General features: G+C 46.4%; 1 protein-coding gene across 5 annotated transcripts; it reads left to right on the top strand.

The window, feature by feature from the left end:
- The first annotated feature begins 333,299 nt into the window (after positions 1-333,299).
- Positions 333,300-1,133,782, top strand: NEK1 (NIMA related kinase 1). Of its 5 annotated transcripts, none has more exons than XM_069244156.1 (35): positions 333,300-333,619; positions 363,073-363,169; positions 420,775-420,872; positions 428,073-428,156; positions 441,736-441,803; positions 441,946-442,032; positions 471,309-471,363; positions 520,129-520,329; positions 546,083-546,149; positions 547,410-547,567; positions 550,765-550,824; positions 551,039-551,098; positions 551,224-551,271; positions 571,100-571,174; positions 596,148-596,326; positions 596,415-596,522; positions 646,449-646,551; positions 660,947-661,030; positions 661,513-661,596; positions 705,645-705,722; positions 713,578-713,673; positions 730,749-730,922; positions 784,943-785,008; positions 785,104-785,338; positions 840,370-840,513; positions 868,679-868,858; positions 900,989-901,162; positions 956,342-956,456; positions 965,059-965,153; positions 982,138-982,367; positions 1,029,574-1,029,734; positions 1,034,876-1,035,102; positions 1,068,001-1,068,134; positions 1,069,557-1,069,689; positions 1,133,047-1,133,782. In XM_069244156.1, the coding sequence occupies exons 1-35, from the start codon at positions 333,503-333,505 to the stop codon at positions 1,133,058-1,133,060; spliced, it is 4,089 nt and encodes a 1,362-aa protein (XP_069100257.1). In that variant the 5' UTR covers positions 333,300-333,502; the 3' UTR covers positions 1,133,061-1,133,782. The 5 variants fall into 5 exon arrangements, with proteins under 5 accessions (XP_069100257.1, XP_069100266.1, XP_069100284.1 ...); XM_069244165.1 differs by having other exon boundaries at positions 333,312-333,619; positions 900,992-901,162; positions 1,133,047-1,133,189; XM_069244183.1 differs by lacking the exon at positions 660,947-661,030 and having other exon boundaries at positions 333,312-333,619.
- Positions 1,133,783-1,153,433: the final 19,651 nt, after the last annotated feature.

Here is a 1,153,433-nt window from a genome sequence, read left to right as displayed (position 1 = left end):
GGTATCCCCTTGCAGGTGCATTGTTGTCGTTTCCCGGGTCCTCCCATTTCTTTAATAGATTGATGTGATAAATTTGGGTTCGTCTTGGGTGGTTATTTAGTTCAACCAAATAGGTAACCGGGGTGACCGCTTTTACTACCCGATACGGCCCTTGCCATTTGGCTATTGGCTTATGTTCAGAGGTGGGTCGTAGGATTAATACCTTATCGTTGGGTTGTAGTACCCGTAGTTTGGTACCCTGATCATAGTAGTTTTTTTGATTTTCTTGGGCTTTCTCTAAATGGTGTCTTACATCCTCCCAAACCGTCTGGAGATGGGTCTTTAATTTGTGAATATAGTCTAGGATGGGTCGCTCCTCATTGTTCTCCTCCTCCCACAATTCCGCCGCCATATCTAGTAAATTGCGGGGTTGTCTCCCAAATACAAGTTCAAACGGGCTACGCCCGGTAGAGGATTGCTCATGTGTCCTTATTGCATACAACACTAGGGGAAGTTTCTGATCCCAGTCTTTTCCCGTCTCGCTCACTATTTTCCTCAAAAGGGTTTTGACCATGCGATTATATCGCTCCACTAAACCATCCGTTTGTGGGTGATATACTGACGTCTTTATCTGGAGAACGCCTAGGGACTTACATATCTGTTTCATAAGTCCAGATACGAATGGTGTCCCCTGGTCAGTAAAGATTTCTTCAGGGAAACCAACTCGGGAAAAAAATGTGATCATGGCTTGTGCAACTGCCTTAGTGGTGGTACTGGTAAGTGGAATCGCCTCTGGATACCTGCTCGCATAATCGACCAGGACGAGAATATGGGTGTGTCCTTTACTGGATGGCAAAAGGGGTCCAACTAGATCCATACCAACTCGTTTGAATGGGGTATCGATCATAGGTAATGGTCGTAACGGGGCTCTTCTAGTGGCTCCCGGTTCTACTAGTTGACATTTTGGGCAGTGGGCACAATATCGTCGGATATGCGCATATACTCCGGGCCAGTAAAACCGTCTCAGTAAGTATTCCTCGGTTTTCTCCCGGCCACAATGACCTCCCCCCGGTTGGTTATGGGCTAGGAAGAGTACCTGAGTTCTGTACGGTTCGGGAACTACGAGCTGTCTCTTCTCCCCATTCATGTTTGTGGTTACTCTATATAGCAAGTCCTTGTGTAACAAGAAGTAGGGACCTACCTCTCCAGTAGAGGCAATTTTGGCATTCTTCCAGGCATTCCCTAGGGTAGGATCTTCGCGATGACTCATTCTAAAAGATATGGGGGCGCTGTCTATATTAGCCACTAATCTCTCCTCTTCCTTCCGATCTTGTTTAGTTGAAAATCTCTGTTTCTCTGCTCTCTTTTCCTTTCGTGTTAACTTTTTCCTTTCGGGGGGGCTATATATAGAATCATCCCAGAAAGGAGCAGTACCCCACCAATCATCAACCGGATTATGCTTCCGTGTTTGATCCAGGATCTCATTAAACCTCTGATAATCAGTCCCAATGACGCACTCCTCTATTAAGTTATCCATGAGCCCCATGGAGAGGAGGTCAAGGTGAGTGTTCCATTCTACTTCTACCACCAAAAGGGGGTACTGAGCACGGTGCCCATGAATGCAACATATCGTTACCCAATGATCGTCATTAGGTTTGACAGGGTTGATTATACTACGACGGATTACCGACTGACTACATCCAGAGTCAATCAAGGCCATGACCGGAAGTCCATTTATCCGAAGGGGGTGTTTGAAGGACACATCACTTTTCCCCAGGTACAGGACTCTTCCTCGAGTAACTCCTATTTCCATCGGCTCTACACCCTCATGTTTTTTTGGACATCCACGGGCGATATGACCCCACTCCCCACAACTGAAACACTGAGGTTGTTGCATGGGATTTCTCTCGGTACTCCGGGAGTGTCCTGGTTCTTCAGCTGTTCGTCTGGGTGGAAAATGGGGAGGAGCTATAGGCATTTTACCCAAGGGCTGGGGTTGTTGATGTTTCACATCTACAGACCTGTGGTAGGCGCATGCCAGGTCAACGGCTGTCTCGGTGTCTATTTTAGGGTGCTGCCTTATCCAGTTTCGGGTGCTGGGAGGCAGGGAATCAAGGTACTGTTCTAAGATAATGACTTTGATAACGTCCTCACGGTCAGTCCCTATGGGTCCCAGCCATTTTAGTCCCAGGTCCTTCACCCGGTAATAATAGGTACGTGGGTCTTCGTTGGGTCCCCATTTAACCTTGCGAAATTTGGCCCTGTAATACTCAGTATCATGTCCCACACGCTCTAAAATACTTTTCTTTATCTCAGAATATGGGGTGGTGCCACCCGGATTGGCAGCCTGATAAGCCGATTGAAGAGTGCCCGTCAAGAGGGGAGCAATGTATTGGCCCCACCTATTTTCAGGCCATTGAGCTGAGGAGGCTACTCTTTCAAAGTTTGTGAAAAAAGAATCGGGATCTTCTCCCTCCTGGTACTTTTGTAATACCGAACTTGGCACGTTTGGATGTACCTTGCTGGCAACGATTGTGTTGGTCAGTTTTTGGAGAGCAGTCTCATGGACCAGTTGATTACTGGCCATTATAGTGGCCTGACTCTTTAGTGCGGATTGCAGGGCCTCTCTGTCCTCCTTGGCCTCCCTTTGTTGCGCTTCCCACACTAATTGGAGGTGGCGTTGACCTTCCGCAAGTTGTTTGATCATGTCCTCGAGGCTGGGTTTGTCCTCCATAGTTGTATTGTCTCTGTATGCCCGTATGGAACCGAAATCCCACTTCTGACACCACTGTTAGGGTGGGATCAGGGCTACAGAGGACACGGACGCAGATTTCAAAAACCCTTGACAGGGATTTTACGTGATTTATTTGAGTTATAGGAGAGGTGGAACAAATAATATAATGGTAGGTCTTCTTTTCTTCCTTTGTTTCTCTTCTGCGTGAGCGTTGGGTTGCTACGGGTCTTTTAACGGTTTTCTTTTCTCCTTCTTTGGTGAAGAGCTCTGGGTGTCCTCCTCTGGGTATCGCGATTTCTCTCGGAAGAACAAAAAGGACACAGCAGGTAAGTGGGACGGTATTTCCTTGTCTCTTAATTTTAGGGTTTAGTGGGGGGGGGAGGTGTGAGGGGATACGAAGTGAACAATAAAGAAAAAAATAATACAAGTGGTGTTTTAGTGGGGAAGTTAGGAGCTTGTGAGGGTAGGCTGTTCTGAGCTCTGTTAGGCTAAAGGTCGGGTGGGAAGGTGCCCTGGTAGCTCCCCAGTCCCTGTCCTCCCCCTTCTACCTCTCCCCCTTCTGCCTCCCCTTCTCCCTCCTTATGGTGGCTGCCCTTGAAGAGGGCACGTACCTTGTGCAGCCACGACCCTCCTGGGCCGTGGCAGGCTGTCTCGTTTCCTCTCGGTCGTTCCGGCTTGATAGGGTCTGGACGGGGTGTCGGTGCAGCACGGCTTGTTGCTCCGGTCACGGGCGTCTCCTCCCGGATGGGATCTTTCCTCGTCTTCTCCTCTCTCCTCGATGGGGATCCGTGGCGTCTCTCCTGCTCCTTCTTCTTTTCGCCCCTTTTGATCGCGGCGCCTTCCTTTTGTGGCCGCTCGGCAACCCGGAAGTCCGGTGCCGATTGTCGTCTCTGCCCCCACGCGTCTCCTTGACGACATGGACGGAAGCCGGAGGAGGCGTTCGGCGATCGCCAGTGGTGTGCGAAGGTAGGCGAGGCGAGCGACGCCCGCCTACACGGTCGGAGTGGGGAAGTGGCGGATGACCATGGGGCTAACCGCCATGGTCATAATTCCATTTTTTTATTCCACCGGCCTGTTAGCGGTATTACCGCCACTTCTCCCACATCCGCCAGAGTTGTAATGAGGGCTTAAGTTTGGAATGCCATTGCTGACATAGGATGCCTGTTAAAATTCCTCATAGTGGGGAAATTTGGCCTGCTTCCGATGCTCTGCCAGTTTACTGCACATAACAAAATGTCTGTAACCTTGTAGTTGTTAAGAGCTTCCCAAACTCTTTTAGGGCCTCTGCCAGCAGAAGGAGAGGCAGAGCTATCTGCATTATAATGATGTAAAGCCAGAGGTGGCGCACTTCAGGGGCATGTATTTCCTTATCAGAAATGGACAAAAATCAAGATCCATATCCTTTTACAAGAGGGGAATATCAAGCCTGTAACAGGCCCATTTTGTGAGTCTCACTGATAGTTCCTGTGCTTAAGAGACAGCCTGGTGATCAGAGCCATATTAGACATTGCCAACCTAATGGTGAGAGCATCACCTGGTGCGGCGGAATATAAAGCACATCATGTCACTGCAGCAAACATCTTTACAGTTATGTCTACAGAAAGGATATCATCAGCTAGAACTGAAAGAGGTGTCACAATACATGATCAAAAGTATTTGATTTTTGTTGGGGCGACAGGCGCTCTGCAAAGTTGGGTGGTGGTCGGTACGATGTCTGCCATACAGGGATGCAGGGAGGGGGGCATACAACAGGGACGTTTTGCTTTAAGTTGGTTGTTTATGTGTTTTTTGTTGATCAAAATGCACTGTCTATACACATTGGAATACATCAGTGTCACCACCCCATCGATTCAAGGGGATGTTCTCTGGGCCCTGGGGACCTCAAACCGAAGGGGATATACCAGTGCAATGCCTGAGAGTACCTAGGTTTAGATAATGTCCCGGAATGTACATGGGCCCAGGGATAAAATCAATAGAGGAGTAGTACTGCAATATCCTAAATGCCAGGCACCCAACATGGTTCTACTACAAGAGACCCCCATGATGGGAAACACTTACCGATCTCTTGATAGATGTTGCTACAAGATGGTGGCTCACGCAAGTTTCACAGGTGGTTCCAGAGGGGTGGGTATGTTACTGAAGTGATCGTTCCTACTGACCATACATCTGCGTGGGAGATTCATTGCAATATCGTGGAAATTTGAGGTTCTGACACTTACGTTTTTCTCACTATATGTCCCGCCACACTTGGGTGCCTCCACATTCCCTGACCTAAGAGTCTTGTTGCAGCAGCCGCTGGAGGGAGTGCTTCTACTGGGAAGAGACTTCAACTTACCACTCAGTGAGAGACAAGACTGTTGACTCTCCAGACACACAGGAGCGACCCAGAGTTTGATTTCCAAGTTCCTGATAGCCCAGTCTGGTGAGCGAACGATCCCAGGGAACAACTATATACTTTACAGTTAGGCACCCACAGGAAGCTCCCCCACATAGACTACCTCATTACACACCACCAGCAACAACCATATTACTCAAAGGTAAACTACCTAGCAAGGGGAATATCAGACCACTCCCTGCAGACATGAGGGGGAGACCTGTCCCAACAATCCATGGTACTTGAAAACAGCATGCAATTTTGGGAGCGCTTGAGGAACAAAATAGAGCATGACTTTACTGAAAACGTGTCCTCCGTCGACTCAGCTCAGACTCTCTGGGAAGCCTACTAAAACTGTGGTTAGAGGTCAGGCAACGTCCCTCATTTTCAGGTTTAAAAAAGACAAAAGGGGCAAGATAGAAGCGTTAAAAGGAGATATTGTGTCCCAGGATCCCCTCCTTCCAACGGTGGGAAGCCTGAGGCATGCTCTGCCTTGGCATTGAAGAAAAGAGAATACAGGGACCAGGCGACGGACGCCATCAGATCTGCTGATCGGTCCACCCAGCAACACTTCTATGAGGTGGGCAATAAAACAGGCAAGCTTCTAGCATGGCTCGACAAACCAGAACAATCAAGGTGCTGGGTACTGGAGGTCAAAATGAGTGAGGAGAAACTAGCTAGGGATTCAGCTCACATAGCGGAAGCATTTGCAGATTACTGACAGCATTTATACTTCCCGACGGTCGAGGACTCCAGGGAGTTTTTACAAGACATCCAGCTGCTCTGTGTAGAAAAGAGTTAATCCAAATTCTTCAAGATTATTGTAGGTTCTTTATTGAAGCATCCCATCCACCAGCAGCCCTGTACAACCAGCTCTCCTCTCTACTCTCCTCCAGTCCAAACCACATTTCACATTCTACAATGAGGTCATATGTGACCCCAACCTGAGGCAAAGCATTGAGAGCATTCCCCTCAAACGGAGATCACATAAGCTATCTACCACACACCTTCCCTCTTTACATTAAATCCCATATAGAAACTAATAACTTATATACATAGAGACAAGTAAGATTGCAAAAAAACAAAGAACAAAAAGCACAATATCTTTACATAACTTCACAACGTATTCTTTCCCCTTTTAGATATGACAACTCTATTAAGGTTCCACACTCTTCCATCCTTAATTTTGACAGCATTCCTAAAAGGTTTGACAACTTCAAAAGGTCCTAAAAATGTACTCCCACTTTTACCCATAGTTGGTTTTCTAACCAGAATTTGATCTCCAACTTTCACATCCAAGTAATATGCACTTTTCTTGTCATCATATTATTCCTTTCTTTTGTGTACGCGTACCTTCTCATACACATTCTCTTCACTAACATCCCCCTTAGGTGCACTGTCATTTTTGCCCCAACACACCCATGCGGGTGACAGAAGAGTGTTAGCTTTGCGACCGCTGAAAAGATCGAACGGCACCTTCCCAGTAATAGAGTGTGGTGTTACCCTGTAAGCATGGAGAAATCTTTTCAAACCATCTTTCCAGTTTCTATTAGTCGCAACCTCTAACTGTATACACCCCTTCACACATCTGTTGAATCTCTCCACTGTACCATTCCCTTCCGGATGATACAGTGAACATCTCTTATGTTTAATGCCATTCTTCTGAAGAAATTCTTCCATTTCACCCGAAACAAACTGTGGTCCATTGTCGTCACTTTAGCATTGGGCAAACCCTCACGGCCAAAGATATCCTTGAAAAATTCAATTATCCTTCTGGTCTCAATGGAAATTCCAATTTCTGCCCACCTAGAGAACTGATCGATCATAACTAAAATGTAGTTTGAACCACCCTTTCCATACACAGGTCCCACAATATCCGCAGCCACTATTTCCCAAGGTTTGTTCGGCGTATCTCTTGCACACATAGGAGGCACCCTAGTCTTGTAAACCTTATCACTGTTACAACAGTCTGGGCACTCTCTTACCATCCTCTCAACCATCAAATCCATTCCAGGCCACCAATATTTAAGACGAATCCTCGCTTTCGTTCTACTCATACCCTGGTGCCCTTCATGGCCTAGCTCTATGATTTTTTTCCTCAACACTACTGGAACTACTAACCTTGACCCTCATAAAAGGATGCCATCCTGCACAGACAACTCATCCTTCACTTTCCAGAAACCACACAAATCCTTATCATGTTTCGCATTGTATCTCCATCCAAAGCTGAGTTCCTCACACACTTGTTGTAGTACACTATCCTCAGCTACAGCCTTCTCCCACTCATTCTGTTGCACCACACTTCCAGTTACACTACACACACTTATACCTTCTTGTTCCTCCTTCTCAGGAAACTCTTCCACCTCTGAACTTAATCTGGAAAGACAATCCGCAATTTTGTTGCTAGGTCCTGGGACATAATGCACGGAAAAATTATAATCCTGTAGACTAATCACCCATCAACTTATTCTTCCAGAAATCAAATTCAGACCCTTCTTCATAAACACTTCCACCAACGGTTTGTGATCTGTAAAGATTTGAAACTCTCTTCCCCACACAAAGTTCCTGAGTTTATTAATCGCCCAATAAACACTCAGAGCCTCTTTTTCTATGGTGGAGTAGTTAACTTCTGGTCCCCGCAGCGTCCTGGAACAATATACTATGGGCTTAAGATCACCATAATCCATTTCCTGTAACAACACAGCCCCTAATCCTCTCTCACATGCATCTGTTATAATCACACACTTCTTGTCAGGCTCGAACGATTTTAAAGTCCCAATAGATGATAACTCTTCCTTGATATTCTCAGACTCTCTCATACCCTCATCATCCCACAAGAACTCAGCATTTTTCTTCAAAAGTTTACGCATGCAAACCGTTTTCGATGCTAAATTCGGTAAAAATTTTGCATGGAATTCTATCATCCCAAGAAAAGACAACAACTCCTCCTTTTTCTCTGGAACACGCAAGTTCAAAATATTTCTAACCACTTCCTCCTTAGGACATAACCCTTCTGCTGTGATCTTGTGTCCAAGATATTCAACCTCTGTTCTTCCAAAAAAACACTTCTTTAACTTGAGAGTCAAACCATGATCTCTGAGAATACCCAGAACCTTCCTAACTCTCCAATTATGTTCATCCAAAGTTCTCCCATGTATCAAGATATCATCCTGGAAACACTTGACTCCAGGTTCGGAGCCAAACAGATTGTACATCAATCGTTGGAATACTGCTGCCGCTGACACTAAGCGAAAAGGCATCCTTATGAATCTAAAAGTGCCAAACGGAGTAATGAAAGTAGTGTAGTCGCGCGAATCCACATGCAATTTAATCTGATGGTACGCAGAAATCAGATCGAATTTGCTAAAGTACTTGGATCCAGAGAGTGTCGCGACCATTTCTGAGATGTTTGGCAAGGGAAACTGATCGCTGACTACACATCTGTTGAGGTTCCTCAGATCAATGCACAGCCTTAACTCTCCCAATTGTTTTCTTGCCACAACAATCGGTGAAATCCATTCAGAGTACTCTACCGGCTGCATAATGCCCTCTTCACAAAGCCTCTTTATCTCTCTCTCCACATCATCCTTTAAAGAAATAGGGACTGGGCACACCTTTGCAGCAACCGGAACCGAGCCTTTTTTTAATCTTATCTGATGGGTATACTTTTTTAGACAGCCTAGTTTCTCGCTAAAGACTTCTTTGAACTCCCCAACAAAATCTGGTAGGGAACCGTCCTTCTGTACATTCAGTTCACACACATTATGCGAAGTGTTTACATAGTCCTCCTTGATCATTACAGGGGTAGGACAGTTTGGATCCAGAATAACTCCCAAACCTTTCTGATGCGGCCAACTCAGAACGCTGTCCCCTTTGACAGGAACATATATCTTCCCACAGATAGTGTTTGACTTGAAAGCAATCTCAGCTTCAAAATAACCTCTTGAATCAATGACTTGTCCTCCATAACCCCCTTGAACTACATCAGGCTCTTTTAGTCTTACTTTGTGACTGAGTTGTTCATCGAAAACTTCATTGGAGATCAACGTCAACCATGCTCCAGAGTCAAATAACATTTCACTTGTTACTCCTAAGATGGTGACAATATCCTTTGGATGTTTCTTCCTTTCCATACCAACGGAGACTGATAATATGCAGTCCTCAACTACTTTCACTGAAGCTTGGCTCCTTTGCGATTTACAGCATTTACCAAAATTACCTTTCTTATTGCATAATCTACAGGTTGAGTTTATAGCTGGACATTTCCTGTACGATGCATAGTGGCCAATGTTCCCACAGCGGAAACATTTTGCATCTTTGAACCTGTTCACATCTCCTTGGTCCACTTTATCATCCTCTCGGTCAATGCTGTTGCCTTTCGCACCAGAACATTCTTTTTTCGTAGAGATTTTGTTCACTGCTATACTTTTCCCCTTTTCAAGTTCTTCAACACAAGCTAAGGTGTGCTCTACACTCATGGTTAGGATGATAACCTCATGCAGCGTTGGATCATCCTTGCTCCATAACTCTTGTCTCACCTTGTCACTAGAACACCTTAACATAAACTGATCACGAATTCTTTCATCAATAGTGGTCCCAAATTTACACGAGGCTGCAAGTTTCCTAAGGGCAGTAACATACTCTTCAATACTTTCGCCTGGTCTTTGCTCCCTCATACCAAAATTATAACATTCTAGTATAGTACTGATCTTAGGTAAGTAGTGCAGATCAAGTTTCTTCAAGCACATGTCGAACTCATTTAGATCTGTAGCCTCATCACCAGGATCCGGCAGGTTCTCGAAAATTTCCTGTCCCTCGCAACCCAAACAATGCATAAGAAGCGCTGTTTTTCTCTCATTGGATAAATTAGAACCACAGACCCTGGAATAGTGGAGGAACGTTTTTTTCCATTTGGACCATTTTATCAGTGGTTCGCCAGGCATGGTCAAAAAGAAAGGTGGTGGAAGAATATTCTGCATAGTGTGGGATTTTTTAATATCACAGAAGTAGAAAAGTACTTAACACTTTTCCTTTTTTTTTTTTTATATGAGTCACCTAAGCTAACTTCCAAAAGGTTGAAGCTTCAGAAGTTAGGAACTACAAGTCTTCCAAAATGTAATGTTTAAACAGCTAATATGCACAAAGCTACCAATGTCCTTGTGGCTTAAGCTGCCATCGGGTTGTTTTCGTGGGAAATAGCCCTTGTTTTATCCTTATTCTCTTTTTTTTGTGTGTTTATTTTTGTAAGTTTCTGGATAGAAGACTCGCTCCTAAACACCGAGCAGCGTGGTTGAAACTGAAACTGCCAAGGAAAGCGTGCCCCGCGGTGCCGCAAACTGGTATAGCGCGAGTCCTTTGAAGTCACTTGGGCGCTCCTGAGCGTGAGTAAAAGAGGATCGCTGGGAGACCAATGAATGTAACTCACGCGCTCCTGAGCGTGAGTATAGGATGAGGCTTAAGCGCGCGGGGGCAGCGCGAGCCACTTCAGCACAAGAAGAGCCTCGCGCTCCTGAGAATGAGTAGAGGAGAGGCTTCAGCGCGCAGGGCAGCGCGAGCCACTTCAACACAAGGAGAGCAAGAACAACACGCACTGGAACGCGCTGGAAGAGCACGAGACAACACAACGGTCAAAGCAGGTAAGATTTAAATGGAACAAAAATTAGAGTTTGAGTAATAAAGAACATATCTTGTAGAGAGATTGATGAACCCATGAAATGAACAAAGAAGGTTCAGATATAAAAAAAAAATATAGTTCCTTAATGAAAAATTCAGAAGTGACTTGCCAACAGCTCTTGAGTGCCAAGGCTCGAAGGAAGCTTCTTGAGAATACAGTCTGTGTTGAGATGCTCCAAGGACCCTCGTCGCCAGTGTAGAAAAGAGTTAATCCAAATTCTTCAAGATTATTGTAGGTTCTTTATTGAAGCATCCCATCCACCAGCAGCCCTGTACAACCAGCTCTCCTCTCTACTCTCCTCCAGTCCAAACCACATTCCACATTCTACAATGAGATCATATGTGACCTCAGCCTGAGGCAAAGCTTTGAGAGCATTCCGCTCAAGCTGAGATCACATAAGCTATCTACCACACAGTGTCTTTCAGGAACGGACTGGGAATATTTAGAGTCAGAGATCACTGAGCAGGAACTGACGAGGGCTATCAGGCAGTGATGCCCCAGTAAGACCAGGGGCCCAACGGAATCCTGATCTAACTCTATAAGATGATGGCCTCCAAACTGACCCCTCACCTTCTAAACATGTTTAATGAAAGTAGACAGCAAGGGGCTTTAACTCAAGACCAGCGACTGGCCACCATAGTGGTCATTCATAAAAAAGGGATGCCCCCTGATGACCGTGCCTCTTATAGGCCATCTTGCTCGTAACCACATAGGTGATAATATTATCGATGAGACTGGTTACAATGATCCAATCATTGGTCCACCCAGACCAATCAGGATTTATGCTCCACCGGAGCACAGCACTCAACCTCCACCATCTCCACTTTGTGCTGGGACAAACAGCCAAACTGCGCAAATGGGCCCTGCTCCTGTCACTTGAGGCCACAGTGGCCTTTGATACAGAGAGTGGGATTATATCTTTGAGGTGCTGGCTAAATTGGGCTTTGGCCCACAGTACACGAGATGGATACAACTCCTATATTTGGGGCCACTGACGCAGGTCCAGGTTAATGGTGGCTCATCCTGACAATTCCACCTCTAGAGAGATACCACACAAGGTTGCTTTCTGTCCCAGCTGATTTTTCCCTGGTATTAGAGCTCATGGCATGTGAATCCATAACATTCCTACTTAAATTAGATTAACACCTGAAACATAAGATTTAATGTCGGGCTGAGGATTGTGTGAGTGGGATGTGCTCATCTATCTTGATGCCCAGATGCGCTACATGATCATTGTACTTCTGAGAAGATGTGGCATTGAGATGCAGCTGCTATTCCGATCTAGGGGCACAGTTTCTCAAACTTTCTGCTGGACCTGATGAAGACAGCACTTTAGAAGTGAATGCTCCTGACTGTGTAGTGTTGAAGGATCTACTCTCCCCTGAGGATAAAAGTGAGTTCCACAACCCTCCGAGGAGGCTTGAAAACTTGCTGTGATGGACTGTATGGACATGAAATGTTGACTAGTCTGATTGTTTCTGCAAATCATACGAAATGTGAGACATTGTACCACACAATGTCATCCCATAGTTGAGTACTGGCCATGGTTCCACTTTTGGCTACCACTCTTTAGGGCTGTATTTCATACGGTGTCTGAACTTGTGCCTTGGGTGACATTCGCAAATCAGTACTCGTTTCATAAGCTGGATAGACTCATGCTGAAATTATTCCTTTCTGTGGATTTGCTTATGTTTTCATTGGTTAAATCTGTATCTCAGAACCCCATTCAAGTCAGTAGCCTTTGCTGTCTCTTGGGGGCGGTAAGGGATGGCCCTGTTAGTGTTTTGGTCGGGCTGAGGTGTTGTTGGTAGAGATGTGTTTCCATATTCCTTCACAAATTGGTGTACAGACTATACTGAATATTTTGTCTCCATTTTAGTGATGCACATTACTTTGTTTTATGTTCTTCATGAAACATTCAAACTCTCTGACCTCTTCATTGTCTTGAGGCTGTCTGAGTGTTACTTAACTGTGCCAGATGCCAAGACTACAAGACACTCTAGGTTGTCCAGGAAGTCTTGCTTTTACAAGAGTGGGAGTGGCTTATTGTCATACCTGTCTTTCAGTGGGAGGCCGTGTGTCAAAGTGCTGATGAATTCTTCTACCAAGGCAGATTGTATTACCCTCATATCAGAGTATTTGCTCAAAGTGTTGCCCATTTGGGAGTCAAGCAAGCCCAAAGCTCCAGTTCACCTTTGGAACACTGTGGATGTCTTTACTTACAAATGGGCATGGTGGATCCTTTTGGCCAGGAGAACTATGGCGGTCATTACAACATTGGCGGTAAAAGCCGCTTACCGCCGTACAGAACACCGCCAACACACCGCCGCGGCCGCGAAATTCCGCCACAGCTATTATGACCCACAGCATGGAACCTGCCAAAATTCAGACACCCACACAAGTCCACCACACCAAAGGTCAGTGATAAACTGGCGAAAACAAAACCTCCACCGTCCCGCCAACAGAAATACGCCCACACTATCACAACCCACGAATCCACGCGGCGGTCTTTCAACCGCGGTATTCCATTGGCGGTACATACACATTGACAAAACACAGCCACATTGGACAAATCAAAATACACACACCTGATACACATACACACACCACTCCCACACACCCAATACAATATAAAACACACACTCACATCACCCACAAACCCCTACGACCACAATTACTGAGAGAAGGCCAGAGAGAGACACCACCATCAACAATACTAGCATCCACAGGCACACAACACCATCACCCACATAACTTCTACGCACCTCACACTACACACCACTACAGATCAGCACACTTATCACCCTACACACCACCCCACACATCACCTACACCACCCCATGGCACGGCAAAGACACCCCAGGTTCTCGGAGGAGGAGCTCAGTGTCATGGTGGAGGAAATCGTCCGGGTAGAGCCACAGCTATTCGGAGCACAGGTGCAGCACACCTCCATTGCAAGGAAGATGGAGCTATGGCGAAGAATAGTGGACAGGGTCAACGCAGTGGGACAGCACCCAAGAAATCGGGATGACATCTGGAAGAGGTGGAACGACCTACGGGGGAAGGTGCGTTTCGTGGTCTCAAGACACCCCCTTGCAGTTCAGCGGACTGGCGGCGGACCACCACCTACTCCCCCACAACTAACAACTTGGGAGGAGCAGGTCTTGGTGATTCTGCATCCTGAGGGCCACGCAGGAGTAGGTGGAGGAATGGACTCTGGTAAGTCAAATCTTAACTATTACATCCCCCACCCTACCTGCATGCCAGCACATACCCCCACCCCCACCCTCACCCCCATCACTCTAACTCCTCGCAAATGTCCCAACATCACAAACCACACATCCCAAACCCAAGCCCTGCATGCAGCAACAAAGCATGGACACCCATCACTAAAGCATGCCCACTGCACATACCTATACACCCCCCTAAACCACCATCACACGAGGTCCCACACAGGAATGCAAGCACTGGGGTACACGGTCACCCACCTATTGCACACCTATTGCACACCATAGCACACACAGATGTAATAAACATCCTTTTATACCCCTGCAGTACACCTACCCAATGTCACCGGACAGGAGGGTCCACACATGTCCACACCACCAACAGAAGAGGCCCACAGTGATGACAGCACCTCTGTCCAACTGGATCTAGATGACCAGCCCAGCCCATCGGGGACCTCGGGACAGTCGGTTCCCCTCACCCAGTCACAGGCCACAACAGACCTTCCCCCCCTCTGGAAACACCAGCACAGCACCCACCCAGCGGGCCCATACCTCCGTCCCCAGGACACGTCAATCAGCAGTGTGTCCACCACTACAGGGAACCCAGGCTAACCCGCCACCCCAACAACAACAGGGACCTGAGGGCAGTGGCAGTGGGCACACGGTCCAGGGGACTGAGGCCCAGGAACACAGGGGAACTGGGAGGGCTGCTGTGCAACAGGGGGCGGACAGGCCCAGGGAACCCACTCTCCACGAGGCCCTCTCCAACATCATGGGAGCCTACCACTGCTCCCACAAGACGATGGTAACGGTACTGGCCAAGTTTCAGGAGACCCAGCGGCTGCAGGAGGAACAGTATGTGGGCTTCAGGGAGGAACTCAGAGCCATCCATTCCACCCTGGGCACTATCGTAGGGGTGCTGAAGGAAGTACTCAACACCAGTAGGGACACTGTGGCACTACAAGGGGCCCCTGACACTAGCCTGGATGATTAACTGCTCACCACCTCTGCCGGCGCTAGTGGACAGGAGGCACCGCCACAGGACCACAACACCAGCACCCCACCCCCTGCAGAGGGAGAACCACCTCGCAAACAGTCCCTGAGATCCAGGACAAAGACAGAGAACGATGCCAAGACCCCCGCCTAGAAATGAGACCACCCTGAATGTCATCCTACTGTCCCACTTTGTCACCCTGTCCATCCTTAAACTGCCCCAGCTCCACTTCCTATGCCCATTAGGGCAATGCACCTGTGAGACTAATAGACTGGACTCTGCCATGGACATTCCTCCGCCATCACCCCTCACCATTTTGCTACCCCCTCCAATATTGAGCACTAACATAAACACCCTTAATCACACAACAATCTGGAGTCAGTCTGTGATTTGGGAATACTGTATTAGCAATTACTGTGGCAAAAAGCTCTTTTATTTGTAAAGTCAACATACCTATGTCACACAGCTGTAGTCCATGAGGAATCAAAGCAGATGTCACACATTGGGACCCACATCTGTGAAATCGTAAGGGAAAGTGACAACTCAGTGACCATACACTGGGTGAAAACGACAGACAGTTGAGAGGTAGTAGTGTTAAAGTACATGTAGTAGGCAGGTTTGTATTCTTACCTGTGTTTCACTGGAAATATTGCTGGATCACTGAGTCCCTGTTGTCCATGTCTTCTTCTTCTGCTTCCTCGTCTTCACTGTCCACAGGCTCCACAGCTGCAACAACACCGCCATCTGGACCATCCTCCTGCAGAAAAGGCACCTGTCGTCGCAAAGCCAAGTTGTGAAGCATACAGCAGGCCACGATGATCTGGCACACCTTCTTTGGTGAGTAGAATAGGGAACCACCTGTCATGTGGAGGCACCTGAACCTGGCCTTCAGGATGCTGAAGGTCCGCTCGATCACCCTCCTAGTTCACCCATGGGTATCATTGTAGCCTTCCTCTCCCCTTGTCCTGGGATTCCTCATTGGGGTCAGTAGCCATGACAGGTTGGGGTAACCAGAGTCACCTGCAAATGGCGAGGGACAACTGTTAGACACACACTAACCTGTAGGGATAACCCCAGACCCAGACAACCATTCCCACTGTGCTTCCAGGTGCTCACCTAATAGCCACACACGGTGCCTCTGCAGTTGACCCATCACATAAGGGATGCTGCTATTCTGCAGGATGTAAGCGTCATGCACTGAGCCAGGGAACTTGGCATTCACATGGGAGATGTACTGGTCGGCCAAACATACCATCTGTACATTCATAGAATGATAACTCTTCCGGTTTCTGTACACCTATTCACTCCTGTGAGGGGGGACCAAAGCCACATGTGTCCCATCAATGGCACCTATGATGTTGGGGATATGTCCCAGGGCATAGAAATCACCTTTCACTGTCGGCAAATCCTCCACCTGAGGGTAAATGATGTAGCTCCGCATGTGTTTCAGCAGGGCAGACAACACTCTGGGCAACACGTTGGAAAACATAGGCTGGGACATCCCTGACGCTATGGCCACTGTTGTTTGAAATGACCCACTTGCAAGGAAATGGAGCACTGACAGCACCTGCACTAGGGGGGGATTCCTATGGGATGGCGGATAGCTGACATCAGGTCTGGCTCCAGCTCGGTACACAGTTCCTGGATTGTGGCACGGTCAAGCCTGTAGGTGATGATCACATGTCTTTCCTCCATTGTCGACAGGTCCACCAACGGTCGGTACACCGGAGGATACCGCCATCTCCTCACATGTCCCAGCGGACGGTGCCTATGAAGGACAACAGCGAGCACAGAGTCAAACAACTCAGAGGTACGTACCCACAGCTTACACAGAACACCAATCATAATCTAAAAAGTGGCCTGTATGTGTGTTGAGTCTAGGCCTAGGTATGTGTGACGCAGTTAAAAATGAAGCCATGTGGGCCCCTGTATTGGCAGCTGCCTGACCTGTAAATTGGGAAAATGGGATGTGAAGTAACTGCGCTGGCGTTGTACACCGTCGCGGTAGGCGGTCGAAGACCGCGGCGCAGTGCTGTATTGGTTAACATTGGGCCCCCTGGGTCCCAGGAGCCAATGACGATGTACGCCGGCGGTGACGGTACGCACCGCTTCGGACATGACCACCATTTTCTATCTGTTCAATCACTCGATACCTGATCTTCGACAGGAGAGGACCTACACTGCAAGGGCTGCTGTGACCTCGGTCTGGAAGAGACAATGGCTCGAGTGTCTGGGGAAAGGGCCCCTGCCTTCACATCGGAGGAGTTGGAGAAACTCGTGGATGGGGCCCTCCCCCAGTACACGCTACTCTACGGTCCTCCAGACAAACAGGTAAGTACACTGTGAGCATGCTGTATGGGCTATGCCTGTGTGGAGAGGGGTGGATGTAAGAAGGAAGGGGGTAGAGTGCAGCGTGCATGAAATGACGGTGAGTGCATGTGCCACATGGCAAGGGTAGGGATGGGGGCCAATGACTGTGACGGTGCAGTTGGTAATAAGTTTCTCTTCCCCCTGTACAAATCATGTAGGTCAGCGCCCACCAAAGAAAATATATTTGGCGTGCCATCGCCAAGGACGTCCGGACCCTGGGGGTCTACCACAGACGGAGCACCCACTGCCGGAAAAGATGGGAGGACATTTGCCGCTGGAGCAAGAAGACGGCAGAGGCTCAGCTGGGGATGGCCTCCCAACGTGGGAGGGGTGCCCGTCGCACCATGACCCTCCTGATGTTCAGGATCCTGGCGGTGGCGTACCCGGAGTTGGATGGGCGCTTGCGGGCATCACAGCAGCCACAAGGGGGTGAGTACGCTCTCATCCTGCTGATTTTGCGCGCAGTGGAGGGGTCTGGGTGGGGGAGGTGGGCTGTGGGTTTCCCTAGGCCAGGGCGAGTTCCGTAGGCAAGGTCCCTCCGTAAGGCAGACCATGTGGCACCCCACCCCACCCCTGTAGAGTGGCAAGTACACCTAGTCATGCCCCTGTGTCATTCATGTGTGCAGATGACGTCTATAGCCAGGAATTGAACAGTGGAGCCAAAGAGCGCGGCGTAGTGCAGGGGGCTTCTGTGCCTGTCGTGTCCGCCAACGGTAGCGGTAATACATGCACTGATCATGTCTTTCTTCTGTCGCCCCCCCCCCTTTTTGTGGTCTCCCTGTTCTTGTGTGCATTAGCATCATCAGGCGGAGGAGCAGTGGCACCGGAGCACGAGGGGGCTGCATCCCGCATGGCCATGGAGGGCCACACTACGGACTCGGACTTCACCAGTGGGACGGAGGGTGAGGGGAGCTCCACGGCGGAGACAGGAGCTGAGACCAGCGACACAGAGTCGTCCTCTGATGGGAGCTCCCTTGTGGTGGCGGCATCATCTGTGGCCCCCCAATCACAGGTACAGCCGCCACCCCCCCTACCAGCACCGCCCTCCCAACAACCCCTCAGCCTTTGCCCCGTACCCGCTCACCCGGGAGGGTGGGCATCACCTTCGCCCCAGGCACCTCAGGCCCTGCCCCAGTCACCCCTGCTGCCCTCAGTGAGGAGGCCATTGACCTCCTCAGGTCCCTCACTGTTGGGCAGTCTACCATTTTGAATGCCATCCAGGGTGTCGAAAGGCAGTTGCAACAAACCAATGCATTCCTGGAGGGCATTCATTCTGGTCAGGCGGCCCTTCAGCGAGCTTTTCAGACTCTGATGGTAGCCATTGTCCCTGTGTCTAGCCTCCCTCCTCCAACTTCCTCCACCCAGACCCAATCCCCTGTACCCCAGCCTATCCCAAGCACACCTCTAGACCAGCATGCACACACGTCAACACACAAGGGAAGCTCAGGCAAACATAAGCACCACACATCCCACAGGCACTCACGCAAGCATCACACACATGCAGACACACCAACATCCACTGCCTCCACTGTGTCCCCCTCCTCCTCATCTCCCTCCTCCATCTCAGTCTCGTCTACACTCACACCTGCATGCACTACATCTACAGCCACTACTGCCATCACCAGCACACACACCACCACACCCCGCTCACATGCAGTCACCACCCCCACTACCATTCACACGTCCCCTGTGTCCTTTCCCAGTGTGTCTGTGATGCCACCTCCCAAGATACACAAACGCAGGCACACACCCACCCAACAGCCATCCACCTCACAACAGCCTCCAGCACATGCACCTTCACCCAAAGTCAGCAAACAAACACTTCCTACAACCACAACCTCTTCCTCCACTCCCTAACCCCCTCCAGCTACCCGTCCCAGTGTCTCCCAAAAACTTTTCCTGTCCAACCTTGACCTCTTTCCCACACCTCCCCCACCCCGTCCGTCTCCTAGGTCCCGAACTAGCACCTCAGCCACAACATCTCCGGGACCAGTGGTGCCTGTAGTCACCGGAATATGGAGTGAACCGGCCACCAGGGCAGCCAGTGTGGCACGGAGCCACAGCACAGACAGTCCCCCACCTGTGAAACATCAGAAGTTAGCCAGTGCCCGGCGGGAGAGGGGGAAGACTCCAGCCACCAAAGCCGCTCCCAGGGGTCCCGGTGGGAGTGTGGAGTCAGCTGCAACACCTTCCAAGGTGGGGAAGGGCCACAAGAAAGCAGGAAAGTCTGGGAAGAGCAGCACGGCGGAGGAGACCGCCATCATCCCTGCTGCCCAGGAGGCCACAGCCATCATCCCCGCTGACCAGGAGACCACAGCCACCATCCCCGCTGACCAGGAGGCCACAGCCATCATCCCCGTTGACCAGGAGGCCACAGCCATCATCCCCGCTGGGCCAGAGAGGACCGCCAGCACAAGCCCCGCTGGGCTAGAGAGGACCGTCAGCACAAGCCACGCGGGGACAGAGAGGACCGCCAGCACAAGCCACGCTGGGACAGAGAGGACCGCTAGCACAAGCCCCGCTGGGACAGAGAGGACTGCCAGCACAAGCCCCGCTGGGCTAGAGAGGACCGCCAGCACAAGCCCCGCTGGGACAGAGAGGACCGCCAGCACAAGCCCCGCTTGGACAGAGAGGACCGCCAGCACAAGCCCCGCTGGGCTAGAGAGGACCGCCAGCACAAGCCCCGCTGGGCTAGGGAGGACCGCCAGCACAAGCCCCGCTGGGATAGAGAGGACCGCCAGCACAAGCCCCTCTGGGACAGAGAGGACCGCCAGCAGCTGAGTCACTGCAAAGGAGCCCGCCGCTCCAAGCACCGCTGAACAGGGCACCGCCGTCTCAAGCACCGCTGAACAGGGCACCGCCGTCCCAAGCACTGCTGAACAGGGCACTGCCGTCTCAAGCACCGCTGAACAGGGCACCGCCATCTCAAGCACCGCTGAACAGGGCACCGCCATCTCAGGCACCGCTGAACAGGGCACTGCCGTCTCAAGCTCTGCTGAACAGGGCACCGCCGTCTCAAGCACCGCTGAATGGGGCACCGCCGTCTCAAGCACCGCTGAACGGGGCACCGCCGTCTCAAGCACCGCTCAACAGGGTACAGCCGCCTCAAGCACCGCTGAACAGGGCACCGCCGTCTCAAGCACCGCTGAACAGGGCACCTCCGTCTCAAGCACTGCTGAACAGGGCACCGCCGTCTCAAGCACCGCTGAACAGGGCACCGCCGCCTCAAGCAACGCTGGCCCATGAGTTCCAAGGGCACTGACGCTACTGAGTCCGTCACGGGCAGAATGAAGCACTCTGGGCACCATGTCCCCTCCAGAACCAGTGGAGAGATACATCCACTACCTCTGTCCTTAGCAGGATGAAGCACTCCGGGCACCATGCCCCTCCAGAACCAGTGGATATTGACATCCACTACCTCTGTCCTTAGCAGGATGAAGAACTCTGGGCACCATGCCCCCTCCAGAACCAGTGGAGATTGACATCCACTACCTCTGTCCTTAGCAGGATGAAGCACTCTGGGCACCATGCCCCCTCCAGAACCAGTGGAGAGATACATCCACTACCTCTGTCCTTAGCAGGATGAAGCACTCTGAGCACCATACCCCCTCCAGAACCAGTGGAGATTAACATCCACTACCTCTGTCCTTAGCAGGATGGAGCACTCTGGGCAAGCACTCTGGGCACCATGCCCCCTCCAGAACCAGTGGAGAGATACATCCACTACCTCTGTCCTTAGCAGGATGAAGCACTCTGGGCACCATGCCCCCTCCAGAACCAGTGGAGACTATTATCCACTTGAGAGACTGTGGCTTTGCACTCCCCAGGATATGGCAGTGGGCAACCCACCCACTGTAGAGACTTGAGAGACTGTGGCTTTGCACTCCCCAGGATATGGCAGTGGGCACACCACCCACTGTAGAGACTTGAGAGACTGTGGCTTTGCACTCCCCAGGATATGGCAGTGGGCAAACCACCCACTGTAGAGACCACCTTTGAGTTCTAACATAATGCTTATAAGAGTTGATAAGAAAGGCATAACAATATTAATGTTTACGAATTATTTTGCAGTGGCTCAAGAGTCAAGTAGAAAGTACAACTCAACTTCTACAAAGAGTTCATAATAATAAAGCAGTAATAATCTAACTCATAGAGAGAAGTATGGATAAACATATATTGAAGACACTCATTTCAGTTCCATGTCAAAGCACAGTACACTGGCTACACAGAGATTTTGCTATTTTATATCCATTCACTGTTAAAAATAGATGCAGGACTTTCATGGCATACTATAAGTATCTCTTTTTGCCTTCAAACATTCACCATGCTCTCTGAAGATCAGTGTCCAGCAGAAGTCAGGATCAGAGTGGTGGAGTCCAGCATCTTTGTTATCTCTCTTATCCCATTCCTCATTTCTAGTTTTTACCACTGGCCATTATATTACTGCATAGGTGGTCACCTGTGGAGGTGAGAAGAGACAGAAAGGTACATCAATCCCATTGGATCCAGAGTACAAGGTTAGTGCTTTGTGAAAGCATGTGCCTTTTGATAGTAATTGGTTCAGTGTTCCATTTTCCTTACAAACTGCAAAAAAACTGACTGTAAATACTAACCAAAGACTTTGGCTACAAAAGTTTAATTTAAAAAAGGTTTGAAGTTTGTTTCTCAAATGACTTGGCTTCCAGAAACTTCTCTGTAGCATAAATGGCTTTTCAACAACCTTTTTAAGAAGATATTGTTCCTCCAACATGGATCACAAATCCACAATGCAAGGGTTTAGGATGTAGCAACTCAGTAACATGATTGCCTTGTGACTATGTTATGAAACACAAGAGAAGTTATAGCTGAGAATTAAAGATGACCACCACCATCTTCAAACCTTGTGAGATTTCAAGGACTGCTCAGAACTTTAGGGACAGTGTTGTGTAGTACATTTTCCATGAGCATGAATTGTTTCTCCAGACCACTTTGAAACTGGATGTACACCGACAGCCTCCCAGTCTCCATAAAGCACTCAGTGGATGTGGTCTTGATAAACAGCGTCCCGGCGTTACTGAATGCCCAACGGTAAGCGCTGTCTCTTGAGATACGGTGATGTTATATAAGAATAGATGTCAGCGAAAACTTGGGCTCCCTGTAGAATGTCTACATGCCAATAAATTTTCACCTACACCTGATTGGCAGCGGCGAAAATCTGGTACAAGATTTTGGAGCACTTGAGAGTGGAGACTTGAGGTTCCATAAAAAGTGTGAAACGAGTAGTAGAGAGAATTAAAGCTTAAGAAATACCTTGGTATACCAGAAGAGTTAAAGAGAGGAAGATTTGGAGCCTGATTTAGATCTTGGCAGTAATACTGCCATCCCACTCCAGCGGCGCTCAGAACTACTCCATCAAACTTATGGTGTTCCAACCACGTTGTTTAGATCTATGGCAGTTCAACCACCATCCACGCTGACAGAGTGTACTCCATCGTGCTAGCTTTATCTTGCAGTCGACGCAGCAGACTCCATTTCTGGCAAGTATTACCCTGTCGCCCTCGAGTCAGTGGCATTGCGCTGACCATATTTAGATAACACAGTTGTGCTACTGGTGTACCAGCGGTGGTCCTGTGACTGCGGGAGCATGTCATGGGACCCGTTCAGCATTGTACTATGGCTACTGGCTGGATGTTAGCAGCCCACACCTGCTTTGGGCCAGGAGTACACTTTGGCTCCACCAGCCTGCCTCCGTGCCCCTGACCTCGCCGTTTGCTGCAAGAGAAGTTCGAGGCCCTCCACCACCCGCAGGCACCCGTCTGCGCCTCATCCCTGGTGCCTAGTGGTAGGCGTGTCTAGTATACTGTGTATTTCGTTCCATAGCTCGTATTTCGTTTTTTGTATTTAGTTTTTCGTTTTTAATACTGTTTTTAGCCTAAACTGTGCCCTTTTTGTGCTCCGCTTTGTATTTGCGCTTTAATTGTGCCCGTTTTCTTTTCCGGCTCTTGCCGGTTCCTTTAAACCCAGCTGCTGCGTCCACTGCGGCCTGCCCCCCTCGTGCCCCCATTGGACCCTGCCTCCCACCTCCCGCCTCCCAGCTGCTCCTCCCTCTTTCCTCCCCTTCAGCCCATCTGCACCTGTTCGCGCCTGGACCGCGCCCAGCGCCCGTCCTCCTGGTCCACACTTCTCTGACCCCCCCCAAGCGCCACTACTCCTCCACACAACTCATTGCTCTCAACCCAGGCCAGCACCCCGCCTGCGCCCCGGCCAACCCCAAACATAGACACGGACCTTTCACATGCCACTCATGCCATTTCTCCTGCACTCAAACCAACACCAGCAACACCAACAAGCACCGCAAGAACACCAAACCCCACAAACACCTTAACTGCATCCTCCTTAACACCCGCTCCATCCACAAGCACACCATCGAGCTTTGGGACCTGCTCACCACAAACTCTCCTGACATCGCCTTCCTCACTGAAACATGGATGAACTCCTCATCAGAACCCGACATCACCATAGCCATCCCAGAAGGTTACAAAACCACCCGTAGAAACCGCACCAACAAACCAGGAGGAGGTATCGCCATAATACACCAAAACTCCATCAAAATTTCCACCAACACCAACAACACCCCAGACAACGCAGAACACCTACACTTTCAAATACACATCAACGCCAACACCACCCTTAGAGGAACCCTCGTCTACAGACCACCAGGACCCCGCCCCCCATTCTGTGACACCATCGCCGATACCATCAGTTCCCACGCCCTCACCTCCACAGACTTCATACTCCTTGGTGACCTCAACTTTAACCTGGAAAGCACCCAGGACTGCAACTCCACAGCCCTGCTGGACAACCTCGTGAACCTCGGCCTCAAGCAACTGGTCACCTCACCCACCCACTCAGCGGGACACACACTAGAAGCCATCTTCACCTCCAGCAGCCACATCACCTTCACACACACCACCGAACTCCACTGGACTGACCAACACTGCGTCCACTTCTCCTTCATGAAACCCACCACCCACCACCAACAACACACTACACCCTACCGCAAGTGGAACAAGATCTCCAAAGAACACCTGATCTCCAACCTCGCACAAGCTTCACCTCCCATCACCAACGACCCCAACACCGCCGCCCTCAACCTCACACGATGGCTAGAAACTTGCACAGACTCCCTCATCCCGTTGAAAACAAACAAGAACACCAGCACCATCAAGACCGCCCCCTGGTTCACCACATAACTTCAGTCTTCCAAACGAGAATGCCAAAAAATTGAGAAAGCCTGCTGCCAAGAACCCTCAATGACCAACTTCTCCGCCCTCAAAACAGCCATGCACAAACACCACCAACTCATCCGGACCACCAAACAGTCCTTCTACAAAGAACGCATAAACAACATACACAACAGCAAGGAACTCTTTGCCATCATCAGAGAACTCACCAAACCCAAATCCTGCACCATCGACCCTCCACACTCCCAAGACCTCTGCAACTCCCTCTCCAACTACTTCCACCGCAAAATCGCAGACATACACAACAGCTTCACATCATCAGCACCTGCCACCACCGATACAACCAACACCACAACACCCTGCCGCACAAACCTACTGAACACCTGGACCCCTACCAACGATGAAGAAATTGGCAAAACCATGAACTCCATCCACTCAGGCTCCCCAACAGACCCTTGCCCCCACCACATTTTCAACAAGGCCAGCAAAATCATCGCTCCCCAGCTCTTCGCTGTCATCAACAGTTCCTTCGAGACCGCAACCTTCCCAGATATTTGGAAGCACGCCAAAGTCAACACTCTTCTCAAACAACCCAAAGCAGACCCTGAAGACCTCACAAACTACCGACCCATTTCTCTTCTTCCTTTCCCTGTAAAGGTCTCAGAGAAGATAGTAAACGTACAACTGTCTCGCTTCCTAGAAGAGAACAACATACTCAACGCCTCCCAGTCTGGATTCTGCAAGAACTACAGCACTGAGACGGCCCTCATCGCCTGCACAGACGACATCAGGACCAGAGTGGACAAGGGCGAGACCGTCGCCCTCATCCTCCTAGACCTCTCTGCAGCTTTTGACACTGTATGCCACCAAACCCTCTGTGCACGGCCTTTTTGACGCCAGAATTCGCCACAAGGCCCTGGACTGGCTCACCGCCTTCCTCTCCGAAAGAACCCAAAGAGTTTGCCTCCCTCCTTTTCAGTCTACAGCCACCAAGATCATCTGTGGGGTCCCCCAAGGATCCTCCCTCAGCCCCACCCTCTTCAACATCTACATGGCTCCTCTCGCCAACATGCTCCGCTCCCACAGCATCACCATCATTTCATACGCTGACAACACCCAGCTAATCATCTCTCTCGCTAGGAACCCAACCACCGCCAAGAAGAACCTGCACACCGGACTCCTCGATATCGCCAAATGGATGGCAGCAAGCCACCTCAAATTGAACTCAGACAAAACAGAGATCATCATCTTTGGCCCCAACAAGACAGCATGGAACAACTCTGACACTGGACCGGCCTACCTCAACGAATGAGTCAACTTCCACATACCAACTCGCCAGCTCCGCTCCACCGTCCTTGCCTTCGCTACATTCCCCCGCATCCAACGAACCACCTCCGGCAGCAGATCCTTCTCCCACCTCGCCGCCAAGACCTGGAATTCCCATCCCACCAACCTACGCAAGACCCAGGACCTCCTAACCTTCAGAAAGCACCTAAAAACATGGCTTTTCGAGCAGTAACCGCCCCTCCCAGCGCCTTGATACCCTACTGGGTGAGTAGTGCGCTTAAGAAATTATTTGATTGATTGATTGATGTATATTGGACAATTGTGAACACCTGCAAAACACACCATAAAACACACTCCTTTTCAGACCATGATCCTTTGCCATTTCACTACAGCATAGCATTTTGATGCAGATTTTGCCACACAGAATATAGGTTTTATTCATTTATTTTTCTCCCTCTGTATTTTGTTTTACTTTTCACACATTTGTTTTATTTTGCATCAACTTTTGGGGCACCAGATGAAATTTTTTAGACATTCACTGTGGCAGAAAGGAGGAATCCCCGCTTCACAGAGCGAGAATTGTCAGTCATGGTGGATGAAATTATTAGAGTAGAGCCACAATTGTTTGGAGCACAAGTACAAAATACAATCATAATTCAGAAAAGGGAAATATGGACCAGACTAGTGAACATAGTCAATGCTGTAGCTAACAATCTGCGCACACAGGAGGAAATTAGGAAGAGATGGAATGACCTGCAGGGGAAAGTGCACTCACTGGCCTCCAAGCATCACCTAGAGGCCCAGAGGACTGGTAGTGGTTCTCCCAGACCCCTCTAACAGCTCTTTCCCTGGAAGGAATTCTTACAGATTCTACATCCTGAAGGTTTGACAGGAATCCCTGGTGGAGTGGAGACTGGTAAGTTGAACTTTTCAGTGTTTCACTAATCATAAATGGACTTTTTGCACTGAAGTTGGCTGTTCGGAATGTTCACGACCCTTATCAAAACATATGTATCTAAACTTGAACCTCCAAAAACTCTTGTTTCATCAACATTACTAGCATCATGGTTGTCACACTCTTTTTAATGATGAGCAATATGTTGTGTCAGAATGTGTGTTTTTCTCCATGGATCATCCCTTTGCATTTGCCTAGTCCCTTGCTTTATCTCAATGTGGGTTGTTGTACTCCAAAGAAACAGGCTCCAAACTCTATTTATTTGCACATGAAGGCATAGTTCTTGTAAGTTGTATTTCCACCTATTCATAGTATACGCATATGTGTGTACATATTGTAAACTGTAGTAATTTAAATATTTATGTGTAACCCACTTTTTAACAAGTACTGTCAATGGTGTTTACGAATGACTACAACTACCATTATACCCTGTTCTTGTCTCTGGAAAACAATAGTGCAATGTGATGTTGCTCAACCTCCCGTTTCTTCCATATATGCACAAATGTCAAAGTGTTATGTATTTGTCATTCACCATTTTATGGTATGTATGACAATTTCATCTGCTGTGTTGATCCAGTATGTTGTCACCGTCTTGTTACTCCATTGGAATGATCTACTTGCTTGCATAAATCATAGTTTGTTGATTCAAAGGTTTACAATCATGTTCTATGGCATGCTGAATATAAGTTGTATTGATATACAATTTACTTTGCAGTGTTCATATGATGACCAATGTCAGTAATGCTAATAGGTTGTATCATAGTTTTTTATTGATGGTGCTACTCCTTGAAATGGCTCAGCTCTCAAATCTCCTTGCTACTGTATTGAGTTGCGTGTCTGTTACATGTAATGTACACTTTCTAACTAACATTTCACATTTCAGGACATCTCTCCATCATTGTTACTGAGGTTTGCATCTGTGTGAATTAACCTGCAAGTAAAAAATCTTACAAAGGCCTAATCATCCCATTAATTACTTTTTTCTTTTTTTAGGTTGCTTCATTTGTAGCTGAAGAAAACATTTGAGGTACACTACAGACCCTTAATTTAATTGGACCACCGTCTGCAACAGAAAACACCTCCACTCCAGACCAGGATCAAGCCTTCAGTGAGGATGCCGCTCCTGTAAGTCCGGAGGATGTGGACATGCCTGGTCCATCTGGTCTGTCTGGGAAAAGAGCTTTGGTGAGTCACACTCAGCCCACACATACACCTCCCACAGCAGCTGCTACAAATCCTTAGCCTAAGGATACCTCCACTTCCTGTGTTCAAAGGAATATGACACCCACCTTGTGTCCCCCAGTCCTGGCTTCTATTAAGCAACCACCACCTCCAGTTGTGCCAGGACCCAGTGGGATGGGCCACGCTGCCTCAAGGGCACAGGGTAGTGGGGTTAGGGGCCGTGGGAGGGAATCTTTGGGCCAGCAAAGTGAGTCCACTGGCATCATTGTCGCCCAGACCACCACTGACTGAGTCTTGAGAGCACTACAACAGTCCCAAGACGTGATGGGCCTGGTCCTAACATAGCTCCAGGACCTTAAGCAGGTGCAAAGGGAGCACAATGTTGAGATGTAGACTCACAACTCCAATTTACGCTCCTTGACTGAGGTGATATTTGACATCTATCATCATATGTGCAGGGCTTTTCTTGTACCATCAACCACTGTCTGTGGTCCTTCAACATCAGGACAAAATACACCTACCTTGCGGCAGGCCCTGGGCAGGGAGGCCTTACCACAACAGGCGACTACTCCACATATCCCAGTCCCTGCACCTGTTCCCCTTCCAAGAGGGTACGTTCATCCAGTCCACCATGAAAGGATTGCAAGACTTTCACCACCACCTCCAAGAGACTCTGAACCTAATTTCCTCCAGTGTGTGTCTACCATTCACTCTGCAGACTATTTAATGGACACATTAACCATTTTTGAGGACAGTTGTATTTTGTACTTTGGACTCCAAGCAATTGTAGCTCAACAACTGTAGTTTGATCCACCAAGATGGACTTTAGTTTTTTTATTCTTGTTCTTTTTCATTCTGTTTTAAAAGATAGTGCACCTCTTTATTTTTTTCAAAATAAATGCACATAACACAAAGTCAAAGACTAGTGTGGTATTTATTGTGGTAATTCCTTTTCTATGTCTTCCGCACACCATCATTTTCTAAACCTCTCAACTAATATGATTAAAAAACAAGTAATAGATCCCAAATTGGTTTTGTGTTTCCCATTTAAAAAAAGATTGAAAAAGAAACAATGAAACCACAATGTATTGGTGTCATACATTTGTAGGTAACAAGTCTGTGACAAAATCAAAGTTGATTTTCACAAACCATGCACAACCCAATAGTCTGTTCCATTTAGAAGTTGACACTCTACAACATTGACACCGTGGAAGAAAGGGAATAGTTCGTAAAACCAAATTAAATAGGCAAACTATTATTGATTCATGACCTCATGGAGCCAGACATCCTGCCCTCTCAATGGGAATCCTACATCAATAACACCAATAGTCTACATCATGGTAGTAACAAACTTTGAGGCCACATGCCCATTTCAGTACATTGTGGCAAACTCTGGTGCAATGTCACATGCATCTATCAGTGATATGCTACAAAAGGTTCTTTAAACTATGAGGAGATACATCAACAGCATCATACTCCTAACACAAATTGAAGATTTAGCCAATGTGAAGGGAGATCAGTATGCTATGGCTTGACATGTACATGTGGTTAGAGCAAGTTAAGTAGCACTTATCACCTTGGTGGCAACATCCAACAGAAAAATGGTCTGATACAATCTCAAGAACTTCCATTAAATCATAGTGGAGGTTTTCTCTGTAAAGGATCTGTACATCCAAAGTGGGCATCTGTGTCAGAATCAACCCATGTTCCCTTTGACTTTCCAACAGCAACATATCACTGCAAATGTCACAGCTTTGAAACGTCCAAATAAAGATGACATGGTGAAGGATCCTAAAAAAAATAACAAGAGAAATCTAATGATTTCCCATACGAAATGTGACTCAAATGATAGGTTAGGAGGACACATATACTTAGCACAAGCAAGGATAATATATGTATTAGACACAGTAGTCAATGCAGGGAATATTTGATCCACAAACATCTTTGCCTTGGTCTTTCCTGAAACGACCATTCCTACTAAATTACCATCACACACTGCTATGTTCAGTATGTCACAAGCTGTTCTGACATTGGAACTTACAATATGTAAAGGTACACTCACACTCAGGTGAAGAAATGGTCAATAACATGTTGACGTGGGTCAATTCCTTCCTCTTCACCACTGTCACCTTCATTGGGCATTTCAACATTGTCACCTGGTGGCTCTTCATGGTTTCCATCCTCTGCAATGATTAGGATATTCATTCGCAGGGCAATTTTGTGCAGCATGCAGCAGACAACCATGATTTGGCACACCTTATCGGGTGAGTAGAGGAGGGCTCCACCGGTTTTGTCCACACACCGAAATCTGGCCTTCAGGAGCCCAAATGCCCTCTCCACTGGCCTCTGTGTTCTTCCATGGGGCTCTTTGAAGCGGACTTCCCCTGGCGTTGTTCGATTCCTCAGCGATTCCCCAACGCTGAGTATCCTACATGGAAGCAATACATTGATAGATTAAAGTCATATTAAGCCATTGTACATTATTAAGCTAGGATTAAAGCAAATGATCCTCAAGTGATATTGTACTTATCAACAAACCAGGCCCTCTCAGATCCAAGTTGTGACATTTGCAGGGGTATGGTGCTGTTCCGTAGTGCAAAGGAATCATGTGTTGACCCTGGAAAGTGGCAAACACACTTGAGATGTACACATTGGGTAAGCAGACAACTTGCACATTGATGGAATGGAAGTTCTTCAAATAGCGTTAGACCTGTTCCCTGACATGTGGAGGCACCAAGGCAATACGTGTGTCATCAATTGCTCCAACCACATGTGGTGTTCCACTGAAGGCATTATAATCTCCTTTCACATTGACCAAATCCTGATGTCTTAAAAACTGGATGAAGCTGTTGATGTGTTTTATCATTGAAACAAGGACTTCTTGTAGCACACCACTGAAAGTTGGCTTTGACATACCTCCAGATATTGCTACAGGGTATTGGAAAGATCCAGTGTCCACAAAATGAAGTACTGCCATGGGTTTTGCTATTGGTGTTATCGCTGTTTGTGGGAAAGTCCTCCTTTTTGCCCTGGTCACACCCAAACTTTTTGGACAGATACTGGGGGTTATGAATCTTGGCTGTGCCCTGGGTACTGCTAACCAGTCCTAGGGCCAATGCTCTTTGTAAAAATGATTATTCAAATTAGGCTAATTATAATTGGCTGTATCAACTTACCTATAAGTCCCTAGTATATGGTAGGGCATGTAGGCTTAGGGACCCCAGCATATTTAGTGCACTGCTGGGGTGCCCAGTGTCATTTCAAAAGCAGGCCTGCCTTGCTGGCTTCTTTTAATTTAAAGTTAACCTCAAATTAAAAGGACTTCCATAGTCTTACACTGCATATAAGTCACCCCTTTGGTGTGCCCTACGTGCCCCCAGGGTTGGGTGCAGTGTAACTATCAGCAGGTACTTTATAAAAGATGTTTTATACATCCTGGTGAGGGACAAATAGCTAAACTTGTTTCCCCCATTATAGTGAATAGGCTAACATGGAGAGACTTTTTTTTTAATGAATAAAGTCTCAAAAGGAGCTAAATATTTCAAGTTTGGTATCAAAGGTATTGTTATAATAAAGCCAACAACTTGCCAATGTTGAATTTAATATAACTAACTCAGGGAAAGAGTTTTAGAACTCTACCTGAAAGGTGCCAATTTCAGCTCTCTAGTGCCCTTCTCTGATTTGGCAGCCTCTGGCAGCCTGGCCAGGCTGCATTGATGAGGTGTGATTTGGCCTGGGGTGAACACAAAGGAAGTGCCTGGGGGAGGAGACCTGCTTCAGCACATGGTGAAACAGGATTGAGGGAGAGCTACCAAACTGTACTTCACAGGAGGGAAGGACATTTGGTCCTGCAAGTGGACCTCCCCATTTCCTGCAAAACCAGACAGCCAGGTGCCCCCTGAATAGATTAGGAGAGGGCTGGAAAGGGGTGTGTTAAGGGAAAGCTTGCCACACCAGTGGGAGGGCTCAGCCAAACCTAACCTCTGAGATTGAATTTCTGCCATTTTGGATTTTTGAGGAATGTTGCTCCCAGGGATTGATTTTTGCCACACTTCCCAGGAAGTAGTCATCCAAGAGGGTGGAGGCCTGCCTATGATTGGACAGTTGCCCCCTCCCCGCTTTCCACCCCAGAAGCAAGGATAAATATGGCAGACCTGCACCCACACTTCAGGAACAAGACAAAGAAGAAGAAGGACTGCCCTGCTGGACTGCTAACCTGCACCTGGACACTGCACTCTGATGGACTATACCAGCTGCACCCTTGGGCTTCCCCACTAAAATTAGTTTGCCTGTCTTCAACTGCTTCAAGAAGGGACTCCCTGATTGCTACAGGTAGAAAATAGCTGACCAGAGTCCCCTGCATCAATTCCTGAAGAAAATGACCAGCTGACCAGTGGCTAGTGATAATTTTTGGATTTGAACCAGGTGCATTCTGGGACTTGGAGTCCTAACCCTCAAGGAGCAACTCAGAACGTATGGAACCTTGGGGTGAGTTGTGGACTCTTAAAGGCCCTTCAAAGACCTTCTGGAATAAGTGATTCAAGCCAGCTTACGTCAACTGTGACCCGGCTTGACTTGCAGGTTAGTCTTTTGAAAAGCTCTGGACCCCCAAACTTCCAGGAATCCACTGGGGGCTCGTGGAGAATTAATCTGACAATGTTGACTCAAAATCGGCTTGCTTTGGAAGCTTGTCTGACGTTGGAGAGAAAAAGCTCCATAAAGTGACAAACTCTGAATGTAAAAAGTTGACCGAGGCTTCCCGGGCAGCGTATCCAAGGAGGGCTCCAGGGAAGTCAGATCCAATTTCAAGTCCGGCCCAGATGAAGATTTCCATCACAAAAAATCATTTAAGTCCGAAGGTAGAATTCTTCACTAAGGTCTCCTGTGACGCATATCTGAAGAGCGGTCCAGGAAGGTCAGATCTAACTTGCGACTTCATCCCGGTGAAGAAACTCGTCCTGAAAAAAAGGTAAAGGCCCTCATTATGACACTGGTGGTAAAAACCGCCTACCGCCACGGCAACGGCCACCAAAATACCATTGCCGCTGCTACCACCCGTCCACCAAATTATGATCGTAGCCGGAATTCCGCCACAATGATGGCGGAATTCCGGCTGTGGCCATGTCGGCGGATGGGGTAAGGTGGCACTGCTGCCAGCAGCAGCGCCATGCCAGTAGACCGCCGCAGACTGTATCATGACCCATGATACGGCCTGGCGGTGTTTTGCTGGCAGAACCTGCTGCTGGCAGGAGCGCCCCGTCCCGTCTCCTGCCGGAGGACCCCCTGAAATCAGGTAAGTCGGGTGCTCCGACACGGGGGGCAGGGGGTGTTGTGTGTGTGTGTGGGGGTGTATGTTTGTGTGTGCGTGGATGCGAGTGTGCATGTATGGATGTGTGAGTGCGTGTATGTTGTGTTGTGTGAATGCGTGTGTGCATGTATGTATGTAAGTGTGTCTGGATATGTGTGTGAATGGATGTATGCATGGATGGATGAGGGTATGAGTGTTTATATGCATGTGTTCAATGGTGCGTGAAGGTGCATGTATGTTGGGGGGTCTGGAGTGGGAGGGGGTGAAGGAAAACATGGGGAGGAGGGCAGGGAATTCCCTGTCACTGACAGTGCCTACCACCATGGTTTTCGTGGTAGTAAGGAAGCCACAAAAACCATGGCGGTAGGCGGGGTCATAATCCACCTGGTGGGCTAGTCACGGCCACCTGGCTGGAGACTGAAGTGGCGGACAGAGTGGTACATTGGCGGTTTGGCTTGAGCCAAATCGTCAATGTCGTAATGTGGGGAAATGTACCGCAAGCCTGTTGGCAGTACATTTCTCCATTTTTCCGTCATCCGCCAGGGTTGTAATGAGGGCCTAAGTCAGAAAGTAAAACTTTGATAGAGGCTTCCCTCTCAGTGTAGCCGAGCAGGGCTCCATCGCCGGTGGCCTCAAATTTTTACTTGCACCCGGTCGAGTGCGACCAGATGTCCAGATTGGCGCTTTTAGTTTCTATGCTCTAAAAAAACATTTAGGGGCTCATTACGAGTGTGGCGGTCTATAGACTGCTAACCTCATGGTGGCGGCCTGGACCGCCACATAGGAAACCAACAACACCTCCAGGACCTTGGATCCCGGCGGTCTGGAGGTGGTGGAAATCCTAATCCACCAGGGCAGCACTGCAAGCAGCTCTGCCTCTCCGCTAGCGTTTTCATGGCGGTAACACCGCAATGCAAGGGCTGGCGGAGAACAGGTGCAGGAGGCCACAGGGAGCCAAAGAGGTTGATGCACTTGGCATGGGCAGTGCAGGGCCCCCCCGTCCAGCACTATTGCAATGTTCACTGTCTGCTTAGCAGACAGTGAACATCGCGAGGGTGCTTGTGCACCCTGCGGGCTACAACATTGCTGCTGGCTCTGGCATGAGCAGTGCAGCGGCCCCAATGGCCATCCCTGCTTTGCAAACAGTGTAAAGCGCATTGGGTGCTGGTGTACCGCAACACTGCCGCTGACTCTATTATGAGCCGGCTTCAATAATGTGTACTGTTTCCTGCTAGGCCAGGGGGCAGAAACTCTGTTCCCGCCCGGTGACCCAGCGGGAAACTCTTAATATGGGCTGTGGGAAGGGGACTGCACTGCCGGTAACCCGACCGCAGGACTTCAGCAGACGGCTTTTCTGTCCACCGAAGTCGTAATGAGGGGCTTTGTCTCCTATGTTAAGCCTTGTGGCTCATTGCCAAGCTACCAAGGGCTGAGCCAGGATTAATTAATTGAGATCCTGACTGGACCTAAGTGGGGGAGTTGAGGCCTATTGCATAGTGTAGGTACTTACCTGCCCTTATCAATAATCCACTTTTCAACACTTTTGTATTGCTATAAGGCTCCAGCTGGTGGCATAGATCCAGTATAGTCTGAATTTCTTTATTAAGTCCCTTTCGTCCACGGTGGTAAGGTCTGGAAATGGGCTGAGTACTTGAGGACGTTAACTTCTACTTCTCCCTGGGTTCATAAGTCTGCATTTAAGGAAAACAAACTATTATTTAAAATGGCAATGGCATGGGCACTGCAGGGGCCCCCGTAAGAGGACCCGCAAAGTATTTCAGTGTCTGCTTTGCAGACACTGAAATACGCGACGGGTGCAACTGCACCCGTCGCACCCCTGCAACTACGCCGGCTCAATTCTGAGCCGGCGTCTTCGTTGCAGGGGCATTTCTGCTGGGCCGGCGGGCGCTCTTTTGGAGAGCGCCCGCCGGCCCAGCGGAAATGTCTGAATGGCCGCCGCGGTCTTTTGACCGCGGTGCGGTCATTCAGCGGCGGAACCCTCCTGGGTGAGCGGGCACGGGGCAAAGGCTGAGGGGCTGCTGGGAGGGCGGTGCTGGTAGGGGGGGTAGCGGCTGTACCTGTAGATGCGGGGGCACAGATGTTGCCGCCACCACAAGGGAGCTCCCATCAGAGGACAAGTCCGTGTCGCTGGTGTCAGCTCCTGTCCCCGCCGTGGAGCTTCCCTCGCCCTCCGTCCCACTGGTGAATTCAGACTCCGTGGTGTCGCCCTTCAGGGCCATGTGGGATGCAGCTCCCTCGTCCTCCTGGGCAGCTGGTCTTGTGCTGGTGGTGGCCTCCTGGGCAGCTGGGCTGGTGCTGGGAGTGGCCTCCTGGGCATCTGGGCTGGTGCTGGCGGTGGCCTCCTGGGCAGCTGGGCTGGTGCTGGCGGTGGCCTCCCGGGCAGCTGGGCTGGTGCTGGCAGTGGCCTCCCGGGCAGCTGGGCTGGTGCTGGCCTCCTGGGCAGCTGGGCTGGTGCTGGCGGTGGCCTCCCGGGCAGCTGGGCTGGTGCTGGCAGTGGCCTCCTGGGCAGCTGGGCTGGTGCTGGCCTCCTGGGCAGCTGGGCTGGTGCTGGCCTCCTGGGCAGTGGGGATGATGGCGGTCTTCTCCGCCGTGCAGCTCTTCCCAGACTTGCCGGGTTTCTTGTGGCCCTTCCCCACCTTGGAAGGTGTCACAGCTGACTCCACACTCCCAACGGGACACCTGGGAGCGGCTTTGGTGGCTGGAGTCTTCCCCCTCTCCCGCCGGGCACTGGCCAACTTCTGATGCTTCACAGGTGGGGGACTGTCTGTGCTGTGGCTCCGTGCCACACTGGCTGCCCTGGTGGCCGGTGCACTCCACATTCCGGTGACTACAGGCACCACTGGTCCCGGAGATGTTGTGGCTGAGGTGCTAGTTCGGGACCTATGAGACGGCAGGGGTGGGGGAGGTGTGGGAAAGAGGTCAAGTTTGGAAAGGAAAAGTTTTTGGGACACACTGGGACGGGTAGCTGGAGGGGGTTTGGAGTGGAGGAAAAGGTGGTGGTTGTAGGAGGTGTACGTTTGGTGACTTTGGGTGAAGGTGCATGCGCTGGAGGCTGTCGTGAGGTGGATGACTGTTGGGTGGGTGTGGGCCTGCGTTTGTGTATCTTGGGAGGGGGCGTCACAGACACACTGGGAGAGGACACAGGGGACGTGTGAATGGTAGTGGGGTTGGTGACTGCACGTGGTGGGTGTGCTGGAGAGGGACGTAGTGGCTGTAACGGTAGTGCATGCAGGTGTGAGTGTAGACGAGATTGGGAGGGAGGAGGGAGACAAGGAGGAGGGGGACACAGTGGAGGCAGTGGATGTTGGTGTGTCTGCGTGTGTGTGATGCTTGCGTGAGTGCCTGTGGGATGTGTGGTGCTTATGTTTGCCTGAGCTTCCCTTGGGTGTTGACGTGTGTGCATGTTGATCTGTAGGTGTGCTTGGGATAGGCTGAGGTACAGGGGATTGGGTCGGGGTTGAGGAAGTTGGAGGGGGGAGGCTAGAGACGGGGACAATGGCTGCCATCAGTGCTGAGGCCAGAGTCTGAAAAGCTCGGTGAAGGGCCGCCTGACCAGAATGAATGCCCTCCAGGAATGCATTGGTTTGTTGCAACTGCCTCTCTACACCCTGGATGGCATTCAAAATGGTAGACTGCCCAACAGTGGGGGGCCTGAGGAGGTCAATGGCCTCCTCACTGAGGGCAGCAGGGGTGACTGGGGCAGGGCCTGAGGTGCCTGGGGCGAAGGTGATGCCCACCCTCCTGGGTGAGCGGGCACGGGGCAAAGGCTGAGGGGCTGCTGGGAGGGCGGTGCTGGTAGGGGGGGTAGCGGCTGTACCTGTAGATGCGGGGGCACAGATGTTGCCGCCACCACAAGGGAGCTCCCATCAGAGGACGAGTCCGTGTCGCTGGTGTCAGCTCCTGTCCCCGCCGTGGAGCTTCCCTCGCCCTCCGTCCCACTGGTGAATTCAGACTCCGTGGTGTCGCCCTTCAGGGCCATGTGGGATGCAGCTCCCTCGTCCTCCTGGGCAGCTGGTCTTGTGCTGGTGGTGGCCTCCTGGGCAGCTGGGCTGGTGCTGGGAGTGGCCTCCTGGGCACCTGGGCTGGTGCTGGCGGTGGCCTCCTGGGCAGCTGGGCTGGTGCTGGCGGTGGCCTCCCGGGCAGCTGGGCTGGTGCTGGCAGTGGCCTCCCGGGCAGCTGGGCTGGTGCTGGCGGTGGCCTCCTGGGCAGCTGGGCTGGTGCTGGCGGTGGCCTCCCGGGCAGCTGGGCTGGTGCTGGCGGTGGCCTCCTGGGCAGCTGGGCTGGTGCTGGCGGTGGCCTCCTGGGCAGCTGGGCTGGTGCTGGCCTCCTGGGCAGTGGGGATGATGGCGGTCTTCTCCGCCGTGCAGCTCTTCCCAGACTTGCCGGGTTTCTTGTGGCCCTTCCCCACCTTGGAAGGTGTCACAGCTGACTCCACACTCCCAACGGGACACCTGGGAGCGGCTTTGGTGGCTGGAGTCTTCCCCCTCTCCCGCCGGGCACTGGCCAACTTCTGATGCTTCACAGGTGGGGGACTGTCTGTGCTGTAGCTCTGTGCCACACTGGCTGCCCTGGTGGCCGGTGCACTCCACATTCCGGTGACTACAGGCACCACTGGTCCCGGAGATGTTGTGGCTGAGGTGCTAGTTCGGGACCTATGAGACAGCAGGGGTGGGGGAGGTGTGGGAAAGAGGTCAAGGTTGGAAAGGAAAAGTTTTTGGGACACACTGGGACGGGTAGCTGGAGGGGGTTTCGGAGTGGAGGAAAAGGTGGTGGTTGTAGGAGGTGTACGTTTGGTGACTTTGGGTGAAGGTGCATGCGCTGGAGGCTGTCGTGAGGTGGATGACTGTTGGGTGGGTGTGGGCCTGCGTTTGTGTATCTTGGGAGGGGGAGTCACAGACACACTGGGAGAGGACACAGGGGACGTGTGAATGGTAGTGGGGGTGGTGACTGCACGTGAGCGGGGTGTGGTGGTGGGTGTGCTGGAGAGGGACGTAGTGGCTGTAAAGGTAGTGCATGCAGGTGTGAGTGTAGACGAGACTGGGAGGGAGGAGGGAGATGAGGAGGAGGGGGACACAGTGGAGGCAGTGGATGTTGGTGTGCCTTCATGTGTGTGATGCTTGCGTGAGTGCCTGTGGGATGTGTGGTGCTTATGTTTGCCTGAGCTTCCCTTGGGAGTTGACGTGTGTGCATGTTGATCTGTAGGTGTGCTTGGGATAGGCTGAGGTACAGGGGATTGGGTCGGGGTTGAGGAAGTTGGAGGGGGGAGGCTAGAGACAGGGACAATGGCTGCCATCAGTGCTGAGGCCAGAGTCTGAAAAGCTCGGTGAAGGGCCGCCTGACCAGAATGAATGCCCTCCAGGAATGCATTGGTTTGTTGCAACTGCCTCTCTACACCCTGGATGGCATTCAAAATGGTAGACTGCCCAACAGTGGGGGGCCTGAGGAGGTCAATGGCCTCCTCACTGAGGGCAGCAGGGGTGACTGGGGCAGGGCCTGAGGTGCCTGGGGCGAAGGTGATGCCCACCCTCCTGGGTGAGCGGGCACGGGGCAAAGGCTGAGGGGCTGCTGGGAGGGCGGTGCTGGTAGGGGGGGTGGCGGCTGTACCTGTAGATGCGGGGGCACAGATGTTACCGCCACCACAAGGGAGCTCCCATCAGAGGACGAGTCTGTGTCGCTGGTGTCAGCTCCTGTCCCCGCCATGGAGCTCCCCTCGCCCTGCGTCCCACTGGTGAATTCAGACTCCGTAGTGTCGCCCATCAGGGCCATGTGGGATGCAGGTCCCTCGTGCTCTGGTGCCACTGCTCCTCCGCCTGATGATGCGAATGCACACAAGAACAGGGAGACCACAAAAAGGGGGGGGAAGACAGAAGAAAGACATGTTGAGTGCATGCATTACCGCTACCATTGGCGGACACGACAGACACAGAAGCCCCCTGCACTACGCCGCGCTCTTGGGCTCCACTGTTCAATTTCTGGGAAATGGCCTACAAGGCTATGGACGACATCTGCACACATAGATGACACAGGGGCATGACTAGCTGTACTTGGCACTCTACAGAGGTAGGCTGGGGTGCCACATGGCCTGACATACGGAGGGGCCTTGCCTACGGAACTTGCCCTGGCCTAGGGAAACCCAAAGCCCTCCTCCCCCACCCACACACCTCCACTGCACGCAAAGTCAGCAGAATGAGAGTGTACTCACCCCCTTGTGGCTGCTGTGATGCCCTCAAGCGCCCATCCAACTCCGGGTAGGCCACCGCCAGGATCCTGAACATCAGGGGGGTCATGGTGCGACGGGCACCCCTCCCACGTTGGGAGGCCATCCCCAGCTGAGCCTCCGCCTTCTTCTTGCTCCAGCGGCGAATGTCCTCCCATCTTTTCCGGCAGTGGGTGCTCTGTCTGTGGTAGACCCCCAGGGTCCGGACGTCCTTGGCGATGGCACGCCAAATATCTTTCTTCTGGTGGGCGCTGACCTACATGAAATGTACAGGGGAAAAAGAGAAGTTATTACCAACTGCACCGTCGAAGTGATTGGCCCCCATCCCTACCCTTGCCATGTGGCACATGCATTCTCCGTCTTTCATGCACGCAGCACTCTCCCCCCTTCCTTCTTACATCCAGCCCTCTCCACACAGGCATAGCCAATACAACATGCTCCCTGTGTACTTACCTGTTTGTCTGGAGGACCGTAGAGTGGCGTGTACTGGGGGAGGACCCCATCCATGAGTTTCTCCAACTCCTCCGATGTGAAGGCAGCGGCCCTTTCCCCAGACACTCGAGCCAGTGTCTCTCCAAGACCGAGGTCACAGCAGCACTTGCAGTGTAGGTCCTCTCCTGTCGAAGATCAGGTATCGAGTGATTGAAGTGATAGAAAATGGCGGTCACGTCCGCGGCAGTGCGTACCGTCACCGCTGGCGTACATCGCCATTGGCTCCTGGGACCCATAAGGTCCAATGTTAACCAATGCAGCATTATGCCGTGGTCTTCGACCGCCTACCGCGACGGTGTACAACGCCAGCGCAGTTACCTCACATCCCATTGTCCCACTTTACAGGTCAGGCAGCCGCCATTTCAGGGGCCCACATGGCTTCATTTCCAACTGCGTCACTCATACCTAGGCCTATACTCAACACACATACAGGCCACCTTTTGTGTATGATAGGTGTTCTGTGTAAACTGTGGGTACGTACCTCTGAGTTGTTTGACTCTGTGCTCGCTGTTGTCCTTCATAGGCAACGTCCACTGGGACATGTGAGGAGATGCGGACATCCTCCGGTGTACCGACCGTTGGTGGACCTGTCGACAATGGAGGAGCGACATTTGATTATCACATACAGGCTTGACAGTGCCACAATCCAGGAACTGTGTACCCAGTTGAAGCCAGACCTGATGTCAGCAATCCGCCATCCCTCAGGAATCCCCCCTCAAGTGCAGGTGCTATCAGTGCTCCATTTCCTTGCAAGTGGTTCCTTTCAGACAACAGTGGCCATGGCATCAGGGATGTCCCAGCCTATGTTTTCCAACGTATTGTCCAGAGTGTTGTCTGCCCTTCTGAAACACATGCGGAGCTACATTGTTTTCCCTCAGGTGGAGGATTTGCCTACAGTGAAAGGGGATTTCTATGCCCTGGGACACATCCCCATCATAGGTGCCATTGATGGGACACATGTGGCTTGGGTCCCCCCCACAGGAGTGAACAGGTATACAGAAACCGGAAGAGTTATCATTCTATGAATGTACAGATGGTATGTTTGGCAGACCAGTACATCTCCCATGTGAATGCCAAGCTCCCTGGCTCAGTGCATGACGCCTACATCCTGCGGAATAGCAGCATCCCTTATGTGATGGGTCAACTCCAGAGGCACCGTGTGTGGCTATTAGGTGAGCACCTGGAGGCAAGTCAGTGGGAATGGTTGTCTGGGTCTGGGGATATCCCTCCAGGTTAGTGCGTGTCTAACAGTTGTCCCTCACCATTTGCAGGTGACTCTGGTTACCCCAACCTGTTATGGCTACTGACCCCAGTGAGGAATCCCAGGACAAGGGCAGAGGAACGCTACAATGAGGCCCATGGGGGAACTAGGAGGGTGATCGAGCGGACCTTCGGCCTCCTGAAGGTGAGGTTCAGGTGCCTCCATATGACAGGTGGATCCCTATTCTACTCACCAAAGAAGGTTTGCCAGATCATCGTGGCCTGCTGTATGCTTCATAACTTGGCTTTGCGACGACAGGTGTCTTTTCTGCAGGAGGATGGTCCAGATGGCGGTGTTGTTGCAGCTGTGGAGCCTGTGGACAGTGAAGACGAGGAAGCAGAGGAAGAAAACATGAACAACAGGGATTCAGTGATCCAGCAATATTTTCAGTGAAACACAGGTAAGAGTACAGACCTGCCTACCACATGTACTTTAACACTACTACCTCTCTACTGTGTGTCGTTTTCACCCAGTGTATGGTCACTGAGTTGTCACTTTCCCTTACGATTTCACAGATGTGGGTCCCACTGTGTGACATCTGCTTAGATTCCTCATGGACTAGAGCTGTGTGACATAGGTATGTTGACATTACAATTGAAAGAGCATTTTGTCACTGTAATTGCTAATACACTATTTCGAAATCACAGACAGACTCCAGATTGTTTTGTGCTTTAAGTGTGTTTATTTAAGTGCTCAATATTGGAGGGGGTAGTGAAATGGTGAGGGGTGATGGCAGAGGAATGTCCATGGCAGAGTCCTGTCTATTAGTCTCACAGGTGCATTGCCCAAATGGGCATAGGAAGTGGAGCTGGGGCAGTTTAAGTATGGACAGGGTGACAAAGTGGGACAGTAGGATGACAATCAGGGTGGTCTCATTTCTTGGCGGGGGTCTTGGCATCGTGCTCTGTCTTTGTCCTGGATCTCAGGGACCGTTTGCGGGGTGGTTCTCCCTCTGCAGGGGGTGGGGTGCTGGTGTGGTGGTCCTGTGGTGGGGCGTCCTGTTCACTAGCGCCGGCGGAGGCGGTGGGCAGTTCATTGTCCATGCTAGTGTCAGGGGCCCCTTGTAGTGCCACAGTGTCCCTCCTGGTGTTCACAAGTTCCTTCAGCACCCCTACGATGGTGCCCAGGGTGGAGCTGATGGTTCTGAGTTCCTCCCTGAAGCCCATATACTGTTCCTCCTGCAGGCGCTGGGTCTCCTGAAACTTGGCCAGTACCGTTGCCATCGTCTCCTGGAAGTGGTGGTAGGCTCCCATGATGGAGGAGAGGGCCTCGTGGAGAGTGGGTTCCCTTGGCCTGTCCACCCCCCGTCGCACAGCAGCCCTCCCAGTTCCCCTGTGTTCCTGGGCCTCCGTCCCCGGGACCGTGTGCCCACTACCACTGCCCCCAGGTCCCTGTTGTTGTTGGGGTGGTGGGTTATCCTGGGTTCCTTGTAGTGGTGGACACACTGTTGATAGACGTGTCCTGGGGACGGAGGTATGGGCCCACTGGGTGGGTGCTGTGCTGGTGTTTCCAGAGGGTGGAAGGTCTGTAGTGGCCTGTGACAGGCTGATGGGAACCGACTGTCCAGAGGTCCCCGATGGGCTGGGCTGGTCATCTAGATCCAGTTGGACAGAGGTGCTGTCATCACTGTGGGCCTCTTCTGTTGGTGGTGTGGACATGTGTGGACCCTCCTGTCCGGTGACGTTGGGTAGGGGTCCTGCAGGAGTATAAAAGGATGGTTATTACATCTGTGTGTGTCATGGTGTGCAATGGGTGGGTGACTGTGTACCCCAGTGCTTGCATTCCTGTGTGAGACCTTGTGTGAGGATGGTTTAGGGGGTTGTATGGGTATGTGCAGTGGGCATGCTTTAGTGATGGGTGTCCATGCTTTGTTGTTGCATGCAGGGCTTGGTGTTGGGATGGGTGGTTTGTGATGTTGGGACATATGTGAGGAGTTGGGGTGCTGGGGATGAGGGTGAGGGTGGGGGTATGTGTTAGCATGCAGGTAGGGTGGGGGTTGTAATAGTTAAGATTTGACTTACCAGAGTTCATTCCTCCACCTACTCCTGCGAGGCCCTCAGGATGCAGAATCTCCAAGACCTGCTCCTCCCATGTTGTTAGTTGTGGGGGAGGAGGTGGGGGTCCGCCGCCAGTCCGCTGAACCGCCAGGTGGTGTTTTGAGACCACGGAACGCACCTTCCCCCGTAGGTCGTTCCACCGCTTCCTGATGTCCTCCCGATTTCTTGGGTGCTGTACCACTGCGTTGACCCTGTCCACTATTCTTCGCCATAGCTCCATCTTCCTTGCAATGGAGGTGTGCTTCACCTGTGCTCCGAATAGCTGTGGCTCTACCCGGACGATTTCCTCCACCATGACCCTGAGCTCCTCCTCCGAGAACCTGGGGTGTCTTTGCCGTGCCATGGGGTGGTGTAGGTGATGTGTGGGGTGGAGTGTGTGGTGATATGTGTGCTGATATGTAGTGGTGTGTTGTGTGAGGTGTGTGGAAGTTATGTGGGTGATGGTGTTGTGTGCCTGTGGATGATGTTGTTCTTGCTGGTGCTCTCTCTCTGGCCTTCTTTCAGAATTTTTTGTCGTGGGGGTTTGTGGGTATTTTGGGTGTGTGTTTTATATTGTATTGGGTGTGTGGGAGTGGTGTGTGTATGTGTATCAGGTGTGTGTATTTTGAATTGTCCAATGTGGTAGCGTTTTCTATATGTGTGTGTATTGTGAGCGCAGCGGTGTGTACTGCCAATGGAATACCGCGGTTGAGAGACCGCCGCGTGGATTCGTGTGTCGTAATAGTGTGGGCGTATTTCTGTTGGCGTGACGGTGGAGGTTTTGTTTTCGCCAGTTTATCACTGACCTTTGGTGTGGCGGACTTGTGTGGGTGTCTGAATTTTGGCGGATTCCGAAATGTGGGTCATAGTAGCTGTGGCGGAATTCCGCGGCCGCGGCAGTGTGTTGGCGGTCTTCTGCATGGCGGTAAGCGGCTTTTACCGCCAATGTTGTAATGACCGCCTATATGTTTTGTTCAGTTTAGCTGCCTATTGGCTTTAACATGGAGTTAGCCATTATATTCTGTATTCAGTTTAGCTGCCTATTGGCTTTGACATGATATTAGACATTACATTTGATATTCAGCTTAGCTGCCTATTGGCTTTGACATGACATTAGACATTACATTTGATATTTAGGTTAGCTGCCTATTGGCTTTAACGTAGGGTTAGACACTGCAGTTGATACATTACAGATGAGCTGTGTTTTTCCAAGCTGTGTTTTTCTACAAGATGGACCAAGCTGTTTTCTTCACACCAGACCTTAGCTGATAAGAGCACGTAGATTTTGTGTTTACCTCGCAATCCAGTCTGAGAGCGAGTGAGCTCAGGAGAATTGGCCTCTCTCCACGGTTATTCGGCTCTCACACTGAGTTTGCTTTTAAGGATGACTCTGGGCTACGGTGAGTTAGATTTGAATCTGCTTGACTTCAGACTGGAACTAGACGTCAGTTTCCCGTCTCCCGTTTGGGTAGAGAATCTCTTTCTCGCAGTTGACCGGAGTCATCAACTTGCAGACCCCAGAAAGATGAAGCTGAGTATAGGCCCTACCGCCTTGCCCATACGGTGATGAATTTGACTTGCAGTTATACTATAATATAATCACATCTATTTTCTGTGTACATTGCAACTGAGAAGTACTTTGATATATTTTGCTTTCATTGCTGCGACTACTTTTGAACGTGTGCTTCCAATCTACTAATTTCGTCTCTCAGGAACTTATGGGTGGGGAATTAACAACAATAAATGTCTTCTTTAAACTCAGAAGTCCATTCCAGAGAGGTTCTGTAAGCTCGGATATGAGATAAGAGGGAAAGCAGAACAGCGCTTTGGATCATGTTGTAGTGCTCTGTGCCCGTCACTTTCATTAGTTCATGGGCTTGCCTTTTAAAAATTGATTGATTGCATTTTTGAAAATCATGCATATGTCATGCCTTTTCCGGTGTTTAGCCCTACTTCAACGCACGAGTAAACTACTGAAAACATACGAGGCTCCGTGTTTTCAGATGCTTTCTCGACTTCTTTATCATTTCATTTCCTGCATAGCGAAATCACGCTGGGCAGAAGTCAAGTGCTTTGCATGACATCGACCCTGTTACATGGATAATTGTACTTTTGCTGGTTACATGGATAATTTTACTTTTGCCGGTAATACAGATAATTGCACTTTTGCCGATAATTTTCAGTGCAAGCGAACTTCTGTTTCCTTTTCTGTGTCTCCTTCATGCTCATGGTGACCATCGGCTTGCATATTTGAAACTTTTTTACTTTTCATTATTAGTTTATGTGGCAAGAAAATTCTGGTTAGGAGTTTCCAACGCTAATAGCTCTAACGTGAGCAAACGTGAGACCCATTACATTGCAAATGCTTGTTTTTAATTACCCTTAATGGAAGTACAACATACAGTGCAACACTATTGATGTTAGTTGTAATGGTACACTTTTTAATGTGTCATATTTTTGCAAAAACAGTTTTGTACATATCTGACAGTGTTAAATATACTAGCCTCCATTTTGAGTGGTGGTGACTCGCAAACAGTTTGAAAATACACTGCTTAACATCCTAAAAGGGCGGATGCCTGACTTTGACTTCAGAGCATTGGCTATCCGATGGCAGAAGTTGACTGTGTAGTAGGTGTAACACTCCATGACAGACACAGCCATAGGCTAGCATGTGTGAAAGCAATGCACGAAAGCCAATTGATCTGTCTATCTCCGTTGCGGATCTCGTATGCCGTGTACTTGTACATGGCATCTGGAATAAACTTCACTTGCCTCCTAATATTGCAGGCAACAACAGCTCCTCGACTTTTGCTGCTGTTGTTGGCTTGTGGGAGCCAAGATGCCAGGCAAAGCAGGTGACAGGGCCCCTGCCTTTTACCCGAAGGAGTTGGAACTCCTCACCACGGAGGTGTTCATGAGTGAAGTGTTGTTACTGGGTTGTACTGAACTGAATAATTTAGCTGGGTACAGAATGTTGTTCGACAATGTTAGAAATGTTTTTACAATGAAATAATAAGTCTCCTGAGAGAATAAGCTGACTTTTCTGTTCATGTTACTCACAATTCCAGATTTCATGGGACGAACTGCAGGTCCCTTACTACCAGTGGCCAGTAGACACTTTTCCACAAGTATAAGTGGAAATATACACCACATGTCGAAATGAGATAAATGTAAAGTGCAAGAAGAAACGTTTGAGTTATGGAGTTGTCTGATGATTTTCTTTCAAGTTAAACTACACCCCATATTTTTTAAGAGGTGTATCCGTATGTTTTCACCATGTTATGATGCCCTTTATGGGGAAAGGTATTTACTGTGCTGCAAGTCTAAATGACACAGGCTTTCACTCACCCATACAAGTGTGTCCCATTACTACATACACTTGTTCATATGTCCCCAAAAAACATGCTGTCACTGACACACATGGCAGCCCTTCCATACTGCCCTTATTAGTTAATGTATATGGATCACACCATAGTATCGGACTCTTAAAGTATTAGGCATTAGGCCAATGTATCTTTGTGGAGGGGTATGTGCAATTAATGTACAGGTTATTTAGCCTTTAGTAGCTCACATTGATTTGAGCTAACGGGAGTGGGTCTCAGTAAGGAAAGGTTTCATAGCCCTGGCCTAGATGATGTTTGTGGCCTGGCTTGGTAATATGAGGCAATAGAAAGTGTTGAGGGTACTCAACAGATCACTGCAAATGAGTATTTCCTAGGAACTTTGAAATGATTGAAAAAGATCACTACTAACTGTTTTACAAAAGCACGTGAGAGATGCAACAAAATTGTGTCACACCACTACAGACAAAAAAATCATTCAAAACATATTTTGTTTTTATTTTTTTTCGTCCATACAGGTCAATGCCCATCAAAAGCGTGAGATGTGAAAGGTCAACTCCAAGAAGGTGCAGACCGTGGTGGTCCGTAAACGGCACAGCCTGCCTTGCAGGAAGAAGTGAGAGGACATTCGACACTGGACCAGAAAGTCAGCAGAAGTCAAGCTGAGCCAGTCCTCCCAACAAGGCAAGCGTATGCGCCACACCCTGACCCCCCTCCACCCTAGTGGCCGCATCCTTGCCATGGCCTGCCCAGAGCTTTATGGGTGAGGTATTGTATGCAGCCATTCTTGTTATTTAACCTTTGTTATTTACAGCAATGATTTCTGGCATAAACATGATGGTTGACACACATCCAATGCACACAAGCATTTCTGGAAATGTACGTTTTTCATACGGTGTCTGATGCTGTGTTTGGTGTATAGATCTGTGCTGCAGGTTGCCACTAGATTCCTCATCACAAGCCAAGTACTGTTTTGAACAGACACATGGCTGCATAAGAAACAAGCATTTGCAATGCAATGGATCTCGCATTTGCTTGAGCTCGAGCAATTAGCATTGTAAACTCCTAACCGGACTTTTCTTGCCACATAAATTGGAAATGAAAATATTAAAAAAGTTTCACATAACTAACTGGACTTTTCTTGCCATATAAACTGAAAAGTAAAAGTTTCACATAAGCGAGCTGATTGCCACCGTCAGTGCAAAGCAGGCACACAAAGGGAAATAAAAGTTTACTCATAGTGAAACCTATCGGCAAAAGTGCAATTAGCCATGTAACCGGCAAAAGTGCAATTATCTATGTAACCGGCAAAAGTGCAATTAACTATGTAACAGGGTCGATGTCATGCAAAGCGCTCAACTTCTGCCAAGGGAGATCGCGCTGCGAAAAAAAGAGAAAAAGTAGTCCAGAAACCGGACGGAAAACGTGGAGCCTCGTATGTTTTCAGTACTTGGTCGCTGCACTCGACGAGGCCTAAACACCAGAAAAGGCATGACTTATGCATGCCTTTCACTAATGAAAGCAAGCAGATTTTAAAAGGCAAGCCCATGAACCAATGAAAGAGACTGACGTGACATGGGTGTGGTTTGAAGCCCAAAGAGAGATTACGACACGGGACAGAGCACTTTGCGCTCGCCCCTAAAAACAATGGTTTGGGCCCGGGCAAAATGCTTATTTTGCCAGGTTGAAGTGGAAGCTTAAACTGCACTACAGGCTGCCGTGGTAGGCAGGGGACATGTTTTTAAAGGACTACTACAGTGAGTGGCACAATGAGTTCTGCAGGCCTGTTAGTAGGATTTAAGATTTAATTTTCATGCCCTAGGTACATGTTGTACCACTTTACTGTGGGTGTACAAGAAAATTAAATGTGCCAATTAGGTATAGGCCAGCTGTACCATATTTTCAGTCAGGGCAGGCACTTTAGAACTAGTTAGCAGTGGTGAAGCGCATGGAGTCTTAAAAGCCAACAAAACGTAGTTTACAAAACTACAACGATGATGTTATTGATCCTGGTCAATAAAACCCAGGAAGCAGTCGTTGGCCAGATAACTGACGCACAAGAGTCCTCCACAAGCATCTGTTATCAGCAAGCATGGCACAGCAGTACTATTAATTGCAGGCTCCAAATTCACTCCAGGTAAAATATCCAAAAACGATGAAAATCACTCATTGCCAAATTGTTGTGTAAATGATACAAGCCTGGAACATCAGAGGTGTAGTCTTCTTGTATATTTGAAAACTATTTATTTGTTGAGATTTGCAAATAACAAGGGCCCACAACCAACATTCCTTGCACCTCAGGCAGCCAGGGGAAACTGACTAAACCAAAGCACATACAGACCCAGCAGAACTCGGTACACTTAAGCAATAACATAGTGCGTGCGCGTATAACAACACGAGCATGCTGAATTGTGTGGATCACATTAGATAAGCTAAACACAAGAATAACAACATAATTCAAATAGTAACATGACGCGTGGTATGACACACGGATGTTAACTGTACATATACATACAACACTCTCATTTGTCATTCTGGTACTATGCACACGAGTTCTCGTCTGAATCCTAGACCTGCAATCCGATTCCCTGGTTGATTACCCATTAAAAAAATGAAAAAAAAAGAGCGTGATTGCGCTGCTGCAGTTCACTCGTAGTGAAACCTATCGGCAAAAGTGCAAATATCTACATAACCGGCAAAAGTGCTATTAACTATGTAGTAGTAGTAGTACAAAATCTTTATTCGACTTTCACCAAGTCATAAAAGACATAACAATCATAAAAAGATCTCCAGTTATGGTACATACATTTCAATATACAATAAAAAGTCAAGTAGGTAAAAACAAATAAAAAAGTGATAAAAACACACAGCAATAAAAGAGATCTATCACAGTAGATTATATTTCGGTTGCATCCCCCATGGTTTTCCTTATCTTTAATACAGAACATAAAAAATTAGCTAAGATCCCACATGTCTCTAAAGAAGATAGTGACTGGAAACAGGCGTAGGCTGTGCGACATTGGGGGAGATTGATTTTCCTTAAAAGTGAAACAACTATTAACTATGTAACAGGGTCGATGTCATGGAAAGCGCTCGACTTCTGCCAAGCGAGATCGTGCTGCGAAAAAAGATACAAAGTAGTCCACAAACCGGACGGAAAATAGCGAGCCTTGCATGTTTTCAGTACTTGGTGGCTGCGCTTGAGGAGGGCTAACCACCAGAAAAGGCATGACGTATGCATGCCTTCCACTAATGAAAGCAAGCAGATTTTAACAGACAAGCCCACGAACCAATGAAAGACACTGACGTGAAATGGACGGGGCTCCGAGCCCTTTTCTAACTACTAAAGCGTCTAACTAGCAAAACGCATGCACAAGCGCACGCCGCGCAGGCTCGACCCTAAAAAGGGGTACCTGCATTTTGTAGATGTCATGAGGGACAGATGTACCAAACATGCCCCATTTGTGTATTGGGTAAGGTGTGAAGCTCCATCACAAATGTGATTAGGTAATGTAGGCCCTATTACAGGTACTCTGGCATACTAAGGGGGTGATTCTAACCCTGACGGGCGGCGGAGGCCACCCGCCAGAGTTCCCCCCTCCAGAACACCGCTCCGCGGTCATAAGACCGCTGCGGTGATTCTGGCTTTTGCACTGGGCTGGCGGGCGGCCGCCAAAAGGCCGCCCGCCAGCCCAGTGCAAAAGAGCCTTCCCACGAGGACGCCGGCTCAGAATTGAGCCGGCGGAGTGGGAAGGTGCGACGGGTGCAGTGGCACCCGTCGCGTATTTCAGTGTCTGCAAAGCAGACACTGAAATACAAAGTGGGGCCCTCTTACGGGGGCCCCTGCAGTGCCCATGCCATTGGCATGGGCACTGCAGGGGCCCCCAGGGGCCCCACGACAACCCATACCGCCATCCTGTTCCTGGCGGGAGAACCGCCAGGAACAGGATGGCGGTATGGGCTGTCAGAATCCCCATGGCGGCGCAGCGAGCTGCGCCGCCATGGAGGATTCTAAAGGGCAGCGGAAAACCGGCGGGAGACCGCCGGTTTTCCGCATCTGACCGCGGCCAAACCGCTGCGGTCAGAATGCCCTGCGGGGCACCGCCAGCCTGTTGGCGGTGCTCCCGCCAACCCTGGCCCCGGCGGTCCATGACCGCCGGGGTCAGAATGACCCCCTAAGATCTTACAATAGTTGGTGCAATGACCAAATTATATTGAACATCTGGTCCAAAAGGACTGGAGACATGAGTGCAATTGTATCTTTCCTTATCAAAACATATTAGAAATATGTATTCACAGCAAGATTCAAGTCAGTTCCTGTAGACAGTAGCAGATTGGCATGAAGCCTTAGTTCTTCACAAATGTGCATGTAAGTCAGTCTGTTTTAACCAACATGATTTTTTAGCCAAACTGTATTGCTTGGAACAGACAGAAATGTGTCCACATTGGTGACAGAGTTACACAACCAACATTTTAGTGTCCTTAGTTATGTCAAATCATTGATGGTGAGAAATGTGATACTTAAAGGGACTTTTGCTGATGGGAGGTTACATCACATATATTGGAGTATCCCATCTTCAAAAGTCAATATCTGGCCCAAAACACAATCTTTTGGAAATATGAAAATGTTTTTGCTCTGTACTGAAGTGGGTTAGAAATTTATCAAGGCATATGTATTTACTCGTGCTGCCAAAGCAATTAGTCAATCCACCACAAAAATAATTTTTTTAATCACTTCTACAGCATAGGTATGTACATAGTGGCTAATACATTGCTACACTAATTCAGTACAGATGCCACATGTTATATAATACATTTGAAATATACTTTAACTACTTTAAGTAAGTGTTACCATTGTGAAATGGTCAGACAAAGGAAACTGCCTTTCAGTTTATAGACCTATTTGGTACAACATTGCAGCATTTGTGGACACACATTGATCCATGTTTTAATTTTGGTGTATATAAATGATGCAGATTATTTGGCCTTGTAAACACACTGTGCAAACGCACTCTTGATTTCTCTATTTTTTGGGGACATAAGTTCAGTACTCTAAACAACAAAGCCCTAGCAATCAGAGATGTGAAACAGTTTATGCAGAGAAACAAAAGCGGTTAAAAGACAAGGTCATACATGATATAGGAGCAAGCATGGGAAATTTAAAAAATGTGAGCAAATGGTTTCAGAAAATGTTTCCTACATGCATGAGATAATGATGATAAAGAAGCCACATTTGAGAGCCTCGGGCTGGATAAATATGTAGACTTCGCAAATGTTTTGTAAACAATATTTACACTGATGCACTCAAACTGTTGTATCTGTCTTTTCAGCATCATCAGGGAGAGGAGGAGGAGAAATTGTCCATGTTGGCGGGGAAACAGCTGGCCACGTGATTCCGGTGCAGACACTACTGACAATGAGGGACCTAGTGGCACGGATGGTGAGGGGACAGGCATGGAGGCCACGAGTTCTTCTACACCATCATCAGAGGTCTCCACCGAAGACCAGCCTGAGTGGTGGTGGACCCTACTGCGACTGTACCATCTGCATCCTTGTTCGCCACCCATGTTCCCATTTCCACCCTCCCTTTTGCTTCCTCTCCTGTTGGCCACACCTGCCCCCTAAAAAGGGTGACGTCTCCGTCACTGCAGGCACCTCCCCACCTTCCCCTGCCCCTCCCCCCCAACTGCACTGCGTGAGGAGGCTTCAGACCTCTTGCGGGCTATCTCTGTAGGCCAGACTGCATTCTTGATTGCCATCCAGGGTCTTAGTTCTCAGATGCAACAGATGTTGGCTTACATGGAAGACATTCATAATGCAACATCAGGCCTACAGAGGGCATTCCAGGGTCTGGCCTCCTCACTGACCGCAGCCTCCCAACCTTCCCACCCTTGTGCCCCAACTCCTTCTTGTAGCACACACACCAGCATACAGACACCACACTCACCTCCACATCCACCACCAATGCAACCACCAGCATGCCTGCAGACACCACACCCACCACCACACTCACATGCACCACCACCACCAGCACACCAGCAGACACCACAGTCACATGCACCACCACCACCAACACACCTGCAGACACCACACCCACCACCACAGCTACATGCACCACCAGCACACCTGCAGACACAACTCTCACATGCACCACCACCACACCAGCAGACACCACACCCACGACTAGACCCACATGCACTACCACCACACCAGCAGACACCATACCCACCACCACATCCACATGCACCACCTCATCCGCACCCACACCCGCATCCACAGGACACAAACACTCACACTCACCTGAACAACAGACACCAAGCAAAAAACACACACTCAAACATACACCTCATACACCAGACCCACAGACACCTGCACCTTCAAAAGACACACAAACACATCACCCACTGCCACTCCCTCTACCTCCCAACCCAAACTCCTTGCCAACTATCCTACCCATTTTCCTATATTAGACCTTTCATTTGCCCTGGCCCCTTCCACATCCCAAACCACCTCTCCAAAACGTAAACCCACCCCTGCCAAACCCCAACTCACCCCCCACTCCCAAATTCACCACCCCACACCCAAGACCACCCCTTCCAAACCAAATACCACCTCCCAAAACCATCCCTCCCAAACTCAACCCCCTCCTCCCAAGGAACATCGAGGTGCCTGCTCTATGCCCAATAGATGCCCCTTCCTGGGAAGGTTGTACTTGTTAGTGCAAATAGGTGTCAGGTTTTGGGCCTGTAGCCCAATGTCCCCAGGCTGGACTATAAAAGCTGTGTTTTAATATTTACTTTCCTATCTTCTTGAGAGGCTTATCTCATTGTGGAATTAAAATTTCATTTATTTGCCATACTTTTGTCCTGTCATTGATTTTAGAATATTGGTAATGGATTCTGATGATGTTATTTATGCCAATGTGTGTGACATGCAATCATTCTAATTTCTGACAGTGACATGCACAGGTGATAGTTTCACATATTTCTGTAGTGCAAACATTAGTGTTGTACATATGTGATAGACGTGTTGTTTTTGGTACAAGCATTCATCCTGGTACTGGACAGTTACACCAAAAATATGTATGTTTCTATTTTTTTGACTTGAGAATGTGTGCGTGTTTATTTCAGCATGATTTGTTGATGACATAAACATGTGCATTACACAGGTAATATGACACTTTAGAGTTACATTGCATCTTGTGTGTAACAGAAATTGCACAAACAAAGGGGACCTGTAACTTTAATACATCTCTGACGTTTGAAGTTTAGAGGTTACATTGGTTGTACATTCTGTTTAAACCCACTTTTTCATTGTTTAGTGCAAATACTACATTATATTGGCTTTCTGTATTTACAATAATGTATACTGTTTATGTCTATGATATGGTAGTTTATTTTAAATGATTACACACACCTGTGTAGACACATTCCCATTTAGTGATTGTTGTGCCTTTTTGTGTGTAGATGTCCACTGGCATGCAGGCATTTGGCTCCATATTGGTGATTGGGAATTATAATGTAAGATGTTTTATTTTAAGTTTTTGTAACTACCACATTACAGATATATGCATTTCACATCATTGCACTATTGTTTGCAAGTATGTTGATAATCATGCATGAGTCCAGTGCTAATGTACACAGGCAAGTCCAAGTATGACAGGTAAAACGGTGTCTTACCTTCGGTTCCGGCAACAACGGAGTTGATTTTCATTTTGGTGCAGCAGCAGCAAAGGTAGGACTGGCACAATCAGGTTCATGGTGGCAGGAAATGAGGAAACTTGAGAAAAGGTGAGTTTCATACTTATATCCCTCCCAATCCGCCAACTCGGGTGTGGACGTTTAGCTGCCACAGTTGCATTGATGGCAACGCACATCATGATTGCCACAGTGGCAAAAGCTATGCTATTCCTAAATAATGTCTTTGGTCCTTGTTCCAGTTCTGGTGTGATCTGAGGTACAGGGTGAAAGGGGTGCCATATTTATCCCAGGAAAGTGCTCTAAGGGGGCCATGTGGTCACTAGTCAAAGGGCTGCCAGGTCCCCTTCCAAAGTGTGATATTTTGCAATCCCAGGGTGCACTATTTTAGCCTCCCTCAAGATGTCTGAACCTTCCCTCGGCTGTGAGGAGCTTGGAAGCCCACCCTAGAGGCATGGGCAACACGCCCATGAGAAAAACGGTTTGGACACTAGTCTTCCCTCTTTGGCCCTTTCTCCAACCTGTCTACCTGAACAAAGGGGAGACTCTCAGCAGTGTTATCACTATTTGCCTACCAAAGGCAGATTCCCCTTTGAAGCTCGCCTTTTGGGGTAACACCCGAGTGGTTTCCTGCCAAGGGGAGAAAACCTCTCGCCCTTTCCTGAGCTGCTATTGTTCCTTAGCCTGTGAGACTCTTCAGGCAGGTAGAAAGCTGTCTGTTGGCCAGTGCCTGTGTGAGTCCACTGGATCAGCTGAGTCACAGAGTGGCAACTTTATAAAAGTTGCATTACTTCAATAGTGACATTAAATTTGACCTGGGCATCAGGTTGGGCTCAATGCCATGATTAATTTGATACCTTACAGTATCCATTTAGGTAGTCCCATTCCTCAGTTAGCCAGGTTGAGGTGCCAGCCATAATCCTGTACTAGCCAATGGGGATACTAACTTTTTCACAGCAAAAACACAATTTGGGAAGGGTTGCTGCTGAGTCATATGAATAAAAATATATGTCTCACTTAAGAGTAAAAAACTCCCTGCCATAGGGTTTTGTAGTCTTTCCTTAGGGGAGACTTACATATACTGTTAAGGGAAGGGTTGGCTTTGCCATTGGTTTGAATGGTAAAGTCAAACTGGCAGTGTAAGTGCTGCCCTTCCAATCTGCAGTGGCAGGCTGTGAGCCATTTTGTACTCTGTCACACACAGAGTGGCACAACCAGTGCTGCAGCCCTTGGTGGAGACTCTGCCTTACATGCCCTCAGTACTATATACTAGGGCCTTATAAATAAGTCAGTACTTGCCAAGTTTGTATAGCCAATTCGACATGCATTTTGAAAGGGGCTAGAATAATGGCTCTGAGGTCTGGTTAGCAGGCCTCTGTGAACTCTCTGAGTCAAAAAGCCAGCAGCATCAGTCCAAAAATGTGGGGGTGAACATGTAAAACAAAGGCATTTCCTCGCAGCCTGAAACTGTTATTGCTGGAATTTATTTTAGTTCATTTTAACATTCTTATAAAGAGCACAAGACGAATGGTGTCACTGCGTTGTACACTTAAACAACTAATGCAGAGCATTTTACAATAAATATTTTAAATTAGCTAGCCATATCCTCAAAACTGAGTTAAACATAATATATTTTGAAACAGGACACACAATATCAATACATGAAAGTGAGTATGGCAAGGGAGATTGAAGTGAGAAAAGAATTACAATTGGAGAGAGATTCTGGGAAAAAACTGCGGTAAACCTTAGTGAAGAGAGGTAATAAAATGTTTGTAAGAACGTGTCACAGCTCGTAGAGGACCTGGCTTTTCGCTTCGATTGAGAGACAATGGGGGAAAAGGGGAAAGGGTGAGAGAGTGTCCAAGGTTGCTCCCCCCCCCCGCAATGAAGATGGTTGTGGCAGTTTGGCATAGGCTGAATAGAGAAATTAGTTGGCATGGGCACTTCACAATGTGGACCCCACTGTGGCTGTGCACATGGTTGGGGAAGGTGTCAGATCTTTGCGGCTTCTCCAAATGGGACACAATAGGGATCAGTACACTGGTGGACATGTGTGATGCGAATGGGGTGGCACCATTTGACTGTCTTAGGGTGGAATATGAGATGCCACCCTCCCAAGTGTTTAAAATACCTCTAATTGCGTCATGCACTAAGGGCAAGGATCCCACCAGATGAGGACATAATGAAGACCTCACCCCGGGAGTACAGATTGTCACCTATCAGACTCTGATTTGAAACATGCAGGAGGACTTAGAACCCCTGAGGGTTAAATGGTAGGGAATGTTGAAAAATTGGAGGACGAGGATTTGGGAGATGTGCCGCAGTTCCCCAGAGCGGTAGTGATTAAGGCCCACTACAGATTGATTCAGCTGAGGATCTTACATGTGTCTACTATACCAGGTTCCCCTTCCATAAAATGGGTAGAGCACCGGATGAGAAGTGTTTGCGGCCAGAGAGGTACATTCCTTCATGTACTGTGGGATTGTCTGAATCTCCTTCAGTACTTGGAACAGGTGACCCATAGCTTAGAGGGCGTCATTGACATTCATGAGGACCCAGGAGCGCAACTAGTATTGTTGGGGATATGGAGTGAATCAGATGCATCTTCCTACCACCGACTTCTATTTAATCTTGGTTGTTTTTGTTCTTTTAAAAAAAAACAATTTTAAGATCCAATAATACAGCTTGTAAGACAATAAATAATACATGGTATACATAAGCATCTGCACCTCTCCCCGCCCACCACCCCCAACTTCTGCACAGCCCCATAAAGCAACGAGCCGTACGTTGTATCTTCTTGACTATACATTATAATACACTGCCCCCCCCCCCACACCCGCCCACATCGATCATAAATCAGGGGATCTAAGATTCTTCCGGAAATGATAAGTATGTTGTTAAGGGGGCCCATATAGCCTTGGTTCTCGTGACCCATGGCAATTGCTCTGCATATAGTACAATTTGTGACCTGCACTACTCCATGTCCTTTAGACAATGTTGTTTGGTAGGTTTGATCCTGCTTTCCCAGTGGAGCACCACCCTTCTCTTTGCTAACAGCAATGCCACAGATATAAACTTTTGATTAGTAGGTTGCAAGCCATCCCCAGTAGGCAGACTGCAGGGTTGCAGGGCACCGGCTCCACCGCCTGTCAACGCAGCTGTAACTTGAGTCCAATGGTACATGACAGAAGTACAGTACCAGGCCAGGTGTGGAAAGTCTGCCTCACATAGCACACAATTTGCATATTTGCGTACCCCAATTTTATACAATTTAACAGGAGTGTGATATGTTTAATGTATGAATTTAAGGTGGGCAATGCATAAGTTACAATTGGAGGTGAGGGTATGAGATTGTGCACGGCATAATTTCCAGGCGGTCTCTTCTAGGGGTCAGGGGAGTATTGCATTCCAACGTGCCAGGGCCTTAGCCATAGTCAATGGCTTGTCCTCCTGCGCTGCATTATAGAGCCTAGTAATTAAATGACAAGGTGTTTAACTCGAGAGGAGCACCTGTTGTGCAGTCAGGGTAAGAGGCGCTTTCGGAAATAGAGGGTAGAGGGCCCTTATGGCCACCAGAAGCCTTTAGTATGTAAACATTACTAATGAGGAGTAGTCTTGTGTGCGTGGGAGTTCTTCTAAAGTAACAAAGGTATCAGTGGGGTAGACGGCCTCCATAGTCTGGAGACCTATTTGGGTAAGTAATAGTACTGTTTTCTCCTCTTGTGTAACTGATATACCATGGTGGTGACGAGACACAAGGCCGGTGCGTGTAAATGAAGTCTCCCTGCCTGCGCTCCCAATTGCTGCGAGGTCATGTTCGTGGCATGGATAGTGTTAAACTCAGTACAGGCACCGTCACTACGACCGTGTGTGATAATGACAGTGGCACAGTGTGGGCATCGTCATGTTCGACTGCTATAGGTGGTATATACTTATGCTGCACGTACCAGTAATGAGCGAAGTGTGCCTGCACGCGCACAAAATATAAACAAAAACCTGGAGCATTGAACCCACCCCTGTCATAAGGTAGAGTCAGAATATCCCACCCAATACGAGGTTGTTTGCCAGCTCAAACCAACGCAAACAGTAGCGTGTGCAATTTCTGAAAGAAGTGCGCTGGTAGTACTATGGGTATAATGACAAACAAGTACAGGAATTTAGGTTGTACCGCCATTTTAAGTAGTACTATTCTATCTGCAAGGGACAGAAGTAGTGTCTTTCATCTAGCTACTTTATCTTCTAGTTTGGAGATTGCACTACTGTAAATCCAGCAAATTACCTGATCAAGGTCCCTATGTAGCCATATCCCTAAGTATTTGACAGGGTCTCTGACACACTGCAGTGGAAACTCAAGTAACATGGCGGTCCAGTTAATACTTAATCCAGAGTTGTGTTCAAATTTGATATATTCTCTGATTACAGGAGCTAGATTGTAAGAGGGGTCCCAGACAGATAGCATCATGTAATCTGCATATAATGTACTCAAGGGTTGCTATTGGAATTGCAAAGCCGAGCCTGCATGCGTTTGCCAAATAATACATGCCAATGGTTCCAGGCATATGGCAAATAATATCGGCGATAGAGGGCACCCCTGCGTGTATCTCCTCCTATAGAAAAACTGTCAGTGGTCTGACCATTGACACGCACCCCAGCTACCGGGTTAGTGAATAGCGCAGACGGACCCAGTGAAGGTTCTAGTATGCCCATATGGGCCATTATGGCAAACATATAATCCCAGGCAATTGAGCTGAAAGCTTTAGCAGCCTCCAATAAGAGAGACACAGCCGGCACGCCGGGTCCAGGTAATGTAGCAATGCAAACCTATGTAAATTGTGGGCAGTAGACCTAGCTGATATAAACCTGGATTGATCTGGCAACATCAATTTGGGGAGCAGAGGCTGAAGCCATGTAGCCGGTATTTTAGCCAGTATTTTTGTATCTATGTTTTTTAAGGCTAGTGGTCTACAGAACTCACACAGGTCCGAGGCCTTACCTGGCTTTAAAAGGGTCACTATTGGAGCCTCACACAAAGAAGGAGGCAAAACCTGATTGTTATAGTCCCTCTCTTACATAACACGAAGATGCAGCACTAGAAGCTCACAGAACTCTTTATAGAATGTTCCTGTTAGTCCATTCAACCCAAGGGCCTTACCATTAGGGAGCGCTCTTATCGCTTCCTTTACATCGTCGATTGTGATGGGCTAGATAAGACATTCCCTTTGCCCTGGAGACAACCACGCCAACAGTACATCTTCCAGACATGCATGAGACGCAGCTGTTGTGGCTGTCTTGCGGGTACTATGTAGCCCTGCGTAGAAATTCTGAAAGGTGGCTAATATCGCTGGCGTGTCTGCAGTACTTATCTTAATGATGTGCTCAGTACCCCTTAATGTCCGCAGTTTACCAGCTAGGCTAGGGCCAGGTCGCCCTCCCTCCCCATATGCACATGCTAAATGTCTCTTGGAGAGCAACTGTGCCTCGTGTGTAGCAAGGTCTTGAAACTCCGTCAGGTTTTCCCTGATCACTGACAGAGTTGCCTGGCTGGGCTTATTTTCGAACTCACTCTCGAGTGATTACAACGTGGATTCTGTGCTGGGTCATTTATTGTGTATGGCTTTTAGATCACCCACCCGGGCACCCATACAAGCGACCCTTATTTTGACCTTGAAGTTCTCCCAGAGTGTACCCTACCCGCCCACAGTTACAGCATTGTTTGCAAATACTCAATGATCGATAGGCAAATACTGTCTTTAAACAGAGCATCTAGCAGCACAGTGGCACGGAAGAGCCATATGAAGTGTCAGGGAACACCTGTCAGCATCACCAAGTGCAATAAAACTGTACAGTGGAATGATAGTGTCCTGGCATATGTTCAACCCCGTCCACACACGGACAGCTACCCTCTGATATCAGCCAGTAGTCCAATCTGGACTACATTCCATGCACGGAAGATATAAATGTGCCTTGCCTGTAATGTAGGTGTTGCATGTATCCTCTACACATCAACTAGGCCACATTCAGCCATACAATCCCGCACCACATGTGCTGCCTATTTACAGTGCTAGTCATATCTTGCCATTCTACCCATTACCAGATCTAGGTATGTATTCAGGTCCCCCCCCCACAATAGAGTGGATCGTGACAGGACATGTAGTTGTCTCCACGTGGATGTAAAAACGTCAAGGTCATCTACATTTGGAGCATGGGTATTCACTAATGTGATGTGTGTTGGGAAGAGCATCCCTTTGGCAATTGTCAACCTCCCTTGATCATCTATCACAGAGTGGGTAACCATGAAGGGGATCGCCCGTTTCACCCATATCAAAACCCCTCTAGCACAGGAGGAGTAGGACAATGATAGGTGATATCTACAGCCTACAGTCGCCTCAGCTGTTGGTGCGAAAATGGGTCTCCTGCAAAAGTGTGGTCTGCACATCATGTCGGTCTACGAAATTGAGGACTAGCCTGAATGTATGGGGGTTATTCAATCTGCAGATATTCCAAGTCACCAGGTTCACCTTACCCCGGCCCAGCATGTGATGAGAGGTGCAATGTATACTTACACAGGCAACAAGTGTCATTTGTGCCAGTATGTCGATCTGGCGTATTGGGCATAGTTAACAAATGTCAGCGAGACCGGATCCTCGGGGTTTGCGCCTGTTCCCAATATGTCCACCTCTTGGCAGCTCCAAACTCTACTAGCCATTATAGCACAGAGTTAAAGAATGGCCAAGTGGGGGATGGGGTTTAGGTTGGGAACAGCGGGGAAGGAGACCTGTAGAACCAAGAGTTAAGAACACAATAGCAAGGTCATTCACATTAATCTTCATGAAACTTGTTTTAACTCTTTATGCTCTAATAACATGAGAGATCAAGAAATTTTCAATAACGTGACCTTTTTATAATCATATACTCTGAACATTGAACTTTCTCAAGTTAATCCTTAGAATAGCAATTACATCACAACAAGAGTCAATAAATGCATTAGTTCCCAAAGAATTAACTGCTATATGATTCATGAATTATACTGTAGAATAGGTAAACTGACTAAACTGGTTTTGTCAAGAAAGATTACACTCTGTTTGATCTGAGTGCCAAGATTCAATTGCCCAGAAATTATTGCGCACCTTGTTATCAGATTGCGCATCACGACTCAAGTACCTGGAATGATCACGCGCTCTGCCGATCTGAAATGCAAGGGTTAATTGCCAAGAATGAATCGCACACAATGTGACACCACGAGGACCTGCGGCGCCCAACTTGCGGGCCGCAGTAAAATTGGCGGTCCGAGTCCTGGACAGCCGTTTCTGTCGTTTCTGCCGCAGGCCACGTTTTGAGCCGCGTTTTGGGCCGCTGCCTATTTTTCGGTCCACAGCGTGACCAGTCAATCTTTCTTTGGGTGCTGCTTCGCGCTGCGCACGCTTTTCACCCTTATAATCTCTCTTACCTATTCTTTCTGCCTTTTTTCTTTTTTCTTGTTTTCTCTTTCTTTATGGTTTTCCTCTTAGCCATCTTTTCTTCGTCCCAGGAGTCTGTGTTTCCTTCCCTGCATGCTTTGCTTCCTCTTTTACACCATGGCTGGTTTTCCATTCACTCAAATGTGGCTTTTCCCAATTCAAGATGGTGTCTTTGGAACTTCCTGCGTGTCAATTCCTGTTTTCCAGTATATATGCACAGTTGGTCTTCTGTTCCTTGCGTTGCAAACACTTCCGTTCTGGTGGTGCTCCTCTCTCCTGTTTCCGGTGATTTTTTGACTTCTCCTGTTTTTTCTTGGGTGCAGTATTGCTGTTTCCAGTTTATATTACGCTTCTCTTTTTTCTTACCTCCTTTCCACGAGTTCCTTGCTTCTGAGGTTTTTCCCAGGACTGAGGGGCATATTTATACTCTGTTTGCGCCGGAATTGCGTCATTTTTTTGACGCAATTCCGACGCAAAACTAACTCCATATTTATACTTTGGCGTTAGACGCGTCTAGCGCCAAAGTCCATGGAGTTTGAGTCATTTTTTAGCGTGGACACCTACTTTGCGTTAATGATATGCAAGGTAGGCGTTCCCGTCTAAAAAATTGACTCCGAGGCATGTGCGCCGTATTTACACTCCCGGGCAAAATTCACGCCCGGGAGTGGGCGGGTCAAAAAAAATGACGTACGGCCGCTTTGGCGCCGTTTTTTAGCGCCTGGACAAGGCAGGCATTAAGGGACCTGTGGGCTCGGAAGGAGCCCAGAGGTGCCCTCCCATGCCCCCAGGGACGCCCCCTGTCACCCTTGCCCACCCCAGGAGGACACCCAAGGCTGGAGGGACCCATCCCAGGGACATTAAGGTAAGTTCCGGTAATTATTAAAAAAAAAAAAATTGTGGCATAGGGGGGCCTGATTTGTGCCCCCCTACATGCCACTATGCCCAATGACCATGCCCAGGGGACAGAAGTCCCCTGGGCATGGCCATTGGGCAAGGGGGCATGACTCCTGTCTTTGCTAAGACAGGAGTCATTTCTATGGGGGTTGGGAGTCGAAGAAAATGGCGCAAATCGGGTTGAGGCGAAAAATTTGCCTCAACCTGACTTGCCCCATTTTTTGGCGCCCAAGCTCCATATCCCCCTACGCCGGCGCTGCCTGGTGTAGGTCGTTTTTTTCCACGCACACCAGGCAGCGCCGCCCGCTAACGCCGGCTAACGTCATTGATTAAATACGGCGCCCGCATGGTGCTTCAAAATGGCGTTAGCCGGCGCTAATTTGTTTGACGCAAAACTGCGTTAGCGCAGTTTTGCGTCAAAAAGTATAAACATGGCCCTGAGTTTTTTCCTCTGGGACTCCTTCTGGAGGTCACTGTCTGCTTGGTGTTACTCTATCAGCAGCACCTTGGCTACTGGAAAGGGTCGCCCTTACCTTGGTCAGTCCAGAACCAGCAAGAGACCAGGTGGTGCCTCGAGATTGACAAACAAATGCGGTAAGAAGCATTCAGATCCAGTGGTGGCTGGTGACTGAAAACAGTGGTGGGGCACAAATACAAGACGGAATTGCACCTTGTGAGAGAGCCTCACTACCCACGTATTTCCATTCACCTACTCACCCACTGCCTTTGGTCACCTACCCATTTACTCATCCACATTGTCATCCACTGCCATTCACACAACTCTTATACACAGACACCCACATTTTCTCAGCCACTCTGTCAAGCCCTGCAAACACATTCAAACACACATTGCCTCACCCATATAGTATCCAGCAGTTTCAGTGATAAAAGGTACACATTTATTTGAGCTGCAGATTACATTTTTAATATGACATATCACGTCATTAGTCTGCAGAAGAAATAAAACAATAACTAGCCATGATAAATTACTGGAACCATTACTGCCTTTGAGAGACGAAATCACCTACAGAGGCAGTGAAAGGAGAGGAGAGCTGAGAGAACAGATTCTTTTCTTATTGTCTGTAAAAAATAGAGCTCCAACTTACTTGTGTGCAGGGTTGTCTTTGGCATATTTATGACTTGAGGTCTTCAGGTCACACTCCTGTCTCCCAGAGAGCCCTGGATGGAGTTATTTATTGTATTTATTCCATTTCTCTGCCACAGACTGGAATTTTCTTTGCGCAATGCCACATTCTTTTAATAAAATGTGACCTCTGGACACGGCCACATGGGGCTTTTCAAAGTGCACAACTTTCACTCCGAAAATGTTGTGCAGAATTTTTTTTACTTTCATCATGTAATTAAATTTATGCTTCACTAGAGAGGCCAGAAAAGGCTAGGGGCACAGCCCCTTAGCCCTTGAACACCAGCCGCCACTGTTCAGATCGTGACACACACTGTTGTTGATTCAACCATCAAGATTCAAATGTCTTGAAATGATCGCGCACTCTCCGATCCGAACTGCAAGGGTTAATTGGCAAGAATGAATTGCGCACACTGTTGCCGATTCAACCATCAAGATTCAAATGCCTTGAAATGATCGTGCACTCTGCCGATCCGAACTGCAAGGGTTAATTGCCAAGAATGAATCACGCTCACTGTTGCCGATTCAACCATCAAGATTTAAATGCCTCAAAATGATTGCGCACCATGCCGATCCAAACTGCATGGGTTAAGTGCCAAGAGTAAATGGCACACGCGGTAAATCACAAAGCCAAAAACTCAAATGTTTCTAGAAAACGGAGTCGAGGACCTTCCCCGAACTCTGCCTTACTGCCCTGCCTGAAGATCAGCAAGCTAATGAGGACAGGGCCAGGAAATGTCCAAGTAGGCCTCCGGAACAGGAGCCCTGGAAAATGCTGCTGCTCTGCACCGGGACCTCTGAATAGTGAGCACGTGGAGCTGGACTGGGTTCCTTAAATAGACCCAAGCCCCGCCCACCTGCCATACCCAGCCACACCCAGCCAGGCTGCAGGAAAGGCTTGAAAATTAACAATACATTGCAAACAGTATTGAAGACATTTCAAGATAAATACCTGCAATGCAAAAAGTCAATATGCAACATCAGCACACAATGCATGAATTATTACATTGCATAAGGTCTGTCACTTTGCACTATGTTGCCCGTAGAGCGTGCACTGTCCTGGTGTTGACAATATTCCCCTCTCCCGAACGCGCTCTAGGGCCTGGTTTGTCTGTGTTTAGGCAGTGAAAACGCCGCATTAGTCGTGGAGAATGAATGTCAGATGCTGAGACCCATGAGTCGTTCTCTGGACCATACCCTTTCCAAGATATTAGATACCAGAGAGTACGACCTCTAAATTTTGAATCCAAAACCTGTTTTACTTCGTATTCCAGTTCTCCTTGTACCAGTACTGGAGTTGGTCGAGAGCAAGTTTTCTGGAAAGCTCTTTTTAGGAGAGAAGTATGAAACACGGGATGAATACGTAGTGATTTTGGTAACTGTAGTTTGTAGGATACTGGATTGATCTGTTGAAGAATTGTGAAGGGATCTATATATTTGGGATTAAACATACGTTTTGTTCTTGATGTCAATGTGACGTGTGGAAAGCCACACTCTATCTCCTGGCTTATATTGTGGTCCCTCACAATGTTTTTTGTCATGATGATTTTTATACTTTTGTTTTGCTTTGTTCAGATGTTGCTGGATTTGTTTCTGGGTTTGATGGAGTTGTCGTATTGTTTCTGACACTGCTGGTGTAAGTGAACTTTCTTGTGGAATTGTGATTGGCAAAGTATCTGGGTGATAACCAAATAGACAGAAAAAGGGCGTCGCTCCAGTAGAAGTATGATACGAGTTATTGTAGGCCAGTTCAGCTAACCAAAGCATTGATACCCAGGAATGGAGTGCTTTTTCAGCGTAAGCACGCAAATATTGTTTCAATGTTTGATTGAGTCTCTCAGTTTGGCCATCTGTTTGAGGATGGTGACTGGTACATAATGTAGATGTAACTTGTAGTGTTTTGCACCATGTTTTCCAGAAGTTAGAGGCAAATTGTGATCCTCGATCGGAAATAATTATTTTTGGTAATCCATGATAACCGACCACTCGATTTCAGAGTATTGTTGCCAATTCACTGGAGGTAGGCAATTTCCTGCAAGCAATGACATGTGCATATTTTGTGAGACTATGTACCACTACAAGGATTACTGAGTGATGCTGAACAACTGGTAGTCCTGTAATAAAGTCTATTGATATGTGGTCCCAAGGTCAACACGGAGTTGGGAGAGTGTGTAACAGTCCTTTTGGTTTTGAATGACTTGTCTTGGTACAGGCACAAACTTCACAGTTATTTACCATTTGCTTGACGTCTTTTGTCAAAGTAGGCCACCAAAAATATTGTTGGATTAGTTCAAGTGTTTTAGGAATACCTGGATGACCTGCCGTAGGTATAACGTGCAACCAATGAAACACTAATTTGCGCAACTTGGTAGTAGGAACAAATAAACATACATCATGAAAAGGTAGGCCTTGTTTGATTGATCTTTTGGGGTTTGCTTGAGCCCATTTCTGCAATTTTTCGATGGTGAAAGAATTACGAATATTTTCAAAACAATCTTCAGTTTTGAGGATACAAAGGATTTTATCTGGAGCAATGATAGCTTGTGGGGGCTGGATTGGGGGTAACATGGTAGAGTCTTGTCTGGACAAGGTATCCGCTTTGCGATTATCTTTGCCGGGGCGAAAGGTTACCACAAAATCAAACTCGGCAAAAAACAGCATCCATCGTAATTGTCGAGGAGTCAAAAGTCTAGCTGAACTCATGAACTGGAGATTACGATGATCTGTGTATACTCTAATAGTGTATCTGGCGCCTAGCAAATAGTGTCTCCACTCTTTAAAGGCATTGCGGATTGCTAGAAGTTCTTTCTCAGCAATGACATAATTTTGTTCTGCTTCGTTTAGTTTTCGGGACATGTAAGCTACAGGATATAGCTGACCAGTATCTTTGTTGCGTTGTGATAACACTGCACCAATTGCCACATCTGAAGCATCTGCTTCTACTATGAATGGACGTTCAGTATCTGGGTGAGTCAAGACTGGGGCGGTGGAGAAGGCTTCCTTTAAGATTGAAAAAGCCTTGTCAGCTTCTGCAGACCATACAAATAGTTCTTTCTTTCGTAGTAAATTGGTGATTGGTGCCACTGTCTGTGCGAAGTGGTCTATGAACCTACGATAGAAATTTGCAAAACCAAGGAAGCACTGAACATCTCGAATGGTTTTTGGGATTGGCAAAGCCTGCAACTTCACCTGCAACCTAACCCCCGAACACCATATCAAAACAACAGACCTAAGATGCATCCTGCTGAACACCCGCTCCGTCCACAAACATGCAATTGAACTCTGGGACTTACTGACCACACACTCGCCCGACATCGCATTCCTCACCGAAACCTGGATGAACTCTGCCTCAGAACCAGACATAGCCATAGCCATACCAGAAAACTACAAGATGACCAGAAGAGACCGCAGCAACAAACCAGGAGGAGGAATCGCCATAGTCCACAAAAACACCATAAGAGTCTCCACCAACTCCGACGACACCATCAAATCCGCCGAGCACCTCCACTTCACAATCCACATCAACGCCAACAACACACTCAGAGGAACACTGGACTACAGACCCCCTGGCCCTAGACCACAATTCTGTGATGACATTGCCGACACCGTCAGCTCCTAAGCCCTTTCCTCAATGGACTACATCCTCCTCAGCGACTTGAACTTCCTCCTGGAAAATAACAACGATACCAACACCACCAACCTAATCGCCAACCTCGCCAACCTCGGCCTCAAGCAACTCGTCACCTCACCCACCCACTCCGCAGGCCACACGCTCATTCCCATCTTCTCAGCCAGCAACCACATCTCCTTCAGCCACACCACCGATCTCAGCTGGACAGACCACCGATGCATCCACTTCTCCTACCAGAAACCAGTCACTCACCACCACCGCACACAACCTCCCCGACGCAACTGGAGCAAAATATCAACGGATCAACTGATCTCCATCCTTGCCAGGGCCCCCCCCTCCGGGGACCCCGGACCCAAACTCAGCTGCCACAAACCTGCACCTCTGGATAGAAGACTGCGCCAACACCCTCGCACCACTCAAAAAAAACCAAACACCACCTACAGGAATCCAAACGGCTATGTCGCAAAATGGAAAAAACCTGGCACTGTGACCCCACCAAACCCAACCACATTGCCTTCAAGGATGCCCTTCGCAAACATCAACAACTGATTCGCGCCACCAAAAGGACCCACTTCAAAAACCACATTGACACCAACACCCACAACAGCAAAGAGCTCTTCGGCATCATCAAAGAGCTCTCCACCCCCAGGACCTGCTCCAACGAACCCCTGCCAACACAGGAACTCTGCAACTCACTCGCAACCCACTTCCGTCGAAAGATAGAAGAAATCCACAACAGCTTCAACCCCCAGACCCACCAGCTAACTACAGACACCTATGAACCCAACGCTCCAAGCAACGCACACTTCCTCCACACCTGCACCCCTGTCAACATCGAAGACACCACCAATGCCATGGCCTCCATCCACTCCGGATCACCATCGGACCCCTGCCCACACCATATCTTCAACAAGATCAACAGCTCCTTCGAGTCAGCCACCTTCCCAGAGAGATGGAAGCATGCAGAAATCAACGCCCTGCAGAAGAAACCAAAGGCAGACCCTGACAACCCCAAGAACTACCGACCGATCTCCCTCCTCCCCTTCCCAGCCAAGGTCATTGAAAAAATCGTAAACAGTCAACTATCCCGGTTCTTGGAAGACAGCAAAGCACTCAACACCTCCCAATCCGGATTCTGCAAAAACCACAGCACCAAGACCCCACTCATCGCTGCCACAGACGACATCAGGACTATGCTCGACGAAGGAGAAATGTCATGTCAAGTCAAATCAAAGAAGTGCATGACAAAAGCAAAGAGATATCCTCAGTGGAGACAGCAAAGCCCAAACTGGAAGAAGGTTTGCAGAGTAATCTTGCGCTTATTTCAAAGGAAGAATCAAGAAGAGAAGATCCAAGATGGCCGCTGTGAGTCCTGAAGGTTAGTTACAGTTCTAGTCTTGCAATTGGTTGGTTGCTAGGTTACGAGCTCTCCAGCTGGAAGCCTTGCACTTCAACTGAGGTCTGACAGGAATCAGCTGTGTGGAGAGAGAGCGCACTTCAGAACAGAAACTCCTGTGAGGTAAAATTACATTTGAAGATTAGATTACAGAAAACGGATAAATATTGTCAAGGTTTATTCGAAGAGTTTGATAGTAGACCGTTCCCGTGGAAGTCGGCAAGGCTACAGAGTTAATGTATGAATTAACCTTATGTTTACAAGGTTCTTGTTTAAGATATTAAAGTCAAAGAAAAAACGAACTTTAAAAGAGCAAGTATCTACAAATGTCAAAGTTATAAACAAAGGCCAAGTTTAAAGGAGAAATGAACTGTTAACAAATAAGCATTTACAAATTCAATGGTAATAAACTAAAATAGAGTTTAAAAGAGAAACAAACTTAAATAAACAAGCATTTACAACTACAAGTTATCGACAGATGTCGAAGTAAGGAAGGAGAAACTAACTGTAATAAACAAGCATTTACAAATACAAGTTATCAACAAATGTCGAAGTAAGAAAGGAGAAACAAACTTTAATAAACAAGCATTTACAAATACAAGTATTGACAGAAGTCACAATAAGACAGGAGAAATTAAATAACATCAGCTGATTTGAAGAACGCATTATCACCAACTATATATATATATATATAGCAACATAAAACCAATCTCTAACAAAGGTTGAGAAGTTCTTCCAGAATCAGTAATAAGCATTTTTTTTAAGAAGAGCTATAATTTATAGAGAGAAGCAAGGCTACAGAGAACTCAGGGTGAGTGAAGAAATAATAGAATTAAAGAGAATTAAGTGTTGAGAGTAGAAAGTGAAAAACTGATGTTGTATGTCCCTAGTAATTGCGACTGTGACTCTTGCAGGTGCTGTAACCAATCTTAGATGTGAAGAGGCAGACTGAGTACTGGCGTTCATCATCTCTGTGGCAGTCTCTCTACCATCCCATTCCCCTTTCCCCCTCCGGGGTACTCAGCACGAAGGATTAATATTCGTTGAGTAGCTCGGGTCGAGACTGAGGAGTTATCTTCTGCTTCTGAGGAAATCAAATTGAAGTATCCTGACAGATTGAAGTGCCATCACCCTAATTTTAGGGAAAAAACGTATTTCCTCCTGAGCAGAATGGCAGAAGGAATTGATATAAAAGCATTAGCCACCGTTTTGGAAGGGTTACAGAAACAATTAAATAACACCATAGAAGAAACAGTCCAAATAAAACAGAGAATAAATGAGTTAGGGAACACTGCTAAATCAAATGAATCTGTGTTTTCACAAATCCCTAGCCCTTCACAGTCTGCAGGTATATCCACTCAAGTAATTCATGCGGTTTCCCCTATTATTCCTTTGGCTCAACCCGAGCGCTTCGGTGGGGATCCAAATAAGGCGCAGATTTTTTTGACCCAATGCTCATTGCATTTTTTATGTAGACCAGTCATTTTTTCCGAAGACCAGTCCAAAGTGGCATTTATATTGTCTTATCTGACAGGAGATGCGGCCGCATGGTCGATGCCAATAATTTCCAGAAGTGATCCTGTTTTATATAATTTCCAAAATTTCAAGGAAGAGTTCTTAAGAATATTTGATCGGCGAACTGCAGCTCAAGCCACTGACAATGAACTACTGGAAATCAGGCAAGGTAATAAAGATCTAGTAGCCTATCTGGCTCATTTCAATAAACTCATTTTAGAGACTGCCTGGTCGGAGTCAAAAAGAGCCGCCATATTTTATCGTGGACTGAGAGATGAATTGAAAGATGCCTTAGCACAAGTTCCAAATAGACCCACTGAAATTTTGGAGTTAATTGATCTTGTGTTACAGATTGACCACCGGTTAACTGAACGAAGAGCAGAAAAGAGAAGAGAGTATCGACCATTTCCCCTGAGAATTGATCGTGTAAGAAATGATCATACGAGAGCCGGAGAAGGGATAACGATAGAAGAACCAATGCAAATTGGTTCCATCCGAGGTCCTTTATCTAAAGAAGAAAAAGAGAAAAGAAGAGTGAATCAACTATGTTTATATTGCGGTGCATCTGGGCATTTTGTTAAAAACTGTCCCAAGAAACCCAAAGCTCTTCAGTCGGGAAAAGGCCAGCTTCATCAGTAGAGGGAGTTGCCCTGATGAAAGCAGAACCCAAGACAACTCCTTTAGATCAACGAGTGGCGAATACCTTACAAATCGCAGCGCCACATTTGGTACAAACAGTATCAGTTAAGACCCTTGAGAAGGAAATTCAAGGGATCTCAGTTATGATAGACTCTGGAGCTACGGGCAACTTCTGTGATATCAAATACGCTCGTAAAATAGGTATTTGATTTATCAAGAAATCTACTTTGGAAGTAGTAAGAGCTGTGGATGGAACCAATCTTTCTTCAGGACCCATTTCCCATGAGACCGAACCAATTCAGATGCAAGGTTTTGGTGGACATCAGGAGCAGATAATCTTTAATTTGATAGATGCTCCACAATTTCAACTCATTTTGGGTCTGCCCTGATTTACAGAACATAATCCACAAATTGATTGGAGCAAAAGAACGATCAAGATGAATTCCTCTAACTGCAAAGTGTCCACCAAGTCCCAAGCGGCCTGTTTATCATCACACTCTTCAATTATCTGTGCACTAAAGACAGCAGAAATCCCAAAAGAATATGAGGGTTTAGTTGCCTTTTTTGATGAAAAGGAGGCTGAGAAATTGCCACCACATCGACCCTACGACTGCAAAATTGAACTGGAGCCAGGTGCGATATTGCCATGTAGCAGAATATACGCATTGACCGAAGCAGAGAATCAACATTTAAAGGAGTATTTGGATCAATATCTTGCTAATGGTTTTATTCGTCCTTCTGAATCTCCAGTGTCATCCCCACTATTTTTCATACCAAAGAAGGATGGGAGTCTTCGAACTTGCATTGATTATCGAGCCCTCAATCAGGTTACCATCAAGAATCGATACCCACTGCCTTTAGTGTCAGTTTTATTAGATCAAGTAAAGAATGCTAGAATCTACACCAAATTGGACCTGCGAGGAGCATGTCATTTGATTCGAGTGGCTTCAGGGGATGAATGGAAAACCGCTTTTCGGACTCGATACGGATTATTTGAATATCAAGTGATGCCTTATGGGTTATGCAATGCTCCCGCTGCCTTCCAGCATTTCGTTAATGATATATTACGAGAATTCCTCGACCAGATTGCCGTGGTTTATATAGATGACATTTTAATCTTTTCCGACAATCTACAGGAGCACATTTCCCATGTTTGATCCATCCTCACAAGGTTGCAAGAAAACCATCTCTATGTAAAATTGGAGAAGTGTGCATTTCATGTGGAATGAGTTGAGTTCTTAGGATTCATTTTGTCACCAGAAGGAGTTAGTATGGATCCTGCCAAGATAAAGACAGTGCAACAATGGCCTTCTCCTTGCAATGTCAAAGAGATCCAGAGTTTCTTGGGGTTCGCAAATTTTTATCGAAGATTCATATCCAATTTTTCTCAAACAGTTACACCCATTACTCGATTGTTGAAGAAAGGAGTGAAGTTTGAGTGGACAAAAGAAGCCGAAAATGCTTTTAATTTTTTGAAGAATTCCTTCGTCTCAGCTCCAATCTTGCTCCATCCCAATCCAGATGAGCCATATTATGTGGAGGCAGATGCTTCAGATGTTGCCATCGGAGGTATCCTTTCCCAGCGTCATAAAGATACAGGTCAATTACATCCAGTGGTCTATTTCTCTCGAAAATTAACACCACCAGAGATAAATTATTCAATTGCGGATAAGGAGCTATTGGCAGTCAAAGAAACTTTTCGTGAGTGGAGGCATTACATTTTGGGAGCTAAGCATAAAGTGACCGTTTACACAGACCACCGAAATTTACAGTTTTTAAAATCAGCTCGAACTCTAACAGCTAGACAACTGCGTTGGTCCCTATATTTTGCAGACTTTGATTTTGTTATCACTTTCAGACCAGGAAAAGTAAATGGGAAGGCAGATGCTCTATCTCGAATTGATACAGGTGCAGTTAAAAAGCCTCCAGGAAAAGAATTGATTATTCCACAAGAGAAGTTCATATCTGCCATATTGTATGAAAATTTAACCAAAGAAATTCAAGAAAACGTAACGTTCGAAGGAATGCTGAAGTGGTCCAAAGAAGGCCAAGGAAGAGAAATCAAAAAAGGTTTGCCATACTTTAAAGGTGCACTGTATGTTCCGACTGTGGAGCTGCAAGAAAAAATTCTTCAGGCTTATCATGACGATCAATTGGCTGGACACAAAGGAATTCAAAAGACTCAAAATCTAATACAACAAGAATTTTGGTGGCCAAAAATGAAAACTCAGATAAGACAATATGTGTCAACTTGTGACAAATGTCAAAGAGGGAAATCAAATAGAACAGCTTCACAAGGTCTGTTAAGACCTTTGCCCACTGCACCCCATGCCTGGCATACTGTTACTATGGATCTTATAGTGGACCTCCCTAGTAGCCAAGGTTTTAACACTATCCTAGTTTTTGTAGACACTTTCACTAAAATGGCGCATTTCAATCCTTTGAAAGAAATCCCTCGAGCCCCACAGGTTGCACAGTTGTTTACACAACACATAGTACGCGCCCATGGTATCCCAAAAATTCTAGTTTCAGACAGGGGGTCCCAATTTGTTTCTCGCTTTTGGAAGGCCTTTAGTAAAAGATTAGGAATTGATTCTCGTTACTCTACCAGTTACCATCCTGAACCCGATGGGCAAACAGAGAGAGTGAATCAAGAGTTAGAACAGTATTTAAGACTCAGTTTATTCAATAAAGAGAAGGAATGGCCCGAGTTGATGTGGGCAGCTGAATTCGCTTACAATAATGCTGTTCATTCCACCACTGGGTTCACCCCCTTTTATCTGAACCATGGTAGACATCCTAATGAAATGTTGGGTAAAGAAGATGATTCAGTGCCTGCAGTAGAAGAGATGGTGAGGGATTTGCAGACCACGTTAGTTAGGGCTAGAAAAAACATCATTCAAGCAAAAAACTCATATAAGACTCAGGCTGATAGAAAAAGAAGAGAGAGCCCCATTTATTCGAAAGGAGACAAAGTTTGGTTATCCACTCGTCATTTACGTCTCAAAGGAAATCGCAAATTTCAGCCACGATTTATAGGCCCATTCAAAGTTGACAAGATGATCAATCCAGTGGCAGTTAAATTGCAGTTGCCAGCTCATCTAAAGATACATCCTGTTTTCCATGTCTCCTTGTTAAAGAACAGTCCTCCAAATTTACGTCAAAACTCCCCTCCAATTCCTATCCAGATTAGCTCTGCAGAAGAGTATGAGGTCAATCAAATCTTAGATTCCAAAATCCGTAATGGCCAGCTTTATTATCTAATTGATTGGAAAGGTTATGGTCCAGAGGAACGATTCTGGGAGCCGCACGAGTATGTACATGCTTCAAGATCAGTGAGAAACTTTCATAGAACCTACCCAAGCAAACCTAAATTGGAGAACTGTTCCTTGAGGGGGAGTACTGTCATGACCACACAAACTTGCCAAGTCAAATCAAAGAAGTGCATGAGAAAAGCAAAGAGGTATCCTCAGTGGAGACAGCAAAGCCCAAACTGGAAGAAGGTTTGCAGAGTAATCTTGCGCTTATTTCAAAGCAAGAATCAAGAAGAGAAGATCCAAGATGGCCGCTGTGAGTCCTGAAGGTTAGTTACAGTTCTAGTCTTGCAATCGGTTGGTTGCTAGGTTACGAGCTCTCCAGCTGGAAGCCTTGCACTTCAACTGAGGTCTGACAGGAATCAGCTGTGTGGAGAGAGAGCGCGCTTCAGAACAGAAACTCCTTTGAGGTAAAATTACATTTGAAAATTATATTACAGAAAACTGATAAATATTGTCAAGGTTTATTCGAAGAGTTTGATAGTAGACCGTTCCCGTGGAAGTCGGCAAAGCTACAGAGTTAATGTTTGAATTAACCCTATGGTTACAAGGTTCTTGTTTAAGATATTAAAGTCAAAGAAAAAACAAACTTTTAAAGAGCAAGTATCTACAAATGTCAAGGTTATAAACGAAGGCCAAGTTTAAAGGAGAAACGAACTGTTAACAAATAAGCATTTACAAATTCAATGGTAATAAACCAAAATAGAGTTTAAGAGAGAAACAAACTTAAATAAACAAGCATTTACAACTACAAGTTATCGACAGATGTCGAAGTAAGGAAGGAGAAACTAACTGTAATAAACAAGCATTTACAAATACAAGTTATCAACAAATGTTGAAGTAAGAAAGGAGAAACTAACTTTAATAAACAAGCATTTACAAATACAAGTATTGACAGAAGTCACAATAAGACAGGAGAAATTAAATAACATCAGCTGATTTGAAGAACGCATTATCACCAACTATATATATATATATATAGCAACATAAAACCAATCTCTAACAAAGGTTGAGAAGTTCTTCCAGAATCAGTAATAAGCATTTTTTTAAGACGAGCTATCATTTATAGAGAGAAGCAAGGCTACAGAGAAATCAGGGTGAGTGAAGAAATAATAGAATTAAAGAGAATTAAGTGTTGAGAGTAGAAAGTGAAAAACTGATGCTGTATGTCCCTAGTAATTGCAACCGTGACTCTTGCAGGTGCTGTATCCAATCTTAGATGTGAAGAGGCAGACTGAGTACTGGCGTTCATCATCTCTGTGGCAGTCTCTCTACCATCCCATTCCCCTTTCCCCCTCCGGGGTACTCAGCACAAAGGATTAATATTCGTTGTGAGTAGCTCGGGTCGGGACTGAGGAGTTATCTTCTGCTTCTGAGGAAATCGAATTGAAGTATCCTGACAAGAAACAGCAGCACTCATCCTCCTGGCCCTCTTTGCAGCTTTCGACACGGTATGTCATCAGACTCTCCGCACACGCCTCCACAACGCTGGAATCCGCAACAAAGCACTGGATTGGATCTCATCATTTCTCACGGGCAGAACCCAGAGAGTCCGCCTCCCGCCGTTCCTGTCAGAAGCCTCCAGAATCACCTGTGGCGTCCCCCAAGGATCTTCGCTCAGCCCCACACTCTTCAACGTCTACATGGCCCCCCTCGCCAACATTGCACGAACATACCACATCAACATAGTATCCTACGCAGATGACACCCAGCTGATCATTTCCCTCACGAAAGACCCCACAACAGCAAAGGACAACCGCCACAACAGACTTCACGCCATCGCCAACTGGATGGAATCAAGCCACCTCAAGTTAAACACAGACAAGACAGAAATACTCATCTTTGGCACCAACCCCTCAGCTTGGAACGACTCCTGGTGGCCCACCTCCCTAGGATCCGCACCCTCACCCACCACCCACGCACGCAACCTGGGCTTCATCTTGGATTCCACCCTCAGCATGACTCGGTAGGTCAATGCCATCTCCTCTTCCTGCTACAACACCCTCTGCTTGCTCGGCAAAATCTTCAAGTGGATTCCTGTCGAAACCAGGAAAACCATCACCCACGCCTTGGTCAGCAGCCGATTTGGACTACGGAAACGCCCTATATGCAGGAATAACAAACAAACTCCAAACAAAGCTTCAAAGAATCCAGAACGAGTCCGCCCGCCTCATTCTAGATGTCCCACGCCCGACCACATCTCACCCCACTTCAGAGACCTACACTGGCTACCAGTATCAAAGAGGATCACCTTCAAAATCCTCATCCACGCACACAAACCCCTCCACAACAAAGGTCCTGCCTACCTCAACGACAAACTCACCTTTCACACCCCCACCCGCAACCTTCGCTCCGCCAACCTCGCCCTCACCTATATCCCCCACATTCGCCGCACCACCGCCGGAGGAAGATCCTTCTCTCACCTAGCCGCCAAGATCTGGAACTCCCTACCGCTCCACCTCCGCCTGACCCAAGATCTCCTTTCATTTAGGAAACGCCTCAAGACTTGGCTTTTTGACCAGTAGCTTCCCCCCCCCAGCGCCTTGAGACCCTAGCAGGTGAGTAGTGTGCTCTATAAATCCTTGATTGATTGATTGATTGATTGATACTGCTTGCACTTTTCTTTCTGCCATGACCATGACCATGCCTTGAGGGGTAAGGATGACCCCTAAAAATTCAACGGTGGTAACATGAAATTCACATTTGCTCAATTTGCAATATAAATGATGTTTCCGAAGGGCTGTGAGAATCTTTTGGACATGTTGTACATGTTCGACTTCGTTCTCTGAATAGATTATAATATCATCAATATAAACTATTGCAAATAGATCTAGACATTCTCTAAGGACATCATTCAGAAAGAATTGGAATGCTGCTGGAGCATTACAAAGTCCAAAGGGCATGACTGTGTATTCAAATAGACCATATCTAGTTTTAAAGGCGGTTTTCCACTCGTTGCCTTCTCTATCCTGACTAGGTGGTAAGCTCCTCTTAGGTCTAACTTGGTGTACATTTTGGCTTTTTTAACTTGATCCAACAGGACAGGGATCAAGGGTAATGGGTATTTATTCTTTATTGTGATTTTGTTTAACCCTCTATAATCTATACAAGCCCTAAGATCCCCATTGGCCTTGGGAACAAAACAAAGAGGAGATGCTGCAGGAGACTTGGAAGTACAGATAAATCCATTAGCTAGAAATTGGTCTAAATAGTTCCTTAGATATTGATTTTCGTGTTCAGACAGGGCATACACACGACAACTAGGGAGTATAGCACCAGGAGTCAGATCAATATGACAGTCATAAGGTCTGTGCGGTGGCAAGGTTCCTGCTTCGTTTTCATCAAAAACATCAATGAAGGATGAATACTGCAAAGGCAGCGTTGCATCTTTTTCAGCGGATGTGGCTATGTGGGATTTGTAGGAATCTGTGACACTTGATGTTTGGAGACATTTTTCTTTATACCGAAATGAAGAAAACGTGATTTTCCTTTCTTGCCAGTTTATTAAAGGATTATGGTAATTTAACCATGGCATTCCTAGAATAATTCCATACTGAGGAGCATGGATTACATTAAAGATTATTTTCTCTACATGTTTGGTGTCTTGATTTCCCCCTTTACAGATCACAGACAAGGGGACGGTCTATAGAGTTACCGGACCTCCAGCTAGGAGTTTTCCATCTACAGCTTGTATTATTTCTGGTGTTTTCTTCTTCTTACATGGGATCCCCCATGTTTGAATCAATTGTGCATCGATAAAATTACCAGTAGCCCCGGAATCTACTAAGGCTTTCTTTAAATAAGTCTTTTGTTTTACCAGAACTTCTAGATCTAATTTTAAATGTCTTGATTCGAGTAAAACCTTTTTTGCACCTTGTGTAGGGTCCACAGTTACACCCAAGAGCAACCCTTCCTTACATCTTGGGTGTTCTAGTTTTCCTGATTGAGCTGTGCATTTGTTGCAACCTTCTTCATAGGGGTTTGTTTACTTTTTGGTTTTGCTGGACATTCTTTAGCGAAATGGCCGTTTTGACCACAATACAAACATTGTCAGTTCTTTCTACGTAGATCTTTCTCTTCTTTTGTTAAGGGCCGCCTGATGGTTCCTATTTCCATTGGTTCATGATTGTGGTCTCCATGAATTTGTGAGTCTCTATGCTCATGAACATGCCAGGAACTTTTCTCAGTCTTTTTACGTGTTCCACGTCGTTCTGCAAGACGATAGTCTAACCTTAAAACAAGATTTATCAGATCTTGACACTCAGTGGGTTGAGGATCAATCTGTGCAAAAATGTCTTTTAACTCATCTTTGAGTCCTTGATAGAACAGGGACGATCTCTTTTCCTCAGGCCAGGCCGTTTCTGCTACCAGACGATTAAAAGTTAGCCAAGTTGGAGACAAGATCCTTATTTCATTGTCGCAATTCTAAAAGTTCTCGGTCTGCGGACAGGGTAACTCTTCTTCGATCGAAAACACTTTCAAATTCTCGGAAAAAGTCTCTCCAGTTATGGAGCAAAGGATTATCTCGACGCACAAGAGGGATTGCCCAGGTGGCCGCGTCTCCAGTCAAATAGGAAATCAAGAAGGCCACACTGGATTGGGAATCAGGGAAGGTGTTTGGTTTACAGGTGAAATGCAATTCTACTTGAGTCAAAAAGGATTGTACTTTCTGAGGATCACCTGAAAACCTTTCTGGGGAGCCAACGGAATGGGTGTGGGAACTGTGAGTGATATGTTAGTAGGAGGATGCCCTCCTGAACCTTGAGGAGGAGGATTACACCTACCCGCACCCAAAGGACTTTGCTCCTTCTTTCCCACTCTGTCTTGTAATTGATCCACCCTTTCTGCTACATTGGTTGCTATGTTTTTAGATTCGACTACATCCACTTGAAGCTGCGTAATTACCTTAAGTAACTCGTCCAAGGTGGCCATATTGAAAACCTAGCACAAACCAGGAGGATAAAAAATTTGTGGGCTCACTATTCTGTCAGTGATGCCGGATCCTCAGGTTTGCGCCTGTTCCCAATATGTCCACCTCTTGGCAGCTCCAAACTCTACTAGCCATTATAGCACAGAGTTAAAGAACGGCCAAGTGGGGGATGGGGTTTAGGTTGGGAACAGCGGGGAAGGAGACCTGTAGAAGCAAGAGTTAAGAACACAATAGCAAGGTCATTCACATTAATCTTCATGAACTTTGTTTTAACTCTTTATGCTCTAATAATATGAGAGATCAAGAAATTTTCAATAACGTGACCTTTTTATAATCATATACTATGAACATTGAACTTTCTCAAGTTAATCCTTAGAATATCAATTACATCACAGCAAAGGTCAATGAATACATTCGTTCCCAAAGAATTAACTGCTATATGATTCATGAATTATACTGTAGAATAGGCAAACTGACTAAACTGGTTTTGTCAAGAAAGATTACACTCTGTTTGATCTAAGTTCCAAGATTCAATTGCCCAGAAATTATTGCGCACCTTGTTATCAGATTGCGCATCAAGACTCAAGTACCTGGAATGATCGTGCGCTCTGCCGATCTGAAATGCAAGGGTTAATTGCCAAGAATGAATCACACACACTGTTGTTGATTCAACCATCAAGACTCAAATGCCTTGAAATGATCGCACACTCTGCCGATCCAAACTGCAAGGGTTAATTGCCAAGAATGAATCGCGCACACTGTTGCCGATTCAACCATCAAGATTCAAATGCCATGAAATGATCGCGCACTCTGCCGATCCAAACTGCAAGGGTTAATTGCCAAGAATGAATCGGGCACACTGTTGCCGATTCAACCATCAAGATTCAAATGCCTTGAAATGATCACGCACTCTGCCGATCTGAACTGCAAGGGTTAATTGCCAAGAATGAATCGGGCACACTGTTGCCGATTCAACCATCAAGATTCAAATGCCTTGAAATGATCACGCACTCTGCCGATCTGAACTGCAAGGGTTAATTGCCAAGAATGAATCGCACACACTGTTGCCGATTCAACCATCAAGATTCAAATGCCTTGAAATGATCGCGCACTCTGCCAATCCGAACTGTAAGGGTTAATTGCCAAGAATGAATCGCGCACACTGTTGCCGATTCAACCATCAAGATTCAAATGCCTTGAAATGATCGCGCACTCTGCCGATCCGAACTGCAAGGATTAATTGCCAAGAATGAATCGCGCTCACTGTTGCCGATTCAACCATCAAGATTCAAATGCCTTGAAATGATCGCGCACTCTGCCGATCCGAACTGCAAGGCTTAATTGCAAAGAATGAATCGCGCACACTGTTGCCGATTCAACCATCAAGATTCAAATGCCTTGAAATGATCGCGCACTCTGCCGATACGAACTGCAAGGGTTAATTGCCAAGAATGAATCGCGCACACTGTTGCCGATTCAACCATCAAGATTCAAATGCCTTGAAATGATTGCGCACTCTGCCGATCCGAACTGCAAGGGTTCATTGCCAAGAATGAATCGCGCTCACTGTTGCCGATTCAACCATCAAGATTTAAATGCCTCAAAAGGATCGCGCACCATGCCGATCCGAACTGCAACGGTTAAGTGCCAAGAGTAAATCGCACACGCGGTAAATCACAAAGCCAAAAACTCAAACGTATCTAGAAAATGGAGTCAAGGACCTTCCCCGAACTCCACCTTACCGCCTTGCTTGAAGATCAGCAAGATAATGAGGACAGGGCCAGGAAATGTCCAAGTAGGCCTCCGGAACAGGAGCCCTGGAAAATGCTGCTGCTCTGCACCGGGACCTTTGAATAGTGAGCACGTGGAGCTGGGCTGGGTTCCTTAAAAAGACCCAAGCCCCGCCCGCCTGCCACACCCAGCCACACCCAGCCAGGCTGCAGGAAAGGCTTGAAAATTAACAATACATTGCAAACAGTATTAAAGACATTTCAAGATAAATACCTGCAATGCAAAAAGTCAATATGCAACATCAGCACACAATGCATGAATTATTACATTGCATAAGGTCTGTCACTTTGCACTATGTTGCCCGTAGAGCGCGCACTGTCCTGGTGTTGACACTTTCACAGTATATCTTCATCTGCTGAGTCTTCAGGGTGTTTGTCATTTTTCTGGGGGTGAAGTGTTTTAAGGTAGTCCTTGGCCACTTCGGGTGTCATGAAAATTCTCTGCTTCCCCTTGTGGTCGATGCAGACTTGTGCTCGGTACAGCACTGCATACTGGATAGATGCCTGTGTAACTGGTTTTAGGTCAGTAGGAACTCTCGCCAAGCCACATGGACATCCAATGTGAAGTCAGGGTAGAATGCAACCTGATTGCTCTGGTAGTTAATGTCTTGTTTCTCCCTTGCCAGTTGGAGGACTGCATCTCAATCTCTTTAGTTTAATGTTTTTGCTATGAAGGGGTGTAGCGGTGCCTCAGGGTGGCTTTGCCATCAATAAGCGATCTGCCCGTTCCACAATCAACAGGGCTGACAGGTTTTCAGCTCCAAATATTGTAGGCAACATTGTTTCCACATATTGCTCTAGCTTTCCAGAGCTGGTGGATTCTGACACCCCTGTTATGCACAAGTTGTTTCTGCGTGAGCACGCTTCGAGATCTTCGTTTTCGGCTTGAATAACCACCAGCACCTTTTCCATTTTGAGGCATTTAGCATTAATGTTCTGAAGGTCATCTTCTGCATTTGAAATTCTTTGCTCTGCAGTCGTGATCCTCGCTGCTTACTTATCCAGCTTAGTGGACATATGATCAATGTGCATATTTAAACTGTTGATTTTGCCAACAACAGATTGCAAGCTGTTCTGCATTACCTATAATGTAGTTTCTAACAAGGACAGATCACAAGAGCCTATAGCCTGTTCACAATCTGGGGCAAATTCTTGCTCCAACTTAGTGGAGTGATGAGTCTCGAAGTTATGGCGTAACAGGTTTCTGTCCGTTTTCCCCATTTCCCAGTCAGGACAGTGCTCCCAGGAGCAAGACCTAGGGCCTGATTTACAACTTGGCAGACGGGTTACTCTGTCACAGTGGTGACAGATGTCCCGTCCACCAAAATCTAAATCTCATTTGATATAATGGGATTTAGATTTTGGCAGATGGGACATCCATCACCCCTGTGACTGAGTAACCCATCCACCAAGTTCTAAATCAGGTCCATAGTGCCATTTCACGCATCTAGACACACACCAGATCAGTTCTGTGCTAAATAAATACCAGTAAATAACACCTTCTCTGTCCATGGCTCACCTGCTGTGTCACTATGTTGAAGGGTAGTCGTCCTACTCTTCATGGCCGCAACCTCTGTGGGCTGCCTTCCAACAAGACCCCAAGTGCAGCAGGGCAGATCCGTCCCCCGGACCATCAGTGGCTCTTCAAGAAAGTCAGTGCTCCCATTTGCAGGACTCAGGGGCCAACAAAGCTCACAGATGTCAACAGCTGCCGAAGACAGCCTCCTGCACCCTTCATGCGCCGCAGTCCGAACTCGCTTTACTCCTTGAAGCCCGCTCAATCAGCTTTCACAGGCCCCTATCTCAGCCAGAAGGGGCACCGGAGGCACAATCTTAGGCTGAAGGGAACCTCTCTGCTGCCACTTTTGATTTCAGTCGGTTTTGCCAGATATTGGGGGTCATTACGACCCTGGTGGTCAGCGATAATATGGCGGTAAGTACTGCCAACAGGCTGGCGGTACTTACCGCCATATTATGACATTGGAGGGTTGGCTGAAGCCAACCTGCCAATGTACCACTCCGACCGCTACGGCGGTAACAGCCAGCGGGTTGGAGATATCCATCTCCAGCCCGGAGGCTGTCACTATTCCGCCTGCGGGATTATGACCCCGCCTATCGCCATGGTTTCCGTGGTTTTCGTAACGCCACGAAAACTATGGCGGTAGGCACAGGGAATTCTTTCCCTGTCACTGATAGGGGTCTCCCCCCCCTCCAGTTAGCCCCCTCACCCACCTACCCCTCCAAAGCCATCCCCATCCCCCTACATCCATGCCCCTTCACAAACACACACACGCATACATACCCATTCCCACATGCATCCACGCATGCATACATCAATTCACACACACATCCGCACACACTTTCATACATACATGCAGACACGCATTTACATAACACAACCAACACGCACTCACACCTCCATACATGCACACACGCATTCAACACGCAACAGACACCCGAATCCACGCACACACAAACATTCACACACACACAACACCCCCTCCCCTGTCGGAGACCCGACTTACCTGTGTTCAGTGGGTTCAGTGGGTCCTCCAGCAGGAGACGGGATGGGGCGCTGCTTTCACCAGCAGCACCCGCCAGCAGAACACCGCCAGGCCATATTATGGGTCATAATACGGCTGGCGGCGGTCTACTGGCATGGCGCTGCTGCTGGCAGCAGCGCCACCTTACCGCCATCCGCCGGCATGGCCACAGTTGGATTTCCACCATTCTTCTGGCGGAAATCCGGCTGTGGTCATAATACGGCAGACGTCTGGTAGCCGCGGCGACGGTCTTTTGGTAGCCGTCGTCGCGGCGGTAGGCACCACTTACCGCCAATGTCTTAACGAGGGCCATTATGTGTGGGATGACAGGATAAATGACTGATTACATCGCCTGCCAGCAGAGCTGTAGTAAGGCGTGGCCATCTTGCTTTGGGCTCTCTTGTGCCCCCTATTTAATCTGGGTTTCCTTCTGGCTAAGACAGAAGTAACATTCAAGTGGGGCTCTTCAGTGGTATTGGTGGTGACAGATTGGGAAAGTGAAATGGGTATTTGTTACGCACAGGGAAAGGTGGTCCATAAGGGGAAAGGATGCCCCAAAAAGATTGAAAGAATTTGGAACGGCTGGGTGAGTGAGGACTAGAGAAATCTGCTGTTAACAGCATGACAGAGACAAGGGGGAGGACAGATACGCAGCTGCACTAGAGAGGGGTGGAGCCGCCTCCGAGATAAGGACCAAGGGCACAGATTCCTAGCTGGTGACCTCCATGGAGGAGGGGAGTGTAGGAGGTGGGGTACTGTTATTTGTTGCATAGTAATGCTATAATGTTGGAAAAGCAATAAAATACGTAATTTAAAAAGGGTCACAGCTCAGTTCGACCAGGAATAGTTCCATGATGGTAGGTATGATAGAGCTACAGAGAGGTGAGAGGCTGTCAGAGAGAAGTTAATGAGAATGAAACTGCATCAGACAGGGAGTGGATGGAACAGTGAACTGAATTAAAATTAGTAGAAGCAGTGAAACATATTAGTTTTAACAGCACATCTAGCATGTGGTATTACAGTTGTGGATCAAACAAACGCCTTAGAGGATTCCATGATGATGACGTTGCCCCCCAGAATGCTTGCTTAGCAGGTTTTTTAATTTGGAATCTTTTTGTTTTCAGTGGTAGGTTTTGGATGTTTCTCAGTTTTCTAGCAGTTATAGCAATCTTAGGTGCATTAAAGAAATATCTTCGTTGTAGGGCTTTGTAGATTGCACAGGCCATGAATGTCATCCTGACCTCTAGATGTAACCAGCGATGAGTTTTGAGAACTAGTGTGATGTGATCAAAACTTTAGCTAGGCACAGCTGGGCTTGGTCTGTAGTGCAGGAACGTTAATATCTAAAGATAAGAGAAGCTTTTTAATATGGCGATGATATTGATTTTAGTATCTAATTTTAAGTATTGCATATGCACTCTCTGTATTTCCAACTCTGAAATATTATGAAAGTTCATATAATTGATAAACACAACACTCTGATTTGTTATACGTTGTTTGGTAAAGAGTCCTACCTTAAATATTGTGCGATAACATTCTGTTGCTCTGATTATATTCAATGGAACGGTTTGTAATACGGTAATAGTTTATTAATATCATGTAGTTTGCCTAGATAATTAGCAATCATGTAGATGCTCTAATTGATACCTTGATACCATACTTGTTCTAAAAACCAAAATCTGGTCAAGTCATAATTTCATCAACTTTTCTTGTAGACCAACACAATAGATAGCGATTTCGCAAACAATGATTCCTTGTGGAAATAAACAAAGAACAAAACGGAGTTCGTAATCCTAATGGATGACACCTTGTGAAACTAACAAGTGAAACATATGAGTTCGTAGTCCCAATGGATGACTCCTAACAAGTGTAAGTCTATAACCTTATACAAGAATTGTGCAAAAATGCTTCCTGATTCTAAAGATGTCATTTGTTGACTTTTTAAAATAACTGTTTACTGTCACAAATTGTTCTTCTTGCGCTGTCTGTTCCCCTCCTGTACCTTATTGTGCTGGTATGGCAGCCAGGTGGTTTCCCACCTCTCCTCTTAACTGGCGGTTTAGATCACTCTATTTTATTGCCACAGGTTGGGTGTTGGGTTTTCTATGTTTCAGGTTCTTAGAGAGGCAGTTGTGGGAGTCCCTGGTTGTTTTGGGGATCAGGAGTTCACCCTTTGTTTTGGCCTCCTATCGGTACCGATGTTTGCCGCCGTGCACTAGATCTCATTAGATCTCAGCAGTACATTACATGCGGCCATCATATGGAAAGGGGGCGCAGTTTATATAAAGCGGGTGCTCTGTTTTATTGACGCTTGGCTTCGTTCTTCCTATCAAAGAGAAGGATCTTATCATGCCGGCTCGTGATACCTTGGGCCTGATTTAGATCTTGGTGGTGTCACTGCCAAACCGCAGCACTGGCCGACTCGAGAAGACAGTGAAGTCGACAGTGTTCCACCCGCCCTATTAAGATGTTACATTCCTGTGGGTGGTGTACTGGTGGCGGTTTGCTGACAGAGGGAGGCCGTCGCTGGACCCAATGGACATTTAGTAGACAATGGTATTGGCTACAGAATGGAAGTAAGTCACACACACACACTGAACCTTTGCCATATGTGTCTCCCGCATCACACACAATACAACATGCCACATGCACACTATTGTACATTGTCACTCCACCACAACACGTACATGCTGCAAACACACATTGACGTACATCCATGACACAACTTCCACATACTATTGACACTGCACCGACACACAACACAACCACAACAAACAACACACCTACACACTCATCCATGCACACACTCACACATCACAACTACACACTTCACAACAACGACCACCACACAACACTCACCAGAATGTTGCATGCAACAATTCAACACACAACACATCATACACAACAAAACCAATGCCATATGCAAGTGGCACATATACTGACACAACTATATCACCCACTCCAGCTCCCTTAACATCACCTAGCCAATCGCATCACACACACACATACACATACTGACTTGTTCACACATCTCCAAGAACAACATGACAGGTACAGATCCCCTTGCAATGTGCACACATGGACATAGTCGACAGGTGTGATTGTAAGGTCATCGTGGTGCCAGCATTCATTTGGCAATGAATATTGACACCAAAATTACATTTGTGTATGTGTGCAGAATGTGTTGTGTACCAGTGTGTCCCCATCTGTGTCTGACACAATTGTCTGCCATAAATATGCATGTCACAGTAACTTAAAAAAATTACTGTGACAGGTATATGTCTGCAGTGGTCCTGAGCTCATGTGCAGTGACCCCCCCCCAATGTACTCAGCCAATGCGGGTTCCCTACCTCTGTGTCAAGCGACAGGGAGGTTGTGTTTTCTCCGTGGTCCAGTGGCAGCAGTGACAGAAGGTGTTTGTGGCAGTGGGTCAGGTGATAATAAGGACTCGGATGCTTGGGTGGGTGAGAAACTGTGAATTTATTGAAGTTTTAAGGTTATTTGCTTTGTTCAAATTTATAGGGGTGGTGAGCTTCTCCTCATAGTATATCTCTTCTCTGTCTTTTCCCAGGTTCCCTCTTGGTCGGCGAAGCTTTTCTTCTCGGGTTCCCAGATGCACCGGAAAAGAGGAATGGAAATAAAGGTAAGTCGAGGTTGTAATGAGGTATAAGTCGTATTAAGAGTAGAGTAGAGAGGGTTTAGAGAGAGAGAGAGAGAGAGAGAGAGAGAGAGAGAGAGAGAGAGAAAGAGAGAGAGCCCCCATGGACGTGTGTAGAGTTGTGAAATTAGCGGATGCGTGAACAATCACCTCTTAGTGCTCTTTTCAGAAATAGGGTTCTGTCCCAAGTGCTCTTTAGGTTTGGCTGAGCTAGGGAGGTCTTAAGTTTTAAGTCTCCTTTTCACCTTAATCCTGCTCTTCTCCTTTTTGCCCTCTCCAGATTCTTTCCTCCCCTCTCCCCGTACTATCCCTCCCCTCCTGCTGTCACTCTCCCCTTTTTGAAATAAACTGTCCTTTATGAAGAACCGTACCTTTGTTAGCCACGTCCCTCCTGGGACGTGGCGGAGTTCGCACGTTGCAGCTCTCTTCTTTGCCCAAGGACGGCTGTCTATCTTCAGGGGAACCTCGCTGTTCCTGTTCCTGCTCCCGTCTTCCGCGTCTTCTCCCCTCTCCTCCTCGTTGTCGGCGTTTCCTTCTTCCTCCGTCTCCCGCACGCTGAGTCCGTCGTCTATTTCAGTCCTTTCGGGAACCCGGACATCCGGGTTTCCTATTTGGTTTCCGGCGTCCCAGTTGCCCTGGCAACTGGGCGAGTCGTCTTCCCTGCCGCAGGAGCGGAACACCGTTTCTGACTCTGCGGCGTCCGGAGCCGCGTTATCGGATAACCGGCTACACACCCCATCCCAAGATCGGGACTGATACAGTGCCGAAGGAGCCGGAAAGCGAGACAGATAGTCCGCAGGTCCCTGGAGAGTACCCGGAATATGACTGATCTGAAAAGAGAAGGGCTGAAGTTCCATAAACCACCGAAGTATTCAGGAGTTGGAATCCTTATTGGAGGCTAACCAAGTCAAAGGAGCATGATCTGTAAACAGTACGAAAGGGCGGCCCAGTAAATAATACTGGAGATTGTCCACAGCCCACTTGATAGCCAAATACTCGCGTTCAATAATCGGATAATTACATTCCTGTGGCAGGCTTTGGCGGTACAGAAAGGCTGAGACGGAGTAATAAGGTGGGTAAAGTTCTATTTTACTTTTCTTTTCACACAAATGAGAAAATACAGTCTAGTATACGATCTCCATTTCTTGGGATAATGTTCAATTCTCCAGGACTTCTTGTGCTTTCTTGTTTCCTCTCTCTCTCTCTCTCTCTTCTAGGTCGAAGGTTGATGGATTCTGGGGCTTCAGCACGGGTTACCGGGAAAAGGAAAACAGGAAAATACAAAAGGTGAGGTGGTGTGTTGATTCTGGGGTTATTTTAAAGGAACGGGAGGAGAAAGGTCTCCAAGAGGGAGAGAATGTGGGGGTATCCCACGGTGCAATACGAAAAGCTAGTGTCTCTTGTGCCAATATTTAGAATTACGTGCTCCCGGTTAGAGGGAAATAGTAAAGGAAAACTGTTTTCTCTAGTTGCTAGGTGCCGCCCTTTTCCCCCTCTCCCACCACCCATGGTCCTTTCCCCGGCGCCCCTTTACTGGTACTCTCCCTCGTCCCTAAGAGGCACCGTACCTTAGAAAGCCACGACCCTCCTGGGTCGTGGCAGGATCCTCGGCTGTTGGGTTTCGGTATCGCACAGGAACTGGTGCCGGCCTTCTCGTCTCCTTTGTAGAGTCTTCCCTCGCCTTCCTCGCCCGGGTTCTGGTCTCCGTTCCGCTGTCTCCGCTCCGTGGGGTTCTCCCTTTCCTGCGAGTCCGTTGTCTTTTCACCCTCCTGCTGCCGGAAATCCGTGTCTGACGCCTCCAGGAGCGTTCCCATGTTACCATGGGAACGCGGAAATGACGTATCGCAACCGGCCGAAAGGTTCCCGTGTCCCAAAGGGGGAGACGCGGTCTCAGAGACCCGTCTACACACCCCATCCCATGAACGGTCCTGGTTGAGGACCGAAGAGGAGGAGGGGAATCGAGATAGGTAATCCGCGGGGCCTTGCTGAGAACCTGGGACATGGAGCACCTGGAAGGTAAAAGGTTGGAGTTCAAGGAACCACCGTAACACCCTAGAATTGGAGTCCTTGTGGGAAGCAAGCCAAGTAAGAGGAGCGTGGTCAGTGTACAGTATAAAAGGCTTGCCGAGAAGGTAATATTGCAGGTTCTCGACAGCCCATTTAATGGCCAAACACTCTTTCTCAATGGTGGGGTAGTGGCATTCACGCAGGAGAAGTTTCCTACTGATAAAGACGACCGGGTGGTCAGGTCCCTCTCTGTCAGGTTGAGTGAGCACAGCCCCGAGACCTATGTTGGAAGCGTCAGTATAAAGATGGAATGGTCTAGAAAAATCAGGACATTGCAATACTGGGTCCGCGGTAAGGGATGTCCTTAACTGGTCAAAGCTAGCTCTTTGGTGTACTGACAACGGTGCTAGTATGTTGGGGCGAGGTTTTGCCAGTAGATCAGTAAGTGGGGCAGCGATAGTGGAGTATCTGGGTATGAACCTACGGTAATAGCCGACCAGTCCTAAAAAGGAACGCAATTCTTTCTTGGTCTTTGGGGGTTGCACCTGCATTATGGCCTCAATTTTATTCTTTTGTGGTTGAAGGATCCCATTGCCTATCATATAGCCTAGATAGGAGATATTTGTATTTCCTAAGACGCACTTCTTAGGATTAGCCGTCAGACCAGCTTCCGCAAGGGCAGTGAACACTTGGTGGAGATGTTGGAGGTGATTTTGCCAGGTATCGCTATAAATGACAACGTCATCTAAATAGGCTGCTGAGAAGGTGTGAAAGGGTTTTAACAGCCTGTCCATCAACCGTTGGAAGGTAGCAGGGGCCCCGTGTAGACCAAAGGGTAATACTGTGAACTGATATAAGCCAGACTGTGTGGAGAAGGCTGTTTTCTCTTTGTCTTCAGGAGCAAGTGGAATTTGCCAGTACCCTTTAGTGAGATCCAATGTGGACAGATACTTAGCTTTACCTAACTTTTCTAAGACACCATCCACTCGAGGGATAGGATATGTGTCAAAAAGCGATATGTCATTGAGTTTGCGGAAGTCGATACAAAACCGGACAGACCTGTCGGGTTTTGGGACCAGAACTACTGGAGAACTCCAGGGGCTAATAGAGGGTTCAATTACTCCTAGGGCTATCATTTTCTCCATTTCCTCTTCAATGACATGTTTCCTAGCCTCGGGAATACAATACGGTCGCAGTCGGATAGTCTTCCCTGACGGTGTTTTTATTTTGTGATAGATCAATGAGGTTCTTCCAGGTATGTCAGAAAAGAAATGTGAGTGGTGTTTTAACAGGGCGGACAGTTGTCCCTTCTCAGTTTCCGTTAGATTGTTGTTAATACAAGGAGTATTCTCCGGCTGTGGTCTCTCTAAGGGAAATAGTTCCAGATCTATCTCTTTGCCTGGTGAGATAAAACACCCTGTCCCTGTTTGAGTATCTCGTCTTTCTATTGTTTCCCATTTTTTAAGGAGGTTTACATGGTAGATTTGCGTTCTTTTGGGGTTGGCACTTGGGCGGTGATTCCAACCGCGGCGGGCGGCGGTCGCCGCCCGCCATGCGGTTACCGCCAAATGACTGCACCGCGGTCACAAGACCGCGGCGCCCATTCTGGCTTTCTCGCTGTGCTGGCGGGTGACCGCCAAAAGGCCGCCCGCCAGCACAGCGGGAAAGACCCAGCAACGATGAAGCCGGCTCCGAATGGAGCTGGCGGAGTTGCTGGAGTGCGACGGGTGCAGTAGCACCCGTCGCGAATTTCAGTGTCTGCTAGGCAGACACTGAAATTCTTTTTGGGGCCCTCTTACTGGGGCCCCGCGGCACCCCCTACCGCCATCCTGTTCCTGGCGGGAGACCCGCCAGGAACAGGATGGCGGTAGGGGGTGTCAGAATCCCCATGGCGGCGGAGCGCGCTCCGCCGCCATGGAGGATTCTCAAGGGCAGCGGGAAGTCGGCGGTACACCGCCGACTTTCCGTTTCTGGCCGCGGCTGAACCGCCGCGGTCAGAATGCCCAGCGGTGCACTGCCAGCCTGTTGGCGGTGCTACCGCGGTCATTCGCCCTGGCGGTTTTTACCGCCAGGGTTAGAATGACCACCTTAGTTCTATAAGGTATGTGACGGGAGAGACTGCTCTAATAACTCTATAGGGACCCTGCCATCGTGCTAATAGTTTCTGTTCAGATGTTGGTCGCATTATAAGAACTTGATCATTCAGAAGAAAGGTACGTAACCTACTTCCCTTGTCGTAATAGGCCTTTTGATTGTCTTGGGCTTTCTCGAGGTGTCGTCTTACATCTTCCCACAAATTCTGTAAGTGGTTTTTTAGTTTATGGACATATTCTAGTAGTGGTTTCCCCTCCTTTTCTTCCTGTTCCCAGGTTTCCGCTGCCATGTCCAGAAGACAACTTGGTTGTCTTCCGAAGACCAGTTCGAATGGGCTATGACCCGTAGAAGACTGTTCATGTGATCGGATGGCGTACAGTACTAAGGGTAACTTTTGGTCCCAGTCCCTTCCAGAGTCCTCGACTATTTTCCTCAACAGGGTCTTTATGGTACGGTTATAGCGTTCCACTAGACCATCTGTTTGGGGATGATAGACCGATGTTTTTATTTGGGTAATTCCTAATAGCCTACATATCTGTTTCATGAGGTTTGACATGAACGGTGTGCCTTGATCAGTAAGGATCTCTTGTGGGAAACCTGTTCTAGTAAAAACTGTTATCATGGCTTGGGCCACTGTTTTGGTAGTCATACTTGATAAGGGAAGGGCTTCAGGGTATCTCGTCGCATAGTCTACTATGACCAGAATGTATGTGTGTCCCCTGGCTGATGGAAGTAGGGGACCGATTAAGTCCATACCCACCCTGCTAAAGGGAATGTCAATGATGGGAAGAGGCTGTAAGGGTGCTTTCCGAGGTATTCCTGGTTCGGTGAGCTGACATCTGGGACATTGTAGACAGTACCTCCTAATGTGGGCATAGACCCCCGGCCAATAAAACTTCCGTAGGAGGTATTCCTCCGTTTTCTCCCTACCGAAATGACCCCCTCCTGGCTGATTATGTGCTAGGAAGAGTACTTGGTTCCTATACGATTCCGGAACTACTAATTGTTGTTTGATTTCTCCTGTGTTAGCTGTGGTAACCCTATAAAGAAGGTTTTTCTGTACTAGGAAATAAGGACCCACCTCATTCGTGGCTTCAGTTTTAGCGGTTCTCCAAGCATGAGTGAGTGTAGGGTCTTCTCTCTGACAGGTGCGGAAGCTTACTGGAGCATTACTGGTTTCTGCTACCACCCTGTTGGGTTCTGTATCCTCTCGGGTTTCCTGGAATTTCAATTTCTCGTGTCTTTTCTGACTTCGTGTGAGTTTCCTGCGACTTGGGGGGCATTTAATAAAACTATTGGAAAATGGAGCTTCAATCCACCACTCCGAGTTTTCTTTCTGGGTTTGGGTTCGGTCTAGCAGTTGCTGGAACCGGATGTAATCAGTCCCAATAATACAGTCTTTAATCAGCTGGTCAATAACCCCTACGGGGAGGAAATTGTGATATTCCCCCCATTCCAGTTCTACTATTGTCAGGGGATACCGCTCTTTATCGCCATGTATACAACATATAGTGACCCATTGACTTGAGGTCACGTCTATGGGGTCTATTAAAGTTTTTCGGATTGCAGATTGACCACACCCTGAATCAATGAGGGCAGAGAGGAGGCGCCCGTTTATTTTAATGATTTGTTTGAATTTCGTATTCCCCTCTCCCGTACATAGTACCCTGCGTCGGGTAACCCCTATCTCCATGGGTTCAGCCGCTTCTGTTTTCCTGGGGCATACCCTTGCTATATGACCCCATTCTCCGCAACTAAAACATTGTGGTAGATGCATTGGATGACCCTCCCCCTGTTTATGTGTCCCAGCGTCTTCCAATGGGTACCGCGGGGTTGGTTTTGGTGGTGGGGGTATAGGTTTTAGAGCTGCCTGGCCTGTAGAAGTTTCACATCTGCGGACCTGTGGTACGCACAAGCTAGATCTATAGCAAGCTCTGTATCCACCTTGGGATGTTGTCTTATCCAATTTTTAGTACTGGAGGGTAAGGAATCCAAATACTGTTCAAGGATAATTGTTTTTATGACATCCTCCCTGGTGGTTCCTATAGGGCCCAACCACTTTAGTGCTAAATCTTTAACCCGGAAGTAGAAGGTACGAGGGTCTTCGTTTTGGCCCCATTTTACTTTCCTGAATTTTAGCCTATAATACTCTATATCATGGCCAACCCTTTCCAGGATATTCCTTTTTATGTCCTTGTATGGGGTGGTACCTCCAGGATTAGCAGCTTGGTAGGCTGTCTGTAGAATTCCCGTGAGTAATGGCGCAACGTACTGTCCCCATCGTTCCTCAGGCCATTGAGCGGAGGAAGCCACCCGTTCAAAGTTGGTAAAGAAGGAGTCTGGGTCTTCCCCTTCCTGGAATTTTTGTAAAACGGAACTTGGGACATTGGGGTGTACTTTACTGGCCGCTATAGTGTCTGTTAATTTCTGTAGCGCAGTTTCATGTACAAGCTGGTTGTTTGCCAAGATAGTGGCTTGGCTTTTTAGGGCTGATTGTAGGGCCTCTCTATCTTCTTTAGCCTCCCGTTGGTGTGCTTCCCATACTAGTTGTAAATGACGCTGGCCTTCTGCCAGCTGTTTGATCATATCTTCTAGGCTGGGTTTGTCACTCATTGTGTATACCGCCAACTAGCCTTTGGGATTTCTTATCCCACTTCTGACACCACTGTGGCAGGCTTTGGCGGTACAGAAAGGCTGAGACGGAGTAATAAGGTGGGTAAAGTTCTATTTTACTTTTCTTTTCACACAAATGGGAAAATACAGTCTAGTATACGTTCTCCATTTCTTGGGATAATGTTCAATTCTCCAGGACTTCTTGTGCTTTCTTGTTTCCTCTCTCTTCTAGGTCGAAGGTTGATGGATTCTGGGGCTTCAGCACGGTTACCGGGAAAAGGAAAACAGGAAAATACAAAAGGTGAGGTGGTGTGTTGATTCTGGGGTTATTTTAAAGGAACGGGAGGGGAAAGGTCTCCAAGAGGGAGAGAATGTGAGGGTATCCCACGGTGCAATACGAAAAGCTAGTGTCTCTTGTGCCAATATTTAGAATTACGTGCTCCCGGTTAGAGGGAAATAGTAAAGGAAAACTGTTTTCTCTAGTTGCTAGGTGCCGCCCTTTTCCCCCTCTCCCACCTCCCCTGGTCCTTTCCCCGGTGCCCCTTGACTGGTACTCTCCCTCGTCCCTAAGAGGGACCGTACATTAGAAAGCCACGACCCTCCTGGGTTGTGGCGGGATCCTCGGCTGTTGGGTGCCGGTATCGCACAGGAACTGGTGCCGGCCTTCTCGTCTCCTTTGTAGAGTCTTCCCTCGCCTTCCTCGCCCGGGTTCTGGTCTCTGTTCCGCTGTCACCGCTCCTTGGCATTCTCCCTTTCCTGCGAGTCCGTCGTCTTTTCACCCTCCTGCTGCCGGAAATCCATGTCTGACGCCTCCAGGAGCGTTCCCATGTTACCATGAGAACACGGAAATGACGTATCGCAACCAGCCGAAAGGTTCCCGTGTCCCGAAGGGGGAGACGCGGTCTCAGAGACCCGTCTACAATTCCCTATGAAGCAATTTCCTACTGATGTAAACAATGGGGTGGTCCTGCCCCTCGTCGTCGGTCTGTGAAAGCACAGCCCCTAACCCCACGTCCGAAGCATCAGTATGGAGATGGAAAACCTTGGAAAAGTCGGGACATCGTAAGACTGGTTCTGTAGTGAGGCATGCTTTCAAGTGGTGGTAACTAGATAATTGTTTATCAGATAGGGAAGGTATTTTTGACGGGAAGTTTTTCTTGAGGAGATCAGTGAGGGGGGCGGCTAAGGTAGAATATTGAGGTATAAAGCGACAGTAATACCCAATTAACCCCAGGAAGGAGCGAAGCTCCCTTTTGGTAGTGGGTATAGGGACATGCTGAATGGCCTCGACCTTGCTTTTCTGTGGGCGGAGCTGGCCTTTCCCTATGAAATATCCCAGATATGCAATGTGGTCATATCCCGGATTGCATAACTTTGGGTTGGCTGTGAGACCGGCTTTATGTAGTGTGAGGAATATTTCATGGAGGTGGGTAAGATGGTCATCCCAGGTGTTGCTGAATACCACAATATCGTCTAAATATGCGGCAGCGAAATTTTGGAATGGTCTCAAAAGGTGGTCCATTAGTCTTTGGAATGTGGCTGGGGCCCCATGGAGTCTGAAAGGGAGTACCGTAAAGTGGTAGAGCCCTGACTGAGTGGAGAACACTGTTTTTTCTTTATCAGCTGGCACGAGGGGTATTTGCCAGTATCCCTTGGTTAAATCTAGGGTTGACATATAACGGGCTTTTCCCAATTTTTCCAGTAAGTCATCTACTCTGGGTATGGGATATGTGTCAAATAGTGAAATTTCATTCAATCGGCAGAAGTCAATACAGAACCGTATTAAACCGTCAGGCTTTGGTACTATGACATCGGGAGAGCACCAAGGGGTCGTCGATGGTTCTATTACTTTCAGTTTTAGCATATTTTGTATTTCTTCTTCAATTAAGTGTCGGCGGGCTTTGGGAATACGGTAGGGTCGTAATCTTATTACTTTTCCCTCAGGTGTTCTTATATGATGTTGGATTAGATTGGTTTTTCCAGGAATTCTCGAGAAGAACTGTTTATGAATTTTTAACAAGTTCTCTAGTTGGGTCTTCTGATACCCTGTGAGATAGGTATTGATATGGGGATTCTCTACTTTCTCCTCAGTGTCTGCAGGATATAACTCTATGTCTAATGGTTCTTCCAGGGTTACTAGGAAACCTGTAGCCGCTTGGTTTGGTGCTGTTGTAGGTTCTTCCCATTTTTTTAGAAGGTTAACATGGTAAATCTGTGTTCTTTTTGGGTGTTGGGACAATTCTATCAGGTAAGGGACCGGGGATATGACTTTTAAGATGGTGTACGGGCCCTGCCATCTAGCTAAGAGTTTATTATCGGAGCAAGGCCTTAATATCAGAACCTTATCATTCGGTTGGAAATACCGGGTTTTTGTTCCTTGGTCGTAATACCCTTTTTGGTTACTTTGGGACTTTTCTAGATGTTTACGCACGTCTTCCAATACGGACTGTAGGTGAGTTTTCAGTTTATGTATGTACTATAATAGGGGTTTTTCCTCCTCCCCCTCTTCTTCCCATAATTCCGCTGCCATGTCTAACAGACTACGGGGTTGCCTACCGAAGACCAGTTCAAAGGGGCTGTGTCCTGTTGAAGCCTGTTCATGTGTTCTGATGGCATATAGGAGTAAAGGGAGCTTTAGATCCCAATCACGTCCATATTCAGAGACTGTTTTCCATATTTGCTTGATCCCAAGGATCTTACAGATGTTATTCATTAGTGAAGACATAAAGGGTGTTCCCTGATCAGTCAGGATTTCCTGGGGAAACCCAACTCTGGAAAAGAAAGTGATCATTGCTTGTGCTACTGTTTTAGATGTCATACTAGAAAGGGGTATAGCCTCAGGATACCTTGTAGCATAATCTACTAACACTAGAATATATGTGTGTCCTTTTGTGGAGGGCAAGAGAGGACCTACCAAGTCCATACCTACCCTGGAGAAAGGGACTTCAATGATAGGGAGGGGATGAAGAGGTGCTTTCCTTTGGGGTCCCGGATCTATTAATTGACACCGGGGACATTGGGCACAATATCGTCTAAGTTGGGCATAAACCCCGGGCCAATAAAATCTCCTCAGTAAATATTCTTCGGTCTTTTCCCTGGTTGTGGGCCACAAAGAGTACCTGTAAGCGATAGGGTTCAGGTACTACTAGATGTCTTTTCTCGATGTTATTATGTTTTACGATCCTATAAAGAAGATTTTTATGTACAATGAAGTAGGGACCCACCTCATTAGTAGACTCAGATTTCGCTGTTCTCCAAGCATTACATAGTGATGGATCTTCTCGTTGACTGATTCTGAAAGGTGGGGGAGGAGGAACTGTAAGGTTGGCCACTACCTTCTCTATGTCCTTTCCCTCTCTAGTAGTCCAATATTGTTGCTTTATTTGTCTCTTTTCCCGTCTGGTAGGTTTTGGACGATATGTTTTTTCTTCAATAGGACTATCATGAAATGGGGCTTCTGCCCACCAAGTCTCCGGCCTAGTTTGCGATCTCACCCTGTTCAACAGCTCGGGGAACCGTATATAGTCTGTACCCAATATGCAGTCTTCCACTAAGCGGTCCATAACCCCTACTGACAGTAAGTCATGGTCATCTTCCCACTCTAGGTTTACGAGGGACAGGTGGTAGTTGTTTTTGTCCCTGTGTATACAACAGATCGATACCCATTGGTTGTTGTTTTTTTCTGAGGGGTGTAGTACATCAGCTCTAATTACAGATTGACTACAGCCCGAGTCTATAAGAGCCCGGAGCGGTCTCCCATTTATCTTAACGGTTTGTTTGTATTTAAGATCACCCCCACCGGTACACAAGACTCTTCCTCTAGTAACCCCGATCTCCATTGTTTCAGGGTTTTCCCTTTTCCGGGGCATATTCGGGCTATATGGCCCCACTCGCCACAGCTATAACACTGTGGTTGCTACATAGGAGGATTTTCTCCGATCCTGGGATGTCCGGCTTCTTCTATGGGTTTCTGCGAAAAGTTCCTTAATGGCAGAGGTGGGGATCTCGGTGATGTCTTAGGGCTTAGGTTCTTGATGTCGATTGACCTGTGGTAAGCACAAGCTAAGTCCACAGCCATATCAGTATTGACATTTGCGTGTTGTCTTATCCAGCTCCGAGTGGAAGGGGGAAGAGATTGCAAATATTGTTCTAAGATTACTGCCTTTATAATATCCTCCCTCTCTGTACCTATAGGTCCCAGCCATTTCAACCCCAGGTCCTTGACTTTATAATAGAATGTCCGGGGATCCTCTGTCTGTCCCCACTTAATCTTCTGGGATCGTAGACGATAGTACTCAGAGTCATGACCTACCCTCTCTAATATGCTCCTTTTAACGTCTTTGTAGGGTGTGGTGCCATCCGGATTAGCGGCCTGATAAGCCGTTTGGAGGATACCGGTCAACAAGGGTGCTATGTATTGCCCCCACCGGTCTTCTGGCCATTGGGCAGAGGAGGCCACTCTTTCATAGTTAGTAAAGAAAGCGTCAGGATCCTCTCCTTCTTGGTACTTCTGGAGGACTGAGCTAGGTACATTGGGATGGACCTTGCTTGCTGCGATGGTATCCGTGAGCTTTTGGAGTGCCGTCTCATGCACTAATTGATTATTAGCCATGATGGTGGCCTGGCTTTTTAGCGCACTCTGAAGTGCCTCTCGGTCCTCCTTAGCCTCCCTTTGATGGGCCTCCCATACTAGCTGAAGGTGTCGTTGCCCTTCAGCTAGCTGTTGTATCATGTCCTCCAGAGTGGGTTTGTCCCCCATTGTCTCTTCCTGTCCGTGCATCCTTTTATCACCGTTCAAAATCCCACTTCTGACACCATTGTGGCAGTGGGTCAGGTGATAATAAGGACTCGGATGCTTGGGTGGGTGAGAAAGGTTATTGCTTGCTTTGTTCAAATTTATAGGGGTGGTGAGCTTCTCCTCATGGTATATCTCTTCTCTGTCTTTTCCCAGGTTCCCTCTTGGTCGGCGAAGCTTTTCTTCTCTGGCTCCCAGATGCACCGGAAAAGATGAATGGAAATAAAGGTAAGTCGGGGTTGTAATGAGGTATAAGTCGTATTAAGAGTAGAGTAGAGAGGGGGAGAGAGAGAGGGAGAGAGAGAGAAAGAGAGAGAGCTCCCAGGGACGTGTGTAGAGTTGTGAAATTAGCGGATGCGTGAACAATCACCTCTTAGTGCTCTTTTCAACATAGGGTCCTGTCCCAAGTGCTCTTTAGGTTTGGCTGAGCTAGGGAGGTCTTACGTTTTAAGTCCCCTTTTCACCTTAATCCTGCTCTTCTCCTTTTTGCCCTCTCCAGATTCTTTCCTCCCCTCTCCCCGTACTATCCCTCCCCTCTCCCCTCCTGCTGTCACTCTCCCCTTTTTTAAATAAACTGTCCTTTATGAAGGACCGTACCTTTGTTAGCCACGTCCCTCCTGGGACGTGGCGGAGTTCGCGCGTTGCAGCTCTCTTCTTTGCCCAAGGACAGCCGTCTATCTTCAGGGGAACCTCGCTGTTCCCGTTTCTGCTCCCGTCTTCCGCGTCTTCTCCCCTCTCCTCCTCGTTGTCGGCGTTTCCTTCTTCCTCCGTCTCCCGCGCGCTGAGTCCGTCGTCTATTTCAGTCCTTTCGGGAACCCGGACATCCGGGTTTTCTATTTGGTTTCCGGCGTCCCAGTTGCCATGGCAACTGGGCGAGTCGTCTTCCCTGCCGCAGGAGCGGAACACCGTTTCCGACTCTCCGGCGTCCGGAGCCGCGTTATCGGATAACCGGCTACAGTGTTGTTCAGTCATGTCCAGCCAGAAACAGAAGTGGAATGGGAAAAAAAGGCGAGTTTTCACCCCTTCACCCCCGAAATCCACCAAGTCACAAGTGGAGGTTGGATTGCCACATTTTGGCGGTCAGGCACATCCAAATCTGCACGGCAGTGAGTGTGGCAGGAATCCTGTCCCAGCCACTATTTCTGTGGCACTATTGTGGTAGATGGGAATCCTTTGCGGAGTCGGTAGGACTTAGGAGGGTTATTGTCTATGGGACCATCAACATCTATATCTGGCAGGTGGACCGCCAAGCCGGCAGATGAGGTTTCCATCGAAAAAATGGAAGCGGACCCGTTACCGCCAACCTCTAAATCAGGCCCTTTGTTTCCTGCTTTCTCTTCAACTCTGTACCTGAAGGAGTACTTTCCCTCCTTGGATATTGCTGAATCCTCTTTGCTGGATTTCGAGTGCCTAAGGCTGCTCGTGCTACGTTTTTTTTACCCTGACTCCTTTCAATTCCCAGGTTATTGCACTGTACATAAGATCACTTTGCAAGTGTTTTTTTGTCTTTTTAACTTGCTTTATGGTCTTTATTTAGCAAATATACTCTGTATGCTCGGTTGTGAGCAGCCTTTTTGAATTACCTATATAGCACCTTTATGATACGAGACTTTGGGCCTGATGTACGATCTTTTGTTTTGCGACTCGCAATTTGCGATCTGTTTGTGAATCGCAAATTGTGAGTCGCAAAACAAAATGCACAACAGTGTGATCCACACTGTTTGCGGTTCCTAAATGGGTTGTAAGGCACCTGCCTCTTTATTATTCATGAGGCAGGTCACAATTTGCAACCCCTTTGGTTATGGCCACACTCACACGGATGGTGGCCTACTGGGCTCAGCAGACCACCATATCTGTGATTACTTTTCAATAAAGCAGTTTTAAAAAAATGCAGTCTGTTTCCCTTAAAGGAAAACGGGATGCATTTGAAAAAGAAAAATGAAAAGTTTTATTTTCATTTTTTTAGATTAGGCAGTGGTCCGTGGGAAGATTTTCACATGCAATCACAAAGGGGAAGGGGTCCCCTTGGGACCCCTTCCCGTTTGCAAATGTGTTAACACCAATTTGAAATTGGTATGAACTGCAATTGTGACACCCAATTAGGAAGGGATGCCCTCGGGATGCCCCTTCCTAATTTCAAGTCGCAATCCCTATTTAGAAAGTTGTTAACTGCATACTGACTCACAAAATAGGGATGGTACATCGCGCCTGGCCATTTTGCGGTCGCAAACGGCGAATTTTGCCTTTTGGGACCACAAAAAGGCATCGGGCCCTTTGTTACTTAATCACCTTAATCACCATAGTAGTGATTGAGGAACAAAGGGCCTGATTTCGATATTGGCGGACAAGTTACTGAGTTACTCCAATATCCCCAATATCTAAATCCCATTATATTCTATGGTATTTAGATATTGGCGGACGAGATATCTGTCACCTTTGTGACAGAGTAACTCATCTGCCAATATCTAAATCAGGCCCAAAGTCTTGTCTCATAAATGATACAAGACTTTGGGGGTCATTCTGACCCTGGCGGTCCATGACCGCCATGGCAGAGGGCGGCGGAAGCACCGCCAACAGGCTGGCGGTGCTTCCTTGGCGATTCTGACCGCTGCGGTAAAGCCGCGGTCAGAAAAGGGGAGCCGGCGGTTTCCCGGCGGGTTCCTGCTGGCCCAGGGAATCCGCCATGGTGGCGCTGCTTGCAGCACCGCCATGGGGATTCCGACCGCCTTCCCGCCAGCCTGTTTCTGGCGGTGTCCACCGACAGAACCAGGATGGCGGGAACGGGTGCCGTGGGGCCCCTGCACTGCCCATGCCACTGGCATGGGCAGTGCAGGGGCCCCCTAACAGGGCCCCACAAAGATTTTCACTGTCTGCTTTGCAGACAGTGAAAATCGCGACGGGTGCCACTGCACCCGTCGCACCCCTGCAACTCCGCCGGCTCCATTCCGAGCCGGCTTCATTGTTGAAGGGGCTTTCCCGCTGGTCCGGCCGGCAGTCTTCTGGCGGTCACCCGCCGGCCCAGCGGGAAAGCCGGAATGGCCGCCGCGGTCTTTCGGCGGGAACCGCCTGGCGGGCGGCGACCGCTGACCGCCGCGGTCAGAATGACCGCCTTTGTTCCTTAATCACTATAATAGAGATATTGATTTCTGTTGATACATTAGTGTGACGACCTATATTTCCTATGTAGTGAATAGGAAGCTGTAATATCTTCCACTCCAAGGCGTGTGTGCGCACGTGCGGCGGAGCGTAAAGCCTCGAGGCTCTTTCTCTGAGGTTCGGTTCTCTGCCGCGCGGGTTTGCGCAACAGGAGAACCAAGCGTGGGAGGTTTTGGACGGCGGTTGAGGCAGGGAGCAACAGGCGACGCTACGCTGCGCTGCGTTGACTCCGGGGTGATTATGCTTACACCTTTTCTTGTTCGGAAAGAAACTTCTTAGATTGTGCCAGGCTGTCGTGAGGTTTTTCCAGGCACTACATATTTTTGGCGACGAGCTGACTTGTGATCACCCCAGGCGCTCACCTTTGAAGCACCCACACGCTGTTGGTGTTGCTGGTTGAGGAGTCTCTGGACCAGCTGAATGACGGTGAGGCACGACGGGAGTGTAATTTCTGTTTTTTTTTCTTCCATCTGGAACTTGTCAGAGGTGTGGCCAGAGAAGACTGAATTTTTAAGGAAAAGTGGCGGCCATCTTTAAACAGGAAGATGTTTCAATGGCTTTCTTTAAGAAAGTGCCTATGTCATACTTTTAGATTAGAAAGGACATTGAAAAATACTTGTGGCGCAGTTCAAAATGACATTATATATTTTTTCCACCCATTCAAGCTGTCATGCAGTCTGTTAACCCCCGCCGCCGTTTTTGGAAACACCTGGGGAGCCCTCTATACCATGGGAACAGTGGTATGATGCCTTTGAAACCTATTTGGGTGCTATAGGAGCATCAAGGTTTAGACCTGAAAGGAAAAATGCTTGTTGTTGCATTCCTTAGGTTTCGATGGAAGATCTGTGTTTAAACGTTTACCTGATATTCAATTGGAGGATGGCGAAGAACTTGACGAATATGAAGAAGCCCTAAAGAAATTTATCACCAGGTTTGATGCCCCATCAAGTTTAGGTGTAGCTAGGCGTAAGTCTTTTAGGAGAGAACAGAGGAGCGGAGAAGACGTCAATACTTACATATCTGCCTTAAGGAAACTTTCTTCAGAGTGTCGCTTTGAAGCTTTTGCTGATCAGTTGATACGTGATCAGTTCATTTGCCACTGTTCGGACAAATCCATCAAACAAAAGTTATTGTCCATGGGAGATCCATCTTTATCGGAGTCCATCAGGGTTGCCAACAGTATTGAAACAGCGATTAAGTCAGCTAAAGAGTTGAAACACTCACAGGTGGAACAGATTAATGTGGTTCAGAGAACAGACGAAAGATGTAAAGTGAACAATTTGTCGTCCAGCAAAGGAGTTGGTGCCATTCAAAAAAACTTTTTCAAACAAACTAACATATGTTTCCGGTGTGGTTATCCACTACATCTGAAAGGAGGGAAGAGTTGTCCAGCGAAAAATGTACAGTGTAGATCTTGTGGCAAATCTGGTCATTTTGCAAAAGTTTGTCAAAGTTTCAAAAGTATTAACACCAATGTCAATGCTGTTGCTGATGAGAGTGATGACAGAATGGATAAACTGATGTGTAAAATACAGGAAATGATTCTGCCAGTGGGTGAACATGACATAAGAAGTGGAAATCCTGATCACTGTATTGACACGTACGTTTTGGTTCAAGTAGGAGATAAACACTTAAGATTGCTGGCTGATTCAGGTGCCAAGATCACAATGATTACTCAAGAGTTATTTGAACAAAATTGGGGTACATGGAGGTTGGACCCACCAGACAGGTCACCAGTATCCTATGAAGGGAGGAGAATTGACTTAGTTGGTTTCGTGGAGGAGGTCCTAGTTTTTAAGGGGCGACGGATTTTCGGAAAAGTATACGTGGCAGTCAAAGGTTTGAACATTTTAGGTTGGTTTCACCAAGGGTTGTTTGGCATGGTATTGCGTCCAGGCATGGGAGACCAGGTAACGGTTATAAGGGATTCCTCTAATGTGGAAGATTTGCTTAATGAGTTCCCCAAAGTTTTTTCTGGAGAGCTTGGCAAGATAAAAGGATTTAAACCTAAAATTAAAGTCAAAGACAATGCCATTCCTATAAAGCATAGATTGAGAAGTGTACCATTTAGTGTCAGGGATGAGTTAGAAAGAGAATTGGAGAGTTTACGATTGATTGGGATCATTGAACCTGTTGATTCTTCTTTATGGTTGTCGCCTTTGGTTGTAGTTAAGAAAAAGTACGGTGAGCTGAGAGTATGCATTGACTTGAGGGCCCTCAACAGGGAGATTTGGGTGGACTCTCACCCTCTGCCGAAGATTAGTGAGATGCTTTCTTGCGTAACTGGAGCGAAACTGTTCATGAAACTTGATTTGGCTGCTTCTTACCACAAGGTAGAATTGACACCAGATTCTCACCATTTCACTGCTTTTGTTTCTCTGTGGGGTTCTTTTCAATATTGCCGAATGCCATTTGGTCTGGCAGCGTCAGTATTTCAAAGAATAATGTCTACTCTACTTAAAGGCATAAAAAAAGCATGTGTTTTTCAAGATGACGTGTTAATTCATGCATGTGATTTTCATGAACATGATGAGATTTTGAGACAGGTGTAGAAAGTGTTTGATAGTGCGGTGTTGTATTGAAGAGAGAAAAGTGTCAGTTTTTACAAACGCCTGTAGAGTATTTGGGGCATATCATGTCAGCAGAAGGTGTGTATTCCAAACCTGGTCTTGTGGACGCGATTGTAGAGGCACCTGCACCTCATGACAAGGTGGGGCTCAAATGACTTTTAGGACTGTGTGAGTTCTATTCCAGGTTTATTGAACATTTTGCTACGTTAGCGAGAACTATTTCGAATTTACTGAAAACAAAAGCAGATTTTGTGTGGGATTCCGAGTGTGCGGAAGCTTTCAATGTATTCAAACAAAAGTTGGGAAGTGTAAGTGGCCTGCGATCTTATGATCATAATCTAAAGTGTTGTTTGACCGTTGATGCAAGCAAATTTGGTGTTGGGGCTGTCTTGACACAGATCAGTGGCAAACAGGAGTATACTATTGGCTTTGCATCAAGGGTTCTAAGACCAAATGAGGTACAAAATTCTGTAGCAGAAAAATAATTGTTAGCTTGTTGGTGGGCAATTGAGAAATTCAAGGCTTATCTGTTGGGAAGACATTTTTTGCTCCAAACAGACCATAAACCACTGGTTACTATTTTAAATGGTAATAATGTCAAGAGTAGCACACCTAGAATTGCAAGGTTTGCAGCCAGGTTATTGCAATTTGATTTTTCTGTTGTGAACTTTTCTGGGGGGAAAATGGGTGGGCAGATTATCTTTCTAGGAATCCGCTTGCTGAAGATTTTGGTGAAAAAGATGACATTCAGGATGAAAATTGTTTTATTGCCGCAATTGAATTGGAATGTATGGAGTCCTTTCCTCAAGTAGATTGGAAGAAAGCATCTACGAATGATCACTTACTCACTAAAGTCGTGAAGTACATTGACGATGGTTGGCCTCATGAGAAAAGTGTGGATTTGGCTGCTCAACCTTATTTCAAGGTGTCAGATGAACTATCTACTGAAGATGGAGTTCTTTTGAGAAATGACAAAATTGTGCCTCCTGAAGGTATCAGATCTGTTATTTTGGAAAAAGCTCATGAGGGTCACTTGGGCTCCACACTTACCAAGAAAAGGGTGAGAGAATACTATTGGTGGCCGCAGATGGACAAAGACATAGAAACTTTGGTCAAAGGTTGTCATATCTGTTCGACCAATGATAAAACACTGAAAACTTCAACACTTCCGCTAAGACCCATTGTGTGTCCTTTGGGTCCATGGGAAAAAATTGGTATTGATCTAACAGGGCCTTTCAATTCACTTCCACCAAATTTGCGATATGCTTACGTAGTAGTTGATTACTTTTCTAAGTGGCCTCATGTGAAGTTTACAGGTGATGCTAATTCTAAATCGGTGGTGTCTTTCCTAAAACATATTTTCCTTGAGGAAGGTTTTCCCAAGGAGCTGGTCTCTGATAATGGTGTGCAGTTTGTGTCGACTGAAGTTGAAAGCTTTCTGAATGAATGTGCTATCAAACACTTAAGGAGTTCTCTATACCAACCACAAACTAATGGTTTGGTTGAGCGTTTTAACCGTGTGGTTGGTGAATGTGTGCGATGGACTTTGGCTAATGGGTGTGGTTGATGCAGCTGTGAAAAGTATGCTCTGGTTCTACAGAACAACTCCCCACTTAAGCACGGGTATTTCTCCTTTTGAAGCTCTTAGAGGGAGGAAACCTACCACTCTATTTAGACCAGGGTGGTTATCCAAATTTGTGAAACATACTACATGCAAGGATCACATTGGCCCTAAGGTTCGTTTTAATATGGGGAAAGCCCAGGCTAAACAAAAAGCATATTATGACAAGAACAAAAGTGTTAAAAACATTCAATTCACGATTGGTGATTGGGTGTGGGTCAAAGTACCTAGATTTGTCAAGAAGGGTGACTCTAAGTTCTCTGATCCGTTAAGGGTTGATAAAGTAGTTGGTAATGCTGTTCGTGTGGATGGATGTTTTTGGTGGAATATGGGAAAAGTTGTGAAAGTTTCAGCAGATGATAATGACGTGCCACCTGGTGACACGCTGATTGGAGTAGAACAGAGCACTAAAGCAAAGAAGTCTTCCAGTGTACACAGTTCCGGCAAGGTGGTTGCCACAAAGTCGAATCTTTTGCTTATTAGGAAAAGTCTTAGAACTCATAACTTACCTCTAAGGTACCGTTAATGAGAATTTTTGTTATGGTTGTGGTGTGGTAAGAAAAAGACAAAATGTCCATGCAAACCATGTTTTTTCAGTTATCAGTTTTGTGTTGTAAACCAAAATGTTTGATGTTCTGATAAAAAAAAAGAAGACTAAATGTAATATCTTCCTCTCCAAGGTGTGTGCGCACACGCGGTAGAGCGTAAAGCCTCGAGGCTCTTTCTCCGAGGTTCAGTTCTCTGCCGCGCGGGTTTGCGCGACAGGAGAACCGAACGTGGGAGGTTTTGGATGGCGGTTGAGGCAGGGAGCAACATGCGACGCTACGCTGTGCTGCGCTGACACCGGGGTGGTTATGCTTACACCTTTTCTTGTTCGGAAATAAACTTCTTAGATTGTGCCAGGCTGTTGTGAGGTTTTTCCAGGCACTACATATTCCTTGGAATATACTTATTCCTTACCACAAGGGTTTTCTGGATATTTGTTGCCTTTTCTATTTTACTGGTGAGTGTATTTCCGGTACTTAGAGAGAGGTGATTATTTGGACATCCCTGCATTCTGAAAGTTATTTAGCCCTATTTTTGTTTGTCATTGTTTAAGGGCCATAATGCCCAAAGATGCTCCTACTGGTTTGGGGTCACCAAGAGGATTATACTGTGGGCATATAGAGAGCCTCTCTCACTTTGTGACCATTCCTTTCTCCCTCTTTCCTTTCCCCCCTTTCCCTTTCAGGCTACTCACCCACACTTGCTGGACTGTTTTGGGTGTGGAGGGCTAGACCAAAAGTGAGAGGACGGAACTATCTCTGTTTTGGGGGAACCTGGTTTTGGGTTTTCAGGTGAAATGAACCGCAACAGTTACAGAAATCCAAATACCCAAACAGTGAGTGCTGGCTACAGCAACTATATATCAAGATTGCCTAGCAACATATAGTCCTTCTTGCCTTCGCTCTTGTGTTTAGTGTTGCATGTCTCTCTAAGAAGCGAGAATATTACCCAGTTGGCACCTACACTCCGTGCACCTGTCCATCCTTTTTTGCTCCTAAAGATACGCATGGTTAGAAGACTCATATGAGCGTGTCTCTGCAGATAAGTGCATTGTGAGCTGCAGACTAACAGACATGTTAAGATGGCAGGAATGTCCATGCTGCAGATATGGAGTTATAGAATCTAATACAGATCGAGCAATGTGAAAGCCTGTTGGAAAATCAGCTCACATTTTGTTGATTTGTTCACAGCTCTAGATTTAGACTAAGGGCCTTATTTGGAGTTTGGCAGAGGGGTAACTGCGTCACAACGGTGCCAGATACCCCTTCTGCCGAAATATCAATCCTATAGGATATAATGGGATTTAAATTTCATCAGATGGGATATCAGTCACCCCTGTGATGGAGTAACCCCTCCGCTAAACTCTAAATCAGGCCCTAAATTACTAGCTATTATCTTGGGGCTTCATTGACTGGATTTACTAAGGGTACATATTACGCAGAACTCTGTCTAATCACTCTCCCATTACCCTTTCATTAATGGCCCCTAAAACGGAACTGAGAGTATGGCTATGGAACTTTTGCTCAGCTTCACTCAAGTATTTGGTGTATGCACCAGCTTTTGTGAACTTTCTTTTCATTAATATAGGGTCAATATTCATTTTAGAAAACGTTTAAGGGATATATACAATGGATATGCAGGCCTGAGAACTTGTATACTATTGCATGCAATAAGAACAGGGCAGGGGAGTTAAGGAAGAAATATAAACAATTTTGAGAGGCAGTTGAGAATTAAGTCCAATACTGTCAAAGGTGCAAGCAGGCCCGTAAGACTCATTGGAATGAAAATTCATGGTTGAAAAGCGTAGAGACAACTGGATAGATCCTTACTTTTTTTACATTGTCAGAACTACTTTATTCATTGCCATTGATCAGGGTCAGTGTGAATGGACTGATGTCCAAAGCCATTGGCTATGTCCCACAGGACAAACCCACTGTCACCACCCATCTTTACTATATTTAGTGCAGTGGAGCAGTTTGCTTGTATATTCTGAGGGTACCATGCCCCTAGAGGAATTTATATTAGAGGAATCCCACTTATAACGTTATCAAATGTCGATGATGTGTTTTTATATGTGTAAAATCCTGGAGATCATTTGACTCCAATAATACAAGAGATGATTTAGTTGAGAGGCCACTGACTGCAATATTATTTCATAAATCTGAGATCCTGACGCTGATTGAGATTGTGCAGAAAACTCCCTTAGACTATCCTCTAAAATGGTATGCAGACTAGCTGAAATGCCTGGGAATCCAGACTAGCACACATATTGACACAATTAGGAAACAGAATTAAGAGAAATCATAGGATGTAGAGTATGTGCTGGTAGCTAGATGTGTAAAGAGAGTCAGATCATAGCTTCCTTACCATTCATTTGATTGGCTGACTTGTATGCTTCCACTACTCATAGTTAAGACAGTGGTGTTTTCTTTTTCATGCAACACTCAATTACATTTCAAGGGTTTCTCTTGCTGTCTCCCTTGTTTGATGCTTCCTCTCTCAAATACCTTTTCCCTATGCTCTGTGTTGCTCCCCCACCCCTCCCACTTTATATGTAAAAGTACAGCAACATGTATATTTTTGCTAGAATTTGGCAACAGAGCAGACTTTGAGGGCTGCTTTTGTTTTATCTCTTGCATTCCACAGATTGCATGAAAGAGCCTTAGCCCACAGAGGCTTTTATGGTAGTGGGAGACGGGTCGGCTGCTACAGTCACTCAGCTGATGTTTGAGGCAGAAGATGTCATTGCATAGCTTCTACTGGAGGCCCATAAATGTGTCCGGGCTTCTAAAGATGGTCAAATGGTCAGAGCATTTTTCACTTCTGAGTCCTTCGGAAAGTAAATTAGGCCTTGGGAAGCCTTTTCGCTTTTAAATTCTGTGTAGGGTTTGCGCAGTGAAAGATATTTGAAAAATAAATAATTATTTTATAATAATTGAAAATCTTGATTTAGTGTTAAGTTTTGAGATACCTTAAGATATGTGTTTGCTTTGCATGTAGCATTTTTTATTTTTTTATTTTACCTTTTTTTTATCAATGCTTTACAATGAAGCCGTGGTAAAGCCATCAGCTTAGCACTCTCATTTTAAAGGTGAGACCTACTGTCTTTGCTAATGTTTGTTATTTATGTAAATTTGTCGATTCGCTCCACTATGGCACCTTCAGGAAGGCTGGATGTGTGCAGACTGGATGTTATAAGATGCCACGGGTGTTGTTCACTATTGTTTTTAGCATGCTATTCTATTTTGCGTGGTGGGAGATCTTTACAAAGTGGTAAAAGATGAGCTTTCATTGGTTGATATTATCTTTGATTGTTCTGATTTTTTCTTTTTTAGTAAAAATGCCATCTTCTTCATTATGGTTCATTTTCTCTATAGAAGAAACTGGCGGTTTTAGAGTGGCAACCCTTCAAAACTTCTTGGGTGTGGGTAATCCTGGTCATCCTAAAGAGATTAGAGATGATATTGGTACAAAACCTCGTGCCTCTGTCTCTTACACGTCCTTCTTTTTATTAACTTTTCAGTGTTTCAAAAAAGAGAAAACAGCATTAAGAATGCATTCACCGATTGATGAATGTTGTTTCCTCTGTCTGCTGCCTTCGCATATTGTGATTTATTTTTACGTATTTTTGCATGTGCATAGAACCTATAAGGAATTCTTATTTTAATTTAAGTGAAGAAGTTGGAGCCAGAGCAGCTAAGGTAGCACTGATCTTTTTCAGTCCTCCCAGAGATGACACAAGGAACAGGGACAATATTGACAAATTCAGTGCTGTGGGGTGACTGACAGCGCTTTTCAATGCTCCCGTCCTGGTTTACTGTAACCCTTTTGTTCAGCTCATACCATATTGGAATTAACGTGTGACTACATTTGTATGCAGTAAGTCAAAGCACATGATTAACCTCTGCTCGAGCTTCAGTTGCTACTTTTGTGCATGGTTTATTGTTTAATTATAAAGATCCTTCAGTTAAGCTATTTGCGTGACACCATGACCAACTGAAAACTGCATTACTTGCCCCTTGAGATTGAAAAAGACATAAACGTATACAAGTAGAAAGATGATTTAAAGCCCCAGGAGCCCTCTAAAGATTTTTGAAGTGCACAGTAAGAAACATCAACTTCCTTGAAGACATTAGGCCCCATTTAAAAGTTGGCATCATTCGCAGGAAATATTTTTCTCTCCAAAACCACTTCAGGGGAGCGAAACCAAGATGACAAAACCAAGCTCCAGTAACAGTTGGCGAAACTCATCACTTATATGAGTGCTGGAAATGACCCTCCAGCTTTGGAGTCCAAATGAAAACCTGCATAACAAATGTATCTGACGCCTTGGGAGTTCTCTTCCAGCACGTGGGAAGCATAATATTGTTTTAAAAAAGGTAGGACTCTTACGCGAAAAATTGGAGTAAAATGCAGGATGCATTAGGGGTGTACTGTACTCCATCCAAACCAGGTGATTGGGGCGCATTTTCTTTGCTTGCATTAGAGCCCCTGGCACCCTTGCTACGTCACTCTAGGATGTGTGAGACTTGGCAGAATTCTATTCCTGCCCTCCCCAAAATCAAGCGGGTATTATACCTAGCCATAATCTAGCTTAGACGAAGCATAGGCGAGAGAGAGCAAAGACTACTGGAGGTTGTGGTTGTATTTCACAAAGAAGAGCAAACAGACACGCAGGTAGGTTAAGTAAAGTGAGCATGGCAGGTAGGGATGAGAAAAGGGATCAGAAACATAGGTAACGCTCACAAGTCAGCCCTGCACTTAGGACGGTTCTCAGAAACAGAAACGCCTAATGATTGAAAAGTAAAATGTACGAGCTCAGGCCCTTATTGAAAGCCAGAGGAGATAATATTTGCGGTGTATGATGTACGTGATACAGTCTGGGCAAAACCGATCCTACATTTGAAGGCTAGAGGCTTGGGGGTCGCTTACACACAATGGGAACCGCGCATACCTCCTGTAGGAAGGTTTGGATGATTAAGAAAGAAGCATGCGAAGTACAAATCTGCCAGCTGCAATTAGAAAAGGAGTTCAGTTCTATGAAAATGTTGTAAGTGTAAATGGGTTTTTATAGGTGGTTTCTCTATTACTGTACTCATGGGCTGTGAAAACCTGGTGGGCTTGGTGGCCATCCTTTTGAGGAACGTTCATGCTGTGTGGCAGGATGTGTGTGTGTGTGTGTGTGTGTGCCACCTGCATGAATGATGTGGCTTGTTTGGTTGAAACTGATCCTCCTTGCACTCGGCCATTTATGGCGCCCAGTTATGTAGCATTTAGAACACACCTTCAACAACTGCATTGGCAATGCCAATATGTCTAGCTTTAAGAGAATTTTGTTTGGTGATGTGGAGCATTAAAAGTAAATAGCATGGGAATAGAGATGTATTTGTGTGTATCAAACAACTTCAGAGTACTATTGGTATAGGTTAAAAGATCAGGTGACAGCTGCATGGTCAAGCCAGACCAATCCAAATCCATGTAGGTTAATCTGTGCTGGTGCCAGAGCAAAAATATAATGAATTATCTAGTTATTTAAGGCACTTTAATAGCATTCCAGTGCCATGTGTGTGGAGGGCAAGCACTGTTTTTCCGAAGCACACAACTTCTGCCAAATAAAGACGTACTCATGGCACCCAACATATGGGAGGAGCTAAAGCCCCTCAGTAATGATGCTCACATAATTGCCTGGCCACAGTTCAGCTGTTAAGCCAGATCACAACAAAAGGTTCGCTTTTGAGTTTCCTAGCACTATTGCCTGCTGAAACGTTTGGGAATATCCAATTGTGTTTATATTGTGGGAACCTTACAGAAGCGTTGCATTGATGACTTGCAGATGTCTGATACGCATGTACGTGCTGTTCTGCATCCAGCAGAGTGACAAATCACCACTTTTAGTTTAGCTGGGTGACTGCATTCTGCTTGCAGTTACGACAGTGAAGAGTGAAGGCAGAACTTGTTGAAGAAGTGAGGCAAGTATTTCTTGCACCAGTGCAAAACAAGAATGGGGGCATTTTGTCATCGACGTTTTGCTAGTGGTTTAACTCTACAAGGGAAACATAGAACTTTGAGGAATTACTGATGGGCAATATGGCGATTGGGAAATGGTTCTAGTTGATAGATTAGTTATACAAAGTGAAATATAGAAGTGCACGGAGGTTTGCATATTAACAATAGAGGACGTTTATAGCTCTATCTTTTTGACAGCAGAGGAGGAACTTTCGGTTACTAATCAGGTAATTGTGTGTGAAGTATATTTTGTGTTGACTGTGGTATAGTGCGGAGCAAAAGATTTTAATTTTGTTGCTGCCACCTTATTTTAGTATCTTTAGGTGAGTCATGCTTGAAGTGGGTGCAATGGAAGAAGGTTTTCACCAAAAAAGTAGAGGGTTTAGGTCCCGAACTTCATTACTGAGAGAAAAAAGTGTTGCAGCTTCACTGTTTGAGTCCATACAGGCAATCTTTTTTGGGGAATTTATCAACAAGTGGAAAAGGGGCAAATTATGTGATTGGGTATGTAGTTTGCTTGAAAAGGATGATTACCCATCACAACCCTAAATTGAATATGGTGCATGAGGGACAATATTTGGGAAACAGTGCTCAGCACGCTGGGGAGGGTGTTTAGGGATATATCACAGCTCTATTTAAAAAATTAGAGCTACATTGAGAGGTGAAGTTGTTATATCCACTTAGGGATGCAAAACTGTGGAGACGTTAGGGCTTCAGAAGGAGCCAACCTTGCATGAGACTTTGGAAGTAGTAAAAACAATGGAGCAAAAAAATGACTTTTGTTAGTGAACTGGGACAGAATCAAGAAGTGAAATGTAAGTGTATTCTATAGAATAGGGAAATAAAGGGAGGTAGGATGGTGGTGTGAGGGAAGGCATTATGTTCAATAGTTGACAGATTGTGCTACCAGTGAGCCAATACTTAGCATTTTGCCAATTAGAAGAAAGGATAATTAGCAGCCAGGCATTAATGATGTAGCCAAGTGCCAAGAGAGGATCCTCGTTTTTGGAAACAGCCCAAAAGACCATGACCAGGGAAAGAAAGGGCGCCCTGAGATTATGTTTGGTTGGGTGTCTAATAGCTATGCTCATTTTGTGTTCACAAGGATGCATCTCTCCGAGCAAAACACAAAACACTATGAAGCGGGGATTCTGTATCTGTGGAGGCTATAGTGATCTTCCCAATGCGGAGTTCTCATGGATTTTGAAGCAAAGATGACTAGGGAGGGTGCTCTTCGAGGAAACCATTAAGTGAAGAAATTAAAAGCTATCAGTGGATACTCTATAGCGTAGGCATCCGAATCCATGTGTTCCTATAGGTGGTGAATACTTCCCTTGTCTTCTCTAATGAAACTCGGTCCTATCAAGTGCTCTTATTTAAAAGATAGTCACAGAAAGTCGTGAGAAGTCAAGGAAGTTACCCAGGGGAGTCTCTCCCTTACCACCAAACCCACCATGCTTTCTTTAGGCTGTGACCACAGGGTCATGGCCTGGAGAGACACAGCTCCAGATTCCTTCTCGTAGCTGAATTCTTATGGTGTTATAGGGCCATGCGGCAGTCTTGTTTCCTCTATGTGTGGTGTTGGATCACAGACGGTCCTGCGATCAGGGTACAGTGGCTCCATAATGACAGGGGAAGCTTCTGCTCCTCTGGTGAGTCCTCATCAATGGTTAGGTAATGGATCACCTGTTCTCCCACTCTCCTCAATTGGGCTGTGAAGGACAAGCTTGTTAGGCATGCCTTTCCCATCTCGTTCCTCCCTTTGTGGTGTTGCTGCCTAACTTTTAGGTTTAATTCTTGCCTGAGTTTTTATTTGTTGATTTCTGCATTCTGTGAACTATTCATTCATGCGAAGATAAGGCAATAGGCAATAGGGAAGTCCCAGGCTCTCTAGATGACAAACCACACCCGACTTACAGTTATTCCCCAGGCTTTGCACTTTTTCAGAGTCCTGAACTTCTGCTGCAAAATCTATTTCTACATTTTTAAGCAAGTTTGTCCTGTTTAGTCATGTCAGCTTGCGTGGTTTAGACCACTAGATGGTGTAAGAAACTGACATGTGGTCCTATCATGCTATTTTTGTGCCAGACCCCCAAAAAACTTCTGATGTGCCTGTTTCCAGAACATTACATCGACAAGAATGACATTATTCTGTTACGTAGAAAGAAAGACTTCCGTATTGTTGGGCAGTTTAAAAATATAAAATCTATGTATGGGGAACATGCATGCCAATATTTTAGAAGAGGAAAGTGGGAGATTTAAAAAAAAGTAATCAGGAGGAAATATTTCCCCTATTGAGATCTAGTGAAACCTGCAATTTCATATATATATAACACAAGCTTTATTCGGTCGTACACCATCAAAGCAAAAAAGAAAAAACATTGTTCATATAATTACATATACAATAAAATTCAATAAAAAATAAATAAATAGCAAGCAATAAGAACATCATTCATTATTAACTGTAAAACCAATAAAATCTGTCAGTGCATATCCCAAAGCGTGCCTAATTATAAACTACAACAGTTTAAAAAAATGAATTTGTATATACCATGCAGCCTCAAGGAACTTACTGACTGTATAGATCAGAATGACAGAAGTATCGCTCTTTAAGATCCTATGGGCTGTAGCAAATTGCCTAAAGCCCAACATCTGACAAACTGGACAAATCCACTTACAACGGGGAAGGATATACGCTGTACAGAAGAACATAAAATGTTCAACTGTTTCCAAAGCAGTTTTACAGCATGGACATAGTCTAAGTGTCGGCGATGGCCTCCAACTATTAACAAGAGACAGTAGCGGTAAACAACTATAACAAAAGCGAACGTACAAACTCTTCCCCAAAATATTAGGGATGAGATCTAAAAAAGGCTCAAACTCATGGTACCATTTAAGACCAAGAAACGTATTGGTCAATCATCCATGTGATGAGCCGAGAAGGTAATTTGCCCTAACATAGGACCAATATACTTTTTTCAAGGACAATTTATGGGCCTTCTCTAAATCCAGTGGATTCTCCCAATAGTTCCCGAGCCCCAGGATACAAAACCACTTAAAAACATGCCTGAACCATGGGATTGATGTTACATTGGGTCTTTTTAAAAGATCAAGAAGAGAGTCCCTGTAAACAACAAGCTGGGGGTCGTCCAAATTCTTACCCAAAAGAGTAATGGTTTTAAAGCTATCATAGCAGAGATACGATTAAAACCAAGATTTAAAAAGATAGGGATCAAGGGGGTGCTACCTGGGCATGCAAGTAATGCTCTAGCAAAATTGTTCTCACCCGCCACTAATTTAAAAGTCTTACAAGAGCCCCACACTCCAGCACCATAAATAGCAGCATTATGTGCTTTAGCTAAATAAATCTTTATAGCCAGGGAAACCGCTTTTGTAGTTATGCTCTTATAAAAGCGCATAAAAACCCCATATCTATGTTGAGGAAGGGACACACTCTTGTTATTCTGTTCATCCCAGAGCAGTTTATTAGAAATCCTCACAGCCAGGTAATCTATTGAGCTCACTTCTCCCAGAGGTGCCCCAGCTAAAGTAATAGTACATCTCTTGACTGATCGAGGGCTAAGTACCATTAATTTGGTTTTACTAGCATTTAGTTCCAACCCATGGTCAGTACAGAAGGTTGTGAACTTATCCACAAGGATCTGAAGACCCATTGGGGTCTTGGAGATAAGGAGAGAATCATCTTCAAAAAGAAGTATAGGGATTTTTTGCTCATTCAAAGAAGGGGCATTGTTTTGGTAAGTGAGACACAGCTTGTACCACCTCATTTATATATGAAATAAATAAGGTTGGTGCCAAAACACACCCTTGACGAACCCCCGATGAATAGCAATGTGATCTGTCAACTCGCCCTGATTACCCCACCTCACCTAAGCGTACGTGCCCTCAGGTAGCCATTGTAGGAGGTGAATTATGTTCGTTGGGATACCTATTTTATATAGAACATCCCATAGTTTCCCTCTAGGAACCATATCAAACGCGGACCAAAGGTCCACGAAGGCAACATACAATTTTTGTTTAGCAAGTGTTACATATTTCCAGTGTAAAAGTGCCAACCTAAAAACCTCATTCATGGTGCTAATTTTGGGGCGAAAGTCTGCCTGAAGTGGAGACAGCTCATAATGGGTATCAACCCAATCTAAAAGCCTTCCCAAAAGTAGTTTAGCAAAATCCTTTTGAAGATTATCAATAAGGCTAATAGGTCTATAGTTACCAGGAGAACTCACCACTCCCTTTTTATAAATAGGAACTATTTCAGCCCCTTTCCATGTTCTGGGTATTAAACCCCCTGCTGCAATTGCATTACATATCATATTTATATAACTAGACCAAATCACTGGCTCAGACTTATATGGGTCCCCTGGTATCTTATCTGGACCTGGGGCTTTGGAGGGTTTCAGGGAGTTAATTGCAGCTAATGTTTCCTCCAAAGCTAAAACAATACAATCATCCTGTTTGCACACATCCATTCCCAGATCACCAAATGGTGAACTTTCCAAAAGGACGTTATTATTAAGTCTGGCAGCATTCAGCAAGTTCTGCCAAGTTAAATCATCCCGACTTTTCTTTGCCTGTGCTATAACTTTATAATAGGCTAGTCTGGCTGTTCTGATCGCCCCCTGAGAGCGGGACACGATAGCTAGTTTCAATAAATGTTTGGCCTTTGAACAATCCTTATTGAACCATTCTCTATTTTTTGGTAAATGATCAAATGGCTTAGTGGGAGTTCTTTAGTAAAAGAAGTTTTGCAGCTTATGTATCAATATCTCATGGATGGTAAGGATTGGAATATCAGCAACCTCACGTCCCTCATAATCCACCATAACACCAGTAAACAATTTATAGATCTCCCTGATCGTATATGGGTTAGACAGAACTTTTGGCCAACTGGCACGGGTACAACTATGATTCAGTTGTGGCTCAGGGACAACAGTATGATGAATATTCAAAAACCTCCTAAAATCGACACTATGTGGAGTGAGAAGCAAGGGGTTATGATCACTATCATGACGGAATTCCACCTTCATAACCTCCAACGTTGGCCATAACCTAACATCCAATAAAAAAAAGTCAACAACACTGGACGATTTACCTCGTTTAAAGGTAGATGCAATGTTTGGATCAGAAAACGTACGGCCATTACAGGCCTTTAGACCATACTTAAGACACAGTGATGTCAACTGTAAGGCCACACAAGAACGATTACAAAGTTGCTCATTAACCAAACGAGTGAAACCTGCAATTTCAGGCAGTAGATAGACAAAATAACCCATTCCTTTGCCTAAAAAATCTGGAGTTTCCCGCCTGAATGTGGTCCAATGGCATGTATGGGGGAAGAAGATTCAAATTGTCCACCAATCATAAACCATTTATAATTTTGTTTTGAGGTGGGGAGTTGTAAGAAATTGGACTCCACGGACAGCTAGAGTTGGCATTAAAGCTTCTTTAGCACAAGCATGATATCGAACATAACTGTTGGGCTTGGCTCTCTCTGCAGGATCCTCCCCAAAGCTTTTGTTTTCACCCTTCCTGTTTTCTGAATTTTGTTTCCGTTGGCACTGGGACTCTGTGCACTTTACTAGTGCTAAACAGTGGTAATATAGTGCTTGTGCTCTCCCTCTTAAACATGGTAAGATTGGCCTACACTTGATTGACACGCTTAGTTTACTTGTAATTCCCTAGTAAAGTGGTTCTACATGAAGCCAGGTCCTGTAAATTAAATGCTACTTGTGGGCCTGCAATACACATTGTGTCACCCACCAAAGTAGCACTTTAAAACATGTCTCAAGCCTGCCACTGAAGCCTCCATGCAGTTTTTAACTGCCAATTCACTTGGCAAAATAAACCTTTTGCCAGGCCCAAACATTCCTTTTGAATACACACATTACCCCTAAGGTAGGCCATAAACAGCCTATAAGTCAGGCTGCAGTGTATTTAAATATTAGGACATGTGTTTTTAAGTTTTACATGTCTTGGTAGTGAAAACCTCTAAATTAGATTTTTACTAATGGAAAGCCTATTTCTCACACTGGATAACATTGGGTTACCCTATTACATTTAGTAAGTGCTACCTTTTGTTTTGGAACACATAGGAACATCATGTTTGATCTCAAACAAATTGTAAGTTAATATCCTTTTAAATGGCAACATTGGATTTTAAGTCACAATTCTGAAAATGCCACTTTTAGAAACTTGGCATTTTCTTGTCCTAACCATTTAGTGCCTGTTGCCAGTGTCCTGGGTCACATGACCCTGCTGTTAGGCTTTGTGTATTCCTCACAGACAGTGAGACAAAAGTGCATAGGTGTGGGTCAGATGGGGCAAAACTGTTCCCTGTCCTACTAGCACTTTGGTAGGAACTGCATCTAGCACATACAAAGAAATCTAACACTCGTCTTTTGCCACCTTAGGCTGCTTGGAGCTTTGGCAGGGGACGGAAGGGCCCTTCCAGAACTAGATGTGGGGGTAGCCTCGGTGTTTACCAATTTCAAAGGCTGCTTCACCCCCTCAGGTAGATGACAAAGTTGCTAAAAAAACCTTGGTCAAAGTTCACTGTAGGTTTAATTGGATTCAACAATTAGCTGTGCATACAGGAAATGGTTATGCTGCTGCTTATGGACCATTACAATAAATTAAGTGTATCACTGAATTCAGCACAGGGGTTTTTATTACTTTTTTTGAGGATGTGTTTGCAAGGGAGAGTTTCCACAGTGAGGTTGTTTTCATACAACAAAGCCTAATCCCATATAAGGACATGTACATTTTATTTTATAAGAATGTAGATTTTGAGCATCATAGGATTGCCCTACACCACTCCTATGCTGATGCACTTATGGAACAGAGGTACAGAATGCTGGCGAATAAGAATAAGATGGTGTTAACAGTATGCTTTGAGCGTGTCACACTAGCCCACACTCAACAACAGACCCTTTTAAGTACTGAAGAGGAGTCAAGCTTCATCAAGATTGTGTCCTGAGTGATGAAAAGAACGGTTGGTCAGAGAGAATTTATACCTGGTGCCAGCCTTTTTATTGGGGAAAACTTCTGGCCTACTTTTGTGTATAGATTCTTAGTATCTAGAGAGATTTGTTCGGTCTAAGTAAGTAAAGCAATCCAAAGAAAGTGATGACTGCAGAAGGAGGAACAGCAAGATGGAGAGTGACATAAAAGTAGGAAATAGGAAGCACAGTACCTGGTTGGGGTGGCTAAGAAGCAGCTAGTTTTTAGGAAACCAACACGAGTAGATAGGGTGAGTAGTAAGACGGTGAGAAATTTAGCTTAGAATGGATCATTAAGGTTTGCGTGGATGTTGCTAATGGGAGAGACTGATTTACTAGGGGCTTGAACTGCAGTCCTGAAGGTAAATTGGTCTGGGGTGTGAGCCGCCGGAGCAGGATCCAGACAGTACCTAATGGTTCACAAATAACAGACATTTGTTTTGGAGTTCATTTACATATGTTGTGTTGCAGATTCTTTGTTCGTTTCATGTGTGTTGGTGTGTACAGTATTCTGTGTGGAAGTTGTGAGCTAGTTATTCGTATGTGAAGTATATATGTGTCACTCTATGGGTCCTGTTGATTTTAATAGAGGAAGGAAGATGTAGTAGTTTTATTCTTATATGTGGTGTTGTATTAGCTTGCATTCTTTAATGTGTTAGCTTGCTTCTTCATCCATATTCCAAGCTCTAGGTTTTGGGTCTCACTGGTCATTCTGTTCCTGACTTAGTGTGCTGTGTTCAATGAATAAACCCAAACCATTATTGTGTATGTCCTATATTCCTTGCCCACAGACTACTACACAACAATTCATACAAGCAAAAACACCTTCTTGCGGTGCAGCAAGAAGTCCAGAGAAGTGATCACCACAAGAAGAGGAAGCAGGAGTCATATACTGTCAATGGGAGATTACCTTCATTCTTTCTGTGTCAAGACTGTTCATGCCAAACAAAAATAGGCTTTCCAAATCTACCCTTGACCCTCATTCTTACTTAGTGATTGACATTAAGGGGTTGATGCACAGTATGTAGGAACATGAGTAATCTCTACCTCATTCTTCTCGAAAATGAAGGATGTTTGAGGCCTATTCTAACAGTGACTGCACAGACATTATAGAACTGAACGAGGATGACTTTGCCACCCTCCCGATGCGTTTGGTGCCTCATTACCTTGTTGCGCCATTTCAGTCCTGCCTCACAAAGACTTTGTCATAGACTGAAAGCAAAAGACTTTAGGCCCAATTTAGATATTGACGGAGGGGTTATTCTGTCACAACGTTGATGGATATCCCGTCTGCCGACATCTAAATCTCATCATAGGCTATGGAATTTAGATTTCAGGGAAAGGGTATCTGTCACCGTTGTGACAGAGTAACCTGCAAGCCAATATATAAATCAGGCCCTTTGTCATGGACCCGCCAGTAATCTGAAGAGATCGGGGAATAGGCAACAATGTCAGTTCTGATGTGTGTGCTCCGATATAAAGAGAAATCCGGGGCAACGCCTGGAAGACTGGCGCCAAGTGCAAAGAAAAGAAGGAGGGGCTGCATGGAGGTCATGCAGCGGAGGAGCAGTGTGTTCTCTGATTTCACCCTCAACAGCTACGCCACCTGCTATATAACTCGTGTTAGACTAATGCTTATTGGAATGTTTGACTTAGCTTATTGGAATATTTGACTTCCCCATTATGCAGGGCTAAAATTATTCATGCACGTCAACAACTAACCTAAACTTGTATCTTCTTCACACGTCAATGATCACTGGCTCCTTACACTCAAAAACATGTCAGCGAAAGAAAAGGGTGACATCAACCCTAGTGTTTTTATTTTCTTTTAAGGGGGATTGAAAATATTAACCCCTTCGCGTCCAGTCCTACCCCGCTCCCCTCAACTGACCCCATGATAAGCTTTTTTTGTACATTTGAGGTAGTTCACACTCAGGCCCCAATAACCTTTTGTCCACACAAGCTATCCATGCCAAATTTGTGTCCTTTTGTCAAACACTGTGGGATTCTATAGGTACTCAAGATTGGTAGATTCCCCTGGAGGGAACCAAGAAATTAGCCAACGTATACCTACATTTTGGTTTTTTGGGGGGAATGCGAAAAAGTGCCGCAGAAGAAAGTGACAGTTTTTTGCTGCAAATTGCATCAATGAAAGGTTTGTGATGCTAAAATCACCGTCTTCCCAGCTTTCAGGGACAGGCAGACTTGATTCAGAAAACCACATTTTCTAACAGAGTTTTGGCATTTTACCGGGAGATAGCCCATTATCCCTATTTTTTGTGCTTTCAACCTCCTTCTAGTTTGTGGTGGAAACTGGTATGAAATGCATGGTGGATCGCAGAGGGCTATACATTTCTGAAAACTAAAACACATTCTGAATTCAACAAGGGTTTATTTTTGTAGATCCTTCAAGATTTTCTCAAAGAAACCAAGGCTTATATTTATACCTTTTGACGCAAAACTGCGCCGGTGCAGTTTTACGTCAAAAATATTACCGCCGACTAACACCATTTCTTTGCGCCGTGCGGGCGTCAAATTTATACTTTGACGCACAGCGGCACAAACCACAGGTGTGAGTAATTTTCTTTTACTCAAACCACTGCGTCACGTCGTAAAGGAAAATGACGTTAACGCTGCGAAAATGACTGTGAGCCAGTTTACGACATCGCAAACCGGATACGTGCCGTTTTTTTACGCCATTGGGTCAAAAAACGCCGCAAACACTGCAAAATGTGCATAGGAGAGCCAAAATGGATCCCAGATGCTTGCACAGACCCCAGGAAGATGACAACAGACCAGGAACCAGCCAGGAGGACCCACAGAAGACCCAGGACAGGGAGAAGAAGAAAAGAAAGTGTTGCTTCAGTGCAGAGGAGCAGGAAATTCTGGTTAAAGAGGTGACGGAACACCAGCACCAACTGTTTGTCACCTCAAAGTTGCCAATCAGTAGGAGAAAGGCAATATGGCAACAAATTGTTGACAAGATCAACAGTGTGGCAGAAGTACGGAGAACAGTCATCGAGTGCAAGAAACGCTGGCATGACTGCAAGCGCAGGATCAAGGAAAAGATGGCCAGGAACAGGAAGGCAGCACTGCAGACTGGAGGTGGGAGTCCAGCACCACAGGTGGCCCTGGATCACATGGAGGAGATGGTCGCAGCCGTCATCCCTGAGGAGATCATCACAGGGATTCAAGGACAGGACAGCGCAGACTACCAGGAGACAACGCACATGCAGGGTAAGTTGCATGGGGGACAAAAATGCACAAATGCATGGATGGGATGGGGCGCTGCTTTAACCAGCAGCACCCGCCAGCAGAACACCACCAGGCCATATTATGGGTCATAATACGGCTGGCGGCAGTCAACTGGCATGGCGCTGCTGCTGGCAGCAGCGCCACCTTTCCGGCATCCACCGGCATGGCCACAGATGGATTTCCACCATTCTTCTGGCGGAAATATGGCTGTGGTCATAATACGGCGGACGTCTGGTAGCCGCGGCGACGGTCTTTTGGTAGCCGTCGTCACGGCGGTAGGCGCCACTTACCGCCAATGTCTTAATGAGGGCCATTATGTATGGGATGACAGGATAAATGACTGATTACATCGCCTGCCAGCAGAGCTGTAGTAAGTCACGGCCATCTTGCTTTGGGCTCTCTTGTGCCCCCTATTTAATCTGGGTTTCCTTCTGGCTAAGACAGAAGTAACATTCAAGTGGGGCTCTTCAGTGGTATTGGTGGTGACAGATTGGGAAAGTGAAATGGGTATTTGTTACGCACAGGGAAAGGTCCTTAAGGGGAAAGGATGCCCCAAAAAGATTGAAAGAATTTGGAACGGCTGGGTGAGTGAGGACTAGAGAAATCTGCTGTTAACAGCATGACAGAGACAAGGGGGAGGACAGATACGCAGCTGCACTAGAGAGGGGTGGAGCCGCCTCCGAGATAAGGACCAAGGGCACAGATTCCTAGCTGGTGACCTCCATGGAGGAGGGGAGTGTAGGAGGTGGGGTACTGTTATTTGTTGCATAGTAATGCTATAATGTTGGAAAAGCAATAAAATACGTAATTAAAAAAGGGTCACAGCTCAGTTCGACCAGGAATAGTTCCATGATGGTAGGTATGATAGAGCTACAGTGAGGTGAGAGGCTGTCAGAGAGAAGTTAATGAGAATGAAACTGCATCAGACAGGGAGTGGATGGAACAGTGAACTGAATTAAAATTAGTAGAAGCAGTGAAACATATTAGTTTTAACAGCACATCTAGCATGTGGTATTACAGTTGTGGATCAAACAAACGCCTTAGAGGATTCCATAATGATGACGTTGCCCCCCAGAATGCTTGCTTAGCAGGTTTTTTAATTCGGAATCTTTTTGTTTTCAGTGGTAGGTTTTGGATGTTTCTCAGTTTTCTAGCAGTTATAGCAATCTTTGGTGCATTAAAGAAATATCTTCATTGTAAGGCTTTGTAGATTGCACAGGCCATGAATGTCATCCTGACCTCTAGATGTAACCAGCGATGAGTTTTGAGAACTAGTGTGATGTGATCAAAACTTTAGCTAGGCACAGCTGGGCTTGGTCTGTAGTGCAGGAACGTTAATATCTAAAGATAAGAGAAGCTTTTTAATATGGCGATGATATTGATTTTGGTATCTAATTTTAAGTATTGCATATGCACTTTCTGTATTTCCAACTCTCTGAAATATTATGAAAGTTCATATAATTGATAAACACAACACTCTGATTTGTTATACGTTGTTTGGTAAAGAGTCCTACCTTAAATATTGTGTGATAACATTCTGTTGCTCTGATTATATTCAATGGAATGGTTTGTAATACGGTAATAGTTTATTAATATCATGTAGTTTGCCTAGACAATTGGCAATCATGTAGATGCTCTAATTGATAGCTTGATACCATACTTATTCTAAAAACCAAAATCTGGTCAAGTCATAATTTCATCAACTTTTCTTGTAGACCAACACAATAGATAGCGATTTCGCAAACAATGATTCCTTGTGGAAATAAACAAAGAACAAAACGGAGTTCGTAATCCTAATGGATGACACCTTGTGAAACTAACAAGTGAAACATATGAGTTCGTAGTCCCAATGGATGACTCCTAACAAGTGTAAGTCTATAACCTTATACAAGAATTGTGCAAAAATGCTTCCTGATTCTAAAGATGTCATTTGTTGACTTCTTAAAATAACTGTTTACTGTCACAAATTGTTCTTCTTGCGCTGTCTGTTCCCCTCCTGTACCTTATTGTGCTGGTATGGCAGCCAGGTGGTTTCCCACCTCTCCTCTTAACTGGCGGTTTAGATCACTCTATTTTATTGCCACAGGTTGGGTGTTGGTTTTTCTATGTTTCAGGTTCTTAGAGAGGCAGTTGTGGGAGTCCCTGGTTGTTTTGGGGATCAGGAGTTCACCCTTTGTTTTGGCCTCCTATCGGTACCGATGTTTGCCGCCGTGCACTAGATCTCATTAGATCTCAGCAGTACATTACATGCGGCCATCATATGGAAAGGGGGCGCAGTCTATATAAAGCGGGTGCTCTGTTTTATTGACGCTTGGCTTCGTTCTTCCTATCAAAGAGAAGGATCTTATCATGCCGGCTCGTGATACCTTGGGCCTGATTTAGATCTTGGTGGTGTCACTGCCAAACCGCAGCACTGGCCGACTCGAGAAGACAGTGAAGTCGACAGTGTTCCACCCGCCCTATTAAGATGTTACATTCCTGTGGGTGGTGTACTGGTGGCGGTTTGCTGACAGAGGGAGGCCGTCGCTGGACCCAATGGACATTTAGTAGACAATGGTATTGGCTACAGAATGGAAGTAAGTCACACACACACACTGAACCTTTGCCATATGTGTCTCCCGCATCACACACAATACAACATGCCACATGCACACTATTGTACATTGTCACTCCACCACAACACGTACATGCTGCAAACACACATTGACGTACATCCATGACACAACTTCCACATACTATTGACACTGCACCGACACACAACACAACCACAACAAACAACACACCTACACACTCATCCAGGCACACACTCACACATCACAACTACACACATCACAACAACGACCACCACACAACACTCACCAGAATGTTGCATGCAACAATTCAACACACAACACATCATACACAACAAAACCAATGCCATATGCAAGTGGCACATATACTGACACAACTATATCACCCACTCCAGCTCCCTTCACATCACCTAGCCAATCGCATCACACACACACATACACATACTGACTTGTTCACACATCTCCAAGAACAACATGACAGGTACAGATCCCCTTGCAATGTGCACACATGGACATAGTCGACAGGTGTGATTGTAAGGTCATCGTGGTTCCAGCATTCATTTGGCAATGAATATTGACACCAAAATTACATTTGTGTATGTGTGCAGAATGTGTTGTGTACCAGTGTGTCCCCATCTGTGTCTGACATAATTGTCTGCCATACATATGCATGTCACAGTAACTTAAAAAAATTACTGTGACAGGTATATGTCTGCAGTGGTCCTGACCTCATGTGCAGTGACCCCCCCCAATGTACCCAGCCAATGCGGGTTCCCTACCTCTGTGTCAAGCGACAGGGAAGTTGTGTTTTCTCCGTGGTCCAGTGGCAGCAGTGACAGAAGGTGTTTGTGGCAGTGGGTCAGGTGATAATAAAGACTCGGATGCTTGGGTGGGTGAGAAACGGTGAATTTATTGAAGTTTTAAGGTTATTTGCTTTGTTCAAATTTATAGGGGTGGTGAGCTTCTCCTCATGGTATATCTCTTCTCTGTCTTTTCCCAGGTTCCCTCTTGGTCGGCGAAGCTTTTCTTCTCGGGCTCCCAGATGCACCGGAAAAGAGGAATGGAAATAAAGGTAAGTCGAGGTTGTAATGAGGTATAAGTCGTATTAAGAGTAGAGTAGAGAGGGTTTAGAGAGAGAGAGAGAGAGAGAGAGAGAGAGAGAGAGAGAGAGAGAGAGAGAGAGAGAGAGAGAGAGAGAGAGAGAAAGAGAGAGAGCTCCCATGGACGTGTGTAGAGTTGTGAAATTAGCGGATGCGTGAACAATCACCTCTTAGTGCTCTTTTCAGAAATAGGGTCCTGTCCCAAGTGCTCTTTAGGTTTGGCTGAGCTAGGGAGGTCTTACGTTTTAAGTCCCCTTTTCACCTTAATCCTGCTCTTCTCCTTTTTGCCCTCTCCAGATTCTTTCCTCCCCTCTCCCCGTACTATCTCTCCCCTCTCCCCTCCTGCTGTCACTCTCCCCTTTTTTAAATAAACTGTCCTTTATGAAGGACCGTACCTTTGTTAGCCACGTCCCTCCTGGGACGTGGCGGAGTTCGCGCGTTGCAGCTCTCTTCTTTGCCCAAGGACAGCCGTCTATCTTCAGGGGAACCTCGCTGTTCCCGTTCCTGCTCCCGTCTTCCGCGTCTTCTCCCCTCTCCTCCTCGTTGTCGGCGTTTCCTTCTTCCTCCGTCTCCCGCGCGCTGAGTCCGTCGTCTATTTCAGACCTTTCGGGAACCCGGACATCCGGGTTTCCTATTTGGTTTCCGGCGTCCCAGTTGCCATGGCAACTGGGCGAGTCGTCTTTCCTGCCGCAGGAGCGGAACACCGTTTCCGACTCTCCGGCGTCCGGAGCCGCGTTATCGGATAACCGGCTACAGTGTTGTTCAGTCATGTCCAGCCAGAAACAGAAGTGGAATGGGAAAAAAAGGCGAGTTTTCACCCCTTCCCCCCCGAAATCCACCAAGTCACAAGTGGAGGTTGGATTGCCACATTTTGGCGGTCAGGCACATCCAAATCTGCACGGCAGTGAGTGTGGCAGGAATCCTGTCCCAGCCACTATTTCTGTAGCACTATTGTGGTAGATGGGAATCCTTTGCGGAGTCGGTAGGACTTAGGAGGGTTATTGTCTATGGGACCATCAACATCTATATCTGGCAGGTGGACCGCCAAGCCGGCAGATGAGGTTTCCATCGAAAAAATGGAAGCGGACCCGTTACCGCCAACCTCTAAATCAGGCCCTTTGTTTCCTGCTTTCTCTTCAACTCTGTACCTGAAGGAGTACTTTCCCTCCTTGGATATTGCTGAATCCTCTTTGCTGGATTTCGAGTGCCTAAGGCTGCTCGTGCTACGTTTTTTTTACCCTGACTCCTTTCAATTCCCAGGTTATTGCACTGTACATAAGATCACTTTGCAAGTGTTTTTTTTGTCTTTTTAACTTGCTTTATGGTCTTTATTTAGCAAATATACTCTGTATGCTCGGTTGTGAGCAGCCTTTTTGAATTACCTATATAGCACCTTTATGATACAAGACTTTGGGCCTGATGTACGACCTTTTGTTTTGCGACTCGCAATTTGCGATCTGTTTGTGAATCGCAAATTGTGAGTCGCAAAACAAAATGCACAACAGTGTGATCCACACTGTTTGCGGTTCCTAAATGGGTTGTAAGGCACCTGCCTCTTTATTATTCATGAGGCAGGTCACAATTTGCAACCCATTTGGTTATGGCCACACTCACACGGATGGTGGCCTACTGGGCTCAGCAGACCACCATATCTGTGATTGCTTTTCAATAAAGCAGTTTTAAAAAAATGCAGTCTGTTTCCCTTAAAGGAAAACGGGATGCATTTGAAAAAGAAAAATGAAAAGTTTTATTTTCATTTTTTTAGATTAGGCAGTGGTCCGTGGGAAGATTTTCACATGCAATCACAAAGGGGAAGGGGTCCCCTTGGGACCCCTTCCCGTTTGCAAATGGGTTAACACCAATTTGAAATTGGTATGAATTGCAATTGTGACACCCAATTAGGAAGGGATGCCCTCGGATGCCCCTTCCTAATTTCAAGTCGCAATCCCTATTTAGAAAGTTGTTAACTGCATACTGACTCACAAAATAGGGATGGTACATCGCGCCTGGCCATTTTGCGGTCGCAAACGGCAAATTTTGCCTTTTGGGACCACAAAAAGGCATCGGGCCCTTTGTTACTTAATCACCATAGTAGTGATTGAGGAACAAAGGGCCTGATTTCGATATTGGCGGACAAGTTACTGAGTTACTCCAATATCCCCAATATCTAAATCCCATTATATTCTATGGTATTTAGATATTGGCGGACGGGATATCTGTCACCAACAGGCTGGCGGTGCTTCCTTGGCGATTCTGATTCAGAAAAGGGGAGCTGGCGGTTTCCCGGCGGGTTCCCGCTGGCCCAGAGAATCCGCCATGGTGGCGCTGCTTGCAGCACCGCCATGGGGATTCCGACCGCCTTCCCGCCAGCCTGTTTCTGGCGGTGTCCACCGCCAGAACCAGGATGGCGGCAACGGGTGCCGTGGGGCCCCTGCACTGCCCATGCCACTGGCATGGGCAGTGCAGGGGCCCCCTAACAGGGCCCCACAAAGATTTTCACTGTCTGCTTTGCAGACAGTGAAAATCGCGACGTGTGCCACTGCACCCGTCGCACCCCTGCAACTCCGCCGGCTCCATTCCGAGCCGGCTTCATTGTTGAAGGGGCTTTCCCGCTGGTCCGGCCGGCGGTCTTCTGGCGGTCACCCGCCGGCCCAGCGGGAAAGCCGGAATGGCCGCCGCGGTCTTTTGGCGGGAACCGCCTGGCGGGCGGCGACCGCTGACCGCCGCGGTCAGAATGACCGCCTTTGTTCCTTAATCACTATAATAGAGATATTGATTTCTGTTGATACATTAGTGTGACGACCTATATTTCCTATGTAGTGAATAGGAAGCTGTAATATCTTCCACTCCAAGGTGTGTGTGCGCACGTGCGGCGGAGCGTAAAGCCTCGAGGCTCTTTCTCTGAGGTTCGGTTCTCTGCCGCGCGGGTTTGCGCAACAGGAGAACCAAGCGTGGGAGGTTTTGGACGGCGGTTGAGGCAGGGAGCAACAGGCGACGCTACGCTGCGCTGCGTTGACTCCGGGGTGATTATGCTTACACCTTTTCTTGTTCGGAAAGAAACTTCTTAGATTGTGCCAGGCTGTCGTGAGGTTTTTCCAGGCACTACATATTCCTTGGAATATACTTATTCCTTACCACAAGGGTTTTCTGGATATTTGTTGCCTTTTCTATTTTACTGGTGAGTGTATTTCCGGTACTTAGAGAGAGGTGATTATTTGGACATCCCTGCATTCTGAAAGTTATTTAGCCCTATTTTTGTTTGTCATTGTTTAAGGGCCATAATGCCCAAAGATGCTCCTACTGGTTTGGGGTCACCAAGAGGATTATACTGTGGGCATATAGAGAGCCTCTCTCACTTTGTGACCATTCCTTTCTCCTCTTTCCTTTCCCCCCTTTCCCTTTCAGGCTACTCACCCACACTTGCTGGACTGTTTTGGGTGTGGAGGGCTAGACCAAAAGTGAGAGGACGGAACTATCTCTGTTTTGGGGGAACCTGGTTTTGGGTTTTCAGGTGAAATGAACCGCAACAGTTACAGAAATCCAAATGCCCAAACAGTGAGTGCTGGCTACAGCAACTATATATCAAGATTGCCTAGCAACATATAGTCCTTCTTGCCTTCGCTCTTGTGTTTAGTGTTGCATGTCTCTCTAAGAAGCGAGAATATTACCCAGTTGGCACCTACACTCCGTGCACCTGTCCATCCTTTTTTGCTCCTAAAGATACGCATGGTTAGAAGACTCATATGAGCGTGTCTCTGCAGATAAGTGCATTGTGAGCTGCAGACTAACAGACATGTTAAGATGGCAGGAATGTCCATGCTGCAGATATGGAGTTATAGAATCTAATACAGATCGAGCAATGTGAAAGCCTGTTGGAAAATCAGCTCACATTTTGTTGATTTGTTCACAGCTCTAGATTTAGACTAAGGGCCTTATTTGGAGTTTGGCGGAGGGGTAACTGCGTCACAACGGTGCCAGATACCCCTTCTGCCGAAATATCAATCCTATAGGATATAATGGGATTTAATTTTCATCAGATGGGATATCAGTCACCCCTGTGATGGAGTAACCCCTCCGCTAAACTCTAAATCAGGCCCTAAATTACTAGCTATTATCTTGGGGCTTCATTGACTGGATTTACTAAGGGTACATATTACGCAGAACTCTGTCTAATCACTCTCCCATTACCCTTTCATTAATGGCCCCTAAAACGGAACTGAGAGTATGGCTATGGAACTTTTGCTCAGCTTCACTCAAGTATTTGGTGTATGCACCAGCTTTTGTGAACTTTCTTTTCATTAATATAGGGTCAATATTCATTTTAGAAAACGTTTAAGGGATAGATACAATGGATAAGCAGGCCTGAGAACTTGTATACTATTGCATGCAATAAGAACAGGGCAGGGGAGTTAAGGAAGAAATATAAACAATTTTGAGAGGCAGTTGAGAATTAAGTCCAATACTGTCAAAGGTGCAAGCAGGCCCGTAAGACTCATTGGAATGAAAATTAATGGTTGAAAAGCGTAGAGACAACTGGATAGATCCTTACTTTTTTTACATTGTCAGAACTACTTTATTCATTGCCATTGATCAGGGTCAGTGTGAATGCAATATTATTTCATAAATCTGAGATCCTGACGCTGATTGGGATTGTGCAGAAAACTCCCTTAGACTATCCTCTAAAATGGTATGCAGACTAGCTGAAATGCCTGGGAATCCAGACTAGCACACATATTGACACAATTAGGAAACAGAATTAAGAGAAATCATAGGATGTAGAGTATGTGCTGGTAGCTAGATGTGTAAAGAGAGTCAGATCATAGCTTCCTTACCATTCATTTGATTGGCTGACTTGTATGCTTCCACTACTCATAGTTAAGACAGTGGTGTTTTCTTTTTCATGCAACACTCAATTACATTTCAAGGGTTTCTCTTGCTGTCTCCCTTGTTTGATGCTTCCTCTCTCAAATACCTTTGCCCTATGCTCTGTGTTGCTCCCCCACCCCTCCCACTTTATATGTAAAAGTACAGCAACATGTATATTTTTGCTAGAATTTGGCAACAGAGCAGACTTTGAGGGCTGCTTTTGTTTTATCTCTTGCATTCCACAGATTGCATGAAAGTGCCTTAGCCCACAGAGGCTTTTATGGTAGTGGGAGACGGGTCGGCTGCTACAGTCACTCAGCTGATGTTTGAGGCAGAAGATGTCATTGCATAGCTTCTACTGGAGGCCCATAAATGTGTCCGGGCTTCTAAAGATGGTCAAATGGTCAGAGAATTTTTCACTTCTGAGTCCTTCGGAAAGTAAATTAGGCCTTGGGAAGCCTTTTCGCTTTTAAATTCTGTGTAGGGTTTGCGCAGTGAAAGATATTTGAAAAATAAATAATTATTTTATAATAATTGAAAATCTTGATTTAGTGTTAAGTTTTGAGATACCTTAAGATATGTGTTTGCTTTGCATGTAGCATTTTTATTTTTTTTATTTTACCTTTTTTTTATCAATGCTTTACAATGAAGCCGTGGTAAAGCCATCAGCTTAGCACTCTCATTTTAAAGGTGAGACCTACTGTCTTTGCTAATGTTTGTTATTTATGTAAATTTGTCGATTCGCTCCACTATGGCACCTTCAGGAAGGCTGGATGTGTGCAGACTGGATGTTATAAGATGCCACGGGTGTTGTTCACTTTTGTTTTTAGCATGCTATTCTATTTTGCGTGGTGGGAGAGCTTTACAAAGTGGTAAAAGATGAGCTTTCATTGGTTGATATTATCTTTGATTGTTCTGATTTTTTCTTTTTTAGTAAAAATGCCATCTTCTTCATTATGGTTCATTTTCTCTATAGAAGAAACTGGCGGTTTTAGAGTGGCAACCCTTCAAAACTTCTTGGGTGTGGGTAATCCTGGTCATCCTAAAGAGATTAGAGATGATATTGGTACAAAACCTCGTGCCTCTGTCTCTTACACGTCCTTCTTTTTATTAACTTTTCAGTGTTTCAAAAAAGAGAAAACAGCATTAAGAATGCATTCACCGATTGATGAATGTTGTTTCCTCTGTCTGCTGCCTTCGCATATTGTGATTTATTTTTACGTATTTTTGCATGTGCATAGAACCTATAAGGAATTCTTATTTTAATTTAAGTGAAGAAGTTGGAGCCAGAGCAGCTAAGGTAGCACTGATCTTTTTCAGTCCTCCCAGAGATGACACAAGGAACAGGGACAATATTGACAAATTCAGTGCTGTGGAGTGACTGACAGCGCTTTTCAATGCTCCCGTCCTGGTTTACTGTAACCCTTTTGTTCAGCTCATACCATATTGGAATTAACGTGTGACTACATTTGTATGCAGTAAGTCAAAGCACATGATTAACCTCTGCTCGAGCTTCAGTTGCTACTTTTGTGCATGGTTTATTGTTTAATTATAAAGATCCTTCAGTTAAGCTATTTGCGTGACACCATGACCAACTGAAAACTGCATTACTTGCCCCTTGAGATTGAAAAAGACATAAACGTATACAAGTAGAAAGATGATTTAAAGCCCCAGGAGCCCTCTAAAGATTTTTGAAGTGCACAGTAAGAAACATCAACTTCCTTGAAGACATTAGGCCCCATTTAAAAGTTGGCATCATTCGCAGGAAATATTTTTCTCTCCAAAACCACTTCAGGGGAGCGAAACCAAGATGACAAAACCAAGCTCCAGTAACAGTTGGCGAAACTCATCACTTATATGAGTGCTGGAAATGACCCTCCAGCTTTGGAGTCCAAATGAAAACCTGCATAACAAATGTATCTGACGCCTTGGGAGTTCTCTTCCAGCACGTGGGAAGCATAATATTGTTTTAAAAAAGGTAGGACTCTTACGCGAAAAATTGGAGTAAAATGCAGGATGCATTAGGGGTGTACTGTACTCCATCCAAACCAGGTGATTGGGGCGCATTTTCTTTGCTTGCATTAGAGCCCCTGGCACCCTTGCTACGTCACTCTAGGATGTGTGAGACTTGGCAGAATTCTATTCCTGCCCTCCCCAAAATCAAGCGGGTATTATACCTAGCCATAATCTAGCTTAGACGAAGCATAGGCGAGAGAGAGCAAAGACTACTGGAGGTTGTGGTTGTATTTCACAAAGAAGAGCAAACAGACACGCAGGTAGGTTAAGTAAAGTGAGCATGGCAGGTAGGGATGAGAAAAGGGATCAGAAACATAGGTAACGCTCACAAGTCAGCCCTGCACTTAGGACGGTTCTCAGAAACAGAAACGCCTAATGATTGAAAAGTAAAATGTACGAGCTCAGGCCCTTATTGAAAGCCAGAGGAGATAATATTTGCGGTGTATGATACAGTCTGGGCAAAACCGATCCTACATTTGAAGGCTAGAGGCTTGGGGGTCGCTTACACACAATGGGAACCGCGCATACCTCCTGTAGGAAGGTTTGGATGATTAAGAAAGAAGCATGCGAAGTACAAATCTGCCAGCTGCAATTAGAAAAGGAGTTCAGTTCTATGAAAATGTTGTAAGTGTAAATGGCTTTTTATAGGTGGTTTCTCTATTACTGTACTCATGGGCTGTGGAAATCTGGTGGGCTTGGTGGCCATCCTTTTGAGGAACGTCCATGCTGTGTGGCAGGATGTGTGTGTGTGTGTGTGTGTGTGTGTGCCACCTGCATGAATGATGTGGCTTGTTTGGTTGAAACTGATCCTCCTTGCACTCGGCCATTTATGGCGCCCAGTTATGTAGCATTTAGAACACACCTTCAACAACTGCATTGGCAATGCAATATGTCTAGCTTTAAGAGAATTTTGTTTGGTGATGTGGAGCATTAAAAGTAAATAGCATGGGAATAGAGATGTATTTGTGTGTATCAAACAACTTCAGAGTACTATTGGTATAGGTTAAAAGATCAGGTGACAGCTGCATGGTCAAGCCAGACCAATCCAAATCCATGTAGGTTAATCTGTGCTGGTGCCAGAGCAAAAATATCATGAATTATCTAGTTATTTAAGGCACTTTAATAGCATTCCAGTGCCATGTGTGTGGAGGGCAAGCACTGTTTTTCCGAAGCACACAACTTCTGCCAAATAAAGACGTACTCATGGCACCCAACATATGGGAGGAGCTAAAGCCCCTCAGTAATGATGCTCACATAATTGCCTGGCCACAGTTCAGCTGTTAAGCCAGATCACAACAAAAGGTTCGCTTATGAGTTTCCTAGCACTATTGCCTGCTGAAACGTTTGGGAATATCCAATTGTGTTTATATTGTGGGAACCTTACAGAAGCGTTGCATTGATGACTTGCAGATGTCTGATACGCATGTACGTGCTGTTCTGCATCCAGCAGAGTGACAAATCACCACTTTTAGTTTAGCTGAGTGACTGCATTCTGCTTGCAGTTACGACAGTGAAGAGTGAAGGCAGAACTTGTTGAAGAAGTGAGGCAAGTATTTCTTGCACCAGTGCAAAACAAGAATGGGGGCATTTTGTCATCGACGTTTTGCTAGTGGTTTAACTCTACAAGGGAAACATAGAACTTTGAGGAATTACTGATGGGCAATATGGCGATTGGGAAATGGTTCTAGTTGATAGATTAGTTATACAAAGTGAAATATAGAAGTGCACGGAGGTTTGCATATTAACAATAGAGGACGTTTATAGCTCTATCTTTTTGACAGCAGAGGAGGAACTTTCGGTTACTAATCAGGTAATTGTGTGTGAAGTATATTTTGTGTTGACTGTGGTATAGTGCGGAGCAAAAGATTTTAATTTTGTTGCTGCCACCTTATTTTAGTATCTTTAGGTGAGTCATGCTTGAGGTGGGTGCAATGGAAGAAGGTTTTCACCAAAAAAGTAGAGGGTTTAGGTCCCGAACTTCATTACTGAGAGAAAAAAGTGTTGCAGCTTCACTGTTTGAGTCCATACAGGCAATCTTTTTTGGGGAATTTATCAACAAGTGGAAAAGGGGCAAATTATGTGATTGGGTATGTAGTTTGCTTGAAAAGGATGATTACCCATCACAACCCTAAATTGAATATGGTGCATGAGGGACAATATTTGGGAAACAGTGCTCAGCACGCTGGGGAGGGTGTTTAGGGATATATCACAGCTCTATTAAAAAAATTAGAGCTACATTGAGAGGTGAAGTTGTTATATCCACTTAGGGATGCAAAACTGTGGAGACGTTAGGGCTTCAGAAGGAGCCAACCTTGCATGAGACTTTGGAAGTAGTAAAAACAATGGAGCAAAAAAATGACTTTTGTTAGTGAACTGGGACAGAATCAAGAAGTGAAATGTAAGTGTATTCTATAGAATAGGGAAATAAAGGGAGGTAGGATGGTGGTGTGAGGGAAGGCATTATGTTCAATAGTTGACAGATTGTGCTACCAGTGAGCCAATACTTAGCATTTTGCCAATTAGAAGAAAGGATAATTAGCAGCCAGGCATTAATGATGTAGCCAAGTGCCAAGAGAGGATCCTCGTTTTTGGAAACAGCCCAAAGGACCATGACCAGGGAAAGAAAGGGCGCCCTGAGATTATGTTTAGTTGGGAGTCTAATAGCTATGCTCATTTTGTGTTCACAAGGATGCATCTCTCCGAGCAAAACACAAAACACTATGAAGCGGGGATTCTGTATCTGTGGAGGCTATAGTGATCTTCCCAATGTGGAGTTCTCATGGATTTTGAAGCAAAGATGACCAGGGAGGGTGCTCTTCGAGGAAACCATTAAGTGAAGAAATTAAAAGCTATCAGTGGATACTCTATAGCGTAGGCATCCGAATCCATGTGTTCCTATAGGTGGTGAATACTTCCCTTGTCTTCTCTAATGAAACTCGGTCCTATCAAGTGCTCTTATTTAAAAGATAGTCACAGAAAGTCGTGAGAAGTCAAGGAAGTTACCCAGGGGAGTCTCTCCCTTACCACCAAACCCACCATGCTTTCTTTAGGCTGTGACCACAGGGTCATGGCCTGGAGAGACACAGCTCCAGATTCCTTCTCGTAGCTGAATTCTTATGGTGTTATAGGGCCATGCAGCAGTCTTGTTTCCTCTATGTGTGGTGTTGGATCACAGACGGTCCTGCGATCAGGGTACAGTGGCTCCATAATGACAGGGGAAGCTTCTGCTCCTCTGGTGAGTCCTCATCAATGGTTAGGTAATGGATCACCTGTTCTCCCACTCTCCTCAATTGGGCTGTGAAGGACAAGCTTGTTAGGCATGCCTTTCCCATCTCGTTCCTCCCTTTGTGGTGTTGCTGCCTAACTTTTAGGTTTCATTCTTTCCTGAGTTTTTATTTGTTGATTTCTGCATTCTGTGAACTATTCATTCATGCGAAGATAAGGCAATAGGCAATAGGGAAGTCCCAGGCTCTCTAGGTGACAAACCACACCCGACTTACAGTTATTCCCCAGGCTTTGCACTTTTTCAGAGTCCTGAACTTCTGCTGCAAAATCTATTTCTACATTTTTAAGCAAGTTTGTCCTGTTTAGTCATGTCAGCTTGCGTGGTTTAGACCACTAGATGGTGTAAGAAACTGACATGTGGTCCTATCATGCTATTTTTGTGCCAGACCCCCAAAAAACTTCTGATGTGCCTGTTTCCAGAACATTACATCGACAAGAATGACATTATTCTGTTACGTAGAAAGAACGACTTCCGTATTGTTGGGCAGTTAAAAAATATAAAATCTATGTATGGGGAACATGCATGCCAATATTTTAGAAGAGGAAAGTGGGAGATTTAAAAAAAAGCAATCAGGAGGAAATATTTCCCCTATTGAGATCTAGTGAAACCTGCAATTTCATATATATATAACACAAGCTTTATTCGGTCGTACACCATCAAAGCAAAAAAGAAAAAACATTGTTCATATAATTACATATACAATAAAATTCAATAAAAAATAAATAAATAGCAAGCAATAAGAACATCATTCATTATTAACTGTAAAACCAATAAAATCTGTCAGTGCATATCCCAAAGCGTGCCTAATTATAAACTACAACAGTTTTAAAAAATGAATTTGTATATACCATGCAGCCTCAAGGAACTTACTGACTGTATAGATCAGAATGACAGAAGTATCGCTCTTTAAGATCCTATGGGCTGTAGCAAATTGCCTAAAGCCCAACATCTGACAAACTGGACAAATCCACTTACAACGGGGAAGGATATACGCTGTACAGAAGAACATAAAATGTTCAACTGTTTCCAAAGCAGTTTTACAGCATGGACATAGTCTAAGTGTCGGCGATGGCCTCCAACTATTAACAAGAGGCAGTAGCGGTAAACAACTATAACAAAAGCGAACGTACAAGCTCTTCCCCAAAATATTAGGGATGAGATCTAAAAAAGGCTCAAACTCATGGTACCATTTAAGACCAAGAAAAGTATTGGTCAATCATCCATGTGATGAGCCGAGAAGGTAATTTGCCCTAACATAGGACCAATATACTTTTTTCAAGGACAATTTATGGGCCTTCTCTAAATCCAGTGGATTCTCCCAATAGTTCCCAAGCCCCAGGATACAAAACCACTTAAAAACATGCCTGAACCATGGGATTGATGTTACATTGGGTCTTTTTAAAAGGTCAAGAAGAGAGTCCCTGTAAACAACAAGCTGGGGGTCGTCCAAATTCTTACCCAAAAGAGTAATGGTTTTAAAGCTATCATAGCAGAGATACGATTAAAACCAAGATTTAAAAAGATAGGGATCAAGGGGGTGCTACCTGGGCATGCAAGTAATGCTCTAGCAAAATTGTTCTCACCCGCCACTAATTTAAAAGTCTTACAAGAGCCCCACACTCCAGCACCATAAATAGCAGCATTATGTGCTTTAGCTAAATAAATCTTTATAGCCAGGGAAACCGCTTTTGTAGTTATGCTCTTATAAAAGCGCATAAAAACCCCAGATCTATGTTGAGGAAGGGACACACTCTTGTTATTCTGTTCATCCCAGAGCAGTTTATTAGAAATCCTCACAGCCAGGTAATCTATTGAGCTCACTTCTCCCAGAGGTGCCCCAGCTAAACTAATAGTACATCTCTTGACTGATCGAGGGCTAAGTACCATTAATTTGGTTTTACTAGCATTTAGTTCCAACCCATGGTCAGTACAGAAGGTTGTGAACTTATCCACAAGGATCTGAAGACCCATTGGGGTCTTGGAGATAAGGAGAGAATCATCTTCAAAAAGAAGTATAGGGATTTTTTGCTCATTCAAAGAAGGGGCATTGTTTTGGTAAGTGAGACACAGCTTGTACCACCTCATTTATATATGAAATAAATAAGGTTGGTGCCAAAACACACCCTTGACGAACCCCCGATGAATAGCAATGTGATCTGTCAACTCGCCCTGATTACCCCACCTCACCTGAGCGTACGTGCCCTCAGGTAGCCATTGTAGGAGGTGAATTATGTTCGTTGGGATACCTATTTTATATAGAACATCCCATAGTTTCCCTCTAGGAACCATATCAAACGCGGACCAAAGGTCCACGAAGGCAACATACAATTTTTGTTTAGCAAGTGTTACATATTTCCAGTGTAAAAGTGCCAACCTAAAAACCTCATTCATGGTGCTAATTTTGGGGCGAAAGTCTGCCTGAAGTGGAGACAGCTCATAATGGGTATCAACCCAATCTAAAAGCCTTCCCAAAAGTAGTTTAGCAAAATCCTTTTGAAGATTATCAATAAGGCTAATAGGTCTATAGTTACCAGGAGAACTCACCACTCCCTTTTTATAAATAGGAACTATTTCAGCCCCTTTCCATGTTCTGGGTATTAAACCCCCTGCTGCAATTGCATTACATATCATATTTATATAACTAGACCAAATCACTGGCTCAGACTTATATGGGTCCCCTGGTATCTTATCTGGACCTGGGGCTTTGGAGGGTTTCAGGGAGTTAATTGCAGCTAATGTTTCCTCCAAAGCTAAAACAATACAATCATCCTGTTTGCACACATCCATTCCCAGATCACCAAATGGTGAACTTTCCAAAAGGACGTTATTATTAAGTCTGGCAGCATTCAGCAAGTTCTGCCAAGTTAAATCATCCCGACTTTTCTTTGCCTGTGCTATAACTTTATAATAGGCTAGTCTGGCTGTTCTGATCGCCCCCTGAGAGCGGGACACGATAGGCCTTTGAACAATCCTTATTGAACCATTCTCTATTTTTTGGTAAATGATCAAATGGCTTAGTGGGAGTTCTTTGGTAAAAGAAGTTTTGCAGCTTATGTATCAATATCTCATGGATGGTAAGGATTGGAATATCAGCAACATCACGTCCCTCATAATCCGCCATAACACCAGTAAACAATTTATAGATCTCCCTGATCGTATATGGGTTAGACAGAACTTTTGGCCAACTGGCACGGGTACAACTATGATTCAGTTGTGGCTCAGGGACAACAGTATGATGAATATTCAAAAACCTCCTAAAATCGACACTATGTGGAGTGAGAAGCAAGTGGTTATGATCACTATCATGACGGAATTCCACCTTCATAACCTCCAACGTTGGCCATAACCTAACATCCAATAAAAAGAAGTCAACAACACTGGACGATTTACCTCGTTTAAAGGTAGATGCAATGTTTGGATCAGAAAGCGTACGGCCATTACAGGCCTTTAGACCATACTTAAGACACAGTGATGTCAACTGTAAGGCCACACAAGAACGATTACAAAGTTGCTCATTAACCAAACGAGTGAAACCTGCAATTTCAGGCAGTAGATAGACAAAATAACCCATTCCTTTGCCTAAAAAATCTGGAGTTTCCCGCCTGAATGTGGTCCAATGGCATGTATGGGGGAAGAAGATTCAAATTGTCCACCAATCATAAACCATTTATAATTTTGTTTTGAGGTGGGAAGTTGTAAGAAATTGGACTCCACGGACAGCTAGTTGGCATTAAAGCTTCTTTAGCACAAGCATGATATCGAACATAACTGTTGGGCTTGGCTCTCTCTGCAGGATCCTCTCCAAAGCTTTTGTTTTCACCCTTCCTGTTTTCTGAATTTTGTTTCCGTTGGCACTGGGACTCTGTGCACTTTACTAGTGCTAAACAGTGGTAATATAGTGCTTGTGCTCTCCCTCTTAAACATGGTAAGATTGGCCTACACTTGATTGACACGCTTAGTTTACTTGTAATTCCCTAGTAAAGTGGTTCTACATGAAGCCAGGTCCTGTAAATTAAATGCTACTTGTGGGCCTGCAATACACATTGTGTCACCCACCAAAGTAGCACTTTAAAACATGTCTCAAGCCTGCCACTGAAGCCTCCATGCAGTTTTTAACTGCCAATTCACTTGGCAAAATAAACCTTTTGCCAGGCCCAAACATTCCTTTTGAATACACACATTACCCCTAAGGTAGGCCATAAACAGCCTATAAGTCAGGCTGCAGTGTATTTAAATATTAGGACATGTGTTTTTAAGTTTTACATGTCTTGGTAGTGAAAACCTCTAAATTAGATTTTTACTAATGGAAAGCCTATTTCTCACACTGGATAACATTGGGTTACCCTATTACATTTAGTAAGTGCTACCTTTTGTTTTGGAACACATAGGAACATCATGTTTGATCTCAAACAAATTGTAAGTTAATATCCTTTTAAATGGCAACATTGGATTTTAAGTCACAATTCTGAAAATGCCACTTTTAGAAACTTGGCATTTTCTTGTCCTAACCATTTAGTGCCTGTTGCCAGTGTCCTGGGTCACATGACCCTGCTGTTAGGCTTTGTGTATTCCTCACAGACAGTGAGACAAAAGTGCATAGGTGTGGGTCAGATGGGGCAAAACTGTTCCCTGTCCTACTAGCACTTCGGTAGGAACTGCATCTAGCACATACAAAGAAATCTAACACTCGTCTTTTGCCACCTTAGGCTGCTTGGAGCTTTGGCAGGGGACGGAAGGGCCCTTCCAGAACTAGATGTGGGGGTAGCCTCGGTGTTTACCAATTTCAAAGGCTGCTTCACCCCCTCAGGTAGATGACAAAGTTGCTAAAAAAACCTTGGTCAAAGTTCACTGTAGGTTTAATTGGATTCAACAATTAGCTGTGCATACAGGAAATGGTTATGCTGCTGCTTATGGACCATTACAATAAATTAAGTGTATCACTGAATTCAGCACAGGGGTTTTTATTACTTTTTTTGAGGATGTGTTTGCAAGGGAGAGTTTCCACAGTGAGGTTGTTTTCATACAACAAAGCCTAATCCCATATAAGGACATGTACATTTTATTTTATAAGAATGTAGATTTTGAGCATCATAGGATTGCCCTACACCACTCCTATGCTGATGCACTTATGGAACAGAGGTACAGAATGCTGGCGAATAAGAATAAGATGGTGTTAACAGTATGCTTTGAGCGTGTCACACTAGCCCACACTCAACAACAGACCCTTTTAAGTACTGAAGAGGAGTCAAGCTTCATCAAGATTGTGTCCTGAGTGATGAAAAGAACGGTTGGTCAGAGAGAATTTATACCTGGTGCCAGCCTTTTTATTGGGGAAAACTTCTGGCCTACTTTTGTGTATAGATTCTTAGTATCTAGAGAGATTTGTTCGGTCTAAGTAAGTAAAGCAATCCAAAGAAAGTGATGACTGCAGAAGGAGGAACAGCAAGATGGAGAGTGACATAAAAGTAGGAAATAGGAAGCACAGTACCTGGTTGGGGTGGCTAAGAAGCAGCTAGTTTTTAGGAAACCAACACGAGTAGATAGGGTGAGTAGTAAGACGGTGAGAAATTTAGCTTAGAATGGATCATTAAGGTTTGCGTGGATGTTGCTAATGGGAGAGACTGATTTACTAGGGGCTTGAACTGCAGTCCTGAAGGTAAATTGGTCTGGGGTGTGAGCCGCCGGAGCAGGATCCAGACAGTACCTAATGGTTCACAAATAACAGACATTTGTTTTGGAGTTCATTTACATATGTTGTGTTGCAGATTCTTTGTTCGTTTCATGTGTGTTGGTGTGTACAGTATTCTGTGTGGAAGTTGTGAGCTAGTTATTCGTATGTGAAGTATATATGTGTCACTCTATGGGTCCTGTTGATTTTAATAGAGGAAGGAAGATGTAGTAGTTTTATTCTTATATGTGGTGTTGTATTAGCTTGCATTCTTTAATGTGTTAGCTTGCTTCTTCATCCATATTCCAAGCTCTAGGTTTTGGGTCTCACTGGTCATTCTGTTCCTGACTTAGTGTGCTGTGTTCAATGAATAAACCCAAACCATTATTGTGTATGTCCTATATTCCTTGCCCACAGACTACTACACAATAATTCATACAAGCAAAAACACCTTCTTGCGGTGCAGCAAGAAGTCCAGAGAAGTGATCGCCACAAGAAGAGGAAGCAGGAGTCATATACTGTCAATGGGAGATTACCTTCATTCTTTCTGTGTCAAGACTGTTCATGCCAAACAAAAATAGGCTTTCCAAATCTACCCTTGACCCTCATTCTTACTTAGTGATTGACATTAAGGGGTTGATGCACAGTATGTAGGAACATGAGTAATCTCTACCTCATTCTTCTCGAAAATGAAGGATGTTTGAGGCCTATTCTAACAGTGACTGCACAGACATTATAGAACTGAACGAGGATGACTTTGCCACCCTCCTGATGCGTTTGGTGCCTCATTACCTTGTTGCGCCATTTCAGTCCTGCCTCACAAAGACTTTGTCATAGACTGAAAGCAAAAGACTTTAGGCCCAATTTAGATATTGACGGAGGGGTTATTCTGTCACAACATTGATGGATATCCCGTCTGCCGACATCTAAATCTCATCATAGGCTATGGAATTTAGATTTCAGGGAAAGGGTATCTGTCACCGTTGTGACAGAGTAACCTGCAAGCCAATATATAAATCAGGCCCTTTGTCATGGACCCGCCAGTAATCTGAAGAGATCGGGGAATAGGCAACAATGTCAGTTCTGATGTGTGTGCTCCGATATAAAGAGAAATCCGGGGCAACGCCTGGAAGACTGGCGCCAAGTGCAAAGAAAAGAAGGAGGGGCTGCATGGAGGTCATGCAGCGGAGGAGCAGTGTGTTCTCTGATTTCACCCTCAACAGCTACGCCACCTGCTATATAACTCGTGTTAGACTAATGCTTATTGGAATGTTTGACTTAGCTTATTGGAATATTTGACTTCCCCATTATGCAGGGCTAAAATTATTCATGCACGTCAACAACTAACCTAAACTTGTATCTTCTTCACACGTCAATGATCACTGGCTCCTTACACTCAAAAACATGTCAGCGAAAGAAAAGGGTGACATCAACCCTAGTGTTTTTATTTTCTTTTAAGGGGGATTGAAAATATTAACCCCTTCGCGTCCAGTCCTACCCCGCTCCCCTCAACTGACCCCATGATAAGCTTTTTTTGTACATTTGAGGTAGTTCACACTCAGGCCCCAATAACCTTTTGTCCACACAAGCTATCCATGTCAAATTTGTGTCCTTTTGTCAAACACTGTGGGATTCTATAGGTACTCAAGATTGGTAGATTCCCCTGGAGGGAACCAAGAAATTAGCCAACGTATACCTACATTTTGGTTTTTGGGGGGGAATGCGAAAAAGTGCAGCAGAAGAAAGGGACAGTTTTTTGCTGCAAATTGCATCAATGAAAGGTTTGTGATGCTAAAATCACCGTCTTCCCAGCTTTCAGGGACAGGCAGACTTGATTCAGAAAACCACATTTTCTAACAGAGTTTTGGCATTTTACCGGGAGATAGCCCATTATCCCTATTTTTTGTGCTTTCAACCTCCTTCTAGTTTGTGGTGGAAACTGGTATGAAATGCATGGTGGATCGCAGAGGGCTATACATTTCTGAAAACTAAAACACATTCTGAATTCAGCAAGGGTTTATTTTTGTAGATCCTTCAAGATTTTCTCAAAGAAACCAAGGCTTATATTTATACTTTTTGACGCAAAACTGCGCCGGTGCAGTTTTACGTCAAAAATATTACCGCCGACTAACACCATTTCTTTGCGCCGTGCGGGCGTCAAATTTATACTTTGACGCACAGCGGCACAAACCACAGGTGTGAGTAATTTTCTTTTACTCAAACCACTGCGTCACTTCGTAAAGGAAAATGACGTTAACGCTGCGAAAATGACTGTGAGCCAGTTTACGACATCGCAAACCGGATACGTGCCGTTTTTTGACGCCATTGGGTCAAAAAGCGCCGCAAACACTGCAAAATGGGCATAGGAGAGCCAAAATGGATCCCAGATGCTTGCACAGACCCCAGGAAGATGACAACAGACCAGGAACCAGCCAGGAGGACCCACAGAAGACCCAGGACAGGGAGAAGAAGAAAAGAAAGTGTTGCTTCAGTGCAGAGGAGCAGGAAATTCTGGTTAAAGAGGTGACGGAACACCAGCACCAACTGTTTGTCACCTCAAAGTTGCCAATCAGTAGGAGAAAGGCAATATGGCAACAAATTGTTGACAAGATCAACAGTGTGGCAGAAGTACGGAGAACAGTCATCGAGTGCAAGAAACGCTGGCATGACTGCAAGCGCAGGATCAAGGAAAAGATGGCCAGGAACAGGAAGGCAGCACTGCAGACTGGAGGTGGGAGTCCAGCACCACAGGTGGCCCTGGATCACATGGAGGAGATGGTCGCAGCCGTCATCCCTGAGGAGATCATCACAGGGATTCAAGGACAGGACAGCGCAGACTACCAGGAGACAACGCACATGCAGGGTAAGTTGCATGGGGGACAAAAATGCACAAATGCATGGATGGGATGGGGCGCTGCTTTAACCAGCAGCACCCGCCAGCAGCACACCGCCAGGCCATATTATGGGTCATAATACGGCTGGCGGCAGTCAACTGGCATGGCGCTGCTGCCTTTCCGCCATCCACCGGCATGGCCACAGATGGATTTCCACCATTCTTCTGGCGGAAATCTGGCTGTGGTCATAATACGGCGGACGTCTGGTAGCCGCGGCGACGGTCTTTTGGTAGCCGTCGTCACGGCGGTAGGCGCCACTTACCGCCAATGTCTTAATGAGGGCCATTATGTGTGGGATGACAGGATAAATGACTGATTACATCGCCTACCAGCAGAGCTAAGTCACGGCCATCTTGCTTTGGGCTCTCTTGTGCCCCCTATTTAATCTGGGTTTCCTTCTGGCTAAGACAGAAGTAACATTCAAGTGGGGCTCTTCAGTGGTATTGGTGGTGACAGATTGGGAAAGTGAAATGGGTATTTGTTACGCACAGGGAAGGGTGGTCCATAAGGGGAAAGGATGCCCCAAAAAGATTGAAAGAATTTGGAACGGCTGGGTGAGTGAGGACTAGAGAAATCTGCTGTTAACAGCATGACAGAGACAAGGGGGAGGACAGATACGCAGCTGCACTAGAGAGGGGTGGAGCCGCCTCCGAGATAAGGACCAAGGGCACAGATTCCTAGCTGGTGACCTCCATGGAGGAGGGGAGTGTAGGAGGTGGGGTACTGTTATTTGTTGCATAGTAATGCTATAATGTTGGAAAAGCAATAAAATACGTAATTAAAAAAGGGTCACAGCTCAGTTCGACCAGGAATAGTTCCATGATGGTAGGTATGATAGAGCTACAGAGAGGTGAGAGGCTGTCAGAGAGAAGTTAATGAGAATGAAACTGCATCAGACAGGGAGTGGATGGAACAGTGAACTGAATTAAAATTAGTAGAAGCAGTGAAACATATTAGTTTTAACAGCACATCTAGCATGTGGTATTACAGTTGTGGATCAAACAAACGCCTTAGAGGATTCCATAATGATGACGTTGCCCCCCAGAATGCTTGCTTAGCAGGTTTTTTAATTCGGAATCTTTTTGTTTTCAGTGGTAGGTTTTGGATGTTTCTCAGTTTTCTAGCAGTTATAGCAATCTTTGGTGCATTAAAGAAATATCTTCATTGTAAGGCTTTGTAGATTGCACAGGCCATGAATGTCATCCTGACCTCTAGCTGTAACCAGCGATGAGTTTGGAGAACTAGTGTGATGTGATGAAAACTTTAGCTAGGCACAGCTGGGCTTGGTCTGTAGTGCAGGAACGTTAATATCTAAAGATAAGAGAAGCTTTTTAATATGGCGATGATATTGATTTTGGTATCTAATTTTAAGTATTGCATATGCACTTTCTGTATTTCCAACTCTCTGAAATATTATGAAAGTTCATATAATTGATAAACACAACACTCTGATTTGTTATACGTTGTTTGGTAAAGAGTCCTACCTTAAATATTGTGTGATAACATTCTGTTGCTCTGATTATATTCAATGGAACGGTTTGTAATACGGTAATAGTTTATTAATATCATGTAGTTTGCCTAGACAATTGGCAATCATGTAGATGCTCTAATTGATACCTTGATACCATACTTGTTCTAAAAACCAAAATCTGGTCAAGTCATAATTTCATCAACTTTTCTTGTAGACCAACACAATAGATAGCGATTTCGCAATCAATGATTCCTAGTGGAAATAAACAAAGAACAAAACGGAGTTCGTAATCCTAATGGATGACACCTTGTGAAACTAACAAGTGAAATATATGAGTTTGTAGTCCCAATGGATGACTCCTAACAAGTGCAAGTCTATAACCTTATACAAGAATTGTGCAAAAATGCTTCCTGATTCTAAAGATGCCATTTGTTGACTTCTTCAAATAACTGTTTACTGTCACAAATTGTTCTTCTTGCGCTGTCTGTTCCCCTCCTGTACCTTATTGTGCTGGTATGGCTGCCAGGTGGTTTCCCACCTCTCCTCTTAACTGGCGGTTTAGATCACTCTATTTTATTGCCACAGGTTGGGTGTTGGTTTTTCTATGTTTCAGGTTCTTAGAGAGGCAGTTGTGGGAGTCCCTGGTTGTTTTGGGGATCAGGAGTTCACCCTTTGTTTTGGCCTCCTATCGGTACCGATGTTTGCCGCCGTGCACTAGATCTCATTAGATCTCAGCAGTACATTACATGCGGCCATCATATGGAAAGGGGGCGCAGTCTATATAAAGCGGGTGCTCTGTTTTATTGACGCTTGGCTTCGTTCTTCCTATCAAAGAGAAGGATCTTATCATGCTGGCTCGTGATACCTTGGGCCGATTTAGATCTTGGTGGTGTCACTGCCAAACCGCAGCACTGGCCGACTCGAGAAGACAGTGAAGTCGACAGTGTTCCACCCGCCCTATTAAGATGTTACATTCCTGTGGGTGGTGTACTGGTGGCGGTTTGCTGACAGAGGGAGGCCGTCGCCGGACCCAATGGACATTTAGTAGACAATGGTATTGGCTACAGAATGGAAGTAAGTCACACACACACACTGAACCTTTGCCATATGTGTCTCCCGCATCACACACAATACAACATGCCACATGCACACTATTGTACATTGTCACTCTACCACAACACGTACATGCTGCAAACACACATTGACGTACATCCATGACACAACTTCCACATACTATTGACACTGCACCGACACACAACACAACCACAACAACCAACAAACCTACACACTCATCCAGGCACACACTCACACATCACAACTGCACACATCACAACAACGACCACCACACAACACTCACCAGAATGTTGCATGCAACAATTCAACACACAACACATCATACACAACAAAACCAATGCCATATGCAAGTGGCACATATACTTACACAACTATATCACCCACTCCAGCTCCCTTCACATCACCTAGCCAATCGCATCACACACACACATACACATACTGACTTGTTCACACATCTCCAAGAACAACATGACAGGTACAGGTCCCCTTGCAATGTGCACACATGGACATAGTCGACAGGTGTGATTGTACGGTCATCGTGGTGCCAGCATTCATTTGGCAATGAATATTGACACCAAAATTACATTTGTGTATGTGTGCAGAATGTGTTGTGTACCAGTGTGTCCCCATCTGTGTCTGACACAATTGTCTGCCATACATATGCATGTCACAGTAACTTAAAAAAATTACTGTGACAGGTATATGTCTGCAGTGGTCCTGAGCTCATGTGCAGTGACCCCCCCAATGTACCCAGCCAATGCTGGTTCCCTACCTTTGTGTCCAGCGACAGGGAAGTTGTGTTTTCTCCGTGGTCCAGTGGCAGCAGTGACAGAAGGTGTTTGTGGCAGTGGGTCAGGTGATAATAAGGACTCGGATGCTTGGGTGGGTGAGAAACGGTGAATTTATTGAAGTTTTAAGGTTATTTGCTTTGTTCAAATTTATAGGGGTGGTGAGCTTCTCCTCATGGTATATCTCTTCTCTGTCTTTTCCCAGGTTCCCTCTTGGTCGACGAAGCTTTTCTTCTCGGGCTCCCAGATGCACCGGAAAAGAGGAATGGAAATAAAGGTAAGTCGGGGTTGTAATGAGGTATAAGTCGTATTAAGAGTAGAGTAGAGAGGGGGAGAGAGAGAGAGAGAGAGAGAGAGAGAGAGAGAGAGAGAAAGAGAGAGCTCTCCCAGGGACGTGTGTAGAGTTGTGAAATTTGCGGATGCGTGAACAATCACCTCTTAGTGCTCTTTTCAGAAATAGGGTTCTGTCCCAAGTGCTCTTTAGGTTTGGCTGAGCTAGGGAGGTCTTACGTTTTAAGTCCCCTTTTCACCTTAATCCTGCTCTTCTCCTTTTTGCCCTCTCCAGATTCTTTCCTCCCCTCTCCCCGTACTATCCCTCCCCTCTCCCCTCCTGCTGTCACTCTCCCCTTTTTTAAATAAACTGTCCTTTATGAAGGACCGTACCTTTGTTAGCCACGTCCCTCCTGGGACGTGGCGGAGTTCGCGCGTTGCAGCTCTCTTCTTTGCCCAAGGACAGCCGTCTATCTTCAGGGGAACCTCGCTGTTCCCGTTCCTGCTCCCGTCTTCCGCGTCTTCTCCTCCTCGTTGTTGGCGTTTCCTTCTTCCTCCGTCTCCCGCACGCTGAGTCCGTTGTCTATTTCAGTCCTTTCGGGAACCCGGACTTCCGGGTTTCCTATTTGGTTTCCGGCGTCCCAGTTGCCCTGGCAACTGGGCGAGTCGTCTTCCCTGCCGCAGGAGCGGAACACCGTTTTCGACTCTGCGGCGTCCGGAGCCGCGTTATTGGATAACCGGCTACAGTGTTGTTCAGTCATGTCCAGCCAGAAACAGAAGTGGAATGGGAAAAAATGGCGAGTTTTCACCCCTTCCCTCCCGAAATCCACCAAGTCACAAGTGGAGGTTGGATTGCCACATTTTGGCGGTCAGGCACATCCAAATCTGCACGGCAGTGAGTGTGGCAGGAATCCTGTCCCAGCCACTATTTCTGTGGCACTATTGTGGTAGATGGGAATCCTTTGCGGAGTCGGTAGGACTTAGGAGGGTTATTGTCTATGGGACCATCAACATCTATATCTGGCGGGTGGACCGCCAAGCCGGCAGATGAGGTTTCCATCGAAAAAATGGAAGCGGACCCGTTACCGCCAACCTCTAAATCAGGCCCTTTGTTTCCTGCTTTCTCTTCAACTCTGTACCTGAAGGAGTACTTCCCCTCCTTGGCTATTGCTGAATCCTCTTTGCTGGATTTCGAGTGCCTAAGGCTGCTCGTGCTACGTTTTTTTTACCCTGACTCCTTTCAATTCCCAGGTTATTGCACTGTACATAAGATCACTTTGCAAGTGTTTTTTTTGTCTTTTTAACTTGCTTTATGGTCTTTATTTAGCAAATATACTCTGTATGCTCGGTTGTGAGCAGCCTTTTTGAATTCCCTATATAGATCTGTTTGTGAATCGCATATTGTGAGTCGCAAAACAAAATGCACAACAGTGTGATCCACACTGTTTGCGATTCCTAAATGGGTTGTAAGGCACCTGCCTCTTTATTATTCATGAGGCAGGTCACAATTTGCAACCCATTTGGTTATGGGCACACTCACACGGCTGGTGGCCTACTGGGCTCAGCAGACCACCATATCTGTGATTGCTTTTCAATAAAGCAGTTTTTTAAAAACGCAGTCTGTTTCCCTTAAAGGAAAACGGGAAGCATTTGAAAAAGAAAAATGAAAAGTTTTATTTTCATTTTTTTAGATTAGGCAGTGGTCCGTGGGAAGATTTTCACATGCAATCACAAAGGGGAAGGGTTCCCCTTGGGACCCCTTCCCGTTTGCAAATGGGTTAACACCAATTTGAAATTGGTATGAACTGCAATTGTGACACCCAATTAGGAAGGGATGCCCTCGGGATGCCCCTTCCTAATTTCAAGTCGCAATCCCTATTTAGGGAGTTGTTAACTGCATACTGACTCACAAAATAGGGATGGTACATCGCGCCTGGCCATTTTGCGGTCGCAAACGGCGACTTTTGCCTTTTGGGACCACAAAAAGGCATCGGGCCCTTTGTTACTTAATCACCTTAATCACCATAATAGTGATTGAGGAACAAAGGGCCTGATTTCGATATTGGCGGACAAGTTACTGAGTTACTCCAATATCCCCAATATCTAAATCCCATTATATTCTATGGTATTTAGATATTGGCGGACGGGATATCTGTCACCTTTGTGACAGAGTAACTCATCTGCCAATATCTAAATCAGGCCCAAAGTCTTGTCTCATAAATGATACAAGACTTTGTTCCTTAATCACTATAATAGAGATATTGATTTCTGTTGATACATTAGTGTGACGACCTATATTTCCTATGTAGTGAATAGGAAGCTGTAATATCTTCCACTCCAAGGCGTGTGTGCGCACGTGCGGCGGAGCGTAAAGCCTCAAGGCTCTTTCTCTGAGGTTCGGTTCTCTGCCACGCGGGTTTGCGCAACAGGAGAACCGAGCGTGGGAGGTTTTGGACGGCGGTTGAGGCAGGGAGCAACAGGCGACGCTACGCTGCGCTGCGCTGCGTTGACTCCGGGGTGATTATGCCTACACCTTTTCTTGTTCGGAAAGAAACTTCTTAGATTGTGCCAGGCTGTCGTGAGGTTTTTTCAGGCACTACATATTTTTGGCGACGAGCTGACTTGTGATCACCCAAGGCGCTCACCTTTGAAGCACCCACACGCTGTTGGTGTTTCTGGTTGAGGAGTCTCTGGACCAGCTGAATGACGGTGAGGCACGACGGGAGTGTAATTTCTGTTTATTTTTCTTCCATCTGGAACTTGTCAGAGGTGTGGCCAGAGAAGACTGAATTTTTAAGGAAAAGTGGCGGCCATCTTTAAACAGGAAGATGTTTCAATGGCTTTCTTTAAGAAAGTGCCTATGTCATACTTTTAGATTAGAAAGGACATTGAAAAATACTTGTGGCGCAGTTCAAAATGACATTATATATTTTTTCCACCCATTCAAGTTGTCATGCAGTCTGTTAACCCCCCGCTGCCGTTTTTGGAAACACCTGGGGAGCCCTCTATACCATGGGAACAGTGGTATGATGCCTTTGAAACTTATTTGGGTGCTATAGGAGCATCAAGGTTTAGACCTGAAAGGAAAAATGCTTGTTGTTGCATTCCTTAGGTTTCGAAGGAAGATCTGTGTTTAAACATTTACCTGATATTCATTTGGAGGATGGCGAAGAACTTGACGAATATGAAGAAGCCCTAAAGAAATTTATCACCAGGTTTGATGCCCCATCAAGTTTAGTTGTAGCTAGGCGTAAGTCTTTTAGGAGAGAACAGAGGAGCGGAGAAGACGTCAATACTTACATATCTGCCTTAAGGAAACTTTCTTCAGAGTGTCGCTTTGAAGCTTTTGCTGATCAGTTGATACGTGATCAGTTCATTTGCCACTGTTCGGACAAATCCATCAAACAAAAGTTATTGTCCATGGGAGATCCATGTTTATCGGAGTCCATCAGAGTTGCCAACAGTATTGAAACAGCGATTAAGTCAGCTAAAGAGTTGAAACACTCACAGGTGGATCAGATTAATGTGGTTCAGAGAACAGACGAAAGACGTAAAGTGAACAATTCGTCGTCCAGCAAAGGAGTTGGTGCCATTCAAAAAACACTTTTTTAAACAAACTAACATATGTTTCCGGTGTGGTTATCCACTACATCTGAAAGGAGGGAAGAGTTGTCCAGAGAAAAATGTGCAGTGTAGATCTTGTGGCAAATCTGGTCATTTTGCTAAAGTTTGTCAAAGTTTCAAAAGTATTAACACCAATGTCAATGCTGTTGCTGATGAGAGTGATGACAGAATGGAGAAACTGATGTGTGAAATACAGGAAATGATTCTGCCAGTGGGTGAACATGACATAAGAAGTGGAAATCCTGATCACTGTATTGACACGTAAGTTTTGGTTCAAGTAGGAGATAAACACTTAAGATTGCTGGCTGATTCAGGTGCCAGGATCACAATGATTACTCAAGAGTTATTTGAACAAAATTGGGGTACATGGAGGTTGGACCCACCAGACAGGTCACCAGTATCATATGAAGGGAGCAGAATTGACTTAGTTGGTTTCGTGGAGGAGGTCCTAGTTTTTAAGGGGCTACGGATTTTTGGAAAAGTATACGTGGCAGTCAAAGGTTTGAACATTTTAGGTTGGTTTCACCAAGGGTTGTTTGGCATGGTATTGCGTCCAGGCACGGGAGACCAGGTAATGGTTATAAGGGATTCCTCTGATGTGGCAGATTTGCTTAATGAGTTCCCCAAAGTTTTTTCTGGAGAGCTTGGCAAGATAAAAGGATTTAAACCTAAAATTAAAGTCAAAGACAATGCCATTCCTAGAAAGCATAGATTGAGAAGTGTACCATTTAGTGTCAGGGATGAGTTAGAGAGAGAATTGGAGAGTTTACGATTGATTGGGATCATTGAAACTGTTGATTCTTCTTTATGGTTGTCGCCTTTGGTTGTAGTTAAGAAAAAGTATGGTGAGCTGAGAGTATGCATTGACTTGAGGGCCCTCAACAGGGAGATTTGGGTGGACTCTCACCCTCTGCCGAAGATTAGTGAGATGCTTTCTTGCGTAACTGGAGCGAAACTGTTCATGAAACTTGATTTGGCTGCTTCTTACCACAAGGTAGAATTGACACCATATTCTCATAATTTCACTGCTTTTGTTTCTCTGTGGGGTTCTTTTCAATATTGCCGAATGCCATTTGGTCTGGCAGCGTCAGTATTTCAAAGAATAATGTCTACTCTACTTAAAGGCATAAAAAAAGCATGTGTTTTTCAAGATGACGTGTTAATTCATGCATGTGATTTTTATGAGCATGATGAGATTTTGAGACAGGTGTAGAAAGTGTTTGATAGTGCGGGTGTTGTATTGAAGAGAGAAAAGTGTCAGTTTTTACAAACGCCTGTAGAGTATTTGGGGCATATCATGTCAGCAGAAGGTGTGTATCCCAAACCAGGTCTTGTGGAAGCGATTGTAGAGGCACCTGCACCTCATGACAAGGTGGGGCTCAAATTATTTTTAGGACTGTGTGAGTTCTATTCCAGGTTTATTGAACATTTTGCTACGTTAGCGAGAACTATTTCGAATTTACTGAAAACAAAAGCAGATTTTGTGTGGGATTCTGTGTGGGCGGAAGCTTTCAATGATTTCAAACAAAAGTTGGGAAGTGTAAGTGGCCTGCGATCTTATGATCATAATCTAAAGTGTTGTTTGACCGTTGATGCAAGCAAATTTGGTGTTGGGGCTGTCTTGACACAGATCAGTGGCAAACAGGAGTATACTATTGGCTTTGCATCAAGGGTTCTAAGACCAAATGAGGTACACTATTCTGTAGTAGAAAAAGAATTGTTAGCTTGTTGGTGGGCAATTGAGAAATTCAAGGCTTATCTGTTGGGAAGACATTTTGTGCTCCAAACAGACCATAAACCACTGGTTACTATTTTAAATGGTAATAATGTCAAGAGTAGCACACCTAGAATTGCAAGGTTTGCAGCCAGGTTATTGCAATTAGATTTTTCTGTTGTGAACATTTCTGGGGGGAAAATGTGTGGGCAGATTATCTTTCTAGGAATCCACTTGCTGAAGATTTTGGTGAAAAAGATGACATTCAGGATGAAAATTGTTTTATTGCCGCAATTGAATTGGAACGTATGGAGTCCTTTCCTGAAGTAGATTGGAAGAAAGCATCTACGAATGATCACTTACTCACTAAAGTCGTGAAGTACATTGAGGATGGTTGGCCTCATGAGAAAAGTGTGGATTTGGCTGCTCAACCTTATTTCAAGGTGTCAGATGAACTATCTACTGAAGATGGAGTTCTTTTGAGAAATGACAAAATTGTGCCTCCTGAAGGTATCAGATCTGTTATTTTGGAAAAAGCTCATGAGGGTCACTTGGGCTCCACACTTACCAAGAAAAGGGTGAGAGAATACTATTGGTGGCCGCAGATGGACAAAGACATAGAAACTTTGGTCAAAGGTTGTCATATCTGTTCGACCAGTGATAAAACACTGAAGACTTCAATACTTCCGCTAAGACCCATTGTGTGTCCTTTGGGTCCATGGGAAAAAATTGGTATTGATCTAACAGGGCCTTTCAATTCACTTCCACCAAATTTGCGATATGCTTACGTGGTAGTTGATTACTTTTCTAAGTGGCCTCATGTGAAGTTTACAGGTGATGCTAATTCTAAATCGGTGGTGTCTTTCCTAAAACATATTTTTCTTGAGGAAGGTTTTCCCAAGGAGCTGGTCTCTGATAATGGTGTGCAGTTTGTGTCGACTGAAGTTGAAAGCTTTCTGAATGAATGTGCTATCAAACACTTAAGGAGTTCTCTATACCAACCACAAACTAATGGTTTGGTTGAGCGTTTTAACCGTGTGGTTGGTGAATGTGTGCAATGGACTTTGGCTAATGGGTGTGGTTGATGCAGCTGTGAAAAGTATGCTCTGGTTCTACAGAACAACTCCCCACTCAAGCACGGGTATTTCTCCTTTTGAAGCTCTTAGAGGGAGGAAACCTACCACTCTATTTAGACCAGCGTGGTTATCCAAATTTGTGAAACATACTACATGCAAGGATCACATTGGCCCTAAGGTTCGTTTTAATATGGGGAAAGCCCAAGCTAAACAAAAAGCATATTTTGACAAGAACAAAGGTGTTAAAAACATTCAATTCACGATTGGTGATTGGGTGTGGGTCAAAGTACCTAGTTTTGTCAAGAAGGGTGACTCTAAGTTCTCTGATCCGTTAAGGGTTGATAAAGTAGTTGGTAATGCTGTTCGTGTGGATGGATGTTTTTGGTGGAATATGGGAAAAGTTGTGAAAGTTTCAGCAGATGATAATGACGTGCCACCTGGTGACATGCTGATTGGAGTAGAACAGAGCACTAAAGCAAAGAAGTCTTCCAGTGTACACAGTTCCGGCAAGGTGGTTGCCACAAAGTCGAATCTTTTGCCTATTAGGAAAAGTCTTAGAACTCATAACTTACCTCTAAGGTACCGTTAATGAGAATTTTTGTTATGGTTGTGGTGTGGTAAGAAAAAGACAAAATGTCCATGCATACCATGTTTTTTCAGTTATCAGTTTTGTGTTGTAAACCAAAATGTTTGATGTTCTGATAAAAAAAAAGAAGACTAAATGTAATATCTTCCTCTCCAAGGTGTGTGCGCACATGCGGTGGAGCGTAAAGCCTCGAGGCTCTTTCTCCGAGGTTCGGTTCTCTGCCGCGCAGGTTTGCGTGACAGGAGAACCGAACGTGGGAGGTTTTGGATGGCGGTTGAGGCAGGGAGCAACAGGCGACGCTACGCTGTGCTGCGCTGACACCGGGGTGATTATGCTTACACCTTTTCTTGTTCGGAAATAAACTTCTTAGATTGTGCCAGGCTGTTGTGAGATTTTTCCAGGCACTACATATTCCTTGGAATATACTTATTCCTTACCACAAGGGTTTTCTGGATATTTGTTGCCTTTTCTATTTTACTGGTGAGTGTATTTCCGGTACTTAGAGAGAGGTGATTATTTGGACATCCCTGCATTCTGAAAGTTATTTAGCCCTATTTTTGTTTGTCATTGTTTAAGGGCCATAATGCCCAAAGATGCTCCTACTGGTTTGGGGTCACCAAGAGGATTATACTGTGGGCATATAGAGAGCCTCTCTCACTTTGTGACCATTCCTTTCTCCCTCTTTCCTTTCCCCCTTTCCCTTTCAGGCTACTCACCCACACTTGCTGGACTGTTTTGGGTGTGGAGGGCTAGACCAAAAGTGAGAGGATGGAACTATCTCTGTTTTGGGGGAACCTGGTTTTGGGTTTTCAGGTGAAATGAACCGCAACAGTTACAGAAATCCAAATGCCCAAACAGTGAGTGCTGGCTACAGCAACTATATATCAAGATTGCCTAGCAACATATAGTCCTTCTTGCCTTCGCTCTTGTGTTTAGTGTTGCATGTCTCTCTAAGAAGCGAGAATATTACCCAGTTGGCACCTACACTCCGTGCACCTGTCCATCCTTTTCTGCTCCTAAAGATACGCATGGTTAGAAGACTCATATGAGCGTGTCTCTGCAGATAAGTGCATTGTGAGCTGCAGACTAACAGACATGTTAAGATGGCAGGAATGTCCATGGTGCAGATATGGAGTTATAGAATCTAATACAGATCGAGCAATGTGAAAGCCAGTTGGAAAATCAGCTCACATTTTGTTGATTTGTTCACAGCTCTAGATTTAGACTAAGGGCCTTATTTGGAGTTTGGCGGAGGGGTAACTGCGTCACAACGGTGCCAGATACCCCTTCTGCCGAAATATCAAACCTATAGGATATAATGGGATTTAAATTTCATCAGATGGGATATCAGTCACCCCTGTGATGGAGTAACCCCTCCGCTAAACTCTAAATCAAGCCCTAAATTACTAGCTATTATCTTGGGGCTTCATTGACTGGATTTACTAAGGGTACATATTACGCAGAACTCTGTCTAATCACTCTCCCATTACCCTTTCATTAATGGCCCCTAAAACGGAATTGAGAGTATGGCTATGGAACTTTTGCTCAGCTTCACTCAAGTATTTGGTGCACAGATTAATAGGTTAATCTGTACTGGTGCCAGAGCAAAAATATCATGAATTATCTAGTTATTTAAGACACTTTAATAGCATTCCAGTGCCATGTGTGTGGAGGGCAAGCACTGTTTTTCCGAAGCGCACAACTTCTGCCAAATAAAGACGTACTCATGGCATCCAACATATGGGCGGAGCTAAAGCCCCTCAGTAATGATGCTCACATAATTGCCTGGCCACAGTTCAGCTGTTAAGCCAGATCACAACAAAAGGTTCGCTTTTGAGTTTCCTAGCACTATTGCCTGCTGAAACGTTTGGGAATATCCAATTGTGTTTATATTGTGGGAACCTTACAGAAGCGTTGCATTGATGACTTGCAGATGTCTGATACGCATGTACGTGCTGTTCTGCATCCAGCAGAGTGACAAATCACCACTTTTAGTTTAGCTGGGTGACTGCATTCTGCTTGCAGTTACTACACTGAAGAGTGAAGGCAGAACTTGTTGAAGAAGTGAGGCAAGTATTTCTTGCACCAGTGCAAAACAAGAATAGGGGCATTTTGTCATCAACGTTTTGCTAGTGGTTTAACTCTACAAGGGAAACATAGAACTTTAAGGAATTACTGATGGGCAATATGGCGATTGGGAAATGGTTCTAGTTGAAAGATTAGTTATACAAAGTGAAATATAGAAGTGCACGGAGGTTTGCATATTAACAATCGAGGATGTTTATAGCTCTATCTTTTTGACAGCAGAGGAGGAACTTTCGGTTACTAATCAGGTAATTGTGTGTGAAGTATATTTTGTGTTGACTGTGGTATAGTGCGGAGCAAACGATTTTAATTTTGTTGCTGCCACCTTATTTTAGTATCTTTAGGTGAGTCATGCTTAAGGTGGGTGCAATGGAAGAAGGTTTTCACCAAAAAAGTAGAGGGTTTAGGTCCCGAACTTCATTACTAAGAGAAAAAAGTGTTGCAGCTTCACTGTTTGAGTCCATACAGGCAATCTTTTTTGGGGAATTTATCAACAAGTGGAAAAGGGGCAAATTATGTGATTGGGTATGTAGTTTGCTTGAAAAGGATGATTACCCATCACAACCCTAAATTGAATATGGTGCATGAGGGACAATATTTGGGAAACAGTGCTCAGCACGCTGGGGAGGGTGTTTAGGGATATATCACAGTTCTATTAAAAAAATTAGAGCTACATTTAGAGGTGAAGTTGTTATATCCACTTAGGGATGCAAAACTGTGGAGACGTTAGGGCTTCAGAAGGAGCCAACCTTGCATGAGACTTTGGAAGTAGTAAAAACAATGGAGCAAAAAAATGACTTTTGTTAGTGAACTGGGACAGAATCAAGAAGTGAAATGTAAGTGTATTCTATAGAATAGGGAAATAAAGGGAGGTAGGATGGTGGTGTGAGGGAAGGCATTATGTTCAATAGTTGACAGATTGTGCTACCAGTGAGCCAATACTTAGCATTTTGCCAATTAGAAGAAAGGATAATTAGCAGCCAGGCATTAATGATGTAGCCAAGTGCCAAGAGAGGATCCTCGTTTTTGGAAAGAGCCCAAAGGACCATGACCAGGGAAAGAAAGGGCGCCCTGAGATTATGTTTAGTTGGGTGTCTAATAGCTATGCTCATTTTGTGTTCACAAGGATGCATCTCTCCGAGCAAAACACAAAACACTATGAAGCGGGGATTTTGCAGCTGTGGAGGCTATAGTGATCTTCCCAATGCGGAGTTCTCATGGATTTTGAAGCAAAGATGACCAGGGAGGGTGCTCTTCGAGGAAACCATTAAGTGAAGAAATTAAAAGCTATCAGTGGATACTCTATTGCGTAGGCATCCGAATGCATGTGTTCCTATAGGTGGTGAAAACTTCCCTTGTCTTCTCTAATGAAACTCGGTCCTATCAAGTGCTCTTATTTAAAAGATAGTCACAGAAAGTCGTGAGAAGTCAAGGAAGTTACTCAGGGGAGTCTCTCCCTTACCACCAAACCCACCATGCTTTCTTTAGGCTGTGACCACAGGGTCATGGCCTGGAGAGACACAGCTCCAGATTCCTTCTCGTAGCTGAATTCTTATGGTGTTAAAGGGCAATGCGGCAGTCTTGTTTCCTCTATGTGTGGTGTTGGATCACAAACGGTCCTGCGATCAGGGTACAGTGGCTCCATAATGACAGGGGAAGCTTCTGCTCCTCTGGTGAGTCCTCATCAATGGTTAGGTAATGGATCACCTGTTCTCCCACTCTCCTCAATTGGGCTGTGAAGGACAAGCTTGTTAGGCATGCTTTTCCCATCTCGTTCCTCCCTTTGTGGTGTTGCTGCCTAACTTTTAGGTTTCATTCTTTCCTGAGTTTTTATTTGTTGATTTCTGCATTCTGTGAACTATTCATTCATGCGAAGATAAGGCAATAGGCAATAGGGAAGTCCCAGGCGCTCTAGGTGACAAACCACACCCGACTTACAGTTATTCCCCAGGCTTTGCACTTTTTCAGAGTCCTGAACTTCTGCTGCAAAATCTATTTCTACATTTTTAAGCAAGTTTGTCCTGTTTAGTCATGTCAGCTTGCGTGGTTTAGACCACTAGATGGTGTAAGAAACTGACATGTGGTCCTATCATGCTATTTTTGTGCCAGACCCCAGAAAACTTCTGATGTGCCTGTTTCCAGAACATTACATCGACAAGAATGACATTATTCTGTTACGTAGAAAGAACGACTTCCGTATTGTTGGGCAGTTTAAAAATATAAAATCTATGTATGGGGAACAAGCATGCCAATATTTTAGAAGAGGAAAGTGGGAGATTTTAAAAAAAGTAAGCAGGAGAAAATATTTCCCCTATTGAGATCTAGTGAAACCTGCAATTTCATATATATATAACACAAGCTTTATTCGGTCGTACACCATCAAAGCAAAAAAGAAAAAACATTGTTCATATAATTACATATACAATAAAATTCAATAAAAAATAAATAAATAGCAAGCAATAAGAACATCATTCATTATTAACTGTAAAACCAATAAAATCTGTCAGTGCATATCCCAAAGCGTGCCTAACTATAAACTACAACAGTTTAAAAAAATGAATTTGTATATACCATGCAGCCTCAAGGAACTTACTGACTGTATGGATCAGAATAACAGAAGTATCGCTCTTTAAGATCCTAAGGGCTGTAGCAAATTGCCTAAAGCCCAACATCTGACAAACTGGAAAAATCCACTTACAACGGGGAAGGATATACGGTGTACAGAAGAACATAAAATGTTCAACTGTTTCCAAAGCAGTTTTACAGCATGGACATAGTCTAAGTGTCGGCGATGGCCTCCAACTATTAACAAGAGACAGTAGTGGTAAACAACTATAACAAAAGCGAACGTACAAGCTCTTCCCCAAAATATTAGGGATGAGATCTAAAAAAGGCTCAAACTCATGGTACCATTTAAGACCAAGAAAAGTATTGGTCAATCATCCATGTGATGAGCCAAGAAGGTAATTTGCCCTAACATAGGACCAATATACTTTTTTCAAGGACAATTTATGGGCCTTCTCTAAATCCTATGGATTCTCCCAATAGTTCCCGAGCCCCAGAATACAAAACCACTTAAAAAACATGCCTGTACCATGGGATTGATGTTACATTGGGTCTTTTTAAAAGATCAAGAAGAGAGTCCCTGTAAACAACAAGCTGGGGGTCGTCCAAATTCTTACCCAAAAGAGTAATGGTTTTAAAGCTATCATAGCAGAGATACGATTAAAACCAAGATTTAAAAAGATAGGGATCAAGGGGGTGCTACCTGGGCACGCAAGTAATGCTCTAGCAAAATTGTTCTCACCCCCCACTAATTTAAAAGTCTTACAAGAGCCCCACACTCCAGCACCATAAATAGCAGCATTATGTGCTTTAGCTAATTAAATCTTTATAGCCAGGGAAACCGCTTTTGTAGTTATGCTCTTAGAAAAGCGCATAAAAACCCCAGATCTATGTTGAGGAAGGGACACACTCTTGTTATTCTGTTCATCCCAGAGCAGTTTATTAGAAATCCTCACAGCCAGGTAATCTATTGAGCTCACTTCTCCCAGAGGTGCCCCAGCTAAAGTAATAGTACATCTCTTGACTGATCGAGGGCTAAGTACCATTAATTTGGTTTTACTAGCATTTAGTTCTAACCCATGGTCAGTACAGAAGGTTGTGAACTTATCCACAAGGATCTGAAGACCCATTGGGGTCTTGGAGATAAGGAGAAAATCATCTGCAAAAAGCAGTATAGGGATTTTTTGCTCATTCAAAGAAGGGGCATTGTTTTGGTAAGTGAGACACAGCTTGTACCACCTCATTTATATATGAAGTAAATAAGGTTGGTGCCAAAACACACCCTTGATGAACCCCCGTTGAATAGCAATGCGATCTGTCAACTCGCCCTGATTACCCCACCTCACCTGAGCGTACGTGCCCTCAGGTAGCCATTGTAGGAGGTGAATTATGTTCGTTGGGATACCTATTTTATATAGAACATCCCATAGTTTCCATCTAGGAACTATATCAAACGCGGACCAAAGGTCCACGAAGGCAACATACAATTTTTGTTTAGCAAGTGTTACATATTTCCAGTGTAAAAGTGCCAACCTAAAAACCTCATTCATGGTGCTAATTTTGGGGCGAAAGCCTGCCTGAAGTGGAGACAGCTCATAATGGGTATCAACCCAATCTAAAAGCCTTCCCAAAAGTAGTTTAGCAAAATCCTTTTGAAGATTATCAATAAGGCTAATAGGTCTATAGTTACCAGGAGAACTCACCACTCCCTTTTTATAAATAGGAACTATTTCAGCCCCTTTCCACGTTCTGGGTATTAAACCCCCTGCTGCAATTGCATTACATATCATATTTATATAACTAGACCAAATCACTGGCTCAGACTTATATGGGTCCCCTGGTATCTTATCTGGACCTAGGGCTTTGGAGGGTTTCAGGGAGTTAATTGCAGCTAATGTTTCCTCCAAAGCTAAAACAATACAATCATCCTGTTTGCACACATCCATTCCCAGATCACCAAATGGTGAACTTTCCAAAAGGAAGTTAATATTAAGTCTGGCAGCATTCAGCAAGTTCTGCCAAGTTAAATCATCCCGACTTTTCTTTGCCTGTGCTATAACTTTATAATAGGCTAGTCTGGCTGTTCTGATCGCCCCCTGAGAGCGGGACACGATAGCTAGTTTCAAGAAATGTTTGGCCTTTGAACAATCCTTATTGAACCATTCTCTATTTTTTGGTAAATGATCAAATGGCTTAGTGGGAGTTCTTTGGTAAAAGAAGTTTTGCAGCTTATGTATCAATACCTCATGGATGGTAAGGATTGGAATATCAGCAACCTCATGTCCCTCATAATCCGCCATAACACCAGTAAACAATTTATAGATCTCCCTGATCGTATATGGGTTAGAAAGAACTTTTGGCCAACTGGCACGGGTACAACTATGATTCAGTTGTGGCTCAGGGACAACAGTATGATGAATATTCAAAAACCTCCTAAAATCGACACTATGTAGAGTGAGAAGCAAGGGGTTATGATCACTATCATGACGGAATTCCACCTTCATATCCGCCAACGTTGGCCATAACCTAACATCCAATAAAAAGTAGTCAATAACACTGGACGATTTACCTCGTTTAAATGTAGATGCAATGTTTGGATCAGAAAGCGTACGGCCATTACAGGCCTTTAGACCATACTTAAGACACAGTGATGTCAACTGTAAGGCCACACAAGAACGATTACAAAGTTGCTCATTAACCAAACGAGTGAAACCTGCAATTTCAGGCAGTAGATAGACAAAATAACCCATTCCTTTGCCTAAAAAATCTGGAGTTTCCCGCCTGAATGTGGTCCAATGGCATGTATGGGGGAAGAAGATTCAAATTGTCCACCAATCATAAACCATTTATAATTTTGTTTTGAAGTGGAAAGTTGTAAGAAATTGGACTCTACGGACAGCTAGAGTTGGCATTAAAGCTTCTTTAGCACAAGCATGATATCGAACATAACTGTTGGGCTTGGCTCTCTCTGCAGGATCCTCCCCAAAGCTTTTGTTTTCACCCTTCCTGTTTTCTGAATTTTGTTTCCGTTGGCACTGGGACTCTGTGCACTTTACTAGTGCTAAACAGTGGTAATATAGTGCTTGTGCTCTCCCTCTTAAACATGGTAAGATTGGCCTACACTTGATTGTCACGCTTAGTTTACTTGTAATTCCCTAGTAAAGTGGTTCTACATGAAGCCAGGTCCTGTAAATTAAATGCTACTTGTGGGCCTGCAATATACATTGTGTCACCCACCAAAGTAGCACTTTAAAACATGTCTCAAGCCTGCCACTGAGGCCTCCATGCAATTTTTAACTGCCAATTCACTTGGCAAAATAAACCTTTTGCCAGGCCCAAACGTTCCTTTTGAATACACACATCACCCCTAAGGTAGGCCATAAACAGCCTATAAGTCAGGCTGCAGTGTATTTAAATATTAGGACATGTGTTTTTAAGTTTTACATGTCTTGGTAGTGAAAACCTCTAAATTTGATTTTTACTAATGGAAAGCCTATTTCTCACACTGGATAACATTGGGTTACCCTATTACATTTAGTAAGTGCTAACTTTTGTTTTGGAACACATAGGAACATCATGTTTGATCTCAAATGAATTGTAAGTTAATATCCTTTTAAATGGCAACATTGGATTTTAAGTCACAATTCTGAAAATGCCACTTTTAGAAACTTGGTATTTTCTTGTCCTAACCATTTAGTGCCTGTTGCCAGTGTCCTGGGTCACATGACCCTGCTGTTAGGCTTTGTGTATTCCTCACAGACAGTGAGACAAAAGTGCATAGGTGTGGGTCAGATGGGGCAAACCTGTTCCCTGTCCTACTAGCACTTCAGTAGGAACTGAATCTAGCACATACAAAGAAATCTAACACTTGCCTTTTGCCACCTTAGGCTGCTTGGAGCTTTGGCAGGGGACGGAAGGGCCCTTCCAGAACTAGATGTGGGGGTAGCCTCGGTGTTTACCAATTTCAAAGGCTGCTTCACCCCCTCAGGTAGATGACAAAGTTGCTAAAAAAACCTTGGTCAAAGTTCACTGTAGGTTTAATTGGATTCAACAATTAGCTGTGCATACAGGAAATGGTTATGCTGCTGCTTATGGACCATTACAATAAGAGGCGCCAAATGAAGTGTATCACTGAATTCAGCAGAGGATGTGTTTGCAAGGGAGAGTTTCCACAGTGAGGTTGTTTTCATACAACAAAGCCTAATCCCATATAAGGACATGTACATTTTATTTTATAAGAATGTAGATTTTGAGCATCATAGGATTGCCCTACACCACTCCTATGCTGATGCACTTACGGAACAGAGTTACAGAATGCTGGCGAATAAGAATAAGATGGTGTTAACAGTATGCTTTGAGCGTGTCACACTAGCCCACACATAACAACAGACCCTTTTATGTACTGAAGAGGAGTCAAGCTTCATCAAGATTGTGTCCTGAGTGATGAAAAGAACGGTTGGTCAGAGAGAATTTATACCTGGTACCAGCCTTTTCATTGGGGGAAACTTCTGGCCTACTTTTGTATATAGATTCTTAGTATCTAGAGAGATTTGTTCGGTCTAAGTAAGTAAAGCAATCCAAAGAAAGTGATGACTGCAGAAGGAGGAACAGCAAGATGGAGAGTGACATAAAAGTAGGAAATAGGAAGCACAGTACCTGGTTGGGGTGGCTAAGAAGCAGCTAGTTTTTAGGAAACCAACACGAGTAGATAGGGTGAGTAGTAAGACGGTGAGAAATTTAGCTTAGAATGGATCATTAAGGTTTGCGTGGATGTTGCTAATGGGAGAGACTGATTTTCTAGGGGCTTCAACTGCAGTCCTGAAGGTAAATTGGTCTGGGGTGTGAGCCGCCGGAGCAGGATCCAGACAGTACCTAATGGTTCACAAATAACAGACATTTGTTTTGGAGTTCATTTACATATGTTGTGTTGCAGATTCTTTGTTTGTTTCATGTGTGTTGGTGTGTACAGTATTCTGTGTGGAAGTTGTGAGCTAGTTATTCGTATGTGAAGTATATAAGTGTCACTCTATGGGTCCTGTTGATTTTAATAGAGGAAGGAAGATGTAGTAGTTTTATTCTTATATGTGGTGTTGTATTAGCTTGCATTCTTTAATGTGTTAGCTTGCTTCTTCATCCATATTTCAAGCTCTAGGTTTTGGGTCTCACTGGTCATTCTGTTCCTGACTTAGTGTGCTGTGTTCAATGAATAAACCCAAACCATTATTGTGTATGTCCTATATTCCTTGCCCACAGACTACTACACAACAATTCATACAAGCAAAAACACCTTCTTGCGGTGCAGCAAGAAGTCCAGAGAAGTGATCGCCACAAGAAGAGGAAGCAGGAGTCATATACTGTCAATGGGAGATTACCTTCATTCTTTCTGTGTCAAGACTGTTCATGCCAAACAAAAATAGGCTTTCCAAATCTACCCTTGACCCTCATTCTTACTTAGTGATTGATATTAAGGGGTCGATGCACAGTATGTAGGAACATGAGTAATCTCTACCTCATTCTTCTCGAAAATGAAGGATGTTTGAGGCCTATTCTAACAGTGACTGCACAGACATTATAGAACTGAAGGAGGATGACTTTGCCACCCTCCTGATGCGTTTGGTGCCTCATTACCTTGTTGCGCCATTTCAGTCCTGCCTCACAAAGACTTTGTCATGGACTAAAAGCAAAAGACTTTAGGCCCAATTTAGATATTGATGGAGGGGTTATTCTGTCACAACGTTGATGGATATCCCGTCTGCCGACATCTAAATCTCATCATAGGCTATGGAATTTAGATTTCAGGGAAAGGGTATCTGTCACCGTTGTGACAGATTAACCTGCAAGCCAATATATAAATCAGCCCCTTTGTCATGGACCCGCCAGTAATCTGAAGAGGTCGGGGAATAGGCAACAATGTCAGTTCTGATGTGTGTGCTCCGATATAAAGAGAAATCCGGGGCAACGCCTGGAAGACTGGCGCCAAGTGCAAAGAAAAGAAGGAGGGGCTGCATGGAGGTCATGCAGCGGAGGAGCAGTGTGTTCTCTGATTTCACCCTCAACAGCTACGCCACCTGCTATATAACTCGTGTTAGACTAATGCTTATTGGAATGTTTGACTTAGCTTATTGGAATATTTGACTTCCCCATTATGCAGGGCTAAAATTATTCATGCACGTCAACAACTAACCTAAACTTTTATCTTCTCCACACGTCAATGATCACTGGCTCCTTACACTCAAAAACATGTCAGCGAAAGAAAAGGGTGACATCAACCCTAGTGTTTTTATTTTCTTTTAAGGGGGATTGAAAATATTAACCCCTTCGCATCCAGTCCTACCCCGCTCCCATCAACTGACCCCATGATAAGCTTTTTTTGGACATTTGAGGTAGTTCACACTCAGGCCCCAATATCTTTTTGTCCACATAAGCTATCCATGCCAAATTTGTGTCCTTTTGTCAAACACTGTGGGATTCTATAGGTACTCAAGATTTGTAGATTCCCCTGGAGGGAACCAAGAAATTAGCCAAAATATACCTACATTTTGGTTTTTGGGGGGGGGGAATGCGAAAAAGTGCCGAAGAAGAAAGTGACAGTTTTTTGCTGCAAATTGCATCAATGAAAGGTTTGTGATGCTAAAATCACCGTCTTCCCAGCTTTCAGGGACAGGCAGACTTGATTCAGAAAACCTCATTTTCTAACAGAGTTTTGGCATTTTACCGGGAGATAGGCCATTATCCCTATTTTTTGTGCTTTCAACCTCCTTCTAGTTTGTGGTGGAAACTGGTATGAAATGCATGGTGGATCGCAGAGGGCTATACATTTCTGAAAAATAAAACACATTCTGAATTCAGCAAGGGTTTATTTGTGTAGATCCTTCAAGATTTTCTCAAAGAAACCAAGGCTTATATTTATACTTTTTGACGCAAAACTGCGCCGGTGCAGTTTTGCGTCAAAAATATTACCGCCGACTAACACCATTTCTTTGCGCCGTGCGGGCGTCAAATTTATACTTTGACGCACGGCGGCACAAACCACAGGTGTGAGTAATTTTCTTTTACTCAAACCACTGCGTCACGTCGTAAAGGAAAATGACGTTAACGCAGCGAAAATGACTGTGAGCCAGTTTACGACGTCGCAAACCGGATACGTGCCGTTTTTTGACGCCATTGCGTCAAAAAGCGCCGCAAACACTGCAAAATGGGCATAGAAGAGCCAAAATGGATCCCAGATGCTTGCACAGACCCCAGGAAGATGACAACAGACCAGGAACCAGCCAGGAGGACCCACAGAAGACCCAGGACAGGGAGAAGAAGAAAAGAAAGTGTTGCTTCAGTGCAGAGGAGCAGGAAATTCTGATTAAAGAGGTGACGGAACACCAGCACCACTGTTTGTCACCTCAAAGTTGCCAATCAGTAGGAGAAAGGCAATATGGCAACAAATTGTTGACAAGATCAACAGTGTGGCAGAAGTACGGAGAACGGTCATCGAGTGCAAGAAACGCTGGCATGACTGCAAGCGCAGGATCAAGGAAAAGATGGCCAGGAACAGGAAGGCAGCACTACAGACTGGAGGTGGGAGTCCAGCACCACAGGTGGTCCTGGACACATGGAGGAGATGGTCGCAGCCATCATCCCTGAGGAGATCATCACAGGGATTCAAGGACAGGACAGCGCAGACTACCAGGAGACAACGCACATGCAGGGTAAGTTGCATGGGGGACAAAAATGCACAAATGCTAACTGTAAGCGGGGGGTGGACATACCTACTACACAATGCATGTAAGTCATGATATTCATGGAGTGGAATGGGTAAAGGGGCACGGCACGGGGCATGGCCCGTTCTGAGGAAACCTGGGGCACACTACTACACAACACCAACAACCTTTGCATGGGGGTATGCTGCCATGCCAAGGATGTTGCAAAGGTAAAGCCAGGCCAGGAGGGTAGGGTACAACGTAAAACTGGCAGCCTGTCACACGTCAGCCAGTATTCTCCCTACAGTAACTAGGGCCCAATTCAATTAACAACCTCTGGCCATAACTGCAAGTGGAATGTAACATTGACAACAATTGCCACTAGCACCTCTGCTGTGTGTGCAGGTCAAGAAGCTAATGGCAGTAACGTCCCCATGGATCAAACACACCCAAATTAGAGGGTACAGGATGACAACGTTATCAATCCCCTGAAATCAAGACAAATGTCCTAATCCAGTCAAATGTGATTGTCCAAAGTTGCTACAAACATCAGCCATTGTCAATAACATTAGGAGGTACACAGCACTAATGCCATAGCCATGCTGCATATGTCAGGGTTCACCCTGTGCCTGGGTCACAATAGCTCATCCCAAATGTCATACTGCTCAGACAACAGCATTGAGGGGGAGGACATATGTAACTAGTTACAGAAATACACCTGCACAGTCAGAGGAGGAAATAGAACACTGCTACGACTATCAGTGCAATCCAATGTACCACACATTCCCCAACATCAGCATTACACATTACCAATGCTGACATCCATATTGTGCCATAACAAAGCTAGACATAGTATATGCTACATCTCAACTACATATAGGTGGATGTGAAAGATCAGAGACTGGGGTAGGCCCAGATTGTTAAGTGTGGTGCTAGTGCCATCAGAGCACCCACAGCCAGTGAAAGGCCTCACCATGAGAATGGAAGTAGACGGAGGATTGAGTAGAACAAGAAGGTGGCAATTCACAATTTGGCCTGAACCAACACCTAGAGGATGTGATGCTGACAAGTCCACAAACTGACCACAATACATGTGACATGCAGGTGGGGGCATAGGCCTGGGAGAATACTAATATGAAAGACAGGAACAATGAACAGGAACCAAGATCACAATGTGAAAATAATCGGAAGGCAGGCATGTCACATTACGAAGCCCACAACACAGACACACTAATTGTACCGTATCTCATTGCAGAGGATGATGGCTCTCCTGCGGATATGCCTGTCCAGGACTACCCTGATGACATGGATGACGAGCTGACAAACATCAGCCAGAAGACCCTCCAAGATGTCCTTGGAACCCTCCAGACCCCACCTTCAGTCACAAGGAGGAGCACAGATACAGCAGCCATCACAGAGGAGCCACCCACCACCCCAATTGTACTACCTGCCAGCTCCGACACAGCTGAGGACTATGACGAACCTGGCACCAGCTTTGAGCGAACTGTAGTTGAAGTACAGCGGGAGCTGGCCAAGGAGGTGCGGGTTTGGATGTGAACTATGGCAGCCAGCATAGAGGGGGTGCGTTTGTGCATGATGTCAATTGAAGAACAGGCAGCAGCTATGCAAGGGCGAACAACAATCTTGCAGGAAGTTGAAAAAAGGTGGAAGGAAATCAGCACAGCTGTAATAGAGTTGACCCAACACCTACAACAACAATCCGGTCAACGCGTGCACAAATGCAATATTGAACCCTTCAGGGCCGACCTTGCTGCCTACCACCGTGATGTGGCTGCTATTCTTAAGAACCAGCAGCTCCTCCTTGCTGTAGTACTGCCCTTAAGACCCCCTCAGTTAGCAGCTATCGGGATGTCTGACTCCACGTCTTCAAACACTGAGGTGTGTGTTGCCCCTTTACAACGACCACCACCAAGGGCAGAGGAGACTACACACACATCAGAAGATGAAGACGTGGAACAGATCACCTTCACCTGTAAGAGTACCCGGTAGCACCAGTCCCTGCCACATGGCCACCTATTACCAAGGTCTTGTGCTTTGTAACATGCCAGTCTTGCAACAACTGTACTCAAGCACTGTTCTTCAACCCACTGTTTACCTTGTCAGCCTGCCCTGTGATTGTCTCTCACTAACTGACTGGCAAATCCTGTCCCTCTGCACTGTCTGACACTTCACCCCAGCATGTCCAATGACATATCCTTTTGCACTTGTGTAGGATCACAATGGAAGATGTCACACTAATGGACTCACAATTATGGACAATGTACACATAGCACTACAGCACTTTTAAATAAATAGCACTTACACAACAACTTTGTCTCTGTGTAATGTGACACATCAACTGTAATGTCCATCAGTGATGTTAATCTCAGGTCAAGGATCATTGATTGTCTATACACCTGACCTGAACGAATCTTGGCTGATAACTATGCACAGTGGCCTGAATTGTACCATCATCTGCCCTCCCCGAGGCTTATTTCTGAGGAAAATATCAACTATACACCAAAATGGTGTGTTGTACAGAATAACGCCTCATCAAGGGATGTCTAAGCCAGAAAATAGTGCCTTCGATTGTTAATGAAAGTCAAAACTTACGTATGTGACATTTTTCCCAATTTTTACCTAACACACACCAGACAGCATGAAGGGATGTGTATGAGTTTCCATACAAATAAGTAACCGTGCTGAACATTGTAACAAATGATATGTGTGAGTTATGTATACCATACTACATGAGAGCATACTACCACTCACCTTATAAGGATTTGCTTGGACATCAGGCTGCAGGCAGACTTAACACAGTGTCCCCAATACCAAATCTGGTAGCAAAGTATGTGACATTGAAAACATACAGCACAAAATAACCACACTTTGGGATCCATAGTAACCAGGAGTGGTGGGTGCAATGGATGGCCGAATCTTAGCTAAGTAGCTTTGGTGTAGCTGCCAATGTAACAGCTCAGTTGGGATATGGTTGCAGCATGGGACACAAAAGCTAATACAAAAGAGACACTGTTCACTCATGGCAAGGCCCTGATCTACAAGCATTTGACACATACTGTAAAGGGTTACCTAGATATTTATTAAACAGTAAAAACAGAAGCTAAAACCAGGGGAAACACCTTACCTAACCTAATCTACTCTAACTACACAGTACCCACAACTGTCCCTAACTAACCTAAGTTAAACTTACTTATCACATTTAACGAAACGATCTAAACATCAACCCCCTCCCCCCTTATAAGACGGGACACATGGAGGACAACAGATACTAACCTAAACACATACTATCTAATACTAAACTAATATATATATATAAATATATATATATATATATATTTTTTTTAATATTCTTTTTCTCTTTTTTTCTTAAATCACCAAAACCCCAACATTGCCCAGAGACACACAATTAAAAACAGTTGAAAAAAGTATGAAACCCCCACCCTCCACCCACTACTACTAACTTAACTAACAGCCAATACTAACCTAACACTAAGCCCCCTAAACCCACTAAGTTAAAGAACCAGGAAAGAGGAGGGAGGGGAGGGAATCATGTCTGAGTATAAGCCTACAAGTTGGTCCTCCTCAGGGTCTTTTTGATGGCACGCACCCTCCAGTTAACTTGTGCCACCTCCTGCTGCAGTCTGGTCATTTTCCGTAGGACACAGTCCAAGTTCCTTTGCATCTGGGCAAAAGCTGCAGGGTCTATGGCTGCAGCAGGGGTGGTCTGGGTGCCAGTGGATGAAGTATGGGCCCTTGTCGGTGCCATGTCCTTAGGCTGAGGTGCAGGTGGTGCTGTGACTGGTCCTGGAGCTGGAGCTGTTGCTGTAGATGGTCCAGCAAAGGTCCCAGCTACTGTTGGTGCCACCTGGGTGGTAGTGGTGGTGCTGGTGGTGGTGGCTGTGGTGGACACGGAATAGAATGCATGTGCTAATCATGAGTGGGTATCCTAGGTGATCAGTGATTTACTGATTTACATGTCTGTGTACCAAACGTGGATCATCAGACCTAGGTACACTATTCACAACCCTACGCCTGTGCCTGAGGGGAGGGGGTGGACAAGCAACTAATAATTTCTAACAACAAGGACACCCAGGAAGCTTTTGAAAGCTGTACATGGGTTGGCCAGCACACCACAGGTAAGGAGGAACTCCAAATAGGATACACCCAAACCTTGGACAATCCCATCAACACTTATCTTTGGAAATGCAGACCATTGTCAACATCATTTCCTACCAGTAACCCATGACTTACAACAAACAGTTAGATGCAAGCACACCTCTGGCCATGAGCTGCATGCACACCTAGACCATTGTACTCAAGTGCCTCATACTCGTAGCACAACATGTGGAGCTACATGCTGCTAGAAAGTGAAACATACAGTCAAACATGTTAATTAGTGAATGGGGAAGCTGAAGTCTGTGGGTAAGACTTTGGCATCCCTATTCTGGGAGAACCAGGGTCTGACTGGCTGACTTATTCACTAATATGATCCACTGCTAAATTTTCTGATTTCAAGTTTTATCCACATAACTCATCCCAGTTCACAATGACTACATCCTACAGGACTGACCTAGAATCCCAAAATATGACAATACGGTAAGGATTGGTCAACTCAAAGATGGGGACAAAATGATACTCCACTCAAGGAACAATATGTGTAATATTAACTCAGAAAGTCAAGCCTCTCAGACATGATGATGCTGCATTCTACATACCACTGCAAACATGTACAGACCGGGACTCCAGTGAGTAATACACACATATCCGCACACATGCAGTGGCCCTAACTATCATGTGGTGGCAAACATGCTCATTAGTGAGCATACAAAATCATGGAGTGTATTCCTTTCATCATGTGTATCCATGAGAGACATGCAAAGCCACTTTCCGTGAGGACTGCAATACCAGTTACCCAGACATTGTGACTAAGACCAATTTTAGACACACAGGTACAATGTACAGAGGGCCAGGGACAGTTGTTAGCCCTCAATTTGTATAATTTTCTTCATTTGATGTGCCACAGCTATGGTGAGTTGCACCAACCATAGAGATATGAACCCGTGTGCATACCGTTTGACAGCCATCCCTAATTTAAATGTGGCACTACAAACTCAAAATATCAGTCTAAGATGTTACCTGAGGTAAGCTATAATTTGTTACGTATGTGTCAGAATCCAGTTCAGACATGTATCCGAAAACAATTGAGGGACACAATATTTCTGGAAAATTTTCTGGATTTCCAAGATATGTTTCCTGATACACTCACCGACCAGACATGAAACATATGTTTGAGCCACATTGCCATCATCAATTGACGTGAAGCCAGCACTAATTTTCAGGCTCCTGTTATGTTTAGAAAGTTAGTCTAGCTGTTGCGTCAACAAATGACGGTAATGTGTAGGAAACATGTATACTTCACAGGCAACTGTGGCCCATATCTATACATATTTTGCTCCGCATTTGTGTTGCTGTATGACACAAAGGCGGCGCAAACTTACAAAATACAATTGTATTTTGTAACTTTGCGCCGCTCTTGCTTCAAAACAGGTCGCATTTGCAGTGCTAACAAAGTAGAAATATGGCCCTGTATGTTTCACTAGCATTCCACATGTTCGAAAACATTGCCGGCAGAATATAAAAAATCAGCCACTGTCACTACAGAGCATTTAAACGTGCACATAACTCTGATTTGTACTCACCAACAGGGCCACCAATCACAAACCCCAGGTGGTCCAGCAGGGCTTGCTCCCTGGCAACAAGGGCAGCCCAGCGGTGCTTCATCTGGTGGTCATTTTGCGGTGTGTTGTGTATTCTCTGCAGATGGTACAACACCTTTGCCCACCGGAGCCTCCTTGCCTCTGTGTGATAGCCTTGGATCACACGACCACCTGCCTCTATCATCAGGGGTAGGAAGTGGCACACCAGCCAAATAAACCCACCCAGCTCCTCCTCTCCCATCCTGCCAAGACGAGGCCTACCCAAAATTATTGCACCAAAAATAAAGAGGGATAAAGGGGTACAAAGGAGAATACAGGAAAATGCAAATTAACTAAGAACACAGCCCAACTATACCCAAACTAACACTACCCACAACAGACTCCCAACACAACAAAGACAAATGTTGACAACACAAATGACCAAAAAACACTCAGACAGGATACCACAGACAGTTATTATACACAAAAAGACAATTTAAAGACCACACTGGAGACAAAATCACAAAATGCACAAAGAGACAAGTCTAAACACAGCCACACAGTCAGGAAATATCACAGACTGCAAAGTGAAAGTGAAAGTACACCCACTGTACCAAATCAGTAAACAGGACATCCTATTACATCACTTCCTGCCTCAATTGCAGTGCGTTTTTCTGGTTATGCGTCAAAATATTATGACGCTTACAGTCTGTGCGTCATTTTTTTTGGACGCACATGAGAAGAAATAACCCTGCATCCATATTGTTAAATATGTTTCATACTTAACCAATTTCTGGGGGTACAGTGTGGGAATTACCACTCAGGGCCAATGGATGTTTCAGGGCATTGTGCGTCATATTTTGATGCATATGCGTCATTTTTAGATGCATGTGCGTCTTTTTTGACACATATGCGTCAACATTTCTGTCATTAACTGGGTTTGGGTCATTTCTCATTTTTAATGGGACATGACAGTTGTGACAATACAGAGATAGGTTGATTGCACCCACATTGGGCATTACGGTGTATGGGCACATGTGACAGATCATACTACTGCGGACCATGATCCTCTACTTGGTGTACCGGATTTTCACTCTTCACTGACGCAATAGATAGCCAAACGTGTGGGATACAATTATGTATTACCCAGTTTGGGCAGGTTTTGCGTCAAGAGAGGATAGCAAGGCAACGCAACTCACTACAATAACTCAATGCCTATGGGTCAATGTGTGTGATTTGGCTACTACTATTGTTGTTGACCCACTGTGTGAACATCACAAGATGCATTTTTGCAAATCTGCTTGTATGCATGTGGAGTCAATGTGTCCAACCCTCAGATGCAAGTCAGTGTGGAAATGAGAGAGGACATGTGTTAGTCATACACATAGCAACAACTGCTGTGTGCACTTCCTAGGTTTTTTTAAACATAAACACTACCAATAACAAAGCATGCACTGGATAGATAGCAGACGGTTGTTCATGTCAGTGTTCCAAAATGTAGCCATCACATGTCCTGGAATGTTGGATACTACTTCCTAGGCACTTGCTTGTTAACCCACCATGAGTCAGGCATGGGATCATACTATGTGGGTACTGTGTTTGTGACACGGAGTCCCAAATAAAATACACAATTGTAATGTTACGCCAAAATTAGAGTCAAATAACTGAGCCATGTCTCTCCTGTGGCAGTGGAGGACCAGCAGACCAAGGAGCACGTGTTCACAAATTTCCAGCGGTAAAATGCACAGAGGTGTCTGGTTCATGTGTGTGGGCCAATGTTTAGCCTGTATAATTATTGGGGTCTATGTTGTCACAGTTACGTGCAGGTCTAGTCATGAGTCTGTGGAGCCATTTCCTGTATCTACAAAGTATCCTTCGCAGATCAATAGAAGGAAAGCCAATAAGGCTTTGAGAACACACATGGGGATGGTCCAACCCTGTCACTGCAGATGTTTTATGAGACTGTCAACAGGGCAACCTTGGTGTGCTGAAAAAGTTAATGTCTCAGGATTCTTATACCAGCAAGTTTACTCATAACATTTGTACACAGGTTGGCCTCTAAAATTCCCACAGCATCTGGGAACATCAGTGCCTCTGTGCTGATTAATCTCACAGCTACTCACCACACAAGCCCCTTCAATATGTTGGGAGCAATGTGAATCAGCATGTGAACTGTCAGGGTCCTAACATGTGTAGACATTTCATGCACATTATCTGACGTTGTTTGTTGTGCTGGAGGCACCATACCCAATACATGCATACAGCCATGGTACACTGTCACAATTTGTAACTCATGCATACATGAGACCGAGACAAGGGATAGGCCATGATTCGGCTATTTGGAGACAGGTTCACCCCCCTGGTACAATAAATAAACTGATTATGCTATACAATGTATTTGAGTATGCATTGTAGACCCACCTGACACAATACCCCAGGAGGAATATGACGGTTGGGAAAGCAACTATGATACAAATGTAGGCCCAAGGAACCTTTAGGGTAACGCAAAGACAGGAGCCAGTCAGGCTAACAGGATGCAGGGTCAATCAGGATCCAAACATTTCACAAGGTAAATACACAGTGGTCAGACTGAGAGTGGTCAAAGGAGGAACAAGACAGTGGAAACTGAAAACTGTGTTTGTTCTGTGTGTGGGAACGTAACACATTAACCCAAGGTCTGTGTTACACACTGATTTATATGGCAATGCATAACGGTGTTATAGATAAAATGGCTGCTTCTATGCTGTTCCAAGCAGCTGCAAGGGCAGTGCATGTTCAAATGGCTGGTCTCCATGGAGGTGCTCACAGGTGTGTGCAGCATCAGTCTCTCACAAGTTCTGTAGGTGAGATTCAAGTTCAAAGGGCCAACAGTACCTTTCACATGGGAAGCAATGTACAGGTGATAACAAGTCTTAGAGACTACAAGACAGTGCATTATTTAACCTGACGTCCATGCAGACAGAAGTACAATGAATATGGAATACCATACTAAAGTGGGAAGCACACTGGATTTACATTGTGAGTCTGGGAGTATGTAGAGGAGGGATTATCTGGGGACACATTACCATTCCAGGGACCTCTGAAGAAGGGTGGGGTGAGACCGTGAACATGGGTGTGTCTGGACTTAGGACATGGGCTGCCATGTGCAGGGCATGTCATGTGAGCAATGCTAGTCATACCTGGGGCACTTGTGCTATGATTTTGCTGCTTATATGGAAATCTAGTCACACATAGTCCTTGCAAAGATAGGTGATGTAAGATTTACTGCTGTCAAAGGTCTGGTCATACATTCCTGTTACCAATGCAATAGCACATCCACTGCCTCATGTATGAGGCATTTTTTTACCTTATTGACTGATGGTTTCTTAGTTGCGTGCCATATGCTGCGATGAACCATGTTGCCAACATGCATATGTGAAGTAGGTGTGGTCCTCTGCTATTTCCCTTCAAATGTGAAATGTACAGGATATATGTCATTTACTGTGTGAGTGAATGTGGCTGTACAGTCATAAGCATCAAACTAGTTTAGGAATGTTCTGTGTCCTAAGCGGTATTTCAGCAATGCTCCATGAGGCTACACTCTGATTCTGATAGTTAGAGATAATGTTATGCAAAAATGATTATCCAGACTATGATATAGTGATTAGTATAGGTGTTTATTTATTTACATATGGTAAGACAGTGGTGATGGGTGAGTAGAGTTAAAATACATTTTGGGCAATATGTTGTCTCTGATGCAATCCTGCAGCTGTGTTTGGATGGTCCCCCTAATGTTGATGGACAGCATCCTCTTCTTCCTCCTCTTCAGGCATTTGTGGGTTGGGTTCATATAGGGGAATGTTCCTTCTTACACATATGTTGTGCAGGATGGCACAGGTCAACATTATTTTGCACACCATTTCTGGTGAGTATAGGAGGCTGCCTCAGGTGATGTCGAGGCACCTGAATCTTGACTTCAGGATGCCAAAGGTCCTCTCGACTATGGTGCGTGTCCTCCTATGTGCCTCATTAAAGGCATGCTCTGCTGCAGTGCTTGGGTTTGCAAATGGGGTCATGATCCATGGCTGGATCCCATACCCCTGATCATCTGAAAGAGAAAATGAGTGAGAACATGTTGATGTACCTTGCACCATGTATATCACTTTGCATGGCAGTTGTTCTTTTGTGTTGTCTGTGACTCATTGGTGTTTGTGTTATTGTGTCATTGTGTGGGTTCCTAGGCTTCTAGGATGTACCATCAGCATTGGGTTGTTTCCTTATCTGAACGCGTGTTTGGCTGTTGACCGCATGTCAGCAGTATTTTTGTAGAGTTGCAGTACAGTGTGTACTCCCTTGCATTGTGACTTGTGAAATAGGTGTCCCTGTGCCTTAACTGGGGGTGAGATGATACTTCCATACACAGAATCAATTCGACAGTGGTGGTAACACGATTGCATCTATATACCCTGGACAACCCATACAATTTCACATATGCAATAGAATTATTTAACCATCAGTGAGACACTTAGATTTTTGCAAGGTGACAATGTGCAAAACATCTCCGTACATTGTGAGCACTGACGTGTTAAAAATTGACTATGCACTAATTTCACATGTGTGGCAAATTCACTGCAGACCTATTTCTCTGCCCTTGACAAGTCGACTCAGGTTGTAACGTGTACCTATACTACTGAACATGTTCTAGTTCAGATGGCTAACTTGGTTTGTGAGGTTGTCATTTCGAGTTTCAGAAGGTCCGTATGCCAGTACATCTGTGTTAATTTGTCGCAATGCGTATGTGTAGGAATGTGCACTTTCAATATTGTCCCATCAATATTTGTTCTTCCCAAAGTCCACTTGCTTCTTGGTAGTGGGCAATGTGAGACCAGGAGTGATGTGAGATATTGGTACAGCCTTAATGACTGCACGTGACCTTCATCGTAGTCATCATTATGCTATGTGTGTCATGGTGTTTGACCTACAGCAAAACACATTACACACCCCTTACACAGTACATATTGGTTTGAAGGGTGTTGGATTGAGTGTTATTGATGTGATATTGAAAGATTAATCTTCCCAAATGTACTCCCAGTTGGGGCCATGTCTTTGTCATTGTGTTGTTTAAAATGTTTACCTTGTGTCTGTGGAGTGGCATCTGTTGTTATTTGGAACTGTCATTTGTCCCTAGGCGCGTCTCCCATTGGGTGATGATATCAAACATGACTAGCGGTGTCACATTCTCAGTGCGTTCCTGTCCACTTGTCTATGTCGTGGTGTATGTGTTGTGTGTCCTAGAGGGTTGCTGTGCAGTGTGTATATAAGTAGGTTTCTGTACTTACCAACAAGTAGGCCATTTCCATATCGTCCATCCTGGAAGTGTTGATTGATGGTGCAGTGATGGAAGATGAATGAATCATGTACACTCCCAGGATACTTTGCCACGATGATGGTGATCAAACCCTGGTGATCGACAGTGGCCTGCACATTAATAAAGTGTGTGTGCTTCCTGTTGCTGTATAGATGTTCGGTTGCAGCAGGTGGCACAATGCGTACATGTGTGCAGTCAATGGCACCAAGGACATGTGGGAAGCCATTAATTTGGTAAAACCCCTGTTTTGTCTCCTGCTGCTTCTGCTGTGTGTTGCGGAAGCTGATGTGGCGGGGTGTGAGGAAGATGATGGCAACCAGTACCTTGGGTAGGAAGGCGAAGAATGATGGCTGTGAGATCCCAGCAACCAGGGCGCCAGTGGTTTTGAAAGAAGCCACTTGCCAACATGTGTAGTATAGCTAGCAGCTTGGTTTCTGGTGGAATGGTGTGGGTGTCTGCAAGCTGGGTCCCAACTGTGGCTCAATGTTGTGCAGCAGCTGCTGAATGGCTTGCCAGTTAAGCCTGTACCTCCGAATGATGTCTTGTTGGCAGAGTCCCAGAAGGGTTGTCCTGGTGCAGAATATCCTCTCCTGCCTTCTGCGTTGCCTTTGGGGTCCCTGCTGGTGTTGTGGAAGCTGCTGTTGTTGGTCCTGTGCTCTGCGTCTGCGTGCATGCTGGATGAAAAACACCTCCATGTCTTCCTTTTGGAGCTCTGCTGTTGCTTCTGTGTGTTTTCATTAAGTACAGGTGTGTTTGCCCAATTTTAACGCCTGCCCTGACCCAGGCGTTATTTTTTAACGCAAATTGGGTTGTGCGTCATTTTCCACCTCCCGGTCGTGCGTCATTTTTGCACGGTAGCATAAATAAGACGCACAGGCGTTTAAGTCATTTTTTGGATGGGAACGCCTACCTTGCATGTCATTAACGCAAGGCGGTTTCCCGCATCCAGAAAATGACGCACACGGCAGGATTTTGGCGTTCATGGGCTCGGGCATCAAAGTTTAAATATGGTGCACGGCTTGTGCCGATTGTGCGTCAACATTTTTGACGCACATTCAGCGCAAACAGAGTATAAATATGCCCCCAAGTGTTGAAAAAGAAAAGTATTGCAAATTAGTAGGAAAAAACAGGTATTTGTAACAATATTTTCATTTGTAACCTTTCATCACTGTGGCTGATTTAGAAAAAGCTATATACCATTACATCTGCTAGACTCTTCTGGTTGTGGGGATATGTAGGGTTTGTGGGTTTTCCAAGAACTCAAGATACGCAGAGCCAATAACTGAGCTGCACCTTGCAATGGTTTTTCATTGTGTACCGAGTATAGAGCAATTCATATGGTAAAATATAAATAGTGAAAAGTAGGTATCAAGAAAACCTATGTATTTACGTAATGGGCACACTAAACAGGATTTAGAAGCAGGGGTCGTTTGCACATATCTGAATTTGTGGGTACCAATACTAGCATGTGAATTAGAGGGTATTTCTCAAAAGTACTTCTTTCTTACACATTGTCTTACAATTGGAAGGTGCTAATGCAGTGAAATACAATTGGTAAAAACACTTGTTCTACTATTGTGTATTTCCCTGAGTCTCCCCAAAAAATGGAACCTCACTTGTGTGGGTAGGGCTAGTGCCCACAACAGGAACGCAACATGGATACATGAAAACTTTCCACGCAAAACTGACCTGTTTTTTTGCAACATGGGTAGCTGTGGGTTTTTGTTGGCCCTACTTTAGCCGGTGCATAGGGAAACCTAACAAACCTGTACATTTCTGAAAACTAGAGACCGTGGGGAAGCCAGGGTGGAGTTGCCCACAATGCCTTGCAAACCTCAAACTTTGTCTGAAAACACACATTTACTGTGTGTGATGGAAACTTCCAAAATCTGCAGGTTAGCCACAAAATTCCTACCACTCAGGATTGCGCCACTTGTGCCAATAAAAATGCTGTGCAACTTGTGTGGCTGGGCCTAGTGCCAGTGGCAGGAACTTATCAAACCAAGGGCAATGGGAACCCTTGCGTTGGGCTTCTTATTGATAGTGGGTTGGATCTGTTTCTGTTGCTGGCAGTAGGCCCAACCACACAAGCGGCACATCATTTTTATCTGCAGAAGTGGGGCAAAGCTGGGTAGTAAGAATTTTGCGGGTTCCTGCAGGTTCTGGGGCAGGAAGGTGGAAAGTGCGCCCATCTGTGCTCTCAGGAGGCAGAAATACTGTTTCCCTTTTTTGGGAGGGATGGGGGCATGGTGGGCAGCCCCCACCATACAAATAAAACAAAACCTGGTGTCTAGTGGGATTTCTGCCCACCCTGGGTGGGCAGATGAGGTAAATACCCCTATCTGCCCCATCAGAGGGACAAAAAGACTGTTTCTTTTTTTTGGGGGGGGCATGGCCATGCCAGGCAGCCTCCAAACCTACCAACAAAAAAAATTGGAGCAAGTAATCCCTGGTGTGTAGTGGGTTTCTGCCCCCAGGGGCAGAACTGTCTAACAATAAGGGCAATTTGCCCTTGGGGTTGCTGAACACAGCCACAAAAGCTGCTACTATAAGGATCTGCCCTTGCCTAATGTGCTGCTCCCTGCTCCAAAAAGAAATCCCTGGAGTGTAACGGGATGGATCCCTGCTTGGGGATTGTTGGTGCTTAAAATGTTAGTAATGCTTTAGTGATCCTGCTGTCAGCATTAGGTGACATTTATATTCCAATTTTAAATGCTTAATGCAGAGAAAAGCTCCACTGCCAGGTATTTTAAAAATGCTTACATTTTAGATGATGGACTGAATGCAGAGCAAATCAAGCATTCACCCCTAGTCACAGATCTGGGTTTAATCCATCAGTTTTTTTGCTTGCCTTGCCTTTCCAGTTTGGACCCAGCCATATGCAAATCAGTCTTGACCCTGTTCCCCATGGGAACAGTCCAGCCGGAACTGCCTGGCCAGGTCTTCACTGGACCAGAAACAAGCATCCTGGGACTGGTTTCAGGGAATCACCCTTCATCAGCCAGGCTAGCTTGAATCTGGTGGCATGGCAAGCACGGGACCTACGTCTGGGCATACCTTTCCCACTTAGGGCAACAAATGCAAAAACAACAGATGATGGACGGAATGCAGAGCAAATCAAGCATTCACCCCCAGTCACAGATCTGGGTTTAATCCATCAATTTTTTTGCTTGCCATGCCTTTCCAGTTTGGACCCAGCCATATGCAAATCAGTCTTGACCCTGTTCCCCATGTGAACAGTCCAGCCTGAACTGCTAGGCCAGGTCTTCCCTGGACCAGAAACAAGCATCCTGGGACCAGTTTCTGGGTATCACCTTTCATCAGCCAGGCTAGCTTGAACCTGGTGGCATAGCAAGCACGGGACCCACGTCTGGGCATACCCTTCCCACTTGGGGCAACAAATGCAAAAACAACAGATGATGGACGTAATGCAGAGCAAATCAAGCATTCACCCCCAGTCACAGATCTGGGTTTAATCCATCAGTTTTTTTGCTTGCCATGCCTTTCCAGTTTGGACTCAGCCATATGCAAATCAGTCTTGACGATGTTCCCCATGGGAACAGTCCAGCCCGAACTGCCAGGCCAGGTCTTTCCTGGACCAGAAACAAGCATCCTGGGACCGGTTTCAGGATATCACCCTTCATCAGCCAGGCTAGCTTGAATCTGGTGGCATAGCAAGCACGGGACCCACGTCTGGGCATACCCTTCCCACTTTTATTTTATGGTGGACACCAGTGTGCCTACCAGAATTGACAATGTGCTAACAAGGTTAAAATAATGTTGAAGTATATTGTATAGATTGGAGTAACTGTTAGTAGTGAAACACATTTGATTTATAATGTTTAATGTGATTTATTAGTATAAAGTTATGTGCGCAGAAAAACAAATGCATTTCTCTGTGATAGTTAATGTGATGCTTTAATAAATATTTAAATTATTAATTACATGTTTTTTTCACATTCTGATGATAAATTATTAATGCTGAATTTACAAGTTGCATATATTGTGTGTTTTATTAATAACAATATTAATGCATTATATTTTTTGTAGTAGCATAACTAGGCTTGAAGACTTCAAACTTGTGTAAAAGTGATGAATCATTTCTTTTCCTAACATGAATTTTTCCATTAGGTTGTTTCTCTTGAATAGTAAACAGTCCTGTTGTTCAATGTACAAGATTTGTTTCCCACTGACCTTGATTCTGGAACATTTAGGTCTGTGGACTGAAAGCTAAAGCATTTGATACAGTAAACCTGAACATTCCCATGGGAACTGTTGAAATCGTCCTACACCCTGGAAAGAAACTGTAATGTATCAAGTGATGTACAAAATTGTATTAAACTATTGGATTCACACAGAAAGAGGAGATGACTCCGTACCAAACCTGAGAATTCTCAGTCATGTTGCAAATTCGATTTGTGCTCAAATTCTAATTGGACATTGCCCCTTTTGCATGATGTGTACTATTGAACTGATCAATCAAACTTTTTTATGTATTTCTAATTAGGGAAGGCCTTTGTACGTTTTCAGTCAGTCCCCCTTAGAGGCTTCTTCTGTTCCTTGGATGTTTCCTGATTGTTTCCCTGTGCAGCCCCTGTTCTCCACTTTCCCTGATGGTGTTCCTAATGAACTTTGCTGATGATCAACATGTTTTGCTGACGAAACTGAACTGAATGCTGACCGTAGGAGAGGTATATTCTATTGCAAAAGTTATTTTCCCCTGACCTGAGTTTCTTTGATAGATATTAACATGCTGACACCCGCTTATTTTATTTTTTCTTAGCTAGTTTAATTTAGCTTAAGATAGATGATTTTCCAAGTTATTTTTGTCTCTCTTTTTGACTTTTGCCCGCATTTGTTAGCCCGTTCCCACACATACTTGTCCTAACACATGCTTGTCCTAATTTGGTTAGTAGTAGGGACTACCTATGTCCAAATCCTGATTTCTAAATCTTTGTAATTTGATTTGACTAATGTATTCACATTCTGGTTTAAAGCATGTTTCTGTCTTTCAAGTGATCGCATTATTAATATGTATTATTCTTCCTGAATGTTTAATGGCATTGATGTTGAGTAGATTATACTTATTTCGTAGAATTTGTCAACTAATTGTTTTAATTAATCTTTACAATTTGATTTTGAGCACTGTTTATGTGACTTTGGCTTTGTGGTTATACAATAAAGCTTTGAAACTTTTATTGATTGGAGTTTTCCTTCCTTGGCCACATTGGTCATGATGTTTAAATTTGTTATTGGGTTTGAAATGATTGTGTATGATTAACAACACTCTTCACTGGGTCCAAAGATCCTCAGAGAGGCATTTTCGAATCCTGTGAAGGAGGAGAAAAATGTGTTAACAAATCTGGCAGCAGAGCAACAGTTCTGTCCCATGAGGACGGGAAACATATATTTTGTTTAGTGTTAAGGGAGACATATTTGATAGTAGAGTAACGTTTTTGTCCCTTGGGAGGGGTAACCGTATTTTGGCTCTGTATTAGGGTTGACAAAATTTGATAGTAGAATGGTGGTTATGTTTCAAAAGTGTGATCACATTGTAAGTTGTTCTATAGCTGGTTGGAGAGGTTGATGAAATTCCAGCGTTGTATTAGAAGTGTATAGTGTATGTATAAGTAGGGATTCATGCTTGTAGTCCTTTTTGCTTACAGGTTGCTGTGAAGTGTGATTTTGTGAGGTGTTTGTGGAGTTGTCATACTCAAAGTGATTGTGGAGCCTTGTGCTAAAAAATGTCTGCAGTTGTTATTGTTGACTGACCCTTCGAGGCCTAATACCCCAGGATAACGCACAGGTGTATAAAGACACTTGGTCTGCAGTGAGTTATTGGTCATGAAGCACCATTGACAGTACTGGTAATTTTCCTTGAGTGAGTGTGAGTTGTTGGTTGGTAGGGATTCTAGAGGTACCCAGACTTTGTGGGTTCTCTTGAAGGAGGCCAAGAAATTACCCAAAATACAGTGAAGATTTCATTAAAAAAAAAAAAAATGGGAAAAAAGGGCTGCAGAAGAAGGCTTGTGTTTTTTCCCCTGAAAATGGCATCAACAAAGGGTTTGTGGTGCTAAAATCCCCAGCTTCCCAGCTTTCAGGAACAGGCAGACTTGAATCAGAAAACCCAATTTTTCAACACAATATTGGCATTTTACTGGGACATACCCCATTTTTATGTGCTTTCAGCCTCCTTCCAGTCAGTGACAGAAATGGGTGTGAAACCAATACTGGATCCCAAAAACCTAAACATTTCTGAAAAGTAGACAAAATTCTGAATTCAGCAATGGGTAATTTGTGTAGATCGTACAAGAGTTTCCTACAGAGAAAAACAACTGAAATAAAAGAAATATTGAAATTGAAGTGAAAAAAACAGCCATTTTTCGCAATGTTTTACTCTGTATCTTTTTCCTGCGATGTCAAATTTTTTAAAGCAATATACCGTTACGTCTGCTGGACTCTTGTGGTTACGGGGGTATTTAGGGCTTGTAGGATCATCAAGAACCCTAGGTACCCAGGGCCAATACATTTGTTGCACCCTGCAGTGGGTTTTCATTCTCTACTGTGTATGCAGCAATTCACTTGCTGAAACTTAAAGAGTGAAAAATAGGTATCAAGAAAACCTTTGTATTTCCGAAATGGGCACAAGATAAGGTGTTGAGGGGCAGTGGTTATTTGCACATCTCTGAATTCCGGGGTGCCCATACTAGCATGTGAATTACAGGGCATTTCTCAAATAGACGTCTTTTTTACACACTCCCTTATATTTGGAAGGAAAAAATGTAGAGAAAGACTAGGGGCAATAACACTTGTTTTGCTATTCTATGTTCCACCAAGTCTCCCGATAAAAATGGTACCTCACTTGTGTGGGTAGGCCTAGTGCCTGCGACAGGAAATGCCCTAAAACACAACGTGGACACATCACATTTTCCCAAAGAAAACAGAGGTGTTTTTTGCAAAGTGCCTACCTGTGGATTTTGGTCTCTAGCTCAACCAGCACCTAGGGAAACCTAGCAAACCTGTGCATTTTTAAAAACTAGAGACCTAGGGGAATCCAAGATGGGGTCAGTTGTGGGGCTCTCACCAGGTTCTGTTACCCAGAATCCTTTGCAAACCTCTAAATGTGGCTAAAAAACACTTTTTCCTCATATTTCGGTGACAGAAAGTTCTGGAATCTGAAAGGAGACACAAATTTCCTTCCACCCGGCGTTCCCCCAAGTCTCCTGATAAAAATGATGCCTCACTTGTGTGGTTAGGCCTAGTGCCCGTGACAGGAAATGCCCCAAGACACAACGTGGACACATCACATTTTTCCACAGAAAACAGAGGTGTTTTTTGCAAAGTGTCTACCTGTGGATTTTGGCCTGTAGCTCAGCCGGCAACTAGGGAAACCTACCAAACCTGTGCATTTTTGAAAACTAGAGACCTAGGGGAATCCAATATGGGGTGACTCGTGGGGCTCTCACCAGGTTCTGTTACCCAGAATCCTTTGCAAACCTCTACATTTGGCTAAAAAACACTTTTTCCTCACATTTCGGTGACAGAAAGTTCTGGAATCTGAAAGAAGACACAAATTTCCTTCCACCCGGCGTTCCCCCAAGTCTCCTGATAAAAATGATACCTCACTTGTGTGGTTAGGCCTAGTGCCCGTGACAGGAAATGCCCCAAGACACAACGTGGACACACCACATTTTTCCACAGAAAACAGAGGTGTTTTTTGCAAAGTGTCTACCTGTGGATTTTGGCCTGTAGCTCAGCCGTCAACTAGGGAAACCTACCAAACCTGTGCATTTTTGAAAACTAGAGACCTAGGGGAATCCAATATGGGGTGACTCGTGGGGCTCTCACCAGGTTCTGTTACCCAGAATCCTTTGCAAACCTCTACATTTGGCTAAAAAACACTTTTTCCTCACATTTCGGTGACAGAAAGTTCTGGAATCTGAGTGGAGCCACAAATTTCCTTCCACCCAGCATTCCCCCAAGTCTCCTGATAAAAATGATACCTCACTTGTGTGGGTGGACCAGGTGCCTGCAACAGAAAAAGGCCAACAACTTGTAGAGATTGAGGGGATAGCACAACGAGTTGATAAGCACATATTCTTCTTTTATACATCTTTAGGCTTACTCTGCTTTGGGTACCCACACAAGTGAGGTGTCATTTTACTTTGGAGACTGAGGGGAACACTGGGGAGTAGGAATTTTGTGTTGGAATAGTGATCCTACTAAGAAAAGTCAGGAAAATATGCTGTTTTAGGCAAATCTTGAGGTTTGCAGAGGAGTCTGGGTAAGAAAATGTTGGGGGATCCATGCAAGCCACACCTCCCTGGACTCCTTGGGGTGTCTAGTTTTTAAAAATGTCTGGGTTTGGTAGGGTTCCCTGGATGAAGGCCGCACCCAGGACCAAAAACGTAGGTGTCCCCTCCCCAACAAACACAGGTAGTTTTGTAATATATCATTTTGATGTGTCCACGTACGTCTGTGATGCGCCAAACACTAAAATTGTGAAAAGAAACGCACTTAGGTTATGTGAAAAAGACCCCTCACCCACCAACCAAGTTGGTGGCATGCTTCACCATCGGGTTCACACCTGAGACACCTGGTGTGTCACAAGTGTGCTGCAACACCAGATTACAGCAGAGCAGGATTTGTAATTTTTACCACACATACTGGTTGGATTTGGCAGGAGGGTGAGTGATGGTTCAGTAGATCAAATTTTATTAACAAGAGATTTCACAAAAGTAAAATGCACTGTTAATAACTGAAAGGCCAAAAAACGGAACCAATGACTTACAGCTCGTGAGCTGTGAAGCCCCGTCAAGGCACCAACCGTTTTACAGTCCATTCACACACCTTTCATGCATGACATGAACAAGACCATTCACGGCGCCAGCCACGGGCCTAGCACATTACAACGCTCGCATCGACAGGCAGTGCCACTCAAGGGCCCATCACTTACATACGCCCACATGCGTAATACAGCAGTCACACTAGCTGTTGGGAGTGTGTGGACTGACGTTTGGCTGGCACCGCAAGCCAAGCGCCACTCCACGCACACCGCCAGCCAAGTGCCACCCCCGCACACCGCCAGCCAAGCACCACCCCATGCACACCGCCAGCCAAGGGCCACCCCACACACACAGCCAGCCAAGCACCACCCCACACACACCGCCAGCCAAGCGCCACCCCATGCACACTGCCATCACTTTTTTTTTATAAACAACAAAGAAACCACTAACTAATTATAAAATAAGTACAAAACTACAAACACAAAAACTCTAACTACATACATGACAGTAATGCCAACAGTGAAACTGAACATATGAAAATATAAAATAGGCAGTTTACGCTCACGGTATTTCCCAATAATTTTTTTGGTGTGGTAACTTCTAAAACAGCCAGCTACACACAGCCCAGGCTTTGAAGGGCAATCGGGGCAGTACATCCGGCTCTCTCTCCGGATACCTCTTTGGGCACATACTCTACATTTCTTAGTGGGCAAGTCTTTTTTGGGAGTGGGAGGAATGTGATCTGGAAAGTGGCGATCCTTCAATCTAGTGACATCCTCCACCACTGCTACTCTAGGAACTCTTGCCTGTTCCACCACAATAAGGCTCTCTATCACTGACTCCTGAAATTTAACAAATCTCATCCTTGACTCAGGTGAACAATCCTTAAATACAATAAAAGCATTAAAAGTTGCCAAATGAAATAAATGTAGGGCCAACTTTTTATACCACACATAAGGAATACGAAGAGCAGTGTAAGGTTCCAACCTCTGATCTACTCTATCAACACCACCCATGTGCCTATTGTAGTCCAAAATGCACGCAGGTTTGCTCACTTCGGCAACCTGACCCCAAACAGTCACAGGAGAAGTACTCTCATTATGGATGGTAGATAGCATGTACACATCCCTCCTGTCTGAAACTTTCAGAGCTAGCAGCTCATTATTTCGCAAGGCACTGCACTGTCCCCTCTCAAGTTTTTTACACACAAGCTCCCTTGGATAGCCTTTTCGGTTAGAACGGATTGTGCCACAAGCAACAGTGTCCACTCTAAACAACTCCTTGAACAACTGCACTCCACTGTAGAAATTATCTATGTACAAATGGTGACCTTTGTTAAACAGTTGTCTACCAAGTTCCCACACACTTTTTTTCGCTAACGCCTAGAGTGGGCGGACAACCAGGAGGGTCAATACTAGAATCCCTACCAGTGTAGACCCAGAAATTATACACGTATCCTGTACTACTTTCTGACAGCATATACAATTTAATTCCATACCGTGCCCTCTTACTAAGAATGCACTGCTTAAAAACTAAACGCCCCTTGAAAAGGACCAAAGACTCGTCCACACTTATCTCTTTGCCTGGAACATAGACCTCTGAAATCCGATCTACAAAATGATCAAGGACAGGCCTAATCTTAAAAAGACAGTCACAATCAGGGTGATCTTGTGGCAAGGCTAAAGCATTGTCTACAAAATGCAGCATACGAAGAAGATGCAAATAGCGATTATGTGTCATAGTTGCAGGAAATGTAGCCGTTGCCATCAAGGGACCAGTAGACCAATAAGAAGCCAGTGACGACTTCCTTATCAGCCCCATCAAAAACGTCAAACCTAAACACTTTTTCATCTCTTCCAGATATGTGGGAACCCACTGAGTAGCTCTAGACTGAGGCCTAAGTCTGGCAGCGTTGTCCCTCAAATATTGCTCCGCATACAAATTAGTCTGCTCCACAATCTCTTCCAAAATACATCGTCCATAAACAAGTGAAGGAAATTGACATGCAAAAAGTTTTCCGTATTGACTCTATACCCTGGGAGACCAGTAAATGCAGGTAACTGTGGCTGCTCCATGTTTGGGGCAATCCAGGTGTCAGGTCTTCTAATGGGAAACCCTTCAGCCCCAGGCTGCTGCACTCTTGGCACATCAATGCCCTCCTCTAAAACAGGCCCTTCATCTGCACTGAGTGTGGCTTCCTCATCAGAAGAATCCTCTCGTACAGAAAACTCACTGCCAGAATCTCTCACTTCCTCCTCTGCCTCAGATGCAGAGTCAGTCTCGTAATATGGTCTAAAGACGACTCAAAAAGCATGCCAACAACCTGGTGAGCGGTCATTCTGCGGCTAGCCATGATCCTCACTAACAACAAATGGATTGCCAACAACAACAGCACTCAAATGAGAAATAAACAAAGTGTAGCTTTAACACAAAGAGTTATGTACTAAAAAATTATACCACTCACTTGCCTGAAAAAGCTACTCACCAGCAACTACTCTGCACAGACACAGCAATCACCAATGATATCCCACTAAAAAGAAAAAAAGAAAAAAGCAAATTAGACATATGACAACACGAATATCATTGTGTTCAAATCTAAGGACAATTTCACACACAATACTGCGTTTAGTACACCACCTACAAACATGTCATTCATGCATGTCAACAATACTCCTTTGGAGTAAATTGCTTTTACTTACCTAAAACATGCAACTATGCAAACCGCAGGACAACTACTGCCAAAACCGAAAGGATGCACAGCAAAGGAAGCAAAAGCTTTGAGCTAGAACAAAAAGAAGAAATAAACTGTTATAATCACAAATACAAATACTTCGCCAGTTGACAAACACCCCGCCACCAAGAACTTAAAAATTGTCCCTGGTGCCTAAGTGGCTTCTGCCCCCCTTGGCGGCAGATAGGCCTAAAACAAATAGGCTGATCTGCCCCCAAGGGGGGCAGAAATGGCCGACAGCTCTGGACCCTGTTTGGGGGGGGACGACCCTTGCCAAAGGGGGCACCCCCAGCACAAACAAATCTAAGGGGAACAAAAAAACAAAAATCCCTCACGTCTTGGTGGCTTCTGCCCCCTTGGGGGCAGATAGGCCTAAAAAAAATAGCTCGATCTGCCCCCAAGAGGAGCAGAAATGGCCATCAGTAATGTGCCCCCCTTTGGGGAGTGACGCTTGTCAAAGGGGCCGCCGCCCCACACAAAACACACACACAAGATTCCTGGTGCCTAAGTGGATTCTGCCCCCATTGGGGGCAGATGGGCCAAAGAAAAATAGGCCAATCTGCCCCCAAGGGGGGCAGAAATGGCCAACAGCTCTATGCCCCCTTCGGGCCGACCATTGTCAAAGGGGGTGCCCCCAGCACACATAAAAACAAAGGGAACCAAAAAAAAACAATCTCTGACATCTTGGGGGCAGATTGACCAAACACAAATAGGCCAATCTGCCTCCAAGGTGGGCAGAAATGGCCATCAGTAACGTGCCCCCTTTGGGGGGCGACCCTTGCCACGGGTGCCGTCCAGACCCCCACAAAACACACAAACAGGATCCCTGGTGCCTAAGTGGATTCTAAGGGGCCCCAGCATAAAACAAAAAAAAGGGGAAACCAAAAAAAAAAAATCCCTGGCGTATTGGTGGTTTCTGCCCCCCTTGGGGGCAGATGGGCCTAAAACAAATAGGCCCATCTCCCCCCAAGGTGGGCAGAAATGGCCAATACTAATTTTCCCCCTTTTGGGGGGGTGACCCTTGCCCAAGGGGTTCCCCCGAAACACACAGAACACACACACCACACAATCCCTGGCGCCTAGTAGGTTTCGACCCCCCGGGGCGAGATCGGACAAAAACATGGCCAATCTAGCCCCAGGGCGGGCCGAAACATATAAAAAATTATTGCTCCTGGGGCAATGACCCTTGCCTAAGGGGTTGCTGCCTAAAAACATATGAAAAACATAATCCCTGGTGGTCTAGTGGTTTTAGACCCCCCCCCCCCCCTGGGGCAGATGGGCCGAAAAAACAGCCGATCTGCCCCCGGGGGGGGGGGGCGAAATAGGATTTGGAATAGCCCCCCAGGGGAGCAACCCTTGCCCAAGGGGTTGCTCCCCAAAATAAATTGCCTAGTGGGGATTCCTGCTCCACGATCGCGGGCCCCTCCCGCGATCGTGGAGCAGGAATCCACTGAAAACAGGCACAGGGGGAAAGGAAAAACTCTTTCCTTTCCCCCCTGTGTCTGTTTTCCCCACTTTAATCCCTCCCCCAGGAAAAGGACTTACCTAATAGACGTCCTCTCTCCACTTGCGCTGGAAGCTAATGGCTTCCAGCGCGTCCTAGGCAGCTTCTGATGACGCTGTGCACTGTGAGCACGCTGACGTCATCAGATTGCCGCGGAGGGATTAGGAGGTGGAAGGGTAAGCAATACCCCTTCCATCCTCGACTGGGGGGTGTGGGTGAGAGGCCCACGGGGAGCGCTAGCGCTCCCCCTGCGGGCCAGGCGCAGGACAAACTGGTCTCGTCCAGCGCACACGAGAACCGTGTGCCTGGACGAGACCAGCTCGCCCCAGGCACCCTGGGGGTTAAGAAGTGCGCTAAAAGGAGATGTGTTTATTCCAGTTAGGGAGGGTGAACAAGCAGCACGTGACAGAGCACTAGCATATGAAGTGGAAGAGACAAGAGGAGTTTCAGCATGCATTTGGGTTAAACAGTAAGATCACAGAGAAAGAAAGTTAATTGGCTTTTCCATGCTACTGAACCTGTAATTTGAGAATTTTCTGAAAATGTCAGGAGAATATTGTGTGAATTAAAGCCTCCCCTAGAACCTGCACAATTTGAAGCTCTTTCTATTTGGGAACTTGTTGCTAGGCAAAAAAAAAGGCAAACAGAACAGTCATGAGGAGAGCCGAGAAGAAATTAGCGGAAGCTAGATGGGATGAACAACAGAAAAGGTGGAGAGCAGAAATATTAGATGAAGTGGGAATGTTTCTGGTAATCTCAGAAGCAGGGGATGGGAGTACAAAAACTAAAACGAAAAAGAAGCAGACAGAAAGGACAGAGCAGACAGCAGATGAGGTTAAAAAGACAGTTACACATGAAAGTGATTCAGTTTTTAATTAATTGACCCCTACCATATCATTCATTTGAGGGAGTAGTTCAGAATGTAGCCCAAAATGTGCCAACAGCTCCAGTTTCACAAAGCCCGATTCAGGTAGCCGCATGTACACGTCAGTTCAGTGACACAGGTGCCCTCAATTTATCCACCAGTTCCTGTTGCTAGTACAGTACACCACATTACAAGCCCAGATGTGAATCAGGTAGTGTCAAGTACAAAAATAGTCCAGATGGAATCTACATCTAAAGTGACAGCAAGGCACCATACAAAATTTTAATCAGAACCAGACTATGTCCATGTATTCTCCAGTACAGACAACCCCAAATATTACCCCAAAGGAATCAGGACAGACTTTCAGTACTGTATTAACAGGTTAAAGTGCTGGATGTCAATTCCTCAAAGTCAGACTCATTTGAAGGGACCTGATGCATTGATGGTCCCTGTAACCATAGGTCCAGTTGGTCCATTGTATGTTTCAGGTAATTGTGGAAGTAACCTTCAGACTCCTAATCCCATATCTTCATTGGTGTCACCATGTGATATGCAGAGATCAGTATACTAAACTAATTTGGAAATGGAAAGATTAGCTTTGTTTGCTCCAATTTTAACCCCTACACAAATTGAAAATTCTAACCAGATGTTAAATCAAGCAGGACCGATAGTAGATGTGAGAGGTTCACAGGGAACTCCAATTCCACACATGCCCACACTAGACCAAAGGCTATTAATATTAATGAGGTGGGTCGCAATTTGCGACACCCTTGCAACTCGCAGCACTCACAGGGATGGTGGCCTGCTGGAGACAGCAGACCACCATGTCTGTGACTGCTTTTAAATAAAGCACTTTTTTTTTGTAATGCAGCCCGTTTTCCTTAAAGGAAAACGAGATGCATTACAAAATGAAAAAATGAAACGTGTCAGTTTCATTTTTTCAGAGCAGGCAGTGGTCCATAGGGCCACTGCCTGCTCTGAAAAAATGTTTTCAAGGCCATTCACAAAGGGGAAGGGGTCCCATGGGGATCACTTCCCTTTTGCGAATGGGTTACCACCAGTGTGACACTGGTGGTAACTACGATTGCTTTGCGACCGAGTTCGCGGTCACAAAGCATTGCAGCATTGCGCTGCAACTCACAAATAGGAAGGGGAACACCCCTTACTATTTGCGACTCGCAGTCCCGTTTTGCGAGTCAGTAACCAGATTACCGACTCGCAAAACGGGAATAGGGCATCGCAATGTGCGTTTTGCAATTCGCAAACAGCAAAAATCGTTGTTATCGACGTGCAAGACCGTTGCTACATCTGGCTCCAAATGAATTAATTTGGGGAACACTTGAGCTGGAAAGATTGGATACATACAATGAAGATAAATTGTGCTTCATGTGCAAAGATGGTACACACCGTGCAGGACTGACATATGATGAATTAGTAGAAGTTGCTGAAAAATATGATGTTGATTTAGAGGAATCAAAGCCTTTAAGTTGGAGTTACAGGTTAGAATTTAGTTCCAAAGACATTGTAAATATGAGATCATTGGGCATGAAAATGCACATTATAGAACTAGGGCCACATGTACAAAGCTTTTTACTTGTCGCAAACGGCCCGATACTCATAATAGGGCCGTTTGTAACAAAAAAAGCATTTTGCGATGCACAAACCCAATTTTGCGATTCAGTAATCTCTTCACCGAATTGCAAAAAGGGTTTGCGAGTCGCATTTAGGAAGGGGCGTTCCCTTCCTCACTGCGAGTCGCAGTGCGATGTATGATTGTTTTGTGACCATGAATGCGGTCACAAAACAATCACAGCGCCAATTTCAAATTGGTGCTAACCCATTCGCAAACGCGAAGGGGTCCCTATGGGACCTCTTCTCCTTTGTGAATGTATGCAAAAATACTTTTTCAAAGCAGGCAGTGGTTTTATGGATTAGCCTCACTGTTGCAAAGCTGCTTTTAAGGGAATTGATCCCTCAATTTGCATTCCCTTCTTCTTTGGAATTAGACTGAGGATCTCATTTTAATAATGAGATCATAAAATTGTTGTGTGCAGGATTACAAATTGAGCAAAGATTGCGCTGCAGTTACAGACTAGAAGCCTCTGGATAGGTTGAGCAGATGAATGGAACTTTAGAGTCTCGACTGGCTAAAGTGTGTGCATCCACAACATTGAAATGGATGGATGCATTGCCACTTGTTCTGATGAGCATGCGTAGCATACCCAATAGGAAGACAGGACTATCTCTGCATGAAATCCTTATGGTGCATGCTATGAGGTTATCAGATGTGCCTGCAAATGCACTTGTGAACATTTCAGATGACTTAGTGCTGGATTATTGCAAAGGACTAGCTGATGTGGTTCGCTCTTTGTCTCAATAGGTTGAAGAAGCAACTGCTCAACCTCCACAGGAACAATGTCATGACTTCAGTCTAGGAAATTGGGTTCTGGTGAAGAAGCATGTAAGAAAGTCATGCTTAGAGCCACGCTAGAAAGGGCCATTCCAGGTTATCTTGGTGACTACAACTGCTGTGAAGTATGCTGGTCTACCGAATTGGGTTCATACAGCCATGCAGGCAAAGTTCCAAGTCCTCTTGACGATACAGTGCCTGTTCCTCTAGAGACAGAATCAGTGAGTGAAGGGGTTCAGGTTAGCCAAAATGTGAGGAGTGGAAGTGTGGCTGTCTCAGAACATGGACACACTGGTGAAAATCTGAGCGCGTCAAAGGCAGTCAAAGATCAAATCAGAATCAATCGACTACTAACCAGTTGTGCCAGAGATGAGAGCTGTGAGAGGAGACCAGTGGCCTGCAAAAAGTCATAATCCAATGACAAATGTACTTCCAACTACTGCTGAAGTAACAGAAGAATCAGATCAAAGTGACAATGAAAATTGTGCAGAAAGGAGGTAAAAAAAGAGTGCCACGTTGCAGGCACTAAGCACCTGAATGGACTTACTACGCTGCTAATGAATCGGAGAAGGAGTTCATTGCCTTTTGTGTTGACAATTCAGATTCAACTGAATATTTTGGAACTTGAAATTGCCTTTGAACTGAACTTTGAAATTTCATTGCTGCTTGATGAACAGAGACATTATATGCTGGAAGGGCTAATAAGTGAATACCAGATTGTTTATTATTTAAGACATTTGAACTTTTAGTCGTGCTTTTAAACTTTTAGTTGTGCTTTTGAACATCTGAAACTTGATCAGCTTTCTAGAAGATCAAGAATGTTGTAAATAAGTGCAAAAAGACTCTAAGAAGAAATGTTTTTGATTTTGCTTTTGCTTTGCTCATTTAAAGAAAGAAAAAAAGACACAATGTAAATAATTTAAATCTGCTTTATATTTTTCATTTTGCATTTTGATATTTATTTTAGAATTTGATATCTTGGTCGGACTGTAGACAAGCCATGAGTTTGGATCAAGGAAAATTTAGTAAATTTAATTATGTGTGTATAGGATTAGCAATAGTGTGTGTGATTGTGAGCATTTTCTTGATTGCTAGTTTGAGTGTGTCTGTGAAAGACAAACTTGAGAGCACAATTACACCAGTGCTGGAAAAAGTGCATACAAAATGAGATCCTCTGTATGAAGATGAGAGATTGTTTCATCTGGATGACACAAAGGGAGATTTGTTTTCAAATATATGCTACAGGTTACTACATGAATACATTGAAACGATTGATGTGCATGATTGTTATATATTTGCACACAGATCCCTTCATCCGTGCAGGAAGGAATCATGTATCACAGCTTACCCCTAACCCATGGTATATCTTGTAGTCTATTACTAACCTGATTGTATAACCAAGAGTATATACAATATTTCTACTCAAATCTAGACTCCGTGTTTTCTTTTGTGCCTTTTAACCAGCATCTGAGTAGTATTGTTAAAGTGAAAAACATTGACATTATGGGAGGTTTCTTTGAACCAACCCTAATCTTTGGAACTGCATAAGCACACTAGAACAATTTAACATGCATCCTCAAGTTGAGAAGGAGTTCATCAAGTAGATGACGGGAGAAAAGCAATGAAAGCCAAAAAAGAAAAAGAAGTAGTTTTACAGAGTTGGCAAAAGGATGCTACCCATCTTGCAGGTAGTGATACACAAGGATGCTTAGCTTTAGATAGGCAACATGTAGGAAGGCTATGTATACAGAGACCTCAGTCAAAGACAGACACAATGGGGATCATTACAACATTGGCGGTAAAAGCCGCTTACCGCCGTGCAAAAGACCGCCAACACACCGCCGCGCCCGCGGAAATCTGCCACAGCTATTATGACCCACATCTTGGAATCCGCCGAAATTCAGACACCCACACAAGTCCGCCACACCAAAGGTCAGTGATAAACTGGCGAAAACAAAACCGACACCGTCACGCCAACAGAAACACGCCCATGCTATTACGACCCACGAATCCACACGGCGGTCTTTCAACCACGGTATTCCATTGGTGGTACACACCGCCGTGCTCAAAATACACACACATCTCCAAAACACCGCCACATTGGACAATTCAAAATACACACACCTGATACACATACAAACAACACTCCCACACACCCAACACAATATAAAACACACACCCACATCACCCACAAATGCCTACGACCAAAAATCAGAGACGAAGGCGACAGAGAGAGAGCACAGCAATAGAGAACCCCACCACACAGAGGCACAAAACACCATCACCCACGCAACATCCACGCACAAAATTCCACACACCACAACACATCACCACACTCATCACCACATACACCACCCCACACATCACCTACACCACCCCATGGCACGCCAAAGACACCCCAGGTTTTCCGAGGAGGAGCTCAGGGTCATGGTGGAGGAAATCGTAAGGGTAGAGCCACAGCTATTTGGATCACAGGTGCAGCACACCTCCATAGCCAGGAAGATGGAGCTATGGTGAAGAATCGTCGACAGGGTCAACGCAGTGGGACAGCACCCAAGAAATCGGGAGGACATCAGGAAGAGGTGGAACGACCTACGGGGGAAGGTGCGTTCAGTGGTCTCCAGGCACAACATCGCGATTCAGCGGACTGGCGGCAGACCCCGACCTCCTCCCCCACAACTAACAACATGGGAGGAGCAGGTCTTGACCATTATGCATCCTGAGGGCCTTGGAGGAGTCGGTGGAGGAATGGACACTGGTAAGTCAAATCTTAACTATCATATCCCCCACCCTACCTGCATGCTATCACACACCCCCACCCTCACCCCCTCCCCTATCACTCCAACTCCTCATTAATGTACTTATAACACAAACCACCCATCCCAACACCAAGCCCTGCATGACACAACTAAGCATGGACACCCATCACTAAAGCATGTCCACTGCACATACCCATAACACCCCCCAACCATCATCACACAAGCCCCCACACAGGAATGCTTGCACTGGGGTACACGCACACCCACCCATTGCACACCATGACACACACACATGCAATAATCATGCTTTTATACCCCTGCAGGACCACTACGTAACGTCACCACACAGGAGGGTCCAGACATGTCCACTCCACCCTCAGAAGAGGCCCACAGTGATGACAGCAGCTCTGTCCAACTGGATCCAGATGACCAGCCCGGACCATCGTGGGCCTCGGGACAGTCGGTTCCCCTCGCACAGGCACAGCCCAATACTGACCTTCCACCCTCTGGTAACACCAGCACAGCCCCCACCCAGCGGGCCCATACCTCCGTACCCAGGACACGTCAGTCAGCTGTGTGTCCACCACTACAGGGAACCCAGGATAACCCACCACCCCAACAACAACAGGGACCTGGGGGCAGTGGTAGTGGGCACACGGTCCAGGGGACGAAGGCACAGGAACACAGGGGAACTGGGAGGGCTGCCGTGCGACAGGGGGCAGACAGGCCAAGGGAACCCACTCTCCACGAGGCCCTCTCCTCCATCCTGGGAGCATACCACCACTCCCAGGAGACGATGGCTACGGTCCTCGCCAAATTTCAGGAGACCCATCGCATGCAGGACGAACAGTATTTGGGGTTCAGGGAGGAGCTCAGAAACATCAGCACCTCCCTGGCCACCATCGTAGGGGTGCTGAAGGACATACAAAAGACCATGAGGGACACTGTGGCACTCCAAGGGGCCCCTGACACTAGCATGGATGATGAACTGCCCACCACCTCCGCCGGCGCTAGTAGACAGGACGCCCCGCCACAGGATCACCACACCAGCACTCCACCCCCTGCAAAAGGAGAACCACCCCGCAAGCGGTCCCTGAGATCCAGGAACAGGACAGAGCAAGATGGCAAGACCCCCGCCAGGAAATGAGACCACCCTGATTGTCCTCCCACTGTCCCACTTTGTTACCCTGTCCAGATTGGAACTGCCCCAGCTCCACTTCCTATGCCCATATGGGCAATGCACCTGTGAGACTTATAGACTGGACTCTGCCATGGACATTCCTCCACCATCACCCATCACCATTTTGCCACCCCCTCCAATAATTAGCACTTCAATAAACACCCTTGAACTACAAAACAACCTGGAGTCAGTCTGTGATTTTGAAAATGTGTATTAGCCATGACAGTGACAAAATCCGTTCTCAATAGTAATGTCAACATTCCTATGTCACACATCAAAAGTCCATGAAGGATTCAAGCAGATGACACACGTTGGTAACCACACCTGTGAAACCGTAATGGAAATGTATCACTCAGTTAGCAGATACTACTTCAAATTGACAGACAGGATAGAGGTAGAAGTGTGAAAGTGAATGTATTAGTAAAATAATTGTTCTCACCTGTGTGTCACTGGAAATATTGCTGTATGACAGAGTCCCTGTTATCAATGTCTTCTTCCTCTGCTTCCTCCTCATCACTGTCCACAGTCTCCACAGCTGCCACAACACCGTCATCTGGACCATCCTCCTGCAGAAAAGGCACCTGGCGTCGCAAAGCAAGATTGTGAAGCATTGAGCAGGCGATGATGATCTGGCACACCTTCCTTGGTGAGTAGAATAGGGAACCACCTGTCATATGGAGGCACCTGAACCTGGCCTTCAGGAGGCCGAAGGTGCGTTCGATCACCCTCCTAGTCCGCCCATGGGCCTCATTGTAGTGTTCCTCTGCCCTGGTCCTGGGATTCCTCACTGGGGTCAATAGCCATGAAAGGTTGGGGTAACCAGAGTCCCCTAATAGTCACACACGGTGCCTCTGGAGTTGACCCATCACATACGGGATGCTGCTATTCCGCAGGATGTAGGCGTCATGCACTGAGCCTGGGAACATAGCATTTACCTGGGAGATGTACTGGTCTGCCAAACATACCATCTGTACATTCATGGAATGATAACTCTTCCGGTTCCTGTACACCTGATCACTCCTGTGGGAGGGGACCAGAGCCACATGGGTCCCATCAATGGCACCTATGATGTTAGGGATATGTCCCAGCGCATAGAAGTCACCTTTAACTGTCGCCAAATCCTCCACCTGAGGGAAAACGATGTAGCTTCTCACGTGTTTCAGCAGGGCAGACAACACTCTGGACAACACGTTGGAAAACATAGGCTGGGACATCCCTGATGCCATGGCCACTGTTGTCTGAAATGACCCACTTGCTAGGAAATGGAGCACTGATAGCACCTGCACTTGAGGGGGCATTCCTGTGGGATGGCGGATTGGTGACATCAGGTCTGGCTCCAACTGGGTACACAGTTCCTGGATTGTGGCACGGTCAAACCTGTAGGTGATGATTAAATGTCGCTCCTCCATTGTCAACAGGTCCACCAGCGGTCGGTACACCGGAGGATTCCGCCATCTCCTCACATGTCCCAGCTGACGGTGCCTAGGAAGGACAACAGCGACCACAGAGTCAACAAATCCTGAGGTATGTACCCACAGGACACGACACTAAATACAATATCCTTCCTGTATGTGTGTTGAGTGTAGGCCTAGGTATGTGTGACGCAGTTGTAAATGAAGCCATGTGGGCCCCTGAAATGGCGGCTGCCTGACCTCTAAAGTGGGACAATGGGATGTGAGGTAACTGCGCTGGCGTTGTACACCGTCTCGGTAGGCGGTCAAAGACCGCGCCGCAATGCTGCATTGCTTAACATTGGACCCTATGGGTCCCAGGAGCCAATGACGAAGTGCGCCGGCGGTGATGATTCGCACCGCCGCGGACGTCACCACCGCGGACGTGATCCCCATTTTCTATCTGTTCAATCACTCGATACCTGATCTTCGAGAGGAGAGGACCTACACTGCAAGTGCTGCTGTGACCTCGGTCTGGAAGAGACAATGGCTCGTGCGTCTGGGGAAAGGGCCCCTGCCTTCACTGCTCAGGAGTTAGAGAAGCTCGTGGACGGGGTCCTCCCCCAGTACACGCTACTCTACGGTCCTCCAGACCAACAGGTAAGTACACAGGGAGCATGTTGTATGGGCTATGCCTGGGTGGAGAGGGCTGGATGTCAGTAGGAAGGGGGCAGAGTCCTGCGAGCATGTAGAAGTGTGATTGCATGTGCCACATGGCAAGGGCAGGGATGTGGGCCACTGACTTCGACGGTGCTGTTGCTAATGACTTCTCTTCTTCCCCTGTACATGTCATGTAGGTCAGCGCCCACCAGAAGAAGGATATTTGGCATGCCATCGCCAAGGACCTCCGGAGCCTGGGGATCCACCAGAGACGGAGCACCCACTGCCGTAAAAGATGGGAGGACATTCGCCGCTGGAGCAAGAAGACGGCGGAGGCTCAGCTGGGGATGGCCTCCCAATGTGGGAGGGGTGCCCGTCGCACCATGACCCCCCTGATAATCCGGATCCTGGCGGTGGCATACCCTGAGTTGGATGGGTGCATGAGGGCATCACAGCAGACACAAGGGGGTGAGTACACTCACATTCTCATTACTTTGCGCGCAGTGGAGGTGTCTGGGTGGGGGAGGAGGGCTGTGGGTTTCCCTAGGCCAGGGCGAGTTCCGTAGGCTAGGCCCCTCCGGAATCCAGGTCATGTGCCACTCCACCCCACCTCTGTAGAGTGCCAAGTACAGGTATACATGCCCCTGTGTCATCTATATGGGTAGATGACACTCATAGCCATGTAGGCCATATCCCAGGAATTGCATCTGTAGAGGCCAAGAGCACGGCGTAGTGCAGTGGGCTGCTGTGACTGTATTGTCCGCCAACGGTAGCGGTAAGCCATGCACTCAACCTGTCTTTCTTCTGTTTCCTCACCCCTTTTTTGTGGTCTCCCTGTTCTGTTGTGCATCAGCATCATCAGGCGGAGGTACAGTGGCACCGGAGCACGAGGGGTCTGCGTCCCACATGGCCATGGAGGGCCACACCACGGACACAGAATACACCAGTGGGACGGAGGGCGAGGAAGCTTCACATCGGTGACCGGATCAGCAAACAGCGACACGGACTCGTCCTCCGATGGGAGCTCCCTTGTGGTGGCGGCACCATCTGTGCCCCCCACTTCTACAGGTACAGCCGCCACCCCCCCTACCAGCACCGCCCTCCCAGCAGCCCCTCAGCCTTCGCTCCATGCCCGCTCACCCAGGAGGGTGGGCATCACCTTCGCCCCAGGCACCTCAGCCCCTGCCCCTGTCACCCCTGCTGCCCTCAGTGAGGAGGCCATTGACCTCCTCAGGTCACTCACTGTTGGGCAGTCTACCATTGTGAATGCCATCCAGGGTGTAGAAAGGGAGTTGCAACAAACAAATGCATTCCTGGAGGGCATTCATTCTGGTCAGGCTGCCCATCATCGAACCCTGCAATCTCTGGCCTCAGCACTGATGGCAGCCATTGTCCCTGTGTCTAGCCTCCCCCCTCCAACTTCCTCCACACAGACCCAATCCCCTGTACCCCAGCCTATCCCAAGCACACCATCAGACCAGCCTGCACACACCTCAACACACAAGGGCAGCTCAGGCAAACATAGGCACCACACATCCCACAGGCACTCACACAAGCATCACACACATACAGACACAGCAACATCCACTGCCTCCACTGTGTCCCCCTCCTCGTCGTCTCCCTCCTCCCTCCCAGTGTTGTCTACACTCTCACCTGCATGCACTACCACTACAGCCACTAGGACTCGCACCAGAACACCCAGCACCACACCCCGCTCACCTGCACTCACCACCCCCACTACCATTTACACGTCCCCTGTGTCCTCTCCCAGTGTGTCTGTGACACCCCCTACCAAAGTACACAAACGCGGACACCCACACACCCAACATCCATCCACCTCACGACAGCCTCCAGAACCTGCACCTGCACCCAAATCATCTAAAGTTACACCTCCCACAACCACCTCCTCTTCCTCCACTCCCAGACCCCCTCCAGCTACCCATCCCAGTGTTCGTCAGAAACTTTTCCTGAGCAACATTGACCTCTTTCCCACCACCCCCACCCCTCCAATTCATAGGTCCCGTACTAGCACCTCCGCCAAGAAAAGTCTGGTACCAGTGGTGCGTGTTAGAGGTATGTGGAGTGCACCGGCCAGCCAGTGTGACACGGAGCCAAAGCACTGCCATTCCCCCCCCTGTAAAGCACCAGAAGTTGGACAGTGCCCGACGGGAGAGGGTGAAGACTCCTGCCGGCAAAGCCGCCCACAAGGGTCCCGGGGGGAGTGTCGAGTCAGCTGTGACACCTCCCAAGGTGGTGAAGGGGCAGAAGAAGTCTCCAAAGTCTGGGAGGAGCAGCACAGTGGAGAAGGCCGCCATCCTCCCCGCTGGCCAGGACGCCCCCGCCAGCTCCATCGTCACTGGTCCGGAGACCACCGCCAGAGTCAGTGCCCTGGAGGGCAGCACCGTCGTCACTGGTCCGGAGACCACCGCCAGAGTCAGTGCCCTGGAGGTCAGCACCGTCGTCACTGGTCCGGAGACCACCGCCAGAGTCAGTGCCCTGGAGGGCAGCACTGTTGTCAGTGGTCCGGAGACCACCGCCTGTGTCCTGGAAGGCCCCGGCACCCACAGCCCCGCTGGACACAGAGGGACCGTCATCCCACACACCGCTGCACAGGTCACAGACAGCTAAGTCAAGCACCGCTGAACAGGGCAAAGACTGCCATGGCAAGCACTGCTGAACAGGTCAGAAACGGCTAAGTCAAGCACCGCTGAACAGGGCAAAGACCGCCATGGCAGGCACCGCTGAACAGGGCAAGCACCGCTGCACAGGTCACAGACAGCAAAGTCAAGCACCGCTGAACAGGGCAAAGACCGCCACGGCAAGCACCGCTGAATAGGTCAGAAACGGCTAAGTCAAGCACCGCTGAACAGGGCAAAGACCGCCATGGCAGGCACCGCTGAACAGGGCAAGCACCGCTGCACAGGTCACAGACAGCAAAGTCAAGCACCGCCGAACAGGGCAAAGACCGCCATGGCAAGCACCGCTGAACAAGGCAAGCACCGCTGAACAGGTCAGAGACTGCCAACTCAAGCACTGCTGAACAGGGCAAAGACCGCCATGGCAAGCACCGCTGAACAGGTCACAGACAGCAAAGTCAAGCACCGCTGAACAGGGCAAAGACCGCCATGGCAAGCACCGCTGAACAGGTCAGAAACGGCTAAGTCAAGCACCACTGAACAGGGCAAAGATTGCCATGGCAAGCACCGCTGAACAGGTCAGAAACGGCTAAGTCAAGCACCGCTGAACAGGGCAAAGACCGCCATGGCAGGCACCGCTGAACAGGGCAAGCACCGCTGCACAGGTCACAGACAGCAAAGTCAAGCACCGCTGAACAGGACAAAGACCGCCATGGGAAGCACCGCTGAACAGGTCACAGACAGCAAAGTCAAGCACCGCTGAACAGGGCAAAGACCGCCATGGCAAGCACCGCTGAACAGGTCAGAAACGGCTAAGTCAAGCACCGCTGAGCAGGGCAAAGACCGCCATGGCAAGCATCGTTAGCCCATGTGCGGCTGGGACAGTGACGGAACTGGGACCGTCACGAGGAGCGTGATGCACTCTGGGCACCAGTCCCCCTCCAGAACCGGTGGAGAACTGCATCCACTACCTGAATTCTTCCCAGGATGAAGCACTCTGGGCACCAGTCCCCCTCCAGAACCAGTGGAGAACTGCATCCACTACCTGAATCCTTCCCAGGATGAAGCACTCTGGACACCAGTCCCTCTCCAGAACCAGTGGAGAACTGCATCCACTACCTGAATCCTTCACAGGATGAAGCACTCTGGGCACCAGTCCCCCTCCAGAACCAGTGGAGAACTGCATCCACTACCTGAATCCTTCACAGGATGAAGCACTCTGGGCACCAGTCCCCCTCCAGAACCAGTGGAGAACTGCATCCACTTGAGAGACTGTGGCTTTGCACTCCCCAGGATGGTACAGTGGGCAAACCACCCACTGTAGAGACTTGAGAGACTGTGGCTTTGCACGCCTCAGGATGTAACAGTGGGCAACCCACCCACTGTAGAGACTTGAGAGACTGTGGCTTTGCACTCCCCAGGATGGTACAGTGGGCAAACCACCCACTGTAGAGACTTGAGAGACTGTGGCTTTGCACTCCCCATGATGTAACAGTGGGCAAACCACCCACTGTAGGGAATTGAGAGACTGTGGCTTTGCACTCCCCAGGATGGTACAGTGGGCAAACCACCCACTGTAGGGACTTGAGAGACTGTGGCTTTGCACTCCCCAGGATGGTACAGTGGGCAACCCACCCACTGTAGAGACTTGAGAGACTGTGGCTTTGCACTCCCCAGGATGGTACAGTGGGCAAACCACCCACTGTAGAGACTTGAGAGACTGTGGCTTTGCACTCCCCAGGATACATCAATGGGCATGGAGCCCCGTCGTGGATCTGGCTTTGCACTCATCCGGCTGAGGTGCCCCCCCTTCCCTTCCCCCTGAGGTGCCTGTTGTATTACTATCTGATGCCCCTGCAGTGGTCTCTCCGTTTGTGGACAGGTATCTAGTGTGGGCCTCTCCCATGCATTTTGGGCCCAGTGGTCCACGGACATTGAATTGTGCATACCTGCAATAGTAATCGTGATGTATATATTTGGAATGTGTATACATTTCTGTATATTTGAGCTTACTGTATTTTTATTCATTACAATAGTTAAACTGATTCCCTTTTGTCTTTGCATTCTTCCAGGGGGGTTGTGGGTTGTTACTGTGATGTTTGGATATGCATTAATGTGTGTGTTGTAGTGGGTGAGGTTCGGGGTGGGAGTGGGGGTGGGGGTGTTGCGTTTGTGTCCCCCTGACTTTTACCTCCCCCTCCCCTATGTCGTAGGTGTAGTACTCACCGTTGTCTTCGGCGCCGCCGTTGCTGATGTTCGTAGAAGAGCAGGTAGACAAGCGCAGGGAGTATTTGGAGTTCGGGCTCCATGGTGCCCTCCTTCCTCGTGGCGTGTGTTAAGGTGAGCGTTTTCCCATTGCAAAAGCTGTTTCCGCTGTTTTTTTATCCACGGTGAATCCGCCCCGGAAAAGGTGGCGGATTGGCCTGTTGTAATAGTGTGGGTGGTACATTGTCTCCCGCCTGTCTGTTGGCGGTGACCGCCGCGCTGCTTGTCTGTACCGCCGTGGCGGTCGGAGTGTTAAAGTGGCTGTCTATGTTGGCGGTTTCCGCCACGGTCATAATTCCCTTTTTTTCTCCGCCGGCCTGTTTGCGGTATTAACGCTTCTTTAACACCGTCCACCAGGGTTGTAATGACCCCCAATATTTGTAGGGACTACTGAATGTAGAAGTGTTTTTGTTTAAGAGTGTTTCGGATTTTATGTTAAATGGAAAGGACCTTGCCGTACCAGGTGTTTACTTTATTTGTGGGAAAAATGCCTATTACAAACTGCCGAAATGCTGGTATAATACATGTTACTTAGGTGTAGTTTTTCCGAAAATCTATCATGTGGACAACTTTGACAATCCTGTCTGGAAAAAGAACCCAAAATCCAGAGCAAAAATGGGAGCTAATGCATCAGAGAATACAGATGATGGGGGTCATTACAACCCTGGCGGACGGTGTTAAAGCGGCGGTAAGACCGCAAACAGGCCGGCAGTAAAAAAATGGGAATTATGACCGTGGCGGAAACTGCCAAGAAAGACAGACACTTTAACACTCTGACCGCCACGGCGGTACAGACAAACAGCGCGGCGGTCACCGCCAACAGACAGGCGGAAGACAAAGTACCGCCCACAGTATCACAACCTACCAATCCGCCACCTTTTCCGGGACGGATTCACCGTGGATAAAAACACGACGGAAACAGCCATTTCAAAGGAAAAACACTCACCTCTACACACTCCACGAGGAATCAGGACACCATGGATCCGGAACTCCAAATACTCCCTGCGATAGTCTTCCTGCTCCTGTACGACCATCATCAACATCGGCGCCGAAGACAACGGTGAGTACTGCACCTATGACATAGAGGAGGGGGAGGCAAAAGTCAGGGACACACACACGCAACACCCCCACCCCCACCCGGACCCTCACCCACTACAACACTCACACCAATGCATATCCAAACATTACAGTAACAACCCCCAAACCCCCCAGAAAAATGCAAAGACAAAAGGAAATTAGTGCAACCATTGTAATATATCAAAATACAGTAACCAAATATATACAGATCAATAGACACATTCAACAAAATATACATCACGATTAGTAGTGCAGGTAATGCACCATTCAATGTCCGTGGACCACTGGGCCCAAAATGCATGGGCGAGGCCCACATCAGATACCTGATCAAAATGGAGAGAACACTGCCGGGGCATCAGATAGAAATACAACAGGCACCTCAGGGGGAACGGAAGGGGGGGCACCTCAGCCGGATGACTGCACGACGCCAGATACACGAGGGGGCTCCATGCCCATTGATGTATCCTGGGGAGTGCAAAGCCACAGACTCTCAAGTCTCTACAGTGGGTGGTTTTCCCACTGTACCATCCTGGGTAGTGCAAAGCCACAGTCTCGCAAGTCTCTACAGTGGGTGGGTTACCCACTGTTACATCCTGGGGAGTGAAAAGCCACAGTCTCTAAAGTCTCTACAGTGGGTGGTTTGCCCACTGTTACATCCTGGGGAGTGCAAAGCCACAGTCTCTCAAGTCTCTACAGTGGGTGGTTTGCCCACTGTACCATCCTGGGGAGTGCAAAGCCACAGTCTATCAAGTCTCTACAGTGGGTGGTTTGCCCACTGTACCATCCTGGGGAGTGCAAAGCCACAGTCTCTCAAGTCCCTACAGTGGGTGGTTTGCCCACTGTACCATCCTGGGGAGTGCAAAGCCACAGTCTCTCAAGTCTCTACAGTGGGTGGTTTGCCCACTGCCATATCCTGGGGCGTGCAAAGCCACAGTCTCTCAAGTGGATAACAGTCTCCACTGGTTCTAGAGGGGGACTGGTGCCCAGAGTGCTTTCTCCTGGTAAGGACAGACGGAGTGGATGCTGTTCTCCACTGGTTCTGGAGGGGAACTGGTGCCCAGAGTGCTTCATCCTGGTAAGGACAGACAGAGCGGATGCTGTTCTCCACTGGTTCTGGAGGGGGACTGGTGCCCAGAGTGCTTCATCCTGGTAAGGACAGACGGAGCGGATGCTGTTCTCCACTGGTTCTGGAGGGGGACTGGTGCCCAGAGTGCTTCATCCTGGTAAGGACAGACGGAGCGGATGCTGTTCTCCACTGGTTCTGGAGGGGGACTGGTGCCCAGAGTGCTTCATCCTGGTAAGGACAGACGGAGCGGATGCTGTTCTCCACTGGTTCTGGAGGGGGACTGGTGCCCAGAGTGCTTCATCCTGGTAAGGACAGACGGAGCGGATGCCGTTCTCAACTGGTTCTGGAGGGGGACTGGTGCCCAGAGTGCTTCATCCTGGTAAGGATAGACGGAGTGGATGCCGTTCTCAACTGGTTCTGGAGGGGAACTGGTGCCCAGAGTGCTTCATCCTGGTAAGGACAGACAGAGTGGATGCTGTTCTCCACTGGTTCTGGAGGGGGACTGGTGCCCAGAGTGCATCACTCTCCCCGTGACGGTCCCAGTTCCGTCACTGCCCCTGCCGCACATGGGCTAGCGGTGCTTGAGTTGGCGGTGCTTGCCCTGTTCAGCGGTGCTTGCCATGGCGGTCTGTGCCCTGTTCAGCGGTGCTTGGCCTGTTCAGCGGTGCTTGCCATGGCGGTCTGTGCCCTGTTCAGCGGTGCTTGCCCTGTTCAGCGGTGCTTGCCATGGCGGTCTGTGCCCTGTTCAGCGGTGCTTGGCCTGTTCAGCGGTGCTTGCCATGGCGGTCTGTGCCCTGTTCAGCGGTGCTTGGCCTGTTCAGCGGTGCTTGCTATGGCGGTCTGTGCCCTGTTAAGCGGTGCTTGCCATGGCGGTCCTTCATTGCCCAGCGGGGCTGTGGCTGCCGGGGCCCTCCTGGGCACTGACTCTAGCGGTGGCCTCCTGGCCACTGACGATGGGGCTGCCCTCCTGGGCACTGACTCTGGCGGTGGCCTCCTGGCCAGTGACGATCGGGCTGCCCTCCTGGGCACTGACTCTGGCGGTGGCCTCCTGGCCACTGACGATCAGGCTGCCCTCCTGGGCACTGACTCTGGCGGTGGCCTCCTGGCCACTGACGATGGGGCTGGCGGTGGCCTCCTGGGCAGCGGGGATGATGGCGGTCTTCTCCTTCGTGCTGTTCTTCCCAGACTTTGGCGATTTCTTCTGCTCCTTCACCACCTTGGGAGGAGTCACAGCTGAGTGGACACTCCCCCCGGGACCCTTGTGAGCGGCTTTGCCTGCTGGAGTCTTCACCCTCTCCCGCTGGGCACTGTCCAACTTCTGGTGCTTCACAGGGGGGGAGGGGGCTGGCTGTGCTGTGGCTCCGTGTCACACTGGCTGCCCTGGTGCCCGGTGCATTCCACGTACCTCTAACAGGCACCACTGGTACCGGCGATTTTTTGGCTGAGGTGCTAGTACGGGACCTATGAATTGGAGGGGGAGGGTGGTGGGAAAGAGGTCAAGGTTGCTTAGGAAAAGTTTCTTAGGAACACTGAGATGGGTAGCTGGAGGGGGTCTGGGAGTGGAGGAAGAGGAGGTGGTTGTGGGAGGTGTAACTTTTGTGGCTTTGGGTGCAGGTCCATGCGCTGGAGACTGTCGTGAGGTGGATGGCTGTTGGGTGGGTGTGTGCCTGCGTTTGTGTACTTTGGGAGGGGGTGTCACAGACACACTGGGAGAGGACACAGGGGACGTGTAAATGGTAGTGGGGGTGGTGAGTGCAGATGAGCGGGGTGTGGTGGTGGGTGTGCTGGTGCGGGACCTAGTGGCTGTAGTGGTAGTGCATGCAGGTGAGAGTGTAGACAACGCTGGGAGGGAGGAGGGAGACGACGACGAGGGGGACACAGTGGAGGCAGTGGATGTTGCTGTGTCTGTATGTGTGTGATGCTTGTGTGAGTGCCTGTGGGATGTGTGGTGCTTATGTTTGCCTGAGCTTCCCTTGTGTGTTGATGTGTGTGCAGGCTGGTCTGATGGTGTGCTTGGGATAGGCTGAGGTACAGGGGATTGGGTCTGGGCGGAGGAAGTTGGAGGGTGAAGGCTAGAGACAGGGACAATGGCAGCCATCAGTGCTGAGGCAAGATATTGCAGGGTTCAATAAAGGGCAGCCTGACCAGAGTGAATGCCCTCCAGGAATGCATTTGTGTGTTGCAATTCCCTTTCTACACCCTGGATGGCATTCAAAATGGTAGACTGCCCAACAGTGAGTGACCTGAGGAGGTCAATGGCCTCCTCACTGACGGCAGCAGAGGTGACAGGGGCAGGGGCTGAGGTGCCTGGGGCGAAGGTGATGCCCACCCTCCTGGGTGAGCAGGCACGGGGCGAAGGCTGAGGGGCTGTTGGGAGGCGGGTGCTGGTAGGGGGGGTGGCAGCTGTACCTGTAGAAGTGGGGGGCACAGATTTTGCCACCACCACAAGGGAGCTCCCATCAGAGGACGAGTCCGTGTCGCTGGTTGCTGATCCTGTCCCCACCATGAAGCTCCCCTCGCCCTCCGTCCCACTGGTGTATTCTGAGTCCGTGGTGTGGCCCTCCATGGCCATGTGGGATGAAGCTCCCTCATGGTCCGGTGCCACTGTACCTCCGCCTAATGATGCTGATGCACACAAGAACAGGGAGACCACAAAAAGGGGGGGGAATGACAGAAGAAAGACAGGTTGAGTGCATGGCTTACCGCTACCGTTTGCGGACAATACAGACACAGCAGCCCCCTGCACTACGCTGCGCTGTTGGGCTCTACAGATGCAGTTCCTGGGATATGGCCTACATGGCTATGGTGGACATCAGCACACATAGATGACACAGGGGCATGTATACCTGTACTTGGCACTCTACAGAGGTGGGGTGGAGTGCCACATGGCCTGCATTACGGAGGGGCCTAGCCTACGGAACTCGCCCTGGCCTAGGGAAACCCACAGCCCTCCTCCCCCACCCAGACACCTTCACTGAGCGCAATGTCCGCAGAATGATCTTGTACTCACCCCCTTGTGTCTGCTGTGATGCCCTCAAGTGCCCATCCAACTCCGGGTAGGCCACCGCCAGGATCCGGAATATCAGGGGGGTCATGGTTCGACAGGCTCCCCTCCCATGTTGGGAGGCCATCCCCAGCTGAGCCTCCGCTGTCTTCTTGCTCCAGCAGCGAATGTCCTCCCATCTTTTACGGCAGTGAGTGCTCCGTCTCTGGTGGACCCCCAGGGTCCAGACGTCCTTGGCGATGGCACGCCAAATATCCATCTTCTGGTGGGCGCTGACCTACATGACATGTACAGGGGAGGAAGAGAAGTCATTAGCAACTGCACCGTCGAAGTGAGTGGCCCACATCGCTCGCCTTGCCATGTGGCACATGCATTCACAGTCCTTCATGCACGCAGAACTCTGCCCCCTTCCTACTTACAACCAGCCCTCTCCACACAGGCATAGCCCATACAACATGCTCCCTGTGTACTCACCTGTTGGTCTGGAGGACCGTAGAGTAGCGTGTACTGGGGGAGGACCCCGTCCACGAGCTTCTCCAACTCCTGTGCAGTGAAGGCAGGGGCCCTTTCCCCAGACGCACGAGCCATTGTCTCTTCCAGACCGAGGTCACAGCAGCACTTGCAATGTAGGTCCTCTCCTGTCGAAGATCAGGTATCGAGTGATTGAACAGATAGAAAATGGCGGTCACGTCCGCGGCGGTGCGTATCATCACCGCCAGCGCACTTCCTCATTGGCTCCTGGGACCCATAGGGTCCAATGTTAACCAATGCAGCATTGCGCCGCGGTCTTCGACCGCCTACCGCGACGGTGTACAACGCCAGCGCAGTTACCTCACATGTAAAATGTAAATGTAAATTAGCACTTATATAGTGCACTACTCACCCGTTAGGGTCTCAAGGCACTGTACTCATACCGCTATGGAACCCCTCCTGGCTTTTCCCTGTGAGGCGCCCACTCCTGAGCACCCCCAGGGTGAAGCCAGGCATCCAAGCGCTGTTGGGGCCGTTGTGGAGATTAAGCAAGCTATTGCCCAGAGTTGCAGAGTGGGACCCATGAATTAGATTAGGCACCGAGGCGAGAATTATCTGGTCAAGGGGAATTGAGCCCAAGACCTGCCGAAGCGGGACTTGAACCCTGGTCTTGAGCCAGATCTCTGCTTCAGGGTCTGCCGCTCTAACCATTGAGCCACACTTCTCCACACAATTGTCCCAGTTTAGAGGTCAGGCAGCCGCCATTTCAGGGGCCCACATGGCTTTATTTTCAACTGCATCACACATACCTAGGCCTGGACTCAACACACATACAGACAACTATTTGGATTTTGTATCGTGTTCTGTGTACACTGTGGGTACATACCTCTGAGTTGTTTGACTCTGTGGTCGCTATTGTCCTTCCTATGCACCGTCAGCTGGGACATGTGAGGAGATGGTGGAATCCTCCGGTGTACCGACCGCTGGTGGACCTGTTGACAATGGAGGAGCGACATTTAATCATCACCTACAGGTTTGACCGTGCCACAATCCAGGAACTGTGTACCTAGTTGGAGCCTGACCTGATGTCAGCTATCCGCCATCCCACAGGGATCCCCCCTCAAGTGCAGGTGATATCAGTGCTCCATTTCCTTGCAAGTGGATCATTTCAAACAACAGTGGCCATGGCATCAGGGATGTCCCAGCCTATGTTTTCCAACGTGTTGTCCAGAGTGTTGTCTGCCCTGCTGAAACACATGAGGAGCTACATTGTTTTCCCTCAGGTGGAGGATTTGGCTACAGTTAAAGGTGACTTCTATGCCCTGGGACATATCCCCAACATCATAGGTGCCATTGATGGGACCCATGTAGCTCTGGTCCCCCCCCACAGGAGTGAACAGGTGTACAGGAACCGGAAGAGTTATCATTCCATGAATGTATAGATGGTATGTTTGGCAGACCAGTACATCTCCCAGGTAAATGCTATGTTCCCTGGCTCAGTGCATGACGCCTACATCCTGCGGAATAGCAGCATCCCTTATGTGACGGGTCAACTCCAGAGGCACTGTGTGTGGCTATTAGTGAACTCTGGTTACCCCAACCTGTCATGGCTACTGACCCCAGTGAGGAATCCCAGGACCAGGGCAGAGGAACGCTACAATGAGGCCCATGGGCGGACTAGGAGTGTGATCGAACGCACCTTCGGCCTCCTGAAGGCCAGGTTCAGGTGCCTCCATATGACAGGTGGTTCCCTATTCTACTCACTAAGGAAGGTGTGCCAGATCATCATCGCCTGCTGTATGCTTCACAATTTGGCTTTGCAACGCCAGGTGCCTTTTCTGCAGGAGGATGGTCCAGATGACGGTGTTGTGGCAGCTGTGGAGCCTGTGGACAGTGATGAGGAGGAAGCAGAGGAAGAAGACATTGACAACAGGGACTCAGTTATCCAGCAATATTTCCAGTGACACACAGGTGAGAACACATTCCTGCCTACTACAAGTACTTTCACACTTATAACTCTATCCTATCTGTCAATTTCAACCAGTATATGGTAACTGAGTTGTACATTTCCATTACGGTTTCACAGGTGTGGTTACCAACGTGTGTCATCTGCTTACATTCCTCATGGACTTGTGATGTGTGACACAGGTATGTTGACATTACATTTGAGAATGGATTTTGTCACTGTCATTGGTAATACACATTTTCAAAATCACAGACTGACTCCAGATTGTTTTGTGGTTCAAGGGTGTTTATTGAAGTGCTAAATATTGGAGTGGGTGGTAAAATGGTGAGGGGTGATGGTGGAGGAATGTCCATGGCAGAGTCCAGTCTATTAGTCTCACAGGTGCACTGCCCATATGGGCATAGGAAGTGAAGCTGGGGCAGTTCCAATATGGACAGGGTTACAAAGTGGGACATTGGGATGACAATCAGGGTGGTCGCATTTCTTGGCGGGGGTCTTGCCATCGTGCTCTGTCCTGTTCCTGGATCTCAGGGACCGCTTGCGGGGTGGTTCTCCGTCTGCAGGGGGTGGGGTGCTGGTGTGGTGGTCCTGTGGCGGTGCCTCCTGTCCACTAGCGCCGGCGGAGTTGGTGGGCAGTTCATCGTCCATGCTAGTGTCAGGGGCCCCTTGGAGTGCCACGGTGTCCCTCCTGGTGTTAAGTATCTCCTTCAGCACACCTACGATGGTGTCCAGGGCGGAGCTGATGGTTCTGAGTTCCTCCCTGAAGCCCAAATACTGTTCCACCTGCAGGCGCTGGGTCTCCTGAAACTTGGCCAGGACCGTAGCCATCGTCTCCTGGGAGTGGTGGTATGCTCCCATGATGGAGGAGAGGGCCTCGTGGAGAGTGGGTTCCCTTGGCCTGTCCGCCCCCTGTCACACAGCAGCCCTCCCAGTTCCCCTGTGTTCCTGTGCCTCCGTCCCCTGGACTGTGTGCCCACTGCCACTGCCACTGCCCCCAGGTCCCTGTTGTTGTTGGGGTGGTGGGTTATCCTGGGTTCCCTGTAGTGGTGGACACACAGCTGATTGACGTGTACTGGGGACGGAGGTATGGGCCCGCTGGGTGGGTGCTGTGCTGGTGTTACCAGAGGGTGGAAGGTCTGTGGTGGGCTGTGCCTGTGCGAGGGGAACAGACTGTCCCGAGGCCTACGATGGTCCGGGCTGGTCATCTGGATCCAGTTGGCCAGATCTGCTGTCATCACTGTGGGCCTCTTCTGTGGGTGGGATAGAGATGTCTGGACCCTCCTCTCTCGTGACGTTGGGTAGTGGTCCTGCGGGGGTGTAAAAGCATGATTATTGCATGTGTGTGTGTCATGGTGTGCAATGGGTGGGTGAGCGTGTACCCCGGTGCTAGCATTCCTGTGTGGGGGCTTGTGTGATGACGGTTGGGGGGGTGTTATGGGTATGTGCAGTGGGCATGCTTTAGTGAGGGGTGTCCATGCTTTGTTGTGTCATGCAGGGCTTGGTGTTGGGATGGGTGGTTTGTGTTATTAGTACATTAGTGAGGAGTTGGAGTGATGGGGGAGGGGGAGGGTGGGGGTCTGTGATAGCATGCAGGTAGGGTGGGGGATATGATATTTAAGATTTGACTTACCAGAGTCCATTCCTCCACCGACTCCTCTGAGGCCCTCAGGATGCATAATGGTCAAGACCTGCTCCTCCCATGTTGTTAGTTGTGGGGGAGGAGGTGGGGGTCCACCGCCAGTCCGCTGTACCGCGATGTTGTGCCTGGAGACCACAGAACGCACCTTCCCCCGTAGGTCGTTTCACCTCTTCCTGATGTCCTCCCAATTTCTTGGGTGTTGTCCCACTGCGTTGACCCTGTCGACTATTCTTCGCCATAGCTCCATCTTCTTAGCTATGGAGGTGTGCTGTGAGAAAATGTACATAAAGTTAATCATACACCATAGCTGCTAGGCATCTGTTTATCTTTATTATGTTGCCATGTGCTCGACAAACCTCTTGAACTTTGATGATTGACCTTGTGCTCGCAGCCTTGGGCTGCAATCTGCTTATCGCTGCCATTTACTTTTTCCAATTACAGTTCCGAGAATTGTCGTGCTTAATCAGTAACTGCCAGAACAAGTTTGTACAGGTCGTTGCCACCTCCTGCCAGCTGCATCTGTACCTTCTCCCACCACACGTGTATCACTGAAATATTCTGAAGGCCGTAGAGGACCTTGAATGCGCTAGGGGTGGAGTTGTCCTCTGACTAAGCAGTTTTGTGTGTATATAAGGTTGGGTGCCCCAGAGTGAAGGGGCAGCCTCCGTAGGATAGTCACTTGACTGTCCTGGGACTCTGTATTAGCTCGAGCTATAATTCATGTAATAAACTTCTCTTTATTCCTCCAGTTGGTGACTCCGTCTGATTTGTGAACTCTCTGCTAAACTGACCCTGAGGACAAGGGTGTCCCTCCACCGCTGGGAAGAAGACCCTGGGTGGGGGTCTAATCTTTCCTGGTTCCTCAGCTGCACCTGTGATCCAAATAGCTTTGGCTCTTCCCGTACGATTTCCTCCACCATGACCCTGAGCTCCTCGTCCGAGAACCTGGGGTGTCTTTGCCGTGCCATGGGGTGGTGTAGGTGATGTGTGGGGTGGTGTATGTGGTGATGAGTGTGGTGATGTGTAGTGGTGTGTGGTGTTTTGTGGGTGGATGTAGTGTGGGTGATGGTGTTGTGTTCCTCTGTGTGGTGAGGTTGTCTATGCTGTGCAGTCTCTCTGGCCTTCGTCAACATTTTTGGTCGTAGGGGTTTGTGGGTGATGTGGGTGTGTGTTTTATATAGTATTGATTGTGTGGGAGTGGTGTTTGTATGTGTATCAGGTGTGTGTATTTCGAATTGTCCAATGTGGCGGTGTTTTGGAGATGTGTGTGTATTTTGAGCGCGGCGGTGTGTACCGCCAATGGAATACTGCGGTTGAAAGACCGCCGCGTGGATTCGTGGGTCGTGATAGCATGGGCGTGTTTCTGTTGGCGTGACGGTGGAGGTTTTGTTTTCGCCAGTTTATCACTGACCTTTGTTGTGGCGGACTTGTGTGCGTGTCTAAATTTTGTCAGATTCCGAGATGTGGGTCATAATAGCTGTGGCGGATTTCCGCGGCGGTGTGTTGGCGGTCTTCTGCGTGGCGGTAAGCGGCTTTTACCGCCAATGTTGTAATGACCCCTGATATATTTGGTGCCATCATTCCATCAGTTGGTGTGATCTTGAATGATATCAAGTTTAGAAAGTTCTCAACTACAGTGGACAAGATGTCTACAGATTCTGCTGGAGCAATGTTGCTAATGGAAACGGAAATGGTTGCTTGTGAGATCAATGGTTTTGCAAAATCGTCTTGCGTTAGACATTATTAGTGAAGGAAGGCGGAATCTGTAATTTTTAAAGGTGCAACATTGTTGTAAGTTCATACCGGACAACAGTAAGGCGATGAGGAAGTTTATCTCTAACATGACAAATCTGAAAAATTACCTGAAAGACTTAAAGGAGACAAATGCCTGGGAGGGAATAGGTAAAGGATTTTCTAGAATTGCATCATGGTTTGGGGACATGGGAAAGGGAATAGTAAGGATGATCTGAAGACCTATAATGATTGTGACTTTGTGTGCTTTAGTCGCACTTGGATTTTACAAGCTATACACATTTTGGAAGGTACAAAGAACTAAGAGTAAATACAAGAAGGAAGAGGTTGAAATGGAGAAGATGAGAAGTGCTTATTACAAGAACTTTAAGAGAATTGAGAATTTCAGTAGACCAAGGCCAATACGTTTTCAAACCACAAGGCTTTGAGTTGTCTCATTGAAATGATAGTGCCCTTTTTGTGATGGCATAGATTGCCGTCAGAGGAGGGACTGTTGGAGTGTAACATTTTAGTAATGCTTTTAGTGACCTAGACATCAGCATTAAGTGACATTTATATTCCTGTTTTAAAAAAAGGTTATTGTAGAAAAAAGCTGCACTGACATGTATTTTAAAAGTGTTCATGTTTTATTGCATGACGGAAACCAATGTGCCTACCAGAATTGACAACGTGCTAACAAGGTTAAAATAATGTTGAAGTACATATTATGCATTAGAGTAACTGATAGTAGTGAAACAAATTTGATTAATAATATTTAATGTGATTTATTAGTATTAAGTTATGCGCTCAGAAACAAAATGCATTGCTCTGTCATACTTAGTGTGATGCTTTAATAAAGATTTCAAATATGATTTTTTTTTTCATATTCTGATGATATATTATTAATTTTGAATTTACAAGTTGCATATTATGTGTGTTTTATTAATAACAATAATTATGCATTATATTTCTTGTATTAGAAAAACTAGGCCTGAAGACTTTCTATTTGCAGTCATGTAAAAGTGATGAATCGTTTCTTTTCCTAACATGAATTTTTTCATTAGGCTGTTTCTCATGAATAGTAAAGACCCCATTGTTCAATGTACAGGACTTGTTTCCCAATGACCTTGATTCTGGAACATTTAGGCCTGTGGACTGAAAGCTAAAGCAGATGATACTGTTAACCTGAACATTCTCATGAGAACTGTTGAAATCGTCTTACACCCTGGGACGAACTTGTAATGTATCAAGTGAAGTAGAAAATTATATTAAACCATTGGATTCGACAGAAAGAGGAGATGACTTCGTACCAAACCTGAGAATTCTCTGTCACGTTGCAAATTCCATTTGTGCTTGAATTCGAATTTGACATTGCCCCTTTTGCAGGATGTAGACTCATCAAACTGACCGATCAAGCTGTTTTGAGTATTTCTAATTAGGGAAGGACTTCATAAGTTTTCAGTCAGTCCCCCTTAGAAGCTTTTTCTGTTCCTTGCTCCTTGGCTGTTTCCTGTTTGTTTCCTTGTGCAGCCCGTGTTCTGCACCTCCCCTGGTGGTGTTTCTAATGCACTTTGCTGATGATCTACATGCTTTGCTGACAAAATTGAATTCAATACTGTCCCTAGGAGAGGTATAGTCTAATGCACATGTTATTTTCCCCTGACCTGCGTTTCTTTAGTAGACGTTAGCATGCTGACACCTGCCTATTTTATTTTTTCTTAGTTTAACTTCGTCCAAGACAGATGATTTTCCAAGTTATTTTTGTCTCTCTTTTTGACTTTTCCCTTCATGTGTTAGCCCGTTCCAACACATGCTTGTCCCAAATTAGTCAGCAGTAGGGACGACCTATGTCCAAATCCTGGTTTCTAAATGTTTGTTATTTAATTTGATTAATTTATTCACAGTCTGGTTTAAAGCATGTTTCTGTCTCTCAAGTGTTCTCATTATTAATATCTATTATTCTTCTTGAATGTTTAATGGCGTTGTTGTTGAGTAGATTAAACTTGTTTCGTAGATTTGGTCAACCAATGGTTTTCATTTATCTTTACACTTTGATTGTGTGCACTACTTAAGTGACTGTACCAGGTTGGTTAAAAGAACAACATGAGGTCAGTGAGTATCATTCGATTGTGATTTATTGAAGAAAAATAGTGATGGAAAAATTAGGCTTTTCTTTGATTTTCTTGTAGAGTTTTCGCATGGGTGCCTTCAGTATCTTGTCCCTGGATCCTTATGTCTTTGTTGTTTTTTTCTTCTCTTTCAGGACTCCCAGGAAGCACATGCGGGAAGAAGAACAAGAACAGTATCGGTAAGTGGTTCTCTTTTCTTTTTACCTGTCTCTTATCCTTTTCTATCTCTTCTTTTCCTTATTCTTCTGCCTCACGCACGTCTTGCTCTCTGTCTTCTTCCTTTTCTCTGTAACAGTTATTATTAGCTTCTATTCTTTCTCTCTCTTTTCTCTCTGTCCTCTCTAGGACTCTGTGTCTGTTTTTCTTCTGTTCCTGCCTCTTATCTGTGGTTTCTCCCTTTCTGCTGGTGGCGTTTTCTGATTGTTTTGCTGCCCTTTCTGGGTGGATCTTTTCACTGCTGCGTCCTGCCCTTCTCTTTTGTGCCTTTCGTGATTACCTAGAAAAACACTCTTTCTGTCAAGGAGGTCCCTACGTTAACTTCGTAAGGCTTCCAGTGCTTTTCTACCATTGTGTCTTTGTTTAGTGTAGACGTGCTTGTGCGGTGCCCTGTTTCCCTCCCCTTTGATGTAGTTCTCCTTCCCCTCCTCCCACTCCCCCTTGTATTGCGCTCCCGTTCCTCCCGTCCTCCCGTACCCCTGAGGTTTTTAATGGGGCGGGGACACACACCTGGTAGTGTCATGCTTCTCCAGAAGTGTGGTGGGATCCTTGGCTCGGCCTCCCGGAGCCGCCTCGGTGTGCTGCTCTTCAGCTGCGACCTCCTCGTTTTCTTCGGCCTTCAAAGACAGGCCCGGCTCCTCGACGACTTCGTCTTCCTCCTCCTCCTCGTCACCTCTCTCGTTCTCCACGGACATCGGCGTTTTCAACGCTCCCGATGTCCTGCTTCCGCCTCGGCTTCACCACGTCACCGGCTGTGCCGGTTCCTGATGGGCACCTGCCCCAGGTCGTTCCGGTGTACCTGGGGCAGAGGCAGCACCAGTCACAATTGTGTACGGGCCGTCTCCGACCGGCCCGTCACAGTGACATTGGCTTTGTGGTTATAAAATAAAACTTTGAAACTTTTATTAATTGGAGTTTTCCTTCATTGGCCACCTTGCTCATAGTGTTTAAATTTGTTGTTAGGTTTGAAATGATTGTGTATAATTAACCACCCTCTTCACTTGGTCCAAAGATCCCTCAACCTCAGAGAGGCGTTTTTGAATCCTGTAAAGGAGGAGAAAAAAGTGGTAACAGGATCTCCTTCCTTGGGTGATCCCCAAGCAGGGATTCACTTGGAAAAGAGATTCCCGCCTTTCCAATGATACCACCCCTGTGTGATTTGGTGCTCGGGGGGGATGAGATAGCCCCCCACGCACGACGCAGTGAAAGTGGATTGAGTCAGTTGGCTCATTTCACTTTCACTGTAATGACGTCGGTGCCCTATGCGCTCCGATCATCATTACAGTGAGAAAAAAAAGCCTCAGGCCACAGGGAAAGCTCTTTTCCTGCCCAGAGGCTCAAAAATTAAAAAGGAAATCCATTAGTGCTTTGGTGCAGAGGACAAAGTGGTTCCATCCTCAGCACATGAGCACCGGTGCTGAGGACAGAACTGGTCCATCCTCTGCACCGAAGGGATTAATAAAACCCTCCCCAACACAATTTAATTGCTCTCTGGTGTTTGTTGGCTTTCTGAGTCATACACTTTTAAATATTTCCTTACAGCAGGGGTGTAGCTTGGTCAGTATGTTTGGGGTTGTGATCTTCAGATTTCCCAACACTCACGCTTGGACATTTTGTTAAAACACATCATATGAGAAACAGGATTGTTAGGGGTACTTAAAACACAATATTTTTTCTAACTAAGCAACATTTTGAAGGCCTTCAATATATAGATGAGAATGTCTGTGTTTTTGTCAGAGTGGGTATATAAAAATACCAGGGGAAATCACAGACACTTCACATTACCCAACTGAATGCACTTGTACCCAAACATTTACTACAGAATATTTTTAGGAGGGTGCAACACCCCAAACATCCCCCCTGGAGCTACACCCCTGCTTGACAGTATGTAAACATTCTGAGATGGTAACACTAGTGCACAGGACCGGCTCTAGCGCTAGCGGTACCAGTGCAACAATATTATTTGGCACCCCCAACTACTTCCTTCTCCGCAGTGAATCATAGATGTGTAAATCAGTCAGTAGTGATGATTACAAGGTGTAGGAATCACATGTCCTCCATATTACTAGCCAATATGTTTTAAGACCGTTTGGTCTGGAGTAGCACAAACTCAGGTTCTAAAATGTACTACAGTGGTTGGCTTTACAAATAAGAATATATTCCTACCCAAACAATCCCTTTTTAGCATCACTGGAATAATGACAGACTGGGGAAACCTTTTTAACCTATACCATGCAGTTTGCATACAGCTCTTTGCTAACAGGCCAGATGTCACTGTGCATTAGGATTGTAACAAAATAACCTCTGTTACAAAGCAGTAACTCACTGAGCTATGCACATAAAATACAGTTATTTGATCTGCATGGTACATGTTCTTTGCAGAAGGCATATTAATCATTTGAACTATTTTATGATGAGCCAAAACTGCCACTAGACAAAACTTCTTCTCTCTCCAGGAGGAACATCAATCTCCGGAGTTCTCTTGACACTCTTATTGTTGCCTGAAAACTGCTGGACACACAAGGAACTCTGCAGCGGGTGCTTTTAAATCCATACGTTTTTTTCTAAACACAGCACCCTCAGCCCTTGGTCCCCTGAGCTCAGCACCAGGTTCAGCTGCACTGGTCACACTGCCCTAAATCTGGCCCTGCTACCACACATTGTATGTGTTTATATAGTATTTCTATTGCATTCTTCTCATGGTGCAAAATAAGCCCTCTAATGAATGAGATATTTTGAGGTCATACCTGCTTCAGCCAGTAGCACCATTTTTGCTACTTGTCATATTTTCTTATGCTTTCTTTGGGAGGAATCTTCACAAAGAGTTGAATTCAGAAGCAGGGAAGAATGAACACACACTAAAGACTTAGGGGGTCATTCCGACCCCGGCGGGCGGAGACCGCCAGAAGACCGCACCGCGGTCAAATGACCGCGGCGGTCATTCTGACTTTCATGCTGGGCCGGCGGGCGACCGCCAAAAGGCCGCCCGCCGACCGCCAAAAGGCCGCCCGCCGGCCATGCGGGAAAGACCCAGCAACGATGAAGCCGGCTCCGAATGGAGCCGGCGGAGTTGCTGGGGTGCGACGGGTGCAGTGGCACCCGTCGCGATTTTCAGTGTCTGCAAAGCAGACACTGAAAATCATTATGGGGCCCTGTTAGGGGGCCCCTGCACTGCCCATGCCAGTGGCATGGGCAGTGCAGGGGCCCCCAGGGGCCCCACGACACCCGTTCCCGTCATCCTGTTCCTGGCGGTAACAACCGCCAGGAACAGGGTGGCGGGAAGGGGGTCGGAATCCCCATGCAGCGCCGCCACAGAGGATTCCCTGGGCCAGGGGAAAACCGGCGGGAAACCGCTGGTTCCCCTTTTCTGACCGCGGCTTTACCGCCGCGGTCAGAATGGCCCAGGAAGCACCGCCAGCCTGTTGGCGGTGCTTCCGCGGTCGTTGGCCCTGGCGGTCGGTGACCGCCAGGGTCAGAATGACCCCCTTAATCTAGTTTTGCAGAAAGTGGAGGTAAATTGAGATGAAAACAACTGTTTATCTATTAACTGCGGCTACTATTCCCACTACTTGTTCAATGCGTTGGTGCTGCCATCTGATCTAGCTAGCACACACCCTATTATTAATTGGCTCCTTTCCTGCCTCAGCTGCCTAAAACATACTCATTAAAATTGTGTTCTCACTAGATTATAATCTTTATTCCTGTCTCCCATCCATTACATTAAATGTAGATCAAGAACAGGGGACTACAATCTTATTATAGCCAAAATTGTTCTTGCATCATTCCTGGACAGGTTATTTATTTTCATCAGGGCTTCTGAATTGTGCATGAGGTGTTTCTGAACAAGACAGGCAACAGCTATACGCTATACCACACTGGAGGGACAGAATTACTGAAAAGCCAAAGGTGAAATGACTGCTTGTAGGAACCTGTTGAGACGCCCTTCTGGAACCTGCTATGAGGAGAGTGCTGCAAACTCTTGATGAGAGGTATACCTAATTGTTAAATTGAATTTGACTTAGAAGTAGAATTAATTTTGCAATTGGATCATCACCAATGTGAGCATACTGGAGAAAAAGGAAGAAGTGAAGGCATTTTAGTACTTTGGACAGAATACAGAATAAGGTTGGTCACATTCTCGAGAACCAATGCAGATAGATCTTATAAGCCATATTTTAGCTAGAGAGGAAAGAGAGGGGAGTAGAAACTATTATATATGTTGTGTGACTCAGACAAGCATTTTGTTTGTGTCATAAGATGCCAATTAAACAAGATGTGGATATAGGACAGGCCAACAGTGAAAGTAATCACGTTGTCGGGTGAGAAGTGTGATTAGTCTAAAAATATTTATGGTTCTTACAATTCAGACTGACAATGCACAATTGACATTCACATCATCCTTAATCACCTCTCAAGAAAATTAATGATGGTGAATGCTTTAATTAAGTATGAAAAAAACAGAACACTGTCATCAATATTTAAAATGGATTTATTAGGCTAGCTCCCATGTAGCATCACCTCTTTTTTTGTATTCCTAAAAGAATGGTAGTTTGAGAGCTTGTATGGATTACGAGTCTTTGAATGCTATTACAATTAAGAACTGATATCCCCTTTTACTGATTCGAGTATTGTTAGGTCAAGTTAATGGAACAACAATATTTACTAAACTGGATCCATGAGGGGCTTATCAATTCGTCAGAATTCCGGAGAGTGATGAGTTTAAGACTGGCTTTAAGCCTAAGTGTGGTCTATTTGAATAGCAAATGATGCCCTCTGAGATATGAATGCTACTGCTGCTTTTCAATGTTTTATAAATGAACTACTATAGGAAATTTTAAATTGATATGTAAGTGTTTACCTGGATGAAATGTTAACACATACAACGTGTGAGAATTGTATTCTCATTGTTAAAAACATATTAATTGTGTGTCAAGGCAGAACAGGTTCTTTTAATCAAGAATCTATTGAATTATTAGGGTTTGTCAAATCAAAGAAAGGCATTTACATGGATGTGGGAGGGCCGGGTGGAAATCTAAATGCGGAGGCCTGGTGGGGTTCAGAATGGTGCGTCTCGAGGTAGGAGCACAGGGGGTACCAAATGTTTTGAGGGTGTGAACCAGTCGGCATCAGGTCCCAGTAAGTCTGTAGCTGTCCTTGGCAATAAGCCGCATCCCAGAGCCAATCGTTTTTTCCGGGCCCACTGCGCCCGCCCCCGCATATAGCTCTGCTGTGCTTTGCTAGTATCAGAAGCATGCTTGCTAGCTTCCTTCCTGCATCAGGGATATCCTTAACGTAACCGAGTAGCACGAGCAGGGGGGAGCGGGAAATATTCAGGTTTGCCACTTTATCAATGACGTAAAAAATGTCGTGCCAAAAAGTGTACACCAGGGCAGGACCAAGCCATACGCAGGAAGTCCACCACAAGGGCGGGGCAGCGCTGACAGTGTGTGTCCTTTATAAACCCAGTCTATGCAAGTGTGCCAGGCTGTAGTATAGTAGAGACGTGTAGAAATTTGAACTGGATCAGGTGCAGCCTGTAGTTGGGGGAGAGAATGTGTATGTGTGTGCAGCAGCCTTTCCATGTGTCTTCCGGGAGCGGGGCACCCAAGTCTGTCTCCCACACCTCCTGGTAGAGGAGGGGGGGAGGGGTCACTAGGGCAGCAGCCTGCATGCCGAGGAATAGGTTAGTAATCAGGTAGGGAGGGGGGTGAGAGCAGCACCTCCAGAGCTGTGAGCACCTCGGGGGCCTTCGGGAAAGAGTTGTGTCGGGAGTGAAGAGCAGCGCACAGCTGTACATAAGGGTGTTGAGAGTTTCTTGCAAAGCTTGTTCCGGTCCAATGAACTGACCCTCTGGGCACACCATACCCATATTCTTCAAGTTCAGTGCTCGGAGAAGGGCTTGAGTACTGGCCTTCTCAGCAAATGCCAATGCTGGATGACCAGTGTCAGGTATCGAGGGGAAGAAAAGGGAATTTAGACGAACGCTACATTGAAGCTAATGCCAGGCCCACATTGTGCAGGCCACTGTGTCCAGTCGTACGCACAGACGACGTGGAGGCAAGTATAATGATGTAAAGAGCAGGCAGGGGTGAAGGCAGTCGAGTTCAAGTTCTGTGTGCGGTTGGTATTGGATCGGATGTACCCAGAAATATGCAAATTGTGCTTGTACACAGTTATGATGGAGTTCCATGTCCAGGCATGCCAGTTCCCTCTGCTCAAAGGGGAGAGTGAGAAGTTCCCAGGATTCTCTGGTCTGTTTCCCAACCCAGATGAGGGAGATCAGAAATGATCGCAAGCACATGTGGAAACTGCGCAGTTGAGGCATTGAAGATTCACAAACAAGTAGAGAATCTTGGGGAGCACTACAATGTTGGCTAGTGCAAATCTCCCTGTCTAAGAAAGTGGATGGAAGCGCTGTTGTTCTATTTTGCCTTTGAGCCAGGAGTTTGCCTGGCCGTAGTTAGCCCGCTATAGTTCGTCAAGGTCCTGGATAAGTCGGATTTCTAAATATCACACGAGCTCTGACGCCCAGGAGAGTGGGAATACAGAGACGAATCGGGTGGTGGCATCGGACAGAGGGAATATGATGGATTTAGCCCAATTGATCGTTATACCAAAGCACTCCGGTTAAGGCCCCGCCTCACCCCAGGGGCCTGAATGCCACTGTTGTCCTCCCTCAGGGTACAGTCTGCAGTCACTCACCAGTGGCACCAACAGGATCAATAGCTGAATCAGGCGTGGAGGTCAGGCGATCCTCCAGGTCCCCTAACTCCGGCGGATCTGTGGGGCAGGGACACGTAACTGTTGTCCTCCCCAGCCCCAGCACATCGCGCCGCGATGTCCACTACTCAGGGCCACCACAGCAGGCATGCAGATGTTGTCCCAGGGGGCATCAGACCAGCGCTCTAACACCACGCCACCCCACCTCCCCCACAGTGCAGCTGAGTTAAATTACATTATAGCAGAACATACATTATTGGCCATGAGCATGGCATTTGAAGAGTGGAGCTATTATCTCAAAATAATTCAGTTTCCATTTATAGCATTCACTTAGCAGAAAAACATACTTTTCTGAAATCTGCCGGGAGCTATCATTACAAGGTTAAGTGTGTTGGTCTTTATTTTCTGCTGAATATAACTTTGCTCTTAATTATTGATTGGTGTAGAAAAATGGTAAGGCAAATGCTTTATTTCCATTAGTTTAAGATGAGCAAATCATTTATGCTTTTCCTATCATCCCTTCAGACAAAATTTTGCCAGTCATTAATCTGAGGGATAGTGAGATCCAACAATGCCCTTGTTAAAGCAACAAGAATGAGCTATGAAAAGCGACCGATAAGTTATAAATGGATAGCCATAGAATATCAATACGCTGTAGGTCCTCTTATGAGCTAAAATATTAGAAGAAGCACACAATTTTGATCTTGCAGGTCACTGTGGAGTTCAAATTACTTTTAAATTAAATACATGCACTTATTGATAGGAAAGGTTATCAACTGTAGACAGCTCTTTGTAAGCCTCTTGGAATGCAATAGCCTTATTTTCTGCTCATTACCCTCAAACTGATGACCAAAGAGTTAAGAGCCAACAAAAACATGAAAAATACTTGCGGTGTTATATCACTGAATAAAATTCTTGGATCAAACACCTTTGGCTGGAAGAGGTCTATTATAAGGACACATTTCACTCTTCTATCAAAAAAAATATTTTTTAGCCTACAAGGTGACCATTCACGTTTGCAGACTAGTATTCTTCGGGAGATGACTAATCATCCATCTGTTTCTGAATGCATTACAAATCTCTAATTAGAGTGGAAAAGATTAACTCTAAAATAGACACAGCCAAGACATCTATAAAACGTATCAACATATGAAAAGAAAAAGTCGACATAATTTTTACCAGGATCAAAGGTTTGGCTTTTCTACAAAATAGCTCCCTTGGCGTGGAATGCAACAATTGTTGCTCCAATTTATTATTTCGCACGAAATTCAAAAAGGCAGTAAACGTGTACCCAAGAAGTTGACTCTTCCTTCTTCTTCTTTAAATGTACATCTAGTTTGACATACCTCCTTTTTAAACATGCAATTCAAGTGACTCGATTAAATACAGCTCCTCCACCGATAACTGTGAATTCTAAAACAGAGTGTGAGATAAGATCAACTTTATACTCCTGTAAGCTGCCAGTTAAATTACAGTATTTGGTCGACTGGCGGGAGTATGGTCCGGAGGAACTATTGTAGGAATGATCTACATAGATTCATGCGCCTAATTTGTTAGAAAAAATAATACAATATTTCCTTTGAAATCAGGCCAAGGGGCAGGGCCTTTAGGAGGGCGTACAGTCACATAAATGAGTCACACATGTTGTGGTTTATTATGTATGAGAAACTATGCAAAATGTATTCCTTAACTGAATGTGATTGCTTTCCTGCAATTCCTGATCACACATTGCAGTCAGGTTAAGACTACTAAATTCGCTCATGACTTGAGTGGAAATATGAATGTTATGTTGAACGTGCCTTGTATTTGCAATTTACTTGTCATTATTCCTGGGACAAGTGGGTGGGTATAATTTTGAATGTCCTTGTGGTCATGCAGACTAGCTGTTGTCAGTAGTGGCAGTGAGACACTATTCTTGAGGCAGAACTTAGGAACTTGGTATGCTGCAGAGCACCAGGTCCATTTGGAAGCTTTCTAAATACTGTAGTTTTGTGGTGTGACAAAAACGGTGTGACTTGCTTATGGATGTTTGCTTTCGTACTTTGGTGAGTTCCAGTGGAATTTCTCCATTTTGGGAATGAACTCCTGACATATCATTTGCCGGTTTGTAGATCATAAACCAGCACATTGTGTTTTGTTTGGAGTAAAAAATAAGCAGTTCATAAAATCTGTCGGAGGATTTCGGTGATTTAACCTGCATGGTTTCTTTTAAATTATTCATCTGACTTGCACACTAAATTGGAGACCTAGAAACAGTACTTTTTCTGGAGAAAACTAAGGAACTCTCAACATGTACATGTAGGGATCAGACTATCGCGAATAAACTCTTACTGCATTAGCGTAAATAGAGTTAGAACCTAAATGAATCTAAACTGTCCCTTTTTAGGCTGAGGCAACCATAATACTGGTCAGCTGTTTGTTGTTTCTCTTCACCTCCCACCTTTCCCCATGGCTGTCTCTCCCTCCAGTTTATGGCAGAGGATTGTAGGCTCGTGGGAAGAAGTGTGAACTATTAACAGTATTCCATAATATCTCTGCAATTAAGTGCAAGTATTTCCTTTTTTTTAATAAACATATTGTGACACAGTGCATTGTAAAGATGGAAATGATTAAATAAGTGCATTGCAGATATGGAAATACCACACATAAGCAGATTATGAAGTGCTCAGACAGCCTCAGTTTATGTCACATGTTTAAATAAAAGTTTGCAGCTAACCTCGAGGTGTGTATTAGTTGTTTTTGAAGACCAGTAAAAAAGCTATAGGTAGCGCTGTGCATGTTACATAGGTTGGCACCTTTGCCAGGAGAGAGAGCAGATAAGGGGTGGCAAAAGAAACGATTTCATCCCAGCTTCATTACTTTCTTGCCAGAGGGCAGGTTTCTTACAGAGCACGTAAAACATGAACGTGCTAAAGGATTCTATTGAGAGACATGCATTCTACTCAGTAGTAGCCTTCACCGTGTTGTTACTGAACAACTACAACGTGCTGCTAGTATATTTTAAAAAAAGATCATGGGTTTGTACGCCATCAATCACTGTGAACACATAAAAACTTTGACTTTAAAAAAAAATCTTAGTATTTTATTTATTCATGACGGGAAAAGTGCTGTTGTAAATGTTCTCACAAAGATAACTTACTATGGGGGTCATTACAACCCTGGCGGACGGTGTTAAAGCGGCGGTAAGACCGCAAACAGTCCGGAGGTAAAACTTTTGGAATTATGACGTGGCGGAAACCGCCAACAAAGACAACCACTTTAACACTCCGACCGCCACGGCGGTACAGACAAGCAGCGCGGCGGTCACCGCCAACAGACAGGCGGAAGACAATGTACCGCCCATAGTATCACAACCCGCCAATCCGCCACCTTTTCCGGGGTGGATTCTCCGTGGATAAAAACACGGCGGAAACAGTTTCTGCAATGGGAAAACGCTCACCTGAACACATCCCACGAGAAAGGATGACTCCATGGAGCCTGAACTCCAAATCCTACCGGCCCTTGTATTCCTACTCATCTACGAAGACCAACGCCAGCGCCGGCGACGACAACGGTGAGTACTGCACCTATGACATAGGGGAGGGGGAGGCAAAAGTTAGGGGGACACACACGCAACACCCCCACCCCCACCCCACCCTCGCATATTACAACACACACACCAAAGCATTCACAAAAATCACATCAACAACCCACAACCCCCCCGGAAGAAAGCAAAGACAAAACGAAATCAGTCAAAACCTTGTAATGTATCAATATACATGTCTCAAAAATATACAGATATATTAGCTAACCATACAAAAGTATATAAATTCCGAGAAGTAGTGCAGATATGCACATATAAATGTCCGTGCACCACTAGTCCAAAAATGCATGGGCGAGGCCCACAAAAGATACCTGTCCACACACGGAGAGAACACTGCCGGGGCATCAGATAGAAATACTACAGGCACCTCAGGGGGAAGGGAAGGGGGGGCACCTCAGCCGGAGGAGTGCAAAACCAGATCCACGACGGGGCTCCATGCCCACTGTTCCATCCTGGGGAGTGCAAAGCCACAGTCTCTCAAGTCGCTACAGTGGGTGGGTTGCCCACTGTACCATCCTGGGGAGTGCAAAGCCACAGTCTCTCAAGTCGCTACAGTGGGTGGGTTGCCCACTGTACCATCGTGGGGAGTGCAAAGCCACAGTCTCTCAAGTCTCTACAGTGGGTGGGTTGCCCACTGCTTTATCCTGGGGAGTGCAAAGCCACAGTCTCTCAAGTCTCTACAGTGGGTGGGTTGCCCACTGTACCATCCTGGGGAGTGCAAAGCCACAGTTTCCAAAGTAGATAACAGCCTCCACTGGTTCTGGAGGGGGACTGGTGCCCAGACTGGATTAGTCTCCCTGTGGAAGTTCCTGTACCGTCCCTGTCCCACCCGCACATGGGATAACGATGCTTGATGTGGCGGACATTTCATTCTTCCCCGGTGCATGCCCTTTTCAGCGGTGCTTTTCCATGGCGGTTCTGGACTGTTCAGCGGTGCTTGGCCATGGCAGTCTCTGGACTCTTCAGCGGTGCTTTGCCATGGCGGTCTCTGAACTCTTCTGCGGTGCTTTGCCATGGCGGTTCTGGACTGTTCAGCAGTGCTTTGCCATGGCGGTTCTGGACTCTTCAGCGGTGCTTTGCCATGGCGGTCTCTGGACTCTTCAGCGGTGCTTTGCCATGGCGGTTCTGGCTTGTTCAGCGGTGCTTTGCCATGGCGGTTCTGGACTCTTCAGCGGTGCTTTGCCATGGCGGTCTCTGGACTCTTCAGCGGTGCTTTGCCATGGCGGTCTCTGGACTCTTCAGCGGTGCTTTGCCATGGCGGTTCTGGCTTGTTCATCGGTGCTTTGCCATGGCGGTTCTGGACTCTTCAGCGGTGCTTTAACATGGCGGTTCTGGACTGGGCATTGGTGTGTGGCATGACGTTTTCTGGACTGGGCATTGGTGTGGGGCATGACGTTCTCTGGACTGGGCATTGGTGTGTGGCATGACGTTCCCTCATTGCCCAGCGGGGCTGTGGCAGCCGGGCCCCTCCTGGGCACTGACTTCGGCGGTGGTCTCCTGACCAGTGATGATACTTGGGCCCTCCTGGGCACTGACTTCGGCGGTGGTCTCCTGACCAGTGACGATACTTGGGCCCTCCTGGGCACTGACTCTGGCGGTGGTCTCCTGACCAGTGACGATACTTGGGCCCTCCTGGGCACTGACTCTGGCGGTGGTCTCCTGACTAGTGACGATACTTGGGCCCTCCTGGGCACTGACTCCGGCGGTGGCGGTGGTCTCCTGACCAGTGACGATACTTGGGCCCTCCTGGACACTGACGGTGCTGGCGGTGGCGTCCCGACCGCCGGGAAGGATGCTGCCCTTCTCCGCCGTGCTGCTCACACTAGGCTGTGCAGACTTCCTCTGGCCCTTCCCCACCTTTGGAGGAGTCACAGCTGACTCTGCAATCCCCCTGGGACCCCTGTGAGTTGTTTCGCCACCAGGAGTCTTCACAGGGTCCCGTCAGCTACTTTCCAATTTCAGAGCCTTTACAGGGGGTGGACTGCCAGTGCCTTGGCCGGTGCACTCCACACACCTTGAACAGGCACCACTGGTATTGGAGGCTTTTTGGCTGAGGCGCTACGACGGGACTGATGAATTGGAGGTGGGGGGGTAAAAAGGTCAGCTTTACAAAGGGACAGTTTCTGACGAACACTGGGATGGGTAGTTGGAGGGGGTCTGGGAGTGGAGGAAGAGGAGGTGGTTGTAGGAGGTGTCACTTTAGGTGTTTTGGGTGCAGGTGCAGGTACTGGAGGCTGTCGTGAGGTGGATGGATGTTGGGTGTGTCGGTGCCCGCGTTTGTGTACTTTGGGAGGGGGCATCACAGACACACTGAGAGAGGACACAGGGGATGTGTAAATGGGAGTGGAGGTGGTGAGTGCAGGTGAGCGGGGTGTGGTGCTGGGTGTTCTGGTGCGAGTCCTGGTGCCTGTAGATGTAGTGCATGTAGGTGTGAGTGTAGACGAGACTGGGAGGGAGGAGGGAGACGACGAGGAGGGGGACACAGTGGAGGCAGTGGATGTTGCTGTGTCTGCATGTGGGTGATGCTTGCGTGTGTGCCTGTGGGTTGTGTGGTGCCTATGTTTGCCTGAGCTACTTTTGTGTGTAGAGGTGTGTGCATGCTGGTCTGATGGTGTGCTTGGGATAGGCTGGGGTACAGGGGATTTGGTCTGGGTGGAGGAGGTTGGAGGGGGCAGGCTAGACACAGGGACAATGGCTGCCATCAGTGCTGAGGCCAGAGATTGCAGGGTTCGCTGAAGGGCAGCCTGAGCAGAATGAATGCCCTCCAGGAATGCATTACCGTGTTGAAACTCCCTTTCTACACCCTGGATGACATTCACAATGGTAGACTGCCCAACAGTGAGGGACCTGAGGAGGTCAATGGCCTCCTCACTGAGGGCAGCAGGGGTGACTGGGGCAGGGCCTGAGGTGCCTGGGGCGAAGGTGATGCCCACCCTCCTGGGTGAGCGGGCACGGGGAGAACGCTGAGGGGCTGCTGGGAGGGCGGTGCTGGTAGGGGAGGTGGCGGCTGTACCTGTAGAAGTGGGGCGCACAGATGGTGCCGCCACCACAAGGGAGCTCCCATCGTCGGACGAGTCCGTGTCGCTGGTTGGTGATCCGGTGGCCGACGTGAAGCTCCCCTCGCCCTCCGTCCCACTGGTGCATTCAGAGTCCGTGGTCTGGCCCTCCAAGGCCATGTGGGATGCAGGTCCCTCGTGCTCCGGTGCCACTGTACCTCTGCCTGATGATGCTGATGCACATAAGAACATGGAGAGCACAAAAAGGGGAGGGGGAGACAGAAGAAAGACAGGTTGAGTGCATGGCATAACGTGATCGTTGGCGGACACTACAGACACAGCAGCCCCCTGCACTACGCCGTGCTCCTGGCCTCTACAGATGCAATTCCTGGGATCTGGCCTACATGGCTATGGTGGACCTCTGCACACATGGATGCCACAGGGGCATCTATACCTGTACTTGGCACTCTACTGCGGCGGGGTAGGGAGCCACATGGCCTGCATTACGGAGGGGCCTAGTCTACCTATGTCTGCCTGGCCTAGGTACACCCACAGGACTCCTCCCCCACCCAGACCCCTCCACTGCACGCAAAGTCCGCAGAATGATGTTGTACTCACCCCCTTGTGTCTGCTGTGATGCCCTCAAGCGCCCATCCAACTCAGGGTAGGCCACCGCCAGGATCCGGAACATCGGGGGGGTCATGGGGCGACGGGCACCCCTCCCACGTTGGGAGGCCATCCCCAGCTGAGCCTCCGCCGTCTTCTTGCTCCAGCGACGAATGTCCTCCCATCGTTTACGGCAGTGGGTGCCCCGTCTCTGGTGGACCCCCAGGGTCCGGACGTCCTTGGCGATGGCACGCCAGATGTCCTTCTTCTGGTGGGCGCTGACCTACATGACATGCACAAGGGAAGAAGAGAAGTCATTAACAACCGCACCGTCAATGTGCGTGGCCCCCCTCCCTACCCTAGCCATGTGGCACATTCATTCACATGCATTAATGTTCCCTGAACTCTGCCCCCTTCCCTCTTCCAACCAGCCCTCTCCACCCAGGCCTAGCCCATACAACGTGCTCCCAGTGTACTTACCTGTTGGTCTGGAGGACCGTAGAGTAGCGTGTACTGGGGGAGGACCCCGTCTACCATTTTCTCCAACTCCTGAGCAGTGAAGGCAGGGGCCCTTTCCCCAGACGCAGCAGCCATCGTCGCTTCCAGACCGAGGTCATAGCAGCACTTGCAGTGTAGGTCCTCTCCTGTCGAAGATCAGGTATCTAGTGATTGAACAGATAGAAAATGGCGGTGACGTCCGCGGCGGTGCGTATCATCACTGCCGGCGCACTTCCTCATTGGCTCCTGGGACCCATAGGGTCCAATGTTAACCAATGCAGCATTGTGCCGTGGTCTACGACCGCCTATCGCGACGGTGTGCAACGCCAACGCTGTTACCCCACAATCCCATTGTCCCAGTTTAGAGGTCAGACAGCCGCCATTTCAGGGGCCCACATGGCTCCATTTACTTCTGCGTCACACAGCTGAGAGGTCCAAGAGAAGTAGTGCAGCAACTCCATTTCGGTCAACTGTGTTTTTAAGATCGTCCCAGATTGCCATGAGTGCCGATTCAGTGCTTCTTCCTGGGCGGAATCCAGTTTGGAAGTCTGAAAGTATAGAATTGTCTTCAATGAATTGTGACATCTGGGCGAATGCTGCTCTTTCTATCAATTTGCCCAGGAAAGGTCCATTTGTGATAGGTCTGTAGTTGTTGGGGTCTTGCGGGTCTAGATTTGTTTTCTTTAATAATGGTTGTATGTATCCCTTTTTCAGGTCTATAGGAAAAGTTCCTGAAGTTAAAGAGTTGTTGATGATTCTTCTTACAGGTGTGGCAGCGGAAGTAGATAGCAGCATGTTCTTGAAGATCTGTGGTGGGCAAGGGTCAGAAGGGCAACCAGAAGGTCTGCTTGCTTTGACCAAATCCATAAATTCATCCTGGGATATTTATTTGAAGGACTGTAGAGGTTGGGATGGTTTATTCTTAAAGGGTATTTTAGTAAAGGGGTTGGTGCTGATGGTTTTCTTCTGTTTTAAATAGGAGTCCAATGTCTCTGCCTTGGTTGTGTAGTGCGTTGCCAATTTGTTTGTGAAATCTTGAGTGGTGGGATGACTTCTATCCTCTTTCTCCTCCGCTCCCCTTTTATTTATCTCAAGCCTTTGGATTGAGTAAATGAAGGATAAACTCCCAACTAACACTTCTGGATTTCTTTCCTCCTCCACCCCTCCATTACTCCAGTCAATCTAACTAACAAAATCTCATATCCGCAACTCAAATTAACTCATAATAATACTAAAACTGTACTCCTTATTTAAATTATACTAATCCATCACTAATTCTTGTTGGGTACCGGAGTAGCGTGCTACTTATCGAAAAGCGCTTCGACGCCTCGTCAGGGGTAGTAAGCGCTATATAAATACGATTACAATTACAATTACAATTACATAGCTAGGCCTACACTCAACACACATACAGGAAGGGTTTTGTGTTTGGTGGCGTGTTCTGTGTAACTGTGGGTACATACCTGGAAAAAAGTTGACTCGATCCTCGCTGTTGTCCTTCCTAGGCGCCGTCAGCTGGGACAATTGGGAAGATAGCGGAATCCTCCGGTGTACCGACCGCTGGTGGACCTGTTGACAATGGAGGAGCGACATTTAATCGTCACCTACAGGTTTGACCGTGCCACTATCCAGGAACTATGTACCCAGTTGGAGCCAGAGCTGATGTCACCAATCCGCCATCCCACTGGAATCCCCCCTGACGTGCAGGTGCTGTCAGTGCTCCATTTCCTTGCAAGTGGGTCTTTTCAGACAACAGTGGCCATGGCATCAGGGATGTCCCAGCCTATGTTTTCCAACGTGCTGTCCAGAGTGTTGTCTGCCCTGCTGAAACACGTAAGGAGATACATCATATTCCCTGAGGTGGAAGATTTGGCTACAGTGAAAGGTGACTTCTATGCCCTTGGACGTATCCCCAACGTCATAGGTGCTATTGATGGGACCCATGTGGCTTTGGTCCCCCCCCACAGGAGTGAACAGGTGTACAGGAACCGGAAGAGTTATCATTTGATGAATGTACAGATGGTCTGTTTGGCAGACCAGTACATCTCGCAGGTAAATGCAATGTTCCCTGGCTCAGTGCATGATGCCTACATCCTGCGGAATAGCAGCATCCCTGATGTGATGGGTCAACTCCAGAGGCACCGTGTGTGGCTATTAGGGGACTCTGGTTACCCCAACCTTTCCTGGCTATTGACCCCAGTGAGGAATCCCAGGACAAGGGCAGAGGAACGCTACAATGAGGCCCATGGCGGGCTAGGAGGGTGATCGAACGCAACTTCGGCCTCCTGAAGGCCAGGTTCAGGTGCCTCCATATGACAGATGGTTCCCTATTCTACTCACCGAAGAAGGTGTGCCAGATCATCATCGCCTGCTCGATGCTTCACAATCTTGCTTTGCGACGCCAGGTGCCTTTTCTGCAGGAGGATGGTCCAGATGACGGTGTTGTGCCAGCTGTGGAGCCTGTGGAGCCTGTGGACAGTGATGAGGAGGAAGCTGAGGAAGAAGACAACGACAACAGGGAGTCAGTCATACAGCAATATTTCCAGTGACACACAGGTGAGAACATTTTCTTTTTTAACATTATATTCACTGTCACACGTCTTACTCTATCCAGTGTGTAATTGAATGGGATTATTTGGTAACTGAGTTGTTCCTTTCCATTACGGTTTCACATGTGTGGTTACCAACGTGTGTCATCTGCATGCATCCTTCAAGGACTTGTGATGTGTGACCTTGGTATGTTGCCTTAACAACTGAAAAAGCATTTTGACACTGTCATTGATCATACATTTTACAAAATCATATACTGACTCCAGAATGTTTTGTGGTTCAAGGGTGTTTATTTAAGTGCCCAAAAATGGAGGGGGGTTGTAAAATGGTGATGGGTGATAGTGGAGGAATGTCCATGGCAGAGTCCAGTCTATTAGTCTCACAGGTGCACTGCCCATCTGGGCATAGGAAGTGGAGCTGGGGCAGTTAAAGTATGGACAGGGTAACAAAGTGGGACGGTGGGGGGACAATCAGGGTGGTCTCATTTGCTGGCAGGTGTCTTGCCATCTTGCTCTGTCCTGTTCCTGGATCTCAGGGACTGCTTGCGTGGTGGTTGTCCGTCTGCAGGGGGTGGGGTGCTGGTGTGGTGGTCCTGTGGCGGGGCGTCCTGTCCACTAGCGCTGGCGGAGGTGGTGGGCAGTTCATCATCCATGCTAGTGTCAGGGGCCCCTTGGAGTGCCACAGTGTCCCTCATGGTCTTTTGTATGTCCTTCAGCACCCCTACGATGGTGGCCAGGGAGGTGCTGATGTTTCTGAGCTCCTCCCTGAACCCCAAATACTGTTCCTCCTGCAGGCGCTGGGTCTCCTGAAACTTGACCAGGACCGTCGCCATCGTCTCCTGGGAGTGGTGGTATGCTCCCATGATGGAGGATAGGGCCTCGTGGAGAGTGGGTTCCCTTGGCCTGTCCGCCCCCTGTCGCACAGCAGCCCTCCCAGTTCCCCTGTGTTCCTGTGCCTCCGTCCCCTGGACCGTGTGCCCACTACCACTGCCCCCAGGTCCCTGTTGTTGTTGGGGTGGTGGGTTATCCTGGGTTCCCTGTAGTGGTGGACACACAGCTGATTGACCTGTCCTGGGTACGGAGGTTTGGGCCCGCTGGGTGGGTGCTGTGCTGGTGTTACCAGAGGGTGGAAGGTCAGTGTTGGGCTGTGCCTGTGCAAGGGGAACCGACTGTCCCGAGGCCCACGATGGTCCGGGCTGGTCATCAGGCTCCAGTAGGGCAGAGCTGCTATCGTCACTGTGGGCCTCTTCTGTGGGTGGAGTGGAGATGTCTGGACCCTCCGGTGTGGTGACGGTCCTTCGTGATCCTGCAGGGGCATAAGAGCATGATTATTGCATGTGTGTGTGTCATGGTGTACAATGGGTGGGTGAGCGTGTACCCCAGTGCTGGCATTCCTGTGTGGGGGCTTGTGTGATGATGGTTAGGGGGTTGTTCTGGGTATGTGCAGTGAGCATGCTTTGGTGAGGGGTGACCATGCTTAGTTGTGTCATGCAGGGCTTGTTGTTGGGATGTGTGGTTTGTGTTCTTAATACATTAGTGTGGAGTTGGAGTGATAGGGGAGGGGGTGAGGGTGGGGGTGTGTGATAGCATGCAGGTAGGGTGGGGGATCTGATAGTTAAGATTTGACTTACCAGTGTCCATTCCTCCACCGACTCCTCCGAGGCCCTCTGGATGCATGATGGTCAAGACTTGCTCCTCCCATTTTGTTAGTTGTGGGGGAGGAGGTGGGGGTCCGCCGCCAGTCCGCTGTACCGCGATGTTGTGCCTGGAGACCGCTGAACACACCTTTCCCTGTAGGTCGTTCCACCTCTTCCTGATGTCCTCCCGATTTCTTGGGTGTTGTCCCACTGCATTGACCCATTGACCCTGTCGACTATTCTGCGCCATAGCTCCATCTTCCTGGCTATGGAGGTGTGCTGCACCTGTGAGCCAAATAGCTGTGGCTCTACCTGTAGGATTTCCTCCACCATGACCCTGAGCTCCTCCTGGGAAAAGCGGGGGTGTCTTTGGCATGCCATGGGGTGGTGTGTGTGATGTGTGAGGTGGTGTATGTGGTGATGAGTGTAGTGATGTGTAGTGGTGTGTGGTGTTTTGTGTGTGGATGTTGTGTGGGTGATGGTGTTGTGTGCCTCTGTGTGGTGGTATTGTCTATTCTGTGCTCTCTCTCTGGCCTTCTTTCTGTATTTTTGGTCGTAGGGGTTTGTGGGTGATGTGGATGTGTGTGTTTTATATTGTGTTGGGTGTGTGGGAGTGGTGTGTGTATGTGTATCAGGTGTGTGTATTTGGAATTGTCCAATGTGGCGGTGTTTTGGAGATGTGTGTGTATTTTGAGCGCGGCGGTGTGTACCGCCAATGGAATACCGCGGTTGAAAGACCTCTGCGTGGATTCGTGTGTCGTAATAGCATGGGCGTGTTTCTGTTGGCGTGGAGGTGGAGGTTTTGTTTTCGCCAGTTTAACACTGAACTTTAGTGTGGCGGACTTGTGTGGGTGTCTGAGTTTCGGCGGATTCCGAGATGTGTGTCATAATAGCTGTGGCGGAATTCCGCGGCGGTGTATTGGCGGTCTTCTGCACGGCGGTAAGCGGCTTTTACCGCCAATGTTGTAATGACCCCCTATGTGTTTTAAAATGTTTTCACTTGAGTGCGTTTCTGGCTAAATTAACCCTTTATGTGTCGTGGAAATACATGTTATTTAAAGTAGGTTCAAATGGCATTGGATTTGTCTGTGTGTTTTTTGTGTACACGTTAGTATGTGAACCCTGCCATGTCCTCAGAACAATAAAGAAGGCAGCAAGATATTGGAGACTACCTACAGGATGCCAGGCACCACTTCCTGCCAGGGAAAGGGCAGAAAGCGAGAAATGGGCCACTTGGAGGAAGAGCAGCAGTGAGCAAAGCTCCCCTATTAGTAGATGAACAAGTGATCAGAGAAGGCAGTATGAATGAAAGAATACTTTACAACATATCATTTAGTAAGAGTAGCCATTTATTGGAAGAGTTCCTGTTTCAGGGATTTCACATCTGGCAACAAAAGTATGAAACGGAGACCATGAGGAAGTAATTTCCAGAACTGGCCTTATGCTGATAGGCATCCTGCTGTGGCTAATTGATACTGAGAGGCATTTGCTATAGCTCCGAAATACCTGACCCGTTTTGACATCCATTGCCAGTGTGCTTCATGCAATCCCCTTCCAGGACTAAAATCACTCCTTCCCTCCATATACTTAGCCAACAGGATCACTGCAGTGCTGCCAAACCTACATCATGTCCCCCCTCAGTTGAAACCATGAATATTACACATTTCAAAAGTGCTGCGAGGAAAGCCCCCAAAAGTTAGGGGCTGTGTGGAAAAGAGAACAAAGCTACAGGTCACAGTTCCGTGGATGCTTCAGGACATGGCTAATCCTTCTTAAAGTTAAGTTCATGTGTAGGTAGTCCTACATGAGTTAGCTAAAGAATAGCGAGCTCTTGCTGGTCCAAGGGAGTGCTCGCAAGAGAAATGAATGCCCATCTTAGAATCAGGATGCCCTTGAAACAAGCATTGGCAAAGCCAATAGGTCTCGCCTATGGAAGAGCTTTGGCTATGCCAATTTATTTTAGCCATGCTGCACACCAGTGTGGCTGCTGTTCAGCATGGTTAAACAATAGTGGAGTAAAGGAGAGTGGCATGAATTGGAGTGTTGTAAAATGGAATAGATTGGAGTATTTTGGAGTGGCGTAGAGTTGAGTGCCGTGGAGTAGAATGAAGTGGAGTGTCACGGACTGGCATGGAGTGTCATTGAGGCAGTATGGTGCCGTAGAGTGGAAGTGCATAGAGTGCAGCAGAGTTGAGTGGCATATTGTGTCAGAGTGAAGTAGAGTGCCGTGGAGTGGCATAAAGTGGTGTGGAGTGATGTAGAGAAGAGTGGAGTGGGGTAGAGGGTATGGTATGTAGTGGAGTAGAATGTTGTAGAGCAGAGTGCATAGAGCACAGAAGATTGTCGTAGAGTGGTGTAGAGTAGATTGGAATGGCATAGAGTGGCGTGGCATGGAGTGGAGTAGAGTGTCTTAGAATAGAGAAGAGTAAAGTGACATGGGATGGCAGAGGAAGTTGTATAGAGTGAAGTAGTGTTGTACAGTGGCATAGAGTGAAGTTGAGTGTTGTAGAGTAGAATAGAGTATCATAGAGTGGAGTAGAGTTTAAAGGATTGAGCATCTTAGAGTGGAGTATTGTAGAGTGTAGTGCATAGAGTGGCCTGGAGTTAAGTGGCTTAAAGTACAGTGGTATAGAGTGCAGAGGTGTAGATTACATTGGTTTTGAAGTAAAGTGGTGTAGAGTGCATTGACGTGGAGTGCAGTGGCATAGAGTGATGCAGAGTAGAGTGCAGTGGCATAGAATGCAATGACGTAGAGTAGATTGTTTCAGAGTAGAGTGAAGTGGCATGGAGTGGAGTGGTTCAGGATAGGGTAGCGTGGTGCAGGGTAAGGTGCAGAAGAGTAGAGTAGAGTTGCGTAGAGTGCAGTGATGTAGAGTAGAGTGCATACAGTACAGTGGCGTGGAGTACAGTGATTCAGAATAGATTGAGGTGGTGTGAAATGATACAGAGTGAAGTAGCATAGAGTGTAGTAGAGTGCCGTAGATGTGAGTGGTGCAGAAGAGAGTGCAGTGGCATAGAGTAGAGTGGTGCAGAGTAGAGAGGTGCAGAGAGCAGTGGCATAGAGTACAGTGGTGCAGAGTAGAATAGAGTGCAGTGGCACAGACTAGAGTGGTGCAGAGTAGAGTGGTGCACTGTAGACTGGTGCAATATAGAGTGGTGGAGAGTAGAGTGGTGCAGAGTAGGGTGGCGTAGAGTACAGTGGTTCACAGTAGATCAGAGAGGCGTAGAGTGCAGTGACACAGTGCAATGGTCTAGAGTGGCATAGCTTGCAGTGACAGCGTGCAGCGGCATAGAGTGCAGTGGTTCAGATTAGAGTGGGGCAGATTAGAGTACAATGGCATAGAGTGGCGCAGAGTGGAGTAGTGTGGCATAGTGTGCAGTGGCATAGAGTAGATTGTTTAAGAGTAGAGTGAAGTGGCATAAAGTACAGTGGTGCAGGGTAGAGTGGTGCAGGGTAGAACGCAGTAGCATAGAGTTATGGTGTAAAATGCAGTGGCATTGAGAGGCGCAAAGTGGAGTGGGCCAGCATGGAGTACAGTGGCAGAGAGCAGTGGCATAAAGTACGTTGTTTCAGGGTAAAGGGGAGTGGTGCAGGACACAGTGCAGTGGCATAGAGTGGTAGTGTAGAGTACCTTGGTGTGGAGTGCAGTGGCACAGAGGACAGTGTTGCAGAGTAGAGTGGCATAGAGTGGATTGACATAGAGTGGAGTGGTGCAGAGTAGAGTGGAGTGGCCTAGACTGGGCTGGTGAATACTGTAGTGGCAAACAGTGCAGTAGTGCATAGTAGAGTTGGGTAGAGGGTGTAGGAAACTGGCCCCTTGTTTGCAGTACCCCCCACACACCTTTTGCCTGATATCTGATGCTAACTTGACTGAGTGTGTGCTGGGATCCTGCTAACCAGGCCCCAGCACCTATGTTCTTTCCCTAAAACTGTACCATTGTTTCGACAATTGGCACACCTCTGGCACACAGATAAGCCCCCTGTAAAAAGGTACCAGCGGTACCAAGGGCCCTGTGGCCACAGAGGGTCCATAAGAGCTGCAGCATATATTATGCCACCCTATGGGACCCTTCATCAAACACATACACACTGCCGCTGCAGGTTGTGTGTGTTGGTAAGGAGAAAAAGTTAAAGTCAGTATGGCGTCCCTCTCAAGGTGCCATGTCCACAAACCACTGCTTGTGGCATAGGTAAGTCACCCCTGTAGCAGGCATTACAGCCCTAAGGTAGGGTGCATTATACAATAGGTGAGGGTGTAGCTGCAGGAGCAATGTGTCCTTACAGTGTCTAAGTCCATTCTTAGACATTGTAAGTGCAGTGTGGCCATATTAAGTCCATTGGTTGGGAGTTTGTTATAGCGAACAGCTCCTTGATGGCTTCACTGAAGACTGGGAAGTTTGGTATCAAACTTCTCAGCACAATAAACCCACACTGATGCCAGTGTTGGATTTGTTGTAACACGCACACAGAGGGCATCTTAGAAATGCCCCCTGTGTTTTACCCAACCCTCTAGTGTAGGACTGACCGGCCTGTGCCAGCCAGTCACTAACAGAGAAGTCTCTGACCACATTGGGTGAGAGTCTTTGGGCTCTCTATGTCAGAAACAAAGCCTGCTCTGGGTTGAGGTGCTTCACACCTCCCCCTGCAGGAACTACAACAATCAGCGGTGAGCCTTAAAGGCACCAGGGCACTCCAACTAGTGGAGATGCCTGCCCTCTGGACCAAGCCCCACTTTTGGCGGCAGGTCCGGTGGTAAAATTAGATGAAACACGGAGGAGTGACCACTGTAGCTAGGCCAACCTCTAAGGTGCCCAGAGCTGAAGTGACCACCATCCTTGCAGAATCCTCCATCTTGTTTTGGAGGAGTGGGACCATTAGGGATAGGAATGTGTTCCCTCCCCAAAGGGAGTGGGCACAGGAAGGGTGCAGCCACCCTCCGGAACAGTGGCCATTGGCTACTGTCCTCTGACCCCTGTAACGCTCCTAAATCTAGTATTTAGGGGCACCCCAGATTCCTTGAGACCTCAAGAAGGAAGAAAGAAGAAGGATTGCAAAGCTGACCCCAGCAGTGAGGACTCCAGACGACAACTGACTTGACCCCAGCACTACGAGCCTGTTCGCAGTTTTAAGACTCCTGATCAAAAAAAGCGACGCATCCTGCAGGACCAGTGACCTATACAAACCCCCAGAGAACTGCCTGCCCAACAGAGGAGCAAGAACTTTCCGAGGACAGTGTAACTATCCAGAAGAAACCTTCCAAAAGGCCACTCTGGACCTGACGCTCACGGCCCGAGTCCAGGTGGCCCACCAGTCCAGAGAAGGTCCTGAGGTGCTTACAACCTCAAGTCCACCCTGAGTTGATCCCTCCTGGCCAACACAACAATCCCTGCAGCCTGAATCCAGAGGATCCTTGTGACTGTGACCAGCTTTGACAAAGATTCCTGATGCCCAAAGTTAACCCTGCATCCGCAGCTCCCTGGCCTTGGGGAATCCAACGGACAGTCCAGCAACATCCAGCAGGCACCTCTCTTTACTGTCCAGCCTTTGGTTTTCCAGAACCAACCCCATGGACCTAGCCTGCAGCATATTTGTGACCCTCTGGGTTCCCCCAATGAAAAGCATTGGGCGTCAGGCCCTGTGTTTGCACCTTGCACTCGGTCGCCCCTGTGCAGCTGAGGGTGAGTGTTTGGTGCTGACCTGCGCCTCCCCCCCACTGACCTAAACCTTCCAGGCCTGTGTCCTGAAACCGCCGATACTTTTCTGCAATCTGTTTTCTTCTGAGTGCCCCCAGACCTCATAGGATTCCATTCAAAACCTTACACCAACTCTGACCTCTGCACCCGGCCAGCCCTGTGTTGCTGGTGGTGCCCTTTTGGGCTCAACTTAAACTTTCCCCTGTGGACATCCTAACCCCTGAAGACTGGGATCATAAGTGGAGTACTTACCTGTTAATTGAACTAACACTTTTCCTCCCCTGGGACTGCATTGGTTCCTATGAGAAATTGCACTGTGTCAACTTTCAAAACTGTAAAGTGTTACTTACTTGTAAACTGTTTTATCTGCAAAACCTAAACAATGTACATTTGATATATATACTTGATGCGTACTTACAACTGTACTTACCTGCAACAAAGACCTTTTGGTTGTAGTAATAAAGTAACAAAATATAATTTTGCTATACAAAAACACTGGCCTGGAGTTAGTAATTGAGTATGTCCCTCATTTCTTGACTGTGTGTGTACAACAAATGCTTTTCACTACCCTCGCATAAGACTAACTGCTCAACCATACTACCACAAAAGAGCAGGGGTGGCTACTCTGTTTGGGCGGAGGAGCACCCCCCTCCCCGCCAGCAGCAGCAGCTGCTAAACTTCTACACTACAACGATAATAAACAATGTTTATTATCATTATAGTGTAGAAGGGGCGGGGCCACGGGCCACGACGAGCACAATGGGGGAGTGCTCAGCACTCCCCCTCAGTATGCATGTATGTATGGCCGGCCGTCTCAGGCCGACCAAACATACATGTGCACTAAACTCTGTCCAACCCGGCCATGCAGTGGAGAGAGAAGGCAGACTCTCCCAGTCTGTCTAGGAGCACTCTGGCTGGGCTCTCCAACCAATCCGAATGCTGCTGTCATGCTGGCAACAGTGTGACAGCAGCGTTCAGATTGGCCGCAGGGCAGGCTGGGAGCCTGCGGCAAAGGAAAGAGTCGCTGCGCAGTAGTGGTGGTGGCGGCGGCAGGGCATTCAGGTAAGTTTTTTGTTTTTTTTTAATTATTCATTTTTCTTACCCCCCCCCCCATGCGCCGCCTGAACCCTGCCAATACTGCAAACGAGAGCATTAGTATTATCTACTTTAGCCTCTGTTAAGCCTCTTGGGAACCCCTGGACTCTGTACACACCATACCTTATTTTTTTTGGCATAGTAAATACAGAGCTATCTTCCTATAGAGTGGTGCAGAATAGAGAAGAGAGGCATAGAGTGTTGCACCAAATGTAAGCAGTGCTAAAGCCGGCCCTGGTTATAGGTAATTTTTGTTTCAGTTTAACATGTTTATCGATTTCATTGTTAACACGCACACATCCACCAAATAGTATAAAAGCTATGTTTTGACATAGGCACAGTATGTTTTTTTATGATAACCAAATTTTGTTGTGTTTGACAATACAAGCATCATTCACTGTGGTCCAGATTTCATTTTCATAGTAGCTCTGGAGTACAATACAGAAATGGAATAATCCTCTTGAACAACATTGCACTATGCCGGCATCCCATGATGCCTCCACCACCTCCCCCATATTTTATTGTGCTTCTGGGGGCGACCCTGTGCCTCATATATTGGCTTTTCTTGTTGTGTGCACACCAGTCAATCCCCTCCGCTAGCACCAGCAGCAAAGAGGGTTCAGGCTGCTTTCAATGGCGAGCAATATCCTTTTTCGCACTAAGCATGCCACCCTTATAAATTTTCTTTCAGAGCTTGGCCCTCCAAGTTCCTCTAAACATCCCAACAGTGCCACCCTGGGAGCTAAACCAATGGAATGACTGAGCACTGCTGAATGCTCATAGCTCACCCTATCCCAAAAGGAGCATATGGCTGCGCAATGTACATGCGGCCTGGACTACCCGGCCCACCTGGTGTAGTCGACAGGTGGACAGATAAGTTGCGTGGAGATAGGGGTGTGGCCGGGCCACGAAGGAAGATGGCCGCCTAATCCCGGAGCTCCGCGCTGCAGCGACCATTGGGAGGCGGCGGGGGCCTTGCTGTGGCCACACCGAAGAATCTGTCCGGCGGCGGAGTGATCCAGAGGCCTCTGGGCCCCTGAACCGGGGGTGAAACGGATTGTGGCCGAGACTTGGAGGGCCAGCGGCCGCCCGACGGGAAGAGGCCTACTCGGGGGCGGAGCAGCGCCATCCTGGTCCCGCGGTCGGCCCACTGAGACAGGGCTGAAAAAGAGGCAGAGCGGTGGGATGGCCCAGTGAGGGGCCTCGGGGACTCTTATCACGCTCCGGGCCCTAGACACCCTTAGCCCCCGAGGAAGGATCAGTGGTGGATCACGGAGGGACCGCGACGAGACCCGCAACGAGACCCAGCGCCGGAGGCCTGACCGAGGGGGCGGAACCGCACCCTCGAGTCGGAGAAACAGCAGATATCCCGGCTACCACGGACCGGCAGCGCCCGGCACCCTCGGCGGGGATCTTCGAGCCTACTCCTACATCGGAGGGAGAGCGGGGAGCGGGCGGAGGAGGAAGGGACATCGACCATCGAACATCGAACTGCAGGAACAAAAAAGGGACATGCAGTAGGTAAACAGATAAAAGAACTATCATCTACAAAACCGACAGAAACAAGTAAAAATTTAAAAACCAGGAGGACAGAAGAAGAAACTAACAAAAAAAAAGAAGTAGAAAGAGAGTGAAAAGAGACAAAAGGACCACTAGTGGACAGGGAAAACAAATAAAAGAACATTGAAACTAAATATCCATTACCTACTTCTGCTTCTCCAACTCCAGCTGTTTGAACTCCGAGACAAGAACAAAGGGTCCCCACTAATGCCTGCACTAGAGGTGGGAGAAGGAGATCAACGGCAGATACAGACAGTGACGGTGGTCAGGAGGTAAAACACTGTAGAAAGGGCCTCACTCACCCCTCCTTCGACCCACCCTAAAAGGAGAACCATCGGGACACTGACAGGTGAGGGGCCAGGGACAAAGACCGACCGACTCACGAACCCCTATCCCAAAGAAGACCTCGGGTCCAATCAGGTAGCCTTTGCAGACTAGTAAGGGGATGTCTGGCAGCAAACCGAACCACAAACTGGCAAGCAAGCCGGCAAGACAGTTACTATTCTCAGAGGCGCTCCACCAGAAACGAACAACCCCCATGACAATGGAGACCTATCCGTCATCACCCTCAACCCAGCCTGTTACGACATCGGACAAGGAACAATCCACCACTATGGAACGGATACTACACGAGATCACTGCTGTTGGGCGCCGAATAGAGGGAATAGACACTTCCATATCCTCATTGACCTTAGAAACCAAATCCATTCGGTTAGACATTGCAAGCTTTCAAACCAGAGTGACAGGCCTGGAACATCGCATGGGATCATTGGAAACACAGATGGCCACATCCCAGGATAGAGACCAGGACCTCCTCTACCTCAAGAGCAAACTCACAGATTTGGAGGACAGAAGCCGAAGAGACAACATTTGCCTACTGGGAATCCCGGAAAACGAAGAAGGCACCGACATACAGGCCTTTCTGAGCTCTACCCTCCCTAAACTGACTTCTCTGAACATTGATCCACCTCTAGAATTCCAACGCGTACATAGGGTGGGCCCGAAACGTTCCGATACATCCCTTAGGCCTCGTCCGATTATCGCTAGCCTCCTACGCCACAATCAGACCCGACAAATACTACAAACAGCGCACAACCACGGCCCCTTTCGGATAGGCCAACACGACATACGGATAACTGCCGACTACTCAAAGGACACTAATGAGCGTAGGAAGGCCTTTCTAGCTTTAAGACCTCGACTTCGCCAACTAGAGATGAAATACGGCCTCTTTGACCCCGCCAGAATGTGGGTCACCAAAAACTGAATATCCAGGGACTTCTACAACCCAGAAGAACTGAAACAATTACTGGACTCCTTCCACCGTCAACCTACGGACTCTACAAGCACAAACTGTCCACCAGACGTCTCGGGGGGCAACGAGGACGACAGAACCTTTCTCTTAGGACTAGAGAATGAAGGCGCTACCCGCCATGATACCGACACCGGCCAAAGGGGCAGAGACCTAGAGAGACTAGCTAAATCGCATGACGATAGAGGACAGGTCTTACACGCGGTGGCAGTCCATACCCAGCTATCGGAGAGAGATAAATCCCGCTCACCTCTGAAACCAGCGGCCGCACCCTCCTGAGACGACTACCTACCACAGTGCTCACAAGAAACAACTATGATAACACCGAAGGTCAACCAGCGGCAACCCTATGGACAGATGAGTACACATTTGGACTCTAAAATTGCACCTATCCTATAGACAACCACAACTACCTCCTTTAAAGATAAATGTTCAATAGATCTATGCTCTCTATAGCATACTGTAAGGTTCTATGTTGCAATAACACGGTATGAACTGTCTGCTATAAGGCGCAAGGTACACATATCAGTGCACACACCAGGCTTCACCGACATACACAGGCCACACACAAGCTAGGATCTCACTCTAAGAGGCTGCAACTAGACTCATAACCAAACTTCTAACAAATAAGAAGACACCCCTCTCATCCAACTACAGAACAATTCATAATAACAATGCCACATAGTCACACATGACTTAATATGTAAACCATATCAATAAACCTTTCTGCTAGATTCCACTAATTTCCAACCCTTATACGGAAACCCAAAATAAACGAAACAAGCCATACACAGGGACACAAACACTGACACCCAACAGGGTAATAGACCAGTGGGAGATGCCACAGTAGGAGATATTACATTATATTATACTGTGCAAAACAGGGCGTCGCACGATCATGATCATACCACCGGGCTTGTTAATAACCTAACAACCCCTAAATGCACTACACAGTATTATGACGCAATAATACATTACAAGACGCATAGGCAAAGGTGAGAAGACCACGTTAGACACGTATGGACCAGGACCTATTAATACTCCCTATCAACCACAGGGTATGCCCCAAGATACGCGATCTAAACGATAATGACACGATAACAACAAGGAACCCTATTGTACTATGTTATGTTATGTTATAAGAAGTAATAGACTAGATGCATGCCATGATATATATTGCAGTGTAACTATATGAGTACAGAAACTTCTAATTTGTAAATTTGTACATTGCAATTTGTTAATTATTATTATGTTCAGATATATTCCATAGCCCCTACCCGGCCCCACACTGCAGCGCCCTACAAACCCCCACCCCCCCCGGCCCACGTCCCCCCGTCTCATCCTATCTACTCACTTCCTCCCTTATGCTATATATTATATGTTATATCTCACTATATTATATTATATTATATTACACTGTATCTCATTTCTTACATTTCGTCTGTTAACACACTTTCCCCAGCCCCTGCAAACTCTTCCCTTCCCTCCCTTCCACCACAGCATTCCATAATGCAGAACCTAACATGATGGCATAAATCGAGCACAGAGGTTATCCAGTACCCCACAGGCACGAACACACCAACCGTATGATACATCATATTAGACAACGATGGACGTAAGAGCCCCCAATAATGCACGGCCACATACATCTATATCAACATACTAGGCCCTCTCAGTTACTCGCACGCTGTCCTTCCCTACCCCGCTATCCTGCCCCGTACTCCTCTCCCTTCCATCCAGGACAGCAAACCCCGATCATAACTACCAACATGGCAACTGCCCCCCCTCGGGTCCCTCCCACTGCACGGTTGCGACCCGTCCCCCCCCCCTTTTTTTTAAGAATTTGGAGCCAGCGCACCTCCCTACCATAAACCAGAACCGGCTGACCTCTGCCCATCCGCCGCCTCCCCGGCAGAGAGATCGCTCTGACGGCACGGAAAGCTCCGATAGGAATCGGACTCGTCGTCTACAGACCTTCCCACAGGAGGCTTCCAACCCCTAGCCCCTATTTGTATTTGTACCCGTCCCCTCCACTCCTTCCCTCTTTCGACCCTCCGTGTTATTTTATTTTATTTCATTTTATTTCATCTCACTTCACTTTATTTTGTCCTATTTATTAACACCAATACCCTTCCTTCCCTCTCTCATCTATAACCCTCTCTCAATCTTCTCCCCCCCAAATAATTTTCTCAACTCCCCACCCCTCCTCCCTTTCCTGTCGGAGTGTTCGGACCTCACCAGTTGATCCCTCTTCCCTCCCTACCTAACATCACTCGGCGAACACAGACCCTATTTCATTGGCAAAAGTACCCCCCTTATCCTACATCTACCATCCACAGGATCGCTGAGATCTTGTTCTACCATCGAGAATGCCAGGGAACGCCCCCCACACGATGTGCCCACTACGAATCCTCTCCTGGAATGTTCATGGCATGACGAACTACATCAAACAGAAAAAGATTCTATCCTATCTCCAATCCAAGAGAGTGGACATAGCCCAGATCCAAGAGACACACCTAGATAATGCAGAATCCAGCAAGCTTAAACGCGACTGGGTAGGAAGGGTTGTCTTTAGCTGCTGCCCAACCAGTCGGGAACCCGGGGGCAGTACGCTTCGCAAATGCGGTGTAGCAATCCTACTACGTAAATCCCTCCCGGCTACGATCATTAAAACATGGAATGACACGGAAAGGAGATATGCATTCACTAAACTGAAAATAGGAAACACCTTCCTATGAGTGGGCTCCGTTTATGCACCAACGGGCACAAAACGCCCCTTTTTTCTGCAACTAAACCGTCTATTGACTGAAATAGGAGCGACCCGCTACATTATAGGGGGAGACTGGAACCTTGCCCGAGACGCCATAATGGACAGGACATGCCCTATAGATGCGAACAACAACCAAGATAGAGCACTATTGACAGATATAACCACAGATGTAGGTTTAGTCGACTGCTGGAGGCTCACACACCCAAAGGACAAAGAATACACCTTCCTATCATCCGTTCACGGCACCCAATCACGCCTGGACTATTTTCTAGCATCGCATACCATAATCCCCCAAATACAAGACACTTGCATCCTAGATAGTGGACTCTCAGACCACTCCCGGATCCTTCTCTTGCTACAAGCAGGGCTGGCCTCCCCCAGTCGTAAGCCATGGCGCTTTGCTATACATAGATACCGCTCCCCACAAGGGAAGGAACAACTTAAGGCCCACATATCCACGTTCATGACCGAAAATACGGGCTCCGTGGTGTCCAAACGGGTGCTATGGGCAACGGCGAAGGCTACACTGAGAGGGAATATGATGCGTGATGCGGCACTAGCCAACAGAGATAGGAAGACCCATCAGCGTACCTTAGAAAACGAGATCCAGAGTCTTACCAAACAATATACCACTCATCCGACCCCTGAGCTACGGCGCTCACTCAAACGGGCCAGAATGGCACACAACGAGCTATACACAACACAGGCAGAACACGCGCTACAAAGACTGCGCAACCGCCACTATGAGCAAGGAGAAAAGGCGGGTCGCCTTCTAGCGGCACAGCTCTGGCAAAGAGAAGCCGCTTCTGCCATCCCGGCCATTGCGTCCTCCTCAGGAGCGGTACTGACCAACCCACAAGACATTGTGAATGAATTTGCTGCCTACTACCAGCATCTCTATACCCCTGAAATACCGACCGACCACGCTCGGGCTGAAATGTTTCTCACTGCGGCCAAAGTACCCCGCCTATCGGAAGCCGGCCGAGCCCTACTCAACGGCGATATAAGCAGAGAAGAAATAATACAAGCAGTCGCAAACCTCCCTTACCATAAATCCCCGGGAGAGGACAGGTTCCCTGCCGAATTTTATAGATGGGCCGGGGAGGAGGCAATCACGGCAGTACACGAAGCAATCTCAGAAGCATGCCAGGAGGGTTCTCTGGGCTCCCTTTCTAATAGAGCCACAATCGTCGTCTTACCCAAACCAGGGAGAGACCCCTTGCTTTGTGGCAGTTACCGCCCTATCTCACTCCTGAACGGAGATGTCAAATTACTAGCTAGCGTCCTAGCAGCACGCCAGCGTAAAGTGATCCCATCCTTGATCCACAATACCCAGGTAGGATTCGTGCCGGGTCGCACCTCCAGAAACCATATGCGTACCCTGTGCCATACACTGATCGAATTGCTACACTTACCAGAGGAGGCACTGGCCTTATCCCTAGATGCAGAAAAAGCATTCGATCGTGTCGAATGGCCCTACCTATTCACCACCATTAAACACTTCGGCCTCGGGGACCAATTTATTTCCAAAGTCCGACTATTATATGACCATCCAACGGCACAAGTTAACTGCAGGGGCTTTCTATCAGACCCATTCCCCATTGGAAGAGGCACCCGACAAGGTTGCCCCCTTTCGCCACTTTTATTCTTACTGGCGATGGAACCCCTGGCAGCCACCATACGGAACTCCCAACAAATAAAAGGTATCCCGCTACCAGGGGGTTCCTCCAAAATCTACCTATACGCAGACGATATTCTATTAACCCTGTCTGATCTGGAAAGATCCTTACCATCATTGCTCTCTGTCATAGAGAACTTCGCACTCTTATCTGGCTACCGGGTAAACTGGGACAAGAGCGAATCGCTGCCCCTATCTTGCGCTACTACGAGGGCCGCAATCCACGGCCTCCCATTCAAATGGACCCCGACTCGCCTCAAATATTTTGGAACATACATTAACCGAGGCCTAGAACATATGGTTAGGGACAATCTTGATCCCCTCACATACCGGATGAAACAGGACTTCGCCAAATGGTCACTATTGGGTTTATCCATGTGGGGCAGGACACAGGCGGTCAGGATGGTTACACTACCACGCTTCACATACGTATTAGGTATGCTCCCTTTGCAGGTACCCCTCTCCCTTCTCCGGATGATCGATACCTCAATAAGATCTTTTGTCTGGGGCTCTACACGCCCAAGACTGAAGCCCGCAACACTATTGGCACGACGTCCCTACGGTGGATTAGGCTTACCCTCAGTAGAACAATATTCCTTAGCACTACAACTATCGCAACTGGCTTACACATTACCTGGCACACCGGGCCCTCCACAATGGGTAACCACGGAAAACATACTCCACGACAGCATATAGAGTTAGGTGGGGTATACACTGACTGTTCCCAGTCGGCAAACCCTATCCTTAAGGCCACAAACACAGCATGGCGCAGAGCACACCGCCTGTTAAGTACACACCCTTTCCTGCACGCTCAGGCTCGTATAGCAGGAAACAAATGCATAAAAATAGGAGGAAACACCTTGCAGTGGCCCCAATGGAACACAGCTGGAGTCCATAATATATCCCAAATAGTAGATGATGATCACCTTAGAACCTTTGACTCTCTACGGGAAGAATTCGGCATTGACAACAAACAAGAGTGGCGATATATGCAGCTTAAACACTGCATGCGCAAAACACTAGGTACCCCCCCCGTGGACGATTAAGATATCACCCATCGTTACCTACCTGCAAACATGGGGTCTACACAGAGGCGTCATGGCTGGCCTATATGCAGAGATAACGAACCACCTATACTCACAGCCCCTCCTAGAGCGGCTGCGTTTAAAATGGCAAGAACGACTGGAGACAGATTATACCGAGGAAGAGTGGTCGGATGCAATGGAGGCCCTAGACAGGGGGGTCCGAGAGGCCCGATTGAAATTCTGTTTAATTAAAATCCTTCAAGACTGGTACTGGACTCCCATGAAACTCTTTAAAGCAGGCCTGATACCACACGCGAAATGCTGGCGATGCGCGAACCTCCAATGCGACCTTCTTTATATCCTGTGTCACTGCCCAACTATACAACCCCTATGGGACACAGTACGTCATACACTACTGGATATCATACCGATCCCAGACCCGATACCACTACCACTTATTTTCCTACATGATATGCGCCTGTACCCCTCCCTATCACAACCCCAAAAACGTCTGATTCACACGGCAATCGCCACAGCCAAAATTTGCATTCTTAGACACTGGAGGTCTAGCGTAGCCCCAACATCAGCAGAATGGATGACAGCTATGTTCCAAACTGCCACACATGAACGCGTAATTTACAATCTACAAGACCAAGCAGCTCTGTTTACGGAAATCTGGAGTCCCTTCCTGATGGGACCATGATGTAGAGGGAGGAAGACTGACGGACAGGGACAGCAACACCAGCGGCCGACACTCCAGGACCCTCTCCATCCCCACTTCTCTCTTACCTCCCCTCCCTCCCCCATCATTAACATCACCACTATTTTTATTAATATTTTTCCTCCTCTCTCATCCAGATTATCCGTTTCTGGAAAAGTTCACCTACCCAACCCATCCACTCATACATCAGAGGACTTGCTCCCCCTTACCCCATCTGGCCAGTCCTCGAACATTTAAGGTACCTAGAACGACCTAGACCCCTGATATACCCAATCCTAGGCCCCTACGGGCATTCCCTTGCTCACCATCTTCCATTCAGTATCTTATACCTCTCCCAGACAGGAAATACTCAGAACACCCAATTACCAGGAAGCACTGACTATAGGACCCTTCCACCCCTCCCTCTACATATCCTCCTCTCCCTCTCCTCCCCTCTTTCCATTCTCTCTCCCAACTACCCCTCTTCCCCCTATCCCTCTCCCAAATGGTTTCGCCTCCCTCTTCTCCCCCACGTCTCTCCCCTATGTTCCCACTCCCCTCTCTCTCCCCACCACCCCGGGCTGACATCTTTACACCCATCAACCAGTATATTCAGCAGATTGTATGCCCACATATATACACAGAGTAAGGATTTGATGTAAAGTGGAAAGTTGGAAAAATGCCTATATATACACATGTATTTTGTAATGCTTTATGTTTCCCATCAATAAAAACTATATAAAAAAATAAATAAAAAAAAGTTGCGTGGAGATAGTTAATTTGGATCATCCGCAATCGTGATGAAATTGCCAGCTCTCTCTGGGCCAAACATGCCTCCCTCCATTGCCATTCAATTTGACCACCCGACCCTTTCATTTCTGTCAGAGAGAAGGGAACCCTTCTGTTGCATTAATAATCAAAGAGTGATAAATCACTGATATGGCTCCTTTGCCAAAATGCCCCATAAGAAGGTTCTCCTCAAGCGGACTATATTCGGGGATCTGGGCATCTAGTGGGAGATGAGCTCGTAAAGCATGACGCAACTGGAGGAATCAAAAGAATTGTGTATGGGATAGGGTGTGTTGGTCTCCTAGTTCCTCGAAGGATATCAGAGTCCCTCCTCAGTGACTGTTCCCCAGGTATGTGATCCCTATCAGGCCCATTGGGCAAAACCTTGTAGACCCAACGCCTGCCGAAGCCAGGTGCCCCACCACACAGGAGTCATATCTGTCAGGGACGGTCCCACTGGATTAGGTGCAAAGATGCCCTGCAGCAGAGCACCCACACTGGGGTACAGGAGGGCACCTGGTATCCATAAAGCAGGCCGAGAAGCCCCACGAACCTCAGCAGGTGTAGCTCCAGATGACGGTATGTGGGGTCATCCCACCCCCCTGTAAACCATTCATTGTTGGGAACAAGATAGCATTCATAAATATCAGTCATGTCAAGGCCACCGTCGAAAGGAGACTTCCGTGCTGAGGCAAAGGCCACCCGGTGCTTGCCCACCCAAACAAAGGATGTCATTTTCGAAATCGGGGAGTGGAACCACCCTGGGGGAATCAAATCAAATTGAATATGGAAAATTTGTATACACGTACCGGGGTGGAACATCATTTTAAAAACTACAATATGTCCCATTGGATGAAAAGGCAGGCGGCTCCACTTGCGCAAGTCGCTGTCTTGGGCTGATGCAAAGGGATGAAAGTTGAAGGACCAGCCCAAGACCAGAAGGCACGAGATAAGAATCTCCAGGTACATAAAGGAGTTCGACAGACTGGTATGTCGGGGTACCATTGTTGCCCTGTGGCCTCACCAGCCCCCAAGACCAAGAGGGATTTATGTGCCTTGATCCGCAGACCAGAGGCCTTCCCATAGAGATGGAGGATTTCCAGACACCTGGGGCTGGAGGTCTTTGAATCACTGAGGAAGAGCAGTACATCATCCACATAGAGAGCAATTTGGTCCTCGATACCCCTCTCCCATTGCCAGCCCCAGAAACAAGAGTTCTACGTAGCAGAGGCGCCAGGGGCTCTATGGCCAGGGCAAACAGCAGTTTGATAAAGGGCGTCCCTGCGTGCACCCCTGTGAATTGAAAAGGGTGAGGACAGAATTCCTTTGACCCATACCTGAGCAGTGGGGTTGTTAAACAGGAGGCCCAGCATTTTCTGGAAAGATAGTCTGAAGCCAGCCAGTTGGGCAAAAACTTGAGGAATGGCCAGGAGACTGTGTTGAATGCCTTTTGGTAATCGACAAGGAGAAGGGCTATGTCGCAATCCAGGCTGTGTGACTGAGAGAGTGCCATTTGAACTCTTTGAATACATTGCCTGGTACTTCTACCCAGCATAAAGCCACATTGGGCTTGGTGTATTAGATGAGACAATGTCTTACTCAGCCTAGTTGTCAAAGCTTTTATAAAAAAAAAAGCTTTTATAAAAAAAAAATCTTGATGTCTACTTTAATAAGAGAAATCAGTTGGCAGGAGGAGCATTGGTCCGCGGGCAGTCCCACTTTACGTATAACTACAATAGTGGCATGTCTAAGTCTGGGGGAATGAGCCCCGGGTTGACGCCTTCCTATAGAGGGCCAGCAGTTGTGGCACCAACAGGAACTGTAGTGTTAAAATTATTTGATGGGAAAGCCATTGTGGCCCGAAGCTTTGCCTGACTGGAGATCAGATACAGTCTGGTCCACTTCCTCGGCCGTCAGAGGCAAATCCAGCTCTTGGGCCTGGGAGGGAGGAATGGAAGGCAGAGTTATAGCCCAAAGGAGTGGGCTCTCAGCCTCACATTGGGGGAGCGGTAGCCCCTTGTAAAGGTTGTGGTAGAATGGTGCGAATGTCTGAGCTATCGCAGGCCGCATCTTGCAGAATGTTCCGGAGGAGTCCGTAATGGCAGGCACAATCCTATTGGAGATATCCCAGGACATCAGCCAATATAGAAGCTGCTGGATTTATCTCCTGATTTGCATACCTTTTGGGTCAACACCCTCCAGCACGGTTTTGCCTACTCTAGGGGGACCTGTTTTAATCGAGAACATGCGATTGCCAATCGGTGACCCTCTCACCTGGATCCAGGCCACGATCCTGGTGTTCCACAGTGAGGATCTGGGGCTCCAGTTCCACTATTTGTGCCTGCTGCTCTAGTTCTTTCCATCGCTTGTAGCCTGAGTATGCCTCGTAAAGGAGGCTTTCTCACCACCCACAGAATTGCAGCAGAAGACACTGAGCTCATTTTGGTCTGGAATACTTTTTGTAGTTCCTCTTTCACAAATGTGGCACAATCTGGGTCCATCAGGTGCCACACGCTGAATCTCCACATCGGACAAAGGGCGCCTGGTGAGGCACCCCATTCAAGAAAAAGGGGGCATGATCAGATATCCCCCACGGTAGGTTGCGAGCAGACTGTAGTGACAGAAGGTCACCGGCTGATAAACAGAGGAGGTTGATCCTAGACTGTGTTTTATGGACTGCAGAAAGGTGTGTGGGGTTCCACAAATGCCACGCGTCGCAATGGCCTATGGAGTATGCCCAGGAGACTAAGCATGTTGTGTGCACCTTTCTGCTGGGCCTCACTCACAAGATTGGGGACTGCATTAATGTCCCCACCCATCAGTGTTGTTCCCGGAGGAAGGGCAATCATTAGGGATTGGAGTGCCTGTAAAGTTGGTTGTAGGAGCTGTTGGGGAGCATAGCACGAGACAAAACTATTGTGTTTCACCCCTGTGTCTCATTCAATCCCCACGTACCTCCCCGGGGGTCTTCATGCACCTTAATTACGGTCACTGGAAGAGTTTTGTGCAGAAGGATCACAACCCCTCTCGAACCTCTGGTAAATCCAGCGTGGTAGACACATCATACCCAAATCAACCTAGAGTCCAAGAGATGTGTCCCCTGGAGTATGACCACTTCTGGTTGATATCTCTTGACATAAGGCAGTACTGCTGATCTCTTAATGAGGTCCAGGAGACCATTTACATTCCAAGAAATGATTCTAACCACCCGAAAAGATTGTAAGAAAAGAGTATGGTGGGTTATGGTCTCTTAGTGGTGGAGGCCAATCAGTATATGGTATCCTAGAACCAAACCCAGAAGACCAGATAAACATAGTGGAGAGTTTGTGTTGTGAATACCTGAAAGGAAAACACATCAAAACAACAGGTCCACTCCAAACAACACAATCTACCCCTGGGTCGCCCCACCCCATACTTCCTTTCCTGAAGCATCTGTCACCCATAAGAAAATATGAGATACCTAAATCTAGGGGAAACTCAGATAGTAACTTCAGTCACCCATGCGAAGTATCACATCATGTAGCCATTACAATTGAAATAAAGACTTGCAAGCGAATGAACCATAAAGAAAAGGAGCAAAACAATCACCTTTTTTTGCCCCCCCGGCAAAACGTCTGACAGTGAGGTATGCATTACCACTCCTGGTACCCATGTTAATGTATGGGCCCCTCAGTGAACAGTCACCTCCGCCCAGTCAGAACGGCAAGGAGGCTATTAGGTCAAGGAGTCTGACACACATTTGTGGGACCTGAATAGCTGTGGGGGTATCACTGAGAGTCACTTCAGGCTCTGCTTTATTCGGGGTCTACACAACAGGTGGTGGGCTCGCCGAGGCCTGTCTCCCGCCCTGGTCTGATCTGTCCTTCTTGGATATGAAAAGTTTTCTTCTGGGGTTCTTGAGCAGAGAGTGGTGGGGGTTGCCCCCTTGGCTCCCAATGTGCCTAATCCCCTGATCCCAGGGGCCACAGTGGTGGCTGTTTTTTTGCCTACCTCCAGACTTGCTGGGGGGTATAAAAAAATTAGGTTGACAAGTCAAAAACAACCTTGAGATGGGTCAGGAATAGAAGCATGTAGTAGATGTGGAGCGCCTGGAGCTTCTGTTTGATTTCTTCAAAGGAGCACTGTCTTTACTGGACTGCCCTGGTATAGTCTGGGAAAATCTGGATTCTAGTGTCAAGATGTCGTAGATCCTGTTTATTCTGAGCTTCATGCAGGATAGTATCGCAGTCACGGAATTAAGGATGCCTACTATCAAAGGATGAGGAGGAGCCCCAGGCTGAGGCCTCTTAGTTAGTGCCCGGTGTGCCCTTTCCACCACAAAGAAGCGAGGCAATTTGTCTGTCAGGACCCAGGACCAGAACCAGTCTTCCAGAAGGTCACTCCTACCAAAGCCCTTCACTCCCTTTGGGAGCCCAAAAAGGCACCTAAAATGGTTTTCGGCATCTTCTACTTCTCTCAAGTCTAGCGCAGCCACCATGGACATCAATTTCGATATCTGACGTTTGAGAGTTACCACATCGTCTTCAGTTGCCAAGATATGTGTTCTGTGTCAGTCTCAGTCACTCTCTCCTGGACTTTGTGTAGGTCGGGATGCAGGACGGTGTTGATATTGGATTGATCAATGATGATGCACACAACAAAAAGACATTTTTATACACGAAAGATACATTTTTATACATGAACGAAGTTGCATCACCACTGTTAGATTCCCCCATTGTAAACTCTCTGTCAACCCCAGTACGTAGATACGGGGTCAAGCAGGCTCTGAGACCCAGGCCTGAAGGTTAATGACTGACAGATCACAGGTGAGGTGACATTTAGCTGGCAGTCAAACACACAAACAGGAAAACTTAGATTAGATCCCACAGATAAGCAGCAACACTATATGGTCCCCAGAGATTGGCCCCAATAGAGCACACATGGCCAGAGGGATGGGTGCATTCCCAAAACACAATAAAGTTAGATGCCACATGTAGTTAGTTACACACAGCCAATCAGGACACAGCACACGCAGTGACCACGCACCCATCAGGCTGGACATCTGGACACGTATTCGCTGGCTCACATTGTGTCCACGTCAGGTGGAGGCCTACCTGCATTCCTTATCTGCAGTTGTATCTATGACTCCGTGACAACTGTTCGCATATTTATGGTTTCATTACACCCAGAGAAATGTCTAAAATTTGCTTCAATCCATGTACAAAGTGAGACAGTCCTCAGACCCTGGTTCTGTAACTGCTCTCCCAGTCGTAACATTTCATTAAATAAACTGTTTCCTGTTTTGCAAGACACCTCTTGTCTTTTGTTTTATGAGGTAAATTCTAATTCGAGCAACATTTTGGTGAGCCAGATAGTAGTCTGAACCTACAATCTTCTAATTGTTTTTTGAGAACCGACTGCGACCAAAGGAAGGGGACCCCACCCGGATGAATGCACATTTGTGCTACTAAAAAGGTGAGCAGATGCTGCAATTGATTGAACGTTCTGGTGAATCCGCAGGGTGGAGGTCCGTCCTGATGCCGCCATCACATGGGTAAGAGACTGCCTCTGAGCCCTAGATCTAGCATTTGGCGTGTGGCAAACTAGTAAAAGCGTAATCCGAGGAAGTCATGTTGATTGTCAGCGTCAGGAAAAGTGATTGTCTGGACCACTGGGCATAACACAAATGGTACGCTTGATCCTGGGTGTGATACAGGGTTTTTTGGGTTGCTGGCCACTTGGACCACTGAGCATGACACAGATGGTATGCATAAGACTCTGGGTGTGGCATAGGGCCCAACTCTGTTTTAAGAGGTGCCTTCGTTTGGACCGATGGGCGTGATACAGACGGTATGCATAGGCTCTGGGTGTGATACAGAGCCTGCATCTCAATCTTATTAGGCTATCCTGGTTTTCTCAGTACCACCAGTTTCTTAACACTGGCGGTATTTGAAAGAAGTGAGAGGTGTGCTTCCCTGGACTGATGGGTGTGGCACAGATGGTAAGTAGAACACCTGGGTGTGACATGGGGGAATTCAGACGTTAGTGTACTAGAACAATTGGGATTCAGGAGATTAGGCTCAGCTTGTGTTCTTGGCAAAGAAGAATCTATGGTCATTGAAGTAAGTCCTTTCTTTCTCCGCATAAATTGTTGCAATCTTTTCCCCTGAGCTGGTATCAACAAGATTATCAGGCTCCTCTAGTCCTGCACAGCGGAGAGCTTGCCTTGGTCACAGATAACGTGCGCTACAAGTGGGCAAGACTAAGGTATTGCAGGCAGTCCGTTCCCCTTATTCTTTGTGGCCTAGTCAGCTTATTCCTTGCCAGTTGAAATGGTGTTGTTTTGATATTATGATACTGGTAGATTAACGTGACTGAGTTTGTCTTAAATGTTGAATGTTGTGTTTTTGTCAGTGTTTTAATACATAATGAAGATATTGCTGATTCGCACACATTGTTGTTTGATGCCAATGTAAGGCTTGCTGTTTTGTTGCCAAATTTCAAATTGCCGTGAGTTAACAATTGCACTTTTTCCTAGGATGGTGACTCTTCATGCATTTGTTTGTTAAATGTTTATTTTGAGGCATCTGTGAATAACGTTGAGCTCATTAGATCCAGGGATCCCTGTGTGTATATCCTACCCCACCAGGTTATATTTAGTAAACCCCTTGTGTATATATTTCTCACTACCTGAGTAGATCCAGTAATATTGTTGCCCATATTTCCCTGTCACCAGAGTAAAATGTAGAAATCTATAAGCACAGAAAGGAAAGAAAATCCTATAAAAATAGAAAGTTAGAATGTGCTTAACTCAAAAATCCCCTAAAAACTGTAAAGCTAAAGAGTAACTATCCCCTAAAAGGCCACCCAAATTCGACCATGGAATCTCCTTAGGATCACATGCAGAGTAAGTTTCCCACTGAGGCCAAAAAGCTTAGCAAATTCTGCCATGAACTGCACACACACACCAAGACACACATGTTCCCCTGACCAAAAGAGGGAACCTTCAAAACTAATATAATTGAACACACAAGAACATATGTACAAACAAAATACACAGGGCAAATGAAGAACAAAAGGAAAGTGTTGCAAGAACTATGGGTCATCTTTGAGGAAGTACAGGCCAATATCATTGACCCACCATCATCAGACAAGGACTCCTCACTTCCCCTCCATATGTAGGTATGGAGGTGCTCACCCCGATGCCTGCTATCCCTGCGTTGAGATACACTAACTCGCCAGTTGAAGGAGTTCAAGGGGCCCCTACCGAACAGCAGGCTGTTAGGTCTAGACATTGAGGACCAATAGACCAACAGGCCAGACACTCTCTGCACCACCCCAGTCCAGCACTCGAGAATCCCGAAGCTCAACCCCCCTTCCTTTACGGTCAGCAGACCAAACCCAGATGTACGAAGACCATCCAATCCCGCTGGCTCCGGGGAGTGGCTCAAAGTTAAAGGGAGATTCATTGCATCTTGGACAGTGAGATAGCGAGAATGAGGGAAGTGGTCCCAGCCCTCCAAGATCTGGTGGTGACGAGAGAGACATAGGGTATGCGCAGGAAGCCGAGGAAACCAAGGAGAGCGAGCATGAGAGCAGGTCCCGGTTTAGAAGGGCAGCACATAGCTCAAAGAGAAGGAGGCAATCTAGATGGGAGTCAGAGGAAAGACATGCACTGAGGAGAAAGAGAAAGAGCTTGCACCCTGGAAGCCCAGTGAGAAAGTAGAGTAGTGTGCCCTACACCTGAGGAGGGTGGGGGAAGGTACAGAGCCCAGGTCACAGAAGAATCTGAGATGGAGTCAGAAGGGAAGCTTTTGGCTGGGGTCTGTGCCTCGCCCAAGCGCCAGCAAAGGAGAGGGGCTGATCAGAAAATTAGGGCCTAAGGCAGCCTGGTGCAAACCCAACTTAGACACAGGAGGACCAAGATGGCACTTCTGTGTGCGCATGAGGAGAGCAGCATTGAAGACATCCGCTACTCCCCCTGAAAGCACATGACGGATAAACCAACCCCAAGGGACATAGAAGCACAGGAGGAAGGAGAAATCTTTGCACAACTTTTTGCCACCTTCTAGCCTGCTTAACCGAGAGAAGTGATCAATATAATAGGCCCTGGCCAGAAGATGGACCCTTCGAACCGAAGACATAGTGATTGCAAAAGACTGAATCCGGCACAGAGGAGGAGATCCCAAATGGAACTTCCCTTACATGCAGGGGTGTCTGAGGAGATGGGAATGCTATGTAGAGAGAAAAACAGTGGAGGGTGTCCAAAACAAGGATATGCCCATTACTACAGAAGGGCATGTCAGGGATTGTCTATGTGCCTTGGGCTCAGATGGACAAGGAAGGGTTAACAGCCAAGCTTCTGCCGTTGTTGGATGGGGCCGGGAGATGGATCTCACTCTTTCAGAAGAACATTGTAGGGCGATGTTAAGAGTCTGCTAAGCAGCATTATCCGTTTGCCCTCATCCCAAAGGTCATGCTGACTAACTCGGAGCATGGCAGAGATGTATTTAATTTATACAGGCACCAGATATGTATGGCACTGAGGGAAATGTTCCTGACTGCCCAGATGTAGGTGGGTTAATGGCAGGAACCATGAAGCCTGAGGAGGCCATAACAGATTTCCCAGACAGGATGAGAGAATGGTGGGGACAGGAGACAGGACAGCCATGGGCCCTCAAGTCGTTTTCTTTTACAACATCCTCAAGAGGAGGCTGTCCACCGAAATACAAAGTGGTTTGGGCAGCGTAGTGGGGCTAGACACTGAGCCCTGGCGGGAGATACAAGTGCACATTCTGCATTTCCAAAAAAGGAAACAGGAAAAGGATAAGGGGAAACAGGAGCAGGCCCAGAGGCCTGTCTTCCCGCCCCAGTCTGACGTTTTCTTCTGGGGTTCTTGAGCAGAGAGTGGTGGGGGAGGCACCCCCTTGGCTCCAAATGTGCCTGATCCCAGGTGCCACAGTGGTCGCTGCTTTGTCACCCGTGATGGGGCCACGTTGGCCGAAAGCGTGTAAATAGCACTAGTTATGAAAGGAACTCTGCCACAGGACCCCTGAGGTTTCCAAAATGGCCACAGTGATGGATGGCAGAAGTCAGACCCCATACAATGCTTTATTGCCATAAAATGGGCACATGGGTGACAGGTGTCGACTAAAGGCACGCAGAAGTCAATGAGCCGAGGCCAGGCCCCACAAAACCCCTATCCACAGAATCAAGCCCAGTGAAACCCAACTACACATTAGATACAGCTGCAAGAAAGTCAGTCTGCTGCAGCACCACCGCATTAGTGGTCACGTTGTTGGACCAGAGAGGGATAACCATTTGCGAAAGCAATGCCTTCACGCAGACGCATAGCCCAAATGCACAGTAAGCCTTAGTACCTCCAATACAAAACATACAATTTGCACACACCATAAAATTTACTGCAGTAAAACTCAACGAAAAAATGAGGGAATTTCAGGGATTCAAAACCTTTACCTGCATCTGGAGAAAACTCAGGGTTGTTTCTTGCTGTTGTCTGGATGTCCTCACTAGAGTTCGCCATCCAGGGTTGCTGTGTGGTTGTCGATCAGGTATCCTCACAGAGGTTTGCCATTTAGGGTGCCCGCCAGAGCCTAGAGCACACTCTACTGCTGGTCCCCCAGGGATGGACTAGTCGGCCACACCACAGGGGGAGGGCAGTCTGACAAAGAGGGGCACAACTGTTTCCCAACCACCCCCTAAAAGGCAGGCATCCCAGGTCCTTGAACCCACAAACAAATGGGATGGGTTCTGATTACCAAATCAATAAGTCCCCATTCTTGGGCCCCCAGCCGGGACCAAACCATTTTGCAATAGTGCCTCCAGCTGCCCCCAGACCCCATTTTTGTTCTGAAACAAAGCTGTCCTCCGGTGTCGGGAGCCAGGTTTCCCATGCGCTGGGGTGGCGAAGACCACACAACCCTCACAGCACACGCATGAGTTCCAACGGAGCACTGGATGGCATTGAGTCAGTAGAAAGAGGGTTCACTAGGACATCCACCTGCCCCAGTTCATTCTTATAACCTGTGCAAACTCAGACAAGTTCTTGGCTTTGCTCCAGACTCTCCATGAGGCAATGTCTTTTGCCTCCTCCTTACCCTCAGGGCTTCCCAACAGCAGACAGGAACCGTAGGCCTAAAAAGATATGGTCCGAGGGAGAGGGGGTGCCAGAGAAGGGAGACCAAAACATCCATTGCAGCTCTGAGGAGAGTAGAATGCAGGAGTATGCTCACCCCCACAGCAGACCTCACACTGTTTGAAGGGAGCAACAACCCCAATTTCAAACTCCCCAAAATAGAGGTACACTGGGGCCACGGAACAACTCTCTAACCCCTTCTGGGTTACAACAGTAAAAAGATAAGAGGTCTGCAATCGAGCCGCTAAGTGCACCACCTCTACAGTGGACCAATGCCCTCTCAGCGACCGCACCAGTACCCCCAGGAGGATCAAGACCCACAGACCGCTCCAAAAAACTCTTGCATCAGCAGGATCAAGAGCCACAACACACCCCAAGGACTTTTTCACATCCATATCCCCAAAGGGATCCCATTGTAGGAAGCTGGCTCTGTATATACTATATCAAAATGAGATAGTTGTATCACCACTGTTAGATTCCACCGTCGTGAACTCTCCGTCAACCCCAGCACATAGGTACGTGGTCAAGCAGGCTCTGGGACCCAGGGCTGAAGGCTATGTTGGACGATAGGAAAGTGCATGCATTTTGTTTTCTGTCCCACTTTTAATGTCACATGAACTACGTATTTGGTTTAGTTCTACAAGATTTGCTTGAGCTTGGAGGTCCAGGTTGTTGTAGCCCCACAAAACCTTGCTCACCATACTTGTTGATGTGGTATACCTGCTTTATGTGTTACTAAGTAACTCTTAAAAAGGGGTGCAGAGATGATTCAAACCCAATTTCATACTTTAGAATATTACACACACGTGTTGCACTAAGAAAAGGTACTTTATGCTTCATGGTGTTTTTTTCCAACAACTGCATCCTGTTTTTTAGTACATGAATAATACAGACATAGAATATTATTTAAAATATCCTGATGGATGTAACTCACAACAAAAATAATATGAACATGCTTGGAATGTCGTTTAGCACTCTAAAGACTACTTTTATGACCTATATTATAAGAACATGGAGTAGCTAACATGCATTTAGAGTTTCTAGGGATTCAGATCACTGCATATTTGTTTAGAGCAAGAAGCTGTAATTTAACGAAGGTTGGGAGAAAGTGCTCATTCGAAAGGAAAACACACGTCAGCTGGGCTCAGCTCCTTTCCTGTCAGAATTGGTTCAGTATCAGCTGTCTACATAGGATTGAATGCTGCAGAAGCATGGCAGCCTCTGTCAAGATCGCGGGCAAGATTATGTGCGATAATTTAGGGTTCTGAGGCTGTGGTCACTTTAAGGAGTTTTTATAGTATTGGCTTTCGACCTTCACCCTAAATAGGTGAATTTCCATAACCTGTTATGCATCAATATAATATTCTTAAAACGAACCAGAATAAACAAGTATGACAAAAGTATGCCAGACTACAATGTATATGTTACATTGTCTATCAGACTTTGGAATATAGATAACAAGGAACTTGTCTCAGACTCATATTGCAATAGGTATTTTGTCTAGGTCATTGACTGGCTGATTTGAAACTTTCACAGTTTCTTAGAAAGAGAAGGTCAAAGGTAAACAGATTCGGGCAAAAATGGAGTCTAGGCATTCACATCGTGGAGTCTGGCTTTTGTGTCTTTACAACAAGTCAAAATCTAAAAAAAAACTCCTAGGTGCTTGAGAGAGAGCTCCTGGTAATGAAAATGGCTTTTATTTAATGCAGACATTCTTGATGGGGTCTAAGAGCCTTTTGAAATTCATTCTGACTATCCGAATTTGCTAAGTTTGACCAGCGTTTAATGCAGAAAAAGTCATTAAGTCCAATAGGCATTTTTTCTGCAGTATGATTTTGTTATTTATTACATACTTGATTCAAAAAAGGTGTTAGCGGATGCTCTGTCCCACTGGTATCCAGAACATATACACTCTTATGAGCAGTCTCTAATTCCTTGACAACTTGTGTGTGGAATAGGTTAGTATTTTTGGAAGGAGTAAAGATTACAAAAAAAACAATTGAGTGAGAAAGATTTGGTAGATTTTCATTTAAAGGGATCCTTGGTTTGATGAAATGAGATATATTTTAGTCAACAAGCTATTTTTATTCCTAACAAGGAAGTCAAAGGGGGGGCGTGGTCAAGATGGTGCCGTGAAAGGACGCTCTAAAGTGAGCTCCGTCCACAGCCCGTAAAAAGATCCTGTTAAAACATCAAATTCCCAGTCACCGCACGTGAAAATTACCAGATATGTGTGCGATAAGGCTTGCACACTAAGAAAAACAGAACAACGGAATCCTGCGACGCAGCAAACGCGAACCGGATGACCCGCGCTGGAGTCAGGGCGGAGCCCGCACTCTGGCCTACCTGGGCCGGGGAGTGGCCCGGCCGACGGAGCCGTGAGAAGCAGAGGTGAGGCGCGAGAGACCCCGGCGCGGACGGAGGCGCACTCTGGCCTACCTTGACCTGGACAGGACCTCCGGAGGCGAAGGTGAGGAGCAGAGGGCCCTGAGAAATGGTTGTCAAGACACCGGGCTCCGGCCGCTGACTGCGCCGCGGCCCATCGGCAGCACCGCCGCCAGAAGACAAGCGCAACAGGCACTGAAGTTTAATCAAGCCCGGCAGGGTAGACAAAGGCCAGAGTGCGGCGCCGCTCCACTACACTCAACAGCTGAACATATCTTGAGTACTACGTTCAAAATCAGTTTGTCAATTCATTAAACCAATACCCTGTTAGCCATACAGTACAGAAAACTAAATGTTGAATCAATAACTGTAGCGTTTAGTAGCGCATTCGTAACGGACCAAATAGCATGATGCACCTTCAGGCATGAACAGCGCCAAGTAAAGGGGGAGAGAGCCACAGAGTGAAACGAACAAAAAAAAAAAAAGTAGGAAAAGAAAAAAAAAACTTACAATTCGCACAGAGAAGCCTACCTCAGGAGTCTCGAACCAACGTGGAAGGCGCCGGAGTGCGCGAATTGGACGACGCAGGAGGACACGGCCGAGAAGGGAACGAAGCGACTCATAAAGCGACTCCTGCAAACACACGCAAAGGTAACTAGGCAAAGGATTGCGACCCTATTCAACCCTATAAAGTAAAACTCCTTTGGAAACACTCCCACCCCACCACTGAGCTGCGCCACACCACCGATTACATGTGCGGTCTCACCTGCAAAAGCAGGGCTCTTTCATATTATCGGCTGAAAGTAAAATTCACGATCACAAGTGTACCCTGTACTAGAATAAGATACCACATCTGTGTAGAATAGTACTACTATTCAGCGGTCCCGAAGAAAGTTAGCACTATAACATACAATACGAATAAACTTATAAACTAATGCGCAACAAACTCAGGATTAATATAAATATGGTGAAACCGAAACCACAAAGAACACAAAGTGAAGCTAGATCCTCAGCATCAGCATCAGATATGGACACAGAACACCACTCAAACGCTCTACACAAAGTGAAAGAGACTCTAACTGCTCACTCCGCACAAATGGAAAAAGTATTCCAAGCAATACTCGACACCAGAACATCATTAGAGGGTAAAATAGACACTGTAGTGGCTGAAGTCAACACTCTTCGAATGGAACATCGGAAGCTAGCAGAAAGGGTCGCAACAGCTGAAACAACCCTTAACACAGCGCAACCGGACACAGCAGACATGAAACTCCGACTCCAACACCAGGAAACCAAACTACTACGCCTAAACAAGCGGGCTGACGAGGCGGAAGGCCGCTCTCGCCGTAATAATGTGAGATTCCTCGGGTTCCTGGAGAAGATCAAACTCCCAAACGCAGAGGAATTCTTGGAGCGTTGGCTCAAAGAAAACATATTCACAAACGACCCCCCACCACTATTAATGGTGGAACGTGCACAACGAGTACCGGGGGCCCTCCCCGTCCGGGAGCCCCACCAAGACCACTAATTGCGAGACTTCTAAACTATAGAGACGGGGACCAGATACTAAAGAACTTCCGCACATCAGGTCCAATTGACAAAGAAAACGCAAAAATCACGGCCTACCCAGAACCGCGAAGTGCAACGCAAACGCGCCACCTTTAATACAGCAAAGCAAATACTGAGAGACAAAAATTATTCATACTCCTTGATGTATCCGGCTAAACTGCGTGTGGTGGACGGCGAAAGATCCCACATATTCCCAACATCAGAAGACGTATGGACTTGGATACACGCGAAAGGCCTGATAGACCCTACAGCTGAGACCCAAACACAAAAATAGTGTCTGACTTCACAACCACGCCGCAAAAAAAGATCAAACACAGGACCGGATCACGTCCAACGAAATCACAAGTAATGGCGGAGCAAGCTCAAGTCTTAATGGTGGCGAACAGGTTCTCATGCATACAGCCACGATCCAACAAGACACGAACAACTCGGACTCCGATTCAGCGAGCAGCCAACACGGCCTAATCATATCGCCGCTTACCACAGGACCAACATTTACTCCACGTTCAGCGGATGACCTTTAAAGCTAAAACACCAGGACTCTCTTTGTGCGAATTCCCGAACAATAGTAGAACAACAAACATACCACGGGGCCTACCCTCTTAAAATTAAAGCAAACCCGAAAAAAAAAAGAAAACAAGCAAGGAACATGCAGAAAGTAAACCTGGCACGACGCGTGAGCTACAACCACAGAAGGCACAATACAGAACACAAGAAGGGACGCAAATACATCCATACGGGCTGAAAATCGGAGTCACTCCGGACAATACATCAACGCCCCCCCTAACCCAATAGGTTACCGAATGGACCTTGAAGTAACTAATGTAAACAGTTGCACCAGTTGTGCCTTGCAGTCCCCAGTTAGATTAACCAATGTAACTTTTATTACATCTTTTACTTTCCTTTTCCTCTATAAGATGCTCAATATCCTAACACGTGATTCTGGGGGAGCTGGTCGAGACGGCGTGGGACCCGGGACATGGGTGACACACCATACCATGCAACCTACACAATTTGACGTCATATAACATAGTAACCTGGAACGTTAGGGGACTAGCCAACACGGCTAAAAGACGTAAGATACACTCGGAACTTAAACGACACAAAGTACATATTGCTATCTTGCAAGAGACACATGCTACAACACACGAACTGAGTGAAATAGACAAAAATTGGTCAGGTATAGTACATGGTACTAAAACCACGACATACGCGAAGGGTGTATTAATATGGATAGCCCCCGGCGTACCATACACAGTCAAAGATGTACACACAGATAATAATGGAAGATACACTTGCCTGGAAGGAGAGCTAGACGGGAAACAACTAACAATAATTGGGCTATACGCACCCAACACAGGACAAGGAGAATTCCTTCGAACCATTACCACACAAATTCCGTACGACCCGACCACACCCACTATATGGGGGGGAGACTTTAATAGCGTAATAGAGATGTCAATGGACAGATCACACCCTCCAACGAGAGACGTCCAGTGCAGGACTTTGTCCTGTGAACTCAATAACTGATGGCTACAAGAAAGAGAATTACAAGATATATGGAGACGATTACACCCCATAGATAGAGAATTCCTCTTTTTACTCACCAGTACATCAACTCCATACGAGAATAGACCTATTACTATGCACTAACAGGTTAGCACACATGATACATAATGCAACATACCTGGCCAAAACCCTATCAGATCACTGCCCGTTACTGGTAACATTAAAATGGGGCAGACAGCCAACATGTATTCCAACATGGTGCCTGCAACCCACCCTACTGTGCGAGCCCACCTTCCCGAGCCAAAATAGCAGAAGAAATAGAAACCTACTTTGCAATCAACACAAAGACAACAACATCACGAGCTACAGAATGGGACGGACACAAAGTAGTAATAAGAGGCATTTGCATAGCAACGGCAGGTGGGGTCCGCTGAGTGCAGAGCTGCACGATATTGAAGGGAAAATTTGCAACATGGAATGCGAATTGGCCCTGGGCAGAGGCAATAGCAACGAATTAACTAACCTCAAAAACAAATGGAACATAACCGAGACTCACTTGCGCAAATTTGACTATCGACACTACACAGCACGACTACACGCCGAAGGCGACCGATCTAGCAGGCTACTAGTGTGGCTAGCAAAAGGGACACAGAAAGTCACACCCATAAACGCTATAACACAAGATACAGGCACGATGGTAAACACATAGCAAGAGATTAATGAGACATTCAAACAATACTATAGTACCCTGTACGTAACCGAACCCCCCCACACCCGCTACAACTGGCAAAGTTCTTTCAGCATGCCCCATTGAAGAGATTACACACAGAACAAATTATAAACCTCAATAGACCAATCGAATGAGAAGAGATATTACAGGCATTAAAACAGTTGACACATATTAAAACTCCAGGGACGGATGGACTCCCCATCGAATACTACCAAACTTTCACACCACAGATAATCTCATCATTCCAAACAATGCTACAAGAAGCATACGAAAAAGGACAACTCACAGAAACACAAAGGGAGGCGACAATTGTAGTCTTACATAAAAAAGGACATGACCCTTTAAACGTCTGCTCATACAGACCCCTATCCCTATTAAATTCAGATTATAAAATACTAGGGAAAATCCTAGCCAATCGCCTCCTACCACTAATGACTACCCTGATACACCCAGACCAATCTGGCTTTATACCAGGGCACAATACCTTTACAGTATTAATATTAGAAACTTATTACGCATCATGTCCAAGACTCCGAGACTAGTTCACTCTCGGGTGGCGGTGTCACTAGATGTAGAAAAAGCCTTTGACACTCTGGGCTGGCCTTTCTTGATGACAACACTACAAAAAATGGGATTTGGCTCAGGATTTATACGCTGGATATCCATAATATATACTAATCCCAAAGCACGGATTAAAACCGGCGCAATCATTTCAGAAAAATTCGATATAGGTAGAGGAACGCGACAAGGTTGTCCATTATCACCACTATTGTTTGCACTTGCAATAGAGCCACTCGCTACAAGACTACGCAAGGAAGCAGCAGAATGGGGTATCCCAGACGGCGAAGACTTCCGCATAGTTTCATTATATGCAGACGATGCACTAATATACCTTCGCAACTACAATGAATCCCTTCCACATATACTGCAATTACTTAATACTTTTGGAGACTTATCCGGCCTGCGTGTCAACTGGGCCAAATCATGCATATTCCCCATGAGACCATCCCCAGAATCACATGTCGGAGCGTCAATCGACAATGACTTAAAGTGGGAACACATAACTTTTAAATACTTAGGAGTCCATGTCTATCATCGCGCCACAGATTTAAAAGAAGGTAACCTAGATTGAGCTATTAGATCAATTAAAAGCTCTATACCCTTTTGGTGCTCCCTGCCCCTCTCACCCATGGGGAGAGTGGCTCTGGCCAAAATGATGGTGCTTCCTCGATTACTTTATTACTTTACAGCACTACCACTAATACTACCAAAAACACTCTTTGTACAATTAACCAAACTGTTGATTGAATTAATATGGGCGAACGGACGCAGAAGGGTGGCTGTAGCAAAGCTTTACCTCCAGTGGAAAGGGGGGGAATGGGGGTACCGCACCTCGAACTCTATTATGCAGCAGCACAATTGCATTGGATTACGACTTGGCTACAAGACCCCCCAAATCCAGAGGGACACAAAGTGAGAACACAACTAGGTTGCACAAAGATACTAGACTGGCTTATGGGGGGCACACTCACTCCGCATCATAAAAACGCACTAATGACAGTTGCCAAACGCACCTGGAACCGCTATGTATCAAAGGGAACCCGTGTACCACTACACTCACCAAAGATTCCCCTACTAGCCATACCAGGGATAAATAAACTACATGATACACTGAGCCTACCGACATGGACTGCAAAAGGCTTACAACAGATCGGCGACCTATATGAAGACAAGCAATATATTACATACACAAAACTGGCAGAGACATACACTCTAGGACCAGGTAAATTCATCACATACGGGGCACTCAAAGGATTGATACGTAAAACATGGGGCCAAGGTAACTCAGAACCACCAATAGCACTGCACTACATGAACTACTTGCAGATATTGACACGCCATCAAGCATCTCCCGGATATACCGCATACTACAAGCCTATCCGGTAAAAAAACAAACACAAGCTAAATCATACTGGGACAAGGCCCTGTACACACCCCTCAGAGAGCAACAATTGACCATGGCCCTCACAACCACACGTCAAATTTCCCGTAATGCCCGTTTCAGATACACTCAACTTAATCATCTACACCAGACATATTTAACCCCACTTCACATAAAACGTATGTTTCCACAAGCAACTTCCGAATGTCCACGATGCGGAACCACGGAAGCAGATTTTTACCACATGACCTGGAATTGCCCACCACTACTTCGCACATGGCACACCGTCACACAACAGATAACCAAGTGGTCGGGTCTCTCGCTAAATCCCACACCTGAATCCTGCATCTTAGGCATACGCCATAGGCGCAACAAGGACAAACAAAAACATAGATGCGCAGACCTAGGTGGTCATTACAACCCTGGCGGACGGTGTTAAAGCGGCGGAAAGACCGCCAACAGGCCGGCGGTAAAAAAATGGGAATTATGACTGTGGCGGAAACCGCCAACAAAGACAGCCACTTTAACACTCCGACCGCCACGGCGGTACAGACAAACAGCGCGGCGGTCACCGCCAACAGACAGGCGGGAGACAAAGTACCGCCGACAGTATCACAACCTACCAATCTGCTAACTTTTCCAGGGCGAATTCACCGCGGATAAAAACACGGCGGAAACAGCCATTTCAAAGGGAAAACGCTCACCTCTACACACTCCACGAGGAAGGAGGGCACCACGGAGCCTGAACTCCATATTCTTCCTGCACTAGTCTTCCTGCTCCTATACGACGATCATCAACGCCGGCGGCGAAGACAACGGTGAGTACTGCACCTACGACATAGGGGAGGGGGAGGCAAAAGACAGGGACACACACACGCAACACCCCCACCCCGACCCTCACCCACTACAACACACACACCAATGCATATCCAAACTTTACAGTAACAACCCCCAACCCCCCCGGAAGAATGCAAAGACAAAAGGAAAGGAGTGGAACCATTGTAATATATCAAAATGCAGTAACCAAATATCTACATATATATATATATATATATATATACACATTAAACAAAATATACACCACGATTAGTAGTGCAGGTAATGCACAAGTCATTGTCCATGGACCACTGAGCCCAAAATGCATGGGCGAGGCCCACACTAGATACCTGATCAAAACGGAGAGAACTCTGCTGGGGCATCAGATAGAAATACAACAGGCACCTCAGGGGGAAGGGAAGGGGGGGCACCTCAGCCGGATGAGTGCACGACGCCAGATCCATGAGGGGGCTCCATGCCCATTGATGTATCCTGGGGAGTGCAAAGCCACAGTCTCTCAAGTCTCTACAGTGGGTGGGTTGCCCACTGGTCCATCCTGGGGAGTGCAAAGCCACAGTCTCTCAAGTCTCTACAGTGGGTGGGTTGCCCACTGTGCCATCCTGGGGAGTGCAAAGCCACAGTCTCTCAAGTGGATAACAGTCTCCACTGGTTCTGGAGGGGGACTGGTGCCCAGAGTGCTTCATCCTGTGCAGGACAGAGGTACTGGATGCATGTCTCCACTGGTTCTGGAGGGGGACTGGTGCCCAGAGTGCATCACTCACCCCGTGACGGTCCCAGTTGCGTCACTGCCCCTGCCGCTCATGGGCTAGCGGTGCTTGAGTTGGTGGTCCTTGCCCTGTTCGGCGGTGCTTGACTTGGCGGTGCTTGCACTGTTCAGCAGTGCTTGCCCTGTTCAGCGGTGCTTGACTTGGCAGTCCTTGCCCTGTTCAGCGGTGCTTGCCTGTTCAGCGGTGCTTGACTTGGCGGTCCTTGCCCTGTTCAGCAGTGCTTGCCCTGTTCAGCGGAGCTTGCCATGGCGGTCTTTGCCCTGTTCAGCGGTGCTTGAGTTTGCAGTTTCTGACCTGTTCAGCGGTGCTTGCCCTGTTCAGCGGAGCTTGCCATGGCGGTCTTTGCCCTGTTCAGCGATGCTTGAGTTTGCAGTTTCTGACCTGTTCAGCGGTGCTTGCCCTGTTCAGCGGTGCTTGCCATGGCGGTCTTTGCCCTGTTCAGCGGAGCTTGCCATGGCGGTCCTTCATTTCCCAGCTGGGCTGGGGCTGGCGGTCCTTCATTGGGCAGCTGGGCTGTGGCTGCCGGGGCAGCTGGGCTGTGGCTGCCGGGGCCCTCCTGGGCAGCTGGGCTGTGGCTGGCGGTGGCCTCCTGGGCACTGACTCTGGCGGTGGCCTCCTGGCCAGTGACGATCGGGCTGCCCTCCTGGGCACTGACTCTGGCGGTGGCCTCCTGGCCAGTGACGATTGGGCTGGGGGTGGCCTCCTGGGCAGCAGGGATGATGGCGGTCTTCTCCGCCGTGCTGCTCCTCCCAGACTTTGGCGATTTCTTCTGCCCCTTCCCCACCTTGGGAGGAGTCACAGCTGAGTCAACACTCCCCCCGGGACCCTTGTGAGCGGCTTTGCTGGCTGGAGTCTTCCCCCTCTCCCGCCGGGCACTGTCCAACTTCTGGTGCTTCACGGGGGGGGACTGGCTGTGCTGTGGCTCCGTGTCACACTGGCTGCCCTGGTGCCCGGTGCACTCCACATACCTGTAACAACAGGCACCACTGGTCCCGGAGATTTTTTGGCTGAGGTGCTAGTACGGGACCTATGAATTGGAGGGGGTAGGGGGGTTGGAAAGAGGTCAAGCTTGGTCAGGAAAAGTTTCTTAGGAACACAGGGACGGGTAGCTGGAGGGGGTTGGTGGTTGTAGGAGGTGTAACTTTTGTGGCTTTGGGTGCAGGTGCATGCGCTCGAGGCTGTCGTGAGGTGGATGTATGTTGGGTGGGTGTGTGCCTGGGTATGTATACTTTGGGAGGGGGCGTCACAGACACACTGGGAGAGGACACAGGGGACGTGTAAATGGTAGTAGGGGTGGTGAGTGCACGTGAACGGGGTGTGGTGGTGGGTGTGCTGGTGCGGGACGTAGTGGCTGTAGTGGTAGTGCATGCAGGTGAGAGTGTAGACGAGACTGGGAGGGAGGAGGGAGACGACAAGGAGGGGGACACAGTGGAGGCAGTGGATGTTGGTGTGTCTGTATGTGTGTGATGCTTGCGTGAGTGCCTGTGGGATGTGTGGTGCTTATGTTTGCCTGAGCTTCCCTTGTGTGGTGAGGTGTGTGCATGCTGGTCTGATGGTATGCTTGGGATAGGCTGGGGTACAGGGGATTGGGTCTGGGTGGAGGAAGTTGGAGGGGGGAGGCTAGACACAGGGACAATGGCTGCCATCAGTGCTGAGGACAGAGTTTGCAGGGTTCGATGAAGGGCAGCCTGACCAGAATGAATGCCCTCCAGGAATGCATTTGTGTGTTGCAATTCCCTTTCTACACCCTGGATGGCATTCAAAATGGTAGACTGCCCAACAGTGAGGGACCTGAGGAGGTCAATGGCCTCCTCACTGAGGGCAGCAGAGGTGACAGGGGCTGAGGTGCCTGGGGCGAAGGTGATGCCCACCCTCCTGGGTGAGCGGGCACGGGGCGAAGGCTGAGGGGCTACTGGGAGGGCGGTGCTGGTAGGGGGGGTGGCGGCTGTACCTGTAGATGCAGGGGGCACAGATTTTGCCACCACCACAAGGGAGCTCCCATCGGAGGACGAGTCTGTGTCGCTGGTTGCAGATCCTGTGACCGCCGTGAAGCTCCCCTCGCCCTCCGTCCCACTGGTGTATTCCGAGTCCGTGGTGTGGCCCTCCATGGCCATGTGGGATGCAGCTCCCTCGTGCTCCGGTGCCACTGTACCTCCGCCTGATGATGCTGATGCACACAAGAACAGGGAGGCCACAAAAAGGGGGGGGACGACAGAAGAAAGACAGGTTGAGTGCATGGCTTACCGCTACCGTTGGCGGACAATACAGACACAGCAGCCCCCTGCACTACGCCGCGCTGTTGGGCTCTACAGATGCAGTTCCTGGGATATGGCCTACATGGCTATGGTCGACATCTGCACACATAGATGACACAGGGGCATGTATACCTGTACTTGGCACTCTACAGAGGTGGGGTGGAGTGCCACATGGCCTGCATTACGGAGGGGCCTAGCCTACGGAACTCGCCCTGGCCTAGGGAAACCCACAGCCCTCCTCCCCCACCCAGACACCTTCACTGCGTGCAAAGTCAGCAGAATGATGTTGTACTCACCCCCTTGTGTCTGCTGTGATGCCCTCAAGCGCCCATCCAACTCAGGGAAGGCCACCGCCAGGATCCGGAACATCAGGGGGGTCATGGTGCGATGGGCACCCCTCCCACATTGGGAGGCCATCCCCAGCTGAGCCTCCGCCATCTTCTTGCTCCAGCGGCGAATGTCCTCCCATCTTTTATGGCAGTGGGTGCTCCGTCTGTGGTGGACCCCCAGGGTCCGGACGTCCTTGGCGATGGCACACCAAATATCCTTCTTCTGGTGGGCGCTGACCTACATGAAATGTACAGGGGAAGAAGAGAAGTCATTAGCAACTGCACCGTCGAAGTGAGTGGCCCACATCCGTAGCCTTGCCATGTGGCACATGCATTCACAGTCCTTCATGCACGCAGAACTGTGCCCCCTTCCTTCTTACAACCAGCCCTCTCCACACAGGCATAGCCCATACAACGTGCTCCCTGTGTACTTACCTGTTGGTCTGGAGGACCATAGATTAGCGTGTACTGTACTAGGGGAGGACCCCCTCCACGAGCTTCTCCAACTCCTCTGCAGTGAAGGCAGGGGCCCTTTCCCCAGACGCACGAGCCATTGTCTCTTCCAGACCGAGGTCACAGCAGCACTTGCAGTGTAGGTCCTCTCCTGTTGAAAATCAGGTATCGAGTGATTGAACAGCTAGAAAATGGCGGTCACGTCCGTGGCGGTCACGTCCGCGGCGGTGCGTAGCTTCACCGCCGGCGTACATCGTCATTGGCTCCTGGGACCCATAGGGTCCAATGTTAACCAATGCAGCATTGCGCCGCGGTCTTCGACCGCCTACCGCGAAGGTGTACAACGCCAGCGCAGTTACCTCACATCCCATTGTCCCACTTTAGAGGTCAGGCAGCCACCATTTCAGGGGCCCACATGGCTTCATTTTCAACTGCGTCACACATACCTAGGCCTAGACTCAACACATATACAGGCCACTTTTTAGATTATGAATGGTGTTCTGTGTAGACTGTGGGTACATACCTCTGAGTTGTTTGACTCTGTGGTCGCTGTTGTCCTTCCTAGGCACCGTCCGCTGGGACATGTGAGGAGATGGCGGAATCCTCCGGTGTACCGACCGCTGGTGGACCTGTTGACAATGGAGGAGCGACATTTGATCATCACCTACAGGTTTGACCGTTCCACAATCCAGGAACTGTGTACCCAGTTGGAGCCAGACCTGATGTCAGCAATCCGCCATCCCACAGGGATCCCCCCTCAAGTGCAGGTGCTATCAGTGCTCCATTTCCTTGCAAGTGGGTCATTTCAAACAACAGGGGCCATAGCATCAGGGATGTCCCAGCCTATGTTTTCCAACGTGTTGTCCAGAGTGTTGTCTGCCCTGCTGAAACACATGCGGAGCTACATCGTTTTCCCTCAGGTGGAGGATTTGCGTACAGTGAAAGGTGACTTCTATGCCCTTGGACATATCCCCAACATCATAGGTGCCATTGATGGGACCCATGTAGCTCTGGTCCCCCCCCACAGGAGTGAACAGGTGTACAGGAACCGGAAGAGTTATCATTCGATGAATGTACATATGGTATGTTTGGCAGACCAGTAAATCTCCCAGGTAAATGCTATGTTCCCTGGCTCTGTGCATGACGCCTACATCCTGCGGAATAGCAGCATCCCTTATGTGATGGGTCAACTCCAGAGGCACCGGGTGTGGCTATTAGGGGACTCTGGTTACCCCAACCTGTCATGGCTACTGACCCCAGTGAGAAATCCCAGGGCAGAGGAACGTTACAATGAGGCCCATGGGTGGACTAGGAGGGTGATCGAACACACCTTCAGCCTCCTGAAGGCCAGGTCCAGGTGCCTCCATATGACAGGTGGTTCCCTATTCTACTCACCAGGGAAGGTGTGCCAGATCATCGTGGCCTGCTGTATGCTTCACAATTTGGCTTTGCGACGACAGGTGCCTTTTCTGCAGGAGGATGGTCCAGATGACGGTGTTGTGGCAGCTGTGGAGCCTGTGGACAGTGATGAGGAGGAAGCAGAGGAAGAAGACATTGACAACAGGGACTCAGTTATCCAGCAATATTTCCAGTGACACACAGGTGAGAATACATTCCTGCCTACTACAAGTACTTTCACACTTCTACATCTATCCTGTCTGTCGATTTCAACCAGTATATGGTAACTGAGTTGTACATTTCCATTACGGTCTCACAGGTGTGGTTTCCAACGTGTGTTATCTGCTTAGATTCCTCATGGACTTGAGATGTGTGACATAGGTATGTTGACATTACATTTGAGAACGCATTTTGTCACTGTCATTGCTAATACACATTTTCGAAATCACAGACTGACTCTAGATTGTTTTGTGCTTCAAGGGTGTTTATTGCAGTGCTAAATATTGGAGGGGGGTTGTAAAATGGTGAGGGGTGATGGTGGAGGAATGTCCATGGCAGAGTCCAGTCTATTAGTCTCACAGGTGCATTGCCCATAAGGGCATAGGAAGTGGAGCTGGGGCAGTTCCAATATGGACAGGGTTACAAAGTGGGACAGTAGGATGACAATCAGGGTGGTCTTATTTCTTGGCGGGGGTCTTGGCATCGTGGTCTGTCTGGTCCTGGTTCTCAGGGACCGCTTGTGGGGTGGTTCTCCGTCTGCAGGGGGTGGGGTGCTGGTGTGGTGGTCCTGTGGCGGTGCCTCCTGTCCACAAGTGCTGGCGGAGGTGGTGGGCAGTTCATCATCCATGCTAGTGTCAGGGGCCCCTTGGAGTGCCACAGTGTCCCTCCTGGTGTTAAGTATTTCCTTCAGCACCCCTACGATGGTGCCCAGGGCGGAGCAGATGGTTCTGAGTTCCTCCCTGAAGCCCAAATAATGTTCCTCCTGCAGGCGCTGGGTCTCCTGAAACTTGGCCAGTACCGTTGCCATCGTCTCCTGGGAGTGGTGGTATGCTCCCATGATGGAGGAGAGGGCCTCGTGGAGAGTGGGTTCCCTAGGCCTGTCCGCCCCCTGTCGCACAGCAGCCCTCCCAGTTCCCCTGTGTTCCTGGGCCTCCGTCCCCTGGACCGTGTGCCCACTACCACTGCCCCCAGGTCCCTGTTGTTGTTGGGGTGGTGGGTTATCCTGGGTTCCCTGTAGTGGTGGACACACAGCTGATTGACTTGTCCTGGGTACAGAGGTATGGGCCCGCTGGGTGGGTGCTGTGCTGGTGTTACCAGAGGGTGGAAGGTCCGTGGTGGCATGTGACTGGGTGTGGGGAACCGATTGTCCCGAGGCCCACGATGGTCCGGGCTGGTCATCTAGATCCAGGTGGACAGAGCTGCTGTCATCACTGTGGGCCTCTTCTGTGGGTGGGGTGGAGATGTCTGGACCCTCCTGTCTGGTGACGTTGGGTAGTGGTCCTGCAGGGGTGTAAAGGCATGATTATTACATCTGTGTGTTTCATGGTGTGCAATGGGTGGGTGACCGTGTACCCCAGTGCTAGCATTCCTCTGTGTGGGCTTGTGTGATGATGGTTGAGGGGGGTGTTATGGGTATGTGCCGTGGGCATGCTTTAGAGATGGGTGTCCATGCTTTGTTGTGTCATGCAGGGGTTGGTTTTGGGATGGGTGGTTTGTGATGTTGGTACATTTGTGAGGAGTTGGAGTGATAGGGGTGGGGGCGAGGGTGGGGGTATGTGATAGCATGCAGGTAGGGTGGGAGATGTGATAGTTAAGATTTGACTTACCAGAGTCCATTCCTCCACCGACTCCTGCGAGGCCCTCAGGATGCAGAATAGTCAAGACCTGCTCCTCCCATGTTGTTAGTTGTGGGGGAGGAGGTGGGGGTCCGCCGCCAGTCCGCTGTACCGCAATGTTGTCTCTGGAGACCACGGAACGCACCTTCCCCCGTAGGTCGTTCCACCTCTTCCTGATGTCGTCCTGATTTCTTGGGTGCTGTCCCACTACGTTGACCCTGTCGACTATTCTTTGCCATGGCTCCATCTTCCTAGCTATGGAGGTGTGCTGCACCTGTGATCCAAATAGCTGTGGCTCTACCCGTGCGATTTCCTTCACCATGACCCTGAGTTCCTCCTCCGAGAACCTGGGGTGTCTTTGCCGTGCCATGGGGTGGTGTAGGTGATGTGTGGGGTGGTGTATGTGGTGATAAGTGTGGTGATATGTAGTGGTGTGTGGTGTTTTGTGCGTGGAAGTAGTGTGGGTGATGGTGTTGAGTGCCTGTGGCTGCTAGTTTGTTGATGGTGGTGTCTCTCTCTGGCCTTCTGTCGCAATTGTTGTCGTAGGGGTTTGTGGATGATGTGGGTGTGTGTTTTATATAGTATTGAGTGTGTGGGAGTGATGTTTGTATGTGTATCAGGTGTGTGTATTTCAAATTGTCCAATGTGGCTGTGTTTTGTAAGAGTGTGTGTATTTTGAGTGCGGCGGTGTGTACCGCCAATGGAATACCACGGTTGAAAGACCGCCGCGTGGATTCGTGGGTCGTGATAGCATGGGCGTATTTCTGTTGGTGTGACGGTGGAGGTTTTGTTTTCGCCAGTTTATCACTGACCTTTGGTGTGGCGAACTTGTGTGGGTGTCTGAATTTTGTCGGATTTCGGGATGTGGGTCATAATAGCTGTGGCGGATTTCCGCGGCCACGGCGGTGTGTTGGCGGTCTTCTGCACGGCGGTAAGCGGCTTTTACCGCCAATGTTGTAATGACGCCCCTAGTGTTTATCATCTTTAAACGACTCATTGCAACACAATGGAAGTCCCCTGGTACCCCAGATATACACAGATGGACTAAAGATCTAACCCACTGGACCAACGCAGAAATACATGTATTAAACACATTAAGGGACGTAGGGATTGTGTTTAAAAATGCAGAGATATTGGACACCTTCCTAGAACAGCTACTCGAAAGAGACGACACGCGTCCGCCCTAGATCACCGGTACAACACAGACACCAAATAAAAGTAACAAGACATTCCTGCTGAGAACCTCCCCCCATTACCCGTAGCCTTTCCCTAAAGAAAATACATGCAACTTTTATACTGAACCCCAATCTCCCCCCGGGCCCCGCCGTTCCACCAAATACCCAAAAAGATGTTGTCAAGTCCCCCAATAGGTCATCTCCCCCCGTCAGCATCTTCACTACCCCCTCAATCTACTATATATCTTTTTTCCTTCTCTTTTTCATTATTTGTTTATTTTTGTTCTCTTCCTTTTCTCTTTTTCATCGTTTTTACAGTGCTCATTTAACCAAATGTAACAATGATACAAGCTGTAAATCATTAAATAATTAACATCATAAGATGATAAGAAGCAAGAAGGTGGTAAAGGAACTCAAAAACTGCATTATAATCAACACTGTTTATTAAATCACTGTAAGAAATGTTCATTAAAATATTCAATAAAAAGATTTAAAAAAAAAAAAAACAAGGAAGTCAAAGTAATGACAATGTGTCATGACCCCACTATTTCTGGTTATAGGTGAGGTGTAGGATACTTAAAATTTCATTATACAAACTTATTGGTTGCCAACCGTTCATTCTAAAGTCCAACAATATGGCATTGCATGTCTTATTTGTGCTCAACACAAATACCTTGCATTCTAAGTCTTTTCCATCCCTTTCTGTTGTCCCTGGGCCATAGTATATTATTTTGTACAATTTTATTACTGGTTTACCATCTTCTGAAGATTATAAAAATGTGGCATCCATGGTTGTGTGGCTTGTGAGGCCAAGATAGCAGACATAACATAGTAAGGCTCTGCAAAGCATACCATATTATCCGGCGATTATCCTTGGTATAGCCAGCCATCCACCTGAAAAGCTCAGAGTACTACACTACTGGCCTCATCCTGACCTGCAAGCTGCAATTTGTTTGTTATGTGGCCCAACAGAGGCAGCTCCAGACATCTGTCCTGACCCTGGCCCACAGCCGCATGGAGGACAAGTAAGTCGAGAGCTGCTTGTGGGTCTGTTGTGTCACAGGCCAGGAGAAACTGCATGGGCACTGGAGGCTTTCAACCCTCATATGGTGCGGATACCTGACACTGGTGGGTCCCTACCAGGATGAAGATGTCGCAGGGGATCAGTTGATGAGGTTCCGGAGGAGTGGTGAGTGAGAGCGCCCGCCTTGGAAAATAGACGGACACTGGGGCGGTGCCTAGACCCACAATGCCAGCTAAGTCTTGAGGTCCATCTTGATGAAGCTAACAGCCCCAGGTGAGAAGGGAAACAGCTGAACACCTACGAAGCATTCCATTTGGGCAATGAGACTGTACTCCGTTTCTCCACGCAGGGCCTGGGTGCGATATGTGACTTGCAGCCCATACTAAGGGCGACTAACAGCTGCCCAGGTGAGCGGAGGGGGCCCCCCTCTCTCCATGTGGGAGGCGGTGCAGGGAAGGTCCTGGAACTTACCGCCTCGCCCAGGGAGCTGTGAGGAGTGTGGGAGCAGTGTGACCACTCCACTGCCTTAAATGAGCACAGTTGAGACCGGTGACCCATACCTGACGGCAGTGCCAACAGCAGCCTCGGCTGTGCATCGTGGGCCCTTTTGTTGTGATGGGTGGACCCTCATACCCTCTAGCAGGGTGCTCCCATTGCTCATAGTGCTCAGAATTTCCCCACCTAGCTGGAGACAGTGGTGTGGCACTTTTAATATGGATACTGCTTGCTCCGCCCTCTGAACTGCTGCCTCGGGCCCTACATTCCCTGTTTCCACCATCATCAAGATATATTCCGGGTTCCCTTCTTCTCCTTCCCTGGAGGCGTCAGAATATCAAACGATGGACCCCGCCTTCTCCGGAAGTGTATTAACTACCTTTGCACCTCTCACGGATGCTGTGACTACCAACCTCCTTCTTCAAATTAAATCGGGCTCCCCCCTTGATCCCGCCCCTCCTGCCATCCTCTCGCGGGTCTCAGATATTGTTGTTCCTTCTCTTACAAAAATACTGAATCATTCCTTATCCTCAGGTTCTCTCTCTTCATCTTTTAAGCATGCCATCATCAAGCCTCTTTTAAAAAAGCCTAAATTGGATCCTTCTCTGCTGGAGAATTACAGACCCATTGCTCTCCTTCCCATCTCAACAAAAATCTTGGAGAAACATGTTAACTATCAATTAACCAGCTATCTAGAGAGTCATGAACTTCTCCACCCTACTCAAATGGGCTTTAGAGCCCTCCATAGCACGGAGTCAGCCCTCCTTACAGTGACGGAGTCAGCCCGGCAACTTTTGGACCAAGGGGCTTATGTAGGCGTTATTTTACTTGATCTTAGCGCAGCTTTTGATACGGTGGACCACAACCTTCTCTGCTGCAGGCTCTCTGAATTAGGGATAGGAGGTTCAGCATTGTCTTGGCTGTCTGCTTTTGTTAAAGGAAGATCTTTTCAAGTTCTGGATCGTGCCTTTTTCTCTGATATTTTTCCATTGACTTGTGGAGTCCCTCAGGGCTCCTCCCTGAGTCCAACTCTTTTCAATGTTTATTTATCCCCGCTGGCTAAAGTGATTGCTCCCTATAATTTGTCCTTGGTCACCTATGCCGACGATACTCAGTTTGTGGTATCACTATCTAGTTCTGGGGATTCATCCGTGGCCAACCTTTCTTGCTGTATGGAAGATATTGGACAATTGGTGATCCAATCTAAGCTTAAATTTAATGATGGAAAGTCAGAAGTTATTGTATTAGGCAATGGTTCCCCAGCCTCCCCCCTCTCACTGCACTCTGAGGCTTTCAACAATCTTCCTCCTCCCAAGGCTCAGGTAAAAAGCCTTGGCTTTTGGCTGGATTCCCGCTTGACTATGGATTTTCAAGCAAAAAAAGTCTCCTCTACATGTTTTGGTATTTTAAGAGTCCTTAGGAAGATTTTTAACCTTCTTCCCTCTACGGCCAGAAGAATCCTCATTAAAACTCTGATCCTCTCCCGCCTGGACTATGGGAACTCTCGTTTTCTCAGTTCCCCGGCTTATGTGATAAAGAAGCTGCAGACAGTTCAGAATGCAGCGGCCAGGCTTCTCATTAATCTTCCTAGACATTTATCCTCAAAGCCGGCTCTTTCAACACTTCACTGGCTCCCCATCAAGCAGCGTACCCACTTTAAAGCCCTGTGCATTGTTCACAGAGCCCTTCAGGATAAGGGTCCGATGTTCTTCAGAAAACAGATCCATCTCTATGCCCCCTCTCGAAGTTTGAGGTCTTCCTCTTTCCGACATGTCAGCATCCTGCGGTCTAAGAGAGCCTGGGGAGCCAATTCCTTTTCCACCAAGGCCGCCCGCCTTTGGAATGATCTTCCCTCTGATCTTCGTCACGAACCCTCAGAGCAGCTTTTTAGGAAAAAACTCAAGACTATCCTTTTCTGTAGGTAACTTTCTGGATTCTCCTGTTGCTGGCATTAGTCATGTTACGTTAGCGCTGGGATGCCTTAGGGTAACTACGCACTTTATAAATCCTTAAAACTAAACTAAACTAAACTAAACTACCCATTACACCAGGGGGGCATGAATGGAATCCCGCTACGCGCGGAACATAGACAACTTTGACATTGTCTGCAATTGACTCATCCGACTTGTCACGCTGATGCACTCTCATTGAGGGTTTTCCTGCACTATGCCCTGTGCCTCCTCACCTGCCATTTGTTTACCACCTCCATGGTGTCCATGGGGTGCATATTTGTGTTTATCCATGTGTATCATCTTGGTTTTGTTCACATGTGCCCTTATGTCACTGATATTTTGCATGTGAGTACATCTATCCATCACAAGTGTCACCAATTATTCCATAAATAAAATAAGGAGCCAACCGTAGATGAGGAGCTAAATAATGCCACCCGTTTTTTGAGCCAGAAGCATGTTTGCAATTAAATTTCTTACCTTTCCTATACTCTATTTTTGCTTATATTATTCTCCTATAGGGGTACTCTACCACTAAGTAACAGACTATGGCCCTCATTACGACCATGGCGGTCGGTGGTAAAGCGGTGGTAAGACCGCAAACCGGCTGTCGGGAATTTTTTTTTAATTATGACGGTCATCCGCCACTTCACCATTCCGACCGCCATGGCGGTGATGACCGCTGGCATGGGGATTTCGGTCTCCAGCCCGGCAGCCGCCACTAGACCACCAATGGTTTCAGGACCCTGCATACCGCCATGGATTTCGGGTGATTGGGAACCGCCATGAGATCCATGGCAGTAGACACTATCAGTGCCAGGGAATTCCGATAGGGGTCTCCCCCACCCCCGCTACCCTCCACGAGTCCTTCCCCCACATCCCCTGCCCCCCTGCCACACCCCAAAGGTGGCACAACCCCCCTCCCCACCCTCACCCCAACATGCACATATACACATAGACACACCCCTACACACACACACACACCACCAACATGCACATACACGCACCCCTACACGCACACACCCCCAACATGCACATACACGCACCCCTACACCCACACACCCCCAACATGCACATACACGCACCCCTACATGCACACATACATCACGACAACACATACCCGCACACATACAAACAGACATGCACACCGACCGACCCGCACACTTTTCCCATACACACAGCACCCCTCCGCAAGCATACACACACTCACACACCCCCTCTACACACTCACACGCATACCCCCATGCACGCACACAACACACATCACCCCTCCACCCCCCTCCCCTAACGGACGATCAACTTACCTTGTCCGTTGGCCCTCCAGGAGGGGACGGGATCCATGGGGGCAGCTCCGCCACCAGCACACCGTCACCAGAACACCGCCACACCGAATCATGGGACGTGATTCTGTGGGCGGTGTTCTGTTGACGTGGCGGTGGAGGTTGAGCAGCCTCCACTTTCCCGCCGACCGCCAGTATGGCTGCTGGTGGCTTTCCATACAGAAAAGGACGGAGGGCTGCCAGCGGTCATAATACGCGGCACGGAAGACCGCCACCACTGGCGGTCTTCAGCACAGCGGTACCTCGGCGGTCTTGCGAAAAGACCGCTGAGGTCGTAATGAGGGCCTATGTAAGTTAGGTCCACTTCTTTTATTCTAATCACCTTCCTGAAATAATCTTTTAGGCTTAGGTGTTTGAGTGACGACTTGAGGACTGCCCAATACCTTTTTAGGTTAAAGAACATATGGGCAGAAACATGTCGGCAGGCAATACACATAGGAGTACAAAGTGGGCATAATACCTATCAGAACCCTGTAGAAAAACCCTTGATGGAGTTATTTTAATCATATCAAGTATACCACCCTAATAAAAAAGGACACTTATTGTGGTTTATTCCTATATATTGTTTAATTTACCTCTGGACCTGAGTTCCTTGTCCAATCCGATAATTTCCAAGATAGCCCCACTTGAGGTTAAGTCTGCCCTGGTATTATCACCTGGCCAATGATGAAGCATGTCACATTACATGAATGAGCCCACCTCGTCCAAATCTTTGGGTTTTTTGCGATTTATGGATTAGGAAGGGTCACAACAATAGAGACTTTGTGAAAGAAGAGATGTAGGCTAAAGATATAAGGAGTGCCACGCACTGTATATGTGAGTAGTGAGGATTCATCCTATGGGGTTGAGGACAATGTTCCTCCAAGGCCTCCTTCTAAGGAGGAGAATTCTTCTATTACTGATGTTAAACACAAGACTAAAACAAGAAATACAGAGAACACTTATGATAAAATTGTAATTTCCAACATCCAAGATGCAGATGATGACATGGGGGATATGTACACTGACATTGACCCCTACACAGGAGATGATTCAGACTCCAGGCCCCAAGCAAAAAGGCCCAAAATGTCCACATCTCTCCAAGATCCCTTTTTTCTCCAAACCTATTTTAGACACTGGTGGTCACCCCATGTTCAATCCCAAGATCATTCATTATCCTAATTCTATGGAGTGGCTCCCTTCAGATCACATAGGGGAATATATCACTGCCAAACTCTGATTCCATCTGGATGAACAAACAAGAGCAAAATTGAGATCAGAATGCCACAGACCTTCCTTATCTTGCCATACTACTTCTATCACTTCTACTGATTCAAACATGTTGACCTTTTTTCTCAAGTTTGCAAGGATCCTCGAAAAGGCTTGGACAAAGTCTGGTCCACTTGTCAAGATAAACTATTGAAAATTGTTGGTCATTTGGCTCTTGTTTCTGATATTGCAGAGCCAGGCATGTTGGACAAAATGGATATTGCTGAGAAACTTTCCATGTGGCTCCAGAGAGCTGTCTGTCTTCTGGGGAATACTAATTCTATTATTACCCACAAACGTAAAGGACTATTATTAAAATTAGACTCCAAACTGACAAATCTTGCATCTATGGATCCCTACCTCAAAGCAGATAGTCTTTTGTTTTGTGACTCTTTCATTAAAGAGATGAGCAAGTACGCTACTGCTTTCTCTTCCCTGGACAAAACCCAACAATCCCTCAAAAAACTATTTTCCAACCGGGCTTTTGCCAGAGTTGGTAGAGGCAGGAACTGCTTGACTGACACATCTCCCAGAAGTTAGAGATACAAAGGTTCCTATTCTACAAACTATCAAGATTTCCAACCACAGTTGTATCCTCAATACTCAAGAGGCTTTTGAGGTTGCAACCCGTGAAACGCCAGGTCTTCATATCCAGCAAGTAATTCTTCCTTCTGGTCTAGTTTCTGTAGGGATTTCTTAAAGTTTTTTCTCACCAAATGGCATACTATCACCTCCAATCCTTGGGTCTTAGACACCGTCCAAGGCTACTCCATAGAACTCTATGAAACTCCTTATCAATCCGCTCCTCCTCTTCCTCACAAGTTCTCAGCCGAGATGTTGTGTCCCGTTTCCCAAGAAATTTCAAAACTATTACAAAAAAGAGCAATTTAAGACATTTCCCCACATCCTATACGTTCCTTAAGCACCCTTTTCTTAGTACAAAAGAAAAATGAAAAATTCAGACCTGTCATAAACCTCAAACCTCAAACATTTCAAACAGTTTGTCGTTTATCGCTATTTCAGAATGGAAACCCTTCTTCACATTTGAGATGCTCTTCTACAATTTGATTGGATGGTTTCTTTGGATCTTCAGGATGCCTATCTTACCATTCCTATCCATCACAGCCACAGGAAGTTTCTCCAGTTCCAATGGCAGGGTTAAACGTATCGGTTTTCTTCCCTTCCTTTTGGCCTATCTTCCGCACCTTGGTGTTTTACCAAACTCATGAAACCCATTGTTTCCTCTCTCAGATACCAGTTTACAAGGTTGATCATATATCTAGAGAACGTCCTTCTGATGTTTCAAAATCTGCAAACCATTCACACTCCGATTCAAATTATTTGCTCTCTCCTTTCAGAACTCGGGGCCAGATGTAGCAAAGGGTTTTTCCCATTCTGTGTCAATGGGAAAATGTGTTCGTACATATGGCCCTCGGTTTCCTCATAAACAAAGACAAGGCCTCATACACAAAGACAAATCAGTTCTAGTTTGTGTTCAACACATAGAATTTCTTGGTTTCCTCATAAACTCCTTTGACGCAACTCTTCACTTACTCCAAACAAAAGCTCATGCAATAAAATCAGACATCCTTCACACTCTAAGACTACCCAATATTTCCCTCAGATCTCTTGTTGGGCTACTTTCCTCATCGATTTAGGCCATTTTCTTGAGACCCCTTCATTATCGGGCTCTCCAAAGGCGCAGAATTTGCCATCTCTGCAAAAGTCTTGCTTATCCAGACTCCGTTCCTCTAGACCAGGAGTCTTGACTAGAACCTCAGTGGTGGCTAGACCATTTAGACGCCTGGAACGGCAGAACTATCTTTGCTTCAGCCCCAGATCTTGTATTAGAATCTGATGCAAGCCTGACAGGTTGGGACTTCATCCTTCAGTCTTTGATATACTGCTTCACAAAGGGGCCATTTCCGAATAGATCTCTTTGCATCCCACCTCAATTCCCAGCTTCCCCAGTTTTTCAGTTGGCATCCGAATCCCTTACTAGCTACAGATGCTGTTCTTCAGGACTGGTCTCAGTCCCTCAACTATACTTTTCCCCCATTCATAATGATCAACAGGGTCCTAGCTCAAGTTTGTCATCAAAAGAATTTGGTGGTTCTGGTAGTAACTTTCTGTCAGTCTCAGGTATGGTATCCTCCCCTTGTGGAATTGGCGACAAACTTTCTCTTGCTCCTTCCCTCTTTCCAGGACCTCCTCCTCAGTCCAGAGGGACACAGACACAATCTGGCCCTCAACAATACTCTAGTCATAACAGCCTGGGGAGTTTCAGGTGTTCCCAATATTATCCAGGAATTTAGGCAGAAGCTTCTAACTATATCAGCAAATCATGGGCTCAGGCACTACCAAAACCTATAAATCAGCCTGGTATCTTTGGGTTAGCTGGTGCGTGGGAAAATCAGTTAATCCCTGTTCAACAGATATCTCCTTCATAGGTAATTTCCTTGCATCCCAAGTGGGAGCAGGTAAGACATATAAGGGGTCATTATGACCCCGGCGGTGAGTGTTAATGTGGCGGCAGTACCGCCAACAGGCTGGCTGTACATACCACCACATTATGAGAATAACCTGCCACTTCTTCATTCATACCGCCAAGGCAGGATCAGCCACCGAGCCGGAGATATCAATCTCCAATCCGGTGGCAGGCAAAGTACCGCCAGCAGCATTATGAGCCTGCCTACCATCATGGTTTTGCCATGAAAACCATGGCGCAAGGCCCTACCGATGACGGGGAATTCCTTCCCTGTCACCGGTAGGCAGCTGCCCCACCCCTCCAACCCACACCAGATGGCCCCCACCTCTCCCATGCACACACTAACCCCCGGCATTCAAATGCACCCCCACCCCCTCTGATCCTCTCACTCCCCATACACGCACACACCCGCAGACACGCACCACACATACACCCAATCACTCACACTGGCATACACGCATTCATACATGCATACTTCCAGACATGCTCACGCATATTCTTACACACAATCACACTGACATGCAGACACGCACTCACTTCCCCATTCTTACACACATTCACTCACACGCATACAACCATGCAAACAACACAACACACACAGACGCATTCACACACTCACTCAGACATTCATGCACACACTTATGTATTTTGAATAATGATTTATGTAGAAAATGAATAACATAGAAAGATTTATGTGCACGTTTGAAATTGTGACCTCGAAGAATGCCCACTAGTGTTCACGAAATGTACTAAATAAATGATTATTACTCATTAAATATTGAAAATGTATTAGATTAATGTAGTAATATGTCATATTGAGAGTTATGAAATATGTTCTTGCTTATTAATTGTAGGCCTTAACTTAGCGAGTATCTTGGCCTAGTTTTGCCAGGCCTCATGCAGGAGCTGTATTTCTTAGCGACTTAATAGAAAATGCTGACAGAGTGACCTAACTGTGAAATGCTCATTGTTTTAATAAAATGCTTAGCAGAAGCTTTCCATGAGAACCAACTAACAGGTGACAATGTCCTTAAAATGTATCCTACTGTGTGTAATGTGTGCGAGAAGTACTTTCCCAGGACACAAACAATGAAGCCACTGACTCGAGAAGAAGAAGCAACAAAATTGATACCTGACGAGCCAGATGATGAGAACATCATAAAGCGGACCAATCAACGTTATGTGAAAGGAGAAATATTAGAATTCATAGATTTGGGACAATAATACTATTGGATAGAGTAATAACGTACGATTAACTGACCAATTGGAAATTAGGGGATAGTTTGGGTGCCTTTGATATAACGACGTGACAGAGGGAAAAGATTCAGATTACGAGGCCAGAGATCAAGAGTGACTTTGGGATTAGAAGAGATTCGAGATTATGTCATTGGGCTCATATTCTCTGACTGAGAGCCTGATGTGTTGCTGATCGATTGATGACCTGAGGACGAAGACTGATTCTGATTGCTGACCCATACCGTGGATAGGTAGATATGATGATATGACTGAAATTAATTTTTATGCCTTTTCTTTCTAGGTACCAACTGCGCTGTCTTAATTAGTTTTCCTTAGCCAGATGATTTCCAAATTCATGTTCTAAATTGTTTTGCATGAAGCCCCACATGCTGATGCTAATCTGGGTTAGTTGAGGTTTTCTACATGACAACTGACAATTACCAGAGACTAATGGGTGACGAACCATTTTGCTGAACTTTATGGATTGCTTTGCATTATTGAAGCTAACTTTACTAATGGTTTGCACTGATGCTTTAGAATGTATTGTGATTCAAGCTTTGATTAGATTGTGTTTCTTGCGTCTTTTTGGTTAATCAATACTATTCTCATATGCGTTCTGAATTGATACTGAGACTAATCTACATGACTTTAGTATTGTTAATATAACGGAAATAAAATTACTAAACCTTTACTAAAAGGTGTGGTTATTAACCTTTCAGTCATGGTGCGTGACAATTACTGACTTCATTGATTACTGATTATTGATTTGACAATGTGTATTGATTATTGTTTCTATACTGGAGCTAGGGTAAGAACATCTTAAACGAGTCAAAAGGTTCATCAACCTATACGCATCCCCTTGTAAGTTTACTTAATAAGGACTCCCCTTGTAAGTGTACTTAATAAGGACCGACGTGCTAACAGTTATGGTAGCAGACTGATGGTTTGTCTCTTTGAGAGCTTGCCATAGGCATCCAGAACAGAGTGACAGGTGTTAAATAGTTGTGGTAAGAGACTGATGGACAGGTGCCCCTAGCTATGGTAATAGTTTAAGATTGATCCGTTAAGAGTTCACTATTATTGAGATTTAGATTTTGTTTTCAAAAATGATATTTGTAGAGAAAATGATGTTCCCCTAAGCCCAGAAAGGACTTTCCCAGATCCTGGATCCTTCAGGTTGTGTTAGGTATGTTCCTGTCGTTCTATTGATAGAGTGAGAGAGATGGGTTGCGCTTGCACAGCTTATGCAAATCGCAGGCGAATTGTGACATATGTGAGGGAATTTAGGGAGTCTGCATACTCCAGATGAAGTTTTAGTAGGAGTGTGCGGACTTCGCAGTATGAGAGTAGGGAAGTCATCGAACTTCACATGTGTGTGGAGCTTTGTGCTAAAAAATTGTCCACGTGGTTGTTGATGTACAGACCCTGCATGGTCTAAGACTCTGGAGTATATTGAAAAGTGTATCAGACATTTGGGTATATGTTGTAATCTGTCTGGTTTAGTAGGTTGATCGGGCGTGGTCAACAAGTCAGTGTGTGAGTTAAAGTCGGCGAGAGAAAATTTTGACTGAAATTTGGTGAGTCCTATGTGCACCAGGACAGACCCATTGATCAGTTGAGAGTAAAATTTGCGGGTCAAATTTTGCTTGCGAATCTGGAAGACCGAGAAAGAGGAATAGCTGCATGAGCGAAAGGGCCATCAGTGAAAATCCGTAAGGTTTCTGAAGCGATTGTGTTACCTTTCCTATACTAAACCAGCAGATTTGTTTTTTGTTTTTTAGTTTTTGATTAGTGCTTGTAATATTTTGCATTCATTTTGTGAGAGTCTGAGTTTGGGAGGACGAGCCGCAAGACTTTGTCAACCTCAGTACGTGTGATTGTGACATCATTGGAGCCGCGCTGGGATAGGTTGGTTAGTGAGAAGGGTCACGCACGGATTGGCAGCCGTCTGTGAGAGGCAATTGGTGAAGAACGTGGGTGAAAGGAATCTTGGGAGTAAAAGTAATTTCCTGATTTGATTTTGAATACACAAAAAAGTAGAAAAGATGACGTTTTTCAAGGCATTGAAAAGTGCCCTAAGGGGAGTGTGACGGGCTGGCCATATCTCGCCCACACATGAGCCTGACTTGTGCTGACACTGCCGGGGCTGCACCGGAACAGCCCGGCCTTACCAGCAATGAGCGACCGGCTTTCGACGCATCGCAGGAAGGAGGATGGTTACAGGGGTCGGCGTCGGCAGAGGCAGGGAGAGAGGAAGACGGCGCGAGAGAAGACTGGTGGAACGAAGTTGGAGGAGACCCATCGAGACGAGAGAAGTTGGATTCCGGGAGAGCGGTTCCTTCCCAACCGTCGGGAAGTGATCAACCCAGCGGCTGACGGAGGTCCAACACCACGGTAGACCGGGAAGACGGAATGCTGGATCCCGGCACGCTTCTGGAGAAGCGTGGCATTTCCAGGTGTGTGGGGAAACTGCCCTGAGGGTCGGGAGGACGGGAGGGAGAAAGACTAAATAAAAGGGGAGGCACGATATTATCACGGGGAGAGGTGGGATGGCATAACGGAAAGAGCACTTATTTGCACAGAAACAAGGCACTGCGTAAGGAAAAGCACTAATTACCCAAAAGAAGTAACAAGGATCAGCATAAGGAAAGAGCCTATATTGTAAAGGAGAAGTGACAAGGTCACGAGTAAAACAATAGGGAAAGCACACCCTTAGAGGATATAGCGCAGAAGCAAAAGAGAGATTAGAAAGAGGAAAGACAGGAAAGGACTAAGACGAGACTCGCTGGCAGAAAAGGAAGAAAAGAGAAAACCCCGCAGTCCAAGGAAAACATAGGAAAAGAAAGGAAAAAACAGCAGAAAAGAAAAGAACGAAACAAGAAGAAGGAAAGTCAGGAGGAGATAGAAAAGGGAAATAAAAAACGAGTGAATTAAAAATCACTTACCGATATCTCTCTGTTTCTCTCCACATGCACTTCCCGGGAAACCTATGAGAAAGAGGGAACAAGAAGAAGAGTGAGGTCCAGGAATCTGCATCACACCAAAAAAATAAAATCCAGAAGAAACGAAGAGGAGAACACACTAACCACAAGAGCATACTTTCAATTTATAACCAATAAATACCACTTATATACCTGACGACCGACTCCTGCGTGCTTAATGCCCTTCAGTATCGCTACAAGTGGTGTCAGAAGTGGGATCTAGAGGAACACGCCAAAACAATGGAGGAGAAACCAACCATGGCAGATATAATAGCCCAGCTGGCTGAGGGGCAGCGTCACCTACATCTTGTATGGGAGCAACAGATGAAAGAAGCCAAGGAAGAACGTGAGGTTTTACAGACAACACTTAAAAGTCAGACGACAATCATAGCAAATAACCAGCTGATGCACATGACAGCCCTGGGGAAGCTTACAGACACCATCGCACATACAAAGGTTCATCTAAATGTACCAAGTAGTGTACTACAGCGATATCAGGAACAAGAAGATCCGGACTCTTTCTTCACGAATTTTGAAAGAGTTTCCAGCACAGCCAATTGGCCAGAGGATAAATGGGGCCAGTATATAGCGCCACTACTCACAGGGCATTTACAGGCCACTTATCAAGCTATTAAACCCAGTGGCACTCTCCCTTACAGAGATATAAAGAAAACCAACTCAGAACATGTCGGTCTGGACAGTGAAAGCTACCGCACTAGGTTCCGCCAAGTTAAGTGGCAGCATCATGAGAACCCTCGCACCTTATACTACAGAGTCCAGCATACAGCAGGGAGATGGCTACACCCGACCGAAAAAAACAGGGAAGAAATGTTTGATACTATAGTCCTTGAACAGTATCTGGATGCCTTGCCTTCCACAACACGCAACTGGGTCCGACAACATCCAGGCCTGACTAACGAGACAGCCGTAGACCTTGCATGTGCATACCATAGAGGCCCAGACTTCCGTGCTACAGCTAGCAGACCTCCACTTCCCTCCCCTGTCTGACTTACCATAACAAAAAGCACCACCCATCGACCTATGCTGATACATGGCCCAGAACGTACCCAACCGGCAACAACGGCGACTCCCAGCTATCCGGTCACAGGTCCCCAGTGCTACCACTGCTCAGAATGGGGTCATATCGCTAGACACTGCCCACAAAAAAGGGAGACTGAGGAACCCATGGAGATTGGGTTGACAAGAGGGCGGGTGTTCTGGTCCAGAGGGGAGAAACCAAAGTACACCCTGTCTGTCTTAATCAATGATGTGGAAAGAACAGCCTTAATAGACTCAGGGTGTAGTCACAGTGTAATCAGACAGACGATAGTATTACCAGGTCAAGAGGATCCACAGGCCCAGGTCTTAATAGCATGCGTACATGGAGACCAACTGTATTATCCAGTGGCCACCATACGATTAAATTGGAGAAATAAGAATGAGACAATATGGGTGGGTATACTTTCCCATTTGGGCGAGGATATCATCCTCGGAACGGACTATGAAGATTTCCCCTCTCTCTTAATCAAAGCAGGACAGGAACATATCCTTAGAACCTGGTGGGAGGAGGTACCTATTGAAGCTGGTGTGGAGGAGTATAAAGAACCCTGTGTTATCCTCAGTAGAAAACAGAAAAGGGAACAGCGTCACAATCATATACAGAAAGCCCTGAAACATGATATTCCCAAAACAGGCAGTAGTGTTTGTACGATTACAGGAGATTTTCAGCAGAATCAACGCGAGGATCCCTCCTTGAAACATGCATAGCAGCAGGCGTTGTCTCCGGATGATCAGGTGGTAGGTCCCAGGTTCCTAATACAAAACAACCTACTGTATAGGAGGCCACTACCACGGGAGGGAAAGACTTACAAATAGTTGTGCCCAGAAGCCATCGACAACAGGTGTTACACCTGGCTCATGGGGATAACGGGGAAGGGCATCTTGGCAGGGAGAAGACGGAAGAAGCAGTACTACGACGCTTCTATTGTCCGGGAGTGTTTGGGGAGTTCCGTAAGCATTGCTCAGAGTGTCCAAAATGCCAGCTCTATAACCCATCTCCACACCGACCAGTTCCCGTTCAGCCCCTTCCTATCATAGACATCCCTTTTTCCAGGGTGGGGATAGATATTATTGGGCCCCTCACACCCTCCATCAGGGGATGACAATATGTGTTGGTATTGGTGGACTATGCCACCTGGTATCCAGAAGCTATCCCCATTCCCAGCATGCACACGAAAGCCATTGCACAAGCGATGATAGAATTCTTCTCCAGGGTAGGGTTTCCTAAAGAAATACTTACCGACCAAGGGACCCCCTTCATGTCCAGACTCATGACAGAGGTGAGCAGAACACTCGGGGTGAAACAAATCAGAACATCTGTTTATCACCCTCAAACAGATGGGTTAGTGGAGAGGTACAATAGGACAATTAAGTCCCTCCTCAGAAAAAGCATTTCCGAGGCGGGAAAAGATTGGGGAAAAAAAACTGCCTCTTGTATTATACGCCATTCATACCCATGTTCAGACCTCCCTGGGACATAGTCCCTTCGAGTTGTTGTTTGGTAGACAGCCCCGTACCCTGCTCAAAATGTTGGCTGAACAGTGGGAAGAAACAGAAGAAGAGGTAAAAGACCTCTTAACGTATACACGTGACTTCAGAGAAAGCCTCCATACGGTGTGGGAAGAAGCCCACACCACGTTACGAGATGCCCAGACGAAACAGAAACAGGTGTACGACGCTCGAAGTGTGTTTCGTAGTTTAAAGGTAGGAGACAAGGCGTTAGTCCTACTCCCTAGTAGCGAAAACAAATTGTTGGCCCGGTGGCAGGGGCCTTATGAGGTGATTGAACAAATCAACCCCACTACCTATAAATTAGCAATCCCACAAGGAACCAGAAGGGAGCAGATCTACCATATTAATCTCCTTAAGAAATGGCAAGAGCCCTCGTGTGAATAACCCGTCAGGAGATCCCCTATCCCTCCTTCCCCTCCAGAAACCCCTATGGGACTCAGGCCCCATGGATAAACCCCGTACTCACAGAATCCTGTCGTAGAAAACTCACCCAACTGATAGACAAGAACGCAGGCGTCTTCTCTAAGTGTCCAGGTAGAACAGTGCTAGTGCAACACCCCATTCGGCTTAAGACAGATAAAGTATCCCGGCAGCGACCTTATCTTATCCCAGAAGCCAAGAAGGTGATAATAGAACAGGAAGTCCAGTCCATGTTAGAGGCCGGCATTATTGAGCCGTCAACTAGTCCCTGGTGTTCCCCAGTTGTACTAGTACCCAAGCTGGACGGAAGCACCCGTTTCTGTGTAGATTACAGACGGGTTAACGAACTGACCCACTTTGATGCATACCCCACGCCACGTATTGATGAACTGACTGAGAAAGTAGGCCAAGTCCAGTATTTGTCCACCCTTGACCTAACAAAAGGTTATTGGCAAATACCCATGAGACCAGAAGACAAAGAAAAGACTGCCTTTGCAACCCCTTCAGGACTCTACCAATTCACAGTCCTTCCCTTTGGGCTTCATGGGGCACCAGCCACTTTGCAAAGACTCATGGATAGAATCTTACGACCATATCATCAATATGCTGCAGCATACCTTGATGACATTGTCATTTACAGTAGGACATGGGGAGACCATATGAAACATTTAAACAAAGTTTTACGTGCATTGAGAACAGCTCAGTTAACTGCTAATCCGGAGAAATGTCGGTTGGGACACAGCCCGGCCTTACCAACAATGAGCGACCGGCTTTCGACACATCGCGGGAAGGAGGACGGTTAAAGGGGTCGGTGTCGGCAGAGGCAGGGAGAGAGGAAGATGGCACGAGATAAGACTGGTGGAACGAAGTACGAGAAGGTGAACGGACGAAGGAGGAGGAGACCCATCGAGACGAGAGAAGTTGGATTCCGGGAGAGCGGTTCCTTCCCAACCGACGGGAAGTGATCAACCCAGCGGCTGACGGAGGTCCAACACCGCAGTAGACCGGGAAGACGGAATGCTGGATCCCGCCACGCTTCTGGAGCAGCGTGGCATTTCCAGGTGTCTGGGGAAACTGCCCTGAGGGTCGGGAGGACGGGAGGAAGAAAGCCTAAATAAAAGGGGAGGCACGATATTATCACGTGGAGAGGTGGGATGGCATAAAGGAAAGAGCACTTATTTGCACAGAAACAAGGCACTGCGTAAGGAAAAGCACTAATTACCCAAAAGAAGTAACAAGGCTCTGCGTAAGGAAAGAGCCTATATTGTAAAGGAGAAGTGACAAGGTCACAAGTAAAACAATAGGGAAAGCATACCCTTAGAGGATATAGCACAGAAGCAAAAGAGAGATAAGAAAGAGGAAAGACAGGAAAGGACTAAGACGAGACTCGCTGGCAGAAAAGGAAGAAAAGAGAAAACCCTGCAGTCCAAGGAAAACATAGCAAAAGAAAGGAAAAGACAGCAGGAAAGAAAAGAACGAAACAAGAAGAATGAAAGTCAGGAGGAGATAGAAATGGGAAATAAAAAAAAGAGTGAATTAAAATTCACTTACCGATACCTCTCTGTTTCTCTCCACATGCGCTTCCCGGGAAACCTATGAGACGGAGGGAACAAGAAGAAGAGTGAGGTCCAGGAACACCAAAAAAATAAAATCCAGAAGAAATGAAGAGGAGAACACACTAACCACAAGAGCATACTTTCAATTTATAACCAATAAATACCATTTATATACCTGATGACCGACTCCTGCGTGCTTAATGCCCTTCAGTATCTCTACAGGGAGAGACTTACATTAGAGCGAATGTAAGGGACCTTATACCGCCAAAGAATACATTGGCTTACATTGTGATGGAGGAGCGAGATGTTGCGCCATGCCTTTGGTTAAAGCAATGGTGCAAATTGACAGAGAAAATTGGGAACTTAGCGTTTCCTGAGAATGGGACGTTTAATTTGAGAATTTTGGAGCAATTGCAGATGGCGTTATATGAATCGAAGCCCCTGGCAAATTGGGAACTGGTAGATAGGCAGCAACAACAAATGAAATTTGAGAGGAGAGTAAGAAAGGTAGAAAATTCTTTAGCGGAAGCGAGATGGGATTGGGAACAGAAGAAATGGAGATCAGTGACATTGCAGGATGTTAAATTGTTTCCTGCCATTACACAGAAAGATGAGACGGAAGGAAGGAAAGCGACTAGAAAAACTAATGAGTCCGTTTGGGAGTAAGGAAGAAAAAAGGTTTCCCATAGAGGAGGAGGAATCAGATGCTGAGGATCTTGTTATGCAAATATTGAGAGATCGACCCCCACCGTATGCGGTGCATGAAGGTGGTCCGAATACTAGTGTGGATTCGACACCCCCAGCACAGGGAATGACGACAGTGAGCCAGATACAGGCTGTGGTGCAGGGTAGCCCTAATGTGCTGACTACTCCAGTAGTTCAGGCACAGATGCATCCGCCACTGATACAGAGAATTTATCCTGATGTGCCTATTCTAGAGACAATTTCGAACTTAGTGGTGCCTACGGAGCAAGTGGTTCCAAGACCACTGCTGGTTCAGACTGAGCCGACTCCGATTTTGTTGCCCCAGGCACAGCCGCAGGGGATGCTGAGATTTACGCCAATAACAGGGACACAGTCAGACTTGACTCCGGTAATGAATCAGAGTATGGGAATTACTCTCCCACAGTGCACAGGTGCCAGAGTAGCCCCAAATGCAATATAGCTGCTGATTACTGTTGGTCCAGTGGTACCATTATTTGTGCAGAAGAAAACAATTGTGAATGAGCAAGGAGCGATGTCTCAGAGTCTAATGAGAACGGGACCAAATAAACAAGTACAGGTAGTCTCTTCCGTGGGTCAGACCTTTGATGGATCGAGGTCATTGCTAGAACTCAGTCCACTCGTTGCACTTCCAGATGCTGTGAACGGACCTAGTGCAGGTCACAGCTTGAAGCTATTGACACCGCAGACACCGAAGGCAGTGGTACAACAGGTGCCAAAGGTGCATCCGAGTAACATTTGGTTACAAGGATTGACAGCACAGCAGTTGACTGAATGGTTAGACAAGCTGAATACCCGACAGAATGCTCCCAAGGGTAAGGAGCAGATCAATTGTGTCAGATTGAGCATGGAAGCAGGTGAACTAGTCGAAGGGACAATGGGGGTGAATAGACTAGAGTCCTACACAGAAGTAGAGTTAAGATATTTATGCCCAAGGATTACAAGAGAGATGGGCAAGGTGCATCAGAGATTAGCAGAGTTGGCAGAAAAACATGGCATAGAAATTGAGAAAATGAAGCATTTGAAGAAAAGTTACAGATTAGATTTTGAGGTGAAAGATTTTGAACATACGAGGTCAGCTGGAATGAAGGCGCACCTTCAAGAACTATTGCAGAGTGCTCAGGTTTGGGGAGCATTAGAGAAGTAGGAAGGCAGATGGGTAAAGAAAAGAGACAAAAAGAAACGAGATTCACTAGAAGTGACCAAAATTGTACAACAGTAAAGGACCCAGTAAAGATTTTACCAATGAGGGAAATCCCAGGGGGAAATTTTGTTCATGTCCTTGGAGTAGGAGTGATATTCTATCATTTACGAATGATTATCCAAAACAGAGAGCGAAGCCAGTAAAGTGGTACCAGCAGACAGACAGGTTTATGAAGCTCACGAAATGTTTGTGGGAAGACTTGAACACCTTATTGGAGATAGTGGTTCCAGCTGACTTGTGGGCTGAGTGTAAGAGAGCTGTAGATTGGCCAACAAGTGAACCAGAGAGAGCTAAAAGTACAGGTGCACCATCTCCTGAGGTAATGAAAAATTATTACAAGGTGATTGAGTTCCTGAAGACGAGGATTTCACCCAAAAATATTGATTGGCAGAGAATTGACAGGACAGTGCAGGAACTAAAGGAGTTGATACATGCGTACTATGAAAGATTGTTGAAGGCATTCAAGGAGTACAGCGACAAGGAAGCAATTGAGCCGAAGGACATGTTGCATTTTGTGTTCAGATTTGTGGAAGGACTGAGACCTGAAATAGGTCAGATGATTAAGAGTCATTTGATTTGCCGGCAAGCAAAGCTGATTGATGAGGTGTTGCAGTATGCGAAATACTGCAGTGACGAGGTTGAGTTGAAACAGAAAAAGTTGAAACAGAAGGCAATGGTGATGCAGATTAAGGTTGCTCAAACAGGAGCGCAGGGAACTTTTGTGCAACAGATGCCGCAGCAGCAGGGAAATGTCATGTTTCAGCCTCAAATGAGAGGTAGAGGTCGTGGAGGCAATATGAATCATGGTCCAGATTTGAATTCGGTAGTGGTTCAGAATGATGTGCAAGGGATGAAGAAGCTGTTACTGTGTCACATTTGCGGAGTCTTGGGACACTAGAAGCTGGAGTGTCTGATGATGGTGCAGGAGGGTGTTATTCAGCAAAGTACCGACGTCTACGCATTTCAGATTATGAGAGGATCGAGATCGAGGGGTCTAATCCAAATTTCCAGAATAATGTGAATTAGATGCAAACTTTTGCAGCAGGTGCAAATGTCCTGTGCACAAGTGTCACAGTTCCAGCCAATGCAGCAGCAGGTTCCCATGGTACCTAGACAGCAAATGCAGATACCTCAAGCCCCGGTGGAGCAGCAACAGACGATGCTTTTTCAACAGGTCACAGGCCAGAGGCAAGACAGAAGTAGTAATGCAGTGCACCAATTCCTGTTACACAGTGAGCATGAAATAAATGGTGAATGGATGAGTGACAGTTCAGATGAGGAGCCATGTGTGCTTGCGACTTCTTTAGAAGTAGATCAGAGGGGACCCTATGTGAGAGGGAAGGTAATGGATCACAGAGTCTCATTCTTGGTGGACACAAGAGCTACACGCTTTACCGTGAGAAGTGCAGAAGTTCCAAATTTGCCTCTTTCAGGAAGAACAGTTCAAGTTGTGGGTGTAGCAAATCAGTATTTGACAAACCCGAATACAGATCCAGTGCAAGTAGAGATTTGCAATTTTCAGGGACTGCAAATTTGTAGTCTGCGTTTCGAGTACGGTATCCCTACTGGGAAGGGAGTTGTTGTGTAAAACAAGGTGTTTGATTACTTGTTCGAATGATGGGATTAAAATCCAGACAAATAGTGATGATGAGGAGGACCCAGCTCCAAAGACCGAGTGTGAAGCTACAAATGAGGAGTACCCCTTGATTTGAATTTTTCCCGATGTTCACAATGAGAGAGCTTTATTCTGATTTGCAGGGAACAGTGCAAGAAAATGTGTGGGATTTGACAGGAAAAGAAGTGTGTTTGATCAACGGAGTGGAGCTGATTATCTTTACCGTGAAGCCGAATGCAGTATTTCTGCAGCTTCCACAGTACTACATGCCACAAGATGTACTGATGAAAGTGGCTCAGATAATTGCAGATTTCGTGAAGCAGGGAGTTTTAAAGGAGGTGTTGAGCAGCCCATGTAACTCACAGATAATGTGCTTAAAGAAGCCATGTGGGAAAGTTCGAATTGTTCAGGATTTGAGGAAAATAAATGATATTGTGGTCAAATGTTGTCCCATAGTGCCCAATTCAGCTGTAATAATGTTGCAGATTCCATGTGATGCAGAGTGGTTCACAGTGGTTGATTTGTCACAAGCGTTCTTTTCTGTGCCTCTTCATGAGGATAGTCAATTTCTCTTTAGTTTCATATTCTTAGATCGCGTCTACTGCTGGTGTAGACTTCCTCAAGGGTACACAGAGTCGCTGTTTTTGTTTAACCAGACCTGAAAAAGAATTTGGAGTCATTAGAATTGCCTTTTCAATCGACTCTGGTGCAGTACATTGATGACTTATTGATTGCATCCAAAACAAGGGATGAGTGTAAGTATGACCCGATTGCCTTGTTGAATCATTTGGGAAATTATGGTCATAAAGTATCACCCCTGAAATTGCAGTACTGCCAGAAGGTAGTGAAGTATTTGGGTCACCAGAATGAGAAAGGGTCGAGGAAAATATCCAGAGAAAGGATCACAATGATGCTGCAGATAAGTCCCCCGACTTCACAAAGAGATGTCAGGATGTTTCTGGGTATGGTGGGCTATTGTCGCCAATGGATTACGAATTTTTCCGAGATTTTAAAACCATTGCAGAAGCTGACTCATAAGGATGTCACCGATCCCATAGCGTTAGAGCAGGATAAGATGAAAGCGTTCACTGAGTTTAGAGAGAGTTTGTGCAGAGCTCCAGCGTTGGGTATCCCTGACTACACGAAACCTTTCACATTGTTTTGTCATGAATGTGCTGCATGTTTATTGTCTGTCTTGATTCAGGTGCATGGAGGTGCTCATCGCCCAGTAGCATATTTTTCAGCTACCTTGGACCCAGTTGCAGCAGCCTTACCAGGTTGTTTGCGTGCAGTTGCCACAGTTGGTCAGAGTCTTTCATAGTGTGAAGGAGTAGCGATGGGATATCCCCTGACTGTAATGGTCCCACACTTGATCGAGATTTTACTGTCAAGGATGAAAACCCAATACTTGACTGGTGCTAGGTTGACTAGGTATGAAACGAACATTTTGGGTGACCAAATGTGACACTGAAAAGCTGTTCAGTGCTGAACCCGGCAACTTTACTTCCAAGTGATACTACTGAAATTGAAAAAGAGGAAGATGTTGAACATGATTGTCTTGAGGTAACTGAGTTATGCACAAAACCAAGACCTGACATTAGAGATACTCGATTGGAAAAAAATGACCAAATTGTTTTTGTTGATGGTTCTTGTCTAAGATTCAACACAGGGACACTGACAGCAGGATATGCTGTGCGCACAATTACAGGTACCTTAGAAGCTTCCTGGCTTCGAGGAGTGTATTCTGCCCAAGTAGCAGAATTGGTCACTCTTACTAGAGCGTGCCATGTTTCTGCTCGATTAAGAGACACTATTTATACGGATAATCAATACGGATTCAGGATAGTTCATGATTCTGGTCAATTGTGGTCAATTGCAGAGAGGCTTTTTGACCTCGACTGGATCACCAGTGAGAAATGGTGAAAGAATAAAGGAATTATTGTATGCAATTCAATTACCTGAAGAAATTGCCATGGTGAACTGCAGTGCACATCTGAAGTCGCAGGACTACGTGTCACTGGGGAATGGATATGCGGATCAAGTCGCAAAGTTTTGTGCATTGAACTGTATATCGTTCAAAGACAAGTGGGAATTGTTACCTGAAGAAGACACAACATGTGCAAGTGTTGCATTAAAGGTGATTGCCACCTTAGAAGAGTTAAAATCATTGCAGGGGAACGTTCATGGACTAAAATAAAATGTGTTCAAAGACAAGATGAATTGTGGGTATCTGAGGAGGGTCAGTTGGTTTTGCCACATAGCCTGTTCTCTCAAATGGCGAGGTACTATCATGGTCAGGCACACATTGGGAGGGATGCCCTGGATCATTTATTCAAAACTGATTGGTTTAACCCCAAGTTTAGACAAGCAGCTGAAACAGTATTTCATCGCTGTGTCATTTGTCAGCAATTAAATGTGGGGAAAGGGACGGTGGTTAATTTGAGCCACATTAGAACGGCAGGAGGTCCATTCAGCAGAATGCTATTGGATTTCTTTGAGATGCCTGTGTGTGGAGGCTTGAGATATGTGTTGGTGATTATGTGCATCTTTAGTCATTGGATCAAAGCATATCCTACATGGAGAAATGATAGCCTCACAGTAGCGAAACTGTTGCTTAGGGAACTGATACCGCGCTTGAGATTTCCGATCTCTTTAGAATCAGATAGGGGAACTCACTTCAATAATGAGGTGATTAAACTATGTTGTGTAGCACTGAACATTGAGCAGAAGTTGCATTGTAGTTACCGCCCTGAAGCATTAGGACTAGTTGAGCAGATGAATGGTACTTTGAAGTCAAGAATTGCAAAAATGTGTGCAGCTACGAATCTGAAATGGCCTGATGCCTTGCCTTTTGTGTTGATGTCAATGAGAAATACACGTGACAGGAAGACAGGATTGTCGCCCCATAAGATCCTCATGGGCAGAGCAATGAGATTGCCAGCAGTTCCAGCCAATGCACTTGTCAACAATACAGATGATATGTTGTTGTATTACTGCAAGGGTCTGGCTGCTCTTTCTCTCAGCAGGTGGAGGCCACTACACTGCCACCAATTAACGATCCAGGGCACAACCTGAGCCGGTGACTGGGTTATTGTCTGGAAGCACGTGCTCAAGATGTGTTTGGAGCCTCGTTGGAGGGGACCGTACCAAGTGATCCTACCGACTACGACAGCTGTGAAGTGTGCTGGGATATCAAACTGGATTCACACGAGTCACACGAAGAAAGTGGTATGTCCACTGGATCATGGAGAAGCGTTGTTGAGGATACTAACAACTGTGAAACAAAGTGCAGCACAGAACAGGAAAAGGAGCAAGGAAGAACTGAAGCTGAACATGAGCTTGTTGAAGACAGTTCTATCACTCCTGTGAGAGACGAGGGTGGAGACTTCCAATTAGGGGGCAGGGGAACCTATCTTAACCGACACAGCAGGAGAGCCTAACACAGAAGTGGTTCTCCCAGAAGCAGACGATTCTGAAAGGTGAACAGAGCAGGTGCCAGATCCAGAAGGGGAAGGAGTTGAGCTGGATCAAAGTCAAGGTGATCTGACTCCTCCTGAACCTGTTGCAGGTCCGTCAAGAGAAAACACCACAGAGAAGGAAAAGGATTCGAGTTCAGTCCTGAAAAGAATATTGACAGCAGGTTCACAAAAAGGAGACAAGTGGCCTGAATCGCAAGTGGAGAAAAGGAGGTGATTGTCGAACCAACGATAGAGGAAGACGTAGATACTACGAGAAAAGAAGAACTAAGTGAAGGAGAGCTGAATGGTGATCGAAAGTTGAAGAGAAATAGAATAGCAAGTTGAAGATACCCAGGTCCTGAATGGGCGTATGCAACTACAAACGAATGGCAACAAGAGTTTATGCCTTTTGATTTTGATAGGGAAGTCCTGAGTCAATATTTTGAGGTGACCTGAAGAAGATCAAGGAGCTGAACTGTTGAAACAATCTGAGAAATATTTTTGAGAAAGAGACTGTTGAAAGTAACCGGAAAGGACTGTCATAACCTCATTTGACTTTTAGAAACCTGATTTGACAAGCTGCTAATCGATTTTGATAAGGAGAATGGTTCCTGGAAGTGAAACTGAACTGCTGAAAGAAGAGTTGTCTATTTTTGATTTTTGCGGCAAGTTTTTCTAAATTATTTCTGCTTTCTGATTCTTTACAGATCATGACTGATTTTGATAAGCAGGTTAAGGATGCTAGGCGCTGTAACAATAGGAGTATTAGTTTGGCAATTATGTGTTGGATATTGTTTATAGTAATGATTGTGGGTATGTCTGTTCTTGATGCGAAAGGAGACAACCATACTTCTGCTTTTGAGACTACCACACTAACGGCTTTAGAGAGGTTTAAGCTAGATGAGAAGTATTTGCATGATTATACTAACGCACAAGGAGAACTTTCTTCTAATGTTTTCTATCGCTTGTTGAGTGAGTATGTTGAGACGATGGATGCAAAGGATTGTCTTGTGTGTCCGCAGATTCCTTCATCAGTCGAGAAAGGAGTCACTTATCATAGTCTTCCATTAACATACGGCATAAGTTGTAGTCTGCTACTAACAAGGTTTTATAACCAAGAGTTTATTCAATATTTCTACTCTAATCATGACGTTGTGTTTTCGTTTGTTCCTATTATTAGGTATTTGAGTAGAGTGGCTAAGGATAATGACAAAGTATTAGTTTGAGGATTCTTTGAACCTACACTAACGTTTGGGACAGCTTATGCTCACAAGAATAATCTAACATGCTTGCTTACACCATTAGAGAAGAGCTTCTTGGATCATACGGATGACAGGAGAAAAGCACTGAAGGAGAAATTCGTAAAAGGCTTAGAGAAAAGGACTTACAAGAATGATTATGCTTATGGTACACTTAAAACGCAAGGGAAATTAGCTTTAGATGCAATACACGTAGGGAAGCTTTTTATATATAGGCCAAAGTCGCACACTGACACTTTATTTGTGGGTACGAGTGAATGTAGGCATGTGTTTTTGTTTCATAGTAAATGGACATTTTGTAACGCCGCGCTCAGACGTGGCGTCTCTTTCTGTCCTCGCGGATGGAACGCGCTATCGATACTCGGAGTGCTGTTCCCCACGGTTTTTGACTACACATTCTGGGAAGCATATATTTCGCTCCCGGTCGCGCTACACTTACCTGTAGCCCTTTTTTTTTTTTTTTCTTCTTTTTGTTGTTGATGGGTTTGTCTGGTCTTTTTACCTGTCTCTGTCCATGTTGTGTCCATCTTGTCTTCTTCGTGTTTTGTCCCAGCATGCTCTGTTTTTCTTTTATACTACTTTCTTTTTCCTATACTGGTCTATGGGCTCTTCCCAATTCAAGATGGTGTTCTTTCCTTTTCCTGTGATGTCACTTCCCTTTTCTCAGTATATAAGTCAGTCAGTCTTGTTCCACCTTGCGTTGCAAACACTTCCTTCTGCTTGTGCTGTTCGCTCCTGTTCTTTGTTCCTGCTTTTTGCCTTGGGAGATTTTTGCCTGTTCTTTGTTCCTGCTTTTTGCCTTGGGAGATTTTTGCCTATTTTTTGTTTCCTGTTGTTTAGTTCTGTTTTTTCATGTTTTTCTTCAGGAGTTCCTGTTTGAGGTTTTTTCCCCAGTGTTAGTTTTTTTTCCCTCTGGTACTCCTTCTGGAGGGTACGGTCTGCTTTGGCGTAGCCTGTCAAGCGGCACCGTGGCTACTAGAAGGGGTCACCCTTATCTGGGAATATCCAGAACCTGTAGAAGACTTGGTGTATTCGCCAACCCGGTATCCAGAGGTGAGAAGTCCAGCGCAGTACGAAACAGATTGCAACGCCCAAAAGATTCCGCTGTGCGAGATCGCCATGGAAGATCCACAGGGAGAGGCGTCAGAAAATGCTCAAGCAATGTTGCAGACTGTCCAACAACAAGCCCAAGAGTTACAACAGTTACGGGCAGAGAACACTGCGCTACGACAGGTCTTGTCTTCCCGATCAATGGACATACCACCCGTATCTGCTACTACTCCTCGATATTCTGGAGATCCTCTAAAAATGAAGGAATTTTTGGACGCCCTGACGGTTTTCTTTGCCTTTCGTCCACTCCAGTTTTCTTCGGATAAAGCTAAGGTGGGCTATCTGATCAGCGCCTTGTCTGGTCCGGCGCTTGCTTGGGCGACTCCTCTGGTTTCTGCAGAAGACCCAGTCCTGGCTAACTATTCCGCTTTCCTGACTCTTTTCAAACAAATGTTTGAGAGACCTGGGGTAGAAGCAGCAGCTGAAGAAGCCTTATGTGACATTCAGCAGGTTAATCAGGATGTTCTGCAGTATATAACCCGCTTCAAACAGCTGGCAGCTGAAACTTCCTGGGTTGAACGCACCTTCATAACCTTTTTCCGCCGAGGCCTGCGTGAAGACATTAAAGATGAGCTTGTACACTCTTCTCCAGCTTGTTCTTTGAAAGAAATTAATGGATCAATCTATGAATATCGAATATAGACTTCGAGAGCGCAAGATGGAGAGACATAGAACGCGAGCTCCATACCAGTCTGGTACCTTTCATGCTAGCAGTCGGCGAATGGAAGATATTTCATCCGAAGCCCCTCCAACTCCCCCTGAAGAACCCATGCAGATAGATCTGGTTCGTGGGCCATTGACGGAGTCAGAAAGAGAGGAACAATGACGAAAGAGACTTTGGGGGTCATTCCGACCCTGGCGGTCCATGACCGCCATGGCGGAGGGCGGCGGAAGCACCGCCAACAGGCTGGCGGTGCTTCCTGGGCTATTCTGACCGCGGCGGTAAAGCCACGGTCAGAAAAGGGGAACCGGCGGTTTCCCGCCGGTTTTCCCCTGGCCCAGGGAATCCGCCATGGCGGCGCTGCTTGCAGCACCGCCATGGGGATTCTGACCCCCTTCCCGCCAGCCTGTTTCTGGCGGTGTCCACCACCAGAACCAGGATGGCGGGAACGGGTGCCGTGGGGCCCCTGGGGGCCCCTGCACTGCCCATGCCACTGGCATGGGCAGTGCAGGGGCCCCCTAACAGGGCCCCACAAAGATTTTCACTGTCTGCTTTGCAGACAGTGAAAATCGCGACGGGTGCCACTGCACCCGTCGCACCCCTGCAACTCCGCCGGCTCCATTCGGAGCCGGCTTCCTTGTTGCAGGGGCTTTCCCGCTGGGCCGGCGGACGGCCTTTTGGCGGTCGCCCGCCGGCCCAGCGGGAAAGTTGGAATGACCGCTGCGGTCTTTTGACTGCGGTGCGGTCATTCGGCGGTAACCGCATGGCGGGCGGCAACCTCCGCCCGCCGCGGTCACAATGACCGCCTTTGTCTGTACTGTGGTAAGGTTGGCCACCTGATCCGTAGCTGTCCGGTACGTCCCTCAAGATCTGCAGGAAACGCCAGCTCCCGTCCCCTGTAAGGAGGAAGGAGTAGGGAGGAGCTGAAGTACCATCAATATGTTCCCCCAAAGAAAGCATGTCCACCCTGTTTATCCTCTCGGTCAAGTTACAAAGTTCACAAGATCAAGAAGAACACCTTCTGGCTCTCCTTGATTGTGGAGCCAGTGAACTCTATCTGGATGAGACCTGGGCTACGAGTAAAGGAATTCCCTGCATTCTTAAAGAGACTCCTGAGCAGGTTCACAGGGTGGATGGCTCTCCGTTAACCTCAGGACCTGTGGTGGCCTCAACTCCTACTCTTTGTTTAACATTTGGGGGGCATCAAGAACATGTTGCCTTTGATCTCATAGCCTCACCAAATCACATCATGACTTTGGGAATACCCTGGTTAGCCCGACACAACCCCTATATCAATTGGGAAACAAGAACTATATCCCTACCGTCTTCATTTTGTCAACAGAATTGTTATTCCACTACTTCTTATTGGACTCCCAAAAGGTCCTGTCAGTCAACTAAGGATAACACTAACTCTATCAATATGATCCAGGGAGTTCCAGATTGTTATCAGGAATATATCAGGATTTTTCAGAAACCTAGTAATCCTATTTTGCCGCCTCATTGCAGTTATGACTGTGCTATTCCTTTAATTCCTGATGAAGTCGTTCCCTTTGGTCGAATGTATTCTCTGACAGACCAAGAAAAGAAGGTGCTAAAGGAATATTTAGACGATAACTTGCACAACGGTTTGATTGCTCCTTCCACGTCCCCGGCTGAGGCACCTCTTTTCTTCGTCCCAAAGAAGACCAAGGATCTGCGTCCTTGTGTTGACTTTCGTGAACTCAACAGAATAACGATTAAGGATCGATATCCGCTGCCTTTAATCAGAGATATATTGGATGCCATTCAAGGAGCCAAGATGTTTACCAAATTAGACTTACGGGGGGCCTATCATCTCCTTCGGATCAAGAAAGGAGATGAATGGAAGACAGCTTTCCGTACCCCTTTTGGGCACTATGAGTACCGTGTTATGCCTTTTGGACTGACCAACGCCCCTTCTGTTTTTCAACGATTTATGGATTCAGTGTTCTCTGATGTACTCAACCAATATGTAGTCATTTATTTGGATGATATCTTTATATATTCCCGTGATCCTAAGCAACATATAAATCATGTCCTGCAAGTCCTGGAAAGACTCAAGAAAAACCAATTGTTTTGTAAACCTGAGAAGTATGAGTTCCATAAATCTGAATTAAAGTATTTGGGGTTCTGTATTAATCAACACGGAACATCCATGGATCCTGACAAGGTCAGTGTCATATTAGATTGGCCTTCTCCAAAGTCCATTAAGGAAACGCAATGTTTCCTTGGTTTATCAAACTTTTATCGTCAGTTTATTCAGAACTTTGGCCACCTACAAAGTTTCATAACACAAACAATTAAGAAAGAGAACCTGAAGAAGGGTTTAGTTTGGACCAAGGATGCTGAACGCGCGTTTCAAGAATTTAAGACAGCTTTTACCCAAGCACCCGTGTTGCGTCATCCTGACAATACCAAGAAATTTATTGTTGTGACTGATGCCTCAGACAGAGCTATTGGGGCAGTTCTGCTACAAAAACAAGACAACGATGGACTGGAACATCCTATCTTTTATCTGTCTCATATCCTATCAGAGGCTGAATGCAATTATTCTGTACTGGAACGAGAACTACTCGCGCTCAAAGTAGCTTGTAAAGAATGGAGGCATTTCTTGATGGGTTCCAGGGAGCCTTTTGAAGCCAGGACTGATCATCGTAATCTCCAATGTCTTCGGAGTTTTCAGTGTCGCAATAGTCGTCAGGCTTGATGGGCTTTCTTCTTTAGCCAGTACGATTTCGTGATCACGTACATACCTGGTTCCCAGAATTCAGTGGCTGATGCCTTATCCCGCAGATATCCTGACATAGCCCAGAACTCCTCTCCACCTCTTATTGAGTCTAGCAGAATCATCGGAGCTACTCAATCTTTTCAAGAACACGTTCAATCCGAGTACCAGTTTCTGTCTGCTTCAGAATGGGATAGAGTGACTCCTTTTTTGCAGAAGAAGGACAACTACTTCTATCATCAACATGCTCTTTTTCTACCTACCAAGAAAGTGCAGACAGAAGCTCTACAAATGTGCCATGATTCTCCTATAGCCGGTCATCGAGGTATCAGGAAGACCCAGGAGCTGCTTCAGCGATCTTTTTGGTGGCCTTTGCTTAAGACAGACAATGAAACCTATGTGTCAGTATGCCCAGTCTGTGCTCAGACTAAGACACCCCGAACTAAGATGTTGTCCCATAGTGCCCAATTCAGCTGTAATAATGTTGCAGATTCCATGTGATGCAGAGTGGTTCACAGTGGTTGATTTGTCACAAGCTTTCTTTTCTGTGCCTCTTCATGAGGATAGTCAATTTCTCTTTAGTTTCATATTCTTAGATCGCGTCTACTGCTGGTGTAGACTTCCTCAAGGGTACACAGAGTCGCTGTTTTTGTTTAACCAGACCTGAAAAAGAATTTGGAGTCATTAGAATTGCCTTTTCAATCGACTCTGGTGCAGTACATTGATGACTTATTGATTGCATCCAAAACAAGGGATGAGTGTAAGTATGACCCGATTGCCTTGTTGAATCATTTGGGAAATTATGGTCATAAAGTATCACCCCTGAAATTGCAGTACTGCCAGAAGGTAGTGAAGTATTTGGGTCACCAGAATGAGAAAGGGTCGAGGAAAATATCCAGAGAAAGGATCACAATGATGCTGCAGATAAGTCCCCCGACTTCACAGAGAGATGTCAGGATGTTTCTGGGTATGGTGGGCTATTGTCGCCAATGGATTACGAATTTTTCCGAGATTTTAAAACCATTGCAGAAGCTGACTCATAAGGATGTCACCGATCCCATAGCGTTAGAGCAGGATAAGATTAAAGCGTTCACTGAGTTTAGAGAGAGTTTGTGCAGAGCTCCAGCGTTGGGTATCCCTGACTACATGAAACCTTTCACATTGTTTTGTCATGAATGTGCTGCATGTTCATTGTCTGTCTTGATTCAGGTGCATGGAGGTGCTCATCGCCCAGTAGCATATTTTTCAGCTACCTTGGACCCAGTTGCAGCAGCCTTACCAGGTTGTTTGCGTGCAGTTGCCACAGTTGGTCAGAGTCTTTCATAGTGTGAAGGAGTAGCGATGGGATATCCCCTGACTGTAATGGTCCCACACTTGATCGAGATTTTACTGTCAAGGATGAAAACCCAATACTTGACTGGTGCTAGGTTGACTAGGTATGAAACGAACATTTTGGGTGACCAAATGTGACACTGAAAAGCTGTTCAGTGCTGAACCCGGCAACTTTACTTCCAAGTGATACTATTGAAATTGAAAAAGAGGAAGATGTTGAACATGATTGTCTTGAGGTAACTGAGTTATGCACAAAACCAAGACCTGACATTAGAGATACTCGATTGGAAAAAAATGACCAAATTGTTTTTGTTGATGGTTCTTGTCTAAGATTCAACACAGGGACACTGACAGCAGGATATGCTGTGCGCACAATTACAGGTACCTTAGAAGCTTCCTGGCTTCGAGGAGTGTATTCTGCCCAAGTAGCAGAATTGGTCACTCTTACTAGAGCGTGCCATGCTTCTGCTCGATTAAGAGACACTATTTATACGGATAATCAATACGGATTCAGGATAGTTCATGATTCTGGTCAATTGTGGTCAATTGCAGAGAGGCTTTTTGACCTCTACTGGATCACCAGTGAGAAATGGTGAAAGAATAAAGGAATTATTGTATGCAATTCAATTACCTGAAGAAATTGCCATGGTGAACTGCAGTGCACATCTGAAGTCGCAGGACTACGTGTCACTGGGGAATGGATATGCGGATCAAGTCACAAAGTTTTGTGCATTGAACTGTATATCGTTCAAAGACAAGTGGGAATTGTTACCTGAAGAAGACACAACATGTGCAAGTGTTGCATTAAAGGTGATTGCCACCTTAGAAGAGTTAAAATCATTGCAGGGGAACGTTCATGGACTAAAATAAAATGTGTTCAAAGACAAGATGAATTGTGGGTATCTGAGGAGGGTCAGTTGGTTTTGCCACATAGCCTGTTCTCTCAAATGGCGAGGTACTATCATGGTCAGGCACACATTGGGAGGGATGCCCTGGATCGTTTATTCAAAACTGATTGGTTTAACCCCAAGTTTAGACAAGCAGCTGAAACAGTATTTCATCGCTGTGTCATTTGTCAGCAATTAAATGTGGGGAAAGGGACGGTGGTTAATTTGAGCCACATTAGAACGGCAGGAGGTCCATTCATCAGAATGCTATTGGATTTCTTTGAGATGCCTGTGTGTGGAGGCTTGAGATATGTGTTGGTGATTATGTGCATCTTTAGTCATTGGATCAAAGCATATCCTACATGGAGAAATGATAGCCTCACAGTAGCGAAACTGTTGCTTAGGGAACTGATACCGCGCTTGAGATTTCCGATCTCTTTAGAATCAGATAGGGGAACTCACTTCAATAATGAGGTGATTAAACTATGTTGTGTAGCACTGAACATTGAGCAGAAGTTGCATTGTAGTTACCGCCCTGAAGCATTAGGACTAGTTGAGCAGATGAATGGTACTTTGAAGTCAAGAATTGCAAAAATGTGTGCAGCTACGAATCTGAAATGGCCTGATGCCTTGCCTTTTGTGTTGATGTCAATGAGAAATACACGTGACAGGAAGACAGGATTGTCGCCCCATAAGATCCTCATGGGCAGAGCAATGAGATTGCCAGCAGTTCCAGCCAATGCACTTGTCAACAATACAGATGATATGTTGTTGTATTACTGCAAGGGTCTGGCTGCTCTTTCTCTCAGCAGGTGGAGGCCACTACACTGCCACCAATTAACGATCCAGGGCACAACCTGAGCCGGTGACTGGGTTATTGTCTGGAAGCACGTGCTCAAGACGTGTTTGGAGCCTCGTTGGAGGGGACCGTACCAAGTGGTCCTACCGACTACGACAGCTGTGAAGTGTGCTGGGATATCAAACTGGATTCACACGAGTCACACGAAGAAAGTGGTATGTCCACTGGATCATGAAGAAGCGTTGTTGAGGATACTAACAACTGTGAAACAAAGTGCAGCACAGAACAGGAAAAGGAGCAAGGAAGAACTGAAGCTGAACATGAGCTTGTTGAAGACAGTTCTATCACTCCTGTGAGAGACGAGGGTGGAGACTTCCAATTAGGGGGCAGAGGAACCTATCTCAACCGACACAGCAGGAGAGCCTAACACAGAAGTGGTTCTCCCAGAAGCAGACGATTCTGAAAGGTGAACAGAGCAGGTGCCAGATCCAGAAGGGGAAGGAGTTGAGCTGGATCAAAGTCAAGGTGATCTGACTCCTCCTGAACCTGTTGCAGGTCCGTCAAGAGAAAACACCACAGAGAAGGAAAAGGATTCGAGTTCAGTCCTGAAGAGAATATTGACAGCAGGTTCACAAAAAGGAGACAAGTGGCCTGAATCGCAAGTGGAGAAAAGGAGGTGATTGTCGAACCAACGATAGAGGAAGACGTAGATACTACGAGAAAAGAAGAAATAAGTGAAGGAGAGCTGAATGGTGATCGAAAGTTGAAGAGAAATAGAATAGCAAGTTGAAGATACCCAGGTCCTGAATGGGCGTATGCAACTACAAACGAATGGCAACAAGAGTTTATGCCTTTTGATTTTGATAGGGAAGTCCTGAGTCAATATTTTGAGGTGACCTGAAGAAGATCAAGGAGCTGAACTGTTGAAACAATCTGAGAAATATTTTTGAGAAGGAGACTGTTGAAAGTAACCGGAAAGGACTGTCATAACCTCATTTGACTTTTTGAAACCTGATTTGACAAGCTGCTAATCGATTTTGATAAGGAGAATGGTTCCTGGAAGTGAAACTGAACTGCTGAAAGAAGAGTTGTCTATTTTTGATTTTTGCGGCAAGTTTTTCTAAGTTATTTCTGCTTTCTGATTCTTTACAGATCATGACTGATTTTGATAAGCAGGTTAAGGATGCTAGGCGCTGTAACAATAGGAGTATTAGTTTGGCAATTATGTGTTGGATATTGTTTATAGTAATGATTGTGGGTATGTCTGTTCTTGATGCGAAAGGAGACAACCATACTTCTGCTTTTGAGACTACCACACTAACGGCTTTAGAGAGGTTTAAGCTAGATGAGAAGTATTTGCATGATTATACTAACGCACAAGGAGAACTTTCTTCTAATGTTTTCTATCGCTTGTTGATTGAGTATGTTGAGACGATGGATGCAAAGGATTGTCTTGTGTGTCCGCAGATTCCTTCATCAGTCGAGAAAGGAGTCACTTATCATAGTCTTCCATTAACATACGGCATAAGTTGTAGTCTGCTACTAACGAGGTTTTATAACCAAGAGTTTATTCAATATTTCTACTCTAATCATGACGTTGTGTTTTCGTTTGTTCCTATTATTAGGTATTTGAGTAGAGTGGCTAAGGATAATGACAAAGTATTAGTTTGAGGATTCTTTGAACCTACACTAACATTTGGGACAGCTTATGCTCACAAGAATAATCTAACATGCTTGCTTACACCATTAGAGAAGAGCTTCTTGGATCATACGGATGACAGGAGAAAAGCACTGAAGGAGAAATTCGTAAAAGGCTTAGAGAAAAGGACTTACAAGAATGATTATGCTTATGGTACACTTAAAACGCAAGGGAAATTAGCTTTAGATGCAATACACGTAGGGAAGCTTTTTATATATAGGCCAAAGTCGCACACTGACACTTTATTTGTGGGTACGAGTGAATGTAGGCATGTGTTTTTGTTTCATAGTAAATGGACATTTTGTAACGCCGCGCTCAGACGTGGCGTCTCTTTCTGTCCTCGCGGATGGAACGCGCTATCGATACTCGGAGTGCTGTTCCCCACGGTTTTTGACTACACATTCTGGGAAGCATATATTTCGCTCCCGGTCGCGCTACACTTACCTGTAGCCCTTTTTTTTTTTTTTTTCTTCTTTTTGTTGTTGATGGGTTTGTCTGGTCTTTTTACCTGTCTCTGTCCATGTTGTGTCCATCTTGTCTTCTTCGTGTTTTGTCCCAGCATGCTCTGTTTTTCTTTTATACTACTTTCTTTTTCCTATACTGGTCTATGGGCTCTTCCCAATTCAAGATGGTGTTCTTTCCTTTTCCTGTGATGTCACTTCCCTTTTCTCAGTATATAAGTCAGTCAGTCTTGTTCCACCTTGCGTTGCAAACACTTCCTTCTGCTTGTGCTGTTCGCTCCTGTTCTTTGTTCCTGCTTTTTGCCTTGGGAGATTTTTGCCTGTTCTTTGTTCCTGCTTTTTGCCTTGGGAGATTTTTGCCTATTTTTTGTTTCCTGTTGTTTAGTTCTGTCTTTTCTTGTTTTTCTTCAGGAGTTCCTGTTTGAGGTTTTTTCCCCAGTGTTAGTTTTTTTTCCCTCTGGTACTCCTTCTGGAGGGTACGGTCTGCTTTGGCGTAGCCTGTCAAGCGGCACCGTGGCTACTAGAAGGGGTCACCCTTATCTGGGAATATCCAGAACCTGTAGAAGACTTGGTGTATTCGCCAACCCGGTATCCAGAGGTGAGAAGTCCAGCGCAGTACGAAACAGATTGCAACGCCCAAAAGATTCCGCTTTGCGAGATCGCCATGGAAGATCCACAGGGAGAGGCGTCAGAAAATGCTCAAGCAATGTTGCAGACTGTCCAACAACAAGCCCAAGAGTTACAACAGTTACGGGCAGAGAACACTGCGCTACGACAGGTCTTGTCTTCCCGATCAATGGACATACCACCCGTATCTGCTACTACTCCTCGATATTCTGGAGATCCTCTAAAAATGAAGGAATTTTTGGACGCCCTGACGGTTTTCTTTGCCTTTCGTCCACTCCAGTTTTCTTCGGATAAAGCTAAGGTGGGCTATCTGATCAGCGCCTTGTCTGGTCCGGCGCTTGCTTGGGCGACTCCTCTGGTTTCTGCAGAAGACCCAGTCCTGGCTAACTATTCCGCTTTCCTGACTCTTTTCAAACAAATGTTTGAGAGACCTGGGGTAGAAGCAGCAGCTGAAGAAGCCTTATATGACATTCAGCAGGTTAATCAGGATGTTCTGCAGTATATAACCCGCTTAAAACAGCTGGCAGCTGAAACTTCCTGGGTTGAACGCACCTTCATAACCTTTTTCCGCCGAGGCCTGCGTGAAGAAATTAAAGATGAGCTTGTACACTCTTCTCCAGCTTGTTCTTTGAAAGAAATTAATGGATCAATCTATGAATATCGAATATAGACTTCGAGAGCGCAAGATGGAGAGACGTAGAATGCGAGCTCCATACCAGTCTGGTACCTTTCGTGCTAGCAGTCGGCGAATGGAAGATATTTCATCCGAAGCCCCTCCAACTCCCCCTGAAGAACCCATGCAGATAGATCTGGTTCGTGGGCCATTGACGGAGTCAGAAAGAGAGGAACAATGACGAAAGAGACTTTGGGGGTCATTCCGACCCTGGCGGTCCATGACCGTCATGGCGGAGGGCGGCGGAAGCACCGCCAACAGGCTGGCGGTGCTTCCTGGGCTATTCTGACCGCGGCGGTAAAGCCACGGTCAGAAAAGGGGAACCGGCGGTTTCCCGCCGGTTTTCCCCTGGCCCAGGGAATCCGCCATGGCGGCGCTGCTTGCAGCACCGCCATGGGGATTCCGACCCCCTTCCCGCCAGCCTGTTTCTGGCGGTGTCCACCGCCAGAACCAGGATGGCGGGAACGGGTGCCGTGGGGCCCGTGGGGGCCCCTGCACTGCTCATGCCACTGGCATGGGCAGTGCAGGGGCCCCCTAACAGGGCCCCACAAAGATTTTCACTGTCTGCTTTGCAGACAGTGAAAATCGCGACGGGTGCCACTGCACCCGTCGCACCCCTGCAACTCCGCCGGCTCCATTCGGAGCCGGCTTCCTCGTTGCAGGGGCTTTCCCGCTGGGCCGGCGGACGGCCTTTTGGCGGTCGCCCGCCGGCCCAGCGAGAAAGTTGGAATGACCGCCGCGGTCTTTTGACTGCGGTGCGGTCATTCGGCGGTAACCGCATGGCGGGCGGCAACCTCCGCCCGCCGCGGTCAGAATGACCGCCTTTGTCTGTACTGTGGTAAGGTTGGCCACCTGATCCGTAGCTGTCCGGTACGTCCCTCAAGATCTGCAGGAAACGCCAGCTCCCGTCCCCTGTAAGGAGGAAGGAGTAGGGAGGAGCTGAAGTACCATCAATATGTTCCTCCAAAGAAAGCATGTCCACCCTGTTTATCCTCTCGGTCAAGTTACAAAGTTCACAAGATCAAGAAGAACACCTTCTGGCTCTCCTTGATTGTGGAGCCAGTGGACTCTATCTGGATGAGACCTGGGCTACGAGTAAAGGAATTCCCTGCATTCTTAAAGAGACTCCTGAGCAGGTTCACACGGTGGATGGCTCTCCGTTAACCTCAGGACCTGTGGTGGCCTCAACTCCTACTCTTTGTTTAACATTTGGGGGGCATCAAGAACATGTTGCCTTTGATCTCATAGCCTCACCAAATCACATCATGACTTTGGGAATACCCTGGTTAGCCCGACACAACCCCTATATCAATTGGGAAATAAGAACTATATCCCTACCGTCTTCATTTTGTCAACAGAATTGTTATTCCACTACTTCTTATTGGACTCCCAAAAGGTCCTGTCAGTCAACTAAGGATAACACTAACTCTATCAATATGATCCAGGGAGTTCCAGATTGTTATCAGGAATATATCAGGATTTTTCAGAAACCTAGTAATCCTATTTTGCCGCCTCATTGCAGATATGACTGTGCTATTCCTTTAATTCCTGATGAAGTCGTTCCCTTTGGTCGAATGTATTCTCTGACAGACCAAGAAAAGAAGGTGCTAAAGGAATATTTAGACGATAACTTGCACAACGGTTTGATTGCTCCTTCCACGTCCCCGGCTGAGGCACCTCTTTTCTTCGTCCCAAAGAAGACCAAGGATCTGCGTCCTTGTGTTGACTTTCGTGAACTCAACAGAATAACGATTAAGGATCGATATCCGCTGCCTTTAATCAGAGATATATTGGATGCCATTCAAGGAGCCAAGATGTTTACCAAATTAGACTTACGGGGGCCTACCATCTCCTTCGGATCAAGAAAGGAGATGAATGGAAGACAGCTTTCCGTACCCCTTTTGGGCACTATGAGTACCGTGTTATGCCTTTTGGACTGACCAACGCCCCTTCTGTTTTTCAACGATTTATGGATTCAGTGTTCTCTGATGTACTCAACCAATATGTAGTCATTTATTTGGATGATATCTTTATATATTCCCGTGATCCTAAGCAACATATAAATCATGTCCTGCAAGTCCTGGAAAGACTCAAGAAAAAACAATTGTTTTGTAAACCTGAGAAGTCTGAGTTCCATAAATCTGAATTAAAGTATTTGGGGTTCTGTATTAATCAACACGGAACATCCATGGATCCTGACAAGGTCAGTGTCATATTAGATTGGCCTTCTCCAAAGTCCATTAAGGAAACGCAATGTTTCCTTGGTTTATCAAACTTTTATCGTCAGTTTATTCAGAACTTTGGCCACCTACAAAGTTTGATAACACAAACAATTAAGAAAGAGAACCTAAAGAAGGATTTAGTTTGGACCAAGGATGCTGAACGCGCGTTTCAAGAATTTAAGACAGCTTTTACCCAAGCACCCGTGTTGCGTCATCCTGACAATACCAAGAAATTTATTGTTGTGACTGATGCCTCAGACAGAGCTATTGGGGCAGTTCTGATACAAAAACAAGACAACGATGGACTGGAACATCCTATCTTTTAGTTGTCTCATATCCTATCAGAGGCTGAATGCAATTATTCTGTACTGGAACGAGAACTACTCGCGCTCAAAGTAGCTTGTAAAGAATGGAGGCATTTCTTGATGGGTTCCAGGGAGCCTTTTGAAGCCAGGACTGATCATCGTAATCTCCAATGTCTTCGGAGTTTTCAGTGTCGCAATAGTCGTCAGGCAAGGGATGGCTTTCTTCTTTAGCCAGTACGATTTCGTGATCACGTACATACCTGGTTCCCAGAATTCAGTGGCTGATGCCTTATCCCGCAGATATCCTGACATAGCCCAGAACTCCTCTCCACCTCTTATTGAGTCTAGCAGAATCATCGGAGCTACTCAATCTTTTCAAGAACACGTTCAATCCGAGTACCAGTTTCTGTCTGCTTCAGAATGGGATAGAGTGACTCCTTTTTTGCAGAAGAAGGACAACTACTTCTATCATCAACATGCTCTTTTTCTACCTACCAAGAAAGTGCAGACAGAAGCTCTACAAATGTGCCATGATTCTCCTATAGCCGGTCATCGAGGTATCAGGAAGACCCAGGAGCTGCTTCAGCGATCTTTTTGGTGGCCTTTGCTTAAGACAGACACTGAAACCTATGTGTCAGTATGCCCAGTCTGTGCTCAGACTAAGACACCCCGAACTAAGGTGGCAGGTTTATTAAGACCTTTACCGGTTCCTTCCGCTCTTTGGTGTACTCTATCCACGGATTTCAGATGCTCTCTACCTACCTCTTCTGGTAACCAAGTAATCATGGTGACCGTAGATTCGTTCACCAAGATGGCCCATTTCTCAGCCCTGAAGAAACTACTGACGGCCCCAGAAATTAGTCGCATTTTTCTGCGGGATATTTTTCGCCTCCATGGTCTTCCGCAAGAGGTCATTTCAGACAGAGGGCCTCAATATGTATCACGTTTCTGGAGGGCCTTTTGTGCCTTATTTAACATTGAGATTTCTTTATCCTCTGGTTTCCATCCACAAACTAATGGTCAAACTGAAAGAGTGAATCAAGAACTTCAGCAGTATCTGAGATGTTACTGCAATGCCACACAAAGCAATTGGTCGGAGTATCTTGCTCTGGCCGAGTTCTCCTATAACAACACAATACATAGTGCGACCAAGACCACACCCTTTTATTGTACCTATGGATTTCATCCGAGGACTTTCACTACTGTTTCCCGAACATCCTCTTCTGTGCCTGCTGTCACTTCTTTTTCACGACAGATCCGTCGAATCCAGGGCCTACTTCACACAACTCTCCTAGCTTCGAAACAAGCAATGAAATGAAAGGCGGATCGTTATCGACAAGCCGCACCTTTGTGTCAAGTGGGCCACAAGGTGTGGCTTTCTTCCAGATTCCTACCTTCCCGGTTTTCCACCAATAAGTTCAAGCCACGTTTTTATGGACCTTTTTGGATTTCGCAAGTCCTGAATCCTGTAGTTGTGCGTCTCCGCTTACCTCATACCTGGAGGGTTCATCCTGTTTTCCATGTGTCCCAGTTAAAACTCTTTGTTCCTGATCCATACCATCGCCAGTTCCAGCGTCCGCCTCCTCTTTCTATTAACGGACAGCCTGAGTATGAAGTCCAAGAAATCTGTGACTCCAGCATTTTTTGACGCAAACTACAGTTTTTGGTCCATTGGAAAGGATACCCTCTCAGTGACTGTTCTTGGGAGGATGCTTCCTCCGTCCATGCTCCCCGTTTGGTCCGCCTGTTTTTTGACAGTCATCCTGACAAACGTGGTGCCTCGGGGAGGGGACCTACTGTAACGCCGCGCTCAGACGCGACGTCTCTTTCTGTCCTAGCGGATGGAACGCGCTATCAATACTCGAAGCGCCGTTCCCTGCGTTTTTTGACTACACATTCTGGGAAGCATATATTTCGCTCCCGGTCGCACTACACTTACCTGTAGCCCTTTTTTTTTTTTCTTCTTCTTTTTGTTGTTGATGGGTTTGTCTGGTCTTTTTACCTGTCTCTGTCCATGTTGTGTCCATCTTGTCTTCTTCGTGTTTTGTCCCAACATGCTCTGTTTTTCTTTTATACTACTTTCTTTTTCCTATACTGGTCTATGGGCTCTTCCCAATTCAAGATGGTGTTCTTTCCTTTTCCTGTGATGTCACTTCCCTTTTCTCAGTATATAAGTCAGTCAGTCTTGTTCCACCTTGCGTTGCAAACACTTCCTTCTGGTTGTGTCGTTCGCTCCTGTTCTTTGTTCCTGCTTTTTGCCTTGGGAGATTTTTGCCTGTTCTTTGTTCCTGCTTTTTGCCTTGGGAGATTTTTGCCTATTTTTTGTTTCCTGTTATTTAGTCCTGTTTCTTCTTGTTTTTCTTCAGGAGTTCCTGATTGAGGTTTTTTCCCCAGTGTTGGGGTTTTTTCCCTCTGGGACTCCTTCTGGAGGGTACGGTCTGCTTTGGCATAGCCTGTCAAGCGGCACCGTGGCTACTAGAAGGGGTCGCCCTTATCTGGGAGTATCCAGAACCTGTAGAAGACTTGGTGTATTTGCCAACCCGGTATCCAGAGGTGAGAAGTCCAGCACAGTACGTAACACATTTATGTTGACTGGGCAAGACCTTGCGATTCCGGGAATCTATTACATTTGTGGACTTAATGCTTATTACCATCTTCCAAGAGGATGGTATGGGGCATGTTATTTGGGTATAGTATTCCCAAAGATTTACCAGATGGAGGATTTGAAAAAGTTCCCGAAAATGACAGAATTACATCATAAGAGAAAGAAGAGGGAGTCCCCTTCTGCGATAGTGGGAGATATATTTGGTGCGGCTATTCCTTCAGTGGGAGTTATCCTGAATTCAATCAAGATTTGAAAGTTGTCTACTATTGTGGAGAACATGCTGACAAATTTTTCAGGCGCTATACTCCTGATACATACATAGGGAATATTAATTGTTGTGGGTTGTCTATTAGGAATATGGGGATTATGCAAATTGTGTAAAATAATCAAATTGAAAAGGTCTAAAAAGAATCAGAGGAGGGAAGGAAAGAAAAGGGGAAGAATCTATAGGGAAAATTCAAGGAGAAGACAAAATATTGAAGAAATAGAGTTGTAAAAATTGTGGGTGGAAAATCTGGTGTGATGACACATTTAGTCATCAGAGGAGGGATTGCTGAAGCAGATGTCTCAATTAGAAATTATTAATGAGTATTTATGTATTTTGAATAATGAATTATGTAGAAACTGAATAACGTAGAAAATTAATGTGCACGTTTGAAATTGTGACCGCGAAGAATGACCACCAGTGTTCACGAAATGTACTAAATAAATTATTAATACTCATGAAATAATGAAAATGTATTAGATTAATGTAGTAATATGTCATATTGAGAGTTATGAAATATGTTCTTGCTTATTAATTGTAGGCCTTAACTTAGCGAGCGTCTTGGCCTAGTTTTGCCAGGCTTCATGCAGAAGCTGTATTTCTTAGTGGTTTAATAGAAAATGCTGACAGAGTGAACTAACTGTGAAATACTCATTGTTTTAATAAAATGCTTAGCAGAAGATTTCCATGAGAACCAACTAACAGGAGACAGTATCCTTAAAATGTATCCTACTGTGTGTAATGTAGGCAGGGACGCAAACAATGAAGACACTGACTAGAGAAGAAGAAGCAACAAAATGAATACCTGACGAGCTGGATGATGAGAACATCTTAAAGCAGACCAATATTAGAATTCATAGATTTGGGACAATAATAGTATTGGATAGTGTAATAACGTACGATTAACTAACCAATTGGAAATTAGGGGATAGTTTGGGTAACTTTGATATAACAACGTGACAGAGGGAAAAGGTTCAGATTACGAGACCAGAGATCAAGATTGACTTTGCGAGACTTAAAAGAGATTTGAGATTATGTCATTGGACTCATATTCTCTGATTGAGAGTCTGATGTGTTGCTGATCAATTGATGACCTGAGAACGAAGACTGATTTTGATTACTGACCCATACCGTGGATAGGTAGATACGATAATATGACTGAAATGCATTTTTATGCCTTTTCTTTCTAGATACCAAATGCGCTGTCTTAATTTGTTTTCCTTAGCCAAATGTGTTCTAAATTCATGTTCAAAATTGTTTTGCATGAAGCCCCACAGGCTGATACTAATCTGGGTTAGTTGAGGTTTTCTACACAACGACTGACAATTTCCAGAGACTAATGGTTGACGAACCATTTTGTTGAACTTTATGGATTGCGTTTCATTATTGAAGCTATCTTTACTAATGGCTTGCACTGATGCTTTAGAATGTATTGTGATTCAAGCTTTGATTAGATTGTGTTTCATGCGTCTTTTTGGTTAATCAATACTACTCTCATATGCATTCTGAACTGATACTGAGACTAATCTACATGACTTTAGTATTGTTAATATAAGGGAAATAAAATTACGAAACCTTTACTAAAAGGTGTGGTTATTCATGACCTTTCAGTCATGGTGCATGACAATTGCTGACTCCATTGATTACTGACTATTGATTTGACCAATGATTATTGATTATTGTGTATTGATTATTGTTTCTATACTGGAGCTATGGTAAAAACATCTTAAACGAGTCAAAAGGTTCATCGACCTATACGCGTCCCCCTGTAAGTTTACTTATTAAGGACTGACGCGCTAACAATGCTCACCTCCCTGTCTTTATAAAATTAAGACTTTTCGCCATAAGTTACTAAGAAAATCTACATTGTATGACTTTTGTTACACGATTTACTTGCCAAGTGTGGATATGTTTCTGTTTTGGGTTGCCACCCAGTTAGAATTTTATACATGCCAACCCCCCTGAATCAGGCGGGAGACTACTGAGGTCAAGGCTCTGTGGGCTTCAGGTGACAGGGCCTGGTCTTGTGTAACTTGGAGTATGCACTGCTGTAGTGTCCTACTGGACACGTTCTAGTGTTTCACCAGCCACTGGGCTGACGGCTGGCCTTACACTCACACCCCACACCCATCCAACACAGGCATCACCGGTCAGGAGACCCGGCCAATAAAAAGGGCTGTGCATGTGCCCGAGGCCAGTTAACAGAACCTTCCCACTATGTCTGCGTCACATCTTTTTGTAGCATGAGGGCCTAGGGCCCCCAACTCTACACACTACCAGTAACCTGCTCCTGCACGCCAGTGCACAGCACTTGCATCATGCTTTCACTGCCATACTGCTTTCTGCGTGCTACTGACAGGTAAGGAAAAAAACTACATTTGCGTATCTAATATAGGATCCTGCAGCACCAGACTTGCAAATCCCATGCATAACAGTAATCCGATTCAGGCCCGGTAGAAGTCAATGGGGTAAATACATTCTGCCGATTTTTAGGTCGAGCATTAGCATTCGGCCTGCTGTATACTTTCAAGTATACTATAGAGTGAGTTCCAGAGTTTTCATTTGTTAGTTGCAGTGTCCTTCAAAAATCCTTTGCTTGCTAGTGGTCAGTTCTGCCTCTTTGTCCTGCCTTTTTTTACTTTGGGAGCAGCACAAAGTACTGTGTGATTACGCTATATTCTGTTTATCTCTTCTGTAAGGGACTTTTTTTTAGCATTTGCCTGTTTCACTTCAACACTGTGGGTGCTTGTTCAGTCCCTCCTTCCCACCAGCTTCCTTTGCAAACATAATAAAACAGAGGGTGGCTTTTCCAGGGCCAGCTTGCTCTCCCCTCACTGTTTTTTTATGTTGTGTAAACATGATTCTGTTTCTCGTGCTTATTTCTAAAAGGTCACAAAACACGACCCATGTGTTTTCGCAGTTGAGATCTACAGCTTATTGCTTTGATTCCCGTGTGCGCTGATCGGCGCAACGGGTCTCGCATTTGCTCGAGCTAGAGCTATTAGTGTTGGAAATTCCTAACCGGACTTTTCTTGCCAGACTAATGAAAAGAAAAAAAAACGCAGTGCAATTGCGCTGGGGTTTACATAGCGTGATCGCTCTGCGTTTTTTTATTTATTTGTGTGGCAAGAAAAGGCCGGTTAAGAATTTCCAAAGCTAATAGCACCAGGTCTTGCATTTGCTCGAGTTAGAGCTATTAACGTTGTAAACTCCTAACTGGACTTTTCTTGCCACACAAATGAAAAGACGATCGCGCTGCGCTTTTTTTTTCATTTGTGTGGCAAGAAAAGTCTGGTTAGGAGTTTACAAAGCTAATAGCAACGGGTTTCGCATTTGCTTGAGTTAGAGCTATTAGCGTTGTAAACTCCTAACTGGACTTTTCTTGCCACACAAATGAAATGAAAAAGAAAACGCAGCACGATCGCGTGTGGCAAGAAAAATACGGTTAGGAGTTTACAAAGCTAATAGCTCTAACTCGAGCAAATGCGAGACCAGTTGCATTGAAAATGCTTGTTTTCTAGAAGTCTCCTTTTCTCTTTTAAAATGTTAGCATGTATGGGACTTTAATCTCTTGACTGGTATGTTTACGTCTAGGCCAGTAATTACCAATTTTTTCCCTTTTGGAACATATACTCAAAATGGCATGGAACTGTTAACGCGTCCTTTTATTAGAATTTATTACACATCAGGGCTCGTTTTAGGCCAATGAATCTTTTGACCCAGTTGAGAGACACCTTAGGACGAGATAGCTAATCAATATGTCAATCAATATGTCAATAATGTCATCAATATTTATCACGACAATACATTTCACTTTAGTCAAAGTCATTAATCAATTCAAGATGCTACCATGACCTTTCAGCCATGAATGACCACTCCGGTTTAGTAGAATTTTTTTATGAGTTTTATTCCCTCTTAATTACAATCTAAAAGCAGATGCGTTAATCTCAAAACCAAGAAACATAATAGCATAGTCACGATATGGCAACTTTGATACGATTTCATTAAAGCGAGAATCACAAACATCAGAACATAACACGGCGTGAACATAGATCAATTTAGCAGAGTGTCAATAATGCGTCAATTCAACAAAGCATAGATTCGGTTGTTTGTCTATTTGCGTCAGTTTTGGTGAACACCTGTCCTAACCACTGATTAGCATTAGCATGTTGGGCTTCATGCAAAACAATTTAGAACACTAATTTGGAAAACATCTAACTAGGGTCTCTGTAAAAATAAGCAGTTGGTACCTAGAAAGGAAAAGCAAACAGACAAATCACAAATGCATTGTCATAATTACCCTCCAAGGTTTATGTCAGCGCACAGGTTCAGTCTTCGTCTTCAGGACATCAGTCAATTCGCCATCAGCCAGAACTCAGCTCCGGGGCAAAAGGGCACTTCCCTCATAAGGAGGTAAAGTGTAACATGGACAAATCTAAGGACGAGGATGGTTTTAAGTAAAGCAATAAGTCACCAAGCAGAGTGACAAAGTTTCTGGATAAAATCAATAGCATTCCCTACCTAATTCGTAATGACTCCCCGTGACATGGGTTTTTATCCCTTTTTCGTTGTACATTCCCCCAAAATTTTATTGGACATTTGTTATACCCCACTATCTTCAACCTATCAGAAAGTACATTAGGTCACCTAACTCTTCACCCCATACTATTTTACAAGTCTTTGATTGGTCTCCATAATTGACGTCTTCAGAGATGGCACGTCCGGTATGATTTCATCTTTCTGTAATTCTTTGCACATCTTTTGGTCAGTAGCTCCATTGTCTTCATCGGTTTGAATGACCTTGCACATTACATTAATCTACACTGTTTCATTTTGTTTTTTTAACATTTATTCTGCAAGCAAGAAAAAGGCTATGAGAACGGATCTAACATGGTTACATTCGTCTTCTAGTTTGAAGAAAAAGAACATACGGGGTCATGTCCTTTTATGAGTCAGCCCACTGCAAAATAGAAAAATACATTTAATATGAGAGCCAAGCAGCTAAGCTCCTGCTCATGCTAACTTTCAAATCAAATCAAATCATTAACATTTATAAAGCGCGCTACTCACCTGTGCGGGTCTCAAGGCGCTAGGGGGAAGGGGGAGTTACTGCTGCTCGAAAAGCCAGGTCTTGAGGAGTCTCTGGAATGCGGAGTGGTCCTGGGTGGTCCTGAGGCTGGTGGGGAGGGTGTTCCAGGTTTTGGCTGCCAGGAAGGAGAAGGACCTCCCACCCGCCGTGGAGTGGCGGATGCGAGGGACGGCAGCGAGTGCGAGGCCAGAGGAACGGAGGAGACGGGTGGGGGCGTAGAAGCTGAGGCGACGGTTGAGGTATTCTGGTCCCTTGTTGTGGAGGGCTTTGTGTGCGTGGGTGAGAAGTCGGAAGGTGATCCTTTTGCTGACTGGGAGCCAATGCAGGTGTCTCAGGTGTGCGGAGATGTGGCTGTAGCGGGGTACGTCGAGGATGAGGCGGGCCGAGGCGTTTTGAATACATTGCAGGCGTTTTTGGAGTTTACCGGTGGTCCCAGCATAGAGGGTGTTGCCGTAGTCCAGGCGGCTCGTGACGAGGGCGTGGGTCACGGTTTTTCTAGTGTTGACGGGATCCAGCGGAAGATCTTGCGGAGCATGCGGAGGGTGAGGAAGCAGGCGGAGGACACGGCGTTGACTTGCTTGGTCATGGTGAGAAGAGGGTCCAAGATGAAGCCGAGGTTGCGGGCGTGGTCTGAGGGGGTCGGTGCGGTGCCAAGGGCCGTGGGCCACCAGGAGTCGTCCCAGGCGGACGGGGTGTTGCCGAGGATGAGGACTTCCGTTTTGTCAAAGTTCAGCTTTAGGCGGCTGAGCCTCATCCAATCTGCGACGTCCTTCATGCCCTCTTGTAGGTTGGTCTTGGCGCTGGCGGGGTCCTTGGTGAGGGAGAGTATAAGTTGGGTGTCGTCGGCGTAGGAGGTGATGATGATGTCGTGCTTGCGTACGATGTCGGCGAGGGGGCTCATGTAGACATTGAAGAGTGTCGGGTTGAGCGATGAGCCTTGAGGTACGCCGCAGATGATTTTGGTGGGGTCTGAGCGAAACGGTGGGAGGTAAACTCTTTGAGAGCGGTTTGAGAGGAAGGAGGCGATCCAGTCCAGGGCCTTGCCTTGGATCCCGGTGGAGCGGAGGCGGGTTATTAGGGTGCGGTGACAGACGGTGTCGAAGGCCGCCGAGAGGTCGAGGAGGATGAGGGCGACTGTTTCACCGTTGTCCATCAGGGTTCTAATGTCGTCTGTGACTGAGATGAGGGCGGTTTCAGTGCTGTGGTTGGTTCGGAATCCGGTTTGTGAAGGGTCGAGCAGGTTGTTGTCTTCCAGGAAGGTGGTAAGCTGTTTGTTGTCGGTCTTCTCTATTACCTTGGCAGGGAAGGGGAGGAGCGAGATGGGGCGGAAGTTTTTCAGGTCGCTAGGGTCAGCCGTAGGTTTCTTTAGTAGGGCATTGACTTCGGCGTGTTTACAGCTTTCCGGAAAGGTAGCAGAAGAAAATGAAGAGTTGATGACGGCCTGGAGGTGCGGGGCGATGATGTCGTTGGCTTTATTGAAGATGAAGTGAGGGCAGGGGTCCGATGGGGTGCCGGAGTGGATAGAGTTCATGGTGGTTTTGGTTTCTTCAGTGTTGATGTGGGTCCAGGAGTTGAGGGTGATGGCCGGGGGTGTGGGTTCGGTGATGCTTGGTTGGGTCTAGTGTCCGAAGCTGTCGTGGAGGTCGCTGATCTTGCGATGGAAGAAGGTGGCGAGGGAGTTGCACAAGTCTTGTGAGGGCGTGACGGCGTTGGCGTTGGGGTTGGAGAACTCTTTGACGATGCTGAAAAGTTCTCTGCTGTTGCGGCTGTTTTTGTCCAGTCTGTCGGTGAAAATGTTCCTTTTGGCTGCGCGGATCAGGTGGTGGTGTTCGCGGGTTACGTTTTTGAGGGCGGTCATGTTGTCGGCGGTGTGGTCCTTGCGCCAGGCCTTCTCGAGGGCGCGACATGTTTTCTTCGATTCTTTAAGGGTGTCAGAGAACCAGAGAGGTTTTTTGGTGATGGCCTGTTGATGCGTGCATCTGAGGGGAGCAAGGTTGTCTGCGCAGTTGGAAATCCAGTTCGAGAGGCTGAGGGCTGCGTCGTTGGGGTCGGTGGTGAGGGTAGGTTGGTTGATGGCAAGTACGGAGAGGAGTTGCTCTTCGGGGATTTTGTTCCACTGTCGACGAGGGATGGGTTGAGTGCGGAGGTGGCGGGTCTCGCGTCAGAATGTGAAATGGACACAGCTGTGGTCAGTCCAGTGTAGAGCGGAGGCGTGGCTGAAGGAGACGTGTTTGCTGGCGGAGAAGATAGGGTCAAGCATGTGTCCGGCGATGTGGGTGGCGGTGTTCACCAGTTTCTTGAGGCCGAGGTTGGCGAGGTTGTCGAGCAGGGCGGTGGTGTTGGAGTCGTTGTTTTGTTCCAGATGGAAGTTGAGGTCGCCTAGGAGGATGTAGTCCGGCGAGGCGAGGGCGTGCGGGGAGACGAAGTCGGTGATGGAGTCGCTGAAAGGGGCGCGCGGTCCGGGGGGACGGTAGACGAGGGATCCTCTGAGGGTGGTCCTGGGGTCGGTGCGAATCTGGAAATGCAGATGTTCAGCGGCGAGAGGGGTGTCTTCGGTGGAGGTGGTGACGCTGATGGAGTCTTTGAAGACGATGGCGATACCTCCTCCTACTTGGTTGGTGCGGTCTTTTCTGGAAATCTTGTAGCCTTCGGGGATGGCAGTGGCGATGTCTGGGGCCGAAGAGACGTTTATCCAGGTCTCCATGATGAAGGCGACGTCCGGTGCTGTGGAGTCCAGGAGGTCCCAGAGTTCAACGGCGTGCTTGTGGACAGATCGAGCGTTCACCAGGATACACTTGAGGTGGTTGATGGCGCGTGGGCTGGTGGTCGTGGTAGTTGCGTGGTGGAAGATGCGTTTGCAGGAGTTGCAGGCAAAGGGTCCATGGGTGCGTTTGGGGTGAGCTTGGAAGCAGGTGTTGGAGCGCCCTGGGTTGAGGGCGTGGAGGGTGGTGGGGTCGTAGCGGAGTAGCGGGGTTTGGGAGAGCTGGGGACCAGGGGTCGTGGCGCTGGGCGCGGGCCAGGCACGGACGGGCGCAGACGGGCTTGCCTCTGACGCGCCTCTGGCGCGCCAACGGCGCGGTCGCGCAGCGGCCGCCATAAGAGGGAGGAGGGGGGGAGGGGTCAGCTGGGGGCGAATGGGAGCTGGGGGGCGGGGGCGTGCAGGAGGCCTATGAGGATTTCAGCACAGATTCAATAACGCAATCATTAATACAAATTTATTTGAACATAATATAAACATTTTAGTCATCATTATTAGTCTACGTATACATTGACGGACACTCCCCGTGGTCACATTTCAGGTACATGTTTAAGCAAAATTACTAATACAGTTTTATGCAGCATTATCACACATTAATTCATAAGTGTTTCATGTTAATATAGATTATATAAGCTGCGCTCTCTCAAATATATCACTTCAAAACAGTACTTTAAATGGGTCGGTACTGTCCGGTACTGAGTACCGGCACTTTTTTATTTTGAGAGGGAGAGTACCTGCACTTCTAAGGAAAAACGTATTACTTTTAATTGAGAGTACCGTCACTTCTCACAAAAAAGCAGGTACCATGATACAGAGCACCTGCACTTCTAATTTTCCACTTCAAGCACTGCTTCAAAACTATTTTAAATGTGAAGATTAATTTATAAATGATTAAGCACAGTAACAAATCATTGAAGTTAAAATAGAATTTAAGGGATTGAAACGAACATACGTTTGCCCCATACGAGCTTCTGGATATTACAAATCCAACATACGAACACATGCCCGGTAATAACCGGCGTTTTGTTATTTTTGTGCGTCCTAAACTTTTCAATAAAGAATGAAAAAAATGTTCGCCGTGTCATTTGAGTTGTGTTAGTCCGTCTTCCAGTTCTATGAGCATCGGAAGTTCCGGCGGCCGCTGCTCGGCAACCGATACACAGAGAGTGGCTTGGGCCGAGGATGTGCTGCTGCGCCTCTCCCTGGAGCGATCCATTGTGCGCCTCTGCGGGGGAGGGGCTGTGACCCCTCGCACATGAACGCACCCAGAAGTCAGTAAACTGCAGCATTAGGTTAGAGGGATGCCCTAACCATGGACAAGTACAAGCGGGTGGCCAAAATCGGGGAGGGCTCCTTCGGCACCGCTATCCTAGTGACCTCCAGGGAGGACGGGCGTCACTATGTCATCAAAGAGATCAGCATTGCGCGGGTGAGTGCTGACCCTGTACTATATGTGCATACACTGTAGCTTCAGGACTGTTTCTTCTACACCCAGCGCTGAAACTACATGTTCGCCAAGCATTGCTTTTAAAAACACACAGTAGTGCCGTACTGCGCGGTGTAGTGACCCACTGTGCTCACTTTGCACGATTTGTTCTATCGTACTGCACCTGTCGTTGTCTTCCTGCACTGAGCACAGTGCCTCATTCACATGTGCACTGTCCCCTGTGCGCTACAGCTTTCCGTGCAAAATTGTCTGTCAATGTTCACAGCTTTGCCCCTGCTGCACAGCATCGCTTAAGTCAGCCCTTCCCGTAACACGCCCAAGCCGAGATCAAGGATGAAAATCTATTGGAGTATCAAATCAAATCATTAGCATTTATAAAGCGCGCTACTCACCCGTGCGGGTCTCAAGGCGCTAGGGACAAAGGGGGTGGTTATCGCTGCTCGAACAGCCAGGTCTTTAGGAGTCTCCGAAAGCGGGGTGGTCCTGAGGCTGGTGGGGAGGGAGTTCCAGGTCTTGGCCGCCAGGAAGGAGAAAGATCTCCCACCCGCTGTGGAGCGTCGGATGAGGGACGGTGGCGAGTGCGAGGCCAGAGGAGCGGAGGGGCGGGTGGGGACGTAGAAGTGGAGGCGTCTGTTGAGGTATTCCATGATTAGAACTTTCAATGATTAGAGCTCAGATTTCCAGATCTGTGGTAAGCTGTGCCAGACCGCTGTTTATTACCTTAACGCCTGAGGCAGGCCTTTCAGCAAACGTTCAACTTAAAAGGTGCCTGAGTAAAACGTGAACAGACGTAGTATAATGTAAAACTCACAATAATAACACAAAATGACCCAGCCAAACAAAATAAAACGGCAATTAAATTCTCCATCGAAATGGATGGTAAACTGATGTTTAAACGGAGTTTGTGAAACCATAAGAACACCGTGGCTAACTAACAGTTATTTTACGAGCAGCAGTGAACTTCAGTGTGGGAAGTGGCAAAAAATATATGTTACAACTTGCATCCTTTTTAGTCTATGGTACGAATACTTTACAAAAACATTTCGATTGTCACATTAAAGTGGTAGAGACTAGATGGAACGTATGAATGTGCTATATGCTACTGGGAGACCATGGGAAGGTGAAACAAAATCACACTCCAGCATTTAGAAGATTTCCACGCTCACTGAATATAACTGTGAAATTAATTGTGTAAGCTAATAATGCTCTCTAGAGTGGCAGGGCCTAAAGGTATCCACATAGAGATATTGCCTCTAATCTTGAGCCTTGTAAAGAAACAACCATTCTCGTGCTGTAGTTTTTACCTTGCCAACCTTCTCTCCTAAGCCCAAGGACTAGCAAATAAGTACTTGTCCAAGGCTTCGTACAATAGGTTGGCTAAACTTCAACACTAATGGCACTGCCTTCTCTGAACCTGCTTTAACTTTAATATATTTACAATTATTTACATTCATGCACTGACACCTTCAAACTATAGTTGCCCACATTATGCCAATAATTAAAGCTATTAGTCCGTGTCCAGCATTGGCTGGGCATCTGCATACAGTTAATGCTCACTGCACGTCATAAAGTACCACAATAATGCAGGGACCTGCTTTATAGCAGTTGAAGGTGCCATTGATGTTCTTAATATGTCATGATTAACCACCAATGTGCAAAGAATGCCTGCAGTAGAGCAATCATTTCCTCCATAACACAAGACCCTTCACCATACCATGGATGCCCATAATATTGAAGGATTCACCACCATTGCAGCAGTGCGATTATTGTGCCAGGGTTTGGTGCCATTATGCTGCAGATGTCCAAATATACCAGGAATTACCATCATGATCCTAAGACCACCATTGTGCCACGGCTGGATTTCAATAAGCATGGGGAAGGACATGATACTAGAACATGTTTGTATTGTGTTTGTTTATTTATTTTCACTTAAAAGGGTAGGGGTATGGAGAGTCACGTGGCAGTTCCAGTCTAACCAGTGGGCTTCAGCTTGGCTGATAATTATTTCTAGAGCTTTTATTTTTTCTCTTCTGAATTTATTTCAACTCCCTTTAATTCTGGGTATAGTGCCTGGAGACGTTTCTGCATAAAAAGGAGCCTTTCTCAACTACTTCACTGCTAAAATTAGGGATATCTGTATCTAATCTAAGACAATAGGTTTGAGTAGATGAGAGAGAATATTCACTCTTTCACAGTTGTGGTTCCCCACTTGGAGGTTAACCTGGTTAATGGGATACTTTTTGTGTGCCTTGAATACAAGTAATAGGCATAGTGAGTTCTGTCTAGTCTGAGCTGCAGCGATCAGGGCTTACCACTGCCTGGAAAGCCCTGCTATTCACTAGACCCAAAGTTTATTTCCCATGTAGTCCTAACTATACAGGAAAGGATGTTGTGGTTCTTGATTATCTCTTTAATAGAGCCCCACTACATTCACATCCATAATTTAGGGTTTCCCTTTATGGGGAAAGAAGTGGACAATATTCACCCACTCCCCAAATTCGTAACATTAGAGTAATCCTAAGAAAAGCTCTATTATTACCACTGATGCCAGCCTCAAAGGTCTTAGAGCAATATTACAACAAGGAGGGTGTGGTCCTGAACATACTATCATGTTTATATCAAGGAGTCTGAAAGTTGCAGAACGCAAGTACTCTGTGATAGAAAGGGAAGCCCTTGCGGTTCAGTGGGCAATAAAAAAATGTAAGACGTTTTTGTGGGTGAGTACTTTTACAGTAAGTCCAGATCACAAACCTTTGTGTGAGGTTTTCAATAAGAAGGGTATTGACTCTATTTCTGCTAGAATTTCCAAATGGGTCACAAGCTTACAAGAATATCATTTTAGTATAAAGAATATCCCTGGCATAGAAAATGTGATAGCAGCTACATTATCAAGGTTAGCACATGAGAAGAAGGATGACCAAGATATTGATGCTACCAATGATTACACAGAATTTGTTTGTGAAGTTGATTATGAGATAATATTGGAAGAAAGGTGGCGTGAGGAGGTAAAGGGGGATGAAACTTTACAAAAGGTGATGAATCTTATCTGTTCTGACTGGAAATACAAACAACAAGGGGGTGAACAGTGCAAAGATTTTTGGTTGGTCAAAGATCAGTTATCTGCCAATGATGGTTTTCTGTTACGTGGTACTAGATTAGGTTTTCCAGTCAAATTAAGAGAAGAATTGGTGGATCTAGCTCATAAGTGTCATTTAGGTATCTCAAAAACCAAAGAAAGGTTAAGGTTCAGTTATTGGTGGCTGGGGATGGATACTCCAGTTGAATGCTTGGTAAGAGAATGTATGCAATGTGCTTTGTGAAAAAAAACATGAAACCAAGAGCTCAACCTATGATAATTAGGAATCGACCTAATGAGCCACGGAAACATATTCCCTTAGACATTCTAGGACCCCAAGCTGCACCTTCTCAGTAAGTATGTGGGTACAAAATGGGCCCACCTCTCCTTGGCTACCTAGCATTCATGGGTACTCTTTCAGAAGTTGTAAAAAGAAGCCAGGATAATCACCCGGGTTAAACCTCTGTAGGACACAAAAGGTTACACCTGATAGGATACAATGGTATCTGTTAGTTGGATTATTTTCCACTGGAATCTTTCTTGAACAGCAGTGTGTTGGACCTATTACATCAGTTAATGTTAATCAGGGTTTGTAAGTGCACGTTCACCCTTGGATCGCTTGGCAGTGAGAGAGAAGGTTCTCCGAGAAAGGAGTAAATAAGAGAGAGGACACGTTTTCAGACTTTCCTGAAGCTAAGGAGGGAAGTTGGAAGTTTAGATGTTACGATTAAGGCCATTCCAGGCCTTCGAGGCCAGGTAGGAGAATGCTGTGCTCTCCATGGTAAATTTGTGACCACTACAGACTTCTAAGAGGAAGATTAGCTGACCTGAGATTCATCAATTGGATGTAAGGGTGTGTGAGCAGCACAGTTGATTGCCATATGAACAAGACATACACCTTTGAATTGGACTTATGAAGCAGTAATGAGCCAATGGAGATGACATAGCAGAGGAGTTGCTCTGGAAAAACGGGGAGCTGAGAGGCATTGTAGGCAATGCATGTGGAGCTTGTACATACAGTGGTAGACACAACCACAGTTGTCCAGCCTAGAGCATTAACTTCTGTCTTGTGGCTTACTTGGGAATGGAAGAGGTTTTTTTTATTTGTGGAGCTTACGTAGCTGAAAGGTGCCAGCAGAGAGCACTGCTTAAACATGGTGTGATACTGGAAATTTGATGCCCAACTTCAAGCCTTTTAGCATTGGTGGAGCTGGCTAGGGGTAAGCAGAGTTGAAAGAGTCTGATGTTTTTGTTTGACAGTGAAGGATTGTCCCCTACCATCAGGACCTCAGTTTTATCAGAGTGAGCCAATTGGTGCGCATCCAGCATTTGATTTCCAGAAGACATTTAGGGATGATTTAAATGACTGGATTAGATAAGCAAGTGGTTATATAAAATTGATGAATAGGTATGGAGACAAGGAGGAGTCCTTAGGGAATCTATCTATGACACTAAAAGGCTTAGAACTAACCTGTCCAAGAAGAACCCATTTGGGATTGATCTGCGGAACATTAGATTCCTGATTTATTCCCGAATGGTTGGATGTGTGGAACCCCGAACCCCACAGGTCCTCAAGTGGGATTTTTCCTGCTGGTAGGCCATCACAGTAGCTGGATTATGGTATGTGGAAAAATACACAAGCATGTCTTCTTGCCCTGATAAAATTGCCATCAAAATCAGAGGCAATGAAACATGCTAACCAGTTGTATTATTAGGTCTTAACATGAACAACTGTTTTTATGATGCACCATGCATCCTACATTATTAAAATCAGTTGTTTGTTTTAGACACATTTTAAACCACACAAGACAATTACATTAATGCCTTTATTAACAGTGGACCAGTAGAAATAGAGGGCCATGACACAGTCTAGCTAGATTGACTAAGGTATTAGTGGAGAGAACATGACAGTACCTCATCAGGATAATTGAGGTAGAAACAAATTAGACACACAGAGTTTCCTCTTGGTTGCAATCAGAGATGTATACCTATGCTGAAAATCCTGTATCACTTTAGTGACTCTTCAGTGTCATCCTTGGTTGTTTCTGTGAGATGTCTCCTATCCCCTTTTTTAAGTGAGATCAGCATTATCTTCAGTGCTCTGACTTAAAAAAAAACTCACCAGTAGTAGAAGGTTGAGGGCTAATTCTAGTCCCTGTGATGTGTCTACAAGCTCCAAAGGGGCCATGACAGCTTTCAGACTTTAATGGAGGATTACGTAGGGTGCGGAGGCGGTGAAGCATTAGGGGGATGCACATTGTTTGTTGCAGAACAAATGGATAGATGATTAAAGGCGGAAGTTTAATGGTGCAAGAACAGAGGTTCTTCCCTATAATTCTTTCACCACTTGGAGCCCCACACACACTGTAGTTCAGTCTGTTAGGAACCCAATTGTGACTTTTTTGTGAGGATGACCTTACTTTTGAATCTGAGTATTCTACGGTTGCTAAGATTTCAAGCTTTCACTTACACAGTGTTTCCAAGATGAGTCATCTATTGGAGAGACAATATTAATTAAGCTTGTACAATCTATGCTGTTCTAATGGTGCCAGTACTGCCTGCATGTATATATCAGGATCCATCAAATCCATATTATACGCCTCAAAACGATTTGAACAATCAGGCTGATTTGTAACCTTAGAAAACACAGTCACTTTTCTTTATACTGTAAGTAGTTGAATTGGCTTAGAACAGAATACAAAATTCAGGCTCATGTTATTTTTTGGGAAGATGACCTATGGGCCCACACAATTAATTTAAAAGCGCTAATCAGTTTCACTGAGTTGATTTTTGTCAGTTTTCTTCTTTGCTGCACTTTTTATTGTGTAGTGTTATTTTATTGCTTCACTAATAAAAGGTTGTATGGCTATTTTAATTTTTTTTATCCTGTTTACTCAGCACCTTGAAGCTGTTTTTAATGATATTATATTGTGCTTTAAAAATAACAAACCAAATATGTGCTTCATTGGTGAATGTATTTGCAACCAGACTAAAACGAGTCATCACAACATTGGTTCACCCAGACCAGTGTGGCTTCATGCCAAGTAGAGGTACAAAACTCTATCTTCATGGGTTGTACAGATGTATGGTTTAAATGAGGACAGTTTAGGAACCGACCTTAGTAATATTGCTTGATGCCAAAAAGGCATTTGATACATTGGAATGGACCTATGTATTCTGAGTCCTTGAAAAATTGGGCTTCCATCTCAGTTATAGAAGTTGGGTAGATCTCATCTTCAAACAGCTAATGGACAGAGTAAGGGTGAATGAAGAGATGTCAGAATACCCCCTGACTAGGAAGAAGGACCAGACAAGGGGTGCTCATTGTCTTTCATGATATTTATGATGGCCCTAGAAGCCATAGCAGCATGGATCAGAGTCGACCCACTGACTAGAGGCTTCAGATGGGATGCCTCGTTGGATAAAAGAATGTCATTATACGCGGGGATATACTGTTATATGTGGCAGAGCCAGACTCCACTATCCCCAGAACAGTACAGATATTTAAGATATATGGGAAATAATCTGGTTACAAACTTAACTGGGGGAAAGTCATAAAATATCCATTAGCAGAGGGGCCCAGTACTGCTGCGGGAATGTCCACTGCATATCTCAGTGGAGGGTTCCAGTACCCCAGAAATGCGTTACTAAAGATGCAGCAGAATTTATCAAGCAAAAGCTGTACACACTCTATGGATGCTTTTAAAGGAGATGTCGAACACTGGAGGACCTTGCCATTATCCCTAATGGGTAGAGTGGTAATATTTAAGATGGTGACATTGACACAGTTCCTGTATACCCTACAGAAGATCCTGAAAGAATTGTATAGGAAAGCAAAGGCAGAAATTTGATTAGTGCTATGGAACAGTGTGTCACCACGCATAGTGCTGAATCAGTTAATTTAATTAGAGGAGTATATAATAGTGGCATGGTGCTTCCTGACATCACAAAATATTATTTGGCTATACAGTTAACTACAGTTAATGAGCTAATGTTTTTGCCACAAAGTGAACAAGTTTTAGAATATATAGACATGCAATGGGAATAGGGTTTACCTAGCAGCACTCTTCCAAGTCAAACAATAGTGGCTGTCAGGAAATCAACTTTTCAACTTGTAGGATTTGAGTATACACTTCCAAAGGAGACCCCACAATGGGACAGTAACACACTGGCTGAAGTATGTTACCTGTAGGAATGCTAGGGGTGGAATCTTATTGGCATAAACCAGTTAGGAGACTTCAGTGTAGGGGGTGAAATGGTCTCATTAGACATAGTCCATAGAGAGTTCAAGCTGGCAGACTTAGAACAATTTACGAATTTGCAGGTCAAACACATCCTTGCATCACATATACAGTGAGTCACTACACTAGAGGACTCATCTCCATTAGAAGATCGGGCGCTGCTTTTATCGATAGCCTATAGGATCAGCGTTAATACAGTTTTACATATTTAAGGTATATATTTCTGATCACCTTGCATGGAGGAGCATCTTGGGGTTGAGGCTGAACATATGTAAAAAGTGAAATAAACCAGAGAAACCATACAATCACATCAATAGGCTTTGTTAATCTTTAATATTCTATAATGGGACTGAGCTGCACAGTGAGCTGAACAGCAGGTGCGAGGAACAAACCAAAAGACAATGCCTAGGGGCTTTTCCTGGTAGGGTTATCCCCATCAACTCCATCAGATCCTTTGTCTGTTTCATCCAGGCTGTGTACCTCGGGGTCTGAGTGGGAGTTTTTCTGGTCCACAGGCAGGTTAAAATATTCTATGACGTTTGAGGTAAGTACCCTTCACACCTCCTATAGGGGCCTTCTGCGGGAACCACATGCTTCTACTCTCAGTTGTACTTCTTCCTCCCCCCTGGCCCAGTGTTCTACATCTATGACAAAGTCATATATAGTGGACACGAAGTCGACTTCCAGACCCGAGCTATCAACTTTCTGGCCAACGCCGGTGGCAGGCCTATAAGTTTATTATTTTCTCTCTTGGGCACTGGATGAAGAAACCCACCTAGCAGGGGTGTCTCAGGTGACAGATGTAGTTCCCGCCCTAGGGATTCACTCAACTTTGTAGCCACCTGTGTCCAGTATCCCTATATTATCGGGCATGCCCAGGCCATATGCATAAAATCTGCTCCTGGCGCTGAGCACTGGGGACATAATCTGGGTTCTCCTCTAAATATATTTGATAGTTTCTTAGGGAAAAGATATGTTTATTGCAGGAAATTAAACTTGGTAATCTTCAGTCTGATGTTTTGGGACACTGATTGTACATGGGACATCATTCTTTCCCATTCCTTGCCCTATATGTCAGGGGTAAGGTGTGTTTCACCTTTATCCTACATAGGGCATATTTGACCCCACGACAAATCAGTCTGCATTTTAACATGACAGGTACATCTTGCCCACTTTGTGGAACAGAGGGAGCTGAAATCCAACACATATTATGAGATTGCCCCCATTTAGGAACATATTAGGAAGAAGTGATAAGCACAGTAACTGAGGTCATAGACAAGGAGATTCCATGCACGCCTGTCCATTGTTTACTGGGGTGGTTCCCTCACACACCCAGGATGAAAGTGACCAGCAAGTGCCAGGACCTGGCCTATGAACTGGAAAGGATGGAGAGGGCCCAGCATCACAAAGTGGTGCAGGGAACTAGAAAAATGGGTGATCTATGAAGGAGTCTCCTTACTTAAAGTAGCCAAAAGAGGCCTGAGGCTGATTGACATAGCTAGGGTGTGGGAGGCTCTGGTAGACAGCCTGAGAGACCTGGGTGAATGCACCCAAGGATCATCTCTGCCCGACCATAAATCCACACACCTTAAGAGATATGTAGAACAGCCTGGACCAACACACCTTATGCCCTTTCTGCTTCGAGATTGACTCCCCCAAATTGATGAGACCACCCACTCACACCAAACGGACAACAACTAGAATTTAATACCCATAACTAACATCAAGAGCAACTACACCATGATAGGAATCCCAAATAAATACATGTAATTTGATTCAGGAGGAAGGGAGAAGGGTGGAGGTAGGAAATATTTAAATGTGGGACGGCAAATGGTTGATTTGAAGTACAAATGTTATAAATGAATTTTGCTTAAAGACTCTGAATAAAGGTGAACTTGCAGTGCGGCTTGTAATAGTGATGAAAACTCACTAATAACATTTGTTTACCTAAGGTGAGTGTCAGGACATCACTTCAAACTATGCCACTGTGGCCTTTATATATTCAAGTTATTAGGTGTTTGCTACAGCCCAGGATCAGTAGTAAGTGTATGACAGTGCACTGTCTGCCTTCTCTCAACCCAGTGGCCTACAGGCATGCAAACTCACAAGTTAGTATATGGGACACTGGTAGTTGGTTATCCTCCCTGATCGACTGAGCTAAGGCCCTGACTTGCCCATTTATGTAGCAGCCCCCCTAGCATGATGAGTTCAGCCTCTATCTACTGTAACAGCTTTTGGGGCATAGTAAGACTGACCAGAGTCTCCACACATCCGTCCAACCAGTGGAAGTGCTGGTTAGTGCAAAGGATAGCATCCTAACATTTTCGCACACTTTCTCCAATACCTGAAAACACTTGTTAGTAACCTGGTTGTCACTTGGGGTCTGGTTGATTTGTCCCGTAAGAGAAATATTGGCACACTTTGATTGGGTACCCCTCCCATGTTGCCTACCCCTCTGATGCCCACACCATCTAGCTGTTGCATAGTCATCCTCTTTTGCCCTGTTCATTCCCAATTATTTTGCTGACGGGTAATGATGGTAACTGACTCTGTGTCTTGGGCCCTGCTAGCCAGGCCCAGGCCAGTGCCATGTTAAAACACATGCATGTAGTGGAGTACACTAGGTATTAGGGTACTCTTACAGTTGGCCTGACCTGACAGACCCTGTAAGTCCCTAGTAGCTAATAGGGCAAGGGAGTACAATCTGCCTAGAAATCCTGAGTATATAATAGGGCATGGAGATTAGATGCCCAGTAGAATTTCTGCACTTGCATGTGTGCACTGCTGTATGCTTTCTGTCCTTTTAAAGGCAGGCCTGCCTTGCAGCCTGTCTTTTAAAGTCAAATTCTTACCATTCGCTTGACAGCCCCTATAGGCCCCTAGTAGATAATGGGGCAAGGGGGTGCCAACTACCCAGAATACCCTAGTAGATAATAGGGCACAGAAGTTAGAGGCCCAGTAGATTTGATGCGCTTTGCTTGTGGGCACTGCTGGAGGTTTTTTGTAATTTGTTTAAAATGCAGACTGTATTTAAATGGAAATGGTGTCCCAATTGGCTTTGGTGCTATGGGCTCTTTAAATATGATAATCTACATTATTTTTTACATAGGAGGTACCCCCAGGGTTTCACCTAGGTGTCTGTGGAGGGGTATACAAAGGGGGGAGGGCTAGGGATGGGGGGGGGAGTTGGTCATGTAACTATGGGCAGGGTCCTTACCAAAGATGTTTTATAGGCACTGGTGAGGAAAAACTGCTCATTTCATTTTCCCCCTATTATGAATACTGGGCTCCATAGGCTAACGTTGCAATATTGTATTTCGTTGGAAATATATATATATTTTTTTTTGTTAAATCTGTTTATTGGTATTTTAAATTGAATAAAACATATACAATGGAGCATCTTTGTATAAGTGATCTGTTACATGTCGTTATCTGGTTGTTATACAATCACGCACAGTGGATAAGGATTGTAGTTATGAAAAAGGAAAACATATTTGCACCAGTCAGGTATTATCCGTTAACGATAATAGGTCATAAATGGGGTGGTGCATCGCGCGTGATAATGTATTACATTCATACATAACAGAGAAGGTCAGAAATATATGAGCTAATAATTGAGTATACACTATTCTATAAATAGAAACATTATGGGGTGTACTGTAGTCCAATGCAGGAAAATTATATAATAAGCAACAGGGACCAATAAGGTCCAACGGAAAGAAAGAACAGTGAAAAACAACAATAGAGAGCTGCTTGGTGAAGAGAAGGTGTATTGGCACACGATTTGGATAGGCACATCATCGAGGAGGGGGGGGGCGCAGTAGCTTAACGTGAAACAACCGCGATCGAGGAGGGTGGGGGGAAGAGAGGAGATACAATGAATGATGCGATACAGTGATTGTAGGTCGGGATGGAATGATGTGAGGAGGCAGCGAGTTCAGAGCGCGAGAGCTGCTATTGGGTCGCGACCATGAAGCTGACACATTTGATTAATTTAGCTAGGGTTGGATGAGGTATCCCCACCAGGTGAGGCGATCGGGGCGGGAGCGGCCAATTTATCTTCTTCTTTCGCTAAGTACGTGTCCCATAGTGTAATCCCACCTTCGCCCCCACGTTTGCGATTGTCATATTTAAGTGCTTGTGCTTCAATCGTAGCCCAGTGTAGCACCCCTCTAAGCCATTTCGATATGTCAAGAGGTTTCGGGGCCTTCCAGTTCATAGCAATCAGGCGTTTAAAAAGGATAAGGGCGAGCTCTACAAAGTGGGTCTAATGGGATGGGGGTGTCTACAATTTCGGAAATATGCCGCACAATGTGTGCCCAGGTGAGGGATATATCAGCGCATTCCCATGTCATATGTAGGAAGGTGGCATTGTTTTGGGCGCATCGTGGGCATACCGAGAGAGCTCCCGGAAATATTCGATGCAGTCTATAGGGAGATAGGTAAGTTTGGTGGATGTAATTGAAGTGTGTAAATTTCAGTCTGGCATTCCGCAATACGTATTTGACTTGTTGTAAGGGCATCTTCCACTGGGGGTCCGTGAGGGTCACTCCCAGGCTCTGGTCCCATCTAGTTCTACTATGAGAGTGGGGAACTACAGTTGTGTCCCTCAATAGGGCATATAAATTAGTGATTGCTTTCCTTTCCCCCGTCCTAGTCAATAAATGGTGAAGTATGTCGTGTGTTGGGGGTTCCAAGGGACCACATTTGTCGAACTACAGCTTGTAGAGCTGCGTGGGCTAGGAATTGTCCGGGATCTAGATGGTAGAGGGTACTGAGTGTCTGGAAAGTATGTAGTTTCCCATCTTGAAACAACTCACCGACGCGGGACAACCCTCCCTCGCGCCACATGTGAAAATCATATAGTCGCTGGAGGTCATGAATCTGGGGCAGTTCCCAGATTGGGAGCTCCGGGGAGTAGGGAAATCGCTGTCGATGTCTGTGAATAAACTTTACCCAGGTGGCTTTCGCCGTGCGAAGGAGCAGGCCCGCGCGTATGCCGGGCCCAGGACGGTCAAAGAGCCAATGCAGTACCCCCGCGCCATCTGTCATTTGGCGAATTATGGTCCCTTCTATGGAAGGGGTCTCTGATAGCCACGTCATAAGCCAGTGGAGTTGAGCTGCAGCGTAATAACGGCACAAGTCCGGAATCGCCATGCCCCCATCTTGAGTTGGGTGGTGTAATATATCGAGAGAGACCCATTGGTGGCCCGAGCCCCAGATGAGAGAGGTCGATAAACTGCGTGCTGCTGCGAAAAAAGGTAGCTCCGGGAAGAATGGAAGGGCCATGAAGAGATATAAGAACCGGGGAAGTATTAGCATTTTGGCAATAGCTGCTCTACCCATTGGGGAGAGAGGCAAACGCAGCCAGAAGGGCATGGACCCACGAATGGAAGAGAGCACTCTATTATAATTGCCTTCTACAAAATCTGTATTGGTGTGATATATATCTACACCAAGATAGCGGAAGCTGTTTGCCACCCACGGAAGTCTATCCTGAGGAGATGCCCAGGATGCAGCGTTCCTTTCTTTGCATAGGGGGAACATACAGGACTTACTCCAGTACACTCGGAGGCCGGACAACTCGCTGAATTGGTCTAATAGGAGGAATAAATCAGCTAGGGCAGAGGTCCTATCGCGTAGATAAATTAGTACATCATCAGCATATAAAGAAGTAATGTGCCAGTTACCATCGGCCCACAAGCCCCATGCGGTTTCCTCTTGCCATAATCGTGTTGCAAGAGGTTCCATCGCCAGTGCGAAGAGTATCAGTGATAGGGAGCATCCCTGACGGGTCCCCCTTTGAATGGGGAAGGACTCAGATACGCAGTGCCCAGTACGAACCCTAGCACAAGGAGCTGTGTAGAGAAGTTTTATCCATCGCAACATTTGGGGACCAACACCAAAACGCCCCAGTGCCCACAGTAAGTATGGCCATCCCAGAGTATCGAATGCCTTCTCAAAGTCCAAAGACACTGCAACTGGGCAGCCGTCTCCCCCGGACAGTGTATCAGTGAGGTGGCAGGGACGTCTAACGTTGCCATAAGTAGTTCTGTGGGGGACAAAACCATTTTGGTCGGGATGAATCAAGGGAGGGAAGTAGGGGAAGTAACCTATTGGCCAATAGTTTACTAAGGATCTTATAATCAATATTGAGCATGGAGAGGGGACGATAGGAGCCCACTTCAAGGGGATCCTTACCGGGCTTTGGAAGGACCACAATGAGTGCTTCGTTCAATGTTGAGGGGAGTGCGCCCTGCTGGTACAATGTCTCGTACAAAGTCAATAATTTGGATGCAAGAATGGTCCCATAAGAGGCATATAACTCTACGGGGAGACAGTCTGGGCCTGGAGTCTTCCCTCTAGCCATCTGTTGTATTGCGAGGTTCACCTCATCTGTGTGGAGTGGGAGGTCTAGGTCCTGTCTCTGTTGTTGTGTAAGGGAGGGCACCCGAAGATCCTTTAATACTGGGTGAAGATCAAACGTGGGAGGGGTTGGCCGTGCTGTATATAGATTTTTATAATAATGAGCGAAGGTTGCGTTAATTGCTTCATGTTTATTGACCACTGTACCATGTTCGTTACGGATTGAACCTAGTACTGTTCGGGGAACCTCAGAACGCAGTAACCATTCCAATATACATCCTGGTTTGTCACCCTCTCTGTGTTGTTGCAGAGAGTATGTCTTATAGTTTAATTTGCCGAGTCTGTGGGAGTCCTCCCGGTGTTGGCGGCGCCGCGTGGATAGACATTGACGGACGGAAGGGTCAGTAACAGCTGCGACTTCCAATTGCCGTATTTCGTGTTCAAGCTTCCCTATACTGTGGGTAAGGGCCGATCTTGCTCCCAGGAGGAGGCCATGCAATGGCCTCGAATCACAACCTTCATAGCATCCCATTCTGTTCTAGGGTCCCCAACAGATCCTTCATTGTGTTTAAAATACTCCGTAACGGTGGTAACAAGTTGAGTTTTAAACGGCGTGTCTTGAAGAGCTGCCACTTGCAGCCTCTACAGTGGGATTCGCGGTCTGGTTGGCCCCCATTGGAACGACACTCTAAGGGGATTATGGTCCGACCAAGTTCTACCCAGATATTCAGAGCTACGGATGTGTGGCCACAATAGGGAGTTACAAAAAATATAATCTAATCTAGTGTGTATATGGTAGCTAGGGGCATAATACGAATATTCCCTATCGATTGAGTGGTGTAAACGCCATATGTCGGACAAGTGCATAGTGTGTGACCAGCCTTGAAAATGTTTAGTGGCCAAGAGACAAGGGGTATTTGGCCTGGGAGGAGTCGAGCGATCCATTGCAGTATGCTGAATACAGTTAAAATTGCCAACCCATAGACTAGGAGTATTGGGATCTAACAATAAGGTAGGAGTTAAATCATCAAAAAACGTGCCTTGCAGGGTGTTAGGGCCGTATATAGAAGTCAAGAGTATGGGGCGCCCATTTAGGCATGGCATATGCGGGATAGCTAGTGCCAAAAACTTGACCCTTCCAGCGCCGCTGCAATTTAAGTAATTCACCGTGAGTCAGGTGTGTTTCTTGCAGGCAGGCGATATGGATGTGGCGCCGTCGGAGGTAAGTGTATATTCTATATCTTTTTATGGGATTACCTAATCCTCGGATATTCCAGGTTAAAATGTTATAGTCCATAGTCATAGGGAGTAGGAGTGTAAAGGCATAACCATAGTCCCTCCCCTCCCCCTCCGAAACCCCCAAAAGGAGGCGATCCCCCTCTTGTCTAACACCAAGCAGGCTCTAACCACAAAAAACATTGGAACAACTCCCAGATCCCAGGCCTGTATCGTAACAGATAGCATGCCATAACCTCATAAAAAGGGAACAAAAGCGTGTAATACTTTATATGAAACAGTTCTGACTAAGAGATAGTATATCCACAGTATCCCATGTGGTCGGGGGGAGGTTGTATTTATCATGAAATACAATTGGGAGCATCCCATGGACCCCGGAATAGCTTCATACAATGGCACCCTGGGGCCACGAGAGAGATAAGAAGCACTACTAGTATGGAGACACGGGGCAAACATCACCAATATTTAGGAGCCATAGATTGTGGCGGGTCAAAGATCATCAGCCAGTCTTGGAGTTATCAGGGGGGCACGTTCATCGCCAAAAGTCCTGGAAGGCGACGTGGCTCCAGTATCTGTATCGGAGGGGAACTGGAACTTGTCTGATAAGGCCAAAAAGGAGTTGTGAGAGAAGTGCGCTGCTTCCCGTATCGCTTTCTCTTGTTCAGTGACCACTTGAGCGCGAGAGGGGCCAGCTTTACTTGATTTCCGCTTGTGTCGTTTAGAGTGTGGGGTCAACCAAGTGACGTCCTCCAAAGTGTCTGTAGCTGAGTGCACCAATCCCTTCGCATGTAACCAGGTCCACGTATCCTCCGGGGATTGAAAAAGTCTAGTGGCCTCACCGTCAATCACCCGCAATTTAGCTGGGAATAGGAGCGCATATTTATAATTTAGTTCCCGGAGGCGTTGTTTTACTTTGGTGAAGGAGTTATGCTTCGCCTGTACTTGGGCCGTAAAGTCAGGATATGCTGATATTGCGGCATTTTCGTACTGCCATGGGCCGTGGGAGCGAGAGCGCTGCAGAATTAAGTCTATGTCGCGGAAATTCAATAACCGGACGATAATGGGTCGTGGCGGCGCCCCCGGGTGGGGGGCCCTGCCGGGGATTCTATGTGCTCTCTCTACGGAGAAAATGTTTGGAGGCTTACCATCTAGCACATGGTCAATCAGCCATTGTTCCACAAAGAGTTCAGTATTGGGTGCTTCAACCTGTTCAGGAAACCCCACAAGTCTAATGTTGTTCCGACGGGACCTGCTCTCGGCGTCCTCTGCGCGATTGTGCAGGGTGGTTAGATCCAATTGCATTTGTTTCAGTTGGGAATGCAGGTCTTGCACCATGGGACAGAGAGCTGCCAATGAGGATTCCATTTCTTCCACACGATCAGCCAATTTACGATGGTCGGCCCGAAGTAGGGTAGCGTCTGTGGCGATTGTGTCGATTCTGGTTTCCAAGGACGTTTTGGTGTCGCGAATAGCCGGTAGAACCTTATCGAATTGGGCAGAGTGGGATTTGAGTGTAGTGTGTAGTTGTGCCAGGGTCTCCAAGACTCCCCCCTCCTTTGAGGTGAGATCCAGCTCAGGTCCCGGAGCCCTGGGTGCCTTAGGTTTGCCCATCATTGCTGCCCGGGGAGGGGTATAATGGAGAAATGAAGAAGAGCACCGGAGGAAGCAAAGCAATGAGTAGAGGTATCGGTGTGCAGTTCCGTGAAATCAATATGCAACATCAAGAGCAGGTAGCGCCGAAGTGAAGGGAAGTCGCCAGGTACCTCCAAGGTCCAGAGGAGTCGCAAAAAGTTTCTAGGCAGGTAATAGGTGAGGTAGTATTTTCTCAGTTATGACGCAACCAGCTCGAGGTGGGGCACTCCCTACCAGTATCAGATGATCCAGTAATCGCCAGTTTTAGGGCGCCTTTAACAACTCCGCTCACCTCTGCGTAGTAGTTCGTCGCTTTGTTGGATGTACCCGCTGATGGAAGTCCCTCTTGGTGTCTGCAGAGCGTGTGCTGTGAGTACTATATGCAGGAATCCCGGTAAGAAGAAAGGTCGGCTGCCGTCTTGGCCAGCTCGTTGCGGGTAGTCAGCGGTTACCAGTGATGTGTCCCAAACGCCCCGGGACCCCCAGCCAGGGGCCAACCAGCAGCTCCGGCGTATTGCGGGAGTATGTGGGGCCACAGTAGGCCCAGCCGGGTAGATTGTGCGGGCCGCCGTCACCCCTGGGGGAGGCCTCCCAAGTGGTGGGGGAACGGCACGAGCACCCGCAAGAACGACGAGGAGATGTGCAGCGCCTGCGGTCCTCTGCGAGTTTCGGAGGCTCCACTAATCTGGAGCCGGGGCACGCCCACAGTGAAGCCGGGTGCTCGCCCAGGTCCACCCAGGCAGTATCGGGTCCAGTTGGGGCAACACGTTAGGGTTCCCTCGCGCCGCCCCACTCAGCGCTCAACCGGCCAGCGCTGGTGCGCTAATGGGTCCCCCCTCCGCCGGCGCCGCCCCAGCGCAGCATCAGGCCGCACCGTCCGGGTCCCGGCCGCGGCAGTGCATGCGGGGCGGTGGGGCACCTCGCCACCCCAAAAACATCAGCCAGCTGTCCCCGGAGCCTCCAGGCTACCTCCAGGCAGTGTTCCCTCGGGCCCCAGGGCTGCGACACCGTCGTGTCAGGAGAAATGTTCCGGGGCCGGTGCGGAGCTCTGGGCTACGCATCCGCTCCGGCCGCCATCATGGCTCTGCCCCTTTATTTCGTTGGAAATATTGTTAGGAAAGCTGTAGAAATGTCTTTCCAGGACTTGAAAGATTTGTTTTGATAGATCCCTCAATTTGCCATTGGTGAATTTATCATAACTTGTACAGAAAATAAGTTATGAGTCTTTTTTTCTGTAAGACAAAATTCATCCTTCTGGAGCCCCTTCTCCCCCCATTCTTCAGTGCTAACAGGATTCGTAAGCTGCTTTGATTAGGTGATAAGTGGCTGTCCAGAGGAGGGGCTATCTGCCGAAGGGAGCTTTGCAGATGCACAGGAATGCCAGAGCGAGGGGTGGCGGGGGGGGGGGAAGGGGGGAAAATAAGCCATCTAGCCATCGAGCCTCAAAGGAGGGCTGCCAGGCCATAACCCCACATCCTGTGCCCCTCAGCCAGATACCAGGCTTAAGGAAAGAATTTGCAGATGCCAGGAGGAGGAGACCTATGGAAATGAGCCACAATGGAAATTGTTTTAGTTGGCTCTGACTGCCCTGCTGAAATTTCAGTCATCATGGATTTTGGAAGGATGGTGCTTTCTGAGCCGGCGATATGCCTCACTTTGGGGTAAGTGGTCCTTCATCTGGGTGTCACCCTGCATTCTATTGGTTTGGGCTGCCTTCCTAATGCACAAGAGCTGTGAATAAATATGTGAGAGGTGCATAGCCTCTCAGTTCTACTGCCTGAAACTACTAGAGACAAAAGGACTGTCCTGCTGGAACCTGGATTTGCACCCTTGGCCTGCACTTCTGACTGAACTGCACCTGCTGCACAATCTGGTACTAAAGCCCTGGGGATTGTGCCTTGCTTTACGTAGGACTAAGGAGTGGACTTCCTGCATCTACAGGTTAACAGAGCTTCACCTACATCATCTCCAGCAAGAGTCCCCAGCCTGGAGTGCATCCAGGGTACTTTTAAGGATTTGGCCAGGTTCATTTCAGGGAATTGTTGGCCCAACCTTCCAAGGACCATCCAGGAGATTCCAGACCCTTGGAGATGTGTTTTGGTCCCTTTGAACCAGCAAGAAGGACTGCAGGAAACGTATCCTCAAGTTTGGAAAAGTTTGGAGAGCTTTTGTGAAAAAGCTCTAGGAGGTGACCGACTCGACGCGGGAAGTCAAGCCGACGAACCCTTACTGCGACCTGGCTCGGATTTCACGTTTGCGCCGCTGAAAAGGTTTGGAGGTCTGAATTCCAGGATTTAAGCGGGAGCTCTCTGAAAGTCAAGCTGGCAAACCCTTACCAAATCTAGCCTGGTGAAAAACAGTGAGGGCCTTCGGAAGAAAAAGCTCCAGAATAGCTTTCAAGTGTGAAGGTAAAGTTTTGACCAAGGCCTCCCGCTTAGTGTATCTGACCAGGGCTCCATCGCAGCCAGCCTCAAACTTTGACTTTGTCCCGGTCTACCACAACCAGATGTCCCGATTTAGCGCTTTGTGTTGCTAAGCATTCGAAAGTGTTTATTCTTTAAAAATGTGTATCTCTGGTTCTGTACATTGGATTTTTGTAGTTTTGGTGTCTATTTACTCATAAAAAATATGACCTATCTGGGATTCTTATTGTGTGTTGTTTTTTACTTATTTACTGTGTTGGTGTTTTTGAATGCTTTACACTCTTGTCTCCTTAGGGAGGCCGGCCTGCTTGGTTACAGCTCCCAGGGGTTGAGCAAGGGACTAATTTACTGAGACCTTTACTGACCATATATTGTGTTAGTGGCCTTATTGCCAGTGGTAGGTGTAAACTTACCACTACCATTGACCCACTTTTCAACACCAGCCATTGAGTTACCTACTGAAACTATAACGGTGCAGCTAAGGAGTATAATTTGAGATCTGGGAAACCCAGGCCACCCACCCCGATTAGGTTCTTAAGTGTGTTGAGGGATACCTTCTGTCTGCCTGTGTCTCATATCAGTGCTCTACATAGCATGTCAAGTCTCAGGAACCACCCTTTCGATATCCAGACGGGTAAGTTGACTAGTAGATAGTCGTCTGGTAAGGATCACCATTTTTGTTAGGGCAACGTGTGGCATGTTTGGAAATTGTAGTGAGCACCATAATGTCACACATCCCTTGAGGGCACGGAGTGCTACCTCCAGGTTTCCATCCTGGGGATTAACTGGGTCATGGTAAATGTTAATTCTGAAATATTGGTGTCATCCCACATGTGTCTAGTCTTGACTTATCCAGTTCCGGTTGTACTGGAACAGCTTTGTCCTAGAAGTGTTTGAGTGAGTGCAAAAAAGAGACTTTTCATTAAATCACTCAACAACTGCACAGTCGCTGCCAGATCCTTCTCCTCTCCTCTTCTCTGATATAAAGGGATAAATGGATATAGCTTAAGGGATATAACTTGGACATCACCCCAAAGTGGGATACTTCAGCCCTTGCCCTCCCCACCAAGCACAGCCACCAGGGTTTTGAGCGCTGTAGCATAGAGGAGTGGGGAAATGGGACAGCCCTGTCTGGTACCGTGGTAGATGGGATATTGGGGCAAAACATGGTTACCTGGTTTGACCCGTGTTACTGGTGTAGTGTATAATATCTCAATCTACTTCTCCCATTTAGAACCATATCCTATTTGGGCCATAGTAGCTCTCAGAAAGCTTCAGCGTGTCATATTGAACCCTTTCTCCAAGTGCATGAGGTCATCAGATTGTGCAAGGTATTACATGTTGCTATAAACCCATTCTGATCATTATAGATCAAAGTTGACATATAAGTGTATTGTCTGTAAGTTAGAAGATTCAGCATGGACAGAGGTCTGTATGAACTGACTACATCCCTGGGTTTGCCAGGTTTATGGCAAAGGTCTCACTAGGGCTTCCCAAAAGAAACCCGGGAGCTCTCCTTTTTCAAGGGCAACAGTGTAGATCTGAGCCAGATGTAGAATCAATCATTCTGAATAGATATGCCAGAGTTCTTCAGGCATCCCTTTAAGCCCTGGTCTTTTTCCTCTGGCCAGATCTTTAGTGACTCCGTTGAGCTTGTTTGGAGTAATATGACCACCAAGTGCTTCCCTGTCCAACTGAGTCATTGTGACAAAGGGCACCCTATCTAGGAACACCCAGATCTCTTCAGCAGGTCTCTCAATGTGTGGGCCGTATAGATGTTTGTAATAGTTGTAGGAGATGTCATTAATTTGTTCTTGTTCGTACACCAAAGAATACTATGTAGTACGAATACGAGAGATTTGAGTCTCTCACAGTTTTGTCCATTTTAGCCAGGCTTGCAACCTTCCTGGCTTTCCTTGTCTCTCATGTCCCCGATCCTGATATTTACAGTATTGATGTTGACAGTATTGTTCAATAACCTGGGTGTATCTAAGCTTACTGTTGTGTTACCTTGACGTTGCAACAGGGTTTGCAATTACTTTCGGTTCAAGGTTGTAAATTGACTTCTCCAAAGCGAACAGTTCAGTCTCTGAGGCTTTGCATATCCCAGTCAATTTAGCCTTGCAGTGTCCTCAAACCACAACCCCAAGTGTCTCCCATTCAACAAAGTCAGCATAGGCTATACCCTTATTATATTTGAAAACAACAGAGAGAACTTTATTAAGGAAGTCTTTAAATGGCAGGTCATTCAGTGCACTAGGCGGTAGTTAACTTCATTAGAGCTTTGTTGAAATGCGAGGCAATAATGCTTACAAGACTTAATTCTTTTAAAATAAAAAGAAAATACTTTTCCAACTTTATTTTCCATCGTCTCTCCTCAAGGGCTTGTGATTTCTGATGTCAGTGGCCACCAAAACATGGTAGGAAAAGACAAAATTATGAGACAGGGTTGACAAATTTATGTGGCAAGAAAAGTCTAGATATAAATTTACAATGCCAATAGCTCTAACTCAAGAAAATGCTACACCTATTGTAATGCAAATGCTTGTTTAACTATGCGGATGGAGGCTCTTTTAGCCTTTACCGCGTTTGTTAGTCTGGCAACATTGATACTGAGGCATTTTCAACTTTGAATGGTCCTTTCTTTCTAGCTGATCAGGGTAGGGCATCACGGTCTCAGTAGTGTAGAATCTTGGCTATCACTATTCTTGAGTAGGGTTCCTGGGGGGAACCTTGCTAGTCGGTACTCTGTGCACCCGTTCCAATGAGAATGAGTGCAATAGTTTGTGGGATGCCACAGACCTACGCAGCCATTGTTCCAGGTAATTCGTCATGTCAAAGCCTTGACTCCTTCGAGAAGGCCCACTGTCCGCATATTGTTCTGAGGCTGTTTGTCCTCCATCGTTGGTCCTCCGCTCCTACTGTGAAATGCAGTCATTGAGGGCCTAAACTTGTGACTGTATCACCTTGTGACCAGGACTCAGTTCATTAAGACAGGCCTGATGAGCTTCAACCTTTTGAGCAAGTTTTTGGTGGTCAGCACATAGGATCCCTACCTCTAATATGAAAGTGTTGATCTTTGCCTCCAAGGCATTTTTTGGTATGCAAGCATTTAGAGCACGTTTGGCACAGAAAATTTCATCCTATTGATAAGGCTAACTGTCAGCTAGCCCTGAAGGAATATCAGAGATGCATAAAGGCGACTCATCATACCGTTTATGCTGACAACATCAGGGGAGCACAGAATTCTGCACAAGAAATGTTCTCAATTTTAAAATCCCTGTCCTCAGTAGATCATTTATCAGCAATTGCACCACCTTCAGAGGATGGTTGCAATGCGATAGATCAGTTTTTCACTGACAAGATTGCATTAACCTACTTTACTTTTTTGAGATGGCCAGGACTGCACCTTGTCGCAGTCTGTGGTTTGAACCTTTATCAGATGATGCTGGGCTAAACCTTTTTAATGCTATTGAGCCAATGGAGATGCTTTCCTTGGTGGCAAAAGTAAAGTCTGGGTCCCTGGTTCATCTGCCAGCCACAGAGATCCTGGGGCGGGGTTTCTTTGTAAAAGCACCTCTCCTATGCAACCTTTTGAATAACTCTTTTGAGAAGGGTAGGGTTCCCTGTTCCTGGAAGCATGCTACGGATATGCCCCTGCTGAAGAAACCTCGTTTGAACTCTTCTAAACTGGAAAACGTCAGGCCAATTTCACTACTTCCGTTCATCTCCAAAGTGGCAGAAATATTGGTAAATCAGCAACTAACTAACCTTATTGACATGAAAGATCTCCATAGAACACAGTCTGGTTTCCAGCCCTCCTATACTACTGAGTTCTGTTACCACTAACATCTGAGGCCATTTGTCAAATTACAGATGGAGCGCTACAGCAGCGGTGCTGATGTTAGACCTTAGCGCTGATTTTCATACCGTGTCCCACAGCCTTCCGCTTGTACGACTTTGGAAGTGTGGGATTGGGAATAAGGCCCTGCAGTGGCTAGCTTCCTTTTTGCAGGGTCAATCTTTTCAGGTGATGAAAAATCCTTTTAAATCTCATACGTTTTAAGCCCCAGATTATTCAGTCTTTACATGTGCCCCCTGGCTGACGTCATCGAGCTTCGTGGTTTTAATATTCTCTTACACTGATGAAACTCAATTGGTCATCACTCGGTCTCGGGAAACTACTGAGTCTGCTGCACACTTACGGGTGTGCCTGGTGGAGGTGGCTGAATGGATGAACATGAATTGCATTGAATTAAACGCTGGGAAAACAGAGGTGCTCATTGTTGGAAACCAGCCTTCTGTCTAGTCTTCTGCCTGGTGGCCTGAAGATTGTCAGTGATCTGAAGAGCTGGGCAATACCATTGAAGGACACTGTGTGTAATCTCTGCCATCTAAGCCCATGGACCATAATATAAGCAACAGAGGAAAGTTGATCTGACATGGCAAGACGGCACACAGCGCCAGAGGTCAGCTGGACATTGTCTCAGTGTCCAGATGTGTCATTGCAGCCAGCATGGCCCTTCAACAACAACCAGCATGGGGAGAGTCACTCGGACCTGCTGCAGCGCTACGGAATCCTAGCTATTACTTAAACTGAATAGTAGATTCTGCGCTAGAGGTCAATGGATCGACACGACATAGGAATGAGAGGATTTCATCAATGAGGAATGTAATAATCAACAATAATCAATATATTCAAAGATTACGAACTTCAAACAATAATCACACCATTCTATTAAAAGGAATTATAAAATTTATTTCCCTACATTAACAATGCTAATGTCACGAAAATAACTCTCAAACACAAATAATAAGTATATAGAATCAATAGTGGTTGATTAGAACGTCTTATATATCTAAGTTTAATCAAAACGATCAGAAAAATAATCTCCAAAAGAATTACACTTATTAATAACGCCAGAACTGGTAACAATGTCAAAGTGCGCATTAGTACAGTGTTCAAAAGATGTCAATATAAATCATGAGCATTCTAAGTTAATACCTTCACTAACCACAAATTAGCATCAACATGTTGGGCTTCATGTAAAAAGAATTTAGAAACACAAATTTAGGAAAAATCTCTTTAACTCGGGTTATTATAAAAATACATTATAAGTATGCAGCTATCAAATTATAAGTTGCAGCTGGTACCTGCAAAAGAGACACATGTAACATTACAATATCATGTTACCCTAATCGATAACAACATGCAGACTACTTCAGCAAGGGGACACCATCAGGTATGTCTTCAGAAGAATCGGGCATAATACCAGCTAAACCGACACTGCCAATATGACTCGAACCATCAGCAGGAACTCTGGAATCTAACGACTTCGATCTCTCTAACTAAAATCTGCAATCTGCCTAAAGAAAAATCCTACTCAAGTTGTTATACTAATCTTTAAAAAGCTTATGATTGGTCAGTTTATGGTGTGGTTACATTTCAGCCAATAGAAGTTTTAATTGATAACCTAAAATACGACAACATCCCATTAACTAAAATATTTTCTCAACAGTAACTTTTCCTCTTTCGTCTGTAGCTCCATTGTTCCATCTTGTCTAAACTTCTCTTCTCAGGAAGAAACTTTCTCATTTGCTACATCCACTTCCATCCTCGAGGAAGAAACCACGTATTAGTAACATTCTCAAACAGTAGAACACTCAACTTGTTCAAGAATTCAGTTAAGCATGACCTTGTAAGCCATAATGCAGCAACCCACTAGGGGTAGCTGTGGACATATCTAGCAGAACATCGAATACACTTTTATGTAAGCATTGAATTATGGAAAATAACTACAACATTTAATCAGAATATTACTCAGTTAAGAACAGAAAATTAACTGTGGCAACCATTTCCAAAAGTCACCCGTTTTCACATGTTAATTCAACATATAAATTAATATGCTAAAACCATGAATAAACATGTTAGAAAATCCACACTCTCACAGACTCATCGTTGATGCAAGGCAGTAGGCACAGCAGTTAATTAAACCCCTGCAGATCTGGATCGGATATTGTGGCCACAGCCCTGTCTCTAAGTGATGCCTTTTACACCCCTGATGGTCTAAAGCAGGAGTCAACGAAATCTTGCGCAGCTTGTCCACACGACATGACTCCTCTCACCAGCCCTCCCCAATCCACTAATGGCAGGTCTACAGACCAGGCGGCGCTCTGACCAGCATAGTTGTGTACTTGCCTTGGCTGGTGGTATGTCCACTGAGCCGCTGCTGCCGTACATTGTGGATCTATTCCCTTTGCGCCTCCTTGGGCCTGCATTGCTTGGTACATGGCTGCCTTCTTGGGTGCATAGTGGCCGGGTGCCGAACTGAGTTTTTTTGGTCTGGCTGAATCCGTCCTGCTATTATGCATCATCTAATCCACTAGATAACTATAGGGAGACCCTTGTGGCCCAGGGAGGGGTTGACCCGTGAGCTCAAACCCATGCTGCCTCATGCACTGTCAGCTTTGCCTGCCCCAAAGATCGGGTGCTGCTTGCCCCCTTACATAAGAAAGCTGTTTGTCTGATCTATAAAGGGATTATGAACAATACCCAACTGTCCTATAAAAAGTAAAGCCTGAGTGGGAGACGGGCATGAAAAACCTGGATGAAGAGGAATGGGACAAAACACTGATGGTCCCAAGAGAGGTAGGAATCAGAGAACGCTTCAGGCAGGTACAGCACTGTATCCTCCACAGAGCTTACTATTCGAGAACAGCACTGGAAAAGATGGAACAACATCGACACAGACAGGTGTTAAGGAGTGCTCACAGACTGGCTCCTTTTTCCACATCCTGTGGTCATGCCCTGCAATATGACATTATGGAAAGCGGTTGGAGTTTGTATTCTGATGGTGACATGAGCCTACGTAACAAGTTCAGCTAAATCTCATGTTTTGAATATTTGGGGAGAGGAGAGAATTATAACAAAGGTTATGGATGGTCCTTGGCCTAGTGGTAGCAGAAAGGAACATTGCCCAACAATGGGACGCAAGAGACCCTTAGATTCTGAAAGCCTGGAAGGAGGCCCTAGACTGGTGCATGCTTGCGGGAAAAGAGTACGAAGGGCACGGGTGCCATAGGAAATGGTAAAAGTAAAAATATTGGGGGGCATGGCAAAGTCCTCATGGAATGGGGACAATCTTATAGAATGGAAAGGAGAGAGGCTTGTAAAGTAGGATCTACTGAACACAATAAGGATGCTCGGCCTACCTTGTAAAGATAAAGTGACATACTGTAAACTGTTTTGCACTAAACTGGTAACAATCCATTATTATGTAACACAACTGATGATGTTATTGTTATCGTTGTGGTTGAATACAATTAATAAAATGCTTTTTTAAATTAAATAAAAACTGTGCTTCACTGATGTATATACAAAATGCGACCATTGAAATATGGCTGATGGTTATAGTGAAGGTGCAAGTGGATCCGTACTGCGAGGCAGTGGTGCTCTACTCTTAAAGTCAGTGTTGTCTGTAATTGCTGGAGAAAAAATTTGTGCTGCTCCATCACCTCTGGACCCGAGCTGGATGCTGTGAACAGGGTGTTGGGAGAATGACTGCCATTGATAATTCCCCTGGATGAACAGATTGCTGCTTCTGCACTTTTTGGGTGAGTAGACATGCACCGGGCCACTGGACTTCAATTCTATGGCCGCATCTTTTTCTCATAATTTTGGATTTGCTGCATTTACCGTATAATCCATCATTTGCTACATAATCGCAAATTTTCACAAAGGTAAACAAGTCATCTTTCACTTATGTATTTAAGTATTTGGTTGTTAAATTGGTTCTAAAAAGGCAAAATCTTTGATCAGATGGTAGTACCAAGTGAAAAACTATGAAATTAACTAATACTATGTAAAATTGTGCTACATTATGCTGCATAGTTTGCCTTCTCTTACCGCATAATTTAGTCAACCCTTCCACCCAATTCAGTCAACACTGCCTCATAATTTGGTGCTCTCCTGACATTTTATTCTAGTGGCCCTGCTTATGCAGTATTTAAATCCTTACTCAGGTGATCATAATGGTGAAGGTGCAGGAGAGTTGGTCCTTGTTCTCCCTTCTATGCATATCGGTAACTTTGACTTCAAGAACTTAAAATTTAGAAGGGGCTGACAGCCTGATGACAGATCATTGTCAAGACATCCTTAGGCCATACGTTATCCGATGTACTCTGCTGGACAGAGACCAAGTGATTTGATACATGATTATTTATGCCTGACATTATTCAGAGCTCAGTTGGTTGTTTTTTTAGGGAACCAGCTCCTATTTTGGAACCACCAGGCATGTTGGTGAGCATGGCCAAGATTAATTAGTTGATATGTGCTGAACCTTTCGCTAAGTTTTTGTCATTTAGAGACAGGGGGGGTTCTGTTTGCCCAGCCCAGGTGCTAAAGCTACAATAGGTGATAAGCCACTGAAAATACTCAATCTGTGAATTTGTGATATTCCAGGGGGATGGCTCCTCTGCTATTAATCTGTCATACACTGAATATTGGAAAACAACTCTTTACAAAGGTGCGGAAAATGCTTGTGCTCACTAGTTTCTGATGTGAAAAATCTGTGGTGTCACATTTAAGGACGACGCAGTAGAGGGTTGTGTCCTGGTAAGGTAGCTGGCGGCACATATTGATTCTTTGAAATTCTGGGCCCAAGCTGTGTGAAAACTAGGTAAAAGCCTGTGATAAATATCCCTTAACATCCGACAATTAAAATCAAGTGCCGCAAAATCAACAACGCTAGGCCTGTGGGCGCCCTCGCTTCAAGATGGCACAGGTGGTGGCTGGCTCATGAACGGAGCAGGCCTGTGACACTGTGATAAGAAGAAAGCAGTGCGGATTTAGAGCGGCACCTGGAGAAGTAGATGAGACCGGACTGCTGAGCTGTGTGGAGGGGAAAGCTGCTTCTGGCATTGTTGGAATTGTGGGTGTGGGGGAGCAGAAAGAATCCTGTAGTTTCCTCATGTCTTCTGCCTAGACTTTGATTTAGGGAGAGGAGGGCTGTGCGAGAAAGGATGTTGCTCTGCTCAGTGTAATGTTTGGAGACATGAGACACGGAGCACGAGAGCTGAAGAGGTTGCACCCAGACACATTCCAAGGACCAACGCTGACTCGTGAGGGGAACCTGGAAAGGCTGGACATATCAGAGGTTGCTTGAGGGAGAGGGGAGCTATGCTCGCTGATGGGAGATTTTGTTGTTCTCTTCATGGGGCTGGTCCACTCGGGCCCTAAAAAGTAAATAAGTAGGATTCAGAGTAATACTTGTTACCTTGGAAACTGGGCTTGGGTGATGGAAAAGTTGATGTAACATGCTACAGAGGCAGAGAAATAGACAACCAGGTATAATTAATGTCAACAAGCCTACAGTCTGTGAATAAATGGCCTTACACTATCAGCCCAAAGGTGGGAGAAACGAAAATCTTCCCCAGAGTGATACTTTCCCGCAGGATCGAAAACTTAAAGCATGATGTGGAGAAAATGTATGACAGATCAAACCATTAAAGAACAGGTGTCAAACGCAGATATAAACATAGCCCCCACTATGAAGGCTGATGAGATCTGTAGGAGATATTTCCCCTCCACTTTAAAACCACTTTTCATGGGCAAAGAAATTACCCCAAAGCTGTCTAAAAGCAAACAGAAATGGACCAATTAATGTTGGCATAAGGAGCATGGCTGACAACTGAGAGCACCCAGAAACACTGTGGGACCCAACTAGTACCTAAAAACTGGAAGCCATTAAGAAATCCAGAAATAGTTTGAAACGTAAAATGGACTCTAGATCCATAGAATTGAATCTTTTCTAGGTATATCTGTGCACATTAAATGAACTATCCCTGTAAATAAACTATGTTACACCTGCTGCATCTGTTGTGCTAACAACTGCAACTCTCCCTACTTGCACATCACCCAAATTATCTCTGATCCTTCCAGACAAGTCTTGGAACCAAAATCCCTGCCCTGTTTTAAGGGCCACATTGCTAGGCCAAGCTATGCATTTGCTACGGCTTACACTGCACCTATGGACTGTAGTGCTGAAGCTATCATACTCAGGCAGAAATGTATTGCTCCCTGCACTGCAACTAGAGTGCATCCAGGATTACACATACATACTGCTGATGCTTTGCACCATTTCTTCAGATCTCTGATTCTCACCATGCTGCACTTACTGTGATCTTCCCCTATTCTTCACCAGCTACTTTCAGTACTGGATCTGTCGTGCTGGCAATGTAGTTAATGTACTGTCACCACCTGATCTGCTTTACTATGCTCTGTACCTACTGTACCTTACATAGCTGCTTTACCTGTTGAACCAATGTGTTTTGCCCCGCTGCACCACACTACATTTCTGCTGTACCTTATTTTGATGACTGTTTACTTCTCCAACCAGTATTTCACCTAATCATTACTTGTTAGCTTTGGATTTTCTTCAGTACATCTCTCTTTCTTTCCAGATGCCAAGCAGGGAACGTCAGGAATCCCGGCGTGAGGTGGCTGTGTTGGCCAACATGAAGCACCCCAACATTGTACAGTACCGTGAGTCCTTTGAAGGTCAGGCCCTGATTAGGAACAATTTTTAACAGACTCAATTTGCAATTGCTTTCTAATCAGGCATAGTAGAAGTATAAATACTCATTCTCACATACCCAGTTTTGCTCAATCCAAAAGAATGTGTTTTGCTTTGACACCCTTCCTGCTGCTCAATGTGCTCTTATGGAAGGTGAGCTCTGTTGTTGCGTGTGTGCTGCTGGCTTTCCCTACTGCTGATTCTTTGCTGCCTGTTCTGGTGGGACGTTGGTACTGCTGAAGAAGCTTTGATGATCATAGGTGTTTCCGGCCATCCCTACCAATGTCTGTGCTGCTTTCCCTGCCACTGTGCTATTGCTGAAGAAGATTCAGTGCTAGGCGCCTGTGTTATTTCTGCAGCACAGATTTTAGTGCTGCTCATACCGGAGTGTCTGGTTTCACCCTCTGCTGATGGTCTACTGTTGTTTTCCCATGCCTTGCAGTCTCTGAGCGTGTGCTTACACAGCCTGGTAGGTAAGTTTTCTATATGCATTGCAGCTGTCTAGCATGTTCATATTCTGTATTCTAGATTGTGATTTATTGACACTATTTCTAAAGCATCTGCCACCCCAGAGTTGGCACTGCCCTACATATAAGCCTAGCTAAACGAGTAGGTGTTGAAGCTTTGCCCCCAGTTCTCTTTTCAGACATATTTTATTGATTCACCATTATGAATATCAGCTGCCCTTTGATTAGGTTCACGTTATATAAATATCATGTACTTAAAAACATAATACAAACCGGACATAAATATTGCCTCATGCCCTGGAATCAAAATGAGCTCAGTAGGTACTACAGCGACTAAGTATGTTTTGCAAAGCAACTGAATGCACGGCCAGGTAACAGTTTTGTTCATTCTCTTGGTTTTTCAGAAGTTCAGCATTAATCCTATATGTACAGACATCTCATATTACTCCAAATGCCGCTCTCCATCAGTCGTGATGATGCTAGTCATCTATTTGAAATCACTGTAGGCAGTGATCCATATGGGTTATCAATCTGCGCTTATCAACCAGTTTTCTTCAACCATCCAATTTCAGGAGCGTTTGACTGCAGCTAATATGTGACGAGAATGCTTAATGTGTGGGGTGCAGCGTTCCACAGTCTGTTCCAGGCCTAACTCCAGCCAGTGGTTGATAGATGAAGTGCAGTGCAAGGAGTCCTCATTGCAAATGTCACTGGCAAGTAACGTTGATATTGTCAGGCTTGAAGGACTCTAACTCCCTTTGGTGTACTGAATATCTACAACAACCTTCTTGGTACAACTGCTTAGGGTCAGCTCTCATTGCTGGGCTATGTTTCTTGCTCTTGTTTGCAGCATCATGTCTCTTTGCTGCAGAATACAGAACCTGAAACAGATATCCAAGGATTTTCCTGTAGAGCTTGTGAATTGAGAGGGGTTGTGTCAAGTCCTTTGTGCATTCCATGTAACTGCCCTGTACAAACATGCCTCGCTCTCTGTAGATATTTGTAAAGGTTCTCAATTAATTGACAGTAGTAAATTGCCATTTATAATCCTTTACGCATGCAGTCACTGCAGCTAAATTCATATAGGTCCTCTTTCAGAATTCCAGTGTGCAGGTTAACCCTCTCCCTCCAGCCTTACCACCAAGTTTAGGTCTGGTGTAAAAGACATGTTAAGCTGCCTTGCCATTTAACATATAAAAAATATAATAGGAGGTTTTGGTCAGCCCACCTTATTCTCTGCTTTCTGGAAGTGCCCTTCAAATTTAGAGCAGCCTACAGGCAGTGGTGTGGTATATGGAGTGTTGGTCATCGTGAATGCTGGCATTTTACCTCATTACATCTTCGTTTACATCTAGAATCAATGACCTCAAGAGGGGGAAAAGGTCCACCCAGGGCATTGAGGCATACCTGATTCTTTTCTGAGGAACAGAGGATGTATTCACACTTTATGTACCCTTGAGTGGTGGCAAGAAGTGCTTCATAGTGTTGATTGTGTCAAACAAAGCTGTAATGCAGAGCATGCCAGACCATCATTTCTCTGATTAGTCTGTTTTAAAGTGAAATCCATAGCGCATAATTGCGGATATCTTCAGTGCCATATCTGTTAATTATACACTTGTGTTTATTTTGTGCTGTATGCCACTTGAGCTGTAGTATGTGAGTGTGTGACGAAAATGCACAGGAGCATTTTAAAGGATTAATAACCATCGGAAAAGCATATGAATCTTGCTGTAATATGTTAATGCTTGTAAACACAGGCGTACACAGATGCTGTTTGCGTGTGTTGGCACATTTAAATTAAGACTTGTTTGGTTTTATCAGTGCTTGTTTCTTTTAGCATTCAAGAATGTGTTGTTATTTAAAATTTAAAAAAAAATCAGCATTGAATAACTCCACCTAGCTGTAGAATTTAAAATCGTAGCTGGGTTAAAATTGTTTCTAAAGTTTATTTTAAACAAATCATTGCCCTTTTCTCTGCAACTGTTGTTTAAAAGTAGAATGAGTTGTAATTTTGAAAAGCATTACATTGTTTTCCTGACTGCATTTGTGAACCATTACAGCAGGAGTTGGGGGGGGGAGTGGAAACAAAGGTAGCATTTTTGTTGGAGGTTTCATGTGTGGAGAAGTGTGGCTCAATGGTTAGAGCGGCAGACCCTGATGCAGAAATCTAGCCCGGGACCAGGGTTCAATTCCCGCCTCAGCGGGTCTTGGGCTCAATTTCCTCGGACCTGATCATTCTTGCATCGGTGCCTAATATAATTCCTAGGTCCCACTCTGTAACTCTGGGCAATAGCTTGCTTAATCTCCACAACGGCCCCAACAGCGCTGGGATGCCTGGCTTCACCTTGGAGGTTGCCCAGGAGTGGGTTCCACAGCGGTATGCGTACAGCGCCTTGAGACCCTAACGGGTGAGTAGTGCGCTATACAAGTACGAAGTTTACAGTTTATGTGCAGCCCTGCCAAAGGCGCGCCCGTCTGCACACCAGCTACGTACAGTGCCAGTCATTTTGCCAGTTTGGGGAGCAAAGCAGGGAGAGAAATAGATATTGGCCGGCTTGCACCCTGCAGGTCACCTGTCAGGTATTCTAGGGAATTTTTAATCTACAGAAAGGAGATGGGATGCAATTTTATTCCCGAAGGGGGGAGACAGTATTTTATACTTGTGGTGCAAAGTGTGAAGGCATGGATCTGGGAACCATGGTGGCCCTATTTGCACCAGAGGGGAGCAGTTTACGGGCCATTCATGTTCTGATATTGCATATCGCTCAGTGTGGTCAGTTGTAAACTTACAATGTAGTATGAATAATGCTCGGTCACTACCAAAACACTCGGCTAAAATGTATTAAATTCTGGGAGAAGAAAAGGCACATTTATCATTTATTAGGGAATACCCAGACCACACCTGATTAAAATTTTGATCTTGGGAAGGTTTCTCTGGGTGGGTATGAGTTCATTCATCTTTCATGGACAGGTGTTTGAGGTTGGGGACTGGCAAATCCTCTTCAAGGAGAGTTGGGGCCTTCAGGCTTCATGGAGAAAGGAATTCTGGGGTTCTCACTGCAGCTCTCTGGATCGCATTCCTTAACTGGGCTGCTTTGTTATAGGCCACCAGGCCCAGCCGCATGTTTTACAGATGCATTTTTGGATTATTTGACACCGTTGGCCCTGTCTCATTCTACTTGATGGTCTTAGCCATTTTCAGTCTTCGGGCAGAGTCACGCAGTAATTCCAGGACAGCAGATTTTCTCCTTTACCTTGAGCTTTGTGACTAATGCAATGACTTAAGGTCCCTGAGCATAGCACAGGCCTACTCTGGATCAGGTCTTTGGCCCCAAGGACTTAGAAACTGAAGGGCTAATTATACCACAGGCCTAGCATGATCACTGTTTGATACATTTTGACATCTCAGTGGGCAATCTTAGAAGGCACAGTATAATGGGGAAACAACCTGCAATCGTAAAACGCCTTTGGGGATGGATGCACAGAAGGTAAATAGTCAGCTAGGAGAGTCATTTCCACTAGTTACCCTGGCTATGTCAATAGACTTAATTGTAGAGATTTATGACCAATAGACAAATGGGAGGTGAATAAGTTATTGCCAAAGAAATTCGTGTGCCCACGAAATGGGCCTTTCTCACCTTGGTGTAATGAGGAGATAAGTGCAAAAGCTGAATTCAAAAGAGTGGAAAAGTGCTGGAGAGCTAAATATGCTCCTCAGGCCAAGATGGAGCTTTTGAAAGCTTTGCGGTCCTATAAAAAGCTTATTGGGATGCTAAAACCAGTAACTATTCAGATGAGATTGTCTCAACCTCAAATCCATATAAACAAATCTTTGATATCACACGTTCTCTAGCAAATCTGTCTAGTGTTACCTTCTCAATAAGGCATTCACAGGCCCTTTGTGATGATTTTGCAGCATGTTTTGTGATCAAAATTACTAATCTTATGCCACATCTATCATCTGCAACACATGAGGCACAGACATTATACCCCCACAGTTTTGGCAGTCATGCTATAGCTGAAAGGTTGAGGTACTCTTGGTCATCAAGGAAGAAGTAGAGGTGAGTAGGGTACTCACAGAATTGGTGTAATCGATTATGTCGGGCTCACCTTGGATGTTATTCTGTCAGAAGCTATTCGTCCTATTTGTAACGCATCATTGCTCTCTGGGCAGGTTCCTCATAGCTAGAAGAAAGTATGTGCGAGCCACCCTTGAAAAAGCTTACAGCTGACTCCAATATCCTCATTAATTATTGGCATATTTCTGTGGTACCTTTTCCTCTTAAAATTCTAGGAAAGCATATAAACTCAATACTAGTTGACTATTTAGAGAGTAATGAGTTACTGGATCTAGCCCAGTCAGGTTTTCGCCCATTGCATGGCACAGAGTCCGCTTTTTAAATCTCTATGTATTGTCCACAAGGCCTTTCATGAGACTGTGCCTGTCTACCTGAACAGTAAGCTCACAAAGTACCAACCTGATCGACTGCTGTATTCCGCAACAAAAAATTCAGACTCTCCCGAATGGAGGGTAAAGCCTTTTCATTTCAAGCTTTGTGTTTATGGAATAGTTTTCTTGTCGCTCTGCATAAGACTGATGACCTTGGTTACTGTAGAAAAATGCTTAAAACGTGGTTGTTTACCCTGTAATTGCTGTATTGAAGAGTTTCCGGCAATCATGCTCTTTAGAAATGAAATAATAATAATGGTAGAACACTGGGGATTATGCATGCTTTAATTAATTTCCACAGTCTCCTCTGTCCCATGCAGGCTAACACCCAACTGAAGGAGTTTTATGAGGTCATGCTCCTCACATTTGGGTAGCCTGACAAATCTGGAGCACTTGTGTGCCTCACTGGTTCAGGAGGGGACCCATATTGGATAGACGGAGGTGCTTCAGCTGGGAGTCGCCCTCAGAACCTCTACTCCCATTTAATGAAAGGGCCTCCTGTGCACAGGACAGTTGCCCATTGTCATCGCACTGCTCTTGGGACCTTAGTTTCCTCACCCAGCAGCCCACCCTGGAGAGCTTGGTGATCCAAGCTCCACCTCCAGGATCAACCCCTGCATGTTCTCTACCACTTCACCTGATAGGGAATCCAAAAGTCTGGATATCTTTGGCTAGAGGATGTACTCTTCCGCCAGCCTAACACTGCAGACTGTGAACCCCATGTGCCTTTATGGGCTGATGCTGCACACACTGTGTGGCACACGGTTGCACATGTGTTGACTGTGGTCTCAGAGGATGCCTGAGCCACATTCACTCAAGCCATATCAGATGGGCGAGATGCAGCAAAGTTTACTACCAGAGTTGGACTGGCCACGACCAACTCACTGGGCAGAACGACTGCATCATCAGCGGCCCTTCAATGCCACGCCTGTTTTAGGACCACTGGCTTTTCAGGGTATGTCCAGTCTTCCTCATTGGCATGCCTTTTGATGGCTCTTGCCTTTTTGGTGAAAAGGAAGACTCAGTGTTGTAGTAGCAGAGCTATGGCAGGTCTCTGGCTCACCGCCAGCCCAAGTCTGCCTCGCACCCCTTCAGCAGCCACAAACCACATGGGATCAATATAGAACAAGTGTCACATGGGACTTATTCAGTAGGGCAATTAGCTAGTCGGTTTATAAGCCCTGTAATCATTTTGACTTATTTGTACCAATCTGTTCAATTTAGGTAAATTCTTGTATTGGTGTGAATACACCTTAACTGAATACTCATGCTTTAGATACACAAGCTGGACACATAGTAGAAAAAACACAAACATATAAGACAATAATGCACTGTACATTTCCAAATGGTATTCACAAAAAACCATGTAATAAGGGTGCCCGCATGTCAGAGCTACTCCTTTCTCAAAAATAGTCCTTAACCATATGGGGAACTTTGTTGACGTTTCAACTCCAGATTACTAGTGGGGTCTCACCAGGATGCCATAGTCTACCTCTCATAATTATGGGATTAAATGGAACTGAAATTAAATCCATGTCCAGCATTTATTTTCCTCAGTTAACAGGGCTAGCCCTGATTGTCCTACCAACCACTCAGTTGCAATTACATCTCAAAGGATTAGGGAGACGTCAACACAAGAGTCACAACTAAGTGTTACAATATTATAGTGGTATCCGCATGCTATAATCCAACCAATGTCGTCAAATGGCAACAATAGGGTCACACCAGGTGTTCAACGCTCTCTGGCATTGGGGTAGCTATATACTATTAACCAGTCAAGAAAATAAGTCTCCTTTCCACCAATGAAAGTGTTACATGCAGCTATTTGTGAGACTAATCATCCCATCTGTGCTCCACCTGCTAACTGTTGCACGTCACAATACCATTTAGCGATATGTTAGGGGATAGGCTGACCGTGAGGTAGATATGTAAGTGATATTGTGACTTTCCATCAGAAGGCAAGAATGATCGATCATAGGTGACAGCAGAAATCAGGGTCTGTGTGTCATATACATTATTCTTTAAAGGGAAAGTAATGCTAACTAGAGTTTTCTGAATCCTTTGAATATTTACTGAAAGAATATTCTAAATCTGTAAAATTAAAGCAGAATGCTATCTAATAAAGGCTGAAAAATTTACATTTCCTTTAGTTTTTGCTCTCAAGTGTTTTCACTGAAAGTCTCATGTTTGTATTCTAATATGTAACAATGAAAAAGGAAAGGTAATAACTAGTAGAATTAAGATCTTAGTTGTGTCCAGTCCCACCAGGACAGGAACCAAGGGTACCACTTTGCCAGCAAAGAAGCAACTTTAAATTTAATTGCATTTACATTATGGTTTTGGACTTTCTGTTGGACCAACTTGGATATTTAATTTTGATAATATTACATTATACCTTAAATCTTTGAAAAAGTACCTTTAAAAGACAATGTGCTAAGTGGTAAAACGTTCAGATTTATTAAAATTGCATTTATAATCAGAAACCTTAGACAAATCTTCAAATTCTTAAAAAATTATTGGTAAAGTGGTCTCTGATTGAAACATGCACAAAATTATTACATTTGGATATATGCAAAATTTATTTTCGTTCTCAGTATGTCCATAAGACACAGAGGAGGATTTCCTCATCCTCTCCAAAAAAGGCTCCTGCGCTAAAGTGCACAAAAAAAGATGTCTAGTCATTTTTAAGTGAAAAATAGGAAGAATGAACCGTGTTAACAAAAAAGATGTTGTAGGATAAATGTCTAATATAAGACTAAGAATGGGGTCAGTGGCTAACTGTTGAAGATGACTGACGTGTACTAGCAGTGCACCAGCCCGGCCTGCTCATCAACAGCCATCTAGGCGAGCAGGCAGCACCCTTCCTCAATCAGTCAATCAGTGATTTTTAAAGAGCAGCTAATCACCCGTAGGGTCTCAAGGTGCTGTTTGTGGGTGTGCTGCTCAATCGAAGAGCAAGCTCTTGTGGTTCTCTCTGAACTGCTTCAATGATGCGATCTGCCTGAGCTTGAGAGGTAGCATGTTCTGTGTCTGGGATACAAGTAGGAGAAGGATCTTCCGCCTGCTGTGCTTTTCTGGATTTTGGGAACGGCTGCAAGGGTGAGCTGGGAAGAATGGAGATGTCTGTTGGGTACGTAGAAGGTGAGGCGGTGGTTGAGGTATGCTGGTCCTATGTTGTGTAGTGCCTTGTAAGTGTGGATCAGGAGTTTGTATGTGATGGTCTTGTTGACTGGAAGCCAGTGTAGTTCTCTGAGGTGGGAGGAGATGTGGCTGTGTTGGGGGATGTCCAGGATGAATCTGGCTTCTACATTCTGGATTCTTTTTAATTGTGATTGTAGTTTCTTGGTGATGCTGGCATAGAGTGCATTGACGTTGTGCAGTTTGCTAGTGACAAGTGCGTGGGTGACTGCCTTTCTTGTGTTGGAGGGGATCCACCAGAAAATCTTTCACGAGTCAGGGGGTGTGGAAGCATGATGATGAGATGGTGTTGACTTGGCGGGTCATGTAACAACGTCCTTGTTTTGTTGCGGAGATCGTGGCTTCTGATGCATGCCGCTGCACTCCAGCAGGTGGCGGGCCAATGCAGCGTTGGAGTGGGGCCTGCATGGGAGAGGCCTTCAGTCTTGCCAATTCAGAGGCCGGACTTGTGGAGCTTGTTCCTGCTGGCCAGGGCTAGTCCCAGATACAGGAACGAGGAACACATGAAGTGACCAACCCCCTCACAGAGACTGTGGCCTCTTCTGTCTCCCAGTGATGTCTCTGCTTATGGCTGCCCTGTGCTTGTACAGCATGTGCCGCTCACCGAGGCAGGCTGCAATACCAAACGAAGGAACAGGCAGGGAGACAAGAGAAGCCGCCAAGTGTGGGTGATTTGAAGTCTCCCAGACTCCCGCACTCCCAGCTCCGTATAGAATTGCCCAAAGGTTTTTGGAGGCCAGCTGTTGGGGGCTCCTAGTGAGTGGCGACTGCTCCCCCCCCCTCCCTCCACTGCTATGGCCCCTTCCCCCATGATGAACAGACTCTGCTGGGCGAGCCCTGCTGGCTGACATTCACTGGGGGCCCACATTTGAACTGGGATGGACCATGGCAGCTGCTCATGTCGGCCCTTCCTTGCTAGGGGTGCCTGGTGGGCTGCATCCAGGGGAGGCCTTCGCTTTTCCTCACTGCTGCCCCGGCCTGCATGATGAGGCTTGCCGTGGGTGAAGACAGACTTTGCCACTTGCCGTGGACCTGCAGTAGGACGTCGATTGCTGCTGCCACACAGCTGCTGGAGTTGTCTGAACCAGATAGGGACTCTGCACCAGCTTGAAGAACCGGGAAAGGCAGGCTCACCTCTCCCAGCGGTGGAGGGGACACCCTAAGCCTTCAGGGTCTCTTACCAGCAAAGAACACAACAGGCAGAGTCATGACTGATGAGGAAGAGAAAAGTTTTATTAGTAAAACAGATAATAGCTCGAGCTAAGCACAGTGTCCCAGGACAGTCTGAATGACTTTCCTACGGAGGCTGGCTGCTTCATTCTGCAGCGTACAATCTTATATAGTTAAGCTGCCCCCCTTTCAGTCAGGAAGCCACCCCTCCATATCTGGTGAACACAAAAGCTTCAAACAGTTCTCCTTTTAACCCGAGAGCATCCTGCTGACGTACATACATTTGATTAGTCTTTCCTGCCTGTACTCCCACTGTCTCGGGAGTATCCTGCTAATACACGGCAAAGTGACAGTTCATTTGTCAAACGTCAGTCTTATCACAGTTGGTTTGATAATTTACGAGGATATCCCTTGCAGGAGGCCCCTGGAATGCGGTGGGAAGAGGTACAGTTCTGTTCTTGCACAATGATAAGAAGGATGCAGCTGTGGCTCGGTATTCTGAGAGTCAGCTTGGTTAGATAAGTGGAGAGGCCCAGAGAAGGAAATGGTTTTAGACAAAAACTGAGTTCACAGGGAAGTCAACTTGCACAGTTTAAATGAAGAGTCAGCTTTGTCGAGCACATGGCAATATTAATGGAATACGCAGAAATAAAGTCTGAAGCAAATACATCTCGGATTATTATTTAACAATCCCTCCTTTTGCCATTGCGAGGCAAATCTCTGTTCAGTTCAATTCTATTTTTAGAAGCTCATCAATTTGTTGTTGAAGCATTAGTCGCTCAGTATTCTCTTTGATATTGGTGGGTTTGGGTGTTAACATTGAAGCACAGACCCCACACAATGCAGGACCACATTGTACGCATAAACAGCATGTGAAAAATGTGGCAGCTATGATAGCCAGGAATATCAAAACCTTCCAACCCCAGGAGACCAACACCTGCCACAGACCTGAAGTCCAAGACCAAGGCGTACCGTTGTCCTCATGTATAACCGATGCTATTTTATGTAATCTTGAAATGGCTGCAAATACTGAGGATGAATTATCCGGTATATAAACGCAGCAGCTGGCCCCTATGATGCGACAAGCTCCACCCCTATCTGCTAGTATGACGTCAAGCACCATTCTGTTCTGAAGAGCTACCATCCTGGTAGCTTGGAGTTCGGCGGTGTTATTGGCAAGTGCTCCAGCTGTTTCATTTATCGTAGCCTCCAAGACTCGCGTTAGTCGTCGTATTTGCAGACTGTTCACCGAGGGCCCCCAAAAGGGTAGCAGTCCTTTTGTTATATCCATGAACAGCTGTGCGGAAGTGTCTGTTTGGTCTACAGTATCTCTTCTTTGTCGATGATACGTAGGTGGCTTGTTGAACGTTGGTGGGAGAAGGAAGGCAATGTAGCAAGTGCCGCTCCAACCAGGTGGCAGCCAGGTGTAGGCCTTACTCCCACATACAAAGTATAGTCCTGTAGGTGCATTGAGGTAAGGGGTGGAAGTGTTGTACGCGATGGTCGCATTACAGACACTGACTCCGACAGGTATGCGTCCTTGTCCGCAGATACAGAGCGGGGCCTGCCGAGGTCTGATAGATATTGTTTTTGGTTTCATGGAGACCGGACCAAATGTATATTCCATGAGTGGATAGCGGGGCAAGGTCATGATCCTACGCATTGTTGGAGAATCCGTACAATTGCACGCAATGTGTATCTTGGCTTGAAACTGAAGGATAAAGTCTTCAAAGAGTGTGTTGTTCGTTATGATACCGGGTCGTCTCACAGGCCTAGAACCGGGTAGGGGGGTCTGTATTGAAACATTGGACATTAAGGAACAAGTGTAGGCAGCCGTTACAGGAAAGACTGGGAACTGAAATGCATGAGCAGCCGTTTGAGGAAAATGACCACAAACCCAACAGTCTGTCAAGTTTGTAACAAGTTGATGTTGATGTAGCATCTGGATGAACGTATTATTGTCATATTCTTGTCTCCTGGCAGGTGGTAGAGATACATGTGTATGCATGGGCGCAGACGTTGGTGCAGGAGGCTGTCCTTTCTCTGTAGCAGTGTGGATGGTCCAGCCAATGCACGCTAATATGACAAGAAGCAATACAATTACCGCCAGGCACGTTGTACGTGGACCAAACAATTTTTTTTAATGTTTAATTTTTCTCAGTTTCTGTCTCTGTACGCTCTTCTCGTAATCTGAATACATAGTCCTTTTCCTTTCTCAAGTCTGCCCTTCTCACTGGCAGTGATCAGTATCAAATTCAGTTATTCAGTACCTGCGTGCAACCCAGCCTCCCCTAGGTGCTGCCCGTGACTGGTGGTTGCTCCACCGGTGGGTGATTCCAGCAGTCATATTGACACTCTCTGGTCCGCCACACCGGACAAAATCACGGCCCTGCAGCGAATGTTAGACTGGATGCAACAGGTAAACGATGAATCATCTATTGAACGTGAGGGGCGTGGGCAGAGGTCATATCTCGCAGAACCAGGCTCAGTCTGATCTGGAAACAATGGAACAACTGGAACACCATCAGGTGTCGCACCCCGAAGGACCGAATCACTCTCCTCCTGGGTGGCTGTCCACTCTATCTGCGCGTCACTGAAGGGAACAAACGTGGGTACTTTCTCGCATTCGTCGTCACCTTGACCCTCCTTCACCCACTGATCGTATGATAAGGGCAAAGGTACCCTTTTGCAGTGTGAAGCGTGGATCCAGTTCTTTGCTCCCTTGACTTTCACCGCAGTCCTGGTAGCAAGGAGTACTTGGCGGGGGCCTTTCCACCGGGGCTCGAGGCTCTTTTTGCGTTGGAAATTCTTGGTGAGGACCCAGTCACCGGGCTCGATACAGTGGCCTGGAGTAAGAGGTAATGGTGGCAGAATATCCTTCACCTGCTGATGAATGAGACGTAAAGAGTTAGTGAGTTCATTGAGGTAATCCATCAATACAGGGTATGGTAAATCTGAGTATTTCTTTGGCCTTGGAACTCCCCACACATTAGACGGTCTCCCCATGACCACTTCATATGGCGAGAGACCTGACTTGGAATGTGGTGTAGCCCGAAGTGACAACAGGGCCAGAGGGAGAGCATCAGGCCACGATATGCCTTTGTCAGCACATATTTTGGACAATTTCAATTTGAGTGAACCATTGTATTTCTCAACTAGTCCTGCAGCTTGTGGATGGTTGGCAGCATGACATTTCTGTCTAATTCCTAATCCTTCACACACCTTTTTCATCACCTGACCTGTAAAATGGCTGCCATTGTCTGACCATGCAATTCGAGGCATTCCAAACCGGGGAAAGAACTCTTTCAAGAGTACCTTAGCAGTTGTGAGGGCTGTGTTGTCCCTTGTAGGATAGGCTTCTACCCATTTGCTAAACATGCAGACGACCACCAATACGTACTTCAAATTGTTACATCTTTCCATTTCGATGTAATCCATCTGTATAGCCTCAAATGGGTAATCAGGGGGCGCGAAATGGCCGGGAGGTACTTTAATGCCCTTGCCAGGATTGTGTTGCATGCAAATCATACAGTGTTTAACCAACTTCTCAGCTGCTTTTGGAATATTTTTGTTGTACCAGACAGGGGCAAGAAGTTTGCATATCCCTGCTGGACTGATGTGTGCTGGACCATGAGCCATTGTCACTACAGGAAGGACATACCCATCAGGAAGCATCCATCTCTGGGCTTTTGACAAGTCTGTCCAACACCCTGTTCCTTCATTAAACCTCGCGTGTGTCTCCTTCCATGATGCCAATTCAACTTCCGTCGCTTCTGCCTGTATACTTTTTACACTCTCTACCGTGTCCTCAAACATTCCGTTATCTGGGACCCATCTGGCTGGTCCCGCTACATACATCTTGCCTTTCTTCTGACGTGCTGTTTCCTTCGCTACCTGATCTGCAAAGGCGTTCCCTTTTCCTACGTGATCAGTGATCTTTCTGTGTGCACTGCATTTCACAATGGCCATGGTCCGTGGCAGCGCTAGAACGGAGAGCAGTCTGTGTATTAACCCTCCATGTTGTATGTGGGTGCCGTGTGATGTGAGAAAGCCTCTTTCCGCCCACAATCCACCAAAATTGTGTGCCACTCCAAACGCGTATTGACTGTCAGTGTAGATATTGACATCTAAATCTGTGCTTATTTCACAGGCTCTAATCAGTGCCACTAACTCAGCCGCTTGTGCTGAATTATGTGGTATCCGACGTGCTTCAACTACTGCTGTTAGTGTCGTGATAGCATATGCAGCTGATGTAGTGCCATCAGGTAATTTGAGACATGAACCATCGATGTACAATGTACCTTGGGGTTTGCTTAGAGGCGTGTCTTGTAGATCTACTCTTCCTTTCGTTTCCTCTTCTGTCCTGATAATGCAGTCATGCATGTCAGTATATGTATCTTCAGAGCTGTCAGTCAGGGGTAATAGCGTAGCGGGATTCAGGGTAGTGCATCTTTTGATGGTAATGTGACTGGCAAGGAGTGTTAACTCATAACTGGTCAGGCAGGCATTTGTAAGGTGTTGTGTCTTAGTTTTGTTAATTAGGGCATCAACGGCATGTGGGACCAACAATATTAATGACGTATCCATGACTATCCCAGCTGATTGGCGCACTGCTACTGCGGCTGCAGCTACAGCCCGTAGGCAGCTTGGAAGAGCCCTGGCAACAGGGTCCAGAAGGGCTGAAAAATAAGCACATGGTTGCTGTTTGCCACCATGTTCTTGTGTCAGGACTGAGAGAGAGCAACCGTTATGTTCACTGACAAACAGTGTAAAGGGCTTATGATAGTCAGGCGTGCCTAGCACAGGGGCTGTACAGAGAGCGTCCTTCAAATCTTCAAAGTTGGACTGACATTCAGCATTCCAGACAACGGTGTCAGGGCAGTCTTTGTGGGTGAGTGCTAAGAAAGGCTTGATAAGGAGGGAAAAATTAGGTATCCATTGGCGGCAAAAGGATGTGATGCCAATGAATCCCCTGACCTCCCTCCGTGTTGTGGGGACAGGTATATTGCGTATGGCTTGTACCCGGGCTGGGGTGAGTGTACGTCCCTCCTTCGACAGCAGGTGACCAAGGTAGGTAACCTGCTGTTGACAATACTGTAATTTAGTGAGGGATACTTTGTGATTGTGTTGCGATAGATGAGTGAGAAGTGCAACTGTGTCTTTTTTGCAATTTTCTTGGGAGTCAGAAGCAATAAGGAGATCATCAACATATTGTACCAGGGCGGAACCAGCGGGGAATTGAAAGGAATCCAACTGTTCCTTGAGAACCTGGCTAAAAACACTGGGTGATTCCGTGTAGCCCTGAGGTGCGCGACAGAACCGGAAACTGCGACCGCCCAGGGAGAATCCAAAAATGTGTCTGCTGTCCGGGTGGATGGGTATGCTGAAGAATGCATTCTTGAGATCTATGACAGAGAACCAGGTGGCAGTGGAGGGTATCATTGTTAGGAGGGTGGTAATGTCGGGTACAACAGGGAATTGGGGCTCCACTACTTTATTAACTGCTCGAAGGTCAAGCACAAAGCGTAGGCCGGGCTGATGGGAAGAATCAGCAGACTTTTTGAGTACTGGGAGTATGGGGCTGTTACATGTATTACCTCTGGTCTCTTCAACAACCCCTTTATCAATCAGCTGCAAAATAATGTCCTTGAGGGCCTGTTCAGTGTGATGTGGTAGCTTGTACTGTGGCAGACGGGGAAGTAGTGCATGCTCTTTTAACTTGATGGAGAATGGGGGAATATCAAGGCAGCCCACATCTTCATTGTTTGAAGCCCAAAGTGTAGCGGGGAGCATCTCTAGCTCAGGGGGAGTGGTAACGCTATGAACTGGGTGGGTGTCACGTGAGGACCCATGGTGACGTACACGCCATCAGGGGAACAATATATAGTGGCGTGTAATCTCTTCAGTAAATCGAGACCTAGCAAATTTTCACTACAACCAGAGGTAAGTATTAGAGGAGAATCAACAGTGTAGGGACCAATTGTGAATTCCAGTGGCTTGGATACGGGGTTAACCACTGGGACGCCTGAGAATCCTACAGACACATTGGTATTGCTGGACAAAGGGACCCCAGGGACCGCATCCTTCATAACAGAACTCTTAGTGGCTCCAGTGTCAATCAAAAAATTCTTAGAAGTACCATCTAGTTGTACTTCCACATGTGGGCCATTCTGTTTAACTGGAATCGAGACGGGTCCTATCCTCCCCTGTCCTACGCTGTCCTAGCAAGAATAGAAACCCTGACCTTCTTCCGGATCATAATTATCATTATAATACTAACGTTGGGCAGAACTATTGTCAAAATAATTTTCTGCAGCTGCGATGTTTTGCTGTTGATGGGCTCTGTTAGGCCCCTGCTGTGGGGGACCTCCCCGTCCTCTACCTCGGGGTGCTCCGCGGGGCGCTCCTCTACCTCTTGTCTGGGGCGCAAACCCATTTTTATTTGGGCAATCATTCTTCCAATGACCCTCCTCTTTACAATAGGCACACTGATTGTAGCTCAGGGAATAGCGGGGCTGGTAACTGTTGGGGCCATTATTTTGGTACTGAGTTCCACGGGGAATTGACCTATTCTGGGGGTACGCCTGCTGTACTAGAATTTTAGTTTTTAACTCTTTCGTTTGTTTGTCTTTTCTGTCCCTTTCTTCATGAACCCTATTCTCGTAATATTGTGCCATATTAAGGATCTCAATAGGAGTACTTGTTGACCAGGTACTCTCAGTCAACCGAATTTTCGAGGCCACCTCAGGTGATATGCAGTTCACAAATTTATCTACAAACAGACGCATACCTCCTTCGGTAGAAGTGTCTTGCCCACTAAAGTCAGTATATGCCCTTTCAAACCGAGAGAAAAAGTCAGCTATGTGTTCGTCTTTCTTTTGTTTACATGTATCTATTGTATCCCAGTCTACTAATCGCGGGGGCAAGGACTTCTGTATAAGCGTGAGGAGTCTGTCAGGGAGAGCTAATATTAGGGCTCCCGGCTTGTCACCAGGCTTCCTGTCTTGGTCCTTGTGGTCCAGCTGATCCCAGGTACCGCCTAGTTCAACAGGATAGTCTTTCTGTATGATAGTCTTCCAGATATCCTGTGGTACCAGGGTACCAAACAACATTTTAATGTCCATGAGAGTCAATATTTGTGGACTTATTATTTGGGAAAATTCTTTATAGAAGCCGGCAGGATTCTTGCGTGGGTCAGGCAAATGGGCTTTTAGCGCTAGGACCTCTATTCTATCCTATTGCTGGTACACAAATTGTTGTTTCCAGTGAGCGGGCACTGCTGCGTCACCCACTCCCGAGGCAGGAACGTAGCTGGGTGGGACTTCTCTTAAGGGATGCTGTGTTGTGTGAGTGGAAGGAATACGTGAAGGACTGGCTGAACCTGTTTCTTTATCCCTCTTGTGGTGATAGTTCTTCCTATAACTCAACAGCTGACGGAGGTAGTCCTTAAGGTCCTTTCCCTGATGATAGCCGGTGGCTACCTCCTGTTTTATTCTGAGTACTTGCAAGGGGGGATTGCTATCTAAATTTTCGTCCCATTTTTCCATTAGTATCTCACACATACGTTGTATCATGTCTGCCTGTTGCACTGCTTGGAACTGAGCAAAATTCTGCCAAATAGTCTCCAGGCTTGGCTGTGTTAAGATATATTTATGCAGCATTGTGTTCATTTTCCTTTCTTCTGTCAGTTTATTGCGTTGTGGGCGTCCTGGGGGAGGTGACACTATGAGGCCATCATCGTCTGAGCTCTCATCTTTCATTTGTAACAAGGGGGCTGAAGCACTTGGTGGGTCTGGCCTGGGGGTCACTGGAGCTGATGCTGGGGGTCTCTGGTGTTCAGATTGTGGTGGTAGGGCAAATGTTACTGTATTCATTGGTGAACCTAATGGCTGGGGCATCTGAGCAATTGGGGGTAAAGCTGGATATATTGTCGGGGTATAAATAGGGGGGCAGTCTAGGACATCTTGCATGAGAGGATCCTTTTCGGGGTCTCTTTTCTTTTTTTCAGGTGTTTGTTGAACCACATATATCCTGTCTGTATCTAACTGGTGTCTTCTATCTATCTGGGCCCATCCCTGCTCTGCATTCTGCCGGTCATATTCTTGGGCTTTCTCAGCATCTGATTTTGCATTATGTCTCTTAGCATCCTTTGCTGCTTTAATTCGTTTTTGTCTCCCCTCTTTCTGCCATAACCTGAGTGAATCGAACATACCAGGCCTACTTTTGGTTGCAAATAATCTTTCTTCTAAAAAATCAATTTTCAGTTCATCAAAAGTCCCATGCAGTGGCCACTGTAAATCAGCACTATGCCTAGTCTTCTTACGCCATATGTCAGTCCATATTATACTTCCCACCCCGTGTTTTACATACATTTCATGGCAAGGAGTTCCAATTGGAGGGGCCGGACAAGACTCCTCCAAGCGGGAGTCCGCTTGGCAACAAAAACAACACCATTTCCTCAATTTACTGAATGCCGGCATTATTTTAAACAGACAGTTGTAACTTAGTATCAGTGGATGGAAAACAGAAACAACGGAAGCAAATATGCAATCTATATATTATGATAGTTAATTATTTTACAAAACATCCACTGACTTCGGTCTTTGCAAAGATCGAATGGTACCTACCAGACAGACACAGAAAAGACAGGGGTTAACCCTGTCCTTACCTTACTCTTGTCTTCCTGCTCAGTCAGGACTCCGAACTCAGGGCCAGCTATGTCAGGAACTCCAGTCAGGGCAGAGCCGCCGGCGCCCGTTGAGACAAAGGGGAAGCACCGCTGGAGAACCGCAGGTCCACGAGGAAAAAGATACTTCCCAAATCAGTTGTGGGGCGCCCCCTTTGGTAATCCTGCAGCAAACCTCCTTCTCCTTCCGAGCAGACGGCGGGTGCCACTGATGGAGTCCCTGTTCGGGCGCCAACTGAAGAACCGGGAAAGGCAGGCTCACCTCTCCCAGCGGTGGAGGGGACACCCTAAGCCTTCAGGGTCTCTTACCAGCAAAGAACACAACAGGCAGAGTCATGACTGATGAGGAAGAGAAAAGTTTTATTAGTAAAACAGATAATAGCTGGAGCTAAGCACAGTGTCCCAGGACAGTCTGAATGACTTTCCTACGGAGGCTGGCTGCTTCATTCTGCAGCGTACAATCTTATATAGTTAACTGCCCCCCTTTCAGTCAGGAAGCCACCCCTCCATATCTGGTGAACACAAAAGCTTCAAACAGTTCTCCTTTTAACCCGAGAGCATCCTGCTGACGTACATACATTTGATTAGTCTTTCCTGCCTGTACTCCCACTGTCTCTGGAGTATCCTGCTAATACACGGCAAAGTGACAGTTCATTTGTCAAACGTCATTCTTATCACAGTTGGTTTGATAATTTACGAGGATATCACTTGCAGGAGGCCCCTGGAATGCGGTGGGAAGAGGTACAGTTCTGTTCGTGCACAATGATAAGAAGGATGCAGCTGTGGCTCGGTATTCTGAGAGTCAGCTTGGTTAGATAAGTGGAGAGGCCCAGAGAAGGAAATGGTTTTAGACAAAAACTGAGTTCACAGGGAAGTCAACTTGCACAGTTTAAATGAAGAGTCAGCTTTGTTGAGCACATGGCAATATTAATGGAATACGCAGAAATAAAGTCTGAAGCAAATACATCTCGGATTATTATTTAACAAGCTCAAAGATGACCACAATTACTCATACCACCAGGAGCCACCCTGGGGCCCTCTTGGCGCTGCGCCTCACCACTACTGCAACTCAAGACTGTTTGCCTCTTGGGTGTCCCCTTGACAGTCAGAACTTGATCCTTGCTGATGTCCAAGAATTGAGAACTGCGATGGAATCCAAAATCAGCGCCATATCTATCGATTTTAATCTGCTCTCAGAGGATCATCTCAAAACGAAAGACAAGGTGGCTGCGACAGAGCAGGGGATTCAATATATAGAGGCAACTCTTGGAGTGGATCTGATTGGTGGAGGAGCAGAACCAACTGAAGCAATCTCGCACCTGGTGATGGTGCCCAACACCCACCTTGCCCTCACAGGCCTGCAACAGCCCCCCAGACACATCATTTGGAGATGATTCAGCTCCAGTATCATCCAGGATGAACTCCTCAACCCCATCCCAAGTTATCTCACAGACTGCAGACGAATTGTTGTAAGGTCAGTGACACTCTCCTGGTTGAGGTGCTTTCTTGGTTTGGCTTTCCTGCGGCACTGTTTGCTGTCCTGTGATTCTTCCAATGAGTGTGTGGGGATGGACTTCTTACTTTCTCACCAACCAGCTCCTCACAACACCTACAGACACTCTGGGTACATGCATATTTTTTTTCTGGAATATCTGTGGAATGGGCAACGCCAAAAAATTTATGCAAACCTTGGTCGACAGGGAATGGACATATTTTTCCTCCAGGAGACACACTCTTTACATGGCAGAAGTGACAGCCCTATGGTACAAGTGGCAGGGGTGGGTCATTAGCACTCATATTAGTCCCTTGCCCAGGGCGCCACCATCTGGATTGGGCAGGTGTTCACTTCCAGCTGGAGGAGACCAAAGGTGACCTAGACAGCCAGTTCACTCTGGGCAGTGGGTAGCTGAATGGCCTACCATTGGTGCTGGGATCTGTTCACGCCTCTAATTCTGACCAGTCCCACTATTTGGCTACTCTCTCTGCTCAATTGGCGCCTTGGCAGACCTTGACTGGCTACTGAAGAGGGGGGCTATAACACAGTCCTAAATACTCTCCTAGATAGGTTGCACCCTCCATTGTCGATTGCGCCTGCTGTGAGCAACTTGATGGTACTCAGACTGGCTGCGCCATTAGGGGCTGATCGATGCTTGGAGGACACAAGCTCCACAGCTGCAACACTTCTCTTACTTTTCCCCTGTGCATTCAAAACGTGTATGCCTAAACTGCGTGATTGACACAGCCTCCTTACAACCACAAGTCCTTGATATACACTATGTGGTGAAAACCATATCTGACCACAGTCTGCTGTGTATGCATGTAGATTGGGACAGAGTCCCCATCTGGCGGGTGCAGCAATTATGACTTGAAGATGAGGCATTCTTCGTATCCATATGTTAAGCCACTATACACAATTTTCACGAAAATGCAGACACAGCCATATCCAGGGCAAAGGAATGGGAGGCATGTACGGTGGTTATGCATGGAACAACATTACGTACTGCGATAGGTGCTCAAGCCTCTCTGGCTGCCAAGTTACAGACGCTCGCTGTAACAATGCATGACTTTGAGGTCCTTCAAGCCACCACACCGGAGGACTCCAAATGCTTACAAGAGGCAAGAGATGAACATGCCGGTTTGCTGCAAAGGTTTTGATGCTTAGATGCAAGGACATATACAGCCACAACACACACTGAAGCAGATAAACTGGGTAGGTTGCTGGCACAGCCCATTCAGCCCCTGAGGAAGTCCTCTTCCACTCTTCTTGTCAAGAACATCATGGGGGCCTTGGTATATTCACAGAATGCCATTAATGCAACATTTGTGAACTGTTATCATCAAATTTACTTGATGAGCCACTCTCTTTTTGCTCGAGCTCTCCAACAGTTCTTGGATGGCTTGGATCTCCCTCATGTTCCACTGAAGGCTAATCAGGAACCTGACACCCCTATTTCACAACAAGAAATCTGGCAGGCGATTAAGAATTTTGCCTGGGGAAAGACACTGGGACTGGACTCTCTACCTGTGGAATTTTATGCCACATTTGAGGCACTCTGTACCTCGTGGCTGCAAATCCTCTTTGCTGAGGCCCTCAAGCTTGCTGTGCCCCCCCACCAAAACCACCACGAAGGAGGCAGTTGTCATCTCAATCCCAAAGCACAGTAGAGATCTGACCGACATTGCCTCCTACTGCCCTTTAGCCGTAATTAATACTTACTACAAACTCATGCGTAAAATATTGCCAGATTGTAACTACAAAATCATGAGTAAAATATTGCCAGATTGTATATGTCCACATCTCCCCAACCTCATACTTCCCAACCAAAATGGGTTTGTGCTCTGGCCCAACACCTGGTTACATGGTCCTAGCCAGAGGCGGCATGCATTTCCATTGAAATTGAACAGGCCTTCAACACTTTAGGCTTGGAATCTCCTTGGCCCTCGCATTCTGGGATGGATCCGGCTTTTCCGTGCAGAGTTGAAGGTAGGCATCTTAGAGGCATTTGCAGCTGCCCGTTGACATTAGGGAATAGCCATAAGGGACAAAAAAAAATCAAAATCTCTCTCTCTCTCTCTCTCTCTCTCTCTCACTCACTCTCCCCCCCTCTCCCTCTTCCTCTCCTCAGCCTAGATGGGTTTCGATTATCTCATGCGCCTGCTAACCGAGTTTTCTGACCTTTCTGGGCTCAAAGTAAACACTGGGAAGTCTTTCATATTCCCACTGTGGCAGGATGTAACCACACGCCACTTTTATTGGACCTGAACCCATCCAGTGGGAGTCGCACTCCTTCAAATATCTGGGTATCTACATTTTCTACACCCCCAGTGGCAAGCAGGGCACAGCAGTAGGGGCAATTCAAGCCCAAGACCATTTTTGGACCACCCTCCTACTGGCGAGTGGTCCTCTCTAAAATGGTCATATTTTCATGCTTGCTTAGTTAAATTGTGAACCTCCAGTGCTTATTCCTGAGAAGGTCTTTCGTGACCTCAGTATTAAGTTAAGCAACCTCATATGAAGCATAGGGAGACAGCGAACCACATTGTCCACACTCTATCTCCCCACTGACCAAAAGGGGACTAAATGCTCCTGACTTCTGAGCATATTACTATGCAACTCAGCTGGAGTGGCCAACACTTGCACCAGAGCAAATGCATGGCAGTAGGTCCAAAACATTCTGTTCCCGTCTTTGAGACCCCCCCATTCAAATGTACCGAACTCCTAAGCATAGTCCAAATGTGCATGTGAAACACCTAGACATATACAAAAATTGCTTTCCCATACGCCCAGGCCATACTATTAAAAGGTTTACCAACTCGGGTGATTTGACGCACTGGGATACTGCAGGTCTGAGCACTGTTAGTGACTTGTTTGAAGACAGCCTCTTTCTTCTTCCAGCCAGATATCCTTACCTAAAGCAGAATACAACTGGGTATGCACCAGATATGGCATACAGCCAGTTGGGAACAGCCCGTACAGGCGGCCATTATGAGGCACTGAAGACAGTTGGTGTCCTGGTTAAAGAAGGGGATCAAGGCACATACTGTTTCTTCCTTACACACATTGCGGGCCGCCTGGGAGGATGAGCTCCACATAGTCTTTAACAATAGGAAATGTCAGGCTGTTCTCAGATATCCTTGCATTTATTCAAACATGTATCCTTCACAGGCCATATTTAACTCCTTAAAAACTGCAGGTACTCTTCCCTATGGCCTCCCCAGCATGCCTTCTATGCCAACAGGCGCCGGCCCACTTGACCCACATGATGTGGGAATGCACTAGGCTACAGTCTTTCTGGTCCAGGTTCATCTCTACCTTAGAACGCCTTACAGACCGGCTGCTTTAGCACTCTCTGGCAGTAATCCTACTGGGGCTAGCCTTTCCACTAGATCATGCTCTCCTCCTGGCATGGTGATTCATCTCCTGACGATGGAAGGCAACATCCTCATTTCTTTGTTCTCCTGACTTTGTGACCTACAACACTGGGCATATGCTGAGAGCTCAGAATTGCACAGGGAGGAGAAGTGTGGGCTCTGGCGGATTCCCATTGCAGATTTGTGGGAACGCCCTACTCCAGGCTCATAAAGACATTGGGGGTTATTCTAACTTTGGAGGAGGTGGTAATCCGTCCCAAAAGTGACGGAAAAGTGACGGATTTACCACCAGCCGTATTACGAGTCCATTATATCCTATGGAACTCGTAATACGGCTGGTGGTATATCCGTCACTTTACCGTCACTTTTGGGACGGATTAACACTCCTCCAAAGTTAGAATAACCCCCATTGTCTCGAATGATGACCTCCTATTGTGAGAAGGCCCCCATTCTGCCTGAAACCCTGCATTTAGGCTGCCCTTACATTAAAATGGTGATTGCCCTGTCCACCCACAGAGCACATCACCGGCCCTGTACCACAGTATGGTTACCCTACTTGCAGAATGCTAACCCAGGTGTCGGATCCTTACACTAATGTCACCAGAGCCTGACTGTTCTTGTTCTATTAAGTGTGGTATAAAAATATCAGTATACATTGTAAATATTTTACATATGTCTTGCAATCCGAATAGTATTTACAGAAAGAAGTTTCATAGTCTTTTTTTCGATATTGAGCACAGCATGCTTTCTGAAAAGGATCCCTCAGTTATAGTAAAGGAACTAAAATCATAATACAATAATATCAACTTGGGCACCAGAAGTTTGGAAAGGAGAAAAATAAATCAACAGAAAATGCATCTAAATCATCTGTACCAGGTTCCGTGTACTTACAAAGTTTGTTCAATACAACGTAAACTTCTTACATACGAATATCCTGTCCTAAGACTGTCAGATCAACCGTGAGTTGAGTCCATTTTTGTATAGATGTAACATAATGAAATATCAGATGGCATATTAGTAACATTGTACAGATTTTAGTAATATTTAGCACATCAGTTTGAAACTTCAGAGTCTCTATAATGAATTCTTGCCCTCTTCATCAGTAGTATGTTTAACATGAAACATCTGTTTTTATTTTGAAATAATTAGCCAATAGTTTTCCAAATCTGATCTAATTATCAATACACGGCAGTGAGTACTTTCAGTGGATTTTTTTGTTAAAATCAGTTTTTGCTTGTACGAGTTGTTCAAAGCACTCTTTGCTATTTGTGATACAACGTGAGGCTTTTTTTATATTTTTAAGAATAACATCTGATTCCTTCTCAGCATTTTTCTTGATTACTACAAAATGAACTATAAGACCCTGGTTGTAGATTAGAAAGAGCCCCTTATTTCTCAAGTATACTTTTCAGCGACAAAAAAAAATCTTAAAGGATCTGCTGGTCTGAAATGAGAAATTCATTTTTGTGTTGACTAAATAAGGACTAAGACGTTTACTCCAAAACAACATAGTACATTTTAACTGGGAATGATGAGCTGGTGAATAAAACATACAGTCTTTAACATCAGCATTGAAAATCTTCTCTGAATCAACTAACCCTCTCTAGAAAACGACTCTCTTAAACATTTCTGCACTATATTAGGGATACGTATAACACCAGATTATATTTCAGCAATAGGATCCAGACATTGCTTGCAGCTTTTACCCACAGTAAATTTGTAATTTGGTTAAATCACCATCTTGGCTGAAATTCATTAAAAAAAATGAATACATGTGTTATTAGGGCAATGTATATTTAAAATACCTAATAGGATCCTATTTAGATCCATTAAAATCTAACTGCCCTCTGAATTAGTTTCCTGAAATAACCTCCAGTTTAAAGGATTTTTGGCAAAGGGTAGTTTCACATTTTTAATTATTAACAGCTAGTGAGTGGTAAAATTCGCCTAAACAGGTTTTCTTAATTTGATCATCTGATAGGTGTGTAGCAACGTTATTTGTATTTCCGTCATGTGAAGTTCGAAAGCTTAGTCTTTGCCTCTTTACTAGATTATATAACTCCTCGAAATTCCATATATTTAATTATATGCAAATTACACCTTTAATACAACAGTTTGTGTTTCTATAGAAACTATGATACAAAAGTAGATTCTTGAAACTGCAAACCTGCAAATACATATGGATCATGAGAAATGTTGAAAGACACAGCAAAAATAAGGGTCAATTCAAAAACATTTCCCACAAGTAAAGCACACAATCCTACAACAATAATGCCTTAAGTGAACTGAATAATGGAAGTGGTGAGATGCCCAAGCAGAAGGGTAATCTTCCTGGTCCTTGCGGCACTGACCTATAAATAAAAACTTTATAAAAGTTTATAATGTGCTACAAGAAGGCAGTGTATAAGCAGTGCAATAAAATATAATGATGACTATCCTCAGAAGAAGAAACAAAAAAAAAACAGGCTTACCCACTCAGAGGAAAGAAAGCAAAACTTGTTTAATAAAAGAACAGCTCATACTCCGTGGTAACTAAGACAATTTGACAACGGAAGAAAAATCATCACTAACACAGACACATAGCCTATGAAACAAGAGAAGAGACATATTTTCACATTTATGTATAATTACGACGGGCAGTACATTCCAACATGAGAAATTCAGAATCCTAACGAAATCACAACAGACAACATAAAAAGAAAAAAGGAGACCCTTATGAAGATGAATGAACTCTTGGAGCATTGCTGGATCATCAAAAGTAGTTGTCTTATCCTTTTTCCATTTGTAGTTACTATACGCACGTCTCTTGAAAAAAGATTCTGTGGTCGTACCAGAGCATCCGTTTTCCCTGCTTCATAGCCAATAAGACTTTCAACAAGTTAGTGAACTGAAGAAAAATGTAATTATTCTCCTTAGTCTGGAGTCTTCATTAGATCTGGTGCAGTATTTACGTATTAGGACTCAAAACAATCAAGCAACCCATCTATTTTTGGAATATTTGACTACAAAAAAAGTTTGTATAGCAGAGCCTTTAACTACTTCCGGAATAACATAAAATCTTACATTATTTCTGTTCCTTCTATTTTGTAAGTCTCTTGTTTGTTTCTTCATAAGTTCTGTTTCCTTGCCCAGTGTGGTATCCTTTACTGTCACATCCTGTGAATTGCTAATTCTGTGTCCATCTCTGACATTCTTGGATCTAAGCTTGACAATTTTTCTTTGATCCTTTGTAAGATATTGTCGATATTTACCACAAATGGCTTTTTGCTTTTATTCTCTTCCAGCAAATCCTCTAACGTGTGTGGTTGGTAATTCAGAAGGTGATATAGAATCTTTCTTCTCTCATTTGAACAACCAGAGTTGTCTTTCCAAGCTGTTGCTGTAGCAGCATTTAAGCCCCCAGATCTAGGTATACTTAAAGCCTGAATATCTTATTTGGAGGTATTGGAGACAGAATCTTCCATTTTACGATGGAAGACTCCCTCTTTCTTATAAGAAGTAGATAGAGGAAGGTTGTAGCAAAAAGATGTGCTTTTTGGCGCTGCTCCTGACTATATTTTCTCTTTCTGTAGTCATCCAGTGAACTTGTGATAAAGTAATTGAATATTAGGGCCACACCAACTAAACAATTAGACTAAAGTAATTTCAGCTACACAATTAAACATATATATTGGATGTCGTCTTTAGTTTCATACATTTTCCAGTAGATTGTCAAAGGAGTAGTCAAAATGTGAGCAAGTATACAAAATAATGAAGTGTTAAATTTCGTTACTGAATAGTCATGTGAGGACAAGCCTCATCCAAGGTGACAGTAGGATAATGTACATTAATTATGTGAGAATGCTTTTCACTGTTTAGCACATTTGATATGCTAAAACGTCTTGTGTGGAATGCTTCTACAGAAAGGCGTTTCTATTGAAGCAAACTGTCCGGAATGTATATTCTCAGTGTTAGATCTGACAACAGTAGGGTCGTCATCCCCCAACTTTTTGCCTACCTCCCTTCATCTTGCTGACACTGTTTCTGCTGGCTTCAGGACTCTGCACACTTTACCACTGCTGACCAGTGCTAAAGTGAATGTGCTCTCTCCCCTAAACATGGTAACATTAGTTCCTACCCAATTGGCATATTTAATTTACCTGTAAATCCCTAGTAAAATGCACTACATGTGCCCAGGGCCTGTAAATTAAATGCTACTATGGGCCTGCAGCACTGATTGTGCCACCCCCATAATTAGCCCCTTAACCATGTCTCAGGCCTGCCATTGCAAAGCCTGTGTGTGCAATTTCACTGCCACTTCGACGTGGTATTTAAAACTACTTGCCAAGTCTTAAACTCCCCTTTTTCTTCACATAAGTCACCCCTAAGGTAGGCCCTAGGTAACCCATAGGGCAGGGTGCCATGTAAGTAAAGTTCGTTTTCCACTACTGTGAAGCCTCTCATAGACTAGCATTAGAACTGCCCTCATATACTTTTAACCCCTTCTGTGCCTTGGACGAGATGATCTCGTCCAAGGCTACAGTTCCCCTGTGCCTTGGACGAGATCATCTCGTCCTAGGCACAGGGGAACTTGGGGGCGCGCTAGCGCGCCCCCCGTGCACCCCCCTCCCCCCCCCAAGTCGGGGATGGAAGGGGAAGACCTTCCCCTTACAACCCCGACCCCCCCCCCCCCCTCTGTGACGTCAGCGCGCGCGCTGATGTGTCACGGGGGCCTCCCTAGTCGCGCTGGAAGCTCTGCTTCCAGCGCGATTGAAAAAGAAATGCAAAAGCATTTCTTTTTCAATCACTGGGAGGCCCGGAGGGGCTTCAAAGGGAAGGAAAAGTATTTCCTTCCCTTTGAAGTCCCTCCGAGGGTTTCAAAAGCCGGATTGCTTGCAATCCAGCTTTTGAAACCCCACTAGACACCAGGGATTTTTTTTTTTTTTATTGAAAGTGACAAAAGGGAGCGACCCCTTGGGCAAGGGTCGCTCCCAGGGGGGGCATTTTTTTGAGAAGGCCTTTTCTGCCCCCCCTGGGGGCAGAAACCTCTAGGCACCAGGTACCATTTGTTTTTTTTGTTTCATTTTTTTTTTTTTTTGGTGGGGAGCGACCCCTTAGGCAAGGGTCGCTCCCCTTGGGGGAAAATTATATTTTGGCCATTTCTGCCCCCCTTGGGGGCAGATTGGCCTATTTTGATGAGGCCAATCTGCCCCCAAGGGGGGTAGAAACCACTAGACACCAGGGATTTTTTTTTTTTTTATTGTTATTGACAAAAGGGAGCGACCCCTTGGGCAAGGGTCGCTCCCAGGGGGGGCATATTTTCGGGAAGGCCTTTTCTGCCCCCCCGGGGGCAGATCGGCCTACTATTAGGCCGATCTGCCCCCAGGGGGGGCAGAAACCTCTAGGCACCAGGGACCTTTTTTTTTGTTTTTTGTTTTTTGTGTTATATATTTTTTTTTTTTGGTGGGGAGCGACCCCTTAGGCAAGGGTCGCTCCCCTTGGAGGAAAATTATATTTTGGCCATTTCTGCCCCCCTTGGGGGCAGATTGGCCTATTTTGATGAGGCCAATCTGCCCCCAAGGGGGGTAGAAACCACTAGACACCAGGGATTTTTATTTTTTTATAGTTATTGACAAAATAGAGCGACCCCTTGGGCAAGGGTCACTCCCAGGGGGGGCATATTTTCGGGAAGGCCTTTTCTGCCCCCCCGGGGGCAGATCGGCCTACTATTAGGCCGATCTGCCCCCAGGGGGGGCAGAAACCTCTAGGCACCAGGGACCTTTTTTTTTGTTTTTTGTTTTTTGTGTTATATATTTTTTTTTTTGGTGGGGAGCGACCCCTTAGGCAAGGGTCGCTCCCCTTGGGGGAAAATTATATTTTGGCCATTTCTGCCCCCCTTGGGGGCAGATTGGCCTATTTTGATGAGGCCAATCTGCCCCCAAGGGGGGTAGAAACCACTAGACACCAGGGAGTTTTTTCTTTGCGTGAATTTCACGCAAAGGGAGCGACCCCTTAGGCAAGGGTCGCTCCCTGGGGGGGAGGGCAATTTATTTTAGGCCATTTCTGCCCCCCCTGGGGGCAGATCGGCCTATTATTAGGCCGATCTGGCCCCAGGGGGGGAAGAAACCTCTAGGCGCCAGGGCAATTTTTTTTTTTGTGTTTTTTTTTTTTTTTTTGTTTCTTTTTTTAGAGATGGGGAGCGACCCATCAGGCAAGAGTCGCTCCCCTGGGGGGCAAATTGTATTTAGACCATTTCTGCCCCCCTGGGGGCAGATTGGCCAATTTTAGGTCAATCTGCCCCCAAGGGGGCAGAAACCACTAGGCACCGGGGATTTGTTTTTTGGCGCCAATGTCACGCAGGGGGAGCGACCCCGTAGGCAAGGGTTGCTCCCGGGGGGGGGGGGTGGGGGTTGGGGGGGCAAATTTATTTTAGGCCATTTCTGCCCCCCCGGGGGACAGATCGGCCTATTATTAGGCCGAACTGCCCCCAGGGGGGGGGCAGAACCCTCTAGGCGCCAGGGCAATTTTTTTTTTTGTGTTTTTTTTTTTTTGTTGTTTCTTTTTTTAGAGATGGGGAGCGACCCATCAGGCAAGGGTCTCTCCCCTGGGGGGGCAAATTGTATTTAGACCATTTCTGCCCCCCTGGGGGCAGATTGGCCAATTTTAGGTCAATCTGCCCCCAAGGGGGCAGAAACCACTAGGCACCGGGGATTTGTTTTTTGGCGCCAATGTCACGCAGGGGGAGCGACCCCGTAGGCAAGGGTCGCTCCGGGGGGGGGGGGGGTGGGGGTTGGGGGGAGAGAAATTTATTTTAGGCCATTTCTGCCCCACCTGGGGGCAGATCGGCCTATTATTAGGGCGATCTGCCCCCGGGGGGGGCAGAAACCTCTAGGCGCCAGGGCAAATTTTGTTTTGTGTTTTTTTTTTTTTTTTTTTTTTAGAGATGGGGAGTGACCCATCAGGCAAGGGTAGCTCCCCAGGAGGGCAAATTGTATTTAGACCATTTCTGCCCCCCTGGGGACAGATTGGCAGAGTTTAGGTCAATCTGCCCCCAAGGGGGCAGAAACCACTAGGCACCGGGGATTTGTTTTTTGGTGCCAATGTCACGCAGGGGGAGCGACCCCGTAGGCAAGGGTCGCTCCCGGGGAGGGTGGGGGTTGGGGGGGCAAATTTATTTTTGGGCATTTCTGCCCCCCCCCTGGGGCCGGCTGAGCTACAGGCCAAACACCACAGGTAGGCACCTTGCAAAAAACACCTCTGTTTTCTGTGAAAAAATATGTTGTGTCCACGTTGTGTTTTGGGCCATTTCCTTTTGTGGGCGCTAGGCCTACCCACAGAAGTGAGGTACCATTTTTATCGAGAGACTTAGGGGAACGCTGGGTGGAAGGAAATTTGTGGCTCCTCTCAGATTCCACAACTTTCTGTCACCGAAATGAGAGGAAAAAGTGTTTTTTGGGCCAAATTTTGATGTTTGCAAAGGATTCTGGGTAACATAACCTGGTCAGAGCCCCGCAAGTCACCCCATCTTGGATTCCCCTGGGTTTCTAGTTTTCAAAAATGCACTGGTTTGCTAAGTTTCCTCAGGTGTCGGCTGAGCTACAGGCCAAAATCCACAGGTAGGCACTGCTTTTTATAAAAAAATGTGATGTGTCCACGTTGTGTTTTGGGCCCTTTCCTTTCGTGGGCGCTAGTCCTACCCACAGAAGTGAGGTATCATTTTTATCGGGAGACTTGGGGGAACGCTGGGTGGAAGGAAATTTGTAGCTCCTCTCAGATTCCAGAACTTTCTGCCACAGAAATGTGAGGGACATGTGTTTTTTTAGCCAAATTTTGAGGTATGCAAAGGATTCTGGGTAACAGAACCTGGTCCGAGCCCCGCAAGTCACCCCTCCTTGGATTCCCCTAGGTCTCTAGTTTTCAGAAATGCACAGGTTTGGTAGGTTTCCCTAGGTGCCGGCTGAGCTAGAGGCCAAAATCTACAGGTAGGCACTTCGCGAAAAACACCTCTGTTTTTTTCCAAAATTTAGGATGTGTCCACGTTGCGCTTTGGGGTGTTTCCTGTCGCCGGCGCTAGGCCTACCCACGCAAGTGAGGTATCATTTTTATCGGGAGACTTGGGGGAACGCTGGGTGGAAGGAAATTTGTAGCTCCTCTCAGATTCCAGAACTTTCTTCCACAGAAATGTGAGTGACGTGTTTTTTTTAGCCAAATTTTGAGGTTTGCAAAGGATTCTGGGTAACAGAACCTGGTCCGAGCCCCTCAAGTCACCCCTCCTTGGATTCCCCTAGGTCTCTAGTTTTCAGAAATGCACAGGTTTGGTAGGTTTCCCTAGGTGCTGGCTGAGCTAGAGGCCAAAATCTACAGGTAGGCACTTCGCAAAAAACACCTCTGTTTTTTCCCAAAATTTAGGATGTGTCCACGTTGCGCTTTGGGGTGTTTCCTGTCGCCGGCGCTAGGCCTACCCATGCAAGTGAGGTATCATTTTTATCGGGAGACTTGGGGGAACGCTGGGTGGAAGGAAATTTGTAGCTCCTCTCAGATTCCAGAACTTTCTGCCACAGAAATGTGAGGGACATGTGTTTTTTTTAGCCAAATTTTGAGGTTTGCAAAGGATTCTGGGTAACAGAACGTGGTCCGAGCCCCGCAAGTCACCCCTCCTTAGATTCCCCTAGGTCTCTAGTTTTCAGAAATGCACAGGTTTGGTAGGTTTCCCTAGGTGCCGGCTGAGCTACAGGCCAAAATCTACAGGTAGGCACTTCGCAAAAACACCTCTGTTTTTTTCCAAAATTTAGGATGTGTCTACGTTGCGCTTTGGGGTGTTTCCTGTCGCCGGCGCTAGGCCTACCCACGCAAGTGAGGTATCATTTTTATCGGGAGACTTGGGGGAACGCTGGGTGGAAGGAAATTTGTAGCTCCTCTCAGATTCCAGAACTTTCTGCCACAGAAATGTGAGGGACATGTGTTTTTTTAGCCAAATTTTGAGGTTTGCAAAGGATTCTGGGTAACAGAACCTGGTCCGAGCCCCGCAAGTCACCCCTCCTTGGATTCCCCTAGGTCTCTAGTTTTCAGAAATGCACAGGTTTGGTAGGTTTCCCTAGGTGCCGGCTGAGCTAGAGGCCAAAATCTACAGGTAGGAACTTCGCAAAAAACACCTCTGTTTTTTTCCAAAATTTAGGATGTGTCCACGTTGCGCTTTGGGGTGTTTCCTGTCGCCGGCGCTAGGCCTACCCACGCAAGTGAGGTATCATTTTTATCGGGAGACTTGGGGGAACGCTGGGTGGAAGGAAATTTGTAGCTCCTCTCAGATTCCAGAACTTTCTGCCACAGAAATGTGAGGGACATGTGTTTTTTTAGCCAAATTTTGAGGTTTGCAAAGGATTCTGGGTAACAGAACCTGGTCCGAGCCCCGCAAGTCACCCCTCCTTGGATTCCCCTAGGTCTCTAGTTTTCAGAAATGCACAGGTTTGGTAGGTTTCCCTAGGTGCCGGCTGAGCTAGAGGCCAAAATCTACAGGTAGGCACTTCGCAAAAAACACCTCTGTTTTCTCCCAAAATTTTGGATGTGTCCACGTTGCGCTTTGGGGCGTTTCCTGTCGCGGGCGCTAGGCCTACCCACGCAAGTGAGGTATCATTTTTATCGGGAGACGTGGGGGAACATAGATTAGCAAAACAAGTGCTATTGCCCCTTGTCTTTCTCTACATTTTTTCCTTCCAAATATAGGAGAGTGTGTAAAAAAGACATCTATTTGAGAAATTCCCTATAATTCACATGCTTGTATGGTCACCCCGGAATTCAGAGATGTGCAAATAACCACTGCTCCTCAGCACCTTATATTGTGCCCTTTTTGGAAATGCAAAGGTTTTCTTGATAGCAATTTTTTACTCTTTATATTTCAGCAAATGAATTGCTGTATACCCGGTATAGAATGAAAACGCACTGCAGGGTGCCGCTCATTTATTGGCTCTGGGTTCCTCGGGTTCTTGATGAACCTACAAGCCCTATATATCCCCGCAACCAGAGGAGTCCAGCAGACGTAACGGTATATTGCTTTCCATAATCTGACATTGCAGGGAATAGTTACAGAGTAAAACGTAGAGAAAAATTGATGTTTTTTTCACCTCAATTTCAATATTTTTCTTTTTCAGCTGTTATTTTCTGTAGGAAACCCTTGTAGGATCTACACAAATGACCCCTTGCTGAATTCAGAATGTTGTCTACTTTTCAGAAATGGTTAGGTTTCTGGGATCCAGCATTGGTTTCATGCCCATTCCTGTCACTGACTGGAAGGAGGCTGAAAGCACAAAAAATTGCAAAAATGGGGTATGCCCCAGTAAAATGCCAAAATTGTGTTGAAAAATTGGGTTTTCTGATTCAAGTCTGCCTGTTCCTGAAAGCTAGGAAGCTGCTGAGTTTAGCACTACAAACCCTTTGTTGATGCCATTGTCAGGGGGAAATCCACAAGCCTTCTTCTGCAGCCACTTTTTCCATTTTTTTTAAAAAAAAACGAAATTTTCACTGTATTTTGGCCAATTTCTTGGCCTCCTTCAAGGGAACCCACAAAGTCTGGGTACCTCTAGAATCCCTAGGATGTTGGAAAAAAAGGACGCAAATTTGGCTTGGTTAGCTTATGTGGACAAAAAGTTATGAGGGCCTAAGCGCGAACTGCCCCAAATAGGCAAAAAAAGGCCTGGCACAGGAGGGGGAAAAGGCCTGGCAGCGAAGGGGTTAAGTTGTAGATTTCGATCTGGAAGGAGTAGCCCTGTCATGTTTAGTATGCCCAGAATGATACTAGAAAATCCTGCAGATTGGTGTAGTTGGATTTAATATTACTATTCTAATACTACTATGTTAGAAATGCTACTTTTAGAAAGTGGGCATTTCTCTGCACTAACTGCTATTTGTGCCTTACAGCCTGTCTCCAATCCACATCTGGTCTGTGATGGTTCACAGTTCCTCTTGTGCATTCCACCCAGATAGACATAAACACAGGTCACTTGATTGATCTGCATACTGAGTGGGTCTCCCTGTGCAGGAAGGTTTGTGAGGGGCCCTCTATTACCTTTCAAAGGCTGTGGCCTGCCCTCACACAAATGACTGATTACCCCCCACAGAGATCCTGGCAAACAGAATTGGGATGAAAGGGGAACGTGGGCACTTCAAAACCACTCTTTGAAGTTTCCCCCACTTCAAAGGCATTTTTGGATATATAAACTGGGCCACTGACCCCACCAAATCAGACACTTATGGATCTGCAGCTGAATTCTTTCAGAGAAACTGCTTGGATGCCCAAAGGACACATCTGGACTGCTTTGCTGAGACTGACTGCTGCCCTGCTTGTTGCCCTGCTGCCTGCTGGCCTCTGACTGTGCTGTACGGACTCTGCCTTCCCCAAAAGTGTTTTCCAAAGGCTTGGCTTGGGCTTGGCTTGAGCTTGCCTCCTGATCTGAAGTCTCAGGGACAGCAAAAACTTAATCTACTAGCTTTTAGCTAGTTTACCGACTTCAGTGACGCCTGGAATGACTTCAGCGACAGCAGCACTGACACCACAGCCTTCTCCAGCCCCGTTGACCTTGCTCCACCCAACGATTGTGACCTCCCTGATTGCACAAGCTATGCCTCCAACAAGATTAAATGCTCTCCAGTGATAGGTGCACGCAGGCCCACACAAGCATCCTACGTTCATTGCTTTTCAGATAGCCCGAATGAGGTTGTGCAACATAGTATGAATGAGTTTGAAGGATGCAAACTAAAGCTGGAATCCCATCATATTCCCTCAGTACATTAATGCTTTTTCCATTATTCTCCATCAAATCTCGTTCATAAATGATATCCCCTATGCAATCTGGGTTTGGTCCGCATCGCTGTACAGCGATAAATCTCAGTAAGTTTTTTTGCTGTGATCAACCAAGTATCCCCGACTTTGCTGGCAGCTGTGGTGCTGCTAGACGCTGAAAAGTCATTTGATTCTCTCGAATGGTCCTTTCTTTATTCTATCCTAGTGAAGCTGGGAATCCCCAAAGGTTTCAGAGACTTGATTGCCCTGCTTTTTAAAGCCCCTCTTGCTCGCATCCAGGTGATTAGCACACTGTCGGAGACCTTCATCCTTAGCCTGTCTCCTTTGCTAGTTATTGTAGCTTTGGACCCTTTAGTGCGCTCGTATCAGGAACGCCATCTTGCTTGGGGTTTGAGGTTTCAGCAAGGCCTGCTTCTGGCCTCCCTATAGGCAGATGACGTCCTATTATTCGGCCATGACCCTACTATAAATGTCCATCCCCTCATCCAGCATTTTACACGCTTCGGAGCCTACTTGAGATTATCTATTAAATGGAGCAAATCGGAGTTATTTCCACTAACTGATGCCACTGTTCCTTGCTCCTTTGAATACCCACTCCGTTGGTGTGAGAACCCACCAAAGTACCTTGGCTGAAGTGGTCCTATTACATTATGGCTCTGCCATGGATAAACTTACATCACAGATAGACAGGTGGATTACATTTACTTTGTCCATGGCCATCAGAATTGCTATAATCAAGATGGTGGTTATTTCACGTTTTTTATACCTTTTTCTTAACATCGCCATTGCACTCTACGATAGCTTTTTCAATACTCTCAGAGTTCTGCTCATAAAACTTGTCTGGGCTGGACGGGATACCTTAACCCTTCCTTTTGAGAGCGGTGGATTTGCAGTGACCGACCTACATCTTTACTATCTAGTAGCCCAGACGCACTTCGCTTATTTCTAGTATCACCCAGACGGGCGCCTACCCTTTCGTAAGCCTGAACACTTGCAAGCTCTCCCCTATTCCCTTTCCGCACTGCTTCCACGCAGCCTCCCTAGAAATCCGGTTGAGATTCAGACACTTCCTATCACTTGTTGGGTGTGTTCCAAATTACTTCAGTGTTTTGGATGTGCCACTTTGTATTCCCTGCACCTTCTCTTGTCAAATAACCCCCGGATACCACTCACCCTAGAACGAGCTCTTCAGCGTATGTTAAATTCACATCATCTCCATAACCTAGGAAAGCTCTCCAGCGGTGGCACCCTTAAATCTGGCTCCTCTCTCTACTTGAGGGACGTGACGCATCATACTTGGGTAGATTCATCCTCTACAGTCTACACAGTACATTGTGCACAATTCTGCCTACCTATTCGATGGAGCCAGCTGAATTCTCTCCTATCTCCTTGATCCTTGTGGCCCCCGAAGGTACGCATCTGATTTCCATGCTTTACTATAGCTCTCTTAAGTTGCGACCTGTTGGACTGGAAAATTCCAGAGCTCCTTTTGAGCGCGACTTATGTACCACTATGACTGAAACAGTGGCACTACCGCTGCACCCAAACTAAACTTGTCTCTAACAATCATCGGCATAAACTGTTATATTACAAGTTCTTGCACTGCACATATGTTGCACGGAAGCTGTTTTTCAGGCTAGACCCCTCTTGTGCAAACACTTGCCCAAAATGCTCTGCTGAACATGCTGATTTTGCCCATCTTGCCTGGAATTGCTCCCCGATCCACACTTAGGAATCCATTCATACTGCCACTGCACAAATTATATGGCATCCACTCACTCTGACGCTGTTATTAGCATTACTGGAATTTATAAATCCTCTGCCTCAACACACTTGACGTTTCATTGCTTTGGTCCTACTTCTTGCAAAGCGCCAGGTCTCATTTTATTAGGGGAACAGTACTTTCCCTACTGTAGCAGCCTGGCTTCACGACATGTCCTTTTGTGATACTAATAGTGACATTTATGCAACACTGCAGCCACCGTCTTCAAGGCCTCCACTTGCACGTAATCCTCCATGCATGTCCTTATGCACACAGTTCTCATGTAGCTTGGATGATTGACTCCTTTTCACTTCTCCCCACTTTCTCTCGCTTCTTTAGCTGGAACCACTTCAATTACAATGATCCAATATTGAACCTCCTTCCCTATATTTCTTCCATTGCCCATTTTAATGTGTTGTACCAGATGTGTTGTTATTACGACTGACTTAGATCTTTTGGCCTGATGCAAACTATTATTGCTAGTATGACCTGACTTACAGCCTCTGTACCATTTGTAATAGTTAATGTTGCTGTGTTGTGTGGTAAAAACAAACCTAAAAAATAAAGGTTTAGTGAATCTGAAGACGTGGGCTTGTTATTTAGAGGCTTTGTCGCCTCAGATAACCAGACAACCTTTTTTGGATTCTCCTAGAATTTGGGCTAAGAGGAGTTGAAGCTAATAAAGCTCAAACTTGCGTTCGAATTTCCATGGATATGTTTAGCTGTCCAATCTGCGCAATGCTCTATAGATCGTCTGTGTTTACAGTGGAAAGAGATGCATACATTGAGTGACCATTGTTATTGTTGTTTACTCTGTTGTGTTTTAAACTGTGCATTGTAAATTGTGTTTGTAACTACTCAGGGCGAATCATACATTTTTTACTAGACCTACAGATCGAATAACTTAAATAATCTACTCGACTTAACTGTAATGTACTTGACCCGTAAACAGGTCTCAAATTGTGTGATTCTAGGCAAATAGTTTACAGAGTCGCCTTTTTCTTAATTCTCACATATGATTGCACCTTTAAATATATGAGCTCAGCATTTCTGCAGTACAAAAAACCTCTTTTGTTTGATTAAGTAGACTAAAGATTGCTGCATGCATGACAAGAATCTAGCCCACATACCCATGAAGTCTAGCCCACATAACCTAGGACTTCTTTTAGTTTACTAACAACATTGCCATCAGGGCAAGAGTGTTTCTCAGTTTGTTTAAACACTCAATTTTAATAAATATATGACTAAACCAAGATGTGGTAACATAGGCCCTCCTTTGATATCAGATACAGGAAGCTATCCGTTCTCTAGCAAATGGTAAGATGCCTGGCCCGGATGGGCTACCAGCCGAGATCTATAAGGCATACTCCCCTCAACTAGCATCCAAATTGTTCACCTTATATGAAGAAGCCATAGCATTGGGACACCTACCCCATACATTAAGGGAGGCCACTGTAGTTTCCCTTCTGAAACCGCACAAAGACCTGACCAGTCTACAGTCCTACAGACCATTAGCACTCCTAAATACGGATTATAAAATATTAGCCAAAGTCATTGCAATGAGACTGGCTCCACTGGTGCCTGCATTAGTTCATGAGGACCAAAACAGCTTTGTGCCGGGCTGCACGACGTCCCTCAACATCCGCAGTTTCTTCCGGATACTGAGGTCTTCCTCCTGTCGCTGGCCATGTACTGGCTGTTTAGTGATCGACTTGGAGAAAGCATGTGACTCGCTTCAATGGGGTTACCTTTTTGCCGTCCTGCGGAAGTATGGTTTTGGCCCCCGTTTTATACAGCTGGTGAAATTACTGTATGCGCATTCGTCGGTCCAAACCAAAACGGGGCGTCTTCTGTCGCCCCCCATTAACATTAGGAAGGGCATGAGGCAGGGTTGCCCCCTGTCCCCCCTGCTCTTTGCGCTTGCAGTGGAACCATTGGCAGCTGCGCTACACAGAGCGGGTCAGGCCAGGGGAATACCGCAGGGGGATGGGAATCGTGGTATCTCTATATACAGACGACCTTCTAGTGTATATCAGAGACCTAGTGGAGTACCCCGGCGACATAATGCCATTGTTCGACACCCATGCAAAGGTGTGTGGCTTGCAAGTTAAACTGGGCTAAGTCTTGTGTTTTCCCATTGTCGCCCCTGTCTCTGATCCGGGCCTAACTTCTATAGCGCTTGGCCTCTCGTGGCAACCCAACACCTTCAGATACCTTGGAGTACAGGTATATCACACTGACACTGATATGTTTGACGGGAACCTGACAAAGGCTGTGTTGGGCTTACACCGTCAAATGACATTTTGGAAGACGTTACCGCTGACAGTCATGGGCAGGGTGGCACTTGTCAAGATTATAGTGCTGCCTAGACTATTGTATTATTTTGTGAACCTACCTCTCTACATACCGACCTCCTTCTTCCGCTCCATGAAGCGTAATGTTAGCGTTCTTAGTCTGAACACATCCTGCTGTAGAGTAGCCCTTTCTAAACTTTATCGGCCATTCGCTGCCGAATTTGGAACATTATTAGTTAGCTGCGCAGCTACAGTAGGTGGCCTGTTGGTTCTTTTCCAGACTAGCAGATACGGCCACTGATCGGCCAGCCTGGTCACAATGTAAACTACTTCATTTATTTCATCCCTGTGCTAAGTATGTAGCACAGGAGCCCCTATTGCTGAAATTAGCCTATCATTGCTTTCGCAGGTGCTGCTGCCTTACAAGGGAAATTATTCCCTATGCACCAGCCATTCCGCTCCTGGGGACGCCCCGCGGTGCATGTGTCACGTGTGCTGCGGAACTCACTGATTGGCACGCCGTAGACATCTACACATTGGGTGATCTTTACACAGATGGCACCCTCCAAACTCATGACACACTGAGGGAGACTGCTACTGGATTGGGTGCAGGTACCTTTCTTCTGTATGGCTGTATCCGGGGGGGGGGGGAGGAGGGCCTTGCGGCGGGCGTGGAGCAACATCACGCTGGAACCCCAGACACACTACAGGCTGCAATATATGCATGTCTTTGGAGAAGGGAGGCATATTGTACACTGGCTAGCGGATTCTCTACGGCTGCATACATCCGGACCACTGGTGGCTCTTCGGGCAAACTGGGAGGGATACGGAGGGGGGGGCCTTCCACAGGCAAAGAATGGGTAACCATATTGGAAACTCCCACATATGACCCGCGTAATATGCGGTTCCGACTCATCCAATATTATGTTACTCAAAGAGCTTATCTCACACTGGGGAAAATCAACAGGTATTTTGTCCTTACAGACGCCGCCTGCCCGCGCTGTCACAGCATAGGAGCAGAACTTCTGCATTTGATGTGGTCGTGCCCAACTCTTAGCCACTGCTGGTCCTTAATCTTAGCGCGCTTAATGCATTGTGTAGATTGGCCCTAACAACTGACATGTGAGGTGTGTATCCTGGGTTTGTTCCCTAGGGGCAAGAAGCTGAAGGCCACATCTCGCTTTTTGGATTTAGGGCTCGTGGTAGTCAAACGCCTTATAACTTGCAAGTGGCGGGCTTCTGAGCTGCCGACATATGTGACATGGGCACGTTCCTTCTCTGTTTGGGCAAGTGCAGAGTATACGGCTCTCCGGTGTGAGGATGCACTGGGGCTGTGATATCCCCTCTCTGCACAATGGTCACTCATGTTAGCGGATCTTTCCTCTCCATTGGCACGCGTGTCGGATCGGCTTTGATTCTCTTGCTACAAGCAATGAGGATAGGTGTCAGTAGTTACTCAGATTAACTATGTTACATGCCTGTATAAATGGATGAGCCGAACAGACACACACTCCGGATTACAGGATCCTATACTGTATGGAAGCCAACGGGCATGGATGTTCAAGGTCAATGTCTTGAGCGCTTGTGAGTTGTATATCAATCTTGCTAAATCTTGTAATGTAGGTATGTAGAACTCTTTTGCCTGCGTCTAGTTATCCCACATGAATTGTAGTTAGTTGCAAATGTGTGAGGCACAGGTATATCTCCTATGCTTATGTCATATGTTATACTATAAATGCAATAAAGAAATACAAAATAAAAAAAATTATGTGGTAACATATTGTCATCTACACACAGTAATTTTCCAAGAAATGTCCAAAACCCTCTCCACTAACTTGCAGCTTTACTGATAAAACTATATAGTGTATTGACAGTCTGTGAAAATTGGGTTTCAGAAAACGTATACTTTGCACATCAACATGTAAGAATTCTGATTTGTTTTCATCCTGTTAAAATATTTTTTCATCACACAGATATATAAAAAAGGGCTTTCACAACTACTGAAATGTATTTTTACATGTTTGCACAGTTGACTTAGTCATTTAAATGTTGTGTGTTAGGAAAAACCTGACACCCTATATCCTTTTATTTTACATTCTACGCAGCAGGTCACGCAGTTCACCTCACAAAGTCCCAGAACTCTGCAGTCAGAAGGAAAATTAATTGTAAGAAAAACTGACTTTTGACCCCTGTCTGTGAACACAGAGCAAATGTGACATAAGAACAAGACTTAAAGGCATCTTTTATTGCCCCTCCGCTTTCCAACTGAACAGAACACCTGTTCAGTGTCAACTCGCTAGAAGGGACAGTAAGTAATAAAAATAGCTCGACCTGATCAAATAAGACTCGCCAATGCGAGTGGTCGAGCGGATTTTTCGAGCCCTGCTACTTTCCTGTGATTTTCAATATGTTTTCACCACTGTTTGATGGTGTTGAGTTTGATATATCATGCTTTTCCTCAATGCGGAGCGTGTGTGCTAGCGACTTTATTTTTTTTTGCCTTCTCTTTTAGCCCGGGGTGAGGGAGTAAAATGCCTTTTCCCGGATTTCTACTCCTTTCCTGACTGGTCACTTTAGTTCAGAGGGGGAGGGTGGTGTTTATTTAAGGAGTCACCATTTTCTGTGGCGGACAGGTTATCAGTCTAGTCTTTTCAGGGAAATGTCATTTACCCATATACAGTGAGGCAATGTATGGACTCTGAAGGCACACCTAAAACAAGCTCTTCTGCCCCTGTCCACGCTTGGATTGTGCTTAGCCCTAGCAATACTACCTGTTTTTCTCCAGCATTATGCGTAGCTTTATATTGGGAAACTTTGCAAACGTATGTACACATTTTTATAATGGAACCACTCTCGGTAGTGCGGGCCGAACTTACAACATTTCCTTAGAGCGTTCACCCTAATAATAAAGACTTTGCATTTATGAATCATAGCTACAAGCTTGAACAGCATTAACATATATACACAAATATTACCTTTAACTGCAGACAATGCCCTTCCCTGGACCATAATATGGTACTGTAAACTGGCAACCAAAGAGTTTGTGCTGCAAGGCGTTGGGCTTACAAACATGAAAACGTGTTATCCTTGAACAATATGTCCTGGGCTTCGGGCTATGGAAATTCCACACCCCTGATATATCCCATGCTGAGTTACGCAGCTTCTTCTTACCCGGGATAAAAACACACCCAATGCTTTTAGCAGGCTTGATTCATATTTGATGGCTATTTTCCATTGAATGTGGCGCAGTAACCCTCAGTGCAATGCCAATAATTTGGAAATTCTCCTATTTGGTCACTTTCCCCATTATTGGACGATGAATGTTGGCACAGTCATGTTCCTGCCCTTCCAGCCCCTGTCTCCATAGTATGTAATGTAGGGGTGAAATTTGACAATCTTGCATGTTTTTAACATCAGGTTTCAGGCCTGGTGGGCTCTTGTTTTGGACTTTTGAAATCTTTAAAAACATTTTGCACCTATTACTCTTGAGACTTATAAATGAGTTCTTCATGCTGCCATTACTTGGCAGCTAGATTATTCCAATGTTGTCTATTGGGGCCTCCTGTCCTATCAGATGAAGAGACTTCAGCTGCATTGGGTAACGATTAAGGAAAGAATACAGTTTCAAAGTCTTCTTTTAGTGCACAGAGCATTACATAAGGTTACATAAGTCAGGCCCAGCTTATTTTACCAACAGACTGTTTTCATACCATCCGACTAGAATGCTCTGTTTTTCTGATGCCATGGTGCCTTGTTTCCAAAAGAAAAGATGGGGAGGCACGTCTTTTAATATCGTGTGGCTACTGCGTGTAATACCTCTCCTTTCCATATATGTGCTCTGACAGATGAACTCTGCTTTAAGTGTAATTTGAAAACTTGGCTATTTTGCTCTGCTTATGATTAGGTGCTCTTCTGGTTGATGGGTCATTTAGTTGGTTCAGCGCCAGGACACTCCGTGAGTAGCCATGCACTCTATAAAACGTTTAGTATTATTATTATTTATTCATCTTTCTGACCTTCCTGCATCACTGGCCTTTAAAGAGACTTTTCTGACTTATGCCATTGACAAGGTCTGTGGAGCATGTCACTGTAAATGTACCTTCTCAATGCAGACCTTGCTCTTCTGTTGTCTAAGATCAAACATGTTCTTTCCCCACAATGCAGATGAGTGAGAGCGGAGCCAGTGCAACAAGTAACAACAAGCCAGTGTACAAGGGTGTGTAGTGTGTTTCTTAGGGTGTTAAAAGTGTTACGGAGGGTGTGCAGGGCATGGTTTAGGGTGTATAATTATGACTTTAGATGCTCAGAGCTTGGTTGAGTGTCCAATGTGTTGCTCTTGCTGAAGTTGTGAGGCAGGATATGGCTATATTTGGGAACATGTAGAGCATGGATTAAATGTGGAAAAATGTTCATGGGGTTTCCTAAACAAACAGGACCTGAACCCTGTTGGTTTAAATGCATACATATCTAAAAAGCAGAGTATAAGGAGAGACATGGCAAAACTCAATAAGCCAGGACAAAGCAAGTAGGATGTCATACTCTTTCTGTTCCCACTTGTTTCTTGACTTTTTCTTGTGGGGCCAATTCTAAATGAACAGGTAATGAGGGAGTGATATGGCGTATTTCTGTAGCATTGTCAGGCAGATCAATACTTCTTAAGAAAGACTTGTGAGTTGGGGGGTGAAAAAAAACCCCAGTTCAGATAGATACTTCTTCCCGCAGAGTTTTCACCTTTAGAATATTCCCCAGGTGCCAGACTGGATCCTGAAACATTTCATAACCGTGCCCCTGAGCACCGAGTTCTCCTGCCCATCGGCGATGCTGTGGCAGGTCGAGGTTTTTAAGGTGGCCAAATTACATATCTTTGGCACTTTTCTGACTCCCTCTGGCGCACTTTTGGGTCCCAAGGATTTTCATGGGTTCCCACTCAGATTTCTGCTGGTGAACCTGTCCTCTGTACTGTCCGAGCTCATCACCACTGACTCCGGTGCAGACTTTCACTCCAGCTCCCCGACCCAGATTAGACCTTCCTTTGGCGGCGGTGCATGCGCTGAAGGAAAATCTGGTACTTAGTTTGGTGTTTGACTACGACAAGGTCGAGCCCTGAATTTGCTACAGCGCACCCTGTTCTGTGCAACTTGATTCTGATCCCATGCTTCCATTAAAGCAGATCTGATCTCAGAGGCCCCACTGTCTTTTTGGGCACCAACTCTGACCAGAGTTTGCAACTACTCAGATGACAATGGTGGTGAATGGGATGATCAACCTTACGCCCTGCCTTCGGCAAACTATGATGATGATGATGACCGCCTTTATGTCAACTTACAGGACACCAGTGGGCTTGATTCCTTCCCAGTCACAGGGTTGAATTTGACTCTTAAGCCCCCATTGGAAAATAATTCATTTTTTGCTGTGGTAACAGGACGAGCAGATGGGATCATAGAGCTGTCTTCAAACAAAGTCAAAACAAATGCCTTACTGAAGTTTTGCAACCTAGGCCAACCTCATCCGAGCCCTTGCTACTGTTCAGCGAAGCACTTACTGACACCTTAATGGGCCCTTGGTCTAAGCCCTGCTCATGCCTGCTGGGTAATAGACAAGTGGCCAGGAGGTAAAGACAGGCCATTGATTACCCTGAGTTCCTTATACAGCATCATACTCCAGAGTGTCTGATGTTCCAGGCCTCCAACACGAAGTTGCACCCCAATTATTTCCCTACGACTCCCCCAGAAAAAGAGTCAGAAGATTGAGACGTTCAGAAAAAATATGTTCTTCTCGGTTAGCATAACACACAGTTCGGTAGATGCTGTATGTTTATTGGACCAGTATACAGACATCTGCTGAGACATGGCCAATGAGCTCTCACTGGCGTCCCAGAAGAATTTAGGGTCTTCTTGGATCAAGACATTCAAGATGGTAAAAATGCAGCCAAATATGTGATCCGTGCTGACCTTGATACTAATTGGGACAAGCACTTGGTTCAAGTGTGGTGGTCCATCACCAGGTGTGGATTTGATCCACAGGTTCTTCATGAGACATACAGGCTTTACTTATAGAAAGGCATTTGGATGGCTCACATCTATTTGGATAGAAAGGCTGATTTGGACTTAGAATGCTTTAAGGAGAGTAGGACCACGGCATTCTCTCCAGGTTTTCCATCCCCTCCCAGTATTGTCTTCAGTTAAAGAAATTACAAGACTACTCCAGAGCTGTTTTTATACCCCTGTTTTCAGTTTCTCCATCCTCCGCTTTCCGCTGTCATAGTCCTTTTGTGGCCGAGGGCATGTATCTGGCTGGCATCCTGCATGTCATATGGGGCATCTGTCCTTTAAGTCCCCTTCCCCTGCACCAACAGCCTCCAAGCCTCTGTAGAGGTGCACTGCCAACCTGTGGGAGTCAGAATTGATTACTTTCTCCAGGTGGCTGACAGATGGGTCCTCCAGATTGTTCGGCATGGTTATGCCCTCCCATTTTATTCTACCTCACCACACTTCCCTCCTACACCAGAACAAATCTCAGGTAGATCACTGGTCCATTCAAATACATGTGGTGCGAGCTTTACTGTCTTAAGGAGCAATCAAGAAGGTTCCCTTTTTGTATTTGCCATATAAACCATCTTTGTTGAAATCACCTGCGGTTATGCTTTTTGTGAGAAAGTGGTTTATTAGTTGAGGTGGATTGTGGTCCACCACATGTAATAAAGTCCCTATCTTGTAAGGTCCAGTTAAAGGTTTCTGTAATTTTAACCTGAGCTCAGCTCCTTGTAGCTATAAAACAGAGTAGATAGGCTTAACTTGGTGAAAATGTGTAAAGCATTTAGAAGTACTAACCGTTAAAGTCAAAAACACAATAGAATTAAAATCCCACTCCAATCTATGCAAATAGGGTTAAGAAAAATAATGAATGAAATGCATCAAAATAACAAAAATCCATTAAGGGGAACCAGATGTACAACAATTTAATTAAAAATAGCGCTAATGATAGTCAATGGTTGCAGGAGACCAGGAGATGGGCATGATTTAAGGCCCACTGCAATGGAGACTGGGTTGAGTATTTCAACCAAGTTTGGCCCAGTTGGAAGTTTTATCTTAGGGCTTTGGGCCTCATTACGAGTTGGGCGGAGGGGATTACTCCGTCCCAAAACTAACAGATATCCCGCCCGCTGTATTACAAGTTCCATTACATCCTGTGGATAAGTAATCCCATCCACCAAACTCGTAATGAGGCCCTTAGACTTTCACTGAAAAAGTCAAAATTCTCAGCTGGGCAAGGCAGCAGGCTGTATCCAAGGCAGTCCTCTCAAAAGTGGATAGGCACTGGGGAAGATACTGCTGAGACCATTGGTTTTGTCAGAAAAAGGTTTGAGCATGGGGAAATTAAAATTTCATGTACAGGCAAGTCCTCTTGCTAGTTGCATAGTTTTGGAATCTTTGTCAAGTCTACATTTTTACGTTCAGTCTTAGAGCCTGATTTAGAGTTTGACAATTGAGGTTACTCTGTCACAAAGTGATGGATATCCAGTCCACCATATTATGGTTTCCATAGGATATAATGGGGAAACCCCATCTGATTTGCATATGGTTTGGTCCAAGCTGGGGTGGCATGGTGAGCAAAAGAATTGATGGATGAAACCCAGATCTGTGACTTGGGTGAATGTTTGATTTGTTCCACATTCTGTCCATCATTTGTGTTTGTTTGCCTTTGTCACCCTAAGTGCGCCGGGTATGCACAGACGTGGGTCCCGGGCTCACTATGCCACTGGATTCAAGCTAGCCTGGCTGATGAAGGGTGATACCCTGAAACCTGTCCTAGGATGCTTGTTTCTGGTCCAGGGAAGACCTGGCCTGGCAGTGCGGGCTGGACTGTTCCCATGGGGAACAGGATCAAGACTGATTTGCATATGGCTGGGTCCAAACTGGAAAGGCATGGCAAGCAAAAAAACTGATGGATTAAACCCACATTTGTGACTGGGGGTGAATGCTTTATTTGCTCTGCATTCCTTCCATCATCTGTTGTTTTTACATTTGTTACCCCAAGAAGTATCAGAGACAAGCGCAGATGTGCTAGCACCTTGAACTTTCTTGCCAGCCAGGAATGTGATGTGTACATGATTCAGGAATGCTCCATCCCTTTTGCAGCTTCATACACACACCTAGAACAGCAGTGGATATTTGGGCCTTCTTTTTGGTCTGGGGGGAACAGCAGTAGGTCTGTAGGAGTCGCTACCTTAGTCAGAGGGAGGTGTTTCACAATGGACTCGGTCACCGAGCTGGAAGGCGGCAGGGCTCTTGTCGTTGATGGCTCATGAGCAGGAGAACTGGTTAGACTGATCAATGTGTATGCGCCTTCTGATGTAGGTGAGAGACAGGAGCTGTTCCAGCGCCTCAGACCACAGATGGTCACCTCCAGAACAATCATGATGGGTGGGGATTTCAACTGTATACTAGAAAGTGGTGGTCGATGTGGGACCAGGGCTGGGGAAGGATGGATGGATAATGCCGCAAAACTCCTGGCGGAGATGGTGGGTGAGGCCTCCCTGACAGACGTCATTGGATCCATGGGACTGGATGCCAGGAACTTCACCTGGAGCCGCCCTTATGGATCTGTGCGCTCCAGGATAGACTTTGTTTTCACTTCTAAATCAGTGAGGATCAGACAACACTCCATGGTGACAGTGCATTCCTCTGATCATAGGGCTATCAGGTTCCAGGGGGAACTAACAGGAATGTTCCTGACAGGTCCAGGCACCTGGAAGCTGAATAGTTCACTGCTGGGGAGAGAGGATGTACAGGAGGAGCTGAGGAGGACTTACAGTAAGTGGCAAGACATGAAAGACACCTTCCAGTCCATAGGGCAATAGTGGGAGTGGGTGAAAGGCAGGATTCAGGATTTCTTTAAGAATGTGGGCAGGAAAGCAGCAAGGGGGAGAAGGAAGGAGTTCAGTAGACTGCAACAACAGCTGCAGGAACTGTACGACCTCCAATTCCGGGGATGGAACATCATGAACCCTCTGGAGGCAGTCAAGAAAGAGCTGAGCGAGCACTTTCATGGCGAATCCAGGAGGATCATCTTCCGTTCTAAGGTGGAGAACCTGGAAAAGGGGGAGAAATGCAACACCTTCTTCTTTAAGAAAATCCACTCCGCGCACACCACTCTGGATCAGCTGCGCAACAGGGAGGGAATTTTGTGTGACACCAAGGAAGACATTAGGAAGGCTGTGACAGACTTCTATGAGGACCTCTACTCAGAGAAGAGGTCAGATGGGGATCAGGCAGAAAAGTTTTTGTCAGGTATCCCGAGAGAGGTTTCCACACCAGCAAGGGAAGTCCTGAACGCACCCCTCACTCTGGAGGAGCTGCACCTTGCAGTTAAATCCTTCAAGTCAGGAAAGACACCAGGTAGTGACGGTCTACCAATTTAATTCTACACTTCACTGTGGGACCTAGAGGGACCAGACCTTCTGGAGCTGTATGAGGAGATGGAGCAGGAGGGAGTCATGCCCCACACATTAAGGGAAGGAATGATCGCGCTCCTGTATAAAGATAAGGGGGAGAGATGTGACCTCAAGAACTGGCATCCCATCTCTCTCCTGAATGTGGACTACAAGATCCTGGCAAAGACAATGGTGAATAGACTCAATGGTGCTATAGGAGAGATAGTTCACCCAGACCTGTGGGGTTCCAGGACGCAGGGTAGCGGACAGCCTAGCACTGATCAGGGACACGATCCAGTACATCAAGGACTGGAATATCCGCGCTGCGCTTATCTGTCTTGATCAGGAAAAGGCCTTTGACTGTGTCTCCCATGAGTTCAGGAGAGGGTACTGCAGGGCTTTGGGCTGGGGGAGCGGTTCTGCAATTATGTTAGAATAATGTATACAGACATCTTCAGTTCAGTCATGGTAAATGGTTGGAAAACAGACCCCTTTCCTATCAGGTCTCGGGTAAGACAAGGCTGCCCGCTCTCGCCCTCTCTGTTTGTTTTGGTTATAGAGCTACTCGCGGAGTACATCAGGAAGAACCTGACCATCAGAGGGATTCCGACACCAGGAGACGCAAAAAAGAAGTCAAGTGCACGCTGTACATGGACGACGTCACCCTCTTCTGTACGGATAGGAAATCGGTCCAGTCCCTGCTGGAGGCATGCAAGGACTTTTGCAAAGCATCAGGAGCAAAGATCAACGTGGACAAATCACAGGCAAAGCTCTCCGGCCGCTGGGACCTATGTAACGAGCCTCTCCCTTTCCCCATTGAGGCTGGACTGGTAAAGATCCTCGGTATCTGGTTTGGGGGACTAGGAGCAGCGGCAAAAAACTGGAATGAACGCCTGGCCAAAGTCAAGCAGAAACTGGTCTTTTGGAGCTTGAGACACCTGAGCATTGCGGGAAAGGCTCTCAGGAACTCCAGGTACTCAGGAACGACGCACTGCCCATGCTGCAGTATGTGACACAGGCCTGGCCACTCCTGGCCAATGTAGCACGGGCTGTGAACAGCATGGTTTTCCACTTTGTTTGGCACTCAAAGATGTACAGGGTGAAAAGGACAGTCATGCACAAGGAGCATTGCAAGGGAGGGAATGCAGTCCCTGCCATCCCGACAATCCTCAGAGCCTTCTTTGTGTGTGGCTGCGTCCGAATAACCCTGATGAACAAGAACAAGGACTACTCAGCTTACAGGGCCTTCCGCTTCTTCCTGCTCCCAGTATGGAGAAGACTGGGGTGGGATAAGTGGGAGAATGCAACAATGTTCAACTGGGACCTCCCCTGGTACTACAAGGAGATTGAGAAGTTTGTGGTGGAATTTGGGCTGAACTGTGTCACACCAAGCCTATGGAAGCCCAGGACAATCCACAGACTTATCAGGTCCAGGGACACCACAGAACCAGTGAGCGACCTGCCACCCGCTACAGCAACAAGAGTGTGGGAAAATGTATCCTCCCCATCCCTGACCAACAGACACAAAGACATTGCATGGATGGCCGTGAAAGGGGGACTGCCAGTCCGGTCATTCATGCACAGCAGGGGCCTGTGCCTACACAGATAATGCCCAAGGGGATGCCCTGCAGAGGAAACTACATACCATCTGTTCTGGGCCTACCCTTCTGCCCAGAGACTGCGGGGAGCCTTAAAACAAGAAATCTAAAGCACACTTCCCATACCCAAACATCACTCACCACTCTGCTGTGTGGGCTGTTTCCAAAGACACACTCAGTGGAGGCTATCCAAGGATGCTGGAGAATCCTCTGCTTCGTAAAGGACATCCTCTTGTATGCCAGGACCCGACTGGTGACCAACGGGGAGGTGGTGAGCAGGGAAGCGTGCCGCAGAATGGTACACAACCTGCTGAGAGATTACACAGACCAGGACAACAAGGAGCGTGAGAAGGAGGAAGAACTGTAAACCCTAACCCCTCTTTCCCCTGAACTCCCCACACTGCCCTAAGAAACCAAACCCCCTTTACTACTACTTTCACATGTAAACTGACTGTATTGCTAAAGTATGATTTGAAACAAAGTTGAAGTGGACTGCCCTTCCTAAGGGAAGAGGTACCACTCTTTAAAAACCTATGTATTGCCGACTTAAGCACTTAATAAAGGTTTTTGAAACTAAAACCAAAACAAAAAAAACCTGTCCTAGGATGCTTGTTTCCGGTCCAGGGAGGACCTGGCCTGGCAGTTCACTCTGGACTGTTCCCATGGGGACAAGGTCAAGACTGATTTGCATATGGCTGGGTCCAAACTGGGGTGGCATGGTGAGTAAAAGAATTGATGGATTAAACCCAGATCTGTGACTGGGGGTGAATGTTTGATTGGGTCCGCATTCCATCCATCATTTGTGTTTACTTTATTTGTCACAGACAGAAAATCCAGTCCATTTGTGTTATTCCACTGGTCCAGAAAGTGTTGTAAATAGGAGGATTAGAGATGTCACATTTACTCCTGGTGTAAGGCATTGGGTGGAGGTGACCCCTGGTCCCTCCCTCACTAGTAGGTTAAAAGTTCCTAAGGGTAACCTTAGCTGGTCTCAAAAGAGATAGCAGTATTCCCTGTATTTATAATGCTCTGTGTTTCTCTATGGGCCTGCCAGATTTGCTACAGTGGAAATAGCTTTTGGGTTCTAGTCACTGTAAGGATATGTTAACTTTAAATTTTTTAATGGTTACATTTTTTCATGCCATACATTACTTATACCTAAATGGAGAAGGTTTTCCTGTCAAAATCGGTTATTTTGACAGGTCAGGCTGCAGGTTTTAAACTGCAGCTGCCAGGCTGCAGTGGTAAGCCTGGGGTCATGTTTGCCTGATTACGCTAGTGGATGATGGAGTAGTGCTGTACATAGATGACATTTAACTTTCTGTGCCATGTGTCTGTTTTGAGCACCATAGCCTTACAGGAAAGTTAAGTATGCCAATTAGGAGTTAGCCAATATTTTGACATGTTTTAGGGGTCTAGAGGCAAGAACATATGCACTGGGGCCTGGTTGGTAGTGTCCCAGAAACAAGAATGAAAAAAGAACTGCAGCATCAGTCCACAAAATTGAGGGTGACGATGCAAAAAGAGCGACTTTCTCATATAGTTTATCAAACGTTTAACAAACATGTTCTCCCAGACTGTTTGTTATGCCACAGCTGCACCTTCACCTGATATTAATGTTTCTCAAGTGAATTTCGTTTGACAGCTGCTTGTTGCATCTTCTGACCTTAAAGGCTGTCTTCCTCATTGCAATCACTTCAGCTCATTGCGTGAGTGAGCTCCAGGCCCTGTCAGTACAGCTGCTCTACACTACCTTTTTTCTTTAATTGAACAGGATGCTAACGTGAGCTAATGTTTTTGGCATCCTCTCTGTTAAACAGATAGGATGCCAGAGACATAAGCTCAACGCAATATCAACATCATGTTTCGTTTTTAATCCTGCTCTATGTACCCATTAAGGTAGATCCTGAGTTTACCCAGAGGTTGTTTCATTTGTAATATCTGGACCCCTCATATGACCAGAAAGCATTTATTCCGTTCTCTCTCCTCAAGAGGTTGAGACCACAATGTTGGTGTTATCCTAACATTGTAGGACTGTCTGGCCAATTATGAAACATGCTATGAATAAGTGGGTGAATCTTATTTAACTTTTTGTTTCCTAGACGCATAGACTATATATTCCAAGGTGTAGTAGCTTTTTGTGGTTTTGAGTTTACTGGGGTGGATGTATGGCAACATAAAACCTCTAGCTCTCTAGTTGGGTGAGATATCGTCCTTAACATCTGCCAGGCTGTGACATGGGCATCGATGCACACATTCATAAAGCACTATTGCCTTTACAGCAGGTTCAGCTGGAAGGGCATTTCACCTGCTTGGTCTGCAAGATTGTTTGGTCCGAGTCCACTCCTCCCTCTACCTTGCGAGATACTGCTTTGGTATCTTTTCTAAAGATGAGGTATCAGCGGTTAGAAGTATCCATCAGAAAAACAAGTTACTTACGTTCAGTAACTTACTTTCTTGGAGATACTATATTTAACTGCAGTTCTCTCACTGCACTATTGCTTCCCCGTTCTGTTGAATGGCGTCTTTTTATCATCTAAAAACGTCTCAAATTAGATGTTTGCACACTGGTTCCAACATCTGTTTTGTTTTCTACGTTTGAGGGGTTGGGAAGAGTTGAGCAAGACACTATCATTATTTTGTAGGGTGTGGTGCTCAAATGCTTTCCACTACATCACTTCTGGTGCGGAACAAAGCCTTGAGCTGCACCGGCAGCACATGGGAGCTATACTATGACAAGTTTCCCGATTCAGTCTTGTGCCTGATGAATATTCTAAAACTGAGCAATCCGCAGTTGAATAGTGGAGAAGCGTGGCATAATGGTTAGAGCGGCAGACCCTGATACAGAGATCTGGCCCGGGACCAGGGTTCAAGTCCCGCCTCAGCAGGTCTTGGGCTCAATTCCCTGGGACCAGATAATTCTTGCCTCAGTGCCTAATCTAATTAATGGGTCCCACTCTGTAACTCTGGGTAATATCTTGCTTAATCTCCACAACTGCCCGACAGCGCTTGGATGCCTGGCTTCACCCTGGGGGTGCCCAGGAGTGGGCACCTCACAGGGAAAAGCCAGGAGGGGTTCCATAGTGGTATAAGGACAGCGCCTTGAGACCCTAACGTGTGAGCAGTGCGCTATACAAGTGCGAAGTTTTATAGAGCATCCACCTGAAAGAGTGTTAGGTTGTGTGAAGAGGGAGGTAAAGTGGGTATACTGTTCCATGTAGGTAGTTACCTAGACACTACAGGAGTAGAAAAAAACAAATTTTTAGCAGTTTAACCGCTTCTGTGCCCAGGACGTAATGGTTACGTCCTGAGGCACAGTGCTGCTGTGCCCAGGACGTAACCATTACGTCCTGTGCACAGAGCCCAGAGGGAGCGCTAGCGCTCCCTCTGTGGGGTTCCCCCCCACCCCCCAAGTCAGGGATGGAAGGGGAAGCCCTTCCCCTTCCACCCCCGACCCCCCAATCCCCCCTGTGACGCCAGCGTACGAGCGCGCGCTGATTAGTCACAGGGTCTCCCCCATCGCGCTGGAAGCTCTGCTTCCAGCGCGATTGAGAGAGAAATGCAAAGCATTTCTCTTTCAATTCCATGGGGGAGGCCTGGAGGGGCTTCAAAGGGAAGGAAATGTATTTCCTTCCCTTTGAAGTCTCTCCCAGGGTTTCAAAAGCCGGATTGCTTGCAATCCGGCTTTTGAAACCCCACTAGACACCAGGGATTTTTTTTTTTAATCTGAAACTGACAAAAGGGAGCGACCCCTTGGGCAAAGGTCGCTCCCAGGGGGGGCATTTTTTTGGGAAGGCCTTTTCTGCCCCCAGGGGGGGCAGAAACCTCTAGGCACCAGGGATCATTTTTTTCTTTTTCTTTTAGTTATGTTTTCTTTTCTTTTTAGGTGGGGAGCGACCCCTTAGGCAAGGGTCGCTCCCCTAGGGGGCAAATTATATTTAGGCCATTTCTGCCCCCCTTGGGGGCAGATTGGCCTATTTTGATGAGGCCAATCTGCCCCCAAGGGGGGCAGAAACCATTAGACACCAGGGAGTTTTTTTTTTTTTGCGTGTATTTCACGCAAGGGGAGCGACCCTTGGGCAAGGGTCGCTCCCAGAAACCTCTAGGCACCAGGGATCATTTTTTTTTTTTCTTCTTTTTGTTATGTTTTCTTTTTTTTTTAGGTGGGGAGCGACCCCTTAGACAAGGGTCGCTCCCCTAGGGGGCAAATTATATTTAGGCCATTTCTGCCCCCCTTGGGGGCAGATTGGCCTATTTTGATGAGGCCAATCTGCCCCCAAGGGGGGCAGAAAGCACTAGACACCAGGGAGTTTTTTTTTTGCGTGAATTTCACGCAAGGGGAGGGACCCCTTAGGCAAGGGTCGCTCCCTGGGGGGGGGGGGTAATTATTTTAGGCCATTTCTGCCCCCCTGGGGGGTAGATCAGCCTATTCTGATTAGGCTGATCTGCTAGGCACCAGGGATTTTTTGTTTTTTTTTGTTTTACAGATGGGGAGCGACCCCTTGGACAAGGGTCGCTCCCCTGGAGGGGCAAATTGTATTTAGGCCATTTCTGCCCGCTTTGGGGGCAGATCGGCCGATTTTAGGTAAATCTGCCCAAGGGGGCAGAAACCACTAGGCACCGGGGATTTGTTTTTTGGTGCCAATGTCACGCAGGGGGAGCGACCCCGTAGGCAAGGGTCGCTCCCGGGGGGGGGCGGGTAGGGGGTGCAAATTTATTTTAGGCCATTTCTGCCCCCCCTGAGGCCGATCTGCCACCAAGGGGGGGGCAGAAACCTCTAGGCGGCAGGGCAATTTATTTTGTTTTGTTTGTTTTTTTAGAGATGGGGAGCGACCCATCAGGCAAGGGTCGCTCCCCTGGGGGGCAAATTGTATTTAGACCATTTCTGCCCCACTTGGGGGCAGATTGGCCGATTTGAGGTCAATCTGCCCCCAAGGGGGCAGAAACCACTAGGCACCGGGGATTTGTTTTTTGGTGCCAATGTCACGCAGGGGGAGCGACCCCGTAGGCAAGGGTCGCTCCTGGGGGGGTGGGGGGTAAATTTATTTTAGGCCATTTCTGCCCCCCCTGAGGCCGATCTGCCACCAGGGGGGGCAGAAACCTCTAGGCGCCAGGGCCAATTTTTTTTTGTGTTTTTTTTTTGTTTGTTTGTTTGTTTTTTTAGAGATGGGGAGCGACCCATAAGGCAAGGGTCGCTTCCATGGGGGGCAAATTGTATTTAGACCATTTCTGCCCCCCTTGGGGGCAGATTGGTCGATTTTAGGTCAATCTGCCCCCAAGGGGGCAGAAACCACTAGGCACCGGGGATTTGTTTTTTGGTGCCAATGTCACGCAGGGGGAGCGACCCCGTAGGCAAGGGTCGCTCCTGGGGGGGGGGTTGGGGGGGCAAATTTATTTTAGGCCACTTCTGCCCCCCCCTGAGGCCGATCTGCCACCAGGGGGGTGGGGCAGAAACCTCTAGGCGGCAGGGCAAATTGTTTTTTTTTTTTTTTTTTTTTTTTTTAGAGATGGGGAGTGACCCATCAGGCAAGGGTCACTCCCCTGGGGGGCAAATTGTATTTAGACCATTTCTGCCCCCCTTGGGGGCAGAAACCACTAGGCACCGGGGACTTGTTTTTTGGCGCCAATGTCACGCAGGGGGAGCCCACCCCGTAGGCAAGGGTCGCTCCCGGGCAGGGGGGGGGGGGGTGGGGGTCAAATTTATTTTAGGGCATTTCTGCCCCCCCGTGGGGCCGGCTGAGCTAGAGGCCAAAATCCACAGGTAGGCACTTTGCAAAAAACACCTCTGTTTTCTGTGAAAAAATATGTTGTGTCCACGTTGTGTTTTGGGCCATTTCCTTTCGTGGGTGCTAGGCCTACCCACACAAGTGAGGTACCATTTTTATCGAGAGACTTAGGGGAACGCTGGGTGGAAGGAAATTTGTGGCTCCTCTCAGATTCCAGAACTTTCTGTCACCGAAATGAGAGGAAAAGTGTTTTTTGGCCAAATTTTGATGTTTGCAAAGGATTCTGGGTAACATAACCTGGTCAGAGCCCCGCAAGTCACCCCATCTTGGATTCCCCCGGGTTTCTAGTTTTCAAAAATGCGCTGGTTTGCTAGGTTTCCCCAGGTGCCGGCTGAGCTACAGGCCAAAATCCACAGGTAGGCACTGTTTTCTATGAATAAAATGTGATGTGTCCACGTTGTGTCTTGGGCAATTTCATTTCGTGGGCGCTAGTCCTACCCACACAAGTGAGGTATCATTTTCATCGGGAGACTTGGGGGAACGCTGGGTGGAAGGAAATTTGTGGCTCCTCTCAGATTCCAGAACTTTCTGCCACAGAAATGTGAGGAACATGTGTTTTTTTAGCCAAATTTTGAGGTTTGCGAAGGATTCTGGGTAACAGAACCTGGTCAGAGCCCCACAAGTCACCCCATCTTGGATTCCCCTAGGTCTCTAGTTTTCAAAAATGCACAGGTTTGGTAGGTTTCCCTAGGTGCCGGCTGAGCTAGAGGCGAAAATCTACAGGTAGGCACTTTGCAAAAAACACCTCTGTTTTCTTTTAAAAAAATGGGATGTGTCCACGTTGCGTTTTGGGGCGTTTCCTGTCGCAGGCGCTAGGCCTACCCACACAAGTGAGGTATAATTTTTACCGGGAGACTTGGGGGAACATAGATTAGCAAAACAAGTGTTATTGCCCCTTGTCTTTCTCTAAAGTTTTTCCTTCCAAATATAGGAGAGTGTGTAAAAAAGACATCTATTTGAGAAATGCCCTGTAATTCACATGCTAGTATGGTCACCCCGGAATTCAGAGACCACTGCTCCTCAACACCTTATCTTGTGCCCTTTTTGGAAATACAAAGGTTTTCTTGATAGCTATTTTTTACTCTTTATATTTCAGCAAATTAATTGCTGTATACCTGGTATAGAATGAAAACGCACTGCAGGTTGCAGCTCATTTATTGGCTCTGGGTTCCTAGGGTTCTTGATGAACCTACAAGCCCTATATATCCCCGCAAACAGAGCAGTCCAGCAGACGTAACGGTATATTGCTTTCGATAATCTGACACCCTTGTAGGATCTACACAAATGACCCCTTGCTGAATTCAGAATTTTGTCTACTTTGCAGAAATGTTTAGGTTTCTGGGATCCAGCATTGGTTTCATGCCCATTTCTGTCACTGACTGGAAGGAGGCTGAAAGCACAAAACATTGCAAAAATGGGGTATGTCCCAGTAAAATGCCAAAATTGTGTTGAAAAATTGGGTTTTCTGATTCAAGTCTGCCTGTTCCTGAAAGCTGGGAAGCTGCTAAGTTTAGCACTGCAAACCCTTTGTTGATGCCATTTTCAGGGGAAAAACCACAAGCCTTCTTCTGCAGCCACTTTTTCCAATTTTTTTGAAAAAAACTAAATTTTCACTGTATTTTGGCTAATTTCTTGGCCTCCTTCAGGGAAACCCACAAAGTCTGGGTACCTCTAGAATCCCTAGGATGTTGGAAAAAAAGGACGCAAATGTGGCTTGGTTAGTTTATGTGGACAAACAGTTATGAGGGCCTAAGCGCGAACTGCCCCAAATAGCCAAAAAAAGGCTCGGCACAGGAGGGGGAAAAGGCCTGGCAGTGAAGGGGTTAAATCAAGCTCAAATTTATACATTTTGTAGGGCCACAATTTATTCTCGAAAGGGAATTTATTGCATTGAAAAAGGCCTCTTGGGGTGGAAGGTTCTGAGAACCTAATGGGCGATAGAAGGTGCGGGATCTTATTCCTGTCTTTACCACATTGTAAATATCAACATTCTAGTGCTGGGAAACATTTAAACTTCATGTGTCATCAATTACTGCTTGCCAATGTGAAAACTGTTTCTTAGTTTCAGAATTTCAGTGAAATATGTATTTTTCATTTCAGAAAACGGCTGTCTGTATATAGTGATGGATTACTGTGAAGGAGGAGATCTCTTCCGAAGGATCAATACGCAGAAAGGTGTTTTGTTTTCAGAGGATCAGGTACTTAAGGAAATAACTTTATAACCAAATTCAGTAATACTTCATTGCATTGTTAAAGCCATATCACTCGTATGGCCACAATCAGGGCCGGTTTTAAATAGCATTTGTTACCCAGGTCCACGCAGTCCAAAACCTCTGAGTGGCAGGAATAAGTATTGTCTCCAAATATATATAGACGACTGTGCACTATAATATAGATGTAACCATCATGTTATACGTACTCACTGATGCATAGAGTAGTAAACTACTTTGGAGAGACCAATCTGATGCTACACCCACATTTTACAGCCAATAATGTGCAGTTTGCAGAAATGTGTATAGCTATAAAAGGCAACCTAATAGCAGGCCTGACTCTTCAATTAGTATATAGTTTGTAGTAAATTATTATGGCATCTAACCTATTGAGCAACAATTTATCCATCACAGAACTACTACAGGGTATATAATCGACAATTCCCTCACCAACTGGCCTCATTAGATCACATCAAGCAGGCAGTTGAAGAAATGCCCCCCTCTACCCTGCACACAGTGTGATCTCTTACCATAACAAAACTAAGGATAAAGAATTGGAAGACTGATGTTGACCACTTGACCTCGGAAGACCTAGTGACGCAGTTGTTTGAGATAAATGCATAGGTGGGATTAAATGGGATAATGGTAGAATTTGCAAAAAGAGTGCACAAGCAGGTGAGACCAGAACCTTGTTAAAGTAGTACCCCCACCAACTAGAAATACAGTCCATATAACTAACTTGGTGAAGGGGACAATTAGGCAGAATAACTGGAAGCATATCGCACTATGCACATACTCATTTACGCTATCCCACTCCACGTATTTCGAGCTAAGGAACAGAGCTGTAAACTGGGAATGCGGTGTGAGAGTTCCTCAACCTGAAAGGGAGCAAACAAGTAGCTTACAGAAAGAACATCACCTGTTAAATCTAAATCAAAACAGTTTTGGGGCATGAAAGGCGAATCTGAGAGAAGTCCTTGTTACAGGCAAGGAAGGGGCAAATATTGAAGGTAATTTACAGTAGAGAATGGAACATGCACATTAGGAAATTCAAAAAGCAGATTGCTTTTGTTATGTTGCCAGTGAAAACAATCAGGCAGACACCTTACTATTTAAAATACCTAAGAGTACCAGCACATTTAAAGTACTTGCTATATCCATAGCAAAGACCACAACAGAGAGCATAGCAACAGCTTTCACCACAGCAGGATTGCAAAGCTGTTGCCACAAAAGCATACACCACAGAAGAAACTACATCTGCTAGAATAGCAGGATAAACTGCCACAGCAGCAGTGGCCACAGCTGGGATCTCACTAGTTGCCACAGCTATTTCCATGGCAGGGATGAAAACCCAACAGCTGTCAGCAAGGCAGGAGCCACAAATTCGGCCAGAGTGGTAACCACAGCAGTAGCAACATACAGGGAGTGCAGAATTATTAGGCAAGTTGTATTTTTGAGGATTAATTTTATTATTGAACAACAACCATGTTCTCAATGAACCCAAAAAACTCATTAATATCAAAGCTGAATATATTTGGAAGTAGTTTTTAGTTTGTTTTTAGTTTTAGCTATGTTAGGGGGATATCTGTGTGTGCAGGTGACTATTACTGTGCATAATTATTAGGCAACTTAACAAAAAAAAATATATACCCATTTCAATTATTTATTATTACCAGTGAAACCAATATAACATCTCAACATTCACAAATATACATTTCTGACATTCAAAAACAAAACAAAAACAAATCAGTGACCAATATAGCCACCTTTCTTTGCAAGGACACTCAAAAGCCTGCCATCCATGGATTCTGTCAGTGTTTTGATCTGTTCACCATCAACATTGCGTGCAGCAGCAACCACAGCCTCCCAGACACTGTTCAGAGAGGTGTACTGTTTTCCCTCCTTGTAAATCTCACATTTGATGATGGACCACAGGTTCTCAATGGGGTTCAGATCAGGTGAACAAGGAGGCCATGTCATTAGATTTCCTTCTTTTATACCCTTTCTTGCCAGCCACGCTGTGGAGTACTTGGACGAGTGTGATGGAGCATTGTCCTGCATGAAAATCATGTTTTTCTTGAAGGATGCAGACTTCTTCCTGTACCACTGCTTGAAGAAGGTGTCTTCCAGGAACTGGCAGTAGGACTGGGAGTTGAGCTTGACTCCATCCTCAACCCGAAAAGGCCCCACAAGCTCATCTTTGATGATACCAGCCCAAACCAGTACTCCACCTCCACCTTGCTGGCGTCTGAGTCGGACTGGAGCTCTCTGCCCTTTACCAATCCAGCCACGGGCCCATCCATCTGGCCCATCAAGACTCACTCTCATTTCATCAGTCCATAAAACCTTAGAAAAATCAGTCTTGAGATATTTCTTGGCCCAGTCTTGACGTTTCAGCTTGTGTGTCTTGTTCAGTGGTGGTCGTCTTTCAGCCTTTCTTACCTTGGCCATGTCTCTGAGTATTGCACACCTTGTGCTTTTGGGCACTCCAGTGATGTTGCAGCTCTGAAATATGGCCAAACTGGTGGCAAGTGGCATCGTGGCAGCTGCACGCTTGACTTTTCTCAGTTCATGGGCAGTTATTTTGCGCCTTGGTTTTTCCACACGCTTCTTGCGACCCTGTTGACTATTTTGAATGAAACGCTTGATTGTTCGATGATCACGCTTCAGAAGCTTTGCAATTTTAAGAGTGCTGCATCCCTCTGCAAAATATCTCACTATTTTTGACTTTTCTGAGCCTGTCAAGTCCTTCTTTTGACCCATTTTGCCAAAGGAAAGGAAGTTGCCTAATAATTATGCACACCTGATATAGGGTGTTGATGTCATTAGACCACACCCCTTCTCATTACAGAGATGCACATCACCTAATATGCTTAATTGGTAGTAGGCTTTCGAGCCTATACAGCTTGGAGTAAGACAACATGCATAAAGAGGATGATGTGGTCAAAATACTCATTTGCCTAATAATTCTGCACTCCCTGTAGGGGCCACAGTGGCGATAACCACAGAACTGATAATAATTAGCAACACAACCAAGACAGCACCAATATCTGCAAGCAAAGGAGGGGCAACAGCAGTGACCACAGTTCTTAGGTTTCCACCTTTGTTTCGCTCGCTGTGCCACCAGAGAAGGAGACCAATAACATGAAAAAATTGCCTACTTCTTGCTCCTAAAAGAATAGTACAGAGGACAGCCTGAACTGCTAAGCAGTGGACCAAGCAGCATACCATCTGAACTGGAAGGCATGCAACTCCGAACCGGTTGTAGCCTTGCTCAAACTCATCGATGTACAACTTAAGTCTTGAGGGTTGGTGGGTATGGGACCAAAGTCTTGCCAAAGCCAGAAACTCTGGCATTCATGCTATTGAATATATAAACGAAGTCATTCACAAATGTGCAGACTGTGCCTTGTTTCTCTGCAACATGCTTCCTTCTGTATGCTTATATGCATGTCCCCTCTTTTTATTTTTTTCCCATAAGTTGCAGAGCAATGAAGCACATTACACAGTGACATGGCAGAATTAGTGTGCATGTATCTGAAAATGCCTTTGTTTGATGATATAGCACATTCAAACCTACAACAAGCATTTGCAATTCAATGGGTCTCGCATGTGCTTGAGTTAGAGCTATTAGCGTTGTAAATTAAAAGTAAAATATTAGTTGACATCAGTGAGTCGATTCAAAGCGCCATGGCCACCATGAGCATGAGTGCGAAGGAGAGACACAAAAAGAAAAACAAGTTTGCTCACAGTCAAACGTATAGGAAATTGTGCAATTATCCATGTAACAAGGGCAGTCTGCAAGGCGGTAACAAAACCACCCCAAGGAGGGACAAACGTAAAGCATTTACCAATGATAACAAAGGATTTTTGGAGGGCAAGCCTAGAATCAAGTGAAAGTGATTGGCGTGTGGTGGGCGTGGTTAAAGCCCACTGTACTTACAACAGGTCAAACCGCTTGCGTGCTCCACCAAAAAAGGTGAGCTGTTGGGAGGTTATCCCTTAACAATAAAAGATTTCCCAATACCACATGCAGACTATAAACGTATTAGATGCAGTTCTTGAGGACTGAGTGTGCATTATACATTTTTAGAGTGCTCTCAATCACTTTGTTTTTGTACTATTTGACAATTACTATTTAAAAACAGTATTGATTGATGTGCATGTTGTTTTCCACTAACACTCTTATACAACATCTGCTTGTCCCACTAATCCTACTCACTACTGATTATGTGCCATACCATAGGCCAATGGATAGTTCATTTCCTGTTTTTGAGCTTCTGAATATACGGGAACAGGCTAAACCGAAATACATATGAATATGAGTTGGTGCTGATTGCTAGCTATCATAAACTAACGATTTTACATGATTTTACACATTTGTAAGAAATCGTCTAGGATGCACCACTTTACCATTCATTGTCTGGTTATCACTCAACACTGTTACTCAGTTTTGAAGTGTTCAGAATCTGCAGCTTTGGTAGATGGCTGTGTCGTCACTGCTACATATATCTTATTATTTTCTTATTGATTGCGCCCTGCAATCAAAGCATTCTCTCTTGTGATGTTTTTACACAAGTCTGCCTAGAAGTACCTTACAGGACTAACTACAAGTGGTAGCCAGGATTAGGTATACGTTCTTATGGATGGTCTATAAATGTCAGATAGGCACACCTCTACCATGCTTCAGAAATGGGATTCATAAGTATGTCTCGTCCAGGTCTTCTTGTTAATCAAATTCGAACATAGTCGTAAACCTAGACTTTAAAAAGTAAGTGGAGTGCCATGGCTTACCATTATACAACACTTGCCTTAGGAAAGAACTGCTGGTGCCTCTGCTCCTGGGAGGGAACGTCCTTCAACCTCAGATTACTCATGACGCATCTTACCACCCAACAATCCCCAAACAGCAGTTTCAAATATGCTTGTTTTCCCCCTGAGTTTTAGTGGCGTATAATAATGATTTTGAAATCGAATCCTATCAGTGCCAAGTAAGATGTGAATAAAGTGAGTCTCCCATAGGGGAGACATATGTCAACTAAGCGTATTGTCTGTACATTCTGAAGTCACTGCAGACATGCACATACATTTTGTAGAGAACCATACTTTTTCTTTGCTTGAGTAGTCACTCGCTTCCTTACTAGGAACAATCTATTTTGTGTGTGTTTATTTTCAAATCATAAGAGATTATCACAGTTACAAGTAGCACATTTCAAGGTAATAAACTATAAGTAAATGCAGGTGCCTTTGTTCTCATTCTTCATAATGATGGTTTGGAATGTTCAGATGACAGTTGTGCTGTCAGCTGACACAGGTAGTTGAGCCGTACAGAGGGTACACAGAGGAAATAAATAAGAGGGTTTATCTAACAGTATATTCTAGCAACAAACAATGGACAATTTCCAGCAGGAAGAAATCCATATGCCTTATTGCATCACTTCAGAACATGTATACCACACACCAGCCAACATAACTCCAATTAGATACCATTCTTTTTTCACATGCTCACTCGTCTTGGTTGCAAGCAAATTTATTTTCACCATAAATTACCTTAGTTTAAGCCTGTAATGTTGCATGGAAGTCTGGATTTGCTGGTGAAGTACGTCCTTTTTGTTTTGTCTCTTTACTTGAGTTAAGATTATGTGGCTTAAGGAAACAAAAGAATTCTGGATCCACTAATTAAGATTTTTTCTTTTTGGAGCCTTTTTTCTAAACCTATTTGAATGCCCAAAATGAAGGTGTGATGTAACGCATCTTCTCAAACCTGAGGGCTTTACCCATTCCTGGTGAATGCTATTCTTTGTACTCTTTCCTTTCATATACAGGTACACCCTTGTGTTTGCTATATTTGCTTGAGTTTAAAGGATCTTTACTTTTCTCTCCAAAGAGTAGATTGTGAATGTTGAAGAATCATAAATGTGTTGGATCACAAAAGTTTGTGCGCGCTTGTTAAACTTTAAAGAGCGCCTGACCAACTGCTTCATTCTGCTACATTCTGCAAGACCTTAGAGCATCCCGCCTACTACTTAAAATATATGCTCTCTATATAACTGCTCAATTAACTCTTAGTTTTCTCTTTACTGGTGGGAGCATGAATAGATTCTGACCTCATATGCCCTTTATCTTCCAGTCTCCTCAGCAAAGGCAAGCACAGACTGAAAATTTAGAGGATCGCCTCTGTCCTTTTGGCACCATTGTTTTAAATCTACTTGCCCACTGTTACCTTGACATCCCTCATCTCATTGCATTCTCACTGCTTCTGTCTCTCTGCATTACATCCCAACTCCGAATCAAACAAAGATGTTCTGTGACCTGTGATGGAGCTCTCCGGAGTAGTTAGACCTGCTCCATGATGCTGTCGTTTACAGGCCATGAGGGCCTGAGACCCTGATACACACCCTACCAGGTCCTCCTTGTGTTGCCTTCCTTGGTTGCATCTTTGCCATAGCTATGTGGGAAAGGGGCTAATATGAGGGGATGAACCAGCATTTGGTTCTGTTTCCACTTTCTCCTGGTGCAGTTGTTTCGGACCCCTGTGTTCCAAGCCCCTCCTGACCTTGTTTATTCTAGGGATGCGGAGGGGGTTTCTGCGATCACTTGCTCACTAGCACTTAGAATGAAACTTTACCTTTGCTGATTTTCTAGAGTCCTCATGCCCCACATTTTCTGTATAAAAGGTTCAGGGGACTTGGATGTATTTACCAGCCTACGAGGTGCTCCGCTGCGCTTAGTTTCTAGAATAGTTCTGCGTTCGGGCTCTTTGTCGAACGCAGCACTGTTACTCCCATCTTTGGCTCATAACCATGGCAAAAAAACATCTTCCCCAGGGCCTGACTGAGTACGTTTCCCCCACCTCCAGTCACCTGTCTTCTCCTTCCCCCACCAGATCTTTTGTGCTTTATGGAAAAAACATTTTTCCTCAGAGACCGTTCCCGAGAATCAGGGAGGCTCCAAGGCACGAAAACCATAATTACTGAGTAATAATCTCCTAGGCATATTTTCATGTTGCATGCTATTATGTGGAAATATCCTATTTAGTTAGGTATTAGTCATCACATTTATTGCAGTTTTAATAAGCAAAAGTGGAGCAATCTGTAAGCCATTCAGCATGGGAAGAACATGTGTTTGTTGATTTCCCTTGAGCTGTTGAAACTGTATTATAGTATGCTTCCTTTTCTACAATTACAGATCATTGATTGGTTTGTGCAGATTTGTTTGGCGCTGAAACATGTGCATGATAGGAAAATTCTGCACCGGGACATAAAATCACAGGTAGGTGGAAGTTCCATTATGTGTGGTTTCGAGGCAATGAAAAATAAATATAAATTATTTTCCTGTCATTGTGATATTTGATTTTGTATGGAGGGGTGAAAGAAAAACAACTGGTATCTTTTCTTCCTATATTAGCTCTTTTGCTTTCAGTGTTAGCATTTCTTGTTTAAATGTCTGCAGAACGGTGCTTTTATTTCTTTTTCTTTTACAGACTCTAAGGGACCTAGGGGCCAGATGTAGCAAAAGGTTTTACCCATTCTGTCCTTATGGGAAAATGTGTTCGTACATATGGCCCCTAGTCACAAAAGCTGTTCTGCAGCATGTAAAGTAGCTGTACATTATGTACTCCAATTCGCAAACACGTTCGGCCAGGGAGCTCCACCTGTGCTTCTCCTGCCTTTTCTCTGCTGAGATCTCTGCCATACATAAGTTCTAGAAAATGTGGGTGGGACAAGGGGAAGGGAAGTGTTGCGTAAGTGAAGATTATTTTCCAAAGTATAGGTGGGGTTAAATCTGTTCGCAGAGGGGATTAAAGAGGGCCTAGAGGGATTTGCTAATACATAACGCACGTACACGTAAGAGTAAGACATTTGCAATTCACAAAATATACGTTTAAATAATTTATCAGTCTTACTTCCAAAACTCTTAACGAAGCACCGCACATGGCAAACCACTGGGAAACAACATTTTCACATAGAAATCAATGGAGGAAGGGAGTAATGCTAACTCGTAGTGAAACACGTAAAATAAATGAAATAACAGACCTATAACTTTATTTAAATTCGTTTTATTTGCTTTACTTTTTTATATTCAGTTGTTAATATTTTAAAGACATTAAATGAAAGTATGTTTAACACCCTGCCATGATATTTTTTTGTAAACATTTTTAAATGTACGTTTTTTGTTTAATACTGTTTAATAACAGTTTAATACAATGGTGGTCATTACAACCCTGGCGGTCGGTGTTAAAGCGGCGGTAAAACCGCCAACAGGCCGGCAGAAAAAAAAATGGAATCACGACCGTGGCGGAAACCGCCAACATAGACAGCCACTTTAACACTCCGACCGCCAAGGCTTTACAAACAAACACCGCGGCGGTAACTGCCAACAGACAGGCGGAGGACAATATACCGCCCACAGAATTACAACAGTCCAATCCGCCACCTTTTCCGGGGCGGATTCACCACGAACAAAAACACGGCGGAAACAGGACTTGGAAGGGGAAACGCTCACCTCTACACATCCCACGAGGAACCAGGTTGCCATGGAACCGGAACTTCAGATTCTTCCAGCCTTTATCTTCCTGCTCCTCTACCAGGAGCACGAACCCCGGCGGCGAAGACCACGGTGAGTACTGCACCTACGACACAGGGGAGGGAGGAGGGAAAAGAGAGTGACACACACACACGCAAAACCCCCACCCCCACCCTCAACCACTACAACACACACAAATACATCATGATACATTACAGTTATACCCCCCCACACCCCCCTGGAGGAATGCAAGGACAAAAGGAAATGAGTTGAATGATTGTAATATATCCAAAGACAGTAATAAAAAATATGTACATATATAAAGATATTCACACTATAAACAAATATATACACCAAGAATACAAGTCCAAGGTATTCCACTATCATAGTCCGTGAACCACTGGGCCCAAAAGGCATGGGTGAGGCGCACACAAGATACCCGAACAAGACGGAGAGAACACTGCTGGGGCATCGGATAGAAATAAAACAGGCACCTCAGGAGGAAGGGAAGTGGGGGGGGGGCACCTCATCCGGATGAGTGCACAACGCCAGATCCACGAGGGGGCTCCATGCCCACTGTTCAATCCTGGGGAGTGTAAAGCCACAGTCTCTCAAGTCTCTACAGTGGGTGGTTTGCACATTGCTACATCCTGGGAAGTGCAAAGCCACAGTCTCTCAAGTGGATAACATTCTCCACTGGTTTCTGGAGGGGGCTTTGTGCCCAGAGTGCTTCATCCTGCCAAGGACTGTGTGAGTGGATGTGATACTCTACTGTATCTGGAGGGGGCTTTGTGCCCAGAGTGCTTCATCCTGCCAAGGACTGAGGTAGTGGATGTCTTTCTTCACTGGTTCTGGAGGGGGCTTTGTGCCCAGAGTGCTTCATTCTGCCAAGGACTGAGGTAGTGGATGTTATACTCCACTGGTTCTGGAAGGGGCTTTGTGCCCAGAGTGCTTCATTCTGCCAAGGACTGAGGTAGTGGATGTGATACTCAACTGATTCTGGAGGGGGCTTTGTGCCCAGAGTGCTTCATCCTGCCAAGGACTGAGGTAGTGGATGTGATACTCCACTGGTTCTGGAGGGGGTTGGTGCCCAGAGTGCTTCATCCAGCTCGTGTCGGCCTCAGTAGCGTCGGAATCTTTGGGGCTCACTGGCATGCGGTACTGGTGGCGGTGGTGTCCTGGGCAGCGGTGCTGGTGGCGGTGGTGTCCTGGGCAGTGGTGCTGGTGGCGGCGGTGTCCTAGGCAGCGGTGGCTGCTTTTGTGTAGTTTGGGAGGAAGGCTCACACACACCAGACACACTGGAAGAGGACACAGGGGATGTGTGAATGGTAGTGGGGGTGGTGAGTGCACGTGAGAGGGGTGTGGTGGTGGGTGTGCTGGTGATGGACATAGTGGCTGAGGATGTAGTGCATGCACGTGTGAGTGGAGACGAGACAGGGAGGGAGGAGGGAGACCTGGAAGAGGGGGACACAGTGGAGGCAGTGGCTGTTGGTGTGTCTGCATGTGTATGATGCTTGCGTGAGTGCCTGTGGGATGTGTGGTGCTTATGTTTGCCAGAGCTTCCCTTGTGTGTTTACGTGTGTGCATGCTGGTCTGATGGTGTACTTGGGATAGGCTGAGGTACAAGGGTTTGGGTCTGGGTGGAGGAAGTTGGAGGGGGGAGGCTAGAGACAGGGACAATGGCTGCCATCAGTGCTGAGGCCAGAGTCTGAAAATCTCGCTGATGTTCTGCCTGCCCAGAATGAATGCCCTCCAGGTATGCATTGGTTTGTTGCAACTGCCTCTCTACACCCTGGATGGCATTCAAAATGGTAGACTGCCCAACAGTGAGGGACCTGAGGAGGTCAATGGCCTCCTCACTGAAGGCAGCATGGGTGACAGGGGCAGGGGCTGAGGTGCCTGGGGCAGAGGAGATGCCCTCCCTCCTGGGTGAGCGGGCACGGGACACACGCAGAGGGGCTGCTGGGAGGGCAGTGCTGGTAGGGGGGGTGGCGGCTGTACCTGTATATGCGGGGGGCACAGATGGGCCCGCTACCACAAGGGAGCTCCCATCAGAGGAGGAGTCCGTATCGCTGGTCTCAGCTCCTGTCCCTGCCGTGGAGCACCCCTCGCCCTCCGTCCCACTGCTGAATTCAGACTCCGTTGTGTCGCCCTCCAGGGCCATGTGGGATGCAGCTCTCTCCTGCTCCGGTGCCACTGCTCCTCGGCCTGATGATGCTAATGCACACAAGAACAGGGAGACCACAAAAAGGGGGGGGGGGGGGGAGAAAGAAGAAGGACATGTTGAGTGCATGCAATACCGCTACCGTTGGCGGACACTACAGACACAGAAGCCCCCTTCACTACGCTGTGCACTTGGAGTTCCCTAATCAATCCCAGGTACATGGGTTACAAGGCTATGCCAGATTGCTGCACACATGGATGTCACAGGAGCCTGACTAGGTGTAGTTGGTACTGTACACAGGTGGGGTGGGGTGCCACAGGGCCTGCCTTAAGAAGGGACCTTGCCTACTAAACTCGGCCTGGCCTAGGGGAACCCACAGCCCAACTCCCCCACCCAGACACCTACAATTCGCACTGAATCAGCAGAATGAGAGTGTACTCACCCCCTTGTGGCTGCTGTGATGCCCTCAAGCGCCCATCCAACTCCCGGTACGCCACCGCCAGGATCCTGAACATCAGGGGGGTCATGGTGCGACTTACCTGTTTGTCTGTAGGACCGTAGAGTAGCGTGTACTGGGGAGGAACGCATCCACTAGTTTGTCCAACTCCTCCGTGCTGAAGGCAGGGGCCCTTTCCCCAGACACACGAGCCATTGTCTCTTCCAGACTGAGGTCACAGCAGCACTTGCAGTGTAGGTCCTCTCCTCTCAAAGATCAGGTATCAAGTGATTGAACAGAGAGAAAATGGCGATCACGTCCGCGGCGGTGCGTACCGTCACCGCCGGCGTACATCGTCATTGGCTCCTGGGACCCAGAGGGTCCAATGTTAACCAATTTAGGATTGCGCCGCGGTCTTCGACCGCCTACCGCAACGGTGTACAACGCCAGCGCAGTTACCTCATATCCCCTTGTCCTACTTTACAGGTCAGGCAGCCGCCATTTCAGGGGACCACATGGCATTATTTTTGACTGCGTCACACATATCTAGGCCTTGCTTAAACACTAATACAGGCATATGTCGATTTGCTAATATTTTCAAATTAAGCTCTGTTTACGTACCTCAGAGTTGGTTGACTCTCTGCTCGCTGTTCTCCTCCATAGGCACAGTCCAATGGGGCATGTGAGGATATAGCGGCATCCTCCGGTGTACAGACCGCTGGTGGACCTGTCGACAATGGAGGAGCGACATGTGATCATCACCTATAGACTTGATCGTACCACCATCCTGGAACTGGGTGCCCACTTGGAGCCAGACCTGATGTCAGCTATCCGCCATCCCACAGGAATCCCCCCTCAAGTGCAGGTGCTGTCAGTACTCCATTTCCTAGCAAGTGGGTCTTTTCAAACAACAGTGGCCATAGCATCAGCGATGTCCTAGCCTATGTTTTCCAACTTGTTGTCCAGAGTGTTGTCTGCCCTGCTGAAACACATGTGGACCTACATCGTTTTCCCTCAGGTGGAGGATTTGCCTACAGTGAAAGGTGATTTCTATGCCCTGGGACATATCCCCAACGTCATAGGTGCCATTGATGGGACACATGTGGCTTTGGTCCCCCCCGCAGGAATGAACAGGTGTACAGAAACCGGAAGAATTACCATTCGATGAATGTGCAGATGGTGTGTTTGGCAGACCAGTACATCTCCCATGTGAATGCCAAATTTCCTGGGTCAGGGCATCACGCTTATATTCTACGGAATAGCAGCATCCCTTATGTGATGGGGCAACTCCAGAGGCACCGTGTGTGGCTATTAGGTGAGGACATGGACCCAATACAGTGTGACTAGGTGTCTGGGTCTGGGGATGTCCCTATGAGTTAGTGTGTGTCTAACAGTTGTCCCTCAACATTTGCAGGTGACTCTGGTTACCCCAACCTGTCATGGCTACTGACCCCAGTGAGGAATCCCAGGACAAGGGCAGAGGAACGCTACAATGAGGCCCATGTGTGAACTAGGAGGATTATAGAGCGGACCTTCGGCCTCCTGAAGGCCAGGTTCCGATGCCTCCATATGACAGGTGGTTCCCTATTCTATTCACCAAAGAAGGTGTGCCAGATCATCGTGGCCTGCTGTATGCTTCACAACTTGGCTTTGCGACAACAGGTGTCTTTTCTGCAGGAGGATGGTCCAGATGGAGCTGGTGTGGCAGCTGTGGAGCCTGTGGACAGTGAAGACGAGGAAGCAGAAGAAGAGGACATAGACAACAGGAACACGGTGATCCTGAAATACTTCCAGTGAGACACAGGTAAGAAGACAACACTGGCTGATACATCTGATTTAATTCTACTACCTCATCAGTCCGTCATTTTCACCCATTGTATGGTCACTGAGTTGTCACTTTCCCTTACGATTTCACAGATGTGGGTCCCACTGTGAGACATCTGCTTTGTTTCCGCATGGACTAGAGCTGTGTGACATAGGTATGTTGACAATACAATGGACATTGCTATTTCCCTCAGTAATTGCAAATACACAATTGTGAAAGCACAGACTGACTCCAGATTGTTTTGTGATTTAAGGGTGTTTATTTATGTGCTAAATAGTGGAGGGGGTTGTAAAATGGTCAGGGGTGATGGTGGAGGAATGTCCATGGCAGAGTCCAGTCTATTTGTCTCACAGGTGCATTGTCCAAAGGGGCATAGGAAGTGGAGCTGGGGCAGTTTAAGTATGGACAGGGTGACAAAGTGGGACAGAAGGATGACAATCTGGGTGGTCTCATTTCTTGGCGGGGGTCTTGACATTGTTCTCTGTCTTTGTCCTGGATCTCAGTGACCGCTTGCGGGGTGGTTCTCCATCTGCAGGGGGTGGGGTGCTGGTGTGGTGGTCCTGTGGCGGTGCCTCCTGTCCACTAGCGCCGGCGGAGGTGGTGGGCAGTTCATCGTCCAGGCTAGTGTCAGGGGCCCCTTGTTGTGCCACAGTGTCCCTCCTGGTGTTCACGAGTTCTTTCAGCACCCCTACAATGTGTCCAGGGTGGAATTGATGGATTTGAGTCCCTCCCTGAAGCCCAAATACTGTTCCTCCTGCAGCCGGTAGGTCTCCTGAAACTTGGCCAGTACCGTTGCCATTGTCTCCTGGGAATGGTGGTAGGCTCCCATGATGTTGGAGAGGGCCTCATGGAGAGTGGGTTCCCTGGGCCTGTCCTCCCCCTGTCACACAGCAGCCCTCCCAGTTCCCCTGTGTTCCTGTGCCTCTGTCCCCTGAACCGTGTGCCCACTACCACTGCCCTCAGGTCCCTGGTGTTGTTGGGGTGGTGGGTTAGCCTGGGTTCCTTGTAGTGGTGGACACACTGCTGCTTGACGTGTCCTGGGGACAGAGGTATGGGCCCGCTGGGTGGGTGCTGTGCTGGTGTTTCCAGAGGGGCGAAGCTCCGTAGTGGCCTGTGCCAGTGTTAGGGGAACTGACTGTCCCGAGGTCCCAGATGGGCCGGGCTGGTCATCTTGATCCAGTTGGACAGAGCTGCTATCATCACTGTGGGCCTCTTCTGTGGGTGGAGTGGACATATCTGGCCCCTCCTGTCCGGTGACGTTGGGTAGGGGTCCTGTAGGGGTGTAACGGCATGATTATTGCATCTGTGTGTGCCATGGGGTGCAATGGGTGGGTGACCGTGTACCCCAGTGCTTGCATTCCTGTGTAGGACCTTGTGTGATAATGGTTTAGTGGGGTATAGCAGTGGCCATGCTTTGGTGATGGGTGTCCATGCTTTGGTGTTACATGCAGGGCTTGGGTTTGGGATGTGTGGTTTGTGATATTTGGACATACGTGAGGAGTTGGAGTGATGGGGGTGAGGGTGAGGGTGGGGGTATGTGATAGCATGCAGGTGGGTGGGGGATGAAGTAGTTAAAGGTTTGACTTACCAGAGTCCATTCCTCCTGCTACTCCTGCGAGGCCCTCAGGATGCAGTATAGCCAAGACCTGCTCCTCCCATGTTGTTAGTTGTGGGGGAGGAGGTGGGGACCCGCTGCCAGTCCTCTGAACCGCGATGTGGTGTCTTGAGACCACAGAACGCACCTTTCTCCGTAGGTCGTTCCACCTCTTCCTGATGTCATCCCTAGTTCTTGGGTGCTGTCCCACTGCGTTGACCCTGTCCACGATTCTTCGCCATAGCTCCATCTTCCTAGCTATGGTGGTGTGCTGCACCTGTGGTTCGAATAGCTGTGGTTCTACCCGGATGATTTCCTCCACCATGACCCTGAGCTCCTCCTCAGAGAACCTGGGGTGTCTTCACGGTGCCATGGGGCGGTGTGGGTGATGTGTGGGTTGGTGTGTGTTGTGATGTGTGGGGTGATTTTTAGAGGTGTGTTGTGTGAGGTTCTTGTATGGTGTGTGAGTGATGGTGTTGAGTGCCTGTGGATGCTAGTTTGTAGATGGTGGTGTCTCTCTCTGGCCTTCAGTCACAATTGTTGACGCAAGGGTTTGTGGGTGATGTGGGTGTGTGTTTTATATTGTATTGGATGTGTGGGAGTGGTGTGTGTATGTGTATCAGGTGTGTGTATTTCGATTTGTCCAATGTGGATGTGTTTTGTAAATGTGTGTGTATTTTGAGCGCGGCGGTGTGTACCGCCAATGGAATACCGCGGTTGAAAGACCGCCGCGTGGATTCGTGGGTCGTGATAGTGTGGGCGTATTCCCGTTGGCGTGACGGTGGAGGTTTTGTTTTTGCCAGTTTATCACTGACCTTTGGTGTGGCGGACTTGTGTGGGTGTCTGGATTTTGGCGGATTCCGAGCTGTGGGTCATAATGACTGTGGCGGAATTCCGCAGCCACGGCGGTGTGTTGGCGGTCTTCTGCACGGCAGTAAGCGGATTTTACCGCCAATGTTGTAATGACCCCCAATATATTGTAAATGCTATATATTTTTTTTTTAACTTAACTCACAAATAAAATATAAAATACATAACTTGCATACAAGTTGGTGACACATTTACCACAAATGGTACTGCAGGGTGTGAGAAATAGTAAATAAACATTTTAATTAATTTTGTTTGATTTAAAACTATTCATTAAAAAAATAAAAATTATATAATGTAAAATATATTAATATATTGAGTTTTAGTAAAGGTGTATTATTGCTTGGTAACGTGGTAGTCCTAGGTGTGTAGGAGTTAGAGAAATGTTTTTTCCCTATTTTTAATATATACATTTTTGTATTAGTGTTTTTTTAACATATTCCCTAATAATGTCTTTAGAGAGATTGCTAACTGGGAGGCATAGAGCTACACAAACAAGCGGGAAATTACTAATAGTAAATGTACATTTCTAAATTCAAATGTAGGGGGTTCCACCTCATTTGAGGGGGTAGAGACCGATAAGTCTACATCTATGTGTAAATATACACAGTGAAATCGTACATAAAAAGACCTATGCATGCAAACTTACCTTTATGATGGGTTCCTTTGTGTTTTTAGCAGACCCACTTTTCAAACACATTAGTTGCCTGTGTATCTGGCCTTTCATAATTGTGCAGTAGACAGTATTAGAGGCTGTCAAAAGCATCCAAAACAAGTACTGTCAAGTGACCTTGACATTGGGCCCAGGTTAGCGGCCAGAAAAGCTGACTTAGGCCTTCAGCCTGAGTGAGGGAAAGAAAGGCCTTATTCTTCTGTTCCTCCTGAACTGTCCGCTGCTTTCTTCTCCTCCTGTGTGAGATTTATTCTTCAACAAAAGATTTAAGGGCTCTCCGACACTCTCCACGCTCCTTCAAGCCTCTTTATTTCTGTTTTTCCAACAGTACTAGCTAATTACAGTGTATGGATTTCATTCTCCTTTATAATTTCACCTCAGTTTAACATTACAGAAACTTGCAACCTTTAACTTTCTGCAAAGCTAAACACCTTTTTCTCTTTATGGGCTGCAAGATTGATCTTCAGTAAAACCTTGTATTACTCACAATTTTGACTCTCATACACCACTTTTCTATGACCTCTGAGCCAAGGATTCAGTCATGTCTGCTGCCCTTCATGTAGATAAATCTTCTCTTTCCTTGCCAAACTCATCACTTAAGAAGGCGATGAAGCCTTCATGTTGAATAACACACCAACTGCAATCCACATTATCTATTAAAAGGTTGCAGTGCATATCCAGTTTGAGAAAACCAAAGCAGAGAAATTATTTGCATTGTACGTCGAGAGTTCAGTTCTGTAAACACATCTTGCAACCAAAGTGGCTAGTGCTCTGGGTGGGATGGGCACGGTACAAAAAAGTATAACTGCAACACTAGAAATACCTGTCAGGTTGCACACTGACAATACAATTGAATAGAAACGCAATCTATTGCGAGTCTATAAAAAATGTATGCTCCAAGAGTTCTTGCTGTTTAGCCCTGATCTTATTTTATCTGTTATTTAGCGCCAAATGCATTTAATGCAGTAACCTAAAAACTGTGTATGTCACAATAGTTCCTAGAGCATGTGTATCAGTTTATTATTTAGGGAAAAGTGAACAGATGACAATTCCTTACTTATAATGAGAATTTCTCAATGCTCTCATCATGTAGAATGTCTTTAAATGTTTGGTGTATCTTTATTCGTTGTTTTGGTAACCAGAATTGTGTGCAGTCTCAATATGAAGTTAGAGAGGAGTGAATATTAATCCAAGGTATGTAAGTAATGGCAAGACAGTCTTCAGTTGGTCATCTTCCTTCTCTTGAAGTATCCATTGGTAGTCTCCAATATTGATCTCAAATGACATACAGCTAGATCTACATGTATATGAAACACCAACCTTCACCTGCTCATGGTACACAAAGCCCTCGGTTTTCTGATTTCTCCACTGGAACAGCAACTTCATAGCTTACCTGCCTTCAAGAACACCTTAAGAACAACTATATTAATTAGAAATCGCACCATTATGGCCTAATGTCCATGTTTTCTGACCAATATGGCCAGTCTAAGTGTATGGTAATTGAAGTGTTTATATATATATATATATATATATATATATATGTATAAATACTTACTTATCTTTGTCGTTCATCCTCCCATACAACGACTTCCATGGACACACACCAGTCTCACAGCTTTTGGTCCGTGTTATCGACCATTACAGATGTTTTTTCTCTATACATATTTCCCTGAGTCTCAACACATGCATGGCAGGCTGAGGGAGATTCACTAGGGTGGGCTCTATGAGACCCAGAATAGTGTTATTGCTCTTGTGACACATGCATTATGTGATAGCACAGTAATCCTAAGAATACCATGTCTTGGGATGTGCATAAAAGACCAGTCAAAGGGGTACTGTGGTACTCTTTACTCTTAGAGGGTACCCGGGCATCCCCTATTCTCCAGGGTGCTATGCTGCGAAGGGTCAACAAAGAGGTATTTCAGCTCTGCTGGAATGACAGGGGCATCATCTTAGCAGTGCTTGCATTCTTGTAATGATGTCATCTACCGTTGTTCTGCTGAAACCGAACTACCTTTGAAATGGTACCCCCGACAGCTGTGGTGGGAGTATGGTGGGCCATGGGTGGGATTAGGCCTGTGTGTAGTTGGCTGCTGCCCCAGTCTAAAAAGGTAAAATATAACAAAGTGATGAAATATTTGAATTATTCTTCACCACTGGTAGCTACTGGGAGCTGCATTCCAGTTCATGTTTTTTTGCTGACCATATTGCCTCAGATTAGACCCAACCATATACAAATTAACCGTGGGCCTGCTCTATTGGAAACAGCCCAGGCTGTAGTGACGAACTAACTAAAACACACAACTTGCACAACATACACACCACACACTACCCAGCGGTGGTGGCCACTGGGTAATTCTAGTTAGGCCAGGGTTATTATATCATATGCATTTTTTGTGATGCTAATAACTTTGACACCATTTGATAAATCACCACTAAACTTTACAAAAAGGTGCTACTATTTGACTGGTTTGTGCATGGAAAGTTTTGGGTGAGCTGATAATCCACAAACTCCCATGCATTTTCCCTGGACTTCTTTAGATAAGGCTACAGTAAAAGCTACTGAACTGAATTGCACCAAATTTGGCAGGAAGCTAGATCTTGGTGTGCTTTTGTGCTTTCTGTGATTTGGTGCAAATCTGCTAAGAAGTTTTTGCGATGCTAAGGTTGAAAAAATATACAGTAGATATCTGGATGGTTGGGTTTGAGGGACCCTTGCAGGAGTACCTCGAACCCAATTTTTTGAAAATAGAACTTTCTGATTGGGTCATGGAGCTTTTTTCCCCTTGGGCTAATTCGCTCTCACGGGAGTGAGAGCTATGATTGGCTGCTAGCAACATGAGAAAAATATTGTTGGCAGCCGTTACAGAATTCTAGGACATAGTCACCTGTAATGAACATATTTTAAAATATAAGGGGGCAGGGTAGGGATACCAGAGGGAGGGGGAACCAGAGGGACCACCCTTGAGGCCTAAATAATACAAAGAAAATTGGAAAAGATTCACGTGATCCCTCAGGACTCCCCTGAAATCGTAAAAAACAGGTAAAAAATGCAACAAAGGAGCATTTTTGAAAATGGGTAGGAGGATGCTTATTTTTTTTCTTCTGAGTGCCACACTCTCTCTGTAAGACCCCTCCTCCACTGCACCAAACCTGGGGGGGGTGTATATGTGGGGTCGGCGGGTAATCCCTACCCTGCCTTCCGAGTCCTCAATGGCTGCCATCTATGTTTTGTGTGTACTTTTCCTGTGGAAAATTGCTTTAGGAAAATGTGTTTTAGCCTCCCTCCTTTTTCTAGGCTCGCTTGACTGATCACTTTAGTTTTCCACAGATCATATCCTTTAGAAGACTGACAGTAATATTTTTACTGTTATTAGATTGGAAAAAACTCAAAAATGGGCAGTGAGCAATCCTGCTCGGTGCACCCATAAATATTACCCTTTATCTGCCAGGGAAATAGTTTCTCTAAAATGTAAGAAAATAGTAGGGATGGAAAAGGACATTCTGGTTGTTTCTGAGTTCTTTTATAGACCTCCCCCCCAAAAAAAACTGACCTTTGTTTTAGTTGAGTGTATCTGCAGCTAGTTTGCTGTACAACACTTTTCTTCCTAGAATAGACATTCCGTCAGGGTATTATGTTAAACTTTACATCCACTTATACTAAAAAAAAAAAAATACACTTGTAGTGATAAGCTATATTAGTATAAATAAGATGGACAGCAAGAGAGAGTATTATCAAACTCTGTTTGAGATGTTGGTGGCAATGGTGGAGGGCTGAAAGTTCCCATTCTCTACAGAACCGGTCAAAGAATGCATGAGAGACTCTGACCGCTTCCCAAAACCACTGTATCTACGGTTGTGTAGACATTCGGTAGCACTAGGATAACGAATTCAGGATGTCTCAATGGTATAATTCATTACCTTTCTAAAAGATGCCCAGCCGCTGGTGAAATTTTTGTTTTGCATTATTCTTATTGGATATGTTTTTCAACGCACTACGCGGATACTAGCACAGCAATGCCCCCATATTACATGTTTATCATTAATAGACAAAAGCTTTTATAGCGAATAAAGTACGTGCGTAATAATTGCAGATATGCCCCTTCACTCAGTAATTTTGGGTTAATGGCATAGCTTACATAGAATGGCTAAAAGTGCATGCACCATTGTTTGATATTCTGTTGTGCACAGGTAAGGAAATCTAGACGACCTGTTAAACATTTTGCAGGATTTACAAATACAAAACTAACTGGAAATGCTGGCATGTTCTTGTAAGATAGAGTTCTACTGCTCTGGAAAAGCTGCACCACTTCTTAGCTACACTGTTTCATCATGCTATTTGTTTGTAGGAATAGGGCGTATTGCATGGATCGTAGCTCATTATATTTGTCATCTATTTTTTCAGTATAGATCACATAGAAACATATCTTGTTTCCTCTGTTAACTTAATCATTCCCAACTTAAAGCCCCTTCATGCACAACCCTCCGCATGCCGCTCTTTTCTTAAAATCCATAGTCCTATGAACATATCTACTCCACCTCCCCCATATCTTGTTCAGGTTCCTAAAATTTGCTCTTAAATAAACTAGTAAATGTGGTATTTTTTTGATTAATATAGAAGGCCTCCTAGCTTTTTGCTTCATTTAGTGCTGGCTATCATCCAACCATATTAAATACTAAACTTCTGCAATGAAATTAGCTCTGCTAGGGGCCAGGTTTCAAAGATGAAATTGAATTTTAATATTTGCTTGTTTGTTTACATTTAGAACATATTTTTAACCAAAGATGGAACAGTTCAGTTGGGAGACTTTGGAATTGCTAGAGTTCTTAACAGGTAACTCAGTACCAACTCTACTCAATATTTGGCATGTTGTAAACCCTTCATTCTGAATCTATACACCCTCATATTATATAGTGTTTCTGATCAGGGTGCATAATATTTGTTGTTTTTTCTCTTTCATTCCCTTTTCTTCTAGTACTATTGAATTGGCCCGCACTTGCATAGGCACACCGTACTATTTGTCACCTGAAATCTGTGAAAACAGACCATATAATAATAAGAGGTATGTTTCAAAGAAAAGGCTATATAAGTTATTTCATAAGGGTTGTGTGATCTATATTCTATATCCTTATGTGTGATCATGTTTCTATTGCATCATGGTGTATGAGCTTGTTTGTGTATACTTATATCTGAATAATGGTGCTGTGGAAATACTGTACAAATCATAGTTCACTTTTAGTAAAGCATTCCGTGTGGCATATTTCCAGAGGAATGAAGACTCAAAGTGGTTTTAAGAGTTCACTGTCTTTTTTTCTGTGTACCTCCTTAAAAAGGCAAGGACTGACAAGAGAGTATGCCTTGACAGCAAGCTCCCTGAACTTGAAAAGGATTGCAAACTTAAAATAATAAAGAAAGCATGATAATAAATAGTATCATTCAGGACTCAAGTGCTAGCTCTCGATCTACACAAGGTAGAATATGCCCTCATCGGAATGAGGCAGAAATATATCTGATTGGGCAACCAGGTTGCTTACTTGAAACTCAGCTGAGGGGATGAATTAACAAAACAGTTTAGGAGATACATGATGAAAGAGACAGGATAGGGATGACAGATAGAGATATATTAGAAGCCTTTTGATGATTTATGATGAAGACCCTGTAAGTGATAATGCCCAGTCATTCATGCATCAAGGAAAACAACAAAAATGAAAGATTGATTTATTGGAGGATCTCATGCTTGGTGTAGGAAAGTGCCCATTTTGGGATGGTTACACCTCCCCCCCCACAAATATTGGCTGATATCTAATGCTAACTTGACTGAGTTTGTGCTGGAATCCTGCTTACCAGGCCCAGCACCTGTGTTCTTTCCCTAAACTGTACCATTGCTTTCATAATTGGCACACCCTTGGCACACAGCTAGGTCCCTTGTAAAAGGTTCCAGTGGTCCCAAGGGCCCAGTGGCCAGGGAGGGTCCCTAAGGGCTGCAGAATGTATTATGCCACACTAAGGGATCCATCACCAAACACATGCACACTGCCATTGCAGCTTGTGTGGGCTGGTGGGGAGAAAAAGGCAAAGCTGACATGGCATCCCTCTCTGGGTGCCATGACCACAAACCATTGCCTTTGGCACAGGTAAGTCACCCTTCTAGCAGGCCTTATAGCCCTAACACACGGTTAGGGCAGTGTGGTCTAGCAGTTAGGCTTATCAGAGGGTAGTGCTAAGCATTTGTTGTACACACACAGGCAAGATATAAGGCACACACTCAATGACTAACTCCAGGTTAATGTTTTTATGTATCAAAAATATACTTTGTTACTGTATTTCTAGAATCAAAAGGAACTTTGTTGTTGGTAAGTACATTTTCAAGACTATCACTTTCAAGTATCAAATACACTTTGTTTAGGATTCACAGATAAAAGTTTCAGAAGTGGACACAGTGCAATTTCTTATAGAAAGCAATGCAATCCTAGAGGAGGAAAAGTGACAACACAATTTGCAGGTAAGTACTCTTCTTACGATCCCAGTCTTCGGGGGTAAAGCTGTCCACAGCGCAAAGTTTAGGTAGACACCAACAGTGCACAACCAGCAACAGGTGACCAGCCGGGTGCAGAGGTCAAAGTTGGTGTTAGGTGCCCAAAGGAATTCTACAAAGACAGGGGGCGCTCAGAAAAACTGCTTGCAGTTAGTACCTGTGACTTCAGGGAAAAGACCTGGGGGTTTAGATCAGCACCGCAGGGCCACGGGTCAGCACCAACCACACACCCTCAGAGGCACAGGGGAGGCAGAGTGCAAACACAGCGCCGGGAGCCCAATCAGGCATCTTCCATTAGCTGGAGTGCCCTGGGGCAGTGCAACATGAGGAAGGAGCCTTTGAGGCTCACCGCCAAGTGTTGCAGTTCCTGCAGGGGGGAGGTTTGAAGCACCCCCACCCAGAGCAAGCTTTATTCCTGACACACCGGTCAGCCTTACACTAAAGGGTGGGGTGAAATACAGGGGGCATCTCTAAGATGCCCTCTGTGTGCATTTTTCAATAAATACAACACTGGCATCAGTGTGGGTTTACTGAGCTGAGACGTTTGATACCAAACATCCCAGTCTTCAGTGAAGCCATCATGGAGCTGTGGAGTTCGTTATGACAAACTCCTGAGCCCATGTACTTACAATGGCCACACTGCACTTACAATGTCTAAGAATGGACTTAGACACTGTAGGGGCATATTGGTCATGCAGCCATGCCCTCACCTGTGGTGTAGTGCACCCTGTTAGGTCTGTAAGGCCTGTAAGTGCCAGAGGCAGTGGTTACTGGGCATGGTGTCCTGAGAGGGGTGCCATGTCGACTTTCTTTTTCTCCACACCAGCACACACAAGCTGCAAGGGCAGTGTGCATGTGCTTGGTGTGGGGTCCCCCCAGGATGGCATAATACATGGTGCAGCTCTCGGGGACCTTCCCTGGCTACAGGGCCCTTGGTACCATGGGTCTTAACTGAGTGCCCAGGGTGTGCCAATTGTGGAAACAATGGTACAGTTTTGGGAAAGAACACTGGTGCTGGGGCCTGGGTAGCAGGATCCCAGCACACTCTCAGTCAAGTTAGCATCAATATCAGGCAACAAGTGTGGGGGGGGGGCAACCATGCCAACAAGAGCACTTTCCTAGACCCTGTGAATGGGCAACTTATGATGTGACCTATTGGTACACTTGCTATATTGAAAATGAAACCCCCGTTTGGAAATCAGTTGTGCAATTTGTCTATCCCTGCCTTGCAAATGAAGTTAGTAGATCAGGCCCTAACTTTCCATTACATGTGCCTTTGAGGAGCCCCATATTTGAGCACTGTTACTAAGTGATGTTACAAAACTTGCATCAAATAATGATTTATGATATTTTAGTATGTCCATTTGTCCCAGACATTGTTGTTACATAAAGGTCCACCAGTAGCCAGCCATCCAGCCTTACAATTTCAGACGTTGTCAGCATGTGTCCTGCTAATCTGTTGGATAGTCTTTTAAATACATCTGCATGACAGACTGTTAAGGCTGTGGATATTTCATTACAAATCAAATACACCTCTAGCTTTACCCAGTCATTAAGGTCCAAAATGGGGAAGAGCTTTTAGTATTAAAGAAAAAAAAAAGTCCCAGGCCATGGCAAAAGGTTTGCTCTAACTGCATCACATGTGATAGGTGATCCTAAGGGGACAAGCTATGTCCAGAGTCTTGGGTGAGAAAAAGGCCTCACATAAAGGCGAGGGTCGAGTATTGATTCCTGATCAATGGCAAATCTAATGCACAATACTATAGAAATCAACAAAGACTGTATGCCTGGCTTAATAGATGTGATAACAAAAAGTTTCAAGAGGTTCTAGAAGTTCCCCTTGCTAAGTATGCCATGTTTTTAAATTTAGCCAAGGAGTGCAAGAAGTAATTTATTCTTGAAAATGAGTTGTGCTTATTCAAATTGAAAAAGTACTATTTCACTTCTTACACTATCACCATGCATCTTCCATATTCATAGAAGGAGCAAAACTTCCTGGCATTGAAAGGATGGTAACAGCTGGTGCAGAAGTTGTTCCTCAATACTTCAACTTGTCCATGGTCAAATTAAAGCCCCCTCCCACTTAAAGCAAGATGCCGCCTACCCTCTCAATGACAATTACTGGTATCCTTGTGGACAAATACCCAAATTCTCACTAATTTTCACTATCCTAACTGCCCAAGAGATTTCATTAAAACTCTCAGTATGCACTGGTTGTGTTGTGTTGTCTACTTGAAAGTGAGATTAATTTATCAGAATCCCCCACTTGAGAACCAGTAGTTTAAACAGCTTGTGCTAACTGCATGCTAACAAAACAGCATTTAACACCAGCCTGGTTTGTGGTATTCATATTCATATTTCAGATGAGAAATCCTTTTATAGGTTGTTGCAATGCCATCTACATGTAAATTTGAATGTCAGTAAGCAATACAAAGCTGTAGTCTACGGCAGGTTAATATGACCACTTTGTGCAGAATTACAACTGTTAACCCAGACAAAAATCCTCCCAAACCACTCGCACTCTGTTTTTTTCTTGGCTGACCTAAAACTGCCCATCTCTACTATGCACAAAATGTTAATTGCCCTTCACGTTCCTCAAAATAACTTATGTCAATGCATCATATAACCAGTATCAGTGTAACCGGTGGAGGAAAAGAGAGTCCACATTGATACCCACTGCCTCATCTCTGTCTTGCTCTATATCATTTGAACGGGCATACAACTGAGGATCATTCCAGAGCCGCACACAAGACTACATAAAAATAGATTGAATACCATTATTGACTTGTGAATACAAACATGTCATACCAGGGAGGTCTCCCACACCATAGCTATTGTCCCAGAATATGAGCACCTGTACCTGGAGTAGCTCTTCTTTCCTTATTGAGTGGTAATCTGTATTGTCTACCTCTTACTCAGGCCATTGTGGTCAGAGTCAATGGGTTGTGAGGGCCTCCAGTTGGCATACTCAGCAGGTTACAGACTAAATTAGGTTTCAGTCACCGCACCTGTTGCCCTTCCTTTAGAGCCTGGGGGACCTTAGAAATTTCAGAGACACTGCATCCCTTCTTAGCTGTTAGCATTTGCTCCTCTCATAAGCTTGTCTGCCTCTAGTGAGTCCCATTCCTTTTGAGGTACAAGAATGTGCAACTTTGTTCCAGTAAGTGTAATCCACAGGCTATGAGGGGCATTTTCTTTCTCTTCATTCTTTAAAAACATCGAGCTTCCTCCTTTGATACTGTGCCGCCTGCCTAAAGTTGGAAAATGGAAATGTCCATGCGTTTTCCTAAAGAATCAGGCTTTGCACTCTTGCAGCCAACATGATGGTTTCTCTGTCCCTGATGTTAAGTAGATGTGCGATGACAAGCCCACATATTTGGGGGTGGTATTGAGCCTGGTGAATTCTTTCAACTGAATAGAAAACAGAGATCCTTTAGTTTGAGAGTCTTGGTGATCAGGTTTTATAGAAAGGGTTCCACACATTGATCCTGAGCCCATTCCCACCTGTCCCACCAACCAAGTATTTTAACACCTAAAGTTAGATGTTGTGGGTTCTACTGTAAACTGTATCCTTGAGGGCTTTGATGTCATCTGAGAATGTATGACTCCCATTTATGTATTTCTAACCCTTTTAGAAATCTTTTGAAAGTTTGCTTAGCAAAATGTGACATTATTTAGTACTCTCACAGTCTACTGTTAAAGCACTAACTTAGAAACTTGATAAAATCTTTGCACAGCAATGGTTCCTGGTCCTCGCTTTGCAGTGTAGGTATTGTGCCCAGTGCGGAACGTCCTGGCACCAAGATGCTGAAGCTCCTTAAAAGGCATATTTATCCAGTCTGTATTGTTGCTAAGAACAGGCTTTCCTCTCGCGTCCCTCAGTAGCCCAATTCTCAAATACTGGAAACACCTCAGAGAAATGTACAAGAATATGGGTTTCCGATCCTAAATAGTAGAACAGAGAGGAGCAGTCAAAAATGGTAATCCTTTGGAGAACAACACGCAGTTGAGGGTGTTCTTTTCTTGTAAAGAAAACAACCTTGATTAAGAGATTAAGTGAGCCCACTTTAAGTAAACAGGGGAGGGAGGCCTGAAGAGGCCAGTAACATAACTCTGCAAGTTCCAGAAGAGGTCACAGTGCAACATTCAATTGTCCTGTTCTGATGGATACAACTACCTGTGGATTCCTCACCTAATGAATACTCCCATGGCGCCAGCATTCGACGGAAATCTTCTTACTAGTCTCTGCACGTCGACGAGGACGTCACTCTAGCCCACGCGACGCCGTCTGACGTCATACAGGCAATAAGAGGTCCTCGACGACGTGCGGACGTCAGTTCCCTTTTTTCCGTGCATTCAAAACGGTTATCTTCGAGGGAGCAACTGTTACTTTTGTGGTTACAGTGTATTTTTGCTGCGTAGTCTTTCGCTGTGGTAATAATGTCGCAGAGAAAGTCTGGATTCAAGCCTTGTCATGAGTGTGGAGGCAAGATGTCGGTGACGGATCCTCATTCCGATTGCCTTTGGTGTTTGAGCTCCGACCACGACGTCTCAACTTGTGATTCATGCCAGCACATGAATCCAAAGGCCCTCAAGGAACGTGAGGCGAAGCTGTTTATGGCGAAATCGAAGGAGAAGCATCACAAGAAGTCTTCTTCTCCAAGACATCGGCGTCATCGAGACTCCCGGCGCCGTAGAGAATCTCGGCGTCATTCGAAGGAGACTCGTTCCAGGTCTTCGGATCAGCGCCGAAGGACATGGGAGATCAGTCCCACGGTTACGCCGCATCCTTCGACGCCATTGCCCTCTCTGGCGTCTCCAACTTCACCTGGACAGGCGTCGGTGATTGAGGTATTGGAGCCTCAGGTGTTTTCTCCGGCGTTGCAGACGTCGAGGCCGGCGTCGGGGTCGCCTCCGAGACAGGCACCCCAGTATCCGGCTTTTCCCACCCCTGGAGCCGATAGTTCCGCATTCTTGAATGTGATGTATGCCATCTTCCAACAGATGGCTCCAGGGGGTGCTCCGGCTGGGCCTTTGGCCTTTTCATTGGGTGATCCTGCGCCTCTTCGGCCGGCACCCTTTATGCCCTCTCTCCCTTTTGGGAACGTGGGCTCGGCGCCAGTGTCGGCGCCGGTGGCCGCTCCGGTGGCTTCAGAAGGATTGGCCCCGGGGATTTCCATCCCGTCGACGTCGGGATTTCGGCCTGTGACTCCGGTGGGTCCATCTGCTTCAACTGCTCTTTCGTCGGGCCGAAGTTACCTGTGGCGCCGGACGCGGCATCGGTGGCTTCTGAAGATCGGCGCCGATCTTCGACTTCGGCGGAGGCATTGTCGACTCCGCGTATTGAACAACGGCTTCATTCGAGGAGACGTGCTCTCCGTGTATTAGAGGAGCAGGAGTACCAACGAGCCCTGGAGGAAGGAGAGCTAGAGGACTCGGGTGATGGGCTGCGTGGTCTGGAGTCGGCCAGTGGGCTGGACACTTCCCCTGAGTGGGATCTTTCGTCCCCGGGAGAATACACTGAGGAGGCTGCTTCCTTTCATGCAGTGGTACGGAAGGCAGCTAGTTTTTTGGACCTGCCTTTGCCGGTGGTGGAGGCTAAACAAAACCTTCTAACAGAGGTGCTACATCCGGCCTCAGCTGCGGCGGAGCCTCTTTTGCCATTTAATGACGCTCTGCTGGATCCGATGTTAGAGGTGTGGAAGAGGCCGGCATCTTCCCCAGCAGTTCACAGAGCCGTGGCCAGGAGGTATCGGGCGGCTCCGACTGACCCTGGTTTTCTGTCTAGGCACCCTACGCCGGAGAGCTTGGTGGTGCAGGCCTCCTGTTCATCCAAGTCAGCGCCTGGTTCTTTCCCGACGGTGCCTGGGGACAGAGATTCAAAGAAACTAGAGGCGCAGTCCAAGAAGATTTTTTCGTCCTGCAGTCTGGCGTTGAAGGCCACCAACGCAACCTGTATCCTGGGGAGGTATATTCATGCTCTGCTGGATGACATTTCCTCATCATTTACAGAGCTTCCTCAGGGTCTTTTGGATCTTGTTTCAAATGCCCAGGCTGCTGCGACCCAGATTATCCAGACGGGACTGGATACCACCGACTCGGTAGCCAGAGCAATGGGCACAACTGTGGTGGCAAGGAGACAGGCCTGGCTCCGTAACTCGGGCTTTTCTGCGGATGTACAGTCCACATTGTTGGATCTCCCGTTTGATGGGGACAAACTGTTTGGAGCCAAGGCTGATTCGGCCTTGAAACGTTTTAAGGAGAGCAGGGCCACGGCTAAGTCGTTAGGGCTCCAAGCTCCTTCTTCCACGGCCTCTTCCAGATTTTTCAGGAGGTTTCGTGGATTTGGGCGTGGCTCTTCCTCCTCTTCCTTTCGGGGAAGATATCAGCAACCTGCCTCTTCCCATCCCTATAGATCTTTTAGGGGGAGAGGTAGGGTCCGCACCAGAGGAGCCTCTCAGCAGCACTCTGCCTCTTCCTCATCCTCTGGCGGGGTGCAGCAGGGGAAGCAGCCTTAGGCTTCCACCATTTCCCACTCACTCCTCTCCTGTAGGGGGAAGATTACAGCATTTTCTCACCAAGTGGAAGACTGTTACAACGGACACTTGGGTTCTCAGTATTGTGGGAAAAGGCTACACCCTTCCCTTTCGGGAGTTCCCGCCCCTCATCCCGCCCCGTCCTTCTTATTGTTCAGAAGAACACCTCCTGTTGCTAGAACAGGAGGTACAAGCCCTCCTTTCAAAGGGCGCGGTGGAGTTGGTCCCAGAGCAGGAAAGGGGTCGAGGATGTTACTCAAGGTATTTCCTGATTCCCAAGAAGGATGGTCGTTTGAGACCAATCCTGCACCTGAGGATCTTGAATTGGTTCCTCAAGCAGGAAAAGTTCAAGATGCTGACCCTAGCACAGGTGCTTTTGGCGTTGAACAAGGAAGACTGGATGGTGTCTGTCGACTTGCAGGATGCTTACTTTCATATCCCGATACTCAAGTCACACAGGAAGTATCTCCGGTTTGTGGTGGGATCGCAGCACTATCAGTTTGCGGTCCTTCCGTTTGGTCTTACTTCAGCACCTCGAGTCTTCACGAAGGTGATGTCGGTGGTTGCGGCAGAACTCAGAAGGAAGGGGATAGCAGTATTCCCTTACTTGGACGACTGGTTGATCAAAGCCAAGTCCCCGGAGCTTGTGTCGCATCATCTGCAGTCAACAACCCAGTTGTTGTTCGACCTGGGTTTTTCGGTGAACGAGCCCAAATCTCACCTAGAGCCCTCTCAGCGCCTCCTGTTCATAGGGGCAGTACTGGATACAACATTGGGTCGGGCCTTTCCTCCGCCTCAGCGGATTCAAGATATTCAGGATTTGGTTCCAATGTTTCGAAATGGAGCGGTAGTTCCAGTCCTCAAGGTCCTTCGTCTGCTCGGTCTGTTTGCCTCCTGCATTCTGTTGGTCACGCATGCTCGCTGGCACATGAGGGCTCTTCAGTGGTGCCTTCGAAGGCAGTGGTCTCAACACAAAGGGGATCTAGAGGGTACTGTCAAGATCTCCAGAGATGCTGCTGTGGATTTGAAGTGGTGGATTGCAAGCAACAATCTTTCACAAGGAAAGCCGTTCCAGCAGTCGCCACCAGCGGCCACAGTCATAACGGATGCTTCCACTCTAGGGTGGGGAGCTCATCTGGGGGATCTGGAGATCAAAGGTCTTTGGTCTCCAGAGGAACAGATGTTTCACATCAATCTGTTAGAGTTACGGGCTGTACGTCTGGCTCTCAAGGCCTTCCTCCCTTCCCTTCGTGGTCAGTCGGTACAGGTCCTAACGGACAATACTACCACGATGTGGTACATAAACAAGCAGGGAGGAGTGGGGTCGTACCTTCTCTGCAGAGAAGCTCTTCGACTATGGTCCTGGGCAAAGGACCATCAGATTTGCTTGATAGCAAACCATCTGGCCGGAGTCTTGAACGTGCGTGCGGACAGTCTCAGTCGCCAATTCTCGGCAGACCACGAGTGGCGTCTCCATCCAGATCAAGTCCGTTTAATCTTCCAGAGGTGGGGGTTTCCTCGGGTAGATCTGTTTGCCACTCGAGAGAACGCGCATTGTCCGTTATTCTGCAGCCTCCAGTATCCGATGCAGGGAGCGTTGGGGGACGCGTTTCAAATAACCTGGTGCGGCCAGTTGCTTTACGCGTTTCCTCCCATACCCTTGATTCCTCGAGTATTGAGGAAGATTCGCCAGGACCGGGCTCTAGTCATCCTAATAGCTCCGGATTGGCCAAGGAGGGTATGGTACTCCGACCTTCTCCAACTCTCAATGTGCCCTCCGCTCCGTCTCCCTTTCAGGGCAGACCTCCTCTCGCAGTCGCAGGGGCAGGTTCTACACCCCAACCTCCAGAGTCTGCACCTACATGCCTGGAGATTGAACGGGGCAACCTGAGTTCCTTCTCTTTCCCGCCTGAGGTAGTGGATGTTATATTAGCGGCCAGGCGACACTCCACTAAATCTATCTACGCTAATAGATGGTCTAAATTTGTTGCGTGGTGTGGAGAGAGGCAGATTGATCCTTTGCATGCTCATCTATCGGACGTTTTGTCTTTTGCTCTGTCTCTAGCGCAGAAAGGTTGTGCAGTGGCTACCATTAAGGGTTATTTATCGGCCTTGTCAGCCTTCATATGTCTTCCAGACCAACCATCTTTATTTAAATCCCCTATTGTTATCATATTCTTGAAAGGTCTTCTAAATAAATATCCTCCAAAGCCATTCGTTATGCCGCAATGGGATTTGTCCTTGGTCCTGACTTTCCTTATGGGGTCCCCTTTTGAACCTATGCATTCTTGCCCCTTAAGGTATTTGGTTTTAAAAACAGTCTTCCTGATAGCTATAACATCAGCAAGGAGAGTGAGTGAGTTGCAGGCCTTATCAGTAAAGCCCCCTTATACAACTTTTTATGGGGATAAGGTGGTGTTGAGGACCAAGGCTGCTTTCCTCCCGAAGGTTGTTTCACCCTTCCATTTGGCTCAGGCAATTACTTTGTCCACGTTCTATCCTCCGCCTCATCCTTCCAAAGAGGAAGAAAGACTGCACCGTCTGGACCCAAAGAGGGCGTTGAGCTTCTTTATTGATAGAACAAAGGATTTCAGGCTGGAGGATCAGCTGTTTATTGGATACGTGGGCAAGAGGAGAGGAAAGGCAGTCCACAAGAGAACACTATCCAGGTGGGTTGTTCTTTGCATTAAAATCTGTTACTCTTTGGCAAAGAAGGATCCTCCTGAGGGCATTAGAGCTCATTCCACCAGAGCTAAGTCGGCCACTTCGGCCTTGGCCAGAGGTGTTCCTGTGGTCGACATCTGCAAGGCCGCAACTTGGTCGTCCCTTCACACTTTTGCAAAACATTACTGTTTGGATTCTGAGGTTAGAAGGGACGGCCATTTTGCACGGTCAGTGCTGCAGGATTTCTTGGTTTGACCATTTAGGCACCCACCGCCGGGCGTGGTACTGCTTTGGGACTCTATTCATTAGGTGAGGAATCCACAGGTAGTTGTATCCATCAGAAGAACGAGTTACTTACCTTCGGTAACGACTTTTCTGGTGGATACATTAGCTACCTGTGGATTCCTCACGGTCCCACCCGCCTCCCCGTTGCCTTTCTGGTCTTACCAAGTAATCCTTGAGTACGCTCCTCTTGGTCTTTGAGGGTGCAATAGATGTTGTATATATTATATGTATATATGTATATATCTTTGTGTATTTACTTGATGTGTAGATATATATTTTAAAAAGAGAGAGTTATATATATATATATATATAAAAGATTTACAGTTATTCATGCAATGTTGTGTATTTTTACAATGTAATGGGATGTTGCCTTGCTCTTTCATTGCATTGCCTGGTTGTTCTCATGCACGTAAAAAATGATTGGTACTGACGTCCGCACGTCGTCGAGGACCTCTTATTGCCTGTATGACGTCAGACGGCGTCGCGTGGGCTAGAGTGACGTCCTCGTCGACGTGCAGAGACTAGTAAGAAGATTTCCGTCGAATGCTGGCGCCATGGGAGTATTCATTAGGTGAGGAATCCACAGGTAGCTAATGTATCCACCAGAAAAGTCGTTACCGAAGGTAAGTAACTCGTTCTTTTGCCCCACTCAGTGAACAGTCATATTATCTTACACCTACCTCAGACTCTTTTGCACCTATATTAGAGGCTTCCCAGGCTAAGAATATACACGTTGTCACTGCCGAGATAGTTATGCTAGGGCAAACCTAGCCACTATTTTCTATTGACATAAAATCAGACAATTAATCAGTTTATGGTAGGGAAATGATTTTAGATGGTAACCTAAACTCCACTACTGTTAATACCCATATAGATATGGGCAACTTCTTCCATGATCTTGACCTAACAGATGAGTTGGATAGAAAGGACCATACTCTAACCCAGATACATATATATGTATCTCTGGTATCTAATATATAGAAGCAGCCTCTAAATTAGACATGTTCATATCACAAGACAAAGATGGCGATGTTCCACCGACTTACCCGATCCTTGCTGCAGTGAGTGCTATAAGTAACACGCGAAGATATTGGATACACTGATTGCACAATAATCAGACAGCACTTACAAAGAAATCTCCTTGAGTATGCAGACATTAAGGGAAATTTACAGGGGATATTTTGAACTAGGTTATTTATCAGATCTGGTCTTAAAAGTTAACAGTCAATAGTTATACGAATCAATGATTTCATTGACTTATCACAACCCATGCCACATAAAATGAAGAAAATATAGGGAGTCTGCTGGGAAGTTGAAAACAACACATCAAAGAAGCAGTCCATTGCCTGATCTATTTGAAAGAAAACATTGGAAAACAAAATAAACAAGCTGGAAAATCTGCCAGTAGGACTAAATGAAACAGCCTCCATTTTGGATAATACGCCAAGAGCAGTCAGAGCAATAACATCTGCAACGATTAGAAATGGAATCTGGGACTCCGAGATAAGGCAAAGATTGCTCAATAGCTCTTACATTCTCCATAGTGTATCAAGAAAGAGCAAAGAGCTTAATATCTTCAGTTACAAAGGCTGAAAACCAGTCTGACAAAGTTCAACCATACATGAGCAAGCGACATAAAAAAAACTTTGTAAATTAAAAAATAAATAAATGAAAACAGTAAAAGTATTTCTTAATTTGTGTCCCAAGAACAAAAAAGTACCCAAGAGAAAACTAGCATGATTCAGAAACAACAATAATGATACCATATTTAGAAATAACTACAACAGTCCATACAACTAGAACCATTGAAACATCGTTTCCACAATGAAATAAATCTTTCTTGGTAAATCAGGAAAACACTGACATCATCTCATCGGAAATTTCGTCATCACCCGAGCAATGTCTAAAAGACAGCAGAAACAGAATTAACACAGGTCAAGGAAATTGTCCTAGAACGGTGGTCCAATGATGGGATTATAACTCTCCTCTAATAAAAATGGCAATTATACCAACTAACAAAACTAAAAACACGGGAAAAAGTAGTAAATAATAAAGATGTCCTAATACAAATCGACATGAGGAGCAGAAGGAAAATAACCTGTCTGATAAATGTCCTGGAAACGTTGAGAAGACTATGATTCAGACAACTGGATTAGGTCACAAAGATTCCTTTAGCCATACAGATTCTAAGTATTCCAGTCAATCAACTAAAGACATCTGGGCTCTTAATTTATTTCCCAATAAATGTGATATGGATGAAATGAATGCTTCTTTACAATTTAATTTCTGTCCCATCTGCATTTATCCAAGACCCATATGACGTCATGCATCAGCATAGCATACTCAAACGAATGCATCACTCAAACGAATGCATCCTTTTGAGGATCTGGAATAAACCGACTTATGTGACATTCTTGACAGATAAAAATCTAGAGAAGGAATTCATTCATACTAGTTGCTCAAAAATAAACTGTTACTTGAAAATGTTGAGTAAGAACAAAACCCTTAGTGAATGGAGAATAAACTTGAAATCAAAAGAGTGTAAAAAATGCCACTACTTCTCAAGACATGAACATAAGAATAAACCAGGCCTAACAACAAATTCAGCACCAAGCCTTTCGCCAACATTTTAAAACCCTGATAAAGGGGTATTCAGTGAGGTAGATAAAATAATTACCAGAACAGACAAACACAATGTGGGAAGGAACATAAACCCCACAGCTGATCTAGCTAACCTTAATGCACGAAAACAAGGACGCAACCAGAACATAGGCCTTAATCATAGTAACTTGATATTCCTGATATCGGATCACATTACACTACTGTTTATTCAGGAATAAGGAATGAATTCGAACTAAGAACCTTTTTAAATAACTATAATATCTACTTGCAAGAAACCTGGAAAATAATTGTTAGCTTTCAAAATTTCAGAAATGTAAATATTCCAGCTACTAAAGGTGAAATGGACGGAACTAGTCACGGTCTTGAATTCTAATAAACAACAATTTAGATTTGATAACTCAAAGAACTACAAGTAACTCCAAATATGTCAACGTTGTATGGTTGAAGTTTCATTCGAATTACTGTATTCTGTCACGATTCACCCTGAGCTTACCGTCGATGTTGGAGAGAGGTGGTGAGCGGCCCCGGTTCCTGCAAGTCCTGCTCTGGCCGAGGTAGGGGCGACCCCTTCCGGTAGCCACGGTGCTGTTTGACAATAGTAAGCCACTACAGTCCGTGCCCTCCAGAAGGAGTCCCAGAGGAAAAACCCCAAAAAGGGTAAAAAACCTCCAACAGGAACTCCCTGAAACAGATGGAGGACACAAGGAATTAGAAGGTGGTATCGGGCGGCTCCGACTGACCCTGGTTTTCTGTCTAGGCACCCTACGCCGGAGAGCTTGGTGGTGCAGGCCTCCTGTTCATCCAAGTCAGCGCCTGGTTCTTTCCCGACGGTGCCTGGGGACAGAGATTCAAAGAAACTAGAGGCGCAGTCCAAGAAGATTTTTTCGTCCTGCAGTCTGGCGTTGAAGGCCACCAACGCAACCTGTATCCTGGGGAGGTATATTCATGCTCTGCTGGATGACATTTCCTCATCATTTACAGAGCTTCCTCAGGGTCTTTTGGATCTTGTTTCAAATGCCCAGGCTGCTGCGACCCAGATTATCCAGACGGGACTGGATACCACCGACTCGGTAGCCAGAGCAATGGGCACAACTGTGGTGGCAAGGAGACAGGCCTGGCTCCGTAACTCGGGCTTTTCTGCGGATGTACAGTCCACATTGTTGGATCTCCCGTTTGATGGGGACAAACTGTTTGGAGCCAAGGCTGATTCGGCCTTGAAACGTTTTAAGGAGAGCAGGGCCACGGCTAAGTCGCTAGGGCTCCAAGCTCCTTCTTCCACGGCCTCTTCCAGATTTTTCAGGAGGTTTCGTGGATTTGGGCGTGGCTCTTCCTCCTCTTCCTTTCGGGGAAGATATCAGCAACCTGCCTCTTCCCATCCCTATAGATCTTTTAGGGGGAGAGGTAGGGTCCGCACCAGAGGAGCCTCTCAGCAGCACTCTGCCTCTTCCTCATCCTCTGGCGGGGTGCAGCAGGGGAAGCAGCCTTAGGCTTCCACCATTTCCCACTCACTCCTCTCCTGTAGGGGGAAGATTACAGCATTTTCTCACCAAGTGGAAGACTGTTACAACGGACACTTGGGTTCTCAGTATTGTGGGAAAAGGCTACACCCTTCCCTTTCGGGAGTTCCCGCCCCTCATCCCGCCCCGTCCTTCTTATTGTTCAGAAGAACACCTCCTGTTGCTAGAACAGGAGGTACAAGCCCTCCTTTCAAAGGGCGCGGTGGAGTTGGTCCCAGAGCAGGAAAGGGGTCGAGGATGTTACTCAAGGTATTTCCTGATTCCCAAGAAGGATGGTCGTTTGAGACCAATCCTGCACCTGAGGATCTTGAATTGGTTCCTCAAGCAGGAAAAGTTCAAGATGCTGACCCTAGCACAGGTGCTTTTGGCGTTGAACAAGGAAGACTGGATGGTGTCTGTCGACTTGCAGGATGCTTACTTTCATATCCCGATACTCAAGTCACACAGGAAGTATCTCCGGTTTGTGGTGGGATCGCAGCACTATCAGTTTGCGGTCCTTCCGTTTGGTCTTACTTCAGCACCTCGAGTCTTCACGAAGGTGATGTCGGTGGTTGCGGCAGAACTCAGAAGGAAGGGGATAGCAGTATTCCCTTACTTGGACGACTGGTTGATCAAAGCCAAGTCCCCGGAGCTTGTGTCGCATCATCTGCAGTCAACAACCCAGTTGTTGTTCGACCTGGGTTTTTCGGTGAACGAGCCCAAATCTCACCTAGAGCCCTCTCAGCGCCTCCTGTTCATAGGGGCAGTACTGGATACAACATTGGGTCAGGCCTTTCCTCCGCCTCAGCGGATTCAAGATATTCAGGATTTGGTTCCAATGTTTCGAAATGGAGCGGTAGTTCCAGTCCTCAAGGTCCTTCGTCTGCTCGGTCTGTTTGCCTCCTGCATTCTGTTGGTTACGCATGCTCGCTGGCACATGAGGGCTCTTCAGTGGTGCCTTCGAAGGCAGTGGTCTCAACACAAAGGGGATCTAGAGGGTACTGTCAAGATCTCCAGAGATGCTGCTGTGGATTTGAAGTGGTGGATTGCAAGCAACAATCTTTCACAAGGAAAGCCGTTCCAGCAGTCGCCACCAGCGGCCACAGTCATAACGGATGCTTCCACTCTAGGGTGGGGAGCTCATCTGGGGGATCTGGAGATCAAAGGTCTTTGGTCTCCAGAGGAACAGATGTTTCACATCAATCTGTTAGAGTTACGGGCTGTACGTCTGGCTCTCAAGGCCTTCCTCCCTTCCCTTCGTGGTCAGTCGGTACAGGTCCTAACGGACAATACTACCACGATGTGGTACATAAACAAGCAGGGAGGAGTGGGGTCGTACCTTCTCTGCAGAGAAGCTCTTCGACTATGGTCCTGGGCAAAGGACCATCAGATTTGCTTGATAGCAAACCATCTGGCCGGAGTCTTGAACGTGCGTGCGGACAGTCTCAGTCGCCAATTCTCGGCAGACCACGAGTGGCGTCTCCATCCAGATCAAGTCCGTTTAATCTTCCAGAGGTGGGGGTTTCCTCGGGTAGATCTGTTTGCCACTCGAGAGAACGCGCATTGTCCGTTATTCTGCAGCCTCCAGTATCCGATGCAGGGAGCGTTGGGGGACGCGTTTCAAATAACCTGGTGCGGCCAGTTGCTTTACGCGTTTCCTCCCATACCCTTGATTCCTCGAGTATTGAGGAAGATTCGCCAGGACCGGGCTCTAGTCATCCTAATAGCTCCGGATTGGCCAAGGAGGGTATGGTACTCCGACCTTCTCCAACTCTCAATGTGCCCTCCGCTCCGTCTCCCTTTCAGGGCAGACCTCCTCTCGCAGTCGCAGGGGCAGGTTCTACACCCCAACCTCCAGAGTCTGCACCTACATGCCTGGAGATTGAACGGGGCAACCTGAGTTCCTTCTCTTTCCCGCCTGAGGTAGTGGATGTTATATTAGCGGCCAGGCGACACTCCACTAAATCTATCTACGCTAATAGATGGTCTAAATTTGTTGCGTGGTGTGGAGAGAGGCAGATTGATCCTTTGCATGCTCATCTATCGGACGTTTTGTCTTTTGCTCTGTCTCTAGCGCAGAAAGGTTGTGCAGTGGCTACCATTAAGGGTTATTTATCGGCCTTGTCAGCCTTCATATGTCTTCCAGACCAACCATCTTTATTTAAATCCCCTATTGTTATCATATTCTTGAAAGGTCTTCTAAATAAATATCCTCCAAAGCCATTCGTTATGCCGCAATGGGATTTGTCCTTGGTCCTGACTTTCCTTATGGGGTCCCCTTTTGAACCTATGCATTCTTGCCCCTTAAGGTATTTGGTTTTAAAAACAGTCTTCCTGATAGCTATAACATCAGCAAGGAGAGTGAGTGAGTTGCAGGCCTTATCAGTAAAGCCCCCTTATACAACTTTTTATGGGGATAAGGTGGTGTTGAGGACCAAGGCTGCTTTCCTCCCGAAGGTTGTTTCACCCTTCCATTTGTCTCAGGCAATTACTTTGTCCACGTTCTATCCTCCGCCTCATCCTTCCAAAGAGGAAGAAAGACTGCACCGTCTGGACCCAAAGAGGGCGTTGAGCTTCTTTATTGATAGAACAAAGGATTTCAGGCTGGAGGATCAGCTGTTTATTGGATACGTGGGCAAGAGGAGAGGAAAGGCAGTCCACAAGAGAACACTATCCAGGTGGGTTGTTCTTTGCATTAAAATCTGTTACTCTTTGGCAAAGAAGGATCCTCCTGAGGGCATTAGAGCTCATTCCACCAGAGCTAAGTCGGCCACTTCGGCCTTGGCCAGAGGTGTTCCTGTGGTCGACATCTGCAAGGCCGCAACTTGGTCGTCCCTTCACACTTTTGCAAAACATTACTGTTTGGATTCTGAGGTTAGAAGGGACGGCCATTTTGCACGGTCAGTGCTGCAGGATTTCTTGGTTTGACCATTTAGGCACCCACCGCCGGGCGTGGTACTGCTTTGGGACTCTATTCATTAGGTGAGGAATCCACAGGTAGTTGTATCCATCAGAAGAACGAGTTACTTACCTTCGGTAACGACTTTTCTGGTGGATACATTAGCTACCTGTGGATTCCTCACGGTCCCACCCGCCTCCCCGTTGCCTTTCTGGTCTTACCAAGTAATCCTTGAGTACGCTCCTCTTGGTCTTTGAGGGTGCAATAGATGTTGTATATATTATATGTATATATGTATATATCTTTGTGTATATACTTGATGTGTAGATATATATTTTAAAAAGAGAGAGTTATATATATATATATAAAAGATTTACAGTTATTCATGCAATGTTGTGTATTTTTACAATGTAATGGGATGTTGCCTTGCTCTTTCATTGCATTGCCTGGTTGTTCTCATGCACGTAAAAAATGATTGGTACTGACGTCCGCACGTCGTCGAGGACCTCTTATTGCCTGTATGACGTCAGACGGCGTCGCGTGGGCTAGAGTGACGTCCTCGTCGACGTGCAGAGACTAGTAAGAAGATTTCCGTCGAATGCTGGCGCCATGGGAGTATTCATTAGGTGAGGAATCCACAGGTAGCTAATGTATCCACCAGAAAAGTCGTTACCGAAGGTAAGTAACTCGTTCTTTTGCCCCACTCAGTGAACAGTCATATTATCTTACACCTACCTCAGACTCTTTTGCACCTATATTAGAGGCTTCCCAGGCTAAGAATATACACGTTGTCACTGCCGAGATAGTTATGCTAGGGCAAACCTAGCCACTATTTTCTATTGACATAAAATCAGACAATTAATCAGTTTATGGTAGGGAAATGATTTTAGATGGTAACCTAAACTCCACTACTGTTAATACCCATATAGATATGGGCAACTTCTTCCATGATCTTGACCTAACAGATGAGTTGGATAGAAAGGACCATACTCTAACCCAGATACATATATATGTATCTCTGGTATCTAATATATAGAAGCAGCCTCTAAATTAGACATGTTCATATCACAAGACAAAGATGGCGATGTTCCACCGACTTACCCGATCCTTGCTGCAGTGAGTGCTATAAGTAACACGCGAAGATATTGGATACACTGATTGCACAATAATCAGACAGCACTTACAAAGAAATCTCCTTGAGTATGCAGACATTAAGGGAAATTTACAGGGGATATTTTATACTAGGTTATTTATCAGATCTGGTCTTAAAAGTTAACAGTCAATAGTTATACGAATCAATGATTTCATTGACTTATCACAACCCATGCCACATAAAATGAAGAAAATATAGGGAGTCTGCTGGGAAGTTGAAAACAACACATCAAAGAAGCAGTCCATTGCCTGATCTATTTGAAAGAAAACATTGGAAAACAAAATAAACAAGCTGGAAAATCTGCCAGTAGGACTAAATGAAACAGCCTCCATTTTGGATAATACGCCAAGAGCAGTCAGAGCAATAACATCTGCAACGATTAGAAATGGAATCTGGGACTCCGAGATAAGGCAAAGATTGCTCAATAGCTCTTACATTCTCCATAGTGTATCAAGAAAGAGCAAAGAGCTTAATATCTTCAGTTACAAAGGCTGAAAACCAGTCTGACAAAGTTCAACCATACATGAGCAAGCGACATAAAAAAAACTTTGTAAATTAAAAAATAAATAAATGAAAACAGTAAAAGTATTTCTTAATTTGTGTCCCAAGAACAAAAAAGTACCCAAGAGAAAACTAGCATGATTCAGAAACAACAATAATGATACCATATTTAGAAATAACTACAACAGTCCATACAACTAGAACCATTGAAACATCGTTTCCACAATGAAATAAATCTTTCTTGGTAAATCAGGAAAACACTGACATCATCTCATCGGAAATTTCGTCATCACCCGAGCAATGTCTAAAAGACAGCAGAAACAGAATTAACACAGGTCAAGGAAATTGTCCTAGAACGGTGGGCCAATGATGGGATTATAACTCTCCTCTAATAAAAATGGCAATTATACCAACTAACAAAACTAAAAACACGGGAAAAAGTAGTAAATAATAAAGATGTCCTAATACAAATCGACATGAGGAGCAGAAGGAAAATAACCTGTCTGATAAATGTCCTGGAAACGTTGAGAAGACTATGATTCAGACAACTGGATTAGGTCACAAAGATTCCTTTAGCCATACAGATTCTAAGTATTCCAGTCAATCAACTAAAGACATCTGGGCTCTTAATTTATTTCCCAATAAATGTGATATGGATGAAATGAATGCTTCTTTACAATTTAATTTCTGTCCCATCTGCATTTATCGAAGACCCATATGATGTCATGCATCAGCATAGCATACTCAAACGAATGCATCACTCAAACGAATGCATCCTTTTGAGGATCTGGAATAAACCGACTTATGTGACATTCTTGACAGATAAAAATCTAGAGAAGGAATTCATTCATACTAGTTGCTCAAAAATAAACTGTTACTTGAAAATGTTGAGTAAGAACAAAACCCTTAGTGAATGGAGAATAAACTTGAAATCAAAAGAGTGTAAAAAATGCCACTACTTCTCAAGACATGAACATAAGAATAAACCAGGCCTAACAACAAATTCAGCACCAAGCCTTTCGCCAACATTTTAAAACCCTGATAAAGGGGTATTCAGTGAGGTAGATAAAATAATTACCAGAACAGACAAACACAATGTGGGAAGGAACATAAACCCCACAGCTGATCTAGCTAACCTTAATGCACGAAAACAAGGACGCAACCAGAACATAGGCCTTAATCATAGTAACTTGATATTCCTGATATCGGATCACATTACACTACTGTTTATTCAGGAATAAGGAATGAATTCGAACTAAGAACCTTTTTAAATAACTATAATATCTACTTGCAAGAAACCTGGAAAATAATTGTTAGCTTTCAAAATTTCAGAAATGTAAATATTCCAGCTACTAAAGGTGAAATGGACGGAACTAGTCACGGTCTTGAATTCTAATAAACAACAATTTAGATTTGATAACTCAAAGAACTACAAGTAACTCCAAATATGTCAACGTTGTATGGTTGAAGTTTCATTCGAATTACTGTATTCTGTCACGATTCACCCTGAGCTTACCGTCGATGTTGGAGAGAGGTGGTGAGCGGCCCCGGTTCCTGCAAGTCCTGCTCTGGCCGAGGTAGGGGCGACCCCTTCCGGTAGCCACGGTGCTGTTTGACAATAGTAAGCCACTACAGTCCGTGCCCTCCAGAAGGAGTCCCAGAGGAAAAACCCCAAAAAGGGTAAAAAACCTCCAACAGGAACTCCCTGAAACAGATGGAGGACACAAGGAATTAGAACTTAAGATCCTGGAATTCTGGAGACTGAAGACAGATCAAGAACAACTGGCGCCACAAGAGGAAACCAGCCGGAGCGTGACTACCACCGTAGGAGTGTTGCAACGCAATGAGAAGGAAGATAGATTCCCCTTATATACCCCTAGACAGGAAGTGGGAAACAGGAAGTAGTAATACCACCATCTTGGTTTGGGAAAAGGTCATAACTTAAAATAGAAAACATGCTCCTGAGAAAAGAGAAACAATGCATGCAGGGAAGAGAGGAAGGAACAGCATGCTGGGAAGGAGAAAGGCATGCTTATAAGCTAGTCATGTGTAGGCAGACGGCTTTTGTATGTGTGACAGGTAAGTGGGTATATGGAGGGAAGTCCCTGGCATCCTAGCGCGTTAATTAGTTTTGCGCGCTGAGCGCGGCGAGGACCGTGACCCGATTCGGGGTCTCCGGCCCTGCCGCGCTTGCAAGGTAACTCGCGGCCGGAGAACCGAGCTTGAACCGAGCTGCGGCTTCTCCTGCGGCCCGCCCGCGGGCCGCCGCGGTCTCCTCGGATTGCGCCGCTGCGGCCTGTGCTCGCGGCCGCGGCGCTACATATTCAGCTTATTAATTCCACCACCATAAAGGACAAAAACAAATCATTTAAATAATAAATCAAGTCGAAATCATTAAAAAATACAGTGGTTATAATAACTGGAGACTTAAAAATTTGTTATACTCTGTTAACCCCTTCGCTGCCAGGCCTTTTCCCCTCAGGTGCCAGGCCTTTTTTTGGCTATTTGGGGCAGTTTGCGCTTAGGCCCTCATAAATTTTTGTCCACATAAGCTACCCACGCCAAATTTGCGTCCTTTTTTTCCAACATCCAAGGGATTCTAGAGATACCCAGAGTTTGTGTGTTCCCCTGAAGGAGACCAAGAAATTAGCCAAAATACAGCAAACATTTCTTTTTTTTTTTTTTTTAAAGAACTGCAGAAGAAGGCTTGTGGTTTTTCCCCTGAAAATGGCATCAACAAAGGGTTTGCGATGCTAAAATCACCGTCTTCCCATCTTTCAGGAACAGGCAGACTTGAATCAGAAAACCCAATTTTTCAACACAATTGTGGCATTTTACTGGGACATACCCCATTTTTAAAAAATGTTGTGCTTTCAGCCTCCTTCCAGTTAGAGACAGAAATGGGTGTGAAGCCAATGCTGGATCCCGGACAGCTAAACATTTCTGAAAAGTAGACAAAATTCTGAATTCAGCAAGGGGTCATTTTTGTAGATCCTACAAGGGTTTCCTACAGAAAATATTGAAATTGAGGTGAAAAAAAAGCAATTTTTCTCCACGTTTTACTCTAACTTTTTCCTGCGATGTCAGATTTTTTTAAAGCAATATACCGTTATGTTTGCTAGACTTTTCTGGTTGCAAGGATATATAGGGCTTGTGTAGGTTCATCAAGAACCCTAGGTACCGAGAGCCAATAAATGAGCTGCACCTTGCCATGGGTTTTCATTCTGTACCGGGTGTACAGCAATTCATTTGCTGAAATATAAAGAGTGAAAAATAGGTATCAAGAAAACCTTTGTATTTCCAAAATGGGCACAAGATAAAGTGATGAGAAGCAGTGGTTATTTGCACATCTCTGAATTCTGGGGTGCCCATACTAGCATGTGAATTACACAGCATTTCTCAAATAGATGTCTTTTTTACACACTGTCTTATATTTGGAAGGAAAAAATGTAGAGAAAGACAAGGGGCAATAACACTTGTTTTACTATTCTGTGTTCCCCCAAGTCTCCCGATAAAAATGGTACCTCACTTGCATGGGTAGGCCTAATGCTCGCGACAGGAAATGCAACGTGGACACATTACATTTTTACATTGAAATCTGACGTCTTTTTTGCTAAGTGCCTAGCTGTAGATTTTGGCCTCTAGCTCAGCCGGCACCTAGGGAAACCTACCAAACTTGCGCATTTCTGAAAACTAGATACCTAGGGGAATCCAAGATGGGGTGGCTTGTGGGGCTCTCACCACGCTTTGGCGCCCAGAATCCTTTGCAAACCACACAATTTGGCCACAAAAACACTTTTTCCTCACATTTCGGTGACAGAAAGTTCTGGAATCTGAGAGGAGCCATATATTTCCTTCCACCCAGCGTTCCCCCAAGTTTCCCGTTTTTGGTCCTGGGCTCAGCAGCCATCTAGGGAAACCTACCAAACCCAGACATTTCTGAAAAGTACACAACCGAAGGAGTCCAGGGAGGTGTGACTTTCGTGGATCCCCCAATGTTTTCTTACCCAGAATCCTCACAAACTTCAAATTCAGCTAAAAAAAATCACATTTTTCCCTCATTTCTGTGTGGGATCACTGCACCGGGACAAATTTCCTACCAACCAACGTTCTCCTCAGTCTCCCGGTAAAAATTATACCTTACTTGTGTAGGTGGGCCAAGTGCCTGTGACAGGGATGAGCCAAAAACATGTTGAAATTTAGGGGGCACCAAAGTGGGTCCAAAATGGCAGTTTGAAAAAAAAACATTTTTAGGCTGACAAGTACAGCCGAATTTTTATCGGTATAGATGAGACAATGTTGGGTGGTAGGAGTTTTGTGGATTCCTGCAGATTCCGGAAGCTTCCATCACAAAAATGTGGGACAAATGTGTGATTTCCAGCAAAGTTGGAGGTTTGCAAGGCATTGTGGGTAAGAAAATGGTGCAGGGTGCATGTGAAGCACACCACCCTGGAATCAACCAGATGTTTAGTTTTCAGATGTGTCTACGTCTTGTGGATTTTTCTACATGGCAGCGCCCCAAAGTAAAAAAAAAGTGCAGCCCTCACCATTCCAAGTGGGACGATTTTGAGAGTTACCAAGCTCTCAGTCCCAAATGTAAAACCAAAACCCAAAATAATCAAATGTCTTCTTGCTTGCCGTGGGATAAGATGTTTTAGTGTGCGGGGGAGAGCTAAAAGACTGTTACCCCCTTCAGTTCTGGTGGGGGCATAACCAGGCCCATACTGGTTGGTAGCCATCACCCCACAATTTTTTTTAATTCCCTGGCATCTAATAGACTTTCTGCCCTCCGTCCTGGGGTGTGGATTAGGGGTAATTGGCCAATCTGCCATTGGTTGGCAGAACAACTTTGGCCCCATTTATTTGGGGTGGGGGTATGGCCATACCCCCACCCTCTTATTTTGACAAAAAAAATCTTCTCTGGCTTTCAGATGGGCCTTCCAAAAATAGGCTGATCTGGCCTTAAGGGGGGGCAGATATGGCCAAGATTAATGTGCCCCCATGGGGAGCAACCCTTGCCCAAAGGGCTGCCCCCCCAATCAAAACACACACAAAACACACACACCAATCCTTGGTGTCTAGTGGCTTCTGCCGCCATTGGGGGCAGATTGGCCTAACAAAAATAGGCCGATCTGCCCCCAAGGGGGGGGGGCAGAAATGGCCTAAATACAAATTCCCCCCCAGGGGAGCTCCCCATACATAAAAACATAAAGTGAATTAAAAAAAATATATATCCCTGGTGTCTAGAGGTTTCTACCACTCCATGGGGAAGATCAGCCTAATTATATTAGGCCGATCTGACCCTGGGGGGGGGGGGGGGAGGAGAGAGGCAGAAATGGCCTCAAAATAATTTGGCCCCCTGGGGAAAGGCCCTTGACCAAGGGGCTGCTCCCCTTATGTGTAAGTATTGATAAAAAAAAAAAAATCCCTGGTGTGTAGTGGTTTCTGCCCCCAGGAGGGGCAGAAATGGCCTAAAAATAATTTGGCCCCATGGGGAGGGCCCTTGCCCAAGGGGCCGCTCCCCTTATTGAAATCCACAAAAAAAAAATCCCTTGTGTCTAGTGGGCATACGATCGGGCAGCAGAAATGTTTCGAGAGACATGCTTCCTTTCATGCCTCTCCCACCCCACCTCCCGGTCAGAAGAGAAATGCTTTTGCATTTCCCTTCCGGGATCTTCCAGCGCGATCCGAGATGACCTCTGATGAGGTCAGCGCGCAAATCGCGCGTTTACAATATTTAGACGTCACTGGGGGGGTGGAAGGGGAAGCAATTCCCCTTCCAGCCCTGCCAGGTGGGGTGGGTGGGAAGGAGGCCCTCGGGGGAGTGCCAGCGCTTCACCCGAGGGCCGGGTGCCGGACTTAACGGTTACGTCCTGGGCACACGAGCGGTGCTGCCCAGGACAGGCACAGTAGGGGTTAAAGAGGATGCCTATGATTCAGCATCAGCAGAATGCTCGTATTCTTTACCAGAATCATTGTATACAAGTAAAAAGCAGAACTGAATGGGTAAAATGACTAGTCTGACACTTTGTGATTTCGTTTTCTGCCACCTAAGTTGGAGACATGCAAATGACTGTCCAGCACAATACACCTTTAATGCGATGAGGAAAAAGTCAATAATAGATTCTAAATTTTTACACACGCATCTGAATTATATAAACCGGTGCATTTCAAAACTATAGCCAGACCACAGCATTTTCACCATTCATAGCACGTTACATTGGGCTAAAGAATTCAGAAGTTAACAACAGACTAGCAGTACAAACTGGAAAAAATGACAGTAAAAGTAGGAAAAATAATTCTCTATAACTGTATTTTTGACTCACATGTTATAAAACTTTGAGACCAAGAATTAGTCAGGAAATGTACTGAACTGACTAAAAGCTCTTGCCACTGAACCTTGAATGCTAATACTTCTACCACACTTTTTAATCAGATATTTTACTTTTTGTCTTCTACAGACACTCTTAAATTCTGCAACCATAATTGACATCAAACAAAATCTACTACAATACAAATATTAAATAAAGTTAATACAGGAAAAAAATAACATCTATTGAAAGCTGTGCCTTCATCAACAAGAGCCATGAACATCAAAAATGTAAAAGCACAGTAAAAAAGTAAATTGTTAGATTTGAAGCAAACAAGCAGGAAGGTTCATAAACGGGGCCAAATCCTCACTATTTTCAAGGACGTTGATGCCTTATATGTTTTGGCGCGAATTCCCTCAAGAAAGGATGCAACTGCCACACTCCTTACAGAATCTGGAAACATTACTTTTTGAAACTATATGAATGCACACAAGCTAATGCAACAATTACTAAATCCAAATGAGAGACATTTTAATATTTCATTATCCAAGCAGAAATGATAAAGTATATTAAAGCAATGCCATGCTCTCTCCTGGCCCTAATGGGCTGTAAAATGCACTCATGAGATGTAACATGGAAAAGTGGAGCCATCTAACGACTGCGGTTATCAGCTCAGTGATACATCATGGCCAGGTACTACCGTCTTGAAAAGGCTCTGTGCAACTCATTTTCAAATACGTTTTGGCAAAACCAATATGCAAGATCTGTTGACTTTGTCAGTGTGTTTTTTTAGCCATGTTCAGCAGCACCACAGCTTCACACTATGGCTAAAAGTAAAAAAAAAAAAGAAAAAATAGTTACTATGACATGGTCAGTGTTGGCTTTTTTTGTTTTTCACAAAACATTTACAAAGCCTAATTGCTCTACTATTTGGGTTCTTAATGTTTTAAACCATGTTGTACAACTGCATGCTTGCTATGTAACATGGTTAAAAGTAGAAGTAAAAAAAAGAAGGAAAAAAAAAGCTATAACAAACAAAGTGGTGCAGTGCATATTCTACCAAGTTAGAAGGCAGCAAAGAAGAGTGATAATGAGGCCAACGAATGGTAAGTAATGGACAGGGTAAAATCACCTTTTCATTTTTTTCCCCCAGACACAAGATCGTCACCATAGTACAGCACATCCATGCTGCTTGCAGACGAGATCTAAAAAAGAGTAAAAGATATTCCAAAAAATTATCGGTTAATCGCACTATTAGATGTGGGTGGAAAAATTTTCGCAAAACATCTGTTATCCTTCTTGGAAGAAGTGTGGAAATGAATAACACTACATTATTCCACCAGACTGGTTTTGACCCAAATGCTGTACAATAAACAATATTGCGGCATTAAATATCTTAGGGCAAAAAACATGCACTAGCAAGATAAAACCTTTTGCATGTTTCAGTGACTACTCAGCAGCTTTCCATACAATGGGTAGTTGACTCTTGACTAAATTAGCTTGCATGGGGATAGAATAGTTTCTGTTACAATTAATTATCGATCTCAGCAGTGACACGTGGGTCATGGAGGGTGATGACCTCAAAAATCACTACAAACCATGGCTTGAAACAGGGGTGCCTTCTGGCACTGTTACCCTTCTCCTCTACATAGCAGATTTACCGGAACTGCTGCAACAAAACAACGGAGATGCACCAAAACTTGCAAGTGCATAGGGTTTGTACTTAGCTTACTCTCATGACTTCTAGTTACACACACATAATACAGAAAACTATGTTTAAATTAATTACAGCAAGACCAAGTTAATGTTATTTGGATGTATTAGCCCAAAATATAACTGGCAAGTACTAACTTTGAGTTTGTAGTTTCTTCCACATACCATTGAGTGAAAATGGGAAAGAAAAAATCTTAATTTCGAATTTGCACATTGAACACTTGTAAGTTTAAACCTCCATTACACCTGGAACCATAAAAAGATGTGTAATTAAGTATGGTGGATGCCTCACCATAGCGGTTGCTAAAGAAAAACGTGTTGCAATTTTTTCCTATGGTGCACTACTCTGAAAACCAACCACAGTTGATTAACTGGAAACCATTTTTCTTTCCTGTGTAGGAAAACTGTTTAAGATTTGAGCTAGCTCTTAACGTCACTGAAGGCATTAACAAATACAAATTAAATAAATGACTATATACACTGCCAAGTATCTGGGATGAACACTCTAAAATCAATGATTAAAGAAGAGTTGGTAAGGCATGATCAAGAGTTATTACTTCCTGAACCTTATATCACCAAAGCGCTGTCAGTTTATAACATTCCGTCCTTTAACGAATTAATAAAAATGCCTAGAGCTCCTCGTATGTTATCAAAAAAGCAATAAATTAAGCCTACTGTTTTTCTAAAGGACATAAAGAAATCTTTAGCATACAAAATAATACATATACAGTAGGAATATAGACACTACCGAGACAACTCTAGCTGAATTTCAACATAAGCACTTGAATAAAGAAATCTTATTTATGTGTTAGACTCTTTTTGAGTATTCATAGCTCCTGAAAAGAAAAAATAAAAGAATAATCTTTGCAGGCTCGGTAACAGAGGTCAGCAAGGTATTCAATGAGTACTGTGTGTGAGGTTTGCTCGACTTACGAAAGAAATATCTAAAAACTATTTTCTGTGTAATAGGAGTCAGAACAATCTGTGAGGCAACGTTATACTGTTTTACGGGTACAACACCAAAACATATTGGACATGCTATTTAATATCTAGACAATCTGTTCATTTAATGCTTTTAAAAATGTGATTGATTTTATGAATAATGAATATTGTCATGAACTGTGGTTTTAAGGAATACTGATTTATGAAATTGCAGATCACTCCAAGACAACCCACCACTCCTTTCATCTTCCCAGATGCAGGCTCACCCAATGCTGAACGTGTTCTCCTGCTGCTTTAGATTAGTCCAAGGTGTAAATACTCTTCAGACCATGCTTACTGCTTTGCTGGAATAATTTGCTACCTGTAACGGGCTTATGACAGTCTAAAAAGCTTGAAGCAGTAAGAATATTGACGCTCCATGTTTTAAACTTCTGTACAAGTAACTTATACAGTGGTATACACAAACGCAAAAACACTAGTAGTTTCCCAAAATCTACCATGGCGAGCTCATTAGTGTTGTGGGAAGGGTGAGGAAAAAAGAACAGACCCGGATTCATGCTGCATCACTTCCTACTAGCACAACAGAAAATAATTGTTAGCCTAGTAATTACATCATTCTTGTATGATCCATATTCTCTTCCATGTTCTACAATAACTTGACTTACATTTTTTTTTGTCTAGTGACATTTGGGCTCTGGGTTGTGTTCTTTATGAAATGTGCACACTGAAACACGCAGTAAGTATGGTCCTTACAAAATTATAAGAAATAACATAAAAAATGAAAATACCTTTTTTGTGCTTTTCATTGCTTCTTAATGCATATTGTTTTGTGAACAGTTGAGATTACTAATGCATGCTATCAAATTTGTTTCCCTTGAAATGTGTTTCTAAATATAGTCAAGAGGAGTTTTGTACATTATTGTTGATTAGATAAAGCACAACCCTCTGAGTTCAGAAACAACAGCTTCTGCAGATTCACCTCCTAAGTGATTCACTCAATGATCCCCTCTTTGCAGTGCCAGATGAGAGTAGCTCTTCATTTTACACTGATCCGTCCATACTTTGATTTAAGCGGTTGTTACAAATCAGACTTAGCAATGTCATCAGCACCAAGAGTTAGCAGTTGTTGCATGCATAAAAGGATGCCATGATTTTAATAGAAAAGAAAATAAGCTTTCATTTAGTTTTAAACTATACAAAGTGTCCAAAACCCTAAAAGACAAATATACAACAGGTAATTGATAAAACTGAAACAAAATGTAATATTTGAATTAATTGATAAACTCTGTTGGCAATACGTCGTTGTTATTGCCCAGCTGTGAAGAAGACTTTTCTTTATAGGAGGTTGAAGAAAAATCACTGTGAATGTCATTGTTATTAGGTCAGATGTAGCATGGAAAATTGAGAAAGAGCACAGAGTTACCAGTTATGCATTATACTTAGTTACAGATCAGTGAAGCCGTATGTGCAAGCAGCCCATTACACCCATTCTGATGAATTGCCGACATTTCCCATTATCTCGTTTCTTCTCTGTTGCCTGTCCCTGGCAGTGTGTTGGCCTTGCCCAAATTACATGGTTTCTGGCTTGCCTTTGTCTCTTAAACAGCTGTTCTTCCATCTACATTACGTATTTTTAGGACAGGAAGCCAAGAAGTTTGAAATTGGCGGCAGGTGAAACAGGTTGGCTGTACTGAGCTGTCACTTAATAAGGACTTAATTGTATCACATACCAAGATGAGCAACTTGGTCAAAATTCTTGTGCGGGTGCCATTTATGTGCAGCCACTGATACACAGAAAGTTCAAAACTCTTAAGAAAGGGCTAGAAGACATACCATAGTTATGGCATTTCTAGTTCTTGCTAAGGAAGATGGAAAATAAATACTAAGGAAGAAGAGAGGATACTTGGTTTACATTGAAGTGGACAAAACAGCCAGAATTTACAAATGTATAGGGAAGAAAATTGTAGTGCCTGGGAAAACAGCTGCTGACAGGGATAAACTCTCAAATTTTGAAAAAGGGAATGCCACTCCTAGTAATGGCACATTAGCTGTCACCACTTCCTTGCATATGTTTTTTTCTTCTAAAGTATTTTATTGAAGTTAGAATGTTAAAGCCTCAAAAAGCCATTTGTAATAAACGCAAACTGTGGTGATGGAGGCAAGTTACATTTGGCGCTCTACACCTCTATGTCCCTTTCCCCCTTGGATCAATCATATATCCACCTTATGGTTGCAGTCCAAAGTTTCATATCACAAACCTGTTGTCACTTCTTTCGCCTCCTACCTAGCAAAAATACTCATCTCATTCCTCCCAGATGACAAGCATACCAGTCTTAATGTTCTGAGGCCTGTTGGGCCCGCCAGCCCCATATGTCTACCAGCTTGACGGTGCAGCACCAACTTCTATTGTTTTTCAAATTTCCCTGATTGGTCCACAATGTACTAGCCCATTCTAGGATGTTCGGAGTATTGTTTAGTCTTCCAACTGATCAATCACTAGTATCTTATTTGTCAAGATCCTCCTTTCATTTTCAAACATCCCCTGCATCTCAAGCAGTTTCAAACAAAGTTATTGCCGCTGGGTCAAAGTTTATTGGATATCCCACATTGTCTTTAATATGTCTTAAAATCTATAATATAGGCAATCTATGCAAGTCATCTCCTTTCTGACCACAGTCCTGTCAACATTTACCATTTGCACTCCCAAACATGTTCTTTATTTTAAATGAGGTGATCTGCCGTGAAAACATACTTAGACATTAAATTCCTATTTTGGACGAATCTACTTATAGCGGAAGGTATATCATACCAGAGTTTCTGCCATTTCCAGAGCGGAATATCCCTATCCAGGGTCCACTGCCACTACATTATATACACCCAATGTATATCAGGCCCTAAATGTTGCATATTTGCTAGATATCAACCCTTTAGTTGTACTATAATAAACAAAGAGCTTTTTCCCATGGGTGCAGATCTCTGAGATTTGCCTTCCTATTGTCTGGAGCTGCTACTAGTGGCACAGTTGGAAATAATGCATACACTCTGACACTTCTAGGTGATATTCCTTTTTTGGTTATTCAAATAATTTAATCCTCTCTTCTGCAACCTCAAGTCCCCTCGGAGCACACCGCATCCATAGATCCCATAGAGCACAATCCGTAATAGCACTTCCATGTGAATCTAGTATCTTTCCATTATCTTTCCATTTCATACAGAGACCACTCAAACAAGACGCGGAGTTGGACTACCAGTTCAGAGTAAGCAATCACAGACCTCCAGTCTTCCTCTTGCATCAAAGACATCTCTGCTCATTCTTGGCCTTTTCCTTCCCAATACAAGAGAGTTAATCAGTACTTGCAATTCTTTCATGTCTTACCGAGGAACTGACACCTGCAGGGCTTGAAAGACATAGAGATCAAGTAACACAATAATTTTGACAGCGGCAGTCCTTCCCAACCACGATATGAAAAGAGACTGCCTTCACGGAAGATCATCCATAATTGTGGAAAGGATTCTAGGGTCATTTGTGGCATATAACATCCCCATAGTGGGAATAATATAGACCCTAGATAGTCTATATTTTCCTTGGCCCATCGAAGTTGAGTCAGGCCAGAGAGCAGAGTTTTCAAATTATGAGATTGGCACACACCTATCAACTCTGTCTTCCCCTAATTAACCTAGCCAGAGTCTTTGCTATGCTCATGTAGTACATATAGGGCCCTCTTAGAAGTTGTTTCCGGGGTTATTAACTTTAGCAGAATATAATCTGCAAACAAGTGGGTTTTATGTTGCGCCCCTCCAAAGGGCATCCGCTGCATACTCTGGTGTTCACCACAACCAGCGCAAAAAAGAAGTGGGAACAGGTGGAAACCAAGCTGCATCGCCCTCCATAGTGGGACATTCCACAACTTCTACCCGTTGGTGAGTAGTCTAGTATATACAGGCTTATAGTAAGTCTCTCTCCTAAATTTATATGTTCGGACCCAACCCAGTGCCATCCATCACTCGACTGAGAAATGACCAATTAATCCAATTTGAATTATTTTTTCTGCATACAGTGAGATAATTGCAAGGGGATCTTTTGATGATTGGATTTCACTATAAGGTGTAAGACTCACCTGATATTATTCAATGCTTATCGGTTGGAAATAATTCTGGACTGATCCAAATTTTATCAGGTAGGAAAGATGAGGGGAGAATTTTCGTGCAAATTTTAGTAAAATTCTTGGTATCTGACTTTAACAATGCTTTTGTCTTGTACGAGACAGACATTTTCTGGTCAACTGGTTTTATGAATAAGAATGATGTTCGCTGTGGTCATTGAGGGCGAAACTACTTGTGACTGAGGAAAGGAGCTGCAAGTCTAGGGAATAATTCATTTTTTTTTTTTTTTTTTTAGAAGAGATTTGTCAAGCCATCCGTTGGCTTACTTATTGTTGGTGTTAATTTGGACATTCTGGACGTCCTCATAAAGGCATCCAGTGTCCCCTGATGTACATACATCTCAGTATAGAATCTAGAGTAAAAATCCTGAAAAGCCTCCTTTTAAGTCTTCTCGTTAGATAGGAAGACCTGGAGGGCTAATCACAGTAGAGATTCTTGTGGTAACTGAAAGCTTTTTAAATCATCTCACCAAAAGCGAGTCTGTTTAGTTTTCCCTTTCATAAAATCTTTGCTACCTATATAAAAGTGCTTTCCCCAATTTCTCTGTTGACAAAAATTACTGGAACCAAGCTACACCAGACTGAAGAACCTTAATCAGAGCAAAGCCGATCTTGGGTTGCTTGTTTTCTGGTTCACAGAGATCTGGCTTGGCAGTACGGGCTAGGCTGTTCCTATTGGAGCAGGGTCAAGGCTGATTTTAATCTGACGTGGCATGGTGAGCAAAAGAAAAATGAGTTGGAATGCTACCCTGAGTGATTGTCAGTGGTTAGACATATTGCAAGCATCCTACCATGACTGTGTGTTTGGAGTTTAGGCCCCTAACATTCCAGGTCTAAATCTTTATATTACAATTAGTGGGTAACATATTTGCTCTTGAGTTAGGTTTGTGTAAGCCGCAATATCAGTGCACCTCCATGTGCTGAAGGCAGACTTCCTCAAGTGTGATGGATCTCTGACAAACATTACTGGTCCTCCGGTAATCCACCCCTCTTAAATGCCCCCCAACAAAAACAGCTTACCCAAGAACAGCAAACACTAGTGCCTTTCCCTGGGGAAGTGAATAGATACTTCTCTAGCGCAATGATGAGAGACACTGTGGTCCTCCTCTCTGCAGTAGTCACCCGTCTGCTGAAGATCCACATGCTAAGTTGCATATATCTGAGTCACATTTGAGCGTAATACATCAGATGCTTCTAGCGTAGTGTGTTGTTTTGTTTCAGAGTTTTCAAGATGTCCCACTGTCCTGCCAGCTTCTGGATCCAGCATGTTGAATTCATTGTTATCCTTTCACAATATGTGTGTCGCTTTCCTTGCTGATCGTGATTTCTCCCACTTCTCCTATGGCTGCCATCCTGGTTTCTGGGTTCTCCTGAGGTTCGGTTGATCTGCCTTCTTCCACTTCTCAAAGAATCTAGTGGCCCTCTTCAACAGTGGTGATCACATGGGTGTTTGAATTTAACTGAAACCTCAGAGCAGAGGGAAACACCAATCACAAGGCATTTGATAGAGTCATAGTTACGTGAGTTGGGTCTCTCTGTAAGTTCAGAGTGCCCTGTGGAAGATCCTGGAACAGAGGTACTTATTAACCCTGAAATACAAAGTCCTCCATCTCCCTGGCTTCCTACATGATTCTGTCTTTGAATTGCGAGGAGCCTGCTTTTGTTATAGTATCTCAGGGTCGAGCACCCAGTGCTTCTCAGGTGACTCCAACTCTGTGGACTCTGAAATTCTGGATTTTAGAACTATAATCTTCTCCTATGGGGGCTCAGAGGAGATCTGCACAGTACTTGAGAGCATCAATCCCCCTCTTCTACTTCTTTCACATTTCTTAGGCTAATATTGTTCCTTTGGGATCGATCTTCCAAGTCTGTGCATTTGTCCTAGATGTCCTTCAGTTCCTGCTCCAGATGACCGTGTTATGACTGACTCAGGATCACAATGTCTTTGTCATTAGTTGCCACTTGCTCCCCTGTTGCTTTGATATCTTTAGTCATTTCAGCCAGAGCAGCGGTTATGTCAGCTTTTAGCGTTTGGAGGTATGTTGTTGCCATATTGTAGATCTTTTGAAGGAGCTTAGCCAGGTATCCCTGTAATTTTTTTTTTTTTTTAATAGTGCAGAGGACTCGGTTTTCCTGGGCTCCATATCACTTGGCAGTTCTAGTGAGTGATTATTGTTTGTAGAGATATTTTTTTTAAACTTTATTTCATTACGAACAGAATAGGAAGAGTACCATAATCACATGTCACCACATTGCATGAAGTAAAAACAGCAATTACAGTAAGGGATAGGGGGCTCCAGGCCACCCCACGAGAAACAGTATGTTACTTAATCCAAGTCATTGAGTCAGGCACATAGTAAGAAATACATTAATGTCACACTCAGCTGTCATATCAAAACACGTTACCTCAGAGTCTGTTGAATTCACACCTCATCACATCAGAGCTTGAAGAGCCCTCTTTAAATTTATCGAGGAGGAGCCTCCATGCCATAATCACATACATAGCTTTGTTGTCAGTACGTGTTAGGTGCATGTGGGTCTCTTCAGCCACTCCCCATTCAAGGAGATCCCGCAGCCATGCAGTCATCACTGGCTCCTAGGGCCCAACCAGTCACTGGCTATTCTCTGCTTGGCCAACAAGAAAGAAAGCTGGGCAAGCTTGTAAGAAAGTTTCCGCCCTTTGGGTTTCACCACAACTGCCAGATGACAAGCCATCTGTGTCAGAGAAACCACTATTCCTGTGGCTCTTGTCATTTTAGGGATCACTTCCTCCAGAATCCCTGGATCCCAGCACAAGTCCAAGCCAGATGCAAGAAATTAGCCCCCAACTCTCCGCACCTTACACATCTAGCCTGTTTCTAGACCCCGTTAAGTCAACTGGTGGTCACGTAAGTACGATGTAGAAAGCTAAAATGTAGCAATTTGAATCTGTGGTTACAGGACACCGTCCACACCAACTCACACGCCCAATCTGCATCTGTGATTGGTTCCTCTAGTTCCCTCTCCCAGTTCCCATTTACAACATAAGGGGGACTCACCATGTCTTCACAAAGAGCCCTATAAAATAGGGTGATCAAGTGCCTCCCCCCATTGAATCACACCACCTAACACTTGAGAGGGCTGTGGTGCTGCTGGAAATCCAGTCCATATTTCCCTGCAATACGGTCCAGCCTAGTATAATTAAGGAATTGACCCAGCCCCTTTCCAAAGGTTTCCTGTTCTTCCTGAAAAGTAAGGAAGACTTCTCCAGGATATAATCACCTGACACCCCCTACTCTCCATCGAACCATAGACATATCCACATCTAGCTCCCTAAATGAAGCTAGATCCGAGAATCTAAGCTCCCTGTCAAATGGGCCTTTTGCAGTACCTTTACAACCACTGCCTTACAGAGCGCAAGCATCTGCCCTACCATGTAAGGGGACCGGACAGTCCGATCTATCCCCTCTCGTCCCCGCACATCAGCAAGTACGCCAGGGTATTGTCCCCTAGCATAAGTACATTCGTTTTTCCCAGTTGTCAGTTTCAGTCCGCCAGTGTGCAGCATGTCGTACATTTGCTGCATAATAGTAAAAGCGCATATCCAGGATAGCAAGACCCCCGTTCTCCATATCGCGCTTGAGGACCAACAACGCTACGCTACTATGATGCCCAGCCCATACCAACGATATCAACAAACTATGCAGCTTGCAAAAGAATGGCAGATCTAGTAGAAACATTGTGTTCTGGATAAAATAGAGGCAGCAGGGGAAAAAGAAAATACTTTGGCTACTGCAGCCCTTCCTTTGACGGAGAAGGGGAGTTTGTTCGGGAATTGTATCGATCCCTCCAAACCGCCCCCAACTCGATCTACAGTCAGGCGTTTGTGCATCGCCTCAGTAGGTGTGACCTGTAGCCCCAAGTATCTGAATCCCTCCGTCTCCCAACGCAAGCCCCCCACAGGCAGTTAATCAAACGGCTTCCCAGCCAGGCTCCCAAGGGGAAACAGGAGTGACTTCCAAAGATTAACTCGAAGCTTGGAAACCTTACTGAAATCATTGAGCAGGCCCATCAAGATCAATACTGCCCTACTAGAGGAGTGAACATAATCCAAGGCATCATCACCATATAAGGTGATGATATGGTTGCAACTTCCCACTCGGATCCCCCAGGGCTCCAGTTTTTTCTGCAACAATAAAGCCAATGCCGGACGTGACCCTCATGGTGTTTCAATGTTGGAGGATGGCCACAGACATATGCAGTGGTGATCTAGACTTAAGCAACATACTTCCTTGTGGCATGGCGCTTAGTTGGGAGGGAGGTAGCCTCCTTGGAGGGGTGTGGTCGTTGGGATTCCATTAGCATCATGCTTTTAGGAGATGTATGATAGGATACACATATGGCTTCTGTTCAAGACTTACAACAGACGTACTTGTTGTCCAAGATGCAGTCCCATAAATATTTGCAACTGAGACATGCACTGCGGATGCATGTCCCTTCTGGCTCCTTGATCCAAGAATTTCGCCCGGTAGAAGCAAAGGTTATGGTGGGGGCATTGGGTAAGGGAGGGGTGTCAGAAATTTACTGCATGCTGGTTAGTAACGCCCCGGACACATTGGCAACCCTCAGAACGCGGGAGAGTTGGTTTAGGCCTCTAGATGACTGACTGGAGGGATTCCCTAATGGCCCCCAGAACAATTACCATATCATCCAAACTCCGTTTTGTACCAACTTATTATCTACATACTGCATATCTCTCACCTGATTGACTCCATAGAGCGGATCTCCTGACTAGTGTGGCCTGCTTTCGTTGTTTATATGGCCAGCTGGTTTCTTTCGTATTACATGGACCTTCCTGTCATGGCAGGGTACTGGGAATCAGTACTAGCGGAGCTCACTGATGTACTAAATCTCGAGATTAGACCCTCCCCGTTATTGATCCTGTTGGGAGTAATGGAAGGTGTTTCGGAGACCTGCACTGATTGGGCGTTGCTGGGGTGGCAAAACGTGACATTACGGCCCATTGGAAGGCCTTCCAGCTACTGACGATATCACAATGGAGACATGGAGTGAACTGGTGTGCACAGCAAGAGAAATTAGTGTACAAAGCCAGGGGTCGCCTGAATAAACACAAAAAAAATGCAGTGAGGGTGTGGTTTCAAAGTTCATGTTGTCGCTATGCTGTATTGCTGCTCCATAAGTAAGTTGTATTCTGAGCCTCGACAAGGCTTATTGTCGGACATCAGTGTATATTGTTGTTATAAACCAATGAAAATAACAAAATTTGTTTAAACAAAAAACAATATAGACAATGGCTGAATTGCCAGGGCGAAAAGGAGCAGTGAGAGGGAACATCCCCCCCATCCCCACCGACTATGCTTCAAAGATGTCACCTCCTATCCTCATACGAACCACGGGGTTTGTGTACAATAGCTGCACCCAGCCACAAAAGACAGGCCCAAAACCCATCCTTCCCAGCACTGCCATCAAGTAAGCCCATTCCACGGTATCAAAAGCCTTCTCTAGATCGAGGGAGACCAGGGCTACTTCATACTCATCGTCCATGGTTTCATGCATCACACGGGTGAGCCTTCGTAAGCTGAGTGTTGTGCTATGGGCTGCCATAAAGCCATACTGGTTCTTGTGTACCAATTCCCATATCACCCCTTCCAGTCTGGTCGCTAAGAGTTTACACAGTATTTTTACATCGTAGTTTAACATAGTAAGGGGCCTGTATAAGTAAAGGTCCGCCACTTCACCCACAGGTTTGAGCATAAGACATATGATTCCTTCCCTCATAGTAGGCAGAAGAGTTCCACTCTTCTGCGTCTCACAAAGGACTTCCAGAAACTTCACTCTAAGTGTAGCGGAGTAGGTTTGATAAAACTCCAAGGGTAACCTATCCCAGGAGCCTTGGATCTATTAAAGGCTCCCACAACCACACCCAGTTCTTTAACAGTGATCTCACTCTCCAAGTCCCATGCAGTGTCTGGTGACAGGGCAGGCAACCCTATGCCCATCAAAAATTCCTCCATCATACTGGCCACAAACGCCACAACCCTTACCCCGTGCACGGTACACCCCCTGAAAGTGCTCTACAAAAACACTCAGGATATCTGGAGGACTAGTCACTGGGGCACCACTAGGCTCATGAACATGGCGTATAGAGGACATCTCCTGCTCGCGCTGCAGGATCCAAGCGAGCAGCCTACCAGCTTTATCTTCTTCCCTGTGTAAAAGCTGTCAGTATGTCCAGAGGGTGCATTTATCTAAGGTGGCCCAGGTGTTATGTGCCTCCCGGCGGGCCTGAAGGACCTCAGCCCGTGCTTCCACAGTGGAGGCCTCTGAATCCAAGAGGTGCGCCAAACAGCGCTCCTGCACCAAGAGCTCTACTGATGTTGTACACCACAACTGGTTACAGTGCATGCTTACCTCATGACTTCCTTGAGGGCTTCCCAATCTGTAGTCCTAGGGTGTGCAGTTCCCCATTTGGTAGCTAACTAGCCAGTGAGAAACGTTGCCAGTGCATATCGGCACATTTCATCTGTCAGGAGGTCCGGAGGCATGCACCAGTTACGTACCCGGTGTCTAACACTGCCCCATTGCATACAAAGCAGCACTGGTGCAAGGTCGGAGAGGAACATCCCCAAGTGTATCACCCCAACCTAACTCTGCAAGTTCACCTCAGCTAATATTATGTGATCCAGACGGCTATAAGGATTGTGAGTTAGAAAACGACAAGTGTATTCCAGACCCTCAGGATGAAGCCAATTGTCACTGAATCCCAAATTGCGCATAACCGTGCTAAGGAAGGAGGTCATCACAGGCTTGGTACCCTGCTTAGGTGGACAGTGATCCCGTTCACCTTCAATGACACAATTATCATCCCCTAACCAAATCATTGTATTGTATTGTAATAGTATTTATATAGCGCTTACTACCCCTGACAAGGCGTCGAAGCGCTTTTCGATGAGTAGCACGCTACTCCGGAACCCAACAAGAATTAGTGATGGATTAGTATCGTTAAATAATGAGTACAGTTTTAGTATTATTATGAGTTAATTTGAGCCGCGGATATGAGAGTTTGTTAGTTAGATTGACTGGAGTAATGGAGGGGTGGAGGAGGAAAGAAATCCAGAAGTGTTAATTGGGAGTATATCCTTCATTTACTCAACCCAAAGGCTTGGGATGAGTAAAGGGGGGCGGAGGGGGAAGAGTATGTGGAAGGGTTAGGGAGAGCATAGTAGCAGGATGAGATGAATGCAGGAGAATTTAGTAGGGTTGTGTGGGAGGTCACAGAGGTAGAGTGAGGTTTGGTGAGTTAGATGTGGAGGTGGAGGGAAGAGCTTAGGCAGAGATATTTAGGAGATGAAAGTGGTAGAAGGGATTTGGGATGAGTCAGAGTGAGAATGGAGGATAGTTTGATAGAGACATGACATTAGAGTGATGAGTAGATAAGTGTGATAAGATGAGGGCAGGAATTCATAGATATCTAGTGTAACAAACCCACTAGGAGCCATGCAATGATCCATGAACATGCCAAGCACAGAAACAACATATACACATACAGACATATATATATATATATATATATATATATATATATATATATATATATATATATATATATATATATATATATATATATATACAGGGAGTGCAGAATTATTAGGCAAGTTGTATTTTTGAGGATTAATTTTATTATTGAACAACAACCATGTTCTCAATGAACCCAAAAAACTCATTAATATCAAAACTGAATATTTTTAGAAGTAGTTTTTAGTTTTTTTTAGTTTTAGCTATGTTAGGGGGATATCTGTGTGTGCAGGTGACTATCACTGTGCATAATTATTAGGCAACTTAACAAAAAAAAATATATACCCATTTCAATTATTTATCATTACCAGTGAAACCAATATAACATCTCAACATTCACAAATATACATTTCTGACATTCAAAAACAAAACAAAAACAAATCAGTGACCAATATAGCCACCTTTCTTTGCAAGGACACTCAAAAGCCTGCCATCCATGGATTCTGTCAGTGTTTTGATCTGTTCACCATCAACATTGCGTGCAGCAGCAACCACAGCCTCCCAGACACTGTTCAGAGAGGTGTACTGTTTTCCCTCCTTGTAAATCTCACATTTGATGATGGACCACAGGTTCTCAATGGGGTTCAGATCAGGTGAACAAGGAGGCCATGTCATTAGATTTCCTTCTTTTATACCCTTTCTTGCCAGCCACGCTGTGGAGTACTTGGACGCGTGTGATGGAGCATTGTCCTGCATGAAAATCATGTTTTTCTTGAAGGATGCAGACTTCTTCCTGTACCACTGCTTGAAGAAGGTGTCTTCCAGGAACTGGCAGTAGGACTGGGAGTTGAGCTTGACTCCATCCTCAACCCGAAAAGGCCCCACAAGCTCATCTTTGATGATACCAGCCCAAACCAGTACTCCACCTCCACCTTGCTGGCATCTGAGTCGGACTGGAGCTCTCTGCCCTTTACCAATCCAGCCACGGGCCCATCCATCTGGCCCATCAAGACTCACTCTCATTTCATCAGTCCATAAAACCTTAGAAAAATCAGTCTTGAGATATTTCTTGGCCCAGTCTTGACGTTTCAGCTTGTGTGTCTTGTTCAGTGGTGGTCGTCTTTCAGCCTTTCTTACCTTGGCCATGTCTCTGAGTATTGCACACCTTGTGCTTTTGGGCACTCCAGTCATGTTGCAGCTCTGAAATATGGCCAAACTGGTGGCAAGTGGCATCGTGGCAGCTGCACGCTTGACTTTTCTCAGTTCATGGGCAGTTATTTTGAGCCTTGGTTTTTCCACACGCTTCTTGCGACCCTGTTGACTATTTTGAATGAAACGCTTGATTGTTCGATGATCACGCTTCAGAAGCTTTGCAATTTTAAGAGTGCTGCATCCCTCTGCAAGATAACTCACTATTTTTGACTTTTCTGAGCCTGTCAAGTCCTTCTTTTGACCCATTTTGCCAAAGGAAAGGAAGTTGCCTAATAATTATGCACACCTGATATAGGGTGTTGATGTCATTAGACCACACCCCTTCTCATTACAGAGATGCACATCACCTAATATGCTTAATTGGTAGTAGGCTTTCGAGCCTATACAGCTTGGAGTAAGACAACATGCATAAAGAGGATGATGTGGTCAAAATACTCATTTGCCTAATAATTCTGCACTCCCTGTATATATACACACACACACACACACACACATGAATACACACACACATTGGTGCTCCCACACTGCCCTCCAAGAGACCCTGCATTCATTCAAAGAAATGTCTGTCGTCAACATTGGGGATATACACGTTCAATATTGTAATATCCTTGCCATCTAGTGTACCCTGGAGCAAGAGATAATGGCCCTCAATATCCGCTTTAAAATAGATGTGCCTAAATGGGACCTAAGGCGAAATCCAGATGGCCACCCCTATGGCATATGAGGAGTAGGTGGCCAAGAACAATTGACCTCTCCACTTCTTTCCCAGCTTCTGTGACTCTCCCAATAATAAGTGAGTCTCTTACAGGCACTCTATGTGTACCTTGTGATGTGTGAGGAAAGAATGGACCTTCTATCTTTTAGAGTAGCTCCTGAGGCCCCTGACATTCCAAATTAAGATAGATGTACAGTCAGCCATGCAGTGTTACAACTCCCTCCCTTAGTGGTCGATCGCATTCTTACCCCCAATTGGGTGGCACCTTAGAGGATCCCAACCATTGCACCTGCACTGTAAATAACAACATGCACTTCATAGCCAGAAGTGCAACATTCCCCCACCCCGCTGGATAAACAGTAAAACAACATGAACTCATACTGCAAATCTAACAGTATCCACGCTGTCAGGACCCACAGCCCAACCCCATATCTCACAACCGTGGCCTATGACAATTTGTGGGAAAAGTGTTCCCAACCCCACCCATAATGTAAACCCACATCAGGTATCAAAGAGAAATCAGTTCAACGTATGATTCACCTTAGAGAATGTGGTGTCTCAACATCACACAGCTGAAGAGGGCCCCCACTTAAGCAACGGAACCATCCACGTTCATAGCAGGCACTGGAGCCTGTGAATCCCCTTTGGCAACAGATACAGCATCCTGAGGCACCACAGCCATGATACCATCCCCTTGGATCTCAACTCTCATCGGGCTCTCTCCTCCTGGGGACCAGGATCGACCCATTATGGACTCCTGCTGCTTGTTTCTCCCCTCGAGGAGAGATCAGGGGTGTCCAACTGGCCCTCTGCCTTTACACACATGCCACCAGCTTCACTTTTGCTTGGATACCACAGAAAGCACCTCTCTGTTCAGTCTCCACAGCAGCGCCCGGGGTTGATCCCCCATGCAACCCCCATGCCAGAAGGGATTCCTAGATGCAGCCGCTAAGCAGACAGTGAATACTGGTAGTTGCACCGTGCTCCCCTGGCCAGATGACGAAACCTCCACGCCTCCTGTATGCACCGTGTTCCAGGAGCTAGAGAAGCAGAGACGTATGACTGATTGCTGCTGTAGGAAAGTAGGATCTTTCTGACATGGTTGTCCCCACTTTTTTCCTGATGTCACTGTGTTTTGGCTGTAGTACACTGGGATACTCTTAACCAGGACCCCAGTGTCAATGTTCTCTCCCCTAAATTTGGTAAGTACTTTTTACACCCCACAATTGGTATACTGGTGTACTCCTCTAAGTCCTTAGTATATGGGACTTGGGTACCCAGGGAATTGCCTAAATATGCACCTCCCCAGCGTACTGACTTCAGTTCCTGATTGTTTTTCTGCACCTGAAGCATGGAGCCACGCCAAGGGGAAATGACTGGTGTGCCAAAGTGAGGCTCTGAAGGATCTCTTGGATTGTAAATGTGAATGAGGAAGATGGAAGGGTCAGTAAGGAATCTGCAGCTTGATAGTTTGTACCAGATAAAACATTACCAAAGGTAAGTAACTTGTTCATCTGATAGAGACTTCTAGCCTCAGATTCCTTACCTTAGAATAAATACCAAAGCAACTTCTTCCCGGAGGTAGGTCTGCAGATTGAACTGGTGAAATGCCCATCAGACCTAGGCAGACATCTACAGTGGTGGCCATGTGGCTGCCTGTCTGATATCCAGAACTGGAACCTCTCTCGCCAACGCAGCTGTTATAGGTGTAGCTGTGGTAGAATGTGCTCTTAAGCCCCCAGAGGGTTGCTTTTTAGCCATTGCGTAGCAGATTTTAATGCCTAGGATATTCCATCTGGAGTTCTTTTTTGTACTGCTTTGCCTTTATTCACACACATCCACCCATAATTATTTGTGCAATCAGTATTAAAAAAGACAGTTCTCTTTTTGGGTCCAGACATTGCAGTCTCTCTTCTTCCTTGGTGGGATTGGGTGGGGGTGGGGTGTGGAGGGAAAGTCGGCAGCTTGATATTCTGCTGACGTGAAAAGGAAAAAAATGAAGCTCGGTGTGAGGAAATGGGGCTAGCATATGGTGTGGTTGAGCGACCCCATCATGTAATACACTTACCAACCCCTTTAGGACCAGTAGGTTTCATTTGTTAAATTCACTAGCTCAACCCTGGGTAGCTGTGGCCATGAGCAGCAAAGCTTACAGAAAGAAACAGGTGTAAAACATTTGTACAGTGCCAAAACAATTAAAGAAATGAGTGAAATACTCAAGAAAGCTGACACCAATTTATCGAAATAGTCTGTATGTTTATGTATTTTTAGACACCACAATGAAAAAGATCCACTGGAGTGTTCTGGAGATATGGAATTTACAAGGTAAACAATACATTTCACTCAACCTCAAACAAGCATTGGCAATTTCAACAAGTTTGACACATAAAATCTTCTTGAGTAAAAACTTTTGTTAGTTTTGTAGTCGTTGGAGTTTGGGCGACGAGCTCCAACACTGAGCCAGTCAGGAGGATTAGCAAGGCCTACAGACACAGCTACCTCAACAGGTAAAGCAAGCTTAGTCAGTTCCAGGCATCTTTATCCTTCGCTCTATTTCCCTATGGAAGTAGCCCTGATGCAAGGGATGAAGGTTGCTAAAGGTATTCCAGGATGCTGTGGCTGCAATGTGGTCGATGGGGTTCTTGCTGCAACTACTCCTCGGTCCAGAAAGGGGGTGATTCGGTTCTGGTCACAGGATCGACGTCCCTAAAAGATCTCTCCGTCCTGGTAGAAGTACAGTTGCCACTGGGCTACCAGTTACCTAGTATCACAGTCACAGCCAAATCCTTCCCTAGGCAATATCTTGTCTTCTGGCTGACCAAGCTGCACTCTGATGGCTCTCCAGGGCTCAGTGAACTTGGGTACAACTTTGAGCATCAGGTCATGGTGTTTTGTGCTGTACATCAGCAGTTGGCAGCGCTGTGAAGATTCTGGGTTACCAACTTGCCCCCGCAGGCTTCTCAGCTGATGTGGCCTTTGCTGTGGATAGGAGGTCCGGCAACTGACCCTTGGACTCTTTTTGCTTCAGCTAGGCTCTGGAGACTACTTCTTCAGAAGCAGGATACAACAGGCACAGTTCCTTTTCTTTGCTAGCCACCAGGCTCACCAGGTACAGTCTACTCCAGTTCGGCCTTTCTTTGCTGGTTCTCCCATGCAACAGCGGAGTCCTCCTTCCAGTCCGGTCGAAATCTGAGTTCTGGGTGTCAGGGGTACCATATTTATGCTCAGAAATAGCCCTCAGCATAGCCAATGGGTTACTAGGTTCCCTCCCTCGTGATGACCACTTCCTGGGAAGTGTGGCAGCTGGCTATCCCAAAATGCACCATTCTACCTACTCCCAGCATGCCAGAACCCCCCTTGTCTGCATCCATAGCTCCCTAGCCCAACCCAGTGGTGTTGCTACCAAAGGGTCTTCACACCCCTGGAAAACCGGTTTGGGAATTGGTTTCGCCTTTCCTGCCCCTAGTGCCCACCTGTCTACCTAGACAATGGGGCATCCCCTGTCCCAGGTGTCAAGTGTTATACTTTTACTGTTTGAAAGAGAGCTTCTCCTTCAAAGCTCACCTTTTCGGTCAACACCTGTGTGGTTTCCTGCGGGACAGAGATAACATCTCTCCAGTACAGACTTCTTTTGTCTCCTTTACTGGGAGTCATTAGCATGTCTCGCGAAGAGGGCAGAAAGGTGTCTTCGGGACAGACTCCTTGTGCAATCGTTCAAGGCACAGGAGACTGAAGGCAGCAAAGTGACAACTTAGTAAAAGTTGCACACAGCAACATGTTACATTAATTTTGATTTGAAGCATCAAGTCCGGCTTACTTTAGCAAGTAGTTTGATACCTTGGAGTATGAACTTTGGTCGCACTGTTCAGAAGTTAACACAGCCGAGGCAGTCCGTGTGTAACCCTGTACTTACCAATGGGACAGCCAAATCTCTCCACATTGAAAACAGTAGGTTTTAAGGTATGTGTTGCTCTAAATAGACATGCTTTGCATACTCCTGTCATCTAGTGTTTGGTCTGTATGTGTGCAAGTTGTTTTCCTTTGAAGTCCTGAGGTAGAGTAGACTCCTCCTCTTGGTGATATTGCGAATGGGCATCGACTTGCAAAGCACCCCTGTACTGACCAACACTTGGTCTGTAACCTGTGTTTGTTACCTGAACATAGGGAAACAAATTGTGATGCCAGCAAATCCTTCCGATTGAAGCAAACGCTTTGGGACTATCAAGCTTGTTGCCTGAAAATGTTGTGCAGAACCTTCAACACTCCACACATCTTCAGTCAAAAAAAACACCAAAGAAGAGGAAAGCCGCCCTCAACCTTCGTCTGTGAAGGAAGAGAAGTTTTCCATCGAGAGCAGTTCTGGCCTGACCTCAGAGTCGATTTGGAAATAGAGGACGTTACTCCGTCTCAGCAGCCCATGTGTGCAATATCCCCTGCCCCCTACATCCTATGGATCCCTCCAAGAGACATTCAGCGCTTCTGGATCTACACTTAGAGGTCCTCTATCCACCACTTCCTTCGAGCAATGGTTGGCACTGAGCAACTGGTTTGGACACCCCGCCCTCCGAAACCTCCATCTAAGCCATCGGCATCGAGTACTTTGGCCGTGGAACAACAGCTGCCGTCTACTCGACCTTCGGTACTGAGCCGACCATTGCCATCAATGTTGACCACCTCGACACAGAGCTTTGTTTCCTAAGCTGCAATCTTCTTGAGCGCCGAAACCTTTAAAGCCAAGCTCAAAGTCCAATTCCAGTTCCCACACAATCCTTTATAAACATCTAAAAACAGAACAGCTGAATGTTAAACAAAAATAGATCCACATCGTGTCCCACACAGAGATGAGGGGGAGGAGGCTAACTTTTAAAGAGGCTCTGGACATACATGTTCCTCCCAAACAGCAGAAGAGAGAGGACAGGGCCACCAGCCTTTTGCCCCTTCCACCAGCCTCGCCACCTCCACCACCAGCAGCTTCACCTTCGCCACCACACTCTATAGAAGATCCATTGGACAGCTCACCTCAAGGGTCTCCTTAATCAGATACTGCTAGGTATGGTGGGGCACAAGATGACCCGTGGGATGCCTATGATGCTGATCTCCCAGCAGACACAGATCTCAGCTTATTTCCTGCCCGCCCCTCTCCTTCTGATGATGCTACCTCTTATCAGGAGGTGATAGCAAGAGCTGCTGTGTTCAACAAGGTGGAATTATATAAAGAGCTTCTGGAGGAGGATTTTTTGTTCAATACACTCTCAAGCACACATAGGACTTCAGTATGTCCCCCTATGTAAAAGGCATGGTACGACACACAGCAGATACATATTAAAGGATCCTATTAGGGCTAGGGTTATAATGCCTAGAGTTGTTAACAGATTCAAGCCCTGCGTATCTGATCCCATATACATTAGGGGCCCGTTACCACCAGACTCCCTTGTCACTACCACTGCTTGCAAACGCTCCACCTCACAGGCAAGCAGGGATATCCCACCTCCTGATAAGGAAAGTAAGTGTATCGATGCTGCGGGGAAGAGAGTTGTGGCGCAAGCAGCTAATCATTGGACCATCGCCAACTTTCAGAGCCTTATGGCGCATTATGACCACGCCCACTGGGATGAAATGGAGGATCACCTCCAATATCTCCCAGATGAGCACAAGAAATGTGGGCAAGAACTTGTTGCAGAGGGCAAACCCCTATCCAACACCTTTATACTCTGTGCATAGATGCTGCTGACACCACAGATAGGAGATTAATACCAACATCTAACTCAGCCATGCATAGCTTAGAATGTCTGTTTTTAACCCAGAAGTACATCAACAGGTACTTAATATGCCCTTTGACAAGGCACATCTCTTTGGTCTTCAAGTAGATGCCACATTAGAGAAGATCAAAAAAGATATGGAGATGGCAAAAGCAATGGGGGCTCTTCAGACCCCTACTCCTTGGGCACATTTCACCGTCCTGTTTATCGTGGGCCCTCAGAGGTGACATTCCCGGATTCCTCCTCCTTCTGTCAACGGCTGCTGGGCAAAGTACATCCTCAAGAAGCTGCTAACATGATTCCTACAGAGGCAACAGTGCCAAAGGTAGAGATAAGGGTACCTCCCCTCCTTCAAACAGTGTCTTCCTTCCCTACTGCCCGATCATATAACACTTGTCGGGCCGATTACAGGATTTTCTACCCATATGGGAAGTAATTACATCAGACCAGTCGGTGTTAGCCATTACCCAACATGGCTGTTGTCTGGAGCTCACTACCACACCTCCCAACATTCCACCTCACACTCACAGGTTATCACCGTAACATGATACATTGCTCAAACAAGACATTCAAGCTCTTCTTATCATAGGATCTATAGCATCTATCCCTGTTCAACACCAGGGCTCTGGAGTATACTCTCTATACTTCCTAATTCCCCCCCCCCCCCCCCCCCCCCCAAAAGACTGGTCTTTTTGGCCAATCCTTGATCTCAGACCACTAAACGAGTGCATCCTGTCAGAGCACTTCCAAATGGTCACCTTGCAAGATGTGATTACACTTCAACAAGGTGACTTTATGGTTAAACCAGACCTAAAGGACGCCTACTTTCACATACCGATACACCCTGATCATGGCAAATATCTGAGGTTTGTCATGGGTTGCAAACATTATCAGTTCAAAGTCCTTCCTTTTGGGATGACTGCTGCAACCCGAGTATTTAGCAGGTGTCTAGCACTGGTAGCAGCCTATCTATGTAGGCAAAAAGTCTACATGCTTCCATATGTGGACGGATGGCTTATCAAAGCCATCACTCACCAACAGTGTCAACAACAAACTCTGCTTACAATAGATCTGCTCCACCACATAGGATTCACCATCAATGTTCCCGAGTGTCACCTTCATCCTCCACAGATTCAGCAATATCTAGTGTCTATTCTAAACACATAAGTAGGATTAGCCAATGCCAGTTCTGCAAGAGTCCTTAATTTTCAGACACTTATCTCAATTTCTAGCAAATCAACAGCTCACAGTAGGGACGGTCATACGTCTCGTACGGATGATGGTCTCCTGAGTTGCCATAGTACCCCATGCCCAACTACACATGCATACATTACAGGATATGTTTAGCTCAACAGTGGTCTCAGCCACAGGGTCATTTAGAGGATCTAGTGTTGATGGACTGCCAAACTTATCACTCTCTGCAATGGTGGAATACTAAAAACCTGTTCAAAGGGTGACCTTTTCTCGACCCTGTTCTCCACATCACTGTCATGATGGACGCATTGCTTGTGAGATGGAGTGCACATTTGAAGGATCTCACGGTACAGGGCCTCAGGGATGCCAAGCACAGGGGTCTCCACATCATCTACCTAGAGCTTCAAGCTGTACATCTAGTGTTGAATGCATTCCTAGCTCATCTCTCATTCACAAGGTTGTCCTAGTCTAGACGGACAATATGACAACCATTTACTATCTAAAAAAGCTGGGGGGACACGGTCTCCACAATTATCTCATCCATTTGGAGATGGGTTCTACATCACAACGTTCACCTGTTAGCGGAATACCTCCCGGGCGCAGACAGCGATTTTGCAGTCTTCCTCAACTGAATACAGCAACAAGTCCATGAGTGGGAACTCCACCCATAAGTCCTCCTCTCATACTCCGACAGATGGGGAACCTTCAAATAGACTTTTTCGCAACTGCAGAAAATGCAAAATGCCCAAACTTCACCTCCGGATTCCTACATCCACTACCCAAAGGCAATGCATTTTGAATCAGTTGGTCAGGGATATTTGCCTACACTTTTCCTCCTCTCCCTCTCCTATTTCTGGCTTGGAAGCTCAGGCAAACATCTCTCACTATGATATTGGTAGCTCCCACCTGGGCCTGTCAGCCCTGGTTGACAACCTTACTGGATCGCGCTGTAGTTCCCCCTCAAAAAGCTCCCCAACCAGCTGGACCTTTTCACTTAGAACCATACGGAATTCAGGCACCTAGATCCCAAAGCGCTCATCTTAGCTATCTGGCTCCTGAGGTCATAGAGTAAGGTTACCTCAGGCTACCACCTGAATGTATGACCATTCTTAAAGAAGCCCGTAGGCCTACCACCCAAGCATGCTACGTGGCAAAATGGAAAAGGTTTGTCTGTTATTGTCATTCAAAATGTATTGATCCTTTCAAAACCAATGTACAAGGCTGTTGGAAATGGCCCTTTTTGCAGGGTTACCCCCAAACTTTTTGCCTCTGACTTCTTGTTTTTGACTATGTGCTGCATTTTGTTTTTGCCGGCTTTAGGACTGTTGGCACTTTATCACTGCTGACCAGTGCTAAAGTGCAAATGCTCTCTGTCTAAAATGTAATGGTGATTGGTTTATTCATGATTGGCATATTTGATTTACTGTTAAACTAGTAAAGTGCACTATGTGTGCCCAGGGCCTGTAAATCAAATTCTACCGTTTGGCCTGCACCACTGATTGTGCCATCCACATGAGAAGCCTCTCATAGGGTAACATGGGGATTGCCTTGAAATATATTTTAAGTGTAATTTCACATTGGGAGCAGAGCGAGATGTAGAGTTTGGGGTCTCTGAACTCACAATTTAAAAATACAACTTTTGGTGAAGTTGCTTTTTGAATTTTGGGTTTGAAAATGCCACTTTTAGAAAAGTGGGCATTTTCTTGCTTAAGCATTCTGTGCCCTCTGCCTGTCTGTGGACTACACGTCTGGGTCAGGATGTCCCCAACCCCCAGGGGTTTGCCTGGAGCCAGGTCTGGGAAAGGCAGGATCTTGTGCACTACAAAGACTTTGCTTTGAAGTTTGCCTACTTCAAAGACAGAAATGGGTATAAGTACTGAACCTCTGACCTCATTCTGCCAGGAAGAAGAGCTGGATGCTGAAGGAGTGACTGCAACTCTGCCTGTTGCTTTGTTGTACTAGCCTGCCGCTTGCTGCTTCTGTCTTGGGAGTTGAAGGACTGGACTTTGCTTTCTACATCCTGCTTTCCAATGTTCTCCCAGGGCTTGAACTGAGCTTTTGCTTTCTGTTAAAAAGGTTTAGGGACATCAAAGACTTCATGTGCCTGGGCTCTTCTGCTGAGAGTCTTGGCTTGCCATATGGTGCCAACTCCAATCCCTGGGCCCCTGGAAGTGTAAGCTGGTGAACTGAAGGAGAAAATCCATGCACAGATGCGCCGAACAATTGATGCACCGCTTGCGGAATCGGCGCAGCGCCTACCTCGCGGTTGGAAAATCAATGCTGCACCTGCAGAACCGACACAGCGCCAGTTTCACCGCAGTTCCATCATCACAGCGCGTTTGGATTTTTCATGCATCGTCCCTGGGTGACAATTTCTCATCATCCCACGCCAGTAAGGAACCAAGGCTGCATGTCTGGAAATCAATGCATCGCCTTTCCTGTGAGGAAAAAAATCAATGCATCACCTCCCCTACTAGTAAGGATCTGAGGCATCACCTCACCTACAAAGAAAGAATGCATCACCTCCCCTGTGCAGTAAGGAAACATCGGATTGCTTTGCTTTTTGACGTCTCCCAAGTAATTTGTGCTAAAAAGGTACAGCCATCGATTCCTATGGATTAAGACTCGTTTAAACCTTTAAAAGGTGATAGCTTTACTTGTGTATGTTGGATTTTTGTTGTTCTGGTCTTGTTTTTCCTCAGATAAAGATTGGCTATTTTTCTAAACTGGTGTGAAGTACTTTTGTGGTGTTACTCCATGTGTGTGCACAAATACTTTACACATTGCCTCTCAAATAAGCCAGACTTCTCGTGAGCAGGGGTTATCTTAGCTGTGTGACTCCCTTGCCCTGATTAAAGTGAGGGTCCCTACTTGAATGGGGCGCAATCCACTGCCAACTAGAGGCCCCATTTCCAACAAAGGCATTGTCTGCTACTTGCTTCATTTACAAAAAGCTTGTTTGACATTAACATCCATAAGATTACATCTTGCTGCAATGGCTGCCTATTTACAGAATAGACAACACATCTCTTTATTCAAAATACCAGTCATTAAAGCCATCATGGAGGGGCTTAAAAGAGTTATTTCACCGTGGATTCCCCCTGCACGCTCATGGAACAGTAACATTGTTCTTACATGAATTCTGTGCCCTCCATTTGAGCCCCTACATACATACCCTCTTCAGTACCTCTCTTGGAAGGTGGCATTTTTAATTGCTATTACCTCACTCAGATATATTAGTGTGCTCCAGGCTTTAACCTTGGAAGAACTTTCTTCCAACTCCAAATTCCTCACTAAAGTTGTCACTGATTTTCACCTCAACCATCAATTGTGTTGCCAATTGTTTTCCCACAATTAGAGTCAGTTGCGGAGAGGGCTCTCCACACACTATACTCTAAAGGGCCATTATGTCCTATATTGATGAAACTAAAGCTCTAAGGAAAACTAAACAATTATTTGTTGCTTTTTTTCCACCCCATAAAGAAAAGCCTATATCCAAATCAGGTACAGCAGGATAGATGGCTAAGTGCATTCAAATATGTTAAGACAATGCCAAAGGAATGCTTCCTACACCTCCTAGAGCATCGTGTACTAGGAAAAAAGAAGCATTCATGGCTTTCCTAGGCTAGGAAATATTCCAATAGCTGCTACATGGTCTAAACCACACACCTTCACTAAACATTATTCTGTGGATGTTCTAGCACACCAACAAGCCAATGTAGGTCCGGCTGTCCTAAGTACACTTTGTCAGACAACTGCAACACCCACAGGTTAGCCACTGCTTTTGAGGAGGAGTGCTTTACAGTCTATGCAAATCATGTGTATCTACAAACATGCAGGCCTTGAACGGATTATGTTACTTACCCTGTCAGCCTCTGTTCGTGGCATGTAGTGCTGTAGATTAACATGCGGCCACCCTACTCCCTGGATACCTGTGGCCCTTGCAGTTTTCCACTTTATATTCAAATGGACATCTCATTATTTACACTTACTCTGCACTCCATTCTCACCCAACTGCAGTAAAACAATCTAACAATCGCATCAGGTGCCCATGTGCGTTATCACCAAGAGTAGGAGTCACTTCTTCTTCAAAGAAAAATAACTTGCACACATCCAGACCCATCACTAGATGGTAGGAGTATGCAAAGCATGTAAATCTACAGCACTACATGCCCCAAACGGATGCTTACAGGGTAAGGAACATACTATTTTGCATTTTTTACTACCAGTTCATGTAAAAAAATATTTTCTGCACATGAAAATATGCTGCACCCTGCCTTACGACTCGGTAGGCCTGCGATAGGTGTTACTTAAACATATTGCAGAGGGAGTTTTGGTTTTGTCATTGTTTAAAATGGCAAAGTCAGACTAGCCTTTTTTTTTTTTTTTAGAATCTTTTTATTATTATTTTTTATACATGCATCACATGAAACTCGATTTTAACAGTCCTATAAACAACATTTAAACAGTTAAGATCACAGCTATACATGCAATTGTTTGACATGAGATTTACATTTCAATCCCACATAATTTAACCATTTATATAATGCAGTTATCATGCATATGTCTGTTGGCATTTATTCTCCTCCCTTTTTGTGACAATACTAGTTTTACCCCTTGTCTGCATTTATCTCTCATCGTATGTTAAGTCGTCTGATAAGTGGCTTTCTTCTTCCTTGAATTTAGTTAATAATGTTCCCTGTAGGTCTTCCTCTAATTAATCGTCCCTCTAAATTTATGAACATTTTCCACCACCGCCCATTCCACTACGTCCCTCTTCCAGTGTTCCACATTTGGTCCCGTGTGTCCCATCCAAGTTATAGCCCTCTTGCATTTTTCTTATAAGACCGTCAATTGAGTAAATTTATACTCCATCTTTCTCCCCGTCTGTGGTTTTATATCTTCCAGTAAGCCAACCGTGGGGTCCTGCTCCATATGTATCTCACAAGCAGCCCCTTGATGTTGTACCGCATTCTCCCAGACTGTCCTAACTGGTGGGCAATACCAGGCTAGGTGTATGAATGTTGCTGTACGTTCTGGGCAGCGGTGGCATTCCTTCCGCTTTGTGAGATCTATCCTACGGAGCAGTACCGGCGTAATGTAAGTACGATGCAGATAGTTGAAGTGGGCCAGTTTAAATCTCGCATTCCAAGACATTGTACGCACCAGTGAGCACATCCTATTATAGCGTGGCTCTTTAATCTGCACCCGTAAGTCTGCTTCCATGCAGTTTTAGTCAGGAAGTGGGTCCTTTGTCTGTCGGCTAGTGTAGCCTTTTATAAATGCAAGATTAAATGTCTTGCCCCTCACCCCTCTAAACTCCAGCAGCGCCCAAAATAACAGTGAGGATTGAGGGGCAGCCGGTTAGCAAGGCCACAGTTCCTTAGCTATGTTAGCTATATTAGCATATACTAGAAACTGACCCTTCCCCAAGGCAAATGTTTCTTGTGTGGCCTCAAAGGGAATAAAGTAGTCAGTAGGGTAAAGGTCCCCCAATGTATCGCATCCTCCTTCCCTCCATGCTATTGTGTCTACTGCTTCAGCTAGAGTACGAAAAGCAGTCCCAAAAAATTAAACTCTCTGGCGAATGGGGTCCTCTCCAACATCACCTTTACATAGCACTCCCATAGGGTTGCAGTATGTGTAATGAGGTACAACACTTTCTGTGGCCCAGCCACCAAAGTGTAAGAGATGCAGCGGTGGTGTGGCCCTCCCCATGTCTACTAATAGTGACTTTCTTCAGTTCTTCCCCTATGTAAGCCAGTGTTCAGCATGTTGAAGTTGGGATACAAGATAATACATCTCTATATTTGGTACACTGCGAATCCTCCCTCCAGTGTTGGCAGGTGATCCTGAGCCACTTTACATCTTCCACCCTTCCAGATAAATGTAGGGAGCAGTGAATGCAAGCGTTGAAATGCCGCTCGGGTGAGAGTGTCAAAGGAGTGCTGCGGTCTGTAGAGAGAGCGGGGTAGAATTTTCATCTTTGCCACTACCACTAGCCCAATCATCAACAGTGGGAGAGTATTCCAGAATTGTATTGAAGCTCGAAGGCCCTCTGTCACTTTATATGTATTATATTGTGTTCGCTTCTGCTGAGAAGATAGCGAAACTTATCTGTCTCTCATCGCAACGGAAGGGGTAGCAAAGTTGGATCCGCCCTTGCCAGTCTCCCTAGCGGGAACACCAGAGATTTATCCTGATTGATTCGAAGGCCTGTAATGTCCCCAAAAGTCTCTAAATAATAGAGTAATAAAGGTAACGACTCCCTAGGAGATCTAAGGTAGAAAAGTGTGTTGTCTGCATATAGGGGCACAAGGTGAGTCGTATCTCCCACCTGCCCCCACCCCCCCATCTCACCAGCTGCTGCCTAATTTGGATCGCCAGGGGTTTCAGAGCCAGTGCCAAGAGCAATGGCAACAGCAGGCATTTCTGCCATGTCCCTCTGCCCACTGTCCATGGAGTCATACACAGACGGCCAAACCTGACCCTGGCAATAGGTTCAGTATATAACAGTTGGATCCGTGATCAACCTCTGAAGTCCAAATCCTATTGCCTTCAGTACACTCATGAGGTATTGCCAATCTATAGTGTCATACGCCTTAGCTATAGCTATGGGTGCTACCACCAGCTCTTCCTGAGAGTCTGCTGTTTCATGCATTACATGCAATAACCATCTCAAATTCATGGTTGTCTTCCTACCAAGTATGAACCCACATAGGTACACATGTGCCAACCTCGAGATCACCGGTCGTAGCCAGAGTGTCAGTAATTTACAAAGGAAATTTGTATCTCTGTTAATCATTATAAGATGTCGGTATGAAGATGGGTCTGAGTGATTAGCACCCAGCTTCAGTATCATTGTGATAAATCCTTCTCTCATGGATAGAGGCAGGACCCCGCTTTCCCTAGCCTCTCAATAAACCTCCAGTAAGTAATGGGTAAAATCCACCATCTAGGCGTGATTAAACTTTGCCGGGAAGACGTCACCGCCGGGCGTCTTACCCCCTGGCAGGGTGTAGGAGGCTGGACTGGCTTGTAGTGAGTACCAAGGGGTACTTGCACCTTGCACCAGGCCCAGTTATCCCTTATTAGTGTATAGGGTGTCTAGCAGCTTAGGCTGATAGATAATGGTAGCTTAGCAGAGCAGCTTATGCTGAACTAGGAGACGTGTGAAGCTACTACAGTACCACTTAGTGTCATATGCACAATATCATAAGAAAACACAATACAGTTATACTAAAAATAAAGGTACTTTATTTTTATGACAATATGCCAAAGTATCTCAGAGTGTACCCTCAGTGAGAGGATAGGAAATATACACAAGATATATATACACAATAGCAAAAATATGCAGTATAGTCTTAGAAAACAGTGCAAACAATGTATAGTTACAATAGGATGCAATGGGGACACATAGGGATAGGGGCAACACAAACCATATACTCCAAAAGTGGAATGCGAACCACGAATGGACCCCAAACCTATGTGACCTTGTAGAGGGTCGCTGGGACTATTAGAAAATAGTTAGAGTTAGAAAAATAACCCTCCCCAAGACCCTGAAAAGTGAGTGCAAAGTGCACTAAAGTTCCCCTAAGGATAAAGAAGTCGTGTTAGAGGAATAATGCAGGAAAGACACAAACCAACAATGCAACAACAATGGATTTCCAATCTAGGGTACCTGTGGAACAAGGGGACCAAGTCCAAAAGTCACAAGCAAGTCGGAGATGGGCATATGCCCAGGAAATGCCAGCTGTGGATGCAAAGAAGCTTCTACTGGACAGAAGAAGCTGAGGTTTCTGCAGGAACGAAAAGGGCTAGAGACTTCCCCTTTGGTGGACGGATCCCTCTCGCCGTGGAGAGTCGTGCAGAAGTGTTTTCCCGCCTAAAGAACGCCAACAAGCCTTGCTAGCTGCAAATCGTGTGGTTAGCGTTTTTAGACGCTGCTGTGGCCCAGGAGGGACCAGGAGGTCGCAAATTGGACCAGGAGGTAGAGGGGACGTCGAGCAAGACAAGGAGCCCTCTTAGCAGCAGGTAGCACCCGGAGAAGTGCCAGGAACAGGCACTACGAGGATGCGTGAAACGGTGCTCACCCGAAGTTACACAAAGGAGTCCCACATCGCTGGAGACCAACTTAGAAAGTCGTGCAATGCAGGTTAGAGTGCCGTGGATCCAGGCTTGGCTGTGCACAAAGGATTTCCGCCGGAAGTGCACAGGGGCCGGAGTAGCTGCAAAAGTCGCGGTTCCCAGCAATGCAGTCTAGCGAGGTGAGGCAAGGACTTACCTCCACCAAACTTGGACTGAAGAGTCACTGGACTGTGGGGGTCACTTGGACAGAGTTGCTGGATTCGAGGGACCTCGCTCGTCGTGCTGAGAGGAGACCCAAGGGACCGGTAATGCAGCTTTTTGGTGCCTGCGGTTGCAGGGGGAAGATTCCGTCGACCCACGGGAGATTTCTTCGGAGCTTCTAGTGCAGAGAGGAGGCAGACTACCCCCACAGCATGCACCACCAGGAAAACAGTCGAGAAGGCGGCAGGATCAGCGTTACAGAGTTGCAGTAGTCGTCTTTGCTACTTTGTTGCAGTGTTGCAGGCTTCCAGCGCGGTCAGCAGTCGATTCCTTGGCAGAAGGTGAAGAGAGAGATGCAGAGGAACTCGGATGAGCTCTTGCATTCGTTATCTGAAGTTTCCCCAGAGACAGAGACCCTAAATAGCCAGAAAAGAGGGTTTGGCTACCTAGGAGAGAGGATAGGCTAGCAACACCTGAAGGAGCCTATCAGAAGGAGTCTCTGACGTCACCTGGTGGCACTGGCCACTCAGAGCAGTCCAGTGTGCCAGCAGCACCTCTGTTTCCAAGATGGCAGAGGTCTGGAGCACACTGGAGGAGCTCTGGACACCTCCCAGGGGAGGTGCAGGTCAGGGGAGTGGTCACTCCCCTTTCCTTTGTCCAGTTTCGCGCCAGAGCAGGGCTAAGGGGTCCCCTGAACCGGTGTAGACTGGCTTATGCAGAATTGGGCACATCTGTGCCCAAGAAAGCATTTCCAGAGGCTGGGGGAGGCTACTCCTCCCCTGCCTTCACACCATTTTCCAAAGGGAGAGGGTGTAACACCCTCTCTCAGAGGAAGTCCTTTGTTCTGCCATCCTGGGCCAGGCCTGGCTGGACCCCAGGAGGGCAGCAGCCTGTCTGAGGGGTTGGCAGCAGCAGCAGCTGCAGTGAAACCCCAGGAAAGGTAGTTTGGCAGTACCAGGGTCTGTGCTACAGACCACTGGGATCATGGGATTGTGCCAACTATGCCAGGATGGTATAGAGGGGGCAATTCCATGATCATAGACATGTTACATGGCCATATTCAGAGTTACCATTGTGAAGCTACATATAGGTAGTGACCTATATGTAGTGCACGCGTGTAATGGTGTCCCCGCACTCACAAAGTCCGGGGAATTGGCCCTGAACAATGTGGGGGCACCTTGGCTAGTGCCAGGGTGCCCTCACACTAAGTAACTTTGCACCTAACCTTTACCAGGTAAAGGTTAGACATATAGGTGACTTATAAGTTACTTAAGTGCAGTGTAAAATGGATGTGAAATAACGTGGACGTTATTTCACTCAGGCTGCAGTGGCAGGCCTGTGTAAGAATTGTCAGAGCTCCCTATGGGTGGCAAAAGAAATGCTGCAGCCCATAGGGATCTCCTGGAACCCCAATACCCTGGGTACCTCAGTACCATATACTAGGGAATTATAAGGGTGTTCCAGTAAGCCAATGTAAATTGGTAAAATTGGTCACTAGCCTGTTAGTGACAATTTGGAAAGAAATGAGAGAGCATAACCACTGAGGCTCTGATTAGCAGAGCCTCAGTGAGACAGTTAGTCACTACACAGGTAACACATTCAGGCACACTTATGAGCACTGGGGCCCTGGAGAACAGGGTCCCAATGACACATACAACTAAAACAACATATATACAGTGAAAAATGGGGTAACATGCCAGGCAAGATGGTACTTTCCTACACAACCCCCCCCCCCAAACGAAGGACAATAAGACTAGCCATGACCTGATGAGTCTTCATTGTCTAAGTGGAAATATCTGGAGAGTCCATCTGCATTGGAGTGGCTACTCCCAGGTCTATGTTCCACTGTATAGTCCATTCCCTGTAGGGATATGGACCACCTCAACAATTTAGGATTTTCACCTTTCATTTGTTTTAGCCAAAGTAGAGGTTTGTGGTCTGTCTGAACAATGAAGTGAGTGCCAAACAGGCATGGCCTCAACTTCTTCAGAGCCCAGACCACAGCAAAGGCCTCCCTCTCTATGGCAGACCAACGCTTTTCTCTAGGGGTCAACCTCCTACTAATAAAAGCAACAGGTTGATCCTGGCCCTCAGAATTAAGTTGTGATAGGACTGCCCCTACTCCTAATTCAGATGCATCAGTTTGGACATAGAATTTTTTAGAGTAACAAGGGCTTTTCAGGACAGGTGCAGAGCACATGGCCTGCTTCAGCTCCTCAAAAGCTTTCTGACAGTTTGCTGTCCATAATACCTTTTTAGGCATTTTCTTGGATGTGAGGTCATTAAGAGGGGCTGCAATGGAGCCATAGTTCTTAATTAACCTCCTGTAATACCCAGTGAGGCCTAGGAAGGCTCTCACCTGAGTCTGAGTGGTAGGGGGAACCCAATCTATAATTGTTTGGATTTTCCCCTGAAGTGGTGCAATCTGTTCCCCACCAACAAGGTGTCCCAGATAAACCACCTTACCCTGCCCTATCTGGCACTTTGAAGCCTTGATAGTGAGGCCTGCCTTTTGCAGGGCCTCCAAAACTTTCCATAGGTGGACCAGGTGATCATCCCAGCTGGAGCTAAAGACAGCTATATCGTCCAAATATGCTGCACTGAAAGCTTCCAGCCCTTGCAGGACTGTGTTCACCAACCTCTGAAAAGTGGCAGGTGCATTTTTCAATCCAAAAGGCATTACAGTAAACTGGTAATGGCCTCCAATGGTTGAAAATGCAGTTTTAGGTTTAGCATCTTCTGACAATTTGATCTGCCAATACCCTGCAGTCAAATCAAAAGTGCTTAGATACTTGGCAGATGCCAGTGTATCTATGAGCTCATCTGCCCTGGGTATAGGGTGAGCATCAGTTTTGGTTACCAGGTTGAGACCTCTATAGTCTACACAAAACCGCATTTCCTTCTTTCCATCTTTGGAATGGGGTTTTGGTACAAGTACCACAGGAGAAGCCCATGGACTTTCAGAGTGCTCAACCACTCCTAGTTCTAACATTTTCTGCAACTCTTGCTTTATGCAGTCACTGACATGGTCAGGCTGCCTATAGATCTTACTTTTGACAGGTAAACTGTCTCCAGTATCTATAGTGTGCTCACACCAAGAAGTGGTACCTGGCACAGTAGAGAAGAGTTCAGAGAATTGATCTAGGAGATTTATGCAATGGTCTTTCTGCTCAGCAGTAAGACAATCAGCCAAAACTACACCTTCGACAAGAGCATCTTGTTCTGTGGAAGAGAAGAGATCAGGTAGAGGATCACTGTCTTCTTCCTGTCCCTCATCAGTTGCCATGAGCAGGGTGAGATCAGCCCTGTCATAGTAGGGTTTTAGGCGGTTGACATGGAGCACCCTAAGGGGACTCCTGGCAGTGCCTAAGTCAACTAAATAGGTGACTTCTCCCTTCTTTTCAACAATTGTGTGGGGTCCACTCCATTTATCTTGGAGTGCTCTTGGGGCCACAGGCTCCAAGACCCACACTTTCTGCCCTGGTTGGTACTGAACCAAAACAGCCTTTTGATCATGCCATTGCTTCTGGAGCTCTTGGCTGGCCTTTTTTATGCACTCAGCCATCCTTGATCTGAGGCCAAGTACATAATCCACAATATCCTGCTTAGGAGCTTTTAATGGTTGTTCCCAACCCTCCTTTACAAGTGTGAGTGGACCCCTAACAGGGTGACCAAAAAGAAGTTCAAAGGGGCTGAAGCCCACTCCTTTTTGGGGTACCTCCCTGTAGGCAAAAAGGAGGCATGGTAACAGGATATCCCATCTCCTGCGGAGTTTTTCAGGGAGACCCATAATCATGCCTTTGAGAGTTTTATTAAATCTCTCCACCAGTTCATTTGTTTGTGGATGATAGGGTGTTGTGAACTTGTAAGTTACACCACACTCCTTCCACATGGCCTTTAAGTATGCAGACATGAAATTGCTTCCCCTGTCTGATACTACTTCCTTTGGGAAGCCCACCCTTGAAAATATTCCTAGGAGGGCCTTTGCCACTGCAGGTGCTGTAGTGGTCCTTAAAGGAATTGCTTCAGGATATCTTGTGGCATGGTCCACTACCACCAAGATAAATCTATTGCCTGAAGCAGTAGGAGGGTCAAGGGGGCCAACTATGTCAACCCCTACCCTTTCAAAGGGAACCCCAACCACAGGCAGTGGAATAAGGGGTGCCTTTGGAGTGCCACCTGTCTTGCCACTGGCTTGACAGGTTTCACAGGACTTACAAAAATCTTTTGTGTCCTCAGACATTCTAGGCCAATGAAACAAGGGAACAAGTCTGTCCCAAGTTTTCATTTGTCCCAGATGCCCAACTAGGGGAATGTCGTGGGCTAGAGTTAGGAGGAACTTTCTGTACTCCTGAGGAATCACTAATCTCCTGGCAGCTCCAGGTTTAGGATCCCTATGCTCAGTGTACAAGAGGTTGTCCTCCCAGTAAACTCTGTGAGAGTCACTGACATCCCCATTAGCCTGTTTGACAGCTTGCTGTCTTAGACCCTCTAGTGTGGGACAGGTTTGCTGTGCCACACTCAGCTCCTCCCTGGCAGGCCCCCCTTCACCCAAAAGCTCAGCAGTGTCTGCTTCAAGCTCCTCTGGTGTAGGTTCTGCACAGGGAGGGAATTCTTCTTCCTCAGAAGTTGAATCCACTGTAGAGGGAGGGATAGTAGGAAGTGGGTTGCTTCTACTAGCCCTAGCTTTAGGGAGCACTTGGTCCATTGTTCCAGGATCCAAGCTTCCCTGTCCTTTTTGCTTTTTGGCCTGAGCCCTGGTTAAAGCAAAAATATGCCCTGGGATGCCCAGCATTGCTGCATTGGCCTCCAACTCCACATCTGGCCAAGCTGATGTCTCCAAATCATTTCCTAGTAGACAGTCTACAGGTAAATCTGTGGCTACCACAACTTTCTTTGGACCAGTAACCCCCCCCCCCCCCCCAGTTGAGATTTACAACAGCCATGGGGTGGCTAAGTGTGTTGTTGTGAGCATCGGTTACTTGGTACTGGTGACCAAGTAGGTGTTGTTCAGGGTGGACCAGTTTCTCTATGACCATAGTCACACTGGCTCCAGTGTCCCTGTAGGCCTGAACCTCAACACCATTTATTAGGGGTAGCTGCTTGTACTTATCCATATTAAGGGGACAAGCAACTAAGGTGGCTAAATCAATAGCCCCCTCAGAGACTAACACAGCCTCTGTGGCCTCCCTAACAAGGCCAACCCCAACTAAGTTACCAATAGTGAGCCCAGCTACTCCCTTGGATTGGCTATTAGTAGGTTTGCTCCCACCACCACTGCTATTAGTAGGGACACTAGGTGTCGCAGTAGGGGTTGTAGTGGTAGGAGGCTTGGTGCTTTTCTTTGGACAACTGGGATCTGTTGTCCAATGGCCTTTTACTTTACATAAATAGCACCATGGTTTCTTTTCTTTGTTTTGATTAAAGGAGGATTTGGACCCACCACCCCCACCAGAGTGTTTTTGTGGGCCTGATGAAGACTCATTTTTAGATTTGTCCCCACCCTTGTCAGAAGACTTACCATCCTTCTTTTTGTTGCCATCTTTGTCACCCCCTGTATGAACTTTTCTGTTCACCCTTGTTCTGAGCCATTTGTCTGCCTTCTTTCCCAATTCTTGGGGAGAGGTCAGATCAGAGTCCACCAAGTACTGGTGCAACAAATCAGACACACAATTATTAAGAATATGCTCTCTCAGGATCAAGTTATACAGGCTGTCATAATCAGTAACTTTACTGCCATGTAACCACCCCTCCAAGGCCTTCACTGAATGGTCAATGAAATCAACCCAGTCTTGTGAAGACTCCTTTTTGGTCTCCATGAACTTTATCCTGTATTGTTCAGTGGTTAAGCCATAACCATCCAGGAGTGCATTCTTAAGAACTGTAAAATTATTGGCATCACTTTCTTTCACAGTAAGGAGCCTATCCCTACCTTTTCCACTAAATGATAGCCATAGGATAGAAGCCCACTGCCTTTGAGGGACATCCTGTACAACACAGGCCCTCTCAAGTGCAGCAAACCACTTGTTAATGTCATCCCCATCCTTATAAGGAGGAACTATCTTATGCAGATTCCTGGAATCATGCTCTTTTGCAGGATGACTATGGGGAATACTGCTGCTGCCACCATGGGTTTCTAAACCCAGTTTCTGTCTCTCCTTCTCTACTTCTAAAGTCTGTCTATCCAAATCCAGCTGTTGCTTCTTGAGCTTCAGTCTGGTTTGTTCCACTCTCAATCTATTGAGCTCCCTTTCTAACAATCTGTCATCAGGGTGGGTGGGAGGGACATGCCTTGAAACAGAAGTATGGTGAGAATGGACAGAAGGAGACCTGTCCCTTACAGAGGGCACCCTAACAGCTTGGCTAACAGAAACATCAGTACCAATGTGGTGTGAATAAATGCTTTTGCTATGATGTGAGACAACACTATTTGTATGGTGTGGCTCTTCATCATTACCAACTATGCTAGACTGTCTAGTAATGGGCAGGCTAGGAAGTTTCTTTCCTGAATCTTTTCCTGGGGGAGTCCCTGGATCAGATTGGGAACCATTAGCTACTTTTTCAACAGATGGGGCACTTCTTGCCTTATCTTGTTCTCTAAGCATGTTAAGTAACAATTCCAAGGAAGGATTCTTCCCTACACTCAAACCTCTCTCTATGCAGAGACTCCTTGCTCCTTTCCAGCTAAGGTGATCATATGCAAGTTTGGACAGATCAACATTTTGGCCTGTGCCAGACATTTTTAGAGAGAGTTAAAGTGATAGAAAAAGAGAAAAAAGTTTGTCAGAGCTTTTAGAAAGACAGAGAAAAAAACTTTTTAAACTTTTTAGAACTTTTTAGAAAGTTAGAAGTACTTTTCAGCACTTTAGAAAAGAGTGAAAAGAGGAAATGCAAAACTTTTGGCTATGTGTATATACACTGAACTTGTTTTGTATATTTTTCTCTTATGAAAAGTACAATGACAAGAGTGGTAAGTAGTCTCAAAGCACTTATCCCACCGCTGCCACCAATGTAGGAGGCTGGACTGGCTTGTAGTGAGTACCAAGGGGTACTTGCACCTTGCACCAGGCCCAGTTATCCCTTATTAGTGTATAGGGTGTCTAGCAGCTTAGGCTGATAGATAATGGTAGCTTAGCAGAGCAGTTTAGGCTGAACTAGGAGACGTGTGAAGCTACTACAGTACCACTTAGTGTCATATGCACAATATCATAAGAAAACACAATACACAGTTATACTAAAAATAAAGGTACTTTATTTTTATGACAATATGCCAAAGTATCTCAGAGTGTACCCTCAGTGAGAGGATAGGAAATATACACAAGATATATATACACAATAGCAAAAATATGCAGTATAGTCTTAGAAAACAGTGCAAACAATGTATAGTTACAATAGGATGCAATGGGGACGGATAGGGGCAACACAAACCATATACTCCAAAAGTGGAATGCGAACCACGAATGGACCCCAAACCTATGTGACCTTGTAGAGGGTCGCTGGGACTATTAGAAAATAGTGAGAGTTAGAAAAATAACCCTCCCTAAGACCCTGAAAAGTGAGTGCAAAGTGCACTAAAGTTCCCCTAAGGATAAAGAAGTCGTGTTAGAGGAATAATGCAGGAAAGACACAAACCAACAATGCAACAACGATGGATTTCCAATCTAGGGTACCTGTGGAACAAGGGGACCAAGTCCAAAAGTCACAAGCAAGTCGGAGATGGGCATATGCCCAGGAAATGCCAGCTGTGGATGCAAAGAAGCTTCTACTGGACAGAAGAAGCTGAGGTTTCTGCAGGAACGAAAAGGGCTAGAGACTTCCCCTTTGGTGGACGGATCCCTCTCGCCGTGGAGAGTCGTGCAGAAGTGTTTTCCCGCCTAAAGAACGCCAACAAGCCTTGCTAGCTGCAAATTGTGCGGTTAGCGTTTTTGGACGCTGCTGTGGCCCAGGAGGGACCAGGAGGTCGCAAATTGGACCAGGAGGTAGAGGGGACGTCGAGCAAGACAAGGAGCCCTCTTAGCAGCAGGTAGCACCCGGAGAAGTGCCAGGAACAGGCACTATGAGGATGCGTGAAACGGTGCTCACCCGAAGTTACACAAAGGAGTCCCACGTCGCTGGAGACCAACTTAGAAAGTCGTGCAATGCAGGTTAGAGTGCCGTGGACCCAGGCTTGGCTGTGCACAAAGGATTTCCGCCGGAAGTGAACAGGGGCCGGAGTAGCTGCAAAAGTCGCGGTTCCCAGCAATGCAGTCTAGCGAGGTGAGGCAAGGACTTACCTCCACCAAACTTGGACTGAAGAGTCACTGGACTGTGGGGGTCACTTGGACAGAGTTGCTGGATTCGAGGGACCTCGCTCGTCGTGCTGAGAGGAGACCCAAGGGACCGGTAATGCAGCTTTTTGGTGCCTGCGGTTGCAGGGGGAAGATTCCGTCGACCCATGGGAGATTTCTTCGGAGCTTCTAGTGCAGAGAGGAGGCAGACTACCCCCACAGCATGCACCACCAGGAAAACAGTCGAGAAGGCGGCAGGATCAGCGTTACAGAGTTGCAGTAGTCGTCTTTGCTACTTTGTTGCAGTGTTGCAGGCTTCCAGCGCGGTCAGCAGTCGATTCCTTGGCAGAAGGTGAAGAGAGAGATGCAGAGGAACTCGGATGAGCTCTTGCATTCGTTATCTAAAGTTTCCCCAGAGACAGAGACCCTAAATAGCCAGAAAAGAGGGTTTGGCTACCTAGGAGAGAGGATAGGCTAGCAACATCTGAAGGAGCCTATCAGAAGGAGTCTCTGACGTCACCTGGTGGCACTGGCCACTCAGAGCAGTCCAGTGTGCCAGCAGCACCTCTGTTTCCAAGATGGCAGAGGTCTGGAGCACACTGGAGGAGCTCTGGACACCTCCCAGGGGAGGTGCAGGTCAGGGGAGTGGTCACTCCCCTTTCCTTTGTCCAGTTTCGCGCCAGAGCAGGGCTAAGGGGTCCCCTGAACCGGTGTAGACTGGCTTATGCAGAATTGGGCACATCTGTGCCCAAGAAAGCATTTCCAGAGGCTGGGGGAGGCTACTCCTCCCCTGCCTTCACACCATTTTCCAAAGGGAGAGGGTGTAACACCCTCTCTCAGAGGAAGTCCTTTGTTCTGCCATCCTGGGCCAGGCCTGGCTGGACCCCAGGAGGGCAGCAGCCTGTCTGAGGGGTTGGCAGCAGCAGCAGCTGCAGTGAAACCCCAGGAAAGGTAGTTTGGCAGTACCAGGGTCTGTGCTACAGACCACTGGGATCATGGGATTGTGCCAACTATGCCAGGATGGTATAGAGGGGGCAATTCCATGATGATAGACATGTTACATGGCCATATTCGGAGTTACCATTGTGAAGCTACATATAGGTAGTGACCTATATGTAGTGCACGCGTGTAATGGTGTCCCCGCACTCACAAAGTCCGGGGAATTGGCCCTGAACAATGTGGGGGCACCTTGGCTAGTGCCAGGGTGCCCTCACACTAAGTAACTTTGCACCTAACCTTTACCAGGTAAAGGTTAGACATATAGGTGACTTATAAGTTACTTAAGTGCAGTGTAAAATGGCTGTGAAATAACGTGGACGTTATTTCACTCAGGCTGCAGTGGCAGGCCTGTGTAAGAATTGTCAGAGCTCCCTATGGGTGGCAAAAGAAATGCTGCAGCCCATAGGGATCTCCTGGAACCCCAATACCCTGGGTACCTCAGTACCATATACTAGGGAATTATAAGGGTGTTCCAGTAAGCCAATGTAAATTGGTAAAATTGGTCACTAGCCTGTTAGTGACAATTTGGAAAGAAATGAGAGAGCATAACCACTGAGGCTCTGATTAGCAGAGCCTCAGTGAGACAGTTAGTCACTACACAGGTAACACATTCAGGCACACTTATGAGCAGTGGGGCCCTGGAGAACAGGGTCCCAGTGACACATACAACTAAAACAACATATATACAGTGAAAAATGGGGGTAACATGCCAGGTAAGATGGTACTTTCCTACACAGGGCCAATCTGATCTCCTCTATTGTAAGAACCGCATCTAGTTCTTGTGCAGCCAGCTCCCCCACTTGTGGGGTGATGAGACTCGTTATAAACTCGGTCACCAGTTCCGGGTCTTGTTCGTATGGCCTTGTCGCAAGTGGTTTCTAAGCGTGTGTAGTATGGTGGTTTGCGTACATGCGTCAGCCCCAAATAGGGGGGCGTGGCATCTCTTGACACAATATCCAGGGAAGTAAGCGCCCCGAACTGTCTCCCTCCCTATGTAGTAATTGGAGTTATGACTTAGTGTGTAGTGCTCAAGCTGATCCCTCACCTCCATCACCTGCCACTGTAGTGTGATCTCCTCGCTCCTCCCCCATTTCTCCGGCGGCAGCCTCTGTACAGCCGCTAGAGTTTCCTCCTTATGTAGGAGTTGAAACTGAAGGCCTTTGCGCACTCCACATGAAAGGACCACATATCAACCCCTGAGGACCACCTTCATTGCCTCCCACTCGGTAGCGCGACTTTGCGTTCCCTGCCAATTTTCTGCAAAGTAATTTTTTTAGTGCTTCTGCCAGCGTTTCCCGTCCATATGTATTTTCTGTGTCGGTATGGAATCGCCATGTACTGGGCGACCTAGTGCCCACCCCACATACAAATGAACATACCTCTGGAATGTAGACTGATAAGTAGTGTGAAAGATGTTCCACCTTGAGAATCCTTGGGCCATATATGTCTAATAATAGTATCTGATCCAATCTACTAAATGTACCATGTGTTCCTTTATGACGTGTATTCTCCTTGTGCAAGATGCGTCTCCCTCCATACATCTCACAACCCCAAATGTGTCATAACCTCTCATAACTGTGCCACCATGCTCGGTTTAGTGTTCTGTCTCAGAAGATATTGATCCAATCCCCCATCAGTCAACACAATTAAAGTCTTCCATCCAAAATAGGCTAGTATCTGCCATAGCTGACACCACATCTTCTATTTTGCCTTAGAACTGGCCGTCATCAACGTTCAGCCCAAATGAGTTCACAAAGACCACGTCTACCCCATCTAATCTACCTTGTAGGAACAAGTATCTGCCCTCCACGTCTGCTTCCATGTATTTCAGTGTAAACAGTGCACCTGGGGCGAACCAGACCATAACCACTCGGGAACAGGAAGAATAGTGGGCATAGTATACTTGCTCCCTCTATTTCTTAGCGCGGTTGATTGCTTCTTCATGAGTGATATGAATCTCCTGCAAGCACGCAATACCTATTCCATGCCTCTTAGGCAGGGATAACACTCTGTGTCGTTTTTGCTAGGGCCCCATCCCCTGCACATACAAGGAGAGGAGTTTCAGCTTATTTGGTATGGCCATTATCTATTAGTATCAGTTGGTTGCTATGGATAAAACTCACCATAGTAGTATAGCAGTGACCCCCAAAACAATAACAGAAAGACATCCCAACAAAAATTCCACGCCTGCTGTCCCACCCTGGACAAGAAACAGCTAAACAGTATTGCTACCTTGCCTACAATACCTGATGTGCCAGGACTTGAACCATCAAGCCCCTCCCCCCCCACCTAAACCTTTGCAACAAAATGCACTTGTAGGCTTTTTGTCCTGTGCAGCCTATGATGAAAGTCCCCATTTTCCCGACTCACCAAGCGTTATCATATCAAATAACTAAGTGTCAATTCAGGGTATGAGTTAAGTCCTGCTAAGGCAATTGCGTTTGGTCAAATGTTCTGGAAGAATTAGTCCACTTCTGAAAAATGCACCTTCTTCCGCTGAGCGTTAGTGGATCAAATGCTCATCACACTCCCACTCTTCTCAAATCTTACATGGTTAACAGTGCAACACTTTATTAAGGTTTGAGAATGTTTTACCTCTCACGCTTACATCCCCTTCTCAGTTTTAGATACTCTGTTCTCACCAAACATACTGTATCACCTCCCTCTAGGCTCTTGGCTCATCACACGTATCCTCACGCATCCTCAGCAGTCAGCTGCACATACATCCTCTCCCTTACAGTTGGAGTCTCTCTGTACCAGTTTAAGTTTCTGGGTAGGATTCTAATCATAGCGTTCTATAACATAGAGCTTGAGTCAGAATCACTGTTTGTATCTTGATCCTCCATGTAGGGACTCCGGGTTCACTCAAGGCTCCAACCTCCATCTCCGGGATAACATCCTCCTGACTAGGGATGAGAGAGAGTTTTCAATCTCCTCTGAGAAGGCCTCTCCCTGAATCTCTGTAGTGTTCAGACGATCCTCGGTTGTGGTGGCCATTGTACCATGCTCGTGAATCACCATATGGATCGAGCCCCCCTCAGCAGATCATGACCGCACCAGTGTGCTCCCCACCGCCCACCTCTTGAGTGACGTGCTTACTTCTGCACTACAGAGCGTCCTTGAATCGCATCATTCATGTCCAGCCAGGACCACACATCATCTGGTTGTTCAAAGAAGTGCGATTTACCTGTATGTATGATTTTTAGCTTGACTGGGTAGAGGAGCATGTAGTATATGTTCATGGTTCAGAGACGTTTTTTCGCCTCAAGAAAGGTTTTGTGGCACTCTCGTACTTTGCAGATGTAATCTGGGTAAATCACAATATTCCATCCCTCAAATTGTGGAGTAGGGCTTTCTCTAGGTGTCCCGAGAATGACATCTCTGTCTTTATAGTTTAGGAGTCGAGCTATGAGGGCCGGTGGAGCAGCACCAAGGGGATGCCTCAGTGTAAGTGCACTTTGTGCTTGTTCTATCATGAAGTGTTGAGACAGTCCAGTTGATTTCAACTCTGTCCGTACCACCAATTTTTCAAGGTACTGTTTCATTGTCTGTCCTTCTGTCCCCTCTGAGAATCCCAGGAGGTGGAGATTATTCCTCTTTGAGCACCTCTCCGTGTCCTCTGCTCTATCTTCAATTGCAGTGGTGATCGTAGTCATGCGTGCCATCTGTTGCTTGAGTTGGCGCTCTTCAGTTTGTAGCGTTATGTTTGCTTCTACTTCAGACACCGTGTCCGCCTCCGCCGCCCTGTGCAGATCCGCCATTTGGAAATTGACCTCCACCGACAGTCCGGCAATCTGCCCCTCCAGTGCCACCTTTGAACCTTGAATGACCTATAGCAGGGCTGCCCGCAAAGGTTCTTCCTGTCGCTCAGGGGACTGCTTTGGTGAGTCCCGGGCCTGCCTGGTGAGCCTCTGCATTGCCTGCCATGGGTCAGTGTACTGTTGTGATGTTACCCTGTGCCTGACGTTGCAACAGATCTTTCCCCAGAATGCAGCCCAGACCATGTGTAGCACTGAATCCACCGTAGTGCATGTTCGTTGGGCCAGTAACCCGCAGCAGCACGTTGTCGTGTATCACTGTAGACCCACAGTAGAGCGTCTGCGGTCCACGGAGGCACCCAGCATTCAAGCTAGGTCTAATAGTCTTCCCGCCAAGCAGTTGCTTTTTTGTAATACGCATGTGCTGTTTGGCCGCTCAAGTCAGGGGCCCACTGTGTCAGCAGGATTCCTTTCTTCTTTTGGACTACGTAACATGTAATTCTCCACTGCAGCTCGAGTGTTTGCAGCAGCTCATCTCCGCAGTCCGCTAGGCAATGAGCCGCTGTGCATTGGCGCTACCCTTTGGTCTCCCAGTATCACTGTATAATTATATGTCTCCAGTTGGATTCCAGGCCTTGTCTTTAGCCCATTTTGCCTTCTGTTGGGTGCACCACTTCAATTAGTTTATTGAGAACAGCCCTGGGGGCCCTCACAGTCACCCAGGCGCTAGTTCACCTCACCCCTCAGCTAAGGGCAAGATAGTAGTCAGTTTGGCACTCCATCTAGTGAAGGGCCCTAGGTGACAATTTTATTCCTGGGTTAGTGTGGGCCCCCACCTCTTGTGTCCCTGCTTGTCTTCAGGGGCCTACAAGTCCTGCCCCTCAGTATCCCAAAGGTCCCCCTTGCAGCCAGCCTTGTTGCATCAGGCCTCCTCACCAACCTTTGGGCCTCCTGCTATTCACAGTGTTAGAGGGCCCATCCAGGCACCACCCTCTCACCTTGATTCAGCACGCCAGGGGTCTCCACTCAGTCCAGGGCCCCAGGGCTCGCACGTAAGTTCTGAGAAGCCCATCCCCCCGGCACTTCAGTGGTTCGCCACGAACTCTGGGCAAGAGCGGTGCCTGCGGAAGCCAGACAGTCTACAGGCCTGCACTGCCTAAACGTTCAGATGGCAGTCACCGCCCGTTGTTCAGTGCAGCGTACAGAGAGTGCAGTCATCATCCAGGCATGCACCCACAAGCAGCCACTGCTGCGCTGGCTCCACACAGTGTCTCCTCACAGTATTGTCAGGACACCAACACCTCCCTGTGTCCACACCTCGCTGCTCAGTCTGCAACGCAGGCTGCCCAACTAGACACCCTCCACGTGGCTCTGCTCTAGGCTGCTACAGCCTCCGCCGCATGGTCACCTCACTATGGCAGGATTCCGCATGTTTCTCTCTTGGTGTCTCTGCAGTGGCTATAATGATGATTCAGAATCACTCTCCGTGTATGCGGATTGCTTTTGAGTGCAGGATGCCGCAGGATTCGGTGGTCGGTTGACGGCGCTCCATAGGAGAGAGTCCTGTCAGCCATATTGCTGACCAGGCCCCCTGGACTAGCAGTTTAAAACTGCTCTTCCAGTTTGCATTGGAGGACTAGGAGACTCCCAGTGTCACTCCCAGGTTGGCATAACCAATGCTGCAATTCATTGGTGACTCTCTAACTTACCCTGGGTACCATATACTACAGACTTACAGGTAAGTTAGCCCAAGCTAATTGGTTATAGCCAATGTAACATACACATTTTGTTGTCTTGGCACTGAAGTCTGGTTAGCAGGAGAGTCGAAAAACCATCAGCATCAGACCAAAAGCGTAGGGTTGATCATACAACACCAGGCATTTCCTTACACTCTGGTCCTAAGAACCAGCTTGTCTTGGAAGAAAGACGTATTCCGAGGGTTAATGGAAAGTGCTTGCAATTTGTTTACCCTCCTGGCAGATGTGATCGCCACAGGGAATACAGTTTTGATGGTCAGCAGTTTTAGAGGGCAGCTGTGCATCGGCTCAAAAACAGCATGTGGAAGATGAGGACTAAATTAATTTCCCATTGGGGCATAATGAAGGGCGTGGTAGGAAACGTGTTGTAACTTTTAAGTAAACGAGTCACAACAGTTGCCTTGAACAGGAAAGGTTGAGCAGGCAACCGATGGGAATGGCAGAAAAGTACTCCTTAACCGTGACCAAAGAAAAGTGTTGTGAGGTAGGGATGGAACAATTTTCAAAACTTCAGACAAGGGTACGGACAAAGGATCAACAGATTTGGATAGATGCCAAGCCACAAATGTCTCCCATTGCTAATCGTAAATTGTTTTCGTGGAGAGACATCTGGCTGCTACGATGACATCACATACTTCGAGAGGAAGGTTGAACACTCTCAACTGTTGCCTCTCAGTCTCCTTGCATTTACGTGGAGAAGTGGACATGTTTGAGTGCAGAACCCTGCCGTACTTCTGTGACAGGAGAGCCTCCTAAAGAGGCAGCCTGATTGGAGGACAGATGCTCATGCTCAGTGGTTCAGGATACCAGACTGTCAGAACACCTTTCAGAGGGCCATGGAGCATGCAGGGGATACTGAGCCCAACCATGGTGTTTGAGGCCTTTTACTCTTGACGTCCCGGGGCCTGGCCTACTTTGGGTCCTGACCAACTGGGCCAAGTACCCTTTCTGCACTTGACTGTCAGTGGTAGCTGAAGTCAAGCACTTCAGGCTCCCTTGGAGGGGATGAAGACACAAGTCAGTGAACAGGTCAGTGAACATGGCATCACTCGAAGTGCAAACAGCACTAACAATAAGTCAGTGTCCAGCAAAATACTTGCTTTTCTAAGGAAAAATAGTATTTTAGTTCTAGCTCCACACATGCAAAGAAATTCAGCATTCAAATACAACAACCCAATCCCCCTTAAGGTCGGTGCTCCAACCTGCGAGTCGTATCATCAGTCTTTCTTTCAGCAGCATCCTGAATCCCTTTGGAATGTTGGTACTGGCAGCCCCGCCTGGAGTACGAGGTTGCCGTGGTATGTGGTTATAGAAGCACAACCTCAGTATCCTGGCCCAGACAGTCAGAAGTCTTTGCATGCTTTGCAGTGGTACTTTACCGGTGGCACTGCAGAGCAGCAGAATGGGTGTAGCACGGTGCTCAGCACATGGCTCATTCTACGGCGGCCCTCTCCTGGATATGGGGGTCTCTGAAAACAGTCTTGCACATCTGCATTGTCGCGATATCCACAGAGCCAAATCCTCACACCTTGCACGTGGAGTTCTCACTCCATTTTTACCTCACTCCCTCTTCCTTACAGAGCACACGGGTCTTGGCAAGCCGGCGAGTGCTGGTGGTCCAAGCTTTCAGGCGGACTTGGTTTCCCTTGGGTGATGTCCACTCACCCAGCAGGGAGACTAGCAGGCCTTGTCCTCCATTCACAGGCGGAGCTTCCCCGTCTAACAAAGCCCATTTGGCTGCTTGGCATATGACAAATGTTTGGGTATTCAACCTCCCCATCTTACAGTACTTTTCCAGACACCAAATGTGATTTAGGGTCTGGGACTTAGAAGTTTTATGTTTGGGTTCTGCTTCTTTTGGTGTGGGCACTACAGCAGGCATGACTCAGGTTGTCAGTCACAGTGATACGTGCATGAAAGGGTTAACTCCAGGCCCAGCTCTACTTTTTATGATCTCTTATCAGCTCTTACTCCCTTCCTAAGATGTGTCCAGGCCCCTTCTTTGTGATCTATCACTAAATCAAAGAGCAGTCTTTTGAAATGTTAAGAGAGTCTCTTCCTTTTCCCTCCAGTGTGACCCTACCCAGTTCACAGGAATGCAGCAATACACATCTATCTGGGGGGGGGCTCCTCCTCTCCTCATATCTTCATGAGACAGGTATGGGCTTCCTCAAATGGAACCAAGGGCCCTCCATGTAATGTACCATTGTAGGCACCCTTACTCAGTGTACATTCATAGCACACTTTGTGTTAAGCGGTGTAAGCTCTCTAATTTGTACACTTCCATGTACATGTGAAGTCAGTACAAACTTGGCATGTGTGCACTATTTAGCACTGAAGCTTTCCTATCTTTAACCAGGTTATGTTCTTTACACACACACACTCACTACCTGCATGCACACTCACTGTGTGCACCTTGCACAACACATCACCCTGCATGTATTGTACTCCATGCAAGCACTGCACATTACTACATCTTTCATGTCAAATGTTTCCCACAGGCATACATTTGCTTGCGACATGCACCAATCTCATGTACTACACAATACTGGCCTATCCCTATATGTATCTTCCCAGGCACACATACAACCACACAGTCACTACTGCATCTATGCAGCACTCCACATCTTACCTGATGTAGGCCAAGGGTGAGTTAAGCACACAGCAGCTGAACTTTTGAAAAGATAAGTGAACCTATAGGTTGCACTACTGTGACTCCGGTGGAAAAAGGTCCTTTTCACTATTACTGATCATTATGCTGTATCCTGCCACCACATTGCTCGTACTGCTTAGCTCCTGATGAAGGCGGTAGCCTTCCGCCACTAGCAGGGTAGTGCTTTGGGCACCCCTCTCGGTCAAACAAGCTCGCAGTCAGTGAGACAGGCCTTTGTCATGGCACACATGCATGATCCGTGTTTGTTTATAACAAAAAAAATTATGAATTAGGGATTCAGACAACAGTACAGTTGGGCACTCAATTCAGGTGTACACATCATTACCATGCAGAGGACTTTTCAGTTCCAACACACACACTTTTCCCAATCTGGAGCCACTAACATGATTTGACCCTGGGTGTTTTTGATTTTCCTGACAACCCTGGATACGAGTGGTATTGGCAGAAAGGTGTATAGGAGTACTCTGGATGAGATGCGTCTCTGAGCTAGAGCCGCCTTGCAAACTCCAGTGTGCAGAAGTGCTGAGGTTGCATGTTGTTGGCTGTAGCACATAGATCTAACAAAGGTTCTCTCTAATCTCTTACTAGACCTTGCAGAACCCCTGCATGGAGACTATATTCAAATACACAAGGCATTGACAGCGAAGTGTTTCTACTTTGGCATTCAGAGAGCCTGACAGATGTTGAACCACCAGGAAAATGTTCAGATGTTCCAGCCATGTGTAGAGACGAGGGCCTTTTGGCACAGGGGCCACAGCCCCCCTATCCTGTTCTACTTGCTGCAATACCACATTTGGTGGTGTTGTCTGTGAACACCTGAACTAGCCTTCCCTTGATAGAAGGAAGAAAGACTTTCAACACCAGTTGGATTACTTTCAGTTCCTGTAGGTTGATGTGGACCTGAGACTCCGCCAGAGATCAGAGTCCTCTGATCTCCTCATCTCTCAGTTGGCCACCCCAACCTAGAAGTGATACATCTGTCACCACTATGAGCTCCGGGTGGTGAAGGGAGAGAGGTCTGCCACTGACCCAGTCATGGTTTTCAAGCCACCAGTGCAGAGCTTTTGCAGTCCAACTTGAAATCTGGACCTGATTTTTTAGATTCCCCTGGTGTTGTGCACAATGGGTCTTCATATCCCACTTCAGTGGCCGCATATGCCAACGGGCATGTTTTACCAACAGGATGCAAGAGGCGATGAAGCCCAGCAGCCTCAAAGTCAGTCTTACCAAGATCAGGATAGAGGCTGAAACATTAGACTCATAGCCTGAATATCCTGGACTCGCTCTTATGGAGGATAAGCCGGAAACTGCACTTTATCCAGAACCACTCCAATGAAAGGGAGCACCAGAAAGCAGTCAGGTGTGACTTTGGCACATTGATAGTGAACCCTAACAAATGCAGAAGGTTCGCCATAGTTGTGAGGTGGAAGACGATTGCTTGGGGGAGATCCTGCTTTCAACAGCCAGTCATCGTGGTATGGAAAGACTGGAATCCTGACCACTTCAGATGAGCTGCAACCATCCGCATCACCTTGCTGAACATCAGAGGAGCACTTTTAAGGTCAAAGTGGAGCACAGTGAACCGATAATGCTAATCCTGTGAACTGCAGGTAATGCCTGTGGGTAGGTGGGGCTGGGATATGGAATTAAACATCCTGCAAGTCCAATGGTACCATCTAGTCTCCAGGGTCTAGAGCAGATCAGACCTGAGCCAAGGTAAGCATCTTGAATTTTTCCCTCTTTAGGAAGAAGTTGAGAGGGCGTAGGTCTAGTATGGGGCTGAGGAGACACTCCTGTTTAGGTACCGGAAAGTACTGGGAATAGCAAGAATAACCTTCTGATGCCAGTACCCTCTCAATGGCTCCTATGGCCAGAAGAGCCAATACTTCCTGTTACAAAAGTAGGAGGTAATCCTCCCCCCACCCCCATCAGCTAGTCAGAGGATGGTGGCAAGCTTGGTGGCGTCTCTTGTATTGGGAGAGCACAGCCCCTCGAGACAATTTGAAGCATCCCTTTTTCTGAACTTATGCCCCGCTATTGGTGAATGTGGTACCAAATCTGCCACCAACCGGGTGCCCATGTTCGAATGAGGACAAACTAAAGAGGCTTCTGTGTTGTGATTGCCAGAAGCGTTGTTCCCTCCCATTGACTGAAGAGTGGGAGCAATGCGGAGAATTCGAACAGCGCGTCAACTTCTTTGACATATTCTTTTGTGATTTACAAGAGGTAGCCCTGGAGCGCGACAGTGTTCAGCACAACAAACTCTGGCAGCTATGCTGTGACCTTCTTTGCGAATGGGACCTGGAGAGGGGTTGCATGGCAAGCAGCAAAGAGCTTCATTGCTTTTTCAAGGAGAGCTTTGGGGGTTCATGGTGTGGCACTCTGCACAAGACGTGGAGTCATGGCCCCACTCAAAGCAACACAGATGCACCAAGTTGTTGTCCGTCATCGACATTGCTCAATGATAGGCTCCACAAGGCTTCAACCTAGCAGGTTTCTTCTGAGACATCTTCAGAAAAATAAGTTGAAAAAAAGCAAATTAGACTTAGACAAAACATTGAAAAAAACAGTCAAAAAAATGACTGAAAGGAGCTCACCCAAATCTGCGTTGAAAGTAAGGAAAAGAAGGAACTGAGGTCAGCTTGCTGGGGTGGTGCCTAAATAGGCATTGTGCACCTAACGTCCGGTGTGGACAATGATGCTACGTAGAGCTGAACGACGCTACACACCGGCTCTCAAAGAGATCCCTTGAACATGTCCGGTTCCAGCTTCATTCCTGGGGAATATTCTAAAGTAAGGAATTTACAGCTAGAAGTCTCCATCAGATGAGATTTTTCTGTGATTATTGCACCTCAGTTACTTGTGCACAATAGAGTGGGGGAACGTTCAGTCCCATTTATATAGGAGAAGAGGCTGCCTCAGAGGATAAGTCCTTCAGTAGTGTTTCTCTGACCTGGCAAGTGGCAGAAAGGTGATAGCTTTGAGTTAGACGAGCTTTGAAGAATCTACTTCTATCCACAGCCACTGGCCCAGCAGGAAACACACCCCTCCGTGACATAATAGTACTGAACCAGTTTGTGGTTTTCACTAAGAAACTATCCATGTTAAATATTGCAGCTTAATCCTCAATCATATGTGATACATTTAATCAGTGTACCAACATCTGACATATTTAAATTTGTTCTTTCTCTGACTACAGTTTGAGGCTGGAAACATGAAGAACTTGGTGCTAAAGATCATCCGTGGATCCTTCCCTCCTGTTTCTCTGCACTATTCCTATGATCTGCGGAACTTGATTTCACAGTTGTTTAAAAGAAATCCCAGGGATCGACCATCAGTTAACTCCATATTGGAGAAACCTTTTATAATTAAACGCATAGAAAAATTCCTCACACCCCAGGTAAGGAAACAAGATGAAACCTAGGTTATGTGATTAATTTATAGAAGTTTCATCAATATTATTGAAGTGCTGCAGTAAATCATTGTAGGCAGTGCTGTGTGATGCAATGCAAAGGGAAATGTAACTGGCCTTGGGTAGCATTTTAATAAATGGACATACATAGAAATAGGTTGCTGAGTGGAAGGACTGCCACAGAACTCTTTGGGTCAGGTATACAGAGCCCATTTGAGGTCACAACCCCTGTGATTCGCAAAAAAGAGGGCTTGTGACTACATAAGTCCTTTTGACAACGCACAAAAGATTTCTGACTTGTAGAAGGGCTTTTGGCACCCTTTCTGACTCACAAATAGGAGGATCATGAAAGGGATATCCTCTTCTGTTGGCATTTTGGAAAGGGATGTATCATTTGGCAGTTGCGTTTACAAAGCAATAATCAGTTAGTAACCCCAAGTTGAGGTGGTATCTCACTTGCAAAATGTGCGGCCTGGGGTAACGGTCTGGATGGAGGAGCAGGCAGTGAACTACTGTCTGCTCACCCCAGGGTTGTTCTCTAATAGTAAAAATAACTTTATTAAGCTGCATCTGTCCCCTTAATGATGACAGGCTTCTTCTAAAGGAAACTGTTTCCTGTTTGGGAACACAAATGCAGAGATCAAGGTCTGCTGTCTTTGGCATTACCCCATTTCTGCATTCAGAGCCATTCACAGTGGGTTGCAAATTTTGAGCTACCTAATTAACGTTCATTAGGTAGGTCATACTGCGAATAGACAGTTTGCGATGTGATCTATTAATATACAAGCTGCATTGCAGATGGCATTCCTATTCACAACCCACTCGTGCAAATAGCAGATCCTTGGTTTGCAAACTGGGTCTTAGTTTCAAGGTGATAAAATATGTTGAACTTATCCATATAAACATCAGACATGTGGTGTCATGCCCAGAGCCACTGTGATTAATAGACAATATCTCATTTATCAATAACACGATCCATTAACTGATTCTATTCAATCTTTTAATTTAATTTGTTTATAGGATATTGGGAACAGATTATTCAGAACTTGATTTGTAACGTGTAGGATGTTTTAAGAAACATACCTTTGTCCCTCATATACTTCCTATGTTTCTCATTGTGAAGAATAGCTGAAGGTATATTTAAGTTTTAGATCTGTAGTCAACCGGAAGTCTGACAGTTTCCCTTACCCTTCCATGTTGCAGTTCTCCTAATTGTTCAACAGCTCTTTCTGATGGAACATCACCCTCATCCACCTTCTTGACTGCATTAGTTTGGAACTTACCTTTCAGTGGCTCACTTGGTTCTAGTGAGGCTCTTCCTATCCAGCTCTGCTTTACGGTGAATGACCAGAATATTGCATGACATGAATATGGTGTCACACATGAATATGGTGTCAAAAATATGGTGACTACCAAGATATTTTGGAACAGAATATTTAATGTAGGAATTTATATTTTGGAATATAATATTAGACTATCATTTTTAAGAATATCATAGTATTTACTGTAATTAACTTTAATATAGTTGTAACAAATATTGTTTTAGTAATGTAATATATTAGATTATTCATTTTAACTGCTAACATTAATATAATTATTTTTTAAAATATGGTTTGTAATTTTAAATGTGTAGGTTTTTGTGATTTAATTAGTAATTTATAACATAGTAGGGGTTGTTTCCTTTGAAGCAGAATAGTGTGTCAAGCTAATTCAATTATAATTTAATTGTAATGGTATTTATTGTTAAATATTTAATAGAATAGTAATCATGTAAATTGTTTAATTCTTTATTTAAGTTTATTTTATTTTTTTAATTTATGTTAGTCATTTATATCTTAATATAGCTTAGTAGTGGGTTGTTGGGTTCGTAGGTAACATGCTGGGAAGTATATATATAATACTGTGTGGTCAAGGTTAATCCGCGGTGCACTCCACTATCAGTGCTGGTGATGGGGGCAGACCATCCCCCTGAGAAGCTGCAGAAATCACTGCACACAAATCTTTCCAACAATTAACACAATTTTATTCCACGTTGAACAAACACCAATGCGTTTCAACCCACAATGGTCTTGTTCACGATGAGTGAGTCCCTTTACAGTTTCAGTATTGTTGCCCATCCTACCTATTACGAGGCACTCTGGGTCATGCAGTTCAGTGTTCATAAAAAGCGCTTTGAAAGCAATCATGGTTGTTTTGGTAATTGTTAATGTGATATAACAGGCAAAAAAGTGTGGAAGTGTCTATTAATGTGATGTACATCTTAAATGTCTAAATTTAATGACTGCATAACAAATCCACTTAAATTCTATTTGTCACTTTGGGAAGTTCTCTTGGTAAATGACAGTCCCAACAAGCGTACCAAATGCAAGCGCCAGTGTGTATTGCAGTATATTAGCTGTGTGCCTACGAGTTTCGATATAGTGGCTAAGTGCCCAGTTGTTGTACTGATCATCATTATGCCTAACAGGTTTACCAATCAAGATTTATGCAATTCATCTTCATACCTAGTTGCCCAGATATACACATTAGATAGAATTCTCGTCCATATTCAGTCTATGCTGGATCTTAATTTGTAACCTTATAATATATCTACTCTCCAGCCTACGGAGTTGTAGTGTCCTGTCACCACCCCTATCATTCAATGAAATATGGTCTATCCCATATTAGCTTATGGATCTTCAATTCTCATTGTGTGCGAGAGCATAATGTTCAGCAACTGCAAAGCTCTTGTCCTTATGCTATACTGCACATATGTGTTCTAGTATTCTTTTTTTCAAGGGACATATTGTGCTGCCAATATATTTTAGACCACACACGCACTCAATGACAAACTACAAAGTTTGTGTTGCATGTAATTCGGTGTTCAATGTGTATTCGTCTCCCGTTAGGATCAGATATTGTGTTGCCATTTTTGCCTATCCTGCAGACTTTACAACTATTTCACTTTACAAATCCTTTATTCTGCTTCTTCAATCAGTTATCAGGTCAGAGATCTACGAATTGACTTCTTAACAATCTATCTTTTCTGGAATATACTTCTCTGTATATGAATTGAGGTCTTGGTCCCACAGCCCTACAGATGTCATTATCACTCAGTAGAATATTCCAGTGTCTCTGGAAGTTTTTTCTGATTTCCTCACTTTCCTTGCTATCAGTAGTGTTATCCTTAGGTTCCCATTACTCTCTTCCAATTGATATTGCTTTTTCATCAGAATCTGATCTTGTGTTTGAATATTGGCTTTCTTTGCCCCTTGCTCAATAAATGAAGACTGGTTTCCTCTTCGATAGAACCTCCTCTTCACCTTGTTGAATTGAATCACTCTGTCATCCTCCCTACATCTGGTGCGAATAGGCTCTCTATACGGAATGCTTTTTAGCAACAATCTGTGGTGGAAACTTGTCCGCATGTAAGACGCTATTCGTTGCAGTCGGTTACCCAAGAAATCAATTTCTTATCAGTATTGTGGGTGAACCTCAGACCACATTCATTGTTGTTGATTTCTTGGAAGTACTCCTCAAATTGTTGTTGTGTCCCATTCCAAACTATAAATAAGTCGTCGACATATCTCAACCAGATAACTACGGGGCTTGTGTATGCCGGCGAACAAGATGGCCACACAGCGTTAAAGCTCCTGCTGGACTGGACTCTACACTCCGCGGAGCCCCACGATCCAGGCCAGAGAATACTCATCTACTAGACTCTCCCGGTGGCGGACCTCTTGGGGGTGGCGATTTCACCAACAAAGCACCTGTGGTGCCTGGGCGCAGCATGGATGGTTTGCGACCTGCATGCTGGTCCTATGCCTCAGAAGCCCTGCAGCAACAGGGGCTGTGGGTGGGCTTGAGGCGCAGGCCGACTGGATCACCTAGGGACCGGCGCCCTGACCGGCTGGCGTTCCACTCTGCCTGCCGGTGGTATTGGAAGGGAGCTGGCTGAGAGATGCGCCTGGACCCAGGCCTAGGCCGTGGGCTTGGCAGCTTACATCGGTACAACATCACTGGGCAGGGTGCGCTCACACTACACCATGGAGCAGCCCGGCCCTGGCGTGACACCCCCGCAAGTTATGAACTTTGAGCCTGAGCATTCATGAACTGAGCTGTCTCAGTGCTTGCTGTGACCCAGCCACCTTTTCGGAGTCATATAGCTGTGGCAATCTTGACCACGCTCTTTACACACTGCGCAAATGCTGTAGACTAAGATTTACACAACTCCCCTGCTCCGTGGCTGGTCATCTCATGGATAGAGTGGAGATTGTGGTCTAGACCTCTCCTGGCCCAGGGGGACTTACCTGCCTATCGACCGCATCCCGTTTGGCTGGGCGCGGTGCCCCAGGCCAAGACTGCATACTACACTGTGCCCTAGCAATCACTGAAGAACTGCGCAAAAGTCAGGGCCTTCATAACTTCTTCATCCACACCTCATACATTCCCAAGGACCGTTCCTTGCTTGACGGATAACGGGGAAAAGGGACCCCAGGCAGCGCAAGATTTGCCAAGCAAAAGCAAATACAGCAACAGGGGGCATTCACAATGGCAGACCCGAAGACACAGGGTGGGAAGCTGAGCTGTCTGTTAATGCCACCACGATCTCGTGTTGGCTCCAGATTCGACACCATAGAGGGTTGCCGCGATCACATGGGCGAGCGTCTTGATCGACAGGATAAATGGCTTGATCGTTCAGAGGATTTGATATCCAAAGTGGAGGACAATGCCTATAACATTACCAAAAGAGTGGAGGTCTTGGAATTCTGATTGCGCACAGTGGTAATCAGAAATGAAGACCTCAAGGCGAGAAGTCACCACAACATCCGTATTCTGGGTGCGCCAGAAACAACAAATACAGGGCATATGGACCTCTTCGTTGAACACCTGCTAACTGACATGTTTGATCACTCTAACTTCACTTCCACTTTCGTGGAAGAACGCGCCCACAGATCACTCATGGCACGCCCTGTACCTGGTGTCCCCCCACACCCAATCGTTGCCCACCTTCTAAATTTTAGAGACTGCGACACAGCACTTTGCCTGGCTTGTAAAAAGGCTTCCCTGCAACGTCAGGGTGCCACAGTTTCCATCTACCCCGTACACACCACTGCAGCACAGGAGGCCAGACAGAAATTCCAGGATGCCAAGGCAGACCTCAGGATGCAGGGACTCTGTTATGCATGGCTTAACCTGCCAGACTCTGCGTTGATGTTCTTGGGAAAACACGTATCTTAGACAAACCTGCTGAGGTGATGGAATTTTGCAAGAAATACTCCAAGGAATCCCCGTGTCTGGCCCAATCGCCAGGTTGCTCCCCTAGACGCAACTCCGGTGCCCCAAGTTGTCCCCTACACACGACTCCAGGCCCCCCACCAAGAACTTTTCTCCATGACCTGAATGCGGACCAGGGCTGCAGTCTATGTCCGGCCAGTGTCCCCTCCCATCTCTAAAAAACTGGGGCCAATACCCGATGCATGACTTTCGGCCATGCTCTGGAGAGTGCTTGCACTCTAAGTTAGAAGGTCAGGCCTACGCAGACGCACCTCAACAACGATCACACTACTTTATACATGTGTCTACGACAAGGGGTCCATCCACTGTAGCATTGCCACCCCTTCATGGTTGACACCATGTTACATGACGTTCTGGTTTTCCTTGTTTAGTTCTGTTTAGGGTACAACCTGTTCTTTTCCCGACAGGTATGGGTGGGTGGCACAGGATTTTCTTACTAACTCATACGTACACACAACACTCATGTCACTTGCTTCCAAATAGATGCCTGATGAACAGTTGACTTCTCTACCGACACTATAGGTAACACTCCGCTCCTGGAATATCAGAGGCCTCAATAACCTGCATAAGGAAGAAACAGGGATTTGCAATACCTGAATCAGCATAGCACACAAATTGTCTTCCTATAGAAGTCCCACATGCCACCTACTTCCAACTGCACTTTTGTCAAACAATTGGGGCCTCACTGCTACTACTCTAATTACAACTCCTATTCTTGCTGGGTTTGCACCCTGGTCCATAAAAACCTACCTTTCCATCCTCCACACACCATAACACAGACAGCAGATATCTCCTGGTGAGGGATGTCCTGGCTGGCGGTTATATCTTGTTTCTCAACACATACGCACCCAACATTGACTCTCCTGAATTCTTTCACTCAATTCAGTCCCACATAGACAGGGAACCAGCTGACTACCTGATACTTAGACTGGACGTTAACTTACTTCAAGATGCCTGACTCAGTACCACATCCCCCACCCTGCCACAAAACTACAATCCCTGCAGATATTCCAGGATATGTGCAAAACTCACGCCCTATGCGACCCCTGGCGTTATCATATGCATTCCACTCTGCCCCACAAAACACGTGGTCATGGATCGATTTCTGGCGCATGTCGCCCAAGACTATACCCTGAAATGGCTTGACATGACGACGCCTTCCAATCTCTGATTGGCCATCTCAGAATACTTTGCTACTAACTCACCCACAGCACCCTCCAAGGTGACGCTATGGGAGGCTTTTAAGACCTATATAGGAGGGATTGTCATATCTAAACATTAAGGGGTTTTATGCTCCATTTAGGAAAAATGTAGACCAGGTTGAGGAAGCCTTGACTGAGCTGGACTGAAGCAACACTGTGGAGACTGGTGGTGCATCTCTCCGGGCACAGTCCCGTCTCATGGATGAATTCCATAAACTTGCGGAGCGCAAGACCAAGTTCATGGGCAAATTCACTAGTGAACGTCGTTTTAGTGAGGGCGATAGGCCAAGTTGCACACTAGCTTGCCTTCTCTGACCACCTCCCTCCCCATTCACTCTCCTACATCTTGAAGATTCGGTTGCTCAATGGCTCCACAGCCTCAAATACTGCTGACATACAGATGCACCTCCTTACTTACTATACCCATCTTTACACAACTTGGGCCACGTTCTGCTCCCCTGAGCTGTTGCAATATCTTGAGGAGGTGGCCATGGTATGGCTGAGCTCAGCGCAACAGCAATACCTTAGTGAACCCGTTCTAAAGGAAGAAATCTTGCTCGCCATCGATGCTTTGGATGGCTCCAAGTTGCCCGCGTCGGACGGCTTCACCAGCGTTTTTTTTTTTTTTAGAAAACCTACAAAAGCCTCTAGGCCACTCACCTCCTTGGTATATATTTGGAGGCCATGGAGAGAGGGATGCTCCCATATACGCTTAGGGAGGCAGTAGTCACACTACTGTTGAACCTGGGTAAGGACCCCACCCTGTGCAGCTCCTATAAGCTTCTATCATTATTAAAATTTGATAATAAGATTTGGGCATAATTGCTCGGCAACTGCCTATTGCTGTTCTTAGATCAGATTATTTTGACATCCCAATTGGGTTTCGTGCCCCACAGATCCACATCCATCAATCTGTGCACGGTTCTTGCAACGCTTCATGGAGTGTTGCCTAAGGTTCCTGCGGCAGTCACCCTATTAGATACTGAGAAAGCCTTTGATACTCTGGAATGGCTTCTCCTGGAGGCCACACTCCAGAAATTGGGTATGCCTTGTGGCTTTACCTCTTTGATAATGTTACTGTACTGATCCCTGACTGCGCGGCTCCGTATCAATGGTACGTTGACACCAGTCATCCCCATTACTAGAGGAATGAGTCAGGGTTGCCCCCTCCCCTCATCTCTTCATATTTGTCATGAACCCACTTGTCCGGCACTTACGGGAGAGGCACCTACATAGAGGACTGCAATTCAAGACTGATTCCTTGCTGTTCTTTTTTATGCAGATGACAGCCTCCTATTTTTTCCGACACCCTACTGCCAACTTGGTCTGAGTTCTTCAGGAAATAGCCCGATTTGGAATGTTTTCGGGGCTCAGGATAAACTAGAACAATTCAGAATTATGCCCCCTCACGTAGGCCACTGTTCCCGTAACCTGTACATTTCCACTCTCCAGGTGTGAAGACCAGGTCAAATACCTAGGTATTTTCATACATAGAGATCGTGAACAAATATTCTGCCTCAGCTATGGCCCGGCAATGAATACATTTAATACCCCGATTGTAAAGTGGATTTGTCTTCCACTGTCCATGGCGGGTCGAATCGCCTTGATCAAAATGGTGGTTCTCCCATGATTTTTGTATCTGTTTGTTAATATACTGATCCCCCTTACTAACTAATTTTTCCAATCACTTCGGAGCTCCCTGACATGATTCGATCTGGGCCTGCGGGTACCCTCGCGTGGACTGGGAGATATAGACCCTCCTGTACGGGCGCAGGGGCTTTGGTGTTCCTCATTTTCAATTATACTATTTACCTGCTTAGTGCCACTACACATACTATTGATGCCACCTGATGCTCGGTTGCCTTACCTCATTCCAGAAAGAGACCTGGTGTCCCCCACCCATTTGCCATCCCTACTCCCGTCTGGTGTCCCATTGGACCCCACGGTTGTCGAGCCCCTGGTCACAACTTGCTGGGCATGGTGCTGATTAGCACGCCTTCTGGCGCAAATCTTGCTATATTCACCAGTCCTCCCCCTGAGAGACAACCCATGGCTCCCTCTCACACAAGAAAAACTGGTGCATCTCACCCTATGCTCCCATAACCTTATCACTATGGGTGACCTCTTCCCAGGAGGCCATATATTTTTGCAGACTGAAGATGCTCACTTTCGCGCCACAACCATTATGGATCACTTTGTGCTTAGCAGGCTGTAGAGTACACTGCGCACACTAATACCCATTTACTTGCTAGCACCCGCTGATTTTGCACACCTTACCTTGCTCATCACTGCCGACTCCAGCCACAACTTAATCTCTAAGCTGTATTATACTTACCTTGCCCACCTCCTGATCCAAGATGGGGGTGTATGGGAAACGTGGAAGATGGAGTTGGGGCGCCAAATATCTGACAAAGTGTGGTACGCATGTTGTTCCAAGACACGCACGGTATCTCTTAATCACAGACACACGCTTATTCACTACAAATTTCTTTGCAGAATATACCTGGCACTTCGATCGCATTTGATCCTCCACTTGTGTGAAGTGTGCTGCGGAAAATGCTGACTTTGTGCATTTGATGTGGACATGTGGCCGGGTGTCTGAGTACTGGCGGGATGTCTTTGTCACACTTTCAGCTATGCTGGAAACCTCTGTGGCCCCTGATCCTTTCATAGCTCTCATGGGCTATGTGGAGACTATTGCTAAACCACTACTGAGATTCACAGCCATAGCCATCCTACTGGCCAAGTGCGAAGTAGAACCTTCAATGGGGCTCCAAACCAGGCAGGCATAGTTTCGTAGCCTCATGTACTGTGATTCCACAAGCGAGATCTGTGCCTCCCTACAACCACCCACATTGCACCCGAAAGATGTCTGTCAGCCGCTCCATGTCTGTCTGTCAATACTCAGGGCCTCATTACAAGTTTCTTCAGGTTTGAAGACCGCCAGTTCAGTCTTCCGCCCGCTGGCCCTATTATGAGTTTCCGGCTGGGCCAGCAGGCAGAAACAGAGTTTCCACCTGCTGGCCCAGTGGGAAACTACCCAGAACAATGACGCCGGCTCGTAATCGAGCCGGCAGCAATGTTTTGGTGCATCGGGTGCTAAAGTGCTTCTGCTCTCTCCCTAAAACATGATTTGAGTGGCATACACATGATTGGAATATTTAATTTACATGCAAGTCCCTTGTAGCGTGGTATATCATACACCCAGGGCCTGTAAATGTAATGCTACCTGTGGGACTGCATCACTTATTGTGCCACCCACTTATGTAGCACCTTAAAACCTGTCCCAGGCCTCCCATTGCAGCCTGAAGGCAGTGACCCACTGCCATGTCGACTTGGCATTTAAAACCCCTTACCAAGCCTTAAGCTCCCATTTTATTACGTATGTCACCCCTAAGGTGGGCCCTAGGCAGCCCCTAGGGCAGGGTGCTGTGCAACTCAAAGGTAGGACATGTACTTTTTAGTTGTACATTTCCTAGTAGTGAAAAACTCCCAAATTTGTTTTCTCACTACTGAGAGGCATACCCCTCCCATAGGATAACATTGCGGGGGATTCCTTATTAAAATCAATAAGTTGTAATTCCTAAACTGGAGGTAGTAGGTAAGTCATGTTTTGTATCTATGAACTTGTAATGATAAACACTATTTAACGGTAAAGTCGGATTTATCTTTAGAAGTTTGAAAACACCACTTTCAGAAAGTTAGCATTATCCTGCCCTTAGGCCTCTCCGCCTGCAGCCTGAATTAGGTCACATGACTGGGTATAACAGACAGTTGAAATTTTGTGAATTCACCCCAGTCTGTCACGCAATAGTGGGATTATTAGAGCCTGAATGTGCTGTTAACTGACTTTTGGGATGTGGGGTGGAGTTAAGCACAGGCCCACTTAACGACTCTGTATTGTCAGTGCAGCCAGCTAGGAGCCAGGGCATGGGAGGCAGGAAACTCCTGGAACTTCAGAGGACCCTTCTGGAAATTTCTCTCACCTTCTAAAAGCAGGGCACCAGGGTATAAAAATAGAGCTCTCAGACCTGCTCCTCAGTTCACTACAGGACCTGCGGAAGGACACTAGGAGGACTGCCTGCTGCTGTGACCTGCTGTGCATTCTACCAGACTGCTGCTATACCTGGAAGGACTGCTTTGCTGCCTGGAGCCTGATTTGAACCTTCAGAGACTACCCTGCTGTGGAGCTCTGTATCTTCAGCTGCACCCAGCACTCGAGAAGTGACTCCAAGGGCTAGTTTAGCTGGCCCCCTGTTCCGAGCCACAGAGACATAACAGGCACCATCTTGAACCTGTACCTGGACCCAGCCTGAGTGAGTCTTGAACCCCCAATAGGTCTCCTTCTGCTCCTGGACCCTTAGGTGTGGGCTAAAGGTGCGAAGATGGCCATTTTCTAAAACTGTGGAATTGCTATTTTGATCCTTAAACTTAAAAATGTCATAACTCTGGTTCCACTAATTGGTTTTGGTGTCAAATATTTTATTAAACTTTTCTCTTTTGTACTAAATTTTGATTTTGTCGTGTTTTCACTATATTGATGTTTGTGTGCTGCATAAGTACTTAACACATTGCCTCCAAGTTTAGCCTGACTGCTTTTTCTGCCAAGCTACCCAGGGTTAAGCACATATTAAATTAGTGATTTGTGGTTCATCCTGCAAGTGTTTGTGGCTGTTGCTTGACCAGGGTTCACACCCGAGTCAACCAACAACCCAATTTCTCACAGTGTGTCTCTAGATAAACATGCTCTGCGTACTCCTATCTAGTGCTGGGATCAGATTGTTGCAACTTGTTTATCTTTGAAGAAGTATTTTGAGTATCAAGGTTTTGATGATTCCTACTTTAGTTGTGAACATACATAGGAACCAACTCCATTGTTAGATTTTTTTTTTCCACCGTAGGGTTTGGATGTGTATCAAGGTTGCTACTAGTCTCAACGCTTTCAGTGCTGAACATTTGTGGTCCCTGGACCCTTTGCTTCTATTTCTGTTGCTGAGAAGATTCCTACTTTGATGGTCATTCTATTTCTTTCTCTCTCAACGCGCTCCGGACACCATTGCTGAAAAGCAGGCCTCCCAACAATCTGGGCACCCACATGGTGGTCCTCCTTTCTTTTCTAATTTTGTTTTTGCTGGCCCTAGGTCTCTGCACACGTTACTCTTGCTAAGTCTGCTTTATCCCTAAAACATGGTAACATTGACTTCTACCCAAATGGCATATTTATTTTACTGGTAAGTCCCTAGTAAAGTGGTACTACCTGTATCTGGGGTCTGTCAATTAAATGCTGCTAGTGGGCTTTGGCTACTTATTGTGCTACCCACTTGAGTAACCTTTTAAACATATTCCAGGCCTGCCATTGCAGCCTGGGGTGCAGCTTTAAATGCATCCCTTCCTTTTCTAATACATATAGTCGCATAGCCGCTCCTAGCGCATGCACTAAATAGCCTGGATAGCAGGTTGCAGTGTATTTAAAAAGTTGGACATGTACTTTTAAGTTTTACATGTCCTGATAGTGAAAAACTCTTAAATTTGTTTTTATCTTTTATTACATTTAACAAGTGATACCCTTCATTTGGGAGCAGGTAGGAGAAGGAGTTTGGTGTCTAAAGAATTATATTTAAAAAAACTCTCTTTAACTGTAACGTTTAATTTTTAAGTCACAATCTTGAAAATGCCACTTTTAGAAAGTTGGCATTTTCTTGTCTTAACCATTTGGTACCTGCAGCTTGATCCTGTGTCACATGACTAGGTGTAGCTGGCAGTTTGCCTTTGTATATTGTTCCCAGATGGTGAGACAAAGGGGGGGATAGGTGTTGGAAGGACAGGCCTTCTCTGACTTGATGAGCGGCAGAAGCTGTCACCTGCCACATTTACATGGGTTTGATGCTAGTTTTTTTGTGACCCCAGACAAGATGGTGTTATGTCAAGGAGAAAGGAAATGCCAGACACCTTTGGGGGGGGGGTGGAAATCTCCTGGACCTTCCCTTAAATCAAAGTGGGCATCAGATTAGACCTTCAGACTCAACTCTTCAGTACACTGCTGGACCCGTGGAAGACTCAGAAGGACTGCGGGCTGCTGTGCTAGAAGGACTGCCACTTTGCTGCCCTGATTATTTTTTTAAACATATTTTATTGAACTTTAGTAGTAACAGACACTTTCAGAGCTCTACAGTGATGATCTTGTTTAAGCATTATTCAGATAGTATCAATATCAATCATAATGTTTGCATCTCAGTATAGTAGAACAATGTGATTATTGACGTGTGGGATGTGTGTCAACAGTTATGAAGGACAATTCATTCCATAGTTCCCTGTGACCCCCTCCTTTTCAGATCATCGTGTTTTCATTTGCTTCAGTTATATTGCACTTCAGCTCAGGTGCCTATTCCCATCTTCTCCCTCCCTACCCTGTGTTCTCTGCCACCCCAATTCTCCTGTATACCCGTTATGTCCAATTTTCCACATTTCTCAGGATTCCCCCGTGTGTGCCACTCCTAATTTCCTGTCTGACCCCTCAAGGTATATTCCTCATGATACTGTTATGTACCCTCTATTTTGACTAGGTTATACATTGTATTATATTTATCAAGGGAATAATGCATCGTCATTTGGTGTAGTATCCGAATTTTCCAAGAGACATATTAAAGCTCTTCAGGACCGGGCTCTCTCAATCAACCCCTGACCTCGTTTAACCTCTCGGTCCCTCACCATCTCTTCAGCCTTTGCCCACTTTACTACTTCCCTTTTCCAGGTCGTGCACTGGGGGCCTTGTGCCTGTTTCCAATTTCTAGTTATCTCTCTTTTTGCTAACAATAGCACTGGGTCCTGAAATTGGTTGGTCACCTCCTGCCGGGCTGTGTGTGGGTATCCATTAAGTAAACAATATTTGGGATCATATGGGACCTCCCTCTGAATGACTTATGCTAGTTTACTGATCACTGAGTGACAGAAACCTCCCAAAACTGGACAGGCCCAGAACATATGAGAAAACTCTACTGCCGCCTCCTCCCCACACCTTGGACTTGTCGCTTCCATAATCTTAAAATGTCGTTGCAGCTGTCCTGGAGTCAAATATGCCCTCTGTAGAACATATAGGTTAATGAGCCTAAATTTGGCATTCCTGGATACTTTGGGGACCCAAGTCAATATGTTCTCCCACTCAACCTGTGTGATCTCTGTGCCCATGTCCTCTTCCCACTTCTATTTAAGGCTTGCGAGGGGCTGACAAAAGGTCGCTCTCATTCTCCCATATAATAAATTCACAGCCTTATATGTATCTGCACTACTAGTCAAATATTGACAGATGCTGTCGAGGGAAGGTTCTGTTTGTCCTGTGCTCCCATGTTTAGTGATTGCCTCTGTGATCGCTCTGTGGAGCAAAAAGTGTCCCTGTGGTAAATCATATTGAGTCCTGAACTCTTCAAATGGTAAGAAAGCGTGTGCCTCATAGAACGTTCCTATTGATGTTGCTCCTGCCTTTACCCAGCTAATCAGTCCATTCCAATCACCTCCATGGTGTAAAACTGACAACAATTGCATGGGGATCTCCGGGGCGAAAGGCCTAGTCTTACCTGATCTGCAGAGATGCCACAGCCAGCAGGTACATAGCACCCTCAGTTCCACTGGTAATGCCGCGGTTAGAGGGCCGAGCCAGAGGATCACCCTGACCAGAGTTGGGAGGTCCAGAGTAAAGTGTGTCATCACTTTGTCCGGCTGCATATGGCTGGCTATCCATTGGGTCAACCATTGCAGTTGGCCTGCTAGTTAATAGGTCTCAAAGTCTGGTACTGCCAGTCCCCCATCTCCTGTTGGACTCTGAAGGTGTTCAAGTGCAAGTCGTCGCCTACCCGTTCCCCACAGAAATCCAATTACTAGTGAATTCAGAACCTTAAAAAAGGTTTGGGGTATCCTTAGTGGTAGTGTAACAAAAAGATAGAGTAACTGTGGTAGGGTGATCATTTTCAATAAAGCAGCTCTGCCTGCTACCGATAAAGGCAGCTATTCCCGGAATGTCAGATTGCTGCGCAGTCCCCTTAGCGCTCTCCCTGTGTTACCTTCAAAAAAGTCAATTTTGTTATGATAGACATATACTCTCAGATACGTTAAACAACGCGGCTCCCATTATAGGCCTCTCAGGCCCTGAGGGGCTGCTCAGTTGGGAAGCATGGGAAATAGATTAGACTTCCCCCAGTTAACCCGTAGACCCGATAGTGAGCCAAAACGGTCTAGTAGTTGCCTCGCTCCTTGAAGTGCATCATCTATATTTGCAAAAAATAGCAACAGATCATCGGCTTATAGGGCCATGTAATGGGTGTCATTCCCCACTCGTAAGCCTCTATAGGCAATACCTTCCCTTGCTAGGCTTGCAAGATGCTCTATGGCCAGGGCAAAGAGGAGAGGGAAGAGCAGGCATCCCTGTCTAGGGCTTCGTTCCACTTGATAGTCCCCTGAAATAGTGCTGCCTGTGCAGACTCTCACCCATGGTAGGGTATAGAGTAATCGTGTCCATGCTATACAATTCTCGCCTAGCCCAAATTTGCATAGCACTTCATATAGGTATGGCCACTCTAGTCTGTCAAATGCCTTCTCGAAGTCTACAGCAAAGACCACTGCACTGTCTTTATCATAAGAGCAGACATCAAGTAATGAGAATAGTCGGCATATGTTCATGGCCGTACATCATCCAGGGATAAATCCCACCTGGTCCCCATGAATCAATCTGGGCATATATGGTAGGAGGCATGTCACCAGTATTTTACCAAGGATTTTGTAATCTACCAATAGCATTGACAGAGGTCGGTGGGTGGCTTCCTAGGTTTCAATAAGGGGAGGATAAGGGCTTCTTGCGCTGATGGAGGGAGAATCCTATCTTGGCTTCTTCATACATGCTAACTAATCGGGGCCCCAGTGTAGCCATATAGGAGGAATAGAACTCAACTGGCAGGCCATCCAGTCCCGGGGTTTTGTTTCGCGCCATGCTAGTAACAGTGGCCCGCACTTCTGACAATTCAGTTGCCTGTCCTAGTGTCTCAGATTCCTGCTCTGAAATTGTCGGGAGGTTAAGGTGGGATAAGTACTCTTGGATGTCTGTCAGTGATGACTGGACTTTGCTCCTGTAGAGATCCGAGTAATAACTATAAAATTCCTGATTAATTACAGCCTGTCTATAGGCCGTCTTGCCTAGGGGTGTTTCTAATTCAACTATACTTGACCCCCCTCTTTGCCAGATTCGCCAACCATGCCAAAAGCGAGCTCGCTTGGTCTCCTTCAGCATCAGTTCTTGCCAGGTAGGCTTTATAGTCATAACACCAGAGCCTTTCGACCCCGGTTGCTACCCGCTCTCGGGTGTCTATGACTGATGTTTGGAGTGCTGGTTCCCCAGGGCGTTTCTGCTCTAGCTCCCGCAGCTCTTGCTCTGCCGTCTCAATGTCCTGTATTATCGTATGTCTGACACCCTTGGCATTGGAAATGCATCTCCCCCTTATTACTGCCTTAATGGTGTCCCATTCCAGGAGTCGTGAGTCTGTGGAACCCTCATTATTGCCGAAGAAAGCAATTATGTCTGAAGCAATGTTGTTTCTAAATGCCTGGTCTTCTAACAATTCTGGCCTGAGACGCCCTGTGGGCACCGAGAGTCGGGGGTGTACCCAACAAAGTCCTAACAATAAAGGAATATGGTCCGAGATTGTTCTCCTCAAATATTCTGTCAAGCATGTCAACTCGTGGATGTCTGGGGAACATAGGAAGGTGTCTAACCTTACGTGCAGGTCATAAACCGGGGAGTAGAAGGAATAATCTCTGTCTCTCTGGAGTTGAGTGCACAAGGCGTCATCCAGCCACCGTTCCTGTTGCCACTCCTGAAATGCCTTAGCGGTGCGCCTAATCAGGGATTCCTGCAAGCAGTGGGGGGGGGGGGAGTAGGGGGGGGTGCAATCTATCTAGGTTCGTATCAGATATACAGTTAAAGTCCCCACCTAATAGTACGGAGCCTATGAAGTGGGAGGCCGCATTCTGAAAGGCTCTTCAAAAAGCCCAGTTGATCAGCATTAGGCCCATAAAAACTCCCTATCGCTATGTCTCGCCCATCCAGCCTTCCTGTTATCATGACATACCACCCCAAGGGGTCTATGACAGATTCTATGTGTTGAAAAGGTACTCCAGGTTTGATCCAGATAAGGACTCCCCTTGTGTAAGCAGAATATGTGGTACAATAAACCTGCCCTCTCCATCTACGTTGTAGGGCCCTTCCCTCTTTGGCATCTAGATGCGTCTCTTGTAACAGGGCTATATGAATCCCTTGTCTAGTGAGGTATGAAAGTACCCATCAAGTACATTCCCCTAATATTCCATGTGAGAACTTTAAGAGCTAGGGGGTCAGCCATTAAATATATAAGTGGTGGCGTGTGGGCACCAAGGACGGCCCGTTCTCTTGTCCATCTGTGGTTTCTCCCACAATGACATAGGTGATATTAGGTATGTGCGGCAGCAGACCACCCCCTTTTTAACTGATTTAAACATTTCCCAACTCCCAGGCCCCAGGGCAAACAGTGTGGTCCGTTCACCCAAACAGTCGACCAAAAAGTAGTTAAACATGTTTGTGCTCTCTAACGCTCGGGCTACGATCTGCATGGGGTTGTAGCTCTCTATATTCATGGTCTCAGGCTCCGGGCTTCTCAGGTACCCACCCAAGTCCTAATACTGCACATCTTGAGAGAAACAGCATAAGCCGTGTCACAAGGAACTTCTTTTGGTTGCAGTAGGATCTAATTTGTAGCTATTTAGGTATTGTCCTTTCTGGTTGGTGCAGGCTAGCCCCCACCTCAGTGATAGGGTTAGGCCTAAGTAATCTCATCTGCTGTCCCCGGGATGACCACAGGTAGGATCTTGCTGGAGCCTATTGAGGCTAATGAGTCTCTATCTGAGTCTGTTCCGTCTTCACTCGCCTCCCTGAGTGGTGATCCAGGGTCTGGCAATGATCCACCCAAGGATGCCGCCGCAGCCACTGATTCCTGTCGTCCTTTTTGTGCTTCCTGCGCCGTGGGCGATCCAGTCACTGTTGTCCGTTCCCATTGTCGCGAACGAGGGCAGCGCTTTCTCTTCTGTGATAGAGGTGGTCCGCTCGTGCCTGGGGTGGGCTGCCCCTCCGCCCAGTCCGAAGCCTCTTGGGGTGTAGCAATTTTTTTTATTCCTGTGGGTGTTACAACTCTGAGTCGTGCGGGAAACTTCATGGAGTATATTATTCCTGCCCCTCTCAATCGTTTCTTCACGGCAGTAAAGGCAGCCCTCTGGCGCTGTACTTCTCTGGAAAAGTCAGGAAAAATTGAAACTATTGTTTTCCACTACGAGGTCGCCGCCCGTTCAAGCGCACTGTTAAATGCGGTCTCTATCCTTGAAGTGGAGCAACCTTGCCACAACAGGCCGAGGGGGCGCCCCTGGGGGATGCTTAAGAGATGGTTCTCCATGTGCCCACTCCAGAGTGAAAAAGGGAGAGAGTCCCTCCGGGGCTACTTCCTTCTTGATCCATTCCTCCAGATAACGCAATATGTTGGAGTCCTCAACTTTCTCGGGGAGTCCAACCACTCTAATGTTGTTACGGTGTGCTTTATTTTCCACATCCTCTGCTCTATTCTCAAGTGCACGCAACCTAGATGCCACAGTCCATTCATCCCCCCTACTGCCACCATCGTAGGTATCGTCTCAGAGTTTTCCTTTTAGCCGCAGTGACTCTCTCAAAAAATCTCCTTTGGTCTTCTCGCAAGAGCCCTAGATCAATACTAAGCCTGTCGATTTTTACCTCTAGGGCCTCTCTCAATGCCGCTATCACCTGCAATACATCTTGAAGTATAGGGGTGGAGGGTGTTGTCTCCGAGGACTCTGTTAACATTTGCTCTGATTTTCTGCCAGCTGGCTCCAGGCACTGAGATCCCTCTAGTTCTCCATCTCTCTCTTTTTAGAGCCTTACCCATGGCTCCTTCTTATGGCGCAGATCTTGTATATTATTGTTCTTCCGCTCTCCATTCCTTTCACTACCTTGCGGGAGTGTCCTCGTTCAGGATACTATATGCAGCTTCTGGCACCGCTTTCCGTCTGCCTCCCTCTCATGGTTATGCAGTCTATGGCTGTCTTTCGCACCTTGCTCGCGGCCAGATCAGTTGCCTTCATAACATTCCATATAAAAATGATTGATTTCACTACCATCCTCGTTCAGAATCCCACAACTGGGTAATTCACCCTGCACCAGGTGCGACACAGCGCGGATGGGAGCCTGCATTTTGAGCTATTAATACATTCAGAGGGGTCCCTAGGGCCCAACCCCGGTCTCTTTCGCTGCTCGCCTTTGTCGATTGTCCAGTAGGGTCTAGCTACGTCCGTTCACCCCATTGCAGCATTCTCTCTCCCAAAAAGCAGCTGCCGGGCCTCACCTCTTGTTCTGGTGTTCACATTTGCCAGATGGGGCCTTCTCCTCCATGTCTCCGGGCTGTGTCCCCTCCATGCTTACTCACAATCTTGTTTGACCTCCATTGCCAGAGCCCCCAGCCAGCAAACGTGTTGTTCAGGCTGGGATATCACAGGGCTCCACCTTGCCGGCTCAGCTCACGTTGTCTGGCCCCTGTTGAGTGCTTGCTTTGGGAACACCCTTGAGTCAGGGCGGTGCCGGTCTATGCTAGCTGGCCTCTCTAGGTTCTTGTTCCCAATACTGTGGCAAGGGGTGGTGCAGGTGACACAGTTTATGCAAATCCTCTGAATGGTCCCAGTGTGGCGCTTGCCATATACTCCACCGGCACTCTCAGCGCACCCTCTCGCCTCTGCACTTCCTCAGGAACTCATATCTGTCAATTCCCCCGTGGCCTCGGCGGCAGGCTGAGGGTCGGGTCTCTGCAGCTTTCTCAGAACCACTGCTGCATGGCGCTTCCTCTCCCCAGGACTTCGCTTTGCAAGTCCCTCAACCATGACATCCTCATTGCAACCCCACAGCTTCCTCAGAACTTCCACTGTGCGTCACAGCCTCCATGCAGGATCTCGCAATGCTCCGCAAACCAGGATTTAAAGTACTTTGTTCTACAGGCCTAACTGGATCCCTGAATCCTGCCTGCACAGCATTACAGTTGGCCTGAACTTGTGATTTTGTCACGGTCCAGTATGACCAGATTAATACAGGTGACGCATTATACTTCTAAGCACTGGTTCTCATTAAAACCTTTAAAATTGTATAACTCCGGTTCTACTGATTGGATTTTTGTCATTTGGTGTCAAGTAATTTATTACATTTTAATTTATTTGTGCTAAATTGGTGGGGAATTTTTTTTTAGTTGTGTTTACACTTTGACTGTTTGAAGTTCTGCATAAATGCTTTACCAAGTTCCAAGTTACCAGAGGGTTATGGACACATTATTGTGGGGTTTGCTTGTGTTTCACCCTGACAGAGATTGTGGTTGCTGCTGAAGTAGGATTTTACCTCCTCAAACAGTAACCCAATTTCCTACACCACCCATTCCAGAGAATTAGGAGGTGCAGAAAGATGCCCTCAGTACCACTCAAAGTATACCTGGGCTGACCTCCACACTGTTGGCAACCTATGCCTCTCCCTAGAGCACATCATCCTCTGTGACTTTTGCTCATCCTTCAGGAACAAGAAGACTCTTCAGAAGCAAATAGACAGGTGCTGCACCCACAAAAAGATGTGTTCGTTGTCGTTCAATACGCCAGACATCTTTGGCGAGCAGAATCTGCTTGGTGCTAAAGATGAAGAATATGGCGAGCCTTCTGGCATATCAGCCCAGCCTAGAGGTCACTGGCTTCGATTCTTCAGGACCAGACGTCAAAGAGGAAGAAAAGGTGTGTGGAAAACGCTCCGAATCCCTCAGTCAACATCGGACCTCATATTAAGTCCTTGCGAGCTGTCAGAGCACGGTCGGCTCCCAACCCCCCAAGACAAACAAGCTGGTCTGCCGCCACTCAAGGGCTCCTATCGGCACCAGGGAAAGGCAGCACAGCAGTTACGGGGCCCTGCTTGGAGCCTTGACTCCCACTTCCCCCCACTGGCCTTTGAGCCTAAAAACACACCTAAGCGCTGTCAAGTTGAAGCAGAAAGCTTCGCAGATGCAGAAATCAGCATCTGCTTGGAGATCGTCCACTGCCTTCTTCGAAGAGATGCCCATTGTTGAGAAGCTCCAACAAGAGCTTGATGACTGACAACAGCGCATCATTATTCACCCCAGCATCTGCAAAATCCTGCCACCTCTGGAAAGAGTTTGATTAAAAAGCAAAGACTCTCCTTCGAGGACACTCCACAACCAGACGCTCCTCTACAACCTGCGTGTCCATAATGGCTATAGGACAAGGCTGCTAGCCTTTCACCTCCTCCTGCTTCATCTTCACCATGTCTGCCACCACCAGCTCATTCTCCCTCGCCTCATACAACTGTCCCACACTGGAACCCTACCTCATATGGCTCTAGTCCCTACTCTCCAACAGACTATTTTGGGGCCATCATCTACCATCATCCCACAGACGATCCATGAGAGGACTATAATGTAAAGCCCGCAGGGGACTCTGACCTCAAGCAAGTTCCTGTTAGGGCTTCCCCACCAGACAACACCACTTCCTACCACGGTGTCATTCAGCATGCAGCTGTGTGTCACAAAGTAGACATGCACATTACACCAGAGGATGCAATTTCCTAGTGGAGACGCTGTCAAGAGCTGAACGCTCCCTTCAGTTTCTCCCTATGCTAGAGGCCATGGTCAGGTTTGTGCCAGTAATTTTCAGGGAGCCTGTAAAATCCAAGGCTGTATCACCAAAGACTGGGGGGGAAAAGTTCAAGTCTGCATCATCCGATCTCTGCTATACATCAAAGTGGCTGCCAAAAGGGTGGCAGTTGACGCTGCCACTCACTGGCGCATTGCCAATTCTGTGGATCTGTTGTTGCTATACAACCTGGCTCGGTTGGAGAAAATTGAAGCCCTACTGCAACATCTCCCTAATCAGTAGAGGAAGATAGGGAAGGAGACTGTAGAGGAGAGTAAAGCTGTCTCTAGTGCCATATATGGTGTGTGTTAAACTCAGCTGACATGACTGCCAGATATGTAAGCACCTCCGTCTTCCTGTGCTGCATTCCTGGCTGCATATTTCTAGCTTTAAGCCAAAGGTAGAACAACTCCTCATCGACCTGCCCTTTGAAGGAGAGCACTTCTTTTGTCTGCGGGTTGAAGAGATGGTGAAAAAATAAAGGAGACAGATACTAAGGCAATGGATGCCCTTCAAGTCCTTTCAAACCAGCAGAAAGGGGCGGTTCAAAAGTTACCTCCCCTAACCCAAAGCAGTCTTGACAACAACAGCAGCAGGCTCACTAACGGGGAGGTAGGGTTTACCCATGGGGCACTTTCCAGGATAATAATTCCAAGATCCAAGGCAGAGGCACCCCCTCGAAGAGAGCCTCTACCTCTAAATGCTAACTTGACTTGTGTCCCCCTAATCACACCACACATTTCAGGGGGAGGTTCCAATGATTTTTTTCCTTGCTGGTAGGAAATCACTACAGACCATTGTGTTCTTTCTATTACCCAGTACTGCTACAGCCTCGATCTCAGCTAGCCCCACCAAACATACCGAGATGCACAAACTCCCTCAGCTCAGAATACTTTTCCCTGTTCCAGGAAGAGGTCCAGGCGCTCATTATCAAAAGGGGTATAGAGCTAGTGCCCCCCAACAATGGAGCAACAATGTCTATTCCCTGTACTTCCACAAGGAAGACTGTTCTCCCTGGACAGTCCTCAATCTCAGGCCTCTCAACAGATAGATGCTCAGAGTATTTACATATAGTTGCCCTACAGGATGCCATCTTCCTGCTGAAGCAAGGCAACTTTATGGACACACTACACCTGAATGATGCCTGCTTCCATATACGCAGTCATCCTGCTCACCGGTGCTACTTCCTCTTCAAGTGGCCAGTGCTAGTAGTTCAAATTGTTGTCCATTGGTGTCACCACAGCCCCAAGTTTCTTCACCAAACGCTTAGCATTGGTAACCGCCCATTTCAGATGGGGGAGAACTCACGTTTTCCCCTAGCTAGATCACTGTCTGGTCAGGAGTGCAAGCAAACAGGACCTCCTGGCCCACACCCAAGCCACTATTGTCCAGTTCCACAACCTGGGTTTCAGACCAAAATTCACCAAGTCCCACCACCAGCCCCTTCAGATCGAAACCTTTCTGGGATCTTTATTAAACACAGATACTGCCATAGCCTACTCAAGCGATCAAAAGATTGTGCTTTCCAGCAAATACTACTTCTTTTTCAGCCATGCTGTCATCTCGTATTTCAAACAGTGATGGTACTCTGTATGATGACCTCCTGTATAGCCATAGTCTCTCATGCAAGGCTCTGTATGTATCCACTCCAAGAGTGCCTCTCGGCACAGTGGTCACTGGCAGAGGATCACTGGAAAGATCTAGTGTTAAGGGCCGACTCCCATCTCTCTCTGCATTGGTGGTACTGGAACATCATGCTGCGGGGCAGGCCCTTCACAGTCCCAATTCCTCAGGTGACCATCACCAAGGGCACATCTAGGGAACATGAGAGCTCAGGGTCTCTGGTGGGCCACTTAGTCTTGGTCTCCGCATAAACCATCTGGAGTTTTTGGCCATACAGATGGCTCTCAAAGCTTTTCTTCAAGATATTCAAGGCAAAGTAGTCCTGCAAATGGATTTGGCATTGTTCGGTCCATCACCAAGTTCACCTCCCATCAGAGTATCTCCAGGGGGTGGGCAACGATTTCTGCTCAGCAGGAGGCAGCAACAAGTCTGAGTGGGAACTCCACCCACAAGTCCTACTCATGTACTTTCGTCACTGGGATGCCCCATACATAGAATGCTTTGCCGTATGCAAAAAAGCAAAATGCCTTAATCTTGCCTTCAGGTTTCCACACTTCCAGTCCTTGGGCAATGGCATTTGCTGCAGTTTCCTCATTATGTAGGGCAGTAGTGGGAGAGGAGGAATAGTGTATGCAAAAATCCCTATAGTTCATCCAAACATCCCTCATCCTAGTGGCTTCCATGTTGGCCAGACAACTATGGTTATCAACTATTCTACTGATGTCGATTGCGCCACATAAGAAGCTCCCCAACAGGCTCTAGTTTCTCACACAGGACCAAGGAAAAGTTGCCTGGACCCCAGGCATCTCATCCTAGTGATGTGGCTCATGAGGTCCTAGAGTTTGGCTATATTCACCTATCTCAAGAGTGCATGAACATACTGAAAGAGGCCCACAAGTCCACCACAAGCACCTGTTATGCTGCTGAGTGGAAGAGATTTGTCCACAACTGTGCCTCAGACTTATTGGACCATCTAATGCCAACGATCCAAGACATATTTTGCTACCACTTACAGTTACAGAAGTTGCGAATAGCCTACTCCTCCATGTGGGGACATCTAGCAGCCATTGCTGCATATAAGCAGAACAGGGAACACTCCTCACTTTTCAAGATCCCAGTCACTATAGCCTTCATGGAAGGCCTTAAACACATCATCCCAACCAGGTGCCACTGCCCCAGTCTGGAACTTATTGCCCTTGCTATGCTCATGGGCCCTCCTTTCAAAATACTACTCTCTTACCCTTTACATTTTCTCTACTTGATAGGCACCTTCCTAGTTGCCATTACATCCTTTAGGCATATTAGTGATTTACAGGTTTTTATACTACAAAAAGCCTTCCTTCGTGGTCCACAATGACTGGATTGATTTAACCTAAATTGCTACTTAAGGTTATTTCCCCCTTTCACCTTAACCAAACCGTAGAGCTCCTGGTCTTTTTCCCTTCACCTAACTCTGTAGCTGTGAGAGTGCTCTCACGCTTGACATTAAGCACTAACGTATACTACACAGGGCCAAGCCCTTCCATAAAACACAACAGCTTTTAATTGCCTTTGCACAAGCTTACAAAGGTCATTCTATATCATAGGCAGGTATAGCCGGGCGAATTGTCAGATGCATCCAAACCTGCTATCTCAAAGACAAGATACCCCTACCTGACACCCACTGCCCACCCACCCAAGACCTCACTCTGCCTGCAAACAGTGTGCCGTTATGGCTTTCACTGGGAACATACCCACTGTTGACATTTTAAAGCTGCAACATGGTGAACCCCACACACCACCACAAAATATTATTGTGTGATTATTCTTGCAAGGCAACAAGCTAGAGTTGAACAAACTGTCTTAAAACTTTGTTTCACACCTCTGCACTGTCCACGGGATAGTCACTGCATTGGATAGTACTGCTTTCCAGTTGATACATCGCATATGTATCTACAGCCACAAATGATGTGAATTAATTATGTTACTTACCCTGTAAGCACCTGCTTGTCACATGTAGTGCTGTCGATTCACATGCCCCATCTCACCTCCCCAGACGACAGTATTTGCTACAGATATCTTCAACCTTTAAAATTCTGTCATATCTGCATAACATGATTGTTCACTATACTGTCATACTCACTACACTATGGGGGTTATTCCAACTTTGGAGGAGGTGTTAATCCGTCCCAAAAGTGACGGAAAAGTGACGGATTTACCACCAGCCGTATTACGAGTCCATTATATCCTATGGAACTCGTAATACGGCTGGTGGTATATCCGTCACTTTACCGTCACTTTTGGGACGGATTAACACTCCTCCAAAGTTGGAATAACCCCCTATATCTCCTCGCTCCTGCTTTGCGGAAAACAAACAGTGGAGTCTTTACCCTTGCTCGTTCACACCTAGAGTCACTGGTACCTTATGAATCAAAAGACTTATTTAAAGCAAAACATGTTGCAACAGTCCAAGGCTAACAGTAGATGGCAGGAGTATGCAGATCATGTGAATCTACAGCAACACATGTGATGAGCAGATGTAATCCATTTGTAGCACCCGTTGCGGTAGATAAACATTCTCTGTTGTCCCTTAATTGTGATTGCAGCAAAAAATGCTGCAGATGTTACATTGTAAATTACTAATGATCATTAAAATGAACACCTGTGAAATTCAAATGTCTGGCTTAACAGTAAAGATGTAATTGTGGTTGGAAAGAAAAAATACTTGCCCTTCCCTTTTTTGTTTTTTTTGCATTTCTTTAGTTTTATTGATTGTGTGTGACATGATCTTGTCTTTCTGTGAGCTTCGCTTTCAATTACTCTTGTAACACACAGCGCTACACATTAGTTACACAAACAAAAGCCAGTTAAAGGAAAGTTAAGCAAATCTTGCCTTTTCTCTTTTTCCTCAGCTTATTGCCGAAGAATTTGGTCATGCAGCACTTCTCAATCAACCCAAGGTTGCAAGTCCTGTGTCAGGTAAACGAATACATATTTAGTTCGGACCTACAACCTCTATATCGAGTGCATAATTTGAGCCGGTGGTTGACTATTGAGGTGGAGGAGGCGGGTGGGTGATGGGGGGGGGGGGGGAGCCGGCACTAATTGTTTCGGGACTGACACTTATTTTTTGTCATCAGTCATTTACCGAGAGCAAGAGCACAAAAACACGAATGGGAAAGAAGTAGGTACCGTAAGAAAGGAAAAATGTTTCAAAGGGAGAAAGCAGGAGTCTGCATGAGTCAGATAAAGAGGCATGGAGTGTCCTGTAGTGAATGGAAAAGACATGACGCCGATTGAAGATTATCAGCCTTGGTATTTGGTGCGCCGATGTCCAGAAGCACCGACCATGGTTTTCTGAGCAGAGCTTTGGGCATCGGCACTTATTCTATTAAAAATTAAGCACTGTTTATACTATGACATCCTATTTAATCTAAATAATTTGGTAGCTACTTTGGTGTCGTATCCTTGCGTTAGGCTTCATGACCGCATTCCCTCAGTCTGTCCAGTTGAGAATGTACGTATTTACAAATATCGAAATACATCTGCCACTTTAAATGGCCACCTGGAGCGAACCTTTCACCTTAATTGTGCGTTTCGTAAGTAATTTCGATTTTTGTTTATTTTTCAGAATCTTCAGTGTTACTGCAAACTACATTTTATTTAATTTCCCTTCTACATGTACGGATCACTTGCATATGAAAACCTATTTTTGAACCATTTTCAGTTTGTTACTATGCTCTCACAAATGTTCTATGTCTGCAGTTGTATCGATACAATTATAAGATAGTGTATTTATGACATTGTATTGAACATATAATCTATTCTTTGTCAGCATGTCCAGTTTTACTTCCATAGTTAATCGTATACAAGTGTTAAGAATAGAGTAACCGCATACGCACAGTAACTCAATAGTTTACTATTTTTTTAAATCTTAGCTAATATGCATGTACTAAACCCTAATTAGATCCCATCCTTGGCAGCTATAAAATAGATTAACAGATTTTTCTGTGCTGTAGCAAAATATTGGGCTCATCTCTCTTCCATAACCCAGATTACTCTGACAGTTTTCATTGTTTCTCAGCTGCTGTTGAAGTGAAACTCCCCCAGCTCGCAATGCCCAAAGTAAAATAATCTCTCATCTTTCGTGTCACGTGACTCTCGAGTATGTAGAACCATGTGAGGCACCTGGTGATTTGATTTACACCTAACTGATTTTTTTGTTTTTGTCCTGAATAGCAAAACGACCAGCTCAGGGACAAGTTTTGGCTTCTGCTGCTCCTGCTCAGAAAATCACAAAACCAGCTGCAAAATATGGAGTGCCTTTAACTTTGAAGAAATCAAGCGATGCTGCTAAAAAGCTGCATGATAAGAAGCCATTAATAAAACACAGACAGGTAAGGAAACGATGGCAACACGTTACTTTATCCTGGAAATGTATCTGGGAATGCAGTTCTCAAAAAAGTGCTTTCTTTCTATCGCTGTTAATCTCATTGTAAAGCAATTCGTTTTCGTTGGGCACATTTTTCTTTCTTTAATTCATATGTGTAGGGCTATTAAACGTATTCAAATCTAACTTTTGAGAATGTAGAGTTAGACTGGATCCGCAGTGGACCTAAGTTGTCTTCACTGGCCAGAGAGAATGCTGACCTCAGCAAGTTTTGATTGAAGAATATGGTCCCTGCTCATATTCACTGTTGTGCTGGGATAAGATCTTCTAGGCTGCATTGGTTTTACTCAGTCACACATACTTGCTGAAGTTTGAAGGTGGTGTAGATGTGCCTTTGAGAGCTAGGCTGAGGTGTTCTGAAGAGTCAGTGAGAGAACTTTGGCATACCAGAACTGCTGGTGAGTGTTTAGTAGGGGTGGCACAAATTATCAATCATTCGCAATGCAATGGGTCTCGTGTTTACTCGAGTTAAAGCTATTAGTGTTGTAAACTCCTAGCCGGACTTTTCTTGCCACATAAACTGAAAAGTAAAACAGTTTCTCATAAGCGAGCCAACGGCCGCCTAAGCGCAAAGCAAACACACAAAAGAAACAGAAATTCGTTCACAGTGAAACGTATCGGCAAAAGTGCAATTATCCATGTAACCAGCAAAAGTGCAAATATCCATGTAACAGGGTCGATGTCATGCAAAATGCTCTACTACTGCCCATGGAGATCGCGCTGCCCACGAAATATAGAGTAAAACAGTGCAGAAACCATACGTAAAACATGGAGCCTCGTATGTTTTCAGTAGTTGGACGGTGCGCTTAAGGCGGGCTAACCACCGGAAAAGGTATGGCGTATGCATGCCTTTCACTAATTAAATCAAGCTAATTTTAAAAGGCAAGCCCACAAACCAAGCAAACTGATAGGCTTGACATGGCCCTGGTTAAAACCCCACAGAGAGATTACACCAGGGACAGAGCGCTTTGCGCTTGACCCTAAAAAGGGGAGCAATATGGACAAAGTGCTAAATAAGGCAAATGTAAATTAAATGGCGCAGACTGCCAACACTTGATAGCCTGCTTGAAAATAAAACACAAAAGATAGTCAAGTGCAATAAGTACATAGACAAAAAAGATTAATCTTTATCAAACTTTAAGTTGTAAATGAGGAGAAGCTCTTTTGCAGTGTGAACCTGTTATAGATTTACAAAATGTGCGTTATTCCATCATCTGGCAGTTGGGTCTGAAATAACATAGGCAAAGTCTGCATGACTCTTGATGACATTGACTGAAAGCCCACAATGCCCCACCACCTGTCTATTATCTTCAGATTTCTATTTTCAGCCGCTATGCCCAGAAGCATGAGTGTTTGGGTTCTGAAAATAGTTTGGAGACTATTGGAAAACTTTGATTCCATTACTGAAGAGCAGTATGCAGCTTGGAGTATGTTTTCCTGCAACAGCATTATTGAAGAAGCACTGAAGACGTGGACATCTAACAGGATTTCTTTCCATGACACTTAGACTATTAAGGGTCTACAGTTCATATGGAATGTTTGGTGCTAGATATTATTTTCTCTTTGCATTTTCTTGACATTTTCATGTTTTACTTATGTACTGGACCACTGGCCAGGGAGACCTTTGGTTGCACTTGGATTATATCTGCCGTTTATGTAGTCCCAGGGGTGTGTGTGCACTTTTTCTTCTGTAAATGTACCAAGTGATGTGTGGGTGATGCACTGCTCTGTGACTTTGGGTCATGCTTAGTATCTTTTCCTCTTTGGTGAGACTACTGGAGCTCCAGTGGCCCTAGGTGCACTTCAGTCAGCCTTGTGTCCTGCTCTTCCTCAGCCATCTCCTTCGCCAGAATTGGAGTTAACACTGTCTTATATTTAACATTTCCCTTCTTGTTGGACCAAGTTATCTGGTAGTCCTTCAGTTTTATGGGTACTGCTACCTTAGTCTTAGCAACAAGATACTCAACATTTGGATTTCCTGAGGGGCAAGATTACTTCCTCATTTCATGATGTTGTGTCACTGGGGGAAAATATGACTAGATTGGGTAGGCGGTTCAGGGGAACCCACAAGGAGACGTTGTCAACCTCCTAGCACAGACTGTGCCCCAACCTTTCTGAACATCCACACTTTTTTAAACTTGTAATCTTTGGAATTGTTATTGCTTAGTCTTATTCTTATCTGTGATCACTCACATTTGTAATAGAACTCTGTTATGTGGTGTTCTGGCTTTGGAACCTCCCTTTTTATAATATTCATATTATACTTCTCATATTATACTACCACATACGTTTCAAGCACATTTCCCTTCATACAATAATGTTTTCTGCTTTTTTATTCATGCAATACTCACTCACTGTTCTGCCTGATTGCAGGCTTATCATTATCTTCTGCTTAGTCTACCTCTACTACAGTGTTTCATGTGATCCCAAAATGTAATTTCTTGAAACCATTATTTTTGGGTTCCTGTATTTGTTGCTCACACCTACATGATATCAAATAAATGATATGGAATTACCTTTTTCCTCTCTAATTAACACCATACATTCCCAAATCTGCTAATGTCGCTAGTAGAATCCATTAAATATAGCCATCCCCCCTTATCTTCTAATCATTGGTGGCTGCTCTTCTCCCTAACAATATGTGAGGCACCCATTGCAACCACCAGTTGCAGCAGCATTACTTGGGTTGCCTGGGAGAAGATAACAATGAAACTGGGGTACCTGTACTAATGTCTATGATTCTTGGTGACAACCACTGCATAGCAGTGCTTACAAAAATAATAACTACGCTTCTAAAAGATTTAATGTCACCAGCATGTTTTGAAGGCAGTGTTTAATATTTTTTAGAACAGAGAAGAGGAAATACATGTCACATGTTTATACTTCAAAGGAATAATTATAGTTATTTAACAGACTGTCAACCTAGATGTTCTGCCTTAGGCTACAGCTTATATGAAATTAAAAACAAAAGTACTATTTATTTAAACATATTCATACTTGATACTCCTAATTGTGTTTTCGAGTTATCCCGTCTACTCCCTTGAGAGGACTGGGGCTAAGAGGCACTGATTTGCCCTACTGTGTGGAAAGTAAAAAAAACGGTGTGCTATTTAATTCTAATGTGTAGTTTCACTTTTTGTCCAGGCCCAACCTGTCCCAGTGAAGAAAAAGAATGCTGTGGATGAGAGGAGGAGAATGTCTGAGGTATAATGGCATCCACACCCACCTCCTATCTGCTTATGTTCGGGGTATACCCATGCCCTACCCAATGTTTAAAAAGGCTATCTTTCCTTCTTATTTTCTTCTAATAACACCCTCTAACTTTTTTCTTCCCTTGGCATCCCTTTGCAGATGGAATACTAACCTGCCAAAGCTGTTAATGAGGGTAAAAAACAATTAGAAGTTGTTTGTTTTTCAGGAAGCTGCAAAAAAGAAGAGATTAGATTTACTGGAGAAAGAAAAGAAACAGCGGGAACAGGTACATGGAAATCCATTTTTTCTTCTTGCAACTAGCACATTTAAAAAGTATCTATTGTTTAATCTGTACTATAAAGGTAGTTGGATGACTAAAGTGTTAATACACAGTCTGATTTTGTTGCACAGGCTAATTTGATGAAAGCAGAGCAGATGAGGAGATTGGAGAAAGAGAGGGTAAGCTACGTTTTACATTTTCCTAGCAATATAGGTTGAACAAATCTGCCAGTGTTTCAGGATTAAAATTTAATGATAAGGTGAAGAGATTTTCAGTTAATCTTGGTATACAGGTTTAAGTAAACTCATAGGGTTCACTACCTAAAATTGATGCATGATATTGTTGTAAAATATCCAAATCGTTGGGTTGTCCTAACTCACAGTTTGGATTTACAAAGGGCTTCCCTGCTTTAGAGAGAAGATTGGTTGTTAGTTGAACTTTAAACTACTTTCTGGAAAACAGTGGTGTGGTGCGTTTGTGGTTCTAGATGCCTCTACTTCATGGAGGCCCCTGTGGCAAATTCAACCTATGCTTTCTGGTTCCTTTTCTGATAGAGCACTTGACTAGGGATGGGGGATAATCCAAGCCTGCTGTGGTCCACTGTAGTGTGATACCTGAGATGTTGGGACCTAGGAAGGTGCATTTTTCAGCTATTACTAGAGCAAGTCAAGACTAATACCTGTTTTTAAGAGCTTCGGTCTCAAGGGAAGGGTTTCGTTGTTTGACTTTGGGGATACATTAGATTAGGTCCTTCTCTTCGAAATGTTGGAAGTGAAATTTTTGTTGCTGGCCCTAAAAGCCTTCATCAGTTGGTCGTGTCCAGAATGCAGTAGTCCACACCCCGGTTCTGTTCTTCATTCAGAATCTAAGAAAGTTACATTCACTCCCTCAAGTTCTGCTGTCTGTAAGGAAAAATGCCTGACTAAACATATGTTTGATAGTATTCCTTATCGCTGGGGCTGACAACCAGAAACCGAACTGCCTCATCAGATATATCCACTCCTCCAGTGAGTGAGAAATCCATTAAGAAGCTCTTAAGTGATTATATGTTGTGTCTATTGGTGTTCTAACACCTTGGGTATTTGTGCAATGCTCAAACGTTTCAGAGGATTTCACTCTCCGGGGCTATGATGGTTGTTGTCGGCACGTAATCTTAATGGTGGTTAAGGATTCAGTTACAGTGTGAAACAATCAAATAATACTTAACAGAGGTCATTGAACAAAAGGAGCTGGAGTTTGGAAAACATAGGTTATAGGTTATGCAGATTCAGATTACTATTCAGATTACTATATAGAGTAAACCAACCTGAAAGTGATAGTGATAAAATGTTCAAAGTAAATATAGGAATCATTCTCTCCACAGTGTCCCAAGCACAGGGTTTACTGAAATAGTTTATAACTCATAATACAATATGATGTTTGTAAGCACCCCACTCCTCGGTAATAAGCATTTCTTTGCTAGTTTGGACCTGAGCAATCTCATCATTTTTTTAAATACTAGGGCTAGGTGATATTTTAATTACGCCAGGGTAATCGGAGTATTCTGAAATTTCTTCTTACCCTTGTGACATGAAAATACTGAAAATTCAGGGATTATGACCGCTTGTGTGATTTAAAGTAATTTGGGACAAAAAACCTACCATAAGGACACAGGAACAGAGTGTGAATGGCAGCTAGTTGCTGCTGTTTATTTTCTGTTACATTTGGCGCTATTGTCTTAGTACAAAATGCATCCTCGTTCCATTTTGGACAGGAGAGTGCATTTTGTGCTAAGAAAATAGAACTAAATGCAGAGTTTTACTCCAACGTAATTTTGCTGTGGTTTCCTCTAATTATACTGTAGCAAATTTGGCAAATTACTCCCATCGGTAAAAAGTACCTAAATGTACCATTATATAAATTCCTAATAATCTTTGGGCTACATCATTATTGGTGTAATTATCACAACAATATTAATTTATTTGGTTTAATTTCTAGATTACTTCATCATAACAGTATGCAAACTCCTATGGGCCCATGGTCATTGCATTACATAGTGTACTTCTTGTTTTACCCACCACCAAAGAATGATATGGGTATGTGCTCTTTTATTCATATGGTGGCCTTGAGTCTGTTTTTCATTGTTCTATTGATTTTACTATGGTGACCCATCCAAGTAGCTTTGTGTGTCTGTTCAAATGAGGCTCCCATCATAAATCTGATAGTAGAAATCGCAACTCCGAAGCTCCTTTTTTCACAGACTACATAATGTAACATTGTATTATTATTATAGTATATAACTGTTGTTCCATAGCTATAAAATTGGGGTGCTAATCCATTGTTTATCTTCACCCCAACTACCAATTTACTGGTTATAACCCCGTACTGCACTTTTTGTCCCTCATATACTAATTCTACCTATGCAATTTTTTCTGATATTTAACTAAGGGGACTCTAAGATTACTAAATGAGGTCTTCCTATATACTCCTAGGGCTCCTGACACATCATTAAATCACATACTGAGATTTTTGAGACAGCAGGAATTTGATGAATAAAAATAAGTAACTCCATTGGGAACCTTGTCTTTTTGTTTGTTTGGGATCCATTTCCCATATAGGATACCAGTTTATCTGTGTCCTCCTTTATTTATTGTATAATAATAAACCAGCCACTCAGAAAGATCCACTGCGCAAAAGTAACCTCATCTCAAAAGTCTGTACTTAATAGCATCTCTTCTAATGTTGAGAAAATGTAGGTCCACTTATTTGAAAAATTGGCAGTAACTAATGAGGTTTGGGTGTCCGGGGAAGAGTTTCCATGGTGTTCCTTTGTCGTAGATGGATAAGGGCTATGACTCAAGTAAGTGTGAGGGCTTCCATTTGAACAAGGGATGTAGAAGAGGTTCAGGAGGGAATCCTGGGACTGAGGAAATCCAGTGTACATGCAGACAGAGCGGGAGAAAAGCAGGAGAGTTGACTCAAAAGCAGGCATTGTCCTCTAATTCCTCTTCCATAGTTTTGACTATGACCAATTTTCTTGTGGTCCTGGGACAAGGGGCTGCCTCCTGCGTGGTTTCTTTATTTGCCACAATACCATAGGGCCACCAAAGCAATCACCTAATGTTGTTCACTTGAGTGTCCAAGGCTCCAGAATGTGAGCAGGCAAGGCTTTACTCTAGGAAATGGTATGGTTTAGAAACTCAGATAAGCAGAAAGCCATAAGGAGCTAGCATGTTATACGGTCTACATAGGAATTGAAATCGTTTATAGTGTTTACCAGCTATGGGCTAAAGTTTCTGATAACTTAGACTTCTGTGGCCAGTAACATCATGTGTGCAGTGCTTATGAGTGCTCAGATATTTTTGGCAACTTTTAGGTTTACTATAGTTTTTGTAAACAAAATTCTCCTTCAGGGAATCTCCACTGATAATCATTACTATTGAATAGTCCCTTGCATGTGTGTGAATCTGCAGCACTTGGCAACTAATGGGTTTACTCTAGTTTTTGTAAACAAAATTCCCCTTCAGGTGATCTGCAACACTTAGTTTTAAAATATACAAAATTAATACTTTTCTCCAGAAAGCCAATTTTCAAAAACCATCCTGAATATCAAAAAGGGTCAGTGACAGTTGGGGCTATGAGCACTCACTGCTCCCAGTGGCTTTGTCAACCCCAACTGGCATCTTCTCTTTTAGAGTGTTCAGTTTACAGTGACTTAAGAACTGTAGCAGCTAGGGAATGGGTTCATCCAGTAGTGATGTTGCCCCGTATAGTGAGGACCCCCTGTCCCATTCAGAGTTGTATGGTGCTTATATGGGGACTCCTAAAGGGAGTGGACGCTTGCTACAGGTTGTAAAGCACAAGAGTGTCTCAGTGGCTGTAGAGCCCAGTTTTTAATCATACTTTGGTGTTGGTCTTTATCTAGGCCAGCTAGACTGCAATGATCCTCTTGTTCTTCATGTACTGATCTATTTAGGCATTCACCACACAGATTTGTTTATATTCTGAGCCTTATGCAGAACTTCAAGGCAGTCAGGGGTTTTGTGGTGGTCAGTGGTTTCTTCTTCATCTTGTAGGAAATGCCAGGGTTTTGCCTTTTTTAATTTCCAGCAAAGGAAGCCAATTATGAGTACATTTGTGTCCTCAGTTCTGATTTACTGTTATCATGTTTATTTGGATATGCAAAGTAATTGAGGAAATTGCAGATTGTTCAAAATGCTGTTGCCAGAATGATTTTTCAATATAAAGAAATTTAAATACAGTTTGTGTGCTTTGGAGAATATACACAGGATGTCGGTCAGTGAGAGCATAAAATGAAAATCTCTATGTGTAGTGCGCAAAACAGTCTACGATCATACCCCAAATCTTTTTGTCCAACAGATGCTCATTTTAGGGTCCAAGATGCTCTTTAATATTAGAGAAGGCCTTCTGACTTAAAAGTCCAACTTTTCACAGAGGCATTCTAGATGACAGAGCCTTTTCTGTAGTTTCAGCAAAGCTGTGGAATAGTGTTCCACTTGAACCTTTATTGTTAAAGTTCTGGAAGAAGTTAAAAACCTGACTTTTTCCAGCGTGCTAAAGCTTATGCCTCAAATTAATGTCTGAAAATGTCCGATATCTGAAAGGTGAGGAGATTGGTGTGCTCAGCGTCAAGGGGCCTACTGGTGTTAGAGGCACTCAATAAATGTTTTTAAATTAAAAAAAAATAACTCTTCTCCCAGTTTGGTGTCAGCAGTAAGGTCAAAAACCTGTTCCAAACAAATCTCAGTGTGGTTCTAAATTCATAATCTTCCTCTTTTCCTGGGCACGTGCATCTTTTGCAGAGAGTAGTCAAGCCTTATCAAATTCCTCAAGGTTATGTTAGAAGTGGCAGCCAGTAAGGTAGGAATGTACATAAGAATCTACTTGACACATCCCCTTTTCCACCTGTAGTTCATTTTCAAGGTGTGCCATGAGCAAAAAGGTTGCACAGGTTGTTAAGTCTACTGTGGACCAAGGACACTCTGCGGGAAACCCAAACCACTAGCCGTTTATGCTGTGTTCATACACACTGCTGCCATCCTTGTTGAACAAGGTGCATATGAAAAAATGTGTATCCCTGAGGCATAATTCATCTTTTGGTACCGCTAGTCGTCTCATAATCATGTGTAAAGATACTGTTGGGTGCATCATCAAACATCAGAGCTAAGCTCCAAATATTGAATGACAATATTAACCTCTTAGTTGCTGAACCCCCCACTCCCTGTGCTTAGCCCTTTTTTAGATATTTCGGTTAGTTAATGCTTAGGGCTTCATCATGTTTTTTTCCACATAGGTGTCCATGCCAAATATGCATCCTTTTGTTCCAACATCTTGAGGATTCCAAAGCTACCAGGATTTGTGGATTCCCCTGGAGAGGACCGAGAAAATAGGCAAAATATAGCAACATTTTTTTTTTTTTTTTTTTAGAAAAATAGGGGAAAAGTTCTCCAGATAAGTGTCTCATTTTGTCCATAAAAATGGCATCCATGAAATGCTTGCCCTGTTAAAGTCACCATCTTCCCAGCTTCCAGGAGCATGCAGAGCTGAATCCCAAAGCCTAATTCTGTTCAGTTTTGGCATTTTTCTAAGAGGCCTATTTTCCCTATTTTTGTGCTCTCAACCTACTTCCAGTTTGTGGTGGAAACCATTATGAAACCCATGGGTGAATCAGAAAAGCTATTGATTTCTGAAAAGTAGGCTAACTTCCGAATTCAGCAAGGGATCATATGTTTAGATCCCTCAAGGTTTTCTCAAGGAAAATAACGAAATACTGAAAATGAGTAGGAAAAATGGGCATTGGTGACATTTTCATCTGTATTTTTTGTCTCAATGGCCGATTGACAAAAGCAATACACCGTTACGTCCGCTAGACTCTTCTGGTTGCAGGGATATATAGGGTTTGTAGGTTCTCCAAGAACCAAAGGTACCTAGAGCCAACAACTGTGCTGCACTGCACAAGGTTTTTCATTGAGTACCGAGTATAGATCAATTCTTATAGCGAAATAGGCAGAGAGAAAAACTGGTATCAAGGAAACCTACGTATTTCAAAATTGGGCACAAGATATGGAGTTTAGGAGCAGTGGTTATTTCTACATCTCTGAACTTGCAGGTACCCATACTAGTATAAGATTTAGAGGGTATTTTTCAAAATCTCATCTTTCTTATTCATTGGCTTACATTTGAAAGGTACAAACACAGTAAAATCCAATTGATTATAACAAATGTTCTACTATTCTATGCCCCCACATGTCTCCTGATAAAAATGGTACCTCGCTTGTAGAGAAATTGAATTTTTTTGCTGAAACCTGACTCTTTTTCCCAATGTGGGTAGCTCGACATTTTTGGGTCTTAGCTCAGCCGGCATCTAGGGAAACCTAGCCAACCTGTACATTTTAAAAAACTACACACCTAGGGGTATGCAGGTTAGGCTGACTTGCATGGCTCTCACCACGTTTCTTTTTTTTTTACCAAGAATCCCTTGCAAACCTGAAACTTTGACTGAAAAACACATTTTCCTCACATTCCTGTGATGGAAAGATCTGGAAGTTGTGGGGAGCCACAAACTTCTTTCCACCTGCCGCTCCCCCAGGTCTCCCAATAAAAAAAATGGTACCTCACTTGTGTGTGAAGACCTAGTGCCTGACACAAGGAATGGGTCAAAACGCAACATGGACACAGCACATTTTTCCACCGAAAACTGACCCACACAAGGGGGGGTTGCATTTTTATCGGGCCAAGTGGGGAAACGCTGGGTGGTAGGAATTTTGTGGATCCCTGAACATTCCTGTATTTTACGTCACAGAAATGCAAGGAAAAATTATGTTTTTAATCAAGGTTTCACATTTGCAGGGTATTCTGGATAAGAAAATTCTGGGGGATCCACGTAAACCACACCTCCCTGGACTCCCTCGGGTGTCCAGTTTTCAGAAGTATCTGGGTTTGGTAGGTTTTCCTAGATGACCGACGAGCCTGGAACCACAAACACAGGTCTCCCCCTTGCAAAACAGGGCCTTTTGTGTTAGATAATTTTGATTTCTCCACATTACGTTTTGGGTCCTTCCCTGTCACGGGAACTGGGCCCACCCACACAAGTGAGGCATTGTTTCTCTCAGGAGACTTGGCGGGATACTGGGTGGTAGGAAATTTGTAGCAGCCTATAGATTCCAGGACATGTTCTCACAGAAATGCAAGGCTAATGTGATTTTTAAGGCAAAGTTAGAGCTTTCCAGGAGATTCTGGGTAAAAACAACTAGTGAGAGCCACGCCAGTCATGCACCGCCAGGACTCCTCTGGTTGTCTAGTTTAAAAAAATATGCAGGTGGGCTGAACTAGGGCCCAAAATCCACAGCTACCCGCAAAGACAACTCCTCCCCCACCCAAAAAAAGCAAGGGCCATCTTGCCGCAACAGATATAAATCTGGTATTAAATTGTTAACGTTAATCCACCACTTGCACTGGTTGGTTTTATCATCTCCAGAAATGATGGCTTCAAAACACAAACACTTATCAAAGTATCTTTATATTGAAACCAAGACTTTTGAAGGTGAGCCTTAAAGCCACATCAAGGCACCAACCGCTTTATGGTCCATTTTCACACCATTCATGCACCACAAACAAGACTTTCATACTGCCGGCCAAAGGCCCCATCTAACCAATCAGTGCACTCACATCAACTTACTGCCGCTATGCAAGGGGCCATCACATTCATACACCACAGGACGAAATAGGTTTGACTGCATTTTAGCACCTGTCAGGTTACCTCTTTTCTGAACATTATCGAACATATTCCTAGTGAACCTTTACTAATGGCTCCTGTAGATAAGCCCCCCCCCCCCCCCCCTTTTTGTTTTACATCGTCAAATGTAGGAGGCTGACCTGGCTTATAGTGGGGTACCTTGTGGTACTTACACCCTGTGCCAGGTCCAGTTATCCCTTATTAGTAGAATAGAGGTGTTTCTAGCAGCTTAGGCTGATAGAAGGTAGCTGTGGCAAAGCAGCTTAGGCTGAACTAGGAGACTTATATCATATAGCACAATAAAACACAATATTCAACTTTATTTTAGTGACAATATGCCAAAAGTATCTCAGAGGATACCTTCACATAGGAGGTAAGTAATATACACAAATTATATGTACACAAACCCAAAACAGGTAAGTAACAGTAAGAAACGTAGTGCAAACAATGTAGAATCACAATAGGAAGCAATAGGTAGACATAGGCCTAGGGGCAACACAAACGATATACTCCAAAAGTGGAATGCGAATCACAAATGGACCCCAGCCCTATGGGAGGTTGTAGAGGGTCGCTGGGTCTGTAAGCAAACAGTAAGGGTGTCCAAGATACCCCACCCCAAGACCCTGAAAAGTAGGAGTAAAGTTACCCTACTACCCCAGAAAGACAGAATAGTCGTGATAGGGGATTCTGCAAGAACCACAAGCACCGTCAAAACACTGAAGACGGATTCCTGGACCTGAGGACCTGTAAAGGAAGGGGACCAAGTCCAAGAGTCACGAAAGTGTCCAGGGGGGGCAGGAGCCCACAAAACCCCGGATGAAGGTGCAAAAGGGCTGCCTACAGGTGGAAGCAGCAGAAAGATTCTGCAACAACGAAGAGAGCTAGGAACTTCTCCTTTGGATGGAAGATGTCCCACGGCGTGCTGGAGGTTGCAGAAGTGTTTCCAGGCAGAAATACCGCAAACAAGCCTTGCTAGATGCAAGAGTCGCGGTTGAGGATTCTGGGTGATGCTGGAGACCAGGAAGGACCAGGATGTCACCCCTTGGAGGAGACAGAGGGGGCGCTCAGCAACTCAGAGAGCCCCCGCAGAAGCAGGCAGCACCCGCAGAAGTACCAGAGCAGGCACTTAGAAGATCTGTGAACTCAGAGTCACAAAAGGAGGGTCCCACGACGTCGGAGTCCAACTCAGAGGGTTGAGCACTGCAGGACGGAGTGCTGGGTACCCAGGCTAGGCTGTGCACAAAGGAATCCTTGGAAAAGTGCACAGAAGCCGGAGAAGCTGCAAATCACGCAGTACACAGGTTTGCTGTCTGGCATGGGGAGGCAAGGACTTACCTCCACCAAATTTGGACAGAAGGGCCACTGGACTGTGGGAGACACTTGGACCCAGCTCCTGTGTTCCAGGGACCACGCTCGTCAGGATGAGAGGGGACCCAGAGGACCAGTGATGCAGAAGTTTGGTGCCTGTGTTAGCAGGGGGAAGATCCCGTCGACACACAGGAGATTTCTTCTTGGCTTCCAGTGCAGGGTGAAAGCAGACAGCCCTCAAAGCATGCACCACCAGGAAACAGCTGAGAAAGCCGGCAGGATGAGGCGCTACAATGTTGCTGGTAGTCGTCTTGCTACTTTGCTGCGGTTTTGCAGGCATCCTGGAGCAGTCAGCGGTCGACCCTTGGCATAAGTCGAAGAGGGAAGTGCACAGGGACTCTGGTGAGCTCTTGCATTCGTTATCTGAGGAATAGCCCAGAGGAGAGACCCTAAATAGTCAGAAAAGGAGGTTTGGCTACTAAGAAAGAAGGCTTGGCTACTGAAAGAGGTAAGCACCTATCAGGAGGGGTCTCTGACGTCACCTGCTGGCACTGGCCACACAGAGCAGTCCATTGTGCCCCAACACCTCTGAATCCGAGATGGCAGAGGTCTGGGACACACTGGCGGGGCTCTGGGTACCTCCCCTGGGAGGTACTGGTCATGGGAGTGGTCACTCCCCTTTCCTTTGTCCAGTTTGGCACCAGAGCAGGGCTGGGGGATCCGGTGTAGACTGGCTTATGCAGAGATGGGCACCATCTGTGCCCATCAAAGCATTTCCAGAGGCTGGGGGAGGCTACTCCTCCCCAGCCCTTCACACCTATTTCCAAAAGGGAGAGGGTGTAACACCCTCTCTCAGAGGAAATCCTTTGTTCTGCCTTCCTGGGACTGGGCTGCCCAGATCCCAGGGGGGCAGAAACCTGTCTGAGGGGTTGGCAGCCGCAGCAGCTGCAGTGGAAACCCCGGAAAGGCAGTATGGCATTACCCGGGTTCTGTGCTAGAGACCCCGGGGGATCATGGAATCGTCACCCCAATACCAGAATGGTATTGGGGTGACGATTCCATGATCTTAGACATGTTACATGGCCATGTTCGGAGTTACCATTGTGACGCTACACATAGGTAGTGACCTATGTGTAGTGCACGCGTGTAATGGTGTTCCTGCACTCACAAAGTCTGGGGATTTTGCCCTGAATAATGTGGGGACACCTTGACTAGTGCCAGGGTGCCCACACACTAAGTAACTTTGCACCTAACATTCACCAAGTGAGGGTTAGACATATAGGTGACTTATAAGTTACTTATGTGCAGTGAAAAATGGCTGTGAAATAACGTGGATGTTATTTCACTCAGGCTGCAGTGGCAGTCCTGTGTAAGAATTGTCTGAGCTCCCTATGGGTGGCAAAAGAAATGCTGCAGCCCATGGAGATCTCCTGGAACCCCAATACCCTGGGTACCTAGGTACCATATACAAGGGAATTATATGGGTGTTCCAGTGTGCCAATGAGAATTGGTAAAATTAGTCACTAGCCTGCAGTGACAATTTTAGAAAGCAGAGAGAGCATAAACACTGAGGTTCTGGTTAGCAGAGCCTCAATGATACAGTTAGGCACCACACAGGGAACACACATAGGCCACAAACCTATGAGCACTGGGGTCCTGGCTAGCAGGATCCCAGTGACACATATCAAACACACTGACAACATAGGGTTTTCACTATGAGCACTGGGCCCTGGCTAGCAGGATCCCAGTGAGACAGTAAAACACCCTGACATATACTCACAAACAGGCCAAAAGTGGGGGTTACAAGGCTAGAAAGAGGCTACCTTCCTACAGTCACCCCCACTGTTTGCCTTGTAAATGATGCATTTTTGATTGTAAGTGCACTAGGTTCCTGCTAACCAGGTCCCCAGTGCCCAATCTATTTCTGTAAAACTGTGCAATTGTTCCTCAGTTGGCAATACCTTTGGCACCCCTGTAAGTCCCTAGTAAATGGTACCCCTGATACCTAGGGCATGGGTACCAAAGAGGGCCACCAAGGGCTGCAGCATGTATTGTGCCACCCTCCCCTAGCTCATGCAGACAGCCATTGCAGGCTGCGTTCCTTGTTGCAGCTAAAAATGAAAACGCAACATGGCACACAGCCTGTGTGTCCTGTCCCCTAACACTGTGTGCAGTATATGTAAGTCACCCCTACAGCTGGATTTACAGCCCTAAGGCAGGGCGCATTATATTACTTCTGAGGGCATAGCTTCAAGACCCGGTATGCCCCTGCTATGTCTTTGTCGAGTCTTAGACATAGTGAGTGAACAGGGAAGCCGTTTCAATTACATGTGCTGCACACTGGTCAAGATGAGTTCCTTAGCTGCATGATTGCTTCACTTAAAATAGGGATGGATGCTATCAAACATCTCATATTATTAAACCCCTATTGATACCAGTGATGGATGTATTAATAAATGCACCCAGAGGGCACCTTAGAGGTGTCCCCTGAAAACCTACCAACTACCAGTATGCAGATTTACTATTTTTAGCCAGCCTGCCAACACCAGGCATGATTCTGACTCCCAAGGGGTGAGAGCCTTTGCTCTTAGGTGGTCAGAAGCAAAGCCTGCTCTGGGAGAGGTGTTTACACACCCCACCCAACAGGATGACCTGCAAATCTGCATTCGAAGGCAGGGGACTTCCCTTGATATGCAGATATGGCTTAGCTCAAAGGAGAGATGCCGAACCCCCCTGCCCCAGGGCCCATATGGGTCCAGACAGTCGGGAAATTTAATATTCAAGGAGGTGTTTCCTCCCCTCAGGTCAGTCCCACCCCTAACGTGAGATGCCTGATGTGGACACCACATTTAGAAATCTGCCATTTTGGTGTTGGCAGAAGTAGAAACTCTGGGACAGGATTATGCCCACATCCCACAGGAATATAGGAGGCGTAGTGACCCCAGGGTTAAGTAGCCCATTGGCTCCTACCCTCCCCTCCCCTAATGCCCCATAATTCAGTATTTAGTGTTACATGGCCATATTCGGAGTTACCATTGTGAAGCTACATATAGGTATTGACCTATATGTAGTGCATGCGTGTAATGGTGTCCCCGCACTCAAAAAGTCTGGGGAAATTGCCCTGAACAATGTAGGGGCACCTTTGCTAGTGCCAGGGTGCCCTCACACTTAGTAACTTTGCACCTAACCTTCACCAAGTGAGGGCTAGACATATAGGTGACTTATAAGTTACTTAAGTGCAGTGTAAAATGGCTGTGAAATAACGTGGACGTTATTTCACTCAGGCTGCAGTGGCAGTCCTGTGTAAGAATTGTCTGAGCTCCCTATGGGTGGCAAAAGAAATGCTGCAGCCCATAGGGATCTCCTGGAACCCCAATACCCTGGGTACCTAGGTACCATATACTAGGGAATTATAAGGGTGTTCGAGCGTGCCAATCAGAATTGGTGAAAATGGTCACTAGCCTGCAGTGACAATTTTAAAGACAGAGAGAGCATAAGCACTGAGGTTCTGGTTAGCAAAGCCTCAGTGACACAGTTTGGCACCACACAGGGAACACATTTAGGCCACAGACTATGAGCACTGGGGTCCTGGCTAGCAGGATCCCAGTGAAACAGGCAAAAAGAAACTGACACACAAGTAAAAATGGGGGTAACATGCCAGGCAAGATGGTACTTTGCTACAGCCTCCAAAAGCTTGGGAGTGCTGTCTGCCCTCAGTAAAGACACAGGAACTCCTGTGTAGCAGTGGAGCTGCTTTCCTGCATCTTGCAGGCTCCCCTAGAGACCTGAGAGGACTCTGCAAAAATCTGACACCGGAAAGCACCACTGCACCCTTGCCACCTTGTCCGAGTCGAAGTGGGTCAACGGTGCCAACATGGTCTCCCAGCCCTCCAGAAATAGAGCCCACCTTGGATTTGCCCACGGTGGACTCCCCCACGCCGCTTGTAGCCTCTGCTCGCAAGCCCCTTCAACCGCGAGTGTTCCCAGTGGAGAAAACCCGCTGCCTCAGCACACCTCTGCACCCATTGCTCCTAGACCGTGGAGAAGAGGACCTAAGGTGTCCACACGTCCCGGGTAGCTCAAGACTTGAACCCACCTGTTGGTTCTCCTTGTCTGGACTACCTGTTCAAACCTACAGCCGCTTTTCAACTGGACCGATGCGCTTTGGCTAACATTGGGCACCTGAAGCTGTACTACACCTCTGCACCCGGCCACCCAGTGTGACCTGTTGGTGTGGTCCTGACCCTTGCCCAGCACTTACCTTAAGTCCAGGAGATTGGTCCCATAAGTTGCTGTACTATACCTGTTTGACATATTTGTTTTTCCTCCGTAGGATAACATTGCAGCTTCCAATAATTGTAGTGTTGACTTTTTAGATGGCTCAAATTCAGGCAATTCACATAATTTTTGGCACATTATTTCTTTTGGGTACACCGTGTGCACTTTGATAATCTGCACGTCGTATGCATGTTTACACTAATTTTCTTGTTGCACTTCACCGTGGTCTTCCGATCTTTGAAGTTTTTTTAGTATGTTCACTATACCTTTCGTTTTATGATGGGTTCTAACTATATTTCACCGGGATTCTCTACTTCTGTTGTATGGGTGTACTCTGCATGTTTTGTTTACTGTAAATCGTGCTGCACCCAATATCCAGAGTGCGTTGTTTTTTTTTTAAGCATATTGTTGTGACTTAACTTTAGTGTAGAGGTAGCGCTTCAGCGCCCTAATTTTTCTTATTTATACCACTTACAGGATGTTTTCCCCTCATGAAGGGGTTTGTCTGAAATGCATTGGGCTGTTGTTTTGAACGACTTGAAACACATTTAAAGTTTTAAGTTCAAGGAAGCTCATCTTTGATGAAGACAAGTATTGGAGGTTAAATGTTTGATGGTGTTTTCCATTACTGCACGAACTACACAATTCTAAGAAGACTTATTTTTGTTTTTGGAATAAATGACTTAATTCACCAACACTGTTTGAAGCTTGAAAACTGTGTCTTTGAGTGCATTAGGAGGACACTCCAAATTGGAGGGTTGCATGGTAGGTCAGTTTAAATCATTACGCCTATTGATCAGAAGGCGATACCCTTGATTGGCACCTACTACATGAATTACCTGCGGCTTTTTGAGGATAACTGTGGGAAAGTGCCCTTTTTGGCATGGTTACTCCCCTTTTTGCCTAATATCGATGCTAGCTTGACTGAGTGTGTGCTGGGATCCTGCTAACCAGGTCCCAGCACCAGTGTTCTTTGCCTAAAAATGTACTATTGTTTACACAGTTGGCACTCCCCTGGCACACAGTTAAGTCCCTTGTAGAAGGTACCCATGGTACCAAGGGTCCTGTGGCCAGGGAAGGTCCTCAATGGTGTGCATATGCTTGGTGGGGGACCCCTCACCAAGCATATGCACGCTATTGTTGCGTCTTGTGTGTGCTGATGGGGAGAAAAAGACAAAGTCGACATGGCACCCTTCTCAGGGTGGCATGCCCACAAACCACTGCCTGTGGCATAGGTAAGTCACCCCTTACAACCCTAAGGCAGGATGAACTCACTATACCACAGGTGAGGGCATAGTTGCATGAGCAATATGCCACTACAGTGTCTAAGTCCATCCTTAGACATTGTAAGTGTAGTGTGGCCATACTGAGTATATGGACTGGGAGTTTACCATTACGAACTCCACAGCTCCATAATGTCTTCACTGAAGTCTGGGAAGTTTGATATCAAACTTCTCAGCACAATAAACCCACACTGATGCCAGTGTTGGATTTATGAAACAATGCACCCAGAGGACATCTTAGAGATGCCCCCTGCATTGTAGCCAAACTTCTAATGCATGACTGACTGGTCTGTGCCAGCCTGCCACTTCCAGACGAGTTTCTGACCACATGGGGTGAGAGCCTTTGTGTTTTCTGTGGCCAGAAGCAAAGCCTGCACTGGGTGAAGGTGAGTCTCAAAGGCTCAGGCCTCTTTTTACAGTACCCCAGAGGAGTTGCCGCCCCCTGGCCAAAGCCCCATTTTTGGTGGCAAGTCCGGCAGAAAATTCGAGAAAACAAGGAGGAGTGACCAGTTCAGCTAGGACCACCCCTAAGATGTCCAGAGCTGAAGTGACTCCCTCCTTGCAAAATTCTCCATCTTGGTTTGGAGGACAGGGACCAATAGGGTTGGGTCTGTGTCCCCCTCCCCAAAGGGAGTGGACAGCGGAAGGGTGTAGTCACCCTCAGGGATAGTAGTTATTGGCTACTGCCCTCTGACCCTGTTCCCCTGAACAAAGCTCGTCAGATTCCTGGCGACCTCAAGAAGCCAACAAGAAGAAAGAAGAAGGACTGCTGACCTGATCCCCAGCAGAGAAGACTGAAGACACCAACTGACTTTGCCCCAGCCCTACAGGCCTGTCCCCAGCTTCTGAAGCCCTGCCACAAAAAGGAGACGCGTCCTGCAGGACCAGTGACCTCTTAAAAGCCTCAAGAGGACTGCCTGCATCCCAGAGAATGAAGACCACCCGTGGACAGTGGCCCTGTCCAGAATGAAACTCCAACAAAGGACCCCAGAACCACCCCGGATTCACGAGCCCTGCCTACTCTGCACCCGATGCCCAGGGCCCGTGCCCAGGTGGCCCAACTGACTAAAGCTGGTCCTGAAGGCGATTCTAGTGTCCACCCTAGCATGACCCCACCTGTCTAACATGATGAAGCCTGCAGCCTAAATCCAGAGGTCCCCCCTAATCGCAAGAGAACTGGATGAAGATCCAGAAACCTAAAGGTACCCCTACACCCGCAGCCCCCTGGCATTGGGGAATCTGACCACTGGTCCAGCAACGTTCAGCAGGCGGCCCTCCTTGTTGTCCAGCCTGTGGTTTTTCAGAACTGACCCCCTGAACCCAGCCTACAGCATCTTTGTGACCCCTGGGGTCCCCCTTTTGAAAAGCATTGGGATCCCGATGCTGTGTTTGCACCCTGCAACTGGCCATCCCTGTGCAGCGGAGGGTGTGTGTTATGTGCCGACCTGTGGCCCCCGTGCTCACCTAAACCCCCAATATCCACCATCTGAAGATGCGGGTACTTAACTGCAAGCAAGCCTGATTCTGAGTGCCCCAAGTCTCCATAGGAGCCCATTTTAAATCTACTTCAACTTTGACCTCTGCACCGGCCGGCCCTGTGTTGCTGGTGGTGGGTGTTTGGAGTGAACTTGAATCCCAACCTGTAGACATCCTAACCCTTGGAGACTAACTGTAAGCCTTACCTCATACCACTGTACTATTCGTCCCCCCTAGAACTGTTTCTGAAAATTGCACTGTCAACTTTTAAAACAGATATTTGCTATTTTCATGAAAACCATTCAACTTGCCAAATTGAAAGAAAGTGGTATTGATAAATGAAGGAAGTTGGATCTGTATTTACTATCTCAAAGTGAGAGATAGCGTGCACAGAGTCCAAGGGTTCCCCTTAGAGGTTGATAGTGGCAAAATTAGATAATACTAATGCTCTATTTTGTGGTAGTGTGGTTGAGCAGTAGGCTTATCAGAGGGTAGTGTTAAGCATTTGTTGTACACACACAGGCAATAAATGAGGAACACACACTCAGACTTAACTCCAGGCCAATAGTTTTTATATAGAAAAATATCTTCTTAATTTATTTTAGAACCACAAGATTCAAGATTTGAGGTAAGTACATAAAATGCAAGGTACTTCACACAGGTAAGTATAGAACTTTGATTCAAAGCAGTAGTACACACAGTTTTAGCTAAAATGGCAATAAGCTATTTAAAAAGTGGACACAGTGCAAAAATCAACAGTTCCTGGGGGAGGTAAGTTTGGTTAGGATTTTCAGGTAAGTAAAGCACTTACAAGTTCAGTCTCCTGGACATAGGCAGCTCACCGTTGGGGGTTCAAGGCAACCCCAAAGTCAGCGCACCAGGCGCCTATGGAGAACAGGGGTGCTCCGGTTCTGGTCTGCTGGCAGGTAAGTACCTGTGTCCTTGGGTAGCAGACCAGGGGGTTTTTGTAGAGCACTAGGGAGGACACCACCAGGCACACAAAACACATCCTCAGCGGCACAGAGGTGGTCGGGTGCAGTGTGCAAAGTAGGTGTCGGGTTTGCTATAGAAAGCAATGGAGTGACCCAGGGGGCACTTAGGCGATGCAGGCAGGGCACAGGGGGGCTTCTCTGGCCAGCCAACAACTGGGCTAGGAAGAGGGCCACCTGCTGGTCACTCCTGCACTGGAAGGTGGTTCCTCTCGGTCCTTGGGGCTGCGGGTGCAGTGCTTGGTCCAGGCGTCGGGTTCCTTGTTACCAGGCAGTCGCGGTCAGTGGGAGCCTCTGGATCCTCTCTGCAGACATCGCTGTGGGGTTGCAGGGGGGTCGACTCGGGTTACTCATGTCGTCGTAGTCGCCTGGGAGTACTCTCTGCGGTGTTAGTTCTCTGGAGCTCGAGCCGGAGGCGTCAGGTGCAGAGTGAGAAGTCTCACGCTTATGGCGGGAAGGGAGAGTTCTTTAAAAGTTGCTAAAAAGTTGTTGCTGTTTTTGAACAGTGCCACTGTTCTCTGGAGTTTCTTGGTCCTTCGGGTTCAGGGCAGTCCTCAGAGGTCACTGGTTCCTGTCGGATGCGTCACTGTGCAGGTTCTTTAAGTCTGGAGACAGGCTGGTAGGGCAGGGCCCAGTCAGTTGTCGCCTCCGTCGTCTCTGCAGGGTTTTCATGTCAGCAGTCCTTCTTCTTGTAAGTTGCAGGAATCTGATTTCCTGGGTTCAGAGTCACCCCTAAATACTACATTTAGGGGTGTGTTTAGGTCAGGGGGGCAGTAGCCAATGGCTACTGTCCTGGAGGGTGGCTACACCCTCTTTGTGCCTCCTTCCTGTGGGGAGGGGGCCACATCCCTATTCCTATTGGGGGAATCCTCCAAACTCAAGATGGAGGATTTATAAAGGCAGGGGTCACCTCAGCTCAGGACACCTTAGGGGCTGTCCTGACTGGTGGGTGACTCCTCCTTGTTTTTTCTCATATCCTCTGCCAAAGGTGGGGGCAGTGGCCAGAGGGGCAGGCATCTCCACTAGCTGGGATGCTCTGGGGTGCTGTAACAAAAGGCATGAGCCTTTGAGGCTCACCGCCAGGTGTTAGAGTTCCTGCAGGGGAAGGTGACAAGCACCTCCACCCAGTACAGTCTTTGTTCCTGGTCACAGAGTGACAAAGGCACTCTCCCCATGTGTCCAGAAACTCATCTGGCTGTGGCAGGCTGGATGAAACTGGTCAACCTAGCACTAGGAGTCAGACTGGTATTCACGGGACATTTCTAAGATGCCCTCTGGGCGAATTTTACAATAAATCCCACACTGGCATCAGTGTGGATTTATTGTGCTGAGAAGTTTGATACCAAACTTCCCAGATTTCAGTGTAGCCATTATGGAACTGTGGAGTTCGTATTTGAGAAACCCCCAGACCATATACTCTTTATGGCTGCCCTGCACTTACAATGTCTAAGGTTTTTCTTAGACACTGTAGGGACATAGTGCTCATGCACTTATGCCCTCACCTGTGGTATATTGCACCCTGCCTTAGGGCTGTAAGGCCTGCTAGAGGGGTGACTTACCTATGCCACAGGCAGTGTGAGGAGGGCATGGCACTCAGAGGGAGTGCCATGTCGACTTAGTCATTTTCTCCCCACCAGCACACACAAGCTATGAGGCAGTGTGCATGTGCTGAGTGAGGGGTCCTCAGGGTGGCATAAGACATGCTGCAGCCCTTAGAGACCTTCTCTGGCAACAGGGCCCTTGGTACCAGGGGTACCATTACAAGGGGCTTATCTGTGTGCCAGGGCTGTGCCAATTGTGGGAACAAAGGTACAGATTAGGGAAAGAACACTGGTGCTGGGGCCTGGTTGGCAGGGTCCCAGCACACTTTCAATTATAACTGGCATCAACAAAAGGCAAAAAGTCAGGGGGTAACCATGCCAAGGAAGGCATTTCCTTACAATACACGTTTGATACTTGCAAATGTACTTACCTGCAACTTGAATCTTGTGATTCTAGAAATAAAGTAACAAAATATATTTTTGCTATATAAAAAACAATTGGCCTGGAGTTAGTCTTTGAGTGTTTTCTGCATTTATTGCCTCTTTGTGTACAACAAGTGCATTGCACTACCCTCTAATAAGCCTAACTGCTCAACCACACTACTACAAAAGAGAGCATTAGTATTAACCTTTTTAGCCTCTATTGAGCCTCTGGGGTACCCCTGGACTCTGAGCACACTATATCTCACTTTCATATAGTATATACAGAGCCAGCTTACTTCAATAACTTTTGAAGCATTTCATCATTAATTTAGAGTGCGGGATCTTTTGATTTTTGGTTATTCTCTTGTCTACCCCACAAGTATTATACTGTCATTTTACTTTTGAGGTTTCCTTCCCTAGGGCTGCAGAAGTCGATATAGATTGCCTAGATATGCTGCTTCCTCTCTGTTTTCTATGCAGTGGAATCTACCCACTGGTTGAAAATGGGAAAGGGAGATCGTGGGAGGAGGGTCAAGTTATGTTTATAGTGACTGCTTATTTTTGTTGATATGGTCTTCATTGTCAGAATACTCCGTTCAGCCCTTCAACCATAAAATAGCACCTACATACATGGTGTTGATGTGCAAAGCTTTATTGAATGGCTATGGAAGCTGTTTCTAATCACGACTCCGAAAGATGCCAGCACACCAAATACTGAAGTTACCATAAACATGACTAACCTTTAATGTCCTTATAGATCAGTAAACCTATAAGATTGTTTGTTCACACATCTTCCCCACCGTAAACATCAGTTCAGAACACCAATGTAAGCCTCCACTTTATATGTAGTTTAAGTGTTCGATTTAGCAATGACTAAAGTTTGATAAAGTTTGATTTAGCAATGAAGTTGATGGTACTGCAAAAATGTCTAAATACTGGTTTTAAATATTTTCTTATTTTCTTATTTTTCTTAGATGGAACGAATCAACAGGGCCAGAGAACAAGGATGGAGAAATGTTATAGGCACAGGTGGCAGCGGTGAACTTAAGGTAAGTTGTTACTTTTGTAAGTAATGTTTATGCACTCAGCCTTGTCCACTGTCTTCCTTTATCATGGGTATTGATAATAGTTTGCTTCATACACAGACGCAGCCTCAGAAAGGCAGACAAGGAATTAAGGGATGTATAAATCAAGGGTAATTAAATAATCCAATCAAAGGTCTTCTCTAGAGACTACCACCAAAACTTCTGCTTTGACATTATATTGTTGGGGTATGTGGCTAAGAGCTATTGGAGTAGATTGAGAGCTGTGTCGCGCCCGGCCGAACTCCACCATTTGGGGCCATTCAACACTGAAATTGCCCGGGATCGCCCTAATATTCAAAGGCACACTGGTGCCCTCACTGTATTTGGCTCCGGATCACCTTTATGGCCATGCTGAAGGGCGTATAACCCGTGACAGTGAAGAAGACCGCAGGACCTTGCTACAAAATGGCAGTGTAATCTGGGGGTTGAGGGAGGAGTAGGGGGGGTTTGGGGCTGGCGGCGGTGGCCGGTGCAGCTGCAAGGCTGGGACACCCAAAGTGAAGGGGAGCCTGCGCTGATTACAGAGGATGCCTTTTCAGCCCTCGATCACTGCCTGCTGAGTTGGTCCCAACTGAGGACGGTGAGACCATGGAGTGACAGCCACGACTTGTGGGGGAGAGAGGTGGAGGGGGAAGGGTTATGGAGATAAGGATGCCAGGTGGTACCAGTGGGGCCAAACGAGTGAGCAGTGCTCTGGCTGCTCAGGGAGAATAGCGACAATGGAGCCACTGGGCCCCTCTTCCTGTGATGTGACCATGAACTGCAGCCTGAACTGAGAGGGTCACTGTGGGCTGTGGCTTCAGGGGTAGGTCCCTCGGACTGCAGACATTCACCAGGCAGATCTGGAAATGCTGTGAGGGCAGAAAGCAGCCAGAGACAGGGCACTGATTGGCCAAGTCAAATATAGTCCGCAGGAGAGGCCGGTGCGGACGTACAGCACAGAGCAGGGCCCAACCAACTCCTAAACTGCACATTTCCTGCAGAGATCGCTGGCCCCACCGCCCATGTGAGGTAGGCCTGGGGAAATTTCAGTGCCTTCCCTTCACCCACTTGTCAGGGGTCCTCCCACTTGGACTGTCGCCTGTGTCTGTTGGGGAGTGAAGACCCCTGGTGCTCTGACCCTCCTCTCCCTCTCTTCCACTGGCAGTGTGCTATGCTGTGTGGGGCAGTGGCCTTTGTGACCCTGGGAAGAACGCTCTAGGAGATTGTCTGAGAGTGCCTGGGGACGGGCCGGCTGCAGATGGTAATAGTACTGGCTGAGCGGCACCTGTGCCCTGAGGTGAGAAAGGCGAAGCATTTGTGTGGGGCTACTGCCGTATGTGCACCACATTAGGTGCTATGTCCTCCGAGCCGCTCAAGGACCGCCAGTTGTGCCATTACCTTGCCACCGTGGATTCCTGTGTGGGCTGTGGTCGCTATTTAGTGAACCAGGGGATCTAGTGGCTGTTGGAGGCCCTTTGTGACTTGAACGAGCAGCTGCTGTTGTAGGAGGCTGGCTCAGTTTCTGGTGTACAGCTATGGTGTGGCATCCTATACTGAGTCCTGGCAACCCTTGGTGATAATGTTTTAGTGCTTAGATAACCAAAGCTCTATAGGGGTATCTGTGGAGAACCGCTCAGGCTTATTTTGGAGGATTGTAAAGCACTTAAAATACCACAGTAGTCAGTCATTAACTGTTGCACAAGAATGAACCACACCAAGGGGGTCATACCGACCCTGGCGGTCATAGACCGCCAGGGCCGGGGACCGCGGATGCACCGCCAACAGGCTGGTGGTGCATCCAGGCCAATTCTGACCACGGCAGTAAAGCCGCGGTCAGAAAAGGGAAACCGGCGGTTTCCCGCCGGTTTTCCCCTGGCCTGAGGAATCCTCCATGGCGGCGCTGCAGGCAGCGTCACCATGGGGATTCCGACCCCCTTCCCGCCAGCCTGGTTCTGGCGGTTTTGACCGCCAGAACCTTGCTGGCGGGAACGGGTGTTGTGGGGCCCCTGGGGGCCCCTGCAGTGCCCATGCCAATGGCATGGGCACTGCAGGGGCCCCCTAACAGGGCCCCACAAAGATTTTCAGTGTCTGCATAGCAGACACTGAAAATCGCGACAGGTGCAACTGCACCCGTCGCACCCTTTCCACTCCGCCGGCTCCATTCGGAGCCGGCATCCTCGTGGAAGGGGGTTTCCTGCTGGGCGGGCGGGCGGCCTTCTGGCGGTCGCCCGCCGGCCCAGCGGGAAACTCAGAATTACCGCGGCGGTCTTTTGACCGCGCTGCGGTATTCTGTCGGGGGAACTTTGGCGGGCGGCCTCCGCCGCCCGCCGAAGTCAGAATGACCCCCCCAAGTGTTGCAAAAATAAAGATTCTTTATTACAGCACTAAGACTGTACTAACTTTGGTATATCTCCACACAAAATATGCAATTAGTAACAAGCATGAAAATCATAGAAATAAATGGAATCCTATAGGGAGGCCAAACCATATACTAAGAAAGTGGTATAACAATGGAGGTGCGCAACCAAGGTAAGAGTGTTAGAATACAAGGGGTAGGTGAGTAAGCAATTACCAGAAGTCCCACAGGCGTCCAGGTGCAGAGTGGTTATTGAGCCGAGTGTCCCATAGGCTAACACAAGACCATTGGGGTCGGATTTTTATGGATTCAGGATCCCAGGTGCGTAGGGGTGAAGTGACGTCGGAAACCTTCGTTGGAGTCAGTGGAAGCCTCGATTGTCCAGCTGCTGGCGCGACTTGTGGACCAGGTCGGTGGAACCCAAGGGTGGATTCCAGACATGAATAACCTGAAGAAGAATGGGAACAGTGTCCAGATCACTCGGAGATGTCCAGGCGTCTGCAGGTAGGCAATGCCCACCCTCTTGGAGGGGATGTTCCTGCAGGACAGTGAAGGAAGAAGTCCAGCTTTTGGAGTCCAGGGGATGTAGGAGATCCTTGGAGTTGCCACGAGCTGTCCCATGTCGATCGCCGGATTGCAGGAAAGCCATTAGCCAACAGGGCCACCAACAAGCCTTGGCAAACACAAACAGATGTTGCAAGGAATATTGTAGGTTTTTGAGGACCTGCAAGGTCTAGTGGCTCGACCCTTAGAAAAGAGTCAGGGCAGGCCTTCAGCAGAGAGAGAAGACAGCCACACTGAGAGGAATCCCTACGAGTGACCCAGTGGCAGGAGGCAAATGGATTCACAAGGAGGCCTCAGCAGCACAAAAAACAGGAGTCCCACGTCCCAGGAGCTGTAGAGTGGAAGCTGATCTTTGAGTTGCAGAGTGCCTGAGCTTGCAGCTTCTTGGAGCCTGAAAATCTCCTAGAGGAAGAGTCAACAAGTCTTGGCCAGAGTAACAGTTGCAGTGTACAGGGTTCCGTTCCAGTGGCTGCAGCATGCATCAGTATGCCAGTTGTGGGGTGTACAAGTTTACCAGCAACCAAATTTAGAGATGAGAGCACAGACACGGGGGTCCTGATTAGCAGGATCCCAGTGTACTGCAGTCTAAACACACTGACACCAGGCAAAAAGTGGGGGTAACCATGTCAGAAAGATGCTACTTTCCTTCAGCTGTGATAGGCTGGAGTAGCACATGGACTGCAGGGGTACCATGCAGACTTAGTCCCCGCAGTGCTGAACAATTGCCATATCTCCCTGATGAGGACGCTGCAGCTAAATGGAGACTGGGGGTTGATGGTGCTGGGTACACGCCGTCAGTGACCCTCAAAACACCCTGGAGGGGAGTTCTTGTCACATAACAAACACTATAGCGGCTTGGGACCTCGCTTCTGGTGACCCGCGGAGGACCTTTGTGGGTGAAGAGAGACATACATAAGTACTGCTCTGTTGGTGCCTTCCTTGGGGGCACAAGAGCCACAACAGCGTCCCAGCGGACCCTGGTCCTGGGAGATGGGCTTGGTGCTTGAAGGGGAAACAAAGGACGCCCCCACTCCCTCCGTCACCCCTCCCCCCAAAGCACTGGTGATTGACACCACCAGTGCAGTGTCACAACAGGGGATCCCTGGAGACATTCGCCCTAACTGCTGTGCTGGTGCAAGCTGGCACCTGCACCCCCCATTGCCAGAGTCTTTGTACAGTGCATCCTTGAAGGCACCTGGCTCAGAATTGATCATTTCCGTGACCAAGAGGAACTTGCTACCTCTCCCAGCTTCTCCCCCTTGCGTTGCCTTAAGGTTACATATGGGCCCGCGAACAGTGGTGCTACCATATTGGAATGTGACTGGTGCTGGAGAACTAAGGCTTAAGCTGGGGGCGTGCCCTGAGCCTACCCGTTGGCAGGACCCTAGCAACTGGACACCAACATTCCCTGACTGTTGTAATCTGTGTATTGTTTCCCCCTTCCACAATACATATGGGGCGGTGCCGGAGGGAAAGAATGGGTAAATACTCTAGGACAAAAAAAAGCACCTGACCCTGGCTTTTCTCACGAACTGATTGCAGCTATTGTGGCATAAACAACTTCAAGGGCAGGACCACCGCCATGGGACAACAGAGGACCACCCTGGACACTGGCCTGCATGCCATTGCCACCTCCAGAGAGGCACTTGAACTCAAAATCGACACAGTGGCCACAGACACACAGACATTGGGCTTTTAAGAGACGACGATCACCGATTAGCTGAGATGGTCACGGCTACTGAGCGCACCCTGGAGAATATCACACCGAAACAGTGTCTGTGAGGGATCAGATGACGCAAGTGGAGCATTAAGTTAAAGTTCTTGAGGCTAGAGCTGAAAATGCCAAAAACAGGACCAGAAGAAACAACCTTTGCTTTGCCTGAGCACATTGAGGGCCCGCCAGGAAAAATGGTCAATTTTCTAGAAAACTGGATCAGATACAAAGTGGCCCCAGAGGGTTTATCCCCATTCTATGCTTTTGAAAGTGCCCTCTGTGTTCCGTCATGACAGCCGCCACCGAGTGCAACCTCCAGTGGCCGAACTGCTACATTAGAGGGATCCGCAGCCACATCCTTGGACAGGCCCGACTACAAGAAGAAATAGTGGTGGAAAACCACAGGGTGCTGTTCTTGGACTTCACTAGAGGTTCAAAGACAGCGGCATCATTCTTGGACGCCAAGAAACTCCTCCAAGAACTGGGTACAGCATATGTCATGTTGTTCCTAGCAAGGCTGCGAGTGACTCATGAGGATGAAGTGCATTTTTTGCCTCCCCCTCAGAGCTCTGGGACTGGATCGACCACCTTCTTAATGCGGAAAGGGTATCGCTAAATGGCAGCTGGGGGACGCTCCACAGGACCCCTAGGAAGAAGGCAAGGAAAGGTGCCCAAATTGCTCCGTCCAGATCTCAGGCACTGCATGAAGAGTGGAAAGCAGTGGCAGTAGTGGTGGTGGCAATCAGTGGTGCCGACTCAGCTCTGCGATGGAAGACGATGACCTGACGGACACTGACTTTCACTACACATTGATCTCCACATACAGTTCCAGAGTCTCACTGCCGCTGGCTGCCCTGGCACCTCAGATGAGATCATCTAACTTTTTCTATGCTATCTCTGTGACTCACTCTCAAGAGTGTGCTTTTGAGTGCCTGTACACCATGTTTGCTCTATCTCTGCCTGACTGCTGGGCTGATTGTGGGCATGATCACTCTCTAGTACCTGGATGGTGTGATGTGATGCCGGGAGGCTTCATGGCTGGTGCACTCCCCCGTATTGAAGTGTGCAAGTGATGGTTGCACGCAAGTTGAATGTTTGTTGGATGTTTGGATGGGGAGTCGTTCTCTTCTTGTCCTGCGGTTGGGGAGTTGGGTTTTTATGTTATGGATGTAGCAATCGACATTGGAAAAAGCCTTTGATAGCCTCCGGTGGGTCTTCCCCTATCAGATGATGCTGAAGATGAGCATTGGACAAGGGTTTGTGCAATGGACCAAGTTGCTATATTCAGTACCCAGTGCCCGAGACTGGACCGATAAATGTATCTCCGACTTCTCTGTCATAGGAAGGAGACATTTTCTAGGAGGGCGTGATCTGGCGTCTCATTACGGGGATTGCAGGTTGCTATGCCGACTAAATGCTCTTATTTCTGCGATGCATGGATGAGGACCTGCCAAGAGCGATAGCACTACTGGAATGGTTTGTAAGTGTCTCTTGTTTTTGTATCAACTGGCAAAAATCTCACCTCTTCCCTTTGTGTTGGGATGTGCCTCAACCCCTGGACCTCCATGGTCTTGCCTGGAATGGGTCTTGTCTGAAGTATGTAGGAGTCAAGATATGCCCGACCCACTTGATCTCCTAGAGGGCAATATTGGTGTGTCCCTTAGAGGACTTTGTGCCTCTGTGGACTTTTGGAAGATCCTGCCACTGTCATTGTTGGAAGAATAGTGGTGGCAAAGATGGTGGCACGCCTAAGACTGTTGTAGTCCTTCTATACGATGTTCCTCGTTATACCCCATCGGATCTTCTGAGACCTGAATTCATTATTGATCAAACTTATATGGGGATCAGGCAGACGTAGGGTAAACACCGACCAAACTGCAATGTCAGATGACTGTTGGGGGCTTAGCAGCACCGGACTCTGAAGTGTATTATTTTGCAGCACAGCTCAAGTGGTTCAACCAGTGGATTGACACCAGATTGCAACCCCAATCTTCTTTGTATTACCACAGATTCTCCTGAGCTCCGTGTGACCACTACGAAGCGGTGATAGAGCCTTGCAGGTTGCCTGCCACTGTTGACTGGGCTCCCTCCAATGTTTCCGAGTCAGTAAACCCTACTCACCAGGTTCAGAGCTATGGGGACTTGTGGACTAGTCCCAATACTGGGGTCACACGGGTGGGGGATCTCTACCAGGGTGGGGAACTTATGACGTTTGCAGAATTTTCAATTGCATTTGAGATACCGGAGGGACAATTTCTTCTACATCGTGCTGTGATGGAGACACTGCCTGCCCACTGGTGCGCTGGTTTAGCCAAACTACCACCCCACAGAGGTTGCCATATCTTGTGTACCATAAGGGGCCATTTCAAAGTAGTAACCTGCTGTATCAAGCCATGCGAGCTTGAGGGACTTGCGAGAGACATAGGAGGAATATATTGCACTACCAATATATGACGCGGACTGTGCCATAATACTCACTAATGTTTACATGGTCTTAGGGAATGATGGTTTCAAACAGATTAATTTTTATTTCTTGCATAGAGTGTAAGATTGTTCGCTTCTTCCGGGCAGCCACTACGACCTGCCCCAGATGCAATGAACAAGAGGCAAAGTGCTTCACATGGTGTGGTATTGCCCTGAATTGACAGATTTTGGGTAGAGGTAGTCGCATGCATTAACAAGGTCACCCAGATATCCATATTGCGCACTTCATTGACATGCCTGCTGGGAAGATTCAATCAGTGACTAGACCGAAACAGCTCCACAAAGTCAGAAAAAAGCCAGAGAGCGAGTGGTGTGGCCCAGTAGACAAGAGCAAGGGAGCCAATGGTTTGGTAAAATAGTGGAAGGAGTTGCTCAAAGAGAGTTCTTAAATTGTGTGAGCGTTCTTCATAACCTCTATTCTTCATACTCAGATGTAGATGTAGCTTACCAGGGAGGAGTTTTTGGTGGAGCTACCTATTCCCATGCTTCTCAAGGAAAACAAGAATTATTTTAAAGACCATTAACCTGATACATTGTGGGAAAGTCTCTGGGCAAGGTTTTGTGACTGAATTTTATATGCTATTGGCAAGTAAACTTACAACTCATCTGCTACTTATGTTTAAAGAGGTTCAAAAGTATAGTTGTTTTGATCTTCACATTTCCACAGTTGTTTTCAGGCACAAAACTAGAAAATGGTTAAGCGAGAGTTGCTGTAAAGACCCATGTGACTACTTCATTTGAGAGGAAGAATATTAGAAAGATATTTGAAAACTGGCTATATAGGCTGATAGGGAAATGATTCTGACTAGGTGGGCTGTATGTCACATAGGATTACAAGGCTGAATCTCAAATGACTGTATGTATTTTGTGTAAACTGTCACTGAACGAAGGCAAGTTTTCTCCTTAGTTAACAACCAAAGCCTTTGACTTGGTTGAGTGTTTGCTGTATTGACTAAGATGTGAGTGAGCACAAATTTTCTATCCTGGATTAGGCTGCTGTGTATGGAACCAGTGAAGGATAAAAGCGAATGGAGTTTATTCACAGTCGTACTTCCTGGTAGGTACACGAGATAGGGTTCTCCCTTTCTCCGAAGCCCTGTGCCCTAATCGTGGAACTGTTGCCCTGTTGGAGTAGAAACAGTGTCCTGATCAGTGGCTTCACGCGAGATGGCTCGTGGAATAAAAAATGTATCTTTGCGTGGACGATATACTTTGCTATATCTCTAATCCTGAAGTTTCCATATATAGACTCCTGTATACTATCGAAATATTTAGAAAATATCCTGCCCTCATTATTAACTCAGAAAAATTAGTTGGGTTCCAGTTTACAACCTAGTACCCACACAAACACTGCCCTCTGCGCCCTCAGGAAAGAAAGGTGGTGTTATAATATGTGGCTATGCGTGAAGCACAAGAGAAAACAGAATAATTTTTGATCTGCAATTTATTTGGGCCGGCACTGGAGGAAATCTACTGCTTTCACTCCCAGGATGGGATACATCTATAAGATAATACTACCATAAACGCCTGGTCTCTGGAGGAGTGGTTTGAAGGCATTGCTAGGGTGCTGCACACACATTTGTGGAACAGAGGCCCCACTAGGACTATACTGGATTTTTGGATTTTCTTTTGTGGCCGTTGTATTGCTGGACACAATGCAAGTATTACTGAGTGTTACAGTTAGTTTCATTCAATTGATCTTTTTCATCAAAACAGCAGTCCTTATCTAGAGTGGTTAGGCATGCTCTGGCAAAACTGAGTTGCATGGCAGTCCTGTACGGAGGTACGGAAACACTGACATTACCTGAGAAGACCAGATCAGTAGTGAAAGCATGACATGTTGCAAATGCAAGTCTGGAATTTTAAAAGGAGAGGAATTCAGCTGTGTGTGTGAGCAGACGTTTGAAAGAATTGAAGCAGCACCTGATATGAATTTGGCAAATGGTACTTAGTAGGCATATATATGTGTGACGTATTGTAGGAAGTTGGCTCTGTATGTGCTATTTCAAAGTAAGGAATAGCATGCACAGAGTCCAAGGGTTCCCCTTAGAGGTAAAATAGTGGTAAAAAGAGATAATACTAATGCTCTATTTTGTGGTAGTGTGGTCGAGCAGTAGGCTTATCCAAGGAGTAGTGTTAAGCATTTGTTGTACATACACATAGACAATAAATGAGGTACACACACTCAGAGACAAATCCAGCCAATAGGTTTTTATATAGAAAAATATCTTTTCTTAGTTTATTTTAAGAACCACAGGTTCAAATTCTACATGTAATATCTCATTCGAAAGGTATTGCAGGTAAGTACTTTAGGAACTTCAAATCATCAAAATTGCATGTATACTTTTCAAGTTATTCACAAATAGCTGTTTTAAAAGTGGACACTTAGTGCAATTTTCACAGTTCCTAGGGGAGGTAAGTATTTGTTAGGTTAACCAGGTAAGTAAGACACTTACAGGGCTTAGTTCTTGGTCCAAGGTAGCCCACCGTTGGGGGTTCAGAGCAACCCCAAAGTTACCACACCAGCAGCTCAGGGCCGGTCAGGTGCAGAGTTCAAAGTGGTGCCCAAAACACATAGGCTAGAATGGAGAGAAGGGGGTGCCCCGGTTCCGGTCTGCTTGCAGGTAAGTACCCGCGTCTTCGGAGGGCAGACCAGGGGGGTTTTGTAGGGCACCGGGGGGGACACAAGTCCACACAGAAATTTCACCCTCAGCGGCGCGGGGGCGGCCGGGTGCAGTGTAGAAACAAGCGTCGGGTTTGTAATGGAAGTCAATGGGAGATCTAGGGATCTCTTCAGCGCTGCAGGCAGGCAAGGGGGGGGTTCCTCGGGGAAACCTCCACTTGGTCAAGGGAGAGGGACTCCTGGGGGTCACTCCTCCAGTGAAAGTCCGGTCCTTCAGGTCCTGGGGGCTGCGGGTGCAGGGTCTCTCCCAGGTGTCGGGACTTTGGATTCAAGGAGTCGCGGTCAGGGGAAGCCTCGGGATTCCCTCTGCAGGCGGCGCTGTGGGGGCTCAGGGGGGACAGGTTTTGGTACTCACAGTATCAGAGTAGTCCTGGGGTCCCTCCTGAGGCGTCGGATCTCCACCAGCCGAGTCGGGGTCGCCGGGTGCAGTGTTGCAAGTCTCACGCTTCTTGCGGGGAGCTTGCAGGGTTCTTTAAAGCTGCTGGAAACAAAGTTGCAGCTTTTCTTGGAGCAGGTCCGCTGTCCTCGGGAGTTTCTTGTCTTTTCGAAGCAGGGGCAGTCCTCAGAGGATGTCGAGGTCGCTGGTCCCTTCGGAAGGCGTCGCTGGAGCAGGATCTTTGGAAGGCAGGAGACAGGCCGGTGAGTTTCTGGAGCCAAGGCAGTTGTCGTCTTCTGGTCTTCCTCTGCAGGGGTTTTTCAGCTAGGCAGTCCTTCTTCTTGTAGTTGCAGGAATCTAATTTTCTAGGGTTCAGGGTAGCCCTTAAATACTAAATTTAAGGGCGTGTTTAGGTCTGGGGGGTTAGTAGCCAATGGCTACTAGCCCTGAGGGTGGGTACACCCTCTTTGTGCCTCCTCCCAAGGGGAGGGGGTCACAATCCTAACCCTATTGGGGGAATCCTCCATCTGCAAGATGGAGGATTTCTAAAAGTTAGAGTCACCTCAGCTCAGGACACCTTAGGGGCTGTCCTGACTGGCCAGTGACTCCTCCTTGTTATTCTCATTATTTTCTCCGGCCTTGCCGCCAAAAGTGGGGCCTGGCCGGAGGGGGCGGGCAACTCCACTAGCTGGAGTGTCCTGCTGGGTTGGCACAAAGGAGGTGAGCCTTTGAGGCTCACCGCCAGGTGTGACAATTCCTGCCTGGGAGAGGTGTTAGCATCTCCACCCAGTGCAGGCTTTGTTACTGGCCTCAGAGTGACAAAGGCACTCTCCCCATGGGGCCAGCAACATGTCTCGGTTTGTGGCAGGCTGCTAAAACTAGTCAGCCTACACAGATAGTCGGTTAAGTTTCCGGGGGCACCTCTAAGGTGCCCTCTGGGGTGTATTTTACAATAAAATGTACACTGGCATCAGTGTGCATTTATTGTGCTGAGAAGTTTGATACCAAACTTCCCAGTTTTCAGTGTAGCCATTATGGTGCTGTGGAGTTCGTGTTTGACAGGCTCCCAGACCATATACTCTTATGGCTACCCTGCACTTACAATGTCTAAGGTTTTGGTTAGACACTGTAGGGGTACCATGCTCATGCACTGGTACCCTCACCTGTGGTATAGTGCACCCTGCCTTAGGGCTGTAAGGCCTGCTAGAGGGGTGTCTTACCTATACTGCATAGGCAGTGAGAGGCTGGCATGGCACCCTGAGGGGAGTGCCATGTCGACTTACTCGTTTTGTCCTCACTAGCACACACAAGCTGGCAAGCAGTGTGTCTGTGCTGAGTGAGAGGTCTCCAGGGTGGCATAAGACATGCTGCAGCCCTTAGAGACCTTCCTTGGCATCAGGGCCCTTGGTACTAGAAGTACCAGTTACAAGGGACTTATCTGGATGCCAGGGTCTGCCAATTGTGGATACAAAAGTACAGGTTAGGGAAAGAACACTGGTGCTGGGGCCTGGTTAGCAGGCCTCAGCACACTTTCAATTGTAAACATAGCATCAGCAAAGGCAAAAAGTCAGGGGGCAACCATGCCAAGGAGGCATTTCCTTACACAACCCCCCCCCAAACGAAAGAGGATGAGACTAACCTTTCCCAAGAGAGTCTTCATTTTCTAAGTGGAAGAACCTGGAAAGGCCATCTGCATTGGCATGGGCAGTCCCAGGTCTGTGTTCCACTATAAAGTCCATTCCCTGTAGGGAGATGGACCACCTCAACAGTTTAGGATTTTCACCTTTCATTTGCATCAGCCATTTGAGAGGTCTGTGGTCAGTTTGAACTAGGAAGTGAGTCCCAAAGAGGTATGGTCTCAGCTTCTTCAGGGACCAAACCACAGCAAAGGCCTCCCTCTCAATGGCACTCCAACGCTGCTCCCTGGGGAGTAACCTCCTGCTAATGAAAGCAACAGGCTGGTCAAGGCCATCATCATTTGTTTGGGACAAAACTGCCCCTATCCCATGTTCAGAGGCATCAGTCTGCACAATGAACTGCTTAGAATAATCTGGAGCTTTGAGAACTGGTGCTGAGCACATTGCCTGTTTCAGGGTGTCAAAGGCCTGTTGGCAGTCCACAGTCCAGTTCACTTTCTTGGGCATTTTCTTGGAGGTGAGCTCAGTGAGGGCTGTCACAATGGATCCATATCCCTTCACAAACCTCCTGTAGTACCCAGTCAAGCCAAGGAATGCCCTGACTTGAGTCTGGGTTTTTGGAGCTACCCAGTCCAGAATAGTCTGGATCTTGGGTTGGAGTGGCTGAACTTGGCCTCCACCTACAAGGTGTCCCAAGTAAACCACAGTTCCCTGCCCTATCTGGCATTTGGATGCCTTGATAGAGAGGCCTGCAGACTGCAGAGCCTTCAAAACCTTCCTCAGGTGGACCAGGTGATCCTGCCAGGTGGAGCTAAAGACAGCAATATCATCAAGATAAGCTGTGCTAAAGGACTCCAAGCCAGCAAGGACTTGATTCACCAACCTTTGGAAGGTGGCAGGGGCATTCTTTAAACCAAAGGGCATAACAGTAAACTGATAATGCCCATCAGGTGTGGAGAATGCTGTCTTTTCTTTTGCTCCAGGTGCCATTTTTATTTGCCAGTACCCTGCTGTCAAGTCAAAGGTACTTAGAAATTTGGCAGCACCTAATTTATCAATGAGCTCATCAGCTCTTGGAATTGGATGAGCATCTGTCTTGGTGACAGAATTGAGCCCTCTGTAGTCCACACAAAACCTCATCTCTTTCTTTCCATCTGTGGTGTGAGGTTTGGGGACTAAGACCACTGGGCTAGCCCAGGGGCTGTCAGAGCGCTCAATGACTCCCAATCCCAGCATCTTGTGGACTTCCACCTTGATGCTTTCCTTAACATGGTCAGACTGTCTAAAGATTTTGTTCTTGACAGGCATGCTGTCTCCTGTGTCCACATCATGGGTACACAGGTGTGTCTGACCAGGGGTTAAGGAGAAGAGTTCAGGAAACTGTTGTAGGACTCTCCTACAATCAGCTTGCTGTTGGCCAGAGAGGGTGTCTGAGTAGATCACTCCATCTACTGTACCATCTTTTGGGTCTGATGACAGAAGATCAGGGAGAGGTTCACTCTCTGCCTCCTGATCCTCATCTGTTACCATCAACAGATTCACATCAGCCCTGTCATGGAAGAGCTTAAGGCGGTTCACATGGATTACCCTCTTGGGGCTCCTGCTTGTGCCCAGGTCCACCAAGTAGGTGACCTGACTCTTCCTCTCTAGTACTGGGTAAGGGCCACTCCATTTGTCCTGGAGTGCCCTGGGAGCCACAGGCTCCAGAACCCAGACTTTCTGCCCTGGTTGGAACTCAACCAGTGCAGCCTTTTGGTCATACCAAAACTTCTGGAGCTGTTGGCTGGCCTCAAGGTTTTTGGTTGCCTTTTCCATGTACTCTGCCATTCTAGAGCGAAGGCCAAGTACATAGTCCACTATGTCCTGTTTAGGCTCATGGAGAGGTCTCTCCCAGCCTTCTTTAACAAGGGCAAGTGGTCCCCTTACAGGATGACCAAACAGAAGTTCAAAGGGTGAGAACCCTACTCCCTTCTGTGGTACTTCCCTGTAAGCGAAAAGCAGACATGGCAGGAGGACATCCCATCTCCTTTTGAGTTTTTCTGGGAGCCCCATGATCATGCCCTTTAATGTCTTGTTGAATCTCTCAACCAAGCCATTAGTTTGTGGATGGTATGGTGTAGTGAATTTATAAGTCACTCCACACTCATTCCACATGTGCTTTAGGTATGCTGACATGAAGTTGGTACCTCTGTCAGACACCACCTCCTTAGGGAAACCCACTCTGGTAAAGATACCAATGAGGGCCTTGGCTACTGCAGGGGCAGTAGTCGACCTAAGGGGAATAGCTTCAGGATACCTGGTAGCATGATCCACTACTACCAGGATATACATATTTCCTGAGGCTGTGGGAGGTTCCAGTGGACCAACTATGTCCACACCCACTCTTTCAAAGGGCACCCCCACCACTGGAAGTGGAATGAGGGGGGCCTTTGGATGTCCACCTGTCTTACCACTGGCTTGACAGGTGGGGCAGGAGAGGCAAAACTCCTTAACCATGTTGGACATATTGGGCCAGTAGAAGTGGTTGACTAACCTCTCCCACGTCTTGGTTTGTCCCAAATGTCCAGCAAGGGGAATGTCATGGGCCAATGTTAGGATGAACTCTCTGAACAGCTGAGGCACTACCACTCTCCTAGTGGCACCAGGTTTGGGGTCTCTGGCCTCAGTGTACAGGAGCCCATCTTCCCAATAGACCCTATGTGTTCCATTTTTCTTGCCTTTGGACTCTTCAGCAGCTTGCTGCCTAAGGCCTTCAAGAGAGGGACAGGTTTCTTGTCCCTTACACAGCTCTTCCCTTGAGGGTCCCCCTGGGCCTAAGAGCTCAACCTGATAAGGTTCAAGCTCCAAAGGCTCAGTTCCCTCAGAGGGCAGAACTTCTTCCTGAGAAGAGAGGTTCCCTTTCTTTGGCTGTGTTGCAGTTGGTTTCCCAACTGACTTTCCTGTTCTCTTGGTAGGCTGGGCCATTTTTCCAGACTCCAGCTCTACTTTTTCACCCTGTGCCTTGCATTGTGCTCTTGTTTTCACACACACCAGTTCAGGGATACCCAGCATTGCTGCATGGGTTTTTAGCTCTACCTCAGCCCATGCTGAGGACTCCAGGTCATTTCCAAGCAGACAGTCCACTGGGATATTTGAGGAGACCACCACCTGTTTCAGGCCATTGACCCCTCCCCATTCTAAAGTAACCATTGCCATGGGATGTACTTTTCTCTGATTGTCAGCGTTGGTGACTGTGTAAGTTTTTCCAGTCAGGTATTGGCCAGGGGAAACCAGTTTCTCTGTCACCATGGTGACACTGGCACCTGTATCCCTCAGGCCCTCTATTCTAGTCCCATTAATTAAGAGTTGCTGTCTGTATTTTTGCATGTTAGGCGGCCAGACAGCTAGTGTGGCTAAATCCACCCCACCCTCAGAAACTAGAGTAGCTTCAGTGTGGACCCTGATTTGCTCTGGGCACACTGTTGATCCCACTTGGAGACTAGCCATACCAGTGTTACCTGGATGGGAGTTTGGAGTGGAACCTTTCTTGGGACAGGCCTTGTCTCCAGTTTGGTGTCCATGCTGTTTACAGCTATGACACCAGGCCTTTTTGGGATCAAAGTTTTTACCCTTGTACCCATTGTTTTGTGAAGAGGCTCTGGGCCCACCCTCCTGTGCAGGTTTTTGGGGGCCTGTAGAAGACTCTTTACTATTTTTAGTTTTGGTTGTCTCATCACCCTTCTGCTGGGGAGTCTTTGTGACCCCTTTCTTTTGGTCACCCCCTGTTGAAGTCTTGGACACCCTTGTCTTGACCCAATGGTCCGCCTTCTTTCCCAATTCTTGGGGAGAAATTGGTCCTAGGTCTACCAGATGCTGATGCAGTTTATCATTGAAACAATTACTTAACAGGTGTTCTTTCACAAATAAATTGTACAGCCCATCATAATTACTTACACCACTGCCTTGAATCCAACCATCTAGTGTTTTCACTGAGTAGTCAACAAAGTCAACCCAGGTCTGGCTCGAGGATTTTTGAGCCCCCCTGAACCTAATCCTGTACTCCTCAGTGGAGAATCCAAAGCCCTCAATCAGGGTACCCTTCATGAGGTCATAAGATTCTGCATCTTGTCCAGAGAGTGTGAGGAGTCTATCCCTACACTTTCCTGTGAACATTTCCCAAAGGAGAGCACCCCAGTGAGATCTGTTCACTTTTCTGGTTACACAAGCCCTCTCAAAAGCTGTGAACCATTTGGTGATGTCATCACCATCTTCATATTTAGTTACAATCCCTTTGGGGATTTTCAACATGTCAGGAGAATCTCTGACCCTATTTATGTTGCTGCCACCATTGATGGGTCCTAGGCCCATCTCTTGTCTTTCCCTCTCTATGGCTAGGATCTGTCTTTCCAAAGCCAATCTTTTGGCCATCCTGGCTAACTGGATGTCCTCTTCACTGGAGTTATCCTCAGTGATTTCAGAGTTGTTGGTCCCTCCTGTGAGGGAACCAGCATCTCTGACTATTATTTGTGGAGTCAGGGCTTGAGAAGCCCTGCTCTCCCTAAGTAGGACTGGAGGGGGGGAATTTCCCTCCAAGTCACTATCTTCATCCTCTGAGTTGCCATCCTCAGAGGGGTTGGCCTTTTCAAACTCTGCCAAAAGCTCCTGGAGCTGTACTTTGGTAGGTTTGGGGCCCATTGCTATTTTCTTTAGTTTACAGAGTGACCTTAGCTCTCTCATCTGTAGATGGAGGTAAGGTGTGGTGTCGAGTTCCACCACATTCACATCTGTGCTAGACATTATGCTTCTAAAAGTTGGAATACTTTTTAAGAAACTAAAACTGGTTCTAGAATCTAATTCAAACTTTTAACAAACTTTTAAACTCTAAAAGAAATGCTAAACAGGATCTAACACAAGGCCCTAGCAGGTCTTTTAAGAATTTAGAAAACTTTTCAAATTGCAAAAATCAATTTCTAATGACAATTTTGGAATTTGTCGTGTGATCAGGTATTGGCTGAGTAGTCCAGCAAATGCAAAGTCTTGTACCCCACCGCTGATCCACCAATGTAGGAAGTTGGCTCTGTATGTGCTATTTCAAAGTAAGGAATAGCATGCACAGAGTCCAAGGGTTCCCCTTAGAGGTAAAATAGTGGTAAAAAGAGATAATACTAATGCTCTATTTTGTGGTAGTGTGGTCGAGCAGTAGGCTTATCCAAGGAGTAGTGTTAAGCATTTGTTGTACATACACATAGACAATAAATGAGGTACACACACTCAGAGACAAATCCAGCCAATAGGTTTTTATATAGAAAAATATATTTTCTTAGTTTATTTTAAGAACCACAGGTTCAAATTCTACATGTAATATCTCATTCGAAAGGTATTGCAGGTAAGTACTTTAGGAACTTCAAATCATCAAAATTGCATGTATACTTTTCAAGTTATTCACAAATAGCTGTTTTAAAAGTGGACACTTAGTGCAATTTTCACAGTTCCTAGGGGAGGTAAGTATTTGTTAGGTTAACCAGGTAAGTAAGACACTTACAGGGCTTAGTTCTTGGTCCAAGGTAGCCCACCGTTGGGGGTTCAGAGCAACCCCAAAGTTACCACACCAGCAGCTCAGGGCCGGTCAGGTGCAGAGTTCAAAGTGGTGCCCAAAACACATAGGCTAGAATGGAGAGAAGGGGGTGCCCCGGTTCCGGTCTGCTTGCAGGTAAGTACCCGCGTCTTCGGAGGGCAGACCAGGGGGGTTTTGTAGGGCACCGGGGGGGACACAAGTCCACACAGAAATTTCACCCTCAGCGGCGCGGGGGCGGCCGGGTGCAGTGTAGAAACAAGCGTCGGGTTTGTAATGGAAGTCAATGGGAGATCTAGGGATCTCTTCAGCGCTGCAGGCAGGCAAGGGGGGGGTTCCTCGGGGAAACCTCCACTTGGTCAAGGGAGAGGGACTCCTGGGGGTCACTCCTCCAGTGAAAGTCCGGTCCTTCAGGTCCTGGGGGCTGCGGGTGCAGGGTCTCTCCCAGGTGTCGGGACTTTGGATTCAAGGAGTCGCGGTCAGGGGAAGCCTCGGGATTCCCTCTGCAGGCGGCGCTGTGGGGGCTCAGGGGGGACAGGTTTTGGTACTCACAGTATCAGAGTAGTCCTGGGGTCCCTCCTGAGGCGTCGGATCTCCACCAGCCGAGTCGGGGTCGCCGGGTGCAGTGTTGCAAGTCTCACGCTTCTTGCGGGGAGCTTGCAGGGTTCTTTAAAGCTGCTGGAAACAAAGTTGCAGCTTTTCTTGGAGCAGGTCCGCTGTCCTCGGGAGTTTCTTGTCTTTTCGAAGCAGGGGCAGTCCTCAGAGGATGTCGAGGTCGCTGGTCCCTTCGGAAGGCGTCGCTGGAGCAGGATCTTTGGAAGGCAGGAGACAGGCCGGTGAGTTTCTGGAGCCAAGGCAGTTGTCGTCTTCTGGTCTTCCTCTGCAGGGGTTTTTCAGCTAGGCAGTCCTTCTTCTTGTAGTTGCAGGAATCTAATTTTCTAGGGTTCAGGGTAGCCCTTAAATACTAAATTTAAGGGCGTGTTTAGGTCTGGGGGGTTAGTAGCCAATGGCTACTAGCCCTGAGGGTGGGTACACCCTCTTTGTGCCTCCTCCCAAGGGGAGGGGGTCACAATCCTAACCCTATTGGGGGAATCCTCCATCTGCAAGATGGAGGATTTCTAAAAGTTAGAGTCACCTCAGCTCAGGACACCTTAGGGGCTGTCCTGACTGGCCAGTGACTCCTCCTTGTTATTCTCATTATTTTCTCCGGCCTTGCCGCCAAAAGTGGGGCCTGGCCGGAGGGGGCGGGCAACTCCACTAGCTGGAGTGTCCTGCTGGGTTGGCACAAAGGAGGTGAGCCTTTGAGGCTCACCGCCAGGTGTGACAATTCCTGCCTGGGAGAGGTGTTAGCATCTCCACCCAGTGCAGGCTTTGTTACTGGCCTCAGAGTGACAAAGGCACTCTCCCCATGGGGCCAGCAACATGTCTCGGTTTGTGGCAGGCTGCTAAAACTAGTCAGCCTACACAGATAGTCGGTTAAGTTTCCGGGGGCACCTCTAAGGTGCCCTCTGGGGTGTATTTTACAATAAAATGTACACTGGCATCAGTGTGCATTTATTGTGCTGAGAAGTTTGATACCAAACTTCCCAGTTTTCAGTGTAGCCATTATGGTGCTGTGGAGTTCGTGTTTGACAGGCTCCCAGACCATATACTCTTATGGCTACCCTGCACTTACAATGTCTAAGGTTTTGGTTAGACACTGTAGGGGTACCATGCTCATGCACTGGTACCCTCACCTGTGGTATAGTGCACCCTGCCTTAGGGCTGTAAGGCCTGCTAGAGGGGTGTCTTACCTATACTGCATAGGCAGTGAGAGGCTGGCATGGCACCCTGAGGGGAGTGCCATGTCGACTTACTCGTTTTGTCCTCACTAGCACACACAAGCTGGCAAGCAGTGTGTCTGTGCTGAGTGAGAGGTCTCCAGGGTGGCATAAGACATGCTGCAGCCCTTAGAGACCTTCCTTGGCATCAGGGCCCTTGGTACTAGAAGTACCAGTTACAAGGGACTTATCTGGATGCCAGGGTCTGCCAATTGTGGATACAAAAGTACAGGTTAGGGAAAGAACACTGGTGCTGGGGCCTGGTTAGCAGGCCTCAGCACACTTTCAATTGTAAACATAGCATCAGCAAAGGCAAAAAGTCAGGGGGCAACCATGCCAAGGAGGCATTTCCTTACACGTATGTAACCAAAATGGGCCGAAATTCTTTGTGCAGTTTGAAACTGAATACATGATGGCTAATACTAAAATGTTCTGACAGTTACAACACTGTCATACTTTGGCCACCTACATTGCACTGGAGTCCCTAATCAAGACATTTTTCTGATGGAGGAAAGTGTACTCCCACAATCACGGAGAAAGAAAGCGGTCTCTCTAATATTTAAGATACTGGTTAAAAGTGCACCAGATTCATTAAACTGTCGGAAAAGCTAGATGACACAATGACCTGTGTGGATTTGATGATATGCAATGGGGACCAGGCCCTGCATTACCCACTGATTGTAGCAATGAGAATGGAATTCAAACCAGTGTACATCAAAATACGTCACCAAATGTATTATACACGTGGAGCTACTGAAATTCGAATGGCTGGATAATGATCTATGCATCAGAGGTGTGGGCAAGTGAGGGATTTCCTGCTTACTATGTTGTTGTGTTTTAAATTATGACTGTTGTTGTAGGGAGGGAGAATGGAAATATCTGGCCAGTATAGCCATTGTCCTCACTTGTATATGTCAAAATGTTCAGTGACCGGGTAGTAATGGTTGTACTCCTAGATATCACTTAGATGAGGAACGAACACTGGGCCGGTGTTAATCCAGTAAGGACTTGTGCTTGACCACAGAGAAGTAGTCTATGAAGACAGAGGATGCCATATGAAATTTTAAAAACTGGTGCCCTTGGGTGAGGTTATGTGGTCATTCAGGAAATGGATATACCCATTTTGTGTCTCCCTCTATGTCCAGTGTATTGTGGGAATAAGCGTGGCATGTCAGCTTGATTTTCTATATAGCCTCAGTTTTCACAATGCCTGACTTCTATGTTACCACTGTGTGTGTATGTTAGTTGGTTGTATTGATGCTTTGGAAAATAAAAAAACTATTCTCGGCCAACAAATGTGCAAATCCTAAGCACTAGCTGATAATGGTAAGCATTTCTAGAAAAAAATACATCAACCTCATAACGCAATCCTTAAATTCTAAGAAAGTTTGCTTCTCCAAAGTTAGCGCCTTCTCACCTTCCAGACATCACCATCTTGGCACAAGCATGTTATGTGCAAGGGATGTGTAGGGTCTAATGACTTTTTGTTGTTGATTGAGTTCAGTATTTTCAAAAGATGTAGTATTGCTTATTGTTGTTGACCTGCGATGAAACCTTTCCATGGGTGGTTGGTGGATTAGGCAAAGAGTCTTAAGGGTCATGCTAAAATATGCCTGAACAAATGCATCTGACCATTAATGTAAAGGCAAAGACTATTGAGAGCCTTTGTGCCCTAAGTGACCCCTTGATTTTGTAATATTTTAAGTATACACACAAACGTTTAGACATTAACTTTATATTTAAGTAAGCACAACACTTAGATGGTAAGCTGCAATTATGTTATTGTGTGTATGTATACATGTGTGTACATATATATGTTTTGTAACTTAGCAGCTATAACAGTCTTTACACTTTGCAAAGTTTCAGTAGCATGACAAACAAACATAATTATGGCTACATTACTTTCAGGGGACATTCTTGTTGTGTACGCATACTTTTATGTTGTGCCTGTGTGGGTCAAGTGTATATATCAGGTTTCTGTTCCATGATTTCCAAGCATCCAAAGCTTCCTGCGGTTTTGTATCAGTTCTAGTGAGTTTTATTTTAATTTTTATCTGCCATTCCATTCAACTATATCTTTGATCCAGTTTTAAGGCATAAGTGTTTTAGGATGTAGCCAGTTAATTGCAGACAGTCTTTTGGTCAGCAACAGAGTAAATTGGGCAATCCTTCTTTTAATTTAACTTTCTGATGTACTAGCATCTATGCCTAGCAGGCATGCTAATAATATGCATAAAAAACTCTGTTTATTTCTTCTTGTGTTATGGGTGTTGCCTTGAACATCTGTAATAGCAGTAATACTAGTTGGCACTATTTCTGCCAAAATTACCTGTTTTTAAATAGTGCCTTCTCCAATGTAATTTCTAGTATCTCAGACCTGAGTCCCTCAAGCATCGTTTTGTGTAGTATATTCATTTCTGGTAGTTTGTTTTGCAATCATGCTAGTGAGAAGAGTTGCATCTATTTGTTCGATCAGTAATTTTATTTGAGAAATTGCCGTACCTTTCATTACCACTTTCAAGGCTTCCCACTCTGTACCACTTTTGCTGGCAGTATCAACATTCAAATTAGAGAGGTTCTTGTTTCTTATATGGCTTTGGAAACATTGGCCAAGGTAGGTACCGTCACCTTCTGTGATACTGCACCCAGGGCCTCCAGCAGTTTATGATACTTGTCCATGTTGGTCAGAGTTACAAGTGCTTTGGTAACTTTATCCTTCACCATCTTGAAGGTATGTAGTAGGTGCTCCACTCTCTGCTTCCTCCAGCCAACAATGGTTACAGCACCTCTATGCTAATGCACAATTTTACTAGTTCTTCAGGCAGGTCACCAGGGCCATTGATTTGACACAATCCAGGCACCATTACACCCACTCAGTGAGCTGCAATGCCCTAGTTTGTAGCATGCTTTAAACCCAGTGGCTTATCTTGTACCGACCTTCACGTCAGTCTTCTCCCCACAGTGCATCACCAGTTTACATCCACATTGCTCTGATTTTGATTTTTTCCAATTTAGTGGTTTTGATTTGTATTTCGTGAGGCGCCCAGTGGCCCCAAAAGATTGTCTTGCACTTTATCATTTTGATGGAAATTGGAAAGTGACTTTAAAGAGTTCAGGAGGGCTAATCTGTTGGTATCGAGTCTATCCCAGCCCGCTGCCCCCTCAACGCAACACTGAAACAACTGGAACAAGTCATGCTCTAGGTCCTGCTACCCTGGTCCACTCATTGCCTGACTCTCGCTCCTCCTTGCTGCCATCTTTTGTAATGGGGTCTCATAGTGCCCCTCCACCGCAACTCACAGCTCCAGCCCAGCAGGTAGGCTTCACTGCTGTGCACCAGGAGTTTCACAGGCAGCTGTCACAGGTTTCCTTCATCAGCTTCATGCCCCTACCTTGAGCAAGCGTCAACCTGCTGCAGCACTTTAGTGTCTCTGGCTTTATATTACAGGTGCATGGCATCACCATCTTGACTTGCTATGTTCTATGCTCTGCCAGGCATGAGAGAGTTGAGGGGATTCTTGCAAATGCAGATTACTCACAGCTTGTGTGTTTACATAGATCATCCTTTATCATTATTTGTAGGGGTGCTTCCAATCTTTATTTACGTTCCAAATGGCCATTTTGAAGACTGATATTGTCAGAAATTGTAGCCATGCTGCAAGGAGCTGGGAGAAAGTGTGTCCTCACTGCATCATCACTACGCCATGCCCCATCATGTTATGCTACTATTCATAAACGTTTGAGGATTTGTCTTTGTCATTACCAATAAGAGCCTGACTACTTTCGACAATGTCCTTAAATGATCACTTGTGTAGATTGGACTGATACAGTGATGACAAAGTGCAAAGTCCTATTGTACTGTGATTTACCAATGTACAATGCAGATGACAGAATGCCATGGCTTAATTTGTGTGTAAACTGATAAAAATTCTCACCACACTCAATATGACTACTCAGCTGCCACCACTGAGTACTTAGTAAGACACCCTTTTAAATGTACACAAATGTTGACCAGGGTAACTACTGTAGTAGCCCCCAACCTGCTTCCTCTTCAACTGTCGTCACCCCTTCTTGAATGGTGGAGCACGTCTGACCTGTCATCCCTAAAAACATTTTTCCTTTTCCCCCCGAACTTTATCACTTTTTTGACAACAGAAGCAACACAATCAGTACATAAGCGAAGAAAGGATAATGTAAAACTGTCAACACAAGTGTACAACAATAGAAGCAATAGTCACCTATAGTGGGGAAGAATTGAGAGATTATGGATCTCTACCAGGGTCGAGAAATGATCACGCCACCAATGGATGGTCTGACCCAGCAGTGCCCAAGTCCAAAGAGCCAGACATTCTGTGGGTACAGCTTTTAACTTTTCCTCACCAGGTTGGGCACATGATGAGCTGCCCTCCAGCATCCAGTCCTGGTTTTGATATAAATCTTAAATGGTCACCATATGTTTTCAAATTTGGTCATTCTATCCGTGATCAGTGCTGGTAATTTCTTTATTATGTGAGTATGCCAAATTCTTCTCCACCAAAGGCCTAGTGGAGGGGGTGTTGCCTATTTCCAATGATGTGCAAGCATTACTCGTCCTTCAAGCAAGAATTGTATGATAAGATGGCTCACCAGGCAATAGACAGGCTATGTTCTGTTCTCCCCTGGAAGACCTATTAGCAACAGTCTCCAATGGAGGACCAACTCCTGTGATGTCTTTGATTAATCTTGGGAGGGCGACCCAATATGACTGAGCTAATGGACAGGGCCACCATATATGGACCATTGTACCCTGTTCCTGACACTCCCTCCGATTGCTGTTGGAGGTCACAGACATGGCTCCTAATCTGGCGGGAGTGAAATACCATCTAGTGAGGACCTTGTAAGTACCTTCTTTGTATTTAGTGCAAATGGAAGATGTTGCAGTTCTAGCCCACCTTCAATTTCTCTTTATCTAGTCCAGTAGACAGTTCCATCTTCCATTTGTCCATTTAAGTGTAATGTACAGGGTCAGTGTTTAGATCTAGGGCCTGATTTAAACATGATATTGCCCTCCGGCTTGAGGATTGATCAGTATCATTTCAAACATCATCAGGTCTTTCAATCTTCCATCCATGTGTTCCCCTGAACCTACCCACGACCAGAGCCTACCTTTAGCAAAATAATTCTATAGCCATGCTGCCCTGTACCTTTCCTCTTCGAAATAAGGGGTCATTGTGGCCTGGTGGGAAATTGGGATTATTAGAAAGTAAGGTGAGTGGGGACAGGAAAGAAGTGAGCTTCGCTGAATGTGTCAAGTTACCCCAGTGTTTTAGCATTATAAGCGAAGGGTAGGCAAGTGCATTATGGCGTGGGTGGAGCCAGAGCAAATTCTGTAATGGTGTCTGTACGAGTGACCGCTCTAGCCATAGCCAAGGGGTTATTTTCTCCAGCTGAATACATTCAGTAGATGTAGCTGACTCAAAACACTTAACAAATGTGGCATGTTTTCATTGTGTCAGTAGCAGAGCTTTGAGCTGGGCTGCATAGACCTTTCTATTCCGTGGCCGACAATGTTTCACTGTTGAAGTTGGATGTACCATGGTGCTGTTTATGAAACAGGGTACAGTACTCCTTATGATTTCTGCTACAGGTCAGAGGCTGCACTGGATCTATGATTAATAAATGAATACATTATTTAATAAATTAGCTTTCTCCCATAGTTACTTTAATAAGATGCACTGGAATGCCTTGTTAGTTCAGATTTGATAGAGTTATCAACATCTTCCTTATGCAGGTTCCATCTTTTGGTGTAGGTGGAGGAGCTTCACCAAGCCCAGCTCCCATCCGGGGACCTTATGAGCACTACTTCAATATTTTTGATCAGATGCAGCAGCAAAAAGAAAATATTCAAGCAGCAGAGGATAGAGCAGCCCGGTTGAGAGCAGAGATCCAGTACAGAGAGCCTGAGAATAGGTATGGTGCATGAATATATTAAAGTAGAGTTGTCTGTAATTGACAAGCAGTGGAAATACTGAAAAATGCTGTGTTTCTACATTTGCAGAATAAGTCCCAATCCGCCTGCATTTCATCATCATTTTCCTGATGCCGATGCAGTGAAAAAAGAATTGAAAAGACTGGAGGAGGTATCTCAGCAAGCCAATATAGACAGGTTTGACTAATTATCCGTTTTGCATATTTTAGCACTAAGGCTGTTTTTAAACCAAAACACTTGTTAACATAGGTAATTCATATAGTCAGACACAGTGTGCCCATTGTATTGTGACAACATCGTATTGAGTTGTAGTTTGTCATTGCTGGTCATAAACTTGATGTGTCTTTGTGAGCGTTGTACTCTAGCTTAAAGAATAAACCACAACTTTAAACCAGAAATTGTGCAGGTAGGGGAATGTGCGAAGTCTGTGGTTGCTACACAGACATTATTTTATAAATGTGCAGAAATGGTGCAAATGTTGCATTGCTGGTGACGAAAACTATCTGTTACTAGTGTGAGAGAGGGCATGGCCTATGTTGAGCAGCAATTTTCTTTAAAATTCGATGTTAGGTGCCCTACCTTAAGAGCTTATGAAAAACGAGTCAGGCCACCACACGAAATGTTCCAGATGGTAGATTTCTCAATTATTCCGTTGGGTGCATTGGTGGGAATGTATCATCAGTTACAAGTGTATTTTCAAGTATTTTCTCAAATACAACATACTAGAAAGCTACAAAAGAAATTAAAATAAAGTACAATATGAAATTGACATTTTATACTGTATCTTATATACTGCCATTCACAAAATGCCATAAAAAAGTCTTATGCTTCGGAGTCAGTGTTGTTTCTCATCATTTGCCTTTTGCAACACCATACTCAGAGACATTCCACCAGATGAAGGCTCAGTAGCAACACTTCATAGAACTTTTGCAACAGGATAGTGCAAATGGGATTGAGCAGAACAGAGCCTCAGCATCTGATAGCTGTGGTAGTTTGTCAACTGGGGTATGAAATTTGAAGCTTGCAAGAAAGAGATCTAGGGCTCGCGGATAGATGAGTCTGTATGATTGTTGAATGGTAAGATGAGGGACACCAGCAATATCTCCAATTTCTTTTTGTGTCCTTTTCTCTGCTGATGCTATTTACGATTCGCATTCCCATTTTGCGAGTCGATATCGACTCGCAAAATGGGAATGTGCATTGCGATGCGCGTTTTGCATGGCGCAAACTGCGAATTTCGCAGTTTGCGCCATGCAAAACGTTACCTACATCTGGCCGAAGTAACCAGTCTGCCAGAATCTAAATCAGGCCCTACGTGATTAGTCAGGAGCAAGCCTTTTTGAAAGCAATTCTGGGCTAGACCTAACAGCCAAGATTGCCCTTTTCCAATTTTGGTAAGTACTCAGGTTGCAGCAGACCCTGCCCCCATAGCAGGTGTCTTTCAGTGAGTGACCCCAGAGCCAGTGACTCACCCATTGTCGCTGAGCCTCTAGGCAGTAGTGCTCAAAGTTGGGGACCCGAGCCATCCCTTGCTCTATTAAGGATACTTAATATGTGTTTGGTACTTTAGTTTCGCAGTGAGAGAATGTTAAAACACAAAGCACTTTTTCATTTTGTTTTTCAAATCGTCATCTGGAACATTTGAGAGAATTTTCATAACAAATACACCCTTTTGGAGCCAGATATGGTTAATGTTTACATGGGATTGGCTGCACAGCTCAGACATCCTTGTAAAACAGTGACAGTATGAGACACAAAACAGCATTACAACTCAAGGTTCAACCATTATATTCCCATCACCAGGTTATGCAGTGATAACTACAGTTTTACAATAATGAGTCTTGAAACAATTACACAGTCAACTACAGAACTACATTTAGTTGCAGGTGTTACAATGGAATCCTCATTACTCCAGCTAAGAGTAAAATTGGTGTTACCATGAGTTCAGGAATGGTCCATCCCTAAGGTAGCTTTTCCACCACCTGTCCAAAAGGCCTTTAGTCCAAGACTGTAGAAAAGCAGATTCATTAGACTAGCTTTGTTGGTACCGGATTTCACAGAACACAAAAATCACATAGACCTCAGTAAGCAAAAGAGAGACAGTCATTCTCTCTCTACAGCTCTGAGTTAGAACAGAAGAATACCGCTGATATTTTGACACTGATTCCGCAGAATGGAATCCCAGCATTGTGGTTTCATGTGTCCTCAGCATGGTAGTTGTTCATAAGTGGTAAAGTCTGTTCAGAATGCCTCATTTAAGCTCATTACTGCTTTCATTGTCAGCCACAGTTTCTCTGAGCTTCTTTCCACATTTTCCAATGTTCAGAAAAATTTCCATACCCATGAATTTTCAGGACTGCTTGTATTTTGACAAGCTGGCTGTTCAAGAGTGACAGCGGGCTGCCTTTTGTTATTATTCATCTGAGCCCCTAAATTGTGGCATAGAAGGTTTTGCTCCTCTATCCACAACCGATTGAGTGGTTGCTAAATTTTCCTGTTCTCCAATTCTTCTCCTTCAAACACATGTTCTGAAAGTTCTAGGACACTGGCTCCACTGTCCTACTCTTCTGCTGCATCAACCATGGACACTGCAGTGTTCCTTAAACTAAAATATTGCTTGCTTCATTCATTTGTCTACACAACTTACCAATGTGAAAATTGTGTAATTAACTTTCATTTTCTCTTTCAAAACAAATATATTCCATCATGCTGAATCCCTCTAGTTGTGGAACATCTCTCTTTTAAGCTGACATAACGTCATGTCAGTCTGTAAGTGACAGCCTTTTACTGTCAAGTTCATTTGTAAATCTTTTGTATGATTTCTCTTATTCTCATGTTAATGTTATTTTTTTTCTGTATAAAACACCAATATGTGTTTTTATCTCCTAACAAATACACTGTTAACATTATGTATGGTTATTTGTTTCATCTCAAAAACGTATTGTAAATGCATAACTTAAGCCACCTTGGCATTTACTGTTTATAATAGGTACTTCCACTCCAAAACTATGACTGATTAGTTTCCCATCAGGTTTATGGATTTTTCTTAATAACACTACTTGTCCAAGGGGCAAACTGCTACTGAAATGCACTTGTTTCTTAAAGAAATCAACTTGCTCACCTACTACCTATAGGAAGCTGGCTCTGTGTATACTATAGCAAAGAAAGGTATAGTTTGCACAAAGTCCAGTGGATCCCCGGAGGCTTTATAGAGGCCAAAGTAGATAATACTAGTGCTCTCTTTTGTGGTAGTGTGTGTAGGAACGCAGCCTCTTTTTGGCATGGTTACCAGTGGCTGTGCTCTCTCCCTTTAAATTTGGTTGTTCCTGACTTAGTACACCCCACAATTGGCATTCTGGTGCCCCCCTGTAATTCCCAAGTATATGGTACCTAGGTACCCAGGGCATAGGGGCACCAAGGGTTTCCCATGGGCTGCAGCATGTATTATGCCACTCATGGAAGCCCCTGCAAAATGTGTCTACAGGCCTGCCATTGCAGCCTGCGTGAAAAGGTGCAGGCACCCTTTCACCACAGGTCACTGCAAGTCATCCCTATGACATGCCCTCCTAGCCCAGAGGGCAGGGTGCAAGTACCTGTGTGTGAGGATGTTGTGTAGCCATTTTAGTTATAGCTTCATGCACGTTAGTTTAATACACTAGGCCACTGTGCACTTTGACCTGGATATATTTTATTCAGCTTCGCATTGTTATTTTTACAATAACCAATTTTACGGTCTTGTTTTTTATTTCTTCTATCTAACTGTTTTACTTAGCCCAGCACTGTGTTCTCAAACACATGCTTGATCACTTTGGGCTTCAGTCAAGGCTACAGTTTGGTGCATTGTCAGTGAACGTGGTAGAAGTTTAGTCTCCAACATTAATAGAAAATACACATCTTTGCGTAGGGACATTTTCTTAGAACATTAGCTGTGTTATTATAAAAACACTTCCTAGTCCCATTACACGTTAAGAGGAAGATTCCAGCCAGGGAACCACAACTGTATGCCGAATGCTTCACTGCAGATGCTAACGCAGACTACAGGCCTTTGCTCAGGTATGAGGGCTGATGTCCTCCCGGGGGAACATGAAAGGCAGGATTAGAGCTTAACATGCTGTGCTCAAATTATGATTCAGTTAGAAAATAGTCCATTGACTTTAGTGGCTATATGATAGCATTATTCTTATGCTTCACTCTCATCGTCACCATTTTAATATTGCCATGTTGTGTCCTTCTGGTTATTGCAGCTCACGCTTTGCTATCTAAAATGCAGTCATTTTATTAAACCAGTCTTTAAAACTTATACTGCTTTCATTGTCATTTATATATGAGACCGAATTGTGAATGAGAGAACCGGATACGAGATGAGTGACCACGACTTCCCTGAAAAGTATATGTCATGCGCTCGGCTGCCCAATTGTCTCTACCTTTCGGGAGAGATGAGGCACTGCTAGTTAGCCGGAGCAAAACCCGGATTTGGAGCGACAGGTGTCACCCACCGTGGGTCAGACTCAGTCTCCCACACTGTGGACGATCTTGCGGCTCAAAATCCAGTAGTCTCATTAGAATAATGAGCCTACGCGACAAGGGCACCCCGCATCAGCAGAGGTGTTCCTACAAACTTCAGCTCCACTACCCTGCAATTCGTACGTGTGGGGAAACCATTTTACTTGTGTACTGGACACAGGTCACTCAATACCTGTGTCCAGCTACAGAATGGTAACTCTGAACCTGGGCATGTTTGGTATCAAACATGTCAGAATCATACCCGAATACTGTTGCCAGTATTGGTTGTATGATTCATTGCACTCTGGGGGCTCCTTAGAGGACCCACTGCATTGCTCCTACTAGTCTTCTGTGGTTTTCTGGGCATCCCATGCTGCTGCCACCCCTCTGACAGGTTTCTGCTTTCCTGCTGCTTGACCAGCTCTGGCAGAGGAAAGCAGGATAAAGGATTTTCTGTGGGAGAGGGAGGTAACACCCTCTCTCTTGGAAATAGGTGTCACATGGCTTGGGATGGGTAGTCTCCCCAAGCCACTTGTATGCTTCGACGGGCACATTTGGTGCCCTCCTTGCAGAAACCAGTTTGAACCAGCCCAGGGACCTCCAGTCCCTGCTCTGGCGCAAAACTGGACAATGGAAAGGGGAGTAACCACTCCCCTATCTATCACCACCGCAGCGGTGGTTCCCAGAGCTCCTCCAGGTGGCGACTTGATTCTCCCCTCTTGAGTGGGTCCTCAGATTCGACCTGCAAGATTCCAGCAGGACTCCTCTGCATTGTGTACTTCACCTTCTGGCCACTGGAACTGCAACTGGACCCTCCAGGAACCAACAATCTGCAACTACAGCAATGACTCTGCTCTATAGCATTGTTTCTCCGGCTTCTTCTAGCAACAGCAACATTTCCCCGGCTGAGCATCCTCTGAGGGCGACTAGTCTTCAGTCTGCACAAGAAGGAAGAAGGAATCTCCCTTGGAGTGAAGGAGTCACTCACCTGCATCCACAGGCACCAACTGCAACGACGAGTGGCTGCATGGGTCCTCTATCCTGCAACTCTGCGAGCATTCTGCAACACAGGTGGTGGTCTGGAGTGGTCCCCTTGATCCTCTCTACTAGCTGTCCAACTTGGGAGATGGTAACCCCTTGCCTCTCCACGCAGGACAGTACCCCTGCACTGCGTTTCTTGCAGCTACCAAGGCTTGTAATCATACTCTCCAAGGGATCTTCAGGTTTTGTGTAGCCCCAGCCATCAGCACTCTTCCCTGCAATGAATAGCCCTCTGCGTGCTTCTCCAGTGACGTGGGACTCCTTTCCAGGTGTGCTGTGTGGGCCTCACCACAACTCCTGGGCTTGCTGCCTGTGGATCGCCTGTGGATGCTGCCTTTTCTTCCTGAGACTCTCCTCACTGCTGAGGGTCACCCGGGACTCCGCTCCGTGGGTTGAGTTCCCTTGGACCTTGCTGGTCCCTGGCAGCCTTGCATCTCTTCACCCACGACTCTTACCTTTGCCAAGGCTTGTTGGTGGTTGTTTCACACCACTGACCAACTGCAACTCTCCTTCCGACGTGGGACATCGACTGCATCACTTCAGGAACTCTTGTGCTGCTCAAGTGCTGCACTGCTGACCATCTTCGTCCACCGTCGACCTGGTCCTGCATCCACAGACGGGTTGGTAGTGGCTCCTGCCACAACTGGACACTCCAACGGAAACTGGACTTGGTCCCCTTTCTTTACCGGTCTTCCTCTACCACGATCCCCTGTTGGTTTCTTGCAGTTTTGTCTGGGTCTTGCATAATCCTCTTCAGAAGTCCTTTTGGTGGGTTTGGGGAGAACCAGATACCTCTTTTCTCCTGGTCGCTGGGAGGCACTCTGGTACTTACCTTTTGGGGTTCCTAGTTCCTCCAGCTCCCCTCTACTGTTTCCACTTCCTTGGATTGGGGCCCAACTTACTACTGTTTTTACTGTTTTCTGTTGCCTTTTATGCTAATCACTGACTCCTAATGTGTACATTATAGTGTGTTTACTCACCTCCTAGTGGAGTATTGCCTATACAGTATTATAGTATTTGTGTTACCATACTAAAGTTCATTTATGTTTGTAACACTGTGTGGTTCTTTCATGTGTGTAAGTGCTGTAGTGGTATTGCATAAGCTTTGCATGTCTCCTAGATAAGTCTTGGCTGCTCATCCACAGCTACCTCTAGAGAACCCTGGCTTCCTAGACACTTCCTGTACCTCACTAATAGGGGATACCCGGACCTGGTATAAGGTGATAACACCATAGGTGCTTATCACATACCATGCCAGCTTCCTACTTTGTGGGTTAGCTGTTAGGCTTATCAGAGGATAGTGCTAAGCATTGGTTGTACACACACAGTCAAGAAATGAGGCGCACGCTTAGTGACTAACTCCAGTCCAATGATTATGTGTAAAAAAATATATATACGTTGTTACTTTTATTCTAAAGCCAAAAGGATCTTTGTTGCAGACAAGTACAGTTTCAAGAATGTATCACTTTCAAGTATCAAAATCACTTTGATTGTAAATCGACAGTGAAAAAATGTTTAGTTAAGCAATACTAAGAGGAGAACCCAGACAGATGACCACGACTGTATGCTGACTGCTGAGTGCTTTGCTGCAGCTGCTTATGTAGACTACAGGCCTCTTGCTTAGGTATGAGGGATGATGTCTTCCTAGGGGAACCTGAAGGGCAGAATTAAAGCTTCACATGCTCTGCTCTAACATAGCCTAGGTAGGAGCTATTTTCAACGATTCTAGTGACAATATGGTACCGTTATTTTTATGTTTCACTCTCCTTGTCACAATTTTAATCTTGTCATGCTTCATCGTCCTAGTTATTGCAGTGCACGCTTTATTATCTAAGATGCAGTTATTTCAATAAAATCTTATTGAACTCTATTCTGTCTCTGATTGTCCTTGTATATGTGAGACTAATGTAACTGAGAGAAACGGATGAGATCTGAGTGACCACGATTTGCCTGAGGAGTCATTTGTGTCATGCGTTCAGTTGCCCAATCATCCCTGCTTTTGGATGGAGATGAGGCAAGGCTAGTTAGCCGGAACAAAACCTGGATTAGGCTGACAGGTATCACCTGTAGTGGGTTCAGACTCAAGCCCCCCACAGTGCAAGTATTTCTGCCGGGGAGGATAAACACAAGCATAGTTCACAGGTAAGTACTCGACTTACTGCCCCAGTCTTCGGGGGTTTAGGTGTCCACGTGGCAAGGTTTAAGGGGACCCCAAGAATGGACCACCAGCAACTCGGGCCAGCCAGGCGCGCAGAGGTCAAAGTTGGTGTTGGCCACCTGATGGAAACCAATGGAGCTTGGAGCACTTAGCAAGAAATGGTTTGCAGGTAAGTGCCTGCGGCTTTAGGGCACAGGCCCCTGGGGTTTAGCACAGCACTGGGGGGGCACAGGTCAGCACCAACCATACACCCTCAGCAGCACAGGGTGGCCTGGTGCAGGGTGCACACAGAGTCTGACACCCAATGCAATTCAATGAGGATTTACAGTTTCACAAAAGAGGCTGCAGGCGTGGTCCAGGGAGTTTTGTTTTAAAATCTGTTTTATTAAATTCAACATATATTACTGGTCACAATTGCGTAACTGAATAAGTCACACCACATTCCAGCAAATCTGGTCTCTTAGGAAAGCATTAGGTCATTCATTTGATTCTGAGCAATGCTAACATGGAATAACATCTTGTTCTCACTGCAATGCCACACAGTGGAAACTCTATTATAATGCCTGTTTTACACATTATCCAGTTTCCCACCATTATGTCCAATAGTACAATGCAAGTCTGGCAAAGAAGCACTGCAACCCCCACGTGTGCACCCCTGCCCTACTTTCTAGACCCGGACAGGCCCAATGGGTTACTATTGCTTGTGATATTCCCATGAGTATATTGTTGGGTGATAGTCTAATCATTATGGCATTCCATTACCGGCGTTACTCCACTAATACTGTATTTAATTAGGAAACTGTTTATCATCAGTTCAATACAAAGAACATAGGAAGGCTAATACCTGTACGAATCCTCTGTTCACCGCTTGAGGAATCACGGCGGGTGCTCATCATTCTTAGCCTCCATTTTGCCCACCAATGTTTCCCAGGTGTCATAGCCTGTAAATACCTGCCCCCTGTCCTGCAGAGCCCGCAAGACACGCATCTCCACACGTGCCCATTTCAATGTCATGGCACGCCAGCTAGATAATTCCAGAGGTCGAGAGGCCTTCCACGCCATAGCAATCATTCGCTTCTACATAATAAACGCTAGATCAGCAAATTTATGAATATGTTTATGCTGCTGAGCTCTAGGACATATACCCAAAAGACAGGACTCCGGAGTGGGTGCAAATGTATGTCCAGTTATATCCGTGATGTCTGCTAGAATGTTCAGCCAGACCCTCTGCAATGAGCACACTCCCACACCATGTGATAAAGCTAGCTGCATGAAGCCCACAACGGGGAAATGCTGGAGTCGCCGTTGGGTACATTCATTGGATACGACATGGAGACAGGTACATTTGATAGACATAATTAAATTGTGTATATCTGAATCTGGGGTTTCGGGACACTCTCTGCACCTGTTGGAGGGCCTCAGTCCACTTCATTACAGATAGGGGAATCGGTAGAGCCGGGTCCATCTATGGAAAGCTGCCTCTTGCTGTGTAATGGTCACGCTAGTCAGTGCTCTGTACAAATGAATGATGACCTTTTTGGAACCATTATCTGAGAGCAAAGCATGTAGGGCAGGGGAGGTCGGAGGCTCCCGATCTCCATGAGCCCATGCTGTCTTAATCAAGTGACAGATAACATGGTATGTAAGAAAGTGTCCCGGTCCCAGCGAGGCAAGATCCATAATTGCCTCGAAAGACATTAGTGTGCCGTTATCGAAACAGTCTCCCACCGTGTCCATCTCCGCTTCCGTCCATGAGGTCGTGGAGTGAGTGCGGAATAACATTGTGCCTTCTGGTATTTGACCCAATGAGATAAGGGGTGAGTATGGGGGGGGTCAGATTTTCCATCCTGTATATATCTACGCCAGCTAGTATATGCTGCTGCCTACAATGGATTGTCGCCAACGCGTCGTGATGCATGCTCAGATAACCATGTGTAAAGGGGAGTATCACCTATCTGTGTATGTACCCATACGGCTTCAAGTGAGTCAGGACCCCTCAACCAGCACAATGGCCACTACAGTTGTGCTGCTGCATAATAATATTTGAAGTTCGGGGCTCCCAGCCCCCCCAATCGCAACGGACGCTGCAGGGTGGTGAGTGCGACCCGGTGCCTGTTTTGCCCCCAGATGAGTTCTAGTAACACACTTTTAAGTTTGCGGAAGAAGCTCCTGGGGACTGCTATGGGCAACGCTGCGAAATAGTATAGGAGCCTTGGCAGGATTAACATGTTCGCTATAGCCACCCTGCCCAATGGGAAAAGAGGCAGCGAGCACCAAAATGGGAGAGAGCTTCTCATGGAACGGAGAGTGCGGGCCAGGTCACCATCTCTTAGGTCATCCATCCTGCGGTATATTTGTATGCCCAGGTACTTCAAGGTATCAAAGCACCATTTCAGTCTACTCGGAGGGAACGCCTCCCCCACCTCTGTGGGAAGTTCAACCAAAGGAAACAAGCAGGATTTGGACCAGTTCCATTGCAATGGCAAACAACAAGGGTGACAGTGAGCATCCCTGCTTAGTCCCTCTCCAAATGGGTAAACTATGAGATATCACTCCTCCCGTCTTCAGCCTAGCAGTAGGATTAGCGTAAAGTGTCTGCACCCACCCCACAAAACCCCAGCCAAAACCCATACAACAGAGAGTGGCAAACAAGAAGTCCCAACCTAGGGTATCAAATGCCTTCTCTATATCTAAAGAGACGGCCACATTATCATGAGCACCGGCTGGAGTGTCGCTAATGATGCCAAGAAGCCTACGTATATTCAGGAATGTGTTACGGGTGGGTATAAAACCATTTTGATCTTCATGTGTTAGGGTGTGTATAACAGGGGCGAGTCTATTTGCCAGCACTTTACCTAAAATCTTACAATCTAAATTGAGAAGGGACAATGGCCTAGAAGACCTCACATCCGTGGGATCCCGGTCAGGTTTGGGAAGTACCACAATCAGCCCCTCCCATTGAGATACCGGGAGCATGCCACGAGTCCATGCTTCCTCAAACACAGACAGCAAGGGGTGGGATAAATGTTACGAGTAAGTAGCATAATATTCTATCGGCAGACCGTCTGTGCCTGGGGTTTTGCTGCGGGCTATTTGTGCTATTGCCACAATAAGTTCCTCCAGCCTTAAGGGCTCATCAAATGCCACTTTATTACTGGCCGATAACTTTGCAAACGGTGTCTCGGATAAAAAAAAGGCCTAGCTTCTGATTGTCGGATATCTCCCGCCTGGTACAGTTCCGTGTAATAATCCCTGAAGGCATTGTTAATGGCCTCCTGTGTGGACACGGTTGTCTCGTTTGCTAAGCAGGTGGCCCATATGGGGGGATGCTGCCGCTCCTCTCGGAGCACCCACGCCAAGAGCCACCCCAAACGGTCGCCCTCCTCGTGCAATCGCATTAGGTGATAATTATAATTGTCGGTGGAGTCGTCGATCCGCTTCTCCATATAACTGTCGTTTATCGCAGAGGAGTGTAAAGGGTGCCCTGCGTTGAGCGACTGCTATTTCCAGCGCGCGTACATCCTTTTCTAGGGAGATTACCTCCTGATGCAGCGAGCGACACGCTCCCCATGAGGCCGAGAGACAGTGACCCCTCACCCCGGCTTTGTGTGCATACCATTCTATAGCCCCCCAGGCAGTGGACTCAGTGTTCAGCTCCCAGTACTGTTTAATACAAGTGGCCAGCTCTTCTCTGAATGGGGTGTCCAGTAACGCCTCGCTCTGTAGGCGCCAAGTGGGTATAGTGGAGCGCATTTGTCCCCACCTAATGTTAGCAACAATGGGGAGTGGTCCGAGATCGTCCTTGCACGATAGTTTGAAAAAGTTATCATAGCACACACTGCAGGGGTTCCCTAAATCAAATCTATCCTAGTGCGTATGTCATGCACAGGGGAGTTGAATGAGTACTCTCTATGCTGCGGATGACCCATACGCCACATATCGTGTATCCCATTATCCCTGGCCCATTCTGCCAAGAGGTTGGAATTCCACCTGCTGTTTGCTCCTTCCGCGGGCAGGGACGAGTGGTCCAGTAACACATAGGGGACAAAATTAAAATCCCCTCCCCAGATAGTGGGCGCTATGGGATCTGACAATAGTGCAGGAGTGAGAGTCTGAAAGAAGTCTCCCTGCGCGCCATTGGGAGCGTACACTCCTACTATAGTAACCAGTCTACCATCCAGCCGACCTTCCAACACAACATGTCTACCCCCGTGTCCGCTCTCTGTCTATGGTGTACGAAAGGCACCGCAGGCGCCACCCATATCAAAACCCCTTGTGCGTATGCAGATGAAGATGTGACCCCTCCATCGTTTTTTTAGTGACTGTAAATGATTATCCAGTAGGTGCGTTTCATGTAATATTGCAAAGTGTACCCTCTGTCGTTTAAGGAAAGTGTAAATGCGATGTTGTTTGACAGGCATAGCCATTCCACGAACGTTCCACATTAGACTGTTCTAAACTTGAAAAGTTTGCGATTTACGTGAACCCAAGATGCAAAAAGTAGTACAGTGTCCTGCGCCATGTCGTGTGCCCGATCCCAATAAGGATTGTGTGTCTCAAGATCAGGGAATATATCTGCTTGACCATTACATTGAAATGCGGTGCGACCCACCAAAACATGCTGAAAACATCCCCCCCACCCCTCCATCATAATCATAAACCCCCAAATCTGGTGACAAGAGGCGCACCTGTGAGCACCCCTAACAATAACAATATGACATACAGGGAGTGCAGAATTATTAGGCAAGTTGTATTTTTGAGGATTAATTTTATTATTGAACAACAACCATGTTCTCAATGAACCCAAAAAACTCATTAATATCAAAACTGAATATTTTTGGAAGTAGTTTTTAGTTTGTTTTTAGTTTTAGCTATGTTAGGGGGATATCTGTGTGTGCAGGTGACTATCACTGTGCATAATTATTAGGCAACTTAACAAAAAAAAATATATACCCATTTCAATTATTTATCATTACCAGTGAAACCAATATAACATCTCAACATTCACAAATATACATTTCTGACATTCAAAAACAAAACAAAAACAAATCAGTGACCAATATAGCCACCTTTCTTTGCAAGGACACTCAAAAGCCTGCCATCCATGGATTCTGTCAGTGTTTTGATCTGTTCACCATCAACATTGCGTGCAGCAGCAACCACAGCCTCCCAGACACTGTTCAGAGAGGTGTACTGTTTTCCCTCCTTGTAAATCTCACATTTGATGATGGACCACAGGTTCTCAATGGGGTTCAGATCAGGTGAACAAGGAGGCCATGTCATTAGATTTCCTTCTTTTATACCCTTTCTTGCCAGCCATGCTGTGGAGTACTTGGACGCGTGTGATGGAGCATTGTCCTGCATGAAAATCATGTTTTTCTTGAAGGATGCAGACTTCTTCCTGTACCACTGCTTGAAGAAGGTGTCTTCCAGGAACTGGCAGTAGGACTGGGAGTTGAGCTTGACTCCATCCTCAACCCGAAAAGGCCCCACAAGCTCATCTTTGATGATACCAGCCCAAACCAGTACTCCGCCTCCACCTTGCTGGCGTCTGAGTCGGACTGGAGCTCTCTGCCCTTTACCAATCCATCCACGGGCCCATCCATCTGGCCCATCAAGACTCACTCTCATTTCATCAGTCCATAAAACCTTAGAAAAATCAGTCTTGAGATATTTCTTGGCCCAGTCTTGACGTTTCAGCTTGTGTGTCTTGTTCAGTGGTGGTCGTCTTTCACCCTTTCTTACCTTGGCCATGTCTCTGAGTATTGCACACCTTGTGCTTTTGGGCACTCCAGTGATGTTGCAGCTCTGAAATATGGCCAAACTGGTGGCAAGTGGCATCGTGGCAGCTGCACGCTTGACTTTTCTCAGTTCATGGGCAGTTATTTTGCGCCTTGGTTTTTCCACACGCTTCTTGCGACCCTGTTGACTATTTTGAATGAAACGCTTGATTGTTCGATGATCACGCTTCAGAAGCTTTGCAATTTTAAGAGTGCTGCATCCCTCTGCAAGATATCTCACTATTTTTGACTTTTCTGAGCCTGTCAAGTCCTTCTTTTGACCCATTTTGCCAAAGGAAAGGAAGTTGCCTAATAATTATGCACACCTGATATAGGGTGTTGATGTCATTAGACCACACCCCTTCTCATTACAGAGATGCACATCACCTAATATGCTTAATTCGTAGTAGGCTTTCGAGCCTATACAGCTTGGAGTAAGACAACATGCATAAAGAGGATGATGTGGTCAAAATACTAATTTGCCTAATAATTCTGCACTCCCTGTATATAGAATAATCACACGTAAGGGCTGTCCATGTGGAAACCAACCAGGGGGTGTGGTAACTATCATGGGGAAACTATAAAGCAGCCCCTAAAGCAAAAAGGATGACTGGCAGCCATCACAACGCCATCCACAGCCACATCTGTGACAGAAAACAGTTATTAATGTGACATAAGAAACACTATATTTATGGCTGAACTCAAGCATTAAGTCATTTCTTGCAGGTCTCGACCAACGGGGCCCACCGTCCACCAATGCCGTGCAGTTCCCTAATCCCACGTTCTCCACGGTATACCCCTGACCACAGCAGCAGTAGTAGATGTGTTATCCCAGATTCCAATGCACCTGGGCGGCATGCGCTAGAGGCCATTTGCCATCTGGGGAGTGACATCCGGGCCCCTAAGCACGTCTGTGATTGTTGAATCAGTACTACCCGAGTCCGAGTCCATGTGCATCATCGTATTACTTGGGAGCAGCGTAAAGGAGTTCTATGTGTGGATCAACGTGTCTTTCAGCACTTTCGCTCGTTCTGCAGCCGCCTGCGTTCTCGTGGGTTGTGCCTTACACCTCCTCTGAGGCTTCCGATGAGCAGTCGATGTGAGCCACTCCCCCGCCCCACCGTCCTTCTCCGCCATACTGCCGATGCCCTTTGCATGCATCCACGTCAAGGCATCAGCAGGTGTGGAGAAGATATGAGTGCGGTCGTCCGTGATCACCCGAAGTTTGGCCGGAAACATCAAGGCATATTTAATGTTGTGGTCTCTGAGGCGCTGCTTGATCTTCACATAGGAATATCATTGGCGCTGCACTTCCACCGTAAAGTATGGGTAAGCCGTTACTGAGGCATCTTCGCAGCGTTCTGGGCCATTGTTTCGGAAGTGTTGTAGGGTCATGTCCCATTCCCTGTAGTTAAGAAAGTGCGCTAGGAGCGTGCGAGGTGGCTGTCCAGGAGCCGGCGACTTGCCTGGTATCCGGTGCGCCCGTTCCACAGAAAAAAACGTTGGTATTGCCCCTTTCAACACCTCTGCTATGAGTCAATTCTCCAAGAATAGTTCTGCGCTGTGGCCCGCTACGTTTTCCGGGAATCCTATGAACCTTACGTTATTGCGGAAGGATCTGCCCTTGGCATCCTCTGTGTGCTGCTGGAGTACTTTCACTTCCAGATCCAGTTTTTGCACGTGTTTCTGCAGATCCAGTACAGCAGGGTCCATGGCTGGCAAGCCGGTCTCTGTCACCCTGTCTGCCAGCCTTCGGTGATCGGCTCTGAGCAGATTAAGATCCTGAGAGACAGTGTCTATTCTGGTCTCAAGTGACTGCTTAGTGTCCATGATAGCCTGCAATACCCTTTCAAATTGTCCCAAATGGGCTTGGAGGGTAGACTCCAAGGTTTGCAGATTGAACGCTCCCAGCGACACCTCAGAAGGAGCTGTTGTCTCGCACTGCGATAGTGATTGGCGGATTTCGTTTTCCCCATCATTCTAGTTGTGCAAGCCAATTGCTCGGGGTAGTATACTTCTCACAGGTTATACCACCTGTCTTGGATGTCATATGGATGACTTGTCATGCAGGCAGGGCACAAATAAGAGGTCGGGGGGAGCCCCTCCCCACAGCAGCACAAGTCCACACTCCAAGCCGCGATGATCCCGCAGCCGCCAGCGGCTCACCTCAGTCCACAATCTTCGCACAAGGAGGGGGAGGCAGTAGGGCCAAAGTCGCACCACAGGAAATCAGCAGGACCCAGTGTCCCCTCAGGATCCCCAATAAAGACAGTGCACCATGCGGCGACGCAACCATTTATTTGCAGGGCCACAATTTTCAGATCCCAGGGTAGCCTGTCTCTATGGCACCTTTCTCAAGCGCGGCATCCCGAGTGAGAGGGGCATATCACTACTGCAGGCTGGGGTGCAGGAGGCCAGAGCGCGGCGTGTAGATTAGATTATTCCTGCAGTGGAGCCATGGCTCCATGGCTCCTCACGCCATGTTACGCCGCTCCTGCGACGCGTCTGGCAGTAATCTCTGTTTGCCAGCCACACGTCCTGGTATACGCTTGCGTGGACCGGCTTTGCTACAGCGCTCACCTCGGGCCCCCTTCCGTGCCAGGCCCCAAGACCTCCACAGCTCCAGCGGTGCACCACACAATCAGGGATCTGCTCACGCGTCTCAATCCTCAGGGAGTCACGAGCCGATAGGCAAGGGCCCGGGGCTCCACAGGGCGCGCCTCTGTCCGTCCTTCCAGTTCGGCGGCTCCCGGCGCCAAACTCCAGCCTCGGGCGACGCAGGGCCCTTCCCCAAGTGCCCCCATCACTTGCAGTAGTGAGTGGCTGGGGGGACGATGGCGATGCCTAGCAGGATATTTTCTTTGGCCCGAAACGGAGCTGTGTTCTACACTTCCGTCTCGGCCGCGATCTTGGCCACGCCCCCTTGGTCCAGGGAGTTTGATGAAGTGGGCCAGTGGTTGGGCACGTAAGTTGAGATGCCACTGGATGTTAAATGACCGTCGGCTGGGTTCCCCAAAGCCAGGGAGCTGCAGGTGCAGAGGTACCTTTCAGCGTCGGTTAAGCTTCACCAGAGCCAGTTGCAGTCTGGGGGGTTCTCTGGGTTAAGGCTGCAGGCGTTGTCGTGTTGGTCAGGAGGGGTCAACCCGTGATGGATTTGAGGTCGGGATCACCAGGGGACCTTCTATGGAAAGGGTGGCCACCAGGACTCGAGCTGTGGGCATCGTGTGCAGTGTGCGCAGGACCAGCGGTTCTGGGCGGCACTGGAGCCCTTGTTAGAGTTTTCTTTGTGGGCAGGGCTACTGTCCTCAGGAGTTTCTGGTCTTTAGGGAAGGCAGGCAGTCCTCTGATGGTTTGGAGAGGTCGCTAGGCCTGCAGGATGAGTTGTCTTTTGTAGCAGTAGTCTTGAAGCTGCAGAAAGGCCGGTAGGGCTGAGACCAAGTCGGTTGTCATCTGCAGTCTTCACTGCTGGTGCGGCTCTTCAGCCCTTTTTCTTTAGGTTGCCAGAAATCTGAAGAGCAAGGTTCAGAGGAGCCCAAATACTAAATTCAGGGGTGTTGCAAAGGACATAGGGCATTAGCCAATGGCTACTGAGGGTGGCTACACTCTTCCTCTGCCTGTTCCCTTTGGTCGCTTTCTGTAAATAGGTCTTTAAGTTTTGTTCTTATCTTATCACATTTGCTGTGCATTCAAAGACAGAGTTCAAATGTCAGGCTTGATCTTCTGAAGGAGCGTGGTGTTTACTTTCCTTTGTTTGGCTTCAAAGTAAGAGGATTTTACTGACCATCTGGGGGGGTGTGAAAGAAAGTTCTTTTTTCTAGACCACAACTAATTATAATGTCTGTAAATAAACTGTGCAAATATCTTACAAAATTATTAGTTTTAAAAGGTTTAATAAATGACACAAGAATGCTGTGAAATGGAGAGACAAGTGCTGCAATGGTAATCTACCAGAGAGGCTAATGGTCTATCCTACAAGGAAAGTACCCAGCGAAAGAAAAGGAGGGTTCCACATAGGCGGTAAACGAGGCACTGAGTACGTGGACGCCCATCGCTGAATGGAAACAGCAGAATTAAGCCACTTAGTTTAAATCTGTGCAAAAAAACAAAACAAAAAAAAGCTCTCTCTCTCTCTCTCTCTCTCTCTCTCTCTCTCTCTCTCTCTCTCTCTCTCTCTCTCTCTCTCCCTCTCTCCCTCTCTCCCTCTCTCCCTCTCTCCCTCTCTCCCTCTCTCTCTCCCTCCCTCTCTCTCCCTCTCTCTCCCTCCCTGCCCCCCCTCAAAAGCACCCTTAACCATGCAGAACAAAAGGGAACCAGGGTAGGCAAACTTGTCAGCCATGAACATTTATAAGCTGAAGCCATCTGGAGGATGGAAACCATCTGACGCTTTGGGTGAGTTAGGAGCACAGGGCGGTGGCACAGGGGACCGGGATGAGAGGACTGGACTTGCAAATATGTAGGTAGGAGCTTGTGGGACATACAATGTGGAGCCTTGAGCCAGGGGATGGGTGTGATGAGCAAACATATGAGATTCAGAAAGGAGAAAAAAGCTTGGAGCATGAGCTGGATGTGACGGGCCCTCTTACTTTCCTGCCAAGAGCTTCTTACCAAACACTGAGGGGAAGTTGCAATGCCCCTCTCTCTCTCAATTGCTGCGTTTAAATTGCTCTCAGAGTTCAGTGTGTGTGTGTATTGCAACTTCCTTCTGGATGAGTGCTGTCTCTACACACACTCAATTTTCCCAACCAGTGGCAGTACAGAACCTGCCCTTGAGGCCACACTCAAGCTGTTTTCAAGCAGAAAAGAAACACTTTTTTGTGGGATGGCTTATGGCATCAAAAGTCCACTCCTACATTCACAGGCATCTACAAATTTTCCCTAGCGATGGAATTCGGGAAAGCCATCTTGATTAGTTGTGAGCACCAGACTGCTACAGTGCAGTCCTTTGTTACGTAATTTAAGGTCTAGTTATCCTTTGAACAAATTAGACATTAAGACGTCTTGTCCCAAATAGAAGTCCATTTGGCTCTGAGTTAAACTTTCTTGACCCCCATTGCCAAACCTTAATGGGAGCGCAAATGGAACCATGCAACTTACCATGAAACGCAATGGCTTAGATGGACAGTCCACCCAAACAATAGCAAAGCGTGAAAAACAAATGAAAGCCAATGTCTAAAGGGGGAAGACCCAAATTCCAGTATCTCACTCTTTCTTTACCTATATTTTTTTTTTAAACCTTTTGCTTGGGTTTTTTGTAAAAAAGTACATAAGCACGTGCATCCAAGCATAGGTAACAACTGGTTTCTAAATTGCTCTAAGGTCTCATTGAGCTGCTATAACAATGTGCTTCATTATCGCTGTTTTCTAGTATCTACATGTACATTGTTAGTTCCCCGTAGATATTTTCCTGCCACTGTACTACGTATTTTTTTATTTTAATGAACACATTTTATTGAATTTTATGAATAAGGGCAGCATCAGCACAATTAATCTCATAACATCACATTTGAGTAAGCATAGACCAATTCCTCTAACATATAATAAGTAGGTAACAATACAGTGGTTTCATAGGATTCAGGGTCTCGTAAAATGTTCAGGGAATTTGTCCCAGCCATTTTCCTCATGCATGCTCCTACTTATGAGGGCAGCCCTAGGCCTCATAAACTGTTCGCTCCTATCTCGCATACCGGTCCACTCTTCAAGGCCATCTCGAGACTTTTGGAGGCACGGGCGACCTCCAGTTGGCCACATTGTCTCTGTTGGCCACCATCAGGGCCGTTCCCAAGAAAGTCCGCTCCGCTTGCGTGCCCCCAACCTCATCCGTCACTCCTAACGGGACCATCAGGGAGGACAGTGGGACCACCCAACCCAGTATTTCATTGAGGTCGCTCACTACCACAGACCTAAACCTCTGAATCAGAGGGCATACCAAGGCCATGTGATAAAAATCAGCAACGGTCCCTGAACATCGTGGACATGCAGGATCTTGGAGGAGTCCTGCATGGTAACGCCTAGCTGGTGAGAAATATGCCGTTTGTACCAGTCGTAGGTGAAAGGACATAGTTATGGTTCTTGGCACCATTGGGGCATTGCATCAATCGACTTCCTTGAAGGTCCCACCCATTGTTCCTATCGATCTTTAATGTGGGTCAGGTCACCAGGTATGTTGATCACCAGCTTACTATAAATTTGGGAAACTCCTCCTTTTCCTAATGCCCCATAAGAAGGTTGGCCTCAAGTGGGTTGTACTCTGGAAGCGAGTCTGCATGTGGAAGGTGTGAGTGAGGAGCATGTTGAAGTTGAAAATATTTATAAAATTGGGTGTGGGAAAGCTGATAATCCGTAGGGAGATCCTGGAAGGACCGCATATGTGATCCAGCCCACACATCTCCAAGATGGGTTATACCCACAAATCCCATTTGTCAAACCCTCGCAGTGTTGCTACTTCACGCAGCCATGTGCATGCCAAAGGGGTTTATGTTGTGTAAGAATGTTAACTCATCTAGTGTGTCATAAAGCCGCTCTCCAGGCCAGGAAAACCATTTTGGTCACCAACACCATGTCATTAGAGACCAGGGAGCCATAAAGCTGATCCATAATCCGGGGGAAAGTAAATTGGGAAAGCTCAATCTGATAAACCAAGGTCTGACCACCCCGGATTAAACCAGTTGTGTACAACAAGGAATTGGGATGCCAGGTAGTAAAGGTGTATGTTGGACATGCTCAACCTTCCATTGTATGGGCTGCGCTGACAGTCCTGAATCGCAATCCGATGCCGGCCCATGACAGAGGAACTTTGAAGCTGTTCTGTCCAAGGCAAGGAACCAGGTGCACGGTAGGTGGATTGGCACATTCTGGAAAATGTATAAGAATCTCGGTAGAATCATCATTTTATACAGAGGTTTATGGCCCAAGATGTTTAGAGGGATGGTCTTCCACCTTTTTTGATCAGCATTGGTTTGTCTGTATCAACGGCGTGAGGTTCAAGGATCAGGCGAGGAGTGTCACCCAAATGCCCAGATACTTAAAGCTCAACTGACGAATAGGCACCACCTCTTGCCAGTCAAAGCATTCCCGGGACGTTGTCCGAGGCACCAAAACCAACATGGCTGGGTTCATGCGGAGACCAGAAGCCGCTTCAAAATATCAGAGGAGATGAAAACAGAGGGGCCGCTTAAGGTTGGATTTGCCAGGTAGAGGAGAATGTCATCTGCAAAGAAGACTGTGATCTTCCTGCCCTCAATCCATCCACTAAGGAGAGGATCTGCTCTAATCAGTTGTGCTAATGGCTCAATTTCCAAAGCGAAGAGAAGGGGGGATAGGGGACAACCCCAGCGGGTACCTAGGCAAATGGGGAAGGCATGCAAAAAAGTGCCATTTATCTGAACGCAGGCTGTAGGGTTAGTATACAAGGCTTGGATCAACCTGCAGAATCAGGGGCCCCATTCCATCCCGTTGTAGCAACAACTGTAGATATTCCCAATCCACTGTGTCGAATGCCTTCTCAAAATCAATAAAGAACAGTGCTAAGTCTGAAGGTAATCGATGACCATGGGCCAGGGCCACGTAAAGACGAAGAATACAGTGTCTTGTACCGCAATTTGGCATGAACTTGCACGGGTCAGGAAGAATTAAGTTATGAAGCACTCTCTTAAGTCGGGTCGCCAATATTGTTGCATAGATCTTCATGTCTCCGGTAATGAGGGATATTGGTCGGTATTCAGAGCACTGTGGAAATGGGGCGAGGGGATTTTGGGATAACCACTGAGTGGCCATATCAAATTCCAGCGGAAAGGTGACCAGACGGTCAGCCTCCCCAAAAACGGTCAGGAGCCGATGGGTCAGAGTATCTCAAAATGTTGCATAGTACTCAGGTGGAAAGCCATCAGGGCTGGTAGTCTTTCCGGAGACCATGGTGGAGATCGCCAACATTATTTTTGCCAGTGTGATAGGTTCATCTGACATCTGGATCTCTGAAGGGAATACTCGAGGAAGAGGCATATCCTCTGGAAATTGAGCGGAGTAAGTGTACTTGACTGCAGAGGAGGTTGAATAAAGTGTTGGGTAATAGTGGGCGAAGGCCTCAGCCACTGCAGAGAGCTTGGTCAATTTCATGCCTCCTACATCAATTACCTCGGGATAATTCTGGAGACTTGTGGGTGTGAAATCAGCCAATAAAGGACCTTTCGATTTTTGTCGCCCTAGCCATAAATGCGTGGGCATGCCTGAGGCTCCACATTAGGGCATCCTCAAGCCGGAGGGCTTGTGCTTCAAGCCAAGTAATATGTGAGCGAGCCCATTCTTGGGATCGAATATAACCTTTGACGAGACCCTGCGTCCCTGCTGTGCTGGCTCCTCATATGGTGCCTACCAAGGAGACGGAGCCATCATTAATGGCCAGGTAGTGCTGGAGCTCTGTCTGCAGGAACTGGGTACAAGCCTTGTCTTGTAAGAACCACGTATTAAGTTGCCACATGGGTTGCATACCTGTATCACGGGGCCTGCCCTAAGGAGTAGAGGAGCATGGTCGCAGATGCTGGAAATCTATGCAGGATTAAGTGTGGTGTGCCTCCGAAGTTTGAGTGAATTGTCGGCGCCTCTGGTGCCAAGTTTGCCACACATCAGACCCCCAGGGAGGCAAGCCAGTCTGAGAGGTGATGAGCTTCAGTACATCGGGGGGGGACGCAACAGAGATATGTAATTCAGGATCAGGGACTGCGTTGAAGTCTCTTCCTAATAATGTTAGATCTTGTGGAAGATTTAGTACATATTTGGAGAGGTCTCCTAGAAAGGATCGGAAGGCCACTGGAGGAGCATAGATGCTCAGGAGCATGCCAGTATGGGCCAAAAACCAACCCACCGATTCTTCACCTCCCGGTCAACTGTCATTGGAAAGGGACGTCACAAAAGTATAGCCATCCTCATAGACCCTCGTCATATCATTTGGGTGCTAAAAAGGGGCAGCAATCACCGAGGAGATGGGTCTCCTGGAGCAGAAGAATCTCAAGGTGAAATTGTTAAGCAAATGTTAGTACCGCTTTTGCTTTATTCTGTTCAAGAGCCCACTAAAATTCCAGGACAGAGCCAGTATAGATGCTGCCATCAGATTCATTAGGTATATCTAGATATCTAGGCATGATAAAGAGAGAACCCTCCCCTGGGCCCCTCTGTGCAGTGTCAGGCTGATAAGAATTGGAAACGTCACAGTAAAGAAGTGTGCCATGTGTATCCCTTGAGGGTCCATGCCCGTACCTGCAAAAAAACTCACGAGTTAAGGTGAAAACATACATCGAAACCAGCAATAATGTTAAATCAAAAACAATAGAACCACCCAGTCCCCCAAGTTCATTCCCTCCCCATACTTCCTCCCAGAAGCATCTGTCACCTTTATGAAACACACGTAATCTAAACAACATAAGCCAGAAAATAATGGATCGTGGTGGACCACTCCATTATGTAGGATGCCACATACCCATCAGATAATAAGTATATTCAAGTGCATGCCTTTCCAGGGCCTGGACCCGGACAGAGGAAGATCGTCAAAGCGCAGGACTCCGGGAAAGGTTTGTGTAGCTATGCATCTCGATCCGACCAGTAGATGCCCCGTCTTGAATTGTTCAATGTGTGGGGTCAGAAGCGTCTCTCTTGTCCACCTGCTCAGCAGTTGTCAGTGGCGAAGTGTGACTGCGGATCTGGGGTGACGGTAAAACAGTACGTCGAATGCGTTAACGTTTTTGCGACTGGGTACGTTTCCGTTGTGCCCACGGCTAAGAGAGTCCATACTGGTTGGGCGTGGTCAATGCGGAGAGGCCTGTCAGGGGATAGTAAGTGGATGTTCCTCTGTGAGCCTCTGCCAAGACCGATGCCGGTCTATCAAAGTAGTTAGATTTGTTAGCATGAATGACCTGGAGCCTGAATGGGAACAGGAGACAGTACTGTAGCCCCCATTGCTCTAAGTTTCTGTTTAACTTCTAGGTATGAGCGACACAGTTGCTGGACCTCTCTGATGTAGTCCGGAAAAAGTTGAACCTTGCCTTCCCGCAACGGAGGTCAGTTTGAGCTCGGGCTTCTTGTAGCACAGCATCTCTATCGCATTAGTTGCGAAATCAGGCAATCATTGGTCTGGGCGAAGAGTCGGAAGGCGATCTAGGGGTCAGGGCCCGGTGAGCCTACTAAGTTGCAAACCAAGATGAGAGACGAGTAGATGGCATCCAGGACCTGATCCAGTTCTCAAGGAGATCTACCATGGATTGTGGCTCTTCATTCTCAGGGATGCTAATTATGCGCACATTATTGCACCAAGAGTGATTTTCGACATCTTTGGCATGACAGCATATCTCTGGGGTGCGTTTGAGGAGACTCGATACTTGGGATTTAAGTGTCTTTACTTCATCCTCTACAGTTGACAACTGTGTTTCAACTTCAGAGATTCTAGTCATGGCTTTGCAGAGACCTTGGTGCAGCAGTGCCACGTCAACCTGTACTGTACCGATTTTAGCCTCCACGGCTGTCTGGGAGGAATGTATCACCTGGACTGTTGTGACAAGGTCTCCTGATAGTGGGATCACTTTTCTGGCACCAGGGTCTCCGGTCAGACCAGCGATCAGTCCAGTGGTGTATTGTTCCATACGTATTTGAGCGGTGGAGGATCAAGAGGACTTGTCTTTACCCATGGTCGCACTTGTGCCACCCGGCGTCTGTCTAGTCCCAAGGCTCTGCCCGCTTACCACAATAGGTAGTAGCACAAGCAGCCGAGGTGGAAAAACAAAGGCACCACTTTGGCCCTGGGAAGCGAAGATAGGAAGTCCTGGAGCTGTGGTGTCAGGTTCGCAGGCTCCAAAGGTGTTCTCCAGAGGTCAGCCAGCGGCACAGCAAATCACTGGTCCCGACAAGGGAAAAGGATTTTTTCCTCCTGCACTCATCCCGTCAGTGAGAAGGAGGTCAGCAAGTGCACCAAAAGTTCATTGTTATGCAAATTGCGGATTAGCCGTGGGAGTCTGTAAGCCTGGGCCCCAAGGCTCTTCCGACCCCCTCCTCCACACCCCTGATCTGGCAACTGGACAGACAGCAAGTTCCTATGGTGCACGGTCACAGAGGTTTGCAACCGTTTGTGAGGTGTAGCTACGTATTAGATATGGATAAATATGATGGCGCTGCTCCGGGGCAAGCCAGTTGGAGGGTGGCACAGGAAACGGTAGGGGTGTAGCAGCGTTTTAGATATGGATAAATATGATGGCGCTGCTCAGGGGCAAGCCAGTTGGAGGGTGCCACAGTTGACGGTTCCTCAATCCCACCAGCGCCAAAATAGTTCAGTTAAGATATTGTCATACCTTAGGGTGGTGCTTTGCAATCACCACATTGTTTTATTATAGCATAAAGAGATAAAAAGTTAACGTAAAAAAAATAGAATGGAAAAAAAATCAGTGGTGGCCCAGCGCCACGACCCCTGGCTCCCAGCACTCCCAAACCCCGCAGCGCCGCTACGACCCCACCTCCCTCCACGCACTCAACCCAGGACGCTCTAGAACCTGCTTCCAAGCCAACCCGAAACGCACTCATGGACCCTTCGAATGCCTTACCTGCAAGCATACCTTCCACCGCGACTGCACCCCACCCGCCAGCCCACGCGCCAATAACCACCTCAAATGAATCCTCATCAACGCACGCTCCGTCCACAAGCACGCCATTGAACTATGGGACCTCCTGGACTCCACCGCACCAGACGTCGCCTTCATCACTGAGACCTGGATGAACGCCTCCTCGGCCCCTAACATGGCCATAGCCATCCCCGACGGCTATAAGATCACCAGGAGAGATCGCTCCAACCAAGTCGGAGGAGGAATCGCCATCATATTCAAGGACTCCATCAACGTCACCACCTCCACCGAAGATACCCCCCTCGCCGCCGAACACATGCACTTCCAGATCCACACCGACCCCAGGACCACCCTCAGAGGAACTCTCATCTACAGACCCCCTGGACCACGCGCCCTCTTCAGCGAATCCATCGCCGACTTCATCTTCCGCACGCCCTAGCCTCGCCGGACTACATCCTCCTCGGAGATCTCAACTTCCACCTAGAGCAGAACAACGACACCAACACCACCACCCTGCTCACCAACCTCGCCAACCTCGGTCTCCAGCAACTGGTGAACACCCCCACCCACATCGCCGGACACACGCTCGACCCCATCTTCTCCGCCAGCAACCACGTATCCTTCAGCCACTCCTCCGTAATACACTGGACCGACCACAGATGTCTCCACTTCACCTTCAGACGCAAGACTCTCCACCTCCACACACAACCCATCCTACGCAGACATTGGAAAAAAATCTCCATGGAACAGCTACTCTCCACCCTCAGCCACAACCAACCTACCGTCACCACCGACACCAACAACGCAGCCCTCAGCCTCACACAATGGTTTACCAACTGCGCTGACAACCTCGCACCCCTCAGACGCCTCCCTAGACAGACCAACGCCAGGAAACTTCAATGGTTCACAGACGCCATCAAGGACTCCAAAAAAACCTGCCGCACCCTCGAGAAAACCTGGCGCAAAGACCACACTGTAGAAAACATGACTGCCCTCAAAAACGCCACCCGCGAACACCATCAGCTAATCCGCGCCACCAAAAGAACATCCTTCAAAGACAGACTGGAGAAGAACACTCACAACAGCAAAGTACTCTTCAACATCGTCAAAGAGCTCTCCAATCCTAACGCCAACTCCAACTCCATCACGCCCTCGCAAGAACTCTGCAACTCCCTCGCTACCTTCTTCCATCGAAAGATCACCGACCTACACGACAGCTTCGGTCCTCAGACCCAGCCTACCACCTCAGAGCCCACAGCCCCAGCCATCACCCTCAACGCCTGGGCACACATCAGCACAGAAGAGACTAAAACTACCATGAACAACATCCACTCCGGTGCCCCCTCGGACCCCTGCCCCCACTTCATCTTCAACAAAGCCGACGACATCATCGCCCCCCATCTCCAGACCATCATCAACAGCTCGTTTGAATCTGCCACCTTTCCCGAGAGCTGGAAACACGCGTAAGTTAACGCTCTCCTGAAGAAACCTATGGTGGACCCCAGCGACCTGAAGAACTTCCGCCCCATCTTGCTCCTCCCCTTCTCTGCCAAAGTCATCGAAAAGACCGTCAACAAGCAACTGACCAAATTTCTTGAAGACAACAACCTACTCGACCCCTCCCAGTCCGGATTCCGAGCCAACCACAGCACGGAAACCGCCCTCATCGCAGTCACCGATGACATCAGAACTCTGCTGGACAACGGAGAAACAGCCGCCCTCATCCTCCTCGACCTCTCAGCTGCCTTCGACACTGTCTGCCACCGCACCCTAACATCCCGCCTCCGCTCCACCGGTATCCAAGGACAGGCCCTAAACTGGATCACCTCTTTCCTCTCTAACCGCTCCCAAAGAGTCTACCTCCCACTGTTCCACTCGGACCCCACCGAGATCATCTGCGGCGTCCCACAGGGCTCCTCGCTCAGCCCGACTCTCTTCAATGTCTACATGAGCCCCCTCGCCGACATCGCACGCAAACACAACATCAACATCATCTCCTACGCCGACGACACCCAGCTGATACTTTCCCTCACCAAGGACCCTACAATCGCCAAGACCAACCTTCAGGATGGAATGAAAGACGTCGCAGAATGGATGAAACTCAGCCGCCTGAAGCTGAACTCGGGCAAAACGGAAGTCCTCATCCTCGGAAACTCCCCATCCGCCTGGGACAATTCTTGGTGGCCATTGGCCCTGGGCACCGCACCAACCCCCTCAGACCACGCACGCAACCTCGGATTCATCCTGGACCCGCTTCTCACCATGACAAAACAAGTCAACGCCGTCTCGTCTTCCTGCTTCCTCACTCTCCGCATGCTCCAAAAGATCTTCCGCTGGATCCCCGCCGACACGAGAAAAACTGTGACCCACGCCCTCGTCACAAGCCGCTTTGAATACGGAAACACCCTTTACGCAGGAACCACCGAAAAACTCCAGAAACGTCTTCAGCAAATACAAAACGCCTCTGCACGCCTCATCCTCGACTTACCCTGCCACAGCCACATCTCCGCCCACCTGAGACACCTGCACTGGCTTCCCGTCAACAAAAGGATCACCTTCAGGCTCCTCACCCACGCACACAAAGCCCTCCACAATAAGGGACCCGAATACCTCAACCGTCGCCTCAGTTTCTACACGCCCACCCGTCAACTTCGCTCCGCCAGCCTCGCACTCGCCACCGTCCCTCGCATCCGCCGCACCACGGCAGGTGGGAAATCCTTCTCCTACCTGGCGGCCAAGACATGGAACTCCCTCCCCGCCAACCTCAGGACCACCCAGGACCACCTCGCATTCCGGAGGCAGCTCAAGACCTGGCTCTTCGAGCAGCAGTAACCCCATCCCCCCAGCGCCTTGAGACCCTCACGGGTGAGTAGCGCACTTTATAAATATTATTGATTGATTGATTTATATTTTGTGTGTTTCTATTGCTTATAAATCAGAGGTTTGGTGGTGTTTTTACCAATTTTTAAAATGGGCTGCAAAGCATCATCCTATTGTTGTGCTATTGGGTGTTTTCTGGGTCATTTTTTCTCCTCTCTGTGAACCACCTGACTTTCTGTAGTGGCTCATTGCAGCATCATGTTCCACCATTTAGTGACTGGGGAAGGCCTAGCATTTTGTGGCATGCTTGTTCCCTAGATGTAAAAAAAAAAGAACCCTGTTGCTTGAGGAGACCTGCCAAGGGGAGCTCCAACTCATAGGCCATGATGTTTTGTATCATTGTGAACATTGTTAGGTCTGCACCCACATCCATTAAATAAATAAAAAAATTATCTGCATGTAGTGACACATAGTAGACCCGTTAGATTTTTCTTCCCTGCCCCTCAGCTCGCAGTTTAGCTGCAAAGGGTTCCATTGTTAAGGCTTGAAAGATGGGTAAGAACCTGACCGCATTCCCCTAGTTACCTAATAAAAGAACTTTGATAAAGCCATTAGTGCATACCATACCCTAGCTGTTGGCCTTTCCTGTATAATTATCAGACACATTTGATCATGTTCCCCCAAAGAAACATTTTTGAGAACCTGAAACATTTTGACAGGTCAAAGTTTTGAAAGCCTTTTCTGGGTCAAGGGCCAACAGAGTCGAAAGAGGCCATACTGGATGTGCCTTCTCGAGTACTCCGAAATGCCAGTTGGTAAGCAAATGTTCAATAAAATTCCATTGGGAGCCCACCTGATTATGCCGTCTTCCCAGACAGGTCCAGATGAACCCCTTTGATCTAGGTGATTGTGATAGGCTCATCCATCTCCTAGTTGTAGGCAGACACCAATTACATAAGGGTCAACCTCTCCAGATAGTCCCCTGTATCAGTGGAGGTGTCTCTTTCATTTCCCTTTTTTAACCTACACTAATAGCCATAGACGACCCTATTAATATCCTCCAGAATGTGAAGGGTAGTATCAGAATTGTCTCTAACTGGCATTATAGGGGAGCCCTTATTTTTTGTTGAAATGAGCCATGCCAGAAGTCTGCTTGCCTCATACCCTTCTGTATGCAGTATAGATCTGATAGAGACTTCTACTTGCAGATTCCTTACCAAAGTGTCAGGCTGGATCTCGTGATTTTTCTCCGAGCAGTACCCTTACGCGCTCTCAGGTGACGTCGGTCGTCTGTTGTTGGCGTCATGGTCGCTGTAGTAAAGTACCATCTTTCTAGCATAGTTACACCTACTTTTTGATTGATGTCAGTATGTTTTGACTGTAGTCCACTGGGATCTTGCTAATCAGGACCCGAGTGGCTGTCGTCTCTCCCCTAAATTTGGTTGCTTGATAACTTTTTACACCCACAATTGGCATACTGGTGCACTCATGTAAGTCCCTAGTATATGGTACTTAGGTAGCCAGGACATTGGTACACCAGGGGTCTCCCATGGGCTGCAGCATGTATTGTACCATACAGGAGGGCCCTTGCAAACTGTGTCTTGCGGTCTACCATTGCAGCCTGCGTGATAATGGTGCATGCACCTTTTCACCACAGATATAAGGCTTGCCTTATATCCTGGTCACTACACTTAGACACTATAAGTCACCCCTCTGGTAGGCCCTTCAGCCCAAGGGTAGGGCGCATGTCCCTAAGTATGAGGGTACCCCTGCATGAGAAGTGTGCCCAAACATACCTCAGGCTCCATTTCCTGGACTCTGTAAGTGATAGGAAGCCATCTTAAGGTATGTAGTGGACATTTGATTGGTCAACATGAGTGGTCCAACTACATAATGTCTTCTCCGAACCTAGGCATGTTGCGTATCAAACATGTTGGAGTCATGCAACTACACCGATTCCAGTGCTAGTTGCATGATACTATGTACTCGGGTGTTCCTTAGAGGATCCTGCAGTTCTGCTTGTGCAGCCTTACGGGGTCTAGCTTCCAGCCCATGCTGCTGCTGACCCGAGGCGCTGTTGTGCCCTCCTGCTGATGAGCCTGGCTCAGGCTAGAGAGGCAGAAAAAAGGATTTCCTGCAAGGGAGAGGTGTGACCACCACTCTCTGTGTATTAGGTGTCTAAGGACTCTGATGGGGGTACCCTCTTAGCGCCACCAGTCTGCTTTGAAGGGCACATATGGTGCCCTCCTTGAAAATCAGGTTTGCACCAGTTCAGGAATACCCAGTTTCCGCTCTGGTGCAAAACTGCACAAAGGACAGGGGAACGACCACTCCCCTGTCCAGCTCCTCCCCTAGGGAGGTGCACAGAGCTCTGCTGGGTGGCCGGAGGATTCTGCCATCTTGGTATCCTGGCCCCTGGGAGCATCAGACTGGTTAGGTCAGGTAGATGACGTCCCTGACCCCTCTGATATGTGGGTCACTTAAAGAGAGTGGCCAACCCCCTTTTGGGGTTACTTGAGGGCTCCCTAGAGGGTGGGTCCTCAGATTCGTCGTGCAAGACTCTACAAGACAACTTCTGCTCCTGGCCTCTGGAACCGCCGCTGGTCTGCTTTGGAACTGAAACAAGTCTGCTTCTGGTGGGAAGGCTCCCATTGTAACATTGTTTCTCCGGTTCCTGCAAGAATTCTGCAACATCCAAGGCTGCGCATCCTTCAGGGTCACAAGGACTCTGTTTGCACCTGGAAGCACAAAGGAATCTCCCTTGGAGTGAAGGAATCACTGCCCTGCATCCAGAGGCACCTCACGACAGTGCTGACCGGCTGGTGGGGTCTGATGTCTTATGGACATCGAAAGGCTCTGCATCACAGGTGGTGGGTCTGTGGCCTCCTCTGGGTCCTGTTTGTCTTCTGACCAACTTGGGAGACGGTGGCCCCCTCCTCCTGCCACTAGACTGGAACCCCTGTCTACCTTGACTGTTGCTCTTGCCAAGGCTTGTTGACACTTCCTCTGTAAGATCTCCCGGCTCCAAGAAGCACCAGCCTCCAGCACTCTGCAGCTCTCCTGCAATTTCTGCGACATGGGACTTCTGTTTTGTTGTACTGCTGAGGCCTCCTTGTGTCTCCCTGTGCCCATCGCCTGTGGGTCACTCGTGGGGCAAGCCCTGACTCTGCCTCAAGGGTAGAGTCTCCTGGACCTTGCTGCTCCCCAAAACTTAGCAAATAAATCTACTGCTCCTGCTGCATTTGCCAGTACTTGCTGGTGGCCTTGCTTGTCACTGACCCTCCTGCAACCGCAACCGTCGAGGGACAGCTCTTAGGCGACTCCTACGATCTTCTGCCGTTCCTAGACTCCATCTTTCACCGACCTGCAGGAACTTCACCTCTAGGAGGGTAGGCACTGCCACCTGCATCACCCGGGCACCTCCAAGGGTGCTGGACTCTGACCCCTTCCTTTTCAGGTCTTCCACAGTCAGAATCTGCCCCTGGGATCCACCAACCAGGTCCACAAGTCGCAACAGCAGCTGGAAAATCCAAGGTTTCCATTGACGTCCGTGAGGGTTTCTGATGTCCTTTCATCCCTATACATTCGGGTCCCCTGGTGTAGGTACTCCTGTCTTCTGGGTATCCTTGAGTGGGGGCACTCTCCAACCTTCCGCTTGTCTGTTGGTTTCCTCAGGGTCCACTGGGAAGGGTCCTGAAACACACGAACACCAACCACTACTTCCCTGAGGTAGTCTGTGGGACGACTGGGTAGGTAACCACACTGTACCTGGGGGCAGTTACCGTACTTACTTCTGGTGCTTTCACCTAACCCCAGCCCTTAGGTAACTACCACACATGCAGGACATCTTGGGCAAAGCAAGACTTGGGACAGACTTGTCCCACACTTTCACTGGTCCCACATATCTGAAGACACAAAGGAGTTTTGTTGCTCCTGTGTCCCCTGCACAGCCAGTGGCAAGTCAGGTGGCACTACAAAGGCCCCCTTAATTTCACTACCAGTGGTTGGGGTACCCTTTGAGAGGGTTGGGATTGATATTGCTGGTCCCTTTGACCGCCCTACAGCATCTGGGAACAGGTTTATACTCGTGATGGTGTACCATGCCACCAGATACCCAGAGGCCATTCTCCTTAGGGTCACTTCAGCTCCTGCAGTGGCCAAGGCCCTCCTGGGAATCTTTTCCAGGTTGGGGTTTCCTAAGGAAGTGTTATCTGACAGAGGTCCAAACTTTGTCTGGATACCTCAAAGCAATGTGGAAGGAATGTGGTGTAACCTACAAATTCACCACTCCTTATGATCCACAAGGAAATGGGTTGGTTGGGAGATTCATTAAAACCCTAAAACGTATGATTATGGGACTCTCAGACAAGCTAAGGAGAAGATGGGATGTCCTATTACCTTGCCTTCTTTTTGCCTACAGAGAGGTTCCACAGAAGGGAGTGGGTTACAGTCCATTTGAACTTCTGTTGGGACATCCAGTTAGAGGTCCTCTGACTCTTGTAAAGGAGGGTTGGGAACAACCTCTCAAACCCTGTAAACAGGGCATAGTTGACTATATATTAGGCCTACACTCTCGCACAGCAGAGTACATGAAGACTGCTTCCAAAAACCTTGAGGCCATCCAAGAGATTCAAAAGCAGTAGCATGACCAAAAGACTGTGCTGACATTTAACCAGCCGGTAGAGAAGGTGTGGTTCTTAGATCCTGTGGCCCATGGAGCACTCCTAGACAAGTGGAATGGCCCCCACACATTAGTATAGCCGAAAGTTGATGTCACTTATTTTGGTTGACCTGGGCACTCCAAGAAGCTCCCACAGGGTACTGCATGTCAGCTGCCTTACACCTTACTATGCGAGGCTGACGTGAGCTTGCTCATGTCCACTGATTAAGGGCAGGAGGCAGTGAGTGCCCCTCTCCCTGACAGTCTCTCCCACAACCCTGTTCATGGTTCAGTCAATGGGGTAGTATTTGCAGATTGCCTCTCTGAAAACCAACAAGCTGACTGCAGGCAAGTCCTCAGTCAGTTCTTTGAACTCTTTTCCCTGACACCCAGTCATACAACCTGGTGTGCGCATGATGTGGACACAGGTGATAGTCTGCCTACCAAAAGTAAAATCTACAGGCACCCTGACCATGTGAGAGATTGCATCAGAGCAGAAGTCCAAAAGATGCTGGATTTGGGGGTGATAAAGCCTTCATATAGCCCATTGGCTAGCCCAATATTCCGTGTACCAAAGCCTCATTCGCAGGGTGGAAAGAAAGAAATGAGGTTGTGTGTAGACTACAGAGGCCTCAATGCAGTCACTAAGACTGATGCCCATCCAATTCTTAGGGCAGACGAGCTGATTGATACTCTGGCTTCAGCCAAGTACCTCAACACTTTTGACCTAACAGCAGGCTGTTGCAAATCAATATAACTGATGCTGCCAAGCCTAAAACAGCATTGTCCACTCCTGGTGGGTATTATCACTTCACAGTGATGCCCTTTGGTCGGATAAATGCACCTAGCACATTCCAGAGGTTGGTGAATCAAGTTCTAGCAGGCCTGGAATACTTTAGTGCAGCTTATCTGGATGATATTGCTGTCTTTAGCTCCCCCTGGCAGGATCACCTGGTCCAACTCCGGAGTGTACTTGAGGCCGTGAAATAGACAGGCCTCACTATCAGGGCTACCAAATGCCAGATACGGCACAGCAAAGTGGTTTACCTGGGCCTCCTGGTTGGTGGAGGCCAAGTTCAACCCCTACAGAACAAAATGCAAACCATCATAGGTTTGGTTGCTTCAACTATCAAGACCCAGGTCAGAGCTTTCCCAGCCCTCACTGGGTATTACAGGAGATTTGTAAAATACTATGGCTCCATTGTGACTTCCTTGAATGATCTCACTTCCAAAAAGATGCTTAAAAAGGTACAATGGACACTTATCTGTCATGAAGCCTTTGTTTCCCTGAACAAGGCCATGTGCTCAGCTCTAGTTCTTAAAAGCCCAGACTATTCCAAACAATTCATTGCCCAGACTGATGCTTCAGAGATAGGAATAGGAGCAATGCTATCACAACTTAATGAAGAGGGCCAGGATCAACCTGTGGCTTTTATCAGCTGAAGGTTGACCACCAGAGAAAAGCTTTGGTCAGCCATTGAGAGGGGAGCCTTTGCTGTGGTCTGGACCTTGAAGAAGCTGATGCCATACCTGTTTGGTGCTCACTTCATTGTTCAAACAAACCACAAGCCCCTCCTCTGGCTTAAACAGATGAAAGGTGAGAACCCCAAACTTTTGAAATGGTCCATTTCCCTACAGGGGATGGGCTATTCAGTGGAACATAGAACTGGGAGTAACTATGCCAATGCAGATAGACTCTCCAGATATTTCCACTTAGATAATGAAGACTTAACTGGACAGGGTTAGTCTAATTACCTTTCGTTTGGGAGGGGGTTATGTAGGAAAATGCCATCTTTCTAGCAGAGTTAACCCCACCTGTTGCCTGATGTTAGTATGTTTAGACTGTAGTTCACTGGGATCCTGCTAACCAGTGTGGGAAACTGGCCCCTTGTTGCAGTACCCCTCCCCCCACCACACACACTTTTTGCCTGATATTTGATGCTAACTTGACTGAGTGTGTGCTGGGATCCTGCTAACCAGGCCCCAGCACCTGTGTTCTTCTTACAATTGTAGCATTGTTCCCACAATTGGCACACCTCTAGTACACAGGTATCTCCCTTGTAAAAATTACCAGTGCTACCAAGGGCCCTGTGGCCAGAGAAGGTCCCTAGGGGCTGCAGCATATATTATGCCACCCTAAGAGATCCCTCACCAAACACATGCACACTGCCATTGCAGATTGTGTGTGTTGGTGCGGAAAAAAGGTAAAGTCGGCATGGCATCCCTCTAAAGGTGCCATGCCTACAAACCACTGCCTGTGGCATAGGTAAGTCACCCCTCCAGCAGGCCTTACAGTCCTGTGGCTTACAGTCCTGTGGCAGGACGCACTATACAACAGGTGAGAGCATAGCTGCATGAGGAATATGCCCCTACAGTGTTTAAGTCCATTCTTAGACATGGTAAGTGCAGTGTGGCCATATCGAGTACATGGACTGGGAGTGTGTCATTACAAACTTCCCAGCTCTATGATTGCCTCACTAAGCACTGGGAAATCATGTATCAAACTTCTCAGCTCAATAAACCCACTCTGATGCCAGTGTTGGATTTATTAAAAAATGCACACAGAGGGAATCTTAGGGATGCCCCCTGTATTTTACCCAACCCACTAGTGTAGGGCTGACTAGTTTGTTCCAGACTGCCACTAACAGACAAGTTTCTGACCCTATGGGGTGAGAGCCTTTGTGCTCTTTGGGGTCAGGAACAAAGCCTGCTCTGGGTGGAGGTGCTTCACATCTCCCCTCTCTACGAAGAACAACACTTGGTAGTGAGCTGCAAAGGCTCCTGCCTCGTGTTACACTGCCCCAGGGCACTCCAGCTATTGGAAATGCCCGCCCGCGAGACCAGGCGCCATTTTTTGGGGCAGGCCAGCAGGAAAATTAGTAAACACCAGGAGGCGTGTCCAACCCAGCTAGGACCACCACTAAGGTGCCCAGAGCTGAGGTGAACCTCCTGGAAGAATCCTCATCTTTTTTTGGAGGATGTTAGCAAATAGGGTTAGGTATGTGCTCCCTCCCCAAAGGGAGTTGGCTCAGGAAGTGTGTAGCCACCCTTAGAGACATTAGCCATTGGCTACTGCCCTCTGACCCCTCTACACCCCTAAATCTGGTATTTAGGGGCACCCATGAACCTTGCTCTTTAGATTCCTATCAACCGAAGAAGAAGAAGAAGAAGAAGAAGAAGAAGAAGAAGAAAGACTGAAGAGCTGCATCAGCAGAGAAGACTCAAGATGACAAGTGACTTGGCCCCAGCCCTACCGCCTGCCTGCAGCTTCAATGACCCCTGCTAAAAGAAGATGACTCGTCCTGCAGGACCAACGACCTCTAAAAACCCCCAGAGGACTGCCTGCCTACCCAAGTGCCAAGATCTCCAGAGGACAGCTGCCCTGTCCACATGAAACATCCAGAACCGCCCTGCATCTGCGAGTCTTGTCCGCTCTGCACCTGACGCTCATGGCATGAGTCAAGGTGGCCCATCAGACCAGAGAGGGTCCCTAGGCGATTCCGCCCTCGAGTCCACCCTGGATTGACCCCTCCTGACCAAGACGACGATGCCTACTTCCTGAATCCAGAGGACCCCCCTTGACCGTGACTGGATCCGATGAAGATTTCCCGGCACCTAAAGGTGCCCCTGCACCTGCAACCCCCAGCCTTGGGGAGCCCAACCGACGGTCGAGTGACGTCTAGTGGGCTCTCTACTTACCTGTCCAGCAGTTGGTTTTCTTCAGTTGACTCCCTCTACCAAGCTTGCAGCATCTTTGTGACCCTCAGGGTTCCCTCAATGATTGGATGGCCGATGCTGTGTTTGCACCCTGCACTCAGCCGCCCCTGTGCTGCTGAGGTTGTGCGTTTGGTGCTGACCTGTCTCCCCCCTAGTGCTGACCAAAACCCCCCTAGGGCTGTGCCCTAACATCACGGGTACTTACCTGCCAGCTGTTTCTTTCTAAGCGCCCACTGTGTCCATTGGATTTCATTGGGTGCTCAATGCCAAATTTGAGCTCTGCACCCGGCCGGTCCTGTGTTGCTGGTGATGCACCTTTGGTTTCTCCCTAAACTTTGTGCTGTGGACACCCTAACTCCTGAAGGCTGGGATCGTAAGTGAAGTACTTACCTGTGATTTGTATTGTTACTTTTCCTCCCCTAGGACTGCTTTCTATGAGAAATTGCAGTGTGTCCACTTTTGAAACTGAAATGTTTTACTTACTTGTAAACTGTTTTACCTGAAGTCTAAAAAAATTACGTTTGTTACATTAAAGTGATTCATTTTGTAAAGTATTTACCTTCAACAAAGATCCTTTTGGTTCTGGTAATAAAGTAACAAATAATATTTTTGATATATAAAATCATTGGCCTGTAGATAGTCATTGAGTGTGTCCCTCGTTTCTTGACTGTGTGTGTAAAACATGTACTTAGCACTACCGTCACCTAAGCCTTACTGCTCAACCACACTACCACAAAAGGGAGCATTATTATTATCTACTTTAGTCTCTGTAAAGCCTCTGGGGATCCACTGGACTCTGTGCACACTATACCTCATTTTAGTATATTATATGCAGAGCCAGCTTCCTACACCCCACATGGGAGTTTGCAACCAAACTTGCTAGTACTGCTTTCTTCTTTGTGTCTGAAAAGACGTATTACTCTGCAGACTATCTTGAAGATCGGATCTGCCAATCTTTCTTCAGAGGTGTTTCCTGTAGGAGGCATATCTCACAACCCAAGTCCCTCAACAGTGACAGCAGTGCTCATTTTTTAATTGTTGCATTGAACTCTTTTAACTTTAGGCTCAGGATTTCAACCTCCTCTACCCTTATTCTCAGTAGTATTGCTATCATGGCTTTCTCCATTGTCCCAGTTTTTATTTTTTTGCTCTTACAACAGGTTCTTCATCCATTTAAAGTGCGATTTTTCACCTTTCACAACATAGTAAAATATAGTATATCTCCCACCCCTGGACCTCCCTCGACCCCTCCCTGTGAACAAAACCTTTTACAGAACAAAGAACTGTCTTTCATATCACTTAGACTCTATCCATCCAAAAAGCCAAGAGCTTGCAATTGTAGAGTTGGAGTTATTGTGCTCTATCAGTTACATATTCACCTAGAGCGGCCACCTTCCTACCCCAGCTCAAACCTAACTTGCTTTACCTTGCCACTTATACTTTTAGCGCCACTGATGACTTGCCCCCGGGTATTGCATATCTCTTAATTTTGCCAAAATCTCTTGTTTTAGTTTAGCCCTGCTGTAGGTTTTGTTTCTGTGTTTTTTTTTCTAATATACTTTATTGCATTTTGATTAATAAGCAAAGTAAAAACAAAAACACGACCCATCAGTATCAACACATCAATACCTGACTCCAGCCGCCCTTCCTGTTAATCTGGTTACTTGTACATTTAAAAGTATCCTATGTGATAAACACATCGTTCCGCAGATTCCTTACCTATGAATTTCCCAGGAGTCAGACTAGAGCTGGAAGAGTTTTGCATGAGCAGTACCCCTGTGCACCAGTAGGTGGTGTTGATCGGCTCCGTGCGTTGGCATCGTCTGCGCCGGAAGTGAAGTCGCTGTTGCCTATTTAGATGCCACCTCGGTGCGCTGAGTTCACTTCTTTTATTTCCACGCTAGATTGTGCTGACTTGGAGAAGAGCTGCCCCTCTGTTGGTTTTTGACAGAATTGTTTCGACGTTTTGTCAAATTCTTTTTTCAAGGTGTCAAAGATGTTTTTGAGGAAGACAGGTTTTAAACTGCCATGTCTGTTACAGACCCTTATTTGGTTTGTTTGTGTTGTCTTGAGCGCCACCATCATGCCAAGTTGTGCTCGGTTTGCTGGAACATGGCACTGAAGGCTTTGAACGAGCGGTCCCAGCAGGCGATGCTGCGTCGTGCTACTTCTGGGAAGTCTCAGTCCCAAGCAAATGGGAGGGGTCAATGGACCCTTTAGAAAACCAGCTAGAAGGCTAGGAAACAAACATAGACTGGTGTGAGTAGTTGGGAGATGCCAATAGACTGGATACTTCTCCAAACACTGGTTTGCTTTCTCCCCCTACCACTGCTAGAGAGGAGGTTGCATCATATGCTACGGTAGTGAGGGGAGCGGCTGAGGTCCTGGACCTCAAACTACCCTCAGTGGAAGTCTAGGCTAACATCTTGATGGAAATACTTCAGCCGGGAGCTTCCTCATCCAAACCCTTGCTCCTTTTTAACGAAGCACCTACTGATGTCCTGCTGGAACCTGGTCCAAGCCCAGCACAGTGGCTCCTGTGAACAGAACAATTGTCCATCGCCGTTGCTTTGTACCTGGGGACACCACTTTCCTCACTTAACATCCCACCCTTGAGAGCGTGGTTGTCCAAGTCTCCGCATCCCATTGCGCAATCTTTGCCACTCCCCTGGACAGGGAATCCAAGAAGCTGCATATCATAGGCAAGAAAATGTTCCACCAGCCTTGCATTTCATACGATGAACACTGCATGCTTATTGGGCCACTATTCTCACACGCTGTGGGATATGATGGCACAAGTGCTGCCACAACGTCCCGGGGGAGGCCCAGGCCATTGTTTCCGAAGCAGTCAAGGATGAGTGGGATGTAGCCTAGTTCACCATTATGTGTTGTTTGGATATGACTGACTCGCTGGGCAGAGTGGTTTCATTGACAGTGGCGCTTCAATGTCACGCCTGGCTGAGATCATCTGGCTTTTCGGGAGATGTCCAGGCAAACCTTATTGACATGCCCTTCAATGTTGCACTTCTTTTTGGAGAAAAGGCGCACACTGCTCTGAAGCGCTTTAAGGGCTTGTTACCTATGACCAAATCCACTCTCATAGGCCCCACGTCCCCAGTCTGCCTTTCGTGGATACGAAAGGGGTGTTCTACTGCTCCAACCCTATGCCAGCCTCTGTCCTGTGCAGGCCGCCCAAGATATGCATGGGCACGTTGTATACCAGCTCTGCGGGTCAGGTAGCCAGAGGTCTTCCACAACCACCAACCCCCCCGGCAGCTGCAGCCTCCAAGCTCTCCTAATCTTAACCTGAAAAATAATGATTGCCCAGTTGGTGGGAGAATCCACCATCATCTCCACCCCTGGCAGTCCATAACATCAGACAGGTGAGTCTAGCAGATCATTCGGAAGGGCTACTCCCCACACCCAGTTCCAACAGCACATGATCAGCTGACGCAGGATCATCATTCCTTTCTCCAAGAGGAAGTCACGGTTCTCTTGGCTATTGGAGCCACAGAGAGGGTTCTGATATCAGAAGTAAACAGTGGTTGCTATTCCCGCTACTTTCTGATACCCAAAATGAACAAGAGTCTTCCACCTATCTTAGACCTCCAAACCCTCAATCTCTTCCGCAAAAAGGAGAAATTCAAGATGCTCACTTTGGGTCGGGTCTTTTCTGCTAAGGAGACTGGATGGTAGCGCTGGACATGCAGCATGCATCTTTCCATATTCATATCCTGCCTTCCCACAGACTTTACTTGTGGTTTAAGTAAAGCCACAAGCACTTTCAGTTCACTGTGCTTCCCTTTGGTGTTACTAGCTCCACTCAGATGTTCACCAAGGTGAAAGCAGTGGTCGATGCTCATATGCATAGATCAGGGGTTTCAGTCTTCCCCTATGTCCACAACTGGCTGTTGAAAGTGGCCTTTCCCCAGGCTGTCGTCTCCCACCTCCAGACTACGGACCTCCTACATTCGCTGGGGTTCACTATAAATGTTCCAAAGTCATACTGGACTCCCTCTCAGACACACATTTTATCACAGCAGTTTTGGGCACTGCAGTTTCTGGCTTATCCTCTCAAACAGCGAGTCCAGGATATTCAGGCTATGATACTAATGTCTCAGCCTCTATCCTGGATTTCGCTGAGAATGACTCTGAAACTGCTGGGCCTCATGGCCTCCTGCATCCTGCTAGTGACACATGCCAGATGGCATATGCAAGCTCTGCAGTGGGACCTGAAGTTCTAGTGGGCACAGCATCAGGGGAATTTCTCCGACATGGTACAGATCTCTGAGGGAACTGCTAAAGACTTGGAGTGGTGGCTCACAAATTGCAATTGGGTCAGAGGCAGATGCCTTTCCCTTCCCTAACCAGATCTCACAGTAGTGACAGATGCATCACTCCTGGAATGGGGAGGCCCTCTGAGAGAGGTGGAGATCAGAGCACTCTGGTCTCTGGCGGAATCCGGACTTCATATCAGCGTGCTGGAGTTCCGAGCGAACCGAATATCATTGAAAGTCTTTCTACCCTCCATCAAGGGAAGGCTAGTACAGGTGTTCGCGGACCATGCCACCTACATGTGGTACTGCAACAAACAGGGCGGGGTGGAGTCATGGACCCTTTGTCAAGAGACCTTGGCCAGATGTAGGAACCGTTTTGCATGTCGCAAACTGCAAAAATCGCAGTTTGCGCCATTCAAAACGGCCATCGCGATGCTGAATCACATTTTGCGAGTCGGAACCGACTCGCAAAATGTGAATCCGACTCGCAGATAGGAAGGGGTGTTCCCTTCCTATTTGCGACTCGCACCGCGATGCAGAATTGCTTTGTTACCGCGAAAGCGTTCGCAAAGCAATTCGCAGTTAACACCCACTTGAAGTGGGTGGTAACTCATTCGCAAACTGGAAGGGGTCCCAATGGGACCCCTTCCCCTTTGTGAATGTCGCTGAAAATATTTTTCAGAGCAGGCAGTGGGCCAATGGACCACTGCCTACTCTGAAAAAATCAAACAAAATGGTTTCATTATTTTTTTGTATTGCAACTCGTTTTCCTTTAAGGAAAACGGGCTGCAATTCAAAAAAAAAAAACTGCTTTATTAAAAAAGCAGTCACAGACATGGAGGTCTGCTGTCTCCAGCAGGCCACCATCCCTGTGAGTGCAGGGACTCGCTATGGGGTCGCAAAATGCGACCCACCTCATTAATATTAATGAGGTGGGTCTTTGCGACCCCATAGCGAGTCGCAGACGGTGTCTGAGACACCGTTCTGCATCAGAGATTGCGACTCGGAAATTCCGAGTCGCAATCTCAGACCTTGCTACATCTGGCCTCTTGTGTCTCTGGACATGGCTGGAACTGCAGGGCACCCTGAACGCCTGGGTAGACAAACTCAGGTGTCGATGGCTAGCAGGTCACGAGTGGTGTCTCCATCGGGAGGTGGCGCAAGGTCTCTTTGAGCAGTGGGGAGAGCCTTTGTTCGCCTCCGAAGAGAATGCGCAATGTCAGCAGTTTTGCACCCTGGAGTTTCCAAGGTGGCTATCGATTGGTCTCGAGTGGAGCTCAGGCCTCCTGTACGCCTTTACACCCATACCACTCCTGCTCAGAGATCTCAAGAAGATCAGGACTGACCAGCCCCAAGCCATCATTGTGGATCCAGACTGGGCACTGAGAGTATGGTATCCCAAGTTTCTGCAAAAGAGCATCGATCCTCTGATCAGGCTGGTCCTTTGGGAGGATCTTCTGTGGCAGCAGCAGGGGAGGGTCTTCCACCTGAACCTGTCGACTCTCCACCTTCTTGCGTGGAGATTGAGGGCAGACAGTTGACATCCTTTGACCTTCCTCCGGAAGTCTGCATTGTTATTCTGGCAGCCAGGTGTCCCTCCAACAAGATGGTATATGCCTACTGATGGAACAAGTTTGTAAATGATTGTACAGAAAAGTCTATCAACTCTCTTTCTGATATTCTCTTTATTCTCACCCTTGCCCAGCAGGGCTCTGCTCTGGGTACTCTTAAGGGTTACCTTTATACTCGGTCTGTCTTTCTGCAGCTGTCTGACCAACCCTCTTCATTTAAGTCCTATCGTAAATAGATTCCTAAAAAGACTTATGTTTCCCCTTCACCCTTCATTATGACTCAGTGAGACCTTAATTTGATTCTCACAGACCTAATGTGGGTTATTTTCGAGCCTCTTCTTAATTGTCCCCTCCGACTGCACACCATCGAGACAGACTTTCTAGTGGCAATAACATCTGCTCGGAGGGTGAGTGAGCTGCAAGCTTTGCCATCCAAGCCTCCATTCCCGTCTGTTTTCCCAGTCAAACTGGTGCTTCACACTCAGGCCTTTTTCCTCCTGAAAGTGGTGACTCCATTCCATGTGGTCCAATCAGTCACCTTGCCCACCTTTAATGCTCCTCCATATCCCTCCAAAGAAGAGGAGTGACTCCACCGTCTGAACCCAAAAAGTGTTGTCATTCTACCTTGACCTAACTGTATGAGGTGGGCTCGTTTTATGGTGTACACCTATTAGTGTGGGACCCTATACTGAGTCCAGGCAATCCTTAGTGATAGTGTTTAGGTGTCCAGATAACAGAAGCTTTCTAGGGATAGCTGTGGTGAGCAGCTACAGCTTATCAAGGAGGAGTGTAAAGCACTTGCAATATCACAATAGTCCGCCAGTAACTGTTCACCAGAAAGAACCACACAAGGTGTGTAAATAATAAAGTATTCTTTATAACAACACTTAGGCTATACTAACATTGGTATATCTCTATTTGGAGATAAATACACACAAAATATACACTTAGCAACAAGCAGGAAAAGCATAAAAATACATGGAGCCCTATGGGGGGAGGGGGCAAACCATATACTAAGAAAGTGGTATGCGAATGTAGGTGCCTAAACAAGGTAAGTGTGTTGGAATCCCAGGGGCTGGGGTAGTAAGAAATTACCTGAGGTAAGTACTGGAAATCCCACAGGCACCTGGGTTGAGTTGTTATCGAGCTAGGTGACCCGTAGGCTAACACAGGACCATCGTGGTTGGAGTTTTATGGCTTTAAGACCGTTCCTGTTGGACTCGAAGAAACCAGTTGGCACAAAGAAGGTTGGAGAGTGCCCCTACCCATGGATACCCAGAAGACTGGGGCACCGACACCAGGGAGCCCAGTAGCATAGGGGTGAAGTGGTGTCAGAAACCCTTGCTGGAGTCAATGGAAGCCTCGGTTTTCCAGTTGCTGTTGCGACCTGTGGACCAGACTGATGGAACCCAAAGGTGGATTCCGGACAAGAAGAACCTGAAACAGAAGGGGACAGCGACCAGACCAGTCAAAGATGTCCAGGTGGTGCAGATAGGCAGTGCCCATCCTTTTGGAGGTGAAGTTCCTGCAGGACAATAAAGGAAGAAGTCCAGCTACAGAGTACAGGGGGATGTAGGAGATCCTTGGAGTTGCCCAAGAGCTGTCCCACATTGGTCGCCGGATTGCCGGAGGGTCATTGGCCAGCAGGGCCACCAACAAGCATTGGCGAACGCAAATAGTTGTTGCAAGGAAGATTGCAGGTTTTTGCGGACCAGCAAGGTCCTAATGACTACCCTTGGTGGGGCGTCAGGGCAGGCCTTCAGCAGGAAGGAAAGCCAGCCAGATTTGGAGGAGCCCCCATGAGTGAGTCACTGGCAGCAGGCAAAGGGAGACACAGAGATGCCACAGCACCACAACAAAACAGGAGTCCTATGTCTCAGGGGCTGCAGAGTAGAAGCTGGTAGTGGAGTTTGGTGAGTGCTGGAGGCACGGGCTTCTTGGATCTTGAAGATCTCTGGGAGGAAGAGCCAACAAGCCGTGGCCGCAGCAATTGTCCACCGTTTCCCAAGTTGACCAGAAGACAAGGTGGACCTGGAGAGGACCACGGAACCACCACCTGTGAGCAGAGCCTTTTTGTTGTCAGGGGGACAGCATGATTCACCAGTCCGTCGTTGTCGTCCTGAGGTGCCTGCTTATGCAGGGGAGTGACTTCTTCACTCTAAGGGAGATTTCTTCTTGCTTCTTGGATGCAGGCAGAGTTCTTGTGACCCTGGATGATGCACAGCCACGGATGTTGTAGAAATCTTGCAGGAGCTGGAGAAACAATGCTGCAGTGGGAGCCCTCCCAAATGGATACAGTCTTGTTTCAGTGCAAAAGCAGACCAGCAGCAGTTCCAGAGGCCAGGAGCAGAAGATGTCTTGCAGAGAGTTCCTTGAAGGGTCTTGCTCGATTAATCTGGGGCCCTTAAGTAACCAAAAAAGGGGTCACTCACCGTAGTGACCCACTTATCAGAGGAGGTCAGGGACGTCATCTACCTGGCCTAACCAGTCAGATGCTCCCATGGGCATCTGCGTACCTTGTTTCCAAGATAGCAGAATCAGATGGCCAACTGGCAGAGCTCTGTGCGCTTCCCTAGGGGCAGAGCTGGACAGGGAGTGGTCACTCCCCTGTCCTTTGTGTAGTTTCTTGCCAGAGCAGAACCACAGGTTCCTGAACTGCTGCAAACCGGATTATGCAAGGAGGGCACCAAATGTGCCCTTCAAAGCAGTCTGGTAGCACTCAGAGGCCACGATACCCCAGACCAGAGACACTTATTTCAAAGGGAGAGGTAATCGTTTGTTCTGGCTTCCGCTGCCTGTTACTCTCATCAGCATAAGGGCAGAACAGTGCCTGGGGTCGGCAGCAGTGTGGACTTTCAGTGAGACCCCGGGAGGCTGTTAGAACTGGGGAGATCCTCTAAGGAACCCCCAGAGTACTTGGGTTCATGCAACTAGCACTGGAATCAGTCTAGTTGCCTGGTTCCACATGTTTGATACCAAACATGCCTACGTTTGGAGAAGCCATTATTTAGTTGGACCACTCGTGTTGACCAGTGTGCTACTACATACCTTAAGGTGGCTAGGCCACACTTTCAAAGCCCAAGGAATATAGTCTGAGGTTTGCAGGGGTACACTGCTCATGCAGGGGTACCCTCACACTTAGGGACATGCACCCGTCCCTTGGGCTGAAGGGCCTACTAGAAGAGTGACTTACAGTGTCCAAGTGCAGTGACCGTGATATAAGGCTAGCCTTATATCTGAAGTGAAAGGTGCATGCACCATTTCACGCAGGCTGCAAGGGCAGCCCTGCAGACACAGTTTGCCTGGGCTCCCATGGGTGGCATAATACATGCTGCAGCCCATGGGAAACCCCTGGTGTACCAATGCCCTGGGTACCAAAGTACCATATATTAGGGGCTTACATGGGTGCACCAGTATGCCAATTGTGGGTGTAAAAGTTTACCAGCAACCAAATTTAGAGGAGAGAGCACAGACACTGGGGTCCTGAATAGCAGGATCCCAGTGTACTAGTCTGAACACACTTACACCAGACAAAAAGTGGGGGTAACTGTGTCAGAAAGATGGTACTTTCCTACACTCACAAAATAATTTAGGGTGGATGACCAACTCCTTGTGGGATATGTTGGGGCAAAGACAGGCAGTGCAGAGAATAACCATGTCATGCTGGGTCGTTCTCTGTATTAAAATCTGGTATGCATTTGCCAAAAAGCAGCTTCCTGGGGGCTTACGGACTCATTCTCCCAGGGGCAAATCTGCAACCACTGCTTTAGCACGTGGAGTCCCAATCCTGGACATCTGCCAGGCAGCAATGTGGGCATCACTGCACATGTTTACCGAACATTACTGCCTGGACAATCAGGTCTGAAGGGACTGTCATTTTACCCGCTCGGTCCTGCAGGACTTCTTAGTTTAGAAAATGTGTCCGCAGCCATGGACAGTATTGCTTTGGTATCTATTCAAAGGATAAGGAATCTGTAGCTAGGTGTCCCTATCAGATGAACGAATTACTTACTTTTGGTAACGCATTATCTGGTGGAGACAATATCTAGCTTCAGATTCCTTACCCACCCATCCATCCTCCTCACTCTGTGGATGGATTTCTAGGGCTGAGGATACTCCCTTTCAGAGCCCTAGATTGGGCACACCATTGTCAGTGCACTTCATGGCTCTATGCTCATGGCATGAAAAGTAACCAACGTCAGCGTCTGTGGTGGCTCCTATATAGGTGTCAGTGGTGTCACTTCTGGCATGGTTTTCGCTGCACAGAGCTGACTGACTCCACCTACTGGCGTGCAGTGGTACCTCTCGCGCAAAAATCTTCTGGATCCAGTCGCACACCTGGGAAATTCAAAGATAAGGAATCTGTGGCTAGATATTGTCTCTACCAGATAATGCGTTACCCTAAGTATCTTGCTCTTTCGCCCTAGATCTACACGTTACACCCATCATATCCCGTATCATTCATCTTTTCTACTGTAATGTACATAATTCCATATAATTCTTTATGTATATGCTTTGATTCAAGATATAGAGTGGTATATTGTTTGGTAGATCTATTGGTTTTAACATCTCAGTCCAGTCAGCTAGATCCTCTGTCTGTTTTTGTTCGCAGTGTTCACACGTATTTAGGTCTACTGCACCTGGTGTTCCACCGCCAGTGCGTATTTTGGTAGTTTTGTGGTTTTCTGAACCTTTCTTTATCTCCCTGGCTTGAGAAATCTTTGTTTGAAATTTGGGGGTATCTCTGTTGATACTGTGGGGATTGTTTGTGGGTCCCCAATCTCTCTGACTGCATTTAATATTGGGTTCTTTCCCATGATGCATTCTTTTTGTTGGAAATAATGTAGGAACGCTCAAATGTCTGACGATTGGTCCCCTTGCTCCTGACTTGACCCGACTCGAAATATGCAGTCCAACAGGCTGTCTCCTTCCTTGAGGCCTGGAAGACTATGTTTACACAGTTTATTCCTGGTGTTCCTGTGTATACACTGCTTGGTCTTTAAGGTATCGGACCTCCTGCTGCCGGTCTCCACCTCCTTCCCACACGTGTCACCTGCATCCTCAAGCAGTGAGGCTCTATCTCCCAGTTAGTTTGTGGATTGATAAGGTTTTGGATGTCCTGCCTGACTTTGTCTCTCAAAGCCAGGAAGCCCTCTCACAGTCCGCTGAATAGACTTTCCATCAATGAGCAGGTCACAGGAGGTTCAGCTGGATAATTTTTGCGATGTGGAGGGCACACTTGTAAGGAAGGTGCTGGCTTCCTTAGTCGTGTTGTCCTGTTTTTGTGCTTCCATACTTGATAGCATGTCCTTGCTAGGGTGTCCTACCTATTTCTAGAGGAAGCAATGGTGGTCTAGTTCAGGCTCACCCAGTAAACTGTTATACTGCGATGGTCTGAGCTGGCGTTTTCCTATCATATAACCCCTTGCACAGAAGTATTCTTTTGTGAATCCTCACCTCTTTAGCAGTCAGTGATTGACACTCCGAACCCTCAGGTGTTTACCCACTCCTGTCATAGGCATGCATTGTCTACCCCATACTGTGGTCACTGCTAGCTTAGGTTTTTTGTCGAGTTGTGCCTGGGATCCTCCCCATTGAATATGCTTTTAAGGGCCAGAGGGGTACACTTCTCATTCCCCCTGGGTATTTTATGCTTATTTCTTTTCGTAAAATGAAGTACAGGCCCTGGTGGGTCTATCCCCACCCATCTGTGTTGGTTCCCGCCCCTGAGGGAGTTAATCACGGTGCCAACCCACAGGGCCATGGCTCTGATCTCTGAGGACGCCCTCACCTCGATTTGTAGCCACACAGCTGGGACCCCACAGCTTCTGCCTATTCTTCTGCTTCAGCCACCATTTTGCCTGTAGGGTTCTGTTGCTCAGTGCCCTCACTAAATGCTCAAATCGGCCATTCCAGCTGTTTCTTCTCCAATTGGTCCATTCCAGCTGTTTCTGCCCCAAGTGGTCACTTCTCCTGACTCACTCCATAGTGAGGGGTGTAGCCATTCAATTAGATGATCTCCCAAGCCCCCAGAAGTGTCTTAGATTCAGCTGAATCTGGCAGAGGGGCTTGCCTTGCTTCCTGCTGCTCCGCTGTCTCGGCCCTGCCCCGGCCCTGCCCCGAATGGGATTTGTATGGAGATAGATGGGGCTCCTACACCTAAAGAGTTTCCGTTATTCCTGTGCTAGGCCACCGCTGGGCCATTTTCGGTGACCTTGGTTTTTGGAATGGGCACATAGTCCTAGCTCTGATTTTTGGTAGTTTAACAGAGTAGTTCCACATGTTCCAGCTGGGTCTTTGATTCACAGAGCTTTCTTAACATAACCCTTCGAACTCTTACTCAGTATTCACTTAAGAGCTGATAATGTGCGACCTCTCAGTGTTCTTTTGTTTGTGATTCCTTTTATTCCAAATATTAGCTACCTTAATATGTACCTTTCTTATATGAAGCTCATATGAGGTTGTCTCGGTTTACCTGGTCCTTACCTTACTTTTCCCTTGAGTTAGGCAACTTATGGCTTCATGGTTGTGTTCCTGCACATGAAACATCACTGAGAAGCCCTTGCTCAGTCTATTCTGTAAGTCCAGTTTTACACCAATGCTTAATGTGGACTGCATGAAGTATTGTGCAGTCCCACCAGTCAAGCTCCATCTTGTTTTACCACTCTGCGAACATGACTACGCTCATTGCCTTGTATGTTACTTGCTAGCCTAATCTGTTCGTCTGCATTGCTGTATCTACCTACCAGGACACATTCTTCAGGTTGTCAACAGACCAACCAGCAGCCCCCTTACATCTCATAAATAGTTCACTGGATAGTGCTGGGCTGCTTGGAGCCCCCAGCAACCTCTCCATCTTTCTGTGAAAGGCTTTTTAAGATATGGCCCTCTAGTAGGTTTCCTTGGACCCAGGACTATTTTCCCGGGTGAGAGATGGTTTGACTCCAACCGCTCTTGTGTTAGGATATGAGAGCCTTCTCTTCTTTTTGAGAATTGAATTTGCAGCCCAGTGCAACCTTTTTTTTAACACTAGTTTGTTGTTTCTGTCCAGACACTATGGGGGTCATTCTGACCCCGGCGGGCGGCGGTCGCCGCCCGCCTGGCGGGAACCGCCATTTGGCCACCCCGCGGTCAAAAGACCGCTGGGGCCATTCCGACCTTCCCGCTGGGCCGGCGGGCGCTAACATTGTTAGCGCCCGCCGGCCCAGCGGGAAGGCGGCCTGCAACACTGAAGCCGGCTCCGAATGGAGCCGGCGGTGTTGCAGGTGTGCGACGGGTGCAGTTGCACCCGTCGCGCTTTTCACTGTCTGCTAGGCAGACAGTGAAAAGCAGGCTGGGGCCCTGTTAGGGGGGCCCTGCACTGCCCATGCCAGTGCCATGGGCAGTGCAGGGGCCCCCAGGGGCCCCAGGACACCCGTTCCCGCCAGCCTCTTCCTGGCGGTGTAAACCGCCAGAAACAGGCTGGCGGGAAGGGGGTCGGAATCCCCAGGGCAGCGCTGCTTGCAGCGCTGCCCTGGAGGATTCTCCCAGCCGGGGGAAATCCGGCGGGAAACCGCCGGACCCGGCTGGGCGGCCGCAGCTTTAACGCCGCGGTCAGAATGACGAATGAAGCACCGCCAGCCTGTTGGCGGTGCTTCCGTCATTGCCAGGGTCGGAATGAGGGCCTATATATCCTAAACGTGCTAAATAACACATGGGTGAGGTTTAAGGATTTTAGCCAGAAGTCGATGCTTTAATAGAAAAGTAATGTTTCTCCGGTGTGCACCTATAATAAAGACAGAGGGGCTATTTTTTTAAGGAAAATTTGCTGAATAGTGTTTTCATTAAAAAGCTGGATGGTTAAAACATACATGACATGAATAAACTGCTTGCTAGTATAAAGTTATGTTTCTGTTTGCTTTGTGGGAAATGGTGTCTTAGAACTAGAACAAGATGTTTCTTAAAAGTTTATATAACTGTTTATGTTTATCACTAATACTCAGACAAAGAGGAGAGGTCGCTGCAGAGAGAGCCAAGCAGGTTGAAGAATTCTGGCAGCGAAAGCAGGAAGCTATGCAGAACAAAGCTCGAGCTCAAGGTCACATGGTATGTGGTCATTTTGCATACTTTAAATTGTCTAAAGACCGTACACGCTATAAGAATAACTCTCAATTGATATTTTTAGGATTTGTAAAATTTATTTTAAAGGTTATTCATAAATAGAAACACCTATGATATTCACTGACCACCTCATGACCTATGGTCTATCTGAACAATGAAATGAGTGCCAAACAGGAATGTCCTCAACTTCTTCAAGGCCCAGACACAGCAAATGCCTCCCTCTCAATGGCTGACCAACGCTTTTCTCTAGGGGTCAAACTTCTGCTGATCAAAGCAACAGGTTGATCCTGGCCCTCTTCATTTAGTTGCGAGAGTACTGCTCATATTCCTACTTCAGAAGCATCAGTCTGGACAATGAATTGTTTAGAATAGTCTGGGCTTTTGAGAATTGGAGCTGAGCACATGGCCTTTTTCAGGGTATCAAAGGCCTCTTGACAGCTAGCTGTCCATCATACTTTTTTAGGCATCTTCTTAGAGGTAAGATCATTCAGGGGGGCCACAATGACACCATACCTTTTCACAAATCATCTGTAGCACCCAGTCAGGCCTAGAAAAGCTCTAACCTGGGTCTGGGTGGTTGGAGCAACCCAATCCATGATGGTTTGGATTTTGCTCTGAAGGGGCTGAATTTGGCCTTCACCTACTAGGTGGCCCAAGTAAACCACTTTGCTCTGCCCTATTATGGCATTTTGTAGTCTTGATAATGAGGTTTTCATTTTTCAAGGCCTCAAGTACACTCCTGGGGTGGACCAGGTGATCCTGCCAGGTTGAGCCTAAGACAAAAGTATCACCTAGATATGCTGCACTAAAGTCTTCCAGGCCTGCCAGAACTTGAGTCATCAACTTCTGGACTGTGGCAGTTGCATTTTTCAATCCAAAGAGCATCTCAATGAAGTGATAGTGCCCCCCAGGAGTGGAAAATGCAGTTTTAGGCTTAAAGGCATCAGTTGCTGCCAGGTCATATGTGCTGAGATACTTGGCTGAAGCCAGAGTATCAATCAGTTCTCTTCCAGGGGATCCTCATCAGCAGTCATAAACATTGAATATTCCCGCCCCCGTGCGGGGATCCCGGAGTACATACAAAAACACACAAGTATAAGTATGAAATATATATGAAAAATATAGCATTTTTTTTTTTTTTTTCAGACAATTTTCATACCAGATTCATGTATGCATGTGCATAACAGCAATGCAGACTATGTTGATAGACAGGCTAAAATGCTTTATTTCTATGGAGTTTTTTTTTTTTTTTTTTAAACACTCTCCTTTATAATTACAAGAAAAACTTTCTAAAGCCCCATAGCCGGGCACAGAAAAAGAAGTACCAGCAACACATGTGAAAAAAGAGAAAAAACTACATTGAAACCAATAGAGCATTGTTAGCCAATAGGCTGCATGCAGGTTAATACAGCAGAACCACAAAATTTGGCACCGTGCCTTTAAGACCCCGAGCACCTCCAGTATCCCACCATGCATCAGGAGTGAAGGAGAGGGGACAGTTGGTTCACAGTTAGGTCAGTTCTTTTTTCTGGCTTCTTCTGAGTTTTTCACAGAAAAATATTCAAAAACATTGTTTTTTCTACCTTCACTCGATGTTTTTCAACTTTTTCTGAGTGAGGGGATTTTTTCCTGACTGGAAAATGCCTTCTCTTTTTGTGAAGTGCCCTTCCTGTGGGAAGAAGAAGGCCCAGTCTGATCCACAGTCTCTCTGTATTGTGTGCTTGCCTCAGATCCACTGCCCTGACACATGCAGGCACTGTAAAAACATGTCCAAAAGGACTCTGAAGGACAGAGAGAAAATCAGACTTCATGAGAGGCAGAAAACATCGTCCTCTTCGCTTCCCAGGCAGTCAACAAGCCATTCTCATGAGCGACAGGCTAGATCGACATCAGCTGGTAAGAAAGTGCCTGTCTGTTCCCCGTCGACGTCCTCGCTGCCACCGTTGCATCATCACTTATCGCCGTCAACGACGACCCGACCGACGTCGAAGGATACAACGTCGAAGGCGCACAGCCATCATCGAGACAGATCTCCGTCGACGGCAACCCACCGATCGACGTCGAGCCAGCACCGTCGTGCTCGTATGCCGTCGAAGGCATCACACCCCTCGACGGCACGGAAGACGACGTCGAGATCGCCTCAGCGTGGAGAGCAGAGGCTTCTGTCGTCAGCGGTCCATCACTCGACGGCGAAACATACGGCGTCGAGCCGCACACATACAAGGGACCACCAGTCGCCATCGAGGCCCTCAACGTCGAGACCTGAGCAGTCCACGGTACTTCCTTCGACGTCTGTACACCTTTCGATGTCGAGACAGGTACTGCCTATTTCTCAAGGGGAAGAGCGTCCGCAACCACCGGCTGACAAGAATGTCACTCCACCAAGTCCAGTGGTCTCCATAAGGAGTGGATCGTCTAGACGGTCAAAGGCCTCATCGTCAGGGCACATCTCGCCCATAAACCTATCGCCACAGTGGTTGGAGAGCCTTAACAAGGCACCGGCTTCTCCAGACTCTCATTACTCGCGGATGTATTCACCATCAGCGTCGCATCTGAGAACACCATCCCCAGCGGCGCATACAGAACGGGCTCGTTCTACGTCTTGCCAATCTGCCAATAGGCCTCGGCGCACTACCACAAGATCTAGGAGCAGGTCACGCTCCCAGAGGAGGTCTAGGTCAAGGTCGCGCCATCACAGGAGGACTCCTTCTTGGTCCACATCGTCGAGGTCTTCCATAAGAGATTACTCCCCGACTCTGACGGATTCTCCACCAGCTAGAGTTTCCCTGGTGGATGACATAACTTTCAATGAGGTGCTGCTCAGGGAAGCACAAAAGCTTAATATTGATGTCCCGGAACCTTCAACTTCCTCGTCAGTAATCTTTGAAACCCTGCAACAGAGGATGGTTTCAAGGAAGTTGTTACCACTCGTGCCTGGTCTTCTCCGGCCGACCATGGAGACTTTTTTAACGCCAGCAAACCTCCGTTCAGCTCCTGCTAGGATCTTGATAAAGTACAAGGCCCCTGATCAGGATCCTTTGTTTCTCAGGGTTAATCCACCACCAGACTCAGTCATATTAGCCGCAGCCCCCAAGACGCATTCAGTGGCGTCATCCTCAACGGTTCCACCGGACAAGGAGAGTAGACATCTGGACTCTCTGGGTAGGAAGATGTGTGACACGGCGGCGTCGATGATGAAGGTCTCCAGCGCCTCAGCACTCCTAGGCAGATATGATCGATCCCTCTGGGACTCGCTGAGCAGATTTGCGGAAAAGCTGCCTAGAGAGGACGGGCAGGACTTCCAGGAGATCCTTCAAGAGGGAAGTCTGGTGTCCAATCAAGTCATCAGTGCAGCCGCAGACGGTGCAGACTTGGCGGCACATGGATATGCGCATGGGGTTTGCGCGAGAAGATGTTCCTGGCTGAGGCTCACAGGGTTAAAGCAGGAAGCGCAACAGCGTATCATGAATCGTCCGTTTAATTGAAACTCGTTATTTGGAGCCCACACAGATGATGAGATGTCACGTATGAAGGCGGAGGTCGACACAATGAGGGAAGTGGGTCTCGAAAGAAGGAAAGACTTCAGACGGAGGTACAGGCCTTACGACAGGCGCCCGTTCCAACAGAGGGTTAAAACCCCTCATTGGTCTCAAAGACTGCAGCAAAAACAAGGGCGTCCTCTCTTCCAGTCTCGCAAGGCCACAAGAGACCGAGGATCAAGCAGACCTCAGCAGTCTACCCCCAAAGCCCCCGCAAAACAATGAGAGTTCGCTCCCCTTAATACCGTACACCACTTCGGTTGGGGGAAGTATCACAGAGTTCGCTCACGAGTGGCATGGCATAACAAAAGACAAATGGGTGCTGAACATTGTAGAGAGTGGATACTCTCTTCTTTTCCAACAACCTCCACCTCATTTGCCACCAACCAAGTCGAGACCTGCTCACATGAACTTACTACGCAAAGAGGTTCGCGTCCTGTTGCAGAAAAGAGCGATAGAAAAGGTGCCAGCCGCCCAAAGAGGAAAGGGGGTATACTCCCGCTATTTTCTAGTAGCAAAGAAGGGTCGGGAAGGAGTCTTCAGACCGATTCTAGACTTGAGGCTGCTCAACAAATACATACGGAAACAAAAATTCAGAATGCTGGCTCTTCATCAGATTTTCCCTCAACTGCATTGAGGAGACTGGATGTGCTCCATAGATCTGCAGGATGCATATTTTCATATCCCGATCATTCCCAAACATCGGAAATTCCTACGGTTTGTGATAGCCTCCCAACACTATCAGTTCAAGGTGCTTCCTTTCGGCCTCAAATCTGCCCCTCACGCATTCTCCAAGTGTGTAGCAACGGTAGCGGCGCATTTAAGGAAGCAGAAAAACTTCATTTATCCATACGTAGACGACTGGCTACTGAAAGCCTCCTCTCCGGAACAGGCAAAAAAGCATCTAGACATTGTCCTCAGTGTTGTACGATCTCTAGGTCTGCAAGTCAACTTCTAAAAGTCCACCCTCATCCCAACACAAACCCTCCACTACCTGGGAGCGATACTGAATAAAGAGCTAGAAAGAGTGTATCCTTCGGAGGAACGACTGTTACCAATAAGGAGGACGTGTCGCGATCTTCTTGGTTCCCCGCGCCTACGGCCCGTCGGGTGACATCTCTGTTGGGCTCCATGGCCTCTTGCATTTTCATTGTCCCGAACGCCAGATTGCATATGAGACTTCTTCAAGAGGCTCTAGAGGAAAACTGGAATCAACACACAGGCCATTGGGAGGACAGGATACTTCTTCCGGTAGAAGCGTGACAATCATTACAATGGTGGACGCGCAGACATCACCTGTCAGTAGGAGTTCCTTTTCACCATCCAATCCCTTCTGACACTCTGGTAATGATGCATCGCTTCAGGGCTAGGGAGCCCCATCCTGGTTCCCTTCAAGCTCAGGGCTTGTGGTCCAGCAAAGAGAAGACGTACCATATCAACCTGCTGGAGCTCAGAGCAGTTCATCTGGCTCTCAAATCATTTGCGCCATCGATTCAGGGAAAGTCTCTCCTGGTACAAACGGACAATACGACGACAATGTATTATCTGAACAAGCAAGGAGGTAAGAGATCCCGGCCCCTGTCTTGGGAGTCTCAAACCATTTGGCATTGGCTCATAGCGAGGGGAATGTCTCTTACAGCAATTCACCTCCCAGGGCAGCAAAACGTGGAAGTGGACTTCCTAAGCAGAACCCTCGGGGCGCCCACAACTGGGTTGTTCACGACGATGTCGTCGCAGACATCTTCGTTCAATGGGGTCAGCCTCAGTTAAATCTGTTTGCAGACGAGGTAAAAAAATGCCCGGACTTCGCGTCCAGGTTCTACCGTCCGGGGTCTCGAGGGAATGCCCTGTTGATAGACTGGTCAGGGATATTTCTCTACGCTTTTCCACCGATTCCCCTGATACCAGCGGTGATAAACAAACTCTACAGATCCAACACCAGAATGATTCTCATAGCCCCGCAGTGGCCTCGACAGTTCTGGTACACGGATCTCCTCAACCTGTCAGAACAACCGCACAAGAGGCTGGAGTGCAGACCGGATCTCCTATGCAGACTGAGATGCAAGATTTTTCACCCCAACCTTCCCTCTCTGAGCTTGACGGCATGGCTCCTGAATTCCTGCAGTATGGGCATCTAGGGCTCTCGCAGGAATGCATGAACATTTTAAAGGAGTCCAGAAGGCCTTCCACGTGGCGCTCTTACGCGTTCAAGTGGAAGAGATTCTACATATGGTGTCGTCAACAGGGTCAGAATCCTATTCTGGCTCAGGAGGAGGTCATATTGTCTTACCTGCTCCATCTGGCGAAATCAGGTCTGCAATTGTCATCTATTTAGGTACATTTATCTGCCATTACGGCTTATCGTAAGTCACCTTCTCAGGAATCCTTCTTTACAATGCCAGTAGTAAAGGATTTCTTAGAAGGTTTAAAGAAGGTTTTTCCACCCATTCGAAAACCCTCGCCTCCATGGGAACTGAACATAGTATTATCTAGACTCATGGGCCCTCCTTTCGAGCCTATCCACAAAGCTTCTTTGCAACACCTTACGTGGAAGACAGCTTTTCTCGTAGCCATTACTTCGGCTAGGAGGGTCAGTGAGATTCAGACTTTATCCTCCAAGGAACCGTATACGGTTTTCCATGAAAATAGAGTTGTTCTAAGAACTCATCCATCATTCTTACCAAAGGTGGTGTCAGATTTTCACATCAATCAGACTGTATCACTCCCAACTTTTTTCCCCAATCCGGATACTCCAGCGGAGAAAGCCTTGCACTCCCTGGATTTGAAAAGAGTGCTAAAATTTTACCTGGATAAGACCAAATTGATTATACGATCTCACCACCAGTTTGTAAATTACAGACATATGAGAACAGGCGATGCAGCCTCAAAACGAACCATATCTAGATGGATAGTTTCATGTATTGTAACTGCATATCAATTGGCTAACAAACAGTTATTGGCTAGGCCTAAGGCTCATTCGACAAGAGGAAAAGCGGCTACTGCTGCCCTCCTTAATAATGTTCCAATCTCTGAAATCTGTAAGGCCGATACATGCAAATCTGTACATAAGTTTACTAGGCGTTACTTTTTAGATTCAGATGCCAAAGCGGACGCTCAAGTTGGTCACGCGTCTCTGAGAAATTTGTTTGCATAGTGTATGTCTTTGTCCTGCACTTCTCTTAGATAGTCCGCAGAGATAAGGGATGGGCCTGTTAATCTATTCAATGTTTGACTATTGATGAGGATCCCCTGGAATAGAAGGATAAGTTACTTACCTGTAAAGCCTAGTTCTCTTCCAGGGGTATCCTCATCAAAGCCATAAACAACCCACCCTCCTCCCCGGACGCAAGTCTCCTAGAAGTGCAGCACAGACCATCTATCTAATCTGTTGGATGCTTTGTCACAGTAGAAAAGTACTGACGTAACTGTGAACCAACTGTCACCTCTCCTTCACCCCTGAGGCATGGTGGGATACTGGAGGTGCTCAGGGTCTTAAAGGCACGGTGCCAAATGTTTTGGTTCTGCTGTATTAACCTGCATGCAGCATATTGGCTAACAATGATTTATTGTTTTCAATGTAGTTTTTTCTCTTTTTTCACATATGTTGCTGGTACTTCTTTTTCTGTGCCCGGCTATGGGGCTTTAGAAAGTTGTTCTTGTAATTATAAAGGAGAGTGTTTAAAAAAAAAAAAAAAAAAACTCCATAGAAATAAAGCATTTTGGCCTCTGTATCAACATAGTCTGCATTGCTGTTATACACGTGTATACATGAATCTGGTATGAAAATTGTCTACAAAAAAAAAGCTATCTTTTTCATATATATTTCATACTTATACATGTGTGTTTTTGTATATACTCCGGGATCCCGGCACGGGGGCGGGAATATTCAATGTTTATGACTTTGATGAGGATACCCCTGGAAGAGAACTAGGATTTACAGGTAAGTAACTTATCCTTCTTCTGCCCTGGGATTGGAGGGGCATCAGTCTTAATGAGTGCATTGAGGCCTCTGTAATCTACACAAAACCTAATCTCTTTATTTCCACCATGGGAAGGAGGTTTTGGCTCAAGGACTACTGGGCTATCCCAAGGGCTATCTGAAGGCTCAATCACCACCAAATCCAGCATCTTTTGGACTCTGCCCTTATGCAATCTCTGACATGGTCAGGCTGCCTGTAGATTTTGTTCTTTACAGGTAGACTATCACCTGTGTCCACATCATGGGCACACCAGGTGGTTTGACCAGGGGTCAGGGAAAAAAAAGTGCAGCAAACTGGCTGAGAATCTGTCTACAGTCAGCGTGTTGCTGTTCAGGGAGGCAGTCTGCAAAGACTACTCTATCTACTGAATCATCAACAGGGTTGTTTGAAAGGAGGTGAGGTAGAGGCTCACTCTTGGGTTCCTGCCTCTCATCAGTGGCCATGAGCAAGCTCATGACAACCGTGTCATAATAAGGCTTTAGGTGGTTCTTCTGGGGGCTTCTTTGAGTGTCCATGTCAGCCAAGTAGGTGACCTCACCTTTCTGCTCTATATTTGTGTGGGGGCCACTTCACTTGTCTTGGAGTGCTCTTGGGCCACATGCTTCAGCACCCACACTTTCTATCCTGGATGGTAAGCAGTCAGCACAGCCTTCTGGTCATGCCATAGATTTTGAAGCTGGCCTCAAGGTTTTTGGAAGCCTTCTTCATGTACTCTGCCAATGCGTGAATGAAAGCCTAGCACATAGTCAACTATGTCTTCTTCAGGGGGCTTGAGAGGTTGCTCCCAGTCGTCCTTCACAAGAGGAGCAAGAGCACCCACAACTGGATGTCCAAACAGAAGTTCAAATGGACTGTAGCCCACCCCCTTCTGAGGAACCTCTCTGTAGGCAAATAGAAAGCAAAGTATTAGGACATCCCACCTGCTCCTAAGTTTTTCTGCGAGTCCCGTAACCATTCCTTCTGGGGTTTTGTTGAATATCTCTACTAACCCATTTCCTTGTGGATGTCAAGGAGTGGTGAATTTATGAGTTACACAACATTCCTTCTACATTGCTTTGTGGTATCCTAACATGAAGTTTGCACCTCTGTCGGATACATCCTCCTTAGGAAAGCCCACCCTTGAAACATTCCCAGGAGGGCCTTTGCCACTGCAGGAGCTGTAGTGGACCTAAAGGGAATGTCCTCTGGGTACCTGGTGGCAGGGTCCATCACCACCAGAATAAATCTGTTCCCTGATGCAGTTGGAGGGGTAAGGGGGCCAACAGTGTCAACCCCTACCCTTTAAAGGGAACCCCAACCACTGGTAGTGGAATTAAGGGGGCCTTTGTAGGGCCACCTGACTTTCAGCTTGCTTGGCAGGTGACACAGGATCAATAAAACGCCTTTGTGTCTTCAGATATGTGGAGCCAGTGAAAGTGTGGGACAAGTCTGTATGTCCCAAGTCTTACTTTGGCCAAGATGCCATGTCATGGGCTAAGGTCAAAACAAAGTCCCTAAACTTCAGAGGTGTGACCAACCTCTTGGTGGCACCAGGTTTGGGGTCACTAGCCTCAGAGTAAAGAAGTCCATTTTCCCAGTAGACCCTGTGGGTTCCACTGACATCCCCTGCCTCCTGTGCAGCAGCTTGCTGCCTGAGGCTTTCAAGGGAGGGGCAGGCCTTCTGCTCCAAGCTCAGTTCTTAACTGGAGGGTCCCTCTGCACACAAGACCTCTGCTGTGTCAGCACCCAGTTCCTCTGATGCGGGTTCCTCTCAAGGAGTATGATCATCCCCGAGGAGGCTGATCCTCACTTGACTCCTGGGCAGGGGGTAAGTCTTTACCCTTCCAGCCTCTCTTCTTGGGAGCTGACTGGTCCATACTTTCAGGCTTCAGTTCTCCTGATTCTCCCTGTTTCCCTGGCCTGTGCTCTTGTTGTCACAAAGACATTTTTAGGGATACCGAGCATTGCTCTGCACCTCCACTTCAGCCCAGGCCGAGGTCTCTAAATCATTGCCCATCAGACAATCAACAGGAATGGAAGAGGACACTACAACTCTTTTAGGGCTAGTAACCCCCTCGCTACCCCAGCTAAAGTTATCAACTGGCATGGGGTGGCACTTAGTGATGTTGTCTGCGTTGATAACTTGGTAACTCTGACCAAGTAGGATTTGCTCAGGGGGACACCAGTTTTTCAGTCACCATAGTGACACTGGCACCTGTGTCCCTGTAAGCCTCTGCCTCAGTACCATTAATCAAGCGGTGCTGCCTGTATGTTGGGAACCCATTTGTCTGTCTTCTTGGGGAGAGGTCAGATCTGAGTCCACCAGGTACTGCTGCAGTTTCTCAGACACACAGTTATTAAGGATGTGCTCTCTCATGATACAATTGCACAGCCCTTCATAGTCATGCACATTACTACCATGTAACCAGCTGTCTAGAAAATCCATCAATTAGAGGCCTGGTAGTTGTCTGCATCTTCCTCCCTTTCTCTCCATCTCTAGGGCCTCTGTCTCTAAAGCAAGTTGTTGTTCTTTCAGCTTGAGCTTGGCCTTCTCAAGTGTCAGCAAACTGAAGCCCCTATCTAGAGATCCCTCATCAGAGCAAAAGTGGATGGAGCCCACAGCAAAAGCTGGAGAAAGGGAAACTGAGGATGAGGCAGATACACTCCTCCTGGGGACTCTCTTTACTAACCGTGGGGGGTGTAGAATGGGTCCTACTTCTAAAACCCTCTCTTGTGCTACCAACACACTCCCTACAGTGTTGAGGTTTTCCCCAGCACCCTCATTGTCCTGCCCAGTGTGGTCAGAGGAAGTACCTGGTACCCACTTTTCCAACACTGGGTGTTCACCCTCCTCATCTAATTCTCTCTCCTTACCAGGATTCTGTATGTCATCCTCAATAGGAAGGTCTAAGAGAATAATTTTTTTAGGCTTTTTACCTGTCTTATGTTTTCTAGCAGTACAGAGCGCCCCAGGTTCCTTGAACATAAGGCCATCATACCTAGACCCCTGAGTCTGGGCAGCTCCCTCAACTGTAGATATGGTACAAGAGTGGTGTGTGTGTGTGCTACACTTACCTTCTCTAAGTCTCTAAACTTTTCAAAAACTTGGAGGAAGGGCTGTGCTTAGACCCCTGACTACCCAGGCAAAACGTTTAGGATTTCTTGCAGTTACTAGTGCAGTATGTAACTGATAGTTAGTAGCGATCTTTCTTATGAGAGGCCACTGCTGACCCAGTGGTAAAGTAATGCAAGTGTCTTATCCCACTGCTGCACCACCAATTTAGGAGGCTTGCTCAGTTTATGGTGTACACCTATGGTATGGAACCCTATACTGAGTCCAGGCAACCCTTAGTAATAGTGAATAGGTGTCCAGATAGCAGAAGCATTCTAGGGGTAACTGAGGCGAGAAGCTAAAGCTTATCTAGGAGGAATGTGAAGCACTTGCAATACCACAGTAGTCAGACAATAACTTAGTCACAAGAAAGAACCATACATGTTGCAAAAATAAAAGATACTTTATTACAGCACTACTACTACACTGACATTGGTATATTTCTGTTGGAGATATTACATACTAGTTAGTGGCTGGGGCCAGTGAGAAGCACTAGAGGTAAGTACAGTATGTGACCCCAGCAACCCTACCCTTTGTGTCTACCCCTCCACTCATGCCCTCTGCTTGTGACAGTCTAACGGAGGACAATCTCTTCTTGCTCTACCAGAAAGTGACAGCTCTCTTGGCCAGGGGAGCCATCAAGAGGGTGACCATGCCAGAAGTAGGTTGTGGTTGCTATTCACATGACTTTCTGGTGCCCAAGAAGGGGCGAACACTTTTGTCCTATCATAGACCTACTCCCTCTTAATTTCTTCCTCAAAACGTAGAAGTTCAGAATGCTCATGCTCACTCAAGACCTGTCTGCCCTAGACCTGGGAGACTAGATAGTAGCGTTGGACAGCACACATATTTCCACACTCCTGTCCTGCCCACAGGCATTACCTGCTGCACACCTAACTCCCTCTCAGGCGCTTCCTTTCATTGTAGCTCTTCTGGCACAGTGCTATTTGGATCTATCCTTCTGAACAGCGTGTTGAGGATATTCCAGCTTTGATACCAATGTTTCAGCCTCTATCCTTGATTTTGGTTAAGGCTGGCTCTGAGGCTGCTAGGTCTAATGTCCTCTTGCATCCTGCTTGTCACACATGCCCGCAGGCATATGCAGCTCTGCAATGGGACCTGAAGTTCAGTGGGCGTAGTATCAGGAGAATTGCTCCAACATGCTTCAGATCCTGGAGGGAACTGCAAAATACCTACAGTGGTGGCTAACAAACCATGATTGGATCAGCGGCAGACCCTTCTCCCTTTGCCAACCAGTAGTGACAGATACATCACTCCTGGGATGGGGAGTCCATCTGCCAGAGGTGAAGATCAGAGGCCTCTGGTCTCCAGAGGAATCCAGACTCCACATCAACCTTCTGGAGCTCTGGGCAATCCGACTGTCATTAAAAGCCTTTTTACCCTCCTTCAAGGGAAGGTTAGTGTAGGTGTATATGGACAACCCACTCCCCCATGTTGCACTGCAACAAAACGGATGGGGTGTCGTCGTGGACACTTTGTCAAGAGGCCCTGCGTCTCTGGACACGGCTGGACCTCCGTGCATATCCCAGTGGTTCAACACCTGGAGGGCTTTCTGAATGCCAGGGTGGACAAACTCAGTCGAAGATGCCTAGCGGATCAGGAATGACATTTCCATCTGGAGGTGGTGCAAGGTCTCTTTCAGCAGTGTGGAGAGCCTTGGTTAGATCTGTTCGTCACTGCTGACAACGCACAGTCATCAGTTCCATGTGCACGAGTTTCTAAGATGGCTTTCGCCCGGAGTGGAGCTCAGGCCTCCTGTACGTCTTTCTGCCCATACCACTTCTGCCCAGAATTCTCAAGAAAATCAGGAATGACCGGGCCCAAGTCATCCTTATGGCTTCAGACTGCACTTGGAGAGCTAGGTTTGAGCTTAGCCATCTGTCCTCTGATCAGGCTGCCCCTTCCAGAGAGTCTTCTGTCACAGCAGGAGGCGAGGGTTCTCCACCCACAACTGTCAACGTTCCACCTTCTTGCTTAAATATTCCCCTGGGACAGTTGATAACTTTCGTCCTCCCACCTGAAGTCTACAATGCTATTTTTGTTTGTGGCGTGACAACCTTTCTGTGTGCAGGCAGACAGGTTGATCCCCCTCTCTGCTCCCCTTTCTCGCGTTTTTCATTCCCTTGCCCTGCAGGGCTCTGCACTGAGCACCTTAAAGGGGTACCTTTCTGCTATATCTGCTTTCTGTGGTTGTCTGAGCAGCCATCCCTTTCCAAATCCCCTGTTGTACATCGGTTTCTGATAGGTTTGCACATTTATTTCCTCCTTCTCCCTTTATCGTGCTTCAGTGAGACTTTAATCTAGCCCTGATGTTCCTAATGTGTGTTCCCTTTGAGTCCTTGGACAACTGTTCTCTCAGGCTTCTTACCATTAGACGGCCTTCCCAGTGGCAATAACATCTACCTAGAATGTCCGTGAGCAGCAGCTCCTTCTGTGAAATAGAGCTTCCTTTCTACTTTTATCACTCTGCCACATCCCTCTAAAGTAGAGAAGCGACTCGACCGTCTGGACCCAAAAAAGAGCGTTGTTGTTTTAACGTGACTGCAGAAAAGCGGTGTGGTAGATAGCCAACTCTTTGTGGGGTATGTCAGAGCGAAGAATGGAAAGGCTATGCAGAAGCCAACCATCTCCTGATGGATAGTGATCCGCATTAAAATCTGCTACACATTAGCTTAGAAGCAGCCGTCTGACGATTTGTGTACTTATTCCACCAGAGCTAAGGCGGCGACCACTGCGTTAGCACGCAGATGTCCAGTCCTGGACATCTGCCGGGTTAGCAACGTGGGTATTCCTGCACTCATTCACCAAGCGCTACTGCCTGTGGACTTCAGGTCTGTAGGGGTGGGCATTTTGCCTGTTCGGTCCTGCAGGCTTTGTCGTTGTTTCGCAGACCTACCTCGGGGGAGGTATTGCTTGTGAATCTATTCTAAGGTAAGGAATCTGCTACTACAAGTCTCTATCAGATGAACAAGTTACTTATCTTTGGTAAAGCCTTATCTAGTAGAGACAGTATGTAGACGCAGATTCCTTACCAACCACCCATACTCCCCACTCTGTGAATGGATTTCTAGGAACAGGGCTTTCCCCATTCAGGGCCCTAGTTCTTCACACCAGTGATGAGTGTTTTTCGTGGCTCTGCACTCCTGGTGTTGAAAGTCGTGAAAAGAAATTGACTTCAGTGTGCTAGGGTGGTGCCTATCTAGGCACTGCACACATCATTTCTGGCGTGGATGACACCACGCAGAGCCATTTGATGCCACCTAACAGCGCACAGGGGTACTGCTCACAAAAAAATTCCAGATCCAGTCTGATCCCTGGGGATAGTTCTAAGATAAGGAATCTGCTGCTGATATACTGTCTACCAGATAAGGCATTACTGAAGGTAAGTAACTTGTTCTTCAAGAACTTTCACTGGCATATGATAAACACGTCTACTTATTGTACTGAACAAACACTTCAGCAAGAGAAAATCTCATTCAAAATCATGAGCTAAGTAGTTATTTCGAAACAGGCTAGTTTACTGTTGCACCATTGTAACTGCTAATAGTTGCTTTTTAATACAAACACTTTTTATGTATCTTGTGTACTTGAGGACACAAGTGAGAGCCTGTCTGATGTATGTGGGCGGTGGTAGAACTTACTAAAGCACAGTGCACTTTCAAATAACTCCAAGCCATGTGTAAGGATGGCATAGGTGACGCATTACAGCCCCAGGCAATCCTAAACTTGATACATTCAATGATGAACAGGGTGAACTGCAAAGGCTGGCAGCCATCTATGGAGGAAGACCCAAATCTGCAGGAAGCAGCAGGTTCCGAAACAAGATGGAAGAGGTAGGCTTAGTATTGTAATCAAATTAATTTTACTAATATCTTTGCACAAGTTGTTTTCACTTTTATTTATGTTTTCCTACTTGGTGTTCTTAACAGCTAAATAACCACGTTGAATATTTTTAGTGTTCATCTGTATAGTCTGTCCTTTGCTTCACTCTTTTCCAGGTCGTTCCTATGACACGATAAAAGAAACATTAGTGAAACCCTCCAAATATGACGTTTCCTGATTTACTTTGCCATGCATTAATAATTAAATGTAAACAAAATAGATGAAGGAGGTGCATTTCATAAGCCCTTTGCTTTTATACGTTGAATAAGCTGTCCTCTTCTTTCAGAACGTAACTATTTTTTTACTATTTAAACTTAGGCTTTTTGTCATAAGATAATTGCTAACACGTTATTTGGATATACTGTAGCTGTAAAACTGATATGTGTGTGTAAAACAGCAAGTCACTGTTCGTATTCTTTTCTGCTTTGTGTAGGAATACTTAGCGAGGTTGAGGAAAGTCCGGCTTCAAAACTTTAATGAACGGCAGCAGACAAAAACGATGCTTCGTGGGGAAAAGGTAAATTAAATTAATTTGCAGAAGTATGACAGTGGTTATGACAGCACAGTAGATCAGGTGAACCCCACTCAGGGTAGTAAATCAAGATAAAACCTCCAGTTTTGTGGCATGAGTGACTATAATTGGAAATGGCCAAGTCAAAAGCTATGTAATAGGAGTGCAAAGTCCAACAGGAGTGTTACACAATAATAAATATTTATATTAACATAAGAGGCAATGGGGAACTTGTACAGTCAGTTGCTCATATTTATATAGCTTTATGCTTGATGTATGAAATCGTAGTCTTTGCCACCGCAAAATGGTGTGTAGCAATGTACTAAAGATACGCTATGAATAGTAAGTCTTTCCAACCCGCAAAGTACCTTTTGATGCTGATACTGACTCACAAACGAAAGGGTGCATAAATGGGAATTCATCTCTCTTTTGAGAGTTGGTATGTCATATATCAATGTGCTACGATCACTTTTACGATTGCACACTATTGACCAGTTAACATAACACGAAATATGGTGGTAACAGAGTCGTAAATTGGTAGCTGTCCCCAGGAAATAACTTCGATTTTTTAAGTAGTGGCTGCCAACATTTAGGAAAGCGCATAGTGGTTTAGGCCTAGGGATTTCTGTTTCCGGAATGCACCCTAACTTCTAGTTTTGAGGGCAGACCATATCCCCTTGCTCACAAAAATTAAAGTAGGCATTCTGCTATGGAAAACAAAGGTGACATTCAAGGAAGGTGAATGTAGGGAACAGGATTTTCTGACCCTGACAGACCCCTGTCCTTCCATTTACAAGGGGCTTTCTGTAATGACCTCCTGCATAAATGAGCCATGAGTTTTTGCAATCCCCTGTTAAATGCATATTGCACTGTGATTGATGAACACATTCTGGTAGCCATGTTTCCACTGCATAAATATCAGCCCTTGAGAAGAAAATAAAATCAGCCAACATGTATTTTGCAGAGTAATACCATTTCTTCAGTTGCAATTTATGTAGACTAATTTTGCCCAGACTATTAGTTTAGACATTACAAAGGGACTCCCAACCAATAAATAAATCAAGGAATGAGCAGAGTTCACCAAAATATCAAAATAATCTACAAATAAAAAAATAGGGTGGGGCTACAGAGAACTGGCAAACGAGATTGCCATGTAAATCAAGAACTGTGGTGAGACAAGTTTTGCGACGCAGCAGCCTTGCTGACATGTGTATAATGAACATGCCAAATTAACAGTACACCTCACTTGTTACGGGCTCTATCATGCCCTGGCCCCATAGGCAGAGTTAGAGCATGGAGATCGCTGGATGGGACAGCGCAACCTACAGTACACCTGCCATCTTTGATTTTGGCTGCCCGATCCTACTGGTGGTGTGGCAATACCCAGGGGCCAGGGACCTGACACACTGGAGGATTGAGCGGTGTAGGAGGCTGGCCTAGTGTGTGGTGGTTACCTATGGTACTTACACCTTATACCAGTCCAGTTATCCCTTATTAGTATAGTGTAGGCAGCGTCTAGAAGCCAGGCTCTCTAGAGGTAGCTGTGGATGAGCAGCCAAGGCTTATCTAGGAGACATGCAAAGCTCATGCAATACCACTGTAGTCACACAGTACTCACACACTTGAAAGAAAATACTCAGTGTTACAAAAATAGAGGTACTTTATTTTGGTGAAAACAAATGCCAAAAATACCATAGAGACCATATTCCCTTAACAGGGAAGTAATACACAAATTATATACACTAGTATGCAGAAATAGGCATAAAAACAGTTAGAAAACAGTGCAATTAGTGAAAATCACAATAGTTAGAAATGGACCTCGGGGAGCACAAACCATATACTAAGAAAGTGGAATACGAAAGTCGGTCCCCCTCCTAGGCAAGTGTAGTGTGTAGAGGGGTGCTGAGAGTACTAGAAAAGCCCAAAGGTAAGTACCACAACCCACCTCAGCGACCAGAAAAGCAGGACTAAATCACAGTAACTTTCCCAGAACACGCGCAGAAATGAGAAGAAGAATTCTGCAAAACCCAGACGAGACTGTAAGACACCAACAGTGGATTCCTGGACAAGAAGATCTGTGGAAGAAGGGGACCAAGTCCAAGAAGCACAGAAGAGTCCAGGAAGAGCAGGAGCCCCTGCTAACCCGGATGAAGGTGCAAAAGGAGAACCACCAGTGGAGAAGAAAAGTCAATACTGCACTCAAGAAGACGAAATCAGATTCCTAGAGGGTGCAAGTGATGTCCCAAGCTGGTTGGAGGATTGCAGTCAGGTTTGCGTCATTTGAATCCGCCAACAAGCCTTGGTACACGTAACGCTCGCGGTTAGCGAAAAATGGTGCTGCCAGGGTCCAGGAAGGACCAGGTGGACTCTACCCAGGAGAGTCGGTCAGAGGGGCCCCTCTGCGACACAGAGAGTCCACAGAACACCAGGCATGACACACAGGAGTCCTATAGGACGGGGACAAGAAAGTTGCAGAAGAGGCACATGCACGACAAAGGCTCCCACGCCGCTAGAGAACCACTCACGAAGCTGTGCATCACAGGATAGAGTGCTGGGGGCCAGAGCTACAAGATGCACGAAAGACTTGGAGGAAGGATGCCAACAAGCCTAGGCAGCTGCATAAGACGTGGTGCACAGGGGTACTGTCTTGCTTGCGGAGGCAAGGTCTTACCTCCACCAAAGTGGGACAGCTGGAAGAGAGGACCGTCAGAACCACTGTACTCCACCACCCGTGATGCAGGATCCACACAGGTCAGCAGGAGAGGGGGTCCATGCAGCTGGTCTTCGTCGCAGTTGGTGCCTGCAGACGCAGGGGAGTGACTCCTTCACCTCAATGGAGATTTCTCCTTGCTTCTGATGCAGGCTGAAGACGGGCTGTCTTCAGAGGATGCACAGCCCTGAAAACTGTTGTAGTTGCTGGCAGGAGCCGGAGATACAATGTTGCAGGATGCGTCTTACTACTTTGTTGCAGCTTGTAGGTTTCTGGAGGGCCCAGATGCAGTTTCTTCAGTGAGAAGTCGAAGTGGAGGATGCAGAGGATTCAAGCTGGAGTCTTGCAATCCGAATCTGAGGAACCACCCAAAGGAGAGACACTAAATATCCCTGAAAGGGGGATTGGTAACCTAACCAGGTAAACACTTATCAGGGTAGAGCTGTGACATCACCTGCTGGCACTGGCCACTCAGCTGCTCCCAGAGTTCCCTGCCAACCTTGAATCCAAGATGGCAAAACTCAGGGACCCTCTGGAGGAGCTCTCAGCACTTCCCCTTGGGTGGTGATGGACAGGGAAGTGGTCACTCCCCTTTCCTTTGTCCCGTTTGGCGCCAGAGCACGGAATGGGGGTCCCTGAACTGGTATAGACTGGTTTATGCAAGGAAGGCACCAAATGTGCTCTTCAAAGCATTTCCAGTGGCTTGGGAGACTACCCCTCCCCAGGCTGTAACACCTATCTCCAAAGGGAGAGGGTGTAGGACCCCTCTCCCAAAGGAAATCCTTTGTTCTGCCTTCCTGGGCTTGAGCTTTTCAAGCAACAGGAGGGGCAGAAACCTGTCTGTGAGGTAGCAACAGCTGGGGCTGTCTGGAAAACCTCAGAAGGCTGAAATGGCAATACTGGGGGCCTGCTAAAGAGCCCCCAGAGTGCATGGAATCATACAACCAATGCTTGCAAAAGCCTTGGCGTATGATTCCATCATGTTTGATACCAAACATGCCTCTGTTCGCAGTTACTATTATGTAGCTGGACATAGGTAGTGACCTATGTCCAATACACTTGTAAAATGGTATCCCGCACTCACGAAGTCTAGGAAAATGGGCCTGGAGTTCGTGGGGGCACCTCTGCTAGTGGAGGGGTGCCCTCACACACAGGTACTTTGCACCCTGCCCTCTGGGCTGGAGGGCCTGCTATAGGGGTGACTTATAAGTGACCCTGGTGCAGTGAAAATGGCAGTGAAAGGGTGCTTGCACCTTTTCCCGCAGGCTGCAATGGCAGCCCTGCAGAAGCCTTTGCATGGTCTGCCTGTGGGTGGCAAAATATATGCTGCAGCCTATAGGGATCCCCTGGAACTCCAATACCATATACTAGGGACTTATAAGGGGGCACCAGTATGCCAATTGTGGGTGAACTACAGAGTTTTGGGAGAGAGATCATAATCACTGGGGTCCTGGTTAGCAGGATCCCAGTAAACACAGTCAAGCACACCGACATCAGACAGAAAAAGGGGGTAACCATGCCAAGAAAGAGGGCACTTTCCTACAAGCAGTGAGTGTAGGGGCACGTCTTTTCGCCGGTTTCCAGACGATTGGGTCGTTGCCTGGGGTGGGAGGTGAAGGAGGATGGTTTCAGGGTCTGCTGGGACCTACATTTGCTTCCGGATACCTCCTGCCCATCGGCCTCTTGGAGCCACCTCAATGGGTGGCTGCCATGATTTGTGCTGCCACGCCGGCTGTGCGGACGGTGAGACAGGAACTAGCCTGGATTTCTCAACTGCTGACTCCTATATGAAGTCTGGTCTAGTGTTGGATGGCTGACTCCCTCATGCTGTCTACTATGCTCCCAGGCTCACTGTAAGGAAATGCCTCCTTGGCATGGTTACCCCCTGACTTTTTGCCTTTTGCTGATGCCAGGATACGATTGAAAGTGTGCTGGGACCCTGCTAACCAGGCCCCAGCACCAGTGTTCTTTTCCTAAACCTTTGCTTCCACAATTGGCACATCCCTGGCACTCAGATAAGTCCCTTGTAAATGGTACCCCTGGTACCAAGGGCCCTGATGCCAGGGAAGGTCTCTAAGGGCTGCAGCATGTCTTATGCCGCCCTGGGGACCCCTCACTTAGCACATGCACACTGCCTCACAGCTTGATTGTGCTGGTGGGGAGAAAATGATTAAGTGGACATGGCACTCCCCTCAAAGTGCCATGCCAACCTCACACTGCCTGTAGGTAAGTCACCCCTCTAGCAGGCCTTACAGCCCTAAGGCAGGGTGCACTATACCACAGGCGAGGGCATATGTATATGAGCACTATGCCCCTACTGTGTCTTAGCAAACCCTTAGACATTGTAAGTGCAGGGTAGCCATAAGAGTATATGGTCTAGGAGTTTGTCAAACACGAACTCCACAGTTCCATAATGGTCACACTGAAATCTGGGAAGTTTGGTATGAAACTTCTCAGCATAATAAATGCACACTGATGCAAGTGTGGAATTTATTGTAAAGTGCACCCAGAGGGCATCTTAGAGATGCCCCTGAATACCAATACGGCTTCTAGTGTAATGCTGACCAGTTTCTGCCAGCCTGCCACAACCAGACGAGTTGCAGGCCACATGGGGAGAGTGCCTTTGTCACTCTGTGGCCAGGAACAAAGCCTGTACTGGGTGGAGATGCTTCTCACCTCCCCCTGCAGGAAATGTAACACCTGGCGGTGAGCCTCAAAGGCTCATGCCTTTTGTTACAGCACCACAGGGCATCCCAGCTAGTGGAGACGCCCGCCCCTCCGGCCACTGCCCCCACTTTTGGCGGCAAGGCTGGAGGAGATAATGAGAAAAACAAGGAGGAGTCATCCACCAGTCAGGACAGCCCCTAAGGTGCCCTGAGATGAGGTGACCCCTGTCTTTAGAAACCCCCCATCTTAAGTTTGGAGGATTCCCCCAATTGGATTAGGGATATGCCCCCCTCCCCTCAGGGAGGAGGCACAAAGAGGGTGTAGCCACCCTCCAGGACAGTAGCCATTGGCTACTGCCCTCCCAGACCTAAACGCACCCCTAAATTAAGTATTTAGGGGCACCCAAGAACCCAGGAAATCAGATTCCTGCAACCTGAACTAAGAAAAAGGACTGCTGACCTGCAAGCCTGCAGAGACAATGGAAGATGACAACTGCTTTGGCCCCAGCCCTACTGGCCTGTCTCCTGACTCGAAAAAACTGCAACAGCGATGCATCCAACAGGGACCAGCGACCTCTGAAGCCTCAGAGGACTGCCCTGAACCTAAGAACCAAGAAACTCCTGTGAGCAGCGGCTCTGCTCAAGAAACAGCAACAATATTGCAACTTTTCTGCAACTTTCAAAGACCTCACTCTTTCCTCCGGAAGCATGAGACTTCACCCTCTGCACCTGACGCCCCCGGCTCGAAATCCAGAGAACCAACACCACAGGGAGGACTCCCAGGCGACTGCAACCCCGTGAGTAGCCCAAGACGTCCCCCCTGGATTCCCACAGCGAAGCCTGCAGAGAATCCAGAGGCTCTCCCTGACCACAACTGCCTGTAACAAGGGACCCGATGCCTGGACCAAGCACTGCACCCGCAGCCCCCAGGATCAGAAGGAACCGAACCTCAGTGCAGGAGTGACCCCCAGGTGACCGTCTGCCTAGCCCAGGTGGTGGCTGGCCTGAGAAGCCCCCCGTGCCCTGCCTGCACCGCTAGAGTGACCCCCGGGTCCCTTTCATTGAATCCAATACAAAACCCGACGCCTGCTTTGCACACTGTGCCCGGCCCCCCGTGCCACTGAGGGTGTGTTTTGTGTGCCTACTTGTCCCCCCCCCCCACTGCTCTACAAAACCCCACTGGTCTGCCCCCGAGGACGCGGTACTTACCTGCTGGCAGACTGGACCCGGGCACCCCTGTGCTCCATAGGCGCCTATGTGTTTTAGGCACCTCTTTGACCTCTGCACCTGACTGGCCCTGAGCTGCTGGTGTGGTGAATTTGGGGTTGCCCTGAAACCCCAACGGTGGGGTGCCTATGCCCAGGAACTGAGATTTGTAAGTGTCTTACTTACCTCACAAACTAACCAATACTTACCTCCCCCAGGAACTGTTGATTTTTGCACTACTTTTAAAATAGCTTATTGCCATTTTAACAAAAACTGTATATGTCATTGCGCTAATTCAAAGTTCCTAACTTACCTGTGTGGAGTACCTTGTATTTTATGTATTTACTTCAAATCTTGAACTTGTGGTTCTAAAAATAAATTAAGAAAATATATTTTTCTTTATAAAAACTATTGGCCTGGAGTTAAGTCTTTGAGTGTGTGTTCCTCATTTATTGCCTATGTGTGTACAACAAATGCTTAATACTACCCTGTGATAAGCCTACTGCTCGACCACACTACAACAAAATAGAGCATTAGAATTATCTAATTGTGCCACTATCTTACCTCTGAGGGAAACCCTTGGACTCTGTGCACACTATCTCTTACTTTGGGATAGTATATACAGAGCCAACTTCCTACACTCGCCCCATACCAGCGCTGACTTGTTAAGTGGACAGGCAGGGTGACCATTTTCTACTGACTGTTGGTGAGGAGCGTTTTCCCTCACAGTGTAGATTACCCAAGGCCTCCCTGGGGTACCAGGCCAGCCCAAAGTAACCAGCTTGAGGAGCAGATGGCATTGGACTGATTCTGGGTGAAGGAAGCTGGCTCTGTGTATAATATATAAAAATGAGATATAGTGTGCACAGAGTTCCAGGGGTTCCCCGGAGACTTAACAGAGGCCAAATTAGATTATACTAATGCTCTCTTTTGTGGTAGTGTGGTCGAGCAGTTAGGTTTATCAGAGGGTAGTGCAAAGCATTTGTTGTACACACATAGACACTAGAAGAAGCACACACTCAGTGACTTAACTGCAGACCAATGGTTTTTATATAGAAAAAATATATTTTATTAATTTATTTCTAGAACCACAAGATTCAAGTTGCAGCTTTGTACGTAATTAGTAAGCATTTCACATATGTAATAATACCATTTTGAGTTGTGGTCTGTAGGATGGACCGAATTTCTTCTTTACAGCAATCTTTTCACGAACCAGATGCCCAACTCTAGGAATCCAGCCAGTGGAAGTTGTTGGAATATCCCTTATTCCTAAGGTGGCAGCACTGGTGGGTGACTTATCTCGAAATTGTTGAAGCTCCTGTAAGAAAGTGAGATGTTCATTTATGTCAAAAGGTGTTTCTGCTGCCACCATACCAGTACCATCAAGATCTGGGACATACATAGGTATCCCAAAGAGAACCTCATAGGGAGTTTGTCCCCCCAAGGACCATCTTAGCAGATTATTCAGTGCTCTCTGGACCCCATATAGGTGATGAAGCCTGCTGTGGCCAGAACCTAATACTCTAGCTGTTAGGGACTGCTTTAGATCATGGTTCTGCCTCTCCACGACTGAGTTTCCCTCGGGATGGTATGGTGAGGAGTAATGGAGTTCAACACCCATTGTCCCCATGGTGTCCCTGAATGCCTTAGAGTCAAATGCAGGTCCCTGGTCCAAGTGGAATGCTGCAACCACATATGTACCAGCAAATCTTTTAAAACAGTTTGAGCGTCGCCGACCACTGCGCCCATACCCACAGGAATCTAGAACAAGAATCTACAGCTACTAGGATGTATTTGTATGCACATCAAGTTGGAGTGGACCACAATGGTCCAGGTACACACATTGTAATGGCCAACTGGGCACTACGAAGGATGTGTGTGGTGGGCGTTTAATATTAGCGCCCTTTATCTGCTGGCAAATGTCACAACAAAGGACATATTGCTTTGTCTGTTTGTATAGACCCGGCCACCAGAATCTTTCCTGTAAGAGTGTTACTGTGGCCAAAATGCCAGCAGGAGCAGAAGCGACGCCCTCATGTGCTTCTTTCTCTAGATCTAATCTCTGGTCTTCATTGGGGATTGCTCAATCTCCAACCCCAGGAAGTGTTGCATAAGCAACATTCTGTGCACTGATGTGGTAAGAATATTTTGTAGGGTATCCTTTCGGGAGAGACTTGCCTTCAGCCGAAGCTTTTACGGCAGTCACTATTTCATTATCCAATCTCGTATGGAAACGAGTCACTGCAGCCACAGAAGTCGTAGCTACTGCGGATTTGGCTGCTTCGTCAGCCAAAGTATTACTGTTAACGTTTACTCCTACACGTTGGTGGCCCAATGTATGTACTACATGGACGCACAGTAGCTTATCCTTAAGATCAGCCACTCTCCCCCACAATGTCTTGTGTTTTATGGTGTTCCCTTTAGAATCTCTAAACCCGTTCAGTTTCCAATGATTAAGATAATCATTGTAAGATTGAACACAGTAATATTAATCACAGACTACCAAAGTCAGTCTTCCTGTCTCTTGTTTTTTCTAGCGCTAAAATAAGTGCTTTGAGTTCAGCTAACTGAGCTGTGCAGGTCCCCTATGGTCTGCGTGCAGGTGTTATGAGGATGGAAGACTCCATTCTTCATCACTCCACTCACGGCTGCGCAAGCGGCTGAGTATTGATGTTTGGTACCTACAGCTGGTTGTGCTTTGAACATCAGTATAAATGATAGTATGGTAGTTCTCTAAAGGTAAAAGATGTAGAGGAGCAGGGCACTCTTGTTCGTATTGGAGAAATTCTTGTGTCTGGAGTTTCGGATCAAATATATAATCTACATCAGTAGCTGTCAGAGAAGTTGCCCACTGAATCCAGCGTGGATGTAATACTTTCGCGTTAGGAACATTCGCTTTGGTGACAGCCTCCAAAGCTGGCACCGGGGTAACAACAATGATGTGTTTCCCCTTGGCAAGTGGCCTTTTTCTTTATGACAGCCATCTGAACTGCAGTCAGAATTTTTTCTATGGGTGCAAAGCGTTGCTCTGCATTTGAGTATAAATGTGATTTATATGCTATGGGCACCGTGTCATCTTCATTGAAGGTGACGTACGTAAACCCAAGGGCACCAGCAATTATTCTGATGACCAAATTCTTTTTATTATTATGGGTGTGTAAATGTTTAGCTTCTAGGATGTCCTGTTGCAAATCCCTTAGGATGTATGTGTGTGTTCAACTGTCCAGTGTCTGCTAGAAAAATTAGGACGTATTCAGTCGTGTAGTGGCTTGATACGTTGTGCATAGTCAGGAATGTATGTTCTGCCAAAATTAAAGAAACCAAGTAAAGACTGTAGTTTCTTTAGCGTATTTGGTGGGTGCAATTGTGCACACTTCTCTAGGAAGTGCCGGTCCAGGCTCTTTCCTTCGTTTGATAGCTCGTATCCCAGGAACAATACACTGAGAAGGGCGATCTTGCTTTTCTTAAAGTTGAATTTATAACCGACTTCTGCAAACCCCCAAAATTATTCGATCGACCCTCACAAGTTGAATGTCCAGGTCGTCGTCTGTGAGATAAATGTCGTCCACATAGGATAATGACTCAGGATCAATATCATGTAATATTGATGTTACTTGGGCTGAGAACAGCCCTGGACTGTTCTTATAGCCCTGGGGTAAACGGCAAAAGCGTTTTTGTGGGCCAAATGAGAATGCACTCAGGTCCCGACTTTCTTCTGCTAAATTCTGACAGAAGAACCCGTTGGAGATATCCAACATTGTTTTATATTTTTTGCGCACTATGTTGTTCATCAGTGCTGTGCTATGTGAATTCTGTATTGCATATGTACGTGTATGACTGTTTAAGTGTCTGTAATCTAAGACAATTCTCTAGGAATGGTCTGGCTTCGCAACTGGGAATAATGGACTATTCATTGTAGAGGCGCAGGGCTCAATTACCCCCTGATATTCTAGCTGAGTGATGATCTCTCTCACTGGAGCTTTAGCCTCGTGTTTGACTGGATATTGTGTCTGAGGCTGGGGTGTAGACCTGATAGGTATTATATGACACGGAGAATCCCTGTCCCAACCTACATGATTGCGGTACAATGCAGGTGCCTGCACTAGAGCCCATTTGACACCGTACTGTAGCTTTTCCGCCTCTGGAACAAGATTAGAGAAAGAAGGCAAAATGACATTTTCCCCATGTGGGAGCTTGTGGATGTGTTCGGGCAGCCAATCTCTTTCGGCCAATAGGATTTCACAATTAAGTTCGTCCCAAAATATCACACCAATGGTGCGTTCCACGTCTCCCTCAATTTGGATCTTGAGATCATAAAGTCTATCTGGTGGGAGTACACGCCCGTCCGCTGTTTCAACTGCAACAAAATCGCTAGTTGCTGTCGCATCCAGATGATCTTTCAGACTTTGGCGACATATTGTGACCTCTGCTGCGCTGTCTAGATGTGTCACTGCCCACTTTTTGTTCTTCAGCAATGTTCTCAAGTGTATTGGCATTTTTGACCGATACTGCCGCCACTTTTATCTTTTTAAACTGTGGCTTTTGTTGCAAAGTCTTCTCTTCTTTTTTGACTGTAGACTGCGGTGAGTCTTTCTTTTGTTTCTTGTAATTCGGACGTAGGTGAGGACGGCCCCCTCTCTTGATACGCCTATCCGCAGTGTCCTGAAAAGAACGAGAGGGACGTGAATCAGTATATCTATCAGGAGTTCAAATATTCTCCCTATTTCTTAGAGTATATCTCCTTTCGGAGTTCTCTGGATGCGGAGAATCTGCTCTCTGCTTCTGTCTAGCTTTAAATTCTTTTGGCTTCTCCCAGCGCTTTTTCGAACCTTCTTGTGTCTGTTTCGTACCTTCCTTAGGGGTGGTACTCTGTACTTCCAATTTCTTTGGCTTGGCTCCCAGACTATCCCGTCCTATACTAGTACAGGTATCGGAAATAATTTTTGGTAGCTGTCTCTCTTGATCAAAATGTGGTGTTTCTCAGAGACGCTGGCGTATAGCCAGTGCTACCGCTTACCCTTTAATGTTACTGAGTATTATCGAGGATACTGCGTCAAAATTACGCATTAATTTCATCCCCAAATCTAGGGCAGGTGCTGCCCCATGCTCATTCGGTATCTGTTTTAACACCTCCGGTAAATTGGCAAGTATCGGGGTACCATGTGTGGTAGTATATATTGCAGCGAAGGCTGTACCCCATGGGGCACAGTCATCGACCGAGGGAACCATCCCAAAGGGCAAGCACATTGTTAGAATTCTATGTTTCTCCTGTGGTCCCGTATGGGGAAACACAGCTTCCAGCTGATTTGTTATTTGGGCTATCCAATAAGGTATTTTTTCCCGCTCCGTGGCTACTTTACCCATAATAGTATGCACTGTTTATGGATTAATCCCAGTAGCCAATTGGTATCCAGCAGGTGCTGGTGGTGCTGGACGCGCTGGTGTTGTGTTCAAAGTCCGCATTACGAACTGAACAAGCCGTCTATATTATGTTACAATTTCATTATATACGTTTTGCAGATCTGCTGCTTACAAATTTTGTATACCCGGGTGCGGTCTATATGTGGCAAACATAGGCCTCGTAGGTCCATCATTTCCTAAAGGACCTATTCTCACGTGTTGTATTACATGTGGTAAGTCGCCTTCAAACCAGTTCTGATGCTCTTGATAGGTGAGCGATATTTCATGTTACTAGTATGCTTCGTACCGTTGAGACATTAGCAATTCAATATGTCTGGAATGTGACTGACCTGCGGTCTTCCTCAGGAAAGGTGACCCAGCAATAGAATATTTCTGTTTGGTAAGCCTCATTAGCTTCTACTATGAAAGAGACATCCCCGAGCACGTAATACTGAGGCAGCTTAATCCTGAAGCCACCTCGGGCCTCTTCCGTCCATCTATAGCCACTCCCTACCCCTTCAGCTCACTCTGTCAGCTTCTTGATTTTCCCCTTTCTGACTCTTTTTCGTTTTTCTCTGCCTCCATCTTTCCCACATGTCTTTTGCTCGCAGTAAATGCTTCAGACAGAAAAGTAAGCGCCGGCTTTCAAAAATAAGTGCCGGTGCTCTGCACCGGAAACAACAAGCACAAATTAAGCACTGGTTTGGACTCTAGCTCTGGGCAAGACTGCTGGTTTGAGGATGACAGTACTTATGTTTGTAGGTGACTATGCCTATCCTATAACAAGTCGCAACTGTAATCCCAACCCTTCTGGCTCACTAGTAGTACCTCACCAAAAACCCAAACAGTTAAAGGTGATTAGTGGCAGCATGGACTCAGAAGTATGACATCTCAGGGAATGTTGTGGTTAAAAGGAAATTACCCCTTTCTCCCAGATATATAATGTCTCAACCAAATACAGGCAATAACGAAGATGCAGTAATGTTTCAATTGTTTTTATTTAATACAATCTGCAATCTGTGGTGAATCGCGTGGGCTGCAATGATTAGGATAATGAACAGTGCAAGAAACAGAATTGTAAAGACCAGGGTCATGATTATAAAGACCCCCACCATCTTGCAATAGCATAAAGAGACATTGAGTGTGTGATATGTCCTAATACCCTACCAAAAGAGGCCTAACCTTCTACCTAGAAGAGAGCTTGGTATGTTAAACCTAATCTGCCAATGCCATGTCCCTGGAAGGAGCCCCAACCCTTGTTACCTTGGAATTGGTCTTGTGCTCAGACTCCGCAGGAACACGAAGTCCGGGTCAGCATCAAGGCGATGCGCAGCATCGATAGCAGCTATGGTATCTGGTCGGAATCCCTCTGATTACCTGTCTAAAGTGTGATGTATTTATACACATCTACTTGGACCCCTGACGTAGGTTGTTCCAAAACAATAGATAACACAGCATGCTTGGGACGGTAATTTCTAATGTGAGCACCGAAAGTTTGTTTGTCTTTGTCACATGAGTTGGCGTCGTAGCACGGTGACACTTATAACATAAATCTAAACAAAATGGCCTAACTATAAACAAGGCAGCCATCTTAGAAGAATTATTTAAATAAATGGTCTAAGACAGAGCAAGCTAAGTAGGTTAAAAGTCACTGGGTGACGGGGGCCAAAAGGCTAAGCTAACTCCTGTTATCCCATTAAAACAAACTAGGATTCACTACACCATACTGTGCCAATTCTGGGGACAGAGTTAATGTGTCTGCCCAGGAAGTCTACAATATCCTGCCTCAATTCCTCCCCGAATGGTGCATCCATTAGTATTTCTGGGTTTAGTCTACAGGCCTGTACATTCACTGCGCCGGTGGGTACGTCCAGCACCAGAAGGACAGGTGAGTGATCAGAGTATGTTCTTGCAAGGTGTTGAACCCCACGGATCCAAAGGTTTATATCCCTCGAGACCAGCCAGGAGTCTATGCAGGACCAGCTGTTGTGTACGCTTGAATAGTACGTACCATTGCGGGTGTCAGGATTGGCCTGCCTCCATGCATCCAGCAGGTGGATTTCTTCCAGAATATCAGTAATATGTTTTGCTGCTGCACTGCGCTGGAGCTGAGCAGGCACCGATCTATCAACTTCGGCATGCAGGCTTAAATTGAAGTCCCCTACCCACAGTAAGAAGTTGGGGCCAACATGAGATATCAGCCCCCAAAGCCTGTCATAAAAGGTGTAGTCGTCTGCATTTGGGCCATAGCAATTGGCTATTACCACTGAGTGAGATCGCAGTCTGCCTCACATTAGGGTGTAACATCCCTCCCTGCTCATCATTTATCGACTCCTGCATTCGTAAAGGTACCCCTTTCGGAAAATAATTGCTGTCCCTCGAGCATATGAGGAATATGTGGAGTATTGTCCACAAGCAGCCCATCTAGCCGCAGGTGTCACTTCTGCCTTGGGGGCAAAGTGTGTTTCTTGTATTAGGACTATGTGGATGTTGTGGCTATCAAGGTAGGCCAAAATTTGCCTTCATTTGCATGGATCCCCCAAACCTCGCACATTCCAGGTGAGACACCTCAGGGGCTCATGTGTGGCAATCTTATATGTTACTGTGTTTTGCTGTCCATCCTGGGTAGGCATGAATATAATATGCTGCAGTGCAAGAATTCGTGCATCCCCCTGCTTTGACAGGTGGTGCCCGATGTGACCTATGCAAGCCTTGATAAACAGTTAATAATAATGGTTAATAATTTCCCCTGATCCCATCCCACTCCCACTCTGACAGCCCAAATCTGCCATGCATGCACCTCCCAACCCACATTCATCAGCTGAGCTAAACATCAAACTGTATTACATTCACAAATCTCAATAGATGTAGGTGTAACCAGCAGTGCAGACAGGTCACCTCCTTGGAGTCAAGGGTGCCTGGGGGTGTGGGTAGAGTATCTAAAGCATTCCATGATGGCCTTTACGGGTATAGTCTCAGTCTACGTGGAGTGTCAAGTCTGGTCAAATATCAGTGAGGCAGGGCCCTAGAGTTGCTGTTATCTCGGTGACATTTTGCATCAGGATAGGTGGAGTGGAGAATCAGCTGACTAGTCCACGTCCGGAGTAGGTGAGGCCAAGCCAGGACAGGACCCTCCAGTGCCTTTTTTGGGAAGGCCAGTATTATTTTTGCGCAGAAATTCAAGGACCTGCTGAGGATTCGCAAGTTACCTTCTCCTTCCCTTTATAAGTGATGCGCAGTCTAATGGGATAGAGCATTGCATTGGGGATCTGCTCCTGTTGAAGCTTTTGTTTTACAGCATGATATTTTTTCCCGGACCTTCTGTACCCTAAGTGTGAAGTCTGGATAATTTGACACAACATTGCCTTCAAATTTCAGGGGTTGTTGCTCCCTTGCCAGCCTGATTATAGTGCTGAAGTCTTTGTAGTTTAGGAGCCAGGCAATAATTTGGCGCGTAGGAGCGTCCAACAGAGGGCGTGTCATCAGAGATCTGTGGGCTCTTTCAGCGATTAAGTCTTTAGACATGGAGTTCGCCCCAAATAGAATGAGGGGCAGGTTTTCTATATAGGTCTCCATCTTTTCCAGTATTGGTCGTTTCGGGCACACCTAAAATGCACAGGTTATTGTGCTGGGATCGCACCTCTAAATCTTCATTCTTTGCTGATTTAAGGCGCAAGACTTTGTCCACGAAAGGCGATGAGACTAGCCTTTCCCAAGAGAGTCTTCATTATCTAAGTGGAAGAACCTGGAAAGGCTATCTGCATTTGCATGGTCAGTCCCAGGTCTGTGTTCCACTACAAAGCCCATTCCCTGTAGGGATGTAGACCACCTCAAAAGTTTAGAATTCTCACCTTTCATTTGCATTAGCCATCTGAGAGGTCTGTGGTCAGTTTGAACAACAAAGTGAGTACCAAACAAGTATGGTCTCAGCTTTTTCAGGGACCAAACCACAGCAAAGGCCTCCCTCTCAATGGCACTCCAACACTGCTCCCTCCTGCTAATGAAAGCAACAGGCTGGTCAAGGCCATCAGTATTGGTCTGGGATAGGACTGCTCCTATCCCATGTTCAGAGGCATCTGTCTGCACAATGATCTGCCTAGAATAATCTGGAGTTTTAAGAACTGGTGATGAGCACATTGCTTCTTTCAGGGTGTCAAATGCCTTTTGACATTCATGAGTCCAGTTTACCTTCTTTGGCATCTTCTTTGAGGTTAGTTCAGTGTGGGGAGTCACAATGGACCCATATCCCTTCACAATCCCCCTATAGCACCCACTCAAGCCAAGGAATGCCCTGACTTGTCTGGGTTTTTGGAACGCCCCAGTCTAGAATTGTCTGGATCTTCGGTTGTAAAGGTTGCACTTGACCTCCACCTACAAAGTGGCCGAAGTATACAACTGTGCCCTGCCCTATTTGGCACTTAGATTCTTTAATAGAGAGGACTGCTGATTGCAAGGCCTGCAAAACCTTTCCCAGGTGGACCAGGTGATCCTGCCAGCTAGAGTTAAAGACAGCATTATCATCTAGATGTGCTGCACTTAAGGACTCCAAGCCAGCAAGGACTTGATTCTCCAACCTTTGGAAGGTGGCAGGGGCATTCTTTAACCAAAGGGCATAACAGTAAACTGATAATGCCCATCAGGTGTAGAGAATGCTATATTTTCTTTGGCTCCAGGTGCCATCGTAATTTGCCACTACCCTGCAGCTAAGTCAAAGGTACCTAAACATTTGGCTGCACCCAACTTGTCAATTAATTCACCTGCTCTGGGTATAGGGTGTGCATCTGTCTTGGTGACAGAGTTGAGCCCTTGGTAGTCCACACAGAGCCTAATTTCTCTCTTTCCATCTTTGGTGTGAGGTTTGGGGACCAAGACCACTCGGCTAGCCCAGGGACTGTCAGAGTGCTCTATTACCCCTAAATCCAGCATCTTGTGGACCTCCACTTTGATGCTCTCTTTTACTTGGTCAGATTGTCTATAAATTTAGTTTTTGACGGGTAAATTGTCTAATGTGTCCACATCATGGGTACACAGGTGTGTCTGACCAGGGATCAGAGAGAAGAGCTCAACATACTGCTGTAGGACTTGCCTGCAGTCAGCTTGCTGTTGGGCAGAGAGGGTGTCTGAATAGACAAATCCATCTACTGAACCATCCTTAGGGTCTGTTGAGAGGAGGTCAGGGAGAGGTTCACTCTCTGCTTCCTGATCCTCATCAGTAACCAGTTTCAGGCGGTTAACATGGATCACCCTCTTGGGTGTCCTGCTAGTGTCCAGGTCCACCAAGTAGGTGACCTGACTCTTTTCTAAGACTGGGTAAGGGCCACTCCATCTGTCCTGGAGTGTCCTGGGAGCCACAGGCTCCAGAAACCAGACTTTCTGCCCTGGCTGGAATTCAACCAGTGCAGCCTTTTGGTAATACCACAACTTCTGGAGTTGTTGGCTGGCCTCAAGGTTTTTGGATGCCTTTTCCATGTACTCAGCCATCCTAGAGCGGAGGCCAAGCACATAGTCCACCACATCTTGTTTAGGCTCATGGAGAGGCCTCTCCCGGCCTTCTTTAACAAGTGCCAGTGGTCCCCGCACAAGATGGCCAAACAGAAGCTCAAAGGGGGAAAACCACACTCTCTTCTCTGTAGGCAAAAAGCAGGCACGGCACGAGGACATCCCATCTCCTCCTTTTGAGTTTTTCATGGAGCCCCATGATCATTCCCTTCAATGTCTTATTGAATCTCTCAACAAGTCCATTGATTTGTGGATGGTATGGTATGGTGTGGTCAATTTGTAAGTCATCCCACACTCATTCCACGTGTGTTTCCGGTAAGGTGACATGAGGTTTGTACCTCTGTTAGAAACCACCTCCTTAGGAAAACTCACTGCGGTAAAAATACGAGTCAGGGCCTTGGCTACTGCAGGAGCTGCAGTCGATCGAAGGGGAATTGCTTCAGGGTATCTGGAAACATGATCCACTGCTACCAGTCTGTACTGGTTTCCTGAGGCTGTGAGTGGTTCAAGTGGACCCACAGTGTCCACACCAACCCTTTCAAAGGGAACCCCCACCACAGGAAATGGAATGAGTGGGGCCTCTGGGTGGCCACCTGGCTTGACAGGTGACACAGGAGCTACAAAACCCCTTTACTTTCTGGGACATATTGGGCCAATAAAAGTTGTTTACTGGACTGCTCCATGTTTTGGTCTGTCCCAAATGCCCAGCTAGGGGGATGTCATGTGCCAAAGTGAGGAAAAACTCTCTAAACTCCTGAGACACCACCACTCTCCTAGTGGCAAAAGGTTTGGTGTCTATGGCCTCAGTGTAAAGGATTCCATCCTCTCAATAGACCCTGTGGGAGCCACCGACATTACCCTTCTCCTGTTCAGCAGCTTGCTGCCTCAGGCCTTCAAGAGTGGGACACATCTTTTGTCCCTGGCATAGCTGTTCCCTTGAAGGTCCCCTGGGCCCAAGAGGTCTACCCGATAAGGCTCCAGCCCCTGGACTCATTTCCCTCAGGGAATAAGACATCTTCCTGGGAAGAGAGGTCTTGTTTCGTTTGCTGTTCAGACGCTGGTCCCCAGTCCTCTTACCTTTTCTTTTGGAAGGTTGGGCCATTATTCCAGGCTCCAACACTTCTTTTTCACCCTGTGCTCTGCTTTGTGCTCTGGTTTTCACACACACCATCAGGGATTCCCAGCTGAGGACTCCAGATCATTCCCTAGCAAGATTTCCACTGGAATCGCAAAAGAGACCATTACCTGTTTGAGGCCAGTAACCCCTCTCCATTCTAAAGTCACCATAGCCTTGGGATGGACGTTAGTCACATTGTCTGCATCGGTAACTGGATATGTTTGTCCAGCCAAATACTGTCCTGGGGAAACTAGTCTTTCTGTCACCATGGTGACACTGGCACCTGTATCCCTCAGGGCTTCTACCTTTGTCCCGTTGATTAAGAGCTGCTTGAGGAAAGATGCGTCTGGAGCTCCGGTCATGCTCTGCAGCTAACACCGAAGTGACGGTGGCATCAGCAAAGCAAATCAGCTTCTGAGGACGCGAAAACAATGCTGCTCCCTGGTGGCTATTAATATACCAACATAGACTATGAAGTGTATGAGGGCACAGAACAGAAAATGGTACAACAGTGGTACAGCATATAGCAGAGGAGGGCCGAGGCATGTTAAAAGGTGCATAAATCTCCCCCCCCAGAGAGAGTGGCACTAGGCTTTCTCTACAGGGGCAGCACCAGATTGGCACTCTAAGGAAACGGCCAGCGTAGCCGTGGTTGCGTTTTGTGGCAACTAATCTGGCGCAGATAAGTAAAAAGGTTGGGAGGACCTGCTATATCTCAAAAGAAACAAATACCCAACATTATGAAAAGGATGACTCGGGAACTCCGGTCTAAGGCACGCCCATCAGGCAAAAACATGAAGGTGGTGTGAAATGTAAAAACTAAACGCCTGGCTTCATGGAAGAAAACCTCTAGCCTAGGCGCAACCTCTCCAGTACTGCATCCCCCCTCTCAAGCATTACTTCTCTCCTTAGCCTCCCAAACCATTTCCAAAGCCAAAGTTGCAATTGTGGAATGTGAGGGCAAGGAACACGTAATTAGTAGCTGGATAGAGGGCAACCTGCAGAACTCCAGTGACAAACAGAATTGGCCACAAGACGTGTGCCCTTTTGAACAAACAGAACAAGGTCAGACTACCATCCAACAAAATAGCAATGGGTAACTACAGACATATTCATTATTTATTGTGGCTGGACCCAAGGAGCCCAAAGAAGCACCTAAACTAGCATTCCCAGCGAAACATTTGAAGGAGGGGGGGACAGGTCAGATGCAACTCAGCACTTATTCGCCATTTGCCATCCCCATATAATTTATCCAATATTCAGCGACACTCAGACCCTTATATCTCTCCTGGGTCAAAAACGTATTCGCTGATGCCAGACTCAATCCAGGTGGGGGTCACAGCAAGGCACCAAGAAGTTGGTAAAATAATTGAAAATATGAGCTCTTTGCCTTATTCAGGTCCTGGTCATGCTGGGCGGACTTCTCACAATAAGGCACAAGGGGGGCAAGTGGGTGAAGGCTCTTCAGCTGCAAAGACTATGCTTCTCCAGATCCTTACTGAACTCATGGCTCTAAATCACAAGAGGAGGCAAATCGTAAGATGTAAACTGAACTCAGCCTCCTATAAAATAACATACAACAATTGAGCACTCATGTTAAAGAAGTCGAACAACGCGTATCAGACCTGGAAGATGGTGGATCACATATGGAAGCATCAGTTGCTGGATACAAAGCTGAATTAACCGACTTGCAGATCCGAGTCGACGATGCAGAGAATTGCTCCCGCCGCTCTAATTTAAGGTTTACAGGGATACCAGAAGGGAGAGAGTTGGATCAGACGGTTATTAAATTAGTCACAGATCTGATCAAACAGTACATTTTAACAGAGCCAGCCGACAGCAAGATGGATCTTACAATTACATGTGCTCATCGAGTCCAAGAAGCACAGTCCCCAGGTGCAAAATATCCACGGACGATAGTGGTCAACTTTGGTGACTAACGCATTCAAGAAAGTATTCTTTCACTGGCCATCAAAGCAAGGAGTTTTGTAATTCCCGAAGATTATGCATTTAAAATTTTCTCTGACATGTCTGCACTTGCGCCGTGCAGACGCAGAGAGTTGAAAGAGTTGATCCCGGCTTTTCAGAAAATGGGGGCACCAGCTGGCCTGGTCCAGCTGTTAAAACTGAAAGCTTTATATAAAGGATGTGCTAATATATTTCACACGGTGGAAGCGGCAAAAACGTTTCTGAATTCCATACGGAGTTCGGATGGGAGGGGTTTGTAAAAACTTTGCACTCTAGTTTAAGAGTTGATAGATAGCTACCTGCCTGCTACTATTGGACTGTGAGGCCAAGGGAAATCGGTCGAAAAATGTTTGTAGCTTGTTAAGTGTCTAAAAGAGAAAAGACTAAGATGCTTCCAGGCTGTTGTTTCGTTGTCAATGGTGCTATGTCAAGGCACCATAGCAGAGGTAAAGGAATGGGGAAGTGCAACAGACTAGTAGAGTTAAGGCAAGATCATTGGGTGGGATCAATCTGAGAGTCCCTAGACGAGAGGGCCTCCAGCTCAGAGTACTCCGGGAGGGTGGAGAGAAATGGCGGTTGAGCAAGAGGGTGCACGTGTGGTGGATTAAAGGGTCGAGAAAATTCAGGTTTCTGCACAAAGTAGCAGTCTCTAGGTATGGCTGGAAAAAGGCTACTGGCAAATCAATTAAGGGATATGGTCAAGCTTAAGATTATTTCCTGCAATGCAAATGGGATCTCAAATAGGCAGAAATATAAGGCAATGCTAAAATGGCTGATATTCAAACCGGAAGTCATTTATTTTTCTCTAAGAAACCCATCTAAAAAGTAATAACCCCAAAGTGTACATCCGAAACCAGTACTGAGCAGCTCTATTCGCTTCGTCTGGGCTGGCAGCAAGAGGGGTGGCAATAGATTTCGGCAGCAGAGTCGAATGAATCATAAAAGAGGTCATTAGAGATGGCTCTGGTTAAAAGTCATAGTATCAGGGAATCAAATCAATCTGGTCAATTATTATGGTGTGCTTATGGATGAAGTTGAACCATTAGTACAGCTGTACAATATAGCAATGAATGCCACAGGCCCCTTTATTAGATTAGATACATCTAATCGGGGGCAAGGACAACTAAAACCCAGAACTAAGAGAATCTTGGATGCAATAAAAAACTATTTTCAGATAACGGACCCTTGGTGAGAAGAATACGCAGCAGCTGCTCAATATACTTGTTTTTCACACTGTTATAAACAGCATTGCGGATAGATTTTTTTCTAGTTTTCCGTACATTGAAGGAGGTTCGCTCACGCATATGGGCAAACTCTTTTTCTGACCATTCAGCAGTCATAGTGTCGACAGAACTTGAGATAGCTAGCAAGGAGCAGCCCAGATGGCAGTTCGATAGATCCTGAATAGTCAAGAGTGTGCACCGGATATGAGAAAATTTATACAGGAGTTCTTTCAGCATAATCAGAATTCCGCCTCCTTGTTCAACATATACGAGGCATTTAAAGTTAGAGTCAGGGGCTAGATTATTTCCTTCAAAGCATCACAGACTCAACGAGAGCTTGAAATAAAAATAAAAAAAACTCCAGATGGCTATAGATAAGGCTACAGACGATTAAATGAAAGCAGGGGGACAGGAAGCGGCAAACGGTAATCTCAATCAAACAAAAGCAAAGGTAAAATAATTCTTTATTTTTGAAGACGTAGCTAGCTCAAGGGCCTACCAGCAGCAGGTTTATGAAGAAAGCCAACAAATAGGTAAATATCTGGCTTGGACCACCCGTATAAAACATGAAAGGCAGACAATACATCAAATTCAGGATCCCGAGACAAGTACAATCGTCAGCCATGAGAAGGGTATTGCCCAGGTATTTATGTTGCATTACTCTAGAATCTATGAAAACAATTATGCAGTTTCACCTGCACAGATAGACTAGTATTATAAGCCAATCACGTTACCAAAAATGCCGTTAAATGTTCAGAATGACATAGCACAGAAGATTACGCCCTCTGAGATCAAGGAAGCTATCCAGAAAATGCCAAGTGCAAAAGCTTGGTCTGGAGACGGCTTTCCAATGGAATTCAATAAAACCTTCTGTGAGGAGTTAGTACCATTCCTAACGGATCTATACAATACAATATTCAAGGGTGTAGAAATACCTTCAACATTCAAAGAATCAACAATAGTCAGTTTCTTAAAAAAAGGCAAAAATCCACTGAAACCAGATGCATATCCCCCAATCAGCCTGCTTAATGCCAATTACAAAATTTAAAAAAAGGTCTGGGCCATTAGGATCACACCAGTTGCGCAACAATTAATACACAAAGACCAAAACGGTTTTGTAGCCGGCAGACTGATGGCATATAATACAAATTTTTAAAAACAAACAGTCGAGTTTTTTTCAGTTAAAGCAATCCCTGCGGTAATGATGTTAGACATAGAGAAAGCCTTTGATCTAGTAAACTGGGAAGCCTTGCTATACATCCTGACCACATTTGTTTTTTCCTCGCAGTTTACATAAATGATAAGGCAACTGTATCGGAGTGCTCATGCCAGAATTGTTATCAACTCAAAGGTCAGAGGTACAATTCAGATTAAAAGAGGTACTAGATAGGGATGTCCTCTTTCCCCTATATTGTTTGCTTTTTTTTAATCAAACCTCTGGCCCACATAATACGCAGCTCGAGCAAGATTGTGTCACCAATAGCAGCTATGCCAAAAATTAAGCTCTTTGCAGATGATATTATTTTATATTTAAAACCAGAGACCGACAGCGTGCAAAGGGTCCTGGATAGCATTAATGAGTTTACCCAAATAGTGGTTAGAAAATTAATGAAAATCAAATAGAGGTTCTCAGATTTAACCGAGGAACAGATAATGCTCCCTCTGGCTTTCAACAGCAGGCTAATTCATCCGAACCCATTAGGTACTTGGGAATATATGTCATAAAGTATTATAGCCACTTATTTAACATAAATTACGATAGGATGCTTGAAAAAGTACAAGCACTTTTGGACAGATGGATGATTCTCCCCTTGACTCTGGTAGGGAGAGTCTCTTTAATTAAGATGTCAATTCTTCAGCTTTTTCTTTTTTTATTCAATAATGTGCCAATAAGAATAGACAGCTCCTATTTTTGTGAATTGGATTCTATGATACAAGCTTTTATACGGAGGAAAAAAGCCCCAAGGGTGAGGCTCTCAGTAATACAGCTCAACACAAGCCAAGGGGGTTTGGCACTTCCTAACTTTCAAGTTTATTATCAGACTGCATTGCAGGACACATTGGCACAATATTTGGATAGCAGAGAAACTCTGGAAACATTCTTGGTGGCTAGGATGATCACAGAATGAGCAATAAGTCACCGAGCATTTAGGAAAACTACCAAACTTCCCCAAAAACTCACAATACGAGTATATTTGCGGTCTTAGTAAAAGGGCAGAGATTTTAAGTGAAACCTGTCAAATACTATCAGGTTATTCTTATTTGCAACAGCAGGAGTGTAAATACTTTGGTCTGCACCTTCTAGAAACGGTGATAGCTCAAGGGAATAGCAAAGGGTTTAAGGAAATGAGGGACTTTCTTCTAAGAGACAGATACATTACATGGGAGGAGGTCGTAATAAGACTGGAGAGTATGGCAACTAGACTTTTTTGAGCTTTTTACAGGTATCCCATTTTCTTAGTACTAATATGCCCATGGCAAATACCCAAGAGCACCCGAGAGGGAGGGCTCTAATTTAGAGTAAAGTGGCTGGGACCGGAAATTTGTACAGATTATTAGTCGATCAATCCACCTCTGAATTAATTACAGAATTCAGGAATACAGTTTTCAAAACAACACAATGTGTAATATCAAGTGAAGATTGGAGAATTATTTCGGAAGTTGGGTACAAATCTTTAAGGGCAGCTAATTATAAAAGAATGACTTATCTCTCCAGATGGATGGCTTACTACACCCCTGAGACGATACATACAAGTTTTCCAGCTATTTCTGTTAAATGTTTTCGGTGACATCAGGAGTAGCAGGGGAACTGGCTACATATATTTTTAGACTGACCCAAATTAACTCTTTTTTGGTTGGAGATAAACAAGGTAATAAATCACAGCTCTAACTTTAGGATTGAGCTAGAGCCAAGCTTTGTTCTATTTGGAGTATCTGAGAAAATAAACCAGCTAGCTAAAGATCAACAATACTTTATTGGAATTGTTTTTGCAGTAACTAGATCATTGATATTGCAGTTATGGTGGACTGAAAATATTCCTACACTGCAGAACTGGTGGTATAAGATGAAAAGAACCAAGAAATATGAGGAAGTGTATTCAAAACGTGTCAGGAGTATAAAAAGGTTTATAGTTATATTTCAGAATCTAGTGGAACAGTAAGCCAAGTAAGACTGTGTAACCATAATAATAAGCTCACTATATACAAAAGGATTGAAACCAAGATATGTTTATATATAGGGAAGTGATTAAAGGGATTTTCTGAGTGGCTTGTTGATTCTACAGTTCAGGCAAAAATAGCAAATATTTTGTTACAAATATATCTGATCGACCAATATGAGGGGGTTAGAGGAGATTATAGTGATGTGAACAGTGGAAGAAAGTGATGTATTATTGTTGAATGCTACTTATGTATAGTTTCTGTTTTGTTTTTTGTAATAATTATAACTGAAATTAAAATAAAAAGGGGGAAAAAATGATTGAGCTGCTGCCTGTATTTTTGCATGTTAGGCGGCCAGGCAGCCAGTGTGGCTATATCCACCCCACCCTCAGAGACTATAGTAGCTTTAGTGTGATGATTTGCTCTGCGCACACTGTTGATCCCACCTGGAGACTGGCTATTCCAGTACTAACTTGAGTAGCGCTAGTGGGATTTATCTTGGGACAGGCCAAGTCTCAAGTTTGGTGTCCATGCAGTTTACAGTTGTGAAACTAGGCCCTCTTGTATCAAAGTTTGTCCCTTTGTACCCATTTGTGGACTGTGAAGAGGCTCGGGGCCCATCCTCCTGAGCAGGTATTTGGGGCCCTTGAGAAGACTCTTTTTTTTTGTCTTAAGGTGTCTCACCACATTTCCCCTGGGGAGGCTTCCTGACCACTTTCTTTTGGTCACCGCCTGTTGAATTCTTGGTCACCCTAGTCTTGACCCAACGGTCTGCCTTCTTTCCCAATTCTTGGGAAGAAATTGGACCTAGGTCTACCAGAATTTGTTGCAATTTATCATTGAAGCAGTTACTTAACAGGTGTTCCTTCATAAACAAACTATAAAGCTCGTCATAGTCATGCACTCCACTGCCAGTTATCCAACCATCTAGTGTTTTCACTGAGTAGTCAACAAAATCCAGCCAGGACTGGCTTAAGGTTTTGTGAGCCCCCTGAACCTTATTCTATACTCTTCAGTGGAGAATCCAAAGCCCTCAACTAGGGTAGCCTTCATGTGGTCAACAGGACTCCGCATATTTTCCAGAGAGTGTGAGGCGTCTATCCCTACAATTACCAGTTAACAGTTCCCAAAGGAGAGCTCCCCAGGGAGATCTGTTTAACTTTCTAGTTGTACAAGCCCTTTCAAAAGCTGTGAATCACTTGGTGATATCATCACCCTCTTCATATTTTGAGACAATCCATTTGAGGATTTTTAGGATGTGAGCATTCTCTCTGACCCTATTTATGTTGCTGCCACCATTAATGGGCTCTAAGCACATTTCTGCTCTCTCCCTTTCTATAGCCAGGATTTGCTGCTCCAAAGCTAACCTTTTGGCAATCCTTGCTAAAATTATGTCCTCTGCATTGAGGCTGTCCCCAATGTCCCCAGAGGAGCTGGACCCCCCTGTGGAAGATCTAGATCCAGTGAGTTCAATTCTTGGAGGCAGGGATCTTGGGAGCCTTGTCTCCCTAATTAGGTAGTGAGTGGAGTTCTTCTTTCTCAGCAGGGTGGTCACTGGTGTACTCTGCCAAGAGCTCCTGGAAATTGACCTTGGTAGGGTTTGAACCTGTTTTAATCTTTTTCAGCTTACAGAGGGACCTTAACTCTGTTATCCCTAGATGGCGGTAACAGGTGAGGTTGAGTTCCACCACTATTTCCTCTGAGCTGATCATTGTTACTAAAAGTTGGGATTACTTTTTAGAAACTAAAAACTATTTCTAGTAACTAAATCCTAACTTAAAATAACTTTTAAATCTAAAAAGAGATGCTATGGGGACTTAACCAAGGCCCTAGTAGGAGTTTTAAAAATGTAGAATAATATGCTAAATTCAAAAATCAGTTTTCTAAAGGCAATTTTGAAGTTTGGTCGTGTGATCCGGTATTGGCTGAGTAGTCCAGAAAATGCAAAGTCGTATACCCCACTGCTGTTCCACCAGTGTAGGAAGCTGGCTTGCAGGCTTTGTATATACTATATTGAAATGAGATATAGTGTGCTCAGAGTCCAGGGGTTCCCCAGAGGCTTAACAGAGGTTAAAGTAGATAATACTAATGCTCTCTTTTGTGGTAGTGTGGTCGAGCAGTTAGGCTTATCAGAGAATACTGCAAAGCATTTGTTGTACACACGCAGACAATAGAAGAAGCACACACTCAATGACTTAACTCCAGACCAATGGTTTTTATATAGCAAAAATATATTTTCTTAATTTATTTTTAGAACCACAAGATTGAAGTTGCAGGTACATACTTCACTAGATTCGTATTTCACACATGTATCAACAGTACTTTGTTTGAAATAGATAAGTTATACAGTTTTTGAAATATTGCCAGTTATCTGTTGTAAAAATGGACACAGTTCAATTTTCAAACACAGTTCCTGGGGTGAAGAAATGTTAGTTCGATTTGCAGGTAAGTACAACACTTAAAAGTTTTAGTCTCTGGGTATCAGGAAGTCCACCGCTTGGGGTTCAAGCTAAATCCAAACACTCACCACTAGCAACACGGCCGGCTGGGTGCAGAGGTGAAAGATGAGCAATTTTATCGTGGGCTCCTATGGAGACAGGGGGTATTCGGAATCAGGTATGCCTGCAGGTAAGTGCCCACGACTCAGAGGGCAGACCAGGGGGCATTAGAGGAGCACTGGAGGGGTCACAAGTTGGCACCAAACACACACCCTTAGCTACACAGGTGGTGCTAGGTGCAGGGTGCAAACAGGATGTTGAGCTTCCAATGCTGGTCTATGAGGGGACCCCGGGGGTCACTCATGGGACGCAGGCGAGATCCGGGGCGGGGAGTGTCTCTGGCACACCACCAGGTGGACAGTGAGGAGCGCCGCCTGCTGAACATGGCTGCACCGGGTGTCAGTTTCTCCAAGGCCTGGGGGCTGCGGGTGCAGTGGTCCTTTGGCATTGGATATCTTCATCTGGAGCTATCGCTGTCAGGGGGTCCTCGGGGTTCCCGCTGTAGGCGTCGTCGTGGAGGGGTGTAGAGGTCAACCCAGTGTGGGCAGGTGCTCAGAACCGCCTGGGGGACCTCTCTAGCTGGTTGGGTCACCTGGACACAGGCTGTGGGCGTCAGGTGCAGAGTGGTTATGACTCACGCATTCGGAGTGAGGTGGGAGTCCTTAGTCGTTGGTTTGTTCTTGGACAGGGCCGCTGTCCACGGGAGTTCTTGGTCCTTTTGGGTGCAGGGCAGTCCTTTGTAGCTTGTCAGAAGTTGCTGGTCCCACTGGATGTGTCGCTGTTCTTTTGCAGGTTCTTTGAAGCAGGAGACAGGCTAGTAGGACTGGGGCCAAATCCGTTGTCGCCTTCCTTCTTCTCTGCTGGGGTTTCAGCTTAGCAGCCCTTCTTCTTCTTCTTGTTAGATCACCAGGAATGTGGGGAGATGGGTTCAGGGAGGCCCTTAAATCCTAGATTTAGGGGCGTTTTAGGGGTCAGAGGGCAGCAGCCATTGGCTTCTGTCCCTGAGGGTGGCTACATCCTGCTTGTGCCCACTCCCTTTGAGGGGGGCACAAACCTAATCCTATTGGTCCCTGTCCTCCAAACAAGATGGAGGACTCTGCAGGGAGGGGGTCACCTCAGCTATGGACACCTCAGGGGTGGTAACTCCTCCCTGTTTTCCCTAGTTTTCCCATGGGACTTTCTTCCAAAAGTGGGGTTTTGTCCCAGTGGCGGGCAGCTCCACTAGCTGGAGTGCCCTGGGGCAATGTAATCCGGCGTGTTAGAGTTCCTGGGGGGAGGTGTGAAGCACCTCCACCCAGAGCAGGCTTTTTTTCTGGCCTCAGAGAGCACAAAGGCCCTCCCCCCATGGGGTCAGAAACTAGTCTGCTAGTGGCAGGCTGGCACAGACCAGTCAGTCCTACAATAGAGAATTGAGTAAAATACAGGGGACATCTCTAAGATGCCCTCTGTCTGCTTTTTAGAATAAATCCAACACTGACATCAGTGTGGGTTTATTGTGCTGAGAAGTTTGATGCCAAACTTCCCAGTATTCACTGAAGCCATTATGGAACTTTGGAGTTCGTAATGACAAACTCCCAGACCATATACTTAATATGGCCACACTGCACTTGCAATGTCTAAGAATGGACTTAGACACTGTAGGGGCATATTGCTCCTGCAGCTGTGCCCTCACCTTGGTATTATGCATCCTTCCTTAAGGCTGGAAGTCCTGTTAGAGGGGTGACTTACCTATGCCACAGGCAGTGTTTTGTGGGCATGGCACCCTGAGGGGGATGCCATGTTGACTTTGCCTTTTTCTCCCCACCAGCACACATAAACTGCAATGGCAGTGTGCATGTGTTACGTGAGGGGTCCTTTAGGGTGGCACAACACATGCTGCAGCCCTTCCGGACTCTCCCTGGTCACAGGGCCCTTGGTACCGCTGGTACCTTTTACAAGGGACTTATCTGTGTGCCAGTTGTAGAGACAATGGTTCATTTTTAGGGAAAGACAACTGGTGCTGGAGCCTAGTTAGCAGGATCCCGGCACATTCTCAGTCCATTCAGCATCAATATCAGGCACAAAGTGTGTGTGCGTGGGGGGGGGAGGGATAACTGCAACAAGTGCCAGTTTTCTACAGTGTCCATTTTGTTTTCTATGGAAGTTAGGCTGCTTTTCATTGCTAGTAATAGCGTCTTCATGTCTGTGTTGTCTTGTGGTTCTTCCAGTGATTGTTCTGCCACCTCGGGGGTCCTGCAGGGTCATTAGCCAGCTTGGCGGACCTCCTTAGGTCGAACTGTAGTTTAGCTTGCCTGGCGTCTGTTTTACCCATAGTAGCTGTGCAGGTAGGATCAAGCGCTTTGGTCTAGGCCTCCCACTCCCTACAGGTGTTTGCCAACCTCCGTCACTGCCCCACTTCTTCCCCTGGCCCAGGTGGTCAGTGCTTCGTCTTCCACCATTGTTAGTGAAGCACAAGATACGTTACTAATCTCAAGCATCTGGTGAATGTACAGTTCTTAATTTAGTTTATGATTCCTGGTGATTGCCCTTTTTAAATCCTCCCACAGCCAGCAGGCTGCCCCACGTTCTGTGAGGGCGCAAAGGCCCAGTCGTCCTCTACGTCATCTCGGGCGAGAGGTGACATCCGCTCAGGCCCGCAGTTCGATGAGGGAGATGTCTATATCAGGGAGTCACCCAACAGCCCCATGCCCAGTATTGCCTTGATTAGTGGTGGGGTTGGCGATTCAGGAAGAGGCAGCTCCCTCCACTCACACCTCTCCCGGTCAATTGATCAGTTCCAGGTCCTGCCCTGGTCTCGGGGCAAAGGGGCCCCAGGCTGCAACCTGTTTCTCAGTGCCTCTGCGCTCACTGGGCCCTCGCTGCCGCGCCCCTGCTGGGGCCACCCTACCAGGCGCCGGCTGTCACAACGGTCCTCCGCCCTGGGGTGGCCCAGCTTGCAGGCCCCATACAGTGTCCAACCCTCTGACGCAGCCTCCTCACTTCCGCCCGCGCTGTACCTCACCTCCAGGTCCCCTGGGTCTCCTTTCCACGTGCCCGGTGAGTCCCCACTTGTTTCTGATGTGTGCACAGTCAACGCAGATCTCTCGTGGGCCTTCGTCATTCAGCAGTTCCTCTGTTTACCTTGCAGCGCAGTCCTGGTTCCGCGTAGCCGCCATGTTGGGTCACCAGCGCATTTGTCAGCAACATATTCTTCAGGCCCACTGGATATCTATCCGCCTGGCTTTTGGGGAGTATTCTAAGGTGAGGAATCTGTGGTTAGATAAGAGTATCCAACAGAATCACCAGAAATGGTTTTCACAAAGATAAGTCATGTGTTTGTTTTGGTGCAATGCTGGGGGCAAAGGAAGGCAGGGGCATGATCTAGGATCCATGACCCACAGTGATTGGACTCCAAAGTGGTGGGCCTTACACGATGGAGGAGTAAAGTACAATATGAGGCCACGCTGTATTTTGAGGAACTTGGATTTAATATAAAGTAATAACAAATGGGTCTCCTTAGAAAACAAAGAATGAATCAAAAATTTGATTTTCAGCGTTGGAGGGGGAATGCATACTGAAATAATAACATCACTCTGAAAGCATCAACTTTCACAAGATTTGCATTCTTAGCTTTCAGAATATTTCATGAAAGAGTATTTTAAGCCATGCATATACAGGGAGTGCAGAATTATTAGGCAAATGAGTATTTTGACCACATCATCCTCTTTATGCATGTTGTCTTACTCCAAGCTGTATAGGCTCGAAAGCCTACTACCAATTAAGCATATTAGGTGATGTGCATCTCTGTAATGAGAAGGGGTGTGGTCTAATGACATCAACACCCTATATCAGGTGTGCATAATTATTAGGCAACTTCCTTTCCTTTGGCAAAATGGGTCAAAAGAAGGACTTGACAGGCTCAGAAAAGTCAAAAATAGTGAGATATCTTGCAGAGGGATGCAGCACTCTTAAAATTGCAAAGCTTCTGAAGCGTGATCATCGAACAATCAAGCGTTTCATTCAAAATAGTCAACAGGGTCGCAAGAAGCGTGTGGAAAAACCAAGGCGCAAAATAACTGCCCATGAACTGAGAAAAGTCAAGCATGCAGCTGCCACGATGCCACTTGCCACCAGTTTGGCCATATTTCAGAGCTGCAACATCACTGGAGTGCCCAAAAGCACAAGGTGTGCAATACTCAGAGACATGGCCAAGGTAAGAAAGGCTGAAAGACGACCACCACTGAACAAGACACACAAGCTGAAACGTCAAGACTGGGCCAAGAAATATCTCAAGACTGATTTTTCTAAGGTTTTATGGACTGATGAAATGAGAGTGAGTCTTGATGGGCCAGATGGATGGGCCCGTGGCTGGATTGGTAAAGGGCAGAGAGCTCCAGTCCGACTCAGACGCCAGCAAGGTGGAGGTGGAGTACTGGTTTGGGCTGGTATCATCAAAGATGAGCTTGTGTGGCCTTTTCGGGTTGAGGATGGAGTCAAGCTCAACTCCCAGTCCTACTGCCAGTTCCTGGAAGACACCTTCTTCAAGCAGTGGTACAGGAAGAAGTCTGCATCCTTCAAGAAAAACATGATTTTCATGCAGGACAATGCTCCATCACACGCGTCCAAGTACTCCACAGCGTGGCTGGCAAGAAAGGGTATAAAAGAAGGAAATCTAATGACATGGCCTCCTTGTTCACCTGATCTGAACCCCATTGAGAACCTGTGGTCCATCATCAAATGTGAGATTTACAAGGAGGGAAAACAGTACACCTCTCTGAACAGTGTCTGGGAGGCTGTGGTTGCTGCTGCACGCAATGTTGATGGTGAACAGATCAAAACACTGACAGAATCCATGGATGGCAGGCTTTTGAGTGTCCTTGCAAAGAAAGGTGGCTATATTGGTCACTGATTTGTTTTTGTTTTGTTTTTGAATGTCAGAAATGTATATTTGTGAATGTTGAGATGTTATATTGGTTTCACTGGTAATAATAAATAATTGAAATGGGTATATATTTTTTTTTGTTAAGTTGCCTAATAATTATGCACAGTAATAGTCACCTGCACACACAGCTATCCCCCTAACATAGCTAAAACTAAAAACAAACTAAAAACTACTTCCAAAAATATTCAGCTTTGATATTAATGAGTTTTTTGGGTTCATTGAGAACATGGTTGTTGTTCAATAATAAAATTAATCCTCAAAAATACAACTTGCCTAATAATTCTGCACTCCCTGTACAATGTACAAAATTCATTAGGTGAAGAAAACAGAGCAACATTTGTTGTGCTTGAAACAAATCAGTATAACAGCTCTTAAAACCTAACTATTTCTGCCCAGCCCATCTTCATCAATGACTGGATCTTGGCATCCATCATAATCTGGCATTAACACTGGAGTTCGATCTCTTGCAAATCTGGAATTTTTAGGCTATGTAATAGAGTTCTTCTTTTCTGAGTCGGCTGACTGGCTACCCAGGGTCTCCCTCGTGTGTTGGTACCAGGTCTAAAGGTATATAAAATGGTTCAGGACAATTACAGATGAGCCCCCACATCTGGCATATGATTAGAAGGGTTCATTCCTTCCTTGTTCTAAGGAAGAACTGGTTCCAAAGCATACATGGGTTGAAATACCATCAGTGAATTAAGTTATGAGTTTGATGCAGATTTATTGCTGTGGGGCTGAACAAGAAGTTGACAAGTTGACCTAGTTGATAAACTTTGGCACCCATATATATAATATTATCTTATAATTATTTTTATTTTTTATTTTCAGTAACCACATTTTATTGGGTTTAATATCACAAGGTATTATCCACAAACAACAAAACAACTTCATCACATTGTGTCAGAACAAGCCATCGAACAATCATAGTAATGAACACAAACCTCCTCAGTCTAGCGGTAGTCTATGGTATGCTCACCATCTCCCCCATATCTTATCAGGATTTTGTGGGCACACCCTTGCTTAAACAATTCGACCAATATCTCTTTTGGCCACTAAGGAGACGACACCTATGACGATCCCTTTACCCTTTGGCCCCCCAACTTCCTTCAGGAGACCCAGCAGGACCACCCGGGGACTCGGGTCTATGTGGCATCCCAGCACCTCAGAGATCTCTTGTCTCACCCCACTCCAGAAGGATTCCAGACTATATGAAAAGTCAGGGGAAGGAAGAGAACATCTTGTGAATGTGGCTGAAGTACCACACCCCATCTGCTGTAACTGCTGGTGTGTCAGCTAAGTTGCAAGAAAATTTCATTTGGATCATCCAAAGCCTTGAGAAAATCGTCAATTCTCTTGGGGCAAAGCATGCCTCTCATCAAACTCAGACACCCAGCCCTCCCATCTCTGCTATAGAAGGAGGAAACGATCTGGCGCATTGATCAACAGTGAGCAATAGATCATCAATATAGCTCTTTTACCCAAACTTCGCATCATTTGCTTGGCCTCAAAGCGACTATGTTCGGGCATTTAGGCATTTACTGGGAGGTGAGTTAAAGCATGGAGCAGTTGCAATATCGAAACAAATGTGTGTGAGAGGCTGTATTGATATTGAATATCCCGAAAGGACATCATCAAACTCCCCTCCCCCGCAAAATAGCTGATTCCTAGCTGATCCCAGTGGGCTAACCCCATACTTGGCTTGACACCTGTCTAAGCCAGGTACCCCACCACAGTGGTGTTGTGTCGATTAAGCGGTGATTCCAGCAAAAAAAGCGCAAAACTGCTCTCCAGCAAGCAGTGTCACACGTGTACAGGAGGGAGGAGACGGAGGCATTGGGCTGTCTTAAAGCAACCCAAGAAGACCATCGAGACCCATTGGGTGCAGTCCAGACTGGTATGCCGTATTGTCCCTTCCCCCTATAAACCACTGGGTGATTTATTTTTGCCTTGTGTTTTTTTGCTAGGTTTTGATAAGAGAGAACTAAGTCATATGTTTTTTGATTCCTGAGTACTCCTTGTCAATTTGGGTTAATCCTTGGTTCCCTTTTATAGAAGCTTCGGTTTGGGCATTGGGTTACAAAATCTAGGTGGTTTTCAATTCTCCTAATGTGTCTTTTGGATGATTGAGCACTCTAACTTCTTTGAGTGTCTGAAGTGAGTATGTATTTATGGATTAATTTTTTGCTGATCATGTGGTTGCAAAGCATTGGCAGATTACCACAGATTTCAAATTGGTGGTAAGCCATTTGCAAACGGGAAAGACAATTTCCCCTTTGTGAATGGGGCACCAACATTTTTACAGAGCAGGCAGTAGTCCCATGGACCACTGCCCACTCAAAAAAAACAAAAAAAAAGAAGAAGAAGAAAAAAAAGAAATGAAAAATGTTCATGTTAATTTTTTTAAACACATCCCATTTTCCTTTAGGGAAAATGGGCTGCATTTAAAAAAAAAAAACATAAATTGCTTTATTGAGAAAGTAGTCACAGACAGGGTGGTCTGCTGACCCTTACAGGTCACTATCCCTGTGTGTGCGCAGGCCATTCCCAATGGTTCGCAAACTATGACCTGCCTTATGGATATTAGTGAGGCAGGTCCGTGCATACTCATTTGGGAATCGCAAACAGCATCTCAAACACAGTGTTTGTGTCGCAAATATTAATGGTCATACATCTAGCCCCAGGTTTCCTTTTTTGTCCCTCGCTGGCATTGGGTAGGTGTTAGAACCTAGTCACCTTGGTCTCCGCTGGGTTTTTACGTGGGGCTAGAAAGGTGGAAGTTTGACCAATATTATTCTGGTACTTTTTTTATGCTCCTTGATGGTTATCAGACTTGAGATGTTAGGACCTGGTCACCTGAATCTGATTGGTGTTTCGAGTTGGACATTTAAGGTGGGGAGTTGGCTGATATCGCTTCTGCTCCAGGCAAGTCCTAGTGTTTAAGGTGCTAGAACCTGGTTGTTTTGGCTACACTAGTGTTCTACTACTCCACAATTGCCAATGTCACAGCACTAGCTTACTTGTTGCAGCAAGCAACAGAGAGAAAACAACCACCACTGTTCAGCTGATTCATAGACTACAGCACAGCGTTTGATAGGGTGGACCAAGGCACGCTGTGGGAAGAATTAAAAGTATGATGGGCTCCCCCTTTGCTTCTTAAAGCAATAATATCCACATTCCAGGAGATGTGGATCTGGATAAAAACAAGCACCACCATAGTGACTGCCAAAGTCTCAAACAACAACGGCCTCAAACAGGGCTGTGTGCTGGCCCCCCTCGTCTTCAGCCTTTATACTACTGACTAGAGCAAAGCATTAGAAGGTGCCAATTTATTACACCCAGGCCAGGTCAGTTACGCCTTCCTATCCTGCAGTATGCCAATGATAAAGTGATCATGGACAATACTAAGACAGGCTTTCAGAGAGCCCTTGAAGCTGTCCACAGGTACAATAAGGCCAATAAACTCCAGGTGAACCATGTAAGGCTAAAATCATCATCTTTGGGGAAAAAAAACCCACAAGAAACTAGCATTTTGGTGGCTTGAGGGATATAAGAATAACAACAGTCTCAAGTTATAACTACTTAGGCTTTTGGCTAACAGAATGTGCAAAACTAATGGCTCACCTGAAGCACCTTTGGCTGCAGGAGTCGTCCACAGACTAAAACATTTTAACAGCTGCCTGCAAAGTCCATCTGCAGAACCCATGCTAAAAGTTCTGAAAGCAAAACTGATTCCTGCTCTAAATTATGGCTATGTAGCACTGGATACACAACAAAATAACTTCCAAATTTCAGCCTATAAAAAAAATGTCCCTACACCTCTGCAGACCCGAAGTGTGAGGCTGAGACTGGAGCTAGGCCTCGGGAGAATGGAACTAGATTGCCAATGTGACCTATTAAAGTACTACATCAGGGGTCTAAAGGCCCCCGAGAACACACTTAAGGCACAACTCAAAGTAATCTTTGAAGCAGGGGTCTCCTCATGGCAAACATATTTAGCTCAGGCAATCAAGAATTAAAAAATTGAAGCCATGAACCTTCACCGCCTTGATATACCTTTCCCAGTTTGGAAAAGACCAGTGAACCTGCAGGTCCAGATAACCTACCTTGATCGAGATATAAGAAGCCTCTGCCGCAGTACAATCACTGAGGCATTAGAATCTTACTCGGCCTGAAAAGCGCAGCCTCATTTATATCAAGCCTTGGCACCACATACATGCAGGAAAATCTTAAAATGCAGCTCCTTGCCCTACCAATAATGGATTTCAACCCAAATTGGGCAATACAGGGCGAGGTAAGATCATGCAGATTATGCAACTATCACAGAGATTCCTGGCTTCATTTACTGTGCTGCTGCCCCAAACTTTCCACAGAACATCACCTCCTGCCAGTCCTGCTATTTCTGGCCCAAGGAATATGAACCTGTAGAAAGGCCTCCGACATGTGTTTCTCTAGTAACACTTTGATGATTCTAGTAAGGCTGGGGAAATTTCACTGATGTGATTCGATCAGCACTTGTCGTCACAGTTGTAGGGGGTTTCCTCTGAACCTGACTCAGTGCAGTCCATGCACAGTCTCCCCTGCAGTACGCCACCCTTAGGCCTAAAGCCTTTGTCATTCCCTAGCTTGAAAGACTGCTGTACAAGTACTTTCAGAATGAGCTCTTCTCCCACACCCCCAAGATACCATGTAAATTCTGTCTGGATACTACTATCTTTCACATATTTAATGTATGTTTGGCGGATGGGATACTCAGTCACAAACGTGACGGATACCCTGCTCGTCGTTTTACAAGTTCCATAGAATATAATGGAACTTGAAATGCGGCGGACAGGATATCCGTCACGTTTGTGACGGAGTGTCCCATCCACCAAGGTCGTAATAAGGCCCTATATTTTAATTTTGTAATTGAATAATAATGTCCACGTCGCTTCATGTAATGATTTTAAGTAATTGAACATGAATAAATTAATTTATTTACTAGTATTTCTGGTTAAGCCTGGAGGGTGAAAGGTTGGCATATATTTGTTTTGTGGATTTGCTATGGTTCATTTTTATACCCCTTGCTAGGCTTGGCACCTGAGGTGCTAAGACCTTGACACTTTTGCTTCTGCTGGTACTTCCAGCTGGGCATGGATGGTATAGGTTTAGCCAATTGTTTTTTGTATGAGTTACCGTGGTTCCCGCTTATGCCCGCTTGGAGCTTTAAACCTAGTCACTTTAGCTGGGCACGGAAAGCAGAGGGTTGGCCTTCAGTTGTTTTGGGGATTTCCCTAGTTCCCTCTTGTTCTTGTTAATGGGCTTGGATCTTGAGGTGGTAGAGTCTTCTCGCTCTGACTTCCCCTTGTACTTCCTGCTAGGTGATGTTAGTAGAGGGCTGGCCAGCAGGCGTGGCCCGTTCTTTAGGGCGGAGGGGCCACCCCCCCCCACCTTTTGCCCCTCATGAAGAGTGCCGGTCAGGCTGAACAAAGTCAGCCTGACAGACACTCTTCATGTTCAGGTCAGGCAGCCAGGAGCAGACATGCGCGATTTGCGCAGACTCCTGGCTGCCTGAGCTGAACTTTGCTGTGCTGAAGAGGTCACAGCTCCTGTGGGCGTGACCTCCTCGGCTCAGCAAAGGTGCCTCAACGCCCTCTCCCGGATGACGAGGGAAGCGTCACCCATTGACTTCGACCTGGGCGCTTCAGGTTTAAGCCCTGGAGCGCCCAGGGAGGGTTTAAATCAGTGACACCTCGTCACTGAGTGGGGTGGGGTCAGCAGTCTCACTGACCCCATCCCACTCTGTGACGAAGTTGGGACTGCTGCCTTCCCTCATTGGCTGACCTAAGGTCAGCCACCATCCCCCTCCCTCCTAAAACTGTCGGCCGCCATTGCTGGTCAGCAATTGTTTTGATGGCTTATCCTGATTCCCTCTTTTGCCACCCTCTGTGTTTGGGACTGGAAGTTGGAACTGACTCACTTCAGGCATCCTCTTCGTGTTCTACTGGAATACAGAGTCTTTTTTTTTGTAGGGGTTATACTGGGAAGAGTCATAGTGATCTATGTTGCCCCTGGGTTGATTGCCCCTTGGAGAGGCAACTGGATAATTGACTAGTTGCTTCATACATCTCTAGTTCTTCTTGCAGGGCATAGTCCCCTGCTGGGTTGTGGGATATTTCCTTCATTGGGCTATGGCTTCTTCACCAATGTGTTCTAGTCAATTGTCTTTTGTTGACCTCTAATTTTAGGTTAAGCCCAGAGCTCATTGTTTGGAGCTTTTGCCTCTACATGGCCAATGGAGATTTTTGGTTCTATCTGGTATGCTGGTTCGTTTCTTAATGGTTTTAAATATCCAGCGATTTCTTTGCCTCGTCGGGGCCTGCAACTCAAAAGTCCCAACCAACATTACCCTTGGTTATTTATTTTCTAAACGGAAATGGGCATGGAATAGGGATCAGTTCATGAGATTACTGCTTTGGCATATCAATGAATAAGTACTGGGAGGAGGAAAGATTCAGGAAGTAATGCACTGATTACTTATCAGTAATCTTCATTACTACGATTATCCTTCCTCGTCCCAGGCTTAAAAATGACTGCGACCTCGATCCTTGGTGAAAGGGGATTATAGATACAACTTTCACTCTCTGCCCCTTTTGTTTTCCTCATGAGAGGAGGGACCTGTATGAAAGGGAATGGTGGCGGACAAGTTGTTTTCAGCTTTACTACGTCACATGCTTTGTAAGGAGAGGGACAGACCACATTAAGTCTTGGGTTGTAAAAGGATAATCCAATTGTGGAGTCCGCAGCCCAGTAGTGGAATTCTTTGTCTGCTTATCTAGGAGGAGCCCAGCTTGTCAAAGTTCAGAAAAGCAGTAAAGCAAGCAAGATGACTCTGGATGAATCGTTCTCTTTATGAAATTACAAATGCCAATTTCCATCTTTAAGGTTGTTTACCTTATCCTTTGAATGTATCTCTTTCGAACTTGTTAGGTCTGTGAAAACCTAAATCCTGTCTCAATCATGTTCAGTTACTCTTATGTAGTACAGTGTTAAATATTACATCCAAGAATGTATTAATGTATAATATTTAAATAAGAATGTCCTTTTATACGAGTTTATAGCTTCCTGTGTCATTTAATAGGTTACTCAGTGGCGGCTGGTGATATTTGAAAGTGGTGGGGCGTAAACGTTTGTGATGAGTGCCATGTGGTGAGCAAGCATAGTGAGCAAGCCTGAATGTCATAAGGGGATTCTGGGAGTTCTACCCCTGAAAAAATGTTGACAAAAGAGTAGGCAAAGGGTGAATTTTCAAGCAAATTTGAGAAAGCAAGAAGGTTAATAAAGCAACTGTGTAATTGTAGTTATTACCTCAAAGAAATTTCACACAATAACGACATAGGTAGCTGCTTATTTACTATATATAGCCAAAGAAATTCATAGCAGACTTTGAGATAATAATGCAGTGACTACCTCACAGATTGTACTGAGGGCCAAAGTGTGAGAACAAGAAGATCTAAATCGGCATGTAAGTGTAAAGAAGTGAGTGAGGTGGAGTTTCCATTGGACTTAATTAGTCAGATATTTACCCACCTGAAATAATTTGAGGTGGGTACATGTTTTACTAATTAAGACAAATGGAGTGTGTGAGCCATTATATGTGGGATTGGAAAGAAGTGTTCCCAAGTGACTAGTGAGTGATTGTGTAAGTTTGAGGATTTTGGAGGGTGTGTGATTGTGTGTATTTGTGTATGAGTTGATGAGAAACAAGTTGTGAGGACATTTGAGTGTGTGAGGGCATTTGAGTGCTAGCAAATATACACATGTTGATAGCACATACTTAAGACTAAAAACCGATGGTCTTCGTAACACTCATTTTCAAGTGGTAATGATCATCTGCCTTTGTTCCATAAATCACACGCAATAATGCACTGAAGCTGTACACTGTGAATGCAGCCCCCCGCATCACCAATAACTAAAAGTGCTTATTCAAATCTAAATCAATTGAAGGACTAGCCTACCACTTTCTACCACAGAAGACTTGTCCTTTTATAACCAAAGACTCCTTTCTCTTCGCTTTCCATCACTGGTCCCTTGCCTAAATTGCCAAATGCAACGATGATTAACATTTGCTGTGAACATTTGGCCTGTCCCGACAGCAGTATATGAGAAAAACCGGAGGTTTGGAAATAAAAAAAACTCTAAGTGCTGTTTGAGTCTCAGCGCTGGCTCTAGTATATCCTGTGATTCTGGGAAGTCACTTAACTTCCTGGCGCCTAAAGATTTCTGAGCTTGTGCAATGTTTCCAGGAGGCTCCTGTAGTGTGTGCCAGTAACTTTGGGTCGCGTTTGTGGTGTGCTATATAAAAATAAAAAATACAAACTCTCCCCTGTGAACACCACAAGGCACATGGTGGCAAAGTACAAAGAGCCTGGTGGGTTGGTTCACTTTATACACAGTTAATTTGTGCATGTCATACACTTTACATGGGCGCAGAGAGAGACTGCTAAGCAAATGGAAATAAATAACGCAGTCATGGATGATTGCAGCTGAAAAGGAAAGTAGGTGCCAACTGTTGGAAAGTACCCTCCTTTTGGCATGCTTATCCCCACTTTTTGCCTGCTGTCAGTGTGTTTTGACTGTGTTCGCTGGGATCCTGCTAACAAGAACCCCAGTGACTGTCCCCTCCCCCTCTAAATTTGGTTGTCCCCCTGACTTTGGACACCCCACAATTGGCATACTGGTGCCCCCATATACGTCCATAGTATAAGGTACTTAGGTATCCAGTACATTCGGGCACCAGGGGTTCCCCATGGGCTGCAGCATGTATTATGTCACCCATGGGAGGCAATGCAAAATGTGTCTGCAGGCCTGCCATTGCAGCCTGCATGAAAAGGTGCATGCACCCTTTCACTACAGGTCACTGTTAGTCACCCCTAAGGCAGGCCCTCCTAGCCCAGAGGGCAGGGTGCAAGTACCTTTGTGTGAGGGCACCCCTGCATGAGCAGAGGTGCCCCCTCAAACTCCAACTCCATTTTCCTGGACTTCGTGAGTGTGGGGAAGCCATTTTACATGTGTACTAGACATAGGTCACTACCTATGTCCAGCTACATAATGGTAACTCCAAACTTAGACCTGTTTGGTATCAAACATTTCATATCTTACCCCAATACTGTTGCCAGTATTGATTGTATGATTCCATGCACACTGGGCACTCCTTACAGGACCCCCAGCATTTCTACCACCATTCTTACAGGGTTTTCCGGGCAGCCCCGCTGCTGCCACCCCAAAAAGGTTTCCTGCCCTCTTGCTGCTTGATCTGACCAAGCTCAGGAAGTCAGAACAAAAGATTTCCTTGGGAGAGGGAGGTAGCACCCTCTCTCTTTGGAAATAGGTGTGACTGGCTTGGGAGGGGTAGCCTCCCCCAGCCACTGGTTTTGCTTTGAAGGGCACATTTGGTGTCCTCCATGCATAAACCAGTCCACATAGTTTTAGGGACCCCCAGTCAAAACACTGGACAAATAAAAGGGGAGTGACCACTCCCCTGTCGATCACCAGTACAGAGGTGGTGCTCAGAGCTCCTACAGAGGGTCCCTGGGTTCTGGCATCTTGATTCCAGTTTGGAAGGGAACTCTGGGAGCATCTGAGTGGCCAGGCCAGGCAGATGACATCAGAGGCACCCTCTGATAGATAGTTACCTGATTAGATGACCAAGCCCTCTCTTTGGGCTATATAGGGTCTTTTCCTCTGGGGTGGGTCCTCAGATTCGGCTTGCAAGATTCCAGCAGGACTCGTCTGCAACCTTTCCTTCGACTTCTGGCAACTGCAACTGGAACCTCCAGGACCCGACAAGCTGCTTCCAAGAAGAAAGGACTCTTCAGCAACATTGTTTCCAGGGTCCCTGCCAGCTTTTCAACAATTTCCTTGCCGTGCATCCTCAGAAGACTGCAACTCTTTAGCCTGCACAAGAAGAAGGAATCTTCCTTGGAGTGAAGGAGTCACTTCCCTGCAACCTTAGGCACCTACATCAAGCTGTCCTGCTGAGCTGCGTGGATCCTGGTGGTCCGGAGTAGTCCTCTTGGTCCTCTCTGCCAGCTGTACAACCTTGGTGGAGCTAAGCCCTTGTCTTCCCACACAAGACAGTACTCAGTGCACTGTGTCTCTTGCAGCTGCCAAGGCTTGTTTGTATCTCCTCCAAGGGATCTTCAGGCGACGTGTAGCTCCAGCCCTCGGCACTCCATCCTGCAAAGCACAGCCTCCTGCGTGGTTCTCCTGCAACGTGGGATCCACTTCTGTAGTGCTGCTTGGGCTCCTTCTGCGACTCCTGTGTCCTCGTCCTGTGGGTGCTGCCACTGCTCCTGTGGACTCTCTGCAATGCTGAGGGTCCCCTGTGACTCCCCTTGCTGGGTTGAGTACTCCTGGGCCTTGCTGGTCCCCAGCAGCACCTCTTTTCCACTAACCGCGAATTTGCCTTTGCCAAGGCATGTTGGTGGAAATCCTGCACTGACACCCATCTGCAATCTTCCTCCCGGCGTGGAACATCTTCTGCATCTGGAACTCTTCTCCGGTCCCTGGGCTGCATTGCTGACCTGTTCTTCAGTACCGTCCACCAACTCCTGCATCCACAGCTGGGTGGGTAGTACCTCCTACTCCTCCTGGACTCCACTGTGACTCTTGGACTTGGTCCCCTCCCTCCACAGATCTTTTTCCTTCATGAACCCACTTTTGGTTTTCTTGCAGTCTTCTCTGGGTGTCTTCTTTTTCTTCTTTCCCTCCTTTTGGGGGGTTTGGGGAAAAACCAGTGTTTTACTCCTGCATTCCTGGTCGCTGGGGGGTACTGTGTTACTTACCTTTGTGGTTCTCTGGTACTCCCAGCTCCCTTCTACCCATTTTACTTACCTAGGTGGGGGTACTTTGTTCGCATTCAATTTTTTTAGTATGTGGTTTCGCTCCCCCTCGGGGCACTATTGGTTATTACAGTGTTCACAGTTTTCTAACCTTTTCTATGCCTGTTTCTAATTGCTAGTGTATATATTTAGTGTATTACTTACCTCCTAAGGGTGGGTCGCCTGTCTAGTATTTTGTTGTGATTTGTGCCAAAATTAAAGTACCTTTATTTTTGTACAACTGAGTGTTTTCTTTCATGTATGTAAGTGCTGTGTGACTACAGTGGTATTGCATGAGCTTTGCGTGTCTCCTGGGTAAGCCTTGGCTGTTCATCCACAGCTCCCGCTAGAGAGCCTGGCTTCTAGACACTGCCTACATGTCACTAAGAGGGGATACTTGGACCTGGTATAAGGTGTAAGTACCATAGGTACTCACCACACACCAGACCAGCTTCCTTCAATATGTTTTTGCTGAGAGTAACAAGTTTCCTTAATGTGATTAGGCTACATTGGCTTGTACTGATAGAATACATACATGTACTACCTTACATTTTGTGTTTTTATGTGTACGCTCAAACAGCCTGTTTTCTGGCAGTTGTCTCTGATCTTCTGCTGTACTGTCTGCAATTTTGCATTAAATGCTAGTTGAACTTTAGGCTGCTTGGCTTTTTGTGTTTTGTTTTAACAGGTCCATACTTTAAGTTCAGTATGACTCTTGTATACTATAAATAAAAGTTTGCATACTGTATAGTATGGTTTGCCAAGGGGTATTTTATTTTTTTCCTGGACCATGGCTGATGCTTTTGTGATATTTTCTTATTTTAGGGTGACACTGATGGGTCTGATGGTATTGAAGGAAAGGATGAAGCTGAGTTTAGGCGCATAAAAATTGAAGCGCTTAAGGTAATATAAATACATTTTATATATTTCATCTAATGTGATTTTGAATGTACTGCATGTCTGACATTGCCAATTGAATTTTTATATCCCTTGCAGAGTTACTGGTTAACAGATTTCTGTTTAGTATACTGCTGTTGTGAACAAGGCTGGTAGAGATTATCAATACATTCTTCTGTGCTTCCTTCAGTTAAATCCATAGCAATATAGCATTCTTTCTTGGCCTCTTACAGGGCGATGATTCAAAAGATTTGTGTAAATATTCTTGGACACTCAGTGCTATGCAACCCTTGCAAACTTTCCATCAGTCCACTGTGCTCTATTGTTGGAGTATATATATTTGTGTTTTAAAAAAAAATGTATTTGTGTTTTTATTGTGTAAAGCAACTGTACACATTAACAACAAGCAGCATCGTTAAGAACACAAACATTTTTGGAAGCATTAGAGCAAATGACATCCAGAACATTTAGCAGGGCCTTGTATAGTTATAATACATCTATCTTCTGATAGTAGTGATACAGTGATAAAACTGGGTAATTTGGTGTTATAGATTCACTTCCATTTGGGTCTGGACTGTTGACTGTGATAAAGCAGCAAATCAGGTCTGTAGATAACCAGTGAGGGTGAAAGTTCATGTGAATTTGGTAGTGTTCAGAGTCAATTCTGCAGGGGTTACCAGATTCCTTTTGTGTGAGTCATGCTGGACTGTAATGTTGCATAAGCCACAGCATTTTGATTACAGATTGCTAAATGTCATCCCTGACAAGCCACCAAGAAGCATGGGCTTTGCATCTACGTCTGAGGCACTTTTTCCTTGGCATACCTAAAAGTCCTTCTGGGTTTTTGGAGTCCATGCTGACTCTTATTTTAGACAGCTTGTCAGTAACATTAGACCAATAATTCCTTATGCCAGTACAGTACTCCTGATGGAAACGTCAGCATTTGATTGTCTACATGTTGGTCATTACATGCTTATTGATGTACCAAATTAATGTATTTTTACAGGGGTATAATAGAGATGATCTAGTTATTTTAAAAGTAAACCGGTTTCTAAATATCTGACAGACACATCTAGCTGCAGATTCTTTACTTTAGAATCCTCCCCAGGTGCACAACTGGATCTGGAATTTTTTTTCTCCAGCACGTCTGTGCGCGGCACCACTCAATGGTGGTATCGTCCATCGGGTGTTAGGTTGACGGAGTCCATATAACCTCCTCTCTGAAGCACCGTCAGTTCCTTCTTTGCGGCGCTTGCAGTGCGGATCCGGTAACAGTTTATCAGCCCGTTTTCTGCCTACTTTGACGTTTTCAGTGATGAAACAGTGTGCTTTTTTCTGTCTTTTGTCTTCAGAATTCAAACCCTGTGGGTCCTGTGGATGACAAATGGTGGCCACGGACCCCCACTCTATATGTGTTTAGAGGCGTGGGTGAGCACCGTGACTCTGTAGAATGCAACTTCTTTTGTCAGCTTCGGCTGAAGGCGCTGTGGGAGCATTGTATGAAGTTTCTGGCTGTGCAGCTGTTGGAGCATTCCCAGGCTTCCCATCGGCCACTGTCTCCTTCTCATTCTAAGGTGCGTTTGTGGGCCCGTTCCAAGAGTCGTTCTCGTGGACGTTATGCTCCATCGACTTAACACGGTAAGTCACAATGCGGATGGGTAAAGTTGCAACATTTCTCGACTTCACTGCATACAGCCTTTAACCACTCTTCGGTTGAAGAGTCAGGGCCCGAGTCTACCTCACATTTCCCTCCATTTCCTGTGGTCTGGCGACTTTCACCCAGGTTTGTGAATATTATGATTCTCTACACACTATCTCTGTAAAATCACCTTCTGTTGGAGCGCCTTTGGGCCCCAAGAAGGTACAAGTTTCCTTGACTGTGTCCACGGCGACAGGTTTGCCCTCGGCTTCAGTTAGGCCTTCTGCTTCTGTTGATGAAGCCGTAATGGCGCCGGTGCCTAGGCCTTCGGGCTTTCCACCTTTAGTGCCTTTATCTGATCAGCCGACTCCGGTGACGCCGCTGGCAGTGTCAATCAATGTCACACCCCTCTTGCTGTCTCACATCAACACATTCCCTTCTCAGCGCTGGTTGACGTTGGATACAGTGCCAGTCATGCTGGTTGTCTCTGACCCCTTTGAACACTTTCTGGGGAGTCCTGTCATATTTGTCCTTCTGAGGGACATTGTTTTGGAGATTCTGGGGAAGAGTTAGGTTGTCTACCACCCATTTCTTACGCTGTCCAGTCTCCTACGGAGGACAGCTGGCCGACTGGTCTAGATGTGGCTAGTGGCTTGGACTCTTCCCCAGCCTCTGGCCTTCCTGGTGCCGGTTGACATTGGATACGGTGCCAGTCATGCCCGTTGTCTCTGACACCCTCCCTCTGCTTTCTGGGTAGTACCGTCATTTTTGTCCTTCTGATGGACATTGTTTTGGAGATGCTGGGGAAGAGTTGGGGTGTACACCAACCATTTCTCATGCTGCTCAACCTCCTTCGGAGGGCTGCTGACTGACTGACCTAGGTGCGGCTTGTGGCTTGGACTCTTCCCCAGCCTCTCCCTCCTGCCACCACAACTCCCCCTGTCCTTGCTATGGAGGCAAGTTCCTCTCTGGCTAACATGCTGAGGCAGGTTGCTGTGGTTTTGGATCTCACACAGCACTGCATGGAATTGACTTCTAATCCTCTGATTGACGTCCTCCATCAAGGCCAAACAGGGGTTGAGCGGGTGCTTCCTTATAGTGAAGCTCTACATGACATTTTGTTGGGAGCTTGGGCTGAGCCTGATACAGGTGCCCCTTTTAATCGGACTATATCTCATAGGCACCGACCTACTCGTGCTGATCCGGCCTGTCTCCTCAGGCATCCTATTCCTCGTAGTCTGGTGGTACAGGCTGCTTTGGCCTCCCATTATATTTACTCTATTCCACATGTCTCGTCTGACAGAGATTCTGTGAGTCTTGACGCTTGTGGTAGGCATGTTTTCTCCTCCACCAGTTCTGCTCTCTTTAATACATCTTGCGTTATTAGACGTTTTTCCCATTCATTGTGGGACCCATTGGCATGCACCTTGGCATTGCTTCCAGGTGACACCTGCGACGATCTTGCCCCTGTGATCTGAGATCACCAGCAGGAAGCTAAATTAATCATTTGCTTTGGTATGGATTCCAATGACTCTGTGGGTCGAGCTATGGCCTCTTCACTGGCACTACATCACCGTGTCTAGTTGCAGACCTCTACATTTTTAGAGGCTGTTCAAGTCACTTTTATTGACATGCCTTTTGACGGTGCCTATTTATTCGGTGCACAGGCCGAATGGGCTTTGAGGCGTTTTTGAAACAGTCTGGGTGGAACAGCAAATTAGCTCTGTTCCTCTCTACCCTCTGCCTTGCCAGTTCCTACTGTACTGCCTTGTTTGGGAGATATTTGTCTTTGCTTTTTCTCACAGATGAGTCATGCTTTGGCAGTACCCGTGAGTTTTTTTCTTTCCTATGCCTGTTCCACCTATTGGTGGCACCCGGTGGGGTGTTCCTGCCTTCTACAGGTGTTATTGAGGGTACAGAGTTCCAATCTCTGTAAAGTGTTATTTTTTTCTCACTTACAATATCATGAAGTCATGACATTTACTATTCCTTATAGGAAACTTTTGATATTGGCAGCTCCATGGGGCTCTCAATATATTGTTTACCTTCTGATGACAGTGTTTATTTAAAATGCTCCTCCTATTAATCATGGTTATTATGTAGAAGTGTCTCTTTTATTTCTATGTGGTATGTGTGACCATATGCTTCACTAATGGACGTTTATCAACAGAATGAGGTTTCATTGATAGTATTATACAGCACTGAGGGTGTCTGTTTTATAATTAATTCTTGTGTTTTCAAACAAGCTAGCTTTCGGCCTACATTATTTGTTTATGTGGGTTCTACTTTTACCCCTTATTCTTACATTAGGTTTAAGTGATAGATGACAACACTTATGATTAATAGAAAAAGTTCTCTACTTGTGCTTGGTTTAGTATATTATAAACCAGAAAGTTATCATCTTGTGAGCCTTATGACATTATGGGCCTAATTACGACCTTGGCGTGGGGGATTACTCTGTCCCAAATGGGATGGATATCTCGCCCGCCGTATTACAAGTTCCATTACAACCTATGGAACTTGTAACATGGGGATGGTAGATCTGTCGCATTTGGGACGGAGTAATCCCCTCTGCCAAGGTCGTAATCGGGCTCTACATGTTTTGGTCTTAAATGTTTTGTCTTATACCCATTAAATTTGGAGGGCTATCCTACACCTTCGTGTAGACATTTGTTGGTTTATACATGTTCTTTGAATATTACTGTTTCATTTTCCTGGGATTATGTCCTGCTATCATAGGTCTCCATTGTGACATAGTCTCTCAGTAGATTCTAATAATAACTGTTTTTCAGAGTACATTATATTCTTGACTCTATTGGGTTGTTTTGATGCTTTTGCTTTATTACTTAAGAATTTTCTTCTTTTCTAAAGAAATGTACCCTCTAATGATTTACTTTTCCTTCTCTATGAAGATGTTAATATCCTTTGTACATGAAAGGAATAGGTGTTTGCCTCATAACTTCTGGTTTGGGTTCACACTCTGTGGATTGTTGTCCCTGTATAGAATGTACAAAATGATTTTTTTTGTAGATAATTCTGATTCTTTTTATTATAGAATGTGGAAAAAAATAAGTGGTCTCAGTATGGAAGACCTTTTCTAATTCATCTGTAGATGGCTCTATAATCATATATTAGGGCAATGTACTAACGTTGGTTGTCGCTAGGTGTTAAACTAAAGATTTGGATGGCTGTTGCTTTCCTTTGATACCCACTCTAGTTTCCATATTGTTATAACATTATTGTCTGTCTGATTACTCAGATTTATTTTATATCTATGTGTAATAATTTTTCCTTTTGTTAGTACATAAGATTTTATTGATTTTACTCCTTTGTCATTATATGCAATAGGGATATCCTATAGGTATTTATGTATCTCTAGTTAATCTTCCTAGGGAAGAGATTGCTTCTAGGCCAATTACTGCCATTGTTGTTTTCTACTTCTTTTTAAATAGAGTATTCTCAATGCTTTCTATACAGGAGGTGGACCTTTCTCTGTGTTTTATAGAGCACGCCTGGCTGGGATAGAACTTAATATAAAATGTATGGCTCAGTGGCATGGCATGCTAATTTGTGTGTTACAAACATCGAACTCTCAGTTCAGCTCTGGATAGAAGGGCAAATTAATTTATATTCTTAGTCGGTGGCAAAATTGTCCTGCTGTCATGGGTAACATTATCTCCATGTTTTCAATGTCTTTAGTACTTTTATTCCTGTTGTCATTTCCGCAGTTCTTATGGGGTGAGCATACATGGGTTTGGCCCCATTAAGGGTGCAAATAGTGTTATATTCATATTGTTGGTTGGCTTCGGACACAGATTGGTCATACTAACATGGATAATTTTATTTCCATGTTTGTAATGTCTTATCACTTTACTTACCTGTGGCTCCTTCTCTTTTTGTGTTGTAGAGTATGTTATTATTCATCTGATGTATTATGAATATCTGGTCTTTTTTTATCTTGCTTTAGACCGGTTTGTTCTAGTGAGAGACTTTTAATAGTCTAAGTTTACAGACCCTCCTCTGGGCATGGTATGACTGGTATCTGGTTCTAAAGTAAGAAATCTGCGGCTAGATGTCTCTATCAGATGAACAGGTTACTTAACTTTGGTAACGCATTATCTGATAGAGACAGGATCTAGTCACAGATTCCTGAGCAACCCTCCCTTCCTCCCCGCTCTGCGAACTGAGTCATTGTTTGTCTCAAAGGTTTCTAGATGGAAATTCACATCCTGAATTAAGAATTCAGTGACTATTTGACACATGGGTGTCTTTTATTTTAGCACACTGTTTCGATAGGCAATTTCTATATGTGACTTCATGTTTTGGGTGCGGAAAATAGTCACAAAAGAAACTGACATTGGTGTGTTGGAGAGGAAGTTCTATGGACTCCGTCAATGTCACATCCACTGGATGACGTTGGTACAGAGTCATGTGGTGCTCTCTTCCGACGCACAGACGTGCTGGGGAAAAAGTTTCAGAATCCAGTCTTGTGCCTGAGGAGGATTCTAAATTTAGGAATCTGCAGCTAGATCCTGTATCTACCAGATAATTTGTTACCGAAGGTAAGTAACTTGTTCAATACCAAAGTCGTTTGGGAGCCCACTGTTTAAAAGTAGGTGTCATGCTTATGTTCTTTTTTCATTGACTCCCTTTCCCAAATCATAGTGCATATCCTGCCTTCTAAGGTATCACCCCCTGGTTCATAGCAGCGTATTGCTTAACTCACAATTTGTTGGTTCCCCTGGAAAATGTTTATTAAGTATCTGCTGCATGTGATGCAAAGATGTCTCTTTTATCTTTGTATTATTCCTGTGTCCTAAATCTCAATCCGGCTCACCTCACCACAAAGAGTAGTTGTCTCATGGATGGTTGTTATTAAAGTCACAAATTAGTTTGCCTTCTGTGTGCATTTCCATCTGTCAGTCATTGTTAGTCTCTGCGGACGTGGAAAGGAAGACAGGATCTGATGTCTCCACGCAGGGCGTCACCCTATATGGTTTTATGTTGTTACATTCAGAGTAGGTTCCAGACCCTTGGCTAGATACACATGGCACCACCAGCCCTGTTGCTATTATTTCTAGATCCAGTCTGGCACCTGGGGCAGATTCAGAAGGTGAAAACTCTGCATGGAAGATAGTTACAAAAGATACAGAATTTGTTCAGTAGTAGTTGCTACCAAACATCAGTAGGACACATAACAGTTTTTTAAAGGATATTTCTTTATTAATCCTTACCTCTAGCTGTGGTTGGTGATAGCGTACTACAACCAATTCAGTGAAAAACCTTTTATGTCTGCCCCTTCCCTAGGAGGGGTCTGTAGCATAATATGTTATGTGGTCTAAGGATGAGTGCTACTGAAGTATCTTCTTGTATGACAGAGAGGATACTTTCTAAGTGGCAAGAATTGGCTTCGCTTTCTTCTTGGGGCTGAGCCAGACTGATACTCATAGACAAAATTTATGAGTTTCTACGTATCTCTGTAGGTGCCTTGTCGCCTCTTGTTTCAGGATTATAGCATTTTGAGCTAGTTGGAATCAGAGTTTTTTGAAGAAACTCATCAAGCACATCTGTAGCTTAGGATGCATGTATCATGAGACACTGGATTAGGTAGACTGCTGTGTATGGTCCTGTGAGCATGTTCCGTGCCTTGTGCTAACTTTTTTCATTTTATAACTTGGTTGATGTTTATTCATTACCATATGTTATGATAGTTTCCAGCCTTCAACAGACTAATGTACCAGTATATCTATTGTATCTGTAGCTCTGACCAGACTGTCTGAAGGAAAGTTCAAGGTTCTGACACTTTGTAGCTTTGATATTCCCTGTTGAATTCAGTTACATGGGGTCCTTCAAAAAAATAAAGAATAAACATTAAAATAAGAACCCATTATTCATTGATATTCTCGCCAATTAAACAAGGCTTGGCATTGCATGACTGCTACAATTCCATGCATTGGGATTTGGATTTTTGGGAACATTTACTTCCTGTCTGAGTTTAAATAGCTATACAAGGTGTTTCATTGTGTTAAAGATTCAGTATTCAAGGGAGTTGTTACTGATATATAAGATAAACAAAGCTAGAATTAGTCATCATTGCCTGTAGCTCATAGAAGGACATGCTTGTTGTATAAACTAGCAATACGAAAATAGGAAAGAGGTTCCCTTTATGTCTGCATGACGGTTACACTTTGAGGGAATGTTATTGCATTTGTTTTTTTTCAGGCCCAAGCTAATGCTCGAGCTGCCATACTGAAAGAACAACTTGAGAGAAAAAGGAGAGAAGCCTACGAAAGAGAGAAAAAAGCATGGGATGATCATGTAAGGAGACTACTTTCCCATTTTTCCCATTTGTAAAGCATGAAGCTGTGGCGGTGTGAACGAAAATGTTCCCAAGTTTCAAATAATCACGCAGGCTGTTCTTGGAAATCCAAATACAGTATTTATTAACTGTTGCAACAGGGAGAAAAACACTGTGGACTGCACCTCAGCTCTGCATACCTTGCCTCTGTGGTTTTTCTCAAATGCCTGTTCATAGACAGGCTTTTTTATATAATTTAATACACTGTTTTGTTACGCATAGTCAATAATTTAAAATGGAAAAACATCGAAAACATGTGACCCTGAAACCCCGAATTCCTAAGCTAATACATTGCATATACTTTGTTATACATTCGTCAGTGCTTTATGACAGGGTATTCTTTGACCCATGAATGTGTGCATGCTTCATGGTAAGTGTAATTTATGTGAAGTGTATGCTGGCAGCATTGTTTCTCAGACCTCCGTGTGTTCAGAATTTGGTCTCTTCCCGGCACCCATTGTTTAATTGTGCACCTGTGTGCTCTGGGCTAATTCAGTTATGTACCCATTGTCTTATTAGGCTGTGATCTATTTGTAGGCACGGAGAGTGTACTGGGGGACTCGTGTGCAGATTTTGTCTGTTAGACATGAGTAGGCCTTTAACTGAAAATGCTTTCTTGTTTCTTATTCCATTATATCCTTAAATGAACCTTGTACCTTGCTTGTGTCAGTCAGTGTGGAGGGGTTGGCCTAAACTGGTTCCTAACTATGTACGACTGTGCGGTTTCTGCTTGGGCTCAATGGCGCGCAACATTTTCACATTTCATTTTTACTACAATGAGTTTATTTTTTTACATTTCCTACAACATTCCCCCCTCTAGTTGATAATTCAACTACTTCTTCTAGATCTTGGTCTGTGTTAGTAATGGAGTTCCTGGTTGGCTATTGTAGGCACCTCAGCCAGGAAGGACCGAAACTCTAGTCACCCAAGATAAACCCAGCACACCCCCTTGGTAGCTTGGCACGAGCAGTCAGGCTTATCCCAGACACCATGTGTAAAGCATCTGCACAACATGCACAACACTAGTGACACAGGAACTACACCACAAAGGCAACGCCACTTCTAGTTATATAAAAATAAACTGTATTGTATAAAACAACATTAGACCAAACACAACATGTATCAGTAATATTCTGCTACACAAGCAGTTGTCAGAACATCACACAGGTCACTAGTACTCTGCAAAAGCAAGCAGTAGTCAGATAAACACGTAGATTACTGGGACTCTGCAACACGAGCAGTAGTGAGGTCCTCAGTATCACTGGAAATGCACGTATCATGAAAATATTATCAGCATTATCATGAAAATATTATCAGCATCATCTCTGTAGTACATTCGCATAGAATAAAACATTTGTCATATCAGTCTATATCATGCCTGCCAGTAACAGGAACACATACTAAATCATCTCCATTGGGCATACGTCATAAACACCCCCACCCCACCCCCAAGAACACACAGGGTGGGTGCACCTGCAACTTTACTGCTCGATAGGTGGTAACACCGTGATTTGTAACGGGGGGATAGCCTGGTGTGTGGGCCACTGTACATTTGTGCACCTTTCCAGAGTTACTTGGTGAACTCTTTCACCACGATCCACTCAGGAGCTCCTGCGCTCCTAGGGTCACCAATGTGGGAGTTTATCAGGAAGGCGACCCCACTCCTCTCACGGGGCTGCCTCAAGCATGCAACCCTCTGCCGGGGGGGACCTCCGTTGAGGTTCACCTCCTACTTGGCGAGGGACACAAGACGAGCAGAGAGGCACTCCTGACTCCCATGTCGGAGAGAAATGACCGAAAAAGTATACCCCAGAGCGGGGACAACACTCCGCTCCCACCCTCGTACCTGCGGGTGTCGCCACTCACTCCTGGCAGGCTCTGCCTCTGGCAGAAGTCTCCTGGGAGGCACTGAAGAGCCGCAGCACTCCTCTCCTCTAGGCGGCCTGGGTCGCGGCAGTTACTGCACGGATGTACCTCTAGGAGCACACCATGTCTGCCCTCAATAAAACACTGCCGGCGACTTTTTTCTTCTGCACCGCGGGTGGGCCACATCAGCACAAAGGGGGTTGGGTGTACTCCACTAGCGCTGCTGCCCCGACCAAATCAATAAAGTGGGTGCCCCTTATGCTTGCCGCACTCAGGAAAACAACGCTTTTCGTGCACTGTAAGTAACAGAAATAAACCATACTCTCAGCACTTGATGTCAAGGAGAGAGCACTCTGGGCAAAGATGCAAGCGCTCCTCATGTGCTGATGCCCCGGGGCGCTTTCCAGATGCTTCCCACAGGCAAGGGACACTCCCCTTATGCCCAACTAAAGGAAGTAACAACCAGCCACAGAAATGCAGGATAACAGGGGGGCACACGACTTAGCCCCTGAAGACAGCAAAGGGGGCACAGGGCTGCAGGACCCAAACAAGCAGGCCAGGACAAGGGTTCCAAGGCACTGGCAGTCCCTCTCATTAACCCAGCAGCTCAGAGGTCAGCACAACAGCAGAGCAGTCCCCGGGGCGGTTCCTGGCAATCCCTTCGAACAGCATCCAGGGTCCAGTTCATTAGTCCATTAGTGTCTAAAAATGTGGGACAACTCCATGTACTTATACTCAATTTTGCTCAGCTTCCACAACGGTTAAGAGGGGGTTCCAACCAGCACTAACTGGTTCCAAGAATGTCCTCTTTCCCATCCAGCACTGGCTCCAGACATCAGTAGAGGGGAAACAAACCTTTTTGTGTGAGGCCAGGGCAGAACCTTTATAGATTAATCTGTGCCCCGCCTCTACCTCCCTCAGCTCAAGAACACCATTCAGTATGCAGATGTACTGTTGTTACACCTCCACCCTCTCTGTGTATAGGATGTCTGAGAAGTATGCACCAAGCCCAGCTGTCACTGCCCCAGGCATGGATTGGAGTCAAGCTGCAAAAACACCAGAAGTATAAGCACAGCAAATTGCCCAGTTTCTAAAAGTGGCATTTCTACAATGGTAATAAAAAACACCTACCCCATTAAGCAGCATTTCTCATTACCATTCCAACTATACCAAACATGCCTACACCACCCCTCATAGATCAGACAATACCACTTAGACATATGATAGGGCATTTCCAATGCAATACTATGAGAGGAGCAGCGCTCACAGTAGTGAGAAACTAAATGGGCTGTTTGTCACTATTAGGACATGTAGTATATAAAGACATATGTCCTACCTATTACATACCCAGCGCCCTGCCCATAGGGCCGACTTAGCTGTACTAAAAAGGGAGTTTAGGCCTTGGCAAGTAGTTTGGCTTGCCAAGTCAGGGTGGCAGAAAACTGCACATGCAGGTCCTGTGGTGGCAGGCCTGAGACAGGTTTGAAAGGCTACTTTTGTGGGTGGCGCAAGCTGCGCTGCAGGCCCACTAGTAAGATTTAATTTACAGGCCCATGGTATGAAGGAAACCACTGTACAAGGGACTTCAAGATAAATTAAATATGCCAATCAAGTGTAAGCCAATCATACCAAGTTTAGAAGGGAGAGCACATGCACTTTAGCACTGCTCAGCAGTGATAAGGTGCCCAAAGTCAAAGAACCAACAAAAAGAGGTCAGAAAAATAGGAGGAGGAAGGCAAAAAGTTTTGGGGTGACCCTGCACAAAGGGCCAGGTCCAATAGCCTGTCTTGGTTACCAGGTGATACATGTTGTCTTGGGAATCCACTACATGTGTTGGTGTCCTAATTGAAAACATCCCTCCCGCCTTAGCGCCTCTTCTCCTAATTCATGCGAAAATTGCTTGTATCATACAGTATATTAGTAGCAAGATCACAGTCATTGGTAACAGAGTCTCCAACAGTCCCGGCATCTAGGATGGCAGTGACACAAACCAACCAGTGAAGCAACTATCAGGGGCACTTCTCCTTCATCGATCATCTTAGTTTGTAAATTATTCAGTGTCTATAATGCCTTTGACAAAGTTCCATTTGTTGTATAATTTGCTAGAAAATGCAGCACACAGTGCCTATCTTCTTGCAAACGCCTCCTTGCATGGTCATATGGTCCAGTACATAACTGTGTTGCAGCCCCATCATCCTTAGGGCACATAGTTCTTCCTTTATGGCATGAAGTCCTCATTGGTGCTGTTAATGATCCTAACTAGCTCCCACCTTGCGATTTGGAGCCAATGAGCTCTTGCTTTTGCTTGGACAAATGGCAGGATGACCCCGAAGAAAAGTTCAGCATCGTTGAGCAGTTGATACTCTTGAGAAACTTCATTCCAGGTGCTTGTGCCATAGTACTATGCAGTTCTTTTCCTTCGGCTGTGATGTAGCAAGGTAGTTAGATGGCTCAAGGGGTGTTTATGCAAAGCGGAAATGTTTATTCCTGGTACTACCAAAACTGGAGCATGCAAAGTCACTATGGAACAAATCCCTCCCCAGTTAGGTGGTAACTGGGAATACAGCAGCTCTCCACACTACCAGAAGAAATCCATAAGGCTCCCTGCATGTCGGCGTGGGAGACTGTGACCTTACAACCAATATTCTGATGAGCAAAGACTGACCCTGTTACTCTAAACCCTGGCCTGTGGACACAATCTGGGGTAAGGGGTTCGCAAAATAGTTGTTACATTTGGTTGGTGGGTGTGTTACCCCTAGAAATCCTCGATCTAGGACCATCTGTGTCCAATCTACAGTGATGGGACGACCTGTCTTTCTCATACATGGCATTTATTCCCTGATGTCTTGCTTATCTGTGAGGATGTATAGTACTTCTGGTAAAGTGTCATATCTTGTGGCATTGATGAGGAAGTGTATTACTTTGACATGTGTTAGTTGCATTTGGGCCTCAATTCTACACAATTACAGATGTAATAAGCAGTGAGCTATGCTTGGTTGTACTTCCTTTGTGAAGTGCAGTCTATCTGAACCAGTAGCGTGAGGAATTAGGGAGCACACAAAGCATGACTTGTTTATGGTCTCTGCACCTATTTCTAACGTGCTGATACCTTAGGTTATCTGACAATTTAGCGTGGGCATTAAGGGGTCGCATTGCTATCAGAGAGCTCTCTCAAGATGTGAAAGTCATTAGGATTAGAGGGTTCTTCGCTAGCGAAGAAAAAAAAGGATACAATTAAGAGACAAAAAAGAAGCATAAAAACAAAAAGATATATCTTTTGTATTGTCCATTCAAAAAAAAATGTCAAAAAATACGGTTGAAGAGGGATCCTTTTGAAGTGACAATCTTCGTCCCCACTCTTGAAACATTTACATTGTCCATTATTTTTGTAAAAAAAAAAAAAAAAAAATGAAAACTGGTTCGAGACTCCCATGGCTGTGATGGATCCAGGATTTCCTGCGGTCCACCTTGAGGGCAATTGGTGTGACCATGGTGACTGTGTAGGGGCCCTCAAATAGTTTTTCTTTCCATTTACAAACCAAATTGCGTACAAGTACTTGATCTCTTATTTTCAGCTCTGGGAGGTTGATCTTGGCGTTGACGCGCTTTTCTTTGCCTTTGGTTACTGGTTTGAAGACAAACCTTGTTCATTTCACTAGTTCACACAAGTACATATACATTTCATCTTTCAGTGCTTGGGACGAACTTTCTCCCTGAATTTTACTTCTAGTGGCAGTGGCTTGAACAATGATGGATAGCCCCATCTCTAGTTGGTGGGGTGTTAAAAGGTGGTCTTAGCTTGGTGTATTCCTTGGGGTAAATAGTGCTATTGGCAAACAGTATAATAATTTTTTTTTTAGGGTAGTGCATAACTTGCTGATTTTGCTCTTCAAGAGACCATTCTGGTGTTCACCTATTCCATTACTTTGAGGGTGGTACACGGCGGTTAAATCTGGTGTAAGGTTTGCAATGGAATCCTATGAGGACTGGAGGGACTTAGTAGAAAGAGATTGCAGATAAGTACCCGCAGTTTCAGAACACAGGCCTGCGGGCTTTAGGTCAGCACCATAGGGGCCCCAGGTCAGCACCAAACACACCCACAGGGGCGGGTGGGTGTGGGGTGCAAGCACAACGTGGGGCTCCCAATGCTATTCTATGAGTGAATCCCAGCGGTCACAAAGATTTTGCAGGCTGGGTCCAGGCGGTCTGTTCCAGAAGACCAAAGGCTGGGTGGGAAGGAGAGGCTCCCGCTTGATGTTGCTGGGCCACCTGTCGGATTCCCCAAGGCCAGGGTGCTGCAGATGCAGGGGTACCTTTAGGCGTCAGGAATCTTCATCAGATCCGGTCACCGTCAGTGGGAGCCTCTATATTTAGGTTGCAGGCCAGGAGGGGTCAACCCAGGATGGACTCAAGGTCGGGATCTCCTGGGGACCTTCTTTGGACCAGTGGGCCACTTGGACTCGGGCCATGGGTGTTGGGTGCAGAGTGGACAGAGCTTGCGGATCCAGGGCAGTTCTGGAGTCCTTTTGGTGATTTCTTCTGGAAAGGGCCGCTGTCCTTGGGAGTTCTTGGTCCTCTGCTGGGCAGGCAGACCTCTGGGGGTTTGTAGAGGTTGCTGGTCTTGCAGGATGAGGTTTAGGGGAACCCCTAAATACTAGATTTATGGGTGTTACAGGGGTCAGATGGTAGAATTCAATGGCTACTGTCCCTGAGGGTGGCTACACCCTTCCTGTGCCCACTCCCCTTGGGGAGGGGAGCACATCCCTATCCCTATTGGTCCCTACCCTCCAGGTAGGAGGATTCTTCAGGGAAGGGGTCACTTCAGCTCTGGACACCGTAGGGGTGGTCCTAGCTGCAGTGGTCACTCCTCCCTGTTTCACCTCATTTTCCTGCTGCCAAAAGTGGGGCTTGGTCCGGAAGTGGGGTAGCGAGGGAAGGCATCTCCACTAGCTGGAGTGCTCTGGGCTACTGTAACAGGAGGTCTGAGGCCTTGATGCTAAGTGTTCTTCCAGGGGGGAGGTGTGAAGCACCTCCACCCAGAGCAGGCTTTGTTTCTCAACCCAGAGAGCACAAAGGCTCTCACCCAATGGGGTCAGAAACTTGTCTGGCAGTGGCAGGTTGGCACAGAATGGCCAGTCCTTCATTAAAGGGTTGGGTAAAATACAGGGGGCATCTCTAAGATGCCTTCTGTGTGCATTTGTGCAATGAATATTTGATACCAAACTTCCAAGACTTCAGTAAAGCTCTCCTGGAGCTGTGAAGTTCGTAATGACAAACTCCCAGCCCATTTACTCAATATGGCCACATTGCACCTACAGTGTCTAAGAACGGACTTAGACTCTGTAGGGGCATGTTGCTGAAGCAGCCATGCCCTCACCTGTGGTATAGTGCACCCTGCCTTTGGGCTGTAAGGCCTGCTAGAGGGTGACCTACCTGTGCCACAGGTTGGTGGGCATGGCACCCTGAGAGGGATGCCATGTCGACTTAACCTTTTTATCCCCACCAAAACACACAATCTGCAATGGTAGTGTCCATGTGTTTGGTGAGGGGTCCCTTAGGGTGGCACAATACATGCTACAGCCCTCAAGGACCCTCCCTTTTCACATAGTCCTTGGTATCACTGGTACCTTTTTAGAAGGGACTTAGCTGTGTGCCGGGGGAAGCCAATTGTGGAAACAATGGCGCAGTTTTTGGAAAGAACACGTTTGCTGGGGACTGGGTAGCAGGATCCCATCACACTTTCATTCAAGTCTGCATCAATATAAATCAAAAAGTAAGGGGAGTAACCATGCCTAAAGGGGCACTTTCCTACAGTCCCTCTCCTTCAAAACAAGATGGAGGATTCTGCAAGGTGAGGGTCACTTCAACTCTGTACACCTTAGGGGTGGTCCTAGCTGCAGTGGCCCCTCTTTGTTTTACCTAATTTTCCCACCATACCTGTTACTGAAAGTGGGGCTTGGCCCGGGGGCGGGCTTCTCAACTAGCCGGAGTGTCCTGGGGACTGTAAAAGGAGGCCTGAGCCTTTGATGCTCACCGCCAAGTGTTGCAGTTCATGCAGGGGGAGGTGTGAAGTACCTCCACCGAGAGCAGGCTTTGTTCCTTAACCTTGAGAGCACAAAGGCTCTCACCCCATGGGGTCATAAACGTTTCTGTTAGTGGCAGGCTGGCAGAGACCAGTCAAGCCTGCACTAAAGAATTGGATACAATATGTGTACAGTCTACAATAAATCCAACACTGGTATCAGTGTCGGTGTATTGTGCTGAAAGGTTTGATACCAAACTTCCCAGTCTTCAGTGAAGCCATCATGGAGCTGTGGAGTTCGTAATTACAAACTCCCAGCCCATTTACTCAATATGGCCTCACTGGACTTACACTGTCTAAGAATGAACTTAGACACTGCAGATGCATAATTTTGATGCAGCTGTGCCCTCACCTGTGGTATAGTGCATCCTGCCTTAGGGCTCTAAGGCCTGCTAGAGGGGTGACTTACCTATGCCACAGGCAGTGGCTTGGGAACATGGCACTCTGAGAGGGATGCCATGTCGACTTAAGCTTTTTCTCCCTACCAACAAACCCAATCTACAATGTCAGTGAGAATGTGTTTGGTGAGGGGTCCCCTAGGGTGGCACAATACATGCTGCAGCCCTTAGTGACCCTTCCTGGCCACAGAGCTCTTGGTACCACTGTTACCTTTTACAATGGACTTAGGTGTGGGCCCGTGGTGTGCCAATTGTGGAAACAATGGTACAGTTTAGGGAAAGAACACTGGAACCTGGTTTGCAGAATCCCAGCACACTCAGTCAAGTTAGCATCAATACCAGGCAAAAAAGTGAGGGGGTAACCATGCCAAAAGGGCACTTTCCTACAGCCTGTCCCTCTGGGAATTCAATACAATGGACAGGTGGGTTTTGCGAATTGTCTGAATGGGCTATTCCTTCCCCATTGAGACTATCCCTCCAGCCATGCCACCATCTTACGATCAGATGTTGAAAGATCACTTGGCACTTCTCAGCAAGGAAGTTACAGCTCTCTTGGCCAACGGAGTCATGAAGAGTGTTCCTGTGCCAGAAGTAGGTTGTGGTTATTATTTCCACAACTTTCTGGTGCCCAAGAAGGACAAAGGCCTTTGCCGTATCCTGGACCATCGGTCCCTCAGACTTGTTCTAAAAAAGGGGAAGTTCAAAATGGTCACTCTGGCTCAGGCCCTGTCTGCCCTGGCCCATGGAGACTGGATGGTAGCATTAGACTTGCAGGCCGCTTACTTTCACATTCCCGTCCTGCCTGCCCACCAATGTTATTTGAAGTTCATGGTAGGTCACAAACACTTTCAGTTTATCGTGCTCCTCTTTGGCCCTAACAGCACCCCTTGGGTGTTCACGAAAGTGATGGCGGGGGTCACAGCTCATCTGCGCAGGCTAGCGATTTCAGTCTTCCCCTACCTCAATGACTGGCTGTTGAATGTGGTCTTGCCCCAGTCTGTCGTCTCCCACCTTCAAACTACCACGGACCTCCTGCATTTGCTAGTGGTCACTATACATGTGCCAAATCACACCTGACTCACTCTAAGGTGCTACCTTTCATCGAACCTGTTCTGGACACAGTGCAGTTTTGGACCTATCCTCCCAAGCGGCAAATCCAGGATATTCAGGCTATGATACCGATGTTTCAGCCTCTGTCCTGCGTTTTGATGCAAATGACTGAGGCTGCTCGGCCTCATGGCCTCCTTCATCCTTCTGGTCTCACATGCCAGATGGCATAAATGGGCTCTGCAGTGGGACCTGAAGTTTCAGTGGGCACAGCATTAGGGGAATCTCTCCAACACTCTCCAGATCTCAGAGGAAACTGAGCAAGATCTGCAATGGTCGCTTTCGAACCGCATTGGATCGAAGGCAGATCCCTCTCCTTTCCCCAACCAGATCTGACAGTAGTGACAGATGCGTCACTCCTGGGATGGAGTAGCTTCATGGGGGAAGATCCGAGGTGTCTGGTCTCTGGAGGAGTCTGGGCTCCACATCAGTCTTTTGAAGCTCAGGGTGATCAGGCTTGCATTGACAGCATTCCTTTCCTCTCTCAAAGGGAAAGTGGTACAGTTGCTTACTGAGAACACCACCACCATGTGGTACTGCAACATGTAGGGCGGGGTAGGGTCGTGGACCCTTTGTTAGGAGATTCTGTGTCTCTGGACATGGCTGGAACGTCACGGAATATCCCTGGTGGTTCGACATCTGGCGGGCTCTCTGAACTCCAGAATAGACAAACTCAGCCGTTGATGCATGGTTGATCATGAATGGCATCTCCATCTGGACGTGATGCAAGATCTCTTTCAACAATGGGGAGAGCCTTGGTTAGATCTGTTAGCCTATGCAGGGAAAGTACAATGTCAGCTGTTTTGCGTGCTACAGTTCTCAAAGCGGCAGTCGCTCGGCGATGCCTTTTCTCTCAAGTGGAACTCAGGCCTCCTATATGCCTTCCCGCCAATACCACTTCTGCCTAGAGTTCTCAAGAAGATCAAGAATGGCCGGGCCCAGTTAATCCTTATGGCTCCGGACTAGGCATGAAGAGTATGGCACCCTGAACTTTTGAACATGGCCAAGGATCATCCACTCAGACTGCCTCTTGGGGAGGATCTTCTGTTGCAGCAGCAGGGGTACGGTTCTCTACCTGAAACTGTCCAGTCTCTGCTTTTTTTATGTGGAAATTGAGAGGCGACAGTTAACAGCTTTTGACCTTCTGCCCGAAGTCTGTAATGTTATTTTGGCAGCCAAGCATCCCTCTGCCAAAATGGTATACGCCTGTCATTGGAACAAATTTGTGTACCATCAGGTCTGCTGATCCCATTTCTACGTCTCTGAGGCTCTTTTGTTTGTACTCTCCCTGCCCAGCGGGGCTCCGCTTTGGGCACCCTTAAGGGTTGCCTGTCTGCCATCTCTGCTTTTCTGAGACTACCAGATCAACTCTCCTTGTTTAAATCTCTTTGTTGGGAGGTTTCCCAAGGGTCTTACCCACATATTTCTGCCTACCCTTTTCATAATGCCACAGTGAGATTTGTACCTGGTACTCACCTACCTTGTGCGTGCTCCCTTTGAGCCACTTTATAATTGTCCTTTGCCGCTTTTCACTTTAAAGACCGCGTTTCTTATTGCCATCACCTCTGCAAGCAGAGTGAGCTGCAAGCTCTTTCTTTGAAACCACACTGTCCCTCTGTCCATCCTGACAAAGTGGTGCTTCGTATCTGGGCCTTTTTCCTTCCTAAAGTGGTCACGCCCTTTCATGTAGGCCAATCTATCACCTTACCTAAATTTTACTCACCTCCACATTCTTCTCATGAAGTGGAGAGACTCCACCATCTGGATCCAAAAAGAGCGTTGGTATTCTACCTCAATCGTACCAAAGACTTCCGGGTGGACAATCAACTCTTTATTGGTTGTGTGGGAGAGAAGAAAGGACGGGCGCTGCAGAAAAAAGGACCATCTCTTGATGAGTTGTACCCTGCATCAAAATGTGCTATGCTTTGGATATGAATCAACCCCTTGAGGGTTTGTGTGCTCACCTACAAAAGCAACTGCTGAAACCTCCACGTAAGCATGCCGAGTTCCAGTCATGGTCATCTGCCAGGTAGCAATATGGGCTTCCCTGCACATGCTCACAAAACACTACTGCCTGGACATTCAGGTCCACAGGGATGTCTACTTTGGCCGTTTGGTTTTGCAGGACTTCCTAGTATGATCCCAGTTTGCAGACCCACCTCCAGTGATGGTATTGCTCCGGTATCTATTCTAAGGTAAGGAATCCGCAACTAGAAGTCTCTATCAGATGAACAACTTACTTGCCTTTGGTAACAAATTATCTCATAGAGACTTATTCTAGTTGCAGATTTCTTACCAACCCGCCCATCCTCCCTGTTCTGCAAACTGATTTCTAGGGACAGGGATTTCCCTTTCAAGGCCCTAGTTCTGGTGCACCAGTGTCAGTGTTCTTCATGGTTCTGCGCTTCCGGCATGGAAAGTCGTGAAAAAAAACTAACGTCTGCACGTCAGGGTGGCGCCTATATATGACCCCATCACCATGGAGACCATGATGCCAATGACTGACGCATAGTTGATTGACACCCGCTAGCGGCGTGGAAGGATGCTGCTGGAAGAAAAATCTCCGGATCCAGTCTGACGCCTGGGGGAAAGTCTAAGGTAAGGAATCTGCAACTAGAATAGGCCTCTACCAGATAATTCATTACAGAAGGTAAGTAACTTTTTCAACAATGCCACAAAAGAAATGCAATGTACGACAATGCAGAGCAGAAACATCATAATTACCAGAGTTGTAAGAAATGAGTCATAACTATAGTGAGTCCATGAATGGGCCTCATGACATGAGTGCTGCCTGTCAACTTAAAAACACTGCTGTTGTGATCTCTGGTATATAGACTGGAATCGGCCTGCAGTATACGAAGCTCAGCCTATTATCTAGAGCCAATAGGCTGGATCATTACACCCTCTGGTCAACTAGTCATTGATGAGCAGGAGCTGTGAGGCCCAGTAGTAGGATTGGACATCTGACATCCCCATCCCATACTTGTCTGTTGATTGCCAGCATTTGTCCGAAGTAATGAATGGGGTTCAACCTCCCCATAGAAAGGGGCAAATTAAGGCAGTGAAGTTGGCAATCAACGCATTGGGGACAGAAACCACAAGAGTACCATATTTTAAATAGGGCCACACTTCCCATTATGTGTAATGGGAGTCTGGCCTAGTTCTGTAGGTTTGTTTTTGTTTTGTTAATGGGAGTAAGGTTAGGACTTTGCGTGAGCTCCAGTACCACTGATATATGGAATCTCAGCTTTCTAAAACGTAATCTTGGGATGTTAGTTTGCTAGTTCACCATGTCCCACTGGCTTTCAGGGGGACCAGGAGGGATGTATGCCAGTTTGCGTGTAGGCCAGAGGCCTCCTCAGGATATGTAAGATACGGGGCCTGAGATCCGGGTATTGCCCTGAAAAAGGAACATATCATCATTGTATAGTGCTATCCTGTCCTCCATCTACTCCTTCCATCACCAACCCTGTACCTGAGCATAACAGCAGATTAATCTGGCAAAATATTTAATTGCAAGAGTGAAAAAGAGGGGAGACCGAAGGTATCCTTGCTTGGTTTCCTTTCAGATTGGAAAGGTGTTGGAGAGTACCTTGTTTATTAGGACGTGGGGTGAGGGCTTCATGTAGAGGAGTTGAACATATTTACAATATCTGAGGCTGAATCCATCATCAAAGGGGTTGGTCCAGGTAAAATCCACTAGTAGTAGCACACAGGGCTCAGATATGTACTGAAGGCAGACTAGCGCCACATTGACTTGCCTGATGCAATGACCAGTAATATGATTAGGCATAAAGGTGCATTGGTCAAGATGAATAAAGACCGCCAGGACTCATTGGAGTCTATTTGCTAAGCTTTAGCAACAATTGTAAGTTTTTTGTTAATCATTGAAATGGGCAGGTAGGAGGCACAGTTGTCTGTGGGCTGGCCTGCTGTGGGGAGGACTTCTGTAGTGGTGACGTCTAACTCAGGTGGGAAGGCTCTTGTTTGTACTGCTGCCACATATAATTTCAGCAAGTGTGGGTAAGAGTGTTATGGAATCTACAGTAGTGTTGTAAGGGAACCCACTCGGGTCCAGGAATCTTCCCTGGTCTCATGTCTTTTATGACTTTCCCTATTTCACCCACTGTTGGGGGAACTTCAAGATCTGCGCTCTAGAACTTTGTAAGTTTAGGAGAGATATTTCTATAAGGAATGGGCTTGCTTATTCTCTACCTTACCAGGGACAATAGACGTATAATGCCTGGTAGTAGTTCGCAGTTGTTTCGGCTATGTCCTCTTTGGTGGTGACTTAGCAAACTTTTGGGTCTGTATTGCTCATGGTTATTCTGGTCCCCATTTACCTGGTAGGCAGTCAATAGTGGAGCTTCTCATTTTTTATCCCCATATTTGTATATATGTGTAGTCAATGCCCTCCAACATTGGCGGGCCTCATCTAGAGCTAGCTGCCGTAACAAGGCTCTATCGACCTCAAGTTTCAGGTGCAATGTTTTGGAAGCATTTGTATTGTTCCTTTTTTTCTAGATGTACTATTTGAGTTTAGTGACCTGGATGTATTTGGCTTTTTCAGCTTGTGGAGGCATTACTTGGCTATTCCCCTAATTGTGACCTTGCTACCTGCCTATCACGTGCCCACTGAGGCAACGGAACAGGTGTGAGTCTAAAAGTACAGTTGGAGTTCTCTGCTTATCTACCAGACACCATGCCATTAATTAGCCATATCAGCTGTTTATGCTATACAGGTGTCCCGAAATGTACTACTCTACAACTTTAAAAAATAAGCAGGCCTGTGAGGGTCACTTCACTGCCCAGCCACTAACTCCCAAACTGGATGCTGCAGCTGGACCAAACCTCACCCTGACGACCGTGAGGACAAACCCTGCCTGTGTACCATGTTTGGTGGTACTGCGACCCCTAGCGGCCAAACCGTGCCGATACCCTGGGTATTGGTCAACTAACATCTGACACCAAGCAAAAACAGCCCGCCCGGGGCTGCAACCGGATCAGGAGGAAGCCCCAGTCGAGGGACTTCAGGAACACCCCAGACCACCTGCTGCCAGAGTTCCCCCATTGTCCTGCAACCGACCCTGGAATCAACTTACCTCCTGCTCCAGAAGGAAGCCTGCTGTGCCCTAAGGATCCCAGACCCCTTGTGACCTCGAGACCCCAAGGGAGGACCCTAAAGATCTAATTTTAAATTGACTTGTGCAGAGTTATTCCAAGTGGTACCCCGCAGTGGCCCTGCTCCAGCAACCTTCTCCCGCTGCTCTTGCCAGAAACCGTGAGCCCCCCGAACTGCACCAGCTGGCACAGCGTGTCCACTGACGACCACAACAGACCTTCAAAAGAAGAACCTGGTAAACCGACTTGAACGATTTTATGTGTATTTTTAAAGTTGATCCGCCATTGATTCCTATGTTGTGTGTAATTATGCACAAAAAGACTATGGGTGTCATTACGACCCTGGCACACGGTGATAATTTGGGGAAAGGTACTTCCAATAGGCTGGCTGTACCTTTTCCCAAATTATGACATTGGTGGTTTGGATCAAGCCAAACCGCCAATATACCACTCTGTCCGCCAGGGTGGTAACAACCGCCGGGCTGGAGACTATGGTCTCAAGCCCGGCGGCCGTCACAATCCCACCCTCGGGATTATGACCCCGCCTACTGCCATGGTTTTCGTCGCAATCTTACCGCCACGAAAACCATGGCGGTAGGCACTATCATCCTCTCCCTCCCAACTCCCCCCTGACATTCACACACCCACACCCGCACACATACTCACTCATACACACACGCATACCCACATCCACCCACAAATGGACACATACATATCCACACATCGCAACACACACTAACATACATTGTCTCCGCACACACGCATTCACAACACACAACAGACACGTACACTCACATTCAGTCATACGCGCACGCATTCCACGTGACTCATCCTCATTCACGCATACAAAAACAGGCACCCCCCCCCCCCCCCCCCCCCCCCCACACACACACACACACACACACACACACACACACACACAGTCACACACACTCCCACACATGCACACAAGACCCCGCACCCCGTCTCCTGTCAAAAAAACAGACTTTCCTGCTTGCAGGGGGTCCTCCGGCAGGAGATGGGACACGGCACTGCTGCCAGCAGCAGCGTCCACCAGCAAAACACGACCAGGCCATATCACGGAACATGATTCGGTCGGCGGTGTTTTGCTGGCGTGGCGCTGCTGCTTGCAGCAGCGCCACCTTACCGCCGTCCGTCGCCATGACCGTCGACAGAATTCCGCCAGCCTTCTGGCAGAATTCTGCCTACGGTAATAATGCGGTTGGCGACTGGTTGCCACGGCGACGGTATGTTGGCGGCCGTCACCGTGGCAGTAGGCAGCATTTGCTGCCAGTGTCATAATGGGGGCCTATTTTCATTAAAGTTTAAAAAAAAATCATATCTCAAAAGTACTTAACCAATTTTGATAATCTTGGTCTTAAAAAATATATACAAATCTGAAGTATTTTTATAAATTGGTCTCGAGGTATTCCTTTTAGTGGGTGCATTTCAAGATTGGTAACTGTGAGTACAACAAATGCTTTGCACTTCTCCAAGATTGGCCTTACTGCTCGACCAAGCTACTTCCAAAATTAGAGCATTAGGTGATCTAGTTTTACCCCTGTAACCGTGTGGTTGCCTGGACCCCCCAGCCCAGGGTGCCTAGCTTTGTGCACTACATAGAGGGCCTGGTTCCTTCAATGGCCCCATTCAGGTCCTCACATACTGGGGTCGTCCAGCAGACCCGCTGATGCAGGAGGGGCAGACACGTCCTATGGTCCGCTCATCTATGCTGCTGTCTGGAGCTAGCCAGATAACAGCACACTCTGTGGCTCCCCCCCACCAGCAAGAGCATCCTCAGTGAGGGCCAAAACCCATTGTTCCTTAGCTGCTAAACAGCTGCCTCAGGTTCCCAAATCCCAGCCCTGGGCATGCTCAGCAAACTGCGACCATCTTAGGCTATTACAGCTGCTGCTTACTCCAGCCAGCTTGCCAAGTCCTCTTGCCATTCTCTTGCTGCCTTCCGTCTTTACTCAGGGACCCAAGGAACACCATATGGAGGTGTCTGCGACTAGATGTATGCCTGGGCAACAGGTTGGTGTTGGATGGTGGAGGAGGACCAAAGCGTTCCTAAAATACATCAGCCATGTGGGCCCAAATTATATGTTTTAAATTTCAGTAGGCTTGATAATTATGAGCAGGTGCTGACCTAATGGGCTTTTGTATAATACATGAACTAATTTACAGGCACTAGAGAGAAAGTGAGCAGTGTATTAAGTAAAATATTTAAAAAGTGTATTGTTATAATATGAAAACAAAACTATGAACAAACTGCCACAATGTTTAGCACACAACCAAATTTGCTTAATAGCCATAAAGCTGGGAGTGTTTCTGTATCAACTTCTAAATTATTGACTCTTTCTGTTTACCTTGAACATATATAATGCTGTTTTCATTTAGTCATCGTGTAGGACTGTTCTAACTGTTTCATCGACCTTGTTATATTATGCATTTTTTGTAGCTGGCCGCCAAAGGGTTCAAGAATCTGAATGGACCTACTCGTGCGCCTGCAGCAGCACCTAATTCACCAAGTCATGGTCAGCAAGTGGCAGGCAGTTCCCCTAAGCATCTGCCTCATTCCAAGCCCAGCACACCACCCATCTCCATGACAGCAGCTCTCAGGGTTGTGGGTGTGGTAAGTCCTTTAATGTCATACAACTTAAGAAAATAGCATGAAATAAAGATATTTGTGAGTTGTGAGCGCCAGACATTAAGGGCCTCATTATGAGTCAGGCGGTCTTCAGACCGCCAGATCCATGGTGGTGGTCGGACCACGGCGGTCCTGGCGGTCCGACCATCACATTATGACTGCAGTCCGACCAGCGACACTGCCAGCCTGCTGCCAGCCTGGCGGGCCCAATGGTTGTAATCTGCTAGGGCAGTGCCGCAAGCAGCGCTGCCTTGTGGATTACGAGTCCCCATACCCCAAACTTTTCCATGGCAGTTACACCGCCATGGAAAGGCTGGTGAAATGTGGGCCTTGGGGGGGCCCTTGGCATGGGCAGTGCAGGGGCTCCCATTCACAGCCCCGTCGCGCATTCCACTGCCCAAATTACGGGCAGTGGAATGCGCAACGGGTGCTGCTGCACCCGCCGCACCGCCACATTTGCACCGGCTCCATTAGGAGCTGGCGTCAATGTTAAGGCCCTGTTCACCACAGGGCCGATGGGCAGAAACGCTGTTTCCGCCCGCCGGCCCTGCGGTAAATTCTTAATAGGGCCAGCAGTGTTCAGGCCTCAAAGGCGGCCTGATGGAGGAACAAACTCGTAATGAGGCCCTGAATGTTAAGCATGCAGTGAGCCCGATTGCTCCTTCAATGTCACCAAATTATACGTAAACATATATGAGGTGTCTGGAGCCACTATTGTGCTAATGAGATAATTGTGTGTTTTGTTAAACGTTCTCAGAAGTGGTATTTTTTTTATTTCAGAAAGGTTTTATAATGTGTTGCAATAATCACATGCAGTTTGAAGACCCCACAAAACCCTTTGGCAGAACAATATTAATTTTGCATGGGTTATACATTCATTAATGAGTACCCCTTGGCAAACTATTTTCACTGGTGTTTAGAGTTGTATTTTAGCATGTCAGTCCTTACTCGTTTATCACTGCATTTACTCGTGTCGTCCTCATAAGCCTTTCTGGCTGAAGATTTCCTTTGACTATGTATCATTTAGCACCTGTTTATTGGTTGATAGTGATAGGCATCATTCTTGGGTATGATTACAAAACCCTAGCTCTCTCAGCTATCCAGCTAAGCTAATGCAAGATGACTTCTTCCTTCTTCCTCTTTGATTTGACTTTTATTTTTACTTTGTTAAATTGCAACCTTTGTCCCTTTTTGATATGTATGATTGTCCACAGTTTCATTTAACAGCATCAGCAGTTACTTCAGAATCAGCTGAGACCCCTACACCTTGCAGCATACGGCTAAATAGATTTGAATTTGTAAACATGTTCTCATCAACTCCCATTGTAAATTATTTGGGATTTTTTTGCCAGCAGTAAATTGATAATTTTGTTTGCCACTTGCATAGGAGTTGACCACTAGTGTGGTGTACCAGCAAATTTGTTAGTCTGCAGATTACTTTCTAAACAGTTCAGATGCTAAGTTGTCTTTTTTGCACGTAACAGTGCAATTTACATGAAATTCCACATCTGGTTGGCTGTCTGTTTTGACAAATTAACCCAAACAATTAACTTAAGTTGCTGTCCCTTAAATACATTGGTGTGATAATATCCCACATTCCAGAATTAGGTAACGTGAGCAGACCTTCTAAACCATGTGACATATCTACATCTTAACTATTGCATCTGATTTGGTGCACTGACTGTCATAAAATTATTTGAAAATGTCTGGAAAAGTTGCAACAGCCCTCCTGTACCTGTTGCTCGGCTACATCTCAGCATCTGATTGCCTGGATGACATCATTGAAGCCATATAAGCACAACCCGGCGCAAACATGTCCGTTCCCTATTTCCACTACCTTCAGTGCAAATCCAGAGTTCTCTGTGAGCAATTTAAACCTAAATTGTACGTTTGCAGTTTTGTGCAGGATGTCTACTAGTTAGGTATTCCACCAGTGCTCACTCCAGCACTGTCTTCTGTGCTGCCATTGGCTTCGGAGCCCATGCCAAAAACTAAGGGTATCCTCATGCGCTCAAGGAGGCAAGAGCAGAGGTTAGTGGAGCGAGTGTGGGTTATAGGGAAGAGACATGGGGCCAGATGTAGCAAACATTTTTGAGATTGGGCTGTTTGCGATCGCAAAAATGCATTTTGGTGTGTATCAAGTCCAATTTGCGATTCGGTAAGTTGTTATTGAATCGCAAATTGGATTTGCAACTACATACCGATTTGGTATTAGGAAGGGACGTGTCAAGGACGCCCCTTCCTAATACCGAATCGTAGAGGTATGTATGATTGTTTTGTGACCGTGAATGCAGTCGCAAAACAATCGGAGTGAACATCAATTTCAAATTGGTGCTAAACCATTCGGGAATGCATGCAAGAACATTTTTTAAGAGCAGCCAGTGGGCCCAAGGACCACTACCTACTCTTAAAAAATTAAAAGAAAACTTTTCCTTTTTCTTTTTTAAACACATCCCGTTTTCCTCAAGGAAAACGGGCTGCATTAAAAAAAAAAAAAGACTTTTTTTTTTTTTAAGCAATCACAGATATGGTGTGCTGCTGAGCCCAGCAGGCCACCATACCTGCGATTGTAGCCATTCGCAATGAGTCGCAAATTGCGACCTACTTCATGAATATTAATAAGGTAGGTTAATTTGCGAAATCTTGCGCATCGCTGTGCTAACGCGTCCCTTTATGACTACACATTGGGACTCGTTTTAGGCCAATGAATCTTTTGACCCTGATTGAAGACACCTTAGGACGAGATAACTAATCAACAAGTCAATCAATACGTCAATGTCATCAATATTTATCACAACAATGCATTTTACCTTAGTTAATGACATTTAATTAAACTCAAGACACCACCATGACCTCTCAGTCATGAATAACCACACCAGTTTAGTTTGAATTTTATGATATTTATTCCCTATTGGTTACAATTCTACTAATAAGTTTATTAGTCTCAAAACCAGAAAACACATTAGCATAGTCACTATATGGCAACTCTGATAAGATTTCATCATAGCAAGAATCACAAACATCAAAATATAGCAAGGCGTGAACATAGACTATCCTTAGCAGAGTATCACTAGTATATTATTCAACCAAGCATTGATTCGGTCATTTGTCTATTTGCGTTAGTTTAGTGAACCCCTCTCAACTAACCTCTAATTAGCATTGGCATGTTGCGCATCATGCAAAACAATTTAGTAACACCAATTTGGAAAACATCTAACTATGGTCTCTGTCAAAAGAAAAGCAGTTGGTACCTAGAAAGGAAAAGCAAACAGACAATCACAATTTCATTGTCATATAGTTACCCTCCAAGTTTGGGTCAGCACTCAGGTTCGGTCTTCGTCTTCAGGACATCAGTTGATTCGCCATCTGTCAGGAACTCAGCTCTCAGGCAAAGGGGGCACTTCCCTCATAAGGAGGTAAAGTGTAAATGGGCAATCTAAGGACGAGGATGGCTCTAATCTAAAGTTTATCAAGTCACTAAGCAAAGTGACAAAGTCTCTGGATCATAACAATTCGCATCAGCATCTCCCCTGTCTCTCTCCTATCCCTCCTGTTCTGATTTACTTCCTGGTGTCAAGGGTTTTTATCCCCTTTTAGTTGTACATTCCCCTAAAATTTGATTGGACAAGGGGTTGCACCCCACTATCTTTAACCATTTAACTTTACATTAGGTCATTGAATTTGTCACACCATAACAGTTCTCAGGCATTTTATTAGTCCATATGATTGACGTCTTTGGAGGTAGAATGTCCGGTATGATTTCATCCTTTTGTAATTCTTTGCCCATCTTCGGTCAGTAGCTCCATTGTCTGTACCGATTTGGGCGACCTTGTGCTTAACATTAATCTACACTGTTACATTCAGTTAGAATATTTCTACAAGCACGTAGAACTTCATGAGAACGGATCTACTATAGTTACATTCAGCTTCTAGTTTGAAGAAAAAAACAAGAGTTCATTTCCTTTAGCAAGTCAGCGCACTGCACGTTTAGAAAAATACATTTAATATGAGAGTCAGGCAGCTAGGACCGACTCATGCTAACTAAGGCTTAAAAGATTTATTAGCAAAACTTTAATAACATAATAATTAATGATTAGTGTAAAACCATCTTTAATTATAATAATTCATCAACATTAGTCAAATTTATTAGTCCCCGTATATGTTGACGGCCACTCCCCGTGGGCACATTTCAAGTGCACGTTTTAGCAAAACATATTAATACAGTTTCTATGCAGCATTATTGTACATTAATTCATAAACATTTCATGTTAATATAGATTATATATGCTACGCTCTCTCAGTCCCTCCTCTGAAGACCTTTGTCATCACACAAACCTTTCCCTTGTCAACCTCTCACTTTCCTCATAACCCGCATTTCAACATCCTGCCATTTGTGTGAACTTTCCCAAATTTCATTAAACATTTTCTCCCTTTCATTTTCTTCATTTCTTTTGCTTCGTTTTGTCAGATTTCTTTTAATTCTTTCATTAATTTTGCATGATCCCCATAATCCTAATAGGCAAATCAGAACAATCAATAGACCCCCCTAATATTTTCGCAAGAACCCCGTTCTAAATATTACTAAACCAATTCCCTACTCTGGTAATTCCTTTCCCAACTTTCTCCCAAACTCCAGGTTCCTTCATATCTTTCAAATCTGCACTATCTCTTGTTAGGTTAGTAAGCATACTTCTAATCTTTTTACTATTGTCCGGTATGAACGCACAGCAATGGCGCTCGTTAAGCATCTTACAGACTCTGCCGCTCTTCGCTAAAAGAATGTCTAAAGCAAGCCAGTTTTGAAGAGTCATAGCTCTTTCCTCAGCAAGTTCAGTATCCATCAGGAGTATAGCCCCTGTGAAGTTAGTCAGCATGTTATCCACAATAGTAGACAACTTTCGAATCTTTATGGAGTTTAAGATAACCCCTACTGAAGGAATTATGGCTCCAAATATGTCACCAATGACAGCAGCCGCTGTCTCTCGTTTTTGTCTAGCATGTTGTAATTCAGACATTTTAGGTATTTGCTTTAAGTCATCAATCTGGTAAATTTTTGGGAAAACTATTCCCAAATAACATGTCCCATACCATCCCTTAGGGAGACGGTAATAAGCATTAAGCCCACAAATATAGTAGATCCCAGGGATCGCTGGATCCTGTCCATTTAACATGAATGTCCATTTACTCTGAAACAAAAACACATGCCTGCATTCACTCGTTCCCACAAATAAAGTGTCATGATCAGATTTCGGCCTATATATACAAAGCCTACCTACATGTAATGCATCTATAGCTAATTTGCCTTGTGTCTTTATTGCGGTGTAAGCATAATCATTTGCAATTGTGTGTTTTTCTAACCCTTTTTCTAGTCTTTCTTTCAATGCTTTGAGTCTATCATCAGTGTGATCTAAGAAGCTCTTTTCTACAGGTGTTAGTAGGCAGGTTAGATTGTTGCGGTGCGCATAAGCTGTCCCAAATGTTAGTGTCGGCTCAAAGAAACCCCTAACTAATTTTATGCTATGTTCTTTAGCTAACTTGTTCAAAAGCTCAATCACAGGCACAAAAAAAAACACTACATCTAAATTAGAATAAAAATATTGCACATGTTCTTGATTATAGAATCTTGTTAGTAGCAGGCTACAGCTTATCCCGTATGTTAGAGGCAGGCTATGATAAGTAACCCATTCTTGTACTGATGAAGGAATCTCTGTGCACACATAGCAGTTTCTCGCATCCATAGTATCAACATACTCATTCAGCAAGCGATAAAAGACATGAGGAGACAGTTCCCCTTTTGAATTAGTTCCTGCATGTAAGTATTTTGCATCCTGCTCAAACTTCTCCCACAGTGTTAGTGTAGCAGTCTCAGGTTTTGAAGCATTGTTAGTCATTTTCTTATCTAACCATGGCATTCCCACAATCACACCTATAATTATTATTGCACATACAATACCTAGAGTGACACTCAACCAACCACACATCCTACCCTTTCTACTCTTTGTGTAACCCATAATCTGTAAGGAATCAGATAGCAGAATAATATGAAGCAAACAATCAATTTGAGGACGATATAAAAGCTCTTTTTTTTTTTTTTTTTCTCTAGTGCGTATCCTCTCTCTCTCTCTCTCTCTCTCTCTCTCTCTCTCTGCGAGTATTTACAGCGTTTCACGCACTCCAGGACCCCCTTTTGTCAAATCAGGTTATTCAATTTGTCAAAATCGATTTTCAGAGTCAATTCAGGTTAATAGTGTCACATCTGGTAATTTATCAGTCTCTTTTCTCAGTTTTTCAGCTTTCAATTTCAATTTAACACAGTCTTTTTTCTAAAGTTGAGTTCAGGTGCCGTAGTATTGACCTGGTACCTCTCGATCAAAGCAGAACGCCAAGAATTATTGTTGCCATTCAGCTGATGTTCCGTATGCCCATTCAGGACCTGTGTACCTTCTGTTTGCAACTCTTTTTCTTTTCAGTCTGCGTTCACTCTGCAATTCAGCTTCACTAAGATCCTCCTTTCTGGTTGTATCAACTTCTTCCTCTATTGTGTCACCAGGGACCACTTTCTCTATTGCAGCTTGTGGCTTCGGCCAGTTGTCTCCTTTATGTGTTTTCTTCCTTCTTGGCCTTTCAGGATGTTGAACAGCGCCCTCCTCTTGTGTTATGGTGTTTTCTCTTGACGGACCTGCAAGTGGCTCAGGGGGGGTCGGTGCACTTTGGCCTCCCTCTGCTTCTTCCCCCTCGTCCTCAGGGTCTGATATGGGCTCAACTTCAAACCTGTATCCGTCAACTTCTAGGAGAACCTCTCTTTGCCTCGGTTCTCCTGTTGCCTCCGCTTAGATAGGCTCACTGTCACCTCTATCGAACTCGTTTACTGTTTGAGGGACTAAGCCGTCCTCAGTGGGCTCTCCTTCAGTCTCAGTTCCCCTTTGAATACTCTCTGGCGCTGAGACTTCCTTTTCTGCAATTGTTGTTCTGGACACTTCGAGTTCCTCATCAGTTGGACACGTCACCTTCTTTGTGTGACTGGCATGTATCCAGTTTGGAACACCTTCACATTTCACAGCAGTGGTTGTTGTCAGTATTACTTGATATGGCCCCTTCCAACGCGGCTCCAAACATGACTTCCTCATGTGTTTCTTGACAACCACCCAGTCACGGGCTTTCAGGGTGTGACCTGGATCGCTGATCGGTGGCAATGTGGTAGCCTCCACCTGGTGAGAGAAAGAGCGGACCACATCAGCCAGACCCTTGCAGTAGTCCAACACCATATCATCCGTGATATTCACAAGAGCATTTGCAGGCACTGCGGGCAATCTCTGACCTCAACCCATCAGTATATCATGGGGAGATAGTCCTGTTTTCTTGTCAGGTGTGTTTCTCATTGACATCAGTACTAAGGGCAATGCATCTGGCCACTTCAAATTGGTAGCTGTACACATTTTTGCTTTCTCGACTTCAGGGTACCATTCATTTCCTCCACTAGTCCTGATGCTTCAGGGCGATAGCTACAATGCAGCTTCTGTTCAATGTCTAATGCAGCACACAAGAGCTTTATCACCTCATTGTCGAAGTGTCTGCCCCCATCTGATTCTAAAGAGATCGGGAATCCAAAATGTGGTATTAACTCTCTGACAACAGCTTTGCTACTGTGAGACTGTCATTCCTACGTGTAGGGTATGCTTCAATCCAATGACTGAAAACACACACAATCACCAACACATACCTCAAGCCTCCACACACAGGCATCTCAATAAAATCCATTTGCATCTTCCTAAACTGACCTCCAGCTCTCCCTATGTGGCTCAAAGTTACCACAGTCCCTTTTCCTGCAGTCATCCGTTGACAGATGATGCACCTGTGACAGATAACCTCTGCAGCTTGTCTGAATTTTGGCTTAAACCAGTCGATTTTAAACAACCTGATCATTGCATCTCTGCCAAGATGTGCTTGACCATGGTAAAACCTTGCAAACTGTGACAAAAGACTGTTTGGCAAAACCATTTTCCCCTCCTCTGAGACCCACAAGTCGTCAGACCTCTGTATACATTGCATTGTCTGCCAGGAACGTTTTTCCTCTCTGCTAGCACGACCCTGTAGTGATCTTAACTCATCTAAAGTATCAACCACCTTTAATGCAAAGTTTAGGCAGGTTTCATTTTCAGTTTCCGGCAACAATTCCCACTGATCCTTGAACGATATACAGTTCAATGCGCAAAACCTTGCGACTTGATCTGCATAGCCGTTTCCCATTGACACAAAGTCTTGTGACTTAACATGGCATTTGACCACGGCAATTTCAAGAGGTAACTGAATCGCATGCAACAAGTCCTTAATCTTTTCACCATTTTTCACTGGTCAACCAGAAGAAGTCATGAAACCCCTCTGTGACCACAATTGGGCAAAATCATGCACAATTTCGAATCCATATCTGCTGTCAGTATAGATAGTGACTTTCAGGTTTTCAGCTGCGTGGCATGCCTTAGTAAGGGCAATTAATTCAGCTACTTGTGCAGAGTACACTCTTTCGAGCCAGGAGGCTTCTAGAATACCGGTGATTGTACATACGGCATACCCAGCTCTCAGTACTCCTAATGAGTCTCTTAAGCATGAACCATCAACAAACATAATGTAGTCATTTTCTTCTAATTGGGTATCCTTGATGTCAGGCCTTGGTTTGGTGCATAGTTCTGTTACCTCAAGACAATCATGTTCTACTTCCTCAGCATTATTAATCTCAGCATTTTCAACAGGAAGTAAAGTTGCCGGGTTCAATACAGTACATCTCTTGAGTGAAACGTTAGGCGACCCCAGAATGATTGTTTCATATTTTGTCAGCCTAGCATTTGTCATAGGCTGAGTCTTGGTTCGGGTTAACAGAATTTCAACTGAATGTGGAACCATTACTGTTAAGGAATGTCCTATCACTGTGCCTTCACACTGTGTGAGGCTTTGTCCGACCGCTGCAACTGCACGCAAACAACCTGGTAAGGCTGCTGCAACTGGGTCTAAAGTAGATGAAAAATATGCCACTGGGCGGTTTACACCTCATTGGACCTGCGTCAAGACAGACAAAGAACATGCATCATGCTCATGACAAAACAGTGTGAAAGGTTTTGTGTAATCAGTCATACCTAAAGCTGGAGCTTTGCACAAACTCTCTCTCAATTCAGTGAACGCTTTCATTCCAGCCTGGTCTAACACTATGGGATCAATGACTTCTTTGTGAGTCAGCTTCTGTAATGGTCTTGAAATGACTGAAAAATTGGAAATCCGTTGGTGACAATAGCCTACCATCCCAAAAAAACATCCTGACATCTCTCTGTGTGGTCGGGGGATTCATCTACATTATGGTAGTAACCCTTTATCTGGATATCTTTCTCGATCCCTTCTCAATCTAATGACCCAAGTATTTCACTTATTTCTGACAGTATTTCAATTTAAGCAGGGACACTTTATGACCATTCTTTCCCAAATGGTTCAGCAAAGTAATCGTGTCATACTTGCACTCCTCCCTTGTTTTGGACGCGATCAACAAGTCATCAATGTACTGTACCATGGTCGATTGGAAAGGCAATTCCAACAACTCCAAATTCTTTTTCAAGATCTGATTGAATATGGAAGGTGACTCTGAAAACCCTTGAGGAATTCGACACCAACCGTAAACTCGGTTAAAAAATTTGAAACAGCAGAGAAATTGGCTGTCCTCATGAAGAGGCACAGAAAAGAAGGCTTGCCACAAGTCAGTGACAGTGAACCACTCAGCATCACATGGAATCTGAAACATTATCACAGCTGGATTTGGCACCACAGGACACCATTTGACCACAATGTCATTCATTTTCCTCAAATCCCGGACAATTCGAACTTTCCCACAGGGCTTTTTCAACCCCATTATCGGCGAATTACATGGTCTGCTCAAAACTTTCTCTAAAACCCTTGGTTTACGAAGTCTGATGTTATGTGGGCGACCTTCATAAGGACATCTGGTGGCATGTGGTACTGGGGAATTTGAGGAGAAATAGCATTCAGCTTCATAGTAACTTTAACTGGCTCAACTCCCTTTTATCAGACCTATCTCTTTTCCTGTCAGATCCCACACCTTCTGTTTAACCATTCCCTGCAAGTCAGGATGAAGCTCCTTCACCATGAATACTGGGAAAAAATCAGTCAGAAGGTATTCCTCATTTATTGTCTCACATTCTGTCTCTGGGTCTTGTTCATCTTCATCATCGCTATTCGTCTGAATCTCAATTCCATCTTTTGAACAAGTAATCAAACATCTTGTTTTACACAGCAAGTCCCTTCCCAGTAGGGATACTGGACTTGAGTCACAGACTATTAATTTGTGCAGTCTCTGGAAGTTGCCAATTTTAACCTGAACTGGTTCTGTAATCGGGTTAGTCAAATACTTATTCGCTACCCCTACAATCTGAACTGTTTTACCTGAAAGGGTCAAGTTCGGGACTTCATCTGATATTACTGTAGAGCGTGTAGCTCCTGTGTCAACCAAGAATGAAACTCTGTGACCGAAGGTCTTTTCCCTCCACATAGGGACCTCTCTGATCTACTTCTAAGGAAGTTGCAAGCATGCATGGCTCCTCATCTGAACTTTCGCTCACCCAATCATCATTTATTCCATTCTCACTGTGCAACTGGAATTGGTGTTCTGTGTTATCACTTTGATTAAGCTTCTGACCTGTGACCTGTTGAGAAAGCATCATTTGCTGCTGTTCCATTGGGGCTTGAGGTATTTGAATTTGCTAGCCCATGGGAACCTGCTGCTGCATTGGCTGCAACTGTGTCATCTGTCCACTTGGCATTTGCACCTGCTGCATGGGTTGACAATTCTGCACTTGATTCATATTATTTTGAAAATGTGGATAAGGACCGCTCATGTTCTGGAATGAATTGACATCATTAGTTTACTGAACAACATCTTCCTGCACCAACATCGGACACTCCTGTTTCCAATGTCCGACGGCTCCACAAGTGTGACAAGGCAATAATTTCTTCATTCCTTTTACTTAATTCTGAACTACTACATTTGACCACGATTCATATTACCTCTGCGACCTCTACCTCTCATCTGGGGCTGCAGTGGTAGCTGCTGTGGAAAATTCCCTTGCATGACTATCTGAGCAGCTTTAATCTGCATCACCATCACCTTTTCTTTCAGCTTTCTCTGCTTCAACTCAGTTTTATCACTACAGTACTTTGCATACTGCAACACCTCATCATTCGGCTTTGCTTGCCAGTAAATCAAATGACCCTTAATCATCTGGCTAATTTCAGGTCTCAATCCTTCCACAAATCTGAACACAAAATGAATCATGTCCTTCGCCTATATTGTCTCTGTAGCACTGTAATGCTTGAAGGCCTGCAGCAATCTCTCATAATATGCATGTATCAACTCCTTTGCTTTCTGAGCTGTCCTGTCAGTTCTCTGCAATCAATATTCTTGGGCGAAATTCTCGTTTTCAAAAATGCAATCACCTTACAGTAATATTTGATTACCTCGGGAGATGGTGCACCTGTAATTTTATCTCTCTCTGGTTCTCGTGTTGGTCAATCTATACTCCTGTTACACTCTGTCCACAGATCAGCTGGGACCACTATCTCTAATAAGGTATTCAAATCCTCCCACAGGCACTTTGCAAGTTTTACAAACCTATCTGTCCGCTGGTACCACTCTACTGGCTTCTCCCTCAATTTTGGATAATCATTTGTAAATGATAGAATATCACTTCTTCTCCAAGGGACATGAACAAAAGTTCCTTCTGGAATCTCTCTTATTGGTACAATCTTCACTAGATCTTGGCCTTGCTGCACACTTGCAGTCAGCTCCACAGAATCCATTTTCTTTTTGTCTCTTTTCTTTACTGTCTACCTTCCCATTTGTTTAATGCTCCCAAGCTCAGGGTACTTTGAAGTAACTCCCTAAGGTGTACCTTCATTCCGGCAGATCTCATGTGTTCAAAATCTTTAGTCACAAAATCTAATCTGTAACTCCTTTTCAAATGCTTTGTTTTCTCCATTTCAGGGTCTGTGGTGTCAGCAGTTTCAGGCTCTGGCTAATGTTTGACCCTACATAGTATCTGGAAGTACTCCGAATGGACTAAAGTCCAGCAGTGATCTAGATCCATCAAAAGTCTGTCCCACAGGAAAGACTACTCCTGTGTTTTCGTTATGTCCTCCCCCCATTGCATTCTGTGTCCTGACACCCTGTTCACATCCACTGGGTTTCTTCTGTGCAAATAAGGGTACGACCAGACCAACAGTAATGAGTAGAGATATAGCATCTGGGGTTGGTCTGGTACTTAAGTTCTGTGGGAGAGTAACCACCACATTCTGATTCATCATTGAAGACATATCTGACTGTGTCTCTCTTACCGGAGTGAATCATGGCATAACTTGTGGCTGTACTTGGGGCAGTAAAAGTGGAGTTGGTTCTGTGTGAACCAACATCTGTCTCGAGGAAAACCTGTTCCGTAGGCACCATTATGTTTGTAGCCGCTTCCATAATGGGTACATCAGGGTAAATTCTCCGGATCTGTGGTGGTTGCACCTGATTTTGTACCACTGGAGTAGTAGGTGCGTTAAGACCATCCTGCATCGTACTCTGTATCAGGCTAGTATTACCCTGCACAGGACTACCTGTCCCATTAACCTGTGTCGGAGCTGAAGGATCAGCACCGGTGCTCAGACCACTCTCATATGCTGCATATGGTGGTGGGCGATTTCTCAATAACTGTAAAATAAATTCATCGCCATCTGATTCTTCCTCCGCTGTTGTTGAAGACTTTCTAGCCTCCCTACTTTCGGACAGTCTTCTGTCAGTCTTTCTAGTAGCTTTCCTTCCTTCTTTCTCATTGTCCTGCGGAATTGCTGGAAACAACTTAATTCCGTGCAAAGTCTAATTTCTCCAAATTCTCTGAACACTGCCCCACCTAGCCTCTGTTAATGTCTTTTCTGCCTTTCTCATTTTCGTCTTGAATTTCTGTTGCTGTTGCTGTCTGCCTACTAGCTCCAGATCCCTAATACCTCAAACTGTGCTGGTCTCGGAGGGGGTTTCAGATCATACAGTACCCTCCGCAAATGCTCTAAAACCCTCAAGTTGAATGTTCCGTGAGCAGGAAATTGTATTGTATTGTATTGTATTGTAATAGTATTTATATAGCGTTTACTACCCCTGACGAGGCGTCGAAGCGCTTTTCGGTGAGTAGCATGCTACTCTGGAACTCAACAAGAATTAGTGATGGATTAGTATCGGGAAATATGAGTACAGTTTTAGTATTATGAGTTAATTTGAGCCGCAGATATGAGAGTTTGTTAGTTAGATTGACTGGAGTAATGGAGGGGTGGAGGAGGAAAGAAATCCAGAAGTGTTAATTGGGAGTATATCCCTCATTTACTCAACCCAAAGGTTTGGGATGAGTAAAGGGGGATGGAGGAGGGAAGGGTCTGTGGAAGGGTTAGGGAGAGCGGGTAGCAGGGTGAGATAAATGAGGGAGAATTTAGTATGGTTGTGTGGGAGGTCATGGTAGTAGAGTGAGGTTTGGTGAGTTCGATGTGGAAGCGGAGGGAAAAGCTTAGGCAGAGTTATTTAGGAGATGAAAGTAGTAGAAAGGATTTGGGATGAGTCAGAGTGAGAATGGAGGATAGTTTGATAGAGACATGACATATGATGATGGGTAGATAAGTGTGATAAGATGAGAGCAGGGATTCATAGATATCTAGCATAACAACCCACCCAGGAGCCATGCAATGACCCATGACCATGCCAAGCACAGAAACAACATATACACATACATACATACATACATACATATATATATATACATACACACATACACACACATACAAACACACATAAATACACACACATATATGTACATACACTACATTATTAGAACCATTGGTAAATATATAAGGTATAAGGTGTAAGTACCTAGGGTACCCACTACAACCCAGGCCAGCCTCCTACAACAGTACCTTCCATTCGGTTCACAAAAGGCTACCAAGAACACAGTTTTAGACAGAGGTTTAGTGATCTTAGTTTAGAGTTTATGGGGTGCTTAAATATCGACTCCTGGCAAAAGATTTCAAAATTACAGCACATGGTGTGGGGTAGCAAATTTAGACATGCATACAGTTTACAGGACGGATGTGTAGAAGTGTGCATATTATATTGGCAGTTCTCACATTTACAAGAAGCTCAGGAGACTGGAAAGCCTGATCAAATACCTCATACTAGATTATCAGTATTCCCCTTAGAATTTTTATGTGGCTACAGATTCAAATTGTCTGCTTCAGCTTCTGGTAAGGCTTGTGTAGACCAGAGTGACCTCACTCAGTTTAGTGCCAACATTTGCCCTAGTCATTCATTCATATATATTGCAGTTTTCTAGCATGCAGACAAGACTTAAATTGGGGGGCGTGGGTCAAATAGCTTTACACAGAACGTAATTACAAGTGAGAACCAACACATCAAAACGTTGGACTATTATTTTTTTTTGTAAGGCCATTTCCATGGCTCTATATAGACTTATCACAGGTGAGTGCGATACAGAAGTAACTGATATTTTGATCCTCTTCAGAAGGTTTTGAAGAAATTATTTTGGCACACACTCAGGCAAGGGTTGTCAAAGTGCTCTTTTCATTTGGAAGGCTGTAGCTTAGTAAGGAGGATACAATATGTTCAGTTTACCCATGGGTAACATATAGGCTCATAATGCACTGGGAGAAAGATTTAGTCACACTGGCTGGAAGTCAGGCAGGCTGTCCTTGAGTTTGCCTCTGTAAACACAGTCTGGTAAAAAATACCCAGAGGCCTAATTGAATAGCACCAGAACATTAATGTAGAACTGTTTCTCCACATGGACCAGTGACCCTGACTAGAGAATAAGGATGAAGGAAAGTCTTGAAGTACAGCAGCCCTTCCTGACTAATCTTGCTAAAACTGTACATTTTCTCTTTATTTCTATGGAGTTTTAATTTGATGGCATTCGGCCAAGTACCCAGAAAACCACCTCTTGACCAAAAAGCAAAGAAGACATTTTTTCGATTTAATGACAGACCCAATCACTGAAACAGATTTATAGTTGCCAACATGGTTTATGCTTTCAGGTACAAGTCATTTAAATAAGGAATGATGGAATATATAGATGACTTGGAGGAAAGCCTCAATCAAATCCAGGCAATAGGTTACCTCTGTTGTTAGCCCTGAATTGATTGTACTGACTGGCTACAAAGAACTGTGGGAATGTGTGATTTCCCCGGTGGATGGGCAAAATACAGTGTCTTGACAGTCTGTGGTGTCCAGGAATTCTTCGATAATAAATTACATGACATCCTGTTCGGATACAATGTGCTAGTGAGACTTATTTTTGGGTGAATTTTCAGGGGTCTTTTCTTTTTTTTTTTTTACCAACTCCATCCAATTTGGATGTAGAATCAAACTGTATAAGGGGATTCTGTTCTAAAAGTGGCAGTAGTTCGTTATCCTGCCACAGCCTGGTGTGAGGAAAAATGTTGCAGAAGTAAATGACAAGTCATGCTCACCTTGGCTCTATATTCTGAAGAGGCGTTTTCTAGCAGTCTGGACATTATATTGTGTACTTTGCTGCATAGGGAGGTATAGGAAATCCTGATGTTGTGACTGGTACGGTTGAAACTGATAGCAACCTTTGTAAGATGTTTGGATCCTGGGTTTGAACAATGAAAGGAATAAGTGTGGCACACTTTTAGAGATCCTAAAGAACGTGCTGTATCAGCCTTCATGCCTTACAGATCATCATGAACGTCCTACTCAAAAAGCACTGGAGTGTTAAAGTGCATAGTCCACTTTCTCCAATTACCTTTGGTTGCATTCATCTACTACACTGCCACTCTGGCCTGCAAAACAACAGCAATGTTGGCTAACTGGTGGACAACACTTCTGGTGCATCTTCATCCTTTGGTGGCTGAACCTCCTCTTTCTATGATTGGGGGAGGGTGTGGGGCGGTCTTTGGTGGAATATTTACCAGGACCTCAGCAAAAGGAGAAGCCTGGCATATTCCTCATACTTATCAAGTTGATCTTTTGACTAATGGAAAAAGATGGACATCTTTCACTGAGAAGAAAGGGAATTTAGCACAGACTTGAAACCTATGCAGCCCAGTGTGCTTCCAGTGGGAGGCAAAATAGCTCAGAATAAGCAGTATGTAATGACCTTCAGACATCTTGTGCTCATCTGGTAGTACACACTTGAAGTCTAATGACCTGGGTTGTAAGTCAAATCTCAGCCTTCCTCAATGTTCTTTGATGTTGACGTTACATGTAAATGAGGCAGTCAGCAGAGCCCTCTAAAGGGAAATAATTCAAAACAAGCACTTGCCACTATAAGGCAACGAAAATCTAGTGAAAGAATTTATCAGTGGGAGGGTGGGTCACATTTAGCTGTTTAATATATATCGCTGTTGTTGAAGTCTAGCAGCTCACATAGATAAGGACCAGCTGGAAATGCAGTAAGAGTTTCACTTCAGAGAAGCTAACTATTTCTTAGAAGGGGGAGATTCCTTCACACCTCTATTGTAACAAACCAACAGACACCTTTTCTTTCCCCGCCGAACTTCAACATTGCAATTATTTTCAGTATGTTGATCATTCTTGCAGAATTATTTTTCAGACTACAAGAATCTGAAATAATTACTCCCCGTTGTCCCGTGCCACAAGAGGAATTCTGCTTTTCTAACCTCTTGACTGGAAACTTATTTTGTGTCAGTATAAAAAACCTGCAAAGTTTTGACTCTACAGTTCATTGGCTGGCTCTGTAAAACCCAAATGCCTGTTTGCTAGCGAGAGAACAATTACTTTTAAATCTGAAAAGCTAGACAGTAGAAAAATACCAGTGTTCACAGAAACCCAGTGTATTAGTGGGAGCGTGTTCTCAATGTGCGATAGGGTTCTGTACATAGATTTTTAGATGTGTGGTATTGCATGCAAAACAAAATGGTGTCTATCACATGTGGTGCACAAGCCAGTCTATATCAGCCATGAAAGTCATTACACAGGGACCAGGGAGATCTGTAAGAGAAAAGATAGTCCTATGTGCACTAGTATTTAACTTATTTGCATTTCACAGGTCACAACTAACAGTAGCTTCATTTATGCAGGTTGCACCTTAAATGAGCTCCAGGCAGTCTAATGTAGTATGTGGAAAAAAACTACAAAATGTTCTTGTTACACATTGGTGCCTCACCTGTATGACATCCAGACTGGCAGCTCCAGCCCGACCTACGTTGATAGTGATTGGTTTGACCAAAGCAATCTTGGCAAAGTTTTGGATCTTCTTGGGCATGGTAGCACTGAAAAGGAGGGTCTGCTTCTGACCCTTGAAAATTGAAATTGAAATATGCTAAACTCCCATCTTTCTCTGTCATTTTGCACCATTGCCTTACCCAAAGTCATTGCGCGACACCCTTCTCTTTCATTACAATGTAAGCTGGTGTACCTTCTGGCGGTGTAGCCTCGCCTATACTCGTCGTAATGTACGTATCTACCCTTAACGCACTCTTTAAAGCCTTGAAAAATGTCATAATTTCAAACTTTGTTATTCAAAATCAAATCAGGGAGTGACTTTTAATCCCAGAATTCTCTTCACCCACCTTCTCTACCAATTGCGCATCACAGACGGTTGCCAATCCGTGCGTGACCCTTCTCACTAACCGGCCTATCCCAGCGCGGCTCCAATAACGTTACACCTGCACGTACTGCGGCTGACAAAGTCTTGTGGCTTGTCATCCCAAACTCTTATTCACACAAAACTAATGGAAAAACTGCCAGCGCTTTTCCAAAATCAAAAAATAAATCTGCTGGTTTACTACAGGAAGGTAACACAATAGCTTCAGAAACTTTATGGATTTTTCACTGACGGCTCTTCCCACTCTTACAGTTACTCCTTCTTTCTCAGCTTCCCTGATTTGCAAGCAAAATTTGACCTGCAAATTTTACTCTCAACCGATCAGTGGTTCACATAGGACTCACCAGATCTCAGTCAAAATTCTCTATCACTCACTATGACTCACACTCTGACTTTTCGACCACACCCGATTGACCTTTTAAATCAGACAAATTACAACATAATACCAAGTGTCTCATGTACTTTTCAATATACTCCAGAGTCTTAGACCACGCAGGGTCCGTACATCAACAAACGTGGACAATTGTTTAGCACATGTGAAGTTTGATGACTTCCCTACTCTCACACTGCGGAGTATGCACACTCCTTCTACAACTTCATTTGGAGTACGCAAACTCCCTAAACCCTCACAAACATCACAGTTCACCTGCGATTTGCATAAACTGTGCAAGCGCAAAACCTACTTCATTCACTCTATCACTAGAACACTGAGAACATCCTCAAACAACCATTGGCAAGATCTGAGATTCTGGGAAAATCATTTCAGGACTTAGGGAAACATTTTCACTCCAATTTGTATCATTGAAAAATAAATCCAAATCTCAGTAATAATAAACTCTCAAAAGACCAAATCATCAAGCTACTACCATCTCCACTGATCTTTATGTCTTTCTGCTACTCTCTCTGGAAACACTTGTGATAGTTTATTAAGGAGACAGACCATCAAGCTGTTGCTCTTTCTGTGAACCTCTTAAGGAGACAAACCTGTACCGGACATCTATGATGGGCTCTTGAGAAGACGAACCATCAGTCTGCTACCATCTCTGTCAGCGCGTTAGACCTTAATAAGTAAACTTACAAGGGGACGCAAATAGATTGATGAACCTTTTGACTCGCATATAAGATGTTCCCACCATAACTCCAGTACATGTAGATCAATAATCAATATCTAATCAATAACAATAATAATTAATGATACTAGCACTAGTAATCAATAGGAGTCAGTAATTGTCACACACCATGACTTTTCAGTCATGAATAACCACACCTTTTAGTAAAAGTTAGAATATTTATTTCCCTATATTAACAATGCTAATGTCACGTAAAATAATCTCAAAATCAAATGATAAACATACAGAAACATCACTAGCTGTCCAGAGCCGGGAAATAAGTGTAATCTAATCAAAGCTTGAACCACTACACATTCTAACGTTACAGTGCAAATTAATAACAAGAACAATTGCGCAAACGATATCACATACATTTAGATTCAGCAAAGAAAAGACATCAGTTGTTACTCCCTATAGCATACTTTCATTAGTGAGGATCCTTATCTAACACGAGATTAGCATCAGCGTGTTGGGCTTCATGCAAAACAATTTAGTAAACTCAAATTTGGAAAACATCTAACTATGGCTCTATCAAAATAGTCTGGTTGGTACCGAGAAAGAAAAAGCACAGAGTCTTAAGAAACACATCAGTAATAATATAACTCTATCAAATGTATTGGCAAGCTAAGATAGTCTTAGTCATCAGGACATCAGTTCGGTCAGCGAGGCATCAGGACTCAGCATCAAAGTTCAGAAAAGGCAAAGACTTTAAGCAGTTTAAAAGAATAGAGGCAAACCCTCAAGAAGAATGGGAGAATGGGAGAATGGCTAATGGTGGCTTTTTCTCTGTCAGTCTGGTAAACTTAGATTTCCTAAAACTACTCCCCAATTCCCTATTGGTCAAGGGATCACATGTTCACACTTTGTCCAATAAAACTAAAATATAAAATCTATAATTTCTACTAATACTCAGTTCACATGTCGCTGATTGGCTCCACTTGTAATGTCCTCATCATCCGGGTCGTCAGGTAACAATATTGTTGCAGCTTGTACTCCAATTAATGTCTTCATTGTTCTCCTCCTGAGAAAGTCAGTCTTACACACATTACACTTCTAATGTTAGATTTTACAAGAACAACATCTTCTAGCAAGTGGCTCTCATGAGAAAGACTTTTAGCTATGAGCACATATGGTCAGCACAGCGGAAAATCAAAATTTAATTCTCTAAGCAAACATTTTATTAATCGGTTTAGAAATACAGCTTGACATGAGGCCGTGCAAATAGGCCAGGACCTCTGCTAAGTTAATGCCTACCATTAATAAAGCTAATACATAATACATAACCCGCAATATGATGTGGTACTACATTAATCAGACAGAAGCTCCATGTTTCATATTAATAAGCCATTAAAAGTTTACTTCGTGAACATTGGCGGTCACTCACGTGGACACATTTTCAAGTGCGTGCATTTTTTTTCTCTATATTATTACGTTTTCAGCGCAAATCCATTACCCAGAATACATGAATATTAATTCATATTTTTATTAAAACACCTGCTTTAGCACTTGTAAACCTTCTCCATTACCAGTAAATATTTTATTGGTTCAGCTATCCATGCCTGCCTCTCACCTTCACTCCATATTTGGCGACAACAGATTTGAGAAGAACTCCTCTCTTCACACCGAGCCCAAGAGATTACATACAGGGTTCTTGGCAGCAGCCTTCAGCTGTCCGTCCTGATCAAGGATACGTGTGTGAAGCACTTTGGACACGTTTGTACAAGGTATGGCAACATTTCCTTCATTTTTGCTTGATTAGCACTTCCCAGCGCAATGCGAATGTCAGTTGATCTGCTGTGTATCAAGCGCTCTTCTCGAGCACATCTGCCTGGCGTTCTTCTCATGCTAATGGGTGCTCGGGCACATGTTTAGAGTAGTACTCCCGAGTGTCTGTGCTGTTCCCAGATCCTGCACGCAGCATCAGCACACTCACATAATTAAAAGCGCAACTCTCACTGACCTTCCGTGGCTCCACTGACAACTTCCAGCCACTCCTGTGTGTCAGTCACATTCTTGGCGATTCGTCGAGCGGCATATCTCATCAAGTTACCTTTATTCAACAAGGAGGCATGCTTGCGGATTAAAGGAAAGAATGAGGTTTATTCAAGAGGTATCCCTAGCCTGCGGCACCACGTACGTATTTAGTATCGCGGCTGGAATACGGTGGCAGAAGATCTTCCTGCATCGCGAAATCAGCCTTAAGTACATTATAATTGTACTAACTAGGGTGTAATGTGCCAACAGCGATTGGCATGCTTTTGTATAGTGCCAACAGCACCTGCCACGCTTTTCAAGGCAGTGATCAGACACTGAAATCCTGCTGCTCAATATACATAGTGCAAACAGCAATCGGCACGCTTTTTAAAACGGCGATCATCACACTAAAATTCTGCTGACAACATGCGCAGGGCTAACAGCAATTAGCTTTCTCTCTGTTAGGTATTTTGACAACATTCTTCACATTTTAAAAGACTTACTGCAAGTGAACCAACTTTTTTTTATAACATGCTGAATATAGATGTAATAATTAACTTTGTGTGGCAATATATCACATGATGCACTACAAGTTGTTACTAGTGCGTCTGTGGTTCGGATGTTTTTTGGTGTGTGTTTAAGTGATCTGCGGTCAAAATGATGCAAACAGTTACACCTCCAGCTCCTTTTCTCCAAGAACCTGGAGAACCTCCATTGAAATGGCAGTTGTGGTTAAGATCATTTAATGCTTATCGAGGTGCATTGATGGTCAGAAATTCAAACCTGTCAGAAAGAGGAATTTGTTGTATTACTACTTGGGGGTAGAGAGTCAAAATAAGAAAATGAGGAGCTGGATGAATACCAAAGTACAGTTAAACAGTTAGAAGTTCTCTTTGAAGGCAAAATTAATTTGGTTGTACGCAGACATACGTTTTTATCAGAGGGCAGGCCCCGTGTGAATCTATTGACACCTATGTGACTGCCCTTAAAGTGTAGACATCATATTGTGATTTTGAAAATGTTACTTCTACATTGATAAGTTATCAGCTAGTGGCAAGATGTAATTCTAAGAAAATTCAGGAGAGGTTGTTGGCACGGAAGAACCCATCTTTGGTTGATGCAGTAGATATTGCCTAACGCATGGAGTCTTCTAGAGAGGATTCTAAACAACAGGAAAGTAATTTATAACAAGTTGCCCTTGGTTCCACCAGAGGGCAACAGACAGGTCCTGTGCAACCAGGTTCAGTACATGTAAATCAAGCAGAAGGGAACATATCATACATATTTTTCAGGTGTGGGTCGTCTTCTCATGTTTCCAGTTTAAAAAATTGTCCAGCAATTTAGCAAGAATGTTGGAAATGTAACAAACCAGGTCATTTTGGCAAAGTAAGTAGAGGAGGAGGTGCTATAAGAGGTATATTTATTCGTCCTGTACAAAGTCAAGAAAATATGTATGATACACCATGTTTGGGAAACTAGCTTGAAGAGCTTGTGTTAGCTTTAGAGGTTTCAGAAACCGAGGGTGATGTTAGTGCCAAGAGTTCTAGTGACCCATTTGTGGACTTTGTAATTAATGTACTCGGGTGGTGGCACCAAGCTGATTTTGGCATTGTATTAAGACCTGGAAAAAACGTCCTATGACACTTGTTGAAGAACAGAATGTTGGAAGAGTCATGGCCAATGAGAAACGTCAATGGATGTCAGAGTTTACCAATGTTTTCACTGACCAGATTAGGCAAATCAAAAATTTCAAACACCATAGTAAGCTTAAGGAAGGTTCTAACCTGGATAAACACAAATTGCGCAATGTGCCTTTTAGCGTAAGAGGATATTTATCCAATTTATTGTGTCAAATGCAACAGGATGGTATAATTGAGCCAGTAGATGCAATGCTATGACTATTTCTGGTTGTCCTAGCTAAGAAAATATCAGGATCTCTTTGACAATGTGTCGATTTGAGAAGCGTTAACAATGCTATCTGGGTGGAAAGTGTTCCTATCCCTGGCATTGAGGATCTTATTACTGTGGTGGGTCAAGGTGAAGGGTACCAAGTTGGATGTAAAGGCAGCTTTTCATCAGGTGATGTTGGACAATAAAACTCATCATTTGACAGCTTTTGTGACCCCTGATGGTACATTCCAATTTTGTAGGATGCCATTTGGTCTGGCTTCTGCAGAAAGTGATGACAAAAATCCTTCAGGGGATTAAAAACTTTGTAGTTTTCCAAGATGAGGTTTTAGTGTTTGCGAATACCATGGATGAACACAATGTTAATCTACGTCTGGTGTTAACTGCTTTAAGCAGCAATTGTGTCACTAAGAAAACACAAATGTGTGTTTGCAGTCAAAGAAGTTGCTTATTTGGGTCATATTTTGTCATCTGAAGGAGTGCAACGTAAACCAGTTTTGGTTGATCCTATTGTTGAGATTCCTCATTCCAAGCTTAGGGACCAACTTAGATATTTTTGGGGGGCTATGTGATTTCTACTCCAAGTTAATGCACAAGTTTTCTGATACAACTGAATGTTTCAGAAATTTGCTAAAGAAGAATTCTGGTTTTGTGTGGTCTATGGTATGTCAAAAAAAAACATTATGTCTGTTCCGGTGTTACAACCGTGGAAGAATGCAAAACATTTAAACATTTATCACTGTAGATGCAAGTGCATATAGCCTGGGAGCAGTTTTGTCCCAGTGGAGGCATAGAAACAACTGTGGGATTTGCTTCCAGGAGATTAACTGATGTCAAAACCAGATACTCAGTTATTGAGAAAGAGATGCAAACGTGCACTGGGGAGGGAGGAGGGTAGTTGAACATTTTAAATCTTGTGTGTGGGGAAGATCATTTTGTCTACAGACAGACCACAGGACTCTAGTGGATATTCTAAAAAGGGTTAAGGTGAAGAAATCCACAGCAAGATTGGCAAGTCTCTCTGTAAAACTATCAGAATTAAATTTTCATATTGTTTACATTTCAGGGGTTAAGAATTGCAACGTGGATTGTTTATCAAGATTACGTTTGAGTGATCAAATAAATTCCCTGGATGTAGAGGCGATTGAAGAATTTATTATTGCTAAAGTTGAGGATTGAGTTGTGTGTGAAAGTCTTGAGGAATGGCGTAAGGCTACAGTTAAGGATGGTGAGTTACAAACTGTCATGGAATGTGTGCTGAAGGAATGGCCAAAAGAAAAGTGTCACAGTCTGTTTACAACCATTCTAGAAAATTGCTGATGAATTATCGTTAGAAAGTGACATCCTGGTTAGAGGAGACAAGCTTGTTTCTCCCACTTGCTATAGACAAATAATTATTGAAACAGTACATGCAGGGCATTTAGGCATGAATGCCACTAAAAGACGTGTGAGAACCATGTATTGGTGGCCATCAATGGACCGTGAAGTTGCTATGCTTGTGCAAGAGTGTGACCAGTGTTGTTTGAGAGATAAACATTTGGTAACTTCTGTGCCAGAACCCAAAGTGGCTTTGAGTCCTGATAGAGTTTGGAAGAAAGTTCCTATTGATTTCTGTGGGCCAGTTCAATATTTCACCTGTGCATATGAAGTATTTGATTGTAATGATTGATCATCTATGCAGGTGGGTTGAGGTGAACAGTGTTGCTGAACCTAATACAGCAAGTGTGATAAAATTCTTTAAAGACATTTTTATAGAGAAGGAATTCCTCATGAAATATTGCCAGACAAAGGAATACAATTTTCTTCATCTGTAATGCAAGAGTTTTTTTGAGAAACATGGTATTAAGCACATATGCACCCCGTTGTATTGTCCACAATTTAATGGAAAAGTGGAACAGTTTAACAGAGTGTTGGTTGAGACCATTCAAAGTGCGTTGAATTCCCATGTCGATTGTGTTGAGGCAGTCAGAAACACTATATTGGCTTATCACGCAATGCCACACTCTGTGAGAGGACAGATTCCTTTTCAGATTATGAAAGGGAGAAGTGTGAGCTCATGTTTAGCTCCAGAATGGGTGACTGATATCCGTGATCTGTAGGTTGATATTCAGGAATTATCTGAGAATGTGAAAACTGCTAATGATGAGGTGGGCCAGAAGAAAGCCAGACGCAGGTTGAGTGGAAAGCAGAGGCACAACAATGCTGTGAAGGTGTAAGTGGGAGACTGGATTTGCATCAAAGATCCTTCATTGATAAGAAAAGGTTTGTCAAAGTTCAGAGAACCTGTGGAAGTGAAAAAAAGAGTGTGTGGCAATTCAGTTCAGCTCTTGAATGGTCAATGGTGGAACTTGTCCTGTGTTGCTAAAGCGGCTAGGGATGGCCATGATGGTTCTAAAAGGGTGGAAGATGGTATGAGGGATCCATCTGTTCAGAATTCTGGATGTTCCTTTTATTCTCACAATGGGGAATCTGGTTGTTCATTGATGAGGAGCCTGCATTCCCTAAAAGAGATATGTACTAAAGTTGTAGGAGTGTCATAGTGCTTTTATGTGTATGTCTCATTTAATTGTTATTGTATATAAAAAGGGGGAGATGTGTGATATTGTCATAAGTGTATCCTGTGTATATGTGTTTGTAGACCTTAGGTATAGATATGACATAGTGAGGTTCTATGTTCCATGGTGACACCTATGTATTCTAAAACAGAATATTCACAGTGACACCAAGTGAAACAGTTGGGATCTGCAGGTGTCTACTGGGCTCTGTACTGTAGTGGATCTTATTTAGTTATATTGTGAATCAGGAGTTCGCTTAGCCTTCTGGCTTGCAGACACGTGCCCCGTCACCTTGTGACTTTTACCCTACTCAGCCTTCTCTGTTGCAGCACATTTATTTAACTATTTCTTCCAAGATGGCTGCTATGTTTATAATTAGCAAGATGTCTTGATTTCATGTTATCAGTGTCACTCTGTGAAGGTGTCACTATCAGCGTCAAGTTAAGTGAGATATGAAGGTATTCACATCATGTCCCTTTCCCACTTACATGTGACAGGAACTTAATCTACATTTGGAGGGAATTGTTTATGTAATTGCCACCCCAAGCATGCCTTCTTATATATTGTTTGGGAACATACCTGCATCAGGGGTCCTACAAGATCTGTATAATTACATTGCACGCAGACAAGGTTATCAGAGATATTTCTACCAGATGCCATCAACACTATTTATGCTACACATCGCCTTGATACAGACCCAGCCTTCGTGTCCTCATGGAGTCGGATAGAGACCTCATTCCAAGTTAACGAGGGTTGGGGGACTCTTCTCATGGACATGGTACTGGAAGATTAGGTGCATCACAATTAGCTCTCTTTAGGTTAGAGATTAGGTTCTCCATGCTAGGGCATTAGGGCCTATTTCACATCTTGTGTTATTGCAAGGTGGTGGGGCTCTTTGTATTCAAAACTCTAATTTTTACAATTCTGCTTCTTGCATTGCTCATTATCATAATCATTGCATCTCACGCATTTTACAGTAGATTGCAGTCTTGTTAATAAAGTCTTTTGAAAACTGTACTGCATCTCCTTCATTGTCTGTGTGTGCATGAGACTCATTGCTCATGTGAGAAAAGGGTACTCTCTGTTTAACCACAACTCCTCTTACGTAAAGGCTGCCAGAAATCAACTTTTACTGTTTGGGTTTTTGGTGAGGTACTGCTGGACAGTTGGGCTGACAGTTGCGACTTATTGTAGGAGTGGCCTAGTCACCTACAAACAAAAGTGCTGTCATCCCTAAACAAGCAGTCTTGCCTAGAGCGAGAGTCTAACTACAACAGTACTTTTTTACTTGTAAACCTTCTTTATTACCAATAAATCTTATGTTGGTTCATCTATCCACACCTGCGTGTCACTGTCAATTCAAGACCTTTAACTAGAGAGAAGCACAATCAGTGCATGGTTGACAGACACTGACCACCACATGTAGGTGCTAGACTTCATTGGGTATTAGGAAGACAACCGTATTGAGGTGGCCTACTTGCTCTTTAGTACAAACACAGGCGCTGTGGACCACCTAGCCTTCCAAAATGCCTATGGGCTTGGTACCTCCCTGGAGGTGGAATTTGATTGCCCTTTGGGCTGCCATCTCCTGAGGATCTGCATCAGGCAGCAGAGTTTCTTGAGCTGCCACATCCCTATGGAAGAGAACAGAAATGATCTCCATACGCGGGTTCTTTAACCAGCTTCCTTATCTTTGGAGGCATTGCTCTAGTTGATGAAACCTATTCTGTCATATTGACGCAAGCCATCTTGAGTCCCCATGTTGAGCCGCCAGATTGCCTGCTGTCACCCACCTCTGCTGGGGGACCCCACATTTTTCTCAGCTCATTCTTCTCCTGAAAGCCTCATAATGCAGATGTTTCCCTGCAATCAGCAGATCCCAGGACCTCTACCCAATGTGCCTTCTAATAATGGGTGTTAAAATATAGAGAATATGTGGAAGAAAGTTATTTCCTTTAGGAAGTCTGCCTCTTCGGTCTACAAGTGCAATTTGCCTTTTGGTTAGATATGAACAGTGCAAGATCGCACAAATTGTTGTGCCTAGCACCCTAGACCATCTAGAAGATAACTTTTCTGAGGTAGATAGTGATGGGTAGGACAGAGCAGAGCAGATCTTGATGGTGGGTCTAGACACTGTTGATTCTCTGACAAGATATGGACTTCTTCATTACCATCAGACATCATGCCTGGCTCCACCTTATAGGCTTTTGGGTGGATGTCCTGGCAGATTTGATGGACATGCCTTTTGATGGCTCTTTCCTCTTTGGCTAAAAAGCTGTTTCGACCCAATGGACATTTTAGCCTTGAGTGGGCCACATTCTTTTTCTGGGACTGGTTTCCCCTGCGTGCCGGTTTCCCAATGTGCATCACAGGTTTCACAGATACTCCAGGGCTATACCTTGTCACTAGTATCAGCCCTCCCAACCAGTCCAGCAGCAGCAGAACCAATTTCTCAGGCAGCATAGGGGATGCTGCAGATCCAGGGCCAAAGAGGATCTGCATCAACCCTCATTGTCCTCCTCTTCCTCGCCTGCTCCACTGACAAAACCTCTTTAGTTTCCGCTCAAGGTAACACAAATGGCCTGTGGGATGGCAAGCCATCACGATGGACCGGATGGTCCTACAAATCATAAAAAGGGGATATGCTTTCCCCTTTCCGAGCCCCTCCACCTCCCTTTCCTTTGAGCCCAGCCTACAAGCAAGCTTGTATCCTCCAACAAAATGTCCTGGGTTTGATGAGGAAAGGGTCATTGGAACTAGTCCTAGAACAATGTCGTCTCGAGTAATATTATGAACTTGCCCAAAATTGGATCCTTTTAGGCTCCCTGTGTAGTAGGGATACAGCCCCACTATCTGTCATATTACACACAAATTGATAGGATTCAGATTTGTTCCAGTTGTGTTCCAATAAATGGTTAAGATGCCCTTTTAGTGTCAGTACTGCTGTAACTCGATTTCAAGTGCACATTATCTGCAATCAAGGCAATCCAACTTTGCTGTCCTTCTATTAAGCATAATATAAGTGTTGTTGCATAATGTTCAACGCTTCATCAGGGGTGGTAAGCAGTATAAACATGCAATTAAAATGTAAACTAAAATTGTCAAAGATTCTTTACCTTTGGCGTAAACAGGCATAAAAATGGGCTTTCCTGCCTTCTACATTTAGGCCAATAAACAATGTATTGTTCTTCTTTGCCAAGATATTAAATGAATTATAAGTCACTAAGCCCATCTCACCAAATACCTTTCAGATTGCATTTTCACTAGTACAACATCAACAACCATGTTTATAGATGAAGAGCTCTGCTGAGATCAATAAAACAAGATAAACATATAAGACCATCACCAGGATACATTATCAATACTAATTTAGAAAATATTAAAGGATGAGATAATAAATGTAACAATATTGTAAAAAACATTATTTCAGTGGTGAAAATATTAAAGTGATCAAATCATCAACATTTGCTAAATGAACTTTAAAATACAGAGGAACTAAATAGCAAGTACAAGGTATTGAAATCGATGGACACAGAAATAAAACATGTTTGAAATGTTGGGTTCTTCCATTGAACAGGTCACATAGGATAGTCTCTGATTACAGCACAGACCAATGACTCTTGTTTGCACTAGTTTAAGCACTAGTAAAAGTCATCTAACTCCCTGATCAAATGTAAAAGAGAGATACTGTTGAGGGCGCATATACTCTATTTTATCAGGATAAGAGAGGTGAAAGCTTCAAAGATTTACAGTGATTGATGTCTTCTGTGAAACAAAGTCTTAAAATTCATTTTTTTTTATTTAAAAGCTTTAATTGTCCAGACTACCATGGTTGAAGGTATTCTGTCTTGCAGTTTAATTTTTCTAATTCAAGCCGCAGAATACAAATAAAAGTAAGATTTTGCTTAGGTGATGCAAATGTTTCTTTTTTTAAATATCTCAAAGGGTGCCATCCAAGGCAGGCAGCAGATTATAAGCCCAACAAACTGTGTCATTGCAGAAGTGATGGCACTAGTTAATGGATACTTGAACTGGGGTTCCTTAACTAACTGTATATAGTTTACATAGGACCTTACCTTCATATTGGTTTAAAAGAGGCCACTTCACAAACAGAATATACTCAAGTGCATACGTGAGCCTAGGAGGATGTTTACTTTATAGATTTTTAAAAGATAAATAAAATGTCTCCTTCCAGAAGCTATACAGAATTGAGTTAAGGTGTTTGCCTGTGAATAAGCCCTTCTTCCTAGGTGAGCGAAATGATGCTTACTATCCAGATTCTGGCAAAACACTCTTCCAAGATGTGTATGATTGTACTGTTTCTAAAATGTTCCTTTCAAGAGTGTGGGCAGCCCATTTCCTTCCCTTAAACATTGGGACTTTAGATTTGGGTATATTGATGTTTAAATCATTCACCTCAACGTAGGAGTTTAGGGCATTGAGCTTTCTTGGAAGGACAATTGGAGTTAGATCAAACAAAATCACGACATCTGCATACATTTACACATGTATATCATAGGCAGCTATATGAGGCGTAAAATTCCTAATATCTTTCAAATAAATAGAGAAAAGCAGAGTAGTTATTAGGCATCCTTGTTTCAAACCATTCCTTGTGCAGATTTTAGGGGATAACCCATTATCTCCACTCATGAGCACTCTGCTCTGGGCGAATGGAGTGCTAGTATTGGAGGATGGGTCTGTCTACTTTTTCAAAAGCAGTTAAAAGTCGATAAACACAGTATAAAGAATCTGTGACTTTACAACTACATACTTGTCAATCACAGTTTGAACAATGGCAGTATTAACAACCGAATGCTTGTGTATGAAACCAGACTGTTCTTGCGGTATTATCCCTTTGGCAAAGGCCCAATCCTGTAGCTGCTCCAAGACATCGTCTGCAATTTTTTTTCCCTTTGCCCGGAAGGGAGCGTGAGCCTTTCTCATGAAGAAATATTACCTCTTTATGCTGCCTTTCCATGAATTGGGGGCCTGCCATACTACAAAAGTGGAGTTAGAAATTTTCCCCGAGTTTCAAGATCCTTTTTGATAGCTTTAGCCGGAGTTTCATCGGGACTCCTTGTGGAATAGGTCTTGACTGTTTTATGTAGGCTTCAATCTGACTAGATGTTGGTGTGGAGATCTCTAAATATACGCTTTGCACTCTGGATGGATATACTGAACCCTAAAATAGATCTAGAGGTCAGGTTTTCCGTGTTGAGGTGCACAATACTGTATATTAAATCCAGACTGGGCCTGAGATAGAAACAATAGATATTCCACTGTGCTGAGTAGTCAGACTCCAGATTAATTTGGAGTACTGATTAGAGGCTGCCTGCTGCAGGTCAATCGAGTTGTTATCCACTATTTTCCGTTTTATAGAAAGGCAATTATTTTTTTCTGGAGCACTTGAATTTCTCTCTTTCTTGAAAGGGAGTAATCCACAAATTGAAGGCAAATGAGGTTGTTAATTTCCATGGGTAATTACCTTATGCTGTGGTTCCTTTGAGGCATGGTCTTTTCCTTTGATAGTTCATTGATGCTCCGTATCTCCTTTGGTACTGCTGTTATAATGCTTCCGTAGGGCGCAATAGCGTTGTCGCCTTTTTCTCTTAAGACTTCCACAAGGGAAATATTGCCATATTCAGTTTATTGATCTTTTTGGAATCACAGAATATTTTTCTAAGTATTAAATCAATACTTGCTATACCATTTCCAGTGCCTTGGACGAGTTAGCTGTTTCCTGTATTTGTAAATCCATGGTGATAGTTAGTTTAGCATGATCACTCTCTTGATGTAAATGGGCATCTGCGGTAAGAAATGTGGAATATAAGTCATAATTTGTAATGATATAGTCAATAATTAACAGATGTATATTTCCTTTTTTTGTTGGGAGTGCAGGAATATCTGGATCCACTCTCCCTTTTATTAGCACTGTGTTTATCCCAGGAAGAGATTTGAGAAGGATGCTGCACATGTCTGCTTTACCTGTAGGAGGAAAAAGAGCTTCCAGTATACTCCAGGCATCTTCGAGATCTTTGTCCCTATGCAGCTTTAATAGAGTACTGGAGATTTTTGCATTGAGATTCCCCCATTAAAAGTATGTTTACTTCAATCCCACCTTCCAGCAAGGAGTCCACGTATTCAAATAACTGACGCAGAAACAAATTATTTTTTTGGCTTGGTGGAACATAAGCATTTAACATAAAGAGAAAATTGCTTTGCTTCGATGTTGGTTTCGGAATGGTAATATGAATCCCTTGTAAGCTTTTGAAGGTTACAGGAGTGACCTCAAAGTCCCAAAAGAAGTTGATGGCCAACAAAATAGCAAGGCTTCCTTTAGGGTGGCCTTTTGTTTCTGGTTCTGAAGGGGCATCTGAAGCAAAATATGAATCCACAGAAAATATTTTAGCAAATCAATTTTCCTAGAGACAGATAAGTAAAGGTTACAAGACGGAAAGGGAAGCAATTGTTTTCTTTAGTGAAACCAGCTAAGTTCCAAAACAATATTTTAAAACTATTGCTAAAAGGGGAGTCTTGAGAATGTCTTTGTTTTGTTTTCATTAATTGAACTAGCAAGCCAAGACCAAGGGATCTCCACATTTCTGCTGGTCTTAGGCTACTAATTTGCCTACTGTTCAAAGCAGTATGAATGGTAAAGGAGTCAAAGTATTCCTCGATGTTTGAATAATTAGAAGAAATATCTTGAGTAGACTACTTAAAGGAATCAGTGTCTGAGTGATTTATGTATAATTGTTTAGTAATATAATTACAGATGCTGCTTACATCAAAACCATAATTATTAAAAGCATCACAGTCAATCAGAATTATTGATGGAATCAGACTTGACCAAAATTCAACTTGTGCAGCAGAAAAGTTGTATTTTTTCTGCAATATAGACCAATTTTAATTCTGCTGAAGAAAGGGATTGAAGTTGGGGGTGTATGCGTAACTCCTTCAGTATCCTTTGTTTACTTAAAGGGATTTTATCTGTTAGAAATGGGGTCTCTAGTTGGCAGTGGTTTGCACGCTGTCCAAATAGGGACCCTCACTCCAGTCAGGGTAAGAGACCCACAAACCTAAGAAACTCTGCTCCCCCCCCTTGTTAGCTTGGCTCAAACAGTCAGGCTTATCTCAGAGGCAATTTGTAAAGTATTTTTACACACAAACACAGTAACACAGTGAAAACACCACAAAAGTACTCTACACAAGTTTAGAAAAATAGCCAATATTTATTTGAGTAAAACAAGACCAAAACAACAAAAATCCAACTTACACAAGTAAAGATCTGAATTTTCAAAGATTAAATGTAGTATAGAACTTAGAAACACAATAGCTCCAACTGGGCCTATCCATACTGCTTAATGGAGTTGATTCCAACAGTCTGCCACCACCCATGAGGTAGCGCAGCAAGCCATGGTCTTGTAGACCCCGTTTACAGTACCTTGGAAAATGATGAGGAAACAAAGACGTTGTATGGAGTTGGAGAGATGAGGCGTAGCTGGAGCCGGTGCGGCGTCGGTTCCTTATCTCCACCGGCAAGGTGAGGCATTTGTTCTTTAATGCTAGTGGAGGTGAGGTGTCAGTTATTTACTGTTGCAGAGGAGGTGATGCAGTGTTGGCGGTGAGGCGTTTGTTCCTTACAACAAGGTGGGGTGAATGAATCCACCAGGTCAAGATGCGAGGCTTCGACTTTGCGGTGCCACAGTCACACTACAGGGACACAGGTGCTGCAGGGGAGTCAGGTGCCACGTACGTCGGTGACACGGCACTCTGGATTCACACTGTGGCAGAACTTTGGAGGTGCTGCAGCGGTGTCGGCCTGCCTTGTAGGTTGCAGTCATGCACTCCGTACGGACAAAAGCTCTAGTGCAGGCAGGTACCCAGGGCATTGGTACACCAAGGGTCTCCCATGGGCTGCAGCATATATTGTGCCTCCGATGGGAGCCCATGCAAACTGTGTCTGCAGGCCTGCCATTGCAGCCTGCCTGAAATTGTGCATGTACCCCTTCACCACCAATCCTGGTCAATGCACTTAGACACTATGTCACCCCTTTGGTAGGCCCTTCAGCCGAAGGGCAGGATGCATGTTCCTAAGTTTGAGGGTACTCCTGCATGAGCAGGGTGCCCCTACAGACTCCAGGCTCCATTTTCTGGACTCTGGATTCTGGATGAGTGATGCAACTACATAAGGGCTTCTCCGAACCTAGGTATGTTTGATATTAAACATGTTGGAATCATGCAACTACACCGATGCCAATGCTAGTTGCATTATACCATGTACGCAGTTCTGCTTGTGCAGCCTTACAGGGTCTAACTGCCAGCACACGATACTGCTGACACCAGACACTGTTCTGCCCTCCTGTTGGTGAGCCTGGCTCAGACTGGAGAGGCTAAACAAAGGATTTCCTGCAAGGAAGAGGTGTGGCCTCCTCTCCCTGTGTATTAGGTGTCTAAGGGCTGCGGTGGGGTGGCCTCTGATCACCACCAGAATGCTTTGAAGGGTACATTTGGTGCCCTCTTTGCATAATCTTGTTTGCACCAGTTCAGGAACCCTTAGCTTCTGCTCTGGCACAAAACTGCACAAAGGACAGGGGAGTGTCCACCCCCTGTTTAGCTCCTCCCCAAGGGAGGTGCACAGAGCTCTGCCACGTGGCCACTTGATTCTGCCATCTTGGAAACAATATGGGCAGAGGCCTCTCGGAGCATCTGACTGGTTAGGCCAGGTAGATGACATCCCTGACCCCCTCTAATAATTGGGTCACTTCAGAGAGTGACCAGCCCCCTTTTAGGGTTACTAAAACCCTCCCCCATAGGTGGGTCCTCCGATTCGTTAAGCAAGACTTTCCAAGGATCTCTCTGCAAGACATCTTCTGATCCTGGCCTCTGGAACTGCTGCTGGTCTGCTTTGGAACCGAAACACATCTGCTTCTGGTGGGAAGGCTCCCATTGCAACATTGTTTCTCTGGATTCTGTAAGAATTCTGCAACATCCAAGTGTGTGTGCAGCCTCCAGGATCACAAGGAGTCTGTTTCAGGAAGCACGAAGGAATCTCCCTTAGAGGGAAGGAGTTGCTCCCCTGCAACTGCAGGCACCTCAAGACAAAGTCAATCTGCTGGTAGGGTCTGCTGTTCTGAACATGTGGCAAGTCTGTGGCTTCCTCTGTGTCCTGCTGGTCTTCTGTCCAACTTATGAGACTGTGGTCCTCTGCTCCTGCTACTGGACTGGAACCCCTATGCACTGCAACTGTTGCGCTTACCAAGACCTGTTGACTCTTCTTCCAGGATATCTTCAGGCGCCAAGAAGCCCCGGCCTCCACCACTCTGCAGCTTGAAGATCAGCCCCTGTCCTGCAACGTGGGACTTCTGTTTTGTTGTTATGCTGAGGCCTCCTTGTGACTCCCTGTGTCCATCGCCTGTGGGTCACTTGTTGGGGCTCCAATGATTTCTGCTGGCCATCCTGTGTGCTGAGGACCAGCCCTTACTCTCCCTCAAGGGTAGTGTCTCCTGGACCTTACTGGTCCCCAAAACTTTGCAAATACTTCTTCAGCTCCTGCTTGCATTTGTCTGTGCTTGTTGGGGATCTGGATGGTCATTGACCCTCTTGCAATCGTGCGACTGTCGACGGACAGCTGGTAGGCGACTCCTGGGATCTTTTGCAGCTCCTGGACCCCGCAGCTGGACTTCTTTCTTTAACAACTAACAGGAACTTTACCTCCAGGAGGGTGGGCATTGCCATCTGGGCACTTCCAAGGATGCTGGATGCTGTCCCCTTTCTTTACAGTTTCTCCAGGTCCGGAATCCATCCCTGGGTTCCACTGGCCTGGTCTATGGGTCGTGACAGCAGAAGGACAATCCGAGGCTTCCACTGACTTCAGAGAGAGTCCCTTCTCCACTCTGTGTGTGGGTCCCGTGTGTACTCCTGTCTTCTGGGTATCCTGGGGCGGGGCACTCTCCGACCTTCCTCTTGTCGGCTGGTTTCCTCGGGGTCCACTGGGAAGGGTCCTGAATCACGCAAACTCCAACCACTACTCCCTTTGTTAGCCTGTGGGACAACTGGGTGGGTAGCTACCTTGCATCTGGTCGCTGGGGACACTTACAATACTTAACTCAGGTGTTTTCATCTACCCCCTGCTCCTAGCTAACTACCACACCTACCTTAGTTGGGTTCACTATTTCACATTCCACTTTTTCAGTATATGGTTTGGCCTTCCTTTAGAACCCTGTATATTTTATGCTATTTCTGCTGGTTATTTTGTGTACATATTGAGTGTAGATATCTCAATAGGGAGATATACCAATGCTAGTCTAGAAGTAGTGGTGTAATTAAGTATCCTTTATTTTTGCAACACTTGTGTGGTTCTTTCTTGTGAGTGAGTTACTATCTGACTACTGTGGTATTGCAAGTGCTTTACATTCCTCATGGATAAGCTTCAGCTGCTCGCCTCAGCGACCTCTGGAGAGCTTTTGCTGCCTGGACACCAATTGGCTATCACTAAGGGTTGCCTGGACTCAGTATAGGGTGCCACAGCATTGGTGTACAGCATAAACTGAGCCAGTCTCCTACACCTGAGACTTTTTAACAGGAGGAAAGCTCAGTCCAAGCCCTTGGAGAACCTTTGGAGGCAGGATGTAGAAAGCAAAGTCCAATCTTTTCACTGTTGGGCTTATTCTACCTCTTATTGCATTTCACAAGTTACATTATGGGCAAGAGAAAAGTCCCACAGGGTTAGCTAAGACAAAAAGAAACCTGTAAAGCATGTGGCAGAAAATGTCACGCTCAGTGATGTAGACAACACTATAGAAGAGGGAAAATGAATGTAAGTGATGAGGGCTTGAGGGAGGGAGCGCCTGGAAAAGAGATTAACTCCATCTGGCAGCTGTTCTAACAGATTTGAAATGCTCCAACACACTGAGGATAGCTCCCCTTATGGGACTGGAAACAGTTCAGAGACAAGCCTATACAGGTTTATAATGGAACTTCAGTACAGGGATGCCCCATTAGTGACCATAGCAGAGTCCAGTGACCTGATTAGATCTCTAAGAGCTGAGGTTCTTGATTTAGGCCAAATTATAACTAAGTTACTTGATTTCTCCATTGGATACCTACAAAGGCCCAGTGAAGTAACACTGAGTTAATCATCCTCTTTTTTTGTGAACTGCCCTAAACCCTTCCTATCTCATATAATCAGGCATTCTAATAACCAGAGCAGATTTTATATTAGGTTTGGTTGTATTAATATGGCAGAGGGTGAAGGTAGATCACAAGATGGTAGTCCCACAGCCCATATGTATCATCATTGGGTAGCAGAACATAAACCTCTAGTTAAAAAGCCCCCAGAAACCTGGTAGCTAACTAAGCGGGGGCTTTCTGAGCTTCCAAGGTTTGTACCTCCATCAATAGTGCAGACTATGGAGGCAACAGCACTTCTTTCGATTATAGAGTCAATTTGAGAACCAGATTATAATCTGGGAAGGGAGTATTTATGGTTAAAGTCCCCTAATTGCAACAAAGTATTTATGAAAATCAGATGTCCCCAAGGAATAAAGTGGTCAGTTGGATCTGAAATATTTAGTGTTGTTTTTTGATTCTCCCCTAAAGAGACCACATAGCTGGCTGGTGCACACACTGTTCGAGGGGTAAACTGCAATCGATCTCAGGTCCAATCCCTTTTCGGGATCTGAAATATAATTCAGAATGTTCCCACTAATAAGTACACGTCTAGAGGAGTGGTCAGGTTCTCCCCTAAAGATACCACAAAGCCGGCTGGTGCATGCATGAGAAATCAATTGCCAACTTCCAAAGAGATTCACTGACAACCCTGGGAGAAAAGTGGTGCCCCAGAGGAGTATAAGAACCCATTCTTATTGTGATCATTGAACTTCATCATTGGGGATCATGTCTCCATAGAGCCACAATCCACCAAATTTGAATAGGTTGCAGATGTGTGTGACTGAATCTACTAGTAACATCCACATTCCCATAGCCATTGTTAGCAGGGAAAGTACCTTAGAAATTAGAGCACATATCACAGCCAGTACAGCTGATGCTCCAACTAAAGCACTGAATGCAACCTTGAAATGGCAAAGCATATGTGTGATTAAAAAAGTAAGTTAGCTCTGCAACCAGGACTCGTTTGCTACTTGTTCTGTCCAAAAATACTTCTATGATTAATTGGAAAGTTGCAGAATTCTGTTCAAAGCTATTGCCCAATGATTGAGGGTCGTTTGTCAATAACTTCGAAGTATGCTTATTCAACGAAGCATGGGCCACTGATAGTCCCCAAAGGCTGGGTTATCAAAGCTATTATATTGAAATATTGACCTTGCACGCTGGTGGTTCCTCTGGCGGATTGTGGGTGCAAACATCACTGTCTTTCACCATTAAACAAATTAAACACATTTAAATTGGGTTTGATTATTCCACAAAATCGTGGAAACTTTCCTTCTAATTCATATATTTACAATAATGGCACCAGTAAGAATGCAGAACCCCCTGCAATACAAGTCCTTGATAGTTTCCTAAAGCTTTTTGGCAGTGACTATCGTTGCATGTGACCTTAACATGACATTTAAACCTTTCAACCTCACTAGGGACTTGCCAGAGGATGAGGATGCTTATTGAGGTATCCGGAGTTAGTTATACTCCTAAGAAGCAGATAAATATGTCTGCCTTACAACTCTTTGACATTACATTTTCGTACTGATTACAGGCCTGCAATGGCCTTTCTCCTTCAGATGGTATAGGACATCCTTCATTCAAGAAGGGCGATTATCGTTGTTACAATGACTACATTCGCCTCGATTTTCAACTTTGGTGTGACATAGTCGATAAGTCAGTGTTTTCCAGATATGTGAATGACCATGATCCTTAAACACTCTATCTAACTGGTACTATGATCAACAATTTGGGGGCCTCATTGAAACCCAGAGCAGATGATCTGATCATCACATATAATAGAAAGAAAATAAAGTGGGGGGACATTATTCGTTGCCCAACTGGTATTAAATCGATCTATGAATCCCTAATTCGCTTTAATCCAGTTTAGTGACAATGTGGACAGCGATCTTGTATTAACAGAAATTCACAACAGATTATTTGCTAAGCTCAAAGATTTCTTTGTGAAAGCTCATAATATGGTGAAAATAGCTTCCAGGTTGCATGAGTGGTTTACCCCTGAATGTAGGGGGGCCAAGACCATGCTTATCTCTGCTATTAAACAGGGTAAGAAAGCCAGAATAACCGAAACAAGGAAGGCTGATAAAAATACTCTAAAAATCGCAAAAGTAAAATGGGTACCCAGAATTTGAGAAAATCTTTGATCAAGTCAGACTAAAGAATCCAAAATAATTTTGGCATCTAGTAGCCCTCGAGACGCTTAATAAGGTTATGATACCTGAGGTTCATACACAATCTGTTGAGTGGGTAGCACACTCTAGGGCACTAGATACTAACACCACCCAAGAAGTGACTGCCAGCGTTTCCATCACAATGTGTGAGGTTCAGCATACACCTAGCAAGAACTGTGCAATTATTTTTCCCTTTTCCAGGTTTAGATTAGATACCAGCTGATCTTTTTCATTCTATGCTGCTAATAAGATAGACTTGCAGCAGATGTGATGTTAAAGACAATAATGTTGCACATTTATTGATATACATTTAAACATTCTACATCCCTGAATTTTACTGCATCCCATCATTAATTCTGATGATCCTCAGAGGCACATATTCACTGGTGTCAATGAAAACACATAGTCATTGTTCCAGCTGGGTTTGTTAGCCAGGACAAGCACACTGTTGTTTCATTTCAACAGCTTTATGCTAATAGTTCAAGAGTACAATGGTAATTGCAGGTCACATGTTCTTTGCATAAATGTATTTATTTATTTATTAATTTATAAAGTTTTTATATAATGCAAACATGACCCTAAAAGGGTATCAGGGCACTTTACAAATGTCTGGTAAGAAGAAACATGTAGACCATACAGCAAACATATGCGTGAATGGGACCAGTGGTGCCAGAAGGGTTAACAAGCCCCAGGTATGTTGATGCATTAAAATCTTATTCGAATCACGCAAACAATGACTTCCCCAGAATAGCTTAAAAGAGTGCTACTCACCGCACATAATCTTATCCTGTATTAGGAATGATGAAAGTTCCCCACTAAAGAATTACCCATAATTAATAACAAAACAAAGTTCTTGGTATGTTGAGCAAATAAAGATTATTCCTCAACATCCGCCTCATGCTTCCATACCTTGAAGATGCTGAGAAAGATTTTCAAATGGCTCCCAATCTGTACCCGGAAAACCATCACGCACTACCTGGTCACAATTGAGCTGGAATACGGAAACACCTTTTATGCCAGGATCAACAAAAAATTCACCAGAAGTCTGCATACCATTCAGAACTCAGCGGCAAGAATCACTCTCAACCTCCCAGGCTACACTCACTTCACACCTGAAGGAGCTTCACTGGCTTCCCATTCACAAACCAGCACAATCCAAACAGCTCATACGCACTTTTAAGGCACTACATGCCACTGGCCCTGCATATCTCAACAATTACATCTGCTTTCACAAACTTTCCACACACTTCTGCTCAGCTGGATTCCTACGTGCACAAATCCCAGGCATAAGGAGCACCAGTTCCGGCGGTTGAGCCTTCTTTTACATCGCTCCTGTCTCTACACGTATGACCCCTTTCCCCACTTCTTGAAGTCTGCAAGAAACTGAAGACCTGGCTTTCCAAGTAGTCCGACTAGGCCTTGGGTGTGGTTAGCTTCCCACCTGCTTAGTGCCAGTATATCTCCCAGGGTGATAGTGTGCTCTGCAAATCTGCATAACATAACAAAATAACATAACATCACCAGAAACTAGTTCCACCAGCACTATCAGCGTCTCTACCCCCATTGCTCACATCTGGTCAGATGTGAACTTCAATAATTCCCCAACGCCAGCAGTGAGGAACCAACAACCAATTGATGAAATGGGTTTACGATGTTGTGAGGGTGATTCACAGATTGAGCGGAATTTCTCTGCCACCTGATGCGATATACTGGTTGGCAGGAGGGGCATTATTTAAATGCGGTGTTCATTCATCATGCTTACCAAAACTTGCCAAGTCTCATCGGAACGCTCTTCTTTGCAAGACCTGGGCCCAGTGGCCTTCTTGCATGGAGAATAGTGCAGAATGTGGTGGTAATGCGCTTCTTTAAAATATTGATGTCTCTAGTTACCTAGGAGCCCATAACAAGGAAAGACACTTCACATGAAAACTAGCTTCCCAGCATGTGCAAAACTACATGCCAAGTAAATGTGTATCAGGACTAGGGCTTATATGTGTGTGTGCGCCAGAGAGAGCCCATGGAGGGAGGGGGCATGCCTGTGGAAAGGTGACACATAGCAGTGCAACCTTCTTGACTTTTGATAGTTCATTTAATACAGTTTTCAGGATTTATAAATCGCGGCAAATCACCCATGAGGGTGTGAATGTGCTGGGGTTGCTAACTCCTTAGTGGTGCTCTGGTTTTGAATCCTTTCCTACATTCCTGGAGCGGTGAGGTGATCCTAAGATGCAGGGGAAAGTTGTTCCAGGTTTTGGCCACCAGGTGAGAGAAGGAGCATCCTCTGGTGTTGGCTTGGCAGATCTGGGGGTGACTGCAAAGAAGAGACCTAAATAAAGTTAAACATACCTAAATAAAACATGCCTAAATAAATAAAACATACCTAAATAAATTTAAACAGTTAATGAACATTCAAAGTCCACTCCAGCAGTCACACTATTCATTGTATCATCTTTAAAACAGGGGTGCATACCAGAGTTTTGTAAGTTGAAGTCCCCATCTGTAAGTGGATAACCAAGCTGTCATAGAACCCTTAAATTCTTCCTTTAGCCTCCAAAGTTAATCTGCCATTCTTATCCACCTGTTCCTCTGACTTAGTGCATCTCAGCTGTTTTATTAGTACTAAAACACAAAATGCAACACATATAGCATTATATTTCTACCCATTATCTTGGAGTTACTATTAGTGACACATTCCCCATCAATGTTTTATTTCAAGAACAAGGTGCAAGTAAACATTTGCAAATACCAATCATCGTGTATGTTGGGCTTACACCCAAATCTTTTAAAATACTTCAGTGATATTCATTTTTAATATGATAAATGTATTTACCTGGCTTAAAATAACACTACATATGCAGGGTAAATAAAAATAAAATAATGGTGGAAGGCCAGGCTTTAGATGTAATTTAGCTATATCTTATCCAGTGAAAGCTATTGTTTAGAACCATTTGATAGTGAAATTCATAAAGAAATATTTGAAATTGAGTATTTATAATTCCTTATAGCCATTTAAGTCTTTATGAACTGTATTCAGCAGATTGATTAGAATGCTATTTTTTATGTATAAGCTCTTCGAGATATCCTCTTCTTCTGTTTAACAGGAGAATACCTTGCAGGATATTCTTTTTAAGATCATTAGCCATGTGCTTTTAAGTTCAAATACAATTTTATTTGGATTTAGAATCATCAATGCAACCCATACAGCCTTCTATGAGATAGGTCATTTTTTTAAACAAACACTAACATAACCATCTTTCCCTCTCACACTTTCCCCTGTCTGTCTCCTCCCCCATAGTGCTCTCCCACCCCTGCCACCCTTGTTCTCAATCTCAGTAAAGCTTTAGTCATGTGTCACCTCCATTACCAAGATAAATACCTAATACGGGTTTGATACATCATTTGGTTACTGATGGAGTGTCAAGTGTTAGTCTTCTAGTTTGGAGCTATCTAGAATTTTGAATGCTCAGTCTTTTGGGGCATGTGAGTTTCTTACGGTCTGTGCTAAAGAATTCAAATAGGTGGCCCCATTGTTTAGTGAAGTATTTTTCTTCACTTCTTGCAGCTTTAGAGAGTTTTTCCATACCAAGGATCCAACACAAGCTCTCCAACCAATTCTGTTCTCATGGGGTTTTTGTTGGCCCCAGAGCACCATGATCACCTGTTGAGCCTCCAGTAACAGATGGGATACAAGGTGACCCCAATTACAGCATAATGGGTATGTGTCTGTAACTGGGTGTTCCTGCACTATCACTTCTGGGTATTTGGCCAAAATTGATCCATTGGTTAGTTGAATATTTGTTGGTACCACTGTCCAAAAGTTTGTCTATCTAAGACAAGACCATAAGACATGGGTCAGCATTCCCTCTTCCCCACATTTCCTCCTACAGACCAGGTTTAGCCCACCGCCTATCTTTGCAAGTTGTACCTGAATGTGTTTCCACTTATAGAGGATCTTCAATGGAGGTTCCTTATCCCCTACATGGGAGGCAAAGTTATTGACCCACTCCTCCCTGTTCCTGAACTCATGTTATACCCAGTTTCCTTTCCCAGAAGTGTTGGATTGTAAACTTGCAGTCTTCCTGTCCATTAGTTAAGGTGATTTTTGAGGTGGCATGTTTGTCCCCTGTACAGCATAAGAGAGATTTTTCAAAGGGGGTGAGGGCTCTAGTTACGTAGTTTTTATCAAAATGTTGCAACACATTATACCTGTAAGCCCAATTCTCAAGGGTCCATAAGAGTTCCTTCCTTTCAGCTGGTCGCTATTGGGCATCTAATGGATCCATATTGTGTTTTTGAAAGTTGCAAAGTAGTACATCACCCAACAAGAGGTATTAAAATGATAAACAATATGTTTAGGAAAGGTCTTGCAACAAGTCTGGTCACCATTCTCATTGGATTTTATCTAGAGTGTCCCGACTGAAAATACTTTGTGGCATGTGAACAAAACTTAAATGGTGTTAGCTGCACTCTTTAGATCCACTTTGTGATACTCGGTAGTATCACTGAGGCTTAGAAAATTACTAATAGTATTTGCCATTTTTAATGCATTTCTCTTGGGTGTTTCCTGAAATAATTATCAACCAACCAACCAATAAAGGTATCTATGTTTTCTCACAAGAGACAATATTTTAGAATTCTTTGAGCTATATTTTGTACTTATCATATTGTTGATTGCTTTCCATCTTTTGAAGTTTATTTTGTAACTAATTCATTCTATCAATCCTATCGACTTGTGAGATTTCTGTTTCTATTTTTCCTCTTTATGTCCTCTCTTTTCTCTGAAGAGAAATTCCTCCTCACCTAATTCATCAAAAGGAACGTCCTCTGTTTTTTAGTTTATTGAGGTAGTGTGAAGTGCATTATTTGCAAAGTGAATATTCTCCATAGTTCACTGTACAAAGTGGTATTTGTAACATATAAGTACACCTCCAGGAACACAATTTGGTTCTTGATTGACTTCTGTTATGAAAAAAACATTCATATTATTATCATTCAATTGTTTGTAGTATTCTTATGCCTCCTCTGTGGATCTTAACCATATAATTAAAATGTCCTTGTAGCGTCCTCAAAATGCTACATTATATGAAATGTTTTTAGTTTATCCCTCCAGGCGTATGTAAGTCCTTTCATAAACTTCCATAAAGAGATTCACATATCAGGGGTGAACCATGAGCCCATTGCTGTGCCCTTTTTCTTGTTATGAAGTGTACCATGATAAACTTTTTTTTTTTTAAAACAAAATATGGCATATCAATTAGCTGTTTTGATTGACTCATTGAAAAAAGCCTAATCATCTACTATATTCTGTGCAGGTACATAGATTGTGATCATCCATAGTTAAAAATAGATAATTTCTGATGGATACTTCTAACCGCATATTCCTCACATTTCAAATTTTTTCTAAGGAGCGAGACAGGAACTTGAAGTTTTTACAGCATTTCTCCTGCTTACCACTAGATAGCGTCATGAGGCTGTGTGTTGACCTCTTTCCACCCTGCAACTGATGGAGCAGAGCTACACATAGGTGACACCCCTCAGACGACATCCATTCCTTCTGTGCCCTCTTAAGCAGACCAAAGCTCTGCTTCCTTTCCTACGTTTGTCAAATACCTTCCAAAGTCTTTTCCAATGTGCAAGGGAACAGCGTTCCCACCGAAGATTACATGGTTCAAATCATGCTGTGACTGCTGGCAACAGATGTTGGTGATGGACCTGCTTGAGATATGCCTCTGTTTGGGCTTGAGGCACGACTCTGCATCATGCCAAGGATATACCCTGGTGAACCTAAAAGCCATCCGAGACTGTGAAGTAAAGCTGTGTGTCACCAAACACCAAAAGAAGTCATGGACCTCGCTTAAGTCCCACTCCAAGTTGAGGTTGACTCATTACCAGTCTTGAGGTTGCGTGCATGACAGGTTTTCTTTCCAGCAAATTGAATTCTAAGGAGACACATAAAAAGTTGAAGCAGGACTTGTCCCATCTCTGCACTCTCTGTCCAAACAGAAGTTTGAGTGAGCGACAAGGTGCCCATTGATCTCTCTTCCGATCGTGGAGCCAATTCCTCAACTAGTGCTGGTTCATCACAAATGTCCTGGGCCATCAGTGACTCTGCAGTATATTGAGTCTTTTAAGGTGGTTATGCTGCTTATTTCTGACACTTTTCCTGCTCCCTTTGGTACTCTTAGGGCCTCAAGGATCCGTAGGAGCCTCCAGTCATGTTACCTTTGGTATATCCATCCTCAGTGCTATTCCCACACCTCAAATCTGTCTCAGGTTTTACACCGACTCTAGTGCTGGCGTACAGTCTGGCTCCAAGATCCAGGATCTGCAACAGTTCCTTCTCCACCAACACCGGTCCCGTCACCGGTGTCCAATCTTGAGCCAAATTGTCTTTGACCCTGACTGAGGTTGCATCTTGACTCCATACTCTAGCGCATCTAGTCTCCACACTCTATTTCAGGCAAAACACTTTCTCTTCTACAGGGTCTTCCTCAGATGCTTCTTCACCTTTTTGGCACATATTCTGATCAACCTGATAAAAATGCGGGAGATGCTGGGGATGATTTATCATGATTCTATGATGATAATGATAACTGTATGGATTTGCAGTAGACTGAATACCTCCCTTAACACAGGGCTGGTTTCGCCCGTTGAATCCCCAACGGAGGAGATTGCATCATGTGCTGTAGAGATAAGATATACAGCTGAGATCCTGGAACTGCAGCTACCTTCAGTTGACATCAAGCCAGATGTCCTTAGCGAGGTTGTGCACCCAGGGGCAAGCCTCTTCTAAGCCCTTACTTCCATTTAATGAACCACTGACTGACACCCTGACCATCATCTATACGAAGACTTGCTCTTGTCCATTGGTGAACAAGTAGATGGCCAGGCCCCATACACCGGTGCCGAGTGATCCAGACTTTCTTCCGTAGCACCCAAATCCTTAAGAGTTGGGTGGTCTAAACTTCTACTAACAAAGTCAACCCTAATGTACTCCCCAAGACTCTTCCAGACAGGGAGTGTAAAAGGATTGAGGCATTGTTGAAGCAGATGTTCTCCTTGGCTTAAACCATTCAGGATCACTGGCATGCAGTTAAATATGTCATTAGGGCTGGCCTAGACACTATAGACTGCTTGGGATGTGCTGTGAGCACTAGTGTGTTGTTCTGCCTCCACATGTGGATGTGAATCACTGGCTTTTCTGTGGACATGTATGCATCAGTAATGGATATGTCTTTTGATGGGTTCTTGCTTATTAATGAAACAATGATTCTGCCCTCGAACGCTTTAAAGCAAGCAGAGCCAGGGCATTTTTCTTTGGGTCTCTCAGCCTTTGGCTAACCGTTTCCTCAGCTTCCCTGACCTATCTGAGGTGACTCCGGAGGCCTGCCACACAAACACCGCCAGGACTCGCTACCACCGCAGCAGTCACCCCTGTCCTTTTATGGTTGTAGACTGAGATCGAACACACCTCATGTAGGTCACTAAGGACACGGTTCCACCCATCCCTCCACCCTGCGGCATCAGCCACCAAGACACTTTCATTTGCACTTAGCGGCACTCTATGGGAAGCAGGATGAGGCATTTTCTTCCAGGGTGAAGACCATTGCATCTGCCAGATAGGCCTTCCTGATCATCCAGCAGGGCTGTGCCCTGCCATTTCTTTACAACCCACCTTAACTTCCTCCCACATATAACAGACTTTCAGAGAAGAACCTGTCCATTTCGCTGCAAGAGGTGTATGCTGTACTGGCCTAAGGTGCCATTGAGAGGATTCTGGCCTTGGAAGTAGAGATGAATTGTTACGCCTACAATTTTTTTGTGCCCAAGAAGGATGGAGTCCGTGGCCCTATTTCTGTAATTCACCTCTAAATGCATTTCTATGGAAGGACAAATTGAGAATGCTTACACGACTCAGGCTCTGTCTGCAGTGGATCTGTGGGAACGGGACAATTGCTTTGGACCTGCAGAATGCATACTTATATCTGCCCTTCCTGTTGTCTTAACAGATGTTACCTGTAATCCATGATCATCCAGAAGCATTTTCAGTTTGCTGTGCTCCTCCTCAGTTTTAACAGCGCCACTCCGGTGTGCACGAAAGTGATTGCCCTGGTCTCTACCTATCTTTGAGGGATAGAAATACTGTTTTCTACTATCAGGATAAATAGCTGTTGAAGGCATGTTTCTACGTGTTTAGTAGGACTGTGTATATGTCAACAAGAACTTTTCAATATAGAGACATAGTCCATATATTTGATTAGTAAATGTCAGTTTGTTTTGACTAACTCACAGTTCCACATCCACTCCCCCTACCTGACCAGGGTAACAGGTGTTATTGGTAACTTCAAACATGCCCACTCTGATTCCCAAGGAAGTTGTGGAAACCGATCTAACCCTTTCATTTGTTACTCTTGCATGCCCAAAGTATACACAGGAAAGATACATTTTACATTTAAAAAGTGTATTTTCAAAAAATATATTGAAATGATTGTACTCTTGCAAGCAAACAGGGGCTATGATTATTAGACAGATGAGACACATCACTGTGATGAGCATTATTAAAATGGTGAAAAATAGAAACAATTCAACCATGTTGTTACCAATGTTACTCTACTCCTGTCAGTCTCTCGCACCTATACTAAAGAGAGCATAGCTGGAGTATCCTCTACCAGATCAATTGAGATAGTCTAACCCCTATGCTTTGGTCTTATGTGTCAAGAAGCCGCCCTAAGTGCACAGGCTATATTTCCTCACAGAATGAAGGTCGGAGTCAACAGGGCTGCATCTCAATCACATTGGTTCCACGATAATCCCAGCTTGAAGTGCTCCTCTCACCGAGCCTAGCATGGATGCTGTTTGTACAATAAAATACTGTCCTTATTGCACTGTGACAGAGGTGCAGAACAGCTTCTTTGGTTTGTCTAGCATAAACGGGTTGTCACCGATGAGCACAGAAAGAGAAAACCAGGGCATTGTGTGCTGATTTTACAATCCTGGGGCTAAATCTGCAGACTACAGGGCCACAAGGTCTACAAAGAATAAATGTGTATGCAGCACATTCTTGTGTTAGTGGAAAATATGTAAATAGTCACCATCAGAAGATGTCAGGATAAAATAGGGGGGCTCAGCACAGTCAGCCATAGACCACCTTCAGATGACAGCGAACATTCTGACAGTGTTGGAGTTGTTGATCAACCAGCCTTTTCAGAGGCTTCCCTTTATCGGATTCTTTGTGGACATGGTGCGTTTCAGGGCCTTTCCTCCGTCCTAACGAATCTGGCATTCAGGCTTTGATCAAAATGTTTTAGTCTTGCCTCATGCATCTTGCTTGTCCACTTTGCCAAGTGGCATATGCAGACTCAGCAGTGGGATCTGAAGCCTCAGTGGGCACCCAGAAAACCTGTCTGGATGTTATCCAGGTTTTCAAGGAGACTGCACGAGATTTGCAGTAGTCGCTACTAGCCTGCAACCTGACCAGCGGCATACCCCTTTATCTTCCCCACCAGAGGCTGGCAGTGGTAACAAATGCATCCTTGAAGGGCTGGGGAGATCATCTGGGAGAGATGGAGATTAGAGGACTCCACATAAATCCTTTGGAATTGCATGAAGTTTGTAGGCTCTCACTAACAACACCACTGCCATGTGGTACTGCAACATTCAGGGCTGTGTGGGCTCCTGTGTCAAGAGGGTGTTCCAGGAAGCACTACTGCTTTGAAAAGCAGCTTAGATGAAAAGGGAATTTCACCCAAAGCTTTTTGATCTGAGCCACTTCACAGACCCTCCTGCTTGGGGACGCACTGCTTTGGTATCTATTCGAAAGGTAAGAAATCTGCAGTTTAGCCAAGAGGTGCTGCAGCTCTGGGTGGAACGTCAAGGCATCTCCCTGATAAGCAACCACCAGCCCGACCTTTGAATGCCAGGTTGGACAAGCTCAGTTTGCTACACCCGGCAGATAACGAATGGTGGTTGCATGCTGAGGTGGTTACAGGATGTCTTTCCACAGTGGGGAGAGCCTTGGCTAGATCGTTGTGCTTCTATTGAGAATGTGCGGTTTCAAACTGTCTGTTGGAGTTCCCAAGAAGGCCGCTTTTAAGAGGTGCATTCAGGCTGGATTGACAAACAGGACACCTGTACGCCTTTCACCACTGCCTCTCCTGTCCTGATTCTGAAGAAAATCAGGAATGTCTGAGCCCAAATCACCCTAGTGGTTCCGTATTGGGCCTGAAAAGTGTGGCCCAACGTTTGGAAATTAGTTTTTTGTCCTGCGATCAGGCGGATCTCTTGTCTCAGCAGCAGGGAAAGATTCTGCAAAGCTGGAAAGTCTTTAGAGTGGCAGCAGTTGACTATGTTCAGTCTCCTTCCTGGGGTTCTGGATGTCATCCTCGCCCCCAGGCTTCCCTCTACAAAATCCATTAATCAGGGACGTGGGACAAAATTGTGCCCTTTATTCAGACTCCATACAAACCAAACTGCTAGATGCTTGTTTTATATTTGGCCCAGCCAGTTCTTGTAGTTAGCACCATTAAAAGTTATTTTTATACCTCTTTGGCCTTTTTGGTCTTTTTGCACGTGGATTAGTAATGTATTGTAACGCTTTTACAATCCAAAGTTTTTGCAGCATTGGTGTCGACGTGCAGAGAAGTAAGTGTCAAATGATAACCTATTTCCTGTATGAAATTTAAATGACCGCAATGGAAATCAATAAACCTTGCGAGCTCTGAAATAATAGGTGTCTCCAAAGATTTTATCTGATAGAGACTTCTAGTTGCAGATTCCTTACCTTAGAATTTCCTCCAGACGTCAGACTGGATCCAGAGATTTTTCTTCGAGCAATACCTTTGCGTGTCGGCAGGTGGCGTCAGTCGACTCCGCAGGCGTTGTTGGCATTGTGGTCGCCGTGATGACGTCGGGAGTAGTATACAGACGCCACCCTCGCACAGTGACATCAGTTCTTTTCTTTCCGCACCACGCGCTGAGCCGGAGAAGAGCTACCCTGACTATTTGTGGGCAGAATTTGACCGTTTTGTTGACTTTTTTTCTGTGAAGCTTTGGTGCGTCGAGGATGTCCCCAAAGCCTGGGTTCAAGCCATGTGAGGACTGTCATCGGACGATGTCGGTGACAGATCCTTATCGGGTTTGTCTGTGGTGTCTTGAGCGCGACCAGGACCTGAAATTGTGCTCCGAGTGCCGGGCCATGCACCCGAAGGCTTTGAGGGAGCGGTCCCTAAAGCTAATGGTGGCCTGGCACTCGACTCCGCGTGGGTCCCGGTCTCGCTCGAGAGGAAGGTCTCGAGATCGGTCACGGAGTCATCACCACTCATCTTCTTATATATCCTCGGATCAAGGTAAGAAGAAGAAGAAATCGAAGAAGTCCATTGTTCTCCGACTTCGACCCGTCGCTTGGCCGACGCGACGCGCGTCCACACACAAGGCCTCCGTCCTCTGACCCTGTGTCTGGGTCGGCTCTGCTCTGCGCTTCCCCGGGTTTCCTGGAGCCAAAGCGACCCCCGCCCAGCTTAAAGAGTTTTATGAGGCCATGCGCCTCATATATGGGCTGTCTGACCCCGATTCAGTGCCTTCAGGCCCAAGGGGTTCGGCTGAGGGGCCTTTGGGTTCCGCGCCGGCAGCTTCAGCTCCGGCCCCTGAGGTCACCTCCAGATCAGTGCGCGGATCTGCACTGGCGCCGGTCGCACCCTTGAGACCTTCCCCGTCGGCGGGTCGATTATCGGCGCTCCCGACATCGGTGGTGCCCACTATCGACATCGACCTGATCCTTATCCCTGACGACTCTGAGTTGGAGCGGCGTCGGCCGCCGCCGCCTTTTACTTAGATGGGGCTTATTCGCCTCAGGTCAGATTCGGACCCTTTTTCTTATGGGTACGAATATGGGGAGGGATTGGTGGGGTCACTGGACCCTTATGAATATCAGGATGACCCTGCTATGGACTGTGCTTAGGAATTGGGCGAGAAGCTAGTGGTCTGGATACTTCTCCTGATGCTGGCATGCTGTCTCCTCCTACTGTGGCTACGGCGGAGGGAGCAACGTATGGTATGGGGATCAGTAGGGCAGTTGAGGTCCTTGGTCTCGAGCTTCCCACTGTTGAGGTCAGGTCTAATCTCCTGACGGAGGTGCTTCAGCCTGGGTCTTCTACTTCAGAACCCCTTTTGCTGTTTAATGAGGCCCTCACCGATGTCCTTTTGGGTACATGATCCAAACCCAATACAGGGGCCCCTGTGAATAGGACTATCACACGCTACCATCGGCCCACTCCGAACGACCCTAAATTCCTGACCCAACACCCTACGCCTGAGAGTCTTGTTATCCAGACTTCTCTTCTTCAGGCACATTCCCTTCCGCACCCCCTGATAAGAAATCCAAAAGGCTGGAACAGTTTGGCAAGAAGTTGTTTTCTTCCTCCAGTCTCGTGCTGCGGTCTGTGAACACTGCATGCAACTTGGGCCGCTATCCCCACTCTTTGTGGGATACGGTTGCGCAAGCCCTGCCGCAGATACCAGAGGAGGCCCGTATTACCGTCTCCCAAGCTGTGACCGATGGGAGAGATGCAGCCAAGTTCCCAATCTTTTGTGGGCTGGACACAACCGGCAGATCGGTTGCTACAACGGTGGCCTTAAGACATCACGCCTGGTTACACACTTCTGGTTTTTTTTTGGGGGATGTCCAACAGTCACTCGTGGACATGCCCTTTGATGGCTCTCATCTCTTCGGGGACAAAGCAGGCTCGGTCTTGGAGAGATTCAAGGATTCCCGGGCTCGGGCCCTCGGTCTTTCCTCTGCCCCTCGTCCACCACAGTCTGCTTTTCGCCCCTATTGTGGACACGGAAGGGGCTCCCTGTCACATCCTCCACCCAGCCACCGTGCCTCGCACACTGTTCAGCCTATGCGTGGCAGGGGACACGGAATCCCACGTGGCTGTGGGACAGTGAACCAGGGGTCTGCCCAGTCCACCTCTACTCCCGCTGCAGCCTCCAAACCCTCCTAGTCCGTCCCCACACTCCCATCCAGTTGGTGGCAGGATACGCCATCACCTGCCCCACTGGGAAAATATCACCACAGACAGGTGGGTTTTGCAGATCGTTCGAAAGGGCTACTCCCTCCCTTTTGAATCTGCTCCACCACCCATGCCACCATCCTTCAATCACCTTTCAGAGGATCATTTGGTGCTTCTCTGCCAGGAAGTCGCAACCCTCTTGGCCAAGGGAGCTATAGAAAAGGTCCCTGTGCCAGAAGTAGGTTGTGGTTGTTATTCCCGCTACTTTCTGATACCAAAAAGGACAGGGGCTTACGTCCTATCCTAGACCTTCGGGACCTAAAATACTTCCTCAAGAAGGAGAAATTCTGAGAGCTCACCCTGGCTCAGGTTCTGTCTGCCTTAGACCCAGGAGACTGGATGGTAGCGTTGGACTTGCAGGACGCTTATTTCCCCATCCCCTTCCTGCCTGCCCACAGACGTTACCAACGATTCGTGGTAGGTCACGAGCACTTTCAGCTTACCGTGCTCCCCTTCGGCCCTACCAGCGCCCCCTCGGGTGTTCACAAAAGTGATGGCGGTGGTTGCAGCTCATCTACGCAGGTTAGGGGTCTCAGTCTTCTCCTACCTTGACGACTGGCTGTTGAAGGCAGATTCGTCCCTGAAAGTCGTCTCCCACCTTCAGACTACGGCGAGCCTCCTGCACGTGTTGGGGTTCACTATAAACATGCCGAAGTCAAACCTGACTCACTCTCAGTCGCTCCCTTTCATCAGAGCGTGGTATCCAGAGCTTTTGAGCATGTCCATTGATCCTCCACTCAGACTGCCTCTCCGGGCGGATCTTCTGTCGCAGCAACAGGGGACGGTTCTTCACCCGAACCTGTCCAACCTCTGCCTTCATGCGTAGAGATTGAGCAGCACCAGTTGACGGCTTTTGCCCCTCCACCCGAAGTTTGCAATGTTATCTTGGCAGCCAGGCGTCCATCAACCAAAACTGTATACGCCTGTCATTGGAATACATTTGTGGCATGGTGTACCAACAAATCTGTTGATCCCCTTTCTGCCCCTCTATCCAAGGTTTTTCTGTTCATTCTTTCTTTGGCCCAGCAGGGCTCTGCTTTGGGCACCCTTAAAGGGTATTTATCTGCCATTTCAGCCTTTCTTAGGCTACCTGATCAGAGCCTCACTCTTTAAATCTCCTATTGTGAGTAGCTCACCCATTTGTTTCCTCCCACTCCATTTATCATGCCTCAGTGGGACCTTAATCTTGTACTTACTTACTTACTTGATGTGTACCCCCTTTGAGCCAATGCAGAATTGCCCCTTGCGGCTCCTCACTTTCAAAACTATCTTTCTGGTCGCTATCACCTCTGCTTGCAGGGTGAGTGAGCTTCAGGCCCTTTCCTCAAAACCTCCATACTCGTCTCTGCATCCTGAAAAAGTCGTATTGCGCATTAGGGCTTCCCTCCTTCCTAAGGTGGTTACACCCTTTCATGTAGGCCAGTCCATCACTCTGCCTACTTTCTACGCACCCCCACATCTTTCCCATGAGGAGGAGAGACTCCACCAACTGGACCCAAAAAGAGCGTTGGTGTTCTACCTTGATCGTACTAAAGATTTCTGGGTGGACGATCAACTCTTCGTTGGGTATGTGGGTGCGAAAAAAGGGAAGGCAGTGCAAAAGCGTACCATCTCTCGATGGGTGCTTCTTTGCTTCAAAATGTGCTATGCTTTGGCCAAAAAGCAACCTCCTGAATGCTTGCATGCTCATTCCAACAGACCAACTGCTGCTTTCCACTGCGTTAGCATGTGGAGTTCCTGTCCTGGATATCTGCCAGGCAGCTACGTTGGGCGTCCCTGCACACGTTTGCTAAGCACTACTGCCTGGACAGTCAGGTCCGTCGGGATGGCTATTTTGGTCATTCTGTCTTGCAGGACTTCGTAGTATGATCTTGGTTCGCAACCCACCACAGAGGATGGCATTGCTTGGGTATCTATTCTAAGGCTAGGAATCTGCAACTAGAAGTCTCTATCAGATGTACAAGTTACTTATCTTCGGTAACCAAATATCTGATAGAGACATATTCTAGTTGCAGATTGTAATGTGGCATGTTATTACTGTCAGACATAAAAAAAAAATCTGTGAAGTTGCATAGCTGACGTAATGTATTCTCCCAGCCTTCTATCACTCTGTCTAATTTTTTGTATCCATTTCAGTAAGATTTGAAAAAGTTGGATTAATTTCAGAGGGGGTTGTGGTATTTGTATTCAGTTTAGGTTGGCTCAGTTGTGTCTATTTCATTGTAATTTGGCACCACAATGTAAAATTCTCAAAAATTGTTACATTTTTCCAGTGAAGTCCATGAAGTTATTAAGTGTGTTTTTTTATTACTTCTGACTATTATTTCTCTTTTCTTGTGTCTTCTCCTTTGGTTTTGGATAAAAGGATTCCCTTGTAAAAGCAACTGATGGAATCCATGAGGAATCTAAAAAGCCAGACATTTCTGTACAAGTAAGCATTTTTCACTTTTAGCAGTGTTTGGTCACAATTACACTTACATATTCACTTGTATTTGAACATTCATTTTATATTTGACTCTGTTTTAGAATGAGAAAAAGGAAATATTGCGCCGTTTGAATCAGAACCTAAAAGCTCAGGACAATGACAAAAATGACACGCAGCAGGAGAAAGAAAATTGTGATGTTCCACCTGCAAGAAAAGCGGAGCAGCAGGAAGAACAACCCATTTCAGCAGTAAATCGTAAGAAGTGGGAAGGTGGTGTAGCTCCTGTCATTCCGTTAGACCAGCTTACTCTGGAAGAAACATTGATTGACACAGGAGGTATGTTAACAATGGTTATTAGTGGTTTTAATTTTAAAGTTCTTATTGCCTTTTTTTTTTTTTTTTAATGTCGGAATAATGACACTGACATTTAATGCAATAACAGATGAACACATTTCCCCTATATACCTTTAATTTTATGATAGAGTATAACTTAGACCAATCTACTGAAGTAACTTACAAAATCATTGTTTTGAGGCATAAATCTGTGCTGCGCACATCCTTTCACTCCAAGTTAGCTTTGAGGATGTACCTCTTCATTGCATCCCTACTTACTCCCCACTATCGTCCTTTCTCCCAGTACACACAAATGTAATGATTTTGTCATCAGCAGACCATATCTTTGTTGCAGTCAGTCATCTAAGGTTTGAAAATAACTGGGTGACAACATTGTCATTGTTTAATGAACCTATATTATATTCATACCTTGTGTGCGATCTGAGAGGCATCAAAGGAAGGGAAAGGCTTTTTCCTTTCCATTGATGTCTTTCTGAGCATTTCCGCAGCCTGATCGCATAGCAGTCAGGCTGCAGGAATGCCCACTAGACACCATGGAGTTTGTAAACAAACAAGGGGAGCGCCCCTTGGGCAAGGACCACTCTCCAACGGGGGGCATTTTTTTATTAGTCCTAGGGGGCAGATCGGCCTATTTTAATTAGGCCGAAGCTACTATGCACCATGGATCATTTCTTTAAAAACTTTGTTTTTTACAGGTGGGGCGCGACCCCTTAGGCAAGGGTCGCTCCCCTGGAGGCCAATATTTGTTTAGGACATTTCTGCCCCAAATAAATGGGGACAAAGTTGTGTTCTGCCCCATATCCACTCCTTGAGGGGTGTGAATTGGGGGGTGGGGAGGGGGGTGTGCAGAAAGCCTACTAGATGCCAGGGAATTAAAATAAAATAGTGGGTTTGTGGCTACGAACCAGTATGGGCATGGTTATGCCCCCACCCCAACTGAAGGGGGAAACAGTCTTTCAACCCTCCCCCTGCACACTAAAAGATCTTATCCCAATGCAAGCAAGAAGACATTTGATTATTTGGGGTTTTGATTTTACATTTGGGTCATGAGAGTTTGGCTAACTCTCAAAATCGTCCCACTTGGAATGGTGAGGGCTGCACTTTTTGGACTTTCGGACGCTGCCATCTAGAAAAATCTAGGAGACCTAGACACATCTGAAAAATGAACATCTGGGTGAGTCCAGGGTGGTGTGCTTCGCATGCACTCCTCACCAAGCATTGTTGCATCTATAGCGATAAAAATCCTGCCCCATTTGTCAAACTGCTCCTTTGGGCCCCTTTTGGTTCCCCCTCAATTTCAACATGTTTTTGGCTCTTCCTGGACACAGGCACTTGGCCCACCTACACAGGTTGAGGTATCATTTGTTTCGGGAGACCGAGGGGAATGTTAAGTGGTAAGGAATTTGTGCTGGTGTGGTAATCCCACACAGAAATGTGGGGAAAATGTGATTTTTTTTTAAAGCTAAATTTGAGGTTTGCTGAGGATTCTTGGTAAGTAAACACTGGAGAATCCACACAAGTCACACCTCCCTGGACTCCCTCAGGTGTCTGATTTTTAGAAATGTCTGGGTTTGGTAGGATTCCCTAGATGGCTGCTGAGCCCATGACCAAAAATGCAGGTGCCCCCTCCCTCCCTTTGCAAAATCAGGCAATTATGTAACTGATAATTGTGATGTGTCCACTTAGTGTTTCAGGGCATTTCCTGTTGCAGGCAGTGGGCCTACCCACAAAGGTGAGGTACCATTTTTATCGGGAGATGAGGGGGAATGCTGGGTAAAAGGAAGTTTGTGGCTCCCCTCAGATTTTAGAACTTTGCAGCACCGAAATTTGAGGGAAAGTAATTTTTTGCCAAATTTTAAGGTTTGCAAAGGATTCACGGTAACAGAACCCGGTGAGAGCGCCACAAGTTTACCCCATCCTGGGATCCCCTAGGTGTCTAGTTTAAAAAAAAATGTGCACGTTTGGTAGGTTTTCCTAGGTGCCGGCTGACCTATAGACCAAACTCCACAGCTAGGCACTTTCCAAAGAAACATGTCAGTTTTCAATGTAAACATTGGATGTGTCCATGTTGCGTTTTGGGGCATTTCCTCTCGCGGGCACTAGGCCTACCAACACAAGTGAGGTACCATTTTTATTGGGAGACTTGGGGGGAGGGGGGATGCTGGGTGGAAGGAAATTTGTGGCTCCTCTCAGATTCCAGAACTTTCTATCACCGAAATGTGAGGAATACATTTTGTTTTGCCAAAGTTTTTGCATTGGAAAGGATTCTGGGTAACAGAACCTGGTGAGAGCCCCACAAGTCACCCCATTCTGAATTCCCATAGGTGTCTAGTTTAAAAAAAATGAATAGCTCTGCTAGGTTTCCCTAGGTGCCGGCTGAGCTAGAGGCTAAAATCCACAGCTAGGCACTTTCCAAAAAACACATCAGATTTCAATGTAAAAATGTGATGTGTCCATGTTGCGTTTCCTGTTGTGGGCACTAGGCCTACCCACACAAGTGAGGTACCATTTTTACCGGGAGACTTGGAGGAACACAGAGTAGTAGTAGTGTTATTACCCCTTGTCTTTCTCTACATTTTTTCCTTCCAAATGTAAGACTGTGTAAAAAAGAAGTCTATTTCAGAAATGCCCTGTAATTCACATTTTAGTATGGAGATGTGCAGAATTACCACTGCACATCGGTGCTCCGGAATTCAGAGATGTGCAAATTACCACTGCTTCTCAACACCTTATCTTGTGGCCATTTTGGAATTACAAAGGTTTCCTTGATACCTATTTTTCACTCTTTATATTTCACCAAGTGAATTGCTGTATATCCAGTATACAGTGAAACCCCATTGCAAGGTGCAGCTCATTTATTGGCTCTGGGTACCTAGGGTTCTTGATGAACCTACAAGCCCTGAATATCCCCACAACCAGAAGAGCCCAGCAGACGTAACAGTATATTGCCTTCAAAAATCTGCCATAGATGGAAAAAGTTATAGAAGAAAACATGGACAGAAATGGCTCTTTTTTCACCTCAATTTCAATATTTTTTGTTTTTATTTAGCTGCTACTTTCTGTAGGAAAACCTTGAAGGATCTACACAAATGACCCCTTGCTGAATTCAGAATGTTGTCTACTTTTCAGAAATGTCTAGCTGTCCGGGATCCAGCATTAGTTTCACACCCATTTCTGTCACTAACTGGAAGGAGGCTGAAAGCACAAAAAATAGTTAAATTGGGGTATGACCCAGTAAAATGCCAAAAATTGCGTAGAAAATAATTGCTTTCTGTTTAAATCTGGCTGTTCCTGAAAGCTGGGAATATGGTGATTATAGCACCGCAAACCCTTTGTTGGTGCCATTTTCATGGAAAAAACACATGCTTTCTTCTTCTGCAGCACTTTTTTCCCAATTTTATTTTTAAAAATCGAAATTTTAGCTGTGTTTTGACTAATTTCTCGGTCTCCTCCAGGGGAACCCACAAACTCTGGGTACCCCTAGAATCCTTAGGGTGTTGGAAAAAAGGACACAAATTTGACGTGGGTAGCTTATGCGGACAAGAAGTTTAGAGGGCCTAAGCGCAAACTACCCCAAATAGCCAAAAAAAGGCTTGACAGCTGAGCGGAAAAAGGCCTGGCAGCGAAAGGGTTAAACAACTACCAATATTTTCAAGCCCAACATAAAAATATTTTCTCTAATTTTGATAGGCTAGTTTTGATTTAATAAGTGAAATGGAAGTGAGCGCTGTTGTGGTTGTTCTGTGCTTTTAGTCCTCTCACATCTCTCCTTCAGGTCCTTTCTCTTTCATGTCATGTAGTGCCAAATGGATTTCATGACTGGGGTCACTGTATGTCGTAAAGAAGTTATCAGCCATCTAGGACATATAAGAACTTTAGTAATGAGAATTGTGTTGTGGCACTTTCACACTTCTGTTGTGAGGATAGAGTGGCTAGTCTGAGTGTTGTGAAAAGTAACTTACTCATGCAAAACTCCTTTTTAACGCAGTTTCAGATATTAGAAGTGCCTGATATAAGCAAATGGCGTACATTTGAATAGCCACATTGTATCCATAATTGGAGACTCACCATTGAGAGAGCATTAAGTTCCCATTACTATGGTCTCACATATATTTTTTTAATCATATGGGAGGTTTCCTACTAATTGTGAGTAAATCCAATATAAATATAAGCAACCTTATGGTAGCAGACATTTGGAACACACAAGGAACTCTCATTCTTTGAAGACCATAGTCATTTTATGAAGTCTTGTTTGCCCCATACAACGATTAATGTATTCTTCCACCTCACTTTGGTGTGCCTGATCTTTATTTTCCAGCTGCTACCTATTTGATTGCAATTGTCCTTTTACCGTCCCCATGATTGAATACTACAGGGGTGTTTATTTTACTAAACCCACCAACATAGTTACCAGTTAGAACAGTAGCATATGGTCTGCCCCATCATTGACCTAAAATGTCCCATGAAGAAAGAATGGTCATCAGAACAGTTCCATGTACATATAGCCTTCATGGCTGTTAATCTGATTATTTTGCAGAACATACACCCTTACAGTCAGCCAGGCACTGAAGTTGAACTTCCCACAGATGATGGTCTGGTGTGATGCAACAGTTTATTTTTTAAGCTCCTGGTAGCAGAACCTCCCCTACAACTACAGCCTTCCCTGACTCTGCAAAGTCTATCAGAGTTTGAAAAGTAATCCCTATGCAAAGCTTTCACACTCAGAGAGCTAACATAGCAAAGTATGTAAAGATCAGTGTCTGTTTCTCCTGCTGTTCCTTCGTACAACCCCCTTCGTCCGCCAGTTTTGTTGCTCTAAGTGGGACCAGTAAGCAGCAACAATGCTATATTAAAACAATGAAATAAAAAATGAAAGAAATTGAACTTTAGATAGTAGGCTTCCTGATACTGCAAGGTCAAGTGCAGTTTGTGTTCAAATAAGAAGTACCCGGCCCAGGCAATTCATCATAGATAGTGGTATAATATTTTGATATGAACTAAGCAAACCAGACCTCATTTTTCTTTAGGAGGGTTAACTATGCTTTTATACAGTCTCACATTTTGCTGTTTCTCATTTCATGTATTAAGTGCTGTACCCATGCCACTAGATTTTGCATAGTTTATCAGGAAGCCCGAAGCATTCCTGAAAAGTGCCAAAATCTCTCTCAAGGGGGGGGGGATAGAGGAGTCAGACTTGTTGAGAAATAAGAAGACGTTTACATATAGTGCTAACATACTCACGTGGGCCCACTTGTAAACCCTATAGATTTTGATTATTTTGTATGCTTTGAATAAAGGTTTCCATTGTGAGTGCAAATATCACCAGGGATAGGTGGCAGTCTTGAGGATATCTGACTTGCCAATTTAATGTTAAAAAACTGTCTGAATTGTTTTCTGATTTAAACAGTTTCCTGTTACGAGTGAAATATTTCCTTCAAACAAGGATAGCTTGTATTTGTGCCAACCCCTGATGCGATCTACTTTACTTTAATGTGTACATGTTGAGTAAGCAGCTATATTTCTCAGGTGAATGATGATGTAATTTGCCATGCTTACCTTGCACCTAGGTCACTTAACTTGACACAACGGTATTCACTTAGATTCTGACTAATAGATCAGCATCACTTACTTGCCAGGATGAGCCTGAGGTCAGAATGTCAAACTTTCTGGAGCCCTTGTTGTGAGAATATGCCCCTTTGTGTCTGACCACCCCATTTTTTGCTCAATTTTATTGCTTATTTTTAGACTCAACACTGGGACAATGTTATCAAGTACCCAGTGTATGTGCCCTGACCCTTAACACGTAGAAATCCGCTAATCCCTCATTGGCTTATTTAACTTTCAAATACGGCTATAGTATATGGTGCAGAAAATACACCTATGGCATAGAAAGTTAAATGTCACTTCTGGAATGCAAAACCTATTGTGCACTAGAGTGACAAGAAAACGTGGCTGGAGGCGTAACATTGTAGCCTGACTGCTCTAGTTTAAACCTGCAGCCCGACTTGTCGAAATAACCCTTTTGAAAGGGGAGAATCTTTCCTTTTAAATATTAATAAGTCAACCCTTTATGTAAGCTTTGTAGCCCTAAGATGGTAAGGTGCAAGGCAATTAGAAATGGGACACATAGAAATGTAATGTTACCATGTCCATGCAGTAACAAGCCCCCAAAGGCTGTTTTCACTGTGAAAGGTTCTGCCTATCCTGTGAGAAATCTAGAGTACTACAGATTACAATATTAATCCTGTATTGCAGGTTTGGGGGCAGCTAGTAATTCAACTGCTTCTTTTAATATATATTAGCTCTCCAGCAGTTATCAATCAAGTTCTTGAACTTAATGAGGTACAAAACTGCTCCCAGACCAGGGGCAGTTGCCTGGGAGTGGGGAGGTGTGTTTTCCCCTCCTGGCAGGAAGACCAGATGGGGCAGGCCCAGAAAGTTAGTTAACTTCAAAGGGCCCTACCCTGTCATAAGTAAATGTCAGGTTGACTCCCTGTAAAGGGCCTAGCCTTTGTCCCTTTGGTCAGGCTGGCACCAAACCCAGTGGAAGGAAAGCTACCCATAGAATAATTGTTGAGTGGCTTTGGGGGATGGGGCTGCTCATTACCCTGGCCACACATCTGGGCAGGTACATAGACTCCGTAAAATGAGAGAAGGGTTTCCACATCTTGGATTTTGAAAATAAGATGCACAGTGTTTTTTTTTTTTTTTAACTATGGCAGATAAGGACTGATGCAGGCGGGGTTGCCACAGGGAACATTTACTTTGTTAGTTAGGGATGAGAAAGATATCACCCCCCTCCACTAGCTGGTGTGAGAATTAAATATAGCACCCAAAGGAGCCATCCTTAGAATTCTTTCTGCACCCATGGAAGAACAGAAGAAGGACTTCACCTACTGTTTGAGACGTGTGAGGACACCTGAAGGGCTGGATTTGCAGTTGGTTGACTTACTGTGTGGCTACAGGGACACAACAAGCTGCAAGAGGACCTTTTCTTGAAGTGCCCAGTAGACCAGTAGCAGCTGGACCTGGACTAGACCCTGACATTGGCCTCTGCCTCACTCTCAGAGAGTCTCTAAGTGCCTCTCCTGAAGTCCTGGAAATTTAGAGTTATATTTCTGTGTTTGTTGGTGCACCAAAAAGTTTGGAAACTTTTGAAAACTTTTCCTACAGAGCTTCCACAGGACCTGCTGGAAAACCAATTCAACATACAGTTCTATGGTGTCTGATTCAATTCCAGCTTCATCCCATGGAGACACTTCTGCACCTGACTTTGAAGGTTTTCAGCAAGAGATCTCCAAAACTCCAGAACACCTGTGGGATCAACCTGCTTCAGATATCTGACCATCTGTTCCACTGCAGCAGCTACATTATCAGCTGTGCTTCTGTCCTGCTCAACAGGACAACAATGAGCTTTATTTGACTTAAATGTTTTTTCTTCTCTGTAGATGTTGGTGTGTCAGTTTAGTACTTTTGCTCAGATCATTTAATCTGTGTAGCACCTTTGCTTATAGAAAGAAATATGTTTGAATGTGCGATGCAGTGATGATTTCATTCAGCAATTAATAGAAATATAAATAGATCAGGTATGATAAGCATGTATTGCCTGGTAAAACACCTTATTTATGGGATCTTTTTCTGTCAGCTTGACATTTTCAGGATGTCAGTTGACCATGATATTTTTGTTAAAAGTATGGAAAACCCTCTCCAGTACTTAATTATTTTGATTTCCCTGAGGACTCGTTGAAGAGCTCGTAATTATTGTGATATTCCACTGGTCATCCGAGTTGAGTGTGCCTTCTTAAGAGGAAGTTACATGACCGATTCCTTCACAAGATGACCGGGTTGAAACACTCATCTCGGGTGACCAGTAGAGTATTACACTGGTCCCTTCATTGGACCATATGTATACAGAACAAAATACTTGTCCATTTTTGTTGGCAATTCCACAGTTCCCACAAAGTCCCTTGGTATTCCATCAACATGGGTCACTGTACTGCTGAATAGCTTAAAATGAATCTTATTTTGCCCACTCAGTTCTTGATTCATTTTTATTAAAGACTGCTTTAGGAATTTAGGACTAGGAACTCTCCAAATCAATTAACTCATCCACTGCCTTGAAGTGAGGCATCATACATTTGTTCTCTGTATTCAAGTTCATACAGAAAGTGGGAACTGACATGGATGGTAGTAATCATTTCTGTGATTTGCCTGGCTGATTATGATTATGGAGCACTTAAATTAAGGGTACCCCTAAATCGTTTCCCGAGGTTTTATATCCGGCACATCATCATTTGAGTGGCTCCTCTAGGAGATGTTATTTCAATTCAGTAATGAATTCTCAGGATTTTCTCAGTCTTAATTTTCCAGTGTAATCGACCTCTTTAGAACTTCTGAAAATGTGGGTAAACTATCAATTTCATTTGAGGTTGAATTTTTTCTGCTGCTTATATTATTAGCAGATACCCATATATTTGTTCCTCCAAGGGAAGACTGTTTCATTTGCTGCAATTTGTATTGAGGGAATCTTTTCTTGACTTTTCTACACTATCTCATCAGGATTGATGGATCCATTTAACCCTCCCACAGCTGGTTATCAGTTTCCCAGCTCTTGTGAAGGAGGTTGTCAATAATTTAATCTTTTTGGGGGATTGTGGAGTCCAGCCAGGATTATATGTTGCTCATGATTGTCATACCCTGTTTCACTTGTATATTAGAGTTAGGTCATGTTTATTCAAGATGTTTATCTGCAACCTCACATCTCAAGACCTCTGAATTTCCCTAGGCATCAGACTGGATCTGGAAGATTTTTCATGAGCAGTACTGAGCAGCACCAGAAGGTGGCTTTGTTCTCTCTCCATGTGTCCGTCAGTACTGTCTGTGCCGGAAGTGTCGCCTGTGGCACTTATATAGGTGCCACCGAGGGTCACTGACATAATTTATTTTCTGTCTGCTCCAGGCAGCACAGATCCGAAGAAGAGATACCCTGGCAGTCACTGTTTGACTGTTTTTTTAAAACATTTTTTCGACTTCTTTTTGAGGTTTTCCTCCTGGTGTGGCTGGGATGTCATCCAAGAACGCCGGCTTCAAGCTCTACTGCGCCTCTCATCTACTGATGTCGGTTACGGACCCGCACCTTGTTTGCCTTTAGTGCCCCAGGTTGTACTCTGACAGCTGAACCTGAGAGATCCCTCAAGCGCCTGGCATCTCAGTGTGCGACACTGCAATGTTCGAGGTTCTAGTTGAGAGAAACGTCCCAGGAGTGGTTCCGGAGTCAGAGATCCTTGTCGCACACTTAGTCGCTGGCCCACTTATGTAAGTCCAATCACAAGAAGAAGTTGTCGAAGAGGTCTTTGGCTACTCCACGTCCATCGGTCGACGAGATGAGGAAGCATCCACATTCGAGGCCTGGCTCCGCAGAAGAGCCTGTGCCTCAGCCTACTCCGCATCTTCCTGACTTTCCGGAAGCTGGAACAGCCCCCACCCAACTAAAAAAATTAGATGAGGCCATGCGCCTCATATTTGGGCAGGTCGACTCATCGGTTGTGCCTTTGGGCCCCAAATGATCAGCAGGGGCCCCTTGTGGTTCCGCCCTAATGTGGCTACTGATGAGGGAGCGTCATGTGCATTGAGGGTACGAAGGGTGGCTGAGGTCCTTCACCTTCAGTTGTCCTGGATGGCAGTCAAGGCTAACGCTGTAACTTGGAGTCTTCCCCTCTGAACCGTTACTTCCTTTCAACAAAGCCTTCACTTACATCCTTCTGGGAACATGGTTTAATTGTAGCACAGGTGCTCCAGTGAATAGGATGATTAATGTTGCCACTGCCCTGATCAAGAGGACTTGAATTTCCTCACCCAAAACTCTTCCCCAGAGAGCTTGGTGATCCAAGCATCTACATCCCATGCAAATCCTGGCACATTCACTACTGCACCCTCAGGCAGGGAATCCAAGAGACTGGACTCTTTGGGAAAGATGAGGTTCTCTTCCACCACCCTGTCATTGTGGTCTGTGAACACTGCATGCTTTTTGGGCTGCTAATCCCACACTGTGTGGGAGAGATGCAGCGAAGTTCACGATAGGTTGTGGACTTGATACAACTGACTCACTAAGCAGAGTGGTTTCATCGATGGTGGCTTTGAGGCACCACTCTTGGTTGAAGACAACTGACTTTTCGGGGATGTCCAATCGTCTATGATAGATGTGCCCTTTGATGGCTCCTGTCTCTTCGGAGATAAGGTGAATTTGGTGCTGGATCACAAATTGGCTGCTGCTGGTTCCTTGGGCCTTTCTATGGCACTCAAACTGCCTTTCGCTCTTATTGTGGCCACAGAAGGGGTTTCCAACTCTGTCATTATCCTCCCAACCACCACGCCTCACACGCTTCCCAGCCTCAGCCTGGCCGAGGGTGGATACCCTACAGACCTCGTATGTCAGGCAGCCAGCAATCATGTCAAACCACCACCCAGCAGCTACTGCCCCAAATCTTCCTATTCTGCCCTCATACCATCATGGGCATCCAGTTGGCGGCAGGATTCGCCATCACCTGCCCGACTGGCAATCCATAACATCAGGCAGGTGTGTTTTGCAGATCTTTAGAAGGGGCTACTCCCTCCCCTTCATGACCACCCCTTCCCAATGCCACCATCCTATGACATGCTGACAGAGGATCATCTATGCCTTCTTCACCAGTAAGTCACAGCTCTCTTGGACAAGGGTGCCATAGAGAGGGTACCGATGTCAGAAGTGGCTCGTGGTTGCAATTACTGCTACTTTCTGGTGCCGAAAGAGGACGGAGGCCTTCGTCCGATCTTAGACCTACAGCATCTCAACTACTACCTCAAGAAGTTCAAAATGCTCGTGTATTCTTAGGTTTTGTTTGCCCTAGACCCAGGAGAATGGATGGTAGCATTGGACTTGAAGGCCGCATATCTCTACATTCCCCTTCTGCCTGCCTACAGAAGTTACCTGCAGCTCACGGTAGGCCAAGAGCATTTTCAGTTTGCGGTGCTCCCTTTTGGCCTTACAAGCACCCTTTGGGTGTCCACCACGGTGATGGCAGTGGTTACAGGACATCTGTGGTGGTCAAGGGTTCCAGTCTTCGCTTTCCACGATGACTGGTTGCTGAAGGTGGGCTTGCACCAGGTAGTAGTTTCCCACCTCTGACTATGGCGGACCTCCTACATTTGTTGGCCAAAGTCACACCTAAGTCACTCTCAGATGCTCCCTCTCATCGGAGCTGTTCTGCACACACTGCAGTTTCGGGCGTAGCCTCCCGAACGCAAGTCCACGAAATTCAAGCTATGATACTGATGTATCTGATACAGTTTCCTCTCAGCAGAGAGAAGTCTCTATCTGACATGGTCGAGATCTCAGAGGGAACTGCAAAAGATCTGCAGTGGTGGTTAACGGACCACAGTTGTGTCAGTCATAGACCCCTCTCACTTCCCCAACCAGATCTGACAGTAGTGACAGATGTGTCACTTCTAGGATGGGGCAGCCATCTAGGAGAGGTGGAGATCAGAGGACTGTTGTCTCTGACAGAATCTGGACTCCACGTCACTCTGTTGGAACTCTGTGGGATCCATTTGGCATTGAAAGCCTTTCTGCCCTCCATCAAGGGAAGGCTAGTGCAGGTGTTCGTAGATAACATTACCGCCTCGTGATACTGCAACAAACATGGCGGATCTGATAGAGACTTCTAGCTGCAGCTTCCTTACCTTAGAATTCCCTGGCGTCAGCTTCGAATCCGGAGTTTTTTGTGAGCAGTACCCTGCGCGCGCGCCATCGGACGGCGTCGTTCGGATCTGCGTGCGTCGACCAGCTCCGCGTGCGTCGTCAGCGCCGTTGGAGTCGTCTATGACGTCACGGTTGTCTATATAGACGCCGTCTCGGCGCATGTACGTCAGTTCTTTTCCTTCTGCGCCGGTTAAGCGCAGTTTTGGTAAGAGCTACCCTGCTTCAACGGTTTGTCAATGCTTTTTTGACTGTTTGGAGTCATGTCTTCGAGAAAGACAGGATTCAAGCCGTGTGGTGCGTGTCATCGCACCATGTCGGTGACGGATCCGCACAAGTTTGTCTTTGGTGCTTGGACAAGGACCACGATTCCACCTCGTGCTCCGATTGTCGGGCCATGGCGCCGAAGGCCTTGAGGGAGAGATCCCTTAAGCTTCTTGCGGCCCGACATTCGTCTTCGGTCGGCACGACTCCGCGGAGGTCACGGTCCCTCAGTAGGAGGAGGTCGCGGCACCGCTCCCGGAGCCCCAAGTCCTCTTCATCGGAAGGTAAGAGGCACAAGAAGAAGAAGAAGTCCAAGCGGACTTCGTCTTCGCCACGCCCGTCGACCGACGAGGCGTCTAGAGAACGTCGACGTTCCGAGCGCGGTTCTGCGGAGCCGTCGCCAGGGTCGACTCCGCGTCTTCCCCCCTTTCCGGGGACCGGATCGACTCCCGCTCAAATTAAAGATTTTTACGAGGCCATGCGTCTCGTTTTTGAGCGGGCTGTACCCTTGGGTGGGTCTTCGGGCCCCACGGGGTCAGCAGGGGCCCCTTCGGATTCGACGCCGGCGGCTTCGGCCTCAGCACCGTTGGGGACCTCAGGATCCGATAATGGATCTGGGCCGGCGCCGGTTTCTCACAGTCGACCTCCTTCGGCGCTGGGTCCGACGTAGACGATTCCGCCACCGGCACCCACCGGTGGCAGCCCCATCCTTATTCCGGATGATCCGGAGCCGGAGCGACGTCGTACGATGCAAACTCCGACGGAGCCAATTCGGCCCAGATCATTGTCTGAGCATTATTTGGAACAGCCAGACGCAGGAGAGGAATTGGAGGGATCTGAGGACCCTTTAGAATCAGGATTGCAACAGGACTGGTATGTGGATCTAGGGGAGGCCAGTGGACTGGACACATCTCCAGCTATTGGTATGCTCTCTCCTCCTAATGTGGCTACGGAGGAGGGGGCTTCTTTCGCTATGGTGGTGCATAGGGCAGCCGAGGTCTTGGACCTAGATTTGCCTACGGTGCCAGTCAGGACAAATATCCTGACAGAAGTGCTTCAACCGGGGGTGTCAACATCGGAACCGTTGTTGCCCTTCAATGAGGCTCTTACAGACGTCCTTCTGGGTACGTGGTCCAAACCCAGCACAGGGGCTCCTGTGAATAGGACGGTCGGCCGCCGCCATAGACCCGCTCCCAGCGACCCTAGTTTCCTAACACAACACCCCACTCCTGAGAGCTTGGTTGTCCAAGCCTCTACTTCACGTGGTGCCTTCCCTTCCGCTCCCCCGGATAGGGAATCCAAGAGGCTGGATCAGCTTGGGAAGAAGATGTTTTCTTCCTCCAGCCTGGCATTGAGGTCTGTAAACACCTCTTGCCTATTGGGCCATTATTCCCATACTTTATGGGATACGGTGGCGCAAGTGCTGCCCCAGGTCCCGGAGGGCGTGCGGGACACTCTCACCCAGGCTGTCAAGGATGGGAGAGATGCAGCCAAGTTTACAATCCGGTGTGGCTTGGATACGACCGACTCGCTGGGCAGAGCGATTTCATCGTCAGTGGCCCTTCGTCGCCACGCCTGGCTACGTTCTACTGGTTTTTCAGGGGATGTCCTGTCCAGCTTGATGGACATGCCCTTTGATGGCTCTCGCCTTTTTGGCGAAAAGGCAGACTCCGTGCTTGAGAGATTCAAGGATTCTCGAGCCACGGCCAGATCATTGGGCTTTTCAACGCCGGCATGACAGCAGTCTGTTTTTCGCCCCTTCCGAGGCTTCGGGAGGGGTGTGGTGCCACGCCAGCCACAATTTAGCCACCGTCCTCAGGCTTCACAGCATCCCGGAAGAGGACATGGTTGTGGTATCATCAGACCAAGAGGGTCTGGCCAGAGGTCGACCGCCACACAGCCCCCCTCCACTGCGCCCAAGCCCTCCTAGTGTGGTTCTGCGGGATCACGTCCGTCCAGTTGGAGGGAGGATTCGTTTTCATCTCCCTCACTGGCTTTCCATCTCCACGGACAAGTGGGTCCTGCAAATCATACGGAAGGGCTACTCCCTTCCCTTCCAGTCTTTCCCTCCTTCTATCCCTCCGACAAAGGAATGGCTGATGGAGGACCATTTAGCTTTGCTCCGCGAGGAAGTTTCGGCTCTTTTGGCCAAGGGAGCCATAGAAAGAGTCCTGATATCAGAAGTAGACATTGGTTGTTATTCCCGCTACTTTCTGATTCCCAAAAAGAAAAAAGGCCTTCGCCCTATTTTTGATTTAAGGGACGTCAATCTCTTCCTCAAGGAGGAGAAATTCAAGATGCTCACTCTTGCTCAGGTTTTGTCTGCCTTAGACCAAGGAGACTGGATGGTAGCGTTGGATTTGCAGGATGCGTATTTCCATATTCCTATCCTGCCAAGCCACAGACGTTACCTGCGGTTCAAGGTGGGCCATGAACACTTTCAGTTTACCGTGCTTCCTTTCAGTCTCACCAGTGCCCCTCGGGTGTTCACAAAGGTGATGGCGGTGGTGGCAGCTCATTTGCGCAGGTCAGGGATTTCAGTCTTCCCCTACCTGGACGATTGGCTGTTGAAGGCTCCTACGCCCCAGGCTCTCGTCACCCACCTCCAGACGACGGCGGACCTCCTGCATTCTCTGGGGTTCACTATAAATGTGCCGAAGTCACACCTGACTCCCTCTCAGAAGCTCTCTTTCATCGGAGCTGTTCTGGACACAGTGCAGTATCGGGATTATCCTCCCGATCAGCTGGTTCAGGATATTCAGGTTATGATTCCGATGTTTCGGCCTCTATCCTGGATCTCGGTGAGACAGACTCTGAGGCTGCTGGGACTCATGGCTTCCTGCATCCTGTTGGTCAAGCATGCCAGATGGCGCATGAGGGCTCTGCAGTGGGACCTGAAGTTCCAATGGGCACAGCATCAGGGAAATCTTACCGACGTAGTTCAGATCTCGGAGAGGACTGTGGAAGATCTGCAGTGGTGGCTAGTGAACTACGAGTAGGTGAAGGGCAGACCCCTCTCCCTTCCCCAACCAGATCTAACGGTAGTGTCAGATGCGTCACTTCTGGGATGGGGCGGCCATCTGGGGGAGGTGGAGATCAGGGGTCACTCGTCTCCGGCGGAATCCGGGCTCCACATCAGCTTGTTGGAGCTTCGGGCGATCCGGCTAGCATTAAAAGCATTTCTTCCTGTTGTGAAAGGGAAGGTGGTGCAGGTGTTCACGGACAACACGAACGCAATGTGGTACTGCAACAAACAGGGCGGTGTGGGGTCGTGGACCCTTTGTCAAGAGGCTGTACGCCTCTGGACATGGCTGGAACAGCAGGGCATGACCCTGGTGGTTCAACACCTGTCAGGTTCTCTGAACGCCAGAGCAGACGAACTCAGCCGAAAATGCTTAGAGGATCACGAATAGTGTCTCCATCCGGAGGTGGCGCAAGGACTCTTTCAGCAGTGGGGAGAGCCTTGGTTAGATCTGTTCGCCTCCGCAGAGAACGCGCAATGTCAGCAGTTTTGCGCGTTGGAGTTTCCAAGGGGGCTATCGCTAGGCGACGCTTTTCGTCGCAAGTGGAGTTTAGGCCTCCTGTACGCCTTTCCGCCTATACCACTTCTGCCCAGAGTTCTCAAGAAAATCAAGAACGACCGGGCCCAAGTAATCCTTGTGGCTCCGGATTGGGCACGGAGAGTTTGGTATCCAGAGCTTCTCAAAATGAGCATCGGTCCTCCAATCAGGCTGCCTCTTCGGGAGGATCTTCTGTTGCAGCAGCAGGGGAAGGTTCTCCACCCGAACCTGTCAACTCTGCGCCTTCACGCGTGGAGATTGAGCGGCGACAGTTGATGGTTTATGACCTCCCTCCCGAGGTCTGTGATGTCATTCTGGCAGCCAGGCGTCTCTCTACTAAGTCGATCTACGCCTGCCGTTGGAAACGTTTTGTTTCTTATTGTTCAGAGAGGTCTATTGATCCTCTTTCTTCTTCTCTGTCTAACATCCTTTTGTTTATTTTGTCTCTCGCCCAGCAGGGTTCCTCCTTGGGGACTCTCAAGGGCTATCTTGCAGCCTTATCGGCTTTTCTTCAGTTGCCTGATCAACCATCTCTGTTTAAATCACCTGTAGTACAGAGGTTTTTGAAAGGGCTTGTACATCTGTTCCCCCCTGTGCCTTTCGTTATGCCCCAGTGGGATCTTAATCTGGTTCTTACCTTCCTTATGTGTGCTCCTTTCGAGCCCTTGCATAACTGTCCTCTCCGGCTGCTCACTATTAAGACAGTCTTTTTGGTGGCAATTACATCTTCCAGGAGAGTGAGTGAGCTGCAGGCTTTGTCTTCTAAACCTCCTTATCTCATGATATATCCTGACAAGGTGGTGTTAAGAACTCGTGCCTCTTTCCTCCCCAAGGTGGTGACCCCTTTCCATCTGGGTCAAAATATCACCCTGCCCACCTTCTTTGCACCACCGCATCCCTCTAAGGAAGAGGAGCGTCTCCATTGACTGGACCCAAAAAGAGCGTTATCGTTCTACCTTGACCGCACTAAAGAGTTCCGGGTGGACGACCAACTCTTTGTGGGGTACGTTGGTGCAAAGAAGGGGCTGGCAGTACAGAAGCGATCCATTTCGCGCTGGGTCGTTCTCTGTATAAAAATATGCTACGCTTTGGCGAAGAAGCAGCCTCCTGAGGGCTTGAGAGCTCATTCCACTAGGGGGAAAGCTGCTACCACTGCGTTGGCACGTGGCGTACCGGTGGTGGACATTTGTCAGGCCGCAACGTGGGCTTCTTTACACACGTTTGCGAAGCACTACTGCCTGGATAGCCAGGTGAGGAGAGAGGGGCATTTTGCCCGTTCTGTCTTGCAGGACATCCTTGTATAAAAAAAAATATATCTCCTTCAGACCCACCACCATGTGTTATAGCTTGGGTATCTATTCTAAGGTAAGGAAGCTGCAGCTAGAAGTCTCCATCAGATGAACAAGTTACTTACCTTCGGTATCTGGTAGAGACTCTATCTAGCTGCAGATTCCTTACACCCACCCAAGCCTCCCCGCTGTGGGAAATTTTTTCTCATGTGTATATATATAGTTCATTTTGGCAACTTTTTGCCTTTCTTACAGGCATGATAGTGGTTTTCTCCAAACAGTCAAAGAGGTTAAAAGTGTATTGGTTGGTTCTTCCATGACTCTGTGCTTCTGGCGCGGGAAGTTGTGGAAAAGAACTGACGTACGCGCGCCGAGACGGCGTGTATATAGCAGGGTACTGCTCACAAAAAACTCCGGATTTGAAGCTGATGCCAGGGAATTCTAAGGTAAGGAATCTGCAGCTAGATAGTCTCTACCAGATACTTCGTTACCGAAGGTAAGTAACTTGTTCGTTTGGGTCATGGACCCTTTGTCAAGAGGCCCTGCATCTTTGGAAATGACTCGAACATCATGGCTTGACCCTGTTGGTTCAACACCTGGTGGGTTCTCTGAACGCCAGGGTGGACGAACTCAGCAGAAGATGCCTACTAGATCAAGAGTGGGTTCTACTCCTGGAGGTGGGGCAGGGTCCCTTTCAGCAGTGGGGAGAGCCTTGGTTTGATCTGTTTGCCTTCACAGAGAACGTGCAATGGCAACACTTTTGCACGCTGGAGTTTCCAAAGTGGCTCTTGCTCGGAGACGCTGTTTGTCTTGAGCGGAGCACAAGCCTCCTTCCTGTATGCCTTTCCGCTCATACCACTCCTGCCCAGAGTTTTCAAGACGGTCAAGAACAATCGGGCTCAAGTCAGCCTTGTGGCCCCACACTGGGCACAGAGAGTCTGGTAACCAGAGCTATTGAGCATGACCATTGATCCTCCGATCAGGTTGCCCATTCTGGAGGATTTTTTGTCGCAGCAGAAGGGGACGGTCCGCCACCCGAACCTGTCCAGTCTCAGCCTTCTTGCATGGAGATTGAGCAGCAGCAGTTGACTGCTTTCAACCTTTCTCTAGGAGTCTGTGATTTTTTTTTTTAAACATATTTTTTGTAGTTTTATTCAACCATTGGTGGGTAGACATAATACAGTACAATACAATACAAAATAATCTTGTTATCTAATACCTGAAGCCAATCTTGATCCTAATAATTCTGTTCCCTCCCACCCTACATCCCCTACCCCCCTTAGGTGAGCCTATCAGTACAGTGTCGTAGCCATAGTGTACCTAAACGTGTCATTTCTGGGATATGAGATTCCACTCACTGTATATGATGACAATGAACTCCCTCAAAGTACCCATACCTCCTGAACCTGCAGTCGTGAGCGAAGGCCCTCAGTAGTGGGACACAAGTGTGGCTCAATCGCCTATCCAGCAGCGCCTCCGTCAGGGTCAGGATCCGTCTGGTTTTCCTCCCTAAGGGCTTCCAACACTTTCTTCCAGCCCTGCGCCACTTCTGGTGGTCTCAGTCCTCTCTTGGCCTCCCCATGAAGAATACTCCCTTCACACCCAGCCCATTTGGTTAATTCTCTTGTCCATTGGGGTATTCTCGGACCTACTGGGTTCTTCCAGGACATCGTGATTTCCCTTTTTGCCAATGCATAGGCCAGGTCTTGAAACTTGTTAGTAACCTTGTACTTGACAGAATGTACGAACCATCAAAGCAGGCAATGGCCCATTGTGCAGGGGATTTCCTGTCCTATAGTTTTAGCCACGATCCTGCTCACCGTCGCCCAGAATACCTCCAACTGAGGGCAGTCCCAGAACATCTGTTTAAATTCCGTTCCCGTCAATCCGCATCTCGGGCATCCTACTCCTTATGTTCCAAAGTACCTAGTGATCCGAGTTAATAAGCTTAAATCTGGCATTTCAGGTCGATTTGGGTATCCCCTCTAGGATGTGCCCCCAGTCCCCATCAGTGATGTCTTCCCCAGGTGCTCCTCCCATGTCGATTTAAGTTGGGTCAAGGGTAGGGTCTTGTGAGCCTGAATCCTGCTGTATAGGTTTGACACTGCTTTATATTTACCAGAGGATGTCGGCAAGTATTTACTGGTTACCTGAGTAGGAGGCTCCCCCATTCCTCCCCGCCAATGCCTGCGTATACTGGCCGCAATAGCACCATACAGTAAGAAGTGGCCTCTCAGTAGCTCAAATTCTGCTCTGAGGGCATAAAAGGGTAAGAGTGTCCCCTCTTTAAACAATGTTCTCACCATCTGAATTTCTGCCTCCACCCAAGCCTAAACCCCCCCCCCCCCACCAATCACTCCGATGAGGCAAAGCCCGCAAGGACAGCAGAGGAAGCTCCGGGGCATACGGGGTCTTAATCTTAATTTTGCGAAGGAATCTTTTCCAGCATTGAGTCAAAATTTTAAATTCTGGGGAGTCTTGTCTCCCATCACCCGAGCATCCCAACAATACCTCAAATATCCTAGCCCCTGTAGGGGTGAACGGATGTACTCTCGCCTCCGGTTCTACTTGTAATCCGTTGTGCCAACCACTGGAGCTGCACTACCAAGTAGTAAGCTTCAAAATCCGGAACCGCCAGCCCTCCATCCGTGGAGTGTCTCTGCAGTTTGACCAAGGCCACTCTCTTCCGTCCACCACCAGATAGAAAGGCAGCGACCATTGACTCAAGCTCTTTAAATATGGCCTTGGGTATCCACACCAGTAGTACAGTAAAATGGTATAATAGACGTGGTAACACTATCATTTTAAGAATCGCTACTCTTCTTGCTACAGATAAAGGCAAGGTTTGCCAAAAAGCCATACTGGACGTTAGTGACCTCAGTGAGCCCCCCCCACATTACTCTCTTAACACCCAAATAAGGAAGACAACTTGGAACCCACTTGACCATTCCCAGCCCCAAAGGGGACGCCACCGAGAATCTCAAAGGGAACAAACCGGTTTTATCCCAGTTCACTCCTAATCCAGAGTGTCTGCCGAACTGAGCAAGCATCTGCTGTGCCTGTGTTAGATCCCTGTGTACATCCTCCAAAAAGTTCAGTAGGTAATCTGCATATAAGGCTATCTGGTGTCTCTCACCCCCTGCTAGTATTCTGGGACTCCCCCCACCGCTCCTCGCCACAGCCGCCAGTGGTTCCATTGCCATCGTAAAAAGCAGTGGCGACAGAGGGCACCCCTGTCTAGTGCCCCGCCCAACCGTATATCTTCTGGATATTGTCCAGTACGTACTCTGGCAGTGGGTTTGGTGTACAACAGTCTTACCCAAGCAATATACTCGGGCCCCAATCTGAGCCGGGCCATCACCGCATAGAGAAAATCCCATTCTAGACTGTCAAAGGCTTTTTCTATGTCTACCGCCAGAAGATGTACTATCCACATTCTGATCGCTCATGATTGCTACCAATCTGCGAATCTTATCCGCAGTGTTTCGCCCGGGGACAAATCCCGCCTGATCTGGGTGTATTAAGGTTGTCATATATGGGAGTAGTCTAGTGGCCAAAGTCTTACTGAGGATCTTATAATCAAGGTTCAACCTAGAAAGTGGCCTGTACGCCCCCGTCTCCGTAGGATTCTTCCCAGCTTTTAGCAAGAGTATTATTATCGCTTCCCTCGCTGATGTTGGTAATACACCTTACTCCTTCGCGATCCCATTCAGAATTTCCAACCGCAGAACTAACGAGTCTGTGTAGGTGGCATAGAATTCGATAGGGAGGCCATCCGTCCCTGGTGTCTTCCCCCTTGCTAATTCCCCAATGGCCTTCTTGAGTTCCGTCTGTGTAATGGCCCCACCAAGCTGCTCCGCAATTTCTGGTGGTAGTGACTTAAGTTGCATCTGGGATAAAGAACACTCAATAGCGTCTCTGTCATATCGGAGATTACTTGTGTATAGTCGTTCGTAGTAGGTTATAAAGTGTGCATTAATTTGTTCCTGGTCGTATATATGCTCCCCTTGTTTTGACATCATGTCAAGTATGGTTGAGTTCCTATGAGATTGCGACACCACCCATGCCAGCATCCGGCCCGTCTTGTCTCTCTTCCCGTGTGCCCTGGTGAGGTAATTTCTGTAATCAAAGCATCGGAGACTCTCTACACATTCTCCAACCGTTGCTCTAAGCTCTAGTAAGGAGTGCTGTATAAGTGGATTTTCAGGTCTGACTTTTTCCGCCTCTCACAGCTTTGCATCTGCCAGCTCAGTATCCTTAAGAAGAGTTCTGCGCACCCCCACTGCTCCCGCTATGCATCTCCCCCTCACTACTGCCTTTAAAGCATCCCATTCAATCAAGGGACTACTAGTCGAGGCCTCGTTGTCCGTGAAGAATTGGGTGATATGTTGTTTCAACTCCCCCTGAAAATATGCATCTTCTAATGATTCTGGCGACAGATGCGAAGGGGGGGGGCAGGGGCGAGCCCCATCCCAGAGACAGCAAGAGAGGGTTATGATCGGAAATAGTACGGGCCAAGTACTCCGCATTAGATATAAGCAAAAAGGTCTCCGGCGTACAAAAAAATACATCCAGTCTGACATGGAGCTCATGTAAGTGAGAGAAGTATGAGTAGTCCCTAACTAAGGGGTGCAACCGCCGCCAGGCGTCTATCAGTCCCCAATTTGTTTGCCAGGATGAGAATTGTCGTGCCACCCTCATCAAAGGGGAGTCGCGCAGCGGGGGTGTGAGCGGTCCATAGTAGGGTCTGCCACGCAGTTAAAATCCCCCCCAGCACCAAGGGACATTGTAAATATGTAGCTAAGTGGCCTGATATGCGTGTGAAGAATTCACCTTGGTCTGAGTTTGGTGCATATACATTAATCAATGCTAACTCTCTGCCCTCCAACCGTCCCCGAATAGCTACAAAGCGGCCTTCCGGGTCTATGAGACTGTCCAGCATCTGAAGTGGGACTCCAGCCCTTATCCAGATTAATGTTCCTCTTGCAAATACTGAATATGTAGTGTAATATGCCTGTCCTCTCCAACGCTTTTGTAATGCCTTCCCTTCTGTGTGAGTTAAATGCGTTTCTTGGAGCATTGCAATCTGAATCCCCCGCGGCTGTAAGTATGAAAAAACCTTGTATCTCTTGGTCATCGTGTGGATACACCTTATGTTCCACGAGAGGAATTTGTATGAGTCTAACGCTGCCATTTCAATGCCTCCTGTTCCTCCCTGGCTATGCCCCACATTGTGTCATCTTCTAAAATTAAGATCCCTACTCTCTCGGGGTACCTCTTCTGTTCCACTGCTATTTCACTCTGTTACTTAGCTAACCCCATAAACTGACCCCAACAAGTAACATCCCAACTCCCCTTCCCCAGGAGAAAAGTTTGAACGTATCTCATCCAAACTCAATAATTATTTCAACTAGTCTATCAAAACAGGGGGTACTCCTAGTTCGTTAAAGGAGTGTGCCAAAGCGCCAATCTCCGCTCCCAGGCTGCCGGTCTCTCATGGAATTATGGACCAAGCCTCTTTCAGATTGGGTAATCCTTCCACCGCAGAGGTATCGCACGTTACAGCGATGCCAGTCATAGTTGTAACGGTGCAGAGGATTTTCCAACCCTATTCCAAATTGTTCTGTGGGAGCTCAGAAGTGCACCCCTCAGATGGTACAGTCGGATGTGCCCGGTGTCACGTCTGGGCCGGACCTGTCTGATATGCGCGATACTACTGATTCTTGATCTGAGTCTGACTGGCCCAGCTCCTCAGTTATGCGTACTTGTGTTCAAAGTTCTGAGTCGTTCAACGAGGCGGCCGCCTCCATTGCTTTTTGTCTTTCCTTTTGCATCTCTATATGGGAAGGACTACCCACTTTCCGGGGCTTGTTCTGCCGCCTTCCCCTTTGCCAGGAAATCGCCTTCCATTGGTGTTTGTTTATCCTTCCATTGCCAAACCTCTTCAGATGTAGGAAAAAACTGTGTGCCCTCTTTAGTCACTACCCTGAGTTTTGCCGGAAACAGCATCCCATATTGGAGCCGTAGTTGGCACAATTTTTGTTTAGCCTCTCTGAAAGAGGCTCTCTGTCTCTGCACTTCCCGAGAGAAGTCGGGGAAGATGCGAATCGTGTGATTATCCAACTTACGATCTCCTTTTTTCCTGCTTTGGCTCAACAAGTAATCCCTGTCCCTGTAGTGAAGAAGCCTGGCTATTATTGGTCTTGGGGGGGGGGGCCCCAAGGGTGGGGGGTGCGTTGGGACTCTATGCGCTCTTTCAATCGTGAAAAAAGGAGAGAGTCCATCATCTGCCACTTCCTCCTTTAGCCAGCTCTCTAGGAACTCCACCAAACCAGTCCTTTCTATACTTTCAGGCATACCGATCACCCGGAGGCTATTTCGCCGTGATCTGTTTTCTGCATCCTCAGCTCGCAATTCCAGGTCTCGGATTTGCTTCTCCATCTGTTGCGTCTTCGTAGTGATATCTTTAACCTCTGGCAGCAGCTCCTTTAGCTGCCTATCTGTAGTGGCTATCTTTTCGGCTAAGCGGCGGTGGTTGTCTCTAAGTACAGTGAGGTCTGTGGCCAGGGCATCAATTTTTCCTTCCAGGGCTACTCGGGAGACTGTTATGGCCCACAGTACGTCCTGAAGCATGGGATCCCTGCTCTTTTCTTCAGGAGAGGTATTCTTTGGTCCTGGCCGGTCCTCCATCTCCTCCGCGTATGTCCCACTTCTTTGTTCCACGTCCCTCTTCCGACCAGTCCTACCCATCTTCTGGGGCTCCTTTCCTATTCCCTCTCGCTGTTGGAGGCAGGCTGCCGCTTCCCCCCGGTTCCTTACAGGTTTTCCGTGTGTCAAGTTTTGATCTGCGCTAATGTATGAAATGTGCTGCATGCCCAGTCTTTTACCTCGCCGTGGAGGTCGTCTCCCGTCGCCAGGTGGAGCAGCCCGCGCCCCGCGCTCTCCTTTTCCAGACCGGGGTGGCCCCTGGGCCCTCTTCTTGTCCCGATCAGAAATTCTCATTTACCGGGTTGTTCGAGATCCCAGGAGACATCTTTCCTCTTCTTGCCAGGCTTCTCAGCTATTGTCTGCCTCGGATGATGCCCCGCCGGTCCGATCCTCAGGGTTCTTCCCTGTACTTGGGGTCTTTCACTGCACTCGCAGCCTCAGGGGTCTGGCTGGGCCCCTCCCTCGCTACAGCGCAGCTGCCATGCCTCCGCTGGATGGTCCCGCCGTCATCAATGGCAAGGGTTGATGCGCCCCAAACCTGGTCCGGGAGCCCTCCTCCTCCTCCTGACTCTCCACGCCTAGGCCCTCAATCCAAACGGGGCAGCCTCTGTACTGGTAGAGGTTCCCCCGCCTCAGGTCCCTCGCATTGCCGCCTTCCTCCGCACCCCAGCTCATCTAGATCTCTTCTTGTCGGCGGACCCCTGCCTCTGAACACTCGGAGCCCACGGCTCCACCACTGGCTCCCCTCCTCTGTCGACAGCAACACCTCCGAAAGCCAGGCAAACCCCAGTGGCCCCCTTCCACGATCAGCAGTCCACCGGCTCCGTCTAGCCCACCGTGGCCGCCATCTTGAACTCCTCGCCGCACTCGGCCACCCGGGGTGCACCTTCAGCCACACACTCAGCTGGGGTGGGGGTCCGCTGTCAATCAGGTTGGGCGGGGTGAGAGATTGCGAGCGGGAGCCTCACGGAGAGGCTTCTTAGGCCATCGGCGCCAGGCCACACCCCCCTCTAGGAGTCTGTGATGTCATCTTTGCAGCCAAGCGTCCCTCCACCAAGACGGTATATGCCTGCCTTTGGAAAATATTTGTGGCATGGTGTGCAGAAAAGCAAATTGAGCCTCTTTTTGCTGCTCTTTCTCAAGCTTTGTTTTTCATTCTCTCTGTTACTCAGCAGGGTTCTGCTCTGGGTACTCTTTAAGGCTCTGCTATTTCTGCTTTATGCGAGTGCCTGTCCAGCTATCCCTCTTCATGTCCCCTATTGTACATAGGTTTCTCGAAGGTCTTTTTTGAAAATCTTTTTCCTCCTTCTCCATTTATCATGCCTCAGTAGGATCTTAATGTTGTTTTGATATTTTTGATGTGTGCTCCTTTTGAGCCTCTCCATAATTGTCCCCTCAGGCTTCTTATGATTAGATTAGCCTTCCTCGTGGCGAGCACATCTACCTGAATAGTGAGTGAGCTTTAGGGCTTGTCATTCGCGGCTCCTCGCCTCACCATCTATCCTGACAAACTGGTACTTCGCACAAAAGCCTCCTTCTTCCGAAAGTGGTCACTTTATTTCATGTAGGCCAGTCTATCTGCCTACTTTTTACACTCCTCCACATCCCTCTAAAGAATAACTCCACCGTCTGGACCCAAAAAGAGCGCTGTTGTTCTACCTTGATTAAACAAAAGAGTTCAGCGTGGAGACCAAATCTTAGTGAGGTATGTTGGAACGAAGAAAGGACGGGCCGTGCAGAAGTCCACCATCTCCATATGGGCTGTACTCTGCATTTAGACCTGCTATGTATTGGGCAAAAAGTACCTCCCTGAGGAAGGGTCTCTTTGCACATGTTCACAAAGCAGTACTGCCAAGACAGTCAACTCCATAGGGATTGGCACTTTGCTTGTTCTATCCTGCAGGACTTCCTTGTCTGAAATTGGTCCGCAGACCCACCTCCGGGGTTGGTATTGCTTGTGTATCTATTCTAAGGTAAGGAATCTGCAGCTAGAAGTCTCTGTCAAATGAACAAGTTACCTATCTTCGATATCACCTTATCTGGTAGACTACATCTAGCTGCAGATTTTTCACCGACCCATCCGTTCTCCCCGCTCTGCAAATGGATTTCTAAGGACGGAGCTCTTCCCCTTTTCAGGGCCCTAGTTTTCTACACCAGTGGTCAGTGTTCTTCATGGCTCTGCGCCTATGGCATGAAAAGTCATGAAAAAAACTGACAGCGTGCCTAGGTGGTGCCTATATAGGAGCCATGGACGTAACTTCTGGGGCGGGATATGCTGACGATGCACACAAAACCAAAGGTGGTAACTACCGGCGCTCAGGGATACTGCTGATGAAAAATCTTCCTGATGGAGTCTGATGACTGTGGATATTCCAAGTTAAGGCATCTGCGGCTAAAGACCGCCGCGGGTATTCTGGGTTTCCCGCTAGGCTGGCGGGCGACCGCCAGAAGGCCGCCCGCCAGCCCAGCGGGAAACACCCTTCCATGAGGATGCCGGCTCTGAATGGAGCCGGCGGAGTGGAAGGGGTGCGACGGGTGTAGTTGCACCCGTCGCGATTTTCAGTGTCTGCATGGCAGACACTGAAAATCTTTGTGGGGCCCTGTTACGGGGGCCCCATGACACCCCATACCGCCATTCTGTTCCCGGCGGCCAAAACCGCCAGGAACAGGATGGCGGTATGGGGGTCGGAATGGCGGATTCCGACCCCCCAGGGCAGCGGGAAACCGGCGGTACACCGCCGGTTTTCCGTTTCTGACCGCGGCTGTACCGCCGCGGTCAGAATGCCCATGGGAGCACCGCCAGCCTGTTGGCCCTGGCGGATTTTACCGCCAGGGTCAGAATGACCCCCATAGTCTGTACCTGGTAAGGTGTTACTGAACGTAATTAATTTGTTCGATTGTGCCCTGTTCTCCCTCTTTCTGGGTTAAAAGTAAGCATTTAATTTAAATGTTCGTTCATGATTACTTTCTTTTTTGCCAGACACCCCTCTCCCACCAGTATCCTGAGTATCAGTCCCGGAACATTTAATATTTGTTCCCTGCATGGGAATTTGTTACCTCTTCTGGTGCATATATGCTTTGTGCACAGGAAATTGTGCGTTTGATTCAGACACAGTTTCTTCAGTTTCATGGAGAACTTTCACGTCTGCTTGGAGGTTACCTTCATTTTCCAGTTTAGTTATTGGGTTTGGTTTGTTAAGGGAAGTCATTGATTAAGGGAGTAATTATTGCTCAGTGAAGATATTTCTTGGTTGTTCTTTACATGTTAGAAATGTGTCAACAGTTGCTGCAATTGCTTTTACAAGAAAGTTATTCTACCTTCTGCAAAGGATCTCTACAGTATTGAGAGTTACAATTGGATTCTTCTCTGGAAGTGTTTTGATAGGCCCATTCTTTCAGGAGAGCTTGTGGGGTTACGAGAAAAGGGGGTTGGCTCTGTTCTGAAATTTCTGCATGGAATTTCTCTAGAGGATACATTCAATCTCAAATGAACAGGCAAACTTAATTATGCGTTTACTCTGATTATGTTCATCTCCAACGTAATTCGTAAAATATAGAGACAATGTGATAGAATTAATCCTAACTGTGAACTGTACTTTCTGGTGGCTCAGCTCCACTGCATTGCTAAAAGAAGAAACAGAAGGATAGAATGGCTGAAACCAAGTCACAGTTATGCAGTAGTGACCATTAATGCACCACTGAGTTAATGTGGCGAGACAGGGGCATTTATATCCATTATTCCCAAGTACTCCAGATGGTGAGGTATTGCTGGCACCGCTGTGCTAAGCTTGCCATTATAGGAATGGCATACACACCTAAAGTGCCATTGTGGTGTAGTCCTAAACTGAATGAGGTGGCTAAAGTTAAGGGAATGTTGGCGTGGATCCTGGCAGTTGGTGATTTATATCAATTTGCTACTTTGATGGAGGCTACAAATATGCCACTGGGGCATTTCTTTACACATGGCTACGTCATAAAGGTGATATACCTAACAGGGAACTTTGAGACCTCCGAATTCTTGATTCACAAAGTCCTGCACTTAACTGTAATAATTGGGCATGATGGGAAGCTGGTGACAAGGTTGGATAGGCCATTGAGGGATTATGTCGTGATTTGGGTCGGTGATTAGTGGACTCTCTGAAAATGACAAAGAGATGCCAGTGTCCGAGGAGTATGGATCCTGCATACCTGCATTACGGTATCCATGAATGTGAAAGTAAAGTCAATAAAATTAATTATTTACATTGGGCTTACTGAACACAATTCAGACTAAGTAGAATATGTATACCCGAATGCCTCCAGTGTGTGTCTTGGTTGTGGAATTACTTGCGCAGATTTTTATCACATGCCATGAGGCTGCCCTATTAGAAGCGAATAATAGGCACGTATCATCTTCATGCTCTACAGTGACAGGGAAGCTTAATTTTCTAAGCCATCGTACCTTACAAGGAGAAAGTGAAATGTCAGATCACTGACCCAAACGGTCAATCATACATTTCTGTTAGAAGATCTCTGAGCGCTGAACTGGAAGGGTGGACCTTTTAATTGTTCTCCTTTTTATCCAGTACGTCACACAGTTTGTGTCTCTCCCTTCATTCCGCTTGGTTGAACTAGAGACACCCTGCAGATTCGCTCAGGAGTCCACCCTCTCCCCTGTGCTGTGTTGTGCATTGTTTACATCCAGCTTATCTGAAGCCTCTTTACTCGTTTTGGATTTAATAAACCAGTCTATGCTGAAAATAAGATGCTACTAAATTTGACTAGACAACCACCAACACTATTGGATGGCTACAGGATTGTTTGCTGGGCTTTCAGAATTGGATATCCAATAATTGTTTTAAATTGAATGGGGAGAAAACAGAGATGTTTGTAGGAGTGAACCTGGTATTAGACACAGGATTTGTGCCCCTATTACTGGGACCACTTCTGACTTCAGTCTCCAGAGTCAGACATTTGGTCATTCTATTTGACCAGGAACTTTCTTTTAAATCTCAGTTTTAAAAAGTATGACAGACTGGTTCTTACATAGGTGAAGATGCTGAAAAACAACCCCCCCCAACCAACATGGAAAAGTGGTTGGGGTCCTTTATTTTTAGTTAATGTGGGCCATCACAATGAACTCTACCTCTGTTTCACAGTGATGTATTCCTGAACTTCAGTGTCTGCCTAATATGGCATTAGGCCAAGCATGTGGTTTATATAAATCCAGCCATGCGTCACTTCTCTGGTGCATCCATAATTGGCTTCAAGTGAAGCAAAGAATCCTCTTAAAAGGTCCTCTGTGTGATGCACAGAACCTTCTATAGCATAAGACCTGCCTTTTTCTCCAGTAACTCGACCCCCCCCCCCCTCACACACACACCTCACAAGCCAGTTAAAATGCTATATTGAAGCTCATTGCTGCTGGTGGAATTCTCCAGATTAAACCATATAATAATTTTTCTCAGGTTCTAACACATCCTATTTGGAGTTTGGGGCTTATGTGTTTTGGGTCCCAAACTCTAGATTAACTGTCCACTGCCATGTCTGAGTGTAAAACTAATTTTTAAATACTCTTTATTGAAATATACATATGTTCATCATTATATGTCTCATGTTTCCCCTGTGCATCTGCCATACAGATACTTTGAAGTTTTACACTTTTCTCTTTCTCATGTCTCTGGCAGTGTTATAAACCTGGTATCATGCGTGTAGGAAAGTGCCCTTGTTGGCATGGTTACCCCCCCCCCCCCCACACACACACTTTTTGCCTGATATTGATGCCAACTTAGATTGAGAGTGTGCTGGGACCCTGGTAATCAGGGTCCCAGCACAATGCCCTAGCACCAGTGTTCTTTCCCAAAATCAGTACCTTTGTTATCACAGTTGGCGCACCCATGGCACACAGTTAAGTCCCTTGTAAAAGGTACCCCTGGTATCAAGGGCCCTGCGGCCAGGGAAGGTCCCGAAGCGCTGTAGCATTTATTATGCCACCCTGGGGGACCCCTCACCAAGCTCAGGCACACTGCCTTTGAAGCTTGTCTGTGCTGGTGGGGAGGAAATGGCAAAGTCGACATGCCCACAAACCACTGCTTGTGGCATAGGTAAGTCACCCCTCTAGCAGGCCTTACAGTCCTAAGGCAGGGTGCACTATACCACAGGTGAGTGCACTATACCACAGCTAAGTCTATTCTTAGACATTGTAAGTGCAGTGTAGCCATATTGAGCATATGATCTGGGAGTTTGTCATTTACGAACTCCACAGCTCCATATTGGCCTTACTGAATACTGGGAAGTTGGGCATCAAACTTCTCAGCACAATAAATCCACACTGATGCCAGTGTGGGATTTATTGGAGAATGCACCCTGAGGGCATCTTAGAAATTCTCCCTGTATTTTATCCAAACTGTGCCAGCCTGCCACTTTCAAACACGTTTCTGACCACATCAGATGAGAGCCTTTGTGCTCTCTGTGGCCAGAAACAAAGCCTGTCCTGGGTGGATGTGCTTCATACCTCCCCCCTGCAGGAACTGTAACACCTGGCTGTCAACCTCAAAGGCTCAAGCATCTTGTTGCAGCACCCCAGGGCACTCCAACTAGAGGAGTTGCCCGTCCTGCGGACAAAGCCCCACTTTTGGCGGCAAGTCCGGTGGGAAAAATAGGGAAAGCAGGGAGGAGTGACCACCCCAGCTAGGATCACCTCTAAGGTTTCCAGAGATGAGGTGACCCCCTCCCTGCAGAATCCTCCATCTTAGTGTAGCCACCCTCAGAGACAGTAGTCACTGGCTTCTGCCCTCTGTCTCCTGTAACACCCCGAAATCCAGGATTTAAGGGCTGCCCTGAACCCAGTTCTTCTTATTCATGGCGACCGCACAAGAAGAAAGAAGGACTGCTAAGCTGAAACCCCAGCAGAGAAGAAGGAAAATGAAAATTGACTTGGCTCCAGCCCTACAGGCCGGTCTCCTGCTTCAGAGATCCTGCAAAAGAAAAGTGACAAATCCTGTGGATCCAGCAACCTCTGCCAAGCCTTCAGAGGTCTGCCTGCATCACAGAGGACCAAGAACTCCGGTGGACAGCAGCCCTGTCCAAGAAGAAACAACATCTAAGGACTCCAGAGACTCCTCGGATCTGCGAATCCTGACCACACTGCACCCGACGCCTGCGGCCCGTGTCCAGGGGGCCCAACCGACTAGAGAGGATCCCTAGGCGATTCCGAGCTAGTGCTCACCCTGAGTTGACCTCTCCTGTCCCCCACAATGACGCCTGCAGTGTGAGTCAAGAGGACCCCCCTGACTGCGAAAGCTCTGGACGAAGATATCCGGCTCCAAAAGGTACACTGCACCCACAGCCCCCATACCTTGGAGAACCTGACCTCTGGTGCAGCAACATTCAGTAGGCAGCCCTCCTACTTGACCAGTCTGTGGTTGCCCAAAACCGACCCTCTTGACCCAGCTTGCAGCATCTAAGTGGCCCCCCCAAAGGCACTGGGAGCCCGATGCTCTGTTTGCACCCTGCACCCGGCAGCCCCTGCACCGCTGAGGGTATGAGTTTGGTGTCTACTTGTGCATCCCCGGTGCTCCTCTAAACCACTCAGTTCTGCCCTCCGAAGACGCGGGTACTTTTCTGCAAGCAGATCTGATAGGGGCCATGCTAAATTTGCCTCAGCTTTGTCCTCTGCACCCGACCGGCCCCTTGTTGCTGGTGGCGGGTGTTTGAGGTTAACTTGAACCCCAACCTGTGGACTTCCTAATCCCCGGAGACTGGAGCTTTAAGTCATGTACTTACCTGTAAAATGTACTAACTTTTCTTCCCTTCAGGAACTGTTTCTGAAAATTGCTCAGTCAACTTTTAAAAGAGATTATTGCCATTTATTCAAGAACGGTATAACTTACCGATTCCAATCAAAGTAATATTGATTCATATGTGAAAAACTTATTTATTGATGTACTTACCTGCAACTTGAATCTTGTGGTTCTAGAGATAAATTTACAAAAGATATTTTTTTCTATATAAAAACAATTGGTATGGAGTTAAGTCATTGAGTGTGTGCTTCTTCTATTGTCTGTGTGTGTACAACAAATGCTTTTCACTGCTCTCTGATAAGCTTAACTGCTCGACCACACTAAGACAAAAGAGAGCATAAGTATTATCTACTTTAGCCCCTGTTGAGTATCTGGGGAACCCCTGATCTCAGTGCACAGTATATCTCATTTAGATATAGTATATACAGAGCCAGCTTCCTACAATGCTCTTTTGTTTTTTCCCAAGTAAACCAGGCAAGTCTTGCATCTAAAACGTGTCTTTCAGTCAAACAGATGGAGTTCTTGTTGAGCTGCCTGAGCTGTGGTAATTTCTGGGGACTTTTAATTAGCTAGCATCAATGTGTAAATTTGTGGGTCTTGCTTGCGAGCAGATAAGTAAAGCGGAGGGTTCCCCGAAGAAAAAGTGATATTGGAGTGGGACAGGGAAAATACTACACAAAGGCAGAAAACAACCTACCTCCAATACAATGCTCTAAATAGAGTCAAATACACAGGAAATGTCTTTCGAATGAATCAAACTTATATCTTATGTTCTCATTTGTGTTCACAGTCTATGTTTTAAGACATAATAACTTATCCAAATCCTTTGAACAAGAGAACCATCTCACCCTATCATGCTAAAATGACCACTCACAAACCTCATACATACCACTCCTACTGACACATCTTCCAGTAACATATTAAGACTATTTTGTATTATATCCCAGTGATAGGTACCATACACAGATACAAAGGAAGCAAATAAATAATCCCATAATGCATTGATATGTAGGAATGAACCCTTAAACGTCTCAAAAAGCCTATTGGCCTGACTAAGATTTACAGGCCTTTGTAGAGTCGGCAGGCACCCCATCAGGTTCCACGCTGGCGGCTTCAGCCTCGGCGCGATGGGGTATCTTGGATCTGATATCAGATCCAGAACGATGCTGAGTCCACACAGTCGACCTCCTCCGACATCGCTCCCGATGCCACTGGCGCCCACTGGTGGTGCGAGCCCCATTGTAATATCCAATGAGCCAGAACTGCATTGCACGATGCCGATTTCGGTGCCAATGGCAGCAACAGGTGCCAGATCATTGCCTAAGCCTTTCTATGACCAACCCGACATTAGTGAGGAATGGGCGGGGTCTCAGTTCCCTTTGGAGTTTCAATTGGAGCACATGGACTAGTATGAGGAGTTAGGAGAGACCAGTGGACTGCACGGTGGCTATGGAGGAGGGAGCATTGTATGCTATGGTGGTGCGTAGAGCAGCCGAGGTCCTGGACCTAGATCCGCCTGCGGTGCCGGTCAGGGCTAACCTCCTAACTGAGGTGCTTTAGCCAGGTGTTTCCACTTAAGAACCAATGTTACCTTTTAATGTAGCCCTCATGGACTTCCTGCTAGGGACGTGGTCCAAACCTAACCAGGGGCTCCTGTAAATAGGACAGTTGGCCGCTGCTGTCGCCCAGCTCTGGGTGATTCTAGCTTCCTCACACAATACCCCACCCCGGAGAGCTTGGTGGTCCAACCCTCCATTTCTCCACTTCCCATGGCACCTTCCCTTCCACTCCCCTGGATAAGGAATCCAAGAAGGTGGACCAACTTGGGAAGAAGATGTTTCTTCCTCCAACCTTGCATGACGGAGGATCACTTAGTCTTGCTCTGCGAGGAAGTTACAGCTCTCTTGGCCAAGGGAGTCATAGAAAGGGTCCCGATGTCAGAAGTAGGTAGTGGTTGTTATTCCCGCTACTTTCTGATTCCCAGAAAGAACAAGGGTCTTTGCTCTATTCTAGATTTGTGGCACGTCAGTCTCTTCCTCAAAATGGAGAAATTAAAAAATGCTTACTCTGGCTCCGGTCTTGTCTCCCCCAGAACAAGGAAACTGGATGGCAGCGTTGGACTTATTTTCACATCCCCATCCTGCCTGCACACAGGTGTTACTTGCGGTTCGAGGTATGCTCCCCATTCAGTCTAACCATTGCCCCTCGGATGTTCACCAAAACGATGGCTCTGATAGCAGCACATCTGTGCAGGTTAGGGGTTTCGGTCTTCCTTTACCTCAACGAGTGGCTGTTGAAGGCTCCTTCACCCCAGGCTGCCAACACCTACCCTCAGACTACGGCAAACCGCCTGCATTCGCTGGGGTTCACTATAAACGTGCCATAGTCACACCTAACTTCCTCTCAGACACTCCCTTTCATCTGAGCTTTTCTGGACACAGTGCAGTTTCTGGCTTATCCTCCTAAGCAGCGAGTCTAGGATATTCAGTTCATGATTCCAGTGTTTCGGCCTCTATCCTGGATTTTGGTAAGACAGACTCTGAGGCTGTTGGGCCTCCTAGCCTCCTAGCCTCCTGCATCATGTTAGTCAGACATGCCAGATGGCATATGAGAGCTATGCAGTGGGACCTCAAGTTCCAATGGGCACAGCGTCAGGGGAATCTTACCGACAGTTCAGATCTTGGAGGGAACTGTAAAAGATCTGCAGTGGTGGTTAATGAACTGCGATTGGGTCAGAGGCAGACTCCTCTCCCTTCCCCAATCGAATCTCACAGTAGTGACAGATGTGTCACTCTGGGGATGTGGCGGCTATGTGTAACAGTTGGAGATCAAAGGCCTCTCGTCTCCGGTGGAAAACGGACTCCATATCAACTTACTGGAGCTCTAGGCGACCCGACTGCATGGAAATCATTTCTTCCTGTTGTAAAAGGGAAGATGGTGCAGGTGTTTACTGACAACACCACACAATGTGGTACTGCAACAAGCAGGGCATTGTGGGGTTGTGAACCCTTTGTCAAGAGGCCCTGTGTATCTGGACATGACTGGAACAGCAGGGCATAACGTGGTTCAACTCCTGGCAGGTTCTCTGTACTCCAGGGCAGACAAACTCAGCTGTCGGTGCCTTGCAGATCAAGAGTAGTCTCTCCACCCGGTGATGGCACAAGGACTCTTTCAGCAGTGGGGAGAGCCATGATTAGATCTGTTTGCCTCCACAGAGAATGCTCGATGTCAGCAGTATTGCACGTTGGAGTTTCCAATGTCAGCACTCGCTCAGTGGCGCTTTTCGTCACGAGTGGAGTTCAGGCCTCCTTTATGCCTTTCTGCCCATACCACTTCTCCCCAGAGTTATCAAGAACGACTGGGCCCAAGTAATACTGGTGGCTCTGGACTGGGCATGGAGAGTCTGGTATTCCGAGCTTCTGAAAATGAGCATTGATCCTTCGATCAGGCTACCCCTTTGGGAAGATCTTCTGTTGCAGCAGCAGTAGAAGGTTCTCCACCAGAATCTGTCAACTCTGCGCCTTCATGCGTAGGCATAGAGCGCCGACAGTTGACAGCCTTCGTCCTTCCTCCCGAAGTCTGTAAAGTTATTCTCGCAGCCAGGCATTCCTCCACTAAGACTGTATACACCTGCTGTTGGAATCGTTTTGTAAATTATTGTACAGAAAGATCTATTGATCCCCTTTCTGCTTCTCTCTCTGACATTATTCTCTTTATCTTATTCCTTGCCCAGAAGGGTTATGCTTTGGGCATTCTCAAAGGCTGTCTTTCTGCCTTCTCAGCATACCTTTGGCTGCCTGATCAGCCTTCATTATTCAAATCACCTATTATACATACATAGGCATGCTTGTTCTATATATCGTAGGAACCAAGAAATTAATCCATCAGATCATGGGTTGGCTGAGGTCCAGTTTTAGGAAGCAAAAAGGGAGGGCCGATATGTCTGAAATTTTATTTTTAGACTGGGATGTCGTAGATGCATGACAGGATTTAACAATAAACCACAAAGACTGATTAGCTGGCACTGAATGGAGTATTGATACTAGCAGGTATTGTTATTCTTTGAGACCCTCACCCATTCGTTTGATGAGATGCTTCACCATTGGGTCTCATCCTTGTGCCCTAGAAACCAGGATGTTAACCTCAGTGGAGGGTGCATGTAGGAAGTTGGCTCTGTATATACTATTTCAAAGTGAGAGATAGTGTGCACAGAGTCTAAGGGTTCCCCTTAGAGGTTGATAGTGGCAAAATTAGATAATACTAATGCTCTATTTTGTGGTAGTGTGGTCAAGCAGTAGGCTTATCAGAGGGTAGTGTTAAGCATTTGTTGTACACACACAGGCAATAAATGAGGAACACACACTCAAAGACTTAACTCCAGGCCAATAGTTTTTATATAGAAAATATATTTTCTTAATTTATTTTAGAACCACAAGATTCAAGATTTGAGGTAAGTACATAAAATGCAAGGTACTTCACACATGTAAGTATAGAACTTTGATTTAAAACAGTAGTACACACAGTTTTGGTTAAAATGGCAATACGTTATTTTAAAAGTGGACACTGCATAAATCAACAGTTCCTGGGGGAGGTAAGTTTGGTTAGATTTCTCAGGTAAGTAAAGCACTTACACATTCAGTCTCCTGGGCATTGGCAGCCCGCTGTTGGGGGTTCAAGGCAACCCCAAAGCCAAAGCACCAGCAACACAGGGCCGGTCAGGTGCAGAGGACAAAGGAGGGCCCAAAACACATAGGCGCCTATGACGAACAGGGGTGCTCTGGTCCTAGTCTGCTTACAGGTAAGTGTCTGCGTCCTCGGGGAGCAGACCAGGGGGATTTTGTTGAGCACTGGGGGGGCCCACAAAACACACCCTCAGCTGCACGTGTCGGCCCGGTGCAGTAGGCAAAGTAGGCATCAGGTTTGCTATTGAAAGCAATGGAGTTACCCCGGGGTCACTTAGGCGATGCAGGCAGGGCACAGGGGGGCTTCTCCAGCCAGCCACCGACTGAGCTGGGATGAGGGGCGCCTGCTGGTCACTCCTGCACTGGAAGGTGGTTCCTCTCGGTCCTGGGGGCTACGGGTGCAGTACTTGGTCCAGGCGTCGGGTTCCTTGTTACCAGGCAGTTGCAGTCAGGGGGAGCCTCTGGATCCTCTCTGCAGGCGTTGCTGTGGAGGTGCAGGGGGGTCGACTCAGGGTACCCAAGTGGTCATAGTCGCCTGGGAGTTCTCTCTTCGGTGTTGGTTCTTTGGAGCTTGAGCCCGGGGCGTCGGGTGCAGAGTGTGAAGTCTCATGCTTCCGGCGGGAAGAGAGAGTTCTTTGAAAGTTGCTTTAAAGTTGCAAAGTTGTTGTAGTTTTTGAACAGTGCCGCTGTTCTTGGGAGTTTCTTGGTCCTTTGGGTTCAGGGCAGTCCTCTGAGTCCTCAGATGTCACTAGTTCCTGTCGTATGGGTCGCTGTGCAGGTTCTTTGAGTCTGGAGACAGGCCAGTAGGGCTGGGGCCAAGTCAGCTGTCGTCTCTGTCGTATCTGCGGGGCTTTCAGGTCAGCAGTCCTTTTTGTTGTTGTAGGTTGCAGGAATCTGCTTTCCTGGGTTCAGGGTAGCCCCTAAATACTAAATTTATGGGTGTGTTTAGGTCTGGGGGCAGTAGCCAATGGCTACTGTCCTGGAGAGTGGCTACACCCTCTTTGTACCTCCTCCCTGAGGGGAGGGAGGCATATCCCTATTCCTATTGGGGGGAATCCTCCAAACTCAAGATCGAGGATTTCTAAAGGCAGGGGTCACCTCAGCTCAGGGCACTTTAGGGGCTGTCCTGACTGGTGGGTGACTCCTCCTTGTTTTTCTCTTTATCTCCTCCAGCCTTGCCGCCAAATGGGGGGACTAGATGGGATGCCCTGGGGTGCTGTAACAAAAGGCATGAGCCTTTGAGGCTCACCGCCAGGTGTTACAGTTCCTGCAGAGGGAGGTGAGAAGCACCTCCACCCAGTACAGGCTTGGTTCCTGGCAACTGAGTGACAAAGGCACTCACCCCATGTGGACAGAAACTCGTCTGATTGTGACAGGCTGGTAGAAACTGGTCAGCCTAGCACTAGGAGTCGGACTGGTATTCAGGGGGCATCTCTAGGATGCCCTCTGGGCGTATTTTACAATAAATCATATGTGCATTTATTGTGCTGAGAAGTTTGATACCAAACTTCCCAGTTTTCAGTGTAGCCGTTATGGAATTGTGGAGTTTGTGTTTGACAAACTCCCAGACCATATACTCTTTATGGCTACCCTGCTCTTACAATGTCTGAGGTTTTGCTTAGACACTGTAGGGGCATAGTACGCATGCACTTATGCCCTCACCTGTGGTATAGTGCACCCTGCCTTAAGGCTGTAAGGCCTGCTAGAGGGGTGACTTACCTATGCCACGGGCAGTGAGATGTGGGCATGGCACTCTGAGGGGAGTGCCATGTCGACTTAGTCATTTTCTCCCCACCAGCACACACAAGCTGTGAGGCAGTTTGCATGTGCAGTGTGAGGGGTCCCCAGGGTGGCATAAGACATGCTGCAGCCCTTAGAGACCTTCCCTGGCAACAGGGCCCTTGGTACCAGGGGTACCATTTACAAGGGACTTATCTGTGTGCCAGGGCTGTGCTATTTGTGGGAGCAATGGTACAGTTTAGGGAAAGAACACTGGTGCTGGGGCCTGGTTAGCAGGGTCCCCGCACACTTTCAATCATAACTGGCATCAACAAAAAGGCAAAAACTCAGGGGCTAACCATGCCAAGGAAGGCATTTCCTTACAGCGCACTTTTACATTTCTTTTCAGGCTGATTTATGTGATAAAAATACCTAGGGGCTTCATTCTGCTCATCCCAAATAAGGAAAAATGCTAAAACGTATAGCCAAAACATTCAGTTAAAAAGTGGGACATAAAACACTGCACACTTAAGTGGACGAATTTTATCGTCAGTTGCCTAATAACTCTCACCCTATACCTACATATAATGGGTCTTTTTTTGGAGCAGACAGCTGATATGCTTCTGTAGTCACACACTGGAAAAAAAACACAGACCGATAGGAGAACATCCCCTGTCTGTAATTATTATGTCCGTAATGCAAAATGAGCCAGTTGCATCATCGCCTGCCCATATTTCCAACCAGTAGTTAATTACTTTATCAAGAGAACCATGTCCTGACAAACCTATGTATGCCCCTATGCGATTACAGTGACAGCACAACTGGCTTCCTGAGATGCAGTTGGCATCTGGGAGAATGTGTCTTGTGTGTGTCGCTAGTAGTGATGTATCACTTTTGTTCCCAGGATTATTGGTGGATGTATTTTGAAAACTGCTGTCTCTAGCCAGACAGCGGGGGGCTTTTTTCTAATTTTGTGTGAGATTCTGTTAGCAAAAAAGACCCCAAGACTCAATTTTTAAACACTTGTCTGTTATATCCAGAGACTGTATGATCATTATTATAGTACGTTAGCTAAACAGTCTCTCAGATGTTTATGATTCTTTTTGCAACGTGGTCAGTGCCTCTGCATCCTTTACTGTTTTCCTTCTACGTTGTTTTATTGTATATAAGATGCAACTAATATGGTGATGAGTATGCTCAACTATGTAGGCCAGTACTAGCGAATCTGATGACATTGTTGTGTTTTTTGTTGTTGTTGTGTGTTTGCACCAGAATATAATAAGGTATGTTCAACACTACTCATAATAGATGTTTTTAGTAACTCTTGGAATTTAAGTGGTTCCTTGGTATTTCATCATTTAGTCTTACAATGTTGGTTTTCAGGAGATACACCCACTGCTTTTCTCTTACCAGAAGAGTAATCAGAACCACTAGTAGAGCATATACATCACCATATTAGTTGCATCCTACATTCTGATAGAAACTTCTAGCTGCTAGTTCTTCTTCTTTTCAATATTCTGCAGGTGTCAAACTGGATCTGTAAACCTTTCAGTAGTACCTCTGTGTGCCGGTAGGTGGCACTGTGCGGCTCCGCACTTATGCTGTTCTGCTCCAGAAATTACATGTGGGGACTCAATAGGTACCACTCACCCGTGCTGACATAAGTTCCTTTCTTTCCACGTCACCAGAAGTGAATCCGGAGTTTTCTCCTCTCTCAGAGACACTTACCTCAGAAATTGTCTACATTTCATGGTGTGCACGAGAATGTCACCGCGAAAAATGACACGTTTGAAGCACTGTTGGGACTGTTGCAAACAAATGTCTGTAACAGATCCTTATCAGGTGTGCCTGCAGTCAAGTCACAACTCTAAGGCCTTCAGTCACTGCATGCTGGTGAACCCATAGGCCATATTGGACCACCAGGCAAACTCTCCATTACCAAACACAAGAAGACCCCACAACAAGACCAGTCTAAGTTGTGGTCCAAGTCGAAGGTTCAGTTCTTGTGCCATTCTTGCTCCTGAACTGGACAAAGTCATTCCAGAGGCTGGTATTGGTCGAGCTCGAAATCGTTGAATAAGCCCATGAAGAAGCATAAAAAAATTAAAGCAGGGCTTGATCCCTTATTGCTTCTCATGCTCACCTGAGGAGTTGATTTGGGGAATTATTCCGTAACTAGTTCCTGCACAACCAGAGTTTCCAGGGCCATCCACCACTCCAAAAGAGATTGAGGAGTTCTGCAAGGCTATGATCTAACTCTTCGGATCTTTGCTGACTCCCTGTGATGCACCTTTGAGTCCCAAGAAGCCAGGAGGCCTTTCATCTGGGGTATCTCCTGAAGGTTCACCCTCAGGGTCAGTTTAACACTCCAAGCCCATCATGAAGACTCCGATTCCAACCCAGCCTCTGGAGCCACGGTTCCTGGAACTTTGATGCTGAATCAATTTACACTGGGTGAGGAGATACCTCTGTCTCTCTGATTTAAAGTCCATGCCGGACTGACCTTGGCCGAAGCTGTGCCCGACCACTGTTGAGGCACTGCTTCCTCCATGTGATCTGCTGTCTCCACACAGGAGAACATATATCTTACATTCCCTTTTCAACACGGACCCAGGAAGCGATTATGAACCAGGTGATAAGTTTGCTCAGCAATATCATAAATAAGGACATTTGGTATGATGACTTGCTCCCTACCAGCCTGTAGCCCAAATGCTGCATCAGATCAGCTGATTCTTGGCCCTCGTTGATGCTGTACCCTTCATATTCACCAGCACATGTCGTTATTGTAGGGGCACTCATTAGTTTTGAAGTTTTCCACTGTAGTGATCTGGGGACTCACAGGAAACACAGCCAACATCTTCACCGCTTGGCAACATACCCCATACTTAATTTTAATGTCTTTAAATGATCTCTCAACACTTATTTGTATTGTTAAAATTTCTTATGATGTGTTTCTTGTTCCTAGCACCAAGCTGTTTCAATGTACTGGCACTAAATAAATAATAGAAATAACTCTTCTGGTGCCAATAGATTAATAACTAGGAATTGAGCCCTAGGATCATTATTCGCCTCCCAGAAGTGCATGAACGTTGTGAGGCAGAAAACAATACACTTCTAAAGAAATCTGAATCGCACCCAAATGTGAGGTGAATACAAGCTGAAGTTTGCTCAAATTAAAATGGACAGCAAGCCACTTTAGAATAGAATGATGACCTAACCAAAAGACGTACAATATAATGAATCATTCTCACAAGGTGGTCACACTGCATTACGTTTAATAGAAAGATTTTAGAATCTGCAGGTTGTATGTTTCTGATATATACTTCCAAACACATATTCCTCATCTTCTGAATATTCCCCAGGTGTCAGACTGGATCTGGAAATGTTTCTGCAGTACATTAGGCTGCTGGTAGGTGTTTGCCATGCAGCTCCGCAGTGATGCCGTTCCGCTCTGGAAATAATGTGCGGAGCCTATATAAGGGCCAATCCCACATGCTGATGTCTGTTCCTTTCTTTATGTGTCACCAGTGTGGATCATGAGCTTACCTCATTTCAGTGTGAGACCATTTTACCTCAAATGTTTTACAGTGTGCAAGGGAAGTGTTACCTCCCAAAATGACAGGTTTTAAACCTTTTAAGGACTGTCTCAAGCAGGTGTATGTGACCTATCCTCTTCAGGTTTGTCTGTGGTGCCTAAGGTCTAGTAATGACTAATGCTTTCAATGACAGCACATCAATGAACCTGAAAGCCTTTATGGCACCCCAAGGCAAAATTCTTTATCACCCAGCTCCACAGGACTCCATGTCATGTCTGGTCCAAGACAAAAGGTTGATCTCCTTTCCATTCACAAGTCAATCCAGAGGCATCCATGCAAGATTCTGCCTGTTCCCGCCACTGTCGCACTCCAGCGAAGGCGCTGGGATATTGCCATGCCTCTCAACCTCGCTCCTGTACTGGGATGACTTTGGAGCCCATCCTGCAATTTGTTCTGGCACAACCTGAGTTTTCTGGGCTGTCAGCAACACCAAAGCAGATCTAAGAGTTCTACAAGGCTATGCTCTGACTCTTCACATCTTTTCGGACTCTCTTTGGCAGACCTATGGGCTGCAAGGAGCTTAGAGTCCCTTCATCTCGGATACCACTGGTGGATTTGCCCTCAGTGCTAGTTGGATCCACTGAACACGTCACTGGGACTTTCTCGGCTCCTACACACCTCTGCCCACATGAACCATGCCAGTTCCCACTGTTTTGACACCGATACTGACTTCACTGGCTCCGCAGGATGAAGTGCCGTTGTGCTTGCCTGCTCCAGGTAGGTGCTGCTTCGACCCTGACCAAGGCATCGATTGGTTTGTGCAGAAACGCAACCTTTAACATTTGACCTGCCTAGTGTCCCATGTCTGGGTAGAGTCTGATACTGACTGTGATACAGGAGATGAAATTGGCAAACCCTACCAAGAAGAAACTTGGATGATGATCTCTGAGATGCTAGTGGTCTTGACACCTTACCTGATTATGGCATTCTCACATCCCTGGACCTGCCACCAAAGACATTGTGCTCTGGTCATATGGAGGGCAGCTGAAAACCAATGTCCTGACCTGAGTACTCTGGCTGTGGTAAACTACTACTGAGCCCCTACTTCCTTTTATTGAGGCACTCACTGATACCCTCACACGAGCCTAGACCAAACCTTGCACTGGTCCCCCATTTAGTCACCATATTGTGAAATGCTACAAACCTGCCCCTTGCTCTCCTACCATTTTGTCTCAGCACCTCTCCCCTGATAGCTTGACACCACTCAGACAAACCCATATATATTTCTGACTACTCCCTGGATAGGAAGCCCAAAAGAAGGGAGACCTTGGGGAAGCAGGTATTTTTTTCCACTAGTTTGGCTTCAGGGCAGTCAATGCCAGCTGCCTGCCTGGAATTTGGGGCCACATGTACGAAGGCTTTTTCACGTCGCAAACAACGAATCAGGCTGTTTGCGACATGCAAAATGCAGTTCCCCGTGTACCAACCCATTTTTGCGATTCAGTAAACTATTTACTAAATCGCAAAAAGGGCTTGCGACTCGCAATTAGGAAGGTGTGTTCCCTTCCTAATTGCAACTCGCAGTCCCATGTATGATTGTTTTGTGACCGCGAATGTGGTCGCAAAACAATTGCAGTTAGCACCAGTGTAGCACTGGTGCTAACCCATTTCCAAACGGGAAGGGGTCCCCATGGGACCTCTAACCCTTTGTGAATGTCAGTGTAAAAAACATTTCAGAGCACTGAAAAAATGAAACACAAAAGTGTCATTTTTTTGTTGTTTTTGAAATGCACCTCGTTTTCCTTTGAGGAAAACGGGCTGCATTTAAAAAAAATAAAAAATGAAACTGCTTTATTGAAAAGCAGTCACAGACATGGTGGTCTGCTGTCTCCAGCAGGCCACCATCCCTGTGACGGCCGCCATTTCTAAGGGGGTCGCAAAATGTGACCTACCTCATGAATAATCATGAGGTGGGCATTTACGACCCCCTTACAAATCGCTAATAGTGTCATTGACACTATACAACATTCGATTTTGCGAGTCGCAAATTGCAAGTCGCTCTGACTCACATTTTGCGTGTCGCAAAAACCAAAAGGTTGGTACATGTGACCCAAAGTTGCTTAAGCACTTCCTGGAGTCCCGGAAGACCTTTGCCCTGTCCTAACTCAAACCATACAGGGTGCCTGTCACAATTCCAGATTCATAACTTGTAGTGGCCTGAATACCACAGGCTTCTCTAGACTGTTTTTTCAAGCAGTGTCCAGTCGTCCTTTATGGACATGCCCTTTGACAAGACTTGCCTATTTGGGAACAAGGCAGATTTTGCTTTGGAGCTGTTCAAAGAGAGCCAGACCTCTGCACACTCCCTGGGCTTAAATGCCCTACCTCACAGCCACACCAGCTCTACTGTTTCTTTTCTTGTTTTGGGAGATGTACCACACACCGAATGCCACTCCAGCCTCAGTAAAGTGTCCTGCAGTTTCATGGCACCCACTGACCCTGCGATCAAAGACAAGTGCACCATTCAGTCTACTGACTCCCAGCCCCCCACAGCCTCACCTTCCAAATCCCTTTAGCGTGCAGTTAGTGGAGCACAGCCACCCGTTTGGACGCAGGATCCAACAATTCTTAACAGGTTGGCAGGCCTTAACACCGGACAGGTTGGTCTTGTAGCTTGTTCCGAAGATATATGCCTTATCCTTCATAACTACTCCACCACACCTTCTTCTGTCCCTCAGACGCCTTATGGAAGAGCATCTCCCACTCCTAGGGCAGGGAAGTAAAGCCTTTTTGGCAAAAAGGCGATTAGGAGGGTGCTTGCACCATAAATGGGTTGTGTTATTTCTTCTACTTTTTGGTGACACAGAAGAACGGAGACTTTCAACCTATTTTTGACCTGAAACCCTATGGTGCAGATGTCTGTGACAGACCTTCACCTGATTTGTCTTTGCTACTTGGAGCCAGGCTACGACTCCAGGACCTGTGAGGAATGCTGCTCGAACCCTGTGGCATTACATAAGGAGTGTCTGAAGCTTCTGGTCACTCGACATTGGACCGCTTTGTGACGCTCCGGATTCCGGTCACAAGGAATGTACTGGGACTGTTCACCAACCCCCCTCGAAGTTGGTCTTTGCGGTTGAAGTCATTGTCTGGTAAATCCCACAGAAAATCCAAGAAGTCCAAGCGCACTTTGACGTTTTTGCACCAATCCAAGACTTTGGATGAGGCATGGGAAAGTGTCACAGTTGGAGGCCCTGATCCTGCACGTCCTCCATGGAGGCTGTGGCTGGGTCCACTCTGCGCCTTCCAGAGCTTCCTGGAGCTGAAGCAACCCCCATCCAACTCAAGGTGTTTTATGATGCCATGCACATATATTTGGATCCAGCGGTCCCCATGGGTCACTGGGGAGGACCCTCTAGATTCTCCCCGGCAAGCTTGGTCTCAGCATCAGTTGGGCCCCTTGGATGCGATGATGGATCCGGAGTGAATCCACCCACAACACTGTAACTTCCTTCGGAACCTGCTCAAATGGCATTATTCCCTGAATTGCCATCGCCAATGGTGATGCCATCCTCATTGTCATATCGGGTTACGACGGAGCCGGAAGCGCAAAATCCGATGCCAACTTTGGCACCAGCCAGAACCAGATCTTCCAAGCTGGAACCAGTGCCGGATTGGAGACTAAGACAATTGGGCAGGGTCTCAGGACCTTTATGGTTTCCCTAACCCCCTTGATGAACCAGAGGGCAACTGGTATGAGGGACTGGCGGGTGCCACTTTTATGGATACCCCACCAGACAGTGGCTCGGCCTCTCCTCTTACTGTGGCTTTCTTTGCCATGGTGGTGCTAAGGTCCCAGACCTTCAGCTTCCCTTGTCTTGACAGAGGTGCTTCAGCCAGGATTTACCCCTCTGAACCCCCTCCTCCCATTCACTGAAGCCTTTGTGGATGTCTTGCACAGGACCTGAGCTAAATCCTCCACAGGGGCTCCTGTACACAGGACAATTGCCTGCCACCATCACCTCACTACTGTGGATGCAGCTTTTTCCACCCAGCCTTGTTGTCCAGGCCTCCACTTCCAAAGTTCTTCCTGGCACATTCCATACTACTCCACTGGATACAGAATCCAGGAGGGGAGATCCGTTTAGTAAGAGGATGTTCTCTTCCGCCAGCCAGGCACTGTAGTCAATGAACACAGCTTGCCGTTTGTGCCGATACACCCATATGCTCTAAAACTTGGTTGGGCATGTGCTGTCAAGTTCACAGAGGAGGCCCAAGCCATGCTGATCCAGGCTGTTGTTGATGCAGAGAAGTTCGCTATATGCTGCGGAGTGGATATGACCGAATTGCTAGTTAGAGCGATTGCATTGGCAGTGGTACTCACACCTGGCTGAGGTTGACTGACTTTCAGGGGATGTCCAAGCTTGCACACATTTTTCCTCAGACTTTCCATTGCCAGCCCCAGTCCACCTTTCACCCCTTCCGAGGCTATAGGAGGGGTTAACATCGGTGCCCATTCTTTCCAAGGCCAGCAGGCTCCCCAGTCGTTTTCTGGCTGAGGACGTGGTTCCAACAGATCCCGTGGGACAGTCAGTCAGAGGTCGTTCCACTCTACCACCCCCGGCAGCCACAGCCTCCAAAACTCATTAGTTTGCCTTCAATCATTCAAACATTTATAGAGCGCAGCAAATCACCAGTGAGAGTCTTGTGGTGCTGGAGCTGAATGCTGCTGTGTGGAGGAAGGATCATTCAAACATCCAGGTCTTTAATTCTCTTCTGAATTGCTGAAGCAACAGTACGTCCTGAGGTGTGGGGGGGGGGCAATGTTCCAGGCCTTGGCTGCCAAGTGGGAGAAGGGGTGTCCTCCGCTGTTGCCTCGACTGATCCGTGGGTTGTCTGTGAGGGAGAGGGAAGCTGATCATAGGTGTCTGGTTGGTTGGTGGAAGGTCAGGTGTTTGTTTATGTATGCTGGTCTTTCGTTATGCAGGGCCTTGTAGGCATGGGTCAGCATTTTGAACTGGCATCTCTTCTGAATCGGGAGCCGGTGTAGTTTTTTGAGATGGGGTGTGATGTGGGTCCTTCTGGGGAGGTCGAATATGATTCCTGCCGCTGAGTTCTGTATTGTTTAGAGTCTCTTCAGGAGGCATGCTGTGATTCCTGTGTGGAGTATGTTTCCGTAGTCCAGTATGCTGGTGATGGGGGATGTCTGCTGGGGGTCACCTGAAGATCTTGCAGAGCATGCAGAGTGTGAAAGCAGGCAGATGAGACTGCGTTGACTTGTTTCCTCATGGATAGCTTGCTATCCAGGATGATGCCGAGGTTGCTGTTGTGGTCTGATTGGGAAAGAGGTGTGCTGAGCTCCCCGGGCCACCATGTGTCCGTCAATGGAGAGGTGGTGTTCCCAAAGATTCAGTTTTTTCGATGTTGAGTTTGAGACAGTTGTCCATCATCCACTCGTCCATCATGCATCTGTGGAAGTTGGCTTTTGTGCTGGAGGGCTCTTCGGACAGTGAGAGGGTGAGCTGTGTGTCGTCAACGTAGGAGATGATGTTAAGTCTGTGTGATCTGACGGTGACAGCCAGGGGGTTCATGTGGTGTTGAAGAGGTTCGGGCTGAGGGACAATCCTTGGAGGACTACATAAATGATCTTCTTGGACTCTGAGATGAACAGTGAGACTAATCCTTTTGGGTTCTGCTGGTGAGGTACGAGGCAATCCATTTGAGGATATTTCCTTGAATCCTGATGTGGTGGAGTTGATCAGGATGTTGTGGAATACTGTGTCAAACTCAGCCAACATGTCAAGAAGGATGAGAGCTGCTGTTTCCCCACAGTCCAGGAGGGCTCTGATGTCATCTGTAGCTGCAATCAACGCTGTCTCGGTGCTATGGTTATTTCTAAATCCAGACTGAGAGGGGTCTAGGAGGTTGTGGTCTTCTAGGTGTTGGGTGAGTTGCTGGTTGATACCTTTCCTGAGGACTTTTGCTGGATAGGGGAGCAGAGAGATGGGCTAGTAGTTCTTCATTTTGACTGAGTCTGCAAATGTTTTTTTCAGGAGGGCCACACTTCAGCATGCTTCCAGACTTCTGGAAAGGAGGCCAGGGTGATGGAGGTCCTTCCTGAGCTCGTTGCCAATTGTCTTGCTTCTGAGGTTGAAGACGTGGTGATGGCAAGGGCCATGGGTGCTCCCAGAGTTCATGATGGAGATAGTGTTTTGCGTGGTGAGGAATTCCTTTTGGGTGAGAAGGTGTTAGGGGTTCATGTTTGTGCTTGCTTGGTTGATGCTGTCTGCGGCACAGGGTTGGCATTCGAAGTTTTCATAGATAGCCATAACCTGGTCATGGAAGAAGTCCGCAAGGTTGTTGTACAGTTCCTGGGAGGGAGTGATTTCATTCTCGGTGGCTGCAGGATTGGTGAACTCCTTCACTATGGCAAAGAGTTCTCTTCTGTGGTTTGTGCTGGCTTTGATGTGGTCTGCTAGTACATTCTTCTTGGTTTCGGAGGCAGTGGTACTGGTTGAGGGCAGTCCTGAAGGTGGTATGGTCTGTTTTTTTGCTGATGCGCCACTTCCTTTCAAGTTGTCAGCCATTCCATTTGGTGGAGTGCAGTTTGTCAGTGAATCAGCTTGCTCTTTTGCTTTGTTTTTCGACCTTGGCTGTCTTTACGGGGGTTAATGATGGTGCATTCTGGGATCCACTGGGAAAAGCTCTTTGCTGCTTGTTCAGGGTCATGTAGAGTCTGGGTGGTGGAAGCTGAGAGTGTTGTTCTACTGGCCTTCTGATACCTTTTTCCTGTTTTTTTTTTTTGCATGGATCTGGGGGGTGCAGTGCTGGAGTAAGTGGGTCCGTAGATGAAGTGTATACTGTGGTGGTCAGACCAGGTTGAGTGGTGTGGTGTGGATTTACCTGACTGTCGCTGGAGGTGAAGATTGGGCCAAGCTTGTGTCCTGCGATGTGGGTAGGGTCAGTGCCGAGCTGCTTGAGGCCGATGTTACTTAAGCTTTCCAAGAGGTCGGTGGAGTGGCTGGGTTGTATGAGTCACCTCATACAATCTCAGGCACACAGTGGGTGGCAGGATAGACCACCACCTCCCTCTCTGGAAGTCCATAAAATCGGACAAGTGGGTTCTTCTAATTGTTCAGTGTGTTTACTCCATCCCCTTCCTCGAAACTCCACCGCCCATGCCACCTTCTTTTGATTGGCTGAAGGAGGAGTACCTCTCCCTGCTTTGTCAGGAAGGACAGGCTATCTTGGCCAAAGAAGCTATTGAGAGGGTGCCGGAATCAGAAATAGCTTGTGGTCGCTATCCCTGCTACTTTTTGGTGCCCAGAAAGGACAGAGGCATCTGTTCTATTCCTGACCTCTGCCTTCTCAGAAAAGTTTCCAAAATACTTTTTAAAGAATGAGAAATTCAAGATGCTCACGTTGGCTCAGGTTCTGTCTGTCCTCGATCCTGGATACTGGATGGTACAGTTGGACTTTAAGGATGCCTACTTCCATATCCCCATCCTGCCTGCCCACAGACCTTACCTGTGGTTCATAGTGGACCACAAGCATTATCATTTTGCTGTGCCCCCCCTTTGGCCTTACCAGCGTCCCTTGGGTGTTCACCCAAGTGATGGTGGTGATAGCATCATATCTGCAGAGGTTGGGGTTCCAGTCTTCCCCCTACTTCGATCACTGGCTGCTGAAAGCGAGCTAACACCAGGCGGTCGTCTCCCACCTCCAGACTACGAATCACCTCCTGCATTCATTGGGGTTCACTGTAAAAGTTCCAGAGTCACACCTGACTCCCTCTCGAATGCTCCCTTTCATCAGGGCATTTCTGTATACAGTGCAGTATAGGAAAGTACCATCTTTCTAGCATAGTTACCCCCACTTTTTGCCTGATGTCAGTGTGTTTAGACTGTAGTTCACTGGGTAACCTGCTGACCAGAACCTCGGTGTCCGTGCTTTCTTCTCTAAATTTGGTTACTGGTAAACTTTTTACACCCACAATTGGCATAGTGGTGCACCAATGTAAGTCCCTAGTATATGGTACCTAGATACCCAGGGCAGTGGTACACTTGGGGACCCCAATGAGCTGCAGCATGTATGGGAGCCCATGTAAACTGTGCCTGAAGGCCTGCCTTTGCAGCCTGTGTGAAATGGTGCATGCACCTTTCACTTAGGATATAAAGTTTGCCTCATATCCTTGTCACTGCACTTAGACACTGTAAGTCACCCCTCTGGTAGGCCCTTCAGCTCAAGGGCAGAGTGCAAGTCCCTAAGTGTAAGGGTATCCTTGCATGAGCAGGATACCCCTATAAACCCCAGACTACATTCCCTGGGCTTTGTAAGTGCGGCAAAGCCTTCTTACGGTATGTAGTGGACACTGGTCAATACAAGTGGTCCAACTACATAATGGCTTCTCCGAACCTAGGCATGTTTGGTATAAAACATGTTGGAATCATGCAACTTCACTGATTCCAGTGCTAGTTGCATGATTCCCTGTACTCCGGGGGTTATAGTATCCCCCAGTTCTGCCTGTGCAGCCTTATGGGGTCTGACTGCCAGCCCATGCTGCTGCCGACCCCAGACACTGTTCTGCCCTACTGCTGGTGAGCCTGGCTCTGGCAGAGGAACGCAGAACAAATGATTTCCTATAAGGGAAAAGTGTGACCACCTACTACCCCTATGTATTTGGTGTCTGAGGGCTGGGGTGGGGAGGCCTGCGTGCGCCACCAGACTGATTTGAAAGGCACATTTGGTACCCTCTGCATAATCCGGCTTGCATCGGTTTGGTACGAAACTGCACAAAGGACAGGGCAGTGACCACCCCTCTGTCCAGCTCTTTCCCTAGCTCTGCCAGTTGGCCACTTGATTCTGCCATCTTGAGAATAAGATATGCAGAGGCCTCTGGGAGCATCTGACTGGTTAGGCCAGGTAGATGATGTCCCTTACCCCCTCTGATACATAGGTCACCCCAGAGAGTGACCAACCCGTTTTAAGGGTTACTTAAGGGCTCCCCCGCAGATGGGTCCTCTGATTCATCTAGCAGGACATCATCTGCTCCTGGCCTCTGGAACCGCTGCTGGTCTGCTTTGGAACCAAAACAAGTCTGGTTCTGGTGGGAAGGCTCCCATTGCAACATTGTTTCTCCGGATCCTGCAAGAACTCTGCAACATCCAAGGCTGTGCATCCTCCAGGGTCACAAGGACTCTATTTGCACCTGGAATCACAAAGGAATCTCTCTTGGAGTGAAGGAGTCACTCCCCTGCAACCGCAGGCACCTCAAGACCACGTTGACAGGCTGGTGGGGGTCTGTTGTCTATCGGACATCGAAAGGCTCTGCATCACAGGTGGTTGGTCTGTGGCCTCCTCTGGATCCTGCTTGACTTATGACCAACTTGGGAGACTGTGGGCTCCTGCTTCTGCCACTGGACTTGAACCTCTGTGCTTCGCAACTGTTGCTCTTGCCAAGGCTTGTTGACTCTTCCTCCAGGAAATCTTCAGGCACCAAGAAGCCCTGGCCTCCAGCATTCGCAGTTCAAGGCCCCTGTACCTCAGCTCCTGCAACGTGGGACTTCTGTTTTGTTCTGCTGTTGAGGCCTCCTTGTGACTCCCTGTGTCCATCGTCTGTGGGTCAGTCGTGGGGCTTCAACAACTTTTACTGGCCTTTTCGCATGATGAGGGCCAGCCCTGACTCCCCCCTCAAGGGTGTAGAGTGCTCTGGACCTTGCGGTCCCCAAAACTTTGCAAATACCTCTTCAGCTCCTGTTTGCATTTGCCAGTGCTTGTTTGTGGCCTCGCTGGTCACTGACCCTCCTGCAATCCGGCAACCATTGAGGAACAGCTTCTAGGTGACTCCAAGGACCTTCTGCAGCTCATGGACCCCGCAGCTGGACTTCTACCTCCACCGACCTGCAGGAGGGTGGGCATTGCCACCTGGGCACCTCCAAGGGTGCTAGACTCTAGCCCCTTCCTTTTCAAGTCCTCCACACCCGGAACCCATCCCTGGGTTCCATCGGCCTGGTCCACGGGTCGCGATAGCAGCTGGACAGTCTGAGGCTTCCATTGACTTCAGTGAGAGTCCCTTCTCCCTCTTCATCTGGGTCCCCTGGTGTAGGTAAACCTGTCTTCTGGTTATCCCCAGGTGGGGGCACTCTCCAACCTTCCTCTTGTTTGTTGGTTTCTCCGGGGTCCACTGGGAAGGGTCCTGAAGCACACAAACTCCAACCACTACTTCCTTATGTTAGTCTATGCAAACACTGAGTAGGTAACCACTCTGCACCTGGTTGCTGGGAGGACTTACCATACTTATCTTAGGTTTTATATCTACCCCCAACCCCTAGCTAACTACCCCAATTAACTTGGTTGGGTTCACTGTTTCACATTCCACTTACTTAGTATATGGTTTGCCCCCCACTCGCCCATAGGGTCCTGTATATTTTATGGTATTTCTGCTTGTTATTTTGTGTATATATTGTGTGTAGATATCTTCTCAATGCTCTACCACTAGCCTAGTAGTATTGCTGTAATAAAGACGCCTTCATTTTTGCAACACTTGTGTGGTTCTTTCTTGTGAGTGAGTTACTGTTTGAGTACTGTTGTATTGCAAGTGGTTTGCATTCCTTCTGGATAAGCTTTGGCTGCTCGCCTTGGCTACCCTTAGAGAGCTTTTGCTATCTGGGAACCTATTCGTTATCACTAAGGGTTGCCTAGACTCAGTATAGGGTGCCATACCATAGGTCTATACCATAAACTGAGCCCGCCTCCTACATGCTGTTTAGGACCTGTCCTTTGGAACGGCGAGTCAAGGATAGTCAGGCAGTAATTCTGATTTTTCAGCCTCTATACTGGATTTCGGTGAGACTTAGTCTGAGGCTGCTGGGTCTCATCTCCTACATTATCCTGGTGGTGACACACGCCTATTGATATACGTGGGCTCTCAATGGGACCTGAAGCCCCAGTGGGTGGGGGAATCTCTCCGATCTGGTCCAGATATCAGAGGGGCCTGCAAAAGGCCTTCAGTGGTGGCTGACGAACCAAGATTAAGACAGCAGCCGACCCCTCTCCCTTCCCTACCCACTAACAGTGGTGACAGTTGTATCAATCCTGGGCTGTGTCAGCCATCTGGGAGAATTGGAGATCAGAGGACTCTGATCTCCAGCGGAGTCTCCACTCCAGATCAATCTGTTGGAGCTGAGAGCAATCTGGCATTGAAAACCTTTATTTCTTCCATAAATGGGAGGCTAGTACACATGTTTATTGACAACACCCACTGCCATGTGGTACTGTAACAAGAATGGCAGGATGGCGTTGTGGACCTATGTAAAGTGGCCCTGTGTCTCTGGACATGACTGGAGCGTCAGTATATTTTCCTGGTTGTTCAGCATTTGACGGGATCTTTAAATGCAGAGTAGACAAATTCAGCAGTCCATGCCTAGCGAATCACGAATAGTGTCTCCATCTGGATGTGGTGCAAGGACTCTTCTCCTTTAGCAGTGGGGAGACCCTTTTGTTTAGATATATTTGCCATAACAGAGAACAAGCAATGTCAGCACTTCCAAAGCAACTCTCACTTGGAGATGCTTTTTGTCTCAAATGGAGATCAGGTCTCCTACACTCCCAGCGAGGTAGCTCCTGCGCAGAGTACTGAAGAAGATCAAAAACGACCTGGCTCAAGTCAGTCTTGTGGCACCACATTTGGCACAGAGATTTTGGGATCAAGAACTCCTGAGCATCAGTCCTCCGATCAGGGTTCCGGAAGGATCTTATGCCGCAGGACATGGTCTTGCACACAACCAAACATATGCTCCGTCTTCATGCGTGTAGATTAAGCAGCGTCAACTCAAAGTCTTTTACCTCCCTCTGGAAGTCTTTGATTTTATTCTGTGAGTTATTCCTCAACTAAGACTAGATATGCCTGCCGTACAGTGGACACATTTGTGGCATGATACACCTCTGTTCTTTCTTTAGCCCGGCAAGGCATTGCTTTAGGCACAATTAAAGGCTATCTACCAAAAGTTGTCACACCCTTTCACGTAGGTCAGAATATCACACCGCCTATTTTCTTTTCTCCGCCTTATCCTTCCAAGGAAGGGAAGGGACTCCACCTCTGGACCCCAGACACTTTTTGTTCTGCTTTGTACCAGAGAATTCTGGGTGGATGATCTGTTCTTCATTGGTTATGTCAGGTGAAAAGAGGTAAAAGTTGTGCAGAAATGGACCGTCTCACGATGGATTTTGTTTAGCATACAAATCTGCTACACATTGGCCCACAATCAACCCTTTGAGGGCTTGCTTGCTCATTACACTAGAGCCAAGTCTGCGACCAGTGCATTAATTTGCAGAGTCCCTGTCCCGGATAACTGTCAGGCTCCAACATGGGCATCTCTGCACAGTTTATTAAGCATTACTGCCTGGACTGTCAAGTCTGTTGTGATGGGTATTTTGCCCATTCGGTCCTACGGGATAGCTTTGTATCTATTCTAAAGTAATGACTCTGTGGCAAAATTCTCTATCAGGTGAACAAGTTACTTACCTTCGGTAATGCCTTGTCAAGTAAGCCTCTATCTCGCTGCAGGTTCCTTACCAACTGACCCATCCTCCCCGCTCTCCGAACAGATTTTTCTCTGTAGTGTGACCCCTATGAAGTCCCTAGTAGCATCACACTGGTATATCAGCAGACTTCGTGGCTCTGTGCTTCCTGAAATGTCATAAGTAGCTGGGTGGTGCTTATATAGGCCCCCATATGCCACTTCGAGCGTGGACAATGGCGATGCTGCAGATACGGAGCTGACCAATGTCACCAACTGCCACTCATGGGTACTGCTTAAAAAGTTTCTGGATTCAGTCGGGCACTTGGGGAATAGTCTAAGGTAAGGAATCTGCAGCTAATTCGAGCCTCTACTGGACAAGGCGTTATCAAAGCTAGGTAACTTCTTCCTCAGAGCCATTATGGGCATGGATCGGTTTTGTGTCTTTCCTCTGAAAAAGAGAGCCCAAGACATTCAGGGTATGATCCTGATCTTTCAGCCTCTATCCTGGATTACAGTATGGTTGACTGTGAGGCTGCTGGGGACTGATGGCACCAAAGGATCCTCTCCGACCACGTCCACATTTCAGCAACAGCTGAATGCTTTTGGCCTTCCTCCAGAGGTGGTTGATGTCATCTTGGCAACCAGGCATCTTTCGACAATTACAGTATACATTTTCGGTTGGGACACATTTGTGGCTTGGTGCAGCACACTTCCCCCTCCAGGCAAAGTTATCTGATGTTTTGTTGTTTGTTTTTTCTCTTGCCCAGCGAGGTTTAGCTCTGATCATAGTTAACGGGTATCTTTCGGCCTTTTTGTGGTTTTAGGATCAGCCCTCATTATTTAAATCACCTTCTATGAAGCGTTTTTGCAAAGGCAGACAACATATGTTTCCTCCCTTCCCTTTGCCATGTCAGAGTGGGGCCTTGGTCCTTACATTTTAATGTGCACTCCCTTTGAGGCACTTTACAGCTATCCTTTGTGACTTTGGTATAGAGGTAGGCTTGCCCAGCATGCTTGCGAACAGGACAGTCAGAAAGCAGAAAATATATATTTAAACCTGATATAGGTGCTACAAGACGTTTTGCAAAAGACTAAAATGTATTGTTAATGGATTACTGTAAACCTAGTCAGTTCCGAAAGCAGCAGTACTTTTAATTTTGAGTTCTGTTTCTGTTTTATGGCATGTATGACCAAGATAGAAACTATTATTGTTTTACAGACACAAATGTTGAGGAGGTTATGAAAGTAGATCTTGGCGAACCCCAGAGAAGAGTTTGGAAAAAAAGCCCTGCAAATTCTCTATTGAAGGCTCTTGGTGAAGCGGAAATACAGTGTCAGACTGCAACTCTGCTTATCTCAAGTGGTAAGTAGTAACATACATGCTAACATTTCATTTTAATAAACATCAGATTCTTATGCCCAGGGCAGCACAAGTTTCAAAATGTGGAGCACTATTCAAGTTGCATTTTACCTCCTCCTTGTATTATCTACTCATATTATTCAAATGTGTTTAACTTGTTCTATGCAGTCTAACCAAGCTTTCTGTGCTATGCTCACATCATTTTTAGGGTTGAGCGCACAAGTGCTCCGTTCCTATTTTAATCTCTCTTTGGGCTTGTAACCACGCCCATGTCTTGCCTATCACTTTTATTGGCTCGTGGGCATGCCTTTTAAAATCCACTTGCTTTCATTAGTGAAAGGCATGCATGCGTCATGCCTTTTCTGGTGTTTAGCCCTCCTCGAAGGAACCGGTCAACTACTGAAAACTTACGAGGCTCGATGTCTTCAGCCTGGTTTCTGCACTACTTCATCTTTTTATTTTCCACGCAGCGCCATTGTGCTGGGTTGTACATAGCGCGATCGTGGTCATTTTTTTTCTTTCAATTTGTGGGGCAAGAAAAATCCGGTAAGAACAACGCTAATAGTTCTAACTCCAGCAAATGCAAGACCAGTTGCATTGCAAATGCTTGGTAATCATTTGCTTTTGGCGGGGCAGGGGCTGATATTCTATTCCAGTCTATGCACGTTTGTAAAGTACATGGCTACCCTAGAGCATCCCAGCGCTAGCATCTGCTAAGCCGGACCATATGATCTGGTCTCTATTTGTCCTTAAAACCTGACTTTTTCAAAAGGGTTTGTTGGTAAATGTTCAGTTGTGTATTAGCAATTGAAAATGCTAATAAGGTTCTCACACCAGGAAATTAAGAGAGTACCTAGCATTTGCACCCCCAGTGGTAACAGGGATTTAGTTGTAGGTTTATGGTTAAGGGTAAAGGGATAGAGTTAATTGGTATCACCACTAGAAATGTGCTTACGATTTGTTCATGATTGTTAGTTTTTTTAGTTTGTCTGTGAAAAAATAAAAAAATTAAGTGGTCCTTTGCACAGTATCACTGCACTTAATTTCAGTGGACCAACCTTTAATTTTGAAGTGACGTAATTGAAAATGTTAAAAGCAAACTGATGGCATTACTTAGAAAAAAACAATGACATTATTGAGGTACACCCAGAAACAGCTATCTCAGACTGTGTGATTAGATAACGCATCCGTACATGGTCTACTCTCACTTCAATGGAGAAAAAAAAAGAGAACCATGTACTTTGTTTGTTCAACTTTTCTGTCTTTATGGCTAGCACTTTCTTCTTGTACCCAAGACTTTCTAGATATGATATATAATACCCTCCACAGTTTAATTATGACACAAAATACTTACCAAAAAGCCATTTCTTGATCATAAACCCTGTGATTTTGCAAATCGTTTGTTTTTCGTGCATAAAATAAATGGCTTGTACACCTGGCCCTTAATCCTTTCTACTTTAATGTTTAACCCAGATCAATTTTTTAGGCCTAGAGAAAGCATTTTATTTTCCTTGGTAAAAGTGCAATTAATTTTACAATGACTTGATGCCATGGGTGATCAGCAGTTTCATAATAGTTAACAAGGAGTTGCATGATTGTACACATAGTGCTACTCTGGGACAGATATTTGGAATTTCTGCATTTCACAACACAAGCACCACCATTGTTGAGTGTTTCTAGGCGACCCTCAAAATGTCCATCAGGGTCCGAGCTAGCTCACTTAGACATTTTGACTCCCAGGATCTTAGAATACGGCACTTGGTATAAGAAACTAACTGCCAAGGCTGGGGAGAAAGAGCACCAAAGGATTCACGCATTTCAGGCAGGCTTGCTCAATGTCGTTAATCAGCAGTTTGGAATTAAATGGAGATCTTAGGTGCCACTTAACCCTCCCGTAGGCCACTTTCAAGAGTAGAGTGTGCAAGTGGTGCTTAGAAATATAGACATCAAGTAGGAAAATATCAGAGGTACAGTAAGTGGAATGAAAGCAAGAGTATTTATATAAAGAGAAAATGTTTTTTAATTATATACCGCAAAAGGTTTTGGTCCGAAACGTGAAGATAAAGCAATACAAATGTTTCATAGAAAGTCAGTCGGATGGTGTTTTATAATTGACTCCTGTGATCAGTGGGATGCTAGGCAATGTTAAGAAATCCTGTAATGTTGTTGATGGTTCTTTTCAGCAGGACTAAAGTGAAATCCAGGTCACGAGTGACATTAGTGGCAAATGACTGGGGGCCTTTACAACAAATCTGGTTAACAAGTCACTTATGTGGATGCTATCAGTTCTCTTCTCAAGCTCCACAGCTCCATAAATACGCTCTGCAGTAGCTCCACTGCAACGTGCTTCCAATGTAGAAAAAACTCCAGAAAGCAGAAGTCTGCTTAATAGCCTGAACCGGGTACCCTTGTGCAAAAAACAGTGTCTTGGTTTCTCCCGATTGATTTTCAAATAGGTGGCATTCCACAGAAGATTTTACTTCAGCAGAAGTCGGCTATGACTAGTGTTAGAAATTGTCTGAGGCCTCGGATTGACTCTCTGGGCTTATGCAGAATCAGTCAGCATCAGGAATGTCAGCAGCTGCAGCACAATGCGAGGTCCCTCCGTTTCTGCAGTCATTTTTTTCAGTTCTTATTTCCTTCTTTTGAAGAGTAAAGAGTAGGATTTCTTGGCAGATTACTACCGCACAATACTTGTCTTTAGCTGAAGTAAGAACATCACCACTACAGGATTGTAGTTATCACGGGCTGAGAGATATCCTCATTACTGATAAACAGAACTTAATATCACCGTAACAGGAAACCAGACAACATGAGAAAGGCAAAAGCACTGCCAAAGTTTTCCTAAAGTTAGTAACAGAAACGTAATGATATTAAGTCCTTTACTCGCAGCCCTTTTATTCTGGCTGATGGGTGGCCTCACTTGTGGGTGACTTTTCCTCCTGTTTGAACTGCAGATTTGGCTTAGATTTCGTCCACCAGTTTTGCGCAGTGTGGCTAAACGTCAAACAATGCGGTGTTCCAGCATTTTTGCATGCTTTAGGTAGCGTACACCTCTCCATCGTCATACACGTGTGGGGCTATCCCCCAATCGAATTATCCGTATATCTATTTATCCCTAGATGCATTGTGGTGTCTAACAGTTATGGCTGGGGATTTGGGGCATCTCTTAACCTATTGCATGGCAATGGGACATTTTGCTCACGGTAGTAACTTTATGGAAACTGAGAAAGTTCTTGAGGCCAGCTTGTTCAGTCCTTTGAGGGCACTGCGTACAGATACCATCAAAGTTATGTTAATAAATGTGTTAATATAATTTAATTATGTTAGTGGACCTGTACTTTGATAGTGAAAAAGCTACTTACTACAGTTGCACTTTAAAAACAACAGTTAATCAACCAATCAATCAAAAAATTTATAGAGCGCGCTACTCACCCGTGAGGGTCTCAAGGCCCTGGTGGCGGGGTGGGGGTGGGTAAAGGGGGGAAGGAGTTACTCTTCGAACAGCCATGTCTTGAGGTTTTTTCTGAAGAGCAGGAGGTCCTGGGTCTTGCGGAGGTTTGTGGGGAGGGAGTGCCAGGCCTTGGGGGCGAGGTAGGAGAATGATCTGCCTCCGGTGGTGGCACGTTGGATGCGGGGGACTGTGGCGAGTGCAAGGTCGTCAGAGCGGAGGTGGCAAGTGGGAGTGTGGAAGTTCACTCTTTCGTTGAGGTAGGTTGGTCCGGTGTTGTAGAGGGATTTGTGTGCGTGGATGAGGATTTTGAAGGTGATCCTCTTGTCGATAGGGAGCCAGTGAAGGGATCTGAGGTGTGACTCATACATTGATAATACAGTCTAGACATGGAACATGAGAGTTTTTAAGTTTCTGCCCAAAGATCAGATGTTCCTTTTTGGTGTGTGATGCCAATGAGAGTTTGTACAGCATATCTACTACATGCACTGAGAAATATATTTCCCTGTTGTAGGAAAGTGCCCCTTTTTGACATGGTCACCCTACATTTTTTGCCACTGGGACAGAGGTTTTTCGACTGAGGTGCACTTGGTTCCTGCTAAACAGGCCCTTAGAGCCAGTGCTCTTTTCCCAAAAACAGGTAACATGGTGTACAATTAGCACACTTCTCCACCCGTGGAAGTCCATAGTAAGTGGTACCCCTGGTACCTAGTGCCCGGGTAGAGGAGAGGGTCCCTAAAGGCTGCAGCACAGATTGTTCCATGGCACTGCAGTCTGCATGCCGTGGTGCAAGCCAAGAGAAAACACAACATGGCACTTTAGCTAAGTGTATGTAAGTCACCCATAAGGCAGGGTGGAGTACACTTACTGCATGGCCATATCTGCATGAGTGGATATGGCCCTGTGATGCTGGGCCCCGTTGCTGAGCACTGAAAGTGAAACGGGAAGCCATTTTAAGGTATGTGCTGGACACTTGTCAACACAAGTGACCCCGTCACATAATAGCTTCACCGAACCCTATGGTGTTTAGTATCAAACACCACGTCTTAACAAATCCAGGTTGGTGCCAGCCTTGGGTTTGCTCGGATGTGCACCCAGAATGCACCTTAAAGGTGCCCCCTGAACCCTACCAGTCTCTTGTTGTGCTGACTGACTAGTTTGGTCCAGTCTGCCACCACAAGACGAGTTTCTGACCCCTTAAAGATGAGAGCCTGTGCTTTCAGAGGGCAGAATCAGTGCCTGCTCTGGAGAGGGGTGTTACTTCCCACTCCAGCAGGATGGCTAGAAGATCTGCATATCAGAAGCAGGATCTTTAAAGACCCTGCCGCCTTTGGTATGCACAGCCCCGGCTTCCCAAGTCCTGGGTGTAGCCACCCACTGCCTTGAGGCCTACTTGCACCAGGACAGGCGGGAAAACTAGCTAGTCAGTAGGCGTGTCCCACCTCTGGGCTAACCACACCCCTAAGGTGGGCTTCCGGAGGTGGACACTCAAAGAAGTGTTCCACCATCTTGGTTTTGGTCGGAACTGTAGGAAAGTACCCTCTTTTTGGCATGTTAGCCCTAATTTCTGCTGGATGTCAGTGTGTTTGACTGTGTCACTGGAGTCCTGCTAACCAGGACCCCAGTCCTTATGCTCTCTCTCCTCTCAAATTTGTCACCCAGTATTTCATCCCAAATTGGCATACAGGTGCCCCCTTATAAGTCCCTAGTATATGGTACTTTGGTACCTAGGGCATTGGAGTTCCAGGGGATCCCTGTGGGCTGCAGCATTACTTTTGCCACCCTTAGGGAGCACTTGCAAAGGCTTCTATGGGACTGCCACTGCAGCCTGTCTGGAATGGTGCATGCACAATTCCACAGCCACCTATACTGCTCCAGGTCACTTATAAGTCACCTATATGTCAGGCCTTCCAACCCTGAAGGCTGGGTGCACAGTACCTGTGTGTGACGGCACCCCTGCACTAGCAGAGGTGCCCCCACATCGTCCAGGACCATTTTCCCGAAATTCATGTGTGCGGGTACACCATTTTATGCGTGCACTGGACATAGGTCAATACCTATGTCCAGCTTCACAATGGTATCTCTGAATATGGCCATGTAAGGTGTCTAACGACTGAGATTTGTACCCCAATACTGATTCTATAATTGGTTTTACAATTCCATGCAGTCTGGGGGGCTCCACAGTGGACCCCCAGTACTGCTATACCAGCCGTCTGAGGTTTTCCAGGCAGCCCCAGCTGCTGCCACCTCACAGACAGGTTTCTGCCCTCCTGTTGCTTGGGGACACCCTCCTCCTTTGGAAATAGGTGTTACAGGCAAGGAAGGGGTAGCCTCCCAGAGTCTATGGAAATGCTTTGAAGGTCACAGCTGAAGCTGAAGGGAATCCTGCTTGCTTAATCCAGTCTACACCGGTTCAGGGACCCCCAGTCCCTGCTCTGGCGCAAAACTGGACAAAGGAAAGAGGAGTGACCACTGCCATTCCCCTGTCCATCACCACCCCAAGGGTGGTGTCCAGAGCTCCTCCAGAGTGTCCCTGGATTTGGCCATCCTGGATTCCAAGGTGGTGGGGCACTCTGGGAGCATCTGAGTGGCCTGTGCCAGCAGGTGACATCAGAGCCGTTGCCTGATAGGTGCCTTCCTGTGTAGCTGACCAATCCCCTTTTCAGGGCTATTTAGGGTCTCTCTGGCTGTTTCCTCAGATTCGGATTGCAAGACTCCAGCAAGAATCCTCTGTATCCTTTACTTCATCTTCTACCAACGGAACTGCAGCTGGACCCTCCAGAAACTCTACAAACTGCAACAAAGAAGCAAAGACGACTTCTGCAACATTGTATCTTTGGCTCCTGCCAGCAACTACAACTGTTTTCCGGTTATGCATCCTCTGAGTACTGCCTGTGTTTAGCCTGCACCAGAAGGAATCTCCCTTGAAGTGAAGGAGTCACTTCCCTGCTTCAGCAGGCACTCCTCTGCAACGATGACCAGTGGCGTGCGTTCCCTCTTCTGATGAAGTGCGTGGATCCAGCAACACGGGTGGTGGACTGAAGTGTGCCGACGGTCCTGAGGTCCAGCTGTCCAACTTTGGTGGAGGTAAGAGCTTGCCTCCCTACGCAAGATAGTTCCCCGTGTACCGTGTGATTTCCAGTTGTCAAGGCTTGTGTGCGACCTTCCATGAAGTTGTTCATGCACAGCACAGCTCTGGCCCCAAGTACTCCTTCCTGCGACTCACAGCTTCCTGAGTGGTTCTCCGGCGGCATGGGATCCCTTTGCATCATGCTGTGTGGGCCTCCATTGGCACCCTCTTTGTCCCCGTGCTGTGGGACTCCTGTGCATGCTGCCTGGTCCTCTGAGGCCTCTCTGAGTTGCTGAGAGCCTCTCCCCCTCCTGGGTAGAGGCCACCAGGTCCCTCTTGGTCTCGGGCTGCACCATTTTCCACTAACTGCGAACTTTGCATGTGCCAAGGCTTGTTGACGGAAACCAGCGAAGCAAACCAGACTGCAATCATCCATCGGGCATGGGACATCTTCTGCTCCAACCAGGAACCAGCATCTGTCTTCTTGGGTGCATAACTGACTTTGGGGGTCATTCTGACCCCGGCCTGGCTGGGACCGCCAGAATACCGCTGCGCGGTCAAAAGACTGCCGCGGGTATTCTGGGTTTCCCGCTGGGCTGGCGGGCGACCGCCAGAAGGCCGCCCGCCAGCCCAGCGGGAAACACCCTTCCATGAGGATACGGCTCCGAATGGAGCCGGCGGAGTGGAAGGGGTGCGACGGGTGCAGTTGCACCCGTCGCGATTTTCAGTGTCTGCATGGCAGACACTGAAAATCTTTGTGGGGCCCTGTTACGGGGGCCCCTGCATTGCCCATGCCATTGGCATGGGCACTGCAGGGGCCCCCAGGGGCCCCACGACACCCCATACCGCCATTCTGTTCCCGGCGGCCAAAACCGCCAGGAACAGGATGACGGTATGGGGATCAGAATCCCCATGGCGGCGCAGCAAGCTGCGCCGCCATGGAGGATTCCCCAGGGCAGCGGGAAACCGGCGGTACACCGCCGGTTTTCCGTTTCTGACCGCGGCTGTACCGCCGCGGTCAGAATGCCCATGGGAGCACCGCCAGCCTGTTGGCGGTGCTCCCGCGGTCGTTGGCCCTGGCGGATTTTACCGCCAGGGTCAGAATGACCCCCTTTATCTTTTCACCGGTGGTTCTTCTTTTGCACCTTCATCCAGGTTAGCAGGGGCTCCTGTTCTCCCTGAACTCTTCAGTGCTTCTTGGATTTGGTCCCCTTCTTCCACAGGTCCTCAGGTCTTGGAATCCATTGTTGGAGTCTTGCATTCTCTTCTGGTTTTTGCATAATCTTCTATCAAGACTTCTTGTGTGGTCTAGGAAACTTACTGTGATTTACTACTGTTTTCCTGGGCTCTTGGGTGGGTTCTATTTCTTACCTTTGGAGTTTTCTTACACTCCCAGCGCCCCTCTACGCACTACACTTGCCTAGGTGGGAAACTGACTTTCGCATTCCACTATTTTAGTATATGGTTTGTGTTCCCCATAGGCTCATAGCAACCTATTGTGATTTTCAGTATTTGCACTGTTTTCTAACTCTTTTTACAGCTATTTCTGCATTCTAATATATATACTGTGTATATTACTTACCTCCTAAGGGAGTATAGTCTCTAAGGTGTTTTGACATTGTGTCACTAAAAATAAAGTACCTTTATTTTTGTAACACTGAGGCCCTCATTCTGACCCTGGCGGTCTTTTCGCAAGACCGCCGAGTTACCGCCGCGGTGAAGACCGCCGACCGCGGCGGTATGCCGCTGTGCGCATTCTGACCGCTGGGAGCGTTCCGCCGGAAAACCGCCAGCAGCCACACTGGCGGTCGGCGGGAAAGTGGAGACTGGTCAACCTCCACCGCCACGCCAGCAGAACACCGCCCACAGAATTACGACCCACATTTCTGTGTGGCGGTCTTCTGTTGGCGGTCTTCTGTTGGCGGTCACCTCCCCATGGCTCCCGTCGCCTCCCGGAGGACCAACGCACAAGGTAAGTTGATCGTCCGTGAGGGGAGGGGGTGGGGGGGTGTTGTGTGATGTGGGCGTGCATGGGGGTGTGCGTGTGAGTGTGTAGAGGGGGTGTGTGAGTGCGTGTATGCGGGCGGGGGGTGCTGCTGTGTCTATGGGTAATGTGTGCTGTTCGGCAGGTGCGCATGTCTGCATGTATGTGTGCGGGTATGTGTCCCCGTTGTGTATGTGTGTGTAGGGGGTGTGTATATGTGCATGTTGGGGGTGTGTGCATGTCGGGGTGCATGTATGTGCATGTCGGGCTGGGGGTGGGGAGGGGGTTCGGACCACCTCTGGGGGGGTGGCAGGGGGGTGGAGGGTGTGGGGGGAGGACTCGGGTGGGTAGTGGGGGGTGGGGGAGACCCCTATCAGTGCCAGGGAAGGAATTCCCTGGCCCCGATAGTGCTTACCGCCATGGTTCGCACGGCGGTTCCCGCCCGCAAGAAACCGCGGCGGTAGGCAGGGTCATAATACCCTTGGCGGTCTTGGGACGACCGCCGGGCCGGAGTGCGCAAACTCCAGCCCGGCGGTCATGACCGCCGTGGCGGTCGGAGTGGAGAAGTGGCGGTCGGTCGCGGCGGGGACCGCCGCGGTCAGAATGCCATTTTTAATACCGCCGGTCTGTTCGCGGTCCGACCGCCGTCTCTCCGCCGACCGCCAGGGTCAGAATGAGGGCCTGAGTGTTTTCTTTCGTGTGTGTGAGTACTGTGTAACTACAGTGGTATTGCAAGAGCTTTGCATGTCTCCTAAATAAGCCTTGGCTGCTGAGCTACAGCTACCCCTGGACAGCCTGGGTTCTAGAAAATGACTACATTTCACTAATAAGGGATAACTGGACCTGGTATAAGGTGCAAGTACCTTTGGTACCCACTACAATCCAGGCCAGCCTCCTACAGGTACTAGGCCTTCTGGTATAGGGATATGCCCACTCCCCATAGGAAGTGGTCATAACAGGGTGTAGACACCCCCAAGGGCAAGTAGCCCATTGTCAACTACCCTACACTCCCCTAAAACGCCCCCTAAAGTCAGTATTTAGGTGGCTCCCCAACACCAGAAGCCAGATTTGCCTGACAACGAGAAGAAGATGACACAGAAGTGCCAGAGGAGCGAGAAGTGTGGACGCCTGGAAAACGTTTGCGCAAAAACCTGCCTGCTTACCTGCTGCCGTCCTGACAATCACGACTTCACGAGTCGTCCTGCAGCTGTAGGGACTCCAAAAGCCTTGGAGGTTCTCCAGCACTTAGCCAGCCCGTCAGCATCTCCCCTGGAGTGGAGGAGACACTCCCTTGCTTTTTTGCAGGCTCCAACTGCAAACATGCAGTCCAGCAGCCTGCTGACCCTCGTGTCCACCATCGCAGCACCCATCCAGGATGAGGTCTCTCTGCTCCTAGAAGTCAGTTCAGTCTCCCCACCAAGTGAAAAGACTCAAGGATCCACTGGAGCGGAGCTCCACTGAGGTACCTCTTGAACTAACCAAGGCTTTTTGAAGCCCTCCCTAGACTCCAACAGCAGAACCAAAGACCTGCCGGAGAGGGACATCAGCATCGAGAGGACAGCATTCTTAGTTGTACATTTGCCATGTTCTGTCTCCATCTGCAGATCCCCCAAGGAACCATGTGTGCCTTGACGCAGGAGCACCACTGCTAAGGATCCACTACACCTGAGTGCCTCTGCCTTGGTCCACGACTTCCAATGTCATCGCCCCTCCATTCCAGACACCCACCGACCGAGCCCCCCAGTTAGGAACTCCTGGATTTGTCCTCAAGCCCCCCTTGCATTTGTTTTCCAGGTGGCCCCCCTCTTTGCCAAGTATTCGGTGTGCAGGAACCCGACACAACCAACGCCAGTGCATCCGGATGCTCCTGGGCAGGTAAACCTGAACTGCTTGTCTTGTCAATAACTTTCCCACCTTGCACCTCTCTACCTTGAGGAGACATCCGAGAACTGTGTGTAGGAACTCTTGTGCAGCTGTAGTATCTTGGATCTTGTGCTGTGTAAAAGCCCATTCATCTACAAAAAGTGTAATTTACTTGCCAATCGTTCTGAGAACTGCAACAGTATTTATTTTCTGCAAATATTCTGGTGTTTATAAATAATACATCAAAGTGACTATTTTTCTAAACATTTGGTCTTGAGTTGCTTCTTGAGTGTGTGTCTCATTTACTGAGACTGAGCTTTCAGCAAATGCTAAGGACTACCCCTAATAAACCTAACTGCTCGCCCACACTACCACTAAAGAAAGCTTTTGGGATTGTGATTTTTACACCTGTAAACCTGTCAAGTTCACCCTGGACTATCTGCATAGTGCCCTCTACATTGGTTCACTGCATAGATAGCCAGCTTCCTACACCTGCTTCCTATGCTTCTGAGTGCATTGCAGGCGTTAAGAGAAGGTACCGATATTTGGCCTGTGGGTGTAATTGTCAAATTTCTGACACTGCAGGGAGAGGGGCCCTTCTGAGAAATCGTATTTATTCCTGAGCACTTGGAATGTCACTTTCTGAACAGGCATCCAGTGTAGTGAAAAAAGGGCTGAGACGATGTGGTGCTTCTTTACAAGCCACTAAGGTGCTGAGTTTTGCAAACCCTTGTTTTGCAGCAGCAAATTGCTGGACATAGACATTATTCCTGTAGTCAGTACAAGAAACAACCACCACCAGAATACATTGTACTTTATTAAGGTCTGCAAATAAAGGTAAGGTTGTCTTTAGAAACCTAAGTTAAAATAATGCTGTCTTAGAGAAATAGATCTTTGTAGCCATGGTCTTATCCACATTGAAGTACAACTGTAAACCTCTTACCTGATTGAGCTAGCTGGTAGTGTGACAGATTTCTTTCAGCTGACCATATTAGATGCCCCAAGATTTCTTATTTTTTATTTAAAGATATGTATTTTTATTGAGTTTTAATGCCACCCACAAATCAATACAATCAAGCAGCTAGTGAAATTCCATCTGAAGTCCTTAGACAGTGGTGTCAGTCTTAGAAGATGCTGGAGGTCAACAATTGCACACTGAAAATGTGAATTAATTTAATTAGAAGATGTACGAGGCTGGCTTAGTTTATGGTGTACTCCTATGATGTGGCACCTCATACTGAGTCCAGGCAACCCTTAGTGATATGAGGCTCCTAGAATTGAAGTATAGACCCCTTACAATAGCAAATTATATGGGTGAGAGTGGGCAGTCCTGTTGTATCCCTCTGGTTGTGGTCAGCTGTGCTGATATTACCTTCTTCTGTCTAATTCTTGCTACAGGTGCAGTATAAAGAAATGTAATCCAGCGTATGAATCCCCCCTCACTAAAGCCTACTCTCTTCAGTAACCTTGAAATGTACGACCAATCAAGGGAGTCAATTGCTTTTGAGGCATCTAAGAGCAATGTTGTCGCCTTGGTCAGTTTGATACAACAGTGCAAATGATGTCTGAAGATTGTGTGATCTTAATCTGCCTGGTGAGGAGTCTGACCTCACCAGGCTAGGCAGCAGCAGTATCAGTTAATTTGCAAAGATTTTTGCCTGTATATTGTTGGGGTAAAGGTAATGGCATAGGCCCGGGCAGGCCATAAGGGCCCTGAGTCTGCCTCCCCATCACCAGTCGAGGCTGCGGCATTGTTTAAAGTGACACAATTTGGAGGGGAGGTAGGCGAGGAGTAGTGGAGGCTGTGTAGCGAAGGCCACTGCTGATGTGCCAGTCAACTATCATCGGTAGTTGGGCAGGAAGGTTGACTATATGAGGAGGATTATATCATCCTTATCTTGCAGATTATAGAGGAGTTTCTAGTAGGAGGCTGTTTTTATACATTGCTATGGGCCATTCTTCGTGGGTGGGTGTGGGGAATGCCAGTGATGGAGTGATGGTTCAGCAGGCCAGAGTTGTAGGCATCATGTTTGTACAGTGAGTGTTGTCCTGGCAAGCTTCTCATTATGCTGTTCTTAATCTCGACCCACAATGGGGGGTCTTGCACGTGAGGTTCCATGTAGGCGATGGTCACCAAATGCAAAGACAGGCAATAGTGTTCAACAGAGGGAAGTCCTAAAACACCTCAAGACCGGTGAGCTATGAGTTTGCATATAGCCAGCTCATGTCTCTGCTTTCTCCAAATAAAAGTCTGAATGGCCTTGTCTACAAGCTGTAGTGTCGTATCAGCAATTGGAGCATACCCAGTACATAAGTAAACTTCAGGAGTGTCACAATTTTCACCATCTGTGGCCAGGCTGATAATGTGTCATACTCAAGCCTCATCATCTCCAGTAGCGGCCCAGTGTTGTCCACCACTTTGCGACATAGGCCTTGGTTAATGTAGATTCCCAGATACTTGAGGCCATCTATGGCTACCCTAGTTGCCATTCACGGGATGGGCAGGGCCTCACTCTTTCCTCAGTTGATCTTATGTCCAGATAACACTGCAGAGGAGAAGATGGTGCCCAACCAGGAAGAAGAGTAACCCCTGTCATATCCACCTGCAGACCGGTAAGGGGTCTGAAAGGAACCCTCCACACTTGATCTGCACCAAGGGGGAATCATAAAGCCACCAAATCTTGGAAATAAAATCCTCGTCAAGGCCAAAGTTGTGAAGTGTTGGAAGAGATAGCCCTGTTCAGTTCCGTCAAACGCCACCTTGGTATCGAGCGATAGAACCCAAGCTTCCTCTTGTAGATCTTTGGCCACCCACAAGGCATGGGCCAGTGTGTGAAGATGATTCGGGATGAGCATCCTGGGACAAACACTACTTTGGTGTGGGGGACCAGGGAAGAGATGACCTTCTTTTGACGGACTGCTAGGATCCCGGCTAGTATCTTGATATCTCCTTTAAGAAGTCAAATAGGCCAGCAGCTACTACAGAGGAGGGGGTCTTTCCCAGGCTTTGGGAAGACTGTAATCAGGGCCCTATTTAAGAGTGGTTTGAGTGTCCCTATCTGTTCTCCTTCCCGGAAGTGCCGTACAATGAGTCCACAACTTCTGATTTCGTCCATTCGTAGAACTTAGCTGGAAAGCAGTCTTTCCCGGGGGCCTTACAATGCGGGAGGGTGGAAATGGCCTGTGATTTCTCCTCCTTGGTGATTTCCCCCTGTAGCAGTTCCCTGCCTGTCTCATTGAGACACAGTAAATGTATTTTGTCAAAGAAGTTGTTTAAATGTATAGTGTCCACATCTACTTCAGGGGTGTAGCGTTCCTGGTAGAAAGCCGTGCACGTGTTCGCAGTTTCCTGTGGGTGACTGATGATGTGGCTGAAATCCATTTTTATGATCAATATAAAGCCATCCCTGCTTCCCTGTGCCACAATTGCACCTACCTGGAAGTGAAGAGTGTATTGAGGTTCTCCAGGCGACGCCTGATAAAAACATAGGGACAGACCACATACTGAAGTCTTAGGACTGCTAGGACATTGCCCAAGGCCCTCTGCTGTTCCTTCTGTTTTTTTTGTGGATATGGTGGTGTCTCTCAACTGCTCTCTGATGGTCGCCTTTGCTGCCCTCCAAAGCGTTTGTAATGAGGCAACTGACCCTTTTCTTTTGGTAAGTAGTGACATGAGATTTAACATGCCCATTCCCTTGGGCAGCTTATAACTGGAGTGGTTGAGGTGCCAAGGTTTGCGGACCGACATTGCAAGCACCAGATCCACCGAGAATTGGATTGGTGAGTGATCTGAGAGTTCTCCGTCGAGAATAAGAATATCACTTACCATGACAACCATTGGTTAGAGGTGAGGAAATAATCCAGCCTAGATTGAGTGCCATATACCAGTCAGATTTAGGTGAATTCTCAATCTGCAGGGTGTAGGAGGCTCCAAATGTCAAGAAGGCCATGATCTGGGACGATGTTGCCCAGGAAGGCGTTGTCGCTGATGTCAACTGGGTTGGTGCAAACGAGGGTTGTGTCCTGTGCAATGTGCCAATCGCCGTCAAAAAACAATAGGTGGATTGTGAAAATTCCAAGCGTCTGAATGAACAAGTGTAGAAAATGTGTATAGCAGGACCGTAATATGGGTGCAGTATGTAGCTGGTGGTGCTTTTTGGAGAAAACTTGCAAATGTATTACTAAAGCTTGGTGTGGTAGCTCATTGTCATTTACAGGCAGCACACTCTCCATTGAAATTTGCTCAAAAAGCACACAAGCGATAATGTGTAGAAATCGTATTTCAGAAAATGTATCTTCATTTAATTTGATCCTATTAAAATCTTTGTGTTCATCTCACTTCAGAATTACAAAGAAATTGTGCTTCATTTGTGCTTTCTGAACTGATGATATAGACTGAAACATTTGAACAGGTCATTTATGAGTATTTAAATCTTATTATGTGTTAGAAATATGATGTATATGATGTTGTGGGTCCTATATAGGCGCCATTCAGGCCCACTGATGTCAGTTCTTTTCTGTCCATGCCAGCCAGCACTGATCCAAAGAAAGAGCTACCGCTCAGTCATTTTTTGACTGGTCTTTTTCAATTTATTGTCGATGTTTTTTTAGTTGTTTAACTCCTAGTGCGTTGATGGGTGTCTTCGTGGAAGACCAGCTTCAAGCCCTGCGGTTCATGTCATCGGGCAATGTCCGTGACGGATCCGCACTTAGTGTGGCTTTGGTGCCTAGAGTGCGACTGTGACCCAAAGGCATACTCCGAGTGGCTGGCCATGCATCTGAAGGCTTTGAAGGAGCAGCCCCTGAAGCTGTTGGCGGCCCGACGCTCGACTCCGCACATTTCGAGGTCCTGGTCGAGAGGAAGGTTCCTGGAGACTTCACGGAGTACTCCATTGTTGTTGTCCCACTCCAAGCCCATGGGTTCCCAGAGGCTTAACAGAGGCTAAAGTAGATAATACTAATGCTGTTTTTTGTGGTACTGTGGTGGAGCAGTTAGGCTTATCAGAGGGTAGAGCAAAGCATTTGTTGTACACACACAGTCAAGAAATGAGGCACACACTCAATGACTAACTCCAGGCCAATTGTTTCATATAAAACAATATATTGTGTTACTTTATTTCTAGAAACAGAAGGTCTTTGTTGCAGGTAAGTACAGTTGTCAATAGGTATTAGGCATACATATCAAATTTGCTTTCTTTGTTTTTTGCAGATAAAGCAGTTTACAAGTAAGTTACACTTTTCTGTTTTAAAAGTTGACAGTGCAATTTTTATCAGAGTCCATAGAGTCCTGGGAGGAAAAAGTATTAGCACGTTAACAGGTAAGTACGCGACTTACAATTCCAGTCCTTAGGGGTTAGGATGTCCACAGGTCAAAGTTTATGTTGACCCCAAAAGTATACCACCAGCATCACGGGCCGCTGGGTGCAGAGGTAAGAGGTGGTGTCAGGTTTACAATGGAATCCTTTGAGGACTGGGGGTGTTCGGTAGAAAGCAGATTGCTGGTAAGTACCCGCTGTTCCAGGACACAGGCCTGGGGGGTTTAGGTCAGCACCGGGGGGTGCGTGCACAGGTTCACACCAAACACATGCCCTCAGCCTCTCAGGGGCGGCAGGGTGCAAACATTGAGCTGAGCACCCAATGCTTTTCAATAGGGAGACCCTGGTGGTCACAAAAGATGCTGCAGGCTGGGTCCAGGGGATCGGTTCCGGGAAACCAAAAGCTGGCCAGGTAGGGGAGGCACCTGCTGGACTTTGCTGGACTGTTGGTCAGATTCCCCAAGGCCTGGGGGCTGCAGGTGCTGGGGTCTCCTTGGCCGTTGGTTATCTTCGTCAAATCCGGTTGCAGTCAGGGGAGTCCTCTGGATTCAGGCTGCAAGCGTCATTGTGTTGGCCAGCTAGGGTAAACCCAGGCTGGAATCGAGGTTGGAATTGCTTGGGGACCTTCTCTGGACTGGTGGGCCTCCTAGACATGGGTGTTGGGTGCAGAGTGGGCATGGCTCACGGATCTGTGGCGGTTCTGGAGTTCTTTTAGAGGGTTTCTTCTGGACAGGGCTACTGTCCATGGTAGTTCTTGGTCCTCTGCTGAGCAGGCGGTCCTCTGGGGGTTTGTAGAGGTCCTGCAGGATGTGTCATCTTCTTGGAGCAGGGGGTCTTTAAAGCTGCAGACAGGCCGGTAGTGCTGGGGCCAAGTCAGTTTTATCTGGAGTCTTCACTGCTGGGATCAGCTTGGCAGTCCTTCTTTTTTTGTTCTTCTTGAGGTTGCCAGGAATTTGGTGAGTAAAGTTCAGTGGAGCCCCTAAATAATAGATTTAGAGGTGTTTCAGGATTCAGAAGGCAGTAGCCAATGGCTACTGTGCCTGAGGGTGGCTACACCCTTCCTGTGCCCACTGCCTTTGGGGAGGGGGGCACAATCCTAAACCTATTGGTCTCTATCCTCCAAAACAAGATGGAGGATTCTGCAAGGAGGAGAGTCAATTCAGCTCTAGACACCTTAGGGGTGGTCCTAGCTGCAGAGGTCACTCCTCCCTGTTTTACCTAACCTTCCCACCGGACCTGCTGCCAAAAGTCGGGCTTGGTCCGGGGGCGGGAATCTCCACTAGCTAGAGTGCCCTGGGACACTGTAACAGGAGGCCTGAGCCTTTGAGGCTCACCACCAAGTGTTAAAGTTCCTGCAGGGGGGAGGTGTGAAGCACCTCCACTCAGAGCAGGCTTTGCTCCTCACTCCAGAGAGCACAAAGGCTCTCACCTCATGGAGTCAGAAAGTTGTCTGTTGGTGGCAGGCTGGCACAGACTGGTCAGCCTTACCCTAAAGGGTTGGGTAAAATACAGGGGGCAGCCCGAGATGACCTCTGTGTGCATTGTACAATAAATCCCAACACTGGCATCAGGTGAGTTTATTGTGCTGAGACGTTTGATGCCAAACTTCCCAGCCTAAAGTGAAGCCATCATGGAGCTGTGGAGTTTGTAATGAAAAACTCCCAGCCCCTATACTTAATATGGCCACACTGCACCTACAATGTCTAAGAATGGACTTAGACAATGTAGGGGCATATTGCTCATGCAGCTGTGGTTTCAACTGTGGTATATTGCACTCTGCCTTAGGGTGACTTACCTATGCCATAGGCAGTGATTTGAGGGCATGGCACCATGTCGACTTTGCCTTTTTCTCCCCACCATCACACGCAATCTGCAATGGCAGTGTGCATGAGCTTGGTGAGGGGTCCCTTAGTATCGCAAAATACATGCTGCAGCCCCTGGGGGCCCTCCCTGGTCACAGAGACCTTGGTTCCACTGGTACCTTTTAGAAGGGACTTAGCTGTGTGCCAGGGGTGTGCCAATTTTGGAAATGGTACAGTTTAGGGAAAGAACACTGGTGCTGGGACCTGGTTAGCAGGATCCCAGCACACACTCAATCAAGTTAGCATCAATATCAGGCAAAAAGTGGGGGGTAACCATGCCCAAAAGGGGCATTTTCCTACAAAGTGTTCTTCGACTTTGTCGTCCGTCGGCGGCTGACGAGGGAGCGGGAGCATTGTCGCTGTGGGCCTCAATCTGCGGAGCTTGCATCAAGGGTGACACCGTGCCTCCCCGAGTTTCTGAGAACCGGAGCAACCCCTGCCCAACTTAAAAAATTCTATGAGACCATCTGTGTTCGCGCTCATTCGGCCCAGTGAAGTCTGAAGGGGCCCCTTTGGGTTCTGCGCCGGTGGCTTCGGCCTAGACTCAGAGGGGCACCCAGGGATCCATGCTTGAATCTGGACATCATCAGTCATACCACCTCGACGCTGGTCCTGACACCGATGCTCCCAGTGCCGCCTGCGCCGCTGGGCAGAGCCGTCCCCATCCTCATTCCCGACTCAGACATGGAGTGGGATGGGCATTGTATGACGCTGACTCTGGCGCTGGCAGGGGCCTTGCCCCCTATATTGATGGGCCTTATTCCTATGGTCTAGGTTACGGTGAGGAATGGGAGGAGCTGCTGGACCCTTTGGAATACCATCTCCAAGACCCTATTGTAGGAAGATGGCTCTGTATATACTAGTTCAAAGTAAGAAATAGTGTGCACAGAGTCCAAGGGTTCCCCTTAGAGGTAAGATAGTGGCAAAAGTAGATAATTCTAATGCTCTATTTTGTGGTAGTGTGGTCGAGCATTAGGCTTATCAGAGGGTAGTGTTAAGCATTTGTTGTACACACACAGGCAATAAATGAGGAACACACACTCAAAGACTTAATCCAGGCCAGTAGGTTTTGTTTTTATATTGAAAAATATATTTTCTTAGTTTATTTTCAGAACCACAGGTTCAAGATTTACATCAAACACTTTAAATGTAAGGTACTTCACTTAGATACTTTAGGAACTTTGAATGAAAACAATATCATGTACAGTCTTTGTAAAAATGGCAATAAGCTATTTTTAAAGTGGACACACTGCAAAAATCAACAGTTCCTGGGGGAGGTAAGTAAAGATTAGATTAGGAGGTAAGTAAAACACTTACAAGTCTCAGTTCTGGGGCATAGGCAGCCCACCGTTAGCGGTTCAAGGCAACACCAAAGTTACCACACCAGCAGCTCAGGGCCGGTCAGGTGAAGAGGTGCCCAAAACACATAGGCGCCTATGGAGAACAGGGGGTGCTCCGGTTCCAGTCTGCCAGCAGGTAAGTACCTGCGTCCTCGGAGGGCAGACCAGGGGGGTTTTGTAGAGCACTGGGGGGGGGACACAGGTAGGCACACAAAACACACCCTAAGCGGCACAGGGGCGGCCGGGTGCAGTGTGCAAAGCAGGCGTTGGGTTTCAGGTAGGAAACAATGGAGGGACCCGGGGGTCACTCTAGCGGTGCAGGCAGGTACAGAGTGGGGCTTCTCGGGACAGCCACCACCTGGGCTAGGCAGAGTGTCGCCTGGGAGGTCACTCCTGCGTTGAAGTTTGGTTCCTTCAGGTCCTGGGGCTGCGGGTGCAGTGTTGGTTCTAGGCGTTGGGTCCCTTATTACAGGCAGTCGCGGTCAGAGGGAGCCTCTGGATTCTCTCTGCAGGCATCGCTGTGAGGGCTCAGGGGGGTCGTCTCTGGTTACTCACGGGCTCGCAGTCGCCAGGGAGTCCTCCCTGAGGTGTTGGTTCTCTGGATCTCGAGCCGGGGGCGTCGGGTGCAGAGTGGGAAGTCTCTCACTTCCGGCAGGAAACGTGAAGGCTTTGGAAGTTGCTTCTTTGTTGCAAAGAAGTAGCTGGTTTTGAACAGGGCCGCTGTTCACAGGAGTTTCTTGGTCCTTTAGTCCAGGGCAGTCCTCTGAGGCTTCAGAGGTCGGTGGTCCCTGTCGGATGCGTCGCTGGAGCAGGTATTCGAAGTTGGAGACAGGCCGGTAGGGCTGGGGCCAAAGCAGTTGTCGTCTTCCTCCTTCTCTGCAGGCTTGTAGGTCAGCAGTCATTCTTGTTTCTTCAGGTTGCAGGAATCTGATTTCCTGTGATCTGGGCATCCCCTAAATACTGAATTTAGGGGTCTGTTTAGGCCTGGGAGGGCAGTAGCCAATGGCTACTGTCCTTGAGGGTGGCTACACCCTCTTTGTGCCTCCTCCCTGTGGGGAGAGGGGCACATCCCTAATCCTATTGGGGGAGTCCTCCAAACTGAAGATGGAGGATTTCTCAAGGCAGGGGTCACCTCAGCTCAGAACACCTTAGGGGCTGTCGTGACTGGTGGGTGGCTCCTCCTTGTTTTTCTTATTATCTCCTCGAGCCTTGCCGCCAAAAGTGGGGGCAGTGGCCAGAGGGGTGGGCATCTCCACTAGCTAGGATGCCCTGGGGCGTTGTAAGAAAAGAGGTGAGCCTTTGAGGCTCACCGCCAGGTGTTACAGTTCCTGCAGGGGGAGGTGAGAAGCACCTCCACCCAGTACAGGCTTTGTTCCTGGCCACAGAGTGACAAAGGCACTCTCCCCATGTGGCCAGCAACATGTCTGGTGTGTGGCAGGCTGGCAGAAACTGGTCAGCCTACACTAGAAGTCGGGTAGGTATTCAGGGGGCATCTCTAAGATGCCCTCTGGGTGTATGTTACAATAAATTGCACACTGGCATCAGTGTGCATTTATTGTGCTGAGAAGTTTGATACCAAATGTCCCAGTTTTCAATGTAGCCATTATGGAACTGTGGAGTTCGTGTTTGACAAACTCCCAGACCATAGACTCTTATGGCTACCCTGCACTTACAATGTCTAAGGTTTTGCTTAGACACTGTAGGGGCATAGTGCTCAGGCACATATGCCGTCACCTGTGAAATAGGGCACCCTGCCTTATGGCTGTAAGGCCTGCTAGAGGGGTGACTTACCTATCCCACAGGCAGTGAGAGGTGGGCGTGGCACTCTGAGGGGAGTGCCATGTCGACTTAGTCATTTTCTCCCCACCAGCAAACACAAGCTGTGAGGCAGTGTGCATGTGCTGAGTGAGGGGGGTCCCCAGGGTGGCATAAGACATGCTGCAGCCCTTAGAGACCTTCCCTGGCATCAGGGCCCTTGGTACCAGGGGTACCAGTTACAAGGGAGTTACCTGAGTGCCAGGGTTGTGCCAATTGTGGAGACAAAGGTACAGTTTTGGCAAAGAACACTGGTGCTGGGGGCTGGTTAGCAGGGTCCCAACACACTTTCAAATCATAACTTAGCATCAGCAAAGGCAAAAAGTTAGGGGGTAACCATGCCAAGGAGGCATTTCCTTACACCTATGGACTGGCGTACAGACCAGAGTGAAGCCAGTGATCTGGATACCTCCCCAGATACTGACATGCTTTCTCCTCCTACTGTGGCTATGGAAGAGGGTGCTTCATATTCTGTGGTGGTGTGAGGAGCAGCTGAGATCCTGGAGCTGCCTTCTGTGGCAGTCAGGACCAACCTCCTGACAGAAGAGCTTCAGCCTGGAGATTCATCTTCAAACTCCTGCTTACCTTCAATGAAGTCCTTACAGATGTTCTACTGGATACCTGGTCAAACCCTGCACAGGGGTGCCTATGAGCAGGTCATTTGCCTGCCGCCATTGCCCTGGTCAGGGAGACCCAAGTTTTCTTACGCAACACCCTACCCCTGAGAGATGGTCATTCAAGCCTCTATCTCCCATGGTGTGTTTCCTTCCGCACCCCCGGATAGGAAATTCAAGAGGCTGAACACACTTGGGAAGAAGATATTATCTTCCCCCAGCCTAGCATTGCTGTCCGTGAATCCCCATGCCTTTTGGGCCCTTATTCCCAAATGATGTGGGATACGGTTGCGCAGGTACTGCCATAGGTACCGGAGGAGACCCGGGCTGTACTTTCCCAAGCAGTTGCTGATGGATGAGACGCAGCAAAGATCACGATCCAATGTTGACTGGACATGAACTACTCGCCTGGCAGAGCAGTTTCATCAACAGTGGCCCTTAGGCGCCACGCCTGGCTGAGGACATCTGGCTTTTCGGAAGATGTCCTAGCAACCTTATGGATACGCCCTTTGATGGCACCCGTCTCTTTGGCGAGAAAGCAGAGTCTGCTTTTTTGCCCCTTTCTTGACTACAGAAGGGGTGCACAGCCACGTCCGTTGCCGTCCAGCCACCGTGCGTGCATGCTGTCAAGCCTCTGCGTGGCCAGGTATGTGGGATCCACCGCCCTTGTGGATCAGGGACCCAGCAGTCTGGCCAGTCAACTGCCCACCCTTCTGCCAAACACTGCCCCCCACACCCCTTGCAGCTGCCTCCAAACCTTCCTAGTCTGACTCTTCCCCACCAGGGACCTATCGGAGGCAGGATCCATCACCCACTGCTCTGGGAATCCATCATGCCAGACAGATGGTTTAGTAGATAGTCCAACAGAGCTACTCCCGCCCCTTCGTGACTACCCCTCCATTCTTGACACCCCCTCTATTCTTGCCACCATCCTATGACTGGATGATGAAGGATGACTTGGCAATTCTCCAGGATGACGTTACGGTTCTCCTGGCCAAGGGAGCCATGGAGAGGGTTCCTCTGCCAGTACGTTGTGGTTGCTACTCCTGCTATTTTCTGTTACTCAAAAAGGACACGGGCCTTTTCCCTATCCTAGACCTTCGATCCCTCAGTCTCTTTCTCAGGAAGGAGAAGTTCAAAATGCTCACTCTGGCTCAGGTTCTATCTGCCCTGGTGTACTGCCATTTGATAAGTTTTGTTTTGACCAATGACTTTGTGTTTCACCACTGCGCATATTAGTTGCTCAATGTTCACCAGTAGCACATGGTATGTTTTGTTCAGTTTAGCCGCCTATGGGCTTTGACATTGCATTAGTCATTACATTCTGTATTCTGCCTATTGGCTTTGACATGGCATTAGCCATTACTTTCTGTATTCAGTTGAGCCGCCTATGGGCTTTGACATTGCATTAGCCATTACATTCTGTATTCTGCCTATTGGCTTTGACATGCTGTATCCAGTCTAGCCGCCTATTGGCTTTGACATTGCATTCCTATTGGCTTTGACATGATGTATTCAATTTAGCTGCCTATTGACTTTGACATGCTATTAGATATTCTGCCTATTGGCTTTGACATGATATTATATATTGCATTTTGTATTTAGCTTAACTGCCTATTGGCTTTGACATGATATTATACATTACATTTTGTATTCAGCTCCGCTGCCTATTGGCTTTGACATGATATTATACATTGCATTTTATATTCAGCTCAGCTGCCTATTGGCTTTGACATGATATTATACATTGCATTTTGTATTCAGCTCAGCTGCCTATGGGCTTTGACATGATATAAGACATTGCATTTTGTATTCAGCTTAGATTCTTATTGGCTTTGACATGACACTAGACATTGCATTTGATATTTAGGTTAGCTGCCCATTGCCTTTAACGTGGAGTTAGACATTGCAGTTGAGAATCCAAGCTGTATTTTTCCAAGCTGTGTTTTTGCACCAGAGAACCAAGATGTTTTTCTCACAGTAGACTAGACATGATAAGAGAGAGTACATGGGTGTTGTTTTTCTTCGCTTGAGCTTGGGAACAGGAGTAGTCTTGGAGACCTGGCCAGTCTCCAAAAGGCTTGCTCAGTTTCCCAGGTCTGAGAGGAGGGGGCACACCTTTGTAACGAATGTAACAGGCTGCAGAGAGTCAGATTCGAATCTGCCGGACCTCGTGCTGGAGCTAGGCGCCAGCTGCCAGCAATCCCGTGTGGGTAGATGAATCTCTTTCTCGCGGCTGACAGGGGTCATCAGCTTGCAGACCTTAGAAAGATGAAGCTGTAAATAGTTTCCCACATGGTGAAGTATTTGTTTTGCTTTGCATTCAATATCTTATAAATATAACCTGCTATGTATATTGCAAACTGATATATTTTGTTTGATTAACGCGGGCTTGAAAGCTACTAATTCGTCATTCATAAATATTGTGGTTGGGGAAGAATTAACAACAATAAAAGTCTTCTTTGACCTCAGAAGTGCATTTCTGTTGTGTTATGTTAGTGCTTAAAAACTAGATAAGAGGAAAGCACTACACCTGGGCCCAGGACGTTGGATGGTAGTGTTAGACTTGCAGGACGCTTATTTCCATATACCCGCCCTGTCTGCCAACAGATGCTACTTGCGGTTCACGGTAGGCCACAAGCACTTTCAATCTACTGTGCTCCCCTTTGGCCTTACCAGCGCCCCTTGGGTGTTTACCAAGGGGATGGTGATGGTTGCAGCTCTTCTGCGCCAGTCAGGGTTTCAGTCTTCCCTTACCTCAACGACTGGCTGTTAGAGGTGGGCTCTCTTCAGGCTGTCATCTCCCACCTCCAGACTCCGGCGGACCTTGTGCATTCGCAGGGGTTCACTATTAACATGCCAAAGTCACACCTGACTCCCTCTCGGGCGCTCTCTTTCATCGGAGCTGTTCTGGATACAGTGCAGTTTCGGGCTTATCCTCTCAAGAAACGAGTCCAGCGTATACAGGCTATGATACCAATGTTTCATCATCTATCCTGGATTTTGGTGAGAATTACTCTGAGCCTGCTGAATCATATGCAGGCTTTGCAGTGGAACCTGAAGTTCCAGTGGGTGCAGCATCAGGGAAATCTTTCAGACATGGTCCAGATCTCAGAGCAAAATGCGCGAGCCAGGATTGGGTCTGAGGCGGATCCATCTCTCTTCCCCAACTAGATCTCACATTAGTGACAGGCGCGTCCTGGGCTGGGGCGGCCATCTGGGAGCCAGCGGAGTCTAGACTCCACATCAATCCATTGGAGCTCTTTCCAATCAGAAAAGGCAGTGCAGGTGTTTTCAGACAACAGCATTGCTATGTGGTACTGCTACAAGCAGGAGGCTCTGCACCTTTGGACATGGCTGGAACATCAGGATGTTTTCCTGCTTGTTCAGCATCTGGTGGACTCCCTGAATGCCAGAGCGGACAAACTCAGCTGACAATGCCTAGTCGATCACGAATTGGGTCTCCATCCGGAGGTGACGCAAGGTCTCTTTCAGCGGTGGGAGAGCGTTGGTTAGATCTGTTCACCACTGCAGAGAATGCACAATGTCGGCAATATTGCATGTTGGAGGTCCCAAAGGGGCAGTCGCTCGGCGACGCTTTTTGTCTCAATTGGGACTCACACCTCCTGTACACCTTTCTGCCCATACTACTTTTGTTCAGAGTTCTCAAGAAGATCCAGAATGACCGAGCCCAAGTTATCCTTGTGGCTCCTGTAGGGAGCTGGGTTCTGGTTGCAGTACTCTCCGTACGTTTTGCTTGGTTTTGGATGCCACCTCGAATGAAGTGCACTAGGTTCCTGCTAACCAGGCCCCCAGTGCCAGTGTTCCTTCCCTAAAACAAAGACACCTGGGCACTTGATCCCCAGTGACAAAGCTCTTCAGCCCCCTACATGCCCCTAATAAATGGTACCACTGGTGCCTAGGGCATGGGTACTGGAGAGTGCTGTAGGAAAGTACCATCTTTCCAGCATGGTTACCACCATTTTTTTCATGATGTCAGTGTGTTTAGACTGTAGTTCACTGTGATCCTGCTAACAAGAGCCCCAGTGTCAGTACTCTTTCCTCCAAATCTGGTTGCTGGTAAACTTTTCACACCCACAATTGGCATACTGGTGCCCCTATGTAAGTCCCTAGGATATGGTACTTAGGTACCAGGGCATTGGTACACCAGGGGACCCCCATGGGCTGCAGCATGCATTGTGCCACCCATGGGAGCCCATGCAAACTGTGTATGCAGGCCTTCCGTTGCAGCACCCGGGAAATGGTGCATGCACCTTTCACTTAAGATGTAAGAATTGCCTTATATCCTGGTTGCTGCACTTAGATACTGTAAGTCACCCCTCTGGTAGGGCATTAAGCCCAGCGGGCAGAGTGCATGTCCCTAAGTGTGAGGGTACCCTTGCATGAGCAGGGTACCCCTACAAACCCCAGACTCCATTCCCTGGGCTTTGTAAGTGCAGGGACGCCATCTTAAGATATGTAGTGGACACTGGTCAACATGAGTGGTCCAGCTACATAATGGCTTCTCCAAACCTAGGCATGTTTGGTATCAAACATGTTGGAATAATGCAACTAAACTGATTCCAATGCTAGTTGCTTGATCCCCTGTACTGTGTGGGACCCTTAGAGGATCCCCCACTTCTGCCTTTGCAGCCTTACGGGGTCTGCATACAAGCCTGTGTTGCTGCTGATCCCAGACACTGTTCTGCCTCCCTGCTGCTGAGCCTATCTCAGGAAGGGGAAGGCAGTACAAAGGATTTCCTGTAAAACGGAGGTGTGACCACCTCTTCTTTAGAAATAGGTGTCCCTGGGCTGGGGGTGCCTCTGAGCGGTACCAGACTGCTTTGAAGGGCACGTTTGGTGCCCTACTTGCATAAACCGGTCTGCACCAGTGCAGGACCCCCAGTTCCCGCTCTGGCATTAAACCGCACAAAGGACAGGGGAGTGACCACCCCCTATCCAGCTTCTCCCCTAGGGAAGTGCACAGAGCTCTACCAGGTGATCGCTTGATTCTGCCATCTTGGAAATAAGATGAGCACAGGCCCTTGGGAGCATCTGACTGGTTAGTCCTGCTGGGTGAGGTCCCTGACCCCCTCTGTTAGGTAGGTCACTGCAGTAAGTGTCGAAACCGCCTTCCTGGGTTACTTAAGGCCTCCCATGAGGGTGGGACACTAGATTTGTCTACAAGACTTTAGGAACCATTTGCAAGTCTCCTCTGCAAGACACTTCTGCAACCTGGAAACCAGAAACGCTGCTGTTCTTCGTTGGAATCCAGAACAAGACTGTAACCAGTAGGAGTGCTCCTACTGCAACTTTGTTTCCAAATTCTGCAAAGACTTCTGCAACCTTGTGGTCGTGCATCCACCAGAGTCACTGGGACTCTGCCTGCACTTAGGAAAGCAATAAGGAATCTCTCTTGAGGTGACGGAGTCACTACCCTGCATCTGCAGGCACCTCCACAATGACGACCGGCTTGTGGATTCTGCTGTCCCACGGACTCTTTGAGGCTCTACAACAAAGATGGTGGTTCTATGGGTGTTCAGAGGTGTGACCTATCTTCCTTGCAACTGGGAAGTCGTTTGTTGTTGACCAGGCTTGTTGACCGTTCAGTCCAAAGACCTCCTAGCTCCAAGAAGCCCCAGCCTCCAGCACTCTCCAGCTGCAAGAACGATGTCCTCTCTGCAACTCCTGCAACATGGGTATCCCTCTTTGCTGTGCTGTTGAGGCCTCCCTGTCACACCCTGTGACTCCCTGTGCCTCCTGCCGGAGGGTCCTGCTGGGGGCTCCAACGATTCCTGCTGGCTCTCCTGCATGCTGAGGGCTGGCTGTGACCTATCTGCCAAGGTTGGGGTCACCTGGACCTTGCTAGTCCCCTAAAATCCTGCAAAATCCATGCAACGCTTCCCTGCATTTGCCAAGGCTTGTTGGTGGTCCCGTTGACCACTGACCCCTCTGTCCAACTTCCCTTGTTCCAACTGGTTTTCTCGGGGTCCTCAGGGAAGGGTCCTAAAACTCAAAAACACCAACTGCGACTTCACCATGTTATCCTGTGGACACTGACCCAAGATTACTACTCTCCACACGGGTGCCTGGGGAACCCTACCTACTTACTTTTAGGGGTTTAGTACTTCCCCAGTCCTAAGTGTCCTTGCGTTGTAGTATGGGTTAGGAGTGATTTTTGCATTCCAGTTTTTTTTAGTATATGGTCCTCCCCTCTCTCCTCTCCCCCATAGGGGGGTCCATGTTATTTTATGCCTTTACTTACCTGTTGCTAAGTATATTTTTGTCTGTTCATATCTCCGGTTAGGAGATATACCAAAGTTAGTTCTATTGTGTATGTTACATAAAAATATCATGGTTCGTTCTTGTGTGTACATCACTGACTGACCTGGATGATACTTGTAACTGCTTTACACCCTCCTGGATAGGCATTCGCTGTTGTCCTCCACAGCTACCCTCACAAGAGCTCTGGTTATCTAAAGCCGCCTACACTATCACTAAGGGTTGCCTGGACTCAGTACAGGGTGCCTCACCTATAGGTGTACACCAGATACTGAGTCAGCCTGCTACAATACAAATATAGTTCCAAAATAATGTTGTTCCATGTCATGTGGTTCTTTTGTATCATCTGTTCCCTCTGCAGATGGTCTATCTTGTGACCATCTTCAAATCCTTGGGCATAAAAATGTTGAATTAAAGACATCTGCTTAGAATACAATATTTTAATTACTAGATTAATCAGAGATCATGTTTCAGAAAATGTTTCACCTTAACACCAGTGGCTAAAACCTAATAGGAAACCACAGCTGAAAACCTAATTTTAGGAACTAACCAAATATTTGCTTGTGTTTCAGAAGTTCATCAGGGAATTATGGAGAAACTACCAGTTGTTGGAGAAGAGAGTGAAGCAACCGTGGACACAGCTGAAATTAAAAGTACAGAATCTGAGAGGGGCCATCCCAAGGATGGAGAAGGTGCACCAAGACCTCCTCTGCTGCAAGTCTTGAACAATGTGAAAGAAAGTAAACCAGAAGGTGTGCATGTATGCTGTTAGCTCTAGTCATATAGTGAGCAAACCTGATCAAGCATGCATGTTAATAGTTGTGTCAAAAAATAATTGTGCATCAGTTTAAGGAACATTGTGCTTGAAACACACAAGTCAGAAAATGGGGACATGAAGGGCAGTATGATGACATAGCCTTATGATGAGTATTTATTTTAAATTGGATCATTGAAGCTGAAAGATATATGAGAATTGACTGTACTCGTCATTTGAAATGTGTGCTCTGAAAGACGAGGTGGAGGCAAGAGAGACGTAGATGAGTATAACAGTGCTCCAGAATGATTTCTTTTTGGTCTTTTTAGAACTTGGCCATCCATTGTGATCGGTCTGTCTGTATACATTCCAGACTTCCAGAGGGAGCGACTCAGACTGTGCCGCAAAATATAAGGTTGCCCATTGAACGTGTCACCATGTAGCATGTTTTCCTGTTCTTTTTGATTAATCAGACTTTTTCTCTTACTAATGCTTTTTTCCTCTAATTCAGTGCATATTTTTATAACATCTTTTTATTGTTTTTAACAGTTTGAAAAGAAGTAGCATCACCATATACCACAGTTTCAGACGGAGGAAAGTTTATTATTAAATCGCATACACAGTTAGTTCTGTATGCTCATTATTCAAGCCAGGTTGTTTAGAGAGTAATTCAGCAGTTTGTCCCACACGTTTATATATTTTTGCTTGCATCATCCTGATTTATAGAAATATTCTTTACCAGTCCAATCACTATGACCATTCCTGAGTAGAGGAGCTTTATTAGATCGCCAGTATTGAGCAATGTCATGTTTTGCAATTAGTAATCCTGTTGCCACCAGGAGTCTTGTAGTCCGCTGCCTAAATCTCTGCATGCTGTGTAGTTAGAATAGCAATAGGTACGTGCTGTTTTGGACATGATAAAGACTTGTTAGGCAAGATGAGAGACAGTTATATTTTCAGAGGTCCTCTTTCCATATAGGTATTTATAGTTATGAACTAGTTTCTATATAAAAAGCAGTTTTTGCTTGCCTGTATCTTTGGCGTCGCTTGACGAATCTTCATTAATTTTCCCCCAAAAAGTCAATAGTCACGAGAGCTGATGTCTGGAAAATTTCGGTTTAATCCGCCAAGCTGGGGCCGAGATAAAGGGCGGGTGAAAATTAGAGCTTTTCAAATGTTAATTTCCATAGGAAAAATGTAATAGCGACTGCACGGAATTACACCAAATTTAATAGAAATATACCCCTCCGGGCAATTCTTTCACCCAAGCCCTGGAAACCACCAGGCCAGGGGCTTCTATATAGCTAAATGCAGGGGGCTCAAGGCCCCCCGTGACCTGCAGCTGCAGCCAAGACACAGCAAACACTTTAGGTTTTGAAAGCGGGACCTTTAAAGCAAGACCTGCTGTCAAACTCCGAAGCTTAATCTCTGTCCCTGCACGTGTGCAGGGAACAGAGATGAAGTGATTCAGAAAGCATGGGGCTGCTGTGAAAGCCAGGTATCCCATAAAGGGGATTTTATTAAAAAATAAAATACAAATAAAAAAATAGGGATCGCAGGGGAGCCCTTGATGGCTCCCTGAGGGCCCAGATAGCTCGTAAAGGACTAACAATTCATTAAAAAAAAATACATAGAGGGGCGTAACCTATCCCAGATAAACCCTTGAAGGGTGAAAAAAACAGGCCTAAATAAAATAAATAGTTCAGTGTGAAAGTGAAGGACTTTGACACTGAGCACTGATGGTTCGAGTCCAGCTGGACTCGTTTCCCTTTCTCTTTTTTTCTTCAAATGTTTACATAAAAAATTAAAGGTGCTTTTATTACTTAAAATAAAAAAATACATTTTCATTTTTGATTTAAACAAACATGTCTTTTTAAGGGCACATTTGGTGCCCACCTCGCATAAAGCGGTTTGCATCAGTCCAGGGACCGCCGGTCCCTGCTCTGGGACGAAACTGGACAATGGAAAGGGGAGTGACCACTCCTCTGCCCATCACCACCCCAGGGGTGGTGCCCAGAGCTCCTCCAGGTGGCCACTTGGTTCTCCCTCCAGGGTGGGTCTGATTCAATGTGCAAGATTCCAGCAGGACTCCTCTGCATCATTCATCTCATCTTCTGGCCACCGGGACTGCAACTGGACTGTTCAGGAACCTACATTGTGCAGTTAAAGCAACGACTCTGCTCTGCAACATTGTTTCTCTGCCTCCTTCCAGCAACTGCAACTTTTACCCGGCTGTGCATCCTCGGAGGGTGACGTGTCTTTAGCCTACACAAGAATGAAGAAGGAATCTTCCCTTGGAGTGAAGGAGTCACTCCCCTGCATACGCAGGCACCAACTACAATGACGTCCGGCTGTGTGGATCCTCTGTCTTGCAAAACTGAGTGGATTCGGCAACACAGGTGGTGGTCTGGAGTGGTCCCTTCAGTCCTCTCTACCAGCTGCCCAACTTGAGAGACCGTGAGCCCTTGCCTCTCCTTGAAGGACAGTGCCCCGGTGGACTGCGGCTCTTGCAGCTGCCAAGGCTTGTTGGCTCTGCTTTCTTTGGATCTTCAGGCTCTGTGTAGCCTCAGCCTCCAGCACTCTACCCTGCAAAGCACAGTGTCCAGTCTACTGCTCCAGCGACCTGGGACTCCTCTCCAGGTGTGCTCAGTGGGCCTCACTGCGACTCCTGTGCTTGCTGCCTGTGGGGGCTGCATCCTCGTTTTCTGACTCTACTCACTACTGAGGGCCACCTGGGACTCCCCTCCTTGGGTTGAGTTCCCCTGGACCTCTGCAAATCTTCATCTTCGACTTTTGCCTTTGCCAAGGCTTGTTGGTGGTTTTCCAGCACCATTGACGGACTGCAACTCTTCTTCCGTCGTGGGACATCGCCTGCATCACTTCTGGAAATCTTCTCCTGCTCTGGTGCTGCACAGCTGTCTCCTTGTCTCCACCGTCGACTTAGCCATGCATCTCCAGAAGGGTGGGTAGTGGCTCCTGCCACAGCCGGACACTCCAACTTGAACTGGACTTGGTCCCCTTCTTTTGCAGGTCCTCTTCTGTCGGGATCCACCTTTGTTTTCTTCCAGTCTTGCCTGGGTCTTGCACAGTCCTTTTCCAAAGTTCTCCAGTGGGTTTGGGGCAAAAACAGGTATTTACCTCTTCTTTCCTGGTCGCTGGGGGGGCACCCTGGTACTTAATTTATGGGGTTCCTAGTTCCTCCAGCTCCCCTCTACAAATTCCACTTCCTTGGGTGGGGGGCTGGCTTTCTTATTCCACTTAGCATATGGTTTGGTCTCCCCTTAGGACCTTCACTATTGTTTTACTGTTTGCTATTGCTTTCTGTGCTATTCTCTGATGTGTATATAATAGTGTGTTTACTCACCTACTAGTGAAGTATTGCCCATACAGTATTTTAGTATTTGTGTTACCATAATAAAGTACTTTTATTTTTGTAACTCTGGTTCTTTCATGTGTGTAAATGCTTTGTGACTAATGGTATTGCTTAAGATTTGCATGTCTCCTAGATAAGTCTTGGCTGCTCATCCACAGGTACCTCTGGAGACACCTGGCTTTCTAGACACTGTCTACACCTCACTAATAGGGGATACCCTTGACCTGGTATACGGTGATAACACCAAAGGTGCTCACCACACACCATGCCAGTGTTTGAAGCTGGTTCTGTATATACTATATCAAAATGAGATATAGAGTGCACAAAGTCCAAGGGTTTCCCAGAGGCTTAACAGAGGCCAAAGTAGATAATACTAATTCTCTCTTTTGTGGTAGTGTGGTTGAGCAGTTAGGCTTATCAGAGGGTGTAGTGCAAAGCATTTGTTACAGGGAGTAAAGGAAGCACACACTCAATGACTAATTCAGATAAGTACATTTGCAAGTAAGTATCCAACATATGTATCAATACCACTATTTTTTAATTTTTTTATTTGGCAAGTTATACAGTTTTCAAATAATTAGCAATAATCTGTAACCATCCCAACAAGGACACTTTCAAACACTCTTGGTCTAAATAGCTATTTTGATAATCTTGATACAATCCTTTGTAATAGCAAACATCAGGTAAGAGAGAAATATCTGTTTTTTTTAAAGATATAGGAGTATGCTTGATTTAGTATCATTTCAATTATTTGTACCTATATTTGAACCTATATCCACTACCATGGGCATGGAGCCATATCTAACATGGTTTTAAGATTCAGAGATCAGATTTTATCTCACCCGTTTTCGTGGAAATAGGATAAATTTTTTAGTGGCCTTTACATGCTCTATATTCTGATCCTAGGCTACGGTTTTTACGTCCAGTGCTCCGGGGTAGGTCTTTTGATAACCATCTGGAGGGCTTCATTTTTGTCCAGCATCTTGAGTTCCCGGTAATCTGCTGTTGAGTTTTGAATTTCATTATAGAATCGCTGAAAGTGAGGAAAAAATATCTGTAATAGTGTGTTTAAATTGAAAATCATTTGTGTTTGTATGTTCTGTAGAAGGCTATTTTAAGTTGTTTTATGAAGATATTTTGTTTTAAACTGCGCATCATTTATGTTTTGATTAGTATTTTTTATAACTTTGTATTTGTAATCATGATTAACTTTTAGCTAGCCATAATTATTGTGAAGTTGTGTATTATGATTTTTAAATGTTTTTCTTTTGTATCTTTCATCGAATAAAGAGGCTGATGATGACTCCCTTAGTAAAGTGGACTTTCACAATTAAGCATCCATCCCACCTGCATGCCTGCAATGCCTGTCAGTCCATCCCCGAATGCCTGACAATCAATCCCAGTGAAAATTTTGAAATTCCCAAAGGTGGGGTGAAGACCAGTTATAGAACATAAATCCCCCGTTATACCATTGTTGTTCCCACATCTGTAGTGTCACCTACAGTTTTGGGGACATATATAGTCATAGATCTCTCTCTCAACCTTTGGAATACATACCTTGGACAGAGATCTTCCTAACAATGTGTGGTCAGTATACTCCCACTATTTGTATGTGTCTACATATGACCAATTCAGTAGGAATGGTAGCTGCAATGCCTGGTAATGTCACAATAGGTAGGTAATACTCTGCCCCCTCTCTAGATCTTCTTGTCCCCTGTTTCTTTCCAATAAATGTTCTTTTGTCCTCCCAAACATGCATATATCCTGAAAGTTCGCTTATGTCAATACCTTTGGATACCCATTGTCAGAACATGAAAAGGATAAGGAATCCTAAGTAGTACTGTTACCCTCACCACCGTGATCCGTACCCCTAAGACGAGCTATATGAACACCAGCTGACAAGATCCTCTTTAATATCTAAAGTTGTCTTAGTCACATTTGTCCGTAGCATCTCAGAAATTGTCTTTGCTTTGTGGTGAAATTTGTAAGCGTTTGCATCATTTACTCATGGGTAGTAATATTTAACTCCTAGGATATTGCCAAGTTAATTTTAAAGCATAACATTTCTTGGAATCATTCAAGCGGGATAGCATTGTTGATTCCAGTGGATTGGTAAGTGTGCAAATGAAATAATTTGTGAAAGCTGTAGCTTTAAAACTTATAGTTACCCAGTTTCACCTCCTGCATATTCCTGATTCTCTGTAACAATGGCTCAAGGACCCCCACACGGCCCTGAGGCGAGTGGGGTGTCTGAACTTGAGCTGGAGGATCTGGCATTTCTTTGGTGGTCACGGCGACACTGTGCTCAGGAGTACGAGCAGTGCCACGAGGGACGGCCAATCTGATAGAGAATTTTAGCTGCAGATTTTTTCCTTTGAATTTCCCAAGTGTCAGACTCGATCCAGAAACTTTTGCTTGAGCAGTACCCCTGCGTGCACCATTGATGTCGCGGTCACCTATATAGGCGCCACCCAGGCGCGCGGACGTCAGTTCTTTTCTTTCTGCGCCAGTTAGAGCTGATTTGGATAGAGCTACCTAGCTGTTGTTTTTCTGACAGATTTTTTTCTGCATTTTTATAAAATATTTTTCAAAGTGTCTTAAACAGATGTCATCCAGAAAGGTAGAATTCAAACCGTCACCGTGCTGCGTTGGTTACGGACCCTCACCTTGTCTGCCTTTGGTGTCTCGAGTGAGACCATTTGTCAGGCAGCAACGTGGGCATTACTGTACAAGTTTGCAAAACATTACTGGCTAGACATTCAGGTCCAAAGAGATGGGCATTTCACCCATTTGGTCCTGCAGGACCTTTTAGTGTAGGTAAATTTGTCTGCAGCCCACCACCAGGATGGGATGGCTTGGGTATCTATTCAAAGGTAAGGAATCTGCAGCTAGAAGTCTCTATGAGATGAACAAGTTACTTATGTTCGGTGACAAATTATCTGGTAGCGACTATATCTAGCTGCAGATTCCTTACACCCACCCATACCTCCTCGCTCTGCGAACATATTTGCTAGGGTCAGTGTGATCCCTTTCAGGGCCCTAGTTTGGGCACACAATCTGTAGGACACTGGCTCTGTATATACTATACCAAAGTATAGGCACTCGGAAAGACACAGCTTGCAGTTAAGTACCCGTGACTTCAGGACACAGACTTTGGGGAGTTTAGGTCATCGCTGTGGGGCCACAGGTCAGCACCAAACACAAGCCCTCAGCGCCACAGGGGCGCCCGGGTGCAGGGTGCAAACATAGTGTCGGGCGGCCAGTGCTTTTCAATGGAGGAACCCCGGGGTCACAAAGAGACTGCAGGCTTGGTCCAGGGAGTCGGCTGAAGAAGACCAGTGGCTGGACAGATAAATAGAGAGTCCACTGGATGTTGCTGGACCATCTGTTGGGTTTCTCAAGGCCAAGGGTTGGGAGAGACGTCTCCACAAACCTAAGCAAGATGTGGTAGACTATGTACTAGGCCTACATTCTAGGATGGCGGAGTACATGGAGAAGGTACCCAAAAACCTTGAGGCCAGCCAACAGCTCCATGAGCAGTGGTATGACCAAAAGGCTGCACTTGTAGAGTTCAAACCAGGTCCCCTAACTGGATGGCCAAACAGAAGCTCAAAGGGGAAAAACCCTACTCCCTTTGGAGGCACCTCTCTGTAGACGAAAAGCGGACATGGCAAAGGACATCACATCTCTTTTTGAGCTTTTCAGGAAGTCCCATTATCATACATTTTAATGTCTTGTTGAACCTTTAAACAAGTCCATTGGTTTGTGGGTGATAAGGTGTTGTGAATTTGTAGGTCACCTCACACTCAACTAGCCTCTACGACTGCAGACCACCAGATGGCCTTGGAGACCCGTGGGGAGGTCTCCTCTGGGAAGGATGCGAACTCCGACTGGAAGACACAGGGGACGTCATTCTGAATACAGGCACCTGAGCCCTGAGCTGACACTAGTGCTACATGAGTGAGGGGAATATTTTGACAACGGGCTGGCAACTGTGCATATTAACATTGCAGCACTATATGAACAGTGAGTTGCCTTGGAGTGGTTGCTGGAAATGAGTGGTGAAGCTCGATTGGGGTCTACATGAGCAAGGTTGTGCAAGTGATTGTGGGAGACATATGCTGTACACTGGAAGCCTTCTTGAATTTAGCATGGCATGCCTGGGTTTGCTGAATGCCAGGGGGTAACGGTGGTATGAATGCCTACTATGAATGCCTACGGTATGACATGCTGTAACTTGAAGTTGCTTCTCTTGGCGGCAATGTGACTGTTATGCATTGGATGTAAGGTGCAAGACTGTGGAAAGAGGAGTGGGTGGGTGAGGATGTACGACGTGTGATGATCACTGTATGTTTCCATGTATTGAATCGATTGAATGGGTTGTTTGGTAATCCAAGGACTTGACAGGGGGATAGAGTTTCTACAGTGCTGGACTTAATCATACAAATTATGATCAGATGTTATAGGGAAATTGACTTTAAGATGTTTTACGTTGGTGTTTAGGGATGGGGGGGATTTCCGTGGAGGGTTGCTTACGGAGGGAAGTTCAGGCGTGAGATAAAAGGTGAGGATGTTACAAGTCCTGGAACATAGAAGATTGTGTACAAGCATGTGGCACTTGTTTGCTGTTTTTTTGTCCTGGGTGGGAGACGGGAAGTTTTGTTGGGTTATTTGATTGGTTGATGTGTTGCGGTCATTGCCAGATTGACATTATAGGGACTATCCAAATTGATCAATTAGTGATGTATGTTAATATCTAAACGAGTAAGTTAACATTCAAATCTTGTAATGTATGGGGCTGGGTTCTTACCAGAAGACATACAGTGTTATCCCTTCTTAAATGGCATGGGTGGGTGTTGCTTGTTTGCAGGAAACACATCTTACAGATGAAGAGGCAAACAAATTTGGTAAAAACTGGAGGGGTCAAGTGTACTATGCCAATTATTCATCATTCATCTGTGAGGTATTGATATGGTTCGCAACAGGCATACCATTTGCATTGACATACATGGTAGCGGATGTTCAGAGCTGATATCTGTTGATATCCAATCTGTAGATTGGATGGGGTGGATGTAGCCTTTGTAAATTCCTATGGGCTGAATGTGGACAATGACTCATCCTATAGTACAATAAGGGATGCTGTGTTCTTGGTGGCTGATACTAGCCTGTTCGGGGTAGGAGACCTTAATTGCATAACAGATGGAGAATTGGATCAACATCCTTGACGGCAAAACACTAAGCTGAGGATGACATCACAGCTACGGGAGGTTATGGCACAACTGGGCTTATGTGACGTATGGAAAGAGAATCACCAGATGAAACGGGAGTAGACATGGCACTCACTAACCTGTGGTACATTCAGCAGGCTAGATCATATTCTGGTGGTTAGGCAAGTGGCCTCCAGGATGCTGGAAGTGTCTCACTTGTCCTGTTATTTATCTGACTATGCACCAGCAGCATGCGTTCTTGAATGGGGGAGTGGTCCCTGGGTTGCCATGCACATGGCGATTCCCAAATGAGGTACTGCAGGATACCGTGGGTCGAGAAACACTAGTAGAGGCACTAGAAGACTATTTTAAAGTCAACTGAATGACCATGCAGAGTTGTGCCACGGAGTGGGAGGCGATGAAGACTGTGTTGAGGGGCAGGTGTATGGGCCTTTCATGCGGGGTGCGTTAAGCCCTCCAGTCAGAACTCATCCACAAGGAGGACACCCTGGCAGAGTGACAAAGGCTCCCTCCTGAGGATGAGCAAGGGTGGATCAAGGAGGCCGCTTTGCGGCATCAGGTGGCATCTTTAAGGGACAGACTTGAATCTGTAAGGGTAAGACTTATACCTTGAAGTCTTACCACCAACTGTTGCATATAGAGGAAGACCGCTCAGGGCACCTCCTGGCATGGATCCTTTGCTGGGAAACCCCATGCTCTCCTATGCTTCATCTTAAGACCCTGATAGGGACCGATGCATGCACGCTGATCCCGCGCGCACTCAGGAACCACCTGAAACTGGTGTATAGTGGTCCACACAGCTCGGATCCGGGGAGAATTTCTGATTTTCTTGTGAATCTGCCACTCATGCGGGTAGAGGAAATAGCAGCACAAGATGTGGATGCGGAGTCGCATTGGAGGAGATCAGGCTGGCGCTAGCATGCCTCCCTGGGGGTAAAGTCACTGGGAGTGATGGCTTTACTGATTAATTTTATCAAGCTTACACAGAGGAACTTGTGCAACAGCTGCTTGAGGTGTATCTAGAGGCAACAGAAAAAGGAGTGCTGCTCCATCCATGAGAGAGGAATGTGTTACTATGATCCTAAAACCAGACTCAATGTCCTTGGATCCATCTTCTTATCGTCCTCTCATGATGATTAATACTGACACTAAAGTTTCTTGCAAGGTCTTGCTCTCCGGCTGCTGCTGGTGGTTTCCCAGTTGATACATTCTGATCAGTGCAGGTTTATATCTGGGTGGAACACGACCATGAACCTAAGAAGGTTGATGCATGTTATACATGAGGTCGTAGAGAGTAGGGAAGACCTAGTGGGGGGTGTTTGTCGACGTAGCCAAGGCCTTTGACACTGTGAACTGGCAGTATTTAATGAGCATGCTAGAAGCAATGGGATTCGGACCACAGGTTAGATCGTGGATATGACTGTTGTATACTGATCCCACTGCTAGGGTTAGAGTTGGCCGATTATGCCCGAACCCATGGAAGGTGAGTAGGGGGACGTGGCAGGGCCACCCGCTATTGGCGCTACTTTTCATGGTAGCAGTGGAACGTTACGCTATACAAATTAGACAGGAAATGTCAGAATGGGACATTTCTCTGGGGGATGTGACACATTTAATGTCACTCTATGCTGATGATAGTCTATTCTGTCTCACGTCTTCCGGGGAGTCCTTGCCCTTGCAGTATCTAGATTCTTTTGGGGACCTTAGCGAATTGTGGATTATCCCATGTAAATCATTTGTGTTCCCGCTAGGGAGGATGACTGAGGCGTATCTCACTTCTTTGCCGACCCTCCTGTTGCGATGGGAAGACTGACCAGTTTCAGTATCTGGGGATCATGGTGGCCTCTACTCAGCGTAAATGGAAGCAATGCAATGTAGATAGAATTGCAGAGTTCCTGAAGTCATCGATACAACTCTGGAATTCTCTCCGACTATCGCTGATGGGACAAGTTGCGATGGCAAAAATGGTCATCCTGCCACAATGCCTCTATACCTTGCAGCACTTCTTTGATATCCTACCCCGGTCGACCTTCAGGTATCTGCACTCATTGCTCAAAATGCTTATTTGTGCGGGCAGGATGAGTAAAGTACCTCGTGAACACTTATATTTGCCTACAACAGAGGGTGGGCTTTCGGTACCAAATATGAAGCTATATTACCTCGCCTTTCAACTGCAGCATACTGCCCATTGGCTCACAGAGGGGAAGAACTGGGGGAGGACTCTCTTGGCAGTTGAGAATTGTGCCACTACACTTCCGTGGTTACTGCACTCCGGCGGACAGGACTCTGCTAGGGTTCTGTACCTTATTAAGAAAACCATGTCCCCACGGGAGCAAGCTGTGAGGGTTGTGTTGGAGAGGGCCCCCTTCGCCCGGTAATTGAATTTCTGGGACCTACTTGCCTTCCGAAATCTGGCTAATGCAGTGGACGTTGCATTGTGGTGGGAGGGGGGTTGTGAGCCACTGGGTAATCTCTGTCCAAAAGAGGAATTAATTATCTTTGAAACCGCGCAGGAAGTCTTTGCAGTGGGATGTGGGCAGTTCTTATTACACGCTAGTATAGCCCGGGAGTTGTGACCACATATCCGGCTGCCCTGCCTTCCTCACTTATGATTAGGGCACTTTTGGAGTTTGGGGGGGGGGGGGGGGACGTGGGGGGTTGGGCAGGGCACAACACTTGGTTTCACACCTATATAAATCCATGTTGACTGACAGGCCTAAGACCCAGTTTCCAGCAAAGTCTTTGTGGTAGGAGGATCTGGGAACACCGATAGAGGAGACACAATGGCAGAGGACAGTTTCATCAGTTCCCACAGTATCCTGCAATGCTCGATTTAAGCTAGTGCTCTTCAACTGTCTCCATCGTACTTGCATTACCCCGGTGCTCTTGCATAGAATAGATCCCACTACGTCGAGTGGATGTCACTGCTGTCCAGAAAGTAATGCTTAATTTCTGCAATTGGGATAGCACTGCCCATCAGTTAGAGCGTTTGTGGATGCTGTAGTGCTGCACCTGACGGATGTATGTGGCATTAATATACCACATGACCCAATGGTAAGTGTGCTATGTGACATAAAACCACACAAGGACAGGAAAATGGAATATAAATTTAGTCAATTGGCTCTCTTGTTGGCGAAATGAAGGTTGGCAATTACTTGGACTGGTTAAATGGGCCTGAGTGTGGTTGGCTGGAAGAAGGATGTGCCACAATGGATGGTGACTGAGCAAGACTGCCTCAGGCAATGCAGGCGAAATGATAGGATGGTGGAAGATCTGCAGGTTTGGGAGGCATAATTGGTGAAATTTGAGGGAGCGGAGGGAGAGACACCGACAGAGTCATCAAATGAAGGGATGAACACTTGAGGTTATGAGACTGGGTCTTCTGCAATGGCAAGAGGGGGCACATGGGTACAGTTGTACAAACAATACCTGTACCAAGTAATGTTTGGAGTGCTTTGAGTGCCGGGACATGTACCCGAAGGCTTAAAGAGAGCGGTCCCTGAGGCTTCTTGCGGCCTGGCTCTCCCTGTCACTCCCGGTCCAGAGGAAGGTCCTGAGACTGCTCACGGAGCCCACACTCTTCATCGTCCCATTCAAAATCTTTGGGACACTCGGGTAAGTATGAGAAGAAGTCGAAGAAGAGCAAATGTAATTCGACTTCACCCCGTTGGTGGGCTGAGGCGATGTGGTAAAAGGAGCATCATTGCTCTAGGCCTCTGTCCTTGGAGCCAACTTCTGGGTTGGCTCCGTGCCTCCCCGAGTTCCAGGGAGCCCGGAGCCCACCCTGCCCAACTCTGTGAGTTCTATGAGGCCATGTGCCTCATTTTTGGGCAGTCCCCTATCATGGTGGAGCGCCTTCTGGCACCGTGGGGCTGGAAGAGGCCCCCTCAGTTTCTATGCCAGCGGCTTTGGCCTCGGCCCTGAAGAGCACCAAGGGATCAGTTTCAGGATCCGCACTGGAGTTGGTCGGGCCTGTGGTCGGCGTCAATCTCATACTCATTGCAGACCCACACACGGAGCCGGACCGGCATTGCTTAGTGCTGATACCGACTTCGATGGGGACTTTGCTTCCTAGGTGAGATCCTGACCCTTATTCTTGTGGGGATAGGGACGGTGAAAGTATGGTGGGGCCAGGACCTGGGTGAAGCCAGTGGTCGAGACACTTCTCCTGACTCTGGCATGCTTTCTCCCCCTACCGTAGCTATGGAGGAAAGAGTGTCTTATTCAGTGGTGGATAGGAGAGCGGCTTAGGTCCTGGGACTCGAGCTGCCTTCTATCACTGTCAGTACCAGCCTCCTGACTGAGGTGTTTCAGCCTGGGGCTTTCTCTTCAGAACCCCTTTTGCCCTTCAATAAGGCCCTCACTGACGTGTTGCTGGGGACTTGGTCCAGACCTACCACAGGGGCTCCTGTTAATGGGTCCATCGCCTGCCACCAGAGGCCTGCACCTAATGCCCCAGTATTCCTGACTCAGCATCCTTCCTCTGAGAGCTTGGTGGTCCAGGCCTCTAAATCCCCAGGCACATTTGCTTCTCCACCTTCGGACAGGGAATCCAAAAGAAAATGTTCTCTTCCTCCAGTTTGGCATTGCGGCCCATGAACACCACATGCCTTTTGGACCGTTACACCCATACTTTATGGCCATTGTCTTTCAAGCTGTTGCTGATGGGCGAGACGCAGCTAAGTTCACTATGAGATGTGGATTGGACACGACCGACTCACTGGGTAGATCGGTTGCCTCCATGGTGGCTTTGAGGCACCACGCTTGGTTGAAGACGTCTGGCTTTTCAGGGGATGTTCAAGCTGCATTTATGGACATGCCCTTCGATGGCAGTCGTCTCTTTGGAGACAAAGCAGACTCAGTGCTCAAACTCTTTAAGGAGTCAAGTACGGCTCAGTCCTTTGGCCTCGCAGCTGCCCCACTCAGTCTGCTTTTTGCTTCTTTCGTAGCTACAGAAGGGGTGCCCAACCACAATCCTTTCCCTCCATCCACCGTGCTGCGCATGCTGCCCAGCCTCTACGTGGCTGGGGACGTGGGATCCAACATCCTTGTGGAGGCCAGCGGTCTGCCTAGTCCACCACTCCTCCTGCTGCAGCCTCCAAACCTTCCTAGTCTGACACTTCCCCATCCAGGACCAGTCAGAGGCAGGATTTGTCATCACCTGCCGTGCTGGGAATCCATCACGTCGTACAGGTGGGTTTTGCAAATAGTCCGAAGAGGCTACTCCCTCCCCTTCGAGACTACCCTCCATCCATTCCACCATCCTGTGAACGGATCACCTGGCCCTTCTCCGCAAGGAGGTTACATCTCTCTTGGCCAAGGGAGCCATGGAGGGATCAGTATGCCATAAGTAGGTCGTGGTTGTTATTTCAACTACTTTCTGGTGCCCAAAAAAGACAAGGGCCTACACCCTATCCTAGACCTCCAGTCCAAATCTCTTCCTCAAAAAGGAGAAGTTCAAAATGCTTACTCTAGCTCAGGTCCTATCTACCCTGGACCCAGGAGACTTGGATGGTAGCTTTGGACTTGCATATTTTAGTATTACCGTTCAGCCTGCCCACAGATGTTACTTGCAGTTTACATTAAGCCACAAGCAATTTCAGTTTACCGTACCCCCCCTTTGACCTTACCAGGGCCCCTCAGGTGTTCAACAAAGTGTTGGTGGTGGTCGCAGCTCATTTGCACAAGTTAGGGGTTTCAGTCTTCTCCTACCTCGACGACTGGCAGTTGAAGGTGAGCTCGCCCTAGGCGGTCATCTCCCACCTTCAGACTACAGTGGACCTCCTGCATTGGCTGAGGTTCACTATAAACTTGCCAAACTTACACCTGACTCCCTCTCAGATGCTCCCTTTCATTGGAGCTGTTCTGGACACAGTGCTGTTTCAGGCCTATCCTCCTGAGTGGTGAGCCCGGGATATTCAGGCTATGATACCGATGTTTCAGCCTCTATCTTGGATTTCGGTGAGAATGACTGAAGCTGCTGGGCCTCATGGCCTCATGGCCTCCTGCATCCTGCTAGTGACTCATGCCAAGTGGCACATGTGTGGTCTGAAATGGGACCTGAAGGTCCAACGGTGGCAGCATCAGGGGAATCTCTCCGACATGGTCCAGATCTCGGAGTGGACTACACGAGATCTGCAGTGGTGGCTTTTGAGCAGCGATTGGGTCAGAGGCAGATCCCCTCCCTTCCTCAATCAGATGTGAGTTTAGTACTGATGGGTCACCTCTGGGATGGGGTGGCCACATGATAGAGGCTGAGATCAGAGGCATCTGATTTCCAGCCTAGTCCGGGCTCATATCAGTCTTTTGGAGCTCAGGACGATCAGGCTAGCATTAAAAGCATTCCTTGACTCTGTCAAAGGAAAATTGGTGCAGGTGTTGACGGACAGCGCCATCACTGCAACAAGCAGGGCGGGGTGGGGTCGTGGACCGCTTGTCAGGAGGCTGTGCGCCTCTGAACATAGCCGGAACATCAGGGCATATCCCTGGTGGTTCAACATCTGGCTGGCTCTCTGAACGCCAGCGTATACAAACTCAGCCATTAAGGCCTGGTCAATCATGTATGGTGTCTCCATCTGGAGATGGCAAAAGGTCTCTTTAAGAAGTGGGAAGAGCCTTGGCTAGATCTGTTCGCCTCTGCAGAGAATGCGCAATGTCAACTGTTTTGTGCGTTGGGAGTTCATAAGGCTGTATGTGCTTAGCAACGCTTTTTGTATCTCGTAGAACTCAGGCCTCCTTTCCGCCAATACCATTTCTGCCCAAAGTTCTCAAGAAGATCAAGAAAGACCAGGCCCAAGTAATTCTTGTGGCTCTGGACTTGGCACGAAGAGTCTGGAGTCTGGTATCCAGAGCTCTTAAGCTTGGCCATCAATCCTCCCCTTCGGGAGGATCTTCTGTCGCAGCAGCAGTTGATGGGTTTCCACCCGAACCTGTCCAGTCTCCGACTTCGTGCATGGAGATTCAGTAGTGGCACTTGACAGCTTTTGACCTTCTACCTGAAGTTTGTAATGTTATCTTGGCAGCCAGGCATCCCTCCACCAAAACGGTACACGCCCGCCGTTAAAGCAAATTTGTAGCATGGTGTACAGACAAGTCTGTTGACCCCAATCCCACCCCCCCAAACTTTGATTCTGAGGTTCTTTAGTTTGTTCTTTCTCTAGCCCAGCAGAGCTCTGCTTTGGGCACCCTCAAGGGTTATTTGTCCGTCATCTTGACTTTCCTGAGATTACCTGACCAACCAATGTTTAAATATCATGTTGTTGGTAGATTCCTGAAGGGTCTTACCCATATGTTTTCTCCTTCTCCATTCATTATACCACAATGGGATTTGAACTTGATTCTTACTTTCCTGATGTTTGCTCCTTTCGAGCCACTTCACAACTGTCCATTTCGGCTTCTTACTCTAAAGACAGCCTTTCTTGTCGTCATCACTTCTGCTCGCAGAGTGAATGAGCTGCAGGCCCTTTCCTCAAAGCCACCTTTCATCTTCATCCATCCTGACAAGGTGATGCTTCGTACCAGGGCTTCCTTTTTACCTGAAGTGGTCATGCCCTTTCATGTGGGCCAATCCATCACCTTGCCTACATTATATGCCCCCCCACTTTCTTCTAAGGAAGAGGAGCGACTCCACTGCCTGTACCCAGAAAGAGTGTTGGCATGCTACCTTGATCATACCAAAGAGTTCTGGGTGGATGGTGAACTCTTTGTGGGTTATGTGGGTGCGAAGAAAGGTTGCTAAGTGCAGCAAAGAACCATCTCTAGATGGGTTGTTCTCTGCATTAAAATGTACTACACATTGGCTAAGAAGCAACCCCCTAGAGCGTTTGCGTGCTCATTCCATCAGAGCAACAGTTGGAACCACTGTTCCATTCCTGGATATCTGCCAGGCAGCAACGTGGGCGTCTTTGCACACGTTCACTAAACACTACCGTCTGGACAATCAGGTTCGAAGGGACGGGTATTTTGCCCGTTCGTTAAGCAGGACTTCCTAGTATGATCTTGGTTCGCAGACCCACCTCCGGGGATGGTGTTGCTTGGGTATCTATTCTAAGGTAAGTAATATGCAACTAGAAGTCTCTATGAGATGAGCAAGTTACTTACCTTTGGTAGCGAATTATGTGATAGAGACATATTCAAGTTGCAGATTCCTTACCAACCTACCCTTCCTCCTAGGGACAGGGACTTCCCTTTCAGGGCCCTAGTTCTGATGCACCAGGATCCGTGTTCATGTCGCTGCTGTTCTGGCGTGGAAAGTCGTGACAGGAAACTGATGTCAGCACGCTGGGCACCTATATACAAACCTTGACGTCATATCCGGCGACCATGGCGCCAACAATGGATGCGGGGTTAACCGACACCACCTGACGGTGTGCAGTGGGTACTGCTCAAGGAAAAATCTCTGGATCCAGACTGACGCCTGGGGGAAATTCTAAGGTAAAGAATCTGCAACTAGAATATGTGTCACCAGATAATTTGTTACCGAAGGTATGTCATTTGTTCAACTTTGCTGCTTATTTTATCCTGGAGGTTGTGTTTACTTTTCTTTCTCTGACTGTCAATTGTAAGACATAAGCTAACATTTGACTGCTGTCTCTGAACACAGTACAGGATTTAAAGGCATTTTTATTGTCATTCACTTTGAGAGAACAGAACACTTGTTCTTTATCAGCTTGCCAGAATGGGCCAGTAGGATCTAAAACTAACTTGACCTCATAAAATCTGACTAGCCATAGCGAATGGGCAAGTTGATTTCTCGAGGTCTGATGAGAGTAAACAGGTCTAAAGCAATGATCATTTACAAGCTTGAAGACAAAGAAAAAGACCATTGTTTTTCTTCCATATTCCAGATTTTCTGTTGTCAAGAATACATACTGAGGGACGTGAAAACCCTACTTGAGTACCAACCACAATCCTTGTCATGGTGAACCACAAAAGTCACTAAACTAACCTTTGCTTAACTCTGTGGTGGCTTGGTACAAAAGTAGTAAGACTAAACTTTGAGGCACTGTGTAAATATGTATGTAGCACACAAACAGTAATACAGTGAAACACAAGAATGATCCCAAACAAATTTAGAACATTTTCATAAATAATACACACCTGGGGCAGATCAGCTGGCAAGGGGTCCGGGCCATCTTCTGGCACTTTTTGGTGAAATTTCTTCTAAGTCACAACTTTTAGGGTTAGACAGGAGCAGTACTCTATCTAACACTACGTTTGAGGGACTAGGACCTAGGGGCTCCACTTGGTGAGGGGTTAGGACCCTGTGACCGGGCGGTCCCGGCACAGAGTACTACCGGTGACGTATCGGAGGGTTCCGATACGTCACTTCCACGTTTCCCCGTTGTCGGGGAAACGCGACGAGAGCGAGGCTGGCGGGAGGACGTTGCCAGGGAAACCAGTGTGGTTTTCCGGCACGGCGGGATAGAAAAGAGAAACGCGCCGCAACAGGGAGAGAGACCCGTGGAGCGTGAGGAGAATAGGAGCCCGGAGGAGATACCCACGGAGGAGGAGAACCCTAACGAAGGACCGACGAGGACGGGAGGACGAGGAGATCCTGGAGACAACAAGGAACCCGAGCTGGATAACCCTGGAAGGAGAGATCAACAGGAGGACCGCCACAACGCCAGCCACGACCCTGGAGGGTCGTGGCTAAACAAGGTACGGTCCTTTTGGACACAGAAAAGGGCACAGATCTAAAGGGGACTGGGGAGGGGATAAAGGAGGGGTGAAAAAGGGAGGAATAAAAAGGGGCACCGTGACCACCACGTGTGAGACACTTTTTTTCCCTCACCAATCTTAGACTATGGTCAGGTCATTCCCCAACTCCTCACTGGCACCAACCCCATCCTTTTGTTCTCACCTTTTCCCCAGTCAGTGAGAGTAGAGAGAGTGAAAACCCGGTTATAAACCCCATACTTACCCTAGCGTTTTCTGTCCTTTCTGTTTCCGGTACCGTCCTGGATCCACCTGAGAGAACAAGCCAGTAATTCCACCTGAAAGAGAAAACAGGAGAAACAGAGGAAACCACCAATCCGGGAAAAGACGAACAAGGCCATAATTTCGGGAAAAAACATCTCCACCTTTATTATAAACATTTCTTTTTCCACCATTTAATTTGAATAAACCACTTACCTAAGCAATACCACCACCTCTCCGTTGCATTTATACTGTTCGATCTGTCACAGTGGTGTCAGAAGTGGGATCAGGGGACCCCTCCTAGACAACCGAACAGTATACATAATGAGTGACAACCCCTCGTTGGAGGATATGATTAAACAACTGGCCAAAGGCCAGCGACATCTGCAGTTGGTGTGGGAGGCACACCAACGAGAAGCAAAAGAGGACAGGGAAGCCTTACAGTCGGCTTTGAAAAGCCAGGCAACAATCCTCGCAAATAATCAACTGGTCCACGAGACGGCCATGAAGAAATTAACCAAGACTATTGCTGTCAGTAAGGTTCACCCCAATGTCCCAAGTTCTGTGTTGCAGAAATATCAAGAAGGTGAAGACCCCGAATCCTTTTTCACTAACTTTGAGAGAGTGGCTTCGTCAGCCCAGTGGCCTGAGGATAGATGGGGTCAGTATGTCGCACCCCTACTTACGGGGATATTACAAGCAGCATATCAAGCAGCAAACCCGGGGGGAACCACACCCTACCAAGAGATAAAGACTAGTATCTTAGAACGTGTGGGACATGACACCGAATACTATAGGGTCAAATTCCGGAAAATCAAATGGGGACCGAATGAGGACCCCCAAACCTTTTATTTTCGTGTAAAGGATTTGGCTTTGAAATGGTTGGGTCCTTCCGGGAATAGCAGGGAGGAAGTGATCCAGACGATCGTTCTCGAACAATATTTAGACGCCTTGCCTACGGCTACAAAACACTGGATCCGCCAACATCCAAAAGTGAATACTGACATGGCTATCGATTTAGCATGTGCCTATCATCGCTCGGTGGATATAAGGAATGTACCACCCCGACCCAGCATAAAACCGGGGCTATCCAACCCCAAAAGCGCTCCCAGAGCTATTCCCGACGAGCCAGTTCCCCGCAGACTAATCGACCAGCCACCGGTACCATGACCCCAATGTTACAACTGTGGGGAATGAGGACACATCGCCCGCATGTGTCCGAGGAAACAAGATAGTAGTGAGCCAATGGAGATCGGAGTAACTCGGCGAAGGGTACTGTGTACAGGAAGAGGTAACCTGAAGTTTAAACAGTCCCTGAGCATCAACGGACGAGCGGTATGGGCTCTTATTGATTCAGGTTGTAGCCAGTCCGTAGTGAGGAAAGAGATAGTAAACCTAGCAGACCAGGAAGTAGAACGATGGGTGAATATTTGCTGTATTCACGGAGACAAAGAGCAATACCCCTTACATAAACTAACAGTAGAGTGGGGAAATTACCGGGATATCCTACCTATGGGAATAATGACAGAACTGATTGAGGAATGTATCATCAGGACTGATTATGAACATTTTCAAGAGATCCTGGATCATGTTAGAAAACCCAAACTGACACAGGACTGGTGGAGGGAAGCTTCCTTTTCTGACAGTGTTATTGAATGCCCTATAACCCGTAGGAAATTGTCACGTAGAGAAAAACGGGCAGAGAAAGCGAATCACCAGGGAAAAGAGGCACCAGGACAAAGCCCAGGCCTTATAGCCGAAACACATGAGGCACCTGTCAGTTTTCCCCAGCAACAGAGAGAAGATCCTTCTCTCGCGCAAGCTTGGAAGTCCGCAAAATCAGAAGAAACCGAGGAGGTGGGTCCCTACTTCCTAATTAAGAAAAACCTCTTATACAGGATAACCACTACTCGTACAGGGGAACATAAACAACAACTATTGGTACCCGAGCATTATAGAGATCACGTCCTAACTCTGGCTCATAGTCAACCAGGTGGGGGTCATTATGGGAGGGAAAAAAACGAAGAGTACCTCCTTAGGCGGTTTTATTGGCCAGGGGTTTTCGCCCACATACGCAAATATTGTTCCCAATGTCCCAGGTGCCAACTTACTGAACCGGGTAGACCTAAGAAAGCCCCTCTAATGCCCTTACCCATCATAGACATCCCTTTTAGTAGGATGGGGATGGATCTGATTGGACCTGTAGTACCCTCAACGAAAGGTCATATGTATATCCTAGTTATGGTTGATTATGCCACCCGATACCCCGAGGCTGTTCCTCTGAAAAGTATGACAACCAAAACTGTTGCCCAAGCAATGATAAACGTCTTCTCTCAAGTTGGATTTCCGCATGAAATACTCACCGACCAGGGGACCCCCTTTATGTCTACGCTCATGAAGCAGGTGTGTAAGACATTAGGTATTTCCCAAATCCGAACTTCGGTGTATCATCCACAGACGGATGGACTGGTGGAACAGTACAACCGAACAATAAAAACCCTATTGAGGAAAGTAGTACAGGACTCAGGGAGAGACTGGGATCAGAAATGACCATTAGTATTATAAGCTATAAGAACCCATGAACAGGCCTCAACAGGCCATAGCCCTTTTGAGCTCGTGTTCGGAAGACAGCCTCGTTCCCTTTTAGACATGGCCATTGAAACATGGGAAGAAGAGGCGGAAGAAGGGGGAAGACCCTTATTAGAATATGCCCACAACTTACGGTCTCAGCTACAAAGTTTATGGGAAACGGTTAGAGTAAATATGGAACAAGCTCAACAAACCCACAAACAGTATTATGACAGACGGAGTAAGTTAAGGGTTCTACAACCAGGAGATCAGGTTCTAATAATGCATCCCACGTCTGAACAAAAACTGATTGCAAAATGGCAGGGTCCCTATAGGGTCCTACGAGCCGTTTCTCCTATCACCTATCTGATTGAAATCTCGAACAATCCTCAGAAAACCCAGATTTATCATATAAATCTCTTTAAAAAAATGGGAAGAACCAGACAACTCCGACACTTCCGGAGAAATGGGCCGATTCCTATGTCCTAGCAAAAACTTGCATATCGAGTTTTGTCCAACCGAACACAACGAGGGGGAGAGGCTACCCACAGTAAATGAAACATTAACGATACCAGAAAAGGAACAGGTATATAGCCTACTAGAGCACTTCCGAAAGTTCTTTTCAGTAGTGCCAGGTAAAACCACCTTGATAACCCATACAATAAGGACTACACCGGGTAAAATTGTTAGGTTACGGCCGTATCGCATCCCCGAGGCACGGAAACAGATTATGGAGGACGAAATACAGAAAATGCTAGAACTAGGAGTGATAGAGCCTTCGACTAGTCCCTGGTGCTCCCCAGTCGTCCTGGTGCCAAAACCTGACGGTACTATCAGATTCTGTATTGACTTCCGGAAGCTTAACGAAAATTCAATGTTTGACACATATCCAATACCTAGAGTGGATGACGTCCTGGAAAAACTGGGAAAGGCAAAATATATGTCCACATTAGATTTGACTAAAGGGTATTGGCAGATTCCCTTAGCCCCAGAGGATAAAGAGAAAACGGCTTTTGCCACTCAGTCCGGTCTTTATCATTTCACCGTGCTACCATTCGGACTTCATGGAGCACCAGCTACGTTCCAACGGTTAATGGATAGACTCTTAAAACCATTTCAAACTTTTGCAGCAGCTTACCTAGATGACGTAGTTATCTTTAGTGAAACCTGGGATGATCATCTCATCCATTTACAAAAGATATTCCATACTCTCGCAAACGCTGGTTTAACTGCCAACCCTAAAAAGTGCGTTATAGGAAAACCCGACATATCATACTTAGGATACAAAATCGGGCAAGGGACTCTACAACCTCAAACTAAGAAAGTAGGCGCCATTCTGAATGCACCTAACCCTAAAACAAAAAAAGATTTACGCTCGTTCCTAGGATTAGTAGGCTACTATCGAAGGTTCATACCCGAATATTCCACCCTTGCCTCCCCCCTCACAGATCTTTTGTCTAAATCCCATCCTAATCGGTTAGCCCCTTTTTCGGATCACCAGAAGGCTAGCTTTGAGCAACTGAAGTCCTATCTGACCAGAGACCCAAAACTGCAATGCCCGGATTTCTCGAAGCCCTTCCATCTATACACAGATGCCTCTGATGTAGGCTTGGGGGGGGTACTGGCCCAACCCGACGGCGAAGGTAGGGATCACCCGGTAGTATATGTCAGTAGAAAACTGTTTCCCCGGGAACGTCACTATCCTACCATCGAAAGGGAATGTTTGGCCATTAAATGGGCCGTGGACACTTTACAGTATTACCTTTTAGGTCGGCCTTTTATTCTTTTTACGGATCATGCTCCCCTCACCTGGTTGTCCGCTCATCAAGATACAAATTCCCGGATTTTGAGATGGTTCCTTGAACTACAACCATTTTCCTTTCAGGTCCGTCACATACCTGGACCCCAACAGGCACCGGCTGATTATTTGTCTCGGTTCCCGGACTCTACTACGGTCCTCGAACAGGACCGTTCATGGGGAGAGGTGTGTGACCGGGCGGTCCCGGCACAGAGTACTACCGGTGACGTATCGGAGGGTTCCGATACGTCACTTCCGCGTTTCCCCGTTGTCGGGGAAACGCGACGAGAGCGAGGCTGGCGGGAGGACGTTGCCAGGGAAACCAGTGTGGTTTTGCGGCACGGCGGGATAGAAAAGAGAAACGCGCCGCAACAGGGAGAGAGACCCGTGGAGCGTGAGGAGAATAGGAGCCCCGAGGAGATACCCACGGAGGAGGAGAACCCTAACGAAGGACCGACGAGGACGGGAGGACGAGGAGATCCTGGAGACAACGAGGAACCCGAGCTGGATAACCCTGGAAGGAGAGATCAACAGGAGGACCGCCACAACGCCAGCCACGACCCTGGAGGGTCGTGGCTAAACAAGGTACGGTCCTTTTGGACACAGAAAAGGGCACAGATCTAAAGGGGACTGGGGAGGGGATAAAGGAGGGGTGAAAAAGGGAGGAATAAAAAGGGGCACCGTGACCACCACGTGTGAGACACTTTTTTCCCTCACCAATCTTAGACTATGGTCAGGTCATTCCCCAACTCCTCACTGGCACCAACCCCATCCTTTTGTTCTCACCTTTTCCCCAGTCAGTGAGAGTAGAGAGAGTGAAAACCCGGTTATAAACCCCATACTTACCCTAGCGTTTTCTGTCCTTTCTGTTTCCGGTACCGTCCTGGATCCACCTGAGAGAACAAGCCAATAATTCCACCTGAAAGAGAAAACAGGAGAAACAGAGGAAACCACCAATCCGGGAAAAGACGAACAAGGCCATAATTTTGGGAAAAACCATCCCCACCTTTATTATAAACATTTCTTTTTCCACCATTTAATTTGAATAAACCACTTACCTAAGCAATACCACCACCTCTCCGTTGCATTTATACTGTTCGATCTGTCACAGACCCACTACAACACAGGCCAGGTTTCTGAGGCTTGTTATGGCCCTGTAGCTTATACAGGAGGCCTGCCAGCTAGCAGATAGTCACTCTTGTAGTCCTTGGTTCAGGCAGCAAGGCAGTCCTCTGGGGAGCAAGGCAGGCATCTGGTAACAGCAGGGCAGTTCTCTGAGGAACAAGACAAGCCTTAAGCAGCAAGGAGGTCCACTGGGTTATAAGGTAGTCCTTCTGAAGTCCTCCACAAGTCCAGTTGTGTGGTGAAGTATTCTGAGGGTCCAATATGTCTACCTAGTGCCAGCCTTAGAGGTGAGGGAATCTTCAGAGCTAGTCTCACATATGGTTCTACAAAGATTCTTCCTTTCCCTGCCAATGCTTTTAGAAGTCTGGCATGACAAAAGGCTAGTGCCAGGTTCCTTTATGTTTGTGTACTGGAGGATGCCTCTTAAAGTGTAAGAGGGTCAGGAAACAGCTCTACCCCCAACCATTGTGGAGGATGGCCAATCCCACCAGCACCTAGTCCCCTTTTGTCTCAAGGTTTGTGGTAAATAAGACACAACAAGTAAACTGTTCAGTCATGTGATCCAGGACAGTGGCACCGGAAACCAAATGGTTAGGACAAGAGAATTCCAACTTCGTAAAAGTGGCATTTTCAGAATTGTGATTTAAAATCCTACTTAACCATTAAGGATGATTTTAAATTTCAACTCATTTGAGTCAAACATGACATTTCTGCCTGTTCCTAATCAAAACATAGCACTTATCAAATGTAATAAGGTAACACAGTTTTCTCCTACTGGAGATGTAGGCCTTACGTAGTGAAAAACTACAGGACATGTAAAACTTAAAAACGCATATCCTACTTTTTTTAAATGCATTGCACCCTGCCCTAGGACCTGCCTTTAAGGGCCTACCTTAGGCGTGACTTATGTGTATTAAAAAGGAAGGTTTAGGCCTGGCAAAAAGTTTATTTTACTAGGTTGAATTGGAAGTTTGAAACTGCAATACAGGCTGCAATGGCAGGCAGGAGATGTTTTGAAGGGCTGCTGTAGTGGATAGCAGTGAATGCTTCAAGCCCACGTTAGGTTTAAGCCAATTTTACCATGCTTTAGGGAGAGAGCACAAGCACTTTAGCACTGGTTAGCAGTTGTAAAGTGTATAGAGTCCTAATGCCAGCAAAAATGAATTTCACAAAAACATGAGGGATCAAGGCAAAAGGCTTGGGGGAGGACCACACTAAATATGTCAGGTCATTTATTTTGGTGTTGAAATGCTTTATCATACTGTATACATCGTGTCCACCAGTACAATGCATTGTGATACCTGATGTCTCCTTAAATAAACGGATAGCTTTAAGTGGTGCAGGCACTGAATTTCTTGTATACATTACACATGTTCAAGAAATTCTGTAATCATTGGCGTAAACTAGAGTTGGGCAATCCAATTGTACATTTTGAAGTGTTATTTGGAGAGACCAAATCTGTGATACACTGAATATGTGTGCTCAACTTCATTCTGGGAACTTTTGCTAATCCTTTGCAATTGAGTTGTCCTTAAGCACCTCATGATAGTGCCTTCAGCTCTGCCTGTAAAACCAAGGACCTATTGGCATATTGTTCTGGAAATATGTGCCTTATAATGCTAACTGTAGCCTGTTTTCTTTTTTTGTGTGTTTTTTTTAATTCAGGGAAGTTAGGTGGCAGCAAATTGTCTAATCTTTCTGATCACCTGAGAAGGAGGGGTTACTTGGTGGACTTAACTCAAATTTGAGGTTGCTATTTCGCCCTTTGTAAATTGTCCCCAGCTGCCATTGTAGTTTCCTTGCTGAGCCTTTTGGGGGTGGACTTCTTGAGCATTCAATTAAGTATATTGAAAGTAGTTCATAAATACCTTTTCAGAAATATCTGAAGGCTTTTTGCTTTTCAGTCAGGTTTAGAAAATTGTTGTTAAAAATATCTCAGTTAAAGGAATTTGTAGATGCAACTCAAGTTAAATATCTGGCAACGTCCACAAAACAGATTTAAACAGAAGACCCTCTACCCTCGTAACTCCCTCCCTTCGAGACAAGAGAGTACAGAATGAGAAGATCACCATTTAGTGCTGGAACCCTACACCTGCACATATCAAGAACACGTTTAACATGACTATAATATAGTCACTCGAGGGCATCGCATAATAATCTCCTGTTGTTGAAATGCTTGAGACATTTTGTCACGTCCTGAACAAGGTCCCCCTCCCCTTCGTCCCATTTCAATAGATTCTACCTACTCACACCTACGCCCTCAACTGTGAATCTCTGTCCGTCCAGTCTACGTCCCCTGGGTTTGAGAGCTCATGTAAAAGATTTCTCATAGTGTTAAGTCTTTCGACTCTTTTTCACCTGTACTTTCTTCTTTCATGTGTCTTTAATTTGCCAAGGCCCACACTCTTATGTCCCTCAACCAGTCTACGTACACAAGGGGTCTAGTCGACCTACACTGTAAGGCCAATCTGCACTAATCCAACAGCAAACCCAGAGAAGCTGTACTGTATTTTCCCTTTTTTTTTACTGTGATATGAGACCCAGCAAATCATGTTTTGTCATAGTCTGTATTGGAATGGATGATGCTTGTCTTAGACTAGTCACTACCTCCTTCCAGTAAGTGAAGGCAGGGCCACAGTCCCATGTTACATGTTTAAACTTGGCATCAGCCCCAGTTCATGTCATGCGGACCGGGGACTGATTTGGGTATATTTTATTAAATCTCTCCGGGGTGAACTATGTGCGGTGCAAGAAATGAAAATGTGTCAACTTAAACTGTGTGTATTTGATGCATGTTGCTCAGGTGTACATGCATTCTTCCACTCCTAATCGGATATCGGCTCAGGTAAGTCTTTTAAGGCAAGTCTTGCTCTGTCAGCTTTCAAAGTGTTGTAGAGCTGTGGAATCAATTGGTGACCATGTTCTGTCCTCATCAGAGTGTTGCATGTATGGGTTTCAGATTTTCCCGTCTACACTAGCTGACTTGCAAACTGTAGAAATTGTATGTGGCCTACAATAAAGGTCTTGCATGCCTCGTTGAATGTAATGAATTTGTCAGGGTATAAGTCTTCCACCGTGGAGCATCCCCCATCCTTCCATTGTCCATAACACATAGTATGGCTAATTGCCTGAAAGGGTTGTAACCACCTTAAGGGGAGGCCCTCAGAATAGAGAGCTGTAGTCATTAACTTTCAAACCGCTGTCTCCCAGGACGATAACACCTGTTGCACGACTTGCAGGATGGGATTGCTTTGATCCCTTCATTAACCACTCTGGTAGTGCTGACATCTCCAGCATTCCTCAAAGGAGTTTGTTTTCCCAATTGTCTGCATCTCTACACCACATAGCTTCATACTCAAATTGAGCTGCAAGATAGTAGAGTTCCATATCAGGAACTCCCAAGCTTCCCTTGTCTCAATCTCTTTTTAACATCACCAGTTGGACCCTTCTTCTCTTACCTTCCCACACTAATTGGGTCAACATCCTGTCCAGTTCCCTAAAAGTGGTGCCAGGGACCAGGCACATAGAGTTCTGTAAGGCATATAAGCAGCATGAAAAGAATACTATTGTTGCCAATGCCACCCTTCCTATCACTGAAAACAGCAGTGTGTTCCAAAATCGGATTGAATTATTCGGCTCTTGAGTAATCCTCCCCGTATTGTGAGCATTCTGGTCTGACCTGAAACTATCTTTCTCCCACTTCAGGCCCAGATCTGACAATCTCTCCAGCGGGCAGGCCATCAGCAATGTCAGATGGAACAAAAGAGTTTTATCTTGGTTATTCCGGAGCCCGGACATCTCCCCAATTTTTGCGAAACCATCAAGTAGACTAGGGACAGCAATCCTAGGTTGTGTCAAGTATTGTAAAATATTATCTGCACACATTGATACAACATGAATTGCCTCCCCAGTTGAGTACCCCACAGTCCCAGCACTTCACAGAGGCATATCGCTAATGGCTTCACTGGTAGAGCAAACAATAATGGCAACAACAAACACCACTGCTGCATTTCCCTTTCCACCTGCCAACTGTGTGACACTATGCCATAGATTGAATTCTAGCAATGGGAGCCGAATAGAACAGTTTAACTCTGGTTTGGAACTTGACTCTAATACCCATGCTCTCTAGCACTGCTGTCATATGCCCCCCAGTACAACAGGACAAATGCCTTTTCTATATCCACAGCAACTAATACTCCCTACAATGCCACTCCCACAGACTCATGTAGTACATGACTAAGACACCTCAGATCCATATGGGCACCTTGGCCAGGGATAAAGCCATATCGAACATCATTAATAGGTCCAGAGACCACTTTGCATTATCTATTGGCCAGGGCTTTAGAGTTGATTTTAGTATCCATGTTACTCATGGGCCAAGGTCTATAGGATCTCAGCGTTTCTGCGTCCCCTCTGCCAGGCCTCATTAAATACCTCTAGGAGTCTGGAGAAGAATCTTGGGCTTAGCATGTAATAAAACTCCAACAGGAAGTCATTGCCCTCCGAAGCCTTGCCACTTGACATATCTCATAATGCCTCCGTAAGCTCTTCCATGCTTAAATCCTGGTCTAGTTCCAGGAGTTAGTCTTGTGTAACCTCCGGTATGTCAGAGACATGCAAGAAGGACTCAATTGAAGCCTTACTAGGTGTCGACACATTTCTGTATATCCTACTGAGGTAGTGCATTACAATGCCATTAATGCTGGATCAGTGCCCTAATCCTGTCACCTTTGACTACTGAGAGGATAATGGGATCCCTCCTAAACAACCCAGTTAACGGTCCGGATCTGTCCCCCCTTTGAATGTAGTTATTGTCTGTGATCTGTGCAACACTACTTGCCCAGTGTAAACCAGATGTCACCCACTGACGCATCTCTAGGAGATCCACGGCATTTGCGCCTCTCGTCTGCAGGCCAGTCATTCGGGTCTCTGCTTGTTTTAAGTGATGTTGCAGTTGTGTGCGTACACCATATGTTGAGCTCATACACTATCCCCTTGGGCCCACTGTGAGGGTTTCCCATAATTAGATTCTGTTGACTCCTGATTCTGCTCCACATATGTGCCTATAATCTCTCCAGTTCTATGCCCAAAGGAAGGGTCTCCAAGAACCTCAGGGTTCAGTCACCATGTAGGTATTCTAGCCTTGTGAACCTCCCCATTATATTCAATTAGAAGTGGTGAGTGATCTGAGAGAAACCTGCCCAGGTGTTCTGCCTACTGTCATCTATGTACTTAAATACAGAAAAATTAGAAACCGATTGAGTGTACTAGAGGTGTTATGTATGAAACTAATATTCCTTGGCATGCAGATTCAGTTCCCTTCAGACCTCTACACTTTCTAAATCCACCTGTGACCAATTCCAGCAAGCCTGCCATGCCATGCTTTGTGCAACATCTTGGCCCCACTTTTTAACAGGTTGGAGTAGGAAGTTTGCCCACTTTTTATGCTTCTTCACTGGGTACAAGTTTAGGCTTGTATTTGACAGTTTCTCGATCTGTTGAGCCATTGAGATGGGTCGTGGCTTGATGTGTTGGACCCAGTCACATATTTGCTTTGTGGAATGGAGTTTATATATTTATCTAATAATTATGGTGGCACACGTTTATTGCCCTTCTACTGCCCTGGATTCATTTCTGTTGACTAGAAGGTGGGTGTGTCCTGTCTGATCCTTCATGACATTTTCAGTATTTCCGAAATCCAGCTCAAAACATAGTTGAGGATCTAGCTCCAATGGACTTTTCAGGACACAGGAATGTAGTAAGGCTGATACTGTCCTAGGAGTGCATCTGCCATAAATGTGACTTTGTGTGATCTCTTTCTCAAGCACAGCTCAGTGAAAGGCTCCTGAGGTTGTGGAACTGCAGACTTCATGCATCAGGATAATGCGTCATACCAGTCTGGATATATGTTCCCTCTAGCATCACTTAGCAGAACACTGGGGTATGTTGGTGCACACAGATTCCAGGTCTGGCCTACGGTAGTGGAGCCATGCTCACGACATGCTAGTAGGCTGAAATTTTAGTTTATCTAGACCTCCAAACTGTGCACAGCAGCTTTCTTAAGTTGAAATTGTGGGACCTCCTATAATCACTGCATGAGATAGATTTATCATAGCCTGTAAGGTCTTAGTCCAGTGGACATGCATTCAGTGGACGTGGTGTACATGACGTTTCTCCACCCTCATATCTATACGAATTGGGAGTGAGTGGTCATTTTTCCTCTATTTTTCTGCCTGCTTGTTTTGTAACGTGGATGATTTTCAAGAACATTTTTCTCTGTTTGTCTTGCATCACCAGTAGGGTATTTAAGAGCAGAGCAGATAGACTAAGTAACCATCTCACACTAAATCAGGCATTCATGGACTTGATCTTCAGGGCATGGGGTTGTGACAGGTTTTATGTGGAAAGCTGGCAAATGTACTTACTAAATGCTAGAGGTCATCATATTGGATTTTCCTTCCTACACCTTGTCACTGACCTCAATTGGTTACACTATAATGTCCTCTCCAGATACCTGAAAATCTAGATTTGTTTTGCCTCTGGAACATACTGTTGTGCTTATTATCTCCAATCCGAAGGCTAGGGCAAAGGTCTGGTATTAACTGTGTCCTTTCCAGTCTTCTGCATAATTTGTGCAAACTGAAGTGACCCTACATCTGCTTTTGTGGGACAAAACATTTCTTGTCACACTTATGTCTGCATGGTTTATGGAACTCGAGGCGCTTTATGTTTTAGATCCCTGTTTGAGTTGTTTTATCTGCAACCCGTGTAGCCTATGAACTAGGAGTAATAGAGTCGTCATGAAGACACATTTTACCATTTGTCATGTAAGAGAAGTACTAAGGAGTATACATGGTGGCGACAGAAACTTCAAGGATTTGTTATCTCACTAAGACATGGCAATCGTCACTGTTTCACACTGGGGGTATCAAAGTTTAATGAAGATTACATATGTTTGTATTGGAACGATTAATGTCAGGGATATTTTTAAATCATTGTTACATATAAATTCTGGTGCACTTTTAGTGTAGAAAGATATACATTCGTAGCCATGTTTGAATACTTGTATCTAATGTACTGAGTAAGGAAAAGAGATGAATGTGGTAAGAACACCTTTGTAAGAAAGTTTGAACCCCACGGGGTGGTTAAAGAAGTAAAAGTCTACATTGAATGGCCAAGGTGGCATATTTGGAGTAGAGTGACTAAGAGCAGGTACGGGAGCATACTTAGTCCATCTGAGGGGAAAAAAAAAAAGTGATTAAGGGTCTGATTACAACTGGCTCATTGAATTGCCATTCTTGTGCAAACACCTGTTTGTGGAAAGGTAGTAACTACAAGTGGCACAATGTTTATCACACCTCGTAATTGCTAGGTACAATAAAGATTGCACCTTTCATTATATTTTGGCAGATCAAACTTCCGGATTTTAGAACGTGGAAAACGCCCTGGAATTATTGGGATGTGCAAACTTTGGTGCCCGTAATCACCAAAATCGGCATGTTTTCCCTGAAAAGTCTGAACTGGCAATAATGATATTATCCAAAGTGATGTTTTTTAATCAGGCCGAAGTGTAGAAAAAGGCATGGTTACTGAATACAGGAATAGGAGTATAGCCAGCCATGCCGAATTGATAGTATGACCTTTGTGTGAAACATGTATTGCTTATGTATGAGCACGCATGCATATTTATGTGTGCTGTTTGACACATACCATGAAATCTAGATGAAGTACATGAAAATAGCGTGCGGTATAAAGAGTGAAGTAATAGATCTCAATTTGGAACTCCTGGCGGATGGTAGCAGCAAAAGATATATAAGGACTTGATATTCTACAATCATGAAGGATTGTTTATTGAAATAGAGACACTCCAGAAGGGGCTGAAGTATAATTTCGAATACTAGAAAAAGTATCTCATCAATGTGATTCAGCTAAACCAGCAGTAGTTATTGATAAGTGACTCAAAAGCAGGTGATCAAGCAGGGGTGTTCAAGAAAACTGGCAAAGTGAATTGTAAGAGTTCCTCTCCTGTCTTATGAAACTTGCTGTCTTTGTTGGATCTAAAACTGAAGCAGAATAACTGGTAGTTCTAAGAGTAAGATATACCTTTGTTTATTGCAGAAGTTCATGAAGGTGAAAGTGCAAAATCATTACAAATTGAAGAAGAAAGTGAAGTTGAAAAAGTGTCTCCTAATCAAGAAATAGCCTCAGCAAAAATGGACACAGAAAACCATGACAGCATAAAACCTCCTATAGAGATATCTGTGCCTCCTGAAGTAGAAATTAATTCTGAAGGTATGAAACTGTTTTTTGGCTTACATCAGAAAATTGTGTTTCCTTGAACATATGTGTTTTTTTTTTTAAACCTCTTTCTGGCTGACAAAAATAAACTTGTATTTGAGCTACTAGTCCAAAAATACTATGCTAAAATAATATTTGTTGTGGGTGATTACAAGTTTATGGAGATCTCAGTTAATCCGTGTTTTTTTGTAGTTTTGTAGTCACTAGGTCTTTCAATCTCAAATCTCTAGAATTATTTATTTTAGGTGATTCTAAACTGCTCAAAGCCTCTCTGTGAAATTGTGGTCTTGTTGGGTGTTTTAGAAGGGATTAACCTCTATCAATAACGTCTCTTTGCATTCCACTTACATTGGCTATCCATTTTCTGTCATAGGTAAATCAAATAAGAATGACCATTTTCCACAAACAATATTTTTACTGTTTTTAAATGATTTTGATACTGTGAGCCCAACATATGAAAATTAGGAATCCATCTAGACAATACAATCACCTAGTTTTAGTAGATTTGGACAACAGCTTACAGAAAATAGATCAAATATTGTCTGGATAATAAACTGTGCTCACTGAATGTCTGTTGCTAACGTGATAATCACATGAATGTTGAAGCCTTGCAATTCCTCTAAATTGCCAAATTTCCAAATGAGTTGGTTTGAGAATTATTACTGTGCAAGAGGGCGGTACTGGCAGAAGGTGCCCAGCCACTAAGCCAGAAAAATGGTATAGGTAGAACCGAAGACGGAAAGGACATTCCATATTCAATTTGTGAAAATCAAAAACAGCTGCTTCACCATAAGACATTGGAGAAAAATGCTGAAAGTTGTAAAAAGGGGGAGTTCTCAAGTATTCTGGCAATTTGTTTCCAAAGTGTTAGTTTGAATACCATTGCGGTACTCCTAGTACCCTTGATTGTAAGTAGTTTGGTTGTGTAAGCTCATGTTACAGTTCTTGGGGCAGTTATGGTTATTCCTGATATTGTAGGTGTCAAGCTGAATACTCCAATATCCTACATGAAGAAAGAAACACTATGCTATCCCTTTGTTATAACTGGGCACTAGGTCCTCATGGAATTACAAACAACTGTCTGAAAACACACTTTGAGCTGTGGGTAGGATTTCTTTTATCGGCCTTTAATATTCCTATGAGATCAGGACAATTAACAACAGCATGGCTTGGTGCCATTGTCATACCATTTTATAAGAAGTCCTCATGAGTGTTCTGAAGTCCATTTGATTAGTTTCGTTTTTGTGTAGAATCAATAAGGTATTTGTGAAAGTATTCTAAATATATTTAAATGCTGGTTAAATTCTGAGAGAATTACCTCAATACTAAGGCAGGCTGTAGAAGAGAGCAGTCCAACACAATCAGCTTTTTTGATCCTATTCACAAAGTGTAGGTTGTAGTATATTTAGTAGTATACTATTCACAAACCTACAAGTGTAAATCTTCACCTGTACCTCTACCTCTGTTATTGTTTCTGTGGGTAGATCCTTGTACATGCAAGTTTATTACATAGCAGTGAATGTGAGAGGGAACAGGGGGAGTAGCTGGGATAAATGGGATGGGTTTATAGAGGAGTAATGAGGGGTTTATGGAAGGTTAGGGGATACATCCATGCATGAAAGAGTAAGCTGATTCCTGTTCACAAACTGCTCTTCTAAAGTTGCTACAGCCACAAAAGGACCCAAAACAGGAACAAATTACTCCAGCTCAGAGCTGAAGAAAGTCCACCACCACACATTGTCAACCACTGCTACGGCAACACCCCCATAAAAATTAATGGAAATAGGGACCTAAAATAAAACTCTATGGGAAATAATGTTAAAGTTGATTTAATTATTTAAAATGGTTGAAATATAATATGATATAATGTTTACAAAAAGATAAAAGATAAAACATGTTTGTTTATAAAATATTCAACCAACTTTTTTTTTTATTAAAAACTTTAATTTGTATGACAATATAATTAAATTACTTTTATCTCTATCCTTCATTTTTAATTATTGATGCACGGTAAAAGATGTTTTCTTACTTTAGATAGAGCGTTAGTTTTTAATTTCAACTGGTTGTAATTCAAAAGTAAATAAATAGTGCTGTAAAATGTGTTTCTTTTGTTCTACATTTGAAATCAATATATACAATTAATTAACATTAATATGTCATATACAAACATTTTTTACTATTTTTTCTAAGTTTATTAAACTTTATACATTTTCCCTTATATTTTACCATACAAAGATCTCCACCACCAGGGTGAAGAGGTTCCTGTGTTAAAGCATAGGAAACACCTAAAGATCTGAAGTTAATTGTATTCACGAGTGAGCAATTAGGTCTAAAGAATTAAATGACGGGTCCAGTTCTACACCTTGCATGTAAAAGATACTTCAGGAACAAATCCTTGAGCAATTCAGATCTTTGTGTGTGTTGTGTGCTGTTCCTACATTCAAAATCCAATTACACTCGAATGCTACCCTGGTGGTCATTGTAATCTAAAATGTTGCAGATGTAAGAAATAAGGACTCTACCTGTTTTCCCATCCTACCACCTCTCTTTCTTATCTTTGTTTTTTTGTATTTATTCTGATACTTTGTTTTAAGTGGTGGACCCCTTATGGGAGGGACCTCCTTGAATGGTAATTCTAGTACCCTCCATGATATGCCCTCGGACTGTGTGGCGTCCTCTGGTACAGAGAAAACTCTCATACAGTCTCCACAGCCCACTTTTCTTTAGGATGTACCTCTTTCAAACCTCTTCCCCAGGCCTTGCTGGTGGCAGACCATTAATCACCCAGCAGAGATGCCTTCATAGCACTTTACTTAAAGTTTCACCAAGGCTGTGGAATTCCTAGCGTGCAGTGTTTATTACCTATTGTTTGAGACTGACGACAGGTCTCCATGTTTTTTATTGACAGGATAGGGAATGTCAAACCCTTTGACAGCCAGTGTTTACCGTGTGTTAATATGATTGTGGGAAAGATCATTGTCTACTGCTAGGGCAAGATATGTATCCCTGTGTACAAGATGTTCAAAATGGTATATGTGGTTCCTTAATACAGCACCTCCAGTGTTGGGGAAAGTGCTGTAAGGAAATATGGTGAGCTGCAAGCTCTGCTTGCACTAATGGCAATGCTTCTAATATAAAAATGTGTGCCCATTTTTGCAGTTTACTTATATGTGGCTATTTATAATGCCTAATGATACTCCGTAATATGTAAATAAATGCACAAGACACAGTATAACAAGGAAGTATTTGTAACATAGGGAAAAAAGGTTGCAGGCAATTTTGCACAACTATAGTGCGTTTTTGAGGGAAACCTTTAAGTATCACTCAATTGGGTATGCCGCCTCATATGACAAAACCTGCCTCTCTAATTCTGGGTCAGATACAGGCTTTACCAAAGTGGGCAGGCAGGTGTTAACTGTGCATGGCTCAGAAGAAATATCTTTCAGCAAACCTGAATGAATTTGTTGTGTTTTTTTCCCTTTCTTTACTATCACCAGTGCTTTAGGCATTCCTTGTGCAATGGCTTGCTTCAATAAGAAAATATAAAGCATTAAGGAGACTAAAGAAGGAACGTTTTCAGGCTTTTTGCTAAAAGTTAATTAAGAACAGTTTCTGTAACATCCTCTTCTAAGCAGAAATAATTAACCACCGTGGAGATCTTAAGATCAGCATTCATTTGCAAATAGACTCCTCCTCTGCTCCTAAAAAATGCTTGCTACGAGATATGCTATTTAAGTAAGGACCTGAGGTGAGTACCCTTCTCAGTGATGGAGAAAGAAAGGGGATTGAGCCTTCTTCCTAAGCTTTCCGAACTTGGCTGTCCTGTTGATCCATATTCTTGCCTAACGAAGAAGGTAATATACCTTTTCTGAAGTTGCACTTGAAGAGCTAAATTTTCTGATGTGTACTTCTGACTGCTGATTCCTCACCTTTTGAATTCCCTCAGATACCAGACTGGATCCTGACCTTTTTTCACCAATTGCCCCTACGTGATGGTAAATTGCACAATTAGACTCCAACGCAGTATTTCACTCTCTCCTAAAGTAATAGCACAGAGCCGTATATAGCCTGCACTCCTAATCTTTGACGTAATTTCCTTTCTTTCGTCACCCTTTGGCACGAATCTGGAGCTTGCACTCCAATGTTTGTTTTTGCCAAACTGTTTTTAAGACAATTTGTTTGAACAGTGTCTCCCTAGAAGACCACAGGCTTCAAAATGTGCCACAGTTGCAGGAAGGAAATGTCGGTTATGGACCCTCATGGTCTACCTTTGGTGTCCAGGGTCCAAATATGATATGAGGTCCTAAAACAGATGCTTTGTGTCGCACAGTAAGCACACCAGGAGGCACCAAGCTGTATGTCACCAGGAAGAAGAGTAAGTTGAAAACGAGGTTGAAAGTCAAGTATTGCCATAAGCATAAGACAACCAAACAGGATTCTTCTTCTTCCTGATGCACCTAGTCTGGGGAAAAGCTGTGAGGTTGGCACTCAAGGGATCCAACTTCACCTTCTTCATTCAACTTGGAACCAATCCAAGGTTGGACCTGACACACCCACATTTCCTGGTTTATCATCAACTGCAAGGCAAGTAGAGGCCAAAGTCCTTGCCGTGACTCTTTCCCCCTGGGGCACCTTTTGTCCCCATGGATACACTGGGGTCTCCAGCTTAACTTAAAATGGTGGGGCACAGCCCAGCACTGCCCCATACTTACACGAGTGCACTAAAGGCCATGTTTGTTCTGACCTCTCCAACAACAGTCTAGTCTCCTGAGGAACTAATTTTGGACCCAGCCCGGACACCTGTTTCAGATCCACAACCGACTTCCGGCTAAGCTGGGTCAAAGTCCCATTATGAATAAATAAGGTGTAGCTTCTGGTCTGGGAGAACGCCCAGGCAGTGGCAGTAACCCGACACCAGCACTGCAGTAGCTGAGGCTAGATGCTTTACCAGACATCCAGGGCCTTCAAAACATTCCTCAGCATGAAGATGGTGACAAGTAGATGATGGGAAATTTACTATTCATCATTACACTAATGCAGGCCTGTATGCCAAATTGCAAAAGGCTGCTGGCCTGGATGTTTCACCCGAGACAAAGTTGGACTTTCCACTAGGGACCCTACATTGGAGAGTGCTCCATTTGTGGTGGTAACATGTAGAGCTGCAGGAGCCTCGGCCCTTCTGGTTACCCATTATAGAAACTAAGGAAGATCTACTAACCAAGTTCTTGCAGCCGGGATCAATAGCTGAAAATGTTCCGGTTCTAGTCTAATGTCTGGGGAAATTCAGAAAATGAGGCACCAGCAGTTAGAGTATCCACAAGAAAGAGCTTTACTGAAGGTAGCTAACTTACTTGTTTGGTTACAAACTTATGTGTAAATACCCTGAGATTAGATTTGTATATTTCTTAGTCTTGGGCCTGCCGACCTTTGTAGGTGGTGTTTAAATAATACAGAGCCAACCCAGTAACCCCGAGTAATTAATAATGTAACAACAAACAATGGTTCCTCCGGGGGAAGTGCAATCCTCGACTTTCACGGCAGTGGTTGTACCACTAAAACCCTCTGACTCAATGAGATTCATTCATTACTCAATCCATTTGATTCGAAAAAATATATTTAAATTGAACAACTGAAGTAAAATACTGAATCAGTTGCTCCCAAACAGCGCTGCCCAGTGCAAGTGAATAAAGTGTCAATCAAGTGCATCAGTGCTATTTAAAAGGCAATAAAAACAAATGTGGGTAAAAACCTGTAGTCTCCTGTAGAATATCCTTAATGAAGGTGTCTAAAATCTACTGACATTTTTCAAAGTCCAGTCCACATTACAATTTTATGTCGACATTTCCACTCAACATCTGAAATGTATTCAAAATGGCCATCATCAGGACAGATTATTATTAACTGGAATCACCTAGAATGAAAATATCACATATCAGTTTCCCAAAGTTGTCAATCCTTAATAAAATGTTACTGAATAACATAATCCAATGGTAACCAATATGTTTACTATGTAAGTATAACATTTCGTAAGCCCCTTGTTTATGAATAGGGTGACATTTAGCAAAACTGGCCCTGTTGGATTGCCATAGTTATACCTGTTGTGCCCGTCAAACAAACCCAAAAGGCCATTAGAAAATATGTCAAACAGTTTAAACAGTCCATTTATAAACAAATACAGAACTTCAAACAGAGAGGTATCTTAGCCGCGGAACACCAATCCGCTGACTAGACACTTTATTATGTTATCTAGTACTCCCCCTCTGTAACTCGGGACCTAGTTGAGTAAAAACAAAAATCTCTGTCAACGACACTAGAGTAAATACTTGTGCCAAGTTATTTAAATATTGCCCCCAAAAAAGGAAATGGAGAGTAAGACCCCCTCGTTAAGTGACCGAAAAAGCCAAACTTGCATATTTACCTTTTACAACAAAATGGCCATCGGTATATCAATGTGAGATGTAGCTCCTGTAGCAGTCAGTCAAGGTGTTCCTCAAGGCTCCATACTTGCACCCACACTGTTCAATCTCTATTTAGAACCGTTGGGAAATCTGCTGAGTAAATCCGGGATCCATTATCATCTATATGCGGATGACACTCAGATTTACCTTAAGGTGGCCTCCAATCACGATCTCTCCTTCCTTAGCTCTACCCTCGACTCCATTCAAAACTGGATGGTAACTCATCAACTGATCCTGAATCCCTCCAAAACAGAATTCCTCCTCCCTTTCTCATCCCCCAGTGCAAACATGGATGGATCAGATCAATCTAATGAACAATAAGCCCATCATTGTTGAGAGCGCAAAATCCCTTGGTGTCATTCTCGACAAAAAACTTAATCTACTCTCCCACATTAACTCCATTGCAAAGTCTGCTCGACACCAACTGCGCCTTCTTTGGGGGATTCGTCGCTTCTTCCCGGAGTACGACCTTAAAACCCTGGTCCAAGCGCTGGTTCTCTCCAGATTGGACTACTGCAACTCTCTTCTTACTGGCCTTCCCAAATCCCACCTTTCCCCCCTGAAGTCTATTCTCCATTCAGCAGCTCGTTTCATATATGGGGCCAAAAGAAGCGACCACATCACACCCATTTTATCCACCCTCCGTTGGCTTCCCATAGAGGCAAGATCTATCTACAAAACTGCATGTATCACCCACAAAGCCTTGCACTCCTCCTCCCCTCGCTACCTGGTGAATAAACTGAAACTCTCTGGGGGCTCCAGACCATCACGTAATGCAGAAAAGTTATTGCTTGAACCTCCCATTTTCAAGAAGGAAAGATTGATTGCCCAATCCTTTTCAGGCAACGCGGTGAGAATCTGGAACTCACTTCCGCCTCAGCTTCGGACCACCACCTCTTCCCAGGCCTTCAAAACTGACCTCAAAGCTCTCCTCCTTCAAAGACACTTCCAAAGTTAATTCAAGCCCTCTGTTTTCAGAAGGAAGTCCTTCCATTATAGGATATTCTGTTCTCCATGCCTATAGAAGTGCCTTCCCAGGGTGTTTTTGTGCTTTGAGTGTCTGCCATTTAGTGCAGTATTTTACCTCTACCTGTATCTTGTACTCGTTTGTAACATGCACACGGCACCTTTCCTTTTCAACGTATCATTTGCTACCTCTTATATCTTGTTTGCTTTTGATACATGCACAACGGCCACCACTGCCTCATGTAACGTAACTATTGTTTTAGTGTTTTGAGTGTCTACCATTGATTGCAACTTTTTTTACCTCTATTCGTACTTTATTTACTCTTGTAACCTGCACACGTCACTTTTTCCTCTCATAACGTATCGTTTGCTACCTCGTTTATTTTCTGCTCTTGATACGTGCACAATTATCACGATTGCCTCTTGTAATGTAACGCTTGTTTTTGTAACAGGCTCACTTGTAATTTTTCTCCTCTTGTATCTTTACTTTGCCTATTGTGAAGCGCTCTGACACCTTCGGGTAAAGTCCGTGCTATATAAAAACGCATTAAATAAAATAAAAATAAAGATGACCATTTTAGTTCAAGGTCTCATATAATGGCGAGAGCGAGACCTCTCATCCAGGCCGCTTTCTCCCACCCAGTAGTCCGAAAACTAGTGGCCTGTCTCGGTTAAGCCAACTGTTGATTTCTATGAAGTAGAAAGGTGACGATAAATGTGTTAGAAAACGGCAACCTAATTGGTCACATTATCTTCTATAATATACGGTCAAGGCTCACTTATGGCGGTATCCGGGAGGGGGCGATGTATACTTTAGACACCCGCCGATTGCTCTGGCATCATTTATAGGGGATACGAGACGGTAGAGGACGGAGCGTGCTTGCTAAAGAGCTCGCATGCCATCTGCTGGCCAAATACTACATTAACGTAATTCAATTTTCTCCTATTTTCTATTGCAAGCCTTATTACACAACTCGTTAGTTTCCCCTTACAGATATTGGCAAAGTGAAGATCACATTACCTTGACCTGATTAAGACCATGGCATTGCAGATAGAAAGAGTACATTTATGACGTCAATCGTACGAGTTTTAAATTAAATCGCACACTTCCAAAGAGTGTAATCTAGCGAATCACTGCGATTGCACAGATATGGCCAGCGACCATCCTATCCACAACTAATTAATGTGGTATCCCTTTGTGATAACATAACAGGTTAATTGTCCTGAAATAAATGGAACCGTAGCATCATAAACAGAAGAAGTACATTCATGATGACAATCTTTCAGATGCCCATATTGTGAAATAAGACAATCATCCAGCGCGAATATCAAACAGGTTAGATTGTTCCGCTGCTCATTCATGAATGTGTTGGGAGTATCATGCCTGCTGTATGTCATTTAGGTCATGTGATATTAAACCCAATTTTACAATGGTTATACTGAACAGGCAGCCTTCCTGTGTTCTCAGCCGGAAGTAATATATTCCTTCACGTTATGGAGTAGATACATTACGGAATCCTGCCTCCTATCTTCCAATATATTCAGGCCTCGTAAAATTGTGTTGCATTTGTCCATCCGGAAGAGCTCTCTCCTCAACAGGAGATTGTGTATGTCACGTCCTCTTAGTCCCATCCTGACATGTTCAATGACTTATAATTTTAGACCATCGTTGTTGTGTTGTAATTTCTGGGAATGCTCAACGAGGGGTGCACCAATAGTACCACACTTGTTTCTGCTTCTGTGCTGGGGAATCCTGCACTTACCTATATAAAACAGTTGGCATGGGCACCAAATCGCAAAGATAACATCCTGTTTGTTGCAATTGGTGAATGTAGTCAAATTGCTCACTATGTTGTCATGAATAAAGTCATTAGTATAATAACTGAACTTGCAAGCTTAGCTATGCCCACATTTATTGTGTCCAACCACTGCCGGTAGTCCTCACAGAGTGTTAAGGGTTATTTCAGGGGGTTCCAGTAAGCTGGCCCTCTCCAAGGTATCCTTCAGATTCCTACCTCTCTTGAAGGAGAGTAATGGGAACTCTGTTGGTGAGAGGATCCTCTACTAGTCCCCAATGTCGTTCAATGATCTTTCTTATCTCATTGCTGGTAGGACTAAAAGTAGTCACACAAACCAGTCTATCCATACTATGCGTTATTTGATTTGGTTCTAAAAGGAATTCCCTATGGTTCTACCATGCTCTTTTTTTGTTATTTTTTTCACCAGACTCTTGGAATAACACCTCTCTAAAAGCCTGTTAATAAATGTTTCTGATTCTCTGAAATAGTCAATTTTCCTTGTACAATTTCTGAAGATGCGCAAAAACTGGATGAATGGTAAATTGTCCCTAACATTTATGGGATGATTGCTGTTATAGCGTAGCAAAGTGTTTCTCAGTGGGCTTCTTGTAAGAGACATAAATATTTTGTCTTCCCAACCCTCAAGTCCAAAAAAGGAGTTATATCTCTTTCTATATTCAATCGTTAATTGGATATCGACAGACCTCATATTAAGCCATGTGTGGAAGGATTGTAACTCTGAATCTGTCCCCCTGCAGACCAAAACAAGTCAATATAGCGTGACCATTTCCTTATGTATTCCCAAAAAAGTATTATCAAAAGTAAAAATATGTTGTTTCTCAAAATCTGCCATTAAAAGGTTTGTAAATCGGGAGCAAAGCTTGCCCCCATTGCTACTCCCTTGATTTGAAAATAGAAATAATTCCCAAATTGAAAATAATTTTTAGTCATGGCAATACTCATTAATGAAACTATGAACCAAGTAGGTACCTGTTCTGGTTTCGTGCGGGATCCTAGCATCTCGGAAACCACCCGTAATGCCTCAGTCTGTGGAAAGCTTGTGTATAAGGACTGTATATCGAATGTGACTAGAAAGTCTGTGAATTCATTGAATGTTATACCCTCAAAACTAGTGATAAAGTGCATACTGTCGAGTGTAGGATCTTGTAGAGGGCATAAACAGTTTTAGGAAAAAATCCTCCTATTGGCATAGTGGTTCTAAAATAAAGCCACATCCAGAAACAATTGAGTGGCCAAGTGGATTGTCCAGTCTCTTAAGCACCTTGGGTAGTGTCTAAATAACTGGCATCCTGGGGTGTTCTTTATTGAGAAATGCATGTTCATTTTTGCTGATAAAGCCATAATCCAAACCTTTCTTAGTGACTTCCGCTATCTCTTTTTGGAGATTCTCTCTAGGGTCACTCTTTATTTTTTATAACCTTTCATCATTCAATTGGTTAAGGATTTCTTGGCTGTAGTTTGATACATCTTGGATCACAATCCCGCCTTCCTTATTACCTGCTTTTATTATTACCTCAGTATTATTCTTTAGATCTTTGATGGCCATGCTTTCGTTATAAGTGAGATTATATTTGATGTATTTCCTTTGCTTACTCAGGAATCTGTCTTTCAGAACCATTTTTTCAAAGGACAGCACCTCAGTCAGCATCATATGGGAAGGTGGTGTGAATATAGAAGAGGTGTAGTCTTAAGCCCGTAACACCTGATTTGCTCACTTGAGAATCACCTCCAAAAAAGTGGTTCGATCTTATCTTTCTGAAAAACCTTTTCATCTCCAATTTGACCTCAAAAAGTTTTGGTGTACCGAAGGTGCAAATGAAAGTCCCCTACTTAGGACAGATAACTCCTCGGATGTAAGTATGTGTCGGGATAGATTAAATATGGGAGTCATACTATTATTCTGAGGATCAGCGGTATCTACAGTTTGTAGTGTCATATGGGAAGTTTGAATGCCTGATGCTCCTATATTGAAATTAATTTGATCTACCGGGAATACTGTTTCCGCCTGGTTGTTCGTTCTCTGTGAGACTCCTGTCGAGTATTGAGGGGTGAGCTCCTCTATGTTTGAAGTTCTGTATTTGTTTGTAAATTGATTATTTAAACTGTTTGGCATATTTTCTAATGGGAGAGCCTTTTGGGTTTGTTTGAAGGGCATAATAGTTATAACTGTAGCAATCCAAGAGGGCCAGTTTTGTAAAATATTACACTATGCTTAAACAAGGGAGTCAAATATTTGTGCAGTGACCTTCTGAAATGTTATACTTTCATGGTAAACATATTGGTTAACATTGGGTTACGTTATTCAGTAACATATTATTAAGGATTGACAACTTTGTGAAACTGATATATGATTTTTTCATTCTATATGCTTCCAATAATAATCTGTCCTGATAATGACCCTTTTGATTACATTTCAGATGTTAAGTCGAAACGTCGACATAAAATTGTAATGTGGACTGGACTTTGAAAATTGTCAGTAGATTTTAGACACCAGTAACACAAAGAGGGAGAAAGAGAGGATAACACTTCATACCACACTTCCACCCTAAAAAATCAATAATCACAAATGGTGTGGTGGCATAGTACTTAAAGCATTACATTTTGTTTACTTCTGATAAGCGAGACCATTTGTCACATCCTTAGATCATCTCAAGAATGTAGAACTAATCCAGCAAATGGGATATTTCCTTAATGGAAGAGGTGATGTCACACAATAATAGTGTCATGCTTCATTCTTGACCACCTCTCCCCACCCTGGCAGGACAATACCACCGGGGGCAGACTCAACCTCTTGGTATGACCTACACCAGAGGGAGTTTTTATATGAAAACTACTAGACAAAGTCAGGGATCCAGATGTTAGTTAAAAATACCTCCTGGACTATCGGTGTCGTTCACCTTTATTAGTGGTGTCCAAGGGTATGATTAAAAAACACTCTAGGACAGTAAAAGCCTAATTACCCTAACTGTCTACTCTAGCCAATATGTTTCTACCCTGTCTGTGAGCCTAAGTCGGTATGGGGCTTTCATCAAGGCTGGGGATCCCTAAAACCTAAACCCAAGGTGTATTACCCAAGGTATGTGAAAAACACTTAGGAACTACCTGAGTGGGAATCAAATTGGAGATACCTAGACACCAGAAAAGGGGCATGGGGGGACAACCCATCATGAATCCTATCTACTCATGGGATGTCCAGGACAAACAGTAGACTGTGAGATCCAGTACAGCACTCCACACGTGAACATGCAAGAGTGCTAAGCACTGCAAACCACTTCAAACTGGTGTCTCACCGGCTGCCATTCTCATTGAATTCGTATCAGTGGATGTCTCTGTATATCATAGTAAGCCCTAAATGTAATTCTGTGTAATATCTATGTCCTTGCTTGCTATGGGATAAAAAAAAACTCTTTACCCTCTATTTGGGGCGTAACAAGCTTCCGGTCTGGAGCAAAGGCGATGTCCTTTGTAGTCACACACTAGGGAGAAAATAAAAGTACTAGGCATCCAGTTCTTATCAATATCAATTTCTTAGCAGGTTGTTTTATCACTAAAACCTAGAGGACAACAAAACAAATATGTAACCAAAACAGAGGTGCCCTGTAAAGAGCCCCGACCACCACTCTCCAGTTGTCACCAGTCCTCCCTGTGTCACTATTTGTAGCACCACCCTTATACTTAACGTGAAGCGATGAGGTTTAACTAAGTCATCCCGTAACGACCAACACAGGGGGGGGTCCAGAAAGTGTTTGTTTAGAAAGAGTAAGGAACAAAGATAATCAACGCAAATTCATAATAAAACCCAAGGAAACTCACCTGCCATGTTGCGAGCCTGTACATGCCACACTCATACTGTACTCACTTCATCAAAAGGTCCATCTCGTGGTAGCACCTAAACATTATTACTTCCAGCCACTTGTCCATTGTTAAAACTGCAGGACAGCGTATTTCAAGTACGTGTGTGAGCATTCATTTGCAGGAAGGAAAGTGTTCATTCTACCTCAAGAAGACCAGTTATTGTGGGAGCATCTCACGTCTCATCACAGCAGTGATTCTCAGTGGAGCGGCATCCATATTTAGGCCTTGACTAGGCGGTTGCTGCTAGTGCTTGTATTTTTGGGCCCTTTTCTGATTCCTATTGTCCACTGTCTCCTAAACACTGGTGGCTATCTTTCAGTAGCTTCACAACAGACTTACTCCAGTATTGTAACTTTCATAGATTCACATGCTTGAATCATTCCCCGTCGACGAGATGGGAGCCCCCGTATATTTATGTAAGTAGTGTTGGAATAGATATAACACAAGGGCCCTAGGCCTCTTTAATTTAACAGTATATCAGAGTCATTTTAACAAAAAGGACCAAACTTGAGCATCCACAAATCAGACAACACCACCCTCTAGAACCCTCCTGAGAGAAGCTCCAGTACCTCAGATTTTCTACTGCACGTCGTGGTAGGGAGCCTCCTCAGACCTCTGCTCTTTCTTCACACCTTTGGATTAGCTTTCAGCTATTTTTTCTCTGCTAAAACTTGTTTTGACGGATTGTGGGTAAGACCTACAACATGTCTGACAAGGAGAAGAAGGGTTTATTCAGAAATTGCAAGGCCTGTGGTAAAAAGAGACTACATTCTGAAGACCCTCATCAGGATTGCATATACTGCCTTTATCCAGACCATTCAGCCAAGGACTGTAAGGTTTGTCGTACCTTTTCCTCTATAACTCTTAAGGATAGAGAAGGCAGATTATTGATTTGGCTGCAGAAACTTAAGTACAGAGATAATACAGTCTCGGATTCTAATAGTGATGATTCATCAATATCCAAAAAGTCATCAAAAAGGGCGAGATCAGATACAAGATCTCCTTCACAACTGTCAAGAAAAGCCCATAAAAAGACTGCCTTAGGGTCTTACAAAGGCTGCAGCCCCTCTACTTCATCTCATAGATCCTCCAAGAAAGGGGAGATAGGTCATGCCAGCAGCTCTGAAAGGCACAAGAAGTCATCCTCTTTAACACCATCTGTGCCTTTCAAAATGCCCTTATCTACTGCTGGGGCAAAGACTGTACCATCGATGACGGATTCACCGTCGACGAGAGCGTCGGTGAGTGCTTTTTCACCGTCAACGACAACTTCCACCGTTTCAGCGTCAACCCCAGTTTTGACGACGACATCTACACCTCATCATCGTTGACGGCAGTAACAATGGTGTCCGCGTTGCCGTCGTCGACGGTAGACTCTTCAGTAAGGCTGTCGACCATTAAGATCTCAATGTGTCCGTTGTTGACGGAAAGCTATATCTGCGCTGTCGCCGACACCGTCGGCGAGAGAAAAACACTAGAAAAGACAAGAAAAACTTACCCCAAAGCATACCTAACCTAGTAAGGTGACCCCTCTCATACCAGTACACCTGCTGGATGGGGATGGAGAGTCAGACGACGAGGGTCCATTTGGAACAGCACATAGCCCCTCACAATTAAATGTCAAATATCAAGAGGACGATGATGAATATGGTGAAACCTATGACCCTCAGTACTATGGAGGAGATCAACAATATCGGGATGGGGCATATATACCAACCTCTTTGCTCTCTAATCTCAGAGCAATGCTGGCTGACTACAGTAAGCTTTTTCCTCCTCAAGGACAGCAACCTCCTCCGTCGCCCGTTTCAAGGGGTTACCACTCCATGTGAGAGGCCAACCTCTTTGCCACTAGTGAATGTGGCCACGCCGGATATGACTATGCCGCAGGACACTGATGTGTCGGAAGGTGATCAAGAAGATGGGGAGCTCCTTGACACTCAGTCGGAATGGGATGAATATATTATTCCTGCTCCTCCTTCTCCTTCTCAGCTAAAGGTAGATTCCCCTCCAGATAACATCGGGGGATTCCATAATCTTCTGGAGAGAGCGACTAAATGATTCGCTCTGCCAATGGTGTCCAAGCAAACAGGTTGCTTCTTAGATGATTTTAAAGAGCCGTTCCAGAAATCTGTGTGCTCTACACCATTAGTCAGCTACTTATGGGAAGAGGGGTTGGAAGTTATGCACAACCTGCTACAGTCTTGGCGGGGCTGCCCCGGCTAGACAAAAAATACAAAGCACCGGAGGATGCCCCAGCATGTCTAACTGGTCACTCTCATCCAGATTCAGTGTTTGCTCGGGCGGCACAGAGAAGGCCCAAAAACCCCTCTGCTCCAATTTCCGGACCTCCGGACAAAGAGGGTAGACGGTTGGACAATATTGGAAAGAGGTTCTCGTCAATGGCCAGCCTCGTTATAAGAGCTACTAACTCCCTGGCAGTGTTAGCCAGATATAACAGACAGCTATGGGCAGAGATCGCCCTGCATATTGGGCAGTTGCTGGAGGATGTAAAATCAGAGGCGAAGAAGATGTTGCATGAGGGAGGGCGTACGTCAGCAGAACTGATAGACTGTTCTATGGACATAGCCACAACTGCGTTTCGCCAGCTCGCAGGTGCAGCTGTCCTTAGGAGGCAAGGCTGGCTAAGAGCTACATCATTCCGGCCTGAGGTCCAGAATAAAGTTTTAGACCTACCTTTCGATGGCCAAGCGTTGTTTGGGAAACATATCGATGAGGCTCTGCAATTCATTAAATCCAACACGGATACAGCAAAATCATTTGGAACTCTCCAGTTTCGGAAGCCTTCCTTTCGAGCCAGAGGACGTGGACTGCCTTCATATAGGGGAGGCTACCAGCAATACGGATACTCAACGTATCCTACCTCCTCTCAGCAGTTCAGTCAATACTACCCACAAAGGCAACCGCCACAAGCGGTTTATGGCAGACCTGGCTCTAGGTGACGCTCAACTCGCCCTGCTAAGGACTCGGCTCGCAGGGCCTGATACACCCAAGGCTACATCCGACCCTCCTCCTCTGGTTTTAGGCGGAAAGATATCCCTGTTTTTCAAACAATGGCGAGTTATCGCATCAGACAAGTGGGTCCTACAATTAGTGAAACAGGGCCACACCATGGCGTTTGTCCAACTACCTCCTTCCAATCCTCCTCGCAGGACTCCATCAAGGCATCTAGAACAGCTCAAGAGGGAGATCAACAAAATGCTCCTCAAAGGAGCAATAGAGAAAGTACCTCTATAACAGCGAGGAATGGGGTTTTATTCCAGGTTCTTTCTCATTCGCAAGAAGTGGAAGTACTGGAGGACGATCCTCGACCTCAGAGAATAAAACATCTACTTGAAAAAACAGTTGTTCCGCATGATAATTCTACAGGATGTCCTTCAGCGACTGAACCAGGGAGATCTACACTAGACATAAAGGATGCATATTTCCACATTCCCATTCACCCAACCCACAGACAGTACCTAAGATTCATGGTAGCCGGAAGCCATTTTCAATTTTGTGTCCTCCCTTTTGGCCTAAAGTCAGCTCCCAGGATATTTACCAAGTGCCTAGTGCCAATTGCAGCCTTCCTCAGGAGGAGAAAACACCAGATATTCCCATATCTCGACGATTGGCTGATAAAGGCGAACACCTACACTGGAGCGCGCAGATCAACAAGAAAGTGTGTTTCCTTACTCAACAGCTTAGTCCTCACCATCAACTAGGAAAAGTCCAAACCCCTACCATCACACAGAATCACCTTTTATGGAGCAAATCTGGACACTCAATCCACCATGGCGTGTCCCACTGTAGAGAGACAACAAAAGTTACTAACTCTAGCAAAGTCGATACAGAGAAGAAACTGCATTTCAGTTCGCCTTTTCAAATCTTTGTTGGGCATGATGCCATCATGCATACCTTTAGTTCCTCTCTGCAGACTCAAGATGCGGCCACTACAGGAGCAGCTCAATCTACAATGGCTCCAGATTTCGGGAAGCTTCGAAGATCGGATAAGCATAACCCCAGCAATAATCAAAGCTCTGATATGGTGGTCTCAGAAGCATCATCTGTCTGTCGGCCTTTCTTTTCTCCATCGTACAGCACCGTGGACTATCACCACGGACACCTCTCTGGAAGGCTGGGGGACCTTCGAGTAAGTGGCAAGTGGCCACTAGAGTTGAGGACAATGCACATCAATCTGCTGGAGCTCAGAGTAGTTTATGTGGCTTTACAAGCTTTTCTTCCAAAGATAGCTGGATCAGAGGTGGTAATAAGAACAGACAACACCACTACGATGCATTACTTCAACAAAAAGGGAGGCACAAGCTCTCTTACCCTCTCCAGGGAAGCTCAGAAAATATGGAACTGTGCCTCGCAGTAAGGCATCAGGCTCACAGCGGTGCATCTGCCGGGGATAGAGAACAAGATAGCAGACTCGCTCAGCAGGCAAAGATCGAGCTTCCACAAATGGGAACTGGACCAGTCCACAGTGGATCACATCTGTTCCCAGTGGGGAACGCCCAAAATCGACCTTTTCACCAGCAAGTGGAACGCCAAATGCCAGTACTTCGTAAGCTGGCATCACCAAAAGGGATCATGGGGGAATGCGTTTTCCATAGCTTGGTCAGGCATCTTTGCTTACACCTTTCCTCCAATACCATTGATCCCAAGAGTCCTGACAAAGATGGAGAAAGAGCCATGCACTCTGTTATTAATAGCCCCGTACTGGCCTCGCCAACACTGATTTGCAGAGCTTCTTCTTCTATCAGTGAAGCCTCACATCCCTCTGAAACCATCTTTGCACTTACTGACAACGAACAAAGGGCAGATATCGCATCCGGATCCTCAGTTGATGCAATTGTCAGCATGGCTCCTGAGCACAAGGAATTTGCACACTTAAATATTCCACAGGAGTGCAGAGACATTCTGTCCAAGGCTAGAGCAGATAGCACTAATAAGGCTTACTCTTGCAAGTGGAAAAGGTTTTGTTTCTGGTGTCACCAACAGCAAATTGATCCGTTTTCCTCACCACCAGAGCAAATATTGCCTTATTTACTACATTTAGCGCAATCAGGTCTCACGCATTCCTCTATAAAGGCGCATCTGGCAGCAATAGCATCTTACAGGCGTTCAGACTCTTCACCTTCGCTGTATTCCTCTAGATTAATCAAACGGTTTCTGAAAGGACTTTTCAGAGTTTTTCCTCCATTCAGACCTCCTCCTCCCTCGTGGAACCTGAATATCATTCTAGCGCAACTAATGAAGCACCCGTTTGAACCGATTCATCGAGCTTCTCTGAAATTCCTCTCCTGGAAAGTTGCCTTACTGGTGGCCCTCACATCAGCAAGTCAGTGAGATACAAGCTCTTTCCATACAAGAGCCGTTTTTACAGATCAAACAAGACAGACTACTCCTACGCATTAACCCGCATTTTATTCCAAAGGTCTCTTCGGATTTTCATCTGAACGAGCCCTTAGTTTTCAAAACCTTTTTTCCACATCCATCAACTCCTGTAGAGACAGCTTTGCACTCTTTAGACATTACAAGATGTGTTAAATACTATATGGACAGTACTAAGGGGGTCATTCTGACCCTGGCGGTCGGTGATAAAGCGGCGGCCAACCCGCAAACAGGCCGGCGGTCAAAAAAATGGAATTCTAACCCTGGCGGGAACCGCCAACACAGGCCGCCACTTTAACACTCCGACCACCACGGCGGGACCGACAAACAGCGCGGCGGTCACCGCCAACAGGCAGGCGGCAGGCAATGTACCGCCCACCCTATCACAACTCACCAATCCGCCACCTTTTCCGGGGCGGGAGCCCCGCTGATAAAAACACAGCGGAAACAGACTACGAACGGGAAAACGCTCACCTATACACACTCCACGAGGAAGGAGGACAGCATGGAGCCCGAATTACACATCCTACCAGCTATTGTCTACCTGCTCATCTACCAGGAGTACGAACGCCGGCGCAGACGACAACGGTGAGTACTGCACCTACGACACAGGCGAGGGGGGAGGAGGAAAGCTTACGGGCACACACATGCGCCATACACCCACCCCCCCACCACAAATACCTACACCCCAATGCTGAGCAACAAGTCAGAGTGACACCACACAAACCCCCCGGAATAATGCAAAGACACAATTTCAATGATCTATAAAATATATGTATAAATAGCTCCATTGAAGGAATGGCAAATATGCCATATAAAAGATACAAAAATAAGGAATGAACATAGTCAACAATATATCCATAGGCAAAAAGTCCTGCACATTTCGTCAAAGTTCCATAGTCCGTGGGCCAATGTGCACAAACACATGGGCAAAGCCCACACAGGAGACCAGATACCATTGGAGAGAACACTGCAGGGGCATCAGATGATAAAACTACAGGCACCTCAGGGGGAAGGGAAAGGGGGGCACCTCAGCCACATGAGTCCACGATGCCAGATCCACAAGGGGCCTCCATGCCCACTGTCCCATCCTGGGGAGTGCAAAGCCACAGTCTCACAAGTCCCTACAGTGGGAGGCTTGCCCACTGTACCATCCTGGGGAGTGCAAAGCCACAGTCTCTCAAGTGTCTACAGTGGGAGGCTTGCCCACTGGACCATCCTGGGGAGTGCAAAGCCACAGTCCATCAGATGGATTACCGACTCCACTGTTATTGGAGGAGGCATGGTGCCCAGAGTGCTTCCTGAAGCCCTGCTCGACACAGAACCGGCACTGTCAATGGGCCAGCGGTGCTTGAGATGAAGGGCCCAGCGGAGCGGTGCTTGAGACGGCGGGGCCCAGCGGAGCGGTGCTTGAGACGGCGGGCCCAGTGGAGCAGTGCTTGACAGGAAGGGCCCAGCGGAGCGGTGCTTGACAGAAAGGGCCCAGCGGAGCGGTGCTTGACAGAAAGGGCCCAGCGGAGCGGTGCTTGACAGGAAGGGCCCAGCGGAGCGGTGCTTGACAGGAAGGGCCCAGCGGAGCGGTGCTTGACAGGAAGGGCCCAGCGGAGCGGTGCTTGACAGGAAGGGCCCAGCGGAGCGGTGCTTGACAGGAAGGGCCCAGCGGTGCGGTGCTTGAGATGAAGGGCCCAGTGGAGCGGTGCTTGAGACGGCGGGGCCCAGCGGAGCGGTGCTTGACAGGAAGGGCCCAGCGGAGCGGTGCTTGACAGGAAGGGCCCAGCGGTGCGGTGCTTGAAATGAAGGGCCCAGGGGAGCGGTGCTTGAGACGGCGGGGCCCAGCGGTGCGGTGCTTGAGACGGCGGGGCCCAGCGGAGCGGTGCTTGAGATGAAGGGCCCAGCGGTGAGGTGCTTGACAGGAAGGGCCCAACGGAGCGGTGCTTGAGATGAAGGGCCCAGTGGAGCGGTGCTTGAGACGGCGGGGCCCAGCGGTGCGGTGCTTGAGACGGCGGGGCCCAGCGGAGCGGTGCTTGAAAGGAAGGGCCCAGCGGAGCGGTGCTTGACAGGAAGGGCCCAGCGGTGCGGTGCTTGACAGGAAGGGCCCAGCGGAGCGGTGCTTGACAGGAAGGGCCCAGCGGAGCGGTGCTTGAGACTGCGGGGCCCAGCGGAGCGGTGCTTGAGACTGCGGGGCCCAGCGGTGCGGTGCTTGAGACGGCGGGGCCCAGCGGTGCGGTGCTTGAGACGGCGGGGCCCAGCGGTGCGGTGCTTGAGACGGCGGGGCCCAGCGGTGCGGTGCTTGAGACGGCGGGGCCCAGCGGTGCGGTGCTTGACAGGAAGGGCCCAGCGGAGCGGTGCTTGACAGGAAGGGCCCAGCGGAGCGGTGCTTCACAGGAAGGGCCCAGCGGTGCGGTGCTTCACAGGAAGGGCCCAGCGGTGCGGTGCTTGACAGGAAGGGCCCAGCGGAGCGGTGCTTGACAGGAAGGGCCCAGCGGAGCGGTGGTTGAGATGAAGGGCCCAGCGGAGCGGTGCTTGAGACGGCGGGGCCCAGCGGTGTGGTGCTTGAGATGGCGGGGCCCAGCAGAGCGGTGCTTGAGATAGCGGGGCCCAGCGGAGCGGTGCTTGAGACGGCGGGGCCCAGCGGTGCGGTGCTTGAGACGGCGGGGCCCAGCGGTGCGGTGCTTGAGACGGCGGGGCCCAGCGGTGCGGTGCTTGACAGGAAGGGCCCAGCGGTGCGGTGCTTGAGATGAAGGGCCCAGCGGAGCGGTGCTTGAGATGAAGGGCCCAGCGGAGCGGTGCTTGAGATGAAGGGCCCAGTGGAGCGGTGCTTGAGATGAAGGGCCCAGCGGTGCGGTGCTTGAGATGAAGGGCCCTCCTGGCGGGGCCCGTTCAGCGGTTCTTGTCCCGGCGGGGCCCTGTTCAGCGGTTCTTGTCCCGGCGGGGCCCTGTTCAGCGGTTCTTGTCCCGGTGGGGCCCTGTTCAGCGGTGCTCCTCCCGGCGGGGCCCTGTTCAGCGGTGCTCCTCCCGGCGGGGCCCTGTTCAGCGGTGCTTGTCCTGTGTGTCTAGGGAGCCAGACCTGGGCAAGACTTCCCGCTCATTCACCATCCGAACTTGCGGTCGCGGCGCCCTCCTGTGATGGAGTCCTGGGCCCGTGGGTGTCGTCCGTCACACCCGGAATGGGGCTGGTGGGACCCTCCTGGGCAGCTCGCCTGCTGCCTGACTTCTCCGCCCTGCTGCCCTTGCCCTCCTTCGCTGGAGCTCTGTGGCCCTTGCCTCCTTTGGATGATGTGGCAGGTGACGGGGCAAGGCTACTGTCCTTGGTGGCAGCCGTCTCAGGCTTGTCGCGCCGGGCCTTTTTCTTTTTTGTCCTCTTCCCGGGGGGGGGCTGGCTGTCCCCTTGCTGCTGGCCGATGTTCCTGCCCTAGGATCTGGTGGACTCCAATAGCCCTGCACTATAGTCACAGTAGATGCAGGGCTGGTGGTGGCTGAGGTGCTTTTTTTACTCTTACCAGATGGAGGGGGTGGGTCAGTGATTGGAACGAGCTCAAGGTTCGAAAGGAAAAGGACTTTGGAAGGACAGGGACGGGTAGGTGTAGTGGGTTTGGGAGTGGAGGAAGAGGATGTGGTTGTAGGAGAGTCAAGTGTGCTGTCTTTGGGTGCAGGTGCTTGTGACGGAGGCTGTCGTGAGGTGGATGGCTGTTGGGTGGGTGGCTGCCTGCGTTTGTGTGCTTTGGAAGAGGGGGTGACAGACACACTGGGAGAGGACACAGGGGACGTGTAAATGGCAGTGGGGGTGGTGACTGCACGTGTGCGGACTGTAATGGAGGGTGTGCTGGTGATGGAAGTACTGGCTGATGGTGGTGTGCATGCAGGTGTGAGTGGAGACGTCACAGGGAGGGAGGAGGGAGATGAGGAGGTGGGGGACACAGAGGTGGTAGTGACTGTTGGCATGTCTGCATCTGGATGTTGCTTGGGTGAATGCTTGTGGGATCTGTGGTGCTTATGTCTGGATGAGCTGCCCTTGGGTGTAGAGGTGTGTGCAGGCTGGTCTGATGGTGTGGATGGGATAGGCAGAGGAACAGGAGACTGGGACTGGGTGGAGGGAGTCAGAAGAGGGAGGCTGGAGACAGGGACAATGGCTGCCGTCAGTGCTGAGGTCAGAGCGTTGAACGATCGCTGATGGGCAGCCTGACCCGAATGAATGCCCTCCAGGTATGCATTGCTCCGATGCACCTCCCTTTCTACACCCTGGATGGCATTCAAAAGGGTAGACTGCCCAACAATGAGTGTCCTGAGGAGGTCAATGACCATCTCACTGAGGGCAGAAGGGGTAACTGGGGCAGGGCCTGAGGTGCCTGGGGTGAAGGAGATGCCCGCCTTCCTGGGCGAGCGGGCACGGAGCGAAGGCTGAGGGGCTGCTGGGAGGGCGGGGCTGGTGCGCTGGGTGGCGGCTGTACCTGTTGTGGCGGTGGGCACGGATGTTGCCGCCACCGCTAGGGAGCTCCCTTCCGAGGACATGTCGGTGTCGCTGACGTCTCCACGGGTCCCCGTTGTGGAGCTATACTCGCCCTCCGTCTCACTGGTGTACTCTGAGTCTGTTGTATGGCCCTCCGGGGCCATGTGAGATGCAGCTCCCTCGTGCGCCGATGCCACTTCTCCACCACCTGATGATGCTAATGCACACATGAACAGGAAGACAAAGAAAATGGGGGGGGGGGGGGGAGAAATGAAGACAGGGTTGAGTGCATGCATTGGCAACACCGTTGTCAGAGAGGACAGACACCGAAGCCCCCTGAACTAGGCCGCGCAATGGCGGTACACTACTCAGTTATTGTGACTAGGCCTACGGGTCTATGGATGACAAATGCACACATGGGTGAGGCCGGACCATGGATAGCTGTACTTGGCACCCTAAAGAGGTGGGGGCGGGGGCACAGGGATGTGTCTAACGGAGGGGCCTAGCCTACAGAATGCACCCTGGCCTGGAGATAGCCACAGCCCTCCTCCCCCACCCAGACACCTTCACTGCGCGCAAAGATGGGTCGCATGCAGGGCTTGGTGTTGGGATGGGTGGGTTGTGATGGTGAGCCTTTTGCTAGGGGTTGGTGTGATGGGGGAGAGGGTGAGGGTGGGGGTATGATTTGGCATGCAGGTGGGGTGGGGGTGGGAAGCAGTAGTGAAGATTTGCCTTACCAGGGTCCATTCCTCCGCCTACTCCTGCGAGGCCCTCAGGATGCAGGATGTGCAAGACTTCCTCCTCCCACGCGGTAAATTCTGGGGGAGTAGGTGGGGGTCCGCCGCCAGTCTTCTGCACCGCAATGTTGTGCCTTGATACCATGGAACGCACCTTCCCCCGTAGGTCGTTCCATCTCTTCCTGATGTCCTCCCGATTGCGTGGATGCTGTCCCACCGCGTTAACCCTGTCCACTATCCTTTGCCATAGCTCCATCTTCCTGGCAATTGTGGTGTGCTGCACCTGTGCCCCGAAGAGCTGGGGCTCTACACGGACTATTTCCTCCACCATGACCCTGAGTTCGGCGTCACTGAACCTGGGGTGTCTTTGGGGTGCCATGGGGTGGTGTGGTTGAGGTGTGGGGTGGCGTTTGTGGTGATGAGTGTGGTGCATGTGGTGGTGTGTGGTGTGTGGTGTTTGGTGTGCCTCTGTGTTGTGGGATTCTCTATTCTGTGCTCTCTCTCTAGCCTTCGTCAATGATTTCGGGTCGTAGGGGCTTGTGGGTGTGTGTTTTATATTGTGTTGGGTGTGTGGCAGTGGTGTTAGTATGTGTATCAGGTGTGTGTATTTCGAACTGACCAATGTGGCTGAGTTTTCTATGTGTGTGTGTATTTTGACCGCGGCGGTGTGTACCGCCAATGGAATACCGCGTTTGAAAGACCGCCGCGTGGATTTGTGGGTCGGAATGGTATGGGCGTATTTCTGTTGGCGTGACGGTGGAGGTTTGGTCAGCGCCATTTTTTCGCTGACCTTTGGTGTGGCGGATTTTTGAGGATGTCGGGTTTTTGGCGGTTTGCCAGTTGCGGGTCAGAATGACCGTGGCGGTTTACTGCGGCCGCGGCGGTGTTATGGCGGCCTTCTGGGCGGCGGTAAGCGACTTTTACCGCCGAGGTCAGAATGACCCCCTAAGTCCTTTCGCAGGTCCAATCAGCTGTTTGTACCTTACAGTGCACCCAGGCGAGGTCAACCGCTCTCCAGAGTATAGCCAGATGGATCTCCTCAGCTATTCGATTCTGCCATCAGGCAGCGGGCAACCCACTACATTCATCAGTCCGTACACACTCTACACGGGCACTTTCTTCCTCAGCAGCACTGTTTGCGGGGGTTCCGCTACAAGACATTTGTAGAGCAGCGACGTGGAAAAGCTGCCATACATTTACAAGACATTACTGCTTGGAAGCACTATCTCAAGGAGATGTAGCAGTGGGTCAGGCAGTCCTCAGGAACTCTTCCGGTGAAGGTGAGCCATCTCTTTCATCCCTCTATCCTAAGATCAGGTATGCACATTGTTTATGACTGTTACTTTTGGATTCAGATCCAATGCTTATGATGTATTAAAAAAAAAAAGGGGGGAAGATGGTGGAACAGACAGTATTCAATTTGAAATGTTGCTATATATATGTATATATATTAACGTGTTCTGTGACATACATGGCTACAATGTTCCAATGTGCATAGGTACTGCTCGCTACTCTGATTCAAGCATGTGAATCTATGAAAGTTCCAATACTGGAGTAAGAAAATTAGTTACTTACCTGTAACTGTAGTTCTCCAGTATTGGAATCTTTCATAAATTCACATGCGACCCATCTGCCTTCCTGGAGAAGGTCACTTTCACCTCTCTCTCTCTTTTGTTATGTTACACACACTTGTGCTTGGAAAATCTGAGGTACTAGAGCTTCTCATAGGAGGGTTCTAGAGGGTGGTGTCGTCTGATTGGTGGATGCTCAAGATTGGTCCTTTTTCTTAAAATGACTCTGATAGACTGTTAAATTAAAGAGGCCTAAGGCCCTTGTGTTATATCTATTCCAACACTACTTACATAAGTATACCGGGGGCTTCCATCTCAACGACGGGGAATGATTCAAGCATGTGAATCTATGAAAGATTCCAATACTGGAGAACTACAGTTACAGGTAAGTAACTAATTTTCTTACTTAACTCTGGAACACCATTCTTCTTTTCAAGCAGCCTCCTGGAGTCTTTGGAATCCTGGAAAGAAGGAACAAAACTCAGAAAAATCAACAATCTACTAGTAAGCTGATATCCCTCCACCCAAGCGTGTGTTACTCACATTTACCCCATAGACTATTCTCAGCCCCCATCACACATTCTGAAAAGAAAGATAAAGACAAGTTAGCATGCTAACTAACAAATTACCTTAGAAACCAGGACTAGAATTAACTAAAATGCAGTCACTTTTAAGAGTGTGAATATAAATTGCACAGCATAAATGCATGACTTCCAATACCTATTTAACACTCACTTAAGGCAAAACTGAAAGCCAAAAGCAGACTTTGGAGGTGTGAGTGTCAAAATGACCAATTAATTCTGTGTTCTTAGTGATTTTACCTGCCACTTGGAGGTGGGGGTCGTCAGCTTAAATTCCTCTGTGGTGTGCCATAAGAACACCGTGAGCTGGGAAAGCAGAGAGAGTGCCCTTCTTGGCCTGGAACCTGCCATGGAGGGCACAGATTGGTAAGCAATAGATGCTGGGAGGCTACTTGGAGGCCCAGGCAAAGCACCACAGTGGAAAGTTGTATGTTGCCACCATTTTTAAAGCTGTTGCCTGGAGGTTCAAGACCCAACTCTTGCACTTCTATTGAAATTTGAATGAAGCATTGATGGGGCTGAAACCACAATTCGCCCATTTACCTCCCTCCTTCAACAACTGCCTTAGCATAGACAGTGCTTGTGAAGACACAGGTCAGAGATGGAGGGAAACCACTGATGGGCAGCTGTGGCTGAACAATAGTAAATCACCCACCTTGATTGTTGGTGAGACCCATTCTGACACTTTAAGTTACACCCAGATTGAAACAATCCTATTTCATGCTGGGTGTGGGATCACAAGAACCCAGCTAGTAAGGGGCAAACATTAGGCTTTTCTGGCATAAGGCAGGTGCAATGGCACAGAACAAGAGAAGCTGCTTGGTTGGGATTGGAGTGCCTCTCGTACAACTCAGAAATTTTAAAGAAGGAAACGTTGGTAGTAAACTAGTGGGTTATTGGATCTGTCTTGGTTAGTCCTGCAGGGAAGTACTTGTATGCAAGCAGATAGGCTGAAGCAGAACTTCCAGCACTAGGTCATGTTCTGGAGGGTTCTCCCTACTTGACATCTGTCATGACTATATACTCTTTTGGAGGTACCAGTATGGTGTGCGGAACGAGGTGGCAGAACTGGCCTGACCAACCACAGTATGTCAGAGAGCAGAGACTACAGCAGCACCCTTCAGACACTTTACTAAATTGGTCTTCATGCGCTACCCACAGGGGGTGATCATCCTTCTGGTTGACCCTGCACCCACAACAAACAACTATGGACTCTGAAATAAGCTTCAAGAGGTCCTCTGAGTGGTGCGCAGCTCAAGAACATTTCTTGAGCAAAGAATAGACTCCATGAGCATTAATCTTGATTTTTTGTGAATTGTTTTTAGGAAAGTCTCTGAGAAAGTGAGGGTGATGAAGAAAGGCCTCCTCAAAGCCATATCAAAGATCAATCAACTTGAATATGAAGTCAAGGAGTTGACTATATACTCCCTCTGCTTATTTATGAGGGCCGAAGAGGCGAAGGGGAGGTCCCATAGTAATAATTTCAAGCTCTTGGACATGCAGAAATTAGATGGGGGGGCCCTTTGTGAAATGTCTTGTTGAAAATTGAGACAGGACTGAAACTCAAATGGCTGAACCTTCTTCTCTGTTGTGAGTTTTTGCAGGATCTCTGGCTAGCCGATCACAACTGGAGCCATGCCAATGGTTGAAATCTCCAGATTCCTTGGCACAGTGATGCCATCCTTTAAGGTGCCAGACAGGGCAGGCAAATTGAGTATGAGAAAACCTATGTGCACCTCTACCCAGATTTTACTTAGTCTGTCTAAGAACAAAGGAGGAGTTTGAGATCTGCCAAAAAGAAATGACAAAAGATGGTATTCAAATACATAATGTAATTTCCAACAAAGTTGAAGATCTTGGCAGAGGGAAAAAACATAGTAATTTCATTACCCAGAAAGGTGTGTGGGACTTTGGATGGCATAGGAAAACAGAGTTTCGTAAGGAGAATATGTGAGAGTATATCTATGAACAATAGACAAGATACCTGGGGGGCGAGGGGTGTAGATGGATTAGAACAAGCAAGCCAACCATATGTCCCAGCAACATGAACAGTGCCTTTCCTTGGAAGTCACTCATTCTAATTCTGCACAACTGGAGGGACAATCATCTTCCCACAGACGTTAGACTGAGATGGAGGGGAGCTCCAAGAATGCTTCAGGTCCACATGCTCTTTCACCCCAACATGATGTAAAATTTACCAAGTGGTTAGAAAGACGACTAAGTTTATGCTTTGATCCATGTCAGTGGCGCCATGAATGATGGAGATGTATCCAGAAGTAGTGTGTGATTTGAAAACCTCTTTGAACATTTGTTTAAACTCTAAAGAACGAGGTTATATGTTGTGCCATATGTCCTGTGACGGAACAGGGCTAAATCTAAAAGGATGTTTAGTCTGTATGAAATGTTAGTGCACAATTGTATACGTTTACAGCAAAGAAGTAGAAACTATATTTAGCTTCCACAAAAGAGCATATAGTGCGAGAGCTTGAGCATTCTGAAATTCCAGTGTCCCGTTAAACCATAGAGAGCCAGTTAAAAAGAGATGGTACTAAGATCCACTGCAGCCGGTATTCTTCCTTGACCCAGAAGTGACAAGTTCCATATTTCTGTTTTCTCACTTATCCCTTGCCTCTTTCCCAGTGGAAAGATCACAGGCAGTCAGGGTGGGGATTAAAATATGCCCAAGTTGAGATGGCCGAGGATAGATTGATTAATGAGCACTGCACCATGAGGGGCATGCTGTCCTGGAACGTTAATGGTCTGAGGGACAGAATTACAGGATGAATAGTTATTCATCCTGTAATATCCTGCAAAGATATATCCACTAATCTTGGTGATATGATCCTTCTGCAAGATACCCACCTATGGAGAATAGAGTTTCAGTTCATTGGTGGGAGAATGCAGACCATTATATGCTGTGGTTATGCAACCTCACTGTGTAACAATGTCACAGTCTCTTATCAGGCCCAGTTAGGTTCGTTGCTGAAACCTTAGCTCAGTCCTGGGTAGATGTGGCACAGAGCAGTCAGGCTTTATCAAATGAACAAGTGTAAAGCATTAAGAAGTACCAAAACAGTAAAATAAGAAGAAAGTATGACACAATAAATATCTGACTCCAATTAATAAAAATAGGTTACATTTTTACCTTTCCAAGAACACCTGAATTACAAAAATCGACCTAAGGGATCTGGAGATATGATTTTTAAAAGAACTAATAACACTGTTTTTTCCACTCACAGCAAAAAAACATGTTAATTAACCATGATAGCGGTTTAGTGTTAGCCACAGTAAGCAAACAGAAAATGTCTTTGTGGGCACTCTTGGATGTGCCTACTCCTATCGGGGACCAGTCACATGGCCCATACATATCCAGATAGACAGTTACCTGTCACCTTTAGCAGTCTTTAGTTCAGCTCTAACTCCTTAGGCAAAACTGCTACTGAAGTCAATGGAAGATGCTGGGCTGGTGCAATGGACCTTATGATGGTCACCCCTTGGTCCTCGAACTTGGGGAGTCATCTTTGGCCTCAGGGGTTGTCCATGCAAAGCTTGTGTGTTGGGCTATCTTTGACCTCACGGTTATACAGGTGAAGTCTAGTGCAGGTCCAGTTGCCACTGGTCAACAGGTTTCCAGTTACAGCAACCCAATGATTTCCTTTAACCGGCAACAACTTCCTCGCTAGCAGTGGTGGGCAGTGACATCTGAAAGTGGAGGGGCAGGCAAAGCTAATATTTTGACCCAGTGACAGGCACTGTAAGAAACCAGCAATGCCTTTAGGTTCAACACCAAAGCTCTCAATTGTGACTCATGAACAGTGATTTGGTTATATTGGAGCAGGACTGGGTGTCAGGGGGTGGCTCTTTTATGCCTGCTCCGAGCTTAGGGGTTGGTGGCGACTAATTAGCCAATGGTCTACTAGATCCCTCCTACTTCCTTTGAAGCGTTGCACCTAGCTATCCATGAATGCTTTATTCTGCACCCTCCCAACATGTTGAGACATTTCTCTTGGTGTGTAGAGCTACCTAACCCAAACCATAGGTGTGGCTGCCTAGGGCTACACTTCCATTGAAAAAACCTGTTCAAAAATAGGTTTTCCTTCTCTGCCCGAGATACCAGCCTGTCTGCCTAAACAAAAGAGCAGCCCTTTCCTAGTGAGACTACCATTTTCCCTTCAAAGGGGGCTTCCCCTTTGAAACTTACCATTTGGGCTCACACCCACCCTAGCCATCCTGCCAGGAAGAAGTCACACCTCTTCCCTCAACAGGTCCTTTGTTCCTTGTCCTGAAAGTTGTTCTCACCTCTCCTTAGGAGTGCAGCAGGCTGTCTCGAGAACAGCAGCTGTTTGCAACAGAAACCAGCTATTGTAAAACTTGGGCAACAAGGTGAGTTGCCATTTGTAAAAGTTATATTGAATTTGAGTTGGGCAGCAAGTCTGGATTAAAGCAATGATATTTTGCTACCTTTAAGTATCAGATTTAGTAGTTCTATCTGGAAATTAGCAGTCCTAAATTGTCGATGTGTAACTGCATACTCACACATGGGGCTACTAGCCTTACTAAAGTGAAACAACAATGCAGGGTTTTATATTGTTAGGACATGTAAGACATTAAAACACATGTCATTTTTATTGTATTGGACCCTGCCTTTAGGGCTTGTTAGGCCTACCTTTGGGGTGACTTATAAATAATATTAAAGAATTTGTAGGGAATTTCCATCTATACTTATAATCGCTGAACAGTTTCGCCCATGTGCGGGTACCCCAGAGCGCTTCTTCATCATATATCCTCTTAAGTGGATATGTACGCCTTTCTTCGGGAAGGCCTGCAGAGTCACGTAAGAGAGAAAAGTATTGTGCAGCCTATAGGAATAGGCTACAATGGCCCAAATCTTCATCTTTAATTCAAAAAGGAGCCATGAAATTATATATGTATATAATTTGATGGTGTTTTAGTAAAAACAGCATAAATGTCTTTCACAACCCCTTTTTTGGAGTAACAGAGAGCTGAAGAGCCTAGGACAGTGTATCCCCATAGGCTGCCATTATATGAGTCAAAATAGAGTCTGTGCCTTTAAGAAGCCAGAGATCACCAGTATCCCATCATGCTGAGGAGGTGACAGTTGCTTCAGTTGTTTTTTCCTCGCTCCTGCTGATAGGACCCTGGAGCATTTAGCTCGGCCCAAATTTGTCTTTTTTCTTCAAAAGTCACTTCTTTAATTTTGTGACATCCGTTTATTCATTTTGATAAATAGCCATCCTGTGAAAGGATGAAGGCCAAGACAGACCCTCATGAGGTTTGCATCCTCTGTCTACCAGACATACATGTTCCTGCATATTGTCAACACTGCAGGACCTTCTTCAGGTGCACTCTCAATGACGGAGAAATGATTTGCCTCCATGGAACAGAAGAAAGGAGAAGACAACAGGCGCAGTCTGTAAGAGGGACCTCAGTGCGAGGAGAGGCTCATGCCTCTACCAGAGCTCTTTCATCTGTGCCTGTTGAGCATCCCAAACAAAAAACAGCTGAAAAACAGTGAAAGTCCTGATCAATGTTGAGGAGAGGTATGGCCCCTATGTGTTCGCCGTCCATCCATGACTCACTGTTGAGGAAACGCTGTCGTTCACTGTCAAGACCATGGGACATCGACATTGAGAGCAACAAGACTTCTATCAACGTCAAGCAGTCAGACGCTACCACGACACTTGCTGTTAACCAGGTCACCGTCAAGACTCCATAGAAGATCGACGTCAAGATCGATACCGATGTTGAGGCGTCGACATTTATCACTGTCGGCAAGTAGGTTGACGTTCAGGTGGAGAGAATGGTTAATGTCGAGGAGCTTTACAACCTCTTCAAGACTCCAGGAGGCAAGACAGAAGAGAAGGTTCACCTATACTTTTCCAGACTCTGGAGTATTCAAGAACATACTCCCCCTTAAGAGCTGCACCTGGCTCTCTGCTGCCAGTACCATCTCCTCAACCTACTCCACCTCCTCCCCTACCTCAAACTGTACCCCCAATACCGCCTCCTATGCCAGCACCAGTAGCTCCAAGCTCCACAACTCGTTCTAGATCACGCCGTCATTCTAGACACCATCACCACAGTTCGAAACACTCATCTCCTTCAATGAAGCATTCACATCATCGCCCCCATTCCAGGAGATCTCGTTCAAGGCACACCCTTGACACCTCTTCCTCCACTACTGGACATTACTCTCTAATATTGTCAGACTGCCCACGGGCATGTTTATCACCTGTGGATGACGTTACCACATTTCAAGATATCCTTGTGAGAGGAGCTGCAAAATGAAATAACCCGATGTCGACTCCAACACCGTTGACTTCGGTCATCTTTGAGACCTTACAAAAGAGATAAGCATCCAGACCTCTGTTGCCTTTAGTACCAGGCTCATTAGAACCAGCCATGGAATTGTTTTTAACGTCAGCCTCGGTCAAGCCAGCCCCTTCCAGGCTTCAGAAGAAATACTGCCCTCCAGAACAGGATCCGGCTTTTCTTTGAACAGGTCCAACACTGGACTCAGCCATAGTAGTGGCAGCCAAAAAACAACATACCACTACTCCTACTTCTACAGTACCTCCTGATAAAGAAAGAAGAAGATTGACTCAGTCTGCACTACAGCGGCTACCTCAATGAAGGCGGCAAGCGCTGTGGCCCTTTTATGCAGGTATGATTTGGTGTTATGGTACTCCATGCAGCAATTCGTGTTCCATCTCCCAAGAGATACAAATTAGGATTTCCAGGAAATACTTCATGAAGGTTTGCTTGTATCAAACCAGATAATTAGTGCTGCTGCTGACTCCTCACTCCCTGCAACACATAAATGCTGCCATGGGGCCACTCTCTGAAGACATGCATAGCTTTGTCTTCCCTCTCTGAAGCCAGAGGCTCAGCAGAGAATTTTAAATCTTCCATTTTCTGGCACAGCTTTTTTAGGAAGTCATACCAATGACGAGGATGACAGCTGAGATGGGGACCTTGAAAGTTGTCGGCCTGGAAAGATCCAGAGAATGTAAATCTTTCCGACCCTACCACAGAAGATACTGTACCCAGAGGGCTCAAACCCCCAGGGGGGACGACACCACAGCGGCACCCAACAACAGCAGCAGCGTCCCTACCACCAGTACCAGAGGAAACATGCCAGGGGTAGATCTACCCAGCACACCACTCAAGCTGGAAAACAACCATCTGCTTCCAAACCCTCGTCGTTACTTCCACCTCTTCTGTTACCCACCCCGGAAGGGGGGAAGCATATCATCTCATTTGGCAGAATGGTAAAAATTAACAAAAGATGCCTGGGTTCTGAATATTATACAAAATGGATATTTTCTCAGATTTAACAGTCCTCCACCTTCCATTCCTCCAGAACAGTCCAGTTTTCAACTCCCTCTATTATGGTCGGAGGTCAGCCTCCTCTTACAGGAGCAAGCAGTGGCGCCTGTCCCTCACCACCAATGAGGAACAGGAATTTACTCCAAGTACTTCCTGGTGAAAAAGAGAGACAAGAACGAATTCAGACCCATTCTCGTCCTCAACAAGCCAACAAGTGGATTTGGTGAGAAATGTTCTTGATGCTGTCTTTACACCAAATTCATCCCCTGTTACACCAAGAGGATTGGCTCTGTTCCATCAACCTTCAAGACACATATTTTCACATTCCAATTGCCAGAAAACACTGCAAGTTTTTGAGGTTTGTAGTAGGTCAAGACCACTACCAGTACAAAGTCCTTCTGTTTGGTCCCACCCAGAACATTCTCGAAGTGCTTGGTAGTGGTGTCTGTCCATCTGAGCAAGCTCAAAATAATTGTCTACCCTTACCTAGACGATTGGCTGATCAAGGTGTCCACGTCTCAAGAAGCTCAACTTCACTACAACTGGACTTGCAGTCTTCTCCAAGGATTAGGCGTCCAGGTCAATCTCAGCAAGTCAAATATTGTCTTGGTTCAGACATTGCACTAGCTGGGAGAGGCCATTGACACATTACAGGAAAAAGTGTACCGTTCGGAGAAGAGACGTTTATTGATCCTTCGGAAATGTCACTCTCATGACAGCTTGCTGTCCATCAGTGAGAACAATATCCTCTCTCCTAGGCTCAGTGACATCCTGCATCCTGCACCCATACTCCTAATGCTTATCTCCACATGCAACCTTTACCGGAATGTCTAGAGGACCAGTGGGACCAGCTGACGGGCAATTGGGAGGACAGGGTAACACTATGTCATCCTACAAAGCTGTAACTGAAATGGTGGTGCTCCCCAAACAACCTGTTTCGGGGGATGCCTTTTCATCAGGAGGTTCCTTCTCAAACAATAGTGATGGACACCTCACTACTGGGATGGGGGGCTCACATGGACCACCTCCAAGTTCAGGGCACATGGTCAGAGAGGGAATACACATACCATATCAACCTTCTGGAATTATGTGCAGTCCATCTAGACCTAAAAGTGTTTCACCCATTGTTCAAATCCGACTCCCTGCTTGTCCAAACAGACAATATGACCCCCATGCACTACCTCAACAAGCTGGGAGGGACGAGAACCAGACATCTATGACATGAAGCCCAGGCAATATGGAAGTAGCCTGGAACCTAAAAATCACTGCTACGCTTCTTCCAGGTGTATGAATTGCTCAGGCATCCTCTTTCAGCAGAATTCTGCAAGAAAATCACAAGTGGGCTTGCACGACGCTGCCGTTTACAACTTATTTCACCTGTGGGGCACACCGTCCATCGACCTGTTTGCCGCCGCAGAACACAAAAAATGCCAAAGCTTCGCCTCGAGGTACTACCAACCAGGGATGCCGAGGAATGCCCTATGGCTCGACTAGTCCAGCAATTTTCTTTATGCCTTTCCACCGATTCCCCTAATACCAGCAGTTCTCATCAAGATGTCCTACTCCAGAGCCAAGATGATCCTAATAGCTCCGGAGTCGCCATGTGAATGGTGGTTCATGGACCTTCCTCAACGGTCCATCCGTCCACATCTCAGGCTGACCTACAGGACATACCTCCTGACGAAGTTCTGAAACCAGATACTACACCCCAATCTCTCCTCCTTGAATTTGGCGGCATGGCTCCTGAGATAGTACAATATGGACACTTAAATCTGCCAAAGAAATGCATGGACATCCTCAAAGAGGCAAAGCGGCCTTTCATCCGTTCCGCATATGCCTTCAAATGGAAAACATTCTGCATTTGGTGTTCTTCCAATAACGTGGACCCAACTTCTTGCCAGGAGCATGTCATACTGCCATACTTTCTCCATCTGGCAAAATCTGGCTTGCAATTCTCGTCTCTAAATGTTCACCTGGCAGCCCTTACTGCCTTCAGAAAATGTCCTTCACAAACCTCTTTTTTCAAAATCCCAGTCATCGTGGATTTTCTAGGAGGTTTAAAAAAGGTTTTCCCTCCCATTAGGTGTCCGCACCTCCCTGGGAGTTTAATATTGTGCTCTCTCATCTCTCGCATATTCACAAAGTATCCCTGCAACACATTTCCTGGAAAACAGCTTTCCTTGTAGCAGTAACATTGGCTCGTAGGGTTAGCAAAATCCAGACACACTGTTCTCACAAAACCATATACAGTCTTCCAGTCCAACAAAGTTGCTATGAGAACACATCCGAAGTTCCTCACAAAGGATATTTCGGATGTTCATGTTAATCAGACCATATCTCTTCCAACATTTTTCCAGAATCCCTCAACTTCAGGCGAAATATCTCTCCACTCCCTGGATGTAAGAAGAGTTTTAAAATTCTTCCTAGATAAGACATGAGACATTTGTAAGTCGAACCAACTGTTTATCAACTATCGTCTGGTCCGTACTGGTTTGGCCTCTTCTTAAACAGTCTATTTCCCGCTGGATTGTTTCTTGCATCCTTTTATGTTATCAAAAGGCTAATAAGACACACTCCACTAGGAGTAAAGTGGCTTCAGCTGCTTTATTAAGAAATATCCCTATCCCAGAGACTTGCAAAGCATTCACCAGGAGATCTGTCCACAAATTTACCAAGCACTACTGCTTAGATTCAGATGCCAAAGCAGATGCTGAAATAGAACAGGCCTCCCTTAGGAATCTGTTTGCTTGAAATTGCATTGTTTTTGTCTTCTCCACCGTCTCAGGCAGGGATGGGCTTGCTACTCTATTCTGTGCTTATGACTATAAATGGAAATCCCCCTACGAGAGGAGGAATAGTTTCTTACTTGTAGCTCCAGTTCTCTCATAGGGGAATTTCCATTACAGTCATAAGCAACCCTCCCTCCTCTCCGTGGATCAGACAAACTTCACCAGTTCTCTAAAGTGTCATCACACACCCACACTCAGCGCCTTAAAAAAGAACTGAAGCAACAGTCACCAGCTCATCACGATGGGATACTGGTGCTCTCGGCTTCTTAAACGCACAGGCTCTATTGTCACTCATATAATGGCAGCCTACGGGGCTACACTGTCCTAAGATGCTTCATCTCTCTGTTACTCCAAAAAGGGTTTGTGAAATACATTAATGCTGTTTTTACTAAAGCACCATCAAATGATATACATATATAATCGCTTGGCTCCTTTTTTGAATTAAAGATGAAGAATTTTCTCTCTATGTGACTCTGCAGGCCTTCCCGAAGAAAAATGAAGATTTGGGCCATGGTAGCTTATCCCTATAGACTGTACAGTAATTTTCTCTCTATATGACTCTGCAGACCTTCCCGAAGAAAGGCGAACATCCCCACTTAAGAGGATATATTATGAAGAGGTGCTCCGGGGTCCCACCTCGTGGACAGGACTATTTAGTGTTTATGACTATAATGGAAATTCCCCTACAAAAGAACAGATGTTAGAGGTAAGAAACTATTACTGTTCTGCTTTGCCAAGGGTTGAATTGGCAAAGTTGAGTTAGTAGTTTGAAAAATGCTTTACCAGTCTGCATTTGCTGCCTGGTAGTCATGCTTTGCTTTGTCACACTTGTGGTGGCACAATAAGTGCTTCAGTCCACCTGGTACTATATACTAAAGACCTAATAAGTAAGTTAACTTATGCCAATTGGGTGTAAACCAGTTCAAAAAGTATATGTTTAAGGTTCATGGCACTGGCACTGAAGCGTGACTGGCAGCACTCATTGCACTTTCAGAGCCGAAAAACCAACAGCATCAGTCCAAACGTTTAAGGGTGATTAAGCAAAAAACAACAATTTCCTTACAATTGATAAAAGTAGATACACCTTATTAGGTGGCGCTTGATATATACGAAGGCAAGTCTCTGTCGTTCATCTTGTCCAAGAAGTGAGTGGGCCACAAAGGGTGCTTTGCGATGGTTTCATGAAAGTGGCAGCACCTTGATAGCACAGTACTATGCGTCTATCATCTCTCAAGACTTTAGAAGTAGGTTTTTATTTAAGTTTGTGGTGCTGGTAGTGAAGGCCTGTGCACCACTCTTTATAGTGTGTGGAGAGTCTGATGACTTAATGGACCCCCTAGGAGAGACGTCAGTGGTATGTACCAGCCACAGATCTGGCTCGCTTCTCCACAGTGTTTGGAATCCGATGTGGGGCAATGCCATTATCAAGAAGAGAGACAATACCTTTTTCCTGTCAGGCGCTCATGGAACCTTTTCTAGGACCAACTACTTGTTGATAGCTAATGAATGCTCATGCACCATTAGATGAATTGTTTTCCCTCTCTATGCATTCACAGATACTGTTAGTCCTAAGTGACTGCACAAAAGGCAGGAATGAAATGTGTTGACTAGATGCCTGGAAATTCAGGAACTACTTACTCAACAGACACTCATCGTTTAACAAACAATTAAGGGGTGGTTGAATCCTCTGTCACCATGTGGTAAGCTTAAAAATTAAGGGTCAAGCTATGTTGTGTTTCTTTTACAAGCGGAAGATCTCAAACCATTGTGAACTTAGCAATGGAAAAGTGGGTAGGGAGCGCGAGGCATTGGCTGCCATGGATCATTGTCACTAGAGAGCTTTAGATTGGCTATTGGATGCCTATGTTGGAAATGGTGACAGAGACTGCCAAAGCTATATAAAAAAGCTCTACAAAATGGAGAATAAGGTTGGAAGACTCTAAGGTTGCTTGACTAAAAGAGGTACAACTTTCAGATAGTTTTGGTCATAAGTAAAATGCAGGGCCAGATGTAAAACATCTGAAAACATATATAGCTCCCTTTTTCAAGCTATTGATGAAGTCATTGTACAGTTCTTTGAAAAATCCAGACGTGCCCACACAGTTTGACACTAATCAGTTAAAATTAGTAGTAGAATTATCAGTTGAGGAGATAGTGTCAGTAATTAGCCAACTGCAATCAGGAAAATCCCCAGCTATGAAATTTTACAAACATCTTTCTGGCAAGCTCTGCACAGAATTATTGCACCTCTTAAGTGGCAAAGATGGGGTTCATGTCACCAGACATTTGACCTGTAGTTACTTCATATGTTTGAGCAATACCGAACCGGCTATGGTTTCATTATAAAATGGGATAAGACGTCCATATCCCAGTGTAGCAGTAGTACATAGGAGACTTAAAATGGTGGACACATCTTGTACAGTGAAGTGTAATTATTGGTTCATTGAGATCACAGGGCACTGGAGCAATTACTACTGCAGCATTACCCTATTGCACCAAAGTTTAGATAAAGATGCTCTGCATTGGGCACCACTACCACTGTCACTACCTAGTAGAGCAGTATTGTTCAAGATACCAAGACTCCTATCTAATATACAGAATACCCAGTTTTGTATCCCAGAATCCTTGTTATTCAAGATGGTATACTGCTTATTTATTATTTTATGGGGTTCTCAACATCTTTCCATTGCTACTCTGAAACTGTCTTTCAAGCTACGAAGGATACATTACACTGCTCATTTTGAGGGTCTGTGGTTGGATAGCAAACTTTGTAGTGTCCAGTCAATGGGTGATGAACCTTTTTTTAAACTTGATAGACTACTAATATGCTCTAAGACCTTCTGAAATAATAGCTACAGAAGAAATCACAAAAGAGTCACCACTTGGATCACTATGATGAAGTCTAGTGGAGCACGAGGTGACGAGTTACTCCACTGTGGGCAGGCGCTGTTCTAAGGGAGGTGGTGGTATCAGACCTCTTTATTATTTCTAAATCTTATCTGAGCCCATATGCGAAGTATTTTCCAGACCTATGAGGTGATTTTGAATTGTCCCAAAGGGAAGATTGTTGATATATTGTTGACACCTACACAATAGACATGACAGTCTCTAAGATATAAAGAAAGAGTAACAACAACCAAAACAACTGGATGACGAGCCAGCCTGACAAATAATTGACAGGCTTGAGGCAATTTGGGAACTAAGATTACACATACACTAGGAATGTGGCTAAACAGTCTTCTTATAGGTTAATTCTACATAGAATATGCTGCCACCAGCTTAGAATTCTAGCTAGTCTGGTATGCTTAATGTGCTGAAATGAAACTGATAGTTTATTAAATACAAGTTAGGGTTGCTGGACGATGAGATCGAATTGAACCCTAATATGGCATTATTTAAAATGAAAGGGGAAGAACACAAGAGCAAGGTCATTTTGTCCTGTATAGGTCAGATGATGGCATTTTTGGACATAGCACGTGATTGGAGTAGTTATATTGCTCTGGACATAAACACTTGACGGCAAGGCTTGGAGTAGTGTATGGCCATGGAAAATATGGTGTCCAGGAAGACTGAAAGGAGATTGTTTTGTTTTTTTCGACATTATTGGATTATATGGGGCAAGCAGTTGGTTTTGGAGAGTGATACCTACTAAATGAAATGGCTTGATCAGTACAGATTTCATTGTTCTGGAGATAGTTGTTGTTCACTCTCGTATTATAGTCAATTTCCAGCATAATCTATTTATATTGTTGAAGTTCAAATTGGGACTAATAGAAAGCTTTCTTAAGCAAAATAAAACTGCCAAAAGCTGCAGAGCTTAGAAATGCAGAATTGGTCAGCACTACTAAAAGACACTTGGCCTATAAGAATACAAACAAGCATTTATAGGTGGATATTTAACTGCGAGGAGTGCACTGTGTGCAATTATGAGTAAATCTGATTTTGCTATATTTCTGACTGTGTCCCCTACATTGTAGACAGCAGCTCTCCAAGTAGACTGTAGCAGTTCTTGAAGTCATCAAGAGAAGGGTTGACAGGTATCCACCAAGAAGCGCAGATTGTGTTCATACTAACCTAGGTGCATGATTAAATGAGCTGCAAACCAATAATGCAAAATGTCCCATATATTTAATATTTTATTTTTTTGTTTGAAAATCTCTTGATAGCAAAGTGATCTGAAGTAGTGCTACGTACTGTAGGACCTGACAATTTGAGGCTCCCACGCCGAGGCTGTATTCTCTCTACTATCTCACATTCCCCTTACCCTTACATGTTCCTTCTTTCAGACCATCGTTCAATACTTCAGTTAAGTTTGGTGGTACTGAGTGGGGACTTGTTTAATCCACATTGCTCATGCAGGATGGAACTCGGCAGGTTAGTGACTGGGTGGTGCCAGATGTCACTCTGAATTCTTAGAGTGAGAAAAGCCTTGTCTCTGTAGTACAAATATTGCTAGTGGTTTAGGTGGTTTATTTCATCTTTATAATATAAGTTTTGCAACTTAGTATTGCAGTGCACTGTTGTGGACTTGGTGCTTTCAAAGAGTGAGCAGTTGAGCTGTTATGGGTAATTGTGGAGCATCAGCCTTGGAAACGTTCAACATGCCTTCCTTGTTGGCTCAGGTGATGAGTACAACCTCCATCTTAAAGAGATTGAGCTTAGCAGAGGCCTCCAGCATCAAAGCTTGACTGGTGGTGAAGCAGTACTTCACGTGATTGATGTCCCTTCCTAATAAGCCCCTAGGTAGAGCTTGGCATGATGGTTCATCGCTAATCATAAAAATCTAGCAATATTAAGGAACAATTTATGGACAAATTTAACACCATCAGGCACATCACTGGCATCACAATACTTACGTATTCAAACCAAACATTCCACCACAATCCTTTCCCAAATGGCACAGAATAACCCTCTCTGGTCCCAGTGCAATCTCAAATGACTGCCTTATCATCCATTTCCAGTACCAAGGGAAGATCTTAAGAGGAGAAAATGTGTGTCCATGCATTTCTCGGTTCACACTAACTTCCATCCGCTGTTTCAATCCTACCAGTCTTCCTTCTGACACAACTGCAATTCTGAGTCAGCTGATAGCCATCGAGTTGAGGACATTTTATGACAGTAGTGCCCTCTCTCTTGGACGCCTCCTACACCTGTTAGCGGTATTCGACTTTGTCAGCCACCATTCTCTCTAAATCATACTCTTTTTTTTTTGTATAATTCTGTTTATTATTATCAACATCAAAGCAGTGCAGCAAAAAATAAGCCAAAAAAACAATACACTGGCATACAATAATGTAGATAGATAAAGATATTGATCCTCCCTCCCACAATCATCTATATGTTTCCCATAATTTCTTCCCACAACCATCCCATGGTTCCCAGTGAAATAAGATAATCAGCATATAAATCTATACCAATCTTAGTAATTGCTCTATAGGGGTTGCCTCTGTATTCGTTCTAATTTACCCATGTCTTTGCCCGTTTTTGGGGGCATCCCCTCCCTTTGTACACCAGCTTTTCATCAAACATGCACCAATCCATGTAATTTTACCAATCTCTCAATTGCAGCCGTTGCTCACCCCCCCACCCCAAACTTGCAATGTTGCATTTGGCTACCATTAGTCCTAATGTGACCCACATTCGTTCCATGCAGGTCAAGTCTGATGTGTCCCATCCATTAAGGAGGCTCCAGGCTATGTCTGCATACAGGCCCTCATTATAACATTGGCGGTAAAAACTGCCTACCACCGCGGCAACGGCTGCCAAAAGACCGTCGCCGCAGCTACCATCCGTCCACCATAATATGACCTCAGCTGGATTTCCGCCACAAGAAGGGCGGAAATCCAGCTGTCGCCATACTGGCGGACGGTGGTAAGGTGGCACTGCTACCACCAACAGCGCCACACCTGTAGACCACCGCAAGCCATATTATGACAGATAATACGCCTGCGGTGTTCTGCTGGCGGTAGCAGCGCCCCGTCCCGTCTCCTGCCATAAGACCCCCCGGATAGAGGTAAGTCGGGTCTCCCACAGGGGAGGGGGGGGTGTTGTGTGTGTGTGTGTGTGCATGTATGTGTGAGTGTGCGTTAATGCGGTGTGTGTTTAGCATTGATTGCATGCGTGAATGTATGGAAGTGCAAGTGGGTTTATGTATGGAAGTGTGTGTGCATGTATGTATGGAAATCGGAATGCGTGTCTGCTTGTATGTTTTGAAGTGTGTGCGGATGTGTGTGTGAATGGATGAATGCATGCGTGTATGTATGTGTGAATGAGTGTGTCTGCGTGTGTGTGTGAATAGGGGGGCATGGATGTAGGGAGCTGTGTGGGGGTGTTTGGAGAGGTGGGGGCCTCCTATCAGTGAAAGGGAAGGAATTCCCTGTCACTGATAGGGCCTACCGCCATGGTTTGCATGGCATTGGGAACGCCATGAAAACCATTGCGGTAGGCAGGGTCATAATCCCGCCGGCAGCACAATGGCGGCCGCCGGGCTATAGATGGTTATCTTCAGCCCGGCGGCTGCTGCCGCCATGGTGGTCGAAGTGGTACATTGGCGGGTTGGCTTGAGCCAACCCGCCAATGTCATAATGTGGCTGTAAGTACCGCCAGCCTGTTGGCGGTACTACCGCCAGATTGATGTCGACCGCCAGGGTCATAATGACCCCCACAGGGTCATAATGACCCCCACAGTGTTAATAAGGATAATCATAGCCGTCCAATGTCATTTTAGCACAAGGAAATTCCATACAATAGGAAAAAACGTGCCTATCTGGCCACAGTGACTATAACATTGTTTATCTATGTCTCTGCCCATTTTTACCAAAATAGTACACGAGTACGAGTCTATGTAATATTGTGAGTGGCTCTAAACAGAATCTGGATCATTTGTCCCCCTCCTTGGGAAATGACAAAGCTTCTTGCCATTCATCATCTTCAAAACTTTCAAAATTCCGCCCATTGTGCCCTCAGATAGATCAGGGCATGAAGGGAGTTGTTAATTATTTTCTGATAAGTAAGGGAGATTGCTTAGCGGGGCATGTAAGGGACAAGTAGCCTATCTTGCAGTGGGGAGGCCTCTGTGAGTATCGTACCTGCTGGCAACGCCTTCTGTAAAGCATGAAGTATTTGTAAGTAACAGTAAGTTTTGGTAGGTGTCATCTGATTTTCATTATGCAGACCTTTGAAAGGGATAACTAACATCTGTACCCTGATGTCTCCCACCCTCACAGGCCATTGAGATCCCAGTTGTCAAAACCAGGTTGTGTCCCTAGAATACCTAGGCTCGCTGTGTCCCTCAAAGAGGGGGGGGGGGTGGCTTGCGTTATTTTATCTTTCCATCGAAATGCACGGAGAATCGTATGCCATATGTTTAGCATCACTGCTTTTGGGCCTTTAAAAGCTGTGTGTTGCATTCGGCCAGTAGGGTTTTAAGATGGTCCCACATGTGCATCACCTACTTATCCATCTGGTATCACAGCTCTGTCATTGGAAGATGTATCCAGTAATGCACCACAGTTGATTGCATGGTCCAGCAGTACTTCCGGATGTCAGGGAGTGCAAGGCCATCATTATACCAATCTCTTGTCAGTATTTGCATGGTGATTTTTGCAGGGCTGGCAGGACAACTCTCCAGGAAGGGGGTATAGTACGGACTTCTTCCAGATTATCGTGTAACCTGAGTAGGTGCTAAATTTTGGTGAGTACTTGCATAATCCTATCAAGTATAAGGGCTGGGTTGGAGACACTGGGCAGTATGTCGTGTGCGTAAAGTGAGATCTTATCTTACCATTCATCTGTCCATTGGAGCCCCCAAACCAGGGGGGTCCTGCCTGATTCAGGCAGCAAGGGGTTCCATACTAAAAGCAAATATTAGCGGTGAGAGTGGAGAACCCTGACAGGTGCCACGTTGGAGTCGAAATGTGGGGGATACACCTCTGTTGATTGTGACCTGAGCCAATGGTTCCGTATAAAGGTGTCTTATCCAGCTCAGATATCCCGGGATGAAGCCCAGCTTGTTCATCATCTCAAACATATAAGGCCACTCGACTGTGCCAATGGCCATCTTAGCATCTAATGAAAGCACAAGGGCTTCCTCCTATATAGATGCGGATTGGACCAAGACACCATGAAGACGCCACTGGTTATGGGCAGTATTCCTTACCAGCATAAAGCCTCATTGATCAGGGTGGATGAGGGTCGTGATCACTTGCACGAGGTGAGTATCTAGAAATGTTGTTAATGTTTTAACTTCAATAATGAGATTGGTTTATTAGAGGCACAATCTTCAGGCGGTTTACCATCCTTATGAATGACTACTCTATTGGCCAGCCTGTGCTCTTTGGGGAGGGATCCCAAGTCACGACTTTCCCTGAACATTCTTAGCCGATATGGGGCAATCTTTACAGCCTTTAGTTTATCAATTTTAACGGGAATCCGGTTGCAGCCCATTGTCTTGCCTGAGTTCAACTTGCGTATTATTTGCATTATTTCCTCTTGTGTGAGTTCTTCTTCTAAAAATACTCTGTTCTCATCTGACTCGGAAGGTGTAAGTTAGCAAGTAATTCTCTGGAGTCTCCTGCCATAGCAGCTGCGGTCAGGGAATACAGTCGGGCGTAGTAAGTGGAAAAGGCATTTGCTACCTCCTGACTCCCCTTCACTTGCTCACCAGTGTCTGTATTTCTCTGACCTATCGATTCACCCTTTTGTGTTTGTCAAACCATGCCAGGAGTTTCCCAGCTCTGTTCCCCACTTCGTAAAGAAGGTGCTGGGTTGCTCTGTAAGTAGTCTTGACTGCATTGGATGCTACATCTCTATACTCCCTTTGCTTCAGGCTTAGTGTGTGTTGAATGCCCTGCTCTGTCTCAGTAGTAAGCTCAGGTGTTCCATGATCAACGATAGTCCCTGTCCCTTTATGACAGATTTTTATGCTTCCAAGAGGGTCTGCGCACCGAATCTTTGGTTTTGATAAAATATTGGTCAGTAGTCTCACAACGACCATCTCGTATGTGTGGTATTTTGAGCTACCAGAGATTGAGTGTTATACTGCAGTGATGTCACCGATCTAGTAGGCCGTACACTACCCATATTGGAAAATTGTCTGACGTTCCTCTAGCTAAATGCAGACATCACTGAAGTAGGGGGTGAAGTGTGCTAGAGTAAGGGTATAATCATTGTGGGAAAGTCTCCTGTGTGCCCCTGAATGAAATGTGTATTGTTTTGTTTGGTTGTGGAATCGCCATACATCCATGAGACTAAGCGCCGACAAAAAGTGAGCTAGTGGATGGCAGGACATCCCCATCATTCTCGCGGTAAACAATTGGTTTTATCATGGAGTGCTATGTTAAAATTACCACCCAATAGCAGTATGCCTTCTGGAAGGCAGAGAAGCAGTGCAGTTAGATCAGGGATGTATTTTCATGTTTCATCGTGGGGGAACATATACAGAAATTATATTGATCGGTTTATCCTCCCACTTACCAGATATCGCTACATATCTGCCCTGGTGGTCCAGCCATATGTGCTAGACTGTAAGTGGAAGTGTTTTTCATACTAAGATACCTGCCCCCCTCTTGAGCCAGTGGTGTACCCTGCATGGGCTGTCATTTTCTATCCCCATTACGGACTATTTCTGTGGAGCCTTTCTCGATCTACTGTAAGACAAACATGCATTTAATTTTACCTCCTGTTCCGTTTACATTCCAGGAAAGCAATTTAACAGCTGATTCCATCACTGAGTTGGTCATGTGCGTAAGGAAATGCCTCCTTGGCATGGTTACCCCCTGACTTTTTGCCTTTGCTGATGCCAAGTTATGATTTGAAAGTGTGCTGAGGCCTGCTAACCAGGCCCCAGCACCAGTGTTCTTTCCCTAAACCTGTACCTTTGTTTCCACAATTGGCACACCCTGGCATCCAGGTAAGTCCCTTGTAACTGGTACCCCTGGTACCAAGGGCCCTGATGCCAGGGAAGGTCTCTAAGGGCTGCAGCATGTCTGATGCCACCCTGGGGACCCCTCACTCAGCACAGACACACTGCTTGCCAGCTTGTGTGTGCTGGTGGGGAGAAAATGACTAAGTTGACATGGCACTCCCCTCAGGGTGCCATGCCAACCTCACACTGCCTGTGGCATAGATAAGTCACCCCTCTAGCAGGCCTTACAGCCCTAATGCAGGGTGCATTATACCATAGATGAAGGCATAGGTGCATGAGCACTATGCCTCTACAGTGCCTAAGCAAAACCTTAGACATTGTAAGTGCAGGGTAGCCATAAGAGTATATGGTCTGGGAGTCTGTCATACACAAACTCCACAGCACCATAATGGCTACACTGAAAACTGGGAAGTTTGGTATCAAACTTCTCAGCACAATAAATGCACACTGATGCCAGTGTACATTTTATTGTAAAATACACCCCAGAGGCCATCTTAGAGATTCCTCCTGAAAACATACCCGACTTCCAGTGTGGGCTGACTAGTTTTGCCAACCTTCCACACACCAGACATGTTGCTGGCCACATGGGGAGAGTGCCTTTGTCACTCTGTGGCTAGTAACAAAGCCTGTACGGGGAGGAGGTGCTTCTCACCTCCCCCTGCAGGAACTGTAACACCTGGCGGTGAGCCTCAAAGGCTCACCCCCTTTGTTACAGCACCACAGGGCACTCCAGCTAGTGGAGATGCCTGCCCCCTTCGGCCACGGCCCCACTTTTGGCGGCAAGGCCGGAGGAGATAATGAGAAAAACAAGGAGGAGTCACTGGCCAGTCAGGACAACCCCTAAGGTGTCCTGAGCTGAGGTGACTCTGACTTTTAGAAATCCTCCATCTTGCAGATGGAGGATTCCCCCAATAGGATTAGGGATGTGCCCCCCTCCTCTCAGGGAGGAGGCACAAAGAGGGTGTAGCCACCCTTAGGGCTAGTAGTCATTGGCTACTAACTCCCCAGACCTAAACACACCCCTAAATTGAGTATTTAGGGGTCCCCAGAACCAAGCAAGAGAGATTCCTGCAACCTGAAGATGAAGAAGGACTGCTGACCTGAAAGCCCTGCAGAGAAGACGGAGACACCAACTGCTTTGGCCCCAGCCCTACCGGCCTGTCTCCCCACTTCAAGAAAAACTGCACCAGCGACGCGTCCCCCAGGGTCCAGCGACCTCTGACACCTGAGAGGACTACCCTGCATCTAAAAGGACCATGAACTCCCGAGGACAGCGGCTCTGCTCCAAAGAAGAAACAACTTTGCAACAAAGAAACAAACTTTAAAGGACTGCACGTTTCCCGCCGGAAGCGTGAGACTTTCCACTCTGCACCCAACGCCCCTGGCTCGACCTGCAGGGAACCAACACTACAGGGAGGACTCCCCGGCGACTGCGACCCTGTGAGTAGCCAGAGTTGATCCCCCTGAGCCCCCACAGCAACGCCTGCAGAGGGAATCCAGAGGCTCCCCCTGACCGCGAGTGCCTGTTTCTAAGAACCCGACGCCTGGTAAAGACACTGCACCCGCAGCCCCCAGGACCGGAAGGATCCAACCTCCAGTGCAGAAGCAACCCCCAGGTGGCCCTCTCCCTTGCCCAGGTGGTGGCTACCCCGAGGAGCATAATAACAGAACATAAACAGCAACGAAAATCCCAATTTGAACCCTCCACCCTGCCTCCCTGCATGGCAGACCTAGAACTATCTGCTGCACCAAGTCTGCAGAGCGCCTGTTGCTCCAAAAACATTATACAAACTGTGGGTGTCAATAACCAATGCCAAATGATCATCCAGCCTCCCCTCCCCATAGACAGAATTTTTTTACCACAGTTGCATTTCATTGCTGCATTAACTCTTCACACCCATATCTTTTGTAGTTCAGTATTGGGTGTATGGGGAGCTAGTAGCACATGTAGAACAGTTAAGTCCCAAGGCGCAAAAGGATTGTATTGAGATTGGAAACAGTCTTCTTTGGGGCCCCTTCAGTGAGGATGTTTGTTGTATTGGATCAGGATGCCTGTTCTGACGAGGTGTTAGAACTCTGAAGTGACGCTTCAGATTTATCCTGTGTTCTTTTCACGTCGTCTCTGTAACGATCAAGGTCGTGATTTAAGGCTTCTTACAGTCCTCCAGCAGGGAAAACCATTGAGTATTTTATCTCTTGTTCTGTCAGGGCCTTCTTGACTTGTAGAAAACTGAGTCACAGTTTTTGAACTTTTAGTGTAAAATCTGGAAAATAAAGTATTGACAGCATTTTCATAAGTAATTGGCGGAGCACTGTGCGCTGTTTGCATTATGATGTCACAGTAGTTGAAGATACGTGCTAATATAGGGAGAAGGATGTGCACCCGGTTTGGCTGGGGTGCCAGGGATCTGGTGGCCCGTTCCACCCAAAAATATTTTGAAAGGCCCCTAGGTTGCAACATCTTGAGTATGAGGTCTTCCACAAAAAGGTCCCCTGCCGGTCCTTCTGATAGTTCAGGGACCCCAATAATACAAACATTATTGCATCTTAAGCGGCCTTCGAATTCGTACACTCAGTCCTAAAAAGCTTTTGTGACCGCACGTAGCTCACTGACCTGGGGTTTAAGAGTCATATTGTCTGCTTTGAGAGTGGTGATTGAGTCCTCCACTTCCATCATCCTAGCACTCATATTGCGGAGATCCATCCTGACCAGCGTGACTTCTGTTGATACTGTGTCAATTTTGTACTCCAAGGAGGTGGGGACCTCCTGAATTGTATCCATAATGTTGTTGAGCGTAAGAGGCTCTTCTTCCGGGTGTAATCCAAAAAGGGCTGCAATTTCTGGGCCCCGGCTGTAGCAGCGGAGTCTTTAAGTATTGCATAATTTTCCAGTTTGGTTTGGTGCGTATTACTAGTCCACCTAGTCCTTTACCACTAGTCATTGTCTCCTGGTAAAGGTGATTGACGATCAGTTGCTAAGTGCAGTAGAGGCTGCAGCTGGGGCCCAAACAAATCAGTGTGCCGTCACTCTTATTCTGCTGATTTTCATGCTGTGTTTTGCCCCCTAACTATGTAGCAGAGGATTTTGGGGGGGGGGGGGGTGGGGGGGGGGTGAAGACGGGTGCATCTTTCAGCCGCACCCTCACACTTGATTCCCGTCCCAATGCAAGGGCGTGGCCCCTCTCTGTCTCGCAGGCCGCACCTCTATGTTCAGTGTGGGACCACTCTTGAGCCCAACAAATAGCTCCTCCGGAACCCCACGTGCCACAACCTTTATATATCAGGCTTAGGTGCACAAGGGGTTGGATGGTGAGACTGATTTATGGGAATTAGGCCTGTGGACAGTGGGAGCCACTTTAGAAAGCTGCCATCTTCCACTGCAGCTGGCCACGCACAGTAAACCATAACTCTAGGATGAATTTGGCATATCCAAACACTGTCCTATCTCCTTTTTCTCTGATAGACACCAGTTTGACCAGATTGATTCCTGAAGATCACCACCTCTTCCAGTCATGTGTGGCATCTACAAATTTTCGTAGATGTTCCTGTTGTGTTAGCCCTAAGTGATTGGTGTCATACCCAGTCACTTCTCTAGTACCCAAAAGTAAAAAAACGTTTTTGAGAAAAGGAGAACTAGCAGATGTCTGTTACTCTGTACGTACTAAGGTTCTTCTAGAACGGAGTGTTAGGAGTTAAGTGTGTGAGAGTGCCTTTCATCTATAAGCAGTATAAATAGATAAAGCTTCTCCCTATACCTGGAAATCAGAACGCGTGCACCGACTCCTTTGCAGAGGCTGGTGCTGAAGACCTGGTTCAGGTTCTCATGGACACCACCACTGCCATGCAGTATGACAAAAGGTGGGATGAGGTCTGGGCCCTGGCCCTCGAGGTGCTTCCCCTCTGGAGTTGACTGGAGCATCAGGGCATTTCCCTTGTTGTGAACTACCTGGTGGGATCTTTGAGTGCCAGAGTGTAGGAGCTCCACTGATGGTGCCTGGTGTATCATGAATGTTGGTTATACTCCAAGGAGCTATGGGGAGATCCCTGGCTAGGCATTTTCTCCACTGAAGAGAATGTGTGATGTCAAAACTTTTGTGTGCTATATTTTTACAAGAAGGCTCTCTAAAGGAGAATCATTCGATAGAGCGGAGCACAGGACTCTTGTACGCCTTTTTGCCACTACATCTCCTGCCCCAAATTCTGTAGCAGATCAGGAATTACAGGTCTAAAGTCATCCTAGTGGCTACGGGTTGGGCAAGGAGAGTGTGTTGTCCAGAACTTCTGGTCATGACCATCTGTCCTCCAATGATCCTACCGCTTTGGGAGGACCTCCTGTCACAGCAGCTCTGCAGGCTCTTTCACCCAAACCTGCACAATCTGCATTTCCATGTTGGAGACTGAATAGCAGCAGTTAACTAGGTTTGATCTTCCTCACGAAGTTGTGGATGTTATCCTGGCGGCCAAGCATCCTTCAATCAATCAATCAGTTTTTATAAAGCACAACTACTCACCCGTGAGGGTCTCAAGGCACTGGTTGTGGGCCTGGGCCTTATTCGAAGAGCCATGTTTTTAGGTTCTTCCTGAAGATGGTGAGTGATGGGCTTTGTCTGAGGTGCGTGGACAGTTTATACCAGCTCTTAGCTGTGAGTTATGCAAAAGATCTTTCTCCGGCTGTGCTTTTCTGGATGCATCGGATGGTAGCCAGCACCTGCTGGGTGGAGCGGAGGGGTCTGGTGGGGTCATGGAAGTTAGGCTGGTCCGATGTTGTGAAGAGCCTTGTAGGTGTGGATGAGTAGTTGGACGTTGATTTGCTTCTCCACTGGGAGCCATTGGAGGGTCCTCAGGTTTGGGGAGATGTGTTCCTGGTTTTCCGGATGCGTGGGATGGTAGCTAGCGCCTGCTAGATGGAGCGGAAGGGTCTGGTGGGGTTGTGGAAGGAGATGAGATGGTTCAGGTAGACCGGTCCAGTGTTGTGAAGGGCCTTGTAGGTGTGGATGAGAAGTTTGAAGTTGAGTCACTTCTCCTCTGGGAGCAAATGGAGGATCCTCAGGTTTTGGGAGATGTGTTCCTATTGGGGAAGGTTCAGGATGAGTCTGGCGGCAGCATCCTTCCACAAAGATCGTCTATGCTGGACTCTGGGACAACGTTGTAGCCTGGTATGGCATCTGCAATTCTGATCCATTGCAGGCCAAACTGTTGGATGTTTTATTATTTGTTTTATCTCTGGCCCACGAAGAACTTTCATTGGTCACTGTCAAAGGTTAGGTTGGGCCTTTCTGCTTTTTTACATTTATTGGACCAACAGTACCTGTTCATCTGTTGTGATGAGATTTATTTTAAATCTTTGACCCATTTATTAACTCCAATACCTTTTGTGATGCTACAGTGGGATCTTAGTTTGGTTCTTACTTTCCTCATGTGCATGCCATTAAAACCCAGGCACAGCTGTCCTTTACATCTCCTGACTTTGAGGACTGTGTTTCTGGTAGCGTTGACCTTGCCTCGTCGAGTAAGCGAACTCCAGCTCTCTATGTGGGCACCTCATACCACCTCATATGAAAGAGACATCTACTTGCAGATTCCTTACCTTAGAATTACTCCCAGGCATCAGTCTGGATCATGAAATCTTTCTTGAGCAGCTGCCCTGCGTGCCGTTAGGTGGCATTGATCGACTTCGTGTTGCTGTCAGCAGCCCCGGTTATTGCGTTGCAGGTCCTATATAGGTGCCACCCTGGTGTGCTGTGTGAGTCTTTGGAAGTGATCAGCAAAAAGAAACACATGCCCCTCTTCCCACCCCCCCACAAGAGTTAGCTATTCAGTATGTTCATTGGGCCAAGTCTATGTGTGCCCCTGTGACACGAAGTACAGGAGAAGCTTCATAGGGATCTCAGTGCCTCTGTCTAAGGAGGCGGATCAGGGCGAGGAAGAAAGCGTCTCTTTGTCAGTCATGTAACTCAGCTTAGGGTGTATTGTGGCCAGGCATTCCTCTCATCGACCTCATAGGAGCATTAGGTTCTGGATCCCCGAGGCCATCTATCAGAGCCTCCCAAGCTCGCGCCATATCCAGTGTGCCTATCCCACATTTGGCCTCTCTCATCAATGTCCTACTCTCGCAGTCTGCCCATTTTCCTAACTTCTAGTGCCAAACGGTGATTCAGGGCCCCTTTAGGAACTTCCAGTTCCTTGTGATCTCTCTTTTGGCCAAAATGAAAGCCAGGTATTGGAATTTGCTTGTGGCCTTAGTTTTGGATGTATGAGGGAACAAACTCAGGAGGCAATGGCCAAGAGTCTTGGTAACCTCTCTTTCGATGATCGTCACAAGTGTCCTAGGGGCCTCACCCCAGTAGGGCTAGAGTGATGGACAGGACCAAAGCATGTGCAGTAGATCTGCCCTTACCGCTCCGCATCTTGGGCTGGCCTCTTTCTGTAGATGAAAATATCTATGAATGCTTTCTGGGGTAAGGTATGCCCGATGCAGGACATAAAAGTTAATTAATTTGAAGCGGGCGTTTTGTGAGATTCTTGGGATCCAATTGAGGATTGTGCCCCAATCTTTCTTTGGCAAGGTGACACCCAGGTCCTCCTTCCAGCCGGCTCTCAACCGCTCCGAGGGGCGAGGTAGGTCTGTTCCTATAACCCTTTACAGACAAAGAACAGCTTTAATTGTGCCAGAGGAGAGGACCATGTAGTTACAGCATTGGTTTGTATTTGGTTCTGCCATGCTCTCTCCCTAGTGCTTGTGGAGCGCTGTCGTTACTGCTCTATGAAGCAGAAAGTGGCCCTATGGGAGTTCAAACTCTGCCCGGAGGTCCTCGAACAGCATCATTTCTGCCATCTGATAGAGGTCTCCAATAGTGGTTGCCCCTGCAGTCACCCAGTTCCCTAGCCCCCGCCACCCCTAAGTACTTCTGTGTGGTAATTCTGCCAGCATGGTGATGGGTAATTCCAGCGTTATATGGGACTCTGCTGTTTTTTGTTTTTTTTTGTAAACAGTGGTATCAGCACCTAGAAATCACTTGTAGCTCCTGTGTGTCTGCAGTCGAGGAATGTCGTATGCGTATTAGGATTTTGATAAGATCCAGGAGTTCCAGAACAGGAGTCCACAGGGTTTTGCCCAGAGTGCGCCTACCTACTAGTCACTGCACAAACCTGGCCTTTTGCGACTTTTAGTCAAAGTTGCAGGTGGATGATCAACTCTTTCTTGGTTATGTGGGTGCGAAGAAAGTTTAACTGTGCAGAAGCGAACTATCTCCAGATGGCCCGTCCTGTACATTAAGATGAACTACGCACTGGCCAAAAAGCAGCCCCCAGAGGGTTTGTGTGCTCATTCTTCCCGAGCAAAAGTTATGACCAATGTGTTAGCACACAGTTCCAGTCTTGACATCGGTCAGATGGCAACGCAGGTGTCTCTGCACACGTTTACTATACACTACTGCCTGGACAGTCATGTCCGAAGAGATGGGGACTTTTCCTTTTGGTCCTGCAGGACTTTCTAGTACAAGTAGTTCTAACTTGCAGACCCACCTCCGGGGATGGTATTGTTTGGGTATCTATTTTAAGGGAAGGAATCTGCAACTTACTTACCTTTGATAATACCTTATCTGGTATGGACAATATGTAGTTGCAGATTCATTACCCACCCACCCAACCTCCCTGCTCTGCGAAGTGATTTCTATGGGTCATGGACTTCTCTTTCAGGGTCCTAGTTCTGATGCACCAGTGGTCAGTGTTGCTTATGGCTCTGCGCTTCTGCTGTGGAGAGTCGTGAACAGAAACTGATGTCAGCGTGCTGGGTTGGTGCCCATATAGGACCCAAGACGTAATATCCGGTGTGGAAGGCGCTGACCGCGGTTGTGGAGATGATCAACACCACCTAACGGCGTGCAGAGTACTGCTCTTAAAAATCTCCAGATCCAGTCTGATGCTTGGGGGAAATTCTAAGGTAAGGAATCTGCAACTAGATATTGTCTGTAACAGATAAGTTGTTACTGAAGGTAAGTAACTTGACCTTTCCAGGCAAAGTGGTACTGTAGACCAAGGCAGCCTTTTTGCTTAAAATTGGGACAGCTTTTCTCGTTGAACAATCCATTCTCTTCCCAACTTTTGTCCCGCTTCACCCCTAGAAAGACACTCCATCGGCTGGACACTAAAAGAGCTTTGAGTTTGCACATCAATTGCCCTGAAGACCATCGAGTTGACAGTCAGCTCTTTGTGGGTGTTTTTGGAGCAAAGAAAGGAAAGACATTGCAGAAAAGGACTCTTAAAGGACTCTGTCGGGATGGGTAGTTCTCTGCATTATGATCTGCTAACCACTGGTTAAGAAGCAGCCTCAGGATGGATTACGGGCCCACTCTAGGGCTGAGGCTGCTACCACTGCGCTGGCAAATAGAGTGCCTGTCCTGTCAGCTTGTTACATTGGCATCTGTACATATATTAACTCAGCACTACTGCTTTGACAGCCAGGTTTAGTGGGAAGGGCATTTTTCTCATTCAGTCCTGCAGGAGTTTTTGATTAGAGCCATTTTACAGACCCACCGCCTTGGAAGGTACTGCTTTGGTAACTAAGGCTTAGGAAGCTGCGGTTGAAAATACCAATCAAAAGAAGTTGATACCTACCTTTGTTAATTATCTTTCTGTTAAATATTCTATCTAAGTACAGATTCCTCACTGCCCTCCCGCCTTTATGTTCTGTGGAATGGTCTCCTTCCCAATCTAAAAAGACCCCAATCTATGATTCTGCACAGTGTATTGTTGATCGTTGTTGCGCTCCTTTGTTCGAGGATGCAGACAGAGTCTGTAAAGAAACTGACGTCAACACACAGGAGTGACGCTTGTATGCGGCTCCATTCGCCAGTTCCGGGGCGGAACAAAGTTGGTGCAGCGGCGTGTGATGCTACCTACCAGTGCAGAGACAATTCTGTTTAAATCTTCCCAATCCATTCTTGCCTGTGGAGATATCATGAAGGTAAGGAATCTGTGTTTAGATAGGGAATCCACCGGGAAGAGCGTTACTGAAAATAAATAACATGTTCTTCCACCTCATACTGTAGCAGTGGGCAAAAGTTCCCCCCATTCATAATTCCATAATGGAAGGTGTGATCTCAGTTGTGTGTAACTAGTGTTGTGAGCGCCTGGGTTGTATTTATTCCCAGGCCCTTTCCACTGTGCCTTTTTTAATCAGTAATTAAGCAATCACAATGAAAGCCTTAATGAGGTAGTGTTATGACAGTCTTCAGATCCCTAATTCTGCTCATTAAATAACTTTTTCTTTTTTTAGTGGAAGATCCAGAGGATTTAGAAACTGAAATGTTGGGAGAAAATAAAGTGGATAAAAGCAGTATATGTCCAGTTAAAGTGGTTCAAGTTTGGGATAAAGAATTTAAAGCAGCAAGGTAGAGTCAAGATGCATACATTACTGAATAGATGATTGACCTGCTATCCTGTTGTGTTTAAGTTGGTATTCATGTTTTTTTTTATTTTAAATAATGTAAATGCACTCCTATGTTACTACTTTGGTTAATGTGCATTTTCTAAGTATTGTCTGTCTATTTTATCAGATGTTTACAGCTCCATGTAACAATAAAACCTGAAAGCAAGCAAATGCTGGAAACTACAAGCCCCTCAATGAAACATCACAACTTTCAGTGTCCAGTAGTTTATGCTCTGTAAGCTGTAGTGCATGTACTTTGAGAGTCTTTGGGGTGGAACGTGTTTGATTGAAACAACTGTATGTAGCCGAGGGATCAGTTTCCATCCAAGAAGCAGGATGAAAATAAATCTGGTATTCCAGGTTGGGAAGTGAGGAATCCAAGATAAACTAATTGGATTATGCTGCGTGCTGTCTTGTTTGAGATAGCATTAACGTACAGACCGAAATCATCTATTGCAAATCATTAGAATAGTTTTGTGGAATATTTTATGTGGAAACCTTCAGGGTTCCACGTTCAGCTGCCAAATGAGCACCATCTCATTCAATGCAGACACTGATAGTAATAGTGATTTTATGTTTTTAAACATACCGCAACCAGCCACTGTTGTTGATATACATTCATTAACCCAGGCTCTTAGTAGTGGACAGGTTTATTCCTCTTCTTGAACAGATGTTAGCAAAGCACACAGTATGGCACAGGGAGAATAAAATGATATTATATTGCAGTGTCTTCCCTACTCAAATCTTCAGTTACATTTAACTGTTATAAAAACTGAATGCCGAACTAGAAACTACTGTTCGGTTAGTCAAAACGTACCATTTGAATAGGAATCCAAAAAGTAAATTCTTGGGTTAGATAAGTGACGAGGGCATGAAATTTCACATTTGAGGACTCTTCACGCAGACTTTTTACCCTCTCCTGATAACAAGACAAATTAAGAGCATATTTTTCTAATGAGCTTGACTGGTGCTAATTCCAAAAGACCGCTGTAATATATTCTATGTCTCCTACAGATGTGGAGACACCCCAACGTATTAACAGTGCTGCCATCCCTATACCTCTGTAGTGCAGTGTTTTAAACTGTTGTACATGTTATTTTTATGTTGTTCTTTTTTTTCTGCACCCAGATTGAAAAGGACATTTTCATGTTTCGAGGCTTATGGGGAGTGCAAATACATATTTCCATGATGTATGCCTGTTTGGGGAGTTAGTCATGCCAACCAAACCTTTGTGGTGTTTTAGGGCAATGAAGTACCTACTGTAGGTCCCTGCCTAATAAGGAAGCAAATGCAGTGATTGATTGATTCATGGAAATGCGACTCTTAATGAGATCATCATTGAAAAACATGTAGACAAACAGATCTAGATCTCGGAGCAAATCCTGGTCATCGTGACATAAGCATTTTTCTAAAAAGAGCTCTTCTAGACCAGGAGACCAAACTGTAATCAGCCTTGAAACATGAGAAAAATGTGTAGGATACTTCTGCCTGCAGGTTACTCATCTTTACCTACCCTTTTTATTGGCCATAACAGATCCAACAAACTTTCAAACCATGCTGACTGAGTACCTCACCGGAAGTGACGGAATGGAACTGCATTAAAATGCACTCCTGCATGCAGAAGTCAGTTACTTTATTTAAACACCCTTCACCACAGATCGTCAAGTCTTCCAATTACTCAAACTAAATGTTTACACTTTTCTAGGGAGCAAGCCACCAAAAACGAAAGTATTCAAGCTGGGTCAAAATTGTAGTAAACAAATGTTGGTCACGGGCCCGCATGAGGCATGCCTGTGGTGCTTGGGCTCCAGTGACGATTCAGAGTTGTCTGACAAGTGTGCCCTTATGCACCCGAAGATGGTTTGGGACCAGGAGACAGAACTGTGCAGCATAAGTCACTCTTCCACTCCAATTCACGAGCCTGATTGCAGTTCTACTCATAAAGTTGCTTCCATGAAAAGTGAACTTCATGGTTTAAGTTTTCTGGTAAGTCCATATCAAAGCCTAAACATAATCTCAAGAAAACAAAGTGTACTCAACACCATCCGTGCCATTAGTAAGAAGGCACAAGAGTGTCAAGCTAAAGATCACACTACTCCGATTTCCTTGAGTCTGAACCAATGCTGCAATCGGTTCTGGCACACCCAGAATTTAGCAGGCTGTCAATGACAAAGCAGCTAATAGCAATCTTCCAAGAGGTTATGCTGCAGGTCTTAGGTGCGATTCCCACAACAAGAAAAATGGATGGAATGTTGGAATTAATCTCAGCCACTGGCAATCGCTCAGACCGCATCTCAATCCATCATTTTTCTCACTTTTGACCCAGCCATATGCAAATCAGTCTTGACCCTGTTCCTCATGGGGAGCAGTCTAGCCCGAATTGCCAGCTCAGGTGCTCCCTGAACTGGACCACAAGCAACCTAGGACCGGTTTCGCCCTAGTTAGGGCTCTTGAGCAGGGTGTAGCTTGGTTGGTTTGCATATGACTGGATCCAAACAGAGGTGACATGGTAGGCAAAACATGATGGATTTGGATGTGACCTGATCGATCACCAGTGGTTGACATTAATTCAAGCTTTCCATCCATCACTTTGGCTTTTGATAATCAAAGTGTTACATATATGCCCAGATGTCGGTCTTGTGCTCACTGTGCCACTGGAATCAAGCTATACCTGGCTGATAATCCCATAATAGGGGCAAAACCGGTCCTGGGTTGCATTTATACCAGTTCCGAGATGCCCTGCCTAGCAGCTCGGGCTGGACTGTTCTCATGAAGAGCATAGTCAAGGCTGATTTCCATATGACTGGGTCTAAATTGAGGTGGCATGGTGCGTAAAAAATGATAGTTTGGGATGTGGCCCTGAGCGATTGCCAGTGTTTGAGATTAATTTAAACATTCTATCCATTCATTTGTTTTTTTTATGCTCTTTTGTGCGATTCTGGCTCACTCTGGTGCACCTTTAGGTCTCACAGAACCACAAGGGTCTCCAGTCAGACTTCTACCAGTGGCTCTGCTCCCATGTATTTGCTATTCTGGGGCCCACTACCTAGCATGTGACAACTCCAACACTGACGCATTGAGGTCCTCACTGTTTCCTTCTGTGCTGGCACTGACTCCACCATTTCAGGTTAGCGCCTCAATCCTAATGCTAGTCCCTGACCTTGAACTGATATCGGCCCATTCAAGGATTGTAGGAAGCTGGCCTAGTGTGTGGTGGGTACCTAAGATACTTACACCTTATACCAGGTCCAGGTATACCCTCTTAGTGAAGTGTAGGCAGTGACTAGAAGCCAGGCTTTCTAGAGGTAGTGGTGGATGAGCAGCTGAGGCTTATCCCGGAGACATGCAAAGCTCATGCAATACCACTGTAGTCACACAGCACTTACACACATGAAAGAAACCACACAGTGTTACAAAAATAAAGGTACTTTATTTAAGTGACAGAAACCCCAAAATACTAAAAAGGCAATACTCCCTTAAGAGATAAGTAAACACACTAAATATGTACACCAGTAATCAGAAATAGGCATAGAAAAGGTTAGAAAATAGTGCAAGTGTAGATAACCAATAGTGACCCTATGGGGAGCCCAACCCATATACTAAAAAAATGGAATGCGAACACAGGACCCCCACCTAGGTAAGTAGAATGCGTAGAGGGGAGCTGGGGGTACTAGAAAACCACAGAGGTAAGTAATACAATTCTTCTCCCAGCGACCAGGAAAGCAGGAGTAAATTACTGGCCCAACCGCCCAAAAGGAAGAAAAAGAAGAAAAGAAGACATCCAGACAAGATTGCAAGAAACCACCAGTGAATTCCTGGAGAAGAAGACCTGTGGAGAGAGGGGACCAAGTCCAGAAGTGTTAGTGAAGTCCAGGAGGAGTAGGAGCTACTACCTATCGAGCTGTACTTGCAGGAGTTGGTCGACGGTGAGGAAGAACAGGTCAGCACTGCAGCCCTGGAGCCATAGAAGAATTCCTGATGGATGCAGAAGATATCCCACGCTGTAGTGAAAATTGCAGATGGGTGTTGGTGCAGGAATTCCCCCAACAAGCCTTGGCGAAGGCAAATTTGCGGTTAGTGGAAAAGTGGTGCTGCCGGGGACCAGCAAACCCCAGGAGGACTCAACCCAGGAGTGGGAGTCACAGGGGACCCTCAGCATTGCAGAGAGTCCACAGTAGCAGATGCAGCCTCCACAGGACGAGGACACAGAAGTTGCAGAAGGAGCCCATGCAGCACTACAGGAAGGGATCCCACATCGCACTACAGGAAGGGATCCCACACTGCAGGAGAAACGCAGAAAGGGCTGCGCGTCGCAGGAGCGAGTGCTGGAGACTTGAGCTACACGTCGCCTGAAGATCCCCTGGAGGAGATGCAAACAAGCCTTGGCACCTGCAAGAGACGCAATGCACGGGGCTGCTGTCCTGCGTGGGAAGGCAAGGGCTTACCTCCACCAAAGTTGGACAGCCGGCATAGAAGACCAAGAGGACTTCTCCGGACTGCCACCCATGATGCTGGTTCCACGTAGCAGCTCAAGATGAGGGGAGAGACACGCAGCCGGTCCTCTTTACAACAGGTACCTGCAGATGCAGGAGAGTGACTCCTTCACTTCAAGGGAGATTCCTTCTTCTTCTTCTTGTGCAGGCTTAAGAGTTGCTGTCTTCTGACATGCACAGCTGGGGAAATGTTGCAAAGCTGGCAGGAGCCGTGGATACAAAGTTGCAGATGAGTCTTTTTGGATTGCAGCGTTGTCGGTTCCTGGAGGGTCCAGTCGCAGTTCCAATGGCCAGAAGTCAAAGTGGAGGTTGCAGAGGAATCCTGCTGGGGTCTTGAAAGCCGAATCTGATGACCCACCTAAGAGAGAGACCCTAAATAGCCCTGAAAGGGGGATTGGTCACCTACCCAGGTAAGCACCTGTAAGGAGGGGGCTCTGACGTCACCTGCCTGGCCTGGCCACTCAAATGCTCCCAGAGTTCCCTGCCAACCTTGGAAACAAGATGGCAGAACCCAGGGACCCTCTGGAGGAGCTCTGAGCACCAGCCCTGGGATGGTGATGGACAGGGGAGTGGTCACTCCCCTTCCCATTGTCCTATTTCATGCCAGAGCAGGGGGGGCCGTGAACTGGTGTGGACTGGTTTATGCAGGGAGGGCACCAAATGGACCCTTCAAAGCATACCAGTGGCTTGGGGAGGCTACCCCTCCCAAGCCAATCACACCTATTTCCAAAGGGAGAGGGTGTTACCTCCCTCTCCCAAAGGAAATCCTTTGTTCTGGCTTCCTGATCTTGATTAGATCAAGCAGCAGGAGGGCAGAAACCTGTCTGAGGGGTGGCAGCAGCTTGGGCTGTAAGACTGGTGGTATCAATGCTGCGGGTCCTCTAAGGAGCCCCCCAGAGTGTATGGAATCATACTTCCAATACTTGCAGCAGTATTGGGGTATGATTCCGACATGTTTGATACCAAACACGCCAAGGTTCGGAGTTACCATTATGTAGCTGGACATAGGTAGTGACCTATGTCTAGTACACGTGTAAAATGGGGTCCCAGCACTCACAAAGTCCAGGAAAATGGATCTGGAGTTTGTTTGGGCACCTATGCTAGTGCACACAGAGGTACCTGCACTCTGGGCTGAGAGGGCCTACCATAGGGGTGACTTGTAGTGACCTGGTGCAGTGACCTGTAGTGAAAACGGGTGCAAGCACCCATTTCACGCAGACTGCAATGGCAGGCCTGCAGAACCCTTTGCATGGGCTCCCTATGGGTGGCAGAATAACTGCTGCAGCCTGTAGGGATCCTCTGGTACCCCAATGCCCTGGGTACCTAGGTACCAAATAATAGGGACTTACATAGTGGGACCAGTATGCCAGTTTTGGGAAGAAAAACAGTACCGTTCACAAGCTACAAGGGAGAGAGCATAATCACTGGGGTCCTGGATAGCAGGATCCCAGTGAACACAGCCAAACACACTGACAATAGGCAGAAAATGGGGGTAACCATGCCAAGAAAGAGGGCACTTTCCTACAAGGATAAAGTTGCACTATGAAATTACAAACGTGTAACCAGTAATCATTCAACCACATCCAAATACCGGATCTCTGTCCTGATGTTGGTAGCGACAGAGAATTCACTGTATTTTGGCTATGAAGCGGAGCTTCTGCCAGAAACACTCTGTGCTCAGAACACTGATAATGATGAGGAAGGGGACAGACTCAAGCCCCCCACCCCCCTTTTACACTAACGATCCATTGTATGTTGATCTACAAAATGTCAGTGGGCTATACACTTTTTCTGAAATGGAGCTTCCTTCACCTGAACCACCAGTTGGAAATGCTTCATTCACTTTGGTGGTTAGGAGAGGAGTCAAGGCACTAAAGTTGCAGTTGTCTACTATAGAGATGAAAACAAATTTCTAATGAATACTTCTAACCACAGGTTCCTCGCCTTGTGGATACTCCCATCTACCAGTCTGGATCCAGAGATTTTTTCCTCAGCGATTCCCTTGCACATTGGTAGGTTGCTGTTCTGCTTTGCTTTAAGCTAAGAGGAAACGATGCCAAGGAATGCAGAACTCTTTTGTGTAATGAATTTATTAAGGCACTTCCCAGATATCAAATGAAAGTGCACGAAAATATGAACATAAGCATTTCACTTGAATGCAGTGAAACACGTGTAGATGCCAAAGTACTCAAAGCAGTTAAACAATAACAGACAGAAAATGTGCAATACATCCACAATGGATGTAGGCAGTGAATATATATATATATATATATATATATATGCATAGTCCAGCTAGATAATTAAGAATTAAAATGCATCACCATGGGGGTTGAATTCTTCTTCCTTGCCAACATCAAGCCGAGGATCCCTGGATGGCTGAGGCAGGAGGTCTTCCCAAGATGGGACCCTGAACTGTGCGTCCATGTTCAGGTGAGCTCCTGCCTCAGTGCTAAGTGTCCCCATCTTATATACCTTAAACAAACGAAAGAGGAAGATTCTGGCAATCTTCCTCTCCCTTCGGTTGTGAAATTCAAGTGCTGGCTGTACTCGGTCTGCGTCGTAAACACGCATAGGAAACTGGCTCTTCCCCAATGCGCTTTCCAGAGACAGAGAAGCTGTACTTTTCCTTGATGAAAACATTCCCAGGCTGAGACTCTCCTATCACATCTACCTTCCACATCCTCCATGTTATTTTCCTGCACGGTGTAATCCTGGCGCAAACTCGTTCTATGTGGAAAACAAGCTTGGTGTGGAAAAATCCTCCGCCACTGATGTGACGGCACCTGAAGCTAAGCACAAAGTAAAGTTAGTGGTCAAGATGGAGTGGTTGGTCAAATACTGATAGCATTACAGTTAATTAGTGCTGCTACGTGGCGGCTCCATCCTGCACATTGTGTGACCTTAAGGCCCGTACATAGCCACCACCTCCGCACGCTGATATCAGTTCCTTTCTTCACATGTCTCTTGACGCAGATCCGGAGCTCACTTCCTCACTCTCTTGATTCTGTTAGAGCCTGACCGAAAGTTCTCTCAACATTTTTTCTGGTGTGCAAGGGACTCGTCCCCTCCAAAACAGATAGGTTTCAACCCATTTAAGGAGTGCCACAAAAAACGCATACAGTGCTGCAGTCACTCCATACAACGGCAATGGATACTAGCTTGTTAGATGGATTGCCAAAGCATTGCTGACCAATACTCAGATTCCCATTGGGGTATTACAGCAGAGAGCTGCATAATTTTAAATGGGACAGCTCTCTCTCTAACCCATTCACAGTCTGTACACTGCTGACACATCAGTTCACATGGCCATCCGCCAGGCCACTGTACATTGGTGGATGTCTGCAAACATTCAGAAATTAAACCCAGCAAAGACTGGAGCTATTAAGACTAACACATTCTCTTCTCTATGGCATGCCTTTGATTGGCTTTTGATGGTGGGCACATGTTCTGGTTCTGCCAAGACAGTACAAAATCTTTGCATGTTACTGTATGAAAAGTTCACTGACAGTAACGATTTCCTGAAGATTTTGCTGTGTTTTTATTTCCTCAAGTCAAAGTAGTTCATTATTCAGTTCTATTCAGCCGGGCTGGAAGCTGGAAAAAAAAGATGGGAATGTATTTCCCCAATGCTTTACCAGTTAAAATCTTTAATGACCGCCCAAAAGTGGTCTATTTCTATACCTCCTGTCTCATGCTTTGTCTTTTAGTTGGTTCTTTCTATCCCACCCTTTGACACTCTGAAATATTTTGCAGATGTCTGCTTCACAGAGAATATTCACCAAATAAAGTTGATGTGGTCATGCTCTAGAACTCACATTCCAGTCTCCATCTCCAACCCTCACTGACTGTTTTCAGAAAACAACTATAAACATGGATTTCACCTCAGTAGTCTTTTATCTTTATTCATTGCTCTTCAGGAAACTTGTTTGAGTTCTTTAGTGCCAGAATCCTTGGTTTCAGTCTCACCTACTTTTTCCTTTAACATAACATTACTCTTTTGTAATACATTAATTTTGAAAGGATGTTTTTTACCCTATTAAGGTTCTCATGTTTTGTGTTATTTCCTGTTAGCCCAACAGATGGTTCTACCGGTGTAGAAGAACAGAAAAAAGATGCTGAAAAGGAAGGCATTCAAAGTGATCAACTGCAGCATGAAGCTGAGACAGGTCTGTGGATTCTCACAATTCACTCTACCACAATTATTTTTACTTTCCAACTCTACCCATATTTATTCTGTTAATTGATGCCTTCTTTTTTCAATAGAAGAAAGATATCAGAGGATGCAATTTGTTGTCATTTTTTTTAACCCAGTCAAAGTACGTTTGTCTGTTTTTCCTCTGTTATCTTCTACTTTAGAAGTTCAAGTATGGTCAAAGAGAGTTTAAAATTCTTCTTTAAACACATAAATTTGGTACTCAAGTATTGGATTTAATAAATATTTATGGGAAATTATCAGGTCAAAAGATAAACTTGAGCAAATCAGTGGTGTTACCCTTTAATTTCAATTGGAAGTGATTGGACTAGATGGGGGACATTGGAACCTCTTTGGCATAACCCAGCATTGAAAATGGGCAACAGATGTCTATAAGTCCTTGATGTCAGCAAGTATTTGTTTGATCGAGGATATGTGACCGCATAACTCTTTAGTCTCTGAATTTCGGACTTATAAATATAAAATGAAAATTGTGAAATGTACAAGGCTTCATTATTTCTGCAACTTTATGTTATCTCATTCCATATCTACTATTTCCTTTGACTTACTTCTTAAACTTACCTCCTGCCATATTATTAAAAATAATTTGTTTGTGACATGCACATTAATAGCACACTTTGCATTATCAGGAAATGTCAATTTCAAACCAAACTTTTCTCAAAGCAAATTTTTGAGCCTGGATGAAAGATTTTGGTCCCATTTCCACAATTTCTTAATGGCCTGCAATTTTGTAAAACTATTAACCTTTAAATTCTTTGTGCAACATCTAATCCTCAGATTATAATGGAATGTAGTCCAAATGGCTTAATTCTCGGGTCAAATGGTATGGTCCTGATATATGATTACGAACCTTTGGTTTATGTTAGCTATTTAAAGTTTGACCGCTGTAGGACATTCAGCAAAAATTGTTGCATGTTCCTTCCACCCTATTTAGATTACATAGCTGGCATTATACTCTGAATAGTGCACCCCGGACAGCTGCCAATTGTTGGCGCGAGTGCTGCATTTCCCAAACACCAAATAACCCCTGTAGTTATTAGTTGAGAACCAAACTGATACCCCCAGAGTGTTCTATTTCCCTTCATTCAAAATAAATAAAGCACATGGTCAATAACAAGGGCAGTATTGTGCTTTTTTGGTTGCTTAAAAATGATCCTGAAACACTGCAGATCAAATCACTCTACTTCTGTGGATGACTGCCTCAATGTATGATTTTCAGGGTTGAAATCCAGTGTGAATCATGTTTAGTATTTCTCTGTTTCTCATGCTCTCCACTCCTCTCCTTTTATATTACATTTGTGTGTTGGTCTTTCCAGCTATCAATGGAGATCTTTTTTAAAAACCTGTTTTAGACACTTTTTATCTCATTTTATTTTGTATTAAGTTAATGTTTTTTAATAATGGTGAGACATTGTTTGTGCCTTCTTTTTGATAGTTTGTAGCATTTTGTGATAATCTTTGTAGTAAAATGAATAATTACTTTAAAAAAAAAAAAAAAAAAGATAAAGCATATTTTGACTCTGTAGGAAGTTGGCTCTGTTTGTACTATTTCAAAGTAAGAAATAGCATGCTCAGAGTCCAAGGGTTCCCCTTAGAGGTAAGATAGTGGCAAAAAGAGATAATTCTAATGCTCTATTTTGTGGTAGTGTGGTCGAGCAGTAGGCTTATCAGAGGGTAGTGTTAAGCATTTGTTGTACACACACAGGCAATAAATGAGGAACACACACTCAAAGACAATTCCAGGCCAATAGGTTTTTATATAGAACAATATATTTTCTTAATGTATTTTAAGAACCACAGGTTTAAGATTTACAAACAATACTTTAAATGAAAGGTATTTCACTCAGGTATCTTAGGAACTTTGAATCATCACAACAGCATGTACAGTTTTGGCAAAAATGGCAATAAGCTATTTTAAAAGTGGACACAGTGCAAAAATCAACAGTTCCTGGGGGAGGTAAAAAGGCAACCCCAAAGTTACCACACCAGCAGCTCAGGGCCGGTCAGGTGCAGAGGTCAAAGTGGTGCCCAAAACACATAGGCTTCAATGGCAATAGGGGTGCCCCGGTTCCAGTCTGCCAGCAAGTAAGTACCCGTGACTTCGGAAGGCAGACCAGGGGGGTTTAGTAGGGCACCGGGGGGGACACAAGCAGGCACAGAAAGTACACCCTCAGCGGCACAGGGGCGGCCGGGTGCAGAGTGCAAACAGGCATTGGGTTTGCAATAGGATTCAATGGGGAGACCCGGGGGTCTCTTCAACGATGCAGGCAGGCAAAGGGGGGCTCCTCGGGGTAGCCACCACCTGGGCTAGGAAGAGGGCCGCCTGGGGGTCGCTCCTGCACTGGAGTTAGGTTCCTTCAGGTCCTGGGGGCTGCGGGTGCAGTGTGATTTCCAGGCGTCGGGTTCCTTGAAGCAGGCAGTCGCTGACAGGGGCAGCCTCTGGATTCCCTCTTCAGGCGTCGCTGTGGTGGCTCAGGGGGGTCAACTCTGGCTACTCACAGGCTGGCAGTCGCCAGGGTGTCCTTCCTGTAGTGTTGGTTTTCCGCAGGTCGAGCCGGGGGCGTTCGGTGCAGAGTGGAAAGTCTCACGCTTCCGGTGGGAAACGTGTGGTCTTTAAAAGTTGCTTCTTTGTTGCAAAGTTGCAGTCTTGGTTGAACTGGGCCGCTGTCCTCGGGAGTTTCTTGGTCCTTTTAGATGCAGGGTAGTCCTCTGAGGCTTCAGAGTTTGCTGGACCCTGGGGGACGCGTCGCTGTTGCAGTTTTTCTCGAAGTGGGGAGACAGGCCGGTAGGGCTGGGGCCAAAGCAGTTGGTGTCTCCGTCTTCTCTGCAGGGCTTCAGGTCAGCAGTCCTTCTTCGTCTTCAGGTTGCAGGAATCTATCTTCCAAGGTTCTGGGGTGCCCTAAATACTCAATTTATGGGTGTGTTTAGGTCTGGTAGGTTAGTAGCCAATGGCTACTAGCCCTGAGGGTGGCTACACCCTCTTTGTGCCTCCTCCCGGTGGGGAGGGGGTCACATCCCCAAACCCTTTTGGGGGAATCCCCCCTCTGCAAGATGGAGGATTTCTAAAAGTCAGAGTCACCTCAGCTCAGGAGACCTCAGGGGTTGTCCTGACTGGCCAGTGACTCCTCCTTGTTTTTCTCATTATCTCCTCCAGCCTTGCCGCCAAAAGTGGGGGCAGTGGCCAGAGGGGCGGGCATCTCCACTAGCTGGGATGCCCTGTGGCACTGTAACAAAGGGGGTGAGCCTTTGAAGCTCAACACCAAGTGTTACAGTTCCTGCAGGGGGAGGTGAGACGCACCTCCACCCAGTACAGGCTTTGTTCCTGGCCACAGAGTGACAAAGGCACTCTCCCCATGTTGCCAGCAACATGTCTGGTGTGTGGCAGGCTGGCAAAAACTAGTCAGCCCACGCTGGAAGTTGGGTATGTTTTCAGGGGGCATCTCAAAGATGCCCTCTGGGTGTATTTCACAATAAAATGTACACTGGCATCAGTGTGCATTTATTGTGCTGAGAAGTTTGATACCAAACTTCCCAGTTTTCAGTGTAGCCATTATGGTGCTGTGGAGTTCGTGTATGACAGACTCCCAGACCATATACTCTTATGGCTACCCTGCACTTACAATGTCTAAGGTTTTGCTTAGACACTGTAGGGGCATAGTGCTCATGCACCTATGCCCTCACCTGTGGTATAGTGCACCCTGCCTTAGGGCTGTAAGGCCTGCTAGAGGGGTGACTTATCTATGCCAAAGGCAGTGTGAGGTTGGCATGGCACCCTGAGGGGAGTCCCATGTCGACTTAGTCATTTTCTCCCCACCAGCACACACAAGCTGGAAGCAGTGTGCATGTGCTGAGTGAGGGGTCCCCAGTTTGGCATAAGACATGCTGCCTCCCTTAGAGACCTTCCATGGCATCAGTTCCCTTGGTACCAGGGGTACCAGTTACAAGGGACTTACCTGGGTGCCATGGTGTGCCAATTGTGGAGACAAAGGTACAGTTTAGGGAAAGAACACTGGTGCTGGGGCCTGGTTAGCAGGCCTCAGCACACTTTCAAATCATAACTTGGCATCAGCAAAGGCAAAAAGTCAGGGGGGTAACCATGCCAAGGAGGCATTTCCTTACAGACTCATTCTAAATCCCTGCTTGTATGATGATGTAATACTGCACAGGAAATTACTGATACTGCCAGGATTTGTTTCTCCTGGATGCCGTATTAACACATCATTATGAGTTTCTCAGTTTGGAATGAGGGATAATATGGTAATAGTACATTTTTTCCCAATTCTGAGCTACAAAACTGGGACTAATATATTTTTTCACTCTATTTTACCTTTTGAAATTTGTGTGAGAAAAATCACCAGTTCTATGTGGTAATTTTGTACAAGTTGCTTTTAGCATTACCAGTCCAACCAGAATGAGATTAATGACTGTAATATTATTAGGCAGGTCAAGTCATATTTGCTGATTTGTGAGTGTAATTCATTTTATTTGCTAATGCTTTTTATTAGCATTTTTTCAAGTATACAATATATACAAGTATAGGCTATACTTGGATGTGGTAAACTACTCCACATACATTCATTAAAACTGTTAGTAATTAAGTATTATTGTTTACCAATACATCCTTGTACAGTATAAATTGACAAATAGATGTGAACTTCCTATCAAAAGAATGAGTAGATTGTTATTCCTAATTAATTATTCATATGCGGTATGTGTTATGTATTTGAATCGCTGGAAAAGCAGTGGGCCATAAAGAAATTGTTTAAGACAGGAGATAAAAACAAAAATCAAACAATGATAAAATTCAGATCCTAAACATAACTACTTATAGTTTCCCAGGATATACTCTTTTGCAAGTACATGTTCCCTGGGATTACCATGTGTGCAGTTGTGTATTTGTTTTTTTGTTGTTTTTGTTTGGTTAGAAATATTTACTGTTTGTTTAAGAAGGGCACAAAAAATGTGATATATGATTGAGCATGTCACATTTTTGCATGTAGGAACATCGTTTGACTGGGACATCATAAGGTTTGTACTTACAAGTGCTTTTATTTACTACATATATTATAATGGAGGCTTTTGTATTGCTTTTGCTGAGGGATCTATCTGTAAGGAACAATCCTTCCCATTGTACTAATGTGGGTATTTTTTCTAAGTTTTTAATTTCTTCTCTATGCAGTAATAGAGACTCAGCTTCAGCCCATTCCTGTATGGGGGGGCCTTCTATGACATGGTAATGATTCGCTTTGCTAAAAGCCGAGATGAGTCTATGAATTTGGAGGAGGCCCTAGCCAGGAGGTGCTACTCAATGGAAATCAGATGAATAGACCCAGTATGTAACTTTCACTCTAATTGAGGTCCTTGTAGCCATGATCTGTGAGAGGAAAATCATATTGTCAATAGTCTGCTATGGTAGGACATCCAAAACATATTCGAAGGCCAAGACCCAGCATTTAGGCATTACACCTCTGTAGTTTTTGTGCACCGTACTGGGTGCAGGGGATGCACTATGTATTATGTAGACCTGGATGTTTTTGAACCTAGAATTCCTAGACATTGTGTGTGGCTAAACTACATTGAATGTCCAATCTTTATCATTGATGCACCTGTTCAAACCATCATCCCAATTTTTTTCTCAGTTTGATCGGTTGGGGAGAGGTGCCTTTTCTGACCTCCAGTAGTGACCTGTGTAAACAGGATATCAACAGCCTACCATTTTGCATGGTATAGATCGTTTGTAAGTTGTCTTGTGTATTTGGTTCTCGGTCACTAATTATTCCACTGTGGTAATAGTGCTAACTTGACCATCGCACATCAGAAATTGCTCTTTATGGGCGCAGTAGTAGTTGTTAATTAGTGCTACAGATACTTGAAGATGCCCGTTTACAAACACATTTCCCCTCAGTAAGTATTCGCACATCCTATGGCTTTAGGTCCTTTACTGGACAGTACTCATAGTTTTTGGAACTTTCAGTGGAATTGAGGGTGAATAGTGAAAAGTGGTAAAGTAATCTCACCAACATCACTGCAAATATTTGTTTGAGTTTGCAGACCACCAATTGTCGATCCCAAATGCCCTTCCAGTCTGTCTATGTGATATACTTTTATATCTATGTGGTAAAATGTGTGTGGTTCCCATGCTATTACCAGGCATTCCTGTCTAAGCTTGTATGTATGGAGGGGAGGATCTTTAACCACAGGAAATAGACTAGATTTGCTCCAGTTAATTTTTAGTTCAGCTAGCACGTCCATCACATTTAGGGCCATATTTATACTTTTTGACGCAAAACTGCGCTAACGCAGTTTTGCGTCAAAAAAATTAGCGCCGGCTAACGCCGTTCTGAAGCGCCATGCGGGCGCCGTATTTATTCAATGGCGTTAGCCGCCGGCGCTGCCTGGTGTACGTGAAAAAAACCGACGTACACCAGGCAGCGCCGGCGTAGGGGGATATGGAGCTTGGGCGCCAAAAAATGGGGCAAGTCAGGCTGAGGCAAATTTTTCGCCTCAACCCGATTTGCGCCATTTTTTTCTACTCCCAACCCCCATTGAAATGACTCCTGTCTTAGCAAAGACAGGAGTCATGCCCCCTTGCCCAATGGCCATGCCCAGGGGACTTATGTCCCCTGGGCATGGTCATTGGGCATAGTGGCATGTAGGGGGGCACAAATCAGGCCCCCCTATGCCACAAAAAAATAAAAACTTACCTGAACTTACCTTAATGTCCCTGGGATGGGTCCCTCCAGCCTTGGGTGTCCTCCTGGGGTGGGCAAGGGTGGCAGGGGGTGTCCCTGGGGGCTTGGGAGGGCACCTCTGGGCTCCTTCCGAGCCCACAGGTCCCTTAATTCCTGCCTTGTACAGGCGCTAAAAAACGGCGCAAAAGCGGATGGACGTCATTTTTTTTGACCCGCCCAGAGTGTAAATACGGCGCACATGCCTCTGAGTCAGTTTTTTAGACGGGAACGCCTACCTTGCATATCATTAACGCAAAGTATGTGTCCACGCTAAAAAATGACGCAAACTCCATGGACTTTGGCGCTAGACGCGTCTAACGCCAAAGTATAAATATGGAGTTAGTTTTGCGTCGGAATTGCGTAAAAAAAAACAACGCAATTCCGGCGCAAACAGAGTATAAATATGCCCCTTAATATCTTGAATATTGGCTTAAGGTTTCCTTTGCCATTTTTCATGCATACCATGTATTCTGCATATATGGGAATCCAGTGGACTCTGTCTACCAGAGAAAAGGTGCGACCCTTGCCATTTCGTCTCAGCGCTTCAGCAAAAGGTTCCACCTTAGGGCAAATAAAATTGTGGATAGTGGACATCCTTGTTTTGTTTATGTTGTGAAAATGGGTATACAATGGGTGTGATCTCTAGTACATTAAAAGACGTAAGATTTTCAAAGAAATATTGCAACCCAGTATAAAACCGTTCCTGGTCAATATGAACTAATTTTGACACACAGAGCAGTAGACCCTTGGTTAGTATCTTGTTGAGTAATTTATGACTGGTGTTCAATATGAAGAGTGGCCGAAATGAAACTAAATGAAGGATCTGATAGAGACTTCTAGCTGCAGCTTCCTTACCTTAGAATTCCCTGGCGTCAGCTTCGAATACGGAATTTTTCTTCTGAGCAGTACCCTGCGCATGCCGTTGAGCAGCGTCGTTCGGATCCGTGTGCGTCCACCAGTTCCGCGTGTGTCGTCAGCGTCGTTGGAGCCGTCTATGACGTCACTGTTGTCTATAAAGATGCCGTTTCGGCACGTGTACGTCAGTTCCTTTCCTTCCGTGCCGGCTAAGCGCAGTTCCGGAGAGAGCTACCCTTCTTCGACGGTTTGTCGAGGCTTTTTTGACTGTTTGAAGTCATGTCTTCGAGAAAGACAGGGTTTAAGCCGTGTGGTGTGTGTCATCGCACCATGTCGGTGACGGACCCGTACCGTGTTTGTCTTTGGTGCCTGGAGAAGGGCCACGATTCCACCTCGTGCTCTGACTGTTGGGCCATGGCGCCGAAGGCCTTGAGGGCGAGATCCCTCAAGCTTCTTGCGGCCCGACATTGGTCTTCGGTCGGCGCGACTCCGCGGAGGTCACGACACCGCTCCCGGAGCCCCAAGTCCTCTTCCTCGCATTCGAGGTCATCCGAAGGTAAGAGGCACAAGAAGAAGAAGTAGTCCAAGCGGACTTCGTCTTCGCCACGCCTGTCGGCCGACAAGGCATCTAAGGAACGTCGACGCTCAGAGCGCGGTTCCGCAGAGCCGTCGCCAGGGTCGACTCCGCGTCTTCCGCCCTTTACGGGGACCGGATCGGCCCCTGCTCAAATAAAATAATTTTATGGGGCCATGTGTCTCGTTTTTGAGCGGGATGCACCCTCTGGTGGGTCTTCGGGCACCGTGGGGTCAGCAGGGGCCCCTTTGGATTTGACGTCAGCGGCTTTGGCCTCAGCGCCGTTGGGGACCCCAGGATCTGATACTGGACCGGCGCCGGTCCCTCACAGTCAACCTCCTTCGGCGCCAGGACCGCCGTTGATGATTCTGCCACCGGCGTCCACCGGTGGCAGCCCCATCCTTATTTCGGATGATCCGGAGCCAGAGTGACGTCGTACGACGTCGACTCCTACAAAGCCAATTCGGCCCAGATCATTGTCTGAGCATTATTTAGATCAGCCAGATGCAGGAGAGGAATGGGAGGGGTCTGAGGACCCTTTAGAATATGGATTACAACAGGACTGGTATGAGGATCTAGGGGAGGCCAGTGGACTGGACACGTCTCCAGATACTGGTATGCTCTCTCCTCCTAATGTGGCTATGGAGGAGGGTGCTTCTTTTGCTATGGTGGTGCGTAGGGCAGCTGAGGTCTTGGACCTAGAGTTGCCTACGGTGCCAGTCAGGACGAATATCCTGACAGAAGTGCTTCAGCCGGGGGTGACAACATCAGAGCCGATGTTGCCCTTCAATGAGGCTCTTACAGACATCCTTCTGGGTACGTGGTCCAAACCCAGCACAGGGGCTCCTGTGAACAGGACGGTCGGCCGCCACCGTAGACCCACTGCGAGCGACCCTAGTTTCCTGACACAACCTCCCACTCCTGAGCAGTGGCGTAGCATGGGTTGTCAGCACCCGGGGCAAGGCAAGTAATTTGCGCCCCCTAACCCGTGGATTTTAGCACTCGCGAGCGCGCCCCCCCCCCCCCCAGATGTTGCGCCCGGTGCGGCCGGCCCCCCCTGCACCCCCCACGCTACGCCACTGCTCCTGAGAGCTTGGTTGTCCAAGTCTCTACTTCCTGTGGTGCCTTCCCTTTCGCTCCCCCGGATAGGGAATCCAATATGCTGGATCAGCTTGGGAAGAAGATGTTTTCTTCCACCAGCCTGGCATTGGGGTCCGTAAGCACCTCTTGCCTATTGGCCTGTTATTCCCATACTTTATGGGATACGGTGGCACAGGTGCTGCCCCAGGTCCAGTAGGGCATACAGGACACTCTCACCCAGGCTGTCAAGGATGGGAGAGATGCAGCCAAGTTTACGATCCGGTGTGGTTTGGACACGACCGACTCGCTGGGCAGAACGATTTCAACGTCAGTGGCCCTATGTCGCCACGCCTGGCTACGTTCTACTGGTTTCTCAGGGGATGTCCAGTCCAGCTTGATGGACATGCCCTTTGATGGCTCTCGCCTTTTTGGTGAAAAGGCAGACTCTGTGCTTGAGAGGTTCAAGGATTCTCGAGCCGCGGCCAGATCCTTGGGCCTTTCAGCGCCAGCACGACAGCAGTCTGTCTTTAGCCCCTTTCGAGGCTTCTGAAGGGGCGTGGTACCACGCCAGCCACAGTTCAGCCACCGTCCTCAGGCTTCATAAACATCCCGGAAGAGGACGTGGTCGTGGTACCATCAGACCCAGAGGGTCTGACCAGAGGTCGGCCGCCGCACAGCCCCCTTCCACAGCGCCCAAGCCCTCCTAGTATGGTTCTGCAGGATCACGTCCGTCCAGTTGGAGGGAGGATTCGTTTTCATCTCCCTCACTGGCTTACCATCACAACGGACAAGTGGGTCCTTGCGATCATATAGAAGGGCTACTCCCTTCCCTTCCAGTCTTTCCCTCCTTCTATCCCTCCGACAAAAAAACGGCTGATGGAGGACCATTTGGTTTTGCTCCCTGAGGAAGTTACGGCTCTCTTGGCTAAGGGAGCCATAGAAAGGGTCCCGATTTCAGAAGTAGGCAGTGGTTGTTATTCCTGCTACTTTCTGATTCTCAAAAAGAACAAGGGCCTTCACCCTATCTTGGATTTAAGGGACGTCAATCTCTTCCCCAAGAAGGTGAAATTCAAGATGATCACTCTTGCTCAGGTCTTCTCTGCCCTAGACCAAGGAGACTGGATGGTAGCGTTGGACTTCTACGATGCTTATTTTCATATCCCCATCCTGCCCTCCCACAGGTGTTACCTGCGGTTCAAGGAGGGCCACGAGCACTTTCAGTTTACCGTGCTCCCTTTCGGTCTCACCAGTGCCCCTCGGGTGTTTCCAAAGGTGATGGCGGTGGTAGCAGCTCACCTGCGCAGGTCAGGGATTGGAGTCTTCCCCTACCTCGACGATTGGCTGTTAAAGGCTCCCACGTCCCAGGCTCTCGTCACCCATCTCCAGGCGATGGTGAACCTCCTGCATTCACTGGGGTTCACTATCAATGTGCCGAAGTCAGACCTGACTCCTTCTGAGAAGCTCACTTTTATCGGATCTGTTCTGGACACAGTACAGTATCAGGCCTATCCTCCTGAGCAGCCAGTCCACGATATTCAGGTTATGATACCGATGTTTCGGCCTCTATCCTGGATTTCGGTGAGATAGACTGAGGCTGTTGGGACTCATGGCTTCCTGCATCCGGTTAGTCAAACATGCCAGATGGCGCATGAGGGCTCTGCAGTGGGACCTGAAGTTCCAATGGGCACAGCATCAGGGAAATCTTACTGACGTGGTTCAGATCTCGGAGGGACCGCAAAGGATCTGCAGTGGTGGTTAGTGAACTGTGATTGGGTCCAAGGCAGACTCCTCTCCCTTCCCCAACCAGATCTCACAGTAGTGACAGATGTGTCACTTCTGGGATGGGGCGGCCATCTGGGAGAGGTGGAGATCAGAGGTCACTGGTCTCCTGCGAAATCTGGGCTCCATATCAATTTGTTGGAGCTTCGGGCGATCCGACTAGCATTAAAGGCATTTCTTCGCCAGGGCTGACAAACTCAGCCGTCGATGCTTAGCAGATCACGATTGGTATCTCCATCCGGAGGTGGCGCAAGGACTCTTTCAGCAGTGGGGAGAGCCTTGGTTAGATCTGCTCACCTCTGTAGAGAACGTGCAATGTCAGCAGTATTGCGCGTTGGAGTTACCAAGGGGGCTATCGCTAGGCAACGCTTTTTGTCACAAGTGGAGTTCAGGCCTCCTGTGTCCACATTTATTGATACTGTGAGTACAACAAATGCTTAGCACACCTCCAAGATAAGCCTACATGCTCACCCACACCACCACAAAAACAGAGCATTAGGTGGTCTGCTTTTTTTTATCACTAGATGGGGTTGTTTGTACTCTCTGTGCAGTATAGGTCTTTTTCATACACTATATAAAGAGACAGCCTCCTACAACTTTTCCCACCAAGGAAGAATGCTGCATTCCGCTCAAAGACGAGCTCTGACCAGGGGCTTGCAAAGACAGTTGGCCACGTAGTTAGCCACCTTCTCTGTTGATGACCAGTCAGCAGAATGAGGGTGCATGAGAACTTCATGGTCCAGCGTATCAGAGGCCGGAGCCCCTGCTTCCTTTGGGGTAGATTGAGGCACCTGGGAGAGGGTGGCCAGAGAAGGGCACTGAGGCCTAGACGAACCCCGCTTCGTCATTGGAGTCACCTTGGGAAACATCAAAATCATCCCCATCTGGGTTATAAGATGGAGAGACATGGTTCTTGGGGCAGAGTGCTGAAGCCTCAGACATCTTCCCTTCCTTCATATTGGGTCAGCAGAGCTACAAGAGAGTCTTCTTTAGCCTTCCAAAGGCACTTAGGTCAAATCCCAGTTCCTGCTTGCCTTTGCCCGGGCATTGTGCCAGTGCAGTGGCTTCCTTTCTAGCTAATTGGATGGGCCCCTGAGTTCAGGCTGATGTATGCCTAGGTTGAGGTGGCCTGCATACATATATGCCAGTTGCATAAGTCACTTCTCAAGAGGTTCTATGGCCAGATGCACAGTCTGGTGTTCGGAGGCATAGACTACCTCACAATAATCGTCATCTCCTGCATGATGCTCTAGGAGGATCTTTAGAAGAGACCTTAAAGCTGTAGGTAGGCTGTCAATGGGGCGCTGGAGTGCAAGCAGCTGAGTTTTTGGGTAGTCTAAAGGACATAAAATGTGTCGCACCCTGGGACACTTACACCCTCTGGGTATGTGTAGGGTATCAGCCTGGACCCTGTCCCTGCAGCACTTAGGAGATTTGGGAGGAGAGGGAGAAAAATTGATTAACACTCTTACCAGGTCAGGCATAGGTACTGCTGCATGAAGTAAGAATACAGATTCCTGGAGGCATAAAGTCTTCTAGGACAGATGAGACGCGCAGACGCTCTGCAGCAGCTGACCGTGGAGCAACCAGGTGCGCGTCTGCACGGCAGTGCAGCCCTTGAGTGCCCACTAGTGGGAAAAGAGCTCCCCTGCACTTATGCAGCCCATTTAAAGTTTTCAACAGCACCGCAAAAGGAGCACTCAGATACATTCCCTTAGATGTACCCTGTAGGGAAGAAGAAAAATTTTAAGGAACCAGCAATAAGCCACACTACCCTAGTAACAGTAAGAAGCAAAAAGACACTCATTTATGGGCTTCTGGAGCAAGGAAGAAAGATGGGGCTTTGAGAAAAACAGACTCTTATGGGACATTGTATTCTTTGGTTAAAGATTTTTCTATTTGCTTTCCTGCTGGTTCATGGGAATGGTAGTTTATTCAGTGTTAAAGCTTCTAAAGTTCAGTAAAGTGGAGAAAGTAGAACATAATCCTCTTGTCCGGTCCTGACATTTAATTTATTTCCCATTTCATAAAATCCTAAAATTGTTGCAGAACATTCAGCCAGCACTGAAGAATTGGGGGATACCATCACTAAATGCAGTCATGTGTTGTACACCTTATATTTGTTGTTGTGGCGTGGCCACATATATACATCACAGAGGACATTTTATGAGTGATAAGCTGTTAAAGTTGTTTTTCCTCCCTAAACTGGTGGCATTTGAAGGTAATGCTAATAGCTTTATTTGTTGTCTGTTAATTATATACTATGTATATAATTAACAGACAACTGCCTTTGGGGCAATCTGTAGTGCATCTAGCAGAGGACCATCTTAGTGCACTGGTTACAGTACCTAAAGGTCTGATCTTTTGAAGCTCTTTTGTGAGATTGAAATGGTGACGTGTGGTTTCACAAGCACCTAATTCGACAGAGGTATTAGACAGTAATTGTAAGGAAATGCCTCCTTGGCATGGTTACCCCCTGACTTTTTGCCTTTGCTGATGCTAAGTTATGATTTGAAAGTGTGCTGGGACCCTGCTAACGAGGCCCCCCAGCACCAGTGTTCTTTCACTAAACTGTACCTTTGTCTCCACAATTGCCACAACCCTGGCACTCAGGTAAGTCCCTTGTAACTGATACCCCTGGTACCAAGGGCCCTGATGCCAGGGAAGGTCTCTAAGGGCTGCAGCATGTCTTATGCCACCCTGGGGACCTCTCAATCAGCACATGCACACTGCTTCACAGCTTGTGGGGAGAAAATGACTTAGTCGACATGGCACTCCCCTCAGAGTGCCATGCCAATCTCACACTGCCTGTGGCATAGGGAAGTCACCCCTCTAGCAGGCCTTACAGCCCTAAGGCAGGGTGCAATATACCACAGGTGAGGGCATATGTGCATGAGCACTCTGCCCCTACAGTGTCTAAGCAAAACCTTAATTGTAAGTGCAGGGTAGCCATAAGAGTATATGGTCTGGGAGTTTGTCAAACACGAACTCCACAGTTCCATAATGGCTACACTGAAAACTGGGAAGTTTGGTATCAACCTTCTCAGCACAATAAATGCACACTGATGCCAGTGTACAATTTATTGTAAAATTCACCCAGAGGGCATCTTAGAAATACCCCCTGAAAACATACCCGACTTCCAGTGTAGGCTGACTAGTTTCTGCCAGCCTGCCACACACCAGACATGTTGCTGGCCACATGGGGAGACTGCCTTTGTCACTCTGTGGCCAGGAACAAAGCCTGTACTGGGTGGAGGTGCTTCTCACCTCCCCCTGCAGGAACTGTAACACCTGGTGGTGAGCCTCAAAGGCTCACCTCTTTTGTTACAGCGCCACAGGGCATCCCAGCTAGTGCAGATGCCCGCCCCTCCTGCCACTGCCCCCACTTTTGGTGGCAAGGCTGGAGGAGATAATGAGAAAAACAAGGAGGAGTCACCCACTAGTCAGGACAGCCCCTAAGGTGTCCTGAGCTGAGGTGACCCTTACTTTTAGAAATCCTCCATCTTGTAGAAGGAGGATTCCCCTATAGGAATAGGGATGTGCCCCCCTCCCCACAGGGAGGAGGCACAAAGAGGGTGTAGCCACCCTCAAGGACAGTAGCCATTGGCTACTACCCTCCCAGGCCTAAACACACCCCTAAATTCAGTATTTAGGGGCCCCCAGAACCTAGGAAACTAGATTCCTGCAACCTTAACAAGAAGAAGGACTGCTGACCTGAAGCCCTGCAGTGAAGACGGATACGACAACTGCTTTGGCCCCAGCCCTACCGGCCTGTCTCCCAAATTCGAATAAAACTGCAACAGCGACGCATCCAACAGGGACCAGCGACCTCTGAAGCCTCAGAGGACTTCCCTGCACCCAAGCACCAAGAAACTCCTGAGAACAGCGGCCCTGTTAAACAATCTGCAACTTTCTTGCAACAAAGAAACAACTTTAAAGACTTCACGTTTCCCGCCGGAAGCGTGAGACTTTCTACTCTGCACTCGACGCCCCCGGCTCGACCTGCAGAAAACCAACACTACAGGGAGGACTCCCCGACGACTGCGAGCCCGTGAGTAGCCAGAGACGACCCCCCTGAGCCCCCACAGCGACGCCTGCAGAGGAAATCAAGAGGCTCCCCCTGACCGCGACTGCCTGTAACAAGGGACCTGACGCCTGGAACTAACACTGCACCCGCAGTCCCCAGAACCTGAAGGAACCGAACTCCAGTGCAGGAGCGACCCCCAGGCGACCCTCTGCCTAGCCCAGGTGGTGGCTACCCCGAGGAACCCCCTCTGTGCCTGCCTGCATCGTTGAAGAGACCCCCGGGTCTCCCCCTTGCTTTCAATACAAAACCCGACGCCTGTTTTCACTCTGCACCCAGCTGCCTCTGTGCCGCTGAGGGTGTACTTTCTGTGCTGGCTTGTGTCCCCCCCGGTGCCCTACAAAACCCCCCTGGTCTGTCCCCCGAGGACGCGGGTACTTACCTGCTGGCAGACTGGAACCGGGCACCCCTGTTCTCCATTGAAGCCTATGTGTTTTGGGCACCTCTTTGACCTCTGCACCTGACCGGCCCTGAGCTGCTGGTGTGGTAACTTTGGGGTGGCCTTGAACCCCCAACGGTGGGCTACCTTGGACACAACTTTGAACCCTGTAAGTGTTTTACTTACCTGTGCACTTAACAATTACTTACCTCCCCCAGGAACTGTTGATTTTTGCACTGTGTCCACTTTTAAAATAGCTTATTGCCATTTTTGCCACAACTGTACATGCTATTGTGGTTAATCAAAGTTCCTAGAATACCTGAGTGAAATACCTTTCATTTGAAGTATTACTTGTAAATCTTGAACCTGTGGTTCTTAAAATAAACTAAGAAAATATATTTTTCTATATAAAAACCTATTGGCCTGGAGTAAGTCTTTGAGTGTGTGTTCCTCATTTATTGCCTGTGTGTGTACAACAAATGCTTAACACTACCCTCTGATAAGCCTACTGCTCAAGCACACTACCACAAAATAGAGCATTAGTATTATCTATTTTTGCCACTATCTTACCTCTAAGGGGAACCCTTGGACTCTGTGCACACTATTTCTTACTTTGAAATAGTACATACAGAGCCAACTTCCTACAGTAATTTACAGTGATAATTATCAGGGGATACCCCCAAAGGAAGGCTCTCGGTTAATCTGATTATATTTCTTCAATCCCGGCACTGCTGCTTTATAGAACATATTTTTAGCGTTATGTCACCTTTGTTCTGGCTGTAATAAATTTCCTTTTTTTAATAAACAATGTCAATGATTTAGTTTTAGTAATTTAACTAAACCGACATTCTTAAAAAGAAGCGCCTCCCTTTGCATAGTTCTCTTATTTTTACTCTGTACCAAGGCAAGGTCATCAAAAATTAATTGTTGCTTTACAGCGCGGCTTATGAAATTATGACCTACTGGGTGAATTTAGCAAATATCACATTGGATTTGTCTAAAAATATGTTAGTAAATGCAGGAATAACCATCCAGCTGGAATGGTGGGCGTCAACCTTGTTAATTAGTTCAATCTGGTATGTGCCAGACTTCAGGAACAGTAGTAGTGCCACAATAGGGACAAGAGGGTAGAATAATGCTCCTTTTGTCCTTTTTATCAGTATTGGTGTTGCAGCAGTGTTCAGACTAGATGACCCTAGCCCTGCTCTTTTGCTGACAGCAGGTCTTTAGGCAAACGTGTTTTTAACTGTCACATCAAACTGTAATTGATCTGTGTTCTAGCTTCAACTAAATAACAAGACAAACAACTGGTAAAGTGACAGAATCTTTAGTGACATTTTTGGTCAGTTAAGGCTTTAGGAAATCTTCACCTTATATCTTACATTGCCTCAGTAACTGCTAGTGTAAAATATGTTCTTGGTGCTTTTTTCATAATGTGAGTTGTGTTTTTTACAGCCCCACCAGAGCATCGCTGTAGTGAATCGCTTCCACAGGAGCAACCTTTTTTCCAGAAGGTGAACCTACCACAAGCTGTTCAAGGAGACGCACCTAATAAATCCCCTAACTCGTGGCTGGATGATGCTTTACCGTCTCGCTCATTATCTGAACCTCGAGTGAAAAAAAAGAACAATTGTTCACTGCTCATTGGTCTGTCTACTGGGCTGTTTGATGCTAACAATCCCAAGGCAAGTAAATATTACTTTATTGTTTTTCAGTTATCATTTAGTAAAGAGGAATAAGTACATTTAACAGTAGATCCCGGAGAGTTGTGCTGTATACACTTTATTGTGTATGTTGACGTGGACAGGTGATGTCAGACACAGACTGTCACCAGCTCAGTGCTGACATGCAGTTTCTTTGTGGACTTTTTCCCTGTAGAAGTCTAAATATATTTCTACACTAAATGCACTGATAACAATTTGAATGCTTGCTGGTGTTTTATATGCACGATTTATGGATTACCTGAGCACCAAAACCAGGCCAGAAGAGGGATGATATATTAGGAGTGAAGGTAGGGAACCTTTGGGACAGGAAATTGATGTCCTGGGATAAGGTGAAGAGGCATCCAGCAACAGAGTAAACGGTAGATGGTGCTGTAAAGCTCTTACCTGAATGTCCCAGTGCCTTGCAGAAACTCCCAGGGCTCAGCAATAGAGATGATACCGCACTTACATGGTAATGATATCTCTTAAAGTGACTAAACCAAAGACAAACATGACATTGATTAGGGCACTCGAGGATTTACAACAGAAATTGGAGAGCTTCTCTTTCTGCACATAACACATGACACCGATAACGAAAAACAGTGGGTAAGTCTCCCATATGTGGATGGAAATGTATACGATATCCTGAAACATTTGCTGTTGCCATTGTAATCATCTCAAAATTTGATGAATTGGTGTTCCTGACTAGTTATTTTATCTTATTTCTCTTGGAGTGCCCAGAAAATCCTAGCTCTATAAATGTACTTGTCTGGATGGCAATTCTTTCATTCCAAGTGCTCTGAAAACAATGTTTTTGAGAACAGTTTTGTGTTTTATTGCTCAAAAGGAAGTCATTTGTTATTGGTTTCAGAGTTTATATAGGAGCTACAAAAGACAGAGACTGCTCCGTCTCCTGCATTGCAGTTCAGGACCTAGCTTGGGCGAAGCACCTTCAACTCACAAATACTAGCTGGCTTGGATATAAATATTTATAAATTGTAGATACGTGTTACATATCCTTAATGTTTTGATTTCCATGCTTGTAAAATCCTACATCAAGGAAAGACATATAGAATACCATGCTGTAAGGTGGAAAAAGAGTCTTCCTTACCACCTACAGATTTTTCTGATTGAGACTTTTACAGCTGCTTCCTCACTTTTTGAATACTTCCCTAGGCAACAGACGGAATCTGGAAAATATTCAGCAGTACCCATGTGTTCAATAAGTGGTGCCGGTGGCTCTGTGTCAATGTCAGAGCTGTCCTTCTGTGCTGACATCAGTTCCTTTCTTTCCTCATCGATGTTCTGCTCTCGATGTGGTGTGCGGTGACCTATGTAGGTGCCACCTGTGCACACTGACATAATTTTGTTTCTTTCTGTGCCAGAGCAACTGCTAACAATTTTCTGGATGCAGTCTGATGCCTGGGGAAAAATTCAGAGGTGAGGAATCTGCAGTTAGATGGGCTATTCCAGAAAGAAAGGTAAGTAACTTATTCAACTGATAGAGACTTCTAGCTGCAGATTCCTTACCTTTGAATTCCCTGGAGTCAGCTTTGAATGCAGAGTCTTTTTGCTGAGAATTATCCTGTGCGTGCCGTCGGGTGGCATCGTTTGGTTCCACATGCGTCGTCCGGCTCTGCGTGGTTTCGTCATCATCGTTGCAGCCCTCTATGATGTCACGGTCATCTGTATAGACACCACCTCGCGCACGTACGTCAGTTCTTTTCCTTTCGCGTCGGTTAAGCACAGATCCGGGATCGAGCTACCCTTTGCCTTTTTTGGCAAGCCTTTTTTTTATGTTTTGTCGAGGATTTTTGTCGTCCGTGCTAGGAATATGTCCTCTAGAAAGACGGGGTTCAAGCCGTGCGGTGCCTGCCATCACTCGATGTCGGTGACGGACCCCCACAAGGTAAATCTCTTGTGCCTCGACAGGGACCACGAGTCAAAGTCGGGTTCCAACTGCCAGGCAATGGCATCGAAAGCTTTGGGGGGCCGTCCCTAAAGCTCATGGCGGCCCAGCAGTCGACTTCGGTCGGCGCAACTCCACGGAGGTCACGGTTCCGCTCAAGGAGGGTGTCCCAGAAGCACTCCAGAAGCCCCAAGTCCTCTTCGTCCCATACAAGGTCCTCTGGGCACTCTGGAAAGAGGCACAAAAAAGAAGTCAAAGACATATTTGACATCATCATGCCCGTCGGCCGACGAGACATCTCGGGAACGTTGACGTTCCAAGCACAGTTCCACGGAGCTGTTGCCAAGGCCGCCCCCTTTCCGGGAGCTGGAATGACCCCAGCTCAATTAAAGAAATTTTATGAGGCTATGCTCCTTGTTTTTGAGCGGACTGCCCCCTTGGGTTGGTCTTCGGGCCCCGCGGGATCAGCAGGGACCCCATCGGATTTGATGCCCGCGGCTTTGGCGCGTTTGGGGACTCCAGGATCCGATAGCGGATCCAGACCTGTGCCGGGTTCTCACAGTCGGCCTCCTCCGGTGTTGGGTCTGACGTCATCGCTCCCTCCACCACCAGTACCCACTGGTGGTAGCCCCATCCTCATTCCTGATGATCCAGAGCTGGAACAATGTCGTACAATGCCAATTTCGACAGCGCCATTAGGCCCAAATCAGTGCCCGAGGCTTTTTTAGAACAGCCAGGCACAGGTGAGGAGTGGGAGGGGTGTGAGGACCCTTTAGAATATGGATTGGAGCATGAACAGGACTGGTATGCGGATCTAGGAAAAGCCAGTGGACTGGATACTTCTCCAGATGCTGGCGTGCTCTCACCTCCCGCTGTGGATACGGAGGAGGGGGCATCTTATGCCATGGTGGTTCGTAGGGCAGCTGAGGTCTTGGACCTAGACTTGCCTGTCGTGCCAGACAGGACTAATCTCTTGACGGAGGTGCTTCAGCCAATGGTTGCTACTTCAGAGCCGATGGTACCCTTCAATGAAGCCCTCACAGATGTCCTTCAGGGAACGTGGTCCAAACCCAGCACAGGGGCTCCTGTGAACAGGGCAATCGGCCGCTGCCATAGACCAGCTCCAAGCGTCTCTAGTTTCCTCACCCAAACCCCACCCCGGAGAGCTTGGTGGTCCAAGCCTCCACCTCCTGTGGTGCCTTCCCTTCCACTCCCCCGGATAGGGAATGCAAGAGGCTGGACCAACTTGGGAAGATGATGTTTTCTTCCTCCAACCTGGCATTGACGTCAGTAAACACCTCTTGCCTATTGGGTTATTTTTCCCATAATTTATGGGACACGGTGGCACAAGTGCTGCCCCAGGGCCCGGAGGGCTTACGGGACACTCTCACCCAGGCTGTCAAGGATGAGAGAGATGCAGCCAAGTTTACCATCAGGTGTGGCTTGGACACGAATGACTAGCTGGACAGAGCGATTTCTTCTACAGTGGCCCTCCGACGCCACGCCTGTCTGTGTACCACTGGCTGTTCGGGGGATGTCTAGTCGAACTTGATGGACATGCCTTTCGATAGCACACGCCTTTTTGGTGAAAAGGCAGACTCTGCTCTTGAGAGATTCAAGGATTTTCGAGCTACGGCCAGATCCTTGTGTTTTTTAACGCCTGTTCGACAGCAGTCTGTCAATCACCCCTTTCGAGGCTTCGTGAGGGGTGTGGTACCACGCCAACAACAGGTTAGCCACCGTCCTCTGACATAACAGCATCCAGAGCGAGGACGCAGTCGTCTGCAACGCCCAAGCCCTCCTAGTATGGTTCTGCAAGACCATGTCCGTCAGTTGGAGGGAGGATTCAGTTTAATCTCCTCACTGGCAATCCATAACATTGGACAAATGGGTCTTACAGATCATCCAGAAGGACCCTTCCCTCCCCTTCCAGTCTTTCCCTACCTCTATCCCTCCATTAATAGAATGGCTGATGGGGGATCATTTGATTTTACTCCATGAGGAAGTTACGGCTCTCTTGGCCAAGGGAGCCATAGCAAGGGTCCCGATGTCAGAAGCAGTCAGTGGTTTTTATTCCCTCTACTTTCTGATTCCCAAAAAGAACAAGGGTCTTCGCCCTATTTTGGATTTAAGGGATGTCAATCTTTACCTCAAAAAGGAGAAATTCAAGATGCTCACTCTTGCTCAGATTTTGTCTGCCCTAGACCAAGGAGACTGGATGGTAGTGTTGGACTTGCAGTATGCATATTTTCACATCTCCATCCTGCCCGCCCACAGGGGTTACTTGCAGTTCAAGGTGGGCCAAGAGCACTTTCAGTTTACCATGCTCCCCTTCGGTCTCACCAGTGCCCCTCGGGTGTTCACCAAAGTGATGGCGGTGGTGGCAGCTCATCTGCGCAGGTTAGAGATCTCAAGCTTCCCCTACCTGGACGACTGCTGTTGAAGGCTCCTACACCCCAGGCTCTCATCACCCACCTTCAGACTATGGCGGACCTTGTGCATTCGCTGGGGTTCACAATAAACGTGCCAAAGTCACATCTGACTTCCTCTCAGAAGCTCCCTTTCATCGGAGCTGTTCTGGACACAGTGCACTGTGGGGCCTATCCTCCAGAGAAGCGAGTCCAGGATATTCAGGTTATGATACCGATGTTTCGGCCTTTATACTGGATTTCGGTGAGACGGACTCTGAGGTTTTTGGGACTCATGGATTCCTGCATCCTGTTAGTCAAACATGCCAGATGGCATATGAGGGCTCTGCAATTGGACCTGATGTTCCAATGGGCGCAGCATCAGGGAAATGTTACTGACACGGTTCAGATCTCAGAGTGAACTCCAAAAGACCTGCAGTGGTGGTTAGTGAACAGCAATTGGGTCAAAGGCAGACTCCTCTCCTTTCCCCAACCAGATCTCACAGCAGTGACAGATGCGTCACTTCTAGGTTGGGGAAGCCATCTGGGAGAGGTAGAGATCAGGGGCCTCTGGTCTCCAGTGGAGTCTGGACTCCATATCAACTTATTGGAGCTCTGGGCGATCTGGCTAGCATTGAAAGCATCTCTTCCTGTTGTGAAAGGGAAGTTAGTGCAGGTGTTCACGGACAACACTACCTCAATGTGGTACTGCAACAAGCAGGGCGGTGTGGGGTCATTGACCCTTTGTCAAGAGGCTCTGCGTCTCTGGACATGGCTGGAACAGCAGGGCGTAACCCTGCTGGTTCAACATCTGGCAGGTTCTCTGAACGCCAGGGCAGACAAACTAAGCCGTCGACGCCTAGCGGATCACGAATGGTATCTCCACCTGGAGGTGGTGCAAGGACTCTTTCAGCAGTGGGAAAAGCCTTGGTTAGATCTGCTCGCGTCTGTAGAGAACACGCCATGTCAGCAGTATTGCGTGTTGGAGTTTCCACAGCGGCATTCGCTTGGCGACACTTTTCAGGCCTCCGGTATGCATTTCCACCCATACCACTTCTGCCCAGAGTTCTCAAGAAGATCAAGACCGACTGGGTCCAAGTCGTCTTAGTGGTTCCGGATTGGGCACGGCGAGTCAGGTATCCTGAGCGACTCAAAATGAGCATTAATCCTTCGATCACGCTGCCCCTTCGAGAGGATCTTCTATCGCAGCAGCAGGGAAGGGTCCTCCACTCGAAGCTGTCAATTCTGCGCCTTCATGCGTGGAGATTGAGTGGCGGCATTTGATGGGTTTTGATCTTCCTCACAAAGTCTGTAAGGTTATTTTGGCAGCCAGGCATCACTCCACTAAGCCGGTATACACCTGCCGTTCGAAACGCTTTGTATTTTATTGTACAGAAAGGTCTATTGACCCTCTTTCTGCTTCTCTTTCTGACATTCTTCTTTTCATTCTGTTTTTAGCCCAGCAGGGTTCTTCCGTAGGACTCTAAAGGTCTAGCTTTCTGCCTTATCAGCATTTCTTCGGCTGCCTGACTAGGCTTCCTTGTTCAAATCTCCCAGTGTAAATAGATTCATCAAAGGGCTTGTACATATGTTTCCCCCTATGCCCTTTATTATGCCTCAATGGGACTTAAATCTTGTCCTCACATTTCTCCTGTGTGCTCCCTTCGAGCCTTTGCACAACTGTCCCCGCCGGCTGCTCACCATCAAGACATCCTTCTTAGTGGCAATAACATCTGCCAGGAGGGTGAGTGAGATGCAAGCCCGGTAATCAAGGCCACCGTATCTCAATATCCATCCAGATAAAGTGATTCTCAGAACTCGTGCTTCTTTCCTCCCTACGGTGGTGACCCCATTCCATGTGGGTCAGGATATGACCCTACCCACCTGCTTTGCTCCACCGCGTCCCTCTAAGGAAGAGGAGCGACTCCATTGACTGGACCCAAAAAGAGCATTGTCGTTCTACCTTGACCGCACAAGAGTTCCAGGTGGATGGCCAACTCTTTGTGGGGTACATGGGACCAAAGAAGGGTCAGGCAGTGCAGAAGCGAACCCATTTCACGCTGGGTCATTCTCTCTATTAAGATATGCTGCGCATTGGCCAGGTAGCAGCTTCCTGAGGGCTTGCGGGCTCATTCTACCAGGGGAAAAGCTGCTACCACTGCGCTAGCTCAAGGTGTACCAATCCTGGAGATCTGTCAGGCTGCAACGTGGGCGTTCTTGCACACGTTTGCAAAACATTACTGCTTCGACAGTCAGGTATGAAGGGACGGGTACTTTGCCCCTTCAGTCCTGCAGGACTTTTTAGTGTAAGGAGTGGTATCTGTAGCCCACCGCCAGGAGGTTATGGCTTGGGTATCTATTCAAAGGTAAGGAATCTGCAGCTGGAAGTCTCTATCAGATGAACAAGTTACTTACATTTGGTAACACATTATCTGGCAGTGTCTCTATCTAGCTGCAGATTCCTTGCACCCACCAATGCCTCCCCACTCTGCGGATGTGACTAGTAGGGTTTATCCCTTCTTAGGGTCCTAGTTTTGCACAGACAAATGTTGGTTCTATCCATGACTCTGCGCTTCTGGTGTGGAATTTTCTGTGGATAAAAGAACTGACGTACGCGCACTGAGGTGGCATCTATATAGACGACCGTGACATCATAGACGGCTCCAACGACGCTGATGAAGCCACGTGGAGCAAGACGTTGCATGCGGAACCAAATGACGCCACCTGACAGCGCGTGCAGGGTATTGCTCAGCAAGAAGATTCTGGATTCGAAGCTGACGCCAGGGAATTGAAAGGTAAGGAATCTGCAGCTAGATTGAGTCTCTACCAGATAATGAGTTACCCAAGATAAGTAACTTGTTTGTTAAGAAGATGGATTTTAACATTGGGTATGCCAACATCGGTTACAATTGGAGGCCTTCTTTGTTAAGGCCTATCGATGAGGATAAGATGCCCGTTACATTGGCCTATCACACATTAACCTGCAAAACGGGCAGTGGCTGATAGTCATGGGAGTTGTCTGAATAGGATAAATCAATTTAAATAGTGAGTTAGCCCACCTTTTCGCACCAGTTCCGGGACGTGACTAGATCTAGGTAGCAAAAGCCTGTTGAGCTCCATGAAAGTAAAAAAAAAAAAATAAGCCTTCCCCTTTTGAGAACGTTAAAAAATGTTTTTAAGAGCAGGCAGTGGTCTACTTCTAGCCCTGCCCGTTTGGCAGTTTACCCCAAAACTTTGCCTTTTTTTAAGGCTGTGATAGGGGATGCCAGCAAAGGTAACAGCAGATTGTTCCTCCACAACAGCATGCCTCACAATCCTTTTGAGGTAGAGACAAAGGATCAGGTCACCAGCATCCAGACCCTCTGGGGCAACACACCGCCAGACCCAAACCACCCCCACTGTAAAACCTCTTTATTCAGATAGAGACTTCTGACTGCAGATTTCTCACCTTAGAATACTTCACATGCATCAAACTGGATCTGGAAAATCTTGAACAATGCCTCTGTGCGCTGGTAGGTGGCATTGATGAGCTCTGCGTTGGGATGGGAAGTGACTCTGTGGTGCCTATATAAGTGCCACCCCGGTGTGCTGCCATCAGTTCCTTTACTGTGCAATCAACACAAATCCAGAGAGCTACTTCGGTCAATTTTTTTACCAACTTATTTGACTTTATTACAGACTGTTGTTGAGCTATTGCTCCCAGTGTGCTCAAGGACATGTACCCTGCAAATCCTATAGGGTTTAAACCTTGCAGGGAATGTCACAGATGTGTGTGACCTCCACTTGGTCTGGCTCTAGTGCCTGGAATTTGGTCATCTCATGGCCTGAATCGAGTGCAGGTTAATGCACCTCAAGTCGATTCACGAGCAGGAAATTAAGCTCGGCTGTTGCAGCAGAAGAAGGCTGTGCGCCGTTCCTGGGGTATATCATGGGGCGTTATATGGGCACCTCAACGTCACTTCTGACATACGAACTATGCCGGGCCGATCGACCCTACCTACCAGCAGGCAGAGATACTGCCTGAGATTCTACATATACATTCTGATGCTTTGGAGATATTCTAAGGTTAGGATTTGGTTAGATAGAGTCTGTACCAGGGAAATAATTACCGAAGGTGAGTAAATTCTTCAGTCGTCCTTGGTGGCTTACGAACAGCGGTGTGAGTACATATTACCTTCTCCATCTGTGGGCAGAGGAGCATCACATAAACAAAAATGGGTGCTCCAGACTGTGGAACACAATTACTCCCTAACCTTCCTGACACACCGCCCAGATATACCACTGTAAGGAAATGCCTTCCTTGGCATGGTTACCCTGAAAGTGTGCTGGGACCCTGCTAACCAGGCCCCAGCACCAGTGTTCTTTCCCTAAACTGTACCTTGGTTCTCACAATTGGCACAACCCTGGCACACAGATAAGTCCCTTGAAAATTGTACCCCTGGTGCCAAGGGCCCTGTGGCCAGGGTAGGTCTCTAAGGGCTGCAGCATGTACCCTGGGGACCCCTCACTCGGCACATGCACAGTGCCTCACAGCTTGTGTGTGCTGGTGGGGAAAAAATAACTAATTCGACATGTCACTCCCCTCAGGGTGCCATGCCCACGTCCCGCTGCCTGTGGCATAGGTAAGTCACCCCTCTAGCAGGCCTTACAGCCCTAAGGTAGGGTGCACTATACCACAGGTGAGGGCATAGTTGCATGAGCACTATGCCCCTACAGTGTCTAAGCAAAACCTTAGACATTGTAAGTACAGGGTAGCCATAAAGAGTATATGGTCTGGGAGTCTGTCAATTACGAACTCCACCTGTTCCGTAATGGCTACATTGAAATCTAGGAAGTTTGGTATCAAACTTCTCTCTCAGCACAATAAATGCACACTGATGCCAATGTGGGATTTATTGTAAAATACACCCGGAGGGCATCTTGGAGATGCCCCCTGAATACCAGTCTGACTCCTAGTGCTAGGGTGACCAGTTTCTGTCAGCCTGCCACAACCAGACGAGTTTCTTGCCACATGGGGTGAGTGCCTATGTCACTCTGTGGCCAGGAACAAAGCCTGTACTGGGTGGCAGTGCTTCTCACCTCCCCCTGCAGGAACTGTAACACCTGGCGGTGAGCCTTAAAGGCTCAAGCCTTTTGTTACAGCACACCAGGGCATCCCAGCAAGTGGAGATGCCCGCCCCTCCGGCCACTGCCCCAATTTTGGCGGCAAGGTCAGAGGAGATAATGAGCAAAACCAGGAGATGTCACCCACCAGTCAGGACAGCCCCTGAGGTGACCTGAGCTGAGGTGACCCCTGCCTTTAGAAATCCTCCATCTTGAGTTTGGAGGATTCCCCCAATAGGAATAGGGATGTACCCCCCTCCCCTCTGGGAGGAGGCACAAAGAGGGTGTAGCCACCCTCCAGGACAGTAGCCATTGGCTACTGCCCCCCAGACCTAAACACACCCCTAAATTCAGTATTTAAGGGCGACCCTGAACCCAGGAGGAAATCAGATTCCTGCAACCTGAACAAAGAAGAAAGACTGCTGACCTAAAAAGCCCCGCAGAGACGACGGAGACACCAACTGACTTGGCCCCAGCCCTACCGGCATGTCTCCAGTCTCAAAGAACCTGCACATCGACGCATCTGACGGGGACCAACGACCTCCCTTGTCTGCTCCCCGAGGATGCAGGTACTTACCTGTAAGCAGACTAGGACCATAGCACCCCCGTTCTTCATAGGCGCCTATGTCTTTTGGGCCGTCCTTTCACCTCTACGCCTGACCGGCCCTGTGTTGCTGGTGCAGTGGCTTCAGGGTTGCCTTGAACACCCAACGGTGGGCTGCCTATGCCCAGGAGACCTACTGTGTAAGTGCTTTACTTACCTGAGAAACCTAACCAAACTTACCTCCCCCAGGAACTGTTTTTTGCACAGTGTCCACTTTTAAAATAGCTTATTGACATTTTAACCAAAACTGTGTGTACTACTGTTTTAAATCAAAGTTCTATACTTACCTGTGTGAAGTACCTTGCATTTTATGTACTTACCTCAAATCTTGAATCTTGTGGTTCTAAAATAAATTAAGAAAATATATTTTTCTATATAAAAACTATTGGCCTGGAGTTAAGTCTTTGAGGGTGTGTTCCTCATTTACTGCCTGTGTGTGTGCAACAAATGCTTAATACTACCCTCTGATAAGCCTACTGCTCGACCACACTACCACAAGAGTTATCTAATTTTGCCACTATCAACCTCTAAGGGGAACTTTTGGACTCTGTGCACACTATCTCCCACTTTGAGATAGTATATACAGAGCCAACTTCCTACAACCACCTACACCACAATACCTTCCGGAGGACTACTTGTCCATACTCTGAGGAGATGTTCAATCCCTCTTGGCCAGGAGAGCCATAGAGAGGGTGGTGCATCAGAAATTTGGACTAGTTATTTATGATGCTGAAAAAAGATGGCAGCCTTGTCCTATCCTTGATCTGCACCCTCTGAACTCAAAATGTTCACCCTGGCACAAGTTCTGTCTGTCTTGGACCCAGGAGACTGGATGGTGGCACTAGATTTGTAATGTGCCTTCTTTCACATTCCCATCCTGCAATTCCACAGACATTACCTACAGTTTCAGGTAAGCTATGAGCACTTTCAGTTCTCCATGCCCTCCTTTGGCCTTACAAGTGCACGCCGGGAGCTTAAGAAGGTGATGTTGTTGTTCACAGCCCATGTGGAGGTTGGGAATACCAGTCTTCCCATACCTTTATGACTGGCTCCTGAAAGTAGGCTTGTCTTAAGCAGTTCTAAACCACCTCCGGACGACGGCAGACTTGTTGACTTCATTGAGTTTTTCCATCATTGTATCTAAGTCACAACTAACTCCTTCGTAGAGGTTCCCCTTCATCAGAGTTATCCTGGATACTGTGTTCTCACACGATTTTTCCTATGCATAAATAAGTCAAAGACATTTCAGGCTATGAAACTGATGTTTTAACCTTTGACCTGGGTTTCAGTGAGTGCAGCTCCGAGACTTCTTGGCCTCCTTCAACCTGCTTGTGGGCAACGCCAGGTGTCAGATTCCATCCAGGTGTTGGAGGAGACTGCGAAAGATCTGCAGTGGTGGTTGCTCTACTGCAATTGGACCGACTGCAAACCCCTCTACCTGACTCACAGCTAACAGTCATGATGGATACATTGTTGCTGGGTTGGGGAATTAATTTGGACGTGCTGACCAGAGGACTCTGGTGTCCAACTGAGGGGCATCTCCACATCAACTTGGAGTTGTGAGCAATCTGCTTGTCATTGAAAGTGTTCCTCCCAGTCACCAAGGGGGAGGGGATACAGTAGCTCATGCACAACACGACCACCATGTGGTCTGTTAGAAATGGGGTATCTGGTTGGCAGTTAGTTTGCACTCTGTCCAAGCAGGAGCCCTTACTCTAGTCAGGCTAAGGGAGATACACAGCTCAGATAACCCCTGCTCCCCCTAGGTAGCTTGGCACATGTATTCAGGCTTATCTCGGAGGCAATGCATAAAGTATTTGTACAACCACACACAGTAACACAGTGAAAACACCACAAAAGGACTCAACACCAGCTTAGAAAAATAGCCAGTATGTATTAATATTTTTAAATTGTGAGTTCAGAGACCCCATACTTCTATCTGCTCCCAATGGGAAACTGCACTTAAAAGTTATTTAAAGTCAGTCCCCATGTTAACCTATGAGAGAGATAGGCCTTGCAACAGTGAAAACTGAATTTAGCAGTATTTCATTATCAGGACATGTAGAACACATCAGTGCATGACTTATCTTTTGAATACACTTCACCATGCCCATGGGGCTACCTGGGGCCTACCTTAGGGGTGACTTACATGTAGTAAAAGGTATGGTTTGGGCCTTGCCAGGTCAAATTGGCATTTTAAAACTGCACACATAGACACTGCAGTGTCGGGTCTGAGACATATTTACAGGGCTACTTGTGGGTGGCACAATCAGTGCCCTGGCCCACTAGTAGCATTTGATTTACAGTCCCTGGGCACCTCTAGTGCACTTTACTAGGGACTTAGTAGTAAATCAAATTTGCCAATCATGGATAATCAATCACCAGTATAATTTAGACAGAGAGCACTTGCACTTTAGCACTGGTTAGCAGTGGTAAAGTGCCCAGAGTATCAAAATCAGCCAAAACAAATTGCAGCACAGGGTCCAAAAACAGGAAGTCTGAAGCAAAAGGTACAGGGAAAACACACCAAGACTTGCCTGGTCTGACACGTGTCCCCTCCAGCTGAAAGTGGGGAGAACTATCCAACTCCCTGGGAGTTCTCTTCACTAAGGCAGGAAAAATCTGGAAAGACCATCCGCGTTGGTGTGGTCTGGTCCAGGGTGATGTTCCTCAGTAAAGTCTATTCCCTGTAGGGAGATGCACCACCTCAACAGTTTAGGATTCTCACCCCTCATCTGTATTAGCCATCTGAGGGGCCTGTGGTCTCTCTGAACCTGGAAGTGAGTCACAAACAAGTAGGGTCTTAGCTTCTTCAGCACCCAGACCATAGCAAAAGCTTCCCTTTCTACTGCACTCCACCTCTGTTCACTAGGAATTAACCTCCTACTGATGAAAGCTACAGGTTGGTCTAGGCCCTCTTCGTTCAGCTGTGAGATCATAGTTCCCACACCATGCTCTGAAGCATCTGTCTGCACCATGAACTCTTTGGAAAAGTCAGGAGCCTTGAGCACTGGTGCTGTGCACATGGCCTTTTTCAGGGTGTCAAAAGCAGTCTGGCACACCTCTGTCCAGATCACCTGACAGGACAACTTCTTAGGAGTCAGCTTTGTCAATGGAGCGTCAATGGTGCCTTACCACTTGACAAATCTCCTGTAATATCCGGTGAGTCCCTAGAAGGCCCTCACCTCAGAGTATTGGGGGATTCCCAAACTAGAATGGTGTCAGTCTTTGCCTGTAGGGACGCCAATTGGCCACTCCGTACCTGGTGCCCCACGTATACCACAGACCCGCCCTATTTGGCACTTACTGGTCTTAATAGTGAGGGCTGCACTTTGCAGGCCTTTAACACTTCCTGGAGGTGGCGCAAGTGGTCCTCCCAGGTGGAGCTGAAGACAGCAATGTCGCCTAGAGCATGAGAACACGGAGGCGAACTGACCCAGTAACTGGCGACAGTCTCCCTGCTGTTCTGGGGTCAGAGTAGGGGAGAGTTTCACACCGTCTACTGACCCATCCTGCTCTTTGGCAGACAGGAGGTCGGGGAGAGGTTTACTCTCCTCTTCCACCCCATCATCCGTAACCAAGAGCATGGTCAACTCAGACCTTTCAAAGTGCGCTTTGAGGCGGTTCACGTGTAACACCATTAAAGGGTTCCTAATAGTCTGTATGTCCACTAAGTAGGTGACACTACGTTTGCGCTCCTTCACCTCAAATGGCACAGACTAACGGTCTTTCAGAGCACGGAGTTCTACTGGGGCTATCACCCACACCTTCTGGACAGGCTGAAACTCAACCAGAGTGGTATTCCGGTCATGCCAGTGTTTCATTTCTTCCTGGCTAGCTTCCAGATTCTCTTTGGTGAGCTGCAAGAAGTGGGCTGTCTGAAGGCCAGCATGTAGCTGAATAGATCCTGGGGGGGGCTTCCTGGGAGCTTGCTCCCAGCCCTCCTTTACCAAACTGAGAGGCCCTCTCACAGGGTGCCCATACAGAAGTTCAAAGGGGCTGAAGCCAACCTCCTTCTGTAGTACCTCCCTGTAGGCAAACATCTGGCATGGTAGCAAGACGTCCCACTTACGTCTCATGGGTTCAGAGAGACCCATAATCATGCCCTTCAGGGTATGATTGAATCTCTCAACCAACCCACTGCTTTGGGGGTGGTAAGGTGTGGTCAGCTTCTATATTACACCACACACCTTCCACATAGCCTTCATGTACAGTAACATGAAATTGGTACCCCAGTCAGATGCCACCTCCTTGGGGAAACCCACACAGGTAAAGATCCCCATCAGTGCCCTGGCCACTGTGGGCACAATCACAGTCCTTAGGGGGATAGCTTCCGGGTACCGGTGGCATGGTCCATCCTCTTGCCCAAGGCTGTCTTGGGATCCAAAGACCCCACAGTGTCAATGCCCACCTGCTCACGACAGGAAAGGTTTTAGAAGGAGCCTTGCGCCTCTTCCTTGATTTGCCACTTGCCTGACAGGTCTGACAAGTTCTGCAGAACGCATCTGAGTGCTTTCTCATTTGAGGCCAATAAAAGTGGGTGGCAAGCCTGTCAAAGGTCTTGCCCTGCCCCAATGACCTGCCAGTGGCACATCATGAGCCAGACTCAGTAGGAGGGTTCTGAAACACTGGGGTATCACCAGCACACAGGCTGCCCCAAGCTCAGCAACCTTAGGCTTACTATACAAGAGATAATTCTCCCAGTAAAGTAGGTGAGTTCCAGAGGTATCGCCAGCTGCCTAGGCCTCAGCCTGTTTCCGAAGACTCTAAAGGGTGGGGCATGTTTTTTGCGCTGCTCAGAATTCTTCCCTGGGGGGGCCTCCTTCCTGCTGCCAAATGGGTCAGCTCAGGCAGGTCCCTCAGTTCAGCCCCCCCTCTTCCCCTGTAGGTTCCAGGGTGTATCCCTCAGGTTCAACCTCCGCCCAGACCGTGGGAATTTCAGGAGCAGGCTTCCCGCACCCCTTGCCCCTTCCTTTCTTGGCAGGCACCTGGGCCACTGTTTCAGTCTCCAGGCCCTCTTGATTACCCTCTCTGGCGGCCATGGACCGTGTGGTCATGCACGCCGACTCTGGCAATCGAAACATTTCCAAATGGGACCGGAGCTCCACCCCCTTCCAGGCAGTATGGTCTAGGTCATTGCTAGCAGACAGCCAACCGGCATGGATGGACTCACAGCTACCCTCAAGAACCCTGAGACCCTCCCATTCAAAGGAATCTCCATATATCTATCAGCTCCCAATGGGAAACTGCACTTAAAAAATATTTAGAGGCAGTCCCCATGTTAACCTATGAGAGAGATAGGCCTTGCAATAGTAAAAACCGAATGTGGCTGTATTTCCCTATCAGGACATGTGGAACACATCAGTATATGTCCTACCTTTTAAATGCACTGCACCCTGCCGATGCGGCTACCTTGGGCCTACCTTAGGGGTGACTTGCATGTAGTAAAAGGGAAAGTTTGGGCCAGGTAAGTGGGTGCACTTGCCAGATTGAATTGGCAGTTTGAAAACAGCACACACAGTCACTGCAGTGGCAGGTCTGAGACATATTTACAGGACTATTCACATGGGTGGCACAGTCAGTGCTGCCAGCCCACTAGTAACATTTGATTTACAGGCCCTGGGCACCTCTAGTGCACTTTACTAGGGACTTACTAGTAAATCAAATATTCCAAAAAGGGATAATCAATCACCAATATAATTTAGACAGAGAGCACTTGCACTTTAGCACTGGTAAAGTGCCCAGAGTATCAAAACCAGCCAAAACGAATTGCAGCACAGGGTCCAAAAACAGGAGGTCAGAAGTGAAAAGTACAGGGAAACCTTGCCAAGAGCTAACAGGTCTAACACAGTCCTGCAACAAACAGGACAGCATAGTGCTTTGGGTCCTTTGCCAGGTGGCTCTACATCTTTGGAAGTGGATGAGCATTTAGGGCATTTCCCTAAATGACCAACACCTGGCAGGATGTTTAAACTCCAGGGTTGATGAACTAACCTGCAGGTGCCTAGTTGATCACAGATAGCAGTTACACTTGAAGGTGGCACAGGGCATCTTCAAAAAGGGAAAGAGCCCTGGTTTGCTCTGTTCAACACCTCAGAGAACATACAATGTTTAAGATGTTGCACGTTTAATTTTCCATTGTATCTCCCTCACTGACCCCTTTCAAAAGGTCTGGGGTTCCGGACACCTGTACGCCTTTCCGCCCCTAGCCAGAGTGCTGAAAAAGATCAGAAAGGATCAGGCCCAAGTCATCCTAGTGGCTCTGGACTGGACAAAGGGAGTGTGTGCTACCCGCAATGATCATTTGTCCTCTGATCTGGCTGTCCCTTAAGGAAGACATTTTGATGCTACAAGAGGGCCAAGTCTTCCACCCAAACCTAAGCAATCAGCTCCTTCATACCTGGAGATTGAACAGCAAAATTTGATGGATTTCGGTCTCCCTCCTGAAGTGGTTGGTGTCATCTTGGCAACTAGGTGTCCATTGACAAAGTGTTTTGCAGGACACTGGGAGAAGTTTGTTGTTTTGTGTTTTTCCCGTTACATCCAACCCTTGAATGCGAAATTGTTGGAGATTGTTTTGTCTTTCCTTGGCCCCGGTAAGCCTTTCTGTGACAACTATTAATAGGTGTCTTTTGACTTTTTCTGGTAGAGTATCTAACTGGAGATTCCTCACCAACCTAACCTCTTCCTGCTTGTGTGGAATGGACTCATACAGTCCACTAATACTATTCAAACCTAGAGATCTGAATACTGACATATTATGATTTCTATGAGCTCCACGTCCTACGGTGCAGACCGAGATAAGAAAGAAAATTACATCCACGCACGGAAATGCTGCAGATACAGTTGCTCCAACATCACATTTGGGGTGGGACGAACTGATGCGGAGCTGCATGACGCCACCTGCTTGGGTACAAGGGAATTCCTATCAAAATTCTCCAGATCCATTCTGGCTCCTGGAGAAATTCAAGAGATGAGGAATCTGCCGCTAGTCTCTACCAGAAAAGCAGTTACTGAAGGTAAGTAACTTGTTCTTTAACACAGTCAAGCTGGGTCACTCAATGGCATAGCTGTTGATACCGAATTATCTTACCTTGAGGAAGGGAAAACTCAGTTTAACAGCCTTCAAACGACTTCACCTGGGTGCCTCAAGATTTATCAGCTAGGATTCGACATTGCCCAGCCTCCATTTCTGACAAATCTCCAGTGAGATATGCAGATGCGGCATTTTCTTCATTCAGTTAGTTCATTCAAGTTTGGCATGGTACCTATAGTGTTTCAGTTTTTGCATTAATTTATTGTACTATAATTCATGGTATGTGTTTTGCTTTACGTTGAGCTGAAAGAAAAATATAGCAGTCAAATATGGTGCAGTTCACTCATTTCAAATGCTTGCAGTCCCTGAAAGCCTAACAAGTATGATTAGATTGGTGAGGCGATAAATGAGATTACTTCTCATTTTTATTAAACATTGAAAAGCTATAATATCTTGCATGAAATTAATCAGTACTGGGCCAGAACTGCATAGTTCCAAGTTCCACGGGGGAAACACATTTTAAACAAGAAAAGCAAGTTTATTTCTTTGAGTGCGTTGGCATCACTCTTTTTAATGTATCATAAATAAAAAATTAGGTCCCACACAATGCTGCAATATGGGTTGCCCTCTCTCCTTGTCAAAACTTGTACAATATGCTGCTTTTATGTATTTAGTGGAAACCTTTTTATAATTATTGTCCTCCCCACCCCTTCAAAATGACTTGTTCACCGAGTAAGATAGAAAAACACAAAGGCGGCGACTTAGTAAACTTTAAAATATATTTTTTAAAAATGTAAACACTTTTTCCATGCTGTCCCGCTCTGCGCTCCTCTTCCCTGCTGGCTGGCTGTGCGCAGGCACTGGCTCCCAGCCTGCCCTGCGGCCAATCCTGACGCTGCTCAAAGCAGCATCAGGATTGGCTCGGGTGCTCCCAGGCAGACTGGGAGCCTGTGCAGGCAGGCTTTCTGCAGCCCGCCAACTGAGTTGCAGGGCTGCAGAGAGCACACTGTGCATGTATGTTTGGCCAGCCCGAGACCGCGTGCCAAACATACATGCATTCTGAGGGGAGCACTCCCCCTCAATGCACGTCACAGCCTGTGGCCCCACCCTTTTAAAAGAAAAGGATAATAAAGTTTAAGGAGGAGCCGCCCCTGCAGAATTGTACTGTGACAGTAGCAGGCCTGCTTTGTTGTGTGACGCGGTAGGTAATCTTGGCAGCTGTGCGGGACTAGACAATGCATGGACTGTGTAAACGAGCACAGGTGGAACCAGGAGCCTGCAGGATGACCTGAGACCAAGACTTTCGGCCCAAGAATGGGCGACGAGCGAAACCTGCAGACTCTTCCATCTGCCAGCCTATGGAGAAGAATACACATAAATGTGTCGCGCTCCAAAACACGGCTTCCAGGATCTTCATGTGGCGTGGGCCAGGATAGTATGGCATCTTGAAACAGATGTATCCGAAGAACACAGCCTTGTGCCTTTGGTCTCCACATGTGCTGATGTTGCCGATTTTGCATTGAAGTATTTGTTTCTTGTGGTTGACCTGCGTTTAGAATAGAAGTAATCCAGCCGTGGCATAGAAGACGTGAAATACCCCACAGAACAGTATGCTTATTTTGATCATATAGGTACTTCACTGCGGTGGGTACGGTAAAAGACCAGGAACAGCCCCAGGATTCTTCTTGGTAGCTGATGCAGCAATGAGAGCTGAACAAATCTCTCCCTCATTGACATGCATGATATCACGTTGCAAAGCGCAGACGTTACCAAATACGTGTCGCAATTTAGTCTCTGCTACCCTTTGGATAAAGACGATGTGTAGATTTTCTCTTTATAGGTAGCTGTCATTTCCAGTTTGTGTCTGTGAAGCCCTGAGTAGACCCCCTACTTTACAACTATTTGCGGTTACTCCAGTGGCCACGAGATGGCAGTATTAAATAATTAGTTACTACCTATGTGGCGTGATTTACGTTTCAGTTTTACCCGTCCAGTTTAGACCATGTTGTCAGGCTTCATTATAGAAATATAATTCGACAATATGAAAAGTCAATTGAATGAACCCATAGTGCACTTTGAGAGAGTTATCAAATTCCGTTTTTTGTCTCGTCCCGAAGTGCCCTGTTGTGGTACATGACTTATTAGGTAGTCCCCGATCTTTTTTCTCATTTTAGAACTACATCTGTCTGCGCACGAGAATAGTTAAATAGATGATCTGTGTGTGCAACGTGTAGGAATCACAGCTTGGAAGCAAAACGTTTCAACCGGATTAATATACTTACGAAACCTCAGTACTTGAGGCATAAGCCTCTCAGCTCAGATATTATTTGGAATCCTGCCTCGCCCCATTAAAAGAAAGGGTCTTACAGGATGACTGAGGCCCTCTGTTGGACATGGGTCCTCCAATGTCGACCTTCTCAAATGCTTCTTCACTAGCTCCGTGGTACAACTCGAGTTCATTTAACGTTTTTAACTTATATAGAAAGGCACATATCTGATAGAGACTTCTAGTTGCAGATTCCTTACCTTAGAGTTTCCCCCAGGCGTCAGACTGGATCCAGAGATTTTTCTTCGAGCAATTGTGTGTCGGCAGGTGGCGTCGGTCGACTCTGCAGGTGTTGTTGGCGTTGTGGTTGCCGTGATGACGTCGGGAGTAGTATATAGATGACGCCCCCACGCAGTGACGTTTGTTCTTTTCTTTTGGCGCCACGCGCTGATCCGGAGAAGAGCTACCCTGGCTATTTTTTGGACGAATTCGACCATTTTGTCGGGTTTTATTTTGGAACTTTGGTGCGTCGAGGATGTCCCCGAAGACCGGGTTCAAGCCGTGCGAGGACTATCATTGTACGATGCCGGTGACTGATCCTCATTGGGTTTGTCTGTGGTGTCTCAAGTGCGACCACAACCCGAAGCCGTGCTCAGAGTGCCGGGCCATGCACCTGAAGGCTTTGAGGGAGTGGTCCCTAAAGCTTATGGTGGCCGGGCACTCGGCTCTGCGTAGGGTCCCGGTCATGCTCGAGAGGAAGGTCTCGAGATCGGTCGCGGAGTCATCACCACTCGTCTTCTTCGAAATCCTCGGGTCAAGGTAAGAAGAAGAAGTCCCATTGCTCTCCGACTTCGCCCCGACGCGACGCAGGAAATGTTAAGTTCACAGGTAAGTAAAAACACTTACAGGGTTCAAAGTTGGGTCCAAGGTAGCCCACCGTTGGGGGTTCAAGGCAACCCCAAAGTTACCACAACAGCAGCTCAGGGCCGGTCAGGTGCAGAGGTCAAAGTGGTGCCCAAAACACATAGGCTTCAATGGAAATAGGGGTGGGAGGGCAGACCAGGGGGGGTTTTGTAGGGCACCGGGGGGGACACAAGCAGGCACAGAAAGTACACCCTCAGCGGAGCGGCACAAGGGCGGCCGGGTGCAGAGTGCAAACAGGCGTTGGGTTTTCAATAGAGATCAATGGGGAGACCCCGGGGGTCTCTTCAGCGATGCAGGCAGGCACAGGGGAGGCTCCTCGGGGTAGCCACCACCTGGGCTAGGCAGAGGGTCGCCTGGGGGTCGCTCCTGCACTGGAGTTCGGTTCCTTCAGGTCCTGGGGGCTGCGGGTGCAGTGTGGTTTCCAGGCATTGGGTTCCTTGAAGCAGGCAGTCGCGGTCAGGGGGAGCCTCTGGATTTCCGCTGCAGGCGTCGCTGTGAGGGGTCAGGGGGATCAACTCTGGATACTCACGGGCTTGCAGTCGTCGGGGAGTCCTCCCTGTAGAGTTAGTTTTCCGCAGGTCGAGCTGGGGGCGTCTGGTGCAGAGCGGAAATTCTCACGCTTCCGGAGCGAAACGTGTGGTCTTTAAAAGTTGCTTCTTTGTTGCAAAGTTGCAGGTTTGTTGGACAGGGCCGCTGTTCTCTGGAGCTTCTTGGTCCTTTTAGATGCAGGGAAGTCCTCTGAGGCTTCAGAGGTCGCTGGACCCTGGGGGGATGCGTCGCTGTTGCAGTTTTTCATGAAGTGGGGAGACAGGCCGGTAGGGCTGGGGCCAAGGCAGTTGGTGTCTCCGTCTTCTCTGCAGGGCTTCAGGTCAGCAGTCCTTCTTCGTCTTCAGGTTGCAGGAATCTAATTTCCTAGGTTCTGGGGAGCCCCTAAATACTGAATTTAGGGCTGTGTTTAGGTCTGGGAGGGCAGTAGCCAATGGCTACTGTCCTTGAGGGTGGCTACACCCTCTTTGTGCCTCCTCCCTGAGGGGAGGGGGGTACATCCTTATTCCTAGTAGGGGAATCCTCCAAAATCAAGATGGAGGATTTCTAAAGGCAGGGGTCACCTCAGCTCAGGACACCTTAGGGGCTGTCCTGACTGGTGGGTGACTCCTCCGTGTTTTTCTCATTATCTCCCCTGGACTTGCTGCCAAAAGTGGGGGCTGTGTCCAGGGGGCGGGCATTTCCACTAGCTGGAGTGCCCTGGGGCATTGTAACACGAAGCCTGAGCCTTTGAGGCTCACTGCTAGGTGTTACAGTTCCTGGAGGGGGGAGGTGTGAAGCACCTCCACCCAGAGCAGGCTTTTGTTTCTGTCCTTAGAGAGCACAAAGGCCCTCACCACATGGGGTCAGAAACTCGTCTCTCCGCAGCAGGCTGGCACAGACCAGTCAGTCCTGCACTGAATAATTGGATAAAATACAGGGGGCATATCTTGGTGTTTTGCTAGGGGTTTTGTTTTTGGGACAAGAAGTGTCCTTGGTGTGGTGCCCTGTCTGTCTACAGTTTTGGCACCATGCCTTAGTGGCATCCCAGTTCTTACCCTGGTACCCACCTTTGTTTTGGATTGTGTATTGGGGCCCTCCCACCTGGTCTGGTTTTGGGGGGCCTACAGAGGACTCCTTTTCTCTGTTTCTAGTGTCACCCACTTTCTCCTGGGGAGGCTTTGTAACCCCTTTCTTCTGGTCACCCCCAGTGGAAGTTTTGGTTACCCTAGTCTTGACCCAGTGGTCTGCCTTCTTTCCCAATTCTTGGGGAGAAATTGGACCTAAGTCTACCAGATACTGATGCAACTTTTCATTGAAGCAGTTACTTAAAATTTGTTCTTTCATAAACAAATTATAAAGCCCAACATAGTCATGCACCTCATTTACAGTTGCCCAACCATCCAATGTTTTCACTGAGTAGTCTACAAAATCAACCCAGGTCTGTCTCGACGATTTCTGAGCCCCCCTGAACCTAATCCTGTACTCCTCAGTGGAGAATCCAAAGCCCTCAATCAGGGTAGCCTTCATGAGGTCATAGGATTCTGCATCTTTACCAGAGAGTGTGAGAAGTCTATCCCTACACTTTCCAGTGAACATTTCTCAAAGGAGAGCTCCCCAGTGAGACCTGTTTACTTTTCTGGTTGCACGAGCCCTCTCAAAAGCTGTGAACCATTTGGTGATGTCATCAACACCTTCATATTTTGTTACAATCCCTTTGGGGATTTTTAGTATGTCAGGAGTATCTCTGACCCTATTTAAGTTGCTGCCACCATTGATGGGAGCTAAGCCCATCTCTTGTCTTTCCCTTTCTATAGCTAGGAGCTGTCTCTCGAAAGCCAGTCTTTTGGCCATCCTAGCTAACAGGAGGTCATCTTAATTGAGGCTGCCCTCAATGCTTCCAGAGTTGCTGGACTCCCCTGTGGGAGAAGCAGCATCTCTGACTATCACTTGTGGAGTCAGGGTTGGAGGAACCCTGGTCTCCCTAACTAGGAGTGGAGGGGGGAGATTGTCCTCCACTTCACTAGCTTCATCCTCTGTAAGGGTCTCTTCAGAGGGTTTATCTCTAGCAAACTCTGCCAAGAGCTCCTGAAGCTGTACTATGGTAGGGTTTGATCCAGTTTTTATCTTTTTGATTTTGCAGAGAGTCCTTAACTCTGACATCCTAAGATGCAGGTAAGTGGTGAGGTTGAGCTCCACCACCATCTCTTCTGCAATACACATTATTTCTCTAAAAGTTGGGATATTTTTTAAGAATCTAAAACTATCTCTAGAACTTAATCCAAACTTTTACAAAACTTGTAAACTCTAAAAGAAATGCTAACAGGGACTAACACAAGGCCTTAGCAGGACTTTTAAAATTTTAGAAAATTGCTAAAATTTCAAAAATCAGTTTCTAATGACAATTTTTGGAATTTTAGTTGTGTGATCAGGTATTGGCTGAGTAGTCCAGCAAATGCAAAGTCTTGTACCCCACCGCTGATCCACCAATGTAGGAAGTTGGCTCTGTATGTACTATTTCAAAGTAAGAAATAGCATGCACAGAGTCCAAGGGTTCCCCTTGGAGGTAAGATAGTGGCAAAAAGAGATAATTCTAATGCTCTATTTTGTGGTAGTGTGGTCGAGCAGTAGGCTTATCAGAGGGTAGTGTTAAGCATTTGTTGTACACACACAGGCAATAAATGAGGAACACACACTCAGACAATTCCAGGCCAATAGGTTTTTATATAGAAAAATATATTTTCTTAGTTTATTTTAAGAACCACAGGTTCAAGATTTACAAACAATACTTTAAATGAAAGGTATTTCATAGGTACTTTAGGAACTTTGAATAATCACAATAGCATGTACAGTTTTGACAAAAATGGCAAAAAGCTATTTTAAAAGTGGACACAGTGCAAAAATCAACAGTTCCTGGGGGAGATAAGTAAATGTTAAGTTCACAGGTAAGTAAAACACTTACAGGGTTCAAAGTTGGGTCCAAGGTAGCCCACCGTTGGGGGTTCAAGGCAACCCCAAGGTTACCACACCAGCAGCTCAGGGCCGGTCAGGTGCAGAGGTCAAAGTGGTGCCCAAAACACATAGGCTTCAATGGAAATAGTGGTGCCCCGGTTCCAGTCTGCCAGCAGGTAAGTACCCATGACTTCGGAGGGCAGGTCATGGGGGGTTTTGTAGGGCACCGGGGGGGACACAAGCAGGCACAGAAAGTATACCCTCAGCGGCACAGGGGCGGCCGGGTGCAAAGTGCAAACAGGCGTCAGGTTTTCAATAGAGATCAATGGGGAGACCCGGGGGTCTCTTCAACGATGCAGGTAGGCACAGGGGCTCCACGGGGTAGCCACCACCTGGGCTAGGCAGAGGGTCGCCTGGGGGTCGCTCCTGCACTAGAGTTCGGTTCCTTCAGGTCCTAGGGGGTGCAGGTGCAGTGTGGTTTCCAGGCATCGGGTTCCTTGAAGCAGGCAGTCAGGGGGGGGGCTCTGGATTTCCTCTGCAGGCGTCGCTGTGGGAACTCAGGGGGGTCAACTCTGGCCACTCACAGGCTTGCAGTCACTGGGGAGTCCTCCCTGTAGAGTTAGTTTTCCGCATGTCGAGCCGGGGGTGTCGGGTGCAGAGTGGAAAGTCTCACGATTCCGTTGGGAAACGTGTGGTCTTTAAAAGTTGCTTCTTTGTTGCAAAGTTGCATGTGATATCTTAAGAAGTCCTTCCAGATGAAATAAAGATGTTGAAAAGCACATAGTTCACAGAGAGGTTTTATTCCAATAAACAGGAGGTCCCATCCAGCCAAGATCCAACTGCCAGCTCCACTCCTCAGCTCTCTCACAACAGCATGACATCACAAGATTCTAATCCCACTCCTAGGAGTTCCACATTCCTAAGCATACTACACACCTCCCCCCTTTAACCAACAGCAAAACAAAGAGGTTAAAAGGAAAGCAACAACTACAATGGAAAATTTGAAAAAAAAAAAAATTAAAAAAAAAGAACTAATTGAACATTTTACTTTTGAGAACCACCACTCTATTGAGATTCCACATCTTAGAGTCTTCTGTTCTTACAGCATTCTTAAATAACTTCACCACCCTTACGGGCTTAGATTTATGTGTACCTCTGCCTTTGTTGACCGGGCCACGAATAAGTACCCAATCTCCTACTTTAACATCGGTTACTCGTGCTGATTTCTTTGAATCAAAATATCTCTTTCTAGCTTCTACTTTCTTCCGTTCACACTCTCTCCAGTTGTCATCTGACACAATCATTCCTGACCTTGACTCCATGTTGTTCACCCAACTGGGAGCTACTAAGGTATTTGGGTGTCTGGATCGAAGTAATTCAAAAGGCGTTTTTCCCGTGGTGGAGTGCGGGGTAACCCTGTAAGCCTCAATCCTTTTGATAACTTCTTTTTTCCAATCCATACCATTGTGTTTGGCTAACACAATAGTTTCTTTCAACACCCTGTTGAAACGCTCTACCATGCCATTGGTTTCTGGATGGTAAAGAGCACATTTCTTGTGTCGTATGGCACAGTCCGCTAAAAACCGTTCCATTTCTTTAGACACCAACTGTACACCATTATCGGTGAGGATGAATTTTGGAAACCCTTCTCTCCCAAACACCTCCTTCAGAAACTCAATTACATGCCTCGTCTCAATACCTCTGGTAAATTTGATCTCTGGCCACCTTGAAAAAACATCTATCAGCACGAGGAGATAAACGTCTACACCCCCACCACGAATGGGCCCCAGAATGTCTAATGCAACCTCTTCCCAGGGTTGGGAGGGGCGTTCCCTAATTTCCATGGGTTGAACCTTGGGTTTGACTGTTTTCTCACTCATTACACATTGCAAACACTCCCTAATAGTTCTCTCCACCTGCCTGTCCATTCCTGGCCACCAATATGTCAATCGCAAACGCCCTTTGGTTTTGGAAATTCCTTGATGACCCGAGTGGACAAGGGAAATAAGCTCCTGTCTAAGCGTGTTAGGAGGAACTAACCTCGTGCCCCTAAACAGTAGGCCGTCTTTATTTGATAACTCCCCCTTAACATGCCAAAACGTCTGTGTCTCTACACTCCCAAAATTCTTGTTTCGCCAATCTTTCTCTAGCAAGGAAAGCACTTCTACTACTGTACTATCCAAAGAGCATTCTCTCCTCCATCTCTCTTCTGTCACCACATTGTCACTGTCATCAAAACTACTCCCTCCTATTTCACACACTTTTTCACCGTCTGAATCATCATCGCTTCCCTGACCATTACCTATCAACTGCACTAACCTTGATAATGTGTCAGCAACCATGTTCTGCACTCTAGGAATGTATTTCACTTCAAAGTCAAAATCCTGTAACGATATCACCCACTTTGTGATCCTGCTTGATATCGCATCAACCCCTTTTCTCTTATATATTTCACAAAGTGGTTTATGATCAGTCCTGACTTCAAATTTGCTGCCCCACAGTAAGTTTTTAAGTTTCTTCACGGCCCAATGCACTGCCAATGCTTCTTTCTCTATAACAACTTCCCAGTATTCAATGTAGCCATTATGGAGCTGTGGAATTCGTTTTTGCCAAACTCCCAGACCATATATTTAATATAGCCACACTGTACTTACAATGTCTAAGAATAGACTTAGACACTGTAGGGGCATATTTCTCATGCAGCTATGCCCTCACCTGTGGTATAGTGCACCCTGCCTTAGGGCTGTAAGGCCTGCTAGAGGGGTGACTTACCTATGCCACAGGCAGTATTTTGTGTGCATGGCATCCTGAGGGGGATGCCATGTCGACTTTGCCTTTTTCTCCCCACCAACACACACAATCTGCAATGGCAGTGCGCATGTGTTAGGTGAGGGGTCCCTTAGGGTGGCACAACATATGCTGCAGCCCTTAGGGACCTTCCCTGGTCACAGGGCCAGGTGAAAGAACACTGGTGCTGGGGCATGTTAGCAGGGTCCCAGCACACTTCTCAGTCAAGTCAGCATCAGTATCAGGCAAAAAGTGGGGGGTAACTGCAACAGGGAGCCATTTCCTTACAGCCCCTTTTAGCGTTTAATGAAGCCCTCACCGATGTCCTTTTGGGTACATGGTCCAAACCCAACACAGGGGCCCCTGTGAATCGGACTATCGCACGCTGCCATCGGCCCGCTTCGAACGACCCTAAATTCCTGTCCTAACACCCCACGCCTGAGAGTCTTGTTATCCAGGCTTCCTCTTCTTCAGGCGCATTCCCTTCCGCACCCCCAGATAGGGAATCCAAATGACTGGAACAGTTTGGCAAGAAGTTGTTTTCTTCCTCCAGTCTCACGCTGCGGTCTGTGAACACCACATGCCTTTTGGGCTGCTATACCCACTCTTTGTGGGATACAGTTGTGCAAGTCCTGCTGCAGATACCGGAGGAGGCCTGTGCCATCATCTCCCAAGCTGTGAACGATGGGAGAGATGCAGCAAAGTTCACAATCCATTGTGCGCTGGACACAACCGACTCTATGGTCAGATCAGTTGCTACGATGGTAGCCTTACGACGCCACGCCTGGTTATGTACTTCTGGTTTTTCTGGGGATGTCACTCATGGACATGCCCTTTGATGGCTCCCGTCTCTTCGGAGACAAATCAGACTTGGCCTTGGAGAGATTCAAGGATTCCCGGGTTACGACTCGGACCCTCGGTCTTTCCTCTGCCCCTCACCCACCACAGTCCACTTTTTGCCCCTTTCGTGGCCACGGAAGTGGCTCCCTGTTGCGTCCTCAACCCAGCCACCGTGAGACGCACAGTGTTCAGCCTCTGCGTGGCCTGGCACGCGGAATCCCACATGGCCGTGGGACAGGAAACCAGAGGTCTGCCCAGTCCACCTCTGCCCCGCTGCAGCCTCCAAACCCTCCTAGTCCGTCCCCACACTCCCATCCAGTTGGTGGCAGGATACGCCATCACCTGCCCCCTTGGGAAAACATCACCACAGACAGGTGGGTTTTGCAGATCGTTCGAAAGGGCTACTCCCTCCCTTTCGAATCTGCTCCACCACCCATGCCACCTTCCTTCAATCACCTTCCAGAGGATCATTTTACGCTTCTCCGCCAGGAAGTCGCACCTCTCTTGGCCAAGGGAGCTATAGAAAAGGTCCCTGTGCCAGAAGTAGGTCGTGGTTGTTATTCCTGCTACTTTCTGATACCAAAAAAGGACAAGGGCTTACGTCCTATCCTAGACCTTCGGAACTTATCTACTTCCTCAAGAAGGAGAAATTCAAAATGTTCACCCTGGCTCAGGTTCTGTCTGCCTTAGACTCAGGAGACTGGATGGTAGCGTTGGACTTGCAGGATGCTTATTTCCACATCGCCATCCTGCCTGCCCACAGACATTACCTACGATTCGTGGTAGGTCAAGAGCACTTTCAGTTTACCATGCTCCCCTTCGGCCTTACCAGTGCCCCTTGGGTGTTCATGAAAGTGATGGCGGTGGTTGCAGCTCATCTGGGCAGGTTAGGGGTCTCAGTCTTCCCCTACCTCGACGACTGGCTGTTGAAGGACGATTCGCCCCAGAAAGTCGCCTCCCACCTTCAGACTACAGCCAACCTCCTGCACACACTGGGGTTCACTATAAACATGCCGAAGTCACACCTGACTCCCTCTCAGTTGCTCCCTTTCATAGGAGCAGTTCTGGACACAGTGCAGTTTCGGGCTTATCCTCCCGAAAAGCAAGTCCAAGACATTCAGGCTATGATTCCGATCTTTCAGCCTCGGTCTTGGTTTTGGTCAGACTGACTCTGAGGCTGCTGGGCCTCATGGCTTCCTGCATCCTGCTAGTGACACATGCCAGATGACATATGCAGGCTCTGCATGGGACCTGAAGTTCCAGTGGGCGCAGCATCAGGGGAATCTCTCCAACCTAGTCCAGATCTCGGAGGGGACTGCGAAAGACCTGCAGTGGTAGCTTTCGAATCCGCATTGGGTCCATGCAGATCCCTCTCCCTTCCCCAACCAGATCTACCTATAGTGACAGAAGCGTCACTTCTGGGTTGGGGCGGCCACATGGGAGAGGGGGAGATCAGAGGACTCTGGTCTCCGGCGGAGTCTGGGCTCCATATCAATCTGCTGAAGCTCCGGCCGATCAGGCTTGCGTTGAAAGCATTTGTTCCCTCTCTCAAATGGAAAGTGGTGCAGGTGTTCACAGACAATACTACCGCCATGTGGCACTCCAACAAACAGGGCGGGGTAGGGTCCTGGACCCTTTGTCAGGAGGCACTACGCCTGTGGACGTAGCTGGAACAGCACGGCATTTCCCTGATGCTTCAACATCTGGCGGGTTCCCTCATCCCCAGAACGGACGAACTCAGCCGTCAATCGACAGCCGATCACGAATGGTCTCTCCATCTGGAGGTGGCGCAAGGTCTCTTTCAGCAGTGGGAAGAGCCTTGGTTAGATCTGTTTCCAAGGCGCCACTCGATCAGAGACGCTTTTCGTCTCGACTGGAACTCCGGCCTCCTTTACGCCTATACCTCTTCTGCCAAGAGTTCTCAAGACAATCAGCGGGCCTAAGTCATCTTGGTGGCTCCGGACTGGGCATGGAGAGTATGGTACCCAGAGCTATTGAGCATGTCCATCAATCCTGCACTCAGACTGCCGCTTCGGGCAGATCCTCTGTCACAGCAACAGGGGACGGTTCTTCACCCGAACCTGTCCAACCTCCGCCTTCATGCGTGGAGATTGAGCGGTGCCAGTTGAAGGCTTTTGCCCCTCCACCCGAAGTCTGCAATGTTATCTTGGCAGCCAGGCGTCCATCAATTAAAACTGTATACGTCTGTCGTTGGAATCAATTTGTGGCATGGTGTTCCAACAAATCTGTTGATCCCCTTTCCGCCCCTCTATCCGAGGTTCCTTCTGTTCATTCATTCTTTAGCCCAGCAGGGCTCTGCTTTGGGCACCCTTAAAGGGTATTTATCTGCCATTTCGGCCTTTCTTAGGCTACCTGATCAGTCCTCAGTCTTTAAATCACCTATTGTGAGTAGATTCCTAAAAGGGCTCACCCATTTATTTCCTCCCACTCCATTTATCATGCCTCAGTGGACCTTAATCTTGTACTTACTTATTTGATGTGTACCCCCTTTGAGCCAATGCATAATTGTCCCTTGCGGCTCCTCACCTTCAAAACTGTCTTTCTGGTCGCTACCTATGCTCGCAGAGTGAGTGAGCTTCAGGCCCTTTCCTCAAAACCTCCATACTTATCTGTGCACCCTGACTAAGTAGTGTTGCGTACTAGGGCTTCCTTCCTTCCTAAGGTGGTTACACCTTTTCATGTAGGCCAGTCCATCACTCTGCCTACTTTCTATGCACCCCCACATCCTTCCAATGAGGAGGAGAGACTCCACCGTCTAGACCCAACAAGAGCGTTGGCGTTCTACCTCAATCGTACTAAAGATTTCCGGGTGGACGATCAACTCTTCATTGGATATGAGGGTGTGAAAAAAGGGAAGGCAATGCAAAAGCGGACCATCTCTCGATGGGTGCTTCTTTGCATCAAAATGTGCTACGCCTTGGCCAAGAAGCAACCCCCTGAGGACTTGCTTGCTCATTCTAACAGAGCAACTGCTGTTTCCACTGCGTTAGCACGCGGAGTTCCTGACCTGTATATCTGCCAGGCAGCTATGTGGGCGTCCCTGCATATGTTTGCTAAGCACTGCTGACTGGACAGTCAGGTCTGTCGGGACAGCTATTTTGGTTGTTCGGTCCTGCAGGACTTCCTAGTATGATTTTGGTTCGCAGCCCACCACCGACAATGGCATTGCTTGGGTATCTATTCTAAGGTAAGGAATCTGCAACTAGAAGTCTCTATCAGATGTACAAGTTACTTACCTTGGGTAACAAAATATCTAGTTTAGACATATTCTAGTTGCAGATTCCTTACCGCCCACCCATCCTCCCCGCTTGAGAACTGATTTCTAGGGACAGGGATTACCCCTTTCAGGTCCTTAGCTCTAGTGCACCATTCTCTGTGTTCTTGGCGGCTCTGCGCTTTGGCGTGGAAAGTAAGAAACTGACGTCACTGCGCGAGGACGGCGTCTATATACTACTCCCGACCTGATCACGGCGACCACGACGCAAACGACGCCCGTGGAGTTCACCAACGCCACCTGCCGATGCGCAAGGGTATTGCTTCAAGAAAAATCTCCGGATCCAGTCTGACGCCTGGGGGAAATTCTAAGATAAGGAATCTGCAACTAGAATATGTCTCTACCAGATATTTCTTTACCGAAGGTAAGTAACTTGTACTTCTGTTATTGTCTGTTTAGTCAGACCAAATGCACATGTTATATCCTGAATATGTACCTTAGGGCAGCCATGATTTTGAGTTCTCGCCTACAGATAGCTTCTGTGATTGAACACCTATTGTCTGCAGTGTAATAATACATTGAGGCGGTTGGGTCAACCCTTTGCACAAGATTGGATGTCTTTAATAGCTATTTCAGTTCAATGTTCTTTATTTGATCAGTTTCTCCCTTTTACTTATTTTTGTTCCTCTTTTGGAGCATAGCTTCTTTACCATCGTTTGGACTGTAAGACCTGTATCCCTCCACTCCAGACATCAGGGAATTAATTTTTTGTCTGTTAGCACTCCAATGGAACACATGTCTTTCTTCTCTCTCTGCCCCACCTGTTCATCACTCCATATATATATATATAAAAAAAACTACTGGTGATCTCCAGTAGGTAGTTATAGTTGGGACCTAGTTCCCACAGGAAGAATGTTTTTTGTTTTGCCAATAACTTTGGTGCCACTTGACAAATCTTCAGGATATTTTGTAAACTTATACTTTAGTTGGTTCAGCTGCTGTTTTGAAAGTTTCAAAGTGATCGTTCGAGCGAGGCTCAAGGAAAAGGGGGATCCCAAAATACATTTTCCCCATTGATTTTCCTATAGGGACTTTAAACACAACTACAGCCTGAACCGCTGGATGGAATTACACCAAATGTGGCAGAAAGCGAGCTGTTGGTCCAGAAAGCGAGCTTTTTGTGATTTGGTGTAAATCCGTTCAGTAGTTCTTGAGATATTAGAATTTTTAAAAAATATAGCTAACTAGGGATGCAGATCCTCTGCGGATCCAACTGTCCCCGTTCTGATTGATATCTGTTTGGCTGCCAACAGTTCAGTAAGGGTGTTTTGCCAGCCATTTTGGGACTCTGCTTCAGCATGGCGGGGACTGTATTAGAATTCAGAGCAGGGTCCAAAACTCAAGACAGACATCAGCAATTGGGTACACAGAGCAGAGTCATTTATCAGAACCACATGAGTCAGCAGAAAGAGCCCAGTGAGCACAGTGGGGCTGCAGCGTCCACAGTTCTGATGGTATCCAGGGTAATCTTTCCCACCGTTGCCTGGACTACAGTGGCGTAATGCTGCATCTTTCAGTATAACCTGCAGCCTTTTTTGAAGTGTCTGCTGCGCTATTAAAATCTCCCTTAACAAGCAAAATCCCCCTAAATGAAATGCTTTGTATATATGTTTTTAATAAACTGACATGTCACTCAGTTCTAAACTCGTAAAGGTGTGCCAGTGACCATGAGTAAGGGTCCAAATCAGTGTGAAAATCAGTAGGTGAGGGGAAAGTGGTCTGTTAGGAACGACGTTCTGAATCTTTTTTAATTTCACACTAACAGTTCCCATACTACTAGTTACCTTACCTCAGATTCGCTGAGCCCCGCCCCTATTGCACTCATGATAGCTCTAATACTTTTTGAGCACTTCGATCTCTCTTGAAAATATGTGGAAATATTATCAAACTATATGTTGGATAAAAAGGCAGTCTGCAGTAAAAAAAAAAAAAAATGAAGATTAATCCGGAGTACCGATGACGTACAAAGTAAATTAGTACATCTTTGTTGACAAAAAAATCATCACTTGCTGTATTTATTTTTTACAATCCTAAATGTATAGAAGCGAGATGACTGAAATGAGCAGGGTCTCTCTCCCACTCATGCAATTTTTTTCACCCCCTCCCAATATTCTGGTGTTAAAGTGTCTGTAGCTGGGTCCCACTTTTTTCTCTTCAGCCACCGTTCCCTAATGCTGGGGGTCTCACGCCCTGGCGTACCTTACTGCTGCTTACCTTTGCTTGTCTGTCTGTTACGTAGAATCCACATTTGCTTGCAAGTTATAGTTAGCTCAGTAAACTAAAATTGGTGTTTTTTGTATTTTTTTGTACTTAAACCGTAGTTTTTACCCTATTTCAAAACCGAATTATAACATCAATTTAACATGTGATTTTTCCAGTGTATTATTATATTATTATATATATATATATATCTATATAGTGGTCGCCAGTAGGTACATTTAGGGCCTAGTTGACTTAGGGAGAGCATTTTATGTTTTGCCAGTAACTTTGGGGCCGCTTGACAAATCTTCACAGAATTTTCAAAACTTATACTTCAGTCAGTTCAGCTGCTGTTTTGAAAGTTTTGGGGTGATCCATCAAGCTGGAGGCCGAGAAGACGTGGGAGTCGCAAAACACATTTTTCCCACACATATTCCCATAGAGATTTTGAACACAACTACAGCCCGAACTGCTGGACGAAATTACACCAAATTTGGAAGAAAGCTGGCTCTTGGTCCAGAAAGCATGCTTTTTGGAATGTAATGTATGCAGATTTGTAGAGCGCCCTGCCCCTCAGGAGGGTATCCTGGCACAGAGCAGGAGTGAGTCCAGGCCCACGTAGGACCTAGTGGGAATAATTGAAAACCCAGGTCCTCAGTTTCTTTCAGAACTCAAGAAATGAGGAGCAGCAAGTCTTTCCATCCTTTAGGAGTGATGTAGGAGAAGGCTTGACAGCCAGATCCGGTTTTCCATATGCATGGGATTTGTGCAAGTAGGAGTCTGGATGAGCATAGGTCTTAGGAAGTTTTGTGTAAGCAGATATCCTTTTTGAGGTATGCTGAACCAGTGTTAGTGTCTGTAAAGTGTGGGTGAGGAGTTTGAATTTTTGTTTGTGAATGGTGAGCCAGTGGAACTCCTTCAGGTGTGATGTGAACGCAGCATGGAAGATAGAGAGTGATTCTGGCCACCAAGTTCTGAATGCTATGCAGCCTTCAAGTCAGTTTTTTGTTCATGCTGGCATAGGAGGTGTTAACATTGTCCAGCTTACTTGTGACCAGGGCATGCAAGGCGGGTTTCTTGGTGCTGATTGGGAGTCATTTGAAAATATTCCTCCACATGCTTCATGGAAGCATGAGGTGGTGACAGCATCGACTTCGGCAGTCATGTTGAGTTTGCTGTCAGTCATGATCCTAAGGTACTATACGTGGGTGATGGGTGTCAGTCCTAGGTCTGATGTCCACCAGGTAGAGTCCCACAGTGATGTGCTCTTCCCGAAGATTACAATTATGTTTTTGTCGGTGTTCAGCATTAGACAGTTGGTCTTCATCCAATGGCCGATTTCAGTCTTACAGGCATTGAACTTGAACCAGGTACTGGGCGGTTTGTCTGTTGGGAAGATAATGAGTTGCTTGTCATTGGCAAAGGAGAGGATGTTGACATTGTGAGAGTGTATGATGCTGACTAAAGAGATCATGTATGCGTATCAGTAAATTAACCTTTATATAAAAGTGCCAAAATTCCCGCTTTTGCATAAACCAGTGGCTGCGCCTCCATTAGGGCGGAGGAGGGTCATTCCACCCTCCAGCGCCAGCAGCGGCAGCTGCAAACCTTTTACCAAAAAATGATAATAAACTGTGTTGAACTGTTAAACTGTGTTTATTATCATTTTTTGGTAAAAGGGGCGGGGTCACAGGCTGTGATGAGTACTGTGGGGGAGTGCACAATGCGCATGTATGTTTGGCCGGCCATCTTGGGCCAGCCAAAGACACATGCACAGCAGGCTCTCTCCAGCCCAGCAAAACAGTTGCAGGGCTGGAGAGGGCATGCACAGGCTCTCAGTCTGTCTGGGAGCACCGTGGCTGGGCAATTCTGCTTGCCGCGACTGGCATAACCATGCATATACTTTCATAGTTTGGCACGTGCACTTTAAAGGCCAGACCAGTTGGCTGAGCCAATGCTTCTTTCTCTATTAGCTACATTTCACACCTCCCTGAAGAATCCTCTATCTTGGTTTGGAGGACAGGGACCAATGAGGTTAGGAATGTGCGCCCCTCCCCAAAGGGAGTGGGCGCAGGAATGGTGTAGCTACCCTCAGGGATAGTAGCCATTGGCTACTGCCCTCTGACCCCTGTAATGCCCCTAAATCCAGGATTTAAGGTCACCCCTGAACCTAGTTCACCAGATTCATGGTGACCTCAAGACAAGAAGAAAGAATAAGTACTGCTAGGCTGAACCCCCAGCAGTGAAGACTCCAGACAACAACCGACTTGGCCCCAGTCCTACCAGCAGCTTCAAGGACTCTGCTACCAAAAGGCAATGCATCCTGCAGGACCAGTGACCTCTCCAGACCACCAGAGGACTACCTACCCACCAGAGGACCAAGACCTCCTGAGGACAGTGGCCCTGTCCAGAAGAAACCCTCCAAAAGAGCTCCAGAACTGCCCCTGATCAGCGAGTCATGCCCACTCTGCACCTGACACCCATGGCCCGAGTCCAGGTGGCCCACCGGTCCAGAGTGGGTCTCCAGGCAATTCCGACCTTGTGTCCACCCTGGACTGTCCCCTCATGGCCAACACTACGATGCCCGCAGGCTAAATCAGGAGGACTCCCCTGACCGCAAGAGACCTGGGCGAAGATTCCCGTCACCTAAAGGTACCGCTGCACCTGCTGCCCCCTGGCCTTGGGGAATCTGACCCTTCGTCCAGTGACTTTCAGCAGGCAGCCCTCCTCCTTGTCCAGCCTGTGGTTTCCCAAAACCGACCCCCTGGACCCAGCCTGCAGCATCTTTGTGACCCCTGGGGTCACCCTATTGAAAAGCATTGGGAGGCCAACTCTGTGTTTGCACCCTGCACCGGCTGCCGCTGAGAGTGTTTGTTTGGTGCTGACCTGTGCCACCCCTGGTGCTCACCTAAACCCCCAGGCCTGCCCTCCAAAGTCGCAGGTACTTACCTGCTAGCAGATCTGTTTCCCAGTGCCCCCAGTCTCCATAGGATCCCATTCTAAGTCCAACTTCAAGTTTGACCTCTGCACCTGGCCAGCCCTGTGTTGCTGGCGGTGTAAATTTGGGGTGATCCTGGGCCCCGACCAGTGAGCATCCTATTCCCCGAAGTCTGGAACTGTAAGTCGAGTACTTAACACAAAACTGTATGCCAATGTTGTGCAGTCTGTCAGTAAGGCTGTGGTGAGAGACCATGCTGAATGCGGCTGAGAGGTTGAGGAGGATCAGAGCTACAGTTTCTCATTAGTCAAGGAGGGTTTGGATGTCGTTTGTGGCGGCGATCAGTGCAGTCTCCATGCTTTGTTTGGCACGGAATCCTGATTAAGATGTGTAGGAAAGTAGCATCTTTCTGACATAGTTTCCTCCACTTTTTGCCCGTTGTCAGTGTGTTTAGGGTGTAGTACACTGGGATCCTGATAATCAGGACCTCAGTGTCTGTGCCCTTTCCTTTAAATTTGGTTGCTGGTAATCTCTTACACCCCACAATTGGCATACTGGTGCCACACATGTAAGTCCCTAGTATAAGCTACTTGGGTACTCAGGGCATTGGTACACCATGGGTCTCCCATGGGCTGCAGCATGTATTATGCCACCTATGGGAGCCCATGCAAACTGTGTCTGCAGGCCTGCCATTGCAGCCTACGTGAAATAGTGCATGCACCTTTCACTTTAGAGATGAGGCTTGCCTTATATTGCGATCATTGCACTGGACACTGTAAGTCACCCGCTGGTAGGCCCTTCAGCCCAAGGGCAGGGTGCATGTTCCTGAGTGTGAGGGTAGCCGTGCAAAAGCAGAGGTACCCCTACAAACCCCAGACTCCATTCCCTAGGCTTTGTAAGTGCAGGGAAGCCGTCTTAATTTATGTATGGGTCACTGGTGAATACGAGTGGTCCAACTACATAATGTTTCTCCAAACATTGGCATGTTTGGTATCAAACATGTTGGAATCATGCAACAACACTGATTCCAGTGTTAGTTGCATGATACCATGTACTCTGGGGGTTCCTTAGATGATCCCCTAGTTCTGCCTGTACAGCTTTGCTGGGTCTGCCTGACAGACCACGCTGCTGCAGACCCCTAGACACTGTTCTGCCCTCCTGCTGCTGAGCCTAACTCTAGCAGGGGAAGGTGGGACAAAGGATTTCCTGTAGCATAGAGGTGTAACCATCTCTCCCTTTGAAATGTATTTCTCTGGGCTAGATTTGGGTGGCCTCTGAGCACCATCAGACTGCTTTGAAGGGCTTGTTTGGTGCCCTCCTTTCATAAACCAGTTTGCACCAGTGCAGGAACCCCCAGTTACCCACTCTGGTGAGAAACCACACAAAGGTGAGGGGAGTGATCACCCCCTGCCCAGTTCCTCCCCTAGGGAGGTGCACAGAGCTCTGCCAGGTGGCCGGTTGATCCTGCTATTTTGGAAACAAGATAGGTAGAGGCCCCTGGGAGTATCTGTCTGGTTATGCCAGGGCGATTAAGTTATTGACGCCCTCTGATAGGTGGATCACAGCAAATATTGACCAACCCCCTCTTAGGGTTACTTAAGGGCTTCCCCAAGGGTGCTTCCTCAGATTCATCGAGCAAGACTCTCCAAGGAACTCTCTGCAAGACATCTCCTGCTCCTGGGCTCCAGAACTGCTGCTGGTCTGCTTCTGAAGTGATACAAGACTGTATCCAGTTGGGAAGACTGTCACCGGAATATTGGTTCTCCAGCTCCTGCATGATTTCTTCAATATTCATGTCTGTGCATCCTCCAGGGTCACAGGGACTCTGCTTGCATCCAAGAAGCAGGAAAGAAGTTCCCTTGGAGCGAAGGAGCCACTGCCCTGCACCCACATGTATCTCAAGATGACAACGACCAGCTGGTGGATTCTGCTGTCCTATGGCCTGCCCTGACTCCTCTCCAAGAGTGGAGTCACTAGGACCTTGCTGGTCCTCAAAAACCTACAATCTTGCTTGCAACAACTATTTGCATTTGCCAAGGCTTGTTGGTGGTCCTGAGGGCCACTGACCCTCCTGCAGTCCGGTGACAAATGTGGGACAGCTCGTGGGCGACACCAAGGATCTCCTGCATCAGCTGGACTTCTTCCTTCACTGTCCGCAGGAGCTTCACCTCCAAGAGGGTGGGCATTGCCTACCTGCACCACCTGGACATCTCAGAGTGGTCTGGACACTGTCCCCTTCTTTTAAGGTTTTTCTTGTCCGGAACCCACCCTTGGGTTCCACCGACTTGGTCCATAGGTCGCGCCAGCAGCTGGACAAACGAGGCTCCCACTGACTCCAATGAACATTTCTGACGTCACACCGCTATGCACCTGGGCTCCCTGGTGTAGGTACTGCAGTGTTCTGGGTATCTACAGGTGGGGATATTATCCAACCGTCTTTGCGCCAACTGGTTTCCTCGGGGTCCACTGGGAAGGGCCCAGGATCCATAAAAATCCAAACGCAACAGTCCTGTGTTAGCCTATGTGACACCGTGCTCAATAACAATTCTGCACCCAGGCACCTGTGAGATTTCTGGTACTTATCTCTGGAAGTTTCTTACTCCCCTAGCTCCTGGGATTCTAACACACTTAGCTTGGTTGTTCACCTCCATTATTATACCACTTTCTTAGTGTATGGTTTGGCGGTCCCATGTATTTCTGTGCTTTTCCTGCTTGTTGCTGAATGTATATTCTGTGTGTGTATATATCTCTAGGTGGAGCTATACCAATGTTAGCAATAAGTAGTGTTGTAATAAAGAATACTTTATTTTTGCAACACCTGGTGTGGTTCTTTCTAGTGGGACAGTCACTGGCTGACTATTGTGGTATTGCAAGTGCTTTATAGTCCTCCTGAGTATACTTTTGCTGCTCACCACAGCTACCTCTAGAGAGCTTTCAATATCTGGACACCTAAACAATAGCACTAAGGGTTGCTTGGACTCAGTATAGAGTGCCACATCATAGGTGCACAACATAAACTGAGCCAACCTCCTACAAGATACATCGACGAGGTGGTTCAGTTCAAGATGTTTGGTGAGTTGTTGGTTGATGGCCTTCTTGAGTACCTCAGCTGAGTAGGGGAGCAAGGCAATTGGTCTGCAGTTTTTGAGATCATTGGGATCAGCAGAGGGTTTCTTTAGAAGTGGTCTGACCTTGGTGTGTTTCCATTTTTTGGGCATGGTTGATGTGGAGATGGAGGTGTTGAGGATGCTGCTGAGTTCTGTGCTGATTGGGTTGGGTCCGGGGTGGAAGAGACGGTGGTGTCAGGGGTCGGTAGGTCCCCCAGAGTGGATGGAAGTCATGATGGATGCAGTGGCGTGGATGTTACGCAGGGACCATGTGGTGATCATGTGGCTGGTGTACGTTGTTTGGTTGGGGTCGTCAAGGGCGAGAGAAGCGGGTTGGGGGTCGACGTTGTTGTATATGGTGGCGATCATGCTTTGGAAGTAGTCCACGTGGGACTGCTGTTGGAGAATTCCTTGGCTATGTTGAAGAGTTGCTTCATGTGGTTGGCTGCGGCATTGATGCAGGCAGTGATGCCTGTCCTGTTGGCTTCCTTGATGCGTAGGTCATAGTTGTTGAGGGCTGCTGTGAAGATGGTTCCGTCAGAGTGTTTTTTGGTGGTGCGCCATCTTTTCTCAAGATGGTAGCAGTTGCGTTAGATGGTTCTGAGGTGTACCACCTGGTGTGTTTCGAGAATTTGCAGGTTTTTGCTGATTGTCGTGGTGCAACATTGTCGGTGATCAAGCTGAGAAGTTCTGGACTGCTTGGTTCAGGTCTTCTGAGACTTTGGGATGGTTGGAGCTTGAGGGCCTGTATCGACTGGGTCTCGGTTATCCTGCTCCACCAGTGGTGGAGGTAGCTGGTTGCATGGCCATATTCTGTTTGACGTCAAAGATGGTGAAGTAGATGATGGCATGGTCTGTCCAGGTGAGGTCAGCAACGTGGCTGTATTTGACTCTGTCGCTGTAGGAAAAAATGGCATTCAGTGTGTGTCTGTCCTTGTGCGTGCGCTTGGTGACCAGCTGGGTAAGGCCAATGTTGTTTGGGTTCTCCAGAAGGGTGGTGGTGTGGGTGTTGTTGGGGTCCTCAGTGTGGAAGTTGAGATGTAGAGTAGGGTGTAGTAGTTGGAGTCGATGGCTATGGGGGTGATGAGGTTTGGGATGGCTTTGCAGAAGGCTGGTTAGGGTCCTGGGGGTCTGTAGGCAAGGGTGCCTCTTAGCGTGGTCTTGGCTTTGGTCTGTGGTTGGACGTTGAGGTGTTCCATGAGGTCATTGTTGTTTGTGCTGCAATGGATAGTTTCCTTGAAGGTGATGCCTCCATCTGTATTGTTGGCGCATTCTTAGTGTGTCATCTTGTAGCCATCTGGGGTAGCAATGGTGATGTCGGGTTCAAGGAGGCGTTGAGCCATGTTTCTGTAATGAAGGCGACGCCAGGGGAGGGGATGGTGTCCCAGATTTCTGTGGCATGTCTGCAGAGGGAGTTGGTGTTGAGCAGGATACGATCCAGGTTGCACGTAGTCCTGGGGTCGACCATGGGGCGGTGGGTTCCAGTGTGGGCCGGTGGTCCTGTCAGTCAGTGGTGGCAGGTGAAGTTTCCTTTAGTCTGTTCCTTTAGTTGATCCTGAGGTGGATGTGAGGCAGTGGTTGTTTCAGGGTTTGGGTCGAGGGTTCAGCTCCTCGGAGTAGTAGCAGCAGTTGAGAGTAGGACTAGGGGTCCGATGCAGATGGGCTTGCCTTTGGCGCACCAAAGGTGCATGTGTGCATAACGGCCTACATAAGTAGTCCTGGGAGGTGGGAATGGCAAACAGGGAGGCGGGAGGGTGGAGAACGTGAACAGGAGGGTGTGGGATGAAAACAGCGGGAGCAAGTGGGGTGGGAGCAGCGGCAATGAGATATCAAACCAGAAATGAACGCAATAGTAAGCTTAACAGTAACCAAAATAAGATACCAAAATCAGAAATGAAAGCAATAATCAATGTACCAGTAACTAAAATCAGACACCAAAATCAGAAATGAAAGCAATATTAAACGTAACATGAACAATGACAGGTGCTCAAATGGAAAAAGAGACAACACAGTGCTGGACAAAATAAAGATAGAAGGAGTTAAGGCAGGTGGCTCAGGGCGAAGCTAAGCGGATCTACCAGCTGCGGTCTCGAACTGCAGGCACACAGGGCTGGATGTGCAGTCCTAGTCATGAGGAGCGATCTGGCAGCAGGTGAGCTGCGCACAAGATCAGGGGTCAAGGGATACTTAATAATTATAAACATGCCTGGGAAGAGTTTTTGTGACACACACCTAGCATAAAGTGTGTACCCAAGTTCCTACCTTTTTACTCCTTCAATACATAGGCTTGTGTAGAGGTGATGTACACACATTGGGAAACAGTAATGGTCACTTGAAATAAAGTGAATCTTTACTGTTTGTGATATGGCATTATCACCTTTGGGATAAAGTATCTGCATCATAAAGTACATACTTTTAGTTAAGCATGACTCTTCTTTACTGCCTCTCATCGGTGATGCACACATCTTATTTTGCATGTCTAATTGTCACGTGTATTTGGCAATCAGAGAATCTTCATTTATTCCATATCTTGTTTTGTATGTCTGATAGTCAAGTATATATGGCAACTGGAGAATCATCATTTTATTGCAACATTTACTACAAGTCTTTTCCAGGGCAAGAGTTAACTCAAAAACAGTTGGACCTAGTATCCGTTCTTCTTTAGTGGATTGCTGTGGGACGTTTCAGTTGCTTCTGTATCTGTTTATAGTTTACTCACCATTCAGTGGAATGTTGTTCCTCTTCTTCTTTTCTTCCAAATGCTGGTCTCCAAGATGTTAGCTGGGATCAATGGAAGGAAATTTTTGAAGTGTATTTGGATGTCACTGAGGGTGATGTTTTCTTCCAAGAGAAAAAAAGTATGCTTTGTTTCAGCATTGCCTAGGCCCAGAGGCCAGGAAGATTTTCATGCACTTTATACTCGCTATATATAGGAGATCATTCTCCCAGTAAATTAAGTGATCCCCAGAGGATTCACCAACTGCCTGAGCTGAGGCTTGCAGCCTCAAGCCCTCAAGGGTGGAACACTCTTTCTGCACTTTGCAGAATTCCCCCTGGTGTGCCCACTGTCAACTTACCAGCCAGCAAGTTCAGGCAGGTTACCTGGGGTGGCAGTGTCATCCCCAGTTGCCCCGGGGATCACCTCCTCAGGGACCCCATCAACCTCCAGCATGGGAACCTCAGGGACTGGTTTTCACACACCTCTTGCCCCGCTCTGTGGCAGTTGTCTGGGCCATTGTTCGAGGCTCTAGAAGCCCTTGAGTCCCTTCCTGTGCAGCAATGGACCCTGTGGTCATACAGATGCACTCAAGCAATCTAAATCCTAACAATTCCAGGTGAGACACAAGGTCTACCTTCTTCATGGCAGTATACTCCAGTTTGTTGCTTAGCAATCAATCTACAGTCATGGCATGGCTCACAACAACTTTTAGAGAATTTTAGACACTCCTGCCCCCCATAGATGGCTCTCTCAGTTGTCTGCGACTACAACTTGGTGGAAAGTGTTCGGTAGGACCTGCTCTGCAGACACCACCTGACTGTAGTCCCAATGGCTCCTGTGTCTGGGGGTGAATGTTTGACATAGTTCAGCATTCTGATAATCATCTTTTTGTGTTCCTATAATCGCCCTAAGAGGAAAGAGTATGCCTAGATGTGGGTCCCGTGCTCAGTGCGCCACTGGTTTCAAGCTAGCCTGGCTGGTGAGAGTTGATACCCCAAAACCGGACCCAAGATGCTTGTTTCTGGTCCAGGGAGGACCTGGCATGTAAGTTTGAGCTGGCCTATTCTCATGAGGAGCAGGGTCAAGACTGATTTGCATATGGCTGGGGCTAATCTGCAGTTGCATGGTGGGCAAAAAAACATTGGATTGGGATGCAGCCCAAAGCGATTGCTAATGGCTGAGATTAATTCAAGGATTCCATCCATCACCTTGTTACTTTTAAAGTAAGAAAATGCCTAAAAGCAGCATATTCGGAATTGCAATTTAAAATCCAACTTCACCGTAAGTTGTGATTTTAAATTGTGATCCCAGAAACGCCAAACTCGAAAGATTTACCTCTTTCAGATTGCGAATTACACTTATAAGATGTAATAAGGTAATCCTGATCTTATCCTATGGGAGATATAGGCTTTGCTGTAGTAAAAAACGACTTTGGGAGTTTTTCACTAGCAGTACGTGAAAAACTAAATAGTACATGTCCCTTTTTTTAATTCATTGCACCCTGCCTTCTGGGTTGTCCAGGGCCTACTATAGGGATGTCTTATATGTATAAAAAGGAAAGGTTTGGGCCTGTCAAAAGTGTTATTTTGCCAGGTCGACAGGGCAGTGTCAAACCGCACACACAGGCTCATCAGTGGCAGGCCTGAGATATGAATAAAGGGCTACTTAAGTGGGTGGCACAATCAGTTCTGCAGGCCCACAAGTGGCATTTCAGCACATGTAGTGACCTTTATTAGGGACTTATAAGTAAATTAAATATGCCAATTAGGGATAAGCCAATGTTACCATGTTTAAGGGAGAGAGCACATTACCACTGGTTAGCTGTGGTAAAGTGCAGTGAGTTCTAAGAACCAGCAAAAATGAGGTCGGAAAAGTGGAGGAGGTATGCAAAAGGTTGTGGGGAAGACCACCCCAAAGCTGTCAGGTCTAGCACTAAATCATTCTGCATGATCATAGCCGTAATAGCAGCATTTCTTCATTTACCTGCTTCAAAACTCCAGCTGCATCCTCTGAAAGTCTCTGAACTTAAGTGGATAGACATCAGATATTCACATCATTCATTGCCACACCTATAGAAGGAATCATAGCACCTAATATATCTAAAACAACCTTTCCAAACATGCTTATCACTCTATTTAGGTTCACTGCTTCATTGATTTCATTTATAAGATAAACTCTAGGAAACACAAAAGCAAGAAAAGAAGAACCAGTCCAATTTGCAATAAGTTACAATAAGCATTCTTTCTACAAATATTATAAATTCCTCTCAAGATTGGCTCTCCACTAAATAAATAATTTCCACTCACCTTATAGATTCTTTCACACATACTTTCTCCTGCACTTTGTACCTTAACATTTTTCATAGGTCATATACATACCATACACAACTCAACTAAATGCTCCAGCTCCATCCTCAACCTACGATGTATATTCAACAGTCCAAAGTCTTCCTCCTTTATTTGTTCATCTACATCCTTCTGCTCTCTGATTCCTTATGATTTTAACTTCTCTCTCATATTCTCCAATGAACTAATTTCTTCTCTGGTCAAACCACACCCATTCTCCTGGTTAGTAGTTTTAGAGCCATGTTCGGTTTGTGTAATCTCCTTTTAAAATGTACTGTATTTAATACCACAATTATCCTCTCTTATTGGAAGATTTTCCAAAAACACATTGAAATCAGTTATATAAGGGGAAAAAATTCATCATTATTATTATTAAATATAACAACACACACATTACAGGACATAGAATAGGATATCAGAAGCTGCATATTCCCTCACTAACAGAAGTAGAAAATTCCTTTCACTCTATTTGTGTGAGCAACGCAGATCCACAGCAGCACTCCTGTGCACCTAACTGCAGTCATCAATATCACATGGTAAAGTCCCTTCCACCTCTCTTCCACCTCTTTGAATCAATTCTTCCTGATGTGTTTCCAGGAGAGTGTGGTACACGGAACTCTTGGGCACCAGTCTCTGATCAGGCTGTGTCCGGAGGATCTTCTGTTTCAGCAACAGGACAGGATTCTGCACCCAAACCTGCACAGTCTACACTTCCATGCGTGGAGACTGAGGGGCAGCAGTTGACTTTGTTCGATCTACCACCCGAAGGTTGTTGCCACACACACACCCGTCTATGAACTCCATTTACCCAGATTTAATAAAGGTTTGACATATGTTCCCTCCCAAAACGTTTGCAATGCCACAGTGGGACCTTAATTTGGTTCTGAAGTGCCTCATGGGAACCACCTTCAAGCCAATGCACAGCTACTCATCGTGACGGCTGACTAAAAACTGTCTTACAGTGATCACTTCAACTCATTGCATGAGTGAACTCTAGATTCTCTTGGTGCAGCTGCCCTGCACCACATTTAAATGTAGTGTTGAGCATCAGGGCTTCCTTTTTGCCAAAAACCTGACCCCCTTCACTTTCAGGCAATCCATTACAATCTTCCCAGCATTCTTTGCTCTGCCTAACCCCTTGAAGGAGGAGAGAGTACATCGATCAGAAAGAGCTTTCAACTTTTACATTATCAAAGACCATAAGTAACTGACATTGGCTCAGCGGTGACATTTAGTTGCGGCTCTGCTCAGTCACTTTCTGGGCAGAACAGGACCAATGCAATGCCACACTGCACCACCTCAATGCATGTGGGAGCACTGCTGTGAAAACTTCCAGATCTAGTCTGGCACTTGGGGAATATATTCACGATGTGAGGAACCTGCAGTTCGATAGAATATCCACATAATGAGTGTTACTGAAGGTAAGTAACATGTTCTGTAGGTTTAAGCTTAAGCATATAGAAGCATAAGGTGGTCATCCAGGAATGTTGATAGTTTGTTGGAACCAGTGCTTTCCAGGAGTTTTGCTTGGGTGGGTAGGAGTGTGATTGGGCGGTTACTAGGTGCATGATGAGAGCATGGTAGATTTAGGACTATAAAGTATGCTTTGCTGAAACAGAGCTGTCTGTAGAGTTGTTACAGCATCTACTGGTATTCCATTCCACTCCACTGAATGCTTTGTGAATGGCTCAAAATATCCTGCATGCAATTCTTTGATCAGAACAGAGCCATAGAATGAACACATGGCAGTGGAGATGAGCTTCTGCTTTTTCTGCTGTAATGATATACTTGTCCCTTTGATGTGCAACCTCTGCAGTTTATGGTATTAACTTTTGGGGGCACATGACTGAGCAGAGTTTTTGAAGTCTATCCTTCTGGCACGCTTCTGTCTGGCTTTACCTGTACACTGATTCAGCAGCTACAGAAGATTTCTTGGTATGTTCAAGATATAGCAGTTGTCTGTCTATTGTATGTGGTTGACTGATGCAAAACCTCTGTGAAAGGGGATACAGTGTGTTCATTATGATGATCAGGTACTTGACCTTCTCATTTGGGGAGAGGGTGGCAGTCCTTATCTACTATCTCAAGCCATGTGAACACTAGAGTGTGTTGACTTTCCTCAAATTTAGAACCACAGTTTTAGATGCCATAAGGCCCAGGCAGCTTTGATTTATCCATCAAGGCACACCTCCAAAAACGTTTGAAATATGTTGTTTCTGAGAACCGGCTCCCAGATGGAGGTGGTTTTGTGTTTCCTCTTCATGCATCTAGAATTGTAGAGAGTGTAGTTTGAAGAGGTAGTCTGCATTAGAGGGGTCTGCTTCACTTTGAACAGCGGAGCTGATCTAGTGCTGACGCCCTGCAAGTTGCTTGTTACACTTCTTTTGCTTAACTAGGCCTCACCAATAGTGAGATGAAAGTTTCTTTTTTTTTTTTTTTTGGTTGATGATCAAAGATTTGATCAATTTAAGTGTAGTTCCAGATGCTCCCATCCATTTTATACTGTGTTCAGAACTAATTGTGTGAGCACTGTAATGTAGGTGGACAGCAAGTACAGATGGGTTTAAGCTGCTAACTGGTGATCATGCAGTGTTATGAAACGGCAGATGCTTTCAAAGGTGGTCCAGTGATCCAAGAGCTGTTTCCAAATTGTTGAGTGTGGAGAACAAAGCTGGTCTCCATGATATATTTGGTACTTTTATTTTATTAATGCAGTTGTCTGTGAATAATAACCTGTTTCACTTAGGCTTGGTATACACAATTATATTGGTGTTTTGATGGGGGGACATGCCTCAACAGAGAACAAAAGCATTAAAGAGCAATTAAGTAAGGGGGTATTTTAATTAACACAATTCCTATAACAGTGATCTTACTGAGGGTATTAATGGTAATATGTTAACACCTAGATGAGGTTCAAAATATTTCGTGGAAATTACACGTTGTAATCGCTACATCTAGGTTACTGGTTTCTGGGTGACTAGATTCTGTGAACCTTTTCAGCTCCCCATACCAGATAACAGGACAAAACAGAATTATCCGTTTGTAAGTGCCATGTGGCTTCATTTTAAAGAAGTGGAATGGTAAATGCCAGACCAGCTCTATATAACCTTCAACAAGCATTGTAATCTTCACTGTACAACACTGCTGCTGTGAGGCAATTAAGGCCTTTCAGAAAAATATGTATTGAGTTTTAAATATGAAGGTTCTCAATTGTCCTACTTCTCATTTTAGATGCTGAGAACCTGTTCACTTCCAGATCTTAGCAAGCTTTTCAAAACATTTGTGGATGACGCCAATGGTTTGGCAGATGAACAGGAGGATGACAGTCTTGAAATAGATGACTTAGAAGATGAGCCTCTGAAAGAAGAGGAGCACTCAGATTCTGAAGACACGTGAGCATATGTTCTTCATAACAATATTTAGAGCCTTGGCGTACTTTCATTATCTCATCTGACAGAGAGATCTGTCATACAGCACACCAGAGAGAGCAGATACACAGCACATCATATCAGTACTCGATGGCCCCAGATTCCTTACTTTAGAATATTGCCCAGGTGCCAGACTGGATATGAACGTTTTCGAGCAGTACCCCTGCGTGCTCTGCATCAACATCGTTGGCATAGTCTACACAGGAGTTGGCATGCACTGACCTCCATTCTTTCTTTTCTGCACTATTAGAGCAGACATGGATTGAGCTACCTTCAGTAATTTTTTGACTGACTGTTTTTTTAATTTTTGTTGATACTTCCTATCCAGTGTGCCTTCTTTTTCTCTTACTAGAGATGTCACCCAAGAAACCTGTAGGTTTCAGGCTTTGTGGTGCCTTTCACACATATATGTCGGTGACAGACCCCACTTGCTTTGCCTCTGGTGCCTGGAGCTGGACCATGACTCTAAGGCCTGCCCGGATTGTAATGCCATCTATCTGAAGGCTATTTGGGAGCAGGCAATGAAGCTTTTGGCTGCTAGACACCAAACTACTCCACAGAACTCTAGGTCCTGGTTATGAGGGAGGTCTTGTTGGTTGTCGTCTCAGTCCCTGATTTAATCGAGTAAGTCCACAGAAATGAATCAAAAAAAGTCAAAGCGTTCCTCTAATTCCCCGCGCTGGTCCAAGCCATCGGACATGGTATGGGAACAATGTCACTAATTGAGTCACCACTCCCACGATGTCCCGGTGAAGCCTAACCCCGGGTCTGGTCTGCACCTTCCCGAGCTTGCCAAAGAGAACCCTGCTAAACTTAAGGAGTTTTATGAGGCCATCCACCTCATTTATGGGTGAAAGGAGCCATCTAGAGAGCCTTCACGCCCTACAAATCCACCAGGTGCTCCAACTGGGTTTCTGCCGGTGGGTCTCTGTTCAGCGTCAGTAGGACCCTCAGGATCTGTGCCTGGAACCAGACCATTCCTGGTCGTGAATCCATGACCTTCCCGATGGTTCTGTCATGTGTCACCATTCCCAACGCTTTTGCCATTCCGGACACCTATACGGAGCTGTTCATTGTTGCCTTTTGTGAGCTTTGGCACTGGCCAGAACTAGGCCCGCCAATTGAAGACAGTGCCTCCTTTAATTGGTAGGCCCATTTACTCTTCCTAATTCATACCTACTCCTCTGTCCTCTGAAGTATCTAAACGCATGTCCACAAATGTAAATGGGTAGCCAGCAAAACGTGTGGAGTGTGCATCGGCCCCTGATGCGTGTGCCCATTTTTTTCTCTCCACTGTCACAACACCAAACCCAGACCAATGGAAGCATGTCACTTTCAACACAACACTTGCAACATTGTGCCATCCCCACATGCATGAAATGCTCCCATTCCCAGTTCCAAGGCCTAAACTTCCCACATGCTGTCCTTGATCGAACACAACCACCTTAGCAGCAAACACCAATGTATAAGCAACATTTAACTCTTAACACTCTTATCACCACACTTTGCTAAGAGGCCACTCAGAAGGAAGATGAATTATGAAAATTAGTAACACAGAAAGGAAAGGAAATAGAAGGGTGAGATCAGAACAGAGGGGGACAGGTGACAGGGTGACTTTTTTCAGGGAAGGGGGGGGGGGGGGCGTGGAAATGCACTTAAAAGGGCAAAAAGACCAAAGATACTGTGGCATGAAGATCATCTCAGGAGGGTGATTTTTAGCGGTCAGGAGATTACTGTATAGAGTAAATTGAAAATTAAGTGTGTGCAGGAGGATAATTGACTAATGGGAACACTAAAAACTGAGCTCTACTGCAGAACACAAAGCCCAACATTTTACATGGATCGGGGCCTGGATGGCCAGTTACCCACCAACAGCAAGCCCTCACTGTCTTTGAGTGAAGTAATTTACATCACAAAGGTATGTTATTATGTCTCCTTCCTCATTGTTGTGATCCTTCTGAGGAGCCCCTGTTGCACAGCCAACTTCCCAGACTCCGCAAACACTGAGGCGCAACAGCAGCGCATTCTACTTAACTCTACTTGATACTGATTCACTGTGCTGTGAAGCCAGGTAATATGTACTGGTCTGTTACCTGGGCAGGTTTGGCCAATAATGTTTAGAGAGCAAACAAGTAAGCCTACACATAATAATGCCATTAAGATTCTCAGTAGTCATCTTCAGACCAGTCGTGTTGCAAAGTTTCAATAGTAAACAGGATACACAAAATGGAGAGATTAGCAATAGAACCTTCTCCTGTGTTGATTATCGTAGTTGTGTGTGGTTGAGTACCCACAGTTCAACCTTGTGCCTTTGTTACTACTCTGTATAACCCTCATCCTGAGTTACATCTTCCTCCTTCAGCCTAGCCCATTAAATCATAGACTCTGTAGTGCTTTCCACAGTGAAATGTGGATTCAGGCATTCTAGTAAGGGGGCTTAAACTCCCCATCAGTAATTTAAAACTTTATTTTCAACAAGCAGCTCAATAGAAGAGGTCTCAGAGCAGGCAATGGATGCTAAAGTGGATAGAAACAAATCAAAATGTCAAAAAATGTAGATGTAGATATGCTTCCCAGTGGTTTTCAGATGTGAGGAACAACACTAATTTTAAACACTGAAGTCTAGGATGGCAGTTCTTCTTTTGCCTGGTGTCTTTACGTGTAGCATGCAAAATTATTTTTTACAAGCTTTCCATTGCACACATGCTCAAGATGTTTTCATTAAGATGCTGTTTCAGGGAAATGTGTTTTCTGACATCAGTCGCTCAACCTGAGGCTTACAGGTGGGCTGGAATGTGAGGTATGAGGGCCACAGAAATGTGGTTGAGGCAACAGGTGCTCTTAATGGGATGACACCAGGGGTGGGCAAAAGAGTGGGGGTGGGTGCAAGGAAATGCATGCCCACCAACCTCACAGGAATGTGGTCACAATCCTTTAGTCTTTTAATGAGGTAAGGAGCAGTATACAAGGCACTATTCAGAGCAGTTGAGGTGAGTCATAGATTATGGTCTAGGAGTGAACTGCCATCACCAGAAAATGGGATGAAACCAGTGTTTGGACAGTCATTCTAAAGTCTGCAAATAAAAATGTTTTCTTTCCTCTGTGGAAGAGGGAGTAGCAAGGTTCATTGAGTTTTCTTGATAGTAGACATTTTTAAGAGGCTGCTGGTACATGGGAGTGAGTTTACCTATAAAGAGAGGTGAGAAGTTACTAGGTATAGCTTACTGATGGACAGGTGTTGTTGAATTTTAGGTTGTTTGCTGATGCTGGTGATGAGGTCCCTGTGTGCTTTAATCATATCCAGTTTGAGGTAGGCACTTGACCTATAAAACGGCATGGGTGGGAATCTAGTTAGTTATATATCTTGGTATATATTGATACTGTGTTTGAGAGAAGAGCCATTAGAGGCTCCACATTCAAGTTGAAGGTCACAGTAGAGGCAATAGCTCCTCCATAAGCTACTGGTTTTCATTGGTGTCTGGAGGTGTCCATGTGAACAAGTTAGTTGCTTACATAGTTGGAAGCACTCAAGTGCAGTAGACAGGCTTTACATTACATGCATGTTAACAAGATATTGTTCAGGGCTTGATGTTTGACAATAATGAATAAAACCAAAAGATATAGAGCGACCAAAAGAGACAAATATCTGTGGTAAGTGAAGTGTGGGTGATATCCACAGCTTGGACAAGTACTGTTACACAGCTGATTCTAGGTCTGAAACTGAATCTGTAGTGTTGTAGCTGGTAGTTGGCGCGTAACTGTCTTGCTGATAGATGGTGGCAGATGTTTTTAATTATTTCCCAAGGGCTTGGTAGATCAATGATGTGATAGTTGTGACTTAAAAATGTTTTTTATTCAGTGCTGATAGGATCTTTCCTACTAAGTGGTTTGGAGAAAAAAATATGCAGTTCTCTAGAGGATAATTTCACAACGTTGGATGAGAGTTTATATTAGGTGGTGCTCCTGAAGGAGTTCATGATGTCTAGAAGATTTGTGATACTGTTTCTGAAGCAAAGTATTTTCAATTTTCCGAGTCTACCTTGATGTTTGGTAGGGCACAATTTATTTTCTTTCATATACACTACTTACTGTCATCGAGTTTTATTGTATACCATGGTGCAAAGAATTTGGGTTTCATGGATGGCAGCTCCAGAAAGGTGTGAGTATCAACATTGTGGGAGAGCTAGAAAGATGTTAATGTTGGCTGTTTACTAGGTTGTGGTCTGAATACCCAATATAGAATTGATAGTATCCTACATCTTTTGTTGTCTACATTACTCATATCACACTATCCAGAAGACGTTTTGACATGGCACTGACTTAATGTTGGAAATTCATGATATCCTAGCGAAAGAATAAAATATCCCAAAAAATATGTTTTTTTCCTGGGAGAAACTTATGAAATTGTTAAAGTTTCATCTCCACTTGCTATTCCATTGTAAATTAATTTGTGGTCAGGTTTTTGTGATGTTATGCAGCTGCAATGAAAGATGTAAAAACTAAGGAAGTGTGTGGTATGTGTATATATACTCAATAATTCCATCACCTCAGGCATGATGAGGGTAGTACTTGGTGTGAATTTGGGGTCCTTCTTCCAATGCAGTTGTTTAATGTACAATGTTGGTTATCTGTGAAGTAGGTGAATATTTTTGTTAGGACACTGTGGTTACTTGGATAAATGTAGTGACTTTAGAATGATATATAAATTTAGCCACTGTAAACATTAATTACAGAAGAAATTGTTTATTTATGTTAGTTCTAGTGGTGCTTTAAAAAAAAAAACGGGTAAAAAATATCTTGGTATTTCTTTAGTATGAGACATGCAAAACTTTAATGCTAATTTTAAAATGTTTAATATGCTTCCGGTTGAAAGTCATGTGAACTGACATAATCAACACTTCAGGACCAAAACCTTGCTAGTTATATGTTATTTGATTGAAGAAATGATAGACAGGTTCCCTAATTTTATAACAATATTCAAGGACACTTGGAGGAAGAAAGGCCTCAAATGCAGACTTACCTGATCTCATTGATGGGTATGATATTTCATACCAGGAAAGTATGAGTTTAGATGTGGTATAATCCATTATGATCTTTTATTACAGTATGTTTGGAGAAACAGACCGAGATCTTCAGGAGCTGCAGGCATCAATGGAGCAGTTATTACGGGAGCAGCCAAGCGAAGAGTTAAATGAGCAGGAGGAGGCTGGAGCCGATCCAGTGTCTCATGGCACGAACATGGGACCCACAATAGCGAATGACTTGGAATTGGACGAGGAGGAAGAGAATCTTCCCAGCAGTGAAAGTGCACTTAATGAAGAATGGCAGTCAGGTGCGGTTTAAAATACTACTGGTGTCACTTGTGTAGATGATGTAGAGCGAGGGATCACATGTTCTTCTGATAAATATTTCTTCCTACATATTCCTTAGGTTTGAATATTTGTCAGATTCTAGACCAGATCTGGAAACCTTTTCTCACAAGGACATTTGTACCTTGTCCGGTGATCAAGAAAGGTGGCAGAGATCCTGGAACGTTTACTGTGCTTTCTGAGGTCTAGCTGGCATCATGCTTGTTTTACCAGCTTTTTAGGGATGGACAGTATGTGGAAAATTGCTTAGCCTTTTGGGCCTGGCCTCTCTAGTAATTTCATCAGCAATTGTACAGATTTTGCAACCAGATCAGGACCCATTCTTCATGTAGGAGGCAGCAATCTCAACCTGTTCAGCCCTCAGCATATGGTCCACCAGTGTAAAGCAGGACCTTTCAATAGGGTGACAAAACCAATGGCAGCAACGCTCTTCCACTTCTGTGGCTACCCTGTTGAACACTTAAATTTGATATCAATTATGCTTAATCACCTGGTAGGTGGGCATGTGCTGCTATTTGTTAGTCACTGGAGGAACATAACCTCAGACTAATGGTTCCTGCAAATCATTTAGAAATTATTGGTTTTCCATCCTGTACTTAGATAGATCTCTTTGCTACAAGCAGGAAGCAAAAATGCAATCTTTCTTATGGATACATCTACCCACAGATTTCTCACTCTCACCTCATAATTCTACACCTGATAGATCCTCCTAGGTAACCGACTAGATCCAGAAAAAGATTCCATAGTTCCTATACACCTCTATGTGGCTGCATCGGCACTTCTGCCCCCAACATGATGACTTGGAGCCGTATATAGAAGTGACCCCAAAATTTTGACATCACCTCCTTTGTTTTTACACAGTTGGATGTAGATCTGAAGCTCTGCTGTGTTGAATTTTAATATTTTTTCTTGGAATCAGATATTATTTACAGTGAAGCAGGGATATCCCCACTGAAAACTACAGGTTTTAAGCCATATTTTACATCTTGCAAACCGATACTAGTCACAGACCTGCATGAAGTCACTCTGTAGTGTTTGGGGCCTTAAAATGATTCCAAGTTGTGCAAGAAATGTTCTGTTATGCACTTGAAAGCAATCAAGGAGTGGTAGGTCATTTTGTGCATAGCAGAAACACACAAGAAATTAGGTCTGTTCTTGCTTCACATCACCCTCCTTGGATAAGTCAAAAGATGAAATTTTGAGGGAAAGCATTTGAAGCATCACGCACTTTGACTTCCAGATACTATGTTTTTCAGGCTAGGTGGCATAGCTAGTGTCCACATGATCTATATACTGTTCATCTTCCTTCTTCCAGTCCATTCGATCCTAGAATAGATGTTCCTGAAGTTTCCTAAGCTGCTTTTAGACCTGGAACAGGTTATGGCCTTCAAATGCTAATATGTTCAGTAGAGCTTTGCCTCCATCCGTTGCACATTTGGGAGCATTCTCAAATCATGCCTAATCCACCCACCTTGGTTTTACTCCTCTGCCGAAATCCTCGCTGTTTTTCTCACATCAACATTCATTTTGGTTCTAGCAACGTCTGTCCCAACTTCACAGGCCACAGAGTCGGACTGTTCTTCGGTAAGTGTGCATCTGATGTCACATTATACTATAACAAAAGTACAACCCTCTTTTGGGAATTATCTTTTTGTGACTCTACTTCCACGTAGCCAAGTGTTCACCTGATTAGAGCTCACTAATGCCTCTGATTGAGGAGGTGGATAATTTACCCTCCTCCCCTTCCCAATATACTGATGCTGGTTTTTATTTGAATCTGAAAAGTGCAGGTGTTTTCGATACCTCACCTATGTCGCCCTTGGAATCCCCGCATGGACCTCTTTCAGAGTAGAGGGCATCATTTGCTGTGGTCAGTCATTTGCAGAGCTGCAAAGATTCTGGAGCTGACTTTTCCTTCATATGTGGCCAAAGCCAATCTTCTTACAGGTCCACCCTCTTCTGAAACTCCTAACCATTAAACAGCTTGGACCAAACTCTCTTCTGCCTCTACTGTTACCTGCACTATTGACAAGCGTTGTAGATCATTTCCTAAGTTCCTGATGAAGCACCCATCACCAGAATGTTTGTTGGTGCAGCTCCCTCTTACAACCATGCTCCAAATACCTTCTTTTCTATGCCTCTGGGCAAGGAATTGAAGTAGATTGCCCCCAAAAATATTTTCTTTGTACACTTTGGCAATACGCTCCTTGAATGCCTTTTGCCTGTGGGAAATGGTGCAGGTGGTTCTGCTTGCTTTGTCTGAGGATCTAAAGACAGATTTACATATGTTTTATAATACGCAAACCAGTTGCAGCCTGGTTTATGATTTGTAAAACAACATGTTGCGATGTACTGAACCACTAGATTGAGTCAATTGCAGAAATTGCATTAGGATTCTTGCCAGTTTCTTCCAAAAGTGGTGTCACCCTTTCATGTACGGCAGTCCATCACGCTATCCTAGGCTCTCTGCACCTTCACCTCCCTCTGAGGAGGAGGAGCAGTTACATTAATTGGACCCTCGATGTGCACTTAGTTTATTCATTAATAGGACTAAATTCCACTTTCTTGGTAATCATCTCTATATTGGGTACGGTGGAGCAAAAAAGAGCAAAGTCGTCCTGAAGTGGACTTTGTCATGCTAGATTGCCATTTGTATCAAAGTGTACTATTCCTTACCCAAAAGTATTTGCCTGTGGTTCTCGGGTCTCACACGACCAGAGTGAAGGCTGCAACTTTCACACTATGGTTGTTTCTGTTTTCGGCATATGGCAAGCTGCTATGTGGGGTTTCTAACACACTTTCACAGGGCACTGCTACATTGATTCTCAGGTTCACAAGGAAGGTCATTTTGTCTGTTCGGTGCTGTAGGACTTCCTGTCCTGGTGTAGTCCACTATTTAGACCCAGCACTAGTTTTGTGGACTGCCTTGTTGCTTATTGATATTGGTGGATTTTTTTGTCTGAAACATTGTAAGGATACTTTTTGAAGTTTGCACGCAGGCACTGCAGCCATCCATGCCAACATCTTTACACTTTGCTCACAAGAGAGAAAAATAAATACAATAAATACTCTTTATGATGGATACCTCTGTGTTCAGTTACCTCACTCTTAGAACATTACCAGTCTGGATCTGGAGAATTCTCCAGCAGTGCCTGTAGGTGGTGCTGTGGGGTTCTATTCCACCCCAGAAGTGTCTAAGTGAACTGCATAGATGCAGCACCACTACATGCTGACATCAGTTCCTTTATTTTTACTCCCTTCAACACAGATCCGGAGATCCGCTCCCAATTACGTTGCTTTTCCAATAATGGCAGACATTTTTACAGTGTGCTGGAGAACTATGTCTTCACTGAATACGGCAACATTCAAAATGTACGGAAAATGCAGGAAGCAGATGTCAGTCACTGACCCGCACGAGGTTTGTCTTTGGTGCGTGGGCTCTGGCATGACAGAGGTGTGGGACAAACGTGCACCCCAAGGGCAGTTCAGGTCCGAGAGGCAAAACCTTTTTGTTGCAGTTTCCAAGAAAAGGTAACTGTCCAGCCCAAGTCACAGACCTGCTCCAAGCCCTGGTGTCAAGGTCACTCCCATGAGAAACCCACTTCCAGGTCAGAATCTTCCAGTAAGTCCAAATTGAGGTTTAGACACAACCGCAGACCAAACGAGACTTGACCTGATCAAGCCACTCAAAGTCTAGCAAGAAGATGTGGGGGTGCTAGGATAAAGATCACACTCCCCTGATGTCTCCTGAGTCCGAACCAATGCTGCATTTAGTCCTGGCACACGCTGAATTTCTTAGGCTGTTGTCCATCCCACAGCAAATAGCACCATTCGGAGAGGTCATGCTACAGATCTTTGGTGCATTTCCCACTCCTTCTGATGCACCTTTGGGCCCTGTGGAACCGCAGGGTCCTCTAGTCAGTCTTCCGCCAGTGTCTTCTCTTCTCTTCTCCCTTACACCTTATACCCGTGCTCCCCCACTGAGTCCATTCCGACTCCCAAACTGATGTCTAATCAGACTTCGCGGTCGGAGATGGTTCCTTCCATACCAGTGCTGATCGAAGATCCAATCACCACAGTGATCTCTGACCTCTCTGTCTTTGTCATTGTATGAAATTACAAAAGCATAGCCAGATTCCAATCCAGTACCTCTGCATTTGACAGTTACAAGCAAAGGATAAATCCCATTTTTGGTTCCGATTCAAACCCAGTGCAGGACACACTTGATGTCCCTCAAGACAGACGATGACAAGGAAGGGGACAGATTGCTCCCCCCTCATTATGCTGAAGGTTCATTATAAGTTGGCTTACAAAACGTCAGTTGGCTAGATACAGATCCTGAAGTTGAGCTATTCTCACCACCTGGGACACCAATGGAATAAAGCCCCTTCATAACGAGGAAGGGGACAAGTTGCTTCCCCCTCATATATTGACTTACAAAATGCCAGTTTGATAGATTAATCTCTTGAAATGCAGCTAGATGCACCACCAGGGCCACCAATGGGAGAAAGCACCTTGTTTGTAGTGGTGGCTCGGAGGGTAGTTGAAGTACTAGACTAGCAATTGCCCACATTAGAGACAAAAAGAATAAAACAAGCATTTACAATGCAACGGGTCTCGCGTTTGCTCATGTTAGAGCTGATCGCGTTGTAAACTCCTAAGCCGACTTTTCACCTATCGGGCAAAAGTGCATTTATGTACACAACCCGAAAAAGTGAAATTAACAATGTAAAGCGCTCGACTTCTGCCAAGCGAGATCGCTCGTAAATTAGAGAAAAAGAAGTCCACGAGCCCGATGGAAAACAGCGAGCCTTGCATGTTTTCTGTACTTGGTCGATGCGCTCGAGGAGGGCTAGCCACCGGAAAAGGCATGACGTATGCTTGCCTTCGACTAATGAAAGCAAGCAGATTTTATTAGGCAAGCCCATGAACCAATAAAAAACACTGACGTGAAGTTGACAGGGCTCCGAGCCTTTTTCTAAATACAAAAGCGTCTTGCTGCGATACGCATGCGCGAGCACATGCAACGCAGGCTCGACCCTAATGACTGAGATTCTGTAACAAGGGCCAGTATCATCTGTGCCATTATTGCCATTTAATGACGCCCTTACTGATGCCCTTAGGACTATATAGTCTAAGTCTTGGTCATACCCACCAGTAAGTCAACCCGTGGCCACTGAGACTGATTCCAGTAACTCTGTCTTTCTATCCAAGTACCCTTCACCAGAGAGTCTAATTGTCCAAGCCTTGACAAATAAGGTCAAACCAAGTTCCTTTCCATCCTGTTTGCTGGATAGGGAATTGAAAGAGTTGTAAAGGTTGTCTAATATGTGGATCCCTGCTTCGTGCCAGCTCAAGAGTTCTGTCAAGGAGGTGACATTAGATCCTCGCAGCGTCCTTAACAGTGGAATACCCGGCGCCTAGGGAATCGTTGTTCTGGTGAGATATAAACACCTGCAGTAGCTTTTGCATGCCAACCGCAGCAGCAGGGAGTGGGGCGCCAAATGTTTAGCACAGGAGTGAAACAAGTGGAGAAGTTCAGAGTGTGTCCAAGGCTGAGCTGATGTGGCCATGTAAGCTAGATGCCTGGAGGGCAACCATCGTGCCACCCATTGCAGCTGTGCTGCCAGGTAGTAGTGTTTGAGATGCGGGAGTGCCAGTCCTCCCTGATCCGCCGGTCTGTAGAGTTTGGAAAGGGAGATGTTCCACATGAATCTACGCAGTATGCGTTCAGGGGAATGAAAAAACGAGACCGGGATGTACACTAACCAGCAATCCTGATATGGACGCATTAAGTGTTAGTGTTTGCTATGGAGGCAGGGTACTGTGTCAGATCTTTTAGATAAATAAAGAGATCATCAGCTTAAAGGGACACTGAGTGTATCTTGTCTCCCAAGAGTTTACCCCAACTACACCCTTGCCGGCGTAATGTAACGGCTAGTGGCTCCATGGCCAAAATGAAGAGGAGGGGGAGACAGGGCATCCCTGTCTCGTGCCTCTCTCCACTCCGATAGGCCCTGAAAGGAGGGGGGGGGGGCGGTTTACTCTAGCCCAGTGGTTCCCAACCTTTTGATTTCTGTGGACCTCCACTTTAACATTAATAGAACCCAGGGACCCCCACTGAATCATCATTGGAATCCGGGGACCCCCGCCTGAGGTATTACTGGAAGCTGGGGACCTAATTTGTCAATATTTGTTACTATTTTTTAATTTTCTAGGCTCTCGCGGACCCCCTGAGAAGGCTTCGCGGACCCCCAGGGGTCCCCGCACCACAGGTTGGGAAACACTGCTCTAGCCAATCTAGATGCGTACAGTAGCCTGAGCAGTTGGAGGAATCGAGAGCCCAGCACGTATCGCGGTAAGACACTGATTAAAAATGACCACGCCAAAGAATTAAATGCCTTTTCCAAGTCGACGGCTAGAAATGGCACTTTGGGCCAATAGAGTGGTGAATACTTCAGAACTCAGAAAAAACTTATATTAAGGGTCATGTCTCAGGCTGGTACAAATCTGTTTTTGTCGGCATGCACTGAGGCGGGGACCAGAGGAGCCAGACTGTTTGCTGTGATTTTTGCTAATATTTTATAATCTGAGTTTAGCAGTGCTAGTGCTCTGTAGGAATGGATGCTGGCAGGGTTCCTATGTGGTTTAAGCAGTGAAATTAGTGTGGCATCCCGCACCATATTTGGAACTCGTACTGCAGTAAGGGCTTCCTTCTAGAGTTGGTGTGAATGGGGCATGAGGAGCAGGGTAGATGCTTTGTAAAATTCATTTGGCAGCCCATCATGGCCAGGGGTTTTCCCATTTGCCAGGGCATGTATGGCATCCTGGATTTCAGTCAGTGTGATTGGTTCATCCATTCCCATCCTTTGATCTGGTGTAATGCAGGGAAGGGGCGCAGTGGAGAGGAACAAGTCAACGACACATGGAGGGGAGGTTATGGTGGACTGGTAAAGTGCCCCATAATGCAGATGGAATACTCTGTGCATCTCATGTTGCGTGTAAAGTGATTAGACAGTACTTGTATGGAGCACTGCAAAGGGGTGTTGTGGTTGATCCTGATGGATCAGCCAGGCGAGGAGAAGCTCGTTCTGTCCGCTATTGCATGTACTTTGGCCAAGTGTGCTGTGTAGTTTAAGCATCTCAGTCGTTCAAGTAGAGTGCGCCTTAACGTTTTTCGACTAGGAGCGGCAAGGTTGCCATTCCACAGAATGTGTTGCGTTGGAGCCTTTATTTGCGTCAAAGTAGGCATTGATTGCTTCGCCCACAGAAGAATGAAATGCATGGTCTTCGAGCGTCGTGGGTTGCAGCCTCCAGGTGGGGAGAGGGAGGATAGGACCTGTGGTCCAATCTAAGTGCAGATACTGAGGGTCGTGGTCTGAATGCAGCCCACCTAGATAGTCTGCATACCCAGTTGTATGAGTACGGGTTTGCATACAGTCTGCCAACTCGGACATGAAGCCCAAGTGAAGCTGAGTAGAATGAGTACACTGGTGAAATCATTATGAAGTCACCATACGTCCGTTAGGTGCCAATGATGGACCAGTTCAACAGTGTGAGAGTATTGGAGGAGGCAACGGTGCAGGGCAGTGGTGGGAATCTAAGACACTGTTGAAATCGCCCCTAGGTGCCAGGGGAGACCACTCCATTGAGAGAGCACCATTGCTAGTGTTTGTAAGAAGGGGTTTTGGGGGCATAGATGTTGCAAGACTCAACCTCATCCTGCCTATCTTTATCTAAAGAGACGTCACAAGGACATAGGGGGTTATTACAACTTTGGAGGAGGTGTTAATCCGTCCCAAAAGTGACGGTAAAGTGACGGATATACCACCAGCCGTATTACGAGTTCCATAGGATATAATGGACTCGTAATACTGCTGGTGGTATATCCGTCACTTTACCGTCACCTCCTCCAAAGTTGTAATAACCCCCCTAATGTTGCAAATCAATCTTGCTCTCAGTCTTTGAGGAGCCAATTCTGGAGCTGATCCCAATGCGCCCTGACTTTCTCAGCCTTTGGCTACGCTGCAGTAGCAGGAGGCCGTGCTGTATATCTTTTGCACTCTTCAGGGTCCCTCTGGTGCACTTCGGACCCCAAAGATCTGCAGGGAGCTTCAGTCAAGTTACTACCAGTGAATCCATTGTGGCGCAGTCTGAACCCCTTGGATTTGTCTCTTGTTCAGCCCAATTCCGATGCGGACTTCCACACAGGCTCCAAGATCCCTTTTGGTCCTTTCTTCATTTATGCTGCTGACGTCAGAGGAGAATCTGATACCAACATCAATTTCCGTCCCCGAAACCAATGTCTGCTCTACCCCATCCAAGGTTACACGCCAAATCCACAACAGTGCATCTCATCCCCACATTATCTGAGTCACTCTAGGCTTCCATTACTGCATAGGTGCCCTTAGAAACTCCTTTGTCTTTTTAGTTGGGACTTTGACCAGAGCTTGCTACACCTCTGAGATGACAATTTTGGTGATGGGGATGGTTTACCAACCGCTACGATGGTGACAGTCTTTACATGAATTTACAGGAGGCCAATGGGCTTGATACTTCCCTTGATATAGAGTTGAATTTGCCACTTGGGCCACCAGTGGAAGAGAGTAACTTGTTTGCTGTGGTAATTTAACAAGCGGCTGAGGTCTCGGACCTATAGCTGCCTTCAGTTGAAGTCAAGACAAATGTCCTCACAGATGTTTTGCAACTTGGACCAGCCTGATCTGATAATTTCCTTCTGTTTAATGAAGCCCTCACTGACAACTTGATGGGCACTTGGTTTAAACCCTGTCCTTGCCTGCTGGTGAATAGGCAGGTGGGCAGACACCATTAATCAGCTCCTGGTGTTCCAGATTTCATTAGATAGGATCTGGCTCCATAGAGTCTTCGGGTTCAGACTTCCACCAGCAAGATGATCCCCAGTACATTATTATGTTTAGTTCAGTATATGTTGGATTATTATACCAACTCAACTCAGAGTATATATAAGTAACTCCTTCAGGAACCTGTTGTTTTACAAGTTAGTTCATAGCCAGTCTCCTGGGGGAATAATGGGTAGCCAGTGTGTTTGATATTAAGGAGAGTATGGCCACAGCCGGCTCACTGGGTCTTTCAGCCCCTGCCACAGGCCTCACCAGTTCAGGAAATCCGAGGCCACTTCAGGGGGTTGGCATACACATAAGTGCTTCTGTTGCCCGGGGGCATGGAACTGGTAGACAACACACTGTTCACCACAGGAACAGTCCTTCCAGTTCCCTTTCCCTGTGGCAACAGCATCTAAGCCACTTTACCTTGCAACTAGTGATGCACAACTACCCCATGAGAGGCAGGATCCAGCACTTCCTTCCAGGGTGGTGATTTGTCACATCCATCAGATTATTCCTCCAAATAGTGCAGCATGGATAAGCCCAAACCTTTCTACTCCACCGCACCTTCCTCCCCCATCTGAATGGCTCTTGAAGGAGCACCTGGCCATTCTAATGCAAAAGATGTGAGCTTTACTTTCCAAAGAAGCCATCGAGACAGTTCCAGACCCAGAAATAGAGGTGTTTTTTTTCTACTTATTTCATTGTGGCAAAGCATGATGGAGGGCTTCAGCTATTACATCTTCGTCCTCTGAATGCCTTTCTAATAAATGACATTCAAAATGTTCACATTCAGGTTTTTGTCTGCAATGGATCTGCATGAATGGATGGCGGTATTGGGCATGCTGAGTCTTATTTTCATATACCCATTTTGTCCCACAAATGTTACCTGCAGTTCAAGGTAGTCCCAGAGAATTTTCAGTTTGCCAAGCTCACCTTTGGCCTCACCACTGCCCTTCGGATTTTGACAGAAGTGATAGTGGTGATCACCACCTATCTTTAGAGGTTGGGGATACCAGTTATTCCCCACTCCAACGACTGGCTGTTGAATGCGGGCTCACCACAGTCAGTCAGGGACTACCTCCAGTCGATGGTGAACCACCTGATATTCCTTGGGTTCTTGAGGAACTAATCAAAGTCATACCAGACTGCTTTGCAGAGGCTTCCTTTTTAATAGGTGTTATCTTGGTTACAGTGCAGTACGTTCAGGACCCTACCTCAGTTGCAACAAGTCCCTCAGCAAGTTTCAAGCGGTGGTCCTGATGATTCAGCTTCAGTTCTGTAGCTCGATGAGAGCAGCTCTGATGCTTTTTGGCCTCTTAGTCTCCTGCATCTCACTCGTCGACTATGCTAGATGAAGGTGAGGAATCTACAGTTAGGTAGAGTATCTACCACAAAGAGCCTAAGTCACTTGGTCATTACTAACACATTTCCCCAAACATTTTGTTATGCACCAATGGGATCTGAACGTGATCTCTGTATTTCTTATGTGCATGCTGTCCAAGCCTATCCACAGGTACTGTTTGTGGCTCTTGACTCTAAAGACCGATTCCTCATTGCTATTTCATTAGCATGCCACATGATAAACTGCAGGCGCTTTTGATCCAACCACCCTACACCACCTTCTTTCCAGGCAAAGTAGTTCTGAGGACCAGGGTGGCATTCCTATTAAAGGTTATCTCTCTCTTCTACTTTGGCTGATTGATTACTCTGATGGCGTGTTTTTCCACCCCATCAAAAGAAGAGAGGTTCCATTGTTTTTACCTGAAGAAGGTCATAAGTTCTTTCATCGCTGCACAAATTATCGCCACATGGATGATTAGCTCTTTGTGGATTTCTCAAGGCAAAGAAAGGAATGGCAATACAAAAGAGGACACTTTTGAAGCAGATAGTTCTTTGTATTAAAATCTGTTTGCACTGGCAAAAAAACAGCCAGATTAGGACCAGCAGGCTCATTCCACCAGGGCCAAGGCCACTACGACAGTTTGGCCCTGAAGCAAGCATGTTCTAGAAATCTGCCAGGCTGTGACGTGAACATTGGTACCTATTGTAGGAAAGTAGCACCTTTCTGACATAGTTAACCAGTCTTTTTGCCTGGTGTCGGTAGCACACTAGAATCCTGCTAACCAGGACCCCAGTGTCAGTGTTCTCTCCCCTAAATTTAGTTGGTAAGTAACTTTTCCAACCCATGTAAGTTCCTAGTATGTGGTACTTGGTTACTCAGGGCATTGGTACACCAAGGGTTACCCCATGGGCTGCAGCATGTATTGTGCCACCCATGGGGGACCATGCAAACTGAGATTGCAGGCCTGCCATTGCAGCCTGTGTGAAATGGTGAATGCATCTTTCACCCCAGAAAAAAGGTTTGCCTTATTTCATGGTCACTGCACTCTGCCCCTATAAGCCACCCCTAAGGTAGGCCCTTCAGCCCAAGGGCAGGGTGCCCCTACAAACCCCAGACCCTATTTTCTGGGCTTTGTAAGTGCCTGGAAGCCATCTTAAGGTACTACATAATGGCTTCACAGGCATGTTTGGCATCAAACATGTTGGAATCATGAAACTACACCGATTCCAGTGCTAGTTGCATGATACCATGTACTATGGGGGGTTCCCTAGGGGATCCCCCATGTCTGCCTGTACGGTCTTGCCGGGTCTGCCCCAGGCACTGTTCTACCCTCCTGCTGCTGAGCCTGACTCGGGCAGGGGAATGCAGAACAAAGAATTTCCTGTAAAGGGGAGGTGTGACAACCGCCCCATGTGTATTAGGTGTCACTGGGCTGGGGTGCCTCTGAGCACCACCAGACTGCTTTGAAGGGCACATTTGGTACCCTCCTTGCATAAATCAGTCTACTCCAGTGCAGGAGCCCCCGGCACCCCTCTGGAACGAAACCAGACAAAGGATAGGGGAGTGACCACCCTGCCAGGTGGCCATTTCATTCTGCCATCTTGTAAATAAGAGAATCTGATAGAGACTTCTAGCTGCAGCTTCCTTACCTTAGAATTCCCTGGTATCAGCTTCGAATCCGGAGTTTTTTGTGAGCAGTACCCTGCGCGCGCGCCGTCGGACGGCGTCGTTCGGATCCGCGTGTGTCGACCAGCTCCGCGTGCGTCGCCAGCGTCGTTGGAGTCGTCTATGACATCACGGTTATCTATATAGACGCAGTCTCGGCGCGCGTACGTCAGTTCTTTTCCTTCCGCGCCGGTTAAGCGCAGTTTCGGAAAGAGCTACCCTGCTTCGACGGTTTGTCGACGCTTTTTTGACTGTTTGGAGTCATGTCTTCAAGAAAGACAGGATTCAAGCCGTGTGGTGCGTGTCATCGCACCATGTCGGTGACGGATCCGCACCGAGTTTGTCTTTGGTGCTTGGACAAGGACCACGATTCCACCTCGTGCTCCGATTGTCGTGCCATGGCGCCGAAGGCCTTGAGGGAGAGATCCCTTAAGCTTCTTGCGGCCCGACATTCGTCTTCGGTCGGCACAACTCCGCGTAGGAGGAGGTCGCGGCACCGATCCCGGAGCCCCAAGTCCTCTTCCTCGCACTCGAGGTCATCGGAAGGTAAGAGGCACAAGAAGAAGAAGAAGTCCAAGCGGACTTCGTCTTCGCCACGCCCGTCGACCGACGAGGCGTCTAGGGAACGTCGACGTTCCGAGCGCGGTTCTACCGGATCGACCCCCGCTCAAATTAAAGAATTTTACGAGGCCATGCGTCTCGTTTTTGAGCGGGCTGTGCCCTCGGGTGGGTCTTCGGGCCCCGCGGGGTCAGCAGGGGCCCCTTGGGATTCGACGCCGGCGGCTTCAGCCTCGGCGCCGTTGGGGACCTCAGGATCCGATAACGGATCCGGACCGGCGCCGGTTTCACTCAGTCGACCTCCTTCGGCGCCGGGTCCGACGACGACGATTCCGCCACCGGTGGCAGCCCCATCCTTATTCCGGATGATCCAGAGCCGGAGCGACGTCGACTCCGACTTCGACGGAGCCGATTCGGCCCAGATCATTGTCTGAGCATTATTTGGAACAGCCAGACGCAGGAGAGGAATGGGAGGGGTCTGAGGACCCTTTAGAATCAGGTTTGCAACAGGACTGGTATGTGGATCTAGGGGAGGCCAGTGGACTGGACACATCTCCAGATACTGGTATGCTCTCTCCTCCTAATGTGGCTACGGAGGAGGGGGCTTCTTTCGCTATGGTGGTGCGTAGGGGAGCTGAGGTCTTGGACCTAGATTTGCCTACGGTGCCAGTCAGGACAAATATCCTGACAGAAGTGCTTCAGCCGGGGGTGTCAACATCGGAACCGTTGTTGCCCTTCAATGAGGCTCTCACAGACGTCCTTCTGGGTATGTGGTCCAAACCCAGCACAGGGGCTCCTGTGAATAGGACGGTCGGTCGCCGCCATAGACCCGCTCCTAGCGACCCTAGTTTCCTAACACAACACCTCACTCCTGAGAGCTTGGTTGTCCAAGCCTCTACTTCACGTGGTGCCTTCCCTTCCGCTCCCCCGGATAGGGAATCCAAGAGGTTGGATCAGCTTGGGAAGAAGATGTTTTCTTCCTCCAGCCTGGCATTGAGGTCTGTAAACACCTCTTGCCTATTGGGCCGTTATTCCCATACTTTATGGGATACGGTGGCGCAAGTGCTGCCCCAGGTCCCGGAGGGCGTGCGGGACACTCCCACCCAGGCTGTAAAGGATGGGAGAGATGCAGCCAAGTTTGCAATCCGGTGTGGCTTGGATACGACCGACTCGCTGGGCAGAGCGATTTCATCGTCAGTGGCCCTTCGTCGCCACGCCTGGCTACGTTCCACTGGTTTTTCAGGGGATGTTCAGTCCAGCTTGATGGACATGCCCTTTGATGGCTCTCGCCTTTTTGGCGAAAAGGCAGACTCCGTGCTTGAGAGGTTCAAGGATTCTCGAGCCACGGCCAGATCCTTGGGCCTTTCAACACCGGCAAGACAGCAGTCTGTTTTTCGACCCTTCCGAGGCTTCGGGAGGGGCGTGGTACCACGCCAGCCACAGTTTAGCCACCGTCCTCAGGCTTCACAGCATCTCGGAAGAGGACGTGGTCGTGGTACCATCAGACCCAGAGGGTCTGGCCAGAGGTCGGCCGCCACACAGCACCCCTCCACTGCGCCCAAGCCCTCCTAGTGTGGTTCTGCGGGATCACGTCCGTCCAGTTGGAGGGAGGATTCGTTTTCATCTCCCTCACTGGCTTTCTATCACCACGGACAAGTGGGTCCTGCAGATCATACGGAAGGGCTACTCCCTTCCCTTCCAGTCTTTCCCTCCTTCTATCCCTCCGACAAAGGAATGGCTGATGGAGGACCATTTAGCTTTGCTCCGTGAGGAAGTTTCGGCTCTTTTGGCCAAGGGAGCCATAGAAAGAGTCCTGATATCAGAAGTAGGCAGTGGTTGTTATTCCTGCTACTTTCTGATTCCCAAAAAGAAAAAAGGCCTTCGCCCTATTTTGGATTTAAGGGATGTCAATCTCTTCCTCAAGAAGGAGAAATTCAAGATGCTCACTCTTGCTCAGGTTTTGTCTGCCCTAGACCAAGGAGACTGGATGGTAGCGTTGGATTTGCAGGATGCGTATTTCCATATTCCCATCCTGCCAAGCCACAGGCGTTACCTGCGGTTCAAGGTGGGCCACGAGCACTTTCAGTTTACCGTGCTTCCTTTCAGTCTCACCAGTGCCCCTCGGGTGTTCACAAAGGTGACGGCGGTGGTGGCAGCTCATTTGCGCAGGTCAGGGATTTCAGTCTTCCCCTACCTGGACGATTGGCGTTGAAGGCTCCTACGCCCCAGGCTCTCGTCACCCACCTCCAGGCGACGGCGGACCTCTTGCATTCGCTGGGGTTCACTATAAATGTGCCGAAGTCACACCTGACTCCCTCTCAGAAGCTCTCTTTCATCGGAGCTGTTCTGGACACAGTGCAGTATCGGGCTTATCCTCCCGATCAGCAGGTTCAGGATATTCAGGTTATCATTCCGATGTTTCGAACTCTATCCTGGATCTCGGTGAGACAGACTCTGAGGCTGCGGGGACTCATGGCTTCCTGCATCCTGTTGGTCAAGCATGCCAGATGGCGCATGAGGGCTCTGCAGTGGGACCTGAAGTTCCAATGGGCACAGCATCAGGGAAATCTTACCGACGTAGTTCAGATCTCGGAGAGGACTGCGGAAGATCTGCAGTAGTGGTTAGTGAACTGCGAGTGGGTCAAGGGCAGACCCCTCTCCCTTCCCCACCCAGATCTAACGGTAGTGACAGATGCGTCACTTCTGGGATGGGGCAGCCATCTAGGGGAGGTGGAGATCAGAGGTCACTGGTCTCCGGCGGAATCCAGGCTCCACATCAATTTGTTGGAGCTTCGGGCGATCCGGCTAGCATTAAAAGCATTTCTTCCTGTTGTGAAAGGGAAGGTGGTGCAGGTGTTCACAGACAGCACTACCGCAATGTGGTACTGCAACAAGCAGGGCGGTGTGGGGTCGTGGACCCTTTGTCAAGAGGCTTTACGTCTCTGGACATGGCTGGAACAGCAGGGCATGACCCTGGTGGTTCAACACCTGGCAGGTTCTCTGAACGCCAGAGCAGACGAACTCAGCCGAAAATGCTTAGAGGATCACAAATGGTGTCTCCATACGGAGGTGGCGCAAGGACTCTTTCAGCAGTGGGGAGAACCTTGGTTAGATCTGTTCGCCTCTGCAGAGAACGCGCAATGTCAGCAGTTTTGCGCGTTGGAGTTTCCAAGGGGGCTATCGCTAGGCGACGCTTTCCGTCGCGAGTGGAGTTCAGGCCTCCTGTACGCCTTTCCGCCTATACCACTTCTGCCCAGAGTTCTCAAGAAAATCAAGAACAACCGGGCCCAATTAATCCTTGTGGCTCCGGATTGGGCACGGAGAGTTTGGTATCCAGAGCTTCTCAAAATGAGCATCGGTCCTCCAATCAGGCTGCCTCTTCGGGAGGATCTTCTGTCGCAGCAGCAGGGGAAGGTTCTCCACCCGAACCTGTCAACTCTGCGCCTTCATGCGTGGAGATTGAGCGGCGACAGTTGATGGTTCATGACCTCCCTCCCGAGGTCTGTGATGTCATTCTGGCAGCCAGGCGTCCCTCTACTAAGTCGATCTACGCCTGCCGTTGGAAACGTTTTGTTTCTTATTGTTCAGAGAGGTCGATTGATCCTCTTTCTTCTTCTCTGTCTAACATCCTTTTGTTTATTTTGTCTCTTGCCCAGCAGGGTTCCTCCTTGGGGACTCTCAAGGGCTATCTTGCAGCCTTATCAGCTTTTCTTCAGTTGCCTGATCAACCATCTCTGTTTAAATCACCTATACAGGGAGTGCAGAATTATTAGGCAAGTTGTATTTTTGAGGATTAATTTTATTATTGAACAACAACCATGTTCTCAATGAACCCAAAAAACTCATTAATATCAAAACTGAATATTTTTGGAAGTAGTTTTTAGTTTGTTTTTAGTTTTAGCTATGTTAGGGGGATATCTGTGTGTGCAGGTGACTATCACTGTGCATAATTATTAGGCAACTTAACAAAAAAAAATATATACCCATTTCAATTATTTATCATTACAGTGAAACCAATATAACATCTCAACATTCACAAATATACATTTCTGACATTCAAAAACAAAACAAAAACAAATCAGTGACCAATATAGCCACCTTTCTTTGCAAGGACACTCAAAAGCCTGCCATCCATGGATTCTGTCAGTGTTTTGATCTGTTCACCATCAACATTGCGTGCAGCAGCAACCACAGCCTCCCAGACACTGTTCAGAGAGGTGTACTGTTTTCCCTCCTTGTAAATCTCACATTTGATGATGGACCACAGGTTCTCAATGGGGTTCAGATCAGGTGAACAAGGAGGCCATGTCATTAGATTTCCTTCTTTTATACCCTTTCTTGCCAGCCACGCTGTGGAGTACTTGGACGTGTGTGATGGAGCATTGTCCTGCATGAAAATCATGTTTTTCTTGAAGGATGCAGACTTCTTCCTGTACCACTGCTTGAAGAAGGTGTCTTCCAGGAACTGGCAGTAGGACTGGGAGTTGAGCTTGACTCCATCCTCAACCCGAAAAGGCCCCACAAGCTCATCTTTGATGATACCAGCCCAAACCAGTACTCCACCTCCACCTTGCTGGCGTCTGAGTCGGACTGGAGCTCTCTGCCCTTTACCAATCCAGCCACGGGCCCATCCATCTGGCCCATCAAGACTCACTCTCATTTCATCAGTCCATAAAACCTTAGAAAAATCAGTCTTGAGATATTTCTTGGCCCAGTCTTCACGTTTCAGCTTGTGTGTCTTGTTCAGTGGTGGTCGTCTTTCAGCCTTTCTTACCTTGGCCATGTCTCTGAGTATTGCACACCTTGTGCTTTTGGGCACTCCAGTGATGTTGCAGCTCTGAAATATGGCCAAACTGGTGGCAAGTGGCATCGTGGCAGCTGCACGCTTGACTTTTCTCAGTTCATGGGCAGTTATTTTGCGCCTTGGTTTTTCCACACGCTTCTTGTGACCCTGTTGACTATTTTGAATGAAACGCTTGATTGTTCGATGATCACGCTTCAGAAGCTTTGCAATTTTAAGAGTGCTGCATCCCTCTGCAAGATATCTCACTATTTTTGACTTTTCTGAGCCTGTCAAGTCCTTCTTTTGACCCATTTTGCCTTAGGAAAGGAAGTTGCCTAATAATTATGCACACCTGATATAGGGTGTTGATGTCATTAGACCACACCCCTTCTCATTACAGAGATGCACATCACCTAATATGCTTAATTGGTAGTAGGCTTTCGAGCCTATACAGCTTGGAGTAAGACAACATGCATAAAGAGGATGATGTGGTCAAAATACTCATTTGCCTAATAATTCTGCACTCCCTGTAGTACCGAGGTTTTTGAAAGGGCTCGTACATCTGTTTCTGCCTGTGCCTTTCGTTATGCCCCAGTGGGATCTTAATCTGGTTCTTACCTTCCTTATGTGTGCTCCTTTCAAGCCTTTGCATAACTGTCCTCTCCGGCTGCTCACTATTAAGACAGCCTTTTTGGTGGCAATTACATCTGCCAGGAGAGTAAGTGAGCTGCAGGCTTTATCTTATAAACCTCCTTATCTCATGATATATCCTGACAAGGTGGTGTTGAGAACTCGTGCCTCTTTCCTCCCCAAGGTGGTGACCCCTTTCCATCTGGGTCAAAATATCACCCTGCCCACTTTCTTTGCACCACCGTATCCCTCTAAGGAAGAGGAGCGTCTCCATCGACTGGACCCAAAAACAGCGTTATCGTTCTACCTTGACCGCACTAAAGAGTTCCGGGTGGACGACCAACTCTTTGTGGGGTACGTTGGTGCAAAGAAGGGTCGGGCAGTACAGAAGCAATCCATTTCGCGCTGGGTCGTTCTCTGTATAAAAATATGCTACGCTTTGGCGAAGAAGCAGCCTCCCGAGGGCTTGAGAGCTCATTCCACTAGGGAGAAAGCTGCTACCACTGTGTTGGCACGTGGCGTACCGGTGGTGGACATATGTCAGGCCGCAACGTGGGCTTCCTTACACACGTTTGCGAAGCACTACTGCCTGGACAGTCAGGTGAGGAGAGAGGGGCATTTTGCCCGTTCTGTCTTACAGGACTTCCTTGTATAAAAAAAAAATAATAATAATCTCCTTCAGACCCACCACCATGGGTTATAGCTTGGGTATCTATTGTAAGGTAAGGAAGCTGCAGCTAGAAGTCTCTATCAGATGAACAAGTTACTTACCTTCGGTAACGAGGTATCTGGTAGAGACTCTATCTAGCTGCAGATTCCTTACACCCACCCAAGCCTCCCGCTCTGGGGAATTTTTTCTCATGTACATATGTGTTTATATGTGTATATATATATATATATATATATATATGTTTCATTTTGGCAACTTTTTGCCTTTCTTACAGACATGATAGTGTTTTTCTCCAAACAGTCAGAGAGGTTAAAAGTGTATTGGTTGGTTCTTCCATGACTCTGTGCTTCTGGCGCGGGAAGTTGTGGAAAAGAACTGACGTACGCGCGCCGAGACGGCGTCTATATAGACAACCGTGATGTCATAGACGACTCCAACGACGCTGGTGATGCACGCGGAGCTGGTCGACGCACGCCGATCCGAACAACGCCGTCCGACGGCGTGCGCGCAGGGTACTGCTCACAAAAAACCCCGGATTCGAAGCTGACGCCAGGGAATTCTAAGGTAAGGAATCTGCAGCTAGATAGAGTCTCTACCAGATACCTTGTTACCGAAGATAAGTAACTTGTTCATCAGAGGCCCCTGGGAGCATCCGACTGGTTATTCCAGCTGAGTGACACCCCCGACACCCCCTGTATAAGTGGATCACTGCAGAAAGTGCCCAGCCCGCTCCATGGGTTACTTAAGGACTCCCCTGAGGCGTGGGACTCCACGGCTGCATTTATTCGACCACCGTCCAACAGGAAAGCATCCCCAAGAAGGGTGGGCATTGCCCTCCTGCACCGCCTGGATCCCTCTGGGTGGTCTGGACTCTGTCCCCTCTTTTCTTATGTCCGTTTCTACAGGAATCCATGCCTGGGTTCCACCGACCTGGTCACAGGTTATGACACCAGGTGGACAACAGATTTCCCCATTGATGTCAATGGGAGGTTCCAACACAGCTTCACCTCTATGTACCTGGGCTCCCTGAAGTAGGTACTCTACTATTTTGGGTATCCACGTTTGGGGGCCCTATCTAACCTCCCTTGTCCCAACTGCATCCTCTGTGTCCTTTTAGAAGGGTCACAAATCCCCAAAAGTCTAACTGCGACTTACCCTCTTTATCCTATGGACATCTAATCCTGGGTGACACCACTGCACACAGGCACCTGGGGAATCCTATTTACTTACCTTGGGTGTTCCCATGCTTCCGCAGTCCTAAGGGTCCTTGGGTAGTAGTTTGTGCAACACTCTCATTCCATTTACTTAGTATATCGTTTGCTACCCCCATCCCCCGCCCCCCCAATTGGGGCACCTGTTATTATATGCATGTACGTATCTTTTTCTTTCTAAATATATTTTTGTATGATCAGATCTCCAGTTTGGAGATATACTAGAGTTAGTTCTAGTGTGTGTTACAATAAATATTAAATATTTTTCCAACCCTGGTGTGGTTCTTTCTCGTGTGAACATCACTGACTGACCTGTAACCACTTTACACCCTCCTCGATATGCCTTAGCTGCTCTCCACAGCTACCCCTTTGGAGGCTCTGGTAATCTAGAACCTCCTACACTGTCACTAAGGGTTGCCTGGACTCAGTACAGGATTCCTCACCTATAGATGTACATCATATACTGAGCCACCCTCCTACACGCATGATCACCAAAATAGACCATTAGTGCATCAGTATTAAATCAGAAGTTCTAATTTTAAGTTTGAAAGAGACTGCATTTTAAATGTTAAATTTTGAAAATAAAACGACTGAGCCCAAAGACGAGTTACAAAACTGTTATGCCAAGTATGTTGAATTTCACAAAATTTTAATTAGCAGGAAATGTTGGTTACTAGTAAAGGCTAATGAGTGCTTTATAGCTGGACTACTTTACTTTTGAATACCTTTGAATATGATGCTTGTTTCACTACTATAATATATAGGAGCTGGGTGTGGCCAACCGAGATAGCTGACCTTACATCTTGAGCGAATGCTCTGCTGGGCACCCTGCCTTCCCCTGTGGAATCCTATGCTTCCCCCTCAGAGACAGGGGTTGGATTGCATGCCCCTTAATGGAGCAACATCAGTGGAGCACCCCGATTGGTAGTAGGGGCTCCTGCTGACTCTGCTGCGAGCAACCTCGCTGCGGCCTGCGGGTGAACTGGGAGCCAAGATATGGTGGTTTTGTGAACACGCAGCAGGCCTGTTTCTGGTGAACGTGAGAGACTTGCAGATTTCAAAGCCCTATGGAAACAGGTTTAGAAGTGAATAGACACCTGCAAGAGGCTAACTGAGAAGCACTGGTGGAGTCAGGCGCTCAGTAATAGAGTGGATGCATCAAACACAAAATGGCAGCGTAGCCGCACTGAGAAATGCCGATTGGACCCAGTGAATATGCAACCTAGTGGGCCCTGGAATATCAGCGAGCATACAAGAAGAGCATAATCCATAACCGGGGAAGCCCCCCTACATCACCACCTGCTGAGGTAGAGAGACGCCACAACGCAGCATACCTAGCTGATGAGACAGAGTGCTGGACCCCACATGCTGCCTTCAGCCCGACCTACAGATACCAATTCTTCCCCCACCTGGTGTGAGCATTGAGAGAGGACTACGCTCCAGTACAACTGAACCTATAGCTTGGGGACAGGGTACAGCCTATTCAGGTGCAAGTTGGGCTGTGCTCAGCTCTGCTCCTCCCCTCCTGCCCATTCAGGTTCTGCTAATCCCACTATTGTGTGATTGTCTGGAGTGAATCCACAAAGTCTCAACTGTCAGTTACACCCAGTGATGTGACCTACGGCACGCTGCAGGCATAGAAAAGCTAAGGGCAGGAAAATTACAACTTTTTAAAAGTTGCATATTCAAACTTGTATGGATAAATTCGACTTTACCATTAGAGAGTGTTTATCATTACAAGTTTATAGATACCGAGCATGCCATATCTCCCTCCCTTCTCTCCTTAAGGTATTACAGCTTACTAAATGTTATAAGGAATCCCCAGTATTATCCTGTGGGGTAGGTCTCACAGTAGTGAAAAACGCATTTTAGGAGTTTTTCACTACTCGGACATGTAAAACTTAAAAGTACATGTCCCTATCTTTTAATTAGACAGCACCCTGCCCTATGGGCTACCTAGGGCCTTAGATGTGACTTATATGTAATAAAAGGGAGTATCTGATAGAGACATTTAGCCGCAGATTCCTTACTTTAGAATCCTCCTCAGGCACAAGACTGGATCTGGAATTTTGTTCCATAGCATGTCTGCACGCCGGAAGAGGGTGTTGCGCGACTCCGTATCAATGTCATCTCCAGATGTGATATCAGTGGAGTCCATATAACACCCTTGCTGACGCAGCATTTTATCAAGAAAACAGCGTGCGTTTTCGCAATGTCTTTGGGGTTTAAGCCCTGTGGATCTTGTGGCAGACAGATGTTGGTCATAGTTCCTCATACCATCTGTATGTGGTGCCTTGGAGAACACCATGATTCTGAAGATTGTGCCTCCTGACGCTGTCTTTGGCGCAACTATCGGAGGCATCGTGGCTGCATCAGTCCCCATCAAAACTCCAGAGACCGATGGAAGAACTGTCCGCACGGGGGCCATCACTGTCGACGTCAGAGCAGGCTTCTATCTAGAAACGGTCAAAACTGCCATGTAAGTAAGGCGTCCCCGATGCTGTCCCCCCGACCTTCGGTTGCGGAGCTTTCGCTGGGGTCCACCCTGGGCCTCCCTACATTTCCTGGAGCCGGGGCAACTCTATCCCAAATACAGGAGTGTTATAATTCCCTGCATGAAGTCTGTGGGCGTCAGCTTGCTAGCCCCAAGGGGGTGAGAGGTGCCCTGACTGGATCCATGCCAGTGGGTTTGCCCTCAGTCTCTGAATCCGTTGTCGGATTCAGGCCGGTGCACAGCTCTTTGGGGTTCTCACCTTCGACATCAGAATCTGGTCAGCCAATGACGTTGGCAGTGCCGATTATGCTGAGCCCATTACTCTTTCCAACGTTGATACGACGTTGCAACAGAGCCAGGCAGTGTTGGATGCAGCACCAATGGAGCCGTCTGCTTTGGACGGCTTTGCATCTATCCCTATACAACTTGTTACTGTTTTTCCTATGGAAACACAGTTTTGAAGGGGAAGGAGAGAATATGGGGGTGTCAAACCCCTTTGGACAGCACGGTTCAGCCTCCTTGAGAGGACAGTTGGATGACAGAACTGGGTGAGGCTAGTGGACTTGAGTCATCTCTAGTTTGACTTACTTTCTCCTCCTGGTATGGCAACAGAGGTGAGTTCCTCTTATACTGAAGTATTGAGGAGAGCAGCTATAGTCTTAGAATGGTAGCTTCCCTCAGTGGAAATTATCCACAGACCCTTTAGTGGATGTACTTCACCTGGGTGAAAGGGGAGGAAGCCTTTACTCCCTTATAATGAGTTTCCTTCTGTTAGGAGCTTGGGTGAAACCAGTACCTGGTGGACTGGCCTATAACCCAAAGGCATAACCTGCCCCTGGGGACCCAGTTTGTCTTTTAAGACATCCCACCACAAAAGGTCTGGTAGTGCAGGCTGCTACAACTTCGGCGGACCCTAGAGTTCCTTGCAAGTAATCCTTTGTTCTGGTCCTCCTGCCTTTGCCTGGCTCATCAGCAGGATGGCAGAACAGTGTCTGGGGCCAGCAGCAGCGCAGGCTGGCAGCTGGACCCCGTAAGGCTGCACAGCCAGAAATGGGGGATCCCATAGGGAACCCCCAGAGTACATGGTATCATGCAAGACTGGAATCGGTGTAATTGCATGATTCCAACATGTTTGATACCAAACATGCCTAGGTTCGGAGGAGCCATTATGTAGCACATACAGAATCCAGGAATTGGCCTGAGGTCTGTAGGGGTACCGTGCTTTTGCAGGGGTACCCTCACACCTAGAGACTTGCACCCTGCCCTTGAGCTGAAGGGCCTACCAGAGGGGCGACTTACAGGGTCTAAGTGCAGTGGTTAGGTATGGCAGTGAAAGGGTGCATGCACCCTTTCAAGCAGGCTGCAATGGCAGGCCTGCAGTCACAGTTTGCATGGGATCCTATTTGTGGCATAATACATGCTGCAGCCCATATGGGGGACCCATGTTGTACCAATGCCCTGGGTACATAGGTGAAATATACTAGGAACTTACATGGGTGAACCAGTATGCCAATTGTGGGTGTGAAAGGTAACCAACAATTAAATGTAGGTTAGAGAGCACTGTCACTGGGGTCGTGGTTAGCAGGATCCCAGTGAACTACGGTGCAAGCACACTGACATCAGGCAAAAAGTGGCGGTAACTTGCCAGGAAGACGGTACTTTCCTACACCACATATAAGCACCATCCCTTGGCGTCGACATCAGTTCCTCTCTTTTGCCACCTTCATATGCATATCCAGAGTTGCTCCCACTTTTTGTCTGTTGATAAGTGTTTTTTCTCAAGATACTCTTTTTTTCTCCAACTAGCAAGGAAACAATGTCCTTCCTAAAACAAAATTCAAACTCTGTAGGGACTGTCACAAACAAATGTTTGTGACACACACCCTCGAGGAATGCTTCTGATGTTTTGGTGGGTACACAACGCAGTCATGTGAAAATCATGCCCTTATGAATATGAAGTTGATCTGGGGATGTGAAGTGAAGCGGTCCACTCCTGAACAATGAAAAAAAGCCACACAAGTCCCGCTCTACATCGGGGGCTCAGATCCATTATGCTCCCTGGACTGTTCGGTGACAGGTCCTCGACATAGTCCAAGTCTTCCAGTAAGTCAAAGTGAAAGCAAAAAAAGGCCAGAGGGGACTGTCCCTCTCATGCATTCTGCTAAAGAAGTTGTCAGAAAGTGAGGGTGCCTCGAGTTCTCCCTCCTGTTCTCCAATAGAATAAATTATTCCGTAACTGATTCTGATGCACCCTGGATTTTCTGGGCCTTCAGTGACATTGCAACATATTGAGGCTTTTAAGAGGCCATGTTGAGAATCTTTCGCACTCCTTCTTGTCAGGCCCCAATGATTTACAGAGGCCTCCAGTGAGGTTACTGCTGGCAGATTCATCATTGGCCCCATTAGTGCCTCCTGAATGCTGCCTATGCCAGAAGAGGACTCCACTCCGGTAGTCACGTCTGACTCTGAGGCAAACTTGTCTCTGCCTCCACCGAGGTTGTATACCGACGAACCAGTCCCAGTTCAGTCTGAATCAGATAGATCCATGCCTTTACCGCGTAGCCATCTTCCAGTGCTCCAACAACATTTTTGTTTTAACTCTTAGGGTCAACCAGCTTTCGGATATGACAGTGGAGACGATGGGGATGATTTGCCCTTTCAGTATGATCATGACAGTCTGTACATGGATTTGCAGGAGGCCAGTGGGTTGGGCCCTTGCCCTGATATTGATATGGATTCTCCCCCTGATAATGCGTTGGATTCTTCCCTTAGTCTGCCAGTGGAAGAGAGTGCTTTTTTTTTGCAGACATGCAGCTGAGGTAGTGGACTTACAGCTATCATTTATTTAAGTTGAAAGTAACGTTCTAACACTTTTTACAGCCTGGGCATACTTCCATGGAGTCTTTACTTCCTTTCAATGAAGCCCTGACTGACACATTAATGGGTACCTGGTTCTTTCCCACCGGTGGACAGGCAGATAGCTAGGTGCCACGGGCCAGGATCAAATGACCCTGACTTCTTGGCGCAACACTCTACGCCAGAAAGTCTGACGATCCAGGCTTCCACCAGCAAGGTGAACTCCAATGCATTTCCTATAACGCCCCTCCTGACTCCCCAAGCAGAGGAAAAGGGAATTCAGTAAATGGATTTTTTCATTGGCCAACATAGCCCTCAAGTCAGTCAGTGCCAGCTGCTTGGTAGATAGCTAGTCCCACTCTTTATGGGACATTGTCAGTCAGGTCTTGTCAGCAGTCCCCGAGGAGTTTTGGGCCACCTGAGCTCAAACCATTAAGGCCAGGATGCAGCCAAATATATATTATGATCTGAACTGGGCACTATCAATTGTTTAAGCAGAGCACTCAGCAGTAGTGTGGTGCTTTGGTGTCACACATGGATGAAATCCATGGGTTTCTCGGGTGACCGGCAGACCTCACTTATGATAAGTCTGTCAATAAATCTCGACAGTGACGAGAAGGCCAATTCCACACTAGAACGCTTCAAAGCAAGCTGGACCACGGTGTGTTCCTAGGGCCCTCTTGACGCCCTCTGGCAGAAGGGCAGATTCAAGATGCTCTCTTTGGCGGAGGTTCTATCTGTCCTGGATCCAGGTGACTGGATAGAGGCTTATGACCTGCAGGACACCAATTTTCGTCTACCCTTCTTACAGTTCTGTAGACGCTTGGTGCAGTTCAAGGTAGACCAGGAGCTTTTTCAGTTTGCCGTGCTCCCTTTTAGCCTTTCCAGTGCTCCTCGGGTGTTTAGGTGGTTGGGCATTCCAGGATCCCTATCTTGATGACTGGTTGGTGAATGCAGGCTTGCCACAGTCAGTCATAGACCACCCTGAAATAAAGGTGAGCCTTGCAGTTCACTATCAACCCTTTCATTAGATCCATTCTGGGTTCGGTGCAGGTCAGGGCATTCCCTCCAAAACGAGTAGAGGACAATCATATTATGATCTGATGCTTCAGGGTCAGTCCTGGGTCTCAGTAAGAGTGACTCATAGGCTTCTGGGTCTTTTGGCCTCCCATATTCTGTTCATTGACTGTGTCCAATGGCATATGTGGGCTCTGGGGTGGAACATGACATCCAAGTGTGTCCAGCACCAGAGGAATCTGTCAGATTTTATCCTGGTTTAGGAGGACACTGTAAAAATATCTGCAGTGGTGGCTGCTCAACTGCATTTGGACCAGTGGCAGACCACTCTCTCTGCCCCACCCAGAGCTGACGGTGGTGACTGAGGAGTTGCTGCTGGGGTGGAGAGGTCTACTAGGAGAGGCAGACAACAGTGAAAGATGGACTCTGGCAGAGACCTGACTGTACATTAGCCGGTTGGAGTTCCGAGCCATTCTCCTGACATCGAAAGCCGCCTTGCCGTCCACCAAGGGGAGGCTGGTTCAGGTTGTCCCAGACAACACAAATCCCATACGGTGCTACAACAAGCAGGGAGGCGTGAGGTTCTGGATCCTGGGCCAGGATGCTTTTTTTCTCTGGAGCTGGCTGAAGCATCCTGGCATTTCCCTGGCCATGAATGACCTGGCAGGATCTTTGAACTTGTGGGCAGACAAACTCAGTCTGCGGGTGATTAAATTCCGATGAGGCACAAGGTGTCTTTCAGCAATGGTTACAACTCTGGCTAGAGTGGAGCATGGGATTTCTGTGTGTCTTTCTGCTCCTGCCTTGGGTTCTGAGAAAGATTAAGAGATACCAGGACCAAGTCATTTCGGTGGCTCCAGATTGGGCAGAAGAGTGTGGTACTTGAAACTTCTGGGCCTCAGACTAGACTACCACTTTGAGGGGATCTTCTGCTGCAGCAGTAGGGCAGGCTTCTGCAATCAGGATTGCTCAATGTGCCCTTCCATGCCTGGAGATTGAGCGCCAGCAGCTGACTACATTCTGTCTCACTCTCTAAGTTATGGATGTCATCTTTTCTGCCAGGTATTCCTTTACAAAGTCTGTGTATTCTAGCCACTGAATTTGTGGCCTGGTGTGGCATCTGCAGTATAGACCTGGTACAAGCCAAACTGTTGGATGTCTGCCTTTTTTTCATATTTCTGGACCCGCAAGAACTTGTAGTGGCCTCTATTAAAGGTTATTTGCTGGCCTTTTTGTCTTTTTTGCCTTTGCAGGACCAACCGTTCAGGTTTAATTCACCTGTTGTGATGATTTTTCCAAAAGGTTTTACACATGTGTCCTTCCAAACACTTTGTGGTAACACAGCGGGGATCTTAGTTTGGTCTGCGCTCTCCCCATGCACTCCCTTCTGGGCGATGCACAGCTGCCCTTCTGACTCCGAAAACTATTCTTTGTCACTGTAGGGAGCTGGGTTCTGGTTGCAGTACCTCCCCACTTTATTGCCTGTTGTTTAGATGCAACTTTGACTGAAGTGCTCTGGGTTCCTGCTGACCAGGTGCTTCAGCCTCCTATGAGTCCCAGGTAAATGGTACCCCTGGAACCTAGGGCATGGCTACTGAAGAAGGCCCCTCAGAGCTGCAGCACAACTTGTGCAACTCTGAAGGACCCAGCACCAACCTTATGCAGACTGCCATTTCAGGCTGTGTGGAAGGTACTCCCAAAATCGAAAACATGACATGGCACACACTTGTTGCTATGTCCCCTAAAAACACTGCTTGTAATATATGTGTGTGTCTCCCCTACAGCAGGCCTTCAGTCCTAAGGCAGGGAGCATTATATTACACATGAGGGCATATGTGCATGAGCAAATACCCTACAATTTCTTTGTTGATTCTTTGACATAGTACGTGTGCAGGGAAGCCATTTTAAATACATAAGCTGGACACTGGTCAATAGGGGTTCTCCAGCCACATGATGGTTTCTCTGAACCTAGGGATGTTGGTATCAAACACCTTGTATTAATAAACCCTCACTGACTCAAGTGATGGATTTTTTAAAATCATGCACCGAGATGGCTTCTTAGAGGTGCCCCGTGAAAAACCTACCAACTGCTGGTGAGCTCACTGACCGGTTCAGGTCAGCCTGCCACCAACAGAGGATAATCTGACCTCCCAGGGCCTCCGCTCTTGAGAGGCCAGAAACAAAAGCATGTCCAGGCTGGGGTGTTACCCACCCCTCCCTATAGGATGACTTGGATTTCAAGGCAGGAGCATCAAAGAACCCCAACGCCTTTGGTATGCAGATCTGGCCTTCCTGAGAGAAAGATGCCAACCCCCCTGCCCGACGGCCTATCTGGCATATGGACAGGCAGGAAAATTAGCCATGCAGAAAGCGTATCACACTTCCAGACTGGGAAAAACCCCTAGGGTGGCCAGCCTGAAGTGGACACGAGTTAGAAAATTGCACCATCTTGCGTGTGGTGGAATTTAGAAACTCTGGACAGGGTGATGCCCACTCCCCACTGGAAGTAGTCATCAAGGGGGGTGTAGTGACCTCAAGGGTAAGTAGCCCATTGGCTACTACCCTTTACTCCCCTAAATGCCCCTTTAATTGAGTATTTAGGGGACTCACAGAAACCAGATGCTCGGATCTTAGTTGGACACAAAAGAAGGAGTGGACAAGAAGGCTGCTGAACCTGAAAGCCGAGGAGCACGACTGACTTAGCGCCAACCCTGTCAGCCTGTCTGCTGCACCCAACCCTCGAGGAGTAACTGACCTGTCATGCCACTGCAGCCCCCAAGAAACTAGGAGAGCTGCCAGGGCTTTGCCAGTCGCCAGGAGGAACTCCCTTGGAGTAGGGAATCTGCTCCTCTGCATCCGCAGGCACCCAAGAAAGACCTGAGAGGACTGGGACTGCCAGAAACCTGACACCAGACATCATCACTGGTCCCCAGGCCCTCCAGAAACTAAGCCAACCCTGTGCTCTCCCACTGTGTACTTTCCAACAGCATCTTCAGACTGTTTGTGCATGCACCCCCAACCCCGCAACTCCAAGTGGCAAAGAACCAACGCCCTAGGACATCTCTGCACCCGTCGGCCTTGGACCCAGGAGAGGATAACCAAGGGTGTCCCCCACTTTTCCCTACCTCATGAAACCTGAGCCTACTAGTTGGCTTGGTCAGACTGGACCCCAAGTCCACGCCTGCAGAATGTTTCGGTGACACTCCCCACCTTCCCCCCCCCCTGCAACTACCCCCACCTCCACCCCTGCAACTACCCCCACCTCCACCCCTGCAACCGCTAGGAACTCCAGTGATGGACCAGATGCCAGAAGAAACCCCTGCACTCGCATCCTACAGCCTGAGGAGGAGTGGACTGACAATGTCACCACATGCCTGAGGACCACATGGGTCGAGCCCCTGCGGATTTCCCCGGGCTGTCTTTCCAGTCCATCCCTGCAGAAACTTTGTAATCTGACTGATCCCCATAGAATTGAATGGGACACCTGATGTCATAACACACCTCTGCACCTGGAAGGAACAGAGCTCCCCAAGGGTGATCTGTTGGTGTGGCCTTGGAACTTGCCCCAAACTCACGTTAAGTCCAGGCGACTGGTCCCATAAGTTGCTGTACTCTACCTTGTTTGCCATCTTTGTTTTCCTCCATAGTATTGCATTGCAGCTTCCTGAAAAATGCAGTGTCGACTTTTGAAAACTCTAAAAATTCATAACTCGAAAAGTACTCGCCTGAGTCCGGTGATCTCGGTTTCAAAGTTTAATAAAAGTATGTGTTATTTTTATAAATTGGTGTCTGATTTCTTTTTCTGAGTGTGTCTCTCACTGCAGGAGTGTGTGCCTTTCATGCGTAGCACTACCCTCTGATATGCCTAACTGCTCTACCACACTTCCCAAAAAGAGAGAATTAGGGATGTCATTTGTGCCTCTGTGATACCTCTGGGGATTGCTTGGACTCTTTGCACAGTGTACCTCGTTTTGGTCCACTGTATAAAAAGCCAGCTTCCTACAGTCGCAATAACTTTGCCGCATGAGTGAGCTTCAGGCTTTGTCAATGCACCCTCACTACTCTGCCTTTTTTTAGACAAACTTGTGTTAAGGAACAGTACAGCTTCTTTGCCTAAAGTTGACTCCTTTTCACGTCTGACAATCCATTACCCTTCCAATGATGAGGATAGACCCCATCAGCTGGACTCTAAGAGAGACTTGAGTGCTTATATCGATTGCGCCAAAGATCATCAGATGGACAAGCAGCTCTCTGTGGTACCCTCTTAGGCACAGAGCAAGGCATTGCAGAAAAGAACTCTGTCAAGGTGGATAGTCCTCTACATTAAGGTGTGCTACGCATGTTGCCTCAAGAAGGTCTCATCCCCTGGGGCCAAGATTGCTACCCCTGCATTAGCACATGCAGTGCTTGTTATCAGTATCGGTCAGCTCCAAACTTGGGCATCAGTACACATGTTTATGAACTACTGCTGCCCTGACAGCCAGGTTTGATGGCAAGTCATGCAGGATTTCCTGTTCTGAGCGATTCACACCACCTGCTTTGGTATCTATTCTAATGATGAGGAATCTGTGGATAGAAAAATCATTCAGAAGAACAATTTACTTACTTTCAGTTAAACATCTTTCTGATGGATACTTTACCTAACCACAGATTCCTCACTGCTCTCCTGCCTCCTTGTTCAGTAGAATTATCTTGTTTTACATCTAAAAAGGTCTCAAATTAGAGATCTGCACACTGATACCGCCGATTATTGTTGGGTCCAAGGGCAGAGTTTAAGAAAGTAACTGACGTCAGTGTGCAAGGGTGGCGCCTATATGTGGTTCCATCATCACTCCTGGGACAGAATGAAGTCAGCAAGGAGCTGCACAGCGCCATCTTCTGGCACATGGAAAAATGATTTTTTAAATCTTCCTGATCTGGTCTGGCACCTAATAAAATTCTAAAGGTGAGGTTTCTGCTATTAGATAACGTATTTACCTGAAAGTTTGTTATTGAAGATAAGTCTCTTGTTCATTTGCCCAGACCTGCATCTAAGGCAGTCTACAACAATAAGCATTCTAGGAGGTTCATTTAATGATGTCAGCTGGGGTTTTGAGATCTATTGTGGCATAATTTGCCAGATCGTCCTTTTAACACATTTTGTAACTCCTCAAATCATTGGAAAACGTTTGCATAGACTCCCTAAAGAGACTTAGCAATGAGGCAGCACTGAAGCCTATGGGTCTGTGGCAGATCTCCTAAATGCTTTCTTTTTCACATATAGCAGAATGTAATGGGGTGGAGGAGTACCTTTTATGCACGGCGATTATGACGGGTGAGCTTAGTTGACAATCTACCATCAATAAAGAAGACTTTTTAGGTTGTTTTTTTTAACCTTTCAGAATGTCTCTTAGCAGTGTTTTCAGCATTAAGGAATTCTAAATTATTAGTTCTATGGACCCTGAAACCAGTGATAGAATTAATTTGATTGAATTGGAAGGGGTAAAGGGTGTTTCTCATCTGCAATTTTCTTACTGCTTGCCTCATAGTTTCATACATCCTTAACTTGGGGGGTTGGGGGGAAAGGGTTCTTGACCTATTTAGACAAAACTTGCCTTTAGGCGCATTGTAGGCGTAAGGGTCTTTATATACCGTTTTCTCCCAGGAGGGGCAGTTAACAAAAAGGGAAGTAAGTTGTCCTGTGAGAAAATAGTAACAAAAAGATAAATAAATAAAATATCAGTAAAGAATTGTTAATACTTGCACATTCTATAAATACATCAACGAAACTAAATACATTTTTGTAACAAGGAAAAGTGAAAATAGTAGAATCCAGTGCTCAGGGATGCTGCCACAGGAGCCAGAAAAAAAATGCAATTGGCATTATAGGGTGTTATAGGATATGGGAGCTCCTAGCTCCTACTGTAAAGTTACAGTATCATATTTATGCTTTGGAAAGCTGCTACCAATCTGGTTCTCTTTTCCTCATTTTCTCTACTTTCTTCCTTCAAAGTAGGTACAGGAAATATATACTCCCTGCGACCAAGTTTTACTCTAGTGCCTTTATTAATGTTAATTAACTTTTTTTACATGACATTCTGTTATTATAACTTGCATTTTAGGTTCTGTATAGTTAATTTGTTAACAGTTGTTTCTAGCTCTGTGTTTTTTTCTTAAAGGTATTTAGGCGTAGCTAACAGTACCCTCATGGACCAGATGCATTGCTTCTGGCCTGTATTGCCCTTTAGCCCTGTCACTATAGGAACTCTGGTGCTCATTTATGAAAGTGGCTTTTTAACCTGCTTTAAACATATTATATTATTGTTTAAAGTGTTTTGAAATAATGGTAGGCGCATGGGAATATGCCAAGAACATCCCAATATGTCTCACTGTAACAAAGATACTTATGATATAAAAGCATTATGACTGGTAAGTAACTTTACATTTTCAAAGACACCCTGTAAGTTGTGGAGTGGAGTACTTTCCAAGGCACTGAAAAGTTTCCTATTTACATTTGTGAATTATTTCTTGGAGTTCAATAAATACAGCATTTGTTCAGTGTGACTATACAGTTGCTCATTGGAAGAGTTTCCAGGTTTACTATCTTCTGTTAGGCTTGCACAGTGAAATTATTTCAGTTTATGCATTTTTCATGTTGTTATATATCACTGCGCTTACGGTCCCTTCTAACCACATAAACGTGTTCTCCTTATATAAAAAGTTGTGATTTTCAGACATCTTTTATTTCTACTGATTTGCATCTTGTGCTCCGTCTTGCTTTCCTTCTAGATGACAGTGATGGTGATGCTACCAGTCATTGTGATGAAGGTGACAGCGTATTTTGTCATCTAGAAGAGCTGAGATATAACCTGGAACAGGAAATAGGCTTCGATAAATTTATTGAGGTGTACAATAAAATAAAGGTCTGTGGTTTTGTTCTAGTTTTTTTTTTCAAAGAGTCATTTGGTCTTGCACTATGGTGTTTCTTTTTGTGTGTATCAGTTATTTTATTTAATAAAAGTAAGAACTGAGAAATTACAGTAATAACCAAGTCCAGCTGATACCCATCTAGAGATACAAATGTTGAATATGATACATGCACCAATAGCAAACAAAACGTATGTATAATTTTTAAGGGAGGCAGAAAAAGGAAGAGAGGGATGAGAGATTAGGCTATGAAAGGAAGAAGGTAAAGAAAAAAATGGAAGAATGACAGTGAAAAAGAAGGGAAGAAAGACTGAATGGTGTTCTGACATATTTCATAAGGTATTAAAAGTGATTGTTATATTATGATAGTTGATAATTGTGTTCTATGAATATGATCATCATATTAAAAAGGACAGTGACCCCAATAACAACTATAGCAAGGTTTGAAACCAAATGATGTATTTCATCAATGGACAAAATGAAAAAAATGAAAAAAACAGTGACTAGGTTGGTGCTAATTCCAAACACGATCAGTGCTCTTATATGTGGTAAACAGAAGTGATGAAACTTGGTCACTGTGTATCAAAAAAACAAGAAGCATGGATGTAGTATCGGGGTAAAGATTAATAATAATGCTGGAAAGAATCTTCGTAAAGTTGAAAGATTTTTTTTCTGAATCCAAAAGTAGAGACCCACTGCAAAATGCTGGCTGCCAAGTTGAAAGATCAGGACTGCTGACTTTCACTTGGCAAACAGATATTCTAAATGAGAACAAAGAACAATACATACACAAACGTTCCAGTACCTGAAGAAATATAAAAGATACTTAAGTATTACACTGCAATGGCCCCTCAATATAATAAGCAAAATGTTAACATTTTGTTTTTATTGTTTTTTTGTTCTTTGATTAAGTATTCCATTTGATTACACATGTTGTAATTATTTTTACGGACGACTGACTTTTTGGGGTCCCTAGTGATTCTTGTGTTCTTGTTCATTTGGTACTATGAAAATTATCCTCTTCTGCTGTGATGATGGCTCACATACACAGTACCCAGTGTTGTCATTGTTTTTCCTCAAATAATTAACACTATCATCCTGCTTCAACCAATCAAAGATCTTTAATATAGGAGGAGTTGAGTGTGTTTTGGAAAGGAGTTAACTATAGAGCCAAACTTCCCTGTGTGGAGCACAATCAAGATGGCTCAGACTACTAGAATCCAGCAAGTGCCCAAGTGTATTGGAAGTGAACAATTGTTGAAGAATGCAGGCACTATTTATATTTACATAATGCATGCAGCCATGGAGAATTGCTTCCTTAACTAATTGTGCAGATGTTATGTGTGGTGCTTTACAAATATTGTTTAAATCCAGAATGTTATGCATAGGAACATACTGAGTTTCTCTTTTTGTTCTAGGCGATACATGAGGATGAAGATGAGAGCATCGATATTTGTTCCTCAATAGTGGAGAGAATTTTAGGGAGTGAACATCAGCATTTGTATCCTAAAATCCTCCACTTGGTAATGGCTGATGGAGCTTATCAAGAAGGTAGCAATTCTTTGTTTTAGAAGCATTTCCATCTTTTTGTCTGAATAACCCTCTAGAATTCATGCATTTAAAAGAGACACACTGAAAGCTACTTAAAAAAATTATCTGCTGGTAATAATAAACCGAGATAGTGCAAGAAAGGTTGAGGGGAAGAAGATGCTATTCCACTTGAGTATCTTTATTGAGTATGAGTATTACATGTCCTGTGGCAGTATTACCTATTTATCCTTTTCGCTTCCTACCTTCACTACACTTCCATATTTAGTTTTAAAGTAAGATCCTTTTCTGATGGATACGTCTACCTGCAGACTCCTCACCTTTTGAGTGCTCCTCGGTGCCAGACAGGATCCAGAAAAGGCTTCCATAGTTTCTTTGCGCCAATTTGTAAAACCGTAGGCCTCCATTGTTCTCTGCCGTACTCTAAGCATGTCAACATGGAGCCACATATAAGTGAAGCCTCAGTGCACTGATTTACGTTAGAATTGGAACACTTCTTTGTGTCTTCAATAAAATGGCAATGTTGCAGGGGCATCACCACCATAATGTACAAGTTTTGAACCATGTTGAACATGGACTTATGGTTGACAGACCAGCACATTGCGTATCTGTGGTATCCAGTGCCTAAACACCTCTCCAAATTGTGGGACAAATGGTCCCTTATGCACCAGAAGCCAATCAGGGGGTGGCAGGCCTTACTGTGGAAGGCACACATAAAAAGATCTGCCCCATGTTTCACAGGTAGTCTTGGGATACACAGCAGGTTGAGGCTTTCAGAGAAGCCATGCTGCAAAGCTTTGATACAATGGCACAACCCTCTTGCATGCCTTCCTGCCTCAAAGAGCCTTCTAGACCCCAACAGTGGAAAGTTCAGACCAAGGAACTGAATAAATGTTTAGAGTCTACCTTCTGCACTGTATGAAGACTCTACTCCTTTGCCTATTGTGAAGTTGGATGCTTCTTCTGAAAATGTCCATCTAAAGATGTGCTACTGTATAATGAAAGTGCAGACTCTTTATGAAGATCAACCCTGTCAGCTCCACTGCCACAAAGTGTACTGTTTACCAGAATTTAAGCCATTCTCAGATCTGATATCAATTTAATTCACATGCCTCACATTCACATGATAAGCATTATAATGAAGAGGTGGAACGTTTACTTCTCCAGTATTGGATCTTTCATTTATTCACATGGTTGAATCATTCCCCGTCGTCGAAGTGGGAGTCCCAGGGTAACTTAATAAAGCAGTATATACATCACTATCATAGGCTATAGTGGCAATGAGAAAGTCAGTTTAATAGCCTATCCATGTCCCTTTTTTTTTTTTTTTTTAAAGACCAAACTTGAACCATAACCAATCAGACGACAGCACCCCCTAGAACACTCCCAACAGAGGCTAAGTCCCTCAGATTTCTACTGCACGTTGTGTGAAGGGAGTCTCCTTGAGCTCTGCTCAGTTCTTCAGCTTTTCCTTCTTTTAGGATCATCCAAGATATTTCACTATCCTTGGCACTAATATGTCAGAATAGTAGAAAACAAGGTAAAGGACTAGAAAAATATGTCTAACCTTTTCCTCAAAAACTCTCATGTTTTGAGAGGTAAGGCTATTATTGGGACTATAGAATCTTAAATCTGTCACTAATGATGAGGACAGTGAGGATTCCTTCACATCAAAAGAGAGGTTAGAGGAAGTTGTCGCTCCCAGGCTCACCAGAAGACGCGCAGAAAAGCCATAAAAAGATTTGCCATGATTCTTCATAAGGCACTTCACACAGAGAGAGGAAATAAAATAAAATAAAAAATAGACCCTCAACTCCTTCTTCAACTCCGGCAATACATCAGAGAGATCCTTATAACCTGACTATGGGGCGTATAAAAATTGCCTGTAAAATCATCAATAACAAGAATTACTATGACATTGTAGATGACTATTTTGACTATTATTACCTGTCTGTGATGGCCTCGTCTGTGATGGCCTCATGTACGAAGGGCCTCATCTATGATGGTTCTCATCTACAATGGCCTCATCTACGAATGGCCTTATCTATGATGCTCTCATCTACGACGCCCTCAGCTATGGCGATGGTCTATGACGGTCATTTACAGTGGTCGTCGATGACTGTCATTTACAGTGGTCGTCGATGACGGTCATTTACAGTGGTCGTCGATGACGGTCATTTACAGTGGTCGTCGATGACGGTCATTTACAGTGGTCGATGATGATGGTCATCTACAGTGGTCGTCGACGACAGTCATCTACAGTGGTCGTCTACGACAGTCATCTACAGTGGTCGTCGACGAAGGTCGACTACAGTGGTCGTCGATGGTCATTGACGACAGCCTCATCTATGATGGTCATTGACGACAGCCTTATCTATGATGGTCAGCTATGACAACCTCATCTATGATGGTTGTTTACGAACCTCATCTACGATGGTTGTTTACGAACCTCATCTACGATGGTCGTCTACGACCCTCTCATCTATCATGGTCTTCTATGATGGTCTCATCTATGATGGTCTTCTATGACTGCCTCATCTACGATAGTCTTCTATGATGGTCATCTACGACGGCCTCATCTATGATGGTCTACGATAGCCTCATTTATGATGATCGTCTATGCCACCCTCCTTTATGATGGTCATTTACGGCAGCCTTATCTATGACGATCGTCCGACAGCATCATCTGCGACAATCATCTACGATGGCCTAATCTACGATAAACGTCTGTGACAGCCTCACTTACGATGGTCTGTGACGGTCATCTACGACGCCCTCCTCTATGATAGTCACCAATGACAGTCTCATCTACGATGGTCTGTGACAGTCATCTACAACACCTTCATCTATGACAGTCTCATCTACGATGTTCATCTGCAACAGCCTCATCTATGACGGTTGTCTACTACGATGGCCTCGTCTCCATCTGCATTGTCGACGATGGCCTTGTCTTTGACTGCATCCTCTGCGGAGGCCTCATCAACATTAAACATTGTTTACGTCAGCCTAGTCGTTTGCATCTTCCTCATCAAGCTTGATGACAATACAAATTAAGACAAAGGCACGTAATTGTGAACAAAAATAAAACACATAATCCAGGATAATTCAGTGTCAAGAATTAAGGTACTACAACAGTTAACAATAAATGGAGGGGCAATATATGGAGCAATTATACCACTCCGTCAGGTCCATGTAGCTCTAGTACTAGACCTACAGGCATATTACACCCACAACTGGTGGATTCCCCAACTAGATGAATTTTGGTGGTTTCCATACCCTTCGGAGAGAGTGACCAAACACTTCCAGCTTCCTGTAGCAAACAAGAAATTAGTTTGCTTTTTCTACGAAGGACCTCATCTACGATGATCATCTACGATGCCCTCATCTATGACGGTCATCTACAGTGGTGGTCGACGACGGTCATCTACAGTGGTGGTCGACGACGGTCATCTACAGTGGTTGTCGACGACGGTCATTGACAATGATCGTCTATGACAGCCTCATCTATGATTGTCATCGAAGACATCCTCATCTATGATGGTCGGCAACGACATCCTCATCTATGATGGTTGTCTGCGACACCCTCATCTATGATGATCTTCTGCAACCGTCTCAACTATAATGATCTTCTGTGACAGCCTCATCTATGATGGTCGTCTACGACAGCCTCATCTATAACGGACGTCTACGACAGTATCATCTACGACAGTCATCTACTATGGCCTCACCTCCGATCGTTGTCTACGACAGCCTGAGCTACAATGGTCTGTGATGGTTATCTATGACTCCTTCATCTACGATATTCCCCTATGACAGTCTTATCTACGATGTTCGTGTGCGACAGCCTTGTCTATGCCGGTTGTCTACTACGATGGCCTTTTCTACAGTGAACTAGTCTACGTAACCACGTCTACGATGGCTCTTGTCTGTCTGCATTGTCGGCAATGGCCTTGTCTATTACTGCATCCTATATGGAGATCTCGTCTACGATGAAGGCAATAAACATTGTCTATGTCGGCCTAGTCGTTTACATCTGCCTCATCAAGCTTAATGGCAATACAAATTAAGATGAAAGCACGTATTTGTCAACAAAAACAAAAGACGCATAAAATAATTTAGTGGCAAGAATTAAGGTACTACAACAGTTAGCAATAAATGGAGGGGCAATATATGGACCAATTATACCACTCTGCTTCCAACTGCAGATCATGGATCAGGTCCATGTAGCTCTAGTACTAGACCTACAGGACATATTACACCCACAACTGGTGGATTCCCCCACCAGATGAATTTTGGTGGTTTCCATACCCTTCGGAGAGAGCTGCCAAACACTTCCAGATTCCTGTAGCAAACAAGAAATTTGTTTGTTTTTTATTTATGATTTTAAATAGAAAAGCTGTAAAACTTATTCCAATTGTTGGTATATCCAGGAGGAATTACAATCATGGAAAACCCTGTGATTCATAATCCTGCCTAACCAGCAATGAGACGTTCTCACCTATGTCCAATGCTATTGTACGGGCTGCATATTCTCTGGCAATACGGGGCAGGTATAGCCACCAGGTGTGGTCAGACATGGCCACATAAATAAAATGTTTGCCGGAAGATTAAAAAAAAACAACAAAAAAAACGCTGCTCTGGAGGGGCGAAATGTCCTCATCTCGCAACATAGATTGTGCTACAGATAAAGCTTCAATAGGATTCCCACAACGGGCAGGGTCAGTGGTCCTTCGATGCTAAGGTCCAAGGCCAAAACATTTATAATTTGAGGTTCAAATATACCTGCTATTTATATTGTACCATGCAGACGCTCTGTTTGGCAAGCACGTTGACAACTCCTTGCAAGCAGTCAAGGCTGACACTGCACAATCTTTTGGAGCATTACAATTTCGAAAGAAACAATCTTTAGAGGGACCCACGAAAGACAATTATCTGTTGGTAAGTATCTGTCTTATCAACCCTCTCAATATCCCTTAGACTAGCTTACCTAAAGTGACAATATTCTGGTGCTGATTACACCAGTGGGAAAAACAGTTCCAAAAATGTCATATATGGCGAAAAATAGCATTGGACAAATAACTCCTGGATCTCGTCATATATGGAGAGATGTTACAGTTCACCCAGATTCTGCCCACTACCCCACCAAAACGAGGACTCGCACCTCATCTCCATCTCCTTTGGAAGGAAGTGCTAGCTACACTAACCAAAGGTTCCATAGAGAAAGGCCCACATTCTCAGTAAGGAATAGGCTTCTATTCTCGGTTTTGCCTCATAAACCAGAAAACAGGGGAGTGTCCATCCATCATAGACCTCCAGAAATTAAACAAGTATTTCTGCATACAATCCTTTTATGTGGTCACTCTCTCCCTCAGCGCATGACAGCTCTAAATTTACAGGATTTATACTTTCACGTTTCATCAGACTTCCTCCATTTAGCTTCAAATCAGCTTTTTTTTTTTTCCAGGAAGGGCTTCCACAACTTCGACAGCTCGTTGTTAAATCACCAACAGCATTTCAAGCGTCCAAGGCCACAGAGGCTTGCCTAAAATTGTTTCACAAGCTAAGTCTCCCTGTGAATCATCAAAGATAATCAACTGCTCCATCCAAGTAGATACTGTTGCTGGGTCTCAACACTAGATGCTGTGTAAAAACAAAGACTGATCCAAAGACAAGCTCTAGGAACTGGCTCACAAAAACAAAAATCAGTGCGTCTGTTCAATTAGCTTTTGGGCATCATGTCGTCAGCAATCAATATGATTCCTCTTGTCCTCCTAAAATTAATGCCTTACAGGTGCAGCTACAAAAACAATAGATTCAATCAAACAATCATTTGAGGGCCTAGTGAATTTCACATAGGTATGATGGAAGCTCTAGCCTGGTGGTCTTAGACTACAAATGCTTCCCTGGAAAGCTGGGGCAGTCATGTACAGAACCTCTAATTCGAGAAAAGTGGTCTCTGCTCCAGAAGAGCATACATATCACTCACCTAGCTCTCAAAGCCATCTGCTCAGTCTCCAAACCTTCCTGCTAATGTCTTTGTTGTTAGTTTTCATGGACAATACCACAAGCATGCAATACATGAATAAACAAAGGGGCACAAAATCGTTCACCCTGTCCAAGGAAGGTCGGGAAATCTGGAGCCGGCTACCAACACACAGAATAACTCTTAGGGCCAAACATGTTCCCTGGACTAGAAATCTCATAGCAGACATCCTAAACAAAACTGGAAACAGCCTCCACGAAGGGGGGTTTAATCATTTAGCTCTAAGTATGATCTTCTTATTCTGGGGCAAACCGGCTCTGCATCCCTTTGTAACAAACAAAACCTGCAAATGCCAGTTCTATGCAAGTTGCCATCCACATCCAGGATCTTGGAGGAATGCCTTACGACAGATTGCCCAGGATTTAACTGATACCTTTAATACCAAGATTCTCACCAAGAGGAAATCAAAGCAGTGTTGTCTCATCCTGATAACCCCCAGGTGGCTAGCGCAGCATTGGTTCACAGAGCTTCTCCTGCTATCAGAATACAACTACATTCACCTACCAACATTCTGTAACCTTTTGATGATAAAATAATGCCAGGCACTTCATCCTGACCTGACTTGTCTCCTCCTATGCACACATCTCCTAAATTCCATCAATTCAAAGATCTCAATATTCTTCAGGTTTGCATGTGTATTCTATCTGAGTCAAAGCGAAAGCCACTATAAAGACATGTAAACATTAATGGAAATGTTTCTGCCTATGGCATCAGAAAATCAAACCTACATCCTCTACTAGCATAACCTGGCAAATAAATATCCTATCTCCTCTCATTAGCTCAGTCACAGTTGGTATGTGCGTCCGTTAAGGTACGGCTTACAACAATGTCAAGATAAAGATGTTTATCATATTTTCTCTTTCTATTCTTGCAGAATCATCAAACAGTTCATAAAATAATTAATCAGAATGTTTTCCTACAGTAAGGGCTTCCTCAGACTGGCACATGAACATAGTTCTGTTTCAACTCATGATGAGTTAATTTGAACCCATTCACACAGCACACCTCATATTTCTTACATGGAAGATCGTCTTGTTACTAGCTTTCACCCTGACAAGTAGGGTAGAGAACATCAGGCTTTCTCAACTCAAGAGCTTTCTTGCATCTCACAGGCGATTGAGTACTTCTCTGAACCAATCCAAAGATTTATTCCTTTGGTTCCTTCAGATTGTGCCTAAATGAACCTATCATATTTCTGACTTTTCTCCCAAATTCAACATCACCAGTTGAGAGGTCTATTCATACTCTAGGTTTCAAGTGATATCTAAAAGTTCTACTTACATCGCACTGAACAACTTATGTACACTGACCAACTGTTGGGCTCAGATAGACACACTCGTAAGGGTGCCCCAGTCACAATGGCAACCATCGCTGAATGAATTTCAAATGCAGTCCAGTTTTGCCACTAAAAGACTAGCAAGCCCCTCACAGAGAAAACTAGGGTGCATTCAACTGGGGCAGTTTCCACCTCAACTACTTTGTTTGCATAAGTACCTCTGGAGAAGATATGTTGTGCTGCGACTCGGAAAAGTGTGCATATAATTCACACAGCAATATTACCTGGAATTGGCACAGTGCAGTGATACAGTGGTTGGACAGGTTTTACTACACCACGTATTTCAATAAGGGAAGCCTCATTTGGTTCCATGTATTTATGTATTCATGCAGATTTTAATGTACTGTGTGTGTGTGTATATATATATGTTCGATGGCATGTGTAGCTGCAGATACACATGCTGTGAATTATCCTGCCATCTAGTGTTGGGCACGGAGTGTTACAAGTTGTTTTTCTTTGAAGAAGACTTTTCGAGTCACGAGACCGAGGGACTCCTCCCTTTCGGCTCCATTGCGCATGGGCGTCGACTCCATCTTAAATTGTTTTCTTTCTGCCATCGGGTTCGGACGTGTTCCTCTTCGCTCCGTATTTGGAATCGGGAAAGTTAGCTAAATATCGAAAATTCGACGGTATTGTTCGCGCTCGGTACCGGTTTAGTGTTAGCGTATCGACACCGATAGTAGAAGCGCTACTGCGGCCCTTCGGGGCTTCCGCTCTTCAGCAGGGCCTGGTCAGCCCGACCGCATCCATCGACAAAACTAATGGACCGGACCCCCTTCCGCTTCTGTCTGAAGTGCCACTCTAAGTATCTTTATACAGACCAACACTTGGTCTGTAATCTGTGTCTATCACCAGAACACAGGGAGGATACTTGTGAGGCCTGTCGGGCGTTTCGATCTAAAAAGACCCTACGTGATCGAAGAGCCAGAAGACTACAAATGGCGTCGACACCGAGAGAACAACTCGACGTCGAAGAGGAGGAAAGAATTTCCATCCAGGGGACGGACTCAGACGATTCCGAAAGTGAGCGACCCACGACGATGCAGAAAACAGTGAGTAAAACTGCCCCGTCCAAGACTCACACAAAGATCGTTAAGGCCAAGGGGATGCCACCGCCAGGAGGCCATGGCTTAACCCATCGAAAAGAAGGTGACCAAACATCAGCACCGAAAAAGGCCAAAGAATTGCCGAAGACATCCGACTCCAGTAGAGATTCAGGCTCCGAACGATCTCGGCATCGAGAGTTCGACTCACCCAAGGTGAGAAAAGTAACGTCGGAACCGAAAAAGACTTTATCGGAAGCATCAGTACCGAAAAAGGCGGCTTCGAAGCCGAAAAGAAGCTCTTACACAGAAGAGCAAGGACTTTCCAGTCAAATGCATAAAAACAGATTTGAGCAGGAAATAAGTATGGGGGAACCAGACCATACCCAAAGGAGGTTGCATATCCAGAAAGAGACTGGAAAAATACAAACTCTTCCTCCAATTAAAACCAAAAGAAAGCTGGCATTTCATGAGTCAGAAATGCAGGCGAAGGCAAAGGTGGCAAGAGATAAAACCCCACCACCAAGGTTTTCGCCACAATCTTCCCCACTACACTCACCACAGTTGTCCCCGGTAACAACACCTCCAATGCAGTCACCTACTCATACAGGGATGACACAGGATGATCCGGATGCATGGGACTTATATGATGCTCCAGTATCAGACAACAGCCCAGATTGTTACCCAACAAGGCTGTCACCTCCAGAGGACAGTACTGCATATAGGCAGGTACTATCAAGGGCAGCTACGTTCCACAATGTAGCAATGCATTCAGAGCCAATAGAGGATGATTTCCTATTCAACACCTTGGCATCCACCCACACTTCATACCAGAGTCTGCCAATGCTCCCGGGCATGCTCAAGCACGCAAAACAGGTCTTCCAAGACCCAGTTAAAGGAAGGGCTATCACGCTTAGGGTGGAGAAAAAATACAAGCCTCCCCCAACGGACCCTGTGTTTATAACACAGCAACTTACACCAGACTCAGTGGTTGTAGGAGCAGCAAGAAAGAGGACAAACTTTCAATCGTCAGGAGACGCACCACCGCCTGACAAAGAGAGTAGGAAGTTTGATGCAGCAGGCAAACGTGTGGCAGCACAGGCAGCCAATCAATGGCGGATCACATACTCACAAGCCCTGCTGGCTCGCTACGACAGGGCACACTGGGACGAGATGCAACACATTATACAGCACTTGCCCAAAGAACACCAAAAACGTGCCAAACAGGTTGTGGAAGAAGGACAAGCAATATCCAACAATCAAATAAGGTCCGCATTAGACTCGGCAGACACATCAGCACGAACAGTCAACACTGCGGTAACCATTCGCAGGCATGCATGGTTACGAAGCTCGGGCTTCAAACCAGAAATCCAACCAGCTGTGTTAAACATGCCTTTTAACCAGGAACAATTGTTTGGTCCGGAAGTGGACACAGCAATTGAAAAATTAAAGAAGGACACGGACACGGCCAAAGCCATGGACGCGCTCTACTCCCCACAGAGCAGAGGCCCATTTAGAAAGCCACAATTTAGAGGGGGTTTCGAATGCAAACACAAGAGCCTTCCACCTCGTAAACCAGACCTACCTATCAGGGACAATACCAGAGAGGAGGGTTTCGTGGCTCATACAGATGTGGACAATTCCCAAGAGGAAGGGGAAAATTCCAAACACCAAAGACAAGTCAAAACAAACAGTGACTTCAATGTCACAAAACCCCAACACTTAACAACAGTGGGGGGGAGACTTACCACATACTACCAAAACTGGACACACATAACTAAGGACGCATGGGTCCAAGCCATTATCCAACATGGTTATTGCATAGAATTAATAAATTTCCCGCCAGATGTGCCCCCAAGGGCACACAATATGTCCAAACAACACTTAGACCTATTACAACTAGAGCTTCAAGCATTATTACAAAAACAAGCAATAGAGTTAGTACCCAAACATCAGAAAGGAACAGGTGTCTACTCACTATATTTCCTAATTCCAAAAAAGGACAAAACGTTAAGACCTATATTAGACCTCAGAACACTGAATCTCTTCATCAAGTCAGATCACTTTCACATGGTAACACTTCAAGACGTGGTTCCCTTATTTAAAAAAAGAGGACTACATGTCAACGTTAGATCTCAAGGATGCCTACTTTCACATACCCATACATCCTTCCCACAGAAAATACTTAAGGATTGTAATACACGGCGTACACTATCAATTCAAAGTGTTACAGTTCGGGATAACAACAGCCCCAAGGGTATTCACAAAATGCCTCGCAGTAGTAGCCGCTCACATAAGGAGACAGCACATGCACGTAGTCCCATACTTAAACGACTGGCTAATAAAAACCAGCACTCAACAGTGTCTTCTTCACACGCAATACGTTATAGAAACTCTACACAAACTAGGATTTTCTATAAATTACCAGAAATCACATCTGCAGCCATCCCAAATACAGCAATACTTGGGAGCAACACTCAACACACAAAAAGCGATTGCCACTCCAAGTCCACAAAGGGTACAAGCGTTCCAAAATATAACATCAAACATACAGCCAAACCAACACTGCCAGTAAGGTTTGTAATGAAACTTCTAGGCATGATGTCTTCATGCATAGCCATTGTCCCAAACGCGAGATTACACATGCGGCCTTTACAACAGTGCCTAGCAAAACAATGGACACAGGCACAGGGTCAACTCCAAGATCTAGTGTTGATAGACCGCCAGACACACTTCTCGCTTCAATGGTGGAACCCTATAAATTTAAACAAAGGGCGGCCATTCCAGGACCCAGTGCCTCAAGATGTGATCACAACAGATGCTTCCATGATGGGGAGCACACCTCAACAAGCACAGCATACAGGGACAATGGGACAATCAACAAAAACAACTCCACAGAAATCATTTGGAACTGTTGGCAGTGTTTCTAGCATTAAAAGCATTTCAACCACTAACAGCCCACAAACACATTCTTGCCAAAAACGACAACATGACAACAATGTATTATCTCAACAAACAAGGAGGGACACACTCGTCACAACTGTGTCTCTTAGCCCAAAGAATTTGGCATTGGGCAATTTACAATCACATTTGCCTAATAGAACAATACATCCCAGGCATTCAGAACCAGTTGGCCGACAATCTCAGTCGAGATCACCAGCAAACACACAAATGGGAAATTCATCCTCAGATCCTACAGAATTACTTCCTACGCTGGGGAACACCAAAAATAGACCTATTTGCAACAAAGAAAATGCAAAATCCCAAAACTTTGTGTCCAGGTACCCACACCCTCAATCCAAGGGCAATGCGTTATGGATCAGTTGGTCAGGGATATTTGCTTACGCTTTTCCCCCTCTCCCACTCATTCCTTATCTGGTAAACAAACTAAGTCAAAACAGACTCAAGCTAATTCTCATAGCACCAACCTGGGCTCGCCAACCGTGGTACACAACACTGCTGGACCTATCTGTAGTACCTCACATCAAATTACCAAACAGGCCAGGTCTGTTAACTCAACACAAAAAACAGATCAGACACCCGAATCCAGCATCGCTCAATCTAGCAATCTGGCTCCTGAAGTCTTAGAATTTGGGCACTTAGACCTTACACAAGAATGTATGGAGGTCATTAAACAAGCTACAAAATCTACTACAAGACATTATTACGCAAACAAATGGAAAAGATTTGTTCATTACTGCCACAATAATCAAATTCAACCACTACATGCTTCCGCAAAGGACATTGTAAGCTACTTATTACACTTACAAAAGTCTAAGCTAGCATTCTCTTCAATTAAAATACATCTAACAGCAATGTCTGCCTATGTGCAGATTACACATTCAACATCGCTTTTTAGAATCCCAGTCATCAAAGCATTTATGGAGGGATTAAAAAGAATCACACCCCGAGAACACCACCAGTACCTTCGTGGAACCTTAATATTGTATTAACACGACTAATGGGACCACCATTTGAACCCATGCACTCTTGTGAAATGTAATACTTAACTTGGAAAGTAGCCTTTCTAATAGCTATCACATCACTTACAAGAGTAAGTGAGATACAAGCATTTACTATACAAGAACCCTTTATACAAATACATAAACATAAAGTGGTTCTCTGTACAAATCCCAAATTCCTACCAAAGGTTATATCACCATTCCACCTAAACCAAACAGTGGAACTCCCAGTCTTCTTTCCACAGCCAGACTCAGTAGCCGAAAGAGCCTTACATACATTAGACATAAAAAGAGCACTACATTGACAGAACAAAACAATTTCGTAAAACTAAACAATTGTTCGTAGCCTTCCAAAAACCTCATGCAGGTAATCCTATATCCAAACAAGGCATTGCAAGATGGATAGTTAAATGTATTCAAACTTGCTATATTAAAGCAAAAAGAGATATACCTATTCCACCAAGAGCACATTCCACTAGGAAAAAAGGCACCACAATGGGAAGTATACCTATGACAGAAATTTGTAAGGCAGCCACCTGGTCTACGCCTCATACATTCATGAAGCATTGCTGTGTAGATGTGTTAACAACACAACAAGCCACAGTAGGACAAGCTGTATTAAGAACATTATTTCAGACAACTTCAACTCCTACAGGCTAAGCCACTGCTTTTGGGGAGATTACTGCTTTTTAGTCTATGCACAGCATGTGTATCTGCAGCTACACATGGCATTGAACGGAAAATGTCACTTACCCAGTGTACATCTGTTTGTGGCATGAGACGCTGCAGATTTACATGCGCCTTCCCACCTCCCCGGGAACCTGTAACCGTTAGAAGTTGGATAAAAACTGTAAATTTGTAAATAAATATTATTTTAATACACATTATGTACATACATACCTACTCCATTGCATGGGCACATTTAGTATATTCACAACTCCTACCTCACCCTCTGCGGGGAAAACAATCTAAGATGGAGTCGACGCCCATGCCCAATGGAGTCGAAAGGGAGGAGTCCCTCGGTCTCGTGACTCGAAAAGACTTCTTCGAAGAAAAACAACTTGTAATACTCCGAGCCCAACACTAGATGGCAGGATAATGCACAGCATGTGAATCTGCAGCGTCTCATGCCACAAACAGATGTACACTGGGTAAGTGACATTTCCCATATATATATATATGTGTGTGTGTGCGTGTGTGTATATATATATATATATATATATATATATATATATATATATATCCACACTTGAATTTGGCAATACCCTCGTTGCTCCTGACCACCAATGGTGCCCGGTAGACGCGCGCCACCACGTCTGTAATACAAACACTTCCTTATGCGTAAATAAGGCCACCGGCACTCCGTGAAGGTATAAATAGGACTTAATTCAATCCACACAGGAACGCGTTTCGGCGTCAACGCCTTTCTCAACCTGTGGGGCCGCCATTTTGGCCCCCTTTAAATAACATGTTAGACAAGTCACATGCACCAAATTTAAAGCAACGCTGTCAATAAAATATAATACATCTGTTTATGCTTGTACTACATAAATTCCAAGTCTACTAACTATTTTTTCATCTACTACAACCACCCACTTTCAAAATTCAGAAAACTAACAATAGTGACTATATACAATAATATTAAGAAATGTGAACAATGAAAAATTAATAAATGTTGTATAATGTTGCCAAAATGTATACAATTACCAGAAACACAAGAACTCATCTTGAGTCTCAAGATTAACTTGAAAATTAAATTACACATCTCAATGATTCCAAAACGGGGAGCACTATACCTAATTGTATCTACAGTTCTCATAGAAGGAAAAATTCATAAATACATGTGATCTACTATACATGCATTGATTTAGGTATGCATTGTATGGAAAGGGGGAACCTGGACTGGCAGAGTAGGTAAGTAACTCACTTAAGAGGAAAAATAACTACTACATTTATTAACTCAGATGGATATATAATTCCTCACTGGAATTCAATCCAGCTGGTTCCCTAGAATCTAGTGTGAGAATATATCTGGACTCCAACTTCCTCAAGTTCTTCTCTCTATCTCCTCCACGGACATCTTTTCTAACCCAGTCAATAACGCTGTATTTGACTTCTTCTATTCTGCCACTGTGGACCTCATGTACATGTCTAGCGACTGGGTAGGAATTGTCTCTGTTAGCTATGGCTCTGAAATGTTGAAGGATTCTTTTATGTACCTGTAGCTTAGTGCTTCCTACATATATCTTGGGACATCTACATTTCAAAATGTAGATGACATATTCACTTTTGCAGTCATATCTGCCTTTTATTGTGTGTATCGTTCTGTCCCCTTGTCTGATGGTTTTGATATTCTCCCCATTTTTGCAAGCTTTACATTTGGCACATTTAAAGAATCCATTTAACGATGTAAGCCAACTACTTTGGGCAATCTTATCTTGACGCACGTCACTTTTCACCAGGGCATTTCTCATGGATTTCCCTTTTCTATACGTTATCATAGGTCTTTTATTTAAGTTCATGCCAATAACTGGATCACTTTTTAACATGTGCCAATGTCTCTGTAATGTCTTTCTGATAGATTCATGTTCCGTATTAAAAGTAGTTATGTATCTCACATTGGTGTTATCCTTGTGGGTATCCCTATTCTTATTCAGGTCTTTACCCCTATGTCCTGAAGTGAAAAGCAACTAGTCCCTAGACCGAGATTTATCTCTCACGACGCTTTGTTGTAATGTATCACTGGTATATCCTCTCTGTTTTAATCTCTCAATCATATCTGATTGGACATTAAGATAATCATCCTCTTTACTGCAAATCCTTTTAGCTCTCAAGAACTCACCAAATGGAATGTTGTTTATCAAAGGTTGGGGATGATCACTTTTGGCATGAAGAATGCTATTCCCTGCTGTACCTTTTCTAAACAATGTAGTCTCTATTTTGTTATTTTCAATCTTTACTTTGATGTCAATAAATTCAACTTCTGACTTATCGATTTTACCAATAAACCTCAGGTTGCACTCATTCATGTTTATCTCTTTGATGAAATTGCTGGCAGAACTGTAATCACCTTTCCAAATTACAAAAATGTCATCAATATATCTGAGCCACAAGATGATGTTATTGCTCCATTTCTCTAAGGGGACATTGTTTAATATCTGTTCTTCCCACCAACCCATAAATAAGTTTGCATAGCTGGGAGCAAAGCAGGTTCCCATTGCTGTGCCGCATACCTGCTCAAATATCTCATTGTTGAAAAAGAACATATTGTGTTGTAAACACCATCGTATCATCTGGCTCAGCATTTTACTGTGTTGATAAAAATTGATGGATCTCATTTTTAGAAAATACTCTACCGCCTGAATCCCCAATTCATGTGGTATACTTGTGTACAATGCTGTTACATCCAGCGTCATTAACAGAAAATCACTTTCCCAGCCTATATCAAAGATCCTTCTTAAGAAATCACAACTGTCTTGCAAATAAGAAGATAAATTCCTAACTAACGGCTGTAAAAACGTATCTATGTACTGTGACACAAATTCAAACAGACTGCCTTGAATAGAAACTATTGGTCTGCCGGGGGGTTTATGTATGTCCTTTATACTCTTGTTGGTTAATGAGCCCTCTTTCACACCATTGTATCAATTTTAGATCAAATTGTTTTTTGATATTCTCAACATACTCTAAATCAATTCTTTGGTAACATTTTATATCATTCAACTGTTTATATGCCTCTTCCATATATTGCTTAGTTGACCAAATTACAATATTGCCTCCTTTGTCATCACCTCTCACTACAATTTCTGGATTGTTAGAAAGTTTGTTCAATGTTTTGTAATATCCCCTGTTCTTATTTTTCAATTTATTTACCGTGCATGCTCTCAAGATTTTAAATTCCTTGATCAATGTTTCTGAGAATTGATCAATCATATCTCCACTAGGTGATGGGGCAGTTCTAGATTTGGGTTTAAGGCCCGACGCCCCTTCCTTATCTGTACACACACCTTCTGACTCTAGTTTTCTGATAAGTTGTTCTTCATTGATTTCTTCCATTGAACTGTCTTCAAGTTCCCATAGGTCTCTCATCAACGCCACATCTTCAACTAATAAATTCTGACATATAGTTCTTTCCAAGTTCGTATCAATTCCTTCAGTTGGTTCCCCTATTTTAACTGTCCTTTTACTTTTGGCTGCATGTATTTTTAACAATTTTAATTTGCGTATGAACAGAAATAAATCTATACGACTTTGTACATAGTCAAAATCACTGGGTTGACAATACGAGAGACCTAGCGATAGATTGGCTTTATCTTCCTCATCTAATGAAATATCTGATAAGTTAACCACAGTTTTTTCATCAATTAATATTGTTTGTTGCTTCAAGTCATCTTGTTTCCTTCGTCGGTGTGGGTTATTTTTACCTCCTCTCCTTGTCTGCCTCTGCCTCTTTTTCTTGTTCGGGTTCCTCCTCTCCAAGGTCTGTGATTTGTTCTGCGATCCTTCCTTAAAAAAATCTAACTCCTCTTGTAGTGTGGGACTTTGTTCTTGATGATTCCTCAAAATCAGTATCAGAACTCTCGCTTATCCCTACATTAGATGTCCTTCTCACAATACTTGGAATTTGACTCACTGATTCCTTCACTTTTAATTGTCTCCAATAATCAAATTTCCTGGCAAATGTGTAAATTTGACCTGTCTCATAATCAGATGTATCTCTATTGAATTTCCGTGATTTCTTTGAAATGATTTCTTCCTCAACTTTGGTCAATCGTTCTTCCATAGAATTGCTCAATGACTCCACTAACTTTCTATCAGAGACCGCTTCTATTTGTTTGGTGATTTCATCTATTTTCTCTAATACTTTCTCTCTCTCAATTTGGGCATACTTAATCAATATTCTCATCATTCCTGCGGAACTAGCTGCATTATGTGCTGCCCATTCTTTTAAAAGTTCAGGATTGGGGTCGTCATATGTGGGCATAATAAAAATCCTTAAACCTCTAGGTACTCTGTCCACTTCCAAATATTTGTTGAGTGATTCACATTCCCACCATTTGTTGAGTTCTTCCTTTTTTAATCTTTCTAATTCTTTGAATAAGCCATAAATATCAGTACTCCCTACTGAGGATTCCCCCCTCGTTGTTAGATCATTATCATTCAAAGTACCTTTGGCAAAGGCTAACTCCGCTCTTAATTTTCTATTTTCATAAACATTCGTATTTTTATTAGCCATTTTGTATACGTTTTCAGTTTGCACCGTCTCTGAATGTTTTTAATGAATTACTTCACAGTTCAGTTCACTTGTATAATTTACTAGAACGTCTCATCGATGAAACTGTGGGAGAAGCTCCTAACTGCAATGGTTTTCTCGTGGATATGTCATTTTTAATTTCCCATGAATGAAAGGGACAGACTTGTCTAACATGTTATTTAAAGGGGGCCAAAATGGCGGCCCCACAGGTTGAGAAAGGCAGAGACGCCGAAACGCGTTCCTGTGTGAATTGAATTCAATCCTATTTATACCTTCACGGAGTGCCGGTGGCCTTATTTACGCATATGGAAGTGTTTATATATATATATATATATATATATATATATATATAATAATAATAATGTGTGTCTATATATTAATTCACTATATTGCATATGAATGTTACGTTTATATGTTCTACCCACCATCGGCTGTTTGCGCTAATACTATAAGATATGCAAAAACAGTAACTGCTTGCTATTCTGATTCAAGCATGTGAATCTATGAAAGATCCACTACTGGAGAGGAAAATAAGTTACTTACCTGTAACTGCAGTTCTCCAGTATTGGTATCTTTCATAGATTAACATGCAACCCACCCTCCTCCCCAGAGAGGCTCCCCTTATAGCTCGGGATTATCTTTTCCCACTTGTGCTTCAAAATCTGAGGGACTCAGCCTCTGTTGGGCGTGTTCTTAGTGCTGTCGCCTGATTGGTTATGGTTCAAGTTTGGTCCTTTTTTAAAAAGGACATGGATAGGCTATTAGACTGACTTTTTCGTTGCCATTATAGCCTATGATAGTGATACATGTACTGCTTTATTAATTTACCCTGGGACTCCCACTTCAACAACGGGGAATGATTCAAGCATGTGAATCTATAAAAGATACCAATACTGGAGAACTGCAGTTACAGGTAAGTAACTTATTTTCTTTGCTCTCACTACACTGGTACTAATCTTTACTTAGATTACAAAAAGCTAATGACCTTGAAAACTCACCCAGATCTGGACTGAGCTCCCCAAATGGCCCTGCAATGGAGAAGAGAGCATAATTTGCGATAGTAACTCACCAAGTTGCAAAAGTCTTGGAATGTCCGTTTCCACCTGAGGAGTCTAAAGCCAGTTTGCTTATGGAATCCTAGGTGTACTAAGCTGGCTCTGCATATACTATACCAAAGTAAGGTATAGTGTGTACAGAGTTCAGTGGATCCCCAGAGGCTTTACAGAGGCCAGTGTAGATAATACTAATGCTCTCTTTTGTGGTAGTGTGGGCGAGCAGTTAGGCTTATCAGAGGCTAGTGTTAAGCATGTGTTGCACACCCACAGTCAAGGAATGAGGCACACTCTCAGTGACTAACTCCAGTCCAATGTTTATGTATCAAAAAATATACTTTGTTACTTTATTTCCAGAACCACAGGGATGTTTGTTGCAGGTAAGTACAGTTTCCAGAATGTATCACTTTCAAGTATCTATTGCACTTTGGTTATAAATCGACAGTAAATATATGTTTAAGTAAGCAATACTTTTCAGTAGCAAAAGTAGACAGTGTAAAAAACACTGAAGGCAATGCACTCTTAGGGGAGGAAAAGAACAGTTTGAAGGTAAGTGCTCAACTTACGGTACCAGTCTTCTGGAGTTTAGGTGTCCACGGGGCAGGGTTCAAAAGGACATCAAAAGTGCACCCCCAGCAACACAGGGCCAGCCGGGTGCAGAGGACAAAGGTGGTGTTGGATGCCCAATGGAGACTGGGGGGCACTTAAAAAGAAACAGTTTGCAGGTAAATACATGTGGCTTCAGGGCTCAGATCCCAGGGGGTTTAGATCAGCACTGAGGGGGGGAGGGGAGGGTTTGCATGTCAGCTGCAAACATACATCCTCAGCGGCACAGTGGCAGCAGGGTGCAAACACAGCATTGGGCACCCAATGCAATTCAATGAGGATCTCTGGGTTCACAGAGGGGCTGCAGGCATGGTCCAGGGAGTCGGATGAAGGAGACCAGTGGCATGGCAGGTAAGTTGGGATGCCACTGGACGTCAGTGGATCGTCGGCTGGGTTCCCCAAGGGCAGGGGGCTCTGGTTGCAGGGGTACCTTTTGGTGTCGGGAAATCTTCAACCGAGTCGAATGCGGTTGGGGGGGGTCCTCTGGATTCAGGCGGCAGGCGGCTTTATGTTGGCCAGGAGGGGTCAACGCACGGTGGATTCGAGGTTGAAGTCGCCGGGGGGGCCCTTCTCTGGACCACTGGACCACCTGGACTCAGGCCGTGGGCATCGTGTGCAGGACTCACGGATCCGGAGGGCACTGGAGTTCTTGTTGGAGGTTTCTTTGTGGACAGGGCTGCTATCCTCAGGAGTTCTTGGTCCTTAGGGAAGACAGGCAGTCCTCTGAGGGTTTGTAGAGGTCGCTGGTCCTGCAGGATGAGTCTTCTTTTGTAGCAGGAGTCTTAAAGCTGCAGACAAGCCGGTAAAGCTGAGGCTAAGTCACTTGTCACCTTGAGTCTTCACTGCTGGTGAGGCTCTTCAGTCCTTTTTCTTTAGGTAACCTGGAATCTGAAAATCAAGTTTCAGGGGTGCCCCTAAATACTAGATTTAGGGGTATTACAGGGGACAGAGAGCAGTAGCCAATGGCTACTAAACCTGAGGGTGGTTATACCCTTCCTGAGCCCACTCCCTATGGGAAGGGGAGCACATTCCTAACCCTATTGGCTAACATCCTCCAAAACAAGATGGAGGATTCTGAAGAGGGAGGTTCACCCCAGCTAAGGGCACCCTAGGGGTGGTCCCAGATGGGGTGGACACTCCTCTTATTTGCAAATGTTCCCACCAGACCTGCCACCAAAACGTGGGGCTTAGTACAGGCATCTCCACTGGCTGGAGGGCCCTGGGTCAGCATAACAAAAGGCAGGAGCCTTTGAGGCCAACCGCCAATTGTTGCTATTCCTGCATGGAGGTGGTGTGAAGCACCTCCACCCAGAGCAGGCTTTGTCTCTGACTCCCAAGAGCACAAAGGCTCTCACCTCATGGGGCCAGAAACGTGTCTGGTGGTGGCAGGCTGTCAGAGACCAGTCAGCTTTGCACTAGAGAGTTGGTTGAATTTCAGGGGCACTTCTAAGATGCCCTCTGTGTGCATTTCTCAATAAATCCAACGTTGGCATCAGTGCGGGTTTATTGAGCTCAGAATTTTGATACCAAACTTCCCAGTCTTCAGTAAAGCCATCATAGAGCTGTGGAGTTCGTAGTGATAGACTCCCAGCTCATGGTCTCAGTGTGACTTTACTGCACTTACAGTGTCTTAAGAATGGACTTAGATACCATAGATGCACATTTCTCATGCAGCTGTGCCCTAACAGTGGTGTTGTTCACCTTGCTTAGGGCTTTAAGGCTTGCTAGAGGGGTGACTTACCTATGCCACAGGCAGTGTTTTGTAGGCATGGCACCCGGGGGTGGGGTGCCATGTCATCTTTACCTTTTTTTCTACACTAACACAATCTGCAATGGCATGTGTTTAGTGAGGGGTCCTTTGAGGTGGCATAATACATGCTGCAGCCCACAGGGCCCTTGATACCACTGGTACCTTTTGCGAGGGACATAGCTGTGTGCCAGAGGTGTGCCAATTGTGGAAGCAATGGTACAGTTTAGGGAAAGAACGCAGGATCTCATCACACACTCAGTTAAGTTAGCAACAGAGATCAGGCAAAACGTGGGGGGTGGGAGTGACTATGCCAAAAGGGGCACTTTCCTACACTGGGCTTTTTACTTCTGTGCCTCGTTTACCATTTAACGAGGCACTAGTGAATCCCCACAAAGGCAGTGGAAAGAGAAGAGGTCAGCAGCCTCAGCAATTTCCCTCTTTCTTCTTCACTTGGCGGTGCACTAAAACCTCCTTAGTTCACTCTCTGGTAAAAACAAGCATGCAATGTGGGACTGAATCTGCCATTTGTTTAGCTCACTTGTGTTGTTACCTAGGAACAATGTGTCCTGCAAATTGTCCAGGTTGGCTGCACTCTATCATTCATGTGAGGAGGATTCTCCTCACATTGACACATGGTAGTGGTTAATCCAGACCTCCCTTGGTAGATTTCCTTTCACCATCAGATAAGGTTAGGTATATCAACTTACTACTCAGAATGTTGAATTATACATGTGGTGTCCAATGGTTCTCTACTGAATTTAATCAGAGAAACTTTGCATTTGGAATTTAACATTGATACAAAAGCACCTGTTCTTGCAGCAGGCCATTTTCAGGCTTCAGTTAAGGGCTTTCATGCAAAGAATGTCAGCAGGGAGGCAGACTCCCTTCATTTTTTTAAGGCACTGATGTACTAAGGGTGTACTTAATTATCCCCGACAGTCCCTTTAGGGGAATTTCTTTCTTTTAAGTACATTTTAAGCAAAGCATCTGAGGTCGTTGAATTACCTTTGCTAGTTGCTAAGATTAAGGCATGCATATTGACGGAAATCCTTCAGTAAGGTTCCCCATAATCAAACTCCCTGCTCCCTTTTAACTTTTTTTAAAAACTTTATTTTGATTTTTGTCAACAGTTACATTTGCAAAGATCAGAAAATTCTCATTCTTGAGATATATACAGGGAGTGCAGAATTATTAGGCAAATTAGTATTTTGACCACATCATCCTCTTTATGCATGTTGTCTTACTCCAAGCTGTATAGGCTCGAAAGCCTACTACCAATTAAGCATATTAGGTGATGTGCATCTCTGTAATGAGAAGGGGTGTGGTCTAATGACATCAACACCCTATATCAGGTGTGCATAATTATTAGGCAACTTCCTTTCCTTTGGCAAAATGGGTCAAAAGAAGGACTTGACAGGCTCAGAAAAGTAAAAAATAGTGAGATATCTTGCAGAGGGATGCAGCACTCTTAAAATTGCAAAGCTTCTGAAGCGTGATCATCGAACAATCAAGCGTTTCATTCAAAATAGTCAACAGGGTCGCAAGAAGCGTGTGGAAAAACCAAGGCGCAAAATAACTGCCCATGAACTGAGAAAAGTCAAGCGTGCAGCTGCCACGATGCCACTTGCCACCAGTTTGGCCATATTTCAGAGCTGCAACATCACTGGAGTGCCCAAAAGCACAAGGTGTGCAATACTCAGAGACATGGCCAAGGTAAGAAAGGCTGAAAGACGACCACCACTGAACAAGACACACAAGCTGAAACGTCAAGACTGGGTCAAGAAATATCTCAAGACTGATTTTTCTAAGGTTTTATGGACTGATGAAATGAGAGTGAGTCTTGATGGGCCAGATGGATGGGCCCGTGGCTGGATTGGTAAAGGGCAGAGAGCTCCAGTCCGACTCAGACGCCAGCAAGGTGGAGGTGGAGTACTGGTTTGGGCTGGTATCATCAAAGATGAGCTTGTGGGGCCTTTTCGGGTTGAGGATGGAGTCAAGCTCAACTCCCAGTCCTACTGCCAGTTCCTGGAAGACACCTTCTTCAAGCAGTGGTACAGGAAGAAGTCTGCATCCTTCAAGAAAAACATGATTTTCATGCAGGGCAATGCTCCATCACACGCGTCCAAGTACTCCACAGCGTGGCTGGCAAGAAAGGGTATAAAAGAAGGAAATCTAATGACATGGCCTCCTTGTTCACCTGATCTGAACCCCATTGAGAACCTGTGGTCCATCATCAAATGTGAGATTTACAAGGAGGGAAAACAGTACACCTCTCTGAACAGTGTCTGGGAGGCTGTGGTTGCTGCTGCATGCATTGTTGATGGTGAACAGATCAAAACACTGACAGAATCCATGGATGGCAGGCTTTTGAGTGTCCTTGCAAAGAAAGGTGGCTATATTGGTCACTGATTTGTTTTTGTTTTGTTTTTGAATGTCAGAAATGTATATTTGTGAATGTTGAGATGTTATATTGGTTTCACTGGTAATAATAAATAATTGAAATGGGTATATATTTTTTTTTTGTTAAGTTGCCTAATAATTATGCACAGTAATAGTCACCTGCACACACAGATATCCCCCTAACATAGCTAAAACTAAAAACAAACTAAAAACTACTTCCAAAAATATTCAGCTTTGATATTAATGAGTTTTTTGGGTTCATTGAGAACATGGTTGTTGTTCAATAATAAAATTAATCCTCAAAAATACAACTTGCCTAATAATTCTGCACTCCCTGTATGTGTATATACATGACATTCACATAGCATTTAGTTTTAGAAATAGACACATTTACATGTTCTCTGACACTAGAAGTTCAGTTCCAAATACTGTGTATATCGTACCCTCTAACATACCGATCTCAGACATCGTACATTAACACACTAAGTTTGGTGTTTTCATGTGGTTATATGGTATTTATTTCCTCCAGGTAGTGGCAAAGCTGTTTCTAAATGTCTTTGAGTCAGGACATACTTGGCAAAAGTGTACTATATAGTTTATAATGAGTGTAACATTTGTCACCAAGTCTCTCAGACACTCATCTGCCTTACATGCTTTGCCTCTCCCTCGGCCCATAGCGAAGCTATGTTTCCCCAACAGCAGGACCAGACCAGCATATTTCCTTTTTGTGGGCATCCTTCACATATCCCAGGAGTTCAGTCAGTGGCAACATCTCCAGCTGTAGTCCTATCATTTCTCTTATACTCCTTAATATCTGATTGCAATATTCCGCAATGGGAGGACTTTCACACAGCAGAAAGAAACCCACATTGGGAGTTGAACATTTCTTGCATGTTCTCTGTCAGTCCAAACTCAACCATGCCAGTAGATTATGCCCTGTGCTGGAATTTATGATAAGCAAGTTTATGCCTGCATTCATTGAGACGTCCTTAGTGTGTTGACAGCAGTGTTTCCATTGAGCATCTGTTATATCTATGCCTAGGTCCTTTCTCTGTCTTGGAACGGTCCCAATTTAGACATCTGCACAGTGGCCAGTCTAGAGTCCTAGTGGAGTCTTGCACGACGAATCTGTGGACCCACCCCCAAGGGAGTCCCTAAATGCTCTCACACAGAGTCCAATGGCGTAGACAGAGTTCAGAAAGAAACTGATGTCAGTGCACTGGGGTAACTGTTGTATGTGGCTCCATCATCACTTCCAGGGCGGGACAGAGTAAAAGCAGAGCATCATGACAGAAAATACCAGTGCGCAAACAAATTAGTGGTAAAATTCTTCAAATACAGTCTGGTGGTATTCACAGGCTCAGGAATCTACAGTTGGAGACCAGAAACCGTGATATCGAAGGTAAGCAACTTGTTTGTTGTGGTGGATAAACCTCTTCATTAAATTCTGCTACACATTGGCCAAAAGCATCCTCCAGAAGTTGTGAGAGTCCATTTCACCATGGATAAGGCAGCCACTGTGTTGGCACTCAGAGTGCCTGTCCTTAATATCTGGCAGGCTGTAACATGGGTGTGCGTGCACACGCTTATGAAGCACTACTGCCTTGAGAGCCAGGTTCGAAAGGGCATTTTGCCCATTCAGTCCTGACGGATGATATGGTTTAAGCCCATTCAAAAGAACTTCCACCTTTAGGAGGTACTGCTTTGGTATCTGTTCTGGAGGTGAGGACTCTGCAGGTAGAACCATCCATCAGAAGAACAAGTTACTTACATTTTCTAGCATTCTGTCTGTTTGATACCATAACAGCAGATTCCTCACTGCACTCTCACCTCCCCATTCTCTGGAGTGATATCTTTTACCATCTAAAAAAATCCCATTCTAGACATCTGCACACTGGTACTGCCACCTATTTTATGCTTCGTGTCAGAGAGCACAGAAAGACTCAAGAAAGAACTTGAAGTCTGCACACAGCGATGTCGCTTATATGTAGCTTTGCCCCGTCACTTCCAGGGCGGGACAATGCCAATGCGCTCTTCATGGTTCCAGGTTGTAGGCTTGTGACCAATCCTATTAAAAAATGTCCTGGTCCAGTCTGGGACCTGAGGAATATTCTAAAGGTGAGGAATTTAGATTTACATAGTATCCACCAAAATGACCTTACCGAATGTAAGTCACTTGTTGGTTTATGTGTGTGATAGGAGTGAAATACTTTTAACAGAACAAGCATTAGCTGGACATTGAATTATTATCTGGATTGCATCCGTCCTTAGTGGTAGAAGAAAGGGGGTGTGGGTCTTTTCTTTCTCTTCAAAGTCCCGGGAACTGGCAGTTGGGGGTCTCTCAGGGGTCTGCCCTGAGTGACACATTGTTCAACATTTATCTCACACCTCTAGCACAGGTGGCGGAATCCTGGGGGGCAAAATTGATCTCCTGTGCAGGTGATAGAAGAGATTGCAGGAGAATCACATAAATTTTGTCTAGCAGCTGTATTTTACTGGATGATCATCAATAATTTGAAGTGTAATGCAGACCAACCAAAATTTTGTTTTTCGGTCAAAATTCCCAGGCAAATGGGCAGATCGTTATTTGACATGCCGGCTTTCTTGCCAACCACAAATTAAATATTTGGTATGCTCTTGCTTTGGTCTGCTTCACATTCTGAAGACATTTCTGTATTTTATCTCTTTTTCTGCCAGAAAATCTTTTGCCCAGGCATTTATCACATTGAGGCTGGACTATGCAACTGCATTGCATCTGGGACTACCTAATTACCTGGTTAGTAGTTTCCAGGTGGTCTAAAATAAGGCAACCCGCATTCACTTCAGCCGACCATTGGGAGTGTATGTGCCCTGTCATCTTCGTGCCCTCCATTGGCTCCTAGTGAGGAAGAGGATCATGTTTAAAGCACTGGTGTAAATTTACAAACCACTCCATCACACAGGAGCAGGCTACCTGGGTGCCAGAATCAGCTTCTATATCCTCACCAGGAACCTGCGATCCACAAACATCTTAGGGGCAAGGATTCTCAAGATTCACCATGCTAGAGCAGGAGGGCTGGCTTTTTCCTATCCGGGGCCGTCAGCAGGGAATAAGCTCCACTTTTTAGAATCAATTACTATGTTAAAAAACAAAACGACTGAAAACATGGCTGTTTGTACTAGAATAGAGGTCTTGTCAAGACTTGTGATTCTACCTAGGAACAGAGCACTGGGATACTGCTAGGAGTAGCTGTGCACAATATGTCTTGTTTCATTCACTTGATTTGTATGTAGTTGTGTGTCTCTAACCCCCACACCACCCCCCAGAATAAGCCTCGCCAACCTAACAGTGACGTGCTGAAGGGAGTGTGTTTGATGCTCAATATTGAGCTCAACACTAAGATAAAAGCCCAGGACACCAATGGTAAAAGCCTCTGACAAGCACAGTCTGAGCCTAGTAATCAATGACTGCCCTGGGACTCATAAAAAATACTGTTCGAGGCATGTGTGCCTGTAAGATACACTTGCTTTGCATACTCCTGCCATCTAGTGTTGGGTCCAGATGTGTGCAAGTTATTTTTCTTCAAAGAAGTCTTTCTACTTATGAGCTACAGTGACTCCTCCTCTCGGTGATAATACACATGAACATCGGCTCCATTAGATTGTTTTCTTACCGCCGTCGGATTTGGAAGTGTGTCTTTGCTCCATTTCATCTCTGTCACGGTTCGGCTTTCAGGTCGTGTAACCCATTCCCTTCATCAGTATTGCCTCAATCGTGTTTCCCATCAGCAAACAAGTTACATCTCCTCTGGTTCGACTGCAGCCCCTGCAGTGCCTTGCTCTTCGAGCCCACCTTCAGACTCCATCACAGTCTTCTGAGAATGCCCACCTGGGAATGGAATGGACTTCCTTCTGTTACTGCCCGCGTTGCCATCTCTACACCAACCAACACTTGGTCTGTAACATGTGTTTGTCACCTGAGCACAGGGAAGCGGATTGTGATACCTGCAAATCCTTCCGCTCAAGGAAAACTCTTCTGGATCATTGACCTCGTTGTCTGGAAATGTCATGCAGAACCATCAACAACACTATGGACATCTGTGGTCAGGAATACGCCAAAAAAGAGTAAAGCCACCCTCAACTGTTGGCTGCAGAGGAAGAGGCGTTTTGCCATTGATGGCAGTGCCAGCTTTGACCTCGAACTCGATCTGGAAATAGAAGACTTTACTCTGGCTCAGCAACCCCCTGAGTACGGTATTCCCTGCCCCCCCTACATCCTACAGATCCCTCATAGAGACTTTCGGCCCTTCTTGATCCACACTCGGAGGCCCTCGGTCTGCCATTGCCTTCCGACCGTGGTCGACACCAAGCAACTTGTTTGGACACCCTACCTTCTGGCTCGATGCCGAAACCTCCATTGAAGCCGAAGCCTTTGGCATTGAATACTTCGGCCCCAGAACAACAGTCAGCACCTACTCGACCTTTGGTGCTTCCCCGTTGCAGTTTGTCGACTGCCTTGACGCGAGCAGAGCTTTGGTGCCTTAGCCAAAATCTTTTACAGCGCCGAAACCTTCGAAGCCAAGCTCAAAAGTCCGGTTGTGACACATCTGTGGAGCCATTCCTTCATAATCCCCAAGAACAGCTGGATGTTAAACAAAAAGATCCACATCCAGCCCCACACTGAACATATCCTCGCTAAAGTTCGACTCTGACTCCTACACCACCACCTAAAAGGAGGCTAATTTTTTATGGGGCTCTAGGCATGCTGGAGCGCAGAAGAGAATGGACAAGGCCACCAGCCCTTTGCCTCTTCCACCAGCCTCACCAGCTGTACCACCACCAGCTTCACCTTCACCACCATAGTCTGCAGGAGATCAATTGTACATCTCACCTGAAGGGTCTCCTCAATCAGATACTACTGGGTATGGTGGGGCATAAGATTCATTTGGGTCACCAGCACAAGATGAACTCTGGGATGGCTATGAAGCTGATCCCCCAGCGGACACAGATCCGAACTTATATTCTGCCTGGCTGCCCCTCTTCTCCTGATGATGCTAACTCCTACCAGGAGGTCATACCCAAAGCTGCTGCGTGATACAAGGTGGAATTACATAAAGAGCCTCTAGAGGAGGATTTCGTCTTTGATACACTCTCAAGCACACATAGAGCTTCACAATATCTCCCTATGTTAAATGGCATGCTACGACACACAGCAGATATATTTAAGGATCCTATTAGGGCTAGTGTCATAATGCCCAATGTTGATTTAAAAAAAATACATGCCCTCCCCATCTGATCCCATATACATTACCAACAGACTCCCTTAGTCACTACCACTGCTCACAAACATGCCAACTCACAGGCAAGTGTGGAACACCCCACCTCCTGATATGGAGAGTAGGCATATCAATGCTGCGGGGAAGAGATTGACATTGGAAGCGACTAATCATTGGCACATCACCAACCCTCAGGGCCTTATGGTGCATTATGACCGCACCCATGGGGAGGAAATGGAGGATCTCCTCCAGTATTTCCCGGATGAGCATAAGAAACCCGGGCAAGAACTTGTTGCAGAGGGCAAACTTATATCCAACACCTCTGTACCCTGTGTATTAGATGCTGCTGTCAGCTCTGCTAGTGGGATTAATACCAGCATCTTACTCAGGCACCATGCTTGGCTTTAAATTTCTGAATTTAAACCAGGACTACAACAAAACGTATTTAATATGCCCTTTGACCAGGAACATCTCTTTGGGCCTCAAGTAGATGCAACATTAGAGATGATCAAAAAAGATATGGAGACAGCGAAGGAAATGGGCAGCAAACATTATCAGTTCAAAGTACTTCCTTTCGGGGTTTCTACTGTACCTTGAGTTTTCACCAAGTGTCTAGTGGTGGTAGCAGTTTATCTATGCATACAAAAAGCCCACGTGTTTTCATATCTGGACTATTGGCTTATCAAAGCCAACACTCACTAACAGTGTCAACAACACACTCAGATTACAATAGATCTGCTCCACTGCTTGGGATTCACCATCAACGTTCCCAGGTCTCACCTACATCCTCTACAGGTTTAGCCATATTTAGGGGCAATTCTAAACACACACATAGAGTTAGCCTATCCCAATTCTGCAAGAGTTCAGAATTTTCAGACACTGTTACCTCAGTTTAGCCAAATCAACAATTTGCAGCGAGGACAGTCATGTGCCTACTAGGGATGATGTCCTCCTGCATTGCCTTAATACCCCATGCAGACAATGCATGCATCCATTACAGGAATGTTTAGCCCAACAGCAATCTCAGCACAGGGTCGGTTGCAGTATCTAGTGTTGATACACTACCAAACTTATCACTCTCTTCAATGGTGGAATACCTAAAACCTGTTGAAAGGGCAGCCTTTTCACGACCCTGTTCACCACCTCATTTTCACCACGGATGCATTACTCATGGGATGGGGTGCACATTTGAAGGATCTCACAGTGCAGGGTCTCTGGGAAACTAAAACACTGGGGTCTCCACATTAACTACCTAGAGCTTCAAGTTGTTCACCTAGTATTAAAAGCATTACTATCTCACCTCATTCACAAGGTTGCCCTAGTCTGGACGGACAATGATAACCATGTACTATCTAAAACAGCAGGGGGGACACACGGTCTCCACAATTATCTTGTCTATTACAGACCATTTGGAGATGGGCGCTACATCACAACATTCACCTGTTAGCAGAAAATCTCCTGGGCACAGACAGCGGTTTTGCAGACCTCTTCAGCAGTTTGCAGCAACAGGTCCATGAGTGGGAACACAACCCACAAGTCCTCCTCCCATTCTGCCACAGATGTGGGTTCCCTCAAATAGACCATTTTGCAACCGCAGAAAACACAAGATGCCCAAACTTCGCCTCCAGGTTACCACACCCACTATCCAAGGGCAACACACTATGGATGAGTTTGTCTGGGATATTTGCTTACGCTTTTCCTTCTCTCCCTTGGCGTCCATTTCCGGTTCAGAAGTTCAAGCAAATATCTCTCACACTGATACAAGTGGATCCCACTTGGGCTCGTCAGCCTTGGTTCACAACATTACTAGACCTCTCTGTAGTTCCCTACAGGAATCCTCCCAACAAGCCGGACCTTCACTGTCAGAACCATGAAGAAATCGTTCACCCAGATCCCAAAACTCTCAGCTTAGCGATCTGGCTCATGAGGTCATAGAGTTTGGTTACCTCAGTCTACCACTTGAATATATGATCATTCTAAAGAATCCTGTAGGCCTACCACCTGAGCATGCTTCGTGGAAAAATGGAAAAGGTTTGTCTGTTATTGTCATTTGAATGCTACGTGCTTCATTTACAAAGCGCTGGGCTGGCATTCACATCCATAAGATTACAGCTCGCTGCAGTGCCTGCCTTTCTACAGAGTAGAAAGCACATCCTCTTATTCAAACTACTAATCATTAAAGCCTTCATGAAGGGGCTCAAGAGAGTTATTCCACCACAGGCTCCACCTGCATCCTCATGGAACCTTAAGGCTGTCCTTACACGACCTAGAGGCCCTCCATTTGAGCCCCTGCATACATGGCCCCTTCAGTTCCCCTCATGGAAAGTGACATTTTTAGTTGCTATTACTTCACTTAGACATGTTAGTGAGCTCCGGGCTTTAACCTTGGAAGATCCTTTATTCCAGCTCCACGGAGACCGGGTGGTTCTTCGCACCACCCCAAATTTCTCCCTAAAGTTCTTTCTCATTTTCACCTCTGTCAATCAATTGTGTTGCAGTTTTTTCGCCACAGCCAGAATCCGTTGCCGAAGATGTTAAAAGGGCCCTTATGCTCTACATGGATTGAACTAAAGCATTCAGGAAAACTAAACTATTTGTTGCTTTTTCCTACCCCATAAAGGAAAGCCAATATCCAAATCAGGTATAGCCAGATGGATAGTTAAGTACATTCAAACATGTTAAGATAAAGCCAAAGATCTCTACCTACACCTCCTGAGCGCACTACTTGGAAGAAAGGAGCATCCATGATGTTCCTAGGAAATATTCTGATATGTGATAATGGAAAGCAGCTACATGGTTTACATCATGAACACTGAACAATATTGTGTGGATGTTCTAGCATGCCAACAAGCCAATGGAGGTCAGATGGTGCTATGTGCACTTTTTCAGACAATTGCAACACCCACAGGTTAGCCACCGCTTCTATATGTGCTTCACCTCTGCTACTTTACAGTCTATGCAGAGCATGTTAATCTACAGCCACACATGCCTCATACAGAATATGTTACATACCCTGTAAGCATCTGTTCACGGCATGTGTAGATTCACATGTGCCAACTCTCCTCCCCGGACATGTGACCGTTGCAGTTCATTACTTACACTCACTCCATTCTCACCTGCCTGAGGGAAAACAATCTAACAATGGAGTTGATGCCCATGCACATTATCACCGAGAGGAAGAGTCACTCTACCTTGTGACCCAAATACTTTGAAGAAAAACAACTTGCACATATCCTGACCCAACACCAGATGGCAGGAGTATGCAAAGCATGTGAATCTACAGCACTACATGCCTCGAACAGTTGCTTATAGCGTAAGTAACATATTCCTTTCTGTTTTTTATCTTCTATGTTGATGCTTACGGATTGTTTATAGATAACCTGTTAGGCGAGTTAGGCTTTTTACACAAAATCTTCATTTCTGTGTTTCTAATATAGACTTCTGATTGCAAATTGTTCACCTTGTGAATTCCCCCAGGCTCCAGACAAGTTCTGGAGAATTTTGATAGCAATTCCCTTGCACATTGGTAGGTGGCATTCTGTGGCCCCGCATCGCATGCATCCACTCCCGATGTGGCATCAGAGCAACAATATGTGCTTCACCTCTGCACGCTGTCAAAAGTTCCTTTCTTTCTGCGCCTCCCAATTCGGATCTGAAGCTCCATCCAGTCCTGTCAGTCTGATAGTTTTCTATCCCTCAGACTTAACCAGTGTGCAAGGGACTTGTCCCCACCAAAAACCACCGGGTTTAACCCATGCAAGGACTGCAACCATCATATTGATATAGCAGACAACCATAATGTCTGTCACTTGTACATCTGCTACAGGTAGCACTGTGCTTCGTGTGAATGCTGCACAAAGGTGAATAAGAAGACCGCCCTCATCGCTTTTACTGACGACATAAGAACCAGAGTCGACAAGGTCAAAACCGTTGCACTCATCCTCCTGGACCTCTCCGCTGCCTTCGATACCGTCTGCCACCAAATACTCTACACACGCCTCCACAACGCAAGGATTCAACACAAGACCCTAGACTGGCTTGCCTCCTTCCTCACCGAAAGAACCAAGAAAGTCTGCCTCCCTCCCTTCCACTCCACAGCCTCCAAGATCATCTGCGGAGTCCCCCAACGGTCCTCCCTCACCCACCCTTTTCAACATTTACATGGCCCCGCTCGCCAACATCCTCCGACCACACGGAATCACCATCGTATCCTACGCAGACAACACCCAGCTCGTCATCTCCCTCACCCTAAACCCTACCACCGCCAAAACCAACCTCCACGCTGGACTCATTGACACCACTAAATGGATGACAGCAAATCACCTCAAGCTAAACTCCAACAAGACCGAAATCATCATCTTCGGCCCCAACAAAACTATATGGAATGATTCCTGGTGGCCCACCGCCCTAGGATCCCCACCAATGCCCACAAACCACACACTCAACCTCGGCATAATCCTAGACCCTTCCCTCTCCATGACCCAGCAAATCAACGCCATCACCGCCTCCAGTTTCAACACCCTCCGGATGCTACGAAAAAACTTCCCATAGAGACCAGAAAGACCGTCACCCATGCACTCATCAACAGCAGGCTAGGCTACGGAAACGCCCTCTACACCAGCACCACACTCAAGCTCAAGTGAAAACTCCAGAGGATCCAGAACGCAGCCGTCCGCCTCTTCCTGAACCTCCCACGCCATGAACACATCTCCTCACACCTCAGAACCCTTCACTGGCTTCCAATCGACAAGAGGATCACCTTCAAAATCCTCATCCACGCACACAAATCCCTGCACAACACTGGACCAATCTACCTCAATGAAAGAGTGAACTTCCACACCCCCACTCGCCACCTCCGCTCCGCCGACTTCGCACTCACCACAGTCCCCCGCATCCAACGCGCCACCACCGGAGGCAGATCCTTCTCCTACCTCGCCCCCAAAACCTGGAATTCCCTCCCCACCAACCTCTGCAAGACTCAGAACCTCCTGCTCTTCAGAAAACACCTCAAGACATGGCTTTTCGAACAGTAATCGCCCTCCCCCCGATCCTTGCACCCCCCCCAGCGCCTTGAGACCCTTATGGGTGAGTAGCGCGCTCTATAAAGTTTTTTGATTGATTGATTGATCCACAAACACAAAGCCAAACTTGCCATTGTAGAACTTCGGAGGCAGTCGAAGTAGTCCTGGACGAGATCAAAGATGCAGACCTGTTCTTGTTCTCAGGCCCAATCTTAGAGGTGTTTGTCTACATAGTCAATGAGCTCAGGATGACATACGGCCAACCCTGCAACACCTCATCCCAGATGGCTTGGATACTAGTAGTTGGGAAAAGCGTGGTGCTTCGGGGCTTCACCTGTATGCGCTTCATGGGCTTCTCTTCTGGCGTTGAACAATCCATGATGGACATGATCGTTGATGGCTCTAGGCTGTTTGGAGTGAAGGCAGACTCTACCTTGAAAAGATTTATGGAGAGCAAAGCCACTGCTCGCTCTCTAGACCTAATTTCCAACTGTTTGGCATTTGCTACAAGAAACTCACCTCTTGAAAGGCTTCAGCAGGGGATACCAGTAGAGGCAACGCCAGTACATGTCTCAGTGCCACAGCAGCAGCAGGCTTCCTAGTTTACCCTAAAATATGCTTCCCTCATTGTAGGCCTGTAGCAACAAGTCTTGCTGTTAAGAGCAGGTAGGTCCACCACATCCGAGCAGGCCATTGTGCCCCTCAGCAATTGCACCAGCCACTTGCCCCTTCACACCAGGAGTCTGCAGCGCCACCAAATGCAACTGGTTAGGCAAACTGTACCGAGTCCGCTGGGTGGATGGTACACTCCTCCTTTTCCCACCCACCCTGCTCTCCTTGCTGACTGCCACCAAGACCAAGGATTGTTTTTCTCAGCCATGTCTCCTGCCATGTCCTGGTCCTCTGCAAGGGGTAGGCAGGATGCTGCTCCACCACGCCTGCTTCTCTTGCATGCCACACTTATCCCAGCCAAACTGGGCCATTGGTTTGGCCTAGGTCCATCTCCAGCCTCTGGGCCTTCATATGGGAGCTCTAGCTTGCGCTGCCAGGCTGCGCCTTGCTCCAGCATCCCCATTCTGTCAAAGCGAGCACGGAGTGGGGGAGGGATGTATGTTGGAACGACGCCTGCCGGAACAACGAGTGCCTGAACAACGAGGTCGGAACAACAACCTCGTTGTTACCACTAATGCCTTTACCACGAATGCCTTAACAACGATTTTTCGTTGTAAAGGCATTCCTGGTAAAGGCCTTAGTGATAGGCATCCATTGTTCCTGCATGCGTCCCCCTGGCCCCCCTCCCCCACCCCTAAAAATTACTGCGACCCCCCCCCCCGAAACCACCCCCACCCTCCGCCCCTAAAACTGACCCCCACCCTACCCCCAAAACCTAAAACAACCCCAACCCCTACCCATCTCTGAAACCTAAAGTACCCCCACCACTAAAACTACTCCATGCCCCCCAACCCACCCCTAAACTTACTCGACCCCCCAACCCACCCCTAAAACCCCAACCCCCCACCCCGCCCCTAAAACTGACCCCACCCTACCCCCAAAACGTAAAACAACCCCAACCCCCACCCCTGAAACCTAAAGTACCCCAACCCCCACCCCTAAAACTACTCTGAGCCCCCCACCCTGCCCCTAAACCTAAACTCCCCCAACTCCCCACCCCGCCCCTAAAATTACCTGACCCCCAAACCCACCCCTAAAACCTCAACCCCCCACCCCCGCCCCTAAACCAGAAAATACCCCGACCCCCCCACCCCCGGCCCTAAACCTAAAACCCCGACCCACCCCCCAAACCAGAAAATACCCTGACCCCCCCCCCCCCCCACCCCGGCCCTAAACCTTAAACCCCGACCCCCCGCCCCCAAACCAGAAAATACCCTGACCCCCCCACCCCCAGCCCTATACCTTAAACCCCGACCCCCAGCCCCAAACCAGAAAATACCCCGACCCCCCACCCCGCCCCCAAACCAGAAAATATCCCAACCCCCACCCCACCCCCCCAAACCAGAAAATACCCCCCCCCCCCCGGCCCCAAACCTTAAACCCCGACCCCCCCACCCCTGCCCCAAAACCAGAAAATACCCCTACCCCCGACCCCAAACCTTAAACCCCGATCCCCGACCCCAAACCTTAAACCCCGACCCACCACCCCCAAACCAGAAAATACCCCTACCCCCACCCCTGACCCTAAACCTTAAGCCCCGACCTCAAACCTTAAACCCCGACCTCCCAAACCAGAAAATACCCATATCCCCTATCCCCCACCCCGACCCTAAACCTTAAACCCCGACACCCCGTTCCCCCTGCCCCAGCCACCAAACCAAAAAATACCCCGACCCCCAAACCAGAAAATATCCCAAACCTTAAACCCCGACCCCCCACCCCCGCCCCCAAAACCAGAAAATACCCCGACCCCCCGGCCCTAAACCTTAAACCCCGACTCCCGCCCCCGGGCCTAAACCTTAACCCCGACCCCTAACCCCGCCCCAAAAAACTACAACCCCAACCCCCCACCCCCGCCCCACTTACCTGAGTCGTCGCCTTGTCGCGTCGTCCTCCTCAGCCGACTCTCTTGTTTGTGCCTTAACCACGCATGTGCGTTGTTCAGCACATGCGTGGGTAAGGCACAAAACAACTAAGTCGTGGTTAAGGAAAGCGTTGTTCCGCTTTCGTTAACCAGGACTTCGTTGTTTAGGAGTTGGCGTTGAGGGCGTTTCCCGTGGGGGAGGGCCCACACAGCACTCCTTACCCATGCAGGTTACGGGGTCCAGCCTGGGGTAGTCTCCCACCCCCCAACTCTCTCCCGCTTGCATTGGCTGGGCTGTGCCCTCCATCAGCCCCTTGGGTCAGTCAGAGTGAGCACATGGGGCTGGCTTAACCTTGCACTACTGTCACCTCATCTCACCCACGGTTGTCTTGCCTCCATCCAGGAGTGCCTCACTGTCTTTCGCTAGTGTGTAGCCTGCTGTGGACTGCCATGTTGGAAATACAGGTGCAGTCTACTGCGGCAGGATGGATGAGAGCAGCACAGTGCCCAAAGGTATTTAGGTGCGCATGGCAGTCTTTGGCTGCTACTCTCCGGGTACAGCGTATTTTGGGGGAGGTTAGCAAGGGCCAGCTGAGTCAGGAATATTGCACATTTACGTGAGGGGCCATCAGAGCTGGGCTGAAGACATGTGGTCAGCCAATTTGTTTGGTCACACACCCCGTCTTGAGGAGCTCATTGACTCAGATTACGACCACAGCCAGATGTCAGACCTAGTATACGATGATGTCAACAGCGAGGCAAGCAATCTTCCTACTACTGGCACTGAGGCAGGAGACTTTGAGGTCCTTCAGATTGCCAGTAGCTTGGACAGTTCCCATGAGATAAATCAGAAGTGCTCTTCTGGGCCTGTCACTGAGAAGGTGGCCTCATCTCAGGCTGTTCTGTGCAGGTTTGCGGATGTTCTAGAATTGATTTTATGAGTGGAGGAAAAGAAAGCTAACCTTACAGAAATCTTGTAATCTACTTTCTCTTTCATAGTGCATTTGCTTACATTCAGCATTGCTTTGATGGACCCATCTACGTCACATAGAGCAAAACAGCTTCTACTCCTATTGTGAAATGCCCTCTACTTTCACCACATGACCCATGGTTTTTGATAGCTCATCCATCCCAGAGACTCTTGTTATGCTGGCTTCTTCCTCCTCTAAATAGAAGCCTGATCATTTTTCTTTCACTGTTACTGATGAAGTTTGCCTCCCCATACTCCCTCTTCACCCATTGACTTTGCAGACAATGGCCCTCATTATGACATTGACGCCAAATGCCGCCTACTGCCACGGCGACAAAAACAGTTTGCAGGTGTAGACTGGGGGTCCAGTCCGTCCAAGCCAACAAGTGGTCTCCGGGCTCACGTGAGATTGGGAGATGTGGGGACACCGTTGGTCTTCTTCTCCTTGGTCCAGGGGGATGGGTGCAGAAGTGTCCTGAAGCCTCTCGGTCTTTGTCTCCTGGTCACTCGTGGTTGCAGACGGGTCTGCAGAAACAGGCTGCTGACTCTGTTGTGATGTCCACAGTGGGTGGAGTCAAGTTGGGCTTCGTCTCTGGAGGGGCGGAATACCACGTTGATAGCATTGGCCCACTTCAGCACAGACTAGGCAGCTGAGGCGCAGTGATGATGTCCGGCAGCGGGTTTTTGTCAGTCCCGGTCTTCTTATTTCTTTCTTGGGTGCCTGCGGATGCAGGGGGAGCAGCTCCTCTACTCGAAAGGAGTAGTTTGTGGTTATTTGCAAAGCACTGGCAGCGCTCCACATTTCTTGGAGGCTGCAGCGGCAGGACAGTTCAGTTGCTCCTCAAGGGCCGGGTGCAGCAGTCAAGCCAGTAGGGTTGCCGCCAAGTCAGTCATGCTCCTCAGTTCTCTGGTTCAACAGGCTTCTTGTCCACTCCTCCTTTTGTGTCCAGCTAAGCCGAGGATCAGGTTGTCCCCCAAATACTCAATTTAGGGGGTGTTGAGGGGAGGTAAGGGTAGCAGTCCTTGGACTACTTACTACTGGGGTCACTACGCCCCCTAGGTGATCATGTCCTGTTGCAAGTGGGCATCACCCTGTCCAGAGTTCCTAAATTCTACCACACACAAGATGGCAGAATTTCCTAAGTCGCGTCCACTTCAGGCTGGTCACCCAGCGGGTGTCCCCAGTCTAGAATTGTAACATGCCTCCTGCATAGCTAATTTTTCCCCCTGTTCCGGTAGCAGATGGGCCAAGGGGCAGGGGAGTTGGCATCTACCTCTGAGGAAGGCCAGATCTGCATACTAAAGGTGGTGGGCTTCTTTGAAGCTCCCTGCCCTGGAATGCAAATCACCCTGTGGGGAGGGGTGTTCCATAGGTTTCTGACCTCCAGAGAGCAAAGGCTCTCACCCTGAAGTGGAAGGGGGGAGGGAGGGTCAGATTCTTGTCTGTTGGAGGCAGACTGATCAGAACTGGTCAGTGAGCTCACCAGCAGTTAGTAGGTTTCAGGGGCACTCTGGGTGCATATATTATTAAATCCATCACTGGAATCAGAGAGGGTTTATTAATATGAGATATTTGAAAACAAACATAGCTATTTTCAATCAATCAATCAATCAATCACTGCATTTGTAAAGCGCGCTACATACCCGCGAGGGTCTCAAGGCGCTGGGGAGGGGGGTGCTACTGGTCGAAGAGCCAGGTCTTGAGGAGTCTTCTGAAGGCCAGCAGGTCCTGGGTCTGTCGTAGGATGGTGGGGAGAGTGTTCCAGGTCTTGGCGGCTAGGTAGGAGAAGGATCTGCCGCCGGCGGTGGTTTTTCGTATGCGGGGGACTGTGGCGAGGGCGAGGTTGGCGGAGCGGAGGCTTCGGGTGGGGGTGTGGAAGCTGAGTCGGTTGTTGAGGTAGGTGGGTCCGGTGTTGTGCAGTGCTTTGTGTGCGAGGATCAGGAGCTTGAAGGTGATCCTTTTGTTGACGGGGAGCCAGTGCAGGCATCTCAGGTGGAGTGTAATGTGGCTGCGGCGGGGGACATCGAGGATGAGTCGGGCCGAGGTGTTCTGGATGCGTTGGAGTCGTCTCAGGAGCTTGTTTGTAATTCCTGAGTAGAGGGTGTTCCCGTAGTCGAGTCTGTTGGTGATGAGAGCCTGGGTAACGTTTTTTCTCGTGTCGAGGGGGATCCATTTGAAGATCCTGCGGAGCATACGGAGGGTGTTGAAGCAGGACGCGGAGACGGCGTTGACTTGCCTGGTCATGGAGAGAGTGGAGTCGAGGATGACCCCCAGGTTGCGTGCGTGGTCCGTGGGATCCGGGGCTGTGCCTAGTGACGTGGGCCACCAAGAGTCGTCCCAGGCTGATGGGGTGGGTCCGAGAATGAGGACCTCCGTCTTGTCTGAGTTCAGCTTCAGTCTGCTGTCCTTCATCCAGTCGGCTACGGCCTTCATTCCTCAGTGGAGGTTAGCTTTGGCGGTGTGGGGATCTTCGGTGAGGGATATGATCAGCTGGGTGTCGTCGGCATAGGAGATGATGTTGAGGTTGTGTTGTCGTGCGACGTGGGCGAGGGGGGCCATGTAGATATTGAACAGTGTCGGGCTGAGGGAGGATCCCTGTGGGACGCCGCAGATGATCTCGTGGTTTTGGAGCGGAAGGGTGGGAGGCGGACGCTCTGGGTTCTGCCGGAGAGGAAGGATGTGGTCCAGGCCAGGGCCTTCTCTTGGATACCGGCGTCATGGAGGCGTGCTGATAGGGTGCGGTGGCAGACCGTGTCAAACGCTGCTGATAGGTCCAGGAGGATGAGGGCGGCTGTTTCTCCTTTGTCCATCAGGGTCCGGATGTCGTCAGTGGCAGCGATGAGGGCGGTCTCGGTGCTGTGGTTACTGCCAAAACCCGATTGGGAAGGGTCCAGGATGTTGTTGACTTCGAGGTAGCGGGTCAGCTGTTTGTTGACAATCTTCTCGGTCACTTTTGCCGGTAAAGGGAGCAGGGAGATGGGCCGGAAGTTCTTGAGGTCTGCCTTGGGCTTCTTCAGAAGGGCGTTGATCTCGGCGTGCTTCTAGCTTTCTGGGAAGGTTGCTGTCTCGAAGGAACAGTTGATTGTTTTCCGGAGGTGGGGCACGATGGCTGCGCTGGCTTTGTTGAAGACGTGGTGAGGGCAGGGGTCCGATGGGGATCCGGAGTGGATGGAGTTCATGGTTTTGATGGTGTCTTTGTTGCTGACGCTGGACCAGACGGTCAGGCGACTGGTGCGAGTGGTAATCGCAGGGGTGGTGGACTCGGTGGTGGGTGCGGGGGGGTCGGGCTTGAAGCTGTCGTGGATGTCGGTGATCTTGCGGTGGAAGAAGGTGGCCAGGGAGTCGCACAGGTCTTGAGATGGCGGGATGTCGTTGGTGATGGAGCTGGGGATGGAGAGTTCTTTCACGATGCTGAAGAGCTCTTTGGTGTTGTGTGCGTTGTTGTCTAGGCGGTCCTTGAAGGCGGTCTTCTTGGCAGTCCTGATGAGTTGGTGATGTCTACGGGTGGCGCCCTTGAGGGCTGTGTGGTTGTCTGGTGTTCGGTCGTGGAGCCATTTCTTCTCCAGCTTCCGACAGGTGTGCTTGGAGATCCGGAGGTCCTCAGTGAACCAGGCGGCTTTCTTGTTGGTGTGGTTGGTTGTAAAGGTCTTGAGAGGGGCGAGGGTGTTGGCGCAGTCGTTGATCCACTGTGTGAGGTTGGTCGCGGCATTGTCTGGGTCGGTGGGGTCGGTGGGTGGTCTCAGGGCGAGGGCGGTAGTCAGTTGGTCCTCGGTGACCTTGCCCCAGCAGTGGCGTGGTAGCTGTTGGGTGCGGCGGTGTGTGGTGGGTTTTCTGAAGGTGAAGTGGACGCATCTGTGGTCGGTCCAGTGTGGCTCGGTGGTGTGGTTGAAGGAGACGTGGGGGCTTGCGGAGAAGATGGGGTCGAGCGTGTATCCAGCGGCGTGAGTGGGTGTCGTCACGAGCTGTTTGAGTCCGAGGTTGGCGAGGTTGGCGATCAGGGCGGTGGAGTTGGCGTCGTCGTTGTTCTTGAGGTGGAAGTTGAGGTCCCCGAGGAGGATGTAGTCCGTGGAGCGAGGGTGTGGGTGCTGATGAGGTCGGCGATGGTGTCACTGAACTGTGGGTGGGGTCCGGGAGGTCTGTAGATGAGAGTTCCTCTGAGGGTGGTGTTGGGGTCGGTGTGGATCTGGAAGTGCATGTGCTCAGCAGTGGTGAGGGTGTCATCGGTGTTCGTTGAGATTTTGATGGAGTCTTTGTGGATGATGGCGATTCCTCCTCCCACTCCGTTGGTGCTGTCTCTGCGGGAGATCTTGTAGCCCTGTGGGATGGCTATGGCGATGTCTGGTGCTGAGGTGGCGTTCAGCCAGGTCTCCGTCAGGAAGGCGACGTCGGGGGCGGTGGAGTCTAGGAGGTCTCAAAGTTCGATGGCGTGCTTGCGAGCGGAGCGGGTGTTCAGGAGGATGCAGCGGAGGTGGTTGGGTTCTCTGGCTGGTGGTGTGGAGGGTTGGATGCTGGTGAATCTGCAGTTCCGGCAGGTGAAAAGCCCCTGGGTGCGTTTCGGGGTGGCCCGGTAGCAGGGGTGGTCTCGTCTGGTGTTGAGGGTGCTTGCGTCGTAGTGCAGTCTGGCATTGCGGGGGCTGCGGGTTCCAGGGGTTCTGGTGCTGGGTGCGGTCCAGGCGCAGACGGGCGCAGACGGGCTTGCCTTAGGAGCGCCTCCGGTGCGCCAGCGGCGCGCCCGCTTCGCAGCCTCCATATGAGGGCAGAGGGAGGGAGGAGCAGCTGGGAGGTCGGAGCGGGCGGCCAATGGGAGCGAAGGGGGCGGGCCAGCAGGTGGCTCAGCAGCAAGGGAAAAACCCGGGGAAAAACCTGAGGAAAATCCCGGGGGAAAAACGGCGGGAAAAGACGGCGTGAGAGGGACAGCAGAGCACAGGGGTACAGAAAACAAAACACAGGGGCACAGAATGAAAAAACAAAGTGGCACAGAAGCCAAGCGCAGGGGTACAGAAAAAAGGGAGCGAGTAGTCAGGCGGCAAAAGCGGCAACGGAGGTTCAACCCACAGGGGGCTGCGTGGCAGATGGGGGGCGCGACCTGCCTGGTGACAGAGAAGCCATCATGTATTTGGAGAACTCGTATTGACCAGTGTCAAGCACATGCATTTTAAAATGTCTTTCCTCCACACTCCCTTTTTCTTAGAATTGACAAAGACATAGTAGGGGCATATTTTCTCATGCATATATGTCCTCATTGGTAATATAATTCACCCTACCTTAGAGCTGAAAGGCCTGCTGTAGGGGTGACTTACAAATATTACAAGCAGTGTTTAGATGGCATGGCACACAAGTATGTGCAATGTCATGTTTTCACTTTTAGGAAGCACATTATCATGCAGCCTGCTGTGGCAGTCTGCATGAGGTTGGTGCTGGGTCCCTTAGAGTAGCACACATTGTGCTGCAGCTCTTAGGGGCCCTCTTTCCAGTACCTATGTCTTGCGTATCATGGGCACCATTTACTAGGGACTTACAGAGCTGCTAAAGGGCCTTGCCTCTTGAGGATCAAGTGATCTTGTGTCTTGTTTTAGAGAATGAACACTGGCACTGTGGACCTGGTTAGCAGGAACCTGGTTCACTTCAGTCACATTTTTATCGAAAACCAGCCAAAACGTGTGTGTGTTTGGTGGGGGGGGGTATTGCAACCAGAACCCAGATTCCTACACCCCAAAAGATAGGGTCTCTGTCCCATTCTGAATTTTATTTTTTTATTTTTTTAATAGCGAAGAGAAATTCAAAAAGCTCTTCCTTGCACAGATCCTTTTGTCTCACTCAAAGAGCGGCATATAAGAAACACTGTGTATCACCTGAAAAGTGGGCTGAGGTTCATACCCTCCAGCAGTCAAAACATGAAGGGCCAATGTTTGGAATCAAGAGTTTTTTCATAATATATTAAAACCGAGGTCCTATTGTCACCAGAGTGTCCAGATTGTTCTACGGCTATTTATAGTGACTAGCACATGGCGTGTGCTGTGCACCATCATGACTCTGGTATTGATGTAATAATTTACATTTTATAGCGACTAACCTGTTAGCCAGGGATTTAACCAATATTTTTGTCTTCAAGTTTATCAGAGGTATGGCCTAATAAGATGCTCATTCGCTTGGGGGCTTCCCAGGTCTAAGGATCACTGATATTACGTCCTATCACAAATCATGCAGGAGGATTCCCTTTTCCATGCTCTTTTCTCCATTACTTGGGGGTGTAGGGTGGGGGGAGGAGTGTTGCATATTTTTTAAAACCTATATTGGGAACCCATTGTGGCACAGGGTTTTTATAGAATAAATGGGATTAAGTGCTTCCAGCATTTCCTCTTCGCTCAGGGGTGCTTCAAGATTTTCTGAACTAAATTCTCTAAGGACTACCAGGTCCTCAACAAAATTATTACATTCAGCAGGTGGAGGTGGAGGTGATATGTTAGGGTTAGTGAGGACATGTCCTGTGGCGGTATTTAAGCTAGGCTTTGCTTTAAAAAATTCTTGGGTGGAATATGGTAATGTTCTACTGACTAACCTGCCTCGATTCCCTTGCAGCTGTCCATATGACAGCCTTTTGGGTCTTAAATTAAAAAAAAAAGATTTCAGTGCATCACACCTTCTCCTAAATCAGTAGGCTGGCGGCTCTTGGACACTCTTTAGGCATATAAGGTGGTTACAAGGCAATTCACAGGGACAGACCAAACCAAAACAAACCAAAATACTTCTCTCAAAAGCTTCCCGTCTCTGGCAGAAACAGGTCATTAAAAAGCCAAGCTCTGTTCAAACTGGATACTCCCAGGCACAGAAAATCCTACACCTTTTATCTTTCTTTGGTTGTGCGCCAAAGATTTGGGTTGCTACTGTAGTATCAATCAGACAGATCACGTCATGTTAAGCATTTAAGAAATACCTCAAACAGTAATTTCTAAAAAGATTGTACACAATCTGTAGTCATCATCAGAATTTGGACTCTCTGGATTGCATGTTGAATTCTCTTCCCAACTGTGCTGCCAGGAAGAAATCTCGTAATGATGAATCTGGCCTTTTTTAGTGCCTTATAACTGACTGATCATGGTATAACTGCCACATTGTAAAGCACTCTGTCATCCTGTGCCACTGACCTTATAAAAACATTATTAACTACAATATAGAGCATGAGTTATAGCTGTGCTGTCAGTGACTCAAGATTGTGAGATGTTGTGTCGAAACCCCTTTCAGAAGGTCACAAGGCAAGCAGGTGCTGCTGGGTCCAACTGTTTGGGGTTGAGGACTTTTGCTCCTGAAGTCTCTGTGCCCAACCTGCTATGGTTCCTGAGCAAGTGGGACAAGCATCACAGTGGAAGTGCAGGCCAGGCAGTCTAAGACATAATGGGAGAAGGTATATACTGGGGAGTGAAATCTGGCTCACAACTCAAGTACGTTCTATAGCAGCAACAAATGACTGTCCAGTCAATCTGATGGTGGCTTCTAGCCGCAGATTTCTTACCTTTGCATTATCCCCAGGTGTCATACTTGAAACAGAAGACAGTACCTCTGTGCACTGGTAGGTGGCCTTGTTCGACTCCTCGTTGGCATCGTCCTCGCCGAACGTGAGGTGTGCAGTACCAATATAGGTGCCACCTCAGCGTGCTTGTAGGAAAGTACCCTCTTTTTGGCATGGCTGCTCCCACTTTTTGCCTGCTGTCAGTATGTTTTTGACTGTGTTCACTGAGATCCTGCTAACCAGGACCCCAGTGACTGTTCTCTCTCCCTCTATGATTGTCCTTCACTTTCTACACCCTACAATTGGAATACTGGTACCCCATGTAAGTCCCTAGAATATGGTACCTAGGTACCCAGGACATTGGGGCACCAGGGGTTCCCCAGTGGGCTGCAGCATGTATTGTGCCCCCCATGGTAGCCCAGGCAAAATGTGTCTGCAGGCATGCCATTGCAGCCTGCGTGAAAATGTGCATGCACCCTTACACCAGATCACTGTAAGTCACCCCTATGGCAGGCCCTCATAGCCAAGCGGGAATGGTGCAAGTACCTGTGTTTGAGGGCACCCCTGCATAAGCAGAGGTGCCCCTACGAACTCCAGTCCATTTTTCTGGACTTCGTAAGTGCAGGTAAGCCATTTATCCCTTGGTTCTCTCTACCAGCTAACCAACATGGGACAAGGTGAGCCCTTGCTTCTCCTTGCAGGACAGTGCCTCTGTGCACGGCGACTCTTGCAGCTACCAAGGCTTGTTTGTACCTCCTCCAAGGGATCTTCAGGCTCTGTGTAGCCCTGGCCTCCAGCACTCTATCCATGCAAAGCACAGTCTCCTGCCTGCTGCTCCAGCTACGTGGGACTCCTCTCCAGGTGTGCTGTTTGGGCCTCACTGCTACTCCTGTGCCTGCTGCCTGTGAGTTGCCTGTGGGGGCTGCATCCTCGACTTCTGGTTCTCCTCAGTGGGACTCACGTCCTTGTGTTGAGTTCCCCTTGACCTTCTTGTTTCCTGGCAGCTCTGCAACTCCTCTTCTGCAACTCTTGCCTTTGCCAAGACTTGACACCACTGACTGACTGACTCCAACTCTTCTTTCGACGTGGGACATCGACTGCATCACATATGCTCTTCTTCTGCTCCTGTGCTGCACAGCCAACTCCTGGTCTTCACTGTCAACCTGGTCCTGCATCTCCAGAAGGGTGGGTAGTGGCTCCTGCCCCTCCAACCAAACATTCCAACTGGAACTGGACTTGGTCCCCTTCATTTGCAGGTCCTCTTCTGTCAGGATCCATCTTTTGTTTCTTCCAGTCTTGCTTGGGTCTTGCACAGTCCTTTTACAATGTTTACTAGTGAGTTTGAGGAAAACAGGTACTTACCTCTTCTCTCCTGGTTGCTGGGGGCACTCTGGTACTCCCCTTTTGGGGTTCCTTATTCCTCCAGGTCCCCTCTACAGATTACACTTCCTTGGGTTGGGGTCTGATTTTCGCATTCCTCTTACCTAGCATATGGTTTGGTCTCCAGTATGTTCTGTTATTTCACTGTTCTCTATTCATTTCAATGCCAATTCCTGATTACTAATGTGTATATAATAGTGTGTTTACTCACCTGCTAGTAGAGTATTGCCTATGTAGTATTCTAGTATTTGTGCTACCATAATAGTGTATCTTTATATTTTGTAACACTTTGTGGTTCTTTCATGTGTGTAAGTACTGTGTGACTATAGTTTTAGTGCTTAAGCTTTGCATGTTTCCTAGATAAGTCTTGGCTGCTCATCCACAGCTACCTCTAGAGAGCCCTGGCTTCTTAGACGCTGCCTACACCTCACTAATAGGGGACACCTGGACCTGGTATAAGGTGATAACACCATAGGTGCTCATCTCTCACCAGGCCAGCTTCCTACAGTGCTGACTTCAGTTAATTCCTTTCTATGCCAGTCACTTTTTGGCTGGTCTTTTTCAGCTTTTTCTCAGCTTTTTTGAGATTCCCTCTCTTGGTGTGATGTCACCCAAGAAGCCAGCTGGTTTCAAACCATGTGGGGCTGGTCAGAGGCAAGTGTAGGTGACACCCCCCCATTTGATTTGCTTTTTGAAGCTGGGACACAACTGCAAGGCATGTGAGGGCTGCCACACCATGCACCCAAAGGGGCTGAGGGAGCAAGCCCTCAAGCTCCTCTCGGTCCTGACATTGCCGACTCCGCGACACTTGAGGTCCCATTCACATGGTATGTCCCAAGACTACTTGCAGAGAACTTCCCCACGTTCCTCTTTGCACTCATAAGTCGTCTGGGAAGTCCCACAAGCATAAGAAGTCAAAGAAGTCCAAATGCTGTTCAGCTTCGTCATGTCTGTTGAAGTCATCATACAAGACGAGGGAGCGTAGTTATTTCAGGCCCCGCTGCCTCTGGCGCTGACCGAGGACGTACTTCTTGGAGAGAAGCCGGTACCTTATTTGATGGATAGGCCTGTTGAGGGAGAATTTTGGGAGGGGTCTGTGTACCCTTATGGAGAAGACCAAGTTGAAGAGGACAACTGGTATGAGGAACTGGGTGAGACTGGTGATTTGATACATCACCTGACACTGGCCTGGTTTCTCCTGCTATAGGATAGAGACCCTCTTTAGCCGTAAGACGGCTGAAGTACTAGACCTTAACCTACCCTCAATGGCAGTCATGACTTAACTTTTGACAGAGGTGTTTTAGCTGGGGATCACCCAACTCAGAACCTTTACTCCCATTCAGTGAAACCCTTGTGGACGTCCTAGTTGAGCCCTGGTCCAAGCCCTGCCCAGGGGCTCCTGTGAATAGTGATTACCCACTGCCATTACCCCACTTCAGGGGATCCCAGTTTACTCACCCAGCACACTACCCCAGAGAGATTGGTGGTCCAAACTTCCTCAATCCCACCTTCACACTGGCCCGTTATCTACCACCCCACTATATACAGAATCCAAGAGGCTGGACACCTTTGATAAGAGAATATTCTCTTCCAGCTGCCTGGCATCGCGGTCAATGAACCTTGCATGCCGGTTGGATCATTATTCCCATACACCAGGGGTTTCTGATGCACATGTGATACCTATGGTCCTGGAGGAGGTTCAGGCCATACACTCTCAGGCGGTTGCTGATGGGAGAGTTGTGGAAAAGTTCTCCATCAGATGTGGACTTGACATGACCGACTCACTGGGTAGAACAATGTAATAATCGGTGTCCTTATAATACCACGCCTGGCTGAGAATATCTGGTTTTCCAAGAGATGTCCAGACTTGCCTTAGGGACATGCCCTTTGATGTCTTTCACCCTTTGGAAACCAGGCGGATTCAGAGCTGGAGCACTCCACACCACGTCTTTGGGCTTGTCTTTGGCCTCTCTTCTGCCTTCCGCCCCTTTCGTGGCTACAAAAGGGGTCTTCAACCGCATCCATAGCCTCCCAGCCACCATGGCCCCCAGACTTCCCAGCCTTTTCATGGCCGATGACCTTGTGGGACAGGCAGCTAGAGGTCAAATCAGTCCGCCACCACCTCCCACAGCAGCCACTGCCTCCAAATCTCTTTAGTATAGCCTCAAACTATCATGCGCACCAAATGGGAGGCAGGATCTGCCATAACGTTGCCCACTGATGGTCAGTAACTTCATACCATTAGGTACTCCAGGTAGTACAAAGGTCTACTCCCTCGCCATTTATGGCACCCCCACCGTCCATGCCACCCACTTACAGTCGGTCAACGGAGGACCATCTCTCCTTGATCCATCAAGAAGTGCAGGCTCTCTTGGCCAAGGGAGCCTTAGAGAGGGTGCCTGTATCAGAGGTAGGTCATAACTGTTTTTCCCTCTACTTTCTGGTGCCAAAGAAGGAGGGAGGACTTTGTCCTATCCTGCATCTGCACCTTCTCAAACTCTTTTTGAAGAAGGAGAAGTTCGAAATCCTCATGTTTGCCCAAGTTTTGTCTGCTCTAGGTCCGGGAGATTGGATTGTAGCGTTGGAATTGCAGGATGCCGATTTCCACATCCACATCCTGTCGATCCACAGGTGATATCTGCGGTTCAGGGTGGGCCACAAACAGTTTTAGTTTGCTGTATACCTTTCGTCCTTACCAGTACCCCTCGGTGTTCTCCAAGGTGATGGCGGTGGACACAGCTCATCTGCAGAGGTGGGAAATGTCAGTCTTTTCCTACCATGCAGTTGTCACCTACCTTCAAACTACCTCAAACCTCTTGCACTTGCTGGAATTCACTATAAACATGCCAAAATCACAAAATTCCCTCTCAGGTGCTCCCTTTCTTCAGAGCTGTTCTGGACACAGTGCAGTTTCGGGCCTATTATCCTGAGGGGTGAGTCCATGATATTCAGGCTATGATGCCGATCTTTCAGCATCTATCCTGAATTTTGGTGAGACTGACGGGCTTTTGGGCCTCATGACCTCCTGCATCCTGCTGGTGAGACATGCCTGCTCGTGTATGTGGGCCCCGCACTGGGACCTGAAGGCCCGGTGAGCATTGCATCAGGGGAATCTCTCTGACATGGTCCAGATCCAGAGGGAACTGCAAAAGACCTGCAGTGGTGACTAATGAACCATGATTGGGTAATCCAGATCTAATGGTGATGACAGATGCATCACTCCTGGAGTGGGGTGGCCATCTAGGAGAGGTGGAGTTCAGAGGACTCAGGTCTCTGGCAGAGTCCCAGCAGTGGCATAACGAAACTTGAGGGGGCCCCCCTGCACAGTACATGGAGACTCCAGACTCACTCAGGAGCTCTTAGACCAAGTTTCTTTGCTGAGGAGCGCCCCTGGAGCTCGGGGTACTCCTGCACTGCAAAGGGTGCAGGGGCCTTTGTTACGCCACTGAGTCCCAACTTCACATAAACCTGTTGGAGTTTCGGGCAACTCGCTTGGCATTAAAAGCCTTTCTTCCTTCAAACAAGGGAAGGCTGGTGCAGGTGTTCACAGACAACACCAACGCCATGAGGTACTGAAACAAACAGGGCAAGGTGGGGTCGTGGACCCTGTGTCCAGAAGCTCTGTGCCTCTGGACATGGCTGAAACATCAGGGCATTTCCTTGGTGGTGCAGCATCTGAACACCAGAATGGACAAACTCAGCCAAAGATGCATAGCGGATTACAAATGGTGTGTACACAGTGCTGCAAGGTCTCTTTCAGTAGCGGAGAGAGCCTTGCTTAGATCTGTTTACCACTGCCCAGAACGTGCAATGTCAGCAGTTCTGCGCACTGGAAGTCTCCAAGGCAACTCTCACTCAGAGATGCTTTTCGTCTCAAGTGGCGCTCTAGCCTCTTATACGACTTTCTGCTCATATCACTCCTGCCCAGAGTTCTCAATAGGATCAGGAATGACAAAGCCCCAAGTTATTGTTGTCGCTCCAGATTGGGCACAGAGAATCTGGTCTCTCGAGCTGTTGAGCATGACCATCGGTCTTCCAGTCAGGCTGCCTGTTCGCAGGGTCTTCAGTCGCAGCAACAGGGCAGGTTTCTGCACCTAAACATTCATGGAATTTGAGTGGCAACAGTTCACAGCTTTTGACCTTCCTTCCGAAGTCTGTAATGTTATTCTGGCAGCCAGGTGTCTCTCCAGCAAGTGGGTATATGTCTGCCATTAGGTTAAGTTTGTGTCTTGGTGTGCTTCCCACGAAGTTGACAATATTTCCACACCTTTCTTCAAGGGTCTCTTGTTTGCTCTATATTTGGCCCAGCAGGGCTCTGCTCTGGCCCAGTTAAATGTTATTTCTCTGCCATCTTGGCAGTGTTGTAGCTAGGTTCCTAAAAGGCCTGCAGCATGTTTCCTCCTATGCCATTCATCATGCCTCAGTGGGACATCAACCTGCACCTCACGTTTGTATTGTATGTATCATTCTTGCCTCTACACAATTGCCCTCTTAGGCCCTTGACAATAAATAAACTGCCTTTTTAATAGCCATAACATTGGTTAAGAGGGTCAGTGAATTTAAGGCACTCTTTGTGCACCCTCCTTATACCACCTCCTTCTCGGAAAAGCTGGATCTCAGGACACAGGTCTCCTTCCTTCCAAAGGTTGTCCCTGCCTCCCATATAGGCTACTGGATTACCCTGCCTATCTTATTTGCTCCGTCTCACCCCTCCAAAGAGGAGGAGAGACTCCACCATCCGGACCCAAAAAAAGGGTTGTCTTTCTACCTTGACCACACAAAAGACTTTGGATGATCAACTCTTCTTGGGCTATATCAGAGACAAATAAGGGGAGGCTGTGCAGAAGCGGACCACTTCACGATGAATAGTCATGTGCGTTAAAATCTGCTACCCTTTGGCCAAGAAACAGTACCCTGGGTGGTTGCAAGCTCACTCCACCAGATCCAAGGCTGCGACCACTACGTTAGAGTGCAGTTTTCCTCTCCTGGACATCTGTCAGGCAGCAATGTGGGCAACACTTCAAGTTTTTACAAAACATTACTGCCTGGACAGTCAGGTCCTTCGTGACAGACACTTTGTGCATCTGGTTGTGCATGAATTTTTGATTTATTTGGGTTCACAGACCCACCTCCGGGGAGATATTTGTAGGAAAGTGCCATCTTCTAGCATAGTTCCCCCCACTTTTTACCTGATGTCAGTGTGTTCAAACTGTAGTTCACTGGGACACCTGCTCTTGGCCTCTGGAACCACTGCTAGTCTGCTTTGGTACCAAAACACGTCTGCTTCTAGTGGGAAGGCTCCCACTGTAATATTGTTTCTCAGTGTCCTACAATAATTCTGTAACATCCAAGGCTGTGCATCCTCCAGGATCACAAAGACTCTGTTTACACCTGGAAACATGAAGGAATATCCCTTGGAGTGAAGGAGTTTTTCCCCTGCATCCGCAGGCACCTCAAGACAGCGTCAACCGGCTGGTGGGGTCTGCTGTCCCACGGACATCAAAAGGCTCTGCTTCGCAGGTGGTGAGTCTGTGGCTTCCTCTGGGTCCTGCTTGTCTTCTGAACAATTTGGGAGACTGGGGGCCCCTGCTCCAGCCACTGGACTGGAAACCCTGTGCACTGCGACTGTTGTACTTTCCAAGGCTTGTTGACTCTTCCTCCCGGAGATCTTCAGGCATCAAGAAGCCCCGGCCTCCAACTCTTGCGACGTGTGGGGTTCTGATTTGTTGTGCTGCTGAGGCCTCATTGTGACTCCCTGTGTCCATTATCTGTAGGTCACCCGTGGTGGCTCCAACGACATCTGCTGGCCTTTCTGCATGTGGAGGGCCATCCTAGACTTCCCCTCGAGGGTTGAGCCTCCTAGACCTTGTGGGTCCCCAACACTCTGCAAATATCTCTTCACCTCCTGCTTGCATTTGCCAGTATTTGTTGGTGACCGGGCTGGTCACTGACCCTCCTGCAATCCGGTGACCATCAAGGGACAGCTCGTAGGTGACTCCTGGGATCTCTGCAGCTCCTGTACCCTTTAGCTGGACTTCTTCCTCCATCGACTTGCAGGAACTTCACCTCTAGAAGAGTGGGCATTGCCATCTGCACTACCTGGGCACCTCCAAGAGTGCTGGACTCTGCCCCCTTCTTTTTCAGGTTGTCCACATCTGGAATATATCCCTGGGTTCCACCGGACTGGTCCACGGGTCGTGACAGCAGCTGGACAATCCGAGGCTTCCACTGACTTCAGAGAAAGCGTCTTCTTCCCTCTGCATCTGGGTCCCCTGGTGTAGGTACTCCTGTCTTCAAGGTATCTTCAGGTGGGGGCACTATCCAACCTTCCTCTTCCTGGTTTCCTCAGGGTCCATTGGGAGGGGTCCTGAATCACATGAACTCCAACATTGGACGACTGGGTGGGTAACTACCTTGCACTTCGTCAATGGGGACACTTACCGGTACACACCTCTGGTGTTTTCATCTACCCCTAAGCTAACTACCACACTTACGTTGACTGGGTTCACTATCTTACAATCCACTTATTTAGTATATGTGTTGCCCATTCCACTACCCCATAGGGCTCTGTACATTTTGTGCTATTTCTCTTGGTTATTTTGTGTATATATTGTGTGTAGATATCTCCAAAGGGAGATATATCCATGCTAGTCTAGTAGTAGTGCTGTAATAAAGAATCCTTTACTTTTGCAACACTTGTGTGGTTCTTTCTTGTGAGTGAGTTACTGTCTGACTACTGTGGTATTGGAAGTGCTTTACATTCCCCCTGGATTAGCTTCAGCTGCTCTCCTCAGCAACCCTAGAGAGCTCTTGCTATCTTGACACCTATTCACTATCACTAAGGGTTGCCTGGACTCATTATAGGTGTACACCATAAACTGAGCCAGCCTCCTACAGTATTGCTTGGGTATATATTCAAAGGTAATTTATCTGCAGCCAGAAGTCTTTATCAGATGAGCCAGTTACTTCCGTTCAGTGACACCTTATCTGGTAGAAACTCTGTCTAGCCGCAGATTCCTTACTGACCTTCCTGTCCTTCCTGTTTTGTGACCCAGTTCAAATGTAAAGGACACCCTTTTCAGGACCATAGATTTTTCCATACCAGTAGTCAGTTCTCAACTTGGTTCTGTGCTTGTAGCGTGAAAAGTCACAAAAGTAACTGACGTAAGCACCCGAGGTGGTGCCTATATAAGTACCAAGCACATCACTTCTTATAGGTACCACACATTACTTCTGGTGCAGACGACAATGCGGAGCGGAAAGGTGTCACTTGCCAGCACGCAGAGGTACTGCTAAAAAAAATCTTCCAGATATAGTCTGACACCTGGGATATTCAAAGGTAAGGAATCCGCAGCCAAATAGTCTCTACCAGATAAGGCTTTACCGAAAGTAAGTAGCTTTTTCAATACTGTATGTCTGATAGAGACTTCTAGTTGCATATTCCTTACATGTGAGTTTCCCCCAGGCGTCAGATTGGATCTGGAGAATTTTATGAGCAGTATTTCTGTGCGCCGTTAGGTGGCGTCAATCGGCTCTGCGTCCGTGCCAGATATGACGTTGCGAGTCCTATATACGCACCACCCCGGTGCGTTATCAGTTCTTTCTGTGCCAGCTAGCGCCGATATGAAGAGAGCTACCCCTGAGTCACTTTTTGACTGGCCTTTTTTTTTTTTTCTTTTTTTTTTTTTTTACTTTTTGTTGAAACCTTTTCGAGTTTTTTACTCCTGGTGCATTGAGGATGTCATTGAGGTTGACCGGGTTTAAGCCCTGCAGTTCCTGTCATTGGACGATGACCGTGACGGATCCACACATTGTATGTCTTTGGTGCCTGAGTGCAACCATGGCCCTAAGTAATGCTCTGAGTGTCAGGCCATGTATCCAAGGGCTTTGAGGGAGTGGCCCCTGAAGCTAAAGGCTGCCCGACGCTTGACTCCGCAAGTCAAGATTCTGGTCGAGAGGAAGGTCCCGGGAGAGGTCCTGGAGTCTTAAGTTGTCATCGTCCTACTCCAAGTACTCAGGCGATTGGGTAAGTCAAGACACAAGAAGAAAAGCAAGTAGTCAAAGCATTTTTGGACTTCTCCTTGTCGGGTCAGCCAAAGAGATGAAGGAGCGTCCTCATTCTGAGGGACCTGTGCCTGGGCTGACTCTGAATCTCCCTGAGTTTCCGGGAGCCGGAGTGACGGCATCCCATTCTCATTGCCGAGACAGATGAACGTCATACAATGCCGAATCCGACACCAGCAGTAGACTTGCCTCCTAAGTTTGATCCTGAACCCCTTTCTTATGGTGTACGTTACGGTGAGAAATGGAAGGGGTCGCTGGACCCTTTAGAATAGCAGCTCAGACCCCATGACATACAGACTTGGGTGAAGCCAACAGACTGGATTATTTTCCAGATACTGGCATGCTTTCTCCTTCTTCCATGGCTAAAGACTTCCTATCCAATGGTGGTGAGAAGAGCAGCCTTTGATGAAGTCAGGACTAACCTCCTGACAGATGTGCTTCAGCCCGGGGTTTCCTCCTCAGAACCCATGCTCCCCTTTATTGAAGCCCTTTCTGACGCCCTGCTGGGTACCTGGTCCAGACCTAGAACAGGGACTCCTGTGAACAGGACAATTGCCTTCTGCCATCTCTCGCTCCGAGGGACCCAAGCTTTTTGACGCAAAACTCCACCCCTGAGAGCTTGGTCATCTGAGCCTTTACATCCCCCAGGGCGCATTCCCAATCCAAAAGGTTGGATCCACTTGGGAAGAAGATTTTTTCTTCCTCCAGCCTAGGATTGCAGTCTGTGAGCACAAGTGCCACCACAGGTCCCAGAGTAGGCCTGGGCTGTACTGTATCAGGCAGTTGCCGATGGGAGGGACACAGAAAAGTTCACCATCCATTGTGGACTAGACACGACCAGCTCTCTAGGCAGAGATGCTTCATCATTAGTGGCCCTGAGGCACCACACCTGGTTGAGGACATCTGGCTCCTCAGGGGATGTCCAGGCTGTTTTGATGGATATTCTGTTTGATGGCACCAGTCTCTTCGGAGACCAGGCAGACTCAGCGCTCAAGCACTTCAAGGATTCTTGTGCTACGGCCAAGTCCTTGGGCCTTAGGGCAGCCCATTGCCCCTCACTCCAGGCTGCCCTTCGCCCCGTTTCCAACCGTGTCAATTCCCAGCTAGCCACTGTGTTGTCCAGCTTCCTAGCCTCTACTTAGCTGAGGGCTTATGATCCACTGACCACGTGGATGAGGGAGTCAGCGGTCTGGCCAGTCTTCCCCCACCCCTTCTGCAGCAGCCTCTAAGCCTTCCTAGTTTGACTCCCCCAACAAAGGCCAGTCGGAGGCAGGATTCGCCATCACCTGGCCCACTGGCAATCCATCACGTCAGACAGGTGGGTTTTGCAGATAGTCCACAGGGGAGGGAGTCTGGCGTATCCACTGCCCAGCCTCTGCAGCTCCCTCCAAGCCTTCCTAGACTGACGATTTCCCACCAGGGACCAGCCAGAGGCAGGATTCGCCATCACATGCTCTGTTGGCAGTTCATCAAGTCAGACGTGTGGGTTTTGCAGATAGTCAGAAAGGGCTACTCCCTCCCCTTCAAGACTACTCCTCTAGCCATGCCACCATCATACGATTGGATGATGAAGGATCACTTGTCCTTTCTTTGCGAGGAAAATAAGTCTCTCTTGGCCGAAGGAGCCATAGAGAGGATTCCATTGTTGCAAGCCGGCTGTGGTTGCTATTCCCGCTGCTTTCTGGTACCCAAAAAGAACAAGGACCTCCGCCCTATCCCAGACCTTAGATCCTTCAATCTCTTCCTCAAGTAGGAGAAGTTCAAAATGCTCACTCTGGTTCGGGTGTTATCTGCCCTTGACCCAGGAGAATGGGTGGTAGCCTTGAACTTGCAGAACGCTTATTTTTATATTCCCATCCTGCCTGCCCACCGGCGTTAATTTCTCTTCACCAGTTCCACTCGGGTGTTCACCAAGGTGATGGCAGTGGTCGCAGCTCATCTGCGTAGATCAGGGGTTTGTCTTCCCCTATCTCAATGACTGGCTGTTGAATGCAGGCTCACCCCAGGCTGCTGTCTCCCACCTGTAGAGTACTGCCAACCTTTTTCTTTCGCTGGAGATCACTATAAATGTGCATAAGTCAAACCTGACTCCCTCCCAGATGCTCCCTTTTATCATAGCTGTTCTGGACACTGCAGTTTTGGGCTTATCGTCTGGAGCTGTGAGTCTAGGATATTCAGGCTATGATACTGATGTTTCAGCCTCTATCCTGGATTTTGGTGAGAATGGACTCTTGCCTCCTGTTGGTGACACATACCAAATGGCATATGCAGGCTTTACAGTGGAACTTAAGCTCCAGTGGGGGCAGCATCAGGGGAATCTCTCTGACAAGGTCCAGATTTCGGCGGGAACTGTGCAAGATCTGCTGTGGTGGTTAAGGAACTGCGATTTGGTCAGATGCAGATCTCTCTCACTTCTTCAACCAGTCCTGGAATAGGGCAGCCATCTGGGAGAGGTGGAGATCAGAGGCATCTGGTCTCCGGCGGAGTCCAGGCTCCACATCAACCAGTTGGAGCTTCAAGTAATCCTGTTAGCATTGAAGACATTTCTTCCGTCTGTCAAGGGGAAGATGGTGCAGGTGGGGTCGTGGACCCTTTGTCAGGAGGCTCTGCGCCTCTGGATGTGGCTGGAACAGCAGGGCATATCCTGGTGGTTCAACATCAGGCAGGCTCTCTGAACACCAGAGCAGACAAACCCAGCTGAGAATGTCTACCGGATCACAAATGGCGTCTCCATCCGGAGGTGGCAGAAGGTCTCTTTCAGTAGTGGGGAGAGCCTTGGCTAGATCTGTTCACCTCCACAGAGAACCCATAATGTCAGCAGTTTTGTTCGTTGGAGTTTCCCAGGCAGCAATTGCTCAGAGATGCTTTTCATCTCAAATGAAACTCAGGTCTCCTCTACACCTTTCCTCCCATATCACTTCTGCCCAGAGTTTTCAAGAAGATCAAGAATGACCTGGCCCAGGTAATCATGGTGGCTGCAGACTGGGGACGAAGAGTCTGATAGCCTGAGCTTTTGAGCACGGCCATCAATCCTCCAATCCGACTCCCCCTTCACAAGTATTTTATGTCACATCAACAGGGCAGGGTTCTGCACCCGAACATGTCCACCCTCCGCCTCCTTACATGGAAATTGAGCGCCAGAAGTTGCCAGCTTTTGACCTTCCACCATAAGTCTGTAACCTTATCTTGGCAGCCAGACGTCCCTCCACCAAAACTGTATACACCTGCCATTGGAAGAAATTTGTAGCACAGTGCACAGACATGTCTGTTGTACCCCCTCCCCCCCATTTCTGCCCCTCCCTCTAAGTTTCTGTTGTTTATACCTTCTCTGAACCAACAGGGCTCTGCTATGGGCACTCTCAAAGGTTTTACATAGTTTCTGCTTCTTTGAGGCTGCCTGATCAACCTTCCGTATAGGTTCCTTAAAGGTCTTACACATTTCTTTCCTCCATCCCCATTCATTATGCTCAAATGGGATCTGAATCAGGTGAAGAAGTTACTTACCTTCGGTAACATCTTATCTGGTAGACTAGCTAGCTCCACATTCCTTACTGATCCACCCATCCTCCCCACTCTATGAACTGATTTCTAAGGGCAGACATTCCTCTTTTCAAAGCCTTTGTTTTGACTCACCAGTATTCAGTGTTATTCATGGCTCTGCTCTTCTAGCATGTGAAAAAAAACTGACGTCAGCATACCGAACCTGCGACGTCATATCTGGCACAGACTAAGCCGACAACGGACACGGGGCCAATCAACGCCACCTAAAAACACACAGTAGGACTGCTCAGAAAATTCTTCTGATCCAGTCAGACACCTGGGGGAAATTCACAGGTAAGGAATCTGCCACTAGAACATGTCTCTACCAGATAAGGCGTTACTGAAGGTAAGTAACTTGTTTATGACAAAAGTAGTATTTATACACAAACCCAAAGTGAAATACAGCATACACAAACAGTACACACAGCCCCTTGAGGTCAGGGCTCTAATGTTTAATAGGCAGGCCCCTGAGTCCCACTTATTTTCCACTAGCAGGAGAGATTATCCCCCATTTACTATAGGCAACATTTTAGTGAGGCCTCTTTAGCAGTCCAAGTCTCAAGAGTCCCACTCTGACTCTGTCAGAAAAGTCGAACGTGTTTCAGCAGCAACTCATTATTTGGCAGATAAGTTCCCCAGGGGCCTTCCAGCCCTTCACTCAATTTTACCCACACCAGTAGAGAGTGTCCAACCATAATCTCTGAGGCACGGCAGCGGCTGCCTCAGGTAAGTATCACACGGCTATGCAGGGTCGCAGCTGGGTTCTTCTGCTCTCCTCCGATGCAATAGTAAGTTTCCTTTGGTCTTCCCCACATATGGGATGGGATTCATTGGCTGCTTGTTCTGGTCCTCACTTGGGGCTCAGGCCTGCAAGGACCACCACAGTGGCCTTTCCTCACAACAGTAGCACCTTGCAGGCTATGATTCCTGTCTTGTCCAGTCGCCTCCTCTTGCATACAGGGTCACTGGACCTGCTTCTCACTCGGGCGACCACCCGATTGGCACACCAGCAAGTTCCTCTTCACGGTGGCCCCCTCTGGCACACAGACTCGGCAACTTACACATCACACATGGGCGGCAAAATGATTGCACAGCTGTGCTACTGACCGTGGCTACTTCACGGTGGCCTCATCTAGCATATGGAGTCACCAACTTGAACCTGCACAGGAGCAGTGACTGACTGGTGCAGCAGCTGTCCCCTTATACCATGCAAAAAATATCCACTCACGAGATCCCCCACTGGACCTCGCTCCCTCCAGTGCTCTCCTCTTTTTTTTTACAGGTCTTACTGGTCTTGACAAGCAGGCAGACTTCAAGAGCAGGTGGTCTTGGATGTCCCTAGGTGATGTCCCCTCACCCAACTGTGGGACTAGGAGGACCTGAAGGCCTTAATCCCCAGTCCTAGTCACAGGTAGAAGTCTTGCAGAACTTCTGCTCACACAGCCCATTGGCTACTTGACAGTTGACAAGTTTTGGGGCCTAAAGCTCCCCTTTTTCAATTTCCAGACAGGGATCCAGATGTTGTTGCTGCTGGGGCACTCAGGGCAACAGTACATGTCCGTCACCATGTGAGGGACTTTTCCGTCCCCAACTTTCCCATTTCGAGTGGATGTTAAGTTATCTGTCCCCTTCCTGCTCGAAAGAGGCAGAATGCAAAATTGATCGAAAACCAGAAGTGAAGTAAGATGTACTACACATTTTGAAAAATAAGAGAAGACCATGTCAAATTGTATACTATTTGAGCAACCTGAAAACACAATAGCCTTTTTGGCCTCCTATTTAGGGTCATTGCACAGAAAAATGCAGTTTGTCCGTATTTTGCATTGTTTTCACAGTCTTGCAGAGCATCAGGCATTAGAATATTTAACAAGCTTCCAATCAGAACTGCTTATAAAATGTATGCATTTTACAAATGTATTTGAAGATAGTGCTAGAAAATGCACCATTTATTCTGAGTTTTCAGGTCTATGTGTAAATAAAGAAGCCTATTGACAAGGAGCCCAATATTTCAGCCGCATTACCAATAAAAGGTTACCACCATTTTTATCACACTTGCTCATTTTATTTCAGGATGGAAACTGGCCTGAATACGCCTTCAACTCAGCCAATATATTTGATTTGTCATGCCTTACACTGAACCTTCGTCCACCAACCCCCCAAAAAAATGCTTTTCTAGTTTAAGCTTTCATTTTTTCAAAATAATGTAGGAAGCTGGCTCTGTTTATACTACATCAAAATTAGATATAGTGTGCACAGAGTCCAGGGGTTCCCCAGAGGCTTAACAGAGGCTGACATAGATAATACTAATGCTCACTTTTGTGGTAGTGTGGTCAAGCAGTTAGGCTTATCCGAGGGTAGTGCAAAGCATTTGTTGTACACACACAGGCAATAAATGAATCACACACTCAATGACTTAACTCTAGGCCAATTGTTTTATATAGCAAAAATATGTTTTATTACTTTATTTCTAGAACCACAAAATTCAGTTTGTAGGTAAGTACATTTGCAAGTGAGCATCTAACATATGTATCAATACCACGTTATTTCAATTTGGCAAGTTAAATGGCTCTGGAGAAAATAGCAAATATCTGTTTTAAAAGTTGACACTGCAATTTTCAGAAACAATTCTAGGGGGGGAAGAAACGTTAGCACAGTTTCAAGGTAAGTACAAGACTTAAAGTTCCAGTCTCCAGAGATTAGGATGTCCACAGGTTGGGGTTCAAGTTAACCCCAAACACCCACCACCAGCAAGACGGAGCCGGCCGGGTGCAGAGATCAAATTTGAGGTAGATTTAATATGGCGGCTAGGGGCACTCAGAATCAGGCCTGCCTGCCTTCCGTGTCTTCGGAAGGCAGACCTGACGGGCTGGGGGGTATAGAGGAGCACCGGTTGGGGGGGAAGGGACACAGGTCAGCATCAACCACAACCACACACCCTCAGCGGTGCAGGGGCGGCCGGGTGCAGGGTGCAAACAGAGTGTGGGGCTCCCAGTGCTTTCCTATAGGGAGATTCTGGGGGTCACAAAGGTGCTGCAGGTGAAGTCCAGCGGGTCGGTTCTGGGAAATCAAAGGCTAGACAAGGAGGAGGGCCACCTGCTGGATGTTGCTGCACCAAAGGTTGGATTCCCAAAGGCCATGGGGCTGCAGTGGCAGGTGTACCTTTAGGGGTCGTGAATCTTCGTCCGGTTCTGTTGCAGTCAGGGGGCTCCTTCGGATTTAGGCTGCAGGCGTCATCGTGTTGGACAGGAGGGGTCAACCTAAGGTGGACACTAGGTCAGAATCGCCTGGGGACCAGCTCTAGTTGGTTGGGCCACCTGAACATGGGCCGTGGGTGTCGGGTGCAGAGTGGATAGAACTCGTAGATCCGGGACGGTTCTGGAGTCCTTTGTTGGTGTTTATTTCTAGACAGGGCCGCTGTCCACAGGAGTTCTTGGTCCTCTGGGGTGCAGGCAGTCCTGTTGAGCCTTTTAAGATGTTGCTGGTCCTACAAGATACGTTGCCTTTTGGTTACAGGGCTTCAGAAGCTGGAGATAGGCCTGTAGGGCTGGGGCCAAGTCAGTTGGTGTCTTCAGTCTTCTCTACTGGTGGTTGGCTTAGCAGTCCTTCTTTTTTTCTTCTTTCGTCTTCTTGAGGTCGCCAGGAATCTGATGAGCTAGGTTCAGGGAAGCTCTTCAATCCTGGATTTACAGGCATTACAGGGGTCAGAGGGCAGTAGTCAATGGCTACTGTCCCTGAGGGTAACTACACCCTTCCGGTGTCCACTCCCTTTTAGGGAGGGGGACATATACCTAACCCTATTGGTCCCTGTCCACCAAAACAAGATGGAGGATTTTGCAAGAAGGGGCGGGTCACTTCAGCTCTGGACACCTTAGGGGTGGTCGCATGCTGGAGTGGTAACTACTCCTTGTTTTACCTAATTTTCCCACCGGACCTGCTGCCAAAAGTGGGGCCTGGTCCAGGGTGCAGGCATCTCCACTAGCTGGACTGCCCTGGGGCACTGTAACAGGAGGCCTGAGCCTTTTAAGCCCACCGCCAGGTGTTACAGTTCCTGCAGTGGGTTGGTGTGAAGCACTTCCCCCCAGTGCAGACTTTGTTTCTGGCCAAAGAGAGCACAAAGGCACTCAGCCCATGTGGTCAGAAACTTGTCTGGAAGTGGCAGGCTAGCAAAGACCGATGAGTTGTGCGCTAGACGTTTTGCTAAAATACAGGGGGCATGTCTAAGATGCCCTCTGGGTGCATTTTTAAATAAATCCAACACTGGCATCAGTGTGGGTTTATTCTGCTGGGAAGTTTGATACCAAACTTCCAAGACTAAAGTGAAGCCATTATGGAGCTGTGGAGTTTGTAATGACAACCTCCCAGCCCATATACTTTATATGGCCACACTGTACTTACAAATTCTAAGAATGGATTTAGTCACTGTAGGGAGATGTTGCTCATGCAACTATGCCCTCACCTGTGGTATAGTGCACCCTGTCTTAGGGCTGTAAGGCCTGCTAGAGGGGTAACTTACCCATGCCACTGGCAGTGGTTTGTGGGCATGGCACCCTGAGAGCGGTGTCCTGTCGACTGTCTTTTTCTCCTCACCAGCACACACAAGCTGCAATGGCAGTGTGCATGTGCTTCGTGAGGGGTCCCCCAGGGTAGCATAATACATGCTGCAGCTCTTGGGGACCTTCCCTGGCCACAGGGCCCACAGTACCATGGGCACCTTTTACAAGGGACTTAACAGTGTTTGCCTTGGGTCTGCAATTGTGGGAACAATGGTACAGTTTTTGGAAAAGAATACCAGTGCTGGGGTCTAGTTAGCAGGGTTAGCAGGATCCCAGCACAATGTCAGTCAAGTCAGCATCAATATGAGGCAAAAAGTGGGGGGGGGGAGGGTAACCATGCCAAAAGGGGCCCTTTCCGACAAATGTGTTTCGTGATTATGGGGGTTATGACTTTCTCATAATTCAGTTTTTTCACTCTTTCTTGGTGGGAGACTTTCCGACCCAGCCTAGAACAGTCAGACTCGCTTGCTCACTGTGCATTTCTATTCCACAGTTTTCGCCCCACCCGTCACCTCGAAAGTTAACGAGCTGCTACTAAATCTAAACCCGAACTGAAAGTGCTTGCATTAATAAATCATTTACACATGTTCTGCTATACAGATTATGCACGTGTAATTGTTCTGAATTGTTCATTTTGGGTACCACAAAAAAGCTCTAAGTGCTAACATATGTCCGAGGCCTAATGTGCTGGACTGTAGACATTGTTCTCAGAAACTGAGGAGCGAAATCATACAGCCTCATTAGTGTTCAGCATATGACTTTGAGCTCACAGTTGCTTACAGACGATTGGGATAGATCGGCGTATGAACTGCATTAAACATTGTGCAGCTTCATGGCATCGCATATATTTAGGAATCAGATAGACAAATGTTTAAGAGCAGTAAATCACACGATTTCTATTAACAAAAATACCTAAGCCATCTGCTCCAAGCTTTTCAAATGGACCAATATGTTTCCAGCGTCATGCTCCAGTATGCTTCACTAATTCACTTGTGGTGCCTCGGGGAGAAATCAATGTTTTTGGGCAGTTACATTTGTGGTCGGTGATTTACTGCCCTAATCCAATGTGTGTGCCCTTTCCCTGCAGACAATGATGAATAAACCTGCCTTGTTACAATCCTGCACTGTATGCTGGAGAGGTGCCAGAAGAAGGAAGAAACCAGAAGCCCCAGAACTCCCTATCAGGGTGGAGCGGATCCTTGCATTCTGTTAAAAGCATGCTGGCTGCATGAAACAAAAATATGCAATATATTAATTTCTGAGCTTTTGGTAGCTATTTTCAAATATGTTCCCGTTGGTGTACATTTAAATATGTATAATGATAATCTTTTTTTCAAAAAGCACTCAACATTGTCCACTTTGAAACGAGAACTTTTGATACTAAAGAAACATATGCGTTGCCTGGTGAAGTGGCTGTACCACTTTCACATCTGCAGTTGTACTTCCGGTGCCTGAACCGAGGACACGTGTGTATGGAAGCATTCCCATCCGCATTAATGCACACACTGAAGAGGGATTTCCGTTTACTTTAAAGATATAAAGACAGTATTCCTTCTCGCCATTTGGTTAGTTTTTGCAGGCTTAAATGTATTGTTTTTTAGAGGGTTGTAAGGGGTGCTCGAACAGGATGTTAGTGTATTTGTTCACCATGATAAGGATTACAGATTTGTCTACGTAGCCTGCAGAGATTACGTAAAGTTACATGCCATGCGTATTTAACAAAGTGCACCTAGTGTTGAAAATCTGAGATAAAAGGTTAAAATAAAAATTTAATATAAAAGATAATGTTGTCAACATTATGTAATAAAACATAATTTTTTGTATGTTTCCTTGTGTGTGTTGTTTGTAAAAGAGTTCGTGATGACATCAAATGTTGGATGAACATTTGACGTTATGTTTTGGGCGTCATTAAGAAAGAAATGCCGGCACCCCGTTCAGGTCTCACCTAAGGACCGCTTTTAGCTTTTGTCTAAGATCTACTGTGTACAATACCAATTCTTGGAGTGCGTGATGTAGATCAACCAATTACTTATCATATATGCCTTTCTTGTTGGTCTCATTTATTTGCTTCTCATTCATTGAGTTCCCGTCCTCTGATGTTTGTACCTACCCTGGAGATGAGCTTTCTCACCACCCTTTCGAGTGGATGACTTGTGACCTACCACTGTTGACATCCGAGGACTACATTTTTTTTATTCCAGAACTCCCTGGCAGTACGTGTGTTTCCTTACTGTCTCTCAGGTGTGCTGACTCTCACCCCCCTTCATATCCCTGCTCCAACCGTGCCCTTTGTGTTGCTCCTCTACCCAGCACCACCATTTCTTCTCCACCCCTTTTACCCCCATTGCTTCTAGCACTCAGTGGTGTTATTGTGCTCACATCCGTGTACCCACAAGCTACTCCACTGCTCTTCACCCCTCCCTAATGTGATTTTGTGTTTTGTAAAATTCTTTTTTTCTTTTTTTTGGAGAGCTAACAGCTGCAGACTGCTACTGGATCACTCCTTTGTTGCTTCTGCTACAGGGGCTCACCTTTTCTTTTGGGTATTTTTTTTATTTATTTACCTCTGTAGATTGATGTTCATCATCTTGTACCAGCAAATCTGATAGAGACTTGTATCTGCAGATTCCTTACTTTAGAATTCCCCTGTGTGAGCTTGGAATCTGGAACTTTTGCTGAGCAATACCTGTGTGCGCGCCTTCAGGTGGCATCATTCGGATCCGCGTGGCGTCGTTGGAGCAGTTTCTGATGTCACGGTCACCTACAAAGACATCACCCAGGTGCACGTACGGCAGTTCTTTTCCTTCTGTGCCGGTTAGCGCAGATCCGGAATCGAGCTACGCTCTGTCTTGTTGGACAGGCCTTTTTCGACCTTTTTGTCAAAGATTTTTTGCTAAGTCTGTGTAGGATGTCATCTAGGAAGACGGGGTTCAAGCTGTGCAGTGCCTTCCACCGCGCCATGTCGGTGACGGACACCAATAAGGTATGTTTCTGGTGTCTGGACCGAGACCACGACTCAGTCATGTTCCGACTGCCAGGCCATAGCTCCAAAAGCTTTGAGGGAGCGGTCCCTGAAGCTCATGGTGGCCCGGCAGTCGACGTCGGTCAGGGCGACTCCTCGGAAGCCACAGTCCTGGTTGAGGAGGAGGTAGCGGGACTGCTCCAGGAGCCCCAAATCCTCTTCATTTAACTCGAGATCCACCGGGCACTCGGGGAAGAGACACAAGAAGAAGAGGTCCAAGCGGACTTAGACTTCACATCGCCCGTCAGCTGACGAGGCGAGTCGGGAACATCAAGGTTTCGAGCATGGTTCCGTGGAACCGATGCCAGGGCTGACTTCGAATCCCCCCCACCCCTCCTTCCTTGAGCCGGAGCGACCGTATTCGAACATGCTGTCCCTGCTGGTGCGTCTTCAGGCCCCGCAGGGTCAGCAGAAGCCCCATCAGGTTCCACGCCTGCGGTTTCAGCCTCAGCGCCAGTGGGGTCTCTTGGATCCGATATCAGATCCGAAATAACACTGAGTCCTCACAGTCGGTCTCCTCAGTCATCGTTCCCAACGTCGACACTCCCTGCGCCAGCCACATCCTCATATCTGATGATCCAAAGCCGGAACAGCGTTGTACGACGCCGATTCTGACGCTGATGACTTCATCAGGGGCTAGATCATTGCCTGAGGCTTATTATGCCCAACCAGGCATTGGTGAGGAATGGGAGGGTACTCAGGACCCTCTTGAGTATGGATTGAAGCAAATGGACTGGTATGAGGAGTTAGGAGAAGCCAGTGGGCTGGACACCTCTCCACATGCTGGCATGCTCTCACCTCCTACCATAGCTACGGAGGAGGGAGCGTCTTATGCTATGGTGGTGCGTAGGGAGGCTACAGTTTTGGACCTAGATCTGCTTAAGATGCCAGTCAGGACTAACCCCCTGACAGAGGTGCTTCAACCGGGGGTTACCACATCGGAACTTATGTTACCCTTTAACCAAGCCCTCACTGTTTTCTTGCTGGCGACGTGGCCCAGACCCAACATAGGGGCTCCTGTAAACAGAACAGTTGGCTGCCATCACTCAGCTCCAAATGATCCTAGCTTCCTCACCCAACACAACACCCCGGAGAGCTTGGTGGTCCAAGCCTCCACTCCCCATGGTGCCTACCTTTCCACTCCCCTGGATAGGGAATCCAAGAGGCTGGACCAACTTGGGAAGAAGATGTTTTCTTCCTCCAGCCTGGCATTGAGGTCCATAAACACCTCATGCCTATTGGGCCATTTTATTTATAGGATACGGTGGCGCAGGTGCTGCCTCAGGTCCCGGAGGGCGTGCAGGACACTCTCACAAGCAGTCAAGGATGGGAGAGATGCAGCCAAGTTTATGATTAGGTGTGGTTTGGACACAACCAACTTGCTGGGTAGAATGATTAAATCGACGGTGGTCCTTTGTAGACACGCCTGGCTTTGTACATCTGGCTTTTTGGGGGATGTCCAGTCAAACCTTATGGACATGCCCTTCCATGGGTCTCACCTTTTTTGGTGAGAAGGCAGACTCTGCGCTGGAGCGTTTCAAGGATTCTCGGACTTCGGCCAGGTCCTTGGGATGACCCCTCACCAACAGTCTGTTTTTCGCCCCTTTCGAGGCTTCAGAAAGGGTGGGGTACCACGCCACCCACAGGCCAGCCACTGTCTACTGTCAGACCAGCATCCAGTGCGGGGACAAGGTTGTTGTACCTTCAGGCCCAGTAGGTCTGGCCTTAAGGTGGTCCCCCACTCAGCCCCCCCCCTTCCACAGCGCCCAAGTCCTCCTAGTGTGATTCTGCAAGACCACACATGTCCAGTTGGAGGGAGGATAACATTTCTCCTTCACTGGTGGTCCATAACATTGGACGTCAATCTCTTCCTCAAAAAGGAGAAATTCAAGATGCTTACTCTGGCTCAGGTCTTGTCTGCTCTAGATCAAGTAAACTGGATGGTAGTGTTGGACTTACAGGATGTATATTTTTACATCCCCATCCTGCCTGCCCACAGGTGCTACTTGAGGTTCAGTGTAGGCCACCACAAGCATTTTCAGTTTACTGTGCTCCCCTTCAGCCTCACCAGTGCCCCTCGTGTGTTCACCAAAGTGATGGCGGTGGTAGCAGCCCATCTGCGCAGGTTAGTGGTATCAGTCTTCCCCTACCTCGACAACTGGCTGTTGAAGGCTCCTTTGCCCCAGGCTGTCATCACCAACCTTCAGACTAAGGCAAACCTCCTGCATTCGCTGGGATTCACTATAAACGTGCCTAAGTCACACCTGACTCCCTCTCAGAAGCTCCCTTTCATCAGAGCTGTTCTGGACACAGTGCAGTTTTGGGCTTATCCTCCCAAGCAACAAGTCCAGGATATTCAAGTTATGATACTGATGTTTCGGCCTCTATCCTGGATTTCAGTGAGACAGACTTTGAGGCTCTCTGGCCTCATGGCCTCCTGCATCCTGTTAGTCAAATACTCCAGATGGCACATGAGGGCTTTGCATGGGGACCTGAAGTTCCAATGGGCACATCATCAGGGGAATCACACCAACATGGTTCAAATCTCAGAGTGAACTGCAAAAGATCTGCAGTGGTGGTTAGTGAACTGTGATTGGGTCAGAGGCAGACTCCTCTCCCTTCCCTAACCAGATCTCAGAGTAGTGATAGATGCGTCACTTCTGGGATGGGGCGGCCATCTGGGGGAGGTGGAGATCAGAGGTCACTGGTCTCCGGCGGAATCCGGGCTCCACATCAACTTGCTGGAGCTTCGGGCGATCCGGCTAGCTTTCAAAGCATTTCTTCCTGTTGTGAAAGGGAAGGTGGTGCAGGTGTTCATGGGCAACACTACCGCAATGTGGTACTGCAACAAGCAGGGCGGTGTGGGGTCGTGGGCCCTTTGTCAAGAGGCTTTACGTCTCTGGACATGGCTGGAACAGCAGGGCATGACCCTGGTGGTTCAACACCTGTCAGGTTCTCTGAACACACGGGCAGACGAGCTCAGCCGAATATGCTTAGAGGATCACGAATGGTGTCTCCATCCGGAGGTGGCGCAAGGACTCTTTCAGCAGTGGGGAGAGCCTTGGTTAGATCTGTTCGCCTCCGTGGAGAACGCGCAATGTCAGCAGTTTTGCACGTTGGAGTTTCCAAGGGGGCTATCGCTAGGTGACGCTTTTCGTCACGAGTGGAGTTCAGGCCTCCTGTACGCCTTTCCGCCTATACCACTTCTGCCCAGAGTTCTCAAGAAAATCAAGAACGGCCGGGCCCAAGTATTCCTAGTGTCTCCGGATTGGGCATGGAGAGTTTGGTATCCAGAGCTTCTCAAAATGAGCATCGGACCTCCAATCAGGCTGCCCCTTCTGTCGCAGCAGCAGGGGAAGGTTCTCCACCAAACCTGTCAACTCTGCGCCTTCATGCGTGGAGACTGAGCGGCGACAGTTGATGGTTTATGACCTCCCTCCCGAGGTCTGTGACGTCATTCTACTAAGTCGATCTATGCCTGCCGTTGGAAATGCTTTGTTTCATATTGTACAGAGAGGTCTATTGATCCTCTTTCTTCTTCTCTAACATCATTTTGTTTATATTGTCTCTTGCCCAGCAGGGTTCCTCCTTGGGGACTCTCAAGGGCTATCTTGCAGCCTTATTGGCTTTTCTTCAGTTGCCCGATTAACCATCTCTGTTTAAATCACCTATAATACAGAGGTTTTTGAAAGGGCTGGTGCATCAGTTCCCGCCTGTGCTTTCGTTATGCCCCAGTGGGATCTTAATTTGGTTCTTACCTTCCTTATGTGTGCTCCCTTCGAGCCCTTGCATAACTGTCCTCTCCGGCTGCTCACTATTAAAACAGCCTTTTTGGTGGCAATTACATCTGCCAGGAGAGTGAGTGAGCTGCAGGCTTTATCTTCAAAGCCACCTTATCTCATGATATATCCTGAAAAGGTAGTGTTAAGAACTCGTGCCTCTTTCCTCCCCAAGGTGGTGACCCCTTTCCATCTGTGTCAAAATATCACCCTGCCCACCTTCTTTGCACCTCCGCATCACTCTAAGGAAGAGGAGTGTCTCCATCGGCTGGACCCCAAAAGAACGTTATCGTTCTACCTTGACCGCACTAAAGAGTTCCGGGTGGACGACCAACTCTTTGTGGGGTACGTTGGTGCAAAGAAGGGTCGGGCGGTGCAGAAACGATCCATTTCGCGCTGGGTCGTTTTCTGTATAAAGATCTGCTACGCTTTGGCAAAGAAGCAGCCTCACGAGGGCTTGAGAGCTAATTCTACTAGGGGGAAAGCTGCTACCACTGCATTAGCACGTGGCGTACCAGTGGTGGGTATCTGTCAGGCTGCAACGTGGGCTTCTTTGCACACGTTTGCAAAACACTACTGCCTGGATAGCCAGGTCAGAAGAGAGGGGCTGTAGGAAGCTAGCTCTGTATGTACTATTTCAAAGTAAGAAATAGCATGCACAGAGTCCAAGTTATGATTTGAAAGTGTGCTGAGGCCTGCTAACCAGGCCCCAGCACCAGTGTTCTTTCCCTAACCTGTACCTTTGTTTCCACAATTGGCACACCCTGGCATCCAGGTAAGTCCCTTGTAACTGGTACCCCTGGTACCAATGGCCCTGATGCCAGGGAAGGTCTCTAAGGGCTGCAGCATGTCATGCCACCCTGGATACCCCTCACTCAGCACAGACACACTGCTTGCCAGCTTGTGTGTGCGGGTGGGGATAAAATGACTCCCTTCAGGGTGCCATGCCAACCTCACACTGCCTATAGGTATAGATAAGTCACCCCTCTAGCAGGCCTTACAGCCCTAAGGCAGGGTGCACTATACCATAGGTGAGGGCATAAGTGCATGAGCACTATGCCCCTACAGTGTCTAAGCAAAACCTTAGACATTGTAAGTGCAGGGTAGCCATAAGAGTAAATGGTCTGGAAGTCTGTCATGCACGAACTCCACAGCACCATAATGGCTACACTGAAAACTGGGAAGTTTGGTATCAAACTTCTCAGCACAATAAATGCACACTGATGCCAGTGTACATTTTATTGTGAAATACACCCCAGAGGGCATCTTAGAGATGCCCCCTGAAACCATACCCGACTACCAGTGTGGGCTGACTAGTTTAGCAGCCTGCCACACACCAGACATGTTGCTGGCCACATGGGGAGAGTGCCTTTGTCACTCTGTGGCTAGTAACAAAGCCTGTACTGGGTGGAGGTGCTTCTCACCTCCCCCTGCAGGAACTGTAACACCTGGCGGTGAGCCTCAAAGGCTCACCCCCTTTGTTACAGCACCCCAGGGCACTCCAGCTAGTGGAGTTGCCCACCCCCTTCGGCCACGGCCCCACTTTTGGCGGCAAGGCCGGAGGAGATAATGAGAAAAACAAGGAGGAGTCACTGGCCAGTCAGGACAGCCCCTAAGGTGTCCTGAGCTGAGGTGACTCTGACTTTTAGAAATCCTCCATCTTGCAGATGGAGGATTCCCCCAATAGGATTAGGGATGTGCCCCCCTCCCCTCAGGGAGGTGGCACAAAGAGGGTGTAGCCACCCTCAGGGCTAGTAGCCATTGGCTTCTAACCCCCCAGACCCAAACACACCCCTAACTCGAGTATTTAGGGGCTCCCAGAACCCAGCAAGATAGATTCCTGCAACCTAAGACGAAGAAGGACTGCTGAGCTGAAAAACCTGCAGAGAAGACGGACACCAAGGGGCATATTTATACTCTGTTTGCGCCGGAATTGCGTCGTTTTTTTTTACGCAAATCCGACGCAAAGCTAACTCCATATTTATACTTTGGCGTTAGACCCGTCTAGCGCCAAAGATCTTGGAGTTTGCGTCATTTTTTAGCATGGACACCTACCTTGCGTTAATGATATGCAAGGTAGGCGTTCCCGTCTAAAAAATGACTCCAAGGCATGTGCGCCTTATTTAAACTCCCGTGCAAAAATAATGCACGGGAGTGGGCGGGTCAAAAAAAATGACGTCCAGCCGCTTTTGCGTCATTTTTTAATGCCTGGTCAGGGCAGGCGTTAACGGACCTGTGGGCTCGGAAGGAGCCCAGAGGTGCCCTCCCATGCCCCCAGGGACACCCCCTGCCACCCTTGCCCACCCCAGGAGGACGCCCAAGGATGGAGGGACCCATCCCAGGGAACTTAAGGTAAGTTCAGGTAAGTAATTTTTTAAAAATTATTTTGTGGCATAGGGGGGCCTGATTTGTGCCCCCCTACATGCCATTATGCCCAATGACCATAAGCTCCCTGGGCATGGCCATTGGGCAAGGGGGCATGACTCCTATCTGCTAAGACAGGAGTCAGTTCAATGGGGGTTGGGAGTAAAAAAAAATGGCGCAAATCGGGTTGAGACCAATATTTTGCCTCAGACCTGACTTACCCCATTTTTTGACGCCCAAGCTCCATTTTCCCCTACGCCGGCGCTGTCTGGTGTGGGTCATTTTTTTTGACGCACACCAGTCCGCAGCACCGGCTAACGTCATTCCATAAATAAGGCGCCCGCATGGTGCTTTGGAATGGCGTTAAAACTTTTGACGCACAACTGTGTTGGCGCAGTTGTGCGTCAAAAAGTATAAATATGGCCCCAACTGCTTTGGCCCCAGCTCTACAGGCCTGTCTCCCCACTTCAAAAGAACTGCTCCAGCGACGCGTTCCACAGGGTCCAGCAACCTCTGAAGCCTCAGGGGACTACCCTGCATCTAAAAGGACCAAGAACTCCTGAGGACAGCGGCTCTGCTCCAAGGAAGAAGCATCTTTTGCAACAAAGAAGCAACTTTGAAAGAACACACGTTTTCCGCCGGAAGCGTGAGACTTTGCACTCTGCACCCGACGCCCCCGGCTCAACTTGTGGAGAACCAACACTACAGGGAGGACTCCCCGGCCACTGCGAGCCTGTGAGTAGCCAGAGTTGACCCCCCTGAGCCCCCACAGCGACGCCTGCAGAGGGAATCCAGAGGCTCCCCCTGACCGTGACTGCCTGCTTCTAAGAACCCGACGCCTGGTAAGGACACTACACCCGCAGCCCCCAAGACCTGAAGGATCCGACCTCCAGTGCAGGAGCGACCCCCAGGTGGCCCTCTCCCTTGCCCAGGTGGTGGCTACCCCGATGAGCCCCCCCCTTGCCTGCCTGCATCACTGAAGAGACCCCTAGGTCTCCCATTGAACTACATTGCAAACCCGACGCCTGTTTGCACACTGCACCCGGCAGCCCCAGTGCCGCTGAGGGTGTACTTTTTGTGCTGATTTGTGTCCCCCCCAGTGCCCTACAAAACCCCCCTGGTCTGCCCTCCAAAGGCTCGGGTACTTACCTGCTGGCAGACTGGAACCGGGGCACCCCCTTCTCCATTGAAGCCTATGCGTTTTGGGCACCACTTTGACCTCTGCACCTGACTGGCCCTGAGCTGCTGGTGTGGTAACTTTAGGGTTGCTCTGAACCCCCAACGGTAGGCTACCTTGGACCCAACTTTGAACCCTGTAGGTGGTTTACTTACCTGCAAAGCTAACAAACACTTACCTCCCCCAGGAACTGTTGAAAATTGCACAGTGTCCAGTTTTAAAATAGCTTATTGCCATTTGTGTGAAAACTGTATATGCTATTTTGCTAATTCAAAGTTCCTAAAGTTCCTAAGTGAAATACCTTGCATGTAAAGTATTGTTTGTAAATCTTGAACCTGTGGTTCTTAAAATAAACTAAGAAAATATACTTGTCTATATAAAAACCTATTGGCCTGGAATTGTCTTTGAGTGTGTGTTACCCATTTATTGCCTGTGTGTGTACAACAAATGCTTAACACTACCCTCTGATAAGCCTACTGCTCGACCACACTACCACAAAATAGAGCGTTAGAATTATCTCTTTTTGCCACTATCTTACCTGTAAGGGGAACCCTTGGACTCTGTGCATGTTATTTCTCACTTTGAAATAGTGCATACAGAGCCAGCTTCCTACAACATCCCATCTCCTTTTGAGCTTTCCAGGGAGCCCCATGATCATGCCTTTCAATGTCTTGTTAAATCTTTCTACAAGACCATTGGTTTGTGGATGGTATGGTGTGGTGAATTTGTAAGTCACCCCACACTCATTCCACATATGCTTTAGGTATGCTGACATGAAGTTGGTACCCCTGTCAGACACCACCTCCTTAGGAAATCCCACTCTGGTAAAGATACCAATGAGTGCTTTTGCTACTGCAGGGGCAGTAGTGGACCTAAGGGGAATTGCTTCAGGGTACCTAGTGGCATGATCCACTACCACTAGGATATACTGGTTCCCTGAGGCTGTGGGAGGTTCAAGTGGACCCACTATGTCCACACCCACTCTTTCAAAGGGGACCCCCACCACTGGGAGTGGAATGAGAGGGGCCTTTGGGTGTCCACCTGTCTTACCACTGGCTTGACAGGTGGCACAGGAGACACCAAACTCCTTGACCTTCTGGGACATGTTGGGCCAGTAGAAATGGTTAACTAACCTTTCCCAAGTCTTGGTTTGTCCCAAATGCCCAGCAAGTAGAATATCATGAGCTAAGGTTAGAATGAACTTCCTAAACTCCTGAGGCACTACCACTCTCCTAGTGGCACCAGGTTTGGGATCTCTTGCCTCAGTGTAAAGGAGTCCAGCTTCCCAATAGACTATGTGTTCCAGTGATTTTTCCTTTGGTCTCTTCAGCAACTTGCTGCCTAAGGCCATCAACAGAGGGACATGTTTCTTGCCTTTTACACAACTGTTACCTTGTGGGTCCCCCTGGGCCTAAGAGTTCAACCTGATAAGGTTACAACTCCATGGGCTCAGTTCCCTCAGAGGGCAGAACTTCTTCCTGGGAAGAGAGGTTCTCTTTCTCTTGTTGTGTTGAAGCTGGTTCCCCAGTCTTCTTTCCTTTTCTCTTGGAGGGTTGGGACATTTTTCCAGGCTCCAACACCACTTTTTCACCCTGAGCCTTGCACTGTGCCCTTGTCTTGACACATACCAGTTCAGGGATACCCAGCATGGCTGCATGGGTTTTGAGTTCTACCTCAGCCCATGCTGAGGACTCCAGGTCATTTCCAAGCAAACAGTCTACAGGGATATTTGAGGAGACCACCACCTGTTTCAGGCCATTGACCCCTCCCCACTCTAAAGTTACCATAGCCATGGGATGTACTTTAGTCTGATTGTCAGCGTTGGTGACTGGATAAGTTTGTCCAGCCAGGTATTGACCAGGGGAAACCAGTTTCTCTGTCACCATGGTGACACTGGCACCTGTATCCCTCAGGCCTTCTACACTAATCCCATTAATTAAGAGTTGCTGCCTGCATTTTTGCATATTAGGGGACCAGACAGCCAGTGTGGCTAAGTCCACCCCACCCTCAGAGACTAATTTAGCTTCAGTGTGAACCCTGATTTGCTCTGGCCACACTGTTGATCCCACCTGGAGACTGGCTATTCCAGTGCTAACTGGAGTAGAGTTTGATGTGGAACCTTTCTTGGGACAGGCCTTGTCTCCAGTTTGGTGTCCCTGCTGATTACAGCTACGATACCAGGCCTTCTTGGGATCAAAGTTTTTACTCTTGTACCCAAAATTGGATTGTGAATAGGCTTTGGGCCCTCCCTCCTGAGCAGGTTTTTGGGGCCCTGTAGAAGACTCTTTACTTTTTCCCTTGGCTGTCTCAACACTCTTCCCCTGGGGAGTCTTTGTGACCCCTTTCCTTTGGCCACCCCCTGTGGAAGTCTTGGTCACCCTAATCTTGACCCAATGGTCCGCCTTCTTTCCCAATTCTTGGGGAGAAATTGGTCCTAGGTCTACCAGATGCTGATGCAGTTTATCATTGAAACAATTACTTAACAGGTGTTCTTTCACAAATAAATTGTACAGCCCATCATACTCATTTACACCACTGCCATGAATCCAACCATCCAGTGCTTTGACTGAGAAGTCAACAAAATAAACCCAGGTCTGGCTCGAGGATTTTTGAGCCCCCCTCAACCTAATCCTGTACTCCTCAGTTGAGAATTCAAAGCCCTCAATCAGGGTAGCCTTCATGAGGTCATAGGATTCTACATCTTTTCCAGAGAGTGTGAGGAGTCTATCCCTACACTTTCCAGTGAACATTTCCCAAAGGAGAGCACCCCAGTGAGACTTGTTTACTTTTCTGGTTGCACAAGCCCTCTTAAAAGCTGTGAACCATTTGGTGATGTCATCACCATCTTCATATTTAGTTACAATCCCTGTAGGGATTTTTAGCATGTCAGGAGAATCTCTGACCCTATTTATGTTGCTGCCACCATTGATGGGACCTAAGCCCATCTCTTGTCTTTTCCTTTCTACGGCTAGGATCTGTCTTTCCAAAGCCAATCTTTTGACCAGCCTGGCTAACAGGAGGTCGTCTTCATTGAGGCTGCCCTCAATGCTTCCAGAGCTGTTGGACTCTCCTGTGAGAGAAGCAGCATCTCTGACTATCACTTCTGGAGTCAGGGTTGGAGGAACCCTGTTCTCCCAAACTAGGGTTGGAGGTGGGAATTCCTCCAACTCACTAGTGTCCCCCTCTGTGAGGCCATCATCAGAGGGGTTGTTTTTAGCAAACTCTGCCAGGAGCTCCTGGAGCTGTACTTCGGTAGGGTTTGAACCAGTCTTTATCTTTTTGATTTTACAAAGAGACCTTAACTCTGACATCCTAAGATGCAGGTAAGGGGTGAGGTTGAGTTCCATCACATTCTCTTCTGTAGTAGACATTTTGTTTCTAAAAGTTGGAATACTTTTTAAGACTCTAAAACTATCTCTAGAACTTAATTCTAACTTTTACAAAACTTTTAAACTCTAAAAGAAATGCTAACAGGGACTAACAAAAGGCCCTAGCAGGACTTTTAAAAATTTAGAAAAATAGCTCTAGTTTCTAATGACAATTTTTGGAATTTAGTTGTGTGATCAGGTATTGGCTGAGTGGTCCAGCAAATGCAAAGTCTTGTACCCCACCGCTGATCCACCAATGTAGGAAGTTGGCTCTGTATGTACTATTTCAAAGTAAGAAATAGCATGCACATAGTCCAAGGGTTCCCCTTAGAGGTAAGATAGTGGCAAAAAGAGATAATTCTAATGCTCTATTTTGTGGTAGTGTGGTCGAGCAGTAGGCTTATCAGAGGGTAGTGTTAAGCATTTGTTGTACACACACCGGTAATAAATGAGGAACACACACTCAAAGACAATTCCAGGCCAATAGGTTTTTATATAGAAAAATATATTTTATTTTAAGAACCACAGGTTCAAGATTTACAATCAATACTTCAAATGAAAGGAACTTCACTTAGGTATCATAGGAACTTTGAATCAGCAAAATAGCATGTACAGTTTTGTCAAAAATGGTAATAAGCTATTTTAAAACTAGACAGTGCAAATTTCAACAGTTCCTGGGGGAGGTAAGTATTTGTTAGTTTTGCAGGTAAGTAAACCACCTACAGGGTTCAAAGTTGGGTCCAAGGTAGCCCACTGTTGGGGGTTCAGGGCAACCCCAAAGTTATCACACCAGCAGCTCAGGGCCGGTCAGGTGCAGAGGTCAAAGTGGTGCCCAAAACGTATAGGGTTCAATGGAGAAGGGGGTGCCCTGGTTCCAGTCTGCCAGCAGGTAAGTACCCGCGACTTCAGAGGGCAGACCAGGGGGGTTTTGTAGGGCACTGGGGGGGACACAAGTCAGCACAAAAAGTACACCCTCAGCAGCACAGGGGTGGCCCGGTGGAGTGTGTAAACAGCCGTCGGGTTTGTAATAGGTTTCAATGGGAGACCCAGGGGTCTCTTCAGCGAAGCAGGCAGGCAAGGGGGGGGGGCTCCTCGGGGTAGCCACCACCTGGGCAAGGGAGAGGGCCACCTGGGGTCGCTCCTGCACTGGAGGCCGGATGAAACATTTTAATCTAAGGTATTTATCCTTTCATATTGTACTTATTTTTTACTTTTGACTGAATACCGAGTAGTACCCTACTTTCACAAATGGATGGATATAAAAAATACTTATAAATTCCCTGAGTGAAATTTGTCATTGATGATGAAATAGCATGCTTTATCAACATTTCTGCATGGAAGACCAACACTAATATACTATATCAGTCAATAAAATGCCATGAATGTCACTATTGCAGAAGCGCTGTGAGCTCTGCTGGGTTCTTCAGTGTTCCAGTTTGAAAGAAATTGGGATTAATAATTGTGGGGGTGCAAGCCCCACTCAAATAATAAATACAATCCTTGTCAGGGTGAACCACAAAAGTCATTAAATTAGCCCGTGCTTTACCCTTTGATAGCATGTCACAAATGCAGTCTGGCTTACCACAGAGGCAAAATGTTAGTATTTATGCAGTACACAAACAATAAAAATTTAACAAGTGAAAAGTCCCAAACCAATGTAATAAAACTGAGTAAAATTTAATAAATAAAATAGAATGTTTTCTTCCAACAGCCTTGCATTGAAGTTGGTTAACACCACATGCCTATTGGGCCGTTTTTCCCACACTTATACGGACGTGGCAAAGTTTACCATAAGGTGTGATTTGGACATGACTGACTCTCTGGATAGTGCGATTTCATCTACAGTGGCTCTTCGACACTACGCCTGGCTACGTACATCTGGCTTTTCAGGGGCTGTTCCTCCGATGCCCTTTGATGGGTCTTGCCTGTTTGGCAAAAAGGCAGACTAGGCGCTGGAGTGCGTTAAGGACTCCTGGGCTAGGGCCAAGTCCTTGGGCCTCTCGGCGACCCCTTGCCAGCAGTCTGTCTCTCGCCACTTTCGTGGCTTCATAAGGGGCACGGCACCATGCCATCCACAGACCAGCCACCATCCTGCTCTAGGCCAATATCTTCTGCGGGGATGCAGTCATGGTGCCTTCAGACACAGAGGATCTGTCCAGAAGTCGTCCACCACTCAGCACCCTACCTCTACAGCGTCCTAGCCCTCCTAGTGTGATTCTGCAAGACCATGTACATCCAGTTGGAGGGAGGATTCAATTTCATCTCTCTCACTGGCTGTCCATAACATTGAACAAGTGGGTCTTGCAGATCATACAGAAGGACTATTCTCTCCCCTTCCATTCCCTGCCCGAATGCCCTCCTCAAAAGAACAGTGCAGGAAAGTGCCTCTTTTGGCATGGTTACCCCCTCCACATTTTGCCCGTTATTGATGCTAACTTGACTGAGTGTGTGCTGGGATCCTGCTAACCAGGCTCCAGCACCAGTGTCTTTCCCTAAACTGTACCATTGTTTCCACAATTGGCACACCCCTGGCCCACAGCTAAGTCCCTTGTAAAAGGTACCAGTGGTACCAAGGGCTCTGTGACCAGGGAGGGTCCGTAATGGCTGCAGCATGTATTGTGCCACCCTAAGGGACCCCTCACCAAACTATGCACACTGCCATTGCAGATTGTGTGTTGGTGGGGAGGAAAAAGGTAAAGTCGACATGGTATCCCTCAAAGGGTGCCATGCCCACAAACCACTGCCTGTGGCATAGGTAAGTGTATCTAACCATAAGACGAACAGAAGCAAAAACCCTCAGATATCCATTTGGATGTCCTGCTTCATCATAGGGTCTGCTCCTCGTCAGACTGGCGCTGCAATGTCTGATGGGCCCCTAAAGGGGGCTTTTTGCCGGAGATCTTATCTGGTTGTGCGTGCCGTTATCCGAGGTCAGTAGAAGTGACTTTAGACCTACTGTCAGGAAGAAAGGATTAACATTGGCTCAAGAACCTCACAAACCCAAATTTATTGATCGTCAAGGGTCTTGGTAATTTTTTTTTTACTGGGGATGGGTAGGAAACAATGTTCCTCCACTCAACTGAAATATAAGGGTGAGAAAGAAAACTTTCTTCAATCACCAAAGGAGGTCAACATGTTTCACGCCTAAGGAGTCCTTACGGATCAGATGGTGTTTCATCAGGACCAAAATCTAACAAATGACTCCTACACTACGCTAAATGCAAAAATGTATACTGAAGAAGTGAAAATAGTTAACATACTCATAGAGCTATGCACCTAATAATCTAGGTAGATGTGTGCCTGTGGAAAATGACAATGAGAAAAAATAACAATGCGTTAGGATAGAAGGCAATTGCCCACTAAACTGCGAAAAAGTGTTGTCCACTCAGTGATATCATGCTGCCATGCTTAGTGTAAAAATAAAGAAACAACTGCTTAACATCCTCTAATTGGGATGGTGCTCCATGGGATAATGCCAACCCAGGACTGACTTTGCCTTTATATAAATGTAAGAAGTGCATTAGTATATTTGTTATGAGAATAGATAACAGGGATGTATAAACAGATGTGTGATGCCTCATGTGATGTCTACACTAGCAGAAGAAAAGAAGCATTCCTCGTGTACATGATGTGGGATAATGGACCCTGGATAATAAATGTTAAGTTATCAATGGACCCAGTGTCATATTCTGCCCCAAACCAGTCACTACGATAGCATTCACAAAAGATAATAGGGGAATATCTATCAAAACCAAAAATGAAAATGTGAGAAAAGTGTTCAATATACACACTACCCTAGGTTTGAAATCACAATCCATGTGGGGTAACAGAACAACCAAGAACTAGTTGCTATAGATAACTCAAAAACCTTTTAGTTAGTCAATATCCCTGTACTTTCAGTCTGAAATACGTTGTGAGGATATATTATCAGACTTGTGTAAAATGATTGTAAAATGTGGTCTGTCAATCATGTTGGGCGTACATACTCACAATTCAGGCTGAGTCCACAGCGAGGAACCTACCCGCCGGCCTCATTTCCCGAATACTGTGGGAAAGGCGCAATTGGTGGTATAAATCCAGATGATGACGATCGGAGTTCCAATCAGGCGGGGGGCAGGCATCATGTAGACATCATCGTTGAGACGTCCTGCCCCTGAAGTCATCAAAATAAAAAGAATACCATTGCCTCATCTCTCTTCATGGGAATGTCTAGTCTGTACAGTCAAAGAAATGGAAGAGGGACCATTGCCTCGTCCCGCTTCGAACAACAAGAAGAAAGAAAACAACGCCTTCACATGGTAATGCGCTTATAGCAAAAATAAACGATGGACCCAAATCTCCTATCACTTGGAAACAACAACTAGGGATTAAAGAAAGACCACAGTTTGATACAGAGGGCATAAAGATAAATGAGGGACCAAGTCCTCGTGAAGCATACAGAAAAAGAAGGTATTGCCTACGTCTAATAATATGGAGAAAGAAAAAACAAAAAAACCCTTGCATTCAAAAAGTAATGTGCTTGTCACAAAAATCAACATAAGGAAACAAGGGACCAAACCCTTGTTTCCCTTGGAAGCATCAACAATGAAAAAGGACCCCAATTCGGTATGAAAGACGGGCCAAAACCTCAGTAAATTTTTTTACTACAACACCTTTGTTGAATTCTTTTGACGAAATCATGGATGCGTCGAGGGATGGTCCCGCAAGACCAGTATCAAGGCCTGTGACTCCTGTCACCAAACGATGTTGGTGACGGATCCGCACCTCATGTGTCTTTGGTGCCTGGAGCACAATCACGACCCGAAGTGAGACTCCGCTCACAGTCTCATTTGAGAGGAAGGTCTCGAGACAGGCCGCAGGTCACCACCACTCTTCTTATGACAGTCATCGGGACACTCGGGTCATAAGAAGAAGAAGCTGAAGAAGAACAACCGCTCTTTGACTTCATCCCGCCGCTCGGATGATGCGGCGCAGGAAGTGTGTCGACCGTCTAGGCCTCCATCCTTGGAGCCTTCATCTGGGTCGGCCCCGTGCTTCCCCAACTTCCTGGGAGCCGGAGCCACCCCTGCCCAGCTCCAAGAATTTTATGAGGTATTGCGCCTCATTTTTGGGCCAACCAACCCACCTTCCGCGCCCTTGGGCACAGGTGAGATGGTGGGGGACCCCTCGGGTTTGAAGTCGTCGGCTTCAGCCACGGCTCCGGAGGGCTCCTCCGGATCCAATCGCGGATCCATCCAGACGCCGGTTGTGCCACAGAGGGACCTTCCCCAGCATCGGGTCAGACGTCAACGCTTCCGATGTTGGTTGGGCCCACAATCGACATTGATCCCATTCTCATACCTGATGACCCGGAGCCGGAATGATGTCAATGAGTTTGGAGGGAACTCTGGACCCTCTAGAATACCAGAATACCAAATGGACTGGGTGCAGGATGTGGGTGATGCCAGTGGTCTAGACATCTCCCCTGACACTGGTATGCTCTCTCCTCCTACCATGGCTACGGAAGAGGGTGCTTCATACTTCATGGTGGTGAGAAGGACCGCTGAAGTCTTGGACCTCGAGCAACCTTCTGTGGAGGTTAGGCCTAATATCCTAACCAACGTGCTTCAGCCTGGGTCTTCCTCATCAGAACCCCTTCTTCCCTTTAATGAGGCACTGACGGACGTACTTTTGGGTACTTGGTCCAGACTCAGCACATGGCCTCCTGTGAATAGGACGATTGCCCGCCATCGGCCTGCGCCGACAGACCCAAAATTCCTCACCCAACACCCCACGCCTCAGAGCCTTGTCATCCAGGCTTACTCTTAATCTGGTGCATTCCCTGCCACACCCCTGGATAGGGAATCAAAAAGACTGGACAACTTGGGAAGAAGTTGTTTTCTGCCAACAGTCTAGCGCTGCGCTCCGTGAACATTGCATGTCTTTTGGGCCACTATTCCCATGCTCTCTGGGATACGGTCGCGCTAGTGCTGCCTAGAGTTCCGGAGGAGGCCCAGACTATCGTTTCCCAAGCCGTAACAGATGGGAAGGACGCAGCGAAGTTCATGATTCGTTGTGGACTGGATACGACCAACTCTCTGGGCAGATCGGTTGAATCGACGGTGGCATTGAGACGCCATGCCTGGCTGAGAACATCTGGCTTCTCAGGGGATGTCCAGCAATCCTTGAAGGACATGCCCTTTGATGGCACACGTCTCTTTGGAGACAAGGCGGACTTAGTGCTCAAGCACTTCAAGGATTCCCGAGCCACTGCCCGGTCTCTTGGCTTCGCGCCTGCTCCTAGACACTGGGCGCAGCATCAGGGAAATCTCTCCAACATGGTTCAGATCTCAGAGTGAACTGCAAAAGAACTGCACTGGTGGTTAAAGAACCATGATTAGGTCCAAGGCAGACTTCTCTCCCTTCCCCTATCAGATTTCACTGTAGTGACAGATGCATCACTTCTGGGATGGGGTGGCCATCTGGGAGAGGTGGAGATCAGGGGTCTCTGGTCTCCAGTGGAATCCGGATTCCATATCATCTTACTGGAGCTCTGGACGATCGAGCTAGCATTGAAGGCATTTCTTCCAGCTGTCAGAGGGAAGATAGTGCAGGTGTTCATGGACAGCACCACCGCAATGTGGTACTGCAACAAGCACGGTGGTGGACTCTTTGTCAAGAGGCCTTGTGCCTCTCTACCTGGCTGGAACAGCAGGGCATAACCCTGGTGGTTCAACACCTGGCAGGTTCTCTGAATGCCAGGGCCGTCAATGCCTAGCGGATCACAAGTGGTCTCTCCATCCGGAGGTAGCACAAAGACTCTTTCAGCAGTGGGGAGAGCCTTGATTAGATCTGTTAATCACCGAAGAGAACGTGCAATGTCAGCAGTATTGCTTGTTGGAGTTTCCAAGGTGGCACTCACTCGGAGACACTTTTCATCGTGAGTGGAGCTCAGGCCTCTTGTACTCCTTTCCGCCCGTAACACTTTAGCCCAGAGTTCTCAAGAAGATCAGGCATGACCGGGACGAAGTAATCCTGGTGGCTCCAGAATGAGCACGGACAGTCTGGTATCCCGAGCTTCTGAAAATGAGCATCAGCCCTCCAATCAGGCTGCCACTTTGGGAAGATATTCTGTCACAGCAGCAGGTGAAGATTCTCCACCCGAACTGGTCAACTCTGCGCCTTCTTGCGGGGAGAGTGAGCGGCAGTAGTTGACAGACTTCGACCTTCCTCCTGAAGTCTGTAAAGGTAAAATGGCAGCCAGGTGTCCCTCCACCAAGACGGTATATGCCTGCCTTTTGAAACGCTTTGTATATTATTGTAATTATTGTATCTTCTTTCTGCTATCCCCTCTGATGTCCTTCTCTTTATCCTGTCCCTTGCACAGCAGGGCTCTGCATTGGGGACACTCAAGGGATATCTTTCTGCCTTACAGGTTTTTCTTCAGCTGCCCGATCAGCCTTCTTTATTCAAATCTCCCATTGTGAATAGATTCCTTAAAGGGCTTGTACATCTGTTTCCTCGTTCGCCCTTTATCATGCCTCAGTGGGACTTAAATCTAGTTCTCACCTATCTTATGTGTGCTCCCCTTGAGCCACTGCACAACTGTCTCCTCGGGCTGCTCACCATCAAGACAGCCTTCTTAATGGCAATAACATCTGCCAGGAGGGTAAGTCAGATGCAGGCTCTTTCCTCTAAACCTCAGTATCTCACCATGTTTTCACAACAGAGAAGTACTTTGCACTCATGCCCCTTTTCTCCCTAAGGTGGCAACCCCATTTCACC

The sequence above is a fragment of the Pleurodeles waltl genome, chromosome 1_2 (genome assembly GCF_031143425.1).
Source record: "Pleurodeles waltl isolate 20211129_DDA chromosome 1_2, aPleWal1.hap1.20221129, whole genome shotgun sequence".
NCBI lineage: Eukaryota > Metazoa > Chordata > Amphibia > Caudata > Salamandridae > Pleurodeles > Pleurodeles waltl.
This window is presented reverse-complemented; position numbering and strand designations above follow the sequence as displayed.

What these genes read in the sequence shown, in the direction of transcription:
- NEK1 (XM_069244156.1), top strand. Translation starts at nt 333,503, where the DNA reads ATGGACAAGTACAAGCGGGTGGCCAAAATCGGGGAGGGCTCCTTCGGC. An exon ending in CTCTCAGGGTTGTGGGTGTG is followed by an intron (nt 730,923 to 784,942) that starts GTAAGTCCTTTA and finishes TTTGGATAAAAG; the next exon opens with GATTCCCTTGTAAAAGCAAC. An exon ending in CACTCAGATTCTGAAGACAC is followed by an intron (nt 1,029,735 to 1,034,875) that starts GTGAGCATATGT and finishes CTTTTATTACAG; the next exon opens with TATGTTTGGAGAAACAGACC.